Genomic DNA, 1089721 nt, shown 5'->3' on the forward strand with positions numbered 1-1089721 from the left:
CTCTGCAGCATGTGGGATCTTCCCAGACCAGGGCTTGAACCCGTGTCCCCTGCATTGGCAGGCAGATTCTTAACCACTGCGCCACCAGGGAAGCCCTGTTTTATCGCTTTTAATACTTATGCTATCTCATAAATAGTCCAAATTAAAATTTCACCAATTGTTCCTAAACCATCCTTCAGAGCATTTTCCCCTGGATCCAGAATCCAATTTAAGATCATATATTTCTTTAATCTGGAACAGTTTTTCAGCCTTTCCTTGACAGACACATTCTTAACATACCACACACATATACCAGATACACACAGGAATGATCTCCCATTCTTTCAATCTTGCTGTAGGAGACTCTTGTTACTGCCAGCTAGTGAACGGTAGGTGGCGTTAGACACAGCGCATAACCCTATATAACCAACCGTCTCACAGAAATCAGAGGTATGCATTATTACTGTCTGCATTTTACATGTAGGGAAACTGAAGCACAGAACAGTTAAAGTAAGCTGTCCAAAGTTGCACAGCTAGTAGAAGGCTATGTGCTGTGTATTTTTATTATATTAATAATACTTAACCTTTTATGTGTACAAAGATGTTTACAGGTTACAGGTGGGACATCAGGCAGTCCTATGGAGAAGGCAAGACAGATAGCATCATCATCACCATCTTCAACCTCATCTTATACATGACTGCCTTGACATGCAGAGAGGTTACTTTAGGCTGGCTTGTAAGTGAGGAGCAGGGTCCAGGACAGGAATTCCAAGGTGTCCCCTGCAATGTCCTATCAGGAAAGGCCAGCATGGTTCAAGATCCAGAGATACATCCCACTTCACAAGTGTTGGCCGCTCCAAATGGTCTTTGCTGGGTTGGAGAGAGAAAAATCCTGGCAGGCAGCAGTCCAGTAGCACGTAGAGGAGACCCCTCCCCAATTCACACCCCGACCATCGAGCTGGTCCAGTCTGGTGGTGCCCTAGGTGGAGGCCCCTCCGAGGGGCTGGCTGAACTCAGAGTCGTGTCCTGCAGAACTCAGCCTACTCCAGGCCAGGCAGCGGGGCAGCCCAGCTAAGGAGCACAGGGCACGTGTGAGAAGACAGTGCACTTGCAGGAGGTAGGGGGGAACTCCGTGGCTTTGGAGACATCATGCTCTGGGATTCTGATTTGGCAGCCTCTTAGGTTAACAATAATCATCCTGAAGGGCTCTTTGAAGATTAATGAGAAAATGCCAGTTAAGTGCCCAGCTCAGAGTAGGTGCCTAAAAATGTGAATGTCCCTCTGTTCCCTTCCCCATATGCCTCCTGACCTCATCATTTCTCTCTTTTTTTTTTTTATAGTCATCTCTAGATGAAACACATACGGATTATTCTTTGTTTGGTGGATTATTTCTAGCAAATGTTCCATTTCAGGTTGACTCCCCTGACACTCAGGATGTATCAGGACAAGTCAGGATGAACTCGAGTAAACACTAGCCACTTTTAATATTTAATAAAACCATCTATTATTAGAAAGGTAATTTGCTATTGCTTTGAGAAAGTAAATTCCAATGCACTTCAGACCTAGGGTTTAACGGCATTTTGCTTTTGCCGTTTAAGATTATTTATATACGTTTCCTCCATTAGCAGAGCTACGTGAAGGCCAATTATAATGCCTTTTATAAAATTCAAAACATGTTTTTCATGTATTATAATTATTTTCTCCTATATCATCTCACCTGCAAGTATATCTGTCAAGATACTTAAAAATTGGTTCACGCTCTTAAATGAACTTGCTGTGGCTTGATCTTGGTATCTATTACATGGACAGGATAGCTGCCATCATGGATGTGGCTTGAGCAGAGTCATCTAAATCTGACTCAACATAGCCCAGTAGTCAGCTGATTATTTGTTTCAAATATATAAATCCTTTTGCATACAGCTAATGGCAAAGAGTAGAGGCTTGCCTCAGCAAGGAACACACAAAGCCACCAGGCTGAGTTTGGTGTCAGGAATTCCTTTTAAGAAACAGACGGGGCACTTCCCTGGTGGCACAGAGGTTAAGAATCCACCTGCCAATGCAGGAGACACGGGTTCGAGCCCTGGTCCGGGAAGATCCCACATGCCGCGGAGCAACTAAGCCCGTGTGCTACAACTACTGAGCCTGCACTCTAGAGCCCGTGAGCCACAACTACTGAGCCCACTCGCCTAGAGCCTGTGCTCTGCAACAAGGGAAGCCACTGCAATGAGAAGCCTGCGCACCGCAACAAAGAGTAGCCCCTGCTCGCCGCAACTAGAGAAAGCCTGTGTGCAGCAACGAAGACCCAACACAGCCAAAAATAAATAATAAATAATTAATTTTTTTAAAAAAGAAAAAGAAACAGAGGGGAGTACACCTGAAACTAACACAACATTGTAAATCAACTATACTCCAATAAAATTTTTTTTAAAAAAAGGTTACACACAGCATGATTCTATCTGACCTCATCATTTCAACCCAGCAAGTATCAAGGCCATCACCGTGCCAGCATGAAAAATATAATAGTTGAAATAAGGAGCACATTATATACGTATATATATATATCTACACACATATATATATAATAGCTGAAATGAGAGCATAATAGATGGAATATAGCTAAAACATGAATTAGAAAATTGGAAGAGCAAATTAAAGAACTCTTTAAAAAACAGAAAATATAAAATAAAGCTACAAGATATGGATAAGAAAAGTATTAACACTCAGTTAACTAGAGTTCAGGGAGAAAAAGACACACACACAAATTGAGAGGAAGAACCATTTGAATAAATCGTGGAGATCAATCTCCCAGGATTGAAGGGAGGCCAGAGTGGCTGGACCAGCACAAGTAAAGAGAAAAGGGAGACAATCTTTGCAGGGTATTACAGGCCCTGTTGAAGAGTTGTCAGGTTGGTTGGTTTTGTTGTGTGTGGGGGAGGGGGACTTGCATTTTTTTATTACGTTATAATTGACGTATAATACAATCCACCCTTTGTTCTGGGGGCCAAACATGGCCAGGACATTATAAGAAAGAAAAATTACAGGACAAGATCTCTCATGAACACAGATACGAAAATCCCAAGATAATCCAATTATTTATTAAAATGATCATAACCATGAGGTCATTTTTTCCAGGGAAAATACAGGTTGATTTAAAATAAGAAAATCAATCAATATAGTTCACCAAATTAACAGAATAATGGAGGAAAACTACACGATCACTTCAATAGATAAGGAAAAAGCATTTAGTAAAATTTAATTTGGTATTTGATAAAGATACTCCAAAAACTAAGGAAAAAAAAAATCCCTAGAGCTAACATTACAATTCATAGTGAAATATATAGACTCTTTTCAGAAAATAGTAACAAAGTTTTTGAAAGTTGAGAAGATTAATTTGCAATAGTAGGAATTCCTTGAATATCATGAAATAAGTCTTGTGTCTGTAGCCAAATTTCTAAGAGTCTCCCTTCACTTAGTCTCAGACTCCAGTGTGAATCATTTTTTGTCTCCTGAAAGAAGACGGGTGATGGAGGCAGAGGGCTGCTCTAAGGCACCTGCCTCACAAAATGTAGTCTATACTGGAGGAATGGGAGGAGTGCTGATAGGAGGATGACCTTTCCCACGCCTCCCTAGAGATTTGTCTCCCTATGTAGAGGAAGATGTAGCTGCAACTTTTCTGAAATATTTCTGAGAGGTGTTTCTTGAACTTCTCGCCCATGAACGCATAGATAATAGGGTTCACACAGCAGTGGATGAAGGAAATGGTTTCTGTGACATGGGTGGCATAGATCAACCGCTGGCTCATGATGCATCCATCCAAGATGTGCATGCTGTGCAGGGAAGTAAGGAAGAGTATTACATTGAACGGGACCCAGAAGAGTAAAGAGACAACCACCACAATGAGAACGAGCTTGATGGCCTTGGTCTTGTTGTGGTTCTGGCAACTCTTCAGCTGGTGCAGGATGCTAATATAGCAGAACATAAGGATGGTGAATGGGATCAACAGGCCTAAGATATTCATTTCAAAGTGGATGAAGATCTTCCACTTCAGCGTCTCTTTCTTGTAATACAAGTAACACTGTAGAACACCATCTTCAGAGGCCTCTTGGTAAAATACTAGTAATGGGCTGGTGGCCACGAGGGCAATCAGCCACACTGCCAGACTCAGGGCTATGCCCATTCTGGTCGTCCTCACTTTCATGGCGTATACAGCACGGACAACTGCCAGGTACCTGTCCACGCTCATGAGGGTGATAAAGAACATGCTGCTAAAGAAGCCAATGTAATAAAAGCCAAAGACCACCTTGCACATTACAGCCCCAAACACCCACTGGTCCAGCTGATAGTGGGTCTGAAAGGGGAAGGAGAAGACAAAAAGCAAGTCAGACAGGGCCAGGTTCAAGAGGTATATATCTGTGATGCTCCTCAGCTTCTTGCAGGTGACAAGGACCAGGATGACCAGGCTGTTTCCCAGAAGACCAAATACAAACAGGAGGCAGTAAAAGATGGCAAGAAGCAACTTGCTATCTCTTTGGATAAGTTCCCCATCACAGGGGCTTGAGATGATATCAGGATAGTAGTAGTCAGTTATTGTCACATTGGGCTCAAGTGTATAATCCATCAAGGCAGGAAGACTTGGCCACAGAGGCACCTAAGAGAGATTCATTTAACAATATTTTTATTTAAAAGTATGGATTGAATTGTGCCTCCTGCCCCTTCCAAGTTCATGTGTTGAAGCCCTAAAGTCCTGTTATGGTCTAACTGTGTCCTTCCAAAATTTGTATGTTGAAACCCTACCCCCATTGTGATGGTATTAGGAGGTGGAGCCTTTGCAAAGTGATTGGATTAGGTGAGGTCATAAGGGTGGAGCCCTCATGAATGGGATGAGTGCCCTTATAAGAATCACAGGAGAGCTTGCTTCCTCTCTCTGCTCTAGGGTTTGTGAGGATACAATGGGAATTTGGTAGTTTGCAATCTGGAAGAGGGCTCTCACCAGAACCTGACTGTTCTGGTACCTTCCTCTTGGACTTCCCAGACTCTAGAACTGTGAGAAATAAATTTGTTGTTTGTCAGCCACCCAGTCTATGGTATTCTTTATAGGAGCCCAAACTGACCAAGACACTCCCAATGTCACTATATTTGGAGACAGGCCATTAAGGAGGTAATTTAGGTTAAATGAGATCATCAGATGGGGCCCTAATCCAATCGGACTGGTGTCCTTGTAAGATGAGGACAAAGTGTGAAGGCAGCCCAGGAGGCTCTCACCAGAAATCCAATTTGTCAGCACCTTGCTCTTGGACTTCTAGCCTCCAGAACTGTGAGAAAATAAATTCCTGTCATTTAAGCCACCCAGCCTGTGACATTTTGTGATGGCAGCTTAAACAGACTAATACAGGGGCTACATGCGACCTCTCTGCCTTTTCTACCCAAATTTTCAAATTTTCTGTAAACTTAAAACTTCTCTAAAAAGTAAAGCCTCTTAGCATTTTTTAAAAGCTAAAATCTGCCTGGGCTGACTAATACAGAGGGGTTGTGTGGGACAAGAAAAGCCAAAATTCATAAAGAAAACTTAAATACCTATTTTAAAATAGTTCTACCCCTCAGAATTAGCAACTGCTAGCATACTGCCATATTTGCTTTTGATTCTTTTCCTTTTCCTCCCTTCCTTCCTTCTGCAATAGAGATAAAGTGAAAGGAAGATTCAACATTTAAAACATGATCATTCTCTTATATTCAGGAAAGACGCATACGCCCTTTTTGGCCAACTGCAGCAATGGCAAAGTTCAGCCGCTTTTCATGTGCTTCAATGGCGACTCGAATCAACCTCTTGAAATCCCTTTCCTGCAATTCTGCCTTGTTTTCAAGCCCTTTTTGATGACTTTCCTCAAGACATTTTTTGACGATAGGTATCATTTACAACCCTGCAGGTTTGTGAGTTGCAGTACCCCTACCTCCATTTTTTAACTTGCTTTTGTAGGAGCTGGCCCCAAAACAGCAGGATTGCTGCAAGCCCTAATCTGATTCCGGGGGCAAGCTGAGCCTTTGGTCAACTCGTCTTCCTGATTGGAAATTAGAGTGACATGTGCCTGTCCAAACACCTAGGGCTTGTCTCTCATTGGTTCCCCCCATTCCCCTTCATCCTCCAGACAAATTCCAAACTGTTTGAAACAGGATGTTGAAGGTGCGCATTCCCCAAGTGGGGAGATTGTTAGGAAAGAGGCCCGTGGGGAGAACGCGAGCACCAAGAAATGAGGAGATGAGGCGACTTTTCCACACTCTTCCCAATCAGACGATGTACCATCCTCTGGGTGTCCCATGCATGTTTCAGCGGTAGGACGGTTCCCCTGCACCTGGAGTTTTAGGACCCATGGAATGGGGGGCAGGCAGTATTACTCTTAAGTGGCTACATTTGCTGACCCATCCTCACCAATTCTCTCAGCCCCACCAGTGTCCAGCCTTAGGTCTCATCCAGCTGTGGTTTTAGTGTGGTCAATCCCGGTTGCATCACACCCCCTGAATGTATTTTGTAAGTATTTATCTGTCTCTCACTGTGTTTGATTTTTTAAAAAAATTTTCTTTATAATGGGGTATAGCTGATTTTCAATGCTCTGTTTCTTGCTGCTGTACATCCACTTGGTTCACTTACAGAGAGACATTAATAAATTCGTTTTCAGAAAAACGAACAAACAAACAAAAACATGATCATTCTCCTCAAACTGATATTTACATTCAAGGCAATTTCAACCTAGACTTATTATTTTTCCAAGGCATTTGATTATTGAACATTCAGACATCCCTATCCACTATGCCACATTTCTATAATTTGAAATGCGAAGCAAGTTAGCCATTTTTAAAATACTAATTTCACTATGTACGCAAAATAGATTTTAAAACAGTTTCTGAAGTACGGAGGTGGGTCTCTTTTTTATGTGGCCAGCAACTTTCAAAACAACAGTCTCCCCTCCTACACCTTCCTCCCTACTTGTCTTTTACAGTTATTTTTCAAAACAATTTCCATTTCATGGTCCTTCTCTTCTGCTCTCTTAAGATCCTGGACTATGAGGAGGTCTTCAACTCATTTTCTTCCCCAGATCCTTCCTACTGATGCCCACTCCACAGTTCCCCCGTGCTCTTTTATCATTAAAATCTGTGGAAAGTATTAGCAAGCTCTACCATTTATCACAGTTGACCAGGAATTTTAGATGCATCACCTCATTTATTCCTCTTGAATCCCTATGAAGCAGGCACTAATATCTCCTTTCTATTCCTGGAGTTACGATTATACCGAATCTCAGCTTCTGTCCAGTGCTTGAAGTTACACAGAGGGTGAGAGATTAGAGTCAGGGCTCAAAAACCACATCTGTCTACTCCAATCCTTGTTCTTTTCCATATTTCTCTATTTCGTGTGTTAAAAAAAAAGAGTAAAAAGCCCCTATCTTTTAGAATCTAAACCACCTGACTTCCAAGTTCTAGATTAGTTTGTAGCAGAGTAAACTTGGACTTGTTTTTCAAACTGAGTTTCAGGTTCCCCTCCGTGGAAGGGGGCTAAGAACGCTTTTCAGGGTTTGGTGGGACGTGCCTGAGGTCATTTAAGTTAGCATCTAGTTAGGGGTGAAAGTTTGCTTGCCAGCTTTGTTCCTTGAGAATAATACCCACATGTCTTCCCGTTATCTCACAGATGCACTGTACGCAGCAAATGGACAGGTTCCTCCCCAGATGCCTGGTGACAGGAGGGATCTTTTCTTATCCACCTTCCCACTCTTGGAGGAGCTTTGACACCCTCCTAGCATCCTGCAGAGAAAAATGGCATGGCTTTCTTTCCTCCACCAGAGCCATGGACAGCTATTAAGACATATGCAGGGTTTATAAACTCTGGGGATATGCAAAGAAAAAAAAAAAGTCACCTCTTGTGCCAGATTTCTGAAATCATGGTCTTCCCTTTGCCTGCCCCCAGGGACATAAAACTGTCCCTGCTTCTTATATCCTTCTTCCCCAAGGATGCTTATTAATACATACCTTAATTAGAGCCTTCTTTCCAGAGGTTTTCAGTGTTGCTAATTCCCTTTTCTCAGAGTCTGCGCTGTCATGTGTGCTGCTCAGTCGAGAACAGCTTCTCTGCAGGTATGTTATCTGTGGTGAGTGGCAGAATAGGGGTGGGTCTACTATCGCACCCTGCAATGATTTAAAAAGTTTAAAAAAATGATCTCATATAGAGAACAAACTAGTGGTTACCAATGGGGAGAGGCAAGCGGGGAGGGGCAATGTAGGGGTAGGGAATTAAGAGGTATGAACGATTAGGTATAAAATAAGCTACAAGGATATCATGTACACATGGAGAATAGAGCCAATATTTTATAATAACTATAAATGGAGTCTAACTTTTAGAAATTGTGAATCACTATAGTGTACACCTGTGACATGTAATATTGTACATCAACTATACTTCAATTTTTCAAAAAAAATGCTTAAAAATCATATATAAGTGACAACACACACAAAAAAACAAAAAAACTAAAAATTAAAAAATAGATCTCACCAAAGAACACATACAGATGGCAAATTAGCATGTGATAAAACATTATTTCACTAGGGAATTGTAAGTTAAAGCAACAGTGAGTTACCACCACACACTTGTGATGTGGAAGAATGGCTAAAATCAAAACACCAAATGCTGGAGAGGGAGAAGATTAAGAGGAGCTCTCATTTATTGCTGATGGAAATGCAAACTGGTATAATCACTTTGGAAGACAGTTTGGTAATTTCTTATAAAGCTAGAATAGGCTTACCATATAATCCAGTAATCATGCTCCTGATTTTTACCCAAATGAGCTGAAAACATATCCACACAAAAACCTGAGCATGAATATTTATAGCATCTTTATTTATAATTGTCAAAAATTGGAATCGACCAAGATGCCCTTCAATAGATGAATGGATAAACAAACTGTGGTAATGTATACAATGGCATGTTACTCAGTGATTTTAAAAAACCAGCTATCAAGCCACAAATAGAAGTCTTAAGTGTATATTGTTAAGTGAAAGAAGCCTGTCTGAAAAGGCTACCTGCCATATGACTCCAACGATAGGACATTTTGGAAAAGGCAAAACGATTGAAACAGTAAATGATCAGTGGTTGCCTGGGGTTCAGGGGCAGGGGGCTGATTCTTCCAATACAAGAGCATGAGATATCGTTCCATTTCTTTGAATCATCTTCAATTTCCTTCATCAATGTTTTATAGTTTTCAGAGTATACGTCTTTCACCTTCTTGGTTAAAGTTTATTCCTAGGTGTTTTTTTAATGCAATTTTAAAAAAATTAATTTTATTTATTTATTTATTTTTGGCTGTGTTGGGTCTTCGTTTCTGTGCGAGGGCTTTCTCTAGTTGTGGCAAGCGGGGGCCACTCTTCATCGCGGTGTGCGGGCCTCTCACTATCGCGGCCTCTCTTGTTGCGGAGCACAGGCTCCAGATGCGCAGGCTCAGTAGTTGTGGTTCACGGGCCTAGTTGCTCCACGGCATGTGGAATCCTCCCAGACCAGGGCTCGAACCCCTGTCCCCTGCATTGGCAGGCAGATTCTCAACCACTGCGCCACCAGTGAAGCCCCTTAATGCAATTTTAAATGGTATTTTTAAAAACTTTCTCTTTCTGATATTTCATTTTTCGCGTGTAGAAACACAACAGATTCTTCCTTACGGTGGCGAGAAGAGGCGTTTCAGGAACAGAATTGTGAAGTGATGAACACAGGGTTTATTTCTGCTGGATGAGACCAGGCCAGTGGGATAAGTTCGGTCATCTGCATGGAAGAGAGTCTCTTGCCTCAATATCGAGAGGCAAGAACCTAACTGGGCCTGACAAAACCAGACCAACTTAGTTAACTTACACAAAGGTCTACAGCCACAAACACCTTTACTGTGGGGTTCAGGCTGTCCCAGGAAGGCAACAGAGAAAGGGGGCCCATCCATCTGGCTTTTGTGGTCCAACAGATAACAAGTGACAAACTCTCCCCACCTGCCAATCATAGGTGCTCATCACCCTCCAATGAGGAGCAGTAAGTGAGGAGAGAGGTGGAACCAGAGCTGTCCTTTCCACTAATGCTCCCCCTCCTGGAGGGATGTGGAAGTTCCTCGTGGAAACACAGGGCACGAGGTAAGAATTCTCACATGCAGATGACGCCCATCACTGTTACACTTCAACTTCTTTCTTTAGATGCAATTTAGACTGCTTATGTACTCCTGTACGCCTTGTTTCATGACCTCTACATCCAATCTCTTTTGTCTGCAATCTAGTCTCATAGAAATATCTGCTGGTGCCTGAGTTCATATCTAGGTAACTCCCCTCACCCACATCATTTACGTGCTGATGCAGTTTGGGGAAAACCTCAGATCTTTTATAAGAGTTTTGTATGTGATAAGCAAAGATCAATGGTTCACAGAAAATGAAACTCAGGGCCCACAGATACTGCCGATTCACATCACGAGGGCGGGAACTATGATACCTGTTTCACCTGAAGTTGTGGAAGGAGCCGTGGACCCTTCCCCAGCTCAGCCAAGCAGGCCTAAGGGACTTGGTGGGATTCTCCCAAAGCTGACTTCCAGGATGGGCTAGAATGACAGCATGGGACTTGGTGCAGGCATCCTTGCTTTATGCAGGGTAACTGAGTAGGGGCTGAGGGAAGTCAGGGGGAGTGGGCTGGCCTCCATCCTGCATGTTTCCTCAACTCCACAAAACTGGGTCACTTGGTAGAGGCCAAGTTTGACTGAGTGACGTGACTTGGGCAGAGGCAAGCCCAGTCAGCAGAGGTGATTCTGGGGCTCATTTATACACCAAGGAGTCTTTACTATGAGATTGCATTTAGGGTCCACCTGGATAATTCAGGATAATCTCTCTATCTTAAGATCCTTGACCTAATGACATCTGCAAAGACCCTTTTTCCAAATAAGGTTACTTTTACAAATTCCAGAGATTAGGACTTGACATCTTTGGGTGGCCTTTATTCAAACTACTATACCCTGGCTCTAAAGACACAGACTGTGACAGAGTTAAAGAGAAACCTTCGTTCCTCACCTTTGGGCACACAGCAGGGATCCCAGCATCCTAGAAGAAGGTACCAAACTACACAGCCAAGGTCATGTAAGGCCCCCAGAATCAATGGTCTCTCCAAGTCCACCTTCTCTTGCATGGAAACATTCACCGGGTTCTGGAAGGAATACCCTCAGGGATGGACATGCTTTTAAAAAAAACTTTTGACAGAGGTAAGAGAAAGAATTTAAATTCTCTAGGACACAGAAATGCTAGATTGGATCTACCAGGGAAGTCCCATGTAAGTCCAACTCTGTCATGTCCCTCCAAGAGTCCAGAAGACTTCCCTTCACCTCAGAATGAACAAGATTGATGAAGGAAACCCCGAAATCCTTACAAAGTGCTGTGCTGGGGACTGACTATAGTTGAAATGGGCTCACTGCACCACAGTCAGTGGGGACAGTAAGAGCCTGGGGTGTTGAAGCAGGACAGCTAGCTACTGCCGTTGTTAGGACAGAGTGTGGGGTGGGCAAGCTAATCACAGATTGGGACATAACACGTTGGGCCAATGTCTCTGGCTAAGCAGGTTAATCATGGGATTCCTGGGAACAAACTGACAGGCAGTTACAGATATCTTGCTTGATTTGTGCATCCAAGGAAATCGATCTGGCAAAGAGATCTAGCCTGAGCTTTATGTTAGAGATGCAATCATGCAGTCCCCAGATGTTCATCAGCACAGAGTCAGAACTCCTTTAAAGACAGGAAAGATGGGAGGACATCTTCCGAAATGTGAGTTATCTTCCTAGATATCTGACAACCTTGGTCAGCTGGTTCCCCTTGAGCCTCCTTTGCTATCAGAAGCAGCTCCACCTCCTCTGGCGGACTAGGCTAGCCTTCTCTCACTTTAAGATCTTACAATAACCTCCTCGGAGGCAGTTACCTCGCAAGAAGACATCAATTCTCCACTTGACAAATAATAGATCACAGCATCTTCTATCTCCTTTCCTCCAAAATGAAAAGAAAGAAAAGACTGTGTTTAAGTCAACTCTCAGTGTAAATGCATAAATTAGTACTATCACATATACTTGCCATAGAGCATTGGGCAGAAAGTGACCTCAGGTCATCAAACCTAACTCTTTCTTTATAAATGGGAATATTAAGCCCAGAAAGGAAGTAACTCCCCACAAAAACACGCAGTAAGTTGGTGGTTGAGCCAGAGACGGAACTCAGGTCTTCTGAAGCATAGCCTAGGGTTCTTTTCACATGCCACTGTATTTTTTAAATTCTCATGTGATAGTATTACAGAGTTGTGGATAAAACTAAGGGGAATCTTTTTGGGTTTTCTACATTTTCCAACTGTAAGTCCACCCATGATTTTCAGGGTACAAAAGCATTTGCTTAACAAAAAGTGGTAGACAGAAACCTGAGTTTAATAAAAGCATATGTGTTATTGATAATAAAGCCAGTTTATCAGAAACCTTTTTGCCATCTATGTAATTTAATTTCCCACATAGATTACCCACCCCCCCCCAAAAAAGCTACAATTTTTCTTACTGCTAAATATTTATTTCCTGTATAAGAGTGGTCAGGAACATTGCCTGCATACAATCAAAGGTACAACTGCAATATTGCTTTGAAGTGTTGAACATGGAGAAACATGTGTGGTTAATAGTATAATATTTGTACTTTTAGTTGCATTTTCAGGAAACTTATGCTATATTGTATGCATGAACTGATTAGACTTCTTAGCCTGTTACATGGTTCTTTATTCCCAGAATTTACCTTCTACTAACATTTTTTTTTTTCAACACTACAAACACTTACTGAGGACCTAGCATATTCCCAGCACTGCTCTAGTCATTAGAAGAGATAAAAAGGTGAAATTATATGATTCCCCCCTTTAGGGGTTTAGCAAACAATGGCACTTTCATCACAGGAGTCCCAGGAGGTAATGGCTCTCTGAAGAATGATGAATAATGAAAGGAAAAAGTCATTGTGAAAACTATGTAGAAATCCAGAAAAATCTTTATGATTAGAAAAGCAGATTAAGGTGGCATATATGCTACATTTGTCTGTGCCAAGACACAGATGGATGTGATCACATTCTAGAATGAAACAGGCAGAAATTAAAGCCAAATATTAGACTGTTCTTTATTTTGAAAGTTTTATTTAATAATGATATGTTGTTGGGACTTCCCTGGTGGTCCAGTGGTTAAGAATCCATCTTGCAATGCAGGGGATGCCGGTTCGATCCCTGGTCAGGGAACTAAGATCCCACATGCCGCGGGGCAAATAAGCCTGTGTGCCACAACTAAAGAGCCAGCGTGCCACAACTAAAGAGACCATGAGCTCTGGAGGCTGCGTGCCACAACTACAGAGCCCATGCACCCTGGAGCCCATGCACTCTGGCCGCAACTAGTAAGCCGCACGCTCTGGAGCCCGCACGCCACAACTAGAGAGAAGCCTGCACACTGCAACGAAAGACCCCATGTGCCGCAACTAAGACCCGATGCGGCCAATAAATAAATAAATAAATAAATAAATATTTAAAAAATGATACGTTGTCTTTTCAATAATAAGTTTTTAGGAAATAGAAAGTGGCTATCAGTGACAAATTTAAAGCAGATAAATTTCCATTTTGTAACTGATTAAGTTGTAGATTAATTTACTAATCCACACTTGGAATTCCCCCAATGATAAAAAGCATCTACATGACAAGAAGTCGTATACAAGGGAAGTCTAAGTTTATCATTATTAAGCATATGTTGGGTAGAAAAACAGTCTCCTCTACCCTCTTAGGCTCAGTAATTGAAGGTCTGTAAATTAAACTAACAAAAGACAGATTAAGAGAAGGCATAATTTTTATTAATGTTTAGGTGCATGGGTGTTCACAGGAAAGGAGTGAAACTCAAAGAAGTGGTTAGACTTGGGGGCTTATGTACCATTTTAACAAAGGAAAGGAGGTTTGGGCTTCAAAGGATGATAAATTGTCGTAAAGTGACAAGGAAATATATGAGAACTAATAGAAGACAAGAGCTACTTTAATAAGGTCTGTTTATGCAAACTAAACTTGGTGTCAACTTCTTATCTTTGATAATAAGAGGCACTTTTCTTTTTCTGGTACAGAGTGGGCACCTTTCTCAAAGGGAAACGTATGCCCTGCTTTTGGTATACGAGGGAAGGGCAGAGAACTCTTCCTGTATTGATTGATTCTCAGTTGCCTTTAACTGAAAATAATCCTTATACCAAAGTGGCATATTTTGGGGTGGCATATTCTGACTTCACTTAATAATATCTCCATTTTGTGAGTACCCCTCATGAGCCAGCCATAGCTTATATATCTCGCCCTTGGTGGGGTTATGGGAGTGCCCTGGGCTCCTCTTTTAAGCTTCAGGTTGAGACTGAGGTTGAGACTGCTCCAAGACTGAGCACTAGCCCTCAGGCAGTGGGCATTTCCATCGCTGGTGATACCTGTGCTCGGGCTGTGTTGTCTTAGGGTGGGCACCTTTGCATCTCTGTACCTACAGGTATTGTCTGTTTTATTGATTCCAAATTCTGTGGGAGGAACCTAGGGACCAGGATGTTTGGCAAAGACAGGATGCTTTGCAGCTCACAGGCATATGGAGAACTCTTACAGGGAAGCTAGGAGGACTTCCTCCCCTGCCCCAGGAAAAGTACTCCCAAGTTAAGGGTGAAAGTAGAGTGTTAAGATGCTACTCTTTTTCTCTCCTGATACCATTCATCCCTGTTCCCTGCATATAAGAGGAGTTTATGAAATAATGCATTATTCCTCTTCTTTTTTTTTTCCTTCATTAAAGCTTGGTTCAGAATATCCATTTTGGAACCAGGCTGGGGACACCTCTATTCTAGTTTCCTTGATGACCAAAGACACAGTAACATCAATATGATCTCTACCAACCTCTGTTTTCTTTTTAGCTACTCCCAGATCCCAAAAGGCCACACCAGCTCCTAAAAGAGATGCTGAACCAGTCACACTAGCATTTCACTTACACTAAATCCAATTCTCAGATCAACCCTGCAGGTATTTTAGCCAACTTTTCCAAGATCTGCATGGCTCCTAAGAGGCAGAACTGGTACCAATCCAGGTTATACTGTCCACTTGGACACCAGTGCCTCTTCTCTCACATCCATCAATCCTCATCAGAAATGGAGTAAGCTACCCAAAGCCATCAGGGCAGTCAGAATCAACTTCCTTCTCCTCTGGGTTGCCAGAAACCCTTGCTTCTCACTGTAGATCTTGTCCACATCCACCCTCATGTTCTTTGGACTGTCTTCCCCACCAGACTCAACTCACATCTTGCCCTTTTTTTTTTGGTCTCCACTCACTACTTCCAAGGCAGGCAGCAAGAGGTAGGTCTTAGAAAAGGCAGGATGAATTAAGACCCAACAGCTTAGAACAAAGAGGACATAAATGTCACCTTCTCTTCTGGTCAGTTTTTGTCAGGGTCACATCCCAGGGAATTTGTGGTACCTGAAGGCTTTGGAGTCACAAAGACCTGAGTGAAATCCCACTCAGTGATTTGCTTGAGTGTTTTATTTCACCTCTGTAGCCCTCATCATTTTCATCTGTACACGTCAGGTGATGATCCCTTTCTCAAAGGGTTAAGAAGATAAGCAATTTCCTCTGAAGACATCTAGCACCAAATACGTGTTAATAACTATACTTTATATTAACCACCTAGGTGATCCTTATCATTTTACCTTTGTGGTTTTCCATTTGCTAGGCATGGACGTAAATATTTTTTAGCTTATTATTTTGAAATAATATCCAGAAAAGAAAGGTTGCAAGAATACACAAAGAATTGCTATATTCTTCTCCAAGATTCACCAAGTGTTAACATTTCGACACACTTGCTCTTTCTCTCTCTATATATGTGATATATACATATTTTTTTTCTAAATCAGTTGAAAATTTTGGCATCATGTTCCTTCATCCCTAAACCCTTCAGTGTGAATTTCTTAAAAACAAGGACATTCTCTTACGTCACCGTGGTACTGTTATCAAGAAATTTAACGTTAACACAGTACTACTCTCTAAGAAGTCTATTTTACAATCTCACCAATGGTCACAGTAATGACCTTTATAGTACTTTTTCATCCCCTGGTTCAGGATCCAACCCAGGGTCATGCAAGGATTGTACTGTCAAGTCCTTTTACTCTCCTTTGATTGGAAACGGCCTCTGCCTCTCTGTTTTTTAAGACATTGACATTTTTAAAAGAATACAGACCAGTTATTTTTCAGAATGTCCCTCAATTTGGATTTGTCTGATGTTTCCTTGTGATTAGGTCCAGGTTAAACATTTTTGGCAGGAACACCACAGAAATGATGAGTCCTTCTCAGGGGACACATGATGTCCATTAGTCCAGCGTTGGTGATATCAACCTTGTTCACTTCATTCAAATGTCCGCCAGTAGTAAAGTTGCTATTTTTCCCTTTACTTAACAAGCCATTTGTGAGAGATTCTTTGAGATCATGTAGATATCCCATTTCCCATCAAACTCCCAGGGGTGCTGTTCTGGAAGCTTTTGCAGAATAAGTTCTCTCAAAGATGAAACATTGAAAAAGGTCTGTACTGCCTGGGTTCAAGAGGCATGAATTCTCATTTTCACAAATTTCCTGTGTGGCAGCCTTGTGGTTAGTGACTCAGGGAGGGGTGGGCAAGTTGGAGCCTTGTGGTCCAGGAGCTCTCCATCCTGCACCAACACCAGAGAGAGGGTGGGGACAGGGCGCCAGGAGAGGAGCCTCCAGCAACAAAGTGGAGGCGTGCTAGAGACATCCCACGCCTACACAGTAGAGTGGGCCTCAGGTTCATGAACACAGAGGCTTTCTTCCTCTGCCCCTACAATCATGCTCTCCATCCATTCCTTGTGAGTGTGTGAGACTCATCTTATCTGGGGGCTTTAGCAGACATGCACACATTACTGAAGATTCCCGGGAGGATTACTGTAGGAGCCATGCTTCATTCCTCTGCCTGGGGAATGCCTGAGCTAAGCCCTTGTCATGTGAACAAGGAGGAAATCAAATGTGCAGTTTTGCAAATCGGGGAGTCAAAGATTGTTAGAGATGGAGGGTGTCAAGAGTTTACCTTAGCATTCATAACCTTTCAGGGAACTAGGATCATTATCAAATAAAAAATATAGGCCAACCTCACCAATGAAGACAGAGGTAAAAACCCTACACAAAATAATACCACACGGAATCAAGCAATGTACAAACAGTTTGTACATCTTGACCAAGTTGGATTTATCCCAGTAATGAAAGGTTCCTTTTTCATTAGAAAAAAAATTGTAAGTGTAATTCACCACATTAATAGATTAATGGAAAAAATCTGATGATCAAATGGTCATCTCAGTAGATGCAGGAAAATCGATAAAATTCAGCATGTATATGGAGCAAGTGAAACTCTCCAACTCTGCTGGTGGGAGTGAAAACCATTGCAACCACTTTTGAAAATGGTGTGGCATTTTTCTACTAAAGTGAAACATGCACATATTCGATGGTTTATCAATTCTACTCTGAAGTATATATTCAACATAAATGTATATATTTCACTAAAGACATGTATTAGAATATTCATGGCAGCACTGTTCATAATAGACTACTGGAAACTACCCGAATGCCCATCAATCGTAGGATAAATAGATTCCAGCATATTCACACAATAGAATACACTAAAGCAACGAGAATTGATGATCTACAATTGTATAAAATAGTATAGGTGAATCCACTAACATAATGTTGCACAAAAGAAGCCAGACACAAAGGCAGCATACTATGACTTCACTTATATAAGGGACTAAAAAACAGGTAAAACTAATCTATGGTATCAGAAGATTGGTTACCTTGGTGGGTTGAGTGATAAGATGGAAAGGTGTGACTTGGGAGCTGGTGATACGCTATTTCTTGATCTGGGTGCTGGTCACACAGAGGGTTCCGTTTGTAGAAATACATGCATTTATGATATAGGCATCTTCTACATGTATATTATACTTCATTTTTTAAAATTGGAATATAATTGCTTTACAATTTTGTGTTGGTTTCTGCTGTACAATGAAGTGAATCAGCTATATGTATACATGTATTCCCTCCCTCTTGGACCTCCCTCCCACCCCACCCCCCATCCCATCCCTCTAGATCATCACAGAGCACCGAGCTGAGCTTCCTGTGCTTTATAGCAGGTTCCCAATAGCTATTTATTTTACACATGGTAGTGCATATATGTCAATCCTAATCTCCCAATTCGTCCCAGCCTCCCCTTCCCCTGCTGTGTCCACATATCCATTCTCTACATCTGAGTCTATATTCCTGCCCTGGAAATAGGTTCATTTGTACCAGTTTTCTAGATTCCACATATATGCATTAGTATACAATGTTTGTTTTTCTCTTTCTGACTTACTTCACTCTGTATGACAGACTCTAGGTCCATCCACATCTCTACAAATGACCCAATTTCGTTCCTTTTTATGGCTGAGTAATATTCCATTGTATATATGTACCACAACTTCTTTATCCATTATTTGTTGATGGATGCTTAGGTTGTTTCCACATCCTGGCTATTGTAAATAGTGTTGCAATGAACAATGGGATACGTGTGGCCTTTTAAATTATGGTTTTCTCAGGGTGTATGCCCAGTAGTGGGATTGCTGGGTCATATGGTAGTTCTATTTTTAGCTTTTTAAGGAACCTCCACACTGTTCTCCACAGAGGCTGTATCAATTTACATTTTCACCAACAGTGCAAGAGGGTTCCCTTTTCTCCACACCCTCTCCAGCATTTATTGCTTGTAGATTTTTTGATGATGGCCATTCTGACCGGTGTGAGGTGATACCTCATTATAGTTTTGATTTGCATTTCTCTAATAATTAGTGATGTTGAGCATCTTTTCATGTGCCTCTTGGCCATCTGTATGTCATCTTTGGAGAAATGTCTATTTAGGTCTTCTGCCTATTTTTCGATTGGGTTGTTTTTTTTTTTTTAATATTTATTTATTTATTTATGGCTGTCTTGGGTCTTCGTTTCTGTGCGAGGGCTTTCTCTAGTTGTGGCAAGTGGGGACCACTCTTCATCGCAGTGCACGGGCCTCTCACCATCGCGGCCTCTCTTGTTGCGGAGCACAGGCTCCAGACGCGCAGGCTCAGCAATTGTGGCTCACGGGCCCAGCTGCTCCGTGGCATGTGGGATCTTCCCAGACCAGGGCTCGAACCCGTGTCCCCTGCATTGGCAGGCAGATTCTCAACCACTGCGCCACCAGGGAAGCCCCTGTTTGTTTTTTTGATATTGAGCTGCATGAACTGTTTCTATATTTTGGAGATTAATCCTTTGTCCGTTGATTTGTTTGCAAATATTTTCTCCCATTCTGGGGATTGTCTTTTTGTCTTGTTTATGGTTCCCTTTACTGTGCAAAAGCTTTTAAGTTTCATTAGGTCCCATTTGTTTACTTTTGCTTTTATTTTCATTACTCTAGGAGGTGGGTCAGAAAAGATCTTGCTGTGATTTATGTCAAAGAGAGTTTTTGCTATGTTGTCCTCTAAGAGTTTTATAGGGTCCAGTCTTACATTTAGGTCTTTAATCCATTTGAGTTTATTTTTGTGTATGGTGTTAGTGACCACAGGTGCATGGGTTCATCTCTGGGCTTTCTATACTGTTCCATTGATCTATATTTCTGTTTTTGGGCCAGTACCATACTGCCTTGATTACTGTAGCTTTGCAGTATAGTTTGAAGTCGGGAAGCCTGATTGCTCCAGCTCGTTTTTCTTTCTCAAGATTGCTTTGGCTATTCAGCGTCTTCTGTGTTTCCATACAAATTTTAAGATTTTTTGTTTTAGCTCTGTGAAAAATGCCATTGGTAATTTGATAGGGATTGCATTGTATCTGTAGATTGCTTTGGGTAGTATAGTTATTTTCACAAGATTGATTCTTCCAATCCAAGAACATGGTATATTTCTCCATCTGTTTGTGTCATCTTTCATTTATTTCATCAGTGTCTTATAGTTTTCTGAGTACAGGTCTTTTGCCTCCTTATGTAGGTTAATTCCGAGGTATATTATTCTTTTTGTTGCAGTGGTGAACGGGATTGTTTCCTTAATTTCTCTTTCTGATCTTTTGTTGTTAGTGTATAGGAATGCAAGAGATTTCTGTGCATTAATTTTGTATCCTGCAACTTTACCAAATTCATTGATTAGCTCTGGTAGTTTTCGGGTGGCTTCTTTAGGATTATCTATGTATAGTATCATGTCATCTACAAACAGTGACAGTTTTACTTCTTCTTTTCCAATTTGGATTCATTTTATTTCTTTTTCTTCTCTGATTGTCATTGCTAGGACTTCCATAACTATGTTGAATAAGAGTGGTGAGAGTGAACACCTTTGTCTTGTTCCTGATCTTAGTGGAAATGCTTTTAGTTTTTCACCATTGAGAATGATGTTTGCTGTGGGTCTGTTGTACACGGTCTTTATTATGTTGAGGTAGGTTCCCTCTATGCCCATTTTCTGCAGAGTTTTTAACATAAATGGGTGATGAATTTTGTCAAAAGCTTTTCTGCATCTATTGAGATGATCATATGGTTTTTATTCTTTGATTTGTTAAAATCATTTATCACATTGATTGATTTGCATATATTGAAGAATCCTTGCATTCCTGGGACAACTCCCACTTGATCATGGTGTATGATCCTTTTAATGTGTTGTTGCATTCTGTTTGCTAGTATTTTGTTGAGGATTTTTGCACCTATGTTCATCAGTGATATTGGTCTGTAATTTTCTTTTTTTGTGCTATCTTTGTCTAGTTTTGGTATCAGGGTGATGGTGACCTCGTAGAATGAGCTTGGGAGTGTTCCTTCCTATGCAATTTTTTGGAAGTTTGAGAAGGATGGGTGTTAGCTCTTCTCTAAATGTTTGATAGAATTCGCCTGTGAAGCCATCTGGTCTTAGATTCTTGTTTGTTGAAAGATTTTTAATTACAGTTTCCATTTCATTACTTGCGACTGGCCTGTTTATATTTCCTAATTCTTCCTGGTTCAGTCTTGGAAGGTTGTACATTTCTAAGAATTTGTCCATTTCTTCCAGGTTGTCCATTTTATTGGCATAGAGTTGCTGGTAGTAGTCTCTTATGATCCTTTATATTTCTGCTGTGTCAGTTGTAATTTCTCCTTTTTCACTTCTAATTTTATTGACTTGCATCCTCTCCCTTTTTTTCTAGATGAATCTGGCTAAAGGTCTATCAGTGTTGTTTATCTTCTCAAATAACCAACTTTTAGTTTTATTGATCTTTGCTACTGTTTCTTCATTTCTATTTCATTTATTTCTGCTCTGATCTCCATGATTTCTTTCCTTCTACTAACTTTGGGTTTTTTTGTTGTTGTTCTTCTTCTTCTTTCTCTAGTTGCTTTAGCTGTAAGGTTAGATTGTTTACGAGATTTTTCTTGTTTCTTGAGGTGGGACTGAATTGCATTAAACCTCCCCCTTAGAACTGCTTCTGCTGTGTCCCATAGGTTTTGGGTCATCATGTTTTCGTTGTCATTTCTTTCTATGCATTTTTAAATTTCCTCTTTGGTTCCTTCAGTGATCTCTTGGTCATTTAGCAGCACACTGTTTAGCCTCCACATGTTCGTGTTTTTTACACTTTTTTTTCCCTGTAATTGATTTCTAATCTCATAGCATTGTGGTCAGAAAAGATGCTTGATATGATTTCAGTTTTCTTAAATTTACCAAGGCTTGATTTGTGACCCAAGATGTGATCTATCATGGAGAATGTTCCATGTGCACTTGAGAAGAAAGTGTATTCTGCCACTTTTGAGTGGAATGTCCTATAAATATCAATTAAATCTATTGGTCTATTGTGTTATTTAAAGTTTGTGTTTCTTTATTTATTTTCTGTCTGGATGATCAGTCCATTGGTGTAAATGGGGTGTTAAAGTCTCCCACTATTATTGTGTTACTGTCAATTTCCCCTTCTATAGCTATTTGCATTTACCTTATATATTGAGGTGCTCCTATGTTGGGTGCATAAATATTTATAATTGTTATATCTTCTTCTTGGATTGATCTCTTGATCATTATGTAGTGTCCTTCCTTGTCTCTTGTAACAGTCATTATTTTAAAGTCTATTTTATCTGATATGAGTATTGCTACTCCAGCTTTCTTTTGATTTCCATTTGCATGGAATATCTTTTCACATCCCCTCAGTTTCAGTCTGTATGTGTCCCTGGGTCTGAAGTGGGTCTCTTGTAGACAGCATATAAACGGGTCTTGTTTTTGTATTCATTCAGCCAGTCTATGTCTTTTGGTTGGAGCATTTAATCCATTCACGTTTAAGGTAATTATCGATATGTATGTTCCTATGACCATTTTCTTAATTGTTTTGGGTTTGTTTTTATAGGTCCTTTTCTTCTCTTGTGTTTCCTGCTTAGAGAAGTTCCTTTAGCATTTGTTGTAGAGCTGGTTTGGTGGTGCTGAATTCTCTTGGCTTTTGCTTGTCTGTAAAGCTTTTGATTTCTCCATCGAATCTGAATGAGATCCTTGCTGGTTAGAGTAATCTTCGTTGTAGGTTTTCCATTTCATTACTTTAAATATATCCTGCCACTCCCTTCTGGCCTGCAGAGTTTCTGCTGAAAAATCTGCTGATAACCTTATGGGGATTCCCTTGTATGTTATTTGTCGCTTTTTCCTTGCTGTTTTTTTAATTTTTTAATTTTTTTAATTTTTTTAAAGAAAGTTGTTTTTTGGGGTTTTTTTTTGTTTTTTTGTTTTTTTTAATTTTAATTTATTTATGGCTGTGTTGGGTCTTCGTTTCTGTGCGAGGGCTTTCTCTAGTTGTGGCAAGCGGGGGCCACTCTTCATCGCGGTGCGTGGGCCTTTCACCATCGCGGCCTCTCTTGTTGCAGAGCACAGGCTCCAGACGCGCAGGCTCAGCAATTGTGGCTCACGGGCCGAGCCGCTCCGCGGCATGTGGGATCCTCCCAGACCAGGGCTCGAACCCATGTCCCCTGCATTGGCAGGCAGACTCTCAACCACTGCGCCACCAGGGAAGCCCTCCTTGCTGTTTTTAATATTTTTTCTTTGAATTTAATTTTTGATAGTCTGATTAATATGTGTCTCAGCGTGTTTCTCCTTTGGTTTATCCTGTATGGGACTCTCTGTGCTTCCTGGACTTGATTGACTACTTCCTTTCCCATGTTAGGGAAGTTTTCGACTATAATCTCTTCAAATATTTTCTCAGACCCTCTCTCTTTCTCTTCTTCTCCTGGGACCCCTATAATTCGAATGTTGGTGCGTTTAATTTGTCCCAGAGGTCTCTGAAACTGTCCTCAATTCTTTTCATTCTTTTTTCTTTATTCTGCTCCTCGGCAGTTATTTCCACCATTCTAACTTCCAGCTCACTTATTCATTCTTCTGCCTCAGTTATTGTGCTATTGATTCCTCTGAACCTCTGAGGTTCTCTGCCCGTCCCTGTTGATCCCCTCATGGGGAGTGGGCCTCTCCAGGTGTGGGAACCCCTCCCCTCTCCCAGCTTCCCTTCAGGAGCACAGGTCCCATTCCGCCTCCACTTCTCCTCTCTCCTCACTCCCCCCACGTCCTACCGGGTCGCTCTGGGGTTTCCCCTGTCCCCTTGGGTGTCAAGGTCCCCCACCAGTCTGTTAGGTGCCCTAGTTGTGAGGAGATGCAAACTCTCTGTCCTCCTACTCTGCCATCTTGACTCTCCTTCTACACTTTATATTTAAGAGAAAAAAATCAACATCTCTTCATGAAAAATAATTCTTAAAGATGGGAGTTCTTTAACCTGAACAAAACAAAAACAAATCAAATATCATCATCAATGAGGACATGTCAAAACAGATCCCTCTGAAATTAGGAATAAGAAAAATATGCCTTCTCCATCATCACTTCTACATGGTACCAGAGATACCCACCTGTATAATAAGTTAAAGACAAAAAATAAATGGCATAAGGACTAGGAAAGAAGAAAAAAAGATATCATTTACAGAGGATGTAAGGGGAAAACCCAAACAACTCTACAAATTTCTTTAGGAAATCCAAAAGAATCTACAAAGTATTAAAGTTAGCAAGAGAATTTAATAAGATTGCTGAATGAAAAGTTGATAACACACAGTTCCACTGCATTTCTATGTTTCAGCAACAAACATATATAAAATGTAGTTTTTTATAAAATGATTTCTTTTACTATAGCATCAATAAATATGAAGTGTTGATACATAAATCTCACAAAGTGAACAATAACCTTTATAGAAAAAATTATAAAACTTTATTAAAATACATAAAAAATTTCTAAAGAGTTATAGAGAAATTTCTTGTTCATGTTTTACAAGACTAAATATCAAGAGATGTGAGTTCTCTCCCAAATTGATTTAAGGATTCCATATAATTATAAAAAACCTCACAATATTTTTTGTGATTGACAAACTAGTCCTAAAAATTATTTAGAAATACAAATGCCTATAAACAGCCAAGAAACTGCCAAAAAAGAACAACATGGGGTCCCACCATGTCAGATATTAGTAATTATTATAAAGCTTTGGTAATTAGATCACATAGTTTTACACTGAAAATGACAGGCAGATCAAAGGAACCAAAGATAGAACCCAGAAATAAACCCACTCATAGTTGGAATTTGTGTTATATCCAAGTTGGCATTGCGAGCTCAGTGAGAAGAGGAAAATTTTTTTCAAGAAATGCTGAGTCAATTGATTATCCATATGAAAAAAATACTTAGCCTCCTACCTCATACATTACAAAAGAAAATATTTCCAGGTGGATTAAAGATGTAAACATGAGAGGAAAAACTATAAAACCTTTGATGTTCTGTTTCTTGATTCAGATGGTGAGTATATTGGTGTTCATTTTATTGTTATTTTTTAAACTGTATATTTGTATTTTCATGTTGGACTATTTAATGTATCTTATAAAAAATTAAAAGTCAACAACAAATAAACAGAAACAAAAAAGAGGGAATTGGACTGGATAATATTTATGGATTTCTTCGGCTCTCATTCATTCATACGAGAAACATTTTGGGAGTACTGGGCTAGGTCTTGGGGGTTCCAAGAAGCACAAGAAACAAGCTGGCCCATACCAGTCACTATGCAGTCCCAGGGCCCACTGAGGCCTCACACCCCTCTGGCACTAGCCAGTTCTCAGTTTCAGTGTGTCAATCCAAGCCTCTACTTTGGGTAAAACACAGCCCATTCACCACTATCAACAAACAAACAAACAAACAAGGATTTCCCTGGAGGTCCAGTGGTTAAGACTCTGTGCTTCCACTGCAGGGGTACGGGTTCAATCTCTGGTTGGGGAACTAAGATCCCACATGCTGCGTGGCATGGACAAAACAAACAAACAAAAACCAAAGACCAAAAAAACACAAAAAGCTATCCATTCCCACCAAGAATTTAGAAGCATTACTGTACCTCCTCCTACAAGGCTCTGGCACTCTCCCTTCCTCTTTTCTCCTCCTAATTTCTCTCCCACCTTGGTCTTCATTCTCGGGATCAACACAAATTCCTCCTTTTGCACAGCAGTTTGTTCCCTTTGCTGCCCCATTGCTCAGATATGCCCACCCAAGTGATGTATGGAGCTCTTCCAGACAAATCCAGTGGCTGACCTGAGAAGATGCTTGATGATTTGATTTTTTTCTCCTTGTTACAAGGCTCAGTGCCTTCACCACTGTACAGAGGAGCCCACCAAGGGCTTCAGGAGCAAAAGCAGGGGTGTCTGCTTGGGTCTTTAGGGTAAGGATGTGGACGTGACCCGGGAGCTGACCTAAAGGATGGTTGGACCTTCAAGCACAGAGTGAAGCATTATTGTCAGAAAAGCATTTCTTTTGGAGGCTCAGAGCCTGAGTTCTCATCCCAGCTGAGCCACCACTTTGTCCTGGAACCCTGGGAAAGTCACTGAACCTTTCTGAGTTTTAGTCCAGTGCCTCCACACTTTAATGTGCATATGAATCACCTGGGAATCATCTTAAACTGCAGGTCATGATTCAGCAGGTCAGAGCCCGAGACTCTGCATGTCTAACCAAATCCCGGGCAATGCCAATGCTGCTAGTCTACAGATCACATTCTGACAAGGGGTTAGGATCTTCATCTGTAAAATGGGCACAAAGCCTCCATGAGGATGTTGTGACTTAATGCAATAATATGCATGAATGTGCTTGGGAAATTTTGGTGACCTTAAGAATATCATGGGGACTTCCCTGGTGGCACAGTGCTTAACATTCTGCCTGCCAATGCAGGAGACATAGGTTCGATCCCTGGTCCGGGAAGATCCCACATGCTGTGGAGCAACTAAGCCCATGAGCCACAACTACTGAGTCTGTGCTCTAGGGCCCACGAGCCGAAACTACTGAGCCCACGTGCCACAACTACTGAAGCCCACATGCCTAGAGCCCATGCTCCACAACAAGAGAAGCCACTGCACTGAGAAGTCCACGCACCGCAACGAAGAGTAGCCCCTGCTCACCACAACTAGAGAAAGCCTGCACACAGCAACGAAGACCCAACACAGCCAAAAAATTAATTAATTAATTAATTTTAAATAAAAGAATATGATGGGTTGGAGGACCTTCAAGATGGCAGAGGAGTAAGACGTGGAGATCATCTTCCTCCCCACAAATACATCAGAAATACATCTACATGTGGAACAACTCCTACAGAACACCTACTGAACGCTGGCAGAAGACCTCAGACTTCCAAAAAGGCAAGAAAATCTCCACGTACCTGGGTAGGGCAAAAGAAAAATGAAAAAAAAGGGACAAAGGAATCGGGATGGGACCTGTGCCTCTGGGAGGGAGCTGTGAAGGAGGAAAAGTTTCCACACACTAGGAAGCCCCTTCACTGCTGGGGATGGGGGGAGCTTCAGAGCCTCAGAGGAGAGGGCAGCAACAGGGGTGCAGAGGGCGAAGTGGAGAGAATTCCGCAGAGAGGATCAGTGCCGACCAGCACTCCCCAGCCTGAGATGGTCTGCTCGCCCGCCGGGGCAGGTGGGGGCTGGGCGCTGAGGCTTGGGCTTCGGAGGTCAGATCCCAGGGAGAGGACTGGGGTTGGCTGCATGAAGACAGCGTGAGGGGGCTAGTGCGCCACAGCTGAGGGAGTCCGGGAAAAAGCCTGGGCCCGCCAGAGAGGCAAGAGACCATTGTTGCGGAGCACACAAGGCGAGGGGTCGGCCCGCCATAGGAGCTTCTAGGTCCGTGCGCTCACAGATGGCAGGGCATCGCCTATGCGAGCTCCACAGGCAGGCGCGAGCCGCAGCTGTTATCTCAGACCCCAGAGACGGGCGCGATGCTGCCAACGCTGCCACCAAGGGTCCTGTGAGCAAGCGCAGGTCACTGCTTACACCCTCCCGGGAGCCTGTGCAGCCTGCCACTGCCGAGGGTCCTGTGACCTGGGCCAAATTCCCCAGGAGAATGCACTGCGCGCCTCAGGCTGTAGCAACTTCCTGCTGGCCTCTGCTGCCGCAGGCACTCCCGCACATCCCAATTGTGACTGCCGTATCCCTCCCTCTCCCTGGCCTGACTGAGCAAGTGAGCCCTAATCAGCCACTGCTTTCGCCCCTTCTTGCCTGGGCGGAGAACAGATGCCTGAGGGCGGCACACATGCAGAGGTAGGGCCAAAGCCAAAGCTGAGCTCCAGGGGCAGTGCTACCAAAGAAGAGAAAGGGAAATCTCTCCATGCAGCCACAGGAGCAGCAGATTAAATCCTTGCAATCAGCATGCTAGACCCTGCATCTGTGAAATATCTGAATAGATGATGAGTGCTCCCACAATTGAGGCTGTGGACCTTGGAGGCAACTGTGGACTTTGGAGACAAGTACACGCGGGAGTAAGGCCAGATCAGAGTCTGAGCTGGCCCCACAGTGCCCATAGCAGGTCCAGAGACCTACCTAGAAGTACTGGAGGACTTCCTGGGCAGGCAGGGATTGGCTGTGGCTCACTGTGGGGACAAGGACACTGACAGCTGAGGTCACAAGAAAATATTATTATTATTACTACTATTTTTTTCTTTTTCTCATTTAGATTCAATGGAGAAATTAAAACTTTTATAGACAAGCAAAGCTAAGAGAATACAGCACCACCAAACCAGCTTTACAACAATTGCTAAAGGAACTTCTCAAGGCAGGAAACACAAGAGAAGGAAAAGACCTACAATAACAAACCCAAAACAATTAAGAAAATGGTAATAGGAACATACATATCAATAATTACCTTAAATGTAAATGGATTAAATGCTCCAACCAAAAGACACAGACTGGCTGAATGGATACAAAAACAAGACCTGTATATATGCTGTCTACAAGAGACCCACTTCAGTCCTAGGGACTCATACAGACTGAAACTGAGGGGATGGAAAAAGATATTCCATGCAAATGGAAATCAAAAGAAAGATGGACAGTACATTTTTTTTCTAGCTCACCAAATCAACAGCAAGAGTTGGAAAGTTTTCTAACAATACAAAATATTGATTTGACACCATAAACCCTAAAATATATGGGATTTAAAATGCTTTTAAAATTAGACTTGGAAAAGTTTGTTAAAAAATTTTTTAATAAATATATATGATATAAGATTGCAGTATAATTAGTCCTGTGTTAATTTATTATAGATTGATTTTTATTTGAATATGTACTAGAGAAAGGAAAATTTAAATGACAGATAAAATGTTTCAATGTTATGTTAGGAAATGGAAATTTCTTTAGTGTAGCTATTTTAGGAGTTTTTCTGGTTATTGTTAAAGCCAAAAAAATGTTACATTGTTATGAGGAAATAAAATATAGAAATTAAAAAAAAAAAAGAAAGCTGGAGTAGCAATTCTCATATCAGACAAAATAGATTTTAAAATAAAGACTATTACAAGAGACAAAGAAGGACACTACATAATGATCAAGGGATCAATCCAAAAAGAAGATATAACAATTGTAAATATTTATGCATCCAACATACGAGCACCTCAATACATAAGGCAACTGCTAACAGCCATAAAAGGGGAAATTGAAAGTAACACAATCATAGTAGGGGACTTTAACACCCCACTTTCACCAATGGACAGATCATCCAAAATGAAAATAAATAAGGAAACACAAACCTTAAATGATACATTAAACAAGATGGAATTAATTGATATTTACAGGACATTCAATCCAAAAACAACAGAATACACTTTCCTCTCAAGTGCTCATGGAACATTCTCCAGAATAGATCATATCTTGGGTCACAAATCAAGCCTGGTAAATTTAAGAAAATTGAAATGTATCAAGTATCTTTTCTGACCAAAACACTATGAGACTAGATATCAATTACAGGAAAAAATCTGTAAAAAATACAAGCACATGGAGGCTAAACAATACACTACTAAATAACCAAGAGATCACTGAAGAAATCGAAGAGGAAATCAAAAAATACCTAGAGATAAATGACAATGAAAACACAACGACCCAAAACCTATGAGATGCAGCAAAAGCAGTTCTAACAGGGAAGTTTATAGCAATACAATCCTACCTGAAGAAATAAGAAACATCTCAAATAGACAACTTAACCTTACACCTAAAGCAATTAGAGAAAGAAGAACAAAAAAACCCCAAAGCTAGCAGAAGGAAAGAAATCATAAAGACCAGAGCAGAAATACATGAAATAGAAAAAAAGAAAACAATAGCAAAGATCAATAAAACTAAATACTGGTTCTTTGAGAAGATAAACAAAACTGATAAACCAAACAAAACTGATAAACCATTAGCCAGACTCATCAAGAAAAAAAGGGAGAAAACTCATATCAATAGATTTAGAAATGAAAATGGAGAAGTAACAACTGACACCGCAGAAATACAAAGGATCATGAGACATTACTACAAGCAACTATATGCCAATAAAATGGACAACCTGGAAGAAATGGACAAATTCTTAGAAAAGCACAACCTTCTGAGACTGAAACAGGAAGAAATAGAAAATAGAAACAGACCAATCAGAAGCACTGAAATTGAGATTGTGATTAAATATCTTCCAACAAACAAAAGTCCAGGACCAGATGGCTTCACAGGTGAATTTTATCAAACATTTAGAGAAGAGCTAACACCTATCTTTCTCAAACTCTTCCAAAATATAGCAGAGGGAGGAACACTCCCCAACTCATTCTACGAGACCACCATCACCCTGATACCTAAACCAGACAAAGATGTCACAAAGAAAGAAAACTATAGGCCAATATCACTGATGAACATAGGTGCAAAAATTCTCAACAAAATACTAGCAAACAGAATCCAACAGCACATTAAAAGGATCATACATGATGATCAAGTGGGGCTTATCCCAGGAATGCAAGGATTCTTCAATATACGCAAATCAGTCAATGTGATACACCATATTAACAAATTGAAGGAGAAAAACCATATGATCATCTCAATAGAGGCAGAAAAAGCTTTCGACAAAATTCAACACCTATTTATGATTAAAAACCCTCCAGAAAGTAGGCATAGAGGGAACTTACCTCAACATAATAAAGGCCATATATGACAAACCCACAGCCAACATCGTTCTCAATGGTGAAAAACTGAAACCATTTCCTCTAAGATTAGGAACAAGACAAGGTTGTCCACTCTCACCACTATTATTCAACATAGTTTTGGAAGTGTTAGCCACAGCAATCAGAGAAGAAAAAGATATAAAAGGAATCCAAATTGGAAAAGAAGAAGCAAATTTGTCACTGTTGGCAGATGACATCATACTATACATAGAGAATCCTAAAGATGCTACCAGAAAAATACTAGAGCTATCAATGAATTTGGTAAAGTAGCAGGATACAAAATTAATGCACAGAAATCTCCTGCATTCCTATACACTAAGGATGAAAAATCTGAAAGAGAAATCAAGGAAACACTCCCATTTACCACTGCAACAAAAAGAATAAAATACCTAGGAATAAACCTACATAAGGAGACAAAAGACCTGTATGCAGAAAACTATAAGACACTGATGAAAGAAATTAAAGATGATACATACAAACAGATGGAAAGATATACCATGACCTTAGATTGGAAGAATCAACATTGTGAAAATTACTATACTACCCAAAGCAATCTACAGATTCAATGCAATCCCTGTCAAACTACCACTGGCATTTTTCACAGAACTAGAACAAAAAGCTTCATAATTTGTATGAAAACACAAAAGACCCCGAATAGCCAAAGCAATCTTGAGAAAGAAAAATGGATCTGGAGGAATCACGCTCCCAGACATCAGACTATACTATAAAGCTACAGTAAACAAGATAGTATGGTACTGGCACAAAAACAGAAACATAGATCAAGAGAACAGGATAGAAAGCCCAGAGATAATTTCACACACATATGGTCATCTTATTTTTGATAAAGGAGGGAAGAATATACAATGGAGAAAAGACAGCCTCTTCAATAAGTGGTGCTGGGAAAACTGGACAGCTACATGTAAAAGAATGAAATTAGAACACTCCCTAACACCATACACAAAAATAAACTCAAAATGGATTAAAGACCTAAATGTAAGGCCAGACACCATCAAACTCTTAGAGGAAAACATAGGCAGAACACTGTATGACATAAATCACAGCAAGATCCTTTTTGACCCACCTCCTAGAGAAATGGAAATAAAAACAAAATAAACAAATGGGACCTAATGAAACTTAAAAGCTTTTGCACAGCAAAGGAAACCATACACAGGACGAAAAGACAACCCTCAGAATGGGAGAAAATATTTGTAAACGAAGCAAGTGACAAAGGATTAATCTCCAAAATTTACAAGCAGCTCATGCAGCTCAATATCAAAAAAACAAACAACCCAATCCAAAAATGGACAGAAGACCTAAATAGACATTTCTCCAAAGAAGATATACAGATTGCCAACAAACACATGGAAGGATGCTCAACATCACTAATCATTAGAGAAATGCAAATCAAAACTACAATGTGGTATCACCTCCCACCAGTCAGAATGGCCATCATCAAAAAATCTACAGACAATAAACGCTGGAGAGGGTGTGGAGAAAAGGGAACCCTCTTGCACTGTTGGTGGGAATGTAAATTGATACAGCCACTATGGAGAACAGTATGGAGGTTCCTTAAAAAACTAAAAATAGAGCTACCATATGACCCAGCAATCCCACTATTGGGCATATACCCGGAGAAAACCATAATTCAAAAAGACTCATGTACCACAATGTTCATTGCAGCTCTATTTACAACAGCCAGGACATGAAAGCAATCTAAGTGTCCATTGTCAGATGAATGGATAAAGAAGATGTGGCACATATATACAATGGAATAGTACTCAGCCATAAAAGGAAATGAAATTGAGTTATTTGTAGTGAGGTGGATGAACCTAGAGACTGTCATACAGAGTGAAGTAAGTCAGAAAGAGAAAAACAAATACCGTATGCTAACACATATATATGGAATCTAAAAAAAAAAAAAAGGTTCTGTAGAACCTAGGGGTAGGACAGGAAAAAAGACACAGACATAGAGAATGGACTTGAGGACATGGGGAGAGGGAAGGGGAAGCTGGGATGAAGTGAGAGAGTGGCATGGACACATATGCACTACCAAATGTAAAATAGCTAGCTAGTGGGAAGCAGCCACATAGCACAGGGAGATCAGCTTGGGTCTCTGTGACCACGTAGAGGGGTGGGATAGGGTTGGTGGGAGGGAGATGCAAGAGGGAGGGGATATGGGGATATAGGTATACATATAGGTGATTGTTATACAGCAGAAACTACCACACCATTGTAAAGCAATTATACTCCAATAAAGATGTTAAAAAAAAAAAGGCCAAAAAACCCCACTAAGACCCGGCTCCGCCCAACGGTCAGCAAGCTCCAGTGCTGGACGCCTCATGCCAAACAAGTAGCAAGACAGGAACACAACCCCACCCATTAGCAGACAGGCTGCCTAAAGTCATACTAATCTCACAGACACCCCAAAATACACCACCGGATACGGCCCTGCCCATGAGAGGGACAAGATCCAGCTCCACCCACCAGAACACAGGCACCAGTTCCCCCCTACCAGGAAGCCTACACAAGCCACTGGACCAGCCTCATCCACTGTGGGCAGACACCAGAAGTAAGAGGAAATACGACCCTGCAGCCTGTGGAAAGAAGACCCCAAACACAGTAAGCTAAACAAAATGAGAAGACAGAGAACTATGCAGCAGATTAAGGAGCAAGGTAAAAACCCACAAGACCAAAAGAATGAAGAGGAAAGAGGCAGTCTACCTGAAAAACAATTCAGAGTAATGATGGTAAAGATGATCCAAAATCTCGGAAATAGAATGGAGAAAATACAAGAAACGTTTAACAAGGACCAAGAGCAAACAAACAGTGATTAACAACACAATAACTGAAATTTAAAATACTCTAGAAGGAATCAATAGCAGAATAACTAAGGCAGAAGAAGGGATAAGTGAGCTGGAAGATAGAATGGTAGAAATAACTGCCACAGAGCAGAATAAAGAAAAAAGAATGAAAAGAACTGAGGACAGTCTCAGAGACCTCTAGGACAACATTAAATGCACCAACATTCAAATTATATGGGTCCCAGAAGAAGAAGAGAAAGAGAAAGGGTCTAAGAAAATATTTGAAGAGATTATAGTCGAAAACTTCCCTAACATGGGAAAGAAATAGCCACCCAAGTCCAGGAAAGGCAGAGAGACCCATACAGGATAAACCCAAGGAGAAACATGCTGAGACACATATTAATCAAGTTATCAAAAATTAAATTCACGGAAAAAATATTAAAAGCAGCAAGGGAAAAGCAACAAATAATATATAAGGGAATCCCCATAAGGTTATCAGCAGATTTTTCAGCAGAAACTCTGCAGGCCAGAAGGGAGTGGCATGACATATTTAAAGTGATGAAAGGGAAGAACCTACAACCAAGATTACTCTAACCAGCAAGGATCTCATTCAGATTTGATGGAGAAATCAAAAGCTTTATAGACAAGCAAAAGCTAAGAGAATTCCGCACCACCAAACCAGCTCTACAACAAATGCTAAAGGAACTTCTCTAAGTGGGAAACACAAGAGAAGAAAAGGACCTACAAAAACAAACCCAAAACAATTAAGAAAATGGTCATAGGAACATACATATCGATAATTACCTTAAACATGAATGGATTAAATGCTCCAACCAGAAGACATAGACTGGCTGAATGGATAAGAAAACAAGACCTGTATATATGCTGTCTACAAGAGACCCACTTCAGACCTAGGGACACATACAGAATGAGAGTGAGGGGATGGAAAAAGATATTCCAATCAAATGGAAATCAAAAGAAAGCTGGAGTAGCTATACTCATATCAGATAAAATAGACTTTAAAATAAAGAATGTTACAAGAGACAAGGAAGGACATTACATAATGATCAAGGGATCAATCCAAGAAGAAGATATAACAATTATAAATATATATGCACCCAACATAGGGGCACCACAATACATAAGGCAACTGCTAACAGCTATAAAAGAGGAAATCGACAGTAGCACAATAACAGTGGGGGACTTTAACACCTCACTTACACCAATGGACAGATCATCCAAAATGAAAATAAATAAGGAAACAGAAGCTTTAAATGACACAATAGACCAGATAGATTTAATTGATATTTATTGGACATTCCATCCAAAAACAGCAGATTACACTTTCTTCACAAGTGCACACAGAACGTTCTCCAGGATAGATCACGTCTTGGGTCACAAATCAAGCCTCAGTAAATTTAAGAAAATTGAAATCAATTTTTTTTTTTTGTTTTGATAAACAAAATTGATAAACCATTAGCCAGATTCATCAAGAAAAGGAGGGAGAGGACTTAAATCAATAAAATTAGAAATGAAAAAGGAGAAGTTACAACAGACACCGCAGAAATACAAAGCATCCTAAGAGACTACTACAAGCAACTCTATGCCAATAAAATGGACAACCTGGAAGAAATGGACAAATTCTTAGAAAGGTATAACCTTCCAAGGCTGAACCAGGAAGAAACAGAAAATATGAACAGACCAATCACAAGTAATGAAATTGAAACTCTGATTAAAAATCTTCCAACAGGGACTTCCCTGGTGGTCCAGTGGTTAAGAATCTGCCTTTCAATGCATGGGATGCAGGTTCGATCCCTGGCCTGGGAACTAAGATCCCACATGCCTCGGGGCAACTAAACCTGTGAGCTGCAACTAAGACCTGACGCAGCCAAAAAAAAAAAAAAAAAAAAAAAAAAATCTTCCAACAAACAAAAGTCCAGGACCAGATGGCTTCACAGGTGAACTCTATCAAACATTTAGAGAAGAGCTAACACCCATCCTTCTCAAACTTCAAAAAAATTGCAGAGGAAGGAACACACCCAAACTCATTCTACAAGGCCACCATCACCCTGATACCAAAACCAGAAAAAGATATCACAAAAAAAGAAAACTACAGGCCAATATCACTGATGAATGTAGACGCAAAAATCCTCAACAAAATACTAGCAAACAGAATCCAACAGCACATTAAAAGGATCATACACCATGATCAAGTGGGATTTATCCCAGGGATGCAAGGATTCTTCAATATATGCAAATGAATCAGTGTGATACACCATATTAACAAATTGAAGAATAAAAACCATATGATCATCTCAGTAGATGCAGAAAAAGCTGTTGACAAAATACAACACTGATTTATGATAAAAACTCTCCAGAAAATGGGCATAGGTGGAACCTACCTCAACATAATAAAGGCCATATATGACAAACTCACAGCAAACATCAACCTCAGTGGTGAAAAACTGAAAGCATTTCCTCTAAGATCAGGAACAAGACAAGGATGTCCACTCTCACCACTACTATTCAACATAGTTTTGGAAGTCCTAGCCACAGCAATCAGAGAAGAAAAAGAAATAAAATGAATCCAAATTGGAAAAGAAGAAGTAGAACTGTCACTGTTTGCAGATGACATGATACTATACATAGGAAATCCTAAAGATGCCACCAGAAGACTACTAGAGCTAATCAATGAATTTGGTAAAGTTGTAGGATACAAAATTAATGCACAGAAATCTCTTGCATTCCTATACACTAACAACGAAAGATCAGAAAGAGAAATTAAGGAAACAATCCCATTCAGCACTGCAACAAAAAGAATAAAATACCTAGGAATAAACCTACCTAAGGAGGCAAAAGACCTGTACTCAGAAAACTATAAGACACTGATGAAAGAAGTCAAGGATGACAGAAAGAGTTGGAGAGATATACCACGTTCTTGGATCGGAAGAATCAATACTGTGAAAATGACTATACTACCCAAAGCAACCTACAGATTCAGTGCAATCCCTATCAAATTACCAATGGCATTTTTCACAGAACTAGAACAAAAATATATTAAAATTTGTATGGAAACACAAAAGACCCAGAATAGCAAAAGCAATCTTGAGGGAAAAAAACGGAGTTGGAGGAATCACTCCCTGACTTGAGACTATGCTACAAAGCTACAGTAATCAAGACTATATGGTACTGGCATAGAAACAGAAATTTTGGTCAATGGAACAGGACAGAAAGCCCAGAGATAAACCCACGCACCTATGGTCAACTAATTTATGAGAAAGGAGGCAAGAATATACAATGGAGAAAAGACAGCCTCTTCAATAAGTGGTGCTGGGAAAACTGGACAGCTACATGTAAAAGAATGAAATTACAACACTCCCTAGCACCATGCACAAAAATAAACTCAAAATGGATTAGAGACCTAAATGTAAGGCCAGACACTATAAAACTCTTAGAGGAAAACATAGGAAGAACACTCTTTGGCATAAATCACAGCAAGATCTTTTTTGACCCACCTCCTAGAGTAATAAAAATAAAAACAAAAATAAACAAATGGGACCTAATGAAACTTAAATGCTTTTGCACAGCAAAGGAAACCATAAAGATGAAAAGACAGCCCTCAGAATGGGAGAAAATATTTGCAAATAAATCAGCGGACAAAGGATTAATCTCCAAAATATACAAACATTTCATGCAGTTCAATATCAAAAAAACAAACAACCCAATCGAAAAATAGGCGGAAGACCTAAAAAGGCATTTCTCCATAGATGACATACAGATGGCCAAGAGGCACAGGAAAAGGTGCTCAATATCACCAATTATCAGACAAATGCAAATCAAACTACAGTGAGGTATCAACTCACACTGGTTAAAATGGGCATCATCAGAAAATCTACAAACAATAAATGCTGGAGAGGGTGTGGAGAAAATGGGACCCTCTTGCACTGTTGGTGGGAATGTAAATTGATACAGCCTCTGTGGAGAACAGTATGGAGGTTCCTTAAAAAACTAAAAATAGAATTACCATATGACCCAGCAGTACCACTACTGGGCATATACCCAGAGAAAACCATAATTTAAAAAGACACAATGCACCCCAATGTTCATTGCAGCACTGTTTTCAATAGCCAGGTCATGGAAGCAGCCTAAATGCCCATCGACAGTCGAATGGATAAAGAAGTTGTGGTACATATATACAATGGAATATTACTCGGCCATAAAAAGAAACCAAATTGGGTCATTTGTAGAGATGTAGATGGACCTCTAGAGACTGTCATACAGAGTGAAGTAAGTCAGAAATAGAAAAATAAATATTGTATATTAACACATATACGTGGAATCTAGAAAAATGGTACAGATGAACCGGTTTGCAAGGCAGAAATAGAGACACAGATGTAGAGAACAAATGTATTGACACCAAGGTGGGAAGGGGGTGGTGGGATGAATTGGGAGATTCGGATTGACATATATACACTAATATGTATAAAATAGATAACTAATGACTACCTGCTATATAGCACAGGGAACTCTCCTTCACTTTGCTGTACAGTAGAAACTAACATAACATTGTAAAACAACTATACCCCAATTAAAAAACAAAGAATAACAACTCATCACCTAGCTTAAAAATATAACATTGCCAGCATAGTTAAATCCCCCTTACAGTGTCCTCCAAGGTTCCTTCTCTTCCTTCTTTCTACCCAGGAGGAAATCTGTCCAGATTTTGGAGGTTTTTCATTTATTTGCATTTCTTTTTTCCTTTCCATATACATTTCTCCCTGTTCAATTAATAGAATTGTTGTGTGTATTGAACTTTCCTGTGGATATCATACTGCAAAAATTCATTTGCAAATTGCTTTCTTTTGATCAATCTTATATTTGTGGAATTAATCCATATTGATTCATGTAGCTCTAGTTCATTCCTTTTCACTGCTATGTGAATTCCATTATAGATATGACAATTTATTTCTCCTCTGGATGGATGTTGGAAGTTGCCAATATTTTACTATTATAAATAATACTTCTATGATTGTTAAAAGAAAAAAAGAATATGATGGGTTGTTATTACTGTGGAGCTGGGATGTTAGAAGGCTTGACCAATAAACTGGGGGTGGGATCCCCTGTCACCACTTGACACCTAAAAAAATAATCACACCCAGCAATTTGGCAGCTGAGCCCATCGGAAGTGTCAACTGTGCCAGGAGGACACACCAGCCCTCAACAGAGAGGTTCCTGGAGAAGAAGAAGACAGAAAATCAAGGACGTGATGTGGTAGCTGACAGATTTGCACGAGTGCCCTGCCACTTCCAGAGCTAATGGGGTGGGGAAAGAATCTGCAGAAACAGGTAGTCCTGCAAGAGAGCAAGGAAACACACGCACACACACACACACGCACATTATCCAAACCCAGGGAGGGGCTCTTCTGTTAGTTTCACATTTTCTTTAAAGGCCAGAAGCCAATTAACCCTTGGCAGATCCACAGAGAGCTTAGAACACAGCCCAGTAAAGATTAGGGCAGGTGCACCGAGGGGCAGATGGCGGGATGGAGCAGGTGAGCTCAGGACCACTCAGGATAGGAATGCTCCACAGCCCATGAACCTTCTCACCTGCCAGGCCCTGGGCTCCACTTCCCACACTGGCACACTGCTCTCAGATGCTGCTCATTCTTGAGTAGGCAGCAGTGTGAACCACTGGATGGAAAGAGTTTAAGTGGCTTGCCCAAGTCACGGTGGAGCTCCTGGCAGAGCTGACTCCCAAGTCTCCCGCTCCAGGCTGCCTATCAGAAATGCAAGGGCGGATTATCTGGTTGGCTCTGCTTAGGGAATATCAGAAATTGCCAGCACCTGGAGTGGGGAGTAACGTAAAAAGAACTAATATTTGTTCATCACCTACGGTGTATCAGGTACAGGCTCTATATTAACTAATTTATCCTCACAGCTTCATGAGGATGATATTTCTGTTAATCAAATAACATCTATAAAGGTTCTTATATGGTGTATCACACACAGAAGAAAGTGCCCACAGATGTTTGGTTATCTGCCCTATTGCCCCATGTTACAAATCATGCAACCCAAGAGGGTATAAGCAACTTAACCAAAGTCTCACAGCTAAGTGGAGATTCGACCTCAGGTCCACCAGGCTCCATGTTCTGCATTCTTTCCATTATGCTGCACTGCCTGAGAAGTTGCTGGAAAAGGAACAGGCTGGGCTCTGGTGTAAAACAGAGAACTCCCACTTGCAAGGTATTTGGGTAAGGTATTTCTAATATGTACCTGTGATGGCCTTAGGAATCTTTCCATCTTTAGGTAAGAAGAGTGTACTGGGTTGGATAGTATCCTCCCCCAAATTCATGTTCCTCCCAGAATCCCAGAATGTGACCTCATTTAGAAATAGGATCATTGCAGATGTTATTAGTTAAGATGAGGTCACACTTGAGTAGGGTGAGCCTTTAATCCAATATGACTGGTGTCCTTAGAATAAGAGAATAGATACAGGGGGGAATCCATGGGATGACAGAGGCAGAGATTGGAGTGATGAGAGAGCGTGGCCCTGCCTACACCTTGATATTGGACTTTGGTCCCCAGAACTGTGAGAGAATACAGTTCTGTTGTTTAAGCCACCCAGTCTTTGGTAATTTGTCATGGCAGTCCTGGCAAGTTAATACAAAAAGCACTTAGGAAATTTACAGAGGGAATTCCCTGGTGGTCCAGTGGTTAGGACTCCAAGCTTCCAACGCCGGGGCCCGGGTTCAATCCCTGGTCGGGGAACTAAGATCCTGCAAGCCATGTGGCGCGGCCAAAAAAATTTTTTTAAATATATATATACACATATATAAAGAACTTTACAGAGTGACTGGTCTCAAAGCATTGCCATCATCGCCTCGCATCAAATGAAGAAAACTATTTTTAAACTGTGGGACTTGAGGGAGGAAGGCTTCATGTACCAAGGGACATTTGGGTCTATGTGCTCATGCTGAATTTCCATCACAGATGCATCGATGTCTCTCGAGCACGCACACTCACACGTACCCTCCCTCCCCTCCTTTCTGCACAGACAATTCAGAGCAACCACAGTCCACTCAAGGGGCTGTCCTAGCCTTTCAGGATGAGGTTGGGGTGGAAGGGTGATTTTATCAGCAGCCATTTCCTGCACTGGCATGAGGTATCAGGGTGCAGGTGGGGTGACACTTCCTAGGCATTTTCACCCTCACCTGGAGAGAATTAGAAGAATCATCATCCTTTGTCCATGCAGGCATTAACTCCTCAACCACATTTATCGTCCATAAATAAATAACAGTTATGAAATAAACAAATAACAGTTATGATTCTTATTCTAAATCAATATTTCTCAATCTTAGCAGTTTATAGAATTATAGGGGAATTTTAAAAACATCAGGGTCAGAATCCCACTCCAGACCAATGAAATCTGAATCTGAGTATTTTGCAAATTCCCCCATGTGATTCTAATATGCAGCGAAGGTGGAGAACCACTGTTCTGGATCTTTGCTGCTGGAAATGTGGTCATGCACCAAAGCACAGACACCACCTGGGAGCTAGTTAGAAATGCATAATCCTGGCCCTACTCCGGATCCGACTGCATTTTGACAAGAGCCCAGGTGATCTGTGTGCATGTTACATCTGCAAGCCCTGAGCGAGACTGACCCTTCCTTCTATCGCCTCAGGTGAGAAGGAGAATCCCTTTGGTATCCAACACCGAGCCATCAGCAAGCATGGGGGGGGGTCCAGCTTTTCTCAGAGATGATGTTCAAGCTATTTAATAACAACGCTGGCCATAGGCAGCTGCGACAGCAGTAACACTGAGCCCTGGATGAATGTCAATTCTGGTCTTACTATTAGTATTCTAGTTCTTAGAGCTTCCTGTCTTGGCTACGGTGATTGTATCAATATCTCAACCTCTGGGGCCTCTCTTGGGGGAGAGGCTGCAACAGGCACGACTGGGGTGGCTTCTCGGCTCCCAACAGTCCCCTTGCTTTGGAAGCAGCATCAGCACACAGGGGCCGGGCCCTCACTGGCTGGTGGGGGCAGGGGGTGTGCCAATTAACCACAACTCTCTTCCAAATTCTGAACAAATTCTAGAAATACAGACAGAATTTTTAAATAGCGCCATTTTACCACATTTGGGCAAAGCTAGAATAGAGGACATAGGTTTAACAAATGAATGAACCCAGGAGGACAACACCAGAAAATGACATTTTTCTCTCCCACCACTGCCCCTGCAAACCCGTACTGCTGACTGTTGACTCATTCTTCCCTACGTGGAAACCCCACACCTTTCTGAGTCACACTTGGCTGTTAATACTCTTTTTTTAAAACGTATTTTAAAAAGGTCAGTCCAATAAAATATCAAAGCATCGATCTCTTATCCACTTAACGCTTCCTGGTCCTCCAACCTGGGCCTCCTCAGGCTGAGGAAACTGTCCTGGGGGAGGGGAGTGGGTGGCTTCTCCTCCCCATCCTTCCCTTCTCCCCTCCCCACTCAATCTGCTGCCCTTCTTCCTCCAGGGCTGGGTTCAGATGGGGAGGAAAGGTGGAGAGCAGAGAGGGTCTATCAGGGCTGCTCTGGTCACAGCCTGGCACTGATGCCCTCTGTGTGGTAGTGCCTGAGGCTGCCTCTTTCCCATGGAGCGTTTCTGTGCATTTCTTTAGAAACTCCCACCACTGACCTGGGTGATACCTTCCCAGGTAGCCCACCTCTTGCTCTGCCACAGAGACACCTCACCTTGAGGACTTCACAGGCATGAGGAGGCTACCAGTCCTGGCATCTTCGGATTCCAGGAGACATAGTCTAGTCCTCCAAGGGATTCTCTTGAAATTTTCCTTTAATGGCTTCAAACGTCAAAGAAGCAGAAGGGGGTGGGCCCCGGGGAGAGGAGGGAAATACTCCAGGCTCCCTGAACTCTGTTTCTAAACACATCCTCTCCGTCCACTGCAGGTGCTATGGATGCCCAGGCCTGTGTGCTCTTAGCCAACCTGAGTTCATCTCACCTACAGTGGGCAGTTCCTGGAGGACCAGAAGCTTCCTCCCTCTGACTCCTGCCTCCGGGCTGGAAGCGCCCAGATTTAACAACCCAGGGGCAACGCTTAATCAGTGGAGAATGGGGTCAGCGCCGAGAGGCCGCAGCTCCCAGTTGTTGGTAGGACGATTGTGATGTTAGTTCTGCACAGAGCAGGGCAGGGACTAGGACAAGGCAAGAGAGGCACCAGGGTGCAAGATTTTAGACGGCACCTACCAGGGTCGTGCGAGAGTGGGTCCCTCCTTAATTTGGCACACTGAGTGCGTCACCCGAGTCCTGGCCCTGTCTCAGAGGGTCCCCAGTGGGATTAGGCCTCAGGTCCTCACAGCAGAAGCTACTCAGTAACATCAGGTCAGTTTCTTTCCCTTCCTTCTTTCACGTCCTGACTTCCTCATCCCTGCTGCCTGGAACTGAGGTAGGGGATATATAGGCCCCAGGCTGAGCAGCTGCAGCTGGTCTCCTGCTGATGCTTCAGTTGGGATACCAGCGGGAGCATTGGGCCCTGATTGGGTGCATTCTCATGGATTTCCTGGCCTGACACATGCTCAGAGTAGGTCCTCAGTCTAGGGGAAGGACAAAAGAAGGGAGAAGATGCCAGCTGGAATCCATCTTGGCTGAGAGATGCGTGCCCACACCAGGACCAGATATGGAGATGATTGGCCAGGAAAAAAACCGGAAGACTGCCCCTATTTAAGCAACCTAAGCTGTCCCATTGCACAAAACTCACTCCGAGTTCACCTGTGTGTTCCTTCACATGCTTCTAAAAAACACATATCTTTTTCACAATCTTGGTCTCTTTGCTGAATTCTTTCTTCAAAGAAGACAAGAACCGAGGTCCTTCTTCCAGCTTTTCACCACCAAAATCAGAACCACCTCCCAATAAACTAACTACACCCGAATCCTTGTCTCAGGTCTGCTTCTTGGCAACCCAAGACCATTTCCCGTGTCTCCTTATCAACCGTCACCTCATCTACCATTGAGGTGGTGGGAGTGAAGTTCACAGGACTGGGTATTTTAGCCAATCCTGCCTTTAGGCATCAGTCTCCCTGACCATAAACTGGCTCCTCCCTGGCGGCAGCCCTCCCTTCCCCTGTGGCCCCGAGCCTGTCATGCTGCCAGCAGCATAAACAAACCCAAGAGATGGGATAGTCCTGGCAACACTGGAGCCCTGCTTCCCACTGGGAACAGAATTACATCATAAGTGGCCTTCCCTCAGTTTTAAGAAATAAGCCCCCACACACAAAAATTAACCTTAACAACAAATGGAAACACTCCAAATGCCCAACAGTAGAGGATTAGTTAAATTATAGTATACCCATACAATGGAATACATGGGCATTCAAAACGATATTGTACCTCTATTCTTACTGATCCTGATGAATTTTCATAACATTAAATGATACAAAGATTAAAAAAAAAAAAGAAAGAAGCCCATAGAGGAGAGGTGGGCCAAGACCAGGAGGGGAGCTTTCTCTTAGATTTCAGTGCTCTGCCTTTAGCTCCCTCCCTCCTGGCATTCCTGCTCCCACAGCTTCCAGTTGCTCTGGCAGCCCTGAGTTCCGACCTGTCTCTCAGGCCAGAACACAAGATGCCAGCATGACAGAAGTAGGCACAAACTCCCGTGTCATCATGCCTACCCATGAAACAGGGCTGTGGTCTGGAGACTGGGGGAGCAGAGGAGAAAGTGTGGGAACAATTTACACTAGAGGAAGGACGTGGGCTTTGGGCCCAGAAGGTGACACATGCGATTATGAATTTGTAGAAAACGAGGAATTCAGGGAAGGGATTACTTTAGAGTCCTGGTGTGGTGTTACTGCTACACCAAGAAAACCAATTCCATCTTAGCGGCTGCTTTCTTGGGTCACTTCCGGCACCAAATGTTGCAAGTTGGGTTCCCTAGAAGCAGACTCTGAGAGGGAGATGAGGGTGCAGGGAGTTGATTAAGGGGTGCCCTTGGGGTCAACATCTGTGAGAGGGAGTAGAGGGAGGCAAGAACTGGGGAGACAGAGAGGTGAAGCTCTGAAGGCCTCAGCTCACCCTCCCAGGGAGCTCTGAAACTGGAATGACCCTTCTGAGATGCCTCGAATTTGGGTTGAGAAAGTTGGGCCTTTATAACCTGGTGTAGATCAGTCATTTGATGCAGGCTAGACCTTTGGCTAGGGGGCTTTCTTCAGCCAAAACAATTCCTGAGACGGCTGACAGCAGGGGGCCACCTGCCCGCAGCACTCCCAGAAGCTGGGGGAATAAGTCCTTCAGTCTGAAGGGAGACCAGGGGCACATCCCAATGTCCACTGCAGTCCTTTCCACCTGGGTCAACCTCTGCCGCCGGACAACAAGCTCCTTAAGGAAGACGGCAGAGGGAACGGCTCAGAGACCACCTTCACATCTCACAATGGACCTAACAACGAGTATGCCTTGGGCCACATTTGTTGATGCGTGGACAAGCTTCTTCCTCTGACTTCAATGAGCCTGCATTCTAAGAAATACAGCCCTGGTGTTGGCATGCAGGTAGGAATCTTTGTTAAATAGAGAAAGTCACTATTACTGAGCCCTTCTGAAGTGCTGGTTCCAGTTCTTCTGGTTGAGCTGGCTTGTGGGCTCGATTTCCTCAGGATGAGAAACTGAAGGAGGGGGCAGGAGAGGAAGTGGAGGAGGATGGCTGAGGCCCGGAGGGGTGAAGGGGGTGAGCAAGGCAGGGAGATGCACAGGGGGCAAAGAGACCAGGAAGGCACCAGTGAAAACTCAACCAGCATTGAAAATAGGACCAAGGTCTCGGGGCGCAGAAAGGAGGCTGATTCAGGGAACCTCCCGTCATCTCTCTCTCTCACACTCACCCACCTGAACCTCAGCTCTCCTAAGCCCACCGTCTGTCTGCTCCACTCAGCAGCTCCTGGTTGAAACACACATTACCTCCTGCCTAGTTGCACTTAGTTCCTGACAACAAGCCTCAAGCTGGCTTTCCTCATTGCCGGGCGATTCTACTCAATGTCCCTGATCAACTCAGCCTCCCAGCTTCCCAAACAACCATTTCACCCGGATACTCTGTCCCCATTCTCAGCCAATCAATGGTCTTGCTTCTGATTTCACTGAAAAACTAGAATCAATCAAAACAGCTATTTCACACACTGCCACTCCTTACTCAAGTTCAGTCTGTGTCAGGAGGCTCAGCCCGTGGACCTCTCCTCCTCTCTGTCCACCCAACTAGGTGCAGTCACTCATTCCCATGGCTTTAATACCATCAACAGGCTGGTCATGCCCACATTAATTTCTCTAGTCTAGCCTGTATTTCTTTCTTGAACTTGATTTGTACACGCAGTAGCCTACTCGACAGTTCCATTTGATGCATCTAAGTGAAATGTATCCCACATAAAATTCTTGATTCACCTTCCACAAACCTGGTGGAATTTGCCTCTGGATGAATGACATCTACATCCCCAGTTGCTCAAGCCAAAAACATAATCCACTAACTTCTCTCTTTGCCTCACCCTGCACTTCCAATCCATTAGCACGTCTTGTTGCTTCCACCTTCAAAATATATCCGAATCCACAGTATCTCTCACTCGAACTGCAGTGATAGCTTCCTCACTCTCCCCAGTCACTCATTCCTTGACAATCCCCACCCGGGTGACACTGTCTACTTCCTGGTCCATCCTGCACAGGCTATTTCCCGGGGAGGTAGCGTAAGGCAGGGGTGAGGGGACACACACGGGAGCCAGATGGCCTAAAGCAAAACCCTACCTATGATTAGCCATACGCCCTTGGGCAAAATTATTCAACCTCCTTCTTCCTCACATTCCTCACTTGTAATGGGAATAACAAATATGGATTTCCCTCATAGAACTCTTATGAGAATTAAAGGGAGTCCTCTTCCCTAATAGCTCAAAACTGTAATCATTTACTGAGCACCTGTGAGAGTCCAGGCTTCCTGCTCAGCCCAGTACACATTCCCGTTTCTCAAACTGGATACACATATACCTGGTGACAAGTGACAGTGGGCCAGAGGCACTCTAAGCCACAAGATAAATGTAAAAAAAAAAATCTTGAATATGGTTGACAATGGAGAAAGACGGTTCCAGGAAAAGGGACCGATTGTGTAATGCTGTGGAAGGAATAACAGCAAGGACTTAATTAATACTGACTGTGCCAGGCATTGTTCTAGGAGCTTTACAAATATCAGTTTACTTAATTTTCTAACAGCTCTATGAAGCAAGTCCGTTATTACGCCTGTTTTATAAGTGAAGAACATGAGGGAGTGGAGGTTGAGTAACTTGCTGAGGTCACCTGGCTAATCCAGACAGGAATGTGAATCAGGCAGCGTGGCTCCAGCGTGGGTCCCTCTAGCCTCCACCTTACAGGGCCTTGCTGTGAACAGCTGCCAGGGGACAGACATGAAAGGACACAGGTTTCACCAGAAATGAGTGACTGGAAAGAGACAAATGGATAAGAAAAGAGATGGGAATGAAGAATCACGGCTTCAGGTGCTCTCAACCTGGGCTTGAATCCCAGCTCAGCCACATTGTGACCCAGTGCACAAGTTTCTCACCTGTAAAATGAGTTCATAGCTATGTCTTAGGCTGCTGGGTACAGAAAAAGCACCCACTGCTTATTAACCATGCTGCTTCTTTAGGATCTTCTTCCTGTTATTACAAAAGAGTTGAGTTCTTCTAGATCCTGATTTTCTGTCTAGTTGCTTTACCTACTGTTGAGGGAGGGTTGTTAAGTCCACAATTACCATTGTTGATGTGTCTTTTTTTCCTTCAGTTCTATCAGGTTTTGCTTCATATATTTTTCAGCTCTGTTGACTGGTGCATACACATTTACAGATGCTATGATAAAAGGGTCAATCCACCAAGAAGATATAGCATCTGTAAATGTGTATGCACCAGTCAACAGAGCTGAAAAATATATGAAGCAAAACCTGATAAACTAAAGGAGAAAAAGACACAGCAACAATGATATTGTGGATTTTAACAACCCTCCCTCAACAATAGATAAAGCAACTAGACAGAAAATCAGGATCTAGAAGAACTCAACTCTACCATTGACTAACAGGATCTAATTGACATTTATAGAATACCCAACAACAGCAGAATACACATTCTTTTTAAGTGTTCAAAGATCAAATACTAATAGAGACCATATCTTGGGCCATAAAATAAACCTCAACAAATTTAAAAGAATTTAAATCATACAGAGTGTATTCTCTGACCATAATGGAACTTAACTAGAAATCAATAACAGAAAAATTTCCAAACACTTGGAAAGTAAACAACACACTTCTGAATAACCCATGGGTCAAAGAGAAAGTCTCAAGGGAAATTACACACACACACACACACACACACACACACACACACCGAATTGAGTTATTTTCAGTGCCATTCAGGCTAACGGCATGATTTGCAGAGGGTCAACATTGTTCTAATAGATAATACTGATCATAGCCAATGTATTGAACACTCCAACTTGGTACACTACATACATGGTCACATAGAGTGTCCCATTTAATTATCACCAAAACTCTAAGAAGGATGGGTTTCTACTATTTTTCCCACTTTGTTAATGAGGAAGCAGAAGCTTAAATTAGCTAAGTAACTTGTCCAAGGTCACAGAGCTAATAAATGGGAAGATCAGCTTAAACCCAGGCACCAAAGTTCTGTGAAAATGTTAGGTTTCAGGGGACACCAGGGAACCTGCTACAGATCACAACCCTACCCTAACCAACTCCTTTATAACTAAGTCATATCTCAACACTCTTACCAAAACACTGCCCACCATCTGGTGAGGAATAGGCTTTCTCTTCAGCCCCTGATAACTGCCAGGAGGTGGGAAATTCAAAGAAGGGAGAGGAGGACCACAGAGTCCTTCATTTGAGCAGGAGAGATGTAGAAATCTCTGAGGTCGTAAATGCTAATACCTCTCCAGGTATGAGTCAGAGGGTTCACTGAGAACATCAAAATAGTTTCATTTCCAGAAAAACAGCAGAACAGAAATAAAAATAGCTTTCTGACCTATGAAATACGGAAAAGTTCATATGTTTTTTCAAGGGTCAGGGGGAAGAGTGGTATGCAGGGGATTTTAAAATTGTACTTAATTTTTACTTTTAGCCCTATAATATATGCAAAAAATTTAAACAGTATTCAAAGTTCATAACAAAATATAGCTGCCCCTTGTCCCCCCCCCCACACTAGCCCCCCACTCCAAAAAGGATCACCAAAGATACTTTTAGTTGTTTTTCCCCCTCTGGTATTTACCATCAAAATTTCTAAATAGTAGGCTTATCCTGCTATTTCTCAATTCATAACTTTTATTTTCTGTTGATTTGCTGTTGAGGAAGTTGAGGATTTAGTTCTCTTACCCTTCCCACCTCCTTTAAGCTCATATTACATTTCAGAAAGATGGCTCCCAGGTCCTCATAGTTGACAACACACTGTATACAGACTTCTAGGTCTTAGGGGTTTTTTCATGTCATTGAAAACTTCCTCATAAATGCCATTTTAATGCATAATGCCTCATCATACAGAAGTCTCTAACTTTTTTCAACTGCTTCCTTATTTTGGAATTTGGGATTTGGGTTGATTTCAATTTTTTTTTCTATCGTAAATAATGTTGTAAAAGTACACTTGAACATACATTTTAAAAACATGTTTCAACATCTCCTGGGGATTCTTAAATGTGGAATTAACGAATCAAAGTACATATATGTTGTCAACTATGAGGGGAAAAATGGCCACAGAAAATACACTGGATGGTGTTAAGATCAAATACAGAATAAAAATAGAGGGTTAACTCTCCTTGTTGCAAATAAGGGAGGAGACTTCTCTCCCCCTCCCTTTTGTTTCAGAATTTCTTTGTTCTTTTCAAATGTACATAAATCTTTATAATGACCTCATAACTGAGGATCATTTCCTGAGGACCTGGGAGCCATCTTTCTGAAATGCAAACCATCTCCCAGTTTCTGTGGGAGGATAAGAACCTAACTTTGGTACTCTCTGTTCCAATTTGCAATGAGAAGTTTGTTTCTCCTCTGATTAAAGCCAACACAAGGGGTCTCCCCGATTACTTAGGTAAATTTGGAACCAACTACGTGTGACAAAAGGTACTGCTCCTCTTACTAGGGGACTAGTTATTGTTCACCTTGAGAAAGTGTGTGTAATGGGCTGTATCTGCTTGGCTATGTAGGGGGGTGCGATTACTTTCCATCTTTGCAATCTCTTTGCGGATTGTCTGTTATGCGATCACATTCTGGTTTAATATAGTATATTCAATAATAAAACAGCTTTCTTCCTCTGCTACCTTTGTGGAGAAGTTTTCTGCGTTGGGAGAAGATTTTGCTTTTGTAAACTATATTCTCTCTGTAACTGAGCAGGACCCTGTGGGGCCTTCCCAGGACAGACCCCTCCCCGCAAGTCCTCTGCTTCAGTTCCCCTCTGAAGTACCTAGATAACACTATTTGCTGCACATTTCCTGAGTGGTTTTACAATGCTAAAACCACCACCAAATGGAAGAAGTTAACTACATGATGGCCAAGAACACGTAGGCCCCAGACCTACTGGAGCCTGAGGATTGATAATGTTAGCTCCTGTGACACCACCCTGTTACCTCACCATCAGCCAATCAGAGAATTGTGCACGAGCTGATCACATACCCCTCAATGCCCCCTCCCTCACCTGGCCTTTAAAAATGCCTCCCTGAAACCCATCATGGAGTTCAGGTTTTTTGAGCACTAGCTGCCCCAGACTCCTTGTCTGGCATCTTATGATAAACACTGCACTTTCCTTCACCACAACCCAGTGTCAGCAGACTGGCTTTACTGCACAGGAGCCAGGGGACCCAAGTTTGGTTCGGTAACACCTCAACAATGGCACTCTGCCATAATGATATTAACAATGGCCCGTGGATGGAGTGGAATCCCACCTGTTAATAAGCTGTCAACTCATTGCTATGATTCGTTTTTTATACCAGAGAGTGAAAGTTTGTGTGTGCACCTGGCGTTGGAAATCTCAGGCTTAGCACCCCATCCTGCTGCTCTTCAGACCCTCTTTCAAAGTATGACCGTTTCATCCTTTTCAATCTTTTGTTTGTTTCGTGGTTCCTAAACATTAGAGATGGCACTGGACATCTTACCCATGTCTTGTGTTGTCCTCTCCCCTCCCCACTGAGAAACAGCTGCTCATCACACCTTGAAATTGAGGTGATTTTCACCTTCTTCTGTCCTTGAACTTTCAAGCATAGACTATGACAAGTTTCCAAGATGCACCAGCTGCCGCTCCCGATCAGACCCTGTGGGGAAAGAGTTTATTGAGAGAGTCTGCTAGCAAGACACACAGTACAATCTACTGTGACGTAATTCACAGAAATGATATCCCATCACCTTTGCCACATCCATATTCCATGGTTAGAATCCAGTTGCAGGTCTTGCCCAGCTCAAGAGAAAGGGATCACACAAGGGTGCGAATAGCAGGAGGGGGGATAATTGGACCATCTTCAAGTCTGCCCACCACAGTCTTCGGAGACTTTTGTTAGACACAGGCTCACACTTCCTCATTCTGTGTACCATGCCTCCTAACCTTCCTTCATATTTTCTCCCCTTTTGTCCTTCTGCAGTGCATTCTGGTAGTATCTTCAGATCTTTCTTAAAGTTCACAAATTCTTCTTCTCCTGAGTTTAACCTTAACTCATCTGTTGCATTTTATATTTTCAGTCATTTTGTATTTTTTATTTCCAGAACGTCTACTGGTTTTTATATCACACAAACTACTTTCCATGGCCTTGTATTTCATCATATCCCACTATCTTTCTTTATTTCTTTAAATATATTAATATACTCATTTTATAGTCTTTATTTACAATTTCTGTATCCAAAGTCCTCATGGGTCCGGTCTTGAGGTTTGATGTTTTTGGTTAATTCTGATCCATGCTGGCTCAGTTCCATGTGTGTTTTGATTTTTGATTGTGAACTCGTATTACTTGGAATTTTACCTATGGTGATGCCAGACAGCTTCAGTTTACCCCTCTAGAGTAAACCCTTTTCCACCCTGCTCTGCCTATTTGGATCTATTTGGACCACATCAGGTATTTAATCCTCTGGATTCCTTCCTGTGAAGCTGCCTCAGCTTGACTAGGTTCCTCCCTCCAAGATCCCTGCTCCTCTCAAGGTAATCTACTGTACATGACTCCATCCAGTTCTGGAAACCTCTCCTTCCCTTTGTCCTTTTAAGCCTAAAGGTGGTAGCAGTTCATCTTGCCATTATGCTGTGGGGACTAGGTTACTACACTAGTCCCTGTGGTGCCTCTACTTGCCCGTACCTTTGTAAATAGCCCTTTATAAATCAACCGTCTGTTTCCATCTCTATGGACCCAGCTGTTTCCATACTGGACCCAGCTTATGTGCCTCCCCAGAACTGCTCAGCCCTGCTGGCCTTCTGAACACTGGCTGCTTCCTAGCCGCAGTGCCCCAGTGGTGGCCCACACGGTCTCTGCCATTGTTAAGTCTAGGCTTCCGCCTTGCCAGCCTCAGTTCCTAGTGCTGCTGGTGCGTTAGCCTCCCCAGGGATGACGTGAAGGCGGTAGGGCAGCCTCCGTCGTGTCCACCGCACTGGGAGACTTGACAGCTCTGCTTCTAGGTCTGACCTGCCGGCATCCATGGGGCGTCTGGCTTTCCCAGCAGCTGCCCCGAGAGCCCAGGCTACACAACCCAGAAATGCAGGGAAGTGAACGCCCCACAGGGGAAATGTGGACCAAAAGAGACTTAAGAGAAGACAAAGAGCTGAGGATTAAACTGCTTGCCCTTTGTCCCTGTAGGTAACTGTTCTAAGAGGCAGAGGTTCCCTGGGTCTCTGGCAGAGGTCCCACATGACCTGGCGACCAGTGTACTTTCTGTGAAGCTGTGGCCAGCTCAGGAACAAACCACTTTATACTGCTTTTCCTCTCCCAGCCTCACTTTCCTTTTTCCTTCACTTTGTTCCCTTGACTCATACATCCCAATACGGCATTACTACACAGGCTCTGCCTCAGCCTCTGTTTTCTAGGGACACAGCTAAGACAGACATTGAGGGGGCTGCCCTTTGTGGAATCCTGCTTTGTGTGGGCCTCAGACAAGGCTCCCACCCTTCCCAGCCCAGACTTTGTCTCCATCCTCCTTGCTGCAGGGGCACAACCCATGAAGACCAGGCTCCTGGCCTGAGGCACCACGGGGTGCCCAGGGCGACGAAGGCTCCGGCTGCCCTCACCTTTCTGGATTTGCATCCCAGGCTCTAAGGTTTTCCCTTGCTTTTCTGCCACATCAGTATTATATATTTTATTTTATTTTACTGTATTGTATTGTATTGTATTGTATCCTATTCTATTCTACTCTATTTTATTTTGCCGCGCCACACGGCATGTGGGATCTTAGTTCCCCGACCAGGGATTGAACCTGTACCCACTGCAGTGGGAGCGCAGAGTCTTAATCACTGGACCGCCAGGGAAGTCCCCCAGTCATTTATTTTAAAAGGTGTTGTTAAATAATTATCCAGCATCTTAGGTGTTCTGTACCAGGAGGGTGCCCCTAGACTTTCTCATTGCCTATATTACCTGGAAATTCTCTTTCTTTCTCATTTTTTTTTTCTCTACCTCTTCTTTCTTTTCCTCGGTCCACTGTCTTTCATCCCTCCCAGGATTTGACATAGATGTGTCTCTGGAAAGCCTCCACACTGAATCTCTGGGATTCAAAGTTCTGCACCCCCCAGCCCCAGCCTCAGCTCAGGGTTCCATGTAGTGTATCTACAAGAGAACTTGATAAATCTGCTAGAACTGGGTGGTCAGGCAAACAGCAGGCAAGCACAATAGGTGTATAGCCTGGAGAGGTCCTAGGGAGGATGTGGTCCCTCCGTTTCATCATGCTGAGTGGGAAACGGGCATACACGCGTGGGCTTAGCCCTCCAGCCAGCCAGCCCTGCTTCTCACACACAGTTAGAGGGAGGGTTGAAAGAATGACTTGAAAGTGTTTCGAAAATAGCTGTCCATGCCACAGACGGTCAACTTACGTACGGCTCTGACTCACTGTGCAGGGAAGATGCAGTGTGCGCCCTGTGGTCACAGTGAGGCTCCTAATGACATCATCCATGAGCCGCAGTGCCAGCCTGTGTGCCCCATATGAATTGTTCAGAATCGGTTACCCAGCAAACGGAGAGCCAGGGGAAAAGCAGTTGTAAATAAAGACAGAGAAGAATGAGCAGTTTCACGAATCCTCTGTGTGCCAGCTGCCTGCCTTTCTGAAGGTCTGTCTGACTGTTTCTCCAGCCCAGGTGTCACCTGAGCAGGTATCCTTCTGGAGTCTGGTCACCCACAGTGTGGTGTGTCCAATGACCACCCTTGGGATGGGGGTCCTAGGTGCAGAGCTGAATTCAAGGACTCTCAAAGCTATTCAGGCAGCTTTTCCATGGGGGCCTCTAGCGAAAAATCCATTCAGTACAGGATTAAGTCTTGGCCCCCTTGTCCAGCTGCCTTGCCCCTCGCCCTGGATGTTCCCTAGGGCCCTGGAGAGTGGCCTAGTGGACCTCATGGCCTCACATTTTTCCTCCCCACTGGGGCTTTTAACTTCTGTGTCCCTCTTCCCTCATCGGATCTCTGCTTCCCTCTGTCTTCAGCAGATTCCTTGTCTGTTCTTGTGCTTTACCATTTTCCTTGTCTTTGGCAAACTCGATGAGTCAATGTCACCATCGTCTGTGTGTGTTTTGGTGCGAGGCAGAAGCCTAGCAAAGCAGGGCTTGAGGTGTGCACCCATTGCGTTAAAAGAGGTGCGTGACTTCAGGTCTGCCTGCAAAGGGCTCCTGATCGTGTGGGGGCAGGAGGGGTGCTCGGTGAATGGATTCAGCTGTTCTTCTGAAATGTTCCCTCAGAACATCCCTTTCAGCCTTTCTCTAGCAGAAGTCCTTTCAAGGCAAGCATTTTCTCTCCTGAAGCCTGGCTTTCGCTCACTCTTGCTCCTGCCTGTCAAATTTATTTTCTGCCAGTCTGTCTGTCTGTCTGTCTCTGCACCTGAGTGCTCTCCTCACTGGCTCCTTCCCCCGGAGAGGTGAGGTGAGCAGTGCCTCAGAACAGGGTGCAGGCCCCCAGGTCTCGGCCTGGAGAGGAGGGAGGGTGACACCTGCTGGGCGACTGCTGAGTCCACCCGGCCTTGCCCGGCTTCTGGACCCTTCCGAGCAGAACTGCTTCCTGCTCCCACTCTGCCATCTGGTGGGAAGGAGCCCCAAGCCTGAGGTTCAGTGCCCCCCACCCCTGCACCCAGTGCCTGCACCCACCAGCCGCCTGGCCCCCTGGGTTGTCTCCCTTTGGCCCTGCAGGGGGTCCCCAAGATGAGCACAAACACTTTGAGAGTTTTAGGGCTTGGATACCACATCCCAAGAAGCATGGGATCTCCCAAAGAACAGGGTCAAGCTGGGCTTGTGACCACGGCCCCTCTGAGAGGGACACAGGAAGGGGAGGCCCGCCCTCGGTGAGGAGGAAGGCCCCAGGTGTGCGAACCGCCCCCCCCCCAGGCCCGGCTTCCCTCAGGCACTCACCGCGTGGTGACCTTGGGCAGTGGCCGCCCCTCCCAAGCTGGGGTTGTGCTCCATAGCCTGAGGGTGACCGCGGCTCCCTTGGGAGCTGCCACAGGAAATGACGACAAGGTAAACGTGCAGCTGTCCATGTAGGTCAGGTCAAAATGTTCCTGTAAACCTCCAACAAGACAAATGTCATTCTCTGTTCTGCAACTTTTTATCTCTATAGGGATGGCAAAGTGTTATATCTTTAAAGGTCAGAGTCTTGAGAAGGGGCTATCCTATGTATCTCAGGCTATAGGCAACATTCTTAACCGGAAGCAAAAGCAATAGAATACAAAGGTTAAAGTAAAAGAAACATCTGATATGGAGTGAGATTTGTTCTTCCCTGTTATAAGGGGAACATGTTGGCAGCAGGACATAGGAGTGGACGGACACAGTCCCTGCGCTCATGATGTTTCTGTTTAATGAGCAGACAGACATCAAACACACTCTATGTCCAAGAGGGTGGTGGTGAAGTGGGACCGGTCCTGTGAAGAGGAAATAAAGGACTGAGAGAATTGACGCAGTGGGAGAACCTAATGCAGCTGAGAGGGTCAGGGGGTCTCTGTGTAGAACCCACTTGCTATCTAAAGAGACAGCCAAGTAGGGAGAGGAGGGGAGGGAGGGGAGGGGAGGGAGGGGCCAAGACCAGAAAAAGCTTAGAATCTTAGGAACTGAAATGAGTTCATAGCTGCTGGAGTATACTGTAACATGAGTTTAAACCAAGGGATCCTGCCAACTGAGCAGGGTGGTTCACACAGAAAACGTGCTGCTCCTCTGTTCCCCTGCCACTGGGCTGCAGGAACTTTTCCCTTTGCCCATTTGGCAGAGAGACAAAGCCTTAAGGTCACCTCTCCCCCACCCCCATCCGCCCCTGGCCGCCTCCAACACCTCACAGAGGGTGGGACAAAAACAGGTCTTCCCCGTTGGACAGCTCTGAGGAGTGTCTGGCTTCCGACAGATGTCATAAGCACATTCACCAGGACCAAAAGCTTTAGATCAGTGTCTTCCAGTAGTGTCCAACAGCAAGAGCCACACACATAATTTTCTAGTAGTGATTTTAAAAGTAAAGAGAAACAGGTAAAATTAATGTTAACAAAATACTTTAGTAAACCCAATACCTCTAAAATATTATCATTTCAACATGTAATTAATATAAACATTATGAATGAGATATGGTACATTCTTTTTTTTCATGCTGAGTCTTAAAAAAATCTGGTAAATATTTTATACTTACATGACAGTGCAATTGAGACTAGCCACATCACCAGTGCTCCACAGCCACGTGTGGCCTGTGACCACTGCATTGGACAGTGCAGCTCTAGACACTGCAATTTTGAAACCACGGCTCCCCAGAGAGACCGGCCCACTGGCACAGAGAAGCTTTAGAAGAATACTCAGGGAGACAGACAGCACGTACAGCAACTAGTGTAGAATTACAAACAGGGTGCTCTCTACTCCAGGGAGATACAACCAGGCTAAGTCGTGAGCTTGGCCTGGAGCACGGCCCAGACCTCCCCTCTGGCAGTGTACCCATCAAACACCCCTCCCCAGTGCCCTGAGTCTACCCTCATCCATCTCTTTTTTTTTAAATTTAATTTTATTTATTTTTTTATACAGCAGGTTCTTATTAGTGATCCATTTTATACACATTAGTGTATATATGTCAATCCCAATCTCCCAGTTCATCATACCCTCATTCATCTTGCCAATACTTTTTTTTCTCCTCAAAGAACTGAGTGTAACTTGTCTTTCTCTTTTTTTTTTTTTTTTTAAGTTTTCACCTGTATTATTACCTTCAGATGCTGAAAGAGGACAACAGAGCCATTGTGATGTGGTAGAAAGAACACTGCCCAGGGCATCAAAGAAGGCAGAATCCAGTTCCTGTCCATCTTTTACCAGACCTGTGGTCCATAGTGAGTCACAAGTGTCAGTACAGTGTGGTAAGGAAGAGCTCGGATTCCAAAGTCAGACTGCAGCTCTAGGTCCTGTACTGTGCCCATTTCTGTGCCTTCACATCCTTTCTGTAAAATGGGAACAGTATCAGTGTTGTTTGAGTATTAAACAAGGTAACAATTGCAAAGCACTTAGCACAGAGCTTGGCACACGGTAAACATTAATAACTAGGATGATGATGATTATGTTTTACCTGTTGTTATCTCTGCACCTGTTTTCTTGGTTGTAAAGTGGAGATAATCATGCCTCATGAACCTGCTTTATAGGGTTCTGTGAGGCTTACAAGAAATAAAGAATGTGAAAACACTTTATAAAACTGGGAAGCCCTTTATCAAGTCCAAAAATTACTTCTTAGTCCCACAGCCTAGCTGTAAACAGCCTTTGCAAATTGAGAATTCGGAAGGGGAGTCTGTGTGATACCCGTAGCTCCATCACTGGACGAGGTGAGGCCTAAATACCCAGCTTCAGCACTCTTTTCCTGGGTAAACTCTGACTTCAGCTCTGTTTTATCATCTCTATGATGGGCTGAGGACACCCAGCTCGCAGGCCAATGGATTGAGGGTCAATTGAGCCCCTGACTATGGTGTGCCTGGCACAGGGTCTGCCTGACTTGGGGCCCTGGAGGGGACCTTGCTGCCCACACCTGCCTCAGCCAGGCCTGGGCCAGCAGTTCACGTGACAACCACAAAGGGGAGCCTCAAAGCTTCCACTGAGGGAATGGTTCACCAACCCCACCATCAACAACCCCTCTATTCCCTGTTCCCCCCTCACCTGCTTTTCTCTCAGGGCCAGGAGGAAAGCCCTTTAGGAAGGAGTGATGGTCATCCACCCTGAGTCTGCCCAGAGGCATCTGCTTTGGGTTCGGTAACCTGCAGAGAAACAGCCAGACACTGCATGTATGTAAATTTCTGACTTGGGGTGGATTTCCTGCCTACTCCACTCAACCTACCAGCTGAGTGGCCTGGAGTTACTCTAACCTCCTTGGGCCTCAGTTTCCTGCCCTGCAAGGGAGATGGTGCCTATGGGAGAGTTTTGTAAACCGTGGCCTGAGCTGCACGTGCAGTCATGGTCATCCTTCTTATTGTCCCCATTCTGTGGGCTCGACCATATCAGATTCCCTAATACAGGAAAAGAGGGAAAACTCCCCTGTTGGCTGCCTGACTGTTAAGCTCCCACCTGAACATCACAGATGCTCAGACAGGGCCACTCCACAACAACAAAAAGACTAGCCCCACCCTCCCACATACACACCTGGACCAACACTGGTGATTGCTGCCCCGTTACCAGGGACAGCTCTAGCCCATTTCAATACTCCCACCACCCAGGCAAAGGTTATTAGACTCCCAGTCACTGAATTCCCCTGCTTCTTGACAGCAGCTGATCCAGAACGAACCCTGCCTTCTGTATCCCTCCAAAGACTCATCCAGCACAGGCCCAGATCCTTTAAGTCCCTCCCTACCCACCGTCACTCAAGAATCCTTACCGAGGGAGCATCTTGGATGGAACAGGACCACAGAGAGTGAAGAGGGTTCTAAGGGGACAGGTAGTTGTCTGTCATCAAAGCCCTGGAGACCCCAGGAGAAGGGGGCACATTGAGCGACCCCCCAGTGTGTGAGGCCTATAACCCACCCTCTCGACTCTGTACAGCTTGGTCCTTCTGGCCTGTCCTCCCAGGTGAATGCTTCACCAAGACCTCTTAGAAAGAGAGTGTTCCTTCCTCCATGTATCCCCAGAATGCAGATTTTTATTACCCTGTTTGGGACCTTCTTGCCTTGAATAGTAATTCTTCATTTCCTGAGGGCCCACAATATTCCAAGCACCATATGATGTGCTTTACATGTGTCATTGCTAATCCTCACACCATCCTTGCCACATGGACTATTAGCCTGATTTTTTACAATAAGGAAACTCAGGCTCAGAGAAATAACTTGACCGAGGCTTGAGTGGCAGGGTCAGGATTTGAACCATGACAATGTGACTCAAAATCATTGTGGGTCTGCAGGTTCTTCACAGAACTGTAACACAAAGGCTTGCCAGTTTCACCTGCACATACCACTCCCTCTCAAGAATGCAACTGCTGCAGATTTTTTTTTGTCAGCAAAGGCATGTGCTTTGAGTAAAATCAAGGGGACTCCCACAGCCAAAAGCTGTCCTCTAGGCCCGTGCTGACTGCCTGCCCAGCCTGAAGCTCTGGGCCTTGGGGAATGCTGGGGAGAGGCGGAGACACAAGGAGGGAGAAGACAGTGCTTGGTGGACAGAGGCAAGACAGACCACTCCCCTGTCCTTCTGATAATTGCTGATTGCTCAATGTTCCCTGAGCCGTCTCTTTTTGCAACCTTGAAGTGTGGAAGCCAAACTGAGATCGAAACTGTGGAGGGATCGGGTAGAGACCCTGCCCTGTTCATCTTTATGTCACAAGCAACCAGCCCTATGCACAGGGTATGGCATGCAGGAGGTGCTTAATAAGTACCCAATAAGTGAGTGAGCAAACAAGTGAGTCAGAGTGGTGATGCGTGGCATACATACAAAAGTGCAATACAGAATAGGGGTGGTTACCAAACACTACTTAAGAGTTAGCCTGCAAACGAAGACTTGTTTTGGAATAAAGGGACACTTTTGCTTTAATTTGCAAATAAGCCTGTACGACTTCTGCCTCATTCTACTGAGATTAAGAAATAATTCAACCCAAATGAGACTCCTGGAGAAGAATGACAGACACATTTTCTCTTTGTTTGTTTAAAAACTTTTTTCCAGTATTTATTTCCAGCTTTATTGAATATAATTGACATATAATATGTAAGTTTAAGTGTTAATGTGTAAGTTATTCTGTACTATGTGATGATTTGATACACGTATACATTGCAAAATATTTACCACAACAAGGTTAGTTAAAGCATCCTTCACCCTGTTCCCGAGTCCAAGCTTATACTACTCTCCACATGAAAGCCCAATAAATTGATAGATGAGGTGTTGGGACAAGGAATAGAGACTTTATTTGGAAAGCCAGCAGACCAAGAAGATGGCAGACTAGTGTTCCAAAGAACCATTTTACCTGAGTGAGAACTCAGAGTTCTTTTATACTAAAAGGGGACCAGGTGTGGCTGGCCGTTGCAGACTTCTTGGCGCTGGCCAGAACCCGGAAGGGATGTGATAATCCTTTGTTCTTGTGGCAGTCCACATAGATCTGGTCATGATATTCCTCCAACAAGACAATTGTTATTCTCTGTTCTGCACCTTTTTATCTCTATATGAATGGAAAAGTGTTACATCTTTAAAGGTCAAGCCTGGGAGGCAGAGCCTTGAGAAAGGGCTACTATGTGTATTTCAGGCTACAGGCATCATTCTTTCACAAAGGTGCAGAGCCAGAATAACTAAGCATAGCAAATAGAGCACAAATGTGAGAGCTAAAGGAATAGATCCAATATGGTGTCAGGTTTGTTCTTCTCTATTACAATTCTCCCCTGTCAATGTCCATTCCACAATCTTCTGGGAAAAGGGGTGATGACCACTCTGGCTACTTCCTGCTGAACAGAGGCCATGAGGGGGTAATTGTGTAATGGAATTCATCAATTTGGGACTGGAAGTATTCCCGAGGCCCAGGCTGGGCATGAACAGTTTGCATTGGATCCCCTTTTTATGGTCCTTCACAATACTTAGACAAGCACTTGAATGTACATATAAACTTGGAATAAGGATACCCACGAAGCTCTGCGCTATGCTATCTTTGTATCTTTTTTTTTTTTATACAGCAGGTTCTTTATATCTTTAAAGAGGGTTATTTCCCCTCTTTGGCCACACCTGGAGATAGTTTTATTGAAGCATTTCCTTTCTAACAAGTGGCTGTCACCAGTGTAGTGAAACAAGAGAAGAGCAAGAGTCATCATTACTTGTGTAGTGAAACAAAAGAGAAGAGCAAGAGTCATCATTACTTATCTGGTAAGAGGCTTGACTCGAAACAGCAACTTAAGATCTTCTAATGTCTCACAAGGCCAAGTCTATTTTTCTTCATCCTGTCCAGTTTCTAGAGGAGTGAGTTCTACTTGGGTGTGGTAAATCCATGGTCTTATCCTGGCTAATTTATCAAAATGAGGAGTGGGTGTTCTGCAGCACCTTGTATGGTCCTGTCCACTTAGAGGCAAGTTGATGTCCCAGTCCTTGTTCTCTCCAGGTTTTGAGGAGGACTCAATCCCTGGGCTGGAAGGGGTGCAGTACCATCTCAGTTGGGTAGGTGGACCTACTGGAAGCAAATTCTTGAACAGAAGTTCATATAGGGCCCAATTCTTAACAGAGTTGTTGACTGCTAGGTCCTTTAAGACATCTACAGATTCTCCTGCCCAGGCAGACACCTGGAATGGCCTACCACACAATATTCCTGAAGGGCTCACTTCTGGGAGCCACTCTAATCCATAGCAAGGCAACTGGCAAGACCTTATTCCAAGTTGGTCTCCTGACATATTTTAGCAATGCTCTCTTTGAATATGTGATTCATTTTCTCAGTTTTTCCTGTTGATTGTGGTCTTCAGGCTGAATGTAGTTTCCAGCAATATGCAATGCTTTAGATACCTGTTGGGTTATACTGGAGACAGTGCAACTGTCACTTTGAAGGGTGCAGGCAATCCAACTTGGGCAATAATTTCCTTAAGGAGGGATTTAACTACTTCAGATGTTTTTTCTGTCCAGGTGGCTTATGCTTCCACTCATTCTGAAAAAGTGTCCACAGGGAATTCCCTGGCAGTCCAGTGGTTAGGACTCTGCGCTTCCACTGCTGGGGGCCCAGGTTTGATCCCTGGTCAGGGGACTAAGATCCTGCATGCCACATGGCACGGCCAAAAAAAAAAAAAAAAGAAAAAGTGTCCACAAACACTAACAAGTATCTGAAGTTTCCTGCAGCTTGAGGTATTTGAAAGTCTATCTGCCAGTCCTCAGTGGGGCAGGCTCCTCTATATTGAGTTCCCACCTGGGGGTGTCTAGCAGCAGTCTTTGGATTATTTTTCACACAAATTTTAGCCTGGCCAAAGGCAGGGAAAGGTGGCCTGACACTGAGGCCAGGGGGAGACCGAGAAAGGAAATGGGGCAGTGGAGTTCCTCAAACGCCAGCAGGTCAGCCACCCCATAGCGCTGCAGTCCCAGCCACAGCTGGTCCTGGCCGGTGAGTCCATGCTGGGGATGGGGAGAAGGCAAGGTGGAAGCCTGCAACGCAGCCCCACCCTCAGGAGACCACATGAGACCAGGGGCACCCTGGGCTCAAGCTGTGAGAAGGGCAGTGGGCAGCCAGGGAAGGCCTTGTGGGGGTGTGGTCACTGACCACTTGATAAACACGTGTGTTGAGGGCCCACTTGTGCCAGACCCTGGCTAGGTCCTGGGATAGGGATGGACTAGGAAGAGGCTTGGCCTTGAATATGACTCAGGCAGGTAAGGAAGTGGTGGGAAGGCAGCGCAGCCGAGGTGGCTGAGATACGAGTTACAGTCAGAGAACCAGCTGGCCAGGGCAGGGAGCAGGAGCACGGCCTGTACAGCAGGGCCCAGCCAGGTGCCACATCCCGCTGGAGCAGCCTGTGCCACTGCCCATCAGATACAGAACTTGGGCTTGACTGCAGGGTATAGGGGATCACTAAATGCCTTGAAGGAGGGAGGTGAGGGGAAACATAATTATTAAGTATCCATCAGGTAACAGGCACTCAGTAGGTGTTTTCTGTGCCAATGTCTCTCAGACTCAATGTGTTTACCAGTCTCCTAAGAATTTCATTAAAATGCAGAGTCTCTATATTCCATATCTTGTAATAACCTAAAATGAAAAAGAATCTGAAAAAGAATATATATATATTTGTATATGTATGTATAACTGAATCACTTTGCTGTACACCTGAAACACTGTAAATCAACTATACTTCAATAGAAAAAAATTTTTTTAGTAAAACAATATAGGCATACCTTAGAGATATTGTGAGTTCGGTCCCAGACCACCACAATAAAGCAGATATCACAATAAAGCAAGTCACATGAAAAAAATAAAAATAAAAAAATAAAGATACATATAGAGATGAATTTTCTTTATAACAAATAAAATCTATAAGGCATCAAAAAAATGCAAAGTCTAATTCAAGAGGCCTAGGTTGGGGGCCTGAGGTGCTGCATTTCTGATAAGCTCCTAGCTGGGATCACACTTTGAGGAGAAAAGCTGTAGCTCATTCAATTTGCACCCCAATGCTGTCCAGTGAGTATTATCGGCTCCTGTTTATTGGCAGGAAAACAGAGGCTCAGTTTCTGGGCTTGCCTGAAGGCACATCATTAAAGAGAGCTATACTGTTCCTGCCCTCCACCCATGTGAGGGAGATAACACAGCCCCTAAGTTATCACTCCCTCCAAGCCCCTCTTGGTCTGCCCCAGGCTTGGGTCTTCCAGGTCTGTAACTTCAGGCCCTCCTGTCCCAGCTGGCCTCCAGCCTGGAGTTTCTGAACTTGCCTGCAGCAGCATCTAAAGATAGTCTACCTCACAGGAAACCAGATACTATTGGCTAACTTTGCAATTAAAGATGCTCTCAGAGGGAAGGAAAGGGAAATACTCTCTGGCAGAGTCTGCGTGGGACAGGGCGGCTGATTGGCATATCCAGAGGTTCCCTTCCCAGGTCCAGCCCAGGTAGGAGCAGAGGACTTGTTCAGCACCTGTGGGCGAGCTGGGTGGAGCACTGTGGTCAGAGGTCAAAGTGGGTTAATGATGCTGGTTTGCTTTACATGCCAACAAGGGAGACGATTTTCCAGATGATGTTGCAGCCTAAATGTCCAAGGGGCTTGGGGGGGATGGGGGGCGGTGAGTAATTAGATCATTTATGACATGCTTAACATAGTGGAATATGATTAGAAGTGTTAGTAATTACATTTCAGGGACATGGAGAAATGCTCAAAAAAAGCATCATTTAAAATTGCATCTGCCAACTATTATATATGGAATGGATAAACAACAAGATCCTACTGTATAGCACAGGGAACTATATTCAATATCCTGTAATAAACCATGATGGAAAAGAATATATATGCATACACACACATATATATGAATCACTTTGCTCTACAGCAGAAATTAACACATTGTAAATCAATTACAATGTCCTAACCACTGGACCACCAGGGAACTCCCTATTATTTTTAAAAATAATTTTATTTTTTTTTCTTTCTTATTCTTTTAGAGACGCACATTTAACTGTTTATGGGTGAAATGTTATGACGTCTGGATTTATTTATTTATTTATTTAAAAATATTTATTTATTTATTTGGTTGTGCCGGGTCTTAGTTGCGGCACGCGGGATCTTTAGTTGCTGCACGTGGACTCTTAGTTGCGGCATGCGGGATCTAGTTCCCTGACCAGGGATTGAACCCAGGCCCCATCTCTGCACTGGGAGAGTGTAGTCTTAACCACTGGACCATCAGGGAAGTCCCCGAATTTATTTTTAAATAATCCAGTAGGGAATGAAGTGGGGAATAGATGAAATACTGATCATGAGTTGCTAATTGTTGAAGCTCGGTGATTAGTGCATGGGGTTGTCTCTGCTTTTATATATGTTTGGAAATTGTATAATACAAAGTTTTAAAAATAGCATTTGCATTTTCAATATAAATATACTCAATGTGAATATTAAAATATGCATAAAGATTGGATGGAAGAAGCTAAAAGCTAGCTGTGGTTGGTTCTGGGAAGTTGGATTGTAGATAGTTTTGAGTTTTTCCTTTCCTGTTTCTTCCATGCTTTTTTGTGCCATCTGCATTTTTTTTTTTTTTTTTTTTTTTTGGCTGTGCCGTGAGGCAAGTGGGATGTTAGGTCCCCGACCAGGGATCAAACCCACACCTCCTGCAGTGGAAGCTCGGAGTCTTAACCACTGGACTGCCAGGGAAGTCCCACCATCTGCATTTTTTATAATGAGCAACTATTGCATTTATAAAGGAAATTATTTTAATAACAAATTCCTGACACACTTTGATGTTCAACATTGATGTATGCTGTTATCATCATTGTGAGGACATTTGGGCTCAGAAGGTTTGTGTCATTGGAAAACATCTTCAGAAAGAAAGTATGAGTGGACACACATGTGAGTGAATTGTGACTCTTGGCAGGGAAGAAAATCTATACCACATCTCTTTAAATATCTTCCCAGGCCCTCTTCATCTTTTTCCTTAAACCTATGTTCATCGGGAAACATAACACACTCAAAGGACAGTCTGCAGGTCAACAGCTTATAAATTGATCTGCTACCTAACCAACATCCAGGCAGCAGCAGAGAACCAGGCCAGCCCCCGGCAGCCTCCCTCAGGTCCCTTCTTGATCACCACCACTGCCCTCCCCAAAATCACCCCATTCCTGACTTTTATGGTCATTGCTTCCTTCTTTGTCCTTGTAGTTTTACCTCCTACATATTCATTCCTAAACACTGCGGATTTTCTTTGCCTGTTTCTGACCTTCACATATGTGGATTCATACAGTAGGTCTGCTTTTTGGTTTGCATTTTTAAAATGCATTTCTACTGTAGGAGATGTAGATGCACACGCAAAAATGTTCATGACAGAATTGTTCAAAAACTGAAAGCCACCCAGGGGTGCATCAGCATAGAACAGATAATAATCGTGGGGCACTCACACAGTGCAATCCTATTCAGCAATAACAATGAACAGACCATAGCCACAGCAATAGCATGGATGAGATACTACCAGAAATGCTGAGATGAATTTACAGATAAATGCAAAATTGGCCCATATCCACATGGCAGTTATCAAATGCATCACCACCAGACACAATTTCTGTTTCCATGAACAAGAATTATCACATCATCATCAGTCATTTGTAAATTAGCTCAGACAGTGAAAGGGGGAGATGGCCCCAAAGGGTGTGCTAGACAGGACACCCAATAAAGGTTTTTTTTTGCCTGTTAAAGCCTTTTATAATTTTTCCTTATAGATCCTCAGTGTAGAATTTGAGGCTCCTCTGTTTACCTCTCTTCTGCCTTCTCTCTGCATCCTTTCCTGAGCCCTCCTCTCAGACTAAAGTGAACTTTCCTGAAAGCTCCGGGAACAGCAACGAAGACCCAACGCAGCCAAAGTTAATTAATTAATTAATTAATTAATTAACTAATCCCACCATCCTCCTAATCCCACCATCCTCACTTCCTTCTGTTTCTGTATAGTCCCTCACACCCTCTCTGCCTGGCCGTGGACCCAGGAAACCTCCTTATGCTCAGACTCTCAGTGCTTTTGGCTTCAAACCACACCCCACCCCATGCCCACCGCCATCTTTATCAACCTGGAAGACCCTCCCAGCCTTTAAGACTCAGCTTAAATGGTCTGATCCTTGGGCTTCCCATCACTTTTCTTATACTGTTACTAAACAATAATAAAAATTCACAGAGACTATATCTTAGACATTTTTACCTCCACAGAATTGAGCACAGTGCCTACTGTTGGGGAAATAGAATGAAAAACAAAATCTCCAACCCAGAAAAATCTCTCCATGAATATGGTAGAGAAAGAAAACTCTTTCATTACTGAATAAGCATTAAATGTGATGTGCATCACAGGCAATCCGCTATGAGGTAGTAAAGACACAAAAAATGTCACCCTGGTATATGACCAGACACAACCCCTTACACACATGTTCTCAAGATACACAATAACTGGTGCTCAAGTAAGGAACCTGACAGTCACACACAGTTCATCCCAAGTTTACCATGGTCATTGGGGTCATCATCTGTATTAGTTGGTTGGCTTCATCCAGAGGAGAAACAAACTTCTCATCTCTTTATGATCAGAGGTAGTTGTGTAACTTAGAGCCAGGTTCCTACCCAAGTCAGGCTCCTGCCCTCCCCCTGGGACTGGGAGCCTGGGCACCTCAATATTTGCATTTCAAAGAGATGGCTCCCGGCTCTGAAACTGACAGAGGAAATGATCACATTTTCTAAAGGATATATATCCACATTTCAAAGAGGAAAGAAGGTACAATTACATGTTTTCTAAAACAAATACTCTAAGAAAAAGGAGGCAAGTGGACTCTTGTCCCTTATTTCCAACAGGGAGAATTAAGTCTCTTATTATTTTTTTTAGTTAATTAATTAATTAATTAATTAATTAATTAACTTTGGCTGTGTTGGGTCTTCGTTGCTGTGCGTGGGCTTTCTCTAGTTGTGGTGAGCTGGGGCTACTCTTCGTTGCGGTGCGCGGGTTTCTCATCGCAGTGGCTTCTCTTTGTTGCGGAGCATGGGCTCTAGGTGCACGGGCTTCAGTAGTTGTGGCACACGGGCTCAGTAGTTGTGGCGCACGGGCTCAGTAGTTGTGGCACACAGGCTTGGTTGCTCCGCGGCATGTGGGATCTTCCTGGACCAGGGCTTGAACCCGTGTCGCCTGCATTGGCAGGCGGATTCCTAACCACTGCGCCACCAGAGAAGTCCCAAGCCTCTTATTTTTAATTTTTACTTGTCCTTACACCAGTGTATGGTAAAGATAATTAACAGATATTGGCTTAATCAAAAATTAATTAATAAGCAAGTCCATCTCTTCTTCAGTTATTAAAAAAAGAAAGTCATAAAGCATTTTCCTTTCTAAATTTCACAGTTTACTTTGAAAGAGATAAATAAATACCATAAAGGACTTTGAGGAGGAAAGCAGAGGGAGGTGTGTCAAACCAAGAACAGGGGCATGTCCTGTGAAGGGGTGGCTCACACACGAGCAGAGGGGCCTCACTCCATGTGTGGTTTTCTCCTGTTACTGGTCTTGGCTTGGGGTGTGTTTTGGCCCGTATAAAATGCTGGTGGGTGAGTCACGCCAAGTTGTTTTAGGTGGACTCTGCTGCAGGAATAGTCACTCAATCTACTTGTGTGGAGGATGGGGTGCAAGTTGTAAAATGTGCCCACTGCTCCTCAGCACGGAATTCAAGGCCCATCCATCTGCCCCTCTTCTGCCTTCTTGGCCTTGCTCTCTCTGCATCCTAAGGAGGGGTCTCATAAAAAATAGCTGTCATTGTAAATTGGAAAACCATCAGGTCCTTAAACTCAGGGGCCCAAGTAGCCAGGGGTGTGGGCTTGGGCCCAGACTGAGAACCTTCCTACATGGCCCAAGGTGAATTCCAGATTTGTCAGGACTCAAAATTAACTGATTCAGCTCTCTGTCTCCAAACAGAACCTCACCTGAATGCTGGCCGCCTGTGAGCCCAGAAGCTTTGCAGGCTGCTGAGCAGCCACTCTGTGGACACGAGGCCACGCCTCCCCTGACCCAGGACTCACGCTGCTCTTTAAGACTGTTTGTTTCCTTCTGTTCGGTCCTTGTTGGAAAACTGAGCACCCAGAGCTGGCCAGGCCCCCAGAGATGGTCCGGTCCAGGGCTTTCATTACATACATCAAGAAACTGAGGCAGAGCTGGAAGTGAGCTGCCCAGGGTCTGCCAGCTTATTTCAGGGTACGTGGACCCCTCTGAAGTACATGGCTCTGAAGAGCATCACTGTGTATTTGAAGACAGGAAATAAGCTGACCCTTTAGCCTTCAGCCTTTCCTTCTCCAGAGAAAAGGATTCCCATTTCTTCACCACCATTGTTGAGAGCTAGGTTCTGGGGGTCTGGCAGTGAGGACCACCTAGTCATGGCTGGAGAGGCAAATGATATCCCCAACCCCTCCATTTCCCACCCACCGTTTCACTGAGGGTCAGCCTTCTGGGTCCTGAGTCTAGAAGGCAAAACCCAGGAAGAGTGTTCAGGGTCACATCATGAATCTTATCCTTTAAAGGGGGGTCACCTCTACTATTTTTCAGTTCTCACTCTAGAGACAGGGCCTGCAGTAACATGCAGAATTCCCCTCCAAGAGGGAAAGCATGGTGCAGATCAGGGAACACGGCTTTGTGAAGAGATGCATCTGGGTTGAAATCCTGGTTCTGTTGCTCCCTTGGACAAATTACCTAAATCTTTCTGAGCCACTGGTGGTTATTTTGCAAGGGGGCAGAGTCATTTCCCATGAGGTGTTGTGGTGAGAATTAAATGGGGTCTTGTGTCTGGAGCATGACACTTAGCAGGTATCCAGGAACGGCAGCCTTCTCTCCTAAACTGGGGCTTTCCGAGGATAACCTCAGGTTCTAGAACCTCAAGAGATAGGGGTATCCCCACGGGGAAAGTTGGGATCAGGGATCAAGCAATTCCTGAGTTTTGTTTGGTCCAAAGGAAAAAAATTAAGCCTCACAATTGGCATTAGACTGAACCTCAAACCCGTGTGTACTCAAGGGCCTAAAAAGCCATAAAAAGAGAGCAAGGAAGGTAAACAAACAAACAAACAGAAGAAGACTCATTAAATCTAGAAAACTGTAAGCAGGACGTGAAGCCAAAAGAGAGGAGGAAGAAACACGAAAAAGACGCTGGGGAGAAGAAAGTGGATGGGGGCCAGCTAATGAGAGGGGAAGTGTAGAAAAGGGAAGCTGATTGGAAACAGTGGGTAATGATGACCAAAAAAAAAAAAAAAAAAAAGTTAAAAAATAAGTGAGCAGGCCTGAGAAAAGGAAGTGACCGGAGGAAGTAGAACAGGGTCGGCAGTAGAGCCAGCCTGGTGTTTTTTAAAGCAGGTTCTACAAAATTCATTTCAACTTGGGTATGAAACCCACGTGCATTCAAAGCTCAGCTTCTAGGTTCAGCCCAGACTCTCCCAGCTCAGCACCATTTAGTAAAATGTTGACTTAACAGAACAGAGGGTGAGGAGGCCCGAGGATAGCTGGGGGGATGTGTGCGGTGCAGCCTCAGTTAGTGTGGTGGGACCTGTGTTAGTGCTTCACTCCGGCACCCATCCTTTCCCCCTGCAATCCCATCTATATGAACCTTGCTTAGTAGATGCTGTGAAGGCTTATTTCACTGGATTTTTTAAAAATTTTATTTATTTATTTTTGGCTGTGTTGGGTCTTTGTTGCCGCCCGCGGGCTTTCTCTAGTTGCGGCGAGTGGGGGCTACTCTTCGTTGCAGTGTGCAGGCTTCTCACTGTGGTGGATTCTCTTGTTGTGGAGCACAGACTCTAGGTGTGTGGGCTTCAGTAGTTGTGGCACGTGGGCTCAGTAGCTGTGGCACACGTGCTTCGTTGCTCTGCAGCATGTGGGATCTTCCTGGACCAGGGCTCAACCCGGGTCCCCTGCATTGGTAGGCGGATTCTTAGCCACTGTGCCTTCACTGGATTCTTGCACTTGGTTTCTGGTGTCCTCAGGGGCTGGGAGGCCAGTGTGTAGCCTGAGTGAAAGCCAGTTGATCTCTGGCAGCCCTCTGACCCCTAGGCATTAGCCCTGCTCTTGTCTGCTACCAGGAGGCCCTATCTTCAGGCTCCTGGCCCAATCCTGGGACATCTCAGAGGACCCAGAAATAAAAGGTCCACCCAGCTCAGGCCCACCTTTCCTGAAAAGGTGCCTGGATAAAGCTATCAAGTTCTAGACACTTCATGTTATTACCTATATAATCCTCTCCGCAATTCTGAAAGGAAAGTTCTATATTTAATTCACTGCCCTGCTGAAGAGCTCCAGGGATATTCATGATGAGAGGATGGGGAAGGTGCAGCAAGAGCTTGGAAAAGGCCAGGATGTCAGAAATAAACAGGTGGCATGTGGCAAGGAGGTCCCCAGTCCCTCCCCTCTCCTTGCTAGGCACCTGGCTCAGGGCTGCCAAGTGTGTGCCCGTCCCCTTCTAGCCCACCTGCCCACTCTTCCCAGTGACCCAGGGACACCTGCCCGAAGATTTGTAGGAGGTCCCTGTGTGTGAGGCATGCCGCCAAGAGTAGAAATCAAACCCACCACATGCAGATTTGGCAAAAATCAAGCCAATCCAAAAGCACCAAGTTCCTGGGCTTTCGGGACTGAACACAGGCCCAAAAGAGATGCGAAACGATTTTTATTGCTCTTGGACTCCTCTCGAGGTCAACTCTGCCAGCTCCTGACCCGGGGTGGGGGGCGGGAAGAGGGGGGGCTACCTCCAGCATCCCCAACTTAGGACTACAAGGGCTTGACTGTTTGTGCTCCTACACAGCTGACTGTCTGGGAAGTCACCTGCACCAAGCGGCCACTCCCGGCCACCCAGCATCTCAGCTGAGCCATTTGAAACTGACATTTATGTCACTCAAAAATGGTTGCATATCAGCCATTTTATATGGTGCAACTTAACTTTTATTGATTAAGGTCATAGCCAGCGGCTCCTCTCTGAGAAAAGGGCATTGCAGCTGAACGCAAAGAAAGCATACAGTTCCCTGTGGCTGAGAACTCCATCCCAGCCTGAGACGGCCCAGGTCAGAAAGCCTGGGGCCACTTCGCCCGGAAGAGTCTGGGTGAGACGCAGAGCTGGGCCGGGACACTAAGCAGAGGCTGGGAAGGGAGAAGCAAAGCCCTGGCTGGGGGGCCCTCGCCTTGGCAGAGACACCATCTTGGTGAAAACAGCATGAAAAGGATGTAGCGGGGTGTGGAAACTCCCCTGGTTAAAGAAGCATGAGCTTTGGTTTTAGTTGTGCTGAGTGGAGGCAGTGACGACCAGGAGGTGTGCACTGAGGTTTCTGAGGGCCTGTCTTGTGGTATCACAAGGAAGAGGAGTGGGTCCCAGAGGACCAGGGCAAAAGGGCTCCCCTTGCAGCCTCTGGAGTGAATCCTGGCTGAGAGAAGAGGGGATGGACAAGTGTCACTTCCCAACCTGAGCAGAAATGTCTTGTCTTTCCATTCTTGTCCAGAAAGAAACAGGAAAAGAACAGTGGGGGAGGCCAGGTCACAGTGAAGTGCAGGGCTGGTAATTATCAGATTACTTAGCCCCCAAGACCCAGGGCAGCAGGCTAACTGAGCACAGGCCTCCATCTGGGATCCATTAGCCCTTTCATGACTGCAAAGGCCTGGATGATGGTGACACTCCCTCTTGGAGTTGTAGGATGACTGACCATCCCAGTTGGCTTAGAACTGAGGGCTTTCCGACATGTGAGACTTTCAGTGCTAAAACCAGAAGAGTCCTGGGCAAATCAAGGCAAGGTAATCACCCTAGGGTGTCTGACTCTATGTCTTATCCCTTAAGGAACAGAAAGACTTAGTTGGTTCCAAGAGGGAGAGGGAAAGAAATGGCTCTCAAAAACAAAGACGAGGCTCTGGGTGCAGGTCTGCCCAGGCCTCCGCAGTGTCTAGGACCTCTCTCTTCAGTCTTCATGCAGGAGAAATGAGGGTCCAGAGGGCGGAGAGGTGGGAGAAAGGAAGGGGGTGGAGAATGGAAGTTTGGACTGGAAGTGTGATTTACGGCGTCCCCACCACCACACCCCTCTCCTCCCCACTCGCTCATCCTCTCTCCCCCATCCACATCCTGGTCAAGCTAGCTATCTTTCAGACAGACTTTTGAAAATCAAAGAAAAAAAGATCTGTCTCAAGCTTCAAAAGGCTTAGATTCAAACGCTAACTGAGCCATTTACTGCATAGTTTCTGGCAAGTCACTGAGCCTCTCAGGGACTGGTTTCCTCTCTGTCAAAGGGGTCTGTTATAGCCTCCATCACAGAGATTAAACAAGATAGCACGCGTGACATTGGGAAACGTATTGGTTAGACACCCAACCAAATGTCTGCTTCTTCCAGTCTGCCTATGTAAGGAGCAGAATTCCAACTTTGTTTCTCTGAGAACTAATGCCATTACTTGTCTTCCTTTCTCATCCAGGTGCTCACCATGCCCACCATCTCCCCTGAATCAAGTTTAGAAGACTTTGAGTATGATGAGCTTGCAGAAGCCTGTGATATGGGGGACATCGTGGCCTTGGGAACTGTCTTCCTGGCCATACTCTACTCCCTTGTCTTTGCCTTTGGCCTGGTGGGAAATTTGTTGGTGGTGTTTGCCCTCACCAACAGCCAGAAGACCAAGAGCATCACTGACGTTTACCTCCTGAACCTGGCCTTTTCTGATCTGCTCTTTGTAGCCACCTTGCCCTTCTGGACTCACTATCTTATAAACGAGCAAGGCCTTCATAATGCCGTGTGCAAACTCACCACCGCCTTCTTCTTCATTGGGTTTTTTGGAGGCATATTCTTCATCACCATCATCAGCATCGACAGGTACCTGGCCATTGTCCTGGCCGCCAACTCCATGAACAACCGGACCGTGCAGCATGGCATCACCATCAGCCTTGGCGTCTGGGCAGCCGCCATCTTGGTGGCCGCACCCCAGTTCATGTTCACCAAACAGAAAGAAAACGAATGCCTTGGTGACTACCCCGAGGTCCTACAGGAAATCTGGCCTGTGCTCCGCAACGTAGAAATAAATTTTCTTGGCTTCCTGCTCCCCCTGCTTATTATGAGTTACTGTTACTTCAGAATCATGCGGACACTTTTTTCCTGCAAAAACCAAAAGAAAGCTAAAGCCATTAGGCTGATCTTTCTTGTGGTCATCATGTTTTTCCTCTTCTGGACACCCTACAACGTCATGATTTTCTTAGAGACACTCAATCTCTATGACTTCTTTCCCAACTGTGACATGAAGAGGGATCTGAGGTTGGCCCTCAGTGTGACCGAGACAGTTGCATTTACCCACTGTTGCCTTAATCCCCTTATCTATGCATTTGCTGGAGAGAAGTTCAGAAGATACCTTTACCACCTGTACAGGAAATGCCTGGCTGTCCTGTGTGGCCATCCCGCCCACGTCAGTTTCTCCCTGTCCCCGTCTGAATCACAAAGGAGCAGGCGAGAAAGTGTTCTGAGCAGCAATTTCACTCATTACACCAGTGATGGAAATACATCCATCCTCCTCTGAAAGCCTTGTCCCTCCAGCAAGCCTGGAGTTTCTGAGACTGACACTGAATAATGAGGACAGATTTTTAAATTTCTTACATGCAAGAAACAATGGGCCTGATGCCCAAAAGCAATCCTGAAAGCATTTTTGAGAATTGTGCTCAAAATCTGAATGATAAAGGATAGGCATGTTTCTTACTGCCAATGTCAGGAGTTTCTTGTTTACAAATTACAAAAATTCAACTCAGATTAATTTAGCCTGAAAAGAGGCAGTATCATTTGCATTGTAACATGGGCAAGGGGGTGGCAAATCCTCAGAGTGAGTGAAAACTAGAGACTGAATCTAGCTAGAACTTCCTCTCTCTGACTCTCAAATCTCTGAGTGGTAACAGAGATCCCAGACTCATATAACACAGCTTTGTCATCAGAGAGGGAATGAGACCTATATCCCTCTGGTCCCAAGGTCAAAATTCCCAGGGAAGGGCTCTGATTGGCCAAGTTTGTATCCGATTCTCATCCTTGGACCAGGTGGCGGTATCCACAGGGAAGACATAGATAAGATGGCAGCTTCCATTCCAATCTTGTGGTTGGAGATGCGTGAAGACATATTTCCAAGAAGCTGGAGGGGTGGGTGCTGCTTTGATCAGATATAACAAGAGTTGCCCACCAAACTTTACCATGTGTCTGGCCCAGCCCCACCCCGGTCATACCAGCCAGCACACACCACCAGCCTCTTCTTCATTAAACCCCCTCTGTCATGTCCCCAAACCTATAAAGGTTCCCCAGCGCCTACTGCATCAAGTCCAAGCTCAAATGCCTGGCCTCTGACACCCTCCATCATGTGGTTCCACCAACAGATTCGCCAGTACCTCCCCTTCACAAAGGACTCCAGCCACCTTGTCAGTCAGGTCTCTTCAATCCGGCCGCATGCATCGCCACCTGCTCCAGAGCCCAGGGGGATAAACAGAAAAAACACTGGCCCAAACTGAGAAGGCATGGTTTCCAATCCCAACTCTATCACTTATCTGCTGGGTAATTTGGGGCCAACTGAACTTCAGTTTCCTCATCTGTAGAATGGAGATAATAGAACTTTTCATGTAGGAAGCATCCTTTCCAGCATGAGGAACCAGCCTCTAACTCTTGCAGGTTCCAACCCTCTTGTCTGGTTCCCAGACTTCAGCTTTTCCTCCACTTGGCACCGTGCTTAAGTGGTGCTGTTGACAGAGCTTGGAAAGGCCTTGCGGGCTCTGCTGCATGATGTAGCTCAGACACAGAGGAGGCTGGCTCCTACAGTGGCGCTAAATGGACACTCGTAGATATACAGGTTGATAGCCTTTCCTGACCCAACCCTCTCGGACTGCCTGGAACATTTCATCCCAATCAACTGGTGGCAACCCCATCTGGAGAGAACCCCATCATTCATGCCACTGCCAACCTGGACAGCCAGGGTCCCAGGAGCAGTTTTCCCTTTCTCAGTAAACATTTGGGATGGACTGAAACTTTAAAGATTGAAAAACAATTGTGATGATGCTAAAGAAAATATCATCTATAATCTAACTACACAATATCTTCATCTGCCCACCAGACCTCGTTCACACCCTCACGTGTTTCGAGTTGCAATCATAATGTACAGAAAGTTTCATAATCTGCTTTTTTTTTCTCTTAACATTAGGCCACAAATAACCCTCTGTTTCTATATAGTTTTGTAATGATCATTTCAGAAGACTCTGCCAGGTTGTGTACTCACTGAAGGCGTCTGACTCATTCTTCTATTTCTCACTCCTTGGCAGTCAGTATATTTGTTTAACCAATAACAGAATGAATTATGTTCCATCAAGATCATGTACTGTAACTTACTCATCATTACCCTATTAATAAACATTTCGCTTGTTTCCAATATTTAGCAAATACATATTTTACAGCACTTTTCTGTATAATTTCCTTTCTCCTCTTCAATTACTTCCTTTGGATAAATTCCTTGCCATGGGGATAACTGGGCCAAAGGGCATGGGAACTTTTTAGCTTTTGACACATACATATGAAACTAATATACTTCAAAACCTTTATTGAGCATATATTACATGCAACATGTGAGCTCAGACCCAGAGCTGGTCCAAAGATCAGTGCGATAAGGCCTTTGCCTTCAATGTTTAAGAGGTGCTTAACATTTAAACATTTTTTTCTTATTATGATTAGATTGACTCTTTCCCAGTGAGGAAACTCATACTATGTTGCCCTTGCCATCTTGCTTTTTTTAGTCCCAGAATCACAGAATTGTGAGTGGTCAGAAATAGCTGAGTCCAAACCCACACTTGGCAGGTAGGGGAAAGGAGGTCCAGAGAAGGCCAGAGACTGGCCCAAGATCACACAGCGAGTTAATCAAGGAGGTACATAACTCTCAGTTTACTGACTTCTTCCTCCTCTTGATAAAACTATAGACCAATCTTATGGTGACTACAGTTAACAATACTGTGTTGTATATTTGAAAGTTGCTAAGAGAGTAGATTTTAAAATTTCTCACCACACACAAAAAAATTGTAACTATGTGAAGTGGTGGACGTGTTAACTAACCTTTTTGTGATAATCATTTTACAATATATACACATATAAAATTATATATAGAAACCCTAAAGACTTCATCAAAAAACCATTAGAACTAATAAACAAATTCAGTGAAGTTGCAGGATACAAAATCAATACACAGAAATCTGTTGTGATTCTTTACACTAATAATAAACTATCTGCAAGAGAAATTAAGAAAATAATTCCATTAATAATTGCATCAAAAAGAATATAATACCTAGAATAAATTTACCAAGGAGGTAAAAGACCTGTATATTGAAAACTACAAGACATTAATGAAAGAAATTGAAAAAGACACAAATAATGGAAAGATATTTCAAACTCATGGATTGGAAGAATTAATATTGTTAAAATGTCCACACTACACAAAGCAATATACAGATTCATAGCAATCCCTATTGGAATTCCTTTTCATGAAACAGAACAAACAATCCTAAAATTTGTATACAGCCACAAAAGACCCGAAATAGCTAAAGCAATATTGAGAAAGAGGAACAAAGCTGTAGGCATTATGCTCCCTGATCTCCAACTATATTACAAAAACTACAGTAATTAAAACAATATGGTATTGGCATAAAAAGAGACACATAAATCAGTGGGTCAAAATAGAAAGCCCAGAAATAAATCCACATATATATATATAGTCAATTAATTTATAACAAAGGAGCCAGGAATATACAATGGGGAAAGCACAGTCTCTTCAATAAATGGTGTTGGGCAAACTAGACAGCTACATGCAAAATAATGAAACTGGACCACTATCTTACACCATATGCAAAAATTAACTCAAAATGGATTAAAGACTTGAATGTAAGACCTGAAACCATAAAACTCTATAGAAGAAAACATAGGCAGTACAACTATGTCAAGACCTTGACATAGGTCTTGGCAACGATTTTTTTAATCTGACACCAAAAGCAACAAAAGTAAAAAGAAACAAGTGGGACTACACTGCACTAAAAAGTTTCTGCAAAGCAAAGGAAACCATCAACAAAATGAAAAGGCAACCTATTGAATGGGTGAAAATAACTGCCAATCATATATATGATAAGGGCCTAATAACCAAAATACAGAAAGAACCCATACAACTCAATAGCAAAAAAAAAAAAATCTGATTTTAAAATCGGCAGAAGATCTGAATAGACATTTTTCTAAAGAAGACATACAGATGGCCAATAGGTATGTGAAAAGATGTTTAACATCATTAATCAGTAGGGAAATGCAAACCGAAACCACAATGGGATATCACCTCTCACCTGTTAGAATGGCTATTATCCAAAAGATGAGAAATAATAGTTGTTGGCAAGAATGTGGAAAAAAGGGAACCCCTGTGCACTGTTGGTGGGAATGCAAATTGGTGCAACCCCTATGGAAAACAGTATGAAGGTTCCTCAAAAAATTAAAAATAGAACTACAATATGATACAGCAATTCCACTTCTGAGTATTTATCTGAAGAAAATGAAAAAAATAATTTGAAAGGATACATTATCCCCATGTTCATTTCAGCATTTACAATAGACCAGATATGGAAACAACCTAAGTGTTCATCGATGAATAAATGGATAAAGAAACTGTGGTAAATACATACAATGGAATACTATGCAGTCATAAAAAAATGAAATCCTACCATTTGTGACAACATAGATGGATCTCGAGGGCATCATGCTAAGTGAAATATATCAGACAGAGAAAGACAAATACCATATGATCTCTCTTATATGTGGAATCTAAAAAACAAACAAATAAAAAAAAACCAAGCTCACAGATACAGAGAACAGATTGGTGGTTGCAAGCAGGGAGGGGTAGAGGGTGGGAGAAATGGGTGAACTTTTTTTTTAGTTTAACTAAATTGAATAAAAATTTTTAAAAATAAAATAATAAAGTAACATCACTACATTGTACACATTAAACTTACAAAATTTCGTGTGTCAATTATGTCTCAATAAAGCCAGGAAAAAATACAGTCCAATCCTCCCTCTAAGAGCAGAGAATACAGGTGGTCAATGGAAAACCCCTAGAAAGAGGATCTGCAGGCAGATGATTTAGGCAGAGAGGGAAGGTCTGCCCTCCTGAATGCAGAGTTTAAGAGAATTGATCTGCTTGTGGTGACAGGTGCAGCCTGGGTGGTGCAGCCTTTGGTGACAGCTGTTCTGTGACATCAGTATCTCTAATGAAAGATGGTCAACAGACAGAGACTCACTGGCAAAGGATACCAGGATTCCCAGAGGCAAATGTTATCAGCGCTCCCATCAGGATCTGGATGGGTAGACTGAGCCTTTGGGAAAGGGGCCACTGCAGAGGGTGGCCACATCCTGGGGCTGTCCCAATGCTTAGGGAAATGCCCAGTCCCTTCCAAATAATCCTACTCACTTTGGGCTTATTCTATGATCATTAAATGACCATCTGAGGGAGAAGCTGGATTTCCAGGAAGCTTGCCACCAAGAAAGATGGAGAATACATGCTTTTGGTTACTGGGAAGAGCTATCACCCCTTATAATCCACTGCATCGGGCATCGGGGTGGGCTTTCCATAATCTCTCTCTCTCTCTGAGACGCTGTCCCTGAATTCTCCTCTGGCATCAAAAGGTCGACAACCACACCTGGGAACTTGGCACCCCAACTCTGAGAGGTCCACTTTGGGTACCACCTGGCCCCTAGACAATGTCCCACTAGTGCCCTCAAAATTGGGGCAGTCTGTCCCAACTCAGAAGCTAATTTTCTTTTCTACCTGCACCCCATTCTCCTGACCCAGGGGGACCACTTCAGTTTCAACGTGACCTATAATATTGTTTGCTTAACTTGCTGAGTTGGCAACCACATTCTGGGCTACCCCAGAGTAGTATTATCCAAGAGCAAGTGAGAGAAGTAGGTTTTTGCAAACGTGGAAATACCCTGTCTTTCTTCAAGACGCCCTCCATCCATAGGATGGCCAAGATGTTTTCTTGAGGATACATGGTGCCATGTCTGCTCTGCTCTATGAGGCATGTTGTTAGGCAACAGCCAAAGTTCCTCCAGAGACACACCCTAGACAGCTCTAGAAACCACAAGACACACTCAGCAGGAAAATTACTCTTTTACCCCATATCTCCTTATTTATTTAGGTAAAAACAAAAATAAAATTTTAATTCACACTTCTTTGACGACTAGGAAAGATTGTTCAGTTTTTGATGTGCTTGTTCTATATTCTTTATATCTTTTTCTGATTTTCAAAGAGAAGCACAGTCATAGAAAATACAAAAAACAAAGAAGTGTATACAAAATTTAAATTACACAATATTCCACCTCCTATAGATAAAACATTGTTTAACACTTAGGTGGTTTTCTACCATGTCTTTCTCTGCAGATATAATTTTTTAAATAAAAAGATTTGAGATCATAACATACATACAGTTTTAGATATTTCTTTCACTTAACATTGTAGCATAAACATTTTCCCATACATTAAATGCAAGCATGATTTTAATGAATGCACAGAAGTCCATATAGACTTTATCTAGCCAAATCTCTACTGATGGACATGAATGTATAAAGGAAAAACACAGATCTTTCCTCCTTCTGTGTAGGGAAAAACCAGTTCTTCCCCACTGTGATTCTCTCCTGTGTGTCTCCTCTACTACTCACACAGAACACTTCATTTCTGACACTTCTGATCACCAAATGTGTGGGAAGTTTTCTCCACATCAAGCAATTCTCTGTGACACCAGCTGGGTGTCCTACAATTTAACTCAATTCTGACACTATCTACCTGGAGATAGTGTCAGATCTCACAGGTTAAGTGCTCAGTCCCACAAGACTGCCCCACCCCCCTTCAGATGCCGATCACAAGTAGTAGGTCCCCAGGTTACCCACAAGTACTGTCTGAGTTGACTACAAATCAGAGGTTCCCATGACCACACCTTGGGTTGGATTAATTTGCTAGAGCAGCTCACAGAACTCAGAAAACACTTATGTTTACCAGTTTATTAAAGGATATAGTAAAGGATACAGAGGAACAGTCAGATGAAGAGATACATAGGGCAAGGGTCTGAGAGGGTCCCTAGTACAGAAGCTTCTGTTCCTGCGGAGTTGGGGTGCATCACCCTCCCGATATATGGATGTGTTCGCCAACCCGGAAGCTCCCTGAACCCCATACTCTTGGGATTTTGTGGAGGCTTCTTCACTTGGCATGATCAGTTAGTAACCATTTCCAGTCCCCCTCCCCTCTCTGGAGGATGGGTGGTAGAGCTGAAAATTCTAACCATCTAATCAAGGCTTGGTCTTTGATGACCAGCCCCACCCAGAAGCATCCAGCAGCCACTCAGAGTGTCTGCATTAGAATAAAAGATGCTCCTAGTGTTCTTATCATTTAGGAAACTATAAGGGTTTTAGGAACTCTGTGCCAGGAATGGGGGTCAGAGATCAATATATATATTTCCTATTATCTCACAGGATGCAATTCCCAGTTTTTTACTATTATGTACAACACTGTGCTGAACATAAAACTTGTTCATATCTTTGATTGTATAATAGGAATTACTGAAGGAATAGATTTGAGCATCTGTGTGTCTCTTGCTAGCTACCACAAAATCGCTTTTTCGAAAAATGGCACTGGGTTGCTTCTACCAATCCCTGACTTTAGCACCCACTCCGTCACTGTCCCAGACTTTTTGGCCAGGATATTATGGGCTTTAGTTATTTTAGAAAATACCAGCTACTGATTTCAAGAGGCAGAGAAGGCAAGGCAGAGAGGGAAAAAAAAAGAGTTCCATTCTTGAGAGGAAGTGGTAAGGCTGCTCTTTGGCAGAGAGAAAAGAAAAGAGGAATAAGTGGATTTTAAAAGTGACCAGTCTCCCAAGGCAATAAAAATAAAAACAAAAATAAACAAATGGGACCTAATAAAACTTATAAGCTTTTGCACAGCAAAGGAAACCATTAAAAAAAAAAAGACAACCTACAGAGCGGGAGAAAATATCTGCAGACGATGCAATCAACAAGGGCTTAATTTCCTAAATATACAAACAGCTCATACAATTCAACAGCAAAAAAAACAAACAACCCAATCGAAAAATAGTCAGAAGGGGGACTTCCCTGGTGGTCCAGTGATTTAAGACTCCGAGCTTCCAATGCAAGGGACGCAGGTTTGATCCCTGGTCAGGGAACTAAGATCCCACATGCTGCGCGGCCAAAAAAAAGAAAGAGAGAAAAATAAAAATGGTCAGAAGACCTAAACAGACAGTTCACCAAAGAAGAAATACAAATGGCTAATAGGCAATGAAAAGATGTTCAACATTGCTAATTATCAGAGAAAAGCAAATCAAAACTACAATAAAGTACCACCTCACACTGGTCAGGATGGCCATCATTAAAAACTCTACAAATGGGATTTCCCTGGTGGCAGAGTGGTTAAGAATCTGCCTGCCAATGCAGGGGACACAGGTTCGAGGCTTGGTCCGGAAAGATCCCACATGCCGTGGAGCAACTAAGCCCGTGCACCACAACTACTGAAGCCCACGTGCCTAGAGCCTGTGCTCCACAATGAGAAGCCACCACAATGAGAAACTCATGCATCACAATGAAGAGTAGCCCCCGCTCACTGCAACTAGAAAAAAAAAAGCCCGTGCGCAGCAACGAAGACCCAACGCAGCCAAAAATAAATAAATAAAGTTAAAAAAAACCCAAACTCTACAAATAACAATGCTGGAGAGGGTGTGGAGAAAAGGGAACCCTCTTACATGGTTGGTAGGAATGTAAGTTGGTACAGCCACTATGGAAAACAGCATGGAGTTTCCTCAGAAAACTAAAAATGGGATTACCATATGATCCAACAATCCCACTCCTGGGCATATATCCAGACAAAACTCTAATCCAAAAAGATACATGCACCTGTATGTTCATAGCAGCACTATTCACAATAGCCAAGTCACGGAAACAACCTAGGTCCATTGACAGATGAATGGATAAAGAAGATGTGGTATATATATAAAATGGAACACTATTCAGCTATAAAAAAATGAAATCATGCCATTTGCAGCAACATGGTTACAATCAGAGATGATCATACTAAGTGAAGTAAGTCAGACAGAGAAAGACAAATACCATATGATATCACTTATATGTGGAATCTAAAATATGACACAAATGAACCTACCTATGAGACAGAACCAGACTTACGGACATAGAGAACAGACTGGTGGTTGCCAAGGGGGAGGGGACTGGGAGAGGTTGGGAGTAGGAGGTTGGGGTTAGCAGATGTAAGCTATTATATATAGAACGTATAAACAGCAAGGTCCTACTGTACAGCACAGACAACTATATTCAATATCCTATGAAAAACCATAATGGAAAAGAATATTTTAAAAAAAGAATGTATATATATATGTATAACTGAATCACTTTGCTGTACAGCAGAAATTAACACAACATTGTAAATCAACTATACTTCAATTTTAAAAAATTTAAAAAGTGATCAATAACATCACAAAGTAAGTCATTTTAAGGAAACAGAGATGACTTAGCACTTGAGTTAAGGGGACACAGGAGAGGCTACCTGAGCCATGCAAAAGATGGGGAAGGGGTCATAGGGAGTTATTGTTTCATGGGTAAAGAGTTTCAGGGTTGCAAGATGAAAAGAGTTCTGGAGATGGATGGTGGTGATGGTTGTACAATATGAATGTACTTAATACTTCTGAATTGTAAACTTAAAATTTAAGATAGTAAATTTTGTGTTATGGTTATTTTGCCACAATTTAAAATTTAGGGAAAAAACCTCAACAAAATCTAGGAAGAGAAGGTGCTGACACTTGCTCTGGGAAGGGAGAGGTGTCTTAGAGGGGGAAGAAGTAGAGATGAACAGGGCACCCATGAAGTCATTCTGCAGTTTGAATGCTTAAAATATTCACTTCTATATGAAATATAAACAATCTGCAAAAGGCAACAAAGAAAGAATTAATTCAAGGTTTAACACAGTTGGTTGCAGGAAGGTCGACTTTCAATGCATCCACCATCATTTTGGATACAGCCATCTCAGTATCATGTAGAGCTCAGTAATTGCAAAATGAAAGAAACGAAAAAAACAAACATAAGCAACTTTATTTAAATCTCTAGTGAATTCTCTCTGGGTTGCATCTCACAAATTGTTTATACCCTATATGACACTGAATTGATTAGAAATCCAAACCCACAATGACTTACAGACACCCTGTATCTTGAGCTTTTGCTAGCAGAGGTGGTGCTCCAATCAGTCAAGGAACTCCATTAGTACAACTCTAAGAACTCCTTGGCATATCCAGATAGCCCTGTTTGGGGGCAAGAGGATGCCCAGCTGCCAAGCTGGGAAGCCTAATAACAAAAGGCTAATTTACACATCCGTTGGTGATGGACAAGTGCCCATTTCAAAGCACATTATTCCACTGAGAAATAGAAGGAACCAGAAAAGAATTTCCATGGGTTCCCACCACCACATCTTCCCACCTACCTGCAGATGTGTCCATGCACTCTTCCTTCCCTCCAGGTAGGATGGAAGAATTGTCCCTGCTCTTATCTAAAGCCAAACTCTTGGGACTTCCCTGGTAGCACAGTGGTTAAGACTCCACACTCCCAATGCAGGGGGCCAGGGGAACTAGATGAGTGACACTACTAAGAGTTCGCATGCCGCAACTAAGGAGCCCACGTGCCGCAACTAAGGAGCCAGCAAGCAGCAACTAAGGAGCCCTCAAGCCACAACTAAGACCCAGCACAACCAAATAAATAAATAAATAAATAAATAAATAAATAAATAAAAAGCCAAACTCTTCACTTGTGCAAGAGATCCCATCCCTCCTGCTTCCCCAAGGATTGTCTTCCTGCATTTGCCTCTTCTCTCCCGCACAATCAATTTCTCCTCTCTGCTGGATAATTCTCAGTTAAACATACAAGGAGGCCAGATACCTCTCACTTATAGAACCCTCATCTTGATTCCGTATCTCCTCCAGCTCTTGCCTCATATCTCTTCTCCATTTAGAGATACTTAGAAGAGTTGTCTCCTGTTCCTTGGCCCCCATTCTCTCTTGAACTGTCTTCTTACCACCCCCTCAGACATGCTCTTGTCAAAGTCACCAATGCTCTCCATGTGGCTCAATCCTATAGTCTACAGTCGGGCCCACCTTATCAACCCACCAGAGAATTTGACAAAGTGTATCTCTTCCTCCTCTGTTTGGTGCTGAAGATACCACTCTCTCTCCCGGTTCTCTGACCACCTCACTGCCTGCTCTTTCACAGTCTCCTTCACTGGTTCTTTCTGCCTCCCTGACCTCAAAACATCAAGGTCAGGATTTCCCTGGTGGTCCAGTGGCTAAGGCTCCACGTTCTCAATGCAGGGGCCCCGAGTTCAATCCCAGGTCAGGGAACTAGATCCCACATGCCCCAACTAAGAGTTCACATGCCACAACTAGGTGTCCACATGTCGCAACTAAAGTTCCCACATGCCTCAACTAAAAGATCCAGCATGCCACAACTAAAGATCCTGCATGTTGCAACTAAAGATCCGTATGCAGCAATGAAGATTCTGCGTGACGCAACTAAGACCCAGTGCAGCCAAATAAATAAATAGATAGATAAATAAATAAATAAATATTTCAAACAAAAACAAAAACATCGAAGCCCCCAGGGCTAGGTCCCCATATCTCTTCTCTCTATCTACACTCACTCCCCTGGAGATCTCAGCTCACTGCAAAGCTTTAAACATCATCTCTCCACACTGACAATGCCCAAACATTTTTCTCCTGCCCAGACTTCTCCAGAGGCCAGGCATGAACATTCAATCCCCTAACAACTTCCCCTGGACAATAAGTATCTTCCAGCATCATCACAAAGCCCTGCACTCTTCACTGTCTCGGTAAATGACAACTTCATTCCTCCAGTTGCTCTGGTCAAAAAGCCCTCTTTCCAACACACCAGCAAGTCCCAGCCAGCACTTTTTTCAAAACCAATTCTCCACCAGATTGCTTCTCACCACTTCCCCCACTGTCTTCCATCCAACATATCACCTTCCTTCTCCCAGACAACTCCACACCCTCTCTGCTTCCACTCCATGGTCCATTCCCTGCACTGTCCCCTGGGAGTCCTCCTAATATCCAATCAGATCATGTCACTTCACCATTTGAGACTACCCAGTGGATCCCCACCTCCCTTAGAATGAACCCAAACTCGGGACTTCCCTGGTGGTCCAGTGGTAAAGAATCTGTCCTGCGATGCAGGGGATGCAGGTTTGATCCCTGGTCGGGGAACTAAGATCCCACATGCTGCAGGGCAGATAAGCCCACACGCCACAACTACTGAGCCTGCGCTCCTCAACTAGAGAGAGAAAACCCTCACGCCACAACTAGAGAGAAGCCCAAGCACCCCAGCGAACAGCCGGCACACCGCAACAAAAGATCCCGCGTGCCGCAACTAAAGACCTGACGCAGCCAAAAAGAAAAAATAAATAGTGAACTCAAACTCTCTACTAGGATCTACAAGGCCCTACATGATCCCGCCCTTGCCTCCTTTCCCAGTCTCGTATCCCAAGACTAGCCTCCCACACTCCATTTAGCCACACAGGCCTCTTAGCTCTTCCTGAAACAGGCTGAGCTCTTCCCTACCACAGGCCATTTACACTTGCTCCTTTCTCTACCTGGGGTCCTTTTCTCTTGGGACGGGGGGAGCTCTTTTATCAGATCTGTGCATGGCTCACCCCCTAGCTTCACTCAACCTCTGCTTCAGTGTCACCTCTGCAGATAAACCTTCACCCCAACTGAAACAGAGATTTCACCACCATCTCACTCCCTACCCCTATTCCTGGCTCTATTTGTTTTCTTACCCTTTATCTCTACTTGCCATTATACTACATATTTGTTTGTTTCTTATTTCTCTTCCATATTGGTTTGTAATGACCAGACCAACAGTACCTCAAATGTGTCTGTTGGAGTTGTAGGAACTCCAACATTTACTGAGTAATTAACTTGTATTTTTGTGTGAATTGCCTCCTGGTGTCTTTTGCACATGTTGGTATGTTTGATATTTTTAAATTGATTTTTTTAAAATAAATTTTATTTATTTATTTTTGGCTGCATTGGGTCTTGGTTGCTGCATGCAGGCTTTTCTCTAGTTGTGGCGAGTGGGGGCTACTCCTCGTTGTGGTGCACAGGCTTCTTATTGTGGTGGCTTCTCTTGTTGGGAGCATGGGCTCTAGGCGCGTGGGCTTCAGTAGTTGTGGCACACAGGCTCAGTAGGTGTGGCACGCGGGCTCTAGAGTGCAGGCTCAGTGGTTGTGGCGAACGGGCTTAGTTGCTCCACGGCATGTGGGATCTTCCCAGACCAGGGCTCGAACCCGTGTCCCCTGCATTGGCAGGCAGACTCTTAACCACTGCGCCACCAGGGAAGCCCTTAAATTGATTTTTAAGAGCTCATTCCAGAGGAAATATAATAATCTTTTGTCTGTCATATATTACAAGTATTTTTTCCTACTGTCATTTTCTATTTTTCTGTTTCATAAAACAAAACTCACAGTGGTTTCTCTTTAAAAATGACCCTACCTTGTAATAAATGCCGATTCCTCCCCGATTCAGTCAGAGGTGCTTTTGGTCTTAGTCGGTGGCGTTACTGAGCATTTTCATATTTTCCTATGTGTTCATTAGCACTTTAATGAAATATTGGAAGGGGCTGCCCAGAGGCTGCTAGCCAAATGCTATTTATTTATTTATGTAACTGAAGTATAGTTGATTAACAATGTTTCAGGTGTACAGCAAAGTGATTCAGTTATATATACATTTTTTTTCAGATTCTTTTCCATTATAGGTTATTAAAAGATATTGAATATAGTTCCCTGTACTACACAGTAGGTCCTTGTTGTTTATCTATTTTATATATAGTAGTGTACATAGCCAGATGCTATTTAAACCTTAAAATCAAGAAAATGACTCAGCTACAACATATTTATCATGGTCATTAATGTAAATTGCTCAGAGGGAGCAGAAATGACTCTGCATTAATCCATCATTACTCAAAGCACAGACAGATACAGGCTGGGGAAAATCATAGGCAGCTGATGCCAATGACAATTCTTTGGAGTATTTATCACATTTGATTTGGCTACTTCCTAAAGGCATCCAGGTATCTTACCCAAAGAGGCATGAACCAGTAAGATGCTACCAGATCCTTAGAGAAGGACATTGGTTTTTTTTTTTTATATTTTGTTTATTTATTTATTTATTTGTCTGTGGCGGGTCTTAGTTGCGGCACATGGGATCTTCGCTGCCACGTTCGGGATCTTTTAGTTGCAGCATGCGGGATCTAGTTCCCTGACCAGGGATCGAACCCGGGTCCCCTGCACTGGGAGTGCGGAGTCTTAACCACTGGACCACCAGGGAGGTCCCAAAGGAAGGGTTTTTTGAAAATGCTTGGTTCGGGGATGATGCAATAGCAGCAATGAAGAATTGAAATTGTGTCTGAAATCTCCTGTGCCTTTACTGGCAAAAGAGGAGAACTGAAAACACTGCGCAGACCCTAAATACGACATCAGTGCCAACTTAGGAGACATAAGGGCCCAGGTCATCAAGCTTGGTCTTTCGGGAAGTTCTATTCCACTCACCCTGGTCACCTTTGGTCACTCCCAGGCTAAGGGAACACCTGCCTCACAGCCTCCCCCTCTTTCCAAGTATTACAGGTGTCTAGCCACAGGGCCTGGCATCTCCGACTTCACAGAGCCTCCAAGGAGGCCAAAAGGATGCCAAGGCCATCTTGCTACTCTCTTGTCCATGAAGATCTACCCTCCGAGTCCAGGCTCACTGGGGAGGCATCTTCTGTCCTGAGAGTGTTGGTCTTTGGAAATTACTTAACCGCCTTGGGCCTTAGTCTATTCATCAGAAAAATGGGGTGGTGATACCTATATTCAGAGAAGAAAATGTGAGACCGCAGTAAAAGCAGCTACGACAGTGCTTAGCACAAGGCAGGGGCTCAACCCAGGCTCACGTTCCTTGTCCTCTGTCTGCTGCGCCAAAGTTTAAAGACCCCTCCTCCCAAGCCCTACTGGCCTTCATTTCAGTATCTAGAAGACTGCCCATGGGCCCCTCAGTTCTCTTCCCTCTTCATGAGTGGAATGGGATAAAGATGCATTAGCTTGAGACCTCATATGCACAGGCATCCCGAGTAACCTATGGCGATTCCCAAAGTGCCTGAGCTGCATATGCAGGTTTAGACCCACCATGGGACCTATGTGGGACCTGAAGTTTTAATATGCATTTTCATGAACCCAGTTTTGTTTATCAGAATATTAAGGGTGGAGTGCGTGAGGATGCAAGAGGTGTTATTCTGCTCTGTAGTTAACATGAGAGAGCCCTTGGAAATATATGACTTGTGTGTTTAGTGACATATGCTGGGTAATGTCAGCAGCTGCTATTCAGAGCGGGCAAAATATTAATAAAGTAGGAAAGGTTTACTGGGGTAAAATGAATGGAGCAAGAAAAATAGTGATTAACTGATTAAAAAATGGGCAAAAGACCTGAATAGACGTTGTTCTAAACATACAAGTGGCCAACAAGTACATGAAAAGGTTCTCAACATCACTAATCATCAGGGAAATGCAAATCAAAACCACAACGAGATATCACTTCACACATGTTAGAATGGTTACTGTCAAGAGACAAGAAGTAAGTGCTAGCAAGGATGTGGAGAAAAGGGAACGCTTGTGCACTGTTGGTGGTAAAGTAAACTGATACAATCAGTACAGAAAATAGTATGGAGGTTCCTCAAAAAATTAAACATAGAACTACCTTATGATCAGCAATTCCACTTCTGGGTATATACGTAAAAGAAAAGAAATCAGTATCTTGAAGAAATATCTGGACCTCCATGTTCACTGCAGCCGTATCTACATTAGCCAAGATGGGGAAACAACCTAGTGACCATCAGTGGATGAATGCATAAAGAAGATGTGGTATATGCATTCAATGGAACATTATTCAACCATAAAAAAGAAGAAAATCTGACATTTGCAACAATATGGATGAACCTTGAGGGCATTACGCTAAGTGAAATAAGTCAGACAGAGAAAGACAAATACTATATAATCTCATTCATATGTGGAATCTAAGAAAGCTGACCTCATAGGAACAGAGAGTGGAATGGTGGTTGCCAGGGCCTGTTGGGTGGGGGAAATGGGGAGATGTTGGTCAAAGTGCACAAGCTTCCGGTTATAAGATGAATAAGTTCTAAGGATCTAATGTACAGCACAGTGACTATAGTGAACAATACTGTATTTTATACTTGAAAGCTGCTGAGAGAATAGACCTTAAATGTTTTCACCACACACGCAAAAAGGTAATTATGTGAGGTGATGGATGTGTTAACTAACCTTATTGTGCTAATCATTTTGCAATACATACGGGTATCAAATCATCATGCTGTATACTGTAAACTTACATAATGTTATATGTAAATTACATCTCAATAAAGCTGGGGAAAAAAAGAAAAATAGTGACTAAGTTTCCTCTGACAAAATCTTGACATTTGGCTGAGTAGGAGGCACCTTGAAGTTGTAGAAGGAGCTATAGTTAGTGGTGTAGTGATATTTGTGAGCTATATTTAAACATATCTAAAGAAGAATGCACGTCTATATTTATGACTCACTTTTTGAGAATGGACCATTTGCATGAATTAAATTTATTTCTTAAATCAAAAATACAATTTGCTACCTTTTTTCCCCTAATCACAGGATGGTAAAGCAGGAAGGCATTAGGTATCTGGGAGCTGCCTCTGTGTAGAGGTTCCTGGACCCTGCGATGTGAAAGGCACAGAGAAGGAAAAACAGGAGGCATCGGGCCCCAGCGCTTCCTGGGAATCTGCCAAACCCTCTGAGGAGCAAGAGCATTTCCCCAGATCCAGAAGCCAGCAAGGCTGCACTGTTTGGAGCCTCCGAGTGTACCCCTGACAGCTCTGCAGGAGATGTGATGCCTGGCAGGGGATGGATAATGTCTGCCAAACATGGGGGATGCCATCAGAGAGCACAGTCTTGTCCCTGACACCAGTCAGCTGCCCCTGTGACTCCAGAAGGCCATAGGAAGATGTCATCCTCACCCAGGGGCACCGGGGGCCCCAGACAACTGAGGGTTGGTGTTCACTAGGTCTCGTATGTTCCTTAGGGTCTCTAGGCCACACTAGCCAAGTGACCGTGAGTTCATCTCTGAACTTGTCTCACATTCAGCTGCCCCATGAGTGAAATGGTAACAGAGCAGTTTGGCGGTTTAGCGGGTGGGTTCAAGTCTCAGCTCTGTCGCATACTGGCTGCAAAACTGGAAGTAATTCACTGTATCTCTCTGTACCTTGGTTTTCTCAGGTGTAATATAAACATAACACTAGTATTTAGTGTTAAGGTTTCTGCTAGTTCAGGGGGTCACAGAAGAGGATGCCAAGACAGGAAGGGAATCAGACACGAGAGTGATGTGTTAGGGAAAACACCTGTGAGGGAGGTGGGCGAGGCATGGGGAGCTGGGAGAGCCTTCAGACCACAATGCAGCTGTGTCCCCTGGGCTGGAGAGAGGGAAGGACTGTTTTGGCAAGGCCACTGGGGTGTCACAGAGCCAAAGTCACTGCCAGAGGAGTCTCACCTGCGCCAGGGGTGGACCCGCCCAGGTGATGAGTTCCTGCCACACTCATCACCAGAGGGGGAACCGCCTCAGAGCACAGTGGTCAATTACTCCCGCACAGTCAGAGGTTTGAGGGCACCTTCTCATGCCACCACCGCTGTCATAAGAATTTAAGAATTTGCTTAATTCTGGTGGAAGTGTTTCAAATAGAGCTGGGTTGAGCCTCCACAAACATCCCTAACTTCCCAGCCTCTGGGACCACTTTCCTTCTCCCCTCTCTCCATCTTCAATGGACCTCCTGATTTTATTCTTTTTTTCCGTCTTCTTCCTTTTCCCTTTTCTCTTTCCACTTCTGCCCTCCAGCCACAATCCCCAGCCAGAAAGGCTGCAGAAGGACAGGGGGAGAGGAATGACAGGAAGGGTTTGGAGGGTCCTAATGTGAGGAGGGAAGCCTTGGACCATCTGCCCCCATGTCCCTTCCTCCCCAGGCTGGACCTTTGGCACAGTGTGGTCCATGAAGGAGGCTGCCCCCAGAACTGTGGCCATGTCCTCACACACAGGACTTGTGCCTCGCTTACTTCCCACAGGGAGACTTTGCCAGTCAGCACCCGGCCTTCAACTGCCAGCCCATCAGCCAAGAAGGGCGGGAAGCTGGACACCCTCGGTACCCTCACTCCCCTCCCGGCATGATGGAGATCTATTTTAGTTCCCACTGCCTGTTAGTCACCAGTGTGGTGGAGTGACATTAATCTCCACTGTTACGGGGAAGCTGAGGAAGCCAATACTTCTCCTTCGGGGTATGAGTTGCAAAACCCTTCCTCAATCCCCAGCATTATAAATCCTGTTTTTATTTTCATAGCTATGAGCAAAATCCAAATAGTGACCTTCTAAAACTAGACAAAAGAAGCCACAACGTACCCTGAAAAGAGTCCAAGGCCCTCGGAGGAGAGGCTAAGAGGGGCTATTCCAGCAGGGGTACCTCTATGCTTGATGGGTCAAGAGACGTGCCGTGAGGACAAGCTGACCTCCTCCTCCCTTGTGTTTCTGATTCAAGGACCCAGCTAAGGTGGAGCAGTCTGGGGAACATGCATACCCCAAAGACTGGCATCCTCCCAACTAGGGAAAATGCCAGCATCGTAGTACAAACTGACTCAAAGAAAGGAACTACCCCTGTGTGTTTGTCAGCTGCACAGAGGCACTGAGCTAGGTGACTGCAGCAAGGCTGTCCGCAGCCCTCCACGCCACTGGCCTGATCCGCACTCACCACAAGGCAGCCCCCAAAGTTTGAGAAATCATTCACAGTGTCCTTCCAAGTCAGAGTCACACCACTGTACCGGCTGTTACCTGCAAAAGGTGTTAGAGGGTTTGGGGTACAACTTCAGGCTGACAAAGTCAAGTACATGATCTTTCCCTGAGCTCACGTCCCTCCTTCCCTGAGCGTATCTGTGACTGGTTCCTGCCCCCAAGGAGCCTTTCTGGCTGAGCTGATATGAAATCCTGGTGCCTCTTCCGCTCTCATTGGAGGAGGGTGAGAGTGTGCAGTAGAGAGACAAGCAGGCCCCCAGGTTTTCACGAGGAAGAGGAAGTTCAGACACACAACCCCAGCTGGACAGCTGGCTCCCTGGAACTTGGTGGCTGACCCACCTGCCACCCAGAACTGACTGGGATGGAATTCTATCTCATTTCTTATACAGGAGCTTCCATTCTGTGGATTGAGGTTGGTTCCCTTGCAGACACCTTCCCTGGAACAGCCCAATCATAATGGTAACCCCGTGGTTAACCTACTGTTCGCTCTGCCTGCGGGCGTTAAAGGTCCACAAGCACGTGGACCAGTCCCTCCTCAAAACCAAACCACCAGCCAGTTGCCTTTTATTGTAACTCTTCTCCCTAAGGTCATGACTGAAAGACCATACTGTGTAGTAGTGACAAGGGGTAGCTCCAGAGGGTCACAGCCTGGTGCAAATCCCAACTCTTTTACCCACCAGCTGTGAGATTTGGGGAAGCTCTCAACACTTTTGGACTCAGTTTCTACCTCTGTAAAGTGAGAGTGACAAGAATAGTTCACCTCATAATTAACTGAATTACATGAATTAATTGAATTAAAAGAATTAATATGAATTCATAGCTGTGAAGTTCTTAGACCTGGACCTGGCGCATAGCCAGGGCTCCATGAATATTCATGGTGGTGGTGGTGGTGGTCATTACTGGATATGTCTCACGAGCAGAAAGTGGCCAGGCTGGGAAATGAATGCTGTACCAGGTTACTACTCAGTCACGCTCTTTCCAGGAAGCTGTTTCTAATCTGGGAACTTCCATTCTTTAAAGTAAAGAGAGGGTACCTCCTCTCTCATGTTATTAGCGTGTAACTGGATGTTTTAAAGTTATGGTAGCCTTCCCTTTCAGCCCACTGGTTAGTGTTGCCTGGGCCTTATCCAGGCTGAAAGCACTCAGCTGTCCCCTTGTCAGACAAGAATTATTGTTCTGACTACAGAAATAGGAAGAGAAATGTCAGAGGAACTCTGGGGAAATTCACTTCAAATTTTTTCATCTTCAGATTTTGAAAAAATCAAATGAACCATTTTAAGCAGCCTAAAAACTGACTGCTGAAATATTTAACTAGATTAAGAATTAAAATTAAGAAAGTTTCTTTCATTTTCTTCCCCAACTTTTTTTTTTTTTTTTAAATGAAGGGAAGCTTGTTTTCAAATACTTGACCTTTTTTTTCTTAATTTTTTTTAAATTTTATTTTTATTTATTTATGGCTGTGTTGGGTCTTCGTTTCTGTGCGAGGGCTTTCTCTAGTTGTGGCAAGCGGGGGCCACTCTTCATCGTGGTGCGCGGACCTCTCACTATCGCGGCCTCTCTCGTTGCGGAGCACAGGCTCCAGACGCGCAGGCTCAGCAATTGTGGCTCACGGTCCCAGTTGCTCTGCGGCATGTGGGATCCTCCCAGACCAGGGCTCGAACCCGTGTCCCCTGCATTGGCAGGCAGACTCTCAACCACTGCGCCACCAGGGAAGCCCCCCCAACTTTTTGTTTTTAAAAATTTCAAAGCTAAGGAGTTAAATGAGTACTACAATAAACATCATATAACCTTTATCTGGATTCACCAATTTTAACCATCTGCCACATTTGTTTGATCTGCATGGAGACAGAGAAGAGAGATTGAGAGAGGTGCCTTTGGGATGCCTAAGTGGTGCTGCCAATTGTCCATTTTTCTAAGTCATAGAGCCAATGTTTTCCTATCAATGTGTGTACTCTTTATATTTTAAGACCGTACTAAGCTTATTAACCATGAATTTGGCAAATACTTTTGTCCCATTTTCTGTTTTCATTTTCCTTTTGTTTATCATGAATGTTGACATCCAAACTCTTAGTTTTCAGTTAGGTAAATCTATTAATTACTTCCTCTGTGAATTCTTTTATGTCAGAAAGTCAGGAAGGACTTTGATATACTCTAGGCTGTCCAGAGCTTGGATTGACCCCAGTGGGGAACACATCATATTCCACACCTCTGGCCCCAGAGATGGGTCCTGAGTGAGCACCTGTTCCAAGATGACCCAGTGAGAGTCAATTTCAGGATATGGTGGAACTGTTGGGAGGCAGGTGTTCCCTCTCTCTTTCTCTCTCTCTCCTCTCTCTCTCTCTGCTGGGGAGCCTCACTTGGAGGGATGGAAATGTGAACATGTTCATCACTGTCTTGCTACCATTAGCGAAAAATCTGCTAGACAATAAGGCCAACACAAAGAAAAGCAGAACCAAAAGACGATGAAACACAGACACTCCTGATGACATAGCTTAGGAACTTGGATCCCATCACACCCAAACTTTTGGCCTTTTCATCACATAAGCCAGTAAATTCCCTTTTATATTTACTTCAATTTGATTTGCATCTTCATCACTTGCAACCTAAAGAATTGGGTAATGAAGGACATGAGATGTAATCTCACCCTGAGAGTAGAACTTTCCCACCACCTCTGCCTCAAAGGCCTATGTCCAAGCTGCACACGCACATTCCCTAGAAGGCCTTTGCCTGCTTGGGACACTGTCATTGTCCAGCTCAGCTTGGCTCCCTGATGGTCTCCAGATGACTGTTACTTGGAGGGGGACCAAAAAGGACATCATGACAGAGGATGACAGGACAGAAAGATCTGGAAGGGTAAAGAGGCCCATTTCTCGTACCCACACCTTGCTCTTGTCTCAGCTATGACTCCATGCGGTGGCTCTGCATCCAGATATGTCTTCCTTCAAACATCTGTTCTTCCTATGACCTGGGTAGATTTCTTAATCTCTCGCTGTCCTTTCAGCGTTCTCAAAAGCAAATGCAAAATGGAGCCAACGATACCTACTTCTGAGAGAATGTTGTGAAAATTAAATGAGATAAATTATGTTATGTGAAAGCATACTTTGGGGGACTTCTCTGGTGGTCCAGCAGTTAAGACTCCGCACTCCCAATGCAGGGGGCCCGGGTTTGATCCCTGGTTGAGGAACTAGATCCCATATGCCGCAACTAAGAACCTGCATGCTGCAACTAAAAAAGATTCTGCGTGCTGCACCTAAAGATCCCACATGCCACAACGAAGATCCTGTGTGCCGCAACTAAGACCCAGTACAGCTAAATAAATAAATAAATAAATATTAAAAAAAAAAAAAAAAAAGCATGCCTTGGCTTTCGTCTTAGAGTTATCCAGAGAGACAAAACCAAATAGGAGATATACATATATATCCTACTGGTTTTTTATATATATGAGAAAGAGATTTATTTTAAGGAATTGGTTCATATGATTGTAGGAACTGGCAAGTCTGAAATCTGCAGTGCAGTCTGGAGACAAAATTCCTTCTTCCTCGGGGGACATCAGTATTCTTACTTAAGGCCTTCAACTAATTGGATGAGGCCCACCCACATTATGGAGGGTAATCTGCTTTACTCAAAACCTACTGATTTAAATGTTTATAACATCTTAAAAAAATACCTTCACAGCAACATCTAAACTAGTGTTTGATCAAACAACTGGATACCATAGCCTAGCCAAGTTGACATATAAAAAATTAACCATCACAGGACCCAATGCAATGCTGACATTCTAATACAGGTTTGTTGATTTGAATTAAATTCAGTTTCTCCCAACAAACTCAGCAGCAGTCTTTGGGTTTGCTTTGAAGTTTAGCTTAATCATTATTTGGTAATTAATAACACAGCACTTTACAGTTGGTAGAGCCCTTTCTTATATGGGGTTCCTTTGCAGGAGACTGGGTGCCTGGGGTGTGGCAGGAAGGATGATTGGCCTCATTTTACAGACGAAAAACATGAGGTTTAGTGAGAGGCAAACCCATAAACAGCTCACTATAGTTTCCTGTGGCAAGTGCTCGGACAGGTGGGCACAGGGGAGGACAGAGTCCCCCTTGTTCTTAGTTTGGTTCCAGTAAAGAAGTTTGGATGTTTGGTGTCCATCCAACTCCCTTTATTACCTGTTTCTTGAACCATTTTAATAATTACCTTGCATCTAAAGATTACTTAATTAATTTTAGTTTTCCTGCTGGATAAGGAGTACCCTTTGTCCTTTACCCTGGGGGCCTTGACATGCCCCAGGTGGTCCCCAAAGCCCAGAAATTTAGACTCCTTCCTGCCCAGAGGTCCCTTATCTGACCTGTTAGCCACTAAAGCAGCAGTCACAGACCCAAATGCTGACAATGGCCAGGTAAGTACCTTATGGGAGTGAGGAAGCTGGGAGGGCAGAGGGGTCTTCAGCAAACTGGAGTAGGCATGTCCCATCATAAGATGGCAGCTGCAATGCACCTCCAGGGCACAGTGACTTTGGGGAGCTCAAGACTTTTAATATCTGGAAATTGGTTTTTTTTAAAAAAAGTGAAATATCCTGATTTGAACTGGCAGCCAGTTCAAATTGTTTTTTAAAAATACTGCAAGGGCCAAATAAAACACATCTTCAGATAATCATTCCTGCCCAGTTAGTTAAAAGAGAAAATAAAACATTCCTTCCCATGACTAGCTTGGCACGTATACCATCTGTCCACTCATAAATGAAGGAGGCAAGAATTACTACATTTGTCTATTTCTTGAGTGCAAGATAAGAGGAGGATCTTGCCTGGGAGATTCAGAAGCAAAGAAAATGGGGACCTGGCTCACCAACATTTCCACCAGCCTCTCCACGGCAGACGCTGCTTAAGTGTTGTCTACTCCCCTGCATTGTCTATCAAGAACAACGTTAAATGTCGTTTCTCTAGTTTATCAGCCACTACTGATGCCTTTTCTCCTAGGTTGTGGAATCTCACCCAGGAAGGCACATCTGTAACCATCACTCTAGCAGGAGCTCAAGTCCTTCCAGCTAAGAGTCTCTGCATCTAGAAGCAAGCATGCTTTACCCGGTCAGCTGTACTAACCCAGGAGGGGAGGGGTGAGCACAACCCTGGAGTGTTCCCACCATGGGGTGTGTTCTTCTCACTTCTCAGCTGAAGACACCCACTTGCTGCTGGGGTCTCAGTGTGTACACAGCTCTGGGCAGGAAGTAGAGCCACTCCCTCCCTCAGCCCCTTTTCAGGGAAGTGCAAACCCAGACTCTTCAAGGTGGAGGACACTGCCCTGCAGTATCACTGAGTTCTCTCTCAGTACCTTCTAAGGTTAATAGTTTTCCCAACTTTTTTTTTTTTTTGCTCATTTTTCTCCAGCACAAGTTCTGTGGTCCTCACACACCCATGAGTTACTTGCCTGACATGAGTTACATTCCTGCCTGGAGAGAGAAGAAAACTCTGAGAATGCAGGTGTCCACCTGCCACCCCTTAGTGCCCCTTCCTCTCAGGATGTGCTCTGCTCTTTCTCCAAATCCACGCCCAGAGTTCCCTGCCTCCTCAATCTGAGATTCCCCCTGGATGGGGAGGAATCAGCATGTATTTTATTTTATCTTATTTTTTTATTTTTAACATCTTTATTAGAGTATAATTACTTTACAATGGTGTGTCAGTTTCTGCTTTATAACAAAATGAATCAGTTATACATATACATATGTCCCCATATCTCTTCCCTCTTGCATCTCCCTCCCTTCCACCCTCCCTATCCGACCCCTCTAGGTGGTCACAAAGCACCGAGCTGATCTCCCTGTGCTATGCGGCTGCTTCCCACTAGCTATCTATTTTACGTTTGGTAGTGTATATATGTCCATGCCACTCTCTCACTTTGTCCCAGCTTACCCTTCCCCCTCCCCGTATCAAGTCCATTCTCTAGTAGGTCAGCATCTTTATTCCTGTCTTGCCCCTAGGTCCTTCTGACCATTTTCTTTCTTTTTTTTTTAGATTCCATATATATGTGTTAGCATACAGTATTTGTTTTTCTCTTTCTGACTTACTTCACTCTGTATGACAGTCTCTAGGTCCATCCACCTCACTACAAATAACTCAGTTTCGTTCCTCTTTATGGCTGAGTAATATTCCATTGTATATATGTGCCACATCTTCTTTATCCATTCATCTGTCGATGGACACTTAGGTTGCTTCCATGTCCTGGTGATTGTAAATAGAGCTGCAATGAACATTTTGGTACATGACTCTTTGAATTATGGTTTTCTCAGGGTATATGCCCAATAGTGGGATTGCTGGGTCATATGGTAGTTCTATTTTTAGTTTTTAAGGAACCTCCATACTGTTCTCCATAGTGGCTGTATCAATTTACATTCCCACCAACAGTGCAAGAGGGTTCCCTTTTCTCCACACCCTCTCCAGCATTTATTGTTTGTAGATTTTTTGATGATGGCCATTCTGACCAGTGTGAGGTGATACCTCATTGTAGTTTTTTTTTTTTTTTTTTTTTAATAAATTTATTTATTTATTTTTGGCTGTGTTCGGTCTTCGTTTCTGTGCGAGGGCTTTCTTCATTTCTGTGCGAGGGCTTTCTCTAGTTGTGGCAAGCAGGGGCCACTCTTCATCACGGTGCGCGGGCCTCTCACTATCGCGGCCTCTCTTGTTGCGGAGCACAGGCTCCAGACGCGCAGGCTCAGTAATTGTGGCTCACGGGCCGAGTTGCTCCGCGGCATGTGGGATCTTCCCAGACCAGGGCTCGAACCTGTGTCCCCTGCATTGGCAGGCAGACTCTCAACCACTGTGCCACCAGGGAAGCCCCCCTCATTGTAGTTTTGATTTGCATTTCTCTAATGATTAATGATGTTGAGCATTCTTTCATGTGTTTGTTGGCAATCTGTATATCTTCTTTGGAGAAATGTCTATTTAGGTGTTCTGCCCATTTTTGGATTGGGTTGTTTGTTTTTTTGATATTGAGCTGCATGCGTTGCTTGTATGTTTTGGAGATTAATCCTTTGTCAGTTGCTTCATTTGCAAATATTTTCTCCCATTCTGAGGGTTGTCTTTTCGTCTTCTTTATGGTTGCATTTGCTGTGCAAAAGCTTTTAAGTTTCATTAGGTCCCATTTGTTTATTTTTGTTTTTATTTCCATTTCTCTAGGAGGTGGGTCAAAAAGGATCTTGCTGTGATTTATGTCATACAGTGTTCTGCCTATGTTTTCCTCTAAGAGTTTGATGGTGTCTAGCCTTACATTTAGGTCTTTAATCCATTTTGAGTTTATTTTTGTGTATGGTGTTAGGGAGTGTTCTAATTTCATTCTTTTATATGTAGCTGTCCAGTTTTCCCAGCACCACTTATTGAAGAGGCTGTCTTTTCTCCACTGTATATTCTTGCCTCCTTTATCAAAGATAAGGTGACCATATGTGTGTGGGTTTATCTCTGGGCTTTCTATCCTGTTCCATTGATCTATATTTTTGTTTTTGTGCCAGTTCCATACGGTCTTGATTACTGTAGCTTTGTAGTATAGTCTGAAGTCAGGGAGCCTGATTCCTCCAGCTCCATTTTTCTTTCTCAAGATTGCTTTGGCTATTCGGGGTCTTTTATGTTTCCATACAAACTGTGAAATTTTTTGTTCTAGTTCTGTGAAAAATGCCAGTGGTAGTTTGATAGGGATTGCATTGAATCTGTAGATTGCTTTGGGTAGTAGAGTCATTTTCACAATGTTGAGTCTTCCAAGGCATGTATTTTACAGAATCATTCCCATGGATCCCACACAGTTTGACTGAATCCTGCAGGCAGAGCTAGTGAAAGACCCTGCCTTCAATGAGTTCACCATCTACTGGGGGAAACTAACATGAAAAATGACCTTATCTCTAGATGCCCCTTGCCTCTCCCCTTGGTGGGGGTGGGTGAACCCAGAGTGGGGAAGGGGTTCCTGCCAGGCAACACCAAGGGATATTAACAGAAGGGATTTGTAAGATAAGCCAAAGTGGCTGCAGGAGACATAGCATAAAGTCTTTTAGCATAAACACATATATATGAAATCTAAGAAAAAAATGTTCTGAAGAACCTAGGGGCAGGATAGGAATAAAGACGCATACGTAGAGAATGGACTTGAGGACACGGGGAGAGGGAAGGGTAAGCTGGGATGAAGTGAGAGAGTGGCATGGACATATATACACTACCAAATGTAAAATATATAGCTATTGGGAGGCAGCTGCATGGCACAGGGAGATCAGCTCGGTGCTTTGTGACCACCTAGAGGGGTGGGATAGGGAGGGTGGGAGGGAGGGAGATGCAAGAGGGAGGAGATATGGGGATGTATGTATATGTATAGCTGATTCACTTTGTTATAAAGCAGAAACTAACACACCATTGTAAAGCAATTATACTCCAGTAAAGATGTTAAATAAAGAACAAAACCCTTAGAAAAATATTTAACAAAAGAAATACAAAACTTGTACCCTCAAAAACACAAAACATGTTGAAAGAAAGGGAAGATCTAAATAAATGGAAAGATATCCCATGTTCATAGATTGGAAGACAGTATCAAGATGGCCACTCCCCAAACTGATCTACAAATTCAATGCAATCCCTAGAAAAATCTGATCTGTCTTTCTTGCAGAAATTGACAAGTTTATGCTAAAATTCATATGAAAATACACAGGACCTAGAACAGTCAAAGCAATTTTGAAAAAGAATGAAGTTGGCAGACTCATGTTTCCCAATTTCAAAACCTGCTACGAAGTAATGGTATAAAGACAGACATATAGGTTAATGAAATAGACTTGAGAGTGTGAAATAAACTTTTACATTTATTATGGTCAACTGATTTCTGACAAGGAAGCCAAGACAACTCAATGGGAAAAGAATAGACTTTTCAATAAATGGTGCTGGAACAACTGGATATCCACATGCAGAAGAATGAAGTTGAACTACTTTCTTACACTGTACACAAAAATTAACTAAAAATGGATGATAACCCTACATATAGCAGTTGAAACTATGAAACACTTAGAAGAAAACATAGGAGTAAATCTTTGTGACCTTGGGTTAAACAAAAGCTTCTTAGATACAACATGAAAAGTACATGTGAAAGCACAAGTGAAGTGTACTTTTGTTTGTGATAAAGAACACTTGATATGAAACCTACTCTCTTAAACAAATTTTCAAGTGTACAATACAGTATTGTTTACTATGGGTATTATGTTGTACAGCAGACTTCCAGAACTTATTCATCGTATATAACTGTGTAATTGAACAACTCCCCATTTCCCCGTCCCTTCAACCCCTGGCAACCACCTTTCTATTCTCTGCTTCTATGAATTTGAATATTTTAGGTACCTTATATAAATGGAATTATGCAGTATTTATCTTTCTATGACTGGCATATTTCACCTAGCATAATGTCATCCAGGTTCTTCTGTGTTGTCACAAATGGCAAGATTTCCTTCCTTTTTAAGGCTGAATAATATTCCATTGTATGTATATACTATGTTTTCTTTGTCAAGATCACATACTTTGAAAACATATTCCTCAGTATAATCATTCTTCCATGATATACTAGCTGTTTGACCTTGGGCAAGTGGCTAACCTCTCTGAGGCTATCTCTCTGAATGTAAGATGGGAATAATGTACCTTGGACATAGTTCTTGCCCTAGTCACTGACATGACGTATTGTACCTCCCACACCTCCCCAGCCTATAACAAGTATTCAATAGTTGTTACTTCTGATCCTCCTTTTTCCCTTTTTCATTCCCTCCTTACCTCTTCTGGTTCAATCTGGATGCAGACATAAAAAGATTCACACACACACAAAAAAAAGTCTTTTAGCATAAAGTCAAAAAACTATACTAGCCGAGGACATTATCGACCATGTAGGAATCTTTTTCAAGAGTAGTAACAGAAGATCAAACCAAGTAGTGAGAGATGTCCAAATTTTAAACAAAAAAGGTAGAACTGCAGAAAAGGGAAGCCTTCCTCCCCTCTTCCCTCAATATGTAAAGGCTCTCCCTGCCTCCACTTTCCAATGGTCTAGGGAGGGGGAGGGGAGAAAGGAGACTAGTCAAAGTCTGTGCAATTTCCGAAGATGAAAAAGGAGTCTGAAGGCTTGCAATTTCTAGGAAAAGAGTCACGACCCAGGTAAAGAGGGAATCTGGGTACTTTGGGTAGCCCAGGCTTTGACCTTTCTAAGGTCGAAACAAGCCCTACCCTCCAACCCTCATACCCCGTGGTGTTGGTAGAGACCAATGGGAGCCTGGACTTTCACTCCCACCAGGAAGTAACAAGGCACCCCTCCCCCTCCCCACTGGGGTGGTATCTGTGGAGGCCTACCAGAGAGTCAGGACTTTTGCCACTGCTTAGTGATAACAAGGCTACCTGCTCTCTGTTGTGTCAGTGGAGGTCACATGAGGAGCAGTAATGAGGCCCTCCTACCTCTTCTACTCCTTCTGGACAAAGAGGTATCAGTGGAGGCTGGGTGGGAGCCAAAAACCTCACATACACCCATCAGTAACAAGGAGTTTCCCTCCTCAGGCATCAACAAGTGGGGAACCTGAACGTCTACCTTCACCAGCAGTAAGGAGGCAACAGCACTCCTTCTCCTGCTTGAGTGGTGTCAAAGGAAGTCAGCCAAAAGAGAAGGTTTCAATAAGATCCAGAGTCTTATAGTACCAAAAACGTCCAGGTTTCAATTAAAAATCGTTCACCATATAAAGAACCAGGAAAATCTCAAACTGAATAAAAAGACTATCAGTGGATGCCAACACCAAGATGTCAAAGATGTTAGAATTATCTGACAATGGTTTAAAGCAACCATCATAAAAATGCTGCAACAAGCAATTACAAACATGCTTGAAACAAATAGAAGGCCTCAGCAAGGAAATATAAAGTATTAGCAAATAAATTAAAATTATAAAGAAGAACCAAATGGAAATTTTAGAACTGAAAAATACAATAACCAAAACCAAAACCAAAACTCAGTAGATGAGCTAAACAGAAGAATGGAAGGGACAAAGGAAAGAATTAGTGAACGTGAACCTTAAACAACAGAGAGAAAATAAACTGAAAAAAAAAAAATAGAGTCCCAGGGACATTCAAGACTGTAATAGAGATCTAACACTCATGTCTTCTTCCCCAGAAGGAAAGAAGAAAGAGTGCAAGTCTGAAAAAGTACTTGAATGGCTGAAAGCTCCCCAAATTTGGCAAAAGATAGAAACCTACAGATTCAGTAAGCTGAGGAAACCCCAAATGGGAGACACCAAAGAAAGTCACACCAACACATAATAGTCAAACTTCTGAAAACTAAAAGCAAAGAAAAAAAATCTCAAAAGCAGCAAAAAGAGAAATGACAACTTATAGATGAGAAAACTTTTCAAATGACAGTGGATTTCTCATCAGATACTAAAGGCCAGAAGGAAAGTGCTGAAAGAAAAGAACTCGATCCAGAATCCTACAGCCACTTGAAATATCCTTCATAAATGAATAGGAGGGACTTCCCTGGTGGTCCAGTGGTAAAGAATCTGCCTTCCAATGCAGGGGACCTGGGTTCGATCCCTGGTCATGGAGCTAAGATCCCAGATGCCGCAGGGCAACTAAGCCCATGTGCCACAGTTATTGAGCTCTCGCGCCTCAACTAAAGAGGCTGTGAGCCGCAAACTACAGAGACCATGTGCTCCGGAACCCGCACGCCACAACTACAGAGCCCACCCGCCCTGGAGCCTGCACGCCACAACTAGAGAAGAGAAAACCGCACACCACAGCTAGAGAGAAGCCCACGCAAGACAACAAAGAGGCCATGGGCCACAACGAAAGATCCCGCATGCCTTAACGAAGATCCCACATGTTGCAACTAAGACCCAACATAGCCAAAAATAAATTTTAAAAAAATGAATAGGAAATCAAGACATTGTCAACTGAAGATAACCTAAGAGACCATGTTGCCTGCAGACCTACCCTAAAGAATGACTAAAGGAAGTTCTCTAAATGGAAAAGAAACAATAAAAGAAAAAACTTTGGAACTTCAAAATAGAAGAAAAAACATGGTAAGCAAAAATAGGGGTAAATATAATAATTTTCCTCATCCTCTTGAGTTTTCTAAATTATGTTTGATAACTGAAACAAAAATTATAACACTGTCTAATGTGGTTCTCAATGTATATAGAAGACATATTTAAGACAATTATATTGTAAATTGGGGAGGATAAAGGGATGTAAAGGGAAACAAAGTTTCTATACTTCACTCAAACTGTTAAATGTCAACATCAGTTGACTGTGATAAGTTAGATATATAAGGTTAACACCTAAAGAAACCACTAAAAAAGCTTTACCAGAAGATAAACTCAAAGACATTATAAATAAATCAAAATTGATTTCTAAAAAGTGTTCAAATAACCGATTTCCACAGGAAGATAGTAAACAGAAAACAGAAACCAAAAAAAAAAAAAAAGGAGAGAGAGAGAAAAAGAAAACAAAAGATACAATAGCAGACCTAAGTCCCGATCTATCAATAATTACATTAAATGAAAATGGTCTAAAAACATTAACTAAAATATGAAGATTGGCAGAGGGGATTTTAAAACATGACTAAACTCTATGCCATCAACAAGAAATTCACTTCAAATATAACCTAAGTCTTACACCTTATGCAAAAATTAACTCAAAATGGATCATAAACTTAAATGTAAAACATGAAACCATAAAACTTTTAGGAAAAAAAGCCTAGGGAAGTATATTCAGGATCTAGTGTTAAGCAAGTTCTCAGATTTGACACCAAAATCCATAAAATCCATAAAATGAAAAATCAATCCTACACATTGGACATCATCAAAATTTAAAAGTTTGCTGTGTAAAAAGCTCTGTGAGGATAAGAAGACAAGCTACACAGTGGGAGAAAATATTTGCAAACAGCATATCCAACAAAGGACTAATATCAATAATATATTTTTTAAGCTCTAAAAACTTAACCGTAAAAAAGCAAATACTCCAATTAGAAAATGGGCAGAACACATGAAAAGACATTTCACCAAAGACATATAGAAGGCAAATAAGCACATGAAAATATGTTCTACATTGTCAGCCAGTAGAAAAATGAAAAGAAATTAAAATCACAATGAGATACTACTATGCATCTATCAGAATGGCTAAAATAAGAAACACTCCCAGATGCTGGCAAGGATGTGGAGAAACTGGACCACCCATAGATTTATGGTGGTACAGACATTCTGGAAAACAGTTTGTAATTTCTTTAAAAATAAATATGGGGGGCTTCCCTGGTGGCGCAGTGGTTGACAATCCGCCTGCTGATGTGGGGGACACGGGTTCAAGCCCTGGTCCAGGAAGATCCCATATGCCGCGGAGCAACTAGGCCCGTGTGCCACAACTGCTCAGCCTGTGCTCTGGAGCCCGCGAGCCACAACTACTGAAACCCACACGCCTGGAGCCCGTGCTGCGCGGCGACAGAGACCACCGCAATGAGAGGCCTGCGCACTGCGGTGAAGAGTGGCCCCTACTCGCTACAACTAGGGAAGGTGGCACGCAGCAATGAAGAACCAATGCAGCCAAAAATAAATAATAAAATAAATAAATAAATTTATAAAAAAAAACCAAAAAAACTAAATATGGGGACTTCCCTGGTGGCGCAGTGGTTAAGAATCCACCTGCCAATGCAGGGGACACAGGTTCGAGCCCTGGTCCGGGAAGATCCCACATGCCGCGGAGCAACCAAGCCTGTGCGCCACAACTACTGAGCCTGCACTCTAGAGCCCGCAAGCCGCAACTAGTGAGCCCATGTGCCACACAACTGAAGGCCATGTGCCTAGAGCCCATGCTCCGCAACAAGAGAAGCCACTGCAATGAGAAGCCCGCGCACCACAACCAAGAGTAGCCCCCACTCGCCACAACTAGAGAAAGCCCGTGCGCAGCAACGAAGACCCAACGCAGCCAAAAATAAATAAATAAAATAAATAAATTTATTAAAAAAAAAAAAACTAAATATGCAACTACCATATGGCTCAGTAATTGTACTCCTGGGAATTTATCCCAGAGAAATGAAAACTTATGTTACAAAATATCTGTATACGAATGTTCATTAGCAGCTGTATTTGTGATAGCCCCAAAACTGAAAACAATCCAGGTGTTTTTCAACAGATGAACGATTAAACCAACTGTGGCACCTCAATACCATGGAATACTACTCAGCAATAGAAACAAATGAACTACTGATACATGCAACAACCTGGATGAATCCCCAGAGAATTATGCTGAGTGGGAAAAAAAAAAAAAAGAAAACCAACAAAACAATACCAAAAGTCCACATACTCTATGATTCCATCATTTAATACTATTTGGAAATGACAAAAATATAGAAATGAGAGGGGGATAAATTAGGAGTCTGGGATTAAAATATACACACTACTATATATAAAATAGATAACCAACAAAAACCTACTGTATAGCACAGGAAACTATACTCAATACCTTCTAATGGAAGAGAATGTAAAAAAAGAATACATACATTTATATATATGTGTATATATATGCATAACCAAATCACTTTGCTGTACACCTGAAACTAACACAACATTGTAAATCAACTATATTTCAATAAAATGTTTTAAAAAAAATTAGAAATGGGTAACAGATGAGTGGTTGCTGGGGTTAAGGAGAGTGTATGGCCCTTAAAAGGCAACATCAGGCATCCTTGTGGTGATGAAAATGTTTTGTATCCTGTCTCTGTCCATGTCACTCTCCTGGTTTGGACCATAGTTTGTAAAATGTTGCCATTTGGGGAAATCGGGTAAAGGGTACACAGGATCTCTCTGTATTATTTTTTACAACTGCACATGAATCTATTACCGCCAAATAAAACCTTCAATTAAAATATAATAAAAAAGAAAACTGACAGAAAAAAAATTGTGAAGCATTCATTTTAAAAACGTCTCTTGGGAATTCGCTGGTCATCCAGTGGTTAGGACTTGGCGCTTTCACTGCTGAGGGCCCGGGTTCAATCTCTGGTCAGGGAACTAAGATCCTGCAAGCCGTGCGGCATGGCCAAAAATAAATAAATTTTAAAAATTAAAAAAAAAAAAAACCGCCTCTTGATACCACTTCCCCTTCTGTACCACAATCCCATTTCTCTAGTCTCCTTCACAGAAAAACTCTTTATAAAAAAATAGTTTTCTTCTCTGCTTACTGACTGCAATTTCTCTCTTTCCATTTTCTCTGAAATGCACTCCAATCAAATGTCTGCCCACATGGTTTCACCAAAATAGCTCTTGCCAAGGTCATTTACAACACTACTAACGCCTATGGTCAAGCCTCAGTTCTCATCTTAACGTATAAACAATATTTGATACAACTGATCAGCTTTCTGCTCCTGGACACACTCTTTAGCCTTGCTTCCAGAATTTCTCATTTTCTTGGTTTTTCTCTTATGTCACTGGATGCTCTTTCTCTGTTTCCTTTTCTGGCTCTTCGTCTCTCCAATTTCCTAATGTTTTAGCATCCCAGGGCTCCGTCCTTGATCTTTCCATGGTCTGTCTATATTCACTCCCTAGGTACTCATCCAGCCTCATGGATGTAAATATCATCCATCTGCTGATGACTCTGAAATTTATATCCCCAGCCTGGACATCTCTCCAAAACTGCAGACTTGTATGTCCAATTGTTTCCCTAACATTTCCCTCCTCTCGTGTGTTAATAAATATCTCAAAGTATTGTGAATGAAACTAACTTCCTGACTTCCACTCAAAACCTGCTCCTTCTCAGTAGTCCCCATCTTGGTTTATAGCATCTTGATCCTTCTAGTTGCCCAGTCCCCAAGCTTGGACCATCCTAGACTCCTCTCTTTCTCTTCTGAGTGAAATAGGAGTCCTTGGAGGTGCTCAGCAGAGGCAGGACATGATGTTATAGATATAGATAACTTTAATTAGATGTAGTTTATACATCATATAATTCATTGTTTTATAGCATATTCAGAGAGTCATGCAACCATCACCGCAGGTAATTTTAGAACATTTTCATCACCTCAAAAAGAAACCCCTTCCCCTTTAGATAGCACTCCCCAATCTTCTCATCAACCCCCACCCCAGGTCTAAGTAACCACTAATTCACCTTCTGTCTCATACAGAGACATATATAATTTGCCTACTCCGGAAATTTCATATAAATGAAATTATATCTGTATTCTTTTGTGACTGTCTTCTTTCACTTAGCATAATGTTTTCAAGGTTTATCCATGTTGTAGCATGCAGTATCAGTACTTCATTCCTTTTTATGGCCAAATAATTTTCCATTGTATGGATTTACTACATTTTGTTTATCCATTCATCAGTTAATGGACTTTTGGGTTGTTTCCACTTTTTGACTGTTGTGAATAATGCTATGAACATTCATATATAAATTTTTATTTGGACACATATTTTCATTTCTCTTGGGTATATACCTAGGAATGGAATTGCTGGGTCAAATGGTAACTTTATATTTAACTTTTTATGGAACTGCCAGACTTTTCCAAAGTGGCTACACCATTTTACATACCCAACAGCAATGTATGAGGGTTCTTACTTCACATTCTTGCTAACACTTATTGTCTTATTTTTATTCTAGTCATGAGAGTGGGTGTGAAGTATTATCACACTGTGGTTTTGATATGCTTTTCCCTGATGACTAATGAGGTTGATCATCTTTTCATGCGCTTATGGCCATTTGTAAATCTCCTTTGGAGAAATATCTATTCAGAGCCTTTATCTATTTTTGTATTAGGTTATTTGTCTTTTTATTATTGAGTTGTAAGCATTCTTTATATAGGGTAGATTTGCAAATATTTTCTCCCATTCTGTGGATTGCCTTTTTACTTTTTTTTTTGTTGGTTTTTTTAACATCTTTATTGGAGTATAATTGCTTTACAATGGTGTGTTAGCTTCTGCTGTATAACAAAGTGAATCAGCCATACGTATACATACATCCCCATATCTCCTCCCTCTTGCATCTCCCTCCCTCCCACCCTCCCTATCCCACCCCTCTAGGTGGTCACAAAGCACCGAGCTGATCTCCCTGTGCTATGCGGCTGCTTCCCACTAGCTATCCATTTTACATTTGGTAGTGTATATATGTCCATGCCACTCTCTCACTTCGTCCCAGCTTACCCTTCCCTCTCCCCGTGTCCTCAAGTCCATTCTCTATGTCTGCGTCTTTATTCCTGTCCTGCCCCTAGGTTCTTCAGAACCATTTTTTTTCTTTTTTTAGATTCCATATATATGTGTTAGCATACGGTATTTGTTTTTCTCTTTCTGACTTACTTCACTCTGTATGACAGTCTCTAGGTCCATCCACCTCACTACAAATAACTCAATTTCGTTTCTTTCTATGGCTGAGTAATATTCCATTGTATATATGTGCCACATCTTCTTTATCCATTCATCTGTCGATGGACACTTAGGTTGCTTCCATGTCCTGGCGATTGTAAATAGTGTTGCAATGAACATTGTGGTACATGTCTCTTTTTGAATTATGGTTTTCTCAGGGTATATACCCAGTAGTGGGATTGCTGGGTCATATGGTAGTTCTATTTTTAGTTTTTTGAGGAACCTCCATACTGTTCTCCATAGTGGCTGTATCAATTTATATTCCCACCAACAGAGCAAGAAGGTTCCCTTTTCTCCACACCCTCTCCAGCATTTATTGTTTGTAGATTTTTTGATGATGGCCATTCTGACCGGTGTGAGATGATATCTCATTGTAGTTTTGATTTGCATTTCTCTAATGATTAGTGATGTTGAGCATCCTTTTATGTGTTTGTTGGGAATCTGTATTTGGAGAAATGTCTATTTAGGTCTTCTGCCCATTTTTGGATTGGGTTGTTTGTTTTTTTGATATTGAGCTGCATGAGCTGCTTGTATATTTTGGAGATTAATCCTTTGTCAGTTGCTTCATTTGCAAATATTTTCTCCCATTCTGTGGGTTGTTTTTTTGCTTTTTCGATAGTGTCTTTTGAAGCACAAAAGTTGTGTGTTTTTTATGCTAACACATATATATGTAATCTAAAAAAAAAATGGTTCTGAAGAACATAGGGGCAGGACAAGAATAAAGAGGCAGATGATGAGAATGGACTTGAGGACACAGGGAGGAGGAAGGGTAAGCTGGGATGAAGTGAGAGAGTGGCATGGACATATATACACTACCAAATGTAAAATAGCTAGTGGGAAGCAGCCGCATAGCACAGGGAGATCAGCTCAGTGCTTTGTGACCACCTAGAGGGGTGAGATAGGGAGGGTGGGAGGGAGATGCAAGAGGGAGGAGATATGGGGATATATGTATATGTATAGCTGATTCACTTTGTTATATAGCAGAAATTAACACACCATTGTAAAGCAATTATACTCCAATAAAGATGTTAAAATAAATAAATAAATAAAATTAAAAGGCAAAGTTAACTTTAAAATATATCTTTATCATTCTTAATAAAGGGCTTTTACCCTTACAAGAAAAAAGTTGTGTTTTTTTTTTTTTTTTGATGAATTCCAATTGATCTTTTCTTTCATTGTTTGTGCTTTTGGTGTCATAACAAAGAATCCATTGCCTAATGCAAGGTCATGAAGATGTACACCTATGTTTTCTTTCAAGAGTTTACAATTTTGGCTTTTATATTTAGGTCTTTGATCTATTTTGATTTAATTTTTGTACATGGTGTGAGGTAGGAGATCCAGCTTCATCCTTTTATATGAGGCTATTTGGTTGTCTCAATATCATCTGTTGAAAAGACTATTCTTTCCTCATTGAATGGTCTTGGCACCCTTGTCAAAAATCAATTAACTATAGAAACACAGATTTATTTATGAACTCTCAATTCTATTCTATTGATCTGTATGTATAACCTTACGTCAGTACCACATTGACTTGGTTATTGTTCCTCTGTAGTGAGTTTTGAAATAGAAAAGTGTGAGTCTTCCAACTTTTTCTTCGTTTTCAAGATTGTCTGGCTATTCTGGGTTTCTTGAGTTTCCATATGAATTTTAGGATCAGCTTTTCAATTTCTACAAAGAAGCCAGTTGGGATTCTAATAGGAACTGCAGTAAATCTATAGATCAATTTGGGGAGTATTGCTAGCTTAACAATATTCAGTCTTCTGATCTATGAACATGGGATGTTTTTCCATTTTTGTAGATCTTCTGTAATTTCTTTCAACAACATTTTGTAGATTTCAGGATATAAGTTTTGCACTTGCTTTGTTAAATCTATTCCTAAGAGTTTATTCGTGGTGATGCTATTATAAATGAAATCATTTTCTTAATTTCATTTTTGGATTGTTCGTTGCAAGTGTATAGAAATGCAATTGATTTTTATATATTGATTTCATATCCTGCAACCTCACTGAACTCATTAATTAGTTCTAATAGTTTTCTAAGGTTTCTTAGCATCTTCTATATACAAGATCATGGCATTCAGAAATAGAGATAGTTTTACTTCTTTGTTTCCAATCTCAATGCCTTTTATTTCACTTTCTTGCCTGATTTACATTTTAACAAATCCTTCTGGCTGCCTTGCTGAGAATACACCATACCAGGATCAAGAGTGGAGCAAGAGTCCAGGTAAGAAAAGACTGTGCCTTGGACCAGGTGGGAGCAGAAGAAAAGTCACAAAGTACTCCAGGGTGTTTCTCTTTTGTTCTTCTCTCCTTTATTTCTTCTTTGTCTTACTGGCCATTTGGTGATTTTTTTGCCTCAACCAACTGCAAAGCCAGTACCAACTTTTAAAAAATCCTCGTGTGGTAAAAAAAAAAAAAAAAAAAAAATTTCTACATGAAGGAAGCAGGCACCAGACGGGAGACTAAAGAAACCCATATCCTACAGGTCCCATTTCTGCAAGAACAGACCGTACAAGACTGACTGGACTGAAGGCCTATTTTTATGAGAAGAGAAAAGAGAAGTATCTGTCACCAGGTCTCAGAAATGCTGCAATCCTCAGCAACCAGCTAAAGATAACCCAGGCAAGGAAATCTGTGCCCAGACTTGGGGGCCCTCAGTGCTCTGGGTACACAGGATAATTCAGGCTTCTCCAGTGAGTGCGCATCCCACGCTATCAGATCCTTTGCCTTGGGGAAATTAGCTTAAACAGCCTTCCCCAGAAACTTACTTCTCTCTGTAGGTAGAAATACAGGAAAACTCCCCAGAAGTCCCCCTTACCCAGTCCCTCCAAGCGAGATACAATCTCTCCCTCCTGGTGAGCAGGACCCTAGTGTTCTATTGAATAACCTGAGCTGAGCCTTGGGTGAGATAAGGGAGGTACCTAGGGCACTCGTATGACTCTGGGAGTGAGGGCCTCCTTAAACTGTACATCCAAGGCCCTTCGCTTACCTCTCCCTAGTGCTAGCTCTGGTTCTAATCCCAGCTCTGCCACTGACAGGCCATGTAGACAAGGACAATCCCTTGTCTTCTCTGGGCCTCAGTTTATTCATCTGAGAAATCAAAGTGCTGGATTTAGATCAGTGTTTCCCCATAATGACCCCTGAACCCAAACTGATCCTTAATTTTCAGATTCACAAAACCTTTTCCAAAGTCCTCATTTCTTAAAATCTGTAAACCAATTTAAAAAACTGCCCTATGAGAGCTTAATGTATGACTATAGAATGTAACAGATATGTTCTCCATATGACCCAATTAGAGAAACTGGTTCATCTTTCCTCCAGCCCTGTAGGGGCCTCCCCAGGAACTATTGTAACTTTGTTCCCCACCCTAACCAAAGGTAATTGGACCAGAAGCAGACCCCAGACCCAAGATGAACCAATCTATAGTCTGGATGGAGACAAGCAGATTATCCCTCTCAAAACTTGGGCATCATAGAGACTCTATAGCTAATAATGGTGTGCAGCCCTGTGGTCAAGTCAGACAAACAGGCTGGTGGTCATGGGGCCCACATGCAAGAATAGGAAGCTGCTGAAAAGAAGAAGGCAGAGAGAAGCAGCAGAATGAATAAGTCCTGTGGCTCATGAGAGATGAGAAACTACTCGGCTTTTGAGAGATGGAGAGTGCCTTTGCTTCTTACTTTCCTGTATTGCTGCCAATGTGAAGCATGAACTATCCTTGCATTCTTGAGTGTGTCCTTACACAAACCACAGCCAAAGGAACTGTGAATATAGCAGAGGAAAGGACAGATTCTTCAACAATTATAATTAATTGCTATGCTTGGGAGAAAACAGATAGATTCTGCCTCATACTGTAAAGAAAAATTTCCAGAAGGAATTTTTAAAATGATGTTTAAAAAGAGAACTTTAAAAAATGTATATTCCTTCCTTCCTAAATAAGTTAGTTTTCTCTTCCTTTCCCTTCCCTCTTCTTTCCTCCCCATCCCTTTCCTCTACTTCTCTTGGGGATGGTAGTGGCCACAAAGGTAGCAGCAGAGGGGTCTGGGAGCCAAGGAGGTGACCAACGTGGTAGAGAAATTACTTACAGACAGAGAGATTGAGTACATAAATAACCATATTGAAGACAATGAAAGAAGGTTTTCTTGTTCACAGAGAAGGAAGTTACATACAAGGAAAGGGGAAAGGCTAAAAATAACCCTGACATATTGAAGGAATTGGAGGTACCAGTGCAAATTCATGGGCCTTTAAAACATAAATAGATAGATATAGAAATAGTTATAGTAGTATGTAGGGTACACACACACATGCACACGTTTACATGCATATATGTTCCACCTCTGTACATGAGAAGGACTACAATTGATGAACCCCAGAAGCAGTAAGCAACCAAATACCCAGATTTTAGTTTCCAAATATCATTCTCCACTCCAGAACTCCTTGGAGAAATAGCGAATTGCAAGGCTGAGGCAGGGAAATTACAAGATAAGCCTGGAACATTTTCTTGTGCCAGAAAGTAAAGAATTGCTCAAAAAATTATGGGGGCAAAGCTAAAGTTCAAAGGGGCCAATTTTGGTTTTTTTAAATTTTTTTTTGAAGTATGGTTGATTTACAATGATTCAGGTGAACAGCAAAGTGATTCAGTTATATATATATATATATATATATATATATATATATATATATATATATATTCAGGTTCTTCTTCATTATAGATTTTTATAAGATATTGAATATAGTTCCCTGTGCTATACAGTAGGTTCTTGTTGTTTATCTATTTTATATATAGTAGTGTGTATCTATTAATCCCAAATTCCCAATTTATCCCTTCCTCCCCCACAGGAGCCAATTTTGATGAGGCTCTCCTGCTAGCCAAATCTGGAATTATTTGATATAAAAATAAATAATGATAATAATGGATTAAATCCATTGAATAAAATAGTATTCCATGGGCCTACACTGATATAAATAAATGATAGAAAAAAGACATCTCTTCCTTATAGTAGAATGACAACTAATAAACGTAGCAGGAGTGATGGTAACAGAAAATGGCCATTTGGTAACCACTATAATGGTAGTTAATTTAGGCAAGAATCATCAATGTCTAATAAATCAAATGAATAGAGATTTAATGAAATGTAGGATATTGGCATAGTTTGAGAGTATCTTCCCATAAAATACTTATCAATTACAAAAAGGGAAATAATGACTTAACGTGGAGAAACCAGGCAGACACTGAACTGACCAAGTGATCAAGATTAACATTACCAGCAGTAGAACTGGTCAACGTCACGAGCCTCCTGATGCGATGCAGTGAGAAGACAGCATCACTTCTGTATATTCCTTCCAAGAATGCATGTCTGAGTCCCATCCTGAGGAAACATTTATGAAACCAGGCTGAGCTTTAGCCTACAGAATGAAAATCCTGTACTCCTTCAAACTATTAAGGTTGTGAAGACAGGGAGAGACTAAGGATCTGTTCCAGATTGAAAGAGGCTAAAGAGATGTGATTATTAAGTGCAAAGTGTGATCCTGGACCAAACAGGAAAGAGACCTTGTTGGGATAATTGGTGAAATCTGAACAGAATCTTTGGATTGGATGTCAGTGTTATACCAATGCTGATTTCTGATTTCCTGATTTGGAGGGTTGTATGCCAGTTATGTCGAAGAGTGTCCTTGGTTTGGGAAGATACACAGTGAAGATTTTGGGAGTTTGGGGCATCATGTTGTAAATATATAATTTATATATTTTTTATATTTTGTATTTTAAACAATACATAAGCAAATTTTATGTATTTTACTTATTTATTGATTATCATTGGTATCCCCAGAGAGAGATTCTGCAATTTTATCTCTCAGTCCTACTATTGATTTTTTTTCAATTTAACTAATATTTATAATTTCCTAGAATTCTTTCTTGCAACTTTTTCCATAACCATCTGTTCTTGTTTTACCAACAAAATATGCTCTCAATCCTTCCTTCAGTGCTGGACATTGCCAGTTGAGCATTCCCTGGGTGCCTCAACATCAGCCTGCTCAAAATCAACTCTCTATCTTTGTCCACAAGCTTATGGACCCTGCAGTCTTGTAGGCCACTGAAAGCAATAGCTTTTCTGAATAGTATGGGGAGCCACTGAAGGGTTCTGAGCAGAGAAGTGACATGATAAAATTTGCCTTTCAAAAGGATCACCCTAGATCCATTGAGAATAGACTGTAGGGAGGCCATGGAAGAAACAGCCCAGGTAGAAGTACAGTGAAAAACTACCCTGGTTTGCCCCAGGGTTGGGGGATTTCCTGAGACAGGACTTTCAGCGCAAAAACAGAAAACCGAAAACTGGAAAAGTACCAAGCAAACTGGATATTCTAGTTAGGAGATTATTCCAGAAGGTGCAGGTGTGAAATGATTTTAGCATGAGCCAGGAGGAGGTGATTATCAGATGTCATATTCTGGATATGTAATGGGTATATAATATAGCAATAGAATGTATGAGATGTGTCACGTGAGGAAAAGAGGATTCTCATGTCCTTGGAGTACTAGGAGGGGGGCCTGAATTATTATTTACTGGGGGAGGAGGGGGACTGCCAGAGGAGACATTTAGAGGGGGGATGGGAATCAGGAGCTCAATTTTGGACTTGCTAAACATGAGGTGTCTATTTGACATCCAAAAGAAGATGTTAGATAGGCATTTTTTTTTCTAAGATTTTTTTTTATGTGGACCATTTTTAAAGTCTTTATTGAATTTGTTACAATATTGCTTCTGTTTTATGTTTTCAATTTTTTGGCCCCGAGGCATGTGGGATCTTAGTTCCCCAACCAGGGGTGGAACCTGCACCCCCTGCACTGGAAGGCGAAGTCGTAACTACTGGACTGCCAGGGAAGACCCTAGATAAGCATTTAAATAGAAGATCAGAGGAGAGAAGTTAGGGATGTAGATATTGTATATTGTATGTAGATGGCCTCTAAAAAGATAAAAGAAGTTCATGAAGAGCGTAGATTAAAGAGAAGAGGTTCAAGGACTGAGTCCTGGAGACAAGATTTGTTTCGGTAGAATGATGGGGGCAAAATCTTGATAAAGAGAGAATGGGAGATGACAAGTGTAGACAAGATTTTCAACAAGTTTACCTGCAAAGCGAGGAAGAAAGGCAGTAGCCAGAGGCAGAAGCAGAGGATTGTTTGTTGTTGTTGTTGTTGTTGTTGTTTTGACAAATACTTTTTTTTGGCCACGCCACACGCATGTGGGATCTTAGTTCCCCCATCAGGGATTGAACCTGCACCCCCCGCATTGGAAGCATGGTGTCTTAACCACTGGACCACCAGGGAAGTCCCTGTTTGTTGTTTTTTAAGATATGAAAAATAAGAGCGTGTTTGCATGCTGCTGGGAGTGATACAGTGCTGGGGGCGCTGATGCAGAAGAGAGGAGAGAGAGTGGTGAAGCTACTTCTTAAGGTGGAGAGAGGGGATGGGATCTAGGGTTTAGGGGAAGAAGCTGGGTTTAGCTAAGAGTAGGGACAATTACTCCATATATAATATGAAGGAAGATAGAGTACCTGGGCAACGGATCAGGTAATTGAGTAGATCGAGTGGTGGGAACTTATGAGAATTCTCATCTAAATCTTCTAATACTCAGGGAAGTCAAGGTAATCAGCTGAGGGTGAGGTTGGGGGAGGCCACACTGGAGGTCCAAAAAGAGAGGTAAAGATATAAAATCATTATCTAGGGGAGGAAGGGCGTGAGTGGAAGAGAGAAAAGAAGGATGATTACTGACCAGCACTCACTTGGGGTTTCAATATTCACATGGATTTAGAGGAGGCAGTCAGCACTTTCAGTTCCCTGAATTATATCTGGTGTGTTTTTTTTTTTTTTTCCTGTTTGTTCATCTTGGTCCTTCTTAATTTTGCTGTTGCTTTTGCAGGAACGTCTGGTGGCTAGTTGTTGCCCATTCATACTTGAAATGAGGGGCTGGGTTAATTAATATAGGTGACTGAAGACACATTCTTCCAACAGTAAGCACCCTGCAGCGCTGACTTGACTAAATGGAAAAAGGTCCAGAAGCAGACACTTCTCTTGGTCAAGTTTCAGAACCAGGAATGAAGAGGTTTTGGTATGAAAAAATAAATGGTAAAAGCAGTCAAAGTTGTCACTTTCAAAGGAGAGAGTATCGGAAGGTCATCAGCAACCCCCGGGGCTAGAAGACAAAAACCAAGCCTTCAAAGTTCTAGAATTCCAGACCCTGCCAATTACCAATGCAAGAGGGTGGAATAAACACACCCTTCATTGTATCAATACTTATAATGTATTCCCACAAAATAAGGGAATAAATGGAGAAGGTTCTTGGACAGAGGTTTACCTTTTTTTTTTTTCCTTGGCCCTGCCATGAGGCTTGTGGGGTCTCAGTTCCCTGACCAGGAACTGAACCCAGGCCACAGCAGTGAAAGCCTGGAATCCTAACCACTAGGCCACCAGGGAACTCCCATAAGGCTTACTTTTAATTACTCCTAGTTGCACACCTTTCCTTAGGTTTGAATGTCTTTACTTTGTGCATTTATTAGTTTTATAACCCTTTTTGTATAAACAAGGGCTTACTGTTTACCTCTCAGATCATCAAACTTCTAAACACTACAGCTTCTCCCCTTTCTTTTCCCACATGGCTTGAAGTATTGGAAAAATAGGTATGCTTACTTCCTTATTCATTTTTCACACCAAACCTCTTCCTTTTTCATATTATCAGAAGTATTTAGATTTAACTATAAATAACCAGTTTCATTGTTCATCATTGCTCCATACATAAATGTCTCTTTATTACAGAAGCTTGCCTCATTTTAATTTATTTTTCTTTGGGCTGAATTATATGGTATAATTTCTAAAGTTACACATTTTCTTCATCCTATCTCTAAAACACTTAGCTGATTTCTATTACTAATTTAAAAGAGGGTGTATATCCTGGCTGTTTAGTAGAATTCATAGAAATGCACACCCCAGGAACTAAATGTAACCGGCAATATCGAATTCCATGAGCTACACTCCATGGGAGCACTAATCTTAACTATAACCATAAATGTCCTAGCATGGAATACTTAACACTGAAGGCTAAACCCTAATCGTATCCCAACTCTAATCCTAGACTAAATAAAACAAAGCACTACAACTCACCCTAATCCCAATACCCTACCCTAACCTAAATCTCAACCTCAACCTTAATCCCAATGCTGTACTTTTATTTATTTATTTATTTTTAACATTTATATTAACATATTTCCATACATATTTCCATACAAATACAAATATAAGATTTTTAGAAATTTCATGTAATGTCTGAAACATTTATATTAACATATTTCCATGCAAATAACCCAATGAAAGTTTAGTATTAGTTGTTTTGTTTGTTTTTTTATACTGCAGGTTCTTATTAGGCATCAATTTTATACACATCAGTGTATACATGTCAATCCCAATCGCCCAATTCAGCACACCACCATCCCCACCCCACCGCAGTTTCCCCCCTTGGTGTCCATATGTCCATTCTCTACATCTGTGTCTCAACTTCTGCCCTGCAAACTGGCTCATCTGTACCATTTTTCTAGGTTCCACATACATGCATTAATATACGATATTTGTTTTTCTCTTTCTGACTTACTTCACTCTGTATGACAGTCTCTAGATCCATCCACGTCTCAACGAATGACTCAATTTCGTTCCTTTTTATGGCTGAGTAATATTCCATTGTATATATATACTACAACTTCTTTATCCATTCGTCTGTTGATGGGCATTTAGGTTGCTTCCATGACCTGGCTATTGTAAATAGTGCCGCAATGAACATTCGGGTGCATGTGTCTTTTTGAATTACGGTTTTTCTCTGGGTATATGCCCAGTAGTGGGATTGCTGGGTCATATGGTAATTCTATTTTTAGTTTTTTAAGGAACCTCCATATTGTTCTCCATAGTGGCTGTATCAATTTACATTCCCACCAACAGTGCAAGAGGTTTCCCTTTTCTCCACACCCTCTCCAGCATTTGTTGTTTGTAGATTTTCTGATGATGCCCATTCTAACAGGAGTGAGGTGATACCTCATTGTAGTTTTGATTTGCATTTCTCTAATAATTAGTGATGTTGAGCATCTTTTCATGTGCTTCGTGGCCGTCTGTATGTCTTCTTCGGAGAAATGTCTACTTAGGTCTTCTGCCCATTTTTGGATTGGGGTGTTTGTTTCTTTAATATTGAGCTGAACGAGCTGTTTATATATTTTGGAGATTAATCCTTTGTCCGTTGATTCATTTGCAAATATTTTCTCCCATTCTGAGGGTTGTCTTTTCATCTTGTTTATGGTTTCCTTTGCTGTGCAAAAGCTTTGAAGTTTCACTAGGTCCCACTTGTTTATTTTTGTTTTTATTTCCATTACTCTAGGAGGTGGATCAAAAAAGATCTTGCTGTGATTTATGTCAAAGAGTGTTCTTCCTATGTTTTCCTCTAAGAGTTTTATAGTGTCCAGTCTTATATTTAGGTCTCTAATCCATTTTGAGTTTATTTTTGTGTATGGTGTTAGGGAGTATTCTAATTTCATTCTTTTACATGTAGCTGTCCAGTTTTCCCAGCACCACTTATTGAAGAGACTGTCTTTTCTCCATTGTATATCTTTGCCTCCTTTGTCATAGATTAGTTGACCATAGGTGCGTGGGTTCATCTCTGGGCTTTCTATCTTGTTCCATTGATCTATGTTTCTGTTTTTGTGCCAGTACCATATTGTCTTGATTACTGTAGCTTTGTAGTATAGTCTGAAGTCAGGGAGTCTGATTCCTCCAGCTCCATTTTTTTGCCTCAAGACAGCTTTGGCTATTCGGGGTCTTTTGTGTCTCCATACAAATTTTAAGATGATTTGTTCTAGCTCCGTAAAAAATGCCATTGGTAATTTGATAGGGATTGCATTGAATCTGTAGATTGCTTTGGGTAGTATACTCATTTTCACAATGTTGATTCTTCCAATCCAAGAACATGGTATATCTCTCCACCTGTTGGTATCATCTTTAATTTCTTTCATCAGTGTCTTATAGTTTTCTGCATACAGGTCTTTTGTCTCCCTAGGTAGGTTTATTCCTAGGTATTTTATTCTTTTTGTTGCAATGGTAAATGGGAGTGTTTCCATAATTTCTCTTTCAGATTTTTCATCATTAGTGTATAGGAATGCAAGAGATTTCTGTGCATTAATTTTGTATCCTGCAACTTTACCATATTCATTAATTAGCTCTAGCAGTTTTCTGGTGGCAGTTTTAGGATTCTCTATGTATAGTATCATGTCATCTGCAAACAGTGACAGTTTTACTTCTTCTTTTCCAATTTGTATTCCTTTTATTTCTTTTTCTTCTCTGATTGCCATGGCTAGGACTTCCAGAACTATGTTGAATAATAGTGGTGAGAGTGGACATCCTTGTCTCGTTCCTGATCTTAGAGGAAATGCTTTCAGTTTTTCACCATTGAGAATGATGTTTGCTGTGGGTTTGTCATATATGGCCTTTATTATGTTGAGGTAGGTTCCCTCTATGCCCACTTTCTGGAGAGTTTTTATCAGAAATGGGTGTTGAATTTTGTCAAAAGCTTTTTCTGCATCTATTGAGATGATCATATGGTTTTTATTCTTCAATTTGTTATTATGGTGTATCACATTGATTGATTTGCGTATATTGAAGAATCCTTGCATCCCTGGGATTAATCCCACTTGATCATGGTGTATGATCCTTTTAATGTGTTGTTGGATTCTGTATGCTAGTATTTTGTTGAGGATTTTTGCATCTATATTCATCAGTGATATTGGTCTGTAATTTTCTTTTTTTGTAGTGTCTTTGTCTGGTTTTGGTATCAGGGTGATGGTGGCCTCATAGAATGAGTTTGGGAGTGTTCCTTCCTCTGCAATCTTTTGGAAGAGTTTGAGAAGGATGGGTGTTAGCTCTTCTCTAAATGTTTGATAGAATTCACCTGTGAAGCCATCTGGTCCTGGACTTTTGTTTGTTGGAAGATTTTTAATCACAGTTTCAATTTCATTACTTGTGATTGGTCTGTTCATATTTTCTGTTTCTTCCTGGTTCAGTCTTGGAAGGTTATACCTTTCTAAGAATTTGTCCATTTCTTCCAGGTTGTCCATTTTATTGGCATAAAGTTGCTTGTAGTAGTCTCTTAGGATGCTTTGTATTTCTGCGGTGTCTGTTGTAACTTCTCCTTTTTCATTTCTGATTTTATTGATTTGAGTCCTCTCCCTCTTTTTCTTGATGAGTCTGGCTAATGGCTTATCAATTTTGTTTATCTTCTCAAAGAACCAACTTTTAGTTTTATTGATCTTTGCTATTGTTTTCTTTGTTTCTATTTCATTTATTTCTGCTCTGATCTTTATGATTTCTTTCCTTCTGCTAACTTTGGGTTTTGTTTGTTCTTCTTTCTCTAGTTTCTTTAGGTGTAAGGTTAGATTGTTTACTTGAGATTTTTCTTGTTTCTTTAGGTAGGCTTGTATAGCTATAAACTTCCCTCTTAGAACTGCTTTTGCTGCATCCCATAGGTTTTGGGTCGTCGTGTTTTCATTGTCATTTGTCTCTAGGTATTTTTTGATTTCCTCTTTGATTTCTTCAGTGATCTCTTGGTTATTTAGTAACGTATTGTTTAGCCTCCATGTGTTTGTCTTTTTTACATTTTTTTCCCTGTAATTCATTTCTAATCTCATAGCGTTTTGGTCAGAAAAGATGCTTGATATGATTTCAATTTTCTTAAATTTACTGAGGCTTGATTTGTGACCCAAGATGTGATCTATCCTGGAGAATGTTCCGTGCGCACTTGAGAAGAACGTGTAATCTGCTGTTTTTGGATGGAATGTCCTATATATATCAATTAAATCTATCTGGTCTATTGTGTCATTTAAAGCTTCTGTTTCCTTATTTTCATTTTGGATGATCTGTCCATTGGTGTAAGTGAGGTGTTAAAGTCCCCCACTATTATTGTGTTACTGTCGATTTCCTCTTTTATAGTTGTTAGCAGTTGCCTTATGTATTGAGGTGCTCCTATGTTGGGTGCATATATATTTATAATTGTTATATCTTCTTCTTGGATTGATCCCTGGATCATTATGTAGTGTCCTTCCTTGTCTCTTGTAACATTCTTTATTTTAAAGTCTATATTATCTGATATGAGTATAGCTACTCCAGCTTTCTTTTGATTTCCATTTGCATGGAATATCTTTTCCCATCCCCTCACTTTCAGTCTGTATGTGTCCCTAGGTCTAAAGTGGGTCTCTTGTAGACAGCATATATATGGGTCTTGTTTTTGTATCCATTCAGCCAGTCTATGTCTTTTGGTTGGGGCATTTAATCCATTCACGTTTAAGGTAATTATCGATATGTATGTTCCTATGACCATTTTCTTAATTGTTTTGGGTTTGTTTTTGTAGGTCCTTTTCTTCTCTTGCGTTTCCCACTTAGAGAAGTTCCTTTAGCATTTGCTGTAGAGCTGGTTTGGTGGTGCTGAATTCTCTTAGCTTTTGCTTGTCTGTAAAGCTTTTGATTTCTCCATCAAATCTAAATGAGATCCTTGCCGGGTAGAGTAATCTTGGTTGTAGGTTCTTCCTTTTCATCACTTTAAGTATATCATGCCACTCCCTTCTGGCTTGCAGAGTTTCTGCTGAGAAATCAGCTGTTAACCTTATGGGAGTTCCCTTGTATGTTATCTGTCGTTTTTCCCTTGCTGCTTTCAATAACTTTTCTTTGTCTTTAATTTTTGCCACTTTGATTACTATGTGTCTCGGCCTGTTTCTCCTTGGGTTTATTCTGTATGGGACTATCTGCGCTTCCTGGACTTGGGTGGCTATTTCCTTTCCCATGTTAGGGAAGTTTTCGACTATAATCTCTTCAAATATTTTCTCTGGTCCTTTCTCTCTCTCTTCTCCTTCTGGGACCCCTATAATGCGAATGTTGTTGCATTTAATGTTGTCCCAGAGGTCTCTTAGGCTGTCTTCATTTCTTTTCATTCTTTTTTCTTTAGTCTGTTCCGCAGCAGTGAATTCCACCATTCTGTCTTCCAGGTCACTTATCCGTTCTTCTGCCTCAGTTATTGTGCTATTGATTCCTTCTAGTGTAGTTTTCATTTCAGTTATTGTATTGGTCATCTCTGTTTGTTTGTTCTTTAATTCTTCTAGGTCTTTGTTAATCATTTCTTGCATCTTCTCAATCTTTGCCTCCATTCTTATTCCGAGGTCCTGGATCATCTTCACTATCATTATTCTGAATTCTTTTTCTGGAAGGTTGCCTATCTCCACTTCATTTAGTTGTTTTTCTGGGGTTTTTTCTTGTTCCTTCATCTGGTACATAGCCCTCTGCCTTTTCATCTTCTCTATCTTTCTGTAACTGTGGTTTTTGGTCCACAGGCTGCAGGACTGTAGTTTTTCTTGCTTCTGCTGTCTGCCCTCTGGTGGTTGAGGCTATCTAAGAGGCTCGATGGGAGGCTCTGGTGGTGGGTAGAGCTGACTCCCAATGCTGTACTTTTAAAACAGGAGATTTTGGTACCTATGTAAAGTGGTTTATCAAAATAGTGAGTAGAGAAAGAATCTCCTTCCACTCTCCCCGTTGCCCACCCTGTTCCAGTCCCTGGCCTCCCACTGTCCCCTCACTTCCTTCAGGTCTTTACTCAGATGTCACCGTCCACAAAGTGTTTAGGACCAACTGCACAGTTAGGGAGAACAGTCCCCAAAGAGACCACCCTCACTTCTGACAACAACTGCAAGTTCAGGGGTCTCCCCCTAACCATCGTCAGGTTTGATAATTTGCTAAAAGGACTAATGGAACTCAGTGAAAGCTGACATAGTCATGGTTAAGGTTTATTACAGGAAAGGGATACAAATGAAATCAGCCAAGGGGACGGCACAGGGCAGAGCCCATGAGGGGTCCAAACAGACGCTCCCCGTTGTCTCTCTGTAGAGCCATGGATGATGCATGACATCCTCCCAGCCACAAAATATGACAATACACAGAGCACTGTTAACCAGGGAAGGTCACCCAAGCCTTGGGTATCCAGGGTATTTAGTGGATTTTCATCACGTGCTGCTCATGTAGCTGACCTGCAGTCACCAGCCCCTCCCAGAGGGCGGCTAATAGCTTTAGTCTCCAGCTGACCTGGAGCTCAGAACTGACAAAGTGTGACCCAAAGTCCCCATCATAAATCACACTGTCAGACTGTCCAGTGGCCAAACCCCCCCCCGCCCCCAGGCAAACAAAGACACTCCTACAGGGGCCTAGAGACACCAACCAGGAGACGAGGAAAAGGCCAGACTCTCCCTTTGTTAAGCATTTAACAAAGAGGTTAATTAAGTGCTTAATTAATTAATTAAGAGGTTAATTAAGAGGCTAATTAAGAGGTTAATTCTTCACCACATACCTTCTCAGTGTGACCCTCCCAATTTAAACATGCAACTTCTGCCCCAAGAATCCACATCACCACTTATGACCATCAGGCATAAAATTCATTTTACTTGATTGGTTATCATCTCTCCTCTCCATTAGGAATGTAAGCTCCACGGGGGTGGGAATTTTGTCTGCTTTATTCACTGCGTGTTCACCGTATCACCTGCTTCTAGAACTGCACCATCCAATACTGAACCAACTAGCCACTTATGGTGAGTGAGCACCTGACTAGTAGCTAGCCCAAATTAAGTGTAAACTACACACTGAATTTTAAAGGCATCGTATAAAAAAAAGGATGTAAAGGATTCCCCTGATGCTTTATTATATTGGTTATAAGTTGAAATATATTGGGGACATATTGGGTTACATAAAATATATTATTGAAATTTATTTCAGCTGTTTCTATTTTGTAAGCTTATTTAATATGGATACTAGAAAATTTTAAATTACATATGTGGCTCCAATCTGAATCTCACTTTATATACATATATAAGTAAGTAAAATTTACTATTTTTATATATATATATACACATATGTATGTTTATACATCATCACAGAGCTAGAAGAGATGTCAGCAAACGTTTTCTGTAGAGCATCAAAAAGTAAATATTTTAGGCTTTGTGGGCTATATGGTCTGTTCAGCTCTGCCATGATAGCACAAAGGTAGCCATAGACAATATTTAAACAAAATACATGTGACTGTGTTCCAATAAAACTGCATTTATAAAAACAAGCAGCTGCATAACTTGGCCTGTGGGCCACAGTTTATGCACCCCTGATCTAGAACATTGTTTAGTCCATAGTAAATATTCAATAGATATTTGTTGGGCGAATGAATAGAAAGAAGGCTAAAGTGACAGCACAGTGAGCCTGGGAGCATGGTTAATGCCGAAGGTAATCAGTGGCCAGAAAATGTAGACAACTCAGAAAAGCTACCCCAGCTCCAGAGCTCCTCATAGGATTGGCCGCCGTGATCCTTGTTGTGGCTGCAACCTTTGTTGCAACTGCACTGCAATTCAAGTGTCAGCTCCACTCCTCACAGGAGTACATCTCCTCCCGTCCCTCTCCCACCGGTACTGATCCCCTAAGCACTCCCCCAAAAACTTCTGGCATACAAATCTGCTTCTTAGAGCCTGAGTCCTAGGGAACCTGACCTGCAACAGCTGATACCAGGAGCGGTCTGAGAAAGCAGACTCTGGACATGGGATTTTGGAGCTGATTATCTGTCAGCTGACTGGCAGCGAGAACCCCATTGCTGGTTGTAAGTTAAGTATGCATAGCCTCTGGCAAGCTGTGGCAGTGCAAATGTCAAAACTGTCAGTGGTGGTGAACTGGGATGATATGTGGAGGAAGAGGATGCGCTGATGGGTGCAATGTATCAGGACTTTAGAGGGTGCATATAGTTATTACAGGGGCAGTGGAAATGAATGCTGCTGCTGGAGCCATTGAAGCATCAGAGAAAGACAATGCCAAGGGTGAACGCCAGAGGTCAGCATATAGAAATCTCATTTCCTGTATCCAGAGGGCAGAAAAGGCTGGAGGGCCAGTGTAGACAGGGAAAACAGTAAGCAGGACTTTGCTTCAACCTAGAGGGATGGAGCTGGCTTGGCCCAGGATACCAGTGGCACGACTGGGAAGTGGTCAGATCTTGGCTGCATTTTGAAGATAAAAGCAACATAATTTGCTATGGTGTTTGCATTCATTTCCTATTGCTAGTGTAACAAATCACCACAAACGTAATGGCTTAAAACAACACAGATTTGTTCTCTCACAGTCCTGAAGTTTGGAAGTCTGAAAAGAGTCTTTGGGGGCTAAAATCAAGATGCTGTCAGGGCTGCTTCTTTCTGGAGGCGCTGGGGGGAGATTCTGTTCCCTTGCCTTTTCCATCTCCTAGAGGCTGCCTGGATTCCCTGGCTTGTGGCCCTTCCCTCCATCTTCAAAGCACATCACTCCAACTTCTGCTTCCATCCTCACATCTCCTTTCTCTGACTTTGACCCTCCTATCTTCCTTCTGATTATATTGTGACCACTTCAATAATCCAGGATAATCTCCCCATCTCAGAATCCTTACTGTAATCACATCGGCAAAGTCTCTTTTGCCGTGTAAGGTAACATGTTCACAAGTTCCAGGGATTAGGATGTGGATGTCTTCAGAGGGCCATTGTTAAGCCTACCACAGGGTAGGATGCAGGGGTGCTAGAAAGAGAAGAGTCAAGAATGACCTTAACAGTCTCCCAAGGTGATAGAAATAAAAACAAAAATAAACAATGGGATCTAATCAAACTTACAAGTGTTTGCATGGCAAACGAAACCATAAAAAAAAACAAAAAGACAACTTATGGAATGGGAGAAAATATTTGCAGATGATACGACAGACAAGGGCTTAATCTCCAAAATATACAAATAGGTCATACAACTCAACAACAAAAAAACAAAAACCCCACTGAAAAATGGGCAGACCTAAATATGTCTTCCAAAGAAGACATACAGATGGCCAGTAGGCACATGAAAAGATGCTCAACATCACTAATTATTAGAGAAATACAAATCAAGACTACAATGAGGTACCATCTCACACCAGTAAGAATGGCCATCATTAAATAGTCTACAAATAATAAATGCTGGAGAGGGTGTAGAGAAAAGGGAACCCTCCTACACTGTTGGTGGGAATGTAAGTTGGTGCAGCCACTATAGAAAACAGTGTAGAGGTTCCTCAGAAAACTAAAAATAGAATTACCATATGATCTAGCAGTCCCAGTCCTGGGCATATACCCAGGCAAAACTCTAATTCAAAAAGATACATGCACCCCTATGTTCATAGCAGCACTATTCACAATAGCCAAGTCATGGAAGCAACCTAAATGTCCATCAACAGATGAATGAATAAAGAAGATGTGGTACATGGACTTCCGTGGTGGCGCAGTAGTTAAGAATCTGCCTGCCAATGCCGGGGACACAGGTTTGATCCCTGGTCCAGGAAGATCCCACATGCCATGGAGCAACTAAGCCCGTGCGCCACAACTACTGAACCTGTGCTCTAGAGCCTGCGAGCCACAACTACTGAGCCCACGTGCTGTAACTACTGAAGCCCGTGCACCTAGAGCCTGTGCTCTGCAACAAGAGAAGCCACCACAATGAGAAGCCCCCGCACTTCAAAGAAGAGTAGTCCCCACTCGCTGCAACTAGAGAAAGTCTGTGCACAGCAACAAAAACCCAATGCAACCAAAAAAAAAAAAAAACAAGAAGAAGATGTGGTACCTATATACAATAGAATACTACTCAGCCATAAAAAAGAATGAAATAATGCCATTTGCAGCAACATGGATGCAACTAGAGATTACCATACTAAGTGAAGTAAGTCAGAAAGAGAAAGACAAATACCACATATCACTTATATGCAGAATCTAAAATATGGCACAAATGAACCTATCTACAAAACAGAAACAGACTCACAGACAGAGAACAGACTCGTGGTTGCCAAGGGGGAGGGAAGGACTGGGAGTGTGGGATTAGCAGATGTAAACTATTATATATAGGATGGATAAACAACAAGGTCCTACTGTATAGCACAGAGAACTATATTCAATATCCTGTGATAAACCATAATGGAAAAGAATATAAAAAAAAGAATGTCTGTATGTGCATAACTGAGTCACTTTGCTGTACAGCAGAGATTGGCACAACATTGTAAATCAACTACACTTCAATAAAAGAAATAAAAATAAAAAATAAAAAAAGAATGACCTCAATGTTTGGAGGCTGGAGCATCTAGAAGGATGGGTGGCCATGACCTGAGATCAGGAAGACGCAGGCTCAGAGATTCAGGCAGTTCTTCTTTGGGAGCTAAGTCCTTCCACCTCTCCCCCCAGAGGCTTCCCTGTGTTAAAAGATACTTTTCAGAAGGTAAAACCATGACTCTCATTACAGAAGTAAAAACGAACGCATGTTGAGGAATTTATTTTACTCATATGATCTGAGAAAACCAGGCAGATGTTATAAATGATTCCAAGGAAAGCTCAAAACAGCACAAATTTATATGGTAAAGGAATGTTGAGATGAATTGCAAATGCGGACAAAAATGAACAGGGCTAGAACCTGAAGACCCAGAAAGGTATGTTGCAGATGGTGCATAGTTATCTACTGAAACACGGAATTTTTTCTACACCTGATTCTCCTGTCAGAGTACTCAACATGTAAGTCTCAGGCAGGGGCAGGAGCAGAATGAACAGAATGAGAAGGTGGGTTTGACATCTGCTAGCAAGATCCAACAAAAGACAACAGGAAGAAAAACAAAAATGACACATGTCAACACAAACATTTTGCATTGGATTCATTATAATACTTTTTGACTGGTTAGTCTTTCTTTGTAGAGAAGTTGTTATAGACTAATGCTTGTGTCTCCCCAAATTCGTATGTTGAAGATCTAACCCCAATGTGATGGTATTTGGAGGTGATTCAGTTTAGATGAGGTCATGAGGATGGAACCCCATTGATAGGATTAGTGTCCCTATAAGAAGAGGTAGGGAGACCAGAGCTCTCCTTCTCTCTCTCCCCCACACTATGTGAGGACACAGGGAGAAGGTGGACATTTGCAACCTAGGAGGTGGCTTTCACCAAAGAACCAAATCAGCAGATGCCTTGATCTTGGACTTTCAGCCTCCAGAACCGTGAGAAATCAATTCCTGTGGTTTCAGCCACCTAGTCCATGGTATTCCATTATGGCAGCCCAGCTGACTAATACAGAAGATGTTGATTTTTTTTTGGTCCAGTCACTGTGTAATCAGCCACCCGGTAACATTTTACATTCCACTCAAATGCAATTAGACCAGACTGAATGAAAACAAGTGTCATTCACCCACTTTCCTAGTCATTATTGCTTTGGAACCAAGAAAGTATTCCTTTTGTGCAGCTGCTCCTGAGCGCACATGAGCCCTTCTTCGCTGTCGGTGACTAAACTGGAGGTACAATTATTTCTATAAATAAGTAATAAATTTAGTGGTATCCTCTCTTATATGTTCTTTTTTTCCCCATCCCTTCTTCTAGTCCAATTAACACGCATGAGAGACAGGGAGGGAGAGAAGGAGTGAACACTTTGCTATACAGTGACATTGGCAGAGCAAGAGGACACACTCTGGGACCAGATAGAAAATCTTAGACAGTCACCCATACTCTTGTCAAAAGAAGAATGTGTTGGGAGGAAAAAATTTCCCTCTACCAGCTTAAGTTCAGTGGTTGGGGGCCTGTGAATTAACTAACAACAGACAGATTAACAGGAGAGAAGACAAAGTTTATTTACCAGGGAGGCTTCAGATGAATTGGCTCCCTGGACATCCAAAGATAAAGGTTTATAAACCCACTTAACGAGAAGAAAGGAGGGAGAAAGGGCTTCTGTGGAAGAATAAATGGAAGGTAGGACAGTTTCAGATAAAGTTTGTTTAAGCAATTACTCATCCCTGTGATGGTGGTTAGTCTCCTTTCTGGCTGTAAACCTGCCAGAGAGGATTTATACCAACTGTATTTTCCAGGAGGTCCTGCTTAAATCTACAAAAGAAGTTGAGATCAGGTTTTTTTCTGTGACTGCTGTTTGTTCAGATGTTTTTAGCTCAGCAACTGACAAAGGATTAATCTCCAAAACATACAAGCAGCTCATGCAGCTCAATATCAAAAAAACAAACAACCCAATCCAAAAATGGGCAGAAGACCTAAATAGACATTTCTCCAAAGAAGATATACAGATTGCCAACAAATACATGAAAGGATGCTCAACATCACTAATCATTAGAGAAATGCAAATCAAAACTACAATGAGGTATCACCTCACACCGGTCAGAATGGCCATCATCAAAAAATCTACAAACAATAAATGCTGGAGAGGGTGTGGAGAAAAGGGAACCCTCTTGCACTGTTGGTGGGAATGTAAATTGATACAGCCACTATGGAGAACAGTATGGAGGTTCCTCAAAAAACTAAAACTAGAACTACCATATGACCCAGCAATCCCACTATTGGGCATATACCCTGAGAAAACCATAAGTCAAAAAGAGACATGTACCACAATGTACATTGCAACACTATTTACAATTGCCAGGACGTAGAAGCAACCTAAGTGTCCATCGACAGAGGAGTGGATAAAGATGTGGCTCACATATACAATGGAATATTACTCAGCCATAAAAAGGAACAAAACTGAGTTATTTGTAGTGAGGTGGATGGAACTAGAGTCTGTCATACAGAGTGAAGTAAGTCAGAAAGAGAAAAACAAATACCGTATGCTAACACATATATATGGAAATTTTGAAAGAAAATGGTTATGAAGAACCTAGGGGCAGGATGGGAATAAAGACTCAGACCTAGTAGAGAATGGACTTCAGGACATGGGGAGGTGGAAGGGTAAGCTGGGACGAAGTGAGAGAGTGGCATGGATATATACACACTACCAAATGTAAAATAGATAGCTAGTGGGAAGCAGCCGCATAGCACAGGGAGATCAGCTCGGTGCTTTGTGACCACCTAAAGGGGTGGGATAGGGAGGGTGGGAGGGAGGGAGACATAAGAGGGAAGAGATATGGGGATATATGTATATGTATAGCTGATTCACTTTGTTATAAAGCAGAAACTAACACATCATTGTAAAGCAATTATACCCCAATAAAAAAATTATAGATAATATAAATAAATATTAAAATATATAAATAAAATAAATAAATAATAAAAATAAAATAAAAGATTATTTTAAAAGAATCTTCATGCCGCTGAGGTGAATTTTGAATCCCTACAGGTGCAAAACCATGCGGGATCTTAGTTCCCCAACCAGGGTTTGAACCCATGCCCCCTGCAGTGGAAGTACAGAGTCCTAACCACTGGACCGCCAGGGAACTCCCAAGAGGGTTTCTTGAAGGAAAGGGCTGTTCTTCCTCCCGCCTCAAGTCTGATAGGGGGGCTTCAAGAGAGCATGGCTTGAATTCCCTGGAGCTGACTGGGGTGTAAGTGTGAAGCGGGCCACTAAGGTCTGCTGTGAGCCCCACTGGCAGGGCAGATAGAGAGAGGTCACAGAGTTGACCTGAGGTTGTGCCACCTTGATCAGGGGATGTGGTGCACCCTCAGGTGGTGTCTCCAATGCTGAGCAGCCCACAAGAGGAAGAGCCAGCATCTGGGCATCTGACTGCCCCCCAGAAGGCACCACCAACACTTTTTCTGCCCCTGAATCTCTCCTCCCTCTCCTCCCCTCACCCTAAATGAGGCTGGAGTGACATCGTGAACCAGTGAAGGGTAAAGAGGGCTGAAAACAGGGAGAGGGAATAGTGAGGAAGCCAGCCACACCTCCCTTCCTCACCGAGTTTCCAAGCTGAGCCAGGGCAGCCTGCTGGGACCCCACCAGCTCACCTCCCCTGCTGCCCAGTTTGCCCTTCAAGTGTTCTGACCCTCCCAGACTCTTAAGTTCAGAAGTAGGGCAGGAGAAGAGATAAAGGTGGAAGCTGGATTGTCTCTAATAACCCAACCTCAGAAGTCATAAAGTATCCTTTCTAGTCACCTGGATTCTAGGAAATGGCACAGAGACTGCTTTCTCTCAAACTGGAGGAATGTCACATTCACAGTATAAGGAATTCATATAGGACGGGAGATACTGGACTAGCCATCTTTGGAAAATACATCCAATCTGTCCCATGAATAAGCAAACACATCACAGAGTGGTGGACCCAGTAAATGAACTCAAGTTTTGTTAGTACCTTTTGTTCAAAGAGGAAGGAATATATGTCAACATTCTAGAAAGTTTCTCCTGCAACTTGGAGAAGATAAAAGCTTTGTTGATAAAGAGGGTTGATTGACAGTTATGAGGATAATTCACTTATCTGTGTAATCTGCCTCTTTAACAAAAATGCGGGCTCTGTGAGGAGATCTAGATAGATAGGTAGATACACAGGTAGATAAATTCTCCAGTGCTTAACCCAGAGCCCAGTACATAGTAGCTGTGCAAAAAATTCTTGTAGAATAAATAAATGAAATGACGAAATGCAGTGCCTGGACTTCTGAGATGAAGTGTCACTTGATGAGGTGCTGCCACCTTCTGGTCACTGGGGACCTTGCCAGCCATTTCCAACGTTCCATTTCCCCATCTGCCTTTGGAAGGATGAACCCGTCTCTTGCCATCACCTTTCTAAGTTTACAGGGCGCTTTCCTGATGGCTGATTGGTTTGGGTTTTAACAACAACCCTGACTCCTATATTGATTCCCATTTGACCAGTAAGAACCGTGAAGACCAGAGGAGTTATTTACCAGAATTCTCTCTCCCTGATCTCCACATGCTCACCCTGAGCCCCGCTCAACCCTCCATGGCCTGGTGTGGCTTCCTCCACTGCACTGTGGCTGTTCTGGCCAAAGTCTTCAAGGGCACCCTCATGGAATCCAGCAACCCCTTCCCCTCCATATCTCACTCTGTACAGCACTGTACACTGTCAATCTCTTCCCTCCTCTTAAGTACGTCCTTCCCTCAGCATCTTCCATAACTAACTTCTCCCCAGATTTTCCCCTGCCTCCCTGGCTGCTGCTTCTCCTCTGCTACCTCTCTACAGTCCACCTTCCCCAGGGCTGTCCTGAGCCCGCTTCTCCTCACAGACTCCTGGGAGAGCACCTCCCTCAAAGCCTCGATTCCCGCCTGCACACAAGTGGGCCACCAGGTCTCTGTCACCAGCCCAGTCTTCTCTCCCAGCTCCAGATCCGTTCATCCAGCCCCTGAAGACGGGCTCTCCTAGGGAATGGCATCCCCACCCACTCACGTCCCCAAGACAGAAGGCTGGGGACCAGCCCTGAGTGCTCCTTCTCCTCACAGCAGAGTCCACTGAATAGTTGTCAGTCTGCTCCCTCAAACCATGCACCAGGCACTCAGGCATCTTTTAGCTCTTTTAGGTCTTGTCTAGTCTACCCCCTCGGCATCCCTCCGACCAGCCCCTCCTCCCCTCCCCTCTGCCACCACTAACATCTTCATCATTCAGAACGTGGGCCACTATGACCGGCCCTCATCACCAGCCTCCTGTGACCCAAACTGCCTCTGGTTAAAACCCTTCAGGATGAGGCCTAAACTCCTTGCCTGGCATCCACAGATTAGCCCTGCCTGCCACCCAAGACCAACCTCCATCCTCTGCCCATCCACCCTGCCCTCAAGTCACACCATGCACACCTCTGTGCCTCTGCCCATTCTCTTCCCTCTGCCTGGAATACTTTTCTTTCATCTGCCTATATCTAAAGCATCCCATACCCACTGTACAGACAGGGAAATTGAGGCTCAGAGCACTAACACAACTTGTCCAAGGTTGTAGAGCTGGGATGTGGTGGAGCTGAGGAACCAAAGGAGGACGGTCTGAAACCTGCTCCTTTCACTCCAAAGCATCCAGGCTCTGCTGCAAGCCTCAGTTTCCCCAAGTGTAAAATGCGAGGAAGGAAAGACTCTGGGCTGTTCCTGCTCTGACTTCTTCCCTAACCAGGATTTCTTGATTCGGGGATGCTCTGAAGCTCTCTGGTGGTGACCTGGGGGTACTAAGCACAGCTGCCTAGGATCCCCTAGCCAGCCACTTAGTAGAGAGTGCTTGGGCCAAGCTCTGAGCTGGCTGGGCGATGTTACAAGTGGACAGACATGGTCTCCTGCCCTCCCTCCCTCAACTGCTCCAGTTTCCATTCTCTATTAGTTTTCTGTAGCCGTGTAGCAAAATACCACAAACTTAGTGGCTTAAACAATACCCATTTGTTAGCCTAGTTTTGTAGGTCAGAAGTCTGGCACAGCAGGGCTGGCTTCTCTGCTCAGGGAATCCTAAGGCTGAAACTAGTCCTCATCTGGAAATCAAACTTCTGTTCCAAGCTCATTCAGGTTGGTGACAGAATTCAAATTAAAAAGTTCTGCTGTGTGAAAGACAATGTCAAGAGAATCAGAAGATGAGGCACAGACTGGGAGAATATATTTGCAAAAGGCATATCAGATAAAGGACTGTTATCCAAAATATACAAAGAACTCTTAAAACTCAACAATAAGAAAACAAACAACCCAATTTTAAAAATGAGTCAAAGACCTTGACAGACATCTCATCAAAGAAGATACACAGATGGCAAATAAGCATATGAAAAGATGCTCCACATCATATATCATCAGGAAAATGCAAATTAAAACAACGAGATATCCCTACATGCCTACAGAAATGGCCAAAGTCCAGAACACTGACAACACCAAATGTTGGCAAGGAGTGGAGCAACAGGAACTCTCATTCATTGATGGTGGGAAGGTAAAACTGGTACAGCCACTTTGGAAGACAGTTTGGCTGTATCTTACAAAACTAAACATACTCTACCATTCCATCCACCAAGCATACTCCTTGGTATTTACCCAAAGGAGTTGAAAACAGACGTCTACACAAAAACCTACACACAGATGTTTATTGCAAATTTATTCATAATTGCCAAAACTTGGAAGCAACCAAGACATTCTTCAGTAGGTAAATCAATAAACTGTGGTACATCCAGACAATGGAATATTATTAAGCCCTGAAAAGTCATGAAAGAACCTTAAATGCATATTACTAAGTGAAAGAAGGCAATCCAAAAAGGCTATGTACTATACGATTCTAACTATATGACATTTTTTGAAAGACAAAACTATGGAAACAGTAAAAAGATCAGTGGTTGCCAGGGGTTAGAGGGGAGGGAGGGATGAATAGGCAGAGCACAGAGGACTTTTAGGGCAGTGAAACCACGCTGAATGATTCCATAATGATGGATACATGTCATTATACATTTGTCCAAATCCACGGAATGTACACCACCAAAAATGAACTCTAATGTAAACTATGCACTTTGAGTGACAATGATGTGTCAGTGTAGGTTCACTGATGGTAACAAATATACCATCTGGTGGGAATGATGATAGTGGAGGAGGCTGTGCACTGTGTGGGGGCAGGGGGACCTATGAGAACTCTGTACTTTGCGCTCAATTTTGCTGCAAACCTAAAAACTGCTCCAAAAAAACAAAGTCTATTTCAAAGGAAAAAAATATACACTGGATTTAGAAGGCTCAATTCAAAATAAAGAATGTAAAAATATCTCATTAATTTTTATTGATACATGTACATATAATATTTTGGAAATTTGAGTCAGATAAAATATAATATTAAAATTAATGTTACTTTTTTCTTTTTTCTTTTTACAATGTGGCTACTAGAAAATTTTAAATGCCTTATGTGGCTTGCATTGTTTTTCTACTGGGCAGCACTGGTCTAAATCTTCAAAGCAACCGCATGACATAGGCACATTATTATCTCACAGGTGGGAGAAGTTAACATAACAGATGCTGCTAGTGCCCCCGGATCCCTCACATCTCCCAGGGGTCACTGGCAGCTTCAGTGGGCAGTCCCTGTACAGGCTCACAGAGTCCTAACCTCAAACACGCGCATCTCTCTGCCTGAGGGGCAGACCGGAAGTTCAGGGTAGCTAGTGCTTCTGGGACAGCCCTCAACCAGTGCGGTGAGGAAGGGTGGATAAATACCCCAGCTTCCTCACCCTGGGTGAGGCGTGTTCTACACCAGCTCCCAGAGGGTCCCCAGTGGTATCCAGCCCCAGCTGTCCACAGAAGTAATTTGCTTTCCTTCCCCTCCTCACTTCTTTACTCCCTCACCACCTTCCTCCCCTCCCAGTGAAATCACTTGCACCCAAATGCTCCTCTCAGGCTCTGCTATTGGAAGATCCCAAACTAAGACACTAGAATACAGAGAGCTGGAAGACTCTCAGAGGTTGTATAAATAGGAAGAGACAGGCTGGTGATTTGATACCAGCAATCTGACACCAGATCCCACACTCAGAAACCATACCTCGCTGCCCCTCATGCCACAGTCATGACATTCCTATGGGAGGAGGGTAGAGACTGTGCCCTCAAGTCTGTCCAGCTTTGAGCTGACCCCCAAGCAGAGCAGGAAGTGCCTTCTCTAGGTTCAGATGATTTTGTCAAGAGGCTGAGCCGACCTGTCTCCCGCAGCCCTGGAAAGGACCCAGCCTGGCCTGCCCAGAGCTGTCCCTTGACACCGTGTCTGCTTCCCAGCTGGAGGGAAGCCAGGACTGCCAGCCAGTGCTTTGAAGGGCACTCATCTTTGGACCAAAAGGACACACTGGGATCTGGGACCTGGGAAAGCTGGGGGTGGCAAGGATCCAGGGGAAGATATATGGAGCTTACTCATTAATTGAGCTTATATATACTGGGCACTGTTGCAAATGTGCTGTGTGTGTGTGTGTGTGTGTGTGTGTGTGTGTAATAAATGTGTATTCCTCATAGCAACCTTCTGAGGTATACACTATTATTATGCCCATTTTATAGGTGAGGAAACTGAGGAACAGAGAGGGTAAGTAACTTGCCAAGGTCACACAGCTAATAAGTGTCACAGATAGGACTCAAATTTAGGCAGTCTGGCTCTTAACCATTCCTGCATTCTGACACTCCTGCAACTTCTGGTGAGTCTACTGCCAGCTGCTCACTTTGAGCTCTGCCTGAGTACCAGTTCTCCTGGGAGACAGGCATGAACTTCTAATCCCCAACTTTAGCAGAGCCCCACTCACTTAGAGGGATGAACTGACAGAGGAATGTGCCCTCAAGACTGGAAAGCAGTAAGCTCCAGAAGGGGGGCTGTAATCACTGGAAAATGACACACTTCCCTCCTACCCCCTCCCCCAGGGCCCCTCTGCCTTTTGACAGAGATCAATTAATAAGCACAGCCATTCAACCTCAGTGTAATTATTTATTCCCAGCCTCGTTCCCCAAATAGTTTGAGGGGGCTTAAAAAGATAAATTCACAGCATCTCCACCAAAGACATTCTGATAAATAATGCCTGGTTCATTGCCTTAATGGCCTTGTCACTGACACCCTGATGATGTGATACTGTTAGATCATTACACATAGGGTGACCAGCTCATCCTGGTTTTCTTCGAACTTTCCCAGTTTTCAAACTGAAAGTTCCTTGTTCTGGGAAACCCCTCAGACGGGCAACAGGGACAGTTGTTTACCCTCATTACACAGGAGAGAGCCCAAAAAGTCTACTTGCTAGAAGACTAAAAATTTAGCTCTGAGCTTTCTCAGAGCCAAGGCAAAGAGGGAAACACCGGGACTTCCCTGGTGGCGCAGTGGTTAAGAATCCGCCTGCCAATGCAGGGGACATGGGTTCGAGCCCTGGTCTGGGAAGATCCCACATGCCGTGGAGCAACTAAGCCCATGTGCTACAACTACTGAGCCTGCGCTCTAGAGCCCACGTGCTACAACTACTGAAGCCCGTGTGCCTAGAGCCCGTGTTCCGCAACAAGAGAAGCCACTGCAATGAGAAGCCGCGCAGCACAACAGAGTAGCCCCCACTCGACACAACTAGAGAAAGCCTGCGTGCAGCAACAAAGACCCAATGCAGCCAAAACTAAAAATAAATTTAAAAATACAGAAAACAAAAAAAAATCAGGCGGTCATAAAAAGCCTCTTTCTTAATATTGAGGCCTGAGAAATTTCTACCATGAGTTATCACACTTGTGGTGAGTACAAAAGTGGGTTCCTTCTAGGTGCTTTTCTTACATATGTAGTAACAGCAAGCCCTTCTATAGCACATGCCATGTGCTAAGCACTCTCACAAAACCTTCTCATACGTGAATTCATTCAAGTCTCAAAACCACTCTAGAAGGCAGGCACTGAGGCTCCTCTTTCCTTGGCCTGAGAGGATGCATGTCTCCCTGCTCTTCCCAGGGAGAGCCAGGAGTCCACGGAGCAGGCGGAGGGGCAGGGAAAGCAGCAAGAGGGAAGAGGCCAGGGATGGGGGCTTCCAGATGCCCCTCTCCCCGCCCCCAGGCCAACACTGCCTGCCTGACATTGACTCAGTGGAAACAGTGAGCAGTGCCTGGTGTCACTCCCTGGCACCAGAGGGCATGCCGGATGCCAGAAGGAAGATCCTGTTCTGCCAGGTAACAGAACGCACCTGCAGGGCCTGCAACACGGAGCCTGGGCAAAATGCCTCCTTTGCGTGTGCTCTGCGTGGTCCCCTGACACCCCTTACCACACCGCCCTTCCCGGCCAAAATGCCAGGATCTCTCGAGCCTACTAAGCCCCTTGGACTCTGGGCAGAAAAGGAGGGGCAGGCGTGACCCACCCCCACCTCCCAATCCTTCTGTGACTGGGAAGCTGATGATGACTCCAGGGTCAGAAATAACCCCAGAGTCAGCTCCCCGTGTGCCGTCCCTCCCCTCCCCTCCCCTCCATTCCCAGAAAGCCTGGGCCCTGAGTCAGAGGCAAGAGCCTGAAAGTAAACAAGGACCCAGATAATCTGCTGTGAACACCACAGAACCATGCTGTGGAATTCCCTGATAAATCAGGGACCCAGTGAAGAACTGAGGCCTGGAAACACAGATGTCTTTCCCCCAGACCCAGCTGCGTGCGCTCAGGGCTGAATATACCTGTGCTGTGGAGGGATGGAAGAGAGAGGGGAAATCTTTAGTGCAGAGGGAGTTGGGGAGAAGGAGGGTTGGGCCTTACTCTCAGGGGTTTCCAGGCCAGGAACTGAGGAGGAGGGCCCCAGGCCTGCCCTGAGGGGGCCTCCAGTCTCCTGGCAAGATGGACACACAGCACACGTCAGGAATAATCAGAGGCTGGTCTGGAGTAGGGAGGTGGGAGCTGGGCCACTCAGGTGTCAGATGCCCCTCCTTACTCATGCCCTCAAAACAGTCTGGGATAGCCGCACCCCACACCATGGCTGAGTCACTGACCCCAATCCTCTGATCAGACCGGGATGAATGAAGCTCTCCCCTCCCCACTCCTCTTCCCCTCCCCAGCAGAAGGCACATGTAACTGATTCCCAGGACAGACCAGTTAACTTCCACAAGCCCTAAAAATAACGGAACCACTTCATACTCTGAACTGAGCTTCCCCCCACCCGCCCCCACCTTGGCCCACCCACTAACCAGCCAGATAAAGGCAGCTGCTGGGGCTGGCAGGGGACAGAGACCTGGAGCCAGGGCGGCAAGAAGGCATCTGACGGAGCCGGCAGAGCTAGACCAGCCCCAAACAACAAGAGGAACAACAGCCCCTTAGGCCTCACCTGCCACAGACCCCAAACCCCCATCAGCCAAGCAGGACCCTCGGGTGAGTAACCCGCCCCTTTGTCTCTCCATGGTGGGGCTGGCTCTCCAGGCTGGGACCCCCTCTGGACCCTCGCAGGGTAGCATGTATGAGGGGAAGCTCTGGGTGGCGGAAGGAGGGTGAGGGGTGCATATCTGGAGGCAGGTGAGTGGAGGGGTCTGATAGAAAGATTCCAAGAAGTTAAGAGAGAGTTATCGTGAGCCCCACGGGAGTTCCCAGAGTGGCTGCCACAGGCCTGAGGCCTGCAGAGGGGCAGGTTCCAGCCAGCCTGGCACAATCCAGAAAGGCTTGCGGGAGGAAATGGCCTGGGGTTGCAATTTTTAAAATACAGGTATGGAGTTCCTCAGGCTTCAGGGCTTCTTCCCAGGGAAGCCCCAGCTAGGCCCAGTGTCTGGAAGAAAGGACAGAGGAGGCGGGGGAGGACATGGAGGCTGGAGGTGGGTAAGTGGGCCCGACTCTGCACTGCCAGGACAAGCCCGGTGCCCAGCTGCTGCGGGTGAAAGTCTTGGCATATCTGGACCGGGAATGTCTCCCCTGGGCTGGCCTGAGCCCATCTCCCCACATATCATGGCCTAGGGCCTGGGGTGGGATGCAGGCCATCGACTTGCCCAGTTGGAAAGCCCTTGGGGAAGATCTGGGGGGGGGCACAAGGTGGGGCGACCAGCTCTGAGTCTGTCCAGATGTAGAGGTGCATCTGTGTGGAGGTGCTGGGCCAAGAAAGAGCAGACCTGGAAGCAAAAGTAGGGGTCTCCCTGAGAGGCCGGCCCAGCCCTGGGAGGCCGAGCTCAGGGACACCCATTGAGGCTCAGGCCCTGCACTAAGTCTGGTCCCAGTTCTGAACTCTGCCCTCACCCCGCCCGTCCCTGCCCTCAAGAAACACAGTGGGAAGGCCTTGCTACCACCTGGCGGAGCCTCCTGGGTCACCTCCTTCCCCTCTTGGGGCCTGTTTCCCCGTCTGAACAGTGAGGGGGTTGGGTTCAGTGACCTCTGCGGGTCCTCAGGTCTGCCATCTCTGGACTCTGTGATGCTGACAACTTGTGACCATAGTAGGGATTCTGGAGATTCCTGGGGGTGGGGATGGGGTGGAGCTGGTGGCCTGTACGTGCCATCTGCTCCGGCCACCCTGGTGACAGGACAGGGAGGAGGTGGGGACAGTTGAGGTCTGCCTGTGGCAGAGGGTCCTCATGAGAACTCAGAGACTAAAGGAAGCACCCGGAGCAGGTAATGAGACTCGGGCTGCCGGTTTTAGACGTCACATTCCTTGGGGCTCGGATGCCTTTGGTGGACATGTCGGGGTTGGGTGGGGCACGCAAGGCTCAGTTTCCCCCCTTCTGAGGTAGCCGTGAGAAGAAAGTCCTTCCCCCTGCCCCAGGTCGCTTCGGCCAGGACAGGGTTCTAGCACTGGTCATGCTGCAGGCCAGGGGCCTGACACCAGCTCAGGAGGCAGGATCAGGGAGCCCAGGGCAGAGAAGGAGATGAGGTGGGCCCAGGCTCCCAGGGTCCCACTGGCTGAGCCTGACCTCTCCCCAGCGCAGGGCTGCTGTGCTGAGGCCAGGACCTCGGCTATATTTAGCACCGAGTGTGGAGCAGAGCAGTGGGTCAGGGGCAGCGAGAGGGGGAACGTGCTTCTCACACTTTTCCTACTGGCCTCTGGGGACTGTTAGTACACCTGTCACAAGACAGATAAGACACCGAGGACAGAGACCAGAGAAGGGCTTGAGCGGTGGGAGGCCATGGGGGGCAGGGATGGGAGGGGCCTTGGTGGAAGCTGATGGGCATGAAGAGGGAGAAAGAAGAGGAGCACAGGAGATTCCGGTTGCACACAACTGGGGATGAGGGTCCACGAGTGAGGGGCGGGGCTATCTCTGCAGGAAGGCCCTTGGTCGCACCGCCTCCCCTCCCTGTGGGTGTCACCCTCACACTCTCCTGGGGTGCCTTCCGGGGAACAGAGGGACACCACGGCCACTAAGAAAGCTTCACACTCCCTACCTATAGGGTCTAGGAACTCCGAGCCAGCACTGCCTGCCTCTCATTTGCCAAGATCTGACTCTGGGCCTCTTCTTTAAGTACGAGTGGTTGGGCCAGAAGATCCTTGAGGTCGCCCTAGCTCAGATCTGAGTCTTGGCACAGAAAACCCTAACTAGGATTCAGAATCAGGCTCTGCCTAACCATGAGATACCCGGTGAACCCTCACTCAGCCTCGCTGCTTCCACTGTAGCTCGGGCTGCTGGCCCCTGCTTTGCCTCCCTGGCCTGGGAAGGGTGAGTGGAGACCCAAGAGCTAAAGACTGGGCAGGCCACCACCACCCTGCCCCCCTCCCCCGTGAAAGTGACAAGCGCGCCCTCTGGTGTTACGAAAGGAAACATAACTGATGACTATTTCTCTCCATGGAAAATAGTTACCAGTTTAGGGACCTGCCTCTCCCTGACTGGGACCCCTTAAATCAGAATTCCCCCAGGCCACTCACCTGGGAGTCTGCCAGGGAAAAACTGATTTTGGCAAAGGCAGGCAAGGATGGGCACGTCCAGTTTTCCCACTGGAGGTTTGGGCATCCCTTGGCTGAAGGACAGAGCTTCAAAGCCCGCAGTGCCCTGTTTGCTCCCTAGCAACCCAGGTGATTCTGGGGAAGCACCTTGATGGATGGCTCCATGTGCCTTAAACTCAAGACTTGTCATGTATCAACCACGCAGGTGGCAGGGTGAGACCCAGGTGAGGTCTGGAAAGGGAGGGGGTCTCTAAGCACATGCCACAGCAGGGCTACTCTGCCCCTGGGCCCTGCTCCCTGCCATTTCTCCCAGCAACCAGCCCCATCCCACCTAAAGCCCCCCGCCCCATCCTCATCTCTTCCCCCTCTCCTCAGAAGGATGGCCGACGCTCAGACGCAGGTGGCCCCCACCCCAAGCATCCCCATGGCAGCTACAGAGGACCTGCCCCTCCCTCCACCACCTGCTCTGGAGGATCTGCCGTTGCCGCCACCCAAGGAGTCCTTCTCCAAGTTCCACCAGCAGCGGCAAGCCAGCGAGCTCCGCCGCCTCTACAAGCACATCCACCCCGAGCTCCGCAAGAATCTGGCTGAGGCTGTGGCTGAAGACTTGGCTGAGATCCTGGGTTCCGAAGAGCCCACTGAGGGTGACGTCCAGTGCATGCGCTGGATCTTTGAGAACTGGCGGCTGGACGCCATTGGGGACCATGAGAGGCCACCTGCCAAGGAGCCCGTGCCCGGCGGCAATGTCCAGGCCACGTCCCGCAAGTTTGAGGAAGGCTCCTTTGCCAACAGCACAGACCAGGAGCCAGCTGGACCTCGGCCATCTGGAGGGGACGTCCGTGCAGCCCGCTGGCTGTTTGAGACAAAGCCGCTGGATGAGCTGACGGGCCATGCTGAGGCACCGGAAGCTACAGTGAGGGAGCCTGCAGCCAGTGGAGATGTCCAGGGTACCAGGATGCTCTTTGAGACGCGGCCACTGGACTGCCTGGGCTCCCGCCCCTCCATCCAGGAGCAGAGCCCCTTGGAGCTGCGCTCAGAGATCCAGGAGCTGAAGGGCGATGTGAAGAAGACGGTGAAGCTGTTCCAAACAGAGCCGCTGTGTGCCATCCAGGACGCAGAGGGAGCCATCCACGAGGTCAAGGCCGCCTGCCGGGAGGAGATCCAAAGCAACGCGGTGAGGTCTGCCCGTTGGCTCTTCGAAACGCAGCCTCTGGACACCATCAACCGGGACCCCAGCCAGGTGCGGGTGATCCGGGGGATCTCTCTGGAGGAGGTGGCCAGGCCCGACGTCAGCGCAACTCGCTGGATCTTTGAGACACAGCCCCTGGATGCCATCCGGGAGATCTTGGTGGACGAGAAGGACTTCCAGCCATCCCCAGATCTTATCCCTCCTGGTCCAGACGTTCAGCAGCAGCGGCATTTGTTTGAGACCCGAGCACTAGACACTCTAAAGGGGGAAGAGGAGGCTGGAGCAGAGGCGCCACCCAAAGAGGAAGTGGTCCCCGGTGATGTCCGCTCCACCCTGTGGCTATTTGAGATGCAGCCCTTGGATACACTCAGAGACAAGGTCCAAGTGGGTCACCTGCAGCGGGTGGGACCCCAGGAGGGTGAGAGGTTCATGTACGAGCGTCTATCCAGTGATGGTTCCTCAGCACTGTCCCTCTCTCAGAGTGCCCCCCAGAGGGATGGGGTGAAGGGAGACGTGAAGACCTTCAAGAACCTTTTTGAGACCCTACCCCTGGACAGCATCAGGCAGGGTGAAGCTTCGGCCCACGGGAGCATAAGCAGAGCAGAAGGAACTGATTCTGCTGGGCAGTCCCAGGACATAGGGTCCCCGGTGTATGCCATGCAGGATGGCAAAGGCCACCTCCACGCCCTGACCTCTGTCAGCAGAGAGCATGTAGTCGGAGGTGATGTACAGGGTTACAGGTGGATGTTTGAGACACAGCCCCTAGACCAACTAGGCCAAAACCCCAGTACCGTCGACGTGGTGCGGGGCATCACCCGGCAGGAAGTGGTGGCTGGAGACGTGGGCACTGCCCGGTGGCTCTTTGAGACCCAGCCCCTGGAGGTAATCCACCAACGGGAGCAGCAGGAACGACGGGAAGAAGAAGGAAAGCCTCAGGGAGGCCCTCAGCTTGAAGCATCCCCCAAGGGTGATGTGCAGACCATTCGCTGGTTGTTCGAGACATGCCCAATGAGTGAGTTGGGCGAGAAGCAGGGGTCAGAGATCACAGATTCCACACCCAAGGCCAAGGCACGGTCCTGCACCTGGATGTTCACGCCCCAACCCCCAGACAGACCAGAAAGCTCCAGGGAGCAGCACCTTGAGGTCAGCCAGGTCCAGGTTGGGGAAAGACAGACAGACAGACACGTCTTTGAGACTGAGCCTCTGCAGGTCTCAGGCCATCCCTGCAGAAGGGGGCCTGTGCGATACTGCAGCAGAGTGGACATCCCCTCAGGGCAGGTGTCTCGTCAGAAGGAGGTTTTCCAGGCCCTGGAGGCAGGCAAGAGGGAAAACCAGGGATCCAGGGTAATCCCTGAGCCCATCCCAACAGGCTCTGTGCACAAGTTCACCTGGCTCTTTGAGAATTGCCCCATGGGCTCCCTGGCAGCTGAGAGCATCCAAGGGGGCAACCACCAGGAAGAGCAGCCCGTGGGCCCCTCAGGCAATAGGGTGTGGGAGAGGCAAGAGACTGCAGTTGAGGGGACCCTGCGGACTCTGCACGCCACGCCTGGCATCCTGCACCACGGAGGCATCGTCATGGAGGCCCGAGGGCCCGGGGAGCTCTGCCTCGCCAAGTACGTGCTCCCAGGCCCAGGGCAGGGCGGCCCCCACGTTCGGAAGGAGGAGCTGGTGTCTGGCGAGCTTCCCAGGATTGTCCGCCAAGTGCTGCACCGGCCAGACGTGGACCAGCAGGGGCTGCTGGTGCAGGAGGACCCAGTGGGCCAGCTTCGCCTCAAGCCACTGAAGCTGCCAGCACCAGGCAGCAGCTGGAAGGTCGAAGACATGGACCCTGAGTTCCAGCAGTTGCTGGCTTGTGGCCTCGGGACCTCGGTGGCGAGGACTGGGCTAGTGATGCAGGAGACAGAGCAGGGCCTAGTGGCACTGACCGCCTACTCTCTGCAGCCCCGGCTAACCAGCAGGGCCCCCGAGAGGAGCAGTGTGCAGATGCTGGCCAGCTGCATAGACAAAGGAGACCTGAGTGGCCTGCACAGTCTGCGGTGGGAGCCACCGGCTGACTCAAGTCCAGTGCCAGCCAGCGAGGGGGCCCAGAGGCTGCCCCTGACTGAGAGCATCATCCGTGTTCCCCCACTGGACCCCAGCATGGGGATGGGGCATCTGAGAGGGCCGGGGGCCACCCCCTGCCCCCCACAGGCCATTAGAAAGGCAGTCCCTCTGGCTAGGGAAGAAAAGCAGGAAAGCAGGTGCACTGGGCAGAAAGGGATGGAAGCGTTGGGAAAGTCAGATGGAGCCACGACTATGCCCCTGGGGCCCAAGTCCCCAAACCTCCAGGCTGCCATGCAGAGTCTGCGAATGGCAACAGCTGAAGCCCAAAGCCTGCACCAGCAAGTTCTGAGCAAGCACAAGCAGGGCCCCACCCCTGGAGCCGCCTCTATGCCCTCCCAGGATAGTCTGCTGCAAGTACCGGCCACAGCCACTGGGACTGCCCAGAGCAACACCAGGCCTCTGGCTGGAGGTGACCCCAGGATCCCAGCAGCCCCCAGAAAGGTCAGTGGGGAACAGAAAGCACTGCCTGGAGGGCTGCCTAGGGGGTGGGTGACTATTCAGGATGGCATTTACACTGCTCACCCCATCAGGACCTTTGACCTACCGGGGGGTGTCTGGCCTTCTGAGAGAGGAGCCTTGCCAAGGGGCAGGGAGACTGCGCTCCCGTCCCAGGCTCCCAGCCCACTCCTGGAAGGCCCAGGTCAGAGTCTCGGGCCTGGGCAAGAGGAGCCTGGGAGCCACACACAGAAGGCCTGGGGACCTCCAGAGAAGGTGATGGCAGGACTCGGCCCAGGGGTCCTCCAAGCTGCAGAGACCACCCTGAAGGCTGCCCTTTTAGCCCCCCACACTCTGGCCTCTGGGCCTCAGGCTGCAGGTGCCAGCCTGCACTCCCATAATGCCTCTCTTCCGCCTCCTCCTCCTCTCCCAGCTGCTGTGACGGGACCTGACTTCCCAGCCCAAGCCGGCCATGATGAGAATTCCATCCAGCAGGCCTCTGAGCCCACGCAGGACCCCCTTCTCCAGTCCCACAGCAGCCCTGCTGGCCAGAGAAGCCCTGGGGATTCACAGACAAAAACCCCGAAACTGGAGCCCACCACGCACCCAAGGAAGAAGCCCCAGCTGCCCCCCAAACCTGCACACCTAAGCCAGATCCCGCCCCCTCACTGGCTGCCCAAGCCCTCAGCCCTCTCTCCCAGCTCCTCTAAGGAAGTGGGGCAAGGAAAATACAGACAAGGTGAGACTGGTACAACTGACCATGACCCTCGGCCAACCAAGGTCCCCACCACTGCAGGCCAGGGCCGAGTATCGCGGGCTGGATGCTCCACTGGACAGAGCCAGCACAGCCCCCAGCATGACTCCAGCACCGTGGCCCCCAGGCCCACCAGAAGTCAGGCTGCGGGCAGCAACAACCAGAGCCCTGAGCCCCTCGAGCTCTCAGCTCTCAGCCGTGACCCCACCTCACCGCAGCAGGGCCCCAGCCCCTCAGGAAAGAAGTGCACAGACAGTTCCCAGCAAGGGGTCCCTGAGAGCCCCAAGATTCTGCAGGGAAGCCAGCAAGAGCTCCAGGGCCTCCTGAGCCAGGTGCAAGCACTGGAGAAGGAGGCCAAAAGCACCGTGGACGTGCGGGCACTGAGGAGGCTCTTCGAGGCTGTGCCCCAGCTGAGAGGGGCCCCTCCAGCTCCCGCTGCCCCCCACAAGCCCGAGGCCTCAGTGGAGCAGGCCTTTGGGGAGCTGACAAGGGTCAGCACGGAGGTGGCCCGGCTGAAGGAACAGACCCTGGCCAGGCTGCTGGACATCGAGGAGGCCGTGCACAAGGCTCTCAGCTCCATGTCTAGCCTCCAGCCTGGGAATAACACCAGAGGCCGTGCCCAGGGACCTCTAAAGGACCACAGTGTCCACAACGTCAGTGTCACAGACAGCAGTAGAGTCAGGCCCAACTGCCCAGGCCAGGAGGTCAGGAGCCAAACTGCAGTCAAGAGCCAAACTGAGGTTACATGCCACACTGAGGTCCAGGGTCAGGCCAAGGTCAGAACTCACACTGAGGTCAGAAGTCAAGCAGCCCCAACCACCCCTTCTACTCGGAGGCTGGAGACCTTGAGAGAAGAGTCAAGCCTCCCTCGAGTGTTACCTCCCAGCAGAGATTCACCCTCCTCCCCAACCTTTATCTCCATCGAGTCAGCCACTAGGAAGCTTCTGGAGGCTCCCAGCCCCAGGTGCAGCCCCGAGGTCTCAGTGAAAAGCACACACCTCCCCCAGGATGTGGGCCAGGCTCAGCCCCACCAGAAAGATGTCTGGAACAAGGCCGGGAAGAAAGAAGCCACCCAGTGCTCCGGACAGCCCCAGCATGCCCCTGCCTCAGCCAGCCCCCTGCCCACCAGGCGGCAGAAAAGTGTTCTGGAGCTGCAGACTGGGCCCGGTGGCTCCCAGCACTATGGAGCCACAAGAACAGTGACCGAGCAATATGAGAGGGTGGACCAGTGCAGGACCTCAGTGCTCACCTCCCCCACCACGGTCACCGAGCCCGCAGAGCCGCCCAGGGGCCCAGGCCCCCACCTCGGGCTCCACGCCTCCCCCTTGCTGAGGCAGTTCCTGCACAGTCCAGCCGGGCTCAGCACAGGCCTGGCAGAAGCTGGGAAGGTGTGTGTGCCCTGCGGCCACTCCCAGCCAGATGCCCAGTGAGCCCCTCCACCTCCCACCACAGCCTCCCACCCATCCCCAGGGCCCTGGGACGGAGGTGGGTGCCTACCTCCTGCACAGATGAGGCAAGGACCAAAAAGAAAGGGCATCTTCTGAGACTTGTGGGCAGTTTCCCTTTGGTCAGTTCTTGCAAAAGGGGGGAAAGAAAAGTTGCGAAGAAGCCCCTCTGAGTAGCCCAAGCCCAGGAGCTGGATGGGGGCTCACAGCTGCTCGTGGAGGATGTAATCTGTACAGGCACACACACTCCTCTCACAGGCCTGGCCCGTGTGCCAACACGAGTGAGTATACACGCCACTGCCTGAGACAGAACCCCGTGAGTGACCTTCAGCCTTCATTTCTTTTAATACAAGTCAAATGTTCTCAGTCTTCTGCTCTTTAATTCCTGGGGAGGACAGGTCCAGCTGCATTGGTCTCTGTTTCAGATTGACTAGGGCCCCAGAAGGGCCCCTTCATTACCATCTCCCTCATTCAGCGAGTCATCCTGGCAGCACAAAGGTCATACAGAAAAGGTCGGCGATCACCAATGTCCCTAGAAGCCAAAGGTTCTCTCCACACCCAATGCCCCTGACTCTGTACCCCAAATGGGAGGGATACAGTCTGAATAAACCCAAGTTTTATTCCCTCCTCTCCGTGTCTAACTGTGCATCTGTCCCAGAGTCTGAGTTCTCACTGTAGGGGAAAAACAGCCACACCTCCAGGTGTTCCTGGCAACAGCAGTGTTGGAAAGCTCTGAAAAGCCACCCCTTCTTCTACCATCTTGGTTGGGAATCAGAAAGGCCCATCCCCCATTCTCCTTGCTCCCCATGCCCCAACACATACATACACTGCTGCCCCCTACCTTGGACACCACCCTGGAGTGGAATCTGAACAGAATCCTGCCCCAGAGTGGAAGAATGGCTCAGTCAGGCCCGGGAAGGAGGGAGGGCCACAGCCAGGAGAACTCCAGTGGCCAAGATGGCTGGGCCACCTTCCTCCTGGTCAGGCCAGGATGCAATGTGCAGAGCAGAGGTTCCTGGGAAGGGGAGGGCACAGATCCTGGCCTGGAAAGTCAGAATGATCTGGTGAAGGGCCCTTTTCCATACTTTCAAAAAGCACTGAGCGCCTGCTGCATGCCAGGCCTGTTCTAGGCAGCTGGGACACAGAGGTGAGGTCTAATGGGGTCATATACTCAGGGAACTGACTCTCTAGAATGAGGAGGCAGAGAGACTATGAATAAACAGAAACAATCAGTTCAGGAATAAGGGTGATGCACCTGACTAAGCCATTCTCCCACTCTGGGGTAGGAATCTTAAAACATGATGATGTGACAGTGACAGGTGATTGCCTTAGAGAGTGTGGCCAAGGCATACCCCTCCAAGGGGAAAAAACTTTTCAACTGAGATCTGAATAACAAAAAGCCAGTTATGGGACAATCAGGAGGAAGTGCCAGCTAGGCAGGGGGACAAGCACACGCAAAAACCCAGAGGTGGGAGTGAGTGTAGTTCCTGGATTGCCTAAACACACTTTCGTATAGGTGGACAACTATGATTGCCCACCCCTGCCTCCCCCGACCCACACACACATCCTGCCCCCGATAAGGTTAGGTGGAAACTTGCCCATACTTTGCTTTTGTTGAACAGGTAGGCTCCCATCATACCACCAGCCCAGGGATCAGCCCTCCACACCCCTCCCAGCCCCATCACTGCCTGCTCCACTGACAGGGGTTCCCCTGGGGCAGCAGAGCTCTGAGCTGGAAGCAGCCTGTCCCCTGGAAGACTGGTGTGTATAAGCAATTAAGATAGGAAATCTGCCTACCTGGGCCGGCTACACATCTCGCTATTACTCCCTCGCCACGGGTCCCCCTCCCCCGCCCTCTGTGGGATCTCACTTGATTACAGGGCCCAGCAACTTATGGCATGACTGTTCTCAGTGTTCTCATTTGTAAAGTGGGCACGATTATAAGTGCCTACTATTGTGCAGATTAAGTGAATTAATATATGTAAAGTGCTTGGAACTATGCCCAGCGTCTGGAACTCAAGGCTGTTCACTTCTCCTACTGTAATTATTAGTTTTAATCTATCTCTTGTTCTCACCTCCAGGTGGAGTCCCTGTCTTGTTCATCTCAGTATCCTTACTGCTTATCACAAGTGCCTAGAAGGCACTGCACAAATGTCAAACAAATGAACCCCTGGGTGAATGAAATGATTGAGTGAATTCACTGATTCATCCAACTAACATTTATTGAGCACCTACTTCATGCCAGGTTCCATCCAGGGTGCTGAGAATAGAGATGAACATGGCAGAATTTATCCCTGACCTCATGGAACTTAGAGAGGGAAGACAATATATTATAAGCAGAGAAGGTAATTTTAGAAGGGAGCGATACTGTGAAGGAAATAAAAACAAGGTCAGCCCACGAGAGGAGAAGTGGCAGTTACTTTAGCTTGCGTGGTTGGGGAAGGCATCTCTGAATGACAGAGGAGCCAGTCCTAATAGCTGGAGGTGGCGGCCTAGGGGGAAGAGTGGGGAAGAGGTTGGTGGATGGGTAGTGAGCGCACCGGAGGCAGCGCGCAAGGAGAGCAGCGGCCGCTCGGTAAGGCCTCGCCCAGTGCCCTCACAAGCTATCACACCTGCCGTCACACCTGCTGCAGAACCCCAGGCACCGCCTCTCCTCCTGCCGGGGGAGTGGGCGGCATTTCCACGCGGGCCGACTGGGGGCGGAGCATGCGGCGCCCAGACCCCGCCCCTAGCCTGGAGGGGGCGTGTTCCCACCCGCCGTCGCCAAGGTGACAATGACATCACCTCGGCCGCTGGGTTCGGAACTTTTCGGGCGGCGGTAGCCGTTGCTGGGAAACACCCGGCAGGCGCGCAGCCAGGGGCAGGCTCCGCGCGGCAGACGCCGGACGCCAGTACACGCCGTCCTGGCCGGCCCCTGCTCGGAGCCTCCCTCCCGGATTCCAGAAGGATGCCAGTTCCGGTCCTCACCCCTGCCGCGGCCCCATCCAGGACCGTCCTGCCGGCCGGGCGCCTCCTCCCTTCTCATTACTCTTGTCACTGCCCCTGTTCCGAACTTATCCAACAGTCCCCATCTTCACCGCCGTCACCCTGTCCCAGGCCACCATCCATCCCCCCTTTCCTGGACCACTGTCATAGCCTCCCAAGTGGTCTTCCCTTTGCCCTGTCTTTACAGTCTGTCATCCACCTGGCACCCAAAGCTCTTATCAAGAGTTTACCTTGGGGCTTCCCTGGTGGCGCAGTGGTTAAGAATCTGCCTGCCAATGCAGGGGACACGGGTTCGAGCCCTGGTCTGGGAAGATCCCACATGCCGCGGAGCAACTAGGCCCGTGAGCCACAACCACTGAGCCTGCGCGTCTGGAGCCTGTGCTCCGCAACGGGAGAGGCCGCGACAGTGAGAGGCCCGTGCACTGCGATGAAGAGTGGCCCCCGCTCTCCGCAACTGTAGAAAGCCCTCGCACAGAAACGAAGACCCAACACAACCAAAAATAAATAAATAAATAAAGTTTTTTTAAAAAAAGAGTTTACCAGACCAAGTCACTCCTTTATAATACCCTCCACAGGCTTTCAGCTCACTCAGCCTGAAATCTAACTCTTCTCAGGGGCCTGTAAGGCCAGAATGCCTTGCCTCTCAACCATCCTCTCCAGCTTCATTGCCCCACTCTCCTCCTCACCCACATCCCCCTAGTTACACTGGCATTCCTGATCTTCACAGAACACACCAAGCTGATTCCTGCCTCAGGGCCTTTGCACCTGCTGTAACCTATGCTAGGAAGTCTCTTCTGCAAGATCTTTTTTTTTTTTTTTTGCAAGATCTTTAGTGGCTGGGCTCTTTCTCACTCACATTCCAGTTCAAATGTCTCTCCAGAAAGACCTTTCCTGATCCATACCTCCTCTGCCTCCCCCACCTATCCCGACACCCACCCACTCCCCATCTATAGCGGCCTTCCTCCAAGTTATCATGCTGTGCTATTTTTGTTTGTTTTCCTGAGAACCTATCACAGCAGAAAATTATCTTGCTCACATATTTGCTTGTTTATTGTCAGTGTTCTGGATACTATTCCTGCATGGCAAACCACCCCAAATTTAGTGGTTTAAAAAACCATTTTATGATGCTCATGAATTCTGTGGGTCAGGAATTTGGACAGAACACAGTGGGCATGGCTTCCCTCTGTGCCATGATGTGTGGGGCCTCAGCTGGAAAGTCTCAAAGGGTGGGGGTAATATGACAGCTAGGGTCTGCAAACATCTGAAAACTCACTCACTCACGCAAATGTCTGGCAGTTGATGCTGGCTACTGGCTGGGACCTCAGCTGGAATGTCAGCCAGAACACATATGTGTGGCCTCCCCGTGTTGCCTGGGCCTCCTCACATTATGGCAGTCTCAGGGTAGTTGGACTTCCTGCGTTGCATCTCGTTTCCAAAGGCGTGTGTCCCAACTAACAAGACAGAAGCTGCATTGCCTTTTATGATCTAGCCTCAGAAGTCACACACAATCACTTCTGCTGCATTATGTTGGTTACAAGTAAGTCACAAGTCTGTGTATATTGAATGGAAGGGGTATCAGACACTACCTTTTGATGAGGAAGAGGCAACGTTCTAGAAGAATATGTGGCCAACTTTGGAAAGTGCCATCTCCACAGGCAAATCTCCTTCCACTGGAGTATCATCTCCATGCCAAACACTTCTCATTTGTTTACTGTTGCATCTCCAGTGCCTAGAATGGTACAAAAGCACATAGTAGGCGCTCAATCCATGTTTTAGAGTGAATAAGTGAAGGTTTGTCTTTCAAGGAGTCATTTGAGCCCAGTTCTTCTCCCTGTAAGTATAGTTCCTGTCCCAGCCCTTGATTTTGGCCTGGTCTGCTCTGGAGGAAGCCGAGTGTTTGCGTTGGAAGGTGGGAATCACGTATAGTTTTTTGTTTGTTTTTTGTTTTCTGGCAGGGACTGCAGGGTGGGGGAGAAAGGGCAGTTATTGGGGATTGAGCAACATGTAACCAAATGAGATTCTGGAACAGTGTTCTACTGTAAGGGGTGTTGAAAACCCAGTCTGTTTCTTCTCATTCTGAACTCTGGAAATGTCCAGGTGAGGACTGTGGTTTTGTCTTCTGGGCCATGGGAAGCAGGAAAGCGGCCCAATGGGAATGGAGCTTTGGAGGGGTGCCTGGGGCAGCAGAGAGGGGGTTGGAATAGCTAGTAGGAGCCCCTGCAGAGATCTGGGCAAGAGGTGGCCCTGAAGCCGCCCACACACCTATTAAGGTATGCAAACTCTCCCTGCTTTGTGACTGGTGAAGGACCCTCCATTTGATCTTCCCAAAGTCCTGAAGCCAGTACAGTTTCTCCTCTTGTTTTCTCCTGTCCAGGAGGGATGAGCCAGAGAAGTCAACCCAGGCTTCTCCAGGCCCCATCTCCTCACATCAATCTGTGGCTTACCCTTCCCCCTCCCTTCCATCTCCACTGTGGCTCAGGAAGAGTTTGGATGTCATTACAGCAACAGCGTTCCCAATGCCCTTCCCACCTCCAGTGCCACCCCCAAACTGTCAATCCTCCAGTCCAGCCCTACAATGGCTCCTCACCACCTCCACCATAAAATCCACACTCCTCACGTCGTTCAAGGCCCTTCTTGTGCAGCTGCCACCTGTGTTTATAGCCTCTCTCGCTCCATTCCCCCAAGAGAATCAGACCTTCCAGGTCCTTTAATGTTCTATCCAGGCTTTGTCACACCACCCTGGCTTTGTCCAGGGTCAGCTTACCCACTGGGCACAGCAGGCATGGATGGAGCCTCAGGCCCACAATACTTGATGGGCCCATGAAAATATTCTTCTTTTAAAATCAACAGGAAAAAAAGAACTTTTGGGTAGAAGAAAATGGTTTAGTATATAACATTAGTATCTTCATCTTTAACCACCACAGTTGTAAAATATATTCTTAAATATTTTTTTTATGGAGGAAAGAGCCCATGAAAGCCCAAGTGCCTAGGGCTTATGAAAGTCATAACGCAGCCCCCCTCATTTCCCCCTCCGGTTCATTTCTGTACAGCTTGGTGTTGAAGACAGAGCTCTGAGGCAACCTCTTCAAGGAAGCAGAAGCCATGGAGTGTGTCCTTCTCTGACCTCTCAACTTTATGCAGTTTTGTAGCTTGGAAAACGCCGTTGTAAACTTTCGGTTTTGTACGTGTCCCCCCTCCCCCGCTACTGTTGGTACCTGCGAGTCAGCGACACACACACACTTTTTCTCCCTCAGGAAGGTACCCGCTTCCCACCTGTGGCAGAGCTGCCAAGTTAGACGACTATCTAACTTCGGAAGAAAATTCTGGCAGAGGCTCAGCCTGGGTGCCCCCGGCAATTGCCCCCTGGTCCCAGGACGCTAGTCCCGGGTTGGCGCGCGCACCCGGCAGCGGTGGGTGTTGGGGGCGTGGGGGATGTGGGGGGGCGTGGGGGGGCGTGGGGGCGGGGCCTCGGGTTTAGCTGGCGGCCGCTCGGCCGCACGCCGCTGCCAGCTCCACCCACCCCCGACCGGAAAGAGGAAGCTGCCTCTGGGCGGGGAGCTCCGGCCCCCTCCCCTGACGCACCCCGTTCCTCCTCCCCTCCCGCCTCCCCCGTTAGTTTTCTTACGAAAAAGTGCTGCTGAGAATTCCCAGAAGGTCCCGGATGTGAAGTCACCGGCGTGAGGTCAGCGAGCCTGGTTCCAGGAATCTGAAGCTTGTGGGGGAGGAAGGAAAGCGCCGAAAATAGGGGAGCAGGGGGGAGCAAGTGGAGCCGTGGCTGTTGTTGGCGGGGGGCCCCTGGCTCCCCTGAGTCCCACGCTTTTCTCCAGCTGGGTCTTCTGACCCCAAGAGAGGTTCCAAGGAAAAAGATGCTTCACTTCTCCCATAGTATAGAAATGCCAGTTGAAACCAGTATACTGATCCAAAAGGAGTGTTTATCCACTGTTGGGAGGCGGAGGGGTGGGAGAGAAGTGGAGAACAACCTGGCATTAGGATCAGAATTTTAAATGAACATACCCTTTGACCTAACAGTTGCGCGTACAGTAGCTCTATCACCTACTAATAACCTTGGAAATCATACAGTATCATTTCTTGCACATTTTGTTCATGATAGGTCACTAAGGCTGGCCCATATTCAAGGGGAGAGGAATTAGATTCCCTCTTCTGATAAGTGTGAAAGAATTTGCAGCCATGTTTTTAAACTATCACAGCTGTTATTATTGTGGCCCTTAGTATACTCTAGCTTCTAGTAAGTGAATTATCTCACTTCTTACCTATCAGCTCCACGTGGGAGGGCAAGGATTCATTTGATTCGTTAAGATCTCAGCCCCTCATCGCTCCCCAGTGAACCAAGGACCCTGTTCACTGCAGAGGTCGATAGATGGTATAGAAATGAATTTCCTCTTGCAGGAGCTGGCCTTGGACATCGTGCTCCACTTCCATTGGATGACATCCCTGTTGGCCCCATAGAAACCATCATCAGCACATGTGAGAATTGTGAGTGTAAGGGGATATGAGTGGGGCATGGCAGGGTCTGCTACACAGACAAGCAATTTTGTTCACATACATTTCATAAATGTGAGATCAGTGATCATTTCCACAGAAATCCCATTACCTTTGTAATCATCATCATGGTCTTGTAGGCACACCTCTACCACCAGAAGTGAGTTGGCCAGTTCAGCTCAGTTCATACTAAAGAGGATGCCATGGAGTCTAGTTCAGCTTGCTAAGAGATTTTTCACACCATTTACATGTGATTGTTTACATGTGTTATATTTCCATTTTATTGTTACTATTATATGGTAGTGTGGCCCCAAATCATAAAGATGGATCAGTAGTTCAAAAGAGGTTCATTAAAGCATAAAAATAATATTGAAAATAGCAAAAAAAAATACTGCAATATAAAATATGATCATATATACCAGAGTAAATGAGTGTGTAGAATGAGATAATTTTACACAAGGAGAAAAAAGGTGTGACTCAGAAAGACAGATACGGGAATGAATATCTGAAACTGGGATTTTGTTAGCTGGTAATCATTTTCTCTAGCCCTGGAGGCATCATCTCTTATGAAACTTTGTCAAACAGTGGCAGGAAGCCCAGTGAGACTTTTGCATCCTCTTCACATCAGATCCCATAAGCTAGTTAGAAAACCAATCAGGTCTTTCCATAATATGGGTAAAATAATAATGTCCAGTGTGGTCAAGATACATTTTGTCACTAAAGACAGAGAAAAGATCAAAACCAGAAAGGCATCATTAAAGGTGTCCAACTTACAGTGAAAACCTATACACTTCAAACTATGACATGTAAATTGAGTCATAGGCTACTGAGGAAAAGCAGAGCAAGCTCCTGACAAGATTACTTGATCAAACAACACTCTTTTTTTTAAATTAAATGAGTCTTTTTATTTACTTGACTTTTTAATATTTTCATTCTTTTTTTATAAAATAGTGATTCCTTTTCTTTTTTATAAATTTATTTATTTATTTTTGGCTGTGTTGGGTCTTTATTGCTGCGCACAGGCTTTCTCTAGTTGTGGCCAGTGGGGGCTACTCTTCGTTGCGGTGCGTGGGCTTCTCATTGCGGTGGCTTCTCTTGTTGCGGAGCATGGGCTATAGATGCGCAGGCTTCAGTGGTTGTGGCACGTGGGCTCAGTAGTTGTGGCTTGCGGGCTCTAGAGCGCAGGCTCAGTAGTTGTGGCACATGGGCTTAGCTGCTCCGCAGCATGTGGGATCTTCCTGGGCCAGGGATCAAACCCATGTCCCCTGCATTGGCAGGCGGATTCTTAACCACTGCGCCACCAGGGAAGTCCCCAAACAATACTTTTGGATGTCACATAAAATAAATGGCACATAGTGTGAAAGAGCAATGGCTGTCCTAAGTGAGTACTAGCAGACAGTTGGCTTTGCTGTTGAATACAAACCACTTGTGGCAAACCTTGTTCATTGTTGATCCAGAAATTTATTCCGTCCCTTCTTTCCTGATAAAAGATTCCTGATTTTGATCCATACACCAAGGTCTCCAATCTCAGGCAATTAATTACAAGTGGTCTAAATCAATCATGACCAGCCCATTTCCCACTTTCCCAGTCTCCCTTGCTGCTACATGAGACCCAGTTCTGGCCAATTAAATATGATGAAAAGTCTGCTGAGGGTACTCCTATGAAAATTTTTGGTTTGGTTTTGTTTTTTTCAGAAAATGGGTATACGTGCTGGTATCCCCCCTTCCCCCTTCTTCCTGACTTAACTATGGTCATGATGCCTGGACCTGGGCAGCCATCTTGCACCTATGAAGCAACCAGCACAAGGTAAAGGCTGAGAGAATTCTAGAGACACCAGCACTGACATTATTGAATGTCAGTGGTTGCCACCTTCCAGCCTTCCCGTTACAGTACAGAAGTAAACTGTAGTGAATTCTCTATTATTGGTAATTGAAAGCATTCCTAATGGGTGTACCACTGATGTGTCAGCTTGCCACATATTTTCCAAAAACACAGGAAGGAAATGTACCTGCTGACTTTTTGTTCTATGTATCACTGAATTCCTTTGCAAGATTAGATGAATGAGCTTCTGGCTTCCAGTTGGGTTCAGCCATGGGGAGACCCAGCAGGGACAGTAGAGGGAAGCGAATGAGATCAGGTATTTAGTCCTTTGGTTTCCTGCCTGTGAGTCTCCATGGGTTGGAGGTATCCTCCAGTGGGGGGCCACTGGTCCTCCCAAGGCAGCCAGCCCACTCAGTTCTCTCCCTTCTAGTGACCTCTCCCTTCCCCCCACATTTTCCCTTCAGGTCTATTGGTGGTAACAGCTCTGCTGCTGCTCGTCCAGGTTATCGTACCATCCCTTGGGGTGCTCCTACACCTACATGTTTGTAAGTAGTACCATTGTAAATAAGCTTTCCTAAAGTGATCCTGTTTTGAGTGTGCCATTATCTGATGGTACACTGACTGTCAGATTTAAAAGAAAACACACACACACACACACAACTTGCATCTGAACACCAACCACACACCACTGTATTCACAAAGACCAGCTGTCAGGCAACAATCTGGCTCCTGATCTCGATATGTGTAGAAACAAATAGCAAGAAGAGTCAATGCCCTCTATTCATGCCTCTCCGACTATGCCTTTTCAGAAAACTGTGTGGAGAAATGGACAGCAAGTAAAAGACACTGTTGAACAAAGTATGCTGGCTGTTGAGGGAAAGATATTCACATGAGGTTTTGAAATAAGAGATGAGATACAGCGTCCCTTTGTGGTACCGATAGCTCTTTACCACAGGTGGCTCGCTCACTCAAGAAGCATCTCAGTGGCACGTTCAGTATCTTGGTTACCCTGAACCTTTGGCTTCAGGGCGAGACTATCACTATTTTTCATGTTGAGGATATCAAGAATTTTGTTTTGTTTCTTGGTTTTTGTTTGTTTGATTCTGAGGATATCAAGAATTTGAAGACAGAACTGTGGTGCCAAGGCTCAGCCTTTGAGAATATGACTCTTTCCCTACATTTGAAGGTTTTTTTCTCTTGGCAGAGAAATAAATCAATATAAAGGCAACCACTAGAAAAATTAAAAACAGACTATAAAACTTCAAATCATCAGACAAAAATACAAACACATGTGAGCACACACACATACATATCAAAGAAAACAAAAAAATACACATGTAAAACATAGAAAACAGAAGAAGCATTAAAATAGAAAACACAGCAGAAGATGACAGAAGTAAGCATAATACATGTTATATCAAGGAATGTAAATAGAATAAACTCATATTATAACAGAAAAAAAAGATTATGAGATCATAAAACAATGTTCTATTGTATGTTGTATAGAAGAGATGCATCTTTAACAGCATCACTCAGAAAAGTTAAAAATAAAATATAAACCAAGGTATACAAGAAAATACTGAGCTGAGGCTGCAATGTTACTATCAGTCAAGGTCAAATTCAAAATAAAAATGCTAAATGAGAGAAGAGGAAGTTAAACAGGAAAGACAGCAGTATCCACATTAAGAATCTAGTTTTTTGAAATCTCTAGGCACCAGATAGCATAGCTTCAAAACCAAGAATAAGATATGGGAGTTGAGAATAACAGTATACATACAGAAAATGCAAATAGAAATTGGATGAGACATGAGTATATTTTAACTGACCTCATCGGCTCATGACCTAGTAAGAAACAAAAGATAAGGAGGAATGTGGGGAATCCAAATAGTAATTAGTAATTAAATATGATAGAACGTGAGGTGCAAAAATCTCAAATAAAATACTAGCAAATATAAATCAGCAATACCTTCAAAGAATCATTCATCATATCCAGGTAAGTTCATTCTAGTAATGCAGGTGGTCCAACATTAGGGAATTTGTAATAAAACTGACCATATTAATAGATCAGAGGAGAACTATATAACATCTCAATACATGCCAAAAAGACATTTGAAAAATATCCCAATCAATTCCTGCTTAAGACAAACAAAATCATAACAGAATAGCTAAATTATGCATAGATGATATGACTGAAAAATGCACAACCATTATAGACAATAAGAGAATTCAAAATGATGGCAGTTTACAAAGCTTAATATACAAAACTCAGTAGCCTTCCTCTACATATAAAAATACAATTTACCAGAAAATATAATAGGAATTGCACTTATAATAGCAATCAAAAAGATAAAATATTCAGAACAATACTTAAAAGACATATAAGGGCCTTTATGAATATTAAAATTATACAGGGAACATTCTATACTGAGCTTTTGAATAGAAAGACCCAATGTTATAAAAACGTCAAAGCTCAATTAATGTATCAATTCAATGTGATTCTAACTAAAATACTCACAGGATTTTTAGGTGGGGAGCTTGCCAAAAAATGATATGAAACTCAAATGGGGAATTAAATAAGGGGCTGGGAAAGCCCTGAAAAAGAAAAGTAACACGATGGGGCTACACCTATCAGATGATAAAACACATTATGAAATTGTAATTTGTAAAGCAATTTGGTACCCAAAGATGAAATAGACAACCCAGTGGACCAGAGTAGAGAACCAGAAACAGACTCCAGAACACATGAGAATTCAATTTCTGTTTAAAGTGACATTTGAATTAAAAGAAAAAGGTGGTAGGAAAATAAATCATTTGGGGGAAAAAATAAAATGGAAACCCTATACCATACTTTAAGTCAAAATAAATTCCAAATGGATAAAGGATTTATATATCTAAAAATAAGACCGTAAAGGGCTTCCCTGGTGGCGCAGTGGTTGGGAGTCCGCCTGCCAATGCAGAGGACACAGCTTCGAGCCCTGGTCCAGGAAGATCCCACATGCCGCGGAGCAACCAAGCCCATGCGCCACAACTACTGAAGCCCGTGGGCCTAGAGCTCGTGCTCCGCAGCAAGAGAAGGCACCGCAATGAGAAGCCCGCGCACCACAACGAAGAGTAGCCCCCACTCGCCACAACTAGAGAAAGCCCGTACGCAGCAACAAAGACCCAACACATCCAAAAAAAACAAAAAGACCATAAAACTTTAGAGAAAAGAATAGATGAATTTATTTGTAATATTCTGATAGGGAATGCAACACACAAACACCAGGATCCCTAAGGTAAATATTTAAGAAAATTGGCTACATAAAAATTTAAAACTTCTGTATGATAGAACATACTATCAACCTGGGTAAAAAGCAAACCAGGATTAAGTGCCACATGTGTGACAGACAGAAGGGCTCATCTCCCTAATCCTGAAAGACCTAAAACAACACAAGATAAGTAAAGAATATAAACCCGTGGTTTAGAGGGAAACACAAATGGCTTATAAGAGCCTCAACTTCACTCATAATTAGAGCAATGCATTTAAAACAGTAAGATCTCTTCTTGGTTTCTCCTATCAGATTGGCAGAGATCAATAAGTTTGATAACACTCAGTGCCAGGGAGGGTGTTGGGAAACAGGCATGCTCAAATACTATTGGTTGAGAGTAAAATTGGTGCAACTCTGGGGAGGGCGATTTGGCAATATCAGTCAAAATCCTTTGACCCAGAACTCAACTGCTCAGATTTTCAATCCACAGATCTACACTAAAAAGTCTTCCAGTTTAGATGAACAAGAATGTTCAGGAAATGTGCTTAAAGACATTCCCCTCTCCTGGGTTTCGCTTTCCACAGCCTTAGCTCTGTGGGTCCCAATCTTTGATATGCATCAGAATCAATGGAGGGCTGGTTAGAATGCAGGTTGCTGGGGCCACACTGCCAGAGTTTCTGATTAGTGGGTCTGGGGAGGACCCAATAATCTTCATTTCTAACAAGTTCTCAGGTGATGTTGACACTGCTGGCCTGGGAGCCACACCTTTAGCCTGTTTCAGGGACTAGGGTACTTGGAGGGATGGGGGCTTGGAGAAATGAGTTCCTTTGAGGGAAAGGAGGAAGAGGCAAGGTGGAGAGGAACAGGATGCTCCCCAGGACTGGGCAGAGGAGGAGGTGGTAGGGTGAGGTTATCCCCAGAGGGATGTTTGAGCCTCCTAAGGAGACAGGACTTAGTCCCCATTCCCAGTCTCACTAAAGACTCCTCCCTTCCCTTCCCACAACCAAGGTTGGCTCAGAAACAGCAGAGCCTACCTACTCTCTGTGAATCCATAGGCGTGGATAGGGGCATGCTACCCATGAGCAGAAAACATGGACTGAAAATCAGAGAGCCAGGCCATCTGGGACAGAGAAGGCATCCCCACTCCTCAGACAAACTTTGGAGGCAGCATATGGGAGAGGGTCCCTGCTCACTGAGGTTGAAGTTCTCCTTGGGACTTAGCTGCTTTGATTTGATTTTGAAAAATAATATTTTTTCAGCCAGGGTGCTGGGAAAACTGGCTATTCACATGCAAAAGAATGAAGCTGGACTCTGACCTTATACCATATACAAAAATTAACTCAAAATCGATCAAAGACATAAATGTAAGAGCTAAAACTTTAAAACCCTTAGACGCAAAAACCATGAACCTCCTTGCACCTAAGAATCATGGTGGAATAAAACTCTTACAGTAATTTAGATGGAGAGAAACTTAAACAGCTGAACCTGACCTGTGAGCCCCAGGTATCCCTCACTGGTCAGGAGGTAGACTTACTGGTGGACAGCTGAGAACAACAGCATCCCTTTCACAGTTATGGCACTATGATTGTCATCCCCTCCTCCCCTCCTTTTATCAAGGTTAGACTTACATACAGTGACGTAAACAAATCTTAAGAGTAGACCTTGAATTTTTACATATGTATATACTTGTCCAAGCATTGTCCAGAATAAGATATAGAACATCTCCAGTACCCCAGAAGGCTCGTCACCCTTCCTAGTCAATACTCGCAAAGGTAATGATATCTGTCACTGTGCTTTAGTTCTGCCTATTTTTAAACTTCATATAAATAAATGGAATCATAGTTATTCCTCTTTCATGCTTGGTTTCTTTTATTCAACATAATGTTTTTAAGATTCATCCCTGTCATTATATGAGGCAATTGTTTGTTCTTTTTCATTGCTATGTAATATTTCATTGTATGATAAATCGTAGTTGTTTTCAGTCACCTATTGGACATTTGCGTTGTTTCTAGTTTCAGGCTATTATGAATAAAGCTGCCATAACATTCTTGTGTCTTTCGTGGACATAAGCACCTTTTTTTCTCTTGGGAATATACAGAGCAGTAGAATTATAAGATCATAGAGTCTGGCCTTAGTAGGTACTGCCAAATTATTTTCCAAACTGATTGTATCAGTTTACCCTCCCAACAACAATGTATGATAAATCTGATGAATTCTCAATCCTGCCGCATTTAGTACTTAAAAAAAAAGTCCTTTTAATTTTAATCTTTTGGATGGAAATGCATCATTAATTTTTAATTTAAAAAATATCTATTTAAAACTAGTAGTAATTTTTTGTTTACCTAAAATTGGGTGGTCCATGTATGCTGAATGTTTGAGAAACTTGTGGGACTCTCTAAAGTATTCAAAAATTCCCTGAGGGTGTGTGGGTGTGTTTCTGCCTATGCATGTGCCACAGTCACAGATGGATGCTGCTCCAGACCCACCCTCCTTGCCTTGGAACAGACCCTTCACTTCCCTACCAACAGGAAGAGCTTACTTGTGATCCCAGAGGAAGATGTTTCTCATCACCAGCAACATCTGGGGAACATCTGGTGAGCCCATCCCAGGACAGGGAGATGCTTTTCTAGAGAAAACACATCACTTATTTGATTCTTTTTATTCTCCTATGTTTTCCCTTATTTTCTCCTTCTTTTCCTGCCTCCCAAACCCTGTCAACCATTGGGCTCCCTGCTCTAAGCCCCCACTCCAGCCCTTGCCAACTCCCTGCTCTGGTCTCTGTCCTGTCTGGTTTCCCTCATACACAGCCCAGCAGGATGCAAACTGAGACAGCCTGAGAGACCCTCATTAACTAGCGCTCAACACTACCCAGTTCCCTGATCAGCAGGCAGCATCTTCTAGAAACTAGCTCAAGGAATGTTGAAGGTAGTGGGGTTCTCTGGTCTAATGCCCCCATCTTACAAATTGGAAGACTTGAGAGAGACAGACACACACACACACACACACACACACACACACACACACACACACAGAAAACTAGAACTCCACTGTAGGTCACAGAGACCTCCCTGTCTCCTGAGGACCTACCTAGAGGATTAGAGGCAGGAAGGAGGCAGTGGAAGAAGTGATTCCTTGGGACCAGCAAGGTCTGTCACCCAGCAGCCACAGGAGACAGTGCAGCTGAGTATTTGAGGGGGGTGGGAGTGGGTGGGTAGCCACCCGCCTCATAGCCCTAAGGGCTGAGTCACCTCTAGCAGAGGACACAGCTTTGTAGCCTTTCAACTCCCTCCAGAGCTGTCTCAGCCACACCCAGGGCTTCAAGGGTCTGCTGATGACCCTTCCATCCCCACTTCCAGCCCTGCCCCCTCCTTGAGCCCCAGCTCCCGGTACACATTTACTGCATAGACAATTTATTCAATATGTTCTTAACGAGCACGAGCATGAAGGATAGTCAGACGTGGTCCCTGCCCTGCCCGGGCTCACAGACAACTCACATGGAAATGCACAAGGAAACCATACAACTAAGTGGGTGCAAGGCAGGTGCAGGCTGGGGAGTAGCATCTTTGGAAGTTTAAACCAGGATGAGCAGGACACACCCCAAGAACTGACTGCTGGCAATCAGGGCTGGAGTGCAGTTATCAAGGGCGTGGGGTGGAAGTGCAGAGGTAAGGGTGGAAGAAACTTATGGAGGTACAGAACAGAATACCTCGTGTGTAAATTAAAACCAGGTTGTAGCAATGTTACAAGCACAATGTGCAAGTAAAAAGACGTGCACACATTAAAGACAAAATGGAGGAGCAGGGAAGTGAGTGGGGCGTGGGAGTTTGAAGAAAGAGGTGAGGTTGCAAAGGTGGGCAAGGACCTGATTATTCTGGCTTTGTAGGCCCCACAGAGTTGAGACTTCATCCTGAGGGCACTGGGAAGTCACTGAAAGGTTGGCTCCAGCTGTCCAGACACCTCCTCGCTGCAGGCCCCCCTGCACATTCAAAGCATCCGGCAAGAACAGGGGCTGTAGTTTCCCCCAACCTGCATTCCTCCTAGGGTTCTTCCTTAGAAAGGTAAAGGGCAGGCAGACCCCTCCTGGCCCCCTCCACATACACACCTGTGGCTAGAGGGGCCCTTACCATCATCTCTACCCCAGATGCCATCCAGGCAGGACAGGTCACCCCCACCCGCCACCTGGAGTGAGGTAGAAAGGAATCCTGAGGGCTGGGCTAGTCACAGACAACGTTCTTCTAGGACAGTCAGAGAAGAACCCAGAATGCAGCGGGAGCCAGACTGGGAGGGGGGAGGGTCAGGCTCCCACGAAGGCTCCCTGGAGGAGGCAGTGCAAGCTGAGACCTTAAAGGCGGTGGGATTCTGGTAAGCAGCGAGAGGGCAAGAAGGCGTTCCAGGTGAGAGGAACACCTGCAGCAAAGGTGTGAGGTTAGAAACGCTCAGGGCACGCGTGGTGGGTAGGATCTGACCAGCACTTGGGAAGAGGGGCGGAGGGTGGGTTCCTGGGCCAGAACACGCTGCCGGGGCATGCACACACTTTCCCCGGCGCAGTAATACTGGGAGAGTTGGCCCCTACCCAGGAAAGGCCTTGGCGGGAGCAGAGCGGGCAGTGGGCCATTTTAAGTGGCCAGGGTTTGGCTGAGAAGAAACCAGCCTTTTTTTTTTTCTTCTTTTTTAAGAGAGGGATCGGGTGGCGGTGGGGATGGGGATAAGCTGTTATAGGAACCCCTAGCTCAGGGCTTCTGCAGAGTCTCTGGCCCATGGGCAGAGGTGAAGGTCGGGACCAAGGATTACCTTCTCCCCCAACCCCCTATCTCTACTCCCATCCCCCACCCGTTTCATCCCCAGAGTATACTTTCCAGGCGATCTGGGGGTGGGGGGTAGGAAGGGGGCAGAGGAGGGAACGTTTGATGGGATTATAGTAAACTGCCTCGGGCTCGGTGGCGGTTAGGGCGTGTAGGAGGCCTGGGCTCTGCCACCGCCGGGTGGCCTAACGGACGCTCCGCGCTGCTCCGGGCCTCAGTGTACCGATCTGTAAACGGGCGAGCAGAGGTGGGGATCTTCCCGACCTGCTCGGCCTGCTGGGAGTGTCGGAGACTCTCGGAACGCGTGCGGCAGAGGGCCCGGGGGAGAGCGGCGGAGGGGCGCGGGAGAGGCTGGGGGCCGAGAGCGCCCGCGGCGCTGGCGCGGGGTCAGAGTCCACAGGGAGGCCCGCGGCCGCTTAGTTGGCTCGGGCCTGGGGGGTGCGGTGCCTCCGGGGCGGGGGGGCGGTGCCACCGGGGCGGGGCGGGGCTGGGCGGGGCTGCAGGCGGGAGGCCCGGCGTGCGTCAGCGCCGTGAGCCCCGGAGTTTTCCACTGACGAGGAGGGCGGAGCTGCGGGCGGGGCCGGGCGCAGCCAGTCTCCCGCCGCCGCTGCCGCTGCCGGACGCGCAGAGCGAGGGGCTGCTGGGCCGACGGCTGCCCGCCGAGCTAGCGAGCGAGCGAGCGAGCGAGCGCGGGGTCGCAGCGCAGGGGGCGTTCCCGGCCAGGACGCGGGTCGCGGCGTTGCCCTTGGCGAGCGTCCGGATCGCAGGTCAGCGCCGTGGGCTCCGGGCCGGGGGACGGGACCTTGAGGAGGGGGTGTCTCGCATGGGACGCGCTGCTTCCCGGACCCTGCCGTTTGCCCCCCGCCACTTTGAGCGGGTGCCGGGGCGGGGACAGCCCGGCCCCGGACGGCGCGCCATGGCCGGAGTCCGGGTCGGGAGACCGGGAGGCGACAGTCTCAGGTTTTCCGCTCCCCTCCCCCGCCGCCGGGACCCCAACAGGTCACGGCGCCCCGAGCGCGGGGCGGGTGGCTGCCGAGCCGGGGTTGCGCGCTGGCGGCGGGCTGGCGGCGGGCTGGCGACGGGCGCGCGTCCGCGGGTGAGTTCCCTTTTGACCCAGTTGCCTGAGAACTTTTCAGAAGTTCCTCGCATGGCCGGAGCAGGTGACATTTGTCGCCTTCCTCCTCGGGCTCCCCCCGGGGGCGGGTGCCGGGGCTGCGGCGAGTGCCCGGCGTCAGTCAGGGAGGGAGTGGAGGGGTGAGCGTGGAGTGAGGCTCCGTGAGTCACGGACCCCGGGAGGGAGGGAGGAGGAGGGATTGTGTCGTACGCTCACCTGTTTGTCAGTCACCGTCACACGCAGAGGCCACCGCTGTGAGTCACGGGCGCAGCTACACCGGCCACCCGCGGGCACATGTAGGCTTCTCCCACGTACGGCTCCCTCCCCAGCACGTACTTCCTACAGGTCCTCAGTTTCCCCTCCCCGGGGGCCCTTACACCGGCACGGCACTGTTGAGATGCCCACACTACAGCAGCCGTCACACACTTAGTCACTCCTGCTCCCTGGCACAGTCACACACCGCCCACACTCCTGACACAAGGGGGTCCCTCCCCGGCTCCACTGCCCACTCGACACCTCCACTCAGATGTCTCACAGTCCTCTGGAGCGGAACTCATAGCTTACCCCCAAATCCTCATCATCACTGCCTTCTTTGGTCCCCACCTCCAGAGGTCACCAGGTTCCCTTCCCCTTTCTCCTAAGCCTTTGGCCTGTCATCTCTCACCTAGCTCTGGCAGCTTGGTCCAACCGGTCACACCCCCTTCTGTCCCTTGCTGAGCCATCTTTTTAAAATGCAAATCTGGTATTGTCACTCCCTACTTCAACCCTTCTGTGGCTTCCTGTGCCCTCAGGCTAAAGCCTGCCCTGTCAGCCCTGGCTCCCTGGCTCCTGAAGCCCCGTCCCAGGCCGCCCCTTCCCCCTCATCTCTCTGCCTCTCCCTCTTCAAGTCCCTCATGCTTCCTGTGCCCCCCTCTCTCTCTGGAGCTTTTCCTACACCCCATCCTTTACTCCAAGAGACCTGTCTTCACCCCAAGCTGTACCCCTCCCACCCTCCATCCCAGCACTCAACACGGTTTGTAACTCATTATACTCCTCCCCACTAAACTCAAAGCTTCAGGGGGGCAGCACTGGTCTGTGTCTTGCTCCCTGTATGCCCAGGTGTGTGACACAGTGCTTGGCATGTCATAGGCGCTCCATAAATATTTGTTGAAGGAATGAATGAATGAGAGTGAAGGGGGCCTCGCTTAGGTGGAGGAAGCAGTCTCTGTCAGGTGCAGTTTCCTTTCTGCAGGAGCAATTGCCTCATGTAGCCTGCAAACATTTGGCACCCCCCCAGTGCCAGGCCCTGGAGGCCAAGGCTGAGGAACTGTCCCCTCCCCTGGGGATCACTTTTGGAGGGATGGGTGGGGGAGGGGTGTGCCAAGGCTTCCTGCCTGCCCTCTCTGGGCTGCCCTGGCTGCCTTTCTAGCCAATCCCCGTGGGGGCCTGAGGTGCTCAGAGGTGCTCTCTCCTTCTGCCAGTAAGTAGTTCCTGAGGATCCGAGGTCATCTGACCCCAGGTACTGCGGGGAGCTGGCCTGGCCTGGCCAAGGCCTGGAACTCTGAGGTTAAAGGACATTCTTCAAATTCCTGAAGGAGGGTGGAGGCAGCTGAAGGTGCCCCCTTCCCAATACCAGCTCTCACTGGGGGCCAGGGCATTGGGACTGCTGTGGTCGAAGAGGAGTTGGTGTGACTTTTCAGAGGCCTGGGGATTCCTGCCCCCAAACAGCCTTTGTTTGCCTGGTACCCAGGGTGAGGTGGCCTTCCCTCGGCTCACATGGTGTGGCCTGAGTGTGTAGATAGTTGTGGCTAGTAGGGTGGGGAGGCGCCCCTCCTCCTCCTGGGCTGTCAGCTTCTGTGAGTGGTGACGGCAGGGCGGCCTGATTCTCAGGGCCCAGGCAGATCCCGGAAGAAGCCTGGTTCTCTTCGATTCAGGGCCTGTCTCTGGGGCTCCTTGGGGGTGTGGTATTTCTGTCTGAGCCGGCTCCTGGGAATTGCTTTTCCTTCCTCCAGGACCCTCGAAGGGGGCTGTACTCACCCTGGGAACGGTGCCACGGTCAGGATCTTGATTCCTGGGTAGCTGCTGAGGGCCCCTCCCCCACCCTCTGACTCACTGTCTGACACTTTTCTTGGACTCTTTCACTATCTCTCATTCCTTTTCTGACTTGGCCTCTCCTGTCTCTGGCTGAGTCTTTTTGTCTCATCTGCCTCTGCCTCTCTCAGCCTCTGGATCCCTAGGTCGGGCGGCCAAGCACAAGAGCCAGGGACTTTTCCTCCTCCCCCAGTGTCAGGGAGGAGATGATTTCCCATTTCCAGGTCTGCAGAGTTTGCTGGATGCTCCTCATTAGAACCTGCACCACAGGCTGTAGCTTTCCTGTGTCCCTGTTTCCCTGTCTGCAGCCTTGGAGTTTATAACCCCCTCACCTTAAGCTCCCATTCTGTAGACATCCCTGAGGCAGAGCCAGGGTGTCTGGCTTGAACCTGCTTCCTTAACACTCCTTCTATTTGTTTACTCTTGGGGAACCTCCTGAGATGCCTGTGTTGGCACCTGCCTGCAGCCTGAGCTTCCTTTTCCTGCTCTCAGAGTTACCCCCTTCTGGGTGCTATTCTTGCTCAAACCCTCAGGCACAGGTTGGGGGATGGGCACGTCCTCCCCTCCAACTAACTGTGACAGGAGCAGGAGGAGGGCACACTGACCAGTGGGCCCCAGAGACCTCATGTGCCTAAATCGTTTCTCTGTGTATACCTGATCTGCAGCGTCAGCTGCCTACCTCTGATGGTCCTCAGGAGCCTTCTCTGTGCCAGACTCTATTCCAGGCATAGGCACAGTGCCGATCAGGCCGAGAGGCCTTCATCCTGGCATGAGGGAGATGAGCAGTGAGGCCATTGCAGGAAGGGGCCGTAAGGGCTGTGGTGGGGGAATCCCAGAGCCTGCGGGAGCCCAGAGAGGCATGTAGTGGAGAGGAGTGAGGGTTTCAGGGAGGCCTTCTTGGAGGTGACTTCTAAAGGGGAGTGAGGCTGGGTTCCAGCTTGTGCAAAGGCCAGGAGGTGAGCAGGTCGTGGCCATTTGGGCAACTGCAAGTTCAGCTGGAGTATAAAGTGAGGGGGGTGGGGAGAGTCTTGCGTGATGAATCTGGAGGGCAGGCAGCAGCCAGGCCTTTTTCAGCCTCTTTTGGAATTGTGGACTTGATCCTAAGGGCTCCCCTTAGGGAATGATTTTCTGCATGGGGGTGGCAGTAGATAGACACGCGGTTTAATAAGATCACTCTAGCTGCAGGGTAAAGAGTGGCTGCGGGCAGGGGGCAGGAACAGAGGCAGGAGACATGGGTAGTAGCAGTGGAACAGAGACATAGGGGTAACAGACTTTCAGAATTGAAGGTGACATACGTAAAATGCACAAAGTATATGAATCTTATGTGTACAGTGAGATGTTTTAGACACTCATGGAACCACCACACAGATCAACATAGAATATTTCTAGACACCCCTCACCCCCGACCCCCCCCCCACCCCGCCCCGGGAAAATTACCTTATGACTGTCCCCAGTGCATGCCCTTCCCACTTGCTGGATAACCACGATTCTGAATTGTATCATCACTGATTGGGTTTGCCTTTTCTTGAACTTCGTTCACGTGTAATCTTGTGTCTGGCTTCTGTCACTCAACATGATATCAGTGAGATCCATCTGTATTGTGTGTATCCAGGAGCTCTTTCTTTTTTTCTCAGTGTAGAATGACACATTCACCAAGCATTTACCACTGTTCTAAGAACCTGACATGTAATGATTCACGTAAACTTCCCATCCCTGTGAGGTTGTAAGACAAAGAATTGAAGACACAGAGAAGTTAAGGAACTTGCCCAGGGTCACCCAGTCAACTGATAGCCGAGCCAGGGTTCTAATGTAAGCAGTCTGGTTCTGGAGCCAAGGTTTTCTTAACACTATGCTGGGTGGCCTCCGTGATACCTACCAAGTCTGTGCCTGGCCTTGTGTGGCTTAAATGAGCTAATGTGTACTTCCAGGACTGGGTGACTGGATGTGGATGGAGGGAGACAGGAAGGAGTTGAGGATGACTGCAGGTTTCTGGCTTGAGTAAGTGGGTGGGTGGCAGTGCTGTTACTAAGATAGGGAACACAGGAAGAGGAACAGATGGCATGGGGGGTGGGGAACAGAGACAAGGGGTTCGATTTGGGGCCTGCGGTATTTTGTTTCTAAGGGATGGCCAGGCAGAGAGACCAAGTGAGCCTTTGGTTTGGGGGAATCTCAGCCTTAGGTGTGTGATTAGGAAGGCATTCAGCACCCTGTAGACAGCATCTGGAGTTTGGGAAAGGATGGGGTCTCCCAGCGGGATTGTGGTGGGGACAAGATGCGTGGGTTGTGGTTTGTCCTTGTGTGTTTCTGTGTCTGGGTGCCTCTGTGCTCTGTCTGCTTGTGTGTATGTGAGTGTATGCCTGCCTCTGGGCCATGAGTTCCTGCATCTCCTGTGAGAGCCTTCAGGTCAGCTGAGAGCTGGGTTGTGTTTGTTTGTGGTTTGACCCTGGGGGGTGTGGGGGTGCCAAGCCTGAGAAACTATTTGCTGAGAAGCCCCCGGAAACACCTGTGCATCCTCCTTCCCTGGGCCCGTTGTTGTTGGAGGATTGGCAAGTCGGGGAGCTTCTCTTGCTGCTCATGTGCCTGAGGGGAGAGGCTGTCCCTGGGATGAATTTCATCTAGCAAGTTGGTTGACGGCACACCGCCTGGGTCTGGGATCCACAGATTTTGTGGAAGGCTAGGCAAACGGGGATAGAGGTGTTTAGAAAGGACACCTGAGTAGGGGAGATCGCCAGCCTTCTGGTTGGTTTTTCCTGTTCACTCTCATTTCCTGTGATGGCAGTGGGGGAGGGGCTCCCCAGCACTGGGGCCTCTGCATCGTTTCCCCTTCCTCCTGGTGACCTCCTGGGGCCCAGCCCTGAGTGCTCAGGAGGCACAGAGAGACAAGGTAGCTGGGCTCAGCCCTAAGGACCGAGTCCTTTGGGGATTCCCAAGCAGTGGAAGGGGTTGTTATTTGCTGCAGCATTTCAGGGAAGGAACCCCAAGTGCCCTCCACTCGATTGAGGCCAGCCAAGCTGTGGGAATCTCTGGTTGCACTCCTGTGGAGGGCTGAGACCCTTAAAGGGGAGACACAGCGAGCAGTGTATCCTGGGGTGCTCCAAGTCACCCAGCTACGGACGGGAGAGCGTCGTCTTGGCCGGTCAGTTTTACTAGAAGAGGGTTTTTTCTCAAGGGGAGAAAATAATTTCCCTAGGAAGTTATTTCAAACAAACAGGGTTAGTATTGGAGTGGAAGGCAAGATGAAGGTGAATTTTGAAGATCAAACAGGAGATGCTAAAGAGACACAAAGCCCAGGTGGCTCTGGCCCCAGTCAGGCCTGGAGGCCGGGGACTTCTCTTGTGGGCGGGGGTTTCTAAGGGAGAGTCCGAGCAGCTCCATCACAGGAAAGTTGGACGCTGGAAATTGGGGCTGGTGTCAAAGCCACCCTGTTCCTTGAGTCATGGTCAGCCTGGCCCTGAACGAGGGCCCGTTGCCGGGGTGTGCGGGGCGGCGTGTCTGTGGGTGTGCTAGGGGCAGGAGGAGGAGGAGGAAGAGCCACTGTACAAGGGCCGTGCAGGCTGCCGGCGTGCGCCCAGCCTCACACACACAAAGGCACACAGATGCAGCTGTGTGAATCACCCAGCCAGTGAGTCAGCCCCAGGATTCCTGCCGGGGAATGAGCGTGGCCAGGCTGAGGTCTGTCGGTCCATCTGTCGGTCTGGCGTGTGCTTGCGTGTAGGTGGGTTACAGGAGGTAGAGGGGAAGGTGCCCGGCGCTGTCCCAGGAAGCCTTTGGGGCAGAGGTGGCGGGAGTCTGTAAGGGCCAGGACGGAGGGTTTGGATCTCAGTGCTCCGTCTGGTGCAAAGAAGCCTACTAGAGACTTGGCCTTGGCACGTAGGGCTCCTCGGGGAGGGCCTGGGCTGCCTCGGAGGGTGGGTGGGAGAGGTGATGGCCAGGGCTGGGTGCCCACCTCCTGCCCTCAGGCCTGCCACCTAGAGCTTTCCCCTTCCTGTTCCAGGCTGTCTGTGCCCAGACCCCAGCGTACCCCTCACCACCATGACTGGGCTGCTGAAGAGGAAGTTTGACCAGCTGGACGAGGACTCCTCCTCGCTCTGCTCGTCCTCCTCCTCTTTGTCCTCCTCGGGCCGCCACTCTCCCTCCTGCTCCCTGAGCTCTTCGGCCTCCCCATCGTGGGACTCGGATGAGGAGGGCCCCTGGGATCAGATGCCCTTGCCTGACCGTGACTTCTGTGGCCCCCGAAGTTTCACCCGTGAGTCCCTTCACCCTGGGAACGCATTACACCCCTCTTTCCTTCCTGAAGATGAAACTGGGGGGCCCTGATGAAGTCGTTCTGGCCTCTGGAGGTCGTGTCCCCATGGCTTTAGCTTCCCTACTTGACTCCCCACCTCATCGACTTCCTGTCCTACAGGGGTCACTCGGGAATGCCCCCTGTCCAGAGGTACTTGGGTCCAGCTACATTCACCTTTAACCTTGGGACTCTCCAGCTTAGAAGTCATCATGTTCAGGGCAGGGCTCCTCAGTGGCCCTGGGGCCTTCCCGCCCAGCTCTGTCCCTCAGTTCCTGTTTTGTTTCTCCAGCTGGCTCCCTATCCTCTACCAACTGAACTGCCTGAGTCCCACACCCCACGCTTCTGTGCTGCAGGGCCTGTCAGGCCGGTCCCTCGCCTAGCAAAATGCTGTTTGGCTTTGCCTGAACGCAGTGAAAAGGTTTTTTCCCAGTTATTTTTTCAAGCTTGCGTAATTCTGATTCCAAACTGACAAAGGTGGCCCTAGAGCAGTGTTTCTCAACCTTATTTTTCATTATTGCACCCCAAACCCCAAGGAGCCCATTGAGACATTTTTTCTCTGATCCTCCCCACCGTGATGTCTTAATACCACAGATATGTCTATTTATGTACTATATGCATATCTGTACATTATACATGAAAAAGTATAATTTTTACCAGATAGAATCTAACAGTACATTAACTGACTAAACTACTATGGGTTTACTCTGGAAATACAAGGATGGTTTAACACTATAAAATCTAATCATATAGTTTACCAAATGACTATGTCAGAGGAGGAAAAATATAAGAGCCGCTGTAGATACTGAAAGAATATTTGATAACATGTAATATTCCTTCCAGATAAGACCCTCTGTATGATAAGAATAGTCAGGAACAAGATGAGGACACTGTCTGTCACCACTGTTAGCTGACATTGTTCAGGAAGTGCTAGACAATTCAGTTAGCAAAGAGAATGAGAAATATACTGGATTGGGACAGGCAAAATTGCCATGATTTGCACGTGTTCGACTACATGATAAATTCAAGAATATGTATACAGAAAACCTATTAGAAGGGAATTCCCTCAGGTAGCTGGGTACACAATTAATATATTAAGTTTAAATATATGGAATTGCTAAGATTTGATTATTTCATGGTAACTTCTTATGGTTCAACCCAATAAAAATCAATAATATACCAATATATATATCGACTATGCCAATACATAGCTTACTAATCAACATACTTAATAACTTATAAAGGGTAGACCTTTCTAAGCTTGTTGCAAAATGCAGAAGCTATAAAGGAAGAGCTCAATATACTTTTGATTACATAAACCTTAGAAATTATTTCGTAAAAGCCCACAAGCAAAAATAAAGGACTAGCAGAAACTAACACAACATTGTAAAGCAACTATACTCCAATAAAGATGTTAAAAAAAAAAAAAAGGACTAAAATATTTGCACAGATAGGTTAGATGATTAATGTCTAATATTGAATATATATAAAAAGCTCCTACAAATAAATTTTTTAAGAACTATAGAGGGACTTCCCTGGTGGCCCAGTGGCTAAGACTCCGTGCTTCCACTGCAGGGGGCACGGGTTCCATCCCTGGTCAGGAAACTAAGATCCCGCATGCCGCATGGCACTCACCCCCCCACCCCCGCTACAAAAAGAAAAAAAAAGAACTATAGAAAACTGTGCAGGGGAACAGTTACTAAATGGCTACTAAAGATGGGAAAGATGTTTAATGCTCTCATTTGGACTGGTAAATAACAATGAGCCAGTGTTGACATAGGGTGATGTTGCATTTTACCAGTTCCAGTCTCGGCCAGGCCAGCTCCTAGGCTCAGATTCATTTCTTTTTTGGGGTGGGAGGGGTGTGAGGAGAGATGGTTCAGCATCACCTCCTGGGGGTTAGGCCCTGCCTCACGGAGAACTAATGCCCGCCCCTTCCCTGCCTGCCTTCCAGCCCTGTCCATCCTGAAGCGGGCCCCCCGGAAGCGCCCAGGCCGGGTAGCCTTCGATGGCATCACTGTCTTCTACTTCCCTCGGTGCCAGGGCTTCACCAGTGTGCCTAGCCGCGGCGGCTGCACCCTGGGTATGGCCTCCCGCCACAGTGCCTACCGCCACTTCTCCCTGGCCGAGTTTACGCAGGAGCAAGCCCGGGCACGGCAAGAGAAGCTGCGCCTACGCTTGAAGGAGGAGAAGCTGGAGGCGCTGAGATGGAAGGTGGGGAGACCCTCTGCATGGCCCTCGCCCCAGGAGTTGCTTGGAAGTCCTAGCCTTGGGGGGACAGGTGTCAGGGTGGATGCCGATTTGCTTGTTGTGTTTTTGGGAGGCCTGTGGGGCTGTGATTGGCCTGATCAGGGTTTGCTGCCAAATTATCTGCAGGCAGATGGGTATAGAAGGTCTCCTGTTTGCTGCAGGGCTGGGGGCGTGGTGCCTGAATATGCCTGACCTCACTGGGAGGGGGAGTGGATGGGACACCGGGGGTCAGTGTATCTGTCTGGGGGAGGGGGTTTGTCCACGAACTGGGGAATGACATGAATAGGAAACCTGTTTGCAAATGCCCTGAGGGTGTTTTCTTGGCTGTCCCATTCACTATGGCATCCACAGTGCCCAGCCCAGAGAGAGTAAGCACGTGGCAGGGAGGTATTTATCAAGTGACCGATGCTGCCAGAAACCGCATCCGTGTCTGCCTCTCACGTCCCTCCTCTCTTCTCTGGACACAGCTTTCGGAGACCGGGATACCCAAGACAGAGGCCGGCCTGCCGCTTACAGTGGACACCATAGATGATGCCTTTGTGGAGGAGGATTTGGCAGTGGCCATGGCAGGTGGCCAGTTGGAGGAAATGACCTTCCTCCAGCCCTACCCAGCCCGGAAGCGGCGGGCTCTGCTGCGGGCCTCGGGCGTGCGGAGAATCGATCGCGAGGAGAAGCGAGAGCTGCAGGCCCTGCGCCAGTCCCGGGAGGACTGTGGCTGTCGCTGTGACAGGGTCTGTGATCCTGAGACCTGCAGCTGTAGCCTGGCGGGCATCAAGTGCCAGGTACGGGAGCCAGGCGGGGCTGGGAAGGCGAGCCTGAGTCAGGGGCTTCTCCGGGCTCGGCCGGATCCTCACCTGCACCTCTGCTTTCTTTGCAGATGGACCACACAGCGTTCCCCTGTGGCTGCTGCAGAGAGGGCTGTGAGAACCCTAAGGGCCGTGTGGAATTTAATCAGGCGCGAGTTCAGACCCATTTCATCCACACACTCACCCGCCTGCAGCTGGAGCAGGGGGCCGAGAGCCTTGGGGAGCTGGAGGCCCCGGCCCAGGGTGCCACATTCAGCCCCAACGAGCAGGTCCTGGCCCCCACATTCCCTCTGGCCAAGCCCCCCGTGAGCAGCGAGCTGGGAGACAACAGCTGCAGCAGCGACATGACCGATTCGTCCACAGCATCGAGCAGCAGCGAGGCCCCCAGTGGCTCTGCCCACCCGGCCCTGCCTGGCCCCGGCTTCCAGCCCGGAGTGGACGATGACAGCCTGGCTCGGATCCTGAGCTTCAGTGACTCTGACCTGGGTGGAGACGGGGAGGAGGAGGAGGAAGGGGGTGTGGGCAGCCTGGACAACCTCAGCTGCTTCCACCCAGCTGACATCTTTGGTACCGGTGACCCCGCTGGCCTGGCCAGCTGGACCCACAGCTATTCCAGCTCCAGCCTCGCGTCAGGCATCCTGGATGAAAACGCCAACCTGGATGCCAGCTGCTTCCTCAATAGTGGCCTTGAAAGCTTGGGGGAAGGCAGCCTCCCCGGCCCCCCGGTGCCAGCCATCACGGATGCCAGCCAGAGCAGCTCAGTGGACCTGAGCTTGTCCTCCTGTGACTCCTTCAAGCTGCTCCAGGCCCTGCCAGACTACAGTCTGGGGCCCCACTACACCTCCCAAAAGGTGTCTGATAGCCTGGACAACCTCGAGGCGCCCCACTTCGCCCTGCCTGCCTTTTCTCCCCCTGGGGACGCCAGCACGTGCTTCCTGGAGTCCATCATGGGCTTGTCTGAGCCAGCCGCCGAGGCCCTGGCTCCCTTCATGGACGGCCAGTTGTTTGAGGACACTGCCCCATCGTCGCTGGTGGAGGCTGTGTCTGTGTGAGGGTTAGGGTGCCTTTTCCCGGCCCCAAGAGCCCTGTTGCTGCTTCGTTGTAATTGGGGGCTCCCTGAGGTCTGTCTGTATGTAACGGTCTCCCATTGGCTGGCTCCCATGTGGGCACTCCTAATTTTCATGCAACACTCTGGATTGATTTATTTATTTTTGTAACCTTCTGTGCTGAAGGGGGACGGGGGGGGGCACTTCCCCTTTCAGCCGCCTGGTCCCCCATATGCCCACACCCTCTCTTCCACTTCCATGGCCGTGCCAGGAGCAGGAAGAAATGTGGCTCCCCTGGAGCTTTGCAGACTCCTTTTCGGTCTTGTATGATGTTCCTAAGCCCAAAGACAGCCACACAGGGCTGAAATCAGCCACTTCTTAAGGCTTCTTCTGCCACCCTGAGCCCTAGACTCATGGGTGGCTGAATCCTCTGGACTGTGAAGACTATAATTTATTTCCATAATAATTTATTTGGAGACTAGGTGGCTGGCAGGCAATGCTAGGGTCGGGGTGGGACACAGACCCCTGCGAGTCCCTTTGCCTTTTAGTCCTGCAGCCCTGCCCTTGCCGGGACTTTGGTGTGGACCAGGCATGGATTTGAGCCCTCTGTCTAATGTGGCAGCTGCCCTGCTCCGGCTGGCTGAGCAAGCCGGGGCTGGCCTGGGACAGCATCTGGGCAGGGGGAGGGGCTGGGCTTACCAACCGTGACCAAAACCCTCTTCTGCCCCACACAGCCCCCTCTCCTTCCTGTCCTCTGCCCCATCTTCCCCCTCCCCAAAGGCCGCAGCTTTTATTCCAAGCCCATCAATGTAGGAGGGGGAAGCAGGAGGCCCAGAGAGGGCAAGGGGCTGCCCCAGGGCCTGTAGCACGCCCCTGACCACTCGGCTTTCCAGGCACGCACTCCAGCCTGGTCCCCCTGCCCGTACCCTAAGGCCACTTGGCCAAGGGCGAGGGGTGGCTCCTTATGGCTTTCATGCCATTTGTTTGCAGATGTTGAATTTCGCATCATAGTTTCTATATTGTCCCTGAGTATTAGAACTGTAATTTATTCATTTTTCTGTGTCTGTGCCAAGAAGCCCAGGCTCTGGGCCTGCCGTCTTGCATAGGAGGCCTTGCCAGCCTGCGAGCTTGTGGGAACACCTTGTACCTGAGCTTACAGGTACCAATAAAGAGGCTCTATTTTTCAGTGTGGTCTGCGTTTGTGGATCTGGGAGCACATTTGTGGGACCAGGAGCACAGGTACACCCTCAGGTGGCAGTGAGGAGGCAGGGGGAGGGGGAGACAGGCCCTGCTGGGCAGTATGGACATTGAGGCTGTGTTGGGGATAGAAGTGGGGGACACACTGGGCCTCTTTCCATGCCAGCCAGTCAACTCAGAGACAGGAAGCCAGCGAGAAGAGGCTGGCCAGGCAGATGGAGCAGTTTTCCCCGTGGATGAAGCCATCTCCAGTGGTCACCTGGATGGTGGTGGGGAGCAGCAGCAGGGCAGTCTTCTGGGACAGGGCTGTCCGCTTGGGATGGGTGTGGGCTTACTTCTTCCCACTCACCCGCACTGAGCTGGGGCCTGGCCTTGAGGGTGAAGCGGGCAGTGGGATATGGCTGGTGCAGGCCTTATGTGGGACTGAGTGGCTGAGGTCCTTGGGGACTTGAGCACCAGAAGCTGCAGAACCTCATCCATCTGCACCAGCCAGACCTGTCTGACCTGTCCCTGGCAGCTTGGGCCAAAGGCCAGAAGAGCAGGCTGCACTCTGCCCCAGGGGGCCCCAGTCTGGGGGCCTGAGGAGCAAGGTTGACCTCCCCTCTAGGAATAATAATGATTTATACAAGTGCTAGGAGGGGTCACTGAAAAGACCTGACTTGGGTCTCCCTGCCTGTGCTGGGCACCCCTTATTTCCTCTCTATGGCTTACTGGTTAAGAGCACAGACCCAGAGTCCCAGGGTTCGAATCCCAGCTCTTATACTAACTAGTGAGGTGACTTATGCAAATTACTTCCCCTCTCTGTGCCTGGGTGTCCCCCGTATTGTCCAAATAATAACACTGCTCACCTCACAAGCTTGCTCAGTTCATACGCACCCAGTGCTCAGAGGAGTGCCTGGAACATGTAAGCCTCGGGTGCGTGTCTGACTTCCCATTCTGTTTTCATGTGTCTGCTCTATTTCTGTATGTTTTATCCTCTTTTTCTGCCAGTTCTGTCACCCTTTAGGTATCTATCGCTTGCCTCAGGACATGTGTAGACATGGTCATGTGGTCATGTCGTCAGTGGAGTGGCCGTTAGAGAACTCATGGCTTGGAGTCTGGGCTATGGTGGGGCTGCCTGTCCCTGGTACCAGCTTAGGCAGGGACAGCCAGGTCTTAGGCGTCTCAGGGTGGAGTATTCTGGTACATCAAGTTGTCTCGTGTCCCCTCTCACTGATCCCTGGGAGCCCTATTGTAGAGATTGCTCCAGCACGCATGATCCAAAACCTGGGTCTCTCCAAGGGTCCTGAGGCTCTGCTCTGGCCAGCCTGGGGGTCTGGGTGGCAGCCCCCGACAGCTCCAAAACTCTGGCTGGGAGCCCCTGCAGGCTCCCATCCCGTGGCCACAGCCCATGGCTGGACTGAGCCTACCCACTCCCCATCTAGGGCCCCAGGGTCACTTGGGTTTTTTTTTCTCAACATAATCCACCCCAAGAAACTAGGTTGTAAAGCAGATCATAATAAAGGCAGCTGGCTTCCCATAGGAAGGATGGTGGTAACCTGGGGAAAACGTTCCAGATCACTGACTCATACCAAAAGGCCATGCACATGATCAGCAGTATGTTATAAAGACAAGGCTCGCAGCCATCAGGGATGACTTAGGCTGTTCTAGAAGGGACCCTTACCCATTCACTGTTCCCAAACCTTAGTCACTGGACAACTTCTCTTGAAAACTTTGCCATATCTGCATTCTACTCATACTAAGTATTTTACTTTATATCAATTATATCAATATGCTTAAAAGTTAGAACCGGGCTTCCCTGGTGGCGCAGTGGTTGAGAATCTGCCTGCCAATGCAGGGGACACGGGTTCGAGCCCTGGTCTGGGAAGATCCCACATGCCACGGAGCAACTAGGCCCGTGAGCCACAATTACTGAGCCTGCGCGTCTGGAGCCTGTGCTCTGCAACAAGAGAGGCCGCGATAGTGAGAGGCCCGCGCACCACGATAAAGAGTGGCCCCCACTTGCCGCAACTAGAGAAAGCCCTCGCACAGAAACGAAGACCCAACACAGCCATAAATAAATAAATAAATAAATAAAATTAAAAAAAAAAAAAAGTTAGAACCATTCTACATAACAGCACCCGCAAATTCATGAGTTTGTTGTACTATTTTTCTCTATAAGGATGATACTTAAACACATAGTTATTAAACTTTCAAATGTTTGCTGTATATCATTAGCAGGGATTTGTACCATGATCTGGGAACACAGAGATCTAGTCTAATTTCCTGCCACAGATGGGGACACATACCCAGAGGGGAAGGTCACACAGGGAGATTCTAGGCCTCCTGACTCCCAGTTCAGAGTTCCTTCCCCTGAGGTCAGACTGGCCCATTAGTGCCATCCTGCAAAACAGGAAGAGAGGTATTGGGAGCACACCAAAGGTGACCTCTGTCACCCTCTTGCCAGCTACAATTAACACTATTCATCTTCACAGGGACCCCTGCTTTTGTCCCCTGAGGTGTTAAAAGGGTTCCTCGAGGATGAATTAGTTGGTCACTGTCTTTTACTAAAGATGAAGTAAGAGCTAGTTTTTCTTGGGATGTATTTTCCTGTCAGAGGCAAGAGTAATCAGGGTTTGTCCCAAACTGGTAAGGACCAGCAGATGCCGGCTGAAGACTTGGGGAGGGGGAGGCAGAATGCATGGACAGAGTGGGCCTGTTTGGGCCTCTGCCAGTGAGGACACAGGGGGCAGCTTGGCAGAGAGGAGCAGTTGCTTCTTTAATCCAGGATTCTGGGGACCAGACAGGAGAAGAGAGGCTTGTACGGGCCAACATAAAAATATTAAAATAGCTGTAGGGTATTTTTTAAACCACCTCTTTGTTCCCCTTTGGCCTCTGAGAGTCTGGGATAAAAGTGGGGCCCATTAGAAGTTGCCCAGTGAGCTCAGTGAAAGCTAAGCTGGTTGATAGCTTTCTTCCCCAGAGCAAAATTGCTTCTTGTGCCTTAAAAACATAAAGCTTTGGGATGTCCCTTAGACCAGATTAGGCATGATTCACATAAACCACACACAATATAGAAATGGGAAGAATATGTTATTTTCTGACTCTCTTCTCCACTGACCCACTTCCCACCCCCTCCATGAAACTTCTGTAGGTTGATAGTTTCCACCCACCCTGGCTCCCACTGACCACAGCTAGGGCCTCAGAGACCCTTGGGCCTTTTCCAAAATTTCTTCTCTGATTCTGGGGTAGTTGGGGTGCTCCTTGAGGACCTGGGACCGAGAGAGAAAGGGTGTGAAGCACCAGGCAGGGCTCCCTGCCGCTGCAGCAAGCCCCCCACCACTGTCGGGGGCTTACATCGTGGCAGACTTCGATGGCCTCCACGAATCTCTTGTCCTTCAAGTAGTTGAAAGCGAGTTTGAAGCCTGTCCAGAGGCAGGAAGAATGCAGACAATGGGTGGCACTCTGACGACCTGAGAACCCCTCTGGTTCCCACAACAGCCAGAACATAGGCCTTGTGTTGTGGGGTGAGTTTGTTGGTCCTCCGGCCCAGCTCCCTCCCGCACCCACGCGCGCCTGCCTGGCTGCCTTACCGCTGGCAGGGTTGGCATGATGGCTGTACTTCCAGGCCAGCTCATAGTTGGTGGCTGCGTCCTTGTACGACTGTTCTCTCTCCATGATGAAGCCCATGTACTCGTAGGCCTTGCAGCAGGACTGCAGGGAAAGCCGGTCAGAGCCTCTGCGGAGGGGAAGCCACATCCCGTCCCGGTGGGGGCAAGGGATGGGCGGTGGGTGCATTCACCCAAACCACTCAGGGACTCCAGCAGCACTGCCCACCTTGGCGAGGGGTGAACTGTGTACCCTCTTCTCAGCTGTGCCCACTCTGACAGGACCCCTTCCTCCGCAGCCCTCCTGCCCTGACCTGCAAACGCCCCTCCCGGCCCCACCAAACCCTCCCTGCACGCTGCCCCTCGACCCCATGAACCCTTCCCATCTCTCCTCCCCATTCCACGTTCCCCTCTCCGGGCTGCCGGACACTGTGCGCCTCCTCTTGCCTTGCTCCGCGTTCCCATCCTGCTCTGTGGTCCACGGGAACCCTCTTGTCCCGCCTCTTCTCATCTCCCTCCTACCCCCGCATCTCTGCCCCTGAAGCCCATGTGCCCCTCCCCCGACCCTGCCCTGGCAGCCGTGCGCCCCTTGCCTTGTTGTACTGCATGCAGCGCCGCAGCAGCTCCGAGGCCAGGTCGAACTTGCCTCCCTGGCAGTAGATGTCGGCCAGCAGGAGCCAGCTCTTCTCCAGGTCCTCGGCCTCGGCCAGCGTCCATGGGGCCTTGGCCAGACGCTTCAGCTGCGTGCGTGCTTTGGGGACCTGCTTCAGCAGCGAGTAGGCCTGTGCCACGGCCAGCAGGGCGGGAATGCTGTCCTTCTGTGCGGGTGGGAAGCAGGTGTTGCCTCGCCCGGCCCTCGGCCGCCCCCCACCGCCTGCCTACCCGGTGGGCAGCTGGTGCACCTCGGCCTGGGCCATCTCAATGAAGGTGCCCAGCGCCGCCTCCATGTTAGCCTTCTCCCTGGTGGCCAGCAGGCACAGGCTCTGCAGCAGCCGCAGCTGGGTCTGGCCCCAGGCCGAGTGCGGGTAGAACTCCCGCAGCAGCTTCTCAGCAGTGCGCACGCCGTGCTGCTCCAACTCCTTCCTGTCGGTGGAGCCGCGGGCATTGGATGCCAAGCCAGAGGGCAGAGGGCGCTGGCCTGCCAGCCTGGCCCTCGCCTGGCCTTGACCCAGAGGCCACGGGCTCTCTCCGCCTTCCCCCAGGTCCCGCCCCTGCCCTCGCCGGCCAGCTGGGCCCTCACTTGCTCTCAGTCACCAGGTTCTCGAAAGCCTCTCCACCCACGATCTCATTGTCTGGGTTCAGACAGATTTGCACCATGTAGTACGTGGCGCTCTGGCCCCAAGTGCTGTCCTTGCGCGCTTTGTTTAGGAACTTCAGGGCTTCGTTGGGTTGCCCTACGTGCCTATAGTGGAGGAGAGAAACACCAAGACTCAGACAGGGAAACTGAGGCCCGGGGAGTACAGGGACACACAGGGGTCACTCTGTGAATCTGCACAATGCAGGGGCAGGATCGCTGGTCTCCCTGCTTCCTGATCTGGAAGCTGAATTTCTGCTTCCCTAGCAAAGGCCAGCATGTCCGTTAGGGACAGCCTCCTGCACATAACTGCCGACACACCCACCCCAACCCACCAGCAGTAGATGCCTCTGCAGTAGTTGAACCCTGGCTCCAAAGGCACCCGGCTGGACACCTTCTTGGCTAATTCAAAGAAGGCAGGGGCGTCCTCAAGTTTGCCACTTCTTCGTAGCAGATCGATTAGTTTGTTCAACACAGGAAAATTGTCTAAAACAAGAGAGCAGAAACCTTCAGGCTGTGATAACCAATAGCTGAATCAGGTAGGGAGAGGCAGGGAGGACCAGGAAACACTACCTGTCTGGGCTGAGCAGGGGCAACCCAGTGGCTCCAGTGTCTCCACTGGTCTCCACTGAGACACAATAAAGTAGGTACTCTTATTGTTCCCATTTACAGATGAGGAGACTGAGACACAAAGGAGTTAAGTAATCTGCCAAAGGTTACAAAGCTGGTAAATAGAAAACCAGGATTCAGACCTAGACAGTCTGGCTCCAGGACCCGAACTCCTAATAGCTGTGATTGCTGGGTGACTCTGCTGTGGGCCTGGCTGGGGCTCCACCCTGAGCCTCGTGTCTGGCCCCTTCCCCAGCAAGAAGCAGTGGTTTTATGTTGCAGTGAGTGGGCATGGAGCTACATGTCAGGGGAGAATTTCTAGCTACCTCTAGGTGGCTGTGACCTCAAAAGGGGACTTATGTTGAGCCCCAGTGTCTGTGATTTGGGGATAGACAGGCTGTCTCGGGTCCAGTGCCAAGCACTGCCCTGCCTGAGACCAGGAACTGGCCCCTTGGACTCGGGAAGGGCCAGCACGTTCCACTGGGCCTTTATCAGTTTCCTGCCTCTCTGGGAACAATCAGAGAGGAGGGGGCTTCCTCTGCTCAGTCAGGAAGGAGGGGAGAGGGCCCACCCTTCTGGGGGGAGAGCAGCCCTCGCTTGTTGGGAACTGACACAGGCAGTCTCAGTGGGTAGGCTCGATGCAGGCAGTTACCTGGCGCTTCCTCTAGGACTTGGTGGTAGAGGTTGATGGCAGCTTCGTATTTCTGTTTTCTAAACATCAGGTCAGCCATCATCTATCAGAAAACACGCGATGCTGGGACAGCAGCTTGCATGGGCATGGCGGGGAGGCTGTCATGGGAAGTGGGTGGGTAAGGAGGGAAGGTAGGAGAGGATTTCTGAGGTAGCCTCTCTGGGCGCTGGGAGAAGCTGCCACCGGAGAAGCCCAGAAGAGGGGGCAAGGATGGAAGTAGGAAGGAAAGGCTGGGGGTAGACACGCGAGGAGCTAGGCCCTCCACCCCTGCCTGAGAACTACCAGCTCCAGGCAGCGAGGTGGAATGGGGGCTCCCCGCCTCCGCTGGGGCGGTCCTGAAGGTGGTCTGGGTGACAGGGTGGAGAGGGGCAGGACTGGGGATGGCTCTTCCCACACACTTCCCGAAGCCCCAGGAACCTGTCCCACCCCTGCCTTCAACAGTTGGGTGTGGTTTCCCCCGGAGTGAATCAGCCTCACCACCTCCCCTCAGATTGGCCCGGGAGGTCGCTGCTGCCCCCTGCTGCCAGCCCGCCCCTCCCATCCGAAGGGCAGCGGGTCCAGTGCTGAGTCCTGCTGCCCGACAGCCCCTCAGGGCCGGGTCAGCCGGGCACCTGGGGTTACGGGGTTAGGAAGCAGCCCACATGCGGTCGCAGGGACCCTGGGGAAGGCAGGAAAGAGGGCCCGGAGCCTCTTACCACGGAGGCTGTCTCATGGTTCTTCTCCGTCTGCAGGAGGATGGCGCAGTGCTGCTCGCACAAGTCCAGGTGGCCCTGCAGCAGGTAGAGCCGTGCCAGCTCCAGCACCACCTGGACAAGACCAGATACAATAACTAACCAATGCACATCATGGGAAAGCTCAGGGACCGATGCCTCGTTCTCTCACACCCAAGTTCTATCAGCTCTGCCTTCAAAATATATCTCTGATCCCCTGGGATGGTGTCTCTGGCTTTCCCCTTCTCCCACCCAATACTCTAGTCACACCGTGCCTTTTACTAACTAACCGCTGAGAGTCGGGGCCTGGTTTACTCATACTCATCCTTCAGCTTCAGCTCCGACCTCATCTCCTCTGGGAAGCCCTCTGTGCCCCAGACACCGGGACAGGTACCCCTCTTCTGAGCTCCCACAGTGTACTGAGCCCCATGCGGGTATCACATGGTATGAGAACTGCATGTGTACTTGTCTGTACCCCATGCCTGAGGGCAGTCTACGGGCAGAGACCGTGTCTTGCCCCACTGCATCTCCAGGGCATAGCTCAGTACCTGGCTTGCACATATTGGGAATCTGTTAAATGAGAGCATATTAAATAAATGAATGGGTCTGTCACTAGGCTCTTCATCTACCCTCCGCCTGTGAACTCCAGCCACCGTTCCCTATCTGAAGCCACACCTCCCACAAGACTTCAAACCTCCTTGGAAGCTTAGCCTGGGCTTCATGCCCAAAGAGCCCCCAGCAGCCACACTCTCCTTGTCTCTCCATCTGCAAGGGGGACCTGAAAAGGGCAGACTTGCAGCACCTTTCAGCAACACCTTCCGCGCTCCACCCTCCACAAGTGGCTGTCCAAAGCGAGGCTTCCAGGGGACTTCCCTGGTGGTCCAGTGGTTAAGGCTCCGTGCTCCCAAAGCAGGGAGCCCAGGTTCGATCCCTGCTCAAGGAACTAGATCCCGCATGCATGCCGCAACTAAGAACCCGCATGTGGCAACTAAGACCTGGTGCAGCCAAATAAAATAAATAAATATTAACAAACCAACAAAACAAAGCAAGGCTTCCAGTCTTGCTCTGAGGGCTGTGGTGGGTGAGGGTCCTGGGGTCAGCTGGAGCAGGCCCCCTCGGCACCAGGGGCCTGTGCCCCTTGCAGGGAGGCACAGAGAAGGAACTGGCCTCCGTCCCTAGTCAGGGAGCTCTGCGAGGCTTTGTGGCCCAAGAAAAGGAAGAGGGTCTCGCTCTTGAGGACCCACCTTATTTCAACCCCCACCTTATTGTCAATGGGTGAGTAGGAGAGGGCATCTTTGTAAGACTGCACTGCCTTGGCATACTCCTTCTCTGCCAGGTAGTACTCCCCAAAGTGGATGCAGATGGAGGCTGCCAGTTGCTTCTGGGAGGGGATCATTTCTGGTTGCTCCAGGGGAACACGCTTCAGGATCCGAGACTGGAGGTCCATGGCCTTGGGAAAGCAGTAAACTCTGCATCAGAAACCCAGAGCCTGATGTGCCAGATCTCAGGCCAATTCACAGCAAGTCCCCAAGCTCTCAACTCAGGGCCAGCTGTCTTAGCAAGGGAATCTCAAGTGCCCTTGAGCAAATCTGGGTCACTCTGGACAGGCAGGGCCACTGGCTGAGTACCCAGGAGATGAACTGGCACAGCCTCTGGGGCAGGAGCAGAAGCAAAGGCACTCAAACAAAACACTCTGTTGTACTTGACTCGTTTACCTGTTTCCATCACACCTTGGTACTCACTGTATCTAATTTGCTTCAGCTGTCCTACAGGCTAGGACAAGCACACAGTAGGTATTCAACGCAGGCTGTGTTTTGATGGGTGCATTTGTTCTGAATACTGCCTTGCTGGGAACTTGAGGCGGCCCCCACAAATGTCCATGACATACAGTGATCAAGTGAGTAACCAGAGAGCATTGAGGCAAGAGGAAATGAGGATGCCAGGGTTAAGTTTCGGGAAGTGGGCACAGATCAGCCCCGGGTTCCCTAAGGGCCAGACTGAGGAATGGAAATCCAGAGGGAAACAAGGGGATAAGTCACCTCAAGCAGTCCGAGATGTTCTACAACCACAGAATACACCCCAGGGGCAAGTGCCAGGCCACACCCTCGGGTAGAATGAGTGAAGGACTGGAAAGAATGGCCAGGAGTCTCACAGCAGGAGACTTTGGGCTGGGACAAGCCAAACCTGGTTCAAATCTCAGCTCTACCACTTACTAGCAGTATGACTTTGGGTAGATTTCTTAACCTCTTTGAGCCTTATCTGTTAAATAGGAATGTCACAGTGCTTAGCTCAAAGGGCTACTGTGAGAATTAAATAAGAAAGCAAAAAGCCTAGTACAGAACTCAGCACAGAGCATTCAATGCATGGGAGCCTGCTGGCATTATCTATTATTATCACCACAAGCATCCTGGAGGACAAAGGCACTGTCTTATGCCCTGCATTCTCCAGCCCAGCCCAGGCGGGCTTAGAGCACTTCCATGCACAATCAATAAAAGAGCAAGGCTGGGGGGATAAATGCAAGGTGGAGGTCGGAGGTGTAACCTAGATCCTCTTGTGAGGACCAGGCCTGGAGCCTTCCAGACCTGCAGTCCTATCCTATCTTCAGCTCCCATCAGGAAATGGCAGATAAAGAGCTTGAGTCTACTTGTCAATTACCTTGTTCAAAGTGTCCATCACATCTTCTTTTTTATGGCTCTTGTAAACCTTTGCCAGCAAAAGCAAGCACTTGACATCATTCATCATGGATGGAATGTCTTTGACTGCAAAATGGAAACTCAAAGTAGCATTTTCTGGCCCCTGGGAAGCGGGGGATGGGGGAGGATGGAGGCTGGGTTCAGAGCCCCAACCAGTGCCCGTCCCCTGCCCCATTCTGCAGGAGAAGAGGGTGCGGGCCAGGGGCAGTCTGTCTGCTCGAAGGCTAGGGGAGTGAGGATGCTGACTCACCAAAGTCATGAGCCAGTGCCTGCTTCAAAACTTTTTCTGCTTTGTTGAACTTCTTTAACTTCAGGAGCAGTTCAGCCAGATCGCAGCACAAAAAGTCCTGTCCACTAATCTTCTGGGCGGCCTCATAATAATTAATCGCCTTAGTGCACACAGGAAATATTGGCATCAGGTCTGGTTTTACTCGCGAGCGCCTCACACCGTGTGCACACCGCCCCACTCCCCACCGCAGCCACCGCGCCTGTGTGACCCTCCAGATCACAGAAGCCTCAGAGGCAAAGGCCTCCCTCCTGGCTCAGGGCCCGAGCCTTAGCCTCGGCAGGTGGTGGGGGGTGGTGGGGAGTTGCTGAGTCCTCCCCTTGGCACCCTGTTCAGCGGGGTCTCCCCTCCCATCCAGCCTCCCACCCATGCTCCCTCCTCCATGGTCCCTGCTGGGCTGGCCCTCCCCACCCCTTTCCATCCCAGCCCAGCCTGACCTTGGTGTACTGGTGGGTCTTCACATAAGCTTGCCCAATCCTGCTGATCAGGGATGCGTCGTGTGGATTCTTTCTGTAGGCCTCGTCGTAGACCTCGAGGGCCTTCTCAGGCTGGTGGGGAAAGGGTCCGCAGTCTCTCTCTTCCCTCTCACTGGAGAAGTAAGTTTTGGGGGGGAGGGGGCCACTTGGTGAGGTCATGAGACCTTCACTCACCTCCTGAATGTTCATGAAAGCATCACCCAGTAGCAGGCTGGTGTGAGGGCCAGGCAGATGTTCACAGAGCTCCCTGCAAAAGTAACCAAAACCTTAGCTCAGCCCTGTGCATCCTTCCTATTCCTGAATCCATCTCCTCTTCTTTCCCACTCATTCTGGCTGACATTCTTTGATTTACTCATTCATTCATCACTCAGTACTTATTGGCTCAGATGAGGCATGGTGCTAGCTCCCTTAGTTCAGGCTCTCCTCATCTGTCATCTGGACCACAGCCGGCACTTCCACCCACTCCTCTGGCCTCCACTCCCAAACCCCCAGACCCCTCTTCATGAGGCAGCCTGCTCTTTCTAAACCTCCAGTATGACCATGTCACCCCACTATTTGGTTTCCCACTGCTCTTGGCATCACCTCCCCTTCCTCCTGAATTGCCTAGATAGAGTTTTGCCTGAGGAAGGGGACCAGGGCGGTACCCTTGAAGTCCCAATGTCAAATCGTAGAGACAGTAACTTGGGGCTTCCAATCCCTGCTCTCCATCCTCCTTCACTCACATTGGTACATCTAAGTCACTGAACATTTCCTCAAGGACAGGCAGAGCCAGGGGCCGGGGCAGAACCATGGTTCCCACCAGGATGTGACCCATAACGGGGGGCAAGCAGGGCTCAGGGCGGATTCACCCCTGTATCCTCACAGGTCAGCCGCAAGCTGGTCTGACCGACATATCATACTCAAATTCTAACCCATGGGAAATTCCCTACTTTCATCAAACACACTCTGAGCACACATTCTGAAGACCCAGGGTGAAGAAGACAATCTGGAGAAAACACTCGCTGAGATGCCACTGGGGCTGGGGCTGTCAGTGCACTGCCCAGGGCTCACCGGTAGCACCCGATGTAGAGGTGGACATCCTTGCGGGTCTGCAGGTAGATGCTGGCCATCTTCTCCTTGGCCTCCGTGTAGCAGGGCTGCTTGGGCGTGATGTTCCTCAGAATGCTCAGTGCCAGGTCCACGTTCCCCTTGCTCAGGGCCAAATCCACGTTGGCGATGGTGATGCGGATCTCCTCCGGCGTGCCGCTGAACTCGTTGATGGTGTCCTGCATGACCTTAGTGGCCTCGTGCTAAGACATGGGAACCCAACAGACCCTCCATTTGCCGTCACCCACCACTCCTGGAAGCCAAGGAGAGGATGGCCCACCTCCACCTCAGAGCAACAGGAAGGAGAGAGAGCCCCTCGGGATCCAGGGCCACTGTTCCTGGAGGGCAGGGCCAGCAGGGGGGCACGAAACCCCTGACTGTAAGAACTTGTTCCCGAGCACCTCAAAGTCTGTTGGTGATTCCTTCCTATGGGAGACCTATGGACACCTCTCCTTGTACCTTCCTGCTTTCAGTCAAAGATATTTTAACGTTATGGTATTGGGCACATAAAGGTCTATTCGAATTATATCTTCATTGTATATGTACCCTTGATTATTCTAACAGAGTTACTCTCTTTGTCCATTTGGTGCTTCCTGCCTTTGCCCAGCCAGACCTTCCAAGGTCCCAGGGCTGCCTCATACAGTTGAGCAGGTTGTACACTGCAAAACTTCCAGGGGATGTAACTGGCATCTACTGGAGCTGTGCATTGCCCAACCTGCACAACCACCTGTGGTGGCCCTGGTGGGCCTGTGTGCTCCACCTCCCTGAGACCCGTATAGGGACAGTGACGTAGGCAGGGGACAGATCATGCAGGACTCAGTAGGGTTTGTAGTTTATCTTGAGGGCAATGGGAGCCACTGAAGCCTTTTAGGTAAGGGAGAGGGATGCTCCCAAATGAATAAAGGCTCAAATAAAGCACAAGGAGACATCAGCCAGAATCAAAGAGCCTGGTTCCCAGGCCTACCCTGGGCCTCCAGCATGCCCCAGCACCAAGGGGAGAGAGCAGCGCATTTCTTACCAGCTCCCCATTCATCCGGAGGGCATCTGCCAATTCCAGTAAGATGGATACCCGCTCGCTGGGCCGCACAGAGGGCCCATGGAACTTCTTGCTTTCTTCCATCTTCAGAATTGGTAATTTTATGATCATCTTCAGTGCCTTTATGGCTTCTGGGTAGTCTCCAGACTTGTTGAGGGCCCTGGCCTTGATGAAGTGGTAGAGGGGGTGGTCTCGGACCTAGAGGAGCATAGGCAAAGTGTGGGGCTCCAGCTCCCAGAGGGGAGAAAGCCACAGGAGCCCACTGAGCCTGCTCCTGCCTTTGGGCCAGCAGAAGGGGCTGAGGGATGCAGGCAGCTCCTGGGGCTACTCTCCTGAACCAAGTGGGGGCTGATGCTAGCTGGGCTGTGGGATGCTGAGCAGGTGACAGGGCATAGGGGACCCCCACCTGGAAGTTGTAGCTGACGCCCAGCTCCAGGCAGTGGGAGCACATGGCAAAGTTGCCCTGAGCCAGGTAGGTCTGAGACATGAGGAGGTAGGCGTCCACGGAGGTGGGGTCCTGCTCCAGGCAACGCTGCAGGGTGCCCTGGGCATTCTCTAACTCTCCTAGAAATAATAAACAAATCTCTACATCCAGGGGTCCTCGGGACTCTCAGGACCCACTATGTAAAGGCAGAAGGAATTTTACATGTCCTGTTACCCAGAAATACCCAAGTTGGGCATTTTACCCAGTTCTGTTCTGCTTGACTCAGAGGTTTCTTCCTAAAATTAGAACTACAGTTTTTGCCTTGACCCAGACAAAAGCCAGGAAATTCAAACCTTGGTGTGACACCTCCCTTCTCTCTGTACCCTCAGGGAGATGGCTAAATTACTTCATGCTCCATGTGGAAGCTCAGGGGAACACTGAAGTCTCGATTCCCACACCTAAGAGCAGAACAAAATCTTATAATAACAGCAACCATAATAGCCACAACTTAAGAAGCACCTGCTCTGTGCCAACACAGGCAGAGCACTTTAGAAAGGCTGGTTTAATGTCTTCCCAGCCCTGCAAGGTTGGTATTATGATGCAGGACTGAAACTTCAGTGATATAAGTCACTCAGCTTGGAAGGGACAAAGTCAGTATTTAAATCCAGGCCTATCGGCTCCTGAGGCTGAGCTCTGAATGCCTTGGCGCGTTGGGGCTAAGAGGCCTCCTTGCAGCCAGGCTGGCCCTAAGCAGGTGGCAGTGGCAGCCCAGGGTACAGTGAGCTGGTGGGAGAGCCCTCCTCCCTCTGCAGCCAGGTCCCTCAACAGCTCCTGCTCGGGGTCCATCACCAGCTGGCGGGGAACACCTGCTTCTGGGTCCCAAACTCCCTGATCCTTCCCTTGTGCTGCAGAAACGTGAAGATGTCACCATGACAACCTAAGCAGCTGGAGACCTTGCTTTGTCCCTAAAGGTGCTGGCAGCTGCCAGCACCCCTGTGTGTATGTCGGGGGTGGGGCAGTTTCTGCCCTCCCCTTGTACCCAGGAGACCTTCAAGAAGTGGGTAAACCTGGCAGCCGGATGAACACTAGGAGGACCGAGGATGAAGACCGGGGAGCTCTGGACAGAGTGTAACCCACACAACGCAGAGCCAGAGGACACAGGCACGCCACGGCATTCTGGAGCCTTGGGCAGACGGGGGTGAAAGGCTGCAGGGAGCAAGGACTTCGGAGAGGACAACAGGCCCCCACGGAGGGTTCTCCCCCTCTTTCCCTCTCCCTCCAGAATCTCGGCCCTGAGATGGGACAGGATGGACGACGGGGACTGTTCTGGCTGCTGGAGGCTCTGAAAGTCTAATGGTACAGGGTCTCCCCTCCTCACAAGGCCTTCCTGACCACCTTTTAAAAACTGCAACCCTGGCACCCCCGCACGCCCTCCCCACCTTTCATTTTCTCCATTGCACAATCGTGCCCTAACAACAATACCACATTTACTGTCCAAGTCCCCTTACTAGAACACAAACTCCACGGTGGAATTTTTGCCTGTTTTGAGTACTGCTGTCCCCCAGGATCAGAGCAGTACCAGCACGTAATCAAGTTCAGTGACTATTACCTGGCACAGATCAAGTAAGCCAGGGGTCCCCAACCCCTGGGCCACGGACGCGGCCTGTTAGGAGCCCGGCCGCACAGCAGGAGGTGAGCGGCGGGCCAGCAGGCAAAGCATCATCTGCCGCTCCCCGTAGCTCGCGTTACCGCCTGAACCATCAACCCCCCCCCGCCCCGCCCCGCTTCTTCGTGGAAGAAAAATTGTCTTCCACGAAACTGGTCCCTGGTGCCAAAAAGGTTGGGGACCGCTGAAGTCAGCTATCCGCAAAAGGGCGGGTTGGAGAGACCCCTGCTGGTGAGGAGTCAGGAAGGTGTCTCGGGGGTTAGAGGCTGGAAGGAGTGGGCCCGCCTGCTGAGGGTATGTGTGTGTGGACTACCCCAGGCAGGGAGCCTGTGGACACTCACCCAGGGGCCCCGCCGGCCATGAGGACCCACAGGCTCACCTGAGAGATACTTGACCTGGGCCATCACATACAGCGGGTCGATCAGGGCTGGTGCTGCCTTGACTACAGGATTCAGGATCACAGAGACTTGTTTAAGAAGTGGAGACACGATCTGGCCTGGCGACCGGGGCTGTAGGAACACAGGGGTCTGGCTGTGCGGTTTGCCCTATTCCAAGGGAGACTCCTGGAGTGCTCAGAAAACACTCTCGCAGTGTTTTACTTTTTTCCACATGTATATACCATCCACTTTGTACCACCTAGGGCAAGAGCATAAGCTCCCGAGAATGGGGACTTTCTTTTGTTCACTGTTGCATCCCCCCTACCCAGCACGGCATCTGGCACATGGTAGTGCCTTCAATAAATATTTGTGGAATGACATTACAAGGCACTGGGGGGATATTAAGGCGTATGAGATATGATCCTTGCCCACAAGGAATCTTGATTGTCTGGGAAAGCCAGACAAACAAGAAAAGACCAGCATACTTCTTAGAAGACGTCTGGCAAAAAGGGAGCCCAGTTCTTCTCTAGGATAAATGCAGACACAGGGGCCAGTGCCCTGCCCCTCCAAGTGCGGTACCTGGACCAGCAGCATCGGCATCACCTGGGAGATGCAGGGCTTGTGCCCCACTCCCTGGCTGATTGGTGTGCTGCACGTGCAAGTGTGAAAAGCACTGGGCTCCCCAACCGCCAGAGGCTCAAGCACCCTGGTGACTTGCCAGGTATGTCCTGCCTCCGTCCAGACCTGTCCTCAGGACCAACCCCGCTCCCACCCCGCCGCCATGAAGATGCACTCTCCTCTAACCTGCTTGGGGCAGAAGACCAAGTACTCCTTGGCGATGCAGACCAGGAAGAGGGGGTCAAGCCTTTCGAAGTACTCAGAGCTCAGGGGGAGGGCCTGCATGCTGGAGAAGTGCAGCTCGGCCGCTTCCTTCAGCAGTGCTGCGGCCTCCTGCTCCCCCTTGTGCTTCTTGGAAGCCAGGAGGGCTTGGAGGAAAACCAGCACCTGTGGGAGGCAGGCCCAGGTCTTGGAAGCAACACCCTCTGGGCAGAGTTGCCGGAAGCCCGGGCTGTCTTGGGTGCTTTACTGGAAACTGGGGGTGGGAGGAAGGCGGGGCGGGGGGCACGATCCTGGAGCAACCCCAGCGCCCAGAGAGCTCTGACCTCGGACTTCCCAAGGGACTGCTGCACCTCCTTCAGGAATTCCAGCTGGTGCTCAGCCTCTTCCAGGTGGCCGTCTAAGATCTGGCACCAGATGACCCCTGGGATGGGGCAAAACTAGGATGAGCAGCCAGCTCTGCAGCAGAGCCAGCAGTCCAGCAGGCCAGAGGCAGGGACGGGAGAGTGGATGGCAGGGGGCCTTTCCGACATCTTCACAAACTTAGAGTGGCACATACTCGTGGTAAAGAATTCAAATCATAAGGCAAGGAAAACATCCCTAGCTCATGTTCTGGCTAACCGTGTCTCTCTCTAGAAAGAACCAACATGAACAGTTTGGGGTATACGCCTCCAAACATCTTTTGAAGCATTTGTATGTTATTAGTGTATACCATGTTTTCCCATCAGTTCATACAAATCTACCCCATTCTCTTTAATCATGACATAATATTCCACTGTGGATGTAACCGTTTATTTAACTACTGCCCTACTGAAGGACTCCTCATTTCACGTTTAGTTTCTTTTCAGTGTTTAAATATTACAGTGCCATGGTCTACATTTGTGTGTGTTCTAATTCCTGAAGTAGAGCTGATGGGTCAAAGGGCACACATATCTAAAACGTTGATAGGTAAGGCCAACTTGTCCTCCAAGGATATCTGAATTAATATTCCTGCCAAGAATTTGAAAGTGTTCTCTTTCCTCACAACCTCACAAACATGCTTCACTCTTTACCAGGTTAAAGAGTGAATAGTAACTCATTTTAATTCAAATTTTAAAAAAAATTTTAGGGAGAATGAACATCTTTTTATATATTTAATGGTCTTTTCTACTGTGAATTTCCTGATAGCTTTTGCCTGTTTTTCTTTGGATGGATTTCTCTCTCTCTCTCTATATATATATATATATATTTTTTTTTTCTCTTTATATATTTATATTCTTTTTATATATAGTCTTTGTTACATTTTCCATTAGTTTGCCTTTGACCTTTTAACTATTTTATTGTGCCTTTTGCCATCCATTAGTTTTAAATTTTTACATAGTCAAATTGGTCAAATATTCTCCGTTACAGCTTCTGAGTTTGTGGTTAGGCTTAGCACCCTCCAGGGGACCCAAGTCCAATTTAATTTTTATGTTTAAATACCTAACTCATCTAGAATTTATTTTTGAGGATAGTGTGAGATGGGCATTTACCTTTATTTTTTTCATAATGGAGAGTCAGGTGTCCAATCACAAGTTATTGAAACTCTATGGGTTTGAAATGTCATTTATATCATAAGACCCGTTTCTATCCCATTTATCTATTTGTTTATTCCAGTGTTGGCCTCAAACTGACAGACTTTTTTTTTTTAAAGCATTTAATATTTATTTATTGCTAAGTTGGGCCTTCGTTGCTGCGTGTGGGCTTTCTCTAATTGTGGTGAGCAGGGGCTACTCTTTGTTGCAGTGCACGGGCTTCTCATTGTGGTGGTTTCTCTTGTGGAGCACGGGCTCTAGGTGCACAGGCTTCAGTAGTTACAGCACGCGGGCTCAGCAGTTGCAGCACTCGGGCCCTAGAGCGCGTGGGTTTCAGTAGCTGTGGCACGTGGGCTTAGTAGTTATGGCTCGCAGGCTCTAGAGAGCAGGCTCAGTAGTTGTGGCGCTCGGGCTTTGTTGCTCTGCAGTGTGAGGGATCTACCCGGACCAGGCCTCAAACTCGTGTCCCCTGCATTGGCAGGCAGATTCTTAACCACTGTGCCACCAAGGAAGTCCAGACTTAACTACCCTTGTTTTGAGATATGTTTTGATATTGGGAGGACAAATCCCTTCTCTTCCTACTATTCTTCTTTTACAAGATAGTCCTTGGCCATTTTGGTGCAGTTATTTCTGTCTTCCTAATCACCAACTTGGTTTTCAATTATATCCATCCCACTATTTGGCTCATCTATGGAATTTTTTACTCTGCAGTAATCATATTTTAAATTTTCAGCAACTCTTTTTTGTTCTCTGTATTTTTTTTTCCTAGTAGCATGTTCTTTACTTACTGACATAATACCCTCTAGAGCCAGCCAACATGGGAGGTGTTTGGGGGAAAAAGTCTTTTCTGTATCTGGCCTTAACTTTGCTCCTCAGAGGGGCACTGCTTTGCATGTTCCACTTGGTCCCTTTTTCAAACTGCTAGTAGACTTATAAATGGACAAGAGTGATGAGTATTAGCATCTGGGGCAGATTTCCCAAATTGTTAAGGTCACTGATTTTCCCAGACAGGCCAGATAAGATGGATGAATCCAGGACACACAAGAGTGGGCTCGGGGGGCTTCCCTGGTGGCGCAGTGGTTGAGAATCTGCCTGCCAATGCAGGGGACACGGGTTTGAGCCCTGGTCTGGGAAGATCCCACGTGCCGCGGAGCAACTAGGCCCGTGAGCCACAATTACTGAGCCTGCGCGTCTGGAGCCTGTGCTCCGCAACAGGAGAGGCCGCAATAATGAAAGGCCCGCGCACTGCGATGAAGAGTGGCCCCCACTTGCCGCAACTAGAGAAAGCCCTCACACAGAAACGAAGACCCAACACAGCCATAAATAAATAAATAAATAAATAAATAAAAATTGTATAACTTAAAAAAAAAAAACAAAAAAACAGATTAAGAGTGGGCTCGGCCTGGGCTGGAGTGTGTGGACTTCCCTTTTGGCTGATCGGCTGGGGCTCTCCCTTGGATGAGGAAGTGGGGAAGGACTCAGCTTGGTGGAGGAGCATTTCGGGGGATTTGCCTATGTGCCGGGCATCCAAGTCTTTTGGTCCTTCATGTCCCTGATGGTGGTGGGACGTCATGGTGGGGGGGGGGCTCTGTTTTGCGCCCTCCTACCCCACCACCTGGTAAGAACCTCCCTGATCCCATTCTCTGGCCCTCAGTAACCCTCCTGTTATCTCAGTGACTACCCTATGGCATGTTTTGCTCCCAGCTTCTGGGGACCCTGAGCTTATGTTTTTAAAATTTTCTTTTTCCTGGAGCCCTTTGGGGAAAGCTGATCTACTCATTTCTTTAGCTGCCCCAAGCCATGTTGGCTTATGGGTTTCTAGACCTGCTTGGAGTTTCCATTTGTTGGATGCAATCTGCTTTATATCTTCTAGAAATGAGAAGTCCTTCAAAGTTCCTGGTCCACCTAAGGCACCTTTTCCTGTTTCTGGGGCTGCTAGAGGGACTCATTATCTTTTTAAAAGGTCGCCCATGACTTTTGTGGGATTTGGGGAGGGAGGAAGAGGTGATGACGGATGAGTCAGCCTGACGTATTGAACCAGAAATCAAGACCAATCACTTGGATTGCTTTTTTGATTGTGCCGCACAGATGAGGAGCTTGGAGTGTAGACAGAAGTGACTTGCCCACAACTCCTCAGAGCCAGGGCAAGAAGCCAGCCTGCCTGGAGCACTGGTCATGAGGCTGCCCCCACTAAAATCAAACACTGCTGCTTCAGGATTCACCAGAGACCACAGATTTGAGGGCTTTGTGTAAAAATGAAAATCGGGCTCTGGAAAATTCATTTGACATTTAGATAAAGTGGGAGGGAAGCACTGGGACAGACAGGGAAGTAAAACTCTCAAAACTCCTCTCTCTGGTGGCCTTTCAGCTCAGTGGCCTGAAGAGGGAGGGTCTACAGAGGTGAGGCTAGAGCCTTTGGGGAGGGGTGCTCTGGCAGTAGAACCTTCTCCCACACTGGCCTGGTGAGGCCTGAGAGGAGGCAGGGCTGACTGAGCGTAATGGGCTGGGTATGGCTATTGGAGGTCGGCTGTAGATCAGAATGGCTTTGAGCACTTTCGAGAATTCCTGTTCCTCTTACATCTATACTTGTAGATTCATGGACAGGCACCCCATCATACAATGCAGCCCCAAACTCACACACACCCTGGGGAGAATGCTTCCCAGCCCACTCTCTTCTGGACCCATGGCGGCCACCCTGCTTGGCTCCCAGCCCCCGCCCTACCACCCCTCGCCCTGCCCCGCCTGCACAGACCAGTCAAGGCAGCCATGCTGCTCTCGTCCAGTTTCATGGCCTCCGAGTACCACAGAGATGCCTCCTTCACTTGATCCTGCAGGATGAAGAGGTAGCCCAGCTCTGTGGCCACGTGGGCGTAGGAGGATGTGGCCATGAAGGTTCGCTCGAGGAAGCTACACACCAGCCGCAGAATCGCCTGGTGCCTCCCAGACTGCAAGGCACAGACACGGGAATGGGGAAATCAGTCAGGCCAGCCTGTCTGAGCACGGCTGTGTCACTTTGGTGGGACTAGGGGGTGCTCAGGAGAGCCCAAGAGGTACCCTGTGTCCAGGCAGCTGGGTCCGGGTAGCTGTCCACCTCCAAAAGAACCCCCCGCTGGCCACAGCTGTGGAACCCGCCTCCAGCCCCTGTCTGGCCACAGTCATTGGTCCAACAAGTCACCAGGAGGTTTTTCACAAATTGAAGTTGCGTGAGAGAAACTCTTTGTGTCCCACTGATGGAAAGTGGCTCTGAAGGCTGCGAGCAGCCACTTTCCCTGCCACGTGTGGAGAATGAGGCAGAGAGAATCAGACATAGATGTGGAGGACAAGAGGGTATCCCAGTGGCATTCGACTCCCCAGAGCTGCCCCTGTTCTTATGGCAATTCCTTCTAGTAAATCTGGCTCTGGGGCTCAAGGGTCTGACAGAGACAGATTGTTTGGCAGCCTGGTCTGTTTGCACCTTGCCTGGCGTCCGAGAGGCCTAGGCAGGCCAGCCTCACCAGGTCTCTTCCACAGAAAGAATATGGGAGTCTGGTGCTCCAGCACCCTGAGGCTAGAGCTGGGCGTTGCTCTGCTGTACCACAGCTGTGCCACTGCCCTCTTTCCCCAGACAGGGCGCCTCCCTCTCTGAAAGCGCTTCTAGACCTCACCTCCATGATCTGCATAGCATCTTTGAAGGGCATGTAGGTGCAGGCTACAGAGCCCACAATTCAGTGATTGGCTGGAGGCAGGCAGTGGCCCCGGGGTCTGGGCCACCAGCCTGAGAAGCCAAGTTTAAGCCAGAGAGGGGAGGGGCAGGGTCCTCAGGGAGCTTGCAGGGAGCACAGGTCTCCCCCGGGGAACATAACAAGAAGCACTCGTTCAGAAACCAGGGAGCACCTTCTTACCAGTCTGCCCACCACAAGAATTTTTTTAAGATGGAGGCTTGGATTTTGGGGCTCTCTTGTTTCCAGCGCCTTAATCAGATTTCTAACATGCTTGGCAGCCTGAAAGAACAAAACACAATGTCAAAGGCAGTATATAAAAGGGGAGTGGGGCAGAGGTTCTCAACTGTGGCTGCCCATGAACACCAGCTGGGAGATCTTAAAAACACCCAGGCCCCCAAGCCAGCCCCAGAGATTCAGAGTTAATTGGCCTTGGGCAGGCCCAGGCTTCAGTATTACTTCGGAGCCTCATTGGCGGAGCTTTCAGGAACATTATTCATCCCAGAGCTGGCACTGCCGCTTTGTTCATGAATCTGTGGAGAGCAGCTGCCCTTTGGGACACCCCCAGGAAGGGCCAGGAGACACCTGTCACGGAGCCCACACTGCTGCCCACCAGGCTGGCGGCAAACCACTTGGGCTGGCCCAGGAGCAAACGGTCAGGGCAGGTCCCTGGCCCCAAACCCTTGCTCCATTTTGACGTGGGTCACCACATTAGTGCCTCTCTGTCATTCCAGTGAATGCTCCCAACGACCCTGTAAGTTAGTGTAACTATAGATACCCGAATTTTCCAGTCCAGCAGATGAAGGGTCAGAAAGGTTAGGTCATTTGCTCAAGGTTACCCAGCCAACGAGGTGGTTGACTGACTCCAAAGCCTGTGTTCTTTCCAATGGACTCTTCTGCTCACTCTCTATGTGGGAGTAGGGAGTTTTTAGTCCCCAGCTGCAAAGAGTGCCAGAAGAGAAGCCTGGGGTAGGGTGGATCTTTTCTGCAAGACTAGAACTGGGTAGCCTGAGCTGGGGCGAGGGGCAGATCCCAGAGTTTGAGGTGGGAATGAAGGAGAAGAATTAAATGCTAATTGCCCTTGGGCCTAACCTTCAGGCCAGGCCTTAGGAAGGCCTGCCCAGGGCTCTGGGGTCTCAGGGAGCGGAGGACATGCCTGTTCTCTTGTTCTGACCCAGAGACAGTGGTAGAGCCCTTTTCGAGGGTTCTTCCTCCCAAATACAAACGGTGCCCTCCACCTCACCTCACCCCACAAAATTCGTAATTTCAGAGCTGGCCAGAAGGAACCAGAAACTTCCTCTTCCCACCATGACCCATTAGAGCCTCTTGATTTGTCACACTCCCCGCAGAGGCAATGTCTTTATTCAGAAGGGTTTTAGCTGAATACACAAACTCTTTTTGAAAATAAGAAGCTGTCTGGGCATGGAGGTTTTCATTAAGAATTCTAGGTGCTTCTGACTGGATTTGAGGGCTCTTTGGGGTGTCTTTGGAAAACTACAAGGCTTAGTAGCAAGTCTGGGGCCAGGTACTGCCTGGTCAATACCTGAGCAATTCCAACCATTCCCTAAAAAAAGGCATTTCCTGAAATATGAAACACAACTGTAGGGAATTCCCTGGTGGTTCAGTGGTTAGGACTCAGTACTTTCACTGCCCTGGGCCTGGGTTCAATCCCTGGTCATGGAACTAAGATCCTGCAAGTCGTGTGGTGTGGCAAAAAACAAACAAGAAAACCCCAAACAAACAAAAAACAAAAAAAAACCCCACCACAACCATGACTTCCAGTTAACATGGAGCAAATTATTGTAGTACACCGGGCACTGTTCGCAGTTGTCCCACCTGTCATCTCATTTAGTCCTTATAACAAGCTCATGGAGTGGGTGGAATTATCTCCATTTTACAGATGAGCATCCTGGGGCTCATCCAGGTGGAGACACCTGCCCAGGGTCACACAGGGAACATGTGGCAGAACCAGAGTAAGCCTCACTGCTGGCCTTTGGAACTGTGTGGCTCAAAGACCAAACCAGAGCAGACCTCCCTGGCAGGGAGTGTGGAGGAGCGGGGAGGGAGCTGAGACCCAGGGAGCCCCCTCCAATGCCTTGGGGGTGGAGGTGCTGTGAGGGGTCCCTCCTTGGCTGTGTTGGTTTCAAGGCATAACTTCTGAGTCTTGAAAGAACTTACTGTGGTTATGTTTCCTTCTCTTGCAAGCTCATGCACAGCTAGAATTTGGCAGGCATCAATATTGCTTTCATCTTTTTCTAGGATTCTGAAATAGGAAGAGGAGCCACGTGAATTGAGAGTGTCCAGAGGCAAGGCTAGGAAGGTGTGGTGGCAACTTCTGATTGTCTCCTAACATCCATTCTCCCCTTCTCCTTTTAATAATAGAACCCCCAAACTGTTGGGGCACGGGGCTACCGGAAAAAAGACTACATTTCCCAGCCCCCCTTTGCAGCTCAGGTGTGACCATGTGATTAAGTTCTGCCCAATAGGATGCAAGTGGAAGTGCCCAGGGTATATCCAGTGGTGCCCCTACAGCATGCCTTCCATTTCTTCTCTTTCCTCCTTCCTGCTGGTTGGAATGTGGACCATGTGAGCAACATCCTAGGAACAGGACAGCAGTGAGAGAGAAGGGGCCTGGGACCCTACAGAGTTAAGCTGTCATCCTAGCCCTGGCCCACCACCCAAACTTTTCCCTGAGAGAGCAATAACATCTTATGTTATTTAAGTCACATATTTGGGGGTGTCTTTGTGACAGAAACCCATTATGTCCCAAATAACACAGGTATGACTGTGGTACCAAGGTCCGGGGGGGCCAGAGAGGTGCTTGGGGGGCAGTCTGCAGCTGTAAGATGGAAAGGAACCTTGGTTTCCATCATATGTCCTTGGGAAGATGCAGCTCCTGATCATATTGTGGAGTTTTCTATATTCTGTTTCGTTTTTTTTTTTTTTTTGATTTATTTTTATTTTTTGGCCACACCGAGTGGCATGCAGGATCTTAGTTCCCCAGTCAGGGATCGAACCCATGCCCCCTGCACTGGGAGCATGGAGTCTTAAACACTGGACCGCCAGGGAAGTCCCAATATTCTGTTTCTTTACAGGAAATTTCATATTTTTCAGCTTGATCAGGGAATGGCCCTTCTGCTTAATTGACGGTTACTCTAATGACATATAAAATTCCAACACAATTAGGCACAGTCAACATTCAAAGACTTCTAAGCATTTATGATGATTCTGAAGGTACTGTGAACCTCATAATTTGGAAATTAAAAAAAAAAACTTTTAAAAGATGTATGGACTAAAAAATAATCAGAAAGAATGTTAGAAAATTCTTAGAACCAAAAGATACTGAAGATACTACTGAAGTATCCAAATGTGTAGATACTGTTAAATGGTACCTCAAGGGACATTCACAGACTTAAATGCTTATCTTCTAAAAGAAGATTGAGAATGGCCAGGCATCCAACTCAAGAGTCAGACAATAACAACAGAGTAACTCCACAGGAGGTAGTTGGCAGAAAATAATAAAGAGCAGAAATTAATAAATTAGGAAACAAAGATATAATAGCATCAACAAAACTCAAAGCTGGTCCTTTAAATGAAAGAGACAAATTATTTTAGTATCAGTGGAGAAAAATAAGAGAGAAGGAAAAAATAAACAATTTTTAGGGCTGAAAAGAGAAACACACCTACAGAGAGCAGAGATTTAAAGAGCAATGGGGGAGGGGCTTCCCTGGCAGTCCAGTGGTTAGGACTCCGTGCTTCCATTGCAGGGGGCATGGTTTTGATCCCTGGTTAGGGAACTAAGATCCCTTATGCCATGCGGTGTGGCCGAAAAAAAAAAAAAAAAAATTAAAGAGCAATGGGGGAACTCTATGAGCTGGGAAACCCTCCGTGAGGGAAGGCGTCGGGTGTTGGACTTAACCCATTGGCACCAAACACCATCTCCCTGCAGGTGGATGCGGCAGGGCCTGGGCAGGGAGGCCGCACACACTCAAGGTTGAGGCCTCCAGCCAGGTGTTTCCAGGTATCCTGTGGGCCCAAGGCAGAGCCTCCAAAGCAATCTCTTGACCCAGCTCCTGCCAAGGACACCGGCCAGGGGTCAACTGTGAGAGAGGGCTGCTGAGGACCTGCCCAGGCCTGGCACAGGCTGGAATCACTTTCAGTTTCCTACCAGCGCCTCTTTCTGAGACTCAAATTCCAGCTATCATCAGAGGAGTTACCATCCCTCCACAGGGAAGGAAGAGGTATGTTTGTGTTTTTTTTTTTTTTTCCCACTCACAATTTAGTAAAAACTTGTAGTGGTGACTAATGGCCACTCAGAAAAAAACATAGTCCACTAACTCTTTTTAGGAAGAAAATTGGTACTGTACGTTTTAGGATTACTGTGATAAAAATAGTTAAAGTGTTAGAGGTTAAAGAGATAAGCTTCAGTTATCTAAAAAATTCCATTCTACAAAACCCTCCATCAAACATCCCTCCCCTGAAGCCATCTTTATCTCTATTCACAGTGAAAGTGCTTCAGGATCACGCTATACTTGGCGTCTGGCTTCCACAAGTCCGCCTAACTCCTGGACCCTAGGCTGTCTTCCGGATGCACTCAGCTTGCTACTAAAGTCTTCTCTCAGGCAACAATGACCTTTGTCCCTTTAAGTTTTTATTAACGCATATCACACCCACAGTTTTTAAAAGTAAATAATACAATAGTCCCTTTCTCCCTTTACTCTCCCCTCCCCACCACTCCTCAGAGACAACTGCTGTTTACCCTGTAACTCTCGTTGCTTTGGGTTCCTTTGGTAGTTCCCTCCATCTCTCTCCTAAACACTATGCTTAGACCTCTTGATAGGCCTATTTCTTGATTCTTCCACTGCAGGTCTCCGCTGCTGGCTTCCTGCTATGACAGGTAAGTGTCTAGTGCACATCCATCCTCCCTCTCCTCCCGCACCCCCAATGTCATAATGTCACTATTCATAACTCCTGTTGACAATACTGACTTTTATGTCTTATTCCATCAAGTACACAGCATCTCCCATCTCGCCTCCACGTAAGATGGGAACGATTAGCCCCCTTGGCTAGCAAAGGAAGGAAATAGCAGGTCGGCCCCGCCCCTCACCTGTGTCCCGTTTCTACCGTCCGCTCCCAGTCCTGCCGAGCCAAGAACAGCCGCATCTTTAGGACCAAGGCCGGCAGGAAACTGCCCCAGGCTATGGTGATCTGGTTCACCACCTCCAGGGCCCCCGAGTAGTTCTGCAGCATCATGAAGTACGTTGCCTGTCGAAAGCCAAAGAAAAGAGCCCCACTGGTGCCCACGAAGGATGAAGGGGTGTCAGGGTCCCCACCAGGACAGGAGCAGAGCCTGATATGTGGGCAGGAGCCATCACTCAGAGTGACAAATCAGGGTCCACAGCGGTCTTGGGTTCCTTGACAGGCAAGGCAGGGGCTCCAGGAGACGGCTGAGCCCTGAGCAGGCCTGGAACAGAGCAAGGTCATGGGAGGGCCCCCCCTAGCGGAGAAGCTGGGATTGCTGGGCGCCTTCCAATTCCACACATGGCCCATCATTTCCCATTCACTTTCCTAAAATTCACCACTGAAAACTGCTCACTGGGCCAGTGCAGCAACTCAGAGTCGGTTAGGGTTTGCAGGTAACCCTCCCCTCCCCACGGCAAGCCTGCGGTGTTTTTCTCTCTCAAGGCACACCGGGCTGGGGTCATGGCCTCTGCAGGCAGCCCGCCACCAGGCTCTCCTGGGTGAGTCATGACACAGATGCCTGAGGGGCAGAGGGCAATGCTCCCAAAAGGCTTGAAATTGGACTCCGAAAGGACGGCTTCAGTTTACAGTAACCCTCCATTAAGAGACTTATTAAAAACAAGAGGAGGATTATTCTAAATAAAGATATATGCATAAACGTGTTCACTGTAGCACTCTTTCTAAGTGTATAACTAGAAACAATCTCAATATCCAAACAATAGGAGGCGGGGTTGGCAAATTACATTAGGCCCACACAACAGGGGCCTGGCTTTATGCAGACATTCAAAACGACACGTGCTTATGATATAACCTTACATGAAGAGAAAGAGACCAAACGGTAAGATGCCCTATGATTACAACTATATGAACTACCCACACTATCTCCCGCCCCATGGTGGGTGCTGTGTGTGACCTCCTTCAGGAAAAGGGGAGTTGGCCGCTGACAGCTCTCGGGGGAGTCTCCCTCCTGGGATCACCCGTGGCTTCAGGGAGCTGCCTGGTACCAGGTCACACACCTCCCCGAGGGGTAGGTCACACACCTCCGCGAGGGCAGGTCACACAGTCAGCATCTTGTCAGTGAGGGGGTCAGTGAAGGGCCATCCCAGCTCCATAATCCCAAGCAGAGCTGGCTGAGGCCTTCACTGGAGCTGCTTCACAGCCCCAGCTCTCCCTCCTGCTTCTTTCACTTTCTCCACAAGTGTTGGTCCCAAGGGCACAACCTGCTAAACCTCCTGTGTGATAACCTCATGGCCTCTGCTCCCCAGAAAAACACCGAAGGCACACCCCGGACCAATGCGTATAAGAAAGACTCGGAGACATGGCCCTAAAATGTTAACATGGGTTGTTCGGGGGTGGTAGGGCTAAGGATGCCATTTTAAATCACCTTTTGACTTTCTTAGACTTCTGGTTTTTTAATGAGTAAGTATTCATTTTATAAGAAAGGATATACAAACAGAAAAGGATAAGAGGATGGTTTTTCCCTCATAGATGGATTCAATGAGGGCCACATCAGAAAAAGGAAACAATTTAAATTAAGGTCAGAAAATACAAAACACATACCTCCCTTCTCTTATGGCCAACTAAGTGAATTTAACAGGTGAGATGAGAAAGTGTGAAAGAAAGATGCATAGAAAAGGGGCAGTGGGTGAAAACAAAAGGCAAAGAGACAAAGCCTGCCAGAGCCCAGGGAGCCTAGCCCCCAAGAAGACCCCACACAGGCAACGGAAACTCACGACTGGGCAGGAAGCAGGGAGGACTGGAGCAGGCCCGGGGCTGCTCTGAGACCCTGACGCTCTCCGGACCTTTGTTCCTCATCCACCAGCTGGGGGGTCTAGAGACTGAGGTCTCTGGGTGGGGACACTCTTGCCCCTCCTACCTTTCCCATCAGCCCCAGAACATCTTTGGTGTCCTGAATGCCATGCTCCAGGTACTTGATGGACTTCTTCACCGTGTGGGGTTTGTCTGAGCTGAGGTCCACCCAGCCTCTGAGCACGTAGCCCTGGCATAAGAACAAAGGGAAAGATGAAGTGCTTGGTCCTGTATCGCCTCCATCCAGCCTGCCTCTCCTGCCCACATCCCGCCCTTTGTCATTCCACTCCCTGAGGCCCTGCCGGGCACCACTGCTCCCAGATCCCAGGCGAGCCCTGCTTTCTCCCTGCAGGCCTTCGTACCTCTTGTTCCTTCGTCTGGAATGCCCTTCCCAGTACGCGCCCCCCAAAACAAGTCCCTTCATCTGATTAACCACCACCAGTCTTTAAAACTCAGCCGAGGAGGCCCCTCCTGTAGGAGGCTTTCCTTGACCTTCCAGGCTGGGTTGGGGCCCTCCCTGTGACCCTCATGGTTCTCTTGCCCCTTATGGAGGCACTACTACCTGTCTTGTCATTGTGTGTTTATCTTACATTGGGGTCAGGGCGCCAGGGTAGGGCCACTCCAGCTCTCTCCACTTCTTAGACCAGCACAGGGCCCGGCCTGCGTGGGAAGCCGGGAATGCCCTCTGAGCGGGCAAGCGGCCATGCTGAGCTCATGGGCCTTGGTGGCTCCCCTCCAGCCTTCACCCCACCTCGCCTGGCAGGTGCCACAGGCCAGGCCCAGGAGGCAAGGTTAGAGGGGTGCTTGGAAGACCCTGCCCTGAAGCATCTCTCACGGCCTAGAGCAGGTTTCTCAATTCTTTTCAATTATTGGCCTCCTAAGGAGACTTTTTTTTTTTTTTTTTTTTTTTTTTTTAAATTTTATTTATTTATTTATTTATGGTCGTGTTGGGTCTTCGTTTCTGTGCGAGGGCTTTCTCTAGTTGTGGCAAGCGGGGGCCACTCTTCATCGCGGTGTGCGGGCCTCTCACTATCGCGGCCTCTCTTGTTGCAGAGCACAGGCTCCAGACGCGCAGGCTCAGTAGTTGTGGCTCATGGGCCTAGTTGCTCTGTGGCATGTGGGATCTTCCCAGACCAGGGCCCGAACCCGTGTCCCCTGCATTGGCAGGCGGATTCTCAACCACTGCGCCACCAGGGAAGCCCCCTAAGGAGACTTTTTAGTCATTTCTCCCCTAATCACTCCCTCCGCCTCCAAGAAATTTTAATATCACAGATATACCATTTATGTACTGTGTGTATATCTGTGTTTTATATACAAACAGTGAGGTTTTCTTCACCCCCTCCTCCAAGAACCAATTTTCACCCCCTTGGGGGGCTAGGGGTGATATATGCCCTACTGAGATGCATGGCTTAGACTGAGGCTTCTAATTCTACCATGAGTACAATTCTACAGCACATCACATCCACTGCATATGAGATCTTCTGTGTGAGCCACCACTGACACCTAGCAGATCACTGCAAGGAAGGAATACAGGCCCAGTGTAGTCAGCTCATCTAGTTTTTCAAAAGAACCAAGAGGACTTCCCTGGTGGCACAGTGGTTAAGAATCCGCCTGCCAATGCAGGGGACACGGGTTCGAGCCCTGGTCAGGGAAGATACCACATGCCACGGAGCATCTAAGCTCGTGTGCCACAACTACTGAGACTGCGCTCTAGAGCCCGTGAGCCACAACTACTGAGCCCACGTGCTGCAACTACTGAAGCCCGCGTGCCTAGAGCCTGTGCTCCACAACAAGAGAAGCCACTGCAATAAGAAGCCTGCGCACCGCAACGAAGAGCAGCCCCTGCTCGCCACAGCTAGAGAAAGCCTGTGCGCAGCAACAAAGAACCAATGCAGCCAAAAATACATAAATAAAATAATTAAAAAAAAAAAGAACCAAGAAATCTGGACTTCTGGTAAAAATCTTCTGATTTCTAAATGTCAGCAAACTAATTCAAGATTTTAAAAATATATAGTGCAGGCCATAAAACCTATCTGCAATCGGACTCTATGGACAAAGGCCAGTGTGTGGTTGTCTAAACCCTGAGCCAACATGGGTCTTGTTAGTGCCTGGGTGTGGCCCTCCCCCAGCCCCAGGGCCCTCCATGGGAGTAAGGGCCACCCTTTAGGATGTGTTTGGACGCTGCTTTCTTCGGCTGTTGCCCCCACGATGCCCAGGGCCGGTACCTCTCTGGAGCTGCTGGAGACCTTCAACGTGCGGTCAATGTACTCCTTGGCCTTGTCATGGCGGCCCATGAGCCAGAGGAAGAGGCCGGCATAGTACAGGGCAGTCCCGCTGGCTGTCTTGCGGATTTCCTTCAGGCTGCTCTCAAGTTCCTGAATTGCTTCTCGGTCTGGGAATCCGAGACAGAGGAGGAAGGGGACAAGTTAGGATGGGGAGGTCTGTCTGGCCCTGCCTCTCCACGCTCTGGGCCTCCCTCAACACACGGAGCCGGCTACACGACAGCCCAGGGCCTGGGAACCAGGAACACTGGCCCGTGTGATGCCATAGGAGCTGCCCAGCCCTGGAATTGGGTTTGCTGGCTGAGATTTATCTTTTCTCCTCTGTGCCCAGCAGTTTGCTGGGCAGACAGATCAAACCTGAACCCCCCACCTCAGGCCCACAATCCATTCCAGGTGGGGAACTTGTAGTTTGTACATAGTCTCTTGGAATCTCTTCCTGACTCTAGAGAGGTGGAGATGAGGGGTAGAATTTTTTATTTTGGCTTGGTTTTTCTCGACAAGATCTTGGCAAAGGAAAGCAGGGTGTCTCCCCAGCTCTTGGGATGTGGAAGGAGGACCCCTCCCACTGTCATGCTTTCTGCCTGTGGCTCTCACTCAATTGGGCCTGGGCCTGGGGTATTCTTTGAGGTCTCCATGGGGAGGGGAGGGGAACCACTCTTCACAGCATCTGCAGTCTCGGGTGCACACACCTCCTGCAGCCCGAGAGGGGCTATATCTCTGGAGCGGGGCTCTCTTTTCCCCGCTGGGCCAGGCCTGGCTGAGCATGGCTGCACTCACCGATGGTTTCACAGCACTTGTGAGCATAAATGAGAGCCATGACGGAGCACAGGGACACGTCTGGGTGATTCTGGATGCTCTCTAGGCTGCTGATGGCATCCTGGATGCGCTCTGTGAAGACAGCCCAAGTGGTTATGCTCTGGGGCTCCATGCTCAGAGGGCAGGAGGCTCCATGGCAGACACAGGGCTGACCCAAGGCTTGGTACCACCTGACCCAAGACTTGGACTAACTGGTCCAAAAGGTCACTAGTGGCCCAAGTTCCCTGAAGACTGAAGCTTCCTGAAAGGGCTGCTGGCGCCATGGTCCAGGCTGCCAGGGGATGGAGGACTTGGAGCTGAGAGATGTACCTGTGAGTATTCACAAGGATTCCTGTAGGTCGGTTCTGAAGAAGGACCTCTGTGCATTCCCAGCTAGCTGCTCAGCTATATTTATCCTTCCATGTCCACTGACATTGGCCATGGGCAGCTCAGCTGGCCCCCCTGCCCAGGACGACCTTCTAAATGTCAGTGAGTCGCACCTCCATGGGCCCCACTCCTCTCCCTGCTCCTGTCCCACACCTGCCTGTGGCCACACCTACCACTTCCTCCTTTTCTGCACTACTGGCTCTCAGTTTCCAAGCCTGGGATTGGTTCAATAATCTTGCAGTCATCTTTTCCCCCACTCATTTTACAGATAGGGAAACTGAGGTGCAGAGCAGGGGTAGTGAGTTCTCTGAGGTCTCAAAAATCAACTAGATATGGATTACATTCTGTGGATTAACCTGGGAATCTAGCTACTGAGTGTAAGACTTTTTCCATGGGAACATGATTGGGGTAGAAGTAGGCATCCAGGTGGAGCCGGCACGTTAGTGCTGGGCTAGTGCCTAAGGTCAGAAGGCAACACTGACGAGTCCCTACCTTCCCTGAGGACTCCATAGGCTTTAAAGAACTGCAGCACTGGGTCATTGCTGAATTTTTCCAGGCCCACGGCCGCGGCCTGCTGCACATGGCGGAAGTACTTTTCTTGGCTGTAATAAATGATCCCAGCCTGCGAGGAGGAAGACACAGTTGCAATAGTCCCAGCCCCTTTTCCGTCTCTGTTCTGACCTGCTCCCTCCCCTAGTCCCTGCTCCTCTTCCAGCTCTGTAAAGAGAAGAGAAAGAATATTCAGGCCTCATCCCATTCCTCCCCAGCCCCAGGAACAGCTCCATACAGTTTTCTTGGGAAGGAGTTTGGAGATGTTTGTTTTGGAATTAACCACAGATTCTGGTTCTAATGTGATGGGGAGTTCAACTCAGGTTTTGCCTTAGGAAGGGAATAAGAGGGAAGAAAGAGGACCAATAATAAGAATCATGACGCCAGTACTTAGAGGTACAAGTTATTGTGGGCTAACCACCTGTGGGGAAGTGTACCAAGGGCTTTACGCCCATCATCTATGCATTATCCTCTCCATATCCTTCACAGTTAAGGAAGCCAAAGCCCATGGAGGCTGTGGCTTGACAAAGGTCACGCAATAAGAGGTGCTGAGATTTCACAGCGAAGTCTCACTTCCCCTAAGGTTTGTGGGTGCCGGGGTTGGGGATAGATGTGGTTGGATTGTGAACAGCCTTGTGGGCCATACGAAAGAGCCCAGACACCATCCTGAGAGTAATAGGAAGCAGCTGGAATGGTTTTAAGCGTTGTGAGTGGTGGTGGTGGGGGGATGTATTCAGGTGTGTGTTTTTGAAAACACTCTGGCTTGTGTGTGTGTGTGTGTGTGTTGGGGTGGTCGTGGATGTTGGTGGTGGTGGCGGTGGCGGTGGGGGACTGCTGGTGAAGAGAGCCGATGCAGAGAAACCAGTTGGGAGGGGGACTGTTGCAGGTGCCCAGAGGGGAGATGGTGGTGATCCTGGACTAGGAGATAAAAAGTGGGTGATCTCAGGAGACATTTAGGAGCTGATACTTCCTGCCGATAGACAGGATCTGGAGATGAGTATGGGAAAGAGTAAAGGCTGGGGGATCAAATGGTGGTGCGATCCACTGAGGTGAAGAAGCACAGACAGGGGAAGGGGAGATAATGGCTAGGTGATGGAGATGGGTTTTTATGCTTTGGTTTGGGGGAGCTCGGGGATAGGACTGGGTGGGGATGATGACTGTGGGCTCAGAGAACACCAGAGAGGATGCGCTTGCCACGGAGAGTGAGGCGAGAAGGGACGAAGACAGCCTGAAGCGGCCGGGGACAGCGAAAGGCGGGTGGCGGAGGTAGCACGAGCGGTCAGAGAGGTAACAGGAGAGCTGCAAGGCGCGGGGGTCACCGGGCCAGGGGCGGAGAGTCCCGGAGGGAGCGACTGGGCAGTGCCCGGGCCACGCACCATAAGGGAGGAGTCATTGCTGCTCATCTCCGGGCACCCGCGGCTCTGAGTCCGGGTCTGGTGGTGCCTCGCGGAGCGGGATTCCCGAGTCAGGGTCCCGGTCGCGCCTCTCGCGGCCTGCAGTTGGAGGAGCGCGCGTCCTTGGAAACGGAGCAGCAGGCCGCTCTCTAAGGGCGTCATAGTTAAGGGTGGGCGTGACCAGGCACCCACGTGACAAGGCGCGGGTAGTCGAGCGCCGAGAGGGCGAGTACGCGCTGGTGGTGCCGCGGTCCCGGGCACCGGCGCCCGAGCCGACCGTGGCCATGGGCCTGGGCGCCAGCGCCGAGCAGCCCGCGGGAGGCGCCGAGGGCTTCCACCTGCACGGGGTGAGTGGCCCCTGCGGCACCGGTGGCCTTGGCATGGCGTCCGCACCAACGTGCGGGGGACGTCCGATCACCGGCCCGGGGGCGGTAGAGGCGGGGTCCCGGCCTTAGTGCGGCCGCCCGGGGGAGAGCGATGCCCCTTCCCGGTAGGAGCCGCCGGCGAGAGATGGCGCCACGGCACTCCTGGGCCCCGGCCCGTCTGCGGCCGCGGGTCGGCCCGGCGCCAGCCCCAAGTGCTAGCTCTGCAGGAAGCTGGAGCGTTTCCTGGTCGGGTCGGGCCGCCCAGGAATGGCACTTCTCCCGGGTGAAGAGTGAAAGCACCAGGTCCAGTCGGGACGCATTTGTGCACTTGTATGATCACATTTATGATCGCCTGTTGTGCACTGCGCTCGTTACTGGGCCTGGGGAGAGAGCCAGCTAAACCCAGGGCCCGGCTGTCCCCGCCCTTGGATCCAGGGGTCAGGGTAACCGAGTGGACGCCAGCTGCGGGGGAGCCTGCCAGCGCGCATCCTGCCTGTGGTGGGGTCGAAGACCGATGAGAACCAGCCCGGGAAAGTGGGAGCGGGAGAGCCAAGAGAACGCGGCAGAGGGCTCTGGGAGAGAGTTTGCGGGGGATGGGGGGAGGGAGAGGGCTCCCCGGTGGAACATTGCGGAGAAGCGCGGTAAGGCCGCGGCTGAGAATGTGCCTTCGGTGTTGCCACAGAGGTCTGGATGAGCAGTCCCGGGGAAAGTGGAGATGGAGTGGGTTCCTAGAGCCTGAAGGTGAGGAGAGGGACCCGCAGCAAGATGGAGATTTGGGGTGATTTGTACTACGGAGAAGGAGGGGCTGTAACAGAGATGAGAGGGGCAGGAGAGTGTCTGTCCTCGGCGCGCCGCGGGGCAGGACTCCCTTCTCCCTTGTGCACGGTGGATGGCAGCAGAGATGGGGGTAGGCAGACAGGCTTGTCAGTTTGGTGCCTGGCTGTTGAGCCGTCTCTGTGTTGTGATGGGAGGCTCTGTTAACAACTATGGGGGAGGGGGGCAGCTAAAGAAGAGGTTTCCTAAAAGGAAAGCCAGGATGGCTTCAGGACCCAGAGGTAACAGAATCTGTGCTTGGTGGTGGGCTTTCCCTAGTGGACGTCATGGTGAGGCACTGGACAGAAAAGGTGGACAGTGAAATGCATGCAGCCAGAAGAGTCTTCCAACAGGTTTGATGGAAGGCAAATTGAGGATATCGACAAGGGGGGGTGGGGTGGTGGTGGTGAGGGTGGTGATAGTGGTGATGGTAAGAGTGAAGATGGGAAAGGCCTGTTGGAGAGGGACAGAATGGAGAGACTGGGGAATTGGAGGTCTTCATTCACAAAACAGTTTTTTTTTTTTTCCCCGTTTCATACGTGTAGCTTTATTTAGTTGATGTACAATATTATATATGGGTACAATATAGTGATTCACAATTTTTAAAGGTTATACTCCATTTATAGTTATTGTAAAATATTGGCTATATTCCCTGCATTGTACAATATATCCTTATAGCCAAAACAGTGATTTTGAGCACATACACTGTGGCAGGTAGAGTTACAGGCACCGGAGATAAAGCAGTGAGCAGAAAAGATATTGTCCCTTTTCTCATGGAGTTTACATTTGGATGCCAGCAGAGAAGGAAGGGAGACAGACAGGAAATAGAAATATATGGTAGGTGGTGATCATTGCTAGCGAGAAAAATAAAGCAGGGTGAGGGGATCCAGAGTGATGAGTGGGTGCTCTTTTGTATACAGGGGTCAGGAAAGGCCTCTGATCAAGTCACGTTTGAACAGACACCTTGGAAGGAAGTAAGGAGTGGACAATACAGATATTTGGGGGAAGAGCGTTCTGGGCAGAGGGAGGCCCTGAGGTGGGATTGTGCTTGCTGGGCTTGAGGAGAAGCAAGGAGGTGGGGTTGGTGTGCTTGGATGGCGTGGCCCATGCGAGGAGAGTGCTAAAGGATGAGGCCAGGTTGCTTGGGGCCTTGCGTTTTGTCCTGAGGATTTAGGATTTTATGCTGAGCTGTGGAGCCATTGGGAGGTTTTAAGTGGAGGTGTGACATTGCCTCCTAAACATTTAAAAAAACCAAAGAGCAAGTGTGCTGCCTTCTCTAAATATTGGCGTTCCCACGGTGTGCTGGGCATGGTGGAGAAGTCACTGTCCTCGGCAGTGGACAGGAGCAGACTCTGGGTCGGATTTCCTGGGGTCAGGCTGTTGCTGAATAACTGAGTGCTTTTCCTCCCCTGTCAGTTGGGGTTAGTGAGGCGGTTAAATGACAGGAAAGGCAGGTGGTGCAGTCTTCTGGCACCCAGCCAAGCCTCAGAAGGCGTAAACTGCCATCATTGTTAATCACTCTAGGTGCCCTGATGGGAGATACAGGGGGCGGGGGGGGGGGGGGAGTGTTATGAAAGCAGCACTCATTGTGGGGCTGCGGGATCTGGGGTGATGGGAACTCCCAAGGGAGAGCCAGACAGAGGGGGCACTTGTTGCGGGGCCGGGGGTGCGGTGGGCAGCACCGCAGGTGATTTCCGCTGTGGAGCCATAGTGGGTGATGACAAGGCCCACAGCAAGGGGCCTTGACAAGGCCAGACTGAGGACAAGGCCACAGGAGAGGGGAGGTGGAGGCGCTGGGTGGGCTGGGAGAGGGCCGGGCCTGCGCACTGGGGGCCCGAGCCTCTGAGCCTCATTAATGATGGAGGTTGGCAGACACAGTGTTGAGGAGGGTAGAGGGCAACCAGCCTCTGGAGTGGGGGCCTTACCCGAGGAAGGTGGAGTGGCCCAGAGCAGGGAGGGGCAGCTCCCCGCCAGCTCTCCCTGGCGACCTGTCCTCTGATTCTCAAAAGACCCCTCTTCCCAGCTTCCCCCTGAAGGGACGGAGGGGCAGGCTCCAAGCAGCTGCCCTCTGGGCCAGGCCAACTAGGGCTGGAGTTGGTTTCTGGGCTCATTCTCACTGGAAGCCATGGCAGCTTCTGGAGGTGGCAAGGCGGGGCTCCGTTGGTTCCACTGCCTGGAGGGAGCCCTGATTCCAGGGGCGGACTGGCCTTGATCCATAGCCTCAGCGGTAAGCTCTCCTTCAGTCTGGGGACTCCAAGACTGGAGGGGCTAGTGGGTGGCAGAAGCCATGGGGGCCTTTCCCTCAAGGAAGCATCCAAAACCTGAGGCCACATGAGCCCTGTGCCCTGTGGGCTGGGGGCCTGGCTGGTGCCTGACCAGCAGGGCATCAAGTGCTCACAGCCAAAGTCCTGAGGGTGTGGGGCCCATCCTCGGTCCAGACCTGGGGATAAAGGCTGCATTGTTTGAGCAAAGCTCTGTGAATGGGGCCTTTGAGATGGATTTCCACCATAGCTGCAAGCCTGGTTGTGGTGTTTTTGGAGACAGCAGGGAGTTCGGGAGCTGAGGGCAGGGCAGGAGCCCCTTGGGCTGGGAATGGCTCCTGGAGGAGCTGTCCTGTGGGGGGAGGTTGGATGGTGAGGGGACTCTGCGCTGCTCACCAGGCTCCCTGGCTCAGGCTCATTCCAGACCCTGGGGTCTGCTCTCCTCAGCCACCCCTCCTCAACAGCTCCTATCGCCCCACCTGCGGGACTGGGCTTGCATCTGTCACCACAGGGTCAGGGGCCCTCTGGGATCTGGCCACAGGCTGCCTTCTGCACTCTCACTTTCTGGGCACGGCCCTGGCTCCATCCATCCTGGGGCACTCCCTTCCTGTCCACATCTAAACCTTTCTGGTAAACCCTTCTGGCTTTCCAGCAGCCCCAGCCCAGGCTTCTGGGGCAGCCATCTGTGTCACCCTGTCTCCTTGTGGCCTACTGCTCTGGGTTCTCCTATGAGGCGTCTCTGGAAGCATCTGTGGATCATGATCAGGAAAGAGTTGTTTTCCGAAAGAGGAAAACCTGTGCCCAGGAAGGTAGTGAGAGAGGATGGAGTGAACCTTGACCATGCCCACGTGTGGCCTGCCTGGAACGGTTCATGCTGGTGTCTGTGTCCTCGCCGGGACACGGGGAGTGGTGATGGTTTCTAGAATTGACGGCTGGGGGCTTCTGGGAGAGTCCCGGGGTCGGCGCAGTGACCGTGGCCTCTGTGCAGCACAGGTGCAGGAGAACTCCCCCGCCCAGCAGGCAGGCCTGGAGCCCTACTTCGACTTCATCATCACCATTGGGCACTCAAGGCTGGTGAGGCCCCCCTCCTGCCTCTGCTTTGCTTGTGTGTGTGTCTCCTGCTGTCCCACAGGGGCCCCAGCCCTGCTCCTGCCTCCCTTTTCTGCTGAAGGGAGGCTGAACCCCATCTCCCCTTCTTCCTGAGCCTGATGGGGGCCCTGCCTGGAGCTCAGCTCCTGGGCTCTCAGGGGTGGTCTGGAGCAGGTGGACTCCTGGCACTGGCTGCAAGGCCTACGGGGCCTGCCCAGAGGGGCCTGAGAGGTGTGGGAGCTCTGGAAGGGGCAGTTCAGAGTGGGCAGTGCTGCAGTGCTCTGGACCCCGAGGGCTCTTTGCTTACTTTGTTGTGTTTTCTGGGGGGACCTAAGGAGGAAGGTTTAGCAGGGCTTGGGGGTGCTGGGGGTCACGGTGGCTGCAGGCCCAGCCCAGCCACCAAGGCCCTTGCCCCATCTCAGACCCAGACTTGTCTGGGGGGCCCGGCCGGGTGTGTGTGGGGGTCCGGGAGTCAGCCCCGCTGCCCCTGCAGAACAAGGAGAATGACACGCTCAAGGCCCTGCTGAAGGCCAACGTGGAGAAGCCGGTGAAGCTGGAGGTGTTCAACATGAAGACCATGAAGGTGCGCGAGGTGGAGGTGGTGCCCAGCAACATGTGGGGCGGCCAGGGCCTGCTGGGCGCCAGCGTGCGCTTCTGCAGCTTCCGAAGGGCCAGTGAGCACGTGTGGCATGTGCTGGTGAGTGGGCGGGGCATATGGGATGGGTGTGGGGTGGGGGCCTCCCGGGAGAGGCCAGCAGGCAGTGGGTCTGTTAGAGGGTCCCAAGGGCAGGGTGTGGTCTCCTCTCCCCAGTGTCCCAAAGAGGGCAACTCCTCTCAGCCCTGCAGTGCCCTGTGACTTTGGGCATTTTCTTACCCTCTAGACGTTGGCTTCTTTGGAAAGGTGGGGACGCCATCTGCTGGAAGCTTGGTTGTACTGCCAGAAGGCTGCTGCTGCTGCTGCTTTAGTCTTTATCTAAAAGAGTGGTTTTTTTGGTATACTCTAGGGGAGGGGTCCCCAACCCCAGGGCCGCGGACCGGTGCCGGTCCCCAGCCTGTTAGGAACCGGGCTCACAGCAGGAGGTGAGTGGCAGACGAGCGAGCAAAGCTTCATCTGCCATTCCCCATCACTCGCATTACCACCTGAACCGTTAACACCCATGCCGTCCGTGGAAAAATTGTCTTCCACAAAACTGGCCCTTGGTGCCAGAAAGGTCGGGGACCGCTGCTCTAGGATATGCCAGTATATTATGGGTTTTTTTGGCAGGTCCCCTGAGAGCACCTTTGGGCACTGGGCTGGTGCCTAGGGTCTGAACCTTAATGAATCTCCGTGACTGAGTTGTCACAGATGTTGCTGTTAGTGTTCGTTCACAGACACACATGCACACGTGACATGCACAGTCACTGATGGGGCCCGAGTTCTCGAATGCTCGGTCCTATGGCTTGATGGACAGAGGGTGCCCTGAGCTGGAAATTGGTTGATTTGGTTTCTAGCCCCCTCTATTGCTCACTGACTCCTCGCGGGAGCCTTCTCAACCTTTTCAGCCAGCCTCAGTTTGTCCATAAGTGCAATGGGGGTGGTGATGCAAATCCCTCTATATTTCCCGGGAGACTGGGGGTTGGGTAGTGGAGCTTTCCAAGGGAGAAGGCAATCCTCGTACCCACTTCTCACCACCCTCTCCTTCAACCTCCCCCTACCCGCCACCCAAGGGGTCTTCAGTTCTGTGCCTGCAGCCGTAACAACAATGCAGTTGGGCACTTACTGTGGGCCAAGGTGTGGTTTTCATTCTGTGCATATATTTTTTTTAATCTTCTCAGCAACCGTTGAGTAAGTCCTACATATCCCACTTTTAATTGTGGGGAAACTGAGGCCGAGGGGTTAAGTGTTTATCCACAGCGCCCCAGCTAGCCGCTGGTGGAGCCGGGAGTTGGACCTAGGTGGTCAGATGCGGGAGCTCCTGCCTGTGGCACGGTGCTGCCCTGTGCTGGACAGGCTGTGGACTGGGGGAGGCAGGGGAACCAGGGGCTGGGCTGGGAGAGTCTGGGCTTGAGGTCCTGGCCTGGGGACAGAGGACAGGTGGAGAGGCAGCTCCTGGAGAGGCAGCTTCCCACCCGCCACCCCCCAGTAGCAAGGCCGATAGTTGGATAGTTCGTGATTCTTTTCTCAGGATGTGGAACCCTGTTCCCCTGCCTTCCTCGCTGGCCTGCGCCCCTACACCGACTATGTGGTTGGCTCAGACCAGATCCTCCAGGAGGTAAGGAACCACGGCCTTCCCCCCGGCCCCCTGGATGGGGTGTGGAGAGATGGGTGCTGTCCATGACAAGCGTCTTGTGAGGCTTCCCATCCCAGGGTGGGAGCAGGGCTCAGGTGCCATGTGTCTGTCGTAGTCCGAGGACTTCTTCTCGCTCATCGAGTCCCATGAGGGGAAGCCCTTGAAGCTGATGGTTTATAACTCCGAGTCCGACTCCTGCCGGGATGTGACCGTCACTCCCAATGCAGCCTGGGGTGGAGAGGGCAGGTATTTCCTGGGGTTGCAGGGTTGCAGGGCTGCAGGGTGGGGCCCTGGTGGGGCCGTGGGGGACCCTGGCCATTGGGCATGGACCTGGAGTCCCATGGTGGGGATGGAGGGCTGGGCCCTGGGCCCAGGGATCCTGAGGCTGACAGTTGGTCCATGAGGCCCCCTCATTGCTGGTGGATGGGGGTGGCAGTGATAGGAAGGGCTGTGGGACAAGCCCTGGAGTGAATGTTTCTGGTCTTCGGCAGCCTGGGCTGTGGTATCGGCTACGGGTATCTGCACCGGATCCCAACCCAGCCTCCCAGCCACCACGAGAAGCCACCTGGTGTTCCGCCACCTGGTGTTCCGCCACCTGGTGTCCCACCACCTGGTGTCCCGCCGCCTGGTGCCCCACCATCTGGTACCCCACCACCTGGACCCACCCCCCAGGACTCTCCTGCCCCTTCTGGCCTGGAGACAGGCTCCAGGCAGGGTGACTATGTGGAGGTACGTGGGGAGCACCTGCCAGCTGTGGCGAGAGGGGAGCTTCATGTGGGCAGAAGGGCCTGCAGCTGGGAAGAGAGGACACTGGGGGCTGTCCTCACTGGGGGCCTGCCTGCAGAGCCCTTGGGAGGCCCATCTGCTTATGGGACCCAGTGGGAGCAGATGGGCCCATCCTGGGACAGTGGAACCTACTTTGGTTCTGCCACTTGGGTCTGGAGGTGAGGGTAGTGAGGCACTGGTTGTCATTTTCATTTCATGACTGGGAAACTGAGGCTCAGAGGTGGGCAGAGCCTTGTTCTGTGCCTCTGTGAGTCTGTGGTAAAGTTAGGCCAGGGGCTGGGTGTCTGTCTGGGTCTGCAGCCAGACCGTGGCTGTTGAGAGGTCCCCCAAGTGCCTCTGGGCATCGGGCTGGTGCCTGGGGTCTGCACGGGGGCCCTTGGGGACTGCTCTCCAGGCATGGACTCTTCCTGTGGGTCATGGATGGGGCTCCATCAGGTGGGCCCTTGGGGCTGCTCAGCAGAGTGGGAAGCATGCCCCGAGTCCATGTCCACACTGCACGGGAGGCCAGCCAGGCCCCTCTTGCCTGACTTCACATCTACTGCAGAGGAAGCGGCAGATGCCCAGGGCTGTTTGCTCCCTCGGGCTGAGCGGTGCGCCCGGTGGGTGTGAGCTGGCGCTTAGGTTGGACTACCCTGTCCAACAGGCCTCTCCTGTTCCTTTTTCTCCCTGGCTCCCCGTAGGCCCTGCTGCAGGCACCTGGCTCCTCCAAGGAGGAACAGCTCCCTGGGCCTGAGAGTCCTGGCCATGGCACTCCAGACCTTGGCGACCTTCCCCGTTCCATGGAGATTCCTCTTCAGCCTCCGCCTCCACTGCAGCGAGTCATGGACCCAGGTACTGAGCAGGCTGAGAGGAAGCTGAGGGCCTGCAAGCCCTGTGCCGGAGCGGGTCCCAAGCTCTGGGCTGGACTTCGGCAGACCCACTGAGCCCTTCTATCTGATACCCGCCAAGATAACTGCAGGTGATCCAATCAGTATACGGATGGCAAGACTGCTGTCCAGAGGAGAGAGGGGGCCTGCTCAAGGTCACACAGCACACTGGGCACAGAGCAGGGTCTGGGCCCTCTGCCACTGGGCTATTCCCATGATACCCAACCCCAGGCCCCTTTCTTTCCTCAGAAACTGGCAGTGGGGAACCTCTGGGGTTGGCTGGGGGCATTGCCATGGGCTGAGGAGGTTACAGTCTCTGGCCGGGCCAGATGCCCCAGGAATAGGGTGCCGTGAGCCCAGGGCGCTGGCCTTCCAGCAGTCAGGGTTTTGTTCTGGCAGAGAACTGCGCACCTTCCCCTAGGCTTCCTGGACGTGTCCGGCATCTCCCTCTTGAACAGCAGCAATGCCAGCGCCTGGTCTGGCCTGCCCTCCTCCACAGAGCTGACCTCCACTGCGGTCTCAGCCTCAGGGCCGGAGGACATCTGCTCCAGCAGGGGTTCTCGTGAGCGTGGCGGTGAGTGGCTGGCCGGCACCTTCGGAGGCCTTCTGGGAAGGGCCCCGGGTTGTGGGGAAGGCGGCCCTGAGTCTCTCAGCTGGGTTAGAGGCTGGCCTGCAGGTGGAATGCAGCCGCATCAAGGCGTTTGTACGGTAAAGCGCCCATCCCCCATCAACGCTGGGGGTGGGAGTCGAGGGTCAGCGGGGTTACTGCCCCAGGCCACACTGGCCCTGGTCTGTGGGCCTCCTCAGCCCCACCCCGTGTGTTTCAGGTGAGGCCACCTGGTCTGGGTCAGAGTTTGAGGTCTCCTTCCCAGACAGCCCAGGCGCCCAGGCGGACCACCTGCCTCAGCTGACACTTCCCGACAGCCTCACCTCTGCAGCCTCACCAGAAGATGGGCTGTCCGCTGAGCTGCTCGAAGCCCAGGCTGAGGAGGAGCCAGCAAGCACAGAGAGCCTAGGTTTCGGGGCAGAGGCTGAGGGGGCAGCCAGCCAGGCACAGCTCTCCACCCCAAAATAACACCCCAGGCTCTAAGAAGGGCCTCTGATGGCATTTCATGAGGCCCAGAAGTGGGAGGCAGCTCAGGCCACACTGCGTGGCCAAACCCCCTGCATTACGCTTCCTAGGCTGCTGCTGACGGGGGTGGGGGGTGGTGTGGCTTGTGTCCACTCAGACCCTACTGGTCTCCAAGAGGTGACCTCCCAGCATTCATTCTGCCTGATGGTCCTGCCTTTGGGGAACTGGCCACTTGTTTGAGAATCTCAAGTACTTTTTGGGTAGTAGGGGGCTGGGAGTAGCACCCAGGTTAAATAAGTTTTCCAGGAGCTAGGGTCGGAGAGCAAAGGATTCTTTGCCGCTTGGGTAGGGCGTGGAACTTCGGTGCGTAGAGTAAGAGGAGGCCGCGGGCCTTGAGGAAGGGCATCTTTTGGCCATGTACCCACTGCTTGCTCCTGCTCTGGTCAGTGTGGCTGCACAGAAGGTAGCAGAGTCCAGGCGCCACCAGGTGTGAAGATGGGGTGAGGGACAAAGGGGTTGGTGTGGAGTGTTTGCCTAATCGCTCTGTAGGGCTTGCAGTGATTCTTTCCACAGAGCTCAGCCAGCTCTGTCTGTAATGGAAGGCACCCCCAAGCCCTGGGGACCCCTGCCACTCCAATTACTGTCTCACTCTGTGCTACACTGCACAGTTGGCTCATGCTGACCGCATATTCCAGCCATGTTTGGAGGAGAGGCAGTGAACTTGCCCACCTCTTCTGAGGGAGGATGGTTGGAAATTCTAGGCCCTTCAGCACACTCACCTGTGCTTGGACCACGATGCTTCTTCTTCCCCACCGTCTACACTCTACAGGCCTAGTGTCCCCAGTTGTGACTCCTGTCAGCTCCCAAACTTTTACAACCATCTCTTCTAAATATACAAGTCATCCAGCCAGCCCCAGTGGTGAGTAAGAGTTACAAATTTAAGTTCACCATCCTAAGCAGACTCTCAGCCAGTCCTCCCGACTGGAGTTCTTTACACACAGCTCCCACTCCAAGGGGAAATGAGAGGCCTGGACAAGATTGAGTAAGGGCCCTTCGGTTCTTCCCTATAGTACAGGAGAGGGCTGTTCCCCTCACCTCCAGTGCCTTGGGAGGCTAAGACTAGGTTGGGTCTTTTGCTCTGCCTTGTTCCTGCAGGAAGAGGAGGGCTCCATCCAGGGATGGCCCCTCATCACTTGAAGTCCTCTCCTCTTTGGCTAGAGTCCCTCACCTTCCCACAGCCCTTGCTGAGTACCATGAAAGCTGCCTCTGGCCTGGCCTTCTAGCCTCGGCCCAGTCGAAAGTCCCACCTTTACCATTTGATTTGGAATGTGTGCACTTACAGGGAATTCAGAGCTTTCTTAGGCTCATAGGACAAGGACTGTCTGCTCTGGGGGGCACAGACCAAGTATATGGAGGGAGGGCCCCAAACCAGCAAACACTTCGCTTCTAGCACTGTGACTACATTTAAAAGGCAAGTCTTTGTCAAGTCTACCAGAGCAGCTGATAAGCCCGCAGAACAGGGAGGCATTGTGTCCAAAGCCAGTGCTCGAGCCTGGTTCCTGGATTGTCTGGGAGCCCAGTGTCTGCCTGCAGCAATCCAGGAAGTAGAAAAGAATCACCAAGGGCCTGTTCTGAGGCCAGCTTCCCTTCACTGTAGCCTGGCAGTCCGACCCAGAGTCACCCTCACCCAAGGGACCTGGTTCTTCCCTCCCTCACTTTCACACACTCCCCTCCTTATATTGGGGGATAAAATGGATATCAATGCTAATTATTTCCAGGGTAAACAAAACCAGAAGTTTCTTCCTTTCTCTGTAATCTGCTATGAAGGAAAATGACAAGTGAAAATAAATGTGTACTACACTTTGAAATATTGTAACTAAAGCCTTTATTCTATACAACTGTGAAATACAGATTTTTACCCTTTTGGCATTGCAGACTGTCAAGATTTTCTGGAAACTATTACTGGTTTGACTGGAACAACAAAAAAAACCACAACCATGCTGGGGGTGAGATCTATGACGGGAAGGGAGCACAGCCGCCCCTCGAGGCTCGGCACACAGGGCAGCATGGCCCAGCGAGGCCCACTCCTTCTGCCCAAGGGCCCCTCGTGCAAACACAACTGAGGGCTGGTAAATGAGTTTTTTTTTTTTTTTTTTTTTGCCATTAATTCACAACTATTGCTAAAAAATGTGCACCAAAAGCGCACTATTGTATTCAACAGATAGAAAGGATTTTTAAAAACAGCCGGTTGCTCTCTGCATAAGGGAGACAGGCTCACTGGAGATGTGGCGTGTCTTTGCGCACTTCTTCAAAGTGTGGCGGCAGTGACCAGCCCACTTTCCAAAGGAGGCTGACCAGCAGTGAGGAAACCCTGTCTCTACGGTTGTGCCGGTCGGAATATCTCAGATAGTGAGGTCTGGACTCAGGCCACCAGCTGCCTCCAGCTGAACCTGTGAAGGCGTAGAAAAGAAAAAACCTTCCCCACCCCCTCCCCAGTCCCTGCTGTTGTGGGGACGGGCCACGCTGGGGAGGCAACTGGACTGGAATAAACTGCCCTCTGAAGGCACTTGTGCTTCTGGCTTCATCCAGGAGGCTTGTCTTACGTAGTTTTATGGGGGTGGACCATTGTTCTATTCCAAATACAAATGACCTTGGGGAGAATCCAAAGTATTTTTTTCTGCCAAAAGTTGAAGTATTTATCCCCAATAAGTTATATTCTGTACAAGATCCAAATGATTCTATGAAAGCTTTAGATTGTTAGAAAGAACAGTGAAAAGAAATCTGGATACAGGTACAACAACAACAAAAACCTGCATATAAAACTGGAAAAAACAAACATGTATACTTCCAGGACGTGAATATCAAATTAACTCACTATGATACCCTTTTACTCTGACACCATAAATATTAGGTAGCATTTAAATGAAGTTAAAATCTCATCACAGTCTTAAGTTTTGATGGTGTCACGCTGCTCACCCAGAGCAAGAACCTGTGGTGTCACCTGGCTTTGCCCATAAATAAAATGACACAGTGGAGGAAGGAGTAAGAGAGCTGCACCTCCCTGTGGCCGCCACCCAGTCCGGGCACCATGGGGGTATCACCGCTGGGCACAGGCTGGGCGTACTCTAGGCTGGCAGTCCCAGTGCTGTGATCCAGCACCTGGAATTTCAACAGATTTTCCTACAAGAACACATCTGAGATGCAATATTAAAAACAAGCCCAACAATAATCATTTATTATGAAATGGGCTGGCTCTCGAATTGTGCAGCAGCAAATTCCTATTAAAAGTAATTGTCTTAAATGGTGAAAACAACTTGTTTTTTTTTTAATGACAAACTTGGAAAAAGCCTTCATAGGTACTGCATGAATGGAATGTACTCTTAGCAAAGCTCAAGAGTGTGGGTTTGGAGTTGAAACACAGTGACAGATGTGGCCCTACCAATGTGTTTCTAACAAGTGCTAACAGATCAAGATAGGGTCCTTTGAAACAAAAGGAGGAAGCAAAGTCTGCGCTGGCCTGTCGTTAGTTCTCTGTACACCTCGCAAGACACAGTCTGCTCGGGGCTCTTCTGCTCCGGCACTCTGCCTTCCTGGGGACAGCTTAATCTACACATTGAGACTGGTTTCTATATTACATCTCGATTAGTCACTTCAATTGAAAGAGAATCTCAGTCCATACCAAATCGGCCGTTAGAAGTCTTGTTCCCGTTGGGGCTCAGTGGGCTTCCTAGAAGGACTACTCTTGGGGCCATAGAGGAAGGTCAGTAAATGAATACCCAGGAGCATTCGCCCACCCTTCACGTGGACTTCTGACGGTAATGGAGGGTGAGGTCACCACCACTCTTCCATATGAAGTGTTTCACTGTTCGAAGGTCCATATTTGGATCCAAAACCTGAATAGCAAAAAATGAATAATAAAAAAGGTATCTAATATCTAAGGCTTTTATCGTTAACTCTGGGACTCTCCTCGCCCATGCCTGGTGGCCTGTTCTTGCTGACACAGCTGCCTTGCAAGCAGGCACGGATCTGGGCATGGTAAGATGTGCAGCTTGTGTGGCTAGGCCAGACAGGCCATGTTCAGCCATTCCTCTGAAGAAATACCTTGAATGCATCTTCATTTACAACATCTCCACCGATGCTCCACCCACCTCCACTTCAAATCTTAAACTAACGTGGCAGATGCTGCCCTGCAAGTAAAGACAAGCATGTGTCTTTCTTGTCAGGAAAAAAAAAGCCACCAGCACATCCACATTTGTCTGTGTGTGCATTTAAGTCTCCATGTCCCTTTCCTGAAAACTGCCCCAGGGATAAATGGAAGCTTTAGGGTGGGCTATAGAGCCCTTCAGAAGGGGCCTCACAAATAGGTGGGAGAGACCCAGTGCTCCTAAAAGCAAAAGCCCCCCAAAGGCAACAGACTTGGAAACTACGATCCTACCACATGATGAAATTCTGAGCACCAGCACTGGAAAAAATGGGGCTGTGTCCTCAAGTCCACTTACCTGGTCCTGGCACAAGAGTTCAATTTTCTCCTCTGCCAACACAGCAATATCCTCTTCTTTTTCCTGTTCTCCTGGTTTTTCATTATTAGAAGAGCTAGTGGTTTGAGACTCATTATCCAAGTTGATGATTTTCTCATAGACGTGTTCCATTACTTTCCGGACTTGAAGCATGTCACTAGCAGAGAGTCTATCTCTGTAAAAAGCAAGGGCAGATTGTGACATCAGGAAATCACTGGATATTATCTCTTCCATATTTTTTGGTGTTAACATTTGACAAAGATAAAACACACCACAGAAACATAAACCAATAAATGTTCTTAGTCACTGCCGTAATCCATTTTTAGAATCGCGAAGACAGATTATGTGCAAATAAATGAGATTAAGTACATACTCTTAAACCTTCTATATACATAAGGAATAGCCTTCTGGGTTTTATTCCCTTAAAGACTATGCCAGAGCATGGGCAAACTAAATGCTCCTGGAAGGGAAGGCAGCCCCTGGTGCACCAGGCTCCAATGATATATGTGCTCATTTCTCCCAAGGCTTCCTCCTCCTATAGCCAAGCCCTTGAGTTTCAACTGCCTGTCTGATCTCCAGACCTACCAACACAACAGCTGGCTAGGCAGCTCCAGATGGATGTCCCAAAGGCACCTCAAACTCTACATGTCCAAAACTAGATTCAGCAATTTCCTTACCCCCAAACCTACTTCTGTATCTCTGACAACAGTTAATAATGGTCAAACCAAGTAGCTAAGGCTCATACTCTGAAAGCCATCCTGAACTTCAGTCATTAAACCTAGCTGAAGTGATATCTAGAACTTGCTTTAAAATAATCGTGTGTGTGTGTGTGTGTGTGTGTGTGTGTGTGTGTGTGTGTGTGTAGGCAGGTGGGTTCAGTGGGAGGGAGGGCAGGTAGAGGTATAGATGAAACAAAATGTTTAGCCATATGTTGAGAATTATTTAAGCTGTGTGATGGGATAATGGGGTTCATTCTCCTATTCTCTTTTTTTGCATATGTTTGGAAATCTAACAAAAGGTTTTAAAGTCCTGCTGATTCTACTTGCTGGGATACACATCAGTGAAACCTTGAATGTCCTTTCTGACTTCCCTCCTAGCATCTCCTGGCCACCCCTCCAGCCTATGCTGCAGCTACATAGGTTCTTGCCAATTTCAATATCTTATGCAGGCTCCTACTTCCACATCCCCGATCGAACCATTTTCTGGACCTGGAATATCTCTCTTTTGAAGTTCTTTCCATCCTTACATGTCCAGCTCAAATTCCATGTCCTTCAAGAAAGCTTTCTGGAAATCTACAGCCAAAAATTCACTTCTTTCCCCTACACTCATCATTCCCTAAGTATCCATAAAAGCAGTTACTATACACAGATTGTGTCCTAAACTGTGAGAGACAAAATCCATGTTTTACTTATTTTGAATAACTGCAGCTGGCCACAGTAGGTACTTGGTATATGGTTAAATTATATAAACTTTCAATATTATGAAATTAGCCTTAGATCTAGTACTTGCCTCCTGTGCTATAAAAGCAATTATAAGGAGTTTTTAAAAATCTCTGGCAATAAATTAGATCAAAGTATCACACGACACTCCATTTACTTACTTTTTTAAGGTTTTTGCTCCTGAAGATGCATGAGGTTGGAGGTAGAAAGGAATTTTGTTGAATTTGGGCATATTTTTCTGAAACATTAAAAGTGAAAAAAGGTAAAATAGTTTCTATTAGCTGATAAACTAAAATGATGTCAACAGGAAAACTATCCACAAGTTAACAGTTATTTTACAATTAAAAGTGACTGTCTATGAAATTTTTTTTTTTACATTTATTTATTTAATTTATTTATTTTTGGCTGCGTTGGGTCTTCGCTGCCATGCGTGGGCCCTCTCTAGTTGCTGCGAGTGGGGGCCACTCCCCACCGCAGTGCGCGGGCCTCCCACTGCAGTGGCCTCCCTCATTGTGGATCACGGGCTCCAGGTGCGTGGGCTTCAGCAGTTGTGGCACGCGGGCCCAGTAGTTGTGGCTCACAGGTTCCACAGCACAGGCTCAGCAGTTGTGGCGCACGGGCTCAGCTGCTCCGCGGCATGTGGGATCCTCCCGGACCAGGGATCGAACCCATGTGCCCTGCATTGACAGGTGGACTTCTCAACCACCGCGCCACCAGGGAAGCCCCTGAAATTTCTAATAAGCTATCAAATTATCTACGTCAGCCTTAGTGAAAAGGTATCAGAAAAGTATAATGTTTCATTTTGTAATAAAAGATACATAAAGACAAATTATATGCAATGTCAGTGGCAATATGAAATTGCAGCATGGATCTTCTCAATTAACAATTCAAGGAATGAAAAGGAAACAAATTTTAATTCTTTAAGCCATACAAACCAAAATCTGAATTCTACATTAAAATGCCCAAACAAAAAATTAAGTGTCTTTTGAGAGAAACCCACAACATTCACCTTTGAGCAAAACCATACACTCTACGCTGGTGAGGCCCATTATCCAACTGAAAAGGCCAATCAAAGTCCTCCCACTTTCTTTTCCTCTGACATCAGAGTGAGGTCTGAGGTTTTAAATGAGTGGAAACTTAAGCCAACCACCTAGATGTCCACCATGAGGTAAACCACATACTTAGATGAAGGTAAAATTAATTGGTTATCTTTTCTCTGGGGGTTAATCCTCTCCGAGCCTCCATGTCATATCCTGTCTGGACGTCTCCTCTGAGGAATAAGCCACAGGCCTAAGGTCAGCAATGCATCTAGGTGAGTTTAACACTCAAAGGAAGTTGTGGTTTATGGGGAGCTCGGATTTAGAGAAGACCACAGAATATCTATCAGGTGTCAGACCGGTTTTAAGTTCTTGGAGGTATATCTGGGACAGAAGATGAATTTTCTGCAGGTTCTAGAGATTAAATCTCTTTTCATATGGCTTTAGAAATATAGGTCAACAGCACATAAAAGAGTCTAGAAACAGACCCATGTGTGTATAGAAATTTAGTATATGATAAAGATAGCATTTCAAATTAGTAGGAAAAGTTTAGATTATTCAATAAATCGTGTTGGCACACTGGCTATCCATTTGGAGAAAGTTAGCATTCTACTTCACACCAAACAATAAATTCTAATAGACTGAAGATCTAGACACAAACCATTATCATAAACGTACTAGAAGAGAATACAAGAGAACATTTTTGCTACTTTGAAGTGGGAAATACCTAAGCAAGACATGAAACTCAGAGCCATAAAGGATCAACCTGGTCATATAAAAATTAAAACTTTTTGCCTGCCAAAAGACATCGTGAACAAAGTAAAATTCTATTGAGAGGCAAGATAATAGTCAAGATTATAGTCAAAGGGTTAATACTGAATATGAACAACTCCTACAAGTCAGTAAGAAAGACAAATAACCCAATAGAAAACTGAGTAAAGAATACAAACAGGCAATTCGCAAAAGAAGAAATAAAAACGGCCAACGTGAAAAGATGCTTAACCTCACCACAAATTAAAACAAAACAAAAAAACACATTAAAACAATGAGATAATATCTGCCTATAAAAAAAAAATCTGCCTATCTTTCAGCAAAGATTAGAAGTATCCAGCATTGGTGAGGGTGTGCGGTACTGGGCACTCATACACTGCTGGTAAGAGTGTAAACTGGTACAGCCTTTGTGGAGGGCAATTTGGCAATATCTATCGAAATTTAAAATGTGCATACCCTTTGATCCAGCAATTCCACTTCTAGGAATTTATCCTAAAAAGTACACAAAGATGTATGTACAAGGATGTTCACTGAAGCATTGTTTGTAATAGAAAACACTGGGTACAACCTAAATGTCCGTTTATAGGGACTGGCTAAATAGATCTTGGTACATTTATACAATGGAATACCCTGCACTCATTAAAAAGGAATGATCCATATACAGACATGAAAAAATGTCCAAGATATATTTTTAAGTGAGAAAAAAAAACCAAAAAAAAAAATCAAGTTGCAGAACAGTAGATATAGTAGGAGATTTTGTGCAAAATAAAATGATCTATACATACACACATATATACACAAATAATATATGCTTGTGTACACACAGAAAAAAGTACTGAAGGCTATGCATTAAACTATTAATATTTACTACGTCTGGGAAGAAGAATAGGGAGTGAATAAAAGAAAAACAGTGATTGGGAAAGGGAAGGGAATTTCACCTTATTCATTTATTGTTTTCTTTGATAAGCATATATTATTTATGTAATTTAAAGACATAAAGAGATATATAAATAATTATCAATACTTCTTCTGCAACTTCGGAACTGCAGGGAAGCAGAAGAGGATTCCACTTGGTAGTCTAGTTTTAATTAAAGATTACACAGTCTAAAGTAGTTCTTAATTGTCTTCATGATTTGGAAAAAAATACAAGGGCAAAGTGGGAATGAAGGATACTTACATCCACAGTGATGTCAATTACCCATTGTGGCACTGTCTCATTCAGAAGCATGGACTCAGTCTCACCCCCCGAGTCTCGGCAGAGCAGCCTACACATAATCCATCAGGTAGTAAGTGACAAAACAAGCACAGATCCCAAAATCATTGTCAATAAACGTTAGGGGGAGGGACCGTTATAGAGTTCATTTAGGATAACCCTCACTTGACAGCTGAGGGAATAAAGTGAAGGCAGGCAGAATGACTCACTCTGCTAAGAGGGAGAGCAAGCCCTAAAACCCAGGCCCCCAGATTTTGAGGCCAGACATACACTACAGCTGCCTGACTCCCTGGGTGAGGACAGGAACCTGGGTGTAGGCAAAGCACTTGAGAAAGGTCGTCTGCCAGTGCTATAGAGTGTGGCACTCCACACACAATGGGGGTCAGGTTTATTTTTGGTAACCCCACTCTCAGGAAACCATCATAAAGGAAGAAAATTCTGCCCTCAAGGGCAAGACAAACATTTTTCTTACTTCTGGCCCTACAGAAGACTCTAGTAGGCTTTCCCCCATGACTCTCCCTGGGCCTTGGCTGGCAACTTGGAGATGAAGCCAGTCTAGCTCTTGCGTGCAGGGCCTCATGAAGGACTGCCTCACGCCTCAGGTTGGGCCACTGTTGGGCACAACAGTTCCCAAGAGCAGCCCAGTCCATCTCCCCTGGCCCAGCCTGAGGGAAGTTCTGATTCTGTCCTGTGGGCAGGGACTTCTGGTGATGGTTTCCTGCAGAAACCACTAAGAAGCTGCCTCAAGGCAAGGTATCAACCTCATTTTAACACTAGAGGCTCAGCTCGCAATTAGAATGGGGTCTAATAGCACCAGACACTTAACTATGTCATGGAGATGAAGAAGCTTCCAAACCCCTGACACCCCTAGAAGTTAAAAATAAACATGTGCTTGAATGAATACTTCTTGGCAAACAGGATGCCTTCTTAGCCCTTCTTACCCATACCTGAACAAGGTGCGACCTCCAGCTTCACCAAAGATCACAGGAGTGTGTGGGGGCACCTGGAAATAGCCATTTCCCTTCTGTACTCGGTTCTCCTGCTCCCCATTTACTAGGAAAAGGTACAGATGGTGTCAGGATCCAGAGTTAGTGCTAAAAACACAGACTCTAAACATTTCGTTTCCACAGAGCCCAACCATTGCAAGATTTTTTTAAGTCAAAATCCTGTACGTCAGTCAGAGACAAAAATAAAGGTAAAAAAACAAAGTTAAATTCTTGAAAATAAGAAATATGGCAACTTGGGATGTACCTCATGAGAAATGACTACATTTTAGAGGATTTTAACAGAAGAGATTAATGTTTGAGATTTGAAACAAAAAACATAACCGTCTATTCCAGCCACAGGTAAGTACAGGACAGCCTCTTTATAAACGATGATCTGCTCTTTTTTTGTTGCGGGGATGGGATGGGGCCGGTAAAATGCCGAGCTCAGAAAAATTTCTGTCAGAAAAAACTTTATGGTTAATGGTAGCCACAACTAATGGCAGAGGTATTAGTGAAAAACAAAACCTCAAAGAGGTCATAATTTCATTTTTACTGCTCTCTGCAGACTTCATTTCACTCGCTTTCTCTGTAATCTTTTGAACAGAGTGCTGTTGACCCCCACGCAAGTGCCAGCTTGTGCATAAACACTTCCCTGACGAATCTGGAAGCAGTCTTGCCCTCTGCAACCTTACAGCACTCTCAGAACCTCTCTCACAGCACCTACTCTCTGATCTCATGATGCTGATGTAAGCGGCCCTTTGCCCAACGAGAATGCCAGTCCCTGAAGGGCAGGGTCCACGCCCATTTATCTTTATTACCCTCACCTGCAACACAATACAGGCCTCAGAATACTTGAGCTGCTCCCCAAGTATAATCTAAGCAGCTCTCGAGTATCCACTGAGCATGGTGCAGGTGTAGCAGAAGATTACCAGACACGTAGAGTGTGCAGTGTCCTGAGCTCTGGCTGGTTCCTGCCCTGCCTTTACTATGCCAGTTTGATTTTAAGGATGATTTGGGGTTTCCCGTGACTTTTTCTTTATTCCCCCAACCAAAGCTTGGATCCAAGAGGTGCTGATTATGCCACTGTTTTGTTTTGGGTTTTTTTTTTTTAATCTTTTTCTTTTGAATTTTATTTTATTTTATTTTTATAGAGCAGGTTCTTATTAGTCATCTATTTTATACATATTAGCGAATATATGTCAATCCCAATCCCCCAATTCATCACACCACCCCTACTCTGTGCCACTGTTTTTTGTTTTGTTTTTAAAGATTTTTTTTGATTTTTTTAAAGTCTTTATTGAATTTGTTACAATATTGCTTCTGTTTTATGTTTTGGTTTTTTGGCTGCGAGGCATGTGGGATCTTAGGTCCCAGACCAGGGATCGAACCCGCACCCCCTACATTGGAAGGCAAAGTCTTAACCACTGGACCACCAGGGAAGTCCCTGTACCACTGTTTTTTCATTACTTAATATTTATTATTGGCTACTTGGGCCTCTGAGGGCACCCTGTCCTGTTACAGATGGAGAAAGGCAAGCCAAGAACAGGAAATGACATGCCCATAGCTACATGGCTGATAAATGGCAGAGCCCATACCAGAACCTAGCTTGCTCAATCCTCCGTGAAGAGATATTTCCACTGAATTTCTCTGGCTCACAGCCCACTGTACAATTCTAAAGGGGAATGAAGTGGGTCAGGTGACAAAAGAAATGACACCACGGGTGGGGTCAGTGCCCTCTCTATGACAGGGACATCAGGAGACTGGCTTTCAGAGAGAGAGGTATGTCATCCTTGCAAAACAGATTTAAACTCCAAAAATCATTCTGGATGAATCAGTCGGCCAGAACAAAGTCTCTGGCAGGAGGTCCTTGTCACTGCTGACCACCGTAAGTGGGCAATCTTCAGAGAATCTTCAGCAGATAAGTCCTCAGTAGGTGGGACTCAAGGTTACATGTGAGTTGTGAAATTTTAAGGTTTTTTTTCCCCTTTCTATAATGAAACTGAGCCAAATTCTCCTCTGCTTCCCAGAGAAAGTTACTGCCACTGCCTGTGGCACACAAAGCTTTTCAATGCCCTCAATGACATTAATTCTTTACACATACTCAATTCACTTACCCTGACACTTCTGAGTTGGGATTTGATTTTTTGAGCCACGATCAGGTAGATCATCAGACTAGGTAATATCTACATTTCAAGCCAACGTGAAGTTTGACTACACAAGGACAAACCTGGCTTTCTGATGTTAATTAGCGAGCACTGGAGGTAAATCCAGCAGGTCCATGGATATCCTAAGAAATATCTTTGGAATAACCCTGCTAAGCTGCCTACGTTTAAGGTCAAAGGTCATTTGAATACACAGGGTTTATTCTATATATCTTGTGTATAGAATCTCATTGATTAAAAGCTCTCTTGGAATCTCAGTTAAGACTGGATGGATGTTCTCTAGGATGTGGAAGGGAGGGCAGTAAATTGGGCACATCACATATATTTATTATGTCACACTTTAGCAAATGCTTAAAATAATTTTTTTAAAAAAACATTCTCAGGATAACACACAATCTAAGTATCCTTAACTTCTGAGTAATTTTTAAATCAATTATCCTGATATAAAAACACGAACCATGGTTTACTTCATTTTCTTCTTCATCTATTGGATTCACATGTGTCCTAGGCCAATATTCTAGGAGGGCCTGGAGTAAAAGTCCTCCTAAGTTCACTGCAAAAGAGTTGATATAAAAAAGAAAAGAAATGGAAAAGAGAATCATTAGCTTTAACCTAAAAATAGAGGGAAAGAAGTAAGAATTAAAAGTTTCCACAAACTCTGATGTTACATTCTTAACCCAATGCCAAGGATGTTTAAAAGCAAGATTTAGAGATTTCACGAAGTCTATTAAAATTTTATCTTAGAATGTTTAAAGCTGTGACAATATGGAGCAAACACATATTCTACTTGGTTGTTCAGATACAGCCACTCTTTAAAAATGAACAAACAAAAACAGCAACTGTAGTCTTTAAAGGGCTATTTCCATACAAAGCCAGTACACTATATTTATATATATCAGGTATTTCTACATGCTACATTCTTAGGAGAATACTGATCAAAAATATAATCAACAAAATGTAATAAACTCTTATGAAGATGGGTCTCTTCTCACCATACACAAGAATTAACTCAATATGGATTAAAGACTTGATGTAAGACCTGAAACCATAAAACTCCGAGAAGAAAACACAGGCAGTAAGCTCGCTGACAATGGTCTTGGCAATGATTTTTTTGGATCTTACACCAAAAGCAAGGGCAATGAAGGCAAAAATAAACAAGTGGGACTACATCAAACTAAAAAGCTTCTGCAGAGCAAAGGAAATCATCAACAAAATGAAAAGGCGACCTAGTGAATGGGAGAAAATATTTGCAAATCATGTATCTGAAAGGGGTTAATATCCAAAATATATAAAAAATTCATACAACTCAATAGCAAAAAAACTGAACAATCTGATTAAAAAATGGGCAGAAGATATGAATAGACATTTTTCCAAAGAAGACACACAGACAGTCAACAGGTACATGAAAAGATGTTCAACATCATTAATCACCTGGGAAATGCAAATCAAAACCACAATGAGATATCACCTCACACCTGTCAGAATGGCTATTATCAAAAAGACCACAAATAACAAATGTTTGAGAGTACGTGGAGAAACAGGAATCCTTGTGCACTATTGATGGGAATGTAAATTGGTGAAGCCACTGTGGACAACAGTACGGCAGTTCCTCAAAAATAAAACTATCATATCTAGTAATTCCACTTCTGACTATTTATCCAAAGAAAAGGAAACCACTAATTCAAAAAGATATATGCATCCCCATGTTCACTGCAGCACTATTTACAATAGCCAAGATATTAGAAACAATGTCATTGTCCACTGATGGATGAATGGGTAAAGAAAATGTGATACACAAACACACACACACACACACACAGAAATATTATTCAGTCATAAAAAAGAATGAAGTCTTGCCATTTGCGACAAGGATGAACCGTGAAGGAATTATGGTTAAATGAAATATGTCTGACACAGAAAGACAAATACCATATGATCTCACTTATATGTGGAATCTAAAAACAAAAAAGCCAAAAAGCAAAGCTCACAGATATAGAGAACAGATAGGTGGTTGCCAGATGTGGGGAGTAATGGAATGGGCAAAATGGGTGAAGGGGGTCAAAAGGTACAATCTTCCAGTTATAAAATAAATAAGTCATGGGGATGTAATATACAGCATGGCAACTGTAGTTACTATTACTGTATTGCATATTTGAAAGTTGCTAAGAGAGTAGATCTTAAAAATTCTCATTAAGAAAAAAAAATTTTCTATGTATGGTGAGGGATGTTAACTAGACTTATTGTAGTGACTATTTTACAGTATATACAAATATTGAATCATTATATTGTACATCTGAAACTAATACATTATATGTCAACTATACTTCAATACATTTTTTTTTTAATTGGGGGGGAAAAACTGTTTCCTAGCTTCACTTTCCTAACCTAACAGACTTCCCGAACGGTTTAAGGGTAGAGAGTGTGCTGCATGTTTAATTGTTAAAGCTAAGCCATAGATTGTGACAAAAATCAAGACCCCCAAAACATTTAAAATGAATAGTATTTTCCATTTCCATATGAGAGAATATACAGATTTCTTGAAAAATGATTTTTAAAAAACCCAAATATTGTTTAAAAAAAAAGATGAGCACATAAAAAAACAGCACAGATCCACCTTCTCTTTTGGAAGGAGAAAGGGAAAGAAGGACACTTAAACTCACGTTTTGGATCTGACCCGTCAGGGCTGCTAAAGCCAGCATCTTTTGCAGAAACCCAAGCAGCAAAACAGTCACTCTCATCCAAAGTAATTGTCAACATCTGTCAAAAGAAAAAAATTGTTAGTGATATTCCATGTGAATACATTCTCCAAATAAGTCTCTAAACCATTATTTATTTGTACTATTTAACTAAAGTGCTAAGCCACAGATTCAGAACCAAAATGTGTTTCTGCGTGATTCGATGCAACTACAATTTAATATACTGGGATATGAAAAGGCATTTAAACTGCATAAAATTTTTTCCTTTCATACATAAAAACACAGGACTCTATAATTAATAATACTTAATTTTGAGCTATATTAGAAATTTTCAACTAACCCAAATCGCACAAATATCAATTGCTAACTTACCCCTGTTTTTAAGTCTACTGAGAACCAATTTGGTACATATACCATCTTAAATCTTTTCTTAATTTCATCTTCAAAATCCACTTTGCCCAGATCTTCAACTTTACATGCCTATACAGCAAAAATAAAGTATGATAATTATCAATGTTAAGTGGTCAACTGATTTGATTCTGACTTAGCTACTCAAAATTTTACACATTTGCCTAAATATAATGGAGTCTTAAATACATTCCAAAAAGAACATGGTCAAATATTTTTATCTTAAAGCATTTACCTTTAAGTAACTACGTCCTATTAAAATTTTAAATTAAAAAAACACAAACTGTTCTTTTTTGGGAAACTGTAACCTAATTTTGCTCATATTGATATAATATACCACCACACTTATCTGGAAGCAATGTCAAATGAAGCAAAAAAAATCTTCAAGGAACAAATAAGTTTCTAAGCACTTTAAGAGAACTGTGAAGCTATCAATACCTTCAGACAACAGCTATAATATAGGCAGCAATTTTAAGTTTCTCTTTCTTGGCCATCACAATCTTTCTTATTCATTCCCTAAATATCTATGCTCCCCAAAAGTATGTCCTGAACTCCCCCTCGTGCCATGGAGCATTTCCAATCACAGTTCATCTCTATCCTGAACAATATCACAGAATGTTCCCTCTACCTATTCTTCCTAACAGCAAACTGGCTCTTTCCTGAAGGTCCCATCTCATCAGCTGTCTTCTCAAAGGGTGACTCTGCATCTTCTCCTACATCCCATAACTCTCTAATGGCATACAGAGACCATCATTCCACCATCGCTATGTAAAAACTCCTATTTCTTTGAGCCCATATCATTTAGCTGCAGTAAACCGTACCCCTTTTCCTCACAGCCATCTAGCAACCTCTGTGCTCACTCTCCCTCATCTCCCTCATTCAATGGCAACTTGAGCCTGGCTTAATGTCTTAAAACCCATCTTGAGATCTCGCTTGCATCCCAGACAATATGAACATCCACACGGACAACACACAGGAAAAGATGGCCTCGCAAATCCTTGACAGTATTCCCACTATAAATATACAGTCATTAATGCTACCTGGAACTTGTTTCCAAAGTCAGTTCTCCACAGCATCTTTGTCAAATCTCTACTCTCCTCATACCCCTGCCCTTGCTGCCACCACCTCCCTCACTACCCCCAGCACATGAGTCTGACCTCTACTTCTCAAAAAAAGAGGAGCCTTGACAGAATCCCCTTAACTTTCTGCTACTGTTCTTCCTGGTGCAACGAAAAAGGTGTCCCTTCTTGCTGTGCTCTGGATCCCCTCACCTCTTGCTTCTTGGGGACCTTGTATCATCATTTACCTTCTCATGTCTCTACGGGCTTCTCCCCATGAACAGTGAACCACGATCAAATTTCTCCCATCTTAAAAATGCCTAAACACCAAAACAAAACCTTCCCTTGACCTTCTCATGCCTAAATCTTCTCCAGCTACTGCCTTTCCTGCCCATCTCACCAAAGTCAAATTTCATCTAAGATTGTCTCCCCTCAAATTCTGTTTCTTCACCTCGCAAACACTATTCAACCCACTCTATCTGGCTTTTGCCCTTAGGTCTCCCTAGAAACTGCTCTCCCCAGACACCATCCTCTTTATTGGCTAGATCCATGTGCACATTCCATTCCACTGTCTCACACAAACTCTCAGCAGGCCAATGCAGCTAACCACAAGCTCCTTCCTGAAACGCTTAATTAGTCCTTGAGCTCTTTGTTTTCTTACCCCTTGTTATTACACACCTTTGTGGCTTCCTCTTTTTCTAAAAATTCTTGAAAGGGAGATGACTTGGTTTCTTCTATTTTCAGTATAGATGTATCCCTTAGAAACTCTGACCTTTCTCATGGCTCCAACTATAATCCACAGCTGAAGACGGCTGGACCGATTTCTCCAGCCCAGTTCTTTCATGCGTGCGTTAGGTTGTATAGCTCTCTGCCCAGCAAACACCTCTACCCAGATATCTCACATAAATTCAAACCTGCTGTCTTTCTCAGCATGTCCCTTTCGCCCAACAATGCTTTCTCCTCTTACGTTCCCTGTATCACTTCCACTCACCAAACTAATCCAGAAACCTAGGACTAATCTCTGCTCCTTCCTTTTCTTCATACTCCCTTTTATTCAAGCATCACTTATCTACAGGCCTACATATCTTTCTAATCATTCTGTTTTTTCCCCTTGTTCCCAGCCCACTCCAGAGGAATATCTGATATTTCGCCTGTATTAGTACAACAGCTTCCTAACTACTATGTGTCAGTCACTACAGTAAATACTTCTCAAACACCCCCTTAACATTACCAAGAAATATGGACCATCCAGATTTTAGGAATAAAGACAAAGGTAAGCATATTCTGGAGATCACTTGGCTAGTAGCTGGCAGAGCCAAGGTCAGAATGCAGCTCTAACTCTGAGCCTATGGTCCTCAATACTCCTGACTTCCGTATTTCTGTATAATGCCATGTCTATTTTGCCTGATCACTTGATCTTAAAACCTCAAGGTCTAGTGTCTGGATATGGGAAGCTGCCAGGGCCACAAAAATGCCAATGATGGTGCATGCCAGCTGAGCGCCCCATCTAAGTAGAACTACCTCCCATTCAGACAGCAGGACTCTACTCAGACTTCAGCTAATTAGACCAAGAGAGGACATCAGACTCATAGGCAGAAAATCAAAGAGGAACTGGCTCGATTTGACTTTGTTAGATATTCTGGAGAACATCAGATGCTGTGCAGCATGAGGTAAAGCCTAGCCACAGGGCAGAGCTAGGGCCACATTAGTGGTGAAGCAGCCAAATTCCTACTGATGAGGTCCTTAGGGCTACTCTGGATCCTCTCTGTCTTCACAGAACCCCTCTCTGAAACAAACGTGAGTTTCTGGTCCCCTGACAAGCACATCTCTACTGTAGGAAAAAAACCAATTGGAATTTTTGGAGCCTACTGCAATTAAATTTTCCACTCAACTAAAGTCTCTTGTTCTGAAGCCATGCTCAGCAAGCAACTGTTCTGTAATGTGATTTCCCACACAGCTGCGCCACAGGGAGGGAATGTGTTAGTCAGGCCAAGGTTTCCATTCAGAGACAGTCCCCTTTTCCGAGAAAGAAATGTGTTTATTCTTTGGATCCAGAAGTTAACTTAAGTGAATCTCTGTTCCTTATAACCAGGAACCTAACCAAAATACCAGATCTTTTCAATTCTTCCTTTAAAATATACCCAACATCTGTCTCTTCTTTTATTTTTGGATCAAACCGTCTTATTGAGGGACTCCAGGGGAGGGTGGAAGGCCTGGAGGACAATGAGATCTGATGTCTTCGGCCTGGCCAGGATCTCTCCAAGGCTTCACAGTGGCCAAAAGTCATCCATCTCTTTCTGTAGATCCCCAAGTCATTATGCTTAAGACAACTGACTTCCTGACTTCCGGCTTCTTTCCCATTATACATACTGCTACTGCTCTGAACATAGGGTTTTCCTGCTCTAAAATCATCTATGATTAAGAATCTTTAGGAAGTACCAAAGAAAGGCCAAGCCTGGAGCCTGAAATTCATGACTTTTTGGTAAATGACGTGAATCTCATCTTTCATCCTTACACACCCCTACTACTCTCTTATACTTACTCTGGTCTCCAGCTATACAAAACTGTTCACCTGGCCCTGAATAAGTATGTTTTGATTACCTTCCTCTTCTGTGCCTTTGTCATTCACTTCCTCTTCCTAAAATGCCCTCCCATAATCCATCTGCTGGAATCCTTTAAGGCCCTGTTCAAATGATTTCTCCACTGTGAGGTGCTCCTGATTTCTCCAGCTGTAAGTAATCACCCTTGTCCATAAGCTATCTTGTGCTCTGTTGTCCCTGCTACCAGAAGGGATCATGAAATGGACTTTTTCATCATTTGTGACCCTCAACACAGTTCTTTGCACACAGTATTCGTTCATTCCAGAAATATTTTTTGAACAAATATAACAACAACACTAAGAAGGGACATTTGTCAGGATTCTAAAAGCAAACTTTTCAATCTGTCTATAAATTCTTCAGTGCTATTTATAATGTGGTTGAACAGCTTAATACATCTCAATTATCCAAGGAGTCACTGTAACATGACCCAAAGTAGTAACTGCTGCTCACAGTGATGGCTATAAATCCTAAGAAATGGCCAAACTTATTTTGTGTACTCCAGTGGTTCTCAACCCAGGGTGATTTTGCATCCTTCTTCTTCCTTCCTCCCCCTAAACATATGGCAATATCTAGAGACATTTTTGGTTGTTATAACTGAAGTGGGGGATAGGGATGAAGGTGGTTACTGGCATCTACTGGGTAGAGGCTAAGGGATGCTCCTAAACATCCTACAATGCACAGGACAGATCCTACCCCGCCCCACTGCCAAAATGTCAACAGTTTCAAGGACGAGGAACTCTGGTGTTTTCATTTTAAGGGAAGGCAGCACAACACAGTTTGTAATACACTAAACAGAGAAAACGGTTCCATTCAAATTCTGGGTACTTAAAAAGATAAACTATGGCCTTACCTAATATTCACATAAGAATATATATATCCACCCCAAAATAAGGCTGCAATTAAATCTTTATTTATATGACTATTATCTTGGTTATTTTATACACACACACATATAACACATATACACACACAGACTACAATAAAAAATAAAGGGATACATAATCCAATAACCTATATTTAATTACAAAAAGATACTTACCTTTAATACATCCCAATATGCCACATTATTATTGGTATCTTTGGTTAATATATGTCTCTTATCATTAAGAATGTGACACTGAATAATACTAGCACCCCCTAAAGGAAAAAAATCCACACAATTAGGAAAACAATCCTACATTTAAATTCACAGTACAGCAATAATGTTAACTGGCATGTATTGTAACAGAATGTAAATCATACTAGCCCCCAGAAAGGAGAAGGTAAATCAGAAGACCATATAATTATTTCTAAGGCAATTTGAGGCTAACCAAAGAAAAACTGTCTGATTTTAATAACAGATTAAAAGACTCTCCATTCACTTCAAGGGTCTACTAGTGGAAAATTATTAAGAGCAAACCCTTTAATAATTTTTTTACCTACTAGGAAAAGTCCACATGATGACAGGAAATCTCTGAATTAGTCCTATCTCTCATTAACTTTTGTTTCCTATCTTCCTTCTCCTGAATGGACATTCTATCCTAAAGGTCACAGCATGGACATCTAACTATAGATAAACACACCATTCAATACTCTAATCCCCTTGAAGTCAGAGCTGTCACTCTCAGTTGTAGCATGCAGAATTCAGGGGCCAGATCTGACCATTCTGGCTTGTGCCAAAAGACAACATTAAATCTTGTATCTTTTACAAAGTGGTTGCTGGCTTTACCAAGACCATGATTATTCTAATGCTGGGCAAAAAGATTTAACTCAAGAAAGCTCAATTTTTAAAGTCACTAAAAAGCATTTAAAAAATATTTTTCTTCTATTAAAAACAAACCAATATACTATTAGTCTTTTGTTGACATCAGGATTACATTTAAAGGAAGGTCATCTCCTTTATTTTTGTCAATTTCTTAGTAAGTATAATTAACTTTAATAAAACGGACAATACCTTCCAATATCCTTACTTACCTTTAATAACCTGGTCAGGTTGTGTACAAAGGGGTGTTATAGGATTTGTACAGTCATTGTCATAATCTCCAGAGGCTCTAAAATTATGAATTCCTTTCAATGTCTAAAGGAACAAAATTCATTATTTAATCATTTTATGCCAATTAGTTTAAAGTGGCAAGAAAAACAAAGAAAAAAAAAAAGAAAAACAAAGAACAAACGAGAAAAACCGACAATAACAACATCAACCAAAAAATACTTAGTCACAAAATACAATTACCTACCATGATTAAAAAAATACAAAACAAAAATTAAGAAGGGAATGTTGTCTTTTTGGAGAGAAGACTACGCACTCTTCCAGGTAAAGCTATGTTGATCTCAAATTGGCACAATGAAATTTAAACAAGTTATATAACATTTTTTTTTTACAAGTACAGAGAAAGACCACTTGATCTACATATAAACAGGAATAAACGCAAACACTTTCTCTTTTGTTATCCACAGTCTGGTAAGCAAGAAAACTTAAATCTTCTTTAATTACGACTTAAGAATTAATAGTACTTTTGTGACTTCTCTCTGCTTATCCTTTATTTCTATACCTGTTCTTCGTGCTATAAAGAAAAAGGAAATGAATTTGAAAAAAACAACTTTCTGCTTTCTCTTACGTTTAGAAAAACAGAATCCTAGCGTTTCCCTGCTGTGTTGGTACTTGGGCTGCCTCTTTTCAAATACAGCTTCAAGAGGTCAGAAACTGTACTACTTTAAAGCTGTACTTTCCTGGTTTTATCAGGGAACAGCGCTTATTCTAAGCACATCAAATGTGTATCTTGGGGCTTCCCTGGTGGCACAGTGGTTGAGAGTCCACCTGCCAATGCAGGGGACACAGGTTCAAGCCCTGGTCTGGGAAGATCCCACATGCCGCGGAGCAACTGGGCCCGTGAGCCACAACTACTGAGCCTGTGCGTCTGGAGCCTGTGCTCCGCAACAAGAGAGGCCGCGACAGTGAGAGGCCCGCGCACAGCGATGAAGAGTGGCCCCCGCTCGCCGCAACTAGAGAAAGCCCTCGCACAGAAATGGAGACCCAACACAGCCAAAAATAAATAAATAAATAAAATTTAAAAAAATGTGTATCTTGGCTCCTGACAAAGAAGTCAGAAGCTGCATTTTGACTATGACCTTAATTTTTGTACAATCCTTAGGATCACACCTGCATTCATAGGGGCTTTCAGATTTTTGTCACTGTCCAAAAGCATGCTGAGAGTCAGGCTCATACTGAGCATTTGCTACTGGTACCTGGGAGGTCCGTGATAACAAACCACATGTTTATAAACCTTTGCCAGATATACAGTGGCTCACTTACCCATTTATTTACTGTAGACTTCGTTGTTGCAACCCAGATTGCAGGAGGGGGATCAGCTGATCTGTCAAGCTCCATCTGAAACAAAGCACAAAAATATTGCTTTGTGGAATGTTGACTCTTCTGAACTGCCAGGACCAGCTATACACTATTAAATATCAACTCCTTCATTCAACATCTGTGTGCTGACGATACCACAGCGTGTGTTAAAAGCTAGGGATGCAGAGAAGAATGAGTCTCTCTGCTAAAGGAATTCGTAGCCCTATAAGTGTAATAGGGGTGACTATTTACCAAAAACAGTGGCTTAAAGTTTTAAGTGTGGTTAATTTAAGGGTTCTAAATGGGTACAGTCAAAAGGATGGCTTACCATAACTTTTTGGTTTTGTCACTCCTGTGTTTTGTCTTCATGTTCTTAGTAACAAGGAAATACGTTTTTTTCTTGGAAAATGTTTGTAGCAAAAACCAAAACCATTCTAACAACACAGCAAAAGGAAAAGTACCCACATAATGTACCCCCCCTCCAACTTGCTTAAGGAATACAGCTGTACTTTGTGAACAGTTTACTGTGTCCTCCTATATTTTTAAAATACCATACATATAAAAATACACATATACCCATGTATACATTATGCAAATGGAATGACTCTACATTTGCACTATTCTTCCTGCACCAGGAAATTGCAGGTTTTTAGACATGGGGACAGGGCTGAGCCACTAGCAAGTAGGAATCCTCTTCAGTTCAAAGTGATGCTCCTTACAACATGGTTATGCCTGTGCTAAACACTTCTAGTCTTTCTCTCCACAGCCAAGAGATCCTGGCAGCTGCGGGACTCGCAGTGCAGTTTCTCCTCCACACATGACTCTCCCCATCAGTGTGCTTCCTGCACACATGCTGTATCTGTATTTTAGCCTCCACTCTCTTGCTTCTCTAAAGGATTATTGCTTTTGTCCATTAGGCTGTGCCATCTGTTTTAAAGAACTGTAATTGGCCAGTATTATGTGAGCTCTTACACCATAGGCATCCTCTCAAGTGTCTCATTTGACCTCTATTCCCTTTTTCAGTCCTTCCTCCTATACTGTGGTTTCAGATGTCACTTAGTTTCGTAGATGATGGGTATTTACAATTCTGTTTCCTGCTTTCCTTGTTGTTTTCAGATGATTTCTGAGAAGGGGTGGGGGGGAGTGCTGTCTTTATGCCTCCATTTTAAACCTGGAAATCTCCTCACTGTTGTCTTAATGTGCAATTCTGTGAACATCGGTGAGACTGAACATCTTGTCAATGATGACTGGCCATTTTCTAGGCTTCACTTTTAGCAGGTGTCAATATGGATGGCTTCTCAAGTACCCTTTTACCCACCACCCAGGACTATCTTGAGGCAGTGATGGTTTGGAATATGAACCAGCTTCCCCTCCTCTTCAGGAGCACTCTTCCACATCCTCCTCCTGAGGCAGTGGACAAATTTCTGCTTTGCTGTCCACTCTCAGATACCTGAACTCCTCATATTCCTCCTCTAAGGACAGGTTAGGAAAGCCAGGAGAGCTCAGGAGCACTTTGGGGCCAGCTCACTAGGATTCGCCAGTGCGAGAGCCATCCATCCCTGATGTACCCATGAAGTCGCCATTTCTTCTATGGGTGACGAACAAGTATCTTTTTACAACCTCACAGTTGACTTGTGTTTTAATATTGATTTTGCTGTATTTGGCTAGCACATGTAACAATCTTAATCATAAAACTAAAACATATGACATACCTTGAGAACTGGTGCTTTTTCTTCACAAATTAGCACCCGAATGTCAGGGTTTCTTAGGTCTGTACAATAAATCTTCCTGTCCCTTCCTCCAGAGTACACATGTGTGAAGGTGTCATTGACCTGTAGAGCCCAAACACCTTCATCATGCACTCGGTACGTTGCTATACATCTCTGCTGGCCAAGGGACCAAAGGCGAATTGTCCCATCAGAACTGCCGGAAAGGCACTGAGAACAAAGAAAGCTAAGGTTAGAAACCTGCCAAAAAGTTCCTGCTTTCTTGTGCTTTACACTTGTCTTCGCTAATGACTCCACAATGTCAAACACACACCTCTAACAACCTGTATTCCTGCCTCTGATAAAGACTTCTGACAAGCATACACCACAGGCTGAAACGACCAAAGGCAACAGTATGGGCTCAAGCAGGGGAACCCTCTGAGCAAAACTTCCTCTGTCCTGTGTACCTGGCCGCTTGCTGCATCACCATCCCTTGGGAACATGTTAAACATGTAAATTCCCCGTTCCCATTCCAGACCTAATGAGGCAGAAACTCTGGTGGGGCTCAGCAACCTGTTTTGACAGGCTCTCCAGGTCATTCTGGTATGCCAAGTTTGACAAGCATTGCACTAGGCAAGGAAGCCTTCTGGAGCCCTGGGTCACACCTCTGTTTTGTCCCCCACCTCACGGCTCTGGATTCCTGATGGCCTGCCAGGTCTCCTGGATTCTACTGACAGGAGCCAAAAGCAAAATCCAGGCTTGCCACTCACTCTGTGAGCTTGGATACTTCCCATATGAGCTTCAAGTTCAACATCCATTAATACAAAATGTAGACCCTCAGCATTCAGAGTTAACACTGGCAATTCTGACAATTTCTAAAGGCTCAGGAGTGTCAACTACATAGAAGTTGCAGGTACACAAATCAGGGCTGAGCACACAGACAGTGTGACAGAAACAGGCAGAATCAGCCACCCCACATTCACATTCAGCATGCCTGGTGTTCTCTACTAGTTACAGTGGTGACCTGAGGAAAGGGATGAAAACTTATTTCTTTGGGGAAAAAAATCACCCTGAGGGGAAAGGAACTGCTGGTGCTGGGAAAGGAACTGTATGAAATTAAGCAGGCATAGAGCTTCAAAGAACAGAAGATAGTTGTGGGCTTGGAGACCTGGATAGTGTTTGAACAGATGAGGCCTTCAGGAATATTAAGGATTTACTGGCCTGCTCTGACTTGAAGGGGCCTTCAGACATGTTTAATTAAACAAACATCACACTAACAGACTCCCCCATAAGCTGTCAGGAGCATCAGTGCTTTAGTCTCCAATTCCAACTAGTTCACAAGAGAACCAAGAGACTAACCAATAAAGAAACTGTCAGGAGTAAGGTGGCAAGCAGACCTTCATCACGTGTGTAGGAGCACTGTGGCAGTCTGATGGGGAGAAGGCAGGGAGGAGTTCTCCATTCCAGGAAGAGATGCTACTCTGTGGTGGCAAAGCTGTTAGTAAAGCTTTGATCACTCAGATTCTAGACCATATATCTGCAAGGAATAAGGTCTGACAACTTTAGGAAAAGGAAAGCAAAGATGATATGTTGAAAGTCCTCACAGGCTGGGTGACTTACAGCAGTAAAGAGATACGTTCCAAACCCAGAATGCACAGGTGAAAGTAGATGAGGAAACAAAGAGTATATCAGAGTTCTATATCAACCCTGACATAGAATACAAAATAATCTTTGATGGTAGTCAGTATTCTAAGACTGCTAAAAAGCAGGCTCCCAAATAGACAGCAATCACTTTTAAAGTACTATGCAGGCGAACATCTTTGCAGTATTTGGTAGTATGGTTGAAGGAGGTGGCCATTTTATAGGAATTCTAGTGCCTGATATCCTATAGGAGCTAGAGGAGTCATCAAAACATTTCCCACTGCCTCCACCCTTCCACGGGATAAAAATGAAGACCCCTTCATTATGAGGTGGCCTCTGGGATTAGGACAGAATGCCCCAAATGGTTCTGCTAAGTCAGACTTAGGGGAACAGATTCTATAGCCTGATCAGGTGCTCTGTGCTTCTGCCAATGGACATGAGAGGTACCAGTGTATTGGGGCCAGGCTGCTGTTGACCAACACAAAGCGTTTCTGGGATGGTTGCTTACACACAATTGTAATTGCCAATAGAGAGCAGCCCAGTGAGCAAGTCAGGGGCAGGGAGTGACCTAATGCTCAGAGATACCCCCGACCCATGAGCTAGGTTCAGCAGGACTTGTATTACCAAGGAAAACCCTGTGAGTGACACACAAGGAGGTGACTGACTCAGAGCAAGATGGCAGGTTGTCCCAGATCCTCAAGCAATTGCCTGAGCGAGTACAAGGACTGAAAAGTCAGCTGGCTTGGCCCACGAATGTTGGCACAATCAGGACAACTGCCATGGTGCCAGACCTCAGATAGTAGGATTTGCTAAGTATCTTACTATCAATACAATGAAGGAAGTGAGGCAACAGGCTGACATCGATGGGATTCTTTGGCCTATTATACATATCTTATCATAAGTCCCTGACTTACAACGCCAGCAGAGACCCTACATTAGAAGCTTTCAGGGCAGCTCTGCAAGATGCAGTATATACTCTGGTCTAGTACCCGATGGTTACTTCTTCCATGTTGCCAAGAGTTTGTGAATCAGTATGTAAAGGTTTCTTTTTTCCTCCTCTCTTTTCTCAGTTGAGTAGTTATTACAGATGTTTTCTTGATCAATTCCCTAATGTAAGGATGCCGTGTTGTTGGTGGCTAAATCTACATTTAGTCTCTCGTTGCCAATAAGGAAAATGGATGAAAGAGGAACTAGAGGAGGAATGGTATCTGCTTAATTATTTACTCTAAGGCTGACAGGCAGCTTTTAAAGTAGTACCACATCACCTTCTCTGCTTTCAGTAAGTGGAACTGACTACAGGTGAAGTGCATTTGTAAGTAAATGTGCTACTTAAATCGTCTTAGGTAAAAGCACATTCATAATTGTCTATATAGGAAACAAGGCATGGAGTGTAGTAGACGGGAGGAGATTTACGAAAGTCTGCCAGGCCCACAGCCCATTTCTGGAAACCATCTTGTCTATAGCCTCTAGTTAAGCGCAGTCCCATTGAGACCATATGATCTAGTTCAATCCTGGACAAAGCTAGCAGAACTAGGCATGGACAACCATCTCAAGTGTAGCCTAGCAGCTACTGCAACAGTGAGGAGCTAACTGTACTGGGCTTTTTTTGGCCACGCCTCACGGCTTGTGGGATCTTAGTGCCCTGACCAGGGATTGAACCTGGGCCCCGGCAGTAAAAGCATGGAGTCCTAACCACTGGGCTGCCACAGAATTCCCCTGTACTGGGCTTTTTAGACACATGAAAATGCTGCTATGAAGAAACTCAAGAGCTCTAGAAAATGCCATGGCTTACAGACAAGAATATACTTATTATTTCTACTCTTCTCACCAATTACACTAACTAAATATTATGACTCCCACTTTGCAGATAAGCAAACTAGGGACCAGTACATTCCTCTCCTCAAGGCCACACAATACTTTAATATCAAGATCCTTCCACATCTCCAAAGACCTCCATGGTAATATTCAAGCTTCTCTGCCTGGTTCTGAAAAAATGATTTCTTTCCTTTGGCTAGTTTTTCAAACCTTCCTTTCACCTCTGGAGGCAAAGGCTTCTCTAATTCATGTGTGAGGCAACTTCCATGACGTAATTCCAGAGGAGTAACAGACCAATGGTGTTTCTCATCTCATCACATTCATACTCTCCCTCTTCTAAACCAATCACAATCAATTCCAATGATCCCTGCCCTATGCAAAAAATGGCAGCAGTACACGGTAGAGGTATGTCATAACATAAAATGGTGCTCAGTTTTTGTTTTTTATTATCTACACTGATGAAAGATCATTTTTCTACTGCTACAGGACAGAATTGTGATATATAATTCACAAATTATGTGGCCAACAGAGTATTAATACATGTTCAAATATTACCAAAATGTTTTTCTTTGAAATGCTGACTCTAAGTACTATGTTAGATAACTAAATCTATAGACCATATCTACATAGTCAACTGACAAGATCTGCTTGGAAAACAGACCCACTGTGAGGAAATTTTCCACTTACTACACTGCCAGAAAGCATTCAATACCAAAGCTTCCTTCTGCTTTACACAAGGGAACATTTTAAATTATTTCAGCTATACATACCATAACTGCATATACTCACCTGCATTAAAATTATTCTTAGGAAATTCTTCGTTTGGCCTTTATTTAAAAGTTAGGCAAACAGAGAAATTTTGAAATGTGGATTATTATATGTGCAACTGAGTATTTTAAGGATTTAAAAATTAGACCACAGTTTCTAATATGTGTGGCTTTTGGTTCAAACCAACTATGCAACAATATACAGAGTGGGGGAGCTTCTGCTGTATGAAATTTTGACAAGGTCAGTAGGTAAATGTTCATGTGAACTGCATACCTGTGTGCCATCTCTGTTCAACAGCAATGCTTTAACATTATCCGTGTGCCCTTTAAGCTTCATTAGTTTTGCACATGTTCTTGGATCCCATACTCTTAAAACCTGTGAATTTTAACAAAGTATCATACAAATGATCAAATTTAAATAATAGATGACTTCTATAAATCAAATGACAACTATTAAATTCTGAGAAGGAAGTACTACTTCCGCCAACAGACAGTGTCCAAGGCTCCCAACTTTTTTAAGCAGGAGGAAGTCTTTTTAATGTCAAAAAAAGCACAGGCTTCCCCCACTCCACCCTCCGCCTCTGTTACCACACACGACAGTAATTATACAGTTATACTCTTATTTGTTCAAATAAAACCTTATTTTAGTATCCACAAGGCAAAACCGCTGTCTATATATTTTGTAATTACACAGATCAAATTATTTTGGTTTCTTTATTTTCTAGTGTTAAAATATACCCTTTAAGTTTCCCCTTACCTTCTCAGTGGACCCTGATACAATGATTGTTCCCAGTTGATTCATTGCCAGGCTATAAATGGAATCTTTGTTCCCACTTAAAGAAGAAGCTATTAAGGATAAATGGAGCTATATGTTAAAATCATCAGCTGTTTAATAACTAGTTAGCACAAACTGCAAGTTTAATTATTCGATTTAGAAAATCTTATCTTTATGAGTACTCTAAGGAAAAGAAATTCCTATAATGGAAATAATTCTAAATCATAATATTGTTAACAAAATTTACATCTCTTCTGGATTTGAGCATACACAAGTGCTCAATAAATATCTGCTAAATTGAATTGCACTGCCATTTAAGAAACTATCTGCATAAGTAATGTATTTTCAAAGATGCACATGTGCCAATAAAAATGAAAACTATGGCTAAATTCATTATTTATAAGAAAACACAAATCAAAACAAAAATACAATTTTCACCTACCAAACAGATAAAAAACAAGGCAATACTTAATTCTCAAAAAATACAGTTAAAATGGCACCCTCATACATTACTTGTGGAATGATAATTTGGTACAACTCTTCTAGAAGGAAATTAGACAATGTGTAGCAAGAATCATATTCATGCCCTTTGATTCAGAACTCAATACCACTGAAGTATGTATATAAAACTGTCTATACAGTATGATTCCAACTGTACAACAAAGAATAAATTTAAACACACACTGAGATGCTGTGAGTAAAGGAGTAAATACATGTAAAGTATTTAGAAAAGTAACTGCTTGTATTAAATGCTCAATAAATGTTAGCTATTTTTATTATCTCCATAATTATAAAAAACTTATTTGATATCCTCTCTAAACAATTCTAAGCAAGACATATCTGTTGCAGAATCTATAACCACTAAGCCTCGTCTCTGACCTTGGGACAATCCTGCTTTTTTTGCTTCATTCCTTCTTGTTAGTGTCTCTTTCAGGCAGGCCTGACATCTAGAGAGAGCTAAATGATGTATTATGACAGCCCCCAGCAGGGACCAGCTGCTGAATCCCTGAGATTGTGTACAGGTGAAAAATCACGGAAAACAAGGGAAGAATAGTGTTTAGACCTTCACATATTTTCTGAGAAAAAGGGCAAAATAATATTTAAGAAATTATAAACACCAGTCTCCCAACCTACCCTTCTTGGCACACACTAGATTATATTAGAACTGTTAGTTATATCAACATGAGTATTCTACAGTCATGACAAATTGGACCTGTTATGTAGGAATCTAGATAGTTCAGGCCCATATCCTGAACACAGACCTTCTAGGCCAGGCTTAGTTAGCCGTAAATGTGCTCTCAGGAATCCCTACTGACACCTGGCCTAGAGAACTCTTATTGGTTGGGCCAAGTGTGAGCTGAGTTTCAAGTCTAGACCTGTCTGGATCTGACTGGGTAACTGAGATCTCTTAGTTGATGAGGCATCCATGCTACTAACCTGCTGTGAATGTCTCTGAATTGCCTCTAGATGCTAGGTTAGCCTTCCTGAACTCTTCTGTTCAGGAAGAGTTGGCTGGATTCTTTAGGGCTGCTCTGAAAGGGTCCCACAATATTGGCACTAAAAACCTTTCTTTCCTTTGGGTATTTTCCAAGTTGGCCATTAACTCAAAGGCTCTTAGTATATAGTAACACTTTTAAAAGTCAAAAACTGCCTACTTTTTGCCAGGTAATCACCACCTCCATCAATAATATCTGCCTAGAGTGTGGCTTTGGGCCAGGTGCAGCTGGGATATACAAAGTAATAAGACAGGCACTTCTGCCCTGTGGAAGCTTACACTTCAGCTAGGGAGCTAACACACGCACATGTACAAAAATAACCAGGTTACACCTGGAGAAGTTACCATTTTTATATTGCAGTGAGGAACTAGTTCCTTGTTGTTTAATCATACTCTTGGGGGCTAGAATGCTGTAGGTAGAACCACTGTCTTGATGCAAACTTATCAAACTTGTTTTATACACCATTCTTTATTTATGTCAATTTGGATCACTTTCAAAGAAATTTTTTTCAAACACCTTACTTGTGACAGTGTTATTTGAGGCAGTCAATGCTGTTAGAGTATTCACATCCCAAAGGAATATTTGTCGGTCCAACCCAGCCGATGCTACCAGTTCTTTATCCTTGGCATATGCTAAGGCTTTTACATAATCCTGCAACAAAATACACATACTCTGATCTACTCTGTAGATCAATAAGCAAATGAGCCACATGAAGTACTGAGATCTCAGTATTACACTAAAGACATTGAAAATTGTGTTAGTTGTTTTACCTTATGTGTCCTTAATGTTGACATGCAAAATCCCTTATGTGCATTCCATACTTTTACTGTTGTATCAGAAGAAGCAGATATTACTAGAAGAAGCAAAGAATTAAACCCCTTAGTAATGTGACTTAACACCATTTTAAAGAATTAACGTAAAACAATGTAACATTGTCTCAAACTTTCACACATACATACAAAATGTTCATACATAAATATCTGAATATTTATGTATATTGAATATTTATAATATTCCTAACATTAATTCAAACATCTTAATATTCATACACACATACACATATACATATATATCTGAAAGTTCTTTCTAGAACCTATTGTATTTTGTCTCAAATATTTTTTTAGATAGGAAAGACAAACTTTTTTTAATGTTTCAGTTGAAGGCACAACTAATTTGATTATGAAAAGTTTCTCTAACACAGATTGCAAAACCAAGAAATGGATCTTACCATAATGAAAACAAAAAGAGATATTAATAAGGTTAAAAGAAGAATACGTGTTGTATGAGTCTATTTATATACAATGACAATGAAGGCAAACTAATCAATAGTGCTTATAAGACATGAGAGCAGTTACCTTGGGACAAGGGGTAGTGACCGAAAGGGTGGCATAAGGGGGCTTCTGGTAATCTGTTTCTTGATATGGATGTTCACCTTGTAAAATTTTAATGAGCTGTACTCTCAAGGTGTGTGTGCTTTTCTGTATGTATGTTATACTTCAATAAAAAGGCTTACATAAAAAAAAGAAAAATATATCAAATTGAATTAAAATCTTCCAGCAGCCCAATAATTCAAAGAAATACTTACATGTTTTCCCATTACAACAGAGTACAATGTCATTTACCCAATCGGTATGGTGTTCCATAGATGCTATATATGGATCTTGCTGAAATTAAAAGAAAAATCATAAAAATGTCTTTAGTCTATATTAGAGGATAAAATATATCACAAATTATAGATATGTTTATATTCTTCAATTAATGTGACACACTGCTCTAAGGTCTTAAAATTGACAACTGAATTCAGAGCAGAATTTCATCAAACAACTGATGCTTCCATATGACAGATATAAACAGAAGTTTTGTTTCAGGACAGTTTTATTACTGATGAAAGTCTAGGTTTCCAGGAAAAATGCTTAATTTTTATGCCCTGAGTTAGTGAAGGCAACAAGATCTGGGCTAGGCACTGTGTGTGACACGAGTGCAATAGGAAGGAGTTCACTAGAAAGGACAGGACATGAACAAATCTGCAGGCTGGGGGGATCTGACTCAGTAGTGGTGAAGGCTCAAAGCAGACAGCAGGGACAGAAAGGAAGCTGATGAGAGTGGTGAGAAGCGTAGCCGGACTGCAGAGGGGGAGGCACGCTTCTGCTCTTAGCTTCCTACTGCTGTTTTTACCTGTGGACTAAACATTTTGTCAAAGTATCTACAGTCCTTCAGAGAAGAAATGGAAGCCAAGGGCTAAAGGATCATCATTTCAATTCAGTAACTCAAGATTTTTCTATTCCTCTCACTTGGTTTAATCACCAGGAGAGGCCTTTTAAAGAAGAGTATTTGGCTATATCCTACACCTAAGACAGGCAAGTTCAAGATGATTCATGGGCAAAAAGAATAGCTCTCTACAAGTCTAGTTGAGAAATGATGCTATTCAATCTTGTCATAAAAATGAGGACCAGAAAGTGATGTCTGAGGGCAGGATAGGCAGCTTTCTAATTCTTCCAGGCTAGTTCTTGTTTTCTCCTTAATTTGTTTGAAATACTGTAAATTTCCAGGAAAGTGACATTCCAATTCAAATATAAGTTCCAAAAAGCATTTCAGAGCCATAGTTTTCTTACTTTCCATGTTTTTAACATTGGGCCACCACTGTTTCCACTGGTTAAAGAATTCAAAGCCCACTGGACCAAAGTCCATTTAAAGAAACTATCCAGGAACCGTGCAAAGTAGTGGTTCCTTTTCGGATGGAACATCAGACTTGTAGAGCTTGCTAAAAGACACAGACTTTTAAAATGACAAGGTCTAACATCAGGGTTTCAGGGTTAGATTGCGTTCTAACTCTCTGTCATGAACTAGCTACTTAACCATGGGTTTCTCTGAGTCCGTTTTCCCATCTATGAAAATGGATCTTAATATCTGCCTTGAAGGATTATTAAAACCATATTGGATACGAAAGTGCTAAGTGTCTGGTACATAGCTAGGAGTTCAAGAAATGCTCCTTCTTCTTCCCTGAATCTCCTTTCTATGTCATTCATAATACAGGCATTCAAACAAAATACAAAAAGAGCTCCTTTCCATTTGACTGGGGATTTATCTTCACATATCATTAAGTCCTGCTCCTGTTTTCATATTTTTACACCAACTTTATACTATATAATAAGGCCCTATGGGTTTTGCGGGCACCCTAATCACTTTTAAATGAAGAGATCAAATACTTGTTCAAGGTTAATTATAAATGTAAAAGCATATTCAATCTTTTTTTAGTAACACTGAAAAGGGATGCAAGAAAGCTTTTTGGGAACATATTTAAAACAGAAAAATAAATTGTTGAAAAGAAGCTCCCTACCAGACAAATCTCTTTGTTCCTTTGCAGTAAAGGGCTCTTATCACAAACCTAGTTTATAGAGTCCCTGCCTTAGCTAAAACACTTCTGAAACTCCCCTGGGGTGTTTTTCTCAGAAGCTGACTGAATTCTGGTTGCAGTGTCTTTATTTATAGAGTGTACCAAATAACTCAGTGCTCAAAGAGATTAAATCTGAAACTTTGAAAGGCACCATATTAGACAGACCAAAACTTATTGAGTATAGATTTAAAATATAAACTCAATCCCTGACTTACCTTGTGCTGATTGACACTCCATATTCTTATGATGGAGTCTCGACCTGCCGTGAAAAGTCTGTTTAGTGCTGGGTCCAGCTGCAGGGCATTGACCCCATTTCGGTTGTACTTCTCCACTTCATCTCGAATAACATAGGAAACCTGACAAATATGTCAAGATTGGCTGTTTATGAAGTTACAAAACATGTGATAATAAAATGTAGCCTTCTAGTGGCCAATCTGAAATTCAAAATCCCATGTTTTCTAATATAAAACTTATTTCCCAATCCAATAAAAACTTTATTTTACTCTATAGAGACTGAAGGGCTGAGGAGAGAAGAGTGACATTAATAATAGCGTAGACCAAGATAAGCAAGTTTGAGGCTAAACCACTGCAAATATCTCCTAACTGGACTTTCTCTCCTACCCTTGTTTGTCTTTAATCCATTATTCACAAAGCAGCTGGATGAATCTTTAAAACATAAATAGAAATATCTTTTAAAAACGTAAATAGGAATATTGCTCCCTGTTCAAAAACCCCTCTGGCTGCTTACTCCACTAGACTCAGGATTGGATCTGGACTCCTCAAGCGCCTCTCCTGCCCCTCATCCTTGCTCACTGCTCCCACTCCTTGCACACACTGTGCCTCCAGACGGGCACATGTGCTGGTCCCCTCTCTCTAGAAGCTCTTCCTCCCACTCTGTCTGGCTAACTCCTACTGCAGTCTTTAGATTTCTGTTGAAATGATGTTTCCTCAAAAAGACCTTCTCTGACCTGCTAAGTAAAATGAGGTTTTGCCCTCCAATAACACACTAAACTTTTCTTTCAGAGAACTTTTCCCTACTCTGTTATGGTTGGTAACTTCTGTCTGCTCCATGAGAAAACTCAAGAGAATCAACCAAAAGCAATTACAATTAAGAAAAACTCAACAAGCTGGCTGGCAGCCAAAAGCAAAACTTTTCTGTTCTAATGAAATAACCAGTTAAGATATAATGGGGGGAGGGGGACCCTATTTACAATAGCAACAAAAATAAATATCTAGAAATTCATTTTGCAAAGGAGATACATAATCAACAGGACAAGGTACATAAAAGAAAACTTGAATAAAGGAGACATACCATATTAGTACAGGAAGTAGTACAGGAAGGTAGTACAGGAAGATTCAAAATAAACAATTTTTTCCTAACTTTGTGATTTTAACCCAACTGTGGTCAGAGTCTCACTGGATTTCTTTCTAGAAGTTGACAAAATATATACCAATAGTACAATGTTTTGAGGGGACTACCCAGTCACTTTTTTAAATGAAAGGATATTCTTTAAAGATCTTAAAAGGTATTATAAAGCTACCAGAATTACAAAGGAGGACCACAATAGGAATATATAAAAGGATCAATGAAACAAAACAAAATTCAGAAACATATTTTCCCATTATACATTTTTTATTTTGATATAAACAGATTTTGAAACAATGAGGGCATGATAAATTATTTAATAAATTATCTAGGAACATCTAGTGATTCTATTGCAAAAAATAATATCCTCTCTCCAAATCTTAAACCAAAGTGAATTTTCATATGGACTAAAGATTGAAATTTAATAAACTAATCATGAAAATACTTGCAAGTATTTACACAGTCTCTACATAGAGAAGGCTCTGGTAACGTGACAAGAAAGACCACAATCTTTGCAAAAGAAAAGGGCAATGCTGATCTGACCAAACACAAGCCAAAACTTTCTACACATACACAAATGTTCACAGCAGCATTATTCACAATAGCCAAAAAATGGAAACAACTCAAATGTCCATCAACTGAAAAATCCGCAGACAGTAGATTAATGGTTTCCAGGGACTTGGGGAAGAGGAGAATGGGGAATGACTACTATGGTGTACAGGATTTCTTTTTGGGGGTGATGAAGATGTTCTGGAATTAGGTGGTCAATGCACTTTGCGAATATATTAAGAATCACTGAGTTGTATACTTTAAAAAGGTAAATTTATGTGAATTTTATCTCATTAAAGCTGTTATTTAAAACAAAGCAAACTTCTGAATGTCAAAAAAATAACATGAGCAAGGTTACAAGGCAAACACCTAACTGGGGAAAAAATGAATACAAAAGACAAAAGTTTACTCTTGACAACATACAAAGATTCCTTAGATAACAATAAGAAAAAGTCAACCTCTCCAACAGAAAGAGGAACAGAGATCACGAAGAGGAAATTTTTTTAAAAGAAAAGAAAATGGCCAACAAACACATAAATAATAAAAGATGTGAAAAGGGCCAAGGTTGTATACACAAAGACAAGGATGTTGTTTTAACCCGGCCTTTCGGTGCAAGTAACTGTAACTGAAATCTACTCAAACAAGCTTAAATTTTTTTAAAAATGGAGAATTTAAGATGAGAATTTAACAAGGATATCTAACAGAGCTCAAGGGCAGGAAATTCAATCATGACTCATAAGAGACATTTTAAAAATAAAATCATGGCACTTCTCTACTGAAGCTTTTCACTGCACTTAAAGTCAAGTCCAAATTCCTCACATGCTTTGGTTCTACCCTGCAAACTCACACTCACCTCAAACTAACTTCCCCTATGCTCTCTGATGACAGTCGCACTAAACTCCTTCCTGTTCCTCAAACACATCAAGTTCTTTCCCATCCTAGGACCTTCAGATTTACTTTTCCCTGTGCCAAGAAGATTCCTCACCTCTCCAATCCCCACAAGAATACTATTCTCCCAGCTTTCATTTTGGCTGACTAACCCTCACCCTCACCCTCCAGGTCTTAGCAGAAAAGTAATCTCCTCTAAAAGGCCTTCCCTGATCTCCTTCCCCTATCACCTCCCCTACTCCATTTCTTCTACAGTTCTTACCACACTGCATATTTATCTTTTTTGCTATATCGTCTCCATTAGAATAAAAGCTGCAAGAGGGCAAGGAACTTGTCTGCCTTGTTCCTCCCACCACAGTATCCTTATTATAGTATCTGGCATATAAAAGACATCTCATAAATATTTTTTGCATGAATCAGATACTGAAAAACCATCAGGAAACAAGCTGGCTTCAATGTTAGTTTCAGTCTCTCTTAATGCCTCTTCCTCTGGGGCTTCAAGTCTCCTTATCAGCTTTTCTCAGTACATTTCTTATTTAACGAAGATGAGGTAGCATATATGAATCTTGATTTTCAAATTCTGGGAGATGATCTGATTGGCCCAGTAGGAAAGGGTCAGAGAATAACAACATGATTGTCAGTCCTCATTCCAGGTGGCAAGGAATTCTCAGCAAAACAAGTTTGGACCAATCTCTTTAAGGGCATCTATTACAGATGTGTGATTAAAAACAGCAAATAACTAGAAGTATCCTACCTAGTTGGGTAAATTTTGGCACACACATCTGTAAAAGAGAATACTATTTAATCATTAAAAATGTTGGTGTAACTCTAGACTGATTAATATGGGAAGAAACCCAGGGTATATTTAAGTGAAGTATGCATGGTCTAACACAGTAGTGTATAATAATCATTACTGTAAAAATGCTGCATAATATTAAATATACATATATTTAAAAATAAACACACAAATTTAGAAGGATATACATGTATAAAACTACCAGTAGTTATTCCTGAGTGATGGAATTATGGTGACTGTCACTCACTCATGCCTTTTTAATACAGTATGAATGTTTTATAATAGGCATATATTACTTAGTTTTTTGAATTTATAATTTAATTCTTATCCAACTAATTCTTGCCTGTATTCAGAAAATCAAATAGTACTGAAAGACAATAATGAAAAACCATCTCCCTACTGTCTGGTTAAGACTCCCCATACCCAGTCTTAATCCTTAGAGGTAATTAATTTCAACTCTCGGTTGTTTCTATTAGATAGCTACTGCATTTCTCGAAATATTGTGCTTATCCTTATCCATTTTAGACATTGCCTATTTACTCAAGCTATGGTAGGTTAGGATGTAGCTCTGAAACTTCCCTCAGTAATTCTTCCCTCTACTCTTCTGATATCGATAGATCTATCACTGTTTTTGGTTGATTAAATAATCAGTGCTACACTGTTGGACTGTAATTGCTATCTACTGACTAGCCAAGTACTATATTATGAATACATTTCCTTCCTCAGAGAGCTCTTCATTTTCCCTAGAGTTCCTTCTTTCCTTCAATGGCTCCCTCTACTTTAACTCCGATTTTCTTGAATTACTGCAGCATATTAGATAGTCCAGCAAGAACCCACCTCCAACCCCCACTTTCCCACAAGGCTTCCCCCTCAGAATCCCCCACATTCTCACTCTAATCTGGGCTGGCTGCCCTCTCAGTCTGCTGGCACAGTTGTCACCTTCGGTGCTTCCCTTTACTGCTTTTCTGGGTTAGAGCCACTGTTTCCTGAATTCCAATGTCTCTTTTCCTTGTTCACTTCCCAGTTTGGCAGAAGTACATCCCCAGGACCTTAAGAAACTAACATAGAAAAAGGTACACGGGAGGTGACTTAGCTGTTGCATGTCTGAAAAGGTCATTACCTTTACACTTGATTTGGCAGGATAAAGAAGTCCACGTAGAAAAAAACTCAGCTTTTGAAAGCACTACTCTAACTTTCTCTAGTATCCAGTGCTGCCACTGAATTCAATGCCAATTCTGTTTCACTCAACTTTAAGGTGATCCCATTTTCATTCTCTCCTGCACCACAACCTATACAGCCCAAGATTTTAGGATCTTCTCTTTTTACTTGGTGGGGTATTTTTTGAGGGGGTTCTTTATCATGATAATTTTTGGTCATTTTTTTTTAATTAATAGCTACTTTATTTATTTATTTATTTATTTATTTTTAGCTGTGTTGGGTCTTCGTTTCGTGCGAGGGCTTTCTCTAGTTGCGGCAAGCGGGGGCCACTCTTCATCGCGGTGCGCGGGCCTCTCACTATCGCGGCCCCTCCCGTTGCAGGGCACAGGCTCCAGACGCACAGGCTCAGCAGTTGTGGCTCACAGGCCCAGTTGCTCCGTGGCATGTGGGATCTTCCCAGACCAGGGCTCGAACCCGTGTCCCCTGCATTAGCAGGCAGATTCTCAACCACTGCGCCACCAGGGAAGCCCAATTTTTGGTCATTTTATCATTAATTTTGCTGTGCACTTTGAAAGCCCTTTCAATCTAGAAACTTTCAGCTCTGGGAAATCTTACATCACTTCATTAATAACTATCTCTGTTTTCTTTGCTCCTTCTTAAACTCTCATCAGTCAGATGTTGGAACTTTCAAACTGATCCTTCATCTTTTATGCATTCTATACTATCTATCTCTTTTTGCTTACTTTTGTAAGACTTCCTTTATTATTTCATAACTCTATTAATTTTTTTTGTAAATTTTAGTATGATGGACAAAATAGGAACAATAACTCCAATAAGAAAATGGCTAGGTCAATTATGGTCCATCCATTCTATGTAGTCATTAAAGAATAAATTACATACAATGATATATTCCAAGACATATCACATTAAAAACTTGTTAAAGAAACAAAAATTGGCTGTAGACAGAAGAAAAATAGGATTCAAGTCTTTCAACAAACACTGATTAAGCATCCACCAGTTGCCAGGCTCTATTCTAAATGCTGAGGATACAGTAGTGAGCACAGAAGCCCTCCTGGAGCTTTCATTCTAGTGGGGGAAAGACAGTAAGTGAAGTTTTTTTTCTCAAGATATAGGCAAGCTTTGCAGGCAGAAGAGATGGAAGTAAAAAGAAGAGTAGGAGGTGCTGGACACAGAAGCAATAAATGAGTGAACAAAGTCCTGGAAAAACTTCATTTAGGCAAAGTCAAGAGTACAGGCAAAGGCAGAGAAGATGAGGACTCATCTCTGCCTTGATTTGCTTAAAAAAAAAGGGGGGGGGGAGGAAGAGAAGGTACTATAAGGACTCTGCAAGGGATGGGAAGCCAGAAGCCAGACCTTCAGTAGGAAGTATGCATTTGGAAGAGACAATTAAAGGGACTCTGACAGGGAGAAAAATGACAGGGTATTCCCCCAGCAGCAATATCCAGTTAGGTTATGCTAGGAAAGCCTGCTCCCAAGCTCATTCAGGTTGGTGGCTGAATTCAGCTCCCTGTAGTTGTAGGCCCGAGGGCCCTGTTTCCTTGCTGGCTTTCAGCCAGGGCTTCATCCTTGCTCCTGGAGGCTGCCTGAAATCCTCATGCTTTCTATGTGCCTTCTCCTGCAACAGGAGGGCCCCCCTCACGTCTCACATTTTTCTGACTTTGTCCTCCAGCGGAGAAAGTTCTCTGCTTTTTAAGGGCTCACATGATTAGATTGGGCCCACTGGGATAATCCAGGATAATCCTCCTATTTTAAGGTCTGTAACGTTAATTATATCTGCAAAATCCTTTTTATCATATAACCACAAAATATGCATAAATTCCAGGGATTAGGGCATGGACATTTGGCAGTGGGGGGGGCGGGCATTCTGCCTACCACAGTAACAATTTTTTGTATGAAAACAAATATGGATATATTACAGAATGAGTACAAAATCACAATATTTTTAAGAAAAGAAAGGAGACTTAAAAGCATTTCAGGCTCACAAAGAGGACACTCTGGGCTATTCCCCCAGGCTTCCCTGAGGTGTGCATTAACTCATTTCCACTTGGATGTCTAATAGACATCTTAATCACGGCATGTCCCAAACTGAGCTCCTGACAGTCCTCTCCAAATGAGCTTTTCCTGTCTTCCTCATTGATGATGTTAATGGCAACTCCATTCTTCCAGTTGCTCAGGCCCAAAACCTTAGTGCCAGCCTTACTTCAACTTCTCTCATCTCACATCCTGTCAGCAAGTTCTGTCATCCAGAATTCAACCAATTTTCACCACCTTGGGTGGAGCCACTACCACATAGCACCTGGATTTCTTAAATAGCTACTGGTCTCTCTGCTCTGCCCTTGCTCACCTGCAGTCAGGTGATCCTGAGAAAACACATTTCTTCTGCACAAAATCCACCAAATGCTTCCTACCTCACTCAGGAGTAAAAGCCAAAGCCCTACTATGGCCTGTACTGCTCTACATGATTTGGCCTGCAGTTACCTCTCTGATTTCAGCTCCTACTCCCTTCCCCTCACTCACTCCATGGCAACCACAATGGCAACTTTATTATTCCACAAATAGGCCACGTACATTCCCACCTCAGGACCTTTGTGTTTGATATTCTCACTGGAATGCTCTTCCCCCAAGTAGCAATCTCATTTCTCTTAGATTCTTACTCAAAAGTCAGCTTCTGAGCAAGGCTTTCTCTGACCACCACAAAAAAAATTTCACTTTCCCTCCTCTGCTGCTTATCATTAATCATTTTTTGACATTTAAAGGTTATTTTTCCCCCAACATCGTATCATGAAAAATTCAGAGAACATATAAACGTTGGAAGAATTACACAGCAACATCCATATGTCCATATGGATATATTCTACAATGAACATTTTCTATCCATTTGAACATACCCATCCATTTGATCCACATCATTTTTCAATGGCTTTCAAATTAAGTTGCGCATCATTAATAATATTTCCTCCTAAGTACTTCAGCATGTATATCATTGACCAGAGTTCATTATTTATTTATGGCTCCTTTTTCAAAGGTAAGATTTACATTCAGTGAAATGTACATGTCTTAAGTATACATAGATACGTCTGACAAATTAATACACCTGTGTAATACAAAATTCTACCAAGATATATACATCACCACCCTAGAAAGTTCCCTCATCCTCTTCCCAACCTCTACACCCCACCCCCGGACAATCTAGAACTGACCCTTTTCACCACAGATTAATTTTGCCTGTTCTGTAACACCTTATAAAGGGAACCACACAGCTCTTTTCTGTAAGGCTACTTCTAGCTCTCAGGTTACATCAGGCTAAATTTGGCCAAGAAAAATTGGCCAAATATGAATAATTCTTACATGTGTTTTTCCTGTTCAATCCCGTGGACCATGACTTTCTGCTTGTACCTATGTTTCGAGAGTGCTGATTTTAAAAAGTATTCTAAAAAGCAGTCTTGCAAATAAAAATAGGACACTTTCTAGCCTGACTTCTCTTAGTCAGGGGTTAGTAAAAAACTTCTACAGAGGTTAGTAAAAAACCACCCAAGGGCCAAATCCAGGCCAAAGTCTGTTTTGTAAACAAAGTTTTACTGGAACACAGCCACACCTATTCATTTGGGTACTGTCCTATTGCTGGTTCCACGTTATAACGGCGGAGTTGAGTGGTTACGAAACAGGAGAATGGCCTGCAAAGCCTAAAATATTAACACCTGGCCCTTTAGAGAAAAAGTTTACTGACCCCTGTTCTACTGGATATCATATTGGCACCGAATTTTTTATTACCCATCCTATATAAAAAGTAACTCACCTTGGACATATGGCTAATTTATAAGGGTCTTTCCTTGAGAAACCAGGATTTGGCATCATCCTACTGCTACCTTAAGAAAGTCCTGAAGATTAAACAACCCAGTATTGGGGCTCAGAATGAGGAGTAAAGACCACGCTGAGCTCTGACTAGGTCTAGAATAACTAAATATTTGGCAGGCAAAGGGGATTAGTACTGGTAGAATAGACATTTGTTGGTTGCCTCTATACTCCCCACTGCTCCCCAATATCTTCCTCAAGGCAAGCAAATGCCAGAAGAAATTGTGTAGGGACTATTTAAGAGACTGTTACCATGGATAGTATGGGGAAAGGATTTGAGATCTAGAACAGGTGCAGCCACCATGCCACCAAGAGGGAAGACCTAGATCTAGGAGTTTGGGAATAGGAGAGGACAACCTGGAGGCAGCCCAATAGTAAAGGTGACTTTACATCACTCCTCAGGGTACAGAGTCACAGTGAATCTGCTGGTTCAAGATTTGCATGAAGCTAGCACCACCTCTTGAGTTATCATTTATATGAGCCAATACATATGTTTATTGTGTGAACCTGGTTATGTTGAATTTGGGGTCATTTCCAACCAAAAGAATCATCTTGTTATGAAAGACCAAGTATTTACACTCTTGAAACAACACTGAGTACTAGGGCATGGTTATTGCTCCTAAACCAGGAACACTAGTGACTTTTGTCCAACCTCATTCCAAGAGTTCTGAAGCAAGTAAGGAAAAGAGGCCACAGCTGAAGGAAAGATGGAGACAGACAGCCAACCAACAGACCCACATTGTTGGAAAATCATAACATTAAAGGGATTGCCAGGGACTGAAAAGACTTGCTTTGATATCCTGATTACCAGGAGAGAGCTGCATCATATATCTAAATTCACACATTTGTCTGATCATGTTTCGGACAATCACAAATCCACCCCTCCTCCTCATACTCACCTCCAGTCTCCTTAGAAGTTGAAGATGGTAGGACATGTGCTCATTCTTCATTATGTCTATAATTAATAAGTAGTATGCTTGGACCCTTCTCCACTGGTTATTTATCAATATTATAAGTCTCAACGGTTCTTTCTGGCCTACTATTTGATAACGGAGCTCAGGGCTACTGCCTCTTGGTACAAGAAACAGACAGCCAAGAGGCAAAATAAATTTCTGTAGCCATTTATATTTTTTCCAAAATGGAAAGATTTTTTTTTTAATTTATAAGAGCAAAGAATGTTGTAAAAAGTTAAAAAATATAAAGATTCATATATTTTAAAGTAAAAGATATTCTGTTTCCCACCTTACCAATAATCACATAATGTAATACTCCAGAGATAATCACTGTTGATATCCTTCCAGACTTTGAAAATGCCTTATTTCCTTTGTGGAAATGGGACCATGCTATGTTGATTTCCTATTTTGACTTCTGGACACGTTTCCTTTTTAATAATATAAATCTAGCTTATCTTTTAATTGCAAACTAATCTACTATATGAATGTACCTAACTTATCTGCCAATTGACTACTGATAAACATTTAGATTTTTGTTTTTCACAATGACAGCATTCCTATAATAAACACCCTTGCATAACGAGAGAAAGATATATGCATATGTACTTCTGTAAAACAATTTTTTAGACAAGGAATTGCTGGGTCAAAGGAAATGTGTATTTAAAAATCTGACAAACAGGAAGACACGAAACATGAATACCATGACTCCACTTCGAGTAAAAAAATCACCTAAGTCGGGTACACACACACACGAAACAGTATAGAACATTAGTTTTCAACCAGCAACAACTGTGACCTCCAGGGGACATCTGAAAATGTCTAGAGTCAATTTTCGTTGTCACAACTGGGAAGGTGCCAGTGTCTAGTGGGAAGGCAGGATGATGGAAAACAACAGTCCTCCCACAATTAAGAATTATCCAGCCCAAGATGTCAATAGGGCTCTCAGTGAAAAACCCTTAGCTAGGATTATATCTCATAGTCTTCAAAGCAGTTTTCTTTGAAGAGTGGAAGACAATTATCATTTACACTTTTGTTTGTGGGTTTTTTTTTTTTTTGCAATGAACATGCACTAGTTTAAAAAACACTTCCATAAACAAAAGTTCTCCCTTGTGTTGAAATAAAATCAATCTCTGTGGCTTCTCATATTGGTTCTACACCTTAAAGACAAATTCTGAAAGCAGCTAACAAGACTCATTGAATCTTCTCTTCAGCAGACTGATCTTAGATGGTTCTTCTCAATGCTATTCCTAGGAAATAGCTTCAAGTCACTTCACCAATCTGATTGCTATACCTATTAAGAACAAGGTACTAAGTGCTGATCCCCAAACTCTAGTTTTGTACTCTGATCAGTGAAGAGTCAAATGATCATCTTTTTCATTCTGCATACAATGGCTCATATTCAGCTTATTAAAACACTCAGTTTTTCCACACATGCTGCAGCTAATTTACATTTTCCCCATCCAGGACTTTTATATTGCCTTTTAAGTCTAAATGCAAGAAACTAAGACACTTGATTAACTCTCCTTACTACCCTAAGGAATGTACCTACCACTCTAGTGTCTAGAATACAATCAAGTTACAATTTTGAGTTACATTTTAGTCAGGAACAGACATTCTCACCACCTGACTTGGATGCTGGGGTTACTTAAATCCCATCACTGATGCACTTAAAAATCACCAACAAGGTATGCTATTTTAGATTCTTATTAATGTCACTCAATTCAACAAACATCTAGTGAGTGCCTAGGACACTGTACTGATCAATGAGATCAATAAAACAAAGAAGTGAACTGGCCAGAAGACTTTATGGCCTACAGCCATTTCCTCAATGAAGGAACCCCTTGTCCGGACTACCTATTAAACACTCACTGATTTCAACCTGTAGAACTACATATAATGCTGTGTTTTATAAAGAAAGCTTGGGTGTTACTTATTCCTGTACTCTCTCAATTCTTTGCACATTTTGGGGCCTAAACTAAGTGCTCAGTAAATGTTTAATAAGTGCACCGTACTGTCACCACTACATACAACATACCTGCAGGTAAACACCTGTAATAGGGCTTTTACTCCTTAGATCGTTGAAAATAATAGCAATAACGCTTAAACGTACCCAAAACAAAACTGGATTCACGAAGGCATAAAGCACACACGGGCGGGTTAGGTAACTCTTTACCCTTGAATAATACATTAGAGAAACAGAAAGAAAGATTCAAGGATGCACTCTGAAGAAGAAATGGTGAAGACGAAATTAAATTCCAAAACATTGAAAATTATAATTCCCCCACTAACACCAGCATACACCCACGTCATTTCCACCTTGGGGGTGGGGGGAAGCTCCCGCATAAAAGGAGGCAGGGGGCTCCCACATGCAAGACCCCTGCTCAAAAACCCGGCAGGGCTCCGCAGCCCCGCCGCAGCCCCGCCACGCCCCCGCACGGGGCCACTCACTCCGCTGCCCGCCCCGCGGGGAAGCTCCCGCAGGCCTCCGCTCCGACGCCGCTGGGCACAGCGCTTGGGAGACAGGGAAGGGAGGCAGATGGGCGGGGAACGAGCCCAGCCCGACCACGCAAGCCCAAGCCTACGAAACAGTGGACGACCGGCAACCCCAGGCTCCCAACCGCGCGCCCAAGGGTCCCGGGACGGGACCCCGGCGGGTCCAGTCTGCCGCCCCCCGCCCCTTCCTCAAGCCGTTAGAGCCGCAGCCCCACCCCTAGCCGCCGGCCGCGCCCCGTCCCGCTCGCCCCAAGCCGCTACCTCGGCCGACCGCGGCCCGAGGTATCTGCTCGCTGGAGGTGGGCCCGGGGATGCCAGCCACGCCCGGGAGGTCGAGGAGCCGGGGTCCCCTACCTGCACTTTCCTCCGCCCTGCCGTGTTCTGCCGGTGATGGGCCGCCATCTTGCATGTTGACACTCGTACGTCATTTCCGGCAGTGGCTTGGACCGGGCGGATGTACCGCCTCTTCCCCTTTGGCCGAGGCCTGGTGGAGTTTTCCTCAGGGAATCTTTCTTGCTGTGGCCGGTGACCCTGTGGTGCGGCAGAAGCACTTAAAAACCGTTGCGTGCGTATAATGCTGGCGGAGAGAGAGCCACTTTGTGACGCAAGGGAGCAATCTGTATCCAGCTCTGTGTGGGCCTGGACCCTGGCTTGCGCTGTTCTCCTCAGAGGCCGAAGTAGACATAAGAAAAGCCCTGAAAGAATTACTGCTGGAGATGGGCGCCTTGGACTCCACCTCCACTCCCTCAAACATTCGTGAGCAGCCAAGGGAACCGGCATATTTGCCATGAAGTACCTAAAAAAGGCGGAGAATTATAAACTGGCCTGGGGAGGAGAAATAGAAAGGTTTGCAAAGGAGGTGGCCCCATCTTAAGGAGGCGCACAGTATTCGTTTAAATAAGAGATGGGGAATTCCCTGGCGGTCCTGGTTAGGACTCAGGGGCCAAAAAAAAAATTGATGTTATAAGAAGGCAAAAAATACACACTAGTTAAAATTGTTTACAGCCGGACTTACCTGGTGATCCAGTGGTTAAGACTTTGAGCTTCCACTGCAGGGGGCATGGTTTTGATCCCTTGTCGGGGGGAAATAAGATCCCGCATGACCCACGGCAAAAAAAAAAAAAAAAAAATGTTGACAGAGACAACTAAATCCCAAATCCTGAAGGAGTTGGGGCTCACTCTAGTATCTGGTTTAAATCATCTCTTATACTGGGACAGTTAGACCTTTCTGGATGAAGGTTTGACCTGAGGAAATTTTCCTGACACTAATTATAAGTCTTGATGGTCCAAGGCTAATTATTTGGCCAGTTGGTCAAGGACATGGAAAGAGCACGATTGGAGAACTGGTGACAAGGAAGCCTTGGGAAGGGATATGGTGATGGACTTTGCAGAATGAATCTTAAGAGTCATATGGATGAAATGAACAGCTTTGTGGATTAAACTCAGCCTCCTTTTCCAGGCTCAGTGGACTCATGAATGAAATGGTGATGATAACAAGGTTGGAGCTGTGCATGGGATCACCAAGCCACTGCTGAGCGTTCAGGCTGCTAGCAGCAGTGAGCAGTCCTGAGCTGGTGATATGCCTCATGCTCCAGGAAGACCAGCCAACCACTTGGAGGCAAGCGGATTCCATTGGCCCTCCCCGTCATCGAGGAAGTGGTAGTTATTTGTCCTCTCTGAAATACACTAAGTTTAAATTTGCTTTCCTTGATTGCTGTGCTCTGTCAGCACCACCATCTGGGAACTTCCTGAATGCTTTATGCACTGTCATTGTGTCTGACACCATATTGCTTCTGATCAAGAAATTCACTCTGTAATGAAAGAAGCAATGCAGTGGGCTGTTGCCCATAGAATTCATTGGTCTAATTGTATAGTCTATCACCAAGAAGCACCTGGTCTTATTGAAGTCTTACTTATGGTGCTTTCTGGAAAATAACCCTTTTTGATGCTGTTTTATAGGATGCAGTATATGCCTTGAACTAGTGTCCAATATTTGGCACTCTTTCTTCCTGTTCCTGTTATCTATTGCTGTATAACCACCCCAAAACTTGGTCGTTTAAAGCAACTTCAACATTTACTTTGCCTACAAATCTGTAATTTATGCAGGGCTCAGTGGGGACAGCTTATCTCTGTTCCACTTTCCACTTGATGCCAGTTGGGGCAGCTAAAAAGTTGGCAGCTGGAATCATCTAAAGGCCCACTCCTTTACATGTCTGGTGACTGATGCTGAATCTGTGGGCAGAACACCTACTCATGGCCTTTTCACAGTGCTGTTTGGCTCCTCACAACATAGTAGCTGGGTTCCAAGGGCAAGCATGCCAGGAGAGAGAAATCCAGGTGGGAACTGTAATGCCTTTTCTAAACTAACAGTGGAAGTCCTGCAGTGTCACTTCAAACCACATTCAGTTCATAGAACTTAGTCACTAAGGCTGCTGATATCTAAGGAGACTCCTTTTTTTAAAATGAGAGAAATGTCAAAGAATTTGTGGATATGTTTTAAAACCACTGCATTTCCAAAGGTAAAATTAGTGGATTTAGGAACAAAGAGATATTATACCTAATGTCCCCCAATTACAATTTTTTAAACTGCCATTCTCTGAGATTCTGGACTTTGCTGGTTTAGAGGTTTTGTTACCAAAGAAAGGAATTCCTCCAACAAGGCTGAACAATGGTTCTACTGATTTGGAGCTGGGACTGCCACCTAACCATTTTACATGTCTTGTGTCACTGAATAGGCAAGAGAAGGAGAAGAGCAAGGTTATGGTTTTGGTGGAAGTAATTAACCCTGATCATGAAGCAGAAATAGGTTTGCTGATATAGCTTTAAACAGATAGGTCCATCAAACACTCAGATCCCTTAGAAATGAAGGTATTGGTTGAAGGTAAAGGGACAACAGAATAGCTGGTGGAAAAAGGAAGTCATAAAGGGAAGTGAAATTCTCATGATCAGGGGAAGAAATGAGAGCAGTCATGTTTCCTTTCCTTTCTTGATGTATCATGTATACTTTTAAGTGTTTTAACTTATTTTCTTTCTTTACCCTTTACTTCACTATTATATGTGGGGTGTGCTATTGTTGGTAAACTTCATTATTTAGTAGGTTGCAGAGGAAAAGATAGCAACTAGAGGTTGTAGACTTAGAAATGGATGATGGATGTGGTAATTGATGAAACATTGGGTTGACTCTTTTGGAGGGTGACAGAGTGAGTGCATCTTTGACTGTGTAAAGGATAGTTGCACTGTTTTAAGTGACAACTTTTTTTGAAGTATAAGCATTGAAAGCAGTGGTTATATTGGTGTTGGGCAGCCAAAGGGATGACTTTACATTTGCTATTTTTGTGGCTTTATTTTCTGCTGTCCATCATTTGAGTTCTCTTTCTGTGTTTGGGGAATTCCCCACTATGTGTCTTGGTGGTGGTGAGCACTGCTTACAGAAAGTGAGAAAGACAGTTACTAAGTTTTTCTAGCCTTCTTATAGCAAGAGTGTATGCATGTGACCTCAGCTTGATTAATCCGATGACATCTTGACTGCAACTTGGTGAGAAACTCTGAGGCAGCACTATTCAGCTAAACTGCTCCCAAATTCATGCCACTGCAGAAACTGTGTGAGATAATAAATGTTTGTTGTTGTGGGATAATTTATTATGCAGCAATAAATAACTAATGCACCCTCCCTTCTCCATGAGGAGGGGAAATGTCACAGCACTTTCACAACTTTACAAAGATAGTCTCATCATCAGCTTCTTCAATCTCCATTTAATTCTTTGTCTTTTCTTGTGTAACTGTCAGGAGGCTTATCCTGGCAGAATTCCTTCATCAGTCTCTTAGAATTTTCTCCATAGGAAGATTGGTACCTTTATTCAAAATGTAAGAAGCCTCGACACCTACTGTATTTTTCTCAGTTTTTGAGACCTCTGTTTAAAGTCCTAGGCAACATGAAAACTTTAACATCCTGAAAAAAAATCCACATACGTATTAAATAAAAATACAATCGATTTTAAAAGTAAATAAGAGTTCTAGAAGGCTTCTACTTCCAAATAATTCAGACTGGTTCTTGTTAAATCTTACTCTGGAGGTTGACCCTTCCCTCTGTCAGTTACCTTTCAATTAACTTCTTACATCTTCAGTTTTTTAAATCTATAAAATGGAATCACAACAGTACCTATTTCATATGGTTCTTATGAAATAACCTTACCACAGTACCTGGTAGGTAGGAGATATTCGGTATACTTTAGGTATTATTTTTAATCATCACCTTGCTCAGGAAACATTGCCAGAATGTTATAATAACATTACCAAAATGTTGTAATTTCCCAGGATAGATTTTCTCCTGTTTTAGATAATGTAGGCTCTATCACTTTTTAAAGTTTTCAAACCAGCTTGAAATTTCATCTTTTGTTCTTGCCTACTTTCTTGTTTTCAACAGCCTGGAAAAAGATTCATGAAATGATAAGGCCTTTTAACAGATTTGTCCACATGTTTAAATACATGTTCTCTGGCTCCATGATCAATCCATTTACTGAAGGAAGTGAAGGTGACCAGGTATGTCTTTGAACCAAACCCCCATTGGGGGGAGACATGAATGTTTTCATGTTTTTTGTTTTATTTGTTTAAGAGGAATTAATATGTTTTGAAAATTTGTTTAAAAGCACACAGTCGTAGCGCCTTGGTTCGCAGCTACTACTGTCTGCTAGTGCTTAATGCATTAATTTGGATATTTTAAAGATGAATTTTAAAAAGAATAAAATTTTAAGCCTCATGCAGGTAATGTGGAAGTGCTAAATAAACTTTGTAATGCAAGCCTGTCATGCTATCAACCAGCTTCATGGAGAAATTGAGAGGCTGCATTATGTCCTTATAATTCTTTAATGATTCTCTAAAACAATGCTTCCTTAAAGAAATAGGGTGTTATGATATATAATAGACTCTAAGATCATAATTAAATAAACATGCGTAAGTGAAACAATATTATATAAGTAAACCTAGAGACTCAGAATGCTTAAGATGTTTATGTCAAAAGTTGTATGCTAGTTTATGTCTTGTCAGCAAATCCTCAGGTTTAAATACAGTCTTAGAAGGCTTTACTGAGTGACTCCTTATTCAACGTTAACTTATTTCTGAACACACTGGGAAAAAAGTATCCTTTAGTTCTTTTTACTTCTTTCTGTCTATATTTTTGCACGCCAATATTAGAAATAGAAATCAGTTTCTTCCGTTCCAAAAATGTTTTGACCTTGTCTAGCTTTCCCACTGGAGGGCAGTAGAGAACTATCCAAGCCATCCCTGATTTTGCACCTCACTGGCTCTAATGTGTGACAAGTCAGACCTTAAAATCCTTGGTACTTATTTCCTACTGAGAAAATGTCATAATCAAAGTACGTTTTTAGAAAGCCTGTTCACTCCCAGAAAAAACCATAATTGATTGTGGGAATAAAAGAAAATAAAGCAAAATGAATGCATTTATAAGTATTTACTAAGTGGACAAAAAAAATTAAACCTACATCACAAATGTACTTTTAAAAAATTTTTATTTATTTATTAATTTATTTATTATTTTTGGCTGCGTCGGGTCTTTGTTGCGGCATGCGGGATCTTTTGTTGCGCTGCGGGGGCTCTTCGTTGTAGTGTGCGGGCTTAGTTCCTCTGCGGCATGTGGAATCTTAGTTCCGAGACCAGGGATCGAACCTGCGTCCCCTGCATTGGAAAGCGGATTCTTTGCCACTGGACCACCAGGGAAGTCCCACAAATGTACTTTTTTGTGGTGGAATTTTTGTACAGGAGCTGAACTGCCTGAGACTTCCTAAAATACTAGTCCAAAAAAGTACAGTGTATGTGAATCTTACTCCAAAACTTTGACATATAAGTATATCATATTAGCTTATTGAAATTATTTATAATTCTGAGCTCCCAGACAGCCAAAATGATGGAAAAGTCAACCTCAGTTATTGTTAAGACTCCCCTGACTACCTTGATCCACCGTTAGGTCACTGACGAATGACCAGGAGTCATACGGGGAGGCACCAACAATCCTCAGGCCACAATGGTTAGTTCTGAGGTGCCCAGTGTCCTTTGAAAGTGGCCAGGCCTCTGTTCTTTTCCTCCACTGGGACTGGGGTTTTTTGTTATAGCTGGAAATCCTAGTGCCTAGGGCCCCACCCTTCTAAGATATGCAGCCATCATTGACCAGGGTCTGTCACCAACCGGGATGCTTTCAACAGTGGTCACAGGTCTTTACTCTTTGTAGAACCTCTCTTCCTGCTTTCACTGACCTCTCTGCCCTACAAAGAGTATGGATTTTTCCCCCTGTACACCCTTTCCCACCTAGATTTGCAGCTTAAGCTCTTCAGTGAGCTTGGGCTTTCATTAAAGGCAAGACAAGAGGTAGTCTTTAAGCTTCAGGACCGCTATTACAAACCACTCCTGAGATCAGCAAGCACTATGGACTGGCAACCATCAGCAGAAGATGGGGGAAGGAGGGAAGACTGCTGCAAAAATAAAGTACCCTCTAATGTCTCAACAAATTATCCTCCACAGAAGCTAGAACCCAAGACAATTATTTTCCTGGTAATCTCCCTATAGAAACCACAGGTATTCTTTATGCCTCCAAACACCTTTAAACTGCATTCAAAATTAGGGTTGTGAGTCTGGAAATCTTTCTTTGCTAATCTGTTGTACATGAATGCCTGCAGAAGCCTTTGAATGCTAAATGCTGTGGGAGGGGTAGTTTCCATGGTAACTTTTCAGTGCACTCTTTTTCTTGCACTTCAATTAGATCTTCATAGCTGAGCGGTTGTGAATGAGAAGGTAACAGCTCAGTCACATCTAGAGGGCTGGAGAGTTGCAGCCTTTCTAGATGCAGCTATATTCTCAGTCCACTGAGTTGTACTACGCTTGTCTTGCCCCATCTCTTCATGGTACCCCAGCACCACAATGGGAAAATATATTTGCAACACACATGACAAAAGGCCAATTTCCTTAATATACCAAGAGAGCATACAAGTTAATATGAACAATACCAAAACACTATGGAAAAAAATGAGCAAAGGACATAAATAGGCAGCTTATAGAAAAAGAAAATTAATGGCTTACATTGTATGAAAATGTGTTTAATCTCATTCATAATGAAGGAAATACATATTTAAATAAGATTCCATTTTTCACCTACCAGATTGGAAAAGATCTAAAAGTTTGATAATATACTGTGTTCAGAGAATGTGGAAAACCCATCATTTTAGAGACTCTTCGTGGGAGGGTAAATTGGTATAATCTCCTTGGAGGGTGATTTAGCAGTTTCTCTTCTAGAAATTCATCCTACAAGTGCAATTACATTTAACTTAAAAATACAAGTAAAAGAATATTTATTGATGCATTGTTGAAGCAAATGACTGGGACCGATTAAATGAGTTGATACATCCAGACAGTTATTCACACTGGACAATGAGGGACAGAAGTAAAGTTGTGTTTTCCTTAAATCCCAGAGTTGTATGTTCAGCCTATATGTGAAATGCTGTTAAAGGATAATTCTTAAAAAAAAAAAAAGTAAAATCATGACTCTCATGCAGATATAAAATGAACAAGTGTTAAAGATTTCATTTTGCTCACAATGAAGGACTGTTGTCAAACCTAAGTTTGTGTGCCCAACGCACAGTGAGGCCAAACAAACGAAAACGTCGGCTTTTGGAACAGGAAAGGTTTATTGCAAGGGCCAAGCAAGGAGAATGGGCTGCTTGTGCTCAAAAGACCCGAACTCCCCAATGGCTTCCAGGCAAGGGTTTTAAAAGATATTGTTAGGGGATAGGGTCGTGGGATGCCTGATCAGCTCCTGAACCTTCTTCTGATTGGTTGGTGGTGAGGTAACAGGGTGATGTGTTAGGAATCTCAGCCTTCTGGTTCCAACCAGTCTGGGGTCTAGTGCTTGTGGTCAGCATGTAGTCACCATCCTCCACCTGGGTGAGGGTCTCAGTTTCTGCAGAATAACTCAAAGATATGGATCAGATTGTTATCTATATTCCTTCAGGAGGAACCAGGAGTCCTGTGACTCTCTTTTCCTAATCATTAACTGCTTGAGCCAGCTTTCTGGAACGTGGGGAAGGCCTGTGAGACTGAAGCCTTTTCCCCACAATCAAGAAACAGGGACATGGAAGGACTTTTATACTGAGGAGGGCTAGTCAGATGTCATAACTGGCTCAAAGGAGAAGTCAAGAAACACAGATTCATGTGCAATAAAGGAAGGTTGAAATGGATGTGCAAATGAGGGCCACACTGGTTTACTACCGGTGGGGGAGGTTGTCCCTGTACCTGACGGAATTGATATGTCTGTAGATAGGAGTTATTCTGCCTTGTTATCAGTTATCTATAATTTACAGAGTTGTAAAATAGCTCTCAGAGAAACAGAATCAGTAATGCTGCAGGGTTGACCACAGTATATAGTTTTCCATTTTCTGTACAAGATTTAAGTGATAAATGCAAGAAGTCTAACAGAATGTAAAATCCTTTGGTCCCAATTGTGTGTATGTGTGTGTGTGTATGACATTCAAGTATATGTACCTGAATATGGCATTGGTGGTATAGTGGTGAGCATAGCTGCCTTCCAAGTATGTGTACATATGTACATATATGTGTTCACATACACATTGACTATTTCTTGATGGAGACAGAGGAAATTGATAATTGTGTCTGACACTCGGCAGAGGGACTGAAAGTTGGGAATCTGAGTTGAAAGGGAAATCTATTTTTCACTGTATACCTTTTTATACTACTTGATTTTTTTTCTTTACTTTTGCCATGAACATTTTTTTCATGGCAAGGAAAAGGAAATCTTTCATAAACCTTAATGTGACAAACAATAAAGCAATGAATTATAGAAATGAAGCATTGCAGAAAATACAAGGGGAAATGGATAGAAATGCAATAGCCATGGAAGGGGAACCCTTAACAGACCTCTTTCAGGTCTTGGCAATTGAGCAGACTAAAAATAAGTAAGGATATAAAAAGCAGTTTTCAACATGGGCTGCCTATTAAGAACAATTAGGGAGCTTCCTTAGAAAAGCTTTTTTATTTCAAACATATGCAAGAGTAGACAGACTAATCTAATGAACCCACATGACCCACACCACCCAACTTCGACAGTTACCAATTCACGGCCAACTTTCCCCACCCACTTTTTCCCCTTCTATATGATACTGAAGCAAATCCCAGAAATCATATCATTTAACCTACACACATTTCCTCCAATGAGTATCTCTAAAATATAAGGATTCTTTTTAAAAAATATAATGACAATACCATTGTCACTTTTTTTATTTTTAATACGCTACGAACAAGTCTCAGTAAGTTTTATTTTTTTTACATCTTTATTGGAGTATAATTGCTTTACAATGTTGGGTTAGTTTCTGCTGTATAACAAAGTGAATCTGCTATATGCATACATATATCACCATATCTCCTCCCTCTTGTGTCTCCTTCCCACCCTCGCTATCTCACCCCTCTAGGTGGTCACAAAGCCCCAAGCTGATCTCCCTGTGTTATGTAGCTGCTTCCTACTAGCTATCTATTTTACATTTGGTAGTGTATATATGTCAATGCTACTCTCTCACTTCATCCTAGCTTATCCTACCCCCTCCCCGTGTCCTCAAGTCCATTCTCTACATCTGCATCTTTATTCCTGTCCTGCCCCTAAGTTCATCAGAACCTTTTTTTTTTTTTAGATTCCATATATATGTGCTAGCATATGGTATTTGTTTTTCTCTTTCTGACTTACTTCACTCTGTATGACAGACTCTAGGTCCATCCACCTCACTACAAATAACTCAATTTCTTTTCTTTTTACGGCTGAGTAATATTCCATTGTATATATGTGCCACATCTTCTTTATCCATTCATCTGTCGATGGACACTTAGGTTGCTTCCATGTCCTGGCTATTGTAAATAGTGCTGCAATGAACATTGTGGTGCATGGCTCCTTTTGAGTTATGGTTTTCTCAGGGTATATGCCCAGTAGCAGGATTGCTAGGTCATATGGTAGTTCTGTTTTTAGTTTTTTAAGGAACTTCCATAGTGTTCTCCATAGTGGCTGTATCAATTTACATTCCCACCAACAGTGCAAGGGGGTTCCCTTTTCTCCACACCCTCTCCAGCATTTATCGTTTGTAGATTTTTTGATGATGGCCATTCTGACCGGTGTGAGATGATATCTCATTGTAGTTTTGATTTGCATTTCTCTAATGATTAATGATGTTGAGCATTCTTTCATGTGTCTGTTGGCAATCAGTATATCTTCTTTGGAGAAATGTCTATTTAGATCTCCTGTCCAGTTTTGGATTGGGTTGTTTGTTTTTTTGATATTGAGCTGCATGAGCTGCCTGTATATTTTGGAGATTAATCCTTTGTCAGTTGTTTCATTTGCAAATATTTTCTCCCTTTCTGAGGGTTATCTTATGTCTTGTTTATGGTTCCCTTTGCTGTGCAAAAGCTTTTAAGTTTCATTAGGTCTCATTTGTTTATTTTTGTTTTTATTTCCATTTCTTTAGGAGGTGGGTCAAAAAGGATCTTGCTGTGATTTATGTCATGGAGTGTTCTTCCTATGTTTTGCTCTAAGAGTTTTATAGTGTCTGGCCTTACATTTAGGTCTTTAATCCACTTTGAGTTTATTTTTGTGTATGGTGTTAGGGAGTGTTTTAATTTCATTCTTCTACATGTAGCTGTCCAGTTTTCCCAGCACCACTTATTGAAGAGGCTGTCTTTGCTCCACTGTATACTCTTGCCTCCTTTATCAAAGAAAAGGTGACCATATGTCCGTGGGATTATCTCTGGGTTTCTATCCTGTTCCATTGGTCTATATTTCTGTTTTTGTGCCAGTACCATACTGTCTTGATTACTGTAGCTTTGCAGTATAGTCTGAAGTCCAGGAGCCTGATTCTTCCAGCTCCATTTTTCTTTCTCAAGATTACTTTGGCTATTTGGGGTCTTTTGTGTTTCCACACAAATTGTGAAATTTTTTGTTCTAGTTCTGTGGAAAATGCCATTGGTAGTTTGATAGGGATTGCATTGACAATACCATTATCACTTTTTTAAAAAATTAAAAATTCATAGGTACAATATCATTATCCCACCTAAAAAATAGCAGTAATTCCTTAACTTCATCAAAGATTCAGTATTAAAATTCCCAACTGTTTTATAAAGGTCATTTTTACAAATAGTTTTGTTTGAATTAGGATTTGAATAAGGTCCACACGTTTTGATTAGTTGATGTGTCTCTCAATTCTTTTATTGTAATCTATACATTACCTGGGGAGCTTCTAGAAAATATTGTAGTCCAGTCTTCATCCTGACAATGTTGAATTTTACCTGAGCCATGTGCTCCTGGAAAACAGGGACAGTTAAAGAAAGACACACACACACACACACACACACACACACACATGTGCGCGTACACACAGAGCCTCTTTTGTGTTCTGGAAAAGACTACAAAGAACCATCCTCTTCCATATGACTTAGGTAAGACTCACGTGTGCCCCCTTGTTTACCTATGACAAGACTAGACACAGACCCTCTAAGTTCCCATTCTTGGCCTCATAAATGATTAACAGAACTGCTTGTCCCCATTGACCAATCAGAACAAAATGCTTGTTAAACTTCGGTTAAGATTCTTTTCTCCAAGGTCCCTAAGCTTTAGCCCACACTCAATCTGAGCCAGCACACAGTCCTCCTTGTGAGCAAAAAAAGAATGAAGAGTGTAACTCACCATCCGGTTCTACAAGGGTGAGGTCACAACCCACTGCAGTCACCCACTGACAGTGCACAATGGGCCTTGAGGGGAATTCAGGATGAAAAAACAAAATGAGGCACTCTGTTCTTTGAATCAATGGGCCCCTAGATAGCTAAGATGCATATCTCAGGAAGAATTCCAATGACCCCAGCTTCTTGCATCTTCCCGTACATGGAAAAGCATTAAAATAATTAACTTGATTTTGTTTGCGATTAACATTAATCTTTTTAAAATTTTTTTGTGTTAATCTTTTGCCAAGATGTATGCTTGAGTTGTGTATATGTCTTAGCCAAAAAATTCATAAAAATACTGGCTCCTCTCCTACCTCTTTGGAGCAGTTTACTCAGAGCTACTGAATGGCTGGCTCCCAGGCTATAGTCCTCAGTAAGACCCTGAAAAAAACTTAAACTCACAACTCTCATGTTGTGCATTTTTCTTTAAGTCAACATCCTTAACAACCTCTCCTGAGAAAAGGCTGGCCTCAGGGTAAAACATTTTCTGATCTACTCCCATCAGGTCACTGTTGGGGCCCAGGGCAGACCACCCCAAAATACACCACAATGGCATGTTGATTATTTTTGAATTAAAGTTACTTAAGAAATGACCCATGCAAAAGGGACACTTTGACCTTTCTCTCTGTCCCCTGAAAACAGGAAATAAATATCCCTATGAAAGTTTCCCCTCCCTGTAGAAAGGTAATTCTTATCACCAGAGATAGGGAATTCAGGACTGAGAAGCCTATATAAGAAAACTTTGTTACTTCTTTACTAATTTACTACCCAAACCCAAACTATGCTTAAATTCCTTACTCATTAAGCACCCAAAGCCTAAGTTTCTTTGTTCTGTCAATTCCTCACAAATTTATTGTTTCTTTGTTTAAAAAATTTAAAAACTGCCTGCTTTGGCCACTTCTTAGGTCCCATTTCTATGAAACCTTGGTGTGCACAAATTAAAATTGGTTTCTTTTTTTCCTGTTAATCTTTGTGTCAACTTTATTATTAGTCCAGACACAGGAACTCAAGAAGGGTAGAGGGGGAAATTCCCTCTCCCCAACATCACTCTTTTACCCCACTCCTCCACACCTGGTTCTTTCTAGTCTTATTTACTCCTCTGTATAAAAGAAAAACTTTTTGCCTAATCTTTGAGGTCTTATGGTCAGAGCCTCTCCCTATTGGCAATAGCTCTCCTCCCCTTAGTGCAAAGGTCCATGCTGCCCCTCTTTGCAGTAATCCTTTTGAATAAAATCTCTCCTTACTAAATCTGGATTTGTTTTTTTACCTGACAATCTCCAGAAATATATTTTTCTCCAGTTGAATATAATATGAAATGAGATTTAAGAAGCACTCCTTAGAAGATGTGAACAATACAATTACTAGGATAATTTAATACATATGTATCTGTGTTAGTCTGTGTTCCTCCAAAAGGCAGATTCTGTGCAAGGTCTTGGTGCAGCTGGTTTATTTAGGAGGTCGTATCAGGAAGCACAAGAAAGAGAGCAGGGACGGTGAGACAGAAGGAGGAAAACCCCATCAGGATTCATAAGAGAGCAGGTTTCCCCGTGGGTAACTGAAGCTCAGTTCCTCTGAGGATTCTCTGAGGAACATGTGAAATGCACCTTAGATTTGTTCTCTCCAGGGACAGAAAAGACAGGGTGTTTATCCAATTTCTCCCATCCCTAACTGGTTAAGAATTACCTCTGAGGGTTTTAAGTCGCAAACCCTGCTGGGTACCTTCACGTAGAGAAGCAGGGATGTATAGGTCCTTGAAGAGACTGTCAGCACACTGTCACCTACAGCTGCAGGCAAATTCAGAGCGGGCCAAGGGGTTATGGAGCTAGGATCAAGAGCATGTGCTGCCATATTGAATTTTATGCCCACAGAGAACATCTTTATTTAATTCTTGCAAGTGCCACTTGAACAGCAAAAGGTGACCACAAAGGACCGTCTATAAATTCCCCCAAATATAAATTAACTAAGATTTGTTGAATACTTACTATGTGCTAAAGGTTTTACATGAATTATCGTAATTTAATTCTCAGGACAACCATCTGAGATAGGTATTATTATTATCTCAATTTTACAAGTGAAGAAATTGAGCCTTAGATTAAATACTCTGCCCAATGTCATATAGCCAGAAAAAGAGCAGGAATTTAAACTCCAGCCTTCTGACTCAAGAATGAAAGCTGTTAACTACTGTGGGATATGCTTTCCCACAGCCTTTAGTCATAATGTGGGAAACCACCTGTTAATAATAACAATGGTGTAAATGATCCAACAATAATACCCCAACCCTTTGGGGATTTAAAACATTTTTCTACAGAGAAAATGAAAGCAATGATAAGAAAAATCCTATATGGCAAAATTTACGAGTTATGGTTAAAGCTGTGATAAAAAGAATATTATAAATAAGAAAGAGTGATGTTACATGAATTAAACGTTCTATTCAAAAGGTTAGAAAAAGAACAAATTAACCTTGGGCAATGGAAGTAAGAAATTAATACAAATGATAACAGAGAGGACTTCCAGTTCAGGCAAGAGTTCTCAGGACAGGCTTCCAAAGAGGAGAGAATTGCACTCAGAGAGAAACCCAGAGACTTGTGGGTTCTCCTTAAGTATTTGGGAGAATACTGATCAGGTGTGAGGAAATAGCTGGGGCCAGGGAAACAAGTATGCAAAAGGATAAGAGATAACAGTGCCCAGTACTCTGGGCTATTAATGCTGGAGCTTATTGTTAAGGTTTTCAAAGTGGAGGTCAAGAAAAAATACTAAAACTTCTGCTTGTATTATTCATTTATTAGGATCCCAGAGTGGGGTGTCTAGGGTTTCATGGGTTCACTTTTCATTGGCTAATTTCAAGTATAAGAATGAGAATTGGGATGCAGGAAGGGAGAAGTGGGGTCACTCAAGTGGTCAGTTATCTAGATTACCCAGGTCTTGCTGAAAGAGGGAACTTCATTGGTGGTGATAGCCTAATTCCTTATCTGGTTGTTTTGCCAATAGCTGTGTCAGACAACTGGTAATATGCTATTCAAGATATATATCTTTTGAAATGGATGCCTCAACAATCAAAAGCCTAATGTCAGGCACTTACACTACCATTCTGTGTTAGGTACAAGCAGGAAGTCGTTTCAGAGAGTTAAGGATGGGTAGAAGGATGGGAATGAATGCTGAGTAGCATAGGGGTACTGTGCTGATCCTGTGCTTGTTTATGCCTCACTCTGGTTGACTGGGATTCCCCTCTGCAACCAGCATTTTCCAGACTCTCATGTCAGCTGGCTTCTGGCTGGGGTCAGCACTACTAGGAATCCGAAGAAAAAAGAAAGGAAGAAGCCAAAGAATTTCTTCCTCTCTGCTGTGGGCACCATCTCTGGCAGGGGCTGTGTCTCCTCCCTAGATCAGCTGTGGCACATACAGACTTTTATGTACGTGAAAGATTGTGTGTGTGCTAAGCCTTTGAAATGTGTCTCTGGACCACTATGTTTGCTATAGCTCCAGGAAAAGGATTAGGAAGACACTATTAATGATGCAGTCTATTAAAGGTGGCTTTCTGTAAGTGGTAGCATTATTGATGACTTTTCCTCATTTGGTTATTTTTTTAAAAGGAAAAAAAGTTATGCTCTCCCTCACCTCCATTAATGCTCTTTGATGAATAGTGCAAACTATCACTTGGTATTTATTTTCATGAGCCCCTAATTACAGCTAATCAAGCATTTACCTTGCATTTACAAGCTGTTGCTGCAGGTACATTTTTAACCATCCTCAGTAAAGAAACATAATTGCAGTAGACCATAGAAATGAACATGAGAAAAAGTAAGAGACGAGTATCATCATTTATCACCTAAGCATACATCCTTTTTTTTCTAGCCACATAGAGATCAGGAAGAGAAAATAGCATCTAAAATAGAATTTATGAATCAGGGAGGCTGTTGGCAAGGAGCCTAAATAAAAACACCATGGCATTTTCATGTAAAGAAAACTGTATCCAGTACACTGATTTTACTCAACAAATTGAATTATATATTATTTAATTGGTAAATCTCAAAGCCCAAATCAAATATTATTTTCTTTTCCAAAATGTTTTTATTTCAATTTTAAAGATGAAAGAGTTTCCTTGTCTAGATCAGTCTGACCTGCCTTTGCCATTCAGAATATTGGTGGAACATACAACAATTTTTAGACTTAATTATAATCTTAGAGACCATCAAGTGCAGCCCTCTGCATTTAACATGAAATTGAGACCAAGTTACTTGGTTAGGTAATGCAAAGCCAGACCACAAACCACCCTCTTGACTCTACTTTCTCTGCTTCACATAAATACCAGTGGTTCTTAAATGAACAGTGCTTTTTCTTCAAACTACAGGTACCCTTCCTCAGCATTCCCGCCCTTGTGATTCTCTTGTGTTCCCTTTCCCCAGTTGAAAGCCAGCATTTTATAATATTCCACTTCTCAAATCAAAATGTAGAATCCCAAATTAACTATGATGGTGGTCTCTGATGTGTAAGATTAAGCTGCTATCTCTTATGAACAAATCAATCCCATTTTCCAGAGTCTACTTGTTTTTCCACGGAAAAATCGATGTGCAAGGTATGGAAATAACTTGTCTATCTCCATGTCAATCTTAAACAAATTAGATCATATCTGTATGATAGGGGCTAAATAATAAGATGACTTGAAAGATCTTAAGAAAATTTGTTTTTGTCTGTTCCTCTTCATTCATTTGCTTCCTAAAGGTTTATGTTCACACCCCAGACTCTGTGATGGGCTCCAGGGGCACAGCTCCTGCTGTTAATGCTGGAGCTTATTGTTAGGGTTTTCAAAGTGGAGGTCAAGAAAAAAATACTAAAATTTCTACTTGTATTATCTTTTTTCTATTTTCAGTTTTTACCTTTAACAAAACTATACATGATTAGAGTTCAAAGAGTCAAATAGCTCTACCAAAACAACAGGGTCCTACTGTATAGCACAGGGAACTATATTCAGTATCCTGTAATAAACCACAATGGAAAATAATATGAAAAAGAATATATATATATATGTATAACTGAATCACTTTGCTGTACAGCAGAAATTAACACAACATTGTAAATCAACTATACTTCAATGAGAACAAACAAAAAAACCCTAAATTCAGGAGGCTGATATAATTTGGACCATTTGGCATGATCATGGTATTTATTCATTCATTTAATAAAGGTTTTTTTTTTTAACTTTTAAATTTAATTTATTTTTTTATACAGCAGGTCCTTATTAGTCATCAGTTTTATACACATCAGTGTACACATGTCAATCCCAATCGCCCAATTCATCACACCACCACCCCCACCCCACCACCGCTTTCCCCCCTTGGTGTCCATACGTTTATTCTCTACATCTGTGTCTTAATTTCTGCCCTGCAAACTGGTTCATCTGTACCTTTTTTCTAGGTTCCACATATATGCGCTAACATATAATATTTGTTTTCTCTTTCTGACTTCACTCTGTATGACAGTCTCTAGATCCATCCACGTCTCTAGAAATGACCCAATTTCATTCCTTTTTATGGCTGAGTAATATTCCATTGGATATATGTACCACAACTTCTTTATCCATTCGTCTGTTGATGGGCATTTAGGTTGCTTCCATGACCTGGCTATTGTAAATAGTGCTGCAATGAACATTGGGGTGCATGTGTCTTATTGAATTATGGTTTTCTCTGGGTATATGCCCAGTAGTGGGATTGCTGGGTCATATGGTAATTCTATTTTTAGTTCTTTAAGGAACCTCCATACTGTTCTCCATAGTGGCTGTATCAATTTACATTCCCACCAACAGTGCAAGAGGGTTCCCTTTTCTCCACACCCTCTCCAGCATTTGTTGTTTGTAGATTTTCTGATGATGCCCATTCTAACTGGTGTGAGGTGATACCTCATTGTAGTTTTGATTTGCATTTCTCTAATAATTAGTGATGCTGAGCAGCTTTTCACGTGCTCCCTGGCCATCTGTATGTCTTCTTTGGCGAAATGTCTATTTAGGTCTTCTGCCCAGTTTTGGATTGGGTTGTTTGTTTTTTTAATATTGAGCTGCATGAGCTGTTTATATATTTTGGAGATTAATCCTCTGTCTGTTGATTCATTTGCAAATATTTTCTCCCATTCTGAGGGTTGTCTTTTCGTCTTGTTTATGGTTTCCTTGCTGTGCAAAAGCTTTTAAGTTTCATTAGGTCCCATTTGTTTATTTGTGTTTTTATTTCCATTACTCTAGGAGGTGGATCAAAAAAGATGTTGCTGTGATTTATGTCAAAGAGTGTTCTTCCTATGTTTTCCTCTAAGAGTTTTATAGTGTCCGGTCTTACATTTCGGTCTCGAATCCATTTTGAGTTTATTTTTGGGTATGGTGTTAGGGAGTGTTCTAATTTCATTCTTTTACATGTAGCTGTCCAGTTTTCCCAGCACCACTTATTGAAGATACTGTCTTTTCTGAATTGTATATCCTTGCCTCCTTTGTCATAGATTAGTTGACCATAGGTGCATGGGTTTATCTCTGGGCTTTCTATCTTGTTCTGTTGATCTGTGTTTCTGTTTTTGTGCCAGTACCATATTGTCTTGATTACTGTCGCTTTGTAGTCTAGTCTGAAGTCAGGGAGTCTGATTCCTCCAGCTCTGTTTTTTTCCCTCAAGACTGCTTTGGCTATTCGGGGTCTTTTGTGTCTCCAAACAAATTTTAAGATTTTTTGTTCTAGTTCCGTAAAAAATGCCGTTGGTAATTTGATAGGGATTGCATTGAATCTGTAGATTGCTTTGGGTAGTATACTCATTTTCACAATGTTGATTCTTCCAATCTAAGAACATGGTATATCTCTCCACCTGTTGGTATCATCTTTAATTTCTTTCATCAGTGTCTTATAGTTTTCTGCATACAGGTCTTTTGTCTCCCTAGGTAGGTTTATTCCTAGGTATTTTATTCTTTTTGTTGCAGTGGTAAATGGGAGTGTTTCCTTAATTTCTCTTTCAGGTTTTTCATCATTAGTGTATAGGAATGCAAGAGATTTCTGTGCATTAATTTTGTATCCTGCAACTTTACCAAATTCATTGATTAGCTCTAGTAGTTTTCTGGTGGCATCTTTAGGATTCTGTATGTATAGTATCATGTCATCTGCAAACAGTGACAGTTTTACTTCTTCTTTTCCAATTTGTATTCCTTTTATTTCTTTTTCTTCTCTGATTGCCGTGGCTAGGACTTCCAAAACTATGTTGAATAATAGTGGTGAGAGTGGACATCCTTTTCTTGTTCCTGATCTTAGAGGAAATGCTTTCAGTTTTTCACCATTGAGAATGATGTTTGCTGTGGGCTTGTAATATATGGCCTTTATTATGTTGAGGTAGTTTCCCTCTATGCCCACTTTCTGGAGCGTTTTTATCATAAATGGGTGTTGAATTTTGTCAAAAGCTTTTTCTGCATCTATAGAGATGATCATATGGTTTTTTTTTTTTAAACATCTTTATTGGAGTATAATTGCTTTACAATGGTGTGTTAGTTTCTGCTTTATAACAAAGTGAATCAGTTATACATATACATATGTTCCCATATCTCTTCCCTCTTGCGTCTCCCTCCCTCCCACCCTCCCTATGCCACCCCTCTAGGTGGTCACAAAGCACCAAGCTGATCTCCCTGTGCTATGCGGCTGCTTCCCACTAGCTATCTATTTTACGTTTGGTAGTGTATATATGTCCATGCCACTCTCTCACCCTGTCACATCTTACCCCTCCCCCTCCCCCTCCCCATATCCTCAAGTCCGTTCTCTAGTAGGTCTGTGTCTTTGTTACCATCTTGCCACTAGGTTCTTCATGACCTTTTTTTTTTTCCTTACATTCCATTTATATGTGTTAGCATACTGTATTTGTTTTTCTCTTTCTGACTTACTTCACTCTGTATGACAGACTCTAACTCCATCCACCTCACTACAAATACCTCCATTTCATTTCTTTTTATGGCTGAGTAATATTCCATTGTATATATGTGCCACATCTTCTTTATCCATTCATCTGATGATGGACACTTAGGTTGCTTCCACGTCCTGGCTATTGTAAATAGAGCTGCAGTGAACATTTTGGTACATGACTCTTTTTGAATTATGGTTTTCTCAGGATATATGCCCAGTAGTGGGATTGCTGGGTCATATGGTAGTTCTATTTTTAGTTTTTTAAGGAACCTCCATACTGTTCTCCATAGTGGCTGTATCAATTTACATTCCCACCTACAGTGCAAGAGTGTTCCCTTTTCTCCACACCCTCTCCAGCATTTATTGTTTCTAGATTTTTTGATGATGGCCATTCTGACCGGTGTGAGATGATATCTCATTGTAGTTTTGATTTGCATTTCTCTAATGATTAATGATGTTGAGCATTCTTTCATGTGTCTGTTGGCAATCTGTATATCTTCTTTGGAGAAATGTCTATTTAGGTCTTCTGCCCATTTTTGGATTGGGTTGTTTGTTTTTCTGTTATTGAGCTGCATGAGCTGCTTGTAAATCTTGGAGATTAATCCTTTGTCAGTTGTTTCATTTGCAAATATTTTCTCCCATTCTGAGTGTTGTCTTTTGGTCTTGTTTATGGTTTCCTTTGCTGTGCAAAAGCTTTTAAGTTTCATTAGGTCCCATTTGTTTATTTGTGTTTTTATTTCCATTTCTCTAGGAGCTGGGTCAAAAAGGATCTTGCTGTGATTTATGTCATAGAGTGTTCTGCCTATGTTTTGCTCTAAGAGTTTGATAGTGTCTGGCCTTACAATTAGGTCTTTAATCCATTTTGAGTTTATTTTTGTGTATGGTGTCAGGGAGTGTTCTAATTTCATACTTTTACATGTACCTGTCCAATTTTCCCAGCACCACTTATTGAAGAGGCTGTCTTTTCTCCACTGTATATTCTTGCCTCCTTTATCAAAGCTAAGGTGACCATATGTGCATGGGTTTATCTTTGGGCTTTCTATCCTGTTCTATTTATCTATGTTTCTGTTTTTGTGCCAGTACCAAACTGTCTTGATTACTGTAGCTTTGTAATATAGTCTGAAGTCAGGGAGCCTGATTCCTCCAGCTCCATTTTTCTTTCTCAAGATTGCTTTGGCTATTCGAGGTCTTTTGTGTTTCCATACAAATTGTGAAATTTTTTATTCTAGTTCTGTGAAAAATGCCATTGGTAGTTTGATAGGGATTGCATTGAATCTGTAGATTGCTTTGGGTAGTAGAGTCATTTTCACAATGTTGATTCTTCCAATCCAGGAACATGGTATATCTCTCCATCTATTTGTATCATCTTTAATTTCTTTCATCAGTGTCTTATAATTTTCTGCATACAGGTCTTTTGTCTCCTTAGGTAGGTTTATTCCTAGATATTTTATTCTTTTTGTTGCAGTGGTAAACGGGAGTGTTTTTTCAATTTCACTTTCAGATTTTTCATCATTAGTGTATAGGAATGCAAGAGATTTCTGTGCATTAATTTTGTATCCTGCTACTTTACCAAATTCATTGATTAGCTCTAACAGTTTTCTGGTAGCATCTTTAGGATTCTCTATGTATAGTATCATGTCATCTGCAGACAGTGACAGCTTTACTTCTTCTTTTCTGATTTGGATTCCTTTTCTTTTTCTTCTCTGATTGCTGTGGCTAACACTTCCAAAACTATGTTGAATAATAGTGGTGAGAGTGGGCAACCTTGTCTTGTTCCTGATCTTAGTGGAAATGGTTTCAGTTTTTCACCATTGAGGACAATGTTGGCTGTGGGTTTGTCATATATGGCCTTTAGTATGTTGAGGAAAGTTCCCTCTATGACTACTTTCTGCAGGGCTTTTATCATAAATGGGTGTTGAATTTTGTCAAAAGCTTTCTCTGCATCTATTGAGATGATCATATGGTTTTTCTCCTTCAATTTGTTAATATGATGTATCACGTAGATTGATTTGCGTATATTGAAGAATCCTTGCATTCCTGGAATAAACCCCACTTGATCATGGTGTGTGATCCTTTTAATGTGCTGTTGGATTTTGTTTGCTAGTATTTTGTTGAGGATTTTTACATCTATATTCATCAGTGATATTGGTCTGTAATTTTCTTTTTTTGTAGTATCTTTGTCTGGTTTTGGTATCAGGGTGATAGTGGCCTCATAGAATGAGTTTGGGAGTGTTCCTTCCTCCGCAATTTTTTGGAAGACTTTGAGAAGGATGGGTGTTAGCTCTTCTCTAAATATTTGATAGAATTCACCTGTGAAGCCATCTGGTCCTGGACTTTTGTTTGTTGGAAGATTTTTAATTACAGTTTCAATTTCATTACTTGTGATTGGTCGGTTCATATTTTCTATTTCTTCCTGGTTCAGTCTTGGAAGGTTATACCTTTCTAAGAATTTGTCCATTTCTTCCAGGTTGTCCATTTTATTGGCATAGAGTTACTTGTAGTAGTCTCTTAGGATGCTTTGTATTTCTGCGGTGTCTGTTGTAACTTCTCCTTTTTCATTTCTAATTTTATTGATTTGAGTCCTCTCCCTCTTTTTTTTTTGATGAGTCTGGCTAATGGTTTATCAATTTTGTTTATCTTCTCAAAGAACCAGCTTTTAGTTTTATTGATCCTTGCTATTGTTTTCTTTGTTTCTATTTCATGTATTTCTACTCTGATCTTTATGATTTCTTTCCTTCTGCTAACTTTGGGTTTTGTTTGTTCTTCTTTCTCTAGTTCCTTTAGGTGTAAGGTTAGATTGTTTATTTGAGATTTTTCTTGTTTCTTCAGGTAGGCTTGTATAGCTATAAACTTCCCTCTTAGAACTGCTTTTGCTGCATCCCATAGGTTTTGGATCATTGTGTTTTCATTGTCATTTGTCTCTAGGTATTTTTTGATTTCCTCTTTGATTTCTTCAGTGATCTCTTGGTTATTTAGTAGCGTATTGTTTAGCCTCCATGTGTTTGTGTTTTTTACGTTTTGTTCCCTGTAATTGATTTCTAATTTCATAGCATTGTGGTCAGAAAAGATGCATGGTATGATTTCAGTTTTCTTAAATTTACTGAGGCTTGATTTGTGACCCAAGATGTGATTTATCCTGGAGAATGTTCTGTGCGCACTTGAGAAGAAAGTGTAATCTGCTGTTTCTGGGTGGAATGTCCTATAAATATCAATTAAATATCTCTGGTCTGTTGTGTCATTTAAAGCTTCTGTTTCCTTATTTATTTTCACTTTGGATGATCTGTCCATTGGTGTAAGTGAGTTAAAGTCCCCCACTATTATTGTGTTACTGTCGATTTCCTGTTTTATAGCTATTAGCAGTTGCCTTATGTATTGAGGTGCTCCTATGTTGGGTGCATATACATTTATAATTGTTATATCTTCTTCTTGGATTGATTCCTTGATCATTATGTAGTGTCCTTCCATGTCTCTTGTAACATTCTTTATTTTAAAGTCTTATTTTATCTGATATGAGTATTGCTACTCCCGCTTTCTTTTGATTTCCATTGGCATGGAATACCTTTTTCCATCCCCTCACTTTCAGTCTGTATGTGTCCCTAGGTCTGAAGTGAGTCTCTTGTAGACAGCATATATATGGGTCTTGTTTTTGTATCCATTCGGCAAGCCTGTGTCTTTTGGTTTGAGCATTTAATCCATTCACGTTTAAGGTAATTATCGATATGTATGTTTCTATGACCATTTTCTTAATTGTTTTGGGTTTGTTTTTGTAGGTCCTTTTCTTCTCTTGTGTTTCCCACTTAGAGAAGTTCCTTTAGCATTTGTTGTAGAGCTAGTTTGGTGGTGCTGAATTCTCTTAGCTTTTGCTTGTCTGTAAAGCTTTTGATTTCTCCATCGAATCTGAATGAGATCCTTGCCGGCTAGAGTAATGTTGGTTGTAGGTCCTTCCCTTTCATCACTTTAAGTATATCATGCCACTCCCTTCTGGCTTGTAGAGTTTCTGCTGAGAAATCAGCTGTTAACCTTATGGGAGTTCCCTTGTATGTTATTTGTCGCTTTTCCCTTGCTGCTTTCAATAATATTTCTTTGTCTTTAATTTTTGCCAGTTTGATTACTATGTGTCTTGGCATGTTTCTCCTTGGGTTTATCCTGTATGGGACTCTCTGTGCTTCCTGGACTTGGGTGGCTATTTCCTTTCCCATGTTAGGGAGGTTTTCGACTATAATCTCTTCAGATATTTTCTCGGGTCCTTTCTCTCTCTCTTCTCCTTCTGGGACCCCTATAATGCGAATGTTGTTGCACTTAATATGTCCTAGTGGTCTCTTAGGCTGTCTTCATTTCTTTTCATTCTTTTTTCTTTATTCTGTTTCACAGCAGTGAATTCCACCGTTGTGTCTTCCAGGTCACTTATCCGTTCTTCTGCCTCAGTTATTCTGCTATTGATTCCTTCTAGTGTAGTTTTCATTTCAGCTATTGTATTGTTCATCTCTGTTTGTTTGTTCTTTAATTCTTCTAGGTCTTTGTTAAACATTTCTTGCATCTTCTCCATCTTTGCCTCCATTCTTTTTCCAAGGTCCTGGATCATCTTCACTATCATTATTCCGAATTCTTTTTCTGGAAGGTTGCCCATCTCCACTTCATTTAGTTGTTTTTCTGGGGTTTTATCTTGTTCCTTCATCTGGTACATAGCCCTCTGCCTTTTCATCTTGTCTATCTTTCTGTGAATGTTGTTTTTTTCCACATGCTGCAGGATTGTAGTTCTTCTTGCTCCTGACTAATAAAGGTTTATTGAGTATCTTCAATGTGCTAGGTAGTGAAACATGTACTAACAAGATTAAATCATGACAGTTGTACCCAAAAACTTTAGTCTAGAGGAAGAAATGGACTACTAAAGGATTAAGTTACATGTGGTAAGTGTTGTAACAGAACCGAGTAAAACTTATGTTACACAGAGGAAAGGGAGAACAACTTTGGGGAGGTGGAGACAGCCTTTATAGAGGGGACATTTGAACTTGATTTTGAAGGAGAACAGTTTGCCCAGTGGAGGAGAGGTGGGCCAGCAGTATAAAGAACATGTGCAAAGTCAGACATGAAAGAACGCACCCTACCCCAAGAATGAATTTCCCAATTACTGTGCAAGCCTTGAAGACTTGTAGAGCCAAACTTCTCCCAGTCCAGACCAAACCAGACACAAATCCAGAATCTCCCAACAGACTCCCAAAAGGAAGGAGGGACTTTAAGCCTTGCCAGACCTTGCAAAGCTCCTCTGACCTGTTTAGAGCTAAGCTAACCTATCCAAGTGATAGACTGCCATGCATTGCCCCCTAGAGTCAGTTATAGTGTTGATAACAGTAAAATTGGAAGTGAAGCTTAATTTCAGTAGGTGGCAGTAGTCACAAAGCAGATATTTTTGTTTCTTTTCAGTTATTTTAGCTTTAGGTGTTGACCAGCTTTGGGGCTTAAACACACTGGGTTTGGAAGCCAGAGCCTGGAGGGACCTTAGTCAGTCCTTCAGCCAGCATCACACGGTTTACAGTTGGCCACCTTCACCAGTGGTGGACTCATCACAGTTCTCCCAGTGGAGTCCTTTCACCTGAACCCGCAATGCTACTTCCTATTTTTAGGAGCAAGGGAACTTCATTATCAGAGTACTTACTATTGGAGTACCAATAATTACAAGTTGTGACGTAGGGTCATCCCAACATGAAATGTTCACTAACAAATCGATCCTTACAAAGCTAGCCCCTGTTCACACCTCCTTCTGGCTTAACATGGCATCTACCCCTCCCCCCACAACATTAGTGTCAGATGTTGTCACTGTGATTACTGTGCCTACCAGTTACAGAGTGAAATTGCCAATCTTGCAAAAGATGCAGGGTTTCACTAAGGTAATGAAAGTGATGATTGAGGACTGATTCAGTAATTGTTAGAAAACCTCCAAGAAATGAGTCTGGCAGAGTTTGTCTGGTTACAACTGAAAAAGAGAAGATCAACAAAGATGATGATATAATAAAGGCTTCAGAAGGGAATGATTGGAAATGCAAAGGATTTGGAGAGGTTCTGGGGAAAAGTGATGAAGCCCTTGACTATTTTGCAAAATTTACCTTTCTTAAAACCTTTTTGTGAAGGTCAAATAAGAAGTGATTGACTTCATATTTTGCTGTCTTAGAAATTTTTTTTTCAGAATAAAGATGCCCCAAAGAAGTCTTGATTCATTTTTCTGTTCTAAGAATTAGTCCATTTTTTGCAGTTATAATCAAAATGTGATTAAATATAAAATAAAATAAATTTACTATCATAATTTTTAGTTCTTTTTAAGATAAAGCTCCAATCCACACACACACCCCCACCCACCCACACACACTATTTGCTGTAAAATGTTGCTTCCCATTTAAGTGAATTCACTTGAAGTGACCTTTCCCCAGGACTAATTATTCTCAGAAACTTTTTTTCTGAGGACTCCTTAATTCTACCCTGTAAGAGCTTATAGGGCGCACTAGGCATGAAGACATTTTAGATGTGTTGTGTGTTTGGTTAGCGAAGATTGCAAACCTGGCTGCAGATCGCTGGCCCAGTTCCTTCCCGCAAGAGGAGTGAGGTTTCCCCCATGATAGCTGCATCTGCTTGTTCCAGGCTTGAGTCATGGAAGTGGTGGACTGGCTTATAAAAGCTGCTCTCTGGGGTTCATGAGAAATTCAGCTGCTGATATAACTGACTGTTCGTCCTTCCTTTATAACGCAGCAGCCACATTAAACAAATACCATATGCTAACACATATATGTGGAATCTAAAAAAAAATGGTTCTGATGAACCTAAGGGCAGGACAGGAATAAAGAAATAGACGTAGAGAATGAACTTGAGGACACGGGGAGGGGGGAAGGGTAAGCTGGGACAAAGTGAGAGAGTGGCATGGACATATATACACTACCAAATGTAAAATAGATAGCTAGTGGGAAGCAGCCGCATAGCACAGGGAGATCAGCTCAGTGCTTTGTGACCACCTAGAGGGGTGGGATAGGGAGGGTGGGAGGGAGATGCAAGAGGGAGGAGATATGAGGATATATGTATATGTATAGCTGATTCACTTTGTTATACAGCAGAAACTGACACACCATTGTAAAGCAATTATACTCCAATAAAGATGTTAAAAAAAATAACTGGACAAATGCAAAAAAAAAAGCAATTCATGTAAATAAACAATTTATAAAGTGAATCAATGCTAAGGGAAGCCCTTTTTTTTAACATCTTTATTGGAGTATAATTGCTTTACAGTGTTTTGATTTGCATTTCTCTAATGATTAGTGATGTTGAGCAGCTTTTCATGTGCCTCTTGGCCATCTGTATGTCTTCTTTGCGGAAATGTCTATTTAGGTCTTCTGCCCATTTTTGGATTGGGTTGTTTGTTTTTTTGATATTGAGCTGCATGAGCTGCTTGTATATTTTGGAGATTAATCCTTTGTCAGTTGCAAATATTTTCTCCCATTCTGAGGGTTGTCTTTTTGTCTTTTTTATGGTTTCCTTTGCTGTGCAAAAGCTTTGAAGTTTCATTAGGTCCCATTTGTTTATTTTTGTTTTTATTTCCATTTCTCTAGGAGGTGGGTCAAAAAGGATCTTGCTGTGATTTATGTCATAGAGTGGGGAAGCCCATTTTTTTTTTTTTTTTTAAATTTTATTTAATTAATTAATTTATTTATGGCTGTGTTGGGTCTTCGTTTCTGTGCGAGGGCTTTCTCCAGTTGCGGCAAGTGGGGGCCACTCTTCATCGCAGTGCGCGGGCCTCTCAATATCGCGGCCTCTCTTGTTGCGGAGCACAGGCTCCAGACGCGCAGGCTCAGTAATTGTGGCTCACGGGCCTAGTTGCTCCGTGGCATGTGGGATCTTCCCAGACCAGGGCTCGAACCCGTGTCCCCTGCATTGGCAGGCAGATTCTCAACCACTGCGCCACCAGGGAAGCCCGGGAAGCCCATTTTTAAAAGCAGAGAATCCCCCTTTTATGGTTTTTGTAAGGATTAAGTGAGATTAAAGCTATGAAAGAATTTTAGTATGACACAATGACTGGAAAGGTATTTTTTTTACTATTTAAAATGTATCAGGTAGAAGGTAAAGGGATTCCTTTTTTGGTTGAATCATTCATGTGTTATGTATGAGCAGGAGAGCGATGTGATGGGAAGTTGATTGTCAAGGTGGGAAGATCAGCCAGAGGAATGTAGATTGTCTGTAAAAACAGATAACAGAAGCCAGCAGTTATATTTAGTAAAACCATAGGCTGAAGGGAGAGTAGTGTGTTTCTATCCATTTTTCCAGGCATAAAAGCACAGTGCATTCTTGAGGAGGATTGAGAGTTGAGCTACATGAATGATTCGGCCACAGCCAGTTCTGGATGGATTGAAATCCAGGTCTTTACTCTGTATCTTAACTATGATGAATCAGTTCATCAGGCTGTCAATAAAAAGCTTCACTGTGAGAGGATGTGTGAATGGAAAGGCTGTGTTGGACTTGGTTCCTACACTCAAGGATCTTGGGGAGAACAGAACTGTTAAACAACTGGAGATTATTTTGTAATCTAAGCCACAGACTGCAAATCCAGCCTCTTACCAGGACCCAGCAGGCGATGTACCTGAGGAAGTATGCCAGTTATAAGAAAGCAATTGCATGGATGTATATAAATGACATTGGACCTTAATGTGAGAATATAGGCAGTGGTAAAGACAGAGGCAAACAGAGCTTGTGTCATGTCAAAAGGGGCAGCAGCCTCAACTCAGCTTCCCAGTTGCCCACTGAGAATTGGGCCTAGAATTGCCAGATCTTCTGGTTTTGTCAAAGGAAAAAAGAAATCTAGATGTTTATAGGGAATTTCTCAATTTTTAAAAGTTCTCAATATTAATAAAATGTCAAAACACGGGTCTGCAGCTTTCTTTGTGATCTCTGCAAACACGTGGTGATGAGTGGAAAGCTGGGGACGCTCAGAGAAGGGAGAAGAGGGTGAGGGTGAGCCTGGCATCTGTGGCCTGAGGGATGGACCCTTTCACTGGGAGGAGGGCAGGTCCCCAGCTCCCTCTGGGTGGAGGTCAGGATGCAGAGGCTCATCTTCCCAGCACACTCCTGTAGCCCAAGGACTGGCTCTGACTTGGTCCACTTGCCCTCTTATCAGCTATTTCCCTAGGAGAATGGTGGGGACATAGAGGAGATGTTCATTTTTTTACGGAGCAATATGGAATTGTCAAAGTGATTGGAGGCAAAATTTTCTAAAATTTGGAGAATTATAAAATAAAAAGTAAGAGCTCTCTTTCCATTTCTCCCCTCCTCTCTATTTCTATTTCCAAGAGATAATCACTGATAACATGTCTGTTATTCCAGAAGTTTTCTAAGCGTATAAAACCATATATGTGATTTCTTTTTTTTTTCTCCAAGAGACAGAGGAAGGATGATTGGCCATTGAACAGGGAGCACAGTTCCAGGTCTGTGCCTTTGTGTCTATAGCGTTTCCCACTTGGGAGACCTTTATTTTCCTCCTCCTCTCCTGGTGTGAATGCCTTGAAAGGCAGCACAGTGCAGAAGAGTGCAGACCCCCAGTCAGACTTTCTGGCTCCCAGCCTGGCTCTCCTGTTTACTAGCTCTGACTCTAGCTGAGTTACTCAGCCTTTTCTTGCCACGATTTTCTCATCTATAAAAAGGGCATTAAAAGTAGAATCTGTCTCAAAAAGTTGTTATGAGAAATAAACGTGTTTAAGTATATGAAGGGCGTGGGGCAGGATTTGTCACCAAGCAAGTGCTATAGAGGTGTTTACTATTATCATTGTTCTCAAAGGTCTAGCATTTGTTTCCTTTCTGTCAATACTAGGAAACCTTCCTCAGTCATCCCTAATTCCTGCTTCTCTCTCTCCTCCTCTGCCTTACCTGTTTTAGTGCTAATTATGCCACCGAATTTGGCACCTAATTATATGGCCTCACATTGTCTCAACCGGGGTCATGTGTGCCTGTGCATTGCTGACCTGTCTAGGGCAGGTGCCATGCCTCTCACTTCTTTTTGTCTTTGCAGAGGCATCACATGAACAGAGATGGGCAGGGATGCAGTTGCGAGGACCTATGGGTCTGTGTCCTGCTCTGCCGGCTGTCTCAGAGGTCAGTGAGAGGTCAGGGAGCTTGGGACCCAGCTGCCCTTGCTTTGAGCTGCTTCTCTTGCTTTGAGCTGCTCTTTATATTACCCAGAAGGTGCCTTGCCAAAATTTAGAGCAAACAGTTTTAGAAACTGTTAGCTAGCACCAGGGCCTTAAGGGTGGCAATGCTCGGCACTTCTCCTCTCCCCAGAGAGCCTCTGAGATCATCTCAGTAAAACTTTAATGCCTGGAAGTCAATTAGAGTGGAGAATTCTCCTGTAATCAAAAGAGGCAGTGCTTTTATTGGAAAGGTACAAACAAGAGGGGAAGGATGGCAGCTGTGTGAGGCTCTGTAGAGCTAATGGCTTAGGCTGGGAAAGTTATTTTGACAGAGTCAGACCATATCTATCAGGCATGAAGGCAAGGAAAGGGGCTGTGGAGTGGGCAGAGGGGGAAACAGGCTATAGGTGGCCTTCATGATTATCTTTAGAGTGTGCTGAAGCATTCCCAGAGCAAATTTACAGCTTCGCTTTCCTGGGTCATCCATCAGATCCATGAAGTGAGAAGAATTACTCTCCATCATTTTAGAGAGGAGGAATGGAACTTCAGAGGGGTTAACATGGCACTGGAGTTAACACCACAGCCTCTCTACTTTCAGAAAGTAGACCTCGCTGAAGTGAGGAGTGTGGATGAGGAGGTGGAGGAGCCCTGCTCTCTCTAAGCACATTCTCCGAAAGTGGCACCTTCTCAGTGCCTGCTAAGAGAATTCTGAAAAGCTGTTAGAAGAAGTCACGTGAAATTTATGACTTAAATATTAGTGGACAGATGCACGGGTTGTATGTGTCTGTTCCATTTACTGCTGCATAACAAGTCATCCCAAAACTGACTGTCTTCCAAAAACCATTTTATTATATTCACAGATCTTGTGGGTCAGGAATTCAGGCAGGGCAACAATGAGGATGGCTTGTCTACTCCATCATGTCTGGGGCCTCAGCTGGGAAGACATGTAACAGGGAGTCACTTGACAGCTGGAGGCTGGAATCTTCTAAGGGTCCAGTTGGCTGGACATCCAGGATTGCTCACCACATGGCTGGCAGCTGATGTTGGCTGTCATCTGGGAGCTAAGCTGGGGCTGTTGACCAGAGCACCACATGTGTCTTCTCTAGCATGACAGTCTCAGGGTATTTGGTACTCTTCTGTGGAGGCTGGCTTTCCTCAGAGTGAGCCTCCCAAGAGAACCAGGCAGACCTTTTATGACCTAGTATCTCTTCCACTCCAGTCTATTGGTCAAAGTAGTCACAAGCCTGCCCAGACTCAAGGGAAGGAACACAGACCCCACCTCCCACTAATGCTGAAGAATATATAGCCATTGTTTTTAAAAACCACAGTGCTATCTTATTTCTTTATGTCCTCATTCCTTTATGACCCCATTAATCCCTAATTACATAGGAGTTGTAGTTGAAGTCAGCAGGTGCTGGAATCCTGCCTTGGCTTTGCCACTAACTAGCTGTGTGACCTTAGAAAAGTTACCTCACCCATCCAAATTTCTGTTTTCTCATTGATAAAAGTATTTATTACCAAATAAATAAACTTTTAGATGTCTTTTGTCACATATAAAATATATTAAAAAAATTTTTTATTGAAGTATAGTTGATTTACAATGTTGTGTTAATTTCTGCTCTACAGCAAAGTGACTCAGTGACTCACATATATAATTCTTTTTTATATTCTTTTCCATTATTGTTTATCCCAGGATATTAAATATATTTCCCTGTGCTATGCAGTAGGACCTTGTTGTTTATCCATTCTATCAATATATGTAATAGTTTGCATCTACTAATCCCAAATTCCCAGTCCATTCCTCCCCTACCCCCTCCCTTGGCAACCACAAGTCTGTTCTCTATGTTTGTGTGTCTGTTTCTGTTTAGTAGATAGATTTGTTTGTGCAAATATTTTAGATTCCATATATAAATGATATCATATGGTATTTGTTTTTCTCTTTCTGACTTACTTCACTCAGTATGATAATCTCTAGGTCCATCCATCTTGCTGCAAATGGCATTATTTCATTATTTTTTTATGGCTGAGTAATATTCCATTGAATATATGTACCACATCTTCTTTATCCATTCATCTGTCACTGGACATTTAGGTTGTTTCCATGTCTTGGCTATTGTGAATAGTGCTGCTATGAACATAGGGGTGCATGTATCTTTTTGTACAAAATATCTTTAAAATGTAGCTGTCCTATACAACTCTGAGCAGGATTATGATAAGGTATTGGAATATTACCAAGCTGCAGGCAGAACTCTTTTGTGGGACGGAAGCTTGGTGACCACGGAGGGAGAAATGGGAAAGGGCCTTGAGAATGATGGTGGGAGATGGAGAAGGGCTGGGCTGAGGTGAGAGGAGTGTGTGAGGACCACCCGAGACAGGAAGGTACTGGAAGGTGATCCAAGAGGTCAGGTATGAGCTGCGGGGATACCACTGCTGCCCAAGACAAGAAGAGAACTCTAAGAAGGAGGGATGGGTTAGGCCAGAAACGTTGATGATGGAGACCACAGGACATGTTCCTGAATGGCGGTGAGGAGGGTGGTGGTGGTGGTGGGAAGATGAAATTTCCTAGGCTCAGAGAGTGAGAGACAGTAAGACAAGGAAGAGTATTGTTCCTTCAGAGTCCTGTGTGGCTCTGCCCAGGGCTGGAGGGGACATGTAGGGAGACTGGCTGCATGAATGTCAATGGCAGGCATTGGGGCTGTGCAGTCAGGGGAAGTAACAGGTAGGCAGTGCTGGCTTCACGTGTGTGCAACCCATGAAGTCACACAGGGCCCTGCACCTAGGAGGGATCAAGCTTGGTTTAATGCTCTGCTGTCACCATTTTGAAATACAGATATAAACACTTCTGTTTTATCATCTATTCCCTTATTCTCAGCACTGAGGTACCGTATTGGAGCTAGGGTTCTTGGGTTGCAAGCAACAGAAACCAACTTTTCCTATTTAAAATAGCAATTATGGTAACAATTAATGGAAAACTTACTATGTCCCTCTGTGAGGGACCCAGAAACTTAATTAGGAATAAGAGAATAGTTATCATCAAGACCAACACCATCTTAAAATAGAAGCTTACAAGGGAAAGCTAAACTATACTTTCCCAGTAGAATACTGGTAAGAACTCGACCAGAGCCTACTGTCTGCCCACATTGCCTTCCCTGTCTTGATATTCTGGAAATCCTCCAGGAAAATTGAAAACCCTCCTGCTATTTTCCAAGTTAGGACCTCCTTCCCCTTTTGGACTTCATAGCCTTTTGCTCCTCTTGTCAGTCATTTCTGGTTCACTCTCATCATTACCAACCAATCCCTTTCCCTCTTATTTCCCACTTCTCCATCCTGCCAGAGAGCTCAGTAGTACAGCTTGGTGAAATCATAGAAGGAGCACTGCCCTGGGGTCATAGTGTCTGGGTTCAAATCTTGGCTTTGATCTTTATTATCTGTATGACCTTGACAAAGATCTTTAACCTCTCTGAGCCTCATCTGTAAAAGGAGTGAACAGTGCTTAACAAGCTAGTGTGATAATTCAGTGTGATTTTACATAGATGGATAGATAGATAGATAGATAGAGATACACATATATACATCAATATAGATATATAGGTATATACATGTATATATCAATATCTACATATACATACATGTAAATGTCAATATATAAACCAATAGTTGATGACATACAAATCACAATCTGTAGTTTTCTTAATTAGCCATTCATTTTCCTATTTACCATATTCTTACTGCAAAATTGCAAGCTCCATTAGGAAAGAAAATTAGTCTCTCTTGCTATTGTACCATCCTCAATGCCTAGAACAGTTTCTGGAACATAGTAGGTATTCATTAAATATTTTTGTAAAAACAAATGTATGAATTGTTAAAAAATAAAATAAAATAAAATAGCAATTATGGAAGACAGAGGTGGGGGTGGGTTCATTTGATTGAAGACAATGTTGAAGAGCCAAGAAGAGGCAGATAACAGGCAGCTGTGAACATACTGGTCTCCAGCTGGACATAGCATCTGCCCCTCTGGAGGGACCTCAGTTGAAGAATGAGTAAACCCAACTTGGAGAATATGGTCTGAGAGAGCTCTTATTGAAAAGGACCTGCTGGTCATAGAGCAAGACTGCTCTGTGATTCCTCCTATGGCCTGGCAGTTGAGGAGGCGTCGCAGGTCGGGGGAGAGAGGGAGAGCTTGGAGAAGGATAACTGGTGTAGAAACCTTTCCAAACTAATTGGACAAAAAAGAATTAAAAATGTGATGAACAGGACTTCATTTTACCCCATTCTCCTGGGAACAAATCAGTGAACTGATCATTATCTTCACCAGAGGCCCATTTAGAAAGAGAACATTGAAAAAGCACATAGAACTGAAGGACTTGTAATCTGTAAGTTTATCTCTAAGTAATTTCTGTCTCTTAACTTCGTGATGGGTAAAACACAAGACAAGCTTAGCTTAAGCCGAAAGTGGTTTTGTATTTTTTGGGGTTTTTTTTCTGCATTTCTTTTTTTTTCTTTTTTTTTTCTTTTGACATCTTTATTGGAGTATAATTACTTTACAATGGTGTGTTAGTTTCTGCTTTATAACAAAGTGGATCAGTTATACATATACATAAGTTCCCATATCTCTTCCCTCTTTCAAGAAACCACTGGTGAGTCATGATGGCCAAAGGACTAGAATCAGAAACTTTAGAGTCCTTAGCAACTCAAAGGGGTTCTTACTCTGTTTCTCACAACCTCCCTGTGAGGTAGGCACTATTATTAACTCATAGGTGAGGAAACTGAGGCACAGAGAGGTTAAGTAATTACCTTGTCTTGCTCCTAGGATGGGCGTGTCCTCATTCGTCCTGATACAGTCCTTGGGGGTTTCAGAATGTCCTTGTTCATTCCTCCATTACTTCCTTTCTCCATTCAAGTGAGACTCAAGCTCCTGGCACAGGGGAGGGCAGGCTGCAGAGGGCCTGGTGTCCACTGAAACTCTATGTCATAGGGCACAGAAGTGCCCTTCCTCAGTCCCCAATATTCCTGCTTCTTAGGAGTCCTCAACTGGGGGAGCCCAATGTCCTATACCCTTTGTCTGAGGCCTGAATATTGATGAGTGACCTGACCACTCTGGACAGGGTGACATGGAGCAAAGAACATCAACTCTCAGGGTAGAGGAGAAATCACTGAGACCATCTAATCCAGGGGTCACAGACCCACAGGCTGCAAGAGCCACTCAGGCACCACGAACAAAATAAGTGCGACAAGAAGAGTGTGAGGGCTGCGGCTGATGGCTCCATCTTAGAACAGCCTGGCTTCTACTCAGCTCTGGCTTATTCTGCTACGTTGGACTGGTGCCCAACATTGTCAGATTTTCTGATTTTTTAAGAGAAGCTAGGCATTTCTTTTCTCCTACCTCATGAGATTATTGTAACAGTTAAAAGAAGTAACTCACCTAAGATGCTTAGAACATGCATGTGGCACTGGAGGAAGCTCTCGGTAAGTGCTGGTCGCTGTCATTATAGCATTTCACAGATGTGGAAACCACGGCCCGGAAGGGGCTCCCCAAGATCACAGCCATGTTACAGGCTGTCCCACGCTCCTGACCCGGTTTCCCTCTCCTGCCCCAACCCTTTCCTGGGCCATCCACCATCTTCACTGTGTAGCATGACACATTTTAGGTAACCGCATAATGCCTTGCCACAGTATTTCTGCTGATTCCCTACTTTTAAGGAAATCTCCTCCCCTTGATAAACGAAACCTTTCTTTAAGTTTGTTCCAGCAAAACAATCTGCAAGGTTCTTTCATCTGCCTTTAGGTTCACATAGGAGTAGCAGCTTTGAAGCAGCTCCCCGCCCTCTTTTATTAACTCCAAGGGCCTGTATTATACAAACTCAGACTTTTCCCTTTAAGTCAGGGGCTCACCTACTATTTACCCAGGGCCATTAAACCATTAAGAGAAATGATGTTTCGTGGGCCAGGACAATTTGTGCACTTTGTTGAGAGTGAAGCTAATTTCCTCTTGCTTTGTGGAAAATGTTGTTTACTCTCATTAAAAGTTCCAGGAATTCTGCACCCTGAGCTGATCCAGGTGGGGTCCCCAAAGAGCAGGCAACAGGACTACCATTTCCTCCTGAGCACTTGGCTTTTGAGCCCTAACAGCTCCAAACAGGGCTTGGTGTTGGCCTCAGTCTCTACTTTTGACTTATGCTTGTTCCCGTGGTTCTGAGTTAATGCCAACTCACTTTCCCTGTCAGATTAATCCCCCTCACTAGAAAGTCTGAGGTTGAATGGGGCCACTCTCTGTCCCTCCCTGTTTTTGAACTGGAATTCTCCCTGTGGATTGCCATGTTGCCTCCTTCTTTGTCTTGGGATGGCCACCATGACACTTGACCTCAAAAATCTGTCAAAGTCAGACAGCCTGCTGCCCTTTCCAGAGGCCACAGATGAAGAGGGCAAAATGAGAAACTGAAGACCGATCTCTAAGGACACAGCCACCGGGCTGCACACAGGAGGTACTGGCTCCCCCTAGTTTTCAATGTTACTACTTTTTCAGTCCTTCTCAGCTGACAGAGCTCTACCTCCTGTTGGAGCCAACTTTAAGCCATTTTCCAGGTCTGTTTTTCTGAACTCCTTCTTGGAAATGTAATTAAGGTGCAAGGGGAGACAGCTGCACTCTTTGCATTTGCCATCAGGTCAGGAAGTGACATTCCTGGATAATAAGAATTTCCATAATAGATGGAAAGTCCAACCCCAGAGAAGGCTTGTGGTTGATGAAATTAAGGTTTTTCCAAATGAGGATGATAAGGAGCCACATAAAATAAACTGTGACCTTGGAAACTGTGATGTGTACAGACAGATGTAAGCAGATGGATGGAAGTCTACAGAGAGGCTAGACAAAGGAAGACCAGCGATAAACCAATGTCAAGGTTTGTTCAGCTGCAGCCAAGGGAGTAAGGCACTGTGTCTGGAGTTCTGGTGTATCTCATCCTGGGTTTTAGGCAAACCAGTTCTCCACTGCATCAGAAATTTCAGGCTCTATATAGGTTTTGGTTATTAAAAGAAAAAATGTGTCTGCAATTACCTGATTCCCTTTGGCTTACTTCCACCCCTAGTGAGTAAACTTCTGGTTAATAATTTGGCTTCCCTGAAATTCTTTTTTTAATTTATTTTTTTTGGCTGCCTTGGGTCTTAGTTGTGGCACCGGGATCTTTGTCGAGGCATGTGGGATCTTTCGTTGCGGCATGCAGGCGTCTCTCTAGTTGTGGCAGCAGGTTTTCTCTTCTCTAGTTGTGGTGCACGGGCTCCAGAGTGCGTGGGCTCTGTAGTTGCGGCGCGTGGGCCCTCTAGTTGAGGCGCGCAAGCTCAGTAGTTGTGGCATGCGGGCTTAGTTGCCCCGCGGCATGTGAGATCTTAGTTCCCTGACCAGGGATCAAACCCGCGTCCACTGCATTGGAAGGCGGATTCTTTACCACTGGACCACCAGGGAAGTCCCTGGCTTTCCTGAAATTCTGATGTTGGGAAGAGGCTGCCTGGGATAGTAGTCATGACTATTTTGTTAAATAGATGAGATATTTCTGACCGATCAAAGCTGAGGACAAGATTCTGGGTCTGACTAGATCCATCCATGAGCTCCTCCCTGCTAGACACAACCACCTACTGGAAACTTGAAAAGCTCCCAAATCTCTCCTGGGTTCAGAGACCCCTGAAGCCTCTCACATGTCTCTCCTTGTCCTCCTGCCTTTCCCATGGTGTTCAGTTTGTAGTCTCCATACTGCAGACTTGGAGAGGGAAGTGACCTGCCTGGGCTCCTGCAGTGGGTGCATGTAGCAGCTGCGACTCCTAACTCCCGTTAATGACTGAGACCACAGTACACAGTTGCCTGCACTGGTTCTGGGTATTTTGCTGCACTTCTCACCCATTAACTTCCCTTCCTGGAAAGATGTTTTAAAAACCACTTTGCTTCTGGAATTGGGCTGTTGGCATGCTGCAGGCCTGGGTTAAATCTCAGTATAGCCTTCTCGTTAAGGAAAGAGGCTGAGTGGTGAGGTTAGACCACGCTGAGGAGGATCTTAAATGTTTGCTGGGAAATTCTTGAAGAATTTTGTAGGGAATTGGGAGACTTCAGCTTTTTCAGCTAAGAGGCAACCTGCCCATATATGAATTTTTGACTGTGTAGAGAATTGATTAGAGAAGACCAGGGCTGGAGGGGTCTATTATAATGGTCCAGATGCCAGAGGATAAGAGTGGGATTAGCAGTGGAGATGGAGAAACAAAGTTAGAACAGATTTTGGAGGAACGCTATGCAGAATTGGCAAAGAAGTGTTTTATGAAGGGTGAAGTTTAAAAGGTTTATGGAAGGCCATTTAAAACTTTGTTAGTTATATGTTTATTTTTACGTGTTGAAGTCCCTGCCTGCCATGGTCTCATGTGAATGACATGGCAGAGGTCTGCAGAAAATGAGCATGGAAATGGCAGTGTCTGGAGGATTCATAAGGTTCAGAAAGCTCTGCTTCTCAAAATCTGTGAGCAATATGCCCTGCTATGCCTTCATGGTCCCAGGAAGAAGTTCTGACCCCACTGGAGAAAGCTTGTAGTGTCTCCCATGCCTCATTATCAAACTGGAAACACAGAAGTTGAGTAAGGAAGAGAAAAGTTACACCCACAAGGAATTGCCGGACTTTACTACTTTATGTCTCAACAATCTAAGAATCATTCATTCACTCATCCATTCATCCACTCATTCATTCATCCACTCATTCACTCAGCAGATACCATTGAGTGCCTATAATGTATCAGGCACCATACTGGAAATTTAATGGTGAGCAAAACCAGGAGTGGTCATAGCCCTGGTGGAATTTACAGAACCCAGAGGAAAAGACAGATGTTAATCAATCTCATAAACAAATGGAAAACTGCCCCTGGGATAAGTGCTAAGGAGAGACTTGCGGTGCTCTGAGGCCTGAGAGTGGGAGGATTTGGCACAATCAGGGACATCTGTGAAGTATTCCCAAGGAAATATCTTACACTGATATTTGAAAGGCTGGAAGGAGTTTAAGTGCGCTAAGAGGGTGGTGGGGAAGAGGGTTCTGGGGTGCGGGGGTACAGCATGTGCAAATACCCTGTGGCTTCAGGAGGCATGGAGAGCACTAAGGACAGGAAAGAAAGCTGTTGTGGCCAGGGGAAGAAAGAAGGGACAGGAGGCTGGAGGGGGCAAGGCCAGACCATGCCGGGTCTGTGAGCCACGGTAAGGGGCTTGTCTTTATCATTGCTTATCATGTTTAAAGTCTAATCACATCATGTTGTCTTCGCTATATTGCTTTTTTAGGATTACTTTCTATTTACAGCAAGTATTATTAATTTTTAATGTGTCATAGTGACTTATAGATTTTTTTATAAAAATATATTTAAGATTAAAAATTGACTTGATTTAAATAAAAATAGTAATAGTCATACAGGTGGTAAGCAGAACTGTCAAGAATTGCAAACATGATGTGGAGTCAACTCTCATGGAAGGAGTGTGGGTGCTGATCACAAATCTAGTTACCATCCATCACCATACAATTGACCCCTTTCACTTATTATACCCCTTCCTCTCAGGTAACCATTAATCTGTTCTCTATATCTATGAGTTTTGTTTTGTTTTATTTTGTTTGTTTGTTTTGTTTTGTTTTTTTTTTTTTAATTTTATTTATTTATTTTTGGCTGTGTTGGGTCTTCGTTTCTGTGCGAGGGCTTTCTCTAGTTGCGGCGAGCGAGGGCCACTCTTCATCGCGGTGCGCGGGCCTCTCACTGTAGCGGCCTCTCTTGTTGCGGAGAACAGGCTCCAGACGCGCAGGCTCAGTAGTTGTGGCACACGGGCTTAGTTGCTCCGTGGCATGTGGGATCTTGCCGGACCAGGGCCTGAACCTGTGTCCCCTGCAGTGGCAGGCAGATTCTCAACCACTGCGCCACCAGGGAAGCCCTGTTTGTTTTGTTTTGTTTTTGTTTTTTTGGGTTTTTTTTTTTAGATTCCACGTGTGAATGAAATCATATGGTATTTGTCTTTCTCCATCTGACTTATTTCACTTAGCATCATACCTTCAAGGTCCTTTCATGTTGTCGCAAATGGCAGGATCTCATTCTTTTTTTATGGCTGAGAAATATTCCATTGTGTGTGTGTGTGTATATATATATATATAAAAGAAAACAAGTAAAGAATGGAGATTGTTGGACACTATGCAAAGTGAAATAAGCCAGTCACAAAAAGACAAATACTTTATGATTCCATTTATATGAGATACCTATGAGTAGTGAATTCAGAGAGAGAAAGTGGAATGGTGGTTGCCAGGGGCCGGGGGAAGGGTAGAATAGCGAGTTAATGGGTGCAGAATTTCAGTTTTGCACGATGAAAAGAGTTCTGGAGATTGGTCTCACAACAATGTGAACACTTAACAGTATTGAACTGTATGCTTAAAAGATGGTACATTTTTATTTACAATAACCAAGGTATGGAAATAACCTAAATGCCCATTTAATTGGACTTACAATAGGCTTTCTTAATCTATCCTCCATGTCTCTTAACCCCGCTTACTTGTTTTGCCTCATTTTGTGTTCTTTTCCTACACTTTGGTTTAATTTCTTTATATTTATCCTCCAGTTTTAAAATTTTCTCTGCCTGTGTGTCTGCTCTGCTGTATAACTTGCATACTACATTTCTACTTGCAGTTGCTAAATATTTTAGTTTGTGGACATTCTATTTGTTTCATTTTAAAATTTGCCAAGATCATTCTTTATAGTTTCTTGTTTCCTCACATTTTTTCTGTTAGTTCTTAAATTTTCTGTCTGATAATTCTAGTACCTAAAATCTTTGTGTTGTCCATTCCTTTGACTGGCTCTCACTGACGGTGACTTATTTCTATGTTTTGTGATTTTGATTGTGAACTGCTAATTTTTGTTAAAACCTTACTTGTGGGAATTGCTTGAAGCCTGAATCAGAGTGGAATTTCTCCAGAAAGATTTATATTTGTTTCTGCTATCCTCCTTCTAGAGGCAGTGTTATTTCTTGTTCACTTTACTTTGTGGGTGTAGCCCTTAGATGCTCCAGTTTTACACAGTGGACTCCTCTTACATATTCCACTTTAGGGGCCCCCAGACTTTCTCTCCTGCTCCATACTCTGTGTAGCCATCTAAACAGCAGCATAAGGTCTTGAGGGCATGGCAGAGGTCCTTTAGGTAAAAGATAGTTCCAACACTCTCTTTCATCCAAGGGTTTCTGTTTTCTCTTTATCTCTAGAGTCCTCAGAGCTTTTTAAATATTTTAATTTTTCATCTTTTAATATTTTATCCAGTATTTTAATTGTTTCAATTGTAAAATTATTTAGGGTATTTAGCTCTCCATGTCAGTCCAGGGTCCTCTTTAAGCTTCACATTTTCTTTATATAAAAACCATTATCTATATTCCTTTCTTTGTTACTGTTTTGATTTTCCGATATGTGTATATGTGTGTGTGTGTGTGTGTGTGTGTGTGTGTGTGTGTGTAAAAATAAATAAATAAATAAATAAATAAATATATATATATATATATATATAGCTTCAGTTCTGACTCCTGACTTCAAGTAGAACCTTTGAGCCTCTAATTAACAGGCTTGTGAAAACATTTTTTTCTCCTGAGATTACATTTATTTATACAAAAGTTTCATGGAGAGGAGTATAGCAATTAATTTTTTCTTGTGATAAAACTGAAGGTTGAGAATAGTGTTTAAAAATAAAATTAAATATAAATTTAAATTAGGAAAAGGAACATGGTCTTCAAACTTATTGTGCTATATCTTTTTTTTTTTTTTAAGACGGCATCTTTAAGATCGAGGACTGTGTTAGATTATGCACCACTCCTGACTTAGTGCTTTTTTTAAAAAAATTAATTAATTAATTAATTAATTAATTTTTTTGGCTGTGTTGGGTCTTCGTTTCTGTGCGAGGGCTTTCTCTAGTTGTGGCAAGCGGGGGCCACTCTTCATCGTGGTGCGCGGGCCTCTCTTGTTGCAGAGCACAGGCTCCAGAGGTGCAGGCTCAGTAGTTGTGGCTCACGGGCTTAGTTGCTCCGCGGCATGTGGAATCTTCCCAGACCAGGGCTCGAACCCGTGTCCCCTGCATTGGTAGGCAGATTCTCAACCGCTGCGCCACGAGGGAAGCCCTGTGCTATATCTTATAACTCTGTTTTTCTATGTCTGTATAATAAGAATATCTTTTGCTAATGTTTGTTAAATTGTCCTGTAGACATGTGGATTTCCACATTTGAATGTTGTCTGCCATTATCCTGTAACTATAACTCTCTAGGCCTTGCTAATAATTGTCATACAAGCATTACTTGTGAAATCCTGGTCTATAACAGATCTATATGTTTCTAAATTTCTCTTTTTGATGATGGTGTTATCAGGCTCACTTTGCCTGCCTCTTCTCCCTTTCACCATGGAATTATTAATTTATTCCCAGACTCTAACACATTCTTTGTCTTAAGTGTTAGAAAGATTTTTTTTCTATGCAGCCCACAATGAGTTCAATATGCTTGTATCTGCACTCCCAACTGAGTGAAGGTAGAAGCTGTGTCTTACTCATTTCTGTGTCTAAGTGGTTTATAATTTAGTAGGAACTCAGGAATATAATGAATAGAATAGAAACATAAGAAGAAAAAAAAGCGTCAAAATCCAAGTTTTTAAATAGCAGTTAATCTGCTATTGAGGCCACCTGGCTTTATTCAGGGTGCGAGACGTCTGAGTGGGGCCCAGCAGGGGCAGGGTTGGTGTTCAGAACCTGCTACTCAACCCAGCCCTCTGATTCTGTCTCTCTTAGGCTACCTGGCTGCCAACAGCTCCAGCTAAAGGAGCACCAGAGTGTGGGTAATGGGACCCAGCCACCACGGGTGGCTGGGGAGGGAGGTTGGCCCAGTACTTGTCATCTCTGCATGATGGCTCTGTGGTCCTGGGGAAGCTACAAGCCTGAGACTGCTCCCACCTCCCCTCCCCATTCAGGGAGGCCCAGCATTTTGTTCCCTCCAATTAACTGTGCATAACAACAAGGAGTGAAACCAAGTGATTTAAGTAATAATTTATCATATTCAGTTCACCATTAACAGCCATCTAGTGTTTCCTTTGCCCTTTTAAATGAGTCTTTGTTCTGATGCTCAGCTCTTTTGTGTATTCCATAAGCTTTTAATGCATGCCTTCCCTCCCTCCCTCCCTCCCTCCCTTCTCCTGCCTTCCTTGAGCTTTGAAGCACTAGTGTCTTTCTAGAAGCAGCTGAGCCACCTCTCATCTAGCATCCTTGTCCCATTTAATAGGGAACTTGAGTGTCAGTTTATGAGCATGAACTCCCGGCTGCGTGCTGAGAAATGCAAGGGAAAAGGATACAGTCTTTGCTCTGGACCAGCTTTCAACCTAACTGGGGGGATGAGGCTCATCCAACATGAAGCGGTCAGAGGAAGGAGGGGACAGTATTTGTCAGTGTCAGAAAAGTTCGGCCTTGCTGTGAGGAAAGCTCCCTGGAGGAAAGGACTGAAACCAGTTCTGAATGTTGGTGTGGATTTGGGGAGGAAGTAGAGGAGAGGGCAGCCCACGCAGGGGCCTAGTGGGAGCACAAGTGTGGATTTGGGCAAATCTGGCGTGAGGGCAGGTGAGGTAAAGTCAAGGAAGTGAACCTTAACCAGGCTATTGCTGATTAAGGGAGCCTTTTGTCTGCCTGCTTGCTAGTTTGTCTCATCTATGGGATCAGCTGGCCTATGAGCCTCCTTTTCTTAACCCCATGGTTTCTGGGGTGTGGAGAGCCCGACCTTACGTAAAGAGGAAGTCAGGCAGTGGCCCCAGTGCAGTTTTAGGTTTTCTTAGTTTATTTACTTTCACAGCTGTATTCTGGTGGGCTCTGTGTGTGTGTGTGTGTGTGTGTGTGTATGTGTGTGTGTGTGTGTGTGATCAGGTATGTGTGAATGCACACCTTGGCTCTCAGGGACTCTCATCAGACAGTTATGTTTCTGGATTTGGTGCTGGGGTGGTAATAACTGAACTGGGGCAGCAGGGGCCATAGCTTTGAGTCACTGAGGCTATGAGACCCTGGGCCCCTGAAGAGGCCCTGATAGCAGATCTGTCCCTACCTCAGGCCTCTTGGGCTCCCTGATGGTGGAGGATGGGCCTAAGCATGGGGAGACAGGGAAGCCTGGACCTTCGGAGGAGCTGAAGGAGCGCCCACACAGGTCCGTCCTCTCGAGCAAGGTCCCGGGGCTCTGGCGGCACATTGAGGGGCCCATAGTCAGGGTGTGCCCACAGCCCAGTGCACTGTTCCCTTCTCAGAAGGAAACACCATGCTGGGGGAGGGGGTCTCACTGGCCTTCCAAGGAGCCAAGGTGCTAACAGACTGGACTGCCCAGGGCACAGATCATCCCGGAGAGTGAGCTGAGGAGGGAGACAATGTGCAGGGACCCCATGGTCTGACTCTCCAGGCATCTAGGAGCCTGTATTCATGTGCTCACTTCAGGGTGTCTCTTGGCTAAAATGTCTTAAAAATGAGGCCTCAGGGGAAAAAAAACCCATTAACTAAGATTTCATTTTAATTTCTGAAATTAAATATAAGTTGAGAGCAAGCAAAATAAGACAACATTACCTTTAATTCCAAATTATGGCAATCCAATGATGTGGAGACCTACTTCTTTACTCAGATGTCTTTTGGGAAGAGCATATTATTTATTTGAAAGAAATACTCAGAGAAATTGCTTGAGATGGAGGGTAAGACCCCAGGGGCATGCATGTAAAAAAATAGAGGGGGCATCTTTGAAACTGTTATGCTCAAGGCATCAAAAGAAATTTGCCTCATTCCTGAGAGGAAAGTTGGTAGGAAATTTAGGTGAATAGAAAGAACTGAGGGTCCAGTGGGGTTGGGGAAAGCCAAGAGAGATCCTCCAGGCCAGAAGTGAGGGGCAGCAGGATTGGATACAGGTGACAGCAGAGGGACAGGCAGCTAACATCTGTGTGACAATAAAAGGACACATTCTTTTAATGGCAACAGATGGCCACAGGGTCAAGCATGCCTGGGGGTTTTGGTTGGGCCACCTTATACAGAAGTAACCGGGGAGGTTCTGTGCTCAGGATTTTAGAGAGAGAACCGAGTCTCATCCAGTTTAGATTTTGACATGAAACAATTAACCCAAGGCCACGTGGTGAACTGAGGAGGAAGGTCTTCCGATTTCTCCTGTGACACTCAGTCATTCTATTTCTGAACTTAAACCTCAGTTAGCAGATATTGTCTCTCTTCTATGTACATTCATTTCCAGATGCCTTTAAATTTGCTCTAGAAATACCAACATCCTCTTTCTGCCTAGTCAGGAAAGAGCAGAAAAAGAAAGCTGAAATGTCATCTCGAACACTGACTGCAGCCGCTGGACTACCTTCAGCCTCCTAGGGATGGTGGGAAGGGGGTGGGGGGCGGGGGGCGGGAAGGAAGGATAGGAAGGGGGGGTGGTCAGGAAGGCAGCTTCACAGTCAGGTCAGATGTGTTTCTTCCTGTTGCTGCAGCTCAACTCCCTTCCTCTGTATTCCCCAAGGACTGACTGTGCAGATATCTGATGTCACACAGGCCACTGAGCTTTTGCTGAAAGCCTAGACCTGTTCTTCCCTTTTACAAGCTTGGTGGTGCTGCCCCTTTAAGACTTTCCTTGGCTTTACCTCTTCCCTTCCTCCCTAAGAAGCCCAAGACCAAACGGAGAAGAATGAAACCAGGGTAAATTGAGAAAATATTTGAAACCTATTAAATGTGGCTACAAGTTTATTGCAATTCTTAAGTTAATTATATCCTTTTTGACTTCCAGCCAGTCCCTCACTGGGCTTCCATATAGACTTGGCCACCTATCCCAGCCTCAGGCTGGCAGCATGCCTATCTGTCTGCCTTGTTCCTTCCCTCCCTCCTTCCCACCACCTCTTCCCCCCTCCCTCCTGCACAATTAAGTCAGCAATCCTCTATAGCTACTACCTCCTGGAGCTTAAATGTGGTCAGGGCTGGAGTGGGTATAAAGAATTTGAAGTGTGTGTGTATTTGTATCCCTGTGAGGGGCAGGGACATGGTAGATAGTGGAAGATCACGTATATAAACGCTTTCTCTTACCTCAGCCACAAACATTTATTTTAGCTTGTACCTTACAAAGTGTTACCCCCTGGTCATTTAAATCTCATGAATCCTTTGTACAAGTAGGTGTTATCACTGTACATCCAGGTGTTTATGGATGAAGAAACTGAGGCTCAGAGAAATTTTACAAAGAGATTGATTGCACAGCTATTAGGTGGCAGAACAAGATGGGATTCAAGACCAGGTGTTCAATTCAAAGTTGTGTGTGTGTGTGTGTGTGTATGTGTTTCCTCTCTACACTACACTGGTTCTCAAATAACAATAGAGTTGTACCTTTGTATAACATTTAAGAGTACAAAAGGAAGTTCATTCATATTGCCTTATGTAATCATTAAAACATTATGATGTTGGTGCTGTCCCCATTTGGGGGTTCTTTAGGAGTTCTCCTCCCGGATCCACCCCCAGGTTGGCATTGGGAGCTGCCTGACCTCTAGCTTCCTGACCCTCTGTTTATTGGTTTAGAGTCAGCCCCCGAGCCAGGTGAGGTCACTCAGCCCCTTCCCTGGGAATTTTGAGAATGAAAAAGGTCAGCATGTAAACGCAGTGGTTGAGAGTGGCCATTTTCTGTCAGGTCAGCTAGGACCAGAGAAAGCCAGTATACAGTAAGACAGGAGAACAAAGAGGCTGGGGAACAGCAACAGAACCAAGAGATGAGGAGAGGCAGAACTTCCTGAATGTCCTGCAGGTCTTCAATCTTTGGTTCTGTTCCATGAGAGTCAGCAGCTTCTCTTCCCTTGGATTCTGTATGACACTCCTGTTCCCTGCCAATAAAATCTTTTTTGCTTATACTGTATACTAGGGTTAGGATTTTCTTACTTGCAACCAAAAGAATCCTGAAAAATACATATCAGAAAATGGAAGCAGTGAACTAAGCGCTAAATATAGGTACAAGAAGTGAATGATAGGAGTTAGAGGATGGAGCAGTTTTTGCTGTTGTGTTACAGGAGATCTCATGAGCTGGGCTTTGAAGCCTTGCTCACAACCTACATGTATGTAACCATTTGGCAAACCCTGTGGAGGGGAAAGAAAAATACACAGGAACCATCTTTTAGGAAATTTCTGAGCATAGCAGGTGCTTTCGGTACTCCTGCCACATTCCGTCAGACTACCTCTGATTTCAGCTAAAGCTGTGGTGGACAGCTCTTGTGTACTAACAGCATCCCACCTCAAGGGTCTGTCTTGCTTCTCTTGGCTTTTCTGTCTCAGTGCTTTCTCCAAAGCCATGGGAGCTCTCTCAGCCCATGAGCAAGCATAGCCCAGAGATCTGGAGGTTGGAGAGAAGTTAACCCCAACTGAGACTGGAGGATCTGCTTCCAAGATGGCTTACTCTCATGGCTGATAAGTTGGTGCCAGCTCTTGGCAAGAGGCCTCCGTTCCTCCCCACGTGGAATCTCCACAGGGCTGATTGAGTGTCCTCACAGCATGGTGGCTAGCTCCCTCCAGAGGGGCAATCCAAGAGAGCAGGGAGAAGCCACGTTGCCTTTTGTGACCAAGCCTCAGAAATTACACACTGTCACTTCTGCAATATCGTGTTGGTTTTACCTGTTCAATTTGGGATAGGACCACACAAGAACATGAATACTGTTATCAGAGGTAAGGGTCACTGGGGCTATTTTAGAGGCTGATTACCATAATGCTCCTGTGGACAACCCTCAGCCAATAGGGGATGTAAGCCAGAGGACAAATGTCCAGCCTCCTAATTCTCAAATAAATTCTGAATAGCTCCTCAGAAGCTCCCCAGAGAGGCTGAGCCCCAGTCTGCCATATCTGTAATCATCTGAAGTGCACACCCTTTGTTGGCTTCTCCTCCTTCTTAGCCTTCCATTCTTCTCTCCCTCACTCCTGTTTCCTGTGATTTACCTCCCAAACAAACTCTTTCACTGAAGTACTTGTCTAATGCTTTTGGAGGAACCTAAACCAAAACACAAAGGTAGTATGTAAAATAATTTCATTTGTTCGTTTGTTTTAATATTTATTTATTTGGTTGCACTGGGTCTTAGTTGTGGCATGTGTGCTCCTTAGTTGTGGCATGTGAACTCCCAGTTGCGGCGTGCACGTGGGATCTAGTTCCCTGACCAGGGAATGAACCCCGGCCTCCTGCATTGGAAGCACCAAGCCTTACAAACTGGGCCAGCAGGAAAGTCCCTCGCTATGTCTATTTTTATACACAGAAATATCAGGCTTGCTTATTCCCACAAGCCCTCAAAAAATGGAAGCAACAGTCATGCTTGTCCCTCTCCACATGAATCTTTAGTAAAAGGCAAAATATTCATTTGATTATGAAGAGAAGTACGAGTATAGATTAAAATAGTTTTGAAATGGTGTGGAGCTGATCACGAAGGTATGTGATGTACTGCGCTGTTGGAATACTGATGGTTAACCATGTAGAGGAAACTCACAGGGATAGCGTGGTCTTGAAACCTTCGTGGAAGCAGCAGGAATTGAGAGATGGAGGGGTTGGGGGAAGGAGCAAGAAGAAAGGCAAGAGGAAGGCAGCTTTAGCAATACCCTGAGCGAGGCAGGGAACAGAGAAGAGGGATGTGGCTGGGGGAGGAGTGGTCAGTGCATGGGACAGTCTACCAGGAAGGGGATGGGGCAGACTGTCCATTGGGAAGGCCATTGTGACAGTCCAGTTAGAGGTTAGAAGGGCTTGTACGTCTGGAAATGAAGGATAGAAGTGAAGAGCAAGATCTTACAGAGCAGGACATGCCAGGGCTTCCTTCCCAGAACCAGACAGATAGGATTGAGGAGCCTGCACTGGGTTTCAGAAAGGACTGTGAGGTTAGCAGTTCTTTTATTCATTCATAAATAATTATTAAACACTTATTAAATATGTACTCTTACAAGCATGGGGTCATAGCAGTGAACAAGATCATGAAACTGTGTCCTCAACAAGCATGTTTTCTGTAAGGAACTATCTAGGAACCTCCCTTAGGATCCTAAAGGCAAGTGCATGCTAGGAAATGGATTCTGGACTTCCTCAGAGCTGTGTCCTCAGAATCAGTCACAGCTAGTTCTCCTTGGTTTGCTCATTCCAAGGTTCCCCACAAAATGTCCTGCTCCCTTTGGCTGCTCTCACCTTCTGCTGTGGTGTACATCACACCCTCAGCATCATTCATTAACATCTGTTCATTTGCGTGGATGTCTTATTGTCAGTGTGATTACAGCAGTGGTGCATATTAGGGAAACAGGACTTGGTGGTTATTCATAAAATAATCAGAAGCCTAAGACAGTGCCAATGCCATGCCTGTGACTCAATACAAGTTCAAGTTCAAACTCAGCAGTATCCAAGTGGTATACAAGGCCATGCAAAACATCCCTTCATCTTAGCCTCCTCCTCTTCTATCCCCATGGAATCACTTGAGATTCTCTACACGTCCTATCCTTCCAGGCCTGTGTGTCCTGGCTCATGCTTTTCCTGGCATCCCTGGAAAGCCCATCCCTACTTTCTCACATATTGAGTTCTTACTCATTTTCTGAGCCTCAGCTCAAATCCCATCTCTTCTTGGAAGCCTTCCTGGAATGAGTTGCTCTCTGCTCTATGCTGTGAAGGCCTCTGTTTGCATCTTGCTTGCAGCCCCTTGATGCTCCCTTTCTTGTTTTATAGTTCTTTGGACAGGTTTCTTTCTCATAAGAAACTGTAGGCTGCTCAAGGGCCCAGGTCTTATTTTAGTATTTCCAGGTGCTCTGCAATAGTGGACATTCAGTGTCATCTTTGCTAAATCAACAGATGGAAGGCATGGCTGCTGCACCACCTTGACCACTGATGCTGAAACTGATCAGCTTATCAGATGGTGGGACTGAGACTGGCAACGTCTTGCTGCCTGCTAGCACTTGAGGGAGGTGATGATGCTATATGGCTCGAGGGATGCAAATGCGGGTGCTCTGGCATTGGCATCTTATATTATGAAGTCCCAGCACAGGTGCTCTGCTCCATTTTTCAAACGCATGTTTGCCTTCCCTAAGTTCTCCACAGGAGACGTGAATCTGGGGGAAGTCCTGAATGCAAGCCCCATAGTGCTCAGGCGGCCTGTGTTTGTGTTACTCTTAGTCACTTAAGTCTTTACATTTGGAATCATTTTTACTTCCTTGAAGATGGAGCTAGAAAGATTCTTTGAAACTTCAGAGTGGGAAGTCTGAATCTGACTTAATAGCTTAGGAAAATAATATTTGCAAAGAGTTTATATTAAAAAAGGCCAGGGCCTCTTAAAATAATGGATTTTGAGGCCTCCTTTACCTCTTCAAACGTACACGTTTTTATCCACGTAAAAAATGCTAATTAACTCTAAGCACTTCTCTTATTCTTTGATCTTCTCTTATTCTGAGAGTCACCCTAAAATCAGACAAGGGTTTAGAATTTCTGATCACTGCCTTAAAACGTTGGATCATATACACTGTGCCAGGCCTGGTACTAATCCCATCCCATGTCTGTGATTTCATCCTCTCCATGGGGTCTAGGTGTTGAGTCAGTAGAGGTAGAAAAGCAACCAGACCTTTTCTCTCTTAAATTAAGATACTTAATCTAGTGTTTGCAAAGTGTTTTCACAGCTATTATCACATTTGCTTCCTAAGACTAAGGAGATTTGGAAGATTATCCCATTTTATAGGGAGAAAATTAGGGCTCAGAGAAATGGAGTGATCCATCCAATATCACACAGCTTAGAGTGGTAGAGCCCAGTTCTTTCGACCAGTATTCAATGCCCCTTCTGGCAGGACCCAAATCTGCCTGTGATTCCAATCCAGCACTCCTTTCAACACCTACTTCCTACTTCATGCTTCCTTATAAACACACATCTTGTATCCTTTACCTCAGTTGGCTGTCAGCCGGCCTCTGTAAGGTGACAATGGCTGAAAATAGCTTATGGTATGACACTGCCCAGCAAGATTTCATTTTTCCCCAAGAATTAACAAAACAGAAGCCTACATGGGAGAGTTTGGGTTTGGTGACAGGTCCATTGTGGGGTTGCTTTGGTGGCCAAGGGGTCTTCTTGGTGTCCCTTATGACAAACATATAAGCAAGCATGTATTTTCATAGGTCTGAACCCCAGTGTTGATGGCACAAGAGAAGAGAAAGAAGGAGGAGCTGAATGGGTGTCTTGTGAACAGTTTCACGTTGTGGACCTTGGTAGGTCCTGGGGGATGAGACCTTAGAGCCCCCAAGTTAGTTGGCCTGCAGGCTAAGCTGAATGCAGAAACAGCATGGCTTTTCAGATAGACTTGTCTGTATTTTCTCACCCACTTGGATGAGGCCAAAGAAAAAAACAACCTGTTTCTTTATTAATGATGCTTTCTTCAGAGTTAGATTAAGCACTGATTAAAGGCAGATGCTTCCAAAGTATAAATGTAAGTACCATCTCAGTCACTCTCCGGTTACAGGGTTTCCTACACGATTCTTTAAAATCACTTTGGCTCTCTTCCCATTTCCCTTCCTCTATGCTCTCCACCCAGCTTTGGAGCTGCCCCTCCCAGAAGGGCTTCAATTGCCAGGAGCAGAAGCTTGGACTCTGCGAGAGACTTGCTCTGCGGAAAGCTTCAAGAGGTACCACAGGGGCTGCTGCCTGGAGCCACCTTACCAGGAGGCAGGTAAGTCCTCTGGGCTGGGGGCAGCCCTGTTCTTCTGTCCTTTCAGGGCTGGACCTGCCACTATGGAACTTGCTCTGTTTTTTTCATCAGGACAGAGTACAGACCTTTTGTAACCTTTTCCTGCTCAAAACAGAGGCAGAGACCAGGTAAAGGATACATGGCTCAGGTGATGGGGTCCATCAGGTGGTTCTCCTCCTTTCAAATGCTCTGAGAGGGCATGAGGGCATGGGGACAGGAGATGGCTGGCTGGCTGGCCTGGTAGGTGCTTGCAACCCTGGACTTTGTGTCAGGAATTAGACTTTTCTAGAAATGATGTGCTCAAGTCTTGTCTCCATCTGAGGCTATGGTGCAAATCCTCCAAATATTTTCTGAATTCCCTGTGGCCAATTAACTTAATCAGAAATTGATGTACATGAGGGGTTTTGTTTGTTTGTTTTTTTGTTTTGTTTTTGTTTTTTGCTGAAGAGCTAGCAACTTAATCTTGGGATTGGCTTTGGACTGAGATCAAATTGTGTTAAAGTCCGTTCAAGTTCGCTTTCTTTCTGATTTTCTTATGGGATTTATGAAGGAGGAAGAGTATGTATATATATTCTTGTAATCCACATTAACGTACATAGCTTATGAATCACCAAAGTTAGGAACTTGTTATGCAGACCACCACCCAAAATGGATGAAGGGGCATCCTGTAGGATATATCCACCATTGGGTTGTCTGGCTTGGATGAGTGGGAGGGTGTCATGGTGGGGCCAGTGGAATGCCTGTGGGAGTGACGTGAATGGGGCGGTGGTGGTGAGGCTGATGTCCAGGGAAGAATGTCACACACAGTGAGGGTGCCGTCGACCCAGTGCAGCCCAGCTGGAAGCTGTGTGGCTTTCTCCTCCTGACTCCCTTTTCTCAGGAAGGGGTGTCTTAGTTTGAGTATGAAGAACTAGGCACGTAGGTGGAATTGCATGGTGGTGACTGTTTGGGACTGAGATTCTCCAGCACTTACGGGATCATAGGCAAGTGTCTCCATTTCTCTAAGCCCTAATGTTTTCTTCTGTAAAATGTGGACGATATAATAATATCTACCCTGTAGCTCTCTTGGGAAATTATGAGAGATAATCCATTTAAAGTGTTTGACAGTGCTTAGCCTATGGCTCAGAACTCTTATTAACCTCAGTGTGGACCTTTGGCATTTTAGGTTGTGTGGACCAGATCCACGCCAAAAGGTTCTGGTTGTGCAGCTGCAATCCTTTTGTGACTTCCCCTTACTGGTTAGGGTAAAGTGTGAGGGTCAGGTTGTCCAGTTTGACTCCTTACCTGGAGAGAAAATTAGAGAGAAACACTAGTCAAAGGAAGATGTAAGGTTAAAATCTCTGCCTCTTAGGAGAAGAATTCACCTTAATTGCAGATGAATATTTCCTTTTAGAAATCCCCCAAGGATAATATTTATCTCATGAGGTTGCTCTGAGGATAAAATGAGATAATAATTTTGCCTGGAACAAGGTAGACATCCTTAAATGCCATCTATCATTGTGAAAATGTTTGTGATATCATGTTAATTGAAAAGTTCATAGGGTAAAATTGCATACCCATCATAATGACAGCTATGTAAGTATATTCACAGAAAGACTGCGGAAAAGAAATACACCAAAATGTTAAAATTTGCATGTGTTAGGTGGCTTTGGTGAGTGATCATTTCCTTGTCTTGTTTTCTAAATTTTATTTAATGGATGATTCTATCAGCCCAAGCCCTGGCAGGAAACAGATGGCACATTCAAACTGGGCATTTTGAGGATGTTTTATTGAAGGGACATTTTACAAAAGTTCAGGCAGAGTTACAGTAACAGAAACAAGTGACAGTGCCGTTCTCAGGTGTGCTGAGAGTGGGGAGCCATTACACCCTGCATCTGAGGGGGCAGGGGGAGGTGCTGTAGAACTGGAGGAGAAGCTGTGTGGATGGGCCATCTGATAGGAGCTGTGGTGCGTGCTGCCATCAGGGAGAGAGTTGGGAAAGAAGTCTCCAACCTCATTCTCCCCTATTTTCTGGGTCTCTTGCTGGTGCCTCCCATTGGCCAAACTCAACCAGAAGCCAGATTTCAAGGGACCCCAGTGAGGGGTCCATGTGGATCAGCTTCATGGGCACTGAGCAGGGTGGGGAAGGATGGGGAGAGACCTGTAGGGCAAACTGAAGATGGCCAGCACAGTAAGGTTATGTAGCTTTTGTAATTATAGGTAAAGTCATAAATAAGAAACAAAAGCCCTTTGCCACCCTCAGTGCTTTCACATGTGCATACTCTTCCCTCTTTCCTTTCAGCTCCATGACTTCCAGTCTTTGTAACCATGCCCTCCTCTGGGCTCCCACAGCACCCGGTGCTTCCTCTAGTGTAGCCGCACTCAGTGTGTGGTTTCATCCTTTGTCCTTAACTTACCTGATTCCCCACACCATTGTAAGACCCTTGAGGCTGGGATGGTGTTTTATATCACTTTGCATTTCTAGCACCCAGCACATGAGTGAATGAATGATTGGAGTTCAGATCTAAATACCTCTATAAAGCTATAGATTTGAATTAAGGTCCAGAGCTACCTAATCTTAACAGAGAGTGAATTCCCAAAGAATTTAGGGCCTCTGCTTAAGGAAGTGAGGCTTTGGCTCTCTTTCCTAGATGAGAGTTTGTTTACTTTCTATTTAGTGGGAGTGGGCCCGTGAGCCTGCTGAACACAGGCTGGTCCTCAGAGGCCCTGACAGATGGCTTCCCACCTTCCTTGCCAGTCTAGCCCATCACCTGATGGAGGTCTGGCAGAGCCTCCTCACAGGCCTCCCTGTCTCTCATGATTGCCCTGTGTCAAGTCATAATTCACATGTTGCTGGCCTCCTGGTTTAGGACTGCAAATTGAGATTAAGCTTGCTTCCTTTCTGACTCAAGGAGATTTAGAGCCTGTCTTCATACCTGATATTGACTCTCTATTTTGATTCTCTATTTTGACTCTCTATTTTGAATTAGAGGATGTTTTGAGCCCTTGAAGGATTTTTACAATCCTTTCACAATCCTATGGGAGTAACATACATGCATATGATTCAAATATCTCAGGAAGAAAAAATGTTGGGAAGGATATAACATGAAAAATAAAATGTCTCCACCTTCACCTGTATATCCAATCGCACTGTTAACCATTTCAGTTTTTCAGTCTTCTGGTCATTGTCTCACTTAACTCTAAATAATTCTCTTATTCTCCTATTTCTTGATTTATCAAGTTTAAGTAAAAATTATTGAATTGCCCCTATGTGCGATGAGGGATTTAGCTTATTGACAGTAATCCTTCTGCCTTTCTCATGATTTCTTCCAGTTTTTGTTCCTTATATTTCTAATTTGGTTTTGCACTTGATTACTTGTGTAATTTTAAGGGATATATTTATACTTGTATTGCTTGATCCGTTGACCTTCCATAGAACGTCTTAATTCTCCACGTGTTTAGGATGAGGAAATTGGTGCCTCTGAGCTTCCCCTCACCTTTTCTCTCCAACTCCAGCTTGCAACAAAATTTTATAACATTGATAACATTTGAAGTCTTTTCCGTAATTATAATTAATTTTGCTTTATGTATCAGATTGTTAAAAATCAAAAACTAATATATAACCTTTATGATATAAAGATTTTGTAGCTACTAGTCTCTAAAACCAAGTACTATATTTGGACCCCTAAAGAAGGGGATGGACTCTGATGTCACTGACCTTCTGCTGCATGAAGGAGAACGTTCTAAGTGTCAAGGTCAAGTGGACTCTCTTTTTTTCCTGTTCTTATATTCTGTCGGCTGCTCAGATCATTTAGTTGGCTTCATATGTAAAATGTGACTTTCTGAAGAACATTTTGTTTCCATGGAATTTCTAATTACCTTTCTTTTTTACCTATTAATAAACCAGTTTTTATTTTATTTTAATTTTTTTGGCTGTGTCGGGTCTTAGTTGTAGCATGCGGGATCTTTCTTTGCAGCATGCGGGCTCTTCGTTGCGGCCACATGGGCTTCTCTCTAGTTGTGGCACTCAGGCTCCAGAGCTCACGGGCTCAGTAGTTGCAGTGTGCAGGCTTAGGTGCCCCGCGGCTTAGTTCCCCGACCAGGGATCAAACCCGTGTCCCCTGCATTGGAAGGCAGATTCTTAACCACTGGACCACCAGGGAAGTCCCCATCTATAACAAATTTTGACGTGTGCGGTTTCAGGGGTTGTCAGTTTTATTTTGTGTTATTTATTTTTATTAAGTCTCTTTTCCTCAAGGACCCAGTCAAAATAACCCAGGTTCAGAACAGCAGGGCCAGAATGTCCAGTTTCTTCTTTAATAGTCTCATTATTACGGCAGCAGCCCTCCACTGGATTTCTTGCTGCAACTTAGCATAAGGTCCAGTTTTTGCCATCCAGGGTCTTTCCTGGCTCATCCATTTTGTAGGATCAACTAGCATTCATATGCTGTTTACTGCAAAAGACTTCATGCTTGTCTTAAATGTCTTTTATGAGCTCTAGAGCCAAATTCAGCAGAGTCTCATTATATGCTCACTTCATTTATACAAATTCAGTTACATATGTTTATGAGAGAGAGGTGAGGGAAGAAATAGAAGGGAAGAGGAACGGAGGGGAGAGGAGAGGAGAGAGAGTAATTTAAATAGTACGGCCAATTCCATTATCCAGGAGCGTCCATAAAGAGCTTGACCCTGAATGAATGCAGGACAGAATGCACTGAATCTAGGGTCCCATATTTGGTTTCTGTTGACATATGGCTCACACTTTGTGAGTACTGCATTACCCTTAATGTGTTTAAAGACACATATGTTGCCCTTATCATGACCTTTAAACAGAATCCAACTACTTTCTTCACTGAAGAAAGAGGTTCTATTGAATTTGTTGACCAGTGAGTTGGGATGCCTCTTCAACATGGTACCTCCCTAAGGGATTTGCAAAGGAAGTTTTGACTGTGTTTTTTGTTTTTGTTTTTTTCTTATGTGCTTTTTTTCAGAGGCTAACACGTGTAAGCTGTGATTTCTCTGTATTCCAGTGCTTCCCGGTTCTCTCCACTTGCAGGTCCCATCAGTGGCTTCACCTCCATGTGTTTTAATCTGAATCTGTTCCCCCAAAGCTTTCTCCTTCCCTAGTGCTCTCTATCTGAGCGACTGGCACTGTTGACTCACTTGCTGAAGCCAGGAGCCTTGACTCCTTCCTTGCCCTTAAATCCCTCTCTTCCCATGAATCACTTGTCAAGGCTATTTTTTAAGTGACTCTCAAATCCATCCACTCCATTAGGTCATCCTCAGTGGTTATGACCTGTTGCAACAGTTTCCAAGCTCATTTCTCCTATTCTGGCCTTCCCAACTCCTTCATTCCCCTATCCCAAGCCTATCCATTCTCACCAGTAAGAGGGATATTAAAAAAATGATAGTGTTACTCCTCTGAAATAATAATAATAGTAATAACCCACCCTTTAGTAACACTCCGCTACCCTCAGAGTGAAGTCCATGATCTTTACTAAGGATTACAGGCCCCCACATGCTCTCCAGTGCTGACTGACCATTCCACTCCACACAATCTCCATTCTGGGCAAACAAAACCTGTTGATGGACACCATGTTCTTTTTCAACCAAGTGTCCTCGTACATGCTCTTTCCTCCCCCTGCAACACTCTAATGTCCCTTTTTTTCTTCTCTGAGACTTACATCTCCTTCAGGTCTCAGCTGAGACATTAAAGCTTCGGTAAGCCATCCCTGATTCTGCAAAACTGCTTAGATGCTTATCCTATGAACAGACATAGCACCCTCTATTTCTTTCCTATAGTAGCATTTGTCTTACTCTACTGTAGTTTCATGTCTTTTATCTGTCTTCTCCACTACAGCAGGCAGTGTAACTGTAGGGCCTGGAGGAGAGACTGAGGTTTTTTCACCATTAGTGCCTAGCACTGTGCCCGGAACAGGCTCTGAGCACATGGTTGTTGAATGAATAAACCAGTCCTATGTTGAGTTCCCCATTGTAATTCCTTGGAGTGGTGTGGGAGTCAATCCTAGATTGGCATTCAGTAAATTAGAAAGGAAGAAGATGCCTGGCATGGGGAATAAATGCATTTAACTTAACCACTACTGCTTTTTCTCAGAGTCTAGTTTTAAGCCTGAGGCTGTAGAGAAAGTCCTTGTAGAAAGGGCTGTCAGGGATAGGGGCTGGGAGAGCTATTATCCCATGATAGAGTGACCTATTAGTTTTGGCAAATCCTTTTTGCTTTCTTGGGGTCTCACTTCTGCCAGGTCTGGGTCTCAGAAGTTAGAGAGCTGGCAAAGGATCATAGATGTTAGTGTAAATGTTCATGCCTGTGTTTATGACTCTTTTGTTTCCATCCCGTCACATTTCAAGAACTTTGCCAACCAAAGGTGAAGAAAGACTCATGCACTCATAGTTTTGATTTTACAACCCCCAACTATGGCCCATTTGATTCCCTATTCCTTCCTCTCCTGTTCACACTGTGGCCACTTGTCTACCATCTGCAGGTCCCATTTCAGTAGTTCAGCTGGTTCAGTCTTACTGTCTTCCTTGATGCTTGGGTCTCATTTTTAGAGACTGAGCTTCTTCTGCTTATTGATCTTGAACTCAGCTTCCCACCTATTTCCAGGTCCTCCAGGAATGATGACCTGCTTTGGTCTCGCCTATGCCCAAAATTCTTTTTATATCCACAATAGCGGTCACCTCTTCTGACCTTCTTCACAGCTAATGAGTTCCCAAACCCCCTCACCTCAGTCTCAACTCTTGTAGACACCATGATATGGTCCTTGGAGAGTGGAATCTCAGGGCAGACAGTGTAATTTTCTACCTCACAGAGCTCTCTGAGGATCTGCTGCTTGTCTCTGCCCCGAGGGTGAAGATGGATGACAGGTGCTACCCGGTGATCTTCCCAGATGCGAGGAATTTCCGCCCCTTCACTCCTGACTCTTTGGCTGCAATCAAGAAGCGGATCGCCATCCAAAAGGAGAAAAAAAAGTCCAAAGACCAGACAGCAGCAGAACCCCAGCCTCGACCTCAGCTTGACCTAAAGATGTCCAGAAAGTTGCCCATGCTCTATGGTGACATTCCCCATGAGCTGATAGGGAAGCCCCTGGAAGACTTGGACCCATTCTACAGAAATCATAAGGTACCCTCTGTGGGGAGGCTGGGGTGTTCTAACCATGTTCTAACCACCAGGTGTAATTGGCATTGCATGGATCGCCAAATATTGATCTTGGGGTATAAAGAGGCCAGACCCCACTTCTCCTTTGCTGTCATCCCCTGTCATTGCTTTCACAGTCCTGAGAATGGCTTTCAGTACTAATTTTCTCTCTGTAATAATGCATGTCTTGGAAAAGAAGATGAATGAAGACGAGGAGCAGCAGAAGGGTAAAAGGAGAGCAGAGAAAACATAAAATGGTGTCAGGAAAGAGGACTGGACTAGCAGTCAGAAAAGTTGGGTATAGGCCATTTCAAGTAATTGGATTTATAACTTTGGGTAAATCACTTCACTAATTCTCACTTTTCTAATCAGTAAAGCGGGAATAATGCCTGCTCTCCCTACATTACAACATAGGCATGCTATGGAGCCTTTATAAACTGTAAAACATTATAAACTGTAAGGCATTATACTGATATGAAGAATTAATATCACTGTCCGTGAATGTCCGTTTCAGCAACTAGAGTTTACCTTGAAAAACTCTTAGGCAATAGGCTTTTCAGGCTATTAAATGAGATTTATGAAGGTCAAAGCCCTAGACCAATACTTGGCACATAAGAGGAGCTCAATAAATGAAGTTTAAGAATATTGTAATCAAGTAGGCACATGCAGATTACATGTAAACTCCATGCCAATATGTGATAGGCTTGCTGTTTTATCTACCTAGATGTAGGGAAATTCTAGTAAAAGTTCCTCAAAGGGGTTCCTAGATGAGGAAACGTGAGCTCAGGCTCTTCTGATGGCTGTTTGAAAGCCTGGGGCAGTGAGGAAAGTCCTCTACAGACCATCCCCTTTCAGGAAAGACTCAGAAGACCTGGCCATCATCATCTCACTGTGTGATCCAGCAGAGAATGGAAAACCCACTTTGCCAGACTGAAGACAGGGAGGAAGGAGGCTGGGGAGTTTGGGGAAAGTCCTGGAAAATATGGGATGCTGAGAGCATCCTTTTCTGGCACCCATGAGAAACTGACCTCTCCAAAGAAAGATTGCCTGGTTTGTATGTCCTTGAATTGGACAGACTTGGGGTTACCAGGCCGAATGGGGACTGTGTGATGGAAGAAAGCTGGGTATGAGTGGGAAGGACAAAAAAGGGGAAAAGAGGTGAAGGAGCAAAAACACTCCAATATTTCTCCTTCTCCTAATGCCCCAGAATTCCAGGGGCTTCTTGGAGGCAGAGTAGTTGGAGGTGAGATAACTCCTGGAGGCCTCCTTCTGCCTCTAGGCTGGGTAGGAGATCCAGGAGGTAGGCAGCAGCTTGGTGTTTTGCGGACAGTCCTGGGAGGACAGGCTCTGATCCAGCTGGGGTGGATGTTCTCGGACCATCTCTTCTCAGCCTGGGTCCTCCCTTTAAATCAAGAGACATGATACTTGTTCAGAGCTCTGCACACCCATGACCTAACACGTCAGTGCTCTCAGCAGTCACGTGAGCTATGTGTGGTGTCATTAGCACTTCACCTTACAGATAAGGAGACAAAACCTTGATGGGGAAGTGGCTTACACCAGGTCAAACAGCCAGTTAGTGGTGGAGCTGGGACTCAAACCCAAGGGCTCTTTCTGTAGTCGCAGGTCACTTCCTCTCTTTCAAAGCTTCCATTTTTGAAGAGCTACAGGGAAAAGGGTGGAGATGTGTCAGCAAGCAGACAGCTTTAAATCATTAAAACCCTGGCGAGTGTAGTTAAATACACCATTAGTTGAAATATGTAAAGCAGTCAGAGGAGGCATTAATAAAATATCAAAATCAAAGGGCATAAAATGGATAACTAATAAGAACCTGCTATATAAAATAATAAATTAAATAAAATTCAAAAAAAAAATCAAAGGGCATAGAAGTAGAGCCATATCATGCCACCTATTAATCTGGGTGACCCACCTTAGGAAGAGGTTTGCTCTCTGCCCTAAAATCGTCTTTCTGTCCAAAGAAAGGGCACAGAATCCCCAAAGTGGGACCCCTGGGCTCATAGCTTTTTTTTTTTTTTTTTTTTTAATTTTATTTATTTATTTATTTATGGCTGTGCTGGGTCTTAGTTTCTGTGCGAGGGCTTTCTCTAGTTGCGGCAAGTGGGGGCCACTCTTCATCGCAGCGCGCGGGCCTCTCATTATCGCGGCCTCTCTTGTTGCGGAGCACAGGCTCCAGGCGCGCAGGCTCAGTACTTGTGGCTCACGGGCCTAGCTGCTCCGCGGCATGTGGGATCTTCCCAGACCAGGGCTCGAACCCGTGTCCCCTGCATTGGCAGGCGGATTCTCAACCACTGCGCCAGCAGGGAAGCCCGAGCTCATAGCTTTTAAAGAACCCTGTGGCCCATTTCATTTTGTTATGGAGGAAACAGAAAATATCCTAGTCCACATTTTCCCTGCAGCCAGATGGCCAGCAGACAAGTAAGTTCCAGCAACTCAGTGAAGGAAGTTGATGTTTGGCAGTGGCTGAAATTCTGGTATCTCAACCAAGGCGGCAGCTACCCCACTGTTTCTGGGCCTGGGTGACAAGACCTGTCTTTCCTGTTTGAGAATATGCTGGATTACATGTCAAGTAGTATTTTTCTGCAAATCTGAAAGGAGCAATGACACAGGAGACAGGAATGACCCTAGTTCTATGAAGGCTTTTATAACAGCCTTCAGGACACATAAAGGGACAGCCAGATGACAGTTAAATGGAAAGGGGGAGGTCTGAGGGTTGATGTTAGAAGCCTGTGAGTCATTGGTTGTTGTTCAGGTACAGCTTCAGGCCCAGAGCCCAGGAAGACATGCAAGGAGGAAACGGGTGCAGGTTTGGTGTTTTTCAGTGGGGCCCAACTGAACAGTGCACCATTTGGTGTGTCTGTCCTGGATTTGGCATCCCAGGACGTACCCACTACAGGCCAGTAGAGCCTCCAGTGATTGTGACAGATAACCAAAAACACCCACACACATTTCCATTGCCTTCTGTAGGGCCTCCCCTGCCAGTCGAGAACCTCAGGCAGATTTGCCTATGTCCAGGGAGTGGGGGGGAATGGGAGAGCAAGTCTGGGAACCGTGATGATTTTTTATTGAAAATCCTCAAGGTTAGAAGTGAGTGGCAGACTATTTCATGTAAGACAGCTCAGGCATAACAATATAAACTCTCTAGGTACCTAACTATTCTAAGATTCATTACAAAGTTTTTTTTTTATTTAATATTATCTTTTATTGAAGTATAGTGGATTTACAATATTGTGCCAACAAAGTTTTCATTAGTAATCAAAATAATTTAAAATAATCTGCCGAGTGTGAATGCTCAATTCTATTTCTGTCTCTTCAAGTTCTCTTCTAGTTCTTGTCTCCATAAATATATACCATGGAGTACAATACAGAGGGTTTTGTTTGACCCAGTTATTACTCTTCACCCCTGTTTTCTTTATTTGCAGGGCCCATGCGCTTCATTTCTGGGGCTTCCAGAGTATTTCACTGGGTGAACAGTCCACAGCTCAACAGTTATTTTGGGAGTGAGGGCTGACTTTCAATAGATCAGAGTCTTGGGACTCTGAGTGAGACCCAAGCCACATGGGGAGATCTCTTGGCTTCCAGAGTGACAGTGTAGGCTGGTCAGAAAGTACCTCTGGCTTCAGAAGACAGGTCTCCAATCAGAAGCTACAGTCACCATAATAAGACAAGCCATGCCTCAACCTGTGGTTCCACCGAATTTTCTCTGAATGAACTCATGATAAATATTGTTTGGTCACTGCATGTAATTCTATTGTGTTTGGTTTTTTTTTGCAGACATTTATGGTGTTGAACAAAAAGAGAACAATCTACCGCTTCAGTGCCAAACGTGCCTTGTTCATTTTTGGGCCTTTCAATTCAATCAGAAGTTTAGCCATTAGAATTTCAGTCCATTCATATCCTTTTGTTGCTTCTTTTACCAAGTCCAGGTCATGTGAAGTGTGCACAAGCCCTAGGGGTTCACATGTTTGTTGAGTGGAAATAGCTCATTCTTTTAACAAATACTGGGTGAGTGGCCCTGCTGTATGGCAGGGCTGTGCTGGGACTGGCACCTGTCTGGGATCCTGTGGCCTCAGAGGAGACAGGTCAAAAGGCAGGCAATTTCTTAGTGAGATGGGCAGTCTGGAAGTGGGAGTGTGGAGAGGCTCTGTTGTGCTTTGGAGGCATCAAGAATGGCCTCCTGAAGAAAGGAACATCTAAGTTGAGACCCAAATAAAGGGTAAACTGGCAACCTGTGCACTGTGTTTAGCTGATAAGTGAGTTGTGCTAGAACTACAGTGTTTAAAGCTTTTTTAGAAACACTTTCTAGTGTTAAAAGTCCAGATTTTCAGGGGGTGAGGAGACACCAGGCAGTTTTAGATGGGGGGAAGGGGGGTGTGAAAAAGACGTGGGTTGGTAGACGGAAGTACTCAGGAAAACGGGAAGGAATATCTATTTAAGTTGGGTTCCCTAGAAGCAGAACCTGTGATGGGATTCTTATTTAAGTGATTTAGTGGGGGAGTGCTCTCTGGAAAAGGAAAAAGGGAAACAGCATGGAGCAAAAGGAGGAGCCAAGCAAGGACAGGGTCTCAGCTGAGCCCACATCAGGCATCAGCCGGAGCCACGGGGCTCTCCAGAGCATGAATCTATCGCAGAGCTGCCCCGCCTGAAAGCCAGAGGCCGGGTTTTTGTAAATCTGTCGGTCAGACATGTGGAAAGGGAGTGTAGCCCTCTAAGGTGAGGAGGCTGCCATTCAGGCTGAGGACAGTTCTTCAAGGGAGGGGACAGCTGTGGGTTGTTCTCAGCCAACGCTCACAGTTAGAGGACAGATGCTCCTGCAGAAAAGGGGCCCTGCAGGGACCCCCGCAGCCTCAACTACAATAACTAATGACACATGCCATCCTGCAGTGTAGCTGCCTTAACGGCCCTGGTCACATTGTTCAGCATGTTCATCATCTGCACCGTCATCATCAACTGCGTGTTCATGGCCATGACTCGTGGGAAGGACAGCATTAACATAGATACTGAGAGTGCTGAGTAAGTGTTTGTCCTGCATGCATTTGTCCTATTTTTTTAAGCAAATAAACCTAAAAGAATTATGATTACCTCAGATTTTAGCTGTGGAGAGAAGAAAAAGTCACCCATAATCCCAGATCCCCAACACAAATGCTGGCAGAGTCAGTTTCATTTTTGTATATGTACACTTACAATTGTCTTTAAAGGTCTTTTAAACTTACATTTGTAATAAACAGCACACATACAAATTTTATGTCTAGTTTTAAGTGGTCTTCTTTGTCCTTATGTAGGCTTAACAGGAGCCCATTTTGATGCCTATACAATATTTCATCAGGTGACTATACCATCATTTACTTAACTACTCTCGTATTTTACTACTATAAATAGCATTGCAACAAGCATCTTTTGGTATAAAACTACTTTAAAAAATCATTATTTTCTTAGAATAGAGTCTTAGAAATGGGTTTACTAGCTAGACAACCATGGCCCTGACTGGACACCCTAACTATGGTTGAACTGATAGTGACACACCCCAGAGGGCCTGATTTGCGTGGTGGGTTGAGGTCTCCCTATCGTGGAGATCTCAAGCCCTGCTTCCAGCTGGTGGGCATGGCTGTACTCCACAGCAGATGTCATTTTGGTCCACATGTCCCACCACTGGCAGGCTTCTGCTGGAAAAGAGAGAATGGCAGGGTGGGAGGTGGAAGGCTAAATGGCTAGGCAGAAATAACAGTCAGAGGTGGCTGTCTCATTTGCTTGAGATCTAGATGAAGACTTGCAGAACCCCACACATCTGTAATTACAGCCTTTTTTCAAAATACCTATAATTTTATAAATTATACCTGAGTTTAAAAGATGGCATTTCAGGGCAGACATTAATTAATCTTCTGTGTTTATTTGTCACCTAAAAGGTGAGCAGTTTAGAAAAAAGCTGAAGCAGAAGTAGCTCTTGCCCAAGGCAGCCTCATGACCATTTCTGCTCTTGGACTTAGCTGCTTTGGGATTCTTCGAGTTCCCAAGACCTTAGTTCTTTAACTTTGAGGGCTAACAATGGTTGGACATTCTACCAGAAAAGGTCCACTTCTTTTACTCTGAACCAGCAGATTGTTCGAAATGATTGTTTCTGTCCCAGATGTGGGACCAGCGTGTGTGTGTGTGTGTGTGTGTGTGTGTGTGTGCGTGCGTGCGTGTGCGTGCGCGCGCCAACCAAGCATATTTTTATTGGGATTATAACAAGAGAGTTAGAGTATTGTCTTTTGGAGGAGGAGGAAGGGGAAGAAGGGAAATAAATTAGAAGACAGAACATGATGAAGGACTAAAGGAATAAAATGGAAATAGTTTTTTAAAAAATTGTGATAAAATACACATTACATCACATTTGCCATCTTAATCACTTTTAGGTGTACAGATCAGTGGTATTAAGTACATTCGCACAGACGTGCAACCATTACCACTCTCCATCTCCACAACTCTTTTAATCTTGCAAAACTGAAACTCTGTACTCATTAAACAATAACTCCCCATTCTGCCCTCCCCTCCACTCCCCTGGAAACCACCATTATACTTTATGTCTCTGTGTATTTGATTACTCTAGGTGCTTCCTGTAAGTGGAATCATACCATATTTGTCTTTTTAAACTAGTTTATTTCCCTTAGTATATGACCTCAAGGTTTATCCATGTTGTCACATGTGACAGGATTTCTTTCCTTTCCTAGGCTCAATAATATTCCATTGCATGTATATACCACATTTTATTAATCTATTCATCTGTCAATGGACATTTGGGTTGCTTCTACATCTTGGCTATTGTGAATAGTGCTGCTATGAACATGGCTGTGCAAATATCTCTTCAAGACTCTGCTTTCAGTTCTTTTGTATATGTACCCAGAAGTGGGATTGCTGGATCATATGGTAATTCTATTTTTAATCTTTTGAAGAATCTCCATATTTTTTTCCATGGTGGTTGCACCATTTTACAATCCCACCACTAGTGCACAAGGGTTTTAATCTTGCCACATCCTCACCAACACTTGTTATTTTCTGCTTTTCTTAAAAAGTAGCCAGCCTAATGAGTACGAGGTGATAGCTCATTGTGGTTTTGATTTGCATTTCTCTGATGATTAGTGATATTGAACATCTTTTCATATGTCTTTTCATATGCTTGTTGGCAATTTGTATGTAATCTTTGGAAAAATGTCTATTCAAGTCATTTGGCCATTTTTAAGTGGATTATTTAATTTTTTATTGTTGAGTTTGTAGGAGTTCTTCATATATTCCAAATATTAACCTCATCAGATATATGATTTGCAGATATTTTCTTCTAGGAGTCTTATAGTTTCAGGTCTTTTTTTAATATTCACAACATTTTAATTAATTAATTAATTAATTTATTTATTTATGGCTGCGTTGGGTCTTCGTTGCTGCGCGCGGGCTTTCTCTAGTTGCAGCAAACGGGGGCTACTCTTCATTGCGATGCACAGCCTCTCATTGCAGTGGCTTCTCTTGTTGTTGAGCAGGGGCTCTAGGCACGTGGGCTTCAGTAGTTGTGGCATGTGGGGTCAGTAGTTGTGGCTCGCTGGCTCTAGAGTGCAGGCTCATTGGTTGTGGCGCATGGGCTTAGTTGCTCTGTGGCACGTGGGATCTTCCCGGACCAGGGCTCGAACTGGTGTCCCCTGCATTGGCAGGCTGATTCTTAACCACTGCACCACCAGGGAAGTCCCTAGTTTCAGGTCTTACATTTAGCTCTAATCCATTTTGAATTAATTTTTGTACATGGTATAAGGTAAGGGTCCAGCTTCATTCTTTTGCATGTGGATACTGTGCTTTCCCAACACCATTTGTTGAAAAGACTGTCCATGTTGGCTGAAGCTTCTCTCAAGAATATGGCTGTGAAGCTAGGTGTTTAGAAGCAGCTTTACAACTTTATCCATGGGCCTCTTTCTCACAAATCCCAAATACCAGAACTTGCTTGAGGACCTTACCTTTCTGAACTTTGATTTGCTAAGACAAGAATGTTAAATGTCACATTAAAATGGAGTCAGACCTCATGAAGGTCAGATCAGACAGATGGACTCTCTGTTTTTCACATAGCTTATCATATTTCTTCTTGTTCTGAATGATTTGCTTTGTAGGTATGTCTTCACTGGGATTTATATATTTGAAGCATTAGTTAAAATATTGGCAAGAGGTTTTATTCTGGATGAGTTTTCTTTCCTTCGAGATCCGTGGAACTGGCTGGACTCCATTGTCATTGCAACAGCGTAAGAATGTTGAGATTTTTACCAAAGAGACTAGGGGTGGGAAAGAAGCCCCTTGGCTTCCAGCAGGGCCCTGTGTAGATCCACATGACTGGCTGAGTGCAGCCAAGTAAAGCCTAGAACTCTGAGTGCAGTGTTGGTTGACACTGAACTGCACCATGTAGCCAACTGACCAGAGGCCTTCACACACAAAAATCCATTTCTGGCCGCACCTCGAGGCTTGTGGGATCTTAGTTCCCCAACCAGGGATTGAACCCAGGCTCATGGCCATGAAAGCACCAAGTGCTAACCATTGGACCTCCAGGGAATTCCCCACAAATCCATTTCTAGGCCAACACTCATGGTCTTACTTTTTCAGCCATTTATTCACCAAACACTGACCTGTTATGGGGCCAGTCTCTGTGCCAGATATAGGGCTTGTGATAATGAAAAAAAATATATCATGCATGGTTCTCACCCTGTTGGAGCTCGCAGGTCAGAGGGGAAGTGAGGCATTTAATGACCATTATAACATGCTACAGTGAGTGCTAGCATAGGAGCTGTGCATGATTCCAGCTGTTAGAGCATGGAGGAGGAATAAAGGGGTCTAGAACATCTTTGTCTACTGAAAGGTCACAAAGAGTTTCTCTCATGTTTTCTCCTAGAAGTGTTATTGTTTTGGCTCTTATGTTTAATTAAGTTTGTGGTCCATTAAGTTTGAGTTAGTTATTGTATATGGCATGAGGTGAGAGCTGAAGTTCTTCCTGAAGGAGAGGACATCAATTTGGCATCGAATGATGAGATTCCAAATTCATGAGTCAGCAAAATAAAAAGCAAGAGGAGCAATGGCCTATTGCCAGCACAATAATAATAAACCCAACCTTATTTAATTTGTGCCAGCCATTGTCTTAAGCACTTTGCATATATTTTTCTATCTAATATTCACGAAAGCCCTTTGAGGTAGTTACTATTAATTTCAGAGTTTTACATTTGAAGGTAAATGGTCAGGTGCTCTTGGTTATTGAGAGATGGTGTAGTATGTGGGCTCTGGAACCAGACCGCCTAGGTTCCTTCTGGGCTTGGCCACATGGTGAGACCTTAGGGAAGTGTACTGGGGCCTGGAACTTGGTAGCAAGTCAATAAATGTTTAAGTTGATTTCTATTATCCATGGATGTAGCCACAACTGCAGTGACTATTTCAAGGAATCCTCATCTATGTCCAAGTGTAAAGATTAGCTGAGAGCAGCCTCCTGTGCAATCTGTGGTCCATAGGGTCCATAGCAATAGACAGTGGTATTGCCAGGTCCTGACATGAAGGTGGGATTGGAAGGGGAGGTTGCAGATTTCATTCTGGTGGACACACACCTCAGGCTGTGCTTACTTGTGACCTTTGTGGAGATGTGCAGGGCAGACGCATGCCTGAACAAGCCTGGACTTTCCTTGTGCTTTGTCTTGTAGGTTTGTATCATATTCACCATATATCAAGGGCAGCAGCATCAGTCTGTCATCCCTGCGTACCTTCCGAGTGTTCAGAGCTTTGAAAGCAATTTCAGTAATTTCAGGTAAGTCACTCTAACTTTCAACACTGGCTCTTAGCAGAAGAGAATAGTTAAAATTTCTCTATGTCATGTAAACCACAAACTAACAAACTCTGCTTTATTCATTTATTTGATCATTCAACAAATATATATTGAGCACCTAATATCCACTGTGCTAGCTGCTTGGGATGTACCAATGAGCAAACAGACAAAGGTCCCTGCCCTCATGGAGTTTACATTCTAGGTGGGGGGTTGGGAGACAGACTTAAGCAGTAACTATAATAAATAAGTAAACTATATAGTGTGCTGGAAAGTGACATATGCTATGGAGAAATAAAATGGAAAAGTAGGCAATGTGGTGGCTCTTGGAAGTCACGGGGGGTCAGGGAAGCAGGTTGCAATTTTTAGTGGGGTGGTCAGGATAGGTGTCATTGAGAAGGTGAGATGTGAGCAGATTTGAAGGTGGTGAGGGAGTTTCACAAGCAGATATATGGGAAAGAGTATTCTGAGCATAGGAAGCAGCCAGTCCACAGACCGAGGACTATAAAAGACGTGGGTGGGGCTGGAGCAGACAGAATGAGGGGCCAGGTGGTGGAGGAGGGACCACAGAGGTGAAGGGGAGGCACCTAAGTACCGGGAAGACTTGGGCTTTGCTCTGAGAGAAATGGGAGCCATGCAGGGGCTTTGAGCAGAGGAGTCATGACCTGACCCAGGCTTTAAAAGGATTACTCTGGCTGTTGTGTGGGGAACAGAATGTGCGGGAGCAAAGGTAGAAGCAGGAAGACCAGATAGGAGGCATGTTGGTCACCATGGAAATGTGCTGCTCAGATCTCCTGCTGCAGGGAGTGCAGTTGACTAATGGTCCCAGCTGGCCCCTCTCTGGATTCACCACTGCATTCATGTTCATGCCAAGATCACGCTTTCCCTGCATGTGGGGGCCGCTAGTGCAGGCCCACCCCTGAAGGGTTTGGGACTCCTCTATGGGGGACTTTGGCTCAGGGGCTCCTCAGCAACCAGGGTGAGACTGTCTCACAGCAGCACTGCAGTCTGAGGCACTTCCTGTCTATCCTGCTTCCTTCTTGCTCTCCTTTCCCAGGTGTCAGCCCTGTGCCACAGTCTGAGGCTCTCTCTGTCCCTCCACTCCCTCCCTCCAGATTACTCCTCACAAGCATTTCCCCAAGAAATCTCTTGCAATCCGGTCTCAAAGTGTCTGCTTCTCAGAGGGCCCAAACTGACACAGGGGGCCACTGCCATAATCCAAGCAAGAGGTGGTGGTGCTCTCAGATCAGGCGGTGGAAGAGGAGTTGGTGAATGGTGGTCAGATTCTGTATAAATTTGAAGGTAGAAACAAGAGGACTTCCTGACAGGTTGATTGTATACATGATATGAGCAAAAGAAGAGTAAAGGATGAGTCAAGTTTTTTTGTCTGAGTGACTGGAAAGATGGAATCATCACTGAATGAGAAAAGGAAGGCTGTGAGGGAAGCAGGCCTTGGGGGTCAGATTGGGAATCAGCTTTGCATGTGTTCTGTTTGAGATGGCTGTGAGACATCCAAATCAAAGTACCAAGTAGGCAATTAGATATATGAGGCTGGAGTTCCAGGGCTGCAGATATTATATTGGAGATTATGAGCCTATAGATGTTATTTAGAGCCATGGAATCTGATGAGATTACCAAGAAAATGAGCATAGATGGAAAGTAGAAGAGGACAAAGGACTGAGTCCCAGGCACTGAGACCTTAAAGGGGAGGGGAGAGAGGAGAAACCAGCAAAGGAGATGAGCAAGAGCCACCAGTAAAGGAGGAAAGAGAGCAAAAGTGGTCTCTTGGAAGCCAGGCAAGGAAGGAGCTCTGTGGATCAGGATGAAGCCAAGGACGGGGTTGTAAATATGAATTCCAGTTTATCAAAAATGAGTTTATTATGGCACAGTCTTCTCTTCTCCTTCCCCTTTCCTCTCTTTCCTTTACAAAAAAACTTTATTAAAAAATATTCTCCCTCTGGACTCCTTCCTTCCCCCCTTCTTCTTCCCTTCTTCTTCTAGTCTCTTCTATCAAAACTCCAGGCAATTTGGATCTTTTTCATACAGAGGCAGTGGGTTATTTTTGGAAACTCCAGAAGAACAACTGCATAGTGATAAAGCAACTGGCAGTCAGAGGACAGTTTATGTAGAACATGTCACTCTTTCTCTTCCTCTTTTGCAAGGTGGACCTTCGTTTCCCAGGTGGATTTGGGGGCTTTCTGCCTGAGCTGAGTCCCTCGTATTTCGCGTGGGTAAAATATACATTCAGGGAGACACTTAGCAGCTTTCATGTTCCCTTCCTCGTCTCTAAGCAGGTGAACATACTCTCCATTTTGACTCATGAAACACATGAGATCCCTGGATGCTTTTTGGAAGGAAGAGTATGAGATACAATCTTTTATGGGACTATGTAAAAATAATTCAGGAATCACAGCTATCTTTCATCCAAATCATCTTGCTTTGGAGAAGACTCGAGCCTCTTGTTACAGATGAAAAATCAGGCGTAGATGAGGTTAGAGTATTTTCGTGTTTGGTGGCCCCGACCATGCAGGGGAAGCATGATCTTGGCATGAACATGAGTGCACTGGTGAATCCAGCGGATGTCCCAGCTTGGCCTGAAGTCTCCTCCTCATGTGGCATCACCCTTGGTGGAAGGTCATCTGCTGTGGGCTTGGCCTCCCGTCAGATGCTGCTTTGTGTTCTCAAGTCTACCATTCATGGTTTATGCTGATCAACTGAAACTTTGTCACTTAGTGTCATCCCACACATTACAGATGCCATCTGCTGGTTTATCTCTCCAGCTGTGTTGAGAGCAGAGCCTGTGACTCAGTGTTGTGCTGGGACTGACTTGTTCCGACTCCCCAGCAGACTGTGCACATCCTTTTCCAACTCTGCATCCAGGAACGTCATGTTGGTAGCTTGAAAGCAGCTGTGGGAGAGGGGTGTATGGAGGGAGAAGAGGGATCTACACTCCAGAATTCAGCAAACAAGGACATCTGTAAATGCTGCAAATGAAGACTTTCTCTGTCTCCTCCCCTCCCCGCAAAGAGCTGATTTTAAACATTTGCCGACAGACTACAGGACTATGTCCTTTTTATTTTGTAACTTTGGCAGCCTGACAGTGTACCATGGACATAGTAGGTGCTTGGTAAATATATTTCTTGAATGAATTTTTAAAAACCCTTATTATAAGTAGTAATCTGAGTTTCTTTTCCTAAGACATCCTTATTATTTGGGTCCAGACAAAGCTCCTTCTTCCAGCTCCCTGACCCCCCAATTTAGCTATATCTCATGGCACCTCGTCCAAATGTTAAATACAGCTCTGCTCCTTCTCTCAGGAGGCCTCACTTTGGCCTTAATGCTGCCTGTGACCCCCAGCCATGGAGGTGCCTGCACAACTGTCATCAAGTTATGTCTTGTGTCTCTGTGGCATGTTTCTGCTCGAAGTCTTCTCACTTGCCCTTCAGAGCAACCCTGTGGTATCTGTAGAGTAGGATAAAGAGGCCGAGTCCTAGACCAGTGGACCACTCTGATGACCCATAGCTTCTAAGGCACAGAGTTATGGCCTCAGAATCCTAGGTCAGGCCAGTTTCTGATACCAGCCTGCAATCAGACAACTTTCGAGGCCTTGTTGCTCCCTCTCTGTTCCTTGCCTGTGTCTGGTGTGTGTGTGTGAGTGGGGGGCTTCTCCCCACATCTGTCCTCTTCCTCAGGTCTGAAAGTCATTGTTGGGGCCTTGCTGCGCTCTGTGAAGAGGCTTGTCGATGTGATGATCCTGACTCTCTTTTGCCTCAGCATCTTCGCCCTGGTCGGTCAGCAGCTCTTCATGGGAAATCTGAACCAGAAATGTGTGAGGAAAGACTGTGACTCTGACTATAAAGGTAAACACCCCACCTTTCACTTCTTGATTTGTGCATGGTTAACTTTTATTTATCCCCACTCATACTGTCTACTGATCTGCATTACAGAGTGTCTTAGGATCAAGGGATGACTTGTCCCTCTAGGGTTCTCAAGTGGGCAGATGCATTTCTTAGAGAACTGCCTCATTCTTTGGGTTTCCATGAAGAAGGAAAATCCTGAAGCCACATCTATAGGAGTGGTGTCATCTTCCATCTCTGCCCACTTCCTTGTCACGTTTTGCAGAAGTCTTCAGAGTGCCTGGCTTTGGCCAAAGGAGACCAGCAACCTCCCACAATGCCTCCCCCCACCCAAGTATTTTCTTCAATGATATTGCTCCTTTTATGTTGCACCCTCTCCACTCTGAGGTCAACCCTATATAAATTTCATGTGTCCTGAATTTTATGTGGCCACACTTTCTCCATGACTGTCTTGGTTTATGAGCTTCTCATGGGCTGACCCTGTGTCCAGCTTCTCCTAGGGGTGGTCTCTGATTCAGTTCTATGTACTGAGAGGCAAAGTGGTGGTGGTGTTACTGCTTCCTCCTCTTATTTCTCCTTCCTCCTCCTTTTCCCTCTTTTTCTCTTGCATCTTCCTGAGGGCTTAGGCTCTAGTTCCTCTCTGGATCATTTCATCGAGATCACTTTGATCACTTTGATCATTTTGGAGGATTCTGAACCATCTGTTTCAAGCATAATCTGGCATATTTGCTATTCATTTTCCTTTCAATGTTGTTTTTTCAAACCTGAATTTATAATTATTTCCTTCTCAGACTATTGCTTTGAAAAGAAAGATTCCACTGAATTCAGAATATGCGGCACATGGATGGAGAGTGGGTAAGATGTTTATACTCTTCATTCTATCTTTTTGAAGTGATGTGGCAGACAGTCTTTATCTAATGACTTGTAGAAGCAGTGGTGGTCGTTCTCTAACACTACTATTTCATGTGTCTAAGCAAGTTTATTTTATTTTATTTTGGTTTTTTAAAATATTTATTTACTTATTTATTTGGTTGTGCTGGGCCTTAGTTGCAGCAGGTGGGCTCCTTAGTTGCGGCTCTCCAGCTCGTTAGTTGCAGCACGTGGGCTCCTTAGTTGTGGCATGCGAAATCTTAGTTGTGTCATGCATGTGGGATCTGGTTCCCCGACCAGAGAATGAACCCGAGACCCCTGCACTGGGAGCGCAGAGTCTTATCCACTGCGCCACCAGGGAAGTCCCTCTAAGCAAGTTTAGATGTGCATTACTAAATTAAAAATTATTTCCAAGTGTTTAGAGCAGTTCTCTCTCCCAAATTATATTGAATTTGTATCTGATGAGAAACCTACTGAAAACATAGGGATATTTTGACATTATGGAGCGGATATTCAAGACTATCAAAGGTAAGAAAGGATGTTGTGACTGAAAGCCCCATCTAGACCTATTTCCTGTTCAATGACATGGCCCTGATGGAAGACATCTCAGCACATGTCTTCTGTTTGTTGATCTGTGACCCCCACTGCCTCTAGTTGCACACACTGTTGTATGTGTGTTCATACACATTCACTTCAACAGCTAGTAGCCCTCTGACCCTTTGGGGATACTGTTCCTTCTTCCAGGATATTAGTACTCTCTGTGGTGAGAGATTCATTCAGTGAAGGTTTATTGAGTGTATTTCAAATTAAGATAATATGCTAGGCACTTTGATGAAATAGACTACATTCATCTCTCAATAACAAATAGGTATCAAGGGCCAACAGTGTGCCAAGCTCTGTGTTAGGCCCTAGGAATCCAAGTACAAACAAAGGAGTGCTGCCCTCTTGAAATTGACATCTTTCAGGCAAGAGAGATGTACAGTAAATCCTTGAAAGTGTGATGAATGTTATAAGAGAGACCTGTAGATACTTAGAGAGATAACAGAGATGTAACCCTGCCTGTAAAATTAAGGAAGTCTTCTCGTGGTGGTCACAGGTTCTGATTAGGTCAAACTCACAGACTTACTAGGTTTTAACACAAGGTTTATTGAGCTCTCTAGAATGATCCTCGGCAGGACATACTGCACCCACAGTGTTTTCATTCAATGAGGAGCCCAACAGCTGTCACAACAGTGCTTCTTTGATCCATCACCCATGCAGGGCAGGTATGGTTACTATAAGCAAAATCCAAGGTGGGGTGGGCCATCTAAACATACAGATGCAGAAGCCTTGGTTTCCAACTGTGTGCCAGTCACAACTCTCTCAGTCTAGGTATAGTCTCAAAGCTCAGGAGTTTTACAGTAAGCGAACTCCTAGTACATGACCTTCGACACTGATCATAACGTGGTAGTTTCCAAGGAGATGGCAGATCTGAGGTCACCTTCCCAGACAGGCCTCCGTTCAGGGCCCAGGCCTGGTTTTCAGCCTTTACTCACTGCCTCCTCTGAGGACTGACTGAGTGGTGACTAGAACATGGATCTGAAGCATGAGTGGGAAGTTCTGGTGGATGAGGAGATAGAGCAAATGATTCCTGACGGTACAAATAGCAAGGATGAAAGCCTCAGGACATGAGGACATGCGGGGATAGTAAGAAGCCCAGCAGCTTGTTAGGCAGAGGGGCAGGAGACTGGAGCCAACCATGCAGGACCTGGTAGCCCATCACTGCTGAGGATTTTGACCTCAATCACAAAGGAAACAAGACCTGATCAGATTAGATACTTTTAAAACTCACTTATGTCTGCTACATGGAGAATGGGTGGATAGAGTAGATGAGGCAGCCACTTAGGAGGCTGTGTTAATACAGATGAGAGTCACGAAGCTGTTCAGTGGAGATGAAGAGAAATGGATGGATGAATCCCAAAGACATTTAGGAGACAGAAAGAACAAGACTTGTGGATTGAAGAGGGGTGTGGCATGTATATGTGTGTGCAAATGCACGTGTAGGATAGTGGTGAGAAGTACAAAGGGGAGAATAGAAAAAATCAACATAGAATTAAAAGATAAAAGCAACAAAAGAGACAGAAAATATGAGAATAAATATCAATCCAGAAGTTTCAGCTTTTGACTAAGTAGGAATTCCAGAAATAGAGCACAGAAAAAGCAAAACGGAGGAAATTAGCAAAGATAATACAGAGAATTTCCCTGGGATTAAAGATGCAAATCCCTCAGTGGCCCATAAAGTAGCCAACACAATGAATGAAAAAGGACCATGTCAGGTGCATTATCATGGCATTTCAGAACCTTTGGGGAAAAAGATCTGAAAACCAAAGAGAAAAAGGTTACCCACAAAGGAACAGTATCAGAATCCTCAACAACAACATAGGGATAATAGCTGAGCAGTGATTTTATGTTTCTGAAGAAAAACTATTTTCAACCCCAAATTCTATTTCTGGTCAAACTGTAACTCCACTGTGAAGGCAGAGTAAAAATATACCCATATGTGCAAAGATCACCCAGTCTTCCTAAAAAGCTACTTGAGGTTTGGTCCAGAAAAATGAGGGAGTAAAACTTAGAAAGAGCAACACAAAGAGCCAAGAAAAAATGTATCTGACCCAGGAGACCCAATGACACAGGCCATGATATTTTCCACGAAGAGTGATATAAGTAGTGGTGAAGTGGGGTGGGATGTTGGAAAAGCCTTATCTACCACAGCAGAAAGCTAGTCAACAAAGACTAAAACTGATAAATCAAATATCAGTATAAGCATTTTAAAAAATTATAGTATAGTTGAATTTCAATATCATATTAGTTTCAGGTGTACAATATGGTGATTCAGTATTTTCATAAATTGTACTCTATTTAAAGTTACTGTAAAATATTGGCTATATTCCTGTGCTGTGTAATATATCCTTGTAGCCTATTTATTTTATACATAGTAGTTTGTATCTCTTAATCCCCCACCTCTATTTTTCCCATCCCCCCTTCCCTACTGGAAACCACTAGTTTATTCTCTATATATTTAATTCTGTTTCTGTTTGGTTATATTCATTCGTTTCATTTTTTAGATTCCATGCATAAGTGATAACATTCAGTATATGCCTTTCTCTGTTTGACTTATTTCGCTAAGTGTAACACCCTCCAGGTCCATCCACATTGTTGCAAATGGCAAAATTTCATTCTTTTTTTATGGCTGAGTTAATATTCCATTGTATATATATACACCACATCTTTTTAATTTTTTATATAGGAGTATAGTTGATTCACAATGTTGTGTTAGTTTCAGGTGTAAAGCAAAATGATTTAGTTATACATATTCATACATCTAATCTTTTTCAGATTCTTTTCCCATATAGGTTATTAAAGAGTATTGAGTATAGTTCCCTGTGCTCTACAGTAGGTCCTTGTTGAATATCTATTTTATGTACAGTAGTGAGTATATGTTAATCCCAACCTCCTAACTTATCCCTCCCCCCCACCTTTTCCCCTTTGGTAGTCATAAGTTTGTTTTCTAAGTCTGTGAGTCTGTTTCTGTTTTGTAAATAAGTTCATTTGTATCATTTTTTTAGATTCCACATAAATGATGTCATACGATATTTGTCTTTCTCTGTCTGACTTATTTCACTTAGTATGATAATCTCTAGGTCCATCCATGTTGCTGCAAATGACATTATTTCATTCTTTTTTATACCACATCTTTTTTATCCATTCATCTGTTGGTGGACACTTAGGTTGCATCCATATCTTGGCTATTGTAAATAATGCTCCTATGAACATTAGGGTGCATGTGTCTTTTTGAATTAGTGTTTTCATTTTCTTCAGCTATATACCCAGCAGTGGAATTGCTGGATCATATGGTAATTCTATTTTTAATTTTTTGAGGAACCCCATATTGTTTCCCACAGTGGCTGTACTAATTTACATTCCCACCAACAGTGTATGAGTCTTCCTTTTTCTCCATCTTCCTGGCAACATTTGATATTTGTAGACTTTTTGATCATAGCCATTCTGACAGGTTTGAGGTAGTATCTCATTGTGGTTTTGATTTGCATTTCTCTAACAGTTAGCAATGTTCTGCATCTTTCCATGTGCCTGTTAGCCATCTGTATGTCTTCTTTGAAAAATGTCTATTCAGGTCTTCTGCCATTTTTTAATCAGGTTGTTTGTTTTTTTGATAGAGCTGTGTGAGCAGTTTATATATTTTGGATATTAACCCCTTATCAGTCATATCATTTGCAAATATTTTCACTCATCTAGTAGGTTGTCTTTTCATTTTGTCAGTGATTTCCTTTGCTGTGCAAAACTTTTTAAGATTAATTAGGTCCATTTGTTTATTTTTGCTTTTGCTTCCTATGCCTTAGAAGAAAGATAAAAAAAATATCACTATGATTTATGTCAAAGAGTGTTCTGCCTATGTTTTCTTCTAGGAGTTTTATGGTTTCCGGTCTTACATTTAGGTCTTTAATCTGTTTTGAGTTTTTTTTTGTATATGGTTTGAGGAAATGTTTTAATTTCATTCTTTTCCATGTAGCTGTCCAGTTTTCCCACATTTATTGAAGAGACTGTCCTTTTCCCATTGTATATTCTTGCCTCCTTTATTGTAGATTAATTGACCATAAGTATGCAAATTTATTTCTGGTCTCTATATTCTATTCCATTGATCTTGTCTATTTTCGTGCCAATACCATGCTGTTTTGGTTACTGTAGCTTTGTAGTGTAGTCCGAAGTCAGGGAACATGATATTCCCAGCGTTGTTCTTTTTTCTCAAGATTGCTTTTGCTCTTCAGGGTCTTTTGTGGTTCCATATAAATTTTAGGATTATTTGTTCTAGTTCTATGAAAAATGTCATGGTTATTTTGATAGGGATTGCATTAAATCTGCAGATTGCTTTGCAGTAGGATGGACATTTTAACAACATTAATTCTTCCAATCCATGAACATGGTATATCTTTCCATTTCTTTATATCATTTTCAGTTTCCTTCATCAGTGTTTTATAGTTTTCAGAGTATAGGTCTTTTACCTCCTTGGTTAAGTTTATTCCTAGGTATCTTATTCTTTTTAATGTTATTTTAAATGGGATTGTTTTCTTGCTTTCTCTTTCTGATAGTTTATTATTAGTATATAAAAAGCAACAGATTTCTGAATATTAATCTTGTATCCTGAAATTTTACTGAATGCATTTATTAGCTCAAATAGTTTTTTTGATGGAGACTTTAGTTTTCTATCTATAGTATCATGTCATTTGCAAATAGTGATAGTTTTACTTCTTCCCTTCCAATTTGGATGCCTTTTGGTTTTTTTTTTCTTGGCTGATTGCTGTGGCTAGGACTTCCAATGTTATGTTAAATAGAAGTGGTGAGAGCGGGCATCCACCTTATTCCTGAGATTAAGCAAGCGTGGGCATATGTTCTTCGTGAGCAGAGTCTCCGTTTGTTACAGGCCTCCTGTAAGTCCCACTGGTTTTCAAACCAGCTAAGGGAACTTGTCTTCCTGGTGTTGGACCCCAGGGCTGGGGTGCCCAATATGTGATTCGAACCCCTCACTCCCCAGGGAGGATCTCCAAGCCCATGATATCCCTCTCTTCTGTGCCCCTGACTAGGGAGTCCCAACCTGATTGCTTCTCCTCCCTTCCTGCCTGACTCTGTGTGGATCTTTCTTTACAGTCTTGTGTCCAGTTTACCGCCAGTGTCCAGTTTGTTTTCACGGAGAATTGCTCCACATGTAGATGTATTTTTTTAATATAAATTTATTTATTTATTTATTTATTTCTGGCTGCATTGGGTCTTCGTTGCTGTGCGCGGGCTTTCTCTAGTTGTGGCGAGCGGGAGCTACTCTTTGTTGTGGTGCATGGGCTTCTCATTTCGGTGGCTTCTCTTGTTGGGGAGCATGGGCTCTAGGCGTGCAGGCTTCAGTAGTTGTGGCACTCAGGCTCAGTAGTTGTGGCTCACGGGCTCTAGAGTGCAGGCTCAGTAGTTGTGGCGCATGGGCTTAGTTGCTCCACGGCATGTGTGATCTTCCTGGACCAGGGTTCAAACCCATGTCCCCTGCATTGGCAGGCGGATTCTTAACCACTGCGCCACCAGGGAAGTCCCATGTAGATGTATTTTTGTTGTATTCATTGGGGGAGGTGAGCACAGCATCCTCCTACTCCGCCATCTTGATCTCCTCCCAGTAAAAGCACTATATTTAGAGATACGGACCTAAAAGAGCTAAAAGTTGTTGAATTTGGGGTGTATAAATGACAGATGAAGAATGATGGAATGGTTTTCATTACGAGCCTTTTGGTGCCATGTGACTTTTTTTAAACCACATGCATGTGTTACTTTGATAAAAATACTATATTTATTACAAATTAAGAAAGTACATACTCATAGTATATTCGACAGATGCACTCAATGATGTGTTTTTGGTGATGTGAACAAAGACCTATATGCAAGATATCTACTGCTTTTAAAGTAAAACCCAAATGTTTGTAAGAATAGAGGACTGATAACAATTGATATCTAAATATTTAGCATTAGCTAAATATTTAGCACTTATATAAATCCCAGAACTGTAGGACATGAAGAGAAATGAGATATTTCCTTGTATGCTGGTGGAAAAGACCTCCAATCAATACCATTCCATGAAAAAAGCAAAGTGCAAGAGAGTGTTCAAAGAATGCTCCCATTCATATATTATAGAAAATGTATATTGATACATATGTGCTTTTATATTCATAGAGGACTTCTGAAAATTTACTAAAGTAACTTTAACAGTGCCTCTAGGAAGTGGGACTGAGTTGGGAGAGAGGGAGACATCATATTCATTGTATGTCCTTTTTTTACTCTAAAGTGTTCACTATGTCACTGCACTTAATTTTTCAATGAAAAACTGCCGATATGAACTTCCTAATCAATCCATTTGAAGAGAGTCTATGAGTGCCCATGTTTAGATATAGACTGGGAGGCTTGGAAGATGGAGGATGGTCAACTCTATAAATATTCTCTTCACCTAGGACTTTTGAGTGTGAGCCCATGGTTCTTGGAATAATCAGTGCCCTGGGCAGGGTGTCGAGGGGAGGTGGGCTGCAGGGTATGTAATTCTTTCTCTGTTCCTTTGTTTCCAATATCTAGGGCTTGTTCTGAACAATTTGAATGCAAACATACCAATAAAAATCCTGACTATAATTACACGAATTTTGACAACTTTGGCTGGTCTTTTCTTGCCGTGTTCCGGCTTATGACCCAAGATTCCTGGGAGAAGCTTTATCAACAGGTTATCTATTTATTCATTCTCTCTCTCTATTTCCCTCTCTCTCTCTCTCCCCCTCTCTTCCCTGCCCCTCTGCCTCCCTGCCTCCTCTCTCCCTTTCCATCACTTATCTATCTCTTCATCATTTATTTATAACCTACCATCTCTCCTTCACCTTTGTCATCTATTTCTTATCCTTAACAGTTGTACTGTTAAATTGTGTTTTAGAAATTCCATTAGAAACATCAAAAAAAAAAAGACTATAAATGTGATATTTGGAAGAAGAGTACAAAAAACTCCTCTTCCTAGAAATATCACCCCTCTCCAGATTCCCCACTGACTGAAGTTCCACCACTAGTGCTTCAGCTTTCATGCAGCATTGCTCTCTCTCTTGCCTTTTTAATTTAAAAAATGCAAATACCCTTGAGAAAGTCACAGTAAAGTCACTATGACTTCTGTGTGAATGTACAGATGGCATTTCCTTGCTGAGAGATAGGGCATCAGGAGCTCTAGGTGATGGGGGAGGCAGACGATGATGCTGCAGGTAGCTGAGCCAACCAGGGCTGGGGAGAGACCAATTGCTACTGTGTAATCTCCACTCGAGGTCAAGTCACCCCTCTGCGGAGGAAGGATTCAGTCGCCAGCATGTGCTGTGTCCCTTGCAGACTTTGCGCACCTCAGGGCTCTACTCAGTCTTCTTCTTTGTGGTGGTCATCTTCCTGGGCTCTTTCTACTTGATTAACTTAACCCTGGCTGTTGTCACCATGGCTTATGAGGAACAGAACAAGAATGTAGCTGCTGAGACAGAAGCCAAGGAGAAGATGTTCCAGGAAGCCCAGCAGCTGTTAAAGGAGGAGAAGGAGGTAGGGGCACGTGGTGTCAGACAGTGGGGTCTGCTTGGGAGGACCCCAGAGGCTGTGGGGTCTGACACTTAAGGTTTCTGTATAAGGCCTAGTCTCAGTGCTTTCCCAACTGGTGCTTTTCTGAGAATTTTTAAGCCCCTTGCAGCTGGCTCTGCTACAGTCTCCCACTAAGATGTCCAGGCGCAGGGCTCTTGAGGAAGGGAACCCTTGGTTTTGATGATCTTTGACCTTCTGAAACCTGAGCCTTCAAAGATAGATCCCAAATTGCTGTCTAGAGGATAAAATGTGTGTATATGTAAATTAAGGCTCTGCTCCAGGCTTTCCTGTGGGAAGCTGGAGATGTTCGTGTCCAGGGACTTTGCTTGCGAGAGTCTGGGAAATCAATCATGGTGGCTGTAGAGATGACAGTCATGATCCTTTCTTATAATTCTTGTTATATTTACAGGCCATTCTTATTGTTTCCCTGGCATCTTTACATTTTTTCAGCTCTAAGATTCTAAGATTCGATTCTAAGATTTCAGAGCAGGGCCATGTTTTATGCTTTTTCTCATCCTCCACAGAGATTTATCAGGAGGAAGCCCATCTTAAGTGCTTGATATCTGCAACGTTAAGCGCAAACATTTACTGAATGCTTAGCACATACAGGGCACTGTGCTAAGGGTTAGTTACACAGAGATATCTAAGAGTCAACCCTGCCTTCGAGGGCTGCAGTCTCGTGGACAAACAGGACATGTTCCCCACATAAACAATGACAAAGCTAGCATCCCACATAAACAATGACAAAGCTAGCATATTACAGTTGGGCAATGAGCAATCAAAATGGTCCAGTGCTACCAGAAGAAAGGAGAGAATGCTTACTGAGGTCGAAGTCATTTACAGTGTTCTGTGGGGAGTGTGATCTGTTCATTAATTGCTTTTTTTCACTTTCTAAGGCTCTGGTTGCCATGGGTATTGACAGAAGCTCACTTAATTCCCTTGAAGCATCGTCTTTTTCCCCGAAGAAGAGAAAGCTATTTGGTAATAAGAAAAGAAAATCCTTCTTTTTGAGAAAGTCTGGGAAAGACCAGGTTCCAGGATTAGATTCTGATGAAGATTCTTCAAAAAAGGCAAGTTTTGGCCAAGGGATTGATGATACTTTAGCACTGTTCAGGGGGACAGGTCAAGTTGTCAATCTAATTGAAAGGACTCATTCATTCACTCAGTCATTTATCCATTCATCCATTTGCACATACTTCCCTGCATCCATGTGTCTATTCAATTATCCATTTATTTACTGATGTCTATTTAAAATGTTGACAGTGTTTATTTGGCACTGGGGTAGGCACTGGGGATACATGGGATATATAACACAGGCAAGTAATGATGAAGGCACACTGACAAGGAGGCAGTTACTGTTCAGTGTGATGACCGACATGATGATCATTGAGGGAGAGCAGAGCAGGAGCATCGTCTTAGGGGCAATGTTTGTTCCCTGCAAGGCCAACCCTGAGACGTTAGAGTGCAAGTAGATTATTTGGGAAGTGATCTTAGGAAGCACTAAGAGGGGAGGGGAGAAGTGATACATGGAAGAGAAGGTGGCCAATTAATGTGCATTATTAAGCCAGTTTAATCTCCCTGGAGTGAGGGCACTAGAGTATTTATACACCAGCTTTGGTCCATCATTGGTTCAAGACTTCTGGGGTCAGGAAACAATAATTTTTCTGTATTTCTGACTTGCTATGTGTTAGGGCAAAAGTGTTTGGGTTGCCAAAGGAAGCCTGAGGACATATGGATGGGGCCAACAATAGCGTCTGCTTCAGACAACCAACCCCAGACTTGGTGGGGGCTGGGAAAAGAGCAGTGGATCAGAAAAGAGTTCCCAGAGGAAGCAGTGTGTAAGCTGAAAGGATGAATTAACCAGGTAAAAGGAAGAATGAAGCACTACACATAGAGAGGACAGCACACGCATAGGCCTGGAAACAAAGGAGAGCAGAATATGACCCAGTAGAAAATGTGCAAGTGTGTGTGTGTGTGCGCGCGTATGTGTGTGTGAGATGAGGTTGGGGGGGGGTGGCAAGAGGCTCTAGTGGTAAGATATGGACCATCATAAAAGGCCTTGAAGCCAAGCTAAGGAGTTCATTCTTTACACTGAGAGCAAGTGGTAAGCAGTATGGAAAGGTTTTAAGCAGAAGAGTGATATGACTAGATTTACATTGTGGAAATCCTGGATGCATTGAAGAGAGGGGACTGGAGGAGTGCGAGACTGGAGGCAGCCAATTAAGAAGTTGTTGCAGTGATCTAAGTAAGAGGTGACAATGGCTTAAACTATGGTTAGGGCAGTGAGGATGAAGAGAGATGAACAGGTTACAGTGATCTGCAGAGGAAAAGATTTGGCAATTGACTAGATGTAGAGGGTGGGGTTTATGGCTTGGGTAGCCGACTTGTTGGTGGGTAATCTACTGAGATGGGTAAAGAGCATGTTCTGGGGGCGAGGAAGATAGCAAGTTTTGCATGTGCCAATTTTGAGGTGCCTATGGGGCATTCCAGTCAGGCTACTGAGTAGGCAGTAGGATATGCAGAAAAGAAGCTATGAGAGGATGTACTGTAGAAAAAGAAAGCTTATTCTTATCATTTAAGGTGGGGGATGTTTGAACATGTTTTAATTCTGGAGAAGAGAAGTCAGAAGAGAGGAAGATGTTGGTGATACAGGCCAGGGAATAATAGCTAGAGCCTCTTTACCGAGGTAGGGGGAGGATGAAGCAGGCAGGAGGTGGGTGTGTGTGCCTGAGCCTGGGGTGGGGAAAGGGAGTTCAAGGGCCTTTGTAGAAGTAGATGCACAGACCTCACCCACTGCTCTGAGCAGTTCTCTGATGGAGTGACAGGGCAAGATCTCATGATTTAGAGGCTTCTTTGCTGTCAGATCACAGCATATTCAAGAGACTGCATATATTTTTTAATATTTTGCAAGTTTTTCCTCATTTCACAAAGCAACAGACAAAGACCCAGACACCTAACATAAAGTGTCTTTTCCCTTTCACTAGAATAGGAAATAGCTATAGAAAGACTGCAGGCTCCCTTTAGAATAGCTTTTCAGAAAGGGATAGTTCCCTCTGGGGCCATGGTTGGTCAGAACTTTGGGGGAATACGTAATTACAGATACCTGAGTTTTCTGGATAGCTGAAGGTTTATGTCCTTTAATCTCTAGATACTTTAGAGTTGTAGATAAGGTGAGAATCAGTAAGCTCTTAGACATAGCCTGAGTGCTTGAAGTTTAGTATATGGATTTTGTGATATTTATTTTGACTGTTCTTTTTAGTTACTGACTATTTCAGAATCTATTTAGGCAGCCACTCAAGGCACTTCACTATGTGGCCTCAATCCACCTTTCTAAATTTATACACCACTTCTGCCCCTCGCAAACATTGTTTCTAAATCGCACTTTTTACTGCTTTCATACCCTGAACCATTGTGCATTAGTTTTTGTAAAATATTTTTTGCTCTTTGTTGACAATGAATAAAACACGGAGAAAGAAATGTTTCTGTAGGTACAACTCTAGACTCTAGAAATGGGCATACATAAGAAATATGAATGTTCAAACCATATTTCTCTTATCTATTAAATGTGAATTAAGAAAACTGCACCTTTGACATGCCATGAAGTTGAAGTGAGTTGAGCATCTTCGCTGCATGTAGCATTGAAACAAAGTTTGTCAGGTTTTGAGGAGAGGTCGTCCCTTCCCTTAGATGGTCCACCATGCCTTCTCTTACAGCCACACCTACTTGAACAAACCAAACGACTGTCCCAGAATCTGTCAGTGGACCACTGTGATGAGCATGGAGACCCCTTCCAAAGGCAGAGAGCGCTGAGCGCTGTGAGCATCCTTACCATCACCATGCACGGTAAGTTCTGTTCCAAGACCAAGGGGGAGCCTAACTTCAATGATGTCCTTCCCTTCTCCCTCTCTCTAGCCCCCCAGAAGCCCTCTGCAACCCACTGTACTTCCTGCAGAGTGACTCCCCATGCTTCTTTGGAGCATGTGAGCAAAATGGCTTGGAAGAAGCAGGCCTTCCTTGTGGGCCCACCCTGAGCTGCCACTTGGGTAGTGGTGGGACCAAGTGCATCAACAGGACTTCTCGTTCAGGCCAGGCAGTCACAGGAAGTTTCAGTGACAATGATAGCCAGCCAAAGAAGAGAAGACATAGAAGTTTCCAGGAGGTTACAGTTGTCATTGAAGTTAGAATAGGAATCTGGCATGAATAATAGAAGAAGACTTGCATATGCAGGCTGGAACCATCTGATGGACCTGATTAACAGGAGGCAACAGGGACCAAACTGAGGGGTTTGTGTTCAAGGGCAGGACTCAAGTCCCAGCAAGAATGGGATTAAATGGGTTCGTAGCACTTTTGAGCCTATTGCATCATCTCATGAGGCCTTGAAATTGTGTGGAAATCAGGGTGCAGCTGCTTTCTGGCCTGAAGTCAACCAACTGATAGCATGCCTTTTGTTTCAGTGCTTATAGATGCCCCTGCCTGAATATCTCCCCTTCCCCTGAGCCCTGGTAGCTTCCTGTGCTCTGGTACAGCCGTCACCATGGTCTTCCTTGAGTGAACATAACTTGGGCTTGTGTCTGTCTCTCATGGGTTCATAGCCAGTCAGTGTTGACTTCCCCATCTGTATCTCTCACAGTGCAGCCCTGCTCCCAGATGCTCAATGTAAGTATAAAGACTTGAAGTACTTGACTATATCACATGGAAGTTGAGTGTGGGAAACCTTCCTAGCTATGCGTCAGTACCCTTCTTGACTGATCATGTTGTAGCACAGGAGATGCTAGGGAAGAGGGAGGAAGGAATGCACACAGGCAAAGAACAGCCAGACTGGCTCAGACCTAACTCCTCAAGTGCTCTTTCAATTTTCCTTCTCCAGAACAAGAAAAATCACAGGAACCTTGCCTCCCATGTGGGGAAAACCTGGCATCCAAATACCTCGTGTGGGACTGTAGCCCCCGGTGGCTGTGCATTAAGAAGGCCCTGAGAACCATGATGACTGACCCCTTTACTGAGCTGGCCATCACCATCTGCATCATAATCAACACTCTCTTCTTGGCCATGGAGCATTACAAAATGGACCAGAGTTTTGAGAATATGTTGTACACAGGGAATTTGGTAACTCTAGGCTTTTAAAAATATAAAACATATTTCAAACTTTGAATTATAACTCTTTCAAAGTCTAAACATTTTGTGAGTGGCCTAACCTAACATAGGTATTTGGTCCTCTTAGGTGGAGTAAGAGGGAAAAGATGACCGTTAGGATTTTATTTTTACCCATTTCAGTAATTTTCCATGGGCCCCTGTTCGCCCTCTAGTACGTTGAAGTGTTTCTTTAGTCATCTAATGGATGACTAAAGAGTCATTCAGTGGTAAGGCAGAAGCAAGTAGACATCTTAAAAGGTCAACTATTTTGGATAATCAAGAAAACATTAACCATATCCAGAGACCCATGGTAATGAGTACCATGGTCCCCAGTGATATTGATGACATCATTTGTCACAAAACAGTGTGACTGCCGTTACTAAGTGTTATTTTCCCTGGAAAGGTGAGTCAGAGCCTGGAAGCTGTAGGAGGTTCTTTCCCAGGAGTAGGTGTGAGAGGCTTGTGGGGTGGGGTGGGCGTGGGGTTCCATACTTGAGCCTGCTTCAGTGTGTTTGTTATTGGATGAAGCTATTCTCAGTTAAATTGGGAACATTAAGATAGGGGAGCAGATTTTTCAAGAACTGTTCACTTTAATTCATAGCTCCTGCAGAAGGCCCAAGGGAAAATTAGTTTCCCAAATATCAGAAATAATAAGTAAGTACCTAGTGAATGTTCTACCCTAATTTGCTAATGAGTTAATTAGCTAAAAATCTTACCAGAATGTCTAGCCTTTTCTTCTTACAGTTTTATGTTATTTTTCTAATTTAAAAAGCAATGTATGTTTTTTTAATTTTAAAAATAAATAAAAATACAAAGAAGGGAAATACAAAGAAGAAACTCATTTCCTATGGTCTTACTAGCAAAGATGATCATTTTTAGCATTGCGGAATATTTCCAGGTAGTATGTATGTATGTAGGTATTTTTAAATTTTCCCTTTTTTTTCACTTTGACAAGAACCCACAGTACGTATTGAATCAGGAGTTGGTCCACAGAGCTGCTTCCATGCATCAGGTTTAGGATGGTGTAGAACTGTAGACAGGTGCCTGTCACCCTTGGTTCCACATCCCATGTGCAGGAAGAGCAGGGAACTGCAGTATAAGAGCAGGGTGGATCTCCTTACAGACAGTCTGCATTTAAGTTCCTTTTCCCATACTGCCTTTGGGAAGAAGTGCCCTGTGGGTGTGCATAGGTCAGATTAGATTCCATGTTGCACAATAAAGCTAACACACAGAATACCTTCTAACAGGCTGGCATCTTCTGGGCTCCAGGCCAGGGTGTTTAGCTCTCTCCTGTTGAGGTGTCCCCGAATGGCCTGATGGTTTAGTTTCACTTGGAGGCAGAATGCTGTGCCCTCAGGGCCACAGTCCCTACCTTCACAGAGTTAGCAGGACCCATCTTTCAGCATCTCCTGGTAGATGGAGTTATTGGATAAATTCCAGAGAATACTCAAAGAACCCAGAGTCATCCGCCTGGACAGGGCTTCCCAATTGCAAAGGTGGTCTGTCCATCACTTCATCTGCTGGTCCAACTGTGGGAAATAGCCAAAGCCCGCCTCTCACATTTGCCACTGACCAGGCATCCGGGGTGCTGAGGTGAAGTTGCATTTTACAGTTGGAAGCTGGCAAATTAAGTGACATTCTTCTTCACTCTCTCCCAGAGGCAGAAGGAGCAGAGGGACATTGCTGGTGTCTGAGAACACAGGCAGCAGCTGGACCCTGGGTCCTGAAAATTGAAGGGAAACATGCAGAGCTGGTTATGTAGCCTGTGCATCTATTCCATGTGCCCCATTCCCTAGACATGCAAAAAAAAGGGGCAGCCACCTCATCTCTTGTGCCCCCATGATGGTGGTGCGGGGAGACCTTGGAGCCCTGAGCTTGAAAGAACACATTCAGACCTCTCCCGTCTGATGGGTGGACCAGGATTAAGCTGGCCTGTGGAGTTCTGTGGACTAGACTTAGAAATGGACTCTCTAGGCTTCAGAATTGCTTGAATCAAGGGAGTACATTGAGCTTCCAAGAAGTCATAAATAGCAGTTGAATTGGATTGCAAAACCAATGGTCTCAAAGCATCTAGGGATGCTGTTGGGCTCAGACACCTAAAACTTGAAGGAGACGGGAGGAGGAAGAGTGGGTCAAAAGGGGATGGAGATCAGTCCAGCACAATTAACTGGAACGCGCAACACTGCCTGCTTTTAGGCGCTGGTTATGGCACTGGGCAGGGATAGGCAGCAATGTTTAAAGGGAAAAGATAGGTATAAGCTTTGATTTTTCTTTGCCACCCTTGATTTCTTTTTATTTGCCTATTCTGTATTTATTTATGCCTATCCTTTTTTTTAACTCGTGTCATTTTATTTTAGGGATGTATTTTATAAATAGTAAGTCAATGACTTATTTATAAAAATAGATCACCTGTTACTTTTTAAGAAGGAAATTTGATCATTTAGGGGTTGTTTTTGTTGTTTCCAGAACTAAAGAGGAGAGTCTTATAACACAACGGTCCCCAACCTTTTTGGCACCAGGGACCGGTTTCGTGGAAGACAGTTTTTCCACGGACTGTGGAGGGGGGAGATGGTTCAGGTGGTAGTGCGAGCGATGGGGAGCGGCAGATGAAGCTTTGCTGGCTCGCCTGCCGCTCACCTCCTGCCTGGTTCCTAACAGGCCACAGACCGGTACTGGTCTGCGGCCCGGAGGTTGGGGACCCCTGTCCGTTTTAAAATGGACATTTTAAAAGACTTTAACCCTTTTCATATTACTGTATTATTTTCATACTATTGTTTTTCTCATTTCTATTTAATGTGTGTATGTGTGTGATAGAGAAAGTGCTATTGGCTATGAAGGAATGCTTTGCTTTATCTTCTGCAAAGAATAGAAGATAGATTTAGTTTTGAATTTGGCTACTATGCTACATTTTGCAAATTTCTTAAGCCTGTATTTATCTAATTGTTAAAGACAGAGAATTATTTTTCCCTTGGAAAAGACATAGTTTAGTGCTTTTTAAGCTCTTGCCCCTCCTTTTAATTCTTTGATATTTTGTTCTGGAATGATGCGACCTGCATTCTAGTGAGTCTTTAGGATTATATTCTGACTCGCTAATCTTCCTTTCAACCATAACCAATCTAGGGTTGATCCTCTATATCAGGTTGCTCAAAGACATTTTTCTGTGCCTGGTAGTGTTTTTCAGTTCTCTGCTCTGGGCCCTTTTAATTTAATTTTTTTTTTTTTTCTGATCAAGGTGTTGAGATTGAATGGTTAGGTGAACTCCTCCTGCATTCTGGTTTATGAACGATATTTATCTTTAGTTTTCAGAGCTGTTGTGTACTCCCCCCACTTCGGAGTTATTAGTATCTTAAAGAGAATTCAGAGGAGGAATTGCTTGACACTTCGTATTACTCTGCCATCTACCAAGAAGCCAACTTTGCTTTAATTTTTAACAGAATGGAAAATAATATTTATTCTCCATCCTGATGTCTCTTAGCTTGGTGACACTGGAGTGGAGGCCGTGGAGGAGGGCAGAGAGAGGGGCAAAGGTAGAGTGAGGTTCATACTACAGTGGTAAACGTTTCTTTTTTGTGGATTGCAGGGCATATTGTATCAAGCATGAGAATACATTTTATTTCTTTGTAACCTCTGTAATTCCCTTGGACCATTCTTAAAAGTGTATCTCCAAGAAGAGGTAGCTTCCTTTTCTCATTTTTCTTTGTCTCGCTGTAGGTTTTCACTGGCATTTTCATGGCTGAAATGTGCCTAAAAATCATTGCGCTGGATCCCTACCACTACTTTCGTCGAGGCTGGAACATTTTTGACAGCATTGTTGCTCTTCTGAGCTTTGCAGAGGTGATAATAAATAGTATGTGTCCAGGAAAACAAAGTTGTATGTCACTTCGTTCCTTAAGAGTGGTAAGGCACTTTCTTTCCTTCTTTTTTTTTTTTAAGAGGCTGTCAGGATGATAATCCAATTTAACCAGCTCGCTGTTTATTTATTTATTTATTTGGTTGCACCAGGTCTTAGTTGTGGCAGGCGGGCTCCTTAGTTGCAGCAGGCGGGCTCCTTAGTTGTGGCATGTGAACTCTTAGTTGTGGCATGTATGTGGGATCTAGTTCCTTGACCAGGGATTGAACCTGGGCCCCCTGCCTTGGGAGCGTGGAGTCTTATCCACTGCTCCACCAGGGAAGTCCCATACTGAATAACTTATCTGACAGGATTGAAGAGTCTTGAGTGAGTTCAGTAGCTAGTTTGGACTAAACTTTACCATCTTACCTTAACCTGAGAACCAAAACTGCACTCCCCCTCCCACCCAGGTCTTTAATACCTTTGTGAGTCCCAAGGGGTCTTCTCTCAGGTGAACCCCTACTTTCCTCCCTCTCTCTCCACAAGATGATCCTTCAGGCAACCAGATTCAAAATTGTGTCTTCTGGTATCAGGACTCTGCTCCTTGCTTCGTGTACAACCCCTCCAATGATCTCTTCCCCCACAGAGCTCTGAACCAGGCATCCTCACAGCTGGGCTCACCAAGGAGGTGTAGACTACAGAGCCCAGGATGGGGGTTGGGTGCTGCCTGCAGGTGTTATCTCACAGGGTCCCTCCTCATTGCTGCCAGTACCACATTCCTTTTCTGTAGTCTTTGCCCTCCATCCACGAACCATTGGAGGCATCCTGGCAGCCTTTGCCGAGCACCTGATATGTACATGAGGGAAGGCTCAAAGGTGAGGAAAGCACTGCCTTCAAGGAGTTTGCAGTCTAGGGAAGATACAAGACAGGCCCAGAAATGACCATGAGGCAAAGTGGAGTGTGAGAGACCCCACAAGAGGTAGGGACAGAAATCACAGAGAAATCACATGTGGGAGGGGAATAGAGAAACCACAAAAGGTGACCTCTTGTCCCTTTTCAGAGATTTACTTTTTTTTTGGCATGGATAGGATTTCTAAGCCTGTAGAATAAGACATTTGATTCAGTTACTTAAGCATACATTTTATACTTGGCATATGTTAGAAAATCACACTGCTTAAAGTCAGACGTTATTAGGCTGCTCCCTAAAGTTTTATTGGTGCTTGGGTGAGCAAAATTACATTTGCTTTACTATTGTTTAGGCTTATTACAGCCATGCTATGAGGCGAGGAGCTCTGTGCCATTGCCTGTGGATAAGAACAGAACCACAGTTTCTCCCTGAGATGCCCTCAGCTCCCCTCTAAGTAGACAGTGGTGGTCCTTCTCTTGTGATATAAGTCTTACTGACCTGCAGTATCTCCCCACCCCGCAAATAGTTGATACTTAACAGGATTGTACTTTGGAGTGAAACCACTGGTTTACATTGAAAGTTTTTTTTTTTTTTTTTTTTTTTTTTTTTTTTTTTTTCACACACACACACACACACTGTATTTTATTTTTACAAGAGATAAATCGACTGACACCAAGCATTGTACATGGATGACCACAACAAAAGCAACAATGATTGCAATTACCAAACATGAAACACACTCATACTATGTCATAGTATTGACATTCAGTCCAGTAATCCTCCACTGTAACAGCTCCTTTACTTTGCAGTGAAAATTGATTTGTATATTCTTTGCCTCTGAGTCCTTGTGGAATTTTTTTTTTTTTTTTTAAATTCAGACAGAAAGTCACAAAAATTATACTCATCCTCATCAGTTCACTCAGTCCCATGTAATTAATTTTTTTTTTTCATCTTGATCTTTTGTTAGCACTTTTATGAGTTCATCAGTTTTTCATTAGAGTTCTGAAAATGCTTATTCATTCAGTTCAGTAGTACAGTCCGTTACCAGAAACCTGTACTTGTCAGAGTCTTTTCCATGTATTTCTTGAAGATGAAACCCTTTTATAGGAACATATTTGCAAAATCATCAGAGTACACCCAGAACTGTCTGTAAATGACAAAAGACTTAAAAATGACCACGGTTAAAGATTTGATGACAGTTCATAATAATGCAGTTGACAAGAAAATTAGTTATTTCTGAGATATACATTTTAAAGTAATAACTAGGATTATTACTTATAACATTATACCAGAACATATAAGATTTTTAGAAATTTCATGTAATGTCTGAAACATTTATATTAACATATTTCCATACATATTTCCATACAAGTACAAATATAAGATTTTTAGAAATTTCATGTAATGTCTGAAACATTTATATTAACATATTTCCATATATATTTCCATACAAATACAAATATGATTTTTAGAAATTTCATGTAATGTCTGAAACATTTATATTAACATATTTCCATACATATTTCCATACAAATACAAATATAAGATTTTTAGAAATTTCATGTAATGTCTGAAACATTTATATTAACCTGTTTCCATACAAATAACCCAATGAAAGTTTAGTATTAGTTGTTTTGTTTGTTTTTTTATACTGCAGGTTCTTATTAGGCATCAGTTTTATACACATCAGTGTATACATGTCAATCCCAATCACCCAATTCAGCACACCACCATCCCCACCCCACTGCAGTTTATATAAGAAATAATCTATGAAACTAGTTGCTGTGTTGTTTCTAAGGTTGTTGTCTCCTATAAGGTCTGTAAGTTTCCATGGAGAAAATTTCTCGTGGAAAAAGAGAGTGTGTCTTGACTGGCTGATTGCCTTTTCTCTCCTAGGTACAAAACATCATGTTACTCTTGTCATCGTTATGAAGTTTAGATTCAAACTTGGGACCTCAAATATATAATACAGGAGTTAGCAAACTTTATCTGTAAAAGGCCAGATGGTAAATATTTTCAGCCTTACAGGCCATATGGTCTCTGTCGAAACCACTCAGCTTTTGCTATCGTAGCACGAAAGTAGCTGTAGACAGTAGAGAACGCATGTGCGTGGCTGTGTTCCAATAAAACTTTATTTATGGACATGGAAATTTGAACTTCATGCAATTTTCATGTGTAATGAAATATTTTAAAAAATTATTTCCAACCATTTAAAGATGTAAAAAACATTCTTACCTCTCAGGCCATATAAAAGCAGGCAATGGGATGGATGGGCCCTGGGGCCAGAGTTTTTGACCCTTGGTATATTATATAGGGTTCCAATACATTCATTATATTTAATAAACATGTATGCTCAATTCCACCATCATGATCCCAAAGTCTTTATCATTTAAAATATTAGACCAAAATATTCCATTTTTAAAACAAAAAGTAGATACAGGTGAATATTAGATTGGGACATGGAGTTGGTGACCATGTTTAGGATGGATCTGGCTTTGAAAAGATTTTTGAAAGTTGTAAATGCTGTGGTTTGGGAACATGTCATTTAAATTATAGCTGAGCAGATGGAATTTGTTCTTAACTGGCTTTTCTTCCATTTTTGTTTATTGTCTGTTTTTACAGCTGAGGGTCTTCAAGTTAGCCAAATCCTGGCCAACTTTAAACACACTGCTTAAGATAATTGGCCATTCCGTTGGAGCCCTTGGAAACCTGACTGTGGTCTTGGCCATTGTGGTCTTTATTTTCTCAGTAGTTGGCATGCAGCTTTTTGGCTCTAAATTCAATTGCATAAAGAGTAATTCAAAGTCCCATGATCCTGCAGTCCCATGTTTACGACGCTGGCACATGGGGGATTTCTACCACTCCTTTCTGGTGGTATTCCGCATCCTCTGTGGGGAATGGATCGAAAACATGTGGGAATGTATGCAAGAAGCTAACCAAGCACTGTGCATTATTGTGTTTCTGTTGATCATGGTGATAGGAAAACTCGTGGTGAGTGTCTTAGTTTTGTTGTTGTTGTCATTGTATTAAATACATGGACTAAACAAATGCATTGGCTTCTTTTGTAACACTTCACTAGTGAAAATTGTTACTCTAAGTATAGTATTATAAATGTAATGTTATATAATATTTTAAAATGTGCATTTGAATTTTGTTTGAAGACAGTACGGTAAGCATGAAAGAAAACCTTGTCACGTAGTGCTCATAAAGATGTCCCAATGTCTATCCTACTCCAGGTGGTTATTCAAATCGCCATTGATTGGCCGAGGTAGGGGTTTTTGACTTAATTTGTTCAATAGATGTAAAGAGATGTCCACTGAGGAAGGTTTCTTGTTGTTTAAAAGAAGAAGAAGGAGGAGGAGGAAGAGGAGGAGGAGGAGGAAGGGGGAGAGAAGGAGGAGGGGAGAGGAGAAGGAGGAGGGGAGGAAGGAGGGATGAGGAAAAAAAGTGGTCCTTTTACTTCCTCTGGACCTTTTATGACCGTGACTCTTGGTAGAACTGCAAACATTATGCAACCATGAGAAGAACTAAACTAAGACAAAGTAAGCACTGAGGAAGATAGAGGGAAGGTGGAACCAACCTATTGTCGGGTCATGATTGGTCCCCTGTTTAAAACGTTTCAAATATCTTGTCATGTGACATTTTCTTATTGTGTAAGCTGCCCTGAGTCTGTTACTTGCAGCTGGAAACATGGCTGTTTATGGAGAGGCTAATTAGGTGTACACCAGTGAGGGTATGAAGAGACAGGAGACAGACAGGGATACCTGAGCATAAGATCTTCAGAATTGAGTTGGGGCTATCATGCAAATATAATTAACAATCCACGTAGAAATAAAATTAACTATCCTAAATACCTAATAAGTGATGTTGATAGACAGTAAGACATACGAAAGATCAGAAGGGCAGGGTATCACCCAAGGGAGTGGGAAGGGAGCACTAAGAAAGGCTTTGTGGGAGACACAGTACTTGAGAAGGGCACTTAAGAGGTAAAGAGGACTTAGCAAATAGAGGAGAGCTTGAGCAAAGATCCAGACTTGGGAATTCTCCTGGTGAAGCTGAGGAAGAGTGACTAGACCCGTTAACACCCACAAGACACTTCTCCCAGAGAGCTGTATATGTTTGAGCTGGCGAGAGCCACAACAAAAGAGATTTAGAAAAGCCTGCACAAGTATACCATCTCTCAAATTGTGCAGACAGGAGAGGACCTCATAGCACAGCAGTCTTAGACATCAGACCCATATCCCTGTGGGCAATTCCAGAAAAAGTCCAACCTCATGATTCTGGCTGATCCCCAAGGAATATCCACTTTTGATTTTGCCACATGGTTTCACCATTCAGCCTTACACTGGCCAGGGTCTACAATACATGCTGCTTACACACAGACAGACTGGATATGGCTGTCTGCACCCTTTAACTTCAGTTTTTCTTTGGTCTTATCTTGATGTCGCAATTACTTCCTCAGTCTTCTCTCCTTTTATTTATTTTATAGATGAACTTTCTTGTGAGGCAGAAGGACATAGAACTCTCATTTGATTTTGTTTTGGGTCTTGGGGAAAAGTTGTTGTGGAAACCTACTGTATTCTTTCCTTTGCTAAATTTTTCATTCTCCTTATGTCCCCCCTCCCTTTGCCCCTTCCCAGGTACTCAACCTCTTTATTGCCTTGCTGCTCAATTCCTTCAGCAATGAGGAGAGAGATGGACACTTGGAAGGAGAAGTCAGGAAAACCAAAGTCCAGTTAGCCCTGGACCGGTTCTGCCGGGCTTTTTGTTTTGTGATGTATACTCTTGAGCATTTTTGTACCAAGTGGTGCAGGAGACAACATTTACCAAAGCAAAAAGAGGTGACAGAAGGCCCTGAGGCAGAGAGCAAAGGTGTCATTCCCCTGGTCACAGAGATGAGAAAGGGCCCAGAGACCTGGGAGGAGTTTGGTGTACTGACTTCCGCACCAAAGACCTTGAGTGTCGGGCATGATCGGACTTGGTTGGCCCCACTAGCAGAGGAAGAAGATGATGCTGAATCCCCTGGTGAAGATAAGGCACAGCCTGTCACACAACCTGAGGCTGGAAAACAGGTATGAAGGTTCACACATTAACTTAGAGGTTGTACAAAGCTAGAGTTGCCATGGGGCACTGGTTGCCTGCCCTGTTCTGAGCACTATGCAGAGATGATAAGGGTATAAAATGTGGCGGCTGCACATCCGGGGCTGGTTCTAATCATGGTCCTGCACATGTGGCACAGGTGGGAGGTGTCAGAGGAGTTCAGAGGGGAGCACGATCAGAGTGGGCTGGGGCAACAGGGGAATCAAGTGCCTTTGGTTGAGCCCTAAAAGAAGAAGTATAGAGTTTGAATTGGCTGAAAGGTGAGAAAGGGAGTGTGGAAGGTGAAGTGAATAGCACAAAAAGAGATTTTGTTTCTTATGAATTGCCTACCACCCTGGGAAAGGATCACTTAGCCATAGCTGCTACCCCTAGTACTAGGAGGGGCAGTAGTCTCTCATCTCTCAGCCTCCCTCTTCCTGCATGGAACCTCTGCCCTGTAAACTAGCTGGAGTAAGGGTGATCAGGGCCCCAGTATCCTCAAGCTTTTGAACCTGGAATAGAGTCTCTGTCCTATGAGTAGAAACTGAATTGAAAAAGGAAATCCAACGTCTTGGCCACATTCACCAGAAATTTAGCCTCTTCAACTCAGAGTTGGAGGAGATGAGAAAAGTTGGTGACCTGCACCTTCTGGTGAGATACATATCTCTTGATTGGGAGCTGAGGGTAAAGGGAGCCCCATCTTCTTGGTCACATCTGCCTAGAGTGGAGCTTCTGTCAAACTGAACTGGGGGTGGGAAGGAAGAGAGCAGGTCATGCATGGCTCAAGTGACATAGACTCCTGCTGTTATTACTGAAATGTGTAGATTTTTTTAGTAAATATTTCTTCATTTGCTGTATGCCCTTAGGACAATTTCCAGAAACTTAAATGATTTTTTATGAATATTTTCCACCACTTATGTTAATTTTCCTGTGGAGCATGTCTGCAGAGCTTCTTACTTTACCATCCAGGAAGCAAAATTCTGTATATCTTTTTTTAATTAAATTCTAAACTTGTTAATTTTAATGATGCTTTCAGATTACTATACTAATTTCATTTTTTTTCTCAAGTAAATTCACCTCCCTGTAGCTAATTTTTGAGGGCTACTCGTTTTATGTTTGTCTCCTCATACATTTTGGAGTGTGAATTTGAAAGCTCATCTTTGTGGGAGGATCTGTCCCTCTCTTTGCAGTCTAAGTTCTGTGGTATCTTTAATCGACCCTCCTAGGGGATCCATTTCAGAACTAAGTCTTGTATTGCCAACTTGGGATTCTTGTCTAATAGTGATACTGGGCATTTTGCAGATCCAGTCACTGAACCAGTGGCTCCCTTTGCCCAGGTCTTGTTTCTGAGGCTGTGCTTCCTCCTTCCTCTCTAGGTATGCAGCTTTGTATAATTGTAATCCCAAACATTGGCCACAGCTTCTTTTATTTATTTATTTATTTATTTTTAACATCTTTATTGGAGTATAATTACTTTACAATGGTGTGTTAGTTTCTGCTTTATAACAAAGTGAATCAGCTATACATATACATATATCCCCATATCTCTTCCCTCTTGCGTCTCCCTCTCTCCCACCCTCCCTATCCCACCCCTCTAGGTGGTCACAAAACCACAGCTTCTTTTGACTTTCTCTCTTAAGTGCAAGAACTTCAACCCAGCCCACAGTTTCAAGCTTTGGACATAACTGTGGTTTCCTTCCTCACACGGGGCACTTTTATTCACCATTACCTGCTACATGCTTTAAATTGTTATTACTTTATATTTTTGTTCTGTGTCTGGTCCATAGATAATGTGTACCTGTTTATTGTGTGTATATGTTCAAAGGGGAGAAGTGTTCTTAAATCATGACCTTACAGTGTCAGATTCACAGGAACCCTCACATAGATTTTAGGATGAAACCTTCACTTAAGGTGTGACTTTGCATATCCTTCTTGGATTTAGCTGCAGGTCATAGGACAAAATTTATTTTTTATCTTTATGTTGTGATATATTTTCATATTTTCTTTATGCCTTTCAGTTACCTATTTTGCTAAGCCAACCCTCTGTACCGAACAGAGTAAAAAATTATTTTCCAAGTTATTCTTCTAATATTTTTATTCATCTATTTTTACATCAGAATATCAAATGATTATGGATTTTAATTTTTACTATATTCTGACATTGTAATATTTTTTCAGGGATAACTAATTATGCCAGTACCATTTATTAAACAATTTATTATTTTGCCATTGAATTGAAAGGCTACAGTAAGTTTCACCTCTTAATTATTTGGTGAATTTTGTATCCAAACCATATTGTTTTGATTATATTACTTATGAGTAAGTTTTGTTATCTGTTTCCTATAGTAGTGTTCCAGAATTATTTTATGTTGAGTTTTTCCAGGATCAGTTTTCAAAAGTAAAACGGAAGAGGTTAATAATGTAATAATTTTCATGACAAACAGAAAACCAAATAGAATTCAAACTTGTTTCATCTCAAGTGAGATGTCCAGGAGGAATATTAATTCTACTTGGGGTTTCTCAGTGTCAGGCCAGTGAACTCCATCAGAAGACCAAGGAGCCCACCAGTCCAGGAGCTCAGAGTATGGAAATGGACATATTCTCTGAAGATGATCCTTATCTGTCGATACAGAATCCCCGAAAGGTAATTTTCCCAGGGTGTTCCCAGAAGAAACATGGCTCATCCATACACCTTCTCCAAGATAGCCACCGTGGAAAAATATCAAGATTAGTACAAAGCAAACTGCCAGAATTAGATCTTAAGCAAATGTCTAGGCCAGGGTTTCTCAACCTCTCCACTATGACATTTGGGACAGGATAATTCTGTGTTATGTGGACTATTCTGTGTATTGTAGGGTGTTCAGCAGTACTCTGGCCTCTACCCACTAGATGCCCATAGCATCCCCCCATTGTAAAAATAAAAAATGTCTTTAGACATTGCCAAAATGTCTCCTAAAGGGTAAAATCAATGACATAGCCAAAATGTCTCCTGGAGGGTAAAATCAACGAGAACCACTGTTCTAGGCCTATTATTCTGGGAGTTGAGGTAGCTGACAATTTCAGTCTCAGTAAAGTAGCATCCTTCTCATCACCTGGCTTCCATATTTGGAGTTAGTCAGCAGATCAGAGGTAAGATTTGGAGGGAGGAAAAGGTTGAGGTACTGTGTCTTCATGTGCCTTATCTTTCATCAGCCAATGGAGAGCAGTTAGAGAATTCTTTCCTGAAGTCAGGGCTGGTCAGAACATTTAGGAAAGAACGCAACAAGAGGTATACTTTCTAGACACCCCTCATACCTTTGCCTAGCTAGTTTCATGCATAAAAAGTCATAAAATAAGGTATTAGGTATTAACCATGGTGACAGAGGGTGTTGGAAAGTGATTCCCCCTTTCCTTTGTTCTGATGTACAGAAGTCTGATGCTACGAGTGTGCTCTCAGAATGTAGCACCACTGGTCCACAGGATCCCTTTAGGCGGGTACTTGAAATGGTTCCCAAAAAGGAACCAGAGAGATGTTTGCCCAAAGGTAAGTGGCAGTATTCCTACATTCAGTTCATGGAATATTTCGATGGGATTCTGTTATTCTTTGAAGATCTATGGTTTTGATAGATGCCTTCTTTCTACTTCTACTGGAGACAAAAGTGAAGAGTCTTCCCTGGATTCTTGGGACCATTTCAGGAAATTCTTGATTTAGGTGGGGTCAACTTGTACAGCCCAACTACCAGGGTAGAAAATCTAGAAAACTTTCCTAGAAAGCCCACTGGGCCAGTATTTTTGCCACTTGGTAGAGTTCCCAGTACATCAATTGTCAGGATGTACTAGAGGTCATAGACCAAGAGAACTTGACCATAAGTCTGGGGTTGACTAGAGCCCTTGCCAGGCCCTCAACTCATCTCTCAAGATTTTTCTCTGGGAGCAGGGGTCCAAGATGGTGGCGTAGGAAGACCCTGAGCTCACCTCCTTCCATGGACACACCAACTCTACACCTACTTATAGAGCAGTTCCTCCTGAAAAAGACCTGAGGGTTGATTGAACAGCTACTGCACATAGAAAGACCACATAGAAAAAAAAAAAAAAAAAAGAAAGACCACATAGAAACGGGTAGGAAAGACGGAGACATGGTATCCATGGGAATCCCACCCCCAACTTAGTGACCTACAGTAGGAAGTAATATTGCTGCTGAGCCAGAGCACAGACTCACCCACCTTGGGACGCAGCAAGAAAACAGCAGTTTAAAGGGCATCTAGACTATACTGGAAGGAAATCCATGTACTAATCCTAGAGCTTCTGCCACATGAGCAGGGAAGTACTGGAGCCCTCTGTGGGGTCAGAGGCACCAGAGAGCGCCTTTGTTTGAGTCACCCCTAGAACTCCCCCTGGCCCTCACTCACTCCAGCTCTAGCTACCCTACCAAGGCAGCCTTGGCCTCAGCACTCCCCAGGGACTGACTCCAGCCCAAGCCTGCTCTAACCCCAGCTGCCCCCCAGCTGCCCCGCCTGGGTGGCCTTAGGAGGAGTGCTCCCCAGAGATTGCCCCTGGCAAGCTCCAGCCCCAGTTGCCCTGCTAAAGCTGCCAGGTGCAAGCCATCTACATAGGGGATACTCACACACGAGTCCACTCCTTCGAGACCAAGATAGGTAGCTGTTTCACCTAGTTCATAGAAACAAAAACTGAAAGTCATTATGAGGAGACAGAGGAATGTATTCCAAATGAAAGAACAAAATAAAACCCCAGGAAAAACCCTAAAGAAACAGAGGTAAGTAATTTACCTGATAAAGAATTCAAAGAGATGATCATAAGAATTCTGACCAAACTAGGGAGGAAAATGAACTTCATCCCAGTAAGAACTTCAACGAAGACTTAGAAAATGTAGGAAAGAATTAAATAATACAAGAATAATACAATCCACACCAAGACACATTATAATTAAAATGTCAAAAATTTGAATATATTGTGCCAGTCCCTTTGCTCTGTAAAGTTTCTGCTGAAAAATCATCTGATAGTCTTATGGAGGTTCTCTTGTATAAAGCTATTTCTTTTTCTCTTGCTGCTTTTAAGAGTCTCTCTTTGTCTTTAATTTTTGACATTTTAATTATAATGTATCTTGGCATGGATCTCTTTGGGTTCATCTTGTTTGGGAATCTCTGTGCTCCCAATCTCCAAACTTGGATGTCTGTTTCCTTCCCCAGGTTAGGGAAGTTTTCAGCTATTATTTCTTCAAATAAGCCTTTTGTCCCTTTTCTCCTTCTGAGGCCACTATAATGCTAATGTTAGTATGCTTGATGTTGTCTCAGGGATCCCTTAAACTCTTCACATTTAAAAAAATTCTTCTTTTTGCTGTTCTGATTGGGTGATTTCCACTACCCTGTCTTCCAGATCACTGATTTCATTCTTCTGCATCCTCTAATCTGTTAATTCCCTCCAGTGCATTTTTCATTTTAGTTATTGTATTCTTCAGTTCTGATTGGTTCTTTTTTATATTTCCTATAGTTCTATATCTTTGTTGAATTTCTCACTGAGTCAGAACTGGCACATTATGACTCCTATTCTGCTCTGTTGACCAAATGTTGTCACATGGCTAAACCCAGATTCAAGGGGTTGGAAAAAGACTCCACCTCTTTAGTTGGAGGATTTGCAGAGTCACATGGTGTGTACAAGGAGGGGTGAAGAGTTGGGCTATTAATGCACATGTATTATAGACACTAATGATAGTGATGCTAATTCCTTGCAGGCCTGGATTGCTGCTCTCCATGCTGTACTGTGGACAAGAGAAAGTCCCCTTGGATCATTTGGTGGAAACTGCGGAAAACCTGCTACCAAATAGTGAAACACAGCTGGTTTGAGAGCTTTATTATCTTTGTGATTCTGCTGAGCAGTGGGGCACTGGTAAATTATCATGGTCTTGTGGGGACATTGGGGATCAAGGCAGCTGGGTGGCTTCATTCTGACTTGGCCCCTCACGGGGTTGTGAATGTGGGGCGACCAAGAAGAAGTGGGATCTCTGCTGTTGTATCCCCTTAGGGAACAGGGTTTTGCACAACAAGTTCTGGAGGAATGCTACAACCGGGAAATCCCCAAGCCAAAGATGCTTTACCTGTGGGAAGGATGACCCAAATTGGCACTTTTTCTTTCTTTCTTCCTTCCTTCCTTCCTTCCTTCCTTCCTTCCTTCCTTCCTTCCTTCCTTCTTCCTTCCTTCCTTCCTTTCTTTCTTTCCTTCCTTCCTTCCTTCTATATTGGCTGCACCACACAGCATGCAGGAACTTAGTTCCCCTACCACGGATTGAACCCATGCCCCCTGCAATGGAAGTGTGTAGTCTTAACCACTGGACTGTCAGGGAAGTCCCCAAATAGGCACTTTAAAGTGGCTATTGGAGTCTTGCCCTTGACTCCAAGTCTGTCCATCATTCCTGGAGGATTTCTAGACATTTTCACTGTATCCTATACGTTTCCTCCTCTAGACGGCAATGTTCCTATTCTCTTTTTTCCTGAAGACCATAGTGCTGCTTTCTAAAAGGTAAAACATTAGGAGGAGAAGTCAACAGGGACCAGATTAGGATATAAGTTGCCTTGGTATTTTTCACCACTCATGATCCCTTGAGAGGAGAGACAAAGAGATACCACTTTATGTGTATGACAGATCCTTCTAAATTGAGGTATGGTGTGATTTCCAGTGAGGTTTGGAAATAATTGAATCCATCAGCCTCCCTAGCCATATAGTCATAAACTCCTTTCTGCTCTCTCTTCTCACCTTGTAGTCCATCTTTCCTCCTCTGCACGTATATACCCACCTTGGGCAACAGTATGTTCTCTCTTATCACCTACATGTTTCTCTCTCTCCCTCCCATTATGTTCTGTGTCTCCTCTTAAAATGGCCATAATATAAAACTAAATTCTCTTATTATTTGTCATGTCAAGTGGAATGGAGTACTGAGCTATCCCTTATGGATTTAGAGTCACAGAACATTTCACAAGTTGCTAGGAGGGACAAGGACATGTCTTGTTCCTACACCCCTGCCTTCCTGGTTAGTGCTTTACACCTGTGTAATCTCTAGGTGAAAGGAGAAGAGCACACATGGGGGCCCACCAGAGCCTGTGATCAACAGACATCCCCATTTACCTGCTTACTGTAATATAAATTATCCCTGAAACAAAAAAGAAAATTTCCCTAAGACCATCCCAGAGAACTCCCTTGATTAATTTTTATCGCTCACCCTGTAGGGTTCCCTGTAATCTTCTGGTGATTACATCTCACCAGCTGTCTACACTTCCAAAAGATAGGGTTCTTGCATTTATTCCACAAATGGTCATTGTTGTCTGCCATGCCCTGTGTTAGTCAGTAGCAAAGCAGTGGTGTTGTCACAAGGTCACAGACACATACCCCATGCACTGTGTGAAAAAACTTATAATCAGAAAAGTAGCAGAGGGCACACAATCCTCTTAGTTCTCATCTGCCTTCAGATGAGGCAAGCATAGCCTAGGCAGAGTGATACTGAGCACACAATGCAGAGGGTTCCAGGAGAGGGACCCAGGCCCTGTTTCACTACACATATTTATAGAGAAATGGAGACAAGAAACATCTAGTCCCTCACCACCGTATGTAGTATATGAACCAGCAGCCTCGTATCACCTGGCAGCTTATTAAAAATGCAGAGTCTTGGGCCCACCCCAGACCTGCTGAATCAGAACCTAGGTGATTTGGGGCTCATTAGAGTTTGAGAAGCTCTGATTTGGGCAACTACTTAATAATGGGAGCTTCCTGGATTAGGAAATGGCCTAGTTATATTATGGGAGCTTCCAAAGCTCAGTTGCTGATATCAGCCTGCTCTTCCATTGGGCAAATTCAGACCTGCTGAGCCAGCTTGTTGCTAAGTTTCCAAAATGAGAGAGGAAATGAGCTTCCAACACCATTCAGATTTGTCTCTCCTCAAGAGGCAAACAGACAATCCCTGACCTTCAGGAGCTTGGAGGCTAGTAGGGAAGACAGATGGAGTCCAGGCAATTATAGACCAGGGCCATAGTGATAACACTCAGAGAAGCAGTGGGTGACGTAGAGCCATGTAGGATGGCACCTAACCTATTCCTGTGGAAGAAGGACCGTTTCCTATAGAAGATATAAGCTAAGCTGAGATCTTAAAGGCTGACCAGGAGCCAGTGGGGCAGAGGAGGAGATGAAGGGCCTTCTTCTGTCAAAAGCCCACTTGGGGGTTGGAAATGAGACTGTTTTGTTCTTTATTCTTTTTCCCTAGGGTTGTGGGACTGTGAGATTACCTTAGTCCCTGACAGCAGGGCTGATTTCTTTCTTGCCTTCATTTGGCATTGCCTGCCAAATGAGTTGGCAGGTTTAGTGCCTCTTCTCTCTTTTCTTTCATCCTCAGTAACACTGTAAAGACCAAAAGGACAGCTTATACCCTAGTAATATAGACCCTGAAGAGTCACATGCACACATACTTCAGGTGAAGGAAATGTTTGGATGTAGCATGGAAAAAGGTCTCTCCAAAAGCTTGGATATCTAATTTTCATAAATTACACTTAATGAAGTTTAATATTCAAAGTAACTTACATTGGGAGCTCTAGCCCAGTGCTTCCCAAACTTTTGCAAATCATGGTTCACATACAAAATGATCACATATGTAGGGAACACTGGGGTAAACGGATAATGCTGTTTGTGGTGGAAGATGACGAGCCTCAGGGTTGGCAGGATCCAGAGTGTGGGCTAAGGTGTTTGGACTTGATGCTGTAAGCAACAAAGAGCCACTGAATAGAGCCACCCAGGTAACTAGGGGGATGAGAGAGATGGTGTATGCCACTGGGAGTTTCTGGAAAAGTTGGCAAGATATTGTTGGCAAGAGTTGAAAGGATTAGGAAGACCAGGAAATAGTGTGGTGAAGATTTTTTTGGTAAATATTCCAGGAGCCAGTGATGAGAGCCTGGGGAACTATAGTGGCAACAGAAATCTAGAAATAGGATTTTCCTTCTTCTGGTTTTACTTACTCAAGGAATTGTTTCTATTGGAAAAGTTCAGCCTTAATACCTTTTGAGCAAAACCTTGTCACCAAGAGAGGTACTAGTTTATTCAAATAAGGAAGAAAAATAAAAAGTACAGTCAGCAGAGAGTTCAACTTGGCCTTTGGATGTGCTTTATCATTTCAGGTATTTGAAGATATTTACCTTGGTACACAACCCAAAATCCAAGCAATACTTAATTGTACTGACAGTATTTTCACATACATTTTTATCTTGGAGATGGGTCTGAAATGGGTGGCCTTTGGATTTAGGAAGTACTTCACCAGTGCCTGGTGCTGGCTCGATTTCATCATTGTGATTGTAAGTTTACCATCTCTGTGTCTCATGCAGGTGGGGATTGAGGCGGGGTGGGTAGGAGTGGAGGAGGGGATCACATGGGAGCTGCTTTTCCTGTGTGCCTTATATGAGTGCCTCTCCAAAATATTTTCTTCACATTCATCCATCAGCAGTCCAGCCTTTCCTCGTTCCCATTCCTCCTATGCTGCATCTCATACGCTCACCACCTCAACCCTTTCCATGATAGTACTCATTCACTTCTCTCCATAAGCACTGCTTATGTCTGATGTAAATCTAGAATAACTTTGCATATTCTCTACTTTTACTTCTCCTTCCAACTTTTCATTTCTTTTCAAGACTTCTCAAAGCAGGTCAGCAGCGAGCAGATTAGACTGGTCTCCATCTTGATTGTCAAGCAACAAAGAGGATTATTCACATACATATTTTCATTTAATCTGAACAACAGTGTTCCGAGTTAAGCAGACCTATATATCACCTACCATATTAGAGACAAGGAAACCTGAAGCTCAGAGGGTTAGCAATTTGTTTCAGGTGAAATTGGAATTCACACCTTGGTCTGTATGATGCTAAGGCCAGTAGTAGTAATAGTAGATCACATTTTTCGACTGCTTTCTCTGTACCAGAGAAAGCAGTACTTTGCCATATACCTCATACGCATTCTATCTTTTAGTTATCGCAGCCTTTCCATGTGGTAGTTACTGTTATTTTTCCCAGATACAAAGGAGTAAACTAAGTCGTAGAGAGGCTAAGAAACATGTTCAAGTTTGCCCAGCTAGAAGTGATGGAGGTGAGACTCAAACCTAGTAAGCCTCACTCCAAAGCCCTTAATTTTAACATCTATCTATATCCTTGCTACCATGACCTAATTAGTTAGACTTTGTCCCTGCTATTTAAGGAAGTAGGTACGACAAATACATAGCATAAGCCGTGTGGTCAGCACACCACACTGGAGAGCCATAATTTTGTTGGTGGGCACAAATAAGCCGTGTGGTTCAGGAATTTCAGAAAAGCATCAGTGCCACTGGAGCTCCAACACAAGCAACCCCATGATCATCATGTGGATCCCTATCAGTTTCCAGAGTGCTAATCACTGTACACCCATTATCTTATTAGATTATAGTGAAAAATGCATAAGACAATGGACAGATTATTGGTATTTCTGATCTAGGACCTGTGGTTTACTGGCCTAAACTTAGGAGACTGATTCTAAATCTTCTTTGTTTACTCTCTTTCTGTGTAACCTCAAGCAAAGTGCTTGAAGTGTTGACATAAATTTTCATATGGATAAAAATGAGAGTGTAGATGCTAAATTGCCCTAATTTGACCAGATACAAAATTGAAAACATAAATCTAACAATAGCCATTTAAAATATCAAAACAGTAGTTGAATACCACACTTTCAAAAAGGATATTAGGCCCAGGTGGTTTTGAAAACAAGTTTAGCAAACTTCCAAGGAGCAGTGGCTATAGACTGAATGTTTGTGTCCCACCCCTGCCCCAAATTTGTATGTTGAAACCTAATCTCCAGTGTTTTGGTGTTTGGGAGGTGACTAGGACATAAGGACATTTATTCCTGAACCCTCATGAATGGGATTAGTGATCTTATAAAAGAGACCCCACAGGGTTTTCTCACTCCTTCTGCCATGTGAAGACAGGGAGAAGATGGCTGTCTATGAACCAGGAAATAGGCCCTCAACCAGACACTGACTGCCAGCATCTTAATCTTGTACTTCCCAGCCTCCAGACTGTGAGAAATTTCTGTTGTTTATACATCCAGGCTATTGTATGGTATTCTGTTATAGCAGCCTGAACTGACTAAGGCGAGCAGTTAACCCCAACCTTGTTCAAATTGTTACAAAGAACAGAAAAAGAGGGGAGGCTCACAAACTTATTTAATGAGACAAACATAAAGTTGACAACGAAATGAATGGAACAAAAATGAGTAGAGCAAGAAAAGAAATAATCCTGTAAATATATCTCTCTATAAATCCCAGAGAAAGCACTCAATAAGTATGGTCCACTATTACTATTATCAGCCTTAGCATCATACAGACCCAATTCCACCTGAAACAAGTTGCTGATCCTCTGAGCTTCAGGCTTCCTTATCTGTAACATGGTAGTGATGTACAACACTGCCTAATTCAGGGCATTGTCGTGTGGATTAAATGAGAGAGAGTGTGTGTGAATAATCCTTTTATGTTGCTTGTTACTCAAGATTATATAAAATGATCTTTATAATTTTGGAGTAGGAAAATGTAAACACAACCACAAATACATACATACATACATATAGACATAAGTTTAACTATTTCAAAACGTAAAACTTTCTTTTTTTTTTTTGTTCAACAATACTGTAATTATAGTTAAAGACAGGCTAGACCCTGGAGACAGTATTTGCCATATACATAACAGATAGTTATTGTCTACAGCATGTAAATACTCCCTACAGATCAACAAGAAAACGACAACCCCGTGTAAGAATGGGAGAAGGATGAAAATAGGCAGTTCACAGAAGGAGCTCAAGTTGCTAATAAATGTGTAAAGAAATACACACTAGTCATATCACCAGTTAGCACAGAAGTGCATATTAAAATGAGACACTTCTTTTTACTCATCAGATAGACAAAAGTTTTTAAGTTGGTTAATATCTAATATGAGAAAGATTTAGGAAAATGGAATTTCTAGTCACTGCTAACTATCGTACAGTCAGTTTGTGGAAAGTTTTGCACTATTAAGTAAAATTACAAATGAGCCCAATTTACAAACCCAGAAATACCACTTCTAGTTATACATTTAAGGAAAACTCTTGTGTATGTACCCAGGAAAAATGCACGTCTGTCCAGTTTGCTATTGTTCATAGTAGCAAAGAAATGGAAATAATTTAGATATTCACCAAGAGGGAATGAGTTAATAAAATATGAATATTTATATGCTGTAATATTTCATAACAGTTAAAAGGAGCAAACCATGAGAATATATATCAACATGATAGGAATCTCAAAAACATAGTGCAGAGTGATAAATGCAAATTAGGTAGAAATAAAATAAAACTAGTGAAGACTTCCCCCCTGGAAGAATGCCATAGAGTGGGAAAGAATGTGGATGTTCTTACGTTTGTGTGTCTCATCAATGTCTCCCAATTGGTGGAACAGAGACTGGGGGTGAGGTTCCAGGCGAAAGGGTGTACAATGCCCCTCTAGGAACATCTTCCCCACCCATGGTAACAGTCATTTAGTAAAACCAGAACTGCTAAGCTTTGCCATCCTTTTCCCTCTGGCTAGGAACAAAGTAGGTGTATTTGTGGAAGAGCTGATTAAATAGGTCTCCCAACAGGCAATGCTGTCACAAACAAAAGAACAAAAAAACCTACTTGAAAAAACCATTATAAATAAACACATTTTGAATTGGTGGTGATTTTTTAAAGTTGATTACAAATTTTAAAATCTGGTTATTCTGTCATATTCACTCAATTTCTCTCAATTTGCAAATATTTTACTTTTATAATGAGATTCACTTCCTGTCATGCTGAGCCACTCCCCTTCTAAGCTGAGCCTCTGAAGGGTCTGCATAATCAATAAGAATGGCTGAAGATCTGCAAATAGTGGCCTTCAACTTAAGCTCAGCATGTTTGTTGAGTTTTAAGTTAGTGTATTTACGGAGTTTTCCAATCCTCAGTCCTGTCCCATTGGGAAGAAGTATGTTAGGAGAGAAAATTGAATTTAATTCTCCAAAAGGGAGCTATTTGAATGAAGGGAAATATTAGCAAACAAAGAGTTATTTCTTCATAACTTGATTTTGATATCATTTCAAACATATGGAAAAATTGCAAGAAGTGGTGTAAAGAATCCCTTATACTCTTCCCCCAGATTCACCAATTATTAACATTGCAGCCCATCTGCCTTATCATTTTTTCTATTTTTTTCCCCCTAAACTGCTTGAGATTAAGTTGCAGGCATCACACTCCATTAGCCCTCAACATTTCAGTGTGTATTTCCTAAGAACAAGGATATTATCTCACACAGTCACAATACAGTTATCAAGGTTAGGAATTTAACATGATCCAATACTAAAACCCACATCCATTTTCAAATTTTCTCAATTGTCACAAGGTTCTTTATGGCTAATTCACCCTACCCACACACCATCACCTTTACCCCCACTGCAATCCAGGATCAAACTCAGGATCTCACATGACTTATCATTGTCATGTCTCTTTGGTTTCCTTTAATTCACAACAATGTCTCAGCTTTTCTTTGTCTTTCATCAAACAAATCATGTAAATGCATTGTTCTCACCCATATGGGCTGTAGCTTTGCCAGGCAAGGAGGAAAATAGCCTCTCACCTGCCCTCCCCTTCCAGCAGGGTCTGGCTGGTTTCTGTGTCTGGATAATCCACTGTGGGCACAATGAGTTTGCCTCTCAGAAAGACAGCTCTTAATCCCCACTGGGTTCTCTGGGCACCAAGTCAGGTGTACTACCTGTGGCTTCTTTTCCCACCAGGTCTCTGTGACCAGTCTCATCGACTTAAAGGTCTTGAAGTCCTTCCGGATTCTGCGAGCGCTGAGGCCTCTGCGAGCGCTGTCCCAGTTTGAAGGAATGAAGGTACGTTCTTCAGATGGATGGGAGGAAAGTCAGCCAGCAGGGAAAGGCAGAGAAGCCAACTGCTCTTCTTGGGCTGGGCTTCCCTTAAATTGCCAAGCTTTTCCTGGACTCCTTCCCATCCAGCCCACTGCTTAGAATTTCAGAGATGGAGAAAAGTCTAAGATATAGTCTCCACCTAAAAGTGCTTCTGTGACAGCCGAGATGGGCTCTGGCTTCTCTTCAATCCTCGGGTAGGTGTCCCATATGTCTGTAACACCATCATCAAAGGACACTTCTCAAGTGATCCTGTGGCAACAGAAAGGACCCATTATGTATGGAGCTGAGAGCAGGGCTTGCCGTGGGGTGGGGGTTCGGGGCTGGAATGTAAAGACGGAGCTCCAAGAAATCCAGCCCCACACGTTAGACTCATCCTGGGAAGATCAAGAGCTTGTTGAGTCTCACACGTCTATTATATTTTTCTTCTGTTTTGCTTCCTTAAGGTGGTAGTTAATGCTCTCATAGGTGCCATACCTGCCATTCTGAACGTTTTGCTTGTCTGCCTCATTTTCTGGCTCATATTTTGTATCCTGGGAGTAAGTTTGTTTTCTGGAAAATTTGGAAGATGTGTTAATGTGACAGATGGAAACTCAGTTATAAATTACAACATTGTTGCAAACCGGAGTCAATGTGAAAGTGGAAATTTCTCCTGGTTCACCCTGAAAGTCAACTTTGACAATGTGGGAATGGCTTACCTCGCGCTGCTGCAAGTGGTAAGCACTGTGGGTTTATTTTTCACTCTGGGGAAAGAAACCTTAAGATAATCATAAACCATTTCTCAGCTAATAAAAATACAGTGACTATATTGAGATAAGAGAATCAAATCCCAATTTCTCACATGGGAGCTAATGCCCTCTGGAATTGTTCCCCACCGAGCATCTCCAACCTTATTTTCTACTGAGCCTCAACCTCCAGGCGATGTCCCATAAGGGTCTGGACCTCTCAGTCTGTCCTAAATGGTGCCTTGCTCTCCTGAGCTCCAGCCGGAGAGACGTAGAGCCTCAGATGCTAAGCCACTCCATTAGTAACAGTTCCCTGTGGGAAGTCAGTCCCAGGTCGAATCGTGGTTGCAAGGTTTTGGACAGATAGTGCAAACAAATGTGGAATCAGGAAAGAGCCTTAATCAGGCTCTTTGCAGCAATTGGTTCATAGCTTCTTTAGCAATTTTTAAGGCAGAAATTTTCTCTTGTTTTTAAACTTTTTGTCTTGTGAAAATGAAGAAAAAAAAAATCCAAGACATCTATCCTTGAATTTCCTTCTGCTGTTCTTTTATGTGGACATTCTGTCCTGGAAGGGTGGGACATCATCTTATGTACATGTGCCCACTGGACTTGCTGGCTTTTGTATGGCACTTGTCTGTTGATGGCAAGTCTATAATTACGTTCATGTTTCTCTGCTTTCATTGCAGGCAACATTTAAGGGCTGGATGGATATTATGTATGCAGCTGTTGATTCCAGAGGGGTGAGCTTGTGTTCTACCATGTTCTAGAGTGCTAGGATCAAATCAGGAATATCATGACTACATGGACAGCCCAGAACTTCCTGCATCATAATTCCAGTGGCCAGGATTCTTTGCCTTGTTTTCATTAGGACAAACACTATGAAACAGGGATTAAAAGGATTCTTATTCATCCTCCTATGAGTATTACATCCTAGCATGCTACAAAGTCAAGTCCTCTTTCTCCATACTGACCACTCATGTAGGAGGTGGAGCCAGAAGCAACAGAATCACAGGATGACTTGATTTTCCTCTCTCACCTCTTCTTCAAGTGAGTGGAAAGGCAGAAGCCAAATTTCAAAGGGTACCTTCTCTTGACTGTGGGAGAGAGAACCTTAAGATTGGACTAGGTCTGAGCAAGAGACCCTCCAATGGCTCCAGGTTCCCCAGAGAATAAGGGGATTTCTAGTAATTGCCAACTGTCAAATTATAGTTAAATAAAAAGTGATCATGGATTCCCAAGGTTAGAAGAGTACTCAGCAATCTAGTCCATTTCTATGTCCCAGTTGGGAAAATTGAGGAATAGAAAGGAAGAGTGTTTCCCAAAGTCATAGCGAGAGCAAATGGTTGAATCAAGAATGGAATCAGCATTGTTTATTTTTTCCTACCATCACACACATATGTGTTATTGTTTGAGAGTATACAGAGTTGATGCCTGGCACATAGTAGATGTTCAGTACAGCTGGTAGTAGCAGTACAGGTGATATGAATAGTGTTATAGTAGTAGTAGAGGCAATTTATAACAAAGGAAATATTTAAAAATATTAATGTGCTTATTTTTTTGTCTGTATGAATATATGAACTTCACCTCAGTTTACCTTAGACATCCATCTGCCTTGAGGTGGAGCTAGGGGATAGGGAGGAGATCTTATGTATGACAGAAGAAGTATGTTTCTTATATATGTTCCTTGAGTGAATGATGGGTGGGTGGAGGTGTGTGGAGGTGTGCCTGTCCTGATGTGGTCCTGGGATATCCTAACTGGTGTGTGCTAGTATAATGGCCTTTGTCTGTGTAGTCACAGAGCATCCTACTGTTCTCAAATATTGAAGCTGCAACTGGTGAAACCATGGGCCTTTCTCCTCCTTCAACTCCTCCTAGCCTCAAACACTGACTCTCTGCCATATCCTTCATATGGTCTCCTGGCTCAGCAGTCTACTCCCATCCCTTACTATGAAGCCCACAATGGCAGGCATATGGCTGTCAACCCCACGTCCAAGCCGCGAGAACTAAAGAAGGTTCAAGAGACTGCTGTCTGCCCAATTATGCTACTCCAGTCTCTTAAGTCATCCTGACTGCCCAACGTATCCCAGGCCTTCCCAGCTGTAGTTTTCTCTTTGAAAAATACCAAAGTTGAACCAGAACACACATTCTTTGCTCTCCATGTTCCCCTTGATTTACTGGGCCCCAAGCCCCTTCTCCAAACCCAAAGAAGGGAAAATCAGGACACACATCTCACAGCTCTGATGTTCTCTCTTTCTCTGTTTCTCTTTCTGACAATTCCCTGGGTACAAGTGAGGTGATCCTTTCTCTGTTCCTCTTTCTGTCTGAACCTCCCTTTGCAAGATGATTAGCCTGCTGCATAATCTTGTTTTCAATGTCAGATACTGAATATTAATTCTTCTTTCCATTACATTGTTTCTAGACTAATGCCTATCCTTAATTCAAACAAGTAGATGCTTCCAGCCAACTGGCACTAAGGTCAGGTACTCTTCAAGGCAAAAGAGAAAAATAATTGTTTCAAATATTTACCTCTAATACACTAGTCTGTATGGTGGGTTTTGAAAAACAAGTGTCATGAGTACATTCAACACATAACAGAGCTATCAACATTCATCTCTATCTTTGAATGTGATCAGGGAAAAGAAAACAGAGATGCTCCTGCCGCCTATCCCCAAAATGAATAAAACCAATGACCATGTGAAGATCTTGGACACTTTTGGTCATGCCTTAAGCTAGGGGAGCTTGATTATAGTCCATTCTTGTCCATTCTAGAGCTTGATCATTCATCCACTCATTCAACGTGTGTGGAGAGCTTACATGTCACAAGCTATGCCAGGCACTAGGAAATCAAGAGTGACAGGATGCAAGCACAGACTAAATACAGTAGTGAGTTCTGTTTGAAGGATATAGCCTTTCAACAAGGGTTGGTAGTCAGTCTCCTGAAGTGAACATGTCCCTTCTCTGGTGGATATCTCCAATCTGGCTCCCTCCAATTATGTGTCCATATGGACATCCTAGAGACATTTTCAAAGGGCACATATGATCATGCCACTTTCCTCCCTCACAACCCTTCAATGATTCTCCATTGCTTAGAATAAAAAGCCTAATCCTCCACCACACCCCCTCCCCACTGTATGGTACCACTCAAGCTGCGCTGGGGGAAGCTGAAAGAGGAGAGAGGGGCTCCCTGCAGGGCCACGGCTGACTGGAGGAGGCTGAGTGGTTAATGCTGCTGCTACCAGGCAGTTAAGATGGCTCGTGTTTTTCTCCAGTAATTGTTTTCTTCTCTCGTTTAAAAAATCCCTAACAGGAAGGACAACAGCCAAGGTTTGAGGAGAACTCATTAATGTATGTTTACTTCGTAGTTTTTATCATCTTTGGCTCATTCTTCACTCTGAATCTCTTTATTGGTGTTATTATTGACAACTTCAACCAACAGCAGAAAAAGATAAGTATGGGGGTTGTCCTGATTTGGTATTTTTACCTCTCTTCTCCAAAGAGCTTGAATGGAGCATAAATCTGTTCTAAATTGTTGTGCAAAGTAGCCTTTATCATCTGCATGAGAACAAAGAGGGAGCCTCCTGGAGAAGAGTCTTGAGGATATGGCTGAAAAGGAACTAAAACAGCTGGCTTTTATTAAATCATTGTTTTTATTCTCCACTCTACCCTCTTAAACAAAGGACATTGTTGAACTCTAATAGAAAAATAATTGCCAGGATTAGTATTTATGTCATATTTTAGTAACCTTTCAAGCGTACCTTGTTATCCAGGATAAAAAGAGTACAAACGATTCCCGACTTAGGATGGTTCAATTTACACGTCTTTAGCTTTATGATGATGCAAAAGTGATACGCATTGAGTAGAAACTTTACTTCAGATTTTGAATTGTGATCTTTTCCTGGGCTAGAGATATGCAGTACAATACTCTCTTGTGACACTGGGTAGCAGCAGCCACAGCTCCCAGTCAGCCACGCACTCATTGAGGGTAAACAATCGATATATACTTACAACATTCTGTACCCATACAACCATTCTGTTTTTCACTTTCAGTACAGTATTCAATAAATTACATGAGGTATTCAACACTTTATTATAAAATAGGGTTTGTGTTACATGATTTTGCCCAACTATAAGCTAAAGTAAGTGTTCTGAACATGTTTAAGGTAGGCAAGGCTAAGCTATGATGTTCAGTAGGTTAAGTGTATTAAATGCATTTCAACTTACAATATTTTCAGCTTACAATGGGTTTATCAGGATGTAACACCATTGTAAGTACAGGAAAATCTGTAAACGCTCCTTTTTCAGTAAACTTGTGTCTTGCCTCTCAACACCCAAATCTCAGCGGATTTACTGAACTTACTTGGAAAGAAGATGGTTGGGGAAGAGGCAGACTTTTTTAGGGAGTTTTTTTCCCCATGCATTGTAACAACAGATATTTATTATTTTTCTGATTCTACAATCTATAGGAGCATTGTAGTAAATGTGGAAAAAGAGGAAGAGAAAAAGAATATTTAAATCACCCATAAGATGACCGCCAAATAATAACCATTTTAGATTAAGCCTCATCATTTTGGTACCATCTTTTCCTGTTACTTTTTAACTAAATAAGTACTTCTTTTTTTTTTTTTTTCCACACACACACACACTGTATTTTATTTTTACAAGAGATAAATAGACTGAAACCAAGCATTGTACATGGATGACCACAACAAAAGCAACAATGATTGCAATTACCAAACATGAAACACACTCATACTATGTCATAATATTGACATTCAGTCCAGTAATCCTCCACTGTAGCAGCTCCTTTACTTTGCAATGAAAATTGATTTGTATATTCTTTGCCTCTGCGTCCTTGTGGGATTTTTTTTTTTTAATTCAGACAGAAAGTCACAAAAATTATACTCATCCTCATCAGTTCACTCAGTCCCATGTAATTAATTTTTTTTTTCATCTTGATCTTTTGTTAGCACTTTTATGAGTTCATCGGTTTTTCATTAGAGTTCTGAAAATGCTTATTCATTCAGTTCAGCAGTACAGTCAGTTACCAGAAACCTGTACTTGTCAGAGTCTTTTCCATGAATTTCTTGAAGATGAAACCCTTTTATAGGAACATATTTGCAAAATCATCAGAGTACACCCAGAACTGTATGTAAATGACAAAAGACTTAAAAATGACCACGGTTAAAGTTTTGATGAAAGTTAATAATAATGCAGTTGACAAGAAAATTAGTTATTTCTGAGATATACATTTTAAAGTAATAACTAGGATTATTACTTATAACATTATACCAGAACATATAAGATTTTTAGAAATTTCATGTAATGTCTGAAACATTTATATTAACATATTTCCATACATATTTCCATACACATACAAATATAAGATTTTTAGAAATTTCATGTAATGTCTGAAACATTTGTATTAACATATTTCCATACAAATAACCCAATGAAAGTTTAGTATTAGTTGTTTTGTTTGTTTTTTTATACTGCAGGTTCTTATTAGGCATCAATTTTATACACATCAGTGTATACATGTCAATCCCAATCGCCCAATTCAGCACAACACCATACCCACCCCACCGCAGTTTTTCCCCCTTGGTGTCCATATGTCCATTCTCTACATCTGTGTCTCAACTTCTGCCCTGCAAACTGGCTCATCTGTACCATTTTTCTAGGTTCCACATACATGGATTAATATACGATATTTGTTTTTCTCTTTCTGACTTACTTCACTCTGTATGACAGTCTCTAGATCCATCCACGTCTCAACAAATGACTCAATTTCGTTCCTTTTTATGGCTGAGTAATATTCCAGTGTATATATGTACCACAACTTCTTTATCCATTCGTCTGTTGATGGGCATTTAGGTTGCTTCCATGACCTGGCTATTGTAAATAGTGCTGCAATGAATATTTGGGTGCATGTGTCTTTTTGAATTACGGTTTTCTCTGGGTATATGCCCAGGAGTGGGATTGCTGGGTCATATGGTAATTCTATTTTTAGTTTTTTAAGGAACCTCCATATTGTTCTCCATAGTGGCTGTATCAATTTACATTCCCACCAACAGTGCAAGAGGTTTCCCTTTTCTCCACACCCTCTCCAGCATTTGTTGTTTGTAGATTTTCTGATGATGCCCATTCTAACAGGAGTGAGGTGATACCTCATTGTAGTTTTGATTTGCATTTCTCTAATAATTAGTGATGTTGAGCATCTTTTCATGTGCTTCGTGGCCGTCTGTATGTCTTCTTTGGAGAAATGTCTATTTAGGTCTTCTGCCCATTTTTGGATTGGGGTGTTTCTTTCTTTAATATTGAGCTGCATGAGCTGTTTATATATTTTGGAGATTAATCCTTTGTCCGTTGATTCGTTTGCAAATATTTTCTCCCATTCTGAGGGTTGTCTTTTCGTCTTGTTTATGGTTTCCTTTGCTGTGCAAAAGCTTTGAAGTTTCATTAGGTCCCATTTGTTTATTTTTGTTTTTATTTCCATTACTCTAGGAGGTGGATCAAAAAAGATCTTGCTGTGATTTATGTCAAAGAGTGTTCTTCCTATGTTTTCCTCTAAGAGTTTTATAGTGTCCAGTCTTATATTTAGGTCTCTAATCCATTTTGAGTTTATTTTTGGGTATGGTGTTAGGGAGTGTTCTAATTTCATTCTTTTACATGTAGCTGTCCAGTTTTCCCAGCACCACTTATTGAAGAGACTGTCTTTTCTCCATTGTATATCTTTGCCTCCTTTGTCATAGATTAGTTGACCATAGGTGCATGGGTTCATCTCTGGGCTTTCTATCTTGTTCCATTGATCTATGTTTCTGTTTTTGTGCCAGTCCCATATTGTCTTGATTACTGTAGCTTTGTAGTATAGTCTGAAGTCAGGGAGTCTGATTCCTCCACCTCCATTTTTTTCCCTCAAGACTGCTTTGGCTATTCGGGGTCTTTTGTGTCTCCATACAAATTTTAAGATGATTTGTTCTAGCTCCGTAAAAAATGCCATTGGTAATTTGATAGGGATTGCATTGAATCTGTAGATTGCTTTGGGTAGTATACTCATTTTCACAATGTTGATTCTTCCAATCTAAGAACATGGTATATCTCTCCACCTGTTGGTATCATCTTTAATTTCTTTCATCAGTGTCTTATAGTTTTCTGCATACAGGTCTTTTGTCTCCCTAGGTAGGTTTATTCCTAGGTATTTTATTCTTTTTGTTGCAATGGTAAATGGGAGTGTTTCCTTAATTTCTCTTTCAGATTTTTCATCATTAGTGTATAGGAATGCAAGAGATTTCTGTGCATTAATTTTGTATCCTGCAACTTTACCATATTCATTGATTAGCTCTAGCAGTTTTCTGGTGGCAGTTTTAGGATTCTCTATGTATAGTATCATGTCATCCGCAAACAGTGACAGTTTTACTTCTTCTTTTCCAATTTGTATTCCTTTTATTTCTTTTTCTTCTCTGATTGCCGTGGCTAGGACTTCCAGAACTATGTTGAATAATAGTGGTGAGAGTGGACATCCTTGTCTCGTTCCTGATCTTAGAGGAAATGCTTTCAGTTTTTCACCATTGAGAATGATGTTTGCTGTGGGTTTGTCATATATGGCCTTTATTATATTGAGGTAGGTTCCCTCTATGCCCACTTTCTGGAGAGTTTTTATCAGAAATGGGTGTTGAATTTTGTCAAAAGCTTTTTCTGCATCTATTGAGATGATCATATGGTTTTTATTCTTCAATTTGTTAATATGGTGTATCACATTGATTGATTTGCGTATATTGAAGAATCCTTGCATCCCTGGGATAAATCCCACTTGATCGTGGTGTATGATCCTTTTAATGTGTTGTTGGATTCTGTTTGCTAGTATTTTGTTGAGGATTTTTGCATCTATATTCATCAGTGATATTGGTCTGTAATTTTCTTTTTTTGTAGTGTCTTTGTCTGGTTTTGGTATCAGGGTGATGGTGGCCTCATAGAATGAGTTTGGGAGTGTTCCTTCCTCTGCAATTTTTTGGAAAAGTTTGAGAAGGATGGGTGTTAGCTCTTCTCTAAATGTTTGATAGAATTCACCTGTGAAGCCATCTGGTCCTGGACTTTTGTTTGTTGGAAGATTTTTAATCACAGTTTCAATTTCATTACTTGTGATTGGTCTGTTCATATTTTCTATTTCTTCCTGGTTCAGTCTTGGAAGGTTATACCTTTCTAAGAATTTGTCCATTTCTTCCAGGTTGTCCATTTTATTGGCATAAAGTTGCTTGTAGTAGTCTCTTAGGATGCTTTGTATTTCTGCGGTGTCTGTTGTAACTTCTCCTTTTTCATTTCTGATTTTATTGATTTGAATCCTCTCCCTCTTTTTCTTGATGAGTCTGGCTAATGGCTTATCAATTTTGTTTATCTTCTCAAAGAACCAACTTTTAGTTTTATTGATCTTTGCTATTGTTTTCTTTGTTTCTATTTCATTTATTTCTGCTCTGATCTTTATGATTTCTTTCCTTCTGCTAACTTTGGGTTTTGTTTGTTCTTCTTTCTCTAGTTTCTTTAGGTGTAAGGTTAGATTGTTTACTTGAGATTTTTCTTGTTTCTTTAGGTAGGCTTGTATAGCTATAAACTTCCCTCTTAGAACTGCTTTTGCTGCATCCCATAGGTTTTGGGTCGTCGTGTTTTCATTGTCATTTGTCTCTAGGTATTTTTTTATTTCCTCTTTGATTTCTTCAGTGATCTCTTGGTTATTTAGTAACATATTGTTTAGCCTCCATGTGTTTGTCTTTTTTACGTTTTTTTCCCTGTAATTCATTTCTAATCTCATAGCGTTGTGGTCAGAAAAGATGCTTGGTATGATTTCAATTTTCTTAAATTTACTGAGGCTTGATTTGTGACCCAAGATGTGATCTATCCTGGAGAATGTTCCGTGCGCACTTGAGAAGAATGTGTAATCTGCTGTTTTTGGATGGAATGTTCTATATATATCAATTAAATCTATCTGGTCTATTGTGTCATTTAAAGCTTCTGTTTCCTTATTTATTTTCGTTTTGGATGATCTGTCCATTGGTGTAAGTGAGGTGTTAAAGTCCCCCACTATTACTGTGTTACTGTCGATTTCCTCTTTTATAGCTGTTAGCAGTTGCCTTATGTATTGAGGTGCTCCTATGTTGGGTGCATATATATTTATAATTGTTATATCTTCTTCTTGGATTGATCCCTGGATCATTATGTAGTGTCCTTCCTTGTCTCTTGTAACATTCTTTATTTTAAAGTCTATTTTATCTGATATGAGTATAGCTACTCCAGCTTTCTTTTGATTTCCATTTGCATGGAATATCTTTTTCCATCCCCTCACTTTCAGTCTGTATGTGTCCCTAGGTCTAAAGTGGGTCTCTTGTAGACAGCATATATACGGGTCTTGTTTTTGTATCCATTCAGCCAGTCTATGTCTTTTGGTTGGGGCATTTAATCCATTCACGTTTAAGGTAATTATCAATATGTATGTTCCTATGACCATTTTCTTAATTGTTTTGGGTTTGTTTTTGTAGGTCCTTTTCTTCTCTTGCGTTTCCCACTTAAGAGAAGTTCCTTTAGCATTTGTTGTAGAGCTGGTTTGGTGGTGCTGAATTCTCTTAGCTTTTGCTTGTCTGTAACGCTTTTGATTTCTCCATCAAATCTAAATGAGATCCTTGCCGGGTAGAGTAATCTTGGTTGTAGGTTCTTCCCTTTTATCACTTTAAGTATATCATGCCACTCCCTTCTGGCTTGCAGAGTTTCTGCTGAGAAATCAGCTGTTGACCTTATGGGAGTTCCCTTGTATGTTATTTGTCGTTTTTCCCTTGCTGCTTTCAATAATTTTTCTTTGTCTTTAATTTTTGCCACTTTGATTACTATGTGTCTCGGCGTGTTTCTCCTTGGGTTTATCCTGTATGGGACTCTGTGCGCTTCCTGGACTTGGGTGGCTATTTCCTTTCCCATGTTAGGGAAGTTTTCGACTATAATCTCTTCAAATATTTTCTCTGGTCCTTTCTCTCTCTCTTCTCCTTCTGGGACCCCTATAATGCGAATGTTGTTGCGTTTAATGTTGTCCCAGAGGTCTCTTAGGCTGTCTTCATTTCTTTTCATTCTTTTTTCTTTAGTCTGTTCCGCAGCAGTGAATTCCACCATTCTGTCTTCCAGGTCACTTATCCGTTCTTCTGCCTCAGTTATTCTGCTATTGATTCCTTCTAGTGTAGTTTTCATTTCAATTATTGTATTGGTCATCTCTGTTTGTTTGTTCTTTAATTCTTCTAGGTCTTTGTTAATCATTTCTTGCATCTTCTCAATCTTTGCCTCCATTCTTATTCCGAGGTCCTGGATCATCTTCACTATCATTATTCTGAATTCTTTTTCTGGAAGGTTGCCTATCTCCACTTCATTTAGTTGTTTTTCTGGGGTTTTTTCTTGTTCCTTCATCTGGTACACTGCCCTCTGCCTTTTCATCTTGTCTATCTTTCTGTAACTGTGGTTTTTGGTCCACAGGCTGCAGGATTGTAGTTTTTCTTGCTTCTGCTGTCTGCCCTCTGGTGGTTGAGGCTATCTAAGAGGCTTGATGGGAGGCTCTGGTGGTGGGTAGAGCTGACTGTTGCTGTGGTGGTCAGAGCTCAGTAAAACCTTAATCCACTTGACTGTTGATGGGTGGGGCTGGGTTCCCTCCCTGTTGGTTGTTTTGCCTGAGGCAACCCAACACTGGAGCCTACCCGTACTCTTTGGTGGGGTTAATGGCAGACTCTGGGAGGGCTCACGCCAAGAACTTCCCAGAACCTCTGCTGCCAGTGTCCTTATCCCCACGGTGAAACAGAGCCACCACCCGCCTCTGCAGGAGACCCCCCAACACCAGCAGGTAGGTCTGGTTCAGTCTCCCCCAGGGTCACTGCTCCTTCCCCTGGGTCCCAATGCACACATTACTTTGTGTGTGCCCTCCAAGAGTGGGGTCTCTGTTTCCCCCAGTCCTGTCAAAGTCCTGCAATCAATTCCCACTAGGCTTCAAAGTCTGATTCTCTAGGAATTCCTCCTCCCGTAGCCAGACCCCCAGGTTGGGAAGCCTGACGTGGGGCTCAGAACCTTCACTCCAGTGGGTGGATTTCTGTGGTATAAGTGTTCGCCAGTCTGTGAGGCACCCACCCAGCAGTTATGGGATTTGATTTTACTCTGATTGCGCCCCTCCTACCGTCTCACTGTGGCTTCTCCTCTGTCCTTGGACATGGGGTATCCTCCTTGGTAAAGTCCAGGGTCTTCCTGTCAATGATTGTCCAGCAGCCAGTTGTGATTCTGGTGCTCTCGCAAGAGGGAGTGACGCACGTCCTTCTACTCTGCCATTTTGGTTCTCTCAGTACCAATAAGTATTTCTTTTACACCGTTGAGATTGCATATTTTTAACTATCCTCTCCATTAGTTATGAGTTCATGTCATGAGATCATCTTTGTTATAAGAATTTTCAGGGCTGAATTTCATCCCATATTATGGATAGATCATAATTTGTTCTAATCACTCCCCTTTTTAAGGACATTTAGGGGTCATTTCCAAATTTCTTGCTCCTCTAAAATAATCATGAACATTCTTAAAATTCTCTCTGTGTATCTCTGATTATTTCCTCAGGATAAGTTCCTAGAATTTAAGGCATTAAAGATATATTGTCAAATTACCTTTCAGAAATGCTGTGCTGGGTCCCATCCTTTTGCAAGATATGAAGATGCCTGTTTACTCTGTTCTAATCATTCTGACTTTTGTAATTTTTAATTATCTTTTCCAGCACGATGGGTAAAAGTGTTATCTCATAGTTTTACATTCATTCATTTGACCATTTATGAAGTTATACACTTTTTCACAGGTTGATGGCCATAAGTATTTCTTCCTTGAGTTATCTGTTTACTGTCTTTGTCTCTTCTTAAAATTGACATTATCATCTTTTTCTTATGTTTTTATATAGTAACTCCAATTTGTGACTTGCTTCTTACATTTTTGTAATGACAGTTTTAACTTGTAGACATTTAGCATATTTATGAAGTCAAACTCTCAATCTTGTCCTTTTTGGCTTCTTTTCTTGCATTTATATACTGAAGGCATTTCTCAATCCTAAAATCAGGTAACTAAATATTCACCTTTGGTTTTCCTAATTGTTTTGTGGCTCTCTTTTATTTTTCTGTTGAACTTTTTTAATTCATCCAAAATGTATCCTGATACTGTTGAGCTTTCTTAGTGTCTGCTGGGAGAATCATTCACAGTCCCAGGCAACTATATGGCTGCTGTTATTCAGGAGTGTACTATGTGGTGTCACCTCTGTAATATGCAGCTTGATTGCAATCAATACCTACAATTTGAATGTCAGGCCTTGTGATTTTAGATTTAAGCTTACATTTGAAATCACTGTTTTGATCAGTCCAAAGCATTTTTGTTCTGTTTTGTTTTACTTTTTATTTCAGAAAATTTCAAACATGCACAAGAGTATAGTAGAGTGAACCTAAAATATCCATCACCTGGCACAACATTTATTGATTTAAGAACATCCTTATGCCATCTATGCCCTTACCCAATCCTTCCACCAGATTTTTTATAGAGCAAATCACAGATATCATATTATTTCATTCACCGATATTTCAGAACATATCTCTTTTTAAACATAACTACAATTCCATTATCAAATCTAAAAAGTTTAATATGAGTTCTTTAAACTCGTCAAAAACCCAGTCAGTGTTCAAATTTCCTCCAGTCTTTTATTTTCTTAAAATATGTATCCATTCTTTCATTGATTGACTGATTGATATTAAAGTTTGTTTCTTTTCAAATTAAGATTCAAATAAGGTCCTCCCATTGGATGAGTTCCTTGCTCTCTGGAATGACAATATGTTCTAGGCCTTGTTTGTACCCTTCCTGGCCCAGATCTGGAATCAGCCATTTCTCTAAGGAGTGCTGGGAGGTGGTGTTTCAAGACAGTCTGGAATACTTATTGTGATTATTTTGAGACTTTTTCAGTGGACAGAGCTACTTCAAATTTAGGACTACAAGGAAATATATATGTGGAAGTATGAATACTCATCATTCAAATTCAGGACTACAAGGTTTTCACTTAACCAGTACATCTATATCTCCTCTTTTCCACACTGAGAAAACTGGTTCTCATGGATACAAAATATGATACCTTAAAATTTTCCATAACTACTCATTTTATTTATCTCACAACACACACATAGGACAGTCTCATAATAATAGTATTAATACTATCATGATGCATAAGATTAATGAAGACACTTGTGTCTGCCAGTCATCCTGAAAAAACCTGGTTAACTTCTAGGGCTGTCTCTTTTTTTCAATTTTTTTTTTTTTTTTACTGTGCAAAACACTCATAACATAAAATTTATCATCTTATCCATTTTTAGTGTACATTCAGTGGTATTAATTACATTCATAATGTTGTGCAACCATCATCACCATCCATCTCGGTAACTCTTCATCTTGTAAAACTGAAACTCTACATGCATTAAACAATAACTCCCCATGCTCGCCCCCAGCCCCTGGTGGCTACCATTCTACTTTCTGTCTCCGTGATTTTGACTATTCTCAGTATCTCATGTAAGTGGAATCGTATTGTGTTTGTCTTTTTGTGACTGGCTTACTTCATTAAGCATAATGTCCTTAAGGTTCATGCATGTTGTAGCATATTGCAGAATTTCCTTCCTATTTAAGGCTATGTATATACCATGTTTTGCTCTTTCATCCATCTGTTGATGGACAGTTGGGTTGCTTCCACATTTTAGCTATTGTGAATAAAGCTCTTATGAACATAGGTGTGCAAATATCTCTTTGAGACCCTGCTTTTGATTCTTTTAGGTCTATACCTAGAAGTGGAATTGCTGGATCATATGGTAATATGTACAGTATACAAAGGTTCTAATTTCTCTACATCCTCACCAGTACTTGTTTCTGTTTTTTCGATAGTAGCCATTCTAATGGATGTGAGGTGGTATCTCATTTTGGTTTTGATTTGCGTTTCCCTAATGATTAGTGACACTGAACATTTTTTTCATGTGCTTATTGGCCATTCATATATCTTCTTTAAAGAAATGTCTGTTCAAGCCCTTTACTTGTTTTTGAATCAGGTTGTTTGTCCTTCTGTTGTTACATTTTCGGTGTCCTCTATATATTCTGGATATTAATTTCTTATCAGATACATGATTTGCAAATATTTTCCCCATTGTGTGGGTTGCCTTTTTACTTCATTGATAGTGTCTTGGATGCACAAAATTTTTAAGTTATTATGAAGTCCAATTTGTCTATTTTTCATTTTGCCTTCTGTGTCATATCCAAGAGATCACTGTCAAATCCAGTGTTACGAAGCTTTTGTTCTATGTTTTCTTCTGAGAGTTTTATTGTTCTAGATCTTACATTTATGTCTTTGATCCATTTTGAGTTAATTTTTTTATATGATGTTAGGTACTGATTCAGCTTCATTCTTTTGCATGTTGATATCCAGTTTTCCTAGCACCATTTGTTGAAAAGACTGTCCTAGGGCTGTATATTTTTGGTCCATACTGGTGGTGTAAATTCAAACCCCACACCCTCATCAAGGCAGGCTTGGATTCACAAATTATCAGAGAAGACTGGGTTTTTACCCATAGTACAGACTGAGACAGTGTTCTGGTTGTCTTCCATTGCCAACAGACAGGTTTGGTTTTCTTCTTCACCCTTTAATGGCAGCACTTGGAGAGTTCCAGATTCACACAGGGTCCTTGGCTTAATCCCACTGCCTTCTCCCCATGACCCCCTTGTAGTTATTAAATCCCAAGATTCTTGTTTTTACAGAGATTAGCAAATGCTGTTAGGCCAGCCACGGCTTCAGGACTAATTTACTACTCTTTCTTTTTGATCTCTCTTGATTTTCAGATGATAGAGATGTTCCTTACTTTTGTGCAGGTTCAGCTATGTCTTTTTTTTTTAACATCTTTATTGGAGTATAATTGCTTTACATTTTGTGTTAGTTTCTGCTGTATAACAAAGTGAATCAGCTGTACGTATACATCTATACCCATATCCCCTCCCTCTTGCGTCTCCCTCGCACCCTCCCTATCCCACCCCTCTAGGTGGTCACAAAGCACCGAGCTGATCTCCCAGTGCTATGCGGCTGCTTCCCACTAGCTATCTATTTTACATTTGGTAGTGTATATATGTCAGTGCTACTCTCTCACTTCGTCCCAGCTTACCCTTCCCCCTCCCCGTGTCCTCAAGTCCATTCTCTTTGTCTGTGTCTTTATTTCTGTCCTGCCCCTCGGTTCTTCAGAACCGGTTTTTTTTTTTTTTTTTTTTAGATTCCATATATATATGTGTTAGCATACAATATTTGTTTTTCTCTTTCTGACTTACTTCACTCTGTATGACAGACTCTAGGTCCATTCACCTCACTACAGATAACTGAATTTTGTTTCTTTTTATGTCAGCTATGTCTTTTAAAGGAATTCTCTTCCATTTTATCCCACATTTCTGGATGTTTTACCACTCCCCAAACTCCAATTTCCAGAAATGAAAATCCTACTTAATTTTTCTGTTCTTTCTTCCTCAGTAGTAAAAACATTTAAAGCTCTCTAATTTTTTTTTTTTTTTCTGAGAATGGCTCTGGACAGATTTTTTTGAAATTTTATTAGTAGTGATATATGCATTCACATATTTAGGAGAATTTTAATTGTCACTTTGTAGGATTTTTTGTTTAAATTTTTGTTACTAATTTCTATTTTTGTTTCATTGTGGTTTGATTTACACAACTTGAAATATATTCAGTTTTTGTAAAGATTCTGTGGATGTTTGCAAAGAATTTGTAATCTTTGTTTATATTATAAAAAGAGAAATGTAATTGATAAAAGTAACATTTTTCCCTTCTTCCTTAATTTAAACCCTATTTCCTTTCAGCCCTCCCTCAGAGTCTCTTTCTGCTTCCCATTGGAATTTTAGGAATTGTTGATAGAAATGTAATATAACTTTAAAACTATTTCTGAAAATTCAGATCTTGTTTCCAAAAATCCATTAATGATAATCAGCTCTCATCTTCTCCATATACTTAGGTGGCCAAGACATCTTTCTGACAGAAGAACAGAAGAAATACTATAATGCAATGAAAAAATTAGGATCCAAAAAACCTCAAAGGCCCATCCCAAGGCCTCTGGTGAGAGCACTTGATTGATTCTAAACACATAGATGCATTAAGTGGTTATGAGGAACTCAGATATCTGCAGTGCCATTCTCCTTTAATTTTTACGTTTATAGACTTTACCTAAGAAGTCAGTATGAACCCAGGTACACTGATGTATGGCTCAAGTCCTTCGGAAGATTAGACATTCAAATTCAATAGTAAGGGCTTGGGCAACAACTTTAATTTACCTTTTAGTGAGCACACAATAGCTGCTTAGTATATACTCATTGCAATGATGTGAATTTAGCAGTTAGTTTTAATTTACTCTTGGCCAATTGAAAATGTATTTATAATATCTTTTACCAACTTTTTCTGGTGTGAAGTTGAGGTCATGCATACTCACTTCCACTTCACAAGTATTTATGATAAACTTTCTATATCAGGAGCATGCACACTTTTTCTGTGAAAGGTCAGACAGTAAATATTTTAAGCTTTGCAGGCCATGTGGTCTCTGCTGCTACTACTCAGCTTTGATGTTGTAGCACAAAAGCAGCCATCGGCGATATAGAACAAATGTGCTTGGCTGTGTTCCAGTCTAACTTGATTTATAAACACCAACATTTGAATTTCATATAATTTTCGTGTGTCAAAATTTTATTCTTTTGCGTTTTTATCCCAAAAGTCATCCTGAGTAAAACCTATTCTGAGCTCACAGGCTACACTAAAACAAGTGATGGGCCGTATTTGGCCTGTGGGCCATATTTTGCTGAATCCTGCCTTACGAGATGCTAACAGGACTGCTCTGTGCTTACAGTCTAATTGAGGAGCTGGAATTTGAGAACATTAGATTTTAAAGTAATACAACAGGCACAGTTGGTAGCTCTGACAAGTGAGTTTGAAGGCTTTCAAGACAGGGAGGATCAGTGGGGCCGAAAAGTCTGGGAAAGCAGTATGGAAGAGGGGCTTGATATCTGATACATGTAGAGGATTTGGAGATTTTCATTCAAACGTGAGACCACAAATTATCAAAGGTATGTTTAATTTCCTGCTATTCCCAGCAATCAGAACAGAGTAAAGTGTGTTCTCAGTAATTATTTGTTGAATAAAGGAACATGTTTTCGGGCACACACAAAATCCATCCCACTAGGATTAAACATTTGTGTTGCACTAAAAATGTCTACAAATGTCAGGACCAAGTATTTAGAATTTATACAATGAAGAATTTTTACAAAAGGGTTAATGATAAAACTATCAATATATTTGGGAAATTATCATCTGACGACAGTATGTGGAACTTCATTTTCTTAAGTCAGATCTAGCTTTTAAGTACCAAACTCACTTTCTAGTACTAATTTCACTTTGAAGTTCTTATTTGAACTTGAGCCAACAAAAAAGACAGACAATTTTTATTTACATGTGCACGCTATGCAACAACTGACTCAGTACCAGTTGGTCCCAGATTTGGAATTAACTAAAAGACTCATGAGACACATACTTACCAGTTTATTTCATGAAGGATATGAAGCCAGCAGTGCAGCACACAGCCCAACAGAAGTTGCAGTGGCATGGATGCAGCTTCTAAGCCTCTCCACTGCACTGGACATGCTAGGATGCAAGAGATGAGCTTGAAGTGGGCACGGACTGCTTTAACAAAGGGAAGCTGCCACCTCCATTCCTTAACTATCTTTTATAACTTGTTTGTTGCATGGCTTATCGGGGAGTAGGTGCTATCCCAAAGCCCTTCCTGCATGGCTCACCAATCAAGATTTCACAATGAGTGATTCCGACAACCAAGTACAACTCACCAGTTAATGCCGAACATTTATCTTAACCTCTGTATTCCAGAGAGCAGTTTTGCATGAGATAAACCCAAAAGCATATCCCCTGGTGTCCCTGAGTTTGAGCTAAGACTTCAAATCAGCTGTTAGCCCTTAACTCACAACTTTACCTCCCCATAGATTTTTTTTTTAATTTTATTTATTTATTTATTTATTTATTTATTTATTTATTTATTTATGGCTGCTTTTGGGTCTTCGTTGCTGCACGCAGGCTTTTCTCTGGTTGCGACGAGCAGGGGCTACTCTTCGTTGTAGTGTGCAAGCTTCTCATTGCGGTGGCTTCTCTTGTTGTGGAGCACGGGCTCTAGGTGCGCAGGCTTCAGTAGTTGTGGCACACGGGCTTCAGTAGTTGTGGCTCGCGGACTCTAGAGCGCCGGCTCAGTAGTTGTGGCACACGGGATTAGTTGCCCCGTAGCATCTGGGATCTTCCCGGACCAGGGCTCGAACCCGTGTCTCCTGCATTGGCAGGCGGATTCTTAACCACTGCGCCACCAGGGAAGCCCCACAGATTTTTTTTTTAATCTCTAAAGTCTACATATTATCTTTTGGCCTTTGGAACAAAGGAATAGCAATTGCATAGAGGGGAAAATACAGCTGTTTTAACCTGAGAATTGATGGATATTCTTTCTATCAGTAAGAGCAAGAAATCTGGAATCATTTCTGATTCTACCTGAGGCACCCCCACAAGGTAGCTTCATTACTGGGGTTAAAAATTATCCTGAGGTATAGGAGTCCCTGTACATCTTAAAATGACATAGAATGTGTTTTGAATATCTACCACGCTTGGTAGCTTATACTTTTAATCTCCATTTTCTAAATATTAGAGTTGAACTGTAAGGCCAATGCTTACCATTCCTTACATTTATTCTCAGCCCTCGTTCTGCTTCCCTGGAGAGCACCCTTAAAAGTATCTTTTCTCCAGGTCCTTTCTGACTTCCCGGATGCGTTCTCACATAGGAAATGCACTTGACTTTCAAGTTTCTTCTCCAGACTCCTTGATAAAAGCTTTAGGGCTCGTAGAGCAAAGTTTGAAAGACACCAACTTACGGGTAGTATCCTACCACTGCTGTCGCGACCCTCTTTCTTCTCATTGCCCTTGCTCTCCATGAGTGATATCATTCATTCTCTTGGTTTTAGTTCGTATCAGTACTGGTGCTGTTGTACTCCACATCTGCATTCCAGCTCTCTGCCTGAGCTCCAGACCCATACCTCTACCTGCCCATGTCCCTTGGATGCCCCACTGGCACCTCAAACTCCATGTGCTCAGGACACATTCATCATCTCCCCCCAGAACTCCTCATCCCCTGTTCTCTGGTTGATTGAATGCTCCACCAAGCAGAAATTATAGCCTCAGCCTTAACTTTCCCATAACCTACTCCATTCAAACATTTTCTGACTCCTGCTACTTCTACTTCTATATTAGTTCTTAAACCTAAATGCTCATGTCTTTCTCCACTGTTACCACCACAGACCAACATCATCTCTTGCCTGGATTACCTTAACAGATGCCTGGGGTTATAAAGATGAATTCTTAGGGGGTCTATGAGGTTTCCAAATAGAATACTATATGTATACTTTGATTAGATGATATGTAATATGAAATAATCTAATATATACATATAATGTAAAACAACCAGTGTATAGCCAAGTATGCCATACAATATCAGTGTCTGAGTTTGTGTTTAAGAACAGTTTCCACTTAAGTAAAGAACAAAGTGGTGTGTTATAGATGTTAAATTAAAGAAAATAGTGGAATAATTGAGTCATTTCACTGCACATGGTAGATTAGACGTGCAAATTTGAGTTCGAACCTGTACCAGAGCAATCAGCACATTCTTACTTAGGAGCAGGCCATCCATGTACAAACCAATATGCAAGTTCACCATCAGTAATAATGTGAAATAATCAGTTTTTCTGTTTCCATTTTTAGTAATCATTGGATCAGAATCCCATTTATCTAGCCTTATCTTTAAGTGAACAAGAATTAGAAAATTGGCATTCAAGAATTGCTTGAATACAGAGTTTTGGTTAAGTATAAGGTCTGATTATTCTGAACTGACAAATGGAGCCTTGGAGATGTTAACTCTCTTTTGTCCAACATAATTATGTGAGCAAGTATTCTCTGCATTAGTATTATTGAAGTCAAAATACAGAAGCAGGTGAAATATAGAGACCGAACTTCATTTTTTAAATGATTAAATCCAACATGAGCTATTTTATTTCAGCAAAAACAAATCATCCACCACATCAAAGTTATGTTGTTACTAAAAATTTAATTAATTTACTTATTTGGTTTCAAAATAGAATTAAAGCTATAAGCCTACAACTTAAAATCAGTTATCTAATTAAATTGAATGAAATTAAATGAAAAAATATCTATAGAAGAATTTCTTGCCCTTTAAAAAAGGTCTGTGCATTTTCCAAGAAACTGCTTTAATTGTAAGAGAGGACAAATGCTGCTGTATGTGCCTTTTAATGTATGTGATTTCATTCCTACAACTCAAAATGATCTATGATTCCTTTTTTTTGTTTGTTTTCCTCAGAACAAATGCCAGGGTCTTGTTTTTGACCTAGTTACACACCAGGTCTTTGACATCATCATCATCATCCTCATTTTCCTCAACATGGTTAGCATGATGGCTGAATCATATGGCCAGTCCAAAGCCATGGAACTCTTCCTTGAGCGTCTCAACCTGGCCTTTGTGGTCGTCTTTACAATTGAGTGTCTCATCAAAATCTTTGCTTTGAGGCAATACTACTTCATCAGTGGCTGGAATTTATTTGATTGTGTGATTGTGGTCATTTCTATTGTCAGTAAGTAAAATTGGCCGCCAGAGGGACTTTAATCTAAGAGCCAGAAGTAAACTTATAAATCTTATAAGTTTGGAAGAATTTGGAATTATGTCCAGAGTATCCACAAAGCAGAAAATTAAGCTTAATGTGATTTCTGAAAAAATAGATAGATGAACTAATGCCATTCTCTTTGGGGAGTTGCTAGGAGATACAGAGTAATTTCCATTCCCTTGACTATCTACACAATTGAAATAGAGTTAAATAATTATGTGGATAATTTATTCAACGGAGATAGACAAAATTAAGATGACTTAAAAGTTTTTGTGGGGCTACCTGCTTTATCCAGGGAGTTGAGTCAAAGTTCTACCTTTCTTGTGCAACTAAAGAACATTTCTTGTTTTAAAGATTTGGCATTTAGTTTCCATGTTTTTCCCTAGTTCAAAATCCATGTTGATGTCAGATCACAATTACTGTGCCCCCGTGACATTGCCAGGCCTTCCCTTACCTCCTCCTTATACAGGGCCTCCATGGCCCAGCCTAGATGGGGCTTGCAAGAGTGTGTCATAAGGACAAGTAATGCTTTATCTTTATTCTGTATCTCATGTTAACTTAAACCACAGTGGAAACTACACTTGTCTCAATGCTCGGATCCCATTCACCAACCAGCCTCACTCTGTAATCAGCACATTTTTCTTAACCGCAGGCAGAAATTAACTATAAGATTTATGGAAGAAGAATAGGGAAAAAAGAGGGTTATTGCCATATACCTTTTTATAAAACATACACACACACACACACACACACACACACACACACATACATCAACTTTGAAATTAAATTCTTCATGACTAAGCTATAAGATTTTACTCTGGGTTTTTGAAGTCTGCTTTTAACTAAACTGATAATTTGACTTTTTATAATTGTGTAAAACTGCCCAGGGGCTCTTCTCATAGTTCAAAGAGCAATGAAGACAATGAAAACTGATTTCACAAGTGGAAGTTTTTGTGCTATCTCAGAAAGGATGCATTAAGCAGATATGCTGGATCAAAATATTTTGGTTCCTATCACCACAGCAGCAATGCAGATGTTTCAGAGACCAAGAAAATGAATGGTACAGTTCATAGTCTGTTCTGGTTTCTAAGCCATAAAGTTCATGTAGATAAGGTTTAGTAATAGATCTTTCCACATGGTTACGGTTACATAGACTGTTAATCATTATTAGTCAATTCCAAGCATTATTAGTCATTTCCTGATGAAATCGACAGCAGCAGTAAAGTTAGAAAATGATGATAGGATGAGTCTGGGGCAGCCCTGTGAGCACTTTTCCTCCAATATGCAGAGAGCAGCTCATTCATTTCACTCTTTACTGACCTTCTTCCAGGCAGTGCCAGGCACTGTAGAGTTCATGGAAATATCTCTGACTTCTGTCCTATGAACAACTGCTAAGCGATTGCAGCTACACTGCATAGCACTGTATAGCAACTTGTTCCAATGGATGAGAAGATCCACACATTGAGCCAAGTCCTACTCACCAATGTGGGCAGCATATTCTGTGCTTTTGCCAGTTGATCTGCCATCCAATCCTTAGCCTCTGCATTTTCTCACGCTCTCTCCTGAGCTTTTAGAGAAATACAAAATGAGTGTGAGTCAAAGTGATTCTCTCTATGGAGTTTACAATCCAATTGAGGTATTAAGACCTACCACCTTAAGGGATCAGAAAAAGAGTAATTGATTGAACCCCAAATCACATGGTACACAAAAGAACTGAGCTCAGAGAAAAGACAGATTACTGTGGGCTTGATTACTCAAAGAAATATTCACGGAGGAGGTGGGCCTTAAAGGAGGGACCTCCTCCAGTTGCTGCTGAATTGGTTTGTAGTCAATTTCACATCTCACCAGAGTTGCCTGCCTAATTAGCATATGAATTAAACTTCCTTGATACAATTAGGCAGTCAGTGAAGTATATCACCAACTAGTTCTCTTTAGTCATTAGGTGATGGCAGGTAGTGTTGGCCACCCATCACCCCTAATGACCTTAGAGGATCCCCAGAGCAAGAACAAGGCCATGTCTATACAAGGCAAGCATGTTCCAGCCATTCTATAATATTTGGGCCAAAATGTGAGTTGTTTTAAATTCTTGTATCACTTGATTACAGAGCAGGCAATGAGAAAACAGGGCGACATTTTAGGCCAAATATTTAGCAGTCTGCAGAAACCTTTGCTTGAGATGCCATTTCTGGTGTATCTACAACATCAGAGAAACTGTCTCCAATTTAGTCCCTTCAGCTTTTTGAATTAGATCTTCCAGAAGAACTTGGAATGAGCATACTGACAAAGATGAAAGATCCATGGCAGCTTTAGCCCAAAAATGAACATCCCAACACCACCCTCTTTCTCTAGCCCTGTCCTCACCTGTAGCAGGCTGTGTTCAAATTCCTCTATAATAAGAACCTGTTTGTTTAAGAAGTTTTGGGGCTGGGGTCGTACAACTTCCACCGATAGCTTAGGCTCAAGCTGACCTTCAGTAGCAGAAATTTCTCCTTGCATTCTAATCTAAATAACTCCATCCGTAGTTTGTTTTCCATTCTATATATACAATAAATACGGAAAACTTATATTTGTTACCCCATGAATAACTTTAAATGCCCAACATAGATAATGTACTTCAAGTTCATACGATAACTAACAAAATAACCTGTCATAAACAGCATTTTATTTCTTTTCCTTGGGGGTCTTCAGTATTTTAGATGTCCTATCCCATCTAAAGTCCCATCTAAAACTGTACGAACCTTGGAAATTATTCTCCAGCTTAAGGCACAGATATATATTTTCCCTGATATAGGTAAAAAAATCTTAATTTTGTACATAAATTAAGAAGTAATGATAAAAAGGTGGTCCCACTCAGATTCAAGGCAGGAGAGAGAGGCTATGTCACTCTGCCTGCTGGAAATTGATTGACCCTTCTCCTTCTCTTAAGGTACAATGGTTTCTGCCTTGAAAACCCAGGCACACATTCCTTTCCCTCCAACACTCTTCAGAATTGTCCGCTTGGCTCGGATTGGCCGAATCCTGAGACTTGTTCGGGCAGCACGAGGAATCAGAACTCTCCTTTTCGCGCTGATGATGTCTCTTCCCTCTCTATTCAATATTGGTCTTCTACTCTTTCTGGTTATGTTTATTTATGCCATTTTTGGTATGAATTGTTTTTGCAAAGTGAAGGAAGAGTCTGGAATTGATGACATATTCAACTTCAAAACTTTCAAAGGCAGCATGCTCTGCCTCTTCCAGATAACCACGTCAGCAGGCTGGGATGCCCTCCTCAGCCCCATGTTGCAATCAAAAGACTCATGTAACCCCAAGTTAGAGAACTGTCACCTCTCTGCCATAGCCATAACCTACTTCGTCAGTTATATCATCATCTCCTTTCTCATCGTGGTCAACATGTATATTGCTGTGATTTTAGAAAACTTCAATATAGCCACTGAAGAAAGCGAGGACCCTTTGAGTGAAGACGACTTTGAAATATTCTACGAAGTCTGGGAAAAGTTTGACCCAGAAGCAACACAGTTTATCAGATATTCTGCTCTTTCTGACTTTGCCGATGCCCTTCCTGAGCCTCTGCGTGTGGCAAAGCCAAATAAATACCAATTTTTAGTCATGGACTTGCCCATGGTGAGCGGAGATCGCCTTCATTGCCTGGATATTCTGTTCGCTTTCACCGCTAGGGTACTTGGTGAGTCCAGTGGCCTGGATAGCATGAAAGCAGTGATGGAGGAGAAGTTCATGGAAGCCAACCCTTTCAAGAAGTTATATGAACCCATAGTCACCACCACCAAGAGGAAGGAAGAGGAAAGATGTGCTGCTGTTATTCAAAAGGCCTTTCGAAAGTACATGATGAAGACCAAGTGTACCTTGGAAGACAGGCCTCATTCACCCCTCCAGACACTCTGCAATGGAGACTTGTCCAGCTCTGGGGTGGCCGAGGGCAAGGTCCACTATGACTGAGCCCCTCACCTCCACCCCTACCTCACAGCCTCAGAGCCTTGCCTCCAGCCTCTGAGCTCCAAGGGGTCCACAGCTCAGTGTGCGAACAAGCAGTGGACTCACTGAACTAGCCATTCCATTTTTCTTTTTCGGGCTAAAAGAAATGGTGTCTCTGAGTTCACTTCAAATGGTTCTTATAGAGATATAAGATAAGGCTGCCCAACTATAACCACCGGTACTGTTTTAACAAAGAAAAAGACACTAGAATGGGCTGTAGAGCAGGGGTCCCCAACCCCCGGGCTGCGGACCGCGCTACCCGTCCGTGGCCTGTCAGAAACTGGTCCGCACAGCAGGAGGTGAGCGGAGGGCTAGCCACCAAGATTTCATCTGCCGCTGCACGTCACTCGCGTTCCGCCCGAGCCACCCCTCCGCAACCCAGTCTGTGGAAAAACTGTCTTCCGCAAAATTGGTCCCTGGTGCCAGAAAGGTTGGGGACCTCTGCTGTAGGGGACACTAATGTGAGGATTGAAGCACAGTTCAAATTATATCAAAAAAAAGAATAAGAAACAGAAAACATTAAAATTTTAAATTGTGTTTTTCCAAATGTTCTTAAGTACAGTATCCAATACCTTTGTTTGATGTTTTCCCCAATAAAATATATGGCTTATCACACGTAACTCTTCTGCATGCTAAGTGAAAATTCAAAACCTGCCAATAAACACTTATTGCAGATTTTTTTTTAACCAGCATTAAACTTTTGGGGTTTATTTCAAACCTAAAAGCATGATCATGACTTGTCAGTTACCACCGTATCTTTCACCAGCTGCAATCTGTTATATATTTTCGGGGAAAAAATAAATAAATGAGACTTTCAGTTTGCATTTCATTCAGACAGTACACTAAAAATCCTCTTGTTTGGTGGTTGTGTGAGTAGTGGTTTAAATGTGGTACTTTGCTTGGAATTAAAGGCCGGAGCCAGTGGTATGCTGAAAAGTGTATAACAATTGCTCTTCAGGAAAAAAAAGCCATGATTTGTAGCATTTACTGATTTCTGTGGTGAATACTCCCATCATGACTGATTTCAAGCTACCAACATGTTTCTGAACATAGAGTTGGGAAGAGACATCCACAATCAGTTCTCGTGAGCTGCCCAAAGCTGGCTCAGCACACCACTGGCTGGAACCAGTAAGACAGTCTCACTTGCCTCTGGTTAAAATATCTGCAATGCGCAACTTGGATGGAGAGAGCAACCCCTTAACAACACCTGGACCCCAGGGCAGGGGAGCCATAAGACATACTGGTTAGCCGGTGACCTCAGGCATTTGATGAGCCCTACATTCAGTTCTGGCTGAATGTCTGCATCAAACACAGCCCAGAGAACAACCAGGTCGATCAGAAGGGCCTGGCCCCAGGAGTAGCCCAGGACCTTCCTAAAAACTGGAGATGCCCAGAGGCCAAACAAGACGTTTGCTGGACTGGGGGCAAAGAACTACACTGTGATAATCTAGGCTTGGAGGAGAACCCTGCAGAAATAGTACTGGAATCCTGTATCTCAGACAGACTGGAGGAGCTGATGTGTCTGTCAGCAGCCTGGAGTCTGAGGCCTGAGCCTCTGCTCTGCCCCTCACTGTCCAGTGGAGGTAAGGCCAATGCCAGATGCTGTGGTGCACGGAGGGGGTGCTTATTTACAATGTGCACAAGATCTAACCATGACTCAATGTATTCGTGTCCAGGGCCTGAGTTTTGTAGGCAGCCTTGTGCTCTGGAGCATTGGCAAAAAGTAGTAATATCATTATCTAATTATTATCAATATCTAATTTTTACTTAGCATTTGCTGTGTGTCAGGCACTGGCTAAGTGTTTGCCACGCATAATCTCATCCGTACCTCACAATAGCCCGGTGAGTGTGCTGTCACTCAGCAGGTGGAGCCTGAGCCTCTGTGCCATGCTGAGACAGGGGAGTGGCCAGAACAAGGGCACTTTTGAGACAGGGCCACAGGGCTCCCATATAGGGCTGCAGGAGCCTTGTGGAAATCACCAGTTCTAAAGCCATGGCCAGTTCTGCTTGAGGCCCTGGGGATTACCTGTGTCTTCCCTAAAAGATGCCTCCGATTATGAACTCTGGGTGTTTTACGGATCCCTACCAAGTTTTCTGGAAAAGATGGCTGGCCCTGATTCCACTAGGGATATCCCCTGGCTGGAGGTAAGGGAGGATCTGGAAGGACATGGTCTTGTCTATTCCAGATTACAGTTTACGGGCTTGAATATAATCTGTTCTGTGCAATAGCTTCTGCTCTTCTCACACACATCTGTTCACCCCAACATGGTCCCCTTTCGCCAGTGCTGGATTCCTGGAGCCAGCTCCTGGGGAGAGCACAGGATCCCTCCCTCTGGCTTCTGCAAGAGGCTGAGCCATGCTTCCTTCACTAGATGGCAGCAAATGCCCAACATGTTCTTTTCTGAAAGCTGCACAGCATCTCTCTGTATGAGCCTAGAGCTCAAATAGCCAGAGTGCTAAAGGGGGAGAAGAGAGCCAAAGCAAGGAAGTGTTGAATTACCTTGAATGGGTGCTAGAGAGCTCACACTCCCCAGAGATAGCTCTCACTGTGCAAGGAGCCAGGATACCCCCAAGAGGCAGAGATGTTGGTCTGAGCTCTGTCCTCCTGGGGCCGTGCTGAATGTCCACGGTAGACAGCCCTACAGGCCCATGAAGCCAGTCCCCTGTCTTCTGAGCCTTCTTTTCTCCAGGCAAATCAACCCCTGCTCATTTCAGTCAATAGACAAGTCCGGAGGGCCAATGCAATACCACCTTGTGCAAACTGCTTCTAACCAATGGCTCTTGACCTCAAGAGTATATATGCTAATTGGGAGGAGAATTAGACAGGTGTTTGTGTGATGATAATACAATGCAAAATAACAAGTGCACGAACCAGGACACAGCTCTGCTCTCAAAGTGTGAGTGGAGACAGGCTCACAGGAAGGCTTCAAAAGAGAGAGGGGGGCATCTGAGATGAGCTGGGTAATGTGTGGGATTGTGACAGGTGGAGGTGGTTCGGGAGGGTGTTTGAAGGGGAGGAGACAGTATAGGCAGCACCGTGGAGTGTAAGGAGTGTAAAAAGTGGAAGGAAGCACGAGCTCCTCAATTGACTGGGCTCAGAGTGTAGACAGTGGAGCAGCAGCAACTGAATCTAGAAATGGACAGTTCTGTGGAGAGCCTCGGATGCCAGAGCGAAGGGTTCTAACATATTTAGGTAATAAGGAGGCATTGACGGTGTTTGAGCAGGGGAGGAAATTAACTGGACAGAGTATTCAGGTGGAATGGAGGAGAAGGAGATCAGAATGCCGATCCTGGTGTGGAAGAGGCACCGAGTGAGGACGAAGGCAGGGGGCAATGCGGTGTGACTCGGATACCTGTGCCTAATGCCTGTCCATGGGGGAGGTGTCTAGGGAGGAACCTTAAGATTTTGGGCCAGGGTGACAAGATAAATGGCAGCACAAGTTACCAAATTAATGAGCCTAGGAGGGTTAAGGTTTTTTTCATTTATTTTTGTTTGTTTTCATGAAGGAAGAAGAAAGTCTAAAAATCAGTTCAGTTTTGAACATTTTGAAGGTTTAAGATGCCAGGTCCAAGTGACAATGTTCAGCCAGGCCTGGAACTTGAGGACATGGCCTGGACAAGAGTCCTCAGCACAAGGGTGACATTTGAAACCCCGGGAGCAGACTAAATCGTGGAGGGGTGAGCATACCAGAGGACTCGCCCTGGGGGCCATGCTCTCAGAGAATAAAGGTGAGGAGTGAGACAGTTCAGAGAAGGGTGTGGGGAGGCAGGTGAAGGTAACACCATGACACACATCGTGGGCACAGAGCAGGCTTCACAAGAAAGTCATAGCCAACAAGATGAGATACGTGATCCCACCTTTTCATCCCTTCCACCAAGAAGCATTCAAGAAGCCAGGGTACAGCGCAGTGGTGTTCCAGGAAGGGATCCCTACCCTTTCATGGAGCAAGCATGAGAGCTTGCCTTATAAATAATCCAGACTCAGGAGCCAGCTGTTCAGGAGAGCTCTCTTGGAATGTCAGCTACTAGCGCCCAGTGCCCTTAGAGAGGCTGCAATCCTGTACAGCTCCTCCTGCTCAAGGAGAGGGAGCCACTGGTCCCAGATGGTTGCTGCCTGACAACCCAGATGGAACCTCCAGGGTCATTCAGTGGGCAATCCTGTCCCTCACTGCCCAGGAGTCATCAAAGAGGCGGTGAGAAGACAAGTGCTATAAAAAAACATTTGTTGAGCACTTATTCTGGACTTAGTAGCCACTTTCTAGTATTACCTTGTTTAATCTTCACAACAGCTCTAGTAGGGATAAACTATTTTTAATCTTCATTATTCTGATGAGAAAACTGAGGCATGTAGAGTAAATAAGAAGCTTGTTCAAGGCTACGTAACCAATAAGTGGCCCTGACAGGATTCAAACCCAAGCAGTCTGGCTCCAGTGCTTAAGCTATATCACCACTGTACCACACAGAAATGGTGTGATTGAAGTTGAAGGGAGGGTACAGAGTTTTTCTGGTTATGTCCACGGATCTTTTACCATCCATTTCTTCTCCTCTGGAGACAGTGCATGTCTTCAAAGTTCTTACATTGTGGAAACATCCTCTACGTAGGAGGTGCTATGCTTCCTCTCTAAATTTAACAGCCTCAATTCTGTCTATGTACTCCGTTCTCTAATACTTTGATGTAGTTTCAATCCTTTTATCATTTTCTCCCTCCTTCTCTAGGCAAACTCTGGTTAATCTATCTCCTCTAGCACCTGGCACCCAGGGGGCAAGAGAGGGACTATCCCCTCCCTTTGGACAATATATCTCTATTAACGTAGACTTCAAGTGTGCTAGTCAGACAGTGGTGGTATCAAGAGGTGACGGTGAGGGTGCTGATTTAGTTTTCCTTAATCTCCATCAGTCCCCCAACCCAAGCCACCCTGAACGAGCATACAGTCTAACTAAAAGCATTGTATCCTCTGTGCCATTACAGCTTCAAGTCCCCTTACCTCCATCCCATACTCTAAGCTCTTTCTATATTTTAATATCACTTTTGGACCCAAAACACAGTGATGGCTTATACTCGTTTTTTTTTTCCCCAGCTTTATTGAGGTGTAATTGACAAATGAAAATTGTATATATTTAAGGTGTACAGCATGATGGTTTGAAATACATATACACTGTGAAATGTTTCCCACGGTCAAGTTAATTCTCACATCGATCACCTCACATAGTTACCCTTTTTTTCCTTTTGGTGTACTGAGAAAACTTAAGATCTACTCTCTTAGCAAATTTCTAGTATGCAATACAATATCATTAACTACAGTCACTCTAGTGTGTGTTAGACTCCACAGAACTTATTCATCTTATAACTGAAAGGTTGTACCCCTTGACAAACATTTCCCTAATTTTCCCTCCCCACCGCCTACCCCCAGCTCCTGGTAACCACTGTTATACTCTCTGGTTCTATGAGTTTGACTTTTTTAGATTCCACATATAAGTGAGATCATGCAGCATTTATCTTTCTGTGTCTGGCTTATTTCACTTAGCATAATGTCCTCCAGGTTCATTCATGTTATTGCAAATGGCAGGATTTCCTTCTTTTTCATGGCTAAATGATATTCCATTGTACATATATACAGGACATTTTCTTTATTCATCCATTTATGGACATTTAGGTTGTTTCCTTGCTTTGGCAATTGTGAATAATGCTGCAGTGAACACTGGAGTGAAGACATCTCTTCGAGATTGTGATTTCATTTCCTTTGGATATATATTCAGTAGAGGGTTTGCTGGATCACATGGTTGTCTGTTTTGAATTTTTTGAGGAACCTCCATATAGTTTTCCATATTAGCTGTACCATTTTACCTTCCCGCCAACAGTGTACAAGGGTTCTCTTTGCTCCATACCCTCAGCAACACTTGTTATGTCTTGTCTTTTTTACAATAGTCATTCAAATAGGTGTGAGATGATATCTCATTTTGGTTTTGATTTGCATTCCCCTGATGATTAGTGATGTTGAGCACCTTTTCAGGTACCTGTTGGTCATACATATGCCTTCTTTGGAAAACTGTCTACTCAGGTCCTTTGTCCATTTCTTAATTGGGTTGTTTGTGTTTTTGCTATTAAGTTGTATGAGTTCTTTACATATTTTGGATATTATCACCTTATCTGATACATGCTTTGCAAATATTTTCTTCCATTCTGTAGGTTGCCTTTTCCTTTTGAAAGAAGAAAATGTAAACTAAACTATAGTGACAGAAAGTAAATCAATGGTAACCTGGGGATAGGGGAAGCGTTGGTAAAAAGGAAAGATAAAGGGGCATGAAGAAACATTGGGGGATGGTGGATTTGTTTAATATCTTGATCGTGGTGGTTTTCACTTGTAAAACCATCAAGTTTTACAAGTGAATAATATATGTCTAGGGACTACCCTGGTGGTCCAGTGGTTAAGACTCCATGCTTCCAATGCAGGGGGCACGGGTTCGATCCCTGGTTGGGGAACTAAGATCCTGCATGCCATGTGGTATGGCCAAATATATATATATATATGCCAAAATTTACCAAATTGTACTCTTCAAATATTTGCAGTTTGTGGTACGTCAATTATACTTCAATAAGCCTGTTTTTAAAAAAAGCCCTTGAGTTTTTTGAATCTAAATGGAAGTCTCAGTATGCCTCTGGAGCTCTTATTTTAGCACTAAATCTGAAGGGAGAGGCTGCTGGGGAGACACATCAAACAAAGGTGATACCTTGCCTGGATGTGTAGAGTGGCTGCCTCAATATTTGGAAAGAAACCTTGGGATAAGAATTGGGATAACTCCTTCATTAGGGAAAGACAAAGCTCAAAACATTTCAAGACATCATCTTGTATAGCTCCTCATTATACAGATAAGAAAACTGATGCCCAGAGATTGGTTGTGATTTATACCAGGTCCATGATTGATAGTAGGGCAGGTTTAAGGACAAAAAGATGAGTGGACATGGCCAGGGGTTGGGGGGTGCTCCCTATGAGCAGGGACTGAGTCCTCTGTCCCTTCTCCCCACCCCTGCAGTAGTCACTCATTGCATAGGCGTGACTGCTCGAGGGCCGTCACGCCTTTGAGTGGGTGGTCTTAGCCCCCGTTCCCCACCCCCCAGAATTAGTGAGAACCAGGTGGCCACTGAACACTCAGTATCCTGACCTGCAGTCTCTCCCAGGGCCTCACCCTTCTTCTGCCTCCCCGGGGAGGGCTCCATCCTGCAGCCTGGAAGATGGGCTTTTTTGCACCCCAGACGCTGCCCCAAGAGGCAGGAAATGCCAGGCACTTTCCTTCTCCCTACAGACCTTGTGAGCTCATTCTGGTAAAAGTTTAATGCCTAAAGTCAATTACACTTAAGAATGCTCTGCTGAGCCCCACAGCTCAGTGGCTCTTTTCTCAGAGCCACTGGGACCTGTAGCTGCTTTCCTGCTCCCTTGATGAGATGCTGAGAAAACTCCCCTGCCCTTCCTCACAGTGCAGCGGGGGCCTGAGCTCTGCTTTGCCACCAACTTGCTGTGTGACCTTGAGCAACGCCCATGCCCTCTCTGGGCCTCACTTTGACACTAACAAAAAGGAAGGTGAGAGGGTGTGCTCAACTTGCTCACCCTTGCAGCCCCTCATCTCTGGGTGAGAAGAGCAAGAACAGGAGGACACATCAAGATTGGAGGCCTGTAGGGGAATGGTCAGGAGTGGAAATGGCAAAAATCCCCTGAACGGGCTCTGAAGTGGACCCGGCAGTCCCAGCCAAGTCTTGAGGTGACTGTGGCCCCTATGAACAGCTTGGTGACAACCTCATGAGAGTCAGAAGCACCCAGCTAAGGCGCTCCTAGATTCTCATCCTCGAGAAACTATGTGAAATCACAAATGTATATTAAGTTGCAAAATGTTGGGGTAATTTGTGACACAGCAATGGGTAACTAAAGCAACTGAATCCACACGTCTGTAAATAGTCCTTCATTCGTGTTTCCTGAGCCACCTGAGGTGGATTCTGCTTTCTGACTAGTACAAGGGCTCAAGGCAGCAGCTACTCCACAACTGGCATGGAAAATATTCAATATCTGATGGCTTTTCTCCCCAAGAACAAAAAACTAACATGGGACTTTTATTTGTTCCAGGACTTGGCTGCTGTGGCTGTACTGATGTGCTCCGTATGAATATCTTCTGACCCATTCATCAGATCGGGGCTTCTGGGGCAGAGCTGCTGTCCTTAGTGAGGGCCTTGGACAGGGCAAGCCTATGGATTGAGGAAGGAATAGGGCCAGGGGAGCGGAGGAGGGCAGCGGGCGGGAAGGGAGAGAAAGGAAGTGAAAGGCAGACAGATAGGGAGCTCAGTGGCAGAATAGAAAATTCAGGTCTGAGTTAGTCCACAAGAAACCAGGAAGACATCTTCCCGGTCTCCACTGGCTCATCAAATGGGATCAAGATGAGAGCCAGAGAGTCCAGTACAGGTAAGAGTCCCTGGACTGGCAATTTTGTGTGGTTAATTTAGAATTATTTCTAGGTGAATTTTCTTCAAGGCGCTAAATCCTGACAGTGTTGGACTCTCAGCCTCACCGCGATGTCTGTCTCTGCAAGCCAGCATGCCAGCATCCTTGGGCCCCTCAGAGAGCTCCAGCCTAGTGAAGACAGCGCCCCCTCCGTGGGCGGGGCACTTTCCTCCCCGCAGTCAGCCGGCAGCCTCATATTACTGCGCGGGGGTGGGCCCCCCCACCTCTGTACAGCTGAGCAGCCTCGGGGCGCCCTCTGTGAGTCATTTCCTGTTATTCTCCTCGGAGAAGTCCTGCCATTCTTTAAAGCAAGATTTGACATTTTTGCAGGACTAACTTCTGGGGCCTTTTGGTCAAGAAAAGAAGCAGGGATACTTTCTTTTATATATACAAAGCCATTAATTGGCTTCTTTATAAAATTAGACTCCATTATAAGCTCAATCGGAGTGGGAGCACAGCTTTATTTAGTCCAAAACATCAAACAGTCTTAAAGGATTCTTTTAAATAACGAAGTGCTCAGGGGCAAGAAGACTGGTGAGGTAGGCTCCGCCGCCTTCTCCTGCTGAAAGCCGGCAGCATTGACTCCGTGGTGCACTCGCTGTTCAGCTGTGCATCTCAGGTGTGCCCACCTCTGCCCTGGAGAGGGAGAAGGGCAGGAGGGAGGTGTGGTCCAGAGCCATCACCGGAGCGCTGCCTGCAGCTGCGCTTCTGGCTCCAGGTACCCATCCAGCTCCAGAGGAGAAGTGCCTGATGAGGAAGCCCCAAGTCTGATCCCGGCTCCAGACCTAGCCCAGGCACCCACAGTACCAGCCGCGTGGCTCTCCACCCTGTGCTCTGCCAGTCACTGATCTTTCAAAGGGAGTTTATCTCCCCTCAGCCCAACCCAAGAAACTCCAGGAATCAGTGGTCTCCCATCATCCACATCACAGACTGGGAACCTGGGACCAGTTGCCTAAATGACTTTGATTTCTCATTTCAGAGCACACAGAGCATCTAGTGCAGGGTTTCTCAAACTTTAGCGTACAGATGCATCACCTGGGGAGGTTGCCAAAATGCAGACTCTTTTCAGTCACTCTGGGTTTGGGGAGACTGCTGAGCTTCTGCATTTCTTCCAGGGTGATGCTGATGCTGTTGATGAAGACAATACTTTGTGGAGCAAGGGTCTGGTGCAAACCCTTCCTCTAAACGGTTGGGAAGACCAAGGCCAGAGAGGGAGAGTGACTTTCCCGAGATACTTCATCAGGCTGGAGGAAGGGTCTCAGGTGAGCACACCTGTCTCCTGTCACCTGGCCTCCCTTGTGATTCAGTCCCACGGCTCTAGAGGGAAGTGCTTCTGAAACTTTAATGCACCTGAATCACCTGCAGCCTGGTTAAAATACAGATTCAGTAGGGCTGCAGGGGGACTGAGAATTTTCATTTCTAGCAAGCTCCCAGGTATGCCAGTACTGCTGGTTCTTAGTGGTGAGGCCATGGACATCATAGTTTATGAGGTGCTATTACATGCATTAGCTCCTCTGAGGCTCACAGCAGCTATGGGACATGGTCAAGCCAAAGGTATTTATTCTCCCCCAATATAGGTGCTTTCCTACCTGAGGCCAGCCCAGAGACGGGCTGTGCTATTGAGGCTGCTGCCGGAAAGAATTTAAGAGCAGGGCCAGGCTCACCTCAGGTTTCTGATGGTCAAGCCACTTACAGCTTAGTCTCTGTGAAAGTGTGCCCCAGGGCTATCCTTAACTACTGGGACTGAAGTAGCCAAGGCAAAGTAAAGTTGTGGCAGAGGTGGTGAGGGGCTTACCCAATATCCACTCTCCTCTTTCGTTAGTAAAAGAAATCTGATTTTATTAGAGGTGTCAAAGTGCCTACCTTAAAAAAAATACGGTTTTAAGTGCCCACCTTAAAAAATACAGTTTTAATTCTACCTTGAACCTAGGCGTAGACTTGCTCTAAGTTCTGACCAATGAGTTATAGGGACATTGCTGAATGAGGCTTCTAGATAAGCTCCTTAAAAGAGGGGGCTAAATCAGTTGATATATGCCTTTTTATCCTTTACCACCTCCTCCTCCTACCTGCCTGGAATACAGATGTGATGGTGGGGCTTCAATAGCCATATCGTGACCATGAGGCGAACTAAGGAATAGAAGCCACATCCTCAGGATGGCAGAGGAGAAAGATAGAAAGAGTGTGAGACCTGAGGGGATCATGGCTCTGCTGCACTAGCTCTGAACCACCTACTTCTGCACATCACATTACGTCAGAGAAAAAGAGATGAAGATTCTTTAAGCCAATCTTTAGTGAGTCTCTGTTTCAAGTGATTGTGGGGAATTTCTAACTGATACAATGGTTCTGTCATCAACTTTGAAGGGTGACACAACATTTCCTATGTATTCCATTCCCAGAATGAAATAATAGAATTTAAACTGAATTTAAAATGACCAGAAATAGATAAATTTGAACCAGAGAGGGTACCACTGGGTCTGTGAGTGCAGTCTGCTTCCAGCCCTGTGCCATCCTCATTGCAAGGACTCTGCTGCTCTCTCTGGGCCAGAAACATGGCAGACAATGGCAGCTGCATGGGTCTCACATCCATGCTACCCAATAGTAGCGGAGTGACCTTGGACCCAGTCCTCAGTCTCTCTGAGCTTTAATCATTTTAAAAATGAAGACAATAATGACCATACCTATTTCATGAGGCAATTATGATCCTTAAGTGAGATATGGCTCAATTAGTATTAACATTGCTATGTATTAAGTATTTATTGATGTATATTGTTAGATTTTGAAGGGTTTGGATGGGGATACAAAGATGTCAAAAGAGTAGTCCGGTTCCCCCAAGGAATCCCCAATCTCATTCCTTTACTCTTCATTCCTTGACTCTTGTTGCCTGTCTTTTGATTGTTAGGAAATCATTTGGATGCTGCCGAAGAAACAGCTCTGCATCCTGGGACCCAGCCCCACAAGCCTCTGGATGGACATTCTCCTGAGCGTCCATTTCCCAGGGTCCCTAGGGACTCTGCAAGGTGAGTTCTGAATGGGTTTCTCTAGTGCCCTGGACAGTGCAGAGGTCTTTAAGAAACTGGTCACCTCAGTGTCTTGCCTGGCCTTTCCATTTTGTCTTAGAAAAGTTTGTCCCTAAGTCAGTTTCCTTGGCATTAGAATGAGAAAGATAAAACCACTAGTGACTCAGGGCTGCTGTGAGAGCTCAAGGAGGCTTGTAGGTGAGAGATTGGGTGTGCTGCCCATCACCCGGGGATAGTCAGTGTCCGTCCTCCTTCTGATGAGTCTGCCTGTGGGTCCTGGCCCCACGCAGCCCTCCTCTGCATCTCTCTGGCTGAGGGTCCACCTGCCAGGCCCCCCTGCTGCTGCCCAGAAGGTTGGTCGTGGAGAAATGCAGTAGCCCCCATGGTGCTGGGCCTAGAGGAACAGGAAGAAGGGGGAGTCACATGAATAATTACAGCAAACTGACACTTACCCAAGCAAGTGCGTCACTCCCTGGCAAGGCAGTGAGGGCAGCGCTGCCTCTGATGTCTGACTGTCTGAGGCCCATCTGTGCCCACCCCAGCACTGCTCCCCAGAGAAATACCTGCATAAGGGAACCTTTCCTTCCCTCTTTTCCAAGAGCTGCCTCATTCTCCTCCAATGCCTGGTTGGGGCTGTCCCGGCACCAGCCAGGTCAGGAAGAGCTCCCCAGGTACGGGAAGGAGGGAGAGCATGGTTTGGGGGCCAGGACCAGCTTCCTTCCCGTGCTCTCTCTCCACCCTGGTTGTTTAGCTGTGGCCAGAAGGACACATACACACACTTGCTTTTCCCAACCAGGGAGGCTCCCAGGTGATGGCTGAAGGGTTTTGGGGGTGAGTTCAGGGGACGACCCAGAACTTGCTTAGAACATTTCATCAGAGGAACCCGGGAGCCACTCTTGGTCCTCCTGGCCATCCCAGTCCCCCGGATGTCACTCGGCAGCTCCCTTCTCAACCGCAGCTCCACCACCTTTGTCCTCATTTCGTTCTGGGAATTAAGTGCAATAACCATGTAAGCCTCTTGGCATGTAATAAGCAGTGTCAGCTGAATCACTGTTAGTGTTGGTGCTATTCTCCCTGCTCTCACTGTCTGTCATGGCCTCAGCCTTCCTCCTTGGGTCAGAACAGCTCACTGGAGAAGTCAGTGCTGACTGTGTCCCTGCCCAGGGCAGGGTGCACAGCTGCCGGGTCTCAAAGAAATGCATGAAAGCGCTCCCCACTTTCCTAATGGCTCATGGACAAGACCTCAGTCAAGCACTGTAGTTTTAATGCTGTTGAGGGAGGGGTCTCTGGATCTTCTCCCCCGACACTGCATCTGGTGGCCACCCATTCCCATTCTGAGCTCGATGGTGAGGGCTGGATGCTGTGGTCCATGCTTATCATTTAAGGGGGGGAGGACGTGTGAAGCTGCCCACTGGCGGGGCACCAGAGCTCTGGGATGGGCTTTTTGCCCGTGTCCAGGGAGAACAGGCCTCCCAATGCTGACAGGGGTTACCTCGGTGTCTGAGAGTGTGTGCACATATGTATGCGTGTGTACGTATGTTTCCCTAGGGCTTCTAAATCTACCACACATTTTCTGATGAAGTACATGGTAATTTTATGGTTAGTAGAACCAAGTAAATTATAAGATATAGTTGGAGCAGAGGAACCAGGCCCACATCAGATGAGAATGAAAAGAGCAGGGCCAGTGTGGGAGTCATGGGTGTGGGGGATCTGTTCCTGCCCTGGAACTGGCCTGCTGTGTGACCTTAGGCAAGTACCTTCCCCTCTCTGGGCCTTTGCCAGTCTTGGCCCATCTCACTGAACATCCTCCACCATCCTCGGCCAGGTATCCAGGCTCCACTTCCCTTCCACAGGAGTGGCACCCACTGTGGACTGGTTTGTGTTCCCCGAAATTCATAGTTTGAAACCCTAACTCCCAATGTGGCTGTATTTGGAGATAGAAGATAATTAAGAAGATAACCAAAGTTACATGAAGTCATAAGGATGAGGCCCTAACCTGAGACTACTGGACTTCTTATAAGAAGAAGGAGAGACACCAGAGATCACAAGTGCACAGAAGAAAGGCCGGGTGAGAACACTGCGGGAAGGTGGCTGTTGACAGCCAGCAGGTGAGCTCTCACCAGAAACCCAACCCTGCCAGGCTTGATCTGGAGCTTCCCAACCTCCAGAACTGTGAGAAAATAAACTTCTGTTGTTTAAGCCACCCAGCCTGTGGTATTTTGTCATGACAGCCCACGCTAATACAGTATCCAAAGTCTAATGCTTGACACGCTGCATCAGAATCATCCAGAGTACTTGTGAAAAATGCAGATTCTTGGAATCAACTGCAAACCTAAAAAAAAAGAAGAAGAAGAAGAAATCTCTAGAAATAGGGCTCTGGACTATACATTTTAGGATCACCCCTGGCAATTTTGACAGGGGCTGCTGGACAGGATACTCCTGTGAATGACATTTGGCTGCCCCTTCTGCTGGTCCATTGCTGGGTCTCCATCCATCCTCGCTCTCTACCCTCCCCATCCAGAGGAGCCCAGATACAGTCCTGCCCCTTCCAGGAAAGCTCCAGCCTGTCCAGCCTGCCGTGACCCCCACTCCAGTGAAATCCTTCAATGAATTTTCTGCTCTGAGTGCCATGAAGCATACCCTAGGGAGATCTGAGATGGTTTGTCATGTTCCAGTCATTTCTGACCAGTGAGAGGGGTTGTGGGCCAGGATACACCTTTCTCCTTTGCATTAACAGCTGTTTCTCAACAGACACAGTTCCCACCCATCTGCCAGCTGCCCTTCTTCAGCTCAGCTCTAGCTCTGCTGTTTTATTGGCCACAGATGCAGACAGGTTGTTCTAGAGTTACATGTGACAAGTGCATGAACCTTCAGAGCCAAAACTGTGAGTTTGTTGAGGGAGAGGTCATCTGGGTGCCTCCCCTGGAACGCCAGCTCCATGCACAACTCCTGATACAGACAGACTCGGTCCCAGCTGGTTCACCACCCCAGCCTTGCTGACCAGCACCTGTCTTCATCTTTCTCCCAGTGGTTGGGTCACAGGTCAGAAGGGCACCATCTCTGGCCTGGGAGAGTAGGTATCTCACTGCCCCTCACAGGAAACTGTCCCCCAAGAGAACAGATTCTAACCTGTCCCCGACCCAATTCTAATCTTATTCTGACTATTGAAGTAATTTCTTTTCACTGTAGAAAACCTGGAAAGCACAGGAAATTAACTGCATTATTAAAAGTACATTTTCAGAAACCTCCTCCACCAATGCAACTTCATTCATTCAATCATTCATTCAGCAAATACTTGAGCTAACAGTTCTTTCCCCAAATAAGCATTAGAGAGGGAGAAAATGAAGGTCACAGAGCAATTCTCTTTCTGCATGGAATCACTAACATCATTTTTGATTTAAGATATGTAGTTCATTTCAATTAAATATATATTATACTGAAATGCTCCTTGGACTCATATTTCATCTTGGATTGAAATATCCATTAACATCCATTCTGTATTTCCTTTGTTCATTTAGATTAAGTTATGTTCAGAGCTCCTGATTCTCCAGGGCCTGGCATAGCTCTTAGAGCACACCCTGCTTCTTCCAGCCGAGCTCTGAGTTTTTCCTCCAGCCGAGGGCTAAGAGGTTTGAGATCCCAAATGTTTTCTCTTCTTATAAGAATTTCTTCGGCCAACTTCTACTGAATCCACATCAGGCAATGCATTCTCCTCTGAACAGTGTTTTGTAAAGTGAAATGCCATTGTCTCAAGCTGGTGCCTTCTGATTTCACTGCCATCGCTGATTTAGGCATCTTTTCTTCTACCTATTTTTTTTCTCTTACTTTGAAATTATGAAAGTAGTTATCAATTATGACTCTAAAACAATTGTCATTTTAATGAATGTGCATCTATTTCAGAGATAATGTGAGCAACAGTGCACTTCTCCTGCCAGCACCGCCCCCATCCAATCCTATTGTAGCAAGGAACTTGGGGTACAAAATAAAATCACACCTCCTTTAGTATTCAAATTCATATAACTCCAAGCTCTGTTCTGTTCCCTGTGAGGGTGTCTTTCTTCCCCAGTGCCACTGGCTCATGCAAAGTTCAAGAATCTCAATGGTGAGTTCACTGCACTTAGTTCATCTGGCCAACTTGGAACCCCAGGGGAAAAGTCATGGTATCAATCCATTTCCTCCCAGATGACTCCTAGACCCTATGCAAATTGTCCCTCTTTCATCCCAGCCACCTTCCTGTCTCAGGAGTTTTGGTGGGACGTGGTTCAATGAATCACAGGCCTGCAGAACCCCAGACCTCCCAAACAAATATCCTGTTATACCTTCCCATAGAGCAATGGGCATTCCAGGTCCTGAAGGGCATCCTTAGTGCCTACGCCTTATCCCCTTGGGTCTCAGCTAAGCTCCAGGATTTAATCTTGGCTTTAGCACTTATTAGCTGTGTAACCTCTGGGACTACCTCTCTGATATCCAGGCTTATTATCTGTAAAGTCTGCACAAAAAGCATATTGAAAATGGCAGCCACTCCCAGTCATAGCTCCTGGAGCAAGAGGGTCATTTCTCTCCTGCCTGAGTCAACAGCGTCCAGCCCTCGGGAGAGGGGCCCTGCTTGGGAAGCCGATCTCAGAGTCTCAGAAAGCCGGATGCTGGGGAGGAGGGGCCCGTGGAAACCACCAAACCAGTGCTCCTCACAGCAAGGGTGGGACCTGCGCTTGTTAGGAACAGAGAACATGACCCACCCCCGACCTCCCCACCAGAGTCAGAACCGATGGGGTGGAGCCCAGGAATCTAGTTGAACATGCCCTCCAGGTGATTCTAATGTACACTGAGATTTGAGAACCACACTCTAAACCATCCCATCTCATCTTTCCCCTACTGTCACCTCCCTGGCCATTTTACACCAAGGAACCCCGAGACTCAGCCACAGGAGACCAGGTGTCCTGAGTAGTCCCCAGTGGGGTGCCATTCAGCACTGTCTTCTAAACCTGCTCTTAGACCCCCTGTAATGGTCACCAAGCCAGCTCATCTAAACTGCCCTTTGCCCACAACTCCAACTCCCCCTCTCAAGATTCCGCTTCCGAAGCTCGCCTTGCCATGGCTTCCGGAACAACCAGGCCCCACATCCCAGTGGCTCTGCATGACTCTCCTCTCCTTCCTGCTGTAGCCCACAAGACTACATCCTTCTCTAGTCCTGACCCCTTTACCTGAACCCTCTCTCAATCCCCTCAACACCACGGTTGAGCAGACAGACTAGTTAGATTCAAGTCCTGTCCCGCAATGGCTGTGTGGCTCAGGCGAGTGACTTAATGCATTTGAGGCTCTATTTACCCCTCTATGAAATGGAGGCGACAGCCTCTGTCTCTCAGGGCTGTCGTGAGAGTGAGATGATGTCCGGGCATAAGCCCTCGCCTGTACTGGCTGCTCAGTAAATGGGGGTGACCATCTTGCTAAGGAATTAGCTGTCAGGAGGTGGAGAAGGAGGAACAGAGTCCACCTCACGGACGGTGCTTACAAGGGAAGAGAAGGGGAGGCAGGCACTGGAGGAAGGTTACCAAGTGAATTACATTTCAGGTCCTCAGTGCTTGGCTCCCCACTCCTCCTCCACTTTGACTGACTGGAATTCTGCTTCTAAACCCGACAAGTGCGTTTCTCAGTGAGGGTATCTTTTTTTTTATGTGCCACTGCTCCATTCCCGAGGCCCCAAGGACAGTCCCAGGCCCTAGCCATGGATGCTTGAGTAGGCAGTAGGTGGCTGGGGAAGGCGTGCTGTAAGTCTAACCCTGGTACCTGGGGCTCCTGGCAGGTAGCGACACCTCGTGGACTGGCCTGCACTTGCATGACTGTCACATCGTCATCCCTCAGTCTTCCAGCGCAGTTGTGGGAGCTGCAATGAAGAAGGAGGCCATTCCACCTGGAGGTGAGACACCCTGCACAGGGGCCAGACTCTGCCACTTAGGTTCTGGGGACCTGGTCATTTACTTCACCTCTCTGACGTTTGCAACCTCCTTTTCAAAGTGGGATAATAGGTGTGCCTATCTCATAGGATGAAACGAGATGATATAAGTAGAGTGTGAAGGCCTGGAGTCTGCACACATGTCATAGGCACTCAGTAATGATAGTTATTTTTGCTGTTACTATCATCTCCCTGACTTGGGAGGCACCAAGCCTAAGAGGACTTTCCAGACCTCCTACTCCAGACCCATCAATTTCCAACTGGGAGAGCTGCCCAGGACGAAGTTGTAGATGTGGGCGAGGTATGAACTGTGCACAAGTCCCCTGCACTGAGGACCCACCGCCCAGCTCTGGCAGTGCTGGAGGCGGAGGCAGCTCCCAGCTCTTGGGACAACCTCAGCGGCAGGCAGCTGCCTCCAGGTCCTGCTCTTCTGGGGATGGCCCACCTCTAGCGACCCACTAAGGGGGGGCTGTAAAAACCTGGCCACCTGCCTGATGTAGGACACCTCTGATGTGCATCTGAGTTCCAGAGCTGCCCATGGGTCAATCACAGCTGACCTTTCCTCCTGCCCAATCCTGCCACCGCCCCTTCCTCACAGGTGCTGACCCAGGGCTCTCCTCTGTAGGCTGACCTCTCTCCCTGAGAGTCTTCCTGACCTGTGGCAGGAGGTTGGCGAGGCATCTGTCAGCTGACGGCCACATCTCCCGGCTCCTGGTTCCTGCCATCTCCACGTGAAGGTACAGAATTGACGCCTTTGGCCACACCTGGTGGGTAGGAGGCCCCTGATTCTGAAAGATTAGTCACCAGCCTCTGTGATGTCACCAGAATTTCTGCAGCCACCTCACTGTCCTCCCCGCTGCTAATCTCCTCCTCCTTAAATCGGTCCCTTCACAGCATCCTTGGTGACCTTTCTAAGTCCCGCCATGTTGCTTTCCTGTGTAAAATGACTCCTCTTTCCCTGTAAGACACAGCCCGAGCTGGGCTCAGTGCGGGGCTCCTGCCCATCCCCCAGCCATGCAGCCCCCTCTCAACTCTTTCCCCAACACCTGGAACTTTGGTATTTCATACAGCATATTCTTTCCTCTTACGTTTTTGCAGGAGCCCCTCCCTCTGTTTGGAATGCCTCCTGCTCCCCTTCTGAAATGTTTCCCAGAGTTGAGCAATCCCTCCAGTTTCTTGTTCTTAGTCCCACATTGCTGGCCCCCGATGCACTGTCATTGCCAGCTTGATGGACTGTCTTGCTCGCTCCCCTTAAGGGTGGGGACTGTGCCTCAAGTCATCTTGGTGTCCCCAGGCCCTGGCACAGAGGGAATGCCCTGTACATGACACATCCCCACAGGGCCAAGTTCTTAAATCCACCTTCGGCTGAGGGGCGGTTTAAAGGACTAAGGCATCTGAAACTCAATCTTTCTTCCAAAGTCTCTGGGCTCCAGAGGAGCTGCCTGAATTGCAGGGCAGTTCTGATCTAGGGATCTGACTTCAGGCAGCGTGTGCCCACCGCCGTGCCCATGGGAACCGTGTCAGGCAAAGCTCCAGCTCAGAATGAACAGCCTGCCTCGGGCCTGAACCTGGTGGGAGCCGACGTGGGCACAGGACTGGCTCGGGTCACCCGCAGCCCCCACATCAGGGGGCCAGAGAGGGGCTGCAGCTGTAGGGACCAGGTGGGCAGGTTGCCGTGGAAACCAAGCTGCTCTTCTTTCCCTGGTGCTTGGAGTTCTGACAGGAAGGCCAGTCTCCACAGAGCGCCCTCACCCCTGGGCTCCTCCTCACCCTCTCAGTCTGTGTCCAGGGCACATCACGGGCTGGGGCTCGGAGGAGAACGGAGAGCAGAGGGACCAAGAAAGTGGCAATGACTCTCTCCCACTGCCATGATTCCTGGGGATGGTTACTGCCTGAAAGAATTGGCTTGTCCAAGGAGCAGTAACAGAAGGAGGCAAGAATCACATCTGGGGAACCTGTGGTGTCAAGAGCCTTAGAGTGGGAGACCTTGTGTTCTCATCCTTGTCCTCATACTGCAGAGCTGGGGGTCAACCTCTCCATGCCCAGTCTCCCCACATATAAAACAAGGGCCATTTGATCCACCAGATATCCATCAAGTATCATTATTGAAAGTAAAGTATAAGCTACAAAGCCCTCGACCATGTAAGGAATTGGTGCAATAGCAGGCTAAAAACGTCATCAGTATTCAAAACAATTAGATAAATGAAAGCATGACAACTTGCTAATGGATTAAAAGGAGGAATTCCTTTATTCCTTCGATTAGCCTGAGCTCAGTACCTCTCTGTCCAGACAGGCATGGTGCTGGGGGCTGGAGACCCAGGATAAGTCCTGGACCCTGCCCTGGAGGGACTCCCAGGCTCACAGAAAGGGTTTTTGTTGACCTACTTTGTGGCCAGCACTGTGAAGCATGCCAGAAGAGACAGTCACACTTTTCTCAAGGAGCACAAATAAAACTTCGTAGGGCGATGAACACAAGATATATGAAATACAGAAGGAAGGTAGTAACTTACTGGGGAAGAAGACCTCCTTGGGTGTCTGCTGAGGAAAGGAGGGTTCCTGGGATGGAATGGATATTGAGTTAGAGGGGGTGAAAAATAATTCTCTGGTTGTCTAGAGCAAAAGAAATCTTTGCAAAATATGTTACTTTCTGGAAAATAATTCTCCTTTAATACACTAAAAGTGAGCACCCAGGTCCAACGTGTGTGTGTGGGGAGGTTTCCCTCACATTCAACAAGCAAGTCTGGTTTGACACCCAACAAGCTGGGTGTCTCACAATTCAACTCAATTCTGACACCATCTACGCAGAGATAGCATCAGATTCCACATGCTAAGGGCTCAGACCTGCAAGACTGCTCTCCCCTTTAGATGCCGATTGCAAGCCCAGGTTGTCACTTGCCCTTCTGACCAACTGGCTATAGAGCAGGGGTTCCCACCACCCTCTCCTTGGGTTGGATTAATTTGCTAGAATGGCTCACAGAACTCAGGGAACCCATTTGCTCATGAGATCACAGGTTTATTATGAAAGGATATAACTCAGGAACAGCCAGATGGAAGAGATACCCAAGGCAGGGTATGGGGAAGGGGCACGGAGATTCCATGCCCTCTCCCAGCCCCACTCTCCCAAATCTCCATGTGTTCACCAACAAAGAAGCTCTCCAAACCCACCCCATCCTTTTGGATTTTTATGGAGGCTTCATTACAGAGGCACTGTTGATTAAGTCATTGGCCACTGGGGACTGATTCAATCTCCAGCCTGCTTCCCTCCCCACAGGTTAAGGGGTGAGATCAAAAGTTCCAGTCCTCTGATACATAGATGGTTCTCCCTGCAACCAGCCGCAGCCTTAGGTGCACTCCAAAAGTCACCTCATTAACATAGCAAGAGACACCTTTATGGCTCTCATCACTTAGTAAATTTCAAGGGTTTCAGGAGCTCTGTGCCAGAAACAGGGAGATGAAGATCAAATATATATTTCTATTATAAATCACATCACATACATGCACTGCAATGTTCAAAGCAGCACTGTTTACAATAGCCAAGACATGGAAACAACCTAAATGTCCATCGGCAGATAAATGGATAAAGAAGACATGGTGTATATATACTATGGAATATTAGCCATAAAAAAGAAGGAAATAATTCTATTTGCAGCAACATGGGTGCAACTATTAAGTGAAGTAAGTCAGACAGAGAAAGACAAATACCATATTATATCACTTATATGTGGAATCTAAAAAAATGACACAAATGAACTTAGTAACAAAACAGAAACAGACTCACAGGCATAGAAAACAAACTTATGGTTAACAAAGGGGAAAGGTGGGGTGGGGGGAGAAACTAGGAATTTGGGATTAACATATACACACTACCATATATGAAATAGGTAAACAACAAGGACCTACTGTGTAGCACAGGGGACTATACTCAATATCTTGTAATAACCTAAAATGGAAAAGAATCTGAAAAAGAATATATATATATATGTATAATGGAATCACTTTGCTGTGCACTTGAAACTAACACAACATTGTAAATTAACTATACTTCAATTTAAAAAATTTTAAAATCACATAACATAATGCATTCACTAATTTCTTAGCTTCTTATTTTCTGCGCCCCCCTCCCCCCAATTTAGAATGTAAGCTCCATGGGAGCCGAACTTCATCTTTTCATTTCTATAAGCTTAGCACTCAACAAAGACACATCATAGGTTCTTTTGAAGCACTAGTAAAATAAGTAAATACAGAATGAGGGCAGATAGGTATTGAACAAATGACTTGAAGAAATGCTTTATATTCTCAGTGATATAAATTGGTCACAGAGTAAAATCCTGTCATCAGGCCTTAAGCGTGGCCCAAAAAGTTCTGTCATGTAGAATGTGTGTTGCATTATCACGTCTCACCAAGTGACCAGGGTAAGCCAGCCGCCAAGGAGGGGAGCCAATCACTGATCGCTGTCTGTCTGAATTTGTATTTTCATGGGATACGTCCTCACAAGGCACATTATCGTGGTCATTTTCAGAATTATGTGTTCGATGTCTGTCTCCCCATTAGACTGTGCGCCCTTGGCACTTAGTTGGTACTCAATAAATATGTGTTGAGTGAATGAAAAACTTCATATGAAGGTATAACATGAGTTTGGTTTGGAGAGTCAGGGAATGTATTCTCAAGCGAGTAATATTCAGTCTGAGGAAGAAGGATCACTAGAAATGAGTAAATGGAGGGAAGGGGAGGAAATATATAAGAAAATAAGAAAGAACATCTGCAGAGTCTCCGAGTTGGAAGACAGTGTGGTGTGTTCAAGCATCTGTTAAGTGGCCCAGTATCACTGGGGCATGGAAATGGGGGTGAGGTGGGGGATTGTCACCCTGAGGCTAAGAGATCATGAGAGCTCACGAGCTACTTCTAGTATCTGGGACTTCCTTGTAACAGCGATGGGCAGACAAGGGGTTTTTGGCAGAGGTGTTTTCTGATCAGATTCTATTATAAAGAACATCCCAGGTGCTGTGTGGAGAGTGTGTTGGAGAGTGGTGGAGTGGCAGTGGGAAAAACGAGGTGCAGAGAAATTGGATGACTTGTCCAAGGACACAAACGTACCAGCAGCAGAGCCCACCTTCCCTCATATCAACCCAGAGCTGTTTCCCCAGACGATGCCGCTTCTGAGAATTCTGAAGCCCGGGCTATCAGCTGGGAGGAGGAAAGAAAGTGGGAAAAGGGTGATTTCTAAAAGCAGAGAGCAGCCCTTTTCTTGCGGTGCAGATTCTGTCACGTGGTGATAATGGTGCTCAGTCCTGAATGAAAGGACTCCCTGCTCCCAGCCAGCACTCCCAGCCACTCCCTCTTACTCACCAGAGCAGGACTTGCAAAACAGAGATCCTGGGAGATGGAGCCCTAACCATGGTCCTCAAATATTGGCTGTACCGTGTTTGTTGTAGAAAAAAATTTTAATACAAAGAGAGTTTAAAAAAAAAAAAGGAAAAAAGAAAAATTACTTATAATTCTACAGTATACATACAAACACATAAACTTTTGGTGTCTTACCTCCCAGACAGTATTCTCTGCAGATAGCTAGAATAGTTTTATATTTTCATAAAATATAACAGCCTGTTTTAATGCCTTTGTATGAACATGTTTTAAAATGTAAAAAAAATTTTTATTGAGGTATAGTTGATGTACGGTGTACAGTATAGTGATTCACAATTTTTAAAGTTATACTCCATTTATAGTTATTATAAAATGTTGGCTATATTCCCTGTGTTGTACATTATATCCTTGTAACTTATTTTATACAAATAGTTTGTACTTCTAATCCCTTACCCCTATATTGCCCCTCTCTCCTTCCCTCTTCCCACTGGTAGCTACTCTATATCTTTGAGTCCGCTTCTTAAAAACTTTTTGTCATAGAGATTCAAGCATACACCAAACTGGAGAGAATAATGTACTAAATTCTTACCTACCCCAATTCCACAATTATCTACTCATGGTCAATCTTGTTTCATCTTCACCCTTCCCCTCTTGGGTTCTTTTGCAGTAAATCCCAGACATTTATGGGTCGAATGACATCATGTCATTCGACCCATAAATACTTTGGAAGTTTCATCTTTTGAGGCAGTTCAGGCAGTTCAGATGCCGTTGCCTGGGTGGACCACAGGAGAAGCATCTTGAAGAGGTTGCCAGGGGCAGAAGAAGTGCCATCCTCCTTCCCTACACCCACGGAGCTGTTGTGATGCCCAAACCCTCTAGCTTCCAGCCTTTCTACAAGCTATGCCTTAGAGCAGGGGTGTCGGCCTTTCTTGGACTGTCCCTTTGAAAGTTTTGGTTCCTGCAGGGAGGAGACCAGCACTTCATAAGAACTGAATCCGGACCTGAAAAAGCTGTTTTTTGTTTGATTTGGGAAATTTTGTGTAAATGAAGTTATAATGCAATAAAACATCCAGCCAGTTTCTTGCAGTATAAACTGGCCTTGAGGAATGACTCCCACGCCAGCCCAGGGTGAACCAGGCAGCCTCAGAGCAGTCGGGGTGGGCTGGGACCCCTCAGCTTCACTCCCCCCTCCCTCTTGGTCCATGGCCATGTGGACAGGTTATTTTCTCCTGCTCTTTTCTTTTACCAAATCTGAGGTCTTAGGCCTTTTTGGTAATTTCATTTCAAACTGTTCTTTCATAAGACCTGATCTATTTCTAAGTATACATGAAGAATGGGAAAATTACTCAAATACATTTTTCAATTAAATATTTTCAAAATACAAAAAATAAAAATTTAAAGTTTTAGTTGGGGAAGGGGAACAAAAAAACATTTTAATAAATGTGAGTGTTTGTTCTGGAGGCAGAATGTAGAGAGAAGGAAGACACCCTGTGAATCCGTGCAGCCCTGGTCTCTGGGGTCAACGGTGGGGAGTTGCCTGTCCGGCTGTTCGACGCAGCCTTGCTCCAGCCTGGGCGGCTATTGTGGACGCCAGAGGCACTGTGATCTAAAGTGCAGCTTCTTTGCTTCCTCAGGTTTCAGCATTTCCCATGAGATCGTTTAAAATCACATTTGTTACTTTACCATCTAATCACACATAAGCTTCCCCACCCCCTCCCCACGCCCTGCTTCCATCCAAGGAGAACACTTTCTGGAGCACCAGCAGCCAGGGTGGATCTCGTGATGGGAAAAGGGAATGACACCCAAGAAAGCAGAATTCCTTGCACTTCCCGTTGAACGACAGTGAGGTTCCCAGCAGATAGGCTGAACCACCTCCCTGAGGACAAACAAGTGTAAGTCTTCGCAAAACTGGGGGTCCTGGACTTGCCTCCCCTCCCAGAGTCACTCATAGCCTCCTGGCAGAACAGACGTTGGTCAGTGTCTTCTTACCATGCTTGATGTTAAGCTGAACATATGTTCCAGGAGCTCATGGTTTCCAGTGGAGGCGATCTGGGGTAGAAGAGGCGACCTCTCACCTAGAAGACAGTCAAGATTGAGCAGCAAAGGTATGACTGTGGGACTCGGGGGCCTGTCTCTGGCTAATGGTATAAAGATTTGTTTGGGGTGATATGGGAAGAATTACAGGTTTTGTCCATGATCCAAAAATGAAGCATGTTTTGTAGGCTGTTTGAATACATGACCTTCCCCAAACACCCATAGTTCTTAGAAAATAGTTACAATTAATCTGTTTGTGTAGAAGACTCCACTGCTTCCCTTCCTCTGAAGAATTAGGGAAAAAATACGGCTAAATCCAAAAACTATCAAATATATATGCCACATTAATGTCAAGCTTATGCTCTTCAGAGAGTCATATTGATATAAAGAGATGTTTTATTAGCCAGTGTAATTTCAGAAATTTTACCAAAGCTGTGGTAACAGAGGACAAATATCCTAGTAGTATTGATGAAAATTTAAATAAGAATGGGCATAGAAAGCAGAGAATGCATGGTCTTTGGGTAGGAGGTGATACACTCCTTCAGAGATAAGCTTTGCCTCAAACTTTAGGCAACAAGTCCTCTTGTTAGAGAAATACGAGTAAGGTTAAAAGCAGTGGTTTCCACTCTTGGTCACAAGTCAGAATAACCGGGAGAACTTTTTAGAAGTGGATTCCTGGGACCCACTCAAGGCCTACTGAATCTGAAGGTCTAGGGGTGATTGCTAAGAATCTATAATTTTTTCAATGCTCTCCAGAACATTCTGATAGGCAACAAGGTTGAGGAATGCTTGTTTTAAGATTGTGGTGAAAAAAGACAAATCCAGGTGACCAAGAGTGTTTTCCAAGCTTCAGGGAGAATTCATACATGTTCAGAAAGCTGACAACAGGTCGAACCAAAGCCACCTCTACTTCGTTTTTAGCCCCGAATCTGCAATCCAGAAGAATGACCCATTTAGAAGTTTCTATGGTTCTGGCTTTCTTTGGCTTTTTTTCCTCCCATAGTTCAAGGGCACTTAGTGTACATTTGATTCTTGATCATGATTTGCTCTTTGAGATTACCTGATTGGATCAGTGCCAGAAAAAGAGAGAAAAGTCTGCTATGATTGTAAAATGTAGTTTGAGTTGGCTTTCCTGGACTTGCAAAATGCAGCAGGTAGAAGCAATCCCACATATGTATTTTGAGTAACAGCAGCCTAAAGGTTGAGCTTTCCAGCCGCATGGCATGGGAGGAAGGAGAAAATGACGGCGCGAAATGAATTGCATTCAGTTTGATGGAAGAATTTGTTTTGAAATAGCAGAAAGTTGGTTTCAAATGCTAGGAGGATTTTAGAGTGGTCTTAAAAAGTAGTTTACGGATTCCCTATGCACTCACTTAGCAATCAAATAATGGTGATAATAGTAATAATGATGATAATAATAATAGTAATGAACAAGCATTTATTGTGAAACATCAGCATTTTTTTTTTGCCCCAGGCATAAAAGTGGATCTTTGCAAGGATGGTTTTAAGAAAATCATCATCAGAAGGAAATGGAAAAAGAAAGGGTCTGTAATGGTAAATGGTGGATAAAGAGTCTTTCACAAACAAATATTGCCAAAGAAATGCTGTTCTAGGAGGAGAAAAAACACTGATCACTGACTCTGGGCATGCATTCCCTTGTGTCAGAGCCCAATCACGCAAAAAGGCTCCTGAGACATCAGCTTTTTTATGAGCAGCAGCCCCATGGTTCCCATTAGCACCCGCTCCATCCCAGAACAGACCTGTCCTGGGTCCCACATACAAACCAATACCATGAGCTTGGAGTCCATGCCTCCTGGGCCCATGAAAGAAACAATATCCCTTCCTCCTCTGCAATTGCTGTGCCCTTTCTGGTACATTGCTCATTAGAGGGCTTGCCCTTTCGGCATAATCACTTCCTGCCCAGATCTTACCTGTCCTTCAAAGTCCTAGATAGACCTCATTCTCCCCTAAGGCCCTCTTTCCCCTTCTCTGCTTCTGCCTCACTGTTTCATTTATGTTTCTTTGTATGGTGTATGTCCCCTATTACAGCACCCACCAGAGTGTGAGTTTCTGAATGGCAGGATCTCAGCATCCTTGATTTGTATACCGCCATCACAACTTTGTACACACTAACAGCTCAGTAAGGGCTTCCTGAATAAAAGTCATGGCTTGGGGTTCTGGATCATATGGGAAGAAGATTCAAATACAATAGCACCTTTTCTCACCTTCCTGCTTCAAGCAAATGTGTTCTCTCCCTTGCCTGCTGGTATTAATTCTGGGAGCTTAGAACTCTTTGTCCTTGGGCAAGATGTCACTGTGGTCCATCTTCCTCATTAGACCCCCATGGTCACTCTTCTTTCCTTGGTATTCATTGTCATGCTTTCCCCTGGTGCTCCAGAGAGGACTAGAGTCATGTTTCATGAACTGGATCAGAAGAGCAGGAAGAGGTCACAGTGACCACAGGCAGGTAGAGAGAACAGTGGCTAAGAGCACAGGCCTGTCGACGGAGCTGGACCTTGGGTAGCGTCCCAGCTTTGCTATTTATTAGCACATCAGGCAACTCTCCCCCTTCCTTTTGTTTCCTCAACCTTGAAATGGCCATAATAATACCTATTTCACAAGATGATTGAGAATTTTAAACAGTGGTATGTATAAAGGACTTAGCCCAGCCTATTAGCTACTATTCCTAGTATTATTTAGTCCAATGCCCTCATTTTATAAAGAAACTGAGACCTGGAATTTCAGTTTTAGTGACTTATTCTTAAAGCCCACCCATTATTTAAAGTCACATAGCTGGTTACTGGCACAAGAAGCAGGGACCCATGTTGTGAGGTATTCCCCCTGCCACGTGGCACTGACTGGCTTCTAGGTGACAAGAGGGGAGCCCTCTTGGAGATGCTTTGTTCACATTCTGTAGGGAGGGGCCAAGGCACTCAAAGCCCAGCATGGATGCAACAGCAGATGTGAGCTTGACCTTACATTAGACACAGTCCTAGGGAAAAGGAGATGGAGTGAGTCGTGGCATTATTATTATTATTATTATTACTATTATTTTTGTTTGAGGGGCTCACAGAGCTGACAGGCAGGACAAATTAGGGATGCTTCAGGCAGAGGAAGGCCTTGAATAGTGGGTGGGCTTTAGATAGATGGAGAAGGGGGGTTTACTGTGCACAGAGGAGGGAGGGGTGCAGCAAGGAGACAAAGGCAAAGAATCAGAGAAACCTAGAAAGTGCCAACTCTGATGACAGAAGTCAGAGTAGTGGTTACACGGGGGAGTCTTCTGGGGTGCAGGAAATGTGTATATCTTGGTTTTGGTACTAGTTACACAGGTGTTTGCATATGTTTAAAAAAAAGCATCAAACTGTAAAGTTAAGATGAGTGCCTCTTATTTACTTTGTGTATGTATATATTACCCCTCCATTTTAAAGAAATCATCAAAAATAATCCCCCCAAAGAATCAGTGTTAATATTTTTATTCTTCACCTTCTGGACAGAACAGATAAGAATAATGACTTAGGTCACCAGTAGGCTCTGACCTTGGCTATGTCAGCCTCAAGGCTTCAGTGCCTTATCTGTAGAAATGGGTTAATAATGGGGTCAGCTTGGAATGTCCTGGTTGGCCCACTGGTTCAGTGCTCATCCAGACACTGCACTATATCTCCTGCTCCCATCTATTCCAGTTCTGGCTCTGTGGAACATCAGTATGAGGGCAGGATAAAGGGAATCCTGGGGGAACTGACATCATGATTGATGGATATCTGGGTTGTTGTCCCAGCTCTGCCTCTTTCTAGTTGGAGGACTTGGGCAAGATCCATTATCCACCTGGGTGTCAGAGTCTTTACCTGTCGTCTAGAGACCGTTGTCCTTCAGGGAGATTATATGGTTTGATGTGAAATCAGATGGATTGGGTAGCACTTCTGGGTCAACTACTTAATAATTATGTTCCCTTGGGGAATACTAATGTTAACAGCAAACTTAATATATGTTTCCTTAATATATGTTCTAGTCATTGCTCTAAGCACTATAGATAAGCGTTGTTCTAAGCACTTATTTAATTCTCGTGATAACCTCTTAGTGCTCTTATTATGCCTGCTTTATAGATAAGAAAACTGAGGAGAGAGGAGTTAAGTAAACTTCCCAAGGTCCCACAGCTAGTAATTTTGTAGAGTAGGGATTTAAACCCAGATAGTCTGGCTCCAGAATCCAAGAACTTAACCATTACACGTTGCCTCTCTACATACCGGTTTCTTAACCAATGGAAAATATTTCATTATATTGAGGGAGAGGTAAAAATGTGTTAAAAAATTTTAGAGAAATCAAATATTAGATGAAATCACATAGTGCATTTTAAAGATCTGAAACACTAAGCATGCGCCATATAGGTTTTAAAATGTGACAGTTTCACTGAGACCCCATTTTTACCCAGTGACAGTACTTCATGCTTTACACTGTGCCAGGCACTGGGGGCCACAGAGCTCTGGACAGAATAAATTTGTTTCTGCCCTCACAGGACTTACAGTTGACTGAGGCAGACAGGTATTAAACAAACACACAAATAAATTTAATTATAAACTGTGATAAGTGTCAGGAAAGGAAAGGATTCTTTGGGACATCATCTTGAAGGTACCTAATTTAGAAAGGCAAGATCAAGGAAGGCCTCCCTGAGGAAGTGACATTTAATCAGTGGCCTAAAAGGAGACACACTATTTTTGTCAGAATTTGCCATTTGAAAGCAGAATTTGAGAACCAAATCAGAATGTGATTTGTGGAAAAAAGATTCCTTCAATGCCAATAGCCACGCAGCAGCACCAGACTTTCTGAGTACCTTTTGCTTCCCTGGAATAAACTGATGGGCTACATTATATTGGTTGGCATTTACATAATATTCACAGTGCTCTTGCCTTAGAAACTTGTCCAAAACCCATTTCTACCTGTCAGAATTTGCATATATTTTCTTTAGAAACCTAGCAAAGAAAAAGGGGGATTTTTATTCATGAGAAACATGTTTGACTCTAAAATAATTAATGTTTAAGAAGAAGATTAACAGCCATAGAATTGCCTCATAGAAAGGGGCCTCATATAGGTGCCACTGCTTTCAGGAGGTGTTCAACCAAGGCCAGACAAAGAGAGAAAATGCTCCAGTGGGAGCCATCAGCCTGGGTGTGAATTTGTGGGTCTCTTAGCCCACAGTGCACTTGTGCCTCTCCCAGCTAGAGTATGTGACATTCATATTATGATACATACAGTCATAAAAACACTCTAAAAACAGTAAGCCTTCACCAGTTTCTGTCATCTAGGTTGGTCCTGCTCTTCTTCAAAACCTTCAGGCACTTGTCTTTATGGCTTAAAAACTCCATGGTCAGAACCACATAATTTAGCCCTTATTTTTTTCCAATTATTTCCTAATTGTTAAGATTCTTTTCTCCCTGAGAAGTCTCAAAGGCCCCCAGAGCAAGAAACATGGCTTTTTGTCAAGATGGAAGGGCCTCAGTGTATACCTAGACCAATTCCCTCACTGTACAGGTGAGAAAACTGAAATCCAGAGAAAGATAATACGCAATGACTGAGCAAGGTTTATTATAGACCTATGGCTGCAGTTCCAGTCTTCTAACTTTTGGCCCAGTGCTCTTTCCTCTGCACCACCTCATCTTCCACAACACCTCAAAGAGCTAAATGCACATTAAGCCTTTAGCAATTACTGAGAATGGAAGAATTTCTGAATATTTGACAAAATGAGAAAGAGCTAAGTCTTCCTGACTCACCCTGCAACCTCCAGCAGCTCAGCTGAACACTTCCAGGCTATGGCAGTTTGAAGAGAACCTCTGAAACTTAAAGGCACAAGGCCATGTTCGTACTTGACTGTAGCCAAGAGAACACAGATCTGTTGCCTCATTCCCTAGAGAGTCAAGAAGCAAAATAAATATGAAAGGCAATCCTCTTATTCCTCCAGGAGTTGCATCCAGAAGGAAACTGAACACATCAGTCATGTCAGGGAGAAATACTTCTGCCAGGTGCATGATCAAACCCAATTCTGATGTTTCTTACTGCAAAGTCAACCTGTCCTTAACTAGACAAAACCTTAGTTTCCTCACAAGATCACCCTCAAAATGAGTCAAAGCCATGGCATTACTTCCAGATTCATAAGACACCAGCACTCATGAAATCTCTAGCTTACTTAAATATACCTGGTCATGTTTTAAAAACTATAGGAACTCACAGTGCTTGTCAGCCTCCCTCACCGAAGAATTCTGAAGGTCTGTTAATGATATACTCTGATAGGGACCTGTTGAAGAGGATAGGAATTCTGTTGGGGAGGGTAATAGGAGTAGGAGAAAGAAGAAAGATTCTATATGTTTTTAATAAAAACTCTTATCCACAGCATGAATTCCCTTCAAATTCTTGAGTATACTGTAATTTGTATTATCTCATTAAATAAACACTTTTATTTTGGGCAGCTGAACCATATTCAAAAGTATTCATACACTAAAGGTGGGGGATGGAGAAATAAAGTGGAAACATTATGAGTTTTTAATATTGTGTTTAATTGTAAATGATCTCAAATGTTTATTTAGTTTGTATGCTGAGAACTAGTGGTGTGGAATTGAAATAGACTATATGGCTATTGGCTATTAACTCACATGTGTAATGGGAAATTTTAAAGTTACATTGTGCCTTTGCACAGCACTTAGCTTACAAAATGCTTTCACATACATTACTCGATTCTCCCAACAACAGTGTCAGATTAGCAGGGCAGATGTTAGCATCTCCAGTTCACAAATCATAGAAATGAGGGTAAGACAATTCAAAAAAACCTAGTTAGTGTCAGAACCCAAGCTTCCTCTCTCCAATTCCAATGCTATTTTAACAAAACCACACTACCTCTCTGTTTTGTTTTTGTTTGACTAATTATAACTTGAAGTCTCTAGAACTGACTCAATCCACCATCCTGAGTTTCTGGGTCCATAACACTCCAGATCAGGCGATGAGGAACTTGATTTCTTCCTTACTGACAAAAACATTTTCCTTCATTCTGATTCTGTTTTCAATGGGTTGGGGTTGTGAGACAAAGACCCTTAAGAAAAGAATATTTTTCTCCTCTTCAGCTTCGTTTGGATCTCTGTTCTGTTGGGCAGAGATGTTTTGATTATATGTTTGTTAGGCACTTTCTCCCAAACTTTCACATTTCTTTCTTCCCTGAATTACTCCTTTCTTCCACTTTATCTCCCACAGGAATTTGATTGTTCTCAGCACTATAGCCTGACACACTCATTGAGCCCTACAGCAGTTACTCACCAAGCCTGGTAGAAAGCCATTCCCACTCAGTTCTCACCCATCCCCACAGTTCTTGTTCAGCACCATGGACAGCTCAAGGGCATACTAGGCCTTGCCTTGCTCTTTCAGCAACGACTGATGGTGTATGTCGTTTTCTCCACACTGTAAATACTTTTTGTTGTACTCCATCCCTGGACAACAGATCAGCTAGCTATTATCTCTGAATCATTCGGAGGTAAATTATACTCAGCAAAGATTCCCATAGCCCCATTCCTTTAGCACCAGGGACAACTCAGGACTATTCAACTTCAAAGACAACTCAGTGATATTTTTCTGTTGTCCCAGATAGCTGAGGCTCAATCTCTGACTACTGGGCAGGAGCATGGATAATGTGGTCTCACTTTCATCACCAGAAACAGCTTATTGCACTTTCCCAGTGGCATCACTACTTCAAATTCTATCTCTTCTCTGGATAGCTTACTCACATGTCCAGTTTCCCTGTTGCTCCAATCAGATGCCTAACAATTAAAATTTTCAGGGCAATGGACAGCTCAGATAGACACATATCAGTATCATCAACTATCTAAAATGCTGACACTTTAGGGACTGCTCTAAGTCTTCACTAATATGGCCACATCCCTCAAAACAGGGACAGTTAATTCCATATTCCCATTAGCATATATCCTTAGTGCTAAAGCTAGCTAGGTTGCTCATTACACTAACTAAAGAGCCTAACCACACTCTCAGCACCATGCACAACACAGTTTCACTCAGATGTGTCAATGGCTTGGTTACTGTTTCTCAGCACCAGCTTAGTCACATTCACAATCCACCCATGAAATGTCCAACCACATGCTCAGTCCTAGTGACATCCTGATAATATGCTTGCTGTTCCACCAGGCATCCAAGTCATGGAAGCAGAACCTGAAGCAGCTTATTATCATGGTTCTACTTTTTGGGTAGCCCTCATAACTAGTTTAATCATGTTTGTAGTTACACCCATACCCAACCACTCTCTTTCAGCAAATCAAGCAATCTAGTCACCTCCTTTCCACTCCATGGTACTTACTCATGCTCCCCCTGAATCCCCATGACTAAAACCATTCCCACCCCTAGCATAAGGCTCAGCAGTTCTTAAAACTTCTTTTCCTGCTCTTCTATGACACTGACGGAGTTTGTTCTTCTTCTTTTCTGGCTATAGCATCACTGTAATGTTCAACACCTCTTCACCCCCATAGACCTCCAGGTTTCAGCTCTCACTGTTCTTCTTCCACCTTGAAGAACAAATTTTATCCAAATCAGGGTGGATTTTAGGAACACTGGCCTTAAGTTGTTAGTGAACAGAAACCACATTTTTCCCCCAGTAACTTGGAATATGGTCAGTTTCTGCCCACCCTGGTCTCACAATTCAAGTACCAGTGCTTTCTCTTCCCTGTTTTTCTAAAACTCAAAACCACTATTCATTTAACAAGTATCTGCCGAGTATTTACTAAATGCCAGACATTATGCTATGGCCTGGAGAATCAGTGCTGAACAGGATAAATGTGTTCCCTCACCGAGCTTACAATTTAGTGAGAGAAGTAGAAAAGAAAACAGCAATTACAAATCAGAGGTTTATAGAGAAAACGCAGTGAGTTACAGCAGCACAAAATGGGAGGCCTAACAGAGACTTCATATGGGGTCAGAAATGGAGGAGTTATCTGAAAACCAACAGTTAAAGAATGAGAGGGGATTAATCAGGCAAAGCAAGGTGAGGGAGTAATTTCAGGCAAAGGAAGTAGAACATGGAAAGGTCTTAAAATGAAAAAGAATTGGTCAGACTCAAGGAGAAACTAAAAAAAATGGTATGCCTGGTAAACAGTGCTGGAGAGGTAAGCACACAGTTTGGGTTATCTTGAGGGCTGTGGGGAGCTTTAGAAGGATTTTAAATAAGAATATAATATAACCAGATTTGCATTTTAGAAAGATCATTTGGTTACAGTTGGAGAACAGATGAAAAAGGACTAAAGGGGAAGCAAATATACATAGGGGGTCACCGGATGACAGTGATTTAACGACCAGTATGATGGAGAAGCTAAAGAGACATAGAGAGAAGATACTAAGGAGATGGAATCAACAGCACTGGATGTCTTATTGGATGTGGGAATGAAATAGAAAGGACATCATGATGATAGCTAGGTTATGGACAAGCACAGAAATAGGCTATTGGGGGCCATTCACAGAGGAAGAGAGTCTTAGAGGAGAGGCAGGTACTAGAAAGGGGTGGAGAGATGGTAATAAGTACAGTTCGGGGCATGTTGAGTTTGAGATGCCCAGTAGACATTCAAGTGGAGATGCCAAATTTGGGTCTGATCCCCATGGGCATAATAAGAGCTGGAGATAAAGACTCAGGAGTCATCTGCATATAGATGAGAACTGAAGCCATGAGTATGGATGAGATGCTCTCAGGAGGTGGTATCAGACAGACCTGGGATTGAGAGTACCTGTCCTGCCACTTATTAGCTATGTGATCTTGGGAAAGTTAACTTTGCCACTCTAGTTTCTCATTTATATATTAGAGATAATACCTCATAGGGTACAGTGAAGGTTAATATGTTAATGCATGCAAATTGCTTAATCCAGAATCTGGAATATAGTGAATCTCTGTAAATGTTATTATCAGTGCTATCGATGTTATTATTATTATTATCATTATGCAGAATTTTAAAAAACATAATTTAGAGCCCCTAGAGTCATAGTCACATATGGGAGAAAGTGAGGAAAAGGAGATTGAGTGTGTCAGAGCAGTTGAGGAGAGACTGTGTTTCAAGAAGGAGGAAGTAGTCAAAATAACCAATAACCCCATCAAGATAAGAACTGAGTTCTCCCTGAATTTAGGCACAAGAAGGTCTCTGCTGCCCTTGCAAGGAGGCATTTTAGTGAGATAGTGGACACAGATGTTAAGCTGCTAAAACTGAAGAATAACCAGAGACAGTGAGTGGAAATGAGTCCTTTATGAAACTCAGCAGAGAATGGGAGGAGAGAAGAGGGAAGAACTGGACAGGCTATGTACTAAGTAAAAAGTTTTAAAGTTGAAGGAGACTTGAGCATCTCTAAATGCCGATAGGAGGGAACCAGCAGACAAGTCAGGAAAGAGAAATGAGGTAGTGAGGGGATAAGATCCAAAACAGAAGGAAAAGATTGGCCTTAGCCAGAATGAGGGGTGATGTTCTCCTGGTTGTGACAGGAGGAGGGAAGATAGAAGGGTGTAGATTGCAGGTAAGTTGGAGGTTTGGGGGCATGAAGTTGAAGGAACTGTGTTTTCTTTGTGAGGTAAGCAATGTGGTCATTGTCTTACTGGAAGGGGAAATGGGGAATAGCAGTTAGGAAAGACAAACAGTATTTGAAATATCAGACTAGAAGAAACTGCTGCCTAGGGAAACCGTATGATTCCTAAGTGGCATTGATGTTCCTCATCACCCCTCAACAGTACAGATTCAGAGAAACCTGAATTAGACTCATCTAGATTGACCTAGGCTGCGTATTTAGGATAAGGACAAGGGAGTGGTCAAAATGGTGGACCACAGGATCTGATCTGGATATGGAAAGAAGTGTTCAGCCACGGACAAAGAGAAAGCAGCCTGGGGAGTCCAAATGGAGTTCAGAGAGGGGGAGAAGCATTTAAAATGTCAGTAAATAAAAGGTTGTGATCAGAAAGTAGGAGGAGACCCTAGATAAAGTAGATCATGAACCAACGTCTTTGATGAATGCAGGAGAGTGCCTGCTACTCAGTGATCATAGAAATGAGGAGAGAGGGCAGTATGGCTGGATCTGGTTGGGGGCAGGGGGTACAAAAATGATGAAGGAACAAAGACTACGAGCTCATGGACAACATAGATACCACCCTGAGGTACGTGGAGTAAGATGAACTAAGCAGTCTCCCTCGAGAATGCTGCAGGGCAGTGGGGTCTTGGGGGAGCTCAGTGTGAGTTAAGAAAGGAACTGGAGAGGTGGGGGGTTGGGGGGGAAGCAGTTGTAGCAAGCAAGGTGGGAGAGACAGAGCCAGTGGGCAGGCTGTTACCTCTCTGTGGTTATGTCCACTCTCATAAGAGTATAAATTCTTCCTGAAGAAGAATGAGAAGATGGAATTCCCCTTTGGATCTCTGGCAACTACCAACTTCCATCGATTCACCCCAGAGTCTCTGGTGGAGATTGAAAAACGAATTGCTGCTAAGCAGGAGGCAAAGAAAGCCAAAGAGAAGTCCAAGAAACAGAAGGACCAGGAGGAGAAGCCTCGGCCCCAGCTTGACTTGAAAGCGTGCAACCAGCTGCCCAAGTTCTATGGCGAGCTCCCAGCAGAGCTGTTCGGGGAGCCACTGGAGGATCTGGACCCCTTCTACAGCACACACCGGGTAAGGGCTACTGGCCGGAATGGCCATTCTCAGCTCTGGGAGAGGAAACCTCTGTCCCACCCAGCCCAGGATTCCTCCTGCACCCTGAGTGACGTGGCTGTCAGCTGGACTCAGTTAGTGAAAAATATATCTAATTCACCTCCTCAATACTCTCTTTGAGTCTCTATGGTATTCATGGTGGAGGTTAATTAAATCCAAATCCTCAAAAGCAGTGACAACTGCTGTGGAGTTTTCAGAGGAAGTTGGCTATTCCCTTGGATGAGTTCTGGCCTCAGATCTCCAGAGGTGTTGGCTTTCTATGCAAGTGGGGAGCAGAGATCTTGAGGCTGGGGGGAGGGTAGAATAGGGAAGGGGAACCAAAATCAGGATGATTTAAACCAGTGGTCTTCAAAGTATGATCTCAAAACCCCTGGGGTTCCCAAAACCCTTTTAGTGGGTTCAGGAGTTCAAAACTATTTCTTAGTAATACTTAGATGTCATTTGTCTTTTTTACTCACATTCTTTTGTGAACATACAGTAGTTAACATAGAGGCTATTGATGGAGGATCACATCTGTGTAGCAGCTACTGGAATGTATGCTTGTATACTCCTGTGTTTTAAAAGGTCCTATCTTCTTTTATTTCTAATATTATATATATATGTGTGTGTGTGTGTATATATATATATATATATATATATATATATATATATATATATACACACTCACACACACACACATATGTACAAACATATATACACGCATATATACACACATATATATACATACACACACACATGGTATAAGCAAAAAGGTATAAACATTAACAAGAGATCATTAAGGTCCTCAGTAATCTTCAAGAGTACAAAAGGGTCCTAAAATCAAAGATTGAGAACCACCAGTTTAAACAGTTTCATGACAATTATCCTGTTTGTATTTTATCTTGGATGTTCTATACAGCTGAAAAAGTGGTGTGTGCATGTTTGGGGGTTGGGAGGGGCAGGAATCAGCCATCTCAAATATGGTTTGTAGAGAAAATAAAAAAGGCACTGGAATGACTTTCTCTCTCCTCTCACCTGCCAAGAGCCGTTATCCCCCAAAATGCTCAGAGGAGGGAACCAGTAGAGGGTTTAAAAGGGGAGACCTAGGAGGTGGAGAACAGAAGGACCATCACAGACCAGGGATGATCCACTAATCAGAAGAGGAATTAAATGCAACCAGAACTTCACCCCCCTGCTACCAGAATCCTCTCCCTGGGCATGATTCATCTCACCAACCCTGGGTCAACTGCCTGTTCACTGGGCAATCTCAGAGGCCCATCTTGATGCACAGTCAGCCGCGGGGCCTGGGGTCTTGCTAGAAGGGTGAGGATATGGCTTTTAGCCCCTGATCCTCCCTAACTCTCTGCCCCTCCATTTGCCTCTCGTTGACCTGTGGTTCCCAGAGCCCTACTTGCTCCTGAGCCTGAGATGATCTCACTTATGCTCAAACTCATGGCTGGAGGAGGATGCATGTTTCTCACTGGAGATCCACCCTCTGTTGTGGTTTTTTTTTTTTTACATCTTTATTGGATTATAATTGCTTTACAATGTTGTGTTAGTTTCTGTTGTACAACAAAGTGAATCAGCTTTATGTTGTGTTTTGTTTTAGACATTTATGGTGCTGAACAAAGGGAGGACCATTTCCCGGTTTAGTGCCACTCGGGCCCTGTGGTTATTCAGTCCTTTCAACCTGATCAGAAGAACAGCCATCAAAGTGTCTGTCCACTCATATCCTTTGCACAGTTGTTCCTTCCACATGTTAGAATCAGGAGGTGCCCACTGTGTCACGTACCTTCTTTGGGGGTTAACAATAGAGCCTTCCTCCAATTGAATCCTAAAACAAGGAGATCATCAAATTGAAAAAAAAAGTTTGTGGTTTTAATGTGTTCAACACCCAAAAGCAGTCCCAAGACAGAGGAGGTGTTCATGCAACCCACACCTGGTCTGGGATTCAACTAGACCAGTCTGGACGCATGTGTGGATGCACAACTTGGAAAAGGGAGATTGCTGATACACCCAGGTACATTCTCATCATATGTGGCCTGCTCTTCCCACAACATAATAACCAGTAAGAGGGTCCCTAGGCTTCTTTGGGCAAATACGATAGGTGTGGGTTGATAGTCTGTGTCCTAGCCATGCTGGAGAGTGATTGCTTATTTGGCAAAAAAGCAACTCTTGAGAAGGCAAAGAGAACAGACTGCAACGGGCAGAGCGAAGATTGTCTCAATGGGATCCCACTGGTAATGGGGTACTGCCTATAGCACGTTACCCCCAAACTACTGGCAGGTTAAAAATGTCAGTAGTCTGAGGTTCATGCCATTGAGGAACGTAGTAATGGTTAGAGATACGTTGGTCAAATGTCTGTATTAAATTAATTGCTTTATGTAGCTTCAGAAGCTGCCTCGAACTTTTCTTTTTTTTTTTCAAGACAAGCCAAACTAGGACAAACAAGAGACTTTGGCTTGGTTTCCAAGGATCCTCCCTGGCGACTGTCCAAATTGGAAGTTCCTAATAACAAATTCAGCCTTGGCTTCTAGGACGTTAATTTGCAAGACCAGCCTTGCCTCGGCTGCCTGGCAGATGGTAGCCAGCCTCTTCTTAGCGGGTGTCTAGTAAAAGAGCTCTCGCCTCGCACTCTGGGGTAGATTGTTGGATTGCTGGACAGCACTCAGTGAGCTGGTAGCTCACTACATTACATTTTCCCTTTACATGTTTTACCTTTATGGCTAACCAGTGGGAATCATATTTTCTTAATTCAATCTCGGCTTTCCTAATGCTATAGAAGAGTATTTAATAATAATAATAGGCTCCTATTTGCTAAATACCTCCTAAGCATCAACACTGTCATAGGTACAGAAACCCTTGAAGAAGGGATTAGCACCTCCATCTTACATATGATGAAACTGTTACTCAGAGGCATTAAATTAATTGCCCAAAGTCACACAGCTAGTTAAAAGGTCCAGCCTGTGTCCTGCTTAGGGCAGTATCAGCAATAAGGAAGTAGGCAGTTAATGGAAATGAATTAGGGTAATTTTTTCTCTAAGTATGTCATCTCTACATAGGTTTTTTTTTTAAATATACAATTACATAAAAATTATAAATAAGGAAAAACAGCAAATATACAAACTCCTTTTCATCCATCCTGGTTGAATTACATCTAGTTAAGTAAGAAACAACTAATTAGAAATAAAATCCCTTTAAAGAACCAAGTAACCAGTAAATATTCTTTTTATCTTGAGATTTGATGAATAAATAATTGCTGGGTGGAGTCACAGCTGGACAGAAAAACTGTTAAGGGTCTCCTTCTCACAAAAGTCTGCATTTATATATTTAAATCTCATGAACTTGGTAGCTCCAGCCCCCCAAATATTATTCAAGGTATGGAATTCTCAATCTTCTATTATTAATATTTCACCAAAATTATAATTCTAATCAAATTTGCTCTGAATGTTTTCACAGGTAATATTATCAGAATATATCATAATTCTTTTAAAGGTTTGGGAGTTGGAGATATGATTTTAATTTAATACTTGGGTTAACATTTCCCCCCCACCTGAACACATTTCTTAATTTAATTGCAAGTCAACAGGAAAATATGGTTTAATTAGTAGAATTTCCCTTTTCAAAATAGATGGGTTCCTAAGTAACTGTAAAACAGGGCACATTAAAGGCGTTTACAGAAAACTAAAATAGATTTAGATACTTCTGCTCAAACTGAAATTACGAAAGATGAGTGGTTCACTCTGTAGGTCAAGCTTATATCTTCAGGCATTTTCTTTAGGAAGTAATTGTTAGGAATTCAGAAAAGTGTCCAATGGGGGAAATCTATCTTTGGACTTAGCCACCAACATTTCTGCCCCACCTATTTACCCCCTTCCACTCACCTTACTTTTCAGTGTCTCTATCCCCTTCTTGTAATCCATTTGCCCCCAACCTCTCCTTTAAGATTCTCCCCTCTTGCTATTCAGAGTTCTCCTCAACAGCCTAATCCTGTTCCTGTTTGGAATCTTCTCCTTGAGCCGGCATTTTACTCCACTGTGCCTGCCTCCATTCCTAACCAGATGTCCATTTCCTTAGTGTGCCTGATCTCAGCTAAATTGGAAAAACAATCTGACGAACCTGATTGCCATGAAAGCGTGTAGCCCTCCCCTTATCTCTAACTTCCTAGGAGTATAGTAGTCCCCCCTTATCCATGGGAGATAAGTTCCAAGACCCCCAGTGGATGCCTGAAACTACAGACAGTACTGAACCCTATATGTTTTTCCCTATACATACCTACCTATGATAAAATTTGATTTATAAATTAAGCAAGAGATTAAATTAGGTATGAGATTAACAACAACAATAATAAAATAGAACAATTATAACAAAATACTGTAATGAAAGTTAGGTGAATGTGGTCTCTCTCTTTTTTGTACTGTATTCACTCTTCTTCTTCTTGTGATGATGTGACATGATAAAATGCCCACGTGATGAGATGAAGTGAGGTGAATGATGTAGCCATTGTGACAGGACATTAGGCTGCTATTGACCTCCTGATGATAAGTCAGAGGGAGGCGCATGTGCTTTGGGTGACCCCGGATCATGGAGCCATGATAATGTCGATGGTTGGGTGTCAGAAGCAAACAATGTTGATGGTTGGGGATCCCTGGTGGGAGGGAGTGGGAAGGCTGAGATGTCATCACATTAACTCAGAATGGTGGATAATTTAAAGCTTATTTTCAGACCACCATTGACCACGGGTAACTGAAACTGCAGAAAATGAAACCATGGATAAGGGAGGCGCGACTGCATTCTCCTTGTCTTTTAGGAAGAAAGAGACATTTGCAGGATGAAATTTCAGGCCATATTGTATAGTGAAATACAGGTGTGAGGGCAGAAGGACATTTTGGAAAAGGGATTCTGTGTCCTTTCATCTTGCTCAGGGTTCTATTTTCAGACAATCTGAGTCCACATCTCAGCGCCATGGTTGACTAGCTATATGACCTTGGAAAAATATTTAAGCTTTGTCAGCCTGTTTGCTTAGCTCCAAAGTGTAGGTAATAATATCCACCTGTAGGTTAGTTGTATTAGAAATAATGTGGATGAAGTATTCAGCCGAGGGTAGGCACTCAGTGTCAGCTGTTATTATGTGACAAGAACATAAAGTTGATCCCAGCTAAAGAGTTATGGATTTAATCAATTCAGCATCAAGGTGATCACAGGTGACCTCAGGAAAACGTGGTGACTCTCAGCTTTTCCTTAACACAGGCCTCTCAGGTGGTTCAGTTTATTTATAACCATCACTATTTTGGTCAATTGTGTGGGCATGACCCAAACCGAACTTCCAGAGAGAATGGAGTGAGTAGATTTGCCGTCATTCTTGTGCCTTTCCTTTCTGTCCTCTCCTTCTATTCCTTCACTGGGTGACTTTTTTCTCTTATTCATCCTGCTGGGTCTCATTTGGGTAATGTAGAATCCTATTGCCTATCTGACTTTGCAATGCTTAGATATCTTCTCTGTGGACTTCATTTCATAAACACACATATGATATTCAGCTTCAAAGAGCTATAGATGAGTGGTTCTCAACCTTGGCTGCCCATTGGAATCCCCTGGGGAGATTTAAAAAATATTGATGCCTGGGTCACAGCCCCAGAGGGTCTGATTTCATTGGTCTGGGGTGGCCAGGGCAGATGAACCCCCTGCCTCCCCCACCCCACACACTCACCTGTTAGGTGCACACCTGAATGCAGTTGAGGGAAGTCCTACTCAGAAAGAGAAAGAGATGCAGAACTAAGAACAAATGGTCCTGGAACATATTACGAAAATAACCCATGAATGAAGCTGTTGGCTTGTATACCTCAAAGTGACCATAAAACTCCTGAGATTATTCTATCTCCCTGGGTTAATGATAGAATCTCTGTAGTTTCAGACTGTGAGGCCTTTCCAAAAACATTCTTCACCAACCCATCTGGGACGGTTGCCCCCTGCCCAGCTCAAGCAGGGCATATTTTTGGTATAATAACAGGAGCTTTGTAGAGCTTTCTCTTTTTCCAACTTTTTAATTTTTGTCTTTTGCTGACTATAAATTAATACATGCTACAATAGAAAATATGTTCCATTTCTATTAATAACTTAAAGAAGAAAAATCAAGTGGTCATATTAATTGATGCTGAAAAGTCATTTGATAAAGTTTGATATCTGTTTATGATTAAAAATTCTTAGAAAAGTAGAAGTAGAAGGGAATTGCTGTACTCTGATAAAGGGTAACCACTTTAAAGAAAGGAGTAAACATCATACTTAATTGTGAAACACAGCAAGCTTTCTCTTTGAGATCAGAAGGAAAAACAGCAAAGATCTCTGTTACATCAGTTGTATTCAGCTTTGTAAAGGAGATCCTAGCCAGTGTAGTAAAGCAAGGAAAAGAAATAAAAGGTATAAGAATAAGAAAAGAAATATGTATAAAATAGATAAGTAATAAGAACCTGCTGTATAAAAAAATAAATAAATAAAATTCAAAGAAAAAAATAAGAAAAGAAGTACCAAAGATGCCGTGATTTATAGATAATATAATTGTGTACATAAAATAGCCAATGTAATCTAGAGGTAAACTATTAGAATTAATAAGAGAGTATAGAAAAGTAGCTAGGTACAAATTAATATACATAAATCAATTGTATATATACTAGCAACAAACAGAAAATAAAATAGTTTTTAAGAATACCATTTACACTGGCAGTTAAAAATATCAAGTTTCTAGAAATAAGACTATCAAAGTATGAGCAAAATCCCTACAAAGAAAATTATAAAAATATTAAGTAATATTACAGAAAACCCAATAAATGGAGAGATATATTGTATTCTTAGATTCAAAGTCACAATATTGTAAGGCTCCCCAAAATGACTAATAAATTTAACGTGATTCCAATCAATATCCCAACAGGCTTTTTTTATATAACTTGACAAACTGACTCCAAGATTTATATGAAAATGCAAAGAGCCAATTATAGCCAAGACACTTTTGAGACAGAAAAACAAGGTAGGAGAAAATAATGTGCTCTACTGGATATCAAGATTTACTATAAGCTCTAATGATTGAAACAGTATGCCATTGGCGTAAGATTAGTCAGACCAGTGGAACAGAATAGTTGGCCCATAAACAAGCCAATGCACATACAGACCTTGAATTGGTGACAAGAGTGGCACTGCAAAACAGCAGGGAAAGGGCAGTCTTCAGTAAATGATGCTGAAGAATTAGGAATCCCAACAGAAAAATTACATTGAACATCCAACTTTACACCAAACACAAAAATCAGTTCTAGGTGGATTAAGATCTAAATTTCTTTGTGAAAGACAAAGACATCAAGCTTTTTGAAGGTTTAAAAAAAAAAAACTAAAAAAGCAAAAACAACAAAAACCACAGAGAAGTCTCATGACCTCAGATTAGGGAAAGATTTATTACATATGATATAAGAAGCACTAACCACAGAGGAAAACACTGATACATTTTAGGATGTTAAAATTAAGAATTTCTGTTCATCAGAAGACAACTTTATGAGAGTGAAAAAGTAAGCCTACTGAGTAGAAGATATTTGCAACACATATACCTCAAAAGTGTTTACATCCGGAATAATGAGCCCCTACAAATCGATTAGAAATGTGTCAGAGCAACCAACTGGAAAACGAGCAAAAAATTAAATAGATATTTCATAAAAGTAGAAATCCAAATAGTCAATAAACATAGGAAAATATTCGTAACCTTTTTCTTAATCAAGGAGATGTGAATAAAATCACACTGAGAGATTATTATACCCTCATCAGATGAGGAAAATTCTAAATCGTGACAGTACCAAATATTGAGAAAGATATGGAGCAACAGAAACTCATATCTTGCTGGTGGGAATGTAAATTTGTACAACCTCTTTGGAAAGCAGTGAATATTATCAAATAAAGGTGAAAACACACATGCACTGTGATCTTTTAATTTTACTGTTAGGTACATACACTCAACAGAAATATGTACTTATGGGCACCAGGATACAGCTCCAAAAAGTTCATGAACATTCCCCATAAAAGTCAAAAATGGGAAACAACCAAAATGTCCATACATTTTTGAATATATTAAATATCTGTTATATTCTTAAAGGGGGATAATGTATAGCAATGAATATGAATAAACTATACCTCCACACAACACCAAGAATGAGTCTTAAGAACATAATATTGAACAAAAAAAGCCAGACACAAAAGATTACAAAAATATAATTCCATTTATATGAAAATTCAAAAACAAGCAAAACTTAACTATTTTGTTTAGGAATGCATACTCAGGAGGTAAAAATATAAATTAAAAAGGCAAGAAAAAAATACCAAAAATTAGGATAGTAGTAACCTCTAGGGCAGGAGGTTATGGGTGTTCAAAATGTTCCATTTTGTGACATGACTAGTTGTCACACAGCTACTCTGGACTGAATAGTGTCCCCCCAAATTCATGTGTTGAAGCCCTAATTGCCCCCCATGTGACTGTACAGGAGAAAGGGCCTTTAAGGAAGTGATAAAGGTTAAATAAGGTCATAAGGGCAGAGCTGTGACCCAGTAGACCTGATACCTTTATAAGAGAGGAGTGGACACCAGAACTCTCTCTCTACCATGTGAGGACACAGCCAGAAATAGCTGTTAGCAAGCCAGGAAGAGGGCTCTCACCAGAACCTGACCACACTGGCACCAGCCCCTAGAACTGTGAGAAAATAAATATTTGTTGTTTAACTACTCAATCTATGGTATTTTGTTATGGCAGCCTAAGCTGACAAATACACAAGCATTCATTTTACAACTGATTTTTGTTTCATGTGTATTTTCATTATGTATGTTACATATCATAATGAAAAGCTTTAAAACAAAGTAAATTTAAAATAAATGACCATTGCATTAAATACAGAATACTGAAAAATATGTCAGAAGACAGTAACTATGTAGATAAATTGCTGTTAGAATTGTAGTTTATTCTCTCTCTCTCTCTCTCTATATATATATATATATACACACACACATATATATACTAAGATGATATAGCATGTAAAATTTCTATCCTTTTTAACTTCTAATGCAAAACATTTTCTATCAAAAGTAAGAGTTATTTGGGGATTCTGGTTAAATATGGAAGATAGCATGAATATGTTTTACCCCAACCCTCTCAAAATGCCAATGAAATGACAGCATGGGAATAAGAACAGTATAAATATACAAGAACAAAGAGAAGTAGAAAGGAAAGCACAGAGGACAAAAGATGTCAAAACAATCTCAGAAGACCGAAATTGGGTAGAGGACGGTAAATGACTCAGCAGACGGGGGCTTGTTAAATGACAGTGCCTGCAGAGAGGGATAAAAATGAGGATCAAGGCATTTTACCCCCTAAAACTCCAGAGGCCCTGAAAATGTTGACATGGTACAAATAGCAAAAACTGGGACTAGAAAGAGGGAAGAGCATGGGAGCAGAGGATGTTCACTTATTGTCTCTTCTATAGTAGCAAGAAATTAAAGAGTATTCTTTAAAGTTGATACATCAAGGAATGAAAAATAATTACATTTAACAGTACAAAGGTAAGCAGGAAAAAGATATTATTAATACAATCAGATGATGGATAAAACAGGGAAAAGGAAAGAGAATTAATGGAAATAAGAGATATTATTTAAAGAGATAGCATAGTAAAGGCAATGTATTACATGGTTTTGATTATAATTATAAATGTATATTTTAAGGCAATACCAGAACTAAAAACTAAAAACTCTTCTAAATTCAGAATCATACAGAAAAAAATAAAGCAAATAAAAAATATCAGACAATGAAATATTTTAAAAACTATTAAAAACATAACACAAGGACTTCCCTGGTGGCACAGTGGTTAAGAATCCGCCTGCCAATGCAGGAGACACAGGTTCGAACCCTCATCTGAGAAGATCCCACATGCCACGGAGCAACTATAAGCTCGTGCGCCACAGCTACTGAGCCTGCGCTCTAGAGCCCGCGAGCCGCAACTACTGAAGCCCGCTTGCCTAGAGCCCGTGCTCCGCAACAAGAGAAGCCACCGCAATGAGAAGCCCGTGCACCGCAACGAAGAGTAGCTCCCGCTTGCCACAACTAGAGAAAGCCTGCACGCAGCAATGAAGAGCCAATGCAGCCAAAAATAAATAAATAAATTTTAAAAAACATAACACAAAGTAATATAAAGACCAAATAAATCTATCATGTCAATAAATATAAATGGATTTGACTCATCTGTTTAAAAAAAAAGTCATGTTATATAACAAAGCAGTATTGAACTCTACGTTGACTAAAAAATATACCACTCAAAGTGATACAGAAAGGTCAAAATTAAAGAATGAGCAAGGATATAGGCAAAGACAAACAGAGCAGGAGGCATGATCTTAACATCAGAGAAGGTAGAATTTAGGCCAAAAATTATTAAACAGGACAAAAATGACACTTTGTAATGCTAAATAATCCATAAACAGTAATGTATATTTTTGCAACAAATAATGTGGCAACAGTGTTTATAAACCAAAAATTATATACAAGACAAGAATAAAATAGACAAAAATAGACAAGAATATTGTAGGGATAGTGAAATGTAATTAATTTCTTTCAGCCCTATGACAGATCAAATGTATAAAAAAGTAAGTAAAGATACAGATAACTGGAGTAACATAGTAAGATAGATCTAATTAATATCTTTCAAACTATATTCCCTGAAAAATAACTGTACAAATTGACCAATATTAAACAACAAAACCTTAACAAGATCCAAAAGGTAAAATAATAAAGAAAATATTCTCTGATCACACTACAATAAAATGAGAAAATAATAACAAAATTAGAAAAAAAAAGAGACCTTTCCACTTGATAATTTTTAAAACCTCTTTTAGAGAACTCTTAGATGGAAAGAAAAAAACCAAACTAAAATTATAGAATTTCTAGGGAAGAAAAACATTTTTAAAAACACTATGTATGTATGTATCCATTTCATATATATTTTACTGCTATCTAACATTCCATAATATATTCTCCTGTATTTCCTTCTAAAAGTCATAATATTTCTTTCTACATTTAGATAATTCATCCTCCCAGACTTTTGTGTGTATGTGTATGATATGTGATAGGCTTCTCATATTTTTCCATAAAGATTATTCCAACACCAATTTTAATAGATTATCATTTCTCTAGTGATTCCTTCTACTGCCTCTGTCATGCACCAGATTCCCATGCATACTCAAGTCTGTTTTCCTAGTAAGGTATTTGTCACTCCTTGAGTCAACACCATACAATCTAAAAGCTTTATAGTAAGATTTGACCTGGTTGATCATAACACCCCTCCTTATTTGTCTTTAAAATTATCTTGGTTCTTCCTGTTTCTTTACTTTTCCATATCAATTTAAGGGTCAGATTTTTCAAGTTCTTGTCTTACAACTCTGTTGAAACTTTGATTGTAAATGCATTGAATTTATCTATTACCACAGGGAGAACTGCCACATTGACATATATAATTGTATCTCCCAATATATATATGCCTTCTTTTATATTCCTCCATAACATTTGACATCTTCTATAAAGTTCTTACATATCCTGTCTCTAGGTACATTATCATTTTGCTTGCCCTTTTGAATATTTATTTTTATTGCTAAAATAAATTAATGTTATTAAATTTCTGTACATTGGTTTTACATTCAGCAATGTTGCAGAACTCTTTAACAATTCTTATTTAAACAAGTGTATCATCTGCAAATAATGATGAACTTGTTTCTTCCTTTATGATTCTTTTACCACTTGTTTATTTTTCCTGTCTTATTGAACTGGCCAGGACTTTCATCACAGTGCTGAACTGAAGCTATAATAGTGAGCATATTTCTTTTGTTCTTGATTCTAAATAATATGCATCTAATATTTCACTATTATCATGATAACTATGGGATTCTCATAATTACTCCTTATCAAGTTATGGGAATTTCTTTTCACTTCTAGTTTAAGAGCTTCATTTTGAATGAGTGTTGGTTTTTATCAATATTTCTGTATTTATTAAGATTATCAAATAGTGTTTTATCTGTTAATATAGTAGGTTACATTAATAAATTTGCTAATCTCTTTTAATGGTTCTAGCTTAATCAATGCTAGATTCAGTTTGCCAGCATTTCATTTGACCTATCTTGGTAAATGAGGCTGACTTATAATCTTCTCTCATAAGCTGTCCCTTTGGGTTGCTTTTCCATCTCTCTGCCTCACTGTCTTCTTTCTGTATTGTCCCTGAGAACTCCAAATTCTCACTCTGTTCTGCAGAGCAATTCAGCTCTCTATCCCCTGCAGCGTTTCTCGATAAGTGATAGAAGGATCTCTATTGGTCACTAGAAGTCTCTCAGTAGCCTCTAAAACATTTGACAGATTCAGAAGAAAAAGCAATGCAATCATTTTATGCACAGATAATTTAAAAATCTGAAATGTAAGATTATTTGTAATTTACATAGAATTTCTGACTTTTCATGTTCTTTAGAGCAGTGTATGAACTTCAAGGACTGACAGTTCATACTGGTTAACATGGAGTTAATCATGGGTACTTTATCTTAACTAATGTATTTTATTGTCCTATGACATTACATTTACATTTGTTAAACTTGCATTTCTCATCTTTACCATTACATAATATTACAATTCAGAAAATGAACCATCATTTCAAAAGTGGTTTGCAGAAATATAACAATAGTGATGAAAATAGAAAAATAAATCCTATAAGTAATGAATGGACCCTGTCACAAACATCAAGCTTGAATCTGTATGTCATGAGACAGGTGGGCAATGGATGTGGATAATCTCACAAAAGCAGATCAAAAATAAATTAAAAAACAGGGAGCATGACAATGAATAATGATAATTAAATTTTATTGGATCAATGAGCCTTTTGTTCTAGTACCTAAGTTATTATCTCAACATTTTATCAAGTAATAATAGAAAGCTACCAAAACTTCCATATTATTTTCTAATAAAGTTTATCAACCTCACTTTTAAACCAACTGACTATCTCTAGTACAAATATAAAATAAGGATTTCCAGTACAAAATTGTCAAAATTCGATGTTAAAGTTGAAAGACATGAAAACCATAGAGTCATCATTTGCCCTCATAGCAAAAACAAGCACAATTATACCCTTGCCAGTAAGATATGAAACCAGCTTCAAAATCAATGACAAATATTGTAGTTGGAAAAAAAGCGAGAAATAATCAATAGAATTCCTTCCTCAGAAATATTGGATTTCTTATAATGTGACTGGCATTTAAAAATCAATGACTGTTATGTATGTAAACAAGCAGACATTGTACTTTATAGTTGAATAAAATTGTGAATAAATCAGTTGTCAGTATAGTTTCACCATATATGTGAGAGAAGTGGTCAATGACTTTTTGTCCTATTTATCATGAAGCTGATTTTAAAAGATGAGATTTCTGATTTAATTAAAGATTAGTTTGTAAACTATGAAACAGAGTTAAAAAGGGATGTTAGCTTCTATACCAATGTTCACAGCAGTATTATTCACTGTAGTCAAAAGGTTGTTTCCAAATGTCCCATCAACAGATAAATGGGTAAATGTCCATCAACAGATAAATGGATAAACAAAATGTGGTATGTGCATACAACAGAATATTCAGCTTGAAAAATGAATGAGATTCTGATATATGCCACAACATGGATGAACCTTTAAAATATTATGCTAAGTAAAATTAGCCAGACACAAAAAGGACTAATATTGTATGATTCCACTTATGTGAGGTACCTAGAATAGGCAAATTTATGGAGACAGAAAGTAGAACAGAGGTTGCCAGGGAGCAGGGGAGGGAGGAATGGGGAGTAGTTGTTTAATGAGTACAGAGTTTCTGTTTGGGATGATGAAAAAGTTCTGGAGATGGATAGTGGTTATGGTTGCACAATTTTGTGAATGCACTTATTGCCACTGAATTGTATACTTAAAGGTGGGTCAAAGTAGTAAATTTTATATGTATTTTACCACAATTAAAAAGAAAAGATAGTTGAATTGATATTGAAGAAGCTCCAGCTAGATGGTCAGCAAGGAAGGGCATCGCTATACCAATGGAAGATGTTGCTTCCAATGTGGTATGTACATTATTTGTGAAAATAGCGAGGGTCCATAGCATACTTCCAGACCCTGATTCGCTGTTGAGGGACATCATGGAAGTTGTGATTACAAACTGATTGTGGCCACTTAGTGTATGTTTCTTCAGCCTACAGGGCTGAAACAAGTGAGTAAAGGATGCTTTTCTAACTGAATTGCTCTGGCTGGCAAGCAAGAAAAGGTTTGCAGTGTTTTCCAGCAAGGAATTAAATCTTTTAAAATGACTATTTCTGTGAATACACATGGCATGTCTCAGTAATACATTTAGGATTTTGAATAGTCTGGATCTTTGACTTCAGGGCCTAAATATCAGAATTTTTAAGTGATTAGACATCATGACTTCTTAAAACTGAACAGTGGTGCAAATGGCTCAGAGGCTGAGAGTTTGACTTTTCCCCGGTACCAATGATTTTCTTCATTCATCAGGAAAAACACTTAAGATATGCCTTTGCATATTAAAAATCACATCCAAATGCTACAACTGAACATGCAGAAATACCTTGTGAGCCAAATGTCACCAGAGAGAGGATGTGACTCCATCAGCTGCTGTCTCCCAAGCTGAGACCTTTAACCTTCTAGCTTTCAGCGGCACTAAGCTGGGACACTTGTCCTCTGGTGAAACACTGAAAATAGTCTTTGGAGGGAACTCTCTCCATAATTTCTGGATCTGCATTTGACCTGAAAGGCCAAAATATCTGTCAAAGCTTCCCAACAACCTATAATTCTGAGTTAAGATTTTCTAATTTAGAAAACATAAAGAGTGGGGGGAAACACGACAAACTATGGCAGCTGACAGCTCAAGCAGCTACCCAGCCAGATATAGATTTCTTTGTGAATGATTTCAAACACTATTTCTCCTCTCACAGATAGGAAAGAAACATTACTGCTATGCACTTTTAAATTTGATTTTTACTTTTATTTAAGATACACAGATCCATGGTTTAAAAGGTTACATAGCTCCATAAAGATTATAACAAAAACAACAATTTCATGTTTCTCATCTCCTCACACCTAATCCCATATTTCCAGAGGGAACCACTCTCACCATTTGTTTACTGCTTTCTTCTGATACCTCTCTAGCTCTAAAAATATACTCAGACTACTATTTTTTTAAATTTTTCCTCATTAGATATTATCTGTTAGCTTTCTGTTATGGAAAAAAAAAGGGATTAGGTCCACATACAAACACTCATTTTCTCTCACACTCCTCTTCCCATTATAGTTATATCATAATTTTTGGTTAGATAATCAGACAATATGTACATTGTCTGACTACATATATGATTATATAATGGTATTGCTAAGCAAATACTATTCACAGCTGTATCATGCAGTATACTTTTTGCACAATGTTTTTGCTTTCTCTGGAGTTAATAAGGATTTCATTTCTTCAGTTGCTCAGTTTTCTGTATATTTATCACTAATTTCTGTATTTTTATCACTAAACTCTTCTCCAGAGGTTTAATTATTGCTTAAATTTACTTGAACGTATCAGATTATCCATCAGTTTCCATTTTTCTTGGGGAAATCCTTCTTAGAGTCCCACAACTCCTGCCTCAATCTGTTCTAGATGTTCCCTAGGCCTGATGTACAGCTCTTTTCCAGAGATTTTTCCTTCTCCATCCTCTTTTGGATTCCATTTGTCACTCCCCTGCATCCCATATCTTCCTCGTTATTGTTTACTTCCTTGTTTTGGTGGAACATATCCTCTGGTAACTTTCTTAGTTGGGTAGATGGGAAATACATTTTCTGAGACTTGGCATATCTTTATTCTACCCTCATCTAAACAGTTTAGCTGGGGAAGCAACTATAAATTAGAAATTATTTTCCTCAAAATTTTGAAGACATTGTTCTACTGTCTTATAACCTCCAATTTTGCTATTAAGAAATCTGACGGTATTTTGATTCTCAATCTTTTGTATGTGACCTGTGATTTTCACTCCTTCAGAAAAAGTTAGGCTCTTCTCTTTGTGTACAGTGTTCTCAAATTTTGTGATGTTGTGCCTTGATATGAACCTTTTTCATTCATTTTCCTGAACACTCATGGGTATTTGAGCTGAATATTTAGATCCTTCAGTTTAGGGAAATTTTCTTATATTATTTCTTTGGTAATTTTCTCCTGTTTCCTTCTCTATTTCTTTCTAGATCTCCTATTTTTTTTTTTTTTTTTGCCACTGCACAGCATGTGGGATCTTAGTCCCCTGACCATGGATTGAACCCATGCCCGCTGCATTGAGAGAGTGGAGTCTTAACCACTGGACCGCCAGGGAAATCCCTAGATCTCCTATTAATCAGACATTGTACCTATTAGTCTAATTCTCTAATTTTCATATTTTTAATCACATCTTATTTATTTCTTTTTGTTCCACTTTCTGTGAGATTTCCTCAACTTTATTTCTAGCCCTTCTATTAATGTTTTACTTTTGTTATCATATTTTTGTTTTCAAAAGTTCTCTTTTGTTCTTTGAATATTCTTGTTATAGCCTTCTATATGTATCCAGTATCTTCTCATCTCTTAACTCTCTAAAAATATTAATGATAAGGGTTTTTTCCTGACTCTTCTTCTTCGATCTGCATTGTCTTTTTTTCTTTTTCTTTCTTTCCTGTTTAGTTCTTTTAGTCTTTGGTGTTAGAAGTAGCCTTCAGATTCCTGATGCTCATTGGCTGGCTGTCCATATTAAAAGAGCAGCAACTTCTTGAGCTGTTAACCTGACTCACAGTCTTCTAGGAACTTACTGAGGGGAAGAAGTGGGTGGGTGGGAAGGTTGTCTGCCTTTTAGTACATATGTAAGTTTTTCCTTTATACCCCTGTTTCAGGATGCAACTCTCTCCCTCTTGTTCAATCCAGTCTATTTCCAGATCAGAGGAGGCAGTGCCTCCCTGAATGGTTGGTGTGGAGTGGGATTTAGAAAGCCCAACTGCTTCTTGTAAAGATTTTCAAACTGCCCTTTCAGCCCCTCTTGCCACTGTCTCCCCAGGCCCCACTTTCAGAGGTATTTAGCATCCCTAAGTCCTAAGCAGCTCTGCCATGTGGGTTGGCTTGCTTCTGGAAACTCCCTACTTCCAGCTAAGGTTTCAGCTTTCTAGGGTCTGCTCTGTCAGTTACCACTCATTCGTGTTCACTCTAATTTCCAGAGTGCTGTTATGTTCTCCATTATCATTGCCCTAGTGAATTTATGCTTTTAAAAAAATTCTTTTTACTATCATTTAAGAAGGATTTCCAAAAGGTTGGAGGTAAATACATGTCTTCAATCTGCCATATTTAATCAAAAGTCTTTTCATTTTTCATACCAGGGTTTACATTTAGAATTTTATAATTTTAAAAATGTAATGTATCCAAAATTAGGTGTGATTTATGCATGCATCTGAATCTCTTTGGTCGGTGGTTCCAAAAGGGTAGTTCCTCAGGCCATCAGCATTAGGCTCTGCTGGGAACTTGTGAGAAATGCAAATTCTTGGGCCCTACCCCAGACTTACTGAGTCAGAAACTCTGGACGTGCAGCCCAGAAATCAGATGCTTGAACAAGCTCTCCAGGGGGTCAGATGTGTGCTAGAGTCTGAGAACCACTGCTGTTGGTGATGGAGGGATTCTGAACACTTGAGAAACACTACCCTACTCTCAACCTAAGCTTCAGATCCATCTCTTCAAATCCAAACCCACAAAGTGCCCAGCAGAGTGGCTGTTTTGAGATGACTTCCTCTAACAGGATCCATCCTCCTGAGAAAATGTGTGTGAACTCCGATGCTTTTTTCTTCCATGACACCTAGTTGTTTACTGCCTTAGACAGTAAACAGACCAGGATCCCTGAGGCCAGAAATGCTGGCACACCAGGCACGGTATGAGAAGAAAAGAGTCAGAAGTAGAGAAGTTTGGAGAGGAGAGATGTAGTTGGGCCTCCTCCCTCTTCCATATTTTCAGCCATCAACAAGTTGAGAGAGGAGTTGCCAGCTTCCCTCAGGGCAGAAAGCCTCGGGGAACCTCATGGAACAGGAGGAACTTTGTTCTGAACCTCATGGTGCCAGAGGTTCTCACCTGCCATCGCCCTCTGCCTACCTTCAGAGCAGCAGAGGCTGCCGATCATCCCACCCCACCCGTATGTGTGACTCTGAGTTCCTCTGTCTGCGTCTCATCTCCCTACCTTCCCTTCTTCCCCTTCCCCACCTTGGAGATGATCTTTGCACATTTTCCTTTGGAACAATCACAGCCGCTGTCGCTCTGAGCTCTCTCCAAGGCACAGTTAATACTCCCTCTCCACCTTCCCTCCCAGGTATGTCTTCACTGTCATTTACACCTTTGAAGCCTTGATAAAGATACTGGCAAGAGGATTTTGTCTAAATGAGTTCACTTACCTGCGAGATCCTTGGAACTGGCTGGATTTTAGTGTCATCACCCTGGCGTGAGTATTTCTCCACACTGACTTGTATGTGCACCTGTGTAGGGCTTGTAGGTGTGTCCAGGCTGCCATTCTGGGGGTGTTTCCTTATCTCTGTCCAGCTTCCTCATTCGGGACTGTGTGGCTTAGGGTTTCTTTGCCAAAGACTGTTGCTTTGGGAGTCATTTTCTAGGGTTAGTCCCATACACTCAGGGAGAAGTTGGAGACCTCAGATCTGAGCTGATAACTGGCCTAAGTGGATCAGACAAGGCTCAGCTTTGTACCTACCAGATATGAAGGTCTTTACCTGAGAACCAGTGCCTGAGAAGACTGGTTGGCCACGCCCACATGCTTGAATATCCATCCACACATGTAGCACATGGAGCCTTCTAGATCACAATGCATCTTCTCAAAGGGGCCATTCTGGAAAATATTGCCTTAATTAAATCAGTGTTCATGTCAGTCTATAAGTGGAAGTGCTAGTAGATTCTCAGTGTCTGTTCTGGGTCCTTCCTAGGCTGGTGTTACCCAAAATTGTCTTTATTTATGCTGCATTAATTCCCAAGTACCTCTTCTTGCAGAGATGCTGACTGACTTCTGGTCCTACAGGTATGTTGGTGAAGCCATAGATCTCCGAGGGATCTCAGGCCTGCGGACGTTCAGAGTCCTTAGAGCTTTAAAAACAGTGTCTGTGATCCCAGGTGAGCCGCTTTAACCAGCACATTTACTCATAGAGCTTATGTTGGTTTCCAAAGCCTAATGTCCCACTTTGATTTTCACAAGAGCCCTATAAATTTCCGGGACATGGACTACTGTCCCCATTTAAGAGACAAAGAAACTGAGGCCCAGAGAGTAGAAAACACAATACCAAATCCTCATCACTAGAGGCATTTGTGACTTGGAAACCTCATGTCCTGATTCTCAGCCAACACTCTGTCCACAGTACCCCATGGTGTCCATAAAGGACAAGAAGGTCAAGTCCTCATTTTATGTTCTCATTGTGGGGTTCAGGCAAGCCTCCAGTCAGATTCTCATTTATACTTTAAACCAAAATGTAAACTTGGAAACAGTGAAGAAGGAAAAAGGCAGTCCTAGGCTCTGGTGAGATCTTCCCCATTTCCATGGATCTGAAAATTTGGGCCTCAGCCCTGTCTTTGGACCCACAGAAGAGAAAATAATTAGACAATTCTTGATTACAGACAATTCAGAAACAAAAATAGTGTACCAGGGCTCATCTTACCGGGCCTCCGATAAGTAGCCCAGTGATACTCCTCATCTCCCACTGGGTTGATGGAGGGGATAGTGAGGCCAGAGACCAGGTAACAGTGCTGAGATGGGACTCAGTGCTTCTCCCTTGTGGCCTGATGGGTTATCTCCCCTCCCTCACCCCTGAGAACCCATGCCCTCATCTGGGAAACAGAAATACTCACGCTAGAGTGGAAGTCCCTTTCCACGGTTCTGTGACTAGTTCTGCAGGGAACGACTGAAAAGTCTTTGCCAACTTCCACTGGACAAGCTTCTTCATGAAGAAAATCACAGCAATAAGTAGTCAGTTCTGCTGCTTGGTACCTCTCTCACCTACTCCCAGCCAGGAAGACCCTGAGTCTTGTTTACAGGACCTGGCCTGTCCTGACCCTCCTCCTCTCCCTGCCTCATCTCTCTCCTGTACCCACCTCACACCACATTCCAGAATCTGCCTGTGGTTCCACAGACACTCAAAGCTTTTGCTCATTGCCCAGCCCTGGGCCATGCTGCTCCTCTGTCAGGAAATCCCTCCTCCTCTCTTCACTCAACTCATAGGCATCCTCAGGGCTCTGCCACACTCTGACCTCCTCAAGGAGACTCCCTGGTCCTTCCCATCTTCCCCACCCTCCACCCCATCCTACCCCCACTCCCAGGCTTCTGTGAGGGGCTGTTCCTCTGTGTGCCCACCTGCTCAATAATGCTATGGAGTTTCCCCTCACTCATCAGACAGCCCCACCACAGGCCAGTGCCTTAACCATTGCTCGGCTCCCAGAGGGGACCACAGGGGGCAGGGGGTGCTCAGTGGGTTATTTGTTGACCAAAATGACAATGCAAGGCTAGATCGCAGTCTGCTTCCCTGGTCAGAGCTCTTTCTGTTACTTGGGAAGCTGCTTTCCCGAAGAAGGTGATTTCCTTTGCCAGAGCAGAAAATCATCTTTCCTTAAACAAGCAGGGGCCCCATCTTTGCTGCTAGCTGTGCTCCTTCTCAGATTCTCTGTTTCTTCCTGAGTGACTCTCAGTGTCTCTCATGGCTTCACACTGTTATGTTCATCTCTGTGTCTTGCATCTCTTTCTCATTCTATCTCCCTTGCATGTCTCTCTCTCCCCCTCCCTCCCTCCCTCCTTCCTTCTTCCTCCTCCTCCTCCTCCTTTTCTCTCTCTCTTTCACTCACTCACACACACACTCACACACACTGAGGTATGTGTGTCCCCAGCCTTGAGCTGCCTCCCAGGACTGAGATAAGGAGAGAAAAACAGATACCAAATGACTGGAATGAAGTTAGTAGCCTCACGCCTAGTGTAGTGCTTGGAACATAGCAGGTACTCATCAATTATTTTTTAAATTAAATTGCTACTCTCCAGAATTTATTAGCTTTAAGATGAAATGCATTGCCTGGATCTCAGTTGCTTCATCTTTACAATGGGACAATAATCTCTGCCTGCCTGCCTCTCAGGCTTATTGCAAGGTTCAGATGAGAAACTGGGCTTGGAACTGCCCTAGAGTTTGTAAAATACCTCACACCTGTGTGTAGTGAGAGGGTAGGATGGCTAAGATGCAAGCGTGCCAGGCACACGTGTGTGTTCTGCGTGTGGCACCTCATCCACATGAGAGTATCAGTGTCATCTTCCCACAGGGCTGAAGGTCATCGTGGGAGCCCTGATCCACTCGGTGAGGAAGCTGGCTGACGTGACCATCCTCACCATCTTCTGCCTGAGTGTCTTTGCCCTGGTGGGCCTGCAGCTCTTCAAGGGCAACCTCAAGAACAAATGTGTCAAGAATTGCACAGTTGTCAACGAGACGGCCAATTACTCTTCTCATGAAAAACGGGAGTGGAATTTCTGTCATAGGGACCCAGGTCTGGTTGGCAGGGGGTGTGAAGCCCCTGCATACCTGTATAGACATATATTTTGATACCTCTTTTCTGCTGAAATGCTTCTCATGAGTTGTGTTTTACTTTTGGGCTCCCCATTCTCTGTTGCCAAATTTCCTTCTACAGGGAAATGAGCTATAAATCCAGAGGCAGGTCATTCTTCCTCTGCTGGAGGAGGCTCAAAGCTGAAGCCACTGCTCAGCTTTTCTCTTCCCAGATGAGACATTTCCCTTCCAGGTGTCCCAGCATATCCAATGAGGGCAGGTGGCCAAGGGCTTTCTCCTCACTCCGGCAGAAGACTCAGGAGTTGCTTTCACCACTCAAGGCTTGAGCTGAGGGTTGAGAACCATGTGAGGCTTTCACTTCTTCTTTTATTTTGCAGATTTCTACACCAACAAACCAGGCACTTCTGATCCCTTACTGTGTGGCAATGGATCTGATTCAGGGTGAGTGCCCAAGCCATGACATAGCACCAATGCCCAGCAGCCCTTTCTCCTTCTTGTCATCAGCTTTTTCTGGGTGAAGCCTGGGTTGCAAGTCCTGAGGAAGATGTAGAAATTAATAAGTCATGGCCTCTGCCATCCTAGGCTCATGAGGAGGGAGTGTATGAGTTAGCTCTTGCTGTGTAACAAACAACCCCAAGATTTTGTGGCCTAAAACACCAGCCATTTACTTAGCTCAGGATTCTGCAGATCTGCACATTGAGCTGAGATCAGCCTGCTGTTCTTCTGATATTGACTGGGCTCATTCATGCATCTGCAGACAGTGGACAGATTAGCAGGGGTCTGGCTGATCTAGGATGGCCTCAGCTGGGGTGTTTTGTCTCTGCTCCGTGTGATCTCTCACCCCCCAGCAGACTAGCCCAGGCTTATTCTTCTAGTGGAGGCAGGATTCCAAGAGAAAGAGTGGAAGTGTTCCAGGTCTCTTGAGGCCTAGGCTTAGAACTGGCATAATGTCACTTCTGTTGCATCCTATTGACTAAAGCAAGGCACAGGCCAGTCCAAATCCAAGGAATGGGGGAATAGACTCCACCTGTTGCTGGGAGAACCTGCAACATCATATTAAAAGGGGTGTGGAGACAGGGATGGGAATAATTGTGGTCATTTTTGCAAACAATCTGCCCCAGGAAGGAACCAATATTTATTAAATATGTTTTGTATCAAATGCTCTACATTTAATTACAACTCTATCACATGGGATTCATTATCCTCACATAGCAGAGGAAGAAACACATGCGTCAGACTTCGCAGTTTCAAATTCTTACAGGAGCTAGACACATAACAACAAATGTGAGGAGTAGGCTGGGTGGGAACCATGATTGTGAGAGTTCATGCCCCATCTAAAGGGGTAGCCACTTCTCAGTTCAGCTATTGGTCGTCATGTGGAAATGTGGGTCCACTGTTTCCAGATCGTCCAAGATTTTAAAAGAGAGACAGGAAATTTCAATTTTTATGTAAACTCTCTTAACTATAAACATTGGCTACCAATCTCAGAAAATGTCTACATATTGTGGGCCAAACAAAATATTTCAGCAATGCAAATTCTAGCAATGCAAATTCTAGCTAGCAATCTGCCAGTTTGTGAGCTCTGATGCATATACATAAAGATGCTATGCTGTGAAGTACCAGTGCTGTCCTAGGGGCTCCCTGGGCTGGGGAAACACAGTGAGGTGATGCTGTGAGGCAGGGAGGATGTCAGGGAAGGTTTCCTAGAGGTGGTGACTGAGGTGAGATTGAAGGGCAAACAGGATGTCTCCAGGCTGGATGAACAAGAGATGGTTTGGATGGAGCCTTTAGGTGGCAGAATAGAATGTGAGACAAAGCAAAGGGGTAGGGGGCCCCTCAGGTCTGCCTGCTGCTTTGACCACGAGAACAGGTGTGAGAAGAAAGAGATCAGGCAACAGATCAGAAAGACTCATCCCTCCCATCTCCATGGCGAGGGGGTCTGGAACCCTGAGCCCACACAACCCCCTCCCTGAGTGGCTAACAGCCCTATATTGCACAAGTGGAGTTGGGTGGGAACTTTATGGAGTTCTGCCTTCATCAGCTCCCCAGGAAAACAATCTCAGCTAGAGCTGAGGGGTGGGACTAACAGGAGAATTTGAGCAACACAGGCCCCTTGGCCTCTTTCTTCACGAATGCACGTAGCATTTGGTTCTTGAGGTCAGGAAGAGGGTTGTTCTGATGTCAGTTTTCATTTGCCTTTGACTTAAATTGAAACCGAGGACCCGTCAGTGTCCTCCTCCTGTCTGGACAATGGCATTTCTCATGAGGATGGTTCCACAGTAGCCCACGCACTGACTGTGGTAAAGCTGTGGGGTCCATCCACGGGGCCCCCCTCCAACTCCGAGAGAGACCAGCTATCCTGCTGCATAGGTCCTGGCCAGGCGGGGAAGGAGTGGATAGGGCTGGGATGTTAAGTAGAGGCCAGCTTAGATGATGGGCAGAATGAGCCCTGACAGGCATGCTGTGAACACCGAACCTGGGTTCTGTGCTGAGCTGCAGAGAAGCCAGAGCCCTGAGCAAAAGCCCTCACTGACCAGTGACACTGCAGGGAGAAAGTCCAGGGTCTCAAAGTGGAGAACAAGTACCAGGAAATACTTGATGATTTTCAGCATTCTTTCACATACATTATTCTAGTCCATCTTTTTGGTAGCTTCATATTAAAAACACCAAGAAATTTATTTCTGCATTTTACATACAATGTTTGCTATGCTGAAGGCATCTTGCAAGAGCCTTTGCACTGTGGTCTCATTTAATTCTCTGAGCAGTTAGCTGTTGATGTGTAGCAGCTATAGTGGTGTTCTACGGCAGACATAGAAATAGGCTGCCCTTAGTATTAACTAGCAAACCTACAGGTAATGGGTTAACTAGCTCCTTGGGAGAGCAGAACCAGGAGACTGTCTTTATATGTGGGTCTACAGAGTCTGGAAACTCGCAAATCTCCAACCAAGGTTGGAGACAGAATTGGGATTTAGTTATAATGAAGTTGTCAGGCCCTAATCAATTGTGTGGGTTCCTGGATGTGTATTTGTATGGATGTCTGGAATAAGAAGACCCCCCAGGGTTGGTGTTGGTGGAGGAATCCTGAAGTAGAATCCCGAACTACAAAAAAGGCGTTACTGTCTCCTCAACCAGGCCATCTCACTGGGGTGCAGGGGAGCACTCACATGCCTCAAGCTTAGAGATGCTTCCCGATACCAACTCACCCTCTTATTATGAGAGAGAGGGCAGTGCAGCCCTCCCCATCCCAGTGCTCGCCAGGCAGTCATCTTCAATTTGGCCTTCCTTCATAGGTCAGTCTTCATAAACTACTTGACAGTTATATTTCTCCTTTTAAATAAATCCATTGGCATCTGTGTGCTTTTAGACAGCTGACTTCTTCTCTCTGAACCCCGGCTTCCACATCTGTCTTTAAAAAAAGGATTATTGAGATGATTAAATTATAGCATTTGTAAAGCACTTAGGAGAGAGCGAGGCACACAGTACGTGCTCAGTTATTGGAAAGTGGTGTTTTGATTGTTGCATGTAATTGGTCAGTGAACTTGGCTAATTGTGAGTCCTCCTTTGAAAGACAACTCTGCAGGTGATGCCAACTGGCTCAGGTTTTACTGACTCTGCCTCCCCTGGTGTCAATTTGCAAAGAGCTCACCATCTTATGGGATCATGTCTGGGCAGCCAGCTAGCCTTCTCCAGGCAATTTCCCTTTGCATGAAACTGACGTGAAGGTATTATGTTACCAGGGTAGGGTGGGGCGGGGAGGGGGTGGTACCTCTTCTAGGGGCCTAGATGAGCTCTTGTCTAACACTCAGAAATGAATCATAGGAACTTCCCTGGTGGCACAGTGGTTAAGAATCCGCCTGCCAATGCAGGGGGCACGGGTTCCATCCCTGGTCCGGGAAGATCCCAGATGCTACGGGGCAACTAATCCCGTGTGCCACAATTACTGAGCCTGCGCTCTAGAGCCCGCAAGCCACAACTGCTGAGCCCATGTACCACAACTACTGAAGCCCATGCACCTAGAGACCATGCTCCACAACAAGAGAAGCCACCGCAATGAGAAGCCTGCGCACCGCAACGAAGAGTAGCCCCTGCTCGCCACTAGAGAAAAGCCCGTGTGCAGCGACGAAGACCCAACGCAGCCAAAAAAAAAAAAAAAAAGAATCGTCTGAGGAAACATGTGCATATTGACAAAATAAGAGACTTTTTCGTAAATGAGTGCTTGAGCAGACAGCAGCTGGGTAGGGAACCCAGGAGAACTGCTCTGCCTTGTGGCTCGCGGTCTCAGGATTTATGGAGGTGGGGTTAGCTTTCTGGGTTGTCTCTGGCCAATCATTTTGCTTGTGCCCATATTTGGTCTGACTCAGGGCCCTTCCTGGCTGCACACACATCTCTCAGTCAAGACAGTTTCCATCACGAGGGTTTCTGGGAGGTTTGCAGGACTATTATGGGTTGGCGCCTCCTCCGTCCTTTTTTCCCCTCCCAAATTCTTCTGGTTGGTTTTGGCGGCAGCTTGTCGGTTCTGTGTTCCTTATTGAGACCTCTTGTTGTGAGACAACTCATGTAAGCGGTTCTAACCTGGCCAGGATGGGTGGTTTGAGTCAGTAATTCCCTAACATTATCGTCCCCATTTAATGGGCAAGAGAAACTGAGACCTAAAGAGACTGAATGTCCAAGGTCACTCAGCTAATAAGAGGTAGGCTAGGCCTTGAACTCCAGTCTTTGACTTCAAACCCTCAGGTCTTCCCACAGCCCTGGACTGTCTTGCCCCCAGTAAGTGGGAGGCTGTGCAATTGACAACCTTCTCTGTTCTTGCTGCAGCCACTGCCCTGAAGGTTATTTCTGCCTTAAAACATCTGACAACCCAGATTTTAACTATACCAGCTTTGACTCCTTTGCTTGGGCTTTCCTCTCACTGTTCCGCCTCATGACACAGGATTCCTGGGAACGCCTCTACCAGCAGGTATTGATCTGCATGTCCCCATACAGACGGTTGGAGGCTGGGGCATTGGCTGCATGGCTACATTCTTCCTGGAGGACCCTGACCATGTCAGGGGCCCAAGTTCTCTAGGTACAAGTCTCTCTTCTTTCTTTTGAATCTGCAGACCCTGAGGGCTTCTGGGAAAATCTATATGTTTTTTTTCGTGCTTGTTATCTTCCTGGGATCTTTCTACCTGGTCAATTTGATCTTGGCTGTGGTCACCATGGCATATGAGGAGCAGAACCAGGCAACCATTGATGAAATTGAAGCCAAGGAGAAGAAGTTCCAGGAGGCCCTTGAGGTGCTCCGGACGGAGCAGGAGGTCAGTGAGGGGTGGATCTTTGTGAAATCTGTTGCAGGTTGTACACTGTTGGGCAGATATCTGGACTAGCCTCTTAGAGTAAGACTGTCACTTCAGGGAACCATAGGAAGATTCATCTTATCTCAGGGACCATCTTAGGTTAGATTTTCACAAAAAAAAATGAATGAAGAGCCTGTGCAAGTGACTCACTGAGGGGTGCTCTTAGGAGGAGACTGAAGGAAGCAGGATGGGACAGGGGAAGAATTAAACAAGGAAGTGGCCTCAGCTAGATACTACCTTTGGCCTGATCTCATGGGGAGCTCCAGGGCATGACTTGTTCCACAGGGTTATCCCTACCTGGAGGCAAAAACGCTGGCCCTTTGTACCTCCATACTTGCTCCAGCCAAATGTATAGTCAAAGAAAGTTTCCTGCAAATTCTGCAGCTGTAACCCATTAGTAACTAACATTCAAGCAGCCTGAGATGAGGGTACTGACCTGGTAAAAGAGATCTGGACAGGGCATCAACAGAGTTTACTACAGGGTGTGAATGAGGGAGGTGACCCAGAGGTGACTCTTCTTGCCATGTCTCAATCCAACCACCACCCAGGTCCTAATCCTGATCTCCTCTGGTTTAGATGCCATCTCCTCTGTGACACCCCATGTCTGGGGGACATACATTTATGCTAAGCTCATCCAGATACTGCTGTTCTCTCCTTTCAGGTGCTGGCAGCCCTGGGGGTTGACACAACCTCTCTCTACTCCCACAATGGATCCCCTTTGGCCTCCAAAAATGCCAGTGTGAGAAGGCACAGAATGAAGCCAAGGGTGGCAGAGGGCTCCACAGACGACAACAAGTCACTCCAGTCTGAGTCTTACAACGAGCACAGAATGGTAAGGGGCTCAGGTTTGTGCCTTAAACGTGACCCACCTTTCCAGCTGCCATGGACAGTATGCTGAAGTGGGAAGAGGTTTGTAGCAGAGAGATATCTGGAGGCACAGAGACTAGGAGGATGTTTTGATAATCCAGACCCTGCCCGCCACGCCCCCCAACCAATGGTGGCCTAAACTAGGACAGGGGCATTATGGATGGGGAAGAGGGTGGATTATAAAGACTTTTATGGGGACTCGAGGGAATCAACAAGATTGGGGCTGTGGAATGTTGAAAAAGAAGGGAGAAGTCCAAAATGCCTCCCAGGTTTCCAGATTGGGCAGTTAGGTAGGTGGTGATTCTAAGGCAGTAGCACTGGAGAAGAACCCTGGATTGTAGGTGACCTTGAACATGATGACCTTGAGATGTCTGTGGACCTGTGGACATCAAGGGTCAGCTTCCTTCTGACACTCTGATCTGCAATTCTGGAGCAGGAGTGGGGTCCTTGTTCGTGGTGCTGAAATCATTTACAAGCTTCTTTCTGACCTCATGCCTCAGCCCCTGCAGCTCAAATTCTCACCTACTGTTGGCACAGGAGATCCCAGCACCTGTCTCTGTGATAACAATCCAACCTGGGAATAACTACAGTACCTCACTTCAGACCCTGTAGCAATTCTCCCCACCATCATAACCCGCTACCTCCTACTCCAAGATTCCCTGTACTCACCAAGTTTCCTCCCACCAGCTCCTTCTCCCTTGAAAGTCCTATGTACCCCAAATATACCCTTTCCACAGGCCCTTTGTGGTAGAGTAGATCCCACCATAACAGTACGGGAAAGGGGATCAACATGGCTATTTTTCAAGACTGCTGACACTCACTTCCCTCCCGATCTCTTTTCCTTGTGCTCCTCTGAAGGATGTTCTACTTTCTGGAATAGGATCTCTACAACCCCCAGACTTCTGTGTGCATGGACATACACAGACACACTCCCATGCACACTGACCTCAGTGACACCGACACTTCAACATTTATCAGAGTCTGTGCCCTTCCCTTTCTTGCTCTGCCTCTTTTGAGCAGCACCTGATATGGACAGGGCACAGTTCAGAAGCTGTTTCAAAGGGGATTTGACTAGGGCTCTGACAACCATGGAACAGGATGAATCACAGCTTCCGTGGACATGTCAGTGACACTCTGAATTGGGCTTGAATTTCTCCTATTCAGTCAGCCTCACACAGATTAGCACTTGGATGTCCAATAGTTGCCTGGTGTGTGTCTGTGTGCTTGTGTCTCCAGCTAGGTTTACCTTTAAAAGGAAAAAGAGGAACCATGTTTTGTTAATTCAACAACACTAGGTGCTTGGTGTTTTAGAGTTGACTAAAACACAGTCCACTTCCCAAGGACTTCCATTTGGGTGGAGGAGGAAGATATAAAAATAGCTGTGTGTTGAGTGCTTTATTAGGGACACATAGATGGTGTTTGGGGAATAGAAGAGGAAACATCTACTCTTATGAGGGCGAGGGTGTATCAGGAAAGGCTTCATGGAGGAAGGGATAATTTAAGTGAATAGTAAATAGTGAGTAGGGGGGTCCTCCAGTAATTGAGGACTGGGAGGGTTTGGGGAGGAATATTTTCCAGGCAGAAAGGAGATCATGTTTGTGCAAAGACAGGGAGGCATTGTTTGGGTACTTCCTTAATGCTAACTGATTGACTGGAGTCCATTCAATAAGGCATCCTCTTCCTTCTTTCCCGGGTGTGTTATTGTAGTAAATAGACCATAGGAAGTTTTAATAAAAAGCCATTTTCTGACCAGCAGTGATGAGAGAGAGGTTGGGGGTAGCACTTAGCAGAGAGACACAGCAGGGGTTTCAGGGAACACACAGAAAACCAGTTGGTTTGCTTGGAGGTTGCATTTTTAAGGCACGTCCGATTTTTAGATTCAGAGCTCATTGTCCACCATTTGTCAAATAGGTTAATTGTGAAATATTAGTTGGTGGCCAAGGAGGCACTTCTTGTCAAATACGGGACCAAAATTTTCTTCTTAGTTTCTTGGTTTGCTTAGTGCCCAAGTGCATATAACTCAGTTGTCCCATCTTTAATAAGGATCTGCCAATTCTGTTCCTTTGCTTCAAAAGTGGGAAGGATTCGTGGATTTTTATGAGTTCAATGTCCTTGGACATATATTCTAGGCAAAAAGCGCTGTGTTTTTTAAATTAATTAATTAATTTATTTATTTTTGGCTGTGTTGGGTCTTCGTTGCTGCGCACGGACTTTCTCTAGTTGCGGTGAGCAGGGGCTACTCTTCATTGCGGTGCGCGGGCTTCTCTTGTTGCGGAGCATGGGCTCTAGGCGCGCGGGCTTCAGTAATTGTGGCTCGCAGGCTCCAGAGTGCAGGCTCAGTAGTTGTGGTGCACGGGCTTAGTTGCCCCGTGGCATCTGGGATCTTCCCGGACCAGGGATGGAACCCGTGTCCCCTGCATTGGCAGGCGGATTCTTAACCACTGTGCCACCAGGGAAGTCCCTAGTGCTGTGGGGGACTTTAATACCGAATCACAATGATGGTTGTTGAACAGGACTGGGCTCCAAATGATCAAGAAAGCAAATTTCACTTCTGTGGGACAGGGGGATAGGTCAGGAGAGCTTTAATTGATAAAGTGTCCCAACTTTAGTAATTGAGTAAATAAAAGGAATTAAGGAAGGGGGAAAAATTCAGCATTATGATCAGAGTTTGATAGGAAATCAGTATTTAGATTTTAGAAACACTTTCTATGAGCTGAGGTCAGAATTGATAACTTGTCTGGTCAAGATCGTGGTCGTGGGAACTAGCCAACCCAGCACACTAACTCTCCAGGGGCTCTGGGCCTCTGAATTAGCTCCTTTCCTCTGGCAGCTGTACGCCACACAGTTCCCTCGGAGGAAGATTTTGATGGGAAATGTTTATTGATTTGGAGGAATGGCACTATTCTTCCAGGAAATTAGACTGCAACTCTGCCTTCAATCTCCCCATTGTTGACTGCTCAATGTTTGCCTCGAGGGATCCTAGAAGCTCATTATATTACAAAGCTCTTATCTCCTCCTTTGCAAAACAAACTCTCACACCAATATAGGCTGGATCTAATGAATTGTCAAACCTAATTTTCAGAAAGTAAGAGCACTCGTTTGTTCAACAACCCTTTACTAAGCTTGTTCCTGTACTGGTATACATAACTATCTACTGAAGTCACAACTTTGCATTGAAGCAGGGAACTTAAGATACCTTTGTCCAGCACCATGGCCAAAGGCTGGCAAACAACTGACCCATCTGGGTGACAAGGTTGTCCTCTGACACATCCTTGGCCATGATGACCTATTTGCTGATCTTGAGCACCTTGCAATCTCTTTTTGATCTTGGCCCTTTCCCAGGCTGTGTCAAGAATATTCTTTTCCTCTCTTCTCTCCCCATGTATACCTAGAATACCCCATAGGTCTGTGTCTTTAATTTTCCATGGGAAGGTCATGAGGCTGAGGGCAGGGAGGTGGGAGTGGGGGTGGGTGGGGGGGAAGTGCTGGGTTCCAGATTTGCCTGCAGGATGATCTTCCAGCCTGCCTTCTTTCTTGCTCTTTTGGGGCAATGCCCAGTCTTTCCTAGGCCTCACCTCTGGGAGACACCAGGCTAGCCATGGCAGTGTGTTCCATTTCCAGGCCCCTGGCCGAGACATCTCATTCCCTGATGGGGTCACAGATGATGGTGTCTTTCCTGGAGACCGTGAAAGCCTTCGGGGCTCTCTGCTGCTGGGTAGGGATGCAAGCCAGCAAGGCCCCCTCCCTAGGAGTCCACTGCCTCAAACTCCCAACCCTGGCTTAGGGCGTGGAGAAGATGGACCCCCCACATTGCCCACTGGTGAGCTTGCCCCTGGAGCCATCGAAGTCTCGGTGAGTTTGTGAATGCTCCAGATTCTTTGGGGCTGCTCTCCAGCTAGAGGCCTCAGGCCAAGAAGCCCTGAGTGTCACCCATGGAAGGACCCTTTAGACATCACTCTGCCCAGCACCTCCCATCTACCCCCATTTTACAGACAAGGCAGGTGAGATCCAGAGGGAGAGATTGGGTTTAACTGAGATCAGACAGGTTTTCTGGTTTACTCTGCAGGACGGTGATACAGACTATTTTCCAGTTGATATCATTTTTTTCCCCCAGAGTTTCTCTGTCCCTACTCACTATCACTGCTTTAGAAATAGGCCTGTTTGCTTCCTGGACGAGTATGAAAAAAAAATTAAAGGTTGTTCTCTTCTTGCCTGTAACTCTGCGCAAACTACCTTGGGCTTGACAATTAAGACTCAGAGAAATCCTGGGAGGGGCCCTGGACAGATCTTAGCAGAAGCAAAGTATCCCTAACTTTACTTGGAGAAGCAATAACTTGCCAAAATGCACAAATTAGGCAACAGTGACTAACTGGCCAGCACTCTGAATAGAATAATCACAGAGTGTAATGGCAAATCAGGGACTCCTCATTGGATTGGAGCTGTGATTTAATTTAATCTCTCCCTCCAGCTTCAGTAATTATGCTTCTAGTGTTTTTTCATTTTGTTTTTTGTTGTTGTTGTTGTTTTTTGCCCTCTGGCCAGCCCAGGACACACAGTGGTTTACAAACCGACTTGTGAGCTGACCATTATATGGCTCTAGTGACTTGGATAAGTCTTACAGAGTTACCTTAGCTCCATCTCTGACTGGATGCATGGGGTTCAGGGTCCCAGCAAGAAACAGATGAACCACTGCAGTGGGCAAGTGGAGAGGGTTTATAGAAGTATTTACAGAGATGTGCGCTGGGCTCAGGAACTAAAAAGGGGCAGTGAGGCACTGAGGAACTAGCCACAGTGGGAAGCTGTAATAAGCCTAGGCTGAAGGGGTGAGGGGAAGGACCAGAGCCCAGCAAGACCTGCCCCTTTATGTGAGAGGCGGCCTGATGGAAGGTGGCCCAGCCACAGCCCAGCAGGGAAGAAGCCAGCTGACAGATAGCCAGCTCCTCTCTCTTCCCAGCCTCTGATCTCTTGCCTGTGCCTCCCACTGGCCAAACCTGACCAGAACCAGACGGTGAGGGTGATGCAGTTTGCCCAGGTCACCCTCCGTGGGTACAGAGCAGAGCAGAGATGGTAGAGGGTAGGTCTTCAAGACCTACCAAGAGAATCACCAACCCAAAGTCCTCAAGTCAAAGCCAGGCTGCAGGGTCCTCTTGGAGGTACTTTAACTCTCTAGAAAATGCCTCATTCAGGGAACCGTGTTATTGCTCTGTGGATTACCACTTTCCTGGATATTCCAGCCTTGATTCATTTTGGTGAAATTATCTGGCTAGTGCAAGATTAACTGTTTAAGCCCTTCCATGTCACATGGACCTGAACATCAGTCACAGCTGTGCCATTTACCAAGTGAGTCACCTTTAGCAAGTCCCTTAAATTCTTCAAGCCTCCATGTCTCCCCTTATAAAGACCTTATAAAAAGGTTTCTAAATGGCTGAAGGGTTAAATGGAATCACAAAGTGCCTTCATTTATGTACACGTCTGATCACTAACAGCAGTAGATGCTAGAACCTTTTGTTGAGTCCTCATGGTTGAGAAATGTCTAAACTTTCTTTATATGTACTATATACCTATGAGCTTCATCTACAGCAAATGCTCAATAAATGCTTGTTGAATTTGGATTCTGAATGGTTTGTGCAGTGCTGAGTCAGCTACAATGGGCCTGGGACTCCCCACATCCAGGGTAAGTGTGTGACTAGAGTTAGGGCCCTGGCACGGAACCCAGACAGAACTTCCAATAAAGGCCCAGAGAGAGAAGAGTCAAAAGGATTGTGTCAGAAACTAAGAATTGAACAATCAAGACACACAAATATTCCCTCAGAAAGAGAGAGACCATGTGGAATTGGAACTGGGTCATATGTTGGGCAGAGAAATAGGCCTCTTAGGAGGGAGGTCAAGGAAGCTTAATCGTGGAGTAGGAATTCTCTGTAAATGTCATATGCGCGGCCTGGCAGAAGTCCAATAATGACTGCCTGGCCTGATGCCCCTGCAACTCCCACCACCCTTTGGTAGAAACCTCAGAGACCCTTGAGACAGCCCCCTCCCCACCCTGGTGCCCAGGAACCTGTCTTAGGGAAGGACTCTGCAAAGCCTCAGGTGAGGCCAGGTCATCTGTTAGCTACGAACTCAGTCTCTGGTTGCACCCCAGCTCCGTGTCCTGTTCCTCACATCTGAGCTCTTACCCCATGTTCATGGAGTAGCCCCTTTACTCCAAGCCCCTTTACTCCAAGCATGACTGCAGAGGACCGTAGCTTCACTGGGCCGCTTGCAACCACCCGAGACAGGCCAATAAGAGGCTGAGTGATCTGTTTTTGCCACTGAAGACTTTAGGGGAATGTCTTGACTCTGTTTGTGTCCCAGCAGGCATTTGATGCAGGACAGAAGACTTACTTGACAGCAGAATACTTGAATGAACCTTTCCGAGCCCAAAGGGCAATGAGTGTTGTCAGTATCATGACCTCTGTCCTCGAGGGTAAGTATTGCTCATTGGAACTTCCATTCACTGTGCCATGAGGAGTCCCCATATGAGCAGAAGATGGGATGCCCCAAACCTGTGTCAAAGGGCACCCATCTCTGTGTCCTGGGATACTCCTCTTTTTTATGCCCTTGTTCCCATTACGCTTTATCAGTGTGGTTTTTAAAATGTGGATAAATTTTCAAAAACAATAGACTCCAATGAATGAAATGCTCTAGTTCATTTCTTGTTCAAATTAACATCTGCTTCATATGTATTCACAAAACTAGATTTTAAAAAGTGATCCAGCAGGCACAGAGAATTTCAAGCTACCACTCAGGCATGCAAGAAATTTAACAGTCTTTAATTTTCAAACATGGGAAAATTGTTCCCATGTGTTTCATGGCCGTGACTTTTACGGTTATAACTTAATTTCTGTCTCAAGCTCATGCTGAACATTAGAAGGCAATTTAAGTAAATTAATCCTTCAGTTTAACTAAATCCTTGTCAATTCAGGGTTCTATCAATCAGGTGGGAATCCACTCAGCCTCCCCAGGGATGGATCTAAATTCTAACTGCTTACACCAAGCCACGGGGTGGAGGAAGCGATGGCCACCTGGCACTCAAGTACCAAAGAGCACGGCTATATCCTTCTCACCCTGAGTATAAGACCTGTCTTCTTATCCAGCCTTTCTTTTGCCTCAGGGTATGGAAAACATGGCCGTAGTCATATCCAGTTATTCATCTCCTCTGGACAAATTTAAAATGTCCTGCGCTGAAGGATGGAGAAAGGAGCTTGGATGTTGGTGTGTCCCTGAGAAGGGGCCCTGTGTGCTTTCCTCCCGGCCCTGGGCTGAATTCTAACTGCAGGGGAGGGCATGGTGGACAACAGACAACAACAACAACAAAATGTTTGAGGGATTTGAAAACAGAGCCAATCTGTACCTTACTTTCTAGGTGAAGCTGGAGGCGGCAAGTCTTAGACAGAGACCCTCATGCCTAGCATGACACAGAAACCATAGGGTAGAATGGGCCGGTAACGTACCTGGGTAGAGAAGAACTGAGGCAGCCTCAAAGGGTGCCCTGTGACCCCAGCATGACAGGAAAGTATCTGGATGATCACCTTGTTCCCATTGAAGGCTGCAGAAGGAGATGAGTGAGAGGCAAAGAGGGAACAGCCGTCTCTATGGCTCTCCCACCAGCGGCAACCAGATGGGAACATTGATGACTCAAGTGAAATACACTTGGCAATGACTTAGGACCAGCTCAACCCTCCACCAACCTTCAGCTCCCCAGAACTCAGGCACAACTTCAGATAACGAAGTAGTAACAGACGTTGAATTAACCAAAACAAAGTCCCCTGGTTGGAGACTTGAAGTATAAATTGAATTCAGTTACGGGAGAAAAAACCCGATAAGCTACATTTCTTGCATAACTGAGTTTGTGTTTTGAGAAATGTGTACCTATTCTAGTAACAACAGTGTTGTTGTCATTTTTCCTCATGGATAACTATTTAATAATTACTCATCAGCAGAGAGTGAGGGTTAGAGAGGAGGAGGAGGAGGGAGAGGTTGGAGGAGAGGGAAGACAGAGAGAAATACTGGTCTGGAAGATTGAAGGAATGAAATGGAGAAACACGGCAGGATTTCTGGGCAGTGACAAGCTGGGACCAGTCAGCATGGTTGTGGATTTTTTCCAACCAGGTTCAGTTGGTTGGGCTCAGGGGCTCAAAAAGGAGGAAAAGGGTGAGTGCTGAAGTGGAGATGGGAGGTGGTAGTTATAAGTAATGACAAGGTCTAGAGGCTGGCCATGGGGTGGGGGTCTGAGTCCATGCCCGGCTGACAGCTGTCATTGACCACACCTGTGATGCAGAACTCGAGGAGTCTAAACAGAGGTGCCCACCCTGCTTGACCAGCTTGGCTCAGAAGTATCTGATCTGGGATTGCTGCCCCACGTGGGTGAAGCTTAAGACCCTTCTCTTCACGATTGTGACGGACCCCTTTGCAGAGCTCACAATCACCCTGTGCATTGTGGTGAACACCATCTTCATGGCCATGGAGCACTACGGCATGAGTCCCGCTTTCGAAGCCATGCTCCAGATTGGCAACATTGTGAGTGCCCTGGCAGCCACTGCCTGTGCTGTCAGAGCTGTGGGGCTCTGGGTGGGGTGGCAGCATGCCCTCATTCACTGGAGTGTTGATCTTGCTGGCTGAGAGCAGTGTGGGAGATGTGTAGACCCTGAGTGCAGGAAGTCAAGTCTGGAGGACCAGGCTGAGCTGCTGGGAATTGCTTTGGGATGAACGAGCACAGGGAAGTGGACAGAGACAGCCCTGACCTAGGGGCAGCTAGTCCCCCCTTTACAGAACTTAGGACAGCCACCTGAATTCTCAGCATTGCAGCTGCCACTACCTCGAAATGATGATAAATGCCACTTTCCCATCTAAAGACAACCTGTGGACTTGCAAATTTCCTTCCAGTTTTATTGCTTTTGTGACTTCAAAGCACAGTGTCTATGGGTTTTCAATGCTGTCATTTAAGTACAGAAGGGTGGGGGAGGGAGGGGAAGATAATGAGAGAGAGGGAACCTGGGATCATGCTTGCTGTTGTCACAGAAGTGTCAGGGAGTCAGAACCTTTTTTAAAATCTGGTTCAGACAGGACTTTCCTTTAAATTTTCCTCCATAACTTTGTAGTATCATTTTCTTTGAACAAGACAAAGTCCATACTGGATTTCCCTACATGCTGAGTAAAGTGTCAGACTCAGAGGAGAACTGTCCTCAGCCTGTGCCCCACAGGAACAGTAACAATAGCCAACTGTATTTGATCACCTACTCAAGACCAGACATGGCCTCAGATGCTTCTCATGGGTTATCTCATGTTATTGTCACAAAACCCCGATATGGTAGGTACTATTATTATGCCCTTTCACAGATGGAAAAACGGAGGCACAGGAGGTTAACTAATTTGCCCAGGGTCCTAGAGGTGAGTAAGTGACAGCATCAAGATTTGAACCCAGGCCAACTGGCTCTGAAGCTCACACCTCTCAACTCTTGGGTGCTAAACCCCATCACAGGACCTGCTAGTGTGTGTGTGTGTGTGTGTGTGTGTGCACGCGTGTGTGTCTGTGTGTGCGTGTGTGTGTGTGCACACATGCACACAAGAAAAGCAGAAGCTGCGAAGGTCAGGGTCCTGCCTCCATGTCCACACCACTGTCCACTCCACTGCAGGTGGCTTACTAGGTCCACCAGGACCATACAGCTCTTCTAACTCCTTGTAGGCTGCAGACTTAGGTGGAAAGAGGGGTCCCAGAGGAAATGTGACTACTCTTCTCTAGAAATCTCCTCCTTTCCCAGAATCCAGGGATGTGAAAATGATGCCAGTAGGTTCTGGGATACTGTGGAGCCAGCATGCCTTACGTTTCAGCAGCACCTAGGCTAAGAAGACATATTCTATGTAAAGTTGATACGAAAAGGGGAACTGGAAAGAGAAGGGAGAGCTTATTGCCAAGAAGTCATCATAGACCCCAAAGGGTCGGATGGAAGAGACCTCTGAGCCCGCACCTTGTTTTACAGTTGGAGAAGTTGAGGCAAGAAAGACCAAAGGCCTTTACCACTGTGACAGAGCCCAGTGCCATTTTTTAAAAAGAAAGAAAGGCAGGCACTGTGTGGTGCTTATGATGAGTCAGGTGCTTTATAAGTGTTATCTCAGCGTCACAATGCGCTATGAGGTTATCACCACCCTCGCAGCACAAAAGAGAGCCTTAAGACTCAGAGAGGTTCAGTATCCTGCCCAAGGTAGCACAGGTGGGGAAGGTGGAGCCAGAGGTGACCCAGGTCTCTCTAGGGCACAGGACCTCACCGCCCCACCCCCACACCACGCTGACTTGCCTACAAAGGGCACTCAGTAGATGCTCTTTGCATCTCACAGTTGCCGTCTTGTGGCATCAGTCAAGTCCCTTAAACTCTCAGCCACTTCCTTCTCTGTAAAAGGGATATAACTACCTCTCTTTCCCAGGCTGGCGAGAAGCTCTGATGAAAACAAATGAGGGAAAAACACCTGACTCTGGTCTTTGGTTTCTTCCTTACCCGTCACCCTTCCCTGCTGGTTGTTGTGTGACCCAAGCCTGGCCCTGACCTCTCTCAATGTCAGAATTCTATTCTGTTTAAGACCATTAAAGATACTCAGAGCTGAAAGAATCTTAGAGACAATGTATTATTATTGTTCTTACTAATAGCTTTTATTGATTAATGAAGTACTGTCTGCCAGGACCGTTGCTAAGAATTGCATATGCATTATCTCACTTAAAGCCCATTATACAGATGAGGAAATTGAGGTAGAGAGGATGCACTCCTTGTCCAAGCTTATACAAGCTAGGAATGGCTGAGTTGGCATTTTTCTCTGGGTCTGTGTTGCCCCACGATCCCTGCTTTTAAACTACTGAACCAGATTGACTTCTCATTTACATAATTATATAATAATTATTATCCTAATGATTATCCACTTACTCCATGTCCAACACCATTCAAATGGAAACACTGAAGCATGGAAACACTAACATGTATTCCCTGAGCACTGGTCCAGAGATTTCTCTCTGCTGCCACACTGAGTGTTCCCATCCCCAATCCGTCAGGAGCCTGCAGATAATATAGAAACGGAATAAAAACGAGGTGAAGGGATTTGCCACTTTATAAACACGACATTTTCCCCCTGCTCTATTTGTCATTGTCCCCCGACCCCACAGACCCTGCTGAGATGGATCCCTGTTTCTGTCCGCAGGTCTTTACTGTGTTTTTTACTGCTGAAATGGTCTTCAAAATCTTAGCGTTCGACCCCTACTATTACTTCCAGAAGAACTGGAACATCTTTGACTGCCTCATCGTCACAGTGAGCCTGATAGAGCTGGGTGCGGTCAGGAAGGGGAGCCTGACGGTGCTGCGGACCTTCCGCCTGGTAATGTACTCTCTTGGCAACTTGGGGAACCTCCACGTGGACATCCAAGGAGGCTCCCCGCTGGAAACGGACTCTGTCCTTTGGGGACCCCACCAGCCAGCTCCCTCTTCCTCTTCATTCCCTGTGGGAGGAGGCAGGGCATGGCTCCTGGGAGCCAGAGACGTGGTGCTTTGCACTTACTCAAAGTGGGGGTGTGCCCTTTCCTCTCTGGGCCTGGGTCCCCTCATCTGCACTAAGAGGAGACTTCCTAGCACCCTCTTGTTCTCTTACCAAATAACAGTAAATGATAATCATAGCAACTACTGTTTCTTGAGTTCTGACAATGCATGAAGCGCAGAGCTAAACCCTTGACATAACACATCTCATTTTATGCTTACATCACCCTGAGAGAGTTGCTTTTACTATCCCCACAGATAGATGAGGGAAACTGAGACAGAGTGGTTAAATGATGGCCCAAAGTCTCCCCGCTGCTGAGTGAGCCTCAGACCTGCATTTCAAAGCCAGGCTGCCTGACTCCAGAGCCCCAGCTCTGATCATCCTCTGATCCCCTTGGTCCCCAAATCACAGCCCCAATGTCTCACCCACCTCAAAAACTGCCTCCTACTAGCCTCCCGTCCTGGCTCTTCTCCCAACTAAGCTCCAGGACGCCTTCTGCAGGAGGGGTTCCCTTATTCTTAACAAAAGAGATGTCCCCCTGATGTCTGTGTCTGTAAGGCAAGTCACCCACCTTGTTTTATTTCTTCAAGAATATCGTGGCCCCTGCACTTCATTTTAGAATCAATTTGCCAAGTTACATACCCACATACACACAAAATTGTTGGGTTTGGGGTTTTTTTTTTCTATTAGGACTGCAGTAATTTATAGATCAGTTTGGGAAGAAATATAACCTTTATGTTATGTAGTCTTCTGATCCATAAAAATGGCACACAATCTATTTATTTCAGTCTTTCAATAGTTTTATAATTTCTCCATAAGGGACTTCCTGCATATCTTTTGCTAGATTTATTCCTAGATATTCCCTAGTTCATTACGCTATTTCAGATGAAACCTCTTTTTAAATGTTCTTTTCTGGGGTTTGGGTTGTTTTTTTGGGGATTTTTTGCTAGTATTTTGCTATTTAATATTTTTGGATCCAGATAGCTCTGTTATTAATTCTCATGATTTATCTATGCAATCTTTTAAACTTGTTAACAGAATCATATCATATGCAAATGATGAGTTTTGTTTCTTCTTTTCTAATCCTTATACCATTTGGTTCTTTTTATTACATTTCTGTGCTGGTTAGGACATCCAGTACACTGTAGAAAAGATGTGTTAATAGCACACATTTTTGCTGTTTTCCTGATCTCAAAGAAAATGCTTTCAGTATTTCAGCAAGTCTGATATTTGTGGCAGGTTTTTTAAGAAGATTTTTTTAAAAACTCCTTTATCAGTTTAGGAAGTTCTCTTTTGTTAAGAATATTAATCATGAATGGATGTTTAATTTTATCAGACAATTGTTCTGCATGATTAAGATAATCACATGATTTTCTCTAATCTGTTAAAGCAGTGAATTATACTAATTGATTTTCTAATGTTAAATAAACTTTGCATTCCTGGGATAAACCCAACTTGATCGTGATACATTTTTTATACATTGGAAGATTCAGTTTGCTAATAATTTAAAAAAATTTTTGCCTCCATATTGATGAGTAATATTTGGCCTGTAATTTTCCTTATTTGCACTGTCCTTGCTAGGTTTTAGTATCTAGGCATCAAGGTCATGCTAATCTCCATAAAAAGAAGTGAGGAATATTCCTCTTCTTCTACACCCAATCTTTGGGGAAGACTGGAGTTATTGTTTCTTGTAAGTTTGGTAGAGTTCACTAATTAAGCCATCTGGAAGTCAAGATTTTTCATTACTGATTTAATTTTCTTAATGGCTGTGAAACTACTCAGATTTTCAATTTCTCAAATTGGTTTTGGTAAGTTATATTTTTCTAAAAAACTTTCCTTCTTATCTAAATTTTTAATTTTATTGACATTAAGTTGTATATGCTATGCTGTTACATTTTAATGCTCCATATCACATGTACTTATGTTATCTTTTTCTTTCTTTAAATATAGTGATTTGTGCTTTCTTTTATCTATTTTTATTAGTCTCGCCAAAGATCGTCAATTTAATGTCTTTTCAAAGAACCATCTATTAGCTTGTTGATCCTCTCTACCTCACTGATGTTTTCTATTTCAATTAGTCCTGCATCTTATCTTAATTGCAGCTTCCATTCCACATATTTTATTCTTTACTAACTTCTTAGGATGGAATTTTCAGCCTATTTCCTTTTCCAATATATTCATTGAAGACTTCAATTTCCTTCTAAGAACTGCTTTAATATGTAGAATTTTCCTTATTTTATTTATTTATTTTTTAAATAAATTTATTTATTTATTTTCGGCTGAATTGGGTCTTTGTTGCTGGGCGCGGGCTTTCTCTAGTTGCAGCGAGTGGGGACTACTCTTCGTCGTGGTGCGCGGGCTTCTCATTGCGGTGGCTTCTCTTGTTTCAGAGCACAGGCTCTAGGCGTGCGGGCTTCAGTAGTTGTGGCTCGTGGGCTCTAGAGCGCAGGCTCAGTAGCTGTGGTGCACAGGCTTAGTTGCTCCGCGGCATGTGGGATCCTCCCGGACCAGGGCTCGAGCCCGTGTCCCCTGCATTGACAGGCGGTTTCTTAACCACTGTGCCACCAGGGAAGCCCCAGAATTTTCCTTATTGTTTGGTTCTAAATATTTCCTAATTTCAAATTTGATTTATTCTTTGACTCAAAGGCTAATTAGAAGCATGGTTCTTAATTTTGAAATGTATGTGGTATTTCTAGTTATCTTTACGCCATTGAGTTCTAGCTTAATTGTATTATACTCAGAAAACATACACTGTATGATTTTAATGCTTTGAAATTTATTGATAATCTCATTTTGGCTCAGTATAGTGAAAATGTTCCTTATGCACTTGAAAAGAATGCGTTTTCTACAGTTGCAGGGTGCAATACTCTGCATATATATCCACTGGGTAGAGAAAGTTCATTGTGTAGTCCAGATATTCTATATCCCTGCTTATTTTTATCTGCTTGTTTTAGCAATTACTGAGATGGTAGTGTATAAAAATATCTTTCACTATGATTACGGCATGATGTTTCTCCTTACGGTTCTATCTGGAGGCTATGTTATTAAATGCATACATATTTTAAGTTATATCTTCCCAGTGGAGCGAAACTTTTATCAGTGAGAATTGACCTTGTTTATCCCTAGAAATGCTTTTTGCCTTAAAAATCTCTTTTGCCTGATAGTAATTAAAAAACTCTGTTTTTTTTTTTAGTTTGGAATTTGCCTGATATATCTTTATCTATCCTTTTACTTCCAGCCTTTGCGTATCTTTAAGGTTGTTATATGTCTACTGCAAATAGTATGCAGTCAGATTTTGGATTCTTATTCAATCCACTCTTTGTCTTCTAACCAAAGCATTTAGTCCACTTATTTTATTGTGAATACTGATATATTTGGATGTGTGTCTATCATTATATTCTCAGTTTTCTATTTGTTTCCTCTGTTCTAGCATTTTTGTTCTCTCCTTGATTTATTTTGGACTGTTTGTTTTTCCTTGTTCCATTTTCCTCCTTTATTGGTTTGGAAACTAAATACTCTGTTTTTATTCTTTGAGTGGTTACCTTAGAAATGACAGCATGTGTTGTTAACTTAAAGCCAAAAGTTAGCTAAAATCTTTACTTTTCAGGACAACTTTTTATTCCAGTTACCCCTTCCCAACTTACTATCGTGTTAATTATTTTAATTTCATCTTGTTTTTAAAAAGCTATATGACTTAATTGATGATAAATAATTCCAGATTTGCACAAACAATACTGAAAATTCAGTAGCTTAGCCCAATAAAGGTTTATTCCTCACTCATGTCATAGTCTGATGCAAGACAGTCAGCTCTAGGTGGGACTCCTTCTAGAAGTGACTGTGCCATATCTGAAGGCCTGTACAACCTTCAAAGCTTGCCTCCTGCTTGTGGAAAGATGGCAAAGTTTACACAGTCAAGGGCTTTTTTAGTCAGGGCTCGTGGTTTCTTTTGCAATACAATTCCTTCAAAACTTAGATGGTTTCAGACCTCTGTGTGTGTTATATATCCAGAGTGCTTTCTTTGACAAAGTTCTCAGTTCTGCTTTGTTTCTTTGCTCTCTTGTCCCCCTGCCTCTCTCTGCCTCAAATGGTGGCTACACCATTAATAGGATCTTTGCTAAGCTGTGCTTCATTTCATTGAAAAGTTTAACTGGTCTTGAACACATAAAGACTTAATCCCATTGCTCACTCTTTGAGATCTAAAGCAATCTACTTCCCTAAACCTTCAAGACTCTAAACTTCTGGATTATCTTATTTTATTTAAGTATAGTTGATTTGCAATGTTGTGTTAATAACTGCTGTACAGCAAAGTGACTCAGTTATACATTAAACTTCTGGATTCTATTTCCTTTTATTTCTTATCAATCAACCAAATATTCCCTGAACTCATCTCTTTCTTGTAATGTCTTGACAAACGTAACCAACTATAACTGACACATGATACTAAGGTTCTGTTTTACAGACCCTTTGCCTAGTGCTACTGGCTCATGATCTGCCCCAGAATTATTGCAGACAATCATTTTGCCCCTGCAACACAGATCAACACTTTCCAAGGATTCTTCTATCAGTTTCCTTGTTGTACACCACGTGATCACTAAGCCAGTGCCACATATCCGATGTGTTGAAATGGCTCTCTACAATATACCAATTTCTACATTACTCAAGAGAAGTACAACTAGTTGTAATGACAATCTCTAAATCTGTGAGTTAACATAATAGAGGTTTATGTTTACAGCATATTCAGTGCTGGTTGGGAATCTCTCCTGGTTTGTCTGCTCCAAGTAGTGACTCAGTGACTCAGGATGGTGTGATGTCACCACCATCTTCAATGGGTGGCCTCCATGGTGGCCATGGGAGGGGAAGAGAAAGTGCATGATGTTTTATGGCTCTGCCTGAAAGTAGTGTACATTACTTCTGTCTCCATCTCCATTCCATCAGCCAGAACCCAATAATATGACCTCAACTATTTGCAAGTAAAGCGGGCAAACAGTCTTCCTTTGTGTCTGAGAGGAGTAAAAGTGAATGGTGACCATATAGCCAGTCTCTGCCCTACCCCGTGAAACTTTACTGTTGTGTCCATTCAGTGTTTGTTTAGATTCACTCTCATACTTAGCGTTTCCTTGCTGTTTATCCATTCTTGCACATAATACGTTCCTTCTGGGATCACTTTCTTTCCGCCTGAAGTACATCATTTAGAATTTCTTTCAATGGGTGCCTTCTGGCAGTAACCTCTCTCAGTTTTATCTAAAATTTGCCGTTCAGTTTGCCCTTGTCTTTTTTTTTTTCTTTTTAATTTGGTTGTGCTGGGTCTTAGTTGCAGCAGGAGGGCTCCTTAGTTGCGGCTCGCTGGCTCCTTGGTTGTGGCATGCAAACTCTTAGTTGTGGCATGCATGTGGGATCTGGTTCCTTGACCAAGGATCGAACCCGGGCCCCCTGCATTGGGAGCACAGAGTCTTAACCACTGTGCCACCAGGGAAGTCCCATGCCCTTGTCTTGAGAGATATTTCTTATGGGATCTTGCCTTAATGGTGGGAGAAATTCCTGTTATACTGTCTACCTTAGGCAGCCCTGTGTTGTGTTTCCTGCTTGCTATGCCTCATGAGACCATTAAAACTTATGCTCAGATTCATCACTTTTGCAAATGTCTTCAGAGAAAAGCTGACTTCAGCAATCTGTTTATATCTCTGAATTCCCATAATTATTTAATTTTTGGCTAAAGAATTATTTACTTTATTGACAGATCATTAATGCACGTAAGATTTTATTATCTAGCATTTTAAGTAACTTTTTGATGGAAGGGGGAACCCAAGGGGGACCCAATATAGTCTACCATATTACTCCATCTTCTGATATTCTTCACAAGTTCAAGGCCCATTTCATCACCAAGTGGTGACCTCCTCAGTAGAGGGCAGATATTAGACTTACCTTGCATTCTATTCCAAAAGTAAAGCATCCTCATTAAAATAAGTTCCAGATTAGATCTAAGGTGAACACAGACCGCCCCCATCACAAAGAAAAATACGTATGGAGCTTCCTGCATAAGAGGATTAAACCTTGGGAGTTATTGCTGTGTTGGGTGATAAAACTGCTGCTACTGTGTCCAGCACAGCATCCCAGCTCCTTGGCCAGAGCCTGGCTCTTAGTAAGGGCTCCATAAATACCCCATGACAGCTGAGCTCACATATTTCTTTCTAACAAATTAGAGAACCACACAAATGTAGTTTTTAAATGTTTAGACATCTTTATGCATGGTGCTTTTGTTCTCCTGTGGGACTTAGCACATTTGGGTTTACAGTGAAGACTTTCTGGGTCTTTGCCTTACCTCTGCAACTAAACCATTAGTTCCATGAGGACAGGAGTCCACAGACTTCTCTTCATATACCTCACAGGCTAGTTCAGTGCTATGTATGTGCGTGGCTGGCGTCCAACAAAGTAGGTAGATTGGTTGGTCAATTAAATAAACATATGAATCCCAGGTTCATGAAATCACAGATACTTACCATTTCAGAGCTGGTGGGGGCAAAAGATGTTGTCCAAGGCCTCAGGATGAGAAATGCCCCAACAGGATGGGTAGCCAATACCTCTCAAATGCAGTGGGTTGTGCCCTACCTGCAGGAAGCTAGCCTCTCTTCAGGTCAAAGGTGGGCTCTTCTCACACATTTACGAGCTCCATCATACCCCACTCCACCCCATAGAATAGATCTACATTCAGGAGGCCTGTGGCTATAGAACAGAGTACACGTCACACGACCAACACCCCAATATGAGACCCCTGACTTTGCCACAGTCATTGGAGCACATTAATAGTACATAGGGACCATAGAGGGTTGGTCATATTTTTGAGTAACTGGTGACATACGAAGAAAGGTCTTTGAAAGTAACTTCCCGGGATCAACCCATGTTAGTGGAATGAGCTACCTTGTGCTTTTTTTGTTTCTGGCCAAGACTTGAGATGAAAGGTGATGGAAGCAGCCATCAGGACCTGACACGATCTCTGTTTCTCTGCAGCTGCGGGTCTTCAAGCTGGCCAAGTCATGGCCGACCTTAAACACGCTCATCAAGATCATCGGCAACTCGATGGGGGCTCTGGGGAACCTCACCATCATCCTGGCCATCATTGTCTTCATCTTTGCTCTGGTTGGCAAGCAGCTCCTCGGGGACAACTACCGTGACAACCGGCGCAAAATCTCGGCACCCAACGAAGAATGGCCACGCTGGCACATGCACGACTTCTTCCACTCCTTCCTCATCGTCTTCCGGATCCTCTGTGGAGAGTGGATTGAGAACATGTGGGCCTGCATGGAAGTCGGCCAGAAGTCCATCTGCCTCATCCTTTTCTTGACGGTTATGGTGCTGGGCAACCTGGTGGTGAGTGCGTGGGCAATGCAGGAGACTTCCATGTTATCCTAGAAAGTTTGACATTGCACATGTCTTGCCCACATTGTACCTCCCTGACTGAAAAATCTTCACACTTTTCCAAGTTGTGTGGGACACATAAGAACTATCTGTTGGGAAGCAGCTGGAATAAGCCCATATGACAGAGCAGGAAAGACCTGATGTAGAATCCCAGCTCCACCTCTAGTAAAGTTGGGTGACCCAGCCCAAGAGACAATCTCCCAAGCTTTAATTTCCTTAAAATCAAGAAAATAGTGCTTACTCATGGGCTTACTGGGGGAACTAAATTACAGGAACAACACACACAAATTGCCTAGTGCAGTTTCTGGGCCATGGCAGGAAGTCAATAAATGGTAGCTGTTAGTTGTTGAAGGAAAATTTCCCTTCCCCATTCTAGGGTTCTCAGAAGATACTTCTTTTGGGGGGGGAAGCAGAGTTACATGGGTTCTAGCTAAGAGCAGGAGGGGAGGCACAATGGGACAAGAGGAAGGAGAGGAGCTGGATCATGGACAACATCCAATGCCATGACAATAACAAAATCCACTCTCAGGTTTGGGGGGAGCCCCTCTGGAGGCCTTTCTCCCAATTGGCCCCAGCACCCCTTTGCTGGCCCAGTCTGGCTCCTTGTCCTCAGCTTGTCTCCACTCCCTCAAGTTCTGGGTGCCTTTGCTCTCCCAGCCTTGACCAGGGTGAGGGGAGGGTGTTATTTTTAGGAACCCCTTTCTTTTTTTTTTAATTGAAGTATAGTTGATTTACAATATTGTGTTAGTTTCAGATGTACAGAATAGCGATTTAGATTTTTTCCATTATAGATGATTACAAGATGTTGAGTATAATTCCATGTGCTATACTGTAAATCCTTGTTGCTTATCTATTTTATGTATAGTAGTTTGTATCTGTTAATCCCATACTCCTCTAACTTATCCCTCCCCCCCTACCTTTCCCCTTTGGTAACCATAAGTTTGTTTTCTATGTCTATGAGTCTGTTTCTGCTTTGTATATAAATTCATTTGTATTATTTTTTAGATTCCACATATAAGTGATATCATATAGTAATTTTCTTTCTCTGTCTGACTTATTTCAGCATTATATTCTCTAGGTCCATCCATGTTGTTGCAAATGGCAGTATTTCATTCTTTTTTATGGCTGAGTAATATTCCATTGTATATATAGACCACATCTTCTTAAGCCAGTCATCTACTGATGGGCACTTGGGTTGCTTCCATGTCTTGCAGGAGCCCCTTTCTTATTGCCCTGGAAGTCAACCAACTTGAATTCTTTTCCCATAAGAGTTTTACAGACAAGAGAAAGCTAAATCAAGAGAGGGGATGAAAAACAAATCCAGACTCTTCAAAGTCTTTCCGAACAGGGTCCCTGAGCCAGAGGTACCTTCTGCCTGCTCTCCCAAGTAGGGGGCTGGACAAAACTCCTTTCTTCCAGGCTGAGCTCCCCATCCCTGCAGTGTCACAGAGGCCCCTGACCCTGAGGCAGGAAGTTTGCCTCTCTGAGCACTTTTACATCCTCATGCCATTTCCTCTTCACAACCACTCTGGCAGGTAGGGGGTCCCCACTCCCTGCTTAAGGGGGAAGGACATGAAGTTGGAAGCAGCGAGAAGATGTGCCCAGGATTCCAGAGTGACCAATAGAACCCAGGGTATGGCTGATGAGGGTGGTCCTGGGCAGGCCCATGCCTGCTCCTCTCTGTTGTCCCTGAATGTCCCTTTGCTCAGCAGGGGTGACCCTTCTCTATGGTGAATGTGCTTCCAAGCCTTGTCCACGTGAAGCAAGTTGCTTAGGGCATCCCCGAGACTCCTCTCAGTTGCTGTCAGAATGTCTGTTCCCCCAAGAAGGAAAGCATCTTGGGTGGGCAGGGAGAGGCCCCAGTGTGGCTGTCCTGCCACCCAGCTGCTGACCTGGTGGGCCACGGAGGGGGTCAGCTCATCGATTGAGTGATCTTCCTTTCCACGCCTTCTCTCCAGGTGCTTAACCTGTTCATTGCCCTGCTGCTGAACTCCTTCAGCACCGACAACCTCACAGCCCCAGAGGACGACGGGGAGGTGAACAACCTGCAGGTGGCCCTAGCGAGGATCCAAGTGTTAGGCCGGCGCACCAAGAAGGCCCTTTGCAGCTTCCTCAACTGGCCCTTCTTGCTCCCCCACCCCAAGGCGGAGCCCCAGCTGGTGGTGAAACTCCCACTCTCCACCTCCAAAGCTGAGAACCACATTACTGCTGACACGGCTGCGGGGAGCCCTGGAGGGCTCCTGGCTCCCAGAGGCTGCAGTGATGACCACAGTGACTTCATCACCAATCCTAACATATGGGTCTCTGTGCCCATTGCTGAGGGCGAGTCTGACCTCGATGACTTGGAGGATGATGGTGAGGAGGATGCGCAGAGCACCCAGCGGGAAGTGATCCCCCAAGGGCAGGTGAGAGTTCTCCCACGGGACAGCCACAGGAAGCAGGGAGGGGACTTAGGGCTGGAGTGACAAGGGGCAGTAGGGAAATTTTGATGAAGAGGTTATCCAACCTCAGGACTGGCGCAGCCTTGAAGAGCCCTGGGCAAGCCCGGCATGAGACCCCTTCACATAAGGAAGCACAGGCCATGCCAAGCTTTCTGGAGGAGGTGACATTTAATCAGGGCCTGGAAGAAAGGGTCAGAATTCACCAGGCAAGCAGGGAGCAGGGGCACTCACTGCTTGAGCCCCAGGCCACTTGGAGTTGCTTGAAATTGTCTTTCATATAGCTGCCCCATTTGCTCCACCCAACCCAGGCTCTGCGCAGGAGGTGCTAATAAGATTGCTCTAAGAACAGGATGTTGTCCAAGAGCAGGGCTCGTCTCATCTTCACCAGCAGCCTAAAAAGTCCTGATCATTATGTGACTCATTCATCCAGCTTTTCCCGACAGGGGATGTCACAGGGAAATGACTCTTGTTCCTTTTGCACCAAAGAATTTGAAGCATATTTTTGGGTAATATATATATTTTTAAATGCTTTGCACAGTTCCTTTCTACCTTAAGCTGATAAATCAACCCTTGTTAACCTCTTCTCAACAACTCAGGGCATGCACGTCTCCACAATGTAGGAAGGCAGGGGTCCCTGTGGGACCCAGAGACAGAGCGCTGCTGGCCAGGCCACTAAGTGGCCTCAGACAGCTGTGCTTTGAGTCTGTAGCTCTTCCCTAGCCTCCGTCCCTTGCAGCTGTCACTGCTCTTGTGTTCCAGCAGCTGCTGTTATCAGCTGCCATATTTTACATGCCTTTGTCTGGGTGACAGCCGAGGGCAGGGCGTCACCATCCCCAGAGTAAAGGACATGAACTCTGTGACGCTGTCTCCACTCAGAGTCATTTTCAATTACTTTGGAGGTTCTTGGGGTCTCCAGAGGGCCAAGTTCACTACCACTCTGACCCCTGGACAAGTGATAATGGTCATGGTTAACATCTGTGGAGCCAAGCACTGCTTGTGAAGTGCTTCACAAGTATGAACATATTTAGTCATAAAAGTAACCAAATGAAGTAGATCTTGCCTTCTCAAGTTTGCAGATAGGAAAAATGAAAATAAGAGAGGTTAAATAACTTGCCTAATGTCACACAACTTGTAAGTAATGACGCCACATATTACACACAGATCTATCTGGCTGTATGTATGTATGTTCGTTGCATATATTAGGTCCTTGGCTCTGGCAGATGATGATTTGCAATATCTCTTCAAAGTTAGAATTGGTTAGCTGAGGGTGGGCCCAGGTACCCAAGTTGGGACTTTCTCTCACTAGCAGGAGGAGCTGCAACAAGTCGGGAGAGATGAGGACCACCTGCCACCCAGGAGCTCAGGTTCTGGAATGTCCTCTGAGGACCTGGCTCCATACCTAGGTGAGAAGTGGAAAGACGAGGCTCCTGCTCAGGGCCCTACAGAGGTAGGTATGTGAGCTTCCTGGAGAGGTTAAACAGCCAGCCGGACAATGACCAGTGGGATGGAGGGGACTGGAGGATAGGGCTGGGCGTGGGGTATTCCAGACTACACTCAACCACGGAGCCTCATGTCTCATCTTGGGAATTTTTAAAGTCCTTCCAAACCTCTGGGCTAATCAGCATGATTTCACCGGGAAGAATGAGGTTCCATAGCCTGGGGGACCGAGGACCTGTTCCTCAACCTCTCTGAGCCTCCGTGTCTCCATCTGGGAAGCTGAGTGGTAATGGCTACTTGGTAGGATTCTTTTGAAACTTCAATGAGATGCTGCTTGTCAAATGTTTAGCTCCTGCCTGAAATGGAATAAGTGCCCAGAAAATGACAGCCAAGAAAAAAGGAAACAAAAGACAGTGCACAGAGAAAGTTAAGTATCTTTCAGAGCCAGCAGATAAAAGTCGGAGTTGCTGTGGGTGAGGAAGTCTTCCCTGTGACCATCTCCCACCTCCCACCCCCACTTTCTGTTGTCCACACCGTCTTCTCGGGCCAAAAGCAGACTGGTGCCGGGGAGAGGCTATCTGTACTGAGTGCTGTACTGACAGACTTACATAGACTGAGCAGGAAGAAGATCTTATAAGAGGTAAAAATAAACTTGGTGGTTTCATTACAAATCTTTAAAGAAAACAAGCTACATTGAAAGAGGTATCTCTAAAGATTTAGCATCTGTAATAGCACTGTATTAAATGCAAGAATTTAACTTGACACCTAGCCACTGAGTGCCGATGGTGACAGGCACCGGGTAAGCAAAGATAAGGAAGACATAATTCATCCCAAAGTTATCAAGCCCATCAGCTTGAGGAGTGCCAGCCACTGACTCTGTGCCTTTGGCCAAGGCTGACCCAGTGGGGTGAGAGAAGAGGGTGGGATGAGAAGGGATTTGACGGCTCTGGGTGAACACCACCCTCTTGGTTCCAGTTGGGTGAGGGTTGCCATCTTCTACACGTGGAGGACATGTTTCTGCTGAGCATTCTAAGGACTCCCCTGGCGAGTTTTCTCTACTCGGTGTTTTCAGTACACTACCGCTGGGGATTGTTTTTGTTTTTGTTTTGATTTTGTCCATGACCCTGGCCAGGCAGGGAGGGTCTGACAGTGACAGATGGGGACCCACCCCACCATTTGGGTCCATTAGCCAAGCGATCAGGTTTACTAATATGAGAGCAGCTTCAGCTCCTAATTGAATTCATCTGGAGACATTATAGGGCTGAAGCTGCCAGGAGGGCAGCAGGGCCCGTGCAGCATTGCTCCATGATTAAATATTCAAGCCCAGTGAAGGCTGAGAGTCTTTATGGGTGTAATTACCGTGTCTCGGGCCATCGCCAGCCCTCCCTCAGGGGCCTGGAGGTTTAAAGCCTCACACAGCTGAACCTCTGGGGCTCTTCAGAGAGCATCACTGTTCTGGGGCTCAGCTGGCAAGGCACCGAAACAGAAGGGACGCCGTGGTGGGTCCAGCCCTGAGGGGCTCTCTCTGCATCTCGGAGCTCTGTGCCAGTTGGACCTGTGGTGACAGTGTGCAGATTCACTGGGCCCCTCAGAGAGCTGGGTTCACTGCCGGGGCTTCTGCCCTGCAGGGAGTGGACGACACGAGCTCCTCAGAAGGCAGCACCGTGGACTGCCTGGATCCTGAGGCGATCCTGAGGAAGATCCCTGAGCTGGCGGATGACCTCGATGAGCCAGATGACTGCTTCACAGAAGGTAGAGTGGCAGCCACAGACCTCCTCCATTTGACATTCATTAGGGCCAGAACCCAGCTCAACAAGTACTCATCTGGTCACCTCTGTGTCCAGGGTTCTGGCCTGGGGTCCAGGGGATACAGGCAAGCAGTGCCCCTTGCTCCTCACTCCCAAGCTTGAGGGCCCAGCATCAAACACAAATGCCAGACTCGCAGTAGCTGAGTGGTGGGATCTGCATCTCACGCCACGTCAGACATGGCAAACAGATGCTCTGCCTTCCTCATCACCCTCGAAAACACCTCACTGAGTTATAAACCAGCCCCCTTGAGGTTGAAAGGGAAAAGGTAGCCACCACCATAAACTCTTGACTTGGGACATAAAAGGACCCAGAGGAGGGCCATTATGCATCTGTGTCCCTGCATCTCCTATGTGACTCTTAAAGGCAGAACCTGCATCTTACTCTTCTTTTTCCTCAATGTTTAGAACAGTGAAGCCTGTTATATTCTCAATAGATATTTGTGCAATAAGTGAATAAACGTATAGTTCATACTATGAAAGTAAGTGTGGCCTAAATAATTAAACAAACAAACAAACCACTTAATTGAGTTTCCACTTTCACGTGACCCTGGGCTGGGCTGCCCCCAGGCCCCATTCCAGCCATGTGGAGACCTCCCAGTTCAGCACAGGCTCAAGGCATAGCCCCTCAGACACCCCCAGGCTCAGGCCCCATGTCTTGTCAAAGCTCCAGAGAGAGTGGGCTAAGGATAAGGACTATGCTATCATCTGTAGGGAGGAAGATGCTTGGGAGGAGGTGAGAGTGGGCAAGACCAGGGGTGGAGAGGGACAGCTGAAGGACACGATGGGGAGGCCGCCTGAAAGGGACCCCACTTCTCTCATATTCCAGGAAAGAATTCTTTTCCAAAATAGCGGCAAGTGGGTTTCCCTGCAGAGTGGTTTCCCTTCAGGGCTGGAGTCAAAACACGCCTCCTTTACCAGTGGGACATCACTCACCATCAGTCCCCTCTCCCCACAGGCTGCATTCGCCAGTGTCCCTTCTGCAAAGTGAACAGCTCCAAGTTTCCATGGGCCATGGGCTGGAAGGTGCGCAAGATCTGCTACCTCATTGTGGAGCACAGCTGGTTCGAGAGCTTTATCGTCTTCATGATCCTGCTCAGCAGTGGAGCACTGGTAAGTGGAGGTAGGGGTTCCATGCCACAAAGCCCTCCAGGTGGGGTCTCCACCATCCAAAGGCCCTGGAGCTGCAGCAGTGGGCTCCCCTGATTCCTGGGCTGAAAGTCCCCAACCTGTGGCTGGAAGGCGAGCTGCAGCCCAGCACGAGGACTCCTCTTAGCAGGAGGGCATGGTAGGTGCTTGAGGGGCCCATGTCATGGCCTGTTACACCTGGCTGCTTGGATTTCAAGCAGTGAGTGTGTTCATCCCACTTTATTGTTGGGGAAACTGACACTCAAAGGGTTTATGGGGCTTGTCCAAGGTTACCCAGCTTGTCAGTAGGAAAACCTAACTTTGCCTTCATTTGATCCCAAAGTCCTTGATTTTCCACCTTCGGACCTCCCAACACACTGCCCTTTTCTGAGGGCCCAGTACGAAGAGGACCATCCTTCCCTGCCCTATCAAGCCACTTGCAAGTACTGCTATCACTCACTCAAAGTGCATGGCAAATCATTACAATAGCACTTCTCAAAATTTAATCAGCCGGGGAACTTGTTAAAATGCAGATTCTGATTCAGTAGATCTAGGGTGGGACCTGAGAATTTGCATTTCCAACAAGCTCCCACGTGATGCTGACACTGGTCCACAGGCCACACTTTGAATAACCAGGCCTTACGGTCCTCTAGATTCTGAGTTAAGACACACTTCCTAAGCCCCTTGCTGGGTGTCGAGCTTTGTAGGACAAGGAAGGATGTTCTCTCTGCACCATGGCGTAGGCTCACTACACAGTCTCAACTAATCTTCCCAATGAACCAAGGTAGACGTAGACACAGGAAGGGACTCATCCTTGGCTGTCCACATTTTATGGATGAGGATGTCACAGCCCAAAGACACGGAGGGACTTGCCCAGGCTCCCAGCTCATTAGTTAAAGGGAGGACTAGCACCCCACTCTCTTGATTCATGGTTCCCAGTGTTTCCACTTGTCTTGCTCCCTGTGTGCCATTTACTCCCAGAAAACAATCTACTGACCATCTGGGCACCCACTTAAATGCCATATTTCCCAGGAAGGGAGCCCAAACTGCTCAGGGTGTTGTCTCAGCCTTAGGGAGGAGCAAAGGCAGGTGAGAAGGTTTGATCTGAGAGGTGGAAGGAGAGCTAGGCCAGCAAGGGCACAAAGCTGAGGGAGAAGAGTCTCACGGAGCAGGCTGGCCTGCCATCTTGGAGAGGGGGTGGCAGCATCTGATGGTGCCCACTGCCCTGGCACAGGGTGGTGACGGCCCCCCTAGAATAGCAGTCTCAGCACAGTCCTGAGTGCAGAGGCCACACTGCAGGGCAAAGGGAGGCTGGGCAGTGCATTCTCCACACCTGCCCTTCCCTCTATCCTGCAAATGATAACCTCAATCATTTGATGAGGACTAAGTGCTTTCTTCATCACCGCCTTCCCTTATCTCTCTACTCCCCTTCTCCACACACCCCTGCTGCTCTCCTGCCCTCCCCTCCCGGCAGGGAGCTCACATCCTAAACCAGCTGCTGGCCCCACCCCAGTGCTCTCCCTCCCCTCCTCATCTCCTTCCCCAAGGGACTGAACTGGCTGGCACCAAATTTAGTCTTCCTTATGCTTTTACTTTGAGTACATTTTAAAAAAAATAGCATGAGTTTTTATCTGACAAAGTAAAGAGAAAAAAAAAATACTTGGAAATTATGGGAAAATGCAAAGAAAAAATATCACCCATTTTCCTATCACTCAAAGAGAATCTCACTTTGAAAACATTTTGGTGCATTTCCTTCCCATCTTTCTTATGCACGTAATACATAAATATTACAAAACGGAAACCATATTTGTGCATTCTGTAATTTCTCAGTAAATTTTCTCAGTAATATGGTCCTCCTACCTCATTAAATGGCTGCAATGTAACTAACCCCCAGCTCACTCCTAATAAGCATTGAATATCCTATGCACACTCCTTTGGAAACGTTGGCTTATTTCCCGTCTTAGGTCTAGCTTTAGAAGTAGAACCAGAAGCAGGAATTCTTGTGCAGTTTGTGGAGGGTGTGCTCTGAGCTGGAGCATGTGAAGGAAGTAGGACAGAACAGGGAATGGAGCTGGGAAAAGACATGGGTTCCCATGAAGCCCAGCCTCAGCCTGATCCCACAGGAACTCTGAAGCATAAAGGGCCTCACGGGACTGTCCCACCTTGAGGCAAGGGGATGGTCAGATACTGGCTGCGGCTGCCCCCAGAGGGGTGATATAGTCTGCTAAGGCGGAGACACTTCCCTTCAGCCCAGGGACATGTCCTCAGGCAACAGGGGCATTCACCAGCCTTTAGCAACCAACATTCACAGCAGCTGGGGATGGTCATACTGGCTCCTTAAACAGGATCTAGGTGGGACACGAACAACATCTAGTGTCCTTAGGATACACTCTTGAAGGCAGAATTGCTGGATTTCTAAAAGCTTTGAGTCATATTACCAAGTTGGGGTCCCAAAAACTGAACCAGTTTTCACTCCGCCCAGCTGTATATGAGAGTAGCTGCTTCCCCACAGCCAAATCGACTGCAGGGTTTCCCCCCACCATCCACTCCCACCCATGCCTTTTCCTCTTCATCAATCTGATAAAAGAAAAACGGCATCTTCTCTTCATTTGAATTTCCTTGATTACCAATGAAATGCAGCATTCTTTTTCAGAGTTCACTGGTGAGTCTTATTTTCATTTTCGCGAACATCCTTTGTTGCTTTTATTTTTAAACTAAGTCACTGTTAGCAATCCCTTTGGTTCACTTCCAAAATCCAATTAGAGAAGGTTTCCTTTCTCACTTGTGTTCAGCTCCCCTGCAAAGTATAAGCAGGGCTGTGTGTCCCTGTTGGCTCCGAGGAAGTCCTCGTTTGTATCTCGCAGGGCCTCCTCCACTACCCGACCCTACCTCCCAGAGCAGAGAAAAAAAATGATGCAGGCAAACTGGTTACCAAAGCTCTCTCAGGGGCTGACTGGGTCCTTCCCTGTCCCTGGGCCCCAGTGCTTTGGGTCTAGGCCGCCTACCATTTTGCTCCTTTCCTTCCAGGCCTTTGAAGATTTTTACCTTGACCAGAAGCCCACGGTGAAGGCCTTGCTGGAGTACACCGACAGGGTGTTCACGTTTATCTTTGTGTTTGAGATGCTGCTCAAATGGGTGGCCTATGGCTTTAAAAATTACTTCACCAATGCCTGGTGCTGGCTGGACTTCCTCATCGTGAATGTGAGTGTCCCAGTGGGCATGGGGTTTGGGGTCCTTTCCCCTGGCTGATGGCTGCACCTAATGCAAAGGAAGCTTGGAGGCCTGGCCTTCAAGGGTGACTCCAAAGAGGAGTCTTAGCAAGGGGTCTGAGAATAACCCTGCATACCTGTGATCCAGGTAAGGTCCAGGCAGTACATGATTCCAACACAACAGTGACACTCAGGTGAGTCTTCAGTTCCTAGGTCTCCATCCAGAAAGACCACTTACTACCTCTGTATTTTACATCCAAAGCAAGATGGCACATGACCTTGCGTCCATTGTCAAGGCTTCTAGACCTAGGGATGCTGAGGACTTCCTGGCACAGAGAACCTGCCCTCCCACTGACTCAATGATTCCCAGCCCTGGCTGCACTTTAGAATTACTTGGGAAGCTCTTAAGAACACAGTGAACAAGCACTACTCTTCCCAGAGATTGGGGTCTTACTGGTCCTGGGTGGAGTCCATGCATCAGTATTTTGTAAAAGCCCCTGGGCATGTCCAATGTGTAGACAGGATTGAGAACCACTGAGCTTAAACCTCTGGTGTCTCCCCAGTGGCACTAAAAGGGGCAAAGGGTCCCTTTGGAGAGATGATGAGCTGGAGCTCATGTGTTCAGATGAACCTGTGGCCACTAGCCCTGCATTAGGGGATTTACCAAGTGCCTCCCACACATTAAACTTGAGATTCCTCAAAGGTGTGAGGAGACCGTCCTCAATAAACTCTCTTAAGAGCTCTCCTAGCCCCCAAAGCCCGGAGTGAGCTCCTCCTCCTCTTAACCACACAGCCCTCTATCTATCCAGGCCCTTGCAGTCTTGGCTTTTCAGGATGGCTGCCTGAGCTATTTGTTCACTGCTGCACGTCTGAGGATCCCTGCAGGTGGGGGAGGCACGTGCTATGTTTGCCTCTGCTTCCCACACTCCCACAGCCACTGGTGCCAAGGTCTGCACATCAGAGGTGTTAGAAAATGTGTCTGTATTTGGTGCTTGCCTCCTGAAGCTGGATGGGGTCCAGTTCAGAACATTCTGTCCAGTCTCCTGTGTTGGCAGGTCCTCCACAGCAGATCTGTGCACCCAATTCTCTTCTTTCCTGATACCAATGCGCTAGCAGCATCAGGCCACCGTACCACAGGGATTAGCTGTGAGGCCTGCAATCTGAGTCACAGGTGATAATTTTGTGCGTATCATATAATTATTCATAAATGAAAGGAAATTTTTATTCCAGCTACCCACTCTTGTTAGGGGCAGTCACTCCTAAGTAGGTCTCACTAGTTTCAGTCCTGATCCCCTGATGTGGTCACCCACTCATCCATCCATCCATCCGCCTACTAATCCTTCCTTCTGACCATCCATCCCTCCTTCCATCTATCCAACCATTCACCCTTCCTTTTTCCTTCCTTCCAAACATCCATTCATGTTTACTTCTTCTGTTTATCCTGTCAGTCCTCTCCTTCCATCCATCTATTCTCACTCTTCTTTCCCTCCTCCCTTCTGCCCATCTATTCATCCTAACCTTCCTTCCATCCCTCTATCAATTTGTCCTTAACCCTTCTTTCTATCTTTTGATTTGTCTTTCTATTGAACTATCCAGTCATCTAACCTTCTATTCACTCATTCAAGCACCTTTCATCCAATTTTCCTTCTGTTCACACATTTTCCATCTTTCTATTCTTCCTTTACCTCATCCATCTATCCTTCCTTTCTTCCACCCATCTGTCCACTCACCTCTTTTTCTTCCATTCATCCATCCACGCACCCATTCTTCCATCCAGTCAACCTTCATCATTCTCTAATCTCTTCCATTCCTCTGCCCATCTCTCTATCTTTTCATTCATCCATCATTTATCCAGCCATCCAACCTTCCCCAATTCATCCATCCCATTCATCCACTATCCATGATTTTATATTTTATCTTTCTTCTTTGCTTTCTTTCTTCCATTCTTCCTTTCAACTCTCATATCCATCTTTGTATCATTTAGTCCATTCTTCTATCCAACCATCATTCAACTTTCCATCAAGATTTCGTCCTTCTTTCTTTCCTTCCTTCCATCCATCCATCCCAACATGCCTCTCTCTATTTTTTCAATTTATCAAGTGCTTATTTATATCAATAACTACTGCATATAGGATTGTTTTATGAAGTGCTCTGGGGGGGATAGAAGCCAAGAAATAAAAATTCCCTATCTCCAGGAGTTTATTTACTTTACTCTTCCAGTAGATAGGACAACAGAGAGAAATAAGCATATGATGAGGGAAGATGTGGTGAGCACGGCTGGAAATAGTGTCTTAGGGACACAGAGACATGAACCTGCTTCCACTCTGGGGGTGGGGTAGCTGGGCAGGCTTCATATAGGAGGTGGCATTAGATATAAGGCTTAAAATGAGCAGGAGCAACAAGGTGCAAAAAGGACTGGGGGTGGTCAGTCTTAATTAAAGAATGACCCTGGGCAAAGGCACAGACACAGGTACATTTAGGGAACAACTTGATTTGGGTAGGATACGTGGGTGAAATATGACTGGAAAAGCAGGCTGTGGCCATATAATACAGGCTAAGGAGTCTGGAGCTTATCCTGAGATGATAAAGCATCAATGAAGGTTGGGAGTAAGAGAGAAACATGATCATAATCAAATTTGCAGAGGAGAATGGATGGGATGGATGCAATACGGAAGCCTAGAGACCAGTTGGGAGGCTTGTGGCCTGAGCAGTGGGAATGGAGCTGGGCTTGGATGGGAGGGCTTTGATGGAGAGGCCCCAGCTCCTAATTGCCCCAACTGCAGATTTTGCTCATGAGGCAGCCTTCCCAGGGGCTGAGCAAAAGACTGAGCAGGGTCCAGCATGGAACTGGCCCCAAACCTCCTGCTCTCACTTAGCCAGGCAGCTGGGTGCCACCTGCTGGTGTCTGGAGCCTTGCCTGGTTGGAGGAAGGGGGTCGTTTGCATTCCAGTTTTCTGTCCTGGTGGAATAAGCCACCATTCAGAGAACAGGCATTGTTTGGGGCTCTAGCATCCAAGTGTAAACCCTTCCCTTTCTGACATCCCCTCGTAGCTGTCAAGATAAGCTTAGCCTGAATTCAGCCCACCAGTCGTGGTGCAGTTGGGGGTCTCCCAGGATTGGGTCACAGTCTCTGGCAAGCTCAAGCCAATGCATAGGGTATCTCCCTGGAACCTTCAAAGTTCCTGGAAGGTGTGACCATTTTTCCATGTAAGTTTGTGCCTTTGCAGTCCTTGGTCCAACACTTTAAAAAATGCAAAACTGACCAACCAACAGGGACTCACAACTCAGTCATTATATCTCAGCTGTCTGTCAAAGCTGAATCTCCTGGCCCCATGCCAGTCACTCTTCCTGAAAAACTGCAGAGCTGTGAGGGCCTCGGAGTTCTCTTAGTCTGATTCCTCATTTTACAAAGGTTGAAAGTACAACCTGCACTAACAAGGCACTGACCCAAGGTCACAAAAATATCAGGGTTGAGAGGGAACTAGACCCCACCCAGCCCAGGACTCTTTCTTTCCCACTTTTCTCAGCATGTACAATTGAGACTCACCTTATATTCCTCAAGATAGACTTTCTGCATAACCCCCATGAAGGGCCAGCATCTCTCCAAGTCTCTGAAAGTCAATCAAATTTTAAAGGCTGTTGGGACCTGGCTGGTGCCTCTAGAGAGGAAAGGGAAGGCTGATTTACTACACTGGGAGCTTGATCACCTACATACAAGGGGGTGGCGATGTGGGAGACTGAGATTTTCTTGGCCAAAAGTTCAGATAAATGATGAATGAAATCTTTAATGAAAGAGAAGAGATTGGACTCTCACTGTACCTCTCGTTGGAGTTCAGAATAAGGTGGGAGCCAGGATGATGGCTCTGACAGAGTAGGGAGTGGGAGGGATTTCCTGTCTCCATCCACCAGGGTCAACTTTCTGGGACCCTAGGGTGATGCTTTTGCTCTCTGCCTGCACTCAGATCTCACTGACAAGCCTTATAGCGAAGGTGCTGCAGTATTCTGATATGGCATCCATCAAAGCCCTTCGGACCCTCCGTGCCCTGCGGCCACTGCGGGCCCTGTCTCGATTTGAAGGCATGCGGGTAAGACCTATCTCCTAACTGCTCTGGTCTGCAGCATTTGGTACCCATTCCCCCTTTACGCCCTCCATACTACTGACCCTGAGCTCCAGGCCCTACCCCCACAGGTCAGCTCAGGGGTCCTCACTCTCTGCTGTCACGTTGGTGGTGCTGCAGTATCCTAACTCTCCTAGTTCTCCTTCAAGTCCCTCTGTAAGCCCTCTTCCCTTCTCACCTCAAACATCACATCTACCAGGACTCAGACCTCACTCCCTCCTGCTCTTAGTGAGGCAATCCTGCTTCACGGCATCACAAGCATCTCTTACCTCAATCTCCCCACCCTGCCTTTTGTTCTGATTGCCAAAATCTCCGGAACACCCTAAGCTCTTCATCTTTCCATGACAAATGAGCCTTGCCTCTGGCACTCCATTTAAATGCAGTGACATTAGCAACTCAGCAGCTCAGTCACCACCCACTGGAATGCATCTTCTCTCCAACCCAGCACAGTCATTGGGTCCTATGGATTCTCTCCTTTCATCCATCCCTCTCCTCATCCGAGGCTTTCAGCTGCCACCTCGCCCTCACTGTCTTCCTCAGGATGGAATGCTCACAAGTCTGGCCCTTGTCTTATGGGGGATGAGGGACTGCTCATTTTCTCCCCTCCCCTTCCACATAATTATGAAAGTCTTCTGGTATAGAAAGCAACGTTTGCTTTCTTCCTCCACCACTGCCTCAAAGAAGACATCGTACCTTCAAAACAAAAGTGGACTTTTAAAATTAACTTGTATCTTTACAAATGCTAGGAGCTTATGATTGAATACTTTGCTGTTTATTTTATCTCCAGGTTGCTAATTTACAAATAAGCAAGTTTGTGAATATGGATTTGGGTTTTCACTGATTCTTGACCAAAGCACACTATAAACTGTATTTTATAAACATATAGTTTATAAAATAAAGCAAAGTTCTAGAAGTCTGTATGTGAAAGTACAAAACACACGCTCGCACCCCTAAATGAGTACGTATGTGCTTGTAAATGTGTCCATCTCCTCAATCCTAAGGAGAGACACTGAAACCTGCCCTGAATGAACTTCAGAGAGAATGTATAAACCCATCCTCACTGCCCAGTGTCTCTGTCTTCTGAGTCTGAATTATGGCTCTATTTAACCCACTTCTCTTGCTTCCACTGGCTCATGAAGCAGCCCGAGTGAGGGTAGAAAGAACTGGGATCGGGCAAGAAGTGTGTGGCATCGGTGGGGTTCCAGGTCTTTCTGCCTTTCCCCCTAGGTGGTGGTAGATGCCCTGGTGGGCGCCATCCCCTCCATCATGAACGTCCTCCTCGTCTGCCTCATCTTCTGGCTCATCTTCAGCATCATGGGTGTGAACCTCTTTGCAGGGAAGTTTCAGAAATGCATCAACAAGACCAGTGAAGGCTTTCTTCTTGTGCCTTGGACTACTGTGAATAACATGTCTGACTGTGAACGTCAAAACCACACTGGAAGCTTCTTTTGGGTCAATGTGAAGGTCAACTTTGATAATGTTGCAATGGGCTACCTCGCACTTCTGCAGGTGGTGAGTCCTGAGATCAACCATGTCTCTTCCTTTGGCTGCTCGATAAAGTGGAGGGCCTGGGGTCTCCCAGAAGATGCTATGTGGAGACTTTGCAAGGGGTAGCACTCAGTGTGAAGTGAGATTATTCCCTGTTCCTACAGACTGCACCATGAGGTTAGAGGGCCCTACCAATGAGTGTGATCTCCCAGTAGTGCAATTAGACCAATTTGGGCTAATAGAATAGAATAAAGCGATAGGCCTGCCATGGGGCTATATCAGGTGATGACTTAGAATTCACTACTTGTACAAAATAGACCTGGTATAGCCACACAGACTGCACAGTCTTCTATTGCAAATCGTCTCCTAGAGGGTAATAAATTATGTTCCAGTCTATTGTAATGATAGATAATGCTTGTGATGATAACAGTCAATAACATTCATGCCTCCATTCATTCATTCATCCTTTGACTTCATCCACTTGTTCATTCAGTGTTGATGCAATTGCTTATACATTTGTCATGCAGTTACCCACAACTTCCTGCACTCCACCCTTTGTTCATGCATTCGTTCAACAACTAGTCCCTGAGTAGCTATGGTGTGCCAGGCACTGAAATCAGAGACATGTCAGAACTGACTCCAGGGGGGCCAATGCTCTATGAGAAAAACAGACAAATAAGTGAATCAAAACAGAGCCCAATGTAGGTGGATGGGCAGACACTGAGTGGCCTCTGTTCCTTGTTTCCAGGCAACCTTTAAAGGCTGGATGGACATCATGTATGCAGCTGTCGATTCCCGGGAAGTGAGTCTCAGCCCGTGGTGCCTACCGCCTCCCCCTCTGTGCCTCCCGCCCACATTAGTCTATTTGAAATGGGGTGAAGGTGGCCTTGGTGCTGGAAGAGGCGATCACCCAGCAGTCTGGCACTATCCCCCCACGGAGCAGTGTCCAGCTGGCCTTCTGTTGGATATTTAAGCTGACCTAGTCTCCTAGGCTTCTCAAGTTCTTCCTCTGTTCACCATTGAGGAAATTATCAGATAACCTCTAAAGGACTGTGCATGAGGGCACTCCCTGGGCAGAGGCGGGGGCGAGGGCAGTGGCTAGCTAGAACAGTGGAATTTCAGGTACTGCCACGGCAGCCAGGTGGAAGAGATGGGTGCTGTTGGGGAAGGACCCTTTCCTGCTGGGGCACAAGACACCGCTGATGCCCTGCCCCATATCCCCTCAACCCACCTCTAAGTTCACTCTCATCCTTTGTTTCTTATTCTGTCTGAGATTTGATTTTCTTCAGTGCCTCGGAGCTGGCTCAGCACCTCTTCCCCCAAGGGCAGAGGACTGCGAGTCCACAGGGGCAACCCTCACAGATAAGCTCTGGGAGTCTGTAGATAAAAGCTCTCACTTCCCTGTCCCTTGGAGGTACAATTCTGAAGTGTGTTCTACAATCCTTAGAGCATGGAGTGCCTGTTGCCCATGGTAGTGGTGCTGCCTTTATCCTGTTCCTGCCTCCCCCTCTCTCACTTCTGCTTCCTGGGATCACCTCCCAAATAAGCCACCTGCAGCCAGGTCCTTGTCTCAGGGTTCTTTGGGGTAAACACAAACTAAGATGCCCCCTCGTCCCCATGCCCCCACTTGTCTGCTCACAGGTGAACATGCAGCCCAAGTGGGAGGACAACGTGTACATGTACTTGTACTTCATCATCTTCATCATTTTTGGTGGCTTCTTCACACTCAATCTCTTCGTTGGGGTCATCATTGACAACTTCAACCAACAGAAAAAAAAGATAAGTGGGGCTCAGGTGTTTCTGTGGTAGTGATGAGTCTTAGACTTACCGTCGGTCCCCGGGCCTCGTGACTGAAGCAACACTAGTCACAGCCCCCATGCCTGACCAGGAGCCCAATCTTGGCCTTTAGCACCAACACCGACCTTTGCCCCCTGATTGCAGGCTTCACCCCTGTCTGGGGTCTGGGCCCAGAGAGGGCTGAAGGCTGCCATCTGGGGGCAATAACAGTGGTGTGTGTTATGCTATCTCTCTGCACTTAGGGGGCCAGGACATCTTTATGACAGAGGAGCAGAAGAAGTACTACAATGCCATGAAGAAACTGGGCTCCAAGAAGCCCCAGAAGCCCATCCCACGGCCCCTGGTAAGCCCCAGAGCTCGCCTCTCTAGCAGAGAGTGTCTGGAAATCCAACCTGACAGTCCATGCCTGTGCTGGTAGGCGTCTGGCCAATGCTCTCTGTGGAGGAGGAGATCTGGGTTGAGTTTGAGGATAAGGTAATGAGAGTTCCCAGGCTCAAGGAAGAAAAGTCTACAAGAAGCAACTCTGATCTTCTGGAGTGAACATACTCCTGCAGGTGTTCCAAATAGACCTGTTTAGGGAAGTACTTGAGTTGCCCAACAGGCTTAAGGTTCCAGCACCAGATCAGGAACAGATTAGGCTAAATGATAGTAAAGATGGTTAGAGCCCTGAGATGAAACATTTGTTGTTACGCATTTTGATGTAGGTTGCAATGGATTGGCAGCCTCACCCCACATTCTACCCCATGCCTACAGGAAGACAGAGAGGAAATGGCCAAACCCAACCACCCTGGGATCCTGGGCCCAGTCATGGTCATGGTCAGGTGACACAATAGGAACCAAAAATTATCCTACTCTAGTGTTGAAAGATTGACCAAAACTTAGAGGCATACTCCCCTGTGATTCCTTTATTCACAAAGATCCATGGCACAATCCCATTAGCCCTTCCCCACACAAGGGCAAAACCTAAGGACCTTCAGCAAAGGTACAGGCCTTTCCCTAAATGAATCAGGGAGACATACATTCTGTTGACCAAGACATTAGAATTTCTAAATCAAGGCATGGGGTTTGCATAAGGTACTAAAAACTTCATGAGCACAAAGTCTTAAAAACATTTACAGGAAGGAAAGAAAATGCTATGACCTTTCACATGCTTTACTTGGAAACAGTGGTCACAAATGTATTACTATTCTCCATTCTGATAAGAAGTGTTACAATGGGGAGTGATAAGATGTTCAGACCTCTGTAGGGGCAGAGGTGTCCTTCCAAATACCTCATAAGATCAAGATGACTGGGGTTGAGTTAGCCTGAGGGAGAGTCCCTAAGGCTCAGGGAGTATCCCTCCAATGTCCAGTGGGCAGGAACAGGCTCAAAATTAGAAGATGTAGGTGAAAGGCTGAGCCCAGCCAATCAGAGTCAAGCAAGGGTTATGGGAGAAGGATCCTAAGACCTAATGAGAAGCGAGCAGTTAGATCCCTGCTGACCTTTTCTGCTGGCTGGACTGAGGTTGAATCCACATTTGAACAGACACCAAGGTGTTCTGTGCTGGGGTCAACCCTTGGCAAAATCATGACAGTTTTGGGTACCCTTCCCTACATACTTGATCCTTCTCTCTATAACATCTCAGCTTCTCCCCTCTTATCAGCCAATCCCACAGGCCACCATAGCTTCCTCCTCTCAAGGAAGACAATTTCCTTGGGACAGGGTGAGCTGCATTTCCAAAAGGGACCCTGGAAAGGACACTATCTTAATACAGAGGTAGGAACCTAATGCTGAAATTCCAGGCACTGCAGTAGGAGTGGAAGTCAGTGGTTGGGCAGGAAGACCTACAACAAAATCATCATGTCTCCTAATGAAGCCATCCCCAAGGTCCTCCAAGGTTGGCACTGGAGGAGGTCTTCCATACGGATAAGCAAAGTGAGACCTCATAGCCCAGCTGTGTTCCTGACATTAGCCATCCCTTTGGATGGGAGGGGGTGTATATTACTAACTAACTATCCACACTATAATAGCTTTATTGGAGGAACATGGCTTTCTCCTTAATATTCTGGTCCAGGCACGACAAACATTATTTCCTTTGTTCCCTTTAGCATAGCTGAGGCAAGGCTGGAACATTTAAACAAGACTTTGAGGTTTAGGGATACCAAAAGGGAAACTAGCAGATCAGGGCCCAGGCAGCAATTGCATCTGGCTGCTCTCCAGGGCCCACGAGCCTTGGCCCATCCTAGCTCCTGGCCGGCATCCATATGGCAGGCAACGTCTTGGCACCCACCCCACAGTGAGACAAGCCTGATCATCTGCCCTCCACAAAGTCCAGAGCCAAGAAAGAAGCCCAAGCAATAAGAGAAATGCCCACTCCCACCTAAGACTCACCTTCCCAGCTCCAGTTTCCTCCTCACTAGATTATTGGCACTGGAAAGGCCATCTTCTTCCCTGAGGGGTCCCAACAGGTTGAGCTGGTCAGGTAAGCTGAGCATTGGCACAGGACTCTGCTCCACAGGTGCATGGGTGCCAGTTCATGGCAGGGCCAGCCTCGGATGACATAGGGACCTCCAACACAGGCATGTACATACTACTCCTTGCCACACGTGAAGCCCAAGTTCTAAATCTTATGCTTCATCCATAGCAGAGACTAAGGCTTCCACAAGACTGGGAAATTTTATTCTATAACATTCCCTACTATAGAAATCACTAAAAGCAGGTTTCGCATACTCCACTTTATAGGAAAATAATAGGCTCCAGAATATCACATCATCAGTCACCCGCTTCATCATCTCTGAGAGCCCCGAGGGTTGCAAAGAAGTGATCCCTGCCCACAAGCTAAGCCAAGAGCAGCTAGAAAGCTGCTCCACTCCCCAGCAGCTGAATATCCAGGGCAAACTTGGTGCCCAGAACTTAGTAATGTTGCCTGCTCTGTTTAATTAGAAGTCATGAATGGGCCTCTTTTTTTTTTTTTTTTTTTTTTTTTTTTTGCCATTTTCAGTGATGAAATGAAAGCTATTAGTGGCTCAGCATCCCAGAAAAGACATGAGCCAGCAGCTATGCCTGGAGCCAGACCCACTCTGATTCTTTGCTCAGACTCTGCAGGGTAGCAACCCATCCCCACCATGAAGCAGAAAGCAGGAACCAGCCTCTGTCACAGCCCTTCTCCCCTTTGTGGCTCCTGGGAGCTCCCTGGTGAGACTCACGACAGGTTCCTTTCTCCCTCACAGCCACTCATGCAGAGCCCTGCACATAGTACACATTCGGGAAGTGCCTGTTGCACAGAATTAAATGTAATCAACCTAGTGGAGTGGCTTTATAATTCTGTTTGAAGTGTGTGTAATTCAGAGCTGTCCGTTCTGTCATCCATTCATTCATCTGCCTATTGATCATCTATTGCATTCCAGATACTATGCAGACACTGGGGATAGAGCAGTGAGATGTTCCTGCCCTCACAGAGGTGACAGTCCAGTGACACAGGAAAACAATTAGTAAAAATCACACACATATTAATTCACAGGCTGGAGAAATTGCCAAGGGAGAAAGAATGGGGTGAAGAGCAAAGGGTACATAGGACTAAGCCTTGAGGAATGCTAATATCTAAAGGTTGAGTAAAGAAGACTCAAAAAAGAGCAGACAGAAAGGCAAGAAAAGAACCAGGGAAGTAAGCCCTCTGGGAACCAAGAAAAGAGAGTTTCAAGGCAGAGGGGGCGGTAAGCAATGCCAAACCAGTATTTTGGACGTTACGAGTGATCTTAACAAGAACCATTTCAATGGCAGGATGGGGACAAAAGCTATGTTGGAGTAGGCTGAGGCGTGAATGGGAAACAGTGATTGCACACAACTCCTTCAAGAAATTTAACTGTGAAAGTGAAGAGAGAAGTAGGCTGGTAGCTGGAGAGAGATGTGAGATTCAGGAAGATTTTTCTCTTAAGTTAGGAAAAACTAGGTCATTAGAGATTTAGGTAAGGAACCGAGAGCTAATAGCCAAGAGTGGCCAAGTGTGGCCAAGAGTCTCACTCATCAGTAATGAAGCAGAGGGACCAAGGAGGTCAGTAAGTGGTAGCAATGAAGAGGGGGCAAAGGAAGGCTAACTTGATGACACAGGCATCAGAGGAGGAAGGGTTTTACAAGACACAGGAGGAACAAAGGTCTGGGAGTGACAATAGGGAACAAGAGGGACCTCCACTCTGCCCCCAGCCCTGGGGTCCATGGCGTGAGGAGATTGAGCAGCCACTGAGTAGGAGGAGAAGTTTGCAGATCAAGGCAGGTGAGTTCCACAGAGCTCAGAAATGTCTGAGAAGGTGAGGGTGGAGGATGAGGTTGGAATCAAGAGCTCACAGACCAGTAAGATGTTAACAGCACAGGAAAGTCTAGAGGGCCACACCAGGAAAAAAATTTTAAACACCGTAAAAATATCCCCCTAAAAATGATCTCTTGGTTGTCCAGGCCACTCTGCCTCTCTCCAAGAATGCAAACAACCAAGACCTGCTTAGACATCTGCACAGCCCAGAAATAAAAAGAACATTTGCAGGAATCAGTTGCACCACTACACTTGACTTTACCCTCAAATAAATACTTTTTCAAGCAGTTCTTGAACTCTCACTCTATGCAGGGCACTACAGGAACACAAAATTAAATAAGACATGGCTCTATCCTCAAAGAGCTTGTTGTCTAGCAGAAAAGAGAAGTATACATGAAACGCTAGAACTCAAGACTGTAAAGGTTGTGGGAGCCCAAAGAAGGGACAGAGCAATGCGGTGTGAGGTGATTGAGGCAGATTCCCTGGAGGATGGGATTGAGGAAGATTCCCTGGAGGAAGTGGGGCTTAAGAGAGATGGATCACTCAACGCTATGGGGATTGATTGATTGATTGATTTTACATCTTAATTGGAGTATACTTGCTTTACAATGTTGTGTTAGTTTCTGCTGGGCAACAAAGTGAATCAGCTATATGTATACATATATCCCCATATCCCCTCCATCTTGAGCCTCCCTCCCATCCTCCCTATCCCACCCCTCTAGGTCATCACAAAGCACTGAGCTTATCTCCCTGTGATATGCAGCAGCTTCAAGGCTGTGGGGATTTAGATGGCCAAGAGAAAGGACTGGAGGGGCACTGCAAGTGGAGGGAAGAGCATGGACAAGGACAAAGTGCCTAGTGACTTCATGGGGCCAGGAGAAGCAATGAGGTAGAAACAACTAAGAGTGAGATTTTGGAGGGTTAGGACTCTGCTTCTGTTGGGATGTGGAGTGTGAGGGAGACAAAAGAGACAGACTTTAAAAACCCATCTGTGAAGAACACAGCCTCTCCAGATGCGTGGTTTATGTGGCCAAAAGGCCTGATGTACCATCCCTTGTTTTCTCAGAACAAGTACCAGGGCTTTGTCTTTGACATCGTGACCAGGCAAACTTTCGACATCATCATCATGGTCCTCATCTGCCTCAACATGATCACCATGATGGTGGAGACTGATGAGCAGAGTGAAGAAAAGACAAAAATCCTAAACAAAATCAACCAGTTCTTTGTGGCCGTCTTCACAGGCGAGTGTGTCATGAAGATGTTCGCCTTGAGGCATTACTACTTCACCAATGGCTGGAATGTGTTTGACCTTATTGTCGTGGTCCTCTCCATTGGAAGTAAGTGGGCATCGCATGTGGTGGGGACACCCAGCCTCTGCTTGGGCTTGTTTTGGCTGCTCTTTCAAAACCAAGGGGACAGCTAACAAACTTTTAAAAACCTACGTTGTATGTTAGAGGAGCCCAGTATTTGCTGCTTTGCAAGAGCAGCAGATTTAAAATGCCCCGGGCCTCTCAGTGAAATGCAGAGGTTTCACTAGCCTTCTCCATGCTGCCATGAAGGGTATTCAGGCACCTACTGTGTGCGCAGCCATCGCCAGAAATTTGGGAGCCTATCGGGAACAATCACTCACAAGAAAACCTAAGATGATGGAGTTTCCAATGGGTCTTATCTTTATGGCCTTCAAAGCAGAGAGTGGGTGGTGTGGTGTGAGGTGAGTCATAAAATACTTTCTGGAAAAGGAGGTGGTTGCCAGAAGAGTGAGGAAAGACTAGGAGGAGATTGTTCAAAGGAGATTCTTAAGTCAAGGGTCTGGAATTAAATCTCTGTATAACTGTCCACTTAGGAAATATGAGTGACAGAAAAGTCAAGGGACCAATGCCAAGAGATCAATGCTATTATGACCTAGTCTGGGTGTTGCTGAATGACAGGCTCAGTATTTGGGGGCCAACGGTGTTTAGAGAAAATGAATGGAGTCAGAGGTTAAAGTGGGGATTGGAGCCACCATAATTGAGTGCTTGCTGAGTTCTGAGCACTGGGCTGGGATCCACGGATCTCCACAACAGCCCTGGGAAGGAGTGTTACTATACTCATTTTATACATTTAATATGGAGCCTCAGAGATTAAGAAAGTTATGCAAGGTCATATAGTTTGTAAAGGGTGGAGCTGAATTTAGACCATGCTAATGTTCTTTTTAATAAACGAATAGCCTCCTACCAACGATCAAGATACCGTCCCTGGCCTTCGTGTGGTTTAGCCAAAGTTGGATCCTATAAAGGCCAAATCCCAGCACGCCAGGTTTACTTTGCATTGTAAATATATCCTGACCTATTATATCATGACCTGCTTACTTTTCATGTCAGGGCATAGCTGTAGATTTTATTTTCCATTGATTTACCATCAAGAGCTAATAGCATCTGAATACAACTCAGCGACACTTAATCTCTCTATCCTGGTGCTGAAACACAGCCTTGGGTTGTGTTTGTTTGGGGAGTTTAAATTTATTTTTGTTTTTTGTTTTGTTTTATTTTCCTATTGCTGCTGGGTTTTCCAGGGGCGGGGCAGGGGAGGTTTGTTTTGTTTGTTTGTTTGCCTTCCAAAGTGAGAGACTCTAAAGACCATTTTTTATTTTATATTAGAGAAGGGAGCTTGCTTATGTGACTTCCCATATCAGTACTATAGAAATAAAATATACTCAGAGTACTCCATTCTTTCATGGGGACACCTTAACTACCAATTCCTATGACCTACACAGCAACACCTGTCACTGGACAGAAATCACTCATAACAACAGCTCGAAAACAAGTGCAAGAACCCACTAGCCATTCTTCCACCCTCCCTCCCTCTCCCCCTTTCTTCCTTTCCACCTGTAAGACATGTATTGATTGTCTAATTGTTACAAGTATGAAGACTCATTCTCCCTAGTAAAGGTAGGCTAGTTGGCTGGCAGAATCCTAGTAGATTATAAAAACACATATGTATCTCACACTATGGGAAAATGCCCCAGTTAAACTGGACTTTAAGAGAGGGGCTTTCATAAATATTTCATAATACAAAATTATAATTATCCCATTTCTCCTCCATTTCCTTCCTCCTTCCAACACAATACTGTGACCACCCATATTCATAGGACAAAAGGCGAGTAGGAGAATGGGATCAAGGGCACCCTGGCAAGGAGAGAGAGTTCTATCATACCCCTCACCATTTCTCCTGAGAGGTTTTGAATCCTGTTTGACCTAAAGGCCTTGCCTAATCTTTGGTGGTCTTAACAGGCCTCCACAGGTCCCCAGGACCAAGCTTCACAAATCTTCAAGTTAGATATAACGTAGGGAGACATACACACTCTTGTTCATATTTCGTGTTAGGGGGCTATAAATGACCTTAAACCAGCCCATCTCTAGGCCCTAACACAGAGTTCAAACACAGCTGGAAATGAAAGAAACAAATAAAATCTATTATGCAGACAGGTGGCCATTCAAAACCATTCTGTTTTAGCTGTCAGCAAGTTGCCCAAGTCCTCAGGCCCCTTATAATTAATACTAGGCCCTGTACAATTATCCACAGGACCATGTGCCAGGAACTGAGTCAATCTTCGCAGTAGGAGATAGGGAGATGAATCATAGTGCGTCCCAGCCTTCACAGAGCACAGGACCAGGGTGGAAGTAAAGGCATGACCCAAAGGCTGAATTCTCAGGGAAGAGCCAGGTCTGTGTTACAGACGGAAACAGACAAAGGACTGTGAGCATGTGGAACAGGGTGCAATCACTTGCAGCTGAACTAGGCTGCAGAAGTTGGGTTTTGACCATGTAGGTTGACTAAGAATGTATCTGGATGGAGGGAAAGATAAGAACATGGTGGGAAAGGTGAGACTTACTCGAGGGAGACAGGGTTTATGCAATGGACACTTACTGAGCCCCTACTTTATGCCATCCACTGTGCCAGGCTCAGAGGGTCCAGAGTCCCTGAATATGGATGCTCACTTGGAGGTCCATACCAGGCAGAGAAGAGGGGATGTGATCCAGCCAACTTTGTCAGGGCTCGTGATTGGAAGTACTAATTAGATCATTTCCCCTCACTTTTGAAGGCCTGGTGTTTTCTGCAGTTCTTACATCACTTGGAAATTTATTCTCCCCAACGCTTTTCCGAGTCATCCGCCTGGCCCGGATCGGCCGCATCCTCAGGCTGATCCGCGGGGCCAAGGGCATCCGCACACTGCTCTTCGCGCTCATGATGTCCCTGCCCGCCCTCTTCAACATTGGGCTGCTGCTCTTCCTGGTCATGTTCATCTACTCCATCTTCGGCATGGCCAACTTCGCCTACGTCAAGTGGGAGGCTGGCATTGATGACATGTTCAACTTCCAGACCTTCGCCAACAGCATGCTGTGCCTCTTCCAGATCACCACGTCGGCAGGCTGGGACGGGCTCCTCAGCCCCATCCTCAACACGGGGCCTCCCTACTGCGACCCCAGCCTTCCCAACAGCAACAGCACCAGAGGGGACTGTGGGAACCCCATCGTGGGCATCCTCTTCTTCACTACCTACATCATCATCTCCTTCCTCATCGTGGTCAACATGTACATCGCGGTGATTCTGGAAAACTTCAATGTGGCCACGGAGGAGAGTACGGAGCCCCTGAGCGAAGATGACTTTGACATGTTCTACGAGACTTGGGAAAAGTTCGACCCGGAGGCCACCCAGTTCATTACCTTCTCTGCCCTCTCAGACTTTGCAGACACGCTCTCTGGCCCCCTGCGAATCCCAAAACCCAATGGGAATATATTAATCCACATGGACTTGCCCTTGGTCCCTGGAGATAAGATCCACTGTTTGGACATCCTGTTTGCCTTCACCAAGAATGTTCTGGGAGAATCTGGGGAGTTGGATTCTCTGAAGGCAAATATGGAGGAGAAATTTATGGCAACTAATCTTTCAAAAGCATCCTATGAACCAATAGCAACCACCCTCCGGTGGAAGCAAGAAGACATTTCAGCCACTGTCATCCAAAAGGCCTATCGGAGCTACGTGCTGCACCGCTCCATGACGATCGCCAATCCCCCGCCTGTGCCCAGGGCTGAGGAGGTGGCTGTGTCACTCCCAGATGAAGGCTTTGTTGCATTCGTGGCAAATGAAAACTGTGTGCTCCCAGGCAAATCTGAAACTGCCTCTGCCACATCTTTCCCACCATCCTACGACAGTGTCACTAGAGGCCTTAGTGATCAAGTCAACTTAAGCACATCTAGCTCGATACAAAACGAAGGGGAGGCTGCCACCAAGGAAGCCACTGGGCCCTAGTGAGGACCCTCCAGCATGGGCATGTCCAGCTCTGATGTGTCCTTCTGCTCTGTGACAACTTACCACCACTGCCTCCCCAACGCATGCCACTGGTCACAATGTCAGAATGGGTCAGGGAATACAGTTGGTACCCACCTTTGGAGAAACCCTCACACACCAACAGGAGTCAGAAGCAAAGGACATCTCCACGTGACTTCCCTTTTAATTTTCAATATCAGATGATGTGTTCCCTTACTTTCCAGAAAATGTCCCTGGTCCTTTTATTTTGATGGTGACCAGAGCTTATATTTACCAAGACAAACACCTCAGGACCAGAACTTCCAAAGATATATGGCAAGGATGTTGCTAAAGGTCCAAGGTCATCCTCTGTGAAACACCACATACAGATTGGCAGTGTTATTTAGGATTTTGCATGACTGCATGCTGAGCGCTGCCAGACAGCTGCTCCAGCCCAGGGTAATACCTGTGGTCTATGTCATGAAAGGCCTCTGAGAAACCCATTAAAATTAATATTTTTAAAGGTATGTCAAAACCAATGTTATATCCTAAGGCATCATTTTAAAAAATTATGTGACACTGACACATCATAAATCACTTCTCCTTCACTTTTCAGGGTTCCTGATATTTTGCAGTTTGGGTTCAGGCTGGGTAGGCAGGAAGGAGCACTGTCCTGGGAGCCTGTTCTCATCCTAACTGACTCTCCCACTGCTTGCCTGGCTGACCTGGGCCAAACTCATTCCCCTCTGAACCTCTTCCCCATGGTGGCAGGGGGCAGAATGGACAGTCTTTGCAGCCTTTGCATTTCATGTTGTAGAACTCAATGATGCCCTGTCCCAATTTAGATGACGAAAATACTCTCCCCTGAAGCGGCAATGGCCAGACCTTTCTGCTGTATGGCCAAAAGACAGCTTTTGAATATATTCTAGAGCCTGTTTCACATCTCACAGACTTCTAAGGATGGAGGTTTTCACATTCCTCTCGGACCAGGACTCCATAATTAGTATAATCAAAAATAAAGGGACATTTTGAGAAAGATGATCTGGGAGACAAAAGGTAAGGCTAATACTTTCTTTAATTCATCCTACAAATGTTATTAAGTACCTATTGTATGACAGGCACTGCTGTAAGCACAAGACATAATGAGAGTTAAGCCCCAAAAGATTCACTGGATTTATGCAGTGAATGGAGGAAGAGTTGTCAAGGGATGATATTCAGGCCAAAGTCACATGGCAGGTCTTGAGATGAAGGAGATTAAGAAGTTTGCGTGATAGCATAAGACATAAAGGGTCTTAATGAGAGCCATGATCGTCTATTAACTCTTGGGACATTCCCTGCCATGATGACAAGGATCAGGTCAATTCATTGATATGTATTTTATCGCTTCATAAGATTTCCCATTTATTCAATTACAAAGACTAAAGACTGGTCCCCCTTACAGGCTTCATGGACACAGATTTTTCTGGGGCCTCACAGAAAAATCTATCCTTTCTCTATCACAGTTGGCCCAGCAGAGGCCAAAGAGGCTTTCAAAATGCTTGTTGGGGTTTGCAAGCACCCACAGAAGCAGGTTAATAAGATGATGATGGAATAGCTGAGGGCACAGGCTGACCCAGTACAGATCAGCTGTTCTCTGGATGCTTGGTTTGTATCTAAAAGATGAGTTCAACCAAATGGCACTGGACCAGAGAGCACACATATTCACTGTGCAGCTACTTCAACAGCTAAATCTCATGCAGCCGATGAAAATGCCCTCGGAGAGGATGCTTGACCAAGTGTTTATAAGACAGCTGGGTGGACAGAGAGCTTGGGGACTGGCTTACTTTTACAGTGTTTTGTGGAAGAATTAAATGTACCCAACCATCAGACTAGTTTTATTAAGTAGATGATATTATTCTTAGAGATATTCTTGTTACATATTTTGTCCCAGGTTGTGAGTTCAATCGTGTCCCCCCCCAAAAGATATGGACCCCTACCTAAAACTGTATGGTACCTAGGAATCTGACCTTATTTGTACTTAAAATCAGTTCCAGGTGTATCTATATTTGAAAGGCAAATCTATAAACGTTTTAGAAGATAATACAGGGAACTATCTATGTGACCATGAAATTTTAAAAAGGCTGATAAACTTGACTACATTAAAATTTAGAACATAAATTCATGAAAATAGATCATTAAAAAGAATGAAAAGGCAAGCTGTCAAGTGGATAAAATATATAAAACACTTACATCCAACAGAAGTCTAATATTCAGAGGAGATTTTTATTAACATCTATAAATCAATACAAAATAGACAACACAGTAGGAAAAATGGCAAGAGATTTGAAAAGGCACATCACAAAGGAGGAAACCTGAATAATCAATAGGCATATGAAAGAGCACACAACCTAATTAGTAATCAGGGAAATTCAAATTAAAACCAGAGTGAAATATCCCTACACACCTATCAGATTTGTAAAAGTTTTAGAATCTAACAAATATCAACTGCTGGCAAAGATGTAGAGCAACAGGAAGTTTAATGCACTGCTGGAGCGTGTAAATTGGTACAACCATTTTGCAAAACAGTTTAACTTTACTTAAACTCTTTACATATACTCATGACTTGGGTTTTCCACTGGTAGGTATGAAACCTAGAGAAATCCATGCACACATGCTCTAGGAGACGTGAACAAGGTTTCTTATTATCACTGTAATACAACCAAATAGACTCAAATTAGAACAACCTAATGTCCATCAGCAGTAGAATAAATTAATAAATTGTGGTACATTTTTAAAATGTAATTTTATGCGGTAATGAGAATGAGATATAGCCTTGTACAAGTTTATGGATGAATCTTAAAAACATAATATTGAGTGAAAGAAGCCAGTCACCAAACTATACTATACGATTTTATGAGGTTCAAAATCAGGCAAAATTAAATACACTGTTTAGGGATGCATAAAGAAAAGCAGGGATTAGTCCATTAAAGGCAGGGTAGAGGTTAGTAATAGGCGGAAGGAGGCATTGTGACTAGGTCTTTGGCAATGTTCTAATTTCCCACCTAGATGGTTCTCTTTATAAGTGCTGTCTTTATAATCATGTGTTAAGCTAAGCATATATGTCTAATTGCAGTTTTCTGTGTGTGTGTTATAGCTCACAAGTTAAAATTTTTGAATAGCTTAGGTTAGATTCTCCTCCCTCTTCACAGAAGTAGTTACTATCTGCTGCTTTGAATTGTGGTGTTTCTGTCTTGGATTTGGATTATCTGAGCTGAGTTGTAAAAGGATTAGGAGTTCTGTCATAGATAACAGAAAAGGAAATTCTAGAGAAAGGGAACTTTCGACTATCAACCTTATTCAATAACCATCGTCTCTCACAAGTATTATTTCAGTAGCCTTACAGCTTGCCCCCATTTCTACTCTTGTCCCCAGCAGTCTATTCTCAAATAGCAGCCAGAGCTCAAAATCCACCCGTGGCTTCTATGTACTCCAAGTAGACGTTATTACCATGGTTTTACATAATTTAGCCCTTACTCCTCTCTGACCTCATCTTCACCCCAACTCTCTGTGCTTCAGCCACACTGTCTTCCTTGCTGTTCCTTACACACACCAGGCGTGCTCTTGCCTCAGGGCAAAGGCCCTTGGAACTTGCTTTTCCTTCAGCCATTATATCCACATAGGTCACTTCCACATTTTCTTCAGTTCTTCCCTTACCAACCTATCTAATTACCAGCCCCATCCAGCACTTACCGCGCTCTGATATGTTATATATGTACTTGCTCATTGCCTGTCTTCCCCACTAGAATGTAAGCCCTGCGAGAGCATGGACTCTACTTGCTCACGGAGGTATCCCCAGCACCAAAAACAATGTCAAAGTAAGTTCACGATATTTGGCTAATTTTTTCTTCTTAATCTGTCCAAAGTTAGCTCCTCATGGCCCAGTACCCAAAGGCCAGCCATCACATAGACAATAGCATAGGATAAACATGTTAACTTCAATAAAAATCTCTATTTAGAAAAAGAGGAATTCCTGGCGGTCTAGTGGTTAGGACTCTGAGCTCTCACTACCAAGGACCTGGGTTCAATCCCTGGTCAGGGAATTAAAATCCCACGAGCTGCGTGGCATGGCCAAAACAACAAAAACATTTAGAAAAAGAGAAACCACATCCAGAAGTGCCAGTCCACAGTATACCTGGGAGTATGTACTTCTGGCCTTGACAGTGGAAGGATTTCTTGGTCCTGCTTCTGGGAGCATTCCTCATCCACTGTCTTACTCCCTCATGAGACAGGAGCACTGGGAAGCAATTTCTTCTATGGGATGAACAGCTTATTGTATTCTCTGTTGGTTACCAGTGAGCCCTGGAAACTGTTTTCAGGTTTGAGCAATCTTGGGCTGTTATTTCCCTGGACTGAAGTTTCTGTGGCAATACAACTCCCTTGAAACACTAGTATGATTTCTATCTCTCGCATTTTACCAACTCATTAGATCTTGTCAGGTTATGGTCCTTCAATCTAGAATCAGGACTGGATATTACTGCCTTTTAGCAATAGATGATTTGCCCTCCTTCACCCCTTAGCTGAATTGCCTGCATCCTGGCCTCAGGCAGCCACCGTACAGAAATATTGTTTAAAAAAGAAAACTGCCCCTACCCCAGTCTGTATTCCACTGGACAGCTCTTTAAATTGGAGTAATATCTCCTTTGCCCTGTAAGAGTACAGGGACATGATCCCTTGAGGGAGCGTGGGAGGAGGGGAGAGTGTCAGGCTTCTCCCAGCTCCCATTCTTACCTCTATCTCTATATTTCCAATCATCAGTATGCTGGCAAATAATTTAACAGTTAGCTCTTCACAAGAAAAAAGAAATCCCTTATTTGTAGCATATTCTGATTTATCTGATGTAAATACTCCCACCACGGCCCATGTCAAGCTACCGACGTGACATCCCTGAAAGCAGATTTGGAAAGAGATGTCGACCTGGGTCAGTATAAGCCGGCTCCAGCACACCACTGTTTCCAACCTCCCTGCTTTTCCTCCACCATTATTAGCTTGGGACAGAAACCTGTTTCTTCTACTCTCCAAGGCATGATTATAAGATCTTGGGTTGCTGGCCATAGTTAGAAAAGGCCTCCCTTTCCGCTTTCATATGAGCCAGTTTTGACAACTCTTTTTTTGTGTGCCTTTACTAAGCCTGCAAGAAGTAGCCCACACCTTTCCAAATTCTGTAGATTTTTCTATCAAGGTCCTTCAACTCCTGCTGTGAGAGGTAGGTGGTCTGAATCTCCAGATATAACAAGCTACAGCTAAAAAGCATAATAGAAATTTCCAGTGTCCCACCCCATTTCATCTTGGCCAATGTCGCACTTTAAGGTCTATTAATAGTAACACCAGTTTCCATGTATCAATTTCTATGTTGGTAAGAGTTATTCGGTTACAAGCAACAACCCATTCTAGCATAAAAGAAATGTACTGGGACTTCCCTGGTGGCGAAGTGGTTAAGAATCCGCCTGCCAGTGCAGGGGACATGGGTTTGAGCCCTGGTCCGGGAAGATCCCACATGCCGCGGAGCAACTAAGCCTGTGTGCCACAACTACTGAGCCTGCGCTCTAGAGCCCGCGAGCCACAAATACTGAGCCTGCGTGCCACAACTACTGAAGCCTGTGTGCCTAAAGCCCGTGCTCTGCAACAAGAGAAGCCCCCTCTCGCTACAACTAGAGAAAGCCCTCGTGCAGCAACAAAGACCCAACGCAGCCAAAAATGAATAATAAATAAATTTATTTTTTAAAAAAAAGAAATGTACTGGAAGGCTATGGGGAAGTTCAGAAAGAAACTAAACACTGAACACTCAGCAAATATAGCAGCAAAGGTTGGTCAGGTTTCTGGGTATTAGGCACCAATAGACAATCTCTTAATGGGGCCAGGACCAATCAGTTCCTACTTCCCGCCTCGCCCCCCCAACACCCCCGCCGCCAGTGTCCAGATAGGATTCAGATTCCAAGGAGAGAACATCTGATTGGCCCAGCTCCAGCAAGAAAAGGGAGGGGCATTTTGATTGACAGCTCCAGCAAGACTGCAGTCAATTATCTCTTCCCACCCCTTATGCCCACCTTCCCCCCCAAAAAGTTAAGGCACTGTTACCAAATGGAAGAAGGAGGCTAGGCAGACAAAAATGCCTGATGAGTGTTACAAACTTCGAGTTAAATTCATGTTTTGTAAAGATCCCTCTGGCAACAGTGACAAATTACAGAGAAGTTGAAGTTGGAAGCAGAGAGATTAAGGAGGAGGTATGCCAAATGGATTTTTGAGTTTCTCATGCACATTGACTAAAAGTCACCAAGTCTGCTCAGATAGAAGCCCCACAGCATGGACTGGGGTGCCAGCTTCCATCTTCACCTCTGGTGACAGGTCCAAGGCCTTTTCCTCCAGATAAATGCTCCCTAGGACCCAAATATCAGTCATGTACTCTGGCTCTGGAAAACCACTCATATATTGTCTGAAGTGGAAATATGTTTGAGGTGTGTTCTCCTGAGAAGCCCCAGATGAATCATCATCCAAGTGAGTTCAGGCAGAGAAAGCCCAGATTTGCCTGTGGGCATCAAATCTATACCAAGAAAACTTGTGTCTACTGTTGACCCTTTAAAACACCAGTTCTGACAGTAGAACCAACAACCACAACAAAACTTGGTCAAGATGATTCATTGTACGAAGATAACAAATTCTAAAGGGGTATGCGTGAAGAGGACTCATTTTTTTTTTTTCCTGAGCAGAACTGAGTTAATTGATTATTAGAAATGTGGCTGCTCTTGCTTACAGATTTAATCATATTACAAAGTAATATAAAGGTGTGTGTGTGTGTGTGTGCCTGTCGAATAATGATGTTTCTTGTAGTTAGAACAGGGAGCCCAGAACCACTTGGAAGCTGAAGATGTCTACAAATGATCCATACAGAAATACTCAACTCATCGGCTAAGCAATTTGGTGCTCTGGACCAAGCTCTGGATGAGGGCAGAAAGTCCCACTTAGATTCCAGACCTTCTCTTGCTCACATGTCACAACTTCTCTGAAAACCTTCTTTATCTGTACAATGGGAATAAAGATTCCTGCCACGCTGAACTTACCAAGGAGGTTTAATGGAGATAAAAAATGCCTTCTCTGCCCACTGAAAGAAGCAGAAAGATAAAGGGGGAGAAATAAGAGAGCCCATCCTGCCACACTGTGTCCCAGGGTGGTCCTCACATAGGGCAATGCTGCACCCCTCCCCCACTGAGTACGTATAGGGGTGTTGGGTGGGAAACACTGTGCTTCACGTGCAAAGGAACATCTAACCACACGCAGGGTCCTCCCTGGACAAAACCAGCATGTTGGTGGTCAGGATAGAAAGTAGCTCCTCCAAAATCCACTATGGGAAGCCATGCTTGGATCCTACTGTTTCGACTCTGTAGCAGGTACTATTGGTGCCCCACACCACATTCCTTGCCTCGTCTGATTTTGAATAGACCTATGCAACTTTTTGTCTCAGGGCTTTCTCCAAAGCCACTGGGCTTTTCCCCACACAGGCATCGCAACCCAGAAGTGCAGGGTGAAGGGGAGATGTTGACAACCTTGAGGACAGTCCTTAACCAATGCAAGACAAGAGTTGGAAGATAAATTAATATCCTAGCCTCCCATATCAGAGAGGAACAATTCTGAGTCAAGTTTCTCAGAGAATCCATAGAAAGTCTGAGCCCTCGTTGTAGGGCCAGTCTTTCACAATCCTGAGAGTAAGTGCCCCCTTAACTTTTAACTCTCTAGGCTCACCCTACCCCTGCCCTGCCCAATTGCTCACAGCACTAACCATCTTTGGGGGGAGTTTCTCCCTTCCTTAGATAATTCTCTCTCTGCTTCTTCACGTTTGCCTCCTGGATTCACCTCTGAAATAAACCTGCCCCCAAATCCTTGTCTCAGCTCCTGATTTGGGGGAAGACAAATTAAGACAAACTCCAAGATAGTCCCCTGCTCAGCATTAGGAAACTGTTTTCTCATGCCGTCCACACATCCATCATCCCATCTGCAGGCTTGCTGTATGTGGCTCCTGGACAAAGGTCTGCAGGAAAGGAATCATTTCCCCTAGGTTACACGGGGTGTGCAAAGGGTCCCACCCAGAAGTGACACTGTCATCTCTCCTCCTAGCTCCCTACCCATCACCCAACTGCTTCTGACTGATGAGACAGTTAAGGCTCCTCTCCCCACCTTCTCAAGCACTACTGAAGATTTGATTTTGGTGATAACTGCCTTGGGAGCAAGTAGATCCTTGCCTTCCCTTCAAAACTGTTCTATGATGAATCAAAGTTTAATTACAAGCTTGAGTTTCAGTTTCTCACCACGTCTTGTAAACTGACAAGATTCTTGACAAGTCCACAACCTCTTATGGCCCCCTTTTCCATCAGTTTATTGTATTGGGCTACTTTGACGTTCCACAACTTGCAACAAGACTCTCCAAACTGGGCCTTTACCCAGAAATTGTCATGGTGCCTTTTTCTGGCATACAGCATTATATTGGGTTGGCCAAAAAGTTTGTTCGGTTAGTGAATACATCATTCAATAAAATTCTTGGTGAAAATGCAAAATGTGTCTTTTAGTTTTACTTAAAACCAAATGAACTTTTTGGCCAACCCAACACTACGTGACCATCAGTTAACAAGGAGCTTGGCTTGTGCCACTCAGAGCAGCAGAGGACTATGGGAGAAACTCCCTGGCTCCCGCCTTGGTGTCCACCCCATAAAAGAAATCAATGAGCAGCCAAAGCTCTCTCCTGACCACTGAAAAATAAGGGGTCAAACTGGTGGCTTCATTCCAGTGGCATCATTATGTGTGGACTGTGATGCCACCTAAGTCACCCACTGTCCCTTCTTTGGACAGAGCCTGCACCATGTTTTACGTTGTTGTAAATCTCTCTGGATAGGGATCTCTTCGAGGACAATACCAAGCACTTCTAGATGTCCTTATCCTGCCAGTTGAAACATTTCCTGCAGCAACCAGTTCTCAAAATCCCTCCCTGGATCTCTCCCAAAGAGAATCTATAGACTAAGACAAACTTATCCCACAACACCCTGCCATGGTGTGGAGAGGACTGCTGTGTCCATCCTGGTCCTCCAAGAGCTGATGTCAGGTCAGAACTAGATGTGCAAGAGATTTACTGGGAGAAACATTTATAAAGAATAAAAGGGAAGGAGCAGGAGTTGGCAGAGAGAGCCTCAGACTACGATGCAGGTCTGCCACTGTGAAAGGAGAGAGGGAAGGAAGGAAGATGAGACAGGAAGAACCTCAGACTACAGTGCACCTCTGAGAAAGTCGCAGCCAAGTTGGTGGGCAGTCCCAGAAAAAAGACTGCCCAGTGAAGGATTCTTCGTTAGGCAAGAATGGCCCAGCTCTTGTTTCCCCACCATCTTTAGTCATGGATGGGAGCAGGACAGGGAGAACATAGCTTCTGCATAAATGTTACAGTAGAACCTGAAGGTGCCACAGTTGGAGGTCACCAGAGCAGATACCCAGAATATATTGTCTGAGAATCCTGAGCCCTCTTGGACCAGAAAAGATGTTTTCTGTTTAGATCTAGCAACACCTCCTCCCTTAGTGCCCACAGTCATCATGGATTGCCCTGAAGCAGAGGCGCCATTCAAGAAGCCCCCACACAATAATTCTGATATTTTCCCAGATCAGTACAGAGAAGTAGGCTTACCTCCTCCCCTCTTGCAGGGACTGTGCCTTCTCTTCTAGTACTGTTCACCAGGGTGAGGACTAGAGTGAGGCAAGCAAGGTGGCCTGGGCACAAAATTTAGGGGAAGTGCTCATTCTCAAGTGCTGATCTTGCACTTGCATAAACCTGAGAATTAAATTTCGCACCCTGACACCTTTTTTTAAGATTTATTTATTGATTCATTCATTGATTGATTGCTATGTTAGGTCTTCGTTTCTGTGCTAGGGCTTTCTCTAGTTGCGGCAAGCGGGGGCCACTCTTCATCGCGGTGCGCGGGCCTCTCACTGTCGCGGCCTCTCTTGTTGTGGAGCACAGGCTCCAGACGCGCAGGCTCAGTAGTTGTGGCTCATGGGCGTAGTTGCTCCGCGGCATGTGGGATCTTCCCAGACCAGGGCTCGAACCCGTGTCCCCTGCATTAGCAGGCAGATTCTCAACCACTGCGCCACCAGGGAAGCCCTCTGACACCTTTTTGCCTCACCCTGGTTCACCCCATGACCGCTGCTTCTAACCTACCTACTGATCTCTGAAGTCTCATCAGCAGTAACAGCCTGAGGATATTCTCCACCATTCGTCAATGTGACGGCTACTGGCTCACTGTCCACAACCCTATTCCTGTCCTCAGTTTCTGAATGGTTTGTCCAATACACCCGTTTCTCAGATTCAATGATCATATCCTCCACCCTACATTCGCTACCTATTCGGTGGTCATATCCCGGACCTTGTCATCACTATCAGCAACACCAGTCGTATAATTTTGCCAACTATCCCCTCTCCAGTACGCTTACCTTATTATCTCCACCGAAACAATTCTCCAAATGCTGTAGGTCTTCCATCCTTTGCCTTTCCATCACTCCCATTCTCTCCTTACCCACTCTGATGTCATGGTCAATCTTGATAATCACATGCTTCTGAACACTTTCAAATCTTTTGTCACTTTCTCCTGCATCCTACTTGTCCAGTGAAACCTTAACTACTCCAGTTAAACCCAAATTTCTACCCTTTCTGATCCTGCTCCAGAGAGTTGCTGGTCTCACTTCAGTTTCATAACTGTATTTAGTATTTAGATGGACTCTAAATACTGTCCAATGATCCTAATGTATTTCCCTAGAAAGTTCATTTTCCTACCCACCAAAATGATATTTTTGTGCCTCCTTCTCTCTTCTCAAACCTCCAACCCTCCTAACCCCTGACTTCTCCCCCTCCTTCATTCTCAGTCTATGCCCCCAATTCTTACTTCTCTATTCAATGATGCAACTTAATTTTTGTCATTCACCATTCCTTAAATTATTTTTTTTTATTGAAGTATAGTTGATGCACAATATTATATGTTATAGGTGTACACTATAGTGGTTCAAAACATTTAAAGGTTATACTCCATTTATAGTTATTATAAAATTTTGGCTATATCCCCTGTGTTGTACAATATATCCTTGTAGTTTATTTTATACATAGTAGTTTGTACCTCTTAATCCCCCACCCTCATATTGCCCCTCCTCCCTTCCCTCTCCCCACTGGTAACCACTAGTTTGTTCTCTTGTTCTCTATATCAGTGAGTCTGCTTCCTTTTTGTTATATTCACTAGTTTGTTGTAATTCTTAGACTCCACATATAAGTGATATTGTACAGTATTTGTCTTTCTCTGTCTTACTTATTTCACATAGCATAATATCCTCCAAGACCATCCATGTTGCTGCAAATGACAAAATTTCATTCCTTTTTTATGGCTGAGTAGTATTCCATTGTGTAAGATCTTACAGAAAAACCTGAACAAACTTTTTGGCCAACCATATGCATATATGTATATACCACAGCTTCTTTATCCATTCATCTGTTGGTGGACACTTAGGTTGCTTCCATATCTTCCATTTGTAAATAATGTTGCTATGAACATTAGTACATGTATGTTTTTGAACTTGTGTTTTTGTTTTTTTCAGATACATACCTAGGAGTAGAATTGCTGGGTCATATGGTAGTTCTGTTTTTAGTTTTCTGAGAAACCTCCATATTGTTTTCCACAGTGGCTGCACCAATTTACATTCCCACCAACAACGGACGAGGGTACCCTTTTCTCCACATCCTTGCCAATGTTTTTTATTTGTGTTCTTTTTGATGACAGCTGTTCTGATAGGCGTGAGGTGATATCTCATTGTGGTTTTGATTTGCATTTCCTTGATGATTAGCAATGTTGAACATCTTTTCGTGTGCCTGTTAGCCATCTGCATTTCCTCTTTGGGACAGAAGTTGTAACACTTCTGAATGAAATCTTGGATTGTCCGAGAACTTTTCTGACTACTCAATGTAATAAGAAATCCGTTGGTCTTTAAGTCCCAAAACACACTTGATATGATATTTAGCATGTCAGTCCTGTGTAATAGCCACAGTTTCCAACTTCATTCAGATTTTTGCTCCTCCCCCTCCCTCAGCTGAGATGGGCTGCAGCAGGCTGCCAGCTGCCGGGAAGGGGAGTTGATTGCTTTCTCACTCACTTGCCTGCTCCTGCTTCCTGGATGCTGTCTCTGACTCCAACAGGGTTTGGGGGTTGGAGAGAGAAGGGAACTGGAAAATTCTCCTGCTTTCTGAGCCTGGCCAACATTTAAAGATGACTCCCTGGGAGCTTTTATGAATTCAGCTAAAAGCTCTGGTTCCTGGAGATCTCTCACCTGCAGTTCCTTTGCCTGGAATAATATGCTCTCCTCCAGCTCATCTGCCTACTCACTTCCTTCCACAGCCCTGAGAAACCCTGAGGTAGTCCACTTCCAGGTTCTGTCTGCTGAGGGCCCCTGATAGATTCATAAACTCACTCTGTTTCTCTCTCTCTCATAACCCACATCTGATGCATGGGAACAGTTGCAGGTCTGACAAATACTCTGACAAATTCTGGGAGGGCCTCTCTGTCACAATAGAGTCACCTCTCCTTCAGCATCCCTGCCAACAACTAGGGCAGCCTATCTTTAGCTGTTTCATGTCCCAGGCAGGAGTCAAACACTAGCCAGTGCATCTCCCAGTTGCAGAGGTCCCAGAGTTGGCCTCTTGAAATCCTCCTCACAGGGTTCAGATAAAAGGCAGGCACCTGACCCACAATACATCTCCAGTGGAGGCGGGGATGGGTTTCTGTGCACTGTCTCAGCCCACTCTAGCCCCTCCCATCAAAGAATAATCCTGAAAAATCCTTCCACCTTCAGTCAGATTGCCTGTCTCCATTTCATTTAGTTGTTCTTCTGGGGTTTTATCTTGTTCCTTCATATGGAATATATTTCTCTGCCATCTCATGTTGTCTAACTTTCTATATTTGTGCTCTCCATTCTGCAAGCTGCAGGATTGTAGCTCCTCTTGCTTCTGATGTCTGCCTCCTGGTAGGTGGGGTTGGTCCAGGGGCTGGTGCAGGCTTCCTGGTGGGAGGGGTGGGTGCCTGTCCACTGGAGGGTAGAGCTGGGTCTTGTCCCTCTGCTAGGCAGGGCCATGTCAAGGTGTGTGTTTGTTTAGAGGCAGCTGTGGGGTCAGGATGACTTTTGGCAGCCTGTTTGCTGATGGGTGGGCCTGTGTTCCTGCCCTGTTGGTTGTTTGGCCTGAGGGGTCCCAGCACTGGATCCTGCAGGCTGTTGGGTGGGACCAAGTCTTGCCTCCAAAATGGCAGCCTGTGGGCGAGCCCACGCCGAGGAATATTCACTGGGGCTTCCACCACCAGTGTCCTTGCCCACACAGAGAGCCACAGCCACCCCCTGCCTCCCCAAGAGATCCTCCAAGACCCACAGGTAGGTCTGGCCTAGGTTCCTATGGAGTCACTGCTTTGCCCTGGGTCCCAGTGCATGTGACACCTCGTGTGCACCCTCCAAGAGTGAAGTCTCTGTTTCCCCCAGTCATGTGGAGCTCCTGCACTCAAGCCCCGCTGGTCTTCAAAGCCAAATGCCCCGGGGGCTCCTCCTCCCGATGCCAGACACCCAGGCTGGGGAGCCTGAAGTGGGGCTCAGAACTCTCACTCCTGTGGGAGAACCTCTGCGACAGAATTATTTACCAGTGTGTGGGAAATGGTGGGTATGGGACTTGATTATATATCGAAAGCACCTCTCCTATCATCTCATTATGGCTTCTTCTTTGTCTTTGGGTGTAGAATATCTTTTTTGGTAGGTTTGAGTCTTTTTTGTCGATGGTTGTTCAGCAGTTAGTTGTGGTTTTGGTATTTTCGTGAGAGAAGGTAAGCTCAAATCCTTCTGCTCTGCCATCTTGTCTCCTGCCGTCTCTGAAGTGTTGGCATAGGTCTGTTCAACAATACATTCAATTTTTAGGGTAGTTGCAGGACTTCCAGGAAAAAAAAAATAACATCTAAAGCATGCCTCATGGCATATATAGGTGATCCATAGTTTTTGGATTCCTCTAGTTCCAAAGAACCCCAGAAGATTCTCACGCAGGACTCAGGTGGCCCTTCCTCACCTGGACCTCGAAAAATTCTTCCACCTTCCTCCTGACAGCCTGACTTCTTTATCCCTCAATGCAGGTGGAGATTAAGAGTCATATAACTACTTCTTCAAAAATTTGTATCTTGGTCTAGCACCTCACTTTAGCATGTCAGATTTATTATATTTTGGTGGCTCAATCAACACTTACAATTTAACATCCTGTTACCCTTCATTGAAGGAATAAAATGATCAGACATCTTCCCACCAGCAAATAGATGAATCCACCTGCCTCTATGAGAATATTCTCTGTGCTCCCTCCTCCTAAAATGGAAAAAGAGTTTCTGCTCAAATTGAAAGTCAGTCTGTGCCCTGGATCACATAACATCCTCATCCACCCTATAGTTATCCTATCCCTCTTCCTTCATCATCAATGTCATCATTCCCATCATCCTTCAAATAGGTTCTGTGTCCCTCATCTTAAAACACACATACTCCCTTCCCCTTTCTCCCCACATCTCACTCCCATCCCATCTCACTGCTCTCCTTCACAGCAAAACTTGACTGAACAGTGATTCAGACTCACTCTCTCCACTCACTTAACGCTTGTTTGTTGGTTTGTTTGGTTGGGATAGAATTTCTTTCTTTCTGATTTTTATTCTAACTTTAAAATATAGAGAAAAGTAGATAACCTCATCCACCAGAGGGCAGACAGCAGAAGCAAGAAGAACTACAATTCTGCAGCCTGTGGAAGGAAAACCACATTCACAGAAAGACAGACAAAATGAAAAGGCAGAGGACCTTGTACCAGATGAAGGAACAAGATGAAACCCCAGAAAAACAACTAAATGAAGTGGAGATAGGCACCCTTCCAGAAAAATAATTCAGAATATTGATAGTGAAGATGATCCAGGACCTCAGAAAAAGAATGGAAGCAAAGATCGAGAAGATGCAAGAAATGTTTAACAAAGACCTAGAAGAATGAAAGAACAGACACCTGGAAGAATTAAAGAACAAACAAACAGAGATGAACAATACAATAACTAAAATGAAAACTACACTAGAAGGAATCAATAGCAGAATAACTGAGGCAGAAGAACGGATAAGTGACCTGGAAGACAGAATGGTGGAATTCACTGCTGTGGAACAGAATCAAGAAAAAAGAATGAAAAGAAATGAAGACAGCCTAAGAGACCTCTGGGACAACATTAAATGCAACAACCTTCACATTATAGGGGTCCCAGAAGGAGAAGAGAGAGAGAAAGGACCCAAGAAAATATTTTCAGAGATTATAGTCGAAAACTTCCCTAAAATGGGAAAGGAAATAGCCACCCAAGTCCAGGAAGCACAGAGAGTCCCAGGCAGGATAAACCCAAAGAGAAAGATGCCGAGACACATAGTAATCAAACTGACCAAAATTAAAGACAGAGAAAAATTATTGAAAACAGCAAGGGAAAAATGACAAATAACATACAAGGGAACTCCCATAAGGTTAACAGCTGATTTCTCAGCAGAAACTCTGCAAGCCAGAAGGGAGTGGCATGATATATTTAAAGTGATGAAAGGGAAGAACCTACAACCAAGATTACTCTACCCGGCAAGGATCTCATTCAGATTCAATGGAGAAATCAAAAGCTTTACAGACAAGCAAAAGCTAAGAGAATTCAGCACCACCAAAACAGTTCTACAACAAATGCTAAAGGAACTTCTCTAAGTGGGAAACACAAGAGAAGAAAAGGACCTACAAAAACAAACCCATAACAATTAAGAAAATGGTAATAGGAATATACATATCGATAATTACCTTGAATGTGAATGGATTAAATGCTCCAACCAAAAGACAAAGGCTCGCTGAATGGATACAAAAACAAGACCCATCTATATGCTGTCTACAAGAGACCCACTTCAGACTTGGGACACATACAGACTGAAAGTGAGGGGATAGAAAAAGATATTCCATGAAAATGGCAATCAAAAGAAAGCTGGAGTAGCAATACTCATATCAGATAAAATAGACTTTAAAATAAAGAATGTTACAAGAGACAAGGAAGGACACTACATAATGATCAAGGGATCAATCCAAGAAGAAGATATAACAATTATAAATATATATGCACCCAACATAGGAGCACCTCAATACACAAGGAAACTGCTAACAGCTATAAAAGAGGAAATTGACAGTGACACAATAATAGTGGGGGACTTTAACACCTCACTTACACCAATGGACAGATCATCCAGACTGAAAATTAATAAGGAAACACAAGCTTTAAATGACACAATAGACCAGATAGATTTAATTGATATTTATAGGACATTCCATCCAAGAACAGCAGATTACACTTTCTTCTCAAGTGCACACAGAACATTCTCCAGGATAGATCACATCTTGGGTCACAAGTCAAGCCTCGGTAAATTTAAGAAAATTGAAATCATATCAAGCATCTTTTTGGACCACAACTGTATGAGATTAGAAATCAATTAAAGGGAAAAAAATGTAAAAAACACAAACACATGGAGACTAGACAATACGTTACTAAATAACCAAGAGATCACTGAAGAAATCAAAGAGGAAATCAAAAAATACCTAGAGACAAATTACAACAAAAACACGATGATCCAAAACCTATGGGATGCAGCAAAAAAGTTCTAAGAGGGAAGTTTATAGCAATACAAACCTACCCCAAGAAACAAGAAAAATCTCAAATACACAGTCTAACCTTACACCTAAAGGAACTTGAGAAAGAAGAACAAACAAAACCCAAAGTTAGCAGAAGAAAAGAAATCATAAAGATCAGAGCAGAAATACATGAAATAGAAACAAAGAAAACAATAGCAAAGGTCAATAAAACTAAAAGCTGGTTCTTTGAGAAGATAAACAAAATTGATAAACTGTTAGCCAGACTCATCAAGAAAAACAGGGAGAGGACTCAAATCAATAAAGTTAGAAATGAAAAAGGAGAAGTTACACTGGACACCACAGAAATACAAAGCATCCTAAGAGACTACTACAAGCAACTCTATGCCAATAAAACGGACAACTTGGAAGAAATGGACAAATTCTTAGAAAGGTATAACCTTCCAAGACTGAACCAGGAAGAAATAGAAAATATGAACAGACCAATCACAGGTAATGATATTGAAACTGTGATTAAAAATCTTCCAACAAACAAAAGTCCAGGACCAGATGGCTTCACAGGTGAATTCCATCAAACCTTTAGAGAAGAGCTAACACCCATCCTTCTCAAACTCTTCCAAAAAATTGCAGAGGAAGGAACACTCCCAAACTCATTCTATGAGGCCACCATCACCCTGATACCAAAACCAGACAAAGATACTACAAAAAAAGAAAATTACAGACCAATATCACTGATGAATATGATGCAAAAATCCTCAACAAAATACTAGCAAACAGAATCCAACAACACATAAAAAGGATCATACACCATGATCAAGTGGGATTTATCCCAGGGATGCAAGGATTCTTCAATATATGCAAACCAATCAATGTGATACACCATATTAACAAATTGAAGAATAAAAACCATATGATCATCTCAATAGATGTAGAAAAAGCTTTTGACAAAATTCAACACCCACTTATGATAAAAACTCTCCAGAAAGTAGGCATAGAGGGAACCTACCTCAACATAATAAAGGCCATATACGGCAAACCACAGCAAACATCATTCTCAATGGTGAAAAACTGAAAGCATTTCCTCTAAGATCAGGAACAAGAAAAGGATGTCCACTCTCCCCACTATTAGTCAACATAGTTTTGGAAGTCCTAGCCACAGCAATCAGAGAAGAAAAAGAAATAAAAGGTATACAAATTGGAAAAAGAAGTAAAACTGTCACTGTTTGCAGATGACATGATACTATACATAGAGAATCCTAAAAATGCCACCAGAAAACTATTAGAGCTAATCAATGAATTTGGTAAAGTTGCAGGTTACAAAATTAATGCACAGAAATCTCTTGCATTTCTATACACTAACAACGAAAGATCAGAAAGAGAAATTAAGGAAACAGTCCCATACACCATTGCAACAAAAAGAATAAAATACCTAGGAATAAACCTATCTAAGGAGATAAAAGACCTGTACTCAGAAAACTGTAAGACACTGATGAAAGAAATCAAAGATGACACAAACAGATGGAGAGATATACCATGTTCTTGGATTGGAAGAATCAATATTGTGAAAATGACTATACTACCCAAAGCAATCTACAGTTTCAGTGCAATCACTATCAAATTACCAGTGGCATTTTTTTACAGAACTAGAACAAAAAAATCTTAAAATTTGTATGGAGACACAAAAGATCCTGAATAGCCAAGGCAGTCTTGAGGGAAAAAAAGGGAGCTGGAGGAATCAGACTCCCTGACTTCAGACTATACTACAAAGCTACAGTCATCAAGACAATATGGTACTGGCACAAAAACAGAAATATAGATCAATGGAACAGGATAGAAAGCACAGAGATAAACCCATGCACCTATGGTCAACTAATCTATAACAAAGGAAGCAAGGATATACAATGGAGAAAAGACAGTCTCTTCAATAAGTGGTGCTGGAAATACTGGACAGCTACATATAAAAGAATGAAATTAGAACACTCCCTAACACCATACCCAAAAATAAACTCAAAAATGGATTAGAGACCGAAATGTAAGAACGGACACTATAAAACTCTTAGAGGAAAGCATAGGAAGAACACTCTTTGACATAAATCACAGCAAGATCTTTTTTGATCCACCTCCTAATGTAAATAAAACCAAAAATAAACAAATGGGACCTAATGAAACTTAAAAGCTTTTGCAAAGCAAAGGTAACTACAAACAGGACGAAAAGACAACCCTCAGAATGGGAGAAAATATTTGCAAACGAATCAACAGACAAAGGATTAATCTCCAAAATATATAGACAGCTCATGCAGCTCAATATTAAAAAAACAAACAACTCAATCCCAAAATGGGCAGAAGACCTAAATAGACATTTATCCAAAGAAGACATACAGATGGCCAGGAAGCACATGAAAAGCTGCTCAACATCACTAATTATTAGAGAAATGCAAATCAAAACTACAATGAGGCATCACCTCACACCAGAATGGGCATCATCAGAAAATCTACAGACAACAAATGCTGGAGAGGGTGTGGAGAAAAGGGAACCCTCTTGCACTGTTGGTGGGAATGTAAATTGATACAGCCACTATGGAGAACAGTATAGAGGTTCCTTAAAAAACTAAAAATAGAATTACCATATGACCCAGCAATCCCAGAGAAAACCGTAATTCAAAAAGACACATGCGCTCCAATGTTCATGGCAGCATTATTTACAATAGCCAGGTCATGGAAGCAACCTAAATGCCCATCGACAGATGAATGGATAAAGAAGATGTGGTACATATATCCAATGGAATATTACTCAGCCATAAAAAGGAACGAAATTGGGTCATTTGTAGAGACGTGGTTGGATCTAGAGACTGTCATACAGAGTGAAGTAAGTCAGAAAGAGAAAAACAAATATCGTATATTAACACACATATGTGGAATCTAGAAAAATGGTACAGATGAACCGGTTTGCAGGGCAGAAGTAGAGACACAGATGTAGAGAACAAATGTATGGACACCAATGGGGGAAATTGGCGGGGTTGGTGGTGGTGGTGGTGGTGGGAATAATTGGGAAATTAGGATTGACACATATACACTAATATGTATAAAATAGATAACTAATAAGAACCTGCTGTATAAAAAATAAATGAAATAAAAGTCAAAAAATATATATAGAGAAAAGTACAAAGGACAATTCCACAAACACTCTCTCATTTACCCATTATCTAATGGTTGATGGTATTGAACATCTTTTCATGTCCTTATTTGCCATGTGTAAATCCTCTTCAGTGAAACATCTGTTCATGTCTTTTGTCCATTTTTCAATTTGATTGTCTGGGTTAGTGTTACTGTTGAGATTAGAGAATTTTGTATATATTCTAGATAGGAGCCCTGTGTCAGATATGTGGGCTGCAAGTATTTTGTCCTTGACTGTAGCTTGTCTTTTCATCCTCTTAACAGTGTCTTTTGCAGAGCACAAATTTTTAATTTTGATGAGATGCAATTTACCAAGTTTTCCTTTTATGGACCATATTTTTGATGTCAAGTCTAAGTCTTGAAATCCTGAAGTTTTTCACTTACATATTTTTCTAAAAGTTTTTTAGTCTTATATTTACATTTAAGTGTGCGATCTATTTTGAGTTAATTTTGAAGATTTGGCTTAGGTTCATATTTTTGCCTGCAGATGTCCAATTGCTCCAACACCATTTATTCAAAAGGCCATTGAATTGCTTTTGCACCTTTGTCAAAAATCAGTTGGACATTTTGTGGGGTTTTTTTTTTTTTTCCGAGTTCTGTATTCCATTCCAGGGATTTTTGTGCTTACCCCTTCACCAGTGCTACACTGTCTTGATTAATATGGCTATGTAGTAAGCGTGAACATTGAGGAGAGTGGTTCCTCCCATTTATTTTTCAAAATTATTTTAGCTATTGTAAATCCTGGGCCTTTCCATGTAGAATTTAGAATAAACTTGTCAATGTCTACAAAAACTATTGCTGAGATTTTGAGTAATTGCAGTGAATCTATAGGTTAATTTGGGGGAATTGACATCTTTACTATATTGAGTCTTACGATTCATTAATATGGTATGTATCTCCATTTATTTAGGTCTTCTTGAATATTTTTAAATCCACATTTTATAATTTTCAGCATATAGATCCTATACATGTTTTACTAGATTTACATATAAGTATTTCATTTCCTTTGGAGTAATTATAATGATAATTGTGTTTTAATTTTGATTTCCATGTGCTCGTTGTTAATATATAGAAATGTGATTGTATTTTGTGTGTTGATCTTGTATCCTGTGATCTTGCTTAACTCATTGGTTAGTTATAGGAGTTTGTTTTTGTAGATTCCTTGGGATTTTCTGGTTAGTAATAATGTTACCTGCAAATAGGGGTTTTTCTTTCTTTCTAATATGTATGCTTTTACTTCTTTTTCTTGCCTTATTGCGCTGGTTAGAACTTCCAGTACTATGGTGAATAAGACTGATGAGAATGGCCATCCTTGCCTTGTTTCCCAGTCTTAGAGGAAAAGCATTCAGTTTTTCACCATTAAATATGATGTTAGCTGTAGGTTTTTTGTAGATGCTCTTTATCAAGTTGAGGAAGTTTCCTTCTATTCCTAACTGAGCGAGAGTTTTTATTATGAACAGGTGTTGGGTTTTGTCAAATGCTTTTTTTTGTATCAGAAAATATGGTCATATCATTTTTCTTTTTTAGTCTGTTAATAGGGTGATTACATTAATTGATTTTCAAAGACTCAAATTATTTTCAAACCATCCTTGAATATCTGGAGTAAATCCCACTTGGTTGTGGTGAATAATGATTTTTATACATTGTTGAATTAAATTTATTCACATTTTGTTGAGGATTTTTGTGTCTAAGATCATGAGTGATATTAGCCTTTTTTTCTTTTTTGTGCTGTCTTTGTCTGATTTTGGTATCGAGGAAATGCTAGATTCATAAAATGAGTCGGGAAGCGTTCTCCCTTTTTCTATTTTCTGGAAGAGTGTGTAAATACGATTCCTGTAGAAATTTTTTTTGCCCATTTGGATTACCTCTCTATGGTCTGCCTGTATTTTTTTGTCCACTTGTCTATTGCATTGTCTTTTTCTTATAAATTCTAAGAGTTCTTTACATATTTCAGATATAAATTCTTTATCGGCTACATGGATTAAATATGTCTTCTTCCAGCCTATCCCCTCTCTTTCTGGTCCATTTAGAAATCAGTTGATGGCCGTAAAATGTGGTGGGCATGTGTGTGGCCTCTGGCACATGACTGCCAAGGTTTAAGCCCCACTTCTAATACTTACTAAGCCTGTGACCTTGGGTAAATGATATAACCTCTCTGTGCCTTTCATTTCATTGTTGGCAACATGGAGATGGTAAGAGCACAGACCTCAGAGCATTTTTTTGACTATAAATATGTAACTACTGAAAAGAAATTTAGAAACATCACTTGCAAAGAGTGAGCCCTCACCATATATGTTAGTTACTATTTCTTTACTTTTGATGATTTTTATAAAAAGAGGATTTTAATCCAAATATAGTCATATTTGTCAATCTCTTCCCTTTTTTAATTTGACTAAGAAACCATTCCTTATGTATTAGAGAATATAAAGATATTATTCCATGATTCTTCTAAAGATTTAAAATTCTGTGTGTTTACTTTGTTTCTATGTTTCAGTCTTCAGTTCACCTGGAATTTTATTCTTTGGTATATGAGGTATAGGTCTGTGTTAGTCAGAATATAGTCTTGGCTGCTATAACAGAGAGACCCAAAATAACGGAGGCTTAATGAATGAACAGTGAGAGGTTCATTGCTCTGTCACATAAAAGTCCAGATGAGAAGTCTAGGACTGAAAAGCAGCTCCAGAACCAGCCTTCTATCATGCCGCTCTGACATCTTCATCATGAAGCTTTTATCTCCTGGTCCAAGAGGGCTGCCCTGGCTCCTACAGTTATACCCACATTCCAGCCAATGGGAAGTGGGAAAGGGGAGGGCACTTTCTCTCTTTCTAAAGGCATGATTGGAAGTTGCCCACATTTCTTTTCTCATAGCCCTCCTCATGGCTAGGTGTTGCCACATAACTAAGTTCTAACAAGAACACAATCTCTTCTAGTTCTGGTCCTCCTTTATAACTATTCAGCACAGGAGACCAGCTTTGGTTGCACCCTCAGGAAATGGCACACCATCCACAATGGAAAGGGTTCTCTTTCTACCTTTTCAGTTACCTAGTTAACAGCTTAATACCTCATTAACAATTCTTTATATTAAATTCCCTCTATCAAAATAAGTGATGGGGACTTCTAACTTCAGCTTGGAGATGCAGAAAGCTAAAGAAAGCACTGCTTTCCTCCTTACAAGAGAAAAGTTGGAAATTAATTACTTTTGTTAAATCCCTGAGAGAACTGAGGTTATAGGGCAAACAACTAACTCAATATCTGGAGAAAGACAGGCCCCATAGGGAATTTTTATAAAACTCTAGAAAGATGCAACTAATCTGTCGTGGCAGAAAGCAGCAGATCAGTGGTTGCCTGGTGACAGGGGGGTGGGTGTAGGGAAGGACAAGAAGGAAGGATTGCAAAGGGGCACAAAGAAATTTTTGAAGGTAATGGATATATTCACTATGTTGATTGTGGTAATACTTTCATGGATGTATCCATATGTCAAAACTTATCAAATTTTACACTTTAAATTTTACTCTATATAAATTATATCTTATTTTATTATTTTTTATATATCTTATTTTAAAAAACAGAGCTCATCAGAAGCTGTGATCCAAGGATCAGTGTTTTGGTTGTCTACTGATATGTAACAACATACTCCAAAACTTATGGGCTTAAAAGAATTACGATCTAGTTTGCTCTTAAGTGTGTGGATCAGGAATCTGGACAGGGCTCAGCTGGGTGGTTCTTTTGTTCCATGCGCCATTGGTGGGGTGATTCACTCCGCTACATTCAGCTGGTGGTTGGGGTGAACTGGAAAATGCAAGAAGCCTTTACTCACATGTTGGCATCTTAGTGCTGCTTTTCATGGACTATTTCTCACCACTTGGCAACCTTGGACTTCCTCATTGCATGGTGGTCAGACTTTGTACATGGTGTTTGGCTTCCAAGAGAGTGCTCCAAAAAATGAAGGGAGAAGCTGCAGACCTCTTAAGGTGCAACCTCAGAAGTTACACAGCATCACTTTTGCTACATTCTATAGGTTAAAGCAAGTCACGGGACAACCCATACTGCGGAGGAAGTAACACATACTCAATCTCATGATGGGGTTTCACAAAGTATTTGCAGCCATTTTAATCCACCACAGTCGGGAGCCACTGCAATGGCTGCAGATTGCCTCTTTATATCCATAAATATAGTCCCAGGTTCACTGGGATACTGATCTAGGAAAGCCCAACATCTCCCTGACCATGCTAGCCAGTAGTAACATCCAAAGCACTAGGAAGGTGGTTTCTGCTATCCAAATGTCATGCCAGCACATCTAATTGGTGGAACCTAAATTCAAATTCAGAACCCTATCTACAAAGGAGCCTGGGAAATCTAGTCACCAACCTTCTGGCTTGGGTACAGAAAGGCACACTAGAAGATATTAAGTGGCAGCTGAGTGCCTGACCCACTGCGTCCATCACAGCAGGGACTGAATGGAGTCAGAAGCATCAACAGCTCTATTTTGCTCCTTGGTGTGGTCCAACAGGTATGGACCATGCATGTGAGCTAGAGGTGGATGGAGGTGCTGCCCACTCCCAGAGACCTGGATACAACCCTAGGAGAAGGCATTCCTATTGGATATTTGTTTGCCTGGGAGGGGCATCCCATCTGGGGCCCTAGAGTTATAGATAAAGGACTTACAGCTGAGGTCTGGACTCTGGAGATGGTGAGAGCTACTCAGTAGGGACTTCTGAAAGAACAAAAGGCACGCCAGTGTTCTCACTGTCCCCTGTGAAGGTCCTGAGGCCTGGGTATTGGCCCAGGCTGAAGCCAAGCTCCCTGGGAAGTACAGCTGATCTGGTCCCCAACACTCCTTTCCAGTATGGGGGCCTCAGGGCTCCCGTTCTCTGCACCTCTCAGAAATTATAAGGCTGCCTGAGTCCGGAGCAGCTCCACTCTCCCACGGTGCACGCTCAAGATACCAGGGCCCCGGACTCACCCCCAGGGACCCCAGCAACAGCCACTGCCACTTCCAGGTCCCAGGCAGGTCTCTCCTTGTCCCGGGCCCGTCTCCTACGGTGAGACAGTGAGGGGATGGCGCGGTTGATGTCCCCGCCCCGGCGGCCTGGATGCTCTGAGCCGAGCCGTGAGAGTGGGAGGCAGCTCTTCTGTTCTCCTGTCAGCCTTCACTCGAGAAGACTGCGCTCCAGCCCTGCCTCCTATCTCTTCAAAAGCTGATACACTCACAGACTAGAGGCAGCTTTTGTCAGCCGCTGCCAGTTCTGAGCATTTTCTGGCCCAAAGCATTGACTGCCAGTGAAAAAACCCGTTTCCCTACGAAGTTTTCTGAAGTCTCTCATCAGGCCTGGGCCCCTCGGCTCACCCTCTTCTCTCGGGAGTGTGGAGGTGGCAGGGCTGGGGGTGGGGCTGGGGTGCCGGGTGCTCTGCCAGCTGTGGTGCCCCAGGACTCAGGTCAGCGTTTGGACAGAGTCCCTCCTTGGGTGCCTGTGGACCTGTGGGCTTGTGGGCTTCCATTCTTGCGGAATGTTAGGGGATTTCGTAATCCCCAGGCTTTCCTCTTAGAGATGGGAAAACTGAGGCCCAGAGGAGTCTGGTAGTTGGTTTGCACAGCGCTGGGGCTTGAGTCGATGGGGGCTGCTGACCCCACATCCTCTTTCTGTATCTGTGATGTTTTTATTTTTAGGAAGTTGTGGATGTCGGACAGGGGCAGGAGCTGGGGAGGCTCAGAGGTTCCCTAGGTGTGGGACATGGACTCACTCGCTGGCTTGCTCCCCTGTTCTCTACCATGGCAGCACTGGGGAGGAAATGTCTGACAAAAGAAAAAAAAAAAACATCCAGTCTTCCGTTTCAAAGTCCACAACCCCTGTTTCTGGGCAACCAGAGCCTTCAGTTCAAGCTCATGTACAGAGCAGTGGAAGCCCAGAGACCCCGTTCCAGCTCTCTGGGGCTCAGAATAGTGGCTTTGACCATGATCTCTTCGAGAACCACACACACCTTTTCTTTCTCTTCCAAACACACACCTGCATGCTCACACATTGCTGAAGGAAGTACTACTTCTGTTCAAAAAGGTAAAGGTGCCTCCTTTTTTATTTTTAAATTTTCTATTTATATTTTAATTTATATTCAGGCAAATTCATCCTTTTTAGTGTACAGTTCTGTGAGTTTTGTCAAGTGCAGGGTCATGTAACCACCACCACGGTCACGATCCAGATCTTAAAACGTTCCCTCCCTCAGGCTGCCCCTCCAATCCCACACCTCCCTCCACCCCCAACCCCTGGCAACCACTGATCTCTCTCCTGTTCCTTTAATTTTGCCTTCTCTGGAACGTGGTATAAACGGAATCTTCCGATATATGTAACCTCTTGAGGCTGGCTTCCTTCACCCAGCATAACACATTTGAGATTCATCCATGTTATGTGTATCAATAAGAATGCTTTGTTAAGGTAGAAAAATAAAACTGTGGTGGTAACTCCGTGCCCAAGCACAATGCCCGTCTGGCGGGGATCTCCAGCTCTGAGCACGGCTCCCCAGCTCCCCTGTAACCAGCACCATCCTCAATCAGCCTCAAATCCATTCCTGCCCCGAACTGCTGGCTCCCACAAACACACAGCCTACCCAGACCCTGGAATTCCCAGCCCTCCCATCAGCACCCACCTACTTCTGATCCTCGTTCACATGACCACATAGGGTGCTCCGGAGTCCTCATGGGGCTGCTGGGCCCTCATCCAGGAGAGGAAAACTCAAACGCTTGCAGGGCCACGCAGGTAATGTTAATAAACATAATACAACAAGAAATGGTGGGAACCAAAGAGAACAGGGCAGTGCGTGTCCTCCCTAAAGACATTCGTAGCACTATAAAGTGTTAGGTACACTGTAGCTGCCCCCCAACACCCTCGCCCCTGAAAAACACATCTGTGGGCTGCATTCAGGTGCCCAGACTCTGGTTCACAGCCTCTGAATCTCTCACATTGAACCTCTTCCTCAAATCCACCATTGTGTTGACACGAACTATGACACAGGGCAACCACGTCACCGTTATGAAGGTGGCAGGACTCAGGGTGACCACGTGTCCTCCGTGGAGTGCGATGGAACAGGAAGCAGGTTGCCCTATGTGGACTTGGGGTGCTTCTGTGGAATATGCTTTGCGCCGGTAAAGCCGGGGAAAAGGGCAGCTGAATGGAAGGGATGAAGCCCAGGAGACCCCACCCTGGCCACAGCAGTCTAGTGCTTCTCACTCCACAAAACCAAACCCAGGAAGGTTCTTCTGTGCACAGAATCAATCTTTGGCTCTTTTCTGATACCTGCCACATCGCACCCACCGAGACAAACACACCGCCCCACATATACGACACAGGGTAGGGGGATGCTGCGGCAAGCTGCCCAGAGCCCCTCTTAGGGCTGAGGTACTATTGTCCCTCCAGCTGCCAGGAGGGTGGCTGCTGACAGCTCGCAGCTGCACCCGCTTCTGAGCACCGCCCTTGCCTTGCGGGAGCTGCCTCGCCGGCCCACCGCCAATGACTGATTGAAGTGCAGGTAGAAAAGCTTGCTCCCACTCCTCTGGTCTCAACTGGGGACAACTCCACGGGGTCACCCAGCTCCAGAGCTTCCTGTGGGCTTTGGCTGAAGACTTTGTTGCAGCTGCGATGGAGATCAACGTCTCCCTGTGCCTAACCCTGTCTCCCTCACATCCTTACGTACGTTTTCCCCAATGCGCTCCCTAGAAACCTCCTGCACGCAAATCTCCATCTCATAGTGTTTCCAGGGAACCCAACTGAAGGCAAAGAGTGAATAGGCTTTAGTTAGTACGAATGCCAAGCTCACCCTGTAAAATATTTATTCTGTTTCTCACGTGTTATTTCATTTGACTCTCTCAATAACTCAATCAGGTGGGTGTATAATTATTCCATTTTGTATATGAGTAAAGTAAGGTCTGGAAAGGTTATATGGGTAATCCAAGGTCACGTGGACAATAGTAATTGATCTGATCTGAACTTCTGACCTTCCAAGCCCTGCTCTCTAGTTCAGTACACTGGCCAGAGCTGATGGGTGAGGGACAGCATTTTACAAGGAGGAGATGGGCTAGGTGGAGGCAGGAGCAGGCTGCCATGTACAGTTGTGCTTCACACATTTTGGGGGCGAAATGTGCATTCCTAGACATCAGAGATTTACGTCTATTTTCTCTCAGCTCTCCAGCAGATGGCAGTCGACTGTCTGGAGGAAGGGGACCATTCGAAGGCCAGCATCATTTGGGCTGGTGGAGACCTGACAGAGGTAAGGGGGTGGGTGTCTGACTAGGGCAGAAGGTAGATGTAGGATACAGCAGATCCCACCTGGCGATGGTCCCGCAATAAGAGCGTTAGCCTGCCCACCATCTGGGTATAAAGGGGGCATCAGGTCACCATCCCTTTGGAAGCAAGTCATGTTCTTGCCCTTGACCGTGAGCAAAGTCTCTTCCAAGGTGAATGCTGACAACCCACAAGGGTACCATCTTATTACTACTTAAACTTATCTGGGGTAGACACTGAAATGGAGGACTGTCTTCAAAATATAGTGGATTGAAGACATCTCTTAAAATTTCACTAAAATTATAGTGAAATAATTTTAAAAGGCATAAACGCTACAAGGACAGAAAATCCAGAAGTGGAAGTAATAGCGGATGAGACAACAACTTTTTGGAAGTTTGAATGGTAACTGACTTAGCAGAGCGGGGAAGGCTGAATTCAAAGAGCCTTCGGAGGGAGGGGTGCCAAGGAGAGCAAAGGACTCCTCTGCCTCGAAACCCTGGGACGTTTCTGGGACTCAGACATCGGGTACCTCTGGAAGTGGGGAGGGAGGTGGGACCAAAAATAAGAGAGCTGGAGAACAGTATTAAGAGCACCTGAGCTTCCAGATCCCTCCCCACCCAACACAATCTGGCTGCAAATCACAGAGAATCCAGTCTCATTTGTTTACACAAAGATTCAAAGAAAATATGAAGGTGTGGGCTCTGCGGTTCACGGTCATTGTGGCCAACAGCTGCAAATCTCCTGGCCTTACCTCCGTGGTTGTGTGATGCCTTCGTCAGCTCCAAGCATTGTGCCCTTGTTCAAGGCAGGAGGAAGGGGAAGAGGGAAGACAGCTCATTCCACTGCTCCTGTCCTCTTTTATCAGGAGAGGAAATGCTTTCCCAGAAACCACCCTTCCCCAGCAAAGCTTTGCTTATGACTCGAGGCCGTTATAGAGTCACGTGGCCAGCACCGGGTACAGGGAAAATTGGACAGGCAAATACTTAGCTTGTCCAGCCTTCATAGGAGAGACAGGCAAGGAGAAATAAGATGGGAATGAATGTGGAGCGAGCAGAGCTCCCGGACAGGAGGGCTTCCAGTGGGGGAGATTGGGTGGGTGCCCAGGATCAGAGGTCTTCTCTCTTGGGCTGGTCATTTTCTCAATGTGGAATTCCCCAATCCTTTGCCAGAGTTCTGGCACCTAGCAGAGGGAACCAGGGATCTCACTAGATCCCCTTAGTCTCAGGAAAGCTCCTCACTCCTGCCAGATGCCCCCTCCCAGAGCCAGAGGTAGTCGGCTGGATGGGCGACGACCAGCCTCTGTCTTAGGGGGTAGGGAGGAGGCATCTCTGGGTCTACGGGCTTTTGTGTGAGCTTTCCACCACGCCTCCTGATTTTAGCCCCAACTTGCACCTCTACCTTCTAAGGTGCCTAGTCCTGAGTGCTTATGGGTTCTGAACCCCTAATCAGCTTGCTTCTTCACCTACCCCTGCTTCAGTCATCAGCAGAGTGAAGCCAACAGAAACACAAGCCAGTTACTACTCTTACATCTTCAATCCTACCTAGCATCCATCTCTAGGGGAATGGATAAATAAAATTCGGTGGGTGCATAATGCAGAACACTCTGCAGCTGTCAGAAGCAAAGAATTAGCTGCCCACACCAAAACATGGATAGAACTCAAAAGCAAAGTGTTGAGGGAGAAACATAAGAAAAAGGATGAAAGTTAGAACAATGTGCATTTATATAAATGGAAAGCACATACACACAAATGGCCAATAAACCGTGAAAAAGTGCTCCATTTCATTACTCATCAGGGAAATGCCAATTAAAGCCACAATATGAAACCTCTTCACACCCACTCAAGTGGCTAAAATGAAAAAGATAAAAATACCAAGTGCTAGAGGATGTAGATGAACCAGAATTCTCTTACATTCACTGCTGGTAGAGTGTGTGTTGGTAGAACCACTTTGGAAAACTGTTTGGCCGTGTCTCCTAAAAGCGAGCATACTCCCTCCCATGGCCCAGCAATGCCACTCCCAGGCAGGCACCTGGCAGAAATGCACACAGATGGTCACCAAAATTCACACCCTAGGATGTTCATAGCAGTGCTATTCATAGTAACTCCAGCTAGAACCACCAAACGCCCATCAGCCAAAGAGTGGATAAATAAAGTGTGGGATATTCACACAGTGGAATTCTATACAATGAGAACAAACAAACTATATATACGGCTACAAGCAGCAGCAGGGATGAAGCTCACAAACCCAAATCTAATCAAAAGAATCACATACAAGAGTCTGTACTATATGATGCTATTTAAATAAATATAAGAAGTGGGCAAAACTAACTTAGGGAATTCGATGTGAATATAGTAGTTAACCCTGGGGTTAAAGTGGTGGTAACGGGAAGAGGGCAGGAAGGGGATGTCTGGGGTGCTGGTACTGTTTAGTTTCTTGACCTGTGTGCTGGTTACAGGGATGGGTTCAACTAGCGACACGTCTCGCGCTGAGCACTTCGGGTTTGTGCACATTTCTATATGTAGGTTCAATAGAAGTAAAACATAAAAAGAAAAGCCTGGGGCAGTAAAAACGCATAAGAAAATCCATAGGCACAAACAACAATACTGCATATTTTACAAAGATGTGTACATATTTAAAGACCTAGCTATAAGAATGGGTGCCCGTGTGGGGAGAGAGAGGACAGCGAGGGAGTAGATGACAGTAGTAGCAGGGAGCAGAAATAAAAGGAAGTAATACCAGAGAGGAATCCTGTGTGGATGCACAACAACAAAGTGCTTTAACCCAACTTTGAACCTGAGCTAAGGGGAAGGGCGGAATAAAAGCAACAGGAGTTTTAAAAACCTTGGATTGTTCTCTGACTGCCGACTGCAGGTTTCTGCTTTAATTAAATGGGGTCTGGTGAAGAGAAGGGAGTCTCCAAGATCTTGGCAAGGGCTCCTTGTAGGAGGTGCCCTGTCTCTGGCCCGTTGACCTCTCTTGCCCTCTGCCGCCGCTCTCAGGCCACCAGATACGTTGGCTGAATCTCCGAATTAGAACCGAATCAGAGCTCTATTTCCTCCTTCTCATGAGCTTCTCTCCCCTCGCTTAAATCCGGGGTGCGTGCCTCTCCTGCGGGCATCATCCAAGTGCCCAACACCAAGGAGGAATGTGAGAACCCCACCTCTGCTAGATGTAGATGAAGCAGGGGGTCTCTCTAAGCCCACCCCCAGCAGTCTCCGTTCTATCTCAGTCTCCAGCTTGGCCCAATGTTCGTCTTCAAGTTTGAATCTTCATTCTGGGGCCCCAGAAGCCTGGTGGAAAACCTCAGGGAGGACCCGGGTTCTGCTGCCCGCTCCTCCCACCTAGGAGGGGTGGGCTCAGATGGTGCCACACCGGGCTGAAAAATTGACATTGTCTGCACTTCCCTCTCTGGCCGCTAGTGGGAGATGCTGGCCAACCTGAGGCCCACCATGGGGCTAGAAGCAGGGGGCCAGAACGTGGTTTATCTGTCCGTCGCCAGCCACCCTACCAGACCGAGGGCCAGAAAGGGTCCTGTGTCGGATCTTTTCTGTAGACTGGCTTTCTTACTGATTCCCGCACTCTGGGATGGCTGACCCGCCCCCTCCTGCAGGCACCGGTAGCTCCTCAGTATATACGTAAGGCACCCAGTGACCCCAGGAGCACCACGCCCAAGTCCCAAACGGAGGATGACCCCCTGGTGACCTCTCCAAGATCGAAAAACTGGAGAGGCAGGGCATAGCCTTTGAACTCCCAAACACAGCACCTGGGTGCCCTCTGAGAACGATTTAGGAGCCTTGAAAGTGTGTCAGGAGAGATTAGAAGGCTGCTGGGGAAGAAGACAAAGGCTGTGTGTGTGTGTGTACGTGTGTTTACGTGTGTGCTCCTGTGTTGACTCTGGGCAATAGCCAGTCCCTTCCAATGATGTTACTGGCCTGTGGGCAAAACCTGGTGGCCTGTTTCTTTTAAACAAGGATGTGTGTTCCTGGGTACATCTCCCTGTGGGTCAGCCTGCGTGTGTGAGCGACTGTGCTTGTCAGTGTATGGGTCTCTGCATCCATGTGTGAGAGACAGTCTATCTCGTCAGCTTGTAAGTGCCTCCGTGTGTGTCAAGGTGTAGGTTTTCTGTAGCTCATCAGGGTGAAGTGAGTGCATGTGTTTCAGTGTGGGTGTGTCTGTGTTAGTTGGTTGTGTCTGTTGGTTGTTTCTGGTCTGGGTGTGTGTTTCTGTCAGTGCCTATGTGTCAGTATGTGTCTACCATTGTGCAGACTTGTGTGCTCTGTGTGTGTGTCTCTAGGAGACTGTGGTTCTATGTGTGTGTCTCTGTGTCAGTGTGTCAGTGGATGTGTGTCTCTGAGTCATGCAGGTGTCCCTGAGTTTGTCAGAGTATGACTGCCTCAGTGTCGGTGTGTGTCAATGATGTGTCTGCTTGTGCCCGTGTGGGAGTCTGTGTGTGTCAGTGACAGCGGGTGTCTCCGAGTGTCAGGTTATGTCTGTGTCCACAGGGGTGGGTGGCTTGGGTAAGGTCCCCAAGTCAGTGAGGATGTGTGCGTGCGTACTCCGCGTGTGCCGGGGTGTGTGCCTGTCCGCGTCGGCCGTAGGCGGCTAACTGTGGCGAAGCGTCGCCAGGTCGCTGTGTGTGTACCCCGCGTGTACCGGGTCTGCGCACGTCTGTCCGTGTCCGCGTGGGCCGCTTTCTGTGGCGGGGCGCCCCCGGGTCAGCGCGGGGGTGTGCGCCCCAGCGGGTGCCCAGGGCTTCACCCTCAGAGCGGGCGGAGCGCCACGTGCGGAACCCGGGGCGCGCTGCTCTGGGGCGGAGCCAGCCCGGGGCCCCAAGCCCCAGGCCGAGCCCAGGCGGGGCCCGCCCCCGACCCCGCCCCCAGCTCGAGCCCGCGCCGCCCGCGGAGCCCAGGAGCCCGAGCCCAGCCGCGGAGCCGAGACGACGGCGGCGGCGCCCGTGGGATGCGGGGATCGCGCCCCCGGGGCAGCTGAGCCTGCGCCCAGTGCCCGGAGCCCCGCGCCGAGCCGAGTCCGCGCCGAGCCGCAGCCGCCCGTTCCGGGGCCCCCGCCGGGGGACCAGCAGGTGAGCGAGCACCCCCGCGCCCGGCAGCCCCGGCCCGGCCGGAACCCCCTCTGCCTGCCGCCGCCCAACTTTCCTCCCCGAGGGTTGGAGCTTCCAACCGCTGCGCGCCCCTCCCCTGCCCCGGGTCCGCAGGCAGGCTCCCTCCCCCATCTCTGCCCCCGAGGGTGGGAAGGGGAGAAGAAGGGGCGCAGAGCAGCCTGGCTGGAGGGGATCCCCGGGAGCGGGGGGCGTCTGCTAATCGGCGCACGCCCCCTCCCCTTCCCTTTCCTTCCGGGTTTCCCAGTGCGCTGTCGAGGGCCCGGGGGAGGGGGAGCTGCGGCTCCGGCTTCCCGGCCGATCCTGGCGCAAGCTCGGGGAAGGTCTGGGATTGGCACCCGGATTCCCGAGGCCAGAGACCCCGAGGTCAGAACAGCGACTAGGCGCGTAGAGAGCGGGGGAACTGACCGGGCAGGGCTGGGAATGGAGGAAGGGGCTATGCCCCACCCCCCCTTTCTCTGGGCCCCGCAGAGCAGTCCGCTGGGGGTGTCCTCTCTGGGGTGAGATCTCTGCCGGTCCTGACCGGGGACAGATCTATGTGCACCCTGACGGGGGAGAGACCTATGTTGTGTGCCCTGTCTCTGCGCGCTCCGACCGTAAAGAGATCTCTGTGCCCTCTTGACTCCCTAACGGGGACACATCTGGTCTCTGTGAGCCCTTAAGTGGAGAGATCTCCGTGTGCTCTCAACAGGGGAGATATCTGTGCTCTGGGATGGGGAGAGTTCTTTGCCCTCCTAGCTCTGACCCGGGAGGCTGGAGGCCGTTTTCTACTTGTTTTTTGATCGTCTTTGGTGGCGCCCTGGAAGGAAGTAGAGGTGCCTAGCCTTGTGGGGGATGGGGGTGTGGAGAGTGCTGGTGGTGGTGGGATGCTGGGCACAAGGCCCTGGCCTTAGGCCCGCCTTGCAAACACCTGTTGGAGGCCAGTGCACAGCCCCGAATCAGGAAGCCATGGCTGAGGTTGTGGCAGGAGTCGATCTTCTCTCCTTAGTGCTTTGAGACCAGCGCGGGTGATGGGATCAGTCTCCTCTCGGGGTTCTGGGCTGCCATTCCATTTCCCCAGCTGTCTCCTCCCATCCTGCTGAGAACGCAGGCACCTCCACTGGGAGGCCAGACTGCCCCGTGGAGACAGGCACTCCACATGACCCCACCGTGCTTGCCACAGCACATCCGCTCTCTCCCTGATTCCCACCATCCCTTCAGGATCCAGAGGGACCCTGAGCGGCAGAGGCCCAGGTCATCAGGAGGCCAGGCCCCTGCTGCTGCCCTCAGCCTCTCCCAGTTAGAATTGGGCAGGTGCATGTGAGTGGGTGGTAATGGAGCTGGAAGGTGGAATGAGGCTGGCACGGGCTGATAGCTCAAGCCCTGCTGCAGTCACAGGAGCGAGGGGAGGGGAGGGTCAGGGAACAGCCAGAGTGCGGAACACAGATTTTACACTAGGATGTTCAGCCCCATGCTGAAATGAGCCTCAGTAACACTATCATCACCACCACATCGTGCGGGGGCAGGGGGAAACTGAGGCTGAGAGTGGGTCAAGGACTAATCCAAGGTCACCTAGAGAGTCAGTGGATTGGGGGCCCCATTCGGGGTGAAGATGCCTTGAGATCTACTTTCTGAGAGCCAAATTGACCTAGGACTGATGAAAGAGAATCTGAGCAGAAAGGGAAGTGGCCCTGGGGTGCCGAAAACTAGCATTCAGCCCAGTGTGGCACGGGCAGCTGCTGTGCCTTTGGGGTGCTTGGTCCCAGCTCAGTGGTGATTGAAGCCCCTCTGGAAGATTTCCAGGATTGACTCACTCAACATGAAGATGGAGCTCGGAGGAGTGGTAGGAAGTACCAGAGACAACTGGGAGTTGGGGAGAATAAGAGGCTGGTGCTCAGGGAATCCAAGGAGAAGGGAGTCCTGGGGGCAGCCTGGGACAATGGTAAATAGCAGTCTCTGTTCTGTTCATAGGAGGCTGGTTTCTGCTGACCCTTGGGAAGCTTATTGGAAAAGTGTACAACGATAGAAGTGTGTGCCCATAGCCCACTCAAAAGAGGAGTGATTGCCTGTGGCCAGGAGAGTCAAGGGTATCTATCTAACAAAAATAACTTTCCAGCTGGATTTTGAAGGATGAATAGGAGTTTTCTAGGTAGAGAATGTACAGTCTAGCCATCAGGACTATCACGTACAAAATCACAGAGATGTGAAACAGTACAATCGTTCAGTGACCCGTTGGGTCCCATGGTGTGAGGAAGAGAAGAGCAAAAGCTAAAGCCAAGGTCACAGTCACGGGGGCCCTTGGAGCTCCGCTCAGGAATTGGGAATTTATCCTCAGTAATGGTACTAAAAATAGGTAACATTCACTGAGTGCTTTCTGCCAGCCAGGCACGGCACTAAGCACTTTATAAGACTCATCTCGCTGAATCCTTGAATCAACCCTGGAGGCAGACACCATAATAATGACCAATTTGCAGGTGGTGAAACTGAAGGCCCAGAAAGGTTAAGTAACTTGCTCACTGCCACACATCTACTAAGTAGCGGGACTTCAGTTTGAGCCCAGGTGTCAGTATATCTGCTTTGCACTGTGCTACCTCTCCAGGGCAGACCATGGGTGCCGTCCAAAGTTTTTCAGTTGAAGGAGAGGGACAGGCAGGTGAACACAGGTGATACAACTTCCTTCCCTGTTAAGGGATATGGCACTCTCCCATCCCCAACATCGGTTGCTCACTAAGTGAGATTCACTGCTGCCGTATCACACGGTGGGGAGTGGGGGGGGATGGGCAAGTGGAGTTTGCGTTGGCAAGCTTGATGCAGAACAGAGGAGAAGGTGATGGATGTTTCAGGGTCCTGATCTGAACATGTAGTGCTTCCAGGGAGATGCCGACATCTAGCAGTCAGTTGGAGGGAAGGGTCCAGGTTCCAGGAAGGAGATCTGGGCTGGAGGTAGAAACTTGGAATCGTCCGCAGAGGCTGGTTGTTGGAGCCATGGCAGTGAATTAGATTTTCCAGTGAGAATGCAGACTAGTGGTTCTCAACCCTGGCGATATTAGCATCACTTGGAAAGCTTCTTTTTTTAAATAAATGTATTTATTTATTTATTTATTTATTATTTATTTATTTTTGGCTGCGCTGGGTCCTTGTTGCTGCGCGCAGGCTTTCTCTAGTTGCGGAGAGCAGGGGCCACTCTTTGTTGTGGTGCGTGGGCTTCTCATTGCGGTGGCTTCTCTTGTTGCAGGCTCTCACAGGCTGCAGGCACACAGGGAAAGCTTTTTAAACAAAACCAACCTATGCCCAGGCTCCACCCCCAGAAATTCTAATTCATTTGACTCTGAGGTGAGGCCCAGGCATCAGTAGTCTTGAAGGCACCCAGGTGATCCTAATGTGGAGAAGAGGGTGGGAGAGAAGAGAGTTCAGCCTGGAGCCCTGAGGCACTCCAACACTTGAGGCTGGAGAAGTCTGCAACGGAGTCTGGGAAGGAGCAGTCAGAGAGGTAGGAGGACAGCCAGCAGTGGGAGGTGTCACAGAAAGCACAGAGGGTGCGCGTCCCGGGAGTCTCCTGTTTGTGCTGGGAGAGTTAAGAAGATACGTTTTGAGAAGTTCATGGGAAGATGAAAAAGAATGCATAATTTAAAAAAGAGTGTCCATTAGACTGAGCGACCGTGAGGGTGCTGGTGACCTTGACAACAGAAATTTTCCTCTTGGCACCCACAGAACGTGGTGCTGGGTAGAGATGGATTTTGATGAATGAATGAATGAATGAATGAATTGGTGAGAATGGAATCCAGTTTGGAGTGGGTTGAGGAGTGAGCAGAAGGTGAGGATGTGGAGAGAGCATGTGTAGACAGCTCTTTCAAAGAGTTTGATGGTTTAAGAGGGAAGAGGGAGATAGAGGGGAGCTGGGGGCAGGGTGGGGTCGAGGGAGGGCTGTAGGAAGAGCCTGGAGTGGACACTGCAGGCGTGTGCGTCGTGCAGTGCGTCCATGTGCGTGAGATTGTGGGGAAGATGCTTTCCCTCACAGGGAGGGCCAGAGGTCTGTGAGTTGAAAGTGTGCCCGTGGGGTCTCAGTTGCTCTGGTTTGTCCAGTGGGCCGGTCAGGAAGGCCTGGGGTGAAATGACTCTTCCTATGAAGCTCTGAGAGGGTGATTTTGATGGCAGGAGCTGTGATTCCTGCTGGGGGCAGGGAGTAGGAAGGAGAGGGAGATTTGCTCTGAGGAGAGAAAAGTGTTCCAGAAAGCCAGTGTCTGAGGATAAGATGAGGTCGTCTAGAGCAGGTTTTCAGGAGTAGAGGGCCTGGGCTAAAAGTCCTGTGGCTAAATCCACAAAGGAGACAGAGAAGAGAAGGTGAAGCCAGGGGGCAGCCTGTGGAGAGAGGCTGGACGATGCAGGGAGGGGTCTCAGGGGTGGTGAGGCTTCGAAGTGAGCCCAGGATTTGATGCCCACTGCCCTCTTCCAGCCCAGACTGACCTGCGGCAGAGGTCTGAGGCTGAGTTCAGCCTCAGGTGGTCAGAGAGAGCCTGGACAGGACATCCAGCACCTAATCTCTGTCATGGAACATTCTAGAAGCTGTACAATTCAGATACAATAACTGCTCTCATGAAGTTTACATACTGTTGGGAAAGACAGGCTGGGTACCACGAAACAATTAAATACAGAAGATAATTTTAGATTGTGACCGGTACTATGAAGGAAATAAAACAGGATGATGTGATGGAGAGATGGCAGTGACGCTAGACTGGCTGGTCATGGAAGGCATCTTGAAGGAGGAGACTAAACTGAGACCCGAATAACAAGAAAGAAACAATCCTGAGGAGATCTGGGGCAAGAATGTCTTGTAAAGAGGGGAATGCCAGTACAAAGGCCCTGAGGCAGGGCCAAGCTCCTGAGCAGGGTTGGCTGCTGTGCTGGAGCAAAGGGACTGGGGTGGAGATAGGGAGGTCCCTTGCCTCCATTCCACCTCCCCGCCTCAGTCGTTAGCCCCTTCGGACTGCCCCTTTGCTTATGCACGGCTTACACCACTCACCTCGGGCTGCCCGCGGTTCCTGAGGGTGACACTATATTTAGACACTTCTCCTCTCTGTGGTCCTGGAACATCCTGTGTATTTTTATGATGATCAATATGAGATGGGTGCTATTTATAGAGACCCCCAAGTGAATTCCTGGGACCTGGGGCCCTCAAATAGTGGAGGAAATCCAGGACCGGGCTTTTCGGGGGCAGCCACTGCATCTGGCAGAGCATTGGAGCCATCTGATTTACGGACTCTGAAACTCGTATCACCTCCCTTGCCATGCCTGCTTCATCCCATCCCTGCAGAGTTACCACAGCTGTGGGCTGGGGAGCTTGGATGCCCATAGCCCACCCATCTCCAACTCTGTTTCCTGGAGGGCTATCCAGTGTGCCCCAAGCCCAGCAGAAAATTTCCTTGTGATTGTTAAAACCAGAGTCTGATGGGACAGTTTGTCAATCTCTTGTTCATTCTTCGCTCTGTTTACTGGCAGAAGAGGACTCTCAGAGCCTCCCAGGTTTACCCCACAGGCCAGAGAGAGGTCTGCCCAGGAGTAAATGTGAGGTTGGCATTGGAAGCTTAGCCGTCCCAGTGGGAGGTCAGTGTGGCCCAGAGCAGCCAGAGGAGGCTGCCTGGAGGAGGTGGGATTGGAGCCCAGCCATGGAAGATGCACTGCATTTGGAGAGGTGAAAGGGATCAGATCAAGTTTTCAGGCCTGTTTTCGGAAGAATGTTTATGCTCCGAGGCTGGAGTTCTTTCTCTTTCTCTCCCCTTCAGTTTTTTTTTTTTTTTTTTTTTTAAATTTTATTTATTTATTTATTTATGGCTGTGTTGGGTCTTCGTTTCTGCGTGAGGGCTTTCTCTAGTTGCGGCAAGTGGGGGCCACTCTTCATCGCGGTGCGCGGGCCTCTCACTGTCACGGCCTCTCTTGTTGCGGAGCACAGGCTCCAGACGCGCAGGCTCAGCAATTGTGGCTCACGGACCTAGTTGCACCGCGGCATGTGGGATCTTCCCAGACCAGGGCTCGAACCTGTGTCCCCTGCATTGGCAGGCAGATTCTCAACCACTGCGCCACCAAGGAAGCCCCTCCCCTTCAGTTTTTCTTCTGATTAAATCTCCCAGGGAGACAGTGGAAAGTCACGTCCCCACAGAGGTATTAGCTGAGTGGAAGGACGAAGCTGCTCTCACGGAGTCTGTGTGGGCCCAAGAAGATGCCTCACCCCCTTGGAGATCCCGCTGTCGTCATCTGCAAGGGTTTTCACTCCCCTCCTTACAGCCCTGAGAGGCCAAGGGCTGGTACTGGTCACCCCATAGGCTCAAGGTCACACAGGCATGCAAGTGGCACTAAGCCCAGAGCCAGTGACTCCCTGCCCCACCCAGGCCTTGCCCAGGTAGTCCCCGTGCTTTCTGGGAATGGATCTTGAAGAGTAGAAAGGCTCTTCGTGGCATCAGGAGGGTGGTAAACACCTTTCTGGCGGGTATTGATTCCTTGAAGGCCTGTGTGAAGGAAGGACCTGGCTCAAGAGGCAGTTCTCAGAGAGACAGCAGAGCAGGGAGGGTAATCTGGCTTGAAGTACCAACTCAGTTCTCAGGCTACCTTAGCATCCCTCCCTCTGGGCTGGCCTGGGAGGTGCCCGGGAGGATCTAAGATGAGGGGCAGGGGGAGATCAGACCATGAGAGGGACCAGCCCAGCCCAATCAATACCTCCTGCCTGGCCATCAAAGTCCCGGCCTCATCAACCTGGGCCAATAGCACAGAAGTGGTCCAAAGATCCCCTCAGAGCCCAGGTGCCCTCCCTCTGCTGCCTGCCTCTGGGTCTTTTCCTGGGAAGAATCCCAGCCCTGGGTCCATTCCCTGCTGGGCCCAGGGCCCCACCCAAGGGACACCCTACTGGTGTGTGGGTGCAGGGAGGCTGAGCGACAGAGGCCTGCGCACCACGGCCAGACTTGAGCAGTAGAAGACACAGGAGCTCAGCCGGCCATTTGCGGCGCCGACCCTGCCACCGTGCTGGGTCACAAGCAGCACAGACTGCCAGTGAAATAAAGCGACAGCTAGTTGATAACAAAACTGGAAACGTAAGGAAAGCCCCCACTCACTTGCTGGGCCTGGGTGCTTATTAGGTGTGTAATTGCTGAGCTTCCATTTCAGGAAATGTCTGAGGGAAGGAGAGAAAAAAACTCCCTAAGGATCCCCTGGGGCTGAGTGTCCCCAGAGACTGCTGGACTTCGGGTCCCTTCCAGCCCTCAAGTTTTATGATTGAATTAAGGACTTGTCCCCAGATGGTTCACTTGTGTTCCCAGTGTATTGCACAAGTAACTTAAATGGCACTCACTGACAAATAAAAAGTAAAATTCTCAAAAGCCTTATGTTAAGTAAGAACAGCTGACACACAAGAGCCCATACGGTATGATTCCATGTATAAGAAGTTCCAGAACAGGCAAAACTAATCTATGGTGATAGAAGGCAGAAAAGTTGACTGGAAAGGGACAGCGGGTAACCATCTTAATTGGCGTGGTAGTTACATAGGCGTGTACATTTATTAAAACTCATCCAGCTGTACACCTAAAATCTGTGCATTTTCTTGTATATGTATTATACCTCAGTTTAAAAGAGTATCAGGGCACAAGGGTTGCACATTTGGCTATACTGTGTCATGGACACTTCTGCCATGTGGACTTTGTGGATTAGTGGATTGGCTTTTCCCTCTGGGGGCTAAATGACCCTGTAGCATAGGGCGCCTAGGTTTCTCTGGGCGCATTTCTGTCTCCTTCAGTGCACGCAGTAGGTGCCCCCCAAAATGCCTAGGTTGCCGTGGTGTCTGTGCAGTTCCGCTGCGGAACCTTTTTTCAGCCCAGGGAAGGTGATTTGGAAGGAACTGGGCTGGAGAGAGACTTGGGATGCTGATTGCTGTCTCAGAGGCACCTCTGTTCCAGGAGGGTGTTTCCTGGGCCACAAGTGGACACCTTTCTGGCCCGACTGTATGTATTGTGTGGGTGTAGCTCTACAGGGTCTGGGGCAGAAGTGCCCCAGGCTGACTGAGCCAGCTCTTCAACTTCTGGGCTCTGTGGTCTCAGAATAGTAGATCATCCAGGTCTCCACCCAGGAGACCCAGGGCCCAAGCAGCTCTGACAGCTCAGAGCTGCTCAACACATTATACCTCCCTTAGTCATGGAGCGGTACAGGGCATTTGGAGGAAGACTCAGGCTTGGGGGAAGGGGGTGCTGTGTGCTGGGTGGAAGGGGCCCTACATGACCTGGGGAATTTGTGTTTCCCCTGGCCTGGCACCAAAACACCACTGAACACTCAGATGAGATGATGGGGTGAACTGCCACTTCCCAGCCCCCAGGTCCCCATCCTTACAATGGGGAAGGGGGATGAAAAGGCAGGAAGGAGGCTTGGGCTGAGTTCAGGGCTCAGGTCAAAAGTGCCCCTTCCTCCATACAGCTCTTCCATCAGCTCCCAGTCCAGAAGGGGGCCTGGTCTCAGGGACCCCCTTTTCACCCCTGCCTGGAGAATCACTTCAGCAGAGCAAGAGGGTGAGGTTTTACTGTCAGCTGAATTAGCCTCGGCTTCAGCCTGACTGTTGGAATAAATGAGATGCAAATGCATGTAAATGAGGGCATTCCCGGCTTCTGGGGTGGGTGTGTTCACCTCTGGGAGGGATGGGGATGATTCTGCAGGACTTCCCGGGATTGCTGGGGGCTGGGATGGCAACTAGAGAAGGAAAGCCCCTTCATGATGCCTCTCCCCCTTCCCGAGTCCTGGGGTCCAGACTGGACAGGGTTAATGCCTGTGCAGCCTCAAAGGAGAGGAGCCTGCAGGGAGCCGGTTAGCTGAGGCCCTGCACAAACAGGGACGTGCCAATGTGCCTTTGATCTGGGAGCAGGGACCTGAATGCACAGGCCGGCGAGCACCAGCTGGCACCCCCGCTGAGCCTTTGTCCAAGCGGTTACCCCGGGAGAGCCAGGACTGTGCATGTAATTGCCTGGGCAGGAGGGATGGCCTGAAACACACTGTCGACCCCTCCCCTTCCCCCCACCCCCTACCATCCCAACCTGTGGCTGGAGCCAGCACAGCCACCCACAGCAAAGGCCAGAAACCAGGGTGGCTCTCCTCCACCCATCCCCACCCTCCAACCCTCCTTCCACCCATCCCCACCTTCCAGCCCTCCTCGCCTCCGTTTTCTGCTCCTTCCCCTCCCCCACCCCCAGGCTAGCCTGAGGCCCAGCCCCAAAGCAGGTGGAGTTCTGTAAGGGTTTAGGGCCCCGTAGCTGGAACTCTACGACAGTGCCATCCAATAGAGATATAATTTGAGTTACAAATGCAAGTCACATATGCAATTTAAAATTTTCTACTAGCTGCATTTTAAAAAGTAAAAAGAAACAGGTGAAACTAATTTTAATATATTTTATTTCACCCAGTACATATATCCAAAATATGATCAGTTTAAATTTTAATCGATATTTAAAAGTTAATAATGAAATAGGTGACATTCTTTATCATGCTAAGCCTTCCAAACCAGTGTGGATGTAACAACAGCACATCTGGATGGGCACTAGCCACCTGCCAGGTGCTCGCTAGCCACAGGTGCAGAGTGGCTTTCCTGTGGGACTGGGCAGCTCTACCTGGTGTGGAGAGCTGGAGAGAAAACCGCTGTCAGAGAAAATGCTGACTCCGGGCAAGGACAGAAATTGGCCAGGTCTCCCTGGGACCATCTGGCCATACAGGCTGCGAAGAGGGAGGACCAGCCTCAGAGGAGGCTGATGGGCCGGCTCTTAGCTTTGGAGCGAGGATCACAGACATACTCAGCCCAGGTGGGCAGGCCACAGATAGCCCTGACCCTTCCTCCCTGCTCTCCATGTCCTCAGAGGTGGGAGGCAATGTCATGCAGTGGTTAGGCTTAAGGCCTGGCTTCAGACAGACTGAAGCATCAGATTTCCCATCTGTACAATGGGGATAATAACATCCCCTCTTCCTAGGATTGTTATAAGGATGGAATAAGCGCAGTCCCAGGCACATAATGAGCAAGTGATGCTGCTGGGATGACCCACCCCAGCTCATGGTTGAGGAAACGGAGGTCCAGAAGGGGGGGGAGGGAGAGCGGTAATAACGTTGTCCCAAGGTCACAGTGTGGGTTAGTGGCTGGGCAGTAGGAAGGTTAATCTGGCACTCATTCATTCATGTATTCATTCCTTCATTCACCAGGTCCTTATAGGCACCTCTTTGGGGCCAGACTGTGCTTTGGGAGCTCAGGACACAGCCAGAGGGAGAGGCAGATGTGGAAGCAAATTACTCTACCCTGTGATGAAGCCAGTATAGGAATGCAGTGTGCCAGCAACGCAGAGAAGGGAAGGGCCAGCCAGGTGGGGAGGACTGGTGTGGGCAGCGACAAGGTTTTTCAGAGAAGGGTCTTCTGAGCTGGATTTCTTAGGAGAAAAAGAATGGCAACAATAGCCACAATGATTATCGCAAATGACACTCATTGAACACTTTCTGTGTGCCGAGCACGTGCAAGTATTAATACACTTATGCCTCAGAACATCCCTGTGAAATAGGTACTATAATTAACCCCATTTTACCTATGGGAAAACTGAGGTAGAGAACCATCGGTTAACTTGCCCAAGAACATACAAGTGGCCAGGACCCAGGTTCACACAGGCAGTCTTGCTTCCAAGCCATAGCCCTAACCATGCCCCTATCCCGCATAGGACTAGGAAGTCTTCCAGAGATAGAGGGGTGAGCAGACCTGGTCACAGGGCTGGGTTCTCTGGCCCAGGGCCTTTCCTCATTGCCAATCTCAACAAGACCGAGTAGAAATTTCCTTAAAATCTACCGTACTCCCTTTGATGATGACTTTTCCCCCTTTCTTGTCGTCACACCTGTTGATTTGGGACCCATCACCTAGGGAAGAAAAGTATCCTAAGAAGTCATTTGTAGGGCCATGTACACAGTAGGTGCTGATTAAATGTTCACTGAGTCATTAAAATGAGTCTATGGGTTGGGGTGTTGATTAGTTTCAACGGGTTCTCCTCAAGGGAGAAATGAAATGGCTCCTGATACTCCTCACACCTGTGGGGAGTGAGCCCCTGCTTCAGGGCCACCCACACCCTCTCCCTGAGCCCTCAGGACTGAGGGGCAGTGGAAGGGTACAGGTGGAACTAGTGCCCAGGGTGGTGGGTGCTCCAGCCCGAGGTCACCTGGACTGCAGGGCGGGAAGGAGGTGCCCAGAGCAGAGGAAGCCGGCAGAGATTTTCTAGGAAGCCAGGGAATCACTTCCACAGACCTCTTTGAATAAATTTACATGGCAAAGAATATTCTTCGCCTGTTGTGTTCCAGAGGCTCTGATTCCAAGGCGACCAAAATGCCAGACGTGACTCAGGAACTGCCTTCAGGAGCCGGGAGGGGAGTGGGCAGGAAGGGGCTGCAAGGAGGGGTTAGGCTGGAGTCTGGTCCCTGCTCACCCCAGGGATGGCCAACTGGCCTGGTTTGTCCAGGCCTGAAGGGCATCTGGGATGCAGGAATTTTAGTGCTAAAACCAGGGAAGCCCTGCGCGTCCCTCCTCCACCCCAGCACCGCATGGCTGCACTGCAGGCTGCCGGGCTGTCGTGTCCCGTGTCACGGCATTGTAACCACCATTGACTGAGCACCAGCTGTGTGCCCTGTGCATTCAGGAGATCGTCTTTCAGGAGGAGACAAAAAGATGAGACAGTCTAGGGGGGTCCAGTTTCTGGTGTGAACAGTCCATATTCTCCCCCCACAGCATTTCCGCCCTGATGTGAATTCCCACACCTACAGGCCAGTGACTCAGAGGAGGGGGGGACCCAGCCTTGCCCTAAGATCAGGTTTCCAAGATGTTTGGGGACACCAGACCCACGCTACCAAGTGTCAGAGAGCAGCCGAGGCCAGGAAGAGATCCAGGGCTGGATGTGGGGCTCAGCCTTCTGACCCAGAGGAGGGAGGTCAGTGTGGGTGGGCAATCAGAGAGGGCGTCCTGGAGGAGGTGGCGTAGTGAGGGGAGCATGAGGTGGCTCTGCCGTTGCACAGCGCATGGACAGTGTTTGGCAATGTCTGAACTAAGGAGTGGTGGGAGCTGCACATGGTGGGTGGAGGGAAAGAGGGAGGAGGCCGGTGGCAATGGGATCAGACTGGTCCCAGCTGGGGCCAGGAGGCTCATCCCAGGGCCCTGGCCTTGGGGATGGAGGCCTGATGTTTGGTGGAGCTGGGGAATTGTGGCCAGTGTCAGAGGAAACGGTGTCAGGAGGAGCCAGTTTGAAAAGGAGGGTTCACAGTTTGCTCCCAGTAACTCTCAGGAGCCAGCAGAACTGAGGGAGAGATGCACCCAGTAACAGAAGCTGATGAACTTGAGACAAGATGGAGTAGGGGGTCCCTAGAGCTCAAGGGACACTGATAGGACAGGGGAAACTGGCCCAAGAAGAGGGATCATCTGGAAGAAGCTGTCCTAGCCTGGGGAGCAGGTGTAGGGCTGGTACAGATGGAGAAGCTGGTGCAGATGGAGAAGCTGGTGCAGGTGGAGAAGCTGGTGAAGGTGGAGAAGCTGGTGCAGGTGGAGAAGCTGCTACAGGTGGAGAGACTGTTGCAGATGGAGAAGCTGGTGCAGGTGGAAAAGCTGGTACAGATGGAGATGCTGGTACAGATGAAGAGACTGTTTCTGGTGGAGAAGCTGGTGCAGGTGGAGAGGCTGTCCTGCGTGAGGGTGAGAGTCATGGGGTGCCGGCATCTAGAAGAGTATGATCTTTGTGTGATCTTTGAATCAAATCTCATCCAGGCTCCCCTACATGATGGAGCTGTGTGAGATAGAGGCTCCTTGCACTTCCCCAGCCAGAAGTGGGTCCTCCCTGCAAAGCTGGGGGCCTGCCCTCCCAGGCCTGAGGGGTATGGCTGGGCCTGAGCCTGGAGTGTCCTCAGATCTACCCCGATCTCTCCTTACCCTGGCATCACCGGAAAGCTTGCAGCCAGGGCTCAGCCCGTCTCAGCCTCAACAGGGCGTGGGCCCTGAGCTGCTGAAGGAAGGGCAGGGCCAGAGCCAGGTGCAGGCATCGAGAGAACAAGGGAGAAAACGGATCCCACCCACCCACAGTGAGCCACCTGTGGGAACCCAGAGACAAAGGACGCTCTTGGCAGGTTTACTTTGGAAGCTGAAGCTGCCTGGCTGCTGGGGAGCAGGGAACTTCATCTGGAATCTGGTTTCACAAACTGCCGAGTCCCAGGGCTTCTGGTGCCCTGCTGGAGACCAGCTGGGGCAAGACCCTTCCGAGGACCCAGGGCCCCGTCACTGGGGCTTCGTTATTACTATATTAAATAATAATATCTAATAAGTGTTGTAATTTTGAAGTAGCCATGGCATTAATGATATTTGAGATACTGCAGCCCCTGTAATGGAACAGGGAAATAGCTGCATTTCTACTGGTCACAGGTATCGCTAACACTTCCATCTTGCTGCCTACATTCATAATGGAAGGAAATGTTAAATTTCAGGTAGAGGTTAATGAGAATGAGATGCAGTTCCCCCCGAATTTTTTCCGCATCACTCCAAGAGGTCTGTTAGGTTCCTCTGAGCTGCAGAGACAAACAAAGCTAGTCTCCTGACTGTTAGCAGTCGGGGGAGTGGTTATCCAGTTGCTGACTAGAGGGGAACCCCAGTCAGAGGGACTGGAAATTATCTACTTCTTGACCTGGGTGCTAGTGACTGGCTTGAGTTCAGATTGTGGAAATTCATCCACCTGTGTGTACACTTAGGATTTGGGCACCAATCTGTATGAACAGTTGACTTCAATACAAATTTTAAAAGCAACTCTACCAGAACAGATGTATATGCAGGTGCAAGCTTGCGTGCACACACACACACACACACACACACACACACACACACACCACCCACCCACACACCCACACACACACACACGCCGCTATGTATCAGGGGCCCTAGGTCCATGGGTGTCCACGTGTCTCCAGAACCCTAGCAGGCATGTGGACACAGATGGATACAGTGAGACAGAGAACACTATTTTTAGGAAATAATTCCAAGTAAAAGAGGAGGCTTCCTGGTTTACAGGACTAGTGATTGCTCACAGTGGAGAGGATTGCCCTGCAAGGAAGGGGCTGCTGTCATCCAGGCTGCCTTGTTTTTTGTTTTTCAATAAAAATAATAATGACTTTATTGTTTTTGAAAAAATAAGATCATCATAAACAATTCAAAACTGAAGAAAAGCACGAAGAAGAAAGTTTAAAATTACCTAAACTTCCACCAGCCAAGGAAAAAAAGTCACCATTCACGTTTGGTGATGAGTATTACAGACGCCTCTCTTTGTTCACGCAAAGATGGAGGTAGACAGGGACAGGCTTTTATTAAATAGGGACCTACTCCTTCACCTGCTGTTTTCTTTTTTTTTTAGAAATTCACGTTCTTTTTATTTATTTATTTATTTATTTATGACTGTGTTGGGTCTTCGTTTCTGTGCGAGGGCTTTCTCTAGTTGTGGCAAGTGGGGACCACTCTTCATCGCGGTGCGCCGGCCTCTCACCATAGCGACCTCTCTTGTTGCGGAGCACAGGCTCCAGACACGCAGGCTCAGTAATTGTGGCTCACGGGCCCAGTTGCTCCGTGGCATGTGGGATCTTCCCAGACCAGGGCTCGAACCCGTGTCCCCTGCATTGGCAGGCAGATTCTCAACCACTGTGCCACCAGGGAAGCCCCAACCTGCTGTTTTCAACAAAGATGTTCCTTTAACTTTACTGGAGTGAACCAGAAGAACAAGAGGCTGAAGAATGGGGTAGTTCTGACGGTGTCTGTCCTGGGGCCTCTCTCCTCTGGCTTCCCTTCACACATTCCGTGCTGCATCTCCCTGGGGACCAGAGGCGCCCTTTTGAGACCTGGCTGTGTTGTGTTTGCTCACTGTTTACCTGTTACCTGGCCATGTGCCTACTTCACGGTGATTGGAGCCTGGGCCCTTGGCGGAGTGTGTGCAGGGGTCGGGGTGGCAGCCGCTCATTGGGGTCATTGGTGACATGTATCCCAGGAGTCAGATCAAGGCAGAGCTGGTCATTGACGGAAAGGGATTCTGTCCTGGCAGAGATCTCCAACAGGTGCCTGGCCCTGCCCAGGTTTGATGTAATTAGTGACACGGCCTCCCCCTCCCGGTGGCAGTGGCGTCCCAGTCAGGAGCTACGCTGACCACATCCTGTTTTGGTGGGGCAGTCGGGTACACATTCTCTGGCCTCCGTATCAGAGTCAGAGCCTGTTCACACCAGGTCCTGGATCATCTGAGGCCACCGGGGGCCACATTCTCCCGGTTTGGCGTCACATGCGGCTGCCGGCTGGACGTCCTAGCGGAAGCGCGGTCACCATTTTCTGGTTCTGCTATTACTCGATATGGGCCCTGGTTTGTTCAGACTCAGGAGGAGGGGAGTGAGTGGAGGCATGAGGAGTCTGGGATGCTCTGTCAGCGTTTCCCATCTCTGGAAGGATGCCTCACTCTGGGGATTTCTTTGAGATCCTCTCAGGGGGCTCTGTGGCAGTTGTGTACACAGCTCTGCGGTGCCAACATCTGGATGGCAGCTGCCAAGTTGTTACCCAGCTGTTTCCAAAAACCTGCAGGACTTGCCTGGGCCTCGGTGAGCAGATCCAGATACCCCCTCAGTGGCCAGATGTTGGAACCTCCGTGCCCCAGGTGAAGTCTGGGCACCCTCCCCCACGCAGGTGCGTGGTGCTGTGGGAAGACCAGACAGAATGTCCCCCACCCTCTGGTCCCACCACTCAGGCCGAGGATCTGCCTGGAAAAGAAGCCCAGAGTTGGGACCTTGGCCCAGGAGGGCTCTGATCACCCTCCTAGGGTCCCAGGGTTTCCTATAGAGGAGACAAGCTGAGAGGAAGGGCAGCAGTGGGTACCTCCTAACGCCCTTGCCCCTCCTCTACGTATGCGTCATTCATTCCGTCCTTCATTTGTTCAGGACCAACCCGGCCAGAGATCTGAAATAAAAAGGTGACAGGCCCCCTTCCTGCCCCATGGAGTGTCCCCCTCAGCCCAGGGTGTGTCGGCATCAGTTGTGAGAAGTGTCTCAAAGTGGGCTTGGTTAAGGAACCAACAGGTGTGAGTGTGCCCTTTTGTATCGAGTGGGGTAGAATGAAGGGTCCCCAGAGACCCAGTCACTCGTGCCTACTTGCATTCAAACGTGCTCACTGGGATGGGAAAGGGAGGAGTGACCCTCCTGCGGGTCCCCATGCATTCCCTGCAGCCTGGAGGGCTCTGGGTTTGCCCAGGCCGGCATCCGCCAAGTGTGCCTGTGGAGAGGTGGGGAGCATCTTTGCCAAGATGCTGGTCCTTCCCTCCACCAGCCCAGCCACTCCCCCCAGGTCTGGCCACCCTGCCCCCTGGCCGCGGGCGCAGCATCAGCCCCATGTCTGTGTCTTTCAGCTTCCCTGCAGGCAGCGTGAGGACAGCCTGTGCCCCAGAAGCAGGATGAGAAGATGGCAGACTTCCTGTTACCTCGGGGCACCAGCAGCTTCCGCAGGTTCACCCGGGAGTCTCTGGCGGCCATCGAGAAGCGCATGGCGGAGAAGCAGGCCCGAGGTTCGGCCGCCTCGCAGGAGAGCCGAGACAGGCTGCCCGAGGAGGAGGCTCCCCAGCCCCAGCTGGACCTGCAGGCCTCCAAAAAGCTGCCGGATCTCTATGGCAACCCACCCCGAGAGCTCATTGGGGAGCCCCTGGAGGACCTGGACCCCTTCTATAGCACCCAAAAGGTGACTGCTGCCCACCCCCGCCCCACCTCCCTGCAGCATCCCTGTCAACGCAGCAGGCAGCGAGAGGGCCTCGCCTCCATACGGGGCTCTGTTTGGGGTTGGCTTCCCTGGGCCTTGGGAGGGTGAGTCATTAGTGATCTATATTCCAATCACCTTAATGTTAGCGTTCCGGAATAAAAGGCCAGAATCATGCAGCCTGAGATGGTTTGGTGCTATGAAAGAAAGAGCAGGCAGCCACACTTGAAATCTTGCCTCCCTGTGGAGTATCTACTTTGGGAATCATCTGTGGTTAGATTCTCACCCCTGGAGGACTCCTCCCGGTCCCGTGGTATGTGTGAATTGGAGTCGGGCCCTGAGTCCAATTTGGGCCCCGGAGCACAGCATGTGATCCCTCTCCTAACCAGAGACAGCATGTAGCCCCCATCCCCCGCCCCACGGAATTTGCTAGGCACTGGCTGTGTAATGACAGCTTAGGCTGGGGGCCACGGCAGCAGCATCCTGGGCCTTGTGGGCTGGTGATGGGGCCATGACGGCCAGTGGGAAATCTGAGAGGGGTAGGGAGGGGTGGTTCTGCCATTGTCCCTCCTGAGTATAGGGAGAGGAAGGGGCTTTTGTCCACTAGGGCAGGGTAACTCAGGCTGCCTCAGGCGTGGATTTCTACCCAGGAGGTCAATTCCCCCATCTGGGTCCCCTGCCCTGGCCTCAGCCCTGCACCCAGCCAGACCACGGGCACGCAGGGCTCCTGCAGAGGCCTGCTCCCCACCCCAGCTGCCCACACTTCGGGCCTCACTGCCGGAAGAAGGCGGGTTTGAATTTGGGGGAGGCCTTTCCCCAAAAGGCTGGGTGCCGAGGAGGATGGTTCCTGCCCACATCACTGCAGTTGGTCCAGGGCTTAGGAAGCACTGAGGAAGTGAATGTGAGCACCTGGCGGGTATGAGTGTTGCGTGTCAGTGTCACCAGGCGTCTGAGTTGTGTGCCACTGTGCATTGAGACTGCATTCAGGAGACCAGGAGTCTGAGGGTGGGAGAGGTGCCGATTGTCTCCGTGTGTGCAGGCACATGTGAGTGGGTAGGTGGAAGGAAAGCCCACCCAGGCTATATGCACAGGTGGGAAAAGAGACCTTGAACCTGGTCTCGATTCCCCCCGCCACCCCGAGTTCGAGTGACTCAAGCTGGGTTAAGGTGGGGGCCTGGGGCCACGGTTCGGGTCAGAGTTAGACTAGACATTGGGATTAGTCAGGTTGGGTGGGCCTAGGTCCTGGTTGGTCAGAGCTGGAAGTGAGAATTAGGGTCGGGTTAAGGCTGCAGCTGGGGACGAGTCAAGGTTTGAGTGGTGCATCAAAGTGGCGATGGGGTTGAAGTTAGCTGGGACAGGCAGGAGTCATGGCACGGGGACCCAGCTGAGAGTAGGCCAAGGCTGGGCTGGGCTTTGGGGGGCTGGTGGCAGTTGAGCCTGGTAGGAGTCAGGGACACTCTCCTGTCCCTGTGATCGGGGACACTTGAGTGGTGGCCCCAGGTAGGATTCTGGTCTCTAACCTCCCGTCTCTCCTTGCTGACCCCCAGTCACATTGCCTGCAGCCCCACCGGGTGATGCAGGCACCACAGCAGAACTTTCAGTCCTCATCTATCTGGTCAACTTGTCTCCCCAGCCCCGAGTAAATAGAACCTTATCTCAACAGCTCAGCCCTTGGAGAAGCACAGCCCCAGGCTATGCCACCTCAGCTGCACCCGCTGAGCCAGGGCAGGGACAATGGACTGCTGTCCTCAAGGGCGGCATCTGGCTCAAATGCCCACTCGATGTGCTCGTGGCTCAGCCTCCAGCACCCATTGTCCACTCCCATGCCCCGTTGTGCTGTGTAGATAGAATCTTCTGGAAGCGTGGGGAGCGGGTTTACCCTGGGCTGCACATGATCCCCCGAGGAAGACACTAGGTCGTGTCCTCTGGGGTCAGGTGGGGCTGCCATGTGTCTGGACTCCAGGAGACACGGTCCCTGGGAAAGCTTCTCTCTCCTGGGCTGGGCTCTGCATTTTCCTCATCCCTACTCTCACCCATTAGTCCTCCCTGCTGACCCAGCTCCCTTATCAGACCCTCACTCCTCAGTGGGCCTTGTGGGGAAGCACAGAGGGGTCAGAAGGGAGAGGGGAAGGAGGGGGCATCAGCTGGGTCCTGGCCTCCGCTATGATAACAGCTCGGCTAGGATCATGAAAGGCCTCTTCTGGCTGGGACTGTAATTTTCAAACGAAACTAAATCCACCCAACCTGACAATCCCTTAAACTTGATCTCGTCCCACCCCAGCCGTGGGTGACCCAGCAAGGGTCCACTCACCTGCCAAATGTGCCAACTGCCCCTACCCCCCACCTCTCCCTCAGGCCCTCTCCTCTTCCTCTCACCCTACACTTTCTCCAGAGTTCTAGGGCTCTGAGCCAACAGCTGCCCCCCAAAAGCCTCTCTCCATAAGGGCCTAGGGGCCGCCACCCGACCTAAAGCAGCTCTCCATCCACAGACCTTCATCGTCCTGAACAAAGGCAAGACCATCTTCCGGTTCAGTGCCACCAACGCCTTGTATGTCCTCAGCCCCTTCCACCCCATCCGGAGAGCGGCCATGAAGATCCTGGTTCATTCATATCCTTGGCAGTCTGTCCCCGCTGTGTGGGCCCCAAACAGGGAGGGGGACGGGTGGTGGAAGGGGCGTTTAGGGCTGAGGGTGGTGCTGATTCCCGGTCGGTCCTCAGATGAGCACACAGTTGTCACCTGGGGGCGGTTGGACATCAGTCTCTCGGACCCCACCCTGAATCTGCATCTGCATTTTAACAAGATTCCAGGGGATCGTGGGCACATGAGAGTTTGGGAGATTCGGCTCTGATTCTTCAGGAGAGAAACATCCTAGCAGCTCAGCTACTGAGGATCCCAGAAGAAATGAGGCCAATCAGTGTCCCCTGGTTCTGGTCTTGGCTCCACATGTCCCCTCCCCCACTGCACCCCCTGGGCCTGCACCTCCCCGCCTACCGGCTGGGACCTCAAGCAGGTCACGGGGGCTCAGCCAAGGAAAAAACGCTTGCCAGTAAAGAGGCCTCTGGTTTATTCACACGTGGGCCTCTTTCGAGGGAGGCATCGCTTGCTTTTTGATTAGGTGTTGACAAAATGTTTGCAGTTTCCGAGTATCTCAAAGAACTCTAGTTAGCGTTCAGTTATATAAACCACAACCTAAAAAATCTTCAGGCTGTGGAGGAGAGCTACGGGATGGCTGCAGTGTGGTAAGGGATGGGTACTGGTCTTTGGGCCCTAGAAGGACCCCATTCGGGCCAAGCATGGGACAGGGAAACGGCTGTTCTCTGGACTTCAGAAAAGGGGCCCTACACATGGAGCCTCTCGGGGCGGCGGGGCAGGTGTCTGGCTGTGGAGTCAGAGGCATCTGTGTTTCACCGTGAGGGCCTGGGCAGCTTTGCTTTAGCTGCAGCTGACTTGCCTGTTAATTGAATCAATGATGCTGGGCTCAGTGGTGTGATTAGTTTTGGGGTTGGCAGGTTGGCCCGAGAGCTCCCCAAGGTCCCCCCTCAGTTCCCCCTCCGGATGGACCTTTTCTGAGGTGAAGGCGAAGGTCTTACCCATTAACCTCTGGTCAGGGCAGGAGGCTTCAGGAAAACAGCTGCTCAGTGGGGGACTGAGTAACCGAGACAGATGCTGACTGCTCGGGGGGGCCTTTCCTGTCCAGGCAGGGATGAGAGTAGCTCTTTCCTGGCTCCACTGTCTGCCCACCTGTGCCCCGGTGCCTGATCCCAAACCCAGGGACCAGTCGGAGGGCCTCAGGGCCCCGTTTGTTTTCTGCATGCAGATGATCCCCAGCCCCCTCCAACTGGCTCCTGCCTTTCTCATGGAGATCCTGAGACACATGTATGTCCAGGGACCACCCCCCGCTCCCAGCCCATGCAGGCCATGGCTGTGGCATCAGCAAGGTGATCTCTAGGGTGGACAGACACTGTGGGGAGAGACTATATTCAGGGGCAGCCTACCATTCACAGCTGCCTCCTACTTTATGAGGCAAGGGTGGTCCTGGGTTTAATTTTGAGCCATTCTGCAACCGTTCCCAAGCTCCCTGTAGGTGCCAGGCACTTTGCCCGGCACCCTGGGGGTGTCAAGCTGAATAAGACCCTGTCCTTGCCCCCTTGGGAATTTTATAGTCCCCGCAGAGTGATTAGACAACCACACGAGGAGTTGTCATTTCTGCTGGCATCTGGGCATAGCCTGGAGAGAGCAGTGCAGCGGGAGGAAAGGCCAGCCGCCTTCTTGCTCGGAGCCTGTCTCCGGCCTCACTCCAAGGGCGTGGCGTCCCTGAAAGCACGCTCCGGCTCCCACCTGGGGCTTCTCCTCCAGGTATCTAACCAACCCAGCTCTGTTTGGCAGCCACCGCAGCCCCTAGGGATGCAGCTGCAGTCCCAGGGTTCCTGCAAAGCTGGGCCATGGGGCAGCTGAGGCCAGGGAGGCGGTAGGGGCAATGCAGTCCCCAGCCTGGCCAGAGGGTCCACCGAGCGGTGGCATTGAGGCTGTGCGGGGCTGGTTCCGCCCGGCAGGGCCGGCCCTGAGGTCACTGAGGTGGACCTTGTCTCCCAGGGCAGCTGCCCCAGGGAAGTAGCTCAGCATCTGGGAGACCCTGTGCTGGGCTCTGAGCAGCTACCTTGATGCTCCACTGCCTGGGGATGGGAGCGCACTGCTGGCCTCCAATAGCGCCCCTTAGCGGGCTTGGGGGGCACTGAGGGAGAAGAGGGGCCTGGATTGTGGGGTTTGGGAGCAGCCCCTCTGTGTCCTTGAGTCTTGCCATCAAAGTGTGGTACACCAACCAGCAGCAGCAGTATCACAAGGATCTTATAGGAATTGCTGAAACTTGGGCCCAGAACCCGCATTTTAGGAAGGTCTCCATGATTTTTGCACACACTGCTCTAAGGCAGTCATTTCCAAATGTCAGTCTGCCAGTGGCACCTGGGAAGTTTGTTAAAAATGCAGATTCCTAGCCCCTTCCAGACCAGAATCACCAGTGTGAGGCCTAGAAATCTACAAGCTCTTCATGCATTTCTCTTTTTTTCAATCAAGATACAGTTCGCATACCATAAAATTTACCATTTAAAGTGTACCATTCAGTGGACTTTAGTATATTCATAAGGTTGTGCAACCATCACCACTTTCTAATTCCAAAACATTTTTATCACCCCCAAAAGAAACCCCATGCCCATTGGCAGTCACCATGCATTTCTAATGCCCACAGATTTCAGGTTTTGAGTTATGAGCTTTCTCTCCATTTACATTTTTTTTTATTGTGGTAGAAAACATGTAACATAAAATTGACCATCTTAATCATTTTTAAGTGTCCAGTATAGTCATATTAACTATAGGCACATTGTTGTACCATAGATCTCTAGAACTTCTTCATGTGGCAAAACCGAAACTGATTGTTGGCTTACATTTCTATAGCCATTCAAACATCTCAGTCCCCAGTGTGCAAAGTTCTGTGCCAGGCCCTTTGGACAGGGTGGTAGGGGCAAAGACTAACTTACAAGGGGGCAGGAATGCAGTCGCTGCTCTCCAGAAAGAAATCCCGCTCACTTGCGACAATCCAGGAATTCCCAGTTACATGCTGGTGATTGCGCGATAACTCAGTTCAGCTTTGCTCTGGGCTCCACGCTTGCAGCGCGTCCCTGGGAAGTTGCCTAAAAAGTAAATATGGGCATGTAGAATTTTTTTTCTGAAGTATTTTTGTTATAATCCTGCAGAGTGTGTTCCTGCCAGGATTAAATAAAAGAAACCAACAGAACGCCAAATTCCACTGCAGTCACATTCAGAGAGGCCGCACGTTCATGGCAAGCAGCATTTTGCCTTCCTGGGTGCATAGGATCTGTTCACAAAATCCTCCCACATTCCCCTAGAAGATTCAAATGGGCAATCAAACCACATGCTTGTGTGTGTGTTTGTGTGTGTGTGTTAATTTAATAGCACAAATATATGAAAATACCCCGACCATTAATTCCCTTCTCTTTGGGAGTTTTTTGACTCCTTAGGATCTGAAGACAGGCAGCCCCAGTTTCAGGCTTTCCCCACAACCCAGGCTGGCAGTCCTTGCTGGCATTTTAATTATGAGGCTGGGAGTGGGTGTTTGGGGACAATGACACGGCAGGATTGAAGATGTTCAGCTGAGCTCAGCCCTGGAGAGCTGGCCTTTGCCTCTGCCCACACATGAAACCAGCTCAATCATCGGCCTGAAACCACCAGGCAGTGCAAACAGGTGTGCCCTGGCCGGGAGTACACTTGACTTATCTCTCTGGTATTGGCTGTGTGGGTGGCTCCATGGGGGACCCAGGGATGCTTGGGTGGAGTCACATGGACTAAAGGCTCAGTCTAGGTAGGAAAAGATCACATACACAAGAAAGACTGAGAATAGTGGAAGGGCTGTCCTCAAGGATAGGAGAGCCAGGCAGGGTTTTGAGCAGTCAAGTGGCAGAGACCAGAATCTGCGCACCTCACCCTCCATTGCTGTGTCTGGAAGAGCCAAAATTCATTCAGGGAGCACTTGTCTTTTCCCACCGTGTGACCTAGGCCCTGGCTAGCCGGGCTCAGAAGAGCTGTCTACTCTGGTTCTTCCCTAAGTCTTGATGCTAGACCTTGATTCGCCTCTGTCTGTGTCCTGCCAAGTCCTCTGGTCCAAGGCGGCCTGTCTGCACTGCTGCTGTCTGCCAAGTGACCTTTTCTCTACTCTAATGAGAGCTGTGAGTGGTGTGTGCACTGAGAGAGGGCTTGGGAGAGGCTTGGCTCCCCAGACAGGGGTCTCCCCAGTTCTGAGCCTCACCAGGACCAGCTGAGCTGACTGACGGCTGGAGGAACCCTAACCAGCCTCCAGTGCCTGTCTAAATGCCTCCTCCAGGAAGCCTTCCTGGCCAGCCTAGCCAGAGGCGGGTCTGGTTTCTCATAATATCCTATCTTGGAGCAGTTCAATGGCTAAGAGGCCTCCCTGTCTCCCACACAGAGCCACGCACATGTGCTCACATGAGGTTTGTTCTTAAAAATGACAAATAATTCTATTCCTCTTCCTGGATGGCCGTCTGCTCACACTTTACAGAGCCCTTCACCCTGTGGTTTGTACCCACAGTCGTTTTCTGTGACTGCGGTAACAAACTACCACAAACTTCACCACTTGAAACAACACGACTTACCACCTTATAGTTCTGGGGGTCAGAAGTCCAAAAAAGTTCTCACTGGGCTAAAAAGCAAGGTATCGGCAGGGCTGCAATCCTTTTTGGAGGCTCTAGGGGAGAGTCTGTTTTCTAGGTTTTTCTGTTTTCTGGGGGCTACGGGAAATCCTCGGCTCTGGCCCCCTTCCATTTCCAAAGTCAACAACAGCTGGTGGAGTCTTTCTCATAAGCATCATGGTGACGCCTCCCTCTTTCTCTTATAAGGACCCTGTGATGACATTGGGCCCACCCAGATAATCCAGGATAATCTCCAGATCCTTAATTTAATCACATCTGCACAGTCCCTTTTGCTGTATAAATTAACGTTTATAGTTTCCAGGGATTAGGATGTAGTTGTCTTTGACGGGGGGGTGGGGCATTATTCTGCCTACTAGAGCATCCTTCAAGATAACCTCTGTGCCTCAGTCTCCTCATCTCCAAAATGGAGACAAAATGGAACACCTCCTGCGTTCTTGGGAGAATTGAATTAGTTAACAGATGCAGAGAATAGAGCCTGGCACCTAGGAAGGGCTCAATAAATACTTGCTCTTAGCATCATTACTTTCATATTTCAGGAATCATCTGATCCTCAGTTGGTTTAGCAATGGATCTGTGGGGATGAATAAAGTCTGGTTGAGGGGCTTGTTAACTGCCTGCCCAGTGAGGAAAGCCTTGGCAGGGAGCCGGGGTGTGAAGAACGGGAATGTGTGTGTGCACACGCGCACCTGCGTAGGGGAGAAGGGCTACTGAGATGGGTATCTGATCCTGCCCTTGAAAGCTAGAGAGGAACTAGGCCTGGCCATGGAGACCCTCCCCCAGGCAGAGGGATGCACAGATACCAAGCTGAGGGAGGGACCTCAGTGTCTGGAGAGACACCCTCTGGCCGGGGAGGAATCGAGGTTCCCTGAGGCCCTGGCCGCTGAGCTGAGCAACTCTGGTTTGAGCATCCAAACCCTGGGGTGGGTGTCCCAAAACCTGACCCCTCTGATCTCAGATGAGAAATTGGAGAATTCGTTATGAACTGGGGGCCAGGTCTGACATGCTATTGCCTGATTCCCTGGATTCCCTAGAAGGAGTGCTGGAGGTGTGGAGGGCATTCACCTAGATTCCTTGAGATATCCCACCTCTCTCCCCAGCTGGGCAGGCCCCCCACCAAAGTCAGTACCCCAGCTCAGCCCCATCTCCAGTCTGACTGCATTGGGCTCCCCATCGGGCCCGAGGCTGGGCGAAGCCATGGGAAAGGGTGGAACTGTAATGGGGAGGGAAAAGGCAGGCCCCCGGAGCTCAATTACTGCAGCTCCTGGGCTTCCCGTGGGAATCGCCTGGCTGGCAGCTGCTGCTGCCCGCAGGGCTGAGGCCGGGACAAGGTGGTGAGCCTGGGGGCAGCTGCAGGGAAGGGAGGCCCAGTTTCCTCTCTCGGGCCGGGGAGAGGATTTGTGGGGCAGCAGAGTGTCCCTGTTCTGGGCTGGGCCTCTCGGGGGTGCCCCTACCCACAAGAGGCCCAGGGTCTGGCCCTTGTTCCTCTGTAGGTCCGGTAGAGGTAAGGGAGGCCATGGCGGTCAGTCAGAGCTTTGTCCAGCCTGAAGCAGTGTCTGGGACTTGGAGCCAAAGAGTCAGGGATCATGGTGGCGCAGTGGTTAAGAATCTGCCTGCCAGTGTAGGGGACACGGGTTCGAGCCCTGGTCTGGGAAGATCCCACATGCGGCGGAGCAGCTAAGCCCATGCGCCACAACTACTGAGCCTGAGCTCTAGAGCCCATGAGCCACAACTACTGAGATCGCGTGCCACAACTACTGAAACCCGTGCGCCTAGAGCCCGTGCTGCACAAGAAAAGCCACCGCAATGAGAAGCCTGCGCACCGCAATGAAGAGTAGCCCCCGCTCACTGGAAATAGAGAAAGCCCACGTGCAGCAACAAAGACCCAACACAGCCAAAAATAAATAAATATATTAAAAAAAAAAAAAAAAGACTCAGGGATCAGACAAGGCCTGGAGCAGTTCAGTGTGAGGCCAAGGGCCCAGAGGATGCCCGAGACGCAATCCCAGCATTTGAAGAGCTCCCCTTCTGGTGGGGACAGATGGGCACTGCCATTCAGGGAGCCAGACGTGCTAAAAGAGGGATGCCTGGTGCCATGGGGGTGCAGCAAGCAAGGAGTCAAGGCAGGCTGCTCGGAGGAGGCACTCCTTGAAGGAGGGAAGCAGTGTACTAGGCGGAGCAGAGGCCACGAATGAAGAGCATGTGCAAAGGAGGAAGCAGCCAGAGATGTGGTCCCCTGCCTCCCCCCGGGTCACTGTGTCCGGACAAGGCATGAACGTTTTGGCAGATGTCCTAGTTCAAAGGTCAGCGTGGGCTGCTCCCATAGAAGTGGAGGAGGGGACTCGGGGCCCTGCCACCGTGGCTTTCCTCTGCCCGAAACAGTGGCCCCTGAGGAGCTGTTTATAAACGCCCATCTCCCTCTCATGTGGCCAAGGACAGGGCTCCCACTAGGCCATGGGTAAAAACCTCTGAGGTCTGGGGGCCGGCCCCACCCACCTTCTCTCCAGCATGGGCCCTACAAGGGACTCTGCTGTTTGAATTCAGGTGTCTGGTCCCTGTTGGGGGCTGTGGAGCAGGGCAGGTGTCCAGCCTCAGTGGGGAGGGGTTGGCAAGGACTGGGCAGAGCCCCGGTGCGTCCCCTGGGAGCCCCTGTCTCGTTGATCTGGCAGCCCTGGCCTGGCGGTGCCGACACCTGGGGCGGGACCCCCTGGCGGTGGCAGCCCGTCTGGCCCCCTGCAGGCGGCTTTCCTTGACCCTGCGCCATGCTCTTCAGCATGCTCATCATGTGTACCATCCTGACCAACTGCGTGTTCATGGCCCAGCACGAGCCTCCACCCTGGACCAAATATGTCGAGTGAGTATCTTCAGGGCCTCTCCAGCCAGCCCCTCCCACCCTGCCTTTTCCATTCCAGACTCTTGGCCTCAAAGTTACCCCAGCAGAGGCCCAGGGACTCACCCACCTGGTGGGGGGGGGGGTGGTCCTTGCCCTAGCCCTTCCCTCTTTCTCTGCTTCCAGTCCTGCCAAATTCATGCTTTGAGTTATGTCCTCAGGAGAGGAAGCTCTCCAGGTTGGCCAAGTGAGGGTTTCTCCCTGACCCACCCTAAAGAGGACTGATGGTATTGGAGAAGGCTCTGAGACAATACTACTAATAATTGATTGAGCACTTAGTGCATGCCAGGCACTATCCTGGAACAATAAGCATCATGTAACCCTCATGACAGCCCAATAGGGCAGGTACAGACACTATGCCCATTTGAGAGATGAGAGACAGAACTGGAGAAGTAACCACCCCAGACCTTGCAGCTAGGGGGTGTGGCTGCTGGGAAAAGGCCCAGGACTATTCCGACCTCAACACCACACTCTGCTGCCTCTTTTCCCTAAGTCCTGCTTCCTATAAACCATTTGCACAGTTTTAGAAAACCGTACCTGGTTCTTTCTTCCCAAATGAACGTACCTGACCCATAGGTTCTAAGTGGAACCCAACAGGCCCTGTTTTTAGGGGACCAGCGAAATGTTGGGGACAGCCTCTCTTACCTAATTGGCTTGCCTGGTGGCGCTCCTTGTTCACACAGGACCCAGCAGCACGGTCGGTGCTGGGGTCTGCATCCAGCTGCTGAGACCTGGAGACAAGCATGGCTGTGGCCCTGTGGGCTGCAGTCCCAGCATCCGAGCATTTGGGATTGCTCAGCTGGCCCCGGACACAGAGAACAGCAACCTCCCAGCCTCAAGTGTTAGAACATCACCCCCCTTTCCAGGCCCAAGGTAGACAGCTGTCCCCACCTGCCTGTAGGTGGTTGAGGATGAGAATCCTCCCGTCACTAAGGAGCCACAAACAAGAGTGAGGGGCCATGACTCTGAGTGTCCTAACTGTCCCAAAGTGGCCACCGTATGCCTGTGTACCTGGACCCCCAGGGCTGGGGTGGGGAGATACGTGGAGAGTCTTGTTACATCAAGACAACCGAGAGACAGAAGATGGAGGGTTCACATGGGCATGCACAACGCTGAGTAAACGGGAAGATGCAGTAGTTGACCAGGTGTTTGGAATGAAGCTCCGGCCCCCAACTCCAGCTCTGCCATGGGGGCTCTGCAGGGAGCCTGGTCTGAGAGCCCTCGAGAGGGAAGCTGCATAGGGCTCCTGCCAACCTGGCCTGCGGGCTTCACCCTCCCTGAGAAAGCCCACCGGTCTCTCCTCCCCAGGTACACCTTCACTGCCATCTACACCTTTGAGTGTCTGGTCAAAATTCTGGCTCGAGGCTTCTGCCTGCATGCGTTCACCTTCCTTCGGGACCCATGGAACTGGCTGGACTTCAGTGTGATCATCATGGCGTAAGTACCTCGCCCCTGTGCTGTGCGGGTTCGGCCACACTGACAGGCGTGGCGCCACTCCTGGCCCCGGGGCTGCCCAGCCCTCGCTGCCTCCCTGCAGAGGCAACATCAGCTCTGCAGGAGGAAGATGGCGTGGAGGCCCTCGGCTCACCCTGGTGGGGAGAGACGGGTTCAGAGTAGCTCAGGCGGCCATGCTGGTTAGGCCCCCTGGCTCATTTGTGGCTCCGTGGCAGCCCTTTGCTCAAGGGACTTCATTAAGATTCTGGTTTAGCATCCTCTGCCGTTTCTGTCAAGGGAAACCAATGTTACAACCTGAAATCTCTGGACCACTATGAACAGTGACCTGGATTCCAAGGTGATTTAAACTGCAGGAAAGAGAGCAAAGGAGCTGGAGAAGTGGCTGGGCATCCCCAGGAGCTTATGCCAGGTGCCCCAGCATGGCTGCAATCTCCACTCAGTCAATGTCTGGCACATTGTGAGACGCCTGGTCACTGACATGATCCAGTGGGTCCTCACACCAGCCAGAGAGGTCACCTGGATGGAGGTTCCTTACTCCCATTTTACAGATGAGAAAACTGATGCCAGGGACACAGTAAGCAAATGTGACCCCAGGCCTGCTGCCATGCCAGCTGAGGCCCCACTTCCTTGCCAGGGAAGGGACCCTTGCTTAGGGGTTGGGTTGAGACATGCCACTCTGGATGTCTCAGGCAATGGATGCTGGTTTCTGGTGGAGATGAGTGATTAGGGCAGGCCTCCCATGCAGGAGTCATGGTCAGGGGCTCAGCCATCAAACCCTTTCTGAAAGCCTGATGTGTGTGGAGAACCCAGTGTGTGCAGGGCTGGGCGCCGCACCTTGACAAGAGCAGAGCTGACGAGGGTTATACTCCCTACCCTTATAGAGCCTCAGTTTCCCCACTGGTGAAAGGTCGGTGTTGAGCTGGGTGGTATCAGAGGTTCAGTTCAACTGCCACTTCCTAGGATTCTCAGATTCACTGAACCCACCAGTTCATGACAAAGTCTTTATTTACCCTTGGATGTGAGCGGCTCTGAGCTCATCCATGCAGTAGAGGAGAGAGGAAAAGAGGGAAGCTAGACCCTGCTGATGGGGTGCTCTCTGCCTGGTGGTCAGAACATGCATCAGAACCCCTGTTTCTAGGCACGCTACTTGTGAGCTGACTCCAGCCTGCTGTTTTACAGGTGGGGAAACTGAGGCTCAGAGAGAGGCTACCACTCGCCCTGAATCCAGTGTAGATTAAGGCCTGGGCAGAGCTAAGTGAACAAGGGAAAGAGTAGTGGGGTGTGGGGGACAGATTGTGCAGCCTTACAGGCCATGATAAAAGCCAAGAGTGATGGGAGCCAATGGGGGTTAAAAGCAGGGAGGGACGCAGTCTGATTTACATTCTAGGAAGATCGCCCTGGCTGCTCTGTGGACAGGACTCTGTGGAGGGATAAGGGGGGAAGTGATGGAGCAGCTCAGAGGCTATTTTAGTAGCCAGGAGAGAGAGGACTGTGTCTGGGACCAGGGTCCCAGTGGAGAAGGTGAGAGACATGGTCAGATTCTAAGTATATTTGAAGGTAGGGCTGACAGGAGACCTCAGGGTGACTATTGGCTTGAGCAGCTGAGTGGCTGGTGTGACCATTCGTTGGCCTGGAAAACAGAGGGAGGAGAAGAATCAAACATCCGGTCTGGAATGTATTAGGTATGAAAGCATCCAGGGTAAGATATCGAGTCGGCAACTGGATCTTCCAACCTGGAGTTCAGGAAAGAGGTCCACTCAGAGGTATAAATTTAGAAGCTGTCGGGATACAGATGGTATTTAAAGCCAGGAGACCGGATGAGATCATCTGGGAGTGTCGCCAGGGAAGGGAAGCCGCCTGGGGACTGTACCCTGGGACGCTCTAACATCCTGAAGTCACGAAAAAGGAGGATGGAGCGAAGAAACTGGAGGGAACCGCCAGGGACGGCTGAGGAAAACTAGGAGAGAGCAGTATCCTGAAAACCAATGGGCGAATGTGACTCGACTTGAAAGAAACCACAAGGAGGCTGAGGAAGGTGAGAACCAAGATGGACCGTTGAAGTCAACAACATAAAAATGGTTGATGATTTTGACCTTGACAAGATGGCTTCCAGGGGAGTGGGAGACACATGGCTGATTAGAGGAGGCTTGAGGGAGGGTGGGAAGAGGGCGGGGCGGGGGGGAGGCAAATGTACCCATCTGCTTTGTGGGGTTTGCTCTAAAATAGGACCCAAAGTAAGGTGATGGCCAGAGGGGAGGATGGGTGAAGGGAGGACCTTTAAAGAAGGGAGGCATCTTTGCAAGTTGATGGGAACAATCCACGAGAGAGGGGAAGTTGGTGATGGAGGAAAGGGGGCAATTGCAGGAGCAAAGCCCTTGAGCTGGCCTGAGGGGTAAGAATCCAGGGTCTGGGTGGAGTGTTGGCCGTAAGAGCAGGGAACGCAGAATTTCAAGTGGCAGTGGAGGTGGATTGATAGAGCCGATAGTGAGAGAAGGAATTTCTCTTCTGATTGCTTCTGTTTTCTCAGTGGTAAGAAGCAGGATCATCAGCTGAGAACACAGAGTTGGGAGGCAAGTCTGATGTGTGAGGAGGGAGGGAGCATTCTCTGTCAGAGACAGGGGCTTGCACTCATGGGAATGGAGTAGGATGGCTAAGGCTAAGGCGGGCCCAGGCTCCAAGGTGCCCTATGGCGGGGGTGGTGGGGGGTGGTGGGCAGTGATCCACGGGCCCCTGAGGGCTCGAAGTCACAGGAAGGGGTTTCAAGAGGATAGAGCATCTGCCTGAGCCTTTCCTACCTTCCCATCCTAGAGCCTCAGCAGAACTGTGTCATGGCAGCAACTCTCCCACAACCCGGGCCCCTTGTCTGATGGCAGGAGCCAGGCTTTGGCTTGTCATCAGCCCATGACTGTGGGAAATGCTCTGAGTCCTCCCCATCCAGCCCTTAGCCAGTCCTCCTGTCCTGTCTCATGCCAGTCAATCCCCGTGGAATCCCGCAGAAAACCTCTCCCTCCACTGGGAATCACAGAGCAGGAGTACCTTCCTCACCAAGCCCTCCTGCCTTCACTCTGGACCAGAACCAGGGGAGAAAAAGCAGAACGGGGCCTCAGAGGCCACCAGACTACTTCCAGGTTTCCGAGCGTCTCACAGAAATGGTCCACTAACTTCCCCTGGGGCTGCCTGGGTCCATTGGCATGTCAGGTTTGTGCTCTGGGCTGGATTGGCCTGGCACTTTGATTGACAGTGCTCCTGCCTTATGAAAACAATGAATTACTGCCGTGGTAATGCTGTGAAAAGTGATCTGCTATAGCCAAAATGATTCAGTAATGAGGGGCTCTTAGAATAATCAGAGGAGTCTTAAGTGGCAACAAAGTTCTATTCAGTGAAACTCCCCATCCCACCCTCCGTTTTACAGATGGAGAAACTGAGGCTCAAAGAGAGCCTACCACTTGCCTAAAATTGTAGAATGAATCAGCAGCAACGCTGGGGCTCAAACCAAGTCTCCTAACTCGTAACCTTGAGAAGCACCCCTATTCTGATGTTTCTGGCTAGGCTTCCACCTGATCCCCAACCCCACCCACTTTAGAATTGTGGAGGGTTGGGGGGGGTGCCAGGAAGCCTGCCAGGCTCCACTTGCAATCCCGCAGCCAGAGCTCTTCCTGTCGCCCCCTTTGAGCTGGGCATTACCTGCTAGTTAGCGCAGCCGCCCACCTTCTGGGGTTGCTATGGAAACCAAACATGGAGGGGAAGGGAGGGAGGGCAGAGAGGAGAGGGTGGCAATCACTGCAGTAGCTAACGTGCTGTCTGTACCTCTGCCTAGCAGCCCAGGAGGGGCCGTCTGCCTGGAATAGGAGGGCTGCACAGCAAGATAGGGGCAGAGCAGGAAGAAGGCCAGGGCCTGCCTTCCTCATGGTTCCTCGGCCTCCGAAAGGCTCCCTCCTGCGCTGGGGCTGGTGTGATGGGGTGGAATTCTCACCCACCACCAGCTGCTTTTTCTGTGCCAGGGCCCACGATCCACCCCTGCAGCTGTCTGCCCCTGCCCAGCCACTTGGCCACAGCAGAAAGAGTAGAATGGCTTGGAGGAGCGTTTTGCCAGCTTGGCAGGAGCAGAGCTCCACCCTGACCTGGGCCACTGCTGAAGCTGGCCCTTTGCTAAATACAGGGTCTCTCCTGCCTTGCCATTCTCCAGGGCCCCAAGAGAGGCTTTGGTGGGGGTCTAGGCCCCCAAAATGGGAAGTAGCCAGGCACTAGGTTCTGGGTCAAGTAAAAGAGGCGGCAGCCCCCGTGTCACAGACGTGGTCACAGACACACCTTGTCCTCACCCTGCCCTGTGCCCCACCGTCAAGGCTTCTTCCTCCTCAGTATTGCTCTCCCACGTGTGACCTGACTTCACCCACAATCAACCACTGGCTGCACGCTGTTCTCAGCCACACAGCTGGCCTTGAAGGCTGCCGGAAGCACATACCTTGGGGTCTCAGCTTTCCTATGCCCAGCAGGTATTGAGCAGAGGGCAAGCATTGTCAGCGCTGGGGGCCCTGAGGAGGTGGGGAAGGCAGGGTCTACACTGGGACAGGCGAAGACAGGCTAAATCCAAGCAGGAGATGGGCAGGGCTTCACTGGAGACACGAGGGGCCAGGCAGGGTCTGGAAGGGAGAAGCGGCTGAAGCAGGGACGGTTGGTTCCCTCTCCAGTTGGCACAGTTCTCTGCCCATTCCCTGTAACCAGAAGAGACAGCCTTGAAGCCAGTGTCCTGAACAAGAAAACTTTGTCCCAGGCCACACGCATTGGAGCAGCAGCAGGAAATGGGTCCAGAGCCATGCACAAGCTGGAACTGTGGCTTCCATGTAACAGCGACATCGGCAACGGTCCAGGTTCAACCTGGCAGTCCCATGGCCACACCATGTCTGGACAGAGAGTCCAAGCCTGAGAGGAGAGTGTGGGACAGAGGCCTGAGGGTCAGAGCCCTCACAGAAAGTAGAAGAGCCATCAAAAGTTGAGAGGGAGCTTCGACTAAATCAATAGATGTATATGGGCCAGAACAAGGGAGGTGACTTCTACGCACCCCGGAACACAGGGCTGCATCTGACTGTTGCGCCCAAGAAAGATTTGCAAGCTGCAGTGAGTCCAGCAGAAGGAATGGAAACCACACCATGGAAAGGATCTGGTGTAGACAGAAGGAAAGCTCTGCTGAGAATGAGTCTGCTGACTTCCCAGCTCTGAAGGGATGTGGAGAGTAAGGAGGGAGCAGGCCTCGTCCACAGGACCCCATAAAGATGGACTAGCCCCATGAGTGGATGGAGAGGAAGCTGGTGTCAGCCCAGGGTCAGAGCTGGACCCGGCTGACCCGAGGACATTGAGTCCCTTGGCACAGCCTGCCAAGTCCCTCCCTGCAGACCCCAGAGCTTGAAGACAGATTCAGAAGCTCTGAGCCGAGTGGAAGGGCCTGGAGGTCCACAGTGATAGGCAGAGTGAGTCTGTCAGCACTGTCAGCCCACCCTCGACACTCACCCAGTGTCCCTGGACTGACGTCACTCAGACACCGGGTCGGACACGGTTGGTTAAACATCAGACATCCTGAGTCTGCTGTTCTTTGTCAAACATCAGACACCTTTGGTTAAATCTGACACCCTGGATATGAAACCTTTGGTTAAATATCACAAGTCACTTGCCACTGTCCCAACAGGCCTGGTCACACACTATCCATTCATCTCTCAGACATCCTGGTCATGTGACCCATCCACACGTGTCTTCACGCTCTGCTTGGGTGGGTCCCTGCCAGCCAGAGACCGACTCTTTCCTCCTGTGATTGTGGAAGCTATGGATGGACGATTGTCCAAGTTGCAGGTGGGAGCCCCACGGCCACTCAACCCTGCTGAGCACCACTCGGGCCCAAGCAGGACACACACTGAGGAGGGCTGCTTGCCTCCCGAGGTCACTACTCCTGTGGAGACCCAGGGCCATCGTGGGAAGACACCAAGACTGGGGTGGACTCATGGGAGAGGGGCTGGCACATCCCTAGGACCCCTCAACCTGCTTTTTTCTTTTCTTGTGTTGGCCGTTGCCTGTGAGTAGTTAAGAGCTAAATATTTGGGCAACCTCCCATCTCATCTTCCAAAGCATCATTTTGGGAACTCTTCTCCCTTTGAGTACTCAAGTCACCTCCACCTCCTGACTTCAGGGACTCCTGAGCCACGCCTTGCGCAGAGATTTGTGGTTGGAAGGAGGGAGTGGGCTGCCCTCGGACACCCAGCCATGACTCCGCAGCGGTCTCAGCTAGACTTCAGGGTCCCACGGATCAGAGCTGCCAGGCACGAGCTGGTGACACTGCAGAAGACGTAGAACAAAACCAGGACCAGAAACCCGCTTGCTTCCTATATCACCTGGCCTGAGCCTCCTGGAAAATGGAGTTTCCCTCTTTGCTGTGTCCCCAGTCTCAGACCCGACCATGTGGCTTCGTGTCATAGTCCCCAAGTGGCATGGAGAACGTGGCAGAGTCGTTACCTCGTGGCGCTGGTTATTCACAGGACCATCACCGAGAGAGCCGCCTGGGAGCTTGCTCTGTGGACATCCTTAAGGCACCCTCGCTGAGGTTCCCCGTGGCAGGAGGGATGAGATCAGGAAGAAAACCTGGGGGAGGCCCCGGGTCATGCACAGCCCTCCCCGTGGGAGGGGGAGAAGGGAGAGGGCTGGTCGGGGAGGGCGGGCTGAGGTGCCGCTTTGTAATTCCCAATAACTGTGATTTGATTCTACAGGTATGTATCAGAAAATATAAAACTAGGCAATTTGTCGGCTCTTCGAACTTTCAGAGTCCTGAGAGCTCTAAAAACTATTTCAGTTATCCCAGGTAAGATGCCCAGGTTTGCCTCCCAGATCTCAGCTACAAGTGACTCTCTCTCCGTCTCCCCCACCCCCCTCCTCTGACTGTGTGTCCTACTGGCGTGTTGTCACTGTCTTGTGTGTGAATTTCCCTTGTTACAGATACACCACTGAATTTGTGGACCTGGGCAATGTCTCAGCTTTACGTACCTTCCGAGTCTTCCGGGCCCTGAAAACTATATCAGTCATTTCAGGTGAAAATCAGGTTAAACGCCAAGGCTGGAGGGACACGCTTGGGCCTTTCCAGCTACCTGGGAGCCAAGGCGACCCTCGGGAAGGCCCCTTCAAATATGCCTGTCCCCAGAATACCCTTCCCAGAGCTTGGGTATGGGGGCTGTCTTCAGTGGGCACGTCTGTCCCCTCCATGCCTCAGAATGGGCTTCGGACTGCCCACCCCAGCAAAGCCCACCACCATAGAGCCCCGGGGGCACAGAGTACTCCATGGCAGGTCCTGGATTGAACCCAAATTCTTCCCAAGGTAGTGGTTTATTTCCCAAATTGAACTCAACTATTGGAATAGCTAAAAGCTTGTATGTGAGTTGCTTCAGCCTGAAGCATCATCCTCTGATAAGGAAACTAGAAGTACTGTTTGTGAGGGAAACCACACCCAGAGTAAAAAAGGACAGCTCAGGCATGGACTTTCATGGCTGAGTGCCCGGTCCCTGCCTTGAGCCCCCTTTGGTGATACACACACAGCCGACACCGCAGCCCCATTCTGTGAAACGGAGAGTACTCTGTGGACAGGTGTCACCGGGCCTTGGCGTCTAACAGCCCTTGCTGCATGTGCGGTAGAGGTTTAGCAAACCGTGCATGGTAGCCTCGGGAGGAAATTCTCCTTGACGCATGTTGGCAATTGTCCCCGGGAAACCTTCTGAGGCCCAGACGACCTCTCTAGAAAGCCAGTCTACCCCATCCATCTAGGAAAACTCTCAAAGACTTATAATGATTTCAGAGCCCAGAGGCCCCTTCCAGAAACTTTTCTGAGTGCATCCCCACTCAGAACTAGAGAAGGCATTTCTTTTAAGAAGGCAGCTGGAAACGGGTTGCATGTCACCGATCTGGAGAGATGTCAGAGCTGGTGAGCCAGATGGTTGTATCCACTCCTGACTTGGAAAGCTCGGGGATCCTGGGCCCTTGGCCTGCATTTGCTATTGCTGCCCCCAGGGAGGCAGGGACCCTGCTGTGAGCTCCCTGAAGGAGTTCAGACTCCCCCGGTGGGGCTAATTATCTAATAAGAGGAACCCCCACTTATGCTGTTTTCACACTGAGCCTCAATACTCCTCCTGGCTCTGAACCCACCATGGGGTGAGCACAGGAGCCACTTGCCCGCACACTCCCCGCACGTGGCCCAGACCTCTGCTAAGAGCCTGTAGCGAGTGGGGCACTCTGTTCCTATCCCCATGGAGCCCCCCCAACGTTGTGACAGGCGTCATCGGCCAGGGTCTGTCCTCTAGGGCCCTGGGGACTTCACAGCACACACCCGGCAAGGATAGATAAGCACACTGACCACGACAATTAAGAAAAATCATGTTCCAGTTTGTTTTACTTTAAAAAAATAAGGCTGACAAAGGAAAATATTTCTCAGTCCGGGGTTAAAGGAGGGAGCCAGCAAACCCCAACCGAGTCCCACTGGATCTCTTCAAAGCTGCCAGCAACCCAGTGAGGCAGCAAACAGCAGCTCCTGAAAGTGGTCATTAGGAAAATGTTGTGGTCAGCATTACCGAAGTCTCCCTTGAGGAGGCGTTCCCTGAGCTGAGGCTTAATAGCCGTGGCCCTCTCCAGACCTCAGTCTCCTTTCCTTTAAAATGGGAATGAATCGGAATGGTTAGTTTCCAAGGGCTCTTCGCCCAGCCTGTTAGAACTTCAGTGGAGGGAGAATTTCCCACTTGATCCCCCAGGACCCATCTCTTCCTGGGTCTTCTCAGAAAGAATCCCTTTACTTGGTTGGACTCATTCTTGCCAGAAGTGGACTCTCATCAATGTGAGAAATGGTTAAAGGAATGGGTCACCAACTGATTGTCCCCAGGGACACTATCTCCACAGACCAGGAGGTGCTTTTCAGAGCCTTGAACTGAGTGATTCAGGCCACAGATACTTTGGAGCCAGAGTTTAATTTGGGTATGTGAGCTGCTGCCCACGGCCCCTCACTTTGCCCCCACCATGCCCCACACTATGGGTGGGTCTCCAAGCGTGGTGAGGAGAACCAGATGCCCACCGAGGGTCCTAGAAGCTCTGCTAGAGATGAAGCGTAGTTCTGGACTACAGAAGGCTCATGAACCCCGCCACCACCATCACCACCTCCACCACTCTGGGCCCAGACCCCTGCAAGGTCCACCCAGTGCCCAGGCAGTTGCCAACATCTGCCAGGATGATTTCACAGAGAACACTGAGTGCCTCCCAGCCCTGGGCAGGCAGCAGCGTTGGCGGCACTGTGGGGAGGACTTCCTCTCCCCTCTCCCGTGTTTGCCCATCGCTGCCTCCTTGTCTCTGAGTCATGGGCACAGCAGCTGTGGGCACAGCCGCACAGGTGCTCCTAACACATTAACCGGCTGGACGATGGATGGATGGAGCTTAATCTGAGATCTGGCCGCTTTGATGGTGGGGAAGGGTGGGGAGGAGGGATGGGAGGTGAGTCCCTGCTGCTGGCAGAGAAGCCCCCTCGCTCCCAATGCTCTGCTTGAACTTGTGAACTTGCTGTAGGACCGCAGCCAAGTGTCAGACCAAAGGCGTCTACACGTGCTTTTCTGTGCGGCGCTGGCTTCTGCAGGGAGCTGGGCCGTGCAACTAACAGATCACGGCCTCTTAGCTTTGGGGGGTGGGATGGACGGGGATGGGTCCCAGGGGGACAGGGCAGAGGAGGAAAATACAAAACAGGTACCCCTGTGCCTTTCCCAAAAGTGGGGACTGAGCCAGAGCAGGTCCCTTAGGACGTCACCCACCATGGCCTTAGCCAGACCCCCCCGCCATCCTCCCCAGTGCACACACCACATTCCCCTACCAAGAATGGCTGTGTCACTCCCCATCTCAGGATCAAGGCCAAGGCTGTCCATTGCCCTGGAGGGGGCCTGGCCCTCTGTCTCCTTTCCAGGAACTACATTTAAAGGGACAGGCCTGGCATAACTTGGGACCAACCAGAGGGGGATGGGCTTTGAGTGTTTTCTCCCGCAAGGAAACAGCATTCTCCATACTTATTTCATTTATTTGGCTATGGAGAGCAAAGAGAAATAGGCCCCTCTGAAAACACACAGCCAGACTGGACTCCTGCCCCAGGGGGATCAGGACAGACTCTCAGCAGCAGAGGAAAGGGAGGTGTTGGTCTGAAAAGCCCAGGAGAGGCCTCCTTCCCCTGCCCCCACCTCATGATCGCCCCCCCGGCCCGGCACCCCTCAGGCCCGGCCCCTGTCCACTGGAGCGGGGAGCACGGGTGCCGTGGGTGACTCCGAGCTCCTCCTCGTCTCCCCCAGGCCTGAAGACCATCGTGGGGGCCCTGATCCAGTCTGTGAGGAAGCTGGCCGATGTGATGGTCCTCACGGTCTTCTGCCTCAGCGTCTTCGCCCTCATCGGCCTGCAGCTCTTCATGGGCAACCTGAGGCACAAGTGCGTTCGCAACTTCACGGTGCTCAGCGGCACCAACGGCTCCGTGGAAGCTGACGGCCTGGTCTGGGAATCGCTGGACCTCTACCTCAACGACCCAGGTGCTGACTGGCTCTGTGGCCCAGGCAGGGCTTTGTGGGGCCACCAGGGCCGAGCATCTCCCACACAGGCCTCCTTCTGAGGACGTCCAAGCCCTACCTGCTCCCCCAGAGACCCGGCTGCGTGTCAGGGATCCCAGCCCCTGCCCTTTGGGGCTCTGGGAGAGAGGACAGGAGAGGAGCAGATTCAGCACCTGTCCTCCTGACTTCTCGGGCTAGATGGGGAGATAACACTTGAAGAGTGGGAACGATGGAGAGGTAGGTAGGAGAACGGCAGCTACAACGTTTGAAGGGTCAGGAATGGTGAGGAGACCAGCCTGCCAGCAGGGAGAGGGGTTTTGCTTGGGAAAGGGTGGGGGGACGGAGCTGGGGTAGTTTGTGAGGCTTCAGAGTAGAGGCCCCATTTGCTTGGCATGGGCTTTGTCACTTGACTTCAGTGATCCTTGTCAGGATGTTAAGTCCATACCCATGCAACCCAGGACAAGCTCGGTGATTGTACAAAGCCACGTGAGCCCCTCGAGTTGTTTCACTGCCCCGTGGGTTACACTTCCATCCTCCGGGCTGATGACCAGCACCTCTCTTGACTGGAGCCATCAGTCTAGACCAAAGGTAGATGCTGGTACGAGGCCACATTCCAGGCCACAAGGACCCCGAGGGCCGTTCTGAAGTTAAGGCCTCTAACATACACCAGCAGTCCACTTTGGAAAAAAGAAATAGACGGAAGCTCAATGAGTAAATTTGCTTGTGATTCAGTGTGGCCACGTAGCAGCTGTTCTAAAACATTTGTGTACACCAAAGTCACCTGGAAGGCTCTGGAAAACACAGACTGCTGGGCCGCACCCTGCAAGTTTCTGAGTCAGTAACTCTGGGAAGTTACCTTTCTAACCAGTTCAGAGTTGATGCTTGATGCTGCTGGTCTGGGGACCACACTTAGAGAACTGACGCCTAAGACTAAGGCAGGTAGTGGGGAGTGATGGGGACTGATGGATGGTCACAGAGTGGAGGTGACAGGACTGATGTCCTACGTCTCATCTGGTCCAGCCCCAGCCATGTCTGAACAAACCCCTGCCTCCTGTTCAGGGCCTCTCTTGACCCAGGTTGGCCCCCTGAGTGATTGGGGCAGGGTCCGGAAGCTCCCTGTGGGGATTTCCTGAGTCCACCTGGGGACACTGGCAGCTGAACGTCGGAGGAGGAGCCAGAGGAAGTCCAGGGAATCAGCCAGAGTTGCCTCAGACCTGGTCAGGCAGAGGGCAGAGGTCAGGCAGAGGGCAGAGGAGCGGACGGAAGACCCCCAGCAGTGGCTACCTCCCCAAAGCCCAGGGTGCAGTTTGGAACCCCCAGGAGTCTGGGCCACACGTGCCTCTCACCATTGGATGCTTCTCTTCCAGAAAACTACTTGCTCAAGAATGGCACCTCTGATGTGTTACTGTGTGGGAACAGCTCTGACGCTGGGTACGTAGCACCCACCCCCCGCAGGGCCACCTCACCCAGCTGGGGGAGTCTCCTCCCAGTGCTTTCTCAACTGACTGTGCTTTCAGTTTATGCCCTTGACCCCAGGGACAACAAGACCTTTCCCTGCCTCCCTTCCCTGCCAGGCCCATGGCAGCTGCCCCCCACCTCCACAGGGTGACAGCTGGGAAGGGGTGAAGAAAGAGATGGGGGTTCGGCTCTTCAGGGAAGGCAAGCAGAGCCTTGAAGATGGGACTGGACTTGGGGGGCAGCCCAGGAAACCCTGCAGGGCCCCACACTAGCCCAACCCTGGCTCCATTCCCTTCCCAAAGCCCCCCAGGGCGGCACCCACCTCCTCCTGTCTTCACTTCCTCCCTCCTCATCCGTCCACCAGGTCAAGAGTGAGTATGGCCTCCACCGGCAGCCTAGACTCTCCTCCAGGGCAAGCAGGGCCTGGACCTGCAGCCCGGGTGTGGTACCCAGAGATGCCCAGTAGCCACGTGCAGCTTCCAGGGCCTTGTGCACACCGGCGCCTGGGTCAGCGTGACTGTCATAGGTTGTTATGGGGAGGGTCACACAGGCTCACCTAAGGGAGGTGCTCTTCGGGGCTGTAGTCCCGCATCTCTGAATATGGAGTTCCAGAGCCCTTCCTGTCTCTAAAGAAAAAGTCTTAATTTCTTAATTTAGGACATTAGCAAGGCACAGAGGCCCCTTGGCTGCATCCTCCTACTTGCCAAGTTCCCCTTGCCCCCATCCTCTCTCTCACACACTCACTCCACTCGTGACTCCAGACCATCGCTCCCTCTTTGGGAGAGAGGCTGTCCCCTCCAGACATGGCCGGGCCCCAGCCCATCCACCCTAGAATCATCCCACAGCCCCACGGCCACCTGACCTTTGCCTTGGGCTCCATCCTGTTTGCCTCAGCCGCATGCTCCCCCTGTGTGTCTGCACTGTGCCCAACTCCCCTGGGGTAGGCAGGCAGGGAAGAAACCTGAGCCAGGCCCTTGGCACTTCCTCTGGGAGGGGAGAGGCAATGCAGACAGCAGCTGGGATGGTGTGTCACGTGGGCAGAGGGAGCTGGATTTAGGCCTAGCAGCATACAGATGGGTAGAGAAAAGAGGAAGACGATATCCCGGGTGGGAGGCACAGCATGAAAAGTCACGGCGGCAGGACCCCGCAGTGTGGCAGTAGGTTTGTGGAGCTAGCGTCTCAGGGGCAGAGGACCCCTCACAGCATGGGACAAGTCAGTGTGTCTGGCCGTAGGACATGTCCCGAGGGCTACAGGTGCCTGAAGGCAGGCGAGAACCCTGACCACGGCTACACCAGCTTCGACTCCTTCGCCTGGGCCTTCCTTGCGCTCTTCCGACTGATGACGCAGGACTGCTGGGAGCGCCTGTACCAGCAGGTACGTGGGTGCATGGGGCCAGCAGAGAGCTGCCAGGAACGGGCTCAGTGTCTAGCACCAGGGCCCAGGCTGCACAAATGACTGGTCACAAGCGCCCCAGCAGCTTCCCCACTGGTCAGAAGAGAGGAGGCACAGGGGACGTTTGAGGGATGGGGACTCAGCAAGCAAAGAAACTTTCATTTTGCTGGTGACCAAGTACTCAGCCCTCTATATAGGATACTCCATGCTCTGTTAGTGGAACACTGGTCCACCCTATGTGACACTTCTTGTGTCAACTGAAATGTTCTGCCTCCTTCCATGGGTGGGGTACTGCCCCCTGTGTGCAGGTCACTCTCTTCTGTAGGTTAGGACACTTCCCTCTATAGGTGGGACATGCTCTACCCCCTCTCCAGGCTGTGGCCATTTGAACCCCTGGCACAGCCAGGCTGGGCAACTTGGGATTTATGACCTTGACCCAGAAGGGGCCCCAGTGAAGATGACCTCCGCCCCCTTGCTCCCCCAGACCCTGAGGTCTGCAGGGAAAATCTACATGATCTTCTTCATGCTTGTCATCTTCCTGGGCTCCTTCTACCTGGTGAACTTGATCCTGGCTGTGGTTGCCATGGCCTACGAGGAGCAAAACCAAGCCACCATCGCTGAGACAGAGGAGAAGGAAAAGCGACTCCAGGAAGCCATGGAGATGCTCAAGAAAGAGCATGAGGTGGGTGAGCAGTGTGGCCAAGGAGCCTCCAGAACAAGCCTTCACCTGACTGTGGATGCCTATAAGTGTGGCGCCTGCTGGGTAAAAGCTGGTGGCTGTAAGTGATGCATGCTGGGTAAAGCTGGCGCCTGCTGGGTAAAGCAAGTGTCTGGTGGGTGTAGGTATTTCCTGTGAATGTGGTGTCTGCTGGGTAAAAATTTGTCACCTGCTGGGTAAAGACAGAGCCTGTTCATGGGGAGGTGCCTGCTAGGTAAAAGTGGTGCCTGCTGAGTAAAGGTGGGTCCTGTGAGTATGGTACCTGCTGAGGAACGCTCTTCCCTATGACCATGGTGTCTTCTGGGTGATGGTGGTGCCAGGTGGGTAAAGGTGGTAGCTCCTGGCTAAAGATGGTCGCCGTGAGCCTAGTGCATGCTGGGTAGAAGAGAACCATGTGTCCATAGACATAGTTTATCCTAGTCAAGGGATACCTTCTGATGGGGTAGTGAGGAAGATCCAAGGTCGGAGGCCTGAACAGGCTCAGAAAATGGGCACTGGCGATGCTGCCATGGCTGTCCCCACAGTTCCACACATGGCGGGTGCCAGAGGCTAACTGCAGAGCAGACTTTTTAGAAACCAGGCCAAGGACCTCCACTTCCTTCTCACTGCTCCATGCCACATCCTGCAGCACCCATTTTGACCAGCCGAACCTTCTCGAAGATCCCCTGCCCTCTAGTTCTGTCACTACCTCTGCTCATCAACACCCCCTCTCCCACCTGCCCCAACCCTCCACTCTTCCAAGAACTGCCCACTTCAGCCACTGCTCTCTTCATCCCTGGATCTGGATCTTTCTCAAAACATCCTGGGTCTGTCTGAGCTCACCTCTCCATGATGTACTCATTTGGGGGTGAGTGGGCAAGTCCACTTAACTGTTGGGGAAAACGGAGGTGCTGAGCGTTGCCTGGCCTACCTTGGCCTGAGGTTGCATCATGTCTCAATGACCAAGACATCCACCGTTTTTCAGGCCCTCGCCATCAGGGGTGTGGACACCGTGTCCCGCAGCTCTTTGGAGATGTCCCCTTTGGCCGCAGTAACCTCTCACGAGAGAAGGAGCAAGAGGAGAAAACGAATGTCTTCAGGGTCGGAGGAGTGTGGGGATGACAGGTTCCCCAAGTCCGACTCGGAGGATGGTCCCCGAGCAGTGGTAATCCCCGGCCGTGGCTCTGGCCCTTTCAGGGTGGATCCGGCATGAAAAGGCCATCGTGCTAGGCCCCTGGTGCTGTCACAGCCCCCACGGTTGCTCCCCAAGGAGAATATTCCTTGAGCCCCCTCCCAGCCCCTCCTGTTTCCCATGGCCACTCTTAGAGTGGAGGAGCCCTGGGCAGAGGGATAGGGTAGGTTTGGGTGTTAGGATATCCCCAACCTCAGCTAAGTCCCCAGCATTGGGGCTGGGACTGAGGGACTCCCCATGGTGTGGATTGGCAGGAGCTCAAGGACGTGCCCAAATGAGTGAGGGACGTGATTGATTGCCCCAGGCCCTGCTTGGGCCAGGTCTGTCTGCAGGGGCCTTCCTGCCCCCTTCTCCCCCAGATAAGCTTCAATCTCAAAGCCCCAGAGGCACAGGCTTCAGGTGAGCAGAGATCCCAGAAGATGCAGGATTGCCTCTAACGCTGCACCCCTCCTCTGAGCACCCCCGGCTCAACCCATCCAGTTCCTATGTGGCTGACAAAAGCCCTCAATGCCCCAAGTTGAGCTGGGGCCAAAGCCACAAGTGATAAGCTGGGAGCACGAGAAGAACCGTCTTGGTCATGCCCCCTCTCTGTGTGCCCTCAGAATCATCTCAGCATCACCCACGGCCTCAGCAGGACCTCCTTGAAGCCACGCTCCAGCCATGGAAGCATTTTCACCTTCCGCCGACGGGACATGGGTTCTGAGACAGATTTTGCAGATGATGAAAACAGCACAGCCGGGGACAGTGAGAGCCACCGCACATCACTGCTGGTGCCTTGGCCCCTGCGCCGGCCTAGTGCCCAGGGACAACCCAGTCCCGGAAGCTCAACTCCAAGCCACGTCCTCAATGGCAAAAGGAACAGCACTGTGGACTGCAACGGGGTGGTCTCCTTGCTGGGGGCAGGCGACCCTGAGGCCACTTCCCCAGGGAGCCGCCTCCTCCGCCCTATGATGCTGGAACGCCCCCTGGACACGGTGAGTCCGCCCCGCCATGCAGTGCCAGGCAGGTCCCATCTCCCAGACTGGTCACCAGAGCCAGGTCTAAAAATACTTACCAAGTATTTACTGAGTGCCTATTGTGTACTGAGCTCTGGGGGTGAATAAGCCTACCAAAAAATCTCTGCTTCCTAGAGCTTCCAGACAGACAAAAGTTAAAGAAAGAAGAAAAATGTGTATGTATGCATATATGGTATGTAATGATGATAAACAGGGATGACAGTTAAATACTTAGCAGCTAGTAAGGCATGGGCACTGAGACGCTGTGGTGACACAGGACCAGTGCCCTAGAGGTCCTGTGTGTGCCAGGTGTGAGCCCTGGAGAGTTGCAGATCATGGACAATCTGGAGAAGGGCCAGAGTGGCAAGGGAACACTTCTGAGCTTCTGGGCAACAGTTATTCATCAAGTTCAAAATATTTCAGCACTTTACAAACTGATAAATGTCAAGTAATATTAGCCCAAGCTCTAAGTACTGTGGGAGGACAAAAGTGGGGAAGAGGGAAAGGGAAACCCCCTTATTACAAGGCATTTAAACAATGACCTGAAGGAGGCAAGGAGGGGGGAACCAGGTGAGGGGTGGTATAGCAGAGGGGTTAGCACCCAGATTCTGGAGACAGACGGGGTTTGCTTACCAGCTGGATGGCTGTGAGCAAGTTATTTTATTTCTCTGTGCCTCAGGTCTCTTGTCTGTAAAATGGATTTAAAATACCCACCTCAGGGACTTCCCTGGTGGTCCAGTGGTTAAGACTCCACACTGCCACTGCAGGGGGCGCAGGTTTGATCCCTGCTCAGGGAACTAAGATCCCGCATGCCACGCAGTGCAGCCAAAAGATAAAATAAAATAGTAAAATAAAATAAAATATCCACCTCAGGATCGAAGCCAGGATGAATGGGCTAATATGCGTAAAGCAATCAGGACACGCATGAGTACGTTGATGTGGTGATAATGTTGTAGTAACATACTGTCATTGCATCATCTGGGGGAAACATGTTCCAGGCCTAAGGAACAGCAAGTGCAAAGGCCCTGAGGCAGAAGCATGCCTAGTGTATTGGAGGAAATGCCACGAGGGCAGTGTGGCTGGAAACCAGGGAGTAAAGGGGAGGGGAGTTGGAGCAACTGTCAGAAAGGTGATGGGAAGGGAGGGCCAGATCATGAGAGGCCAGTCAGAGCTTTGATCACTCAGTCAGCCTATCCCATGACAGGCTGATGTCTGTCCAACCAGTCACCGAGTACCCTTGCTGACCCCTGCCCCCAACACAGGGCTCAGAGCAGTCCACCCAGGAAAAGGGCAAATGTGGGTCTCAGACCCTGAGGCCTGCAGGAGGTGGAGGAGGGCAGACCTTCTGAGGAAGTAGGACAAGATAGGGAAACCTGATCAGGAAGGTGGAAGCAGGCTGAAGAGGGGGCTCACAGCCAGATGGCCTGTTTTGCTCCAGCTCAGACACTTGCTCTAGCTGTGGGACTTTGCACAGGCAATTAATCTCTCTGTGCCTCAATTTCCTCATCTGTTAAGTGGAAATAAAAATAATATCTACATCAGAAGGTGGTGGTGAGGACTAAAAGTGTTAATACCTGTCTGGTGCTTAGACCAGTACTTGCCTCATGTTCAATAATTATTATTATTATCTATGATTGTTATTATTGAGCAGGATGGAAGGAGTGAAGACTTGGGGCCCTCATGCTCCTCTGGAGCAGGGAGTCAAGGAGAGGGTCCTGGGAACGCACTGGGGGCAGACCGTAGCTTCTGGGTGGGTCTGGGGACCCACCTGGCCATTACCTGGAGGGTGGGGGTCTGGCTTCCCAAGAACACAGATTCCCAGTTGCTGCAGGTCCAGCCCTGGAGCCTCAACCTTGTGGAATCAGGTCAGCAGCTGGAGCGCTAATAGAATTTCCTAATCTCATTAGGGAGAAAATCATCTCATTGTACTGCACATGTCGGGAGGAATCCAAGTTCAAACACTTCATTACCAGGAACTCTGACTTCACCCATTCTCACTTCTGTGGGGCCCATTTATAACCTTAAAGGGATTAGCAGGCCAAGGGGGTTATCTGCAAAGTTAAAGGAATTAGTGAACCAAGATCGAGATGTTGAAAAGTTAAAGAGATTAGCAGGCTGTAGACCCCTGGGGATGCCTTCCCTGCTTCAACTGGGTCCCTGGTGACACCTGTGCCCAGTTCTAGTCTGAAAACAAAGCACAGTGTCGGGCACATAGTGGTTTCTTCATCAACACAGGAGGGGGCAGCCCCAACAGACAGCTCACTTTAATTTGGGGCAGAGGGTGAAGGTTTACTTTGCCTGCTGTCTGTATGCGCGCCTGGCCCCAAAGGCAGAGGGAGTGGGGGAGGCACCTTGAACAGATTCTTCTCCCTCTTACCCACCCCCCCCCTCCCTGCCCCCGTCATTTTAGGAACAGAGCTAGAACTTAACCCAAGCCCCTGAGTGCCAAGTATTTATCCATTTAACCCATATCTATCTAGTGCCAGCCCTCTGCGTAGAGTGCCAGTGTTTAAGGCTCCAAGGATATAACAGTGAACAGAACAGTCAAGAGCTCTGACCTCATGGAGTTGGCATCGTAGGCAGGAAGACAGAGAGTAAACTGATCAATATTTCTAGGGACCAGTAAGGGTCATGTGATAGAAAGTTGCTAGGGGGAGGGCTGGGAATGGGGGCTATTAGTTAGAATATGCAGGGAAGTCCTTTATGTGGAGGCGACGTTAAAATTGACCAAAAGGTGATTTTAGGGCGCCAGACACGAAAAATAGTGTTTTAGGCAGAAGGGACAGAAAGTGTAAAGGCGCTGAAGAGGAATAAGCTCAACATGTTTAAGGGATGAGAGGGCCAGGCAGGGCCGGGTGTGGTGGAAACAGAAAAGGATATAAAATGAGTTTGAGGAGTTAGGATTTAGGCTATGCAGGGCCTTGTAAGCTATAGAAAAGTTTGGATTTACTCTGAGTAAGGTGGGGGGGAGTTGTTGATCAGAGGATTATCATGATCTGATTTACTTTTTAAGGGAATCCCTTTCAGCTGTGTAGAGAATAGAGGGGAGAGAAGAGGCCAGTTAGGAGGCTGTTGTAGTAGTTTTGGGAAAGAGATGATGACAGCTTGCACTAGGACAGTGTATCAGTCAGCTATTTCCACAATGCTGCTGTGTAACAAACTACCCCCAAAGTCAATGGTTAACAACAAGCCTTTATTCTCACGCTCACTTCTCTGCAAGTTGACCATGGTTTGGCTGGTCTAGGTTGACCTTGGCTGGGCAGCTCTGCCTCAGACTGCACATGGTCTGGCTCCATACTATAGGTTAGGCTCAGGGCTGCTCCCCTTGTCTTTGTCCCAGGCTGAAAGTGTGGCAGCTACTTGGGGAAGCACTTTTCCTGGAGGATTACTGGAGCACACGAGCAAGGCAGATGGCACAAGCACATTCAAAGCTTCTGTTCACATCATGTCCACTAACATTCCCTTGGCCAAAGCAAGTGTGTCACCAACAAGACAGGGAATTTTGCTTCAGTGACAGTGGGAGAGGAAAGGGTAAATATTTGCTGAATGATAACCCAAACTATCACAGATGGTAAAGGAGAGAAGTTGGGAGAATTTAAGACATGCTGTGAGTTAAGCTGGCCAGATTTGTAGTTGCATTGGACCTAGGGTACTACTGTTCCACCAGCTACCTCAGCTTTCTCAGGTGCCTCTGCTTGAATACTTCAATGACTGGGAGCTCACTCCCTCCCTAGGCAACACTTCAGGGCAGTCCTACCAATCGCAAAAGCTGACCTGAACTTGAGCCCAGATCATTTTGGTACCCACCCCGGGCCCTGGCTCTGCCACCCTGCGTTGTCTAGGCCCATCTTCCCTCTGACAGATTATAGAGCCTCGCTCTCGCACGCTGAACAGCACAGTGCCTTCATCAGCCCCAGCTTGGGCTCGCGGACTGTGGTCATGCACGGCCATGCTGACATGAAGTCTTTGCGGGCCCCTCTTGGTTCTGTGGGGGGCTCTGAGTAAGCCTAGGGAATGTCTGCTGCCACCCCCTTCATTAGGACACACCCCATCTCCATTTGTAGGCCTGGTTCTTTTACTTACAAAAATGACGCAAGCACGTTGAAAACAAATCCAACAGTGCAGAAGTAAAAGTCCTTGCCCTTCCCACACAATCCCATTCCCGGGATATAGCCACTTTAACAATTTAGTGTGTTATCTTCCAGATCTTTTTCTTGTTTTCTCATCAAACTGTTTGTCTTGGAAGTGCTCCCATGGGAACATATGTGTAACAGCCTCCTTCTCCTTATTGTCTGCGTCAGAGTCCAGAGTTGGACTGTATCCATAATTGATTTTAATATTCTTCCTATTGATCAGTTGTTTTGTTTTTATGGTATTAGAAACAATGCTGCAGTGAACATTGTCGCATACATATTTTTGGTGCACGTGTATAATTATTTATGAAGTTTGATTACTAGACAAGGAACTGCAGAGCCAATTTAAAATTTTCTTGGTCGATATAGCCAAACTGCCTCCACAAAAGCTCCCACCAGCTATGTCTGAGCATTGTGCTTTATGCTTCCATTAATGTCACCTTAGAGCATGGTGGATTTTTTTTCAGCTTTTTTTGACTCTGGGGAGCTTGGGGTCAATTAAGACTCCCAGATTGTTTTTGCATGTACTAATGTATATGTCAGCATCTGGTTAAAAGAACCTGGTACATGTAATTTCCTGTCCACACTCAGGAATCACCACTAATGAGAGATGGTGAGGAAAAAAAGAGAATGAAGGAGATAATGATTGGCGAGAGGGGAGTTGTTAGCTGGGAGGGAGTTGGGAGCAAAGAAGCCCAGCGCCCAGTGTCCCATCAAGACCCCCATGCTGGCCCCCTGTGACCTCCCCAACCTGAGTCTGGGGCAGCTGCCCCAGATCCAGGCAGACCTCCGTCCTCAGGCTGACGCATATCTCCCGGTTACACCCAGACCACACCGTCGGAGGAGCCAGGCAGGCCTCAGATGCTGAACCCCCAGGCTCCGTGTGTGGACGGCTTCGAGGAGCCAGGAGAGCGGCAGCGAGCCCTCAGTGCAGTCAGCGTCCTCACCAGCGTACTGGAAGGTCAGCCCCGGTGTCATCCAAACACTCCCCGCTTCTAGTCTGAGCACCCTCACAGTTAGCCGGGCCTGAGCCAAGTTCACCCCTGCTGCTTTGCCTGCCTTGGACATCCCCACAGTTGTCCCAGACTTTTCAGTCTCTGTGGCCTGTCCTGGGTGTCTTTTTGTCTGTTCCAGCTTGTTTTGTCCTGGGCATCCTCAGGAGCCATGTCTGTGTTTCTTCCAAGCATCCCCACAGCTGTCCTGGCCTGTCCTAGGTGCTCATTGGTCTCATCCTGTCCTCTCGCAAGCACCCCCATGTCTGCTGGGGCCATCCCATCCTAAGCATGCCTGTTCTAGCTTATCCCAGCCATCCCCATATCTACCCCAGGTTATTCCAAGCATCTCACATCTGTCCAAGCCTGTCCCACTTTAGGCAACCTCACATCCAATCCATCCTGAACTTGGCACCCCCCTGATTTGTCCTCTCCTGTCCAATATGACTTCTGTCCCAGGCATTCCCCCCCCACCCCCCGCATCTGTCCTGATATGTCCCAGATATCCACATCTGTTCCTACCGGTAGGGTCCTGGGTGTCCTTATATCTGAACTTGCCTGTCTCAGATGTTGTCTCAGCCTATACCTCCCCTGAGTGTCCCCAAATCTATGTGGGAGTGTTGTCTCAAGAGAGCCCACATCTGTCCTAATCTATCTTGTCCCAGTTTTCCCCACATCCATCCTGGTTTTCTGTCCCTGTGGCCCTCTTCTCCCGTATTCCCAGAGTAAGGAGCCAGGACATAGGCCACTCTTTCCCTTAGTCTTCCCTGCCCCTCTTTCTGTCCCCCTGTCATGTAGCAGCCCTGTCATCTCCTGGGTAGGTCATACATCTTTTCTGGAATACCACGAGTTATATAAGAGTCGGTCAACAAAAACAAACCAGCTCACTGGCTCTCTGCCCCGCCCCCTCCCACCCAGAGTTGGAGTCTCACCGCAAGTATCCGGCATGCTGGAATCGCTTCGCCCAGCACTACCTGATCTGGGAGTGTTGTCCACTGTGGATGTCCATCAAGCAGAGAGTGAAGTTCATGGTCATGGACCCATTCGCCGACCTCACCATCACCTTGTGCATCGTGATTAACACACTCTTCATGGCACTGGAGCATTACAACATGACAACTGAATTTGAGGAGATGCTGCAGGTCGGAAACCTGGTAAGGGCTGCTGGCAGCTGACTCTCAAATGGGCATCGTGTTGTGAAGGGCTCTTGGCCAGATGGCACAGCCTTTGTGGGTAAGGGAGGAGGGACTCAGAACACGAAAGGATCTTCTGAAGATAGGAGTCACTGTGGAAGAGCTTGTGGAAGGAGCCTCAGGATCAGCTTTTGTGAGAGATGTAATTGGGAGTGAGAGGTTGGGGATAAAGATGCCCAAAAGCTAGAAAACAAAAGTGAGTTGAGGGTGAGCCTGAAATGTGTGGGGACTTGAGGTGTGGCAGTTAGTAATGGAGGAGGAGAGTGTATGCAAAAAGAGGCAGTTCTCTTAGGGAAAGGATGGATGGATGGCTGGATGGAGAGAAGGAGGAAAGGAAGGATAGAGAGATAGATGGATGGATGGATGGATGGAGTGAGTAAATCAGGCAGAGCCAGATTTGAATTTTGACTCAGCTCTTACTATGTGACCTCAAGCAAATTACTTAGTTTCAGTAATTGGTACAGTAAGTATTTGTTGAATTTAATAAATGTAAAATTAGTATGACAATATCAGCTTCATAGGAAGCTAATGAGGATTGAATAAGATAATGTGTATAATGTGCTTGGCTCGGAGTTTGATAAACAATAAGCACTCAAAATAAATGATAGCTGTGGTTATTATCTTTGTTGTTGTTATTAAGGAGACTGTCCCTGGAAGTCAGAATGTCTGGGTTCTAATTCTGATTTTTTTCTTCTTGACACCAAATCAAGTCCTAGCTCTTCACTCTGAAGATGGAAAACTGAGGCCAGAGAGGTGACATAGTGATGGCATAGCTGGGCATGTAGCTGTTGTCTCCTGACTCTGGGGGACAGGGTCCTACTGGCTCTGTCCGGGTAAACAAAGGGTCGGCCCTTCTGCAGAAGATCCTAGAGCAAGGCTGCAGAGAGCCCACTGGCCTCTGAAAGGAGCTCCTGGGACCATCACTGAGGTTGAGTTGGGGGAGGGGGTCATTCAGTCCAAGCTCTCTCCTCTTGCAGACCCAGCCCTGTCTTGGTCCCAGCTGCACAGGTGGCCCCCACAGATAGGCATGTCTCCTACACTGTGGAGTGTGAGGATTTTCTTCCCTTATTACTTTCCACATCCAGAACTCTAGATAGTTCTCTACAGGGTCTATTCAAATTTTTTCACAAATGTGAGTCCGTTTTGCTGTGATTCTGCTTTTCTTTTCTTCTTCTGTATACAAACAGAAGGAAAAGCTAGATCTCAGTCTGTAGGAGTCTCGTGGCACAATTGTGCCTGCCTTGTGTTGGGTGGTCTTCAGAGGGTGGTTACGTAGGATTTCAGTTGAATACAGTTCTAATGGAATGTGACCGTTGGGTTGGACTGAGCAGCAGTCAAGGTGATGAAGAGCACTGGTGGCTTCCCTGGAGCATTAAGTTGTGATTGAATTGCAGTTGTGTTAAATTTGTGGTTCACTTATTAGTAATAGGTCATGTCATTGGATTACAGCTCTGTTTTGTTCTGTTTGGATAGCTTTATTGCTAGTATGTAAGGTTTTGATTGTCTTGCAGTTAATATATTCTAGATGGTTTAAATATTGAATGTAAAGAAACAAAACCACAAAAATAAGCATGGGTAAATAATCTGCGTGTGAAAAAAATCCTTTCTAAGCATGTCACTAAAGACAAATTCCATAAAGGAGAAGATTGATAGATTTCACTAATGTTTAGCCCATCATATAAACAAAGGTAAAAGGCAAATGAAACGTCTGTTGCTAGCAATACTGTGGACAAGGAAACCTGAGATGTTTCCAACTATGAAACAATTAAAAATACAGCAAACATTCTTTGACATGCATAGTAAAGTTCATGAGAAAGTAACAAAAACCCCCAAGTGCCAAAAACAAAGAGGGACTTTAAAACCATAGCAGTAAACGTGTGAAATCATTCTGTAGTTGCCCTAGGGGGTGGGAGGGGTGCTGATTTGAGTAATCTTGGGGGCTTGGATTTCTGTGAACACGCAGGGACAGGACTTGTGTTTGGGACAGTGCAGGCAGGGTTTGGAACTGAGTAGCCCCATAAGAATATGACCCTATGTTCAGTAAAATGGTGAACTAAAAAAAATCCACACACTGACCCTGGGAAACAATAAAGAAGGAAGGTTGTCAGTCTCAGCCAGGGCTGGAGGGGGGTGAGGGGGTGGGGAAAGTAACCTCCAGAAGCTTGTGACTATGAATTTGGCCTTATACAGATTTGGAGTTCAAATTTATACCTGGGTGTTCCTGGAACCTATGTCTGAAAAATTAACACACAAAGTGATCCTGGTAATGATAGCTAATACTTGTTGAACACCTAATTTTTTATAACAACCAGTAAGGGGGATGGTATTATTATTACCCCTATTTTACTAATAAGGTAACAGAGGCACAGAGTGGTGAAATAATTTAACCAAGGTCACACAGCCAGGAAGTGAAAGACCCAAGATTCAAATCCAAGCCATTTGTATCTAGAGCTCATCCTCTTACCTAGTGCCTTACACTGCTGTGCTGCAGCTCTAGCTTTGTTCCCGTCTCCCTGCTTCGAGTCAAATTATACTGGAGCCCTTGTCAGTGTGGTAAGAGAAGAAAAAGAAGAAAGAAGGAAGGAAAACAGATCTAATGTTATTTCCCAGATTATGTTTTTATCTATAGAAATAATCCAAGAAAATCTACAGAAAGACAATTAGAACCAGTAAGAGAGTTCAGCAATGTTGGTAGGTACAGACTCTACATACTAAAATTAATTCTGCTCCTAGCCACCATCGATGATCATTTGGAGAGTAATTTCTAAAAGTTAACACTTTCAATAGCAATAAAAACTGTGAGGAATCTAGGAATGAATGTAGCAGAAGATTGTAAATTTTGTATGAAAAAAATTACAAAACCATTGAAAAATATAAAAGAATAAATTAGTGAAGAGATATACCATTTTCATGGATGAAATTCTGAATACTGTAGAGATATCAGTTCTTACTAAATTAACCAGGATGTTTAATGTAATTCTGATCAAAATCCCAACACTTTTTTACCCATGGGATTTGAAAAGGCAATCCTAAATTTAATATGGAAAAATAAAGTCTATCAAACAAATTAATGAATAAACTGGGGAGCTTACCCTACCATGTATAAGATATATTATAGGGCTTCCCTGGTGGCACAGTGGTTGAGAGCCTGCCTGCCGATGCAGGGGACACGGGTTCGAGCCCTGGTCCGGGAAGATCCCACATGCCGCGGAGCAACTAAGCCCGTGCGCCACAACTACTGAGCCTGCGCGTCTGGAGCTGTGCTCCGCAACGAGAGGCCTAGACAGTGAGAGGCCCACGCACCACGATGAAGAGTGACCCCCGCTCGCCACAACTGGAGAAAGCCCTCGCACAGAAACGAAGAACCAACACAGCCAAAAATGAATAAATAAATAAATTTATTTATTTAAAAAAAAAAGATATATTATAAAGCTATAGTAATTGAAACATTATAGTATTGGTGCAATATAGAAATGGACCAGTACTACAGAATCAGTAACTCAGAAATAAGAAATGCATATTTGGAGACTTGATAAATAACAGAGATGGCATTATAAATCAATAGGAAAATGACAGACTATTCAATAAATAAGATTGGGAAGAATAGTTATCTCCTTTTTTTTTTTTTTTTTTGGCTGCACTGCATGGCATGCGGAATCCTAGTTCCTGGACCAGAGATCGAACCCACGCCCCCGGCAGTGGAAGCACTGGAAGCATGGAGTCTTAACCACTGGACCATCAGGGAAGTCCCCAGAATGGTTATCTCTATGGAAGAAAATAAATTAGATCCCTCCCCCATACCATATTCATTAATTAGTTGCAGGGAATTGGATTCAACACCTAAAAGCAACAAAATAAAATTTTAAAGCTTTTAGAATAAAAATGTGGAAGAATATTTAAAATTTGGAGGTTAGGAAGGCTTTCTCCAACATACAAAAAGTTTATACCATGAAAGAAAAGGTTGCTAAATTTACCTATGTTAAAAAATTTGTGATATGTGTACAATAAAGGATATGGTAAACAAAGTGAAATCACTACCCCAAACTGGAAATTGATGTTATGAAAAGTATTTAACTGGAAAGACATGGAATCCAGAATATACATTGAATGCTTACACATCAATAAAGAGAAGAGGGACAATCCACTGGCAAAAACACAACCACAACAAAGGACAGAAGAAATGACAGAAGAGGAAATTCAGATAGTTATAAACAAATGAAAAGAAACACAGAGGAATGCAAATTAAATCAACATTTAGATACTATTTCTCACCCATTAGAGAATCAAAAATAAACTTCTTTGTGTTGGCAATGATATGAAACAGTGGGAACTCACACTTTGTAAGAGTGTCAATTTGGTACAACCATCTCAGGGAACAGTTGTACAGTATCTGATAAGTCACGGATATGCATACCCTATAACTTAATTTCAGATATACATATTCTTGAGAAAGTCCCACATGTCTGTACAAGGAGACATGTACAAGAAAGCTCTTTGCTGCATTGTTAGTCACAGGGAAAATTGGAATCAATCTAAATGTCTATCCCTCCACTTAAAAATGGATAAATAAATTGTGGTGTTTTCATACAATGAAATACTGTGCACAATTAGAAGGAATATGTGTACATCTTTCAATATGGATAAATCTCACAAACATGATGTTAAGAATAAAAGGAACTTGCAAAAAAGAACACATATGGCATGGCCCATTTATAGAAACCTTAAAACAATGCAAAAATACTATGCATCAAAACTGTAAAAACATGCATGGGAATGATAAACATCAAATTCAGGATGGTGATTACCTCGGAGTGAATGTAGTTCTATGGGTTTTACCTGCGATGGCAGGTGGTGATCAAGACTATGCAGAAGAAGCCAGCTGTTTAGGTTCATGTCAGGTTCCATCATGTGGGCCAGTGACTTAACTTCTCTGTATCTCAGTTTCCCTATCTGTAAAATGGAGATAATAATATCTCATAGAGTTATTGTGAGGATTAAGTGATTCAGTATATGTAAAGCACTAGTACAGTACCTGGCATATAGTAAATGCTATTTAATTCTTTGCTATTATTTTGAGGGAAAAATGAAACAAGATTTGCAGCAAATATGGCAAAATGTTAATATTTGGTAGAGTTTGGTAGTGGGTACAAAGGATGCATCATATTATTCTATATTTGTTTATATGCTTAAAATATTTTATAATTTTTAGAAAGTACAATGACAAAGATAAATGACAAACCAAGAAAATTGCAATGCACAGTAGACAAAGGGATAATACCCTTAATATATAAAGCACTTTTATAAACAACACCAAGAAAAGGCAAACACCCTAATAGGAAAACAAGTAAAGGATATGAACAGGCAATTTCACAAAAGGAGAAATACAAAAATCAAAGAAATGTCCAACAAAGCAACAGTAAAAGATGGCTTTTGTCCTATTGGATTGGAAGGGTTAGTGGGACAGGAATTAGCATTTTTATGAGGGAAACAGTTATCCCATGTGGTTCGTGGAATTGGTTAAAACCGATCTCTGAGGATCTTTTAGCAGTTATGTGTCGGAGTCTCTAAAAATGCTTGTTGGCTATGCAATTCCATTTCCAGAAATTTATACTAAGAAAATAATTGGGCAAGTTGTTTTAAAATATGTATGCGAAAGGATATTTATTATGGCAATGGTTTTTTAAATTTTATTTATTTTATTTATTTGGCTGCGTCAGGTCTTAGTTGCGGCACGCGGGGTCTTAGCTGCGGCATGCAGGATCTTTCGTTTTGGCGCGAGGGCTCTTCGTTGCGGCATGCAGGCTCAGTAGTTGTGGTGCGTGGGCTTAGTTGCCCCGAAGCATGTGGGATCTTAGTACCCCAATCAGGGATCGAACCCGCGTCCCCTGCATTGGAAGGAGGATTCTTAACCATTGGACCACCAGGGAAATCCTGGCAATGTTTTTAATAGGGACAAAAGAATGCCCATCACAAAGAAATGGTTAAACTACTTACGGCACATCTGTACCGTGGAATATCCCACAACTATTTTTTTTTAAAGGAAAAAGAAAATGATGCTGTAGATGATGTTTTAAATGGCATGGAAGGATGTTCACAAGGTGTTACGTTTCAAAAGCAAGTTTACAGTGTGTACAGGATGATCCCATTAAAGACATTAGCCAAGGTCAGGAGAGTTTGGGGTTTCTCAAAAGTCCTCCCACTTCCTGGGAAGCCACCATTAGCACTGATGGCTCTGTGTACCACCTGCCAGGAGTCAGGGGAGGTGGGTGCCCACACTCACAGCCTGCCTGCTAGATCCCAGTGAGCCTATAAATCATGCAGAGCTGTTTGTATCTGAAGCTCCTGCCTGGGCCTGGAGTTTTCAGCAGTATCCACTTGACATCCATTAGCTCTAACTCTTAGAAACCACCTATGGTGTTATTATCCCCATTTTACATATGGGAACACTCAAGGCTCAGAGAGATGGGGAAACAGGCCCAAGATCCCACTGTGACAGACCCTGCTTTGGAACTCGGGTCTGGCTGCCGTTCTCTGCACGTCTTAAACCATCCAGCCTCGATCTCATGTCCTGACAATGCCAGTGGTGATCCTTTGGAAGGAGTCACACCAAAATTCATGTACTTCTAAAGCAGTGGTTCTCAAGCTTAGCTGCACATTAGAATCACCTGGGAAGTTGACAAAACTCTCGCTACTTGGGTACTCCAGTCCAACTTAACTCGAATCTGTGGAAGTGGGACCCAGGCATCAATATTTTTAAAACTCCTTAGGGGGTTCGAAGTGCACCAAGTTTAAGAACCATTGCTCAGAAAGAGCACTTCTCAAACTTCACATCACCTGTGAGTCTGGTCACAATGCAGATTTGGATTCAGCAGGTCTGGGGCCTTCAAGATTCTGCGTTTCTGAAGATCTTCCAGGTGATGCTGTTGGTTCTTCTGCTCATCACCTCCCCAAAGGCAATCCCCCAGAGCCTCCCTCTGCTGTCTTTTTCTTGCTGACTTCCAACACCACCTCGTATCTGCTATTTTGCTGCCAGAACAGCTGCAAACCTGGGCAAAGTGAGGTGGGGGATCTTTCCTGAGCTCCTTTACCCAGACATGAGTATTAGCACTCGTGGGTCTTAAGCACACACTCACCCTGGCATCCTCAGGCAGTGGCTGGGGAGACCAGAGGGCTGGGGACAAGGAAGGGCAAATCCAGGCCCCACCCTTAGGGGCTCTCAGCAAAGCCCAACGCAGGGAATGCAGCTGGGTGAGGGCCGTTGCTGAGTAGGGAAGGCCTCAGGAAGACAGGGACATGGAACTGGGTGCTGCAGGAGGTCTAAGGCCCAACCACTTGCATGCTTATTCAGCCAATATTGATGGCCCGCCTATAGGCTGGGCACTGTTCCAGGTACAGTAAGACAGGAAAGGTCCCTCCTACTGTGGAGTTTACAGTCTAGCCAGAGGAGACTCAACATACAAACACACAGCTACCGTACAGTATGTCAGGGTGGCATATGAGGGAACAAAAAATAAAGCAAGGAAGAGGATAAGCACAATCGTGGGCGGGGCCCCGATTTTAAGTGTTAAGAAGTTTTTGTTGAGTTGATTAGGTGGCTTTTAAGCAGAGACCTGAAGGGAGTGAGTCCTGTGGGCTGGGGAGCGGAGGATCCAGGGAAAGGGAGCAGCAGGTACAGAGGCCCTGAGGAGGTGACAGCAAGGAGGCAAGCGTGGCTGGAAGAGTAGTGGGAGATGGGGTCAGAGAGATGGAAAAGTTATGGGTGCAGGGAAAGCGGCGGAACCCAAGGATGCCTCTTCACATGTGAGGGCAGCCTAGGAATTTGAGCACAGGCTGGAGGATTTCGGGGGCTCTCCCTTCCCTAAGACCCCAGCTGGTGGAGGGACAGTTCTCTCTGGGCACAAGCACTAAAGGGACCACGGAAGTCACATGGGCTGCGCTGATGGGTGGTGCCCTGTATGGTAGTGCAGAAGTGCCCACCCACCTGCCATCCTAGTGCCCTCCCTGGGCCAACAGCAATCCCCTGCCCCCCAGCCCACTGCCACAGGGCCTCGTTTCCGCAGAAGGGAAAGGGCCGGTGCTGGGACCACCAACAGGTGCAGATGCCTCTCCTTCTCTCCTTTCAGCACAGAGTGTCCTCAGGGCAGGTGCCAAGGACAAGGTAACCCCCACTCCTGAGTGCTGATCTCAGTGAGACGCCTCAGCCATGCCCCTGCTTCTGACCTCCACAGCTACTGAGGCCCTCCGACCTCAGGCCTCCCCTGCAGAAAACGCAGAGCCTCCTCACCACCCTCAGGATAACCCCACCCCCCTACCCCAGCTGGCTCCAGGAAGGCCTGATACACAGGCACCAACTTCCTGCTAGCCGCACCCTCAGGGGATATCCCCTCCTCCCAGAGCCATGCGCCCTCCTGCCATAGCAGTTGACACAGCTCAGAGCCGTAGGCCACGGTCGGGGCTGCCTGGCCCATCACACGATGGACTCCTTAACCTTGAGTCTCTGCCGGCTGAAGCTGGGCTGCTCAGGACTCATGAGTCAGTGAACCAGGTGAAGCCCAGCCCCTGCCCACCTCAGGAACATTTCTAGAAGGGAGAGTGGTTGCTCTAAATCTTGAAGGACTACACTGAGTTCATCTGGTTATCAAATTTATGAGCTACTTGACCCCAGGCATGTTACTTAACCTCTCAGTGCCTCAGTTTCTGTACCTGTAAAATGGGGTTAATGATACTTTTCTCGTCGGGTTGTTGGACAGATTAAAAGAAACAACGTATGCAAAGCATTCTAGCCCAGCTCTTGGTACATAGTCAAGCCTCAAGAGATGGTGGCTGGTTGTTATCACAGTGAGAAGAGTCAGCATGTGGACAGGGAGGAAGTGGGAACAGCATGGGCAAAAGCCATGAGCCATGAAAGCGTGTTTGTGGGAATGTGTGTATTTGGCGTGTGTGAAACTTCCTGTGGCCACACGGGCTGGAAGGGGTCTGGAGCTGGGTGGTGTCAAGGCCCACCCCAGCTTCCCCTGATCCCAGGTGCCTCCCAGAGCTGTGAGTCCCTGCAGAGCCTGCAGTGGGCCTGGCTGTTTCTGAGGCCCAGGCTGGTGGGTCATGCCTGGGAAACAGCGGAGTTGGCTGGAGGCATCGGGCTGGAGGTGTCCCCAAGGGACCGGGCCATGGCTGAGCAGGCACCCACTGGGATTCTGGGTGCAGTCAGAGCTGGCAGCCCAGAAGGGGGACCCTACAGGAGCAAGAGTCAGGAGGCAGGGAGCCCCTGCTGCCAGAGGCTTTTTCCAGCCTAAATGTTGGGAACCCCTGATTCCCGCTGCTTCCCAGGTCTTCACAGGGATCTTCACAGCAGAGATGACCTTCAAGATCATCGCCCTGGACCCCTACTACTACTTCCAGCAGGGCTGGAACATCTTCGACAGCATCATCGTCATCCTCAGCCTCATGGAGCTGGGCCTGTCCCGCATGGGCAACTTGTCGGTGCTTCGCTCCTTCCGCCTGGTACACGGCTGGGCCCGGCAGGGGGCGAGTGGGTGGGGGCCTGGGGTACTGAGCCACACCCCCTCCGAGGTCACCACTCAATCACCCCTATTGTGATCTTTCATGCCCTACCCAACAGCTGTTTGCTACGTACCCCAGTGCTGGTGATGTGGGGGACACAGAGGTGGGCAAGACAGAGGGAGATAGCCCTCCCTCCAGAGGGGCAATTGGGGTGCCCATCCATCCTGATGATTTGCAAAGCCCTTTATGATTCACCATGCCCCCTTTAGTCCTCATAGAATCCCAGGAGAGGAGCTAGTATTACTACATTCCCATTCCACACTCAGAGAGATGAAACAATTTCCCAAAGCCACATGGCAAGCAACAGGTAGAACCAAGTCTGCTGAGGCTCTACCTGCTGGTTTTGGAATCTGCATTTTTGAAACTTTAATGTGCACACAAATTGCCTGGGGATCTTGCTAAAGTGCAGATGTGGATTCAGTAGGTCTCGGATGATGTCAAAGCTATGGGTCTGTGGACCATGCTTTGAGTACAAAATGTCTAAGAGGTCCAGGCATGGGGCTAGAGGTAGGTCAGGGAAGGCTTCCTGGAGGAAGTGGCTTCACTTGGGGCTAGGAAGGCAGGCTGGTGGGGGCAAAATAGAAAGCCTAGCTGTGGGTTTTAATTCCGACTCCACTGCCAAGAGCCAAGGGACCTAGACAAGATACTCCACCTCTAAGGGTTGGCTTCTTCATCTGTCAAATGAGGTAATAATAGTGCCACCCTCATGTAGTTATTTGGAGTTCTGAATGAGCTGATCCATCCTAAACATAAGGCCTGGCACAGTGGGTGTTCAATAAATGCTAAACACCAGCTCCCTTTCTCTGTGATGACTGAGAGGAGGGAAAGGTGGAGGTGACTGGGCAAGTCAGGGATGGTTTGAGCTCGCCCAGAAGCATACCTGATGAGGAAGGTTCTGGAAGAGGGACATTCCATGATGGGGCATCTACTGGGTGGTTCCTGGAAGTGAGACCAAGGTGGGTAGGAGGCTGGTGTAGGGACAGAGAGAAGGGGTGGGTTGTGGGGAGGAGTCTGGAGCTGTTGACCTGACTCCCAGAGCAGGGCCCAATGAAGCTGCCCTCAGGCTGTGGAGAGAAGCAATAGTGTGTGCTCTTGGACAAACGAGGAGAAACAGGTGTCGGTGACCTTTAAGGGTGCCCTGGGTTCTCAGGCAGGAGCTGTCGGGGGTGAGGGTGTCTATGGGCAGTGGGAGCCAGAGCCCCTCACAAGGACCCCTCCCTCCCCAGCTGCGGGTCTTCAAGCTGGCGAAGTCCTGGCCCACCCTGAACACACTCATCAAGATCATCGGGAACTCAGTGGGGGCACTGGGCAACCTGACGCTCGTGCTGGCCATCATCGTGTTCATCTTCGCCGTGGTTGGCATGCAGCTCTTTGGCAAGAACTACTCAGAGCTGAGGCACCGCATCAGCGACTCAGGTCTGCTGCCCCGCTGGCACATGATGGACTTCTTCCATGCCTTCCTCATCATCTTCCGCATCCTCTGTGGCGAGTGGATCGAGACCATGTGGGACTGCATGGAGGTGTCTGGGCAGTCACTGTGCCTGCTGGTCTTCTTGCTTGTTATGGTCATCGGCAACCTTGTGGTAAGTTGGCCAGTGGCCTCACACACACTCACTCACCTACCCGTCCATTCACCTACCCAGCTACCCACCCACCCAGTCATCCATCTGTCCATTCACTTACCCTTCCTTCCATCCGTCCACTCCCACACTCAGCCATCTATCAAACAATCCATCCACCCATCAATCTCTCATCCATCCATTGATTTACCCATCCATCCACCTACTCATTTACCCATCATTCCATCTATTTACTCACCCATTCATTCACCCATCTGTGCACCCACTTACCCATCCATCCATGTATCATCAATCCATCTATTACTTACCCATTCACTCTTTCATCTCTCTACTCATTCATACATCTACCTATCCAGCCATCCATCCACTCATCAATAACCCACCCACCAACTCACCTATCCACCTGTCCACCTTTCCATCGATCTGCCTACTCAGTTACCAATCTCCCTACCCATTTATACACTCACTCACCCAGCCATTCATCCATCGACCTCCATCTACTCATTCACTTACCCATCCATTCATCTATCCATCAACCATCCATCCATCAACCCCCATTCACACACATGCGCACACACCTATTCATCCATCCATTTGCCCATCTATCTACCCATCCATTCATTCACCCACCCATCCATCCATTCATTCATCCATCACCCATCTTTCCACTCACTCATCTATCCCTCTATTCATTCATCCACCTCTACATCCATCTATCAACCCACTCATCTGTTCTCTCATTCATCAGTCCCATCCATCTACTCATTTATCCATCCAGCTATCTACTCACTCACTCATTTAGCTATCCATTCATGCACATCACTCTTCATTTGCTCATTCTTTCATTTACCCATCTATTTACCTATTTATTCATTATGTATTCATTTTATATCCATTAATTAATTATTTTCTCATCTACTCATTGTTTTATTAGTTATTCACTGTCAGTGATTTATCACCTGGTTCAATTCAGCTTAACAAACATTTGCTGAGCTCCCATTGCATGCAGAATATTGTGCCAGATGCTGTTGGGCATACAGAGATGAATGTGGCTCTGACATTGCTCACCACCTTGAGAGAGTGAGGAGGTGGAGAGTTCAAACAGGCCTGAGATAACTCTCAAGCTGGTCAGAATGGTCAGAGCCATTAAGAGGGAGCCCATGGGTGCTGAGCCCCTTCAGCTGGGGAAATCAAGGAAGGCTTCCTGGTGGAGGGGGTTTCACGCTGACCTGATTGACAGGTGATGCTAGAGAGGAAAGAAGCAAGGTAAGCAAAACACAGGCACAGGCAGGTGGTGGTTGTCCAGGTGAGGTGGGGCCCGAGAGAACCTTGTATGTCATCCTGAATAGCTGTGTTGAGAGTCCCTGCTGTCCTGTAATGAGGAGCCCAGGTCTTTGCTCCCATGGCCACCTGTCTATCCCAGGGAAAGTGCATCTTGCCTTGTGTCTTTACAATGTGGGCAATTCTGGAGTTGAGAGAGATCAAAATCTAAATGCCAGAGAAGGAGCCTTTGGAAGAGGCAAGTTTGAGAGGGGTCAGTTGTTCAGGGAGAGGTCAGTGTCCACTGTGGACATGCAGCCACCTTCCTGGGTACACAGGGGGACCACACACGCTCCAACGTCACACCTGCAGTGTCTGGCTCCCACTGCCCATGGTGTGGGCAGCGCAGGCTCACAGCGGCTTATAGAGGGGTTTTAGGTGATGTGAGTACTGTGGGCTGCAGATTCCAGAGCCCTTCTCCAGACCTGCCTGCTTTCTCCTCCCATGTGACTTAACCAGGCCAAGTTGGGGTCGGTCTTCCTCAGCCTCCATAGGTGGAGCCCAGAGAGGAAGCAGAGTGCACAGTGCCAGTGGAACCCAGTTCTTTGGCGGGCCCTGCAACCCCCCTCCCATCCCCTCAAACCTGCCGCCCCTCAGGGTGCCCCTCGCTCAGCCCCTGGCACAGCTCTGGGGCTGCCAGACTCTTTGTGTTCCAAGGAGGATGCGAGTACACAGAGCTTTCAGCCCAGGACCAGGCTGAGCTGCCCTCACGCACACACAGCCTGCGATTTCCTAGCAGATCTGCCTGGGGATGAGATTAGAGGCTGCTGGAGGAGGGAAGCTAGCGCAGCCCACGCGGCCCCCTCCCTGGCTGCCTCAGGAATTGGGCTGCTTCAGGGCGTGGGTGGAAGCAAGATTGTCATTGAAATGGGAAGTGATCATCAGGCAGGGGCTGGGGAGCAGCAGTGTGATTGACAGGGAAAGCACTGGAAGCAGCCGAACTTCTGAAGCTGGCGGCAAGGGAGGCCCTAGCGTCTTCTGTGGGTGGACAAGGCTGCCCAGGCACCCTCTGCCCTGCCCCCAGCCTGGCCCCAGATGCCTGGAGGTCAGGGGTTGTGAAGCCAGGCGTGAACGAGGGCTGCGGTGGGGAACCCAGGGTGGGCTCCCAGGAACTGAGGCAGGCCAGGCCTGGGCCAGTGTGGACAGAGGCCGGGGGCCTGGCCAGAGGTCAGTGTAGACAGCAGCTCTGCATCACATCACATGTGTCACCCCTCCAGTGACGACATAAAAGAGACTGCCAGGTGTCAAAAGTGATCATCTCTCTGTAGAGATAGGACAGGAGAGCCTACTTCTTAACCTTTCCATACTGTCCACATGAATGTTACTATTTAAACCAAAGGCAGGTTTCTGAGGCCTGGCACTCCAACCTTGCCCACTGCTTTCGCCAGAATTCTCACTCCCAGCTTGCTGACAAGCATGTCTCAGGGGCTTGTAAGAAGCCAGAGCAGGGACTCAGACTGGGTGTCCACCTTCACACACCACCCTGCTATAGGGACCCCCATTCAGCTGGACTCCCTTCTAGGAGTGGCTGCGGAGGGGAGACCCAGGCCCAAGGTGGGGAGATTGTGTCTCTGTCCTGTTGGCCTGGTGAGGCTCATGAGCCAGTCTGACCCCTGTGTGGAACGAGCCCACCACCATCTTCAATTACCCTCCCTGAGACGGAAATGGACCCAAGCCCAGTCCCTTGTCACTCAGTAAAAGTTCTCTTTTTTAACAAAAGCTAAAACTTCACACTTGCAGGGTGGTTTAACAACAAGCAGTAGTCCAGAACCATCCAAAGACAGAGAGATTTTTCAAACCCCCCTTAGGGACATCAAGTCCATAACCCCTAATAAATAACTTAAGTAGAGACTGTGTGTTCCGGCACCTCTGAAGTCTCAGCCCCTCCCCTGGCACCAGCCCCAGGTCCCTCCACTCTATCCAAGTGTCTAATCCTGCACGCAGCACCCATCCAAGCACCCCTCACTGCCTGGACACAACTCCGTCTCAGTAGCTTGACCCTACAGTTAGTCCCAGGCGCCCAAGGGCTGCCACCTGGCCTCTTTTCCTGCCATCGCCCTCTTCTCTGTTCAGTCTCCCATGTCCTTCACCTGGAAAGCATGGTCGGATCTGGGGACACAGGTGGAGAGAGCTCCACAGCTGGAGCCCCAGATCTTTGAGTGGTGACCCAGCTTCAGTGGGGAACTCAGAGGCATATCATTGCCCCTCCTTCACCAACAGATGCAGAGGCCTCTTCCCAGGAAAGCCCCAAGAGCAGATGGGTGATGGATGAATGAATGAATGGATGGGTGGGTGAGTGAGTGAATGGATGCCCTGGGTTGCCTCTGGGTGGGATTCTGTCTTGTCCCTGCTGATCCCAGATTGGATCCCACTTCCCAGGGAGCGGTCCTGTGCTCACCCTGACCTCACTGTCCCCCATTACTCCCAAGAGAGCAAGGCCCCATCTGCAGGCTTTGACATCAGATGAACCCATTGAACCTGGGCCAACACCCAAGAAACCTGGGTTTGAACGCCCTCAATTCAGACTGTATCTGAGTCCTTGGGTGGAGGGATTGATTCTGGCAGTGAAAAGCTGGAAGAAGGACCTCAGTTCTTCTTTGAAGAAAGAATTCAGCAAAGAGACCAAGATTGTGAAAAAGATAAAAGCATTTATTAGAAGCAAAGTACATGTGGAAAAAACAAAATATGTGTGGAAGAAACAAAGTAAGTGCGAAAAAAGCAAAGTATGTGTGGAAGAGCACACAGGCAAGCTCAGAGGGAGGGGCTTAGGTTGCTTAAATAGGGCCAGTTTTCCGGATTTTTTTTCTGGCCAATCATCTTCAGATCTGATCCTGGTGTGGGCACACATTTCTCAGCCAAGATGGATTCCAGCTGGCCTCTTCTCCCTCCTTTTGTCCTTCCCCTAGACTGAGGACCTTCTCTGAGCATGTGTCGGGCCAGGAAATCCATGAGAATGCACCCAATCAGGGCCCAATGCTCCTGCTGGTATCCCAACTGAAGCATCAGCAGGAGACCAGCTGCAGCTGCTCAGCCTGGGGCCTATCGCCTACCTCAGGATGAGAATTTGTCTTTCCTTTTATAGCCAAACTCTCTATATTCAGGAGTATGGGGGGTTAGGATGAGAGCCTAGGGCCCAGGGTTTAAGCCTCGAGCTGTTTGCCTCTGGCAGTGCTCATCATAGCCCCAAGGCTGAGCACCCAGGGCGCGGCATTATCTCCACAGGTCCTGAACCTCTTCCTGGCTTTGCTGCTCAGCTCCTTCAGTGCAGACAACCTCACAGCCCCTGACGAGGACGGGGAGATGAATAACCTCCAGCTGGCCCTGGCCCGCATCCAGCGGGGCCTGCGCTTCATCAAGCGGACCACCTGGGACTTCTGCTGTGGGCTTCTGCAGCGGCGGGCTCAGAAGCCTGCGGCCCTCGCCACGCAGGGCCAGTTGCCCGGCTGCATCACCACCTCCAGCCTCCCACCACCCCCAGAGACAGAGAAGGCGCTGCCAGCCCGCAAGGAGACACGGTTTGAGGAAGGCCAACGGCCAGGCCAGGGCACACCCGGGGATCCGGAGCCCGTGTGTGTGCCCATCGCCGTGGCCGAGTCAGACACGGATGACCAAGAGGAGGATGAGGAGAACAGCCTGAGCACAGAGGAAGAGTCCAGCAAGCAGGTGAGCCCCATCCCCTACCCCACCCCCGCACCGTGTGTGCAGCACCTACTGTCCAGGGGACCCAGCCTCACTCAGAGCATCTGCCCCAGCAGGTGTGGCCTGGAGGGAGAAGACAGGCCATCCCCCAAAAACCAGCCTCATGGAGGCGTGCTGAAACCAGCTCTCAACCCTCTCTCCCCAGCCCAGCCCAGCCCAGGAGGGCGTCTTGGGAAGGACTGCTGTCCACCATTCGTCCCCTGGCTGGTCACGGGCAGCTAATTGTACAGAAAGGGAAACTGAGGCACAGCAAGAGAGAGAAGAGAGAGACTTGCTAGGAGTTCCTCATGTGTCTAGGACAGAGCTAGGACACCTGGCCCCCAGACCCTGCCCTGACCTTGTCACCTCCAGGACTAACAAGGTGGAATGTCTTGGTGAGGGAGGAATGTGGCCTCCAGACCTCCCCACTGCCCCTTCCCCTCCTCCCAGGCCCAGGGCTAATTCTGAGATTTAAAAATAAGCATCCCTAAGATGGCAGGTGTCAGAGACAGCACTATCTTATCTCCCAACCTGTTATTTTTAACACTTAGGATTAGAGTCTGGACAAACGGGATGGTACCCCTCACCACCACCCCAGCTCCCTCAGTTTTCTCATGGCCTGAGCCAGGCTCAGATGGCTTCACCCTAGGTCTCAGGTCAAACAGCGAGGACTGGTTCTCGCTGTTTCGTTGGGCCCATCCTGGCCGCTTCCTCAGGGCCTGCACTGGGTGGGTCTGGCTGAGAAGAGCAGCTGTTCCCTTGCATGGAATTTGATCTGAGGCTCCAGGCTTGATTCCACATCCTCCTGCCTCCCTGTGGTCCCAGAGGCCAGCTTCTGCCCTTTCAGTCGGGCTGCGGGACAGCCACAGTGTCGGCTGGGGGAGGGGGAGCGTTGGCGTTGCCAGGACCACAGCTTCCAATTAGCTCCAAGAGGCTCCCAGCACAGGAGTGGAATTCTGCCTGCCCCTCCTTTTCCTCCTCCTTTCCTTCTCTTGAGCCTGTTGGCCCTGGCTCCCTGGGGCCTGTGTGTGTGTGTGTGTGTGTGTGTGTGTGTGTGTGTGTGCGCGCACACACGTGCGGGCACACAAGCAAGCAAGCAAGCAAGCTGGGGTGCCATGGGAACTCCTGGGGAAAGTCAGCATGTCCTTCCTAAGTAGAGTTGCCAGCATCTGGGACCTGGGCATCATAGCCCAGCTGTACCCTTCAAGGAGTGGGAGGAGGGGGAGATTTGTGTAGCCTTAGGCCCTTTGCCCGAACCTATCAGGAGCCTCCTTCAGCCTCAGGACGCCCAAGGGAGGGGTCTTCAGTGAGATGAGACCTCATGAAGAGGGCAGGAGGCAGTGCCCCGCTGCATGGGCAGGGCCTGAAGCAGAGCCAGGGTCCTAGAAATACTCCGACCTGGTAGCTCATGGGCTGGGGCGTCTCTTCAGCAGGAACCCCAGCCTGTGTCTGGCAGCCCAGAGGCCCTCCCGGAGCCCAGGCCCTGGAGCCAGGTGTCAGAGACCACCTCCTCTGGGGCCGAGGCCAGTGCAGCTCAGGCAGACTTGCGGCAGCAGCGGAGAACAGAGGCCCCAGCCCCAGGGTGCAGTGAGGTAATGCACACCTTTGTCCCTGAAGCCGGTGGGGCACTGCTGCTGGGACTAGAGGCCGTGAGAGGCCCTGGGCACAGGCCTGCATTTGCTGCTGGGAACCACAGCCGCCGTCACAGCCAGTGTGGGAGACCCGTCTGCAGAGGGGAGCATGGGCAGCCCTGTCCTGATAGGGGAGACACGGCTTGGGGCCCAGAGCCATGGGGAAATTCTGGAAGCAGCCCCTCAGGACCACGATGCAGGACTAACCCCAAACTTCTGCTTGTTCACCCCCTCCTCACTCGGTTCCTGTGCTTTGGTCCTGTTGGCACATGTTTGTCTTGTGAATCAGCCCATCCCAGGGGACTGTGGGGAGCTCTGAGAACAAGTTCTCGGCACACGAGCCTCCAGCTGCTTCTCACCTGGACAAAAGCAGAGGCAGCAAACACAAGGCCTGCTGGAGGGCTTCAGGACACAAAAGGGTTTTAATTTGAATTTGCTACCAACATGTAAACCCAGAAGCTTTTATGTAAAAAAATCTGCATTTCTGGCTTCTCTTGAAAAAGAAAATTGCTAGAAAAGCCGCCCTGCTGGAGACGAGTGGTAACTGCCGCCTCCTTGACACTGGCTAGAGCGCTCCGGTTTGCCAGTTCCCACCTGCCTGCCCTCATTCCATCACCTACCTGGCCCTGTAAGCATTTGAGTTTGCAGCCCCTGAGCTAACTGGACTGTGGCACAGCTGACTACACCCCACCCCGGCTCTGCCAAGCACCAAGGAAGATGGAGGTCATATGTTCAGATACAGCACTCAGGGGCCCTTGAACTGCTGCCTGACCTCGGCCCTCAGTCCGGCAGCTGTGACTTGCTCCAACAGGATATTTCTCCTTTGCCTTGTTCCTTTCATGAGATGGGCCCACTGAAGGCTTTGTGATCATGGCCAGTTTGCAAGCACGAGGGCCTGGTGGAATCATCATCCTGACTGTGCAGGTCACACTTCTCCCCCTGGAGGGTCTGACACACCAAGGCTTGTGGGAACAGGAAGACATAGGAGGAGCAGAAGGTCACGGACAGAAGGGGCTCCTGTACTAGAACATTGACCTTTGAACGAGTTTTGTAACTTCATCACCTCTTCAAATCAGGTCACGGTGGGAACGAGGGAGAGCGAGGTGGGCTGGGGCTTTCCTGGGAGAAGGACCCCTCATCTCACCTGCAGCGGGATTCTGAGAACTTGTCCTCCCGCGTGACAGCTCCAGTGTCTGAAAAGAAAAGCTGCATGAAGACCTCTGACTGTGCCTTTCCCAGCTCAGTGCCTCTCAAAAAAGCTGGGAGAAGGGCATGACCCTCAAAGCCACGGGAGACCACCCTGCACCCAGGAGCACTCTCTGCATTCTCACCAGGATCCAGCCCTTCCTTATCGCAAACCTCAAGGTTAAAGAGGACTTTGAGACAGCGGTGGAGTGAGTAGTGGAAGGAAGGCAAAAGAAGGCAACTTTGAGAGCAGAGGCTGCCCAAGAACTCAAACCAGCTCGCCCCTAAGTGGAGTGGAGCTTGAGTGGCATGAGGCTGGCCAGTTGCACTGGGGGATGTAGACGTGATCTGAAGCAAATGAAGTCTGCCCTTCCTTTACGGAACCCCCTTCCCCACCATACTTATCATTAAGGTGGGCTCCTAGAAGCAGAGCTGGAGCCTGGCTTCCTGTGCTAATGTTTCGTTGAGGGAGTGCCCTCAGGAGAGACCCATAAGGAAGTGAGAGAAGCAGGATGAGGCAAAAGAAGCAGCTCCAGACAGTATGCTGGCTGGATTCCAGCCTCAGCTTGGTGTCCTCCATATCAGTGGGTCACTAGGCGTCAGCCACCCCTGGCTTCGATGTAACCACCAAGCCATTTCCAGGGATTGCAGGTCCCTGGCTAAAGACACCTTTCTGGAGAAGGGGCTGGCTAAACAGTATTCATGGCAGCTGGAGATGGGTGCACTGGCCCAAAGAGGGGAAGTGGGCAGAACTACAACACCCCTATACACTGGCAGCCCACATGAGACACACACAGACACTCATAAGGGCACCTGCACACACCTCTCTATAATCAAGTTATGCGGGATCAGGGCAGCAGAACCCTGCACAGCCAGGCAGGAAAGCTTCCAGCACCTTCTCACTCTTGTTCCAGGCTCTGTGCATCACACCAGCACCCACATGAATTGAGTGAGAAATGTGGGCTGGGTTGCTGGCCTGTTCTTCGCATGTCTGACCTGGTACCTGTGCGTGCCCATGATCCTGGCTCTGACTCTGTTCTTGGTGTGGCATGCCTGTTTCCTCTGTGTGTGCCGAGCTGCCACTATGTGTCCATGTCCCAGTGTGTGTCCCTGTTGCACCCCATGTCTGTTTTACTTACACCTGGATGCCTACCCCATTCCCAGGGTTTTCTGAGAACCCTCCCCTGACCCCCTGTACCCTGCCCTAGACACCAGTAGACCATAATCACAAACTCAGGAGCCGTAAGGTCCAGGCTAGGTGACCTTCATGGCAGGTTCCCATCCACCCGGGCTCAGATTCCCCAGGTGTGCAATGGAGGATAGTCTGGTCACCTCCACTCTGGGAGCCCCAGGCTCCCCCAGACTCTGGGCCTGAGGCTGGAGGCTGCTACACGGCCCACACTCATGCCCTCACCCACCCCACCCCACGGTCCTGCCCACAGACGCATGAGAACAGTTATTCTGAGGGGAGCACAGCAGACATGACCAACACTGCTGACCTCCTGGAGCAGATCCCTGACCTCGGAGAGGACATCAAGGATCCAGAGGACTGCTTCACTAAAGGTACTGCCCTGGGTGGGCCTCTGGCCCAGCCTCAGTCCTGCCCACCAGGGCAGGAGGACCTGCAGCTCCTGGGGGTAGAGGGCCATGTTGCACCCCACTCTGACCTGGGTGCCTGCCATTTTTCCCCCATTCTTCGAGACCCTGGGGGCCCCTCCACCTGCCTGTGACCTGAGTCATGGCAAGTATGCCTGTGACGTGCTGGGCAGGCAGCTGTGGGTCGGCTGCGTTTGTGGGATGGTAGCATGACCAGGTGTCCCCACAGCGGCAAGGACTGGATCTAATTCCCCCTGTTCCCTCAGGCCCTGGCATGGCACCTGGCATATAGTAGGTCCTCTGTAAATATTCAAGGTGGGTGTGGCATGTGGCTGTGCTGGTGATTGGCATCTAGAGCTTTTATGAATCCATGGTATATTCGGAGGGCCGCTGGGGATAAAATGAGGGTTTGCCCTCCATGTGGCACACCGTTTGGGGTTATCAGTGAGGAGTCTGCCCTTCCCAAGGCTCAGAAACTGCAAACATGGAGAAGGACCAGGGACACAGCACCCCAGGGGGTTCTGGTACATTCCCCCAGGGGGAGAGTTTCCCAGATGAGCACAGGACAAGCTGGAGCTCATCCCAATCCCAGCCTTGCCCCTGCCCAGAACTGCCAGGCCCTTCATCTACTTACTGGTTGCCTAGTCCATCCAGCCTATCCACAGGGTACCTGCTGAGTGTGGGCTCCTGCGGGCAGCACTCACAGTCACCCCTCCCTGCCACCCACCCCCTGCCGTGGCCCCACCCACCATGTTGCCCAGTTCATTACCCATCATTGTAACTTCTTTCAGTCATTCTTTCAACCATTCAACTTTCTGCCATCAGATGTGGGCATTTGCAGATCCTGGACTGGGTCTGACTCCTCTCCCTCCCCCAAAGGCTGTGTCCGGCGCTGTCCCTGCTGCACCGTGGACACCACGCAGGCCCCAGGGAAGGTCTGGTGGAGACTGCGCAAGACCTGCTACCACATCGTGGAGCACAGCTGGTTTGAGACGTTCATCATCTTCATGATCCTGCTCAGCAGTGGAGCGCTGGTACCCTCCTGGGGATTGGGCAGGGAGGTATGGAGGAGGAGGGGAGGGAGAGAAAGGAGATCTCCAGCTGGAAAACCAGGTCAGAAACTGGGGTGGAGCCTCTGTTAAAAATGCATTCCCCCAGGGCCTCAGATCAGGACCAACTCATAAACTGTCAACACCCACAGCACATATGGAGGTCAGAGCAGGAAGGGCTCACAGAGGTCATCTCTCCAAGCCTCCTTCTTCCACAAAGGGAAGTGATTTGCCCAGATCACAGTGCACGGCTGGCATAGGTCGCAGGTCACCAGTCACCTACACCCAAGCCCTGATGACACACCCACCTGCACACAGCATCAGACACTCCGTCAGACTGGTTCAATGCAATTAACAATGCAGGCTGATATTACACTGGTAGCTCCACTCATTCCATGTCTTCTAGGGCTAGAGGCCAAGCTATGTAGTTCACACATTATCACATTTAATCCCCATAGCAACCCTTTGTAGAAACACTAAGTAACTCACCCAAAGCCCCACCACTCACAAGCAGCAGATGTGGCATTTGAGCCAAGAGAGTCAGATTCCGAGTCCTTTGTCTTGACTTTCCATTTGTTCAATAGATCTTTACTAAGCTCTGGTTGTATCTACTGGTCCTGTGAGCCATGGAGGAGCAATAAGAGGAAGAGACTCTGGCTCTGGCCTCAGGGGCTCCCAGTCTAGTTGGAGAAATCAGATTCAGCAGGTTTGAGATAGTCAGAGATCAGCTCGAGATAGAGTTGAGAATGGAGTAGATGACTCAGGGTGATGGGAGGTCAGGGGGAACTGGAGCAATCAGGAAGACTCCCTGGAGGAAGCAGATGGAACTGGACTATGGAAAATAGGGAGGTTTGGTGAGGCCGGGAGGAGCAGTGAGGCCCTCCAGGGATGCCCTCTCTGGCTCCCAAGCACCTTACTCATTTCTCAGAGTCCTTCTAGGAGACGGAACAGCCCTGGAGAGGGTTGTGAAAGGTGCTGGTGGGCAGAGAGAGGGGTGATCAGAACAAACAGAAACTTTCCTAGCCCAGAGGGAGCAAGCACCTGATATTGTTGAGGAGATTAGAACCCCATGGGTGAGCAACTAACAAGGAATGCTTTGGACTATAGAGAGGGAGAGGGCCACTCTGATCCCACGCTGTTTGCCTCCAGCACATGCTGCCTCCTGTTGGGGCAGGCCATAGGGAGACATTGCAGCTATCACTTCTAAACTTCTGGGCCTCCCATCCCACCCTGTACTGCCCTGCCCCTGTTCCAGAGTGGGCCTGGAGCCATGGCTTGCAAGCTACATGCTGTTTTACCATCAGCAGCTAGAGCCAAATATCTGTAGGCTTCAGAGAAGGAGGATTTGACAATATGTTAACGAGTTTTGTTTTTAAACAGCCACAAACAAGGGCAGCCAGAGCCATTTAGTCTGGGCTGTGGAGGAAAAGCTCAGCCTAACATAAGTGAGGAGGAGTTTTGGCAGGCGAATGGTGAATCTCATCAGGGTAGAGAGCCAAGCACTGTAAAAAAAAAAAACACACACACACACATCAATGATATACAGAGAAAAAGAAGTCGGAGTGTGTTATTTAAAGTTATAAACTTGTTTAACAGAAAGCAGATTATGTATCACTTTGAAATTGCTGAAGGGAAAAATTTTTTAAGAACACAGAGATTTTACAGCAAAAGATAGGTGGAAAAAAGGAACAAGGAAACATTAAATCAGGAAACAATATGGCAAAGGCAAGATCAAGCATGTGTTTTAATAATAAATGTAACTGGATAAAATTCTTCTTTTAAAAGAAAAGGACTCTAAATGGACTGAAGAAAAAAAATCTTCAGCTATGTGTTCTCAAATGACAAATCTGAAACACTGTGACTCAGAAATAGTAAAAGGAAATAATAAGATATAGCAGACAAATGCAAACAATGACAACAAAAATCAGAGTGTTTTTGTTTGTTAATGTTAAACAAGGTTGAATTCAAGGTAAAAATTGAGATAAAACAAAGAGGGTCCAACCTATAATAAAAATACAACTATTATGAATATATTTGCTTGGGATTTCATAGCACTTATACAAAGCAAAATCAGAAAAAAAGTGGCAACAGTGCAGTAGTACAGTGAGATTTTACCACACTTCTATTAGCACTTGACAAATCAAGTAGAAAGAACAAGACAATGCGATATGTAAAAAATATGTATAGTTAATAAATTTGATCTAACATAATAATAAAAATAATAGCTAACACTTAAATAGTACTGACTATGTGCCAGGCGCTGTTGTAACATTTTACAAACATTAATACATTTAATTCTCATAATAACCCTGTGAGATAGGCACTGTTTTTACAGATAAGAAGACTGCTAAGTGTAGCAAAAATAGAAAGATTAAAAACAAACCCTTAGGGCTTCCCTGGTGGCACAGTGGTTGAGAATCTGCCTGCCAATGCAGGGGACACGGGTTCGAGCCGTGGTCTGGGAAGATCCCACATGCCGCGGAGCAACTGGGCCCGTGAGCCACAACTACTGAGCCTGAGCGTCTGGAGCCTCTGCTCCGCAACAAGAGAAGCCGCGATAGTGAGAGGCCCGCGCACCGCGATGAAGAGTGGCCCCCACTCGCCGCAACTGGAGAAAGCCCTCGCACAGAAACGAAGACCCAACACAGCCAAAAATAAACATAATAAATAAAAATTAAAAAAAAAAAAAAACCAACCCTTAGAAATGTAAAAGTTATTCTTAAACTTTGGATCAAACAGAAAATAGTTTCATGGTGGGTTCATGGGTGTTCGTTATATTAATAAGTAAGCAAATAAATAGAGACTATTCACGGACCAAAGGTGACAGTGTGTCATAAATCAAAGATTACAGTTCAATCAGTTTTGTCCACCTGAAATCTAGAAAAATAAGAAAGGAAAAATAGAGGTATAGAAAAAACTTTGACTTGGGAGAGGGGGAAAGAAACTAGAAAATAACAATATCAGTAATACTGCATGTGGGATGCAGCCAAAGCTGTAATGAGTAAAATTAATAGACTTAACCATTTTCATTGTTAAATAGAAAGAATAAATTCATTAACTCAAGAAATTAGAAATACAACAACAAAATAATCTTAAAGAAAGCAAAGGAGGGACTTCCCTGGTGGTGTAGTTGTTAAGAAACCGCCTGCCAATGCAAGGGACATGGGTTCGAACCCTGGTCCAGGAAGATCCCACATGCCATGGAGCAACGAAGCCCATGCACCACAGCTACAGAGCCTGTGCTCTAGAACCCCTGAGCCACAACTACTGAGCCCATGTGCCACAACTACTGAAGCCCATGTGCCTAGAGCCTGTGCTCAGCAACAAGAGAAGCCACCACAGTGAGAGGCCTGCTCACCGCAAGAGTAGCCCCCCGCTCACCGCAACTAGAGAAAACCCCTTGTGCAGCAACGAAGACCCAACACAGCCAAAAATAAATAAAATAAATAAACAAATGTAAAAAAAAATTTTAAATAAAGCAAAGGAAGTAATTAATAAAATAAAAACACAAATTAATGAATTAGAAAATAAATAGTCTGATAAAATTTCCAAAGCTGATTCCTTCAAAAATTAAAACAATCAAATAAACCACTAGGTCTAATCTCTTACATCTCCAAGAGTGGATTCTTTCATATTCTCAAAGAAGAAAATAATTTCAATCCTATTTAAAATCTTCTAGGGTATGAACAAAGATGGAAAATCTACAAATTCTTTTTATGAAAGCTAAATAGTGCTGATTTTTAAAACCTTAAGTATACCAGAAGTAAAACCACAGACCAGTTTTCATACTCTATACTAGTGAATAGTGATGCAAAATTCTTAAAATACATGCAAATAGGATCCAGTAAAATATTTGAAAGACTAAATGAGTCATAGCTAGGTATATCCTAAAAAGTCAGAATGATGCCCTACTAGGAAATCTATTTATATGAGTCAGACAAAGATGAAAAACCATATAATTGTCTCAATGAATGCCTGATTTTTAAAACTTTGGTAAGAATAGAAATAAAATATATTTCCTTTACTTAATGAAAAACTTACTTTCAAATTAACTTCTTCCATCATCATTAGTAGTAAAGCACTAGAAACATTTTTATTAAAGTCAGGAATAAGAAAAGGATGATTTAACTACCTTTTAGCTGTTTTTCATTATTTAATAATAATCTTGAAGTACTAGCCAGTGCAATTAATCAAGAAAATTAAACATACAGTATAAAAATCAGAAAAACAGAAGAATTTAAGTTAATATAGTCAAGTATAAAATGAGTTTAAAATAATAGAAATATATCATTACTTGTAGATAGTGATTGCTTAGAAAAATTTTAAAACCTATTAAAAACATTATATGGCCAATTATAAAACAAATATACAAATAATTGTTGCTGTTGTTTTATACTAACAGAAACCACTTAGTCACAAGTAACATTTCTCCAATAGTCCTTACATGCCAGGCATTGTAGCCATAAAATAATTGGGAATGAATATAACATGGAATGTATAAGAGGTACATGAAGAAAACTATTAAACTTGCCTAAGGAGTGTAAAAGAAGACAAACAGATAAACATACTATAAATATACTCTGGTCTTGGGCAGAAAGACTGTATTAGTTCCTAAAACTAATGAGTTATTAAACTCAAGGCAGTAATAAATTTCTAACATTTTAAAGGGAATTTGACAAAACATTGCTTAAGTTTATCTTAAAGATTATGAAAAATGGCCAGGAAAATTCATATGACACTAATTCAGGAATAGACCAAGAGAGCAGTAGAACCACACCGAGGTTGGAAATACATTTAAGCAAATATAGAAATGTGGTAGATGATAGTGTTGACTTCTACTCTGTGGATTTAAAGTGGGTTCTTTAATAAAGTGTTAGGGCACTTGACTAGTCACTATGAAAAAAATATTAAAATATATATTTGCTCCAACCAAAATATATTAGATTTTTAAAATTGTAATATAAAACAATGAAACGAGAAAGGAAGGAAGGAAGGGAGGGAGGGAGGAAGGAAGGAAGGAAGGAAGAAAGGAAAAGGAAAAGGAAGATCATTTATTTTCTAGCCTTGGAATAGGCAAGGGCTTTCTTTTTGCTTTTTTCTTTTCTTTTTTTTTTCATATGTACCTCATTTTTAAATTTTTTGTAGTCTTTTAAATTTTTTTATACATTTAAAAATGTTATTCATTCATTCATTCATTCATTTATTTTTGGCTGCACCAGGTCTTAGGTGTGGCACGCAGGATCTTTGTTGTGGCATGCGGGATCTTTAGTTGCGGCACGCGGACTTCTCAATTGTGGCACATGGACTCTTAGTTGCAACATGCAGACTCTTAGTTGTGGTATGCATTCAGGATCTAGTTCCTGGACCAGGAATCCAACCCAGGCCCCCTGCATTGGGAGCACAGAGTCTTGCCCACTGGACCACCAGGGAAGTCCCTATAGTCTTTTTTTAATTAAATTTTTATGCTGTATTGGAGTATAGTTGATTTACAATGTTGTGTTCATTTCAGATGTACAGCAAAGTGATTCAGTTATAAATATACGTATATCCATTCTTTTTCAGATTCTTTTCCCATATAGGTTATTACAGAATATTGAGTAGAGTTCCCTGTGCTATACAATAGGCCCTTGTTGATTATCTATTTTATATATAGTAGTGTGTCTATGTCAATCCCAAACTCCTAATTTATCCCTCCCCCACCCCCGCAACCTTTCCCCTTTGGCAACCACAAGTTTGTTTTTTCATGTCTGTGAGTCTGTTTCTATTTTGTAAATATGTTCATTTATATCATTTTTTTTAGATTCCACATATAAGTGATATCATATGATATTTGTCTTTCTCTGTCTGATTTCACTGACTATGATAATCCCCAGGTCCATCCATGTTGCTGCAATGGCATTATTTCATTCTTTTTTATGGCTGAGTAATATTCCATTGTATATATGTATCACATCTTCTTTATTCATTCCTCTGTCGATGGACATTTAGGTTACTTCCATGTGTTGGCTGTTGTAAATAGTGCTGCAATGAACACTGGGGTGCATGCATCTTTTTGAATTATGGTTTTCTCCAGATATATGCCCAGGAGTGGGATTGCTGGATCATATGGTAGTTCTATTTTTACTTTTTAAGGAACCTCCATACTGTTCTCCATAGTGGTTGTACCAATTTACATTCCCACCAACAGTGTAGGAGGGTTCCCTTTCCTCCACACCCTCTCCAGCACTTACTGTTCATAGACTTTTTGATGATGGCCATTCTGACTGGTGTGAGGTGATACCTCATTGTAGTTTTGATTTGCATTTCCTAATAATTAGTAATGTTGAGCATCCTTTCATGTGCATTTTGCCATCTGTATGTCTTCTTTGGAAAAGTGTCTATTTAGATCTTCTGCCCATTTTTGATTGGGGAGTTTATTTTTTTGATACTGAGCTGCATGAGCTGTTTGTGTATTTTAGAGATTAATCCATTATTGGTCACTTTGTTTGCAAATATTTTCTCCCATTTTGTGGATTGCCTTTTTTGTTTTGTTTATGGTTTCCTTTGCTGTGCAAAAGCTTTTGAGTATAATTAGGTCCCATTTGCTTGTGTTTGTTTTTATTTTCATTACTCTAGAAGGTGGATCCAGAAAGATATTGTTGCAGTTTATGTCAAAGAGCGTTCTGCCTATGTTTTCTTCTAAGAGTTTATAGTATTTGATCTAACATTTAGGTCTTTAATCCACTTTGAGTTTATTTTTGTGTATGGTGTTTGTTAGAGAATGTTACAATTTCATCCTTTTACATGTAGCTGTCCAGTTTTCCCATCACCACTTATTGAAGAGACTGTCTTTTCTCCATTGTATAGTATTGGCTCCTTTGTCGTAGATTAATTGACTGCAGGTATGTGGGCTTATTTCTGGGCTTTCTATCCTGTTCCATTGATCTATATTTTTATTTTTTTGCCAGTACCATACTGCTTTGATTACTGTAGCTTTGTAGTATAGTCTGAAGTCAGGGAACCTGATTCCTCCAGCTCCGTTTTTCTTTCTCAAGATTGCTTTGGCTATTCAGCGTCTTTTGTGTTTCTATACAAATTTTTAAAAATTTTTTCTAGTTCTGCAATAAATAACATTGGTAATTTCATAAGGATTGCATTAAATCTGTAGAGTACCTTGGGTGGTATAGTCATTTTGACAATATTGATTCTTCCAATCCAAGGACATGGTATATCTTTCCATCTGTTTGTGTCATCTTCGATTTCTTTCATCAGTGTCTTATAGTTTTTGGAGTACAGGTCTTTTGCCTCCTTAGGTAGGTTTATTCTTAGGTATTTTATTCTTTTTGAGACGATAGTAAATGGGATTGTTTCCTTAATTTCTCTTTCTGATCTTTCATTGTTAGTGTATAGAAATGCAACAGATTTCTGCATATTAATTTTAGATCCTGCAACTTTACCAAATTCACTGATGAGCTCTAGTAGTTTTCTGGTAGCATTTTTAGGATTTTCTATGTATAGTATCATGTCATCTGCAAACAGTAACAGTTTTACTTCTCCTTTTCCACTTTGATTTCCTTTTATTTCTTTTTCTTCTCTGATTGCTGTATCTAGGACTTCCAAAACTATGTTGAATAAAAGTGGCAAGAGTGGACATCCTTGCCTTGTTCCTGATCTTAGAGGGAATGTTTTCAGCTTTTCACCACTGAGTATGATGTTAGCTGTGGGCTTGTCATATATGTACTTTATTATGTTGAGTAGGTTCCCTCTATGCCCATGTTCTGGAGAGTTTTTATCATAAACGGGTGTTGAATTTTGTCAAAAGCGTTTTCTGCATCTGTTGAGATGATCATATGGTTTTTATTCTTCAATTTGTTGATGTGGTGTATCACACTGATTGATTTGTGGATATTGAAAAATCCTTGCACCCCTGGGATAAATCCCACTTGATCATGGGGTATGATCCTTTTAATATATTGTTGGATTTGCTTTGCTAATATTTTGCTGAGGATTTTTGTATCTATGTTCATCAGTGATATTGGCCTGTAATTTTCTTTTTTTGTGGTATCTTCATATGTTTTGGATATCAGGGTAATGGTGGCCTCATAGAATGAGTTTGGGAGTGTCTTATCCTCTGCAATTGTTTGAAATAGTCTCAGTAGGATAGGTGTTAATTCTTCTCTAAATGTTTGATAGAATTCACCTGTGAAGCCATCTGGTCCTGGACTTTTGTTTGTTGGAAGTTTTTTAATCACAGTTTCAATTTCATTACTTGTGATTGGTCTGTTCACATTTTCTATTTCTTCCTGGTTCAGTCTTGGAAGATTGTACCTTTCTAAGAATTTGTCCACTTTTTCCAGGTTGTCCATTTTATTGGCATATAGTTGCTTGTAGTAGTCGCTTATGATCCTTTGTATTTCTGTGGTGTCCATTGTAACTTCTCTTTTTTTTTCATTTTATTTCCAATTTTATTGATTTGAGTCCTCTCCCTTTTTTTCCCTTGATGAAACCTGGCTAAAGGTTTATCAATTTTGTTTATCTTTTCAAAGAACCAGCTTTTAGTTTCATTGATCTTTTCTACTGTTTTCTTTGTTTCTATTTTATTTCTGCTCTGATCTTTATGATTTCTTTCCTTCTACTAACTTTGGGTTTTGTTTGTTCTTCTCTAGTTGCTTTAGGTGTAAGATTAGGTTGTTTATTTGTGATTTTTCTTGTTTCCTGAGGTAAGATTTTATTGCTATAAACTTTCCTCTTAGAACTGCTTTTGCCATGTCCCATAGGTTTTGTATCATTGTGCTTTCATTTTCATTTGTCTCTAGGTATTTTTTGATGTCCTCCTTGATTTCTCCAGTGATCCATTGGTTGTTTAGTAGCATATTGTTTAGCCTCCACATGTTTGTGTTTTTTACAGTTTTTTTCTTGTAGTTGATTTCTAATCTCATAGCGTTTTGTTTGGAAAAGATGCTTGATATGATTCCAATTTTCTTAAATTTACTGAGACTCACTTTGTGGCCCAGCATATGGTCAATCCTGGAGAATATTCCATGTACACTTGAGAAGAATGTGTATTCTGCTGCTTCTGGATGGAATGCTCTATAAATATCAGTTAAGTCTATCTGGTCTAATGTATCATTTAAGGCCTGTGTTTCCTTATTGATCTTCTGTCTGGATGATCCGTCCATTGATGAAAGTAGGGTGTTAAAGTCCCCCACTATTGTTGTGTTACTGTTGATTTTTCCTTTTATGGCTGTTAGTATTTGCCTTATATATTGGGGTGCTCCTATTTTTTGTAAGTATATATTTTGGGCGCATATATACTTAACAATTGTTATATCTTCTTCTTGGATTGATCCCTTGATCATTTTTTTGTGTCCTTCTTTGTCTCTTTTAACAGTCTTTATTTTAAAGTCTATTTTGTCTGATATGAGTATTGCTACTCCAGCTTTCTTTTGATTTCCCTTTGCATGGAATACCTTTTTCCATCCCCACACTTTCAGTCTGTATGTGTCCCTAGATCTGAAATGGGTCTCTTGTAGACAGCATATATACGGGTCTTGTTTTTGTATCCATTCAGGCAGTCTGTGTCTTTTAGTTGGAGCGTTTAATCTTTTTACATTTAAGATAATTATTAATATGTATGTTCTTATTGCCATTTTGTTAATTATTTTTGTTTTGTTTTTTTAGGTCTTTTTTCTTCCCTTCCTCTTTTGTTTTCTCCTCTTGTGATTTGATGACTATCTTTAATGTTGTGTTTGGATTCCTTTTTCTTTTTCGTGTGTGTATCCATTGTAGATTTTTGATTTGTGGTTCCCATGAGGTTTTGATATAGCAGTCTGTATATATACAAGGTTGTTTTAAGTTGCTGGTCTCTTAATTTCAAATGCATTTCCAATATCCTGCATTTGTACTCTCCTCTTCTCACAATTGCTGGTTTTGATGTCATATTTGTGTGTGGATGATTTCTTACCTTTACTGCATGTTTGCTTTTACCAGTGAGCTTTCCCATTTTTAATTTTCTTGTTTCTAGTTGTGGCCTTTTCTTTTCCACCTAGAGAAGTTCCTTTAGCATTTGTTGTAAAGGTGGTTTGGTGGTGCTGAATTCTCTTAGCTTTTGCTTGTCTGTGAAGCTTTTGATTTTTCCATTGAATCTGAATGAGAGCCTTGCTAGGTAGAGTATTCTTGGTTGTAGGTTTTTCCCTTTCATCACTTTAAACATATCATGCCACTCCCTTCTGGCCTGCATAGTTTCTGCTGAAAAATCAGCTGATAACCTTATGGGGATTCCCTTGTTTGTTATTTGTTGCTTTTCCCTTGTTGCTCTTATATTTTTTCTTTGTATTTAATTTTTGTCTGTTTGATTAATATGTGTCTTGGAGTGTTCCTCCTTGGGTTTATCCTGTATGGGACTCTCTGTGCTTCCTGGACGTGGGTGACTGTTTCCTTCCCCATGTTAGGGAAGTTTTCAGCTGTTATCTCTTCAAATGTTTTCTCAGGCACTTTCTCTCTCTCTTCTCCTTCTGAGATCCTTGTAATGTTGGTATGTTTAATGTTGTCCTAGAGGTCTCTTAAACTGTCTTCATTTCTTTTCATTCTTTTTTCTTTATTCTCTTCCACAGCAGTGACTTCCACCATTCTGTCTTCCAGCTCACTTATTTGTTCTTCTGCCTCATTTATTCTTCAATTGATTCCTTCTAGTGTATTTTTCATTTCCATTATTGTATTGTTCATCTCTTTGTTCTTTAAATCTTCTAGCTCCTTGTTGAACATTTCTTGTATCTTCTCAGTCTGTGCCTCCATTCTTTGTCCAAGATCTTGGATCATCTTTACTTTCATTACTCTGAGTTCTTTTTCAGGTATATTTCCTATATCCACTTCACTTATTTGTTCTTCTGGGGTTTTATCTTGTTCCTTCATCTGGAAGATATTTCTCTGCCATCTCATTTTGTCTGACTTTCTGTGTTTGTGGTCTCCATTGCTCAGGCTGCAGGATTGTAGCTCCTCTCACTTGCAGTGTTTGCCCCCTGGTGGGTGCAGTTGGTCCAGGGCCTTGTGCAGGCTTCCTGGTGGCAGGGACTGGTGCCTGCCCACTGGTGGGTGGAGCTGAGTCTTGTCCCTCTGGTGGGCAGGGGTGTGTCAAGGGCAGCTGTTAGCTCAGGACATCTTTAGCCAGCCTGTCTGCTGATGGGTGGGGCTCTGTTCCCACCCCGTTGGTTGTTTGGCCTGAGGCGTCCCAGCACTGGAGCCTGCAGGATGCTGTGCTGGGCCAGGTCTCAGTGCCAAAATGTTGACCTTTGGGAGAGCTCATGCTGATGAACATTCCTTGGGGCCTCTGCCACCAGTATCCTTGCCCCCACAGTGAACCACAGGCAGCACTTGCCTCCTCAGGATACCCTCCAAGACCCACAGGTAGGTCTGGCCCAGGCTCCTATGGTGTCACTGCTTTGCCCTGGGTCCCAGTGCACATGAAACCTTGTGTGCACCCTCCAAGAGTGGAGTCTGTGTTTCCTCCAGTCCCGTGGAGCTCCTGTACTCAAGACCCACTGGCCTTTAAAGCCAAATGCTCTGGGGGCTCCTCCTCCCAATGCTAGACCCCAAGGCTGGGGGAACCTGATGTGGGATTCAGAACTCTTACTCCTGTGGGAGAACCTCTGCAATATAATTATTTTCCAGTTTGTATGTCATCCACCTGGCATGTATGGGATTTGATTGTATCACAAAAGTGCCCTTCTTACCATCTCGTTGTGGCTTCTTCTTTGTCTTTGGATGTAGAGTATCTTTTTTGGTAGTTTCCCATCTTTTTTTGTTGATGGTTGTTCAGCAGTTAGTTGTAATTTTGGTGTTTTCATGAGAGGCGGTGAGCTCAAGTCCTTCTACTCTGCCATTTTGTTCAGGAAGTCTCTGGCAAGGACTTTCTTAACATGATGCCAAAGGTTTTACTAAATGAAAATCATAACAAATGATATAAATATATTAAATGATACAATAATAAGTGAAAGTAAAGTATAGAACTTCAGTACGGTAAACAAAAGTAAACAAGATTTAAAGGCACAGAACTAGGATAAAGTATATAAAACAAAGAGTTAATGTCCCCAAATAAACCAGACCATCAAGTGAAAAAATAGGTAAAGGACATGAACAGGCAAGTTATAAAGAGAACACTGCAAATATCCAAGGAAATGATGTCAGTATCACTAGTAATAAGATAAATTAAAATGTAACAAAACAAATTTCATTCATTAGGCTGGGAAATGTGACAAAGGAGAAACTGCACCAGTGTGGGTGGTGCGGAAAGAGCCACCTTCATGCACTGTGGAAGAAGTCTCAAATTGGTGTCCCCTTTTGGAGGTCCTGTTCCTAATCTGTACCAAAAGTATAACTTTGACCTGGCACCTCAATTCTAGAAATTTATGCTCAAGATAATCAGACACTGTGCTCATTGCAATGTTGTTTCTACTAGGGATAAATTGGAAACAATGGCTAAGTTAACAGTAGTATATGCAAATAATGAAATATTATGCAGCCTTTAAAAAGAATGATAGATCTTGTATGTATTCACATTACTTAGTAGGTAAATGTTCACAAAAGATTGTTTCATGGAAAAAGAAATTTCAAAGCAAAATATTTTAGCCTATTTATAAAATCGTGCACTCAAATATATACACACAAATAGTGAGGGTTGAAAGAATGTTCACCTAAATATTAGCAGAGGTTACTTTAGTGTCATAAAATTGGAGATGCCTTTTATTCTCTTTTTTTTAATCAATATTTTTAATTGAAGTATAGTGATTTACAATGTTGTGTTAATTTCTGCTGTGCAGCAAAGTGATTCAGTTATACATATATATACATTCTTTTTTTTATATTCTTTTCCATCATGGTTTATCATAGGATATTGAATATAGTTCTCTATGCTGTACAGTAGGACCTTGTTGTTTATCTATTCTGTATATAAAAGCCTACATCTGCTAACCCCAACCTCCTACTCCCTCCCTCTCCCAACCCATCCCCCCACCTTGGCAACCACCAGTCTGTTCTCTATGTCTGTGATTCTGTTTCTGTTTCATAGATAGGTTCATTTGTGTCATATTTCAGTTTCCACATAAAAGTGATATCATATATTTGTCTTTCTCTTTCTGACTTACTTCACTTGGTATGATAGTCTCTAGTTGCATCTATGTTGCTGCAAATGGACTGATTTCATTCTTTTTTATGGCTGAGTAGTATTCCATTGTACATATGTACCACATCTTCTTTATCCATTCCTCTGTTGATGGACATTTAGGTTGTTTCCATGTCTTAGCTATTGTGAATAGTGCTGCTATGAACATAGGGGATGCATATGTCTTTTTGAATTATAGTTTTGTCTGGATATACACCCAGGAGTGGGATTGTTGAATCATATGGTAATTCTATTTTTAGTTTTCTGAGGAACCTCTGTATTATTTTCTGCAGTGGCTGCGCCAACTTACATTCCCACCAGCAGTGTATGAGCATTCCCTTTTCTCCACACCCTCTCCAGCATTTGTTATTTGTGGACTTTTTTTTTTTTTTTTTTTTTTAAACATCTTTATTGAAGTATAATTGCCTTACAATAGTGTGTTAGCTTCTGCTTTATAACAAAGTGAATCAGTTATACATATACAATATGTTCCCATTTCTCTTCCCTCTTGCATCTCCCTCCCTCCCACCCTCCCCATCCCACCCCTCTAGGTGGTCACAAAGCACCGAGCTGATCTCCCTGTGCTATGCGGCTGCTTCCCACTAGCTATCTATTTTACATTTGATAGTGTATATATGTCCATGACACTCTCTTACCCTGTCACATCTCACCCCACCCCCTCCCCATATCCTCAAGTCCATTCTCTAGTAGGTCTGTGTCTTTATTCCCGTCTTGCCACTAGGTTCTTCATGGCCTTTTTTTTTTTTTTTCCTTAGATTCCGTATATATGTGTTAGCATACTGTATTTGTTTTTCTCTTTCTGACTTACTTCACTCTGTATGACAGACTCTAACTCCATCCACCTCATTACAAATACTTCCATTTCATTTCTTTTTATGGCTGAGTAATATTCCATTGTATATATGTGCCACATCTTCTTTATCCATTCGTCTGTCGATGGACATTTAGGTTGCTTCCAGGTCCTGGCTATTGTAAATAGAGCTGCAATGAACATTGTGGTACATGATACTTTTTGACCTATGGTTTTCTCAGGGTATATGCCCAGTAGTGGGATTGCTGGGTCGTATGGTAGTTCTATTTGTAGTTTTTTAAGGAACCTCCATACTGTTCTCCATAGTGGCTGTATCAATTTACATTCCCACCAACAGTGCAAGAGTGTTCCCTTTCCTCCACACCCTCTCCAGCATTTACTGTTTCTAGATTTTTGATGATGGCCATTCTGACCGGTGTGAGATGATATCTCATTGTAGTTTTGATTTGCATTTCTCTAATGATTAATGATGTTGAGCATTCTTTCATGTGTCTGTAGGCCATCTGTATATCTTCTTTGGAGAAATGTCTATTTAGGTCTTCTGCCCATTTTTGGATTGGGTTGTTCGTTTTTTTGTTATTGAGCTGCATGAGCTGCTTGTAAATCTTGGAGATTAATCCTTTGTCAGTTGCTTCATTTGCAAATATTTTCTCCCATTCTAAGGCTTGTCTTTTGGTCTTGTTTATGGTTTCCTTTGCTGTGCAAAAGCTTTTAAGTTTCATTAGGTCCCATTTGTTTATTTGTGTTCTTATTTCCATTTCTCTGGGAGCTGGGTCAAAAAGAATCTTGCTGTGATGTATGTCATAGAGTGTTCTGCCTATGTTTTCCTCTAAGAGTTTGATAGTGTCTGGCCTTACACTTAGGTCTTTAATCCATTTGGAGTTTATTTTTGTGCATGGTGTCAGGGAGTGTTCTAATTTCATACTTTTACATGTACCTGTCCAATTTTCCCAGCACCACTTATTGAAGAGGCTGTCTTTTCTCCACTGTATATGCTTGCCTCCTTTATCAAAGATAAGGTGACCATATGTGTGTGGGTTTATCTCTGGGCTTTCTATCCTGTTCCATTGATCTATATTTCTGTTTTTGTGCCAGTACCAAACTGTCTTGATTACTGAAGCTTTGTAGTATAGTCTGAAGTCAGGGAGCCTGATTCCCCCAGCTCCATTTTTCGTTCTCAAGATTGCTTTGGCTATTCGGGGTCTTTTGTGTTTCCATTATTTGTGGACTTTTTAATGACGGCTATTCTGACCAGTGTGAGGTGGTACCTCATTGTAGTTTTGATTTGCATTTCTCTAATAATTAGCAGTGTTGAGCATCTTTTCATGTGCCTATTGGCCATCTGTATGTCTTCTTTAGAGAAATGTCTATTTAGGTCTTCTGCCCATTTTTTGATTGGGTTGTTTGGTTTTTTTGTTGTTGTTTATTCTCTTTTTTATAATTTCTGTATTATTTCATTTTTTATAGGAGGCATACATTTTTATAATCAGAAAAAAACAGGCCTACTTTCTGTCTTGAACAACTCCCAAAGTCCATTTTGGGGCCTGAATTATCCTGTTGTCATATCTACATGGACCAGATTAGCTATGTGGTCTGCTAATCTGACTGCTGACAGCACCGGCCCCCTGGATCACTGTAGCTCACAGATGCCCTGCAGTCAGACAGGGAGGCCCAGAGCGACAGGTGGAGGCAGCTCCCTGGGGCCCTCAGTGACGCATTCAGTTGCCTAGACTGGGAGCCTCAGAGCACATTCTGGATAGGGGAAGGTAACTTAGGAGGGGTAGGTACAGATCAGAAGCCTGGAGTTAGAAGAGGGCAGCCGGGGCCATCTGAGTCTCTCTGTTGGCTCGGGGATTTGGGTTGAGGCAGCAGTGAGGAGGTGGGGAAAGACTGACAACTTCTAGCATTTTAGGAACGTTGACTCCCAGATGCTGAGGATTGCAGGAGGTTTGACTTCATCTAGTCCTGTGTTTCCTAATCTTCATATCTACAAACTGCCTTTACTATCATTTCTTTAAAATTTTGCCTTAGATGAACATTCACTGGTTTTTTGTTTGTTTAAATAAATTTATTTTAAAGGGCAACTTTGAATGATCGTTGTCATTGGAAACCAATATTGTTTCCTATGAAAAGTAGGTAATTGCCAAAGTAAATTGAATAAAAACACAGTGCAGTAGAGGGGGTGGGGAAAGTGTATGTTGTTTCTAGCAGCATGCCTTGAGCTGTTTTAGAGAGGTCTTAACAGTGCACTAGCACTGAACTGAGACTTGCTCTTTAAAGTGAAGGAAGAAGAATTCTCACTACACATTCTGCCTTGTTGTCCACACACCACATAACATCATTTCCTAACCCAGCAATGGTGCACACGCGGCTCAGAGAACACACTCAGGAATCCCCTCCACGACATGGCTCCCCTCTGCCCCGCCCTCCTGGGCAGCAGATACTGTCAGAGATGAAGGCTTGTGCGGGGTGGGACTGGCTGGGTCAGGATATCATGTCTGCCTTGTCTACCCTGGTCTGCAGGCCTTCGAGGACATCTACCTGGAGGAGCGGAAGACCATCAAGGTCCTGCTGGAGTATGCCGACAAGATGTTCACCTACATCTTCGTGCTGGAGATGCTGCTCAAGTGGGTGGCCTATGGCTTCAAGAAGTACTTCACCAATGCCTGGTGCTGGCTCGATTTCCTCATTGTGGACGTAAGTGTGGCCCCTGAAGGGAAGAGAGGAGGGGGGCACCCGTTGCCAGTGTGAGAAGGAGCTGAGGCCGAGGGACAGAAGGACAAAAGGACAGGGAAGCAGGAGTCAGCAGGACGAAGTGGAGCATCTTGGCTGTGCCACAGGGTGGGCAAAGGGGCAGGAAGCCTGAGTCCGGGGTCACAGAGGGGAGACCTGGGCTCTGCCATCAGAACCCCCGACTGGGGACACAGGGAAACCTAGGCTTCTGGGAGAAACTATACTCACCATGGGGGATAGTGAAATGCAGTTCTGGCAGCAGTGTGAGCCAGGGCAGGAGTGGGGTCCCACCCTCTCAGGACGTCCAGAAGGGGGAGCGGTGAGCCCGTATTGCAGCCCTCACCACGGCACCTTGTGAAGTGTCTGTCAGGCCCACTACACAGATGACCGGTTAAGAGCCTACATGTCCACACACAGAGGAGGTGTTGTATAGGAGATGGAGTGAGCCAAAGGCCAGAGGGCACGGGATTGGCGAAAGGGTGCTGGGCAGGCAGGAGATCCTCCTGGCTCAGGTAGAAGGTACCACCTGGGGAGGATGAGAGGGGGTGGAGTCACCTGTGAGAAGGAGGAAAGCATGAACGCTGGCTGAGGGGTTCCAGGTGGCTGCCCTGGGTGATCAGGCAGCTGGCAGGGCTTGCCTGACCTCCGGTGTGCCCAGGGGGCCTGGGGCAGGAGGTTGGCATGTCCCCTGAGCACCCAGTTGGCAGATGGAATGGGAGGCCCCTGCCCCACAGTTCCCCAGGCCCCGGGACACTGCTGGGTACCAAGCAGGGTGAGTGCAGGCTCTTGTGGGGCTCCTGAGCACAGTCAAGTGGGAGAGTAGCCACGGCGGGGTGAGAATTGAGACTCAGGATGCGGGGCAGCCTTGGATCTGTGCTCCCTAAGGGCAGAGGGAACATGGCGAAGGGCTCAGGCGAGGACTCATCATCTGGTTGTGGTGGGTCTCGCACAACAGGATGTGGGTCAGGATCTGCAGGCTGGGAAGAGCTTTCCAGAAGACACTCATAGCTCTGCCCACCAGCAGGGGCTGTCCTTCCTATAGTTATAGAAGAGTTTAGGCCTGTGCTTGGTCCCCACTTCGGGCCCAGAGGCTAAAGGGAGGGGCGCAGCTGCCAGTGGGCCTGGCCAGGGTCCAGGCCTGGGTGGGAGGACAAACTTGAATGGCTCCATGGGCTAGAGTATGTGTGGAGACATAGATCCACATTGCTGGGCCTCCAGCCCAGGCCTCTTTCATCACCCCAAGTGGCTGATGCTAATTCTGGGGTGAGAGGTTCTGGGGTGGCAGAGACAGGGGGAGCTCAGGATGCGCTTACAGCCTGGAGCCCTCAGAGCCTCCCTGAGATGAGGGAGAGGACCCCTGAGGCCTCCTTGCCAAAGGGCCAGGGGAAGGCCTGGGATCCTGGCAGCTCTGCCCTGAGGCCCCCTCACCCAGCTGTTCCTGCAGCTTTTTGGGACTCCCCCAGGGCAGGCCAGATAGAGTTTGCAAAGACTTCTGGGAAGCCCACCCACCTCCCACCACCTGCCACCTTGGGGAATTCCGCTGAGGCCAGGCCTAAGGGCCTGGAATTTTCAAGATTGGAGAATTAGCCTGTGGAGAAGGAAACTGAGGCTCACAGCAGAGAAGGGCCTGGCCCAAGGTCAAGGAGAAGGAAGTGCGTGCTGGAATCCAGCTTTCCAGACACTGGCCATGCCCCCCTATCCCCACACTTCATGGAAATGGTGGACTTCAGGCCTCAAGGTCTGGAAAAAGATGTTTCCATGTTCAATTCATGCATTTTTTCGATACTATTGAGCATCTACTGTATGTGGGTGCTATTGTAGATGCTGGGGATCTTGGGGAACAAAACAGACAAAACCCCTGCCTGCACGCAGGAAGGTGACTGTGAACCAGAAACATAATACGTGAGCCAGCTTTATATCACGCTGGTGATGTATACACGTGGAGAAAAGGAAGTAGAGAGGGAAGGGGGTTAGGAGGGCCAGGACTCAGGGAGAAAGGAAGATAGAGATTAGAACTTTAAACAGGCTGGCCAGAGTGGGCTCACTGTGGTGACATTTGAAGGAAGTTGGGGTTAGCCAGGCAGATGTCTGCAGAACATTCCAAACAGAGGTTGGAACAGCAGTGCCAAGGTCCTATGGTAGGAGGGTGCCTGGGATACTTGAGGAACCGCAGGGAGGCCAGAGTGGCTGCAGCAGAGGAGTGGGGAAGGGAAGTGCAGGAGATGAGGCCAGACTGCATGCGGTAGAACGGATGCAGCCTTTGAAAACCATGGGCCTTTATTTAGAATGAAATGGGGAGGCGTTGAAGGGCTTTGGACAGAAGAGCGACATCATCTGACTCATGTTATGAAAGAATCACCCTGTCAGGGTGGTGGGGGAGGGGAGTGGAGGCAGGGAGAAGGTTGGGAGGTTGTGGAAGTGATCCAGGGGAGAGATGATGGCGGCCTGGCCAGGATGGTGGCAGTGGAAGCCTTGAGAAATATTTGGACTTCTGACATATTTTGAAGGCAGAGCCAACAGGAAATCCTGATGGGTTGGATGTAGGGTGTGAGAGACAGAGAGAAGGCAGGGATGATGCCAAGGCTTGTGGCCTGAGCAGCTGGAAGGATGGAGTTGCCATCGACTGAGATTGGGTGGAGCAGGCAGGGCGAGCTTTGGAAGCAACAGACAAGGCTGGCCTGCTGGGAACTAGGCGGGGAGACGGGCCGGACCTGGCTGCCCTCAGCAGCAAGTCCCTGAGAGATGCCCCTCATCCTCTCCTGAGTGGGGGCAGCACAGAAGTCCATGCTGGGAGTCTTCCTCTTCCAAGCCCCTCTGCCCAGCCTTCTCCCAACCTGCTGCTTCCAGGCCTGGGAGGAGGGTCCGGGAGTCAGGGCCCCGCCTGCGGCCCCTCGCCACCGTCAGGCTGCCCTCAGAGCTAGGGTGGTGGTAATGGTGATTGCCGGAGAGGTCAGCCAGGAGGCCACTTCTAACCTGTGATCACCGGCCAGCAGTGACATAAGAAGGGATTGGATGCCCCTGGAACTTTAGAAGGATAAAATCCGCTGGGTGGAAATGCCCCGGTGAGGGCGGGGCAGAGAAAGCAGAGAGCAGAGAACAGTCCTCAGGGACTCCATCTGAGCTTCCCTTCTTTGAAGACGGCAGAATGTTGTGAGGTCCAGCTTTGGGGAAATGCCCCAGGATTGTCTGTCTGCTCATACTCAACTCAGGACAGTCCTTCTTCCCCAGAGAGTCTACTTTGGGGCAGGGAGGGGGCAGGCCCAAGAATCTGACTTGAAGGAAAGCACATGGGACCTAAAGCCCAGGCTTTGTGGCCCTGCTCCTCCACACTAGCGGGTGGCTTTGGAACTCAGTTTTCTCATCTGTAGCATTGGGAGGTGCATTCCAAGTCCTGGGGTGAGTGCGGCTATTACAGACGTGTGTGTGTCTGTGAGTGTGTGTCTGTGTGTGTGTGTGTGAAGTGCACACAGCAGGCCCTCAGTGAAGGTCTGAAAGCTGGGACATGCTTGGGCTCGCCCCCAGCCTCTTGGGCCGCAGGAAGGCTGGCCCAACGCAGGACAGCCTGTGAAGACGATCCAGCTGGGAATCAGAAAGACTGGACACAGGAAGGCCTGCTGGCTCTCTCACACCCAGCCTGTTTCTGGTGGGCCAGGAGCCCTGCCACTGTCTCGAGTTGTCCCCGTGACTCCACTCCCACCCTGCCTCCCACAGGTCTCGCTGATCAGCCTGGTGGCCAACGCGCTGGGCTTTGCTGAGATGGGCCCCATCAAGTCACTGCGGACCTTGCGTGCGCTCCGACCCCTGCGAGCCCTGTCACGATTTGAGGGCATGAGGGTAAGAGGGGTGGCTCTTCCCACAGGGGCAGTGGGAGGTGGCTCCGTGAAGGGGACCCACAGGCCCACTTGCTGTCCAGGCGGCCCTGACCCGGTGGGAGCATGTGCAGGATCTCCAGGAAGTACGGCTGGGCTTGGTGGCACTCAGAGATGGAGAGCTGTGAGAACCTCCCCCCAGGCCTGCCACCCCCAGCCCTGTGAGCTCCACGAGGGCCAGAGAGCCCTGGATAATGGAGAGGAAGTGAGGCCTGGGGCACAGGTGTCTCAGCTGCAGCCAGCCCCACCAGCCCAGGGCCCCTTCGGCTTCTGCTCTCCAGCAGGGCCTCGTGTCTGTGTGTGCCCCAGCTCCATGTTTCCTTCCCTGTCCCCTGCCTCGTGGCCATCACAGGCTGCCTTCCCTCTGTCTGTGATAGGCAGTAGGGCAGTGCTAGGGAGGATGAAGGAAGCAAGGAAGGAGCCAGCTGTATTCTCACCATCAGAGAGCAGTTTGTATTTGCTTAGTAAACTCTTTGGCACTATTTTCTAAGTGCAGAGCCCTCTGCGTTTTTTTCAAGTCACCAAATTTTACCAAAGAATGCGCACATATAAGGCATATTGAAAAGCCCACCAAGAAAAAACATTATCAATTTTATATAGCAAGAAAACAAACCCATGTGTTTGTGTGTGGGGGTTTTTTTGTTTCTTGTTTTTACAAAATGTGCACAGTTCTATTGTGACTTTAGCAGACACGTCTGCGTGTCTCTCACTGACCCAGCAGGCACCATTACACAGCCCCAATTTGGTTGATGGTTTTGAACTTTGCTCACACCCCCAATCCATGGAGAAACAAACTGCTTATTTCTGGTGGGAAGCCATTCACAAGTGAATAATCTGACCTAAGTTAAATGTCTCTTTGGGAGCAAGGACATTTTGTTCTGGGACAAGGGGACATGGGGGAGACACTAGTTGCCAGGAATGCCTCTGCTGTGGCTGCTGGCCACAGAGCCAGAGAAGGGCAAACGGGAGAGTTGGTTTCCCACCCTGTTCCCAGGTTCATCATGCCTGCTGGGGGGCCACGGACCGACCCCCTCCTTTGTGTGTGTCAGCATTACCATATCCACTGCCCAGCCCCACACCAGCTCCGCTCCTAGTCTGTGTGGCAAACATGTTCCTGGCTCACAGACAGCTGAGAACTAGGTCCCTCACTGGAGTGGAGTCCCCAGTTATTTTTGCCAAGGATACTTCTCCTGGGTGCTGTGAGTTTAAATGAAGAGCATGGGGCCATGGCCCCATGGGGTCAGAGAGCCCCTCCCTGGGGAGGGCAGAGGCACAGGGAGCGCGCACACCACCCGCCCTGCCAGCCCTGCTCCCGCCGCAGCATGAGAGGGCTGTCAGAGCACCCTCCAGACGTGCCACCCGGAGGTCCCCTGGGCACACTTTACAGGAGAACACCCATCCATCCCGGTAGCAGCAACCCCAAAGGAAACCAGAAGCTTAGCTCAGAGAGTGTACCTCCAGAGGCGCTTTCTCCTCAGACTCGTGGCAGACTCATCCAGCAGAGACCCTGCTGAAAATTAAGTTGGAAGGTCATGGATTCCGGGCAGAGCCAAGAAGGGAAAGGCAGATGTTCTGAGCTGTGTCAGACTTTAGGGTGCGAAGCAAAAGGCGTGTGTGTTCTCTCTCACTCCCCTCCCTGCCTGCCAGAGCTTCCAGCCATGGGTTCCCCTTCACTGGGGACAGGAACTGTTCCCCACCCCCATAGGGACCTGTACCCAGGAGGTTCAGTAGGTTGGGGGTCTTGAAAAGGGTGTGTGTTCTGGGCACCCCCAGGAACTGAGCCTCTTCTCTGCCCACTTGAGGTTGTGGTCAATGCCCTGGTGGGCGCCATCCCCTCCATCATGAACGTCCTCCTCGTCTGCCTCATCTTCTGGCTCATCTTCAGCATCATGGGCGTGAACCTCTTCGCGGGAAAGTTTGGGAGATGCATCAACCAGACTGAGGGAGACCTGCCCTTGAACTACACCATCGTGAACAACAAGAGCGACTGTGTGTCTTTCAACGTGACTGGCGAATTGTACTGGACCAAGGTGAAAGTCAACTTTGACAACGTGGGGGCCGGGTACCTGGCCCTTCTGCAGGTGGTAAGTCCTGTGGGTGGGGGGGAGGGCCTTCCTTCCTCCCACTGGCTGTCCAGCAACAGGCACCTTCCCCCGTGCTGTGGGCAGGAGAGGGACAGTGGGGCCACTCTGGATCCTCACGATAGGATCATGTTGCCCAAAGGAGGCTTAGGATTCTCCAGGGAATTCTTGGCTGCTTGGGAAGGCCCCAGATTTTTCCATTCTAAGGAAGATGCTACATTCTCCAAGTATGGCATGGGGCTTCAGCACTACGGCAGAAGCAGCTCCCCAGACAGCAGTCAGTTTGGCAGTACGAAGGCACAGATTGCAAGTGAATGACCACAGACACCCAGGGACTGAACTATTAGCAGAATTGTGACTCTGGCCACCCCTCTGTTATAAAAGGTAGTGATACCTCCTGCGTTGTTAAAAGAATATATTTCCTTTCATCTCTAATGTGCAAGATGTGTGATGTTTAAACACGCATGGCCTTCCCCAGTCTTTCCAAAGTTTCCATTGATTTGTGAGGACAGTGGCTTCAGTGATTATAATGCACAGCATACAAATAACCTTGACAACAGAAATCAATCTGAACCATAACATGTAAAGCTGCAGCTTGTTCTTCTTGCTGTCCCAACCAAAAGCCCAGACACCTGTCTCTAGTCCCCAGACCAGAGGGAAGCTTGGCACATCCCCTCACACCTCCACCCACCTCTTAAATCACAGGGATAGCTTTCTCCAACGACTCCCCTGAAATACACCGTGGGGAACAGGATTAGAGCCAAACCCAGAGCGTCTTCCATCCCTGTGACTGTCCCTTCTGAATGTCAGAACTTGGAAGGAAAGCCCCCTTTCTGTTGCAGACAGAACCACACAGTGGCTGGGAAGAATTCGGTCACGGGCATCTCATAACCTTGGGTGGTCCCCAGCAGGTCCCACAGCATCTCCAGGCCTCTCTGTACAGGTGAGGGCCCCGTGGCACAGGGAGCTGAAGCAGTTGCCTTCTCTGCGGCCGCCTTGGTTTCCCTCTGCCCTGCCTGACTCATAAAAACTCTCAGACATGGAAAGTCTGTGCAGATCAGCTTATACCCTGAAAGTAGGCTCAGGACACGATCGGATTTTGCCAAGGACACAAGTGAGATCCGCTAGGCAATAGGTCTCACCACCAAGCATGTCCCTCAGGCTCTTTCTGAATCATCATAGCATCCCAGACTTGAGCAGTCCGTGCAGCCAGTGCCAGGACCTTGTCCTATTCGGCCTCCTCTTTCCTGCCTTGTGTGCCATGCTAGCGCCGGCATGTATGGACTCACCAGAGCCAATTGCTACATTTTCCAATATTTTGCAAGCCATTATTAAAAATTAGATTTTATAAACTTGTAATTAACTCAATGATATTGAAACGAAATCAGAACTCACCATTACCACTTATTATCATCTATGCTCTTGAGGTTATTCACACCTATTATATCCATACAGTGGAAATATTACAACGCTGTGCTCCTGTGCATCTCTTCCCGACTCTGTGGTCAGTAATGACATGTTGGCAACTTAAGGATGGCAATGATGGGAGTATTTACACAGAGAAGTTGGCAAACACAAAAATCAGGGCTTTTCTTTTTCTTCTGGAAAGCCATTTGTTAGCCATTTGCCAACACACCACTAGCAAAAGGACCCCCTTAAGTATGAGGGAAGGTTGGGATTCTTCAGGGACTTCCTTTGAAAAGCTATGAAGCAGAAGCCATAAGGCTCATGACAAAGGGGGCCAGGTCAGCACTGGAGTCCACCTTAAGTAAGAACTGAGAGCCCAAGAGCCACCTCTCTCTCCCTGATACCTGCTGTGCGCTTCTGTGTCATTTTAGAATCTGAAATGGATGTGGATCTGAAGGGCAGTCTGTTGGCCAACATCAAGAAGTTTATTCCCCCACTGTATGACCTTCTTGGGGTGTCTGCTTGGCTGGCTTCCCCTCGTCCTCAGCCCTGAACAAGAAGGCCTTTCCCTGACCACCCAGCCATTTGGATACTGCTGAAAGGGTGGGATGGACTGCTTGCTTCTTGGAGGAGGTTCTTCCTGGCCTCATCTGTCCAGACAGGAGCCCTAAGTAGCTCCATAGATGCAGAATTAAATGATTTCCTCACTCTTGTTTCTTCCTTCCAGGCAACGTTTAAAGGCTGGATGGACATCATGTATGCAGCTGTGGACTCCAGGGGGGTAGGTTGTCACACTGGCCTCTCTGCCTGAGTCAGGCACCCGAGGTTCCCAGCTGCTTGGCCACCAAGGAATCAGGGTCTACATCCCATAAAGGCCAGGTCTCTTGTGTCAACCCAGAGTTGAGCCTCTCTGGAATGCCCAGGCCTGGCCCTGGGCAAGGTTGTGTGGTCTCCCAAGGAGTCCCCAAATTTACAAATATCTTTCAAATTAAATTCACTGTAATTTAGTTGGATCAAAGTCTTACCCCAGGAGGATGGGGTGGAACCAACAGAGACATAAATCAAGTTTCTCCTTTGTCCTTGTGCTCCACCCCCATCACACTGACAGTTGCAGGCTGAGAGATGCCCCCATATACTCAAACCTCCCAGTGGCCCAGGGGAAGGAGCCATGCAGGGACGCTGTGCCAGCCCTGAGCCCAGCATGCCTGCCCTCCTCACCTGCCACCACCCACTCTCCTCAACTCCATCCCCACCCACCCATCACACACACTCAGACATACACCCTGTGTGGTGACCTTCCTCTGACACACCCAGCCAGCCCACCCTCATTCCCGCCTGTCTGACCTCCCATCTGGTTTCTCCCCTCTAGTATGAAGAGCAGCCACAGTGGGAATACAACCTCTACATGTACATCTACTTCGTTATTTTCATCATCTTCGGGTCTTTCTTCACCCTGAACCTTTTCATCGGTGTCATCATTGACAACTTCAACCAACAGAAGAAAAAGATATGTAGAGCGCAGTTTCCCCAGGCTGCAGGGCAAGGCTGGATGCCAGGGACTTGGGAGCCTTTCTGGCTCCTGGCCCCATTTTTCCTTCCTGTTGGGGATGGTCCTCTTCTTGCTCCTGTCGGGATAGGGTGGGAGAGGGGTGTGTCCATGATTGACCTGCTTAGGGCTGTAAGCCTGTAACAAGGGGCCCCACGCCTGCCGTAGTCTGAGAGATGAGGCTCCTAAGAGAACGTGGGGTGAGGGTTGTGTCTATTTACCTGGTCCGTGATCAGGGACAATGGCGGGGGTGGGGCTGCACAGAGGCCAGGGTCTTCCGGGAGCTCCATCAGAGGGGCCATGATTGGGTGGCAGGCAAACCAAGTGGGCAGAGAGAACTTCCAAGGTGGTTGAGCTGGGCAGGGAAGAGGATGGGAGTAGGGACTGGATTTTCAAGTCACAAAGTCAGAGAGAGCTCAAGGAGAATGGGGACAGGGACCCAGGAGAAGCAGGTCCGGGGGTGGGGGGAATCTCTGGTGCAGGATAGAGGCACACTCTTCTCCCCCGGGAGAGGAAATGCAGAGGAGCGCAACCCTGGCACCCTCATCAAGGAGGCAAGATCCCTGTGCCCTCCATGCTGGGGCTCTGAGAACCCCAAAATGAAGCTGGTACCTGTCTCTCTGCACTTAGGGGGCCAGGACATCTTCATGACAGAGGAGCAGAAGAAGTACTACAACGCCATGAAAAAGCTGGGCTCCAAGAAGCCCCAGAAGCCCATCCCACGGCCCTTGGTGAGTCAGGCTGTCGAATTGGTGGGAGTGGGGAGGATCAGCCGAGGAGACTCTGGGAAGGCCCCACGCCACAAGACCAGCAATCAGGGCCTCTTCACAGTCTTTTGGCCCAGCCTGGGGCCCTCAGCCTGTCCAGGAAAGGAGGGACCTATAACCACGCACAGGGGCCTCAGTCTCATGGAGATAGAGGGGAAGGCATGAGACAGCTATGGCAGCCCAGGGGACACTCCCCTCCCACAGGAACATCTCAGTGAGCCCCCTTCTCCCCTGTAGGGCTTCAGGCTTTCCCCAGGGAGTGCAGGGCAGCCTGCCCCCACCCCCGTGCATAACCTCATCCTTGCAACTCCCTGAGCAGTAGAGTTCCCTGGTAGGTGGGGCCCAGAGGGGTGATGGGTTCTCTGCTAGGCTGACTCCCTTGGGCCAAAAAAGTGTGTGTGTGTGTGTGTGTGTGTGTGTGTGTGTGTGTGTGTATTGGAGCAGGATGGGGGCAGTACTGAGGTTAATTAGGTGAATGGTACCTAAATCACTAGCTTGTAAGTGGCAGCCCCAGTTTTTGCATCTAATTCATCCATTTCATCTGATACTTTCCTGTTCTCCATGCTTGGTTCTAAGTTAGGGTTGTGTGTGTGTGTGTGTGTGTGTGTGCGTGTGTGTGTGTGTGTGTGCACGCACATGTGTTTTCACTTATTTATAATCGTCTCTCTTCCCCAAAATAATCTTACAATTAAAGACACATATAAATACAGTCAGTAGAATCCACTGGACCGCCAGGGAAGTCCCAAGTAGAATAAATAAAATAAATTCCATAAAAAGAGTGGGGAAAATTTGTTAACCTGAGGACTGAGACAATTACTAGGACTGAACTTTAAATCTGACCTTGAGCCTTCAGACAGTGGGAACAAAAAGGGAAGCATGATGAACGATGTGCTGAGGAAACTCGGGGTAAGAGAGATCCCTTTCTGAAGAGCCATCAGAGATGGTCTCAGGGAAGAGAGAGCCTAGGGCTGGGCCTGGAAGCCCAGGGAGCTTTCAGCAGGAGAGCCAGGCTGGCCAGCATCCTGACTTCTTCCTCTTCCCGTGACTGTCTGGGGGCATTGGCCTCCCCCAAGAGAGTGAAGTAGGAGGGTAGGTGGCTTGGGCTGAGAGACAGCAATGGGGGCGTGCTAGCCTGTCTGAGGCCCCTACTGAGCCCGTCCTTTGCCCCTCCTTTCAGAACAAGTACCAAGGCTTCATATTCGACATTGTGACCAAGCAGGCCTTCGATGTCACCATCATGTTTCTCATCTGCTTGAACATGGTGACTATGATGGTGGAGACAGATGACCAGAGCCCTGAGAAGGTCAACATCTTGACCAAGATCAACCTGCTCTTCGTAGCCATCTTCACAGGCGAATGTATCATCAAGATGGCTGCCCTGCGCCACTATTACTTCACCAACAGCTGGAACATCTTTGACTTCGTGGTTGTCATCCTCTCCATCGTGGGTGGGTATGCAAGTCAGCTGGGCAGAAAAGCCCTCCCCAGGCTAGGCCTTTCCCTCTCCTCCAGCCCTGGATCTGTACTTAATAACAAGTACACCAGGCTCCTGCATTCTTTTCTCTCTACATTCCTTGCCTCTCCCCCCATCTCATACACACACACACACACACACTCACACACACATCTGGGAGGGCCCAATCAGGCCAAGGGGCCAACCTGGTAGAGGACCCAGCACCCCCTCCTGGCCCCACCCTCCCTGGAACCCTGGAACACAGCTCTCTGTTTGGAGAGCTTCAAGGATGAGTCTGGGAAAGGGAATGGGACCTGTGGGGGATTTCCTGCCTTCCCAAGGGAAGCCTGCCCCTTAGGCTGAAGGAGGAAGAGGTTCCAGAGTCGGGAGGCAGGTGGCCCTCTAAAGTAGAAGTTATCCCTAGAGATGGAAAATTCTGGAGTCTAGCCACCCAGGTATGTGCCAGGCTCCTTCAGAGATCACCTGCCTCATGTAGTTTACCTTATAAAGTCAGCACTGACGCAGGGAAATCATACAACTAGGGAGAAGCAGAGACAGGATTCATACACAGTCTACTCAGTCTGCTATAACAAAATACCAGACTGGGTAATTTATAAACAACAGAAATTTACTTCTCACAGTTCTGGATGCTGGAAGTCCAAGATTAAGGCACCAGCATAATCATGTTTTCTGGTGAGGGTCCTTTTCCTGGTTCATAACCTGCACCTTCTTGTCATGTCCTTACAAAGTGGAAGGGGCTAGGGAGCTCCATGAGCCTCTTTTATAAGGGCACTAATCCCATTTATGTGGGCTCCACCCTCATGACTTAAGCACCTCCCAAGGTCCCACCTTCTAATACCATCATCTTTGAGAGTTGGGATTTCAACATATGAATTTAGGGGGAGACAGAAACATTCAGACCATAGCACATGCCCATATCTGTTTAACCTCAGAGCCCAAGTTCTTTTTTTAATAACAGTTTTATTGAGATATAATTTACATAACATAAAATCCACCCTTTCAAGTGTACACTTCAGTACTTTTTAGTATATTCACATAGCTGTGCAACCATCATCACACTCTAATTTTAGAATATTTTCCTCATCCCCAAAAGAGACTCTGTACCCATTTAGCGATCAGTTCCCATTTTCCCTCTCCCCAGCCCCTTGGCAACCACTAATCTAAAATTTTGAGGGACTGCCAAACTGTTTTCCAAAGTGGCTGCGCCATTTTACATTCCCATCCTCAATGTATGAGGGTTCCAATTACTCCACATCCTTACCAACACTTGTCATTTTCTTTATTTTTTAATTATAGCCACGCTAGTGGGTATGAAGTGATATCTTATTGAGGTTTTGGTTTGCATTTCCTTGATGACTAATGACGATGAACATCTTTTTATGTGTTTATTGGTCATTTTCCTTGGTATATCTTGGTACATAATAAGAGAAATGTCTTGGAGGAATGTCTTCAAATCCTTTGCTTAATTTTTTAATTGACTTATTTATGTTTTTATTGAGTTGTAAGAATTCTTTATATATTCTGGAGGCCAGTCCCTTATCAGATATATGATTTGCAAATATTTTCTCCCATTCTGTAGGTTGTCTTTTCACTTTCTTGGTTGTTGTCTCTTGAAGCACAAAGCTTTTATTTTTAAGTCCAATTTATCAATATTTTTTTTCTTTTGTCACTTGTGTTCAGGGCCCAGTCTTTTTTTTTTTTTTTAAATTTATTTATTTATGGCTGTGTTGGGTCTTCGTTTCTGTGCGAGGGCTTTCCCTAGTTGCAGCAAGCGGGGGCCACTCTTCATCGCGGTGTGCGGGCCTCTCACTATCGCGGCCTCTCTTGTTGCGGAGCACAGGCTCCAGACGTGCAGGCTCAGTAGTTGTGGCTCACGGGCCCAGTTGCTCCGCGGCATGTGGGATCTTCCCAGACCAGGGCTCGAACCCGTGACCCCTGCATTGGCAGGCAGATTCTCAACCACTGCACCACCAGGGAAGCCCCAGGGCCCAGTCTTGACCCTGCCTCCACAGACCTCTGCCTTGGGGTGACTGGCTTTCATCTTTCTGCCATGTTCAGACCCTGCCTTCAGTGACTCAGAGGCAAAAGCAGGGGCTTCTATGGCTGCAGTCATGGGCAGATGGTTAGAAGCTGGAAATTAGGTCAGGAAATGCTCCGAGAGGTCCCAGGCAGGGGTGAGGGCGAGATTGTGCCTGGTGGGACTGGAGAGAAGCTTTAGAGAATACGGGTGTCAGGAGCAGGAACAGAGCCCTTGAGGCACAGTCTCAGAGATTCCAGGAGGTGCAGTCTGTACTCAGGAACACCTACTGATCCCAAAGCTTATGTACCAGAGAGGCACAGTTAACAGGTCGACTTGGAGCCAGAGTGTCTGAGTCAAATCGCAGCTTCTCACTGACTAGGTGGTAACTTGGATAAGTTTCCTCTTCCGGAAAATGAGGATGATGGTATCAGCTTACCTCCTAGGGTAAGCCCTTTCTTCTGTTGGAAGGGCTAAATGGATGGGTATGAATTGCTCAGCCCAGTGCCCTACTGACAGTGAACACTGGACACATGTCAGCTGGTGACATTATTATCATATGAGGAGTCTGGAAAGGTCACTTGGGCCAATACGAGGCAAGTGTATTCCACTCTTTCTCCTATAACTTACATCCCTGCTTCTTGAAACTCCAAATCCAGAGTAGTCAGTAGAGATGGGTGGGCAGGCCTGGCAGCTAGCAGAGTTGGGAGGGTCATAGGAAGCACCTCAGAGAGGCTGAGATGAGACAAGCGAGGCGCGGGGAGTGGGCCGACTGCCTGGCCAGTGCCTCTTGTATTTCAGTGTGCACACAAACCACCTGGGCTTGTTAAAACGCAGCGCATCTGGGGCAGAGCTGAGATTCTGCATTTCTGATAAACGCCCAGGAGATCAGGCTTCTGGTCCTTGGACCACACTTTGAGTAGCAAGGAGCTAAAAGTTCCCGAGTTCTGGTCCAAGGTGGGCCACCAAGATGCTGAGAAAGTCCCCTGAGGCCTCAGAACCCAAGATCTGGAAGATGGGCCTGGTACGGCTCTGCAGGTATTCTCAGGAGACTAAGGAACGGAGGGCTAAGAAGGCACTTTGCAAAAGATGCAGGTACTGTGGGTCCTCCTTTTCTGGACCATAGATGCAGCAATGGAGACTCAAAGAGGTGGGTGGAGGCAGGGTCCTTTCAGGCCCCAGGTGACCCAGGCCTCCGCTCCCTGGCTCCTCACTGTACAGAGACCCCTCCCAGCGATGCTGGGCTGGAGGAAGGACAGCAATGCCACCGGTGGCCACAGTCTGCATTGTTTCCCACAGGCACCGTGCTCTCAGACATCATCCAGAAGTACTTCTTCTCCCCAACGCTCTTCCGAGTCATCCGCCTGGCCCGGATCGGCCGCATCCTCAGGCTGATCCGCGGGGCCAAGGGCATCCGCACATTGCTCTTCGCGCTCATGATGTCCCTGCCCGCCCTCTTCAACATTGGGCTGCTGCTCTTCCTGGTCATGTTCATCTACTCCATCTTCGGCATGGCCAACTTCGCCTACGTCAAGTGGGAGGCTGGCATTGATGACATGTTCAACTTCCAGACCTTCGCCAATAGCATGCTGTGCCTCTTCCAGATCACCACGTCAGCAGGCTGGGACGGGCTCCTCAGCCCCATCCTCAACACGGGGCCTCCCTACTGCGACCCCAACCTGCCCAATAGCAACGGCTCCCGGGGGAACTGCGGGAGCCCCGCCGTGGGCATCCTCTTCTTCACCACCTACATCATCATCTCCTTCCTCATCGTGGTCAACATGTACATCGCCATCATCCTGGAGAACTTCAGTGTGGCCACGGAGGAGAGCACGGAGCCCCTGAGCGAGGACGACTTCGACATGTTCTATGAGATCTGGGAGAAGTTTGACCCGGAGGCCACCCAGTTCATTGAGTATTCGGCCCTGTCCGACTTTGCTGACGCACTGTCTGAGCCGCTCCGAATCGCCAAGCCCAACCAGATAAGCCTCATCAATATGGACCTGCCCATGGTGAGCGGGGACCGTATCCACTGCATGGACATCCTCTTTGCCTTCACCAAGAGGGTCCTGGGTGAGTCTGGGGAGATGGACGCCCTGAAGATCCAAATGGAGGAGAAGTTCATGGCGGCCAACCCGTCCAAGATCTCATACGAGCCCATCACCACCACACTCCGGCGCAAGCACGAGGAGGTGTCGGCCTCGATCATCCAGCGGGCCTTCCGCAGGCACCTGCTGCAGCGCTCCATGAAGCACGCCTCCTTCCTCTTCCGCCAGCAGGCGGGCGGCAGCGGCCTCTCCGAAGAGGATGCCCCCGAGCAGGAGGGCCTCATCGCCTACATGATGAACGAGAACTTCTCCCAGCGCCTTGTCCCGCCCTCCAGCTCCTCCATCTCCTCCACGTCCTTCCCACCCTCCTACGACAGCGTCACCAAGGCCACCAGCGATAACCCCCAGGCGCGGGCATCTGACTACAGCCCCAGCGAGGATCTCGCGGACATCGCTCCGTCCCCAGACAGGGACCGTGAATCTGTCGTGTGAGTGGGTCCCGGTGGGCCAGTGCACAGCATCATGGCAAACCCGAATGCAGCCCCAGACCAGCAGCCAGTGGGCCATCTGTCCTTGCTTTGGGCTTCAGGAATGAGAGATGAGCCTCGTCCCAGTGGACCGACAAGGCAGAGTCCTGTGCACCATGCTGACGGCTGGAAGCATTTGGCTAAGCCAGCCGTTCGGGGTGGCCTGTCCCTAGAGGCCCCAAGTGTACCAGTCCTGGCGGAAGGGTCTGGTCAGGCAACACCCCGGGGCTCTGACAAGCAACTCCATCCCAGCTGCTGAGACAAAATACAAAACTGAGACTGTATGTATTGTGAACAGGCTTTCATAAATTTATTATATTTGATATTTTTTTACTTGAACAAAGAACTAACTTTTTTTCATGGACGGATCGGCAGCAATTCCCGCCGCCTCTTCTTAACTCTGAACAGGAGTGTCTATGGAGCTGCTGGGACTCTGTTGTCAAAGCAAAAGTGAAATCCAGTGTGGGTCCCACAGGCCTTCACTGCCCAGGGGTTGGGCTAAGGTGCCAAGAGGGCTGAACCCCTTCCCCTTCATGCGTGTGCACACTCTCATACACACAGAGGCCAGACAGAGGCCACGTGTGGCCCGGGCTCCCCGAGGTGAGCATCAGGCAGCCTCTTCTGCCCTAGCCTAAGGGAGACAGGCCTTTCCTCCCGGCCCCCATGGGTGGGATTCTTGTCAGCCGGGGCTCATCCTGGCCTTCCATTGTCCCCAAGGTTCCATTTTCCCCGTGTATTTTTATGCAGGCCACCCTGGGGTCAGTTCTACAAATACAACAAGCTTCCAGAAGAGAGTGACCCGGGTCCCAGGGCTGGTCCTCGGCACTGACGTTGCCTTTCTTCCCTGGAGAGCGTGGCCTCTGATAGAATATTAACGTTAAACGAAGGGCCTGAGGGAGGAGCCCCACTCACTTCCTGCCACCCAGCTTGTCCTTGCTGCCCAGCCTGGCCGGCCCTGCCCCACAGGCGAGGAAGAGAAGGCTGAGCCCGTGGGGTTAGGGCTGAGAAACTCAACAGCCCTCAGAGCGGGGGCCCCCGGCCCATGTGGAGAAGGGAGTCTGTTGTCATCACCCAGGCTCCCTCTCCGGACCTTTCTGCCTCTGCCCAGGGGTGAGGGGATGCCCGTGTGGCCTCCAGCTCCTCTCCAGATGCAGTGGCATGGGAGTGGGGAGGGCCGTTTGGGCCCTGTGCAGAGAAGGGGCCTCAGGAGGCTCAGGCCCAGTCCCTGTGCCCTGGGAGGGGAATGGACCCCAGGCCCCCTGGGAAAGGGAGTAGTGTGACCCTGGACCAGCCCCTCCCGCTCAGCCCAGGGTCCTGGTGGCACCCGCATGCAGGACCTCCTGGCAGTGTCCAGGCTGCCCATAGGTCTTGTGAGCAGGCCTTTTCAGGGAAAAATACTTTTTCTAGTCCAATTATCCCCCCCAGGGCCTCTTCAGCTGCTGACAATCCTACTTAGCATATGCAAATCTTTTAATGTAGAAAACTGTCACCCTGAGAGTGACAGTGGTGGCTGGTGGAGCCTGTGCAGGCAGGGGCTCAGCTGCCCAAATCCGCTCTCCAGCAAAGCCGCCCTCCACCTGGTGGCCACCTCTCAGGCCGCCTCTCAGGGCAGCCTGGGAAGCCAGAAGCTGGCTGTCCTAACCTACCTCGCCGAGCCGTCAGGGAGCTGGCCGTGGGGAGCTAAGGGGACACTGCCGGCGAGACAAGTATTATGTTTCTTCTTGTCACCTGAGTTCCCTTGGTGGCAGCCCCAGCCTCCACCCCCTTCCACCCCAGTGATTTCTCTTCTCCCATGTTCCCTTTGAGTCCAGTGTGGGATGTGGTTTTTAACTGTCCCAGCGACACTTCTCTGAGTGGAAATCTTATTTTTGTAGCTCTCTGTGCTGTGCTCTTAAGGCTTGGAGAGGTGTGTGCCCTCCCTGGCACCTGACACCCAGAGCCTGCTGCATGGACAGGGATGAGGCTGGGAGGCCGGCCGGCCTGCAGGCCCAGCTGACCGGAAGGCAACTGGGGTTTTGTGTGTGGGGACAGCCCGGGAGCCTGAGGCAGGTGCCTGGGGCCAGCCGCTGACAGACGACGCCGGCTGCACCAAGTGCCAGCCGTTGTCTGAACTACCCAAGCACTTCTCACCAAACTTTGTGCGTAAATAAGATACATATTTTTAAAACAAACCAATAAATGGCTTACATAACCTGGCCTGGACTCTGTTCTATTTTTTTTTAATTGAAGCATAGTTGATTTACAAATTTACAATATTGTGTTAGTTTCTGGTATACAGCAAAGTGGTTCAGTTATATATATATATACACATACTTTTTTTTTTTTTTTTTTGCAGATACCCGCAAAGCCGGTATGTAAACAAAGGTGACCCCCAGCGTCATCAAATCCAGCCTTTATTTTTGCCTCTTCCTGTCCCTTTCAGCTTTATTCAGTGGAGACAATCTTCCCTGGCCCCAGGCAAAAACCAGGCCAATGCTGGGGCTTTTCCACTCAGTCTTGGGTGAAACAGCAGCCTTCAGCCACTCTGTTGTAAATGCCATCTTAGTCTCATCCTGAGAGTGTCCAGTCCTATGACAGTCGGAGATGGGGTGGCTGGACGGCTAGAGGGGACTCTCATATGGGCATCTTCTGGCTTTCTGGAGACTCCCTACTGGGCCTTCTCCCTGTAGTCTCTCCTCAGCCCTAGGAATGCACCCTTCTGGGTGTCCCGTGACCCCTCCTTTGCCTGTGGGCACCTGTGAGTCTACTCCCAGCCTCTTCCTGCCAAGCCCCTGGACCCTCCCGGTAGCCCTGCCGTGGAGGCTCACACAGGCCCTCTCTGCCTGCTGCCTCTGGTCCTCAGGAAGCACTAAGCACACTTGCCCCACCCACACTGGCCTGCGGCCAGGCCCCGGCAGCAGTGTGCTCCAAGGCCACCACCAGAGCAGCTGGCCCACAACCCTCCCTCCAGGTCCCAGGGCTGGTCCATTTGAGCTTTCTCAGGCCCAGTAAGGCCCAGTCCTCCGTGTCAAAGCTCTCCAAGAAGGCCCAGGAAGCCCCCCTCGGCAGGCCTGGGTTAGAAGGTGGCACCCTCCACACACAGGCCATCCCCCAGAAGAAGGCCACAGGGTCCTGGAAACAACTCATGACAGTTCTCTGCAAGAAACCCATTCACAACAGGTTCCCTTGGACCCCTTTTCCTATCCTTGATGTGACTATGGGGTCCCCATGTCTGGCTCCATTTCCCTTGTAAGCCATCTGCATACAAAAGACACATGATTTGGCATCCTGAAACCCTTGGTATTGGTCCCTTGGTCAAAACAGGGGCAGAGACAGTCCACTTTAACCTCCTGTGACACTTGTTTAATTGTCTCCCCAACCAGACCAGGGCATTTCAAAGGGCAGACCATGTCCCAGTGTAGTGGGCCACGACCAGCTTCTCTAAAAATGATATCAGAATTTAAAATAGCAGTGGATGCTATGTGCTTAGGATAAGTGTTGTTTTGTGAAGCTATTGTTTCAGATATACATAGAAAACTTGGGTGAGTGCCTGTATGTACACTGGGTGGTGAAAGAAAATATATTTTGTATTAGAAATTCCAGCAAAAAGAGTGAAAACAACATGAGGAGAGGTATGTGAGACAAGACAATGGAGTAGAAGGACTTCAGCTCACCACCTCGCACGAAAGCACCAAAATCACAATTAGCTGCTGAACAACCATTGACAAGAAAGACTGGAACCTATCAAAAAGATACGCTACATCCAAAGACAAAGAAGAAGCCACAACGAGATGGTAGAAGAGGCGCATTCACAATACAATGAAATCCCATACCCGCGGGGTGGGTGGCCCACAAACTGGAAAATAATTATATCGCAGTGGTTCTCCCACAGGAGTGAGAGTTCTAAGCCCCATGTCAGGTCCCCAGAGCATTTGGCTTAGAAGGCCAGCAGGACCTGATTGCAGGAACTCCACAGAACCAGGGGAAACAGACACTCCACTCTTGGAGAATGTACACAAGGTCTCATGCACACTGGGACCCAAGGAAAAAAGCAGTGACTTCATAGAAGCCTGGGCCAGACCTACCTGATGGACTTGGAGGGTCTCCTGGGGAGGCGGGAGTACCTGTGGCTCACTCTGGGGACAAAGACACTGGTGGAGGAGGTATTGGGAGTATTCATTGGTGTGAGCTCTCCCAGAGGCCGCCATTTTGTCACCAAGACCTGGCCCCACCCAACAGCCTGCAGGCTCCAGTGCTGAGACCAAACAACCAACAGGGCGGGAATACAGCCCCACCCATCAGCAGACAGGCTGCTTAAAGTCTTCCTGAGCCCACAGCTGCTTGCAAAACTCCTTAACAAAACACTAGCAAACCAATCCAGCAATACATTAAAAGGATCATACACCATGATCAAGTGGGATTTATCCCAGGAATGTGAGGATTTTTCAATATCCACAAATCAATCAGTGTGATACACTACATCAACAAATTGAAGAACAAAAACTGTATGATCATCTCAACAGATGCAGAAAATGCTTTTGACAAAATTCAACTCCCATTTATGATAAAAACTCTCCAGAAAGTGGGCCTAGAGGGAACTTACCTCAACATAATAAACGCCATATATGACAAACCCACAGCTAACATCATACCCAATAGTGAAAAGCTGAAAGCATTTCCTCCAAGATAAGGAACAAGACAAGGATGTCCACTCTTGCCACTTTTATTCAACGTAGTTTTGGAAGTCCTAGACACAGCAATCAGAGAAGAAAAAGAAATAAAAGGAATTCAAATTGCAAAAGGAGAAGTAAAACTTACTGTTTGCAGATGACATGATACTGTACATAGAAAATCCTAAAGATGCTACCAGAACACTACTAGAGCTCATCAATGAATTCAGTAAAGTTGCAGGATACAAAATTAATACACAGAAATCTGTTGCATTTCTATACACTACGAATGAAAGATCAGAAAGAGAAATTAAGGAAACAATCCCACTTACCATCACATCAAAAAGAATAAAATATCTAGGAATAAACCTACCTAAGGAGGAGAAGACCCATACTCCAAAAACTGTAAGACACTGATGAAAGAAATCAAAGATGACACAAACAGATGGAAAGATATACCATGTCCTTGGATTGGAAGACTAAATATTGTCAAAATGACTACACTACCCAAGGCAATCTACAGATTCAATGCAATTCTTAGCAAATTACCAATGGCATTTTTTGCAGATCTAGAACAAAATATCTTAAAACTTGTATGGAAACACAAAACATTGCCAAAGCAATCTTGAAAAAGAAAAACAGAGCTGGAGGGATCAGGCTCCCTGATTTCAGACTATACTACAAAGCTACAGTAATCAAAACAGTATGATACTGGCACAAAAATAGAAATATAGATCAATGGTACAGGACAGAAAGCCCAGAAATAAGCCCACACACCTGTGGTTAATTAATCTATGACAAAGGAGGCAGGAATATACAATGGAGAAAAAACAGTCTCTTCAATAAGTGCTGGGAAAACTGGACAGCTACATGTAAAAGAATAAAATTAGAACATTCTCTAACATCAAACACAAATAAACTCAAAATGGATTAAATACCTAAATGTAAGACTGGATACCATAAAACTCTTAGAAGAAAACATAGGCAGAACACTCATTGACATAACTTGCAGCAGTATCTTTTTGGATCCACCTCCAAGAGTAACGAAAATAAAAACAAAAATAAACAAATGGGACCCAATTAAACTCAAAAGCTTTTGCACAGCAAAGGAAACCATAAATAAAACAAAAAGACAACCCAGAGAATGAGAGAAAATATTTGCAAATGATGCGACCAAGGGATTAATCTCCAAAATATACAAAGAGTTTATGCAGCTCAATATCAAAAAAACAAAAAGCCAATCAAAAAACGGGCAGAAAATCTAAATAGACATTTCTCCAAAGAAGACATTCAGATAGCCAAAACGCACATGAAAAGGTGCTCAACATTGGTAATTTTTAGAGAAATGCAAATCAAAACTACAATGAGGTATCACCTCACACGGGTCAGAATGGCCATCATTAAAAAGTCTAAAAAGAATAAATGCTGGAGAGGGTGTGGAGAAAAGGGAACCCCTATACACTGATTGTTGGGAATATAAATTCGTAACAGCCACTGTGGAGAACAGTATGAAGGTTCCTTAAAAAATTAAAAATAGAATTACCATATGATCCAGCAATCCCACTCATGGGCATATACCCAGAGAAAACCATAATTCAAAAAGATACGTGCACCCCAGTGTTCACAGCAGCACTGTTTACAATAGTTAACACATGGAAGCAACCTAAATGTCCATCAACAGAGGAATGGATTAAGAAGATGTGGTGTATATATACAATGGAATATTACTCAGCCATAAAACACAATGAAATAATGCCTTTTGTAGCAACATGGATGGACCTAGAGATGATCATACTAAGTGAAGTAAGTCAGACAGAGAAAGACAAATATTATATGATATCACTTATATGTGGAATCTGAAAATTGATACAAATGAACTTATTTACAAAACAGAAACAGACTCAGACATAAAAAAAACAAACTTATGTTTGCCAAAGGGGAAAGGTAGTGGGGGTAATAAATTAGGAAGTTGGGATTGACATATACACACTAATATATATAAAATAGTTAATCAACAAGGACTACTTTATAGCACAGGGAACTCTACTCAATACTCTGTAATAACCTATATGGGAAAAGAACCTGGAAAAGAATGGATATATGTATATGTATAACTGAATCACTTTGCGGTACACCTGAAACTGACAATAAACTAACACAACATTGTAAATCAACTATACCCCCAATATAAAATATTGGCCTGGGAGGTGTCAGGCGCATCTGGAGGGAGGCAAGAGAGGCCCTTGCGGTCACCACACCGCCACAGCTGTCACCCGGCCACTCTGGGGTGAGGCTGGGGTCCAGGTTCCGTGAGGGACGGATGCCGGCTCCTGTGTCAGAAGGAAGGCATGCAGCTCAGGATCTCAGCCCTTGGCAGGGAGAGAGATGCTCCTGCACAGACGTCAGCTCTCACCCTGGGGCCAGGGCCCTGGCTGCTCCCTGCCCTGTGCCAGCCGCTCTTCCGCCTCAGCCTTGACGGCCTCGAGACTCAGTGCCGGGAGGCTGGGAGGGGCAGGGAGACAGCACAGGCACTCACTCCTACAGGCGGAGACAGAGCGGGCAGCGGCCGAGAGCTAGGAGATGCCAAAGGCCACCGCGGATGGGCTGGGGAAGCCGCAGGACTGTGTCTCCTGCCCCACTTGCACACCCCTCCAGCGCACCGTCCTGTGCGCTGCCTGAGGGCTGGGGAAGGCCAGGCTGGCCCGCTCGCACCACACTCTCTGGCCCCCGCCCCGTGCCTGGCACAGAGAGCAGCCCCGGAATGCTGGCACAAGAGACACCCCCTCAACCCAGCCGTTCACTGTCCACTGGGTTCACCTGGATCCTCTCCTCCATTTGAATCCTTCCTGCCCTTCTGTCCTCTTAGGTCCCCGGCTCCTATTCTCACCCCCAGTCCCACCTTCCACTCTTTGTTCTTCTGGAAGGACGTCACCTACATGAGATCCTCGCCTACATGGAGAGGCAGGTGCGGATTCACACACACGCACACTCAAGGCACAGTAACCAGGGTCCGTGTTGGGGAGCGAGCAGGGCGTGACCACAGGGAGATGCCTGAAATCCTAAGAAGGAACCTCAGGCTTCCTGTCCCCACCGCCCTGGGCCAGGGGCCTCAGGACATTCCCAGGGACAGAGGCAGGCAGACAGGCCTGAGGTGGGGGCCGAGGGATTTGGTCCAGAAATGACACTCAAAGCCTGGCAGCTGCCAAGCTCTGTCTCAGGGGATCCTGGGGGGACCCCAGAGGGACCCCGGGGGCCCCCACCCAAGGCGCCGCTCTCCTGTGGGTGTCCCAAGTCAGCCTGAAGGGCAGGGGACAGGGACAGGCCAAGCCCAAGCCCAAGCCCAGCACGTACAATCACCACTCCGACAAGCACTTCCTCCCAGGCCAGTTCACGGGGCTGGCATCCATGGGCAGCTGCCAGGCACCTGCTGCCGGAGAGAAAAGCCCCATCACCCCAGCGTTAGTGGAGGGAGGCGCCAGCTCGGATTCCATAAAGGCGTGCAAGTCGAAGCAGAGCCCCCTTCCCCGGGTGTGGGCTGACCGGCGGCGGTACGTCCTGCCCTCCCACCCCGCTGTCCTCCGGCCCGGCCTCCGTGGGGCTGAGCTTGCCTCCTGTATTTACTCTTGGAGCTGTGTCTCCTGGGGACCGTCTGTCTGCCACTCACCCTGTTGGGCTGCACTCCCTCTTCCTGGACAGCCAGGGACCAGGCTGCTTCTGCCTGCAAGGCTATGGGAGGTGCTGCAAAGACAGAGAACGGGGAGGGCTTGACCAAGAGGAGAGGCCGGCTCGACAGAGATAATTGGGCCTCCTGTATCCTGTATCAATCCATCACATTTATAGTCTTCTCTCCAGACAGGAGACAACGAGGAAATGACAAAAGCCAATAAGGCCAATAAATAAAGGGTAATGGAATACCCAGTACGGGCAGCCCATCCCGAGCCCCAGAGCCAGGAGCAGGGCCGAGCCCTCCCCCGTGTCTGTCTTGACTTCAGCCACAGGCCCCAGGGACAGGTAACAGCCCCCATGGGGTTTTCAGCTGGAGCTCCAGCTGCGCAGGCCAAAAACCCTGGCATCATCCCTACCTCCTCTCTCTCACACACCCCACATCCAATCCAGCAGGAAATCCTGCCGGCTCTGCCTTCAAAATATATCCCAAATCCGACCACTCCTCAACACCACCATTGCCATGCTGGTCTGAGCCACCAACGCCTCTTGCCTGGATTCTTACAAAGGCCTCCTGGTTGGTCCCTGGCCCAGACAGTTCTCAACACAGCAGCCAGTGGTGTCTATGAAAAGGCAAGTTGCACAGAACCCCCGAGTGTCCCCCATCACACTCAGAGAACAGCCTGAGCCCTCTGCAGCCCCTCAATGCACCCCGCTCCCCAGGGCCTGTCTGAGCCCGTCTACAACCCCGGCTCTTACTCCACTTCAGCCACACCAGCTCCTTGCTGGCTCTTGCCCAGGCCGTGCACGCCTCACCTGAGGGCTTCAGCAGTGGCTGTTCCCTCTCTGACACAGTCTTCTCCCAGAGAGTGCATGGCTCCCCTCTTTCCTCGGATGTCACTTTCGCAATGAGGCAACAATGACCATCGTACTTTCTATCCTCTCCAGCCACTGTTTCTATACTTAGATCAGGTTCCATGGGGTATAATTTACACATAACAAATTCACCCTTTTTATTTATTTATTTTTTAAGATTTTAGCCCTTGTTTCTTTTTTTTTTTTAATATTTATTTATTCATTTAGCTGTGCTGGGTCTTAGTTGCCATGTATGGGATCTTCAGTTGTGGCATGCGAACTCTTAGCTGCAGCATGCGAAGTCTTAGTTGCAGCATGTGGGATCTAGTTCCCCAACCAAGGATCAAACCTGGGCCCTCGGCGGTGAGAGCTTCAGAGTCCTAACCACTGGACTGGCAGGGAATACTCTCAATCAGCTTTTAATGTTTTCTATCAACCTATCAAGAATTTACATGTCATATCCAGTCCCTCTCTTGAGGGAACTTCACCTTCTGCTTGAATTGTTTACAAAACAAAATTGGGGTTGAGGTCTGACGGCACTGCCATGTCACTGTTGAGGACACTTGGACACCTTGCAGGATCCAGCCCAGGCTGCCAGAAGGCAGTACCATTCCTCAAAGTCACGGGGAGCCCGGGGGGGGAACCCCACTTTAATTCATCTCTAGGTGACACTCCTGTGGATAAATAACCACAGTCTCCAGTCGAGAGCACAAGCCCAGCTCAGCACCTCCCAGCAGTAGCCTGACTCCACACTGAAGCCAGCGTTTCCCCATGAAACACAGGGGAGCCCTTGCTGGGATCCTGTCACTACCCCTGACCTCTGCTTTCCCAAGATCATTTCATTTCAGAAGCTCCCGGTCCAAGACCTTTACTGTGGTCACACCACTCCCCCACAATACACCTCCTTCCCTTCTCATCTCAGGAAGTAGCAGCTGGATACTGTTTCCTCCATCCCAGAGGCTCTGGGTCCTTCTGTAAATTGATGCACTTCCTCCAGAGGCCAGCTTTCCATACCCCGGATCTCAGAGAGAGGAAGCCTTGAATATACTCTCAAAACAGTTAACTAACTCCCAAGTGGGGGACCAGGGATATGTACTCACCCTACATTTGAATAACTAACAAAGCCAGCCAAGTGGTCTTCCCCGGACTCCAGGCAGTTTCTTTTTAAGCCGCACCTGTACCTGCTACCTGTGGACATGGCAAGTGGGCTGCACTGGGCATGTAACCATTCCTGCGGGTCCCCTGAGCCTTGCAGAAGCTTATTTGGAGAGCAGACCTCCAACGGCACCCAGCCTTAACCGCAGCACAGGTTTGGGTCTGTGTGCTTTTCATGCCGGAAAAAGGAATATTTCCAGGTGGAAATCTTCCAAATGTGTCTTCCCCAATCACCCTGTCACCAGACTGTTCTAAGTAAAAACTTTCTTGTAAATTATCTTTGCCTTTGACTGTTCACACACAAAGGTCACATAGTTGTCTGCCTCTGATATCACACACGTAGCTGGGGAAATGGTTTCAGAGGTTCCCACAGCTGGAATCTCCAGAGGAATTCTGACCAAGAAGGGGGACATGAGGTCATGATGAGGAGGGAAAGAACGAAAGAGAAGGCGAGGAGGACTCAGAGAGCCAGAGAGGAGAGAGGACTCTATGCAGGTCACCTTGCTCCTTTGCCCCTCCCATCTCCAAGCTGCAGTTTCATTGGTGCTGCCCCAACCTTCGCATCCAAGTGAACAGATGATAAAATGGTCAAGTAGGAGCAATAATACACCAGTATCAATGAGCACACGCAGCCCCAAGTCTTGGTTTCTAAATACCATTCTCCATTCAAAGGAAATCAGACTCCTTGTTGAAATGGCTGATTCATTGCTAGAGCAGAGAAAAAATACAAGATGAGCCCCGGACCATCCTAGAAAGTAAGAGAATGCTTAGACTGGTATATACATGTCAAAAGACATGGGAGCCAGTTTGAATGGTCCAGTTAGTAAGTTTAGAAGGAGGGAGGGAGTAGCAAATCATCGATGGACGAAAATTAGGATAAAAGTTTGATGAGGAACATAGTCTCAAAGTATCCTCCCACAGCTGCTCTTTAATTTTCTTAATTTAACAGCGGGGGAATTTGGCACACACCTCCTAAACCAAGTGATCGGAGACAACATCACTACCAAATGGGAAAATGGATATTGCGAGCCTCCCCATGTGATACTCTGAGAGAGATACAACATCTCCTTTGTGGTAATCTTACCAAAAATGCATAACCTGAAACAAATCATGAGGAAACAGCAACAGAACTTGAGCAACGTCATTCTACAAAATAACTGGCCTAAACTCTTCAAAAATGTCAAGTTCAAGAGACACAAGGAAAGGCTGAGGAATTCTTCCAGATTAAAGGAGACTAAAGGGACATGACAACTAAATGCAACAGGTGGCCCTGGACAAGGAAAAAACAATAAATAGAAAGAAGACGTGATTGACACAATGGATGAAATTTGAATATGGTCTGTGGATTAGATAACAAATTTCCTGATTTTGTTAACTGCGTTGTGATTTTGTAAAAGAATATCCTTGTCCTCACCAATACACTCTCAAGTATTTAGGGGTAAAAAGGCATGGTGTCTTCAACTTACTCTCAAGTGATTCAGAGAAAAAAATGTGTATGTGTATATACTATGTATAGTATATATACAATATAGAATATACAGTATATTATACATACATATTTGTAGAGAGAGAATTATAAAATTAATGAGCAAAATATAAATAATTGGTGACTGCATAAAGGATATATGTGAAATTACATTAAAGTAAAATTTACGCAAATAATAATAATGGCCAACAACTTCATGGTGCTTACTCTGTGGCAGGCGCTGTTCAAATACTTTACAAGTAGTAACTCATTTGATACTTGCAAGAGTCCTACAAGGTATGTGGTACTATCGTCCACGTTGTCATCTTCCTTTTGCAGATGGGGGAACTGAGGCACAGAGCAGTTAAGATGGCAGAGCTGAGATCTGACCCCAGGCCAATCTGCCTGGGTCCAGAGTCTGTGCTCTTAGCCAGTGGGCCTTGATGCCTCATAAGCTGTGCAGAGGCTGAGAACGGAACCCGGGGACGGGAACACACACAGAGGACACGCACGTCTTTACACCCAAATGCACATGGATGGGCTGCCTGATGCACAATGGTGGCAGCCTGAGAATCAAAGCAATCTTCAGCTCTGAACATGTTCACGAGCCTCTGAGAAAGCAGAAGGAAGCTCCGAGTTGAGTGCCTTAGGCTTGGGGGCAAAGACCCTCCTTGCCGGGGGTGTCCTGCAGCCTCTAGCCCAGCCTGTTTGCCTTTCCCTTCCCCTTCCTGAGAGCTCCAAGCTCAGTGTCTCTTCTTCTCAGACCCCTAGGCCGACAAACCCAGAAATTAGGGGTTTCTGGCCTTGGCCTGCTGGTGGTGAACACTGGCTGGGGCCTTGGAGGAAAGAAGGTGGGCCCCGATGGAATAATGGCCCCAAAGTCAGAGTTGAGGGGGGATGACTGAAAGCTGATGGCCACAGGGACTGGAGGAGATGGGGTGAGGGCAGGAGACGAGAGGACCAGCCGGGCCCCAGCCCCACGGTCACTGCAGGAGCAGCTTGGCAGGGGTGGCCGTCCTCCTCGGCTCTTTGCCAGAAAGGACTGAGGGAGGTCTGCTCCCTGCACCCCTGAGGAGGCTGAACCTCGCTGGCCGAGTGTCAGGGAGGATGGGGCTGCTTGGGCCTGTCCAGCCCAGCAGGGAAGAGGGGGTGGGGGAGGGAGGCGCTGACGTCTGGATTCAGCAGAGGCCTGGACCCGTGCCATCCCCTCCCCGCTGAAGGACCTGTCACAAGGCGGCCGTGGCTCACACCCGCTTATCGGGGCTGGGGTGTGGAGAGGGTGTCGCGGACGGGAGATAGGGCTGGGACAGGGCTGTCCACACCGGCCTGCTCTGCCTCTCCCTCATTTCACGCCTCCTCTGAGGCCCCTCAGCCCACTATCCCCCGCGCCTCCAGGCTGCCCCTGCATGTCTCCCCGCAAAGCACCCCTGCAGGCTGCGTTCTGAGAAGGAGTGCTGTGCCCTGGACAGTCAGAACACCGAACGCAGAGGGACCCTGGAGAGTGTCTGGTCCAACCTCAAGTTGCACACAGGGAACTAGGCGTAAGGGGGTGCCACTTACCTGAAATCATATTGCAAGTATGCAGAGGAGCAGAGCTAGGTTCTGACCCTAGACCAGAGCTTGTAAGGCTCTGAGCCTCAGCCAGGGACCCCGGAGGAAGGGTCCCAGGGCCACAGTGAAGGAGGCGTCGGGGCACACTTACCCCTGAGGAATACCAGTCTATTCAAGTTTCAGCCTCATATGGGGAAAGAGGACACAGACACGTCACACTGTCCTGGACTCCACTGACCTTGGAGAAGATCCAAGGTCTCGGCCCGTGTCTGAATGGCAATGACAGCGAGAGGTTGAAGGCTCCCTCTGCAGTGCAGGGCAGGGAGGGGCAGAGAGGAGAGAGGGGGCACACAGCACAGAAATCAGGAGGCCGGGGGAGAAGTCAGGGGCCCATCATGGGAGGTGGTGGGAACTAAAATATGTGTCCTGCCTAGTGGGCTAAGAGAGAGCCAGCTGGGCCCCAGATGTGCCAAGGCCTCGGAGCTGCTGGGGAGGCCTGGCAAATTCAAGGCCACTGTCTGCCACTGTCCCCAGCCTTAGAAGACATTTGGGAAGAAATGAGCCCTGGCATCACCAGGGGCATGGCGGTTCATCCTGTGCCTGTCGAGGAACTGGGGCTGGGGGAGGGAGAGGAGAGAAATAATTCCAAGATCCTGGCTGGGGGCAGGGGAGAGGGCAGGGTTCCACACCTGCACACAGCTGGAAGACCTGAATTTAACTCCGCTTCTCTCTGGGCCAAACACACAAAAGCCCTGCTCAGCACACTCTGACGGGCACCTCCTTGCTCCCATCTTCCCACTGGGACGGGCAGCCTCAGGACCAGACCCTGTGGATCCTGATGAAAAGTGAGTGGGGAAAGCGCCCGGGGAGCTCCAGCCGGCTGGAAGCAGTGCTCAGCAGGCCGGCGGTCATCCCAGGCAAAGGGCCCTGCTCCACGCAGCGCCTGCCCACAAGCTCACAGCCAGAACAATGCACATGCCTTCCTCCCTCCTCTGAGAAGTCATCGTCTCAGAGGCCGGTCTCTCTGTTCCCTGCAGGGGGACTGGCCCCCCAGCCAGGCCCTAGTCCTCAGCCTTCCTGGGTTCCCTCACAGGGACCATGAGCACAGTGAGACTCAAGCAGGCTGAGCTCAACATTTCTGCCTTGCTGGTAACTCCATAACACGTCTTGGGCACGTGCTGTTTACAGAACCCTCTGGAGGCCCCAGAAAGGAGTCAACTCTGCAATCTGCCTGCCTCCAGGAAGTTAGCAGGCCTTGGAGGGCAAAGATAAGTAAATGATGAATGACTGAACTACAAAGCAAAGTAAAATGACGGCAACAGCCTGGCAGGGTGGAGGCCAAACATTAGATGTGTAAGTGGGAAGATGGGTTGGGCCGTCTCCCTGCACAGCACAGGTGTCCAAAGCACTGGCCCAGCCGTGCTGTGTGCACCCAGAGGTGCAGTGGGCAATCTCCCTGTCCCAGAGTGACTCACAGGCAAATTTTCATGGAGACCTATTTCTGCATTGTGCAATCAATTTAGTGTTTGGTTTTTTTAAAGACATAGAAGAGAATTGAACGTAAGTTCTGAAAATATCAGAGCCCATTATTATCACATGAAACTTGCTGCATGGGTATGTGAAGCAGGTTGCCATGCAAAATGAATTTTTTACCAAAGGGACCTTCCTTGGCTCTGTCTCCTTCAATGTTTTTAACGGACACATTGAAGGCTTGTTTTTCCAATCTACAGTCTCAAAGCTGGGAGGCATAGCTAACATGTCAGATAGCCAAATCAGGATCATCGAGAATGTGAACTCGCCTGAAGATGGGTAGGAGCTATAATCAAGTGGAATCTTAATAGTTGGGCATACATAAAATGCCATATTTGTGTTCCAAAAATTGACTATGTGAGCACATGATGAGAAAGTGATTTGACAGTAGATCATGTGGAAAAGACCCGAAGCTGTTAGTTGGAGCGAGTCCCACGTGAACCAGTGGTATAGTGAGAAAAGTGGGGTGTCAGTCCCCCACCTCCATTCAGCACTGCTATCACCTCACCCTGAATGCTTTGTCCAGACGTGGCCGCCACACCAGGAAGACATGTGAAACCATGGTGAAGGGTCTGAAATCCATGAATGCCTGGGCATGAAATGAGATGCCCTGATGTCATTAGGAGCACCTTATCTCTAAAGGGCTATCAGGTGAAAGTAGGTGCCAGCCAGTTCTGTGTAGCCTGGAAAGGCGGTTAGGGGCCTGTCATTGATGAGCAGGAGTTACAGGGGAAGGTTTCAGCTTAATGTTATGCAGCTCTTCTGTAAAGAAAATTGGGCACCTGGGGGCCCAATGGGATAGGAGAAAGTTTTCCCTTGATAGTCACAAGGTCAAGCTCAAAGACCACCTGCTTGCCAGAAGACGTCTGTCTAAGGAATGTGTGCCTTGGGGGAGGGTGGGAGCAAAGAAGGGCATGGTCTGGTTCCAAATCCTGGTTGCTCCTCATGGTTGCCAGTGTTGCTTGTTTAGAAAATATAGATTCCAGCTTCACATCAGATCTACTGAATCAAAATCTTCAAGTGTGGGGTTGGAGAATCTACTATTCTTTTGAAGCTCACCAGGCAGACTATTCCAGATGGAGAGACTAGACATAATTAACAAAATATAATATAGGAACCTTGATTGAAGCCTGGATGTTTCAAAAAAGTATAAAAAACATTTTGGGAACACGCAGGCAAATTCTAATTGAGATTGTTTATTAGACGATATCGAAATCTTGATAATTTTCTTAGATGTGATAATAGTTACTTTGGAAATAGGGGAATGTCTTTTTGCTTAGGTAATTCAGGCTGAAGTATGAAAAAGTGAAGTGCTGTGCACTATTCACGATAGCCGAGACATGGAAACAACCTAAATGTCCATCGACAGATGAATGGATAAAGAAGATGTGGCACATATAGACAATGAAATATTACTCAGCCATAAAAAAGAATGAAATAATGCCATTTGCAGCAACACAGATGGACCTAGAGATGATCACAGTAAGTGAAGTAAGACAGACAGAGAAAGACAAACATCACATGATATCATTTATATGTGGAATCTAAAATATGGTACAAATGAACCTACCTATGAAACAGACTCACAGACATAGAGAACAGACTTGTGGTTGCCAAGGGCACACAGGCTGGGGGGAAGGATGGAGTGGGAGTTTGGGGTTAGCAGATGTAAGCTATTATATACAGGATGGATAAATAACAAGGTCCTACTGTATAGCACAGAGAACTGCATTCAATATCCTATGGTAAACCATAATGGAAAGGAATATTTTAAAAAAGAATGTATATATGTATAACTGAATCACTTTGCTTACAGCAGAAATTAACATTGTAAGTCAACTATACTTCAGTTTAAAAAAATAAAGTAAAAAAGCAGCAAAGGGCTTCTCTGGTGGCACAGTGGTTAAGAATCCACCTGCCAATGCAGGGGACACGGGTTCGAGCCCTGGTCTGGGAATATCCCACATGCCGTGGAGCAACTAAGCCTGTGCGCCACAACTACTAAGCCTGCGCTCTAGAGCCGGCGAGCCACAACTACTGAAGCCCGTGTGCCTAGAGCCCGTGCTCCGCAACAAGAGAAGCCACCACAATGAGAAGCCTGCGCACCGCAATGAATAGTAGCCCCCACTTGCCACAACTAGAGAAAGCCTGCGCGCAGCAACGAAGACCCAACGCAGCCAAAAAGAAAAAAAGGAAAAAGAAAAAAATAAACAGAAAAAAAAAGTGAAGTGTCTACAACTTACATTTTTTTAGACAATGAATTACTTTTAAATGGTTCAAGACAAGAATGCAAATGAGACACAGTATGGAGGGAGAGGACATTCGTTGCACTTTCAACTTTTCTGAAAGCTTGAAATTATTCAAAATAAAATTGAGGGGAAAAATTAAACTCTCTAGGCTTCTCTGACGTGAGCCAAACATGAGGCGCACTGGAAGAGATGACCCCTCCTGTCCCATCCAGCCTGAGAGCTTGGAGCCTGCCTACTGAGGCTCTGTGTTGGGGCGAGGTCCCAGTGGTGTGGCATTAGGCCACAGTGACCCCTAGAGGTGCTGTGCACTCAGGGTGGACCAGCCCTTGGCTGAATTGTCAAGTTCAGGAACATGGAAGAGAAGCCCATCCAAGCACCCCATCTCCCCTTGCCCCAAATTATACAGTGTGGTACATCCCACTCGGCCCTCTGATGACCTGAGGGTTGGTCCCTGGAGGTGCGGCTGGACTGGAAAAGCAGCACTGGATCCCCTGATAGACCATCTCCATGACGACATCCAGAAAAGCAGGCCAGACGAAGAAGCTGGGCATGGGTGTGGGCAAGAGCAGGGGTTCCATGGTCGATGTGACGCCACCCCTGACCAACTCCACCAGAATGAATTAGAGGCTCAGGGAGGAGAGTGAGGGCCCAGAAAGGGGAAGGGCACACAGGGTGGACGTGGTAGGGAGTTAGCAGGGAACAGAACAGCAGACCCTGGGGTCAGGGACAGGTCGCTGACGGGTAATTTGAGATTCATCATTTTAACGCCAATGACATTTATGGACTCACGATCAAGGCAGGGAACACAGGCGACATGGTAGTACTCACAGTCACTCCAAGAGCAGGGCTGCAGGCTGAACCCAGCTCTGTAGGAAGCCATTCATTCCCTCAAGATTAGACTCTGTATCTCCTGCTGGCTCTATTCTAAGTCCTGAAGGAGGGACAGAGGTTTTCAGTCGTTTGAAGATTGAGGCACAAGGGCAGAAACACTAACAGATATTTAAGGGGCTAGCACACCCATCCTACCTTTGCCACTTGTGGAAGGTCCCCCTTTGCTGCATACGATATAAGCGAAATAGTCTCAATCCATGAACCAAAGAGCCTGAAGTCTTGAAATAAAGATGTTACTGCGGATGGAGAGAGATTAGAGAGTGAGTCCCTCGTCCCCAGAGGGGGATCCCAGCAGCAGAGCCCCCGAAGCCTGGTCCTTCTCCCTCGGCAGCCTCCCTCCGACCACGGGCTCCCTGAGCATAAACAGAGTGGAAGGCAGAGTCCCAGGTGCAGCCTGAGACCGCGGCAGGACCCGGAGAGGGCCCGGCTGGATGGTGATTGGCTCAGGTCAGTAATGAGGTGCTTCTTTGACCAGAGGGACACACCTGATGCTGGGGGGAGGCCTAGGGGTCTGCCGCGTCTGAGTCCAAGTACTCAACAGTCCCGCAAGGGAGGCGGAAGTGACCTGATCCAGAGGAAAGTCCTGAGCTCTACCCAGTGTTTACATTTCAAAGTTTGTTTTGGAGGGACTCTTAGTAGAAAGAAATATTGAGACAACAATTCAAGCATCACTTGTCGTATATCAACAAAACTTTTACATATAAAAATGAGGACTGGGAGACTTCTTTTTTTGTTATAAGTAGTTATCCCTTTTTTTTCACAATGACCAGGTAGCATTTTTCATAGGAACTAAAAACATGTTAAGACACTTTAATTTATTGATCTAAAAATCAAGATTCTCTACCATTGAGGTGGTGACACAGGAGTGAGAACAGCATGGGAATAACCCCAAGGCTGCTGGAAATTCAGGTCAGAGGAGAACGTAGTGACAGGCCCGGGGGACAGCGGACGGGGATTCACCTCTGGAGACGGGCGGTAGGACCTCTCCCACAGAGCCGCCCTCGGGCTCCTGGAAAAACACCCAGACCCCACTGTCACCTCTTCAAGAAGGAGAAAAAGTAACAGATTTTTTGGTCACATTGACATTTTGGCTCTTTCTTCCTGAGAAGAAAAAGACTGGCACAAGCTAATGGGGAGCAGGGGGATAAAACAGGCAGGTATTAATTGGGCTGCGGTGTTCTGACCCCCCAACTTCTTTCTTTTTTACCCAAATAAAGCAGAATACTGTCAATCATTATCATCTTACCTTTATCTTAAAGCCTTGGCATGTCTGTTAGAGACAAACAGAAAGCACCATGAAAACTGTTCTAGTAACAGCACTTGGAAAGACAGCAGTGATAGGACACAGTCAGACAACTTCCTGTGCCCTATTTTAAGATATTTTACTGCCTACACTTATGACAGCCCATGAAAGGATTCCACATAAACCCAAATCTAGAGATCTGGCTCAGAAAACAGCCACTGTTTCCCCCAGAGGTAACTGTCTTTGGGTCTTTGGGCCAACCACCAGCCCTATGTATGCCATCCAGGTAGGCAAGCTGGCACAAAGGTGAGTGGGCCACAGGCTGGTGAATCTGTGGGCACAGACCCTTCTAAGGTTCCTCAATCTCTAGAACAAAAAGCCCATCTGCAAAGCAGGGAACACATCGATTTGGCACCAGCCAGACACTAGAAGAATTGCATTTCTGAAGGCAAATAGGGACTCTGATAAACCCCAAAAAGCACTGACCTTTAACCTTCAAATACCTGTGACTGTTTCTTCCCAAAGAACTAAGGAGGGTTCAAGTCAGAGGACATTAAAGTCCCTTTGGCTTGATGGCAGACAAGAAACCAGACCCCTCTTACCAAGCAGGCCCCAGGATCACAGACAGACACCCCTTGCATCACTCAGGACATATGTCTTTCTGAGTCAAAAGCCTCTGTGTCAGGGAAGATTTTAATGTACCCCATGTTGTGTGCCCATTCCTTGTGGATTAATTCTTTGGCAAGATGAACCTTGGGCAAAATACTTCAGCTCTCTAAGCCTCAATTTCCTCTTGGGTAAAATGAGGATAGTGGTATTTCCCTCAGGGGGTAGTTGTAGGATAATACATGTAAAGTACTGAGCTTAGTATATAGAACATACTAAGTGAGCAGAAAATGTAGTTGACGGAAGAGGAGGAACAGCAGGCCCATAAGGGGAGGAACAAGAAACAAATGTATGATACACGTGGTCAGGACAATGCATAGGGGATATCTAAAAGCCATCTCTAAGACCAGCTCAAGTCCCAGGGAAAGAACACATACAATATTGGGTTCCAAGAAGGCTGAGCAGATAAATCAAAGACACTGTATGATCTGGAGGCAGAAAATATAACGCCTTCACATACAATACATCCAGAGGGACACGCACACAGCATCATCCCGCAGACACAGCCCTCCTGTTAACTTGACACAAGACCAGCCCGTGATCTGCAGGTGTTAACAGTTTCCTTAGTTTCCCACATCAAATAAAATACCCACCAAAACATTTGACATCTTTGATCTTTTGGGGAAAAATTTAGTCTGAAATTTAGGATTCCATCATTTTAAAGCAGAGCCTCTAAAACATAGTATCTCAAAGAGGCTGCACCTGCTTCGTTACAGACAACATCACACTTCTGAGAGGTGAACTACGAGGGCTTTCTTTCCAGGACTCCTGACTGCTCTGAGCTTTGAGTTCTTCCAGCTTCTTTTTGCAGTGAGTCATGAAGTCCTCGTTGGGTTCAATGCCTGCGTTCCGCAAATTTTCCATGAAAGGATTTTCCAGTCTGAGTACCGATCGGGCTCCCTGAATCTTTCTTGCGCTCAGAGTGAACTTCCTGAAATCCAGGAGCTTACAGGTGTCCACCAAGCAGATGTTCCTGATGTCACTATTTCCATCCAGATGAGGGAAAAACACCAGTCCTGACAACTTCTCCAGCTCCTGCAGGCTCACCTGGAGCTCACTTAATTGGGGCTGGAAGTCAATGGCCTCGCTGGGCACCATGAAGCCCCTAGTGCCAGGGGCTCAGTAGACCTCGGGCTTCTGCGCACCAGGATCACCGTGCAGAGGTGGGAGGGCACCGCCACATTGTCCTCGCCGATCACCTAAAAACAAAGCAGCTGTATTAGCGATGTTAATTTGCACTAGCAGGTCCCAAATTTTTCCTGAAAAGACTTTTAGATGCATTTCTGAAAATGTACTTACAAACTACCCCACCCCACCCCCAGTGGATTTAAATTCAACTGCCAAAGGTGATAATAAACCAAAACACAGACTCACAGAGAAGACGAGCATTTAACAGGTAGATTCTGATTGTCTTTAAAGTAACACCACCCCAAAGAGCAGGGGTCCCATTCTCTGCTCTGTTTGTAGGACAAAGGAATGCCAGGAGTGGGTCCTGGGTTTTTTAATGGACAAGAAAAGCTGTTGCCTTTTCCTTGTCTCATAATCAGAACTTTTGGGGCTCCTAACATTCAAAGGTCAAAACGGCCAGCTTGGGGAACTCCCAGCTCTAGAAATAAAAATATGGCCTTGGTTTATCAAATTCACTAGGGAGCTAAACAAAGAAGCACCCAGACACACCACATCAGTATTACCATCTCCAGTATCACCTAGACTGTGGCTCATTTTTTAAATTACATTAGGTAAATGTAAATGCTGTTTGCTCAGAGTTCTGCACACTCTTGGGTCTGCTATCAAACACAGAACCCCTGAATGTGTCATCAAATCAAACACTTTGGAAAGGTATCCACACAACGAAAAAGCCAGAGCCAGGGTCAGGCCTGAAAACAACTTGGTTGCCTGTGTAGGTTGGCTGCAATAATGAAATAACACTGTTATGAAACCTTTTCAAATTTCCTTCCAATTGGCTTAGAAGCCATTATCTGTTTTCTGGAAGAGAAAAAAATGAACGTCCACTTCCTTAATGGTCTCCAATAAAATGACACAATCCAACTACAATAAGCTTGGGGTACTACTGCTCCTCCCGGGCCCGCCCTTCCTCGGCAAGAGGCCTCCCTCCCAGGCCAAACCTGCTTGCTGTGGGAGGCCCCGCTGGGAGCCCCGATAAGGCAGAGGGATGAGAGCTACAGAGGATTCTCTTCTGCTTTTCCCAAGCTCCTACCTACACGGCGCACAGCCTAACAACTCCGAGGCCATCTGCTGCCTAACACGCAGGGAAGTCCCACCGCCAAGGCCAACTGCAGGGCTGCGGGAAGACCCATCATTCCACAGGAACGATCTCTATAACTGCCTCGGAAGTTAGTGAAAGTGGTTGGTCAGGGTGCAGTTTAGAGTAAGGTTTATGAAACTACACAACCCCCTCCAGCAAGTCATTTATGCGGCTGGGAAAATAAACATGCCCTTCAAGACAAAAAAACATACTGAAAGTGAACGCGATGGAGGGTCACAACTAGCCCACAGATCACCAACAGATGTTAACTCAACACTGCAACTCAGAGGTCCTGTGCCCGGCACTGCTGGAAATACCGAAAGGAATAAGCTTTAAAGTAAATTCATTTGGCGCTGCTCTCAAGAAGCTTCCCATCCAGGGGAAGAGTCAACACCCACAGTGTGGTGAGACGCCGATACAGAGCAGCAGCAGCAGCGCTGAGGGGGTGGGTGCAGGGGAAGTCAGGGACCAGAACTGAGGGTGCAGCTGCAACTGAGCCATAGTTTACAAGGTGGGGGAGAAGTTTAAATGGGCTTCAGGTGGTCCAGTCACTAACTAGCTGGGGAGCCAACAGTTAAGCAAATCCTTGGTGCCACCTGGTGGACATCTTCCATCACTGCAGCACAAATCTCAGACTCCCAACTATCTGGAGACTAGGAGACCAGTCACTTGATTATATTCTCTCCTCACGGACTCCTTGTCTACAAACAAATGACAACCCTCAAAAAAATTAATCAGTCATGCCCATGTGCTGCCAAACAGGGATTCTAATCAGGTGCATGAAATTCCAGCCGAAAGTAAAGAAGCTTGACATTTTAAGATCCATGGATTTACCACATGGAAATCTACCATTTCTATTAGATTTTCAAAAACTCTCACATAGCTAGAGGACCTCTAATACTACCTTTAAGAAACCTCATGAACACAGAAATTCCTACTAAGCACCACAAAGTGTGACTCTTCCACCCATGACTTTCTCACAATACTTCAACAAAGAGGAGATAAAATACTAGTCCCAGAAATAAAGAGAAAAATGAAAACTTAGCCACACACTATCTTCTCTGATTCAGTCCACTTTGTTCTCAGGAAGTAAACATATTTAACCTATCTAATATAGGAACCAGTCCTATTTGGAAATTCAGAAAACTCATTGTTTCTTCCCTAATTTTAAAACTTAAAAAAAAAAACAAACCTGAAATATCTTAGAGCTATCTTCTCTGTAGACAACTCAACCTACATAATAAATTATTCCCACTTTTGGGAAAACTGGAAATGTTTCTAGAAACTAGGGTACTGAAGCAGAATGGTTCAGCAGATTGAAACCCCAGAGACCTGGGGCTTTGGCATGAAGTTGCAAGTCACGACCACTGGTATCTTCTTTTTTCATTCAAAAAGTGAGTAATAACAATCCCCAAGCTGTCTATCTCATAGAATAGTTCCGAAGATATAAAGACCGTTAGTTTAAAAAGAAAAGATTTTGAAATCTACAAGGCCTATGTAAAAAGCTATTTTTGTAGCAGATGTCATTCAAAAGACAGGAATGCAATTGCATTTGGTACAAAAGGTGCTCTGCAGAGGGATAGTGGGGAAACATGGGATCAAGCAAGATTAGATCAGTTCAAGGTAGACAATAGAGTTTCAGGAGAAGAAAACAGGTTGGACACAAATGACACCCTAAACAAAGGACTCGAGGGCTTAACGTGAACCAAGTCTTTAGTATCAGTAAATCAGCAATAATTCTTTTCATATAACATTTAGGTATAAAAATGCTTTACAAAGGAAATCTTTGCTGCTGTTAAATTACCAAAAAGCATTGAACTCTTGTCAAGGTTGTAACAAAAGCTGGAAATCAACTGGGAATCACTAAAAAATACAATATATATAACAATCATAAAGCTGGCACTTGCTCGCGACCTGAAATTAGTTTCCGTACGTGCTGACCTGCTCTCATTCCCTCTTATCCAAGAGACAGAGATGACAATTTGCTCCCCAACCCCACCCACAGCTCCACACACACAGAGCTGGGCCTTCATGCTGACTCAGTGCCAGAAGAGACTGGCCACAAACAACACCCAGGCTAAGCCTGCCCTCTGTCATGTCATATCTGCAGCAACTGTGCCTTAAGTGAAATAGCAAGCAGCATCGTGAGGAAAAAATATGTACCTGCAAGACTCAGATAGATAGATAGATATTTGGTTACATTCCCCTGGTAAGACAAAAAAAAGAAATTCTAAAAATAAAACTGTTGGACACATCAAGAGATAAAGCCCTTAAAATAAAGTCATGCCAATCAAGTGAAAGAAAGAGACCATGACAGTGTGATAAATAGGGAGGAACCAGAAGTGAGGGAGTCACAGGGGTGGGGAGTCAACAGGGGTGCGGCAGCCCCGTGTGCTACCGGTAAAGCCTCTGTGGGAGCTCAAACCCTGGGAGGTGGTGCTTCTCACAAGGGGCACCCACCCGGCGCAGAGGCGGGAGATGCCAGGCCAGTGAAATAAGCACATTTTCCCAAACCATCAATTCCACTGGGTGATTTAGGATGGGGGTAAGGAAATATTTACCCAGCAAAAGAAGTAATTTCAATTAAAACAAATAAATATGAAAATGAAGATTGCCTAAAGATAAAAGAAGAGATTTCAAAAAAAATTCCCAATCACTTCAGCTCATGCCTCAAGATCCCTGAAGACATATTTTCGATTTCCTCCCCCTCCAGGAATTGTGGAAGTTTGGAAAATGCTGTAGAAGGAAAACACAGACTGTTAAGTACTTCTAACAGCACCACCACCACCACCACTACTGAGCTGTCAAATCTGAAGCTCACTTTCTTGCCAGGTCAATTACAATGTTCAGGCCAGGATCTTCAGGTATGTTTCACTTGCCTTGATTCAGTCTTTTCTAGAAATAGGCACATGGATGACCTAAGCTATAATAAAGGGGGTGATTCTGATTAGAGCTGTCAGATGACTCACTCTGATAAAATCATTGCTACCAATCTTCCCTCAGGCTCACATTTACTCAAGTCCTATGATGCTGTGATTCTTTCCTACATATTCTAGCAGACATTTCTGCCTGGCTATAAGGAATCTTCCTCTTGGCCCATTTTCTGTTCTTATTTTTGCAGGCTAGCAAATATCACTGGTAACTGCTCTCCATCCACACCATTTTTTACCTCCTGGCCTTAAGTTTCTATATATGAAGAGCACAGCAATCCCTTCACTGTCGGCTTTTGAGAGCTTAAAGAAAAATACTACGAATGACTGGCAATTCTCATACAAGTAGAGAGACGCATGTTTGGATTTCCCCCTTGACAATTACTAGCAATGTCACTTGGATGTGACCCCTCAAAACCTCAATTTTCTTACCTATAAAAGAAGATAACCACTGCTTGTTTGTAAGAGCTGTTTGTGAGGACTGACTGGGATAGCACGAACAAAGCTACCTACATACTGGGTGGTGTATATGGCCCTCGATAAATACCAGCTCATCTGCTTCACTTCCTCCAAAGTATACACATATATGCTTCATTACCTAGATAGAAAAGTAAATAAATACCTCGCTTTTATTAGGTACATTCTCCTAAAATAAGGTTCAAATTACAGTCATAAACAAGAAGTAAATACTAAATGGCTGGATTTAAGAAAACAAAACACGAACACTTCTCAGGCATTCTGAATTGCCGCACATGATTGTAAGACATTCCCTGGGAAACAGGGATTCATGGTTCAAATACATATTTATTCCTTGAGAGGAACAGACCCACCTCGAGGGCTGGGCAATGCTGTGTCCCCTTTCTCAGCATCACTAAAGGACATGGTTTTATCAGCAATGATTTTATTATGAATTGCTAGAAAATAACCCGAATCTTTAGCTGGGCATTAAAGGTTTCTACCACCTGGTGCAAACCTTCCTTTTTTTTTTTTCAAAACAACTTTTTATTGAAGTGTAGTTGATTTATAATGTTGTATTCGTTTCAGGTACGGCAAAGTTATTCAGTTTTATACACACACACATATATATTCTTTTTCAGATTCTTTTCCATTATAGTTATTACAGGATATTTAATATAGTTCCCTGTGCCATACAGTAGGTCCTTGTTGTTTATCCTTCCCTTTTATGTTTGTCTCCTTCCGTATACAAGCGCTCTAATCCAACTGTCTGAGGGACTTATTGTTCTTGGCACACATCCTACCTTTTCCTACCTCTTCCCCTTGCCTACCTTTGTCTCCCGTGTCTATTTTCCTTAACCAAATTTGCCCAAGTTTATATGTGTATATATTTGTATGCATACATATAATATTTTTGGCCCAACTAAATTCTTAAAATGGCAAGCTATGAGACAAGTTTTCCGATTTAATTTATTAAAGGGTCATATTTTGCTTTCATGCTAATAGACATACTAAAGATTTTTAAATTTAAAATTCCACCTGAAATCAAGTTTCATCTGAAAAATGATGCTAAATCTAACAAAAGATATAATAGAAATTGTTAGTGAAAAATATAAATACTTATATAAAAGTAGATGTCACTTTGATGTGATTCCAAGAAAGATGAAAAACTACATACCCATCCAGGGATATAGATTCCTATCAACATCCAACTTTACGTACACATACATAACACACAGGGTAGGGTAATCTGCTTCCTTTATGACCAGGGTCTATAAATCTCCTTCTCAAAAAGCATAGGAATATTGAAGATGGAGAAAAAAGGCCTTCCCAACAGTACGCCACTAAAGGCAAAAGAATTCACATACTATGTTCTTTGGGGCTCTTTCCACCCACTAAAAAAGTCTAAAAATAAATGTGGTGAACACACATGACAAGCCAAACAGCAGACCGAGTACTCAAGAATCAACTTGCCCAGATCTTGGTTTCTAAATACCAATACCCATTAAAACGAACCAAGAGAAACGGCTGATTCCAGAGTTTGCCCAAGATGAGTCTGGAACATCCCGTTATGCCAGAAAGTAGGAAGTGCAGAGAAACTTAGTGGAAGCTGCAACAATATTGCAGGTGTTCAGAGCTTCAGCAAAATCTGAGTACAAGTTATTAAGAACTGATAAAAGTTGCTGACACCAAAGAAATTAAGAGAGAGATGACTCCCAGGATGTGAAATAGAGGAAGAAGGGAGAAAGTAATCAAGAATGTAGTTTGAAGCATGTCATTTATAATTCCATATACATTCCTCCCACACGACAGGTACTTAAAGATTTGCCAAATTAAAGATTTGCCAATATGAGCATGAATAGGTCCTATCAATTAATATAGACATGGAAAACTAATGATATAGGTTCAGAGGCCCAGAATCTGAAAGAAAAGACCAAAGACCAATAATGCTTTAAAATAAAAACAAAAAAACAAGACCATTACTCAAAGTATACTCTTCAGGAAGCTGATCTTGACTGCCCTCATACATTCATCATTATGACACTAATTAGGGTGAGAAGAGCTGACAGGTCTCTTTTGAAACTCTCTTCAAGGCTACTTGAGCATGCCTGAATATCATTCACTGATAAACTATTTAGGAGAAGCAAGGTTAAGTCTTTTTAGTGGTTAGTTTTATATATTCCAGTGTAATAAGAATTCTGGTATAGAAAAGATATACTAAAAGGTATATATGTAGATATTTGTTTCATTCTGAATTAATTGCAAATTTAAAATGTGTAAGGATGGCATATGGAACACCTGCACACCCTTCAACCAAGTTCATCAACTCAACATTTTGCCCAATTTATCACTCTTTTCCTCTCTCTATATATTTTTTTCCCTAAACCTTTTGAAAATAAATCATAGACACATCCTTCAGGATGTATTTCCTAAGCACAGAGACATACACTTACATAATCATAGTCCAATGATCAAAATCAGGAAATTTAACATTGATAAAATATAATTATCTAATCTACAGACCTCAAATGTTACCAGTTGTCCTAATAAAGTCTTATTCAGCAACTTTTGTTTTTCTGATCTAGGATCTGATCTAAGATAACACAATGCAATTTGTTTTCATGCATTTTAATCTTTAGTTTTTAGTCTCCATTAATCTGGAACCGTTTATTTCTCAGACTTTATCTTTGACACTAACATTTTTGAAGAATATAAGTCAGCTATTTCATGTAATGTCCCTCAGTTGGGGTTTGCCTGATACTCCTGCATGATGAGACTCAACATTATGCATTTTGGGCAGAAATATGACAGAAGTGATACTGTATCCTTCTTAGTGCATCACACCAGGAAGTAGAGTTTATCAGCAAGTCCCATACACGCAATATTAACTTTGATCACTCAGTTAAGGGGGAGTTTCTTTACTGTGAAGTTATCATTTCTTGCTTTGTTATCAATAAGTAATTTGCGGAGGGATTCTTTTAGACTATATAAATGTCCTATTCCTCATAAAACTTCCACTCTCTAGTTTTAACATCCACTGATGATTGTCTGAAACACTACCATGATGGCTGCGAAATGATTTTTCTCTTTCATTCTTACAAACTTATTAGTTGACAGTCTAAGGTGAGCAGAAGCTTCTCCTTATACCCATGTGTTTACTTATGTATTAAAATATGGATTCCTATTTAATAGGTCTATAATCCATTTTATTTTGATATCAAATAGTTCCAGACACGATAAGTTAGATCTCCATAAAGCTGACTGCTGTGTCCTTTTGACATGACCTCACCATTTGTTTGAGCACTTTCTTGCTTTCTGGCACAAAATGTTCCAGTTTGTACTTTCCCTTCACCAGCCCTGGAATCAGCCATTTCTGCAAGTGCTGGGTTCTTTCAGCAGGAGATGTTTTTCTTAGAAACGAAGATCTGGTCTCAAGGTACATTGCTAATAGCATATCACTGCTTCCAGGCCCTTTCAGCAGATAGATAATACAGATTATATCCAATTTAAGAAAAACAACTTTCCACGACAGTATTTGGCCAAAACACATTTAAGAGAAATATTCACACACACACACACAAAGCTGTTTCGTGAAATGCCTTTAATTACTGGTTAATTTTCCCTTCTAAACTTTGTATACATTTTTCTTTTACTACACGGTAAGCTAGTCATACAAATCTTTCAATGTTATGAAAACAGAGCACTCACAAAACTGTAATTTGATTACTTAAGATGTAGAAGTAAAAGCTGGGAGAACCTATTTTCCAAAGGTAAGAGTAAAGAGGATTTACCAGAGCTCAAGAATAATTAGTATTTGAAAAATAAGGGAATATAGGGAGCTTTAAGCCATTTTTTCTTCTAATATTACAAAAAAATACGAAAATTAGTAAATTGATGAGAGGAGAGAGATTACTCTGCTTGGAATATTAACTCTGTTGCCACTCCTTCACTCCCACAAGAACCCCTGGAATACTCTGAGGGTGTGAGCACCTGTGTGAACACTTGGAGACTTACACATCACTGCTCATCAGAGCCAGATGGGCTGATAATAAGCCAGTCAAGTGCGACAGAACATACCCTAAAATTCTTTTCATTTTCCTAACTCTGTTTCCGGGATCATTCAATTTTATCACAGACTCCCTTAAGTAATCATGTAACCTAAGCAGCATTTACTAAACATCTACTTGGTGTTCCCTCCTAAACACACCTCCTCTTTGACTTTCCAGGAAGTCCTTCAAGCCCTCTCTTTTAACTGACGGTATCACCTTTCTTCCTCCTCACCCCACTTCATTCCCAACCCTCTGTAGATCTCACATTACATCAATTCAGCCACCCTCTGGGCAGAATCCTTTATCTTAGACATCAACAGGAGCTGTCTACATCTCTCACAGCATTAATTACAGTCTCTTATATCTTCAATCTCCCTTTCCTTCAGTCCATAAAGTTCTCAAATATCTTGCACATAAAAAACTTCACCTTTAAAAAAAAAATCCAAGCGTCTAAAAGAAATGTTTTTCCTTCCATTTATTCAACTAACTGCAATCTGGATGTCTTCCTGAATTTTTCCCTCTTCCTCACCCAAAAAGTGAATTAATGGTTACTCTTTCCTCTATTCCTCCACATGGCCTTCTGCGGTCACGTCTCAGTTCACCTCCTTGCCTCTGACCTCTCCTGCAAACACCAGCTTCCTCACCTATCACTCTACACAGTGCTGCCAGAATACTCTTGACAAAACCCACGACAAATCACGTCACCCATGCTTAAAAAACCTATGACTTCTCAGTGTCTCAAAAGTAAAATCAAAGTCTTCATGGAGTACAAAGCCCTCTATTATCCAGCCCCTGTCCTACCTATTGTGGTAGAAATCTTCAACCCCCTTCTGAGCCACCCATACTTTTTTGTACCATAAGCTCCATTCTTTTTTTTTTTTTTTTTTTTTTTAATATTTTCTCTCTCTGTCTAACCTACTTTATGGGGAAGTGCTTCACATCCAACTTTCAGTTTACTACTTCTTTTATCATCTATGTCTGATTTTAGGTGCACTCATCCATTGGGGATTTTATTCCAATGGAAATGTTCTGTTTCCAGAAGTTGTATTTGAATGTTTACCAAGTTGGCTTGGTTATTTGTGAGAATAAATTGTGCCTTGCTCATATATCCTATTTTCTCTTTTACAGCTTCAAACATTTAATCCTACTTCTTTTTTTTTAACATCTTTATTGGAGTATAATTGCTTTACAATAAGCTCCATTCTTGACGAAGGATACCTAAATCCCAGGACTCTGCTGTTAACCGTTAAGCCGGGGCACCTGCCGTTAGGCTGGGGCACCTGACCTGAGGCCGGGCACTTGACTGTGGGCCAAGTAGCCCCGCCCCCGCCCCGCCCCGCCGCTCAGAACGGCGCGCGGGTCCGCAAGGACGCTGAACTCCTCGCTCCGCTTCTCTTGCCTCAACGGTCGCAGATTGTCCCAAAGCCTGAGAGGAGGGCGGCGCGACCCCCGACCCCGCCCAAAGCCTCACTGCCACTGCGCTCGGGACAGACCCCGGCGGCCGGAACCCCGTCTGCCCTCTGGGGCGGCGCGCCAGGTAAGTCGGTCCCGACCGTGCACGGCGTCCCCCGGCTGCTGCTCCAGGCGCACTGGGTTCGCTCAAAGCGGCTGCTACTGCGGCTGTTTAGGAAGAGCTGCACACAGCGTCTTAGTCCAGGGGAACTTTGGTCCCTCCTCTCGCCGGTGCCCTCCGCCCGGCTTGCTCGGGCCTCCCGGGGTGGGGAGGGGGCCGCCCTGCGCGTCCCGATGGGAATTGGGGAGGGGAAGGTGCAGAGTCCGGGCTGAAGTCGCAGCGCCCCTCCTCCTGAAGGTGAGGAAGCGAGGTGGGGGGGGCCTGTGCGGGGTCCCAAGGCTGGACCTGCTGCGGTCGGACTCAGCCTCTCAGCCTCCTAACATCCCCTCCCGCTCTTACAGTAGGTTCCAATAATATTTAATTGCGTCTTGCGGCGTTCTGACTTAAAACTCATCTGTAAGCTAGCAGGTTCCTTGATTCAGCCAAGTCCCTCTGCGCTCCTTCCTCTCTGAGATAAAGCACCAGGTGGCAGGGGACGGGGGATTGGACTGGAAGGGCCACTGAAAGCGGTGGCCTCACCTAGAAAAGAGGTCGGGACCTGAGCTATCACAGACGCTCTGGGACCCTTCCGGCAGAATCGAGGGAGACAGTTAGGAGGTGGTCCCCGCTGCCTCAAGTGAGTATTGATCACCGCTGACCCCTGAGAAGTACTGTTAAAATGATGCGTTCCTCCTTCCCCTTGAAGGACGTGGGTGGGCTTTAAGGCTCCAGTTCCCCACCCCTCCCCCGTCTTCCAGGTACGACCCCGCAACCGGTGACCTTACAAGCCTGGCTTCCAGTCCCAGAAATTTCCAGACTCCGGGAAGAATCCAGGCTGCAGAGATGGTTGCAGGGGGCTGGAGCTTAAGAAGCGCTGCCCCGTGGGTTCCGGAGGTGGAGGGAGGAAGGGTGAACGGAGTAGTGGGGTGGAGTAGGGAGGGCTGAGTGCCCTGAGAGACTCTGAGAGATAAATACGCTCCTCTGTAGAGCACTTGATTGCACTTAGAGGGAGAGGAAGAACGAAATCAGGCTGGAAGGTGCGCAAGGCCAAGCAAGCCCCTGGGCTGGGCGGTCGGGAGGAAGGGACGAGAGTTGTCGTTAGAGGGGATGGACGCAAGAGGGCGCAGGAGCACCGGCGGAGCCCAACTGCTTCTCCCAGGTCAGACTTCCAGGCTCTGAGATGGGGCGGGAGGTAGAGTTGGTGGAACCCCAAGGTGGTGCCCAGAGTGAAGGTGTTGGTTACCGGGCGGCTCTGACTCTCCTGCCCAAAATTGCCACACCTCACAAAGGGGGCAGGGGTCTGACTTCAGCCTGCGATGGGGGCGCTTCCAGCCTGGCAAGTGGCTCAGTGGCCAGACAGCCTAACAGGCTGTCTGTGGTCTCATACACTTTGTTTCTCAAAAGGTAGGACTCTGGACCCAGAAATACCTGCCTTGACTCTTGGGCTTACAGTTTTCAAGCTGCAGGGCTGCGTGGGTGTTGGAAAAGGGGGTTGGCGATCATGTCTCGGGAGCGTGTAGGAGTGCTGGTATTTTGGTGGGCGGGCTGTGCCCTTCTTGTCTCTCAAGAGTTCTTTCGAAACTTCCTTATTCCTTTTCCATCTGAGCATCTTCCTCCTGTCGACACACCCCTCCGGGGCAGTGATGACCTAAAGCCAGTTCACCTGAATTAAGGCAGAGATGATTGATTTACAGCAAGGCCAAGTCACTAGACTTCAAGTCATCTGAATTAAAGCAGACTCAGGTGATTTCAGAGGCTGCGTGATGTAAAGTAGTGGGGTGAAATATCGAGGGGTGAGTGCCCTGGGAGACTTTGAGAGATATATATGCCCCCGTGTAGGGCACTTCATTGAGCTTAGAGGGAGAGGAGGTAGGAAATCAGGCTGGCTGGTGCCTAAGGCCTGCAGAGGTAGGTCTCCGTAGCCAGTGATACCTGGCTTGACTCCTGGGCTTGCAGTTTTCCAGCTCTAGGCCTGGGTGGGTGTTGGCGTGTTGAAAACGAGGCTGTTGGTAGTGAGTGCAGAGCTTGTAAAAGCGCTGGTATTTTGTGGGTCGGGCTCTGCTCATCCCTGTGCCCTTTCTTTCTCTTGCTAGATCTCCCGAAACTTCCTTCTTCTCTTACCATCTGAGCCTCTTCCTCCTGTCCCCACACCCCTGTTTGAGGACCTGACTTAAAGCCAGGTCACCTGAATTGAGGGGGAGCTGATTGATTGAAAGCCAGGTCACATCAAGTCACTTTAAGGCCTAATTGGAATAAAGTAATGGGGTATTGTAAGGAGGGATGAGTGCCCTGGGAAACTTTGCGAGGCAATAGGACCCTAAATGGGGCACTTCACTGTCCTTAGAGGGAGGGGAGTTAGGAAATCAGGTGGGCTGGTGCCCTACGCCAGTGTAGCCCCCAGGGCAGGGGAGGGAGGCTGTTTGAAGGGCTGAGAGTTGTTGTTCCAGAGGACATCCGCCAGGCGGCGCCAGAGGACTGGTGCAACCCACCTAAGGCTCCCTGGCTGGACCTCAGGGCCAGGAGACGGCTTTGGAGCAACTTCAAGGTCGTGGGCAGACATGAGGGCTTGGTTACCGAGTGGCTTTGACCCTCTGGCTCAAGTTGCCTCGCCTCAAATAGGGGACAGAGGTCTGCTTTCGGCATTTGATGGGGGCCCTTCCAGCCTGATCTGGTGGCCTAGTGGCTGGACAGCGTGAAGGCTGTCTGAGAGCTGACTTCCCTTTATTTCTCCAGAGACAGGACTCTGGACCCTGTAATACCTGGCTTGACTCCTGGGCTTGCAGTTTTCCGGCTCTAGGCCTGAGTGGTTGTAGGTATGTTGAAAACGTAGGGGATGGCCATGAATGCAGGGCTTGTAAAAGCGCTGGTATTTTTGTGGGTCAGGCTCTGCTCATCTCTGTGGCCTGTTTTTCTCTTGCAAGTTCTCCTGAAACTTCCTTCTTTGCTTTTCATCTGAGCCTCTTCCTCCCATTTCCACACCCCTGTTTGGAGACCTGACCTAAAGACAGGGTACCCGAATTAAGGGGGAGATGAATTAAGAGGAAGCCATCTATAGGTAGCTTCTATTGTATGCAAACAAATTTATTTTTCTTTTTTGGCTGTGTTGGGTCTTCGTTGCTGCACACAGGCTTTCTCTAGCTGAGGCGAGCGGGGGCTACTCTTCCTTGCAGTGCATGGGCTTCATTGCAGTGGCTTCTCTTGTTGCGGAGCATGGGCTCTAGGCTTGCGGGCTTCAGTAGTTGTGGCACACTGGCTCAGTAGTTGTGGCTCTAGAGCGCAGGCTCAGTAGTTGTGGCACACAGGCTTAGTTGCTCCACAGCATGTGGGATCTTCCCAGACCAGGGATCGAACCCATGTCCCCTGCATTGGCAGGCGGATTCTTAACTACTGCGCCCCCAGGGAAGTCTTGCAAACATTTTTAAAAAAAAATCAATGATAGGGAAACAGAAGAAGAGAGAGAAAGGTGAGTCCTAGTATCTATGTCCTCATGGTTATTATGAGACTCCTAGTGCCAAAATCCCAGGGTATTATGAATATTAACTCCAATAATATCCATGAGGTTTCCAAAACCATAACCTACTTGTAAACACATAGTAGATGCTCAATAATCGTTGCACTAATGACTATATACATGTTGTTTAACAAATAGAGACTTACTCAGATGTTACAGCCTTTATTGCCTTCTGTAAACTTTAAAGTGCCAGCCAAACATGTGATCCTTCAAGATGTTGATGGTGGTCTTTCTTGGAACTGAGAAAAGGAGTATTTCCTGCCATATCAGTAAACAAAGGATGTCACAGTCATCCGCACTTGCAGCCCTCCAGTGAGACCTGGTGAGCTCTGAGGGAACTCAGGAAGGAAAGAATACCTGCCATCTAGCAGCTGTCAGACTGCAGCCACTCCCTACAGTGAGCCCTGAAGAAACTCAGGATGTGAAAATACAGGATACTGGCCTCAGATAGCTGAGGTTCATATCAAAGGAATGATTTCAGTGAGCCCAGACTCTTGCATCTTCCCATACGTAGAAAAGCGCTAAATTCCTTAACTTGGGATATCTGGTTTTCTTGAATTAACAATAATCCTTTTATGTTCCTGACTACCTGCGCTTTGTTGCAAAATGTCTATATAACCTGGCTCCCCACCTCGCCTCCTTGGAGCAATATTCTCAGGGTTACTTGAGATGCTGCCTCCCGGGCTTGAAGCCCTAAAAATTCCCGCTGAATAAAACATAACTCTCAACTTTTAGGTTGTGAATAATTTTTTAAGCACACAGAACCAATAATAGTCACTTTGAGATAAGGTATTTGGTGGAAGGGGCTGAGGTGTGGTGTGCCTGCTTTCTCTAGTGCTACTAAAAACAGGTCTGGGGGAGCATCCTCGGTACAAGGAAGAAATTTGTTAAAGCTGCCAATTCATGGACCCCACTCCAAACCTGCAGAATCCCAGTTTCTTCCATGCGTGCTTGAATGCTTTGTATGCATATTAAAGTTTGAGAGGTAAGATTTACATAAGTGCTTTGCACTCGAGGCTTACAATAAAGATGACATGGAGAGTTTAAATTACTACTATTACCTGTGACCTCCCTCACAGATTCTGTCTATTGGCTTGGGTGAGTGTGCATTTTTTAAAAATGAAGTATAATTGACATACAATATTGTATTTGATTCAGGGTTTCAACATAGTTTCAGGTGAACAACATGATTTATATAGATTACAAATAAATTTGCTTTAATTACGTTCCCAGGCAATTCCAGGGTGAAACCAGGGTTATGCAAGAGGTCTCTCATATTTCTGTGATGTGAGACTTGAGTCCAGCCTTTGGTTTAAGGAAAGGTAGTAGAGTCTGGGTGGGTGGGTCAGGGCCGTGCACCCCACATACCCCATTGCTGTAGCAGCATTCCTGGCTGACTGTGAGACAGAAGGGCGTATGAAAACAGGGAAGGAGAATATCCTTGGTCTCCACGTAGGAGCTCATTTCTTCCTGAATCTGTCACGTGACAAAGGAGAGGGGAACGTGGTCTTTCTGCATTTCAGGGGCCTCCTGCCTCTGAGAGTGGGGGTAGCAGGTGAAGGCGCTGTGCTGATGCCCTTAAAGAGGTACAGGTGCCATATATCTACATAATATTGCCTGAGAAAGGAACCTAGAAGTGGAGGAGGACGAGGAAGAAATGGCAGGTTCTCAGGTAAAATTTGTGATCCAGATCAGCGGCTGTGTCCCCTTTTCTTGCTGAAATCCCATGTATTTTGAACTTGCAAACATTTACTTCTCTACTGCTGGTGGTCCTGCCTAACAAATTTGCTTTCAATACTGTTGCCAACAAATTTTGGCTCCCTGTGCACTGATGCCGAATAGAAATACGGAGACGGAAATTTGGAGGATAAGAAATAGAGGCTTTCTACTTTCTTTGTCAGGCAAAGGGAAGACACAGCAGGCTAGCGCCTCAAGAATCGGAGATTTTATACGTGGGGCTCGCAGTCCAGGGCATGTGATAAGGATCAAAGTAGTGAATGTCTTGCATTCTTTTTCCTTTGCATTATTTCAAAACAGTCAAAGCTGGCATCAGGCAGCCCGGTAATTGGGGTCCAGCAGTCTGGTAATTGGGTCCATTTGTCTCTGGTTTATGGGCCAGCGACCTTCTTTCTGAAATGCAAAAGCTACAGGGAGTGATTTGTTACAAGGGGGCGTAGGAAATGTAAGCGCAGGGATGGAATAAGGTTAGGGAGTGAGAGGCCCAGGATGTAACTCACACAGGGTTAGGGGTGATAGGTGCAGAATGTAATTTACATAGTGTCAGGGAGTGAGGTTAGCTTTGTGAAGAACAAATCTAGTTACAGACACTACAGATTAGCAGCAGTTAAAATAAAACTAGGAGTGATTAACTGTTTCAGGCCAGGTTATGTTTCGTCTCTAGCCTGCCTGTTCACTGTTCCCTTTGTTTTCCTTGCTCTCAGGAGAAGGAAAACTTCATTTCTATTTTTTTTTAAATGAATGCATTTTTTATAGTATTATAGTGTTCATTCTAAGCCAGGTATGGCTTTTGTTTTTAAATTTATTTATTTATTTATTTATGGGTGTGTTGGGTCTTCGTTTCTGTGCGAGGGCTTTCTCCAGTTCCAGCGAGCGGGGTCCACTCTTCATCGCGGTGCGCCGGCCTCTCACTGTCGCGGCCTCTCTCGTTGCGGAGCACAGGCTCCAGACGCGCAGGCTCAGTAGTCGTGGCTCACGGGCCTAGCCGCTCTGCGGCATGTGGGATCTTCCCAGACCAGGGCTCGAACCCGCGTCCCCTGCACTGGCAGGCAGACTCTCAACCACTGCGCCACCAGGGAAGCCCCTTCATTTCTATTTTTACTGCAACAATACTTTTCTTTTTTTCCCTAATGATAGCCAAGGTTAGATCTTTAGGATATTCCTTTCTTACATCCCATGTCCTTCTCTCCATCCAGGCTCCCTTTACAGCTTAAAGAATTCCTACCATAAATTACTGATGTGCAAATGTTGAAAACGATCCCTTTTTGTCCTATCAACTCAGGGATGTGTTGATACACAAGATTCCCACTGAATATGAGGTTGGGTCCTGGGATATCAGTGAAGGAGAATATGTAATATTTAGGTCCTGTGTGGATGCGGCATCAGTCTATGTAGACAAGGATAATGACAATGCACCAGTAAAGCTTATTTGCTATATGGCCCAGAGTAACCCAAAGTTCTGATAAAGAAACAGAGCTACCAGTTGCCTCAAGGAAAGACTTACTATTTAAAATACACAAGAGTACAGGATGTGAGAGTTATATGTGACTTTAAACTTGCTTAACACTTTTCTCATGATTAGATTTTTTTTTTTTTTCAAAACGGTATCACAGCAATGATGAGTCCTGTGTGGATAGGGCAGCTGATATCAATTTGTCCCATTACAGCTGATGTTAATTTTGTTCACTTGATTCAGGGGATGTGAGCCAGATTCCTTGGCAGAGAAGTTAATAATTCTTCAATTACCATTAATAGGGTCTCGGAGGGATTTACTGAGAGCTGTGCATAAAGCATCGCATTTCATGTGACTACTCCCCCTGTCTACTTCATTTCCCTTTACTTGTAGATTGCTTTGGAAAATGAAGGCTCTCACCTTTGTTCAGACTTTCGTTAGTAAATATTCTATAAATTTCCTTTTTTATTACACTGCCATTTCACAGTTATTCTCTTCTTTATTACTTTTGTATCTTCAGGAAAAGTAAACAAGGGTCCTATAGTATGTGTTCAAATATCTTAAAATGCTGTAATATAATCAGCACAAATGAGAAATGAAATCATTTCAAGGAAATAGGGGTTTGTTGATGCAAAGAAAAGCTTCATGAGGTTTCATCTTGTCCTTCTCATTTCTTGAGTTGGTCTGCATCTTTCGCTGTAGATCAGTGATCATTCTAGATATTTAAAATGAAATAAGATATTGTTGCCCACATCTTAAAATCGGCTATCCATTCCTTATTTTTGATTCAGTACTACTTGGAAGTAGAGTTAAGGATCTGCAAATTAGAAATGCTTCCTAAGTGCTTTAAAGGGGCTGTCAGGAAATACTATTTGGTGAAGTAATTTTCTATAACTTATAGTGTCCTGTCTTCTCTACTGAACACAGTACTGGATTGGAAATTGTAGAATCTTCAGAATGAGTAATATGTTCCTTTGTTTAATAAACAGGTGTTGCTGTCTCTAAGCTGAACCTGGTCACCTCTTTTGAGCAAAGAGCCCTGGGATGTGAAGAAAAGGAGACAACAGTCATACACCCAGGTAGGTGGGAATAAATCAAGCAGATAACACAGGGGTGATGTACAAAGGTGAAGGAGGAAGTGAGGCTTTAAAATGTTGTTTGGGAGGCTCTGCTTCGATGGAAATTATTTTGAGAAGCCCAGGTTTATGTCTCTTGCTGTCACAGAGGTACATCTGTTCTACTCGTATCCTGCTCCTAAATCCTCTAAGGGTTTTCCTTTTGCTCCAGTGATCTTCCATGGCAGTCAGAGTGAGAGCCAAAGGCTTCTGCATGGCCTCTGAGGGTCTGCATGTTCTGACTGTTACTCCATTGCTTTTGGGGACCTGGGGAAAATCTGTGCACAGACAAAGTTCTTTTATGGAGTTTATGTGAGTTTCTCCTCCCTTGTCTTTGGAGGTACTTGTCTCCTACAGACACGTACAAATTCCACTACAACACTGGGAACGTGAGATAGACTGAGTGTCCTCCATTCAAGTCTATGTAGACCAGGCTTCCCCATGGACCAGACCCTGCACTAGGTCATCAGAAGTGAACCTGGAGGGGCTTCCCTCGTGGCGCAGTGATTAAGAATCCTCCTGCTGAACAGTATGGAGGTTCCTTAAAAAACTAAAAATAGAACTACCATACGACCCAGCAATCCCTCTACTGGGCATATACCCTGAGAAAACCATAATTCAAAAAGAGTCATGTACCAAAATGTTCATTGCAGCTCTATTTATAATAGCCAGGACATGGAAGCAACCTAAGTGTCCATCATCGGATGAATGGATAAAGAAGGTGTGGCACATATATACAATGGAATATTACTCAGCCATAAAAAGAAACGAAATGGAGGTATTTGTAGTGAGGTGGATGGAGTTAGAGTCTGTCATACAGAGTGAAGTAAGTCAGAAAGAGAAAAACAAATACAGTATGCTAACACATATATATGGAATCTAAGGGAAAAAAAAGTCATGAAGAACCTAGTGGCAAGATGGGAATAAAGACACAGACCTACTGGAGAATGGACTTGAGGATATGGGGAGGGGGAGGGGTAAGATGTGACAGGGTGAGAGAGTGGCATGGACATATATACACTACCAAATGTAAAATAGATAGCTAGTGGGAAGCAGCCGCATAGCACAGGGAGATCAGCTTGGTGCTTTGTGACCACCTAGAGGGGTGGGATAGGGAGGGTGGGAGGGAGGGAGACGCAAGAGGGAAGAGATATGGGAACATATGTATATGTATAACTGATACACTTTGTTATAAAGCAGAAACTAACACACCAGTGTAAAGCAATTATACTCCAATAAAGATGTTAAAAAAAAAAACTCTTAAAAAAAAAAAAGAATCCTCCTGCCAATGCAGGGGACATGGGTTTGATCCCTGGTCCGGGAAGATTCCACATGCCATGGAGCAGCTAAGCCTGAGCGCCACAACTACTGAGTCTGCACTCTAGAGCCCACGAGCCACAACTACTGAGCCCACGAGCCACAACTACTGAAGCCTGCATGCCTAGAGCCCGTGCTCCGCAACAAGAGAAGCCATGACAATGAGAAGCCTGCACACCGCAACGAAGAGTAGCCCCCGCTCGCCTCAACTAGAGAAAGCCCATGCGCAGCAACAAAGACCCAACACAGCCAAAAATAAATAAAATAAATAAATTTTTAAAAATTAAAAAAAAAAGAAATGAAGCTGGGAGCCTCATAGTGTTTACCCAGCCTCATGATAGAATAACCTGGGCCACTTCGTTAAGATATCATTGATGCTGGGCCCTGCCAAAGACTAATTGACAGAAGCTATGGGGGTGGGCCACAGGGAATGGTAGTTCTAAAATATACATAAATGATTCCAATGGGGAGTCAATGCTGAAAATGACCTTGGGGAACATTGCTCACCAGAATTGCATGTCTATACAAATCACTTATGCATCCTGTTAAAAACAGATACTGGGGCCCCACACTCAGACGTTATGAGTCTCCAAGTTGGGATGAAGGTCATTAATTTGCACTTTGAGCAGCCACTGAAGTCGCTTACCCCAGACTTCATTTCCAGCAGCATTAATCTAGAGAAATCAAGAACAGCACCTGAGTGCCTATCCGAACACAAATACTGCTTGTTCCCAGGGACGACCACTAACAACTTCTGAAAAGATGACATTCTCTGCTCACCACTTTCAAACTGATCAGGAACTGGAGAAAGCAGCGGGGTCTGAGCAAGACTGTTATGGGGAAACATTTATTCATTCATGAAAGGAATGTTTCATGAGGACCTACTGTATGCTCACAGCTATGTGAGGATGCACTGTGTTCAAGACACTGTGCTAACATCCTCACATTATGAGAGTTGATCGTCGTAATCTGCTGGGGAGCTGGATATTCTATGTTCATCTTTCCCAGGAGGATTTAGTTGTTGGTCTTGCCTTCCTGGGAGTAGAGATTATCTTTGTCTCTTCTCTTTCATTATCACGGAAGATAGTCCTTTGCTCTCCTTTATCTGAGTCTAAGCATCAAAAATTGTGAATGCCAGATCCATTCACAAAGGTGGCAGAGTTTTCAGAAACTCTGGTGTCTGAGCTGCTCTGAAAAGGATGACCAAAGAATGGGGGTGGAGCCATGGCAGGACTTTTTTTTTTTTTTTTTTTTTTGCTTGTTTAAGTGGTCCTTTTAAAAGGAATCTGAATTGACCTTTCCTATTAGGCTCTACAAGTCTGATTTTGGAAGAGGGACTATATTCTGGGTGGAAATTCTGGGGCAGCAGAGCTGTGCCTGCAATGTTAAGTCCGAAGTATGAAACAGGAATCTGTGGCATCAGATGGGCTGCTCTAGAGGTGGGACTGACTGGTGCCTTATGAGTTTATATTACTCAGGGTGATTCTGGGTGGCCAGTCCCTGATTCCAGTCTGCTCTTGGGTCATATGCATTGTTAGAGGTACTAGATTCAAGTCTTTATGAGTTTCACCTGCATTCCCTGTCTGTGCCTGTGTGAAGGTTTGGGCTAAAAAAGAGGCCAAAAAAGGGAAGGTTGTCAAAACCCAAGGGGTAACAACACGGGTCAGAGGGAGAACTGGCCTGTGCTACAGACTGTGGTACCAGCTTGCCTGAACTGCGAACTCAGGTGCGTGGGCTCCATTAAAATGGAATTCAAGGCTGGCGATCTGGAGCCCCGGGCTGGTGAAGGGAGGAGGCTGTGACTGGAAGTTTTGGCCCTGGGAGGGGCTGGTGTGTGCCAGAAGTCCTCTGTGCCCTGCTCAGCACGTGGTGGGAGACTCTGCCTGCGCAGGCAGTGTGGTGTTACTATCAAGGGTGCAGTCTGGTCAAGTGAGGGCACAGCTGTGCTGGTGTGTTGTTGGCGTGAGTGAGTGGGGGCAGGGAGAAGCGGGGAGAGACTTCACCCTGAGTCCTCAGGCCACGCTGCACCTGAGCGAGGTGTTTAGGGACTAGACGAGGTGCTAGTGCTGAAAATGAAATGTGGCACTGTGTGTTAAAATGTTAATTAATGCGCATTCCAGTTTTCAAGAGTTCATTTGAGCCGACCTCTATTCAGTTCCAGCAGCCTCAAATCAAAGGTGGTTAGGAGCACTTTATCTGCAGGAACTCGGAGAGAGGTTTTTCTAGAGAAGACACCACATCAAAGCGAGGATAATAATTGATTGTATCTTAACCAGTCACCTCGGTTTGGGAAAGCCTTGCTGGCTCTGTGTGATTGGTTGTTCTTAATTTATTTTCTCAGATTAACGAGCCTTGACTCTGAATTAAGTTTTGTTTGCTCAAATAGGCTACCAAAATATGAGAGTCACCTCAGACTAATGGCCTCCTTGTTTAATTACTTTAACACTGGAAACGCAGTAGGTGGGATATTATACTTTTCATCCATTTGCAAGGTAATTTAGCAATTTTCCACCTAACATAGAAATGCACAGTCATGTTGGTGCAACAATTTCATGTCCCAGAACCACCCAGATAAGCCACATGTGTAGAAATCGGAGATCCACATTCTGTGATAGCAGGACAAAAAAAGATGTATCTATGTAAATGCATAACTAGGGAGGGTTTCAGTAAAGTCTTTCTATTCATAATTACCATGGAATATGATGTCGTGTCTTTGGGAATGCAGGAGATCCATTTCTACTGGTGTGAAAATATTACCTTCATATATCATTGGTTAAGGAAAGCAATTTTATTGACAGAGTTTGATTTGACATTATATATATCAATATTGAACCATGTACATAATATTTTAGTGTTTGTGTATGTGTGGATATATATTATACAAATTCAAATATAGTTTGTTACACATGGAAATTGCATAGCAAGGAGGATATACTTTGAACTGATGATGTTACATCTGGAGATAAAATTTTATTATTGTTTCTGGGGAATTCCCTGGCTGTCCATTGGTTAAGACTTGGGCTTTCACTGCCTTGGGCCCGGGTTCGATCCCTGGTCAGGGGACTAAAATCCCACATGCCGTGATGTGTAGCCAAATAAAAAAATTTATTGCTTCTGGGGGATGGTTAATTAATTGGCATTTTTACTTGATTTTATTGTTTAAATATATTATAATTTCATATTTTGTAATGTTTATTATTTTATAAGTAAATTTGTTCCTATGTGCAGTAGTTTTCTATCACTGCTATAATGTATGACCACACATTTAGCAGTTTAAAAAACATTCTACAGTTCATAAGTTAGAAATCTAGTGGTCTTGGCTGGGCTTTCTGTTTACGGTCTTACAAGGTCAAAAATTAGGGTCTCATGAGGCATAGGTTCTTATCTGCAGCTTCCAGGGGAGAATCCACTTCCAGGACCATTCAGGTGCTAGGCAGAATCCATTTCATTCTGGTGGTTTCCATGTGAGCCCTCTATGGTCACACCTTGCATCCGGTGTCCCTAAAGGAGAGAAGAAATACTGTGTCATTGTTCACTCATTTTTTCTCTAATCCTTTACTGTGTATTCAGTTGAAGGGATCATCACAAGTATTTTATGTAAGTAAGGTTATTACCTCAAGGTCTCAAACTAGAAACTATTCACGATTAGGTTATGATTTGAATGAAAATCATGGAATTAGTGAATAGGAGAAAAAATTAGTGACCCTTAATCCACCTGCTGCAACTACCATCACCCTTCTCCACCCCTCAACTCCACCATCCTCTATTCCTCATTGTGACCTCAGTCTCTCTGCCTCTGTGACCTTTAGATATCTCTAGAATGAATTCTTCCCCTTCTAGGCTTCTTTACTGCTCTCCTGTGTCCATCCCGTACATTTTAGACCTCCATCCCCATGAAACCTGTATTCTCCGGATTCCAGAGCGCTCAACCCAACCCTCCTCCCCTTCTACTGCTCCCAAGCCTTTTATCCTTCATATCCTCCTTCTCCCTTGCCCTTTATCCTCCTCTCCTTCCAGTGACTTCAGCCCATTTCTTGTGTCCTGTATGTCTAATGCCCCCAAATGTTCCAGTCATCAGTTACCAAGTGTCCTTAGTTTCCTCATGACCCTGCACCCATTTCCCCCAACCCTATAATTCCTGACTCTGCAAGTTCCTCTGCCAATCTTTGGAATAGTTGGAGAAGAATAGATGTTAACTCTTCTCTAAATGTTTGGTAGAATTCACTTGTGAAGCCATCTGCTCCTGGACTTATGTTTGTTGGAAGTTTTTTAAATAACTGATTCAACTTCATTACTGGTAATTCATCAAATTGATTATATTTTCTATTTCTTCCTCATTCAGTTTTGGGAAATACATTTCTAGGAATTTATCCATTTCTTCTAGGTTGTCCATTTTATTAGCATATAATCGTTCATGGCAGTCTCATGCTCGTTGGTGTTTCTGTGGTGTCAGCGGTACCCTCCCCTTTTTCATATCTGATTTTACTGATTTGGGCCCTCTCTTTTCTTTTTTTTCTTCTTCATGAGTCTGGCTAAATTTTGTTTATCTTTTCAAAGAACCAGCTCTTAGTTTCATTGATCTTTTCTATTGATTTTTCATCTCTATTTTATTTATTTTTGCTCTAATCTTTATGATTTTTAAAAATTTTACTAACTTTGAGCTTTCTTCTTTTTCTCACTCCTTTGGGTGTAAGGTTAGATTGTACATTTGAGATTTTTCTTGTTTTCTGTAAACAAGCTTGTATCACTGTAAACTTCCCTTTTAGAACAGCTTTTGCTGTGTTTTGTAGATTTGGATTGTTGTGTTTTCATTTCCATTTGTCTCTAAGTATTTTTTATTTCCTCTCTGATTTCTTCAGTGATCCATTGGTTATTTAGTAGCATATTGTTTAGCCTCCACGTGTTTGTGTTTTTTGCAGTTATTTTCTTAAAGTCGATTTGTAGTCTCAGCATTGTGTTTGGAAAATATACTTGACGTGATTTCAATTTCCTTAAATTTAGTGAGGGTTGTTTTGAAGCATAGCATGTGGTCTATCCTGGAGAAAGTTCCATGTGCACTTGAAAATGAAGTGTATTCTGACGCTTTTGGATGGAATGTGTCATATATACATCCATCCATCTGTTCTAATGTGTCCTTTAAGGTCAGTGTTTCCTTATTGATTTTCTGTCTGGATGACTTGTCCATTGTTATAAGTGGGGTTTTAAAGTTCCCTACTTTTATTGTGTTACTATCAATTTTTCTGTTTACGTCAGGTAATATTTGCTTTATGTATGTTGGTGCTCCTGTGTTGGGTGCATAAATTCTTAAAATTGTTATATCTTCTTGGATTGATCCCTTAATCATTATGTAGTGTCCTTCTTTGTCTCTTTTATTTTATTTTATTTTATTTATTATTTTTTGGTCGCTCTGCATGGCATGTGGAATCTTAGTTCCCCTACCATGGATTGAACCCTTGCCCCCTGCAGTGGAAGCATGGAGTCTTAACCACTGGACCACTGGGGAAGTCCCCTTCTTTGTCTCCTAACAGTCCTTATTTTAAAGTCTAATTTGTCTGGGAGTTCCCTGGTGGTCCAGTGGTTAGGACTCAGCACTTTCACTGTGGTGACCCAGGTTCAATCCCTGGTCTGGGGTTCAATTCCTGGTTGGGGAACTAAGATCTTACAACCCATGTGGCCAAAAAAAAAAAACTCTTTTAAAAATCACTTAAAATTTAAATACACTGGTATGTGGAGCATGAAACACTTTTTGGGATATACTATTATAAAAGATTCAAAATGCTAAACATAGAACTACCCTATGACCCAGTGATTCCACTCCTGGATTTACATCCAAGAAAAACCCAAAACACTATTTCAAAAGATACATGCACCCCAATGTTCATAGCACTATTTACAATTGCCAAGATACAGAAGCAACCTAAGTGTCCTTCAACAGATGAATGGATAAAGAAGATGTGGTATATGTATACAACACAATACAACTCAACCATGAAAAAATGAAATTTTGCCATTTGCAGCAACATGGATGGACTTGGAGGGCATTATGCTAAGTGAAATAAGTGAGACAGCAAAAGGAAAATACTGTATGATATCACTTATGTGTGGAATCTAAAAATACAACAAATGAGTGAATACAACAAAAAAAAACAAATGCACAGATACGGAGAACAAGCTAGTGGTGACCAGTGGGGAGGTGGGAGGGACTCTATAGGGGTGAGGGAGTGGGAGGTACAAACTATTGGGTATAAGATAGGCTCAGAGATGTATTGTACAACATGGGGAAAATAGCCAATATTTTATAATAACTGTAAATGGAAAGTAACCTTTAAAAACTGTATAAAAATATTTTAAGTTTTAAAAATAAAATAAATAAAAATTTTAAAAGGTACAATATTCTCAAAGAATATTTGAAAAAGTGGATGTGCTTTTCTCTAATTTTTACCTTAATCAATGCACTTTAAATATTTGAGAAATTATAGATACGTAAGGGGGGGTGGAGAGAACAAACTCTGGCACCACAATTTATAACACACACACATAGACACACAATAAACAAAAAATTCTGATCTGTTGATTCAGTTATAAAGTGCTTTATTAACATAGATCACAACTTCCTTTGTGAATCATCAAATATGCATTCATGGCATCATTTTCAAAGGCTTCTGTCCATTCCCAACACAAAATGTTAATCCACCGTCAGTGGCTGCCTTTGGTTTATTTTCAAACAAATCTGTGATGCAAACAACTTCATGCTCTGGATCTTTGGGGGTAGGGAGTCTCAGCTCACCTGAGGACAGGTGGTCATGCCCTGCTCTCAGGTAGTCCTGTGGGTCAGGTGGGCCCTGAGAGGAGAGGGGGCTAAAGGACCTGAGGACTAAGGGTACCTTTGGGTAGATTTCTATGAGCCACCCCTCACACAACCCTAAACCCACCATGTGATTTCCACCAACCTAGCAGCATGTCCCCTAGGCAGCAGCAAGGCCACACCTATTCCAGGAGGGGCTCAGCCCCTAGGAATCAGGCCCAGGGAACCTGCACTTCTGGAAGTTCTTACCTGAAACCTTCACGCTACTCAGTGGTCTCAGGTGTGCTCTGCCTGATAACTCTAGCTCAGTGCTACTGGATACGGGTCTGAGGAGTAACATCTGCACCAACAAAAAACTTGTTAAAGATGCCATTTCATGAGCCCCACAGGAGAATCATAATTTAGAGTGGGGCCCTGATTCCCCCCAAATTTGTAAGCACCTTAAAGCTTTGGAAGAAATGTTTGCTGTGTGGTTCCCATGCAGTTTCCCACTAGTATTACATGGTGAGTATTTAGAAATAACATCACCTGCACCCTCCCCACTGAGTCTGTCTATTGATCTGGGTGGGAGCATTTGCATTGTTTTAACTCCAGGTGATTCTAAATTTAGGCCAGTTTTAAGCATGAGGGCTACTGGATTCATTGGTGAGCGTTGCTTCCAGTCTTTGGTCTTTTTGCCGTTGGAGAGGCATCAGTGTCTGCTCTACATGGGATTGGAAGGGGCAGAGGAGTGTAGCCCACTTTCTCTATGCTGTAGCAGAGTTTTTGGGCCTCTGTGTGAGGGGAGAGTACATGTAGACAGGAAAGAAAAACCTCACAGTTTGGTCTCCATGCAGGAGCTCATTGTTCCTGAATCTCTCTTTTTCAAAAGGTTGGCATTTCACGGTCCTTTTGCCTGTGGGTATGGTGGGAACAGGTGAAGGAGTTGTGCTGATGCCATTGAAGACATATTCTCAAGATACTGATGTGATTTCTCAACATAATATCGATGAGAAAACAACCCAGAGCAGGAGGAAGAAGAGGAGAAAATGGCAGCTTCTCAGGTAAACGTCCTGTTCGGGGTCAGAGGCCGTGTCTGCTTTTTCTCCTGAAATGTCATGGATTGAGTACCTGCAAACCTTTCATTTTCTACTTCTGATGTTCCTGCCTAGCAAGGTTGTTTTCAACTGCTTGTTTTTCTCCTTCTTATGATAGTCAGTCAGCTCTTTACAATACTTCTCCCCTGTGTTCCAGAGCCTTTTCCCCATTGTCTGCATCCAGGCTCCCTACAGAGCTTGGAGAATTCTTACCATGAATTAATGACTTTCAACTATTGAAATTATTCCTTTTGTGAAAGATCAACATGGGAAGGCATTAATATCCAAAATTCCCTATGGGATAATTTCAGATGTTGAGATATTAGTGAAGAAGGGGAAAGTGGAATGATTAATGTACGTCTGAATGCAACATCAACTTAGCACAACAGGATTAACACACTTTTAAGTGGGATGGCATTAGTGGTCCAGATAACTCAAAGTTCTGGGGAAAAAAAAGTAACTAGGAGAGATTTGCTCTGTATTTTGATAAGAAAGACTATTTAAATACAGTATTAAGAGTCAGAGAACGTGGGAGGTATATGTGGACTGAAATTTGCATGAAACTGACATTTTTTCATGATAGTCTCAGGTTATGATTTTCTTAGTATTTTCACCCAGAATACCATGGCAGGGATAATGTGTCATGTGTGCTTCAGTGACCTGATAATTGTTTGTCCCATTACACCTGATGTTCCCTGGTTCAGGTGTTTTCTGCAAGATTTCTCTGCTTTGAAGTTCATATACTTCTTTTATCTTTAGTAAGGGTTTGGTGTGATTCACTGAGAAATGTGCATAAACCATCATGGTGTATCTGGAAACTCCAATTTCTTCTTAGTTTTCCTTTACTTGTAGTTTGCTTTGGAAAATGAACGTTGTCACCTTTGTTTATTAAAGATACTGGCTTTTCAAGTGGAGGTTGTAATCAGTCAAGGCTTGTTCTTGTAAGTTTCCATTATACTCTATGCTCATGTAACAGAAATACTCTTCTTTATCACTTCTTTGTATTTTCAGAAGTTTACAAGAATCATATTATTAATGTATGCTCAATAGTGTTAAATTTCAGAAATATAGCTCAAATCAGTGATAAGTATTTTCAAAGACATCAAAGATTCAGAAACAATAGCTCTAACTTGTTTTATATCTTTGTGTGTATATCTCCCCAAGTGTATTTATAAAATGCAAAGTGTATTGTCCACAAATAGATTTGTAAGATTTATCCAGTTAAAAATAATTAGTATTAATTCTTCCTTAAAAGTTTTGTAGGGGCTTCCCTGGTGGCGCAGTGGTTGAGAATCTGCCTGCCAATGCAGGGGTCACGGGTTCGAGCCCTGGTCTGGGAAGATCCCACATGCCGCGGAGCAGCTAGGCCCATGAGCCACAATTACTGAGCCTGCGCGTCTGGAGCCTGTGCTCCGCAACAAGAGAGGCCGCGATAATGAGAGGCCCGCGCACCGCGATGAAGAGTGGCCCCCACTTGCCACAACTAGAGAAAGCCCTCGCACAGAAATGAAGACCCAACACAGCCATAAATAAATAAATAAATAAATAAATAAAGGTTAAAAAAAATGCAGAATCTCAGGCCCAGTCCCAAACCAACTGATTCAGATTCTGCTTTAAAAAAAAAAAAAGTTTTGTAGAATTCATCAGTGAAGCCTTGTAGTCCTGGTAAATTTTTGTTGGGAGGTTTTTGAGAACCGATTTAGTCTCCTTAATAGTAATTTGGTCTGTTCAGATTGTTTTATTTCTTCATGATTCAGTCTTTTTATTTTTAATTTTTTAATTTTTTCTTTGGCCCATTGATTCTTTAGGATTGTGTTGTTTAATTTCCACACATTTGTAAATTTTCCAGACTCTGTTCTATTGTTCATTTCTGGTTTGTTACCATTGTGGTTGAAAAAAATACTGGGTTGGACAAAAGTTTCATTCCATTTTTTCCGTAAGATGGCTTTAGTAGGACTTAGTTGTCTTTAACTTCATTCGAAACAATTTTGTTAGATTGTATGTGACAGCTGTCATATCGGTGTGCATTTAAAAAAAGACTTATCAAAATTGGTGAATTTTTGTGTAGCCATTTTAATATTGAAGATGGAAGAAAAAAGCAACATTTTCAGAATATAATGCTTTATTATTTCAAGAAAGGCAAAAACACACCTGAAACGCAAAAAAAGATTTGTGCAGTGTATGGAGAAGGTACTGTGACTGATTGAACATGTCAAAAGTGGTTGGTGAAATTTCATGATGGAGATTTCTCACTGGATGTTGCTCCACAGTCGTGTAGACCAGTTGAAGTTGATAGCGACCAAATCGAGACATTCATTGAGAACAGTCAACATTATACCACACAGGAGATAGCTGACATACTCAAAGTATCCAAATCAAGCGATGAAAATCATTTGCACCAGCGTGGTTATGTTAATCTCCTTGATGTTTGGGTTCCACATAAGTTAAGCGAAAAAAACCTTCTTGACCATATTTCCGCATGTGATTCTCTACTTAAACGTAATGCAAACGTTCCGTTTTTAAAACAAATTGTGACGGGCAACAAAAAGTGGATGCTGTACAGTGTGGAATGGAAGAGATCTTGGGGCAAGTGATATGAACCACCACCAACCACACCAAAGGCTGGTTTTCATCCAAAGAAGGTGATGTTGTGTATATGGTGGGATTGGAAGGGAGTCCTCTATTATGAGCTTCTTCCAGAAAACCAAACAATTAATTCCAACAAGTACTGCACCCAGTTAGACCAACTGAAAGCAGCACTCAATGAAAAGCGTCCAGAATTAGTCAATAGAAAACGCATAATCTTCCATCAGGATAACTCAAGACCACATGTTTCTTTGATGACCAGGCAAAAACTGTTACAGCTTGGCTGGGAAGTTCTGATTCATCCACCGTATTCACCAGACATTGTACCTTTTGATTTCTATTTATTTTGGTCTTTACAAAATTCTCTTGTTGGAAAAAATTTCAATTCCCTGGAAGACTGTAAAAGGCACCTGGAACAGTTCTTTGCTCAAAAAAATAAAAAGTTTTGGGAAGATGGAATTATGAAGTTGCCTGAAAAATGGCAGAAGGTAGTGGAACAAAAGGGTGAATACATTGTTCAATGAAGTTCGTGGTGAAAATGAAAGGTGTGTCTTTTATTTTTACTTAAAAACCAAAGGCACTTTTTGGCCAACCCAATATTTAGTATGTAAGTGAAGTAAATCAGAAAGAGAAAGACAAATACCATATGTTATCACTTACATGTGGAATCTAAAATATCAATATGGCCCAAATGAACCTATATATGAAACAGAAACAGAATCACGGACATAGAGAACTGACTGGTGGCTGCCAACGGGGAGGGGTTAGGAGAAGGGATGGAGTGGGAGGTTGGGGTTAGCAGATATAAGATTTTGTATATAGAATGGATAAACAACAAGGTCCTACTGTATAGCACAGAGAACTATATTCAGTATCCTATAATAAACCATAGTGGAAAAGAATATTTTAAAAAGAATGTATATATATGTATAACTGAATCACTAAAAAAGATACTTAGTATAATATCAGTCTTCTTAAATTTACTGAGACTTGTTCAGTGATCCATCACGTTATCTGTCCTGGAGAATGTTCAATGTGCAGTTGAGAAGAATATGTATTCTGCTGCTGGTGGATGGGCTGTTCTCTTTTTGTCTAAGTCCATTTGGTCTAATGTATAATTCAAGTTCAGTACTCCCTTATTGGTTTTCTTTCTGGATGATCTATTCATTGTTGAATGTTGGGTATTAAAGATCTGGACACTTTTTTTCTATTGTCTATTTCTCTCTTCAAATCTGTTAGTATTTGCTTAACACATTAAGGTCCTCCACTGTTGAGTGCATATTTATTTATGATTGTTGTCTTCTTGATGAATTGAAAACATTATCATTATGTAATGACCTTATTTTTTTCTTGTTGCAGCTTTTGGCTTAAAGTCTATATTGTCTGGTGTAACTCTAGCTACCACTGCTTTCCTTTGGTTTCCACATGTGTGGAATATCTTGTTCTAAAGCTTCACTTGGAGCCTGTTTGTGTTTTTGACACTGAAGTGAGCCTCTGATAGGCAGCATATAGTTTGATCTTGTATTTTTATCTAGCCACCCTATGACTTTTGACTAGAGAATTTAATATATCTATGTTTACAGTAATTATTGATAGGTAAAGACTTATCAATGCCATCTTGTTGTTTCCTGGATTTTTTTTTGTTTCTTGTTCCTTTTTTCCTCTTCTGCTGCCTTTCTTTGTGAATTAGTGATATCCTGTAGTGATATTCCCTTCCCTTTGTATTTTCTGAATCTAGTACAGGTTTTTGCTTTGTGGTTCCATGAGGCTCACGGAAAACATCTTATAGATATAACACTCTATTTTATGTTGATAACAATTTAACTTCCATCACATACAAAAAAAAAATCTACTCTTTTACTCCCCTCCATGAATTTTTGTGTATGGTGTTACAATTTAGCTCTTTGTATATTGTTTATACGTTAAAGTTATTATAGCTGCAGTTATTTTAATAATCTCATCCTTTAACCTTTATATACTAAAGTTAACTGGTTAACACACCACCATATCACACTATTAAGGTATTCTTACCTTAACTATATACTAACATTTACAAGTCTATTGTGTAGTCTCATATGTTTTCATGGTACTATTTAGTGTCCTTTTATTTTAGCTTGAGGAACTCTTTTAGAATTTGTTCTAAGACAGATCTAGTGACGATGAACTCCCTCAGCTTTTGTGTTTTTTGTTTTGTTTTTTTTACACAAAAGAGTATTTTAATTCTTGTCCTTAAAAACTATAAAGACTATCATGATTTGGAAATGAGACCAAACAATGGCCAAAGAAGAATCGTACATTCTATGCCTTCTCTTTCCTTTGTTCACTCAGAAATATAATGTTTCAGCTATAATTGTTGTTGCTTGTTGTCTCACATTATTTTTATCCATATATTCACCATAGTCTACTTTCCCTTCCACGTAAATTCAAGACCCCTTTTTCATATACTGATATGCCACATCTCCGAGGCCTGGTCAGAATACTGAAATTCTGTGCCACGTTGTCTTTTGACTAACATCACCCATTTGGTATGCTTCATTTTCCCCTGATCACCACATCTCATTTGCTGCTAGAGAAAATATCGTGACTGGGTTTTTTCCTTCTTCCTGTCTCATGACAGGGTCCTAACCTACTCGACCAAGTAGCTGCACATGATTCAGAGATCTTTTGAGAACCAAACTGCTAACTATTTCAGACTCATGTCTTACAAACTGATGAAATACCTGTACTACAGGTCTTTCAAACATGGCTTCTGTTTTCTTTTCTTACAATATAATCTTTAGTCTTTTCCTGACACTCTGGCCAGCTTTTGTTTTTTGAAAAGAGTTTTTAATCTCTTCATTCAAGAAGGACAATTATGATGAATAGGATATTCTTGATTGGCAAAGTTTATTGTTTTTTTTTTGTTTTGGGGGAGTTTTTTGAGCAATTTGAATATATCATCCCACACTCTCCTGACCTGTGAGGTTTCTGCTCAGAAATCAACTTTTAATCTTACGAGGTTCTAGGGACTTCCCTGGTGGCGCATTGGATAAGACTCCATGCTCCCAGTGCAGGAGGCCCGGCTTCCATCCATGATCAGGGAACTAGATCCCAAATGCATGCTGCAACTAAGAGTTTGCATGCCAGAACTAAGGAGCCCATGTGCCACAACTTAGGAGCCCTCCTGCCACAACTAAGACCCAGTGCAACCAAATGAACAAATAAATATTTTTTCAAAATAATAATCTTATGAGGTTCTCTTGTAAGTTATAAGCTTCTCTACTCTTGCTGCTTTTAAGATTCTCTGTTTTTGATAGTTGGTCGTTTGCATGGCTTGGCAATGGTAAAGAGTACCACAACGACCATTGGGGTACAAGTGCTTGTTTCCAATGATGGTATTCTCTGGTTATACAAACTGGACTAGGGTTTCCATATCTCGTGGTAGCTCCAGTTTTTAGTTTAGTAAGGAACTGGCCTACTGATCTCCATACTGGCTGTTAGCAAATTACATTCCCACCAACAGCATAGTAGGGTCCCCTTTATTGCCTGCCCTCTTGAGCACTTACTCTTCTTAGGTTTGTGATGACTGCAGGGAGGGAATACCTCGTCTACGTTTCTTTGCATTCTCTAATCATGACAGATCCTGAACATCTTTTCATTTGATGTGCTGTTTTTTAAAATACGTGTAAGTACCACTGAGCTCTTGAAACATTTCTGCCTGGGAGTCGGGCCTGTTTTGAATTCATTTCACATTACCTAACCCAGAACATTTCTTGCGGGCAGGGGTCGTTTGCAGCCCCGCAGGCCTTGTGGATGTTAACTGCCCTTGAGCACAGTTTTTCAAGTTGTTGTTACAGGAAAGCGCCACAATGCGGCAGCACTTCTTCATGTCCTCTGTGTTAACGTCAGCAAACAGAGCCTTAGAGGGAGTCTCGCTGTTGGGTTTGAAATTGGAGTGAAACGTGGCTGAACACACACCACAGGGCTTGTGTATCTTTACTTCTTCCCACTTACACTGCACCGCCAGACCCCAGGCAAATCCCAAGCATTGCAAATGTGCTATTCGGAGGGTGCTGTGGTTGGTAGGTGGGGCGATTCTAAGGAAGGAGGCTGGAGGTGGGAACCCCACCAGCAGGAGCTGTGGAGATCCGGTGTCTTTTCACAGCTCTTCCCTCCCAGCGGGTCTACCATGATTTGGGTACACTAGGCTTTGCTTACCTGTAAGAGGGCCGTCTTGGATCGAGAGATTGTGGTACCATGCAGAGCAGAATGGGCAATAGAGGTCCAAGGGGCCGGTGATCTGGTGGCACGTCCTCCTTCCTGTCTCCCTCAGCAACAGCGTACTCCAGCCTTGGGACCCAGGCCTGCTGAGGCTCTAGGGTTGTGACATCACCCCACGTCACAGAGGCCTGAGGGTAATAGAGTAGCCATTTCTTGCCTTTTTCTTGTTTTATAATTTAGTATTGATTTCCTATTTCAGCATAGTTTATATACAGTGTTGTGTTTGAGTTCGACAGCAAGGTGATGAATTATGAATGTAGCTGTACCTGTAGTATTTTGGATTCTTTTCCCTGTTAGGTTATTGAAGAATATTGAGTAGCGTTCCTTGTGCTATCAGGTGTGTCATCGTTGATGAATTCTTTTTGATACATTAGTGTGTTTTTGTTAATCCCAACCTCTGACTTCATCCTTCCTTGTTCCCCAATTTCCCCCTCTGGGAACTCTACACTTCTTTTTTCCGTTTGTGAACCTGTGTTTCATGTCTGTACTGCATCCTTTGTATCCCTTTTTAGACTCCACATATAAGTGATATCCTGGAATATGTGTCTTTTTGTCTCTAAATTACCAGAATTAGTGAGATCATCTACTGCTCCATCCATGTTGCTGCAAATAGCATGGGTTCATTTTGCTTTCTGGATGAGTGATAGTCGCCAGAATGTAAGTAGCACAACGTCTTTATTCATTCATCTCGCTGGACATTTCGGTCGTTTGTATGTCTGGGCTCTGGTAAAGAGTAGCACATCGTCCGTTGGGGTGCAAGTGTTTTATTCCAATGATGGTATTCTCTGGTTATACGAACTGGAGTGCGGTTTCCGTATCTCGTGGTAGCTCCAGTTTTTAGTTTAGTAAGGGACTTGCTAACTGATCTCCATACTGGCTATTATCAATTTACACTCCCACCAACAGCATAGTAGGATCCCCTTTATTGCCTGCCCTCTTGAGCACTTACTCTTTTTAGGCTTTTTGAGGACTGCAGCCAGGGAACACCTCGTCTACGTTTCTTTGCATTCTCTAATCATGACAGATACTTAGCATTTTTTCATTTGATGTGCTGTTTTTAAAAATATGTGTAAGTACCACTGAGCTCTTGAAACATTACTGCCTGAGAGTCGGGCCAGATTTGAGTTCATTTCAGATCAACTAGCCAAGGACATTTCTCGAGGGCAGGGGTCGTTTGCAGCCCCGCAGGCCTTGTGAATGTTAAGTGCCCTTGAGCACAGTTTTTCAAGTTGTTGTTATGGGAAAGCGCCACAAGGCGGCAGCACTTCTTCGTGTCCTCTGTGTTAACTTGGGCAAACACAGCCTTAGCAGGAGTCTTGGTGTTGGGTTGCAACTTGGAGTCGAACGTGGATGCACACACACCGCAGGGCTTGTGTATCCTTACCTCTTCCCCCTGACACTGCACCGCCACTTCCCAGGCAAATCCCAAGCCTGGCAAATGTGCTATTCGGAGGGTGGTCTGGTTTGTAGGTGGGGCGATTCTAAGGAAGGAGGCTGGAGGTGGATACCCCACTAGCAGGAGCTGTGGAGATCTGGTGTCCTTTCACAGCTCCTCTCTCCCAGCGGGTCTACCATCATTTGGGTACACTAGGCTTTGCTTACCTGTAAGGGGGCTGTCTTGGATCAGGAGGTTGTGGTACCATGCAGAGGAGAATGGCCAATAGAGGTCCAAGGGGCCGCTGATCTGGTGGCACGTGCTCCTTCCTGTCTCCCTCAGCACCAGCATACCGCAGTCTTGGGACCCAGGCCTGCTGAGGCTCTAGGGTTGTGTCATCAGCCCACGTCACAGAGGCCTGAGGGTAATAGAGTAGGCACTTCTTGCCTTTTTCTTGTTTTATAATTTAATATTGATTTTCTATTTCAGCATAATTTATATACAATGTTGTGTCTGTTTGAGTCTTACAGCAACTTGATGCAGTTCTAAATGTAGCTGTACCTGTAGTATTTCGGATTCTTTTCCCTGTTAGGTTATTGAAGAATATTGAGTAGCGTTCCCTGTGCTATCAGGTGCGTCATCGTTGATGAACTCTTTTTGATACATTACTGTGTTTCTGTTAATGCCAACCCCTTACTTCATCTTTCTCCGATCCCCAATTTCCCCCGATGGTAACTCTAAATTTTGTGTCTCCGTTTGTGAATCTGTGTTTGCTCTGTACATTACGTTCCTTGGTCTCCATTTTTCGACTGCACATGTAAGTGATATCCTGGGATATGTGTCTTTCTGTCTCTAATTTTCCAGAATTAGTGAGATCATCTACTGCTCCATCCATGCTGCTACAAATAGCATGAGTTCATTTTGTTGTCTGGATGAGTGACAGTCCAGGGGGTATAGGTAGCACAACTTCTTTATCCAATCATCTCTTGCTGGACATTCTGGTCGTTTGGGTGTCTTGGCTATAGCAAAGAGTACCACAACGACCGATGGGGGGGGGGCAAATGTTTTATTCCAATGATGGTATTCTCTTGTTATACAAACTGGAGTGGGGATGCCAAGTCTCGTGGTAGCTCCAGTTTACAGTTTAGTAAGGAACATGCCTACTGATCTCCATACTGGCTGTTAGCAATTTACATTTCCACCAACAGCATAGTAGGATCCCCTTTTCTGCCTGCCCTCTTGAGCACTTACTCTTTTTAGGCTTTTTGAGGACTGTAGGGAGGGAACACCTCGTCTACGTTTGTTTGCATTCTCTAATCATGATAGATCCTGAACATCTTTTGATTTGATGTGCTGTTTTTTAAAAAGCGTGTGAGGATCATTGAGCTCTTGAAACATTTCTGCCTGGGAGTCGGGCCTGATTTGAATTCATTTCACATTACCTAGCCCAGGACGTTACTCGAGGGCAGGGGTCCTTTGCAGCCCTGCAGGCCTTGTGAATATTAAGTGCCCTTGAGCACAGTTTTTCAAGTTGTTGTTACAGGAAAGCGCCACGATGTGGCAGCACTTCTTCATTTCCTCTGTGTTAACTTGGGCAAACAGAGCCTTAGAGGGAGTCTTGGTGTTGGGTTGCAAATTGGAGTGGAAAGTGGCTGAACACACACCACAGGGCTTGTGTGTGTTTACCTCTTCCCCCTTACCCTGCACAGCCAGACCCCAGGCAAATCCCAAGCCTTGCAAATGTGCTATTCGGAGGGTGCTGTGGTTTGTAGGTGGGGCGATTCTAAGGAAGGAGGCTGGAGGTACGAACCCCACTAGCAGGAGCTGTGGAGATCCGGTGTCCTTTCACAGCTCCTCTCTCCCAGCGGTTCTACCATCATTTGGGTACACTAGGCTTTGCTTACCTGTAAGAGGTCTGTCTTGGATCGGGAGGTTGTGGTTCCATGCAGAGCAGAATGGGCAATAGAGGCCCAAGGGGCCGGTGATCTGGTGGCACGTCCTCCTTCCTGTCTCCCTCAGCAACAGCATACTCCAGCCTTGGGACCCAGGCCTGCTGAGGCTCTAGGGTTGTGACATCAGCCCACGTCACAGAGGCCTGAGGGTAATAGAGTAGGCATTTCTTGCCTTTTTCTTGTTTTATAATTTAGTATTGATTTCCTATTTCAGCATAGTTTATATACAGTGTTGTGTTTGAGTTCGACAGCAAGGTGATGAGTTATGAATGTAGCTGTACCCGTAGTGTTTCAGATTCTTTTCCCTGTTAGGTTATTGAAAAATATTTAGTAGCGTTCCCTGTGCTATCAGGTGCGTCGTCGTTGATGAACTCTTTTTGATACATTAGTGTGTTTCTGTTAATCCCCACCTCTGACTTCATCCTTCCCCGATCCCCAATTTCCCCCTCTGGGAACTGTATACTTCTTTCTTCCGTTTGTGAACCTGTGTTTCCTTTGTATACTACATCCTTTGTATCCCTTTTTAGACTCCACATATAAGTGATATCCTGGAATATGTGTCTCTTTGTCTCTAAATTACCAGAATTAGTGAGATCATCTACTGCTCCATCCATGTTGCTGCAAATAGCATGAGTTCATTTTGTTTTCTGGATGAGTGATAGTCGCCAGAATGTAAGTAGCACAACATCTTTATCCATTCATCTCTCGCTGGACATTTCGGTTGTTTCTATGTCTGGGCTCTGGTAAAGAGTAGCACAACGTCCGTTGGGGTGCAAGTGTTTTATTCCAATGATGGTATTCTCTTGTTATACGAACTGGAGTGCGGTTTCCGTGTCTCGTGGTAGCTCCAGTTTTTAGTTTAGTAAGGGACTTGCTTACTGATCTCCATACTGGCTGTTATCAATTTACATTCCCACCAACAGCATAGTAGGGTTCCCTTTATTGGCTGCCCTCTTGAGCACTTACTCTTTTTAGGCTTTTTGAGGACTGCAGCCAGGGAACACCTCGTCTACGTTTCTTTGCATTCTCTAATCATGACAGATCCTGAGGATTTTTTCATTTGATGTGCTGTTTTTACAACTACGTGTAAGTACCCCTGAGCTCTTGAAACATTTCTTCCTGAGAGTCGGGCCAGATTTGAGTTCATTTCAGATCAACTAGCCAAGGACATTTCTCGAGGGCAGGGGTCGTTTGCAGCCCCGCAGGCCTTGTGAATGTTAAGTGCCCTTGAGCACAGTTTTTCAAGTTGTTGTTATGGGAAAGCGCCACAAGGCGGCAGCACTTCTTCGTGTCCTCTGTGTTAACTTGGGCAAACACAGCCTTAGCAGGAGTCTTGGTGTTGGGTTGCAACTTGGAGTCGAACGTGGATGCACACACACCGCAGGGCTTGTGTATCCTTACCTCTTCCCCCTGACACTGCACCGCCACTTCCCAGGCAAATCCCAAGCCTGGCAAATGTGCTATTCGGAGGGTGGTCTGGTATGTAGGTGGGGCGATTCTAAGGAAGGAGGCTGGAGGTGGATACCCCACTAGCAGGAGCTGTGGAGATCTGGTGTCCTTTCACAGCTCCTCCCTCCCAGCGGGTCTACCATCATTTGGGTACACTAGGCTTTGCTTACCTGTAAGGGGGCTGTCTTGGATCGGGAGGTTGTGGTACCATGCACAGGAGAATGGCCTTAGAGGTCCAAGGGGCCGCTGATCTGGTGGCACGTGCTCCTTCCTGTCTCCCTCAGCACCAGCATACCGCAGTCTTGGGACCCAGGCCTGCTGAGGCTCTAGGGTTGTGTCATCAGCCCACGTCACAGAGGCCTGAGGGTAATAGAGTAGGCTCTTCTTGCCTTTTTCTTGTTTTATAATTTAATATTGATTTTCTATTTCAGCATAATTTATATACAATGTTGTGTCTGTTTGAGTCCTACAGCAACGTGATGCAGTTCTAAATGGAGCTGTACCTGTAGTATTTCGGATTCTTTTCCCTGTTAGGTTATTGAAGAATATTGAGTAGCGTTCCCTGTGCTATCAGGTGCGTCATCGTTGATGAACTCTTTTTGATACATTACTGTGTTTCTGTTAATGCCAACCCCTTACTTCATCTTTCTCCGATCCCCAATTTCCCCCGATGGTAACTCTACATTTTGTGTCTCCGTTTGTGAATCTGTGTTTGCTCTGTACATTACGTTCCTTGGTCTCCATTTTTCGACTGCACATGTAAGTGATATCCTGGGATATGTGTCTTTCTGTCTCTAATTTTCCAGAATTAGTGAGATCATCTACTGCTCCATCCATGCTGCTACAAATAGCATGAGTTCATTTTGTTGTCTGGATGAGTGACAGTCCAGGGGGTATAGGTAGCACAACTTCTTTATCCAATCATCTCTCGCTGGACATTCTGGTCGTTTGGGTGTCTTGGCTATGGCAAAAATACCACAACGACCGATGGGGGGGTGGGCAAATGTTTTATTCCAATGATGGTATTCTCTTGTTATACAAACTGGAGTGGGGATGCCAAGTCTCGTGGTAGCTCCAGTTTACAGTTTAGTAAGGAACATGCCTACTGATCTCCATACTGGCTGTTAGCAATTTACATTTCCACCAACAGCATAGTAGGATCCCCTTTTCTGCCTACCCTCTTGAGCACTTACTCTTTTCAGGTTTTTTGAGGACTGCAGCCAGGGAACACCTCGTCTACGTTTCTTTGCATTCTCTAATCATGACAGATCCTGAGCACTTTTTCATTTCATTTGCTGTTTTTAAAACTACGTGTAAGTACCACTGAGCTCTTGAAACATTTCTGCCTGAGAGTCGGACCAGATTTGAGTTCATTTCAGATTAACTAGCCAAGGACATTTCTCGAGGGCAGGCGTCGTTTGCAGCCCCGCAGGCCTTGTGAATATTAAGTGCCCTTGAACACAGTTTTTCAAGTTGTTGTTATGGGAAAAGGCCACAAGGCAGCAGCACTTCTTCATGTCCTCTTTGTTAACTTGTGCAAACACAATCTTAGAGGGAGTCTTGGTGTTGGGTTGCAAATTGGAGTCGAAGGTGGCTGAACACACACCGCAGGGCTTGTGTATCTTTACCTCCTCTCCCTTACACTGCACCGCCACTCCCCAGGCAAATCCCAAGCCTTGAAAATGTGCTATTCTGAGGGTGCTGTGGTTTGTAGGTGGGGCGATTCTAAGGAAGGAGGCTGGAGGTGGATACCCCACTAGCAGGAGCTGTGGAGATCCGGTGTCCTTTCACACCTCTTCCCTCGCAGTGGGTCTAGCATCATTTGGGTACACTAGGCTTTGCTTACCTGTAAGAGTGCTATCTTGGATCGGGAGTTTGCAGTACCATGCAGAGGAGATTGGGCAATAGAGGTCCAAGGGGCCCGTGATCTGTTGGCACGTCCTGCTTCCTGTCTCCCTCAGCACCAGCATACCCCAGCCTTGGGACCCAGGCCTGCTGAGGCTCTACAGTTGTGACATCATCCTATGTCACAGAGGCCTGAGGGTAATAGAGTAGGCATTTCTTGCCTTTTTCTTGTTTTATAATTTAATATTTATTTTCTATTTCAATAGAGTTTGTATACAGTGTTGTGTCTGTTTGAGTCCTAAAGCAACTTGATGCAGTTATACATGTAGCTGTACCTGTAGTGTTTCAGATTCTTTTCCCTGTTAGGTTATTGAAAAATATTTAATAGCATTCCCTGTGCTATCAGGTGCGTCGTCGTTGATGAACTCTTTTTGATACATTAGTGTGTTTCTGTTAATCCCCACCTCTGACTTCATCCTTCCCCGATCCCCAATTTCACCCTCTGGGAGCTCTACACTTCTTTTTTCCGTTTGTGAACCTGTGTTTCCTTTGTTTACTACATCCTTTGTATCTGTTTATAGACTCCACATATAAGTGATGTCCTGGGATATGTGTCTTTCGGTCTCTAAATTACCAGAATTAGTGAGCTCATGTACTGCTCCATCCGTGTTGATGCAAATAGCATGAGTTCATTTTGTTGTCTGGATGAGTGACAGTCCAGGGGGTATAGGTAGCACAACTTCTTTATCCAATCATCTCTTGCTGGACATTCTGATCGTTTGGGTGTCTTGGCTATGGCAAAGAGTACCACAACGACCGATGGGGGGGGGCAAATGTTTTATTCCAATGATGGTATTCTCTTGTTATACAAAGTGGAGTGGGGATGCCAAGTCTCGTGGTAGCTCTAGTTTACAGTTTAGTAAGGAACATGCCTACTGATCTCCATACTGGCTGTTAGCAATTTACATTTCCACCAACAGCATAGTAGGATCCCCTTTTCTGCCTACCCTCTTGAGCACTTACTCTTTTCAGGTTTTTTGAGGGCTGCAGGGAGGGAACACCTCGTCTACATTTATTTGCATTCTCTAATCATGATAGATCCTGAACATCTTTTGATTGGATGTGCTGTTTTTTAAAAAGCGTGTGAGGATCATTGAGCTCTTGAAACATTTCTGCTTGGGGGTCGGGCCTGATTTGAATTCATTTCACATTACCTAGCCCAGGACGTTACTCGAGGGCAGGGGTCGTTTGCAGCCCCGCAGGCCTTGTGAATATTAAGTGCCCTTGAGCACAGTTTTTCAAGTTGTTGTTACAGGAAAGCGCCATGATGTGGCAGCACTTCTTCGTGTCCTCTGTGTTAACTTGGGCAAACAGAGCCTTAGAGGGAGTCTTGGTGTTGGGTTGCAAATTGGAGTGGAAAGTGGCTGAACACACACCACAGGGCTTGTGTGTGTTTACCTCTTCCCCCTTACCCTGCACAGCCAGACCCCAGGCAAATCCCAAGCCTTGCAAATGTGCTATTCGGAGGGTGCTGTGGTTTGTAGGTGGGGCGATTCTAAGGAAGGAGGCTGGAGGTACGAAGCCCACTAGCAGGAGCTGTGGAGATCCAATGTCTTTTCACAGCTCTTCCCTCCCAGCGGGTCTACCATCATTTGGGTACACTAGGCTTTGCTTACCTGTAAGAGGACTGTCTTGGATCAGGAGGTTGTGGTACCATGCAGAGCAGAATGGGCAATAGAGGTCCAAGGGGCCGGTGATCTGGTGGCACGTCCTCCTTCCTGTCTCCCTCAGCAAGAGCATACTCCAGCCTTGGGACCCAGGCCTGCTGAGGCTCTAGGGTTGTGACATCAGCCCACGTCACAGAGGCCTGAGGGTAATAGAGTAGGCATTTCTTGCCTTTTGCTTGTTTTATAATTTAGTATTGATTTCCTATTTCAGCATAGTTTATATACAGTGTTGTGTTTGAGTTTGACAGCAAGGTGATGAAGTTATGAATGTAGCTGTACATCTAGTATTTTGGATTCTTTTCCCTGTTAGGTTATTGAAGAATATTGAGTAGCGTTCCTTGTGCTATCAGGTGTGTCATCGTTGATGAATTCTTTTTGATACATTAGTGTGTTTCTGTTAATCCCAACCTCCAACTTCATCCTTCCCCGATCCCCAATTTCCCCCTCTGGGAACTGTACACTTCTTTCTTCCGTTTGTGAACCTGTGTTTCCTTTGTATACTACATGCTTTGTATCCCTTTTTAGACTCCACATATAAGTGATATCCTGGAATATGTGTCTTTTTGTCTCTACATTACCAGAATTAGTGAGATCATCTACTGTTCCATCCATGTTGCTGCAAATAGCATGGGTTCATTTTGCTTTCTGGATGAGTGATAGTCGCCAGAATGTAAGTAGCACAACATCTTTATCCATTCATCTCTCACTGGACATTTCGGTCGTTTGTATGTCTGGGCTATGGTAAAGAGTAGCACAACGTCCGTTGGGGTGCAAGTGTTTTATTCCAATGATGGTATTCTCTGGTTATACGGACTGGAGTGCGGTTTCCGTATCTCGTGGTAGCTCCAATTTTTAGTTTAGTAAGGGACTTGCTAACTGATCTCCATACTGGCTATTATCAATTTACACTCCCACCAACAGCATAGTAGGGTTCCCTTTATTGCCTGCCCTCTTGAGCACTTACTCTTTTTAGGCTTTTTGAGGACTGCAGCCAGGGAACACCTCGTCTATGTTTCTTTGCATTCTCTAATCATGACAGATACTTAGCATTTTTTCATTTGATGTGCTGTTTTTAAAAATACGTGTAAGTACCACTGAGCTCTTGAAACATTACTGCCTGAGAGTCGGGCCAGATTTGAGTTCATTTCAGATCAACTAGCCAAGGACATTTCTCGAGGGCAGGGGTCGTTTGCAGCCCCGCAGGCCTTGTGAATGTTAAGTGCCCCTGAGCACAGTTTTGCAAGTTGTTGTTACGGGAAAGCGCCACAAGGGGTCAGCACTTCTTCGTGTCCTCTGTGTTAACTTGGGCAAACACAGCCTTAGCAGGAGTCTTGGTGTTGGGTTGCAACTTGGAGTCGAACGTGGATGCACACACACCGCAGGGCTTGTGTATCTTTACCTCTTCCCCCTGACACTGCACCGCCAGTCCCCAGGCAAATCCCAAGCCTTGCAAATGTGCTATTCGGAGGGTGGTCTGGTTTGTAGGTTTGGCGAATCTAAGGGAGGAGGCTGGAGGTGGATACCCCACTAGCAGGAGCTGTGGAGATCTGGTGTCCTTTCACAGCTCCTCCCTCCCAGTGGGTCTACCATCATTTGGGTACACTAGGCTCTGCTTACCTGTAAGAGGGCTGTCTTGGATCGGGAGTTTGTGGTACCATGCAGAGGAGAATGGCCAATAGAGGTCCAAGGGGCCGCAGGTCTGGTGGCACGTGCTCCTTCCTGTCTCCCTCAGCACCAGCATAACGCAGCCTTGGGACCCAGGCCTGCTGAGGCTCTAGGGTTGTGACATCAGCCCACGTCACAGAGGCCTGAGGGTAATAGGTAGGCATTTCTTACCTTTTTCTTGTTTTATAATTTAATACTGATTTTCTATTTCAGCATAATTTATATACAATGTTGTGTCTATTTGAGTCCTACAGCAACTTGATGCAGTTTTAAATGTAGCTGTACCTGTAGTATTTCGGATTCTTTTCCCTGTTAGGTTATTGAAGAATATTGAGTAGCGTTCCCTGTGCTATCAGGTGCGTCATCGTTGATGAACTCTTTTTGATACATTACTGTGTTTTTGTTAATGCCAACCTCTTACTTCATCTTTCTCCGATCCCCAATTTCCCCCGATGGTAACTCTACGTTTCGTGTCTCCGTTTGTGAGTCTGTGTTTGCTCTGTACATTACGTTCCTTGGTCTCCATTTTTCGACTGCACATGTAAGTGATATCTCGCGATATGTGTCTTTCTGTCTCTAATTTTCCCGAATTAGTGAGATCGTCTACTGCTCCATCCATGCTGCTACAAATAGCATGAGTTCATTTTGTTGTCTGGATGAGTGACAGTCCAGGGGTTATAGGTAGCACAATTTCTTTATCCAATCATCTCTCGCTGGACATTTTGGTCGTTTGGGTGTCTTGGCTATGGCAAAGAGTACCACAACGACCGTTGGCGGGGCATGTGTTTTATTCCAATGATGGTATTCTCTTGTTATACAAACTGGAGTGGGGATGCCCAATCTCGTGGTAGCTGCAGTTTACAGTATAGTAAGGAACATGCCTACTGATCTCCATACTGGCTGTTAGCAATTTACATTTCCACCAACAGCATAGTAGGATCCCCTTTTCTGCCTGCCCTCTTGAGCACTTACTCTTTTTAGGCTTTTTGAGGACTGTAGGGAGGGAACACCTCGCCTACGTTTGTTTGCATTCTCTAATCATGATAGATCCTGAACATCTTTTGATTTGATGTGCTGTTTTTTAAAAAGCGTGTGAGGATCATTGAGCTCTTGAAACATTTCTGCCTGGGTGTCGGGCCTGATTTGAATTCATTTCACATTACCTAGCCCAGGACGTTGCTCAAGGGCAGGGGTCCTTTGCAGCCCTGCAGGCCTTGTGAATATTAAGTGCCCTTGAGCACAGTTTTTCAAGTTGTTGTTACAGGAAAGCGCCACAATGTGGCAGCACTTCTTCGTGTCCTCTGTGTTAACTTGGGCAAACAGAGCCTTAGCAAGAGTCTTGGTGTTGGGTTGCAAATTGGAGTCGAACGTGGATGCACACACACCGCAGGGCTTGTGTATCTTTACCTCTTCCCCCTGACACTGCACCGCCACTCCCCAGGCAAATCCCAAGCCTTGCAAATGTGCTATTCGGAGGGTGCTGTGGTTGGTAGGTGGGGCGATTCTAAGGAAGGAGGCTGGAGGTACGAACCCCACTAGCCGGAGCTGTGGAGATCCAATGTCTTTTCACAGCTCTTCCCTCCCAGCGGGTCTACCATCATTTGGGTACACTAGGCTTTGCTTACCTGTAAGAGGACTGTCTTGGATCAGGAGGTTGTGGTACCATGCAGAGCAGAATGGGCAATAGAGGTCCAAGGGGCCGGTGATCTGGTGGCACGTCCTCCTTCCTGTCTCCCTCAGCAACAGCATACTCCAGCCTTGGGACCCAGGCCTGCTGAGGCTCTAGGGTTGTGACATCAGCCCACGTCACAGAGGCCTGAGGGTAATAGAGTAGGCATTTCTTGCCTTTTACTTGTTTTATAATTTAGTATTGATTTCCTATTTCAGCATAGTTTATATACAGTGTTGTGTTTGAGTTCGACAGCAAGGTGATGAAGTTATGAATGTAGCTGTACCTGTAGTATTTTGGATTCTTTTCCCTGTTAGGTTATTGAAGAATATTGAGTAGCGTTCCTTGTGCTATCAGGTGTGTCATCGTTGATGAATTCTTTTAGATACATTAGTGTGTTTCTGTTAATCCCAACCTCTGACTTCATCCTTCCCCGAACCCCAATTTCCCCCTCTGAGAACTGTACACTTCTTTCTTCCGTTTGTGAACCTGTGTTTCCTTTGTATACTACATCCTTTGTATCCCTTTTTAGACTCCACATATAAGTGATATCCTGGAATATGTGTCTTTTTGTCTCTAAAGTACCAGAATTAGTGAGATCATCTACTGCTCCATCCATGTTGCTGCAAATAGCATGGGTTCATTTTGCTTTCTGGATGAGTGATAGTCGCCAGAATGTAAGTAGCACAACATCTTTATCCATTCATCTCTCGCTGGACATTTTGGTCGTTTGTATGTCTGGGCTATGGTAAAGAGTAGCACAACGTCCGTTGGGGTGCAAGTGTCTTATTCCAATGATGGTATTCTCTGGTTATACGGACTGGAGTGCGGTTTCCGTATCTCGTGGTAGCTCCAATTTTTAGTTTAGTAAGGGACTTGCTAACTGATCTCCATACTGGCTATTATCAATTTACACTCCCACCAACAGCATAGTAGGGTTCCCTTTATTGGCTGCCCTCTTGAGCACTTACTCTTTTTAGGCTTTTTGAGGACTGCAGCCAGGGAACACCTCGTCTACGTTTCTTTGCATTCTCTAATCATGACAGATCCTGAGCATTTTTTCATTTGATGTGCTGTTTTTAAAAATACGTGTAAGTACCACTGAGCTCCTGAAACATTTCTGCCTGAGATTCGGGCCAGATTTGAGTTCATTTCAGATCAACTAGCCAAGGACATTTCTCGAGGGCAGGGGTCGTTTGCAGCCCCGCAGGCCTTGTGAATGTTAGTGCCCTTGAGCACAGTTTTTCAAGTTGTTGTTATGGGATAAGGCCACAAGGCGGCAGCACTTCTTCATATCCTCTGTGTTAACTTGTGCAAACACAACCTTAGAGGGAGTCTTGGTGTTGGGTTGCAAATTGGAGTCGAAGGTGGCTGAACACACACCGCAGGGCTTGTGTATCTTTACCTCCTCCCCCTTACACTGCACCGCCACTCCCCAGGCAAATCCCAAGCCTTGAAAATGTGCTATTCTGAGGGTGCTGTGGTTTGTAGGTGGGGCGATTCTAAGGAAGGAGGCTGGAGGTGGATACCCCACTAGCAGGAGCTGTGGAGATCCGGTGTCCTTTCACACCTCTTCCCTCGCAGTGGGTCTAGCATCATTTGGGTACACTAGGCTTTGCTTACCTGTAAGAGTGCTATCTTGGATCGGGAGTTTGCAGTACCATGCAGAGGAGATTGGGCAATAGAGGTCCAAGGGGCCCGTGATCTGTTGGCACGTCCTGCTTCCTGTCTCCCTCAGCACCAGCATACCCCAGCCTTGGGACCCAGGCCTGCTGAGGCTCTACAGTTGTGACATCATCCTATGTCACAGAGGCCTGAGGGTAATAGAGTAGGCATTTCTTGCCTTTTTCTTGTTTTATAATTTAATATTTATTTTCTATTTCAATAGAGTTTGTATACAGTGTTGTGTCTGTTTGAGTCCTAAAGCAACTTGATGCAGTTATACATGTAGCTGTACCTGTAGTGTTTCAGATTCTTTTCCCTGTTAGGTTATTGAAAAATATTTAATAGCATTCCCTGTGCTATCAGGTGCGTCGTCGTTGATGAACTCTTTTTGATACATTAGTCTGTTTCTGTTAATCCCCACCTCTGACTTCATCCTTCCCCGATCCCCAATTTCACCCTCTGGGAGCTCTACACTTCTTTTTTCCGTTTGTGAACCTGTGTTTCCTTTGTTTACTACATCCTTTGTATCCGTTTATAGACTCCACATATAAGTGATGTCCTGGGATATGTGTCTTTCGGTCTCTAAATTACCAGAATTAGTGAGCTCATGTACTGCTCCATCCGTGTTGATGCAAATAGCATGAGTTCATTTTGTTGTCTGGATGAGTGACAGTCCAGGGGGTATAGGTAGCACAACTTCTTTATCCAATCATCTCTTGCTGGACATTCTGATCGTTTGGGTGTCTTGGCTATGGCAAAGAGTACCACAACGACCGATGGGGGGGGGGGCAAATGTTTTATTCCAATGATGGTATTCTCTTGTTATACAAAGTGGAGTGGGGATGCCAAGTCTCGTGGTAGCTCTAGTTTACAGTTTAGTAAGGAACATGCCTACTGATCTCCATACTGGCTGTTAGCAATTTACATTTCCACCAACAGCATAGTAGGATCCCCTTTTCTGCCTACCCTCTTGAGCACTTACTCTTTTCAGGTTTTTTGAGGGCTGCAGGGAGGGAACACCTCGTCTACATTTATTTGCATTCTCTAATCATGATAGATCCTGAACATCTTTTGATTGGATGTGCTGTTTTTTAAAAAGCGTGTGAGGATCATTGAGCTCTTGAAACATTTCTGCTTGGGGGTCGGGCCTGATTTGAATTCATTTCACATTACCTAGCCCAGGACGTTACTCGAGGGCAGGGGTCGTTTGCAGCCCCGCAGGCCTTGTGAATATTAAGTGCCCTTGAGCACAGTTTTTCAAGTTGTTGTTACAGGAAAGCGCCATGATGTGGCAGCACTTCTTCGTGTCCTCTGTGTTAACTTGGGCAAACAGAGCCTTAGAGGGAGTCTTGGTGTTGGGTTGCAAATTGGAGTGGAAAGTGGCTGAACACACACCACAGGGCTTGTGTGTGTTTACCTCTTCCCCCTTACCCTGCACAGCCAGACCCCAGGCAAATCCCAAGCCTTGCAAATGTGCTATTCGGAGGGTGCTGTGGTTTGTAGGTGGGGCGATTCTAAGGAAGGAGGCTGGAGGTACGAAGCCCACTAGCAGGAGCTGTGGAGATCCAATGTCTTTTCACAGCTCTTCCCTCCCAGCGGGTCTACCATCATTTGGGTACACTAGGCTTTGCTTACCTGTAAGAGGACTGTCTTGGATCAGGAGGTTGTGGTACCATGCAGAGCAGAATGGGCAATAGAGGTCCAAGGGGCCGGTGATCTGGTGGCACGTCCTCCTTCCTGTCTCCCTCAGCAAGAGCATACTCCAGCCTTGGGACCCAGGCCTGCTGAGGCTCTAGGGTTGTGACATCAGCCCACGTCACAGAGGCCTGAGGGTAATAGAGTAGGCATTTCTTGCCTTTTGCTTGTTTTATAATTTAGTATTGATTTCCTATTTCAGCATAGTTTATATACAGTGTTGTGTTTGAGTTCGACAGCAAGGTGATGAAGTTATGAATGTAGCTGTACATCTAGTATTTTGGATTCTTTTCCCTGTTAGGTTATTGAAGAATATTGAGTAGCGTTCCTTGTGCTATCAGGTGTGTCATCGTTGATGAATTCTTTTTGATACATTAGTGTGTTTCTGTTAATCCCAACCTCCGACTTCATCCTTCCCCGATCCCCAATTTCCCCCTCTGGGAACTGTACACTTCTTTCTTCCGTTTGTGAACCTGTGTTTCCTTTGTATACTACATGCTTTGTATCCCTTTTTAGACTCCACATATAAGTGATATCCTGGAATATGTGTCTTTTTGTCTCTACATTACCAGAATTAGTGAGATCATCTACTGTTCCATCCATGTTGCTGCAAATAGCATGGGTTCATTTTGCTTTCTGGATGAGTGATAGTCGCCAGAATGTAAGTAGCACAACATCTTTATCCATTCATCTCTCACTGGACATTTCGGTCGTTTGTATGTCTGGGCTATGGTAAAGAGTAGCACAACGTCCGTTGGGGTGCAAGTGTTTTATTCCAATGATGGTATTCTCTGGTTATACGGACTGGAGTGCGGTTTCCGTATCTCGTGGTAGCTCCAATTTTTAGTTTAGTAAGGGACTTGCTAACTGATCTCCATACTGGCTATTATCAATTTACACTCCCACCAACAGCATAGTAGGGTTCCCTTTATTGCCTGCCCTCTTGAGCACTTACTCTTTTTAGGCTTTTTGAGGACTGCAGCCAGGGAACACCTCGTCTATGTTTCTTTGCATTCTCTAATCATGACAGATACTTAGCATTTTTTCATTTGATGTGCTGTTTTTAAAAATACGTGTAAGTACCACTGAGCTCTTGAAACATTACTGCCTGAGAGTCGGGCCAGATTTGAGTTCATTTCAGATCAACTAGCCAAGGACATTTCTCGAGGGCAGGGGTCGTTTGCAGCCCCGCAGGCCTTGTGAATGTTAAGTGCCCCTGAGCACAGTTTTGCAAGTTGTTGTTACGGGAAAGCGCCACAAGGGGTCAGCACTTCTTCGTGTCCTCTGTGTTAACTTGGGCAAACACAGCCTTAGCAGGAGTCTTGGTGTTGGGTTGCAACTTGGAGTCGAACGTGGATGCACACACACCGCAGGGCTTGTGTATCTTTACCTCTTCCCCCTGACACTGCACCGCCAGTCCCCAGGCAAATCCCAAGCCTTGCAAATGTGCTATTCGGAGGGTGGTCTGGTTTGTAGGTTTGGCGAATCTAAGGGAGGAGGCTGGAGGTGGATACCCCACTAGCAGGAGCTGTGGAGATCTGGTGTCCTTTCACAGCTCCTCCCTCCCAGTGGGTCTACCATCATTTGGGTACACTAGGCTCTGCTTACCTGTAAGAGGGCTGTCTTGGATCGGGAGTTTGTGGTACCATGCAGAGGAGAATGGCCAATAGAGGTCCAAGGGGCCGCAGGTCTGGTGGCACGTGCTCCTTCCTGTCTCCCTCAGCACCAGCATAACGCAGCCTTGGGACCCAGGCCTGCTGAGGCTCTAGGGTTGTGACATCAGCCCACGTCACAGAGGCCTGAGGGTAATAGGTAGGCATTTCTTACCTTTTTCTTGTTTTATAATTTAATACTGATTTTCTATTTCAGCATAATTTATATACAATGTTGTGTCTATTTGAGTCCTACAGCAACTTGATGCAGTTTTAAATGTAGCTGTACCTGTAGTATTTCGGATTCTTTTCCCTGTTAGGTTATTGAAGAATATTGAGTAGCGTTCCCTGTGCTATCAGGTGCGTCATCGTTGATGAACTCTTTTTGATACATTACTGTGTTTTTGTTAATGCCAACCTCTTACTTCATCTTTCTCCGATCCCCAATTTCCCCCGATGGTAACTCTACGTTTCGTGTCTCCGTTTGTGAGTCTGTGTTTGCTCTGTACATTACGTTCCTTGGTCTCCATTTTTCGACTGCACATGTAAGTGATATCTCGCGATATGTGTCTTTCTGTCTCTAATTTTCCCGAATTAGTGAGATCGTCTACTGCTCCATCCATGCTGCTACAAATAGCATGAGTTCATTTTGTTGTCTGGATGAGTGACAGTCCAGGGGTTATAGGTAGCACAATTTCTTTATCCAATCATCTCTCGCTGGACATTTTGGTCGTTTGGGTGTCTTGGCTATGGCAAAGAGTACCACAACGACCGTTGGCGGGGCATGTGTTTTATTCCAATGATGGTATTCTCTTGTTATACAAACTGGAGTGGGGATGCCCAATCTCGTGGTAGCTGCAGTTTACAGTATAGTAAGGAACATGCCTACTGATCTCCATACTGGCTGTTAGCAATTTACATTTCCACCAACAGCATAGTAGGATCCCCTTTTCTGCCTGCCCTCTTGAGCACTTACTCTTTTTAGGCTTTTTGAGGACTGTAGGGAGGGAACACCTCGCCTACGTTTGTTTGCATTCTCTAATCATGATAGATCCTGAACATCTTTTGATTTGATGTGCTGTTTTTTAAAAAGCGTGTGAGGATCATTGAGCTCTTGAAACATTTCTGCCTGGGTGTCGGGCCTGATTTGAATTCATTTCACATTACCTAGCCCAGGACGTTGCTCAAGGGCAGGGGTCCTTTGCAGCCCTGCAGGCCTTGTGAATATTAAGTGCCCTTGAGCACAGTTTTTCAAGTTGTTGTTACAGGAAAGCGCCACAATGTGGCAGCACTTCTTCGTGTCCTCTGTGTTAACTTGGGCAAACAGAGCCTTAGCAAGAGTCTTGGTGTTGGGTTGCAAATTGGAGTCGAACGTGGATGCACACACACCGCAGGGCTTGTGTATCTTTACCTCTTCCCCCTGACACTGCACCGCCACTCCCCAGGCAAATCCCAAGCCTTGCAAATGTGCTATTCGGAGGGTGCTGTGGTTGGTAGGTGGGGCGATTCTAAGGAAGGAGGCTGGAGGTACGAACCCCACTAGCCGGAGCTGTGGAGATCCAATGTCTTTTCACAGCTCTTCCCTCCCAGCGGGTCTACCATCATTTGGGTACACTAGGCTTTGCTTACCTGTAAGAGGACTGTCTTGGATCAGGAGGTTGTGGTACCATGCAGAGCAGAATGGGCAATAGAGGTCCAAGGGGCCGGTGATCTGGTGGCACGTCCTCCTTCCTGTCTCCCTCAGCAACAGCATACTCCAGCCTTGGGACCCAGGCCTGCTGAGGCTCTAGGGTTGTGACATCAGCCCACGTCACAGAGGCCTGAGGGTAATAGAGTAGGCATTTCTTGCCTTTTACTTGTTTTATAATTTAGTATTGATTTCCTATTTCAGCATAGTTTATATACAGTGTTGTGTTTGAGTTCGACAGCAAGGTGATGAAGTTATGAATGTAGCTGTACCTGTAGTATTTTGGATTCTTTTCCCTGTTAGGTTATTGAAGAATATTGAGTAGCGTTCCTTGTGCTATCAGGTGTGTCATCGTTGATGAATTCTTTTAGATACATTAGTGTGTTTCTGTTAATCCCAACCTCTGACTTCATCCTTCCCCGATCCACAATTTCCCCCTCTGAGAACTGTACACTTCTTTCTTCCGTTTGTGAACCTGTGTTTCCTTTGTATACTACATCCTTTGTATCCCTTTTTAGACTCCACATATAAGTGATATCCTGGAATATGTGTCTTTTTGTCTCTAAAGTACCAGAATTAGTGAGATCATCTACTGCTCCATCCATGTTGCTGCAAATAGCACGGGTTCATTTTGCTTTCTGGATGAGTGATAGTCGCCAGAATGTAAGTAGCACAACATCTTTATCCATTCATCTCTCGCTGGACATTTTGGTCGTTTGTATGTCTGGGCTATGGTAAAGAGTAGCACAACGTCCGTTGGGGTGCAAGTGTCTTATTCCAATGATGGTATTCTCTGGTTATACGGACTGGAGTGCGGTTTCCGTATCTCGTGGTAGCTCCAATTTTTAGTTTAGTAAGGGACTTGCTAACTGATCTCCATACTGGCTATTATCAATTTACACTCCAACCAACAGTATAGTAGGGTTCCCTTTATTGCCTGCCCTCTTGAGCACTTACTCTTTTTAGGCTTTTTGAGGACTGCAGCCAGGGAACACCTCGTCTACGTTTCTTTGCATTCTCTAATCATGACAGATCCTGAGCATTTTTTCATTTGATGCGCTGTTTTTAAAAATACGTGTAAGTACCACTGAGCTCCTGAAACATTTCTGCCTGAGAGTCGGGCCAGATTTCAGTTCATTTCAGATCAACTAGCCAAGGACATTTCTCGAGGGCAGGGGTCGTTTGCAGCCCCGCAGGCCTTGTGAATGTTAAGTGCCCTTGAGCACAGTTTTTCAAGTTGTTTTTATGGCAAAAGGCACAAGGCGGCAGCACTTCTTCTTGTCCTCTGTGTTAACTTGTGCAAACACAATCTTAGAGGGAGTCTTGGTGTTGGGTTGCAAATTGGAGTCGAAGGTGGCTGAACACACACCGCAGGGCTTGTGTATCTTTACCTCCTCCCTCTTACACTGCACCGCCACTCCCCAGGCAAATCCGAAGCCTTGAAAATGTGCTATTCTGAGGGTGCTGTGGTTTGTAGGTGGGGCGATTCTAAGGAAGGAGGCTGGAGGTGGATACCCCACTAGCAGGAGCTGTGGAGATCCGGTGTCCTTTCACACCTCTTCCCTCGCAGCGGGTCTAGCATCATTTGGGTACACTAGGCTTTGCTTACCTTTAAGAGTGCTATCTTGGATCGGGAGTTTGCAGTACCATGCAGAGGAGATTGGGCAATAGAGGTCCGAGGGGCCCGTGATCTGTTGGCACGTCCTGCTTCCTGTCTCCCTCAGCACCAGCATACCCCAGCCTGGGGAACCAGGCCTGCTGAGGCTCTACAGTTGTGACATCAGCCTACGTCACAGAGGCCTGAAGGTAATAGAGTAGGCATTTCTTGCCTTTTTCTTGTTTTATAATTTAATATTTATTTTCTATTTCAGCAGAGTTTATATACAATGTTGTGTCTGTTTGAGTCCTACAGCAACTTGATGCAGTTATACATGTAGCTGTACCTGTAGTGTTTCAGATTCTTTTCCCTGTTAGGTTATTGAAAAATATTTAGTAGCATTCCCTGTGCTATCAGGTGCGTCATCGTTGATGAACTCTTTTTGATACATTAGTGTGTTTCTGTTAATCCCCACCTCTGACTTCATCCTTCCCCGATCCCCAATTTCACCCTCTGGGAACTGTATACTTCTTTCTTCCGTTTGTGAACCTGTGTTTCCTTTGTATACTACATCCTTTGTATCCCTTTTTAGACTCCACATATAAGTGATATCCTGGAATACGTGTCTTTTTGTCTCTAAATTACCAGAATTAGTGAGATCATCTACTGCTCCATCCATGTTGCTGCAAATAGCATGAGTTCATTTTGTTTTCTGGATGAGTGATAGTCGCCAGAATGTAAGTAGCACAACATCTTTATCCATTCATCTCTCGCTGGACATTTCGGTCGTTTCTATGTCTGGGCTATCGTAAAGAGTAGCACAACGTCCGTTGGGGTGCAAGTGTTTTATTCCAATGATGGTATTCTCTGGTTATACGAACTGGAGTGCGGTTTCCGTGTCTCGTGGTAGCTCCAATTTTTAGTTTAGTAAGGGACTTGCTTACTGATCTCCATACTGGCTGTTATCAATTTACATTCCCACCAACAGCATAGTAGGGTTCCCTTTATTGGCTGCCCTCTTGAGCACTTACTCTTTTTAGGCTTTTTGAGGACTGCAGCCAGGGAACACCTCGTCTACGTTTCTTTGCATTCTCTAATCATGACAGATCCTGAGGATTTTTTCATTTGATGTGCTGTTTTTAAAATTACGTGTAAGTACCCCTGAGCTCTTGAAACATTTCTTCCTGAGAGTCGGGCCAGATTTGAGTTCATTTCAGATCAACTAGCCAAGGACATTTCTCGAGGGCAGGGGTCGTTTGCAGCCCCGCAGGCCTTGTGAATGTTAAGTGCCCTTGAGCACAGTTTTTCAAGTTGGTGTTATGGGAAAAGGCCGCAAGGCGGCAGCACTTCTTCATGTCCTCTGTGTTAACTTGTGCAAACACAACCTTAGAGGGAGTCTTGGTGTTGGGTTGCAAATTGGAGTCGAAGGTGGCTGAACACACACCGCAGGGCTTGTGTATCTTTACCTCCTCCCCCTTACACTGCACCGCCACTCCCCAGGCAAATCCCAAGCCTTGAAAATGTGCTATTCTGAGGGTGCTGTGGTTTGTAGGTGGGGCAATTCTAAGGAAGGAGGCTGGAGGTGGATACCCCACTAACAGGAGCTGTGGAGATCCGGTGTCCTTTCACACCTCTTCCCTCGCAGCGGGTCTAGCATCATTTGGGTACACTAGGCTTTGCTTACCTGTAAGAGTGCTATCTTGGATCGGGAGTTTGCAGTACCATGCAGAGGAGATTGGGCAATAGAGGTCCAAGGGGCCCGTGATCTGTTGGCACGTCCTGCTTCCTGTCTCCCTCAGCACCAGCATACCCCAGCCTGGGGAACCAGGCCTGCTGAGGCTCTACAGTTGTGACATCAGCCTACGTCACAGAGGCCTGAGGGTAATAGAGTAGGTATTTCTTGCCTTTTTCTTGTTTTATAATTTAATATTTATTTTCTATTTCAGCAGAGTTTATATACAATGTTGTGTCTGTTTGAGTCCTACAGCAACTTGATGCAGTTATACATGTAGCTGTACCTGTAGTGTTTCAGATTCTTTTCCCTGTTAGGTTATTGAAAAATATTTAGTAGCATTCGCTGTGCTATCAGGTGCGTTGTCGTTGATGAACTCTTTTTGATACATTAGTTTGTTTCTGTTAATCCCCACCTCTGACTTCATCCTTCCCCGATCCCCAGTTTCACCCTCTGGGAACTGTATACTTCTTTCTTCCGTTTGTGAACCTGTGTTTCCTTTGTATACTACATCCTTTGTATCTCTTTTTAGACTCCACATATAAGTGATATCCTGGAATATGTGTCTTTTTGTCTCTAAATTACCAGAATTACTGAGATCATCTACTGCTCCATCCATGTTGCTGCAAATAGCATGAGTTCATTTTGTTTTCTGGATGAGTGATAGTCGCCAGAATGTAAGTAGCACAACATCTTTATCCATTCATCTCTCGCTGGACATTTTGGTCGTTTCTAGGTCTGGGCTGTCGTAAAGAGTAGCAAAACGTCCGTTGGGGTGCAAGTGTTTTATTCCAATGATGGTATTCTCTGGTTATACGAACCGGAGTGCGGTTTCCGTGTCTCGTGGTAGCTCCAGTTTATAGTTTAGTAAGGGACTTGCTTACTGATCTCCATACTGGCTGTTATCAATTTACATTCCCACCAACAGCATAGTAGGGTTCCCTTTATTGCCTGCCCTCTTGAGCACTTACTCTTTTTAGGCTTTTTGAGAACTGCAGCCAGGGAGCACCTCGTCTACGTTTCGTTGCATTCTCTATTCATGACAGATCCTGAGGATTTTTTCATTTGATGTGCTGTTTTTAAAACTACGTGTAAGTACCAATGAGCTCTTGAAACATTTCTTCCTGAGAGTCGGGCCAGATTTGAGTTCATTTCAGATCAACTAGCCAAGGACATTGCTCGAGGGCAGGGGTCGTTTGTAGCCCCGCAGGCCTTGTGAATGTTAAGTGCCCTTGAGCACAGTTTTGCAAGTTGTTGTTACGGGAAAGCGCCACAAGGGGGCAGCACTTCTTCGTGTCCTCTGTGTTAACTTGGGCAAACACAGCCTTAGCAGGAGTCTTGGTGTTGGGTTGCAACTTGGAGTCGAACGTGGATGCACACACACCGCAGGGCTTGTGTATCCTTACCTCTTCCCCCTGACACTGCACCGCCACTCCCCAGGCAAATCCCAAGCCTGGCAAATGTGCTATTCGGAGGGTGGTCTGGTTTGTAGGTGGGGCGATTCTAAGGAAGGAGGCTGGAGGTGGATACCCCACTAGCAGGAGCTGTGGAGATCTGGTGTCCTTTCACAGCTCCTCCCTCCCAGCGGGTCTACCATCATTTGGGTACACTAGGCTTTGCTTACCTGTAAGGAGGCTGTCTTGGATCAGGAGGTTGTGGTACCATGCAGAGGAGAATGGCCAATAGAGGTCCAAGGGGCCGCTGATCTGGTGGCACGTGCTCCTTCCTGTCTCCCTCAGCACCAGCATACCGCAGTCTTGGGACCCAGGCCTGCTGAGGCTCTAGGGTTGTGTCATCAGCCCACGTCACAGAGGCCTGAGGGTAATAGAGTAGGCACTTCTTGCCTTTTTCTTGTTTTATAATTTAATATTGATTTTCTATTTCAGCATAATTTATATACAATGTTGTGTCTGTTTGAGTCCTACAGCAACTTGATGCAGTTCTAAATGTAGCTGTACCTGTAGTATTTTGGATTCTTTTCCCTGTTAGGTTATTGAAGAATATTGAGTAGCGTTCCCTGTGCTATCAGGTGCGTCATCGTTGATGAACTCTTTTTGATACATTACTGTGTTTCTGTTAATGCCAACCCCTTACTTCATCTTTCTCCGATCCCCAATTTCCCCCGATGGTAACTCTACATTTCGTGTCTCCGTTTGTGAATCTGTGTTTGCTCTGTACATTACGTTCCTTGGTCTCCATTTTTCGACTGCACATGTAAGTGATATCCTGGGATATGTGTCTTTCTGTCTCTAATTTTCCAGAATTAGTGAGATCATCTACTGCTCCATCCATGCTGCTACAAATAGCATGAGTTCATTTTGTTGTCTGGATGAGTGACAGTCCAGGGGGTATAGGTAGCACAACTTCTTTATCCAATCATCTCTTGCTGGACATTCTGGTCGTTTGGGTGTCTTGGCTATGGCAAAGAGTACCACAACGACCGATGGGGGGGGGGGCAAATGTTTTATTCCAATGATGGTATTCTCTTGTTATACAAACTGGAGTGGGGATGCCAAGTCTCGTGGTAGCTCCAGTTTACAGTTTAGTAAGGAACATGCCTACTGATCTCCATACTGGCTGTTAGCAATTTACATTTCCACCAACAGCATAGTAGGATCCCCTTTTCTGCCTACCCTCTTGAGCACTTACTCTTTTCAGGTTTTTTGAGGGCTGCAGGGAGGGAACACCTCGTCTACATTTATTTGCATTCTCTAATCATGATAGATCCTGAACATCTTTTGATTGGATGTGCTGTTTTTTAAAAAGCGTGTGAGGATCATTGAGCTCTTGAAACATTTCTGCTTGGGGGTCGGGCCTGACTTGAATTCATTTCACATTACCTAGCCCAGGACGTTACTCGAGGGCAGGGGTCGTTTGCAGTCCCGCAGGCCTTGTGAATATTAAGTGCCCTTGAGCACAGTTTTTCAAGTTGTTGTTACAGGAAAGCGCCACGATGTGGCAGCACTTCTTCGTGTCCTCTGTGTTAACTTGGGCAAACAGAGCCTTAGAGGGAGTCTTGGTGTTGGGTTGCAAATTGGAGTCGAAAGTGGCTGAACACACACCACAGGGCTTGTGTGTGTTTACCTCTTCCCCCTTACCCTGCACAGCCAGACCCCAGGCAAATCCCAAGCCTTGCAAATGTGCTATTCGGAGGGTGCTGTGGTTTGTAGGTGGGGCGATTCAAAAGAAGGAGGCTGGAGGTACGAAGCCCACTAGCAGGAGCTGTGGAGATCCAATGTCTTTTCACAGCTCTTCCCTCCCAGCGGGTCTACCATCATTTGGGTACACTAGGCTTTGCTTACCTGTAAGAGGACTGTCTTGGATCAGGAGGTTGTGGTACCATGCAGAGCAGAATGGGCAATAGAGGTCCAAGGGGCCGGTGATCTGGTGGCACGTCCTCCTTCCTGTCTCCCTCAGCGACAGCATACTCCAGCCTTGGGGCCCAGGCCTGCTGAGGCTCTAGGGTTGTGACATCAGCCCACGTCACAGAGGCCTGAGGGTAATAGAGTAGGCATTTCTTGCCTTTTACTTGTTTTATAATTTAGTATTGATTTCCTATTTCAGCATAGTTTATATACAGTGTTGTGTTTGAGTTCGACAGCAAGGTGATGAAGTTATGAATGTAGCTGTACCTGTAGTATTTTGGATTCTTTTCCCTGTTAGGTTATTGAAGAATATTGAGTAGCGTTCCTTGTGCTATCAGGTGTGTCATCGTTGATGAATTCTTTTTGATACATTAGTGTGTTTCTGTTAATCCCAACCTCCGACTTCATCCTTCCCCGATCCCCAATTTCCCCCTCTGGGAACTGTCCACTTCTTTCTTCCGTTTGTGAACCTGTGTTTCCTTTGTATACTACATGCTTTGTATCCCTTTTTAGACTCCACATATAAGTGATATCCTGGAATATGTGTCTTTTTGTCTCTAAAGTACCAGAATTAGTGAGATCATCTACTGCTCCATCCATGTTGCTGCAAATAGCACGGGTTCATTTTGCTTTCTGGATGAGTGATAGTCGCCAGAATGTAAGTAGCACAACATCTTTATCCATTCATCTCTCGCTGGACATTTTGGTCGTTTGTATGTCTGGGCTATGGTAAAGAGTAGCACAACGTCCGTTGGGGTGCAAGTGTCTTATTCCAATGATGGTATTCTCTGGTTATACGGACTGGAGTGCGGTTTCCGTATCTCGTGGTAGCTCCAATTTTTAGTTTAGTAAGGGACTTGCTAACTGATCTCCATACTGGCTATTATCAATTTACACTCCAACCAACAGTATAGTAGGGTTCCCTTTATTGCCTGCCCTCTTGAGCACTTACTCTTTTTAGGCTTTTTGAGGACTGCAGCCAGGGAACACCTCGTCTACGTTTCTTTGCATTCTCTAATCATGACAGATCCTGAGCATTTTTTCATTTGATGCGCTGTTTTTAAAAATACGTGTAAGTACCACTGAGCTCCTGAAACATTTCTGCCTGAGAGTCGGGCCAGATTTCAGTTCATTTCAGATCAACTAGCCAAGGACATTTCTCGAGGGCAGGGGTCGTTTGCAGCCCCGCAGCCCTTGTGAATGTTAAGTGCCCTTGAGCACAGTTTTTCAAGTTGTTTTTATGGCAAAAGGCACAAGGCAGCAGCACTTCTTCTTGTCCTCTGTGTTAACTTGTGCAAACACAATCTTAGAGGGAGTCTTGGTGTTGGGTTGCAAATTGGAGTCGAAGGTGGCTGAACACACACCGCAGGGCTTGTGTATCTTTACCTCCTCCCTCTTACACTGCACCGCCACTCCCCAGGCAAATCCGAAGCCTTGAAAATGTGCTATTCTGAGGGTGCTGTGGTTTGTAGGTGGGGCGATTCTAAGGAAGGAGGCTGGAGGTGGATACCCCACTAGCAGGAGCTGTGGAGATCCGGTGTCCTTTCACACCTCTTCCCTCGCAGCGGGTCTAGCATCATTTGGGTACACTAGGCTTTGCTTACCTTTAAGAGTGCTATCTTGGATCGGGAGTTTGCAGTACCATGCAGAGGAGATTGGGCAATAGAGGTCCGAGGGGCCCGTGATCTGTTGGCACGTCCTGCTTCCTGTCTCCCTCAGCACCAGCATACCCCAGCCTGGGGAACCAGGCCTGCTGAGGCTCTACAGTTGTGACATCAGCCTACGTCACAGAGGCCTGAAGGTAATAGAGTAGGCATTTCTTGCCTTTTTCTTGTTTTATAATTTAATATTTATTTTCTATTTCAGCAGAGTTTATATACAATGTTGTGTCTGTTTGAGTCCTACAGCAACTTGATGCAGTTATACATGTAGCTGTACCTGTAGTGTTTCAGATTCTTTTCCCTGTTAGGTTATTGAAAAATATTTAGTAGCATTCCCTGTGCTATCAGGTGCGTCATCGTTGATGAACTCTTTTTGATACATTAGTGTGTTTCTGTTAATCCCCACCTCTGACTTCATCCTTCCCCGATCCCCAATTTCACCCTCTGGGAACTGTATACTTCTTTCTTCCGTTTGTGAACCTGTGTTTCCTTTGTATACTACATCCTTTGTATCCCTTTTTAGACTCCACATATAAGTGATATCCTGGAATACGTGTCTTTTTGTCTCTAAATTACCAGAATTAGTGAGATCATCTACTGCTCCATCCATGTTGCTGCAAATAGCATGAGTTCATTTTGTTTTCTGGATGAGTGATAGTCGCCAGAATGTAAGTAGCACAACATCTTTATCCATTCATCTCTCGCTGGACATTTCGGTCGTTTCTATGTCTGGGCTATCGTAAAGAGTAGCACAACGTCCGTTGGGGTGCAAGTGTTTTATTCCAATGATGGTATTCTCTGGTTATACGAACTGGAGTGCGGTTTCCGTGTCTCGTGGTAGCTCCAATTTTTAGTTTAGTAAGGGACTTGCTTACTGATCTCCATACTGGCTGTTATCAATTTACATTCCCACCAACAGCATAGTAGGGTTCCCTTTATTGGCTGCCCTCTTGAGCACTTACTCTTTTTAGGCTTTTTGAGGACTGCAGCCAGGGAACACCTCGTCTACGTTTCTTTGCATTCTCTAATCATGACAGATCCTGAGGATTTTTTCATTTGATGTGCTGTTTTTAAAATTACGTGTAAGTACCCCTGAGCTCTTGAAACATTTCTTCCTGAGAGTCGGGCCAGATTTGAGTTCATTTCAGATCAACTAGCCAAGGACATTTCTCGAGGGCAGGGGTCGTTTGCAGCCCCGCAGGCCTTGTGAATGTTAAGTGCCCTTGAGCACAGTTTTTCAAGTTGGTGTTATGGGAAAAGGCCGCAAGGCGGCAGCACTTCTTCATGTCCTCTGTGTTAACTTGTGCAAACACAACCTTAGAGGGAGTCTTGGTGTTGGGTTGCAAATTGGAGTCGAAGGTGGCTGAACACACACCGCAGGGCTTGTGTATCTTTACCTCCTCCCCCTTACACTGCACCGCCACTCCCCAGGCAAATCCCAAGCCTTGAAAATGTGCTATTCTGAGGGTGCTGTGGTTTGTAGGTGGGGCAATTCTAAGGAAGGAGGCTGGAGGTGGATACCCCACTAACAGGAGCTGTGGAGATCCGGTGTCCTTTCACACCTCTTCCCTCGCAGCGGGTCTAGCATCATTTGGGTACACTAGGCTTTGCTTACCTGTAAGAGTGCTATCTTGGATCGGGAGTTTGCAGTACCATGCAGAGGAGATTGGGCAATAGAGGTCCAAGGGACCCGTGATCTGTTGGCACGTCCTGCTTCCTGTCTCCCTCAGCACCAGCATACCCCAGCCTGGGGAACCAGGCCTGCTGAGGCTCTACAGTTGTGACATCAGCCTACGTCACAGAGGCCTGAGGGTAATAGAGTAGGTATTTCTTGCCTTTTTCTTGTTTTATAATTTAATATTTATTTTCTATTTCAGCAGAGTTTATATACAATGTTGTGTCTGTTTGAGTCCTACAGCAACTTGATGCAGTTATACATGTAGCTGTACCTGTAGTGTTTCAGATTCTTTTCCCTGTTAGGTTATTGAAAAATATTTAGTAGCATTCGCTGTGCTATCAGGTGCGTTGTCGTTGATGAACTCTTTTTGATACATTAGTTTGTTTCTGTTAATCCCCACCTCTGACTTCATCCTTCCCCGATCCCCAGTTTCACCCTCTGGGAACTGTATACTTCTTTCTTCCGTTTGTGAACCTGTGTTTCCTTTGTATACTACATCCTTTGTATCTCTTTTTAGACTCCACATATAAGTGATATCCTGGAATATGTGTCTTTTTGTCTCTAAATTACCAGAATTACTGAGATCATCTACTGCTCCATCCATGTTGCTGCAAATAGCATGAGTTCATTTTGTTTTCTGGATGAGTGATAGTCGCCAGAATGTAAGTAGCACAACATCTTTATCCATTCATCTCTCGCTGGACATTTTGGTCGTTTCTAGGTCTGGGCTGTCGTAAAGAGTAGCAAAACGTCCGTTGGGGTGCAAGTGTTTTATTCCAATGATGGTATTCTCTGGTTATACGAACCGGAGTGCGGTTTCCGTGTCTCGTGGTAGCTCCAGTTTATAGTTTAGTAAGGGACTTGCTTACTGATCTCCATACTGGCTGTTATCAATTTACATTCCCACCAACAGCATAGTAGGGTTCCCTTTATTGCCTGCCCTCTTGAGCACTTACTCTTTTTAGGCTTTTTGAGAACTGCAGCCAGGGAGCACCTCGTCTACGTTTCGTTGCATTCTCTATTCATGACAGATCCTGAGGATTTTTTCATTTGATGTGCTGTTTTTAAAACTACGTGTAAGTACCAATGAGCTCTTGAAACATTTCTTCCTGAGAGTCGGGCCAGATTTGAGTTCATTTCAGATCAACTAGCCAAGGACATTGCTCGAGGGCAGGGGTCGTTTGTAGCCCCGCAGGCCTTGTGAATGTTAAGTGCCCTTGAGCACAGTTTTGCAAGTTGTTGTTACGGGAAAGCGCCACAAGGGGGCAGCACTTCTTCGTGTCCTCTGTGTTAACTTGGGCAAACACAGCCTTAGCAGGAGTCTTGGTGTTGGGTTGCAACTTGGAGTCGAACGTGGATGCACACACACCGCAGGGCTTGTGTATCCTTACCTCTTCCCCCTGACACTGCACCGCCACTCCCCAGGCAAATCCCAAGCCTGGCAAATGTGCTATTCGGAGGGTGGTCTGGTTTGTAGGTGGGGCGATTCTAAGGAAGGAGGCTGGAGGTGGATACCCCACTAGCAGGAGCTGTGGAGATCTGGTGTCCTTTCACAGCTCCTCCCTCCCAGCGGGTCTACCATCATTTGGGTACACTAGGCTTTGCTTACCTGTAAGGAGGCTGTCTTGGATCAGGAGGTTGTGGTACCATGCAGAGGAGAATGGCCAATAGAGGTCCAAGGGGCCGCTGATCTGGTGGCACGTGCTCCTTCCTGTCTCCCTCAGCACCAGCATACCGCAGTCTTGGGACCCAGGCCTGCTGAGGCTCTAGGGTTGTGTCATCAGCCCACGTCACAGAGGCCTGAGGGTAATAGAGTAGGCACTTCTTGCCTTTTTCTTGTTTTATAATTTAATATTGATTTTCTATTTCAGCATAATTTATATACAATGTTGTGTCTGTTTGAGTCCTACAGCAAATTGATGCAGTTCTAAATGTAGCTGTACCTGTAGTATTTTGGATTCTTTTCCCTGTTAGGTTATTGAAGAATATTGAGTAGCGTTCCCTGTGCTATCAGGTGCGTCATCGTTGATGAACTCTTTTTGATACATTACTGTGTTTCTGTTAATGCCAACCCCTTACTTCATCTTTCTCCGATCCCCAATTTCCCCCGATGGTAACTCTACATTTCGTGTCTCCGTTTGTGAATCTGTGTTTGCTCTGTACATTACGTTCCTTGGTCTCCATTTTTCGACTGCACATGTAAGTGATATCCTGGGATATGTGTCTTTCTGTCTCTAATTTTCCAGAATTAGTGAGATCATCTACTGCTCCATCCATGCTGCTACAAATAGCATGAGTTCATTTTGTTGTCTGGATGAGTGACAGTCCAGGGGGTATAGGTAGCACAACTTCTTTATCCAATCATCTCTTGCTGGACATTCTGGTCGTTTGGGTGTCTTGGCTATGGCAAAGAGTACCACAACGACCGATGGGGGGGGGGGCAAATGTTTTATTCCAATGATGGTATTCTCTTGTTATACAAACTGGAGTGGGGATGCCAAGTCTCGTGGTAGCTCCAGTTTACAGTTTAGTAAGGAACATGCCTACTGATCTCCATACTGGCTGTTAGCAATTTACATTTCCACCAACAGCATAGTAGGATCCCCTTTTCTGCCTACCCTCTTGAGCACTTACTCTTTTCAGGTTTTTTGAGGGCTGCAGGGAGGGAACACCTCGTCTACATTTATTTGCATTCTCTAATCATGATAGATCCTGAACATCTTTTGATTGGATGTGCTGTTTTTTAAAAAGCGTGTGAGGATCATTGAGCTCTTGAAACATTTCTGCTTGGGGGTCGGGCCTGACTTGAATTCATTTCACATTACCTAGCCCAGGACGTTACTCGAGGGCAGGGGTCGTTTGCAGTCCCGCAGGCCTTGTGAATATTAAGTGCCCTTGAGCACAGTTTTTCAAGTTGTTGTTACAGGAAAGCGCCACGATGTGGCAGCACTTCTTCGTGTCCTCTGTGTTAACTTGGGCAAACAGAGCCTTAGAGGGAGTCTTGGTGTTGGGTTGCAAATTGGAGTCGAAAGTGGCTGAACACACACCACAGGGCTTGTGTGTGTTTACCTCTTCCCCCTTACCCTGCACAGCCAGACCCCAGGCAAATCCCAAGCCTTGCAAATGTGCTATTCGGAGGGTGCTGTGGTTTGTAGGTGGGGCGATTCAAAAGAAGGAGGCTGGAGGTACGAAGCCCACTAGCAGGAGCTGTGGAGATCCAATGTCTTTTCACAGCTCTTCCCTCCCAGCGGGTCTACCATCATTTGGGTACACTAGGCTTTGCTTACCTGTAAGAGGACTGTCTTGGATCAGGAGGTTGTGGTACCATGCAGAGCAGAATGGGCAATAGAGGTCCAAGGGGCCGGTGATCTGGTGGCACGTCCTCCTTCCTGTCTCCCTCAGCGACAGCATACTCCAGCCTTGGGGCCCAGGCCTGCTGAGGCTCTAGGGTTGTGACATCAGCCCACGTCACAGAGGCCTGAGGGTAATAGAGTAGGCATTTCTTGCCTTTTACTTGTTTTATAATTTAGTATTGATTTCCTATTTCAGCATAGTTTATATACAGTGTTGTGTTTGAGTTCGACAGCAAGGTGATGAAGTTATGAATGTAGCTGTACCTGTAGTATTTTGGATTCTTTTCCCTGTTAGGTTATTGAAGAATATTGAGTAGCGTTCCTTGTGCTATCAGGTGTGTCATCGTTGATGAATTCTTTTTGATACATTAGTGTGTTTCTGTTAATCCCAACCTCCGACTTCATCCTTCCCCGATCCCCAATTTCCCCCTCTGGGAACTGTCCACTTCTTTCTTCCGTTTGTGAACCTGTGTTTCCTTTGTATACTACATGCTTTGTATCCCTTTTTAGACTCCACATATAAGTGATATCCTGGAATATGTGTCTTTTTGTCTCTAAATTACCAGAATTAGTGAGATCATCTACTGCTCCATCCATGTTGCTGCAAATAGCATGGGTTCATTTTGCTTTACTGGATGAGTGATAGTCGCCAGAATGTAAGTAGCACAACATCTTTATCCATTCATCTCTCACTGGACATTTCGGTCGTTTGTATGTCTGGGCTATGGTAAAGAGTAGCACAACGTCCGTTGGGGTGCAAGTGTTTTATTCCAATGATGGTATTCTCTGGTTATACGGACTGGAGTGCGGTTTCCGTATCTCGTGGTAGCTCCAATTTTTAGTTTAGTAAGGGACTTGCTAACTGATCTCCATACTGGCTATTATCAATTTACACTCCCACCAACAGCATAGTAGGGTTCCCTTTATTGCCTGCCCTCTTGAGCACTTACTCTTTTTAGGCTTTTTGAGGACTGCAGCCAGGGAACACCTCGTCTACGTTTCTTTGCATTCTCTAATCATGACAGATACTTAGCATTTTTTCATTTGATGTGCTGTTTTTAAAAATACGTGTAAGTACCACTGAGCTCTTGAAACATTACTGCCTGAGATTCGGGCCAGATTTGAGTTCATTTCAGATCAACTAGCCAAGGACATTTCTCGAGGGCAGGGGTCGTTTGCAGCCCCGCAGGCCTTGTGAATGTTAAGTGCCCTTGAGCACAGTTTTTCAAGTTGTTGTTATGGGAAAGCGCTACAAGGCGGCAGCACTTCTTCGTGTCCTCTGTGTTAACTTGGGCAAACACAGCCTTAGCAGGAGTCTTGGTGTTGGGTTGCAACTTGGAGTCGAACGTGGATGCACACACACCGCAGGGCTTGTGTATCCTTACCTCTTCCCCCTGACACTGCACCGCCACTTCCCAGGCAAATCCCAAGCCTGGCAAATGTGCTATTCGGAGGGTGGTCTGGTTTGTAGGTGGGGCGATTCTAAGGAAGGAGGCTGGAGGTGGATACCCCACTAGCAGGAGCTGTGGAGATCTGGTGTCCTTTCACAGCTCCTCTCTCCCAGCGGGTCTACCATCATTTGGGTACACTAGGCTTTGCTTACCTGTAAGGGGGCTGTCTTGGATCAGGAGGTTGTGGTACCATGCAGAGGAGAATGGCCAATAGAGGTCCAAGGGGCCGCTGATCTGGTGGCACGTGCTCCTTCCTGTCTCCCTCAGCACCAGCATGCCGCAGTCTTGGGACCCAGGCCTGCTGAGGCTCTAGGGTTGTGTCATCAGCCCACGTCACAGAGGCCTGAGGGTAATAGAGTAGGCACTTCTTGCCTTTTTCTTGTTTTATAATTTAATATTGATTTTCTATTTCAGCATAATTTATATACAATGTTGTGTCTGTTTGAGTCCTACAGCAACTTGATGCAGTTCTAAATGTAGCTGTACCTGTAGTATTTCGGATTCTTTTCCCTGTTAGGTTATTGAAGAATATTGAGTAGCGTTCCCTGTGCTATCAGGTGCGTCATCGTTGATGAACTCTTTTTGATACATTACTGTGTTTCTGTTAATGCCAACCCCTTACTTCATCTTTCTCCGATCCCCAATTTCCCCCGATGGTAACTCTACATTTTGTGTCTCCGTTTGTGAATCTGTGTTTGCTCTGTACATTACGTTCCTTGGTCTCCATTTTTCGACTGCACATGTAAGTGATATCCTGGGATATGTGTCTTTCTGTCTCTAATTTTCCAGAATTAGTGAGATCATCTACTGCTCCATCCATGCTGCTACAAATAGCATGAGTTCATTTTGTTGTCTGGATGAGTGACAGTCCAGGGGGTATAGGTAGCACAACTTCTTTATCCAATCATCTCTTGCTGGACATTCTGGTCGTTTGGGTGTCTTGGCTGTGGCAAAGAGTACCACAACGACCGATGGGGGGGGGGCAAATGTTTTATTCCAATGATGGTATTCTCTTGTTATACAAACTGGAGTGGGGATGCCAAGTCTCGTGGTAGCTCCAGTTTACAGTTTAGTAAGGAACATGCCTACTGATCTCCATACTGGCTGTTAGCAATTTACATTTCCACCAACAGCATAGTAGGATCCCCTTTTCTGCCTGCCCTCTTGAGCACTTACTCTTTTTAGGCTTTTTGAGGACTGTAGGGAGGGAACACCTCGTCTACGTTTGTTTGCATTCTCTAATCATGATAGATCCTGAACATCTTTTGATTTGATGTGCTGTTTTTTAAAAAGCGTGTGAGGATCATTGAGCTCTTGAAACATTTCTGCCTGGGAGTCGGGCCTGATTTGAATTCATTTCACATTACCTAGCCCAGGACGTTACTCGAGGGCAGGGGTCCTTTGCAGCCCTGCAGGCCTTGTGAATATTAAGTGCCCTTGAGCACCGTTTTTCAAGTTGTTGTTACAGGAAAGCGCCACGATGTGGCAGCACTTCTTCATTTCCTCTGTGTTAACTTGGGCAAACAGAGCCTTAGAGGGAGTCTTGGTGTTGGGTTGCAAATTGGAGTCGAAAGTGGCTGAACACACACCACAGGGCTTGTGTATCTTTACCTCCTTCCCCTTACACTGCACCGCTACTCCCCAGGCAAATCCCAAGCCTTGCAAATGTGCTATTCGGAGGGTGCTGTTGTTGGTAGGTGGGGCGATTCTAAGGAAGGATGCTGGAGGTACGAACCCCACTAGCCGGAGCTGTGGAGATCCAATGTCTTTTCACAGCTCTTCCCTCCCAGCGGGTCTACCATCATTTGGGTACACTAGGCTTTGCTTACCTGTAAGAGGACTGTCTTGGATCAGGAGGTTGTGGTACCATGCAGAGCAGAATGGGCAATAGAGGTCCAAGGGGCCGGTGATCTGGTGGCACGTCCTCCTTCCTGTCTCCCTCAGGAACTGCATACTCCAGCCTTGGGACCCAGGCCTGCTGAGGCTCTAGGGTTGTGACATCAGCCCACGTCACAGAGGCCTGAGGGTAATAGAGTAGGCATTTCTTGCCTTTTTCTTGTTTTATAATTTAATATTTATTTTCTATTTCAGCAGAGTTTATATACAATGTTGTGTCTGTTTGAGTCCTACAGCAACTTGATGCAGTTATACATGTAGCTGTACCTGTAGTGTTTCAGATTCTTTTCCCTGTTAGGTTATTGAAAAATATTTAGTAGCATTCCCTGTGCTATCAGGTGCGTCATCGTTGATGAACTCTTTTTGATACATTAGTGTGTTTCTGTTAATCCCCACCTCTGACTTCATCCTTCCCCGATCCCCAATTTCACCCTCTGGGAACTGTATACTTCTTTCTTCCGTTTGTGAACCTGTGTTTCCTTTGTATACTACATCCTTTGTATCCCTTTTTAGACTCCACATATAAGTGATATCCTGGAATACGTGTCTTTTTGTCTCTAAATTACCAGAATTAGTGAGATCATCTACTGCTCCATCCATGTTGCTGCAAATAGCATGAGTTCATTTTGTTTTCTGGATGAGTGATAGTCGCCAGAATGTAAGTAGCACAACATCTTTATCCATTCATCTCTCGCTGGACATTTCGGTCGTTTCTATGTCTGGGCTATCGTAAAGAGTAGCACAACGTCCGTTGGGGTGCAAGTGTTTTATTCCAATGATGGTATTCTCTGGTTATACGAACTGGAGTGCGGTTTCCGTGTCTCGTGGTAGCTCCAGTTTTTAGTTTAGTAAGGGACTTGCTTACTGATCTCCATACTGGCTGTTATCAATTTACATTCCCACCAACAGCATAGTAGGGTTCCCTTTATTGGCTGCCCTCTTGAGCACTTACTCTTTTTAGGCTTTTTGAGGACTGCAGCCAGGGAACACCTCGTCTACGTTTCTTTGCATTCTCTAATCATGACAGATCCTGAGGATTTTTTCATTTGATGTGCTGTTTTTAAAATTACGTGTAAGTACCCCTGAGCTCTTGAAACATTTCTTCCTGAGAGTCGGGCCAGATTTGAGTTCATTTCAGATCAACTAGCTAAGGATATTTCTCGAGGGCAGGGGTCGTTTGTAGCCCCGCAGGCCTTGTGAATGTTAAGTGCCCTTGAGCACAGTTTTTCAAGTTGTTGTTACGGGAAAGCGCCACAAGGCGGCAGCACTTCTTCGTGTCCTCTGTGTTAACTTGGGCAAACACAGCCTTAGCAGGAGTCTTGGTGTTGGGTTGCAACTTGGAGTCGAACGTGGAGGCACACACACCAGAGGGCTTGTGTATCTTTACCTCTACCCCCTGACACTGCACCGCCACTTCCCAGGCAAATCCCAAGCCTTGCAGATATGCTATTCGGAGGGTGGTCTGGTTTGTAGGTGGGGCGATTCTAAGGAAGATGGCTGGAGGTGGATACCCCACTAGCAGGAGCTGTGGAGATCTGGTGTCCTTTCACAGCTCCTCCCTCCCAGCGGGTCTACCATCATTTGGGTACATTAGGCTTTGCTTACCTGTAAGGGGGCTGTCTTGGATCAGGAGGTTGTGGTACCATGAACAGGAGAATGGCCTTAGAGGTCCAAGGGGCCGCTGATCTGGTGGCACGTGCTCCTTCCTGTCTCCCTCAGCACCAGCATACCGCAGTCTTGGGACCCAGGCCTGCTGTGGCTCTAGGGTTGTGTCATCAGCCCACGTCACAGAGGCCTGAGGGTAATAGAGTAGGCATTTCTTGCCTTTTTCTTGTTTTATAATTTAATATTGATTTTCTATTTCAGCACAATTTATATACAATGTTGTGTCTATTTGAGTCCTACAGCAAATTGATGCAGTTCTAAATGTAGCTGTACCTGTAGTATTTCGGATTCTTTTCCCTGTTAGGTTATTGAAGAATATTGAGTAGCGTTCCCTGTGCTATCAGGTGCGTCATCGTTGATGAACTCTTTTTGATACATTACTGTGTTTCTGTTAATGCCAACCCCTTACTTCATCTTTCTCCGATCCCCAATTTCCCCCGATGGTAACTCTACATTTTGTGTCTCCGTTTGTGAGTCTGTGTTTGCTCTGTACATTACGTTCCTTGGTCTCCATTTTTCGACTGCACATGTAAGTGATATCCTGGGATATGTGTCTTTCGGTCTCTAATTTTCCAGAATTAGTGAGATCATCTACTGCTCCATCCATGCTGCTACAAATAGCATGAGTTCATTTTGTTGTCTGGATGAGTGACAGTCCAGGGGGTATAGGTAGCACAACTTCTTTATCCAATCATCTCTCGCTGGACATTCTGGTCGTTTGGGTGTCTTGGCTATGGCAAAGAGTACCACAACGACCGATGGGGGGGGGCAAATGTTTTATTCCAATGATGGTATTCTCTTGTTATACAAACTGGAGTGGGGATGCCAAGTCTCGTGGTAGCTCCAGTTTACAGTTTAGTAAGGAACATGCCTAGTGATCTCCATACTGGCTGTTAGCAATTTACATTTCCACCAACAGCATAGTAGGATCCCCTTTTCTGCCTACCCTCTTGAGCACTTACTCTTTTCAGGCTTTTTGAGGACTGCAGGGAGGGAATACCTCGTCTACATTTATTTGCATTCTCTAATCATGATAGATCCTGAACATCTTTTGATTGGATGTGCTGTTTTTTAAAAAGCGTGTGAGGATCATTGAGCTCTTGAAACATTTCTGCTTGGGTGTCGGGCCTGATTTGAATTCATTTCACATTACCTAGCCCAGGACGTTACTCGAGGGCAGGGGTCGTTTGCAGTCCTGCAGGCCTTGTGAATATTAAGTGCCCTTGAGCACAGTTTTTCAAGTTGCTGTTACAGGAAAGCGCCACGATGTGGCAGCACTTCTTCGTTTCCTCTGTGTTAACTTGGGCAAACAGAGCCTTAGAGGGAGTCTTGGTGTTGGGTTGCAAATTGGAGTCGAAAGTGGCTGAACACACACCACAGGGCTTGTGTGTGTTTACCTCTTCCCCCTTACCCTGCACAGCCAGACCCCAGGCAAATCCCAAGCCTTGCAAATGTGCTATTCGGAGGGTGCTGTGGTTTGTAGGTGGGGCGATTCTAAGGAAGGAGGCTGGAGGTACGAACCCCACTAGCAGGAGCTGTGGAGATCCAATGTCTTTTCACAGCTCTTCCCTCCCAGCGGGTCTACCATCATTTGGGTACACTAGGCTTTGCTTACCTGTAAGAGGACTGTCTTGGATCAGGAGGTTGTGGTACCATGCAGAGCAGAATGGGCAATAGAGGTCCAAGGCGCCGGTGATCTGGTGGCACGTCCTCCTTCCTGTCTCCCTCAGCGACAGCATACTCCAGCCTTGGGGCCCAGGCCTGCTGAGGCTCTAGGGTTGTGACATCAGCCCACGTCACAGAGGCCTGAGGGTAATAGAGTAGGCATTTCTTGCCTTTTACTTGTTTTATAATTTAGTATTGATTTCCTATTTCAGCATAGTTTATATACAGTGTTGTGTTTGAGTTCGACAGCAAGGTGATGAAGTTATGAATGTAGCTGTACCTGTAGTATTTTGGATGCTTTTCCCTGTTAGGTTATTGAAGAATATTGAGTAGCGTTCCTTGTGCTATCAGGTGTGTCATCGTTGATGAATTCTTTTTGATACATTAGTGTGTTTCTGTTAATCCCAACCTCCGACTTCATCCTTCCCCGATCCCCAATTTCCCCCTCTGGGAACTGTCCACTTCTTTCTTCCGTTTGTGAACCTGTGTTTCCGTTGTATACTACATCCTTTGTATCCCTTTTTGGACTCCACATATAAGTGATATCCTGGAATATGTGTCTTTTTGTCTCTAAATTACCAGAATTAGTGAGATCATCTACTGCTCCATCCATGTTGCTGCAAATAGCATGGGTTCATTTTGCTTTCTGGATGAGTGATAGTCGCCAGAATGTAAGTAGCACAACATCTTTATCCATTCCTCTCTCGCTGGACATTTCGATCGTTTGTATGTCTGGGCTATGGTAAAGAGTAGCACAACGTCCGTTGGGGTGCAAGTGTTTTATTCCAATGATGGTATTCTCTGGTTATACGGACTGGAGTGCGGTTTCCGTATCTCGTGGTAGCTCCAGTTTTTAGTTTAGTAAGGGACTTGCTAACTGATCTCCATACTGGCTATTATCAATTTACACTCCCACCAACAGCATAGTAGGGTTCCCTTTATTGGCTGCCCTCTTGAGCACTTACTCTTTTTAGGCTTTTTGAGGACTGCAGCCAGGGAACACCTCGTCTACGTTTCTTTGCATTCTCTAATCATGACAGATCCTGAGCATTTTTTCATTTGATGTGCTGTTTTTAAAAATACGTGTAAGTACCACTGAGCTCCTGAAACATTTCTGCCTGAGATTCGGGCCAGATTTGAGTTCATTTCAGATCAACTAGCCAAGGACATTTCTCGAGGGCAGGGGTCGTTTGCAGCCCCGCAGGCCTTGTGAATGTTAGTGCCCTTGAGCACAGTTTTTCAAGTTGTTGTTATGGGATAAGGCCACAAGGCGGCAGCACTTCTTCATATCCTCTGTGTTAACTTGTGCAAACACAACCTTAGAGGGAGTCTTGGTGTTGGGTTGCAAATTGGAGTCGAAGGTGGCTGAACACACACCGCAGGGCTTGTGTATCTTTACCTCCTCCCCCTTACACTGCACCGCCAGTCCCCAGGCAAATCCCAAGCCTTGAAAATGTGGTATTCTGAGGGTGCTGTGGTTTGTAGGTGTGGCGATTCTAAGGAAGGAGGCTGGAGGTGGATACCCCACTAGCAGGAGCTGTGGAGATCCGGTGTCCTTTCACAGCTCCTGCCTCCCAGCGGTTCTAGAATCATTTGGGTACACTAGGCTTTGCTTACCTGTAAGAGGTCTGTCCTGGATCGGGAGGTTGTGGTACCATGCAGAGCAGAATGGGCAATAGAGGTCCAAGGGGCCGGTGATCTGGTGGCACGTGCTCCTTCCTGTCTCCCTCAGCGACAGCATACTCCAGCCTTGGGACCCAGGCCTGCTGAGGCTCTAGGGTTGTGTCATCAGCCCACGTCACAGAGGCCTGAGGGTAATAGAGTAGGCATTTCTTGCCTTTTTCTTGTTTTATAATTTAATATTGATTTTCTATTTCAGCATAATTTATATACAATGTTGTGTCTATTTGAGTCCTACAGCAACTTGATGCAGTTCTAAATGTAGCTGTACCTGTAGTATTTCGGATTCTCTTCCCTGTTAGGTTATTGAAGAATATTGAGTAGCGTTCCCTGTGCTATCAGGTGCGTCATCGTTGATGAACTCTTTTTGATACATTACTGTGTTTCTGTTAATGCCAACCCCTTACTTCATCTTTCTCTGATCCCCAATTTCCCCCGATGGTAACTCTACATTTTGTGTCTCCGTTTGTGAGTTTGTGTTTGCTCTGTACATTACGTTCCTTGGTCTCCATTTTTCGACTGCACATGTAAGTGATATCCTGGGATATGTGTCTTTCTGTCTCTAATTTTCCAGAAGTAGTGTGATCATCTACTGCTCCATCCGTGAAGCTACAAATAGCATGAGTTCATTTTGTTGTCTGGATGAGTGACAGTCCAGGGGGTATAGGTAGCACAACTTCTTTATCCAATCATCTCTCGCTGGACATTCTGGTCGCTTGGGTGTCTTGGTTATGGCAAAGAGTACCACAACGACCGTTGGGGGGGCAAATGTTTTATTCCAATGATGGTATTCTCTTGTTATACAAAGTGGAGTGGGGATGCCAAGTCTCGTGGTAGCTCCAGTTTACAGTTTAGTGAGGAACATGCCTACTGATCTCCATACTGGCTGTTAGCAATTTACATTTCCCCCAACAGCATAGTAGGATCCCCTTTTCTGCCTACCCTCTTGAGCACTTACTCTTTTCAGGTTTTTTGAGGACTGCAGGCAGGGAACACCTCGTCTACATTTCTTTGCATTCGCTAATCATGATAGTTTCTGAACATCTTTTGATTGGATGTGCTGTTTTTTAAAAAGCGTGTGAGGATCATTGAGCTCTTGAAACATTTCTGCTTGGGGGTCGGGCCTGATTTGAATTCATTTCACATTACCTAGCCCAGGACGTTACTCGAGGGCAGGGGTCGTTTGCAGCCCCGCAGGCCTTGTGAATATTTAGTGCCCTTGAACACAGTTTTTCAAGTTGTTGTTACAGGAAAGCGCTATGATGTGGTAGCACTTCTTCGTTTCCTCTGTGTTAACTTGGGTAAACAGAGCCTTAGAGGGAGTCTTGGTGTTGGGTTGCAAACTGGAGTCGAAAGTGGCTGAACGCACACCACAGGGCTTGTGTGTGTTTACCTCTTCCCCCTTACCCTGCACAGCCAGACCCCAGGCAAATCCCAAGCCTTGCAAATGTGCTATTCGGAGGGTGCTGTGGTTTGTAGGTGGGGCGATTCTAAGGAAGGAGGCTGGAGGTACGAACCCCACTAGCAGGAGCTGTGGAGATCCAATGTCTTTTCACAGCTCTTCCCTCCCAGCGGGTCTACCATCATTTGGGTACACTAGGCTTTGCTTACCTGTAAGAGGACTGTCTTGGATCAGGAGGTTGTGGTACCATGCAGAGCAGAATGGGCAATAGAGGTCCAAGGGGCCGGTGATCTGGTGGCACGTCCTCCTTCCTGTCTCCCTCAGCGACAGCATACTCCAGCCTTGGGGCCCAGGCCTGCTGAGGCTCTAGGGTTGTGACATCAGCCCACGTCACAGAGGCCTGAGGGTAATAGAGTAGGCATTTCTTGCCTTTTACTTGTTTTATAATTTAGTATTGATTTCCTATTTCAGCATAGTTTATATACAGTGTTGTGTTTGAGTTCGACAGCAAGGTGATGAAGTTATGAATGTAGCTGTACCTGTAGTATTTTGGATGCTTTTCCCTGTTAGGTTATTGAAGAATATTGAGTAGCGTTCCTTGTGCTATCAGGTGTGTCATCGTTGATGAATTCTTTTTGATACATTAGTGTGTTTCTGTTAATCCCAACCTCCGACTTCATCCTTCCCCGATCCCCAATTTCCCCCTCTGGGAACTGTCCACTTCTTTCTTCCGTTTGTGAACCTGTGTTTCCGTTGTATACTACATCCTTTGTATCCCTTTTTGGACTCCACATATAAGTGATATCCTGGAATATGTGTCTTTTTGTCTCTAAATTACCAGAATTAGTGAGATCATCTACTGCTCCATCCATGTTGCTGCAAATAGCATGGGTTCATTTTGCTTTCTGGATGAGTGATAGTCGCCAGAATGTAAGTAGCACAACATCTTTATCCATTCCTCTCTCGCTGGACATTTCGATCGTTTGTATGTCTGGGCTATGGTAAAGAGTAGCACAACGTCCGTTGGGGTGCAAGTGTTTTATTCCAATGATGGTATTCTCTGGTTATACGGACTGGAGTGCGGTTTCCGTATCTCGTGGTAGCTCCAGTTTTTAGTTTAGTAAGGGACTTGCTAACTGATCTCCATACTGGCTATTATCAATTTACACTCCCACCAACAGCATAGTAGGGTTCCCTTTATTGGCTGCCCTCTTGAGCACTTACTCTTTTTAGGCTTTTTGAGGACTGCAGCCAGGGAACACCTCGTCTACGTTTCTTTGCATTCTCTAATCATGACAGATCCTGAGCATTTTTTCATTTGATGTGCTGTTTTTAAAAATACGTGTAAGTACCACTGAGCTCCTGAAACATTTCTGCCTGAGATTCGGGCCAGATTTGAGTTCATTTCAGATCAACTAGCCAAGGACATTTCTCGAGGGCAGGGGTCGTTTGCAGCCCCGCAGGCCTTGTGAATGTTAGTGCCCTTGAGCACAGTTTTTCAAGTTGTTGTTATGGGATAAGGCCACAAGGCGGCAGCACTTCTTCATATCCTCTGTGTTAACTTGTGCAAACACAACCTTAGAGGGAGTCTTGGTGTTGGGTTGCAAATTGGAGTCGAAGGTGGCTGAACACACACCGCAGGGCTTGTGTATCTTTACCTCCTCCCCCTTACACTGCACCGCCAGTCCCCAGGCAAATCCCAAGCCTTGAAAATGTGGTATTCTGAGGGTGCTGTGGTTTGTAGGTGTGGCGATTCTAAGGAAGGAGGCTGGAGGTGGATACCCCACTAGCAGGAGCTGTGGAGATCCGGTGTCCTTTCACAGCTCCTGCCTCCCAGCGGTTCTAGAATCATTTGGGTACACTAGGCTTTGCTTACCTGTAAGAGGTCTGTCCTGGATCGGGAGGTTGTGGTACCATGCAGAGCAGAATGGGCAATAGAGGTCCAAGGGGCCGGTGATCTGGTGGCACGTGCTCCTTCCTGTCTCCCTCAGCGACAGCATACTCCAGCCTTGGGACCCAGGCCTGCTGAGGCTCTAGGGTTGTGTCATCAGCCCACGTCACAGAGGCCTGAGGGTAATAGAGTAGGCATTTCTTGCCTTTTTCTTGTTTTATAATTTAATATTGATTTTCTATTTCAGCATAATTTATATACAATGTTGTGTCTATTTGAGTCCTACAGCAACTTGATGCAGTTCTAAATGTAGCTGTACCTGTAGTATTTCGGATTCTCTTCCCTGTTAGGTTATTGAAGAATATTGAGTAGCGTTCCCTGTGCTATCAGGTGCGTCATCGTTGATGAACTCTTTTTGATACATTACTGTGTTTCTGTTAATGCCAACCCCTTACTTCATCTTTCTCTGATCCCCAATTTCCCCCGATGGTAACTCTACATTTTGTGTCTCCGTTTGTGAGTTTGTGTTTGCTCTGTACATTACGTTCCTTGGTCTCCATTTTTCGACTGCACATGTAAGTGATATCCTGGGATATGTGTCTTTCTGTCTCTAATTTTCCAGAAGTAGTGTGATCATCTACTGCTCCATCCGTGAAGCTACAAATAGCATGAGTTCATTTTGTTGTCTGGATGAGTGACAGTCCAGGGGGTATAGGTAGCACAACTTCTTTATCCAATCATCTCTCGCTGGACATTCTGGTCGCTTGGGTGTCTTGGTTATGGCAAAGAGTACCACAACGACCGTTGGGGGGGCAAATGTTTTATTCCAATGATGGTATTCTCTTGTTATACAAAGTGGAGTGGGGATGCCAAGTCTCGTGGTAGCTCCAGTTTACAGTTTAGTGAGGAACATGCCTACTGATCTCCATACTGGCTGTTAGCAATTTACATTTCCCCCAACAGCATAGTAGGATCCCCTTTTCTGCCTACCCTCTTGAGCACTTACTCTTTTCAGGTTTTTTGAGGACTGCAGGCAGGGAACACCTCGTCTACATTTCTTTGCATTCGCTAATCATGATAGTTTCTGAACATCTTTTGATTGGATGTGCTGTTTTTTAAAAAGCGTGTGAGGATCATTGAGCTCTTGAAACATTTCTGCTTGGGGGTCGGGCCTGATTTGAATTCATTTCACATTACCTAGCCCAGGACGTTACTCGAGGGCAGGGGTCGTTTGCAGCCCCGCAGGCCTTGTGAATATTTAGTGCCCTTGAACACAGTTTTTCAAGTTGTTGTTACAGGAAAGCGCTATGATGTGGTAGCACTTCTTCGTTTCCTCTGTGTTAACTTGGGTAAACAGAGCCTTAGAGGGAGTCTTGGTGTTGGGTTGCAAACTGGAGTCGAAAGTGGCTGAACGCACACCACAGGGCTTGTGTGTGTTTACCTCTTCCCCCTTACCCTGCACAGCCAGACCCCAGGCAAATCCCAAGCCTTGCAAATGTGCTATTCGGAGGGTGCTGTGGTTTGTAGGTGGGGCGATTCTAAGGAAGGAGGCTGGAGGTACGAACCCCACTAGCAGGAGCTGTGGAGATCCAATGTCTTTTCACAGCTCTTCCCTCCCAGCGGGTCTACCATCATTTGGGTACACTAGGCTTTGCTTACCTGTAAGAGGACTGTCTTGGATCAGGAGGTTGTGGTACCATGCAGAGCAGAATGGGCAATAGAGGTCCAAGGGGCCGGTGATCTGGTGGCACGTCCTCCTTCCTGTCTCCCTCAGCGACAGCATACTCCAGCCTTGGGGCCCAGGCCTGCTGAGGCTCTAGGGTTGTGACATCAGCCCACGTCACAGAGGCCTGAGGGTAATAGAGTAGGCATTTCTTGCCTTTTACTTGTTTTATAATTTAGTATTGATTTCCTATTTCAGCATAGTTTATATACAGTGTTGTGTTTGAGTTCGACAGCAAGGTGATGAAGTTATGAATGTAGCTGTACCTGTAGTATTTTGGATGCTTTTCCCTGTTAGGTTATTGAAGAATATTGAGTAGCGTTCCTTGTGCTATCAGGTGTGTCATCGTTGATGAATTCTTTTTGATACATTAGTGTGTTTCTGTTAATCCCAACCTCCGACTTCATCCTTCCCCGATCCCCAATTTCCCCCTCTGGGAACTGTCCACTTCTTTCTTCCGTTTGTGAACCTGTGTTTCCGTTGTATACTACATCCTTTGTATCCCTTTTTGGACTCCACATATAAGTGATATCCTGGAATATGTGTCTTTTTGTCTCTAAATTACCAGAATTAGTGAGATCATCTACTGCTCCATCCATGTTGCTGCAAATAGCATGGGTTCATTTTGCTTTCTGGATGAGTGATAGTCGCCAGAATGTAAGTAGCACAACATCTTTATCCATTCCTCTCTCGCTGGACATTTCGATCGTTTGTATGTCTGGGCTATGGTAAAGAGTAGCACAACGTCCGTTGGGGTGCAAGTGTTTTATTCCAATGATGGTATTCTCTGGTTATACGGACTGGAGTGCGGTTTCCGTATCTCGTGGTAGCTCCAGTTTTTAGTTTAGTAAGGGACTTGCTAACTGATCTCCATACTGGCTATTATCAATTTACACTCCCACCAACAGCATAGTAGGGTTCCCTTTATTGGCTGCCCTCTTGAGCACTTACTCTTTTTAGGCTTTTTGAGGACTGCAGCCAGGGAACACCTCGTCTACGTTTCTTTGCATTCTCTAATCATGACAGATCCTGAGCATTTTTTCATTTGATGTGCTGTTTTTAAAAATACGTGTAAGTACCACTGAGCTCCTGAAACATTTCTGCCTGAGATTCGGGCCAGATTTGAGTTCATTTCAGATCAACTAGCCAAGGACATTTCTCGAGGGCAGGGGTCGTTTGCAGCCCCGCAGGCCTTGTGAATGTTAGTGCCCTTGAGCACAGTTTTTCAAGTTGTTGTTATGGGATAAGGCCACAAGGCGGCAGCACTTCTTCATATCCTCTGTGTTAACTTGTGCAAACACAACCTTAGAGGGAGTCTTGGTGTTGGGTTGCAAATTGGAGTCGAAGGTGGCTGAACACACACCGCAGGGCTTGTGTATCTTTACCTCCTCCCCCTTACACTGCACCGCCAGTCCCCAGGCAAATCCCAAGCCTTGAAAATGTGGTATTCTGAGGGTGCTGTGGTTTGTAGGTGTGGCGATTCTAAGGAAGGAGGCTGGAGGTGGATACCCCACTAGCAGGAGCTGTGGAGATCCGGTGTCCTTTCACAGCTCCTGCCTCCCAGCGGTTCTAGAATCATTTGGGAACACTAGGCTTTGCTTACCTGTAAGAGGTCTGTCCTGGATCGGGAGGTTGTGGTACCATGCAGAGCAGAATGGGCAATAGAGGTCCAAGGGGCCGGTGATCTGGTGGCACGTGCTCCTTCCTGTCTCCCTCAGCGACAGCATACTCCAGCCTTGGGACCCAGGCCTGCTGAGGCTCTAGGGTTGTGTCATCAGCCCACGTCACAGAGGCCTGAGGGTAATAGAGTAGGCATTTCTTGCCTTTTTCTTGTTTTATAATTTAATATTGATTTTCTATTTCAGCATAATTTATATACAATGTTGTGTCTATTTGAGTCCTACAGCAACTTGATGCAGTTCTAAATGTAGCTGTACCTGTAGTATTTCGGATTCTCTTCCCTGTTAGGTTATTGAAGAATATTGAGTAGCGTTCCCTGTGCTATCAGGTGCGTCATCGTTGATGAACTCTTTTTGATACATTACTGTGTTTCTGTTAATGCCAACCCCTTACTTCATCTTTCTCTGATCCCCAATTTCCCCCGATGGTAACTCTACATTTTGTGTCTCCGTTTGTGAGTTTGTGTTTGCTCTGTACATTACGTTCCTTGGTCTCCATTTTTCGACTGCACATGTAAGTGATATCCTGGGATATGTGTCTTTCTGTCTCTAATTTTCCAGAAGTAGTGTGATCATCTACTGCTCCATCCGTGAAGCTACAAATAGCATGAGTTCATTTTGTTGTCTGGATGAGTGACAGTCCAGGGGGTATAGGTAGCACAACTTCTTTATCCAATCATCTCTCGCTGGACATTCTGGTCGCTTGGGTGTCTTGGTTATGGCAAAGAGTACCACAACGACCGTTGGGGGGGCAAATGTTTTATTCCAATGATGGTATTCTCTTGTTATACAAAGTGGAGTGGGGATGCCAAGTCTCGTGGTAGCTCCAGTTTACAGTTTAGTGAGGAACATGCCTACTGATCTCCATACTGGCTGTTAGCAATTTACATTTCCCCCAACAGCATAGTAGGATCCCCTTTTCTGCCTACCCTCTTGAGCACTTACTCTTTTCAGGTTTTTTGAGGACTGCAGGCAGGGAACACCTCGTCTACATTTCTTTGCATTCGCTAATCATGATAGTTTCTGAACATCTTTTGATTGGATGTGCTGTTTTTTAAAAAGCGTGTGAGGATCATTGAGCTCTTGAAACATTTCTGCTTGGGGGTCGGGCCTGATTTGAATTCATTTCACATTACCTAGCCCAGGACGTTACTCGAGGGCAGGGGTCGTTTGCAGCCCCGCAGGCCTTGTGAATATTTAGTGCCCTTGAACACAGTTTTTCAAGTTGTTGTTACAGGAAAGCGCTATGATGTGGTAGCACTTCTTCGTTTCCTCTGTGTTAACTTGGGTAAACAGAGCCTTAGAGGGAGTCTTGGTGTTGGGTTGCAAACTGGAGTCGAAAGTGGCTGAACGCACACCACAGGGCTTGTGTGTGTTTACCTCTTCCCCCTTACCCTGCACAGCCAGACCCCAGGCAAATCCCAAGCCTTGCAAATGTGCTATTCGGAGGGTGCTGTGGTTTGTAGGTGGGGCGATTCTAAGGAAGGAGGCTGGAGGTACGAACCCCACTAGCAGGAGCTGTGGAGATCCAATGTCTTTTCACAGCTCTTCCCTCCCAGCGGGTCTACCATCATTTGGGTACACTAGGCTTTGCTTACCTGTAAGAGGACTGTCTTGGATCAGGAGGTTGTGGTACCATGCAGAGCAGAATGGGCAATAGAGGTCCAAGGGGCCGGTGATCTGGTGGCACGTCCTCCTTCCTGTCTCCCTCAGCGACAGCATACTCCAGCCTTGGGGCCCAGGCCTGCTGAGGCTCTAGGGTTGTGACATCAGCCCACGTCACAGAGGCCTGAGGGTAATAGAGTAGGCATTTCTTGCCTTTTACTTGTTTTATAATTTAGTATTGATTTCCTATTTCAGCATAGTTTATATACAGTGTTGTGTTTGAGTTCGACAGCAAGGTGATGAAGTTATGAATGTAGCTGTACCTGTAGTATTTTGGATGCTTTTCCCTGTTAGGTTATTGAAGAATATTGAGTAGCGTTCCTTGTGCTATCAGGTGTGTCATCGTTGATGAATTCTTTTTGATACATTAGTGTGTTTCTGTTAATCCCAACCTCCGACTTCATCCTTCCCCGATCCCCAATTTCCCCCTCTGGGAACTGTCCACTTCTTTCTTCCGTTTGTGAACCTGTGTTTCCGTTGTATACTACATCCTTTGTATCCCTTTTTGGACTCCACATATAAGTGATATCCTGGAATATGTGTCTTTTTGTCTCTAAATTACCAGAATTAGTGAGATCATCTACTGCTCCATCCATGTTGCTGCAAATAGCATGGGTTCATTTTGCTTTCTGGATGAGTGATAGTCGCCAGAATGTAAGTAGCACAACATCTTTATCCATTCCTCTCTCGCTGGACATTTCGATCGTTTGTATGTCTGGGCTATGGTAAAGAGTAGCACAACGTCCGTTGGGGTGCAAGTGTTTTATTCCAATGATGGTATTCTCTGGTTATACGGACTGGAGTGCGGTTTCCGTATCTCGTGGTAGCTCCAGTTTTTAGTTTAGTAAGGGACTTGCTAACTGATCTCCATACTGGCTATTATCAATTTACACTCCCACCAACAGCATAGTAGGGTTCCCTTTATTGGCTGCCCTCTTGAGCACTTACTCTTTTTAGGCTTTTTGAGGACTGCAGCCAGGGAACACCTCGTCTACGTTTCTTTGCATTCTCTAATCATGACAGATCCTGAGCATTTTTTCATTTGATGTGCTGTTTTTAAAAATACGTGTAAGTACCACTGAGCTCCTGAAACATTTCTGCCTGAGATTCGGGCCAGATTTGAGTTCATTTCAGATCAACTAGCCAAGGACATTTCTCGAGGGCAGGGGTCGTTTGCAGCCCCGCAGGCCTTGTGAATGTTAGTGCCCTTGAGCACAGTTTTTCAAGTTGTTGTTATGGGATAAGGCCACAAGGCGGCAGCACTTCTTCATATCCTCTGTGTTAACTTGTGCAAACACAACCTTAGAGGGAGTCTTGGTGTTGGGTTGCAAATTGGAGTCGAAGGTGGCTGAACACACACCGCAGGGCTTGTGTATCTTTACCTCCTCCCCCTTACACTGCACCGCCAGTCCCCAGGCAAATCCCAAGCCTTGAAAATGTGGTATTCTGAGGGTGCTGTGGTTTGTAGGTGTGGCGATTCTAAGGAAGGAGGCTGGAGGTGGATACCCCACTAGCAGGAGCTGTGGAGATCCGGTGTCCTTTCACAGCTCCTGCCTCCCAGCGGTTCTAGAATCATTTGGGAACACTAGGCTTTGCTTACCTGTAAGAGGTCTGTCCTGGATCGGGAGGTTGTGGTACCATGCAGAGCAGAATGGGCAATAGAGGTCCAAGGGGCCGGTGATCTGGTGGCACGTGCTCCTTCCTGTCTCCCTCAGCGACAGCATACTCCAGCCTTGGGACCCAGGCCTGCTGAGGCTCTAGGGTTGTGTCATCAGCCCACGTCACAGAGGCCTGAGGGTAATAGAGTAGGCATTTCTTGCCTTTTTCTTGTTTTATAATTTAATATTGATTTTCTATTTCAGCATAATTTATATACAATGTTGTGTCTATTTGAGTCCTACAGCAACTTGATGCAGTTCTAAATGTAGCTGTACCTGTAGTATTTCGGATTCTCTTCCCTGTTAGGTTATTGAAGAATATTGAGTAGCGTTCCCTGTGCTATCAGGTGCGTCATCGTTGATGAACTCTTTTTGATACATTACTGTGTTTCTGTTAATGCCAACCCCTTACTTCATCTTTCTCTGATCCCCAATTTCCCCCGATGGTAACTCTACATTTTGTGTCTCCGTTTGTGAGTTTGTGTTTGCTCTGTACATTACGTTCCTTGGTCTCCATTTTTCGACTGCACATGTAAGTGATATCCTGGGATATGTGTCTTTCTGTCTCTAATTTTCCAGAAGTAGTGTGATCATCTACTGCTCCATCCGTGAAGCTACAAATAGCATGAGTTCATTTTGTTGTCTGGATGAGTGACAGTCCAGGGGGTATAGGTAGCACAACTTCTTTATCCAATCATCTCTCGCTGGACATTCTGGTCGCTTGGGTGTCTTGGTTATGGCAAAGAGTACCACAACGACCGTTGGGGGGGCAAATGTTTTATTCCAATGATGGTATTCTCTTGTTATACAAAGTGGAGTGGGGATGCCAAGTCTCGTGGTAGCTCCAGTTTACAGTTTAGTGAGGAACATGCCTACTGATCTCCATACTGGCTGTTAGCAATTTACATTTCCCCCAACAGCATAGTAGGATCCCCTTTTCTGCCTACCCTCTTGAGCACTTACTCTTTTCAGGTTTTTTGAGGACTGCAGGCAGGGAACACCTCGTCTACATTTCTTTGCATTCGCTAATCATGATAGTTTCTGAACATCTTTTGATTGGATGTGCTGTTTTTTAAAAAGCGTGTGAGGATCATTGAGCTCTTGAAACATTTCTGCTTGGGGGTCGGGCCTGATTTGAATTCATTTCACATTACCTAGCCCAGGACGTTACTCGAGGGCAGGGGTCGTTTGCAGCCCCGCAGGCCTTGTGAATATTTAGTGCCCTTGAACACAGTTTTTCAAGTTGTTGTTACAGGAAAGCGCTATGATGTGGTAGCACTTCTTCGTTTCCTCTGTGTTAACTTGGGTAAACAGAGCCTTAGAGGGAGTCTTGGTGTTGGGTTGCAAACTGGAGTCGAAAGTGGCTGAACGCACACCACAGGGCTTGTGTGTGTTTACCTCTTCCCCCTTACCCTGCACAGCCAGACCCCAGGCAAATCCCAAGCCTTGCAAATGTGCTATTCGGAGGGTGCTGTGGTTTGTAGGTGGGGCGATTCTAAGGAAGGAGGCTGGAGGTACGAACCCCACTAGCAGGAGCTGTGGAGATCCAATGTCTTTTCACAGCTCTTCCCTCCCAGCGGGTCTACCATCATTTGGGTACACTAGGCTTTGCTTACCTGTAAGAGGACTGTCTTGGATCAGGAGGTTGTGGTACCATGCAGAGCAGAATGGGCAATAGAGGTCCAAGGGGCCGGTGATCTGGTGGCACGTCCTCCTTCCTGTCTCCCTCAGCGACAGCATACTCCAGCCTTGGGGCCCAGGCCTGCTGAGGCTCTAGGGTTGTGACATCAGCCCACGTCACAGAGGCCTGAGGGTAATAGAGTAGGCATTTCTTGCCTTTTACTTGTTTTATAATTTAGTATTGATTTCCTATTTCAGCATAGTTTATATACAGTGTTGTGTTTGAGTTCGACAGCAAGGTGATGAAGTTATGAATGTAGCTGTACCTGTAGTATTTTGGATGCTTTTCCCTGTTAGGTTATTGAAGAATATTGAGTAGCGTTCCTTGTGCTATCAGGTGTGTCATCGTTGATGCATTCTTTTTGATACATTAGTGTGTTTCTGTTAATCCCAACCTCCGACTTCATCCTTCCCCGATCCCCAATTTCCCCCTCTGGGAACTGTCCACTTCTTTCTTCCGTTTGTGAACCTGTGTTTCCGTTGTATACTACATCCTTTGTATCCCTTTTTGGACTCCACATATAAGTGATATCCTGGAATATGTGTCTTTTTGTCTCTAAATTACCAGAATTAGTGAGATCATCTACTGCTCCATCCATGTTGCTGCAAATAGCATGGGTTCATTTTGCTTTCTGGATGAGTGATAGTCGCCAGAATGTAAGTAGCACAACATCTTTATCCATTCCTCTCTCGCTGGACATTTCGATCGTTTGTATGTCTGGGCTATGGTAAAGAGTAGCACAACGTCCGTTGGGGTGCAAGTGTTTTATTCCAATGATGGTATTCTCTGGTTATACGGACTGGAGTGCGGTTTCCGTATCTCGTGGTAGCTCCAGTTTTTAGTTTAGTAAGGGACTTGCTAACTGATCTCCATACTGGCTATTATCAATTTACACTCCCACCAACAGCATAGTAGGGTTCCCTTTATTGGCTGCCCTCTTGAGCACTTACTCTTTTTAGGCTTTTTGAGGACTGCAGCCAGGGAACACCTCGTCTACGTTTCTTTGCATTCTCTAATCATGACAGATCCTGAGCATTTTTTCATTTGATGTGCTGTTTTTAAAAATACGTGTAAGTACCACTGAGCTCCTGAAACATTTCTGCCTGAGATTCGGGCCAGATTTGAGTTCATTTCAGATCAACTAGCCAAGGACATTTCTCGAGGGCAGGGGTCGTTTGCAGCCCCGCAGGCCTTGTGAATGTTAGTGCCCTTGAGCACAGTTTTTCAAGTTGTTGTTATGGGATAAGGCCACAAGGCGGCAGCACTTCTTCATATCCTCTGTGTTAACTTGTGCAAACACAACCTTAGAGGGAGTCTTGGTGTTGGGTTGCAAATTGGAGTCGAAGGTGGCTGAACACACACCGCAGGGCTTGTGTATCTTTACCTCCTCCCCCTTACACTGCACCGCCAGTCCCCAGGCAAATCCCAAGCCTTGAAAATGTGGTATTCTGAGGGTGCTGTGGTTTGTAGGTGTGGCGATTCTAAGGAAGGAGGCTGGAGGTGGATACCCCACTAGCAGGAGCTGTGGAGATCCGGTGTCCTTTCACAGCTCCTGCCTCCCAGCGGTTCTAGAATCATTTGGGAACACTAGGCTTTGCTTACCTGTAAGAGGTCTGTCCTGGATCGGGAGGTTGTGGTACCATGCAGAGCAGAATGGGCAATAGAGGTCCAAGGGGCCGGTGATCTGGTGGCACGTGCTCCTTCCTGTCTCCCTCAGCGACAGCATACTCCAGCCTTGGGACCCAGGCCTGCTGAGGCTCTAGGGTTGTGTCATCAGCCCACGTCACAGAGGCCTGAGGGTAATAGAGTAGGCATTTCTTGCCTTTTTCTTGTTTTATAATTTAATATTGATTTTCTATTTCAGCATAATTTATATACAATGTTGTGTCTATTTGAGTCCTACAGCAACTTGATGCAGTTCTAAATGTAGCTGTACCTGTAGTATTTCGGATTCTCTTCCCTGTTAGGTTATTGAAGAATATTGAGTAGCGTTCCCTGTGCTATCAGGTGCGTCATCGTTGATGAACTCTTTTTGATACATTACTGTGTTTCTGTTAATGCCAACCCCTTACTTCATCTTTCTCTGATCCCCAATTTCCCCCGATGGTAACTCTACATTTTGTGTCTCCGTTTGTGAGTTTGTGTTTGCTCTGTACATTACGTTCCTTGGTCTCCATTTTTCGACTGCACATGTAAGTGATATCCTGGGATATGTGTCTTTCTGTCTCTAATTTTCCAGAAGTAGTGTGATCATCTACTGCTCCATCCGTGAAGCTACAAATAGCATGAGTTCATTTTGTTGTCTGGATGAGTGACAGTCCAGGGGGTATAGGTAGCACAACTTCTTTATCCAATCATCTCTCGCTGGACATTCTGGTCGCTTGGGTGTCTTGGTTATGGCAAAGAGTACCACAACGACCGTTGGGGGGGCAAATGTTTTATTCCAATGATGGTATTCTCTTGTTATACAAAGTGGAGTGGGGATGCCAAGTCTCGTGGTAGCTCCAGTTTACAGTTTAGTGAGGAACATGCCTACTGATCTCCATACTGGCTGTTAGCAATTTACATTTCCCCCAACAGCATAGTAGGATCCCCTTTTCTGCCTACCCTCTTGAGCACTTACTCTTTTCAGGTTTTTTGAGGACTGCAGGCAGGGAACACCTCGTCTACATTTCTTTGCATTCGCTAATCATGATAGTTTCTGAACATCTTTTGATTGGATGTGCTGTTTTTTAAAAAGCGTGTGAGGATCATTGAGCTCTTGAAACATTTCTGCTTGGGGGTCGGGCCTGATTTGAATTCATTTCACATTACCTAGCCCAGGACGTTACTCGAGGGCAGGGGTCGTTTGCAGCCCCGCAGGCCTTGTGAATATTTAGTGCCCTTGAACACAGTTTTTCAAGTTGTTGTTACAGGAAAGCGCTATGATGTGGTAGCACTTCTTCGTTTCCTCTGTGTTAACTTGGGTAAACAGAGCCTTAGAGGGAGTCTTGGTGTTGGGTTGCAAACTGGAGTCGAAAGTGGCTGAACGCACACCACAGGGCTTGTGTGTGTTTACCTCTTCCCCCTTACCCTGCACAGCCAGACCCCAGGCAAATCCCAAGCCTTGCAAATGTGCTATTCGGAGGGTGCTGTGGTTTGTAGGTGGGGCGATTCTAAGGAAGGAGGCTGGAGGTACGAACCCCACTAGCAGGAGCTGTGGAGATCCAATGTCTTTTCACAGCTCTTCCCTCCCAGCGGGTCTACCATCATTTGGGTACACTAGGCTTTGCTTACCTGTAAGAGGACTGTCTTGGATCAGGAGGTTGTGGTACCATGCAGAGCAGAATGGGCAATAGAGGTCCAAGGGGCCGGTGATCTGGTGGCACGTCCTCCTTCCTGTCTCCCTCAGCGACAGCATACTCCAGCCTTGGGGCCCAGGCCTGCTGAGGCTCTAGGGTTGTGACATCAGCCCACGTCACAGAGGCCTGAGGGTAATAGAGTAGGCATTTCTTGCCTTTTACTTGTTTTATAATTTAGTATTGATTTCCTATTTCAGCATAGTTTATATACAGTGTTGTGTTTGAGTTCGACAGCAAGGTGATGAAGTTATGAATGTAGCTGTACCTGTAGTATTTTGGATGCTTTTCCCTGTTAGGTTATTGAAGAATATTGAGTAGCGTTCCTTGTGCTATCAGGTGTGTCATCGTTGATGCATTCTTTTTGATACATTAGTGTGTTTCTGTTAATCCCAACCTCCGACTTCATCCTTCCCCGATCCCCAATTTCCCCCTCTGGGAACTGTCCACTTCTTTCTTCCGTTTGTGAACCTGTGTTTCCGTTGTATACTACATCCTTTGTATCCCTTTTTGGACTCCACATATAAGTGATATCCTGGAATATGTGTCTTTTTGTCTCTAAATTACCAGAATTAGTGAGATCATCTACTGCTCCATCCATGTTGCTGCAAATAGCATGGGTTCATTTTGCTTTCTGGATGAGTGATAGTCGCCAGAATGTAAGTAGCACAACATCTTTATCCATTCCTCTCTCGCTGGACATTTCGATCGTTTGTATGTCTGGGCTATGGTAAAGAGTAGCACAACGTCCGTTGGGGTGCAAGTGTTTTATTCCAATGATGGTATTCTCTGGTTATACGGACTGGAGTGCGGTTTCCGTATCTCGTGGTAGCTCCAGTTTTTAGTTTAGTAAGGGACTTGCTAACTGATCTCCATACTGGCTATTATCAATTTACACTCCCACCAACAGCATAGTAGGGTTCCCTTTATTGGCTGCCCTCTTGAGCACTTACTCTTTTTAGGCTTTTTGAGGACTGCAGCCAGGGAACACCTCGTCTACGTTTCTTTGCATTCTCTAATCATGACAGATCCTGAGCATTTTTTCATTTGATGTGCTGTTTTTAAAAATACGTGTAAGTACCACTGAGCTCCTGAAACATTTCTGCCTGAGATTCGGGCCAGATTTGAGTTCATTTCAGATCAACTAGCCAAGGACATTTCTCGAGGGCAGGGGTCGTTTGCAGCCCCGCAGGCCTTGTGAATGTTAGTGCCCTTGAGCACAGTTTTTCAAGTTGTTGTTATGGGATAAGGCCACAAGGCGGCAGCACTTCTTCATATCCTCTGTGTTAACTTGTGCAAACACAACCTTAGAGGGAGTCTTGGTGTTGGGTTGCAAATTGGAGTCGAAGGTGGCTGAACACACACCGCAGGGCTTGTGTATCTTTACCTCCTCCCCCTTACACTGCACCGCCAGTCCCCAGGCAAATCCCAAGCCTTGAAAATGTGGTATTCTGAGGGTGCTGTGGTTTGTAGGTGTGGCGATTCTAAGGAAGGAGGCTGGAGGTGGATACCCCACTAGCAGGAGCTGTGGAGATCCGGTGTCCTTTCACAGCTCCTGCCTCCCAGCGGTTCTAGAATCATTTGGGAACACTAGGCTTTGCTTACCTGTAAGAGGTCTGTCCTGGATCGGGAGGTTGTGGTACCATGCAGAGCAGAATGGGCAATAGAGGTCCAAGGGGCCGGTGATCTGGTGGCACGTGCTCCTTCCTGTCTCCCTCAGCGACAGCATACTCCAGCCTTGGGACCCAGGCCTGCTGAGGCTCTAGGGTTGTGTCATCAGCCCACGTCACAGAGGCCTGAGGGTAATAGAGTAGGCATTTCTTGCCTTTTTCTTGTTTTATAATTTAATATTGATTTTCTATTTCAGCATAATTTATATACAATGTTGTGTCTATTTGAGTCCTACAGCAACTTGATGCAGTTCTAAATGTAGCTGTACCTGTAGTATTTCGGATTCTCTTCCCTGTTAGGTTATTGAAGAATATTGAGTAGCGTTCCCTGTGCTATCAGGTGCGTCATCGTTGATGAACTCTTTTTGATACATTACTGTGTTTCTGTTAATGCCAACCCCTTACTTCATCTTTCTCTGATCCCCAATTTCCCCCGATGGTAACTCTACATTTTGTGTCTCCGTTTGTGAGTTTGTGTTTGCTCTGTACATTACGTTCCTTGGTCTCCATTTTTCGACTGCACATGTAAGTGATATCCTGGGATATGTGTCTTTCTGTCTCTAATTTTCCAGAAGTAGTGTGATCATCTACTGCTCCATCCGTGAAGCTACAAATAGCATGAGTTCATTTTGTTGTCTGGATGAGTGACAGTCCAGGGGGTATAGGTAGCACAACTTCTTTATCCAATCATCTCTCGCTGGACATTCTGGTCGCTTGGGTGTCTTGGTTATGGCAAAGAGTACCACAACGACCGTTGGGGGGGCAAATGTTTTATTCCAATGATGGTATTCTCTTGTTATACAAAGTGGAGTGGGGATGCCAAGTCTCGTGGTAGCTCCAGTTTACAGTTTAGTGAGGAACATGCCTACTGATCTCCATACTGGCTGTTAGCAATTTACATTTCCCCCAACAGCATAGTAGGATCCCCTTTTCTGCCTACCCTCTTGAGCACTTACTCTTTTCAGGTTTTTTGAGGACTGCAGGCAGGGAACACCTCGTCTACATTTCTTTGCATTCGCTAATCATGATAGTTTCTGAACATCTTTTGATTGGATGTGCTGTTTTTTAAAAAGCGTGTGAGGATCATTGAGCTCTTGAAACATTTCTGCTTGGGGGTCGGGCCTGATTTGAATTCATTTCACATTACCTAGCCCAGGACGTTACTCGAGGGCAGGGGTCGTTTGCAGCCCCGCAGGCCTTGTGAATATTTAGTGCCCTTGAACACAGTTTTTCAAGTTGTTGTTACAGGAAAGCGCTATGATGTGGTAGCACTTCTTCGTTTCCTCTGTGTTAACTTGGGTAAACAGAGCCTTAGAGGGAGTCTTGGTGTTGGGTTGCAAACTGGAGTCGAAAGTGGCTGAACGCACACCACAGGGCTTGTGTGTGTTTACCTCTTCCCCCTTACCCTGCACAGCCAGACCCCAGGCAAATCCCAAGCCTTGCAAATGTGCTATTCGGAGGGTGCTGTGGTTTGTAGGTGGGGCGATTCTAAGGAAGGAGGCTGGAGGTACGAACCCCACTAGCAGGAGCTGTGGAGATCCAATGTCTTTTCACAGCTCTTCCCTCCCAGCGGGTCTACCATCATTTGGGTACACTAGGCTTTGCTTACCTGTAAGAGGACTGTCTTGGATCAGGAGGTTGTGGTACCATGCAGAGCAGAATGGGCAATAGAGGTCCAAGGGGCCGGTGATCTGGTGGCACGTCCTCCTTCCTGTCTCCCTCAGCGACAGCATACTCCAGCCTTGGGGCCCAGGCCTGCTGAGGCTCTAGGGTTGTGACATCAGCCCACGTCACAGAGGCCTGAGGGTAATAGAGTAGGCATTTCTTGCCTTTTACTTGTTTTATAATTTAGTATTGATTTCCTATTTCAGCATAGTTTATATACAGTGTTGTGTTTGAGTTCGACAGCAAGGTGATGAAGTTATGAATGTAGCTGTACCTGTAGTATTTTGGATGCTTTTCCCTGTTAGGTTATTGAAGAATATTGAGTAGCGTTCCTTGTGCTATCAGGTGTGTCATCGTTGATGAATTCTTTTTGATACATTAGTGTGTTTCTGTTAATCCCAACCTCCGACTTCATCCTTCCCCGATCCCCAATTTCCCCCTCTGGGAACTGTCCACTTCTTTCTTCCGTTTGTGAACCTGTGTTTCCGTTGTATACTACATCCTTTGTATCCCTTTTTGGACTCCACATATAAGTGATATCCTGGAATATGTGTCTTTTTGTCTCTAAATTACCAGAATTAGTGAGATCATCTACTGCTCCATCCATGTTGCTGCAAATAGCATGGGTTCATTTTGCTTTCTGGATGAGTGATAGTCGCCAGAATGTAAGTAGCACAACATCTTTATCCATTCCTCTCTCGCTGGACATTTCGATCGTTTGTATGTCTGGGCTATGGTAAAGAGTAGCACAACGTCCGTTGGGGTGCAAGTGTTTTATTCCAATGATGGTATTCTCTGGTTATACGGACTGGAGTGCGGTTTCCGTATCTCGTGGTAGCTCCAGTTTTTAGTTTAGTAAGGGACTTGCTAACTGATCTCCATACTGGCTATTATCAATTTACACTCCCACCAACAGCATAGTAGGGTTCCCTTTATTGGCTGCCCTCTTGAGCACTTACTCTTTTTAGGCTTTTTGAGGACTGCAGCCAGGGAACACCTCGTCTACGTTTCTTTGCATTCTCTAATCATGACAGATCCTGAGCATTTTTTCATTTGATGTGCTGTTTTTAAAAATACGTGTAAGTACCACTGAGCTCCTGAAACATTTCTGCCTGAGATTCGGGCCAGATTTGAGTTCATTTCAGATCAACTAGCCAAGGACATTTCTCGAGGGCAGGGGTCGTTTGCAGCCCCGCAGGCCTTGTGAATGTTAGTGCCCTTGAGCACAGTTTTTCAAGTTGTTGTTATGGGATAAGGCCACAAGGCGGCAGCACTTCTTCATATCCTCTGTGTTAACTTGTGCAAACACAACCTTAGAGGGAGTCTTGGTGTTGGGTTGCAAATTGGAGTCGAAGGTGGCTGAACACACACCGCAGGGCTTGTGTATCTTTACCTCCTCCCCCTTACACTGCACCGCCAGTCCCCAGGCAAATCCCAAGCCTTGAAAATGTGGTATTCTGAGGGTGCTGTGGTTTGTAGGTGTGGCGATTCTAAGGAAGGAGGCTGGAGGTGGATACCCCACTAGCAGGAGCTGTGGAGATCCGGTGTCCTTTCACAGCTCCTGCCTCCCAGCGGTTCTAGAATCATTTGGGAACACTAGGCTTTGCTTACCTGTAAGAGGTCTGTCCTGGATCGGGAGGTTGTGGTACCATGCAGAGCAGAATGGGCAATAGAGGTCCAAGGGGCCGGTGATCTGGTGGCACGTGCTCCTTCCTGTCTCCCTCAGCGACAGCATACTCCAGCCTTGGGACCCAGGCCTGCTGAGGCTCTAGGGTTGTGTCATCAGCCCACGTCACAGAGGCCTGAGGGTAATAGAGTAGGCATTTCTTGCCTTTTTCTTGTTTTATAATTTAATATTGATTTTCTATTTCAGCATAATTTATATACAATGTTGTGTCTATTTGAGTCCTACAGCAACTTGATGCAGTTCTAAATGTAGCTGTACCTGTAGTATTTCGGATTCTCTTCCCTGTTAGGTTATTGAAGAATATTGAGTAGCGTTCCCTGTGCTATCAGGTGCGTCATCGTTGATGAACTCTTTTTGATACATTACTGTGTTTCTGTTAATGCCAACCCCTTACTTCATCTTTCTCTGATCCCCAATTTCCCCCGATGGTAACTCTACATTTTGTGTCTCCGTTTGTGAGTTTGTGTTTGCTCTGTACATTACGTTCCTTGGTCTCCATTTTTCGACTGCACATGTAAGTGATATCCTGGGATATGTGTCTTTCTGTCTCTAATTTTCCAGAAGTAGTGTGATCATCTACTGCTCCATCCGTGAAGCTACAAATAGCATGAGTTCATTTTGTTGTCTGGATGAGTGACAGTCCAGGGGGTATAGGTAGCACAACTTCTTTATCCAATCATCTCTCGCTGGACATTCTGGTCGCTTGGGTGTCTTGGTTATGGCAAAGAGTACCACAACGACCGTTGGGGGGGCAAATGTTTTATTCCAATGATGGTATTCTCTTGTTATACAAAGTGGAGTGGGGATGCCAAGTCTCGTGGTAGCTCCAGTTTACAGTTTAGTGAGGAACATGCCTACTGATCTCCATACTGGCTGTTAGCAATTTACATTTCCCCCAACAGCATAGTAGGATCCCCTTTTCTGCCTACCCTCTTGAGCACTTACTCTTTTCAGGTTTTTTGAGGACTGCAGGCAGGGAACACCTCGTCTACATTTCTTTGCATTCGCTAATCATGATAGTTTCTGAACATCTTTTGATTGGATGTGCTGTTTTTTAAAAAGCGTGTGAGGATCATTGAGCTCTTGAAACATTTCTGCTTGGGGGTCGGGCCTGATTTGAATTCATTTCACATTACCTAGCCCAGGACGTTACTCGAGGGCAGGGGTCGTTTGCAGCCCCGCAGGCCTTGTGAATATTTAGTGCCCTTGAACACAGTTTTTCAAGTTGTTGTTACAGGAAAGCGCTATGATGTGGTAGCACTTCTTCGTTTCCTCTGTGTTAACTTGGGTAAACAGAGCCTTAGAGGGAGTCTTGGTGTTGGGTTGCAAACTGGAGTCGAAAGTGGCTGAACGCACACCACAGGGCTTGTGTGTGTTTACCTCTTCCCCCTTACCCTGCACAGCCAGACCCCAGGCAAATCCCAAGCCTTGCAAATGTGCTATTCGGAGGGTGCTGTGGTTTGTAGGTGGGGCGATTCTAAGGAAGGAGGCTGGAGGTACGAACCCCACTAGCAGGAGCTGTGGAGATCCAATGTCTTTTCACAGCTCTTCCCTCCCAGCGGGTCTACCATCATTTGGGTACACTAGGCTTTGCTTACCTGTAAGAGGACTGTCTTGGATCAGGAGGTTGTGGTACCATGCAGAGCAGAATGGGCAATAGAGGTCCAAGGGGCCGGTGATCTGGTGGCACGTCCTCCTTCCTGTCTCCCTCAGCGACAGCATACTCCAGCCTTGGGGCCCAGGCCTGCTGAGGCTCTAGGGTTGTGACATCAGCCCACGTCACAGAGGCCTGAGGGTAATAGAGTAGGCATTTCTTGCCTTTTACTTGTTTTATAATTTAGTATTGATTTCCTATTTCAGCATAGTTTATATACAGTGTTGTGTTTGAGTTCGACAGCAAGGTGATGAAGTTATGAATGTAGCTGTACCTGTAGTATTTTGGATGCTTTTCCCTGTTAGGTTATTGAAGAATATTGAGTAGCGTTCCTTGTGCTATCAGGTGTGTCATCGTTGATGAATTCTTTTTGATACATTAGTGTGTTTCTGTTAATCCCAACCTCCGACTTCATCCTTCCCCGATCCCCAATTTCCCCCTCTGGGAACTGTCCACTTCTTTCTTCCGTTTGTGAACCTGTGTTTCCGTTGTATACTACATCCTTTGTATCCCTTTTTGGACTCCACATATAAGTGATATCCTGGAATATGTGTCTTTTTGTCTCTAAATTACCAGAATTAGTGAGATCATCTACTGCTCCATCCATGTTGCTGCAAATAGCATGGGTTCATTTTGCTTTCTGGATGAGTGATAGTCGCCAGAATGTAAGTAGCACAACATCTTTATCCATTCCTCTCTCGCTGGACATTTCGATCGTTTGTATGTCTGGGCTATGGTAAAGAGTAGCACAACGTCCGTTGGGGTGCAAGTGTTTTATTCCAATGATGGTATTCTCTGGTTATACGGACTGGAGTGCGGTTTCCGTATCTCGTGGTAGCTCCAGTTTTTAGTTTAGTAAGGGACTTGCTAACTGATCTCCATACTGGCTATTATCAATTTACACTCCCACCAACAGCATAGTAGGGTTCCCTTTATTGGCTGCCCTCTTGAGCACTTACTCTTTTTAGGCTTTTTGAGGACTGCAGCCAGGGAACACCTCGTCTACGTTTCTTTGCATTCTCTAATCATGACAGATCCTGAGCATTTTTTCATTTGATGTGCTGTTTTTAAAAATACGTGTAAGTACCACTGAGCTCCTGAAACATTTCTGCCTGAGATTCGGGCCAGATTTGAGTTCATTTCAGATCAACTAGCCAAGGACATTTCTCGAGGGCAGGGGTCGTTTGCAGCCCCGCAGGCCTTGTGAATGTTAGTGCCCTTGAGCACAGTTTTTCAAGTTGTTGTTATGGGATAAGGCCACAAGGCGGCAGCACTTCTTCATATCCTCTGTGTTAACTTGTGCAAACACAACCTTAGAGGGAGTCTTGGTGTTGGGTTGCAAATTGGAGTCGAAGGTGGCTGAACACACACCGCAGGGCTTGTGTATCTTTACCTCCTCCCCCTTACACTGCACCGCCAGTCCCCAGGCAAATCCCAAGCCTTGAAAATGTGGTATTCTGAGGGTGCTGTGGTTTGTAGGTGTGGCGATTCTAAGGAAGGAGGCTGGAGGTGGATACCCCACTAGCAGGAGCTGTGGAGATCCGGTGTCCTTTCACAGCTCCTGCCTCCCAGCGGTTCTAGAATCATTTGGGAACACTAGGCTTTGCTTACCTGTAAGAGGTCTGTCCTGGATCGGGAGGTTGTGGTACCATGCAGAGCAGAATGGGCAATAGAGGTCCAAGGGGCCGGTGATCTGGTGGCACGTGCTCCTTCCTGTCTCCCTCAGCGACAGCATACTCCAGCCTTGGGACCCAGGCCTGCTGAGGCTCTAGGGTTGTGTCATCAGCCCACGTCACAGAGGCCTGAGGGTAATAGAGTAGGCATTTCTTGCCTTTTTCTTGTTTTATAATTTAATATTGATTTTCTATTTCAGCATAATTTATATACAATGTTGTGTCTATTTGAGTCCTACAGCAACTTGATGCAGTTCTAAATGTAGCTGTACCTGTAGTATTTCGGATTCTCTTCCCTGTTAGGTTATTGAAGAATATTGAGTAGCGTTCCCTGTGCTATCAGGTGCGTCATCGTTGATGAACTCTTTTTGATACATTACTGTGTTTCTGTTAATGCCAACCCCTTACTTCATCTTTCTCTGATCCCCAATTTCCCCCGATGGTAACTCTACATTTTGTGTCTCCGTTTGTGAGTTTGTGTTTGCTCTGTACATTACGTTCCTTGGTCTCCATTTTTCGACTGCACATGTAAGTGATATCCTGGGATATGTGTCTTTCTGTCTCTAATTTTCCAGAAGTAGTGTGATCATCTACTGCTCCATCCGTGAAGCTACAAATAGCATGAGTTCATTTTGTTGTCTGGATGAGTGACAGTCCAGGGGGTATAGGTAGCACAACTTCTTTATCCAATCATCTCTCGCTGGACATTCTGGTCGCTTGGGTGTCTTGGTTATGGCAAAGAGTACCACAACGACCGTTGGGGGGGCAAATGTTTTATTCCAATGATGGTATTCTCTTGTTATACAAAGTGGAGTGGGGATGCCAAGTCTCGTGGTAGCTCCAGTTTACAGTTTAGTGAGGAACATGCCTACTGATCTCCATACTGGCTGTTAGCAATTTACATTTCCCCCAACAGCATAGTAGGATCCCCTTTTCTGCCTACCCTCTTGAGCACTTACTCTTTTCAGGTTTTTTGAGGACTGCAGGCAGGGAACACCTCGTCTACATTTCTTTGCATTCGCTAATCATGATAGTTTCTGAACATCTTTTGATTGGATGTGCTGTTTTTTAAAAAGCGTGTGAGGATCATTGAGCTCTTGAAACATTTCTGCTTGGGGGTCGGGCCTGATTTGAATTCATTTCACATTACCTAGCCCAGGACGTTACTCGAGGGCAGGGGTCGTTTGCAGCCCCGCAGGCCTTGTGAATATTTAGTGCCCTTGAACACAGTTTTTCAAGTTGTTGTTACAGGAAAGCGCTATGATGTGGTAGCACTTCTTCGTTTCCTCTGTGTTAACTTGGGTAAACAGAGCCTTAGAGGGAGTCTTGGTGTTGGGTTGCAAACTGGAGTCGAAAGTGGCTGAACGCACACCACAGGGCTTGTGTGTGTTTACCTCTTCCCCCTTACCCTGCACAGCCAGACCCCAGGCAAATCCCAAGCCTTGCAAATGTGCTATTCGGAGGGTGCTGTGGTTTGTAGGTGGGGCGATTCTAAGGAAGGAGGCTGGAGGTACGAACCCCACTAGCAGGAGCTGTGGAGATCCAATGTCTTTTCACAGCTCTTCCCTCCCAGCGGGTCTACCATCATTTGGGTACACTAGGCTTTGCTTACCTGTAAGAGGACTGTCTTGGATCAGGAGGTTGTGGTACCATGCAGAGCAGAATGGGCAATAGAGGTCCAAGGGGCCGGTGATCTGGTGGCACGTCCTCCTTCCTGTCTCCCTCAGCGACAGCATACTCCAGCCTTGGGGCCCAGGCCTGCTGAGGCTCTAGGGTTGTGACATCAGCCCACGTCACAGAGGCCTGAGGGTAATAGAGTAGGCATTTCTTGCCTTTTACTTGTTTTATAATTTAGTATTGATTTCCTATTTCAGCATAGTTTATATACAGTGTTGTGTTTGAGTTCGACAGCAAGGTGATGAAGTTATGAATGTAGCTGTACCTGTAGTATTTTGGATGCTTTTCCCTGTTAGGTTATTGAAGAATATTGAGTAGCGTTCCTTGTGCTATCAGGTGTGTCATCGTTGATGCATTCTTTTTGATACATTAGTGTGTTTCTGTTAATCCCAACCTCCGACTTCATCCTTCCCCGATCCCCAATTTCCCCCTCTGGGAACTGTCCACTTCTTTCTTCCGTTTGTGAACCTGTGTTTCCGTTGTATACTACATCCTTTGTATCCCTTTTTGGACTCCACATATAAGTGATATCCTGGAATATGTGTCTTTTTGTCTCTAAATTACCAGAATTAGTGAGATCATCTACTGCTCCATCCATGTTGCTGCAAATAGCATGAGTTCATTTTGCTTTCTGGATGAGTGATAGTCGCCAGAATGTAAGTAGCACAACATCTTTATCCATTCCTCTCTCGCTGGACATTTCGATCGTTTGTATGTCTGGGCTATGGTAAAGAGTAGCACAACGTCCGTTGGGGTGCAAGTGTTTTATTCCAATGATGGTATTCTCTGGTTATACGGACTGGAGTGCGGTTTCCGTATCTCGTGGTAGCTCCAGTTTTTAGTTTAGTAAGGGACTTGCTAACTGATCTCCATACTGGCTATTATCAATTTACACTCCCACCAACAGCATAGTAGGGTTCCCTTTATTGGCTGCCCTCTTGAGCACTTACTCTTTTTAGGCTTTTTGAGGACTGCAGCCAGGGAACACCTCGTCTACGTTTCTTTGCATTCTCTAATCATGACAGATCCTGAGCATTTTTTCATTTGATGTGCTGTTTTTAAAAATACGTGTAAGTACCACTGAGCTCCTGAAACATTTCTGCCTGAGATTCGGGCCAGATTTGAGTTCATTTCAGATCAACTAGCCAAGGACATTTCTCGAGGGCAGGGGTCGTTTGCAGCCCCGCAGGCCTTGTGAATGTTAGTGCCCTTGAGCACAGTTTTTCAAGTTGTTGTTATGGGATAAGGCCACAAGGCGGCAGCACTTCTTCATATCCTCTGTGTTAACTTGTGCAAACACAACCTTAGAGGGAGTCTTGGTGTTGGGTTGCAAATTGGAGTCGAAGGTGGCTGAACACACACCGCAGGGCTTGTGTATCTTTACCTCCTCCCCCTTACACTGCACCGCCAGTCCCCAGGCAAATCCCAAGCCTTGAAAATGTGGTATTCTGAGGGTGCTGTGGTTTGTAGGTGTGGCGATTCTAAGGAAGGAGGCTGGAGGTGGATACCCCACTAGCAGGAGCTGTGGAGATCCGGTGTCCTTTCACAGCTCCTGCCTCCCAGCGGTTCTAGAATCATTTGGGAACACTAGGCTTTGCTTACCTGTAAGAGGTCTGTCCTGGATCGGGAGGTTGTGGTACCATGCAGAGCAGAATGGGCAATAGAGGTCCAAGGGGCCGGTGATCTGGTGGCACGTGCTCCTTCCTGTCTCCCTCAGCGACAGCATACTCCAGCCTTGGGACCCAGGCCTGCTGAGGCTCTAGGGTTGTGTCATCAGCCCACGTCACAGAGGCCTGAGGGTAATAGAGTAGGCATTTCTTGCCTTTTTCTTGTTTTATAATTTAATATTGATTTTCTATTTCAGCATAATTTATATACAATGTTGTGTCTATTTGAGTCCTACAGCAACTTGATGCAGTTCTAAATGTAGCTGTACCTGTAGTATTTCGGATTCTCTTCCCTGTTAGGTTATTGAAGAATATTGAGTAGCGTTCCCTGTGCTATCAGGTGCGTCATCGTTGATGAACTCTTTTTGATACATTACTGTGTTTCTGTTAATGCCAACCCCTTACTTCATCTTTCTCTGATCCCCAATTTCCCCCGATGGTAACTCTACATTTTGTGTCTCCGTTTGTGAGTTTGTGTTTGCTCTGTACATTACGTTCCTTGGTCTCCATTTTTCGACTGCACATGTAAGTGATATCCTGGGATATGTGTCTTTCTGTCTCTAATTTTCCAGAAGTAGTGTGATCATCTACTGCTCCATCCGTGAAGCTACAAATAGCATGAGTTCATTTTGTTGTCTGGATGAGTGACAGTCCAGGGGGTATAGGTAGCACAACTTCTTTATCCAATCATCTCTCGCTGGACATTCTGGTCGCTTGGGTGTCTTGGTTATGGCAAAGAGTACCACAACGACCGTTGGGGGGGCAAATGTTTTATTCCAATGATGGTATTCTCTTGTTATACAAAGTGGAGTGGGGATGCCAAGTCTCGTGGTAGCTCCAGTTTACAGTTTAGTGAGGAACATGCCTACTGATCTCCATACTGGCTGTTAGCAATTTACATTTCCCCCAACAGCATAGTAGGATCCCCTTTTCTGCCTACCCTCTTGAGCACTTACTCTTTTCAGGTTTTTTGAGGACTGCAGGCAGGGAACACCTCGTCTACATTTCTTTGCATTCGCTAATCATGATAGTTTCTGAACATCTTTTGATTGGATGTGCTGTTTTTTAAAAAGCGTGTGAGGATCATTGAGCTCTTGAAACATTTCTGCTTGGGGGTCGGGCCTGATTTGAATTCATTTCACATTACCTAGCCCAGGACGTTACTCGAGGGCAGGGGTCGTTTGCAGCCCCGCAGGCCTTGTGAATATTTAGTGCCCTTGAACACAGTTTTTCAAGTTGTTGTTACAGGAAAGCGCTATGATGTGGTAGCACTTCTTCGTTTCCTCTGTGTTAACTTGGGTAAACAGAGCCTTAGAGGGAGTCTTGGTGTTGGGTTGCAAACTGGAGTCGAAAGTGGCTGAACGCACACCACAGGGCTTGTGTGTGTTTACCTCTTCCCCCTTACCCTGCACAGCCAGACCCCAGGCAAATCCCAAGCCTTGCAAATGTGCTATTCGGAGGGTGCTGTGGTTTGTAGGTGGGGCGATTCTAAGGAAGGAGGCTGGAGGTACGAACCCCACTAGCAGGAGCTGTGGAGATCCAATGTCTTTTCACAGCTCTTCCCTCCCAGCGGGTCTACCATCATTTGGGTACACTAGGCTTTGCTTACCTGTAAGAGGACTGTCTTGGATCAGGAGGTTGTGGTACCATGCAGAGCAGAATGGGCAATAGAGGTCCAAGGGGCCGGTGATCTGGTGGCACGTCCTCCTTCCTGTCTCCCTCAGCGACAGCATACTCCAGCCTTGGGGCCCAGGCCTGCTGAGGCTCTAGGGTTGTGACATCAGCCCACGTCACAGAGGCCTGAGGGTAATAGAGTAGGCATTTCTTGCCTTTTACTTGTTTTATAATTTAGTATTGATTTCCTATTTCAGCATAGTTTATATACAGTGTTGTGTTTAAGTTCGACAGCAAGGTGATGAAGTTATGAATGTAGCTGTACCTGTAGTATTTTGGATGCTTTTCCCTGTTAGGTTATTGAAGAATATTGAGTAGCGTTCCTTGTGCTATCAGGTGTGTCATCGTTGATGAATTCTTTTTGATACATTAGTGTGTTTCTGTTAATCCCAACCTCCGACTTCATCCTTCCCCGATCCCCAATTTCCCCCTCTGGGAACTGTCCACTTCTTTCTTCCGTTTGTGAACCTGTGTTTCCGTTGTATACTACATCCTTTGTATCCCTTTTTGGACTCCACATATAAGTGATATCCTGGAATATGTGTCTTTTTGTCTCTAAATTACCAGAATTAGTGAGATCATCTACTGCTCCATCCATGTTGCTGCAAATAGCATGGGTTCATTTTGCTTTCTGGATGAGTGATAGTCGCCAGAATGTAAGTAGCACAACATCTTTATCCATTCCTCTCTCGCTGGACATTTCGATCGTTTGTATGTCTGGGCTCTGGTAAAGAGTAGCACAACGTCCGTTGGGGTGCAAGTGTTTTATTCCAATGATGGTATTCTCTGGTTATACGGACTGGAGTGCGGTTTCCGTATCTCGTGGTAGCTCCAGTTTTTAGTTTAGTAAGGGACTTGCTAACTGATCTCCATACTGGCTATTATCAATTTACACTCCCACCAACAGCATAGTAGGGTTCCCTTTATTGGCTGCCCTCTTGAGCACTTACTCTTTTTAGGCTTTTTGAGGACTGCAGCCAGGGAACACCTCGTCTACGTTTCTTTGCATTCTCTAATCATGACAGATCCTGAGCATTTTTTCATTTGATGTGCTGTTTTTAAAAATACGTGTAAGTACCACTGAGCTCCTGAAACATTTCTGCCTGAGATTCGGGCCAGATTTGAGTTCATTTCAGATCAACTAGCCAAGGACATTTCTCGAGGGCAGGGGTCGTTTGCAGCCCCGCAGGCCTTGTGAATGTTAGTGCCCTTGAGCACAGTTTTTCAAGTTGTTGTTATGGGATAAGGCCACAAGGCGGCAGCACTTCTTCATATCCTCTGTGTTAACTTGTGCAAACACAACCTTAGAGGGAGTCTTGGTGTTGGGTTGCAAATTGGAGTCGAAGGTGGCTGAACACACACCGCAGGGCTTGTGTATCTTTACCTCCTCCCCCTTACACTGCACCGCCAGTCCCCAGGCAAATCCCAAGCCTTGAAAATGTGGTATTCTGAGGGTGCTGTGGTTTGTAGGTGTGGCGATTCTAAGGAAGGAGGCTGGAGGTGGATACCCCACTAGCAGGAGCTGTGGAGATCCGGTGTCCTTTCACAGCTCCTGCCTCCCAGCGGTTCTAGAATCATTTGGGTACACTAGGCTTTGCTTACCTGTAAGAGGTCTGTCCTGGATCGGGAGGTTGTGGTACCATGCAGAGCAGAATGGGCAATAGAGGTCCAAGGGGCCGGTGATCTGGTGGCACGTGCTCCTTCCTGTCTCCCTCAGCGACAGCATACTCCAGCCTTGGGACCCAGGCCTGCTGAGGCTCTAGGGTTGTGTCATCAGCCCACGTCACAGAGGCCTGAGGGTAATAGAGTAGGCATTTCTTGCCTTTTTCTTGTTTTATAATTTAATATTGATTTTCTATTTCAGCATAATTTATATACAATGTTGTGTCTATTTGAGTCCTACAGCAACTTGATGCAGTTCTAAATGTAGCTGTACCTGTAGTATTTCGGATTCTCTTCCCTGTTAGGTTATTGAAGAATATTGAGTAGCGTTCCCTGTGCTATCAGGTGCGTCATCGTTGATGAACTCTTTTTGATACATTACTGTGTTTCTGTTAATGCCAACCCCTTACTTCATCTTTCTCTGATCCCCAATTTCCCCCGATGGTAACTCTACATTTTGTGTCTCCGTTTGTGAGTTTGTGTTTGCTCTGTACATTACGTTCCTTGGTCTCCATTTTTCGACTGCACATGTAAGTGATATCCTGGGATATGTGTCTTTCTGTCTCTAATTTTCCAGAAGTAGTGTGATCATCTACTGCTCCATCCGTGAAGCTACAAATAGCATGAGTTCATTTTGTTGTCTGGATGAGTGACAGTCCAGGGGGTATAGGTAGCACAACTTCTTTATCCAATCATCTCTCGCTGGACATTCTGGTCGCTTGGGTGTCTTGGTTATGGCAAAGAGTACCACAACGACCGTTGGGGGGGCAAATGTTTTATTCCAATGATGGTATTCTCTTGTTATACAAAGTGGAGTGGGGATGCCAAGTCTCGTGGTAGCTCCAGTTTACAGTTTAGTGAGGAACATGCCTACTGATCTCCATACTGGCTGTTAGCAATTTACATTTCCCCCAACAGCATAGTAGGATCCCCTTTTCTGCCTACCCTCTTGAGCACTTACTCTTTTCAGGTTTTTTGAGGACTGCAGGCAGGGAACACCTCGTCTACATTTCTTTGCATTCGCTAATCATGATAGTTTCTGAACATCTTTTGATTGGATGTGCTGTTTTTTAAAAAGCGTGTGAGGATCATTGAGCTCTTGAAACATTTCTGCTTGGGGGTCGGGCCTGATTTGAATTCATTTCACATTACCTAGCCCAGGACGTTACTCGAGGGCAGGGGTCGTTTGCAGCCCCGCAGGCCTTGTGAATATTTAGTGCCCTTGAACACAGTTTTTCAAGTTGTTGTTACAGGAAAGCGCTATGATGTGGTAGCACTTCTTCGTTTCCTCTGTGTTAACTTGGGTAAACAGAGCCTTAGAGGGAGTCTTGGTGTTGGGTTGCAAACTGGAGTCGAAAGTGGCTGAACGCACACCACAGGGCTTGTGTGTGTTTACCTCTTCCCCCTTACCCTGCACAGCCAGACCCCAGGCAAATCCCAAGCCTTGCAAATGTGCTATTCGGAGGGTGCTGTGGTTTGTAGGTGGGGCGATTCTAAGGAAGGAGGCTGGAGGTACGAACCCCACTAGCAGGAGCTGTGGAGATCCAATGTCTTTTCACAGCTCTTCCCTCCCAGCGGGTCTACCATCATTTGGGTACACTAGGCTTTGCTTACCTGTAAGAGGACTGTCTTGGATCAGGAGGTTGTGGTACCATGCAGAGCAGAATGGGCAATAGAGGTCCAAGGGGCCGGTGATCTGGTGGCACGTCCTCCTTCCTGTCTCCCTCAGCGACAGCATACTCCAGCCTTGGGGCCCAGGCCTGCTGAGGCTCTAGGGTTGTGACATCAGCCCACGTCACAGAGGCCTGAGGGTAATAGAGTAGGCATTTCTTGCCTTTTACTTGTTTTATAATTTAGTATTGATTTCCTATTTCAGCATAGTTTATATACAGTGTTGTGTTTGAGTTCGACAGCAAGGTGATGAAGTTATGAATGTAGCTGTACCTGTAGTATTTTGGATGCTTTTCCCTGTTAGGTTATTGAAGAATATTGAGTAGCGTTCCTTGTGCTATCAGGTGTGTCATCGTTGATGCATTCTTTTTGATACATTAGTGTGTTTCTGTTAATCCCAACCTCCGACTTCATCCTTCCCCGATCCCCAATTTCCCCCTCTGGGAACTGTCCACTTCTTTCTTCCGTTTGTGAACCTGTGTTTCCGTTGTATACTACATCCTTTGTATCCCTTTTTGGACTCCACATATAAGTGATATCCTGGAATATGTGTCTTTTTGTCTCTAAATTACCAGAATTAGTGAGATCATCTACTGCTCCATCCATGTTGCTGCAAATAGCATGGGTTCATTTTGCTTTCTGGATGAGTGATAGTCGCCAGAATGTAAGTAGCACAACATCCTTATCCATTCATCTCTCGCTGGACATTTTGGTCGTTTGTATGTCTGGGCTATGGTAAAGAGTAGCACAACGTCCGTTGGGGTGCAAGTGTTTTATTCCAATGATGGTATTCTCTGGTTATACGGACTGGAGTGCGGTTTCCGTATCTCGTGGTAGCTCCAATTTTTAGTTTAGTAAGGGACTTGCTAACTGATCTCCATACTGGCTATTATCAATTTACACTCCCACCAACAGCATAGTAGGGTTCCCTTTATTGGCTGCCCTCTTGAGCACTTACTCTTTTTAGGCTTTTTGAGGACTGCAGCCAGGGAACACCTCGTCTACGTTTCTTTGCATTCTCTAATCATGACAGATCCTGAGCATTTTTTCATTTGATGTGCTGTTTTTAAAAATACGTGTAAGTACCACTGAGCTCCTGAAACATTTCTGCCTGAGATTCGGGCCAGATTTGAGTTCATTTCAGATCAACTAGCCAAGGACATTTCTCGAGGGCAGGGGTCGTTTGCAGCCCCGCAGGCCTTGTGAATGTTAGTGCCCTTGAGCACAGTTTTTCAAGTTGTTGTTATGGGATAAGGCCACAAGGCGGCAGCACTTCTTCATATCCTCTGTGTTAACTTGTGCAAACACAACCTTAGAGGGAGTCTTGGTGTTGGGTTGCAAATTGGAGTCGAAGGTGGCTGAACACACACCGCAGGGCTTGTGTATCTTTACCTCCTCCCCCTTACACTGCACCGCCAGTCCCCAGGCAAATCCCAAGCCTTGAAAATGTGGTATTCTGAGGGTGCTGTGGTTTGTAGGTGTGGCGATTCTAAGGAAGGAGGCTGGAGGTGGATACCCCACTAGCAGGAGCTGTGGAGATCCGGTGTCCTTTCACAGCTCCTGCCTCCCAGCGGTTCTAGAATCATTTGGGTACACTAGGCTTTGCTTACCTGTAAGAGGTCTGTCCTGGATCGGGAGGTTGTGGTACCATGCAGAGCAGAATGGGCAATAGAGGTCCAAGGGGCCGGTGATCTGGTGGCACGTGCTCCTTCCTGTCTCCCTCAGCGACAGCATACTCCAGCCTTGGGACCCAGGCCTGCTGAGGCTCTAGGGTTGTGTCATCAGCCCACGTCACAGAGGCCTGAGGGTAATAGAGTAGGCATTTCTTGCCTTTTTCTTGTTTTATAATTTAATATTGATTTTCTATTTCAGCATAATTTATATACAATGTTGTGTCTATTTGAGTCCTACAGCAACTTGATGCAGTTCTAAATGTAGCTGTACCTGTAGTATTTCGGATTCTCTTCCCTGTTAGGTTATTGAAGAATATTGAGTAGCGTTCCCTGTGCTATCAGGTGCGTCATCGTTGATGAACTCTTTTTGATACATTACTGTGTTTCTGTTAATGCCAACCCCTTACTTCATCTTTCTCTGATCCCCAATTTCCCCCGATGGTAACTCTACATTTTGTGTCTCCGTTTGTGAGTTTGTGTTTGCTCTGTACATTACGTTCCTTGGTCTCCATTTTTCGACTGCACATGTAAGTGATATCCTGGGATATGTGTCTTTCTGTCTCTAATTTTCCAGAAGTAGTGTGATCATCTACTGCTCCATCCGTGAAGCTACAAATAGCATGAGTTCATTTTGTTGTCTGGATGAGTGACAGTCCAGGGGGTATAGGTAGCACAACTTCTTTATCCAATCATCTCTCGCTGGACATTCTGGTCGCTTGGGTGTCTTGGTTATGGCAAAGAGTACCACAACGACCGTTGGGGGGGCAAATGTTTTATTCCAATGATGGTATTCTCTTGTTATACAAAGTGGAGTGGGGATGCCAAGTCTCGTGGTAGCTCCAGTTTACAGTTTAGTGAGGAACATGCCTACTGATCTCCATACTGGCTGTTAGCAATTTACATTTCCCCCAACAGCATAGTAGGATCCCCTTTTCTGCCTACCCTCTTGAGCACTTACTCTTTTCAGGTTTTTTGAGGACTGCAGGCAGGGAACACCTCGTCTACATTTCTTTGCATTCGCTAATCATGATAGTTTCTGAACATCTTTTGATTGGATGTGCTGTTTTTTAAAAAGCGTGTGAGGATCATTGAGCTCTTGAAACATTTCTGCTTGGGGGTCGGGCCTGATTTGAATTCATTTCACATTACCTAGCCCAGGACGTTACTCGAGGGCAGGGGTCGTTTGCAGCCCCGCAGGCCTTGTGAATATTTAGTGCCCTTGAACACAGTTTTTCAAGTTGTTGTTACAGGAAAGCGCTATGATGTGGTAGCACTTCTTCGTTTCCTCTGTGTTAACTTGGGTAAACAGAGCCTTAGAGGGAGTCTTGGTGTTGGGTTGCAAACTGGAGTCGAAAGTGGCTGAACGCACACCACAGGGCTTGTGTGTGTTTACCTCTTCCCCCTTACCCTGCACAGCCAGACCCCAGGCAAATCCCAAGCCTTGCAAATGTGCTATTCGGAGGGTGCTGTGGTTTGTAGGTGGGGCGATTCTAAGGAAGGAGGCTGGAGGTACGAACCCCACTAGCAGGAGCTGTGGAGATCCAATGTCTTTTCACAGCTCTTCCCTCCCAGCGGGTCTACCATCATTTGGGTACACTAGGCTTTGCTTACCTGTAAGAGGACTGTCTTGGATCAGGAGGTTGTGGTACCATGCAGAGCAGAATGGGCAATAGAGGTCCAAGGGGCCGGTGATCTGGTGGCACGTCCTCCTTCCTGTCTCCCTCAGCGACAGCATACTCCAGCCTTGGGGCCCAGGCCTGCTGAGGCTCTAGGGTTGTGACATCAGCCCACGTCACAGAGGCCTGAGGGTAATAGAGTAGGCATTTCTTGCCTTTTACTTGTTTTATAATTTAGTATTGATTTCCTATTTCAGCATAGTTTATATACAGTGTTGTGTTTGAGTTCGACAGCAAGGTGATGAAGTTATGAATGTAGCTGTACCTGTAGTATTTTGGATGCTTTTCCCTGTTAGGTTATTGAAGAATATTGAGTAGCGTTCCTTGTGCTATCAGGTGTGTCATCGTTGATGCATTCTTTTTGATACATTAGTGTGTTTCTGTTAATCCCAACCTCCGACTTCATCCTTCCCCGATCCCCAATTTCCCCCTCTGGGAACTGTCCACTTCTTTCTTCCGTTTGTGAACCTGTGTTTCCGTTGTATACTACATCCTTTGTATCCCTTTTTGGACTCCACATATAAGTGATATCCTGGAATATGTGTCTTTTTGTCTCTAAATTACCAGAATTAGTGAGATCATCTACTGCTCCATCCATGTTGCTGCAAATAGCATGGGTTCATTTTGCTTTCTGGATGAGTGATAGTCGCCAGAATGTAAGTAGCACAACATCTTTATCCATTCCTCTCTCGCTGGACATTTCGATCGTTTGTATGTCTGGGCTCTGGTAAAGAGTAGCACAACGTCCGTTGGGGTGCAAGTGTTTTATTCCAATGATGGTATTCTCTGGTTATACGGACTGGAGTGCGGTTTCCGTATCTCGTGGTAGCTCCAGTTTTTAGTTTAGTAAGGGACTTGCTAACTGATCTCCATACTGGCTATTATCAATTTACACTCCCACCAACAGCATAGTAGGGTTCCCTTTATTGGCTGCCCTCTTGAGCACTTACTCTTTTTAGGCTTTTTGAGGACTGCAGCCAGGGAACACCTCGTCTACGTTTCTTTGCATTCTCTAATCATGACAGATCCTGAGCATTTTTTCATTTGATGTGCTGTTTTTAAAAATACGTGTAAGTACCACTGAGCTCCTGAAACATTTCTGCCTGAGATTCGGGCCAGATTTGAGTTCATTTCAGATCAACTAGCCAAGGACATTTCTCGAGGGCAGGGGTCGTTTGCAGCCCCGCAGGCCTTGTGAATGTTAGTGCCCTTGAGCACAGTTTTTCAAGTTGTTGTTATGGGATAAGGCCACAAGGCGGCAGCACTTCTTCATATCCTCTGTGTTAACTTGTGCAAACACAACCTTAGAGGGAGTCTTGGTGTTGGGTTGCAAATTGGAGTCGAAGGTGGCTGAACACACACCGCAGGGCTTGTGTATCTTTACCTCCTCCCCCTTACACTGCACCGCCAGTCCCCAGGCAAATCCCAAGCCTTGAAAATGTGGTATTCTGAGGGTGCTGTGGTTTGTAGGTGTGGCGATTCTAAGGAAGGAGGCTGGAGGTGGATACCCCACTAGCAGGAGCTGTGGAGATCCGGTGTCCTTTCACAGCTCCTGCCTCCCAGCGGTTCTAGAATCATTTGGGTACACTAGGCTTTGCTTACCTGTAAGAGGTCTGTCCTGGATCGGGAGGTTGTGGTACCATGCAGAGCAGAATGGGCAATAGAGGTCCAAGGGGCCGGTGATCTGGTGGCACGTGCTCCTTCCTGTCTCCCTCAGCGACAGCATACTCCAGCCTTGGGACCCAGGCCTGCTGAGGCTCTAGGGTTGTGTCATCAGCCCACGTCACAGAGGCCTGAGGGTAATAGAGTAGGCATTTCTTGCCTTTTTCTTGTTTTATAATTTAATATTGATTTTCTATTTCAGCATAATTTATATACAATGTTGTGTCTATTTGAGTCCTACAGCAACTTGATGCAGTTCTAAATGTAGCTGTACCTGTAGTATTTCGGATTCTCTTCCCTGTTAGGTTATTGAAGAATATTGAGTAGCGTTCCCTGTGCTATCAGGTGCGTCATCGTTGATGAACTCTTTTTGATACATTACTGTGTTTCTGTTAATGCCAACCCCTTACTTCATCTTTCTCTGATCCCCAATTTCCCCCGATGGTAACTCTACATTTTGTGTCTCCGTTTGTGAGTTTGTGTTTGCTCTGTACATTACGTTCCTTGGTCTCCATTTTTCGACTGCACATGTAAGTGATATCCTGGGATATGTGTCTTTCTGTCTCTAATTTTCCAGAAGTAGTGTGATCATCTACTGCTCCATCCGTGAAGCTACAAATAGCATGAGTTCATTTTGTTGTCTGGATGAGTGACAGTCCAGGGGGTATAGGTAGCACAACTTCTTTATCCAATCATCTCTCGCTGGACATTCTGGTCGCTTGGGTGTCTTGGTTATGGCAAAGAGTACCACAACGACCGTTGGGGGGGCAAATGTTTTATTCCAATGATGGTATTCTCTTGTTATACAAAGTGGAGTGGGGATGCCAAGTCTCGTGGTAGCTCCAGTTTACAGTTTAGTGAGGAACATGCCTACTGATCTCCATACTGGCTGTTAGCAATTTACATTTCCCCCAACAGCATAGTAGGATCCCCTTTTCTGCCTACCCTCTTGAGCACTTACTCTTTTCAGGTTTTTTGAGGACTGCAGGCAGGGAACACCTCGTCTACATTTCTTTGCATTCGCTAATCATGATAGTTTCTGAACATCTTTTGATTGGATGTGCTGTTTTTTAAAAAGCGTGTGAGGATCATTGAGCTCTTGAAACATTTCTGCTTGGGGGTCGGGCCTGATTTGAATTCATTTCACATTACCTAGCCCAGGACGTTACTCGAGGGCAGGGGTCGTTTGCAGCCCCGCAGGCCTTGTGAATATTTAGTGCCCTTGAACACAGTTTTTCAAGTTGTTGTTACAGGAAAGCGCTATGATGTGGTAGCACTTCTTCGTTTCCTCTGTGTTAACTTGGGTAAACAGAGCCTTAGAGGGAGTCTTGGTGTTGGGTTGCAAACTGGAGTCGAAAGTGGCTGAACGCACACCACAGGGCTTGTGTGTGTTTACCTCTTCCCCCTTACCCTGCACAGCCAGACCCCAGGCAAATCCCAAGCCTTGCAAATGTGCTATTCGGAGGGTGCTGTGGTTTGTAGGTGGGGCGATTCTAAGGAAGGAGGCTGGAGGTACGAACCCCACTAGCAGGAGCTGTGGAGATCCAATGTCTTTTCACAGCTCTTCCCTCCCAGCGGGTCTACCATCATTTGGGTACACTAGGCTTTGCTTACCTGTAAGAGGACTGTCTTGGATCAGGAGGTTGTGGTACCATGCAGAGCAGAATGGGCAATAGAGGTCCAAGGGGCCGGTGATCTGGTGGCACGTCCTCCTTCCTGTCTCCCTCAGCGACAGCATACTCCAGCCTTGGGGCCCAGGCCTGCTGAGGCTCTAGGGTTGTGACATCAGCCCACGTCACAGAGGCCTGAGGGTAATAGAGTAGGCATTTCTTGCCTTTTACTTGTTTTATAATTTAGTATTGATTTCCTATTTCAGCATAGTTTATATACAGTGTTGTGTTTGAGTTCGACAGCAAGGTGATGAAGTTATGAATGTAGCTGTACCTGTAGTATTTTGGATGCTTTTCCCTGTTAGGTTATTGAAGAATATTGAGTAGCGTTCCTTGTGCTATCAGGTGTGTCATCGTTGATGCATTCTTTTTGATACATTAGTGTGTTTCTGTTAATCCCAACCTCCGACTTCATCCTTCCCCGATCCCCAATTTCCCCCTCTGGGAACTGTCCACTTCTTTCTTCCGTTTGTGAACCTGTGTTTCCGTTGTATACTACATCCTTTGTATCCCTTTTTGGACTCCACATATAAGTGATATCCTGGAATATGTGTCTTTTTGTCTCTAAATTACCAGAATTAGTGAGATCATCTACTGCTCCATCCATGTTGCTGCAAATAGCATGGGTTCATTTTGCTTTCTGGATGAGTGATAGTCGCCAGAATGTAAGTAGCACAACATCTTTATCCATTCCTCTCTCGCTGGACATTTCGATCGTTTGTATGTCTGGGCTATGGTAAAGAGTAGCACAACGTCCGTTGGGGTGCAAGTGTTTTATTCCAATGATGGTATTCTCTGGTTATACGGACTGGAGTGCGGTTTCCGTATCTCGTGGTAGCTCCAGTTTTTAGTTTAGTAAGGGACTTGCTAACTGATCTCCATACTGGCTATTATCAATTTACACTCCCACCAACAGCATAGTAGGGTTCCCTTTATTGGCTGCCCTCTTGAGCACTTACTCTTTTTAGGCTTTTTGAGGACTGCAGCCAGGGAACACCTCGTCTACGTTTCTTTGCATTCTCTAATCATGACAGATCCTGAGCATTTTTTCATTTGATGTGCTGTTTTTAAAAATACGTGTAAGTACCACTGAGCTCCTGAAACATTTCTGCCTGAGATTCGGGCCAGATTTGAGTTCATTTCAGATCAACTAGCCAAGGACATTTCTCGAGGGCAGGGGTCGTTTGCAGCCCCGCAGGCCTTGTGAATGTTAGTGCCCTTGAGCACAGTTTTTCAAGTTGTTGTTATGGGATAAGGCCACAAGGCGGCAGCACTTCTTCATATCCTCTGTGTTAACTTGTGCAAACACAACCTTAGAGGGAGTCTTGGTGTTGGGTTGCAAATTGGAGTCGAAGGTGGCTGAACACACACCGCAGGGCTTGTGTATCTTTACCTCCTCCCCCTTACACTGCACCGCCAGTCCCCAGGCAAATCCCAAGCCTTGAAAATGTGGTATTCTGAGGGTGCTGTGGTTTGTAGGTGTGGCGATTCTAAGGAAGGAGGCTGGAGGTGGATACCCCACTAGCAGGAGCTGTGGAGATCCGGTGTCCTTTCACAGCTCCTGCCTCCCAGCGGTTCTAGAATCATTTGGGAACACTAGGCTTTGCTTACCTGTAAGAGGTCTGTCCTGGATCGGGAGGTTGTGGTACCATGCAGAGCAGAATGGGCAATAGAGGTCCAAGGGGCCGGTGATCTGGTGGCACGTGCTCCTTCCTGTCTCCCTCAGCGACAGCATACTCCAGCCTTGGGACCCAGGCCTGCTGAGGCTCTAGGGTTGTGTCATCAGCCCACGTCACAGAGGCCTGAGGGTAATAGAGTAGGCATTTCTTGCCTTTTTCTTGTTTTATAATTTAATATTGATTTTCTATTTCAGCATAATTTATATACAATGTTGTGTCTATTTGAGTCCTACAGCAACTTGATGCAGTTCTAAATGTAGCTGTACCTGTAGTATTTCGGATTCTCTTCCCTGTTAGGTTATTGAAGAATATTGAGTAGCGTTCCCTGTGCTATCAGGTGCGTCATCGTTGATGAACTCTTTTTGATACATTACTGTGTTTCTGTTAATGCCAACCCCTTACTTCATCTTTCTCTGATCCCCAATTTCCCCCGATGGTAACTCTACATTTTGTGTCTCCGTTTGTGAGTTTGTGTTTGCTCTGTACATTACGTTCCTTGGTCTCCATTTTTCGACTGCACATGTAAGTGATATCCTGGGATATGTGTCTTTCTGTCTCTAATTTTCCAGAAGTAGTGTGATCATCTACTGCTCCATCCGTGAAGCTACAAATAGCATGAGTTCATTTTGTTGTCTGGATGAGTGACAGTCCAGGGGGTATAGGTAGCACAACTTCTTTATCCAATCATCTCTCGCTGGACATTCTGGTCGCTTGGGTGTCTTGGTTATGGCAAAGAGTACCACAACGACCGTTGGGGGGGCAAATGTTTTATTCCAATGATGGTATTCTCTTGTTATACAAAGTGGAGTGGGGATGCCAAGTCTCGTGGTAGCTCCAGTTTACAGTTTAGTGAGGAACATGCCTACTGATCTCCATACTGGCTGTTAGCAATTTACATTTCCCCCAACAGCATAGTAGGATCCCCTTTTCTGCCTACCCTCTTGAGCACTTACTCTTTTCAGGTTTTTTGAGGACTGCAGGCAGGGAACACCTCGTCTACATTTCTTTGCATTCGCTAATCATGATAGTTTCTGAACATCTTTTGATTGGATGTGCTGTTTTTTAAAAAGCGTGTGAGGATCATTGAGCTCTTGAAACATTTCTGCTTGGGGGTCGGGCCTGATTTGAATTCATTTCACATTACCTAGCCCAGGACGTTACTCGAGGGCAGGGGTCGTTTGCAGCCCCGCAGGCCTTGTGAATATTTAGTGCCCTTGAACACAGTTTTTCAAGTTGTTGTTACAGGAAAGCGCTATGATGTGGTAGCACTTCTTCGTTTCCTCTGTGTTAACTTGGGTAAACAGAGCCTTAGAGGGAGTCTTGGTGTTGGGTTGCAAACTGGAGTCGAAAGTGGCTGAACGCACACCACAGGGCTTGTGTGTGTTTACCTCTTCCCCCTTACCCTGCACAGCCAGACCCCAGGCAAATCCCAAGCCTTGCAAATGTGCTATTCGGAGGGTGCTGTGGTTTGTAGGTGGGGCGATTCTAAGGAAGGAGGCTGGAGGTACGAACCCCACTAGCAGGAGCTGTGGAGATCCAATGTCTTTTCACAGCTCTTCCCTCCCAGCGGGTCTACCATCATTTGGGTACACTAGGCTTTGCTTACCTGTAAGAGGACTGTCTTGGATCAGGAGGTTGTGGTACCATGCAGAGCAGAATGGGCAATAGAGGTCCAAGGGGCCGGTGATCTGGTGGCACGTCCTCCTTCCTGTCTCCCTCAGCGACAGCATACTCCAGCCTTGGGGCCCAGGCCTGCTGAGGCTCTAGGGTTGTGACATCAGCCCACGTCACAGAGGCCTGAGGGTAATAGAGTAGGCATTTCTTGCCTTTTACTTGTTTTATAATTTAGTATTGATTTCCTATTTCAGCATAGTTTATATACAGTGTTGTGTTTGAGTTCGACAGCAAGGTGATGAAGTTATGAATGTAGCTGTACCTGTAGTATTTTGGATGCTTTTCCCTGTTAGGTTATTGAAGAATATTGAGTAGCGTTCCTTGTGCTATCAGGTGTGTCATCGTTGATGCATTCTTTTTGATACATTAGTGTGTTTCTGTTAATCCCAACCTCCGACTTCATCCTTCCCCGATCCCCAATTTCCCCCTCTGGGAACTGTCCACTTCTTTCTTCCGTTTGTGAACCTGTGTTTCCGTTGTATACTACATCCTTTGTATCCCTTTTTGGACTCCACATATAAGTGATATCCTGGAATATGTGTCTTTTTGTCTCTAAATTACCAGAATTAGTGAGATCATCTACTGCTCCATCCATGTTGCTGCAAATAGCATGAGTTCATTTTGCTTTCTGGATGAGTGATAGTCGCCAGAATGTAAGTAGCACAACATCTTTATCCATTCCTCTCTCGCTGGACATTTCGATCGTTTGTATGTCTGGGCTATGGTAAAGAGTAGCACAACGTCCGTTGGGGTGCAAGTGTTTTATTCCAATGATGGTATTCTCTGGTTATACGGACTGGAGTGCGGTTTCCGTATCTCGTGGTAGCTCCAGTTTTTAGTTTAGTAAGGGACTTGCTAACTGATCTCCATACTGGCTATTATCAATTTACACTCCCACCAACAGCATAGTAGGGTTCCCTTTATTGGCTGCCCTCTTGAGCACTTACTCTTTTTAGGCTTTTTGAGGACTGCAGCCAGGGAACACCTCGTCTACGTTTCTTTGCATTCTCTAATCATGACAGATCCTGAGCATTTTTTCATTTGATGTGCTGTTTTTAAAAATACGTGTAAGTACCACTGAGCTCCTGAAACATTTCTGCCTGAGATTCGGGCCAGATTTGAGTTCATTTCAGATCAACTAGCCAAGGACATTTCTCGAGGGCAGGGGTCGTTTGCAGCCCCGCAGGCCTTGTGAATGTTAGTGCCCTTGAGCACAGTTTTTCAAGTTGTTGTTATGGGATAAGGCCACAAGGCGGCAGCACTTCTTCATATCCTCTGTGTTAACTTGTGCAAACACAACCTTAGAGGGAGTCTTGGTGTTGGGTTGCAAATTGGAGTCGAAGGTGGCTGAACACACACCGCAGGGCTTGTGTATCTTTACCTCCTCCCCCTTACACTGCACCGCCAGTCCCCAGGCAAATCCCAAGCCTTGAAAATGTGGTATTCTGAGGGTGCTGTGGTTTGTAGGTGTGGCGATTCTAAGGAAGGAGGCTGGAGGTGGATACCCCACTAGCAGGAGCTGTGGAGATCCGGTGTCCTTTCACAGCTCCTGCCTCCCAGCGGTTCTAGAATCATTTGGGAACACTAGGCTTTGCTTACCTGTAAGAGGTCTGTCCTGGATCGGGAGGTTGTGGTACCATGCAGAGCAGAATGGGCAATAGAGGTCCAAGGGGCCGGTGATCTGGTGGCACGTGCTCCTTCCTGTCTCCCTCAGCGACAGCATACTCCAGCCTTGGGACCCAGGCCTGCTGAGGCTCTAGGGTTGTGTCATCAGCCCACGTCACAGAGGCCTGAGGGTAATAGAGTAGGCATTTCTTGCCTTTTTCTTGTTTTATAATTTAATATTGATTTTCTATTTCAGCATAATTTATATACAATGTTGTGTCTATTTGAGTCCTACAGCAACTTGATGCAGTTCTAAATGTAGCTGTACCTGTAGTATTTCGGATTCTCTTCCCTGTTAGGTTATTGAAGAATATTGAGTAGCGTTCCCTGTGCTATCAGGTGCGTCATCGTTGATGAACTCTTTTTGATACATTACTGTGTTTCTGTTAATGCCAACCCCTTACTTCATCTTTCTCTGATCCCCAATTTCCCCCGATGGTAACTCTACATTTTGTGTCTCCGTTTGTGAGTTTGTGTTTGCTCTGTACATTACGTTCCTTGGTCTCCATTTTTCGACTGCACATGTAAGTGATATCCTGGGATATGTGTCTTTCTGTCTCTAATTTTCCAGAAGTAGTGTGATCATCTACTGCTCCATCCGTGAAGCTACAAATAGCATGAGTTCATTTTGTTGTCTGGATGAGTGACAGTCCAGGGGGTATAGGTAGCACAACTTCTTTATCCAATCATCTCTCGCTGGACATTCTGGTCGCTTGGGTGTCTTGGTTATGGCAAAGAGTACCACAACGACCGTTGGGGGGGCAAATGTTTTATTCCAATGATGGTATTCTCTTGTTATACAAAGTGGAGTGGGGATGCCAAGTCTCGTGGTAGCTCCAGTTTACAGTTTAGTGAGGAACATGCCTACTGATCTCCATACTGGCTGTTAGCAATTTACATTTCCCCCAACAGCATAGTAGGATCCCCTTTTCTGCCTACCCTCTTGAGCACTTACTCTTTTCAGGTTTTTTGAGGACTGCAGGCAGGGAACACCTCGTCTACATTTCTTTGCATTCGCTAATCATGATAGTTTCTGAACATCTTTTGATTGGATGTGCTGTTTTTTAAAAAGCGTGTGAGGATCATTGAGCTCTTGAAACATTTCTGCTTGGGGGTCGGGCCTGATTTGAATTCATTTCACATTACCTAGCCCAGGACGTTACTCGAGGGCAGGGGTCGTTTGCAGCCCCGCAGGCCTTGTGAATATTTAGTGCCCTTGAACACAGTTTTTCAAGTTGTTGTTACAGGAAAGCGCTATGATGTGGTAGCACTTCTTCGTTTCCTCTGTGTTAACTTGGGTAAACAGAGCCTTAGAGGGAGTCTTGGTGTTGGGTTGCAAACTGGAGTCGAAAGTGGCTGAACGCACACCACAGGGCTTGTGTGTGTTTACCTCTTCCCCCTTACCCTGCACAGCCAGACCCCAGGCAAATCCCAAGCCTTGCAAATGTGCTATTCGGAGGGTGCTGTGGTTTGTAGGTGGGGCGATTCTAAGGAAGGAGGCTGGAGGTACGAACCCCACTAGCAGGAGCTGTGGAGATCCAATGTCTTTTCACAGCTCTTCCCTCCCAGCGGGTCTACCATCATTTGGGTACACTAGGCTTTGCTTACCTGTAAGAGGACTGTCTTGGATCAGGAGGTTGTGGTACCATGCAGAGCAGAATGGGCAATAGAGGTCCAAGGGGCCGGTGATCTGGTGGCACGTCCTCCTTCCTGTCTCCCTCAGCGACAGCATACTCCAGCCTTGGGGCCCAGGCCTGCTGAGGCTCTAGGGTTGTGACATCAGCCCACGTCACAGAGGCCTGAGGGTAATAGAGTAGGCATTTCTTGCCTTTTACTTGTTTTATAATTTAGTATTGATTTCCTATTTCAGCATAGTTTATATACAGTGTTGTGTTTGAGTTCGACAGCAAGGTGATGAAGTTATGAATGTAGCTGTACCTGTAGTATTTTGGATGCTTTTCCCTGTTAGGTTATTGAAGAATATTGAGTAGCGTTCCTTGTGCTATCAGGTGTGTCATCGTTGATGAATTCTTTTTGATACATTAGTGTGTTTCTGTTAATCCCAACCTCCGACTTCATCCTTCCCCGATCCCCAATTTCCCCCTCTGGGAACTGTCCACTTCTTTCTTCCGTTTGTGAACCTGTGTTTCCGTTGTATACTACATCCTTTGTATCCCTTTTTGGACTCCACATATAAGTGATATCCTGGAATATGTGTCTTTTTGTCTCTAAATTACCAGAATTAGTGAGATCATCTACTGCTCCATCCATGTTGCTGCAAATAGCATGGGTTCATTTTGCTTTCTGGATGAGTGATAGTCGCCAGAATGTAAGTAGCACAACATCTTTATCCATTCCTCTCTCGCTGGACATTTCGATCGTTTGTATGTCTGGGCTATGGTAAAGAGTAGCACAACGTCCGTTGGGGTGCAAGTGTTTTATTCCAATGATGGTATTCTCTGGTTATACGGACTGGAGTGCGGTTTCCGTATCTCGTGGTAGCTCCAGTTTTTAGTTTAGTAAGGGACTTGCTAACTGATCTCCATACTGGCTATTATCAATTTACACTCCCACCAACAGCATAGTAGGGTTCCCTTTATTGGCTGCCCTCTTGAGCACTTACTCTTTTTAGGCTTTTTGAGGACTGCAGCCAGGGAACACCTCGTCTACGTTTCTTTGCATTCTCTAATCATGACAGATCCTGAGCATTTTTTCATTTGATGTGCTGTTTTTAAAAATACGTGTAAGTACCACTGAGCTCCTGAAACATTTCTGCCTGAGATTCGGGCCAGATTTGAGTTCATTTCAGATCAACTAGCCAAGGACATTTCTCGAGGGCAGGGGTCGTTTGCAGCCCCGCAGGCCTTGTGAATGTTAGTGCCCTTGAGCACAGTTTTTCAAGTTGTTGTTATGGGATAAGGCCACAAGGCGGCAGCACTTCTTCATATCCTCTGTGTTAACTTGTGCAAACACAACCTTAGAGGGAGTCTTGGTGTTGGGTTGCAAATTGGAGTCGAAGGTGGCTGAACACACACCGCAGGGCTTGTGTATCTTTACCTCCTCCCCCTTACACTGCACCGCCAGTCCCCAGGCAAATCCCAAGCCTTGAAAATGTGGTATTCTGAGGGTGCTGTGGTTTGTAGGTGTGGCGATTCTAAGGAAGGAGGCTGGAGGTGGATACCCCACTAGCAGGAGCTGTGGAGATCCGGTGTCCTTTCACAGCTCCTGCCTCCCAGCGGTTCTAGAATCATTTGGGTACACTAGGCTTTGCTTACCTGTAAGAGGTCTGTCCTGGATCGGGAGGTTGTGGTACCATGCAGAGCAGAATGGGCAATAGAGGTCCAAGGGGCCGGTGATCTGGTGGCACGTGCTCCTTCCTGTCTCCCTCAGCGACAGCATACTCCAGCCTTGGGGCCCAGGCCTGCTGAGGCTCTAGGGTTGTGACATCAGCCCACGTCACAGAGGCCTGAGGGTAATAGAGTAGGCATTTCTTGCCTTTTACTTGTTTTATAATTTAGTATTGATTTCCTATTTCAGCATAGTTTATATACAGTGTTGTGTTTGAGTTCGACAGCAAGGTGATGAAGTTATGAATGTAGCTGTACCTGTAGTATTTTGGATGCTTTTCCCTGTTAGGTTATTGAAGAATATTGAGTAGCGTTCCTTGTGCTATCAGGTGTGTCATCGTTGATGCATTCTTTTTGATACATTAGTGTGTTTCTGTTAATCCCAACCTCCGACTTCATCCTTCCCCGATCCCCAATTTCCCCCTCTGGGAACTGTCCACTTCTTTCTTCCGTTTGTGAACCTGTGTTTCCGTTGTATACTACATCCTTTGTATCCCTTTTTGGACTCCACATATAAGTGATATCCTGGAATATGTGTCTTTTTGTCTCTAAATTACCAGAATTAGTGAGATCATCTACTGCTCCATCCATGTTGCTGCAAATAGCATGGGTTCATTTTGCTTTCTGGATGAGTGATAGTCGCCAGAATGTAAGTAGCACAACATCTTTATCCATTCCTCTCTCGCTGGACATTTCGATCGTTTGTATGTCTGGGCTCTGGTAAAGAGTAGCACAACGTCCGTTGGGGTGCAAGTGTTTTATTCCAATGATGGTATTCTCTGGTTATACGGACTGGAGTGCGGTTTCCGTATCTCGTGGTAGCTCCAGTTTTTAGTTTAGTAAGGGACTTGCTAACTGATCTCCATACTGGCTATTATCAATTTACACTCCCACCAACAGCATAGTAGGGTTCCCTTTATTGGCTGCCCTCTTGAGCACTTACTCTTTTTAGGCTTTTTGAGGACTGCAGCCAGGGAACACCTCGTCTACGTTTCTTTGCATTCTCTAATCATGACAGATCCTGAGCATTTTTTCATTTGATGTGCTGTTTTTAAAAATACGTGTAAGTACCACTGAGCTCCTGAAACATTTCTGCCTGAGATTCGGGCCAGATTTGAGTTCATTTCAGATCAACTAGCCAAGGACATTTCTCGAGGGCAGGGGTCGTTTGCAGCCCCGCAGGCCTTGTGAATGTTAGTGCCCTTGAGCACAGTTTTTCAAGTTGTTGTTATGGGATAAGGCCACAAGGCGGCAGCACTTCTTCATATCCTCTGTGTTAACTTGTGCAAACACAACCTTAGAGGGAGTCTTGGTGTTGGGTTGCAAATTGGAGTCGAAGGTGGCTGAACACACACCGCAGGGCTTGTGTATCTTTACCTCCTCCCCCTTACACTGCACCGCCAGTCCCCAGGCAAATCCCAAGCCTTGAAAATGTGGTATTCTGAGGGTGCTGTGGTTTGTAGGTGTGGCGATTCTAAGGAAGGAGGCTGGAGGTGGATACCCCACTAGCAGGAGCTGTGGAGATCCGGTGTCCTTTCACAGCTCCTGCCTCCCAGCGGTTCTAGAATCATTTGGGTACACTAGGCTTTGCTTACCTGTAAGAGGTCTGTCCTGGATCGGGAGGTTGTGGTACCATGCAGAGCAGAATGGGCAATAGAGGTCCAAGGGGCCGGTGATCTGGTGGCACGTGCTCCTTCCTGTCTCCCTCAGCGACAGCATACTCCAGCCTTGGGACCCAGGCCTGCTGAGGCTCTAGGGTTGTGTCATCAGCCCACGTCACAGAGGCCTGAGGGTAATAGAGTAGGCATTTCTTGCCTTTTTCTTGTTTTATAATTTAATATTGATTTTCTATTTCAGCATAATTTATATACAATGTTGTGTCTATTTGAGTCCTACAGCAACTTGATGCAGTTCTAAATGTAGCTGTACCTGTAGTATTTCGGATTCTCTTCCCTGTTAGGTTATTGAAGAATATTGAGTAGCGTTCCCTGTGCTATCAGGTGCGTCATCGTTGATGAACTCTTTTTGATACATTACTGTGTTTCTGTTAATGCCAACCCCTTACTTCATCTTTCTCTGATCCCCAATTTCCCCCGATGGTAACTCTACATTTTGTGTCTCCGTTTGTGAGTTTGTGTTTGCTCTGTACATTACGTTCCTTGGTCTCCATTTTTCGACTGCACATGTAAGTGATATCCTGGGATATGTGTCTTTCTGTCTCTAATTTTCCAGAAGTAGTGTGATCATCTACTGCTCCATCCGTGAAGCTACAAATAGCATGAGTTCATTTTGTTGTCTGGATGAGTGACAGTCCAGGGGGTATAGGTAGCACAACTTCTTTATCCAATCATCTCTCGCTGGACATTCTGGTCGCTTGGGTGTCTTGGTTATGGCAAAGAGTACCACAACGACCGTTGGGGGGGCAAATGTTTTATTCCAATGATGGTATTCTCTTGTTATACAAAGTGGAGTGGGGATGCCAAGTCTCGTGGTAGCTCCAGTTTACAGTTTAGTGAGGAACATGCCTACTGATCTCCATACTGGCTGTTAGCAATTTACATTTCCCCCAACAGCATAGTAGGATCCCCTTTTCTGCCTACCCTCTTGAGCACTTACTCTTTTCAGGTTTTTTGAGGACTGCAGGCAGGGAACACCTCGTCTACATTTCTTTGCATTCGCTAATCATGATAGTTTCTGAACATCTTTTGATTGGATGTGCTGTTTTTTAAAAAGCGTGTGAGGATCATTGAGCTCTTGAAACATTTCTGCTTGGGGGTCGGGCCTGATTTGAATTCATTTCACATTACCTAGCCCAGGACGTTACTCGAGGGCAGGGGTCGTTTGCAGCCCCGCAGGCCTTGTGAATATTTAGTGCCCTTGAACACAGTTTTTCAAGTTGTTGTTACAGGAAAGCGCTATGATGTGGTAGCACTTCTTCGTTTCCTCTGTGTTAACTTGGGTAAACAGAGCCTTAGAGGGAGTCTTGGTGTTGGGTTGCAAACTGGAGTCGAAAGTGGCTGAACGCACACCACAGGGCTTGTGTGTGTTTACCTCTTCCCCCTTACCCTGCACAGCCAGACCCCAGGCAAATCCCAAGCCTTGCAAATGTGCTATTCGGAGGGTGCTGTGGTTTGTAGGTGGGGCGATTCTAAGGAAGGAGGCTGGAGGTACGAACCCCACTAGCAGGAGCTGTGGAGATCCAATGTCTTTTCACAGCTCTTCCCTCCCAGCGGGTCTACCATCATTTGGGTACACTAGGCTTTGCTTACCTGTAAGAGGACTGTCTTGGATCAGGAGGTTGTGGTACCATGCAGAGCAGAATGGGCAATAGAGGTCCAAGGGGCCGGTGATCTGGTGGCACGTCCTCCTTCCTGTCTCCCTCAGCGACAGCATACTCCAGCCTTGGGGCCCAGGCCTGCTGAGGCTCTAGGGTTGTGACATCAGCCCACGTCACAGAGGCCTGAGGGTAATAGAGTAGGCATTTCTTGCCTTTTACTTGTTTTATAATTTAGTATTGATTTCCTATTTCAGCATAGTTTATATACAGTGTTGTGTTTGAGTTCGACAGCAAGGTGATGAAGTTATGAATGTAGCTGTACCTGTAGTATTTTGGATGCTTTTCCCTGTTAGGTTATTGAAGAATATTGAGTAGCGTTCCTTGTGCTATCAGGTGTGTCATCGTTGATGCATTCTTTTTGATACATTAGTGTGTTTCTGTTAATCCCAACCTCCGACTTCATCCTTCCCCGATCCCCAATTTCCCCCTCTGGGAACTGTCCACTTCTTTCTTCCGTTTGTGAACCTGTGTTTCCGTTGTATACTACATCCTTTGTATCCCTTTTTGGACTCCACATATAAGTGATATCCTGGAATATGTGTCTTTTTGTCTCTAAATTACCAGAATTAGTGAGATCATCTACTGCTCCATCCATGTTGCTGCAAATAGCATGGGTTCATTTTGCTTTCTGGATGAGTGATAGTCGCCAGAATGTAAGTAGCACAACATCTTTATCCATTCCTCTCTCGCTGGACATTTCGATCGTTTGTATGTCTGGGCTATGGTAAAGAGTAGCACAACGTCCGTTGGGGTGCAAGTGTTTTATTCCAATGATGGTATTCTCTGGTTATACGGACTGGAGTGCGGTTTCCGTATCTCGTGGTAGCTCCAGTTTTTAGTTTAGTAAGGGACTTGCTAACTGATCTCCATACTGGCTATTATCAATTTACACTCCCACCAACAGCATAGTAGGGTTCCCTTTATTGGCTGCCCTCTTGAGCACTTACTCTTTTTAGGCTTTTTGAGGACTGCAGCCAGGGAACACCTCGTCTACGTTTCTTTGCATTCTCTAATCATGACAGATCCTGAGCATTTTTTCATTTGATGTGCTGTTTTTAAAAATACGTGTAAGTACCACTGAGCTCCTGAAACATTTCTGCCTGAGATTCGGGCCAGATTTGAGTTCATTTCAGATCAACTAGCCAAGGACATTTCTCGAGGGCAGGGGTCGTTTGCAGCCCCGCAGGCCTTGTGAATGTTAGTGCCCTTGAGCACAGTTTTTCAAGTTGTTGTTATGGGATAAGGCCACAAGGCGGCAGCACTTCTTCATATCCTCTGTGTTAACTTGTGCAAACACAACCTTAGAGGGAGTCTTGGTGTTGGGTTGCAAATTGGAGTCGAAGGTGGCTGAACACACACCGCAGGGCTTGTGTATCTTTACCTCCTCCCCCTTACACTGCACCGCCAGTCCCCAGGCAAATCCCAAGCCTTGAAAATGTGGTATTCTGAGGGTGCTGTGGTTTGTAGGTGTGGCGATTCTAAGGAAGGAGGCTGGAGGTGGATACCCCACTAGCAGGAGCTGTGGAGATCCGGTGTCCTTTCACAGCTCCTGCCTCCCAGCGGTTCTAGAATCATTTGGGTACACTAGGCTTTGCTTACCTGTAAGAGGTCTGTCCTGGATCGGGAGGTTGTGGTACCATGCAGAGCAGAATGGGCAATAGAGGTCCAAGGGGCCGGTGATCTGGTGGCACGTGCTCCTTCCTGTCTCCCTCAGCGACAGCATACTCCAGCCTTGGGACCCAGGCCTGCTGAGGCTCTAGGGTTGTGTCATCAGCCCACGTCACAGAGGCCTGAGGGTAATAGAGTAGGCATTTCTTGCCTTTTTCTTGTTTTATAATTTAATATTGATTTTCTATTTCAGCATAATTTATATACAATGTTGTGTCTATTTGAGTCCTACAGCAACTTGATGCAGTTCTAAATGTAGCTGTACCTGTAGTATTTCGGATTCTCTTCCCTGTTAGGTTATTGAAGAATATTGAGTAGCGTTCCCTGTGCTATCAGGTGCGTCATCGTTGATGAACTCTTTTTGATACATTACTGTGTTTCTGTTAATGCCAACCCCTTACTTCATCTTTCTCTGATCCCCAATTTCCCCCGATGGTAACTCTACATTTTGTGTCTCCGTTTGTGAGTTTGTGTTTGCTCTGTACATTACGTTCCTTGGTCTCCATTTTTCGACTGCACATGTAAGTGATATCCTGGGATATGTGTCTTTCTGTCTCTAATTTTCCAGAAGTAGTGTGATCATCTACTGCTCCATCCGTGAAGCTACAAATAGCATGAGTTCATTTTGTTGTCTGGATGAGTGACAGTCCAGGGGGTATAGGTAGCACAACTTCTTTATCCAATCATCTCTCGCTGGACATTCTGGTCGCTTGGGTGTCTTGGTTATGGCAAAGAGTACCACAACGACCGTTGGGGGGGCAAATGTTTTATTCCAATGATGGTATTCTCTTGTTATACAAAGTGGAGTGGGGATGCCAAGTCTCGTGGTAGCTCCAGTTTACAGTTTAGTGAGGAACATGCCTACTGATCTCCATACTGGCTGTTAGCAATTTACATTTCCCCCAACAGCATAGTAGGATCCCCTTTTCTGCCTACCCTCTTGAGCACTTACTCTTTTCAGGTTTTTTGAGGACTGCAGGCAGGGAACACCTCGTCTACATTTCTTTGCATTCGCTAATCATGATAGTTTCTGAACATCTTTTGATTGGATGTGCTGTTTTTTAAAAAGCGTGTGAGGATCATTGAGCTCTTGAAACATTTCTGCTTGGGGGTCGGACCTGATTTGAATTCATTTCACATTACCTAGCCCAGGACGTTACTCGAGGGCAGGGGTCGTTTGCAGCCCCGCAGGCCTTGTGAATATTTAGTGCCCTTGAACACAGTTTTTCAAGTTGTTGTTACAGGAAAGCGCTATGATGTGGTAGCACTTCTTCGTTTCCTCTGTGTTAACTTGGGTAAACAGAGCCTTAGAGGGAGTCTTGGTGTTGGGTTGCAAACTGGAGTCGAAAGTGGCTGAACGCACACCACAGGGCTTGTGTGTGTTTACCTCTTCCCCCTTACCCTGCACAGCCAGACCCCAGGCAAATCCCAAGCCTTGCAAATGTGCTATTCGGAGGGTGCTGTGGTTTGTAGGTGGGGCGATTCTAAGGAAGGAGGCTGGAGGTACGAACCCCACTAGCAGGAGCTGTGGAGATCCAATGTCTTTTCACAGCTCTTCCCTCCCAGCGGGTCTACCATCATTTGGGTACACTAGGCTTTGCTTACCTGTAAGAGGACTGTCTTGGATCGGGAGGTTGTGGTACCATGCAGAGCAGAATGGGCAATAGAGGTCCAAGGGGCCGGTGATCTGGTGGCACGTCCTCCTTCCTGTCTCCCTCAGCGACAGCATACTCCAGCCTTGGGGCCCAGGCCTGCTGAGGCTCTAGGGTTGTGACATCAGCCCACGTCACAGAGGCCTGAGGGTAATAGAGTAGGCATTTCTTGCCTTTTACTTGTTTTATAATTTAGTATTGATTTCCTATTTCAGCATAGTTTATATACAGTGTTGTGTTTGAGTTCGACAGCAAGGTGATGAAGTTATGAATGTAGCTGTACCTGTAGTATTTTGGATGCTTTTCCCTGTTAGGTTATTGAAGAATATTGAGTAGCGTTCCTTGTGCTATCAGGTGTGTCATCGTTGATGCATTCTTTTTGATACATTAGTGTGTTTCTGTTAATCCCAACCTCCGACTTCATCCTTCCCCGATCCCCAATTTCCCCCTCTGGGAACTGTCCACTTCTTTCTTCCGTTTGTGAACCTGTGTTTCCGTTGTATACTACATCCTTTGTATCCCTTTTTGGACTCCACATATAAGTGATATCCTGGAATATGTGTCTTTTTGTCTCTAAATTACCAGAATTAGTGAGATCATCTACTGCTCCATCCATGTTGCTGCAAATAGCATGGGTTCATTTTGCTTTCTGGATGAGTGATAGTCGCCAGAATGTAAGTAGCACAACATCTTTATCCATTCCTCTCTCGCTGGACATTTCGATCGTTTGTATGTCTGGGCTATGGTAAAGAGTAGCACAACGTCCGTTGGGGTGCAAGTGTTTTATTCCAATGATGGTATTCTCTGGTTATACGGACTGGAGTGCGGTTTCCGTATCTCGTGGTAGCTCCAGTTTTTAGTTTAGTAAGGGACTTGCTAACTGATCTCCATACTGGCTATTATCAATTTACACTCCCACCAACAGCATAGTAGGGTTCCCTTTATTGGCTGCCCTCTTGAGCACTTACTCTTTTTAGGCTTTTTGAGGACTGCAGCCAGGGAACACCTCGTCTACGTTTCTTTGCATTCTCTAATCATGACAGATCCTGAGCATTTTTTCATTTGATGTGCTGTTTTTAAAAATACGTGTAAGTACCACTGAGCTCCTGAAACATTTCTGCCTGAGATTCGGGCCAGATTTGAGTTCATTTCAGATCAACTAGCCAAGGACATTTCTCGAGGGCAGGGGTCGTTTGCAGCCCCGCAGGCCTTGTGAATGTTAGTGCCCTTGAGCACAGTTTTTCAAGTTGTTGTTATGGGATAAGGCCACAAGGCGGCAGCACTTCTTCATATCCTCTGTGTTAACTTGTGCAAACACAACCTTAGAGGGAGTCTTGGTGTTGGGTTGCAAATTGGAGTCGAAGGTGGCTGAACACACACCACAGGGCTTGTGTATCTTTACCTCCTCCCCCTTACACTGCACCGCCAGTCCCCAGGCAAATCCCAAGCCTTGAAAATGTGGTATTCTGAGGGTGCTGTGGTTTGTAGGTGTGGCGATTCTAAGGAAGGAGGCTGGAGGTGGATACCCCACTAGCAGGAGCTGTGGAGATCCGGTGTCCTTTCACAGCTCCTGCCTCCCAGCGGTTCTAGAATCATTTGGGTACACTAGGCTTTGCTTACCTGTAAGAGGTCTGTCCTGGATCGGGAGGTTGTGGTACCATGCAGAGCAGAATGGGCAATAGAGGTCCAAGGGGCCGGTGATCTGGTGGCACGTGCTCCTTCCTGTCTCCCTCAGCGACAGCATACTCCAGCCTTGGGACCCAGGCCTGCTGAGGCTCTAGGGTTGTGTCATCAGCCCACGTCACAGAGGCCTGAGGGTAATAGAGTAGGCATTTCTTGCCTTTTTCTTGTTTTATAATTTAATATTGATTTTCTATTTCAGCATAATTTATATACAATGTTGTGTCTATTTGAGTCCTACAGCAACTTGATGCAGTTCTAAATGTAGCTGTACCTGTAGTATTTCGGATTCTCTTCCCTGTTAGGTTATTGAAGAATATTGAGTAGCGTTCCCTGTGCTATCAGGTGCGTCATCGTTGGTGAACTCTTTTTGATACATTACTGTGTTTCTGTTAATGCCAACCCCTTACTTCATCTTTCTCTGATCCCCAATTTCCCCCGATGGTAACTCTACATTTTGTGTCTCCGTTTGTGAGTTTGTGTTTGCTCTGTACATTACGTTCCTTGGTCTCCATTTTTCGACTGCACATGTAAGTGATATCCTGGGATATGTGTCTTTCTGTCTCTAATTTTCCAGAAGTAGTGTGATCATCTACTGCTCCATCCGTGAAGCTACAAATAGCATGAGTTCATTTTGTTGTCTGGATGAGTGACAGTCCAGGGGGTATAGGTAGCACAACTTCTTTATCCAATCATCTCTCGCTGGACATTCTGGTCGCTTGGGTGTCTTGGTTATGGCAAAGAGTACCACAACGACCGTTGGGGGGGCAAATGTTTTATTCCAATGATGGTATTCTCTTGTTATACAAAGTGGAGTGGGGATGCCAAGTCTCGTGGTAGCTCCAGTTTACAGTTTAGTGAGGAACATGCCTACTGATCTCCATACTGGCTGTTAGCAATTTACATTTCCCCCAACAGCATAGTAGGATCCCCTTTTCTGCCTACCCTCTTGAGCACTTACTCTTTTCAGGTTTTTTGAGGACTGCAGGCAGGGAACACCTCGTCTACATTTCTTTGCATTCGCTAATCATGATAGTTTCTGAACATCTTTTGATTGGATGTGCTGTTTTTTAAAAAGCGTGTGAGGATCATTGAGCTCTTGAAACATTTCTGCTTGGGGGTCGGGCCTGATTTGAATTCATTTCACATTACCTAGCCCAGGACGTTACTCGAGGGCAGGGGTCGTTTGCAGCCCCGCAGGCCTTGTGAATATTTAGTGCCCTTGAACACAGTTTTTCAAGTTGTTGTTACAGGAAAGCGCTATGATGTGGTAGCACTTCTTCGTTTCCTCTGTGTTAACTTGGGTAAACAGAGCCTTAGAGGGAGTCTTGGTGTTGGGTTGCAAACTGGAGTCGAAAGTGGCTGAACGCACACCACAGGGCTTGTGTGTGTTTACCTCTTCCCCCTTACCCTGCACAGCCAGACCCCAGGCAAATCCCAAGCCTTGCAAATGTGCTATTCGGAGGGTGCTGTGGTTTGTAGGTGGGGCGATTCTAAGGAAGGAGGCTGGAGGTACGAACCCCACTAGCAGGAGCTGTGGAGATCCAATGTCTTTTCACAGCTCTTCCCTCCCAGCGGGTCTACCATCATTTGGGTACACTAGGCTTTGCTTACCTGTAAGAGGACTGTCTTGGATCAGGAGGTTGTGGTACCATGCAGAGCAGAATGGGCAATAGAGGTCCAAGGGGCCGGTGATCTGGTGGCACGTCCTCCTTCCTGTCTCCCTCAGCAACAGCATACTCCAGCCTTGGGGCCCAGGCCTGCTGAGGCTCTAGGGTTGTGACATCAGCCCACGTCACAGAGGCCTGAGGGTAATAGAGTAGGCATTTCTTGCCTTTTACTTGTTTTATAATTTAGTATTGATTTCCTATTTCAGCATAGTTTATATACAGTGTTGTGTTTGAGTTCGACAGCAAGGTGATGAAGTTATGAATGTAGCTGTACCTGTAGTATTTTGGATGCTTTTCCCTGTTAGGTTATTGAAGAATATTGAGTAGCGTTCCTTGTGCTATCAGGTGTGTCATCGTTGATGAATTCTTTTTGATACATTAGTGTGTTTCTGTTAATCCCAACCTCCGACTTCATCCTTCCCCGATCCCCAATTTCCCCCTCTGGGAACTGTCCACTTCTTTCTTCCGTTTGTGAACCTGTGTTTCCGTTGTATACTACATCCTTTGTATCCCTTTTTGGACTCCACATATAAGTGATATCCTGGAATATGTGTCTTTTTGTCTCTAAATTACCAGAATTAGTGAGATCATCTACTGCTCCATCCATGTTGCTGCAAATAGCATGGGTTCATTTTGCTTTCTGGATGAGTGATAGTCGCCAGAATGTAAGTAGCACAACATCTTTATCCATTCCTCTCTCGCTGGACATTTCGATCGTTTGTATGTCTGGGCTATGGTAAAGAGTAGCACAACGTCCGTTGGGGTGCAAGTGTTTTATTCCAATGATGGTATTCTCTGGTTATACGGACTGGAGTGCGGTTTCCGTATCTCGTGGTAGCTCCAGTTTTTAGTTTAGTAAGGGACTTGCTAACTGATCTCCATACTGGCTATTATCAATTTACACTCCCACCAACAGCATAGTAGGGTTCCCTTTATTGGCTGCCCTCTTGAGCACTTACTCTTTTTAGGCTTTTTGAGGACTGCAGCCAGGGAACACCTCGTCTACGTTTCTTTGCATTCTCTAATCATGACAGATCCTGAGCATTTTTTCATTTGATGTGCTGTTTTTAAAAATACGTGTAAGTACCACTGAGCTCCTGAAACATTTCTGCCTGAGATTCGGGCCAGATTTGAGTTCATTTCAGATCAACTAGCCAAGGACATTTCTCGAGGGCAGGGGTCGTTTGCAGCCCCGCAGGCCTTGTGAATGTTAGTGCCCTTGAGCACAGTTTTTCAAGTTGTTGTTATGGGATAAGGCCACAAGGCGGCAGCACTTCTTCATATCCTCTGTGTTAACTTGTGCAAACACAACCTTAGAGGGAGTCTTGGTGTTGGGTTGCAAATTGGAGTCGAAGGTGGCTGAACACACACCGCAGGGCTTGTGTATCTTTACCTCCTCCCCCTTACACTGCACCGCCAGTCCCCAGGCAAATCCCAAGCCTTGAAAATGTGGTATTCTGAGGGTGCTGTGGTTTGTAGGTGTGGCGATTCTAAGGAAGGAGGCTGGAGGTGGATACCCCACTAGCAGGAGCTGTGGAGATCCGGTGTCCTTTCACAGCTCCTGCCTCCCAGCGGTTCTAGAATCATTTGGGAACACTAGGCTTTGCTTACCTGTAAGAGGTCTGTCCTGGATCGGGAGGTTGTGGTACCATGCAGAGCAGAATGGGCAATAGAGGTCCAAGGGGCCGGTGATCTGGTGGCACGTGCTCCTTCCTGTCTCCCTCAGCGACAGCATACTCCAGCCTTGGGACCCAGGCCTGCTGAGGCTCTAGGGTTGTGTCATCAGCCCACGTCACAGAGGCCTGAGGGTAATAGAGTAGGCATTTCTTGCCTTTTTCTTGTTTTATAATTTAATATTGATTTTCTATTTCAGCATAATTTATATACAATGTTGTGTCTATTTGAGTCCTACAGCAACTTGATGCAGTTCTAAATGTAGCTGTACCTGTAGTATTTCGGATTCTCTTCCCTGTTAGGTTATTGAAGAATATTGAGTAGCGTTCCCTGTGCTATCAGGTGCGTCATCGTTGATGAACTCTTTTTGATACATTACTGTGTTTCTGTTAATGCCAACCCCTTACTTCATCTTTCTCTGATCCCCAATTTCCCCCGATGGTAACTCTACATTTTGTGTCTCCGTTTGTGAGTTTGTGTTTGCTCTGTACATTACGTTCCTTGGTCTCCATTTTTCGACTGCACATGTAAGTGATATCCTGGGATATGTGTCTTTCTGTCTCTAATTTTCCAGAAGTAGTGTGATCATCTACTGCTCCATCCGTGAAGCTACAAATAGCATGAGTTCATTTTGTTGTCTGGATGAGTGACAGTCCAGGGGGTATAGGTAGCACAACTTCTTTATCCAATCATCTCTCGCTGGACATTCTGGTCGCTTGGGTGTCTTGGTTATGGCAAAGAGTACCACAACGACCGTTGGGGGGGCAAATGTTTTATTCCAATGATGGTATTCTCTTGTTATACAAAGTGGAGTGGGGATGCCAAGTCTCGTGGTAGCTCCAGTTTACAGTTTAGTGAGGAACATGCCTACTGATCTCCATACTGGCTGTTAGCAATTTACATTTCCCCCAACAGCATAGTAGGATCCCCTTTTCTGCCTACCCTCTTGAGCACTTACTCTTTTCAGGTTTTTTGAGGACTGCAGGCAGGGAACACCTCGTCTACATTTCTTTGCATTCGCTAATCATGATAGTTTCTGAACATCTTTTGATTGGATGTGCTGTTTTTTAAAAAGCGTGTGAGGATCATTGAGCTCTTGAAACATTTCTGCTTGGGGGTCGGGCCTGATTTGAATTCATTTCACATTACCTAGCCCAGGACGTTACTCGAGGGCAGGGGTCGTTTGCAGCCCCGCAGGCCTTGTGAATATTTAGTGCCCTTGAACACAGTTTTTCAAGTTGTTGTTACAGGAAAGCGCTATGATGTGGTAGCACTTCTTCGTTTCCTCTGTGTTAACTTGGGTAAACAGAGCCTTAGAGGGAGTCTTGGTGTTGGGTTGCAAACTGGAGTCGAAAGTGGCTGAACGCACACCACAGGGCTTGTGTGTGTTTACCTCTTCCCCCTTACCCTGCACAGCCAGACCCCAGGCAAATCCCAAGCCTTGCAAATGTGCTATTCGGAGGGTGCTGTGGTTTGTAGGTGGGGCGATTCTAAGGAAGGAGGCTGGAGGTACGAACCCCACTAGCAGGAGCTGTGGAGATCCAATGTCTTTTCACAGCTCTTCCCTCCCAGCGGGTCTACCATCATTTGGGTACACTAGGCTTTGCTTACCTGTAAGAGGACTGTCTTGGATCAGGAGGTTGTGGTACCATGCAGAGCAGAATGGGCAATAGAGGTCCAAGGGGCCGGTGATCTGGTGGCACGTCCTCCTTCCTGTCTCCCTCAGCGACAGCATACTCCAGCCTTGGGGCCCAGGCCTGCTGAGGCTCTAGGGTTGTGACATCAGCCCACGTCACAGAGGCCTGAGGGTAATAGAGTAGGCATTTCTTGCCTTTTACTTGTTTTATAATTTAGTATTGATTTCCTATTTCAGCATAGTTTATATACAGTGTTGTGTTTGAGTTCGACAGCAAGGTGATGAAGTTATGAATGTAGCTGTACCTGTAGTATTTTGGATGCTTTTCCCTGTTAGGTTATTGAAGAATATTGAGTAGCGTTCCTTGTGCTATCAGGTGTGTCATCGTTGATGCATTCTTTTTGATACATTAGTGTGTTTCTGTTAATCCCAACCTCCGACTTCATCCTTCCCCGATCCCCAATTTCCCCCTCTGGGAACTGTCCACTTCTTTCTTCCGTTTGTGAACCTGTGTTTCCGTTGTATACTACATCCTTTGTATCCCTTTTTGGACTCCACATATAAGTGATATCCTGGAATATGTGTCTTTTTGTCTCTAAATTACCAGAATTAGTGAGATCATCTACTGCTCCATCCATGTTGCTGCAAATAGCATGGGTTCATTTTGCTTTCTGGATGAGTGATAGTCGCCAGAATGTAAGTAGCACAACATCTTTATCCATTCCTCTCTCGCTGGACATTTCGATCGTTTGTATGTCTGGGCTATGGTAAAGAGTAGCACAACGTCCGTTGGGGTGCAAGTGTTTTATTCCAATGATGGTATTCTCTGGTTATACGGACTGGAGTGCGGTTTCCGTATCTCGTGGTAGCTCCAGTTTTTAGTTTAGTAAGGGACTTGCTAACTGATCTCCATACTGGCTATTATCAATTTACACTCCCACCAACAGCATAGTAGGGTTCCCTTTATTGGCTGCCCTCTTGAGCACTTACTCTTTTTAGGCTTTTTGAGGACTGCAGCCAGGGAACACCTCGTCTACGTTTCTTTGCATTCTCTAATCATGACAGATCCTGAGCATTTTTTCATTTGATGTGCTGTTTTTAAAAATACGTGTAAGTACCACTGAGCTCCTGAAACATTTCTGCCTGAGATTCGGGCCAGATTTGAGTTCATTTCAGATCAACTAGCCAAGGACATTTCTCGAGGGCAGGGGTCGTTTGCAGCCCCGCAGGCCTTGTGAATGTTAGTGCCCTTGAGCACAGTTTTTCAAGTTGTTGTTATGGGATAAGGCCACAAGGCGGCAGCACTTCTTCATATCCTCTGTGTTAACTTGTGCAAACACAACCTTAGAGGGAGTCTTGGTGTTGGGTTGCAAATTGGAGTCGAAGGTGGCTGAACACACACCGCAGGGCTTGTGTATCTTTACCTCCTCCCCCTTACACTGCACCGCCAGTCCCCAGGCAAATCCCAAGCCTTGAAAATGTGGTATTCTGAGGGTGCTGTGGTTTGTAGGTGTGGCGATTCTAAGGAAGGAGGCTGGAGGTGGATACCCCACTAGCAGGAGCTGTGGAGATCCGGTGTCCTTTCACAGCTCCTGCCTCCCAGCGGTTCTAGAATCATTTGGGAACACTAGGCTTTGCTTACCTGTAAGAGGTCTGTCCTGGATCGGGAGGTTGTGGTACCATGCAGAGCAGAATGGGCAATAGAGGTCCAAGGGGCCGGTGATCTGGTGGCACGTGCTCCTTCCTGTCTCCCTCAGCGACAGCATACTCCAGCCTTGGGACCCAGGCCTGCTGAGGCTCTAGGGTTGTGTCATCAGCCCACGTCACAGAGGCCTGAGGGTAATAGAGTAGGCATTTCTTGCCTTTTTCTTGTTTTATAATTTAATATTGATTTTCTATTTCAGCATAATTTATATACAATGTTGTGTCTATTTGAGTCCTACAGCAACTTGATGCAGTTCTAAATGTAGCTGTACCTGTAGTATTTCGGATTCTCTTCCCTGTTAGGTTATTGAAGAATATTGAGTAGCGTTCCCTGTGCTATCAGGTGCGTCATCGTTGATGAACTCTTTTTGATACATTACTGTGTTTCTGTTAATGCCAACCCCTTACTTCATCTTTCTCTGATCCCCAATTTCCCCCGATGGTAACTCTACATTTTGTGTCTCCGTTTGTGAGTTTGTGTTTGCTCTGTACATTACGTTCCTTGGTCTCCATTTTTCGACTGCACATGTAAGTGATATCCTGGGATATGTGTCTTTCTGTCTCTAATTTTCCAGAAGTAGTGTGATCATCTACTGCTCCATCCGTGAAGCTACAAATAGCATGAGTTCATTTTGTTGTCTGGATGAGTGACAGTCCAGGGGGTATAGGTAGCACAACTTCTTTATCCAATCATCTCTCGCTGGACATTCTGGTCGCTTGGGTGTCTTGGTTATGGCAAAGAGTACCACAACGACCGTTGGGGGGGCAAATGTTTTATTCCAATGATGGTATTCTCTTGTTATACAAAGTGGAGTGGGGATGCCAAGTCTCGTGGTAGCTCCAGTTTACAATTTAGTGAGGAACATGCCTACTGATCTCCATACTGGCTGTTAGCAATTTACATTTCCACCAACAGCATAGTAGGATCCCCTTTTCTGCCTACCCTCTTGAGCACTTACTCTTTTCAGGTTTTTTGAGGACTGCAGGCAGGGAACACCTCGTCTACATTTCTTTGCATTCGCTAATCATGATAGTTTCTGAACATCTTTTGATTGGATGTGCTGTTTTTTAAAAAGCGTGTGAGGATCATTGAGCTCTTGAAACATTTCTGCTTGGGGGTCGGGCCTGATTTGAATTCATTTCACATTACCTAGCCCAGGACGTTACTCGAGGGCAGGGGTCATTTGCAGCCCCGCAGGCCTTGTGAATATTTAGTGCCCTTGAACACAGTTTTTCAAGTTGTTGTTACAGGAAAGCGCTATGATGTGGTAGCACTTCTTCGTTTCCTCTGTGTTAACTTGGGTAAACAGAGCCTTAGAGGGAGTCTTGGTGTTGGGTTGCAAACTGGAGTCGAAAGTGGCTGAACGCACACCACAGGGCTTGTGTGTGTTTACCTCTTCCCCCTTACCCTGCACAGCCAGACCCCAGGCAAATCCCAAGCCTTGCAAATGTGCTATTCGGAGGGTGCTGTGGTTTGTAGGTGGGGCGATTCTAAGGAAGGAGGCTGGAGGTACGAACCCCACTAGCAGGAGCTGTGGAGATCCAATGTCTTTTCACAGCTCTTCCCTCCCAGCGGGTCTACCATCATTTGGGTACACTAGGCTTTGCTTACCTGTAAGAGGACTGTCTTGGATCAGGAGGTTGTGGTACCATGCAGAGCAGAATGGGCAATAGAGGTCCAAGGGGCCGGTGATCTGGTGGCACGTCCTCCTTCCTGTCTCCCTCAGCAACAGCATACTCCAGCCTTGGGGCCCAGGCCTGCTGAGGCTCTAGGGTTGTGACATCAGCCCACGTCACAGAGGCCTGAGGGTAATAGAGTAGGCATTTCTTGCCTTTTACTTGTTTTATAATTTAGTATTGATTTCCTATTTCAGCATAGTTTATATACAGTGTTGTGTTTGAGTTCGACAGCAAGGTGATGAAGTTATGAATGTAGCTGTACCTGTAGTATTTTGGATGCTTTTCCCTGTTAGGTTATTGAAGAATATTGAGTAGCGTTCCTTGTGCTATCAGGTGTGTCATCGTTGATGAATTCTTTTTGATACATTAGTGTGTTTCTGTTAATCCCAACCTCCGACTTCATCCTTCCCCGATCCCCAATTTCCCACTCTGGGAACTGTCCACTTCTTTCTTCCGTTTGTGAACCTGTGTTTCCGTTGTATACTACATCCTTTGTATCCCTTTTTGGACTCCACATATAAGTGATATCCTGGAATATGTGTCTTTTTGTCTCTAAATTACCAGAATTAGTGAGATCATCTACTGCTCCATCCATGTTGCTGCAAATAGCATGGGTTCATTTTGCTTTCTGGATGAGTGATAGTCGCCAGAATGTAAGTAGCACAACATCTTTATCCATTCCTCTCTCGCTGGACATTTCGATCGTTTGTATGTCTGGGCTCTGGTAAAGAGTAGCACAACGTCCGTTGGGGTGCAAGTGTTTTATTCCAATGATGGTATTCTCTGGTTATACGGACTGGAGTGCGGTTTCCGTATCTCGTGGTAGCTCCAGTTTTTAGTTTAGTAAGGGACTTGCTAACTGATCTCCATACTGGCTATTATCAATTTACACTCCCACCAACAGCATAGTAGGGTTCCCTTTATTGGCTGCCCTCTTGAGCACTTACTCTTTTTAGGCTTTTTGAGGACTGCAGCCAGGGAACACCTCGTCTACGTTTCTTTGCATTCTCTAATCATGACAGATCCTGAGCATTTTTTCATTTGATGTGCTGTTTTTAAAAATACGTGTAAGTACCACTGAGCTCCTGAAACATTTCTGCCTGAGATTCGGGCCAGATTTGAGTTCATTTCAGATCAACTAGCCAAGGACATTTCTCGAGGGCAGGGGTCGTTTGCAGCCCCGCAGGCCTTGTGAATGTTAGTGCCCTTGAGCACAGTTTTTCAAGTTGTTGTTATGGGATAAGGCCACAAGGCGGCAGCACTTCTTCATATCCTCTGTGTTAACTTGTGCAAACACAACCTTAGAGGGAGTCTTGGTGTTGGGTTGCAAATTGGAGTCGAAGGTGGCTGAACACACACCGCAGGGCTTGTGTATCTTTACCTCCTCCCCCTTACACTGCACCGCCAGTCCCCAGGCAAATCCCAAGCCTTGAAAATGTGGTATTCTGAGGGTGCTGTGGTTTGTAGGTGTGGCGATTCTAAGGAAGGAGGCTGGAGGTGGATACCCCACTAGCAGGAGCTGTGGAGATCCGGTGTCCTTTCACAGCTCCTGCCTCCCAGCGGTTCTAGAATCATTTGGGTACACTAGGCTTTGCTTACCTGTAAGAGGTCTGTCCTGGATCGGGAGGTTGTGGTACCATGCAGAGCAGAATGGGCAATAGAGGTCCAAGGGGCCGGTGATCTGGTGGCACGTGCTCCTTCCTGTCTCCCTCAGCGACAGCATACTCCAGCCTTGGGACCCAGGCCTGCTGAGGCTCTAGGGTTGTGTCATCAGCCCACGTCACAGAGGCCTGAGGGTAATAGAGTAGGCATTTCTTGCCTTTTTCTTGTTTTATAATTTAATATTGATTTTCTATTTCAGCATAATTTATATACAATGTTGTGTCTATTTGAGTCCTACAGCAACTTGATGCAGTTCTAAATGTAGCTGTACCTGTAGTATTTCGGATTCTCTTCCCTGTTAGGTTATTGAAGAATATTGAGTAGCGTTCCCTGTGCTATCAGGTGCGTCATCGTTGATGAACTCTTTTTGATACATTACTGTGTTTCTGTTAATGCCAACCCCTTACTTCATCTTTCTCTGATCCCCAATTTCCCCCGATGGTAACTCTACATTTTGTGTCTCCGTTTGTGAGTTTGTGTTTGCTCTGTACATTACGTTCCTTGGTCTCCATTTTTCGACTGCACATGTAAGTGATATCCTGGGATATGTGTCTTTCTGTCTCTAATTTTCCAGAAGTAGTGTGATCATCTACTGCTCCATCCGTGAAGCTACAAATAGCATGAGTTCATTTTGTTGTCTGGATGAGTGACAGTCCAGGGGGTATAGGTAGCACAACTTCTTTATCCAATCATCTCTCGCTGGACATTCTGGTCGCTTGGGTGTCTTGGTTATGGCAAAGAGTACCACAACGACCGTTGGGGGGGCAAATGTTTTATTCCAATGATGGTATTCTCTTGTTATACAAAGTGGAGTGGGGATGCCAAGTCTCGTGGTAGCTCCAGTTTACAGTTTAGTAAGGAACATGCCTACTGATCTCCATACTGGCTGTTAGCAATTTACATTTCCACCAACAGCATAGTAGGATCCCCTTTTCTGCCTACCCTCTTGAGCACTTACTCTTTTCAGGTTTTTTGAGGACTGCAGGCAGGGAACACCTCGTCTACATTTCTTTGCATTCGCTAATCATGATAGTTTCTGAACATCTTTTGATTGGATGTGCTGTTTTTTAAAAAGCGTGTGAGGATCATTGAGCTCTTGAAACATTTCTGCTTGGGGGTCGGGCCTGATTTGAATTCATTTCACATTACCTAGCCCAGGACGTTACTCGAGGGCAGGGGTCGTTTGCAGCCCCGCAGACCTTGTGAATATTTAGTGCCCTTGAACACAGTTTTTCAAGTTGTTGTTACAGGAAAGCGCTATGATGTGGTAGCACTTCTTCGTTTCCTCTGTGTTAACTTGGGTAAACAGAGCCTTAGAGGGAGTCTTGGTGTTGGGTTGCAAACTGGAGTCGAAAGTGGCTGAACGCACACCACAGGGCTTGTGTGTGTTTACCTCTTCCCCCTTACCCTGCACAGCCAGACCCCAGGCAAATCCCAAGCCTTGCAAATGTGCTATTCGGAGGGTGCTGTGGTTTGTAGGTGGGGCGATTCTAAGGAAGGAGGCTGGAGGTACGAACCCCACTAGCAGGAGCTGTGGAGATCCAATGTCTTTTCACAGCTCTTCCCTCCCAGCGGGTCTACCATCATTTGGGTACACTAGGCTTTGCTTACCTGTAAGAGGACTGTCTTGGATCAGGAGGTTGTGGTACCATGCAGAGCAGAATGGGCAATAGAGGTCCAAGGGGCCGGTGATCTGGTGGCACGTCCTCCTTCCTGTCTCCCTCAGCGACAGCATACTCCAGCCTTGGGGCCCAGGCCTGCTGAGGCTCTAGGGTTGTGACATCAGCCCACGTCACAGAGGCCTGAGGGTAATAGAGTAGGCATTTCTTGCCTTTTACTTGTTTTATAATTTAGTATTGATTTCCTATTTCAGCATAGTTTATATACAGTGTTGTGTTTGAGTTCGACAGCAAGGTGATGAAGTTATGAATGTAGCTGTACCTGTAGTATTTTGGATGCTTTTCCCTGTTAGGTTATTGAAGAATATTGAGTAGCGTTCCTTGTGCTATCAGGTGTGTCATCGTTGATGCATTCTTTTTGATACATTAGTGTGTTTCTGTTAATCCCAACCTCCGACTTCATCCTTCCCCGATCCCCAATTTCCCCCTCTGGGAACTGTCCACTTCTTTCTTCCGTTTGTGAACCTGTGTTTCCGTTGTATACTACATCCTTTGTATCCCTTTTTGGACTCCACATATAAGTGATATCCTGGAATATGTGTCTTTTTGTCTCTAAATTACCAGAATTAGTGAGATCATCTACTGCTCCATCCATGTTGCTGCAAATAGCATGGGTTCATTTTGCTTTCTGGATGAGTGATAGTCGCCAGAATGTAAGTAGCACAACATCTTTATCCATTCCTCTCTCGCTGGACATTTCGATCGTTTGTATGTCTGGGCTATGGTAAAGAGTAGCACAACGTCCGTTGGGGTGCAAGTGTTTTATTCCAATGATGGTATTCTCTGGTTATACGGACTGGAGTGCGGTTTCCGTATCTCGTGGTAGCTCCAGTTTTTAGTTTAGTAAGGGACTTGCTAACTGATCTCCATACTGGCTATTATCAATTTACACTCCCACCAACAGCATAGTAGGGTTCCCTTTATTGGCTGCCCTCTTGAGCACTTACTCTTTTTAGGCTTTTTGAGGACTGCAGCCAGGGAACACCTCGTCTACGTTTCTTTGCATTCTCTAATCATGACAGATCCTGAGCATTTTTTCATTTGATGTGCTGTTTTTAAAAATACGTGTAAGTACCACTGAGCTCCTGAAACATTTCTGCCTGAGATTCGGGCCAGATTTGAGTTCATTTCAGATCAACTAGCCAAGGACATTTCTCGAGGGCAGGGGTCGTTTGCAGCCCCGCAGGCCTTGTGAATGTTAGTGCCCTTGAGCACAGTTTTTCAAGTTGTTGTTATGGGATAAGGCCACAAGGCGGCAGCACTTCTTCATATCCTCTGTGTTAACTTGTGCAAACACAACCTTAGAGGGAGTCTTGGTGTTGGGTTGCAAATTGGAGTCGAAGGTGGCTGAACACACACCGCAGGGCTTGTGTATCTTTACCTCCTCCCCCTTACACTGCACCGCCAGTCCCCAGGCAAATCCCAAGCCTTGAAAATGTGGTATTCTGAGGGTGCTGTGGTTTGTAGGTGTGGCGATTCTAAGGAAGGAGGCTGGAGGTGGATACCCCACTAGCAGGAGCTGTGGAGATCCGGTGTCCTTTCACAGCTCCTGCCTCCCAGCGGTTCTAGAATCATTTGGGAACACTAGGCTTTGCTTACCTGTAAGAGGTCTGTCCTGGATCGGGAGGTTGTGGTACCATGCAGAGCAGAATGGGCAATAGAGGTCCAAGGGGCCGGTGATCTGGTGGCACGTGCTCCTTCCTGTCTCCCTCAGCGACAGCATACTCCAGCCTTGGGACCCAGGCCTGCTGAGGCTCTAGGGTTGTGTCATCAGCCCACGTCACAGAGGCCTGAGGGTAATAGAGTAGGCATTTCTTGCCTTTTTCTTGTTTTATAATTTAATATTGATTTTCTATTTCAGCATAATTTATATACAATGTTGTGTCTATTTGAGTCCTACAGCAACTTGATGCAGTTCTAAATGTAGCTGTACCTGTAGTATTTCGGATTCTCTTCCCTGTTAGGTTATTGAAGAATATTGAGTAGCGTTCCCTGTGCTATCAGGTGCGTCATCGTTGATGAACTCTTTTTGATACATTACTGTGTTTCTGTTAATGCCAACCCCTTACTTCATCTTTCTCTGATCCCCAATTTCCCCCGATGGTAACTCTACATTTTGTGTCTCCGTTTGTGAGTTTGTGTTTGCTCTGTACATTACGTTCCTTGGTCTCCATTTTTCGACTGCACATGTAAGTGATATCCTGGGATATGTGTCTTTCTGTCTCTAATTTTCCAGAAGTAGTGTGATCATCTACTGCTCCATCCGTGAAGCTACAAATAGCATGAGTTCATTTTGTTGTCTGGATGAGTGACAGTCCAGGGGGTATAGGTAGCACAACTTCTTTATCCAATCATCTCTCGCTGGACATTCTGGTCGCTTGGGTGTCTTGGTTATGGCAAAGAGTACCACAACGACCGTTGGGGGGGCAAATGTTTTATTCCAATGATGGTATTCTCTTGTTATACAAAGTGGAGTGGGGATGCCAAGTCTCGTGGTAGCTCCAGTTTACAATTTAGTGAGGAACATGCCTACTGATCTCCATACTGGCTGTTAGCAATTTACATTTCCACCAACAGCATAGTAGGATCCCCTTTTCTGCCTACCCTCTTGAGCACTTACTCTTTTCAGGTTTTTTGAGGACTGCAGGCAGGGAACACCTCGTCTACATTTCTTTGCATTCGCTAATCATGATAGTTTCTGAACATCTTTTGATTGGATGTGCTGTTTTTTAAAAAGCGTGTGAGGATCATTGAGCTCTTGAAACATTTCTGCTTGGGGGTCGGGCCTGATTTGAATTCATTTCACATTACCTAGCCCAGGACGTTACTCGAGGGCAGGGGTCATTTGCAGCCCCGCAGGCCTTGTGAATATTTAGTGCCCTTGAACACAGTTTTTCAAGTTGTTGTTACAGGAAAGCGCTATGATGTGGTAGCACTTCTTCGTTTCCTCTGTGTTAACTTGGGTAAACAGAGCCTTAGAGGGAGTCTTGGTGTTGGGTTGCAAACTGGAGTCGAAAGTGGCTGAACGCACACCACAGGGCTTGTGTGTGTTTACCTCTTCCCCCTTACCCTGCACAGCCAGACCCCAGGCAAATCCCAAGCCTTGCAAATGTGCTATTCGGAGGGTGCTGTGGTTTGTAGGTGGGGCGATTCTAAGGAAGGAGGCTGGAGGTACGAACCCCACTAGCAGGAGCTGTGGAGATCCAATGTCTTTTCACAGCTCTTCCCTCCCAGCGGGTCTACCATCATTTGGGTACACTAGGCTTTGCTTACCTGTAAGAGGACTGTCTTGGATCAGGAGGTTGTGGTACCATGCAGAGCAGAATGGGCAATAGAGGTCCAAGGGGCCGGTGATCTGGTGGCACGTCCTCCTTCCTGTCTCCCTCAGCAACAGCATACTCCAGCCTTGGGGCCCAGGCCTGCTGAGGCTCTAGGGTTGTGACATCAGCCCACGTCACAGAGGCCTGAGGGTAATAGAGTAGGCATTTCTTGCCTTTTACTTGTTTTATAATTTAGTATTGATTTCCTATTTCAGCATAGTTTATATACAGTGTTGTGTTTGAGTTCGACAGCAAGGTGATGAAGTTATGAATGTAGCTGTACCTGTAGTATTTTGGATGCTTTTCCCTGTTAGGTTATTGAAGAATATTGAGTAGCGTTCCTTGTGCTATCAGGTGTGTCATCGTTGATGAATTCTTTTTGATACATTAGTGTGTTTCTGTTAATCCCAACCTCCGACTTCATCCTTCCCCGATCCCCAATTTCCCCCTCTGGGAACTGTCCACTTCTTTCTTCCGTTTGTGAACCTGTGTTTCCGTTGTATACTACATCCTTTGTATCCCTTTTTGGACTCCACATATAAGTGATATCCTGGAATATGTGTCTTTTTGTCTCTAAATTACCAGAATTAGTGAGATCATCTACTGCTCCATCCATGTTGCTGCAAATAGCATGGGTTCATTTTGCTTTCTGGATGAGTGATAGTCGCCAGAATGTAAGTAGCACAACATCTTTATCCATTCCTCTCTCGCTGGACATTTCGATCGTTTGTATGTCTGGGCTCTGGTAAAGAGTAGCACAACGTCCGTTGGGGTGCAAGTGTTTTATTCCAATGATGGTATTCTCTGGTTATACGGACTGGAGTGCGGTTTCCGTATCTCGTGGTAGCTCCAGTTTTTAGTTTAGTAAGGGACTTGCTAACTGATCTCCATACTGGCTATTATCAATTTACACTCCCACCAACAGCATAGTAGGGTTCCCTTTATTGGCTGCCCTCTTGAGCACTTACTCTTTTTAGGCTTTTTGAGGACTGCAGCCAGGGAACACCTCGTCTACGTTTCTTTGCATTCTCTAATCATGACAGATCCTGAGCATTTTTTCATTTGATGTGCTGTTTTTAAAAATACGTGTAAGTACCACTGAGCTCCTGAAACATTTCTGCCTGAGATTCGGGCCAGATTTGAGTTCATTTCAGATCAACTAGCCAAGGACATTTCTCGAGGGCAGGGGTCGTTTGCAGCCCCGCAGGCCTTGTGAATGTTAGTGCCCTTGAGCACAGTTTTTCAAGTTGTTGTTATGGGATAAGGCCACAAGGCGGCAGCACTTCTTCATATCCTCTGTGTTAACTTGTGCAAACACAACCTTAGAGGGAGTCTTGGTGTTGGGTTGCAAATTGGAGTCGAAGGTGGCTGAACACACACCGCAGGGCTTGTGTATCTTTACCTCCTCCCCCTTACACTGCACCGCCAGTCCCCAGGCAAATCCCAAGCCTTGAAAATGTGGTATTCTGAGGGTGCTGTGGTTTGTAGGTGTGGCGATTCTAAGGAAGGAGGCTGGAGGTGGATACCCCACTAGCAGGAGCTGTGGAGATCCGGTGTCCTTTCACAGCTCCTGCCTCCCAGCGGTTCTAGAATCATTTGGGTACACTAGGCTTTGCTTACCTGTAAGAGGTCTGTCCTGGATCGGGAGGTTGTGGTACCATGCAGAGCAGAATGGGCAATAGAGGTCCAAGGGGCCGGTGATCTGGTGGCACGTGCTCCTTCCTGTCTCCCTCAGCGACAGCATACTCCAGCCTTGGGACCCAGGCCTGCTGAGGCTCTAGGGTTGTGTCATCAGCCCACGTCACAGAGGCCTGAGGGTAATAGAGTAGGCATTTCTTGCCTTTTTCTTGTTTTATAATTTAATATTGATTTTCTATTTCAGCATAATTTATATACAATGTTGTGTCTATTTGAGTCCTACAGCAACTTGATGCAGTTCTAAATGTAGCTGTACCTGTAGTATTTCGGATTCTCTTCCCTGTTAGGTTATTGAAGAATATTGAGTAGCGTTCCCTGTGCTATCAGGTGCGTCATCGTTGATGAACTCTTTTTGATACATTACTGTGTTTCTGTTAATGCCAACCCCTTACTTCATCTTTCTCTGATCCCCAATTTCCCCCGATGGTAACTCTACATTTTGTGTCTCCGTTTGTGAGTTTGTGTTTGCTCTGTACATTACGTTCCTTGGTCTCCATTTTTCGACTGCACATGTAAGTGATATCCTGGGATATGTGTCTTTCTGTCTCTAATTTTCCAGAAGTAGTGTGATCATCTACTGCTCCATCCGTGAAGCTACAAATAGCATGAGTTCATTTTGTTGTCTGGATGAGTGACAGTCCAGGGGGTATAGGTAGCACAACTTCTTTATCCAATCATCTCTCGCTGGACATTCTGGTCGCTTGGGTGTCTTGGTTATGGCAAAGAGTACCACAACGACCGTTGGGGGGGCAAATGTTTTATTCCAATGATGGTATTCTCTTGTTATACAAAGTGGAGTGGGGATGCCAAGTCTCGTGGTAGCTCCAGTTTACAGTTTAGTGAGGAACATGCCTACTGATCTCCATACTGGCTGTTAGCAATTTACATTTCCCCCAACAGCATAGTAGGATCCCCTTTTCTGCCTACCCTCTTGAGCACTTACTCTTTTCAGGTTTTTTGAGGACTGCAGGCAGGGAACACCTCGTCTACATTTCTTTGCATTCGCTAATCATGATAGTTTCTGAACATCTTTTGATTGGATGTGCTGTTTTTTAAAAAGCGTGTGAGGATCATTGAGCTCTTGAAACATTTCTGCTTGGGGGTCGGGCCTGATTTGAATTCATTTCACATTACCTAGCCCAGGACGTTACTCGAGGGCAGGGGTCGTTTGCAGCCCCGCAGGCCTTGTGAATATTTAGTGCCCTTGAACACAGTTTTTCAAGTTGTTGTTACAGGAAAGCGCTATGATGTGGTAGCACTTCTTCGTTTCCTCTGTGTTAACTTGGGTAAACAGAGCCTTAGAGGGAGTCTTGGTGTTGGGTTGCAAACTGGAGTCGAAAGTGGCTGAACGCACACCACAGGGCTTGTGTGTGTTTACCTCTTCCCCCTTACCCTGCACAGCCAGACCCCAGGCAAATCCCAAGCCTTGCAAATGTGCTATTCGGAGGGTGCTGTGGTTTGTAGGTGGGGCGATTCTAAGGAAGGAGGCTGGAGGTACGAACCCCACTAGCAGGAGCTGTGGAGATCCAATGTCTTTTCACAGCTCTTCCCTCCCAGCGGGTCTACCATCATTTGGGTACACTAGGCTTTGCTTACCTGTAAGAGGACTGTCTTGGATCAGGAGGTTGTGGTACCATGCAGAGCAGAATGGGCAATAGAGGTCCAAGGGGCCGGTGATCTGGTGGCACGTCCTCCTTCCTGTCTCCCTCAGCGACAGCATACTCCAGCCTTGGGGCCCAGGCCTGCTGAGGCTCTAGGGTTGTGACATCAGCCCACGTCACAGAGGCCTGAGGGTAATAGAGTAGGCATTTCTTGCCTTTTACTTGTTTTATAATTTAGTATTGATTTCCTATTTCAGCATAGTTTATATACAGTGTTGTGTTTGAGTTCGACAGCAAGGTGATGAAGTTATGAATGTAGCTGTACCTGTAGTATTTTGGATGCTTTTCCCTGTTAGGTTATTGAAGAATATTGAGTAGCGTTCCTTGTGCTATCAGGTGTGTCATCGTTGATGCATTCTTTTTGATACATTAGTGTGTTTCTGTTAATCCCAACCTCCGACTTCATCCTTCCCCGATCCCCAATTTCCCCCTCTGGGAACTGTCCACTTCTTTCTTCCGTTTGTGAACCTGTGTTTCCGTTGTATACTACATCCTTTGTATCCCTTTTTGGACTCCACATATAAGTGATATCCTGGAATATGTGTCTTTTTGTCTCTAAATTACCAGAATTAGTGAGATCATCTACTGCTCCATCCATGTTGCTGCAAATAGCATGGGTTCATTTTGCTTTCTGGATGAGTGATAGTCGCCAGAATGTAAGTAGCACAACATCTTTATCCATTCCTCTCTCGCTGGACATTTCGATCGTTTGTATGTCTGGGCTCTGGTAAAGAGTAGCACAACGTCCGTTGGGGTGCAAGTGTTTTATTCCAATGATGGTATTCTCTGGTTATACGGACTGGAGTGCGGTTTCCGTATCTCGTGGTAGCTCCAGTTTTTAGTTTAGTAAGGGACTTGCTAACTGATCTCCATACTGGCTATTATCAATTTACACTCCCACCAACAGCATAGTAGGGTTCCCTTTATTGGCTGCCCTCTTGAGCACTTACTCTTTTTAGGCTTTTTGAGGACTGCAGCCAGGGAACACCTCGTCTACGTTTCTTTGCATTCTCTAATCATGACAGATCCTGAGCATTTTTTCATTTGATGTGCTGTTTTTAAAAATACGTGTAAGTACCACTGAGCTCCTGAAACATTTCTGCCTGAGATTCGGGCCAGATTTGAGTTCATTTCAGATCAACTAGCCAAGGACATTTCTCGAGGGCAGGGGTCGTTTGCAGCCCCGCAGGCCTTGTGAATGTTAGTGCCCTTGAGCACAGTTTTTCAAGTTGTTGTTATGGGATAAGGCCACAAGGCGGCAGCACTTCTTCATATCCTCTGTGTTAACTTGTGCAAACACAACCTTAGAGGGAGTCTTGGTGTTGGGTTGCAAATTGGAGTCGAAGGTGGCTGAACACACACCGCAGGGCTTGTGTATCTTTACCTCCTCCCCCTTACACTGCACCGCCAGTCCCCAGGCAAATCCCAAGCCTTGAAAATGTGGTATTCTGAGGGTGCTGTGGTTTGTAGGTGTGGCGATTCTAAGGAAGGAGGCTGGAGGTGGATACCCCACTAGCAGGAGCTGTGGAGATCCGGTGTCCTTTCACAGCTCCTGCCTCCCAGCGGTTCTAGAATCATTTGGGTACACTAGGCTTTGCTTACCTGTAAGAGGTCTGTCCTGGATCGGGAGGTTGTGGTACCATGCAGAGCAGAATGGGCAATAGAGGTCCAAGGGGCCGGTGATCTGGTGGCACGTGCTCCTTCCTGTCTCCCTCAGCGACAGCATACTCCAGCCTTGGGACCCAGGCCTGCTGAGGCTCTAGGGTTGTGTCATCAGCCCACGTCACAGAGGCCTGAGGGTAATAGAGTAGGCATTTCTTGCCTTTTTCTTGTTTTATAATTTAATATTGATTTTCTATTTCAGCATAATTTATATACAATGTTGTGTCTATTTGAGTCCTACAGCAACTTGATGCAGTTCTAAATGTAGCTGTACCTGTAGTATTTCGGATTCTCTTCCCTGTTAGGTTATTGAAGAATATTGAGTAGCGTTCCCTGTGCTATCAGGTGCGTCATCGTTGATGAACTCTTTTTGATACATTACTGTGTTTCTGTTAATGCCAACCCCTTACTTCATCTTTCTCTGATCCCCAATTTCCCCCGATGGTAACTCTACATTTTGTGTCTCCGTTTGTGAGTTTGTGTTTGCTCTGTACATTACGTTCCTTGGTCTCCATTTTTCGACTGCACATGTAAGTGATATCCTGGGATATGTGTCTTTCTGTCTCTAATTTTCCAGAAGTAGTGTGATCATCTACTGCTCCATCCGTGAAGCTACAAATAGCATGAGTTCATTTTGTTGTCTGGATGAGTGACAGTCCAGGGGGTATAGGTAGCACAACTTCTTTATCCAATCATCTCTCGCTGGACATTCTGGTCGCTTGGGTGTCTTGGTTATGGCAAAGAGTACCACAACGACCGTTGGGGGGGCAAATGTTTTATTCCAATGATGGTATTCTCTTGTTATACAAAGTGGAGTGGGGATGCCAAGTCTCGTGGTAGCTCCAGTTTACAGTTTAGTAAGGAACATGCCTACTGATCTCCATACTGGCTGTTAGCAATTTACATTTCCACCAACAGCATAGTAGGATCCCCTTTTCTGCCTACCCTCTTGAGCACTTACTCTTTTCAGGTTTTTTGAGGACTGCAGGCAGGGAACACCTCGTCTACATTTCTTTGCATTCGCTAATCATGATAGTTTCTGAACATCTTTTGATTGGATGTGCTGTTTTTTAAAAAGCGTGTGAGGATCATTGAGCTCTTGAAACATTTCTGCTTGGGGGTCGGGCCTGATTTGAATTCATTTCACATTACCTAGCCCAGGACGTTACTCGAGGGCAGGGGTCGTTTGCAGCCCCGCAGACCTTGTGAATATTTAGTGCCCTTGAACACAGTTTTTCAAGTTGTTGTTACAGGAAAGCGCTATGATGTGGTAGCACTTCTTCGTTTCCTCTGTGTTAACTTGGGTAAACAGAGCCTTAGAGGGAGTCTTGGTGTTGGGTTGCAAACTGGAGTCGAAAGTGGCTGAACGCACACCACAGGGCTTGTGTGTGTTTACCTCTTCCCCCTTACCCTGCACAGCCAGACCCCAGGCAAATCCCAAGCCTTGCAAATGTGCTATTCGGAGGGTGCTGTGGTTTGTAGGTGGGGCGATTCTAAGGAAGGAGGCTGGAGGTACGAACCCCACTAGCAGGAGCTGTGGAGATCCAATGTCTTTTCACAGCTCTTCCCTCCCAGCGGGTCTACCATCATTTGGGTACACTAGGCTTTGCTTACCTGTAAGAGGACTGTCTTGGATCAGGAGGTTGTGGTACCATGCAGAGCAGAATGGGCAATAGAGGTCCAAGGGGCCGGTGATCTGGTGGCACGTCCTCCTTCCTGTCTCCCTCAGCGACAGCATACTCCAGCCTTGGGGCCCAGGCCTGCTGAGGCTCTAGGGTTGTGACATCAGCCCACGTCACAGAGGCCTGAGGGTAATAGAGTAGGCATTTCTTGCCTTTTACTTGTTTTATAATTTAGTATTGATTTCCTATTTCAGCATAGTTTATATACAGTGTTGTGTTTGAGTTCAACAGCAAGGTGATGAAGTTATGAATGTAGCTGTACCTGTAGTATTTTGGATGCTTTTCCCTGTTAGGTTATTGAAGAATATTGAGTAGCGTTCCTTGTGCTATCAGGTGTGTCATCGTTGATGCATTCTTTTTGATACATTAGTGTGTTTCTGTTAATCCCAACCTCCGACTTCATCCTTCCCCGATCCCCAATTTCCCCCTCTGGGAACTGTCCACTTCTTTCTTCCGTTTGTGAACCTGTGTTTCCGTTGTATACTACATCCTTTGTATCCCTTTTTGGACTCCACATATAAGTGATATCCTGGAATATGTGTCTTTTTGTCTCTAAATTACCAGAATTAGTGAGATCATCTACTGCTCCATCCATGTTGCTGCAAATAGCATGGGTTCATTTTGCTTTCTGGATGAGTGATAGTCGCCAGAATGTAAGTAGCACAACATCTTTATCCATTCCTCTCTCGCTGGACATTTCGATCGTTTGTATGTCTGGGCTATGGTAAAGAGTAGCACAACGTCCGTTGGGGTGCAAGTGTTTTATTCCAATGATGGTATTCTCTGGTTATACGGACTGGAGTGCGGTTTCCGTATCTCGTGGTAGCTCCAGTTTTTAGTTTAGTAAGGGACTTGCTAACTGATCTCCATACTGGCTATTATCAATTTACACTCCCACCAACAGCATAGTAGGGTTCCCTTTATTGGCTGCCCTCTTGAGCACTTACTCTTTTTAGGCTTTTTGAGGACTGCAGCCAGGGAACACCTCGTCTACGTTTCTTTGCATTCTCTAATCATGACAGATCCTGAGCATTTTTTCATTTGATGTGCTGTTTTTAAAAATACGTGTAAGTACCACTGAGCTCCTGAAACATTTCTGCCTGAGATTCGGGCCAGATTTGAGTTCATTTCAGATCAACTAGCCAAGGACATTTCTCGAGGGCAGGGGTCGTTTGCAGCCCCGCAGGCCTTGTGAATGTTAGTGCCCTTGAGCACAGTTTTTCAAGTTGTTGTTATGGGATAAGGCCACAAGGCGGCAGCACTTCTTCATATCCTCTGTGTTAACTTGTGCAAACACAACCTTAGAGGGAGTCTTGGTGTTGGGTTGCAAATTGGAGTCGAAGGTGGCTGAACACACACCGCAGGGCTTGTGTATCTTTACCTCCTCCCCCTTACACTGCACCGCCAGTCCCCAGGCAAATCCCAAGCCTTGAAAATGTGGTATTCTGAGGGTGCTGTGGTTTGTAGGTGTGGCGATTCTAAGGAAGGAGGCTGGAGGTGGATACCCCACTAGCAGGAGCTGTGGAGATCCGGTGTCCTTTCACAGCTCCTGCCTCCCAGCGGTTCTAGAATCATTTGGGAACACTAGGCTTTGCTTACCTGTAAGAGGTCTGTCCTGGATCGGGAGGTTGTGGTACCATGCAGAGCAGAATGGGCAATAGAGGTCCAAGGGGCCGGTGATCTGGTGGCACGTGCTCCTTCCTGTCTCCCTCAGCGACAGCATACTCCAGCCTTGGGACCCAGGCCTGCTGAGGCTCTAGGGTTGTGTCATCAGCCCACGTCACAGAGGCCTGAGGGTAATAGAGTAGGCATTTCTTGCCTTTTTCTTGTTTTATAATTTAATATTGATTTTCTATTTCAGCATAATTTATATACAATGTTGTGTCTGTTTGAGTCCTACAGCAACTTGATGCAGTTCTAAATGTAGCTGTACCTGTAGTATTTCGGATTCTCTTCCCTGTTAGGTTATTGAAGAATATTGAGTAGCGTTCCCTGTGCTATCAGGTGCGTCATCGTTGATGAACTCTTTTTGATACATTACTGTGTTTCTGTTAATGCCAACCCCTTACTTCATCTTTCTCTGATCCCCAATTTCCCCCGATGGTAACTCTACATTTTGTGTCTCCGTTTGTGAGTCTGTGTTTGCTCTGTACATTACGTTCCTTGGTGTCCATTTTTCGACTGCACATGTAAGTGATATCCTGGGATATGTGTCTTTCTGTCTCTAATTTTCCAGAAGTAGTGTGATCATCTACTGCTCCATCCGTGAAGCTACAAATAGCATGAGTTCATTTTGTTGTCTGGATGAGTGACAGTCCAGGGGGTATAGGTAGCACAACTTCTTTATCCAATCATCTCTCGCTGGACATTCTGGTCGCTTGGGTGTCTTGGGTATGGCAAAGAGTACCACAACGACCGTTGGGGGGGCAAATGTTTTATTCCAATGATGGTATTCTCTTGTTATACAAAGTGGAGTGGGGATGCCAAGTCTCGTGGTAGCTCCAGTTTACAGTTTAGTGAGGAACATGCCTACTGATCTCCATACTGGCTGTTAGCAATTTACATTTCCACCAACAGCATAGTAGGATCCCCTTTTCTGCCTACCCTCTTGAGCACTTACTCTTTTCAGGTTTTTTGAGGACTGCAGGCAGGGAACACCTCGTCTACATTTCTTTGCATTCGCTAATCATGATAGTTTCTGAACATCTTTTGATTGGATGTGCTGTTTTTTAAAAAGCGTGTGAGGATCATTGAGCTCTTGAAACATTTCTGCTTGGGGGTCGGGCCTGATTTGAATTCATTTCACATTACCTAGCCCAGGACGTTACTCGAGGGCAGGGGTCGTTTGCAGCCCTGCAGGCCTTGTGAATATTTAGTGCCCTTGAACACAGTTTTTCAAGTTGTTGTTACAGGAAAGCGCTATGATGTGGTAGCACTTCTTCGTTTCCTCTGTGTTAACTTGGGTAAACAGAGCCTTAGAGGGAGTCTTGGTGTTGGGTTGCAAACTGGAGTCGAAAGTGGCTGAACGCACACCACAGGGCTTGTGTGTGTTTACCTCTTCCCCCTTACCCTGCACAGCCAGACCCCAGGCAAATCCCAAGCCTTGCAAATGTGCTATTCGGAGGGTGCTGTGGTTTGTAGGTGGGGCGATTCTAAGGAAGGAGGCTGGAGGTACGAACCCCACTAGCAGGAGCTGTGGAGATCCAATGTCTTTTCACAGCTCTTCCCTCCCAGCGGGTCTACCATCATTTGGGTACACTAGGCTTTGCTTACCTGTAAGAGGACTGTCTTGGATCAGGAGGTTGTGGTACCATGCAGAGCAGAATGGGCAATAGAGGTCCAAGGGGCCGGTGATCTGGTGGCACGTCCTCCTTCCTGTCTCCCTCAGCGACAGCATACTCCAGCCTTGGGGCCCAGGCCTGCTGAGGCTCTAGGGTTGTGACATCAGCCCACGTCACAGAGGCCTGAGGGTAATAGAGTAGGCATTTCTTGCCTTTTACTTGTTTTATAATTTAGTATTGATTTCCTATTTCAGCATAGTTTATATACAGTGTTGTGTTTGAGTTCGACAGCAAGGTGATGAAGTTATGAATGTAGCTGTACCTGTAGTATTTTGGATGCTTTTCCCTGTTAGGTTATTGAAGAATATTGAGTAGCGTTCCTTGTGCTATCAGGTGTGTCATCGTTGATGAATTCTTTTTGATACATTAGTGTGTTTCTGTTAATCCCAACCTCCGACTTCATCCTTCCCCGATCCCCAATTTCCCCCTCTGGGAACTGTCCACTTCTTTCTTCCGTTTGTGAACCTGTGTTTCCGTTGTATACTACATCTTTTGTATCCCTTTTTGGACTCCACATATAAGTGATATCCTGGAATATGTGTCTTTTTGTCTCTAAATTACCAGAATTAGTGAGATCATCTACTGCTCCATCCATGTTGCTGCAAATAGCATGGGTTCATTTTGCTTTCTGGATGAGTGATAGTCGCCAGAATGTAAGTAGCACAACATCTTTATCCATTCCTCTCTCGCTGGACATTTCGGTCGTTTGTATGTCTGGGCTATGGTAAAGAGTAGCACAACGTCCGTTGGGGTGCAAGTGTTTTATTCCAATGATGGTATTCTCTGGTTATACGGACTGGAGTGCGGTTTCCGTATCTCGTGGTAGCTCCAGTTTTTAGTTTAGTAAGGGACTTGCTAACTGATCTCCATACTGGCTATTATCAATTTACACTCCCACCAACAGCATAGTAGGGTTCCCTTTATTGGCTGCCCTCTTGAGCACTTACTCTTTTTAGGCTTTTTGAGGACTGCAGCCAGGGAACACCTCGTCTACGTTTCTTTGCATTCTCTAATCATGACAGATCCTGAGCATTTTTTCATTTGATGTGCTGTTTTTAAAAATACGTGTAAGTACCACTGAGCTCCTGAAACATTTCTGCCTGAGATTCGGGCCAGATTTGAGTTCATTTCAGATCAACTAGCCAAGGACATTTCTCGAGGGCAGGGGTCGTTTGCAGCCCCGCAGGCCTTGTGAATGTTAGTGCCCTTGAGCACAGTTTTTCAAGTTGTTGTTATGGGATAAGGCCACAAGGCGGCAGCACTTCTTCATATCCTCTGTGTTAACTTGTGCAAACACAACCTTAGAGGGAGTCTTGGTGTTGGGTTGCAAATTGGAGTCGAAGGTGGCTGAACACACACCGCAGGGCTTGTGTATCTTTACCTCCTCCCCCTTACACTGCACCGCCAGTCCCCAGGCAAATCCCAAGCCTTGAAAATGTGGTATTCTGAGGGTGCTGTGGTTTGTAGGTGTGGCGATTCTAAGGAAGGAGGCTGGAGGTGGATACCCCACTAGCAGGAGCTGTGGAGATCCGGTGTCCTTTCACAGCTCCTGCCTCCCAGCGGTTCTAGAATCATTTGGGAACACTAGGCTTTGCTTACCTGTAAGAGGTCTGTCCTGGATCGGGAGGTTGTGGTACCATGCAGAGCAGAATGGGCAATAGAGGTCCAAGGGGCCGGTGATCTGGTGGCACGTGCTCCTTCCTGTCTCCCTCAGCGACAGCATACTCCAGCCTTGGGACCCAGGCCTGCTGAGGCTCTAGGGTTGTGTCATCAGCCCACGTCACAGAGGCCTGAGGGTAATAGAGTAGGCATTTCTTGCCTTTTTCTTGTTTTATAATTTAATATTGATTTTCTATTTCAGCATAATTTATATACAATGTTGTGTCTATTTGAGTCCTACAGCAACTTGATGCAGTTCTAAATGTAGCTGTACCTGTAGTATTTCGGATTCTCTTCCCTGTTAGGTTATTGAAGAATATTGAGTAGCGTTCCCTGTGCTATCAGGTGCGTCATCGTTGATGAACTCTTTTTGATACATTACTGTGTTTCTGTTAATGCCAACCCCTTACTTCATCTTTCTCCGATCCCCAATTTCCCCCGATGGTAACTCTACATTTTGTGTCTCCGTTTGTGAGTCTGTGTTTGCTCTGTACATTACGTTCCTTGGTCTCCATTTTTCGACTGCACATGTAAGTGATATCCTGGGATATGTGTCTTTCTGTCTCTAATTTTCCAGAAGTAGTGTGATCATCTACTGCTCCATCCGTGAAGCTACAAATAGCATGAGTTCATTTTGTTGTCTGGATGAGTGACAGTCCAGGGGGTATAGGTAGCACAACTTCTTTATCCAATCATCTCTCGCTGGACATTCTGGTCGCTTGGGTGTCTTGGTTATGGCAAAGAGTACCACAACGACCGTTGGGGGGGCAAATGTTTTATTCCAATGATGGTATTCTCTTGTTATACAAAGTGGAGTGGGGATGCCAAGTCTCGTGGTAGCTCCAGTTTACAGTTTAGTGAGGAACATGCCTACTGATCTCCATACTGGCTGTTAGCAATTTACATTTCCACCAACAGCATAGTAGGATCCCCTTTTCTGCCTACCCTCTTGAGCACTTACTCTTTTCAGGTTTTTTGAGGACTGCAGGCAGGGAACACCTCGTCTACATTTCTTTGCATTCGCTAATCATGATAGTTTCTGAACATCTTTTGATTGGATGTGCTGTTTTTTAAAAAGCGTGTGAGGATCATTGAGCTCTTGAAACATTTCTGCTTGGGGGTCGGGCCTGATTTGAATTCATTTCACATTACCTAGCCCAGGACGTTACTCGAGGGCAGGGGTCGTTTGCAGCCCTGCAGGCCTTGTGAATATTTAGTGCCCTTGAACACAGTTTTTCAAGTTGTTGTTACAGGAAAGCGCTATGATGTGGTAGCACTTCTTCGTTTCCTCTGTGTTAACTTGGGTAAACAGAGCCTTAGAGGGAGTCTTGGTGTTGGGTTGCAAACTGGAGTCGAAAGTGGCTGAACACACACCACAGGGCTTGTGTGTGTTTACCTCTTCCCCCTTACCCTGCACAGCCAGACCCCAGGCAAATCCCAAGCCTTGCAAATGTGCTATTCGGAGGGTGCTGTGGTTTGTAGGTGGGGCGATTCTAAGGAAGGAGGCTGGAGGTACGAACCCCACTAGCAGGAGCTGTGGAGATCCAATGTCTTTTCACAGCTCTTCCCTCCCAGCGGGTCTACCATCATTTGGGTACACTAGGCTTTGCTTACCTGTAAGAGGACTGTCTTGGATCAGGAGGTTGTGGTACCATGCAGAGCAGAATGGGCAATAGAGGTCCAAGGGGCCGGTGATCTGGTGGCACGTCCTCCTTCCTGTCTCCCTCAGCAACAGCATACTCCAGCCTTGGGGCCCAGGCCTGCTGAGGCTCTAGGGTTGTGACATCAGCCCACGTCACAGAGGCCTGAGGGTAATAGAGTAGGCATTTCTTGCCTTTTACTTGTTTTATAATTTAGTATTGATTTCCTATTTCAGCATAGTTTATATACAGTGTTGTGTTTGAGTTCGACAGCAAGGTGATGAAGTTATGAATGTAGCTGTACCTGTAGTATTTTGGATGCTTTTCCCTGTTAGGTTATTGAAGAATATTGAGTAGCGTTCCTTGTGCTATCAGGTGTGTCATCGTTGATGAATTCTTTTTGATACATTAGTGTGTTTCTGTTAATCCCAACCTCCGACTTCATCCTTCCCCGATCCCCAATTTCCCCCTCTGGGAACTGTCCACTTCTTTCTTCCGTTTGTGAACCTGTGTTTCCGTTGTATACTACATCTTTTGTATCCCTTTTTGGACTCCACATATAAGTGATATCCTGGAATATGTGTCTTTTTGTCTCTAAATTACCAGAATTAGTGAGATCATCTACTGCTCCATCCATGTTGCTGCAAATAGCATGGGTTCATTTTGCTTTCTGGATGAGTGATAGTCGCCAGAATGTAAGTAGCACAACATCTTTATCCATTCCTCTCTCGCTGGACATTTCGATCGTTTGTATGTCTGGGCTATGGTAAAGAGTAGCACAACGTCCGTTGGGGTGCAAGTGTTTTATTGCAATGATGGTATTCTCTGGTTATACGGACTGGAGTGCGGTTTCCGTATCTCGTGGTAGCTCCAGTTTTTAGTTTAGTAAGGGACTTGCTAACTGATCTCCATACTGGCTATTATCAATTTACACTCCCACCAACAGCATAGTAGGGTTCCCTTTATTGGCTGCCCTCTTGAGCACTTACTCTTTTTAGGCTTTTTGAGGACTGCAGCCAGGGAACACCTCGTCTACGTTTCTTTGCATTCTCTAATCATGACAGATCCTGAGCATTTTTTCATTTGATGTGCTGTTTTTAAAAATACGTGTAAGTACCACTGAGCTCCTGAAACATTTCTGCCTGAGATTCGGGCCAGATTTGAGTTCATTTCAGATCAACTAGCCAAGGACATTTCTCGAGGGCAGGGGTCGTTTGCAGCCCCGCAGGCCTTGTGAATGTTAGTGCCCTTGAGCACAGTTTTTCAAGTTGTTGTTATGGGATAAGGCCACAAGGCGGCAGCACTTCTTCATATCCTCTGTGTTAACTTGTGCAAACACAACCTTAGAGGGAGTCTTGGTGTTGGGTTGCAAATTGGAGTCGAAGGTGGCTGAACACACACCGCAGGGCTTGTGTATCTTTACCTCCTCCCCCTTACACTGCACCGCCAGTCCCCAGGCAAATCCCAAGCCTTGAAAATGTGGTATTCTGAGGGTGCTGTGGTTTGTAGGTGTGGCGATTCTAAGGAAGGAGGCTGGAGGTGGATACCCCACTAGCAGGAGCTGTGGAGATCCGGTGTCCTTTCACAGCTCCTGCCTCCCAGCGGTTCTAGAATCATTTGGGTACACTAGGCTTTGCTTACCTGTAAGAGGTCTGTCCTGGATCGGGAGGTTGTGGTACCATGAACAGGAGAATGGCCTTAGAGGTCCAAGGGGCCGCTGATCTGGTGGCACGTGCTCCTTCCTGTCTCCCTCAGCACCAGCATACCGCAGTCTTGGGACCCAGGCCTGCTGAGGCTCTAGGGTTGTGTCATCAGCCCACGTCACAGAGGCCTGAGGGTAATAGAGTAGGCATTTCTTGCCTTTTTCTTGTTTTATAATTTAATATTGATTTTCTATTTCAGCACAATTTATATACAATGTTGTGTCTATTTGAGTCCTACAGCAACTTGATGCAGTTCTAAATGTAGCTGTACCTGTAGTATTTCGGATTCTTTTCCCTGTTAGGTTATTGAAGAATATTGAGTAGCGTTCCCTGTGCTATCAGGTGCGTCATCGTTGATGAACTCTTTTTGATACATTACTGTGTTTCTGTTAATGCCAACCCCTTACTTCATCTTTCTCCGATCCCCAATTTCCCCCGATGGTAACTCTACATTTTGTGTCTCCGTTTGTGAGTCTGTGTTTGCTCTGTACATTACGTTCCTTGGTTTCCATTTTTCGACTGCACATGTAAGTGATATCCTGGGATATGTGTCTTTCTGTCTCTAATTTTCCAGAATTAGTGAGATCATCTACTGCTCCATCCATGCTGCTACAAATAGCATGAGTTCATTTTGTTGTCTGGATGAGTGACAGTCCAGGGGGTATAGGTAGCACAACTTCTTTATCCAATCATCTCTCGCTGGACATTCTCGTCGTTTGGGTGTCTTGGCTATGGCAAAGAGTACCACAACGACCGATGGGGGGGGGGCAAATGTTTTATTCCAATGATGGTATTCTCTTGTTATACAAACTGGAGTGGGGATGCCAAGTCTCGTGGTAGCTCCAGTTTACAGTTTAGTAAGGAACATGCCTACTGATCTCCATACTGGCTGTTAGCAATTTACATTTCCACCAACAGCATAGTAGGATCCCCTTTTCTGCCTACCCTCTTGAGCACTTATTCTTTTCAGGTTTTTTGAGGACTGCAGGGAGGGAACACCTCGTCTACATTTATTTGCATTCTCTTATCATGATAGATCCTGAACATCTTTTGATTGGATGTGCTGTTTTTTAAAAAGCGTGTGAGGATCATTGAGCTCTTGAAACATTTCTGCTTGGGGGTCGGGCCTGATTTGAATTCATTTCACATTACCTAGCCCAGGACGTTACTCCAGGGCAGGGGTCGTTTGCAGCCCCGCAGGCCTTGTGAATATTAAGTGCCCTTGAGCACAGTTTTTCAAGTTGTTGTTACAGGAAAGCGCCACGATGTGGCAGCACTTCTTCGTGTCCTCTGTGTTAACTTGGGCAAACAGAGCCTTAGAGGGAGTCTTGGTGTTGGGTTGCAAATTGGAGTCGAAAGTGGCTGAACACACACCACAGGGCTTGTGTGTGTTTACCTCTTCCCCCTTACCCTGCACAGCCAGACCCCAGGCAAATCCCAAGCCTTGCAAATGTGCTATTCGGAGGGTGCTGTGGTTTGTAGGTGGGGCGATTCTAAGGAAGGAGGCTGGAGGTACGATCCCCACTAGCAGGAGCTGTGGAGATCCAATGTCTTTTCACAGCTCTTCCCTCCCAGCGGGTCTACCATCATTTGGGTACACTAGGCTTTGCTTACCTGTAAGAGGACTGTCTTGGATCAGGAGGTTGTGGTACCATGCAGAGCAGAATGGGCAATAGAGGTCCAAGGGGCCGGTGATCTGGTGGCACGTCCTCCTTCCTGTCTCCCTCAGCAACAGCATACTCCAGCCTTGGGACCCAGGCCTGCTGAGGCTCTAGGGTTGTGACATCAGCCCACGTCACAGAGGCCTCAGGGTAATAGAGTAGGCATCTCTTGCCTTTTACTTGTTTTATAATTTAGTATTGATTTCCTATTTCAGCATAGCTTATATACAGTGTTGTGTTTGAGTTCGACAGCAAGGTGATGAAGTTATGAATGTAGCTGTACCTGTAGTATTTTGGATTCTTTTCCCTGTTAGGTTATTGAAGAATATTGAGTAGCGTTCCTTGTGCTATCAGGTGTGTCATCGTTGATGAATTCTTTTTGATACATTAGTGTGTTTCTGTTAATCCCAACCTCCGACTTCATCCTTCCCCGATCCCCAATTTCCCCCTCTGGGAACTGTACACTTCTTTCTTCCGTTTGTGAACCTGTGTTTCCTTTGTATACTACATCCTTTGTATCCCTTTTTAGACTCCCCATATAAGTGATATCCTGGAATATGTGTCTTTTTGTCTCTAAATTACCAGAATTAGTGAGATCATCTACTGCTCCATCCATGTTGGTGCACATAGCATGGGTTCATCTTGCTTTCTGGATGAGTGATAGTCTCCAGAATGTAAGTAGCACAACATCTTTATCCATTCATCTCTCACTGGACATTTCGGTCGTTTGTATGTCTGGGCTCTGGTAAAGAGTAGCACAACGTCCGTTGGGGTGCAAGTGTTTTATTCCAATGATGGTATTCTCTGGTTATACGGACTGGAGTGCGGTTTCCGTATCTCGTGGTAGCTCCAGTTTTTAGTTTAGTAAGGGACTTGCTAACTGATCTCCATACTGGCTATTATCAATTTACACTCCCACCAACAGCATAGTAGGGTTCCCTTTATTGGCTGCCCTCTTGAGCACTTACTCTTTTTAGGCTTTTTGAGGACTGCAGCCAGGGAACACCTCGTCTACGTTTCTTTGCATTCTCTAATCATGACAGATCCTGAGCATTTTTTCATTTGATGTGCTGTTTTTAAAAATACGTGTAAGTACCACTGAGCTCCTGAAACATTTCTGCCTGAGATTCGGGCCAGATTTGAGTTCATTTCAGATCAACTAGCCAAGGACATTTCTCGAGGGCAGGGGTCGTTTGCAGCCCCGCAGGCCTTGTGAATGTTAGTGCCCTTGAGCACAGTTTTTCAAGTTGTTGTTATGGGAAAAGGCCACAAGGCGGCAGCACTTCTTCATGTCCTCTGTGTTAACTTGTGCAAACACAACCTTAGAGGGAGTCTTGGTGTTGGGTTGCAAATTGGAGTCGAAGGTGGCTGAACACACACCGCAGGGCTTGTGTATCTTTACCTCCTCCCCCTTACACTGCACCGCCAGTCCCCAGGCAAATCCCAAGCCTTGCAAATGTGCTATTCGGAGGGTGCTGTGGTTGGTAGGTGGGGCGATTCTAAGGAAGGAGGCTGGAGGTACGAACCCCACTAGCCGGAGCTGTGGAGATCCAATGTCTTTTCACAGCTCTTCCCTCCCAGCGGGTCTACCATCATTTGGGTACACTAGGCTTTGCTTACCTGTAAGAGGACTGTCTTGGATCAGGATGTTGTGGTACCATGCAGAGCAGAATGGGCAATAGAGGTCCAAGGGGCCGGTGATATGGTGGCACGTCCTCCTTCCTGTCTCCCTCAGGAACAGCATACTCCAGCCTTGGGACCCAGGCCTGCTGAGGCTCTAGGGTTGTGACATCAGCCCACGTCACAGAGGCCTGAGGGTAATAGAGGAGGCATTTCTTGCCTTTTACTTGTTTTATAATTTAGTATTGATTTCCTATTTCAGCATAGTTTATATACAGTGTTGTGTTTGAGTTCGACAGCAAGGTGATGAAGTTATGAATGCAGCTGTACCTCTAGTATTTTGGATTCTTTTCCCTGTTAGGTTATTGAAGAATATTGAGTAGCGTTCCTTGTGCTATCAGGTGTGTCATCGTTGATGAATTCTTTTTGATACATTAGTGTGTTTCTGTTAATCGCAACCTCTGACTTCATCCTTCCCCGATCCCCAATTTCCCCCTCTGAGAACTGTACACTTCTTTCTTCCGTTTGTGAACCTGTGTTTCCTTTGTATACTACATCCTTTGTATCCCTTTTTAGACTCCACATATAAGTGATATCCTGCAATATGTGTCTTTTTGTCTCTAAAGTACCAGAATTAGTGAGATCATCTACTGCTCCATCCATGTTGCTGCAAATAGCATGGGTTCATTTTGCTTTCTGGATGAGTGATAGTCGCCAGAATATAAGTAGCACAACATCTTTATCCATTCATCTCTCGCTGGATATTTTGGTCGTTTGTATATCTGGGCTATGGTAAAGATTAGCACAACGTCCGTTCGGGTGCAAGTGTTTTATTCCAATGATGGTATTCTCTGATTATACGGACTGGAGTGCGGTTTCCGTATCTCGTGGTAGCTCCAATTTTTAGTTTAGTAAGGGACTTGCTAACTGATCTCCATACTGGCTATTATCAATTTACACTCCCACCAACAGCATAGTAGGGTTCCCTTTATTGCCTGCCCTCTTGAGCACTTACTCTTTTTAGGCTTTTTGAGGACTGCAGCCAGGGAACACCTCGTCTACGTTTCTTTGCATTCTCTAATCATGACAGATACTTAGCATTTTTTCATTTGATGTGCTGTTTTTAAAAATACGTGTAAGTACCACTGAGCTCTTGAAACATTTCTGCCTGAGAGTCGGGCCAGATTTGAGTTCATTTCAGATCAACTAGCTAAGGACATTTCTCGAGGGCAGGGGTCGTTTGTAGCCCCGCAGGCCTTGTGAATGTTAAGTGCCCTTGAGCACAGTTTTTCAAGTTGTTGTTACGGGAAAGCGCCACAAGGCGGCAGCACTTCTTCGTGTCCTCTGTGTTAACTTGGGCAAACACAGCCTTAGCAGGAGTCTTGGTGTTGGGTTGCAACTTGGAGTCGAACGAGGATGCACACACACCGCAGGGCTTGTGTATCTTTACCTCTACCCCCTGACACTGCACCGCCACTTCCCAGGCAAATCCCAAGCCTTGCAAATGTGCTATTCGGAGGGTGGTCTGGTTTGTAGGTGGGGCGATTCTAAGGAAGGAGGCTGGAAGTGGATACCCCACTAGCAGGAGCTGTGGAGATCTGGTGTCCTTTCACAGCTCCTCCCTCCCAGCGGGTCTACCATCATTTGGGTACACTAGGCTTTGCTTACCTGTAAGGGGGCTGTCTTGGATCAGGAGGTTGTGGTACCATGAACAGGAGAATGGCCTTAGAGGTCCAAGGGGCCGCTGATCTGGTGGCACGTGCTCCTTCCTGTCTCCCTCAGCACCAGCATACCGCAGTCTTGGGACCCAGGCCTGCTGAGGCTCTAGGGTTGTGTCATCAGCCCACGTCACAGAGGCCTGAGGGTAATAGAGTAGGCATTTCTTGCCTTTTTCTTGTTTTATAATTTAATATTGATTTTCTATTTCAGCACAATTTATATACAATGTTGTGTCTATTTGAGTCCTACAGCAACTTGATGCAGTTCTAAATGTAGCTGTACCTGTAGTATTTCGGATTCTTTTCCCTGTTAGGTTATTGAAGAATATTGAGTAGCGTTCCCTGTGCTATCAGGTGCGTCATCGTTGATGAACTCTTTTTGATACATTACTGTGTTTCTGTTAATGCCAACCCCTTACTTCATCTTTCTCCGATCCCCAATTTCCCCCGATGGTAACTCTACATTTTGTGTCTCCGTTTGTGAGTCTGTGTTTGCTCTGTACATTACGTTCCTTGGTCTCCATTTTTCGACTGCACATGTAAGTGATATCCTGGGATATGTGTCTTTCTGTCTCTAATTTTCCAGAATTAGTGAGATCATCTACTGCTCCATCCATGCTGCTACAAATAGCATGAGTTCATTTTGTTGTCTGGATGAGTGACAGTCCAGGGGGTATAGGTAGCACAACTTCTTTATCCAATCATCTCTCGCTGGACATTCTGGTCGTTTGGGTGTCTTGGCTATGGCAAAGTGTACCACAACGACCGATGGGTGGGGGCAAATGTTTTATTCCAATGATGGTATTCTCTTGTTATACAAACTGGAGTGGGGATGCCAAGTCTCGTGGTAGCTCCAGTTTACAGTTTAGTAAGGAACATGCCTACTGATCTCCATACTGGCTGTTAGCAATTTACATTTCCACCAACAGCATAGTAGGATCCCCTTTTCTGCCTACCCTCTTGAGCACTTACTCTTTTCAGGTTTTTTGAGGACTGCAGGGAGGGAACACCTCGTCTACATTTATTTGCATTCTCTAATCATGATAGATCCTGAACATCTTTTGATTGGATGTGCTGTTTTTTAAAAAGCTTGTGAGGATCATTGAGCTCTTGAAACATTTCTGCTTGGGGGTCGGGCCTGATTTGAATTCATTTCACATTACCTAGCCCAGGACGTTACTCCAGGGCAGGGGTCGTTTGCAGCCCCGCAGGCCTTGTGAATATTAAGTGCCCTTGAGCACAGTTTTTCAAGTTGTTGTTACAGGAAAGCGCCACGATGTGGCAGCACTTCTTCGTGTCCTCTGTGTTAACTTGGGCAAACAGAGCCTTAGAGGGAGTCTTGGTGTTGGGTTGCAAATTGGAGTCGAAAGTGGCTGAACACACACCACAGGGCTTGTGTGTGTTTACCTCTTCCCCCTTACCCTGCACAGCCAGACCCCAGGCAAATCCCAAGCCTTGCAAATGTGCTATTCGGAGGGTGCTGTGGTTTGTAGGTGGGGCGATTCTAAGGAAGGAGGCTAGAGGTACGAACCCCACTAGCAGGAGCTGTGGAGATCCAATGTCTTTTCACAGCTCTTCCCTCCCAGCGGGTCTACCATCATTTGGGTACACTAGGCTTTGCTTACCTGTAAGAGGACTGTCTTGGATCAGGAGGTTGTGGTACCATGCAGAGCAGAATGGGCAATAGAGGTCCAAGGGGCCGGTGATCTGGTGGCACGTCCTCCTTCCTGTCTCCTTCAGCAACAGCATACTCCAGCCTTGGGACCCAGGCCTGTTGAGGCTCTAGGGTTGTGACATCAACCCACGTCACAGAGGCCTGTGGGTAATAGAGTAGGCATTTCTTGCCTTTTACTTGTTTTATAATTTAGTATTGATTTCCTATTTCAGCATAGTTTATATACAGTGTTGTGTTTGAGTTCGACAGCAAGGTGATGAAGTTATGAATGTAGCTGTACCTCTAGTATTTTGGATTCTTTTCCCTGTTAGGTTATTGAAGAATATTGAGTAGCGTTCCTTGTGCTATCAGGTGTGTCATCGTTGATGAATTCTTTTTGATACATTAGTGTGTTTCTGTTAATCCCAACATCTGACTTCATCCTTCCCCGATCCCCAATTTCCCCCTCTGGGAACTGTACACTTCTTTCTTCCGTTTGTGAACCTGTGTTTCCTTTGTATACTACATCCTTTGTATCCCTTTTTAGACTCCACATATAAGTGATATCCTGGAATATGTGTCTTTTTGTCTCTAAATTACCAGAATTAGTGAGATCATCTACTGCTCCATCCATGTTGCTGCAAATAGCATGGGTTCATTTTGCTTTCTGGATGAGTGATAGTCGCCAGAATGTAAGTAGCACAACGTCTTTATCCATTCATCTCGCTGGACATTTCGGTCGTTTGTATGTCTGGGCTCTGGTAAAGAGTAGCACAACGTCCGTTGGGGTGCAAGTGTTTTATTCCAATGATGGTATTCTCTGGTTATACGGACTGGAGTGCGGTTTCCGTATCTCGTGGTAGCTCCAGTTTTTAGTTTAGTAAGGGACTTGCTAACTGATCTCCATACTGGCTATTATCAATTTACACTCCCACCAATAGCATAGTAGGGTTCCCTTTATTGCCTGCCCTCTTGAGTACTTACTCTTTTTAGGCTTTTTGAGGACTGCAGCCAGGGAACACCTCGTCTACGTTTCTTTGCATTCTCTAATCATGACAGATCCTGAGCATTTTTTCATTTGATGTGCTGTTTTTAAAAATACGTGTAAGTACCACTGAGCTCTTGAAACATTTCTGCCTGAGATTCGGGCCAGATTTGAGTTCATTTCAGATTAACTAGCCAAGGACATTTCTCAAGGGCAGGGGTCCTTTGCAGCCCCGCAGGCCTTGTGAATGTTAAGTGCCCTTGAGCACAGTTTTTCAATTTGTTGTTATGGGAAAAGGCCAGAAGGCGCCAGCACTTCTTCATGTCCTCTGTGTTAACTTGGGCAAACACAACCTTAGAGGGAGTCTTGGTGTTGGGTTGCAAATTGGAGTTGAATGTGGTTGAACACACACCACAGGGCTTGTGTATCTTTACCTCCTCCCCCTTACACTGCACCGCCAGTCCCCAGGCAAATCCCAAGCCTTGAAAATGTGCTATTCTGAGGGTGCTGTGGTTTGTAGGTGGGGTGATTCTAAGGAAGGAGGCTGGAGGTGGATACCCCACTAGCAGGAGCTGTGGAGATCCGGTGTCCTTTCACACCTCTTCCCTCGCAGCGGGTCTAGCATCATTTGGGTACACTAGGCTTTGCTTCCCTGTAAGAGTGCTATCTTGGATCGGGAGTTTGCAGTACCATGCAGAGGAGATTGGGCAATAGAGGTCCAAGGGGCCCGTGATCTGTTGGCACGTCCTGCTTCCTGTCTCCCTCAGCACCAGCATACCCCAGCCTTGGGACCCAGGCCTGCTGAGGCTCTACAGTTGTGACATCAGCCTATGTCACAGAGGCCTGAGGGTAATAGAGTAGGCATTTCTTGCCTTTTTCTTGTTTTATAATTTAATATTTATGTTCTATTTCAGCAGAGTTTGTATACAGTGTTGTGTCTGTTTGAGTCCTACAGCAACTTGATGCAGTTATACATGTAGCTGTACCTGTAGTGTTTCAGATTCTTTTCCCTGTTAGGTTATTGAAAAATATTTAGTAGCATTCCCTGTGCTATCAGGTGCGTCGTCGTTGATGAACTCTTTTTGATACATTAGTGTGTTTCTGTTAATCCCCACCTCTGACTTCATCCTTCCCCGATCCCCAATTTCACCCTCTGGGAGCTCTACACTTCTTTTTTCCGTTTGTGAACCTGTGTTTCCTTTGTTTACTACATCCTTTGTATCCGTTTATAGACTCCACATATAAGTGATGTCTTGGGATATGTGTCTTTCGGTCTCTAAATTACCAGAATTAGTGAGCTCATCTACTGCTCCATCCGTGTTGATGCAAATAGCATGAGTTCATTTTGTTTTCTGGATGAGTGATAGTCACCAGAATGTAAGTAGCACAACATCTTTATCCATTCATCTCTCGCTGGACATTTCGGTCATTTGCATGTGTGGGCTATGGTAAAGAGTAGCACAACGTCCGTTGGGGTGCAAGTGTTTTATTCCAATGATGGTATTCTCTGGTTATACGAACTGGAGTGTGGTTTCCGTGTCTCGTGGTAGCTCCAGTTTTTAGTTTAGTAAGGGACTTGCTTACTGATCTCCATACTGGCTGTTATCAATTTACATTCCCACCAACAGCATAGTAGGGTTCCCTTTATTGCCTGCCCTCTTGAGCACTTACTCTTTTTAGGCTTTTTGAGAACTGCAGCCAGGGAGCACCTCGTCTACGTTTCGTTGCATTCTCTATTCATGACAGATCCTGAGGATTTTTTCATTTGATGTGCTGTTTTTAAAACTACGTGTAAGTACCCCTGAGCTCTTGAAACATTTCTTCCTGAGAGTCGGGCCAGATTTGAGTTCATTTCAGATCAACTAGCTAAGGACATTTCTCGAGGGCAGGGGTCGTTTGTAGCCCCGCAGGCCTTGTGAATGTTAAGTGCCCTTGAGCACAGTTTTTCAAGTTGTTGTTACGGGAAAGCGCCACAAGGCGGCAGCACTTCTTCGTGTCCTCTGTGTTAACTTGGGCAAACACAGCCTTAGCAGGAGTCTTGGTGTTGGGTTGCAACTTGGAGTCGAACGTGGATGCACACACACCGCAAGGCTTGTGTATCTTTACCTCTACCCCCTGACACTGCACCGCCACTTCCCAGGCAAATCCCAAGCCTTGCAAATGTGCTATTCGGAGGGTGGTCTGGTTTGTAGGTGGGGCGATTCTAAGGAAGGAGGCTGGAGGTGGATACCCCACTAGCAGGAGCTGTGGAGATCTGGTGTCCTTTCACAGCTCCTCCCTCCCAGCGGGTCTACCATCATTTGGGTACACTAGGCTTTGCTTACCTGTAAGGGGGCTGTCTTGGATCAGGAGGTTGTGGTACCATGAACAGGAGAATGGCCTTAGAGGTCCAAGGGGCCGCTGATCTGGTGGCACGTGCTCCTTCCTGTCTCCCTCAGCACCAGCATACCGCAGTCTTGGGACCCAGGCCTGCTGAGGCTCTAGGGTTGTGTCATCAGCCCACGTCACAGAGGCCTGAGGGTAATAGAGTAGGCATTTCTTGCCTTTTTCTTGTTTTATAATTTAATATTGATTTTCTATTTCAGCACAATTTATATACAATGTTGTGTCTATTTGAGTCCTACAGCAACTTGATGCAGTTCTAAATGTAGCTGTACCTGTAGTATTTCGGATTCTTTTCCCTGTTAGGTTATTGAAGAATATTGAGTAGCGTTCCCTGTGCTATCAGGTGCGTCATCGTTGATGAACTCTTTTTGATACATTACTGTGTTTCTGTTAATGCCAACCCCTTACTTCATCTTTCTCCGATCCCCAATTTCCCCCGATGGTAACTCTACATTTTGTGTCTCCGTTTGTGAGTCTGTGTTTGCTCTGTACATTACGTTCCTTGGTCTCCATTTTTCGACTGCACATGTAAGTGATATCCTGGGATATGTGTCTTTCTGTCTCTAATTTTCCAGAATTAGTGAGATCATCTACTGCTCCATCCATGCTGCTACAAATAGCATGAGTTCATTTTGTTGTCTGGATGAGTGACAGTCCAGGGGGTATAGGTAGCACAACTTCTTTATCCAATCATCTCTCGCTGGACATTCTGGTCGTTTGGGTGTCTTGGCTATGGCAAAGAGTACCACAACGACGGATGGGGGGGGGGCAAATGTTTTATTCCAATGATGGTATTCTCTTGTTATACAAACTGGAGTGGGGATGCCAAGTCTCGTGGTAGCTCCAGTTTACAGTTTAGTAAGGAACATGCCTACTGATCTCCATACTGGCTGTTAGCAATTTACATTTCCACCAACAGCATAGTAGGATCCCCTTTTCTGCCTACCCTCTTGAGCACTTATTCTTTTCAGGTTTTTTGAGGACTGCAGGGAGGGAACACCTCGTCTACATTTATTTGCATTCTCTTATCATGATAGATCCTGAACATCTTTTGATTGGATGTGCTGTTTTTTAAAAAGCGTGTGAGGATCATTGAGCTCTTGAAACATTTCTGCTTGGGGGTCGGGCCTGATTTGAATTCATTTCACATTACCTAGCCCAGGACGTTACTCCAGGGCAGGGGTCGTTTGCAGCCCCGCAGGCCTTGTGAATATTAAGTGCCCTTGAGCACAGTTTTTCAAGTTGTTGTTACAGGAAAGCGCCACGATGTGGCAGCACTTCTTCGTGTCCTCTGTGTTAACTTGGGCAAACAGAGCCTTAGAGGGAGTCTTGGTGTTGGGTTGCAAATTGGAGTCGAAAGTGGCTGAACACACACCACAGGGCTTGTGTGTGTTTACCTCTTCCCCCTTACCCTGCACAGCCAGACCCCAGGCAAATCCCAAGCCTTCCAAATGTGCTATTCGGAGGGTGCTGTGGTTTGTAGGTGGGGCGATTCTAAGGAAGGAGGCTGGAGGTACGAACCCCACTAGCAGGAGCTGTGGAGATCCAATGTCTTTTCACAGCTCTTCCCTCCCAGCGGGTCTACCATCATTTGGGTACACTAGGCTTTGCTTACCTGTAAGAGGACTGTCTTGGATCAGGAGGTTGTGGTACCATGCAGAGCAGAATGGGCAATAGAGGTCCAAGGGGCCGGTGATCTGGTGGCACGTCCTCCTTCCTGTCTCCTTCAGCAACAGCATACTCCAGCCTTGGGACCCAGGCCTGTTGAGGCTCTAGGGTTGTGACATCAACCCACGTCACAGAGGCCTGTGGGTAATAGAGTAGGCATTTCTTGCCTTTTACTTGTTTTATAATTTAGTATTGATTTCCTATTTCAGCATAGTTTATATACAGTGTTGTGTTTGAGTTCGACAGCAAGGTGATGAAGTTATGAATGTAGCTGTACCTCTAGTATTTTGGATTCTTTTCCCTGTTAGGTTATTGAAGAATATTGAGTAGCGTTCCTTGTGCTATCAGGTGTGTCATCGTTGATGAATTCTTTTTGATACATTAGTGTGTTTCTGTTAATCCCAACATCTGACTTCATCCTTCCCCGATCCCCAATTTCCCCCTCTGGGAACTGTACACTTCTTTCTTCCGTTTGTGAACCTGTGTTTCCTTTGTATACTACATCCTTTGTATCCCTTTTTAGACTCCACATATAAGTGATATCCTGGAATATGTGTCTTTTTGTCTCTAAATTACCAGAATTAGTGAGATCATCTACTGCTCCATCCATGTTGCTGCAAATAGCATGGGTTCATTTTGCTTTCTGGATGAGTGATAGTCGCCAGAATGTAAGTAGCACAACGTCTTTATCCATTCATCTCGCTGGACATTTCGGTCGTTTGTATGTCTGGGCTCTGGTAAAGAGTAGCACAACGTCCGTTGGGGTGCAAGTGTTTTATTCCAATGATGGTATTCTCTGGTTATACGGACTGGAGTGCGGTTTCCGTATCTCGTGGTAGCTCCAGTTTTTAGTTTAGTAAGGGACTTGCTAACTGATCTCCATACTGGCTATTATCAATTTACACTCCCACCAATAGCATAGTAGGGTTCCCTTTATTGCCTGCCCTCTTGAGTACTTACTCTTTTTAGGCTTTTTGAGGACTGCAGCCAGGGAACACCTCGTCTACGTTTCTTTGCATTCTCTAATCATGACAGATCCTGAGCATTTTTTCATTTGATGTGCTGTTTTTAAAAATACGTGTAAGTACCACTGAGCTCTTGAAACATTTCTGCCTGAGATTCGGGCCAGATTTGAGTTCATTTCAGATTAACTAGCCAAGGACATTTCTCAAGGGCAGGGGTCCTTTGCAGCCCCGCAGGCCTTGTGAATGTTAAGTGCCCTTGAGCACAGTTTTTCAATTTGTTGTTATGGGAAAAGGCCAGAAGGCGCCAGCACTTCTTCATGTCCTCTGTGTTAACTTGGGCAAACACAACCTTAGAGGGAGTCTTGGTGTTGGGTTGCAAATTGGAGTTGAATGTGGTTGAACACACACCACAGGGCTTGTGTATCTTTACCTCCTCCCCCTTACACTGCACCGCCAGTCCCCAGGCAAATCGCAAGCCTTGAAAATGTGCTATTCTGAGGGTGCTGTGGTTTGTAGGTGGGGTGATTCTAAGGAAGGAGGCTGGAGGTGGATACCCCACTAGCAGGAGCTGTGGAGATCTGGTGTCCTTTCACAGCTCCTCCCTCCCAGCGGGTCTACCATCATTTGGGTACACTAGGCTTTGCTTACCTGTAAGGGGGCTGTCTTGGATCAGGAGGTTGTGGTACCATGAACAGGAGAATGGCCTTAGAGGTCCAGGGGGCCGCTGATCTGGTGGCACGTGCTCCTTCCTGTCTCCCTCAGCACCAGCATACCGCAGTCTTGGGACCCAGGCCTGCTGAGGCTCTAGGGTTGTGTCATCAGCCCACGTCACAGAGGCCTGAGGGTAATAGAGTAGGCATTTCTTGCCTTTTTCTTGTTTTATAATTTAATATTGATTTTCTATTTCAGCACAATTTATATACAATGTTGTGTCTATTTGAGTCCTACAGCAACTTGATGCAGTTCTAAATGTAGCTGTACCTGTAGTATTTCGGATTCTTTTCCTTGTTAGGTTATTGAAGAATATTGAGTAGCGTTCCCTGTGCTATCAGGTGCGTCATCGTTGATGAACTCTTTTTGATACATTACTGTGTTTCTGTTAATGCCAACCCCTTACTTCATCTTTCTCCGATCCCCAATTTCCCCCGATGGTAACTCTACATTTTGTGTCTCCGTTTGTGAGTCTGTGTTTGCTCTGTACATTACGTTCCTTGGTCTCCATTTTTCGACTGCACATGTAAGTGATATCCTGGGATATGTGTCTTTCTGTCTCTAATTTTCCAGAATTAGTGAGATCATCTACTGCTCCATCCATGCTGCTACAAATATCATGAGTTCATTTTGTTGTCTGGATGAGTGACAGTCCAGGGGGTATAGGTAGCACAACTTCTTTATCCAATCATCTCTCGCTGGACATTCTGGTCGTTTGGGTGTCTTGGCTATGGCAAAGAGTACCACAACGACCGATGGGTGGGGGCAAATGTTTTATTCCAATGATGGTATTCTCTTGTTATACAAACTGGAGTGGGGATGCCAAGTCTCGTGGTAGCTCCAGTTTACAGTTTAGTAAGGAACATGCCTACTGATCTCCATACTGGCTGTTAGCAATTTACATTTCCACCAACAGCATAGTAGGATCCCCTTTTCTGCCTACCCTCTTGAGCACTTACTCTTTTCAGGTTTTTTGAGGACTGCAGCCAGGGAACACCTCGTCTACGTTTCTTTGCATTCTCTAATCATGACAGATCCTGAGCACTTTTTCATTTCATGTGCTGTTTTTAAAAATACGTGTAAGTACCACTGAGCTCTTGAAATATTTCTGCCTGAGAGTCGGACCAGATTTGAGTTCATTTCAGATTAACTAGCCAAGGACATTTCTCGAGGGCAGGCGTCCTTTGCAGCCCCGCAGGCCTTGTGAATGTTAAGTGCCCTTGAGCACAGTTTTTCAAGTTGTTGTTATGGGAAAAGGCCACAAGGCGGCAGCACTTCTTCATGTCCTCTGTGTTAACTTGGGCAAACACAATCTTAGAGGGAGTCTTGGTGTTGGGTTGCAAATTGGAGTCGAAGGTGGGTGAACACACACCGCAGGGCTTGTGTATCTTTACCTCCTCCCCCTTACACTGCACCGCCAGTCCCCAGGCAAATCCCAAGCCTTGAAAATGTGCTATTCTGAGGGTGCTGTGGTTTGTAGGTGGGGTGATTCTAAGGAAGGAGGCTGGAGGTGGATACCCCACTAGCAGGAGCTGTGGAGATCCGGTGTCCTTTCACACCTCTTCCCTCGCAGCGGGTCTAGCATCATTTGGGTACACTAGGCTTTGCTTCCCTGTAAGAGTGCTATCTTGGATCGGGAGTTTGCAGTACCATGCAGAGGAGATTGGGCAATAGAGGTCCAAGGGGCCCGTGATCTGTTGGCACGTCCTGCTTCCTGTCTCCCTCAGCACCAGCATACCCCAGCCTTGGGACCCAGGCCTGCTGAGGCTCTACAGTTGTGACATCAGCCTATGTCACAGAGGCCTGAGGGTAATAGAGTAGGCATTTCTTGCCTTTTTCTTGTTTTATAATTTAATATTTATGTTCTATTTCAGCAGAGTTTGTATACAGTGTTGTGTCTGTTTGAGTCCTACAGCAACTTGATGCAGTTATACATGTAGCTGTACCTGTAGTGTTTCAGATTCTTTTCCCTGTTAGGTTATTGAAAAATATTTAGTAGCATTCCCTGTGCTATCAGGTGCGTCGTCGTTGATGAACTCTTTTTGATACATTAGTGTGTTTCTGTTAATCCCCACCTCTGACTTCATCCTTCCCCGATCCCCAATTTCACCCTCTGGGAGCTCTACACTTCTTTTTTCCGTTTGTGAACCTGTGTTTCCTTTGTTTACTACATCCTTTGTATCCGTTTATAGACTCCACATATAAGTGATGTCTTGGGATATGTGTCTTTCGGTCTCTAAATTACCAGAATTAGTGAGCTCATCTACTGCTCCATCCGTGTTGATGCAAATAGCATGAGTTCATTTTGTTTTCTGGATGAGTGATAGTCACCAGAATGTAAGTAGCACAACATCTTTATCCATTCATCTCTCGCTGGACATTTCGGTCATTTGCATGTGTGGGCTATGGTAAAGAGTAGCACAACGTCCGTTGGGGTGCAAGTGTTTTATTCCAATGATGGTATTCTCTGGTTATACGAACTGGAGTGTGGTTTCCGTGTCTCGTGGTAGCTCCAGTTTTTAGTTTAGTAAGGGACTTGCTTACTGATCTCCATACTGGCTGTTATCAATTTACATTCCCACCAACAGCATAGTAGGGTTCCCTTTATTGCCTGCCCTCTTGAGCACTTACTCTTTTTAGGCTTTTTGAGAACTGCAGCCAGGGAGCACCTCGTCTACGTTTCGTTGCATTCTCTATTCATGACAGATCCTGAGGATTTTTTCATTTGATGTGCTGTTTTTAAAACTACGTGTAAGTACCCCTGAGCTCTTGAAACATTTCTTCCTGAGAGTCGGGCCAGATTTGAGTTCATTTCAGATCAACTAGCTAAGGACATTTCTCGAGGGCAGGGGTCGTTTGTAGCCCCGCAGGCCTTGTGAATGTTAAGTGCCCTTGAGCACAGTTTTTCAAGTTGTTGTTACGGGAAAGCGCCACAAGGCGGCAGCACTTCTTCGTGTCCTCTGTGTTAACTTGGGCAAACACAGCCTTAGCAGGAGTCTTGGTGTTGGGTTGCAACTTGGAGTCGAACGTGGATGCACACACACCGCAGGGCTTGTGTATCTTTACCTCTACCCCCTGACACTGCACCGCCACTTCCCAGGCAAATCCCAAGCCTTGCAAATGTGCTATTCGGAGGGTGGTCTGGTTTGTAGGTGGGGCGATTCTAAGGAAGGAGGCTGGAGGTGGATACCCCACTAGCAGGAGCTGTGGAGATCTGGTGTCCTTTCACAGCTCCTCCCTCCCAGCGGGTCTACCATCATTTGGGTACACTAGGCTTTGCTTACCTGTAAGGGGGCTGTCTTGGATCAGGAGGTTGTGGTACCATGAACAGGAGAATGGCCTTAGAGGTCCAAGGGGCCGCTGATCTGGTGGCACGTGCTCCTTCCTGTCTCCCTCAGCACCAGCATACCGCAGTCTTGGGACCCAGGCCTGCTGAGGCTCTAGGGTTGTGTCATCAGCCCACGTCACAGAGGCCTGAGGGTAATAGAGTAGGCATTTCTTGCCTTTTTCTTGTTTTATAATTTAATATTGATTTTCTATTTCAGCACAATTTATATACAATGTTGTGTCTATTTGAGTCCTACAGCAACTTGATGCAGTTCTAAATGTAGCTGTACCTGTAGTATTTCGGATTCTTTTCCCTGTTAGGTTATTGAAGAATATTGAGTAGCGTTCCCTGTGCTATCAGGTGCGTCATCGTTGATGAACTCTTTTTGATACATTACTGTGTTTCTGTTAATGCCAACCCCTTACTTCATCTTTCTCCGATCCCCAATTTCCCCCGATGGTAACTCTACATTTTGTGTCTCCGTTTGTGAGTCTGTGTTTGCTCTGTACATTACGTTCCTTGGTCTCCATTTTTCGACTGCACATGTAAGTGATATCCTGGGATATGTGTCTTTCGGTCTCTAATTTTCCAGAATTAGTGAGATCATCTACTGCTCCATCCATGCTGCTACAAATAGCATGAGTTCATTTTGTTGTCTGGATGAGTGACAGTCCAGGGGGTATAGGTAGCACAACTTCTTTATCCAATCATCTCTCGCTGGACATTCTGGTCGTTTGGGTGTCTTGGCTATGGCAAAGAGTACCACAACGACCGATGGGGGGGTGGCAAATATTTTATTCCAATGATGGTATTCTCTTGTTATACAAACTGGAGTGGGGATGCCAAGTCTCGTGGTAGCTCCAGTTTACAGTTTAGTAAGGAACATGCCTACTGATCTCCATACTGGCTGTTAGCAATTTACATTTCCACCAACAGCATAGTAGGATCCCCTTTTCTGCCTACCCTCTTGAGCACTTACTCTTTTCAGGTTTTTTGAGGACTGCAGGGAGGGAACACCTCGTCTACATTTATTTGCATTCTCTAATCATGATAGATCCTGAACATCTTTTGATTGGATGTGCTGTTTTTTAAAAAGCTTGTGAGGATCATTGAGCTCTTGAAACATTTCTGCTTGGGGGTCGGGCCTGATTTGAATTCATTTCACATTACCTAGCCCAGGACGTTACTCCAGGGCAGGGGTCGTTTGCAGCCCCGCAGGCCTTGTGAATATTAAGTGCCCTTGAGCAGTTTTTCAAGTTGTTGTTACAGGAAAGCGCCACGATGTGGCAGCACTTCTTCGTGTCCTCTGTGTTAACTTGGGCAAACAGAGCCTTAGAGGGAGTCTTGGTGTTGGGTTGCAAATTGGAGTCGAAAGTGGCTGAACACACACCACAGGGCTTGTGTGTGTTTACCTCTTCCCCCTTACCCTGCACAGCCAGACCCCAGGCAAATCCCAGGCCTTGCAAATGTGCTATTCGGAGGGTGCTGTGGTTTGTAGGTGGGGCGATTCTAAGGAAGGAGGCTGGAGGTACGAACCCCACTAGCAGGAGCTGTGGAGATCCAATGTCTTTTCACAGCTCTTCCCTCCCAGCGGGTCTACCATCATTTGGGTACACTAGGCTTTGCTTACCTGTAAGAGGACTGTCTTGGATCAGGAGGTTGTGGTACCATGCAGAGCAGAATGGGCAATAGAGGTCCAAGGGGCCGGTGATCTGGTGGCACGTCCTCCTTCCTGTCTCCCTCAGCAACAGCATACTCCAGCCTTGGGACCCAGGCCTGTTGAGGCTCTAGGGTTGTGACATCAACCCACGTCACAGAGGCCTGTGGGTAATAGAGTAGGTATTTCTTGCCTTTTACTTGTTTTATAATTTAGTATTGATTTCCTATTTCAGCATAGTTTATATACAGTGTTGTGTTTGAGTTCGACAGCAAGGTGATGAAGTTATGAATGTAGCTGTACCTCTAGTATTTTGGATTCTTTTCCCTGTTAGGTTATTGAAGAATATTGAGTAGCGTTCCTTGTGCTATCAGGTGTGTCATCGTTGATGAATTCTTTTTGATACATTAGTGTGTTTCTGTTAATCCCAACATCTGACTTCATCCTTCCCCGATCCCCAATTTCCCCCTCTGGGAACTGTACACTTCTTTCTTCCGTTTGTGAACCTGTGTTTCCTTTGTATACTACATCCTTTGTATCCCTTTTTAGACTCCACATATAAGTGATATCCTGGAATATGTGTCTTTTTGTCTCTAAATTACCAGAATTAGTGAGATCATCTACTGCTCCATCCATGTTGCTGCAAATAGCATGGGTTCATTTTGCTTTCTGGATGAGTGATAGTCGCCAGAATGTAAGTAGCACAACGCCTTTATCCATTCATCTCGCTGGACATTTCGGTCGTTTGTATGTCTGGGCTCTGGTAAAGAGTAGCACAACGTCCGTTGGGGTGCAAGTGTTTTATTCCAATGATGGTATTCTCTGGTTATACGGACTGGAGTGCGGTTTCCGTATCTCGTGGTAGCTCCAGTTTTTAGTTTAGTAAGGGACTTGCTAACTGATCTCCATACTGGCTATTATCAATTTACACTCCCACCAATAGCATAGTAGGGTTCCCTTTATTGCCTGCCCTCTTGAGTACTTACTCTTTTTAGGCTTTTTGAGGACTGCAGCCAGGGAACACCTCGTCTACGTTTCTTTGCATTCTCTAATCATGACAGATCCTGAGCATTTTTTCATTTGATGTGCTGTTTTTAAAAATACGTGTAAGTACCACTGAGCTCTTGAAACATTTCTGCCTGAGATTCGGGCCAGATTTGAGTTCATTTCAGATTAACTAGCCAAGGACATTTCTCAACGGCAGGGGTCCTTTGCAGCCCCGCAGGCCTTGTGAATGTTAACTGCCCTTGAGCACAGTTTTTCAATTTGTTGTTATGGGAAAAGGCCAGAAGGCGCCAGCACTTCTTCATGTCCTCTGTGTTAACTTGGGCAAACACAACCTTAGAGGGAGTCTTGGGGTTGGGTTGCAAATTGGAGTCGAAAGTGGTTGAACACACACCACAGGGCTTGTGTATCTTTACCTCCTCCCCCTTACACTGCACCGCCAGTCCCCAGGCAAATCCCAAGCCTTGAAAATGTGCTATTCTGAGGGTGCTGTGGTTTGTAGGTGGGGTGATTCTAAGGAAGGAGGCTGGAGGTGGATACCCCACTAGCAGGAGCTGTGGAGATCCGGTGTCCTTTCACACCTCTTCCCTCGCAGCGGGTCTAGCATCATTTGGGTACACTAGGCTTTGCTTCCCTGTAAGAGTGCTATCTTGGATCGGGAGTTTGCAGTACCATGCAGAGGAGATTGGGCAATAGAGGTCCAAGGGGCCCGTGATCTGTTGGCACGTCCTGCTTCCTGTCTCCCTCAGCACCAGCATACCCCAGCCTTGGGACCCAGGCCTGCTGAGGCTCTACAGTTGTGACATCAGCCTATGTCACAGAGGCCTGAGGGTAATAGAGTAGGCATTTCTTGCCTTTTTCTTGTTTTATAATTTAATATTTATGTTCTATTTCAGCAGAGTTTGTATACAGTGTTGTGTCTGTTTGAGTCCTACAGCAACTTGATGCAGTTATACATGTAGCTGTACCTGTAGTGTTTCAGATTCTTTTCCCTGTTAGGTTATTGAAAAATATTTAGTAGCATTCCCTGTGCTATCAGGTGCGTCGTCGTTGATGAACTCTTTTTGATACATTAGTGTGTTTCTGTTAATCCCCACCTCTGACTTCATCCTTCCCCGATCCCCAATTTCACCCTCTGGGAGCTCTACACTTCTTTTTTCCGTTTGTGAACCTGTGTTTCCTTTGTTTACTACATCCTTTGTATCCGTTTATAGACTCCACATATAAGTGATGTCTTGGGATATGTGTCTTTCGGTCTCTAAATTACCAGAATTAGTGAGCTCATCTACTGCTCCATCCGTGTTGATGCAAATAGCATGAGTTCATTTTGTTTTCTGGATGAGTGATAGTCACCAGAATGTAAGTAGCACAACATCTTTATCCATTCATCTCTCGCTGGACATTTCGGTCATTTGCATGTGTGGGCTATGGTAAAGAGTAGCACAACGTCCGTTGGGGTGCAAGTGTTTTATTCCAATGATGGTATTCTCTGGTTATACGAACTGGAGTGTGGTTTCCGTGTCTCGTGGTAGCTCCAGTTTTTAGTTTAGTAAGGGACTTGCTTACTGATCTCCATACTGGCTGTTATCAATTTACATTCCCACCAACAGCATAGTAGGGTTCCCTTTATTGCCTGCCCTCTTGAGCACTTACTCTTTTTAGGCTTTTTGAGAACTGCAGCCAGGGAGCACCTCGTCTACGTTTCGTTGCATTCTCTATTCATGACAGATCCTGAGGATTTTTTCATTTGATGTGCTGTTTTTAAAACTACGTGTAAGTACCCCTGAGCTCTTGAAACATTTCTTCCTGAGAGTCGGGCCAGATTTGAGTTCATTTCAGATCAACTAGCTAAGGACATTTCTCGAGGGCAGGGGTCGTTTGTAGCCCCGCAGGCCTTGTGAATGTTAAGTGCCCTTGAGCACAGTTTTTCAAGTTGTTGTTACGGGAAAGCGCCACAAGGCGGCAGCACTTCTTCGTGTCCTCTGTGTTAACTTGGGCAAACACAGCCTTAGCAGGAGTCTTGGTGTTGGGTTGCAACTTGGAGTCGAACGTGGATGCACACACACCGCAGGGCTTGTGTATCTTTACCTCTACCCCCTGACACTGCACCGCCACTTCCCAGGCAAATCCCAAGCCTTGCAAATGTGCTATTCGGAGGGTGGTCTGGTTTGTAGGTGGGGCGATTCTAAGGAAGGAGGCTGGAGGTGGATACCCCACTAGCAGGAGCTGTGGAGATCTGGTGTCCTTTCACAGCTCCTCCCTCCCAGCGGGTCTACCATCATTTGGGTACACTAGGCTTTGCTTACCTGTAAGGGGGCTGTCTTGGATCAGGAGGTTGTGGTACCATGAACAGGAGAATGGCCTTAGAGGTCCAAGGGGCCGCTGATCTGGTGGCACGTGCTCCTTCCTGTCTCCCTCAGCACCAGCATACCGCAGTCTTGGGACCCAGGCCTGCTGAGGCTCTAGGGTTGTGTCATCAGCCCACGTCACAGAGGCCTGAGGGTAATAGAGTAGGCATTTCTTGCCTTTTTCTTGTTTTATAATTTAATATTGATTTTCTATTTCAGCACAATTTATATACAATGTTGTGTCTATTTGAGTCCTACAGCAACTTGATGCAGTTCTAAATGTAGCTGTACCTGTAGTATTTCGGATTCTTTTCCCTGTTAGGTTATTGAAGAATATTGAGTAGCGTTCCCTGTGCTATCAGGTGCGTCATCGTTGATGAACTCTTTTTGATACATTACTGTGTTTCTGTTAATGCCAACCCCTTACTTCATCTTTCTCCGATCCCCAATTTCCCCCGATGGTAACTCTACATTTTGTGTCTCCGTTTGTGAGTCTGTGTTTGCTCTGTACATTACGTTCCTTGGTCTCCATTTTTCGACTGCACATGTAAGTGATATCCTGGGATATGTGTCTTTCTGTCTCTAATTTTCCAGAATTAGTGAGATCATCTACTGCTCCATCCATGCTGCTACAAATAGCATGAGTTCATTTTGTTGTCTGGATGAGTGACAGTCCAGGGGGTATAGGTAGCACAACTTCTTTATCCAATCATCTCTCGCTGGACATTCTGGTCGTTTGGGTGTCTTGGCTATGGCAAAGAGTACCACAACGACGGATGGGGGGGGGGCAAATGTTTTATTCCAATGATGGTATTCTCTTGTTATACAAACTGGAGTGGGGATGCCAAGTCTCGTGGTAGCTCCAGTTTACAGTTTAGTAAGGAACATGCCTACTGATCTCCATACTGGCTGTTAGCAATTTACATTTCCACCAACAGCATAGTAGGATCCCCTTTTCTGCCTACCCTCTTGAGCACTTATTCTTTTCAGGTTTTTTGAGGACTGCAGGGAGGGAACACCTCGTCTACATTTATTTGCATTCTCTTATCATGATAGATCCTGAACATCTTTTGATTGGATGTGCTGTTTTTTAAAAAGCGTGTGAGGATCATTGAGCTCTTGAAACATTTCTGCTTGGGGGTCGGGCCTGATTTGAATTCATTTCACATTACCTAGCCCAGGACGTTACTCCAGGGCAGGGGTCGTTTGCAGCCCCGCAGGCCTTGTGAATATTAAGTGCCCTTGAGCACAGTTTTTCAAGTTGTTGTTACAGGAAAGCGCCACGATGTGGCAGCACTTCTTCGTGTCCTCTGTGTTAACTTGGGCAAACAGAGCCTTAGAGGGAGTCTTGGTGTTGGGTTGCAAATTGGAGTCGAAAGTGGCTGAACACACACCACAGGGCTTGTGTGTGTTTACCTCTTCCCCCTTACCCTGCACAGCCAGACCCCAGGCAAATCCCAAGCCTTCCAAATGTGCTATTCGGAGGGTGCTGTGGTTTGTAGGTGGGGCGATTCTAAGGAAGGAGGCTGGAGGTACGAACCCCACTAGCAGGAGCTGTGGAGATCCAATGTCTTTTCACAGCTCTTCCCTCCCAGCGGGTCTACCATCATTTGGGTACACTAGGCTTTGCTTACCTGTAAGAGGACTGTCTTGGATCAGGAGGTTGTGGTACCATGCAGAGCAGAATGGGCAATAGAGGTCCAAGGGGCCGGTGATCTGGTGGCACGTCCTCCTTCCTGTCTCCTTCAGCAACAGCATACTCCAGCCTTGGGACCCAGGCCTGTTGAGGCTCTAGGGTTGTGACATCAACCCACGTCACAGAGGCCTGTGGGTAATAGAGTAGGCATTTCTTGCCTTTTACTTGTTTTATAATTTAGTATTGATTTCCTATTTCAGCATAGTTTATATACAGTGTTGTGTTTGAGTTCGACAGCAAGGTGATGAAGTTATGAATGTAGCTGTACCTCTAGTATTTTGGATTCTTTTCCCTGTTAGGTTATTGAAGAATATTGAGTAGCGTTCCTTGTGCTATCAGGTGTGTCATCGTTGATGAATTCTTTTTGATACATTAGTGTGTTTCTGTTAATCCCAACATCTGACTTCATCCTTCCCCGATCCCCAATTTCCCCCTCTGGGAACTGTACACTTCTTTCTTCCGTTTGTGAACCTGTGTTTCCTTTGTATACTACATCCTTTGTATCCCTTTTTAGACTCCACATATAAGTGATATCCTGGAATATGTGTCTTTTTGTCTCTAAATTACCAGAATTAGTGAGATCATCTACTGCTCCATCCATGTTGCTGCAAATAGCATGGGTTCATTTTGCTTTCTGGATGAGTGATAGTCGCCAGAATGTAAGTAGCACAACGTCTTTATCCATTCATCTCGCTGGACATTTCGGTCGTTTGTATGTCTGGGCTCTGGTAAAGAGTAGCACAACGTCCGTTGGGGTGCAAGTGTTTTATTCCAATGATGGTATTCTCTGGTTATACGGACTGGAGTGCGGTTTCCGTATCTCGTGGTAGCTCCAGTTTTTAGTTTAGTAAGGGACTTGCTAACTGATCTCCATACTGGCTATTATCAATTTACACTCCCACCAATAGCATAGTAGGGTTCCCTTTATTGCCTGCCCTCTTGAGTACTTACTCTTTTTAGGCTTTTTGAGGACTGCAGCCAGGGAACACCTCGTCTACGTTTCTTTGCATTCTCTAATCATGACAGATCCTGAGCATTTTTTCATTTGATGTGCTGTTTTTAAAAATACGTGTAAGTACCACTGAGCTCTTGAAACATTTCTGCCTGAGATTCGGGCCAGATTTGAGTTCATTTCAGATTAACTAGCCAAGGACATTTCTCAAGGGCAGGGGTCCTTTGAAGCCCCGCAGGCCTTGTGAATGTTAAGTGCCCTTGAGCACAGTTTTTCAATTTGTTGTTATGGGAAAAGGCCAGAAGGCGCCAGCACTTCTTCATGTCCTCTGTGTTAACTTGGGCAAACACAACCTTAGAGGGAGTCTTGGTGTTGGGTTGCAAATTGGAGTTGAATGTGGTTGAACACACACCACAGGGCTTGTGTATCTTTACCTCCTCCCCCTTACACTGCACCGCCAGTCCCCAGGCAAATCGCAAGCCTTGAAAATGTGCTATTCTGAGGGTGCTGTGGTTTGTAGGTGGGGTGATTCTAAGGAAGGAGGCTGGAGGTGGATACCCCACTAGCAGGAGCTGTGGAGATCTGGTGTCCTTTCACAGCTCCTCCCTCCCAGCGGGTCTACCATCATTTGGGTACACTAGGCTTTGCTTACCTGTAAGGGGGCTGTCTTGGATCAGGAGGTTGTGGTACCATGAACAGGAGAATGGCCTTAGAGGTCCAGGGGGCCGCTGATCTGGTGGCACGTGCTCCTTCCTGTCTCCCTCAGCACCAGCATACCGCAGTCTTGGGACCCAGGCCTGCTGAGGCTCTAGGGTTGTGTCATCAGCCCACGTCACAGAGGCCTGAGGGTAATAGAGTAGGCATTTCTTGCCTTTTTCTTGTTTTATAATTTAATATTGATTTTCTATTTCAGCACAATTTATATACAATGTTGTGTCTATTTGAGTCCTACAGCAACTTGATGCAGTTCTAAATGTAGCTGTACCTGTAGTATTTCGGATTCTTTTCCTTGTTAGGTTATTGAAGAATATTGAGTAGCGTTCCCTGTGCTATCAGGTGCGTCATCGTTGATGAACTCTTTTTGATACATTACTGTGTTTCTGTTAATGCCAACCCCTTACTTCATCTTTCTCCGATCCCCAATTTCCCCCGATGGTAACTCTACATTTTGTGTCTCCGTTTGTGAGTGTGTGTTTGCTCTGTACATTACGTTCCTTGGTCTCCATTTTTCGACTGCACATGTAAGTGATATCCTGGGATATGTGTCTTTCTGTCTCTAATTTTCCAGAATTAGTGAGATCATCTACTGCTCCATCCATGCTGCTACAAATATCATGAGTTCATTTTGTTGTCTGGATGAGTGACAGTCCAGGGGGTATAGGTAGCACAACTTCTTTATCCAATCATCTCTCGCTGGACATTCTGGTCGTTTGGGTGTCTTGGCTATGGCAAAGAGTACCACAACGACCGATGGGTGGGGGCAAATGTTTTATTCCAATGATGGTATTCTCTTGTTATACAAACTGGAGTGGGGATGCCAAGTCTCGTGGTAGCTCCAGTTTACAGTTTAGTAAGGAACATGCCTACTGATCTCCATACTGGCTGTTAGCAATTTACATTTCCACCAACAGCATAGTAGGATCCCCTTTTCTGCCTACCCTCTTGAGCACTTACTCTTTTCAGGTTTTTTGAGGACTGCAGCCAGGGAACACCTCGTCTACGTTTCTTTGCATTCTCTAATCATGACAGATCCTGAGCACTTTTTCATTTCATGTGCTGTTTTTAAAAATACGTGTAAGTACCACTGAGCTCTTGAAATATTTCTGCCTGAGAGTCGGACCAGATTTGAGTTCATTTCAGATTAACTAGCCAAGGACATTTCTCGAGGGCAGGCGTCCTTTGCAGCCCCGCAGGCCTTGTGAATGTTAAGTGCCCTTGAGCACAGTTTTTCAATTTGTTGTTATGGGAAAAGGCCAGAAGGCGCCAGCACTTCTTCATGTCCTCTGTGTTAACTTGGGCAAACACAACCTTAGAGGGAGTCTTGGTGTTGGGTTGCAAATTGGAGTTGAATGTGGTTGAACACACACCACAGGGCTTGTGTATCTTTACCTCCTCCCCCTTACACTGCACCGCCAGTCCCCAGGCAAATCCCAAGCCTTGAAAATGTGCTATTCTGAGGGTGCTGTGGTTTGTAGGTGGGGTGATTCTAAGGAAGGAGGCTGGAGGTGGATACCCCACTAGCAGGAGCTGTGGAGATCCGGTGTCCTTTCACACCTCTTCCCTCGCAGCGGGTCTAGCATCATTTGGGTACACTAGGCTTTGCTTCCCTGTAAGAGTGCTATCTTGGATCGGGAGTTTGCAGTACCATGCAGAGGAGATTGGGCAATAGAGGTCCAAGGGGCCCGTGATCTGTTGGCACGTCCTGCTTCCTGTCTCCCTCAGCACCAGCATACCCCAGCCTTGGGACCCAGGCCTGCTGAGGCTCTACAGTTGTGACATCAGCCTATGTCACAGAGGCCTGAGGGTAATAGAGTAGGCATTTCTTGCCTTTTTCTTGTTTTATAATTTAATATTTATGTTCTATTTCAGCAGAGTTTGTATACAGTGTTGTGTCTGTTTGAGTCCTACAGCAACTTGATGCAGTTATACATGTAGCTGTACCTGTAGTGTTTCAGATTCTTTTCCCTGTTAGGTTATTGAAAAATATTTAGTAGCATTCCCTGTGCTATCAGGTGCGTCGTCGTTGATGAACTCTTTTTGATACATTAGTGTGTTTCTGTTAATCCCCACCTCTGACTTCATCCTTCCCCGATCCCCAATTTCACCCTCTGGGAGCTCTACACTTCTTTTTTCCGTTTGTGAACCTGTGTTTCCTTTGTTTACTACATCCTTTGTATCCGTTTATAGACTCCACATATAAGTGATGTCTTGGGATATGTGTCTTTCGGTCTCTAAATTACCAGAATTAGTGAGCTCATCTACTGCTCCATCCGTGTTGATGCAAATAGCATGAGTTCATTTTGTTTTCTGGATGAGTGATAGTCACCAGAATGTAAGTAGCACAACATCTTTATCCATTCATCTCTCGCTGGACATTTCGGTCATTTGCATGTGTGGGCTATGGTAAAGAGTAGCACAACGTCCGTTGGGGTGCAAGTGTTTTATTCCAATGATGGTATTCTCTGGTTATACGAACTGGAGTGTGGTTTCCGTGTCTCGTGGTAGCTCCAGTTTTTAGTTTAGTAAGGGACTTGCTTACTGATCTCCATACTGGCTGTTATCAATTTACATTCCCACCAACAGCATAGTAGGGTTCCCTTTATTGCCTGCCCTCTTGAGCACTTACTCTTTTTAGGCTTTTTGAGAACTGCAGCCAGGGAGCACCTCGTCTACGTTTCGTTGCATTCTCTATTCATGACAGATCCTGAGGATTTTTTCATTTGATGTGCTGTTTTTAAAACTACGTGTAAGTACCCCTGAGCTCTTGAAACATTTCTTCCTGAGAGTCGGGCCAGATTTGAGTTCATTTCAGATCAACTAGCTAAGGACATTTCTCGAGGGCAGGGGTCGTTTGTAGCCCCGCAGGCCTTGTGAATGTTAAGTGCCCTTGAGCACAGTTTTTCAAGTTGTTGTTACGGGAAAGCGCCACAAGGCGGCAGCACTTCTTCGTGTCCTCTGTGTTAACTTGGGCAAACACAGCCTTAGCAGGAGTCTTGGTGTTGGGTTGCAACTTGGAGTCGAACGTGGATGCACACACACCGCAGGGCTTGTGTATCTTTACCTCTACCCCCTGACACTGCACCGCCACTTCCCAGGCAAATCCCAAGCCTTGCAAATGTGCTATTCGGAGGGTGGTCTGGTTTGTAGGTGGGGCGATTCTAAGGAAGGAGGCTGGAGGTGGATACCCCAGTAGCAGGAGCTGTGGAGATCTGGTGTCCTTTCACAGCTCCTCCCTCCCAGCGGGTCTACCATCATTTGGGTACACTAGGCTTTGCTTACCTGTAAGGGGGCTGTCTTGGATCAGGAGGTTGTGGTACCATGAACAGGAGAATGGCCTTAGAGGTCCAAGGGGCCGCTGATCTGGTGGCACGTGCTCCTTCCTGTCTCCCTCAGCACCAGCATACCGCAGTCTTGGGACCCAGGCCTGCTGAGGCTCTAGGGTTGTGTCATCAGCCCACGTCACAGAGGCCTGAGGGTAATAGAGTAGGCATTTCTTGCCTTTTTCTTGTTTTATAATTTAATATTGATTTTCTATTTCAGCACAATTTATATACAATGTTGTGTCTATTTGAGTCCTACAGCAACTTGATGCAGTTCTAAATGTAGCTGTACCTGTAGTATTTCGGATTCTTTTCCCTGTTAGGTTATTGAAGAATATTGAGTAGCGTTCCCTGTGCTATCAGGTGCGTCATCGTTGATGAACTCTTTTTGATACATTACTGTGTTTCTGTTAATGCCAACCCCTTACTTCATCTTTCTCCGATCCCCAATTTCCCCCGATGGTAACTCTACATTTTGTGTCTCCGTTTGTGAGTCTGTGTTTGCTCTGTACATTACGTTCCTTGGTCTCCATTTTTCGACTGCACATGTAAGTGATATCCTGGGATATGTGTCTTTCTGTCTCTAATTTTCCAGAATTAGTGAGATCATCTACTGCTCCATCCATGCTGCTACAAATAGCATGAGTTCATTTTGTTGTCTGGATGAGTGACAGTCCAGGGGGTATAGGTAGCACAACTTCTTTATCCAATCATCTCTCGCTGGACATTCTGGTCGTTTGGGTGTCTTGGCTATGGCAAAGAGTACCACAACGACCGATGGGGGGGTGGCAAATATTTTATTCCAATGATGGTATTCTCTTGTTATACAAACTGGAGTGGGGATGCCAAGTCTCGTGGTAGCTCCAGTTTACAGTTTAGTAAGGAACATGCCTACTGATCTCCATACTGGCTGTTAGCAATTTACATTTCCACCAACAGCATAGTAGGATCCCCTTTTCTGCCTACCCTCTTGAGCACTTACTCTTTTCAGGTTTTTTGAGGACTGCAGGGAGGGAACACCTCGTCTACATTTATTTGCATTCTCTAATCATGATAGATCCTGAACATCTTTTGATTGGATGTGCTGTTTTTTAAAAAGCTTGTGAGGATCATTGAGCTCTTGAAACATTTCTGCTTGGGGGTCGGGCCTGATTTGAATTCATTTCACATTACCTAGCCCAGGACGTTACTCCAGGGCAGGGGTCGTTTGCAGCCCCGCAGGCCTTGTGAATATTAAGTGCCCTTGAGCAGTTTTTCAAGTTGTTGTTACAGGAAAGCGCCACGATGTGGCAGCACTTCTTCGTGTCCTCTGTGTTAACTTGGGCAAACAGAGCCTTAGAGGGAGTCTTGGTGTTGGGTTGCAAATTGGAGTCGAAAGTGGCTGAACACACACCACAGGGCTTGTGTGTGTTTACCTCTTCCCCCTTACCCTGCACAGCCAGACCCCAGGCAAATCCCAGGCCTTGCAAATGTGCTATTCGGAGGGTGCTGTGGTTTGTAGGTGGGGCGATTCTAAGGAAGGAGGCTGGAGGTACGAACCCCACTAGCAGGAGCTGTGGAGATCCAATGTCTTTTCACAGCTCTTCCCTCCCAGCGGGTCTACCATCATTTGGGTACACTAGGCTTTGCTTACCTGTAAGAGGACTGTCTTGGATCAGGAGGTTGTGGTACCATGCAGAGCAGAATGGGCAATAGAGGTCCAAGGGGCCGGTGATCTGGTGGCACGTCCTCCTTCCTGTCTCCCTCAGCAACAGCATACTCCAGCCTTGGGACCCAGGCCTGTTGAGGCTCTAGGGTTGTGACATCAACCCACGTCACAGAGGCCTGTGGGTAATAGAGTAGGTATTTCTTGCCTTTTACTTGTTTTATAATTTAGTATTGATTTCCTATTTCAGCATAGTTTATATACAGTGTTGTGTTTGAGTTCGACAGCAAGGTGATGAAGTTATGAATGTAGCTGTACCTCTAGTATTTTGGATTCTTTTCCCTGTTAGGTTATTGAAGAATATTGAGTAGCGTTCCTTGTGCTATCAGGTGTGTCATCGTTGATGAATTCTTTTTGATACATTAGTGTGTTTCTGTTAATCCCAACATCTGACTTCATCCTTCCCCGATCCCCAATTTCCCCCTCTGGGAACTGTCCACTTCTTTCTTCCGTTTGTGAACCTGTGTTTCCTTTGTATACTACATCCTTTGTATCCCTTTTTAGACTCCACATATAAGTGATATCCTGGAATATGTGTCTTTTTGTCTCTAAATTACCAGAATTAGTGAGATCATCTACTGCTCCATCCATGTTGCTGCAAATAGCATGGGTTCATTTTGCTTTCTGGATGAGTGATAGTCGCCAGAATGTAAGTAGCACAACGCCTTTATCCATTCATCTCGCTGGACATTTCGGTCGTTTGTATGTCTGGGCTCTGGTAAAGAGTAGCACAACGTCCGTTGGGGTGCAAGTGTTTTATTCCAATGATGGTATTCTCTGGTTATACGGACTGGAGTGCGGTTTCCGTATCTCGTGGTAGCTCCAGTTTTTAGTTTAGTAAGGGACTTGCTAACTGATCTCCATACTGGCTATTATCAATTTACACTCCCACCAATAGCATAGTAGGGTTCCCTTTATTGCCTGCCCTCTTGAGTACTTACTCTTTTTAGGCTTTTTGAGGACTGCAGCCAGGGAACACCTCGTCTACGTTTCTTTGCATTCTCTAATCATGACAGATCCTGAGCATTTTTTCATTTGATGTGCTGTTTTTAAAAATACGTGTAAGTACCACTGAGCTCTTGAAACATTTCTGCCTGAGATTCGGGCCAGATTTGAGTTCATTTCAGATTAACTAGCCAAGGACATTTCTCAACGGCAGGGGTCCTTTGCAGCCCCGCAGGCCTTGTGAATGTTAAGTGCCCTTGAGCACAGTTTTTCAATTTGTTGTTATGGGAAAAGGCCAGAAGGCGCCAGCACTTCTTCATGTCCTCTGTGTTAACTTGGGCAAACACAACCTTAGAGGGAGTCTTGGTGTTGGGTTGCAAATTGGAGTTGAATGTGGTTGAACACACACCACAGGGCTTGTGTATCTTTACCTCCTCCCCCTTACACTGCACCGCCAGTCCCCAGGCAAATCCCAAGCCTTGAAAATGTGCTATTCTGAGGGTGCTGTGGTTTGTAGGTGGGGTGATTCTAAGGAAGGAGGCTGGAGGTGGATACCCCACTAGCAGGAGCTGTGGAGATCCGGTGTCCTTTCACACCTCTTCCCTCGCAGCGGGTCTAGCATCATTTGGGTACACTAGGCTTTGCTTCCCTGTAAGAGTGCTATCTTGGATCGGGAGTTTGCAGTACCATGCAGAGGAGATTGGGCAATAGAGGTCCAAGGGGCCCGTGATCTGTTGGCACGTCCTGCTTCCTGTCTCCCTCAGCACCAGCATACCCCAGCCTTGGGACCCAGGCCTGCTGAGGCTCTACAGTTGTGACATCAGCCTATGTCACAGAGGCCTGAGGGTAATAGAGTAGGCATTTCTTGCCTTTTTCTTGTTTTATAATTTAATATTTATGTTCTATTTCAGCAGAGTTTGTATACAGTGTTGTGTCTGTTTGAGTCCTACAGCAACTTGATGCAGTTATACATGTAGCTGTACCTGTAGTGTTTCAGATTCTTTTCCCTGTTAGGTTATTGAAAAATATTTAGTAGCATTCCCTGTGCTATCAGGTGCGTCGTCGTTGATGAACTCTTTTTGATACATTAGTGTGTTTCTGTTAATCCCCACCTCTGACTTCATCCTTCCCCGATCCCCAATTTCACCCTCTGGGAGCTCTGCACTTCTTTTTTCCGTTTGTGAACCTGTGTTTCCTTTGTTTACTACATCCTTTGTATCCGTTTATAGACTCCACATATAAGTGATGTCTTGGGATATGTGTCTTTCGGTCTCTAAATTACCAGAATTAGTGAGCTCATCTACTGCTCCATCCGTGTTGATGCAAATAGCATGAGTTCATTTTGTTTTCTGGATGAGTGATAGTCACCAGAATGTAAGTAGCACAACATCTTTATCCATTCATCTCTCGCTGGACATTTCGGTCATTTGCATGTGTGGGCTATGGTAAAGAGTAGCACAACGTCCGTTGGGGTGCAAGTGTTTTATTCCAATGATGGTATTCTCTGGTTATACGAACTGGAGTGTGGTTTCCGTGTCTCGTGGTAGCTCCAGTTTTTAGTTTAGTAAGGGACTTGCTTACTGATCTCCATACTGGCTGTTATCAATTTACATTCCCACCAACAGCATAGTAGGGTTCCCTTTATTGCCTGCCCTCTTGAGCACTTACTCTTTTTAGGCTTTTTGAGAACTGCAGCCAGGGAGCACCTCGTCTACGTTTCGTTGCATTCTCTATTCATGACAGATCCTGAGGATTTTTTCATTTGATGTGCTGTTTTTAAAACTACGTGTAAGTACCCCTGAGCTCTTGAAACATTTCTTCCTGAGAGTCGGGCCAGATTTGAGTTCATTTCAGATCAACTAGCTAAGGACATTTCTCGAGGGCAGGGGTCGTTTGTAGCCCCGCAGGCCTTGTGAATGTTAAGTGCCCTTGAGCACAGTTTTTCAAGTTGTTGTTACGGGAAAGCGCCACAAGGCGGCAGCACTTCTTCGTGTCCTCTGTGTTAACTTGGGCAAACACAGCCTTAGCAGGAGTCTTGGTGTTGGGTTGCAACTTGGAGTCGAACGTGGATGCACACACACCGCAGGGCTTGTGTATCTTTACCTCTACCCCCTGACACTGCACCGCCACTTCCCAGGCAAATCCCAAGCCTTGCAAATGTGCTATTCGGAGGGTGGTCTGGTTTGTAGGTGGGGTGATTCTAAGGAAGGAGGCTGGAGGTGGATACCCCACTAGCAGGAGCTGTGGAGATCTGGTGTCCTTTCACAGCTCCTCCCTCCCAGCGGGTCTACCATCATTTGGGTACACTAGGCTTTGCTTACCTGTAAGGGGGCTGTCTTGGATCAGGAGGTTGTGGTACCATGAACAGGAGAATGGCCTTAGAGGTCCAAGGGGCCGCTGATCTGGTGGCACGTGCTCCTTCCTGTCTCCCTCAGCACCAGCATACCGCAGTCTTGGGACCCAGGCCTGCTGAGGCTCTAGGGTTGTGTCATCAGCCCACGTCACAGAGGCCTGAGGGTAATAGAGTAGGCATTTCTTGCCTTTTTCTTGTTTTATAATTTAATATTGATTTTCTATTTCAGCACAATTTATATACAATGTTGTGTCTATTTGAGTCCTACAGCAACTTGATGCAGTTCTAAATGTAGCTGTACCTGTAGTATTTCGGATTCTTTTCCCTGTTAGGTTATTGAAGAATATTGAGTAGCGTTCCCTGTGCTATCAGGTGCGTCATCGTTGATGAACTCTTTTTGATACATTACTGTGTTTCTGTTAATGCCAACCCCTTACTTCATCTTTCTCCGATCCCCAATTTCCCCCGATGGTAACTCTACATTTTGTGTCTCCGTTTGTGAGTCTGTGTTTGCTCTGTACATTACGTTCCTTGGTCTCCATTTTTCGACTGCACATGTAAGTGATATCCTGGGATATGTGTCTTTCTGTCTCTAATTTTCCAGAATTAGTGAGATCATCTACTGCTCCATCCATGCTGCTACAAATAGCATGAGTTCATTTTGTTGTCTGGATGAGTGACAGTCCAGGGGGTATAGGTAGCACAACTTCTTTATCCAATCATCTCTCGCTGGACATTCTGGTCGTTTGGGTGTCTTGGCTATGGCAAAGTGTACCACAACGACCGATGGGCGGGGGCAAATGTTTTATTCCAATGATGGTATTCTCTTGTTATACAAACTGGAGTGGGGATGCCAAGTCTCGTGGTAGCTCCAGTTTACAGTTTAGTAAGGAACATGCCTACTGATCTCCATACTGGCTGTTAGCAATTTACATTTCCACCAACAGCATAGTAGGATCCCCTTTTCTGCCTACCCTCTTGAGCACTTACTCTTTTCAGGTTTTTTGAGGACTGCAGGGAGGGAACACCTCGTCTACATTTATTTGCATTCTCTAATCATGATAGATCCTGAACATCTTTTGATTGGATGTGCTGTTTTTTAAAAAGCTTGTGAGGATCATTGAGCTCTTGAAACATTTCTGCTTGGGGGTCGGGCCTGATTTGAATTCATTTCACATTACCTAGCCCAGGACGTTACTCCAGGGCAGGGGTCGTTTGCAGCCCCGCAGGCCTTGTGAATATTAAGTGCCCTTGAGCACAGTTTTTCAAGTTGTTGTTACAGGAAAGCGCCACGATGTGGCAGCACTTCTTCGTGTCCTCTGTGTTAACTTGGGCAAACAGAGCCTTAGAGGGAGTCTTGGTGTTGGGTTGCAAATTGGAGTCGAAAGTGGCTGAACACACACCACAGGGCTTGTGTGTGTTTACCTCTTCCCCCTTACCCTGCACAGCCAGACCCCAGGCAAATCCCAAGCCTTGCAAATGTGCTATTCGGAGGGTGCTGTGGTTTGTAGGTGGGGCGATTCTAAGGAAGGAGGCTGGAGGTACGAACCCCACTAGCAGGAGCTGTGGAGATCCAATGTCTTTTCACAGCTCTTCCCTCCCAGCGGGTCTACCATCATTTGGGTACACTAGGCTTTGCTTACCTGTAAGAGGACTGTCTTGGATCAGGAGGTTGTGGTACCATGCAGAGCAGAATGGGCAATAGAGGTCCAAGGGGCCGGTGATCTGGTGGCACGTCCTCCTTCCTGTCTCCTTCAGCAACAGCATACTCCAGCCTTGGGACCCAGGCCTGTTGAGGCTCTAGGGTTGTGACATCAACCCACGTCACAGAGGCCTGTGGGTAATAGAGTAGGCATTTCTTGCCTTTTACTTGTTTTATAATTTAGTATTGATTTCCTATTTCAGCATAGTTTATATACAGTGTTGTGTTTGAGTTCGACAGCAAGGTGATGAAGTTATGAATGTAGCTGTACCTCTAGTATTTTGGATTCTTTTCCCTGTTAGGTTATTGAAGAATATTGAGTAGCGTTCCTTGTGCTATCAGGTGTGTCATCGTTGATGAATTCTTTTTGATACATTAGTGTGTTTCTGTTAATCCCAACATCCGACTTCATCCTTCCCCGATCCCCAATTTCCCCCTCTGGGAACTGTACACTTCTTTCTTCCGTTTGTGAACCTGTGTTTCCTTTGTATACTACATCCTTTGTATCCCTTTTTAGACTCCACATATAAGTGATATCCTGGAATATGTGTCTTTTTGTCTCTAAATTACCAGAATTAGTGAGATCATCTACTGCTCCATCCATGTTGCTGCAAATAGCATGGGTTCATTTTGCTTTCTGGATGAGTGATAGTCGCCAGAATGTAAGTAGCACAACGTCTTTATCCATTCATCTCGCTGGACATTTCGGTCGTTTGTATGTCTGGGCTCTGGTAAAGAGTAGCACAACGTCCGTTGGGGTGCAAGTGTTTTATTCCAATGATGGTATTCTCTGGTTATACGGACTGGAGTGCGGTTTCCGTATCTCGTGGTAGCTCCAGTTTTTAGTTTAGTAAGGGACTTGCTAACTGATCTCCATACTGGCTATTATCAATTTACACTCCCACCAATAGCATAGTAGGGTTCCCTTTATTGCCTGCCCTCTTGAGTACTTACTCTTTTTAGGCTTTTTGAGGACTGCAGCCAGGGAACACCTCGTCTACGTTTCTTTGCATTCTCTAATCATGACAGATCCTGAGCATTTTTTCATTTGATGTGCTGTTTTTAAAAATACGTGTAAGTACCACTGAGCTCTTGAAACATTTCTGCCTGAGATTCGGGCCAGATTTGAGTTCATTTCAGATTAACTAGCCAAGGACATTTCTCAAGGGCAGGGGTCCTTTGCAGCCCCGCAGGCCTTGTGAATGTTAAGTGCCCTTGAGCACAGTTTTTCAATTTGTTGTTATGGGAAAAGGCCAGAAGGCGCCAGCACTTCTTCATGTCCTCTGTGTTAACTTGGGCAAACACAACCTTAGAGGGAGTCTTGGTGTTGGGTTGCAAATTGGAGTTGAATGTGGTTGAACACACACCACAGGGCTTGTGTATCTTTACCTCCTCCCCCTTACACTGCACCGCCAGTCCCCAGGCAAATCCCAAGCCTTGAAAATGTGCTATTCTGAGGGTGCTGTGGTTTGTAGGTGGGGTGATTCTAAGGAAGGAGGCTGGAGGTGGATACCCCACTAGCAGGAGCTGTGGAGATCCGGTGTCCTTTCACACCTCTTCCCTCGCAGCGGGTCTAGCATCATTTGGGTACACTAGGCTTTGCTTCCCTGTAAGAGTGCTATCTTGGATCGGGAGTTTGCAGTACCATGCAGAGGAGATTGGGCAATAGAGGTCCAAGGGGCCCGTGATCTGTTGGCACGTCCTGCTTCCTGTCTCCCTCAGCACCAGCATACCCCAGCCTTGGGACCCAGGCCTGCTGAGGCTCTACAGTTGTGACATCAGCCTATGTCACAGAGGCCTGAGGGTAATAGAGTAGGCATTTCTTGCCTTTTTCTTGTTTTATAATTTAATATTTATGTTCTATTTCAGCAGAGTTTGTATACAGTGTTGTGTCTGTTTGAGTCCTACAGCAACTTGATGCAGTTATACATGTAGCTGTACCTGTAGTGTTTCAGATTCTTTTCCCTGTTAGGTTATTGAAAAATATTTAGTAGCATTCCCTGTGCTATCAGGTGCGTCGTCGTTGATGAACTCTTTTTGATACATTAGTGTGTTTCTGTTAATCCCCACCTCTGACTTCATCCTTCCCCGATCCCCAATTTCACCCTCTGGGAGCTCTACACTTCTTTTTTCCGTTTGTGAACCTGTGTTTCCTTTGTTTACTACATCCTTTGTATCCGTTTATAGACTCCACATATAAGTGATGTCTTGGGATATGTGTCTTTCGGTCTCTAAATTACCAGAATTAGTGAGCTCATCTACTGCTCCATCCGTGTTGATGCAAATAGCATGAGTTCATTTTGTTTTCTGGATGAGTGATAGTCACCAGAATGTAAGTAGCACAACATCTTTATCCATTCATCTCTCGCTGGACATTTCGGTCATTTGCATGTGTGGGCTATGGTAAAGAGTAGCACAACGTCCGTTGGGGTGCAAGTGTTTTATTCCAATGATGGTATTCTCTGGTTATACGAACTGGATGTGGTTTCCGTGTCTCGTGGTAGCTCCAGTTTTTAGTTTAGTAAGGGACTTGCTTACTGATCTCCATACTGGCTGTTATCAATTTACGTTCCCACCAACAGCATAGTAGGGTTCCCTTTATTGCCTGCCCTCTTGAGCACTTACTCTTTTTAGGCTTTTTGAGAACTGCAGCCAGGGAGCACCTCGTCTACGTTTCGTTGCATTCTCTATTCATGACAGATCCTGAGGATTTTTTCATTTGATGTGCTGTTTTTAAAACTACGTGTAAGTACCCCTGAGCTCTTGAAACATTTCTTCCTGAGAGTCGGGCCAGATTTGAGTTCATTTCAGATCAACTAGCTAAGGACATTTCTCGAGGGCAGGGGTCGTTTGTAGCCCCGCAGGCCTTGTGAATGTTAAGTGCCCTTGAGCACAGTTTTTCAAGTTGTTGTTACGGGAAAGCGCCACAAGGCGGCAGCACTTCTTCGTGTCCTCTGTGTTAACTTGGGCAAACACAGCCTTAGCAGGAGTCTTGGTGTTGGGTTGCAACTTGGAGTCGAACGTGGATGCACACACACCGCAGGGCTTGTGTATCTTTACCTCTACCCCCTGACACTGCACCGCCACTTCCCAGGCAAATCCCAAGCCTTGCAAATGTGCTATTCGGAGGGTGGTCTGGTTTGTAGGTGGGGCGATTCTAAGGAAGGAGGCTGGAGGTGGATACCCCAGTAGCAGGAGCTGTGGAGATCTGGTGTCCTTTCACAGCTCCTCCCTCCCAGCGGGTCTACCATCATTTGGGTACACTAGGCTTTGCTTACCTGTAAGGGGGCTGTCTTGGATCAGGAGGTTGTGGTACCATGAACAGGAGAATGGCCTTAGAGGTCCAAGGGGCCGCTGATCTGGTGGCACGTGCTCCTTCCTGTCTCCCTCAGCACCAGCATACCGCAGTCTTGGGACCCAGGCCTGCTGAGGCTCTAGGGTTGTGTCATCAGCCCACGTCACAGAGGCCTGAGGGTAATAGAGTAGGCATTTCTTGCCTTTTTCTTGTTTTATAATTTAATATTGATTTTCTATTTCAGCACAATTTATATACAATGTTGTGTCTATTTGAGTCCTACAGCAACTTGATGCAGTTCTAAATGTAGCTGTACCTGTAGTATTTCGGATTCTCTTCCCTGTTAGGTTATTGAAGAATATTGAGTAGCGTTCCCTGTGCTATCAGGTGCGTCATCGTTGATGAACTCTTTTTGATACATTACTGTGTTTCTGTTAATGCCAACCCCTTACTTCATCTTTCTCCGATCCCCAATTTCCCCCGATGGTAACTCTACATTTTGTGTCTCCGTTTGTGAGTCTGTGTTTGCTCTGTACATTACGTTCCTTGGTCTCCATTTTTCGACTGCACATGTAAGTGATATCCTGGGATATGTGTCTTTCTGTCTCTAATTTTCCAGAAGTAGTGTGATCATCTACTGCTCCATCCGTGAAGCTACAAATAGCATGAGTTCATTTTGTTGTCTGGATGAGTGACAGTCCAGGGGGTATAGGTAGCACAACTTCTTTATCCAATCATCTCTCGCTGGACATTCTGGTCGCTTGGGTGTCTTGGTTATGGCAAAGAGTACCACAACGACCGTTGGGGGGGCAAATGTTTTATTCCAATGATGGTATTCTCTTGTTATACAAAGTGGAGTGGGGATGCCAAGTCTCGTGGTAGCTCCAGTTTACAGTTTAGTGAGGAACATGCCTACTGATCTCCATACTGGCTGTTAGCAATTTACATTTCCACCAACAGCATAGTAGGATCCCCTTTTCTGCCTACCCTCTTGAGCACTTACTCTTTTCAGGTTTTTTGAGGACTGCAGGCAGGGAACACCTCGTCTACATTTCTTTGCATTCGCTAATCATGATAGTTTCTGAACATCTTTTGATTGGATGTGCTGTTTTTTAAAAAGCGTGTGAGGATCATTGAGCTCTTGAAACATTTCTGCTTGGGGGTCGGGCCTGATTTGAATTCATTTCACATTACCTAGCCCAGGACGTTACTCGAGGGCAGGGGTCGTTTGCAGCCCTGCAGGCCTTGTGAATATTTAGTGCCCTTGAACACAGTTTTTCAAGTTGTTGTTACAGGAAAGCGCTATGATGTGGTAGCACTTCTTCGTTTCCTCTGTGTTAACTTGGGTAAACAGAGCCTTAGAGGGAGTCTTGGTGTTGGGTTGCAAACTGGAGTCGAAAGTGGCTGAACACACACCACAGGGCTTGTGTGTGTTTACCTCTTCCCCCTTACCCTGCACAGCCAGACCCCAGGCAAATCCCAAGCCTTGCAAATGTGCTATTCGGAGGGTGCTGTGGTTTGTAGGTGGGGCGATTCTAAGGAAGGAGGCTGGAGGTACGAACCCCACTAGCAGGAGCTGTGGAGATCCAATGTCTTTTCACAGCTCTTCCCTCCCAGCGGGTCTACCATCATTTGGGTACACTAGGCTTTGCTTACCTGTAAGAGGACTGTCTTGGATCAGGAGGTTGTGGTACCATGCAGAGCAGAATGGGCAATAGAGGTCCAAGGGGCCGGTGATCTGGTGGCACGTCCTCCTTCCTGTCTCCCTCAGCAACAGCATACTCCAGCCTTGGGGCCCAGGCCTGCTGAGGCTCTAGGGTTGTGACATCAGCCCACGTCACAGAGGCCTGAGGGTAATAGAGTAGGCATTTCTTGCCTTTTACTTGTTTTATAATTTAGTATTGATTTCCTATTTCAGCATAGTTTATATACAGTGTTGTGTTTGAGTTCGACAGCAAGGTGATGAAGTTATGAATGTAGCTGTACCTGTAGTATTTTGGATGCTTTTCCCTGTTAGGTTATTGAAGAATATTGAGTAGCGTTCCTTGTGCTATCAGGTGTGTCATCGTTGATGAATTCTTTTTGATACATTAGTGTGTTTCTGTTAATCCCAACCTCCGACTTCATCCTTCCCCGATCCCCAATTTCCCCCTCTGGGAACTGTCCACTTCTTTCTTCCGTTTGTGAACCTGTGTTTCCGTTGTATACTACATCTTTTGTATCCCTTTTTGGACTCCACATATAAGTGATATCCTGGAATATGTGTCTTTTTGTCTCTAAATTACCAGAATTAGTGAGATCATCTACTGCTCCATCCATGTTGCTGCAAATAGCATGGGTTCATTTTGCTTTCTGGATGAGTGATAGTCGCCAGAATGTAAGTAGTACAACATCTTTATCCATTCCTCTCTCGCTGGACATTTCGATCGTTTGTATGTCTGGGCTATGGTAAAGAGTAGCACAACGTCCGTTGGGGTGCAAGTGTTTTATTGCAATGATGGTATTCTCTGGTTATACGGACTGGAGTGCGGTTTCCGTATCTCGTGGTAGCTCCAGTTTTTAGTTTAGTAAGGGACTTGCTAACTGATCTCCATACTGGCTATTATCAATTTACACTCCCACCAACAGCATAGTAGGGTTCCCTTTATTGGCTGCCCTCTTGAGCACTTACTCTTTTTAGGCTTTTTGAGGACTGCAGCCAGGGAACACCTCGTCTACGTTTCTTTGCATTCTCTAATCATGACAGATCCTGAGCATTTTTTCATTTGATGTGCTGTTTTTAAAAATACGTGTAAGTACCACTGAGCTCCTGAAACATTTCTGCCTGAGATTCGGGCCAGATTTGAGTTCATTTCAGATCAACTAGCCAAGGACATTTCTCGAGGGCAGGGGTCGTTTGCAGCCCCGCAGGCCTTGTGAATGTTAGTGCCCTTGAGCACAGTTTTTCAAGTTGTTGTTATGGGATAAGGCCACAAGGCGGCAGCACTTCTTCATATCCTCTGTGTTAACTTGTGCAAACACAACCTTAGAGGGAGTCTTGGTGTTGGGTTGCAAATTGGAGTCGAAGGTGGCTGAACACACACCGCAGGGCTTGTGTATCTTTACCTCCTCCCCCTTACACTGCACCGCCAGTCCCCAGGCAAATCCCAAGCCTTGAAAATGTGGTATTCTGAGGGTGCTGTGGTTTGTAGGTGTGGCGATTCTAAGGAAGGAGGCTGGAGGTGGATACCCCACTAGCAGGAGCTGTGGAGATCCGGTGTCCTTTCACAGCTCCTGCCTCCCAGCGGTTCTAGAATCATTTGGGTACACTAGGCTTTGCTTACCTGTAAGAGGTCTGTCCTGGATCGGGAGGTTGTGGTACCATGAACAGGAGAATGGCCTTAGAGGTCCAAGGGGCCGCTGATCTGGTGGCACGTGCTCCTTCCTGTCTCCCTCAGCACCAGCATACCGCAGTCTTGGGACCCAGGCCTGCTGAGGCTCTAGGGTTGTGTCATCAGCCCACGTCACAGAGGCCTGAGGGTAATAGAGTAGGCATTTCTTGCCTTTTTCTTGTTTTATAATTTAATATTGATTTTCTATTTCAGCACAATTTATATACAATGTTGTGTCTATTTGAGTCCTACAGCAACTTGATGCAGTTCTAAATGTAGCTGTACCTGTAGTATTTCGGATTCTTTTCCCTGTTAGGTTATTGAAGAATATTGAGTAGCGTTCCCTGTGCTATCAGGTGCGTCATCGTTGATGAACTCTTTTTGATACATTACTGTGTTTCTGTTAATGCCAACCCCTTACTTCATCTTTCTCCGATCCCCAATTTCCCCCGATGGTAACTCTACATTTTGTGTCTCCGTTTGTGAGTCTGTGTTTGCTCTGTACATTACGTTCCTTGGTTTCCATTTTTCGACTGCACATGTAAGTGATATCCTGGGATATGTGTCTTTCTGTCTCTAATTTTCCAGAATTAGTGAGATCATCTACTGCTCCATCCATGCTGCTACAAATAGCATGAGTTCATTTTGTTGTCTGGATGAGTGACAGTCCAGGGGGTATAGGTAGCACAACTTCTTTATCCAATCATCTCTCGCTGGACATTCTCGTCGTTTGGGTGTCTTGGCTATGGCAAAGAGTACCACAACGACCGATGGGGGGGGGGGCAAATGTTTTATTCCAATGATGGTATTCTCTTGTTATACAAACTGGAGTGGGGATGCCAAGTCTCGTGGTAGCTCCAGTTTACAGTTTAGTAAGGAACATGCCTACTGATCTCCATACTGGCTGTTAGCAATTTACATTTCCACCAACAGCATAGTAGGATCCCCTTTTCTGCCTACCCTCTTGAGCACTTATTCTTTTCAGGTTTTTTGAGGACTGCAGGGAGGGAACACCTCGTCTACATTTATTTGCATTCTCTTATCATGATAGATCCTGAACATCTTTTGATTGGATGTGCTGTTTTTTAAAAAGCGTGTGAGGATCATTGAGCTCTTGAAACATTTCTGCTTGGGGGTCGGGCCTGATTTGAATTCATTTCACATTACCTAGCCCAGGACGTTACTCCAGGGCAGGGGTCGTTTGCAGCCCCGCAGGCCTTGTGAATATTAAGTGCCCTTGAGCACAGTTTTTCACGTTGTTGTTACAGGAAAGCGCCACGATGTGGCAGCACTTCTTCGTGTCCTCTGTGTTAACTTGGGCAAACAGAGCCTTAGAGGGAGTCTTGGTGTTGGGTTGCAAATTGGAGTCGAAAGTGGCTGAACACACACCACAGGGCTTGTGTGTGTTTACCTCTTCCCCCTTACCCTGCACAGCCAGACCCCAGGCAAATCCCAAGCCTTGCAAATGTGCTATTCGGAGGGTGCTGTGGTTTGTAGGTGGGGCGATTCTAAGGAAGGAGGCTGGAGGTACGATCCCCACTAGCAGGAGCTGTGGAGATCCAATGTCTTTTCACAGCTCTTCCCTCCCAGCGGGTCTACCATCATTTGGGTACACTAGGCTTTGCTTACCTGTAAGAGGACTGTCTTGGATCAGGAGGTTGTGGTACCATGCAGAGCAGAATGGGCAATAGAGGTCCAAGGGGCCGGTGATCTGGTGGCACGTCCTCCTTCCTGTCTCCCTCAGCAACAGCATACTCCAGCCTTGGGACCCAGGCCTGCTGAGGCTCTAGGGTTGTGACATCAGCCCACGTCACAGAGGCCTGAGGGTAATAGAGTAGGCATCTCTTGCCTTTTACTTGTTTTATAATTTAGTATTGATTTCCTATTTCAGCATAGCTTATATACAGTGTTGTGTTTGAGTTCGACAGCAAGGTGATGAAGTTATGAATGTAGCTGTACCTGTAGTATTTTGGATTCTTTTCCCTGTTAGGTTATTGAAGAATATTGAGTAGCGTTCCTTGTGCTATCAGGTGTGTCATCGTTGATGAATTCTTTTTGATACATTAGTGTGTTTCTGTTAATCCCAACCTCCGACTTCATCCTTCCCCGATCCCCAATTTCCCCCTCTGGGAACTGTACACTTCTTTCTTCCGTTTGTGAACCTGTGTTTCCTTTGTATACTACATCCTTTGTATCCCTTTTTAGACTCCCCATATAAGTGATATCCTGGAATATGTGTCTTTTTGTCTCTAAATTACCAGAATTAGTGAGATCATCTACTGCTCCATCCATGTTGGTGCACATAGCATGGGTTCATCTTGCTTTCTGGATGAGTGATAGTCTCCAGAATGTAAGTAGCACAACATCTTTATCCATTCATCTCTCACTGGACATTTCGGTCGTTTGTATGTCTGGGCTCTGGTAAAGAGTAGCACAACGTCCGTTGGGGTGCAAGTGTTTTATTCCAATGATGGTATTCTCTGGTTATACGGACTGGAGTGCGGTTTCCGTATCTCGTGGTAGCTCCAGTTTTTAGTTTAGTAAGGGACTTGCTAACTGATCTCCATACTGGCTATTATCAATTTACACTCCCACCAACAGCATAGTAGGGTTCCCTTTATTGGCTGCCCTCTTGAGCACTTACTCTTTTTAGGCTTTTTGAGGACTGCAGCCAGGGAACACCTCGTCTACGTTTCTTTGCATTCTCTAATCATGACAGATCCTGAGCATTTTTTCATTTGATGTGCTGTTTTTAAAAATACGTGTAAGTACCACTGAGCTCCTGAAACATTTCTGCCTGAGATTCGGGCCAGATTTGAGTTCATTTCAGATCAACTAGCCAAGGACATTTCTCGAGGGCAGGGGTCCTTTGCAGCCCCGCAGGCCTTGTGAATGTTAGTGCCCTTGAGCACAGTTTTTCAAGTTGTTGTTATGGGAAAAGGCCACAAGGCGGCAGCACTTCTTCATGTCCTCTGTGTTAACTTGTGCAAACACAACCTTAGAGGGAGTCTTGGTGTTGGGTTGCAAATTGGAGTCGAAGGTGGCTGAACACACACCGCAGGGCTTGTGTATCTTTACCTCCTCCCCCTTACACTGCACCGCCAGTCCCCAGGCAAATCCCAAGCCTTGCAAATGTGCTATTCGGAGGGTGCTGTGGTTGGTAGGTGGGGCGATTCTAAGGAAGGAGGCTGGAGGTACGAACCCCACTAGCCGGAGCTGTGGAGATCCAATGTCTTTTCACAGCTCTTCCCTCCCAGCGGGTCTACCATCATTTGGGTACACTAGGCTTTGCTTACCTGTAAGAGGACTGTCTTGGATCAGGATGTTGTGGTACCATGCAGAGCAGAATGGGCAATAGAGGTCCAAGGGGCCGGTGATATGGTGGCACGTCCTCCTTCCTGTATCCCTCAGGAACAGCATACTCCAGCCTTGGGACCCAGGCCTGCTGAGGCTCTAGGGTTGTGACATCAGCCCACGTCACAGAGGCCTGAGGGTAATAGAGGAGGCATTTCTTGCCTTTTACTTGTTTTATAATTTAGTATTGATTTCCTATTTCAGCATAGTTTATATACAGTGTTGTGTTTGAGTTCGACAGCAAGGTGATGAAGTTATGAATGCAGCTGTACCTCTAGTATTTTGGATTCTTTTCCCTGTTAGGTTATTGAAGAATATTGAGTAGCGTTCCTTGTGCTATCAGGTGTGTCATCGTTGATGAATTCTTTTTGATACATTAGTGTGTTTCTGTTAATCGCAACCTCTGACTTCATCCTTCCCCGATCCCCAATTTCCCCCTCTGAGAACTGTACACTTCTTTCTTCCGTTTGTGAACCTGTGTTTCCTTTGTATACTACATCCTTTGTATCCCTTTTTAGACTCCACATATAAGTGATATCCTGCAATATGTGTCTTTTTGTCTCTAAAGTACCAGAATTAGTGAGATCATCTACTGCTCCATCCATGTTGCTGCAAATAGCATGGGTTCATTTTGCTTTCTGGATGAGTGATAGTCGCCAGAATATAAGTAGCACAACATCTTTATCCATTCATCTCTCGCTGGATATTTTGGTCGTTTGTATATCTGGGCTATGGTAAAGATTAGCACAACGTCCGTTCGGGTGCAAGTGTTTTATTCCAATGATGGTATTCTCTGATTATACGGACTGGAGTGCGGTTTCCGTATCTCGTGGTAGCTCCAATTTTTAGTTTAGTAAGGGACTTGCTAACTGATCTCCATACTGGCTATTATCAATTTACACTCCCACCAACAGCATAGTAGGGTTCCCTTTATTGCCTGCCCTCTTGAGCACTTACTCTTTTTAGGCTTTTTGAGGACTGCAGCCAGGGAACACCTCGTCTACGTTTCTTTGCATTCTCTAATCATGACAGATACTTAGCATTTTTTCATTTGATGTGCTGTTTTTAAAAATACGTGTAAGTACCACTGAGCTCTTGAAACATTTCTGCCTGAGAGTCGGGCCAGATTTGAGTTCATTTCAGATCAACTAGCTAAGGACATTTCTCGAGGGCAGGGGTCGTTTGTAGCCCCGCAGGCCTTGTGAATGTTAAGTGCCCTTGAGCACAGTTTTTCAAGTTGTTGTTACGGGAAAGCGCCACAAGGCGGCAGCACTTCTTCGTGTCCTCTGTGTTAACTTGGGCAAACACAGCCTTAGCAGGAGTCTTGGTGTTGGGTTGCAACTTGGAGTCGAACGAGGATGCACACACACCGCAGGGCTTGTGTATCTTTACCTCTACCCCCTGACACTGCACCGCCACTTCCCAGGCAAATCCCAAGCCTTGCAAATGTGCTATTCGGAGGGTGGTCTGGTTTGTAGGTGGGGCGATTCTAAGGAAGGAGGCTGGAAGTGGATACCCCACTAGCAGGAGCTGTGGAGATCTGGTGTCCTTTCACAGCTCCTCCCTCCCAGCGGGTCTACCATCATTTGGGTACACTAGGCTTTGCTTACCTGTAAGGGGGCTGTCTTGGATCAGGAGGTTGTGGTACCATGAACAGGAGAATGGCCTTAGAGGTCCAAGGGGCCGCTGATCTGGTGGCACGTGCTCCTTCCTGTCTCCCTCAGCACCAGCATACCGCAGTCTTGGGACCCAGGCCTGCTGAGGCTCTAGGGTTGTGTCATCAGCCCACGTCACAGAGGCCTGAGGGTAATAGAGTAGGCATTTCTTGCCTTTTTCTTGTTTTATAATTTAATATTGATTTTCTATTTCAGCACAATTTATATACAATGTTGTGTCTATTTGAGTCCTACAGCAACTTGATGCAGTTCTAAATGTAGCTGTACCTGTAGTATTTCGGATTCTTTTCCCTGTTAGGTTATTGAAGAATATTGAGTAGCGTTCCCTGTGCTATCAGGTGCGTCATCGTTGATGAACTCTTTTTGATACATTACTGTGTTTCTGTTAATGCCAACCCCTTACTTCATCTTTCTCCGATCCCCAATTTCCCCCGATGGTAACTCTACATTTTGTGTCTCCGTTTGTGAGTCTGTGTTTGCTCTGTACATTACGTTCCTTGGTCTCCATTTTTCGACTGCACATGTAAGTGATATCCTGGGATATGTGTCTTTCTGTCTCTAATTTTCCAGAATTAGTGAGATCATCTACTGCTCCATCCATGCTGCTACAAATAGCATGAGTTCATTTTGTTGTCTGGATGAGTGACAGTCCAGGGGGTATAGGTAGCACAACTTCTTTATCCAATCATCTCTCGCTGGACATTCTGGTCGTTTGGGTGTCTTGGCTATGGCAAAGTGTACCACAACGACCGATGGGTGGGGGCAAATGTTTTATTCCAATGATGGTATTCTCTTGTTATACAAACTGGAGTGGGGATGCCAAGTCTCGTGGTAGCTCCAGTTTACAGTTTAGTAAGGAACATGCCTACTGATCTCCATACTGGCTGTTAGCAATTTACATTTCCACCAACAGCATAGTAGGATCCCCTTTTCTGCCTACCCTCTTGAGCACTTACTCTTTTCAGGTTTTTTGAGGACTGCAGGGAGGGAACACCTCGTCTACATTTATTTGCATTCTCTAATCATGATAGATCCTGAACATCTTTTGATTGGATGTGCTGTTTTTTAAAAAGCTTGTGAGGATCATTGAGCTCTTGAAACATTTCTGCTTGGGGGTCGGGCCTGATTTGAATTCATTTCACATTACCTAGCCCAGGACGTTACTCCAGGGCAGGGGTCGTTTGCAGCCCCGCAGGCCTTGTGAATATTAAGTGCCCTTGAGCACAGTTTTTCAAGTTGTTGTTACAGGAAAGCGCCACGATGTGGCAGCACTTCTTCGTGTCCTCTGTGTTAACTTGGGCAAACAGAGCCTTAGAGGGAGTCTTGGTGTTGGGTTGCAAATTGGAGTCGAAAGTGGCTGAACACACACCACAGGGCTTGTGTGTGTTTACCTCTTCCCCCTTACCCTGCACAGCCAGACCCCAGGCAAATCCCAAGCCTTGCAAATGTGCTATTCGGAGGGTGCTGTGGTTTGTAGGTGGGGCGATTCTAAGGAAGGAGGCTAGAGGTACGAACCCCACTAGCAGGAGCTGTGGAGATCCAATGTCTTTTCACAGCTCTTCCCTCCCAGCGGGTCTACCATCATTTGGGTACACTAGGCTTTGCTTACCTGTAAGAGGACTGTCTTGGATCAGGAGGTTGTGGTACCATGCAGAGCAGAATGGGCAATAGAGGTCCAAGGGGCCGGTGATCTGGTGGCACGTCCTCCTTCCTGTCTCCTTCAGCAACAGCATACTCCAGCCTTGGGACCCAGGCCTGTTGAGGCTCTAGGGTTGTGACATCAACCCACGTCACAGAGGCCTGTGGGTAATAGAGTAGGCATTTCTTGCCTTTTACTTGTTTTATAATTTAGTATTGATTTCCTATTTCAGCATAGTTTATATACAGTGTTGTGTTTGAGTTCGACAGCAAGGTGATGAAGTTATGAATGTAGCTGTACCTCTAGTATTTTGGATTCTTTTCCCTGTTAGGTTATTGAAGAATATTGAGTAGCGTTCCTTGTGCTATCAGGTGTGTCATCGTTGATGAATTCTTTTTGATACATTAGTGTGTTTCTGTTAATCCCAACATCTGACTTCATCCTTCCCCGATCCCCAATTTCCCCCTCTGGGAACTGTACACTTCTTTCTTCCGTTTGTGAACCTGTGTTTCCTTTGTATACTACATCCTTTGTATCCCTTTTTAGACTCCACATATAAGTGATATCCTGGAATATGTGTCTTTTTGTCTCTAAATTACCAGAATTAGTGAGATCATCTACTGCTCCATCCATGTTGCTGCAAATAGCATGGGTTCATTTTGCTTTCTGGATGAGTGATAGTCGCCAGAATGTAAGTAGCACAACGTCTTTATCCATTCATCTCGCTGGACATTTCGGTCGTTTGTATGTCTGGGCTCTGGTAAAGAGTAGCACAACGTCCGTTGGGGTGCAAGTGTTTTATTCCAATGATGGTATTCTCTGGTTATACGGACTGGAGTGCGGTTTCCGTATCTCGTGGTAGCTCCAGTTTTTAGTTTAGTAAGGGACTTGCTAACTGATCTCCATACTGGCTATTATCAATTTACACTCCCACCAATAGCATAGTAGGGTTCCCTTTATTGCCTGCCCTCTTGAGTACTTACTCTTTTTAGGCTTTTTGAGGACTGCAGCCAGGGAACACCTCGTCTACGTTTCTTTGCATTCTCTAATCATGACAGATCCTGAGCATTTTTTCATTTGATGTGCTGTTTTTAAAAATACGTGTAAGTACCACTGAGCTCTTGAAACATTTCTGCCTGAGATTCGGGCCAGATTTGAGTTCATTTCAGATTAACTAGCCAAGGACATTTCTCAAGGGCAGGGGTCCTTTGCAGCCCCGCAGGCCTTGTGAATGTTAAGTGCCCTTGAGCACAGTTTTTCAATTTGTTGTTATGGGAAAAGGCCAGAAGGCGCCAGCACTTCTTCATGTCCTCTGTGTTAACTTGGGCAAACACAACCTTAGAGGGAGTCTTGGTGTTGGGTTGCAAATTGGAGTTGAATGTGGTTGAACACACACCACAGGGCTTGTGTATCTTTACCTCCTCCCCCTTACACTGCACCGCCAGTCCCCAGGCAAATCCCAAGCCTTGAAAATGTGCTATTCTGAGGGTGCTGTGGTTTGTAGGTGGGGTGATTCTAAGGAAGGAGGCTGGAGGTGGATACCCCACTAGCAGGAGCTGTGGAGATCCGGTGTCCTTTCACACCTCTTCCCTCGCAGCGGGTCTAGCATCATTTGGGTACACTAGGCTTTGCTTCCCTGTAAGAGTGCTATCTTGGATCGGGAGTTTGCAGTACCATGCAGAGGAGATTGGGCAATAGAGGTCCAAGGGGCCCATGATCTGTTGGCACGTCCTGCTTCCTGTCTCCCTCAGCACCAGCATACCCCAGCCTTGGGACCCAGGCCTGCTGAGGCTCTACAGTTGTGACATCAGCCTATGTCACAGAGGCCTGAGGGTAATAGAGTAGGCATTTCTTGCCTTTTTCTTGTTTTATAATTTAATATTTATGTTCTATTTCAGCAGAGTTTGTATACAGTGTTGTGTCTGTTTGAGTCCTACAGCAACTTGATGCAGTTATACATGTAGCTGTACCTGTAGTGTTTCAGATTCTTTTCCCTGTTAGGTTATTGAAAAATATTTAGTAGCATTCCCTGTGCTATCAGGTGCGTCGTCGTTGATGAACTCTTTTTGATACATTAGTGTGTTTCTGTTAATCCCCACCTCTGACTTCATCCTTCCCCGATCCCCAATTTCACCCTCTGGGAGCTCTACACTTCTTTTTTCCGTTTGTGAACCTGTGTTTCCTTTGTTTACTACATCCTTTGTATCCGTTTATAGACTCCACATATAAGTGATGTCTTGGGATATGTGTCTTTCGGTCTCTAAATTACCAGAATTAGTGAGCTCATCTACTGCTCCATCCGTGTTGATGCAAATAGCATGAGTTCATTTTGTTTTCTGGATGAGTGATAGTCACCAGAATGTAAGTAGCACAACATCTTTATCCATTCATCTCTCGCTGGACATTTCGGTCATTTGCATGTGTGGGCTATGGTAAAGAGTAGCACAACGTCCGTTGGGGTGCAAGTGTTTTATTCCAATGATGGTATTCTCTGGTTATACGAACTGGAGTGTGGTTTCCGTGTCTCGTGGTAGCTCCAGTTTTTAGTTTAGTAAGGGACTTGCTTACTGATCTCCATACTGGCTGTTATCAATTTACATTCCCACCAACAGCATAGTAGGGTTCCCTTTATTGCCTGCCCTCTTGAGCACTTACTCTTTTTAGGCTTTTTGAGAACTGCAGCCAGGGAGCACCTCGTCTACGTTTCGTTGCATTCTCTATTCATGACAGATCCTGAGGATTTTTTCATTTGATGTGCTGTTTTTAAAACTACGTGTAAGTACCCCTGAGCTCTTGAAACATTTCTTCCTGAGAGTCGGGCCAGATTTGAGTTCATTTCAGATCAACTAGCTAAGGACATTTCTCGAGGGCAGGGGTCGTTTGTAGCCCCGCAGGCCTTGTGAATGTTAAGTGCCCTTGAGCACAGTTTTTCAAGTTGTTGTTACGGGAAAGCGCCACAAGGCGGCAGCACTTCTTCGTGTCCTCTGTGTTAACTTGGGCAAACACAGCCTTAGCAGGAGTCTTGGTGTTGGGTTGCAACTTGGAGTCGAACGTGGATGCACACACACCGCAGGGCTTGTGTATCTTTACCTCTACCCCCTGACACTGCACCGCCACTTCCCAGGCAAATCCCAAGCCTTGCAAATGTGCTATTCGGAGGGTGGTCTGGTTTGTAGGTGGGGCGATTCTAAGGAAGGAGGCTGGAGGTGGATACCCCACTAGCAGGAGCTGTGGAGATCTGGTGTCCTTTCACAGCTCCTCCCTCCCAGCGGGTCTACCATCATTTGGGTACACTAGGCTTTGCTTACCTGTAAGGGGGCTGTCTTGGATCAGGAGGTTGTGGTACCATGAACAGGAGAATGGCCTTAGAGGTCCAAGGGGCCGCTGATCTGGTGGCACGTGCTCCTTCCTGTCTCCCTCAGCACCAGCATACCGCAGTCTTGGGACCCAGGCCTGCTGAGGCTCTAGGGTTGTGTCATCAGCCCACGTCACAGAGGCCTGAGGGTAATAGAGTAGGCATTTCTTGCCTTTTTCTTGTTTTATAATTTAATATTGATTTTCTATTTCAGCACAATTTATATACAATGTTGTGTCTATTTGAGTCCTACAGCAACTTGATGCATTTCTAAATGTAGCTGTACCTGTAGTATTTCGGATTCTTTTCCCTGTTAGGTTATTGAAGAATATTGAGTAGCGTTCCCTGTGCTATCAGGTGCGTCATCGTTGATGAACTCTTTTTGATACATTACTGTGTTTCTGTTAATGCCAACCCCTTACTTCATCTTTCTCCGAACCCCAATTTCCCCCGATGGTAACTCTACATTTTGTGTCTCCGTTTGTGAGTCTGTGTTTGCTCTGTACATTACGTTCCTTGGTCTCCATTTTTCGACTGCACATGTAAGTGATATCCTGGGATATGTGTCTTTCTGTCTCTAATTTTCCAGAATTAGTGAGATCATCTACTGCTCCATCCATGCTGCTACAAATAGCATGAGTTCATTTTGTTGTCTGGATGAGTGACAGTCCAGGGGGTATAGGTAGCACAACTTCTTTATCCAATCATCTCTCGCTGGACATTCTGGTCGTTTGGGTGTCTTGGCTATGGCAAAGTGTACCACAACGACCGATGGGCGGGGGCAAATGTTTTATTCCGATGATGGTATTCTCTTGTTATACAAACTGGAGTGGGGATGCCAAGTCTCGTGGTAGCTCCAGTTTACAGTTTAGTAAGGAACATGCCTACTGATCTCCATACTGGCTGTTAGCAATTTACATTTCCACCAACAGCATAGTAGGATCCCCTTTTCTGCCTACCCTCTTGAGCACTTACTCTTTTCAGGTTTTTTGAGGACTGCAGGGAGGGAACACCTCGTCTACATTTATTTGCATTCTCTAATCATGATAGATCCTGAACATCTTTTGATTGGATGTGCTGTTTTTTAAAAAGCTTGTGAGGATCATTGAGCTCTTGAAACATTTCTGCTTGGGGGTCGGGCCTGATTTGAATTCATTTCACATTACCTAGCCCAGGACGTTACTCCAGGGCAGGGGTCGTTTGCAGCCCCGCAGGCCTTGTGAATATTAAGTGCCCTTGAGCACAGTTTTTCAAGTTGTTGTTACAGGAAAGCGCCACGATGTGGCAGCACTTCTTCGTGTCCTCTGTGTTAACTTGGGCAAACAGAGCCTTAGAGGGAGTCTTGGTGTTGGGTTGCAAATTGGAGTCGAAAGTGGCTGAACACACACCACAGGGCTTGTGTGTGTTTACCTCTTCCCCCTTACCCTGCACAGCCAGACCCCAGGCAAATCCCAAGCCTTGCAAATGTGCTATTCGGAGGGTGCTGTGGTTTGTAGGTGGGGCGATTCTAAGGAAGGAGGCTGGAGGTACGAACCCCACTAGCAGGAGCTGTGGAGATCCAATGTCTTTTCACAGCTCTTCCCTCCCAGCGGGTCTACCATCATTTGGGTACACTAGGCTTTGCTTACCTGTAAGAGGACTGTCTTGGATCAGGAGGTTGTGGTACCATGCAGAGCAGAATGGGCAATAGAGGTCCAAGGGGCCGGTGATCTGGTGGCACGTCCTCCTTCCTGTCTCCTTCAGCAACAGCATACTCCAGCCTTGGGACCCAGGCCTGTTGAGGCTCTAGGGTTGTGACATCAACCCACGTCACAGAGGCCTGTGGGTAATAGAGTAGGCATTTCTTGCCTTTTACTTGTTTTATAATTTAGTATTGATTTCCTATTTCAGCATAGTTTATATACAGTGTTGTGTTTGAGTTCGACAGCAAGGTGATGAAGTTATGAATGTAGCTGTACCTCTAGTATTTTGGATTCTTTTCCCTGTTAGGTTATTGAAGAATATTGAGTAGCGTTCCTTGTGCTATCAGGTGTGTCATCGTTGATGAATTCTTTTTGATACATTAGTGTGTTTCTGTTAATCCCAACATCTGACTTCATCCTTCCCCGATCCCCAATTTCCCCCTCTGGGAACTGTCCACTTCTTTCTTCCGTTTGTGAACCTGTGTTTCCTTTGTATACTACATCCTTTGTATCCCTTTTTAGACTCCACATATAAGTGATATCCTGGAATATGTGTCTTTTTGTCTCTAAATTACCAGAATTAGTGAGATCATCTACTGCTCCATCCATGTTGCTGCAAATAGCATGGGTTCATTTTGCTTTCTGGATGAGTGATAGTCGCCAGAATGTAAGTAGCACAACGTCTTTATCCATTCATCTCGCTGGACATTTCGGTCGTTTGTATGTCTGGGCTCTGGTAAAGAGTAGCACAACGTCCGTTGGGGTGCAAGTGTTTTATTCCAATGATGGTATTCTCTGGTTATACGGACTGGAGTGCGGTTTCCGTATCTCGTGGTAGCTCCAGTTTTTAGTTTAGTAAGGGACTTGCTAACTGATCTCCATACTGGCTATTATCAATTTACACTCCCACCAATAGCATAGTAGGGTTCCCTTTATTGCCTGCCCTCTTGAGTACTTACTCTTTTTAGGCTTTTTGAGGACTGCAGCCAGGGAACACCTCGTCTACGTTTCTTTGCATTCTCTAATCATGACAGATCCTGAGCATTTTTTCATTTGATGTGCTGTTTTTAAAAATACGTGTAAGTACCACTGAGCTCTTGAAACATTTCTGCCTGAGATTCGGGCCAGATTTGAGTTCATTTCAGATTAACTAGCCAAGGACATTTCTCAAGGGCAGGGGTCCTTTGCAGCCCCGCAGGCCTTGTGAATGTTAAGTGCCCTTGAGCACAGTTTTTCAATTTGTTGTTATGGGAAAAGGCCAGAAGGCGCCAGCACTTCTTCATGTCCTCTGTGTTAACTTGGGCAAACACAACCTTAGAGGGAGTCTTGGTGTTGGGTTGCAAATTGGAGTTGAATGTGGTTGAACACACACCACAGGGCTTGTGTATCTTTACCTCCTCCCCCTTACACTGCACCGCCAGTCCCCAGGCAAATCCCAAGCCTTGAAAATGTGCTATTCTGAGGGTGCTGTGGTTTGTAGGTGGGGTGATTCTAAGGAAGGAGGCTGGAGGTGGATACCCCACTAGCAGGAGCTGTGGAGATCCGGTGTCCTTTCACACCTCTTCCCTCGCAGCGGGTCTAGCATCATTTGGGTACACTAGGCTTTGCTTCCCTGTAAGAGTGCTATCTTGGATCGGGAGTTTGCAGTACCATGCAGAGGAGATTGGGCAATAGAGGTCCAAGGGGCCCGTGATCTGTTGGCACGTCCTGCTTCCTGTCTCCCTCAGCACCAGCATACCCCAGCCTTGGGACCCAGGCCTGCTGAGGCTCTACAGTTGTGACATCAGCCTATGTCACAGAGGCCTGAGGGTAATAGAGTAGGCATTTCTTGCCTTTTTCTTGTTTTATAATTTAATATTTATGTTCTATTTCAGCAGAGTTTGTATACAGTGTTGTGTCTGTTTGAGTCCTACAGCAACTTGATGCAGTTATACATGTAGCTGTACCTGTAGTGTTTCAGATTCTTTTCCCTGTTAGGTTATTGAAAAATATTTAGTAGCATTCCCTGTGCTATCAGGTGCGTCGTCGTTGATGAACTCTTTTTGATACATTAGTGTGTTTCTGTTAATCCCCACCTCTGACTTCATCCTTCCCCGATCCCCAATTTCACCCTCTGGGAGCTCTACACTTCTTTTTTCCGTTTGTGAACCTGTGTTTCCTTTGTTTACTACATCCTTTGTATCCGTTTATAGACTCCACATATAAGTGATGTCTTGGGATATGTGTCTTTCGGTCTCTAAATTACCAGAATTAGTGAGCTCATCTACTGCTCCATCCGTGTTGATGCAAATAGCATGAGTTCATTTTGTTTTCTGGATGAGTGATAGTCACCAGAATGTAAGTAGCACAACATCTTTATCCATTCATCTCTCGCTGGACATTTCGGTCATTTGCATGTGTGGGCTATGGTAAAGAGTAGCACAACGTCCGTTGGGGTGCAAGTGTTTTATTCCAATGATGGTATTCTCTGGTTATACGAACTGGAGTGTGGTTTCCGTGTCTCGTGGTAGCTCCAGTTTTTAGTTTAGTAAGGGACTTGCTTACTGATCTCCATACTGGCTGTTATCAATTTACATTCCCACCAACAGCATAGTAGGGTTCCCTTTATTGCCTGCCCTCTTGAGCACTTACTCTTTTTAGGCTTTTTGAGAACTGCAGCCAGGGAGCACCTCGTCTACGTTTCGTTGCATTCTCTATTCATGACAGATCCTGAGGATTTTTTCATTTGATGTGCTGTTTTTAAAACTACGTGTAAGTACCCCTGAGCTCTTGAAACATTTCTTCCTGAGAGTCGGGCCAGATTTGAGTTCATTTCAGATCAACTAGCTAAGGACATTTCTCGAGGGCAGGGGTCGTTTGTAGCCCCGCAGGCCTTGTGAATGTTAAGTGCCCTTGAGCACAGTTTTTCAAGTTGTTGTTACGGGAAAGCGCCACAAGGCGGCAGCACTTCTTCGTGTCCTCTGTGTTAACTTGGGCAAACACAGCCTTAGCAGGAGTCTTGGTGTTGGGTTGCAACTTGGAGTCGAACGTGGATGCACACACACCGCAGGGCTTGTGTATCTTTACCTCTACCCCCTGACACTGCACCGCCACTTCCCAGGCAAATCCCAAGCCTTGCAAATGTGCTATTCGGAGGGTGGTCTGGTTTGTAGGTGGGGCGATTCTAAGGAAGGAGGCTGGAGGTGGATACCCCACTAGCAGGAGCTGTGGAGATCTGGTGTCCTTTCACAGCTCCTCCCTCCCAGCGGGTCTACCATCATTTGGGTACACTAGGCTTTGCTTACCTGTAAGGGGGCTGTCTTGGATCAGGAGGTTGTGGTACCATGAACAGGAGAATGGCCTTAGAGGTCCAAGGGGCCGCTGATCTGGTGGCACGTGCTCCTTCCTGTCTCCCTCAGCACCAGCATACCGCAGTCTTGGGACCCAGGCCTGCTGAGGCTCTAGGGTTGTGTCATCAGCCCACGTCACAGAGGCCTGAGGGTAATAGAGTAGGCATTTCTTGCCTTTTTCTTGTTTTATAATTTAATATTGATTTTCTATTTCAGCACAATTTATATACAATGTTGTGTCTATTTGAGTCCTACAGCAACTTGATGCATTTCTAAATGTAGCTGTACCTGTAGTATTTCGGATTCTTTTCCCTGTTAGGTTATTGAAGAATATTGAGTAGCGTTCCCTGTGCTATCAGGTGCGTCATCGTTGATGAACTCTTTTTGATACATTACTGTGTTTCTGTTAATGCCAACCCCTTACTTCATCTTTCTCCGAACCCCAATTTCCCCCGATGGTAACTCTACATTTTGTGTCTCCGTTTGTGAGTCTGTGTTTGCTCTGTACATTACGTTCCTTGGTCTCCATTTTTCGACTGCACATGTAAGTGATATCCTGGGATATGTGTCTTTCTGTCTCTAATTTTCCAGAATTAGTGAGATCATCTACTGCTCCATCCATGCTGCTACAAATAGCATGAGTTCATTTTGTTGTCTGGATGAGTGACAGTCCAGGGGGTATAGGTAGCACAACTTCTTTATCCAATCATCTCTCGCTGGACATTCTGGTCGTTTGGGTGTCTTGGCTATGGCAAAGTGTACCACAACGACCGATGGGCGGGGGCAAATGTTTTATTCCAATGATGGTATTCTCTTGTTATACAAACTGGAGTGGGGATGCCAAGTCTCGTGGTAGCTCCAGTTTACAGTTTAGTAAGGAACATGCCTACTGATCTCCATACTGGCTGTTAGCAATTTACATTTCCACCAACAGCATAGTAGGATCCCCTTTTCTGCCTACCCTCTTGAGCACTTACTCTTTTCAGGTTTTTTGAGGACTGCAGGGAGGGAACACCTCGTCTACATTTATTTGCATTCTCTAATCATGATAGATCCTGAACATCTTTTGATTGGATGTGCTGTTTTTTAAAAAGCTTGTGAGGATCATTGAGCTCTTGAAACATTTCTGCTTGGGGGTCGGGCCTGATTTGAATTCATTTCACATTACCTAGCCCAGGACGTTACTCCAGGGCAGGGGTCGTTTGCAGCCCCGCAGGCCTTGTGAATATTAAGTGCCCTTGAGCACAGTTTTTCAAGTTGTTGTTACAGGAAAGCGCCACGATGTGGCAGCACTTCTTCGTGTCCTCTGTGTTAACTTGGGCAAACAGAGCCTTAGAGGGAGTCTTGGTGTTGGGTTGCAAATTGGAGTCGAAAGTGGCTGAACACACACCACAGGGCTTGTGTGTGTTTACCTCTTCCCCCTTACCCTGCACAGCCAGACCCCAGGCAAATCCCAAGCCTTGCAAATGTGCTATTCGGAGGGTGCTGTGGTTTGTAGGTGGGGCGATTCTAAGGAAGGAGGCTGGAGGTACGAACCCCACTAGCAGGAGCTGTGGAGATCCAATGTCTTTTCACAGCTCTTCCCTCCCAGCGGGTCTACCATCATTTGGGTACACTAGGCTTTGCTTACCTGTAAGAGGACTGTCTTGGATCAGGAGGTTGTGGTACCATGCAGAGCAGAATGGGCAATAGAGGTCCAAGGGGCCGGTGATCTGGTGGCACGTCCTCCTTCCTGTCTCCTTCAGCAACAGCATACTCCAGCCTTGGGACCCAGGCCTGTTGAGGCTCTAGGGTTGTGACATCAACCCACGTCACAGAGGCCTGTGGGTAATAGAGTAGGCATTTCTTGCCTTTTACTTGTTTTATAATTTAGTATTGATTTCCTATTTCAGCATAGTTTATATACAGTGTTGTGTTTGAGTTCGACAGCAAGGTGATGAAGTTATGAATGTAGCTGTACCTCTAGTATTTTGGATTCTTTTCCCTGTTAGGTTATTGAAGAATATTGAGTAGCGTTCCTTGTGCTATCAGGTGTGTCATCGTTGATGAATTCTTTTTGATACATTAGTGTGTTTCTGTTAATCCCAACATCTGACTTCATCCTTCCCCGATCCCCAATTTCCCCCTCTGGGAACTGTACACTTCTTTCTTCCGTTTGTGAACCTGTGTTTCCTTTGTATACTACATCCTTTGTATCCCTTTTTAGACTCCACATATAAGTGATATCCTGGAATATGTGTCTTTTTGTCTCTAAATTACCAGAATTAGTGAGATCATCTACTGCTCCATCCATGTTGCTGCAAATAGCATGGGTTCATTTTGCTTTCTGGATGAGTGATAGTCGCCAGAATGTAAGTAGCACAACGTCTTTATCCATTCATCTCGCTGGACATTTCGGTCGTTTGTATGTCTGGGCTCTGGTAAAGAGTAGCACAACGTCCGTTGGGGTGCAAGTGTTTTATTCCAATGATGGTATTCTCTGGTTATACGGACTGGAGTGCGGTTTCCGTATCTCGTGGTAGCTCCAGTTTTTAGTTTAGTAAGGGACTTGCTAACTGATCTCCATACTGGCTATTATCAATTTACACTCCCACCAATAGCATAGTAGGGTTCCCTTTATTGCCTGCCCTCTTGAGTACTTACTCTTTTTAGGCTTTTTGAGGACTGCAGCCAGGGAACACCTCGTCTACGTTTCTTTGCATTCTCTAATCATGACAGATCCTGAGCATTTTTTCATTTGATGTGCTGTTTTTAAAAATACGTGTAAGTACCACTGAGCTCTTGAAACATTTCTGCCTGAGATTCGGGCCAGATTTGAGTTCATTTCAGATTAACTAGCCAAGGACATTTCTCAAGGGCAGGGGTCCTTTGCAGCCCCGCAGGCCTTGTGAATGTTAAGTGCCCTTGAGCACAGTTTTTCAATTTGTTGTTATGGGAAAAGGCCAGAAGGCGCCAGCACTTCTTCATGTCCTCTGTGTTAACTTGGGCAAACACAACCTTAGAGGGAGTCTTGGTGTTGGGTTGCAAATTGGAGTTGAATGTGGTTGAACACACACCACAGGGCTTGTGTATCTTTACCTCCTCCCCCTTACACTGCACCGCCAGTCCCCAGGCAAATCCCAAGCCTTGAAAATGTGCTATTCTGAGGGTGCTGTGGTTTGTAGGTGGGGTGATTCTAAGGAAGGAGGCTGGAGGTGGATACCCCACTAGCAGGAGCTGTGGAGATCCGGTGTCCTTTCACACCTCTTCCCTCGCAGCGGGTCTAGCATCATTTGGGTACACTAGGCTTTGCTTCCCTGTAAGAGTGCTATCTTGGATCGGGAGTTTGCAGTACCATGCAGAGGAGATTGGGCAATAGAGGTCCAAGGGGCCCGTGATCTGTTGGCACGTCCTGCTTCCTGTCTCCCTCAGCACCAGCATACCCCAGCCTTGGGACCCAGGCCTGCTGAGGCTCTACAGTTGTGACATCAGCCTATGTCACAGAGGCCTGAGGGTAATAGAGTAGGCATTTCTTGCCTTTTTCTTGTTTTATAATTTAATATTTATGTTCTATTTCAGCAGAGTTTGTATACAGTGTTGTGTCTGTTTGAGTCCTACAGCAACTTGATGCAGTTATACATGTAGCTGTACCTGTAGTGTTTCAGATTCTTTTCCCTGTTAGGTTATTGAAAAATATTTAGTAGCATTCCCTGTGCTATCAGGTGCGTCGTCGTTGATGAACTCTTTTTGATACATTAGTGTGTTTCTGTTAATCCCCACCTCTGACTTCATCCTTCCCCGATCCCCAATTTCACCCTCTGGGAGCTCTACACTTCTTTTTTCCGTTTGTGAACCTGTGTTTCCTTTGTTTACTACATCCTTTGTATCCGTTTATAGACTCCACATATAAGTGATGTCTTGGGATATGTGTCTTTCGGTCTCTAAATTACCAGAATTAGTGAGCTCATCTACTGCTCCATCCGTGTTGATGCAAATAGCATGAGTTCATTTTGTTTTCTGGATGAGTGATAGTCACCAGAATGTAAGTAGCACAACATCTTTATCCATTCATCTCTCGCTGGACATTTCGGTCATTTGCATGTGTGGGCTATGGTAAAGAGTAGCACAACGTCCGTTGGGGTGCAAGTGTTTTATTCCAATGATGGTATTCTCTGGTTATACGAACTGGAGTGTGGTTTCCGTGTCTCGTGGTAGCTCCAGTTTTTAGTTTAGTAAGGGACTTGCTTACTGATCTCCATACTGGCTGTTATCAATTTACATTCCCACCAACAGCATAGTAGGGTTCCCTTTATTGCCTGCCCTCTTGAGCACTTACTCTTTTTAGGCTTTTTGAGAACTGCAGCCAGGGAGCACCTCGTCTACGTTTCGTTGCATTCTCTATTCATGACAGATCCTGAGGATTTTTTCATTTGATGTGCTGTTTTTAAAACTACGTGTAAGTACCCCTGAGCTCTTGAAACATTTCTTCCTGAGAGTCGGGCCAGATTTGAGTTCATTTCAGATCAACTAGCTAAGGACATTTCTCGAGGGCAGGGGTCGTTTGTAGCCCCGCAGGCCTTGTGAATGTTAAGTGCCCTTGAGCACAGTTTTTCAAGTTGTTGTTACGGGAAAGCGCCACAAGGCGGCAGCACTTCTTCGTGTCCTCTGTGTTAACTTGGGCAAACACAGCCTTAGCAGGAGTCTTGGTGTTGGGTTGCAACTTGGAGTCGAACGTGGATGCACACACACCGCAGGGCTTGTGTATCTTTACCTCTACCCCCTGACACTGCACCGCCACTTCCCAGGCAAATCCCAAGCCTTGCAAATGTGCTATTCGGAGGGTGGTCTGGTTTGTAGGTGGGGCGATTCTAAGGAAGGAGGCTGGAGGTGGATACCCCACTAGCAGGAGCTGTGGAGATCTGGTGTCCTTTCACAGCTCCTCCCTCCCAGCGGGTCTACCATCATTTGGGTACACTAGGCTTTGCTTACCTGTAAGGGGGCTGTCTTGGATCAGGAGGTTGTGGTACCATGAACAGGAGAATGGCCTTAGAGGTCCAAGGGGCCGCTGATCTGGTGGCACGTGCTCCTTCCTGTCTCCCTCAGCACCAGCATACCGCAGTCTTGGGACCCAGGCCTGCTGAGGCTCTAGGGTTGTGTCATCAGCCCACGTCACAGAGGCCTGAGGGTAATAGAGTAGGCATTTCTTGCCTTTTTCTTGTTTTATAATTTAATATTGATTTTCTATTTCAGCACAATTTATATACAATGTTGTGTCTATTTGAGTCCTACAGCAACTTGATGCAGTTCTAAATGTAGCTGTACCTGTAGTATTTCGGATTCTTTTCCCTGTTAGGTTATTGAAGAATATTGAGTAGCGTTCCCTGTGCTATCAGGTGCGTCATCGTTGATGAACTCTTTTTGATACATTACTGTGTTTCTGTTAATGCCAACCCCTTACTTCATCTTTCTCCGATCCCCAATTTCCCCCGATGGTAACTCTACATTTTGTGTCTCCGTTTGTGAGTCTGTGTTTGCTCTGTACATTACGTTCCTTGGTCTCCATTTTTCGACTGCACATGTAAGTGATATCCTGGGATATGTGTCTTTCTGTCTCTAATTTTCCAGAATTAGTGAGATCATCTACTGCTCCATCCATGCTGCTACAAATAGCATGAGTTCATTTTGTTGTCTGGATGAGTGACAGTCCAGGGGGTATAGGTAGCACAACTTCTTTATCCAATCATCTCTCGCTGGACATTCTGGTCGTTTGGGTGTCTTGGCTATGGCAAAGAGTACCACAACGACGGATGGGGGGGGGCAAATGTTTTATTCCAATGATGGTATTCTCTTGTTATACAAACTGGAGTGGGGATGCCAAGTCTCGTGGTAGCTCCAGTTTACAGTTTAGTAAGGAACATGCCTACTGATCTCCATACTGGCTGTTAGCAATTTACATTTCCACCAACAGCATAGTAGGATCCCCTTTTCTGCCTACCCTCTTGAGCACTTATTCTTTTCAGGTTTTTTGAGGACTGCAGGGAGGGAACACCTCGTCTACATTTATTTGCATTCTCTTATCATGATAGATCCTGAACATCTTTTGATTGGATGTGCTGTTTTTTAAAAAGCGTGTGAGGATCATTGAGCTCTTGAAACATTTCTGCTTGGGGGTCGGGCCTGATTTGAATTCATTTCACATTACCTAGCCCAGGACGTTACTCCAGGGCAGGGGTCGTTTGCAGCCCCGCAGGCCTTGTGAATATTAAGTGCCCTTGAGCACAGTTTTTCAAGTTGTTGTTACAGGAAAGCGCCACGATGTGGCAGCACTTCTTCGTGTCCTCTGTGTTAACTTGGGCAAACAGAGCCTTAGAGGGAGTCTTGGTGTTGGGTTGCAAATTGGAGTCGAAAGTGGCTGAACACACACCACAGGGCTTGTGTGTGTTTACCTCTTCCCCCTTACCCTGCACAGCCAGACCCCAGGCAAATCCCAAGCCTTGCAAATGTGCTATTCGGAGGGTGCTGTGGTTTGTAGGTGGGGCGATTCTAAGGAAGGAGGCTGGAGGTACGAACCCCACTAGCAGGAGCTGTGGAGATCCAATGTCTTTTCACAGCTCTTCCCTCCCAGCGGGTCTACCATCATTTGGGTACACTAGGCTTTGCTTACCTGTAAGAGGACTGTCTTGGATCAGGAGGTTGTGGTACCATGCAGAGCAGAATGGGCAATAGAGGTCCAAGGGGCCGGTGATCTGGTGGCACGTCCTCCTTCCTGTCTCCTTCAGCAACAGCATACTCCAGCCTTGGGACCCAGGCCTGTTGAGGCTCTAGGGTTGTGACATCAACCCACGTCACAGAGGCCTGTGGGTAATAGAGTAGGCATTTCTTGCCTTTTACTTGTTTTATAATTTAGTATTGATTTCCTATTTCAGCATAGTTTATATACAGTGTTGTGTTTGAGTTCGACAGCAAGGTGATGAAGTTATGAATGTAGCTGTACCTCTAGTATTTTGGATTCTTTTCCCTGTTAGGTTATTGAAGAATATTGAGTAGCGTTCCTTGTGCTATCAGGTGTGTCATCGTTGATGAATTCTTTTTGATACATTAGTGTGTTTCTGTTAATCCCAACATCTGACTTCATCCTTCCCCGATCCCCAATTTCCCCCTCTGGGAACTGTACACTTCTTTCTTCCGTTTGTGAACCTGTGTTTCCTTTGTATACTACATCCTTTGTATCCCTTTTTAGACTCCACATATAAGTGATATCCTGGAATATGTGTCTTTTTGTCTCTAAATTACCAGAATTAGTGAGATCATCTACTGCTCCATCCATGTTGCTGCAAATAGCATGGGTTCATTTTGCTTTCTGGATGAGTGATAGTCGCCAGAATGTAAGTAGCACAACGTCTTTATCCATTCATCTCGCTGGACATTTCGGTCGTTTGTATGTCTGGGCTCTGGTAAAGAGTAGCACAACGTCCGTTGGGGTGCAAGTGTTTTATTCCAATGATGGTATTCTCTGGTTATACGGACTGGAGTGCGGTTTCCGTATCTCGTGGTAGCTCCAGTTTTTAGTTTAGTAAGGGACTTGCTAACTGATCTCCATACTGGCTATTATCAATTTACACTCCCACCAATAGCATAGTAGGGTTCCCTTTATTGCCTGCCCTCTTGAGTACTTACTCTTTTTAGGCTTTTTGAGGACTGCAGCCAGGGAACACCTCGTCTACGTTTCTTTGCATTCTCTAATCATGACAGATCCTGAGCATTTTTTCATTTGATGTGCTGTTTTTAAAAATACGTGTAAGTACCACTGAGCTCTTGAAACATTTCTGCCTGAGATTCGGGCCAGATTTGAGTTCATTTCAGATTAACTAGCCAAGGACATTTCTCAAGGGCAGGGGTCCTTTGAAGCCCCGCAGGCCTTGTGAATGTTAAGTGCCCTTGAGCACAGTTTTTCAATTTGTTGTTATGGGAAAAGGCCAGAAGGCGCCAGCACTTCTTCATGTCCTCTGTGTTAACTTGGGCAAACACAACCTTAGAGGGAGTCTTGGTGTTGGGTTGCAAATTGGAGTTGAATGTGGTTGAACACACACCACAGGGCTTGTGTATCTTTACCTCCTCCCCCTTACACTGCACCGCCAGTCCCCAGGCAAATCGCAAGCCTTGAAAATGTGCTATTCTGAGGGTGCTGTGGTTTGTAGGTGGGGTGATTCTAAGGAAGGAGGCTGGAGGTGGATACCCCACTAGCAGGAGCTGTGGAGATCTGGTGTCCTTTCACAGCTCCTCCCTCCCAGCGGGTCTACCATCATTTGGGTACACTAGGCTTTGCTTACCTGTAAGGGGGCTGTCTTGGATCAGGAGGTTGTGGTACCATGAACAGGAGAATGGCCTTAGAGGTCCAGGGGGCCGCTGATCTGGTGGCACGTGCTCCTTCCTGTCTCCCTCAGCACCAGCATACCGCAGTCTTGGGACCCAGGCCTGCTGAGGCTCTAGGGTTGTGTCATCAGCCCACGTCACAGAGGCCTGAGGGTAATAGAGTAGGCATTTCTTGCCTTTTTCTTGTTTTATAATTTAATATTGATTTTCTATTTCAGCACAATTTATATACAATGTTGTGTCTATTTGAGTCCTACAGCAACTTGATGCAGTTCTAAATGTAGCTGTACCTGTAGTATTTCGGATTCTTTTCCTTGTTAGGTTATTGAAGAATATTGAGTAGCGTTCCCTGTGCTATCAGGTGCGTCATCGTTGATGAACTCTTTTTGATACATTACTGTGTTTCTGTTAATGCCAACCCCTTACTTCATCTTTCTCCGATCCCCAATTTCCCCCGATGGTAACTCTACATTTTGTGTCTCCGTTTGTGAGTCTGTGTTTGCTCTGTACATTACGTTCCTTGGTCTCCATTTTTCGACTGCACATGTAAGTGATATCCTGGGATATGTGTCTTTCTGTCTCTAATTTTCCAGAATTAGTGAGATCATCTACTGCTCCATCCATGCTGCTACAAATATCATGAGTTCATTTTGTTGTCTGGATGAGTGACAGTCCAGGGGGTATAGGTAGCACAACTTCTTTATCCAATCATCTCTCGCTGGACATTCTGGTCGTTTGGGTGTCTTGGCTATGGCAAAGAGTACCACAACGACCGATGGGTGGGGGCAAATGTTTTATTCCAATGATGGTATTCTCTTGTTATACAAACTGGAGTGGGGATGCCAAGTCTCGTGGTAGCTCCAGTTTACAGTTTAGTAAGGAACATGCCTACTGATCTCCATACTGGCTGTTAGCAATTTACATTTCCACCAACAGCATAGTAGGATCCCCTTTTCTGCCTACCCTCTTGAGCACTTACTCTTTTCAGGTTTTTTGAGGACTGCAGCCAGGGAACACCTCGTCTACGTTTCTTTGCATTCTCTAATCATGACAGATCCTGAGCACTTTTTCATTTCATGTGCTGTTTTTAAAAATACGTGTAAGTACCACTGAGCTCTTGAAATATTTCTGCCTGAGAGTCGGACCAGATTTGAGTTCATTTCAGATTAACTAGCCAAGGACATTTCTCGAGGGCAGGCGTCCTTTGCAGCCCCGCAGGCCTTGTGAATGTTAAGTGCCCTTGAGCACAGTTTTTCAAGTTGTTGTTATGGGAAAAGGCCACAAGGCGGCAGCACTTCTTCATGTCCTCTGTGTTAACTTGGGCAAACACAATCTTAGAGGGAGTCTTGGTGTTGGGTTGCAAATTGGAGTCGAAGGTGGGTGAACACACACCGCAGGGCTTGTGTATCTTTACCTCCTCCCCCTTACACTGCACCGCCAGTCCCCAGGCAAATCCCAAGCCTTGAAAATGTGCTATTCTGAGGGTGCTGTGGTTTGTAGGTGGGGTGATTCTAAGGAAGGAGGCTGGAGGTGGATACCCCACTAGCAGGAGCTGTGGAGATCCGGTGTCCTTTCACACCTCTTCCCTCGCAGCGGGTCTAGCATCATTTGGGTACACTAGGCTTTGCTTCCCTGTAAGAGTGCTATCTTGGATCGGGAGTTTGCAGTACCATGCAGAGGAGATTGGGCAATAGAGGTCCAAGGGGCCCGTGATCTGTTGGCACGTCCTGCTTCCTGTCTCCCTCAGCACCAGCATACCCCAGCCTTGGGACCCAGGCCTGCTGAGGCTCTACAGTTGTGACATCAGCCTATGTCACAGAGGCCTGAGGGTAATAGAGTAGGCATTTCTTGCCTTTTTCTTGTTTTATAATTTAATATTTATGTTCTATTTCAGCAGAGTTTGTATACAGTGTTGTGTCTGTTTGAGTCCTACAGCAACTTGATGCAGTTATACATGTAGCTGTACCTGTAGTGTTTCAGATTCTTTTCCCTGTTAGGTTATTGAAAAATATTTAGTAGCATTCCCTGTGCTATCAGGTGCGTCGTCGTTGATGAACTCTTTTTGATACATTAGTGTGTTTCTGTTAATCCCCACCTCTGACTTCATCCTTCCCCGATCCCCAATTTCACCCTCTGGGAGCTCTACACTTCTTTTTTCCGTTTGTGAACCTGTGTTTCCTTTGTTTACTACATCCTTTGTATCCGTTTATAGACTCCACATATAAGTGATGTCTTGGGATATGTGTCTTTTGGTCTCTAAATTACCAGAATTAGTGAGCTCATCTACTGCTCCATCCGTGTTGATGCAAATAGCATGAGTTCATTTTGTTTTCTGGATGAGTGATAGTCACCAGAATGTAAGTAGCACAACATCTTTATCCATTCATCTCTCGCTGGACATTTCGGTCATTTGCATGTGTGGGCTATGGTAAAGAGTAGCACAACGTCCGTTGGGGTGCAAGTGTTTTATTCCAATGATGGTATTCTCTGGTTATACGAACTGGAGTGTGGTTTCCGTGTCTCGTGGTAGCTCCAGTTTTTAGTTTAGTAAGGGACTTGCTTACTGATCTCCATACTGGCTGTTATCAATTTACATTCCCACCAACAGCATAGTAGGGTTCCCTTTATTGCCTGCCCTCTTGAGCACTTACTCTTTTTAGGCTTTTTGAGAACTGCAGCCAGGGAGCACCTCGTCTACGTTTCGTTGCATTCTCTATTCATGACAGATCCTGAGGATTTTTTCATTTGATGTGCTGTTTTTAAAACTACGTGTAAGTACCCCTGAGCTCTTGAAACATTTCTTCCTGAGAGTCGGGCCAGATTTGAGTTCATTTCAGATCAACTAGCTAAGGACATTTCTCGAGGGCAGGGGTCGTTTGTAGCCCCGCAGGCCTTGTGAATGTTAAGTGCCCTTGAGCACAGTTTTTCAAGTTGTTGTTACGGGAAAGCGCCACAAGGCGGCAGCACTTCTTCGTGTCCTCTGTGTTAACTTGGGCAAACACAGCCTTAGCAGGAGTCTTGGTGTTGGGTTGCAACTTGGAGTCGAACGTGGATGCACACACACCGCAGGGCTTGTGTATCTTTACCTCTACCCCCTGACACTGCACCGCCACTTCCCAGGCAAATCCCAAGCCTTGCAAATGTGCTATTCGGAGGGTGGTCTGGTTTGTAGGTGGGGCGATTCTAAGGAAGGAGGCTGGAGGTGGATACCCCACTAGCAGGAGCTGTGGAGATCTGGTGTCCTTTCACAGCTCCTCCCTCCCAGCGGGTCTACCATCATTTGGGTACACTAGGCTTTGCTTACCTGTAAGGGGGCTGTCTTGGATCAGGAGGTTGTGGTACCATGAACAGGAGAATGGCCTTAGAGGTCCAAGGGGCCGCTGATCTGGTGGCACGTGCTCCTTCCTGTCTCCCTCAGCACCAGCATACCGCAGTCTTGGGACCCAGGCCTGCTGAGGCTCTAGGGTTGTGTCATCAGCCCACGTCACAGAGGCCTGAGGGTAATAGAGTAGGCATTTCTTGCCTTTTTCTTGTTTTATAATTTAATATTGATTTTCTATTTCAGCACAATTTATATACAATGTTGTGTCTATTTGAGTCCTACAGCAACTTGATGCAGTTCTAAATGTAGCTGTACCTGTAGTATTTCGGATTCTTTTCCCTGTTAGGTTATTGAAGAATATTGAGTAGCGTTCCCTGTGCTATCAGGTGCGTCATCGTTGATGAACTCTTTTTGATACATTACTGTGTTTCTGTTAATGCCAACCCCTTACTTCATCTTTCTCCGATCCCCAATTTCCCCCGATGGTAACTCTACATTTTGTGTCTCCGTTTGTGAGTCTGTGTTTGCTCTGTACATTACGTTCCTTGGTCTCCATTTTTCGACTGCACATGTAAGTGATATCCTGGGATATGTGTCTTTCTGTCTCTAATTTTCCAGAATTAGTGAGATCATCTACTGCTCCATCCATGCTGCTACAAATAGCATGAGTTCATTTTGTTGTCTGGATGAGTGACAGTCCGGGGGGTATAGGTAGCACAACTTCTTTATCCAATCATCTCTCGCTGGACATTCTGGTCGTTTGGGTGTCTTGGCTATGGCAAAGAGTACCACAACGACCGATGGGGGGGTGGCAAATATTTTATTCCAATGATGGTATTCTCTTGTTATACAAACTGGAGTGGGGATGCCAAGTCTCGTGGTAGCTCCAGTTTACAGTTTAGTAAGGAACATGCCTACTGATCTCCATACTGGCTGTTAGCAATTTACATTTCCACCAACAGCATAGTAGGATCCCCTTTTCTGCCTACCCTCTTGAGCACTTACTCTTTTCAGGTTTTTTGAGGACTGCAGGGAGGGAACACCTCGTCTACATTTATTTGCATTCTCTAATCATGATAGATCCTGAACATCTTTTGATTGGATGTGCTGTTTTTTAAAAAGCTTGTGAGGATCATTGAGCTCTTGAAACATTTCTGCTTGGGGGTCGGGCCTGATTTGAATTCATTTCACATTACCTAGCCCAGGACGTTACTCCAGGGCAGGGGTCGTTTGCAGCCCCGCAGGCCTTGTGAATATTAAGTGCCCTTGAGCAGTTTTTCAAGTTGTTGTTACAGGAAAGCGCCACGATGTGGCAGCACTTCTTCGTGTCCTCTGTGTTAACTTGGGCAAACAGAGCCTTAGAGGGAGTCTTGGTGTTGGGTTGCAAATTGGAGTCGAAAGTGGCTGAACACACACCACAGGGCTTGTGTGTGTTTACCTCTTCCCCCTTACCCTGCACAGCCAGACCCCAGGCAAATCCCAGGCCTTGCAAATGTGCTATTCGGAGGGTGCTGTGGTTTGTAGGTGGGGCGATTCTAAGGAAGGAGGCTGGAGGTACGAACCCCACTAGCAGGAGCTGTGGAGATCCAATGTCTTTTCACAGCTCTTCCCTCCCAGCGGGTCTACCATCATTTGGGTACACTAGGCTTTGCTTACCTGTAAGAGGACTGTCTTGGATCAGGAGGTTGTGGTACCATGCAGAGCAGAATGGGCAATAGAGGTCCAAGGGGCCGGTGATCTGGTGGCACGTCCTCCTTCCTGTCTCCCTCAGCAACAGCATACTCCAGCCTTGGGACCCAGGCCTGTTGAGGCTCTAGGGTTGTGACATCAACCCACGTCACAGAGGCCTGTGGGTAATAGAGTAGGTATTTCTTGCCTTTTACTTGTTTTATAATTTAGTATTGATTTCCTATTTCAGCATAGTTTATATACAGTGTTGTGTTTGAGTTCGACAGCAAGGTGATGAAGTTATGAATGTAGCTGTACCTCTAGTATTTTGGATTCTTTTCCCTGTTAGGTTATTGAAGAATATTGAGTAGCGTTCCTTGTGCTATCAGGTGTGTCATCGTTGATGAATTCTTTTTGATACATTAGTGTGTTTCTGTTAATCCCAACATCTGACTTCATCCTTCCCCGATCCCCAATTTCCCCCTCTGGGAACTGTACACTTCTTTCTTCCGTTTGTGAACCTGTGTTTCCTTTGTATACTACATCCTTTGTATCCCTTTTTAGACTCCACATATAAGTGATATCCTGGAATATGTGTCTTTTTGTCTCTAAATTACCAGAATTAGTGAGATCATCTACTGCTCCATCCATGTTGCTGCAAATAGCATGGGTTCATTTTGCTTTCTGGATGAGTGATAGTCGCCAGAATGTAAGTAGCACAACGCCTTTATCCATTCATCTCGCTGGACATTTCGGTCGTTTGTATGTCTGGGCTCTGGTAAAGAGTAGCACAACGTCCGTTGGGGTGCAAGTGTTTTATTCCAATGATGGTATTCTCTGGTTATACGGACTGGAGTGCGGTTTCCGTATCTCGTGGTAGCTCCAGTTTTTAGTTTAGTAAGGGACTTGCTAACTGATCTCCATACTGGCTATTATCAATTTACACTCCCACCAATAGCATAGTAGGGTTCCCTTTATTGCCTGCCCTCTTGAGTACTTACTCTTTTTAGGCTTTTTGAGGACTGCAGCCAGGGAACACCTCGTCTACGTTTCTTTGCATTCTCTAATCATGACAGATCCTGAGCATTTTTTCATTTGATGTGCTGTTTTTAAAAATACGTGTAAGTACCACTGAGCTCTTGAAACATTTCTGCCTGAGATTCGGGCCAGATTTGAGTTCATTTCAGATTAACTAGCCAAGGACATTTCTCAACGGCAGGGGTCCTTTGCAGCCCCGCAGGCCTTGTGAATGTTAACTGCCCTTGAGCACAGTTTTTCAATTTGTTGTTATGGGAAAAGGCCAGAAGGCGCCAGCACTTCTTCATGTCCTCTGTGTTAACTTGGGCAAACACAACCTTAGAGGGAGTCTTGGGGTTGGGTTGCAAATTGGAGTCGAAAGTGGTTGAACACACACCACAGGGCTTGTGTATCTTTACCTCCTCCCCCTTACACTGCACCGCCAGTCCCCAGGCAAATCCCAAGCCTTGAAAATGTGCTATTCTGAGGGTGCTGTGGTTTGTAGGTGGGGTGATTCTAAGGAAGGAGGCTGGAGGTGGATACCCCACTAGCAGGAGCTGTGGAGATCCGGTGTCCTTTCACACCTCTTCCCTCGCAGCGGGTCTAGCATCATTTGGGTACACTAGGCTTTGCTTCCCTGTAAGAGTGCTATCTTGGATCGGGAGTTTGCAGTACCATGCAGAGGAGATTGGGCAATAGAGGTCCAAGGGGCCCGTGATCTGTTGGCACGTCCTGCTTCCTGTCTCCCTCAGCACCAGCATACCCCAGCCTTGGGACCCAGGCCTGCTGAGGCTCTACAGTTGTGACATCAGCCTATGTCACAGAGGCCTGAGGGTAATAGAGTAGGCATTTCTTGCCTTTTTCTTGTTTTATAATTTAATATTTATGTTCTATTTCAGCAGAGTTTGTATACAGTGTTGTGTCTGTTTGAGTCCTACAGCAACTTGATGCAGTTATACATGTAGCTGTACCTGTAGTGTTTCAGATTCTTTTCCCTGTTAGGTTATTGAAAAATATTTAGTAGCATTCCCTGTGCTATCAGGTGCGTCGTCGTTGATGAACTCTTTTTGATACATTAGTGTGTTTCTGTTAATCCCCACCTCTGACTTCATCCTTCCCCGATCCCCAATTTCACCCTCTGGGAGCTCTACACTTCTTTTTTCCGTTTGTGAACCTGTGTTTCCTTTGTTTACTACATCCTTTGTATCCGTTTATAGACTCCACATATAAGTGATGTCTTGGGATATGTGTCTTTCGGTCTCTAAATTACCAGAATTAGTGAGCTCATCTACTGCTCCATCCGTGTTGATGCAAATAGCATGAGTTCATTTTGTTTTCTGGATGAGTGATAGTCACCAGAATGTAAGTAGCACAACATCTTTATCCATTCATCTCTCGCTGGACATTTCGGTCATTTGCATGTGTGGGCTATGGTAAAGAGTAGCACAACGTCCGTTGGGGTGCAAGTGTTTTATTCCAATGATGGTATTCTCTGGTTATACGAACTGGAGTGTGGTTTCCGTGTCTCGTGGTAGCTCCAGTTTTTAGTTTAGTAAGGGACTTGCTTACTGATCTCCATACTGGCTGTTATCAATTTACATTCCCACCAACAGCATAGTAGGGTTCCCTTTATTGCCTGCCCTCTTGAGCACTTACTCTTTTTAGGCTTTTTGAGAACTGCAGCCAGGGAGCACCTCGTCTACGTTTCGTTGCATTCTCTATTCATGACAGATCCTGAGGATTTTTTCATTTGATGTGCTGTTTTTAAAACTACGTGTAAGTACCCCTGAGCTCTTGAAACATTTCTTCCTGAGAGTCGGGCCAGATTTGAGTTCATTTCAGATCAACTAGCTAAGGACATTTCTCGAGGGCAGGGGTCGTTTGTAGCCCCGCAGGCCTTGTGAATGTTAAGTGCCCTTGAGCACAGTTTTTCAAGTTGTTGTTACGGGAAAGCGCCACAAGGCGGCAGCACTTCTTCGTGTCCTCTGTGTTAACTTGGGCAAACACAGCCTTAGCAGGAGTCTTGGTGTTGGGTTGCAACTTGGAGTCGAACGTGGATGCACACACACCGCAGGGCTTGTGTATCTTTACCTCTACCCCCTGACACTGCACCGCCACTTCCCAGGCAAATCCCAAGCCTTGCAAATGTGCTATTCGGAGGGTGGTCTGGTTTGTAGGTGGGGCGATTCTAAGGAAGGAGGCTGGAGGTGGATACCCCACTAGCAGGAGCTGTGGAGATCTGGTGTCCTTTCACAGCTCCTCCCTCCCAGCGGGTCTACCATCATTTGGGTACACTAGGCTTTGCTTACCTGTAAGGGGGCTGTCTTGGATCAGGAGGTTGTGGTACCATGAACAGGAGAATGGCCTTAGAGGTCCAAGGGGCCGCTGATCTGGTGGCACGTGCTCCTTCCTGTCTCCCTCAGCACCAGCATACCGCAGTCTTGGGACCCAGGCCTGCTGAGGCTCTAGGGTTGTGTCATCAGCCCACGTCACAGAGGCCTGAGGGTAATAGAGTAGGCATTTCTTGCCTTTTTCTTGTTTTATAATTTAATATTGATTTTCTATTTCAGCACAATTTATATACAATGTTGTGTCTATTTGAGTCCTACAGCAACTTGATGCAGTTCTAAATGTAGCTGTACCTGTAGTATTTCGGATTCTTTTCCCTGTTAGGTTATTGAAGAATATTGAGTAGCGTTCCCTGTGCTATCAGGTGCGTCATCGTTGATGAACTCTTTTTGATACATTACTGTGTTTCTGTTAATGCCAACCCCTTACTTCATCTTTCTCCGATCCCCAATTTCCCCCGATGGTAACTCTACATTTTGTGTCTCCGTTTGTGAGTCTGTGTTTGCTCTGTACATTACGTTCCTTGGTCTCCATTTTTCGACTGCACATGTAAGTGATATCCTGGGATATGTGTCTTTCTGTCTCTAATTTTCCAGAATTAGTGAGATCATCTACTGCTCCATCCATGCTGCTACAAATAGCATGAGTTCATTTTGTTGTCTGGATGAGTGACAGTCCAGGGGGTATAGGTAGCACAACTTCTTTATCCAATCATCTCTCGCTGGACATTCCGGTCGTTTGGGTGTCTTGGCTATGGCAAAGTGTACCACAACGACCGATGGGTGGGGGCAAATGTTTTATTCCAATGATGGTATTCTCTTGTTATACAAACTGGAGTGGGGATGCCAAGTCTCGTGGTAGCTCCAGTTTACAGTTTAGTAAGGAACATGCCTACTGATCTCCATACTGGCTGTTAGCAATTTACATTTCCACCAACAGCATAGTAGGATCCCCTTTTCTGCCTACCCTCTTGAGCACTTACTCTTTTCAGGTTTTTTGAGGACTGCAGGGAGGGAACACCTCGTCTACATTTCTTTGCATTCTCTAATCATGATAGATCCTGAACATCTTTTGATTGGATGTGCTGTTTTTTAAAAAGCTTGTGAGGATCATTGAGCTCTTGAAACATTTCTGCTTGGGGGTCGGGCCTGATTTGAATTCATTTCACATTACCTAGCCCAGGACGTTACTCCAGGGCAGGGGTCGTTTGCAGCCCCGCAGGCCTTGTGAATATTAAGTGCCCTTGAGCACAGTTTTTCAAGTTGTTGTTACAGGAAAGCGCCACGATGTGGCAGCACTTCTTCGTGTCCTCTGTGTTAACTTGGGCAAACAGAGCCTTAGAGGGAGTCTTGGTGTTGGGTTGCAAATTGGAGTCGAAAGTGGCTGAACACACACCACAGGGCTTGTGTGTGTTTACCTCTTCCCCCTTACCCTGCACAGCCAGACCCCAGGCAAATCCCAAGCCTTGCAAATGTGCTATTCGGAGGGTGCTGTGGTTTGTAGGTGGGGCGATTCTAAGGAAGGAGGCTGGAGGTACGAAGCCCACTAGCAGGAGCTGTGGAGATCCAATGTCTTTTCACAGCTCTTCCCTCCCAGCGGGTCTACCATCATTTGGGTACACTAGGCTTTGCTTACCTGTAAGAGGACTGTCTTGGATCAGGAGGTTGTGGTACCATGCAGAGCAGAATGGGCAATAGAGGTCCAAGGGGCCGGTGATCTGGTGGCACGTCCTCCTTCCTGTCTCCCTCAGCAACAGCATACTCCAGCCTTGGGACCCAGGCCTGTTGAGGCTCTAGGGTTGTGACATCAACCCACGTCACAGAGGCCTGTGGGTAATAGAGTAGGCATTTCTTGCCTTTTACTTGTTTTATAATTTAGTATTGATTTCCTATTTCAGCATAGTTTATATACAGTGTTGTGTTTGAGTTCGACAGCAAGGTGATGAAGTTATGAATGTAGCTGTACCTCTAGTATTTTGGATTCTTTTCCCTGTTAGGTTATTGAAGAATATTGAGTAGCGTTCCTTGTGCTATCAGGTGTGTCATCGTTGATGAATTCTTTTTGATACATTAGTGTGTTTCTGTTAATCCCAACATCTGACTTCATCCTTCCCCGATCCCCAATTTCCCCCTCTGGGAACTGTACACTTCTTTCTTCCGTTTGTGAACCTGTGTTTCCTTTGTATACTACATCCTTTGTATCCCTTTTTAGACTCCACATATAAGTGATATCCTGGAATATGTGTCTTTTTGTCTCTAAATTACCAGAATTAGTGAGATCATCTACTGCTCCATCCATGTTGCTGCAAATAGCATGGGTTCATTTTGCTTTCTGGATGAGTGATAGTCGCCAGAATGTAAGTAGCACAACGTCTTTATCCATTCATCTCGCTGGACATTTCGGTCGTTTGTATGTCTGGGCTCTGGTAAAGAGTAGCACAACGTCCGTTGGGGTGCAAGTGTTTTATTCCAATGATGGTATTCTCTGGTTATACGGACTGGAGTGCGGTTTCCGTATCTCGTGGTAGCTCCAGTTTTTAGTTTAGTAAGGGACTTGCTAACTGATCTCCATACTGGCTATTATCAATTTACACTCCCACCAATAGCATAGTAGGGTTCCCTTTATTGCCTGCCCTCTTGAGTACTTACTCTTTTTAGGCTTTTTGAGGACTGCAGCCAGGGAACACCTCGTCTACGTTTCTTTGCATTCTCTAATCATGACAGATCCTGAGCATTTTTTCATTTGATGTGCTGTTTTTAAAAATACGTGTAAGTACCACTGAGCTCTTGAAACATTTCTGCCTGAGATTCGGGCCAGATTTGAGTTCATTTCAGATTAACTAGCCAAGGACATTTCTCAAGGGCAGGGGTCCTTTGCAGCCCCGCAGGCCTTGTGAATGTTAACTGCCCTTGAGCACAGTTTTTCAATTTGTTGTTATGGGAAAAGGCCACAAGGCGGCAGCACTTCTTCATGTCCTCTGTGTTAACTTGGGCAAACACAACCTTAGAGGGAGTCTTGGGGTTGGGTTGCAAATTGGAGTCGAATGTGGTTGAACACACACCACAGGGCTTGTGTATCTTTACCTCCTCCCCCTTACACTGCACCGCCAGTCCCCAGGCAAATCCCAAGCCTTGAAAATGTGCTATTCTGAGGGTGCTGTGGTTTGTAGGTGGGGTGATTCTAAGGAAGGAGGCTGGAGGTGGATACCCCACTAGCAGGAGCTGTGGAGATCCGGTGTCCTTTCACACCTCTTCCCTCGCAGCGGGTCTAGCATCATTTGGGTACACTAGGCTTTGCTTCCCTGTAAGAGTGCTATCTTGGATCGGGAGTTTGCAGTACCATGCAGAGGAGATTGGGCAATAGAGGTCCAAGGGGCCCGTGATCTGTTGGCACGTCCTGCTTCCTGTCTCCCTCAGCACCAGCATACCCCAGCCTGGGGAACCAGGCCTGCTGAGGCTCTACAGTTGTGACATCAGCCTATGTCACAGAGGCCTGAAGGTAATAGAGTAGGCATTTCTTGCCTTTTTCTTGTTTTATAATTTAATATTTATGTTCTATTTCAGCAGAGTTTGTATACAGTGTTGTGTCTGTTTGAGTCCTACAGCAACTTGATGCAGTTATACATGTAGCTGTACCTGTAGTGTTTCAGATTCTTTTCCCTGTTAGGTTATTGAAAAATATTTAGTAGCATTCCCTGTGCTATCAGGTGCGTCGTCGTCGATGAACTCTTTTTGATACATTAGTGTGTTTCTGTTAATCCCCACCTCTGACTTCATCCTTCCCCGATCCCCAATTTCACCCTCTGGGAGCTCTACACTTCTTTTTTCCGTTTGTGAACCTGTGTTTCCTTTGTTTACTACATCCTTTGTATCCGTTTATAGACTCCACATATATGTGATGTCTTGGGATATGTGTCTTTCGGTCTCTAAATTACCAGAATTAGTGAGCTCATCTACTGCTCCATCCGTGTTGATGCAAATAGCATGAGTTCATTTTGTTTTCTGGATGAGTGATAGTCACCAGAATGTAAGTAGCACAACATCTTTATCCATTCATCTCTCGCTGGACATTTCGGTCATTTGCATGTGTGGGCTATGGTAAAGAGTAGCACAACGTCCGTTGGGGTGCAAGTGTTTTATTCCAATGATGGTATTCTCTGGTTATACGAACTGGAGTGTGGTTTCCGTGTCTCGTGGTAGCTCCAGTTTTTAGTTTAGTAAGGGACTTGCTTACTGATCTCCATACTGGCTGTTATCAATTTACATTCCCACCAACAGCATAGTAGGGTTCCCTTTATTGCCTGCCCTCTTGAGCACTTACTCTTTTTAGGCTTTTTGAGAACTGCAGCCAGGGAGCACCTCGTCTACGTTTCGTTGCATTCTCTATTCATGACAGATCCTGAGGATTTTTTCATTTGATGTGCTGTTTTTAAAACTACGTGTAAGTACCCCTGAGCTCTTGAAACATTTCTTCCTGAGAGTCGGGCCAGATTTGAGTTCATTTCAGATCAACTAGCTAAGGACATTTCTCGAGGGCAGGGGTCGTTTGTAGCCCCGCAGGCCTTGTGAATGTTAAGTGCCCTTGAGCACAGTTTTTCAAGTTGTTGTTACGGGAAAGCGCCACAAGGCGGCAGCACTTCTTCGTGTCCTCTGTGTTAACTTGGGCAAACACAGCCTTAGCAGGAGTCTTGGTGTTGGGTTGCAACTTGGAGTCGAACGTGGATGCACACACACCGCAGGGCTTGTGTATCTTTACCTCTACCCCCTGACACTGCACCGCCACTTCCCAGGCAAATCCCAAGCCTTGCAAATGTGCTATTCGGAGGGTGGTCTGGTTTGTAGGTGGGGCGATTCTAAGGAAGGAGGCTGGAGGTGGATACCCCAGTAGCAGGAGCTGTGGAGATCTGGTGTCCTTTCACAGCTCCTCCCTCCCAGCGGGTCTACCATCATTTGGGTACACTAGGCTTTGCTTACCTGTAAGGGGGCTGTCTTGGATCAGGAGGTTGTGGTACCATGAACAGGAGAATGGCCTTAGAGGTCCAAGGGGCCGCTGATCTGGTGGCACGTGCTCCTTCCTGTCTCCCTCAGCACCAGCATACCGCAGTCTTGGGACTCAGGCCTGCTGAGGTTCTAGGGTTGTGTCATCAGCCCACGTCACAGAGGCCTGAGGGTAATAGAGTAGGCACTTCTTGCCTTTTTCTTGTTTTATAATTTAATATTGATTTTCTATTTCAGCACAATTTATATACAATGTTGTGTCTATTTGAGTCCTACAGCAACTTGATGCAGTTCTAAATGTAGCTGTACCTGTAGTATTTCGGATTCTTTTCCCTGTTAGGTTATTGAAGAATATTGAGTAGCGTTCCCTGTGCTATCAGGTGCGTCATCGTTGATGAACTCTTTTTGATACATTACTGTGTTTCTGTTAATGCCAACCCCTTACTTCATCTTTCTCCGATCCCCAATTTCCCCCGATGGTAACTCTACATTTTGTGTCTCCGTTTGTGAGTCTGTGTTTGCTCTGTACATTACGTTCCTTGGTCTCCATTTTTCGACTGCACATGTAAGTGATATCCTGGGATATGTGTCTTTCTGTCTCTAATTTTCCAGAATTAGTGAGATCATCTACTGCTCCATCCATGCTGCTACAAATAGCATGAGTTCATTTTGTTGTCTGGATGAGTGACAGTCCAGGGGGTATAGGTAGCACAACTTCTTTATCCAATCATCTCTCGCTGGACATTCTGGTCGTTTGGGTGTCTTGGCTATGGCAAAGAGTACCACAACGACCGATGGGGGGGTGGCAAATGATTTATTCCAATGATGGTATTCTCTTGTTATATAAACTGGAGTGGGGATGCCAAGTCTCGTGGTAGCTCCAGTTTACAGTTTAGTAAGGAACATGCCTACTGATCTCCATACTGGCTGTTAGCAATTTACATTTCCACCAACAGCATAGTAGGATCCCCTTTTCTGCCTACCCTCTTGAGCACTTACTCTTTTCAGGTTTTTTGAGGACTGCAGGGAGGGAACACCTCGTCTACATTTATTTGCATTCTCTAATCATGATAGATCCTGAACATCTTTTGATTGGATGTGCTGTTTTTTAAAAAGCTTGTGAGGATCATTGAGCTCTTGAAACATTTCTGCTTGGGGGTCGGGCCTGATTTGAATTCATTTCACATTACCTAGCCCAGGACGTTACTCCAGGGCAGGGGTCGTTTGCAGCCCCGCAGGCCTTGTGAATATTAAGTGCCCTTGAGCACAGTTTTTCAAGTTGTTGTTACAGGAAAGCGCCACGATGTGGCAGCACTTCTTCGTGTCCTCTGTGTTAACTTGGGCAAACAGAGCCTTAGAGGGAGTCTTGGTGTTGGGTTGCAAATTGGAGTCGAAAGTGGCTGAACACACACCACAGGGCTTGTGTGTGTTTACCTCTTCCCCCTTACCCTGCACAGCCAGACCCCAGGCAAATCCCAAGCCTTGCAAATGTGCTATTCGGAGGGTGCTGTGGTTTGTAGGTGGGGCGATTCTAAGGAAGGAGGCTGGAGGTACGAAGCCCACTAGCAGGAGCTGTGGAGATCCAATGTCTTTTCACAGCTCTTCCCTCCCAGCGGGTCTACCATCATTTGGGTACACTAGGCTTTGCTTACCTGTAAGAGGACTGTCTTGGTTCAGGAGGTTGTGGTACCATGCAGAGCAGAATGGGCAATAGAGGTCCAAGGGGCCGGTGATCTGGTGGCACGTCCTCCTTCCTGTCTCCCTCAGCAACAGCATACTCCAGCCTTGGGACCCAGGCCTGTTGAGGCTCTAGGGTTGTGACATCAACCCACGTCACAGAGGCCTGTGGGTAATAGAGTAGGCATTTCTTGCCTTTTACTTGTTTTATAATTTAGTATTGATTTCCTATTTCAGCATAGTTTATATACAGTGTTGTGTTTGAGTTCGACAGCAAGGTGATGAAGTTATGAATGTAGCTGTACCTCTAGTATTTTGGATTCTTTTCCCTGTTAGGTTATTGAAGAATATTGAGTAGCGTTCCTTGTGCTATCAGGTGTGTCATCGTTGATGAATTCTTTTTGATACATTAGTGTGTTTCTGTTAATCCCAACATCTGACTTCATCCTTCCCCGATCCCCAATTTCCCCCTCTGGGAACTGTACACTTCTTTCTTCCGTTTGTGAACCTGTGTTTCCTTTGTATACTACATCCTTTGTATCCCTTTTTAGACTCCACATATAAGTGATATCCTGGAATATGTGTCTTTTTGTCTCTAAATTACCAGAATTAGTGAGATCATCTACTGCTCCATCCATGTTGCTGCAAATAGCATGGGTTCATTTTGCTTTCTGGATGAGTGATAGTCGCCAGAATGTAAGTAGCACAACATCTTTATCCATTCATCTCTCGCTGGACATTTCGGTCATTTGCATGTGTGGGCTATGGTAAAGAGTAGCACAACGTCCGTTGGGGTGCAAGTGTTTTATTCCAATGATGGTATTCTCTGGTTATACGAACTGGAGTGTGGTTTCCTTGTCTCGTGGTAGCTCCAGTTTTTAGTTTAGTAAGGGACTTGCTTACTGATCTCCATACTGGCTGTTATCAATTTACATTCCCACCAACAGCATAGTAGGGTTCCCTTTATTGCCTGCCCTCTTGAGCACTTACTCTTTTTAGGCTTTTTGAGAACTGCAGCCAGGGAGCACCTCGTCTACGTTTCGTTGCATTCTCTCTTCATGACAGATCCTGAGGATTTTTTCATTTGATGTGCTGTTTTTAAAACTACGTGTAAGTACCCCTGAGCTCTTGAAACATTTCTTCCTGAGAGTCGGGCCAGATTTGAGTTCATTTCAGATCAACTAGCTAAGGACATTTCTCGAGGGCAGGGGTCGTTTGTAGCCCCGCAGGCCTTGTGAATGTTAAGTGCCCTTGAGCACAGTTTTTCAAGTTGTTGTTACGGGAAAGCGCCACAAGGCGGCAGCACTTCTTCGTGTCCTCTGTGTTAACTTGGGCAAACACAGCCTTAGCAGGAGTCTTGGTGTTGGGTTGCAACTTGGAGTCGAACGTGGATGCACACACACCGCAGGGCTTGTGTATCTTTACCTCTACCCCCTGACACTGCACCGCCACTTCCCAGGCAAATCCCAAGCCTTGCAAATGTGCTATTCGGAGGGTGGTCTGGTTTGTAGGTGGGGCGATTCTAAGGAAGGAGGCTGGAGGTGGATACCCCACTAGCAGGAGCTGTGGAGATCTGGTGTCCTTTCACAGCTCCTCCCTCCCAGCGGGTCTACCATCATTTGGGTACACTAGGCTTTGCTTACCTGTAAGGGGGCTGTCTTGGATCAGGAGGTTGTGGTACCATGAACAGGAGAATGGCCTTAGAGGTCCAAGGGGCCGCTGATCTGGTGGCACGTGCTCCTTCCTGTCTCCCTCAGCACCAGCATACCGCAGTCTTGGGACCCAGGCCTGCTGAGGCTCTAGGGTTGTGTCATCAGCCCACGTCACAGAGGCCTGAGGGTAATAGAGTAGGCATTTCTTGCCTTTTTCTTGTTTTATAATTTAATATTGATTTTCTATTTCAGCACAATTTATATACAATGTTGTGTCTATTTGAGTCCTACAGCAACTTGATGCAGTTCTAAATGTAGCTGTACCTGTAGTATTTCGGATTCTTTTCCCTGTTAGGTTATTGAAGAATATTGAGTAGCGTTCCCTGTGCTATCAGGTGCGTCATCGTTGATGAACTCTTTTTGATACATTACTGTGTTTCTGTTAATGCCAACCCCTTACTTCATCTTTCTCCGATCCCCAATTTCCCCCGATGGTAACTCTACATTTTGTGTCTCCGTTTGTGAGTCTGTGTTTGCTCTGTACATTACGTTCCTTGGTCTCCATTTTTCGACTGCACATGTAAGTGATATCCTGGGATATGTGTCTTTCGGTCTCTAATTTTCCAGAATTAGTGAGATCATCTACTGCTCCATCCATGCTGCTACAAATAGCATGAGTTCATTTTGTTGTCTGGATGAGTGACAGTCCAGGGGTTATAGGTAGCACAACTTCTTTATCCAATCATCTCTCGCTGGACATTCCGGTCGTTTGGGTGTCTTGGCTATGGCAAAGAGTACCACAACGACCGATGGGGGGGTGGCAAATGATTTATTCCAATGATGGTATTCTCTTGTTATATAAACTGGAGTGGGGATGCCAAGTCTCGTGGTAGCTCCAGTTTACAGTTTAGTAAGGAACATGCCTACTGATCTCCATACTGGCTGTTAGCAATTTACATTTCCACCAAGAGCATAGTAGGATCCCCTTTTCTGCCTACCCTCTTGAGCACTTACTCTTTTCAGGTTTTTTGAGGACTGCAGGGAGGGAACACCTCGTCTACATTTCTTTGCATTCTCTAATCATGATAGATCCTGAACATCTTTTGATTGGATGTGCTGTTTTTTAAAAAGCTTGTGAGGATCATTGAGCTCTTGAAACATTTCTGCTTGGGGGTCGGGCCTGATTTGAATTCATTTCACATTACCTAGCCCAGGACGTTACTCCAGGGCAGGGGTCGTTTGCAGCCCCGCAGGCCTTGTGAATATTAAGTGCCCTTGAGCACAGTTTTTCAAGTTGTTGTTACAGGAAAGCGCCACGATGTGGCAGCACTTCTTCGTGTCCTCTGTGTTAACTTGGGCAAACAGAGCCTTAGAGGGAGTCTTGGTGTTGGGTTGCAAATTGGAGTCGAAAGTGGCTGAACACACACCACAGGGCTTGTGTGTGTTTACCTCTTCCCCCTTACCCTGCACAGCCAGACCCCAGGCAAATCCCAAGCCTTGCAAATGTGCTATTCGGAGGGTGCTGTGGTTTGTAGGTGGGGCGATTCTAAGGAAGGAGGCTGGAGGTACGAAGCCCACTAGCAGGAGCTGTGGAGATCCAATGTCTTTTCACAGCTCTTCCCTCCCAGCGGATCTACCATCATTTGGGTACACTAGGCTTTGCTTACCTGTAAGAGGACTGTCTTGGATCAGGAGGTTGTGGTACCATGCAGAGCAGAATGGGCAATAGAGGTCCAAGGGGCCGGTGATCTGGTGGCACGTCCTCCTTCCTGTCTCCCTCAGCAACAGCATACTCCAGCCTTGGGACCCAGGCCTGTTGAGGCTCTAGGGTTGTGACATCAACCCACGTCACAGAGGCCTGTGGGTAATAGAGTAGGCATTTCTTGCCTTTTACTTGTTTTATAATTTAGTATTGATTTCCTATTTCAGCATAGTTTATATACAGTGTTGTGTTTGAGTTCGACAGCAAGGTGATGAAGTTATGAATGTAGCTGTACCTCTAGTATTTTGGATTCTTTTCCCTGTTAGGTTATTGAAGAATATTGAGTAGCGTTCCTTGTGCTATCAGGTGTGTCATCGTTGATGAATTCTTTTTGATACATTAGTGTGTTTCTGTTAATCCCAACATCTGACTTCATCCTTCCCCGATCCCCAATTTCCCCCTCTGGGAACTGTACACTTCTTTCTTCCGTTTGTGAACCTGTGTTTCCTTTGTATACTACATCCTTTGTATCCCTTTTTAGACTCCACATATAAGTGATATCCTGGAATATGTGTCTTTTTGTCTCTAAATTACCAGAATTAGTGAGATCATCTACTGCTCCATCCATGTTGCTGCAAATAGCATGGGTTCATTTTGCTTTCTGGATGAGTGATAGTCGCCAGAATGTAAGTAGCACAACATCTTTATCCATTCATCTCTCGCTGGACATTTCGGTCATTTGCATGTGTGGGCTATGGTAAAGAGTAGCACAACGTCCGTTGGGGTGCAAGTGTTTTATTCCAATGATGGTATTCTCTGGTTATACGAACTGGAGTGTGGTTTCCGTGTCTCGTGGTAGCTCCAGTTTTTAGTTTAGTAAGGGACTTGCTTACTGATCTCCATACTGGCTGTTATCAATTTACATTCCCACCAACAGCATAGTAGGGTTCCCTTTATTGCCTGCCCTCTTGAGCACTTACTCTTTTTAGGCTTTTTGAGAACTGCAGCCAGGGAGCACCTCGTCTACGTTTCGTTGCATTCTCTCTTCATGACAGATCCTGAGGATTTTTTCATTTGATGTGCTGTTTTTAAAACTACGTGTAAGTACCCCTGAGCTCTTGAAACATTTCTTCCTGAGAGTCGGGCCAGATTTGAGTTCATTTCAGATCAACTAGCTAAGGACATTTCTCGAGGGCAGGGGTCGTTTGTAGCCCCGCAGGCCTTGTGAATGTTAAGTGCCCTTGAGCACAGTTTTTCAAGTTGTTGTTACGGGAAAGCGCCACAAGGCGGCAGCACTTCTTCGTGTCCTCTGTGTTAACTTGGGCAAACACAGCCTTAGCAGGAGTCTTGGTGTTGGGTTGCAACTTGGAGTCGAACGTGGATGCACACACACCGCAGGGCTTGTGTATCTTTACCTCTACCCCCTGACACTGCACCGCCACTTCCCAGGCAAATCCCAAGCCTTGCAAATGTGCTATTCGGAGGGTGGTCTGGTTTGTAGGTGGGGCGATTCTAAGGAAGGAGGCTGGAGGTGGATACCCCACTAGCAGGAGCTGTGGAGATCTGGTGTCCTTTCACAGCTCCTCCCTCCCAGCGGGTCTACCATCATTTGGGTACACTAGGCTTTGCTTACCTGTAAGGGGGCTGTCTTGGATCAGGAGGTTGTGGTACCATGAACAGGAGAATGGCCTTAGAGGTCCAAGGGGCCGCTGATCTGGTGGCACGTGCTCCTTCCTGTCTCCCTCAGCACCAGCATACCGCAGTCTTGGGACCCAGGCCTGCTGAGGCTCTAGGGTTGTGTCATCAGCCCACGTCACAGAGGCCTGAGGGTAATAGAGTAGGCATTTCTTGCCTTTTTCTTGTTTTATAATTTAATATTGATTTTCTATTTCAGCACAATTTATATACAATGTTGTGTCTATTTGAGTCCTACAGCAACTTGATGCAGTTCTAAATGTAGCTGTACCTGTAGTATTTCGGATTCTTTTCCCTGTTAGGTTATTGAAGAATATTGAGTAGCGTTCCCTGTGCTATCAGGTGCGTCATCGTTGATGAACTCTTTTTGATACATTACTGTGTTTCTGTTAATGCCAACCCCTTACTTCATCTTTCTCCGATCCCCAATTTCCCCCGATGGTAACTCTACATTTTGTGTCTCCGTTTGTGAGTCTGTGTTTGCTCTGTACATTACGTTCCTTGGTCTCCATTTTTCGACTGCACATGTAAGTGATATCCTGGGATATGTGTCTTTCGGTCTCTAATTTTCCAGAATTAGTGAGATCATCTACTGCTCCATCCATGCTGCTACAAATAGCATGAGTTCATTTTGTTGTCTGGATGAGTGACAGTCCAGGGGTTATAGGTAGCACAACTTCTTTATCCAATCATCTCTCGCTGGACATTCTGGTCGTTTGGGTGTCTTGGCTATGGCAAAGAGTACCACAACGACCGATGGGGGGGTGGCAAATGATTTATTCCAATGATGGTATTCTCTTGTTATATAAACTGGAGTGGGGATGCCAAGTCTCGTGGTAGCTCCAGTTTACAGTTTAGTAAGGAACATGCCTACTGATCTCCATACTGGCTGTTAGCAATTTACATTTCCACCAAGAGCATAGTAGGATCCCCTTTTCTGCCTACCCTCTTGAGCACTTACTCTTTTCAGGTTTTTTGAGGACTGCAGGGAGGGAACACCTCGTCTACATTTATTTGCATTCTCTAATCATGATAGATCCTGAACATCTTTTGATTGGATGTGCTGTTTTTTAAAAAGCTTGTGAGGATCATTGAGCTCTTGAAACATTTCTGCTTGGGGGTCGGGCCTGATTTGAATTCATTTCACATTACCTAGCGCAGGACGTTACTCCAGGGCAGGGGTCGTTTGCAGCCCCGCAGGCCTTGTGAATATTAAGTGCCCTTGAGCACAGTTTTTCAAGTTGTTGTTACAGGAAAGCGCCACGATGTGGCAGCACTTCTTCGTGTCCTCTGTGTTAACTTGGGCAAACAGAGCCTTAGAGGGAGTCTTGGTGTTGGGTTGCAAATTGGAGTCGAAAGTGGCTGAACACACACCACAGGGCTTGTGTGTGTTTACCTCTTCCCCCTTACCCTGCACAGCCAGACCCCAGGCAAATCCCAAGCCTTGCAAATGTGCTATTCGGAGGGTGCTGTGGTTTGTAGGTGGGGCGATTCTAAGGAAGGAGGCTGGAGGTACGAAGCCCACTAGCAGGAGCTGTGGAGATCCAATGTCTTTTCACAGCTCTTCCCTCCCAGCGGGTCTACCATCATTTGGGTACACTAGGCTTTGCTTACCTGTAAGAGGACTGTCTTGGATCAGGAGGTTGTGGTACCATGCAGAGCAGAATGGGCAATAGAGGTCCAAGGGGCCGGTGATCTGGTGGCACGTCCTCCTTCCTGTCTCCCTCAGCAACAGCATACTCCAGCCTTGGGACCCAGGCCTGTTGAGGCTCTAGGGTTGTGACATCAACCCACGTCACAGAGGCCTGTGGGTAATAGAGTAGGCATTTCTTGCCTTTTACTTGTTTTATAATTTAGTATTGATTTCCTATTTCAGCATAGTTTATATACAGTGTTGTGTTTGAGTTCGACAGCAAGGTGATGAAGTTATGAATGTAGCTGTACCTCTAGTATTTTGGATTCTTTTCCCTGTTAGGTTATTGAAGAATATTGAGTAGCGTTCCTTGTGCTATCAGGTGTGTCATCGTTGATGAATTCTTTTTGATACATTAGTGTGTTTCTGTTAATCCCAACATCTGACTTCATCCTTCCCCGATCCCCAATTTCCCCCTCTGGGAACTGTACACTTCTTTCTTCCGTTTGTGAACCTGTGTTTCCTTTGTATACTACATCCTTTGTATCCCTTTTTAGACTCCACATATAAGTGATATCCTGGAATATGTGTCTTTTTGTCTCTAAATTACCAGAATTAGTGAGATCATCTACTGCTCCATCCATGTTGCTGCAAATAGCATGGGTTCATTTTGCTTTCTGGATGAGTGATAGTCGCCAGAATGTAAGTAGCACAACGTCTTTATCCATTCATCTCGCTGGACATTTCGGTCGTTTGTATGTCTGGGCTCTGGTAAAGAGTAGCACAACGTCCGTTGGGGTGCAAGTGTTTTATTCCAATGATGGTATTCTCTGGTTATACGGACTGGAGTGCGGTTTCCGTATCTCGTGGTAGCTCCAGTTTTTAGTTTAGTAAGGGACTTGCTAACTGATCTCCATACTGGCTATTATCAATTTACACTCCCACCAATAGCATAGTAGGGTTCCCTTTATTGCCTGCCCTCTTGAGTACTTACTCTTTTTAGGCTTTTTGAGGACTGCAGCCAGGGAACACCTCGTCTACGTTTCTTTGCATTCTCTAATCATGACAGATCCTGAGCATTTTTTCATTTGATGTGCTGTTTTTAAAAATACGTGTAAGTACCACTGAGCTCCTGAAACATTTCTGCCTGAGATTCGGGCCAGATTTGAGTTCATTTCAGATTAACTAGCCAAGGACATTTCTCTAGGGCAGGGGTCGTTTGCAGCCCCGCAGGCCTTGTGAATGTTAACTGCCCTTGAGCCCAGTTTTTCAATTTGTTGTTATGGGAAAAGGCCACAAGGCGGCAGCACTTCTTCATGTCCTCTGTGTTAACTTGGGCAAACACAACCTTAGAGGGAGTCTTGGGGTTGGGTTGCAAATTGGAGTCGAATGTGGTTGAACACACACCACAGGGCTTGTGTATCTTTACCTCCTCCCCCTTACACTGCACCGCCAGTCCCCAGGCAAATCCCAAGCCTTGAAAATGTGCTATTCTGAGGGTGCTGTGGTTTGTAGGTGGGGTGATTCTAAGGAAGGAGGCTGGAGGTGGATACCCCACTAGCAGGAGCTGTGGAGATCCGGTGTCCTTTCACACCTCTTCCCTCGCAGCGGGTCTAGCATCATTTGGGTACACTAGGCTTTGCTTCCCTGGAAGAGTGCTATCTTGGATCGGGAGTTTGCAGTACCATGCAGAGGAGATTGGGCAATAGAGGTCCAAGGGGCCCGTGATCTGTTGGCACGTCCTGCTTCCTGTCTCCCTCAGCACCAGCATACCCCAGCCTTGGGACCCAGGCCTGCTGAGGCTCTACAGTTGTGACATCAGCCTATGTCACAGAGGCCTGAGGGTAATAGAGTAGGCATTTCTTGCCTTTTTCTTGTTTTATAATTTAATATTTATGTTCTATTTCAGCAGAGTTTGTATACAGTGTTGTGTCTGTTTGAGTCCTACAGCAACTTGATGCAGTTATACATGTAGCTGTACCTGTAGTGTTTCAGATTCTTTTCCCTGTTAGGTTATTGAAAAATATTTAGTAGCATTCCCTGTGCTATCAGGTGCGTCGTCGTTGATGAACTCTTTTTGATACATTAGTGTGTTTCTGTTAATCCCCACCTCTGACTTCATCCTTCCCCGATCCCCAATTTCACCCTCTGGGAGCTCTACACTTCTTTTTTCCGTTTGTGAACCTGTGTTTCCTTTGTTTACTACATCCTTTGTATCCGTTTATAGACTCCACATATAAGTGATGTCTTGGGATATGTGTCTTTCGGTCTCTAAATTACCAGAATTAGTGAGCTCATCTACTGCTCCATCCGTGTTGATGCAAATAGCATGAGTTCATTTTGTTTTCTGGATGAGTGATAGTCACCAGAATGTAAGTAGCACAACATCTTTATCCATTCATCTCTCGCTGGACATTTCGGTCATTTGCATGTGTGGGCTATGGTAAAGAGTAGCACAACGTCCGTTGGGGTGCAAGTGTTTTATTCCAATGATGGTATTCTCTGGTTATACGAACTGGAGTGTGGTTTCCTTGTCTCGTGGTAGCTCCAGTTTTTAGTTTAGTAAGGGACTTGCTTACTGATCTCCATACTGGCTGTTATCAATTTACATTCCCACCAACAGCATAGTAGGGTTCCCTTTATTGCCTGCCCTCTTGAGCACTTACTCTTTTTAGGCTTTTTGAGAACTGCAGCCAGGGAGCACCTCGTCTACGTTTCGTTGCATTCTCTCTTCATGACAGATCCTGAGGATTTTTTCATTTGATGTGCTGTTTTTAAAACTACGTGTAAGTACCCCTGAGCTCTTGAAACATTTCTTCCTGAGAGTCGGGCCAGATTTGAGTTCATTTCAGATCAACTAGCTAAGGACATTTCTCGAGGGCAGGGGTCGTTTGTAGCCCCGCAGGCCTTGTGAATGTTAAGTGCCCTTGAGCACAGTTTTTCAAGTTGTTGTTACGGGAAAGCGCCACAAGGCGGCAGCACTTCTTCGTGTCCTCTGTGTTAACTTGGGCAAACACAGCCTTAGCAGGAGTCTTGGTGTTGGGTTGCAACTTGGAGTCGAACGTGGATGCACACACACCGCAGGGCTTGTGTATCTTTACCTCTACCCCCTGACACTGCACCGCCACTTCCCAGGCAAATCCCAAGCCTTGCAAATGTGCTATTCGGAGGGTGGTCTGGTTTGTAGGTGGGGCGATTCTAAGGAAGGAGGCTGGAGGTGGATACCCCACTAGCAGGAGCTGTGGAGATCTGGTGTCCTTTCACAGCTCCTCCCTCCCAGCGGGTCTACCATCATTTGGGTACACTAGGCTTTGCTTACCTGTAAGGGGGCTGTCTTGGATCAGGAGGTTGTGGTACCATGAACAGGAGAATGGCCTTAGAGGTCCAAGGGGCCGCTGATCTGGTGGCACGTGCTCCTTCCTGTCTCCCTCAGCACCAGCATACCGCAGTCTTGGGACCCAGGCCTGCTGAGGCTCTAGGGTTGTGTCATCAGCCCACGTCACAGAGGCCTGAGGGTAATAGAGTAGGCATTTCTTGCCTTTTTCTTGTTTTATAATTTAATATTGATTTTCTATTTCAGCACAATTTATATACAATGTTGTGTCTATTTGAGTCCTACAGCAACTTGATGCAGTTCTAAATGTAGCTGTACCTGTAGTATTTCGGATTCTTTTCCCTGTTAGGTTATTGAAGAATATTGAGTAGCGTTCCCTGTGCTATCAGGTGCGTCATCGTTGATGAACTCTTTTTGATACATTACTGTGTTTCTGTTAATGCCAACCCCTTACTTCATCTTTCTCCGATCCCCAATTTCCCCCGATGGTAACTCTACATTTTGTGTCTCCGTTTGTGAGTCTGTGTTTGCTCTGTACATTACGTTCCTTGGTCTCCATTTTTCGACTGCACATGTAAGTGATATCCTGGGATATGTGTCTTTCGGTCTCTAATTTTCCAGAATTAGTGAGATCATCTACTGCTCCATCCATGCTGCTACAAATAGCATGAGTTCATTTTGTTGTCTGGATGAGTGACAGTCCAGGGGTTATAGGTAGCACAACTTCTTTATCCAATCATCTCTCGCTGGACATTCTGGTCGTTTGGGTGTCTTGGCTATGGCAAAGAGTACCACAACGACCGATGGGGGGGTGGCAAATGATTTATTCCAATGATGGTATTCTCTTGTTATATAAACTGGAGTGGGGATGCCAAGTCTCGTGGTAGCTCCAGTTTACAGTTTAGTAAGGAACATGCCTACTGATCTCCATACTGGCTGTTAGCAATTTACATTTCCACCAAGAGCATAGTAGGATCCCCTTTTCTGCCTACCCTCTTGAGCACTTACTCTTTTCAGGTTTTTTGAGGACTGCAGGGAGGGAACACCTCGTCTACATTTATTTGCATTCTCTAATCATGATAGATCCTGAACATCTTTTGATTGGATGTGCTGTTTTTTAAAAAGCTTGTGAGGATCATTGAGCTCTTGAAACATTTCTGCTTGGGGGTCGGGCCTGATTTGAATTCATTTCACATTACCTAGCGCAGGACGTTACTCCAGGGCAGGGGTCGTTTGCAGCCCCGCAGGCCTTGTGAATATTAAGTGCCCTTGAGCACAGTTTTTCAAGTTGTTGTTACAGGAAAGCGCCACGATGTGACAGCACTTCTTCGTGTCCTCTGTGTTAACTTGGACAAACAGAGCCTTAGAGGGAGTCTTGGTGTTGGGTTGCAAATTGGAGTCGAAAGTGGCTGAACACACACCACAGGGCTTGTGTGTGTTTACCTCTTCCCCCTTACCCTGCACAGCCAGACCCCAGGCAAATCCCAAGCCTTGCAAATGTGCTATTCGGAGGGTGCTGTGGTTTGTAGGTGGGGCGATTCTAAGGAAGGAGGCTGGAGGTACGAAGCCCACTAGCAGGAGCTGTGGAGATCCAATGTCTTTTCACAGCTCTTCCCTCCCAGCGGGTCTACCATCATTTGGGTACACTAGGCTTTGCTTACCTGTAAGAGGACTGTCTTGGATCAGGAGGTTGTGGTACCATGCAGAGCAGAATGGGCAATAGAGGTCCAAGGGGCCGGTGATCTGGTGGCACGTCCTCCTTCCTGTCTCCCTCAGCAACAGCATACTCCAGCCTTGGGACCCAGGCCTGTTGAGGCTCTAGGGTTGTGACATCAACCCACGTCACAGAGGCCTGTGGGTAATAGAGTAGGCATTTCTTGCCTTTTACTTGTTTTATAATTTAGTATTGATTTCCTATTTCAGCATAGTTTATATACAGTGTTGTGTTTGAGTTCGACAGCAAGGTGATGAAGTTATGAATGTAGCTGTACCTCTAGTATTTTGGATTCTTTTCCCTGTTAGGTTATTGAAGAATATTGAGTAGCGTTCCTTGTGCTATCAGGTGTGTCATCGTTGATGAATTCTTTTTGATACATTAGTGTGTTTCTGTTAATCCCAACATCTGACTTCATCCTTCCCCGATCCCCAATTTCCCCCTCTGGGAACTGTACACTTCTTTCTTCCGTTTGTGAACCTGTGTTTCCTTTGTATACTACATCCTTTGTATCCCTTTTTAGACTCCACATATAAGTGATATCCTGGAATATGTGTCTTTTTGTCTCTAAATTACCAGAATTAGTGAGATCATCTACTGCTCCATCCATGTTGCTGCAAATAGCATGGGTTCATTTTGCTTTCTGGATGAGTGATAGTCGCCAGAATGTAAGTAGCACAACGTCTTTATCCATTCATCTCGCTGGACATTTCGGTCGTTTGTATGTCTGGGCTCTGGTAAAGAGTAGCACAACGTCCGTTGGGGTGCAAGTGTTTTATTCCAATGATGGTATTCTCTGGTTATACGGACTGGAGTGCGGTTTCCGTATCTCGTGGTAGCTCCAGTTTTTAGTTTAGTAAGGGACTTGCTAACTGATCTCCATACTGGCTATTATCAATTTACACTCCCACCAATAGCATAGTAGGGTTCCCTTTATTGCCTGCCCTCTTGAGTACTTACTCTTTTTAGGCTTTTTGAGGACTGCAGCCAGGGAACACCTCGTCTACGTTTCTTTGCATTCTCTAATCATGACAGATCCTGAGCATTTTTTCATTTGATGTGCTGTTTTTAAAAATACGTGTAAGTACCACTGAGCTCCTGAAACATTTCTGCCTGAGATTCGGGCCAGATTTGAGTTCATTTCAGATTAACTAGCCAAGGACATTTCTCTAGGGCAGGGGTCGTTTGCAGCCCCGCAGGCCTTGTGAATGTTAACTGCCCTTGAGCCCAGTTTTTCAATTTGTTGTTATGGGAAAAGGCCACAAGGCGGCAGCACTTCTTCATGTCCTCTGTGTTAACTTGGGCAAACACAACCTTAGAGGGAGTCTTGGGGTTGGGTTGCAAATTGGAGTCGAATGTGGTTGAACACACACCACAGGGCTTGTGTATCTTTACCTCCTCCCCCTTACACTGCACCGCCAGTCCCCAGGCAAATCCCAAGCCTTGAAAATGTGCTATTCTGAGGGTGCTGTGGTTTGTAGGTGGGGTGATTCTAAGGAAGGAGGCTGGAGGTGGATACCCCACTAGCAGGAGCTGTGGAGATCCGGTGTCCTTTCACACCTCTTCCCTCGCAGCGGGTCTAGCATCATTTGGGTACACTAGGCTTTGCTTCCCTGGAAGAGTGCTATCTTGGATCGGGAGTTTGCAGTACCATGCAGAGGAGATTGGGCAATAGAGGTCCAAGGGGCCCGTGATCTGTTGGCACGTCCTGCTTCCTGTCTCCCTCAGCACCAGCATACCCCAGCCTTGGGACCCAGGCCTGCTGAGGCTCTACAGTTGTGACATCAGCCTATGTCACAGAGGCCTGAGGGTAATAGAGTAGGCATTTCTTGCCTTTTTCTTGTTTTATAATTTAATATTTATGTTCTATTTCAGCAGAGTTTGTATACAGTGTTGTGTCTGTTTGAGTCCTACAGCAACTTGATGCAGTTATACATGTAGCTGTACCTGTAGTGTTTCAGATTCTTTTCCCTGTTAGGTTATTGAAAAATATTTAGTAGCATTCCCTGTGCTATCAGGTGCGTCGTCGTTGATGAACTCTTTTTGATACATTAGTGTGTTTCTGTTAATCCCCACCTCTGACTTCATCCTTCCCCGATCCCCAATTTCACCCTCTGGGAGCTCTACACTTCTTTTTTCCGTTTGTGAACCTGTGTTTCCTTTGTTTACTACATCCTTTGTATCCGTTTATAGACTCCACATATAAGTGATGTCTTGGGATATGTGTCTTTCGGTCTCTAAATTACCAGAATTAGTGAGCTCATCTACTGCTCCATCCGTGTTGATGCAAATAGCATGAGTTCATTTTGTTTTCTGGATGAGTGATAGTCACCAGAATGTAAGTAGCACAACATCTTTATCCATTCATCTCTCGCTGGACATTTCGGTCATTTGCATGTGTGGGCTATGGTAAAGAGTAGCACAACGTCCGTTGGGGTGCAAGTGTTTTATTCCAATGATGGTATTCTCTGGTTATACGAACTGGAGTGTGGTTTCCGTGTCTCGTGGTAGCTCCAGTTTTTAGTTTAGTAAGGGACTTGCTTACTGATCTCCATACTGGCTGTTATCAATTTACATTCCCACCAACAGCATAGTAGGGTTCCCTTTATTGCCTGCCCTCTTGAGCACTTACTCTTTTTAGGCTTTTTGAGAACTGCAGCCAGGGAGCACCTCGTCTACGTTTCGTTGCATTCTCTCTTCATGACAGATCCTGAGGATTTTTTCATTTGATGTGCTGTTTTTAAAACTACGTGTAAGTACCCCTGAGCTCTTGAAACATTTCTTCCTGAGAGTCGGGCCACATTTGAGTTCATTTCAGATCAACTAGCTAAGGACATTTCTCGAGGGCAGGGGTCGTTTGTAGCCCCGCAGGCCTTGTGAATGTTAAGTGCCCTTGAGCACAGTTTTTCAAGTTGTTGTTACGGGAAAGCGCCACAAGGCGGCAGCACTTCTTCGTGTCCTCTGTGTTAACTTGGGCAAACACAGCCTTAGCAGGAGTCTTGGTGTTGGGTTGCAACTTGGAGTCGAACGTGGATGCACACACACCGCAGGGCTTGTGTATCTTTACCTCTACCCCCTGACACTGCACCGCCACTTCCCAGGCAAATCCCAAGCCTTGCAAATGTGCTATTCGGAGGGTGGTCTGGTTTGTAGGTGGGGCGATTCTAAGGAAGGAGGCTGGAGGTGGATACCCCACTAGCAGGAGCTGTGGAGATCTGGTGTCCTTTCACAGCTCCTCCCTCCCAGCGGGTCTACCATCATTTGGGTACACTAGGCTTTGCTTACCTGTAAGGGGGCTGTCTTGGATCAGGAGGTTGTGGTACCATGAACAGGAGAATGGCCTTAGAGGTCCAAGGGGCCGCTGATCTGGTGGCACGTGCTCCTTCCTGTCTCCCTCAGCACCAGCATACCGCAGTCTTGGGACCCAGGCCTGCTGAGGCTCTAGGGTTGTGTCATCAGCCCACGTCACAGAGGCCTGAGGGTAATAGAGTAGGCATTTCTTGCCTTTTTCTTGTTTTATAATTTAATATTGATTTTCTATTTCAGCACAATTTATATACAATGTTGTGTCTATTTGAGTCCTACAGCAACTTGATGCAGTTCTAAATGTAGCTGTACCTGTAGTATTTCGGATTCTTTTCCCTGTTAGGTTATTGAAGAATATTGAGTAGCGTTCCCTGTGCTATCAGGTGCGTCATCGTTGATGAACTCTTTTTGATACATTACTGTGTTTCTGTTAATGCCAACCCCTTACTTCATCTTTCTCCGATCCCCAATTTCCCCCGATGGTAACTCTACATTTTGTGTCTCCGTTTGTGAGTCTGTGTTTGCTCTGTACATTACGTTCCTTGGTCTCCATTTTTCGACTGCACATGTAAGTGATATCCTGGGATATGTGTCTTTCGGTCTCTAATTTTCCAGAATTAGTGAGATCATCTACTGCTCCATCCATGCTGCTACAAATAGCATGAGTTCATTTTGTTGTCTGGATGAGTGACAGTCCAGGGGTTATAGGTAGCACAACTTCTTTATCCAATCATCTCTCGCTGGACATTCTGGTCGTTTGGGTGTCTTGGCTATGGCAAAGAGTACCACAACGACCGATGGGGGGGTGGCAAATGATTTATTCCAATGATGGTATTCTCTTGTTATATAAACTGGAGTGGGGATGCCAAGTCTCGTGGTAGCTCCAGTTTACAGTTTAGTAAGGAACATGCCTACTGATCTCCATACTGGCTGTTAGCAATTTACATTTCCACCAAGAGCATAGTAGGATCCCCTTTTCTGCCTACCCTCTTGAGCACTTACTCTTTTCAGGTTTTTTGAGGACTGCAGGGAGGGAACACCTCGTCTACATTTATTTGCATTCTCTAATCATGATAGATCCTGAACATCTTTTGATTGGATGTGCTGTTTTTTAAAAAGCTTGTGAGGATCATTGAGCTCTTGAAACATTTCTGCTTGGGGGTCGGGCCTGATTTGAATTCATTTCACATTACCTAGCGCAGGACGTTACTCCAGGGCAGGGGTCGTTTGCAGCCCCGCAGGCCTTGTGAATATTAAGTGCCCTTGAGCACAGTTTTTCAAGTTGTTGTTACAGGAAAGCGCCACGATGTGACAGCACTTCTTCGTGTCCTCTGTGTTAACTTGGACAAACAGAGCCTTAGAGGGAGTCTTGGTGTTGGGTTGCAAATTGGAGTCGAAAGTGGCTGAACACACACCACAGGGCTTGTGTGTGTTTACCTCTTCCCCCTTACCCTGCACAGCCAGACCCCAGGCAAATCCCAAGCCTTGCAAATGTGCTATTCGGAGGGTGCTGTGGTTTGTAGGTGGGGCGATTCTAAGGAAGGAGGCTGGAGGTACGAAGCCCACTAGCAGGAGCTGTGGAGATCCAATGTCTTTTCACAGCTCTTCCCTCCCAGCGGGTCTACCATCATTTGGGTACACTAGGCTTTGCTTACCTGTAAGAGGACTGTCTTGGATCAGGAGGTTGTGGTACCATGCAGAGCAGAATGGGCAATAGAGGTCCAAGGGGCCGGTGATCTGGTGGCACGTCCTCCTTCCTGTCTCCCTCAGCAACAGCATACTCCAGCCTTGGGACCCAGGCCTGTTGAGGCTCTAGGGTTGTGACATCAACCCACGTCACAGAGGCCTGTGGGTAATAGAGTAGGCATTTCTTGCCTTTTACTTGTTTTATAATTTAGTATTGATTTCCTATTTCAGCATAGTTTATATACAGTGTTGTGTTTGAGTTCGACAGCAAGGTGATGAAGTTATGAATGTAGCTGTACCTCTAGTATTTTGGATTCTTTTCCCTGTTAGGTTATTGAAGAATATTGAGTAGCGTTCCTTGTGCTATCAGGTGTGTCATCGTTGATGAATTCTTTTTGATACATTAGTGTGTTTCTGTTAATCCCAACATCTGACTTCATCCTTCCCCGATCCCCAATTTCCCCCTCTGGGAACTGTACACTTCTTTCTTCCGTTTGTGAACCTGTGTTTCCTTTGTATACTACATCCTTTGTATCCCTTTTTAGACTCCACATATAAGTGATATCCTGGAATATGTGTCTTTTTGTCTCTAAATTACCAGAATTAGTGAGATCATCTACTGCTCCATCCATGTTGCTGCAAATAGCATGGGTTCATTTTGCTTTCTGGATGAGTGATAGTCGCCAGAATGTAAGTAGCACAACGTCTTTATCCATTCATCTCGCTGGACATTTCGGTCGTTTGTATGTCTGGGCTCTGGTAAAGAGTAGCACAACGTCCGTTGGGGTGCAAGTGTTTTATTCCAATGATGGTATTCTCTGGTTATACGGACTGGAGTGCGGTTTCCGTATCTCGTGGTAGCTCCAGTTTTTAGTTTAGTAAGGGACTTGCTAACTGATCTCCATACTGGCTATTATCAATTTACACTCCCACCAATAGCATAGTAGGGTTCCCTTTATTGCCTGCCCTCTTGAGTACTTACTCTTTTTAGGCTTTTTGAGGACTGCAGCCAGGGAACACCTCGTCTACGTTTCTTTGCATTCTCTAATCATGACAGATCCTGAGCATTTTTTCATTTGATGTGCTGTTTTTAAAAATACGTGTAAGTACCACTGAGCTCCTGAAACATTTCTGCCTGAGATTCGGGCCAGATTTGAGTTCATTTCAGATTAACTAGCCAAGGACATTTCTCTAGGGCAGGGGTCGTTTGCAGCCCCGCAGGCCTTGTGAATGTTAACTGCCCTTGAGCCCAGTTTTTCAATTTGTTGTTATGGGAAAAGGCCACAAGGCGGCAGCACTTCTTCATGTCCTCTGTGTTAACTTGGGCAAACACAACCTTAGAGGGAGTCTTGGGGTTGGGTTGCAAATTGGAGTCGAATGTGGTTGAACACACACCACAGGGCTTGTGTATCTTTACCTCCTCCCCCTTACACTGCACCGCCAGTCCCCAGGCAAATCCCAAGCCTTGAAAATGTGCTATTCTGAGGGTGCTGTGGTTTGTAGGTGGGGTGATTCTAAGGAAGGAGGCTGGAGGTGGATACCCCACTAGCAGGAGCTGTGGAGATCCGGTGTCCTTTCACACCTCTTCCCTCGCAGCGGGTCTAGCATCATTTGGGTACACTAGGCTTTGCTTCCCTGGAAGAGTGCTATCTTGGATCGGGAGTTTGCAGTACCATGCAGAGGAGATTGGGCAATAGAGGTCCAAGGGGCCCGTGATCTGTTGGCACGTCCTGCTTCCTGTCTCCCTCAGCACCAGCATACCCCAGCCTTGGGACCCAGGCCTGCTGAGGCTCTACAGTTGTGACATCAGCCTATGTCACAGAGGCCTGAGGGTAATAGAGTAGGCATTTCTTGCCTTTTTCTTGTTTTATAATTTAATATTTATGTTCTATTTCAGCAGAGTTTGTATACAGTGTTGTGTCTGTTTGAGTCCTACAGCAACTTGATGCAGTTATACATGTAGCTGTACCTGTAGTGTTTCAGATTCTTTTCCCTGTTAGGTTATTGAAAAATATTTAGTAGCATTCCCTGTGCTATCAGGTGCGTCGTCGTTGATGAACTCTTTTTGATACATTAGTGTGTTTCTGTTAATCCCCACCTCTGACTTCATCCTTCCCCGATCCCCAATTTCACCCTCTGGGAGCTCTACACTTCTTTTTTCCGTTTGTGAACCTGTGTTTCCTTTGTTTACTACATCCTTTGTATCCGTTTATAGACTCCACATATAAGTGATGTCTTGGGATATGTGTCTTTCGGTCTCTAAATTACCAGAATTAGTGAGCTCATCTACTGCTCCATCCGTGTTGATGCAAATAGCATGAGTTCATTTTGTTTTCTGGATGAGTGATAGTCACCAGAATGTAAGTAGCACAACATCTTTATCCATTCATCTCTCGCTGGACATTTCGGTCATTTGCATGTGTGGGCTATGGTAAAGAGTAGCACAACGTCCGTTGGGGTGCAAGTGTTTTATTCCAATGATGGTATTCTCTGGTTATACGAACTGGAGTGTGGTTTCCGTGTCTCGTGGTAGCTCCAGTTTTTAGTTTAGTAAGGGACTTGCTTACTGATCTCCATACTGGCTGTTATCAATTTACATTCCCACCAACAGCATAGTAGGGTTCCCTTTATTGCCTGCCCTCTTGAGCACTTACTCTTTTTAGGCTTTTTGAGAACTGCAGCCAGGGAGCACCTCGTCTACGTTTCGTTGCATTCTCTCTTCATGACAGATCCTGAGGATTTTTTCATTTGATGTGCTGTTTTTAAAACTACGTGTAAGTACCCCTGAGCTCTTGAAACATTTCTTCCTGAGAGTCGGGCCACATTTGAGTTCATTTCAGATCAACTAGCTAAGGACATTTCTCGAGGGCAGGGGTCGTTTGTAGCCCCGCAGGCCTTGTGAATGTTAAGTGCCCTTGAGCACAGTTTTTCAAGTTGTTGTTACGGGAAAGCGCCACAAGGCGGCAGCACTTCTTCGTGTCCTCTGTGTTAACTTGGGCAAACACAGCCTTAGCAGGAGTCTTGGTGTTGGGTTGCAACTTGGAGTCGAACGTGGATGCACACACACCGCAGGGCTTGTGTATCTTTACCTCTACCCCCTGACACTGCACCGCCACTTCCCAGGCAAATCCCAAGCCTTGCAAATGTGCTATTCGGAGGGTGGTCTGGTTTGTAGGTGGGGCGATTCTAAGGAAGGAGGCTGGAGGTGGATACCCCACTAGCAGGAGCTGTGGAGATCTGGTGTCCTTTCACAGCTCCTCCCTCCCAGCGGGTCTACCATCATTTGGGTACACTAGGCTTTGCTTACCTGTAAGGGGGCTGTCTTGGATCAGGAGGTTGTGGTACCATGAACAGGAGAATGGCCTTAGAGGTCCAAGGGGCCGCTGATCTGGTGGCACGTGCTCCTTCCTGTCTCCCTCAGCACCAGCATACCGCAGTCTTGGGACCCAGGCCTGCTGAGGCTCTAGGGTTGTGTCATCAGCCCACGTCACAGAGGCCTGAGGGTAATAGAGTAGGCATTTCTTGCCTTTTTCTTGTTTTATAATTTAATATTGATTTTCTATTTCAGCACAATTTATATACAATGTTGTGTCTATTTGAGTCCTACAGCAACTTGATGCAGTTCTAAATGTAGCTGTACCTGTAGTATTTCGGATTCTTTTCCCTGTTAGGTTATTGAAGAATATTGAGTAGCGTTCCCTGTGCTATCAGGTGCGTCATCGTTGATGAACTCTTTTTGATACATTACTGTGTTTCTGTTAATGCCAACCCCTTACTTCATCTTTCTCCGATCCCCAATTTCCCCCGATGGTAACTCTACATTTTGTGTCTCCGTTTGTGAGTCTGTGTTTGCTCTGTACATTACGTTCCTTGGTCTCCATTTTTCGACTGCACATGTAAGTGATATCCTGGGATATGTGTCTTTCTGTCTCTAATTTTCCAGAATTAGTGAGATCATCTACTGCTCCATCCATGCTGCTACAAATAGCATGAGTTCATTTTGTTGTCTGGATGAGTGACAGTCCAGGGGGTATAGGTAGCACAACTTCTTTATCCAATCATCTCTCGCTGGACATTCTGGTCATTTGGGTGTCTTGGCTATGGCAAAGAGTACCACAACGACCGATGGGTGGGGGCAAATGATTTATTCCAATGATGGTATTCTCTTGTTATACAAAGTGGAGTGGGGATGCCAAGTCTCGTGGTAGCTCCAGTTTACAGTTTAGTAAGGAACATGCCTACTGATCTCCATACTGGCTGTTAGCAATTTACATTTCCACCAACAGCATAGTAGGATCCCCTTTTCTGCCTACCCTCTTGAGCACTTACTCTTTTCAGGTTTTTTGAGGACTGCAGGGAGGGAACACCTCGTCTACATTTATTTGCATTCTCTAATCATGATAGATCCTGAACATCTTTTGATTGGATGTGCTGTTTTTTAAAAAGCTTGTGAGGATCATTGAGCTCTTGAAACATTTCTGCTTGGGGGTCGGGCCTGATTTGAATTCATTTCACATTACCTAGCCCAGGACGTTACTCGAGGGCAGGGGTCGTTTGCAGCCCCGCAGGCCTTGTGAATATTAAGTGCCCTTGAGCACAGTTTTTCAAGTTGTTGTTACAGGAAAGCGCCACGATGTGGCAGCACTTCTTCGTGTCCTCTGTGTTAACTTGGGCAAACAGAGCCTTAGAGGGAGTCTTGGTGTTGGGTTGCAAATTGGAGTCGAAAGTGGCTGAACACACACCACAGGGCTTGTGTGTGTTTACCTCTTCCCCCTTACCCTGCACAGGCAGACCCCAGGCAAATCCCAAGCCTTGCAAATGTGCTATTCGGAGGGTGCTGTGGTTTGTAGGTGGGGCGATTCTAAGGAAGGAGGCTGGAGGTACGAAGCCCACTAGCAGGAGCTGTGGAGATCCAATGTCTTTTCACAGCTCTTCCCTCCCAGCGGGTCTACCATCATTTGGGTACACTAGGCTTTGCTTACCTGTAAGAGGACTGTCTTGGATCAGGAGGTTGTGGTACCATGCAGAGCAGAATGGGCAATAGAGGTCCAAGGGGCCGGTGATCTGGTGGCACGTCCTCCTTCCTGTCTCCTTCAGCAACAGCATACTCCAGCCTTGGGACCCAGGCCTGTTGAGGCTCTAGGGTTGTGACATCAACCCACGTCACAGAGGCCTGTGGGTAATAGAGTAGGCATTTCTTGCCTTTTACTTGTTTTATAATTTAGTATTGATTTCCTATTTCAGCATAGTTTATATACAGTGTTGTGTTTGAGTTCGACAGCAAGGTGATGAAGTTATGAATGTAGCTGTACCTCTAGTATTTTGGATTCTTTTCCCTGTTAGGTTATTGAAGAATATTGAGTAGCGTTCCTTGTGCTATCAGGTGTGTCATCGTTGATGAATTCTTTTTGATACATTAGTGTGTTTCTGTTAATCCCAACATCTGACTTCATCCTTCCCCGATCCCCAATTTCCCCCTCTGGGAACTGTACACTTCTTTCTTCCGTTTGTGAACCTGTGTTTCCTTTGTATACTACATCCTTTGTATCCCTTTTTAGACTCCACATATAAGTGATATCCTGGAATATGTGTCTTTTTGTCTCTAAATTACCAGAATTAGTGAGATCATCTACTGCTCCATCCATGTTGCTGCAAATAGCATGGGTTCATTTTGCTTTCTGGATGAGTGATAGTCGCCAGAATGTAAGTAGCACAACGTCTTTATCCATTCATCTCGCTGGACATTTCGGTCGTTTGTATGTCTGGGCTCTGGTAAAGAGTAGCACAACGTCCGTTGGGGTGCAAGTGTTTTATTCCAATGATGGTATTCTCTGGTTATACGGACTGGAGTGCGGTTTCCGTATCTCGTGGTAGCTCCAGTTTTTAGTTTAGTAAGGGACTTGCTAACTGATCTCCATACTGGCTATTATCAATTTACACTCCCACCAATAGCATAGTAGGGTTCCCTTTATTGCCTGCCCTCTTGAGTACTTACTCTTTTTAGGCTTTTTGAGGACTGCAGCCAGGGAACACCTCGTCTACGTTTCTTTGCATTCTCTAATCATGACAGATCCTGAGCATTTTTTCATTTGATGTGCTGTTTTTAAAAATACGTGTAAGTACCACTGAGCTCTTGAAACATTTCTGCCTGAGATTCGGGCCAGATTTGAGTTCATTTCAGATTAACTAGCCAAGGACATTTCTCAAGGGCAGGGGTCCTTTGCAGCCCCGCAGGCCTTGTGAATGTTAACTGCCCTTGAGCACAGTTTTTCAATTTGTTGTTATGGGAAAAGGCCAGAAGGCGCCAGCACTTCTTCATGTCCTCTGTGTTAACTTGGGCAAACACAACCTTAGAGGGAGTCTTGGTGTTGGGTTGCAAATTGGAGTTGAATGTGGTTGAACACACACCACAGGGCTTGTGTATCTTTACCTCCTCCCCCTTACACTGCACCGCCAGTCCCCAGGCAAATCCCAAGCCTTGAAAATGTGCTATTCTGAGGGTGCTGTGGTTTGTAGGTGGGGTGATTCTAAGGAAGGAGGCTGGAGGTGGATACCCCACTAGCAGGAGCTGTGGAGATCCGGTGTCCTTTCACACCTCTTCCCTCGCAGCGGGTCTAGCATCATTTGGGTACACTAGGCTTTGCTTCCCTGGAAGAGTGCTATCTTGGATCGGGAGTTTGCAGTACCATGCAGAGGAGATTGGGCAATAGAGGTCCAAGGGGCCCGTGATCTGTTGGCACGTCCTGCTTCCTGTCTCCCTCAGCACCAGCATACCCCAGCCTTGGGACCCAGGCCTGCTGAGGCTCTACAGTTGTGACATCAGCCTATGTCACAGAGGCCTGAGGGTAATAGAGTAGGCATTTCTTGCCTTTTTCTTGTTTTATAATTTAATATTTATGTTCTATTTCAGCAGAGTTTGTATACAGTGTTGTGTCTGTTTGAGTCCTACAGCAACTTGATGCAGTTATACATGTAGCTGTACCTGTAGTGTTTCAGATTCTTTTCCCTGTTAGGTTATTGAAAAATATTTAGTAGCATTCCCTGTGCTATCAGGTGCGTCGTCGTTGATGAACTCTTTTTGATACATTAGTGTGTTTCTGTTAATCCCCACCTCTGACTTCATCCTTCCCCGATCCCCAATTTCACCCTCTGGGAGCTCTACACTTCTTTTTTCCGTTTGTGAACCTGTGTTTCCTTTGTTTACTACATCCTTTGTATCCGTTTATAGACTCCACATATAAGTGATGTCTTGGGATATGTGTCTTTCGGTCTCTAAATTACCAGAATTAGTGAGCTCATCTACTGCTCCATCCGTGTTGATGCAAATAGCATGAGTTCATTTTGTTTTCTGGATGAGTGATAGTCACCAGAATGTAAGTAGCACAACATCTTTATCCATTCATCTCTCGCTGGACATTTCGGTCATTTGCATGTGTGGGCTATGGTAAAGAGTAGCACAACGTCCGTTGGGGTGCAAGTGTTTTATTCCAATGATGGTATTCTCTGGTTATACGAACTGGAGTGTGGTTTCCGTGTCTCGTGGTAGCTCCAGTTTTTAGTTTAGTAAGGGACTTGCTTACTGATCTCCATACTGGCTGTTATCAATTTACATTCCCACCAACAGCATAGTAGGGTTCCCTTTATTGCCTGCCCTCTTGAGCACTTACTCTTTTTAGGCTTTTTGAGAACTGCAGCCAGGGAGCACCTCGTCTACGTTTCGTTGCATTCTCTATTCATGACAGATCCTGAGGATTTTTTCATTTGATGTGCTGTTTTTAAAACTACGTGTAAGTACCCCTGAGCTCTTGAAACATTTCTTCCTGAGAGTCGGGCCAGATTTGAGTTCATTTCAGATCAACTAGCTAAGGACATTTCTCGAGGGCAGGGGTCGTTTGTAGCCCCGCAGGCCTTGTGAATGTTAAGTGCCCTTGAGCACAGTTTTTCAAGTTGTTGTTACGGGAAAGCGCCACAAGGCGGCAGCACTTCTTCGTGTCCTCTGTGTTAACTTGGGCAAACACAGCCTTAGCAGGAGTCTTGGTGTTGGGTTGCAACTTGGAGTCGAACGTGGATGCACACACACCGCAGGGCTTGTGTATCTTTACCTCTACCCCCTGACACTGCACCGCCACTTCCCAGGCAAATCCCAAGCCTTGCAAATGTGCTATTCGGAGGGTGGTCTGGTTTGTAGGTGGGGCGATTCTAAGGAAGGAGGCTGGAGGTGGATACCCCACTAGCAGGAGCTGTGGAGATCTGGTGTCCTTTCACAGCTCCTCCCTCCCAGCGGGTCTACCATCATTTGGGTACACTAGGCTTTGCTTACCTGTAAGGGGGCTGTCTTGGATCAGGAGGTTGTGGTACCATGAACAGGAGAATGGCCTTAGAGGTCCAAGGGGCCGCTGATCTGGTGGCACGTGCTCCTTCCTGTCTCCCTCAGCACCAGCATACCGCAGTCTTGGGACCCAGGCCTGCTGAGGCTCTAGGGTTGTGTCATCAGCCCACGTCACAGAGGCCTGAGGGTAATAGAGTAGGCATTTCTTGCCTTTTTCTTGTTTTATAATTTAATATTGATTTTCTATTTCAGCACAATTTATATACAATGTTGTGTCTATTTGAGTCCTACAGCAACTTGATGCAGTTCTAAATGTAGCTGTACCTGTAGTATTTCAGATTCTTTTCCCTGTTAGGTTATTGAAGAATATTGAGTAGCGTTCCCTGTGCTATCAGGTGCGTCATCATTGATGAACTCTTTTTGATACATTACTGTGTTTCTGTTAATGCCAACCCCTTACTTCATCTTTCTCCGATCCCCAATTTCCCCCGATGGTAACTCTACATTTTGTGTCTCCGTTTGTGAGTCTGTGTTTGCTCTGTACATTACGTTCCTTGGTCTCCATTTTTCGACTGCACATGTAAGTGATATCCTGGGATATGTGTCTTTCTGTCTCTAATTTTCCAGAATTAGTGAGATCATCTACTGCTCCATCCATGCTGCTACAAATAGCATGAGTTCATTTTGTTGTCTGGATGAGTGACAGTCCAGGGGGTATAGGTAGCACAACTTCTTTATCCAATCATCTCTCGCTGGACATTCTGGTCGTTTGGGTGTCTTGGCTATGGCAAAGAGTACTACAACGACCGATGGGGGGGTGGCAAATGTTTTATTCCAATGATGGTATTCTCTTGTTATACAAACTGGAGTGGGGATGCCAAGTCTCGTGGTAGCTCCAGTTTACAGTTTAGTAAGGAACATGCCTACTGATCTCCATACTGGCTGTTAGCAATTTACATTTCCACCAACAGCATAGTAGGATCCCCTTTTCTGCCTACCCTCTTGAGCACTTACTCTTTTCAGGTTTTTTGAGGACTGCAGGGAGGGAACACCTCGTCTACATTTCTTTGCATTCTCTAATCATGGTAGATCCTGAACATCTTTTGATTGGATGTGCTGTTTTTTAAAAAGCTTGTGAGGATCATTGAGCTCTTGAAACATTTCTGCTTGGGGGTCGGGCCTGATTTGAATTCATTTCACATTACCTAGCGCAGGACGTTACTCCAGGGCAGGGGTCGTTTGCAGCCCCGCAGGCCTTGTGAATATTAAGTGCCCTTGAGATCAGTTTTTCAAGTTGTTGTTACAGGAAAGCGCCACGATGTGGCAGCACTTCTTCGTGTCCTCTGTGTTAACTTGGGCAAACAGAGCCTTAGAGGGAGTCTTGGTGTTGGGTTGCAAATTGGAGTCGAAAGTGGCTGAACACACACCACAGGGCTTGTGTGTGTTTACCTCTTCCCCCTTACCCTGCACAGCCAGACCCCAGGCAAATCCCAGGCCTTGCAAATGTGCTATTCGGAGGGTGCTGTGGTTTGTAGGTGGGGCGATTCTAAGGAAGGAGGCTGGAGGTACGAAGCCCACTAGCAGGAGCTGTGGAGATCCAATGTCTTTTCACAGCTCTTCCCTCCCAGCGGGTCTACCATCATTTGGGTACACTAGGCTTTGCTTACCTGTAAGAGGACTGTCTTGGATCAGGAGGTTGTGGTACCATGCAGAGCAGAATGGGCAATAGAGGTCCAAGGGGCCGGTGATCTGGTGGCACGTCCTCCTTCCTGTCTCCCTCAGCAACAGCATACTCCAGCCTTGGGACCCAGGCCTGTTGAGGCTCTAGGGTTGTGACATCAACCCACGTCACAGAGGCCTGTGGGTAATAGAGTAGGCATTTCTTGCCTTTTACTTGTTTTATAATTTAGTATTGATTTCCTATTTCAGCATAGTTTATATACAGTGTTGTGTTTGAGTTCGACAGCAAGGTGATGAAGTTATGAATGTAGCTGTACCTCTAGTATTTTGGATTCTTTTCCCTGTTAGGTTATTGAAGAATATTGAGTAGCGTTCCTTGTGCTATCAGGTGTGTCATCGTTGATGAATTCTTTTTGATACATTAGTGTGTTTCTGTTAATCCCAACATCTGACTTCATCCTTCCCCGATCCCCAATTTCCCCCTCTGGGAACTGTACACTTCTTTCTTCCGTTTGTGAACCTGTGTTTCCTTTGTATACTACATCCTTTGTATCCCTTTTTAGACTCCACATATAAGTGATATCCTGGAATATGTGTCTTTTTGTCTCTAAATTACCAGAATTAGTGAGATCATCTACTGCTCCATCCATGTTGCTGCAAATAGCATGGGTTCATTTTGCTTTCTGGATGAGTGATAGTCGCCAGAATGTAAGTAGCACAACGTCTTTATCCATTCATCTCGCTGGACATTTCGGTCGTTTGTATGTCTGGGCTCTGGTAAAGAGTAGCACAACGTCCGTTGGGGTGCAAGTGTTTTATTCCAATGATGGTCTTCTCTGGTTATACGGACTGGAGTGCGGTTTCCGTATCTCGTGGTAGCTCCAGTTTTTAGTTTAGTAAGGGACTTGCTAACTGATCTCCATACTGGCTGTAATCAATTTACATTCCCACCAACGGCATAGTAGGGTTCCCTTTATTGGCTGCCCTCTTGAGCACTTACTCTTTTTAGGCTTTTTGAGGACTGCAGCCAGGGAACACCTCGTCTACGTTTCTTTGCATTCTCTAATCATGACAGATCCTGAGCATTTTTTCATTTGATGTGCTGTTTTTAAAAATACGTGTAAGTACCACTGAGCTCTTGAAACATTTCTGCCTGAGATTCGGGCCAGATTTGAGTTCATTTCAGATTAACTAGCCAAGGACATTTCTCAAGGGCAGGGGTCCTTTGCAGCCCCGCAGGCCTTGTGAATGTTAACTGCCCTTGAGCACAGTTTTTCAATTTGTTGTTATGGGAAAAGGCCAGAAGGCGCCAGCACTTCTTCATGTCCTCTGTGTTAACTTGGGCAAACACAACCTTAGAGGGAGTCTTGGTGTTGGGTTGCAAATTGGAATTGAATGTGGTTGAACACACACCACAGGGCTTGTGTATCTTTACCTCCTCCCCATTACACTGCACCGCCAGTCCCCAGGCAAATCCCAAGCCTTGAAAATGTGCTATTCTGAGGGTGCTGTGGTTTGTAGGTGGGGTGATTCTAAGGAAGGAGGCTGGAGGTGGATACCCCACTAGCAGGAGCTGTGGAGATCCGGTGTCCTTTCACAGCTACTCCCTCCCAGCGGTTCTACCATCATTTGGGTACACTAGGCTTTGCTTACCTGTAAGAGGGTTGTCTTGGATCGGGAGCTTGTGGTACCATGCAGAGCAGAATGGGCAATAGAGGTCTAAGGGGCCGGTGATCTGGTGGCACATGCTCCTTCCTGTCTCCCTCAGCGACAGCATACTCCAGCCTTGGGACCCAGGCCTGCTGAGGCTCTACAGTTGTGACATCAGCCCACGTCACAGAGGCCTGAGGGTAATAAGTAGGCATTTCTTACCTTTTTCTTGTTTTATAATTTAATACGGATTTTCTATTTCAGCATAATTTATATACAATGTTCTGTCTATTTGAGTCCTACAGCAACTTGATGCAGTTATAAATGTAGCTGTACCTGTAGTATTTCGGATTCTTTTCCCTGTTAGGTTACTGAAGAATATTGAGTAGCGTTCCCTGTGCTATCACGTATGTCATCGTTGATGAACTCTTTTTGATACATTACTGTGTTTCTGTTAATGCCAACCTCTTACTTCATCTTTCTCCGATTCCCAATTTCCCCCAAAGGTAACTCTTCATTTCGTGTCTCCGTTTGTGAGTCTGTGTTTGCTCTGTACATTACGTTCCTTGGTCTCCAGTTTTCGACTGCACATGTACGTGATATCTCGCGATATGTGTCTTTCTGTGTCTAATTTTCCCGAATTAGTGAGATCGTCTATTGCTCCATCCATGCTGCTACAAATAGCATGAGTTCATTTTGTTGTCTGGATGAGTGACAGTCCAGGGGTTATAGGTAGCACAACTTCTTTATCCAATCATCTCTCGCTGGACATTCTGGTCGTTTGGGTGTCTTGGCTATGGCAAAGAGTACCACAACGACCGTTGGGGGGGGGCAAATATTTTATTCCAATGATGGTATTCTCTTGTTATACAAACTGGAGTGGGGATGCCCAATCTCGTGGTAGCTCCAGTTTACAGTTTAGTAAGGAACATGCCTACTGATCTCCATACTGGCTGTTAGCAATTAACATTTCCACCAACAGCATAGTAGGATCCCCTTTTCTGCCTGCCCTCTTGAGCACTTACTCTTTTTAGGCTTTTTGAGGACTGTAGGGAGGGAACACCTCGTCTATGTTTATTTGCATTATCTAATCATGATAGATCCTGAACATCTTTTGATTTGATGTGCTGTTTTTTAAAAAGCGTGTGAGGATCATTGAGCTCTTGAAACATTTCTGCTTGGGGGTCGGGCCTGATTTGAATTCATTTCACATTACCTAGCCCAGGACGTTACTCCAGGGCAGGGGTCGTTTGCAGCCCCCCAGGCCTTGTGAATATTAAGTGCCCTTGAGCACAGTTTTTCAAGTTGTTGTTACAGGAAAGTGCCACGATGTGGCAGCACTTCTTCGTGTCCTCTGTGTTAACTTGGGCAAACAGAGCCTTAGAGGGAGTCTTGGTGTTGGGTTGCAAATTGGAGTCGAAAGTGGCTGAACACACACCACAGGGCTTGTGTGTGTTTACCTCTTCCCCCTTACCCTGCACAGCCAGACCCCAGGCAAATCCCAAGCCTTGCAAATGTGCTATTCGGAGGGTGCTGTGGTTTGTAGGTGGGGCGATTCTAAGGAAGGAGGCTGGAGGTACGAAGCCCACTAGCAGGAGCTGTGGAGATCCAATGTCTTGTCACAGCTCTTCCCTCCCAGCGGGTCTACCATCATTTGGGTACACTAGGCTTTGCTTACCTGTAAGAGGACTGTCTTGGATCAGGAGGTTGTGGTACCATGCAGAGCAGAATGGGCAATAGAGGTCCAAGGGGCCGGTGATCTGGTGGCACGTCCTCCTTCCTGTCTCCCTCAGCAACAGCATACTCCAGCCTTGGGACCCAGGCCTGTTGAGGCTCTAGGGTTGTGACATCAACCCACGTCACAGAGGCCTGTGGGTAATAGAGTAGGCATTTCTTGCCTTTTACTTGTTTTATAATTTAGTATTGATTTCCTATTTCAGCATAGTTTATATACAGTGTTGTGTTTGAGTTCGACAGCAAGGTGATGAAGTTATGAATGTAGCTGTACCTCTAGTATTTTGGATTCTTTTCCCTGTTAGGTTATTGAAGAATATTGAGTAGCGTTCCTTGTGCTATCAGGTGTGTCATCGTTGATGAATTCTTTTTGATACATTAGTGTGTTTCTGTTAATCCCAACATCTGACTTCATCCTTCCCCGATCCCCAATTTCCCCCTCTGGGAACTGTACACTTCTTTCTTCCGTTTGTGAACCTGTGTTTCCTTTGTATACTACATCCTTTGTATCCCTTTTTAGACTCCACATATAAGTGATATCCTGGAATATGTGTCTTTTTGTCTCTAAATTACCAGAATTAGTGAGATCATCTACTGCTCCATCCATGTTGCTGCAAATAGCATGGGTTCATTTTGCTTTCTGGATGAGTGATAGTCGCCAGAATGTAAGTAGCACAACGTCTTTATCCATTCATCTCGCTGGACATTTCGGTCATTTGTATGTCTGGGCTCTGGTAAAGAGTAGCACAACGTCCGTTGGGGTGCAAGTGTTTTATTCCAATGATGGTCTTCTCTGGTTATACGGACTGGAGTGCGGTTTCCGTATCTCGTGGTAGCTCCAGTTTTTAGTTTAGTAAGGGACTTGCTAACTGATCTCCATACTGGCTGTAATCAATTTACATTCCCACCAACGGCATAGTAGGGTTCCCTTTATTGGCTGCCCTCTTGAGCACTTACTCTTTTTAGGCTTTTTGAGGACTGCAGCCAGGGAACACCTCGTCTACGTTTCTTTGCATTCTCTAATCATGACAGATCCTGAGCATTTTTTCATTTGATGTGCTGTTTTTAAAAATACGTGTAAGTACCACTGAGCTCTTGAAACATTTCTGCCTGAGATTCGGGCCAGATTTGAGTTCATTTCAGATTAACTAGCCAAGGACATTTCTCAAGGGCAGGGGTCCTTTGCAGCCCCGCAGGCCTTGTGAATGTTAACTGCCCTTGAGCACAGTTTTTCAATTTGTTGTTATGGGAAAAGGCCAGAAGGCGCCAGCACTTCTTCATGTCCTCTGTGTTAACTTGGGCAAACACAACCTTAGAGGGAGTCTTGGTGTTGGGTTGCAAATTGGAATTGAATGTGGTTGAACACACACCACAGGGCTTGTGTATCTTTACCTCCTCCCCATTACACTGCACCGCCAGTCCCCAGGCAAATCCCAAGCCTTGAAAATGTGCTATTCTGAGGGTGCTGTGGTTTGTAGGTGGGGTGATTCTAAGGAAGGAGGCTGGAGGTGGATACCCCACTAGCAGGAGCTGTGGAGATCCGGTGTCCTTTCACAGCTACTCCCTCCCAGCGGTTCTACCATCATTTGGGTACACTAGGCTTTGCTTACCTGTAAGAGGGTTGTCTTGGATCGGGAGCTTGTGGTACCATGCAGAGCAGAATGGGCAATAGAGGTCTAAGGGGCCGGTGATCTGGTGGCACATGCTCCTTCCTGTCTCCCTCAGCGACAGCATACTCCAGCCTTGGGACCCAGGCCTGCTGAGGCTCTACAGTTGTGACATCAGCCCACGTCACAGAGGCCTGAGGGTAATAAGTAGGCATTTCTTACCTTTTTCTTGTTTTATAATTTAATACGGATTTTCTATTTCAGCATAATTTATATACAATGTTCTGTCTATTTGAGTCCTACAGCAACTTGATGCAGTTATAAATGTAGCTGTACCTGTAGTATTTCGGATTCTTTTCCCTGTTAGGTTACTGAAGAATATTGAGTAGCGTTCCCTGTGCTATCACGTATGTCATCGTTGATGAACTCTTTTTGATACATTACTGTGTTTCTGTTAATGCCAACCTCTTACTTCATCTTTCTCCGATTCCCAATTTCCCCCAAAGGTAACTCTTCATTTCGTGTCTCCGTTTGTGAGTCTGTGTTTGCTCTGTACATTACGTTCCTTGGTCTCCAGTTTTCGACTGCACATGTACGTGATATCTCGCGATATGTGTCTTTCTGTGTCTAATTTTCCCGAATTAGTGAGATCGTCTATTGCTCCATCCATGCTGCTACAAATAGCATGAGTTCATTTTGTTGTCTGGATGAGTGACAGTCCAGGGGTTATAGGTAGCACAACTTCTTTATCCAATCATCTCTCGCTGGACATTCTGGTCGTTTGGGTGTCTTGGCTATGGCAAAGAGTACCACAACGACCGTTGGGGGGGGGCAAATATTTTATTCCAATGATGGTATTCTCTTGTTATACAAACTGGAGTGGGGATGCCCAATCTCGTGGTAGCTCCAGTTTACAGTTTAGTAAGGAACATGCCTACTGATCTCCATACTGGCTGTTAGCAATTAACATTTCCACCAACAGCATAGTAGGATCCCCTTTTCTGCCTGCCCTCTTGAGCACTTACTCTTTTTAGGCTTTTTGAGGACTGTAGGGAGGGAACACCTCGTCTATGTTTATTTGCATTATCTAATCATGATAGATCCTGAACATCTTTTGATTTGATGTGCTGTTTTTTAAAAAGCGTGTGAGGATCATTGAGCTCTTGAAACATTTCTGCTTGGGGGTCGGGCCTGATTTGAATTCATTTCACATTACCTAGCCCAGGACGTTACTCCAGGGCAGGGGTCGTTTGCAGCCCCGCAGGCCTTGTGAATATTAAGTGCCCTTGAGCACAGTTTTTCAAGTTGTTGTTACAGGAAAGCGCCACGATGTGGCAGCACTTCTTCGTGTCCTCTGTGTTAACTTGGGCAAACAGAGCCTTAGAGGGAGTCTTGGTGTTGGGTTGCAAATTGGAGTCGAAAGTGGCTGAACACACACCACAGGGCTTGTGTGTGTTTACCTCTTCCCCCTTACCCTGCACAGCCAGACCCCAGGCAAATCCCAAGCCTTGCAAATGTGCTATTCGGAGGGTGCTGTGGTTTGTAGGTGGGGCGATTCTAAGGAAGGAGGCTGGAGGTACGAAGCCCACTAGCAGGAGCTGTGGAGATCCAATGTCTTGTCACAGCTCTTCCCTCCCAGCGGGTCTACCATCATTTGGGTACACTAGGCTTTGCTTACCTGTAAGAGGACTGTCTTGGATCAGGAGGTTGTGGTACCATGCAGAGCAGAATGGGCAATAGAGGTCCAAGGGGCCGGTGATCTGGTGGCACGTCCTCCTTCCTGTCTCCCTCAGCAACAGCATACTCCAGCCTTGGGACCCAGGCCTGTTGAGGCTCTAGGGTTGTGACATCAACCCACGTCACAGAGGCCTGTGGGTAATAGAGTAGGCATTTCTTGCCTTTTACTTGTTTTATAATTTAGTATTGATTTCCTATTTCAGCATAGTTTATATACAGTGTTGTGTTTGAGTTCGACAGCAAGGTGATGAAGTTATGAATGTAGCTGTACCTCTAGTATTTTGGATTCTTTTCCCTGTTAGGTTATTGAAGAATATTGAGTAGCGTTCCTTGTGCTATCAGGTGTGTCATCGTTGATGAATTCTTTTTGATACATTAGTGTGTTTCTGTTAATCCCAACATCTGACTTCATCCTTCCCCGATCCCCAATTTCCCCCTCTGGGAACTGTACACTTCTTTCTTCCGTTTGTGAACCTGTGTTTCCTTTGTATACTACATCCTTTGTATCCCTTTTTAGACTCCACATATAAGTGATATCCTGGAATATGTGTCTTTTTGTCTCTAAATTACCAGAATTAGTGAGATCATCTACTGCTCCATCCATGTTGCTGCAAATAGCATGGGTTCATTTTGCTTTCTGGATGAGTGATAGTCGCCAGAATGTAAGTAGCACAACGTCTTTATCCATTCATCTCGCTGGACATTTCGGTCGTTTGTATGTCTGGGCTCTGGTAAAGAGTAGCACAACGTCCGTTGGGGTGCAAGTGTTTTATTCCAATGATGGTATTCTCTGGTTATACGGACTGGAGTGCGGTTTCCGTATCTCGTGGTAGCTCCAGTTTTTAGTTTAGTAAGGGACTTGCTAACTGATCTCCATACTGGCTATTATCAATTTACACTCCCACCAATAGCATAGTAGGGTTCCCTTTATTGCCTGCCCTCTTGAGTACTTACTCTTTTTAGGCTTTTTGAGGACTGCAGCCAGGGAGCACCTCGTCTACGTTTCTTTGCATTCTCTAATCATGACAGATCCTGAGCATTTTTTCATTTGATGTGCTGTTTTTAAAAATACGTGTAAGTACCACTGAGCTCCTGAAACATTTCTGCCTGAGATTCGGGCCAGATTTGAGTTCATTTCAGATTAACTAGCCAAGGACATTTCTCTAGGGCAGGGGTCGTTTGCAGCCCCGCAGGCCTTGTGAATGTTAACTGCCCTTGAGCCCAGTTTTTCAATTTGTTGTTATGGGAAAAGGCCACAAGGCGGCAGCACTTCTTCATGTCCTCTGTGTTAACTTGGGCAAACACAACCTTAGAGGGAGTCTTGGGGTTGGGTTGCAAATTGGAGTCGAATGTGGTTGAACACACACCACAGGGCTTGTGTATCTTTACCTCCTCCCCCTTACACTGCACCGCCAGTCCCCAGGCAAATCCCAAGCCTTGAAAATGTGCTATTCTGAGGGTGCTGTGGTTTGTAGGTGGGGTGATTCTAAGGAAGGAGGCTGGAGGTGGATACCCCACTAGCAGGAGCTGTGGAGATCCGGTGTCCTTTCACACCTCTTCCCTCGCAGCGGGTCTAGCATCATTTGGGTACACTAGGCTTTGCTTCCCTGTAAGAGTGCTATCTTGGATCGGGAGTTTGCAGTACCATGCAGAGGAGATTGGGCAATAGAGGTCCAAGGGGCCCGTGATCTGTTGGCACGTCCTGCTTCCTGTCTCCCTCAGCACCAGCATACCCCAGCCTTGGGACCCAGGCCTGCTGAGGCTCTACAGTTGTGACATCAGCCTATGTCACAGAGGCCTGAGGGTAATAGAGTAGGCATTTCTTGCCTTTTTCTTGTTTTATAATTTAATATTTATGTTCTATTTCAGCAGAGTTTGTATACAGTGTTGTGTCTGTTTGAGTCCTACAGCAACTTGATGCAGTTATACATGTAGCTGTACCTGTAGTGTTTCAGATTCTTTTCCCTGTTAGGTTATTGAAAAATATTTAGTAGCATTCCCTGTGCTATCAGGTGCGTCATCGTTGATGAACTCTTTTTGATACATTAGTGTGTTTCTGTTAATCCCCACCTCTGACTTCATCCTTCCCCGATCCCCAATTTCACCCTCTGGGAACTGTATACTTCTTTCTTCCGTTTGTGAACCTGTGTTTCCTTTGTATACTACATCCTTTGTATCCCTTTTTAGACTCCACATATAAGTGATATCCTGGAATACGTGTCTTTTTGTCTCTAAATTACCAGAATTACTGAGATCATCTACTGCTCCATCCATGTTGCTGCAAATAGCGTGAGTTCATTTTGTTTTCTGGATGAGTGATAGTCGCCAGAATGTAAGTAGCACAACATCTTTATCCATTCATCTCTCGCTGGACATTTCGGTCGTTTCTATGTCTGGGCTATGGTAAAGAGTAGCACAACGTCCGTTGGGGTGCAAGTGTTTTATTCCAATGATGGTATTCTCTGGTTATACGAACTGGAGTGTGGTTTCCGTGTCTCGTGGTAGCTCCAGTTTTTAGTTTAGTAAGGGACTTGCTTACTGATCTCCATACTGGCTGTAATCAATTTACATTCCCACCAACAGCATAGTAGGGTTCCCTTTATTGGCTGCCCTCTTGAGCACTTACTCTTTTTAGGCTTTTTGAGGACTGCAGCCAGGGAACACCTCGTCTACGTTTCTTTGCATTCTCTAATCATGACAGATCCTGAGGATTTTTTCATTTGATGTGCTGTTTTTAAAATTACGTGTAAGTACCCCTGAGCTCTTGAAACATTTCTTCCTGAGAGTCGGGCCAGATTTGAGTTCATTTCAGATCAACTAGCTAAGGATATTTCTCGAGGGCAGGGGTCGTTTGTAGCCCCGCAGGCCTTGTGAATGTTAAGTGCCCTTGAGCACAGTTTTTCAAGTTGTTGTTACGGGAAAGCGCCACAAGGCGGCAGCACTTCTTCGTGTCCTCTGTGTTAACTTGGGCAAACACAGCCTTAGCAGGAGTCTTGGTGTTGGGTTGCAACTTGGAGTCGAACGTGGATGCACACACACCGCAGGGCTTGTGTATCTTTACCTCTACCCCCTGACACTGCACCGCCACTTCCCAGGCAAATCCCAAGCCTTGCAAATGTGCTATTCGGAGGGTGGTCTGGTTTGTAGGTGGGGCGATTCTAAGGAAGGAGGCTGGAGGTGGATACCCCACTAGCAGGAGCTGTGGAGATCTGGTGTCCTTTCACAGCTCCTCCCTCCCAGCGGGTCTACCATCATTTGGGTACACTAGGCTTTGCTTACCTGTAAGGGGGCTGTCTTGGATCAGGAGGTTGTGGTACCATGAACAGGAGAATGGCCTTAGAGGTCCAAGGGGCCGCTGATCCGGTGGCACGTGCTCCTTCCTGTCTCCCTCAGCACCAGCATACCGCAGTCTTGGGACCCAGGCCTGCTGAGTCTCTAGGGTTGTGTCATCAGCCCACGTCACAGAGGCCTGAGGGTAATAGAGTAGGCATTTCTTGCCTTTTTCTTGTTTTATAATTTAATATTGATTTTCTATTTCAGCACAATTTATATACAATGTTGTGTCTATTTGAGTCCTACAGCAACTTGATGCAGTTCTAAATGTAGCTGTACCTGTAGTATTTCGGATTCTTTTCCCTGTTAGGTTATTGAAGAATATTGAGTAGCGTTCCCTGTGCTATCAGGTGCGTCATCGTTGATGAACTCTTTTTGATACATTACTGTGTTTCTGTTAATGCCAACCCGTTACTTCATATTTCTCCGATCCCCAATTTCCCCCGATGGTAACTCTACATTTTGTGTCTCCGTTTGTGAGTCTGTGTTTGCTCTGTACATTACGTTCCTTGGTCTCCATTTTTCGACTGCACATGTAAGTGATATCCTGGGATATGTGTCTTTCGGTCTCTAATTTTCCAGAATTAGTGAGATCATCTACTGCTCCATCCATGCTGCTACAAATAGCATGAGTTCATTTTGTTGTCTGGATGAGTGACAGTCCAGGGGGTATAGGTAGCACAACTTCTTTATCCAATCATCTCTCGCTGGACATTCTGGTCGTTTGGGTGTCTTGGCTATGGCAAAGAGTACCACAACGACCGATGGGGGGGGGCAAATGTTTTATTCCAATGATGGTATTCTCTTGTTATACAAACTGGAGTGGGGATGCCAAGTCTCGTGGTAGCTCCAGTTTACAGTTTAGTAAGGAACATGCCTACTGATCTCCATACTGGCTGTTAGCAATTTACATTTCCACCAACAGCATAGTAGGATCCCCTTTTCTGCCTACCCTCTTGAGCACTTACTCTTTTCAGGTTTTTTGAGGACTGCAGGGAGGGAATACCTCGTCTACATTTCTTTGCATTCTCTAGTCATGATAGATCCTGAACATGTTTTGATTGGATGTGCTGTTTTTTAAAAAGCGTGTGAGGATCATTGAGCTCTTGAAACATTTCTGCTTGGGGGTCGGGCCTGATTTGAATTCATTTCACATTACCTAGCCCAGGACGTTACTCGAGGGCAGGGGTCGTTTGCAGTCCTACAGGCCTTGTGAATATTAAGTGCCCTTGAGCACAGTTTTTCAAGTTGCTGTTACAGGAAAGCGCCACGATGTGGCAGCACTTCTTCGTTTCCTCTGTGTTAACTTGGGCAAACAGAGCCTTAGAGGGAGTCTTGGTGTTGGGTTGCAAATTGGAGTCGAAAGTGGCTGAACACACACCACAGGGCTTGTGTGTGTTTACCTCTTCCCCCTTACCCTGCACAGCCAGACCCCAGGCAAATCCCAAGCCTTGCAAATGTGCTATTCGGAGGGTGCTGTGGTTTGTAGGAGCGGCGATTCTAAGGAAGGAGGCTGGAGGTACGAACCCCACTAGCAGGAGCTGTGGAGATCCAATGTCTTTTCACAGCTCTTCCCTCCCAGCGGGTCTACCATCATTTGGGTACACTAGGCTTTGCTTACCTGTAAGAGGACTGTCTTGGATCAGGAGGTTGTGGTACCATGCAGAGCAGAATGGGCAATAGAGGTCCAAGGGGCCGGTGATCTGGTGGCACGTCCTCCTTCCTGTCTCCCTCAGCAACAGCATACTCCAGCCTTGGGACCCAGGCCTGCTGAGGCTCTAGGGTTGTGACATCAGCCCACGTCACAGAGGCCTGAGGGTAATAGAGTAGGCATTTCTTGCCTTTTACTTGTTTTATAATTTAGTATTGATTTCCTATTACAGCATAGTTTATATGCAGTGTTGTGTTTGAGTTCGACAGCAAGGTGATGAAGTTATGAATGTAGCTGTACCTCTAGTATTTTGCATTCTTTTCCCTGTTAGGTTATTGAAGAATATTGAGTAGCGTTCCTTGTGCTATCAGGTGTGTCATCGTTGATGAATTCTTTTTGATACATTAGTGTGTTTCTGTTAATCCCAACATCTGACTTCATCCTTCCCCGATCCCCAATTTCCCCCTCTGGGAACTGTACACTTCTTTCTTCCGTTTGTGAACCTGTGTTTCCTTTGTATACTACATCCTTTGTTTCCCTTTTTAGACTCCACATATAAGTGATATCCTGGAATATGTGTCTTTTTGTCTCTAAATTACCAGAATTAGTGAGATCATCTACTGCTCCATCCATGTTGCTGCAAATAGCATGGGTTCATTTTGCTTTCTGGATGAGTGATAGTCGCCAGAATGTAAGTAGCACAACACCTTTATCCATTCATCTCTCACTGGACATTTCGGTCGTTTGTATGTCTGGGTTCTGGTAAAGAGTAGCACAACGTCCGTTGGGGTGCAAGTGTTTTATTCCAATGATGGTATTCTCTGGTTGTACGGACTGGAGTGCGGTTTCCGTATCTCGTGGCAGCTCCAGTTTTTAGTTTAGTAAGGGACTTGCTAACTGATCTCCATACTGGCTATTATCAATTTACACTCCCACCAACAGCATAGTAGGGTTCCCTTTATTGGCTGCCCTCTTGAGCACTTACTCTTTTTAGGCTTTTTGAGGACTGCAGCCAGGGAACACCTCGTCTACGTTTCTTTGCATTCTCTAATCATGACAGATCCTGAGCATTTTTTCATTTGATGTGCTGTTTTTAAAAATACGTGTAAGTACTACTGAGCTCCTGAAACATTTCTGCCTGAGAGTCGGGCCAGATTTCAGTTCATTTCAGATCAACTAGCCAAGGACATTTCTCGAGGGCAGGGGTCCTTTGCAGCCCCGCAGGCCTTGTGAATGTTAAGTGCCCTTGAGCACAGTTTTTCAAGTTGTTTTTATGGGAAAAGGCACAAGGCGGCAGCACTTCTTCCTGTCCTCTGTGTTAACTTGTGCAAACACAATCTTAGAGGGAGTCTTGTTGTTGGGTTGCAAATTGGAGTCGAAGGTGGCTGAACACACACCGCAGGGCTTGTGTATCTTTACCTCCTCCCCCTTACACTGCACCGCCACTCCCCAGGCAAATCCCAAGCCTTGAAAATGTGCTATTCGGAGGGTGGTCTGGTTTGTAGGTGGGGCGATTCTAAGGAAGGAGGCTGGAGGTGGATACCCCACTAGCAGGAGCTGTGGAGATCTGGTGTCCTTTCACAGCTCCTCCCTCCCAGCGGGTCTACCATCATTTGGGTACACTAGGCTTTGCTTACCTGTAAGAGGACTGTCTTGGATCAGGAGGTTGTGGTACCATGCAGAGCAGAATGGGCAATAGAGGTCCAAGGGGCCGGTGATCTGGTGGCACGTCCTCCTTCCTGTCTCCCTCAGCAACAGCATACTCCAGCCTTGGGGCCCAGGCCTGCTGAGGCTCTACAGTTGTGACATCAGCCTATGTCACAGAGGCCTGAGGGTAATAGAGTAGGCATTTCTTGCCTTTTTCTTGTTTTATAATTTAATATTTATGTTCTATTTCAGCAGAGTTTGTATACAGTGTTGTGTCTGTTTGAGTCCTACAGCAACTTGATGCAGTTATACATGTAGCTGTACCTGTAGTGTTTCAGATTCTTTTCCCTGTTAGGTTATTGAAAAATATTTAGTAGCATTCCCTGTGCTATCAGGTGCGTCGTCGTTGATGAACTCTTTTTGATACATTAGTGTGTTTCTGTTAATCCCCACCTCTGACTTCATCCTTCCCCGATCCCCAATTTCACCCTCTGGGAGCTCTACACTTCTTTTTTCCGTTTGTGAACCTGTGTTTCCTTTGTTTACTACATCCTTTGTATCCGTTTATAGACTCCACATATAAGTGATGTCTTGGGATATGTGTCTTTTGGTCTCTAAATTACCAGAATTAGTGAGCTCATCTACTGCTCCATCCGTGTTGATGCAAATAGCATGAGTTCATTTTGTTTTCTGGATGAGTGATAGTCACCAGAATGTAAGTAGCACAACATCTTTATCCATTCATCTCTCGCTGGACATTTCGGTCATTTGCATGTGTGGGCTATGGTAAAGAGTAGCACAACGTCCGTTGGGGTGCAAGTGTTTTATTCCAATGATGGTATTCTCTGGTTATACGAACTGGAGTGTGGTTTCCTTGTCTCGTGGTAGCTCCAGTTTTTAGTTTAGTAAGGGACTTGCTTACTGATCTCCATACTGGCTGTTATCAATTTACATTCCCACCAACAGCATAGTAGGGTTCCCTTTATTGCCTGCCCTCTTGAGCACTTACTCTTTTTAGGCTTTTTGAGAACTGCAGCCAGGGAGCACCTCGTCTACGTTTCGTTGCATTCTCTATTCATGACAGATCCTGAGGATTTTTTCATTTGATGTGCTGTTTTTAAAACTACGTGTAAGTACCCCTGAGCTCTTGAAACATTTCTTCCTGAGAGTCGGGCCAGATTTAAGTTCATTTCAGATCAACTAGCTAAGGACATTTCTCGAGGGCAGGGGTCGTTTGTAGCCCCGCAGGCCTTGTGAATGTTAAGTGCCCTTGAGCACAGTTTTTCAAGTTGTTGTTACGGGAAAGGGCCACAAGGCGGCAGCACTTCTTCGTGTCCTCTGTGTTAACTTGGGCAAACACAGCCTTAGCAGGAGTCTTGGTGTTGGGTTGCAACTTGGAGTCGAACGTGGATGCACACACACCGCAGGGCTTGTGTATCTTTACCTCTACCCCCTGACACTGCACCGCCACTTCCCAGGCAAATCCCAAGCCTTGCAAATGTGCTATTCGGAGGGTGGTCTGGTTTGTAGGTGGGGCGATTCTAAGGAAGGAGGCTGGAGGTGGATACCTCACTAGCAGGAGCTGTGGAGATCTGGTGTCCTTTCACAGCTCCTCCCTCCCAGCGGGTCTACCATCATTTGGGTACACTAGGCTTTGCTTACCTGTAAGGGGGCTGTCTTGGATCAGGAGGTTGTGGTACCATGAACAGGAGAATGGCCTTAGAGGTCCAAGGGGCCGCTGATCTGGTGGCACGTGCTCCTTCCTGTCTCCCTCAGCACCAGCATACCGCAGTCTTGGGACCCAGGCCTGCTGAGGCTCTAGGGTTGTGTCATCAGCCCACGTCACAGAGGCCTGAGGGTAATAGAGTAGGCATTTCTTGCCTTTTTCTTGTTTTATAATTTAATATTGATTTTCTATTTCAGCACAATTTATATACAATGTTGTGTCTATTTGAGTCCTACAGCAACTTGATGCAGTTCTAAATGTAGCTGTACCTGTAGTATTTCGGATTCTTTTCCCTGTTAGGTTATTGAAGAATATTGAGTAGCGTTCCCTGTGCTATCAGGTGCGTCATCGTTGATGAACTCTTTTTGATACATTACTGTGTTTCTGTTAATGCCAACCCCTTACTTCATCTTTCTCCGATCCCCAATTTCCCCCGATGGTAACTCTACATTTTGTGTCTCCGTTTGTGAGTCTGTGTTTGCTCTGTACATTACGTTCCTTGGTCTCCATTTTTCGACTGCACATGTACGTGATATCTCGCGATATGTGTCTTTCTGTGTCTAATTTTCCCGAATTAGTGAGATCGTCTATTGCTCCATCCATGCTGCTACAAATAGCATGAGTTCATTTTGTTGTCTGGATGAGTGACAGTCCAGGGGGTATAGGTAGCACAACTTCTTTATCCAATCATCTCTCGCTGGACATTCTGGTCGTTTGGGTGTCTTGGCTATGGCAAAGAGTACCACAACGACCGATGGGGGGGTGGCAAATGTTTTATTCCAATGATGGTATTCTCTTGTTATACAAAGTGGAGTGGGGATGCCAAGTCTCGTGGTAGCTCCAGTTTACAGTTTAGTAAGGAACATGCCTACTGATCTCCATACTGGCTGTTAGCAATTAACATTTCCACCAACAGCATAGTAGGATCCCCTTTTCTGCCTGCCCTCTTGAGCACTTACTCTTTTTAGGCTTTTTGAGGACTGTAGGGAGGGAACACCTCGTCTATGTTTATTTGCATTATCTAATCATGATAGATCCTGAACATCTTTTGATTTGATGTGCTGTTTTTTAAAAAGCGTGTGAGGATCATTGAGCTCTTGAAACATTTCTGCTTGGGGGTCGGGCCTGATTTGAATTCATTTCACATTACCTAGCCCAGGACGTTACTCCAGGGCAGGGGTCGTTTGCAGCCCCGCAGGCCTTGTGAATATTAAGTGCCCTTGAGCACAGTTTTTCAAGTTGTTGTTACAGGAAAGCGCCACGATGTGGCAGCACTTCTTCGTGTCCTCTGTGTTAACTTGGGCAAACAGAGCCTTAGAGGGAGTCTTGGTGTTGGGTTGCAAATTGGAGTCGAAAGTGGCTGAACACACACCACAGGGCTTGTGTGTGTTTACCTCTTCCCCCTTACCCTGCACAGCCAGACCCCAGGCAAATCCCAAGCCTTGCAAATGTGCTATTCGGAGGGTGCTGTGGTTTGTAGGTGGGGCGATTCTAAGGAAGGAGGCTGGAGGTACGAAGCCCACTAGCAGGAGCTGTGGAGATCCAATGTCTTGTCACAGCTCTTCCCTCCCAGCGGGTCTACCATCATTTGGGTACACTAGGCTTTGCTTACCTGTAAGAGGACTGTCTTGGATCAGGAGGTTGTGGTACCATGCAGAGCAGAATGGGCAATAGAGGTCCAAGGGGCCGGTGATCTGGTGGCACGTCCTCCTTCCTGTCTCCCTCAGCAACAGCATACTCCAGCCTTGGGACCCAGGCCTGTTGAGGCTCTAGGGTTGTGACATCAACCCACGTCACAGAGGCCTGTGGGTAATAGAGTAGGCATTTCTTGCCTTTTACTTGTTTTATAATTTAGTATTGATTTCCTATTTCAGCATAGTTTATATACAGTGTTGTGTTTGAGTTCGACAGCAAGGTGATGAAGTTATGAATGTAGCTGTACCTCTAGTATTTTGGATTCTTTTCCCTGTTAGGTTATTGAAGAATATTGAGTAGCGTTCCTTGTGCTATCAGGTGTGTCATCGTTGATGAATTCTTTTTGATACATTAGTGTGTTTCTGTTAATCCCAACATCTGACTTCATCCTTCCCCGATCCCCAATTTCCCCCTCTGGGAACTGTACAGTTCTTTCTTCCGTTTGTGAACCTGTGTTTCCTTTGTATACTACATCCTTTGTATCCCTTTTTAGACTCCACATATAAGTGATATCCTGGAATATGTGTCTTTTTGTCTCTAAATTACCAGAATTAGTGAGATCATCTACTGCTCCATCCATGTTGCTGCAAATAGCATGGGTTCATTTTGCTTTCTGGATGAGTGATAGTCGCCAGAATGTAAGTAGCACAACGTCTTTATCCATTCATCTCGCTGGACATTTCGGTCGTTTGTATGTCTGGGCTCTGGTAAAGAGTAGCACAACGTCCGTTGGGGTGCAAGTGTTTTATTCCAATGATGGTATTCTCTGGTTATACGGACTGGAGTGCGGTTTCCGTATCTCGTGGTAGCTCCAGTTTTTAGTTTAGTAAGGGACTTGCTAACTGATCTCCATACTGGCTATTATCAATTTACACTCCCACCAATAGCATAGTAGGGTTCCCTTTATTGCCTGCCCTCTTGAGTACTTACTCTTTTTAGGCTTTTTGAGGACTGCAGCCAGGGAACACCTCGTCTACGTTTCTTTGCATTCTCTAATCATGACAGATCCTGAGCATTTTTTCATTTGATGTGCTGTTTTTAAAAATACGTGTAAGTACCACTGAGCTCCTGAAACATTTCTGCCTGAGATTCGGGCCAGATTTGAGTTCATTTCAGATTAACTAGCCAAGGACATTTCTCTAGGGCAGGGGTCGTTTGCAGCCCCGCAGGCCTTGTGAATGTTAACTGCCCTTGAGCCCAGTTTTTCAATTTGTTGTTATGGGAAAAGGCCACAAGGCGGCAGCACTTCTTCATGTCCTCTGTGTTAACTTGGGCAAACACAACCTTAGAGGGAGTCTTGGGGTTGGGTTGCAAATTGGAGTCGAATGTGGTTGAACACACACCACAGGGCTTGTGTATCTTTACCTCCTCCCCCTTACACTGCACCGCCAGTCCCCAGGCAAATCCCAAGCCTTGAAAATGTGCTATTCTGAGGGTGCTGTGGTTTGTAGGTGGGGTGATTCTAAGGAAGGAGGCTGGAGGTGGATACCCCACTAGCAGGAGCTGTGGAGATCCGGTGTCCTTTCACACCTCTTCCCTCGCAGCGGGTCTAGCATCATTTGGGTACACTAGGCTTTGCTTCCCTGTAAGAGTGCTATCTTGGATCGGGAGTTTGCAGTACCATGCAGAGGAGATTGGGCAATAGAGGTCCAAGGGGCCCGTGATCTGTTGGCACGTCCTGCTTCCTGTCTCCCTCAGCACCAGCATACCCCAGCCTTGGGACCCAGGCCTGCTGAGGCTCTACAGTTGTGACATCAGCCTATGTCACAGAGGCCTGAGGGTAATAGAGTAGGCATTTCTTGCCTTTTTCTTGTTTTATAATTTAATATTTATGTTCTATTTCAGCAGAGTTTGTATACAGTGTTGTGTCTGTTTGAGTCCTACAGCAACTTGATGCAGTTATACATGTAGCTGTGCCTGTAGTGTTTCAGATTCTTTTCCCTGTTAGGTTATTGAAAAATATTTAGTAGCATTCCCTGTGCTATCAGGTGCGTCATCGTTGATGAACTATTTTTGATACATTAGTGTGTTTCTGTTAATCCCAACCTCTGACTTCATCCTTCCCCGATCCCCAATTTCACCCTCTGGGAACTGTATACTTCTTTCTTCCGTTTGTGAACCTGTGTTTCCTTTGTATACTACATCCTTTGTATCCCTTTTTAGACTCCACATATAAGTGATATCCTGGAATACGTGTCTTTTTGTCTCTAAATTACCAGAATTACTGAGATCATCTACTGCTCCATCCATGTTGCTGCAAATAGCGTGAGTTAATTTTGTTTTCTGGATGAGTGATAGTCGCCAGAATGTAAGTAGCACAACATCTTTATCCATTCATCTCTCGCTGGACATTTCGGTCGTTTCTATGTCTGGGCTATGGTAAAGAGTAGCAGAACGTCCGTTGGGGTGCAAGTGTTTTATTCCAATGATGGTATTCTCTGGTTATACGAACTGGAGTGCGGTTTCCGTGTCTCATGGTAGCTCCAGTTTTTAGTTTAGTAAGGGACTTGCTTACTGATCTCCATACTGGCTGTAATCAATTTACATTCCCACCAACAGCATAGTAGGGTTCCCTTTATTGGCTGCCCTCTTGAGCACTTACTCTTTTTAGGCTTTTTGAGGACTGCAGCCAGGGAACACCTCGTCTACGTTTCTTTGCATTCTCTAATCATGACAGATCCTGAGGATTTTTTCATTTGATGTGCTGTGTTTAAAATTACGTGTAAGTACCCCTGAGCTCTTGAAACATTTCTTCCTGAGAGTCGGGCCAGATTTGAGTTCATTTCAGATCAACTAGCTAAGGATATTTCTCGAGGGCAGGGGTCGTTTGTAGCCCCGCAGGCCTTGTGAATGTTAAGTGCCCTTGAGCACAGTTTTTCAAGTTGTTGTTATGGGAAAGCGCCACAAGGCGGCAGCACTTCTTCGTGTCCTCTGTGTTAACTTGGGCAAACACAGCCTTAGCAGGAGTCTTGGTGTTGGGTTGCAACTTGGAGTCGAACGTGGATGCACACACACCGCAGGGCTTGTGTATCTTTACCTCTACCCCCTGACACTGCACCGCCACTTCCCAGGCAAATCCCAAGCCTTGCAAATGTGCTATTCGGAGGGTGGTCTGGTTTGTAGGTGGGGCGATTCTAAGGAAGGAGGCTGGAGGTGGATACCCCACTAGCAGGAGCTGTGGAGATCTGGTGTCCTTTCACAGCTCCTCCCTCCCAGCGGGTCTACCATCATTTGGGTACACTAGGCTTTGCTTACCTGTAAGGGGGCTGTCTTGGATCAGGAGGTTGTGGTACCATGAACAGGAGAATGGCCTTAGAGGTCCAAGGGGCCGCTGATCCGGTGGCACGTGCTCCTTCCTGTCTCCCTCAGCACCAGCATACCGCAGTCTTGGGACCCAGGCCTGCTGAGGCTCTAGGGTTGTGTCATCAGCCCACGTCACAGAGGCCTGAGGGTAATAGAGTAGGCATTTCTTGCCTTTTTCTTGTTTTATAATTTAATATTGATTTTCTATTTCAGCACAATTTATATACAATGTTGTGTCTATTTGAGTCCTACAGCAACTTGATGCAGTTCTAAATGTAGCTGTACCTGTAGTATTTCGGATTCTTTTCCCTGTTAGGTTATTGAAGAATATTGAGTAGCGTTCCCTGTGCTATCAGGTGCGTCATCGTTGATGAACTCTTTTTGATACATTACTGTGTTTCTGTTAATGCCAACCCCTTACTTCATCTTTCTCCGATCCCCAATTTCCCCCGATGGTAACTCTACATTTTGTGTCTCCGTTTGTGAGTCTGTGTTTGCTCTGTACATTACGTTCCTTGGTCTCCATTTTTCGACTGCACATGTAAGTGATATCCTGGGATATGTGTCTTTCGGTCTCTAATTTTCCAGAATTAGTGAGATCATCTACTGCTCCATCCATGCTGCTACAAATAGCATGAGTTCATTTTGTTGTCTGGATGAGTGACAGTCCAGGGGGTATAGGTAGCACAACTCCTTTATCCAATCATCTCTCGCTGGACATTCTGGTCGTTTGGGTGTCTTGGCTATGGCAAAGTGTACCACAACGACCGATGGGTGGGGGCAAATGTTTTATTCCAATGATGGTATTCTCTTGTTATACAAACTGGAGTGGGGATGCCAAGTCTCGTGGTAGCTCCAGTTTACAGTTTAGTAAGGAACATGCCTACTGATCTCCATACTGGCTGTTAGCAATTTACATTTCCACCAACAGCATAGTAGGATCCCCTTTTCTGCCTACCCTCTTGAGCACTTACTCTTTTCAGGTTTTTTGAGGACTGCAGGGAGGGAATACCTCGTCTACATTTCTTTGCATTCTCTAGTCATGATAGATCCTGAACATCTTTTGATTGGATGTGCTGTTTTTTAAAAAGCGTGTGAGGATCATTGAGCTCTTGAAACATTTCTGCTTGGGGGTCGGGCCTGATTTGAATTCATTTCACATTACCTAGCCCAGGACGTTACTCGAGGGCAGGGGTCGTTTGCAGTCCTGCAGGCCTTGTGAATATTAAGTGCCCTTGAGCACAGTTTTTCAAGTTGCTGTTACAGGAAAGCGCCACGATGTGGCAGCACTTCTTCGTTTCCTCTGTGTTAACTTGGGCAAACAGAGCCTTAGAGGGAGTCTTGGTGTTGGGTTGCAAATTGGAGTCGAAAGTGGCTGAACACACACCACAGGGCTTGTGTGTGTTTACCTCTTCCCCCTTACCCTGCACAGCCAGACCCCAGGCAAATCCCAAGCCTTGCAAATGTGCTATTCGGAGGGTGCTGTGGTTTGTAGGAGCGGCGATTCTAAGGAAGGAGGCTGGAGGTACGAACCCCACTAGCAGGAGCTGTGGAGATCCAATGTCTTTTCACAGCTCTTCCCTCCCAGCGGGTCTACCATCATTTGGGTACACTAGGCTTTGCTTACCTGTAAGAGGACTGTCTTGGATCAGGAGGTTGTGGTACCATGCAGAGCAGAATGGGCAATAGAGGTCCAAGGGGCCGGTGATCTGGTGGCACGTCCTCCTTCCTGTCTCCCTCAGCAACAGCATACTCCAGCCTTGGGACCCAGGCCTGCTGAGGCTCTAGGGTTGTGACATCAGCCCACGTCACAGAGGCCTGAGGGTAATAGAGTAGGCATTTCTTGCCTTTTACTTGTTTTATAATTTAGTATTGATTTCCTATTACAGCATAGTTTATATGCAGTGTTGTGTTTGAGTTCGACAGCAAGGTGATGAAGTTATGAATGTAGCTGTACCTCTAGTATTTTGGATTCTTTTCCCTGTTAGGTTATTGAAGAATATTGAGTAGCGTTCCTTGTGCTATCAGGTGTGTCATCGTTGATGAATTCTTTTTGATACATTAGTGTGTTTCTGTTAATCCCAACATCTGACTTCATCCTTCCCCGATCCCCAATTTCCCCCTCTGGGAACTGTACCCTTCTTTCTTCCGTTTGTGAACCTGTGTTTCCTTTGTATACTACATCCTTTGTTTCCCTTTTTAGACTCCACATATAAGTGATATCCTGGAATATGTGTCTTTTTGTCTCTAAATTACCAGAATTAGTGAGATCATCTACTGCTCCATCCATGTTGCTGCAAATAGCATGGGTTCATTTTGCTTTCTGGATGAGTGATAGTCGCCAGAATGTAAGTAGCACAACACCTTTATCCATTCATCTCTCACTGGACATTTCGGTCGTTTGTATGTCTGGGTTCTGGTAAAGAGTAGCACAACGTCCGTTGGGGTGCAAGTGTTTTATTCCAATGATGGTATTCTCTGGTTGTACGGACTGGAGTGCGGTTTCCGTATCTCGTGGCAGCTCCAGTTTTTAGTTTAGTAAGGGACTTGCTAACTGATCTCCATACTGGCTATTATCAATTTACACTCCCACCAACAGCATAGTAGGGTTCCCTTTATTGGCTGCCCTCTTGAGCACTTACTCTTTTTAGGCTTTTTGAGGACTGCAGCCAGGGAACACCTCGTCTACGTTTCTTTGCATTCTCTAATCATGACAGATCCTGAGCATTTTTTCATTTGATGTGCTGTTTTTAAAAATACGTGTAAGTACCACTGAGCTCCTGAAACATTTCTCCCTGAGAGTCGGGCCAGATTTGAGTTCATTTCAGATCAACTAGCCAAGGACATTTCTCGAGGGCAGGGGTCCTTTGCAGCCCCGCAGGCCTTGTGAATGTTAAGTGCCCTTGAGCACAGTTTTTCAAGTTGTTTTTATGGGAAAAGGCACAAGGCGGCAGCACTTCTTCATGTCCTCTGTGTTAACTTGTGCAAACACAATCTTAGAGGGAGTCTTGTTGTTGGGTTGCAAATTGGAGTCGAAGGTGGCTGAACACACACCGCAGGGCTTGTGTATCTTTACCTCCTCCCCCTTACACTGCACCGCCACTCCCCAGGCAAATCCCAAGCCTTGAAAATGTGCTATTCGGAGGGTGGTCTGGTTTGTAGGTGGGGCGATTCTAAGGAAGGAGGCTGGAGGTGGATACCCCACTAGCAGGAGCTGTGGAGATCTGGTGTCCTTTCACAGCTCCTCCCTCCCAGCGGGTCTACCATCATTTGGGTACACTAGGCTTTGCTTACCTGTAAGAGGACTGTCTTGGATCAGGAGGTTGTGGTACCATGCAGAGCAGAATGGGCAATAGAGGTCCAAGGGGCCGGTGATCTGGTGGCACGTCCTCCTTCCTGTCTCCCTCAGCAACAGCATACTCCAGCCTTGGGGCCCAGGCCTGCTGAGGCTCTACAGTTGTGACATCAGCCTATGTCACAGAGGCCTGAGGGTAATAGAGTAGGCATTTCTTGCCTTTTTCTTGTTTTATAATTTAATATTTATGTTCTATTTCAGCAGAGTTTGTATACAGTGTTGTGTCTGTTTGAGTCCTACAGCAACTTGATGCAGTTATACATGTAGCTGTACCTGTAGTGTTTCAGATTCTTTTCCCTGTTAGGTTATTGAAAAATATTTAGTAGCATTCCCTGTGCTATCAGGTGCGTCGTCGTTGATGAACTCTTTTTGATACATTAGTGTGTTTCTGTTAATCCCCACCTCTGACTTCATCCTTCCCCGATCCCCAATTTCACCCTCTGGGAGCTCTACACTTCTTTTTTCCGTTTGTGAACCTGTGTTTCCTTTGTTTACTACATCCTTTGTATCCGTTTATAGACTCCACATATAAGTGATGTCTTGGGATATGTGTCTTTTGGTCTCTAAATTACCAGAATTAGTGAGCTCATCTACTGCTCCATCCGTGTTGATGCAAATAGCATGAGTTCATTTTGTTTTCTGGATGAGTGATAGTCACCAGAATGTAAGTAGCACAACATCTTTATCCATTCATCTCTCGCTGGACATTTCGGTCATTTGCATGTGTGGGCTATGGTAAAGAGTAGCACAACGTCCGTTGGGGTGCAAGTGTTTTATTCCAATGATGGTATTCTCTGGTTATACGAACTGGAGTGTGGTTTCCTTGTCTCGTGGTAGCTCCAGTTTTTAGTTTAGTAAGGGACTTGCTTACTGATCTCCATACTGGCTGTTATCAATTTACATTCCCACCAACAGCATAGTAGGGTTCCCTTTATTGCCTGCCCTCTTGAGCACTTACTCTTTTTAGGCTTTTTGAGAACTGCAGCCAGGGAGCACCTCGTCTACGTTTCGTTGCATTCTCTATTCATGACAGATCCTGAGGATTTTTTCATTTGATGTGCTGTTTTTAAAACTACGTGTAAGTACCCCTGAGCTCTTGAAACATTTCTTCCTGAGAGTCGGGCCAGATTTAAGTTCATTTCAGATCAACTAGCTAAGGACATTTCTCGAGGGCAGGGGTCGTTTGTAGCCCCGCAGGCCTTGTGAATGTTAAGTGCCCTTGAGCACAGTTTTTCAAGTTGTTGTTACGGGAAAGGGCCACAAGGCGGCAGCACTTCTTCGTGTCCTCTGTGTTAACTTGGGCAAACACAGCCTTAGCAGGAGTCTTGGTGTTGGGTTGCAACTTGGAGTCGAACGTGGATGCACACACACCGCAGGGCTTGTGTATCTTTACCTCTACCCCCTGACACTGCACCGCCACTTCCCAGGCAAATCCCAAGCCTTGCAAATGTGCTATTCGGAGGGTGGTCTGGTTTGTAGGTGGGGCGATTCTAAGGAAGGAGGCTGGAGGTGGATACCTCACTAGCAGGAGCTGTGGAGATCTGGTGTCCTTTCACAGCTCCTCCCTCCCAGCGGGTCTACCATCATTTGGGTACACTAGGCTTTGCTTACCTGTAAGGGGGCTGTCTTGGATCAGGAGGTTGTGGTACCATGAACAGGAGAATGGCCTTAGAGGTCCAAGGGGCCGCTGATCTGGTGGCACGTGCTCCTTCCTGTCTCCCTCAGCACCAGCATACCGCAGTCTTGGGACCCAGGCCTGCTGAGGCTCTAGGGTTGTGTCATCAGCCCACGTCACAGAGGCCTGAGGGTAATAGAGTAGGCATTTCTTGCCTTTTTCTTGTTTTATAATTTAATATTGATTTTCTATTTCAGCACAATTTATATACAATGTTGTGTCTATTTGAGTCCTACAGCAACTTGATGCAGTTCTAAATGTAGCTGTACCTGTAGTATTTCGGATTCTTTTCCCTGTTAGGTTATTGAAGAATATTGAGTAGCGTTCCCTGTGCTATCAGGTGCGTCATCGTTGATGAACTCTTTTTGATACATTACTGTGTTTCTGTTAATGCCAACCCCTTACTTCATCTTTCTCCGATCCCCAATTTCCCCCGATGGTAACTCTACATTTTGTGTCTCCGTTTGTGAGTCTGTGTTTGCTCTGTACATTACGTTCCTTGGTCTCCATTTTTCGACTGCACATGTACGTGATATCTCGCGATATGTGTCTTTCTGTGTCTAATTTTCCCGAATTAGTGAGATCGTCTATTGCTCCATCCATGCTGCTACAAATAGCCTGAGTTCATTTTGTTGTCTGGATGTGTGACAATCCAGGGCGTATAGGTAGCACAACTTCTTTATCCAATCATCTCTCGCTGGACATTCTGGTCGTTTGGGTGTCTTGGCTATGGCAAAGTGTACCACAACGACCGATGGGGGGGTGGCAAATGTTTTATTCCAATGATGGTATTCTCTTGTTATACAAAGTGGAGTGGGGATGCCAAGTCTCGTGGTAGCTCCAGTTTACAGTTTAGTAAGGAACATGCCTACTGATCTCCATACTGGCTGTTAGCAATTTACATTTCCACCAACAGCATAGTAGGATCCCCTTTTCTGCCTACCCTCTTGAGCATTTACTGTTTTCAGGTTTTTTGAGGACTGCAGGGAGGGAACACCTCGTCTACATTTATTTGCATTCTCTAATCATGATAGATCCTGAACATCTTTTGATTGGATGTGCTGTTTTTTAAAAAGCTTGTGAGGATCATTGAGCTCTTGAAACATTTCTGCTTGGGGGTCGGGCCTGATTTGAATTCATTTCACATTACCTAGCCCAGGACGTTACTCCAGGGCAGGGGTCGTTTGCAGCCCCGCAGGCCTTGTGAATATTAAGTGCCCTTGAGCACAGTTTTTCAAGTTGTTGTTACAGGAAAGCGCCACGATGTGGCAGCACTTCTTCGTGTCCTCTGTGTTAACTTGGGCAAACAGAGCCTTAGAGGGAGTCTTGGTGTTGGGTTGCAAATTGGAGTCGAACGTGGCTGAACACACACCACAGGGCTTGTGTGTGTTTACCTCTTCCCCCTAAACGTGCACAGCCAGACCCCAGGCAAATCCCAAGCCTTGCAAATGTGCTATTCGGAGGGTGCTGTGGTTTGTAGGTGGGGCGATTCTAAGGAAGGAGGCTGGAGGTACGAAGCCCACTAGCAGGAGCTGTGGAGATCCAATGTCTTGTCACAGCTCTTCCCTCCCAGCGGGTCTACCATCATTTGGGTACACTAGGCTTTGCTTACCTGTAAGAGGACTGTCTTGGATCAGGAGGTTGTGGTACCATGCAGAGCAGAATGGGCAATAGAGGTCCAAGGGGCCGGTGATCTGGTGGCACGTCCTCCTTCCTGTCTCCCTCAGCAACAGCATACTCCAGCCTTGGGACCCAGGCCTGTTGAGGCTCTAGGGTTGTGACATCAACCCACGTCACAGAGGCCTGTGGGTAATAGAGTAGGCATTTCTTGCCTTTTACTTGTTTTATAATTTAGTATTGATTTCCTATTTCAGCATAGTTTATATACAGTGTTGTGTTTGAGTTCGACAGCAAGGTGATGAAGTTATGAATGTAGCTGTACCTCTAGTATTTTGGATTCTTTTCCCTGTTAGGTTATTGAAGAATATTGAGTAGCGTTCCTTGTGCTATCAGGTGTGTCATCGTTGATGAATTCTTTTTGATACATTAGTGTGTTTCTGTTAATCCCAACATCTGACTTCATCCTTCCCCGATCCCCAATTTCCCCCTCTGGGAACTGTACACTTCTTTCTTCCGTTTGTGAACCTGTGTTTCCTTTGTATACTACATCCTTTGTATCCCTTTTTAGACTCCACATATAAGTGATATCCTGGAATATGTGTCTTTTTGTCTCTAAATTACCAGAATTAGTGAGATCATCTACTGCTCCATCCATGTTGCTGCAAATAGCATGGGTTCATTTTGCTTTCTGGATGAGTGATAGTCGCCAGAATGTAAGTAGCACAACGTCTTTATCCATTCATCTCGCTGGACATTTCGGTCGTTTGTATGTCTGGGCTCTGGTAAAGAGTAGCACAACGTCCGTTGGGGTGCAAGTGTTTTATTCCAATGATGGTATTCTCTGGTTATACGGACTGGAGTGCGGTTTCCGTATCTCGTGGTAGCTCCAGTTTTTAGTTTAGTAAGGGACTTGCTAACTGATCTCCATACTGGCTATTATCAATTTACACTCCCACCAATAGCATAGTAGGGTTCCCTTTATTGCCTGCCCTCTTGAGTACTTACTCTTTTTAGGCTTTTTGAGGACTGCAGCCAGGGAACACCTCGTCTACGTTTCTTTGCATTCTCTAATCATGACAGATCCTGAGCATTTTTTCATTTGATGTGCTGTTTTTAAAAATACGTGTAAGTACCACTGAGCTCTTGAAACATTTCTGCCTGAGATTCGGGCCAGATTTGAGTTCATTTCAGATTAACTAGCCAAGGACATTTCTCAAGGGCAGGGGTCGTTTGCAGCCCCGCAGGCCTTGTGAATGTTAACTGCCCTTGAGCACAGTTTTTCAATTTGTTGTTATGGGAAAAGGCCAGAAGGCGCCAGCACTTCTTCATGTCCTCTGTGTTAACTTGGGCAAACACAACCTTAGAGGGAGTCTTGGTGTTGGGTTGCAAATTGGACTTGAATGTGGTTGAACACACACCACAGGGCTTGTGTATCTTTACCTCCTCCCCCTTACACTGCACCACCAGTCCCCAGGCAAATCCCAAGCCTTGAAAATGTGCTATTCTGAGGGTGCTGTGGTTTGTAGGTGGGGTGATTCTAAGGAAGGAGGCTGGAGGTGGATACCCCACTAGCAGGAGCTGTGGAGATCCGGTGTCCTTTCACAGCTCCTCCCTCCCAGCGGTTCTACCGTCATTTGGGTACACTAGGCTTTGCTTACCTGTAAGAGGGCTGTCTTGGATCGGGAGCTTGTGGTACCATGCAGAGCAGAATGGGCAATAGAGGTCTAAGGGGCCGGTGATCTGGTGGCACATGCTCCTTCCTGTCTCCCTCAGCGACAGCATACTCCAGCCTTGGGACCCAGGCCTGCTGAGGCTCTACAGTTGTGACATCAACCCACGTCACAGAGGCCTGAGGGTAATAGGTAGGCATTTCTTACCTTTTTCTTGTTTTATAATTTAATACTGATTTTCTATTTCAGCATAATTTATATACAATGTTCTGTCTATTTGAGTCCTACAGCAACTTGATGCAGTTATAAATGTAGCTGTACCTGTAGTATTTCGGATTCTTTTCCCTGTTAGGTTACTGAAGAATATTGAGTAGCGTTCCCTGTGCTATCAGGTGTGTCATCGTTGATGAACTCTTTTTGATACATTAATGTGTTTCTGTTAATGCCAACCTCTTACTTCATCTTTCTCCGATCCCCAATTTCCTCCGATGGTAACTCTACATTTCGTGTCTCCGTTTGTGAGTCTGTGTTTGCTCTGTACATTACGATCCTTGGTCTCCAGTTTTCGACTGCACATGTACGTGATATCTCGCGATATGTGTCTTTCTGTGTCTAATTTTCCCGAATTAGTGAGATCGTCTATTGCTCCATCCATGCTGCTACAAATAGCATGAGTTCATTTTGTTGTCTGAATGCGTGACAGTCCAGGGGTTATAGGTAGCACAACTTCTTTATCCAATCATCTCTCGCTGGACATTCTGGTCGTTTGGGTGTCTTGGCTATGGCAAAGAGTACCACAACTACCGTTGGGGGGGGCAAATGTTTTATTCCAATGATGGTATTCTCTTGTTATACAAACTGGAGTGGGGATGCCCAATCTCGTGGTAGCTCCAGTTTACAGTTTAGTAAGGAACATGCCTACTGATCTCCATACTGGCTGTTAGCAATTTACATTTCCACCAACAGCATAGTAGGATTCCCTTTTCTGCCTGCCCTCTTGAGCACTTACTCTTTATAGGCTTTTTGAGGACTGTAGGGAGGGAACACCTCGTCTACGTTTATTTGCATTCTCTAATCATGATAGATCCTGAACATCTTTTGATTTGATGTGCTGTTTTTTAAAAAGCGTGTGAGGATCATTGAGCTCTTGAAACATTTCTGCCTGGGAGTCGGGCCTGATTTGAATTCATTTCACATTACCTAGCCCAGGACGTTGCTCAAGGGCAGGGGTAGTTTGCAGCCCCGCAGGCCTTGTGAATATTAAGTGCCCTTGAGCACAGTTTTTCAAGTTGTTGTTACAGGAAAGCGCCACGATGTGGCAGCACTTCTTCGTGTCCTCTGTGTTAACTTGGGCAAACAGAGCCTTAGAGGGAGTCTTGGTGTTGGGTTGCAAATTGGAGTCGAACGTGGCTGAACACACACCACAGGGCTTGTGTGTGTTTACCTCTTCCCCCTAAACGTGCACAGCCAGACCCCAGGCAAATCCCAAGCCTTGCAAATGTGCTATTCGGAGGGTGCTGTGGTTTGTAGGTGGGGCGATTCTAAGGAAGGAGGCTGGAGATACGAACCCCACTTGCAGGAGCTGTGGAGATCCGGTGTCCTTTCACAGCTCCTCTCTCCCAGCGGTTCTACCATCGTTTGGGTACACTAGGCTTTGCTTACCTGTAAGAGGGCTGTCTTGGATCGGGAAGTTGTGGTTCCATGCAGAGCAGAATGGGCAATAGAGGTCCAAGGGGCCGGTGATCTGGTGGCACGACCTCCTTCCTGTCTCCCTCAGCAACAGCATACTCCAGCCTTGGGACCCAGGCCTGCTGAGGCTCTAGGGTTGTGACATCAGCCCACGTCACAGAGGCCTGAGTGTAATAGAGTAGGCATTTCTTGCCTTTTTCTTGTTTTATAATTTAGTATTGATTTCCTATTTCAGCATAGTTTATATACAGTGTTGTGTTTGAGTTCGACAGCAAGGTGATGAATTATGAATGTAGCTGTACCTGTAGTATTTTGGATTCTTTTCCCTGTTAGGTTATTGAAGAATATTGAGTAGCGTTCCCTGTGCGATCAGGTGCGTCCTCGTTGATGAACTCTTTTTGATACATTAGTGTGTTTCTGTTAATCCCCACCTCGGACTTCATCCTTCCCCCATCCCCAGTTTCACCCTCTGGGAGCTCTACACTTCTTTTTTCCGTTTGTGAACCTGTGTTTCCTTTGTTTACTACATCCTTTGTATCCGTTTATAGACTCCACATATAAGTGATGTCCTGGGATATGTGTCTTTCGGTCTCTAAATTACCAGAATTAGTGAGCTCATCTACTGCTCCATCCGTGTTGAAGCAAATAGCATGAGTTCATTTTGTTTTCTGGATGAGTGATAGTCGCCAGAATGTAAGTAGCACAACATCTTTATCCATTCATCTCTCGCTGGACATTTCGGTCATTTGCATGTGTGGGCTATGGTAAAGAGTAGCACAACGTCCGTTGGGGTGCAAGTGTTTTATTCCAATGATGGTATTCTCTGGTTATACGGACTGGAGTGCGGTTTCCGTATCTCGTGGTAGCTCCAGTTTTTAGTTTAGTAAGGGACTTGCTAACTGATCTCCATACTGGCTACTATCAATTTACACTCCCACCAATAGCATAGTAGGGTTCCCTTTATTGCCTGCCCTCTTGAGTACTTACTCTTTTTAGGCTTTTTGAGGACTGCAGCCAGGGAACACCTCGTCTACGTTTCTTTGCATTCTCTAATCATGACAGATCCTGAGCATTTTTTCATTTGATGTGCTGTTTTTAAAAATACGTGTAAGTACCACTGAGCTCTTGAAACATTTCTGCCTGAGATTCGGGCCAGATTTGAGTTCATTTCAGATTAACTAGCCAAGGACATTTCTCAAGGGCAGGGGTCCTTTGCAGCCCCGCAGGCCTTGTGAATGTTAACTGCCCTTGAGCACAGTTTTTCAATTTGTTGTTATGGGAAAAGGCCAGAAGGCGCCAGCACTTCTTCATGTCCTCTGTGTTAACTTGGGCAAACACAACCTTAGAGGGAGTCTTGGTGTTGGGTTGCAAATTGGAGTTGAATGTGGTTGAACACACACCACAGGGCTTGTGTATCTTTACCTCCTCCCCCTTACACTGCACCGCCAGTCCCCAGGCAAATCCCAAGCCTTGAAAATGTGCTATTCTGAGGGTGCTGTGGTTTGTAGGTGGGGTGATTCTAAGGAAGGAGGCTGGAGGTGGATACCCCACTAGCAGGAGCTGTGGAGATCCGGTGTCCTTTCACACCTCTTCCCTCGCAGCGGGTCTAGCATCATTTGGGTACACTAGGCTTTGCTTCCCTGTAAGAGTGCTATCTTGGATCGGGAGTTTGCAGTACCATGCAGAGGAGATTGGGCAATAGAGGTCCAAGGGGCCCGTGATCTGTTGGCACGTCCTGCTTCCTGTCTCCCTCAGCACCAGCATACCCCAGCCTTGGGACCCAGGCCTGCTGAGGCTCTACAGTTGTGACATCAGCCTATGTCACAGAGGCCTGAGGGTAATAGAGTAGGCATTTCTTGCCTTTTTCTTGTTTTATAATTTAATATTTATGTTCTATTTCAGCAGAGTTTGTATACAGTGTTGTGTCTGTTTGAGTCCTACAGCAACTTGATGCAGTTATACATGTAGCTGTACCTGTAGTGTTTCAGATTCTTTTCCCTGTTAGGTTATTGAAAAATATTTAGTAGCATTCCCTGTGCTATCAGGTGCGTCGTCGTTGATGAACTCTTTTTGATACATTAGTGTGTTTCTGTTAATCCCCACCTCTGACTTCATCCTTCCCCGATCCCCAATTTCACCCTCTGGGAGCTCTACACTTCTTTTTTCCGTTTGTGAACCTGTGTTTCCTTTGTTTACTACATCCTTTGTATCCGTTTATAGACTCCACATATAAGTGATGTCTTGGGATATGTGTCTTTCGGTCTCTAAATTACCAGAATTAGTGAGCTCATCTACTGCTCCATCCGTGTTGATGCAAATAGCATGAGTTCATTTTGTTTTCTGGATGAGTGATAGTCACCAGAATGTAAGTAGCACAACATCTTTATCCATTCATCTCTCGCTGGACATTTCGGTCATTTGCATGTGTGGGCTATGGTAAAGAGTAGCACAACGTCCGTTGGGGTGCAAGTGTTTTATTCCAATGATGGTATTCTCTGGTTATACGAACTGGAGTGTGGTTTCCGTGTCTCGTGGTAGCTCCAGTTTTTAGTTTAGTAAGGGACTTGCTTACTGATCTCCATACTGGCTGTTATCAATTTACATTCCCACCAACAGCATAGTAGGGTTCCCTTTATTGCCTGCCCTCTTGAGCACTTACTCTTTTTAGGCTTTTTGAGAACTGCAGCCAGGGAGCACCTCGTCTACGTTTCGTTGCATTCTCTCTTCATGACAGATCCTGAGGATTTTTTCATTTGATGTGCTGTTTTTAAAACTACGTGTAAGTACCCCTGAGCTCTTGAAACATTTCTTCCTGAGAGTCGGGCCAGATTTGAGTTCATTTCAGATCAACTAGCTAAGGACATTTCTCGAGGGCAGGGGTCGTTTGTAGCCCCGCAGGCCTTGTGAATGTTAAGTGCCCTTGAGCACAGTTTTTCAAGTTGTTGTTACGGGAAAGCGCCACAAGGCGGCAGCACTTCTTCGTGTCCTCTGTGTTAACTTGGGCAAACACAGCCTTAGCAGGAGTCTTGGTGTTGGGTTGCAACTTGGAGTCGAACGTGGATGCACACACACCGCAGGGCTTGTGTATCTTTACCTCTACCCCCTGACACTGCACCGCCACTTCCCAGGCAAATCCCAAGCCTTGCAAATGTGCTATTCGGAGGGTGGTCTGGTTTGTAGGTGGGGCGATTCTAAGGAAGGAGGCTGGAGGTGGATACCCCACTAGCAGGAGCTGTGGAGATCTGGTGTCCTTTCACAGCTCCTCCCTCCCAGCGGGTCTACCATCATTTGGGTACACTAGGCTTTGCTTACCTGTAAGGGGGCTGTCTTGGATCAGGAGGTTGTGGTACCATGAACAGGAGAATGGCCTTAGAGGTCCAAGGGGCCGCTGATCTGGTGGCACGTGCTCCTTCCTGTCTCCCTCAGCACCAGCATACCGCAGTCTTGGGACCCAGGCCTGCTGAGGCTCTAGGGTTGTGTCATCAGCCCACGTCACAGAGGCCTGAGGGTAATAGAGTAGGCATTTCTTGCCTTTTTCTTGTTTTATAATTTAATATTGATTTTCTATTTCAGCACAATTTATATACAATGTTGTGTCTATTTGAGTCCTACAGCAACTTGATGCAGTTCTAAATGTAGCTGTACCTGTAGTATTTCGGATTCTTTTCCCTGTTAGGTTATTGAAGAATATTGAGTAGCGTTCCCTGTGCTATCAGGTGCGTCATCGTTGATGAACTCTTTTTGATACATTACTGTGTTTCTGTTAATGCCAACCCCTTACTTCATCTTTCTCCGATCCCCAATTTCCCCCGATGGTAACTCTACATTTTGTGTCTCCGTTTGTGAGTCTGTGTTTGCTCTGTACATTACGTTCCTTGGTCTCCATTTTTCGACTGCACATGTAAGTGATATCCTGGGATATGTGTCTTTCTGTCTCTAATTTTCCAGAATTAGTGAGATCATCTACTGCTCCATCCATGCTGCTACAAATAGCATGAGTTCATTTTGTTGTCTGGATGAGTGACAGTCCAGGGGGTATAGGTAGCACAACTTCTTTATCCAATCATCTCTCGCTGGACATTCTGGTCGTTTGGGTGTCTTGGCTATGGCAAAGAGTACCACAACGACCGATGGGTGGGGGCAAATGATTTATTCCAATGATGGTATTCTCTTGTTATACAAAGTGGAGTGGGGATGCCAAGTCTCGTGGTAGCTCCAGTTTACAGTTTAGTAAGGAACATGCCTACTGATCTCCATACTGGCTGTTAGCAATTTACATTTCCACCAACAGCATAGTAGGATCCCCTTTTCTGCCTACCCTCTTGAGCACTTACTCTTTTCAGGTTTTTTGAGGACTGCAGGGAGGGAACACCTCGTCTACATTTATTTGCATTCTCTAATCATGATAGATCCTGAACATCTTTTGATTGGATGTGCTGTTTTTTAAAAAGCTTGTGAGGATCATTGAGCTCTTGAAACATTTCTGCTTGGGGGTCGGGCCTGATTTGAATTCATTTCACATTACCTAGCCCAGGACGTTACTCGAGGGCAGGGGTCGTTTGCAGCCCCGCAGGCCTTGTGAATATTAAGTGCCCTTGAGCACAGTTTTTCAAGTTGTTGTTACAGGAAAGCGCCACGATGTGGCAGCACTTCTTCGTGTCCTCTGTGTTAACTTGGGCAAACAGAGCCTTAGAGGGAGTCTTGGTGTTGGGTTGCAAATTGGAGTCGAAAGTGGCTGAACACACACCACAGGGCTTGTGTGTGTTTACCTCTTCCCCCTTACCCTGCACAGGCAGACCCCAGGCAAATCCCAAGCCTTGCAAATGTGCTATTCGGAGGGTGCTGTGGTTTGTAGGTGGGGCGATTCTAAGGAAGGAGGCTGGAGGTACGAAGCCCACTAGCAGGAGCTGTGGAGATCCAATGTCTTGTCACAGCTCTTCCCTCCCAGCGGGTCTACCATCATTTGGGTACACTAGGCTTTGCTTACCTGTAAGAGGACTGTCTTGGATCAGGAGGTTGTGGTACCATGCAGAGCAGAATGGGCAATAGAGGTCCAAGGGGCCGGTGATCTGGTGGCACGTCCTCCTTCCTGTCTCCCTCAGCAACAGCATACTCCAGCCTTGGGACCCAGGCCTGTTGAGGCTCTAGGGTTGTGACATCAACCCACGTCACAGAGGCCTGTGGGTAATAGAGTAGGCATTTCTTGCCTTTTACTTGTTTTATAATTTAGTATTGATTTCCTATTTCAGCATAGTTTATATACAGTGTTGTGTTTGAGTTCGACAGCAAGGTGATGAAGTTATGAATGTAGCTGTACCTCTAGTATTTTGGATTCTTTTCCCTGTTAGGTTATTGAAGAATATTGAGTAGCGTTCCTTGTGCTATCAGGTGTGTCATCGTTGATGAATTCTTTTTGATACATTAGTGTGTTTCTGTTAATCCCAACATCTGACTTCATCCTTCCCCGATCCCCAATTTCCCCCTCTGGGAACTGTACACTTCTTTCTTCCGTTTGTGAACCTGTGTTTCCTTTGTATACTACATCCTTTGTATCCCTTTTTAGACTCCACATATAAGTGATATCCTGGAATATGTGTCTTTTTGTCTCTAAATTACCAGAATTAGTGAGATCATCTACTGCTCCATCCATGTTGCTGCAAATAGCATGGGTTCATTTTGCTTTCTGGATGAGTGATAGTCGCCAGAATGTAAGTAGCACAACGTCTTTATCCATTCATCTCGCTGGACATTTCGGTCGTTTGTATGTCTGGGCTCTGGTAAAGAGTAGCACAACGTCCATTGGGGTGCAAGTGTTTTATTCCAATGATGGTATTCTCTGGTTATACGGACTGGAGTGCGGTTTCCGTATCTCGTGGTAGCTCCAGTTTTTAGTTTAGTAAGGGACTTGCTAACTGATCTCCATACTGGCTATTATCAATTTACACTCCCACCAATAGCATAGTAGGGTTCCCTTTATTGCCTGCCCTCTTGAGTACTTACTCTTTTTAGGCTTTTTGAGGACTGCAGCCAGGGAACACCTCGTCTACGTTTCTTTGCATTCTCTAATCATGACAGATCCTGAGCATTTTTTCATTTGATGTGCTGTTTTTAAAAATACGTGTAAGTACCACTGAGCTCTTGAAACATTTCTGCCTGAGATTCGGGCCAGATTTGAGTTCATTTCAGATTAACTAGCCAAGGACATTTCTCAAGGGCAGGGGTCGTTTGCAGCCCCGCAGGCCTTGTGAATGTTAACTGCCCTTGAGCAGTTTTTCAATTTGTTGTTATGGGAAAAGGCCAGAAGGCGCCAGCACTTCTTCATGTCCTCTGTGTTAACTTGGGCAAACACAACCTTAGAGGGAGTCTTGGTGTTGGGTTGCAAATTGGAGTTGAATGTGGTTGAACACACACCACAGGGCTTGTGTATCTTTACCTCCTCCCCCTTACACTGCACCGCCAGTCCCCAGGCAAATCCCAAGCCTTGAAAATGTGCTATTCTGAGGGTGCTGTGGTTTGTAGGTGGGGTGATTCTAAGGAAGGAGGCTGGAGGTGGATACCCCACTAGCAGGAGCTGTGGAGATCCGGTGTCCTTTCACACCTCTTCCCTCGCAGCGGGTCTAGCATCATTTGGGTACACTAGGCTTTGCTTCCCTGTAAGAGTGCTATCTTGGATCGGGAGTTTGCAGTACCATGCAGAGGAGATTGGGCAATAGAGGTCCAAGGGGCCCGTGATCTGTTGGCACGTCCTGCTTCCTGTCTCCCTCAGCACCAGCATACCCCAGCCTTGGGACCCAGGCCTGCTGAGGCTCTACAGTTGTGACATCAGCCTATGTCACAGAGGCCTGAGGGTAATAGAGTAGGCATTTCTTGCCTTTTTCTTGTTTTATAATTTAATATTTATGTTCTATTTCAGCAGAGTTTGTATACAGTGTTGTGTCTGTTTGAGTCCTACAGCAACTTGATGCAGTTATACATGTAGCTGTACCTGTAGTGTTTCAGATTCTTTTCCCTGTTAGGTTATTGAAAAATATTTAGTAGCATTCCCTGTGCTATCAGGTGCGTCGTCGTTGATGAACTCTTTTTGATACATTAGTGTGTTTCTGTTAATCCCCACCTCTGACTTCATCCTTCCCCGATCCCCAATTTCACCCTCTGGGAGCTCTACACTTCTTTTTTCCGTTTGTGAACCTGTGTTTCCTTTGTTTACTACATCCTTTGTATCCGTTTATAGACTCCACATATAAGTGATGTCTTGGGATATGTGTCTTTCGGTCTCTAAATTACCAGAATTAGTGAGCTCATCTACTGCTCCATCCGTGTTGATGCAAATAGCATGAGTTCATTTTGTTTTCTGGATGAGTGATAGTCACCAGAATGTAAGTAGCACAACATCTTTATCCATTCATCTCTCGCTGGACATTTCGGTCATTTGCATGTGTGGGCTATGGTAAAGAGTAGCACAACGTCCGTTGGGGTGCAAGTGTTTTATTCCAATGATGGTATTCTCTGGTTATACGAACTGGAGTGTGGTTTCCGTGTCTCGTGGTAGCTCCAGTTTTTAGTTTAGTAAGGGACTTGCTTACTGATCTCCATACTGGCTGTTATCAATTTACATTCCCACCAACAGCATAGTAGGGTTCCCTTTATTGCCTGCCCTCTTGAGCACTTACTCTTTTTAGGCTTTTTGAGAACTGCAGCCAGGGAGCACCTCGTCTACGTTTCGTTGCATTCTCTCTTCATGACAGATCCTGAGGATTTTTTCATTTGATGTGCTGTTTTTAAAACTACGTGTAAGTACCCCTGAGCTCTTGAAACATTTCTTCCTGAGAGTCGGGCCAGATTTGAGTTCATTTCAGATCAACTAGCTAAGGACATTTCTCGAGGGCAGGGGTCGTTTGTAGCCCCGCAGGCCTTGTGAATGTTAAGTGCCCTTGAGCACAGTTTTTCAAGTTGTTGTTACGGGAAAGCGCCACAAGGCGGCAGCACTTCTTCGTGTCCTCTGTGTTAACTTGGGCAAACACAGCCTTAGCAGGAGTCTTGGTGTTGGGTTGCAACTTGGAGTCGAACGTGGATGCACACACACCGCAGGGCTTGTGTATCTTTACCTCTACCCCCTGACACTGCACCGCCACTTCCCAGGCAAATCCCAAGCCTTGCAAATGTGCTATTCGGAGGGTGGTCTGGTTTGTAGGTGGGGCGATTCTAAGGAAGGAGGCTGGAGGTGGATACCCCACTAGCAGGAGCTGTGGAGATCTGGTGTCCTTTCACAGCTCCTCCCTCCCAGCGGGTCTACCATCATTTGGGTACACTAGGCTTTGCTTACCTGTAAGGGGGCTGTCTTGGATCAGGAGGTTGTGGTACCATGAACAGGAGAATGGCCTTAGAGGTCCAAGGGGCCGCTGATCTGGTGGCACGTGCTCCTTCCTGTCTCCCTCAGCACCAGCATACCGCAGTCTTGGGACCCAGGCCTGCTGAGGCTCTAGGGTTGTGTCATCAGCCCACGTCACAGAGGCCTGAGGGTAATAGAGTAGGCATTTCTTGCCTTTTTCTTGTTTTATAATTTAATATTGATTTTCTATTTCAGCACAATTTATATACAATGTTGTGTCTATTTGAGTCCTACAGCAACTTGATGCAGTTCTAAATGTAGCTGTACCTGTAGTATTTCGGATTCTTTTCCCTGTTAGGTTATTGAAGAATATTGAGTAGCGTTCCCTGTGCTATCAGGTGCGTCATCGTTGATGAACTCTTTTTGATACATTACTGTGTTTCTGTTAATGCCAACCCCTTACTTCATCTTTCTCCGATCCCCAATTTCCCCCGATGGTAACTCTACATTTTGTGTCTCCGTTTGTGAGTCTGTGTTTGCTCTGTACATTACGTTCCTTGGTCTCCATTTTTCGACTGCACATGTAAGTGATATCCTGGGATATGTGTCTTTCTGTCTCTAATTTTCCAGAATTAGTGAGATCATCTACTGCTCCATCCATGCTGCTACAAATAGCATGAGTTCATTTTGTTGTCTGGATGAGTGACAGTCCAGGGGGTATAGGTAGCACAACTTCTTTATCCAATCATCTCTCGCTGGACATTCTGGTCGTTTGGGTGTCTTGGCTATGGCAAAGAGTACCACAACGACCGATGGGTGGGGGCAAATGATTTATTCCAATGATGGTATTCTCTTGTTATACAAAGTGGAGTGGGGATGCCAAGTCTCGTGGTAGCTCCAGTTTACAGTTTAGTAAGGAACATGCCTACTGATCTCCATACTGGCTGTTAGCAATTTACATTTCCACCAACAGCATAGTAGGATCCCCTTTTCTGCCTACCCTCTTGAGCACTTACTCTTTTCAGGTTTTTTGAGGACTGCAGGGAGGAAACACCTCGTCTACATTTATTTGCATTCTCTAATCATGATAGATCCTGAACATCTTTTGATTGGATGTGCTGTTTTTTAAAAAGCTTGTGAGGATCATTGAGCTCTTGAAACATTTCTGCTTGGGGGTCGGGCCTGATTTGAATTCATTTCACATTACCTAGCCCAGGACGTTACTCGAGGGCAGGGGTCGTTTGCAGCCCCGCAGGCCTTGTGAATATTAAGTGCCCTTGAGCACAGTTTTTCAAGTTGTTGTTACAGGAAAGCGCCACGATGTGGCAGCACTTCTTCGTGTCCTCTGTGTTAACTTGGGCAAACAGAGCCTTAGAGGGAGTCTTGGTGTTGGGTTGCAAATTGGAGTCGAAAGTGGCTGAACACACACCACAGGGCTTGTGTGTGTTTACCTCTTCCCCCTTACCCTGCACAGGCAGACCCCAGGCAAATCCCAAGCCTTGCAAATGTGCTATTCGGAGGGTGCTGTGGTTTGTAGGTGGGGCGATTCTAAGGAAGGAGGCTGGAGGTACGAAGCCCACTAGCAGGAGCTGTGGAGATCCAATGTCTTTTCACAGCTCTTCCCTCCCAGCGGGTCTACCATCATTTGGGTACACTAGGCTTTGCTTACCTGTAAGAGGACTGTCTTGGATCAGGAGGTTGTGGTACCATGCAGAGCAGAATGGGCAATAGAGGTCCAAGGGGCCGGTGATCTGGTGGCACGTCCTCCTTCCTGTCTCCTTCAGCAACAGCATACTCCAGCCTTGGGACCCAGGCCTGTTGAGGCTCTAGGGTTGTGACATCAACCCACGTCACAGAGGCCTGTGGGTAATAGAGTAGGCATTTCTTGCCTTTTACTTGTTTTATAATTTAGTATTGATTTCCTATTTCAGCATAGTTTATATACAGTGTTGTGTTTGAGTTCGACAGCAAGGTGATGAAGTTATGAATGTAGCTGTACCTCTAGTATTTTGGATTCTTTTCCCTGTTAGGTTATTGAAGAATATTGAGTAGCGTTCCTTGTGCTATCAGGTGTGTCATCGTTGATGAATTCTTTTTGATACATTAGTGTGTTTCTGTTAATCCCAACATCTGACTTCATCCTTCCCCGATCCCCAATTTCCCCCTCTGGGAACTGTACACTTCTTTCTTCCGTTTGTGAACCTGTGTTTCCTTTGTATACTACATCCTTTGTATCCCTTTTTAGACTCCACATATAAGTGATATCCTGGAATATGTGTCTTTTTGTCTCTAAATTACCAGAATTAGTGAGATCATCTACTGCTCCATCCATGTTGCTGCAAATAGCATGGGTTCATTTTGCTTTCTGGATGAGTGATAGTCGCCAGAATGTAAGTAGCACAACGTCTTTATCCATTCATCTCGCTGGACATTTCGGTCGTTTGTATGTCTGGGCTCTGGTAAAGAGTAGCACAACGTCCGTTGGGGTGCAAGTGTTTTATTCCAATGATGGTATTCTCTGGTTATACGGACTGGAGTGCGGTTTCCGTATCTCGTGGTAGCTCCAGTTTTTAGTTTAGTAAGGGACTTGCTAACTGATCTCCATACTGGCTATTATCAATTTACACTCCCACCAATAGCATAGTAGGGTTCCCTTTATTGCCTGCCCTCTTGAGTACTTACTCTTTTTAGGCTTTTTGAGGACTGCAGCCAGGGAACACCTCGTCTACGTTTCTTTGCATTCTCTAATCATGACAGATCCTGAGCATTTTTTCATTTGATGTGCTGTTTTTAAAAATACGTGTAAGTACCACTGAGCTCTTGAAACATTTCTGCCTGAGATTCGGGCCAGATTTGAGTTCATTTCAGATTAACTAGCCAAGGACATTTCTCAAGGGCAGGGGTCGTTTGCAGCCCCGCAGGCCTTGTGAATGTTAACTGCCCTTGAGCAGTTTTTCAATTTGTTGTTATGGGAAAAGGCCAGAAGGCGCCAGCACTTCTTCATGTCCTCTGTGTTAACTTGGGCAAACACAACCTTAGAGGGAGTCTTGGTGTTGGGTTGCAAATTGGAGTTGAATGTGGTTGAACACACACCACAGGGCTTGTGTATCTTTACCTCCTCCCCCTTACACTGCACCGCCAGTCCCCAGGCAAATCCCAAGCCTTGAAAATGTGCTATTCTGAGGGTGCTGTGGTTTGTAGGTGGGGTGATTCTAAGGAAGGAGGCTGGAGGTGGATACCCCACTAGCAGGAGCTGTGGAGATCCGGTGTCCTTTCACACCTCTTCCCTCGCAGCGGGTCTAGCATCATTTGGGTACACTAGGCTTTGCTTCCCTGTAAGAGTGCTATCTTGGATCGGGAGTTTGCAGTACCATGCAGAGGAGATTGGGCAATAGAGGTCCAAGGGGCCCGTGATCTGTTGGCACGTCCTGCTTCCTGTCTCCCTCAGCACCAGCATACCCCAGCCTTGGGACCCAGGCCTGCTGAGGCTCTACAGTTGTGACATCAGCCTATGTCACAGAGGCCTGAGGGTAATAGAGTAGGCATTTCTTGCCTTTTTCTTGTTTTATAATTTAATATTTATGTTCTATTTCAGCAGAGTTTGTATACAGTGTTGTGTCTGTTTGAGTCCTACAGCAACTTGATGCAGTTATACATGTAGCTGTACCTGTAGTGTTTCAGATTCTTTTCCCTGTTAGGTTATTGAAAAATATTTAGTAGCATTCCCTGTGCTATCAGGTGCGTCGTCGTTGATGAACTCTTTTTGATACATTAGTGTGTTTCTGTTAATCCCCACCTCTGACTTCATCCTTCCCCGATCCCCAATTTCACCCTCTGGGAGCTCTACACTTCTTTTTTCCGTTTGTGAACCTGTGTTTCCTTTGTTTACTACATCCTTTGTATCCGTTTATAGACTCCACATATAAGTGATGTCTTGGGATATGTGTCTTTCGGTCTCTAAATTACCAGAATTAGTGAGCTCATCTACTGCTCCATCCGTGTTGATGCAAATAGCATGAGTTCATTTTGTTTTCTGGATGAGTGATAGTCACCAGAATGTAAGTAGCACAACATCTTTATCCATTCATCTCTCGCTGGACATTTCGGTCATTTGCATGTGTGGGCTATGGTAAAGAGTAGCACAACGTCCGTTGGGGTGCAAGTGTTTTATTCCAATGATGGTATTCTCTGGTTATACGAACTGGAGTGTGGTTTCCGTGTCTCGTGGTAGCTCCAGTTTTTAGTTTAGTAAGGGACTTGCTTACTGATCTCCATACTGGCTGTTATCAATTTACATTCCCACCAACAGCATAGTAGGGTTCCCTTTATTGCCTGCCCTCTTGAGCACTTACTCTTTTTAGGCTTTTTGAGAACTGCAGCCAGGGAGCACCTCGTCTACGTTTCGTTGCATTCTCTCTTCATGACAGATCCTGAGGATTTTTTCATTTGATGTGCTGTTTTTAAAACTACGTGTAAGTACCCCTGAGCTCTTGAAACATTTCTTCCTGAGAGTCGGGCCAGATTTGAGTTCATTTCAGATCAACTAGCTAAGGACATTTCTCGAGGGCAGGGGTCGTTTGTAGCCCCGCAGGCCTTGTGAATGTTAAGTGCCCTTGAGCACAGTTTTTCAAGTTGTTGTTACGGGAAAGCGCCACAAGGCGGCAGCACTTCTTCGTGTCCTCTGTGTTAACTTGGGCAAACACAGCCTTAGCAGGAGTCTTGGTGTTGGGTTGCAACTTGGAGTCGAACGTGGATGCACACACACCGCAGGGCTTGTGTATCTTTACCTCTACCCCCTGACACTGCACCGCCACTTCCCAGGCAAATCCCAAGCCTTGCAAATGTGCTATTCGGAGGGTGGTCTGGTTTGTAGGTGGGGCGATTCTAAGGAAGGAGGCTGGAGGTGGATACCCCACTAGCAGGAGCTGTGGAGATCTGGTGTCCTTTCACAGCTCCTCCCTCCCAGCGGGTCTACCATCATTTGGGTACACTAGGCTTTGCTTACCTGTAAGGGGGCTGTCTTGGATCAGGAGGTTGTGGTACCATGAACAGGAGAATGGCCTTAGAGGTCCAAGGGGCCGCTGATCTGGTGGCACGTGCTCCTTCCTGTCTCCCTCAGCACCAGCATACCGCAGTCTTGGGACCCAGGCCTGCTGAGGCTCTAGGGTTGTGTCATCAGCCCACGTCACAGAGGCCTGAGGGTAATAGAGTAGGCATTTCTTGCCTTTTTCTTGTTTTATAATTTAATATTGATTTTCTATTTCAGCACAATTTATATACAATGTTGTGTCTATTTGAGTCCTACAGCAACTTGATGCAGTTCTAAATGTAGCTGTACCTGTAGTATTTCAGATTCTTTTCCCTGTTAGGTTATTGAAGAATATTGAGTAGCGTTCCCTGTGCTATCAGGTGCGTCATCATTGATGAACTCTTTTTGATACATTACTGTGTTTCTGTTAATGCCAACCCCTTACTTCATCTTTCTCCGATCCCCAATTTCCCCCGATGGTAACTCTACATTTTGTGTCTCCGTTTGTGAGTCTGTGTTTGCTCTGTACATTACGTTCCTTGGTCTCCATTTTTCGACTGCACATGTAAGTGATATCCTGGGATATGTGTCTTTCTGTCTCTAATTTTCCAGAATTAGTGAGATCATCTACTGCTCCATCCATGCTGCTACAAATAGCATGAGTTCATTTTGTTGTCTGGATGAGTGACAGTCCAGGGGGTATAGGTAGCACAACTTCTTTATCCAATCATCTCTCGCTGGACATTCTGGTCGTTTGGGTGTCTTGGCTATGGCAAAGAGTACTACAACGACCGATGGGGGGGTGGCAAATGTTTTATTCCAATGATGGTATTCTCTTGTTATACAAACTGGAGTGGGGATGCCAAGTCTCGTGGTAGCTCCAGTTTACAGTTTAGTAAGGAACATGCCTACTGATCTCCATACTGGCTGTTAGCAATTTACATTTCCACCAACAGCATAGTAGGATCCCCTTTTCTGCCTACCCTCTTGAGCACTTACTCTTTTCAGGTTTTTTGAGGACTGCAGGTAGGGAACACCTCGTCTACATTTCTTTGCATTCTCTAATCATGGTAGATCCTGAACATCATTTGATTGGATGTGCTGTTTTTTAAAAAGCTTGTGAGGATCATTGAGCTCTTGAAACATTTCTGCTTGGGGGTCGGGCCTGATTTGAATTCATTTCACATTACCTAGCGCAGGACGTTACTCCAGGGCAGGGGTCGTTTGCAGCCCCGCAGGCCTTGTGAATATTAAGTGCCCTTGAGATCAGTTTTTCAAGTTGTTGTTACAGGAAAGCGCCACGATGTGGCAGCACTTCTTCGTGTCCTCTGTGTTAACTTGGGCAAACAGAGCCTTAGAGGGAGTCTTGGTGTTGGGTTGCAAATTGGAGTCGAAAGTGGCTGAACACACACCACAGGGCTTGTGTGTGTTTACCTCTTCCCCCTTACCCTGCACAGCCAGACCCCAGGCAAATCCCAGGCCTTGCAAATGTGCTATTCGGAGGGTGCTGTGGTTTGTAGGTGGGGCGATTCTAAGGAAGGAGGCTGGAGGTACGAAGCCCACTAGCAGGAGCTGTGGAGATCCAATGTCTTTTCACAGCTCTTCCCTCCCAGCGGGTCTACCATCATTTGGGTACACTAGGCTTTGCTTACCTGTAAGAGGACTGTCTTGGATCAGGAGGTTGTGGTACCATGCAGAGCAGAATGGGCAATAGAGGTCCAAGGGGCCGGTGATCTGGTGGCACGTCCTCCTTCCTGTCTCCCTCAGCAACAGCATACTCCAGCCTTGGGACCCAGGCCTGTTGAGGCTCTAGGGTTGTGACATCAACCCACGTCACAGAGGCCTGTGGGTAATAGAGTAGGCATTTCTTGCCTTTTACTTGTTTTATAATTTAGTATTGATTTCCTATTTCAGCATAGTTTATATACAGTGTTGTGTTTGAGTTCGACAGCAAGGTGATGAAGTTATGAATGTAGCTGTACCTCTAGTATTTTGGATTCTTTTCCCTGTTAGGTTATTGAAGAATATTGAGTAGCGTTCCTTGTGCTATCAGGTGTGTCATCGTTGATGAATTCTTTTTGATACATTAGTGTGTTTCTGTTAATCCCAACATCTGACTTCATCCTTCCCCGATCCCCAATTTCCCCCTCTGGGAACTGTACACTTCTTTCTTCCGTTTGTGAACCTGTGTTTCCTTTGTATACTACATCCTTTGTATCCCTTTTTAGACTCCACATATAAGTGATATCCTGGAATATGTGTCTTTTTGTCTCTAAATTACCAGAATTAGTGAGATCATCTACTGCTCCATCCATGTTGCTGCAAATAGCATGGGTTCATTTTGCTTTCTGGATGAGTGATAGTCGCCAGAATGTAAGTAGCACAACGTCTTTATCCATTCATCTCGCTGGACATTTCGGTCGTTTGTATGTCTGGGCTCTGGTAAAGAGTAGCACAACGTCCGTTGGGGTGCAAGTGTTTTATTCCAATGATGGTCTTCTCTGGTTATACGGACTGGAGTGCGGTTTCCGTATCTCGTGGTAGCTCCAGTTTTTAGTTTAGTAAGGGACTTGCTAACTGATCTCCATACTGGCTGTAATCAATTTACATTCCCACCAACGGCATAGTAGGGTTCCCTTTATTGGCTGCCCTCTTGAGCACTTACTCTTTTTAGGCTTTTTGAGGACTGCAGCCAGGGAACACCTCGTCTACGTTTCTTTGCATTCTCTAATCATGACAGATCCTGAGCATTTTTTCATTTGATGTGCTGTTTTTAAAAATACGTGTAAGTACCACTGAGCTCCTGAAACATTTCTGCCTGAGATTCGGGCCAGATTTGAGTTCATTTCAGATTAACTAGCCAAGGACATTTCTCTAGGGCAGGGGTCGTTTGCAGCCCCGCAGGCCTTGTGAATGTTAACTGCCCTTGAGCCCAGTTTTTCAATTTGTTGTTATGGGAAAAGGCCACAAGGCGGCAGCACTTCTTCATGTCCTCTGTGTTAACTTGGGCAAACACAACCTTAGAGGGAGTCTTGGGGTTGGGTTGCAAATTGGAGTCGAATGTGGTTGAACACACACCACAGGGCTTGTGTATCTTTACCTCCTCCCCCTTACACTGCACCGCCAGTCCCCAGGCAAATCCCAAGCCTTGAAAATGTGCTATTCTGAGGGTGCTGTGGTTTGTAGGTGGGGTGATTCTAAGGAAGGAGGCTGGAGGTGGATACCCCACTAGCAGGAGCTGTGGAGATCCGGTGTCCTTTCACACCTCTTCCCTCGCAGCGGGTCTAGCATCATTTGGGTACACTAGGCTTTGCTTCCCTGTAAGAGTGCTATCTTGGATCGGGAGTTTGCAGTACCATGCAGAGGAGATTGGGCAATAGAGGTCCAAGGGGCCCGTGATCTGTTGGCACGTCCTGCTTCCTGTCTCCCTCAGCACCAGCATACCCCAGCCTTGGGACCCAGGCCTGCTGAGGCTCTACAGTTGTGACATCAGCCTATGTCACAGAGGCCTGAGGGTAATAGAGTAGGCATTTCTTGCCTTTTTCTTGTTTTATAATTTAATATTTATGTTCTATTTCAGCAGAGTTTGTATACAGTGTTGTGTCTGTTTGAGTCCTACAGCAACTTGATGCAGTTATACATGTAGCTGTACCTGTAGTGTTTCAGATTCTTTTCCCTGTTAGGTTATTGAAAAATATTTAGTAGCATTCCCTGTGCTATCAGGTGCGTCGTCGTTGATGAACTCTTTTTGATACATTAGTGTGTTTCTGTTAATCCCCACCTCTGACTTCATCCTTCCCCGATCCCCAATTTCACCCTCTGGGAGCTCTACACTTCTTTTTTCCGTTTGTGAACCTGTGTTTCCTTTGTTTACTACATCCTTTGTATCCGTTTATAGACTCCACATATAAGTGATGTCTTGGGATATGTGTCTTTCGGTCTCTAAATTACCAGAATTAGTGAGCTCATCTACTGCTCCATCCGTGTTGATGCAAATAGCATGAGTTCATTTTGTTTTCTGGATGAGTGATAGTCACCAGAATGTAAGTAGCACAACATCTTTATCCATTCATCTCTCGCTGGACATTTCGGTCATTTGCATGTGTGGGCTATGGTAAAGAGTAGCACAACGTCCGTTGGGGTGCAAGTGTTTTATTCCAATGATGGTATTCTCTGGTTATACGAACTGGAGTGTGGTTTCCGTGTCTCGTGGTAGCTCCAGTTTTTAGTTTAGTAAGGGACTTGCTTACTGATCTCCATACTGGCTGTTATCAATTTACATTCCCACCAACAGCATAGTAGGGTTCCCTTTATTGCCTGCCCTCTTGAGCACTTACTCTTTTTAGGCTTTTTGAGAACTGCAGCCAGGGAGCACCTCGTCTACGTTTCGTTGCATTCTCTCTTCATGACAGATCCTGAGGATTTTTTCATTTGATGTGCTGTTTTTAAAACTACGTGTAAGTACCCCTGAGCTCTTGAAACATTTCTTCCTGAGAGTCGGGCCAGATTTGAGTTCATTTCAGATCAACTAGCTAAGGACATTTCTCGAGGGCAGGGGTCGTTTGTAGCCCCGCAGGCCTTGTGAATGTTAAGTGCCCTTGAGCACAGTTTTTCAAGTTGTTGTTACAGGAAAGCGCCACGATGTGGCAGCACTTCTTCGTGTCCTCTGTGTTAACTTGGGCAAACAGAGCCTTAGAGGGAGTCTTGGTGTTGGTTTGCAAATTGGAGTCGAAAGTGGCTGAACACACACCACAGGGCTTGTGTGTGTTTACCTCTTCCCCCTTACCCTGCACAGCCAGACCCCAGGCAAATCCCAAGCCTTGCAAATGTGCTATTCGGAGGGTGCTGTGGTTTGTAGGTGGGGCGATTCTAAGGAAGGAGGCTGGAGGTACGAAGCCCACTAGCAGGAGCTGTGGAGATCCAATGTCTTTTCACAGCTCTTCCCTCCCAGCGGGTCTACCATCATTTGGGTACACTAGGCTTTGCTTACCTGTAAGAGGACTGTCTTGGTTCAGGAGGTTGTGGTACCATGCAGAGCAGAATGGGCAATAGAGGTCCAAGGGGCCGGTGATCTGGTGGCACGTCCTCCTTCCTGTCTCCCTCAGCAACAGCATACTCCAGCCTTGGGACCCAGGCCTGTTGAGGCTCTAGGGTTGTGACATCAACCCACGTCACAGAGGCCTGTGGGTAATAGAGTAGGCATTTCTTGCCTTTTACTTGTTTTATAATTTAGTATTGATTTCCTATTTCAGCATAGTTTATATACAGTGTTGTGTTTGAGTTCGACAGCAAGGTGATGAAGTTATGAATGTAGCTGTACCTGTAGTATTTTGGATTCTTTTCCCTGTTAGGTTATTGAAGAATATTGAGTAGCGTTCCTTGTGCTATCAGGTGTGTCATCGTTGATGAATTCTTTTTGATACATTAGTGTGTTTCTGTTAATCCCAACATCTGACTTCATCCTTCCCCGATCCCCAATTTCCCCCTCTGGGAACTGTACACTTCTTTCTTCCGTTTGTGAACCTGTGTTTCCTTTGTATACTACATCCTTTGTATCCCTTTTTAGACTCCACATATAAGTGATATCCTGGAATATGTGTCTTTTTGTCTCTAAATTACCAGAATTAGTGAGATCATCTACTGCTCCATCCATGTTGCTGCAAATAGCATGGGTTCATTTTGCTTTCTGGATGAGTGATAGTCGCCAGAATGTAAGTAGCACAACATCTTTATCCATTCATCTCTCGCTGGACATTTCGGTCATTTGCATGTGTGGGCTATGGTAAAGAGTAGCACAACGTCCGTTGGGGTGCAAGTGTTTTATTCCAATGATGGTATTCTCTGGTTATACGAACTGGAGTGTGGTTTCCTTGTCTCGTGGTAGCTCCAGTTTTTAGTTTAGTAAGGGACTTGCTTACTGATCTCCATACTGGCTGTTATCAATTTACATTCCCACCAACAGCATAGTAGGGTTCCCTTTATTGCCTGCCCTCTTGAGCACTTACTCTTTTTAGGCTTTTTGAGAACTGCAGCCAGGGAGCACCTCGTCTACGTTTCGTTGCATTCTCTCTTCATGACAGATCCTGAGGATTTTTTCATTTGATGTGCTGTTTTTAAAACTACGTGTAAGTACCCCTGAGCTCTTGAAACATTTCTTCCTGAGAGTCGGGCCAGATTTGAGTTCATTTCAGATCAACTAGCTAAGGACATTTCTCGAGGGCAGGGGTCGTTTGTAGCCCCGCAGGCCTTGTGAATGTTAAGTGCCCTTGAGCACAGTTTTTCAAGTTGTTGTTACGGGAAAGCGCCACAAGGCGGCAGCACTTCTTCGTGTCCTCTGTGTTAACTTGGGCAAACACAGCCTTAGCAGGAGTCTTGGTGTTGGGTTGCAACTTGGAGTCGAACGTGGATGCACACACACCGCAGGGCTTGTGTATCTTTACCTCTACCCCCTGACACTGCACCGCCACTTCCCAGGCAAATCCCAAGCCTTGCAAATGTGCTATTCGGAGGGTGGTCTGGTTTGTAGGTGGGGCGATTCTAAGGAAGGAGGCTGGAGGTGGATACCCCACTAGCAGGAGCTGTGGAGATCTGGTGTCCTTTCACAGCTCCTCCCTCCCAGCGGGTCTACCATCATTTGGGTACACTAGGCTTTGCTTACCTGTAAGGGGGCTGTCTTGGATCAGGAGGTTGTGGTACCATGAACAGGAGAATGGCCTTAGAGGTCCAAGGGGCCGCTGATCTGGTGGCACGTGCTCCTTCCTGTCTCCCTCAGCACCAGCATACCGCAGTCTTGGGACCCAGGCCTGCTGAGGCTCTAGGGTTGTGTCATCAGCCCACGTCACAGAGGCCTGAGGGTAATAGAGTAGGCATTTCTTGCCTTTTTCTTGTTTTATAATTTAATATTGATTTTCTATTTCAGCACAATTTATATACAATGTTGTGTCTATTTGAGTCCTACAGCAACTTGATGCAGTTCTAAATGTAGCTGTACCTGTAGTATTTCGGATTCTTTTCCCTGTTAGGTTATTGAAGAATATTGAGTAGCGTTCCCTGTGCTATCAGGTGCGTCATCGTTGATGAACTCTTTTTGATACATTACTGTGTTTCTGTTAATGCCAACCCCTTACTTCATCTTTCTCCGATCCCCAATTTCCCCCGATGGTAACTCTACATTTTGTGTCTCCGTTTGTGAGTCTGTGTTTGCTCTGTACATTACGTTCCTTGGTCTCCATTTTTCGACTGCACATGTAAGTGATATCCTGGGATATGTGTCTTTCTGTCTCTAATTTTCCAGAATTAGTGAGATCATCTACTGCTCCATCCATGCTGCTACAAATAGCATGAGTTCATTTTGTTGTCTGGATGAGTGACAGTCCAGGGGGTATAGGTAGCACAACTTCTTTATCCAATCATCTCTCGCTGGACATTCTGGTCGTTTGGGTGTCTTGGCTATGGCAAAGAGTACCACAACGACCGATGGGTGGGGGCAAATGATTTATTCCAATGATGGTATTCTCTTGTTATACAAAGTGGAGTGGGGATGCCAAGTCTCGTGGTAGCTCCAGTTTACAGTTTAGTAAGGAACATGCCTACTGATCTCCATACTGGCTGTTAGCAATTTACATTTCCACCAACAGCATAGTAGGATCCCCTTTTCTGCCTACCCTCTTGAGCACTTACTCTTTTCAGGTTTTTTGAGGACTGCAGGGAGGAAACACCTCGTCTACATTTATTTGCATTCTCTAATCATGATAGATCCTGAACATCTTTTGATTGGATGTGCTGTTTTTTAAAAAGCTTGTGAGGATCATTGAGCTCTTGAAACATTTCTGCTTGGGGGTCGGGCCTGATTTGAATTCATTTCACATTACCTAGCCCAGGACGTTACTCGAGGGCAGGGGTCGTTTGCAGCCCCGCAGGCCTTGTGAATATTAAGTGCCCTTGAGCACAGTTTTTCAAGTTGTTGTTACAGGAAAGCGCCACGATGTGGCAGCACTTCTTCGTGTCCTCTGTGTTAACTTGGGCAAACAGAGCCTTAGAGGGAGTCTTGGTGTTGGGTTGCAAATTGGAGTCGAAAGTGGCTGAACACACACCACAGGGCTTGTGTGTGTTTACCTCTTCCCCCTTACCCTGCACAGGCAGACCCCAGGCAAATCCCAAGCCTTGCAAATGTGCTATTCGGAGGGTGCTGTGGTTTGTAGGTGGGGCGATTCTAAGGAAGGAGGCTGGAGGTACGAAGCCCACTAGCAGGAGCTGTGGAGATCCAATGTCTTTTCACAGCTCTTCCCTCCCAGCGGGTCTACCATCATTTGGGTACACTAGGCTTTGCTTACCTGTAAGAGGACTGTCTTGGATCAGGAGGTTGTGGTACCATGCAGAGCAGAATGGGCAATAGAGGTCCAAGGGGCCGGTGATCTGGTGGCACGTCCTCCTTCCTGTCTCCTTCAGCAACAGCATACTCCAGCCTTGGGACCCAGGCCTGTTGAGGCTCTAGGGTTGTGACATCAACCCACGTCACAGAGGCCTGTGGGTAATAGAGTAGGCATTTCTTGCCTTTTACTTGTTTTATAATTTAGTATTGATTTCCTATTTCAGCATAGTTTATATACAGTGTTGTGTTTGAGTTCGACAGCAAGGTGATGAAGTTATGAATGTAGCTGTACCTCTAGTATTTTGGATTCTTTTCCCTGTTAGGTTATTGAAGAATATTGAGTAGCGTTCCTTGTGCTATCAGGTGTGTCATCGTTGATGAATTCTTTTTGATACATTAGTGTGTTTCTGTTAATCCCAACATCTGACTTCATCCTTCCCCGATCCCCAATTTCCCCCTCTGGGAACTGTACACTTCTTTCTTCCGTTTGTGAACCTGTGTTTCCTTTGTATACTACATCCTTTGTATCCCTTTTTAGACTCCACATATAAGTGATATCCTGGAATATGTGTCTTTTTGTCTCTAAATTACCAGAATTAGTGAGATCATCTACTGCTCCATCCATGTTGCTGCAAATAGCATGGGTTCATTTTGCTTTCTGGATGAGTGATAGTCGCCAGAATGTAAGTAGCACAACGTCTTTATCCATTCATCTCGCTGGACATTTCGGTCGTTTGTATGTCTGGGCTCTGGTAAAGAGTAGCACAACGTCCGTTGGGGTGCAAGTGTTTTATTCCAATGATGGTATTCTCTGGTTATACGGACTGGAGTGCGGTTTCCGTATCTCGTGGTAGCTCCAGTTTTTAGTTTAGTAAGGGACTTGCTAACTGATCTCCATACTGGCTATTATCAATTTACACTCCCACCAATAGCATAGTAGGGTTCCCTTTATTGCCTGCCCTCTTGAGTACTTACTCTTTTTAGGCTTTTTGAGGACTGCAGCCAGGGAACACCTCGTCTACGTTTCTTTGCATTCTCTAATCATGACAGATCCTGAGCATTTTTTCATTTGATGTGCTGTTTTTAAAAATACGTGTAAGTACCACTGAGCTCTTGAAACATTTCTGCCTGAGATTCGGGCCAGATTTGAGTTCATTTCAGATTAACTAGCCAAAGACATTTCTCAAGGGCAGGGGTCCTTTGCAGCCCCGCAGGCCTTGTGAATGTTAACTGCCCTTGAGCAGTTTTTCAATTTGTTGTTATGGGAAAAGGCCAGAAGGCGCCAGCACTTCTTCATGTCCTCTGTGTTAACTTGGGCAAACACAACCTTAGAGGGAGTCTTGGTGTTGGGTTGCAAATTGGAGTTGAATGTGGTTGAACACACACCACAGGGCTTGTGTATCTTTACCTCCTCCCCCTTACACTGCACCGCCAGTCCCCAGGCAAATCCCAAGCCTTGAAAATGTGCTATTCTGAGGGTGCTGTGGTTTGTAGGTGGGGTGATTCTAAGGAAGGAGGCTGGAGGTGGATACCCCACTAGCAGGAGCTGTGGAGATCCGGTGTCCTTTCACACCTCTTCCCTCGCAGCGGGTCTAGCATCATTTGGGTACACTAGGCTTTGCTTCCCTGTAAGAGTGCTATCTTGGATCGGGAGTTTGCAGTACCATGCAGAGGAGATTGGGCAATAGAGGTCCAAGGGGCCCGTGATCTGTTGGCACGTCCTGCTTCCTGTCTCCCTCAGCACCAGCATACCCCAGCCTTGGGACCCAGGCCTGCTGAGGCTCTACAGTTGTGACATCAGCCTATGTCACAGAGGCCTGAGGGTAATAGAGTAGGCATTTCTTGCCTTTTTCTTGTTTTATAATTTAATATTTATGTTCTATTTCAGCAGAGTTTGTATACAGTGTTGTGTCTGTTTGAGTCCTACAGCAACTTGATGCAGTTATACATGTAGCTGTACCTGTAGTGTTTCAGATTCTTTTCCCTGTTAGGTTATTGAAAAATATTTAGTAGCATTCCCTGTGCTATCAGGTGCGTCGTCGTTGATGAACTCTTTTTGATACATTAGTGTGTTTCTGTTAATCCCCACCTCTGACTTCATCCTTCCCCGATCCCCAATTTCACCCTCTGGGAGCTCTACACTTCTTTTTTCCGTTTGTGAACCTGTGTTTCCTTTGTTTACTACATCCTTTGTATCCGTTTATAGACTCCACATATAAGTGATGTCTTGGGATATGTGTCTTTCGGTCTCTAAATTACCAGAATTAGTGAGCTCATCTACTGCTCCATCCGTGTTGATGCAAATAGCATGAGTTCATTTTGTTTTCTGGATGAGTGATAGTCACCAGAATGTAAGTAGCACAACATCTTTATCCATTCATCTCTCGCTGGACATTTCGGTCATTTGCATGTGTGGGCTATGGTAAAGAGTAGCACAACGTCCGTTGGGGTGCAAGTGTTTTATTCCAATGATGGTATTCTCTGGTTATACGAACTGGAGTGTGGTTTCCGTGTCTCGTGGTAGCTCCAGTTTTTAGTTTAGTAAGGGACTTGCTTACTGATCTCCATACTGGCTGTTATCAATTTACATTCCCACCAACAGCATAGTAGGGTTCCCTTTATTGCCTGCCCTCTTGAGCACTTACTCTTTTTAGGCTTTTTGAGAACTGCAGCCAGGGAGCACCTCGTCTACGTTTCGTTGCATTCTCTCTTCATGACAGATCCTGAGGATTTTTTCATTTGATGTGCTGTTTTTAAAACTACGTGTAAGTACCCCTGAGCTCTTGAAACATTTCTTCCTGAGAGTCGGGCCAGATTTGAGTTCATTTCAGATCAACTAGCTAAGGACATTTCTCGAGGGCAGGGGTCGTTTGTAGCCCCGCAGGCCTTGTGAATGTTAAGTGCCCTTGAGCACAGTTTTTCAAGTTGTTGTTACGGGAAAGCGCCACAAGGCGGCAGCACTTCTTCGTGTCCTCTGTGTTAACTTGGGCAAACACAGCCTTAGCAGGAGTCTTGGTGTTGGGTTGCAACTTGGAGTCGAACGTGGATGCACACACACCGCAGGGCTTGTGTATCTTTACCTCTACCCCCTGACACTGCACCGCCACTTCCCAGGCAAATCCCAAGCCTTGCAAATGTGCTATTCGGAGGGTGGTCTGGTTTGTAGGTGGGGCGATTCTAAGGAAGGAGGCTGGAGGTGGATACCCCACTAGCAGGAGCTGTGGAGATCTGGTGTCCTTTCACAGCTCCTCCCTCCCAGCGGGTCTACCATCATTTGGGTACACTAGGCTTTGCTTACCTGTAAGGGGGCTGTCTTGGATCAGGAGGTTGTGGTACCATGAACAGGAGAATGGCCTTAGAGGTCCAAGGGGCCGCTGATCTGGTGGCACGTGCTCCTTCCTGTCTCCCTCAGCACCAGCATACCGCAGTCTTGGGACCCAGGCCTGCTGAGGCTCTAGGGTTGTGTCATCAGCCCACGTCACAGAGGCCTGAGGGTAATAGAGTAGGCATTTCTTGCCTTTTTCTTGTTTTATAATTTAATATTGATTTTCTATTTCAGCACAATTTATATACAATGTTGTGTCTATTTGAGTCCTACAGCAACTTGATGCAGTTCTAAATGTAGCTGTACCTGTAGTATTTCGGATTCTTTTCCCTGTTAGGTTATTGAAGAATATTGAGTAGCGTTCCCTGTGCTATCAGGTGCGTCATCGTTGATGAACTCTTTTTGATACATTACTGTGTTTCTGTTAATGCCAACCCCTTACTTCATCTTTCTCCGATCCCCAATTTCCCCCGATGGTAACTCTACATTTTGTGTCTCCGTTTGTGAGTCTGTGTTTGCTCTGTACATTACGTTCCTTGGTCTCCATTTTTCGACTGCACATGTAAGTGATATCCTGGGATATGTGTCTTTCTGTCTCTAATTTTCCAGAATTAGTGAGATCATCTACTGCTCCATCCATGCTGCTACAAATAGCATGAGTTCATTTTGTTGTCTGGATGAGTGACAGTCCAGGGGGTATAGGTAGCACAACTTCTTTATCCAATCATCTCTCGCTGGACATTCTGGTCGTTTGGGTGTCTTGGCTATGGCAAAGAGTACCACAACGACCGATGGGTGGGGGCAAATGATTTATTCCAATGATGGTATTCTCTTGTTATACAAAGTGGAGTGGGGATGCCAAGTCTCGTGGTAGCTCCAGTTTACAGTTTAGTAAGGAACATGCCTACTGATCTCCATACTGGCTGTTAGCAATTTACATTTCCACCAACAGCATAGTAGGATCCCCTTTTCTGCCTACCCTCTTGAGCACTTACTCTTTTCAGGTTTTTTGAGGACTGCAGGGAGGGAACACCTCGTCTACATTTATTTGCATTCTCTAATCATGATAGATCCTGAACATCTTTTGATTGGATGTGCTGTTTTTTAAAAAGCTTGTGAGGATCATTTAGCTCTTGAAACATTTCTGCTTGGGGGTCGGGCCTGATTTGAATTCATTTCACATTACCTAGCCCAGGACGTTACTCGAGGGCAGGGGTCGTTTGCAGCCCCGCAGGCCTTGTGAATATTAAGTGCCCTTGAGCACAGTTTTTCAAGTTGTTGTTACAGGAAAGCGCCACGATGTGGCAGCACTTCTTCGTGTCCTCTGTGTTAACTTGGGCAAACAGAGCCTTAGAGGGAGTCTTGGTGTTGGGTTGCAAATTGGAGTCGAAAGTGGCTGAACACACACCACAGGGCTTGTGTGTGTTTACCTCTTCCCCCTTACCCTGCACAGGCAGACCCCAGGCAAATCCCAAGCCTTGCAAATGTGCTATTCGGAGGGTGCTGTGGTTTGTAGGTGGGGCGATTCTAAGGAAGGAGGCTGGAGGTACGAAGCCCACTAGCAGGAGCTGTGGAGATCCAATGTCTTTTCACAGCTCTTCCCTCCCAGCGGGTCTACCATCATTTGGGTACACTAGGCTTTGCTTACCTGTAAGAGGACTGTCTTGGATCAGGAGGTTGTGGTACCATGCAGAGCAGAATGGGCAATAGAGGTCCAAGGGGCCGGTGATCTGGTGGCACGTCCTCCTTCCTGTCTCCCTCAGCAACAGCATACTCCAGCCTTGGGACCCAGGCCTGTTGAGGCTCTAGGGTTGTGACATCAACCCACGTCACAGAGGCCTGTGGGTAATAGAGTAGGCATTTCTTGCCTTTTACTTGTTTTATAATTTAGTATTGATTTCCTATTTCAGCATAGTTTATATACAGTGTTGTGTTTGAGTTCGACAGCAAGGTGATGAAGTTATGAATGTAGCTGTACCTCTAGTATTTTGGATTCTTTTCCCTGTTAGGTTATTGAAGAATATTGAGTAGCGTTCCTTGTGCTATCAGGTGTGTCATCGTTGATGAATTCTTTTTGATACATTAGTGTGTTTCTGTTAATCCCAACATCTGACTTCATCCTTCCCCGATCCCCAATTTCCCCCTCTGGGAACTGTACACTTCTTTCTTCCGTTTGTGAACCTGTGTTTCCTTTGTATACTACATCCTTTGTATCCCTTTTTAGACTCCACATATAAGTGATATCCTGGAATATGTGTCTTTTTGTCTCTAAATTACCAGAATTAGTGAGATCATCTACTGCTCCATCCATGTTGCTGCAAATAGCATGGGTTCATTTTGCTTTCTGGATGAGTGATAGTCGCCAGAATGTAAGTAGCACAACGTCTTTATCCATTCATCTCACTGGACATTTCGGTCGTTTGTATGTCTGGGCTCTGGTAAAGAGTAGCACAACGTCCGTTGGGGTGCAAGTGTTTTATTCCAATGATGGTATTCTCTGGTTATACGGACTGGAGTGCGGTTTCCGTATCTCGTGGTAGCTCCAGTTTTTAGTTTAGTAAGGGACTTGCTAACTGATCTCCATACTGGCTATTATCAATTTACACTCCCACCAATAGCATAGTAGGGTTCCCTTTATTGCCTGCCCTCTTGAGTACTTACTCTTTTTAGGCTTTTTGAGGACTGCAGCCAGGGAACACCTCGTCTACGTTTCTTTGCATTCTCTAATCATGACAGATCCTGAGCATTTTTTCATTTGATGTGCTGTTTTTAAAACTACGTGTAAGTACCCCTGAGCTCTTGAAACATTTCTGCCTGAGATTCGGGCCAGATTTGAGTTCATTTCAGATTAACTAGCCAAGGACATTTCTCAAGGGCAGGGGTCCTTTGCAGCCCCACAGGCCTTGTGAATGTTAACTGCCCTTGAGCACAGTTTTTCAATTTGTTGTTATGGGAAAAGGCCAGAAGGCGCCAGCACTTCTTCATGTCCTCTGTGTTAACTTGGGCAAACACAACCTTAGAGGGAGTCTTGGTGTTGGGTTGCAAATTGGAGTTGAATGTGGTTGAACACACACCACAGGGCTTGTGTATCTTTACCTCCTCCCCCTTACACTGCACCGCCAGTCCCCAGGCAAATCCCAAGCCTTGAAAATGTGCTATTCTGAGGGTGCTGTGGTTTGTAGGTGGGGTGATTCTAAGGAAGGAGGCTGGAGGTGGATACCCCACTAGCAGGAGCTGTGGAGATCCAGTGTCCTTTCACAGCTCCTCCCTCCCAGCGGTTCTACCATCATTTGGGTACACTAGGCTTTGCTTACCTGTAAGAGGGCTGTCTTGGATCGGGAGCTTGTGGTACCATGCAGAGCAGAATGGGCAATAGAGGTCTAAGGGGCCGGTGATCTGGTGGCACATGCTCCTTCCTGTCTCCCTCAGCGACAGCATACTCCAGCCTTGGGACCCAGGCCTGCTGAGGCTCTACAGTTGTGACATCAGCCCACGTCACAGAGGCCTGAGGGTAATAGGTAGGCATTTCTTACCTTTTTCTTGTTTTATAATTTAATACTGATTTTCTATTTCAGCATAATTTATATACAATGTTCTGTCTATTTGAGTCCTACAGCAGCTTGATGCAGTTATAAATGTAGCTGTACCTGTAGTATTTCGGATTCTTTTCCCTGTTAGGTTACTGAAGAATATTGAGTAGCGTTCCCTGTGCTATCAGGTGTGTCATCGTTGATGAACTCTTTTTGATACATTACTGTGTTTCTGTTAATGCCAACCTCTTACTTCATCTTTCTCCGATCCCCAATTTCCCCCGATGGTAACTCTACATTTCGTGTCTACGTTTGTGAGTCTGTGTTTGCTCTGTACATTACGTTCCTTGGTCTCCAGTTTTCGACTGCACATGTACGTGATATCTCGCGATATGTGTCTTTCTGTGTCTAATTTTCCCGAATTAGTGAGATCGTCTATTGCTCCATCCATGCTGCTACAAATAGCATGAGTTCATTTTGTTGTCTGGATGAGTGACAGTCCAGGGGTTATAGGTAGCACAACTTCTTTATCCAATCATCTCTCGCTGGACATTCTGGTCGTTTGGGTGTCTTGGCTATGGCAAAGAGTACCACAACGACCGTTGGGGGGGGGGCAAATGTTTTATTCCAATGATGGTATTCTCTTGTTATACAAACTGGAGTGGGGATGCCCAATCTCGTGGTAGCTCCAGTTTACAGTTTAGTAAGGAACATGCCTACTGATCTCCATACTGGCTGTTAGCAATTTACATTTCCACCAACAGCATAGTAGGATCCCCTTTTCTGCCTGCCCTCTTGAGCACTTACTCTTTTTAGGCTTTTTGAGGACTGTAGGGAGGGAACACCTCGTCTACGTTTATTTGCATTCTCTAATCATGATAGATCCTGAACATCTTTTGATTGGATGTGCTGTTTTTTAAAAAGCGTGTGAGGATCATTGAGCTCTTGAAACATTTCTGCCTGGGAGTCGGGCCTGATTTGAATTCATTTCACATTACCTAGCCCAGGACGTTGCTCAAGGGCAGGGGTCGTTTGCAGCCCCGCAGGCCTTGTGAATATTAAGTGCCCTTGAGCACAGTTTTTCAAGTTGTTGTTACAGGAAAGCGCCACGATGTGGCAGCACTTCTTCGTGTCCTCTGTGTTAACTTGGGCAAACAGAGCCTTAGAGGGAGTCTTGGTGTTGGGTTGCAAATTGGAGTCGAAAGTGGCTGAACACACACCACAGGGCTTGTGTGTGTTTACCTCTTCCCCCTAAACGTGCACAGCCAGACCCCAGGCAAATCCCAAGCCTTGCAAATGTGCTATTCGGAGGGTGCTGTGGTTTGTAGGTGGGGCGATTCTAAGGAAGGAGGCTGGAGGTACGAACCCCACTAGCAGGAGCTGTGGAGATCCGGTGTCCTTTCACAGCTCCTCTCTCCCAGCGGTTCTACCATCATTTGGGTACACTAGGCTTTGCTTACCTGTAAGAGGGCTGTCTTAGATCGGGAGGTTGTGGTTCCATGCAGAGCAGAATGGGCAATAGAGGTCCAAGGGGCCGGTGATCTGGTGGCACGTCCTCCTTCCTGTCTCCCTCAGCAACAGCATACTCCAGCCTTGGGACCCAGGCCTGCTGAGGCTCTAGGGTTGTGACATCAGCCCACGTCACAGAGGCCTGAGGGTAATAGGTAGGCATTTCTTGCCTTTTTCTTGTTTTATAATTTAGTATTGATTTCCTATTTCAGTATAGTTTATATACAGTGTTGTGTTTGAGTTCGACAGCAAGGTGATGAAGTTATGAATGTAGCTGTACCTGTAGTATTTTGGATGCTTTTCCCTGTTAGGTTATTGAAGAATATTGAGTAGCGTTCCTTGTGCTATCAGGTGTGTCATCGTTGATGAATTCTTTTTGATACATTAGTGTGTTTCTGTTAATCCCAACCTCCGACTTCATCCTTCCCCGATCCCCAATTTCCCCCTCTGGGAACTGTCCACTTCTTTCTTCCGTTTGTGAACCTGTGTTTCCGTTGTATACTACATCCTTTGTATCCCTTTTTAGACTCCACATATAAGTGATATCCTGGAATATGTGTCTTTTTGTCTCTAAATTACCAGAATTAGTGAGATCATCTACTGCTCCATCCATGTTGCTGCAAATAGCATGGGTTCATTTTGCTTTCTGGATGAGTGATAGTCGCCAGAATGTAAGTAGCACAACGTCTTTATCCATTCATCTCGCTGGACATTTCGGTCGTTTGTATGTCTGGGCTCTGGTAAAGAGTAGCACAACGTCCGTTGGGGTGCAAGTGTTTTATTCCAATGATGGTATTCTCTGGTTATACGGACTGGAGTGCGGTTTCCGTATCTCGTGGTAGCTCCAGTTTTTAGTTTAGTAAGGGACTTGCTAACTGATCTCCATACTGGCTATTATCAATTTACACTCCCACCAATAGCATAGTAGGGTTCCCTTTATTGCCTGCCCTCTTGAGTACTTACTCTTTTTAGGCTTTTTGAGGACTGCAGCCAGGGAACACCTCGTCTACGTTTCTTTGCATTCTCTAATCATGACAGATCCTGAGCATTTTTTCATTTGATGTGCTGTTTTTAAAAATACGTGTAAGTACCACTGAGCTCTTGAAACATTTCTGCCTGAGATTCGGGCCAGATTTGAGTTCATTTCAGATTAACTAGCCAAGGACATTTCTCAAGGGCAGGGGTCCTTTGCAGCCCCACAGGCCTTGTGAATGTTAACTGCCCTTGAGCACAGTTTTTCAATTTGTTGTTATGGGAAAAGGCCAGAAGGCGCCAGCACTTCTTCATGTCCTCTGTGTTAACTTGGGCAAACACAACCTTAGAGGGAGTCTTGGTGTTGGGTTGCAAATTGGAGTTGAATGTGGTTGAACACACACCACAGGGCTTGTGTATCTTTACCTCCTCCCCCTTACACTGCACCGCCAGTCCCCAGGCAAATCCCAAGCCTTGAAAATGTGCTATTCTGAGGGTGCTGTGGTTTGTAGGTGGGGTGATTCTAAGGAAGGAGGCTGGAGGTGGATACCCCACTAGCAGGAGCTGTGGAGATCTGGTGTCCTTTCACAGCTCCTCCCTCCCAGCGGGTCTACCATCATTTGGGTACACTAGGCTTTGCTTACCTGTAAGGGGGCTGTCTTGGATCAGGAGGTTGTGGTACCATGAACAGGAGAATGGCCTTAGAGGTCCAAGGGGCCGCTGATCTGGTGGCACGTGCTCCTTCCTGTCTCCCTCAGCACCAGCATACCGCAGTCTTGGGACCCAGGCCTGCTGAGGCTCTAGGGTTGTGTCATCAGCCCACGTCACAGAGGCCTGAGGGTAATAGAGTAGGCATTTCTTGCCTTTTTCTTGTTTTATAATTTAATATTGATTTTCTATTTCAGCACAATTTATATACAATGTTGTGTCTATTTGAGTCCTACAGCAACTTGATGCAGTTCTAAATGTAGCTGTACCTGTAGTATTTCGGATTCTTTTCCCTGTTAGGTTATTGAAGAATATTGAGTAGCGTTCCCTGTGCTATCAGGTGCGTCATCGTTGATGAACTCTTTTTGATACATTACTGTGTTTCTGTTAATGCCAACCCCTTACTTCATCTTTCTCCGATCCCCAATTTCCCCCGATGGTAACTCTACATTTCGTGTCTCCGTTTGTGAGTCTGTGTTTGCTCTGTACATTACGTTCCTTGGTCTCCAGTTTTCGACTGCACATGTACGTGATATCTCGCGATATGTGTCTTTCTGTGTCTAATTTTCCCGAATTAGTGAGATCGTCTATTGCTCCATCCATGCTGCTACAAATAGCATGAGTTCATTTTGTTGTCTGGATGAGTGACAGTCCAGGGGTTATAGGTAGCACAACTTCTTTATCCAATCATCTCTCGCTGGACATTCTGGTCGTTTGGGTGTCTTGGCTATGGCAAAGAGTACCACAACGACCGTTGGGGGGGGGCAAATGTTTTATTCCAATGATGGTATTCTCTTGTTATACAAACTGGAGTGGGGATGCCCAATCTCGTGGTAGCTCCAGTTTACAGTTTAGTAAGGAACATGCCTACTGATCTCCATACTGGCTGTTAGCAATTTACATTTCCACCAACAGCATAGTAGGATCCCCTTTTCTGCCTGCCCTCTTGAGCACTTACTCTTTTTAGGCTTTTTGAGGACTGTAGGGAGGGAACACCTCGTCTACGTTTATTTGCATTCTCTAATCATGATAGATCCTGAACATCTTTTGATTGGATGTGCTGTTTTTTAAAAAGCGTGTGAGGATCATTGAGCTCTTGAAACATTTCTGCCTGGGAGTCGGGCCTGATTTGAATTCATTTCACATTACCTAGCCCAGGACGTTGCTCAAGGGCAGGGGTCGTTTGCAGCCCCGCAGGCCTTGTGAATATTAAGTGCCCTTGAGCACAGTTTTTCAAGTTGTTGTTACAGGAAAGCGCCACGATGTGGCAGCACTTCTTCGTGTCCTCTGTGTTAACTTGGGCAAACAGAGCCTTAGAGGGAGTCTTGGTGTTGGGTTGCAAATTGGACTCGAACGTGGCTGAACACACACCACAGGGCTTGTGTGTGTTTACCTCTTCCCCCTAAACGTGCACAGCCAGACCCCAGGCAAATCCCAAGCCTTGCAAATGTGCTATTCGGAGGGTGCTGTGGTTTGTAGGTGGGGCGATTCTAAGGAAGGAGGCTGGAGGTACGAACCCCACTAGCAGGAGCTGTGGAGATCCGGTGTCCTTTCACAGCTCCTCTCTCCCAGCGGTTCTACCATCATTTGGGTACACTAGGCTTTGCTTACCTGTAAGAGGGCTGTCTTAGATCGGGAGGTTGTGGTTCCATGCAGAGCAGAATGGGCAATAGAGGTCCAAGGGGCCGGTGATCTGGTGGCACGTCCTCCTTCCTGTCTCCCTCAGCAACAGCATACTCCAGCCTTGGGACCCAGGCCTGCTGAGGCTCTAGGGTTGTGACATCAGCCCACGTCACAGAGGCCTGAGTGTAATAGAGTAGGCATTTCTTGCCTTTTTCCTGTTTTATAATTTAGTATTGATTTCCTATTTCAGCATAGTTTATATACAGTGTTGTGTTTGAGTTCGACAGCAAGGTGATGAAGTTATGAATGTAGCTGTACCTGTAGTATTTTGGATGCTTTTCCCTGTTAGGTTATTGAAGAATATTGAGTAGCGTTCCTTGTGCTATCAGGTGTGTCATCGTTGATGAATTCTTTTTGATACATTAGTGTGTTTCTGTTAATCCCAACCTCCGACTTCATCCTTCCCCGATCCCCAATTTCCCCCTCTGGGAACTGTCCACTTCTTTCTTCCGTTTGTGAACCTGTGTTTCCGTTGTATACTACATCCTTTGTATCCCTTTTTGGACTCCACATATAAGTGATATCCTGGAATATGTGTCTTTTTGTCTCTAAATTACCAGAATTAGTGAGATCATCTACTGCTCCATCCATGTTGCTGCAAATAGCATGGGTTCATTTTGCTTTCTGGATGAGTGATAGTCGCCAGAATGTAAGTAGCACAACGTCTTTATCCATTCATCTCGCTGGACATTTCGGTCGTTTGTATGTCTGGGCTCTGGTAAAGAGTAGCACAACGTCCGTTGGGGTGCAAGTGTTTTATTCCAATGATGGTATTCTCTGGTTATACGGACTGGAGTGCGGTTTCCGTATCTCGTGGTAGCTCCAGTTTTTAGTTTAGTAAGGGACTTGCTAACTGATCTCCATACTGGCTATTATCAATTTACACTCCCACCAATAGCATAGTAGGGTTCCCTTTATTGCCTGCCCTCTTGAGTACTTACTCTTTTTAGGCTTTTTGAGGACTGCAGCCAGGGAACACCTCGTCTACGTTTCTTTGCATTCTCTAATCATGACAGATCCTGAGCATTTTTTCATTTGATGTGCTGTTTTTAAAAATACGTGTAAGTACCACTGAGCTCTTGAAACATTTCTGCCTGAGATTCGGGCCAGATTTGAGTTCATTTCAGATTAACTAGCCAAGGACATTTCTCAAGGGCAGGGGTCCTTTGCAGCCCCACAGGCCTTGTGAATGTTAACTGCCCTTGAGCACAGTTTTTCAATTTGTTGTTATGGGAAAAGGCCAGAAGGCGCCAGCACTTCTTCATGTCCTCTGTGTTAACTTGGGCAAACACAACCTTAGAGGGAGTCTTGGTGTTGGGTTGCAAATTGGAGTTGAATGTGGTTGAACACACACCACAGGGCTTGTGTATCTTTACCTCCTCCCCCTTACACTGCACCGCCAGTCCCCAGGCAAATCCCAAGCCTTGAAAATGTGCTATTCTGAGGGTGCTGTGGTTTGTAGGTGGGGTGATTCTAAGGAAGGAGGCTGGAGGTGGATACCCCACTAGCAGGAGCTGTGGAGATCCGGTGTCCTTTCACACCTCTTCCCTCGCAGCGGGTCTAGCATCATTTGGGTACACTAGGCTTTGCTTCCCTGTAAGAGTGCTATCTTGGATCGGGAGTTTGCAGTACCATGCAGAGGAGATTGGGCAATAGAGGTCCAAGGGGCCCGTGATCTGTTGGCACGTCCTGCTTCCTGTCTCCCTCAGCACCAGCATACCCCAGCCTTGGGACCCAGGCCTGCTGAGGCTCTACAGTTGTGACATCAGCCTATGTCACAGAGGCCTGAGGGTAATAGAGTAGGCATTTCTTGCCTTTTTCTTGTTTTATAATTTAATATTTATGTTCTATTTCAGCAGAGTTTGTATACAGTGTTGTGTCTGTTTGAGTCCTACAGCAACTTGATGCAGTTATACATGTAGCTGTACCTGTAGTGTTTCAGATTCTTTTCCCTGTTAGGTTATTGAAAAATATTTAGTAGCATTCCCTGTGCTATCAGGTGCGTCGTCGTTGATGAACTCTTTTTGATACATTAGTGTGTTTCTGTTAATCCCCACCTCTGACTTCATCCTTCCCCGATCCCCAATTTCACCCTCTGGGAGCTCTACACTTCTTTTTTCCGTTTGTGAACCTGTGTTTCCTTTGTTTACTACATCCTTTGTATCCGTTTATAGACTCCACATATAAGTGATGTCTTGGGATATGTGTCTTTCGGTCTCTAAATTACCAGAATTAGTGAGCTCATCTACTGCTCCATCCGTGTTGATGCAAATAGCATGAGTTCATTTTGTTTTCTGGATGAGTGATAGTCACCAGAATGTAAGTAGCACAACATCTTTATCCATTCATCTCTCGCTGGACATTTCGGTCATTTGCATGTGTGGGCTATGGTAAAGAGTAGCACAACGTCCGTTGGGGTGCAAGTGTTTTATTCCAATGATGGTATTCTCTGGTTATACGAACTGGAGTGTGGTTTCCGTGTCTCGTGGTAGCTCCAGTTTTTAGTTTAGTAAGGGACTTGCTTACTGATCTCCATACTGGCTGTTATCAATTTACATTCCCACCAACAGCATAGTAGGGTTCCCTTTATTGCCTGCCCTCTTGAGCACTTACTCTTTTTAGGCTTTTTGAGAACTGCAGCCAGGGAGCACCTCGTCTACGTTTCGTTGCATTCTCTCTTCATGACAGATCCTGAGGATTTTTTCATTTGATGTGCTGTTTTTAAAACTACGTGTAAGTACCCCTGAGCTCTTGAAACATTTCTTCCTGGGAGTCGGGCCAGATTTGAGTTCATTTCAGATCAACTAGCTAAGGACATTTCTCGAGGGCAGGGGTCGTTTGTAGCCCCGCAGGCCTTGTGAATGTTAAGTGCCCTTGAGCACAGTTTTTCAAGTTGTTGTTACGGGAAAGCGCCACAAGGCGGCAGCACTTCTTCGTGTCCTCTGTGTTAACTTGGGCAAACACAGCCTTAGCAGGAGTCTTGGTGTTGGGTTGCAACTTGGAGTCGAACGTGGATGCACACACACCGCAGGGCTTGTGTATCTTTACCTCTACCCCCTGACACTGCACCGCCACTTCCCAGGCAAATCCCAAGCCTTGCAAATGTGCTATTCGGAGGGTGGTCTGGTTTGTAGGTGGGGCGATTCTAAGGAAGGAGGCTGGAGGTGGATACCCCACTAGCAGGAGCTGTGGAGATCTGGTGTCCTTTCACAGCTCCTCCCTCCCAGCGGGTCTACCATCATTTGGGTACACTAGGCTTTGCTTACCTGTAAGGGGGCTGTCTTGGATCAGGAGGTTGTGGTACCATGAACAGGAGAATGGCCTTAGAGGTCCAAGGGGCCGCTGATCTGGTGGCACGTGCTCCTTCCTGTCTCCCTCAGCACCAGCATACCGCAGTCTTGGGACCCAGGCCTGCTGAGGCTCTAGGGTTGTGTCATCAGCCCACGTCACAGAGGCCTGAGGGTAATAGAGTAGGCATTTCTTGCCTTTTTCTTGTTTTATAATTTAATATTGATTTTCTATTTCAGCACAATTTATATACAATGTTGTGTCTATTTGAGTCCTACAGCAACTTGATGCAGTTCTAAATGTAGCTGTACCTGTAGTATTTCGGATTCTTTTCCCTGTTAGGTTATTGAAGAATATTGAGTAGCGTTCCCTGTGCTATCAGGTGCGTCATCGTTGATGAACTCTTTTTGATACATTACTGTGTTTCTGTTAATGCCAACCCCTTACTTCATCTTTCTCCGATCCCCAATTTCCCCCGATGGTAACTCTACATTTCGTGTCTCCGTTTGTGAGTCTGTGTTTGCTCTGTACATTACGTTCCTTGGTCTCCAGTTTTCGACTGCACATGTACGTGATATCTCGCGATATGTGTCTTTCTGTGTCTAATTTTCCCGAATTAGTGAGATCGTCTATTGCTCCATCCATGCTGCTACAAATAGCATGAGTTCATTTTGTTGTCTGGATGAGTGACAGTCCAGGGGTTATAGGTAGCACAACTTCTTTATCCAATCATCTCTCGCTGGACATTCTGGTCGTTTGGGTGTCTTGGCTATGGCAAAGAGTACCACAACGACCGTTGGGGGGGGGCAAATGTTTTATTCCAATGATGGTATTCTCTTGTTATACAAACTGGAGTGGGGATGCCCAATCTCGTGGTAGCTCCAGTTTACAGTTTAGTAAGGAACATGCCTACTGATCTCCATACTGGCTGTTAGCAATTTACATTTCCACCAACAGCATAGTAGGATCCCCTTTTCTGCCTGCCCTCTTGAGCACTTACTCTTTTTAGGCTTTTTGAAGACTGTAGGGAGGGAACACCTCGTCTACGTTTATTTGCATTCTCTAATCATGATAGATCCTGAACATCTTTTGATTTGATGTGCTGTTTTTTAAAAAGCGTGTGAGGATCATTGAGCTCTTGAAACATTTCTGCCTGGGAGTCGGGCCTGATTTGAATTCATTTCACATTACCTAGCCCAGGACGTTGCTCAAGGGCAGGGGTCGTTTGCAGCCCCGCAGGCCTTGTGAATATTAAGTGCCCTTGAGCACAGTTTTTCAAGTTGTTGTTACAGGAAAGCGCCACGATGTGGCAGCACTTCTTCGTGTCCTCTGTGTTAACTTGGGCAAACAGAGCCTTAGAGGGAGTCTTGGTGTTGGGTTGCAAATTGGACTCGAACGTGGCTGAACACACACCACAGGGCTTGTGTGTGTTTACCTCTTCCCCCTAAACGTGCACAGCCAGACCCCAGGCAAATCCCAAGCCTTGCAAATGTGCTATTCGGAGGGTGCTGTGGTTTGTAGGTGGGGCGATTCTAAGGAAGGAGGCTGGAGGTACGAACCCCACTAGCAGGAGCTGTGGAGATCCGGTGTCCTTTCACAGCTCCTCTCTCCCAGCGGTTCTACCATCATTTGGGTACACTAGGCTTTGCTTACCTGTAAGAGGGCTGTCTTAGATCGGGAGGTTGTGGTTCCATGCAGAGCAGAATGGGCAATAGAGGTCCAAGGGGCCGGTGATCTGGTGGCACGTCCTCCTTCCTGTCTCCCTCAGCAACAGCATACTCCAGCCTTGGGACCCAGGCCTGCTGAGGCTCTAGGGTTGTGACATCAGCCCACGTCACAGAGGCCTGAGTGTAATAGAGTAGGCATTTCTTGCCTTTTTCTTGTTTTATAATTTAGTATTGATTTCCTATTTCAGCATAGTTTATATACAGTGTTGTGTTTGAGTTCGACAGCAAGGTGATGAAGTTATGAATGTAGCTGTACCTGTAGTATTTTGGATGCTTTTCCCTGTTAGGTTATTGAAGAATATTGAGTAGCGTTCCTTGTGCTATCAGGTGTGTCATCGTTGATGAATTCTTTTTGATACATTAGTGTGTTTCTGTTAATCCCAACCTCCGACTTCATCCTTCCCCGATCCCCAATTTCCCCCTCTGGGAACTGTCCACTTCTTTCTTCCGTTTGTGAACCTGTGTTTCCGTTGTATACTACATCCTTTGTATCCCTTTTTGGACTCCACATATAAGTGATATCCTGGAATATGTGTCTTTTTGTCTCTAAATTACCAGAATTAGTGAGATCATCTACTGCTCCATCCATGTTGCTGCAAATAGCATGGGTTCATTTTGCTTTCTGGATGAGTGATAGTCGCCAGAATGTAAGTAGCACAACGTCTTTATCCATTCATCTCGCTGGACATTTCGGTCGTTTGTATGTCTGGGCTCTGGTAAAGAGTAGCACAACGTCCGTTGGGGTGCAAGTGTTTTATTCCAATGATGGTATTCTCTGGTTATACGGACTGGAGTGCGGTTTCCGTATCTCGTGGTAGCTCCAGTTTTTAGTTTAGTAAGGGACTTGCTAACTGATCTCCATACTGGCTATTATCAATTTACACTCCCACCAATAGCATAGTAGGGTTCCCTTTATTGCCTGCCCTCTTGAGTACTTACTCTTTTTAGGCTTTTTGAGGACTGCAGCCAGGGAACACCTCGTCTACGTTTCTTTGCATTCTCTAATCATGACAGATCCTGAGCATTTTTTCATTTGATGTGCTGTTTTTAAAAATACGTGTAAGTACCACTGAGCTCTTGAAACATTTCTGCCTGAGATTCGGGCCAGATTTGAGTTCATTTCAGATTAACTAGCCAAGGACATTTCTCAAGGGCAGGGGTCCTTTGCAGCCCCACAGGCCTTGTGAATGTTAACTGCCCTTGAGCACAGTTTTTCAATTTGTTGTTATGGGAAAAGGCCAGAAGGCGCCAGCACTTCTTCATGTCCTCTGTGTTAACTTGGGCAAACACAACCTTAGAGGGAGTCTTGGTGTTGGGTTGCAAATTGGAGTTGAATGTGGTTGAACACACACCACAGGGCTTGTGTATCTTTACCTCCTCCCCCTTACACTGCACCGCCAGTCCCCAGGCAAATCCCAAGCCTTGAAAATGTGCTATTCTGAGGGTGCTGTGGTTTGTAGGTGGGGTGATTCTAAGGAAGGAGGCTGGAGGTGGATACCCCACTAGCAGGAGCTGTGGAGATCCGGTGTCCTTTCACACCTCTTCCCTCGCAGCGGGTCTAGCATCATTTGGGTACACTAGGCTTTGCTTCCCTGTAAGAGTGCTATCTTGGATCGGGAGTTTGCAGTACCATGCAGAGGAGATTGGGCAATAGAGGTCCAAGGGGCCCGTGATCTGTTGGCACGTCCTGCTTCCTGTCTCCCTCAGCACCAGCATACCCCAGCCTTGGGACCCAGGCCTGCTGAGGCTCTACAGTTGTGACATCAGCCTATGTCACAGAGGCCTGAGGGTAATAGAGTAGGCATTTCTTGCCTTTTTCTTGTTTTATAATTTAATATTTATGTTCTATTTCAGCAGAGTTTGTATACAGTGTTGTGTCTGTTTGAGTCCTACAGCAACTTGATGCAGTTATACATGTAGCTGTACCTGTAGTGTTTCAGATTCTTTTCCCTGTTAGGTTATTGAAAAATATTTAGTAGCATTCCCTGTGCTATCAGGTGCGTCGTCGTTGATGAACTCTTTTTGATACATTAGTGTGTTTCTGTTAATCCCCACCTCTGACTTCATCCTTCCCCGATCCCCAATTTCACCCTCTGGGAGCTCTACACTTCTTTTTTCCGTTTGTGAACCTGTGTTTCCTTTGTTTACTACATCCTTTGTATCCGTTTATAGACTCCACATATAAGTGATGTCTTGGGATATGTGTCTTTCGGTCTCTAAATTACCAGAATTAGTGAGCTCATCTACTGCTCCATCCGTGTTGATGCAAATAGCATGAGTTCATTTTGTTTTCTGGATGAGTGATAGTCACCAGAATGTAAGTAGCACAACATCTTTATCCATTCATCTCTCGCTGGACATTTCGGTCATTTGCATGTGTGGGCTATGGTAAAGAGTAGCACAACGTCCGTTGGGGTGCAAGTGTTTTATTCCAATGATGGTATTCTCTGGTTATACGAACTGGAGTGTGGTTTCCGTGTCTCGTGGTAGCTCCAGTTTTTAGTTTAGTAAGGGACTTGCTTACTGATCTCCATACTGGCTGTTATCAATTTACATTCCCACCAACAGCATAGTAGGGTTCCCTTTATTGCCTGCCCTCTTGAGCACTTACTCTTTTTAGGCTTTTTGAGAACTGCAGCCAGGGAGCACCTCGTCTACGTTTCGTTGCATTCTCTCTTCATGACAGATCCTGAGGATTTTTTCATTTGATGTGCTGTTTTTAAAACTACGTGTAAGTACCCCTGAGCTCTTGAAACATTTCTTCCTGGGAGTCGGGCCAGATTTGAGTTCATTTCAGATCAACTAGCTAAGGACATTTCTCGAGGGCAGGGGTCGTTTGTAGCCCCGCAGGCCTTGTGAATGTTAAGTGCCCTTGAGCACAGTTTTTCAAGTTGTTGTTACGGGAAAGCGCCACAAGGCGGCAGCACTTCTTCGTGTCCTCTGTGTTAACTTGGGCAAACACAGCCTTAGCAGGAGTCTTGGTGTTGGGTTGCAACTTGGAGTCGAACGTGGATGCACACACACCGCAGGGCTTGTGTATCTTTACCTCTACCCCCTGACACTGCACCGCCACTTCCCAGGCAAATCCCAAGCCTTGCAAATGTGCTATTCGGAGGGTGGTCTGGTTTGTAGGTGGGGCGATTCTAAGGAAGGAGGCTGGAGGTGGATACCCCACTAGCAGGAGCTGTGGAGATCTGGTGTCCTTTCACAGCTCCTCCCTCCCAGCGGGTCTACCATCATTTGGGTACACTAGGCTTTGCTTACCTGTAAGGGGGCTGTCTTGGATCAGGAGGTTGTGGTACCATGAACAGGAGAATGGCCTTAGAGGTCCAAGGGGCCGCTGATCTGGTGGCACGTGCTCCTTCCTGTCTCCCTCAGCACCAGCATACCGCAGTCTTGGGACCCAGGCCTGCTGAGGCTCTAGGGTTGTGTCATCAGCCCACGTCACAGAGGCCTGAGGGTAATAGAGTAGGCATTTCTTGCCTTTTTCTTGTTTTATAATTTAATATTGATTTTCTATTTCAGCACAATTTATATACAATGTTGTGTCTATTTGAGTCCTACAGCAACTTGATGCAGTTCTAAATGTAGCTGTACCTGTAGTATTTCGGATTCTTTTCCCTGTTAGGTTATTGAAGAATATTGAGTAGCGTTCCCTGTGCTATCAGGTGCGTCATCGTTGATGAACTCTTTTTGATACATTACTGTGTTTCTGTTAATGCCAACCCCTTACTTCATCTTTCTCCGATCCCCAATTTCCCCCGATGGTAACTCTACATTTCGTGTCTCCGTTTGTGAGTCTGTGTTTGCTCTGTACATTACGTTCCTTGGTCTCCAGTTTTCGACTGCACATGTACGTGATATCTCGCGATATGTGTCTTTCTGTGTCTAATTTTCCCGAATTAGTGAGATCGTCTATTGCTCCATCCATGCTGCTACAAATAGCATGAGTTCATTTTGTTGTCTGGATGAGTGACAGTCCAGGGGTTATAGGTAGCACAACTTCTTTATCCAATCATCTCTCGCTGGACATTCTGGTCGTTTGGGTGTCTTGGCTATGGCAAAGAGTACCACAACGACCGTTGGGGGGGGGCAAATGTTTTATTCCAATGATGGTATTCTCTTGTTATACAAACTGGAGTGGGGATGCCCAATCTCGTGGTAGCTCCAGTTTACAGTTTAGTAAGGAACATGCCTACTGATCTCCATACTGGCTGTTAGCAATTTACATTTCCACCAACAGCATAGTAGGATCCCCTTTTCTGCCTGCCCTCTTGAGCACTTACTCTTTTTAGGCTTTTTGAAGACTGTAGGGAGGGAACACCTCGTCTACGTTTATTTGCATTCTCTAATCATGATAGATCCTGAACATCTTTTGATTTGATGTGCTGTTTTTTAAAAAGCGTGTGAGGATCATTGAGCTCTTGAAACATTTCTGCCTGGGAGTCGGGCCTGATTTGAATTCATTTCACATTACCTAGCCCAGGACGTTGCTCAAGGGCAGGGGTCGTTTGCAGCCCCGCAGGCCTTGTGAATATTAAGTGCCCTTGAGCACAGTTTTTCAAGTCGTTGTTACAGGAAAGTGCCACGATGTGGCAGCACTTCTTCGTGTCCTCTGTGTTAACTTGGGCAAACAGAGCCTTAGAGGGAGTCTTGGTGTTGGGTTGCAAATTGGACTCGAACGTGGCTGAACACACACCACAGGGCTTGTGTGTGTTTACCTCTTCCCCCTAAACGTGCACAGCCAGACCCCAGGCAAATCCCAAGCCTTGCAAATGTGCTATTCGGAGGGTGCTGTGGTTTGTAGGTGGGGCGATTCTAAGGAAGGAGGCTGGAGGTACGAACCCCACTAGCAGGAGCTGTGGAGATCCGGTGTCCTTTCACAGCTCCTCTCTCCCAGCGGTTCTACCATCATTTGGGTACACTAGGCTTTGCTTACCTGTAAGAGGGCTGTCTTAGATCGGGAGGTTGTGGTTCCATGCAGAGCAGAATGGGCAATAGAGGTCCAAGGGGCCGGTGATCTGGTGGCACGTCCTCCTTCCTGTCTCCCTCAGCAACAGCATACTCCAGCCTTGGGACCCAGGCCTGCTGAGGCTCTAGGGTTGTGACATCAGCCCACGTCACAGAGGCCTGAGTGTAATAGAGTAGGCATTTCTTGCCTTTTTCTTGTTTTATAATTTAGTATTGATTTCCTATTTCAGCATAGTTTATATACAGTGTTGTGTTTGAGTTCGACAGCAAGGTGATGAAGTTATGAATGTAGCTGTACCTGTAGTATTTTGGATGCTTTTCCCTGTTAGGTTATTGAAGAATATTGAGTAGCGTTCCTTGTGCTATCAGGTGTGTCATCGTTGATGAATTCTTTTTGATACATTAGTGTGTTTCTGTTAATCCCAACCTCCGACTTCATCCTTCCCCGATCCCCAATTTCCCCCTCTGGGAACTGTCCACTTCTTTCTTCCGTTTGTGAACCTGTGTTTCCGTTGTATACTACATCCTTTGTATCCCTTTTTAGACTCCACATATAAGTGATATCCTGGAATATGTGTCTTTTTGTCTCTAAATTACCAGAATTAGTGAGATCATCTACTGCTCCATCCATGTTGCTGCAAATAGCATGGGTTCATTTTGCTTTCTGGATGAGTGATAGTCGCCAGAATGTAAGTAGCACAACGTCTTTATCCATTCATCTCGCTGGACATTTCGGTCGTTTGTATGTCTGGGCTCTGGTAAAGAGTAGCACAACGTCCGTTGGGGTGCAAGTGTTTTATTCCAATGATGGTATTCTCTGGTTATACGGACTGGAGTGCGGTTTCCGTATCTCGTGGTAGCTCCAGTTTTTAGTTTAGTAAGGGACTTGCTAACTGATCTCCATACTGGCTATTATCAATTTACACTCCCACCAATAGCATAGTAGGGTTCCCTTTATTGCCTGCCCTCTTGAGTACTTACTCTTTTTAGGCTTTTTGAGGACTGCAGCCAGGGAACACCTCGTCTACGTTTCTTTGCATTCTCTAATCATGACAGATCCTGAGCATTTTTTCATTTGATGTGCTGTTTTTAAAAATACGTGTAAGTACCACTGAGCTCTTGAAACATTTCTGCCTGAGATTCGGGCCAGATTTGAGTTCATTTCAGATTAACTAGCCAAGGACATTTCTCAAGGGCAGGGGTCCTTTGCAGCCCCACAGGCCTTGTGAATGTTAACTGCCCTTGAGCACAGTTTTTCAATTTGTTGTTATGGGAAAAGGCCAGAAGGCGCCAGCACTTCTTCATGTCCTCTGTGTTAACTTGGGCAAACACAACCTTAGAGGGAGTCTTGGTGTTGGGTTGCAAATTGGAGTTGAATGTGGTTGAACACACACCACAGGGCTTGTGTATCTTTACCTCCTCCCCCTTACACTGCACCGCCAGTCCCCAGGCAAATCCCAAGCCTTGAAAATGTGCTATTCTGAGGGTGCTGTGGTTTGTAGGTGGGGTGATTCTAAGGAAGGAGGCTGGAGGTGGATACCCCACTAGCAGGAGCTGTGGAGATCCGGTGTCCTTTCACACCTCTTCCCTCGCAGCGGGTCTAGCATCATTTGGGTACACTAGGCTTTGCTTCCCTGTAAGAGTGCTATCTTGGATCGGGAGTTTGCAGTACCATGCAGAGGAGATTGGGCAATAGAGGTCCAAGGGGCCCGTGATCTGTTGGCACGTCCTGCTTCCTGTCTCCCTCAGCACCAGCATACCCCAGCCTTGGGACCCAGGCCTGCTGAGGCTCTACAGTTGTGACATCAGCCTATGTCACAGAGGCCTGAGGGTAATAGAGTAGGCATTTCTTGCCTTTTTCTTGTTTTATAATTTAATATTTATGTTCTATTTCAGCAGAGTTTGTATACAGTGTTGTGTCTGTTTGAGTCCTACAGCAACTTGATGCAGTTATACATGTAGCTGTACCTGTAGTGTTTCAGATTCTTTTCCCTGTTAGGTTATTGAAAAATATTTAGTAGCATTCCCTGTGCTATCAGGTGCGTCGTCGTTGATGAACTCTTTTTGATACATTAGTGTGTTTCTGTTAATCCCCACCTCTGACTTCATCCTTCCCCGATCCCCAATTTCACCCTCTGGGAGCTCTACACTTCTTTTTTCCGTTTGTGAACCTGTGTTTCCTTTGTTTACTACATCCTTTGTATCCGTTTATAGACTCCACATATAAGTGATGTCTTGGGATATGTGTCTTTCGGTCTCTAAATTACCAGAATTAGTGAGCTCATCTACTGCTCCATCCGTGTTGATGCAAATAGCATGAGTTCATTTTGTTTTCTGGATGAGTGATAGTCACCAGAATGTAAGTAGCACAACATCTTTATCCATTCATCTCTCGCTGGACATTTCGGTCATTTGCATGTGTGGGCTATGGTAAAGAGTAGCACAACGTCCGTTGGGGTGCAAGTGTTTTATTCCAATGATGGTATTCTCTGGTTATACGAACTGGAGTGTGGTTTCCGTGTCTCGTGGTAGCTCCAGTTTTTAGTTTAGTAAGGGACTTGCTTACTGATCTCCATACTGGCTGTTATCAATTTACATTCCCACCAACAGCATAGTAGGGTTCCCTTTATTGCCTGCCCTCTTGAGCACTTACTCTTTTTAGGCTTTTTGAGAACTGCAGCCAGGGAGCACCTCGTCTACGTTTCGTTGCATTCTCTCTTCATGACAGATCCTGAGGATTTTTTCATTTGATGTGCTGTTTTTAAAACTACGTGTAAGTACCCCTGAGCTCTTGAAACATTTCTTCCTGAGAGTCGGGCCAGATTTGAGTTCATTTCAGATCAACTAGCTAAGGACATTTCTCGAGGGCAGGGGTCGTTTGTAGCCCCGCAGGCCTTGTGAATGTTAAGTGCCCTTGAGCACAGTTTTTCAAGTTGTTGTTACGGGAAAGCGCCACAAGGCGGCAGCACTTCTTCGTGTCCTCTGTGTTAACTTGGGCAAACACAGCCTTAGCAGGAGTCTTGGTGTTGGGTTGCAACTTGGAGTCGAACGTGGATGCACACACACCGCAGGGCTTGTGTATCTTTACCTCTACCCCCTGACACTGCACCGCCACTTCCCAGGCAAATCCCAAGCCTTGCAAATGTGCTATTCGGAGGGTGGTCTGGTTTGTAGGTGGGGCGATTCTAAGGAAGGAGGCTGGAGGTGGATACCCCACTAGCAGGAGCTGTGGAGATCTGGTGTCCTTTCACAGCTCCTCCCTCCCAGCGGGTCTACCATCATTTGGGTACACTAGGCTTTGCTTACCTGTAAGGGGGCTGTCTTGGATCAGGAGGTTGTGGTACCATGAACAGGAGAATGGCCTTAGAGGTCCAAGGGGCCGCTGATCTGGTGGCACGTGCTCCTTCCTGTCTCCCTCAGCACCAGCATACCGCAGTCTTGGGACCCAGGCCTGCTGAGGCTCTAGGGTTGTGTCATCAGCCCACGTCACAGAGGCCTGAGGGTAATAGAGTAGGCATTTCTTGCCTTTTTCTTGTTTTATAATTTAATATTGATTTTCTATTTCAGCACAATTTATATACAATGTTGTGTCTATTTGAGTCCTACAGCAACTTGATGCAGTTCTAAATGTAGCTGTACCTGTAGTATTTCGGATTCTTTTCCCTGTTAGGTTATTGAAGAATATTGAGTAGCGTTCCCTGTGCTATCAGGTGCGTCATCGTTGATGAACTCTTTTTGATACATTACTGTGTTTCTGTTAATGCCAACCCCTTACTTCATCTTTCTCCGATCCCCAATTTCCCCCGATGGTAACTCTACATTTTGTGTCTCCGTTTGTGAGTCTGTGTTTGCTCTGTACATTACGTTCCTTGGTCTCCATTTTTCGACTGCACATGTAAGTGATATCCTGGGATATGTGTCTTTCTGTCTCTAATTTTCCAGAATTAGTGAGATCATCTACTGCTCCATCCATGCTGCTACAAATAGCATGAGTTCATTTTGTTGTCTGGATGAGTGACAGTCCAGGGGGTATAGGTAGCACAACTTCTTTATCCAATCATCTCTCGCTGGACATTCTGGTCGTTTGGGTGTCTTGGCTATGGCAAAGAGTACCACAACGACCGATGGGTGGGGGCAAATGATTTATTCCAATGATGGTATTCTCTTGTTATACAAAGTGGAGTGGGGAAGCCAAGTCTCGTGGTAGCTCCAGTTTACAGTTTAGTAAGGAACATGCCTACTGATCTCCATACTGGCTGTTAGCAATTTACATTTCCACCAACAGCATAGTAGGATCCCCTTTTCTGCCTACCCTCTTGAGCACTTACTCTTTTCAGGTTTTTTGAGGACTGCAGGGAGGGAACACCTCGTCTACATTTATTTGCATTCTCTAATCATGATAGATCCTGAACATCTTTTGATTGGATGTGCTGTTTTTTAAAAAGCTTGTGAGGATCATTGAGCTCTTGAAACATTTCTGCTTGGGGGTCGGGCCTGATTTGAATTCATTTCACATTACCTAGCCCAGGACGTTACTCGAGGGCAGGGGTCGTTTGCAGCCCCGCAGGCCTTGTGAATATTAAGTGCCCTTGAGCACAGTTTTTCAAGTTGTTGTTACAGGAAAGCGCCACGATGTGGCAGCACTTCTTCGTGTCCTCTGTGTTAACTTGGGCAAACAGAGCCTTAGAGGGAGTCTTGGTGTTGGGTTGCAAATTGGAGTCGAAAGTGGCTGAACACACACCACAGGGCTTGTGTGTGTTTACCTCTTCCCCCTTACCCTGCACAGGCAGACCCCAGGCAAATCCCAAGCCTTGCAAATGTGCTATTCGGAGGGTGCTGTGGTTTGTAGGTGGGGCGATTCTAAGGAAGGAGGCTGGAGGTACGAACCCCACTAGCAGGAGCTGTGGAGATCCAATGTCTTTTCACAGCTCTTCCCTCCCAGCGGGTCTACCATCATTTGGGTACACTAGGCTTTGCTTACCTGTAAGAGGACTGTCTTGGATCAGGAGGTTGTGGTACCATGCAGAGCAGAATGGGCAATAGAGGTCCAAGGGGCCGGTGATCTGGTGGCACGTCCTCCTTCCTGTCTCCCTCAGCAACAGCATACTCCAGCCTTGGGACCCAGGCCTGTTGAGGCTCTAGGGTTGTGACATCAACCCACGTCACAGAGGCCTGTGGGTAATAGAGTAGGCATTTCTTGCCTTTTACTTGTTTTATAATTTAGTATTGATTTCCTATTTCAGCATAGTTTATATACAGTGTTGTGTTTGAGTTCGACAGCAAGGTGATGAAGTTATGAATGTAGCTGTACCTCTAGTATTTTGGATTCTTTTCCCTGTTAGGTTATTGAAGAATATTGAGTAGCGTTCCTTGTGCTATCAGGTGTGTCATCGTTGATGAATTCTTTTTGATACATTAGTGTGTTTCTGTTAATCCCAACATCTGACTTCATCCTTCCCCGATCCCCAATTTCCCCCTCTGGGAACTGTACACTTCTTTCTTCCGTTTGTGAACCTGTGTTTCCTTTGTATACTACATCCTTTGTATCCCTTTTTGGACTCCACATATAAGTGATATCCTGGAATATGTGTCTTTTTGTCTCTAAATTACCAGAATTAGTGAGATCATCTACTGCTCCATCCATGTTGCTGCAAATAGCATGGGTTCATTTTGCTTTCTGGATGAGTGATAGTCGCCAGAATGTAAGTAGCACAACGTCTTTATCCATTCATCTCGCTGGACATTTCGGTCGTTTGTATGTCTGGGCTCTGGTAAAGAGTAGCACAACGTCCGTTGGGGTGCAAGTGTTTTATTCCAATGATGGTATTCTCTGGTTATACGGACTGGAGTGCGGTTTCCGTATCTCGTGGTAGCTCCAGTTTTTAGTTTAGTAAGGGACTTGCTAACTGATCTCCATACTGGCTATTATCAATTTACACTCCCACCAATAGCATAGTAGGGTTCCCTTTATTGCCTGCCCTCTTGAGTACTTACTCTTTTTAGGCTTTTTGAGGACTGCAGCCAGGGAACACCTCGTCTACGTTTCTTTGCATTCTCTAATCATGACAGATCCTGAGCATTTTTTCATTTGATGTGCTGTTTTTAAAAATACGTGTAAGTACCACTGAGCTCTTGAAACATTTCTGCCTGAGATTCGGGCCAGATTTGAGTTCATTTCAGATTAACTAGCCAAGGACATTTCTCAAGGGCAGGGGTCCTTTGCAGCCCCACAGGCCTTGTGAATGTTAACTGCCCTTGAGCACAGTTTTTCAATTTGTTGTTATGGGAAAAGGCCAGAAGGCGCCAGCACTTCTTCATGTCCTCTGTGTTAACTTGGGCAAACACAACCTTAGAGGGAGTCTTGGTGTTGGGTTGCAAATTGGAGTTGAATGTGGTTGAACACACACCACAGGGCTTGTGTATCTTTACCTCCTCCCCCTTACACTGCACCGCCAGTCCCCAGGCAAATCCCAAGCCTTGAAAATGTGCTATTCTGAGGGTGCTGTGGTTTGTAGGTGGGGTGATTCTAAGGAAGGAGGCTGGAGGTGGATACCCCACTAGCAGGAGCTGTGGAGATCCGGTGTCCTTTCACACCTCTTCCCTCGCAGCGGGTCTAGCATCATTTGGGTACACTAGGCTTTGCTTCCCTGTAAGAGTGCTATCTTGGATCGGGAGTTTGCAGTACCATGCAGAGGAGATTGGGCAATAGAGGTCCAAGGGCCCCGTGATCTGTTGGCACGTCCTGCTTCCTGTCTCCCTCAGCACCAGCATACCCCAGCCTTGGGACCCAGGCCTGCTGAGGCTCTACAGTTGTGACATCAGCCTATGTCACAGAGGCCTGAGGGTAATAGAGTAGGCATTTCTTGCCTTTTTCTTGTTTTATAATTTAATATTTATGTTCTATTTCAGCAGAGTTTGTATACAGTGTTGTGTCTGTTTGAGTCCTACAGCAACTTGATGCAGTTATACATGTAGCTGTACCTGTAGTGTTTCAGATTCTTTTCCCTGTTAGGTTATTGAAAAATATTTAGTAGCATTCCCTGTGCTATCAGGTGCGTCGTCGTTGATGAACTCTTTTTGATACATTAGTGTGTTTCTGTTAATCCCCACCTCTGACTTCATCCTTCCCCGATCCCCAATTTCACCCTCTGGGAGCTCTACACTTCTTTTTTCCGTTTGTGAACCTGTGTTTCCTTTGTTTACTACATCCTTTGTATCCGTTTATAGACTCCACATATAAGTGATGTCTTGGGATATGTGTCTTTCGGTCTCTAAATTACCAGAATTAGTGAGCTCATCTACTGCTCCATCCGTGTTGATGCAAATAGCATGAGTTCATTTTGTTTTCTGGATGAGTGATAGTCACCAGAATGTAAGTAGCACAACATCTTTATCCATTCATCTCTCGCTGGACATTTCGGTCATTTGCATGTGTGGGCTATGGTAAAGAGTAGCACAACGTCCGTTGGGGTGCAAGTGTTTTATTCCAATGATGGTATTCTCTGGTTATACGAACTGGAGTGTGGTTTCCGTGTCTCGTGGTAGCTCCAGTTTTTAGTTTAGTAAGGGACTTGCTTACTGATCTCCATACTGGCTGTTATCAATTTACATTCCCACCAACAGCATAGTAGGGTTCCCTTTATTGCCTGCCCTCTTGAGCACTTACTCTTTTTAGGCTTTTTGAGAACTGCAGCCAGGGAGCACCTCGTCTACGTTTCGTTGCATTCTCTCTTCATGACAGATCCTGAGGATTTTTTCATTTGATGTGCTGTTTTTAAAACTACGTGTAAGTACCCCTGAGCTCTTGAAACATTTCTTCCTGAGAGTCGGGCCAGATTTGAGTTCATTTCAGATCAACTAGCTAAGGACATTTCTCGAGGGCAGGGGTCGTTTGTAGCCCCGCAGGCCTTGTGAATGTTAAGTGCCCTTGAGCACAGTTTTTCAAGTTGTTGTTACGGGAAAGCGCCACAAGGCGGCAGCACTTCTTCGTGTCCTCTGTGTTAACTTGGGCAAACACAGCCTTAGCAGGAGTCTTGGTGTTGGGTTGCAACTTGGAGTCGAACGTGGATGCACACACACCGCAGGGCTTGTGTATCTTTACCTCTACCCCCTGACACTGCACCGCCACTTCCCAGGCAAATCCCAAGCCTTGCAAATGTGCTATTCGGAGGGTGGTCTGGTTTGTAGGTGGGGCGATTCTAAGGAAGGAGGCTGGAGGTGGATACCCCACTAGCAGGAGCTGTGGAGATCTGGTGTCCTTTCACAGCTCCTCCCTCCCAGTGGGTCTACCATCATTTGGGTACACTAGGCTTTGCTTACCTGTAAGGGGGCTGTCTTGGATCAGGAGGTTGTGGTACCATGAACAGGAGAATGGCCTTAGAGGTCCAAGGGGCCGCTGATCTGGTGGCACGTGCTCCTTCCTGTCTCCCTCAGCACCAGCATACCGCAGTCTTGGGACCCAGGCCTGCTGAGGCTCTAGGGTTGTGTCATCAGCCCACGTCACAGAGGCCTGAGGGTAATAGAGTAGGCATTTCTTGCCTTTTTCTTGTTTTATAATTTAATATTGATTTTCTATTTCAGCACAATTTATATACAATGTTGTGTCTATTTGAGTCCTACAGCAACTTGATGCAGTTCTAAATGTAGCTGTACCTGTAGTATTTCGGATTCTTTTCCCTGTTAGGTTATTGAAGAATATTGAGTAGCGTTCCCTGTGCTATCAGGTGCGTCATCGTTGATGAACTCTTTTTGATACATTACTGTGTTTCTGTTAATGCCAACCCCTTACTTCATCTTTCTCCGATCCCCAATTTCCCCCGATGGTAACTCTACATTTTGTGTCTCCGTTTGTGAGTCTGTGTTTGCTCTGTACATTACGTTCCTTGGTCTCCATTTTTCGACTGCACATGTAAGTGATATCCTGGGATATGTGTCTTTCTGTCTCTAATTTTCCAGAATTAGTGAGATCATCTACTGCTCCATCCATGCTGCTACAAATAGCATGAGTTCATTTTGTTGTCTGGATGAGTGACAGTCCAGGGGGTATAGGTAGCACAACTTCTTTATCCAATCATCTCTCGCTGGACATTCTGGTCGTTTGGGTGTCTTGGCTATGGCAAAGAGTACCACAACGACCGATGGGTGGGGGCAAATGATTTATTCCAATGATGGTATTCTCTTGTTATACAAAGTGGAGTGGGGATGCCAAGTCTCGTGGTAGCTCCAGTTTACAGTTTAGTAAGGAACATGCCTACTGATCTCCATACTGGCTGTTAGCAATTTACATTTCCACCAACAGCATAGTAGGATCCCCTTTTCTGCCTACCCTCTTGAGCACTTACTCTTTTCAGGTTTTTTGAGGACTGCAGGGAGGGAACACCTCGTCTACATTTATTTGCATTCTCTAATCATGATAGATCCTGAACATCTTTTGATTGGATGTGCTGTTTTTTAAAAAGCTTGTGAGGATCATTGAGCTCTTGAAACATTTCTGCTTGGGGGTCGGGCCTGATTTGAATTCATTTCACATTACCTAGCCCAGGACGTTACTCGAGGGCAGGGGTCGTTTGCAGCCCCGCAGGCCTTGTGAATATTAAGTGCCCTTGAGCACAGTTTTTCAAGTTGTTGTTACAGGAAAGCGCCACGATGTGGCAGCACTTCTTCGTGTCCTCTGTGTTAACTTGGGCAAACCGAGCCTTAGAGGGAGTCTTGGTGTTGGGTTGCAAATTGGAGTCGAAAGTGGCTGAACACACACCACAGGGCTTGTGTGTGTTTACCTCTTCCCCCTTACCCTGCACAGGCAGACCCCAGGCAAATCCCAAGCCTTGCAAATGTGCTATTCGGAGGGTGCTGTGGTTTGTAGGTGGGGCGATTCTAAGGAAGGAGGCTGGAGGTACGAAGCCCACTAGCAGGAGCTGTGGAGATCCAATGTCTTGTCACAGCTCTTCCCTCCCAGCGGGTCTACCATCATTTGGGTACACTAGGCTTTGCTTACCTGTAAGAGGACTGTCTTGGATCAGGAGGTTGTGGTACCATGCAGAGCAGAATGGGCAATAGAGGTCCAAGGGGCCGGTGATCTGGTGGCACGTCCTCCTTCCTGTCTCCCTCAGCAACAGCATACTCCAGCCTTGGGACCCAGGCCTGTTGAGGCTCTAGGGTTGTGACATCAACCCACGTCACAGAGGCCTGTGGGTAATAGAGTAGGCATTTCTTGCCTTTTACTTGTTTTATAATTTAGTATTGATTTCCTATTTCAGCATAGTTTATATACAGTGTTGTGTTTGAGTTCGACAGCAAGGTGATGAAGTTATGAATGTAGCTGTACCTCTAGTATTTTGGATTCTTTTCCCTGTTAGGTTATTGAAGAATATTGAGTAGCGTTCCTTGTGCTATCAGGTGTGTCATCGTTGATGAATTCTTTTTGATACATTAGTGTGTTTCTGTTAATCCCAACATCTGACTTCATCCTTCCCCGATCCCCAATTTCCCCCTCTGGGAACTGTACACTTCTTTCTTCCGTTTGTGAACCTGTGTTTCCTTTGTATACTACATCCTTTGTATCCCTTTTTAGACTCCACATATAAGTGATATCCTGGAATATGTGTCTTTTTGTCTCTAAATTACCAGAATTAGTGAGATCATCTACTGCTCCATCCATGTTGCTGCAAATAGCATGGGTTCATTTTGCTTTCTGGATGAGTGATAGTCGCCAGAATGTAAGTAGCACAACGTCTTTATCCATTCATCTCGCTGGACATTTCGGTCGTTTGTATGTCTGGGCTCTGGTAAAGAGTAGCACAACGTCCGTTGGGGTGCAAGTGTTTTATTCCAATGATGGTATTCTCTGGTTATACGGACTGGAGTGCGGTTTCTGTATCTCGTGGTAGCTCCAGTTTTTAGTTTAGTAAGGGACTTGCTAACTGATCTCCATACTGGCTATTATCAATTTACACTCCCACCAATAGCATAGTAGGGTTCCCTTTATTGCCTGCCCTCTTGAGTACTTACTCTTTTTAGGCTTTTTGAGGACTGCAGCCAGGGAACACCTCGTCTACGTTTCTTTGCATTCTCTAATCATGACAGATCCTGAGCATTTTTTCATTTGATGTGCTGTTTTTAAAAATACGTGTAAGTACCACTGAGCTCTTGAAACATTTCTGCCTGAGATTCGGGCCAGATTTGAGTTCATTTCAGATTAACTAGCCAAGGACATTTCTCAAGGGCAGGGGTCCTTTGCAGCCCCACAGGCCTTGTGAATATTAACTGCCCTTGAGCACAGTTTTTCAATTTGTTGTTATGGGAAAAGGCCAGAAGGCGCCAGCACTTCTTCATGTCCTCTGTGTTAACTTGGGCAAACACAACCTTAGAGGGAGTCTTGGTGTTGGGTTGCAAATTGGAGTTGAATGTGGTTGAACACACACCACAGGGCTTGTGTATCTTTACCTCCTCCCCCTTACACTGCACCGCCAGTCCCCAGGCAAATCCCAAGCCTTGAAAATGTGCTATTCTGAGGGTGCTGTGGTTTGTAGGTGGGGTGATTCTAAGGAAGGAGGCTGGAGGTGGATATCCCACTAGCAGGAGCTGTGGAGATCCGGTGTCCTTTCACAGCTCCTCCCTCCCAGCGGTTCTACCATCATTTGGGTACACTAGGCTTTGCTTACCTGTAAGAGGGCTGTCTTGGATCGGGAGCTTGTGGTACCATGCAGAGCAGAATGGGCAATAGAGGTCTAAGGGGCCGGTGATCTGGTGGCACATGCTCCTTCCTGTCTCCCTCAGCGACAGCATACTCCAGCCTTGGGACCCAGGCCTGCTGAGGCTCTACAGTTGTGACATCAGCCCACGTCACAGAGGCCTGAGGGTAATAGGTAGGCATTTCTTACCTTTTTCTTGTTTTATAATTTAATACTGATTTTCTATTTCAGCATAATTTATATACAATGTTCTGTCTATTTGAGTCCTACAGCAACTTGATGCAGTTATAAATGTAGCTGTACCTGTAGTATTTCGGATTCTTTTCCCTGTTAGGTTACTGAAGAATATTGAGTAGCGTTCCCTGTGCTATCAGGTGTGTCATCGTTGATGAACTCTTTTTGATACATTACTGTGTTTCTGTTAATGCCAACCTCTTACTTCATCTTTCTCCGATCCCCAATTTCCCCCGATGGTAACTCGACATTTCGTGTCTCCGTTTGTGAGTCTGTGTTTGCTCTGTACATTACGTTCCTTGGTCTCCAGTTTTCGACTGCACATGTACGTGATATCTCGCGATATGTGTCTTTCTGTGTCTAATTTTCCCGAATTAGTGAGATCGTCTATTGCTCCATCCATGCTGCTACAAATAGCATGAGTTCATTTTGTTGTCTGGATGAGTGACAGTCCAGGGGTTATAGGTAGCACAACTTCTTTATCCAATCATCTCTCGCTGGACATTCTGGTCGTTTGGGTGTCTTGGCTATGGCAAAGAGTACCACAACGACCGTTGGGGGGGGGCAAATGTTTTATTCCAATGATGGTATTCTCTTGTTATACAAACTGGAGTGGGGATGCCCAATCTCGTGGTAGCTCCAGTTTACAGTTTAGTAAGGAACATGCCTACTGATCTCCATACTGGCTGTTAGCAATTTACATTTCCACCAACAGCATAGTAGGATCCCCTTTTCTGCCTGCCCTCTTGAGCACTTACTCTTTTTAGGCTTTTTGAGGACTGTAGGGAGGGAACACCTCGTCTACGTTTATTTGCATTCTCTAATCATGATAGATCCTGAACATCTTTTGATTTGATGTGCTGTTTTTTAAAAAGCGTGTGAGGATCATTGAGCTCTTGAAACATTTCTGCCTGGGAGTCGGGCCTGATTTGAATTCATTTCACATTACCTAGCCCAGGACGTTGCTCAAGGGCAGGGGTCGTTTGCAGCCCCGCAGGCCTTGTGAATATTAAGTGCCCTTGAGCACAGTTTTTCAAGTTGTTGTTACAGGAAAGCGCCACGATGTGGCAGCACTTCTTCGTGTCCTCTGTGTTAACTTGGGCAAACAGAGCCTTAGAGGGAGTCTTGGTGTTGGGTTGCAAATTGGACTCGAACGTGGCTGAACACACACCACAGGGCTTGTGTGTGTTTACCTCTTCCCCCTAAACGTGCACAGCCAGACCCCAGGCAAATCCCAAGCCTTGCAAATGTGCTATTCGGAGGGTGCTGTGGTTTGTAGGTGGGGCGATTCTAAGGAAGGAGGCTGGAGGTACGAACCCCACTAGCAGGAGCTGTGGAGATCCGGTGTCCTTTCACAGCTCCTCTCTCCCAGCGGTTCTACCATCATTTGGGTACACTAGGCTTTGCTTACCTGTAAGAGGGCTGTCTTAGATCGGGAGGTTGTGGTTCCATGCAGAGCAGAATGGGCAATAGAGGTCCAAGGGGCCGGTGATCTGGTGGCACGTCCTCCTTCCTGTCTCCCTCAGCAACAGCATACTCCAGCCTTGGGACCCAGGCCTGCTGAGGCTCTAGGGTTGTGACATCAGCCCACGTCACAGAGGCCTGAGTGTAATAGAGTAGGCATTTCTTGCCTTTTTCTTGTTTTATAATTTAGTATTGATTTCCTATTTCAGCATAGTTTATATACAGTGTTGTGTTTGAGTTCGACAGCAAGGTGATGAAGTTATGAATGTAGCTGTACCTGTAGTATTTTGGATGCTTTTCCCTGTTAGGTTATTGAAGAATATTGAGTAGCGTTCCTTGTGCTATCAGGTGTGTCATCGTTGATGAATTCTTTTTGATACATTAGTGTGTTTCTGTTAATCCCAACCTCCGACTTCATCCTTCCCCGATCCCCAATTTCCCCCTCTGGGAACTGTACACTTCTTTCTTCCGTTTGTGAACCTGTGTTTCCGTTGTATACTACATCCTTTGTATCCCTTTTTGGACTCCACATATAAGTGATATCCTGGAATATGTGTCTTTTTGTCTCTAAATTACCAGAATTAGTGAGATCATCTACTGCTCCATCCATGTTGCTGCAAATAGCATGGGTTCATTTTGCTTTCTGGATGAGTGATAGTCGCCAGAATGTAAGTAGCACAACGTCTTTATCCATTCATCTCGCTGGACATTTCGGTCGTTTGTATGTCTGGGCTCTGGTAAAGAGTAGCACAACGTCCGTTGGGGTGCAAGTGTTTTATTCCAATGATGGTATTCTCTGGTTATACGGACTGGAGTGCGGTTTCCGTATCTCGTGGTAGCTCCAGTTTTTAGTTTAGTAAGGGACTTGCTAACTGATCTCCATACTGGCTATTATCAATTTACACTCCCACCAATAGCATAGTAGGGTTCCCTTTATTGCCTGCCCTCTTGAGTACTTACTCTTTTTAGGCTTTTTGAGGACTGCAGCCAGGGAACACCTCGTCTACGTTTCTTTGCATTCTCTAATCATGACAGATCCTGAGCATTTTTTCATTTGATGTGCTGTTTTTAAAAATACGTGTAAGTACCACTGAGCTCTTGAAACATTTCTGCCTGAGATTCGGGCCAGATTTGAGTTCATTTCAGATTAACTAGCCAAGGACATTTCTCAAGGGCAGGGGTCCTTTGCAGCCCCACAGGCCTTGTGAATGTTAACTGCCCTTGAGCACAGTTTTTCAATTTGTTGTTATGGGAAAAGGCCAGAAGGCGCCAGCACTTCTTCATGTCCTCTGTGTTAACTTGGGCAAACACAACCTTAGAGGGAGTCTTGGTGTTGGGTTGCAAATTGGAGTTGAATGTGGTTGAACACACACCACAGGGCTTGTGTATCTTTACCTCCTCCCCCTTACACTGCACCGCCAGTCCCCAGGCAAATCCCAAGCCTTGAAAATGTGCTATTCTGAGGGTGCTGTGGTTTGTAGGTGGGGTGATTCTAAGGAAGGAGGCTGGAGGTGGATACCCCACTAGCAGGAGCTGTGGAGATCCGGTGTCCTTTCACACCTCTTCCCTCGCAGCGGGTCTAGCATCATTTGGGTACACTAGGCTTTGCTTCCCTGTAAGAGTGCTATCTTGGATCGGGAGTTTGCAGTACCATGCAGAGGAGATTGGGCAATAGAGGTCCAAGGGGCCCGTGATCTGTTGGCACGTCCTGCTTCCTGTCTCCCTCAGCACCAGCATACCCCAGCCTTGGGACCCAGGCCTGCTGAGGCTCTACAGTTGTGACATCAGCCTATGTCACAGAGGCCTGAGGGTAATAGAGTAGGCATTTCTTGCCTTTTTCTTGTTTTATAATTTAATATTTATGTTCTATTTCAGCAGAGTTTGTATACAGTGTTGTGTCTGTTTGAGTCCTACAGCAACTTGATGCAGTTATACATGTAGCTGTACCTGTAGTGTTTCAGATTCTTTTCCCTGTTAGGTTATTGAAAAATATTTAGTAGCATTCCCTGTGCTATCAGGTGCGTCGTCGTTGATGAACTCTTTTTGATACATTAGTGTGTTTCTGTTAATCCCCACCTCTGACTTCATCCTTCCCCGATCCCCAATTTCACCCTCTGGGAGCTCTACACTTCTTTTTTCCGTTTGTGAACCTGTGTTTCCTTTGTTTACTACATCCTTTGTATCCGTTTATAGACTCCACATATAAGTGATGTCTTGGGATATGTGTCTTTCGGTCTCTAAATTACCAGAATTAGTGAGCTCATCTACTGCTCCATCCGTGTTGATGCAAATAGCATGAGTTCATTTTGTTTTCTGGATGAGTGATAGTCACCAGAATGTAAGTAGCACAACATCTTTATCCATTCATCTCTCGCTGGACATTTCGGTCATTTGCATGTGTGGGCTATGGTAAAGAGTAGCACAACGTCCGTTGGGGTGCAAGTGTTTTATTCCAATGATGGTATTCTCTGGTTATACGAACTGGAGTGTGGTTTCCGTGTCTCGTGGTAGCTCCAGTTTTTAGTTTAGTAAGGGACTTGCTTACTGATCTCCATACTGGCTGTTATCAATTTACATTCCCACCAACAGCATAGTAGGGTTCCCTTTATTGCCTGCCCTCTTGAGCACTTACTCTTTTTAGGCTTTTTGAGAACTGCAGCCAGGGAGCACCTCGTCTACGTTTCGTTGCATTCTCTCTTCATGACAGATCCTGAGGATTTTTTCATTTGATGTGCTGTTTTTAAAACTACGTGTAAGTACCCCTGAGCTCTTGAAACATTTCTTCCTGAGAGTCGGGCCAGATTTGAGTTCATTTCAGATCAACTAGCTAAGGACATTTCTCGAGGGCAGGGGTCGTTTGTAGCCCCGCAGGCCTTGTGAATGTTAAGTGCCCTTGAGCACAGTTTTTCAAGTTGTTGTTACGGGAAAGCGCCACAAGGCGGCAGCACTTCTTCGTGTCCTCTGTGTTAACTTGGGCAAACACAGCCTTAGCAGGAGTCTTGGTGTTGGGTTGCAACTTGGAGTCGAACGTGGATGCACACACACCGCAGGGCTTGTGTATCTTTACCTCTACCCCCTGACACTGCACCGCCACTTCCCAGGCAAATCCCAAGCCTTGCAAATGTGCTATTCGGAGGGTGGTCTGGTTTGTAGGTGGGGCGATTCTAAGGAAGGAGGCTGGAGGTGGATACCCCACTAGCAGGAGCTGTGGAGATCTGGTGTCCTTTCACAGCTCCTCCCTCCCAGCGGGTCTACCATCATTTGGGTACACTAGGCTTTGCTTACCTGTAAGGGGGCTGTCTTGGATCAGGAGGTTGTGGTACCATGAACAGGAGAATGGCCTTAGAGGTCCAAGGGGCCGCTGATCTGGTGGCACGTGCTCCTTCCTGTCTCCCTCAGCACCAGCATACCGCAGTCTTGGGACCCAGGCCTGCTGAGGCTCTAGGGTTGTGTCATCAGCCCACGTCACAGAGGCCTGAGGGTAATAGAGTAGGCATTTCTTGCCTTTTTCTTGTTTTATAATTTAATATTGATTTTCTATTTCAGCACAATTTATATACAATGTTGTGTCTATTTGAGTCCTACAGCAACTTGATGCAGTTCTAAATGTAGCTGTACCTGTAGTATTTCGGATTCTTTTCCCTGTTAGGTTATTGAAGAATATTGAGTAGCGTTCCCTGTGCTATCAGGTGCGTCATCGTTGATGAACTCTTTTTGATACATTACTGTGTTTCTGTTAATGCCAACCCCTTACTTCATCTTTCTCCGATCCCCAATTTCCCCCGATGGTAACTCTACATTTTGTGTCTCCGTTTGTGAGTCTGTGTTTGCTCTGTACATTACGTTCCTTGGTCTCCATTTTTCGACTGCACATGTAAGTGATATCCTGGGATATGTGTCTTTCTGTCTCTAATTTTCCAGAATTAGTGAGATCATCTACTGCTCCATCCATGCTGCTACAAATAGCATGAGTTCATTTTGTTGTCTGGATGAGTGACAGTCCAGGGGGTATAGGTAGCACAACTTCTTTATCCAATCATCTCTCGCTGGACATTCTGGTCGTTTGGGTGTCTTGGCTATGGCAAAGAGTACCACAACGACCGATGGGTGGGGGCAAATGATTTATTCCAATGATGGTATTCTCTTGTTATACAAAGTGGAGTGGGGAAGCCAAGTCTCGTGGTAGCTCCAGTTTACAGTTTAGTAAGGAACATGCCTACTGATCTCCATACTGGCTGTTAGCAATTTACATTTCCACCAACAGCATAGTAGGATCCCCTTTTCTGCCTACCCTCTTGAGCACTTACTCTTTTCAGGTTTTTTGAGGACTGCAGGGAGGGAACACCTCGTCTACATTTATTTGCATTCTCTAATCATGATAGATCCTGAACATCTTTTGATTGGATGTGCTGTTTTTTAAAAAGCTTGTGAGGATCATTGAGCTCTTGAAACATTTCTGCTTGGGGGTCGGGCCTGATTTGAATTCATTTCACATTACCTAGCCCAGGACGTTACTCGAGGGCAGGGGTCGTTTGCAGCCCCGCAGGCCTTGTGAATATTAAGTGCCCTTGAGCACAGTTTTTCAAGTTGTTGTTACAGGAAAGCGCCACGATGTGGCAGCACTTCTTCGTGTCCTCTGTGTTAACTTGGGCAAACAGAGCCTTAGAGGGAGTCTTGGTGTTGGGTTGCAAATTGGAGTCGAAAGTGGCTGAACACACACCACAGGGCTTGTGTGTGTTTACCTCTTCCCCCTTACCCTGCACAGGCAGACCCCAGGCAAATCCCAAGCCTTGCAAATGTGCTATTCGGAGGGTGCTGTGGTTTGTAGGTGGGGCGATTCTAAGGAAGGAGGCTGGAGGTACGAACCCCACTAGCAGGAGCTGTGGAGATCCAATGTCTTTTCACAGCTCTTCCCTCCCAGCGGGTCTACCATCATTTGGGTACACTAGGCTTTGCTTACCTGTAAGAGGACTGTCTTGGATCAGGAGGTTGTGGTACCATGCAGAGCAGAATGGGCAATAGAGGTCCAAGGGGCCGGTGATCTGGTGGCACGTCCTCCTTCCTGTCTCCCTCAGCAACAGCATACTCCAGCCTTGGGACCCAGGCCTGTTGAGGCTCTAGGGTTGTGACATCAACCCACGTCACAGAGGCCTGTGGGTAATAGAGTAGGCATTTCTTGCCTTTTACTTGTTTTATAATTTAGTATTGATTTCCTATTTCAGCATAGTTTATATACAGTGTTGTGTTTGAGTTCGACAGCAAGGTGATGAAGTTATGAATGTAGCTGTACCTCTAGTATTTTGGATTCTTTTCCCTGTTAGGTTATTGAAGAATATTGAGTAGCGTTCCTTGTGCTATCAGGTGTGTCATCGTTGATGAATTCTTTTTGATACATTAGTGTGTTTCTGTTAATCCCAACATCTGACTTCATCCTTCCCCGATCCCCAATTTCCCCCTCTGGGAACTGTACACTTCTTTCTTCCGTTTGTGAACCTGTGTTTCCTTTGTATACTACATCCTTTGTATCCCTTTTTAGACTCCACATATAAGTGATATCCTGGAATATGTGTCTTTTTGTCTCTAAATTACCAGAATTAGTGAGATCATCTACTGCTCCATCCATGTTGCTGCAAATAGCATGGGTTCATTTTGCTTTCTGGATGAGTGATAGTCGCCAGAATGTAAGTAGCACAACGTCTTTATCCATTCATCTCGCTGGACATTTCGGTCGTTTGTATGTCTGGGCTCTGGTAAAGAGTAGCACAACGTCCGTTGGGGTGCAAGTGTTTTATTCCAATGATGGTATTCTCTGGTTATACGGACTGGAGTGCGGTTTCCGTATCTCGTGGTAGCTCCAGTTTTTAGTTTAGTAAGGGACTTGCTAACTGATCTCCATACTGGCTATTATCAATTTACACTCCCACCAATAGCATAGTAGGGTTCCCTTTATTGCCTGCCCTCTTGAGTACTTACTCTTTTTAGGCTTTTTGAGGACTGCAGCCAGGGAACACCTCGTCTACGTTTCTTTGCATTCTCTAATCATGACAGATCCTGAGCATTTTTTCATTTGATGTGCTGTTTTTAAAAATACGTGTAAGTACCACTGAGCTCTTGAAACATTTCTGCCTGAGATTCGGGCCAGATTTGAGTTCATTTCAGATTAACTAGCCAAGGACATTTCTCAAGGGCAGGGGTCCTTTGCAGCCCCACAGGCCTTGTGAATGTTAACTGCCCTTGAGCACAGTTTTTCAATTTGTTGTTATGGGAAAAGGCCAGAAGGCGCCAGCACTTCTTCATGTCCTCTGTGTTAACTTGGGCAAACACAACCTTAGAGGGAGTCTTGGTGTTGGGTTGCAAATTGGAGTTGAATGTGGTTGAACACACACCACAGGGCTTGTGTATCTTTACCTCCTCCCCCTTACACTGCACCGCCAGTCCCCAGGCAAATCCCAAGCCTTGAAAATGTGCTATTCTGAGGGTGCTGTGGTTTGTAGGTGGGGTGATTCTAAGGAAGGAGGCTGGAGGTGGATACCCCACTAGCAGGAGCTGTGGAGATCCGGTGTCCTTTCACACCTCTTCCCTCGCAGCGGGTCTAGCATCATTTGGGTACACTAGGCTTTGCTTCCCTGTAAGAGTGCTATCTTGGATCGGGAGTTTGCAGTACCATGCAGAGGAGATTGGGCAATAGAGGTCCAAGGGGCCCGTGATCTGTTGGCACGTCCTGCTTCCTGTCTCCCTCAGCACCAGCATACCCCAGCCTTGGGACCCAGGCCTGCTGAGGCTCTACAGTTGTGACATCAGCCTATGTCACAGAGGCCTGAGGGTAATAGAGTAGGCATTTCTTGCCTTTTTCTTGTTTTATAATTTAATATTTATGTTCTATTTCAGCAGAGTTTGTATACAGTGTTGTGTCTGTTTGAGTCCTACAGCAACTTGATGCAGTTATACATGTAGCTGTACCTGTAGTGTTTCAGATTCTTTTCCCTGTTAGGTTATTGAAAAATATTTAGTAGCATTCCCTGTGCTATCAGGTGCGTCGTCGTTGATGAACTCTTTTTGATACATTAGTGTGTTTCTGTTAATCCCCACCTCTGACTTCATCCTTCCCCGATCCCCAATTTCACCCTCTGGGAGCTCTACACTTCTTTTTTCCGTTTGTGAACCTGTGTTTCCTTTGTTTACTACATCCTTTGTATCCGTTTATAGACTCCACATATAAGTGATGTCTTGGGATATGTGTCTTTCGGTCTCTAAATTACCAGAATTAGTGAGCTCATCTACTGCTCCATCCGTGTTGATGCAAATAGCATGAGTTCATTTTGTTTTCTGGATGAGTGATAGTCACCAGAATGTAAGTAGCACAACATCTTTATCCATTCATCTCTCGCTGGACATTTCGGTCATTTGCATGTGTGGGCTATGGTAAAGAGTAGCACAACGTCCGTTGGGGTGCAAGTGTTTTATTCCAATGATGGTATTCTCTGGTTATACGAACTGGAGTGTGGTTTCCGTGTCTCGTGGTAGCTCCAGTTTTTAGTTTAGTAAGGGACTTGCTTACTGATCTCCATACTGGCTGTTATCAATTTACATTCCCACCAACAGCATAGTAGGGTTCCCTTTATTGCCTGCCCTCTTGAGCACTTACTCTTTTTAGGCTTTTTGAGAACTGCAGCCAGGGAGCACCTCGTCTACGTTTCGTTGCATTTTCTCTTCATGACAGATCCTGAGGATTTTTTCATTTGATGTGCTGTTTTTAAAACTACGTGTAAGTACCCCTGAGCTCTTGAAACATTTCTTCCTGGGAGTCGGGCCAGATTTGAGTTCATTTCAGATCAACTAGCTAAGGACATTTCTCGAGGGCAGGGGTCGTTTGTAGCCCCGCAGGCCTTGTGAATGTTAAGTGCCCTTGAGCACAGTTTTTCAAGTTGTTGTTACGGGAAAGCGCCACAAGGCGGCAGCACTTCTTCGTGTCCTCTGTGTTAACTTGGGCAAACACAGCCTTAGCAGGAGTCTTGGTGTTGGGTTGCAACTTGGAGTCGAACGTGGATGCACACACACCGCAGGGCTTGTGTATCTTTACCTCTACCCCCTGACACTGCACCGCCACTTCCCAGGCAAATCCCAAGCCTTGCAAATGTGCTATTCGGAGGGTGGTCTGGTTTGTAGGTGGGGCGATTCTAAGGAAGGAGGCTGGAGGTGGATACCCCACTAGCAGGAGCTGTGGAGATCTGGTGTCCTTTCACAGCTCCTCCCTCCCAGCGGGTCTACCATCATTTGGGTACACTAGGCTTTGCTTACCTGTAAGGGGGCTGTCTTGGATCAGGAGGTTGTGGTACCATGAACAGGAGAATGGCCTTAGAGGTCCAAGGGGCCGCTGATCTGGTGGCACGTGCTCCTTCCTGTCTCCCTCAGCACCAGCATACCGCAGTCTTGGGACCCAGGCCTGCTGAGGCTCTAGGGTTGTGTCATCAGCCCACGTCACAGAGGCCTGAGGGTAATAGAGTAGGCATTTCTTGCCTTTTTCTTGTTTTATAATTTAATATTGATTTTCTATTTCAGCACAATTTATATACAATGTTGTGTCTATTTGAGTCCTACAGCAACTTGATGCAGTTCTAAATGTAGCTGTACCTGTAGTATTTCGGATTCTTTTCCCTGTTAGGTTATTGAAGAATATTGAGTAGCGTTCCCTGTGCTATCAGGTGCGTCATCGTTGATGAACTCTTTTTGATACATTACTGTGTTTCTGTTAATGCCAACCCCTTACTTCATCTTTCTCCGATCCCCAATTTCCCCCGATGGTAACTCTACATTTCGTGTCTCCGTTTGTGAGTCTGTGTTTGCTCTGTACATTACGTTCCTTGGTCTCCAGTTTTCGACTGCACATGTACGTGATATCTCGCGATATGTGTCTTTCTGTGTCTAATTTTCCCGAATTAGTGAGATCGTCTATTGCTCCATCCATGCTGCTACAAATAGCATGAGTTCATTTTGTTGTCTGGATGAGTGACAGTCCAGGGGTTATAGGTAGCACAACTTCTTTATCCAATCATCTCTCGCTGGACATTCTGGTCGTTTGGGTGTCTTGGCTATGGCAAAGAGTACCACAACGACCGTTGGGGGGGGGCAAATGTTTTATTCCAATGATGGTATTCTCTTGTTATACAAACTGGAGTGGGGATGCCCAATCTCGTGGTAGCTCCAGTTTACAGTTTAGTAAGGAACATGCCTACTGATCTCCATACTGGCTGTTAGCAATTTACATTTCCACCAACAGCATAGTAGGATCCCCTTTTCTGCCTGCCCTCTTGAGCACTTACTCTTTTTAGGCTTTTTGAAGACTGTAGGGAGGGAACACCTCGTCTACGTTTATTTGCATTCTCTAATCATGATAGATCCTGAACATCTTTTGATTTGATGTGCTGTTTTTTAAAAAGCGTGTGAGGATCATTGAGCTCTTGAAACATTTCTGCCTGGGAGTCGGGCCTGATTTGAATTCATTTCACATTACCTAGCCCAGGACGTTGCTCAAGGGCAGGGGTCGTTTGCAGCCCCGCAGGCCTTGTGAATATTAAGTGCCCTTGAGCACAGTTTTTCAAGTCGTTGTTACAGGAAAGTGCCACGATGTGGCAGCACTTCTTCGTGTCCTCTGTGTTAACTTGGGCAAACAGAGCCTTAGAGGGAGTCTTGGTGTTGGGTTGCAAATTGGACTCGAACGTGGCTGAACACACACCACAGGGCTTGTGTGTGTTTACCTCTTCCCCCTAAACGTGCACAGCCAGACCCCAGGCAAATCCCAAGCCTTGCAAATGTGCTATTCGGAGGGTGCTGTGGTTTGTAGGTGGGGCGATTCTAAGGAAGGAGGCTGGAGGTACGAACCCCACTAGCAGGAGCTGTGGAGATCCGGTGTCCTTTCACAGCTCCTCTCTCCCAGCGGTTCTACCATCATTTGGGTACACTAGGCTTTGCTTACCTGTAAGAGGGCTGTCTTAGATCGGGAGGTTGTGGTTCCATGCAGAGCAGAATGGGCAATAGAGGTCCAAGGGGCCGGTGATCTGGTGGCACGTCCTCCTTCCTGTCTCCCTCAGCAACAGCATACTCCAGCCTTGGGACCCAGGCCTGCTGAGGCTCTAGGGTTGTGACATCAGCCCACGTCACAGAGGCCTGAGTGTAATAGAGTAGGCATTTCTTGCCTTTTTCTTGTTTTATAATTTAGTATTGATTTCCTATTTCAGCATAGTTTATATACAGTGTTGTGTTTGAGTTCGACAGCAAGGTGATGAAGTTATGAATGTAGCTGTACCTGTAGTATTTTGGATGCTTTTCCCTGTTAGGTTATTGAAGAATATTGAGTAGCGTTCCTTGTGCTATCAGGTGTGTCATCGTTGATGAATTCTTTTTGATACATTAGTGTGTTTCTGTTAATCCCAACCTCCGACTTCATCCTTCCCCGATCCCCAATTTCCCCCTCTGGGAACTGTCCACTTCTTTCTTCCGTTTGTGAACCTGTGTTTCCGTTGTATACTACATCCTTTGTATCCCTTTTTAGACTCCACATATAAGTGATATCCTGGAATATGTGTCTTTTTGTCTCTAAATTACCAGAATTAGTGAGATCATCTACTGCTCCATCCATGTTGCTGCAAATAGCATGGGTTCATTTTGCTTTCTGGATGAGTGATAGTCGCCAGAATGTAAGTAGCACAACGTCTTTATCCATTCATCTCGCTGGACATTTCGGTCGTTTGTATGTCTGGGCTCTGGTAAAGAGTAGCACAACGTCCGTTGGGGTGCAAGTGTTTTATTCCAATGATGGTATTCTCTGGTTATACGGACTGGAGTGCGGTTTCCGTATCTCGTGGTAGCTCCAGTTTTTAGTTTAGTAAGGGACTTGCTAACTGATCTCCATACTGGCTATTATCAATTTACACTCCCACCAATAGCATAGTAGGGTTCCCTTTATTGCCTGCCCTCTTGAGTACTTACTCTTTTTAGGCTTTTTGAGGACTGCAGCCAGGGAACACCTCGTCTACGTTTCTTTGCATTCTCTAATCATGACAGATCCTGAGCATTTTTTCATTTGATGTGCTGTTTTTAAAAATACGTGTAAGTACCACTGAGCTCTTGAAACATTTCTGCCTGAGATTCGGGCCAGATTTGAGTTCATTTCAGATTAACTAGCCAAGGACATTTCTCAAGGGCAGGGGTCCTTTGCAGCCCCACAGGCCTTGTGAATGTTAACTGCCCTTGAGCACAGTTTTTCAATTTGTTGTTATGGGAAAAGGCCAGAAGGCGCCAGCACTTCTTCATGTCCTCTGTGTTAACTTGGGCAAACACAACCTTAGAGGGAGTCTTGGTGTTGGGTTGCAAATTGGAGTTGAATGTGGTTGAACACACACCACAGGGCTTGTGTATCTTTACCTCCTCCCCCTTACACTGCACCGCCAGTCCCCAGGCAAATCCCAAGCCTTGAAAATGTGCTATTCTGAGGGTGCTGTGGTTTGTAGGTGGGGTGATTCTAAGGAAGGAGGCTGGAGGTGGATACCCCACTAGCAGGAGCTGTGGAGATCCGGTGTCCTTTCACACCTCTTCCCTCGCAGCGGGTCTAGCATCATTTGGGTACACTAGGCTTTGCTTCCCTGTAAGAGTGCTATCTTGGATCGGGAGTTTGCAGTACCATGCAGAGGAGATTGGGCAATAGAGGTCCAAGGGGCCCGTGATCTGTTGGCACGTCCTGCTTCCTGTCTCCCTCAGCACCAGCATACCCCAGCCTTGGGACCCAGGCCTGCTGAGGCTCTACAGTTGTGACATCAGCCTATGTCACAGAGGCCTGAGGGTAATAGAGTAGGCATTTCTTGCCTTTTTCTTGTTTTATAATTTAATATTTATGTTCTATTTCAGCAGAGTTTGTATACAGTGTTGTGTCTGTTTGAGTCCTACAGCAACTTGATGCAGTTATACATGTAGCTGTACCTGTAGTGTTTCAGATTCTTTTCCCTGTTAGGTTATTGAAAAATATTTAGTAGCATTCCCTGTGCTATCAGGTGCGTCGTCGTTGATGAACTCTTTTTGATACATTAGTGTGTTTCTGTTAATCCCCACCTCTGACTTCATCCTTCCCCGATCCCCAATTTCACCCTCTGGGAGCTCTACACTTCTTTTTTCCGTTTGTGAACCTGTGTTTCCTTTGTTTACTACATCCTTTGTATCCGTTTATAGACTCCACATATAAGTGATGTCTTGGGATATGTGTCTTTCGGTCTCTAAATTACCAGAATTAGTGAGCTCATCTACTGCTCCATCCGTGTTGATGCAAATAGCATGAGTTCATTTTGTTTTCTGGATGAGTGATAGTCACCAGAATGTAAGTAGCACAACATCTTTATCCATTCATCTCTCGCTGGACATTTCGGTCATTTGCATGTGTGGGCTATGGTAAAGAGTAGCACAACGTCCGTTGGGGTGCAAGTGTTTTATTCCAATGATGGTATTCTCTGGTTATACGAACTGGAGTGTGGTTTCCGTGTCTCGTGGTAGCTCCAGTTTTTAGTTTAGTAAGGGACTTGCTTACTGATCTCCATACTGGCTGTTATCAATTTACATTCCCACCAACAGCATAGTAGGGTTCCCTTTATTGCCTGCCCTCTTGAGCACTTACTCTTTTTAGGCTTTTTGAGAACTGCAGCCAGGGAGCACCTCGTCTACGTTTCGTTGCATTCTCTCTTCATGACAGATCCTGAGGATTTTTTCATTTGATGTGCTGTTTTTAAAACTACGTGTAAGTACCCCTGAGCTCTTGAAACATTTCTTCCTGAGAGTCGGGCCAGATTTGAGTTCATTTCAGATCAACTAGCTAAGGACATTTCTCGAGGGCAGGGGTCGTTTGTAGCCCCGCAGGCCTTGTGAATGTTAAGTGCCCTTGAGCACAGTTTTTCAAGTTGTTGTTACGGGAAAGCGCCACAAGGCGGCAGCACTTCTTCGTGTCCTCTGTGTTAACTTGGGCAAACACAGCCTTAGCAGGAGTCTTGGTGTTGGGTTGCAACTTGGAGTCGAACGTGGATGCACACACACCGCAGGGCTTGTGTATCTTTACCTCTACCCCCTGACACTGCACCGCCACTTCCCAGGCAAATCCCAAGCCTTGCAAATGTGCTATTCGGAGGGTGGTCTGGTTTGTAGGTGGGGCGATTCTAAGGAAGGAGGCTGGAGGTGGATACCCCACTAGCAGGAGCTGTGGAGATCTGGTGTCCTTTCACAGCTCCTCCCTCCCAGCGGGTCTACCATCATTTGGGTACACTAGGCTTTGCTTACCTGTAAGGGGGCTGTCTTGGATCAGGAGGTTGTGGTACCATGAACAGGAGAATGGCCTTAGAGGTCCAAGGGGCCGCTGATCTGGTGGCACGTGCTCCTTCCTGTCTCCCTCAGCACCAGCATACCGCAGTCTTGGGACCCAGGCCTGCTGAGGCTCTAGGGTTGTGTCATCAGCCCACGTCACAGAGGCCTGAGGGTAATAGAGTAGGCATTTCTTGCCTTTTTCTTGTTTTATAATTTAATATTGATTTTCTATTTCAGCACAATTTATATACAATGTTGTGTCTATTTGAGTCCTACAGCAACTTGATGCAGTTCTAAATGTAGCTGTACCTGTAGTATTTCGGATTCTTTTCCCTGTTAGGTTATTGAAGAATATTGAGTAGCGTTCCCTGTGCTATCAGGTGCGTCATCGTTGATGAACTCTTTTTGATACATTACTGTGTTTCTGTTAATGCCAACCCCTTACTTCATCTTTCTCCGATCCCCAATTTCCCCCGATGGTAACTCTACATTTTGTGTCTCCGTTTGTGAGTCTGTGTTTGCTCTGTACATTACGTTCCTTGGTCTCCATTTTTCGACTGCACATGTAAGTGATATCCTGGGATATGTGTCTTTCTGTCTCTAATTTTCCAGAATTAGTGAGATCATCTACTGCTCCATCCATGCTGCTACAAATAGCATGAGTTCATTTTGTTGTCTGGATGAGTGACAGTCCAGGGGGTATAGGTAGCACAACTTCTTTATCCAATCATCTCTCGCTGGACATTCTGGTCGTTTGGGTGTCTTGGCTATGGCAAAGAGTACCACAACGACCGATGGGTGGGGGCAAATGATTTATTCCAATGATGGTATTCTCTTGTTATACAAAGTGGAGTGGGGAAGCCAAGTCTCGTGGTAGCTCCAGTTTACAGTTTAGTAAGGAACATGCCTACTGATCTCCATACTGGCTGTTAGCAATTTACATTTCCACCAACAGCATAGTAGGATCCCCTTTTCTGCCTACCCTCTTGAGCACTTACTCTTTTCAGGTTTTTTGAGGACTGCAGGGAGGGAACACCTCGTCTACATTTATTTGCATTCTCTAATCATGATAGATCCTGAACATCTTTTGATTGGATGTGCTGTTTTTTAAAAAGCTTGTGAGGATCATTGAGCTCTTGAAACATTTCTGCTTGGGGGTCGGGCCTGATTTGAATTCATTTCACATTACCTAGCCCAGGACGTTACTCGAGGGCAGGGGTCGTTTGCAGCCCCGCAGGCCTTGTGAATATTAAGTGCCCTTGAGCACAGTTTTTCAAGTTGTTGTTACAGGAAAGCGCCACGATGTGGCAGCACTTCTTCGTGTCCTCTGTGTTAACTTGGGCAAACAGAGCCTTAGAGGGAGTCTTGGTGTTGGGTTGCAAATTGGAGTCGAAAGTGGCTGAACACACACCACAGGGCTTGTGTGTGTTTACCTCTTCCCCCTTACCCTGCACAGGCAGACCCCAGGCAAATCCCAAGCCTTGCAAATGTGCTATTCGGAGGGTGCTGTGGTTTGTAGGTGGGGCGATTCTAAGGAAGGAGGCTGGAGGTACGAACCCCACTAGCAGGAGCTGTGGAGATCCAATGTCTTTTCACAGCTCTTCCCTCCCAGCGGGTCTACCATCATTTGGGTACACTAGGCTTTGCTTACCTGTAAGAGGACTGTCTTGGATCAGGAGGTTGTGGTACCATGCAGAGCAGAATGGGCAATAGAGGTCCAAGGGGCCGGTGATCTGGTGGCACGTCCTCCTTCCTGTCTCCCTCAGCAACAGCATACTCCAGCCTTGGGACCCAGGCCTGTTGAGGCTCTAGGGTTGTGACATCAACCCACGTCACAGAGGCCTGTGGGTAATAGAGTAGGCATTTCTTGCCTTTTACTTGTTTTATAATTTAGTATTGATTTCCTATTTCAGCATAGTTTATATACAGTGTTGTGTTTGAGTTCGACAGCAAGGTGATGAAGTTATGAATGTAGCTGTACCTCTAGTATTTTGGATTCTTTTCCCTGTTAGGTTATTGAAGAATATTGAGTAGCGTTCCTTGTGCTATCAGGTGTGTCATCGTTGATGAATTCTTTTTGATACATTAGTGTGTTTCTGTTAATCCCAACATCTGACTTCATCCTTCCCCGATCCCCAATTTCCCCCTCTGGGAACTGTACACTTCTTTCTTCCGTTTGTGAACCTGTGTTTCCTTTGTATACTACATCCTTTGTATCCCTTTTTAGACTCCACATATAAGTGATATCCTGGAATATGTGTCTTTTTGTCTCTAAATTACCAGAATTAGTGAGATCATCTACTGCTCCATCCATGTTGCTGCAAATAGCATGGGTTCATTTTGCTTTCTGGATGAGTGATAGTCGCCAGAATGTAAGTAGCACAACGTCTTTATCCATTCATCTCGCTGGACATTTCGGTCGTTTGTATGTCTGGGCTCTGGTAAAGAGTAGCACAACGTCCGTTGGGGTGCAAGTGTTTTATTCCAATGATGGTATTCTCTGGTTATACGGACTGGAGTGCGGTTTCCGTATCTCGTGGTAGCTCCAGTTTTTAGTTTAGTAAGGGACTTGCTAACTGATCTCCATACTGGCTATTATCAATTTACACTCCCACCAATAGCATAGTAGGGTTCCCTTTATTGCCTGCCCTCTTGAGTACTTACTCTTTTTAGGCTTTTTGAGGACTGCAGCCAGGGAACACCTCGTCTACGTTTCTTTGCATTCTCTAATCATGACAGATCCTGAGCATTTTTTCATTTGATGTGCTGTTTTTAAAAATACGTGTAAGTACCACTGAGCTCTTGAAACATTTCTGCCTGAGATTCGGGCCAGATTTGAGTTCATTTCAGATTAACTAGCCAAGGACATTTCTCAAGGGCAGGGGTCCTTTGCAGCCCCACAGGCCTTGTGAATGTTAACTGCCCTTGAGCACAGTTTTTCAATTTGTTGTTATGGGAAAAGGCCAGAAGGCGCCAGCACTTCTTCATGTCCTCTGTGTTAACTTGGGCAAACACAACCTTAGAGGGAGTCTTGGTGTTGGGTTGCAAATTGGAGTTGAATGTGGTTGAACACACACCACAGGGCTTGTGTATCTTTACCTCCTCCCCCTTACACTGCACCGCCAGTCCCCAGGCAAATCCCAAGCCTTGAAAATGTGCTATTCTGAGGGTGCTGTGGTTTGTAGGTGGGGTGATTCTAAGGAAGGAGGCTGGAGGTGGATACCCCACTAGCAGGAGCTGTGGAGATCCGGTGTCCTTTCACACCTCTTCCCTCGCAGCGGGTCTAGCATCATTTGGGTACACTAGGCTTTGCTTCCCTGTAAGAGTGCTATCTTGGATCGGGAGTTTGCAGTACCATGCAGAGGAGATTGGGCAATAGAGGTCCAAGGGGCCCGTGATCTGTTGGCACGTCCTGCTTCCTGTCTCCCTCAGCACCAGCATACCCCAGCCTTGGGACCCAGGCCTGCTGAGGCTCTACAGTTGTGACATCAGCCTATGTCACAGAGGCCTGAGGGTAATAGAGTAGGCATTTCTTGCCTTTTTCTTGTTTTATAATTTAATATTTATGTTCTATTTCAGCAGAGTTTGTATACAGTGTTGTGTCTGTTTGAGTCCTACAGCAACTTGATGCAGTTATACATGTAGCTGTACCTGTAGTGTTTCAGATTCTTTTCCCTGTTAGGTTATTGAAAAATATTTAGTAGCATTCCCTGTGCTATCAGGTGCGTCGTCGTTGATGAACTCTTTTTGATACATTAGTGTGTTTCTGTTAATCCCCACCTCTGACTTCATCCTTCCCCGATCCCCAATTTCACCCTCTGGGAGCTCTACACTTCTTTTTTCCGTTTGTGAACCTGTGTTTCCTTTGTTTACTACATCCTTTGTATCCGTTTATAGACTCCACATATAAGTGATGTCTTGGGATATGTGTCTTTCGGTCTCTAAATTACCAGAATTAGTGAGCTCATCTACTGCTCCATCCGTGTTGATGCAAATAGCATGAGTTCATTTTGTTTTCTGGATGAGTGATAGTCACCAGAATGTAAGTAGCACAACATCTTTATCCATTCATCTCTCGCTGGACATTTCGGTCATTTGCATGTGTGGGCTATGGTAAAGAGTAGCACAACGTCCGTTGGGGTGCAAGTGTTTTATTCCAATGATGGTATTCTCTGGTTATACGAACTGGAGTGTGGTTTCCGTGTCTCGTGGTAGCTCCAGTTTTTAGTTTAGTAAGGGACTTGCTTACTGATCTCCATACTGGCTGTTATCAATTTACATTCCCACCAACAGCATAGTAGGGTTCCCTTTATTGCCTGCCCTCTTGAGCACTTACTCTTTTTAGGCTTTTTGAGAACTGCAGCCAGGGAGCACCTCGTCTACGTTTCGTTGCATTCTCTCTTCATGACAGATCCTGAGGATTTTTTCATTTGATGTGCTGTTTTTAAAACTACGTGTAAGTACCCCTGAGCTCTTGAAACATTTCTTCCTGAGAGTCGGGCCAGATTTGAGTTCATTTCAGATCAACTAGCTAAGGACATTTCTCGAGGGCAGGGGTCGTTTGTAGCCCCGCAGGCCTTGTGAATGTTAAGTGCCCTTGAGCACAGTTTTTCAAGTTGTTGTTACGGGAAAGCGCCACAAGGCGGCAGCACTTCTTCGTGTCCTCTGTGTTAACTTGGGCAAACACAGCCTTAGCAGGAGTCTTGGTGTTGGGTTGCAACTTGGAGTCGAACGTGGATGCACACACACCGCAGGGCTTGTGTATCTTTACCTCTACCCCCTGACACTGCACCGCCACTTCCCAGGCAAATCCCAAGCCTTGCAAATGTGCTATTCGGAGGGTGGTCTGGTTTGTAGGTGGGGCGATTCTAAGGAAGGAGGCTGGAGGTGGATACCCCACTAGCAGGAGCTGTGGAGATCTGGTGTCCTTTCACAGCTCCTCCCTCCCAGTGGGTCTACCATCATTTGGGTACACTAGGCTTTGCTTACCTGTAAGGGGGCTGTCTTGGATCAGGAGGTTGTGGTACCATGAACAGGAGAATGGCCTTAGAGGTCCAAGGGGCCGCTGATCTGGTGGCACGTGCTCCTTCCTGTCTCCCTCAGCACCAGCATACCGCAGTCTTGGGACCCAGGCCTGCTGAGGCTCTAGGGTTGTGTCATCAGCCCACGTCACAGAGGCCTGAGGGTAATAGAGTAGGCATTTCTTGCCTTTTTCTTGTTTTATAATTTAATATTGATTTTCTATTTCAGCACAATTTATATACAATGTTGTGTCTATTTGAGTCCTACAGCAACTTGATGCAGTTCTAAATGTAGCTGTACCTGTAGTATTTCGGATTCTTTTCCCTGTTAGGTTATTGAAGAATATTGAGTAGCGTTCCCTGTGCTATCAGGTGCGTCATCGTTGATGAACTCTTTTTGATACATTACTGTGTTTCTGTTAATGCCAACCCCTTACTTCATCTTTCTCCGATCCCCAATTTCCCCCGATGGTAACTCTACATTTTGTGTCTCCGTTTGTGAGTCTGTGTTTGCTCTGTACATTACGTTCCTTGGTCTCCATTTTTCGACTGCACATGTAAGTGATATCCTGGGATATGTGTCTTTCTGTCTCTAATTTTCCAGAATTAGTGAGATCATCTACTGCTCCATCCATGCTGCTACAAATAGCATGAGTTCATTTTGTTGTCTGGATGAGTGACAGTCCAGGGGGTATAGGTAGCACAACTTCTTTATCCAATCATCTCTCGCTGGACATTCTGGTCGTTTGGGTGTCTTGGCTATGGCAAAGAGTACCACAACGACCGATGGGTGGGGGCAAATGATTTATTCCAATGATGGTATTCTCTTGTTATACAAAGTGGAGTGGGGATGCCAAGTCTCGTGGTAGCTCCAGTTTACAGTTTAGTAAGGAACATGCCTACTGATCTCCATACTGGCTGTTAGCAATTTACATTTCCACCAACAGCATAGTAGGATCCCCTTTTCTGCCTACCCTCTTGAGCACTTACTCTTTTCAGGTTTTTTGAGGACTGCAGGGAGGGAACACCTCGTCTACATTTATTTGCATTCTCTAATCATGATAGATCCTGAACATCTTTTGATTGGATGTGCTGTTTTTTAAAAAGCTTGTGAGGATCATTGAGCTCTTGAAACATTTCTGCTTGGGGGTCGGGCCTGATTTGAATTCATTTCACATTACCTAGCCCAGGACGTTACTCGAGGGCAGGGGTCGTTTGCAGCCCCGCAGGCCTTGTGAATATTAAGTGCCCTTGAGCACAGTTTTTCAAGTTGTTGTTACAGGAAAGCGCCACGATGTGGCAGCACTTCTTCGTGTCCTCTGTGTTAACTTGGGCAAACCGAGCCTTAGAGGGAGTCTTGGTGTTGGGTTGCAAATTGGAGTCGAAAGTGGCTGAACACACACCACAGGGCTTGTGTGTGTTTACCTCTTCCCCCTTACCCTGCACAGGCAGACCCCAGGCAAATCCCAAGCCTTGCAAATGTGCTATTCGGAGGGTGCTGTGGTTTGTAGGTGGGGCGATTCTAAGGAAGGAGGCTGGAGGTACGAAGCCCACTAGCAGGAGCTGTGGAGATCCAATGTCTTGTCACAGCTCTTCCCTCCCAGCGGGTCTACCATCATTTGGGTACACTAGGCTTTGCTTACCTGTAAGAGGACTGTCTTGGATCAGGAGGTTGTGGTACCATGCAGAGCAGAATGGGCAATAGAGGTCCAAGGGGCCGGTGATCTGGTGGCACGTCCTCCTTCCTGTCTCCCTCAGCAACAGCATACTCCAGCCTTGGGACCCAGGCCTGTTGAGGCTCTAGGGTTGTGACATCAACCCACGTCACAGAGGCCTGTGGGTAATAGAGTAGGCATTTCTTGCCTTTTACTTGTTTTATAATTTAGTATTGATTTCCTATTTCAGCATAGTTTATATACAGTGTTGTGTTTGAGTTCGACAGCAAGGTGATGAAGTTATGAATGTAGCTGTACCTCTAGTATTTTGGATTCTTTTCCCTGTTAGGTTATTGAAGAATATTGAGTAGCGTTCCTTGTGCTATCAGGTGTGTCATCGTTGATGAATTCTTTTTGATACATTAGTGTGTTTCTGTTAATCCCAACATCTGACTTCATCCTTCCCCGATCCCCAATTTCCCCCTCTGGGAACTGTACACTTCTTTCTTCCGTTTGTGAACCTGTGTTTCCTTTGTATACTACATCCTTTGTATCCCTTTTTAGACTCCACATATAAGTGATATCCTGGAATATGTGTCTTTTTGTCTCTAAATTACCAGAATTAGTGAGATCATCTACTGCTCCATCCATGTTGCTGCAAATAGCATGGGTTCATTTTGCTTTCTGGATGAGTGATAGTCGCCAGAATGTAAGTAGCACAACGTCTTTATCCATTCATCTCGCTGGACATTTCGGTCGTTTGTATGTCTGGGCTCTGGTAAAGAGTAGCACAACGTCCGTTGGGGTGCAAGTGTTTTATTCCAATGATGGTATTCTCTGGTTATACGGACTGGAGTGCGGTTTCTGTATCTCGTGGTAGCTCCAGTTTTTAGTTTAGTAAGGGACTTGCTAACTGATCTCCATACTGGCTATTATCAATTTACACTCCCACCAATAGCATAGTAGGGTTCCCTTTATTGCCTGCCCTCTTGAGTACTTACTCTTTTTAGGCTTTTTGAGGACTGCAGCCAGGGAACACCTCGTCTACGTTTCTTTGCATTCTCTAATCATGACAGATCCTGAGCATTTTTTCATTTGATGTGCTGTTTTTAAAAATACGTGTAAGTACCACTGAGCTCTTGAAACATTTCTGCCTGAGATTCGGGCCAGATTTGAGTTCATTTCAGATTAACTAGCCAAGGACATTTCTCAAGGGCAGGGGTCCTTTGCAGCCCCACAGGCCTTGTGAATGTTAACTGCCCTTGAGCACAGTTTTTCAATTTGTTGTTATGGGAAAAGGCCAGAAGGCGCCAGCACTTCTTCATGTCCTCTGTGTTAACTTGGGCAAACACAACCTTAGAGGGAGTCTTGGTGTTGGGTTGCAAATTGGAGTTGAATGTGGTTGAACACACACCACAGGGCTTGTGTATCTTTACCTCCTCCCCCTTACACTGCACCGCCAGTCCCCAGGCAAATCCCAAGCCTTGAAAATGTGCTATTCTGAGGGTGCTGTGGTTTGTAGGTGGGGTGATTCTAAGGAAGGAGGCTGGAGGTGGATATCCCACTAGCAGGAGCTGTGGAGATCCGGTGTCCTTTCACAGCTCCTCCCTCCCAGCGGTTCTACCATCATTTGGGTACACTAGGCTTTGCTTACCTGTAAGAGGGCTGTCTTGGATCGGGAGCTTGTGGTACCATGCAGAGCAGAATGGGCAATAGAGGTCTAAGGGGCCGGTGATCTGGTGGCACATGCTCCTTCCTGTCTCCCTCAGCGACAGCATACTCCAGCCTTGGGACCCAGGCCTGCTGAGGCTCTACAGTTGTGACATCAGCCCACGTCACAGAGGCCTGAGGGTAATAGGTAGGCATTTCTTACCTTTTTCTTGTTTTATAATTTAATACTGATTTTCTATTTCAGCATAATTTATATACAATGTTCTGTCTATTTGAGTCCTACAGCAACTTGATGCAGTTATAAATGTAGCTGTACCTGTAGTATTTCGGATTCTTTTCCCTGTTAGGTTACTGAAGAATATTGAGTAGCGTTCCCTGTGCTATCAGGTGTGTCATCGTTGATGAACTCTTTTTGATACATTACTGTGTTTCTGTTAATGCCAACCTCTTACTTCATCTTTCTCCGATCCCCAATTTCCCCCGATGGTAACTCGACATTTCGTGTCTCCGTTTGTGAGTCTGTGTTTGCTCTGTACATTACGTTCCTTGGTCTCCAGTTTTCGACTGCACATGTACGTGATATCTCGCGATATGTGTCTTTCTGTGTCTAATTTTCCCGAATTAGTGAGATCGTCTATTGCTCCATCCATGCTGCTACAAATAGCATGAGTTCATTTTGTTGTCTGGATGAGTGACAGTCCAGGGGTTATAGGTAGCACAACTTCTTTATCCAATCATCTCTCGCTGGACATTCTGGTCGTTTGGGTGTCTTGGCTATGGCAAAGAGTACCACAACGACCGTTGGGGGGGGGCAAATGTTTTATTCCAATGATGGTATTCTCTTGTTATACAAACTGGAGTGGGGATGCCCAATCTCGTGGTAGCTCCAGTTTACAGTTTAGTAAGGAACATGCCTACTGATCTCCATACTGGCTGTTAGCAATTTACATTTCCACCAACAGCATAGTAGGATCCCCTTTTCTGCCTGCCCTCTTGAGCACTTACTCTTTTTAGGCTTTTTGAGGACTGTAGGGAGGGAACACCTCGTCTACGTTTATTTGCATTCTCTAATCATGATAGATCCTGAACATCTTTTGATTTGATGTGCTGTTTTTTAAAAAGCGTGTGAGGATCATTGAGCTCTTGAAACATTTCTGCCTGGGAGTCGGGCCTGATTTGAATTCATTTCACATTACCTAGCCCAGGACGTTGCTCAAGGGCAGGGGTCGTTTGCAGCCCCGCAGGCCTTGTGAATATTAAGTGCCCTTGAGCACAGTTTTTCAAGTTGTTGTTACAGGAAAGCGCCACGATGTGGCAGCACTTCTTCGTGTCCTCTGTGTTAACTTGGGCAAACAGAGCCTTAGAGGGAGTCTTGGTGTTGGGTTGCAAATTGGACTCGAACGTGGCTGAACACACACCACAGGGCTTGTGTGTGTTTACCTCTTCCCCCTAAACGTGCACAGCCAGACCCCAGGCAAATCCCAAGCCTTGCAAATGTGCTATTCGGAGGGTGCTGTGGTTTGTAGGTGGGGCGATTCTAAGGAAGGAGGCTGGAGGTACGAACCCCACTAGCAGGAGCTGTGGAGATCCGGTGTCCTTTCACAGCTCCTCTCTCCCAGCGGTTCTACCATCATTTGGGTACACTAGGCTTTGCTTACCTGTAAGAGGGCTGTCTTAGATCGGGAGGTTGTGGTTCCATGCAGAGCAGAATGGGCAATAGAGGTCCAAGGGGCCGGTGATCTGGTGGCACGTCCTCCTTCCTGTCTCCCTCAGCAACAGCATACTCCAGCCTTGGGACCCAGGCCTGCTGAGGCTCTAGGGTTGTGACATCAGCCCACGTCACAGAGGCCTGAGTGTAATAGAGTAGGCATTTCTTGCCTTTTTCTTGTTTTATAATTTAGTATTGATTTCCTATTTCAGCATAGTTTATATACAGTGTTGTGTTTGAGTTCGACAGCAAGGTGATGAAGTTATGAATGTAGCTGTACCTGTAGTATTTTGGATGCTTTTCCCTGTTAGGTTATTGAAGAATATTGAGTAGCGTTCCTTGTGCTATCAGGTGTGTCATCGTTGATGAATTCTTTTTGATACATTAGTGTGTTTCTGTTAATCCCCACCTCTGACTTCATCCTTCCCCCATCCCCAATTTCACCCTCTGGGAGCTCTACACTTCTTTTTTCCGTTTGTGAACCTGTGTTTCCTTTGTTTACTACATCCTTTGTATCCGTTTATAAACTCCACATATAAGTGATGTCCTGGGATATGTGTCTTTCGGTCTCTAAATTACCAGAATTAGTGAGCTCATCTACTGCTCCATCCGTGTTGAAGCAAATAGCATGAGTTCATTTTGTTTTCTGGATGAGTGATAGTCGCCAGAATGTAAGTAGCACAACATCTTTATCCATTCATCTCTCGCTGGACATTTCGGTCATTTGCATGTGTGGGCTATGGTAAAGAGTAGCACAACGTCCGTTGGGGTGCAAGTGTTTTATTCCAATGATGGTATTCTCTGGTTATATGAACTGGAGTGCGGTTTCCGTGTCTCGTGGTAGCTCCAGTTTATAGTTTAGTAAGGGACTTGCTTACTGATCTCCATACTGGCTGTTATCAATTTACATTCCCACCAACAGCATAGTAGGGTTCCCTTTATTGCCTGCCCTCTTGAGCACTTACTCTTTTTAGGCTTTTTGAGAACTGCAGCCAGGGAGCACCTCGTCTACGTTTCGTTGCATTCTCTCTTCATGACAGATCCTGAGGATTTTTTCATTTGATGTGCTGTTTTTAAAACTACGTGTAAGTACCACTGAGCTCTTGAAACATTTCTGCCTGAGAGTCGGGCCTGATTTGAGTTCATTTCAGATCAACTAGCCAAGGACATTTCTCGAGGGCAGGGGTCGTTTGTAGCCCCGCAGGCCTTGTGAATGTTAAGTGCCCTTGAGCACAGTTTTTCAAGTTGTTGTTACGGGAAAGCGCCACAAGGCGGCAGCACTTCTTCGCGTCCTCTGTGTTAACTTGGGCAAACACAGCCTTAGCAAGAGTGTTGGTGGTGGGTTGCAACTTGGAGTCGAACGTGGGCGCACACACACCGCAGGGCTTGTGTATCTTTACCTCTTCCCCCTGACACTGCACCGCCACTCCCCAGGCAAATCCCAAGCCTTGCAAATGTGCTATTCGGAGGGTGGTCTGGTTTGTAGGTGGGGCGATTCTAAGGAAGGAGGCTGGAGGTGGATACCCCACTAGCAGGAGCTGTGGAGATCTGGTGTCCTTTCACAGCTCCTCCCTCCCAGCGGGTCTACCATCATTTGGGTACACTAGGCTTTGCTTACCTGTAAGGGGGCTGTCTTGGATCGGGAGGTTGTGGTACCATGCAGAGGAGAATGGCCAATAGAGGTCCAAGGGGCCGCTGATCTGGTGGCACGTGCTCCTTCCTGTCTCCCTCAGCACCAGCATACCGCAACCTTGGGACCCAGGCCTGCTGACGCTCTAGGGTTGTGTCATCAGCCCACGTCACAGAGGCCTGAGGGTAATAGAGTAGGCATTTCTTGCCTTTTTCTTGTTTTATAATTTAATATTGATTTTCTATTTCAGCATAATTTATATACAATGTTGTGTCTATTTGAGTCCTACAGCAACTTGATGCAGTTATAAATGTAGCTGTACCTGGAGTATTTCGGATTCTCTTCCCTGTTAGGTTATTGAAGAATATTGAATAGCGTTCCCTGTGCTATCAGGTGCGTCATCGTTGATGAACTCTTTTTGATACATTACTGTGTTTCTGTTAATGCCAACCCCTTACTTCATCTTTCTCCGATCCCCAGTTTCCCCCGATGGTAACTCTACATTTTGTGTCTCCGTTTGTGAGTCTGTGTTTGCTCTGTACATTACGTTCCTTGGTCTCCATTTTTCGACTGCACATGTAAGTGATATCCTGGGAGATGTGTCTTTCTGTCTCTAATTTTCCAGAATTAGTGTGATCATCTACTGCTCCATCCGTGAAGCTACAAATAGCATGAGTTCATTTTGTTGTCTGGATGAGTGACAGTCCAGGGGGTATAGGTAGCACAACTTCTTTATCCAATCATCTCTCGCTGGACATTCTGGTCGTTTGGGTGTCTTGGCTATGGCAAAGAGTACCACAACGACCGTTGGGGGGGAAAATGTTTTATTCCAATGATGGTATTCTCTTGTTATACAAACTGGAGTGGGGATGCCAAGTCTCGTGGTAGCTCCAGTTTACAGTTTAGTAAGGAACATGCCTAGTGATCTCCATACTGGCTGTTAGCAATTTACATTTCCACCAACAGCATAGTAGGATCCCCTTTTCTGCCTACCCTCTTGAGCACTTACTCTTTTCAGGTTTTTTGAGGACTGCAGGGAGGGAACACCTCGTCTCCATTTATTTGCACTCTCTAATCATGATAGATCCTGAACATCTTTTGATTGGATGTGCTGTTTTTTAAAAAGCTTGTGAGGATCATTGAGCTCTTGAAACATTTCTGCTTGGGGGTCGGGCCTGATTTGAATTCATTTCACATTACCTAGCCCAGGACGTTACTCCAGGGCAGGGGTCGTTTGCAGCCCCGCAGGCCTTGTGAATATTAAGTGCCCTTGAGCACAGTTTTTCAAGTTGTTGTTACAGGAAAGCGCCACGATGTGGCAGCACTTCTTCGTGTCCTCTGTGTTAACTTGGGCAAACAGAGCCTTAGAGGGAGTCTTGGTGTTGGGTTGCAAATTGGAGTCGAAAGTGGCTGAACACACACCACAGGGCTTGTGGGTGTTTACCTCTTCCCCCTTACCCTGCACAGCCAGACCCCAGGCAAATCCCAAGCCTTGCAAATGTGCTATTCGGAGGGTGCTGTGGTTTGTAGGTGGGGCGATTCCAAGGAAGGAGGCTGGAGGTACGAAGCCCACTAGCAGGAGCTGTGGAGATCCAATGTCTTTTCACAGCTCTTCCCTCCCAGCGGGTCTACCATCATTTGGGTACACTAGGCTTTGCTTACCTGTAAGAGGACTGTCTTGGATCAGGAGGTTGTGGTACCATGCAGAGCAGAATGGGCAATAGAGGTCCAAGGGGCCGGTGATCTGGTGGCACGTCCTCCTTCCTGTCTCCCTCAGCAACAGCATACTCCAGCCTTGGGACCCAGGCCTGCTGAGGCTCTAGGGTTGTGACATCAGCCCACGTCACAGAGGCCTGAGGGTAATAGAGTAGGCATTTCTTGCCTTTTACTTGTTTTATAATTTAGTATTGATTTCCTATTTCAGCATAGTTTATATACAGTGTTGTGTTTGAGTTCGACAGCAAGGTGATGAAGTTATGAATGTAGCTGTACCTGTAGTATTTTGGATGCTTTTCCCTGTTAGGTTATTGAAGAATATTGAGTAGCGTTCCTTGTGCTATCAGGTGTGTCATCGTTGATGAATTCTTTTTGATACATTAGTGTGTTTCTGTTAATCCCCACCTCTGACTTCTTCCTTCCCCCATCCCCAATTTCACCCTCTGGGAGCTCTACACTTCTTTTTTCCGTTTGTGAACCTGTGTTTCCTTTGTTTACTACATCCTTTGTATCCGTTTATAGACTCCACATATAAGTGATGTCCTGGGATATGTGTCTTTCGGTCTCTAAATTACCAGAATTAGTGAGCTCATCTACTGCTCCATCCGTGTTGAAGCAAATAGCATGAGTTCATTTTGTTTTCTGGATGAGTGATAGTCGCCAGAATGTAAGTAGCACAACATCTTTATCCATTCATCTCTCGCTGGACATTTCGGTCATTTGCATGTGTGGGCTATGGTAAAGAGTAGCACAACGTCCGTTGGGGTGCAAGTGTTTTATTCCAATGATGGTATTCTCTCGTTATACGAACTGGAGTGCGGTTTCCGTGTCTCGTGGTAGCTCCAGTTTATAGTTTAGTAAGGGACTTGCTTACTGATCTCCATACTGGCTGTTATCAATTTACATTCCCACCAACAGCATAGTAGGGTTCCCTTTATTGCCTGCCCTCTTGAGCACTTACACTTTTTAGGCTTTTTGAGAACTGCAGCCAGGGAGCACCTCGTCTACGTTTCGTTGCATTCTCTATTCATGACAGATCCTGAGGATTTTTTCATTTGATGTGCTGTTTTTAAAACTACGTGTAAGTACCACTGAGCTCTTGAAACATTTCTGCCTGAGAGTCGGGCCTGATTTGAGTTCATTTCAGATCAACTAGCCAAGGACATTTCTCGAGGGCAGGGGTCGTTTGTAGCCCCGCAGGCCTTGTGAATGTTAAGTGCCCTTGAGCACAGTTTTTCAAGTTGTTGTTACGGGAAAGCGCCACAAGGCGGCAGCACTTCTTCGCGTCCTCTGTGTTAACTTGGGCAAACACAGCCTTAGCAAGAGTGTTGGTGGTGGGTTGCAACTTGGAGTCGAACGTGGGCGCACACACACCGCAGGGCTTGTGTATCTTTACCTCTTCCCCCTGACACTGCACCGCCACTCCCCAAGCAAATCCCAAGCCTTGCAAATGTGCTATTCGGAGGGTGGTCTGGTTTGTAGGTGGGGCGATTCTAAGGAAGGAGGCTGGAGGTGGATACCCCACTAGCAGGAGCTGTGGAGATCTGGTGTCCTTTCACAGCTCCTCCCTCCCAGCGGGTCTACCATCATTTGGGTACACTAGGCTTTGCTTACCTGTAAGGGGGCTGTCTTGGATCGGGAGGTTGTGGTACCATGCAGAGGAGAATGGCCAATAGAGGACCAAGGGGCCGCTGATCTGGTGGCACGTGCTCCTTCCTGTCTCCCTCAGCACCAGCATACCGCAGTCTTGGGACCCAGGCCTGCTGAGGCTCTAGGGTTTTGTCATCAGCCCACGTCACAGAGGCCTGAGGGTAATAGAGTAGGCACTTCTTGCCTTTTTCTTGTTTTATAATTGAATATTGATTTTCTATTTCAGCATAATTTATATACAATGTTGTGTCTGTTTGAGTCCTACAGCAACTTGATGCAGTTATAAATGTAGCTGTACCTGTAGTATTTCGGATTCTTTTCCCTGTTAGGTTATTGAAGAATATTGAGTAGCGTTCCCTGTGCTATCAGGTGCGTCATCGTTGATGAACTCTTTTTGATACATTACTGTGTTTCTGTTAATGCCAACCCCTTACTTCATCTTTCTCCGATCCCCAATTTCCCCCGATGGTAACTCTACATTTTGTGTCTCCGTTTGTGAGTCTGTGTTTGCTCTGTACATTACGTTCCTTGGTCTCCATTTTTCAACTGCACATGTAAGTGATATCCTGGGATATGTGTCTTTCTGTCTCTAATTTTCCAGAATTAGTGAGATCATCTACTGCTCCATCCATGCTGCTACAAATATCATGAGTTCATTTTGTTGTCTGGATGAGTGACAGTCCAGGGGGTATAGGTAGCACAACTTCTTTATCCAATCATCTCTCGCTGGACATTCTGGTCGTTTGGGTGTCTTGGCTATGGCAAAGAGTACCACAACGACCGATGGGGGGGGGGCAAATGTTTTATTCCAATGATGGTATTCTCTTGTTATACAAACTGGAGTGGGGATGCCAAGTCTCGTGGTAGCTCCAGTTTACAGTTTAGTAAGGAACATGCCTACTGATCTCCATACTGGCTGTTAGCAATTTACATTTCCACCAACAGCATAGTAGGATCCCCTTTTCTGCCTACCCTCTTGAGCACTTACTCTTTTCAGGTTTTTTGAGGACTGCAGGGAGGGAACACCTCGTCTACATTTATTTGCATTCTCTAATCATGATAGATCCTGAACATCTTTTGATTGGATGTGCTGTTTTTTAAAAAGCGTGTGAGGATCATTGAGCTCTTGAAACATTTCTGCTTGGGGGTCGGGCCTGATTGGAATTCATTTCACATTACCTAGCCCAGGACGTTACTCCAGGGCAGGGGTCGTTTGCAGCCCCGCAGGCCTTGTGAATATTAAGTGCCCTTGAGCACAGTTTTTCAAGTTGTTGTTACAGGAAAGCGCCACGATGTGGCAGCACTTCTTCGTGTCCTCTGTGTTAACTTGGGCAAACAGAGCCTTAGAGGGAGTCTTGGTGTTGGGTTGCAAATTGGACTCGAACGTGGCTGAACACACACCACAGGGCTTGTGTGTGTTTACCTCTTCCCCCTTACCCTGCACAGCCAGACCCCAGGCAAATCCCAAGCCTTGCAAATGTGCTATTCGGAGGGTGCTGTGGTTTGTAGGTGGGGCGATTCTAAGGAAGGAGGCTGGAGGTATGAACCCCACTAGCAGGAGCTGTGGAGATCCAATGTCTTTTCACAGCTCTTCCCTCCCAGCGGGTCTACCATCATTTGGGTACACTAGGCTTTGCTTACCTGTAAGAGGACTGTCTTGGATCAGGAGGTTGTGGTACCATGCAGAGCAGAATGGGCAATAGAGGTCCAAGGGGCCGGTGATCTGGTGGCACGTCCTCCTTCCTGTCTCCCTCAGCAACAGCATACTCCAGCCTTGGGACCCAGGCCTGTTGAGGCTCTAGGGTTGTGACATCAACCCACGTCACAGAGGTCTGTGGGTAATAGAGTAGGCATTTCTTGCCTTTTACTTGTTTTATAATTTAGTATTGATTTCCTATTTCAGCATAGTTTATATACAGTGTTGTGTTTGAGTTCGACAGCAAGGTGATGAAGTTATGAATGTAGCTGTACCTGTAGTATTTTGGATGCTTTTCCCTGTTAGGTTATTGAAGAATATTGAGTAGCGTTCCTTGTGCTATCAGGTGTGTCATCGTTGATGAATTCTTTTTGATACATTAGTGTGTTTCTGTTAATCCCAACCTCCGACTTCATCCTTCCCCGATCCCCAATTTCCCCCTCTGGGAACTGTACACTTCTTTCTTCCGTTTGTGAACCTGTGTTTCCGTTGTATACTACATCCTTTGTATCCCTTTATGGACTCCACATATAAGTGATATCCTGGAATATGTGTCTTTTTGTCTCTAAATTACCAGAATTAGTGAGATCATCTACTGCTCCATCCATGTTGCTGCAAAGAGCATGGGTTCATTTTGCTTTCTGGATGAGTGATAGTCGCCAGAATGTAAGTAGCTCAACATCTTTATCCATTCCTCTCTCGCTGGACATTTCGATCGTTTGTATGTCTGGGCTATGGTAAAGAGTAGCACAACGTCCGTTGGGGTGCAAGTGTTTTATTCCAATGATGGTATTCTCTGGTTATACGGACTGGAGTGCGGTTTCCGTATCTCGTGGTAGCTCCAGTTTTTAGTTTAGTAAGGGACTTGCTAACTGATCTCCATACTGGCTATTATCAATTTACACTCCCACCTACAGCATAGTAGGGTTCCCTTTATTGGCTGCCCTCTTGAGCACTTACTCTTTTTAGGCTTTTTGAGAACTGCAGCCAGGGAGCACCTCGTCTACGTTTCGTTGCATTCTCTCTTCATGACAGATCCTGAGGATTTTTTCATTTGATGTGCTGTTTTTAAAACTACGTGTAAGTACCAGTGAGCTCTTGAAACATTTCTGCCTGAGATTCGGGCCAGATTTGAGTTCATTTCAGATCAACTAGCCAAGGACATTTCTCGAGGGCAGGGGTCGTTTGCAGCCCCGCAGGCCTTGTGAATGTTAGTGCCCTTGAGCACAGTTTTTCAAGTTGTTGTTATGGGATAAGGCCACAAGGCGGCAGCACTTCTTCATATCCTCTGTGTTAACTTGTGCAAACAAAACCTTAGAAGGAGTCTTGGTGTTGGGTTGCAAATTGGATTCGAAGGGGGCTGAACACACACCGCAGGGCTTGTGTATCTTTACCTCCTCCCCCTTACACTGCACCGGCAGTCCCCAGGCAAATCCCTAGCCTTGAAAATGTGCTATTCTGAGGGTGCTGTGGTTTGTAGGTGGGGCGATTCTAAGGAAGGAGGCTAGAGGTGGATACCCCACTAGCAGGAGCTATGGAGATCCGGTGTCCTTTCACAGCTCCTGCCTCCCAGCGGTTCTAGAATCATTTGGGTACACTAGGCTTTGCTTACCTGTAAGAGGGCTGTCCTGGATCGGGAGGTTGAGGTACCATGCAGAGCAGAATGGGCAATAGAGGTCCAAGGGGCCGGTGATCTGGTGGCACGTGCTCCTTCCTGTCTCCCTCAGTGACAGCATACTCCAGCCTTGGGACCCAGGCCTGCTGAGGCTCTAGGGTTGTGTCATCAGCCCACGTCACAGAGGCCTGAGGGTAATAGAGTAGGCATTTCTTGCCTTTTTCTTGTTTTATAATTTAATATTGATTTTCTATTTCAGCATAATTTATATACAATGTTGTGTCTATTTGAGTCCTACAGCAACTTGATGCAGTTCTAAATGTAGCTGTACCTGTAGTATTTCGGATTCTCTTCCCTGTTAGGTTATTGAAGAATATTGAGTAGCGTTCCCTGTGCTATCAGGTGTGTCATCGTTGATGAACTCTTTTTGATACATTACTGTGTTTCTGTTAATGCCAACCCCTTACTTCATCTTTCTCCGATCTCCAATTTCCCCCGATGTTAAATCTCCATTTTGTGTCTGCGTTTGTGAGTCTGTGTTTGCTCTGTACATTACGTTCCTTGGTCTCCATTTTTCGACTGCACATGTAAGTGATATCCTGGGATATGTGTCTTTCTGTCTCTAATTTTCCAGAATTAGTGTGATCATCTACTGCTCCATCCGTGAAGCTACAAATAGCATGAGTTCATTTTGTTGTCTGGATGAGTGACAGTCCAGGGGGTATAGGTAGCACAACTTCTTTATCCAATCATCTCTCGCTGGACATTCTGGTCGTTTGGGTGTCTTGGCTATGGCAAAGAGTACCACAACGACCGTTGGGGGGGCAAATGTTTTATTCCAATGATGGTATTCTCTTGTTATACAAACTGGAGTGGGGATGCCAAGTCTCGTGGTAGCTCCAGTTTACAGTTTAGTAAGGAACATGCCTACTGATCTCCATACTGGCTGTTAGCAATTTACATTTCCACCAACAGCATAGTAGGATCCCCTTTTCTGCCTGCCCTCTTGAGCACTTACTCTTTTTAGGCTTTTTGAGGACTGCAGCCAGGGAACACATCGTCTACGTTTCTTTGCATTCTCTAATCATGACAGATCCTGAACATCTTTTGATTTGATGTGCTGTTTTTTAAAAAGCGTGTGAGGATCATTGAGCTCTTGAAACATTTCTGCTTGGGGGTCGGGCCTGATTTGAATTCATTTCACATTACCTAGCTCAGGACGTTGCTCAAGGGCAGGGGTCGTTTGCAGCCCCGCAGGCCTTGTGAATATTAAGTGCCCTTGAGCACAGTTTTTCAAGTTGTTGTTACAGGAAAGCGCCACGATGTGGCAGCACTTCTTCGTGTCCTCTGTGTTAACTTGGGCAAACAGAGCCTTAGAGGGAGTCTTGGTGTTGGGTTGCAAATTGGAGTCGAACGTGGCTGAACACACACCACAGGGCTTGTGTGTGTTTACCTCTTCCCCCTAAACGTGCACAGCCAGACCCCAGGCAAATCCCAAGCCTTGCAAATGTGCTATTCGGAGGGTGCTGTGGTTTGTAGGTGGGGCGATTCTAAGGAAGGAGGCTGGAGATACGAACCCCACTAGCAGGAGCTGTGGAGATCCGGTGTCCTTTCACAGCTCCTCTCTCCCAGCGGTTCTACCATCATTTGGGTACACTAGGCTTTGCTTACCTGTAAGAGGGCTGTCTTGGATCGGGAAGTTGTGGTTCCATGCAGAGCAGAATGGGCAATAGAGGTCCAAGGGGCCGGTGATCTGGTGGCACGTCCTCCTTCCTGTCTCCCTCAGCAACAGCATACTCCAGCCTTGGGACCCAGGCCTGTTGAGGCTCTAGGGTTGTGACATCAACCCACGTCACAGAGGCCTGTGGGTAATAGAGTAGGCATTTCTTGCCTTTTACTTGTTTTATAATTTAGTATTGATTTCCTATTTCAGCATAGTTTATATACAGTGTTGTGTTTGAGTTCGACAGCAAGGTGATGAAGTTATGAATGTAGCTGTACCTCTAGTATTTTGGATTCTTTTCCCTGTTAGGTTATTGAAGAATATTGAGTAGCGTTCCTTGTGCTATCAGGTGTGTCATCGTTGATGAATTCTTTTTGATACATTAGTGTGTTTCTGTTAATCCCAACATCTGACTTCATCCTTCCCCGATCCCCAATTTCCCCCTCTGGGAACTGTACACTTCTTTCTTCCGTTTGTGAACCTGTGTTTCCTTTGTATACTACATCCTTTGTATCCCTTTTTAGACTCCACATATAAGTGATATCCTGGAATATGTGTCTTTTTGTCTCTAAATTACCAGAATTAGTGAGATCATCTACTGCTCCATCCATGTTGCTGCAAATAGCATGGGTTCATTTTGCTTTCTGGATGAGTGATAGTCGCCAGAATGTAAGTAGCACAACGTCTTTATCCATTCATCTCGCTGGACATTTCGGTCGTTTGTATGTCTGGGCTCTGGTAAAGAGTAGCACAACGTCCGTTGGGGTGCAAGTGTTTTATTCCAATGATGGTATTCTCTGGTTATACGGACTGGAGTGCGGTTTCCGTATCTCGTGGTAGCTCCAGTTTTTAGTTTAGTAAGGGACTTGCTAACTGATCTCCATACTGGCTATTATCAATTTACACTCCCACCAATAGCATAGTAGGGTTCCCTTTATTGCCTGCCCTCTTGAGTACTTACTCTTTTTAGGCTTTTTGAGGACTGCAGCCAGGGAACACCTCGTCTACGTTTCTTTGCATTCTCTAATCATGACAGATCCTGAGCATTTTTTCATTTGATGTGCTGTTTTTAAAAATACGTGTAAGTACCACTGAGCTCTTGAAACATTTCTGCCTGAGATTCGGGCCAGATTTGAGTTCATTTCAGATTAACTAGCCAAGGACATTTCTCAAGGGCAGGGGTCCTTTGCAGCCCCACAGGCCTTGTGAATGTTAACTGCCCTTGAGCACAGTTTTTCAATTTGTTGTTATGGGAAAAGGCCAGAAGGCGCCAGCACTTCTTCATGTCCTCTGTGTTAACTTGGGCAAACACAACCTTAGAGGGAGTCTTGGTGTTGGGTTGCAAATTGGAGTTGAATGTGGTTGAACACACACCACAGGGCTTGTGTATCTTTACCTCCTCCCCCTTACACTGCACCGCCAGTCCCCAGGCAAATCCCAAGCCTTGAAAATGTGCTATTCTGAGGGTGCTGTGGTTTGTAGGTGGGGTGATTCTAAGGAAGGAGGCTGGAGGTGGATATCCCACTAGCAGGAGCTGTGGAGATCCGGTGTCCTTTCACAGCTCCTCCCTCCCAGCGGTTCTACCATCATTTGGGTACACTAGGCTTTGCTTACCTGTAAGAGGGCTGTCTTGGATCGGGAGCTTGTGGTACCATGCAGAGCAGAATGGGCAATAGAGGTCTAAGGGGCCGGTGATCTGGTGGCACATGCTCCTTCCTGTCTCCCTCAGCGACAGCATACTCCAGCCTTGGGACCCAGGCCTGCTGAGGCTCTACAGTTGTGACATCAGCCCACGTCACAGAGGCCTGAGGGTAATAGGTAGGCATTTCTTACCTTTTTCTTGTTTTATAATTTAATACTGATTTTCTATTTCAGCATAATTTATATACAATGTTCTGTCTATTTGAGTCCTACAGCAACTTGATGCAGTTATAAATGTAGCTGTACCTGTAGTATTTCGGATTCTTTTCCCTGTTAGGTTACTGAAGAATATTGAGTAGCGTTCCCTGTGCTATCAGGTGTGTCATCGTTGATGAACTCTTTTTGATACATTACTGTGTTTCTGTTAATGCCAACCTCTTACTTCATCTTTCTCCGATCCCCAATTTCCCCCGATGGTAACTCTACATTTCGTGTCTCCGTTTGTGAGTCTGTGTTTGCTCTGTACATTACGTTCCTTGGTCTCCAGTTTTCGACTGCACATGTACGTGATATCTCGCGATATGTGTCTTTCTGTGTCTAATTTTCCCGAATTAGTGAGATCGTCTATTGCTCCATCCATGCTGCTACAAATAGCATGAGTTCATTTTGTTGTCTGGATGAGTGACAGTCCAGGGGTTATAGGTAGCACAACTTCTTTATCCAATCATCTCTCGCTGGACATTCTGGTCGTTTGGGTGTCTTGGCTATGGCAAAGAGTACCACAACGACCGTTGGGGGGGGGGGCAAATGTTTTATTCCAATGATGGTATTCTCTTGTTATACAAACTGGAGTGGGGATGCCCAATCTCGTGGTAGCTCCAGTTTACAGTTTAGTAAGGAACATGCCTACTGATCTCCATACTGGCTGTTAGCAATTTACATTTCCACCAACAGCATAGTAGGATCCCCTTTTCTGCCTGCCCTCTTGAGCACTTACTCTTTTTAGGCTTTTTGAGGACTGTAGGGAGGGAACACCTCGTCTACGTTTATTTGCATTCTCTAATCATGATAGATCCTGAACATCTTTTGATTTGATGTGCTGTTTTTTAAAAAGCGTGTGAGGATCATTGAGCTCTTGAAACATTTCTGCCTGGGAGTCGGGCCTGATTTGAATTCATTTCACATTACCTAGCCCAGGACGTTGCTCAAGGGCAGGGGTCGTTTGCAGCCCCGCAGGCCTTGTGAATATTAAGTGCCCTTGAGCACAGTTTTTCAAGTTGTTGTTACAGGAAAGCGCCACGATGTGGCAGCACTTCTTCGTGTCCTCTGTGTTAACTTGGGCAAACAGAGCCTTAGAGGGAGTCTTGGTGTTGGGTTGCAAATTGGACTCGAACGTGGCTGAACACACACCACAGGGCTTGTGTGTGTTTACCTCTTCCCCCTAAACGTGCACAGCCAGACCCCAGGCAAATCCCAAGCCTTGCAAATGTGCTATTCGGAGGGTGCTGTGGTTTGTAGGTGGGGCGATTCTAAGGAAGGAGGCTGGAGGTACGAACCCCACTAGCAGGAGCTGTGGAGATCCGGTGTCCTTTCACAGCTCCTCTCTCCCAGCGGTTCTACCATCATTTGGGTACACTAGGCTTTGCTTACCTGTAAGAGGGCTGTCTTAGATCGAGAGGTTGTGGTTCCATGCAGAGCAGAATGGGCAATAGAGGTCCAAGGGGCCGGTGATCTGGTGGCACGTCCTCCTTCCTGTCTCCCTCAGCAACAGCATACTCCAGCCTTGGGACCCAGGCCTGCTGAGGCTCTAGGGTTGTGACATCAGCCCACGTCACAGAGGCCTGAGTGTAATAGAGTAGGCATTTCTTGCCTTTTTCTTGTTTTATAATTTAGTATTGATTTCCTATTTCAGCATAGTTTATATACAGTGTTGTGTTTGAGTTCGACAGCAAGGTGATGAAGTTATGAATGTAGCTGTACCTGTAGTATTTTGGATGCTTTTCCCTGTTAGGTTATTGAAGAATATTGAGTAGCGTTCCTTGTGCTATCAGGTGTGTCATCGTTGATGAATTCTTTTTGATACATTAGTGTGTTTCTGTTAATCCCCACCTCTGACTTCATCCTTCCCCCATCCCCAATTTCACCCTCTGGGAGCTCTACACTTCTTTTTTCCGTTTGTGAACCTGTGTTTCCTTTGTTTACTACATCCTTTGTATCCGTTTATAAACTCCACATATAAGTGATGTCCTGAGATATGTGTCTTTCGGTCTCTAAATTACCAGAATTAGTGAGCTCATCTACTGCTCCATCCGTGTTGAAGCAAATAGCATGAGTTCATTTTGTTTTCTGGATGAGTGATAGTCGCCAGAATGTAAGTAGCACAACATCTTTATCCATTCATCTCTCGCTGGACATTTCGGTCATTTGCATGTGTGGGCTATGGTAAAGAGTAGCACAACGTCCGTTGGGGTGCAAGTGTTTTATTCCAATGATGGTATTCTCTGGTTATATGAACTGGAGTGCGGTTTCCGTGTCTCGTGGTAGCTCCAGTTTATAGTTTAGTAAGGGACTTGCTTACTGATCTCCATACTGGCTGTTATCAATTTACATTCCCACCAACAGCATAGTAGGGTTCCCTTTATTGCCTGCCCTCTTGAGCACTTACTCTTTTTAGGCTTTTTGAGAACTGCAGCCAGGGAGCACCTCGTCTACGTTTCGTTGCATTCTCTATTCATGACAGATCCTGAGGATTTTTTCATTTGATGTGCTGTTTTTAAAACTACGTGTAAGTACCACTGAGCTCTTGAAACATTTCTGCCTGAGAGTCGGGCCTGATTTGAGTTCATTTCAGATCAACTAGCCAAGGACATTTCTCGAGGGCAGGGGTCGTTTGTAGCCCCGCAGGCCTTGTGAATGTTAAGTGCCCTTGAGCACAGTTTTTCAAGTTGTTGTTACGGGAAAGCGCCACAAGGCGGCAGCACTTCTTCGCGTCCTCTGTGTTAACTTGGGCAAACACAGCCTTAGCAAGAGTGTTGGTGGTGGGTTGCAACTTGGAGTCGAACGTGGGCGCACACACACCGCAGGGCTTGTGTATCTTTACCTCTTCCCCCTGACACTGCACCGCCACTCCCCAGGCAAATCCCAAGCCTTGCAAATGTGCTATTCGGAGGGTGGTCTGGTTTGTAGGTGGGGCGATTCTAAGGAAGGAGGCTGGAGGTGGATACCCCACTAGCAGGAGCTGTGGAGATCTGGTGTCCTTTCACAGCTCCTCCCTCCCAGCGGGTCTACCATCATTTGGGTACACTAGGCTTTGCTTACCTGTAAGGGGGCTGTCTTGGATCGGGAGGTTGTGGTACCATGCAGAGGAGAATGGCCAATAGAGGTCCAAGGGGCCGCTGATCTGGTGGCACGTGCTCCTTCCTGTCTCCCTCAGCACCAGCATACCGCAACCTTGGGACCCAGGCCTGCTGACGCTCTAGGGTTGTGTCATCAGCCCACGTCACAGAGGCCTGAGGGTAATAGAGTAGGCATTTCTTGCCTTTTTCTTGTTTTATAATTTAATATTGATTTTCTATTTCAGCATAATTTATATACAATGTTGTGTCTATTTGAGTCCTACAGCAACTTGATGCAGTTATAAATGTAGCTGTACCTGGAGTATTTCGGATTCTCTTCCCTGTTAGGTTATTGAAGAATATTGAATAGCGTTCCCTGTGCTATCAGGTGCGTCATCGTTGATGAACTCTTTTTGATACATTACTGTGTTTCTGTTAATGCCAACCCCTTACTTCATCTTTCTCCGATCCCCAGTTTCCCCCGATGGTAACTCTACATTTTGTGTCTCCGTTTGTGAGTCTGTGTTTGCTCTGTACATTACGTTCCTTGGTCTCCATTTTTCGACTGCACATGTAAGTGATATCCTGGGAGATGTGTCTTTCTGTCTCTAATTTTCCAGAATTAGTGTGATCATCTACTGCTCCATCCGTGAAGCTACAAATAGCATGAGTTCATTTTGTTGTCTGGATGAGTGACAGTCCAGGGGGTATAGGTAGCACAACTTCTTTATCCAATCATCTCTCGCTGGACATTCTGGTCGTTTGGGTGTCTTGGCTATGGCAAAGAGTACCACAACGACCGTTGGGGGGGAAAATGTTTTATTCCAATGATGGTATTCTCTTGTTATACAAACTGGAGTGGGGATGCCAAGTCTCGTGGTAGCTCCAGTTTACAGTTTAGTAAGGAACATGCCAAGTGATCTCCATACTGGCTGTTAGCAATTTACATTTCCACCAACAGCATAGTAGGATCCCCTTTTCTGCCTACCCTCTTGAGCACTTACTCTTTTCATGTTTTTTGAGGACTGCAGGGAGGGAACACCTCGTCTCCATTTATTTGCACTCTCTAATCATGATAGATCCTGAACATCTTTTGATTGGATGTGCTGTTTTTTAAAAAGCTTGTGAGGATCATTGAGCTCTTGAAACATTTCTGCTTGGGGGTCGGGCCTGATTTGAATTCATTTCACATTACCTAGCTCAGGACGTTACTCGAGGGCAGGGGTCGTTTGCAGCCCCGCAGGCCTTGTGAATATTAAGTGCCCTTGAGCACAGTTTTTCAAGTTGTTGTTACAGGAAAGCGCCACGATGTGGCAGCACTTCTTCGTGTCCTCTGTGTTAACTTGGGCAAACAGAGCCTTAGAGGGAGTCTTGGTGTTGGGTTGCAAATTGGAGTCGAAAGTGGCTGAACACACACCACAGGGCTTGTGGGTGTTTACCTCTTCCCCCTTACCCTGCACAGCCAGACCCCAGGCAAATCCCAAGCCTTGCAAATGTGCTATTCGGAGGGTGCTGTGGTTTGTAGGTGGGGCGATTCCAAGGAAGGAGGCTGGAGGTACGAAGCCCACTAGCAGGAGCTGTGGAGATCCAATGTCTTTTCACAGCTCTTCCCTCCCAGCGGGTCTACCATCATTTGGGTACACTAGGCTTTGCTTACCTGTAAGAGGACTGTCTTGGATCAGGAGGTTGTGGTACCATGCAGAGCAGAATGGGCAATAGAGGTCCAAGGGGCCGGTGATCTGGTGGCACGTCCTCCTTCCTGTCTCCCTCAGCAACAGCATACTCCAGCCTTGGGACCCAGGCCTGCTGAGGCTCTAGGGTTGTGACATCAGCCCACGTCACAGAGGCCTGAGGGTAATAGAGTAGGCATTTCTTGCCTTTTACTTGTTTTATAATTTAGTATTGATTTCCTATTTCAGCATAGTTTATATACAGTGTTGTGTTTGAGTTCGACAGCAAGGTGATGAAGTTATGAATGTAGCTGTACCTGTAGTATTTTGGATGCTTTTCCCTGTTAGGTTATTGAAGAATATTGAGTAGCGTTCCTTGTGCTATCAGGTGTGTCATCGTTGATGAATTCTTTTTGATACATTAGTGTGTTTCTGTTAATCCCCACCTCTGACTTCTTCCTTCCCCCATCCCCAATTTCACCCTCTGGGAGCTCTACACTTCTTTTTTCCGTTTGTGAACCTGTGTTTCCTTTGTTTACTACATCCTTTGTATCCGTTTATAGACTCCACATATAAGTGATGTCCTGGGATATGTGTCTTTCGGTCTCTAAATTACCAGAATTAGTGAGCTCATCTACTGCTCCATCCGTGTTGAAGCAAATAGCATGAGTTCATTTTGTTTTCTGGATGAGTGATAGTCGCCAGAATGTAAGTAGCACAACATCTTTATCCATTCATCTCTCGCTGGACATTTCGGTAATTTGCATGTGTGGGCTATGGTAAAGAGTAGCACAACGTCCGTTGGGGTGCAAGTGTTTTATTCCAATGATGGTATTCTCTCGTTATACGAACTGGAGTGCGGTTTCCGTGTCTCGTGGTAGCTCCAGTTTATAGTTTAGTAAGGGACTTGCTTACTGATCTCCATACTGGCTGTTATCAATTTACATTCCCACCAACAGCATAGTAGGGTTCCCTTTATTGCCTGCCCTCTTGAGCACTTACACTTTTTAGGCTTTTTGAGAACTGCAGCCAGGGAGCACCTCGTCTACGTTTCGTTGCATTCTCTATTCATGACAGATCCTGAGGATTTTTTCATTTGATGTGCTGTTTTTAAAACTACGTGTAAGTACCACTGAGCTCTTGAAACATTTCTGCCTGAGAGTCGGGCCTGATTTGAGTTCATTTCAGATCAACTAGCCAAGGACATTTCTCGAGGGCAGGGGTCGTTTGTAGCCCCGCAGGCCTTGTGAATGTTAAGTGCCCTTGAGCACAGTTTTTCAAGTTGTTGTTACGGGAAAGCGCCACAAGGCGGCAGCACTTCTTCGCGTCCTCTGTGTTAACTTGGGCAAACACAGCCTTAGCAAGAGTGTTGGTGGTGGGTTGCAACTTGGAGTCGAACGTGGGCGCACACACACCGCAGGGCTTGTGTATCTTTACCTCTTCCCCCTGACACTGCACCGCCACTCCCCAAGCAAATCCCAAGCCTTGCAAATGTGCTATTCGGAGGGTGGTCTGGTTTGTAGGTGGGGCGATTCTAAGGAAGGAGGCTGGAGGTGGATACCCCACTAGCAGGAGCTGTGGAGATCTGGTGTCCTTTCACAGCTCCTCCCTCCCAGCGGGTCTACCATCATTTGGGTACACTAGGCTTTGCTTACCTGTAAGGGGGCTGTCTTGGATCGGGAGGTTGTGGTACCATGCAGAGGAGAATGGCCAATAGAGGACCAAGGGGCCGCTGATCTGGTGGCACGTGCTCCTTCCTGTCTCCCTCAGCACCAGCATACCGCAGTCTTGGGACCCAGGCCTGCTGAGGCTCTAGGGTTTTGTCATCAGCCCACGTCACAGAGGCCTGAGGGTAATAGAGTAGGCACTTCTTGCCTTTTTCTTGTTTTATAATTGAATATTGATTTTCTATTTCAGCATAATTTATATACAATGTTGTGTCTGTTTGAGTCCTACAGCAACTTGATGCAGTTATAAATGTAGCTGTATCTGTAGTATTTCGGATTCTTTTCCCTGTTAGGTTACTGAAGAATATTGAGTAGCGTTCCCTGTGCTATCAGGTGTGTCATCGTTGATGAACTCTTTTTGATACATTACTGTGTTTCTGTTAATGCCAACCTCTTACTTCATCTTTCTCCGATCCCCAATTTCCCCCGATGGTAACTCTACATTTCGTGTCTCCGTTTTTGAGTCTGTGTTTGCTCTGTACATTACGTTCCTTGGTCTCCAGTTTTCGACTGCACATGTACGTGATATCTCGCGATATGTGTCTTTCTGTGTCTAATTTTCCCGAATTAGTGAGATCGTCTATTGCTCCATCCATGCTGCTACAAATAGCATGAGTTCATTTTGTTGTCTGAATGCGTGACAGTCCAGGGGTTATAGGTAGCACAACTTCTTTATCCAATCATCTCTCGCTGGACATTTTGGTCGTTTGGGTGTCTTGGCTATGGCAAAGAGTACCACAACTACCGTTGGGGGGGGCAAATGTTTTATTCCAATGATGGTATTCTCTTGTTATACAAACTGGAGTGGGGATGCCCAATCTCGTGGTAGCTCCAGTTTACAGTTTAGTAAGGAACATGCCTACTGATCTCCATACTGGCTGTTAGCAATTTACATTTCCACCAACAGCATAGTAGGATCCCCTTTTCTGCCTGCCCTCTTGAGCACTTACTCTTTTTAGGCTTTTTGAGGACTGTAGGGAGGGAACACCTCGTCTACGTTTATTTGCATTCTCTAATCATGATAGATCCTGAACATCTTTTGATTTGATGTGCTGTTTTTTAAAAAGCGTGTGAGGATCATTGAGCTCTTGAAACATTTCTGCCTGGGAGTCGGGCCTGATTTGAATTCATTTCACATTACCTAGCCCAGGACGTTGCTCAAGGGCAGGGGTCGTTTGCAACCCCGCAGGCCTTGTGAATATTAAGTGCCCTTGAGCACAGTTTTTCAAGTTGTTGTTACAGGAAAGCGCCACGATGTGGCAGCACTTCTTCGTGTCCTCTGTGTTAACTTGGGCAAACAGAGCCTTAGAGGGAGTCTTGGTGTTGGGTTGCAAATTGGAGTCGAAAGTGGCTGAACACACACCACAGGGCTTGTGTGTGTTTACCTCTTCCCCCTTCCCCTGCACAGCCAGACCCCAGGCAAATCCCAAGCCTTGCAAATGTGCTATTCGGAGGGTGCTGTGGTTTGTAGGTGGGGCGATTCTAAGGAAGGAGGCTGGAGGTACGAAGCCCACTAGCAGGAGCTGTGGAGATCCAATGTCTTTTCACAGCTCTTCCCTCCCAGCGGGTCTACCATCATTTGGGTACACTAGGCTTTGCTTACCTGTAAGAGGACTGTCTTGGATCAGGAGGTTGTGGTACCATGCAGAGCAGAATGGGCAATAGAGGTCCAAGGGGCCGGTGATCTGGTGGCACGTCCTCCTTCCTGTCTCCCTCAGCAACAGCATACTCCAGCCTTGGGACCCAGGCCTGTTGAGGCTCTAGGGTTGTGACATCAACCCACGTCACAGAGGCCTGTGGGTAATAGAGTAGGCATTTCTTGCCTTTTACTTGTTTTATAATTTAGTATTGATTTCCTATTTCAGCATAGTTTATATACAGTGTTGTGTTTGAGTTCGACAGCAAGGTGATGAAGTTATGAATGTAGCTGTACCTCTAGTATTTTGGATTCTTTTCCCTGTTAGGTTATTGAAGAATATTGAGTAGCGTTCCTTGTGCTATCAGGTGTGTCATCGTTGATGAATTCTTTTTGATACATTAGTGTGTTTCTGTTAATCCCAACCTCCGACTTCATCCTTCCCCGATCCCCAATTTCCCCCTCTGGGAACTGTACACTTCTTTCTTCCGTTTGTGAACCTGTGTTTCCGTTGTATACTACATCCTTTGTATCCCTTTTTGGACTCCACATATAAGTGATATCCTGGAATATGTGTCTTTTTGTCTCTAAATTACCAGAATTAGTGAGATCATCTACTGCTCCATCCATGTTGCTGCAAATAGCATGGGTTCATTTTGCTTTCTGGATGAGTGATAGTCGCCAGAATGTAAGTAGCACAACGTCTTTATCCATTCATCTCGCTGGACATTTCGGTCGTTTGTATGTCTGGGCTCTGGTAAAGAGTAGCACAACGTCCGTTGGGGTGCAAGTGTTTTATTCCAATGATGGTATTCTCTGGTTATACGGACTGGAGTGCGGTTTCCGTATCTCGTGGTAGCTCCAGTTTTTAGTTTAGTAAGGGACTTGCTAACTGATCTCCATACTGGCTATTATCAATTTACACTCCCACCAATAGCATAGTAGGGTTCCCTTTATTGCCTGCCCTCTTGAGTACTTACTCTTTTTAGGCTTTTTGAGGACTGCAGCCAGGGAACACCTCGTCTACGTTTCTTTGCATTCTCTAATCATGACAGATCCTGAGCATTTTTTCATTTGATGTGCTGTTTTTAAAAATACGTGTAAGTACCACTGAGCTCTTGAAACATTTCTGCCTGAGAGTCGGGCCAGATTTGAGTTCATTTCAGATTAACTAGCCAAGGACATTTCTCAAGGGCAGGGGTCGTTTGCAGCCCCGCAGGCCTTGTGAATGTTAACTGCCCTTGAGCACAGTTTTTCAATTTGTTGTTATGGGAAAAGGCCAGAAGGCGCCAGCACTTCTTCATGTCCTCTGTGTTAACTTGGGCAAACACAACCTTAGAGGGAGTCTTGGTGTTGGGTTGCAAATTGGAGTTGAATGTGGTTGAACACACACCACAGGGCTTGTGTATCTTTACCTCCTCCCCCTTACACTGCACCGCCAGTCCCCAGGCAAATCCCAAGCCTTGAAAATGTGCTATTCTGAGGGTGCTGTGGTTTGTAGGTGGGGTGATTCTAAGGAAGGAGGCTGGAGGTGGATACCCCACTAGCAGGAGCTGTGGAGATCAGGTGTCCTTTCACAGCTCCTCCCTCCCAGCGGTTCTACCATCATTTGGGTACACTAGGCTTTGCTTACCTGTAAGAGGGCTGTCTTGGATCGGGAGCTTGTGGTACCATGCAGAGCAGAATGGGCAATAGAGGTCTAAGGGGCCGGTGATCTGGTGGCACATGCTCCTTCCTGTCTCCCTCAGCGACAGCATACTCCAGCCTTGGGACCCAGGCCTGCTGAGGCTCTACAGTTGTGACATCAGCCCACGTCACAGAGGCCTGAGGGTAATAGGTAGGCATTTCTTACCTTTTTCTTGTTTTATAATTTAATACTGATTTTCTATTTCAGCATAATTTATATACAATGTTCTGTCTATTTGAGTCCTACAGCAACTTGATGCAGTTCTAAATGTAGCTGTACCTGTAGTATTTCGGATTCTTTTCCCTGTTAGGTTACTGAAGAATATTGAGTAGCGTTCCCTGTGCTATCAGGTGTGTCATCGTTGATGAACTCTTTTTGATACATTACTGTGTTTCTGTTAATGCCAACCTCTTACTTCATCTTTCTCCGATCCCCAATTTCCCCCGATGGTAACTCTACATTTCGTGTCTCCGTTTGTGAGTCTGTGTTTGCTCTGTACATTACGTTCCTTGGTCTCCATTTTTCGACTGCACATGTACGTGATATCTCGCGATATGTGTCTTTCTGTGTCTAATTTTCCCGAATTAGTGAGATCGTCTATTGCTCCATCCATGCTGCTACAAATAGCATGAGTTCATTTTGTTGTCTGGATGAGTGACAGTCCAGGGGTTATAGGTAGCACAACTTCTTTATCCAATCATCTCTCGCTGGACATTCTGGTCGTTTGGGTGTCTTGGCTATGGCAAAGAGTACCACAACGACCGTTGGGGGGGGGGGCAAATGTTTTATTCCAATGATGGTATTCTCTTGTTATACAAACTGGAGTGGGGATGCCCAATCTCGTGGTAGCTCCAGTTTACAGTTTAGTAAGGAACATGCCTACTGATCTCCATACTGGCTGTTAGCAATTTACATTTCCACCAACAGCATAGTAGGATCCCCTTTTCTGCCTGCCCTCTTGAGCACTTACTCTTTTTAGGCTTTTTGAGGACTGTAGGGAGGGAACACCTCGTCTACGTTTATTTGCATTCTCTAATCATGATAGATCCTGAACATCTTTTGATTTGATGTGCTGTTTTTTAAAAAGCGTGTGAGGATCATTGAGCTCTTGAAACATTTCTGCCTGGGAGTCGGGCCTGATTTGAATTCATTTCACATTACCTAGCCCAGGACGTTGCTCAAGGGCAGGGGTCGTTTGCAGCCCCGCAGGCCTTGTGAATATTAAGTGCCCTTGAGCACAGTTTTTCAAGTTGTTGTTACAGGAAAGCGCCACGATGTGGCAGCACTTCTTCGTGTCCTCTGTGTTAACTTGGGCAAACAGAGCCTTAGAGGGAGTCTTGGTGTTGGGTTGCAAATTGGACTCGAACGTGGCTGAACACACACCACAGGGCTTGTGTGTGTTTACCTCTTCCCCCTAAACGTGCACAGCCAGACCCCAGGCAAATCCCAAGCCTTGCAAATGTGCTATTCGGAGGGTGCTGTGGTTTGTAGGTGGGGCGATTCTAAGGAAGGAGGCTGGAGGTACGAACCCCACTAGCAGGAGCTGTGGAGATCCGGTGTCCTTTCACAGCTCCTCTCTCCCAGCGGTTCTACCATCATTTGGGTACACTAGGCTTTGCTTACCTGTAAGAGGGCTGTCTTAGATAGGGAGGTTGTGGTTCCATGCAGAGCAGAATGGGCAATAGAGGTCCAAGGGGCCGGTGATCTGGTGGCACGTCCTCCTTCCTGTCTCCCTCAGCAACAGCATACTCCAGCCTTGGGACCCAGGCCTGCTGAGGCTCTAGGGTTGTGACATCAGCCCACGTCACAGAGGCCTGAGTGTAATAGAGTAGGCATTTCTTGCCTTTTTCTTGTTTTATAATTTAGTATTGATTTCCTATTTCAGCATAGTTTATATACAGTGTTGTGTTTGAGTTCGACAGCAAGGTGATGAAGTTATGAATGTAGCTGTACCTGTAGTATTTTGGATGCTTTTCCCTGTTAGGTTATTGAAGAATATTGAGTAGCGTTCCTTGTGCTATCAGGTGTGTCATCGTTGATGAATTCTTTTTGATACATTAGTGTGTTTCTGTTAATCCCAACCTCCGACTTCATCCTTCCCCGATCCCCAATTTCCCCCTCTGGGAACTGTCCACTTCTTTCTTCCGTTTGTGAACCTGTGTTTCCGTTGTATACTACATCCTTTGTATCCCTTTTTGGACTCCACATATAAGTGATATCCTGGAATATGTGTCTTTTTGTCTCTAAATTACCAGAATTAGTGAGATCATCTACTGCTCCATCCATGTTGCTGCAAATAGCATGGGTTCATTTTGCTTTCTGGATGAGTGATAGTCGCCAGAATGTAAGTAGCACAACATCTTTATCCATTCATCTCTCGCTGGACATTTTGGTCGTTTGTATGTCTGGGCTCTGGTAAAGAGTAGCACAACGTCCGTTGGGGTGCAAGTGTTTTATTCCAATGATGGTATTCTCTGGTTATACGGACTGGAGTGCGGTTTCCGTATCTCGTGGTAGCTCCAATTTTTAGTTTAGTAAGGGACTTGCTAACTGATCTCCATACTGGCTATTATCAATTTACACTCCCACCAACAGCATAGTAGGGTTCCCTTTATTGCCTGCCCTCTTGAGCACTTACTCTTTTTAGGCTTTTTGAGGACTGCAGCCAGGGAACACCTCGTCTACGTTTCTTTGCATTCTCTAATCATGACAGATACTTAGCATTTTTTCATTTGATGTGCTGTTTTTAAAAATACGTGTAAGTACCACTGAGCTCTTGAAACATTTCTGCCTGAGAGTCGGGCCAGATTTGAGTTCATTTCAGATCAACTAGCCAAGGACATTTCTCGAGGGCAGGGGTCGTTTGCAGCCCCGCAGGCCTTGTGAATGTTAAGTGCCCTTGAGCACAGTTTTTCAAGTTGTTGTTATGGGAAAAGGCCACAAGGCGGCAGCACTTCTTCAAGTCCACTGTGTTAACTTGTGCAAACACAACCTTAGAGGGAGTCTTGGTGTTGGGTTGCAAATTGGAGTCAAAGGTGGCTGAACACACACCGTAGGGCTTGTGTATCTTTACCTCCTCCCCCTTACACTGCACCGCCACACCCAGGCAAATCCCAAGCCTTGCAAATGTGCTATTCTGAGGGTGCTGTGGTTGGTAGGTGGGGCGATTCTAAGGAAGGAGGCTGGAGGTACGAACCCCAATAGCAGGAGCTGTGGAGATCCAATGTCTTTTCACAGCTCTTCCCTCCCAGCGGGTCTACCATCATTTGGGTACACTAGGCTTTGCTTACCTGTAAGAGGACTGTCTTGGATCAGGAGGTTGTGGTACCATGCAGAGCAGAATGGGCAATAGAGGTCCAAGGGGCCGGTGATCTGGTGGCACGTCCTCCTTCCTGTCTCCCTCAGGAACTGCATACTCCAGCCTTGGGACCCAGGCCTGCTGAGGCTCTAGGGTTGTGACATCAGCCCACGTCACAGAGGCCTGAGGGTAATAGAGTAGGCATTTCTTGCCTTTTACTTGTTTTATAATTTAGTATTGATTTCCTATTTCAGCATAGTTTATATACAGTGTTGTGTTTGAGTTCGACAGCAAGGTGATGAATTATGAATGTAGCTGTACCTGTAGTATTTTGGATTCTTTTCCCTGTCAGGTTATTGAAGAATATTGAGTAGCGTTCCCTGTGCGATCAGGTGCGTCCTCGTTGATGAACTCTTTTTGATACATTAGTGTGTTTCTGTTAATCCCCACCTCTGACTTCATCCTTCCCCCATCCCCAATTTCACCCTCTGGGAGCTCTACACTTCTTTTTTCCGTTTGTGAACCTGTGTTTCCTTTGTTTACTACATCCTTTGTATCCGTTTATAGACTCCACATATAAGTGATGTCCTGGGATATGTGTCTTTCGGTCTCTAAATTACCAGAATTAGTGAGCTCATCTACTGCTCCATCCGTGTTGAAGCAAATAGCATGAGTTCATTTTGTTTTCTGGATGAGTGATAGTCGCCAGAATGTAAGTAGCACAACATCTTTATCCATTCATCTCTCGCTGGACATTTCGGTCATTTGCATGTGTGGGCTATGGTAAAGAGTAGCACAACGTCCGTTGGGGTGCAAGTGTTTTATTCCAATGATGGTATTCTCTGGTTATACGAACTGGAGTGCGGTTTCCGTGTCTCGTGGTAGCTCCAGTTTATAGTTTAGTAAGGGACTTGCTTACTGATCTCCATACTGGCTGTTATCAATTTACATTCCCACCAACAGCATAGTAGGGTTCCCTTTATTGCCTGCCCTCTTGAGCACTTACTCTTTGTAGGCTTTTTGAGAACTGCAGCCAGGGAGCACCTCGTCTACGTTTCGTTGCATTCTCTCTTCATGACAGATCCTGAGGATTTTTTCATTTGATGTGCTGTTTTTAAAACTACGTGTAAGTACCAATGAGCTCTTGAAACATTTCTTCCTGAGAGTCGGGCCAGATTTGAGTTCATTTCAGATCAACTAGCCAAGGACATTGCTCGAGGTGAGGGGTCCTTTGTAGCCCCGCAGGCCTTGTGAATGTTAAGTGCCCTTGAGCTCAGTTTTTCAAGTTGTTGTTACGGGAAAGCGCCACAATGTGGCAGCACTTCTTCGTGTCCTCTGTGTTAACTTGGGCAAACACAGCCTTAGCAGGAGTCTTGGTGTTGGGTTGCAACTTGGAGTCGAACGTGGATGCACACACACCGCAGGGCTTGTGTATCCTTACCTCTTCCCCCTGACACTGCACCGCCACTTCCCAAGCAAATCCCAAGCCTGGCAAATGTGCTATTCGGAGGGTGGTCTGGTTTGTAGGTGGGGCTTTTCTAAGGAAGGAGGCTGGAGGTGGATACCCCACTAGCAGGAGCTGTGGAGATCTGGTGTCCTTTCACAGCTCCTCCCTCCCAGCGGGTCTACCATCATTTGGGTACACTAGGCTTTGCTTACCTGTAAGGGGGCTGTCTTGGATCAGGAGGTTGTGGTACCATGCAGAGGAGAATGGCCAATAGAGGTCCAAGGGGCCGCTGATCTGGTGGCACGTGCTCCTTCCTGTCTCCCTCAGCACCAGCATACCGCAGTCTTGGGACTCAGGCCTGCTGAGGTTCTAGGGTTTTGTCATCAGCCCACGTCACAGAGGCCTGAGGGTAATAGAGTAGGCACTTCTTGCCTTTTTCTTGTTTTATAATTTAATATTGATTTTCTATTTCAGCATAATTTATATACAATGTTGTGTCTGTTTGAGTCTTACAGCAACTTGATGCAGTTCTAAATGTAGCTGTACCTGTAGTATTTCGGATTCTTTTCCCTGTTAGGTTATTGAAGAATATTGAGTAGCGTTCCCTGTGCTATCAGGTGCGTCATCGTTGATGAACTCTTTTTGATACATTACTTTGTTTCTGTTAATGCCAAACCCTTACTTCATCTTTCTCCGATCCCCAATTTCCCCCGATGGTAACTCTACATTTTGTGTCTCCGTTTGTGAATCTGTGTTTGCTCTGTACATTACGTTCCTTGGTCTCCATTTTTCGACTGCACATGTAAGTGATATCCTGGGATATGTGTCTTTCTGTCTCTAATTTTCCAGAATTAGTGAGATCATCTACTGCTCCATCCATGCTGCTACAAATAGCATGAGTTCATTTTGTTTTCTGGATGAGTGACAGTCCAGGGGGTATAGGTAGCACAACTTCTTTATCCAATCATCTCTCGCTGGACATTCTGGTCGTTTGGGTGTCTTGGCTATGGCAAAGAGTACCACAACGACCGATGGGGGGGTGGGCAAATGTTTTATTCCAATGATGGTATTCTCTTGTTATACAAACTGGAGTGGGGATGCCAAGTCTCGTGGTAGCTCCAGTTTACAGTTTAGTAAGGAACATGCCTACTGATCTCCATACTGGCTGTTAGCAATTTACATTTCCACCAACAGCATAGTAGGATCCCCTTTTCTGCCTACCCTCTTGAGCACTTACTCTTTTCAGGTTTTTTGAGGACTGCAGGGAGGGAACACCTCGTCTACATTTATTTGCATTCTCTAATCATGATAGATCCTGAACATCTTTTGATTGGATGTGCTGTTTTTTAAAAAGCGTGTGAGGATCATTGAGCTCTTGAAACATTTCTGCTTGAGGGTCGGGCCTGATTTGAATTCATTTCACATTACCTAGCCCAGGACGTTACTCCAGGGCAGGGGTCGTTTGCAGCCCCGCAGGCCTTGTGAATATTAAGTGCCCTTGAGCACAGTTTTTCAAGTTGTTGTTACAGGAAAGCGCCACGATATGGCAGCACTTCTTCGTGTCCTCTGTGTTAACTTGGGCAAACAGAGCCTTAGAGGGAGTCTTGGTGTTGGGTTGCAAATTGGAGTCGAAAGTGGCTGAACACACACCACAGGGCTTGTGTGTGTTTACCTCTTCCCCCTTCCCCTGCACAGCCAGACCCCAGGCAAATCCCAAGCCTTGCAAATGTGCTATTCGGAGGGTGCTGTGGTTTGTAGGTGGGGCGATTCCAAGGAAGGAGGCTGGAGGTACGAACCCCACTAGCAGGAGCTGTGGAGATCCAATGTCTTTTCACAGCTCTTCCCTCCCAGCGGGTCTACCATCATTTGGGTACACTAGGCTTTGCTTACCTGTAAGAGGACTGTCTTGGATCAGGAGGTTGTGGTACCATGCAGAGCAGAATGGGCAATAGAGGTCCAAGGGGCCGGTGATCTGGTGGCACGTCCTCCTTCCTGTCTCCCTCAGCAACAGCATACTCCAGCCTTGGGACCCAGGCCTTTTGAGGCTCTAGGGTTGTGAAATCAACCCACGTCACAGAGGCCTGTGGGTAATAGAGTAGGCATTTCTTGCCTTTTACTTGTTTTATAATTTAGTATTGATTTCCTATTTCAGCATAGTTTATATACAGTGTTGTGTTTGAGTTCGACAGCAAGGTGATGAAGTTATGAATGTAGCTGTACCTCTAGTATTTTGGATTCTTTTCCCTGTTAGGTTATTGAAGAATATTGAGTAGCGTTCCTTGTGCTATCAGGTGTGTCATCGTTGATGAATTCTTTTTGATACATTAGTGTGTTTCTGTTAATCCCAACATCTGACTTCATCCTTCCCCGATCCCCAATTTCCCCCTCTGGGAACTGTACAGTTCTTTCTTCCGTTTGTGAACCTGTGTTTCCTTTGTATACTACATCCTTTGTATCCCTTTTTAGACTCCACATATAAGTGATATCCTGGAATATGTGTCTTTTTGTCTCTAAATTACCAGAATTAGTGAGATCATCTACTGCTCCATCCATGTTGCTGCAAATAGCATGGGTTCATTTTGCTTTCTGGATGAGTGATAGTCGCCAGAATGTAAGTAGCACAACGTCTTTATCCATTCATCTCGCTGGACATTTCGGTCGTTTGTATGTCTGGGCTCTGGTAAAGAGTAGCACAACGTCCGTTGGGGTGCAAGTGTTTTATTCCAATGATGGTATTCTCTGGTTATACGGACTGGAGTGCGGTTTCCGTATCTCGTGGTAGCTCCAATTTTTAGTTTAGTAAGGGACTTGCTAACTGATCTCCATACTGGCTATTATCAATTTACACTCCCACCAATAGCATAGTAGGGTTCCCTTTATTGCCTGCCCTCTTGAGTACTTACTCTTTTTAGGCTTTTTGAGGACTGCAGCCAGGGAACACCTCGTCTACGTTTCTTTGCATTCTCTAATCATGACAGATCCTGAGCATTTTTTCATTTGATGTGCTGTTTTTAAAAATACGTGTAAGTACCACTGAGCTCTTGAAACATTTCTGCCTGAGATTCGGGCCAGATTTGAGTTCATTTCAGATTAACTAGCCAAGGACATTTCTCAAGGGCAGGGGTCCTTTGCAGCCCCGCAGGCCTTGTGAATGTTAACTGCCCTTGAGCACAGTTTTTCAATTTGTTGTTATGGGAAAAGGCCAGAAGGCGCCAGCACTTCTTCATGTCCTCTGTGTTAACTTGGGCAAACACAACCTTAGAGGGAGTCTTGGTGTTGGGTTGCAAATTGGAGTCGAACGTGGATGCACACACACCGCAGGGCTTGTGTATCCTTACCTCTTCCCCCTGACACTGCACCGCCACTTCCCAAGCAAATCCCAAGCCTGGCAAATGTGCTATTCGGAGGGTGGTCTGGTTTGTAGGTGGGGCTTTTCTAAGGAAGGAGGCTGGAGGTGGATACCCCACGAGCAGGAGCTGTGGAGATCTGGTGTCCTTTCACAGCTCCTCCCTCCCAGCGGGTCTACCATCATTTGGGTACACTAGGCTTTGCTTACCTGTAAGGGGGCTGTCTTGGATCAGGAGGTTGTGGTACCATGCAGAGGAGAATGGCCAATAGAGGTCCAAGGGGCCGCTGATCTGGTGGCACGTGCTCCTTCCTGTCTCCCTCAGCACCAGCATACCGCAGTCTTGGGACTCAGGCCTGCTGAGGTTCTAGGGTTTTGTCATCAGCCCACGTCACAGAGGCCTGAGGGTAATAGAGTAGGCACTTCTTGCCTTTTTCTTGTTTTATAATTTAATATTGATTTTCTATTTCAGCATAATTTATATACAATGTTGTGTCTGTTTGAGTCTTACAGCAACTTGATGCAGTTATAAATGTAGCTGTACCTGTAGTATTTCGGATTCTTTTCCCTGTTAGGTTATTGAAGAATATTGAGTAGCGTTCCCTGTGCTATCAGGTGCGTCATCGTTGATGAACTCTTTTTGATACATTACTTTGTTTCTGTTAATGCCAAACCCTTACTTCATCTTTCTCCGATCCCCAATTTCCCCCGATGGTAACTCTACATTTTGTGTCTCCGTTTGTGAATCTGTGTTTGCTCTGTACATTACGTTCCTTGGTCTCCATTTTTCGACTGCACATGTAAGTGATATCCTGGGATATGTGTCTTTCTGTCTCTAATTTTCCAGAATTAGTGAGATCATCTACTGCTCCATCCATGCTGCTACAAATAGCATGAGTTCATTTTGTTTTCTGGATGAGTGACAGTCCAGGGGGTATAGGTAGCACAACTTCTTTATCCAATCATCTCTCGCTGGACATTCTGGTCGTTTGGGTGTCTTGGCTATGGCAAAGAGTACCACAACGACCGATGGGGGGGTGGGCAAATGTTTTATTCCAATGATGGTATTCTCTTGTTATACAAACTGGAGTGGGGATGCCAAGTCTCGTGGTAGCTCCAGTTTACAGTTTAGTAAGGAACATGCCTACTGATCTCCATACTGGCTGTTAGCAATTTACATTTCCACCAACAGCATAGTAGGATCCCCTTTTCTGCCTACCCTCTTGAGCACTTACTCTTTTCAGGTTTTTTGAGGACTGCAGGGAGGGAACACCTCGTCTACATTTATTTGCATTCTCTAATCATGATAGATCCTGAACATCTTTTGATTGGATGTGCTGTTTTTTAAAAAGCGTGTGAGGATCATTGAGCTCTTGAAACATTTCTGCTTGAGGGTCGGGCCTGATTTGAATTCATTTCACATTACCTAGCCCAGGACGTTACTCCAGGGCAGGGGTCGTTTGCAGCCCCGCAGGCCTTGTGAATATTAAGTGCCCTTGAGCACAGTTTTTCAAGTTGTTGTTACAGGAAAGCGCCACGATATGACAGCACTTCTTCGTGTCCTCTGTGTTAACTTGGGCAAACAGAGCCTTAGAGGGAGTCTTGGTGTTGGGTTGCAAATTGGAGTCGAAAGTGGCTGAACACACACCACAGGGCTTGTGTGTGTTTACCTCTTCCCCCTTCCCCTGCACAGCCAGACCCCAGGCAAATCCCAAGCCTTGCAAATGTGCTATTCGGAGGGTGCTGTGGTTTGTAGGTGGGGCGATTCCAAGGAAGGAGGCTGGAGGTACGAACCCCACTAGCAGGAGCTGTGGAGATCCAATGTCTTTTCACAGCTCTTCCCTCCCAGCGGGTCTACCATCATTTGGGTACACTAGGCTTTGCTTACCTGTAAGAGGACTGTCTTGGATCAGGAGGTTGTGGTACCATGCAGAGCAGAATGGGCAATAGAGGTCCAAGGGGCCGGTGATCTGGTGGCACGTCCTCCTTCCTGTCTCCCTCAGCAACAGCATACTCCAGCCTTGGGACCCAGGCCTTTTGAGGCTCTAGGGTTGTGAAATCAACCCACGTCACAGAGGCCTGTGGGTAATAGAGTAGGCATTTCTTGCCTTTTACTTGTTTTATAATTTAGTATTGATTTCCTATTTCAGCATAGTTTATATACAGTGTTGTGTTTGAGTTCGACAGCAAGGTGATGAAGTTATGAATGTAGCTGTACCTCTAGTATTTTGGATTCTTTTCCCTGTTAGGTTATTGAAGAATATTGAGTAGCGTTCCTTGTGCTATCAGGTGTGTCATCGTTGATGAATTCTTTTTGATACATTAGTGTGTTTCTGTTAATCCCAACATCTGACTTCATCCTTCCCCGATCCCCAATTTCCCCCTCTGGGAACTGTACACTTCTTTCTTCCGTTTGTGAACCTGTGTTTCCTTTGTATACTACATCCTTTGTATCCCTTTTTAGACTCCACATATAAGTGATATCCTGGAATATGTGTCTTTTTGTCTCTAAATTACCAGAATTAGTGAGATCATCTACTGCTCCATCCATGTTGCTGCAAATAGCATGGGTTCATTTTGCTTTCTGGATGAGTGATAGTCGCCAGAATGTAAGTAGCACAACGTCTTTATCCATTCATCTCGCTGGACATTTCGGTCGTTTGTATGTCTGGGCTCTGGTAAAGAGTAGCACAACGTCCGTTGGGGTGCAAGTGTTTTATTCCAATGATGGTATTCTCTGGTTATACGGACTGGAGTGCGGTTTCCGTATCTCGTGGTAGCTCCAATTTTTAGTTTAGTAAGGGACTTGCTAACTGATCTCCATACTGGCTATTATCAATTTACACTCCCACCAATAGCATAGTAGGGTTCCCTTTATTGCCTGCCCTCTTGAGTACTTACTCTTTTTAGGCTTTTTGAGGACTGCAGCCAGGGAACACCTCGTCTACGTTTCTTTGCATTCTCTAATCATGACAGATCCTGAGCATTTTTTCATTTGATGTGCTGTTTTTAAAAATACGTGTAAGTACCACTGAGCTCTTGAAACATTTCTGCCTGAGATTCGGGCCAGATTTGAGTTCATTTCAGATTAACTAGCCAAGGACATTTCTCAAGGGCAGGGGTCGTTTGCAGCCCCGCAGGCCTTGTGAATGTTAACTGCCCTTGAGCACAGTTTTTCAATTTGTTGTTATGGGAAAAGGCCAGAAGGCGCCAGCACTTCTTCATGTCCTCTGTGTTAACTTGGGCAAACACAACCTTAGAGGGAGTCTTGGTGTTGGGTTGCAAATTGGAGTCGAATGTGGTTGAACACACACCACAGGGCTTGTGTATCTTTACCTCCTCCCCCTTACACTGCACCGCCAGTCCCCAGGCAAATCCCAAGCCTTGAAAATGTGCTATTCTGAGGGTGCTGTGGTTTGTAGGTGAGGTGATTCTAAGGAAGGAGGCTGGAGGTGGATACCCCACTAGCAGGAGCTGTGGAGATCCGGTGTCCTTTCACAGCTCCTCCCTCCCAGCGGTTCTACCATCATTTGGGTACACTAGGCTTTGCTTACCTGTAAGAGGGCTGTCTTGGATCGGGAGCTTGTGGTACCATGCAGAGCAGAATGGGCAATAGAGGTCTAAGGGGCCGGTGATCTGGTGGCACATGCTCCTTCCTGTCTCCCTCAGCGACAGCATACTCCAGCCTTGGGACCCAGGCCTGCTGAGGCTCTACAGTTGTGACATCAGCTCACGTCACAGAAGCCTGAGGGTAATAGGTAGGCATTTCTTACCTTTTTCTTGTTTTATAATTTAATACTGATTTTCTATTTCAGCATAATTTATATACAATGTTCTGTCTATTTGAGTCCTACAGCAACTTGATGCAGTTCTAAATGTAGCTGTACCTGTAGTATTTCGGATTCTTTTCCCTGTTAGGTTACTGAAGAATATTGAGTAGCGTTCCCTGTGCTATCAGGTGTGTCATCGTTGATGAACTCTTTTTGATACATTACTGTGTTTCTGTTAATGCCAACCTCTTACTTCATCTTTCTCCGATCCCCAATTTCCCCCGATGGTAACTCTACATTTCGTGTCTCCGTTTGTGAGTCTGTGTTTGCTCTGTACATTACGTTCCTTGGTCTCCATTTTTCGACTGCACATGTACGTGATATCTCGCGATATGTGTCTTTCTGTGTCTAATTTTCCCGAATTAGTGAGATCGTCTATTGCTCCATCCATGCTGCTACAAATAGCATGAGTTCATTTTGTTGTCTGAATGCGTGACAGTCCAGGGGTTATAGGTAGCACAACTTCTTTATCCAATCATCTCTCGCTGGACATTCTGGTCGTTTGGGTGTCTTGGCTATGGCAAAGAGTACCACAACTACCGTTGGGGGGGGCAAATGTTTTATTCCAATGATGGTATTCTCTTGTTATACAAACTGGAGTGGGGATGCCCAATCTCGTGGTAGCTCCAGTTTACAGTTTAGTAAGGAACATGCCTACTGATCTCCATACTGGCTGTTAGCAATTTACATTTCCACCAACAGCATAGTAGGATTCCCTTTTCTGCCTGCCCTCTTGAGCACTTACTCTTTTTAGGCTTTTTGAGGACTGTAGGGAGGGAACACCTCGTCTACGTTTATTTGCATTCTCTAATCATGATAGATCCTGAACATCTTTTGATTGGATGTGCTGTTTTTTAAAAAGCGTGTGAGGATCATTGAGCTCTTGAAACATTTCTGCCTGGGAGTCGGGCCTGATTTGAATTCATTTCACATTACCTAGCCCAGGACGTTGCTCAAGGGCAGGGGTCGTTTGCAGCCCCGCAGGCCTTGTGAATATTAAGTGCCCTTGAGCACAGTTTTTCAAGTTGTTGTTACAGGAAAGCGCCACGATGTGGCAGCACTTCTTCGTGTCCTCTGTGTTAACTTGGGCAAACAGAGCCTTAGAGGGAGTCTTGGTGTTGGGTTGCAAATTGGAGTCGAAAGTGGCTGAACACACACCACAGGGCTTGTGTGTGTTTACCTCTTCCCCCTTACCCTGCACAGCCAGACCCCAGGCAAATCCCAAGCCTTGCAAATGTGCTATTTGGAGGGTGCTGTGGTTTGTAGGTGGGGCGATTCTAAGGAAGGAGGCTGGAGGTACGAACCCCACTAGCAGGAGCTGTGGAGATCCAATGTCTTTTCACAGCTCTTCCCTCCCAGCGGGTCTACCATCATTTGGGTACACTAGGCTTTGCTTACCTGTAAGAGGACTGTCTTGGATCAGGAGGTTGTGGTACCATGCAGAGCAGAATGGGCAATAGAGGTCCAAGGGGCCGGTGATCTGGTGGCACGTCCTCCTTCCTGTCTCCCTCAGCAACAGCATACTCCAGCCTTGGGACCCAGGCCTGTTGAGGCTCTAGGGTTGTGACATCAACCCACGTCACAGAGGCCTGTGGGTAATAGAGTAGGCATTTCTTGCCTTTTACTTGTTTTATAATTTAGTATTGATTTCCTATTTCAGCATAGTTTATATACAGTGTTGTGTTTGAGTTCGACAGCAAGGTGATGAAGTTATGAATGTAGCTGTACCCCTAGTATTTTGGATTCTTTTCCCTGTTAGGTTATTGAAGAATATTGAGTAGCGTTCCTTGTGCTATCAGGTGTGTCATCGTTGATGAATTCTTTTTGATACATTAGTGTGTTTCTGTTAATCCCAACATCTGACTTCATCCTTCCCCGATCCCCAATTTCCCCCTCTGGGAACTGTACACTTCTTTCTTCCGTTTGTGAACCTGTGTTTCCTTTGTATACTACATCCTTTGTATCCCTTTTTAGACTCCACATATAAGTGATATCCTGGAATATGTGTCTTTTTGTCTCTAAATTACCAGAATTAGTGAGGTCATCTACTGCTCCATCCATGTTGCTGCAAATAGCATGGGTTCATTTTGCTTTCTGGATGAGTGATAGTCGCCAGAATGTAAGTAGCACAACGTCTTTATCCATTCATCTCGCTGGACATTTCGGTCGTTTGTATGTCTGGGCTCTGGTAAAGAGTAGCACAACGTCCGTTGGGGTGCAAGTGTTTTATTCCAATGATGGTATTCTCTGGTTATACGGACTGGAGTGCGGTTTCCGTATCTCGTGGTAGCTCCAGTTTTTAGTTTAGTAAGGGACTTGCTAACTGATCTCCATACTGGCTATTATCAATTTACACTCCCACCAATAGCATAGTAGGGTTCCCTTTATTGCCTGCCCTCTTGAGTACTTACTCTTTTTAGGCTTTTTGAGGACTGCAGCCAGGGAACACCTCGTCTACGTTTCTTTGCATTCTCTAATCATGACAGATCCTGAGCATTTTTTCATTTGATGTGCTGTTTTTAAAAATACGTGTAAGTACCACTGAGCTCTTGAAACATTTCTGCCTGAGATTCGGGCCAGATTTGAGTTCATTTCAGATTAACTAGCCAAGGACATTTCTCAAGGGCAGGGGTCCTTTGCAGCCCCGCAGGCCTTGTGAATGTTAACTGCCCTTGAGCACAGTTTTTCAATTTGTTGTTATGGGAAAAGGCCAGAAGGCGCCAGCACTTCTTCATGTCCTCTGTGTTAACTTGGGCAAACACAACCTTAGAGGGAGTCTTGGTGTTGGGTTGCAAATTGGAGTCGAATGTGGTTGAACACACACCACAGGGCTTGTGTATCTTTACCTCCTCCCCCTTACACTGCACCGCCAGTCCCCAGGCAAATCCCAAGCCTTGAAAATGTGCTATTCTGAGGGTGCTGTGGTTTGTAGGTGGGGTGATTCTAAGGAAGGAGGCTGGAGGTGGATACCCCACTAGCAGGAGCTGTGGAGATCCGGTGTCCTTTCACAGCTCCTCCCTCCCAGCGGTTCTACCATCATTTGGGTACACTAGGCTTTGCTTACCTGTAAGAGGGCTGTCTTGGATCGGGAGCTTGTGGTACCATGCAGAGCAGAATGGGCAATAGAGGTCTAAGGGGCCGGTGATCTGGTGGCACATGCTCCTTCCTGTCTCCCTCAGCGACAGCATACTCCAGCCTTGGGACCCAGGCCTGCTGAGGCTCTACAGTTGTGACATCAGCCCACGTCACAGAAGCCTGAGGGTAATAGGTAGGCATTTCTTACCTTTTTCTTGTTTTATAATTTAATACTGATTTTCTATTTCAGCATAATTTATATACAATGTTCTGTCTATTTGAGTCCTACAGCAACTTGATGCAGTTATAAATGTAGCTGTACCTGTAGTATTTCGGATTCTTTTCCCTGTTAGGTTACTGAAGAATATTGAGTAGCGTTCGATGTGCTATCAGGTGTGTCATCGTTGATGAACTCTTTTTGATACATTACTGTGTTTCTGTTAATGCCAACCTCTTACTTCATCTTTCTCCGATCCCCAATTTCCCCCGATGGTAACTCTACATTTCGTGTCTCCGTTTGTGAGTCTGTGTTTGCTCTGTACATTACGTTCCTTGGTCTCCATTTTTCGACTGCACATGTACGTGATATCTCGCGATATGTGTCTTTCTGTGTCTAATTTTCCCGAATTAGTGAGATCGTCTATTGCTCCATCCATGCTGCTACAAATAGCATGAGTTCATTTTGTTGTCTGAATGCGTGACAGTCCAGGGGTTATAGGTAGCACAACTTCTTTATCCAATCATCTCTCGCTGGACATTCTGGTCGTTTGGGTGTCTTGGCTATGGCAAAGAGTACCACAACTACCGTTGGGGGGGGCAAATGTTTTATTCCAATGATGGTATTCTCTTGTTATACAAACTGGAGTGGGGATGCCCAATCTCGTGGTAGCTCCAGTTTACAGTTTAGTAAGGAACATGCCTACTGATCTCCATACTGGCTGTTAGCAATTTACATTTCCACCAACAGCATAGTAGGATCCCCTTTTCTGCCTGCCCTCTTGAGCACTTACTCTTTTTAGTCTTTTTGAGGACTGTAGGGAGGGAACACCTCGTCTACGTTTATTTGCATTCTCTAATCATGATAGATCCTGAACATCTTTTGATTGGATGTGCTGTTTTTTAAAAAGCGTGTGAGGATCATTGAGCTCTTGAAACATTTCTGCCTGGGAGTCGGGCCTGATTTGAATTCATTTCACATTACCTAGCCCAGGACGTTGCTCAAGGGCAGGGGTCGTTTGCAGCCCCGCAGGCCTTGTGAATATTAAGTGCCCTTGAGCACAGTTTTTCAAGTTGTTGTTACAGGAAAGCGCCACGATGTGGCAGCACTTCTTCGTGTCCTCTGTGTTAACTTGGGCAAACAGAGCCTTAGAGGGAGTCTTGGTGTTGGGTTGCAAATTGGAGTCGAAAGTGGCTGAACACACACCACAGGGCTTGTGTGTGTTTACCTCTTCCCCCTTACCCTGCACAGCCAGACCCCAGGCAAATCCCAAGCCTTGCAAATGTGCTATTTGGAGGGTGCTGTGGTTTGTAGGTGGGGCGATTCTAAGGAAGGAGGCTGGAGGTACGAACCCCACTAGCAGGAGCTGTGGAGATCCAATGTCTTTTCACAGCTCTTCCCTCCCAGCGGGTCTACCATCATTTGGGTACACTAGGCTTTGCTTACCTGTAAGAGGACTGTCTTGGATCAGGAGGTTGTGGTACCATGCAGAGCAGAATGGGCAATAGAGGTCCAAGGGGCCGGTGATCTGGTGGCACGTCCTCCTTCCTGTCTCCCTCAGCAACAGCATACTCCAGCCTTGGGACCCAGGCCTGTTGAGGCTCTAGGGTTGTGACATCAACCCACGTCACAGAGGCCTGTGGGTAATAGAGTAGGCATTTCTTGCCTTTTACTTGTTTTATAATTTAGTATTGATTTCCTATTTCAGCATAGTTTATATACAGTGTTGTGTTTGAGTTCGACAGCAAGGTGATGAAGTTATGAATGTAGCTGTACCCCTAGTATTTTGGATTCTTTTCCCTGTTAGGTTATTGAAGAATATTGAGTAGCGTTCCTTGTGCTATCAGGTGTGTCATCGTTGATGAATTCTTTTTGATTCATTAGTGTGTTTCTGTTAATCCCAACATCTGACTTCATCCTTCCCTGATCCCCAATTTCCCCCTCTGGGAACTGTACACTTCTTTCTTCCGTTTGTGAACCTGTGTTTCCTTTGTATACTACATCCTTTGTATCCCTTTTTAGACTCCACATATAAGTGATATCCTGGAATATGTGTCTTTTTGTCTCTAAATTACCAGAATTAGTGAGATCATCTACTGCTCCATCCATGTTGCTGCAAATAGCATGGGTTCATTTTGCTTTCTGGATGAGTGATAGTCGCCAGAATGTAAGTAGCACAACGTCTTTATCCATTCATCTCGCTGGACATTTCGGTCGTTTGTATGTCTGGGCTCTGGTAAAGAGTAGCACAACGTCCGTTGGGGTGCAAGTGTTTTATTCCAATGATGGTATTCTCTGGTTATACGGACTGGAGTGCGGTTTCCGTATCTCGTGGTAGCTCCAGTTTTTAGTTTAGTAAGGGACTTGCTAACTGATCTCCATACTGGCTATTATCAATTTACACTCCCACCAATAGCATAGTAGGGTTCCCTTTATTGCCTGCCCTCTTGAGTACTTACTCTTTTTAGGCTTTTTGAGGACTGCAGCCAGGGAACACCTCGTCTACGTTTCTTTGCATTCTCTAATCATGACAGATCCTGAGCATTTTTTCATTTGATGTGCTGTTTTTAAAAATACGTGTAAGTACCACTGAGCTCTTGAAACATTTCTGCCTGAGATTCGGGCCAGATTTGAGTTCATTTCAGATTAACTAGCCAAGGACATTTCTCAAGGGCAGGGGTCGTTTGCAGCCCCGCAGGCCTTGTGAATGTTAACTGCCCTTGAGCACAGTTTTTCAATTTGTTGTTATGGGAAAAGGCCAGAAGGCGCCAGCACTTCTTCATGTCCTCTGTGTTAACTTGGGCAAACACAACCTTAGAGGGAGTCTTGGTGTTGGGTTGCAAATTGGAGTTGAATGTGGTTGAACACACACCACAGGGCTTGTGTATCTTTACCTCCTCCCCCTTACACTGCACCGCCAGTCGCCAGGCAAATCCCAAGCCTTGAAAATGTGCTATTCTGAGGGTGCTGTGGTTTGTAGGTGGGGTGATTCTAAGGAAGGAGGCTGGAGGTGGATACCCCACTAGCAGGAGCTGTGGAGATCAGGTGTCCTTTCACAGCTCCTCCCTCCCAGCGGTTCTACCATCATTTGGGTACACTAGGCTTTGCTTACCTGTAAGAGGGCTGTCTTGGATCGGGAGCTTGTGGTACCATGCAGAGCAGAATGGGCAATAGAGGTCTAAGGGGCCGGTGATCTGGTGGCACATGCTCCTTCCTGTCTCCCTCAGCGACAGCATACTCCAGCCTTGGGACCCAGGCCTGCTGAGGCTCTACAGTTGTGACATCAGCCCACGTCACAGAGGCCTGAGGGTAATAGAGTA

The 1089721-nt window shown here is 45.6% G+C and overlaps 10 protein-coding genes, 2 long non-coding RNA genes, 3 other non-coding genes and 2 pseudogenes across 30 annotated transcripts; 10 read left to right on the forward strand and 7 right to left on the reverse strand.

Moving 5' to 3' along the window:
- Window positions 1-3384: 3384 nt before the first annotated feature.
- Window positions 3385-55741, reverse strand: CCR8 (C-C motif chemokine receptor 8). Of its 3 annotated transcripts, none has more exons than XM_059937605.1 (4): window positions 54920-55741; window positions 50502-50657; window positions 7993-8106; window positions 3385-4627 (listed from the first exon to the last, which is right to left on the reverse strand). In XM_059937605.1, exons 1-4 carry the CDS (start codon window positions 54971-54973, stop codon window positions 3536-3538), a joined length of 1416 nt encoding a protein of 471 aa, XP_059793588.1. In that variant the 5' UTR covers window positions 54974-55741; the 3' UTR covers window positions 3385-3535. The 3 variants fall into 3 exon arrangements, with proteins under 3 accessions (XP_059793588.1, XP_059793587.1, XP_059793589.1); XM_059937604.1 differs by having other exon boundaries at window positions 7993-8148; XM_059937606.1 differs by lacking the exons at window positions 7993-8106; window positions 50502-50657; window positions 54920-55741 and adding an exon at window positions 7633-7750.
- TRNAW-CCA (transfer RNA tryptophan (anticodon CCA)) lies at window positions 40036-40107 on the forward strand. Its single transcript has one exon. It is a non-coding gene; the product is annotated as a tRNA-Trp (tRNA).
- Window positions 55742-56598: 857 nt separating the features above from the next.
- LOC132374107 (uncharacterized) lies at window positions 56599-154758 on the reverse strand. Its single transcript, XR_009505587.1, has 5 exons — window positions 154670-154758; window positions 152983-153125; window positions 114705-114808; window positions 57668-57765; window positions 56599-56964 (listed from the first exon to the last, which is right to left on the reverse strand). It is a non-coding gene; the product is annotated as an uncharacterized LOC132374107 (long non-coding RNA).
- Window positions 72560-73636, forward strand: CX3CR1 (C-X3-C motif chemokine receptor 1). Its single transcript, XM_059937607.1, has one exon. The coding sequence runs from the start codon at window positions 72560-72562 to the stop codon at window positions 73634-73636; it is 1077 nt and encodes a 358-aa protein (XP_059793590.1).
- On the forward strand, window positions 139919-149038 carry XIRP1 (xin actin binding repeat containing 1). Of its 3 annotated transcripts, XM_059939391.1 has the most exons (3): window positions 139919-140003; window positions 142861-146218; window positions 146646-146733. In XM_059939391.1, exons 2-3 carry the CDS (start codon window positions 142865-142867, stop codon window positions 146652-146654), a joined length of 3363 nt encoding a protein of 1120 aa, XP_059795374.1. In that variant the 5' UTR covers window positions 139919-140003; window positions 142861-142864; the 3' UTR covers window positions 146655-146733. The 3 variants fall into 3 exon arrangements, with proteins under 3 accessions (XP_059795374.1, XP_059795372.1, XP_059795373.1); XM_059939389.1 differs by having other exon boundaries at window positions 142861-149038; XM_059939390.1 differs by having other exon boundaries at window positions 139920-140003; window positions 142864-149038.
- A 225-nt stretch (window positions 154759-154983) lies between the features above and the next one.
- Window positions 154984-158699, forward strand: LOC132374106 (uncharacterized). Its single transcript, XR_009505586.1, has 4 exons — window positions 154984-155078; window positions 155804-155890; window positions 157592-157703; window positions 158183-158699. It is a non-coding gene; the product is annotated as an uncharacterized LOC132374106 (long non-coding RNA).
- Window positions 158700-166348: 7649 nt separating this feature from the next.
- Window positions 166349-178522, forward strand: CSRNP1 (cysteine and serine rich nuclear protein 1). Of its 2 annotated transcripts, none has more exons than XM_059939393.1 (5): window positions 166349-166535; window positions 172947-173198; window positions 175189-175448; window positions 175952-176266; window positions 176362-178522. In XM_059939393.1, the coding sequence occupies exons 2-5, from the start codon at window positions 172985-172987 to the stop codon at window positions 177340-177342; spliced, it is 1770 nt and encodes a 589-aa protein (XP_059795376.1). In that variant the 5' UTR covers window positions 166349-166535; window positions 172947-172984; the 3' UTR covers window positions 177343-178522. The 2 variants fall into 2 exon arrangements, with proteins under 2 accessions (XP_059795376.1, XP_059795375.1); XM_059939392.1 differs by lacking the exon at window positions 166349-166535 and adding an exon at window positions 171049-172088.
- A 2122-nt stretch (window positions 178523-180644) lies between these two features.
- Window positions 180645-212163, reverse strand: TTC21A (tetratricopeptide repeat domain 21A). 7 transcript variants are annotated; one of them, XM_059939396.1, is made up of 29 exons: window positions 211996-212163; window positions 210563-210692; window positions 209666-209776; window positions 208832-208998; window positions 206674-206796; window positions 204664-204821; window positions 201735-201819; window positions 199740-199838; window positions 198611-198803; window positions 194632-194729; window positions 194273-194473; window positions 193471-193600; window positions 191408-191565; window positions 190984-191199; window positions 189930-190168; window positions 188841-189126; window positions 188368-188506; window positions 188080-188183; window positions 186686-186874; window positions 185410-185520; window positions 184676-184757; window positions 183750-183900; window positions 183361-183522; window positions 183023-183203; window positions 182714-182938; window positions 182106-182226; window positions 181870-181937; window positions 181702-181784; window positions 180645-180915 (listed from the first exon to the last, which is right to left on the reverse strand). In XM_059939396.1, exons 1-28 carry the CDS (start codon window positions 212020-212022, stop codon window positions 181707-181709), a joined length of 4032 nt encoding a protein of 1343 aa, XP_059795379.1. In that variant the 5' UTR covers window positions 212023-212163; the 3' UTR covers window positions 180645-180915; window positions 181702-181706. The 7 variants fall into 7 exon arrangements, with proteins under 7 accessions (XP_059795379.1, XP_059795378.1, XP_059795380.1 ...); XM_059939395.1 differs by having other exon boundaries at window positions 181686-181784; XM_059939397.1 differs by lacking the exon at window positions 180645-180915 and having other exon boundaries at window positions 180934-181784; window positions 188841-188951; window positions 189054-189126.
- Window positions 212164-212211: 48 nt separating this feature from the next.
- Window positions 212212-223403, forward strand: GORASP1 (golgi reassembly stacking protein 1). 5 transcript variants are annotated; one of them, XM_059939404.1, is made up of 9 exons: window positions 212212-212360; window positions 216446-216526; window positions 217035-217238; window positions 218707-218793; window positions 218927-219057; window positions 219303-219540; window positions 220278-220428; window positions 220885-221037; window positions 221291-223403. In XM_059939404.1, exons 1-9 carry the CDS (start codon window positions 212298-212300, stop codon window positions 221536-221538), a joined length of 1356 nt encoding a protein of 451 aa, XP_059795387.1. In that variant the 5' UTR covers window positions 212212-212297; the 3' UTR covers window positions 221539-223403. The 5 variants fall into 5 exon arrangements, with proteins under 5 accessions (XP_059795387.1, XP_059795389.1, XP_059795386.1 ...); XM_059939406.1 differs by having other exon boundaries at window positions 212213-212360; window positions 216441-216526; XM_059939403.1 differs by lacking the exon at window positions 212212-212360 and adding an exon at window positions 212992-213119 and having other exon boundaries at window positions 216441-216526.
- WDR48 (WD repeat domain 48) lies at window positions 223404-267845 on the reverse strand. The gene is made up of 19 exons (XM_059939401.1): window positions 267775-267845; window positions 255560-255700; window positions 253536-253614; window positions 252721-252803; window positions 252472-252601; window positions 250437-250525; window positions 249954-250055; window positions 245463-245687; window positions 243715-243789; window positions 242376-242478; window positions 241462-241559; window positions 236729-236836; window positions 236321-236417; window positions 234118-234213; window positions 231460-231565; window positions 230477-230564; window positions 227653-227729; window positions 226035-226227; window positions 223404-225428 (listed from the first exon to the last, which is right to left on the reverse strand). The coding sequence occupies exons 1-19, from the start codon at window positions 267820-267822 to the stop codon at window positions 225333-225335; spliced, it is 2034 nt and encodes a 677-aa protein (XP_059795384.1). The 5' UTR covers window positions 267823-267845; the 3' UTR covers window positions 223404-225332.
- Window positions 267846-267909: 64 nt separating this feature from the next.
- Window positions 267910-411516, forward strand: SCN11A (sodium voltage-gated channel alpha subunit 11). The gene is made up of 32 exons (XM_059939408.1): window positions 267910-269079; window positions 271844-271959; window positions 297139-297221; window positions 318818-318952; window positions 325817-326090; window positions 329895-330013; window positions 331032-331133; window positions 334244-334372; window positions 335807-335910; window positions 339618-339785; window positions 340574-340637; window positions 347805-347946; window positions 348588-348785; window positions 349718-349891; window positions 352535-352664; window positions 353689-353927; window positions 357666-357851; window positions 361313-361681; window positions 363331-363762; window positions 366294-366413; window positions 367178-367292; window positions 369498-369652; window positions 372919-373092; window positions 377590-377691; window positions 378171-378440; window positions 379136-379189; window positions 381757-381898; window positions 394514-394614; window positions 398963-399233; window positions 402190-404836; window positions 406761-406982; window positions 411368-411516. Exons 1-30 carry the CDS (start codon window positions 269007-269009, stop codon window positions 403215-403217), a joined length of 5769 nt encoding a protein of 1922 aa, XP_059795391.1. The 5' UTR covers window positions 267910-269006; the 3' UTR covers window positions 403218-404836; window positions 406761-406982; window positions 411368-411516.
- On the reverse strand, window positions 315549-315668 carry LOC132375511 (U5 spliceosomal RNA). Its single transcript, XR_009506055.1, has one exon. It is a non-coding gene; the product is annotated as a U5 spliceosomal RNA (small nuclear RNA).
- A 46-nt stretch (window positions 411517-411562) lies between the features above and the next one.
- SCN10A (sodium voltage-gated channel alpha subunit 10) lies at window positions 411563-514579 on the forward strand. The gene is made up of 35 exons (XM_059939407.1): window positions 411563-411700; window positions 412855-413001; window positions 413821-414030; window positions 414639-414756; window positions 420557-420670; window positions 421332-421443; window positions 428090-428172; window positions 439483-439764; window positions 441392-441519; window positions 445042-445122; window positions 458201-458329; window positions 458915-459006; window positions 461185-461406; window positions 461804-461867; window positions 466242-466383; window positions 466526-466723; window positions 467424-467594; window positions 471188-471481; window positions 473984-474092; window positions 475947-476185; window positions 478850-479023; window positions 486185-486544; window positions 488551-488997; window positions 490340-490480; window positions 492099-492222; window positions 493234-493388; window positions 496431-496604; window positions 500575-500697; window positions 501958-502242; window positions 502967-503020; window positions 503860-503997; window positions 504254-504358; window positions 509364-509634; window positions 512379-514107; window positions 514200-514579. The coding sequence occupies exons 8-34, from the start codon at window positions 439495-439497 to the stop codon at window positions 513584-513586; spliced, it is 5898 nt and encodes a 1965-aa protein (XP_059795390.1). The 5' UTR covers window positions 411563-411700; window positions 412855-413001; window positions 413821-414030; window positions 414639-414756; window positions 420557-420670; window positions 421332-421443; window positions 428090-428172; window positions 439483-439494; the 3' UTR covers window positions 513587-514107; window positions 514200-514579.
- Window positions 514580-546773: 32194 nt separating this feature from the next.
- SCN5A (sodium voltage-gated channel alpha subunit 5) lies at window positions 546774-653679 on the forward strand. The gene is made up of 28 exons (XM_059939409.1): window positions 546774-546848; window positions 563300-563625; window positions 566130-566248; window positions 573641-573730; window positions 575075-575203; window positions 582197-582288; window positions 585559-585789; window positions 587175-587238; window positions 588499-588640; window positions 589143-589340; window positions 590341-590520; window positions 591150-591521; window positions 596504-596636; window positions 597586-597821; window positions 607185-607358; window positions 608645-609001; window positions 613541-613981; window positions 615427-615588; window positions 618255-618375; window positions 619288-619442; window positions 635948-636121; window positions 639869-639991; window positions 641829-642110; window positions 644242-644295; window positions 644884-645021; window positions 645687-645791; window positions 647005-647275; window positions 650618-653679. The coding sequence occupies exons 2-28, from the start codon at window positions 563353-563355 to the stop codon at window positions 651856-651858; spliced, it is 6057 nt and encodes a 2018-aa protein (XP_059795392.1). The 5' UTR covers window positions 546774-546848; window positions 563300-563352; the 3' UTR covers window positions 651859-653679.
- On the forward strand, window positions 592267-592339 carry TRNAG-GCC (transfer RNA glycine (anticodon GCC)). Its single transcript has one exon. It is a non-coding gene; the product is annotated as a tRNA-Gly (tRNA).
- Window positions 653680-672497: 18818 nt separating the features above from the next.
- Window positions 672498-674128, reverse strand: LOC132375320 (nuclease EXOG, mitochondrial-like; annotated as a pseudogene).
- Window positions 674129-704961: 30833 nt separating this feature from the next.
- LOC132374108 (single-stranded DNA-binding protein, mitochondrial-like) lies at window positions 704962-705407 on the reverse strand (annotated as a pseudogene).
- Between the last annotated feature and the right edge of the window lie 384314 nt (window positions 705408-1089721).

The sequence above is a fragment of the Balaenoptera ricei genome, chromosome 11 (assembly GCF_028023285.1).
Source record: "Balaenoptera ricei isolate mBalRic1 chromosome 11, mBalRic1.hap2, whole genome shotgun sequence".
Lineage (NCBI taxonomy): Eukaryota > Metazoa > Chordata > Mammalia > Artiodactyla > Balaenopteridae > Balaenoptera > Balaenoptera ricei.

What these genes read in the sequence shown, in the direction of transcription:
- CCR8 (XM_059937604.1), bottom strand. Translation starts at nt 54,973, where the DNA reads ATGGAGCACAACCCCAGCTTGGGAGGGGCGGCCACTGCCCAAGGTCAC. An exon ending in CTGCCCAAGGTCACCACGCG is followed by an intron (nt 50,658 to 54,919) that starts GTGAGTGCCTGA and finishes CTTTCCCCACAG; the next exon opens with GGTCTGATCGGGAGCGGCAG. An exon ending in GAAAGAAGGCTCTAATTAAG is followed by an intron (nt 4,628 to 7,992) that starts GTATGTATTAAT and finishes AATCTCTCTTAG; the next exon opens with GTGCCTCTGTGGCCAAGTCT.
- CX3CR1 (XM_059937607.1), top strand. Translation starts at nt 72,560, where the DNA reads ATGCCCACCATCTCCCCTGAATCAAGTTTAGAAGACTTTGAGTATGAT.
- XIRP1 (XM_059939389.1), top strand. Translation starts at nt 142,865, where the DNA reads ATGGCCGACGCTCAGACGCAGGTGGCCCCCACCCCAAGCATCCCCATG.
- CSRNP1 (XM_059939393.1), top strand. Translation starts at nt 172,985, where the DNA reads ATGACTGGGCTGCTGAAGAGGAAGTTTGACCAGCTGGACGAGGACTCC. An exon ending in TGGCCCCCGAAGTTTCACCC is followed by an intron (nt 173,199 to 175,188) that starts GTGAGTCCCTTC and finishes CCTGCCTTCCAG; the next exon opens with CCCTGTCCATCCTGAAGCGG. An exon ending in TGGAGGCGCTGAGATGGAAG is followed by an intron (nt 175,449 to 175,951) that starts GTGGGGAGACCC and finishes CTCTGGACACAG; the next exon opens with CTTTCGGAGACCGGGATACC.
- TTC21A (XM_059939396.1), bottom strand. Translation starts at nt 212,022, where the DNA reads ATGAGCAGCAATGACTCCTCCCTTATG. An exon ending in CTCTACATCGGGTGCTACCG is followed by an intron (nt 189,127 to 189,929) that starts GTGAGCCCTGGG and finishes TTACTTTTGCAG; the next exon opens with GGAGCTCTGTGAACATCTGC. An exon ending in TGATGGACACTTTGAACAAG is followed by an intron (nt 186,875 to 188,079) that starts GTAATTGACAAG and finishes TGCTTTCCCAAG; the next exon opens with GCCATGGACCTCCAGTCTCG.
- GORASP1 (XM_059939402.1), top strand. Translation starts at nt 216,293, where the DNA reads ATGCCCACGTGTGGCCTGCCTGGAACGGTTCATGCTGGTGTCTGTGTC. An exon ending in AGCACGTGTGGCATGTGCTG is followed by an intron (nt 217,239 to 218,706) that starts GTGAGTGGGCGG and finishes TTCTTTTCTCAG; the next exon opens with GATGTGGAACCCTGTTCCCC. An exon ending in CAGACCAGATCCTCCAGGAG is followed by an intron (nt 218,794 to 218,926) that starts GTAAGGAACCAC and finishes TGTCTGTCGTAG; the next exon opens with TCCGAGGACTTCTTCTCGCT.
- WDR48 (XM_059939401.1), bottom strand. Translation starts at nt 267,822, where the DNA reads ATGGCGGCCCATCACCGGCAGAACACGGCAGGGCGGAGGAAAGTGCAG. An exon ending in CTCAAATAACACTGTCACAA is followed by an intron (nt 250,526 to 252,471) that starts GTAAGGTGTTTG and finishes TATCCTTAATAG; the next exon opens with CTTCTTCTTTAAGTGGGAAC. An exon ending in ACCTGACCAGGTTATTAAAG is followed by an intron (nt 241,560 to 242,375) that starts GTAAGTAAGGAT and finishes TTTTTCCTTTAG; the next exon opens with GGGGTGCTAGTATTATTCAG.
- SCN11A (XM_059939408.1), top strand. Translation starts at nt 269,007, where the DNA reads ATGCTCCAGGAAGACCAGCCAACCACTTGGAGGCAAGCGGATTCCATT. An exon ending in CCCAGTTTGAAGGAATGAAG is followed by an intron (nt 377,692 to 378,170) that starts GTACGTTCTTCA and finishes TGCTTCCTTAAG; the next exon opens with GTGGTAGTTAATGCTCTCAT. An exon ending in TGTGGTCATTTCTATTGTCA is followed by an intron (nt 399,234 to 402,189) that starts GTAAGTAAAATT and finishes CCTTCTCTTAAG; the next exon opens with GTACAATGGTTTCTGCCTTG.
- SCN10A (XM_059939407.1), top strand. Translation starts at nt 439,495, where the DNA reads ATGGAATTCCCCTTTGGATCTCTGGCAACTACCAACTTCCATCGATTC. An exon ending in GAACTTCCAGAGAGAATGGA is followed by an intron (nt 445,123 to 458,200) that starts GTGAGTAGATTT and finishes CTTCCCTCCCAG; the next exon opens with GTATGTCTTCACTGTCATTT. An exon ending in TGGTGCTGGGCAACCTGGTG is followed by an intron (nt 486,545 to 488,550) that starts GTGAGTGCGTGG and finishes CCTTCTCTCCAG; the next exon opens with GTGCTTAACCTGTTCATTGC.
- SCN5A (XM_059939409.1), top strand. Translation starts at nt 563,353, where the DNA reads ATGGCAGACTTCCTGTTACCTCGGGGCACCAGCAGCTTCCGCAGGTTC. An exon ending in GGGAACAGCTCTGACGCTGG is followed by an intron (nt 587,239 to 588,498) that starts GTACGTAGCACC and finishes GTCTGGCCGTAG; the next exon opens with GACATGTCCCGAGGGCTACA. An exon ending in CACGATTTGAGGGCATGAGG is followed by an intron (nt 639,992 to 641,828) that starts GTAAGAGGGGTG and finishes TGCCCACTTGAG; the next exon opens with GTTGTGGTCAATGCCCTGGT.